The sequence below is a fragment of the Schistocerca serialis genome, chromosome 9 (genome assembly GCF_023864345.2).
Source record: "Schistocerca serialis cubense isolate TAMUIC-IGC-003099 chromosome 9, iqSchSeri2.2, whole genome shotgun sequence".
NCBI lineage: Eukaryota > Metazoa > Arthropoda > Insecta > Orthoptera > Acrididae > Schistocerca > Schistocerca serialis.
This window is the reverse complement of record NC_064646.1, coordinates 343,266,935-344,239,481: the sequence shown is the minus strand read 5'-3', so window position 1 is coordinate 344,239,481 and position 972,547 is coordinate 343,266,935. Positions and strand designations below refer to the sequence as shown.

Here is a 972,547-nt window from a genome sequence, read left to right as displayed (position 1 = left end):
ACTACTGTCACTCGCTACTGTATCGGCCGACTACTACTGTCCACTCGCTACTGTATCCGGCCGACTACTACTGTCCACTCGCTACTGTATCCGGCCGACTACTACTGTCCACTCGCTACTGTATCCGGCCGACTACTACTGTCCACTCGCTACTGTATCCGGCCGACTACTACTGTCCACTCGCTACTGTATCCGGCCGACTACTACTGTCCACTCGCTACTGTATCCGGCCGACTACTACTGTCCACTCGCTACTGTATCCGACTACTACTGTCCACTCGCTACTGTATCCGGCCGACTACTACTGTCCACTCGCTACTGTATCCGGCCGACTACTACTGTCCACTCGCTACTGTATCCGGCCGACTACTACTGTCCACTCGCTACTGTATCCGGCCGACTACTACTGTCCACTCGCTACTGTATCCGGCCGACTACTACTGTCCACTCGCTACTGTATCCGGCCGACTACTACTGTCCACTCGCTACTGTATCCGGCCGACTACTACTGTCCACTCGCTACTGTATCCGGCCGACTACTACTGTCCACTCGCTACTGTATCCGGCCGACTACTACTGTCCACTCGCTACTGTATCCGGCCGACTACTACTGTCCACTCGCTACTGTATCCGGCCGACTACTACTGTCCACTCGCTACTGTATCCGGCCGACTACTACTGTCCACTCGCTACTGTATCCGGCCGACTACTACTGTCCACTCGCTACTGTATCCGGCCGACTACTACTGTCCACTCGCTACTGTATCCGGCCGACTACTACTGTCCACTCGCTACTGTATCCGGCCGACTACTACTGTCCACTCGCTACTGTATCCGGCCGACTACTACTGTCCACTCGCTACTGTATCCGGCCGACTACTACTGTCCACTCGCTACTGTATCCGGCCGACTACTACTGTCCACTCGCTACTGTATCCGGCCGACTACTACTGTCCACTCGCTACTGTATCCGGCCGACTACTACTGTCCACTCGCTACTGTATCCGGCCGACTACTACTGTCCACTCGCTACTGTATCCGGCCGACTACTACTGTCCACTCGCTACTGTATCCGGCCGACTACTACTGTCCACTCGCTACTGTATCCGGCCGACTACTACTGTCCACTCGCTACTGTATCCGGCCGACTACTACTGTCCACTCGCTACTGTATCCGGCCGACTACTACTGTCCACTCGCTACTGTATCCGGCCGACTACTACTGTCCACTCGCTACTGTATCCGGCCGACTACTACTGTCCACTCGCTACTGTATCCGGCCGACTACTACTGTCCACTCGCTACTGTATCCGGCCGACTACTACTGTCCACTCGCTACTGTATCCGGCCGACTACTACTGTCCACTCGCTACTGTATCCGGCCGACTACTACTGTCCACTCGCTACTGTATCCGGCCGACTACTACTGTCCACTCGCTACTGTATCCGGCCGACTACTACTGTCCACTCGCTACTGTATCCGGCCGACTACTACTGTCCACTCGCTACTGTATCCGGCCGACTACTACTGTCCACTCGCTACTGTATCCGGCCGACTACTACTGTCCACTCGCTACTGTATCCGGCCGACTACTACTGTCCACTCGCTACTGTATCCGGCCGACTACTACTGTCCACTCGCTACTGTATCCGGCCGACTACTACTGTCCACTCGCTACTGTATCCGGCCGACTACTACTGTCCACTCGCTACTGTATCCGGCCGACTACTACTGTCCACTCGCTACTGTATCCGGCCGACTACTACTGTCCACTCGCTACTGTATCCGGCCGACTACTACTGTCCACTCGCTACTGTATCCGGCCGACTACTACTGTCCACTCGCTACTGTATCCGGCCGACTACTACTGTCCACTCGCTACTGTATCCGGCCGACTACTACTGTCCACTCGCTACTGTATCCGGCCGACTACTACTGTCCACTCGCTACTGTATCCGGCCGACTACTACTGTCCACTCGCTACTGTATCCGGCCGACTACTACTGTCCACTCGCTACTGTATCCGGCCGACTACTACTGTCCACTCGCTACTGTATCCGGCCGACTACTACTGTCCACTCGCTACTGTATCCGGCCGACTACTACTGTCCACTCGCTACTGTATCCGGCCGACTACTACTGTCCACTCGCTACTGTATCCGGCCGACTACTACTGTCCACTCGCTACTGTATCCGGCCGACTACTACTGTCCACTCGCTACTGTATCCGGCCGACTACTACTGTCCACTCGCTACTGTATCCGGCCGACTACTACTGTCCACTCGCTACTGTATCCGGCCGACTACTACTGTCCACTCGCTACTGTATCCGGCCGACTACTACTGTCCACTCGCTACTGTATCCGGCCGACTACTACTGTCCACTCGCTACTGTATCCGGCCGACTACTACTGTCCACTCGCTACTGTATCCGGCCGACTACTACTGTCCACTCGCTACTGTATCCGGCCGACTACTACTGTCCACTCGCTACTGTATCCGGCCGACTACTACTGTCCACTCGCTACTGTATCCGGCCGACTACTACTGTCCACTCGCTACTGTATCCGGCCGACTACTACTGTCCACTCGCTACTGTATCCGGCCGACTACTACTGTCCACTCGCTACTGTATCCGGCCGACTACTACTGTCCACTCGCTACTGTATCCGGCCGACTACTACTGTCCACTCGCTACTGTATCCGGCCGACTACTACTGTCCACTCGCTACTGTATCCGGCCGACTACTACTGTCCACTCGCTACTGTATCCGGCCGACTACTACTGTCCACTCGCTACTGTATCCGGCCGACTACTACTGTCCACTCGCTACTGTATCCGGCCGACTACTACTGTCCACTCGCTACTGTATCCGGCCGACTACTACTGTCCACTCGCTACTGTATCCGGCCGACTACTACTGTCCACTCGCTACTGTATCCGGCCGACTACTACTGTCCACTCGCTACTGTATCCGGCCGACTACTACTGTCCACTCGCTACTGTATCCGGCCGACTACTACTGTCCACTCGCTACTGTATCCGGCCGACTACTACTGTCCACTCGCTACTGTATCCGGCCGACTACTACTGTCCACTCGCTACTGTATCCGGCCGACTACTACTGTCCACTCGCTACTGTATCCGGCCGACTACTACTGTCCACTCGCTACTGTATCCGGCCGACTACTACTGTCCACTCGCTACTGTATCCGGCCGACTACTACTGTCCACTCGCTACTGTATCCGGCCGACTACTACTGTCCACTCGCTACTGTATCCGGCCGACTACTACTGTCCACTCGCTACTGTATCCGGCCGACTACTACTGTCCACTCGCTACTGTATCCGGCCGACTACTACTGTCCACTCGCTACTGTATCCGGCCGACTACTACTGTCCACTCGCTACTGTATCCGGCCGACTACTACTGTCCACTCGCTACTGTATCCGGCCGACTACTACTGTCCACTCGCTACTGTATCCGGCCGACTACTACTGTCCACTCGCTACTGTATCCGGCCGACTACTACTGTCCACTCGCTACTGTATCCGGCCGACTACTACTGTCCACTCGCTACTGTATCCGGCCGACTACTACTGTCCACTCGCTACTGTATCCGGCCGACTACTACTGTCCACTCGCTACTGTATCCGGCCGACTACTACTGTCCACTCGCTACTGTATCCGGCCGACTACTACTGTCCACTCGCTACTGTATCCGGCCGACTACTACTGTCCACTCGCTACTGTATCCGGCCGACTACTACTGTCCACTCGCTACTGTATCCGGCCGACTACTACTGTCCACTCGCTACTGTATCCGGCCGACTACTACTGTCCACTCGCTACTGTATCCGGCCGACTACTACTGTCCACTCGCTACTGTATCCGGCCGACTACTACTGTCCACTCGCTACTGTATCCGGCCGACTACTACTGTCCACTCGCTACTGTATCCGGCCGACTACTACTGTCCACTCGCTACTGTATCCGGCCGACTACTACTGTCCACTCGCTACTGTATCCGGCCGACTACTACTGTCCACTCGCTACTGTATCCGGCCGACTACTACTGTCCACTCGCTACTGTATCCGGCCGACTACTACTGTCCACTCGCTACTGTATCCGGCCGACTACTACTGTCCACTCGCTACTGTATCCGGCCGACTACTACTGTCCACTCGCTACTGTATCCGGCCGACTACTACTGTCCACTCGCTACTGTATCCGGCCGACTACTACTGTCCACTCGCTACTGTATCCGGCCGACTACTACTGTCCACTCGCTACTGTATCCGGCCGACTACTACTGTCCACTCGCTACTGTATCCGGCCGACTACTACTGTCCACTCGCTACTGTATCCGGCCGACTACTACTGTCCACTCGCTACTGTATCCGGCCGACTACTACTGTCCACTCGCTACTGTATCCGGGCCGACTACTACTGTCCACTCGCTACTGTATCCGGCCGACTACTACTGTCCACTCGCTACTGTATCCGGCCGACTACTACTGTCCACTCGCTACTGTATCCGGCCGACTACTACTGTCCACTCGCTACTGTATCCGGCCGACTACTACTGTCCACTCGCTACTGTATCCGGCCGACTACTACTGTCCACTCGCTACTGTATCCGGCCGACTACTACTGTCCACTCGCTACTGTATCCGGCCGACTACTACTGTCCACTCGCTACTGTATCCGGCCGACTACTACTGTCCACTCGCTACTGTATCCGGCCGACTACTACTGTCCACTCGCTACTGTATCCGGCCGACTACTACTGTCCACTCGCTACTGTATCCGGCCGACTACTACTGTCCACTCGCTACTGTATCCGGCCGACTACTACTGTCCACTCGCTACTGTATCCGGCCGACTACTACTGTCGACTCGCGCAGACTGGCGCAGACTAGCGACAAGCAACGACTAACAATAAACTACTCTCTGGTCAGAGATTCTGTCATGCTTCGCCCATCGCCGGCGAAGCATACTCCTTACACCATATCTAACTTTAATCTATCCATTTCCCTTTTTAAATCTTCTAACGTTCCTGCCCGATTAAGAGATCTGGCATTCCACGATCGGATCCATAGAATGCCAGTTTGGTTTCCCCTGATAATGACATCCTCTTGAGTAGTCCCCGCTCGGTGATCTGAATTTACCCAAGATGATGTCATCATCATTTAACCATGCAATAGAGCTGCATGTCCTCGGTAAAATTAAGGCTGTAGCTTCCTCTTACTTTCAGCCATTCGCCGTACCAGTACAGCAAGGCTGCTTCTGTTAATCTTACAAGGCCAGATCAGACGGTCGTCCGGACTGTTGCCACTGCAACTACTGAAAAGGCTGCTGCTCCTCCTCAGGAATCACAAGTTTGTCTGGCCTTTCGAGAGATACCCATCTGTTGTAGATGGACCTACTTCTCGGCTATCTGTACTACTGAGGCATACAAGCCTCCCCACCAATGGCAAGGTCCATGGTTCATGGAAGCGAGGGGGAGGGGGGGGGGACGGGGCGGAGGCAATATAAAACAAAACTCAGCAGTGTTTCAAAATGTCGTTGGTGATCCTCTACATATCCAGATTTGTGTTACATGTATCTCAGCACATTGGTGAATCTTGACGAAGAGAATCGGTTATGTTCTAATGACTGCAGCTTGGTTGTATTGTTTTTCAAGTGGAGACTGAGATCATAATCATTCAACATAACTAGGTCTAAAAATCTTCTCACAAAGTCCTTCCAACATTGAAAGCCGTATACTTTCCTTCGCTGCTCCTGTGGCATCGAGCGCTTTGGGCTCTAAGCCTAAAATGCTAAATTATCTTTCGGATAACCACGAAGAAATTATCCGAATGGAACGGAAATCCGTAGATATGACATACATGTAAGACAAATAAATGATTACTGTTTCAGGACAATTTGATGATTTATTCAAGAATTTATTCAAGAGGGATCAGGTCAGTAAAGCGTTGGTCCACCTCTCGCCCTTATGCAAGCAGTTTTTCGGCTTAACATTGACTGACAGAATTCTAGGATGTCCTCCTGAAGGGTGCCGTCCCAAATTCTGTGCAACTGGCGACTTAGATCATCAAAATCCGGAGATTGTTGGGGGTTCCTGCCCTAAATATTCCAAAGGTTCTCATTTAGGGAGATATCTGTTTGGCAAGCACATAGGAACTCGCGCGGTGTGCAGGCTGACGTTGTCTTACAGAAATGTAAGCCCATGAAGGGCAACAAAAGCGGGATGTAGAATATCGTCGATGTACCACAGCACTGTAGAGTGCCGCGGCAGGCAACTAAAGGCATCCCACTATGAAAAGAAGTGACACACCAGATCATCACTTCTGGTTGTAGGGCTGTAGGGCGGGCGACAGTTAGGTACGTATCCCACCGCTGCCTGGGGGGCGTCTCCAGACACGTCTTCGGCCAGAAATCTCATTGACTGGAGTAGGATTGTCTTCACTGATGTGATGAGTCCCGTTTCGAATTGAGCTCCGATGGGCAGTTGTAGGACACTAACGTGTCTGTTGCCCGCCATACGCCCCGACAACCCGGAGTAATGGTCTGGAGTGCGGTTTATTTTTATAGCAGAACCCCTTTGGCTGTCAGATGAGGCACCTTTGTAGCACAGCTGCGCGTCAACAATATTCTAAGCCCCGTTTTGTTGCCCTTCATTGTAAGTTAATGTGGGCTTCTATTTCAGCAAAATAATTCCCTCCCGCACACGAGGAGAGTTTCTACTCTTTGTTTTCGCGCTTGCTGCACCCTACCTAGGCCAGCTCTCCCCAATTGAGAACGTTTGGAGCGTTATGGACATGACCCTCCAACAAAATCGAAATTCTGACGATCTGACGCGCAAATTGGACAAAATTTAGCATCTCTTAATAGGACAGTCAACAACTCACATGTCAGTGCCAAGGTTAATAACCGCTTGAATGAGTGCCAGTGGTGGACAAACGCGTTATTGACTTGCTCGGTTTGTGAAGCACTTTCTTTTGAATAAATCATCCGGATGTTCCGAAATTGTAATCATTTGTTTGTCTGTGCACGTACATTACTTCCACCGATTTCCGCCCCATTGGGATAGTGTCGTGAGGTTAACATTCATACAATCGTTGCACAATCTGTAACACCCACCACCAAGAGTGACGTGTTAATATTACGAAATTGTTTTGCGCTTTGCGAATCTGGATTAACGTCAGCTGGTATTTGGAAAAAATGTAATTATTGACAAGTTATGTGATCAGTTTTGCAGTGGTTCGAAATAGTGATAATAGTAATGATCTTCTCAAAATGATTAGTTTCGTGACCGAAACACATAATTGAAGACGGCCGCTGTGACCGAGCGGTTGTAAGCGCTTCAGTCCGCAACCACGCTGCTGCTACGGTTGCAGGTTCGAATCCTGCCTCAGGCATGGATGTGTGTGATGTCCTTAGGTTAGTTAGGTTTAAGTAGTTCTAATTCTAGCGGACTGATGACCACAGATGTTAAGTCCCATAGTGCTTAGAGCCATTTTGAACACAATTGAACCCTTTCGTTTTTTCCTTTTAGAAAATTTCATTTTACCGCTCGGGCGGGGGCGGAGGGGGGGGGGGGGGCGTAATTACCCCTAGGTTGAGAACCACTGCCGCAGCAGATGTGTAATCTTTAATACTGTACTCCTTTCTCTATAATATTTCAGTGTGCTTCTCTATATCGCGAGCCAGTAGTCCTATACCTGTGCTATTTTGAAACCTTTAAACATGAAATGATGCTGGAACTGCCAAAGGAGTGCCACTCAAAGATTTAATCTGACGATTGTGAAGAGAAATTTAATAAGTGTGAACAGTTACCGTGAAAACTCATTAACGATCATTATTGCCTTTCTGTAGTACTTGAAATTTGGACACTGCAAATAGTGCTACGCAGCGTACATCTGTTCGTCTAATATGTGAGATTTAATTGCGTCGAACTGAGTTTAGTGATCTGTAATGATTAATAGCTGAACACAAAATGTAACTATCTATGATACATTGAAAGCAGGGGCGGTGACAGAATTTTTTTCCGGAGGGGTGGTGGTGGAATGGGGGGGGGGGGGGGGAGAGGGGTAGGAACGTTAATATGTCCTTATTACAGGCTTTGCGAATCTAATGCTAAAGTAAAGACACACACACACATATAAAATTTTGAGTCTACTGTTACAATAAAGACACACACACAAACTCTCTCTCTCTCTCTCTCTCTCTCTCTCACACACACACACACACACACACACACACACACACACACACACACACACAGACACCTAAAACTAGCATCTCAGATATTGTGGTATTGGGAAGTGCTATTGATGTGCAGTTTTCACAGAATGGCTTGGTATTCAGGGACTCGTATTGTTAGCCAATCAACAGATTCAAAAATACTTATAAAGTGTATTTTTTGAGCAAACATACACTTTTTAAATGGAACATTGCCTACAGACATTAACAAACTAAAAGTAGGGTAAATTAGAATATCAGTGGTGTTTATTGCAGGATTCTAGAGCGAGTCGTTTACGAGATATTGTATTTTGAAAAATTCCCACACCGACACTTGTACAATACCTGTGATAGCGCACACTAAAGGACAAAACAAACATACACTGGCAATGTGAATTATCACCAATGTCGAGACAACTGACCATCACAAGTTGTGTTCAAAAAGATCACCGAAAGCGGCGATACATGCTTCCAGTGTGGTATGGAACGACTGCTGCACGTGTCTTACGATTTCAGCAGAGGTGCCCGAGCAGGCTGCAGTAATACATCTTCGCATATAGTCAAGTGTCGTTGGTATGTCCTTGTAGACAGCGTCTTTCAGCATTACCCACAGAAGAAAATCTACAGGCGTCAAATCTGGGGAATGGAGCGGACAAGGTAGAATTCCTCTGCATCCAATCTAATGATCTGGGAACAATTCGTGGTGAAGACATGCTATAGTACTTCATGCACTATGGGCTGGACAGCTGTCATGTTGGTACCACATGTTCCTCCTAGTCTGCGGAGGAACATCTTCTAGCATGTGTGGGAGATGGTCTGTAAGGTGGCTACAATACTTGCGCATGTTCAGTGTTCCAACTATGAGGAACGGTCCTATGAGCCAATGGTATACTATCTCACACCCCGTGTTTACACTTCATGGATGTTGACGATCCACCTGACGAAACCAACAGGGATTGCGAACAGACCAATAGTGCATGTTTCGGCGGTTCACCTAACCATGATTGGTAAATGTGATTTCATTACTAAACATGATACATGATACTTCTGGTGTATACTGTCTTAATGCCCATGAACAGAAGTTAACACAATTTTCATAATTGTTTCCATCCAGTTCTTGAGGGAGAGAGAAATAGCTATGGAACCCATGTCGATGGAGAACGTGTAGATCATTTATCTGACTCCTTCCTAGCGTTATTGCGCGGGCGCCAACGTGCGGATCAACTGCAACAGCAGCAAAACATTGATTTCCCCCTGTTCTGTCGTTACTTGTTTCCTTCTGTTACGTAGTCTAGGTATTACATTATCACTTCCACGTAACTGGTTGAAGAGGTTGATATATAACTGCCGGGATGGGTGACGTCTGTTGCGATATCGAGCCGCATACGCCAGAAAAGAATGGACTGCACTCTTCCTACACTCTCCATACACAATGAGCATATCGCCTTTTTCTGCATCGGTAGATCCTATCGTCCACTTACGATCCATTGCTTGGATTGTTACACACTTACTGACTGGCAAGTCGCTGTGGAATCAAGGAACACATACGCACACTGTAAGCAAACATAACAACAATGTACCCAGCAACTAGGCAGGTTGAATGGGACAACCAAGTGTCGGTGTGGGAACTTTTCAAAATACTGTACCTCGTAAACGACTCGCACTAGAATCCTGCAACAAACACCACTGATATTTTAATTAATCCAACATTTAGTCCGTTAATATCAATAGCCGTTGTTCCATTTAAAAAGTGTATAATTGCACAAAAAATTTACTAAGTATTATTACAATCTGTTGATTGCCTAAAATTATGAGCCCCTGACCACCAATCCATTCTGTGAAAAGCGCACAACAGAAGCACTTCACGTGTCTGTGTACGTGCGGATGGATATGTGTGTGTGCGAGTGAATACCTGTCCTTTTTTCCCCCTAAGGTAAGTCTTTCCGCTCCCGGGATTGGAATGACTTCTTACCCTCTCCCTTAAAACCTACATCCTTTCGTCTTTCCCTCTCCTTCCCTCTTCCCTGATGAAGCAACCTTTGGTTGCGAAAGCTTGAATTTTGTGTGTATGTATGTGTTTGTTTGTTTGTCTATCAACATGCTAGCGCTTTCGTTTGGTAAATTACATCATCTTTGTTTTTAGATATATTTTTCCCACGTGGAATATATATATATATATATATATATATGGTGGCATGTCCGAAAGAACAGACACGATGCAGAATCCGCAGCTGTGAAACATTATGTATGTAACTCTTCAGGCTTTCCCAGCGATCTAATGACATCTTGGGTTGTCGGGTGTTCTGCCGGATATCAGCGTCGTACTTGCACGATATTTCGGTCAAGTAGCTCGTAAGTATTTATGCCTATGGCCTTCCCCCTCCACCAACGGCTGCAGGCGCTTCCTCTGTGGTCCGCGCCCATTCCCTGCGACCTGCTGGAGCGTTGCTGCTCCGTTTTCCGTCCGCTGCGGTTCTAGGTGTTCCCTCTGCGGTCCGCGCCCGAAGATGGAACACCCAGAAGTGGGATCGGTCACGCGCGCCACAGATCGCGCTGAGCCGCCGTAGCGAGAGGACGCTCTGGCTCACCGCTCCGCTTTGTCTCGCTGGCGCCTTTGTTCCCGCGCGTCTTTGTTCGCGCGCCTTTCTCAAGGCACCTGGTCACTGGCGAGTGTGTAACGGAGGCTTCAGCGATTCTTCACTGCTGACTACTCGCTTGCGGGTGCGTCAGCGGCGAAATTGTCGTGTACTCCACGCTATCGGCTGCGAATCAAATCGATTCAGGAATCGAGTTGTGCCGCGCCTAGGGACCGTTAGGGCACGCCGTGAGTCAGGACCCCCTTCGCGTGGGACCAGTCCGCGCTGTCTAGTTTAGTACCTACCCATAAGAGTTCCTGTCTTCCTCATGGAAGCCAATAACATCGCTGCGAACGCCGCGGCGGTGGTCGCTGCGTCAGAGCACGCTCTGGCGGCGGCCTCCAATGCCCCGACCCCCGCGGCCGCTCCTCCAGGGTATCGCCCACTCACAGCAGTCGACCTTTTCGTGGTAATGAACCGCCTGGCCAAAGCCGCCACCGCCTCAGTACGCGAGGCCGCGGAAAAGGCTTACATAAGGTTCATGCAGTACGATCTCGCCGCCGCACTGCCAGGCGCAGCCAATGAAGAGGCCAAGGTACCGCCGGGAGCCCTGCCAGGCGTGTCCACGCAAGAGGACACTGCACTGCCGGAGGCGGCCCCGAAGGGAGCAGCACCACCATGCTTGGCTTCTCAAACAGCTAATGTCCTGCTGGCCCCCCCAACGGTACAGGCCAATCAAGAGGCTGCTGTTCTGCCAGCTACGCCTCAACCGAGTGAGGTCATTCCAGAGGCCAACCTAGAACAATTGATCCGGGAGGGAGAGACCATGGAACACTCGCTACCGTCTCGAAAGAGACCTGCAGATGCGATTGACGACGATGAGTCGTCCGCTTGCGCATCTTCTGTTAACAGGCTACAACAGAAGAAGAAGTCGCACACGCCAGAGGGCGCCACTGACGACAACGAGGCCGCCCACGAAGACGCAGAGGGATTTGTCCTCCCAAAACGGCGGCACACGGCGCGGGCAAAAAAGCTCTAACTGGTGCAGCCAATAGGGACGCACAACTCTTTTTCAGAGCCACCTGAAGAAGATACCATGGAAGCGGAGCAGCAGGCACCACAAGCCAAAAAGTTACCTGACCCCCCGCCAATCGTCCTACTCTGGAAGGACACCTTCAGGTCCTTGCCAGAGAAGTTCAAAGAGGTGACATCCTCTTCAAAAATAAGATGGCAAGGGAACGATCTATACAGGATCTCGCTCTCAAACATGGTCGAATACAGGAAGGCCATGCTTATACTCCAGAAAGACGGGTTATGCTGTTACAAGCATAATGCAGAACCCATTAAACTCCTAAAGGTGGTTTTCCGGCGCCTTCCTATTAGGATGGAGCCAGACCATCTCAAAGAGGAGCTGCACACGCTGGGTTACAGTGCCCAGTCAGTCACCCTCATGAAATCACCCAGGACCAGGAGAGACATGCCCCTGTTCCTGGTTGTATTGCCAGACAACATAGAAGCAAGAAAAATCTTCGAACTTAAGGAGGTTGCTCGAGTGGGGGTAGAGGTGGAACCACTCAGAGCAAAAGGCAGAAGAGCGCAATGCTTTTCATGCCAGGGCATGGACCATGTGTCCTGTTACTGCTCCATGCCGCCCCGCTGCGTAAAATGCGCGTGAGCACATCAGAGCAGAGAATGCAAAAAACCACTGGAGGAGAAACCGCAGTGCTGTAACCGCAGCGAGCCCCACGTGGCTAGCTACAGGGGCTGTCCTGCTTTCAGACGGAACACAGGAAAAGGAGGGAAAGCGGTGACATCGCGTAAGGTACAGCAAGGTATCAGCTTCGCCTCGGCCACCAGGGGAACCAAGGCAAACCAACAAATCCGTCAGGTAGCAAACGCGACCACAACACCTGAAGCAGCCGAGGCCACCCCCCCCCAGCCCAGCGAGCCGCCACTCAGGCGGAGACAGGAAGGCGTGAACAGCGCACAGAGCGCCCAACCCGCGCCAACCCACCACCAGAAACGCCTGCAGAGCCAAACTCTGCCACACAGGCACCCCCGACCACAACTGCGGCCACCCATACTATCCCAGCAGAGCCGAACGGCAAAGTGGCGGCTCAAGTACAATGCAGCAAAGAGCCAGGCAGTGATCTTCACGAGAAGAGCACTGCCACCCGATCTCCAACTGGTCAGCATTATGGGAGGCCCCATCCCATGGAGCAAGACCGGAAAATACCTCGGGGTCACCCTCGATCAAAGGCTCACTTGGCGACCACATGTCCAGGAATTCCGGGACAGAGCTATAGGACGACTAAGAGTCCTGTACCTTCTGTTAAACCCCACATCGACCCTTCCCCCACACCATGGCATTACACTCTACCTGGTACTTATAAGACCAGTGCTGGAGTACGCGGCAGTGGTGTGGGGAAATGCAGCTGATGTACACATTGGTGCACTACAGAGGGTGCAGAATCGAGCGCTGAAGCTTGCTCTGCGCCTACCAAGGCGGTACTCCACGGCTCAACTACACGAGCAAACAGGCATTCCGCTCCTTAAAAATAGATTCCAACAGTCAGCCAGGCTGTTCTATGCGAAGGCCGAAACCTCGCAAAACCGGCTCATAAAGGACCTGGGCCAACAAATACACCACAGGCCAACAACACGTTGGCCTGACCTGTTACGTGAGTAACTCACAGGAACACACTCAGGACGCCAAGAGCGTCCAGCATGGACAGACCATGAAGACAGGCATAAAAATCCCTAACCCAAAGTACTAGCAGGAGTAGCACCAAGTGCTTAGCCTGCATCCACAACGAACCAGGGCAGGTTCGTTAGGTACAGAGCGAGAGCGAGAGCTGGTGGGCGCAGACCGCAGAGGGAACATCCAGAGCCGCAGCGGACGAAAAACAGAGCGGCAACGCTCCAACAGGTCGTGGTGAGCGGGCGCGGACTGCAGGGGGAACGCTTGGTACCCCAGACCGTAGATGAAACCCCCAAGAGCGGGTTTGGTGGGCGCGGACCGAGATGTGTACCAGTTCGGAATTCGAATCTGGGATCTCCTGCTTATTAGGTAAGTGTGTTAACCACTGCAGCATACAGGACACAGCGTTATCGCAACTGAACATATACTGGCACGAATCCTGTAGATAGGCGGCGTTCGGTGGGAATTTGGATTGGCCATGAGGCATGCCGAGATAGTCCATGCAGTTGCGATAATGCTGTGTGCCGTATGATCAGTGATTAACGTACCAGCCTAGTAAGCAGGAAGTACTGGGCTCGAGTCCTGGTCCAGTTCGTATTTTCACTTCCACATAATGTCCCACTGCAGCTGACAGCAGTGATGCTCTTCAATTTATATATATATATGTACTTTTTATAATTTACTAAAATCACTTGATGAAAATCTAAGCATCAACACTTTATCTGACTGTAAGGAAACCGAAAGTTTCACAGACTGTATTCCATCTTATGGGGGACAAAGATCTGCTCAGACGAACACCCACCAGAATAGTTAACACACACAACAATTTAATACATAATATCATAACGAATTATAATCATATAATCTCAGCAGACACTATAAATGGAAACCTCTCAGATCATTTGGTCAGACATTATTGCTAAAATGTAACAGCAAGTTGAAATCAAGAAAATATATGAGCACAACATAATACTTCCTGAAAACACTGGTGTGCTAAGACATAATTTAAGGCATAAATCTTGGGAGTCCGTAATTGCTACAACTGAGATCAACCATAAATGGAACATGTTCTTAGAAGTTCTAGCCAGGCGCATAAACAGTACCGTGAATAAATAACTATAAAAATCCACCTTTAAAGTCTAAACCTATGTCACTGGATGTTAGGAAAAAAAGAGCTGATAAAAAAAAATAGAAAACAAGTATTGCACGCACAGACTAACTCCAAGTTACACAAAAAACTGTACAAACCGAGCAAATAGGAGTTCTACAAAGGAAATTAAAAGTATAAAGTATTAAGGCCAGTCCACATTAGATGTCAATGTAGTTCTAGCAGATGATCTCGCTATAAAATTATTTTTCGTTGATGATCAAAGCAAACTTCATAATGAATGTTCTTAATCAAGTTTGTATGGAAATCTAGTATCGTCGAAATATTTCAAATGCTAAAATTTATTTCTTCGCTATATATGTTGACACATCAGACAATGTTTATAAGGCAGTACATATAGCACTTTTGCTGTATCTGGTCTATTTTTTTCGTTCTAATTACCGAATAACATAAAAAACTAAGATTTTCTCCCTCAATTGAGTTCACTTCATCATTTCATATTAAAAAATGGTTTCGTGATGAGAACTGTTCAGGTAGTAAATGTTATTGTTTATGCAAGATGTATACTTTTCTTGGACCATTTTAAAAGCTAAATAATTTTTCACTTTTAGATTCCTGGCCCTCTTGTGGCAAAAAACTCAGGGAAAAACAGCTGTGTCATCATGAATTGCATTACAAAAACAGAACAAAATAATAACTATGAAGATGCAAAAACATGAAATCAGGTACTGAAAAATGAGTGTGCGACGAAAATACGTTAACTTTCGATGATAGCAAACGACGACACCATTCCAAACCCAGCACCGTCAATGTTAAAACTTTCTTATTGATAAACTCTGACGTTTACGTACCTTTCTGACCCGTCCAGTTCCGTTTCGTTGACAGCCTGTGTGTATGCCTCAATTTGAAACACATTGTGGAATGCTTTCACGTGAGCTTCTGTCAAGTTTGAATCGACACCGGCCAAGAAATATGGATTCCAATATAACCAGGCTCACAGACGCAACTAATGTGATACCACTGCTCGTGACATTGCAGCGGCACGCTTTTTACTTTCATACTGGACGCCACAAGTTCTACATAGTTGCACAGCCCCTCAGTATGTCGTCAGCCTCAGCGCCAATTGTTGATTCGGGACAAATGTGCGGTTGCACAGACTGTGCCAATAGAACTGAGCCAAGAGTTGAATACAGGGAAAACAAAACGCAAATGTCGGATACGAAAATGGATTTTGCGCAGGAGTAGAATGAGGGCTACAAATGCGTTTATATAAAGAATTAACAACTGAAGACCGTACCTCGTTCGTAAACCATTTCCGAATGACAAAAACAAATTTCCAATACTTGAGTTGCTTATTTAACTCTGTTGAAACACTCGATACATCAAAGATGCAGTATTGGTGAAGTGACACTTTGATATTGGATAATTATTATGTGTCTATTTATTCATTCATTGTTAGACCATCAGCGGAACAGTATCAGACATGTTAGACACCATTACAGAAAAGATGTACACATACATAAAAGATACACAAAGTAGGACAGCATTAGGTGAGGAGAGGCCATGGCATCAATGGAACCATTGGAGCCTTCGCCATGGCAACTTGGGAAAACCATGGAAAATCCAAGTCAGGTTTTCTAAATGGGGGTACGAATCTCACTCCTCTGAACAAGTACACTGCATTATTATTACTTAGACACCTCGCTCACTACAAGATTTGGGAAGAAACCCGAATATCCTTAGTCTACAAAGAGATTACAATGTGCATGAGAAGTATAATCAATGATACAATTAGAACATGAAAGTTTGTTATCTCACATTTCTGAAAAGATGTAAACACATGACCACATTGTATATCACTGCTGAAAAGTATAAACACACAAGCATGTGTCAACACTATATCCTTCGCAACTATTCTTGAAGGAAGTTTATTTCACTTGATCTGAAACAGAGAGAACAGCCAACAGCGGAAACATTCCCGTGCAAAGATACATGGCAATGAGAGCACGTCTGTTAACATATTAAAAAGTATTCAACAATTAATGGAGGCCTATAAAACGATCTATTTTTATTTACTAAGTACAATAACAACACAATTTTTCTCCATCTTCTACAAACTACCTCACTCATAATGTAAAGAAAATACAGTTTTATTTCTAAACATATATAAAAGAAAATGACAGCTTTTTAAATTATAATTCGTTTGATATAGAGCCATTCTTTTTGAGAAAACAATCTTCTGAGGTGCCAGATGGACTGGCAGATTCGTCTTGTAAGATTTTAACACTTTGTTGTGTTTGTTGATGTAGGCATTGCAAATGATTGTTGTTGAAGTTTTTGCGACATAAAAATCACAATTGGAGACGTTCTCCTGCATCCACAATTTCAAGCAATCCTTGATCTAACACGGGTTAGGGAGGTATGTTTTGATCACATCTTTGTGCTATAGGATTGATCCAGCATTGTTCAACAGTCATGTTAGAATATTGTTCCAAAAGCAAAAATTACCACATATTGAAGGGTACCCAAATCGTTGTTGACAAAAAAATTGGACAAAGCCAAAATGAATACAGAGATATCACATGTGAAGCATTCAACGAATTCGAAAGTAAAGTCAGTAATTAGATTCATTCAATCATTCGCTACGCTGGTGCCAAAACAAAGAATGTCAATTTTCGCAGGAACACCAAAATGATGGATAATGAGGCAAGAGATCATGGATACTAACAATTAAAATCGTATAACTGAGGAAGTGTAAATTGATCTGGTGAAATACCTATAAGTTTCAAAAATATTGCGCACAAAAGACGTTACTGCCCTTATGAGAACAGTCATATCATAGATCGCTGGCGGAATGAGACATTCTAAGTGACACAAAACTGAACAGGAGATTCCTATTTTGAAGATCGTCAAACATATACAGCACAGAAATACTGTATTAAAGCTGGATAAACATATTTCTCTCATGCCACAACATTTTTTTCTCCACAATATCTTCAGATAACGATATCACAGAACTACGGCTATAACCCACAAAAAATGTTGTTCCACAAGTCCTAAGAAAAATAATAAATATATTGCACAGACTTAAGCCATTCACTATTAAAGAAATTATGCCTTTAAATGCAGTCAATTTGTTGTGTGTAAGTAAAAAATACTGAAAATGGAAGAGATCAAAATCAGAAAAGAAAACTGGAGTATATGGCGAAGACAACTGCCACAAAGGACGAATATAAACTGCAGTTTGAAAACGAAGAAGCTATTGGAGATGTGCAAGCAAGGTTTACATTGGGGGTTAAACACAGTGTATGGCGAAATATGATATGACTGGGGAATATAAAACACCTTCATTTGCAGTTAACAGCTATGGAAATGGTCACATATCGGAGTCTAGTCGAAATCAGTGGAATTGAGAATTTTCTACGTTAAAGGATTAACATTTTTTTGTTAACTTTCATTCTCATTTGGCTCTGCTTAAAAGGAATTGTTATATTCTACATCTACATCTACATCTACATCTACATCTATACTCCGCGAGCCACCTTACGGTGTGTGGCGGAGGGTACTTATTGTACCACTATCTGATCCCCCCTTCCCTGTTCCATTCACGAATTGTGCGTGGGAAGAACGACTGCTTGTAAGTCTCCGTATTTGCTCTAATTTCTCGGATCTTTTCGTTGTGATCATTACGCGAGATATATGTGGGCGGTAGTAATATGTTGCCCATCTCTTCCCGGAATGTGCTCTCTCGTAATTTCGATAATAAACCTCTCCGTATTGCGTAACGCCTTTCTTGAAGTGTCCGCCACTGGAGCTTGTTCAGCATCTCCGTAACGCTCTCGCGCTGACTAAATGTCCCCATGACGAATCGCGCTGCTTTTCGCTGGATCTTCTATTAATCCAACCTGGTAAGCGTCCCATACTGATGAGCAATACTCAAGAATCGGACGAACAAGCGTTTTGTAAGCTACTTCTTTCGTCGATGAGTCACATTTTCTTAGAATTCTTCCTATGAATCTCAACCTGGCGCCTGCTTTTCCCACTATTTGTTTTATGTGATCATTCCACTTCAGATCGCTCCGGATAGTAACTCCTAAGTATTTTACGGTCGTTACCGCTTTCAATGATTTACCACCTATGGCATAATCGTACTGGAATGGATTTCTGCCCCTATGTATGCGCATTATATTACATTTATCTACGTTTAGGGAAAGCTGCCAGCTGTCGCACCATGCATTAATCCTCTGCAGGTCCTCCTGGAGTACGTACGAGTCTTCTGATGTTGCTACTTTCTTGTAGCAAATAGCCTCACGGAGCTACCGATGTTGTCAACTAAGTCATTTATGTATATTGTAAACAATAAAGGTCCTATCACGCTTCCCTGCGGTACTCCCGAAATTACCTCTACATCTGCAGATTTTGAACCGTTAAGAATGACATGTTGTGTTCTTTCTTCTAGGAAATCCTGAATCCAATCACAAACCTGGTCCGATATTCCGTAAGCTCGTATTTTTTTCACTAAACGTAAGTGCGGAACCGTATCAAATGCCTTCCTGAAGTCCAGGAATACGGCATCAATCTGCTCGCCAGTGTCTACGGCACTGTGAATTTCTTGGGCAAATAGGGCGAGCTGAGTTTCACATGATCTCTGTTTGCGGAATCCATGTTGGTTATGATGAAGGAGATTTGTATTATCTAAGAACGTCATAATACGAGAACACAAAACATGTTCCATTATTCTACAACAGATTGACGTAAGCGAAATAGGCCTATAATTATTCGCATCTGATTTATGACCCTTCTTGAAAATGGGAACGACCTGCGCTTTCTTCCAGTCGCTAGGTACTTTACGTTCTTCCAGCGATCTACGATAAATTGCTGATAGAAAGGGGGCAAGTTCTTTAGCATAATCACTGTAGAATCTTAAGGGTATCTCGTCTGGTCCGGATGCTTTTCCGCTACTAAGTGATAGCAGTTGTTTTTCAATTCCGATATCGTTTATTTCAATATTTTCCATTTTGGCGTCCGTGCGACGGCTGAAGTCAGGGACCGTGTTACGATTTTCCGCAGTGAAACAGTTTCGGAACACTGAATTCAGTATTTCTGCCTTTCTTCGGTCGTCCTCTGTTTCGGTGCCATCGTGGTCAACGAGTGACTGAATAGGAGATTTAGATCCGCTTACCGATTTTACATATGACCAAAACTTTTTAGGGTTCTTGTTTAGATTGTTTGCCAATGTTTTATGTTCGAATTCGTTGAATGCTTCTCTCATTGCTCTCTTTACGCTCTTTTTCGCTTCGTTCAGCTTTTCCTTATCAGCTATGATTCGACTACTCTTAAACCTATGATGAAGCTTTCTTTGTTTCCGTAGTACCTTTCGTACATGATTGTTATACCACGGTGGATCTTTCCCCTCGCTTTGGACCTTAGTCGGTACGAACTTATCTAAGGCGTACTGGACGATGTTTCTGAATTTTTTCCATTTTTGTTCCACATCCTCTTCCTCAGAAATGAACGTTTGATGGTGGTCACTCAGATATTCTGCGATTTGTGCCCTATCACTCTTGTTAAGCAAATATATTTTCCTTCCTTTCTTGGCATTTCTTATTACACTTGTAGTCATTGATGCAACCACTGACTTATGATCACTGATACCCTCTTCTACATTCACGGAGTCGAAAAGTTCCGGTCTATTTGTTGCTATGAGGTCTAAAACGTTAGCTTCACGAGTTGGTTCTCTAACTATCTGCTCGAAGTAATTCTCGGACAAGGCAGTCAGGATAATGTCACAAGAGTCTCTGTCCCTGGCTCCAGTTCTGATTGTGTGACTATCCCATTCTATACCTGGTAGATTGAAGTCTCCCCCTATTACAATAGTATGATCACGAAACTTCTTCACGACGTTCTGCAGGTTCTCTCTGAGGCGCTCAACTACTACGGTTGCTGATGCAGGTGGTCTATAGAAGCATCCGACTATCATATCTGACCCACCTTTGATACTTAACTTAACCCAGATTATTTCACATTCGCATTCGCTAATAACTTCACTGGATATTATTGAATTCTTTACTGCTATAAATACTCCTCCACCATTGGCGTTTATCCTATCCTTGCGGTATATATTCCATTCTGTGTCTAGGATTTCGTTACTGTTCACTTCCGGTTTTAACCAACTTTCCGTTCCTAATACTATATGCGCACTATTTCCTTCAATAAGAGATACTAATTCAGGAACCTTGCCCTGGACACTCCTGCAGTTTACCAATATTACGTTGACTTTTCCTGTTTTTGGTCTCTGAGGACGGACGTTCTTTATCAACGATGATAATGTCCTCTCTGGTAAGCCGTCAGGTATTTTATCGTTTCGCCCAAGGGGGGGTCCCTCTAACCTAAAAAACCCCCGTGTGCACGCCACACGTACTCTGCTACCCTAGTAGCTGCTTCCGGCGTGTAGTGCACGCCTGACCTGTCTAGGGGGGCCCTACAGTTCTCCACCCAATAACGGAGGTCGATGAATTTGCAACCATTATAGTCGCAGAGTCGTCTGAGCCTCTGGTTTAGACCCTCCACACGGCTCCAAACCAGAGGACCGCGATCGACTCTGGGCACTATGCTGCAGATATTAAGCTCAGCTTGCACTCCGCGTGCGATGCTGGTTGTCTTCACCAAATCAGCCAGCCGCCGGAAGGAACCAAGGATGGCCTCAGAACCCAAGCGGCAGGCGTCATTCGTTCCGACATGTGCTACTATCTGCAGCCGGTCACACCCAGTGCGTTCAATAGCTGCCGGAAGGGCCTCCTCCACATTACGGACGAGACCCCCTGGCAAGCACACCGAGTGCACACTGGCATTCTTCCCCGACCTACCCGCTATTTTCCTAAGGGGCTCCATAACCCGCCTAACGTTGGAGCTCCCTATAACTAATAGGCCCGCCCTCTGTGACTGTCGGGACCTTGCCGGAGAATCGGCCACTGGCCCAACAGGCGAGGCATCCTGTGGTGGCTCGGAAACGATGTCATCACCACTAGGAAGCACCCCGTACCTGTTGGAAAGGGGTAAGGCAGCTGCCACGCGGCCAGATCCCACCTTCGCCTTTCGGCCAGGCACGCGCGAGCCCACCACTGTCCGCCATTCACCCTGGAGTGATGGCTGACCGGTAAGATGCTCACTGCCGGAAGACGCAGCGACATCAGGGGTTCCATGCGATTCCAAGGCCACCGAAGTAGGCATAGGTCTCACCACAGTTGCCCCAACGCCACTACGAGCCGACGCCTGCGCCTCGAGCTCGATGAGCCTAACAGACAAAGCCTCCACCTGCCCCCGAAGAGTGGCCAATTCTCCTTGCGTCCGCTCACAACAACCACAGTCCCTACACATGACTATGTTTACCCTACAAGCGAACGGTGTACTCGCCTTATTAGCAGCAGGAAATCGAAGTGCTCTCTCACTGACGGTCTAACCGACACTGAGCTGTTCTAACCAAACAAACAAAAGCCTGTACGATACGAGGGTCGATAGCAACGGCGATACTGTACACTACACTGTTATTAAAATAAACGGTTGTGTCTAGTAGGCACTCAAACACGCAAGAAATTACAAAAATAAAATAGTAACAACCCAGATAACTGAAAATAAGTTGTACCTGTTTGAAGCTCGCAAAAATGTGTAACAAGCGAACGGTGTACTCGCCTTCGATCTAACTATGGTGGATTGGGTGTTATTCACCTAGCAACAGAAGAGAAATTTGTGGAATTTAAAACAAGTGGAATAATAACATTTAACGCACACTCTTTTACAAAAATTGTAAACTTGAATTTCTAAGAAATTCCGCATGAATGTGAAGTAGAGGAATTGCCAGAGTGCACCCAGGAAGAAATGAAGGCAGAAAGACGATAGTGTTTTGCAGGAGATAAAACGTAAAATTAAAATGCCTGAATGCTCTCACCTAAAACATATGCAGGAAAGAATGGAGCTAATTCTTAAAACCATAAAACAAATATTGTAGAGGAAGAATATTACGTATATACTAGAATTCGAGAATATTCCTTGTTTTTGTTTGTCAAATTACTGGCTTGAGAAAGAAATAGCTGACTCAGATGTGTATTTAAATTATGAGTTAAAATTAAGCATATGTTATTGAAAGTAGATCAAATAAAAATAGAATTATTTTCTGTGTGTAAACATATAGGAAAGGTTTGATAAATTTTTTGTACGAAAATATCTTTTGCTTTCTTATTCACTGCCCTACCAAAATCCTAAAAGTCTGTTCACCATTATCTACACGTATGGAATGTATAGAGTTGTATGACCTTGAAAAGTAGTTGAAACTAGGTAGTTGAAAGCGTAGTGACTTATTTTCACGCATATACGAAACCTGAATCTTATATCAGCCCATTTGTGACTGATCTCCAACGACGCTGCTGTGCACGAGACATAGTCGGAGTTCTAACGTTGTTTGGGAAGCAGGAAAGGAGAATTCACGATAAATGTTAGCGTTCAACTCTTTCAATCTAACGATTTTATTATAATGAGTACTTGTAGAAACATATTTGTTATTACATAATGCATTTTTTAACACAAAAGATCTGCGTATGTTTGTTAATAAGATCGTATGGGCAACACCAGCAGCTCACAACCGCGGCCAGCAACATACTTGAGCTGTGTAATAAAAATAATTTTAGAAATTTTAAGGTCGCTTTCATACTGCGTTCAGTGACTGCTTCGTAGTGTATGCAAGCAAGTATCTCTGTCACCACACATGGATGAGGAGACTGGGCGATGGTCTTCTAAGAGTTATCTGCATGGGGCAGGTTCACACTTCATGTCAGCAACATGAATTATGGACCGTTACAACGAGCAGGGAATCTCTTATTTTATTATAATGAGTACTTGTAGAAACATATTTGTTATTACATAATGCATTTTTTAACACAAAAGATCTGCGTATGTTTGTTAATAAGATCGTATGGGCAACTCCAGCAGCTCACAACCGCGGCCAGCAACATACTTGAGCTGTGTAATAAAAATAATTTTAGAAATTTTAAGGTCGCTTTCATACTGCGTTCAGTGACTGCTTCGTAGTGTATGCAAGCAAGTATCTCTGTCACCACACATGGATGAGGAGACTGGGCGATGGTCTTCTAAGAGTTATCTGCATGGGGCAGGTTCACACTTCATGTCAGCAACATGAATTATGGACCGTTACAACGAGCAGGGAATCTCTTATTTTATTATAATGAGTACTTGTAGAAACATATTTGTTATTACATAATGCATTTTTTAACACAAAAGATCTGCGTATGTTTGTTAATAAGATCGTATGGGCAACTCCAGCAGCTCACAACCGCGGCCAGCAACATACTTGAGCTGTGTAATAAAAATAATTTTAGAAATTTTAAGGTCGCTTTCATACTGCGTTCAGTGACTGCTTCGTAGTGTATGCAAGCAAGTATCTCTGTCACCACACATGGGTGAGGAGACTGGGCGATGGTCTTCTAAGAGTTATCTGCATGGGGCAGGTTCACACTTCATGTCAGCAACATGAATTATGGACCGTTACAACGAGCAGGGAATCTCTTATGAGAAGGAAGATTTCACGCAGTTACTTGGAGCCGATGAATATGTATGCTGAGGCCTTTATGTTTCTTCGCCTTCCCTCCCCCCTCCCCCTTCCCCACCCCCCCATCCAATTAGACAGTTGACATACACACACCACACAGAGACACTTGACTTCTCAGACAGTAGTCACTGTCGCTCAGAGAGCATGATTGCAGGACGTCAGAGGAGGCATACATTAGTCCATAACTGCTGAGGTACTATCTTAGTTACGTAACTGGTGACATGGGTACTGCACACGCACCAACACAGAAAACAGTGTAAATGTACTGGAATAAAATAAATTTGTGTTTTAGTGGTACATAACAGTAGTTTTATTCATTTTACTTTAGATTAATACAAAAACATCTAACAGGAAGCACTCTTACTTATGAAAACGGGAAGTAAGTTGAAATAAAAATTAATCTAAGAAAACCATTCTTCCAACAATAATCGTTTGATAAAGACTAATTGTAATAATGTGCTATGACTGAGCATCAGTATCTGACTAACGAAGTGTTAATCTCATTTTAAGAAGTGTTAATCTGTTACATACATGTCTATGGTTATATAGCTATAATGTCAACTCAGTTTCCACACTACCTCATTCACAGCAGTTTTCACAAGTATGAACTGTAAACTGAGCGGAGATGGACACACAGTAAGTATTAAGGACTTATGTTTTACGATCACTTCGCCTTGGACATATTCCACATCTCATTAACTTGCCTCAATCACATGTAAAGGTTCTTTCAAGGTACAGCTTATTGTCAGCCACACCTCACGTGATATGTGGGTACTCTGAAGTCTCATTCAAAAGGCTATCTCCACCAGTTCCATGGCAAGGGACTTCACATACATAATTCTGCTTTGCATCGGTTTGGCTGGGAAAGCTGAGAACCTCTTGACCATGCTGATCCCGACCACGATAAAGAAGATAGCAATTAGTCACCAGTTGGTCCAGTGGCACGTAAGTACACGGCACACTTTTAGCCAAGGGCATCAACGTCTCCCTTAGTGTTATGCAATCTCTGGCTTGTTGGCAAATGCATCTGTATTCTCGCTAGGGTGCAGCGATGATACTAGCAGGACTGCTTTATTTCTCTTTGGTACAAATGATACCAGAGCGACACCTTCAGCAAAACTGTAAAAGATGTACATTTCTTTTCTGCCTCATGCTAGGAGGAAAGCTGTTGATACCTCCCTTTTATTTTTGCGTAGAGTTTCCATGAAGGTGAGGCCATTCTTCATTAACTCGTTCATCACGTCGATCGTAGAAAACCAATTATCAGTTGTCACATTCCGGTTTGTAGCAAAAATGGTTTTTGAACGTCGTACGTAGAACAGCCTGAATTGACTTTGTAAGTTTTTTCTCATCTGTCGAGAGAGTCCATGGCTATCTTTCCCCGGGTAAATATACCTATTGAGGAAATAAAGCATCTTAGTGTCATTTCGGACCATAATATTCAACCCACACTTACGAGCTTTGTTGGGTGTATACGTTTTAAACCAACACTTGTCTCTGACTCTCACCAGCGTGTCTTCAATGCAAGCATACTCTACGAGTGAATAACAGTTCTGGCAGTTTTTCTTATGAAACTCTCGAATAACCAGGCAACTGGAGGTGATGGGTCAGTCTTTTTCCTTTCCTCTTTATCACCTGCGTTTTCAAACTGAAGGACAGATTCAGTGTCAAACTGAAGGACAGACTCAGTGACGCTAGACTCTGAAAGATGTCAATTTTTGTCCCATCCGTGGAGAATAGAACATCTACGTCTTCATTATTAGATTAAACGTAGCGGAAAACATCAAAAAGCCATAAAAAGTCTTCAGTTCTTCAATGGTCACATCTCTTTAGTCAGCTCTGTTTTCTTCAGGAAGCTTCTCTCTGATAGATGAACGCTTTTCATTTGTTCTAAGTTGGACATCTTCCACCATTTTTTTCAGTTCCCACGCTGATTTAGGTGTACTATGCTGCCAAAGCTTCCTTGCAGGCCCCATGGTCACTGGAAGATGCATTATTATGTTATGAACTCTGGTGCGAATATTCGTAGGTGGGACCATTTGAATCTATCATTATTATGTTATGAACTCTGGTGCGAATATTCGTAGGTGGGACCATTTGAATCTATTCTTCCCAAAGTAGCTCTTGGACGACCTTTTGCTTTTTATGGCTCTGAGCACTATGGGACTTAACATCAATGGTCATCAGTCCCCTAGAACTTAGAACTACTTAAACCTAACTAACCTAAGGACATCACACAACACCCAGCCATCACGAGGCAGAGAAAATCCCTGACCCCGCCGGGAATCGAACCCGGGAACCCGGGCGTGGGAAGCGAGAACGCTACCGCATGACCACGAGATGCGGGCTTTTGCTTTTTAAAGCGTAGGTTATTCACGATCTTCACTTGGAAGGGACATGATGACTGGAGGGCTGAGAATAGCCCTGGTTGAAGGCAATATACCAGTGTCAGGTATCAGTTGAGAAGTACCCTCTTCATGGTCAGATAAACTTTGTTTGGATTTGGGGTTGTGGTCGTTTTCAAAGTCAGGCGCCGCAGTTCTCCCCCCTTCACTCCTGAAATTACTTTAATCACTCTCTTCACCCTGAAGTTGGACATTGACCCATTCCTCCAACACTAGGTCCTTTAATAACACCCCTCAAAGCATCCATCAGTTGCTGAAACATTAAAAGCAATGTCCCAGATAAATATTTATGTAATCGGTGAAGTGTGGATAGACAATACCCCATCTGGCAGATAAATGATTATAATATACAATTACTCACCTTCCCCAATGTAAACACTGCAGCTTTCTAGGAGTAACTGACCTACTGAGAGCTACCAAGATGAACTGGTCCCTGTGAGATCTGCTTTGTACAGGTTTGCCTTTTTTCAAAGGCTGGGATACTGGCAGCCTCCACATCACCAGCTACAGACTAGAGACAATTGCGGAAATCAAGAGGATATGGTGTTGAAACTCCATGTACTAAGCCATGATAGCATATCAATTTAACGACCTCACTGTGTTGTAGAACTTACATGTTGTGAGCTGAGGCAGGTAGGACACCATGCACAGCTTCACAGGGCATCATTCCATCGTCAGGCAGATAGCTATGAATACAGGAAGCGCATGTGCGGTTCCATACAATTCCTGGATTTGTTATATCCTATGGCTGGGATTCTACATTTATCACATATGTGAATTTTGTTTTCCAGCAGACAACCTATGTGTTGTCCACAGTTATAGGTGTGATAGAGCACACATGTGAGATACAGAGGCGAATATAGATAGAAGGATGCTCAGTGGGAAAGAGTTTCAGACATCATGGCCACATGACATTGGAGGAGGTATACACTAGCCATGGTTGCAGGAATCGAGAAGAGATGGAAGGGATTTTACATTTATTAGGTACGCAAGTATTACAGCAAAGCCAATATGGAGTCACGTTTAATTTATTCAAGATGGCAAACGCTTCCCTCACCCTTGCCACCACCCTTTGGTGCATATATGACAATGTCACAACTTTGATTCAAATTAATTAATTAAATTAATCAATTAAGTACGCCCTACCCCTCTGGGAAATCCTTAGACCTCCCCAGCCTTTCCCTCATCACCCCCCTTGCCCACTATCCCATCCCCCTCGCCGATTCTGCAACACTCTGATATCAGATTAATTGACAATTTAATTCATTGATTAATTAACTACTCCCTTCTCCTCTGGATAATCCCCAATCCATACCCTGTCCCCTTGCCACCTCTTATTGGTGGGGAATTGAAAAACGGTGGGAAATTCAAAAACAGTGGGAAATTTAAATTTTCGTGGTAAATTCAAATTTTTGTGTTAAATTCGAAAACTAATTACATTGCTTTCTATAAAACATAATAATAATAATAATAATAATGTATTCATTATTTATAAAAGTTCAACTTGCAAATTGCTGGTGTGGAAGGATGTAGGGTACACTCTTTATCTCATCATTTCTGGATTACGGACACAGTGTGTGACGTCACAATGCAAGACAACCGACCCAGAATTTTGGTGCAGTCTAACTCTTCCCTCCTCCTATTGGCAGGAACTTCAAAAATTGATAGGATATTTAAAAAATCAGTGGGAAAATTAAATTTTTTTCCTCTGGCTGTGAAACACGGGAGCTGAGGAGGGGTAGTTGCTATTGATCAAGCGCTAGAGGGTAGCTGTATCCAATCTCGTAAATAGCTGCTGCATGTAGAGACACTATTTTCGCCATTAGTCTAGCACTAGAAAATTGCTCCTGTCAGTAGGGCCAATAGTCCTAGTGCGAAAGACGAATAGCAATAATAGGACAGCAAACAATCACAGAAATGCAGGGGAAAACCTCCTGTCTATCTACAAATACAGGTGAAAAGCTATTTTTTGGAGGCACATAAGGCCCACTGTCGTAGGTGCTGCTATAAATCATTTGGTCCCTATACACAGGAGCAGCATAGCAACAGCATTGGTGAATTGAAAGCAAATTCACATGTAGCGTCCTAGCTTACAAAGGTCGGAAATACATCATACCACAGTGTAGTGCTCATTACCTTACTTGAACATGGCATCACAATACTACCCAGTCACCGCAAGGCTAGTCCAGCGCCACCTACTGAGTGTATTGTGTACTTGAAGAGCCGACCAGCGAGAGCCTTTCTTTGTACTCGCAGGTCGCGACAGATAAGTCCTGGCTTCCGGTCGGCCGAGTCCTCGTTAGGAAGCCTGCTGGTGTCCGCAGCCTGGCGTCGCTAATTCCTAGCGCACTGCAACAAGCAGGCACAGCTTGGAGGTAGATTTCTAACTGCATTACCACCTGCGACATATACACCCCAGTTTAAAAAATCCACTTCACCGAGCACGAGACGGCGATATTGTTGTCCATACTCCTCGAATATCTTATGCAAAATGTAGATTCCTCCCTTCTATGAGTGTTATTTGCGAAAACAGAAGTAATCGGAGCGTACATGCGTTTTCACGTCGCAATAGTGGCGTTACTTATTGATTCTAAGTGTAAAAATCTGTGAAACAAGGGAGTGGCAGAGGCTATATTTCCTCTAACTATTCTCTCATTTGGTAAAAAAATATGTTCATATCAGCTTAATATCTGTTGCATCTTAGATCACAGGATTAGAACACTAAATTCTTTTTGACTCGTGATGAAGTGCTAAGATCATGTTCTACCTCTGTCACTGGATGCCTCCTCACTTTCGAGCTCTCGCCACCTACAAAGTATCTTAAGGTAAAGAAACACAACCACAGAGGAGTTGTAAACATCAGGATAATACTATGTATTAGTTTATAAATTTGGTAAAAAAGCCGATTTTATTACGATGGTCGTTTCTCCCTGATAAAATTTCGTTAAAGATCTCGTCGCAACGAAAAACGCCTGGTTATGGTACTAGCTCGTGAATCATGTCTGTGGCAATCTCGCCTCCACCCAACTGGCGGCACGTAATTGATATAAAATTGATTGAATAAGTTAGTAAATTGATCAGGAGAGTTCCTTTGCATCACGGTTAATGTTTTTCCTGCACTCAGGTAACACTTGCCAGGTACAAGGTGACAATTATTGAACTATATAAAAAACCGTAAATTCGTTACAAATTACGGCATGCGCACACATTATTTAACATGTAAACGTCACTACAGATATTCAAAATTAGGTTAGGACATGCTCGATATGCCTGCCGTCATTGTCGATGATGTGGCGCAGACGAATAGCGAAATTCTGCATGACCCGCTAAAGTGTCGAAACATCGATGCTCCCGATGACCTCCTGAATGGCTGTTTCCAGCTCGGCAATGGTTTTGGGGTTATCGCTGTAGACCTTGTCTTCAATACAGCCCCACAAAAAAGAGTCACATGTGTTCAGATCCGGAAAATATGGCGGCTAACTGAGGCCCATGCCAGTGGTCTCTCGGTACCCCAGAGCCAGAATGCGGTCCCCAAACTGCTCCTCCAGGACATCAAATGTTCAAATGTGTGTGAAATCCTAAGGGACCAAACTACTGAGGTCATCGGTCCCTAGACTCACACACTACTTAAACTAAATCTAAATTATGCTAAGAATAACACACACCCATGCTCGACGGAGGACTCGAACCTCCCGTGTTAGGGGCCGCGCGATCCGTGACATGGCGCCTCAACCCCCGCGGTCACACCGCGCGGCTCCAGGACATCAAACACTCTCCTGTTTCAATGGGGTTGAGCTCCGTTATGTCGCGATGAATTAGCGTTCATATGGAGGCATATACAAAGTTTTTCTTTCCCTCGCTCTGTTTGCGAGTGGAATAGGAAAGGAAATGACTAGTAATGGTACATGTCACTCTTCACCATGAACCATACAATGGTTTGTGAAGCGTGCCTATAGATGTAGATGTAAATTTAATCCACCTATTAAGAAATCAGTTCCTCCATTTATGGGGTCCGCCTGCTTAGCTGGGTGGTAACATGATTGCCTCCTTTTGCAAGTATACCCGGGTTCGATTCCCGACTAGGTTGGAGACTTTCTCCGCTCGTGGACTGGGTGTTGTGTTGTCCTCATCATCCTTTCATCCTCATCACCGACACGCAAGTCGCCCTATGTGGCGTCAAATGAAGTAAGACTTGCATTTGGCGGCCGAACTTCCCCGGATGGGGTCTCCCGGCCAACAACGCCATACGCTCGTTTCATTTCATTTCATCCATTTATGGCCACGCGCCACTCACGGAGGAATGTTATCGAAAAAACAAAAGACGTATCTTGTGCTACTGATTGTCTCTCAACAATCTATGTATTAGCCTGTAATTTTCATGTTGCAGTCATTTCGCGCGACATATGCGAGAGACTATAATATGTTTGTGCATAACACTTAAGGCCCGTCCACACGCAACGATCTATCTGCGCAAATGTCTGCGCACATCACATCTGCGCAGACAGATCGTTGCGTGTGAACAGAAGATTTGCACCAACCTGAGGTGTGTGCAAACCTGGAAGTTGGAGTTGGAGGTTTGAGCGAAACCTCTCAAATCTGTCGGTTCAAACCACATCTGCGCAGACAAGTTGGAGCGTGTGGACAGGAGATCGTCGCAAATCTGGCTCGAAACAGCTGTTTGCTCAGTCTAGTGTTTGTATTTGTGTGCACAGGGCATTAAAATGGCTGATACTCGTCAGTGTTCTCGAGAGTTTGTAAGTGAATTCATTGAAATATACAGAAACCACCCATGTTTGTGGAAGATTAAAAGTAAAGAATATAGTGACCGAGACAAAAAGACAGCAGCATACAATGCTCTAATTGAAAAATTGCGGGCAGTTGGCGCCTCGGCAAACAGAGAAACGGTAATAAAAAAATAATTTCGTTGCGAACTGGCGAAATTATTTGCGGATGGATGTCGAAACTTATAATTATCTCTTAAAGCATGTAACCCCTCATATTATGAGAAAAATACTTGTGTGAGAAGGGAAATTTCTCCTCGTGAACGCCTGGCAGTAACATTAAGATTCCTAGCAACAGGAAGGAGCTACAATGATTTGGAATTTTCATCTTCAATATCGAAACAAGCATTGAGTGAAATAATACCCAACACATGTGAAGCTATTTACGCTTTCCTGAAGGATGAGTTCATGAAGGCAAGTCAAGTAAATTAGTCTGCCAGCGAACTGTTTACCGAAAAGAGTTATCCAAAGTTCAGAAATCTAGAAGATCTGGTGTAGGAGTAGATCAAGTATACCAGCCAACGTTATGGTATTTTGATCTACTTGGCTTTCTTAGTGATCAAGAAACGCCAAAACCAAGCAGGAGTACAATTGAAGATGAAATTGGAGTGCCAATGTGCGAGGAAATGGAACACGAGGTTATGTAAAACAAAACAGGTTCGCCCTGCAACTCTCGCAGTAAATTTACGTGACAAAACTGCTTTCGCTTTAGCAGCCACTGTCTGCACCATTTTGACCGCTTTCTCTGTTTCCTGCGGTTGGTCTGAATGTTTTTTGCAACACAAGTTGCGAACACAGACCACAACAGAACTTCCTCCATTTCTATTTTTCAAAATAACTGAATTAAATTTTGACGTTTTCGGGGAGCGTAGTCGCTTGCCACTGATATTTCTTTTCTACACCGACAGATGGCGGGCGAGTAGTAGATTGGGATTTGTGTCGTGTGAACACACCACATTTGCAGCGATCTTTTGCATGTGCAGACATCTGCGCCGATGTCTGCGCAGACAGATCGTTGCGTGTGGACCGGGCTTTAGAAGAAGCGGTATAGAGCTCACCTCTGAACTCCCCTTTGAAAGAGTACCGCCTACGCGTCATATTCTCGTGAACCTTCCGGTCTTTGATATACAGCATTTAAATCCACATGATTCTGACGAGCAAGTCACAGATCCCTGCTAATTCCATCGAAATCCCATCACGTCCTGACAACACTCTTCCATTAGTTTGAAGGGTGCCCTGCACTTCTTATCTCGTACCTATGGCATTTACGTAGGAGTATTACCGTCTTTCCGTGAACATTTTTGTACTTCCTCGGTCAGTTGAGGCATAACCACTAACTTTCTCATTGCAATCACTTCACGAGACATATGTGGGAGGAAGTAATTTTGTCACGTAGAAGAAGGTATAATTAGATGAATGACGAACACTAACTTCACTTAACGAAGGTTTATTCAGCACTTGCACATACAAAGCGCGGAGCGAACTGCCTCCTGCCAGAACACATACAGTATATACAGGGTGTTTCAAAAATGAGCGGTATATTTGAAACGGCAATACAAACTAAACGAGCAGCGATAGAAATACACCGTTTGTTGCAATATGCTTGGGACAACAGTACATTTTCAGGCAGACAAACTTTCGAAATTACAGTAGTTACAATTGTCAACAACAGATGGCGCTGCGGTCTGGGAAACTCTATAGTACGATATTTTCCACATATCCACCATGCGTAGCAATAATATGGCGTAGTCTCTGAATGAAATTACCCGAAACCTTTGACAACGTGTCTGGCGGAATGGCTTCACATGCAGATGAGATGTACTGCTTCAGCTGTTCAATTGTTTCTGGATTCTGGCGGTACACCTGGTCTTTCACGTGTCCCCACAGAAAGAAGTCACAGGGGTTCATGTCTGGCGAATAGGGAGGCCAATCCACGCCGCCTCCTGTATGTTTCGGATAGGCCAAAGCAATCACACGATCATCGAAATATTCATTCAGGAAATTAAAGACGTCGGCCTTGCGATGTGGCCGGGCACCATCTTGCATAAACCACGAGGTGTTCGCAGTGTCGTCTAAGGCAGTTTGTACCGCCACAAATCCACGAAGAATGTCTAGATAGCGAGATGCAGTAATCGTTTCGGATCTGAAAAATGGGCCAATGATTCCTTTGGAAGAAATGGCGGCCCAGACCAGTACTTTTTGAGGATGCAGGGACGATGGGACTGCAACATGGGGCTTTTCGGTTCCCCATATGCGCCAGTTCTGTTTATTGACGAAGCCGTCCAGGTAAAAATAAGCTTCGTCAGTAAACCAAATGCTGCCCACATGCATATCGCCGTCATCAATCCTGTGCACTATATCGTTAGCGAATGTCTCTCGTGCAGCAATGGTAGCGGCGCTGAGGGGTTGCCACGTTTGAATTTTGTATGGGTAGAGGTGTAAACTCTGGCGCATGAGACGATACGTGGATGTTGGCGTCATTTGGACCGCAGCTGCAACACGGCGAGCGGAAACCCGAGGCCGCTGTTGGATCACCTGCTGCACTAGCTGCACGTTGCCCTCTGTGGTTGCCGTATGCGGTCGCCCTACCTTTCCAGCACGTTCATCCGTCACGTTCCCAGTCCGTTGAAATTTTTCAAACAGATCCTTTATTGTATCGCTGTTCGGTCCTTTGGTTACATTAAACCTCCGTTGAAAACTTCGTCTTGTTGCAACAACACTGTGTTCTAGGCGGTGGAATTCCAACACCAGAAAAATCCTCTGTTCTAAGGAATAAACCATGTTGTCCACAGCACACTTGTACGTTGTGAACAGCACACGCTTACAGCAGAAAGACGACGTACAGAATGGCGCACCCACAGACTGCGTTGTCTTCTATATCTTTCACATCACTTGCAGCGCCATCTGTTGTTGAAAATTGTAACTACTGTAATTTCGAAAGTTTGTCCACCTGAAAATGTACTGTTGTCCCAAGCATATTGCAACAAACGGTGTATTTCTATCGCTGCTCGTTTAGTTTTTATTGCTGTTTCAAATATACCGGTCATTTTTGAAACACCCTGTATACAGCTACAGAACATTCCAGTACAATGATTTACATTTGTGGATACTTCTAGAATGTACTGGAACCGAATACAGAAATTAAAATTGTACAATCCAGGTGAGTTTGGAACTGACAATCCTCCCCGCAACAGTTTAGTATCATAACCTCCACACCACGGTGCTACTCAACTTCTTCTGCGACATTGATCCCTCCTTAAGTGAACAGCGTCTCGGTGTTACGTCGTCCTAGTCAGAGAACGAATCATCGGTCCTGCATACTCCGACTCCCGATGATTGATTCTCGCCCAGGCGGTGATCTTCTTAGAACTTCTTTTGCCGCTACACTCTTCGTCACCTTTCCGCTTGTTGCTTGTCGCTGGAGCTTCGAATTTACCCTGGGTTGCAGGATCCTTAAAGGGCTTCATTCGAAGGACGTGGACCGTATCTCTGATCTTTCGTCGTCTTGTCTCTGGGTCGAAATCTTTAACTTGATAAGTAACATCAGACAACCGTATAAGATCCAGGACACGTCTGCTGGAGGCCAGACGGTATCGTTTAGCTGGCATGGTTGCGGTTGTTTGTCTTTTCTCATGTTGACTGGCGCCACTCGCTTTCGCAAGCGGTGCCTGTCGGCTAGTGGCAGCAGCGGTGGTTATCGATATGTAGTAACTGTTGCCCTATCTTTGGCGCGACGTCGTTGTTTGTCCGAGTCATGTGAGTGTGCCAGTTCGGTTGGGGACTCAGGAGGAGCCAGGTCTGCGCAGTGCCAGAACACGCCGGGACTGCTGGCGACACGCGTGGACTGCCAGATGGACGGGCTGTGGTCACGAGGGTGCACGACCTCATCGTAACCGGGTCGAGCAAGCTTTAGGATGAGTGCATTTCGATCCAAGTAGACCGGAGTCAGTCACCCGTGTGGGCCCCGTAGTACGTATGTAATGTTGTGACAGATTATCATTGCACTGTCATGTGCAATTTGGTGGATCTGCATACCGCTTAGTACTTGAAGACCTTACTGTGTTAAAAGCACTTGGCATGTGCGTACCCAGCGAGGGGCGGGGGGGGGGGGGGCAGCTCCCCCCCCCCAGAAGTTATTCGCATTTTTCAGTAGTTTACTATTTTATTTAATAAGAAATGTTGCATGTTTTCTCGGATTGTACAAGTGCATTCTTGTATTTAAAATGTTTATTAAAAGCAGTTTTTCACTGGTTTACTGTTTTATTTAATAAGAAGTGCTGTATGTTGTCTCGAGTCCATGTTTCCTGAGACTAGTACGACCGCCCCCCCCCCCCCCCCCCCCACCCGGTTCAGATCCTGGGTACGCCCTTGGCACTAGGCTCAGTGATCAGACGGTGTGGTTACTCAACTGTGAATTAATAAAATAGTGAAGTGATTGGTTTCATTGTGCCAACCGTTGTCAGAGTTGTCACAGTGAGTTCAGTGTGCGTTTGTGTGCCTAATGAATTTGATGTCACTCATTTGGTACATGGTTTTGGCTCGCTTTGCGATTGTTTCCGCAATGACGTGTGGTTGCTGATTCTGGTTGATTATATTTCGGTTTTGCCTCGCACGCAAATCAAGTGGGGTTTTAGTTACTTAGTTGTCTGGTGTTCTGTACTATGACTTGTTTGTTCAGATTTTCGGGATCGTGGAATCGGACGGAAATCTGATAGTGGTTCCTTTCTCGTTCCGGACGCTCTAAACACAGTATTCTTGGGACGTAGTGCAGGCGGTTCCGGCTTTGGCGTATTGTTCCATCGTTGCATTTAGTTTATCGGACGTCAGGTAGCTTCAGCACGATTATCATTAGTCATTCATTACACTGCCTCTACTCTGAGTTACCATCTTGTGAAGTGAATGCAACTCTTGGCTGCCTATCTCATCGCTCGCGAAAGTGTTTGTTGCCGGACCTTCTCAGAGGTCGATTCCTGGAGCACCGTCTGGGTAAGTTATTTGTTTCTTTAATTAACTTTTGCTATTGTATTTGTTGTTTTACAGCAGGTTTCAAATTTTTTTATATTATTGCTGTTCCTGGCGTGTAAGGCCCTCAGCTTCGATTGTGGTCATTTGCTTTAAAATCCTATTTGGTATTTGTATTTTAGTAGTAAGCCTTAAAACCTTATTTATTGCAATTCCTGGCGTCTGATACCTTTGCAACAAGTTCTTAAACATTCTTAATTTATTGCCATTGTTGGCGTGTAAGGCCTTCAGCCGTGATCACAGTGGCTTGTTTTTTTTTTTTTTTAACATTATCTGTATCTGTATTTTATGGTGATTTGTTAAATTGTAATGCACTGAAAACACTTTTACTTACACATTTGTTTATTCCTTCATTAATAACGTGTGGTATTTTCTTTTATTATAGTTCAGTCAGGAATTACTGTTTTAAAAATAAAAGTGTGTAACTATAAAAGGCAACCAATAGCAACTGATTACGACCCCGTCCACAATCGTAACCGAATCCTGCCTTCCCTTGATCACCTGGTCTCACCTTCAGCCACTTGTTTGGATCTTGGCCATCGTCACCAGAGACCCCGGAAGGATGTCTCATGTGGTGGCACACAGCTGCTGTCATCGTAACTTCCTCTACATCTTCTGTCTCCGATAGATTGCCATCTGTTGAAAATGGCTCGAACTCGGGTTTCTCGCCACGAAAACGGCGGCTCTATCGTGGCCTGATGGGAGCCACTGTGTCGTCGATAATGTGCACTATCGCAAGTTCCAATACCCAGCGTCTCCACCAGAATAATGTCACGTAGAAGAAGGTGTAATTAGATGAATGACGAACACTAACTTCACTTAACAAAGGTTTATTCAGCACTTGCACATACAAGAGCGCGGAGCGAACTGCCTCTAGCCAGAACACATACAGTATATATACAGCTACAGAACATTCCAGTACAATGATTCTTTACATTTGGGGACACTTCTGGAATGTACCCGACCCAAATATAGAAATTAAAATCGTACAGTCCAGGTGAGTTTTGAACTCACAACCCTCCATGCAACTCTGTAATATCATAACCACTACACCACGATGCTACGCAACTTCTTCTGCAACAATATGTTTGTTTGTTTTCAGTGACTAGAAGAAGTGGTAAAGAGATCACCTCAGCCTCCCTTTCGCCCGAATATCGCTTACCCCCCAAATTCGTACGAATCTTCCAATCTTCGATATATAGTGATATTTACCGCAGCGAAGTCACAGATCCGTGCTAATTCTCTCGAAATCCCTTCGCGTTGTAACAGCACTGTTTCATTAGGTAGAAGGCTGTCAAGTCCTCCATCCGTCACTGGCTGTAACAATGAGAAAAAGTAGCACACTAATGTTCTGGGAGAAATTCACCACCACGCGAATGCTCGCATACAGATATTTTTCACCATTTGTACTGCTGTTAGTTTGTAATAATGACGTAATAGAACAATAGCAGGTTTCTTCGGCTACTTTAGATTCAGTAGCTACATTTACCCACATTCAACTCCAATACCCATCAATCCTCAGTCCGCCGCAAATCGTTATAGCTTACCGTGTCGCAAGCCTGCGATAGACAGGACCCTAATTCTAAATACACATTCCAGAAACCAATACACGGTGTGGAATATGTCATAGCAGTATTATCGATTTCTTCGTTCCTTTTCCAATCACATGCGTAATGATCGATTAAAAAAATGAATGTCTGCATGCCTTTGTATGTACATAAATCTCAGCAATGATCGCTATGCAGAGATAGGTTTTGTAAGGGCCAAGGAAGCCTCATTGCTGCACATTTACTATTAGAGCATAGCCTACTTGATAGTGGACCAGCCATGATACTGTATTCCTTCTACAGCAGAGTATATCGACATGGGTAGTGCTTATTAGCTTATCCAATTATCTTGCATCGAGGGCCAACTAACCAACAGGTGCAAGCCAGACCAAATCGTTGCCAATGTTTCCTCTGGCAACAGCAGTCATCTTAGTTCCTCTTACACCTCGAGTCGAATTGTAACGCCACAGTGTCTAAGTGACATACCGATAGAATTTGCGGTCACTCCCGTCGCTTCTCAGTGGGCATATAGTTGTTGTTGTGGTCTTCAGTCCTGAGACTGGTTTGATGCAGCTCTCCATGCTACTCTATCCTGTGCAAGCTTCTTCATCTCCCAGTACCTACTGCAGCCTACATCCTTCTGAATCTGCTTAGTGTATTCATCTCTTGGTCTCCCTCTACGATTTTTACCCTCCACACTGCCCTCCAGTACTAAATTGGTGATCCCTTGATGCCTCAGGACATGTCCTACCAACCGATCCTTTCTTCTAGTCAAGTTGTGCCACAAACTCAATTACACGACCATTAAAAATCCTAGCAAATGAATTTGAGCCCGACATATTCTTTCTTCTTCAGCTCACTGCAGATGCTTACTGCTGGGTATTTTGCTGCATTTAATACTTCCGACGACATTGTATTGGATTTCTAATCGTATTAATGTGCAACAAATTGAGTTACACGCATGTCAACTGAGCCGTGCTCACTCCGAACTGTGCGTTTCCTTGAACTTGGCTGTCTATCTGTGTTTGGTTTCCCGCCATTGTTGTGGGTATGCCGTGGTTCTCCCTCCTTCTACGTGTGGCAGCAGCGACGTGTATCGATATTTGCACCGTCCACCATCTTTGGTCTTGTGCATAGTTTCCGGCTAGGGGGTCTGTGGGCAGTCGGTCAGTTGGGGTGGACCAGGGAGAATATCTCCGTGCGGCGCAGTCGGCGGGGTCCGCCGGCGGTCCCTGCGCAGTGTCGGTGTGTATGTGGAGCTGTCCGATCGCTACGAGCTTGAGTGGTGTCTTAAGTACCCAAGTCAGGGCCGTTTATGTTCTGTCATTTGTTTCGGTGGTTTGCTGTTGGGGAGCTTTTCCTGTGAGCAACACCGAGTGTTTGTAGTAGTGAAATCGAGCCACCATGCAGTGGAATTAACTATATTGGTTCACTACAATTCAAGTGCACCAGCGGAATTTTCTGCCTTGTGGCCGTTAGTGTTCTGGTTACCTGCCCTGGCCACTGACGTAAATTCCGGCAGTGTTCTTTTTTTGTGGACTTAACTATAATACCTTATTTCAAATTCAAATGTACCAACGGAACTTTCTTCCTTGTGGCCGTTAGTGTCCCTGGCCACTCACATAATTTCAGGCAGTGTCCATTCCTCACCTGTTGTCGCTATCCAACATGGTGTGTAGTTTTGACAGATTAATACATATTTCATTGTGAATAATCACATCTCTAACAGTTTGGTCATTGAGTTTTCATGTACCGATTGGTGGCTAGCAAGTCGTTTGGTTGGTTGGTCCGTGACTGTCTCTTGGTTGGGTTACCGACAGATCAAGTGTAGTTGGGCCCACCACCTGTCTCACCTATGTTTCGATGGCAGCCCCCCCTCCCCCCCCCCCACCCCCTCGAGGCGTGTGAGTGCTGTTCTTTGCACTGTTCTTTTCATGTGTGTTTAATGGTGTGTTGATAATCTATTATAGCCAATGCTTTAAAGGAAAATTTTTTTATTGTGTTTTATGTAAATCAAGGGCGTGCAGCCCGTATAAGTAAGTTTTAATTCTGGCAAGTGGATATTTTGCTGAAAGTTACTGTTGTTGTGCTATCTTCTCATTTAGTGCGCTGTCAGCCACTTCAAACTTAGAGGTTTAAGGTATTTTGAATTTTTGGAAAATCGATTGTGGGCCTTCAGCTGCTTAAAACCTTATTCCTAAATTTAATTATTGTCGTTGCATTGCCTTTTCATTTAGTGTACTTTTGGCCACTTAAAACGTAAAGGTTTTAAGTTATTTTTTGAATTTTTGGAAAATCAACTGTGGGCCTTCAGTCGCTTAAAGCCTTATTCTTAAAATTTCCACTTAAGCGAAAACATTGTGGCCTTCTGCCTTAAAAGATTATGGTAATATATTGTAAAATTTTGAAATTTAATTGTGGCTTTCAGCCATTGGTATTGCACCTTGTTTATGTTTGTTCTATCCACCTTTGCCCTGAGGCTTTCAGCCTAGCTGTGACATATACATATATATTTTAATTATTTTATTTTCAATTTTAACTGTGTGTCTTCAGTCACTTGAAATTTATCTTGTTGATTTTTAAGATTTCTTGTTCATAGGCCTTCAGCCATGAAAGAATTGGATTTTGAAACTCGTACTTGTAAAGGTTCGGCTATTTGCCATTTGGTTTAAATGTGTTATTAAATTACAATAAATTACAATTTTGAAGTGAAACTGACCGCCACCTTATTTGGCCTTTTCCACAATCCTAATCACATGTTCTGCCCTGCGGGTTTAGCAGGCGTATCAACTACTAACACCCCCATAGATCTCTGTGCCCACTCGAAAACAACCCTATCACCTGCGAAGATTTTACATACGTAACAAATATGTTTCAAGCTGCTATACAAAGCTTGATGTAGGCCACATCACACCAGTATTATCGATTACCCTCGCTTCCAAATCACACACTCTGATTGAGTGTAAAAACGGTTGTCTATATACTTCCATAAATACCTTGATCCAGCTTTATGTTTCCAGAAGAAGCAAGTCGTATTTCCCAGTGATTTTTTTACTGTTACATGTTCGAATGGAGTGTGCCAACCTATACAATCCTAGCAGCACCCACATGCTTCTGCTTCGCATATCAATCATATAATGCGAGCAAATGTTGGCTCACAGGATTGGTAGACAGCAACTAAATAGCGTTGACATGTCGAATCGATGTTACTGTTCACTACTATGTGTCATTTAACCACAAACGGGTCTATGCGTGTTAATATCAGTATTGTAGCTGACAATGACCTCAAAGTTATAATGGAAATTGAGAATATATAGTAAGGTACAATAGTGGGACTCGTTCATATAGAGTGGGGGAAGGTGTGTGGCAAAGTGACACATATCTCGAGAGGCACTTAGCGCCTAAGTACGACACATTCTGAATCGGCATTCCCGTCTGCGACAGAGGAAGTGTCAGTGCTTCTATATTCATTGTGCTTGGTGTTGCTACATTAAAATTAAGAGCTCGAAAGTGGGGGCACTAAGATGGAGATGTGCTGTTCATGATTTCAGTCATTCAGTCATTCTAAGATCAGTTCATTGCAGTATGGTATACCTATTCCAGCAGGTTTTGCATACAAAAAAAGTCGCTTGTTTGCAAAGGGCTCCCAGTGCGACTTAAGTACAATGTACTCCTTCCCACCATAAATAAATGTTCCATTAAAACTAGAGGTTCCCATACCATATGCATGCATATAGACCCCATTCTGGTTTGGAGATGTAATCTGCTTACGACGAAAATACAGTCTATCCAGTGAAGCAATGGGATCAGATGTCGATGACATAGTTGTCTATTATCTATGACATAGTTACCAAACATCTGTGAGGGCATTTTAAGTAAAGCTAAGCTGTGTGTGGTGCTCACTCCTACCAACAGTATGTGTGCCATTAAAACTATAATTTCCCATGCCATATACCTGCATGTACCTACTAAACATCTGTCAGTGCTATTTAAATGACATGAAGCAGTGGGTGTTGCTCCTGTCCACCATTAACAAATGTGCCATTAAAACTATAGTTTCTCATGCCATGTACCTGCGTGTGGACTAGCTGCTGATTTCGAAATGTAATTTGCTTAGGAAGAAAGTAAAATACCCAGCAATACAGCGGTGCATTGGTGTGAGAAGCATGGAACTTAATTTCCAAACGTCTGTCAAGGCTATTTTTAATACAGTGAGGCTATGTGTGGTACTCCCATCCATCATTAACAAATGTTCCATTAAAACTAGTGTTCCACTTCATATACATCCCATACTGATTTTTGAAATACTCTTCCGCATCATCAGCACTTACACAGAACAAACTCTAACAGTCCGTTTCCATTGTTATAGGTCAGTGCTTAAAAGCCAGGCGAGGATTACACTTACATTGTTATAAATCAAAGCTTAAGAACCAGATACTTTTTAGTGGAGGAAGATGTAAACGTTTCTCCCTATCATTATGTAGTCGCACATATCCATTCTGATCCGGTCAATTTCAGTGTCAACCAGTTCTGCTGCAGATGGATTTTTTTATGTTCTCGCTGCATCCGTACCAATTTCTTCTAAAATACCTCATGCTTGTCTTGGAAATCAGTATACCTCAGAATTTTGTTATGATATAAATTTACCATGACATCATTATTTCTAACAATGTGCTAGTTTTAGGAGATAAACTACGATGGCATCACACACATGCCATGTAGGTGTCATTTAGCAAAAGTTCATCAGATGCAGTGTGATATTCCTCATCAACACAGGTGACACTATGATTGGCTGAGAGCATCATGATGTTGACATGATAAAACATGATGCAATGTCATATGATGTGACATGACAGTAATGTAATATCGACAGGAGTGGAATGAAACTCATATAGTTGGAAAACTACAGAAGATATGAAAAACATGTGTAACTGAAAAAAGTGGACACATGTGTAAAACCGTGGGAAATATAGAAAATATTACGAAATTGATTCCTTTTTGTGAATATGTATTGACGTCAGCTGTTTGTGACAGATGTGGATTTGTACTGGGCCAGGACTTGAAACCAGATTTCCCACTTATCGTGACTCATCGTCCAAGCATGACTGCACAGCCATTCTAAAATTTCATATGTCACAGAGTCCACAACCCTTATACTCATATATTTCACATGATATGAAGACACAAACACTGTATAAACACAGACTTCTTAACTGTTATGTTGCGAGTCAGTAACCATTATGTTCCAAGGAACCAAATGTTACGTCCTCACTGTTAATGTGGAAGATGACAAAAGGATCTGTCGCTGTAGGAATCTAGATAGACAAGTGAAAGATTAGTTGACACAAGTGCACCTTAAATAAATGTATTGTACTGAATTTGTAGGTAAAAAATGTTACACTGTTGCCAAATTGTGTCATTCGTGGCTGGATATAACCAAAGGCCCGACTCAGGCGTACTTCCATCGACACTGAATGTTTTCCGGTACAACTAGCTGTCGACAACTTAATGTAACTTTCAGCACCAACTACGACACAGAAGTAATATCGACTAGAAGACTGATGCCTAGGTGCCTGCCACTTGGAACGCCACCTAGGACTCTTCATTGGTTGGCTGACTGCAAGTTCTTCATTGGTGGTGATGTTCAAAGCACTTCGTAGCACCACACAGCGCCCACAGGAACACTCATCCTGACTCTAGCAGTGTCAATAAGCTACAATGCTACAGGAAACATGAATTATGTATCCATGCCTCGATGGGCTAAAATGTTGGTAAAATATTTCTGTCCCTGTGTGGGAATCCCAAACTGTGCCAGTGTGAAGGTTGTGGACTCTGTTGTATACGGTGGGAGGTTTGTGTCGGTCCTGGAGCAACGCTTGGATAGCCGAAGTAATTAAGACGACCCCTCACGATAAGTGGGAAATCCAGGCTCAAGTCCTGGTCCAGCCCTAATTTTCATCTGTCAGGAACAGCTGATGTCAACTCAGATTCACACAAACACTCTATAAACGTAGTGTAACAATCAAATATGAAATAATGTGAGTACTTACGTACCTGCCTGGGTGTGGTTCCTGATGGTGTTTCAAGTAACAAAGATCGCAAAACATTAACTTTAATTTCTTATTAATAAATATCCCCACGCTAGATATCGAGTGACATGACTCAGTGTAGTGACAATAACATTAATGTGTTGTTAACAAATAGCTACACCTTGATCAACTCTCTACGGTGCACAGTTTCAGAATGGTCACCTACCTTGGTGCCCCAGTTGTAAAAGCAGGAGGAAGGATGCAGTGCTGAATCTTATTGGTCTAGAGGAGGCGCGGATAAGGGAGGGATGGGAGGAGGTGGGGTGACCTTGAATATGACTAGTCCAGTTGTCTAGGGCCTGTGAGTGGTATGGTGATTCCTATCAACTGCAGGTGATTCCCAGCATTATAAATCTTGCCCTTTTAAATCACATCTCTTAATCTATAGCTGGTACTGCTGTCACATTAAGTCACATTTCTTGATTTCCAGTAGGTTCTTTGCTGTTGCCTAATAAACAAAATACTAGCATACAGAATACAATACGAGTATTATGGCTCTATTAAAGCACTTGTAAATAATAGAACCCATGTCATAATAAATGCAAAGAAATCTTCAGACATAAAGTTAGCTTTAGGCATACCGTAATAGAGTGTAATGGGAACATTACTGCACCAAATACCTATAAACATCTTAGTCTATAACTTCATAATCTCCTTAAGGCTATTAACAGATGCTACTGCTCATATGTAGCTGTGATGTGATGTGACACCATGAAAATTGTAGCGAAATGCATACAGACTTGCAGACAGCTGAAGCCAGGTACAAGAAATTGCAGCTGACACTCACCATAAGGCAATGTAATGTACTGTGAATAAATCACTGGAAAGACCCGTTATTGTTTTATTAAATTGTTGCTGAAGAATCAGTGAAGCGCAAATATATTAACGATCTGGGACTATGCATATGGAGCAATTAATAGTGGAGGATCCAAATAAAACTAATCACATGCAAGGGAGATGGTGAAACGAGATTCTGTGGAAGAATTTTCAGGCAACATAGTACCCTCATGAATGAAATAGCTTACTAAACCCTTGTTGGTTCGATACTTGATTATTACTTCTCAGGCTTGGACCCTAAGCATGTAGTACTGACAGAGGAAACAGAAAATTCAAGAAAATAGCAGTTTGCTTCTTCATTTGTTAGTTTAGTTGGTGCAAAATCATAACTTATTACAACCTCGGGTCACACAAATGCTATCATTACAGTTTTCACATTATTAACAAGTCGTCAAAGATTATCTGTTTCGAAAAAGAAGGAAACTGGAGGATGGTAAAATACTATAAAAATAAATTAAATACCAAATTACCCTTATAGATAATCATACATACTTGGTTACTTTACATAGTAACTCTTCAACTGAATGAGAGGGACCCACACAAAGTAAACATATCTTAGTTCTGATTGTTGTAACTGAAGGAGTACAGTAAACTCATCCTGATGCTCTTCAGACCACACACATACACCACAAGCTGTATGACACGTTGCATTGTCCTGCCGGTAGATGCCATTGTACCAAGGAGAAACAAGCTGTGTATGTGGGTGAATATGGCCCCCAAGGAAAGATGCATATTTGTGTTGCTCCATTGTACCTTCCAGAATGACTAGATCACCCAGAAATGCCAAGAAAAGATTCCCCAGGCCATAATGCTGCTCCTTCGGCTTACATCCTTTTGTCCATTGTTGCAGGGTGTTTGTTTTCAGGCGTTTCATACCTTCCACGCCAATGGCCATCTGCCTGATGGAGAATAAAACGTCACTCATCTGAAAAGGCCACCTCTCGCCACTCAGTGGCTGTCCAATTGTGCTACTGACACACAAATTCCAACCTTTGTCACTGATGAAGAGCAGTCACCATTTGTGCATGAACCAGTACCTGCCATGGAGGTCCAGCAACATTTGCTGAATGGTCATTGAGGAGACACTGTTAATAGCCCCTAGGATGATTTCGGCGGTCAGTTGCTCAACAGTTGCATAACTATTTGCCTATACACAACTCCCCAGCCATCGTTCACCCCTGTTACCTATGGATTGTGGTGCACCACAGTTTCCTCAGCACTACTTTTGGATAGCGCCATCTTGCCAAGCACAGTAAACTTTAATCCTGGTGCCATGTAAATAGTTTGTACAGTTTGCTGTTTCGGAAATGCTTCCACCCAAGGCCTGAAAGTCAATGATCATGCCCTTTTGGACGTCAGATAAATAGTTCCATTTCTGCATTATGACAATGACTGCACTGTTTTCTGCCTCCCACAGCTTGCTTTTCATACACCCACTGCAATGGCTGTCTGTGGATGGTTACTGCACATTGATGTCAGACATAGACGGTGGTCACATTAATGCAACTGGACCATGTAAATTATAAACTAATGTAAAAGCCAGTTAGGTCCCAGAAATTTAGATGTACAGCAGATGCAAACATGGATCACATTTAGAACATCGTTAACAAATTAATGATAGGAATGAATGAGTGGAAATATCTACAAAGCTTACAAAAGCCTCTGACTGTGTCGATCATAAAACACTATAACAGTCATCATTAAACCAGACAGCTCAAACTCACATGAATTGCCTGTAGTTTCCAGGTGCGAAGTACTACTTCATACCCTTGTTGTCACATATACATTGTAACAGTGAAGTAGCTCAGTGGCAGCTGAATTTTCTATGTTCCCATGCGATGTCAAGTGTTCACATTGCAAGGGTTCATCTACATTTCAATTTGTCTCATTGTGACCTTCAGCCTGAAGTGGCCTGTGAACCTCTGACTTATTAAATACTCTTCTTATCTGTAGAATAACGTCATTGGTAATAAAAACCATGAATTGGCAACTATGATTTTCTAAGGCTTTTATTACGTCTTTAAACATAACATGTATTAGATGATAAGTATCTTGGGACATGATACCTTTTGTACAACGAATAAGAAAGTTTTTTTCGATATGTACAGGGTTATTACAAATGATTGAAGCGATTTCACAGCTCTACAATAACTTTATTATTTGAGATATTTTCACAATGCTTTGCACACACATACAAAAACTCAAAAAGTTTTTTTAGGCATTCACAAATGTTCGATATGTGTCCCTTTAGTGATTCGGCAGACATCAAGCGGATAATCAAGTTCCTCCCACACTCGGTGCAGCATGTCCCCATCAATGAGTTCGAAAGCATCGTTGATGCGAGCTCACAGTTCTGGCACGTTTCTTGGTAGAGGAGGTTTAAACACTGAATCTTTCACATAACCCCACAGAAAGAAATCGCATGGGGTTGATCATGATCTCCACCACGACCGATCCATCGGTTTTCCAATCTCCTGTTTAAGAAATGCTTCTGCTTTAGCCTTTTCCGTAAGATTTTCCAAACCGTCGGCTGTGGTACATTTAGCTCCCTGCTTGCTTTATTCGTCGACTTCCGCAGCTACGCGTGAAACTTGCCCGCACGCGTTCAACCGTTTCTTCGCTCACTGCAGGCCGACCCGTTGATTTCCCCTTACAGAGGCATCCAGAAGCTTTAAATTGCGCATACCATCGCCGAATGGAGTTAGCAGTTGGTGGATCTTTGTTGAACTTCGTCCTGAAGTGTCGTTGCACTGTTATGACTGACTGATGTGAGTGCATTTCAAGCACGACATACGCTTTCTCGGCTCCTGTCGCCATTTTGTCTCACTGCGCTCTCGAGCGCTCTGGCGGCAGAAACCTGAAGTGCGGCTTCAGCCGAACAAAACTTTATGAGTTTTTCTACGTATCTGTAGTGTGTCGTGACCATATGTCAATGAATGGAGCTACAGTGAATTTATGAAATCGCTTCAATCATTTGTAATAGCCCTGTACATATATACATTATTTATAGAACCTTCTGGTCAGTGAGGCAGGTGCAGAAGACCCTTTGCCACTTTTGACTACTTTTCCTGTCAAGGCTCCAACTACCTCTTCAACTCTCTTCGATCAGCATGGAGTCCAGGCAGAATATCTCAGGCAAATAATAAAATACACAAAACAGGACTTCATATTCTGAACAATCATTCTGGATAATAAAAAATGCATGTAATTCTACTAATAAAGCTTGTTCATTTATATCCAAAATTAGTAGAGATTTCGCTCTGACTCAACATATTTGTTTTATTTCCAAACTTTGACTGCAAAAATCTGGAAAATCTCATAACCTCACAACTTGCTGCACCTTATAAATGAACAAGCACTTGACTAGTAAGTAGTTTCTTCCAATAATAAACCAATGTGAAAATAGCTTTAACTATATTTCTTACATAAAAACAGTCTTCATAATTTTTGAATTCAAGAAATTAACAAGTTCATATGTTTGCAGTACCACCACCACATACATGGAGTTGGAAGAATTTTACCATTTTAATTATTCACACTACAACTGTTGGACTATAGTCTGCATCTTTCTGACTATTTATTACATCTGTTTATAACCATTTTTAGTATGTATCTTCCACATACAACTATATGTATATCAGTCTTTAAGTCCACCTACTGTCACATATTACAGTTAAATAGCAGGTATGTAATGGATAGAACAGAACAGATTGCTTGTTTATCCTATGAAACATGTCAAACCCATATACTGTGATGTTTGGTAGTATATTGTTCAAATTCATCATTGCACATAACTGATGAAAAAATTTCCTTCAAATCTTATTACAGCGTTGACTAATACCCAGTAGTTACCAACTAACATTTCCACTGCTGGGGATGCACTACCTTGGGCTAATCTTGTTAAACACATTTTATAGACCAGATATAAAGAAGGGTTCATGTGATGGAATTATTACATGTGAATAGAGGAAAGAAAGAAAAAGGAAAAACTAGGAGAGTAAGGATCAAATAAGGATAGAATACAGACCACAAAGATTGCTACCCTTCTATGGAATGCTGATGGAAAGTATGACACAATTACCTAGTTGGATTATTGGAGAGAAATGAGAGAATAATGAAACTTGAGACTATTATACCACATCATACACCAGCGTATTCAAAGGTTTCAGAGACAATTGCTTATTTCTGTAGAATAGGAGTGGATTCGACTTAATAACTCAGTACAGCTACCCTCACCAAACAAAAACTCGTACAGCCCATACTATTTCATTAAAATATTCAAGGTGTAATCCCTGTCCCCACGATAATTATTCAAGCTACATCTACATTTCCATAAAATAGACAGAAATACTCCCTCAACATCGAGAACGAGTCTCTTCTAAATCACAAAATTTTGCAAACTTCAAAATTACGCAAAATTTTATATTTTCCAGTGAGCCAATCATTGGTCCAGTTTAATATTCCATATTTTGTGGCCATTTAGGTAAAGATTTATATAGATCAGAGACTATAGATAAGTTAAAGTTTTATTCACTCACAATTCTTACTATCTATTTCGCATTCCATGTAACCAGGACCTATAATACAGACATCTTTAGTACTATTCAGTCAAGGATGACCGATTCAAACATTTTCCACACCATGAACAGCCTCTTTGCCAAATTTTGCACTCTCCATGTATACTTCAACCTATACCCAATCAATATCTTTTGGATTCATTTACCCTTTTAAACCAGACTTTAAAGTCAATTCGATTTCTTCATTCCCCAACACAATACAACAAAACATTTGAAAGTTGCTACCAAACATCCACATTAACACCTTTAATATTGTAACCACACACCTTGTGCTGCCTATTTTTCAGAGCCTCCTTTCAAAACCTACAACTACTTCATCGCCCTACACTCATACTGACATCACAGACTCTCTCTTCCTGATGGCCCTTACATAATGGGCGAAATTAGCATGTATTTTTTTTCACATTTTCACTCTTTTTGTGATTCCCAACTAAAACCATCTGTCCACCTTGTACTGTTGGGTCTACCTTTCTCCCATCTCTTTTACCTTTTCTCAGCCTCTCTCATCAGTAAATCATTCATATTATTGCTCAGTGACTCCTGTGTACCAACATCCTCCTGTGGCCATTTGAGTCACTTAACAAGGGATTCTCCTTCTATTTGTTCTTCTACTATTTCCATTGAGGAAACATTGGTGACTGAGTGTGGAAACTAATTTAGTACTTTTTCAAATTCTCTTACCATATCTGTTCATTCTGAATGTCTACAAACACAATACATCTGACAAAGCCGACCCAACTTGCATATGGCCCTTGCTGTTGAGTTACTTTGCTGTGGATGTTTAGAAATTAGTATTGGTTCACGCCTTATCACGCCAAAAATTCTTTAATCTGCCTGTCTAAAAACTGTGTTTCATTATCCAATTGTAAGTTTTTTGTTTACCAACATCTTTGAAATGATCTCTTAGTTTCATTACAACATTGTGAGATGTTGGCTTTCTTTACGGGTATAACTTTATTAGTTCAGCCCAGTATTCCAATACCACAAATATGAACATCATTCTTTCTCAGCCTCTAGGCAGAGGACTGACAAAGTCCACAGACGTTAAGCCCTATAAATTACATGGAGTGATGGGATACATTGCCTTGTGGACCTCAACAGATTGTACCTTAACTTTCTGACAAATGTCGTAGGATCTCAGAATTTTTCTAATTAGGCGATTCATATTCTTAAAGTAGTAAAACTTGTTCATATACATTATACATTTTGGGTCGAAATGGGGGTATCATATGTGTACATGCCAAGTAATTAATTAATATTATTATGTGGGATGCATAGTAACCATCTATGTGAGATGTGTATCCTATGAAACAATATTTTTTGTACAATTTCCAGTTACCCTTTATATCAGTATGATTTTGCTGTAATGCATCAGTATATAACCATAAGTGACTGTCCTTACATTGTTCACATCCTAATTTTTTTTACATTAACTTTTTTATGTCTTTCTCATCTATATTACCTTTTAGAAAATAAACAGCAACTTTGTCCATTTCCTATAGGTAGTCGAGAGAGTGCATTGGGTATTAAATTATTTTTCTCCTTTATGTATTTAGTAGTAAAACGAAATTCCCATAGAAAGAGAATTCATCATGTTAGCCTACTGTGTTGAAGTTTTCTCTTTAACAGAAATGTTAATGCACTGTGGTCTGTATGTATTATGTCTCATATCCACTAGTAGGTATTTAAATTTCTTGAATGTCCACATTATTTATAATGTATCCTATTCCATAATGCTATAATTTCGTTCATGTTGTGTGGGGATCCCACTGCAAAAGCTATTGGTTTTTGGTCTAATGTGTGATCAATCACATACTCTTGGAATATGTGACACCCCAAGCCATTATCTGCTGCATCCACCACCATTAGAATAGGAATAGCAAAATTTGGGTGAACCAATAGATGACATATTGCCAATGCTTGGTTTTATTTTTGAAAATTCTTCATGACAATATATATCCCATCTCCACATTGTGTTCTGTTTTAATAACCTCATCAAACCTGATACATTAAGCACTGAATTGGCAATGAATTTTCTTTATAATCCTTGTTGTTGTTGTGGTCTTCAGTCCTGAGACTGGTTTGATGCAGCTCTCTATGCTACTCTATCCTGTGCAAGCTTCTTCATCTCCCAGTACCTACCGCAACCTACATCCTTCTGAATCTGCTTAGTGTATTGATCTCTTGGTCTCCCTCTTATAATCCTACCACACCTAAAAATGGTTTTAGTTATTCTTTGTTAGTAGATTTTGTTCACTTCATGATCGCATCTAATCTTTGTGGTTCTGGCTGAATACCCATAGTATTTAGAATGGGTCCGAAAAAATTCACCTTGTTCTACCAAATTGCGATTTTGACAATGTAATGGTGTCACCTTAGGAACATAATTCATAAGTTCTTCCCATGCTGTGGCTGTTACAACTATATCATCAACATGTATGTCTTAACTCATTTTTCAATGCTTTGTCCAAAGCTCTTATAAAAACTGAGACTGATACGTTTAGACCAAATGGCAGCATGTGGAATTTGTATGACCTTCCTTCAGATAGGAATGTCATATACGTCTACATATCTTGGTACAGGGCAATATCCCAATAACCTCTATCAGATGCATTGTGCTGATGCATTTTACTCCTTTAAACTTTGCAAACAGTTCCTCTATTATAGGGGGTCTGTCTCTCTTTGGCTCTGCTATTCTATTAATAGTTTGTGCATCCAACACTATGTGTGCATCATCTTGTTTTTTAACAACAACTAATGGATTGTTATAACAGCTACCAGACATATCTGTAAGATTCCATTGCAACATTCTTTCAATTTCTTTTTGTATTAATAGCTTCATCAATACTGGTATGGAATAGTGTCCGACATAAAATGGATTGTGTGGTTTAATCTTCAGCCTATAAACAAAGTCTTTAATAGCATCTGGGCATGTTGAAAATACTTTAACAGGTCTACATAATAAAGCATAATAAAGAAATCATTTCTTCTTTTTTCTTAAGGCTTAGATTCTGTGGTTTGTTAATGTTATCAGCTATGTCTGCCTCATTCACTTGTAGTACGTCTGTCCCTAACTGGTGCCTGTTATTCTGTTCTAACGTAGCTCCTGCCAATAAAGCGAATCCTGATATGCCTTTGTTGCTTTGCTCAAAATGAATGACTGCCATGTCATCGTGTTGCCCACATGGTAACGCCTAAAATCGTGGGTATATTTAAACCTTGAACTACAAACATTGCTTGGTGAAATTTGTATTCATTTAATGTAAATTCGATAAACAATCCTGCATCTACAGGTTTTCTTGTCATACCTGCTGCCCCAGTTATCTTTATTCCTGCGACTAGTAGCTGAAGTAATGCATTTAACAAATTGAAATGAAATGAAGTCCCATGCTTCTTTACAGAGTGTAGGGGGACGATGCGGGAGACCCGCACCGCCTTACTAGGCAAGGTCCTAATGGAGGTGGTTTGCCGTTGCCTTCCTCCGACCGTAATGGGGATGAATGATGATGATGAAGACGACACAACAACACCCAGTCATCTCGAGGCAGAAAAATTCCCTGACCTCGCCGGGAATCGAACCTGGGACCCTGTGCTCGGGAAGCGAGAACGCTACCGCGAGACCACGAGGGGCGGACATTTAACAAATTATTTTGCTGTAATAAAATAGTGATCTACTACTGATTGTCAGCACCAGAGTCTAAAATAATTTCCACAGTCATGTTATTTACAACGCATGTCAATTTTGGTTTCAGATATTCTTTTATTTGTGTATTTCCTCCATGTAATAGAGTATCTGTTAAACTATGTCCATAATCATACTTAATTCAGCTAGAACAGATTTGTGGTCGCTCATTTTCTACCACTTCAGAGGACTGAGTCTCTCCCCGGGAGCATATTAGTTTTTGCTCTTTGTCATACTTGTATTGTCAAATGTGTTATTGCGATTATTTCTGTTATTGTTCCCATTTCGGTATCTGTTCCCTGAATGGTTATAATCATGCACATTGTGTACCCTGTTGCTTTCATTCATAGCACTCTCTCTAGTGGGATGAGGTCCTACGTTAAATTTACTCTTTTGATTATTATTATTGGTATTGCTGTCTGTGTGCCATCTTTCTGATTGCCTTTCCATGTGTCATCTTGTTCTAGATATTCCAATAAGTTGTTCACTTTTCCTTAGTCTTTCCCTGACAGTTTGTCCCTTACAGAGCCCAGGTAATCGGCTAATGACAACTTCTAATAAATGTTCCTCTGTTATGAGATCTTGCTTTGTTAAGATACTGTTCCACAAAATCTCTATACCTGTTCTATGAACTACTGGCTTCGATCATAAAAGCTCTAATTTTAATTTATTTCCAGCTCCCTCACTCCAAAACCTTGACTTAAACACTGTTTCGAAATCATTGTTGTGAATTCTTCTAGCTTTAACACACTCACTGTGCAGCATCACCAATAAAATGAGTTATCAAAAATCACGTCTTATTAAATCTGATCAGGAAGTGGGTAACATGCCCTTAAATGACTTTAAAAATAAAATGGGATAAATATTGCATGAAGGTGAAAACTTGGGAATTTTTATTTAATCCTTTGCTTAGCATTGTGGAGAAGTCATCGCAATTATTAGCTACTGTCCTGTACTTTACTAACAAGTCTTCTGCTGGCCGCAGAGGCCGTGCGGTTCTGACGCTGCAGTCCGGAACCGTGGGACTGCCACGGTCGCAGGTTCGAATCCTGCCTCGGGCATGGCTGTGTGTGATGTCCTTAGGTTAGTTAGGTTTAAGTAGTTCTAAGTTTTAGGGGACTTACGACCTAAGATGTTGAGTCCCATAGTGCTCAGAGCCATTTGAACCATTTTTGAACAAGTCTTCTACCTCCTCTAAGCCCATTATTAGCTCAGAGTTATTATGTATCACTGCATTTGTGTTTGAACTTAAAATATGACTATTGTGAACTGTTGGTATTTCTGACACTGCAGATATAGTCTTTGTAGAGGTAGATTTATTGTCTACCAACTCCATGCTACATGTATCCTTACTAAATTCATGTTTCTGTATCCTTGGTTCCAAATCGTTCATTATTATCTACAAAACATAAATATTTTTGTTAGTGTAAATATGTAACATTATTTTAGTATTCAACAGGTTTTTTTATCTAATATCTCAATTCTCCTTTCTAATTTGTCATTTTCTGCTTTGATAGTATGTACATGCTATAAGGTACCATCTTATCTAGCTCCATCTCTTTCTAAGTGCCTATCTATTTCGAAAAAATTATCGAACCCACGTTCAATCTCATTTCCAGCGTACCTCTCCTACTGTTATGTTGGGTAGAAAATGCATCAAACTGTGTTTCTAAATTCGTGAGTCTGTTGTCAATTTGTGTCAATATGTTTTCTACTTGTGTGAACTTGTCAACTATATACATAACTGTAGTATTGAAGTGAGCCAACTGTTGTAAAACAGACTGGATTAATTCTACCGTGGTCACGCTGTTTTCTACGCGTGTCATCGTATTATTTCCAGACTAGAACAAATTTATAACTATCTCACATATTAATGTACTATACACAACATGAGAAGTCTTAATTGTGGAGTGGGTGTAGGTATATACTCCAGAATGGTCTGTTTTTCTGTTTACTATTCGTATTAGTACGGTACTCATAACAATAGAACATTTGAATGTCACAGTTATCTGACTGTAAGCAACTGTATCCACACATTCGTGCCATTGCAAATGCACGTAGTGCCGTTCGTCATGGGCGCTCCGATTATTCGTATATTGGTAGATATAGTCGTAATTCCATGGTTGTTTAGTTGCTTAGTACCTGACTCCAATCGTGATGTTATAAACATGTTCATACATGAACAGAAATTACAATATATGATAAAATCGTTTATGTTGTTCAAATTTGTTGAATTCAACTTTTTGTGCTTTTGGTTTTGCTGATTGTTGATGTTTCAGCGTCGTATAGTTGTTTGTATTGGCTCTTGAATAGTAGCTTGGTTAGTAAAGCGTTTTACCAACTCCTATTACTTCGTTAAAGTCGTTACTTAGAAAGAAGAACACACATTTCGATATTATCTGTATTGCCTGGTTAATAGTTGCTTACTCATTAGCACTTTACCTTTCGTACCCAGCTCTTCCTTATTGACTTTATAAGTCTTCCTTCCCAGTTTTTGGTTTGATATACCAACCGATGTTACTTAATCATCTTCCAGCCAGTCTCACACCAGGATCACCATGTGTGACGGTTCGTTTATATTTTAAGTTATCTCATTGTGATGTTCAGCTCAGAGTAATCTGTGGACCCCGACTTGTTAATATTCTTCTTGTCCGTAGAATAACTTAATTTTTACCAAAAACCCGGATTTGGTAATTCCAATCTTTTCAGGCTTTAATTGCGCCTTTAAATATAACTCATATTAGATTATAAGTATCTTGCTATGGGAGACCTTCCAGGCAATGAATAACAAATATTTTATATATATATATATATATATATATATATATATATATATATATATATATGTGTGTGTGTGTGTGTGTGTGTGTGTGTGTGTATACATTATTGGTGCAAACTTCTGGTCTATGGCATTCCTTGAGAGCATGGCTGGTGCACAAGACACTTTGCCATGTTTGACTACCTCTTCAACTCTCTTGAAATGGAACGGAGACCTGGCGGAATAGCTCATGCAAATAATAAAATACATGAAGCAGGAATTATCCATAGTAAATCTTCTTACATAATAAATAAGACTTCATATTCTGAACGATTGTTCTGTATGACATAAAATGCATATATTTCTACTAATAAAGCTTGCTCATTTACATTAAAAATTAGTATGAAATTTTACTTCCCTTAACGCAGTTGTTTATTTCCAAACTTTGGCTACAACATGTCTGGAAAGTCTTGTACCCTCACAATACGTGGTTTCAATCTTTCGTTGAAAGATGCGGCGACTTATTTTTTATAGTGAGCGAAATACAGGAACACGGGACTGTGGGTAGTGCTGCACACGCCAGTGTGAATAAAGGACAAGAAGACATTCGAAAAGAAACTGAAGTTGTTGTATCGACCATATTCATAAACCGGAAGAAAAAGTTTGTGGTGTTTTCAGGTCGACTGCAAGCCATATTAATAGAGCAATAACATCAGCAGGATCGACAGGTTGAATACATGTTTTGATTCTCCAAGATATGGATAAAAACGAAAATCTGCAGAATTTGATGATTTTAACAAAGAACTCGTGCATAGAACTGTCGTTGGTTTCTACGACAAAGGAGAGTATCTTACACCTAGAAAAATACACGGTGATCTCTGCGAAAAACTTAATTATTCTGGCTCAGAGACCTCTGTTCTTCATCTTCTCCACTCACTTGGATCTTGATTCAGAAAGTGTAATGACGGACGACAGTTTTTAATGGAATGCAGAAACATTGCAGCAGCAAGACTAAATTTTTTGCATAAAATGTACTTATTGCATACTGAGGACCTAGATGTGTAGTGTTCTTGGATGAAACTTAGTATTTACAAATTCATAGCAATAAATACATGTGACATGACCCCAAAGAAAACGATGGTTTGAAAGTTCCTACTGCTAGAGGTGGCTGCCTAAAGGTAGCCCATGCTGGTTAATTAGAGGCAAGTTTCATAACAGAGGCCAAATTTCTTTTTCTTGGTGGCAGAACGTTTTACCAATCCGATTATCATTCAGAAATGAATGGATAAGTGTTTAAGAATTGGTTTATTCGATTGTTGTCTGCGCTGAAAAAACACTCATTTATCATAATGGATAATGCCAGCTGTTATTCCATTCAAATCGAACATCTGCTTCTTGCAAACTGGCGCAAGACAGACACAATGGAGTGGCTGAACAGAAAGTCTCATTTTCACTCAATGAAAGGAAAGCTGAAGTTCAACCTGAAGGAGAAATTCTATGTGCGAAAAAGACTGATGAATTAGAACAATTGACAAACGAAATGGAACACTAAGTGGTACCCCTGACACCATATCATTGCCAGTATAACCTACCAAACTGAGCTGGGCCCAGTTTAAACAAGAAGTGGGAAGTGCATGCATGTCTGAAGAAACAATGCATCGTTCCTCTTAACATCATACACACTATATTATCGAATTTACATGCCGATTCCAGCCAGCGATTTTTAATTAAAATATCCTCCCCCTTATGAGAATAACATAATGTGTGTATGATTACCTCTCTACTAACTGGATGTAGAACTACAGCTGTCTGATTATGCCAGCCATACATACTCATACTTCGTTTCTTGCCAAACTACAACATGGCTGCTAGGAAATATCACTAGAACACGAAAAGAAAATACTTTTCGATTCCGTTCCCACATCAGCCTATTACATCAGATGCTGACATAAAGTTCAAAACAAGAAATCAGTCTGCAATTATTTGTCACATACAGACTGATGAAAATTTGTTTGCTAAACTACTTCATGGCAGACGACGCAAGTGAATCTGCAGACACACTGCAGAAAGACCAGACTTCAACATCCAGGTTGTATAGAAATCACTGATGATTACAGATTGTGACGGATTATCAACGACATGGGGGTCTGGCCATGAGTTGTGCATGGATAGCCAGAGTGATCAAGGGACTGTTCACGTAAAGTGGGAAATACGGATTTCTGTACTCATCCAGTACAAATTTTTATTGTTGTCATTCCCTTATGATGGTTGTTCGTATTCGCATTTGCGAAAACACTTCATGTATTTCACAATGGTTGTAGTTGCCACAGTACCTGTTCATTCAGACATGCATGTGTAGGTAGTGTGGAACGGGCGTGGTAATTACGACGATAAATAATCACTCGCACTCCTGTCACTATGGATACTTTTACTCTTGCAAGAAATGCAAAATGTGTGTAGCATAGAGCGCGTACTGTAGAGATCTGGCAAAGACGGAGTGCTCCAGTAGGGCAGCAATATTATTGGGAGGGGGAGGGGGGGGATGTAGAGCCAGTGGTTCTACGTCCCTACACATGCATATCTGAAGGAACGCTGCATCATTCTTTTTAACACCAAAGGCACTGCAATATCGTCTCTGTAATTTTATTCTTGACTTGCCAATGGTTCATTGTGGCATTCCACATTGAAATACTGTGTTTGATTAAAATGTGCGATGTAAGATAGTATTAATGAATGGATAAATTGTTTAAAGACATCATATTCGCCATTGACAGTAGAAATTATTTACTTCACTATTGCAATTTCGGCCTTTGTTCATTTTCAAGTGGTACAGCCAAATATTTTGCTCCAGCACCATGGAGTTAGCCTTCTGGCGCCGAGCAGTGTGTCAGCAGTGCGCAAGTAGCAGCAAGCACCTTGTTTAGCTGTCATATAAGTGTAGTAGTCAAGTTCAAAATTTGTTTGAGTGTTCTTAGCGCACTTGTTCAGTTAAATCCGTCAAATCATTGTGTAGTTTAGTAATTAGCAGGGAGAGATTTGCATTTTAATATATGTGACGTATAAAGTCACATAGTCGTCTGTCATTTGTTTATTTCTTTCAAATAGTCTTTGTACGATACTGTCAGTCCAGTTAGCCTTCTGCCGCCGAGCAGTGTGTCAGCAGTGTGCACGTAGTAGCATTACTGCGTTTACTAGGCAGTCTTGTATTTTTAATAACCGTTTAAATTTTGTGTCGAATTGTTGTGCTCTCTGTAGATTAGTTCTGACGTTCTTATCACAACAGTATTTAGCATGGATAGGGACTGTGACTGCTGTGTTCAGATGCGGGCTGAGTTGGCATCCCTTCGCTCCCAGCTTCAGGCAGTGTTGGCTTCGGTCACACAGCTTGAGGCTGTTGCCAATGGGCATCACTGTGGGGGTCGGGACGGGAATTTTTTGGGGACGGCCAGCTCGTCCCACGCATGCCCCGATCGGACATCGGCTGTGGCTGCCTGGGATGCTACCCACATTGAGGTTGACCCCTCACCTGTGGTAGAGTGGGAGGTCGTCTCGAGGTGTGGCAGGGGGCGAAAGACATTCTGGAGGGCTGAATGGAAGGCCTCTCATGTTTGTCTGACGAACCGGTTTCAGGCTCTGTCTCTGGCTGATACTGATCTTCAGCCGGACATGGCTGCTTGTCCTGTTCCAGAGGTTGCCCCTCAGTCCGCAAGATCCGGGCGGTTGCAGAGGGTGGGCTTACTGGTAGTTGGGAGCTCCAATGTCAGGTGCGTAATGGGGCCCCTCACGGATATGGCTGCAAGGGAGGGGAAGAAAACCAATGTGCACTCCGTGTGCATACCAGGGGTAGTCATTCCAGATGTGGAAAGGGTCCTTCAGATGCCATGAAGGGTACAGGGTGCACCCATCTGCAGGTGGTCGCTCATGTCGGCGCCAATAATGTGTGTCGCTATGGATCGGAGGAAATCCTCTCTGGCTTTCAGCGGCTATCTGATTTGGTGAAGACTGTCAGTCTCAGTAGTGGGATGAAAGCAGAGCTCACCACCTGCAGCATCGTTGACAGGACTGACTGTGGACCTTTGGTACAGAGCCGAGTGGAGGGTTTGAATCAGAGGCTGAGACGGTTCTGCGACCATGTGGGCTGCAGATTCCACGACTTGCGCCATAGGGTGATGGGGTTTCAGGTTCCGCTGGATAGGTCAGGAGTCCACTACACACAGCAGGTGGCTACACAGGTAGCAGGGGTTGTGTGGCGTGGACTGGGCGGTTTTTAGGTTAGATGGCCCCGGGCAAGTACAGAAAGGGCAACAGCCTCAAAGGGTGCAGGGCAAAGTCAGGACATGCGGGGACCAAGCAGCAATCGGTATTGTAATTGTAAACTGTCGAAGCTGCGTTGGTAAAGTACCGTAACTTCAAGCACTGATAGAAAGCACCAAAGCTGAAATCGTTATAGGTACAGAAAGCTGGCTGGAGCCAGACATAAATTCTGCCGAAATTTTTACAAAGGCACAGATGGTGTTTAGAAAGGATAGATTGCATGCAACCGGTGGTGGCGTGTTTGTCACTGTTAGTAGTAGTTTATCCTGTAGTGAAATAGAAGTGGATAGTTCTTGTGAATTATTATGGGTAGAGATTACACTCAACAACCAACCTAGGTTAATAATCGGCTCCTTTTACCGACCTCCCGACTCAGCAGCATTAGTGGCAGAACAACTGAGAGAAAACCTGGAATACATCTCGCATAGATTTCTTCAGCATGTTATAGTCGTAGGTGGAGATTTCAAATTACCAGATACAGACTGGGACACTCAGATGTTTAGGATGGGTGATAGGGACAGAGCATCGAGTGACATTATACTGAGTGCACTATCCGAAAATTACCTCGAGAAATTAAACTGAGAACCGACTTGTGGAGACAACATCTTGGACCTACTGATAACAAACAGACCCGTACTTTTCGACTCTGTAAGAGCAGAACAGGGAATCAGTGATCATAAGGCCATTGCAGCATCCCTGAATATGGAAGTAAATCGGAATATAAAAAAGGGAGGAAGGTTTATCTGTTTAGCTAGACTGGGAGGCAGATTTCAGACTACCTAACACATCAATGCAAAAATTTCTGTTCCGGAACTGACAACGTTAAGTGTTTATGGAAAAAGTTCAAGGCAATCGTAAAATGCGTTTTAGACAAGTACGTGCCGAGAAATACTGCGAGCAGCGGGAAAAACCCACCGTGGTTCAACAACAAAATTAGGAAACTATTGCGAAAGCAAGGAGAGCTTCACTGCAAACTTGAACGCAGCCAAAGCCTCTCAGACAAACAGAAGCTAAACGATGTCAAAGTTAGCGTAAGGAGGGCTATGCGTGAAGCGTTCAGCGAATTCGAAAGTAAAATTCTACTTACCGACTTAACAGAAAATCCTAGGAAGTTTTGGTCTTACGTTAAATCGGTAAGTGGATCGAAACAGAATATCTAGACACTGTGGTATGATAATGGCACTGAAACAGAGGATGACACAGGTAAAGCTGAAATACTAAACACCATTTCCAAAGCTGTTTCACAGGGGAAGATGGCACCGCAGTTCCTTCTGTAAATCCTCCCACGAACGAAAAAATGGCTGACATCGAAATAAGTGTCCAAGGAATAGAAAAACAACTGAAATCATTCAACAGAGGAAAGTCCACTGGATCTGGCGGGAAACCAGTCCGATTCAACACAGAGTACGTGAAAGAACTTGCCCCCCCCCCCCCTTCTAACAGCCGTGTACCGCAAGTCTCTAGAGGAACGGAAGGTTCCAAATGATTAGAAAAGAGCACAGGTAGTTCCAGTTTTCAAGAAGGACCGTCGAGCAGATGCGCAAAACTATAGACCTATATCTCTGGCATCGATCTGTTGTAGAATTTTAGAACATGTTTTTTGCTCGCATATCATGTCATTTCTCGAAACCCAGCATCTACTCTGTAGGAATCAACATGGATTCCGGAAATAGCGATCGTGTGAGACCCAACTCGCTTTATTTTTTCATGACACCCAGAAAATATTAGATACAGGCTCCCAGGTAGATGCCATTTTCCTTGACTTCCGGAAGGCTTTCGATACAGTTCCGCACTGTCGCCTGATAAACAAAGTAAGAGCCTACCGAATATCAGACCAGCTGTGTATCTGGATTGAAGAGTTTTTAGCAAACAGAACACAGCATGTTGTTCTCAATGGAGAGACATCTATAGACATTAAAGTAACCTCTGGCGTGCCACAGCGGAGTGTTATGGGACCATAGCTTTTTACGCTATATATGAATGACCAAGTAGATAGTGTCAGAAGTTCCATGCGGCTTTTCACGGATGATGTTGTAGCATACAGAGAAGTTGCAGCATTAGAAAATTGCAGCGAAATGCAGGAAGATCTGCAGCGGGTAGGCACTTGGTGCAGGGAGTGGCAACTGACCCTTAACATAGACAAATGTAATGTATTGCGAATACATAGAAAGAAGGATCCTTTATTGTATGATTATATGATAGCGGAACAAACACTGGTAGCAGTTACTTCTGTAAAATATCTGGGAGTATGCATACGGAACGATTTGAAGTGGAATGATCATATAAAATTAATTATTGGTAATGTGGGTGCCAGATTGAGATTCATTGGGAGAGTCCTTACAAAATGTAGTCCATCAACAAAGGACTACATCAACAAAGGAGGTGGTTTATAAAACACTCGTTCGACCTATACTTAAGTATTGCTCATCAGTGTGGGATCCGTACCAGGTCGGGTTGACAGAGGAGATAGAGAAGATCCAAGCAAGAGCGGCGCGTTTCGTCACAGGGTTATTTGGTAAGCGTGATAGCGTTATGGAGATGTTTAGCAAACTCAATTGGCAGACTCTGCAAGAGAGGCGCTCTGCATCGCCGTGTTGCTTGCTGTCCAGGTTTCGAGATGGTGCGTTTCTGGATGAGGTATCGAATATATTACTTCTCCTAACTTATACCTCCCGAGGAGATCATGAATGTAAAATTAGATAGATTCGAGTGCGCACGGAGGCTTTCCGGCAGTCGTTCTTCCCGCGAACCGTACGCGACTGGAACAGGAAAGGGATGTAATGACAGTGGCACGTAAAGTGCCCTCCGCCACACACCGTTGGGTAGCTTGCGGAGTATAAATGTAGATCTAGGTGTAGATGTCACACTTTAAAAACCACTTGAAAATGTCCCAAAGGCCGGAACTGCTGTAGTGAAATAAATAATTTCTACAGTCAACAGTGAATATGGTGTCATTTAGAAATTCTACATGACAGTGAACCCTGATGTCTTTAATTAAGTTTGGCAGAAAATCACAGAGCGAAATACAGTAAATTGGAGTAAAAGTAACTTATTGCTCCTTTATTTATTGCTACCAAAAGTTACACCATAACCGTAACAACAAAACAAAAAAACAAAGATCTAATTTTATAATATCATGGAACACAACCACACACAGAATGAACGTAAATATCTGGCGCATTCACACAGCGAAAACTGAAAATGAAGCCACTAAAAAAACTCAATACAACAAGCTCATTGCTGTCAGCACTCCCACTCTTGTTTTATTGAGTTTGTTTTAAGATCATCGACAGAGATTTTCTGTTTGATATGAATTTGTCTCTAGTTAAAGGTTTTGTGAATAAGTCAGCTAACTGTTTATCAGAATAAACATAATGAACTTCAGGCTCATTATTTTCAACATGTTCACGTATATAATGGTATTTAATGTCAATGTGATTGGTATGTTCGTGATGTTCTGTGTTTTTAACCAGGCAAATAGCACATTAATTGTCAATATGGAGCGTTGTTGGTTTGTCTAACTGAAAACCAAGTTAACTAAGAATAGCACACAACCAAGCAACATGGTTCCAACATCAAAGGAAGTGGAGTTAGGTTTTGAATCATCAATGTTGAACTTCTGAAGTAAACAAATGATGTATCTTTGCTGGCCTATATAGATTTCTTTTGTCGAAGGGCTTTGTTCAATTTTCAATCCACATAAGTATTTTCCATTGCCCACAGAAATTTCAAACATTGATCCTGGTGCTGCCAAAACATTTTCCAGTATTTTTGGAGACTTACAAATAAGCAAGCCATCATCCACACGAAGTGCCAGGTAAACATCAGTGTCATCTGTTAAAGCATGGAAAACACATTTGCCTGCATTCAGTTGTGTAAAGCCAAACATTGTCAGAAACTGTACAAATTTTTGATTCCAATAACATGGTGATTGTTTGAGTCCATATAGACTCTTCTTCAGTTTGCAAACATCATTTGAACCTTCTACAACAAAACCTTTTGGTTGCTCCATGGAAGCTACTGCTTTCAAATTCCCATTCAGGACTGCAATCTTAACATCAAACTACCTAATTCCCATATCTTGTGAAGCTGCTATAGCTAATCAAACTCTGATTGAATCATTCAGACCACAGGAGAGAATGTCTCCTCATAATCAATGCCTTCTCATTGTGAATAATCTTTTGCACATAATCTAGCTCTAAAGTTGTCAGTTTTCCCCTCAGATTTCTGCTTCACACTTACATCTAACTGCCTTGCGGTTGTGTGGTAATCGTACTAGATCCCAAGTTTTGTTCTTCTTCAAGGATATCATTGCCTCTTACATTGCTTGTTTCCACTTCTTTCCATGCCACTGTTTCCTCAAAAGTTTGAGGTTCAAAGATAATGGCATAACAAGCTATAGCTTGCTCCCAAAATCGAACATGTGTTCGCAGATTAGACTGATCTCTCAGATTCATCTTTTGATTTTCTTTCATTTCACCCTCTTCAGGTTCCTCTTGAAAATCTTCTGCAGCATGGTCTCCCAGGTGAAATTCACTACATCTTTGTACTATGTTTATGCTGTGGGTTTGTTCTTCATTGGAAGATACATTGCAGGAGATTGTAATTATCTTTGACTCAGGATCATAGAGGCGATAATTGGTACTTTACCCATCATAGCCAATCATGATCATTTTGTTTTTATTTACTATCCCATTTTGATCGAAATTTATCAGTAATGTGTATGTATGCTGCTGATCTAAACTTCCTTAAGTGTCCTAAAGAAGGAGATTTTCCAAACCATTTTTCATATAGTGTAATATTGTTGTTTACTTTACATGATCGACGATTTAAGATATATGCAGCACAATTTACTGCCTCTGCCCACAATTTGTGAGGCAAGTCAGTACTTAATAGCGTAGTGCCTGCACACTGAGCAATGGACCTGTTTTCTAGTTCAATTCGGTCCATTGTCCTGTGGTATATAGGGACATGTTTTTTCATGTATTATACCATTTTGCTTGAAATAATCTTCAAATTGCTTATTTATGAATTCAGTCTTATTCTCACTTCTCAGGTTTTTGATTCTGCTTCCAGTTTGTCTTTCAATCAGTCTCTGACATTCCAAAATGACAGGGAAAGTATCATGCTTACTTTTAAGAAAATACACGAACATGTATGAAGTGCAATCATCCTTGAAAACTATGTACAAATCTGCACCTCTAAGAGACGGTTTGGTCATCCATCCACTCAAATCTACACTCATGCTCATAAACTAAGGATAACTGCATAATGTGGTGCCATAAAATGTGGTACTACACAAAACTAGCGCTAATAGCATAGGCACATAGGGAACACACATGACACAGATCTGAAAGTCCACGGTATTGGTGATAAGTTGAGAAAACCGTCCCAAAACACATGTGCTACAAAACGCCACTGTTTCCTGAGCATGTACCCCAACATCAGTATGGGATATGATCAGTTGATCACCATGCACACGTACACAGGCTGCACAATGGGTTGGCATACTCTGGATCAGGTGGTCGACCAGCTGCTGGGGTATAGCCTCTCATTCTTGCACCAGTACCTGTCGGAGCTCCTGAAGTGTCCTAGGAGTTTGAAGATGTGCAGCAATACGTCGACTGAGAGCATCCCAGACATGCTCGATGGGGTTTAAGTCTGGAGAACAGGCAGGCCACTCCATTCACCTGATATCTTCTGTTTCAAGGTACTCTTCCACGATGGCAGCTCGGTGGGGCCATGTGTTATCATCCATCAGGAGGAAGGTGGCCGGCTGAAGTGGCCATGCGGTTAAAGGCGCTGCAGTCTGGAACCGCAAGACCGCTACGGTCGCAGGTTCGAATCCTGTCTCGGGCATGGATGTTTGTGATGTCCTTAGGTTAGTTAGGTTTAACTAGTTTTAAATTCTAGGGAACTAATGACCTCAGCAGTTGAGTCCCATAGTGCTCAGAGCCATTTGAGGAAGGTGGGACCCACTGCACCCCTGAAAAGACAGACATACTGGTACAAAATGATGTCCCGGTACACCTTACCTATTACAGTTCCTCTGTCAAAGACATGCAGGGGTGTACGTGCACCAATCATAATCTCACCCCCACATCTGGTTCCGGGTCATGCCAGACGAAAATCCGGCGAGATCACACTTTGTGGCACACGGAGGGCCCGTGCTGAGACCTGATGTGTTTGACTAGCCTCCAGTCGCCTTAGTATTCTACCCCTCATAACGTCATCAATATATGTTCTTTGTGCCATTTTCAACACACAGTTACCATTAGCACATCTGAAACCATCTGCACACTTAATCGCCGCACCATACTCTTGACATGCACCAACACACCTCTGTGTTTGTGAACTGTTGCCAACGCCACCATGCATGACTGCAGGTCGAATGCACCGCGTGGTCACACCCCGAGGTGATTTAAACCCGCAAACCGCCCACCAGAGCGTTGTTTCATCATGTATCAGCATTATCCTTAATTTATGAGCATTACATGAATAAATTCGCCAGTAACTTCTGATCTTGATTCCAAATTTGTATGAAAAGATTTTCTTTTCATCTTGCCATACTGACATGGTTCACAATGACAATATTCAAGTTTATTCATATTGAAACCAGGTATTAAGTTCAGATCAGCCTTATTCTTGAGGCCACTGAAATGAATGTGCCCAAGTCTCTCATTCCAGTTCATGGTGGAATTCAGGGAAGCAGGATTTGCCTGTAGTACATCTGGACATTTAAACAACATTTGATAACACAGATTGTCCATCTTAATTTCTGCTGCAATTAGGCCTGAACTGTGAACTTCCATTCTCTTGTCGTAAAAAATAACTTTCATTCCCCTTTTTGCGACTGCTCCCACTGAAAATAAATTTTTCTGTCGCTTAGGAATCTATAATGAGTTTTCCAATGTGCGAGGTTGCTATTTACCCTCAACATACCTTCTGCTTTGACGATCGAGTTGTCTCAAATTTGAACAAATCAGTCATCTGACTGAATTAGCATAAATGTGTTGAACGACACTTTGCGTGACATCGTTTGTTTTGACACAGCACTGTCAGCTAACCAAATGCTTTCGCAACCTGGAGCGAAACCATACGCATGTTCTGCACTCAAAGTTTGGTGCTCAGACGAATTAGTTTTCTTATTAAGTTTTTCTAAAAGTTTTCTGCACTCGGGTTTAAAATGTCCTTTTTTGTGACAGTGATAACATTCAACGTCTTCTCTACTGACCATGTTAGACGCACTGTTGTTAGTGGTATTTGAACTGAATTAGCGTGTTTTGTTCACATTAACTGCTGCAAAGACTATTGGGTTTTCATCACATTGTAAAAGATTTGTTCTTCTTTCAATAACCTTAAAGTCAAATTGTCAAACGTTTGTTGACCTTCAGCACACAAGTCCCAGGCAGTTGAAATCATTGCAAACTTTGCTGGTAGACTTACCAAAATTTTAGCGATTTTGTCAACTTCTGTAACAGATTCCCCAATATCAGCTAATGCTTGTACCGAGGACTCGACTGATGTGTTGTGCGACTGTGTCTGTTGGTGACATTATGCGGGTCATTGTTCGTGAATAGTCTTTAGTCTAGCCCACATTTCCGCTGCATTTGTGCGCGTCGTAGAAGATTGCAATTGGTCAAATTCCATAGCAGTAGATAGAATGAGCATCGCCTTCGCATTTAAGTCGTCCCAAGCGGTTTGAATCTCACCAGCTTCATCTGGCCTCGATTTCCCCTCGATGATATCGTGCACTTTTTCAGCAGTTCAACAGTTGGAAATTTTCTGGATACTGTACGTTTTCAATTTATCCATCTTCGTGTAGGCTGAATGTAAGTCAAACTTCTAATAGTTCCAAACAAAAACGGATATTTTCCACAATAGACGAGCGAAATACGACGGTCCCAGAACTTGAGCGTCACGGTTCACGCTAATAAAACTCCGATCAAAAGCAACGAATTCACAGAACAAAACAAATACCGTAAGTATGCATTTGCCTGGGCTCGTAACCTGATGTCTTTAATTATGTTTGGCAGAAAATCACAGAGCGAAGTACGGTAAATTGGAGTGAAAGTAACCTATTGCTCCTTTCTTTATTGCAACCATAAGTTACACCGTAACCGTAACAACAAAACAAAAATAAAAACAAAGATATAATTTTATAATGTCACGGAACACGGCCGTACACACAATGAACATAAATATCTGGCGCACTCACACCACGAAAACTGAAAATGAAGCCACTAAAAAAGAAAGTCAATACAACAAGCTCACTACTGTCAATAAACCACGACCATGAAAACATAATCGGACGGGTAAATCTTAGTAATATTTTGTTGGCGATGGTGAGGAACCTGATGGATCAGTAGGCCTACCAGTCGTATCCATACATTCTTTCTCTCTCTCTATAGAAGAATTAAAGCATAATTCCTATTTTGAGCAATCGTCAGAAATAATTTGCAAGAGAACAAACTTGAAACCCTGTAACTTACATCGAGAAGCCTGTGTTTTCCCGCACACGAACCAATCACTCCTTCGGAAAGTGGCGGGACGGACATCCTTGTTAAAAGTTGTTTACATTTTGCTTGCCGAGTGTTTCGTAGTGTTGCTACCGATGTCAGCTGGAATTTGCCATGAGATTTTCTCAGACGTTTAGGACAAGTGGGTGGCATTGTCAATTGTCAACTAATGGAGGATTCATTGCTAGCGCACACCAACATCAGCTCGTAGTTAGAAGATCAGAAACCGGCGAAATTGTTCAGTCCTTTACGTGTGATGACGCTATTGAGGTTAGTGTGTTAGATGTTTAGTGCGATTTGCGCATTATTGTTAACTGTGACGAATAAAGTAGTAGAAATTTTCATCTTTTGTAGTCCTGTCTTCTTCAGTTGCGTGTATTATTACGGTATATTGATAATTTTTACTTTATGGACCGTTTGACAGCAACTGAATGAAACACAATTTTAGTTTCGCTTTTATTTTCTGCAAGGCATCTTCAGTGGCAGGTTGCATGGACGATTTCCTACATATTACGCTCCTGTTGCATTTTCGGTGTTGTTGTTTTTCTTCTAAATGCCAATTTGCGGGTTTTCCCCACATTTCACAGCACTATGTACTTGACACTTGTTTCGATGCAAGTGTCAAGTCTATTGATGAGTCTATATTAAAAACAAGTTACAGTACAGGTGAGCTCTAGGATGAGAAAACTACCAAAGAGAAGCAATGGGTTTTTTATGGTTGGCTCCAGGGAATCTCCTTCGCCATCAGTGGCTGGTCCCAAAACCATCAAGCAGTTAGCATCTTGTGTTAGTAAGCCAACTCCAAGTAAAAGAGTAAGTCACACTTGAGGAGTCTGCAAACAGATGTACAATTGCAGAACAATTTAGTCGCACCATCATGTAACAGTGAATCAGTTGTAATAAATACTATGCTTTTTAAGAAATGATATTGACAATTTGAATATTCTGTTAGGAAAGAACAAAAACATCACATTATATGTTAAAGAATTTTGGTTAAGTGAAGGTCAGTTCGATTTGTATATACCACCTGGCTAACTTTGGTACTGCTAACAGCCTTTACATATGACCAGAATTTCTTTGGGTTCTGTGAAAGCTCACTTGACAGTATTTTGCTACAGTAGTCACTGAAGGCATCACACATTGCTGCCTTAACAGCCAAATTCATTTCATTCAGGATTTCTCTATCTATAGTCTATGCTTTTTTTTTACACCTGTTATGCAGTAATCTCTGTTTCTTTAGAAGTTTCTTTACAGTGACTGTATACCATGGAGGTTCCCTCCCATTATGAACTGTTCTACTGGATACATATCTGTCTAGTCCCAGATAGCACAGTAAGCTGGTTTCAAACTTGTTTCCAGATGTAAAGTTCAAGTATGTAAGCTTGATCAAAGCTGGAATATTCAGGCCTGTTAGTTGGATTCAAGCTTGAAACAAACATCAAAGTTGACAGAGTTCAAGCTATATTTCAAGCCTGACTTATCAAGTTTGGCTCCAGCTGTATCTACACACGTGTAATACAGCCTGGTATTTACAGCTTGTTTTAAGCTATATAATTATTAATCTGAATTTATTGAACCTAATTAATTAAATAAATATCAGAATGGAAATGGTGTTAAACAAATTATTAAGACATGTATGTTTAAAAATTTTTATTTTCAAAGTGTTTAAAATTGTTTTATTTTCAAATTTAATTATTCTGAAGCCCCTCCGGCCCCAGCACACAGACCAGAGCAGGATCAAATATCGCTGACTTCTGCCCGTAAAAGAAAATGTTAGCCATACCTAAACATAAAAAATGTAAAAAGTTGAAACTGATCAACCTAAATATAATTTATGCCCCAGATTACCAAAATAACTTCAAACTCAGTGATGAAGTAAGAATCATTAACTAGTATAAATGTCACTGAGTAAGCAGCTGCTTCTGGTGACTGCATTCCAAAGAGTTTTTAAAGTAATTTGAAATAACTTTTTGTTTGAAATTTTTAAAGTAAAGATTACATTTCGGTAATTTTGCGATGACTTCATGAAGAAGCCACACATCACTATTTCTAACAGTTTCAGGGCCATTCAATCTGAATTATAAAGAAACAATTACTTGAAATCATATACACCTCATACTATAAGCTTATAAGGAAACTACTGTTTAGAAAAATGTAGACGTTTTATTCTATCCCCAATTATGTTAATGCAACTAAACACACACTATTTAATACAACATTAAAAAGGTACAAACATTCACAATAAACTCAGATTTTTTTTAAAGTTCTAGTCAAATGAGAAGTGTCCCCTGTTGTTTATAAATGTTGGAATATGGTAAGCTTTCTCAACAGTACTACAATCATTCTCGATAGACTCATCCTTCACAGTACAGCCCAGATCCAAAATTTGCCACTACTTTCCATGAAAAGTAATGTTACACTTATTATGAATATGCTTAACTTTTGCCAAGCATGAGTCACAAGAAATTTTGTGTCCATCATCACAGAAAGAATTAACAGCTTCAACAAAATCTCTCAAGACTGATGGAGTAATAACAGACTGCAGCTCTGATTTTACTGTTGCCCCAACTTTAAGACTTCTTAGACTTGAATTTCTTGAGTATGTTTACTTTGTGCAAGAGTGTCATACTAACGGGAAGAAATTTCATATTACCACAATTAAAGAGCAGTCAAAGCTACGTAAATAAAAAAGACTGACACCTATGTAGTGACTGGTTCTTGATGTACTTTTTCCCGTTCACCATGTCATTACTATTTGTATTCGCAAAGAAACTTTTCGCACTTCACGATTATTCATTCATGGTGTGACACACGCGAGTACTTACAAGTAAACAAATGTAATAGGGCGATATATATAAAAAGGCGAGATTTTAAAAAGGTAAAATAACATTAAGTTTTAATTTATTGGTGCCACATACTAGAGAGCTAGTTTGAAATGACCTCTTTTTGCTGAACAACTTGTAATATGTATTCTTAGCTGGTAATCCATTTCACTTTCACCCAAGCTCAATTTTTCTACATAAAAGAATATGATATTTCTTTACGTTACATAATAATATTTATCATTTGTAATATTAACGTACCACTAGAGAAAAATGCACCAACGTACCTGTAATACACTATATATCCTCTTCAGACACGGTGTAGCTGTAAGGCAGGAGACGCCACACACTTACCGAACTATTTTCCAGTATAAAACAAACTTCACAACAGTCAACGATCATTAACGCGCATCACAAAGGTAAAATGGCCGTCAGTGCATCGCTTATAAACGCTTGTGGTGCTTCCCGTGGACGTCTATGGAAGCTATGCTGCGCGCGCATCTGCTGTACAGCCTTCCAGGGAAATTACAGTTTATTTCAAGCTTGGGAAAATTATTTTAATTCAAGCTAAATTTTTACAGCTTGATGTAAACTGTGTAACAGCTTGATTTTTCAATCTTGAATTTTCAACTGAACCTAAACTTAATATCCACCTTGAAATAAGCTGTGTAACAGGTTGATTTTTCAATCTTGAATTTTCAACTGAACCTAAACTCAATATCCACCTTGAAATAAGCTTGAGTGCTAGCTGGGGTGCATGGTAAACTGTTCTTCTAAACTTGAACCAGAGTTCCCGTACATGCTCCTGACCTGCGCTGAAAGTTTCAAGTTTCTCATTTAGGTTCCTCTATTGCTACTGAGCCATAAGGATGCTATCTCTTTCCTATAACATTCTGAACACATTTTGTCTGCATGTGAATGGAAAGTGGTTCATTTAAGTAATATCATAAAATCAATTATAAAATTAAGCAGCTCAAAAGCAGATGACATTTATGGTATATCTTATTTTGTATTTAAAGAAAAGTAAGAGTCATAATAGCATACTGTCTTTGTTTACTTATAAATTGGATATTTACTAGTAGTTGTTTTCCAGCATGTTTAAAAATGACAGTGGGCACACTTTTACACACAATCTTCTCCAGGATACAGTTAAATAGTATTGGTGATAATCCATCACTCTCTTGCCCACCTGTCTTGGAAGTTATGCCTGTTAAGGTTTCTCTGATAATGTTTGCCAGCTTGTTTTTGACTCCAAATTCTCTGATGATCCTATCTAGGGTCTGTCTATCCACTGAGTCAAAGCCTTTTTGAAGTCAATGAAGGCTACCACTATATTTTAGCCATTCAGCAGTTGTGTTGGATTATTCATTTCAAATTTAAAAGCTGTTCAGCACGGGAGCGGCCTGTTCGGAACCTACCCTGTTATTCTCCAAGTTGTTTATCTAGGATTCCTTCAGTTCCATTCAGCAGTACCTTTGAGAAGATTTTGTAGGTGGGTGGGAATAGTGTCATGCATCTGCAGGTTTGTCACCTTTTTGATGGAGTGGGTGGATCAGTGCCATTTTTCATTCATCTTGCAGTTTTTCTGTCTCCCATTGCTGGAAGATTCGGTGTAAATTGTCAAGGATTCCCAGTTCTGCCCTTTTCAGAATTTCTACTGATACTGAGTCTTTTCTGCTGGCCTTGTTGTGTTTGAGATATTTTAGGGTTTCCTTTATTTCTTCTTTTGTTGGTCACGTATCATCTTCTAGGTTCTCGGGAGGAGCCAGAAGTTCCAGTTTGGTGGCTGGAGATGGGCAGATGAGCAGCTCCTCGAAGTATCTGGCTTGTGTATTGCAATATTCTTTATTGTTCAATCCAGTTTTGCCCTGTTCATTTTTGAAGCTTACACTTGGGAGCTGGTATCCTTTGAGCTTGTTGTTGAAAGTTTGAGAGAAATCTCTTTTATTAATTTTTCTGAAGCTATTCTGGAGGTTTTGTAATTTTGCATTCTCAAGTGATCATTTTACTCTGCGGAATATCCTTGATGTTTCTTTCCTCTGTTTTCTGAATTGTCCCCAGTGTTCCGTATTTCCTGAACTTTTCCATCTTCATGATGTGTTGACTCTCTCTTCAAGTGCTTTCTCACATTCATCATTCCACCAGATTGTCCGTTTTGTCTTTTTTGGACAGAGTGTTTTCTTTGTGGCTTTGCCAGGTCTCTGTTCTAGAGGAGTGGTTTTCTTCTATGATTTATAATGTCTTGATTGATGTTTGTTGTATGTGGTCACTTTGGGGGGGAGGGGGGGTCTCTCTTTCGTTTTGGTGGGAGAAAACGCATTTTAACTTTGGAGAGGTAGTGATCAGAATCGAATTTACCATTTATGATTACTTTAACATTCATCACTTCTCTGTTGTTTGTCCTGATTATTGCTACACAGTCTAATTGGAATTCTCGTAGGTTGGAATTTGGAGATAACCATGTCTTTGATTTTCTTGGGAGTTTGCAAAAATGAGTTGACATTAACTTCAACTGAAAAGTTTTTCAGAGTCCAGTGAGCCTTTCTCTGTTCTGATTTGTTCTCCTGTGTGCTGGATAGTCTCTCACTATGTCTCTATACTTTCTTTCTCTCCCAATTTGTGTGTTGAAGTTCCCAGTAGGATTTTTGTATAATTCACAGTTATCTGGAAAATTTCTCTTCCCAGCAGATCCCAGAAGTCATGTACAGGGTGATAATAATTAAAGTTACACTTTCAAAACAATGTACAAATAACACCACTAATCAGAATGGTGCCAAATTACAACGGAATATTATTGGAGAAGGAGAAAAACGTATGACTGAAGGAAAAAAATAGTGTGAAAATTGATCAGTAGTTTGCACTGTATGCATCAGAGTATGTAAACGAAAACACCTCATGTGCATGACCTATTGAAGTTGGTATAAACACACTGGGTACACATCTTTTCCTCCTTTTGCATCTGCAAAGTTCACCAGGACTTTCTCAATGCAGGATCACACTCTGTTTGTAAAGCTGCATTACAAAAATGATGAGTGTGCACACATCACTCTGCAGACGTTCTGGACACTGAAGGGTTTGAAAAAAGTCGTTGGTCCGATGACTGCCGTAGGTCTAAAAAAAATGATTTGGAAATTCGAAAAGACGGGTTCTTTTGGTCTGCAACACATGGGGGAAATCAATGATTTGACGTCAGTGGAAGCAGTGGCCACAGCAATGAGTGGTGGTGTGCAAACACGTAGTTCATGGAGAATTGCCCGAACATTGGACATACCTGTGAGCACCGTGCGTAAAATCCTACGAAACATCCTCCTTTGCTTTCCATTCAAAATAACCTATGTGCATGAGTTGCTTCCTGATGACCTGCCAGCAAGAGAGACTTTTGCTTCAAAATTTCATGCTCACATTGAAGTGGACAATGATTGGTTGTGGTAGATTTTGTGGACACGTGAAGCCTACTTCTATGTGACAGGATATGTCAGTGCACAGAACTGTCGAATATGGGCAATGGAAAATCCACATGCAAATCAACCAGTACCACTTTATCCTGAAAAGGCATCATTTATCATAGGGCCGTATTTTTTTTTAAGAGACTGGTGCTTGTGGTCCTGTTACCTGTACTGTCACTGGTAAGCACTGTGTGTGTCTTTTACACAACCATGTCATTCCAGCTCTCCAACAGGGTAGATGTGTGGATGGGATCATTTTTATGCAAGATGGCGCACCGCCGCACATTGCAAATCCAGTTAAGCAGCTGCTGAAGCGCCATTTCGGAAGTGCTAGAATTATCAGCTGGCATTTCCGTACAGCCTGGCTGTCCCAATCACCTGATCATAATCCGTGTGACTTCTGGCTGTGGGGCTATCTGAAAGATGTTGTGTTCTATGTTCTGACTTAGCTGCACTGAAGGCACGCCTTGCGCAGCACATTCTGAACGTGACCCCGGAAACACTTCAACTTGTTGCAGAAAACATTGGATGGCATACTGAACACGTTTTGCACCAGCCACACGGAAATTAATAATCCGAATTGAATTTGATTGATACTTTTTATGTAGTTTTTGACTTCAGGACAATTAAAAACCAAAGTGATTGATGCTTTTTATGCAGTTTTTGGCCTCAGGACAATTAAAAACTGATTTTTCCCATCCGATGTGATATGACCTTGCGTGATGGATGGGCTTACATAACTAACAGTATCACACTTGTACACCCTTACACACAGAGTAGTAAAGTTTGTTTAACATCAAACATACACCTTAGGCGTTGTCATATGATTCATTTGTCATTTGTAGTCTACCACTATTAAATGATGATGATTATAGTGCCATCTATTGCTACATTTTTTAACTTTTTAGTTTTCTTCTGCCATATATTTCCCCCTTCTCCAATAATATTCTGTTGCAATTTGACATCGTTCTAACCAGTGGTGTTATTTCTACAGCAGTTTGAAAGTTTGACTTTAATTATAATCACCGTGTACTTTCTGTGGGTTCTTCTTGTTTTTGTGCTTGATTATCAGTATGAATAATCTTTCAGATTTTGATGAAAAGTCTATGATGCTGTTCACTGTTGCTTTGCTTATGTAAAAGGCAGTCCCCAGGAGAGGGGTATTAATCATTATCTTTATTGCTGGCTTTCCTTTGAATACTCTGTAGTGTTATGTGTCCATGATGTGCTTGTCCAGGAATCTGGTCTCTTGTACAGCAAGATGTGAATTTCTTGCAGGAGGTTTTCCAATTTTTTTCTGGTTCCTGACTCAGAGGAGTGAATTTATGTTTATGGTCCCAATGAAGTATTTCTTCCTAAATTTCAGTTTGGAAAGTGTTTCGAGACACTCTGACTCATGTCATATGCAGGTGGTGGGACTCCCCAGGATCCCAGGTCCCGATTCCTTTTTCAAGTTACCACCTGGGGTAGTCCTCTCATTTAGCAACTTTTCCATTCTGCATATGAAATTGTTTTGTGTAGGTGGAGGAAATACATTCCAAAGAAAGATCGGATTGTTACTCCAAAATGATTGTTTTTCATAGTTTACTCCACTTGGTACTTTAACTCTCTCACCTGTTAGGAACTGAGATTCTTCTTCCACCTTTGAGACTGTTGACTGGGTTTCATCTAGTATCCGTAGGCAGGGGGCTCTTACTGGGTGCTATCATCCGAAGCCAGATGGACCCAGGTTTTCAGGGTTTTTTTTATGAGGTTGTTACTCCTTCCCCTCCTCCTTCCTCATCTCATGTAAATGAGGCTCCAGGCTTGGGACCGGCATAGCGGAGTTAAAAAGTCTGTTATATTTTTTTATCTTTTTTGTTGGAACTAGTTTTGCTTAATTTTATGTCAGAAATTCTAGTACAGTGGATGTATCGTATCATTGAAATCTTTGTCTTCTTAGGTATAAGTAAAGTTCAAATTTTCACCTCTCTTCTATTTTTTGGGTACTATCATGGACAAGTGATAATTTGGTTTTTGTATTCATGTATTTATTTATTGTAATTTCATGGTAATATTTAGCATAACGCTGCTTCTTGTGCGTATTACTCATCCTTCCAGAGTGAAACACAACCCTCCCTTAATTCAGTATACGTTCTGTAATTTTTTTTCATTATATCATTATTGTCATGTAAGTTCCATTGGAACTCTGTATAATTTGACACATTCCATATCCTTAAGATTCATGATTCACTCGCTCCCTTGATCTATGGAACACTAAATAAATAAATAAAAGTGAGAAATAAATATTATTTATATTTCCAAATGGTTAACATAACACAACATGTCTGTTGTGTTCATGCCGTTCCCAACTTGAAACTGTTACTTTTACTTTAATGGCGTGCTTGATCCACAAGGTATTTTCTTTTGTTTTGCCTGTCCATATCTGCAACAATTTTTGCTGTTCACATAAGGGCTTCATTCATCTTTGTTTAATCTTCGCGAGTAAAGGAGACCACTCACCGAAAAGCAGAAGCATGCAAGAAGAGCATGCAAAAAAGAAAGAAAACTTGCTAGCTTTCGGAGTAGTCATTTTTTGAGCTAGATTACACACACACACACACACACACACACACACACACCTGTGCCCCCACATTGCGCCAACTGGACATAAAGTGCCAGTACTGCATTTGAGCGTGTCGACTATGATGGGGTGGGGGATTGAGTCGGGTGGGTTGGGGGAGAGACGGGCAGAGGGGCTGGGAGTGTGTGGCTAGTAGCTTGGAGGAAGGAAGCCAGTTTGCCAGCTAGGAATGCAGGAGCGATGATAGGCAAGTGCATGGTCTAGACATAGGATGCACAGTTGTCAGAGCCAATGGGGAGTGATGTAAGCTGAAGGTGACATGGGGACGTGTACTGGTGGTGGGAGTGACAGGATGGAGGATGAGAGTACTTGTGGGGTGAAAAGTGTGGAGACAGTGAGACATCTGAGGACCCTAGTCCACCTGCCGAAATAGAGCACCGTAATTATACATCCAGCTGGGACCATGTAGGGAGGGAGAGAGAGAGAGAGAGAGAGAGAGAGAGAGTGTGGGTGTGGGGGAGGGGGCTGTTGACAATTCCATGCTTCTGCTTTTCGGTGCTTTCCTTTATTCCTAAAGTATTTATATTCTACCAGACCTTTCCTTCAGTGTTGAATTTGTTGTTTAATTTAATTTCATATATTGTTTTCTTAATTGAGTTGTCTTAATCTATATTTCTCACTTTCTTCCTAATCAGTTGTTTTAGTTTGCAGATTTGTATCTTTTTGTACCCTGTACCTTACTGGTAATAGATCACACAAAACAGTGAAGCAGTTTAGAAATAGCTCAGTCTGTATCATTTGTTTTTTACATTATAGAATATAGTTATTTCATTTTTAGTTCTCTTTGGGTTATTTCCAAGGCCATTTTCCACAGTTTTTCCTTACTTTTGTATTTATCATTACTGTTTATCAAGGTATTTGTATAACATTACAGTTATCATAGATCATGTAGTTACAAAAATTGTTGTGCAATATGTAAACAGAATACATACATAAAGAAATTAAACTATTATTGCTGCCAAACAAAGTACTGTCTATTTCTTAAGTCCTTATCTATACATATATTAAATCTAATACTACGACATAGTGGAAATAAGAACTAGCTTTAAAATCATTAATTTTAAATACATTATAGATAATGAAAGTGATGTTTAAGACAATTGTAATTTATTTTTTAGTAACTATTATTAGTTAGTGCAGCATCTTCAAGGAGATAGATGCAAGGAAAACAAGATGATGAAACCTTGAAGTACCTTGAGCAATGTTTGATGAGTACCGTATTTGAAGAATGATAATTGAACTATGAGACAGGCGAAATACTCTCAGACATCAAGAAGAATATAATAATTCCAATCCCAAAGAAAGCAGGTGTTGACAGATGTGAAAATTACCGAACTATCAGTTTAATAAGTCACGGCTGCAAAATACTAACATGAATTCTTTACAGACGAATGGAAAAACTGGTAGAAGCCGACCTCGGGGAAGATCAGTTTGGATTCCGTAGAAATACTGGAACATGTGAGGCAATACTGACCCTACGACTTACTTTAGAAAATAGATTAAGGAAAGGCAAACCTACATTTCTAGCATTTGTAGACTTAGGCAAAGCTCTTGACAATGTTGACTAGAATACACTCTTTCAAATTCTGAAGGTGGTAGGGGTAAAACACAGGGAGCGAAAGGCTATTTACAATTTGTACAGAAACCAGATGGCAGTTATAAGAGTCGAGGGACATGAAAGGGAAGCAGTTGTTGGGAACAGAGTGAGACAGGGCTGTAGCCTCTCCCTGATGTTATTCAATCTGTATATTGAACAAGCAGTAAAGGAAACAAAAGAAAAATTCGTATTAGGTATTAAAATCCATGGAGGAGAAATAAAAACTTTGAGATTCGCTGATGACATTGTAATTCTGTCAGGAACCGCAAAGGTCTTGGAAGAGCAGTTGAACGGAATGGACAGTGTCTTGAAAGGAGGATATAAGATGAACATTAGTAAAGGAGTTTTGCTATTTGGGGAGCAAAATAACTGATGACGGTCGAAGTAGAGAGGATATAAAATGTAGACTGGCAATGGCAAGGAAACCGTATCTGAAGAAGAAAAATTTGTTAACATCGAGTATAGATTTAAATGTCAGGAAGGAGTTTCTGAAAGTATTTGTATGGAGTGTAGCCATGTATGGAAGTGAAACATGGATGATGAATAGTTTGGACAAGAAGAGAATAGAAGCTTTCGAAATGTGGTGCTACAGAAGAATGCTGAAGATTAGATGGGTAGATCACATAACTAATGAGGAGGTATTGAATAGAATTGGAGAGAAAAATTTGTAGCACAACTTGACTAGAAGGAGGGATCGGTTGGTAGGACATGTTTGGAGGCATCAAGGGATCACCAATTTAGTATTGGAGGGCAACGTGGAGAGTAAAAATCATAGAGGCAGACCAAGAGATGAATACACTAAGCGGATTCAGAAGGATGTAGATTGCAGTAAGTACTGGGAGATAAAGAAGCTTGCACAGGATAGAGTAGCAGTCTCAGGACTGAAGACCACAACAACAACAATTGAACTATACAGTGCCAATTTGAGGCATTAGTGGAAGTGATAGTTACACCTCTGAACGCGAGTACTATGAGTGAGCTTCAGAGGAAGGTATGTCCAGAAACTAAGTACTGTTTTGGGAAAAAGCTGCTTAAAGAAATTTTTTCAAACCAAAATTTATTTTTACAGGAAGGGGCATTTCTTAAACTATTTTTCAGTGTTGTTGCCACTATTGTTCAGAAGTTTGTTGTAGCAGGAAATTAACTTTTCTATATCCTCTTCATAAAAGATGCCACCATTGAAGACTGCTACTGCCGAACACTGGTTTTTGCGTTGTCATTGCTGGCAAAGTGCCTTCCTCCAAAAGTGTGCTTGTAGTTAAAGAACAGGTGGTGGTCAGAAGATGCGAGGTTGGACTTCGATGGGTGATCAAAATGCTCCTGACCAAATTGTTGAATAAGGTTTTGAGCAGCCACGGCAGAATGGGGACATGCATTGTCATGAAGCAACACAGTGCCTTGACTAAGCTTCCAGTGCCTTTTGTTTTGAATGGCAAACCAAAGTGTTCTGTGTTTTACAGTATCTCACCACCCTGACAGGACACGACCCCAATTATTTTTTGTGGTGATAACATTGTTCTGAATTTTAATTTTTTGCAAGACCATGAGTGCCTTGTTTTTGATTCTGAAGTAACAAGACAAATTCAAGTTTTATTACTGGTCACAATTCTGTTTAAAAATTCATCTACCTCACCACTGTACTGGGTAAGAAATCTGAAAGCACTCCCAAGCCAGTTCATTTTGTGGACATCAGTAAGCATTTTCAGAACCCAACGGGGACAAAATTTGTGACAATTTAAGTGATTTGTGTCAATCTCATGCAAAATAGTTCTCTCTCTCTCTCTCTCTCTCTCTCTCTCTGTGTGTGTGTGTGTGTGTGTGTGTGTGTGTGTGTGTGTGTGTGTGTGTGTGTGTGTGTGTGTGTGTGAACTCATCACAAAGCATTGTTGTTGTGAACCATCTGTTCGCATGAATTTTCTCATTTGTTTTTTCTCAACCAAACCATCATGGACAAAAGGAGGCCACCCACACAATGCTTTGTCATGAACATTGGGTTGCCCACCATTGAATTGTCTCACCCACTTTTTCACCAATCCATCATACATTTTCACCACGAATCTTTACAAGTTAATGACGGATATCAGTTTGCTTAACATTCTTTAAGCTAAAAACCCATATTATAGAACACACTTTTCAATCGGCAGGCTCAGAGATTGTCTTAAACATTTTGAGTGATCACTAACAAATACACTCCTGGAAATGGAAGAAAGAACACATTGACACCGGTGTGTCAGACCCACCATACTTGCTCCGGACACTGCGAGAGGGCTGTACAAGCAATGATCACACGCACGGCACAGCGGAGACACCAGGAACCGCAGTGTTGGCCGTCGAATGGCGCTAGCTGCGCAGCATGTGTGCACCGCCGCCGTCAGTGTCAGCCAGTTTGCCGCGGCATACGGAGCTCCATCGCAGTCTTTAACACTGGTAGCATGCCGCGACAGTGTGGACGTGAACCGTATGTGCAGTTGACGGACTTTGAGCGAGGGCGTATAGTGGGCATGCGGGAGGCCGGGTGGACGTACCGCCGAATTGCTCAACACGTGGGGCGTGAGGTCTCCACAGTACATCGATGTTGTCGCCAGTGGTCGGCGGAAGGTGCACGTGCCCGTCAACCTGGGACCGGACCGCAGCGACGCATGGATGCACGCCAAGACCGTAGGATCCTACGCAGTGCCGTAGGGGACCGCACCGCCACTTCCCAGCAAATTAGGGACACTGTTGCTCCTGGGGTATCGGCGAGGACCATTCGCAACCGTCTCCATGAAGCTGGGCTACGGTCCCGCACACCGTTAGGCCGTCTTCCGCTCACGCCATGGTCGTATGCATGTTTGGCGCCGTGCAGGTGAGCGCCACAATCAGGACTGCATACGACCGAGGCACACAGGGCCGGCACCCGGCATCATGATGTGGGGAGCGATCTCCTACACTGGCCGTACACCACTGGTGATCGTCGAGGGGACACTGAATAGTGCACGGTACATCCAAACCGTCATCGAACCCATCGTTCTACCATTCCTAGACCGGCAAGGGAAATTGCTGTTCCAACAGGACAATGCACGTCCGCATGTATCCCGTGCCACCCAACGTGCTCTAGAAGGTGTAAGTCAACTACCCTGGCCAGCAAGATCTCCGGATCTGTCCCCCATTGAGCATGTTTGGGACTGGATGAAGCGTCGTCTCACGCGGTCTGCACGTCCAGCACGAACGCTGGTCCAACTGAGGCGCCAGGTGGAAATGGCATGGCAAGCCGTTCCACAGGACTACATCCAGCATCTCTACGATCGTCTCCATGGGAGAATAGCAGCCTGCATTGCTGCGAAAGGTGGATATACACTGTACTAGTGCCGACATTGTGCATGCTCTGTTGCCTGTGTCTATGTACCTGTGGTTCTGTGAGTGTGATCATGTGATGTATCTGACCCCAGGAATGTGTCAATAAAGTTTCCCCTTCCTGGGACAATGAATTCACGGTGTTCTTATTTCAATTTCCAGGAGTGTATAAACACAACATTATCCAGCTTTAGTAGCATCAGTGGAAAGACAATGAGTGTGAATGTGCGGAACTATAACACTAGTGCCGCAGTGGCGGTAGAACAAAACAGTACCTACGTTGCAGACACATGTTGGACTTTCTGCTGCAAGAGACATGGAATTAATAGCTGATTGATATGTTGGAGTAAGCCTTGCAAAACTTTGAGAAAATCCAGTAAAATAGTGGAGACGACCTGTAAGATATCTTGTCCCACTGAGGTAGACACATTTACTCCAAAAGTGGAAAGGGAGAAGGGTTTCTGGGGGAGTCCCAAACCCAGACTTTATACTATATTTTAAAATGTGTGTCTGATCCTATATGCTGTTCTTGAGCATGGGATGAGTCAACTCTGTGTAAGCAGCTGGAAATTGACCTGACTACTGCAAGTGAATTTAAGCTGCTATGAATGGCTGAATTGAGAGGGCTGCTGAACATTATGAACCAGGAATACCAAACATACCTACATTGCTGTCCTCTCCTGTCGATCATTTCTCCTCTACAGAAAGTATGTGATGTATCACTGTTCATCAACTCAGCTGTAATTGGCATGTTAGTTGTAGGGTTAGGGATCAGGGAGAAAGCATTCACAATCACCAGCAGGGAAACTGCAGCAAAGGATGGGAAGGAATGTCAAATGTACTCAGTGAGTATGGCTGGGGGCTTCAGTCATTGAAGAGGCTGTTCCATCAGTCATTGAGGTAACAGAGTGCACTCGACTGCTGATTGCAATGCATGTTGGAACAAATGATACCTGTTGTATAGGCTGTGGCATAATTCTTTGGCCATTCCTGTGACTGCAGAGATGATGAAGACAAGCTTTGCTCATAGAGTTTCAATGAAGCTCACAGTTTGCAGCTTTGTCCCCAGAACTAATAGTGACCCTCTAGTCCTAAGTTGAGCAGAGGGCAGGAAATAGGGACTCCAACGGCTCTATGACAAGACAGGCTGTGACTTCCTAAACTTGCATTAGTGCGCTTTAAGGTTGAGAAGTATAGGGTCCCCCTAAATGGGTCAGGCATGCACTGATCAGAGGCTGCTATCCAGGTAAGGTGACTGTGTGTGAGATGTGCAGAAGTTTTTTTAGATTAGGATACTCTCCATCAAGTCCAGATAATGATAGTTTTAAGAGACTCAGAAGTGTTGGTGTAAAATAAAAAAATTAAAAAAAAATCCTTTGCTGGATTGAATACTAAAACACTAGTGATTAGCTGCCAAAGAATTCACAACAAGTGCCACTGTTTGAAGCACTCCTCAAAAGCAGTGGACCTAATATAATACTAGGTGCAGAAAGCTGGTGACAACTAGAAATTTAAAGCACTGAGATTTTTGGAGAAAATGTAAGTACATGTGAAAAGAATAGGCTAATGGGAACTGGAGGTGGTGCATTTGTCACAAAAGAAAAGAAACTCAGATCCATCAAAATACAAACAGATACTGCATGTGAGATTGTTTGGATAAAACTTAGTATCAAAAATGGGCATAAACTTACTACCATTGTCTGCCAGACTCACATGTATAAGTATTCGAAAACTTTAGAGAAATTCTCAGTTTGCTAGTACGTAAGTGTCCCGATGATACTAAGTATATCGGAGTCATTATGGTAAATTACGGTTTTGTAAATGGGGGCATGGCAAAATGTATTGTAAAACATTACTAAATGCCTTCTCTGGAAACTATCTAGAACAGATAGTTTGGAAGCCCACTCATGCTGAAAATATATTGAATCTAATGGCAAGGGATAGATCTGACCTCTTTGAGGATATCCACGTTGAAACCATTATCTGTGACCGTGAGACAGTTCCCACAACAGAGATTACTTAGGTACAAAGGGCAACTAAACAAGTAGGCGGATCTGTACGTTCAGCAGACCTGAACAGGAGCATGTAGAAGAACTGTGGGTCAGGTTTAAAAGAATATTGACTATGCGCTTAATAAGTATGTGCTTATTAGAATAGTTCATTATGGGGGGGACCCCCATGGTATACAGTCACTGTAAAAAAAAAAAAAAAAAGAAAAAAAAAGCTGCTGCATAGTAGGTGTGAAACAAAGCATAGGGCTACAGATAGTGATGATGAATGAAGCACACTTTGCTTTTCGGAAGGGAAATGCACGAAGCATTCAGTGATGTCCATAGCAACATCTTATTGAAATATCTCTCTCAAAGCTCAAAGAAATACTAGTCAAATGTAAAGCCTGTTAGTTGTGCCAAATTGAGTGTCCAGATACTAAGGGGCAAGACAGGAACTGCTGTTGAGGATAGCAAAGCAAAAGCAGAAATGCTGAACTCAATTTTCAAATAATATCCACATCTATTGCCCAAATTAAATTCTTGCACCACTGCAAAGATGAGTGCTAAAACTTAATATGTAGCACTGACAGCTAAAATCACTCAAATAGAAGAAAGCTCCAGGGCCCTGTGGAATCTGTCAGATTCTATACCATATTTGCAGCTGAGTTATCCCCTCTTATTACCATAATATAACATCCATCCCTCAAACAAAATACTGTGCCCAGTAATTGGAAGGTAACACAGATCGCACCCGTCTACAAAAAGGACAGTAGAAATGATCCACAAAACTTACTGTTCAGTATCCTTGCCTTCTGTTTGTTGTGGAATCTTAGAACATATTCAGAGCTCAAATGTAGTGAGAACAGAATGACCTCCTCCACACCAACATGGGTTACAAAAGTGTCGGTCACGTGAAACCCAACTTGCACTTTCATTGCTCGACATTCTGAAAACCATAGATGTGAAGGCATTTGGATCGTTGCAATATTTCTTGACTTCTGAAAACCATTTAATTCAGTACCACACCTATGATCATTATCAGAAGTATGATCATATTAAGAGAAATTTGTGACTGAATTGATGATTTCTTGGTTGGGAGGATGCAGCTTGTTCTCTTGGATAGAGTGTCATAGACAGATGTAGAAGTAACTTTGTGTTTTGAGAATGAAAACATGGTCCAAGAAGGCTGTATTCTTTTTATTATTTGTGCAACTGCCCAATTTCACCTTGGGTCATTTTCAAGTACATGTCGTAAGCTTCCAGGTTCATTTCTTAAGCTTAAGATATGTGCTTGAAGATTACCCAAGGTTAAAATTGGCTGATTGCACAGATAATAAAAAGAATGCAGCCTAATTGGACCATATTCTCGTTCTCAAAACACATTGATGCTGTGGCCCCCACAAAAATAAAATCTTAAAAAAACCATATCTGCTCCTGAGAGTGAGTTGAGAACATTGGTGTTAATGTTGTACTTTAATGACATTGCAGACAATATTAACAGTAACCTCAAATTTACTGCAGATGACACCATTACCTATAACAAAGTACTGTCTGAAAGAAGCTGAACAAATATTCAGTCAGATATTGAGAAGATTTCTAAGTGATGCAAAGACTTGCATCATATTTTAAATGTTCAGAAATGTAAAATTATGCACTTCACAAAATGTAGTATCCTATGATGACAATCAGCAATTCACAATTGGAATTCGTCTACTCATAAAATAAATAAATAAATAAATAAATAAATAAATAAAAACTGGATGTAACAGTTTGTAAGGAAGTGGAACAGAACAATCGAAAAGATCAGTTGTAGGTAAAGCGGGTGGCAGATTTTGATTCATTGATAGAATACTAGGGAAGTGCAATTACTTTACAAAGGAGACTGCTTGTGAAATACTCATATGACCTGTCCAGTGTTTGAGATCCATTGCTAACAGGACTAAAAGAAGATATTGAATGTATATAAAGAAAGACAACAGGAGTGGTCACAGGTTTGTTTGAACCACACGAGAAGCTTATGGAGATTCTGAAGAAAATTAACTGGTAGTCACTTGGAGGTAGATGCAAACTACATAATAAAAGCCTATTTACAAAGTTTCATGAGACAACTTAAAGTAATGAGTCCAGAAGTATTCTACAACCCTTCAACATGATGCTACTGTAGGTATTGCAAGGATAAGATTAAACTAATTGCAGTTTGCACAGACACATTTAAGAAATCCATCTTCTCTCACTCCATGTTTGAATGAAATTGAAAGAAACACTGATTATTGGTAAATGAGAAGTACTCTCTGCCATGCACTTCATAATGATTTGCAGAGTATAATTGTGGGTGTGAATGATTACCTTCTCATTGCAAAAGTGAAGAAAATTGCATGTGGAAGGAAATTATGAAGTCTTTCTAAAGTCATTTGAGAGAATGCACCAGTGCATAAACCTACATCACTGTACTCCAGAAGCCACTGTACCGTGAGTGTGAGATAGTATGTACTTCGGCAGTCGATCATCTCCACCCCCCCCCCCCCCCCCCATCCCCACCACCACCACCACCTCTTTCCCCTTCTCCTGCTCTGTTTTTGAATGATGTTCAGGAAAAATGAATGATGGTAAGACTCCATATCAGCTCAAATTTCTGTGATGATCCGCATGATAATTTTGCAATATATATATTTAAATATGTCTGCTTGTGTCTGTATATGTGTGGATGGACATGTGTGTGTGTGCGAGTGTATACCCGTCCTTTTTTCCCCCTAAGGTAAGTCTTCCCGCTCCCGGGATTGGAATGACTCCTTACCCTCTCCCTTAAAACCCACATCCTTTCAGCTTTCCCTCTCCTTCTCTCTTTCCTGATGAGGCAACAGTTTGTTGCGAAAGCTTGAATTTTGTGTGTATGTTTGTGTTTGTTTGTGTGTCTATCGACCTGCCAGCGCTTTCGTTTGGTAAGTCACATCATCTTTGTTTTTAGATGTATTTTTCCCACGTGGAATGTTTCCCTCTATTATATATATATATATATAATTTGATCCCTCTTGTACCATCTGTCTCTGAAATTTGGTGCATGTTTAGGTGACATATAACAGCTCTATAACTCTCACTTGGGATACATTTATGTATGATTGTTTCACCATGTTAGAACTTGGCAAGTCATTTGGAACTTCTAGAATGTGCTTAATATAGTCACAAAGCTGGTCTGATACTTCCCAGGCTCATGATTTGTTCATTAGGTTACAGTGCAAGACCAACCTAGGGGTTATAATCTAGTGTCTTCTTGACTTCGTGGACAAACTTGGGAAACTGTTTTCCACAAGGTTGCTGTTTGTAGAATCTGTATTGATTCCTAAAGAGGAAATTTTTGTTCTTCAAAAAGGACATGAGCATAAAATGTCCCTTAACTCTGAAAGAGTTTGACGGCAAACCTTTAGTTTGTGCATTTGTTAGATGACTTGTGTCTTTACCAGTCATTGAAATGCTTTGTTGCTCCATCTCTTTTGCATTAGCTATATTGAATTATTCTGGTGTTTCACTACCTTCAATTATCTTACCTTCAAGCCATTTTAGTTGACTTTCTATTCTGCTATCACTTCAAACATCTTCTTTTCAGTGTGTATGCAATGTTTGAAAGGGGACTGTTTTAAACCCTTTTGCAGTGTCCCTTTTCTGGAAGACCAGAATAAGTGAGTGACTGTATGGATCACATTGATTCGTTTATCGACATTCCTTAACATCAGAAGTAATAATTTTTTTTCATTAAAACAGCCACAAAATTGACACTTTTGACTTACCTGAGCATTTCCATCCTTCACACCATTACATGATGTGTAGATGTTTACAGCATATTGTACTATATTTTTCACCTGTATCCACAATACCCCACATCCTCATCATCAGATGTTTGATGTTGGTTGCGCAGATAATTTGCAACTGTTTTCTATTGCACTGGTTAAGAAAGAATATTTTGCTACCTATCTTAACATCCCTTTTGCCATTTGGTGTCATTGATGCTATAACATCCTTAGTGCCACATGTCATGCTTATGGAATATTCCCCCCACCCCCCAACAAAAAAAAAGAAAAAATCCTGTATACATACGACAGGTACTATCTAAGTAGATGCTTTCTGTGTGGAGAGCCCACCTGAATAGGACTCTACAATAATCTTGTCAACAGCAGAATCACGAAATCTGCAGATGAGATCATTGCATAATTGTCAGAGTTTCTCGTTCAAGCCCTCTACTTGATTCTGAACAGGAGAACAGATATTGTTCGTGGATAAGGTTCTGCAAATTAAGTCAAGAAGGAGACTATGATGATTTTTGGAGGTAAGTGTTATGCCGGAGCCATGGTAGGCCCCTGAGGGCTAGCAACCCATATTACACCACAGAGGACAGGGTTGTCTATGTCCAAGACGTACCAAAAGCACCATGGTAAACATCGGCTATTTACATACAAGATAATGGAAACAGACATTCCGAGCACTACTTCCTGCAGGGGGAGCTCAAGACACGGCCTGCAGGAAGTATCAGTACGCCGAAACCTGATTGGCTGGATACAGATATTTAGAGGCTAGAACCAGCCCTGAAGTTCATTTCACTCCGGATGCTGACCTCGTGGATTTTGACTGCTGAAGATTAGGTCTCCGTCTCTGAATTGGGCTTTTACTAGTTACTAGTGTGTGTGTGTGTGTGTGTGTTACCATGAACCTTTGTGGAAAATTAGAAGTGAACTTCTGTTTGCCTCAATTCTCAATAAGGAGACTTTTACTGGCATTGTTATTGTTACATTTATTTTGTTCTTTAGTCATCAACCTTGTAAACTTACATAAATAAAAGTTGTGTTTGTGAAATATTGCAAATTGTCAGTCACAACAGTAAGTACTTAGAATTTCAGTGATTTATGCAAACACTGAGCTATTGTGTACAAACATTCCTCCATTAGGCTGAGATCTGCAATGCAAAAATTTTTGGAGAGTTACAATTTGTAGTGATAGTTTTATGTTCAGAACTGATAACAAGAAACAAAAAGAAGTTAAACAAGGCAGCATTTATCAAATTAGGAAGTTAGCAGTAGTATTTCTTCAAAGGACTGCTACAGTGAAATGCAGTAATTCAGGATGTCATCTGGTTAATTTGGTTATTTTACTTCATTGCTGATGGATTGAAGTCACTGACTTATAACTGTATAGAACACACTATACCAAAATGCATCCCTTTATGGCAACTTGATCAAATTCATTAACTAATTTACATAATGTCATACATGAGAAAAATATGGACAACATGAAATAGGATAGATTGCTACTAACCACAAAGAAGATGTGTTGAGTGGTAGACAAGCACATTAGAACTGCTTCAGATTGCTTTATGGTGCCCTGATAGCGCACGCACACACACACACACACACACACACACACACTCTTTCTCTCTCTCTCTCTCTCTCTCTCTCTCTCTCTCTCTGCCTCTCTCTCTCTGACTATAGACAAGTTTTCTGTAAGTTATTGTTACCAACTACTTTTACAAAGAATTACATCAAGCAGTCTTCTATCAATGAACCTATCTTCCACTCAATGCCTGCTTCATATGGTTAGCTGCAAGCTATCTCATTTCATATTGTAAGAAAAACTGTGGTGGATTGTATGTTTTTTCACTGGCAAATGTTTTACTTTTCAGTCCCATTGTTGATCAATCTTTTTTTTTTTTTCTTCCTTCTTCTGCAGAAAATTGCATGGTCTCCGGATTCTGAATACTTGCTGTGTGCACTCTACAAAAGATGCAGAGTGCAGATATTTTCCCTTACCGATTGTGACTGGAGGTGCAGAGTAACAGAAGGCACAAGTGGTCTCATAGATGCTTTATGGTGTCCTGATAGCAGACACATTCTGACCATAGGTGAATTCTATGTAAGTTTTTCTATCCATCTAGCTTCATAAAAAATTTTAATATTGTAATGTCCTGAATGAAGTGTGAATAATGACCAGGAGAGCTTATTTAGCTGTTAGCCGAAATATTAAATGTAAGAAGTATTCGTGACTCCTAGGCTTTGTACATTAGAGTGTACACATAGGTGCGGTAGTGCTTCATCCAACAGACCTGATAAATAGATTATTTTTATCTTACCTGTCATGTAATGTATCATTTATTGTCAGTTTACGACATTATTGTGACTGAAGGAAATTAAGTATGTTGTGTCTGAGAAATGAATGAGCATTTGAGCAGGTACTACAGCTGTATTCAGTACTTTAGAGTATAAATTTTTGCTAGGAACTTATGGTAGTAAAGACCTATTGGCCTTTTCATGCATAATTTACAATAGGATTAACATTCCATTCCAGTATATTTATACTTTTAGTAAAGGTAATGGCAAATAACAACTCTGTTTTGAATGGATTGTGATGTGTGTCACCACAATACAAAATATGAGAAGTATTTCTGTCATCATCTTATGTACAGAGATCAGGCATATGCCTATTCAGTTTTCACAGAATTTATGTCCACCATTTCCTTGGTCAATGAATGTTGTTCCCCTTCCTTTTGAGTAATTGTTCAGGATTTTTTTTTGAAAGTCTTTAATCTTCTATTCTATTCACATGTTTACATCTCTCTCTGTATTAAGATGTTTCCTCATTAACAGCATGTACATTTAACTCATTTCAAAATCAAACATAAACCAGGTGATATGATTGAAGTATAAAGCTAGATTATGTGCAAAGGGATGTTCCCAGAAACTGGCACATGATTGTGAAGAAACTTCTTCACCTGTTGATATGTATGAACCAACTTGTAGTCATTTAGCTTTGAATAGTGTGTGATATCAAAATGAAGCAATGTCATATGGAGACTGCCTTCCTTGATAGTGATTTGCAAGCCTGCCTGATGGAACAGCCTGAAAGTTTCATCTATGATTATGCAACTTTAGTCTGCAAATTAAAGAAAGTCCTTTATGGACTGAAGTGATCTCCTCAGTGTTGGAATCAAAATATTGCTGTCCAGTTATTTGTCTTTTCAAACAGCTTTATTCAAATAATTGTGTGTTTCATGTCCAGGTTGATGCCCAATAGGTGTTTTTAGCTATTTTTGTTGATGACTGACTAGTTCTGAGTAAATCAACAGCAGCTGTAAATAAAATACTTGAAGAATTCAGGATTCATTTTGAAATTGTGGTTGATGATCCAAAGCTTTGTAGGACTGGAAATCGGGCAAGAATTTGAAAGTTAAAAATTGCCCATGTGTCAAGAGGATTATATCAATTGCATCTTAGAATAATTCAACGTGAACAGCATGCAACGCCTACTTATTACACTTTATAGTTGAACTTATGACAGTGCTCATTTGTTGCCACTGTAACAAGACCAGACATAATATCTCTTGTTAGTCATGTATGTCAGTTTCTCAACAATGCTGGACCTGAGCATTGGACTGCAATTAAATGCATCCTAAAATATCTACAAGTTTCAAAAAACAAAGGTATTGAATGCAGTGGTAGCAGTCTTGAACGTCTTGTGTACATGGATTCTGATTTTCCTACACCTGCATCCACATGATTACTCTGCAATTCACAATTAAGTGCCTGTCAGAGGGGTCCTTCAACCACCTTCAAACTATATCATTACTGTTCCACTCTTGAGCAGCATTCTGGGAAAACACACTTAAATCTTTCCATGTGAGCTCTGATTTCTCTTATTTTATTATGATGATTATTTCTCCCTGTGTAGGTGGGTGCCAACAAAATATATTCACACTCTTGAGGAGCAGATCCTGCTGCAACCTAGAATGCCTTTGTTTTAATGACTGCCACCCCAATTAACATGTCATATCTGCGGCACTCTCTCCACTATTTTACGATAATGCAAGATGAGCTGCCCTGTTTTGAACTTTGTCAGTGGTCTTTCTCGGTCCTACCTCATGCGGATCCTGCACCACACAACAGTACAGCAGAAGAAAGTGGACAAGCATCGTGTAAATAGTCTCTTTAGTAGCCCTGGAAACATTGATGTTCATCGTTTAACGTTGGGCTATGTCAGTGTACTAACAAGTGGACTTGTTACCTGGCCATCTTGCTGGCAAAAATCTGTTGCCAGATCTACAACAGAAGTAGCATATGCAGCAGCATCCGAATGAGCTGCTGAAATAATGTGGCCTTGCTCATCCTTACAGGAGCTCAGTGTCAACATGGAGCAACCAGCTCAGCTCTTTAAGGACAGTCAGAGTACACTGCAGTTGTGGAAATAATAATGAACGTCACAAAAGGACTAAATATATGGACATAAAGTTTCATTGCATTCAGTAGAAGGCAAACGATGGTTCTATTCTTTTGTCCTATGTCGAGTCATATTAGTTGGCGAACATGGTTGCACAAGTAGTTACCAATGAAAAGTACAAAATTAATTGTAGGTCATTATCAATTGTGTTTTGGTCTAATGATGTCACAAATCTATATAATAATCATCTTTGAGCTGTGAAGACAAGTGCTGGCACGTTTCATTTCTTCATTGTATCGGAAGGTGTCAGACAGGGTTGTATTCTGTCTCCCCTCCTCCCCCTGCCTCTGCCCATCAACTGTTCAAAATCTATGCAGAACGTGTCATTAGGAATGCTCTTGATGGTTAGACCCTCGAAGGCACCTCAATCACCTCTATTGGTTGTAGAACTATTAACAACCTGTGATTTGCTGATGGCACTGTGCTTTTAGCTAGCAGCTAAGATGGACTTGCCAAACCACTAACAAAAGTAAAGGATGTTAGTCTATCATGGATTAGACATCAATCTCAACAAGTCCAAACTCATGAAAGTTGACCAAGGAGCAAAGCTTCAACTTAAAGGGGGATTAAAGGAAATGGAAACCATGCATTCTTTCATCTATCTTGGATCAAGCATCTGCAACACAAGAATCGGTGAAGATAAGATGGCAGATTACGCTAGTGTGGGTGGGTATGAAGAAGCTGCCCAAGATCTGTCAAAAAAGAGCAATGACAAACACCAAAAATGTTAAGCATGTTGAAACCTACATATTTTTCCATCTCTTTGATGGTTGCAAAATGTAGACACTTAAGGCCAGAGGTAAGCAGCATATTGATGCATTTGAGCTTTGGTATATGCACAGGATGGTGTGCATAAAATGGACTGAAAGAAGAACAAATGTGTCTGTTATTGAGCTCTTAGTATTTTCAGATGCCTTTCTTCTCATGTCAACCTTAGAGTTTTCCAGCTTTTTATCAATTATTGTGATAAGAGATGGAGAAAATCTAGAGAATATAATTGTGGAAGGGAATATCTAGTGCAAGAGAGTAAGAGGAAGAGCAGCAAGTGGGGGATGTATCAAACTAAAATTATCTGTGGTATACCCTGTCAGCAGGCTGTAAGAAAAGCTGGTAACCATCTGGGATGGAGATGCTTGGTTCGTGTGGTCACTAATTTCGGCAATTAGTATGACGAGTTGTGATATTGATGATCAACTGTATGTTTAAAACAGCAAAAATGAGTTGGAGTGTTATGTATTATGGCATGTTCTGCTGATTATCTTGTGATATCTATGTGCAGGTGGACAATATCCTTGTTAGTGCATCTGATATTTTTGTATGTTTCCTACTTCTGAATGACATATAATCTTTCATTCCTTGGAATACTTTTTTGTTGTATTACCATTATTAATTGAGTCTGTTCTGCATCTTACTTTTGAAGTGTATTTTTTTCTTCTATTCAAGTAATAAAATTTATTCACTGTTCTATATACTGAAAAACCCTACTTGATGGGCATTTGAAGATAGAAGCCAATTGGCCCATGAAAGTTTACTTTCAAAGTTTTGAAATCAGTATTAAGTGAAGAATCAATAGAGATATTCTTCAGTCCCGTACTTATCATTCTTGTAGGGATCATAATTGTAAGATTAGGCTAATTTCAGCTTGCTCAGAGCCATTTAAGCAGTCATTCTTCCTGTGCTTCATACACTATTGAAACTGGAAGAAACTTAACACGTAATACCGTGTATGTTTGTTCTGCCATGTACTTAATTGGTTTGCAGTGTGTGTGTGTGTGTGTGTGTGTGTGTGTGTGTGTAAAATGTAATGAAACATCCTGTGAGAGGGGAAAATGTAGAAATAGACTTGTTTGTTGGACCAGTTTACATACTTGCAAGAGTTGGTAGTCTTATCTTTATGCTCCATAAGCCACAGAATGCTCTTCTTTGTACTTACCTTGCTTACAAGAAATTTTCCAATAGTAGCTTTACCGTAAATGTTTCTCTGCCTGCGTTTTATACTCGGCAGAGAGTTATGTGACTGTGGTGTTATCAAAGGCTACAGTCCTCTTTATTGTCCTCATGTCTCTACTAGGACATTGCATTTATGTTTCACTATTGCATTTAGCAGACAAAGATATCCCTTGAACCCTGCAGATCTAGACAACCCAGGTGGGTTGGGATTGCAATCATAAACACAATAATTAAGCAGGCATTTGAAATATACCCTGGCACTGAAATCTGCAACATCTGACATGACAGTAAATAAACACACCACATTTACGGATGTATTTGGGGTGCGGAAAAGTTCTGTGCCTATTCTAATACAAGTGGAAACTAAGGCTATGTATGTGGGTTGCAAATAAGTTGTAAAAGGAGTTCCTGAAGAGAGGTATTTGTACCAGGGTGTTCATGTTATTTTATCCTTCCCGTGTAATTTAGACAACAACAATTGTTTTTGACAAATATCTAAGCCACCCATCATTAACTAACTTAATTCATTCATTCATTATGTTCTGTAGGTCCCATTATATAGGAGAATTTTCAAGGATTTGTAATGAGTTAAGGTACATGTAACAAAGTGGATCGGCTGTTGCAAACAAGATTAAAAGTTAATCATCATTAAACTACTACAAATTATTTTAATTACTTGAGCCAAGTTTATCATAAAAAATTCATATGGAAAATATTACCTGACAATTGCTCTAAAGAAGCAGTTTATCTCATCTACATCTCATAGTAGCACATGTTTTGACCCATTTCATATTTATATGGGCTGTTCTTTGTAAAGTGGTCTACAGGTCACAATATGTGAATGAACGCATTAGTATTGTTTGCAGTCTTTGCTAACTGTGTTTTAAAGTACGGTACAGTGATTAGGTTGGAGACTTCTGTTGCAATAAAGTTCGTCAACTGAAAAATGTCAACTAGTAAACAGAACAGTGGGATCACACAAAAAACACACAAAGTGGAGGCTGACAAATTAAATGTAGCTTTACAAATAGTGTATCTTCAAAACACAAAAATAATTGACTAATACTTGAATTTACTTTGAAATAATATGTACTGAAATTTTTACTCTAAAAATGGGTGTCTAGAATCATTGTGCACATAACACTGCAGGAGACTTTAAGTGAGAAAATACTGTCATTGAAGGTATTTCTTGTTAATTAATTGTTAATTTAATGTTTCCATTTTCAGGCATGTGTTAGCATCTGGTCACTTGTAAACTGTTCTGTCTTATATATACACAATCTAAAGTCGACAGCCTCTCCTGCTTTGTCGTTTAGTCCTGATGGCAGTTACCTAGCAGTGATAGAAGACCATGGGTCCACAAGCAAGATTTCATTCTTTGACCCGACAGCCTGGAAACTGATTAAGGTATGCATTTATTTATTTATGGGTGTTTGGTGTGCATGCCCTGCAGACACCATGATATTACTTAAGTGATACATCTAATTACTAAAAGAAATTTTTAGAAGTATGTATAGAACACACAGTAGACAATAACTGATGATACCAACACATTCTGGTAAATGACACCAAATAAAATTCTGCTTATGGTGAGGGGAAAGGGGGGTGAGAGAGAGAGAGAGAGAGAGAGAGAGAGAGAGAGAGAGAGAGTACGTAGTAGAACAAGTACATGGAATTGTTCTGAAGCGATATTATGAAATTATCTTCTGACTTCTGATTACACAATAGCTTCTTTAAGATAAAGGTTAAAAATATGACCTACAATCCATCATATGGCACATAAACTCTCCGTAGTATTAGACTCTCAGTAAAGTCTGCGAATTGCAATTTCATAAAGTCCATGATAATTCAATAAGTTACTATATTTTCTGACACAAAAGTAGGTGTGGTGGAATTGGGAAACATGTTTTGATTTACGTTATGAAGTTTCTACAATGGAAGCCATCCTTATGGTGGATGTTAGGTATTAGGCCACATGTCTGATCTGCAAACCACAATCTATTGAGTTAAGCAGGTTACAGATTATGGCACTGGGAATGTCTCTTTGCTGTCACATATCTTGCTACTCTTTTTCTTTCTGTGCATTACAGTTCCCATTTTAATTTTGGAGATGTAGTCAAATGCATTGATATCAGGGACAAGTAATGCTCCCTGTCCTCATTCTATTGGAGACCTTGATACTATGATATCCAGAGAAAGTTCACCGAACTTCCATACCTCAGCAGCTCAGTTATCTTCTTCATTATGTTCATAACACAAAATTTTTTCCTTTATTTCTGGGGCATTAAATGCTAGTAGTACATTTAGGGCCAATTGTATAAACGTCGCAGAATAGAGGTAAATTTTGATCTTAGTTCAGATAGTGTACCCAGTCACATATTTGCTATGTTGTATGACTCTAAATTCGAATCAACTGAATCGACTAAAGTATTCATATGAATTACCAAGAAAAATGCTCGTGATAATAAAACAAATTTACAACTGAAGCGGTATTTTCAACCTCTAGTATAATGCTCAGTTGTGGATGTTCGTCCAACAGGATTGTTTGTACTAAATTGGTTATCAACATGAATATCACACTTTGACTGCTGAAATTAACCATGTGTCATAGAGGCACATTATTTATCATTGCAAAAATGGACAAAAATAAGTGGAGAAAGGTGCATTCTTCAAACTTCCCCATAACAGAAAGAGATCATAATAGTCTGATATCCATAAAGTAAATGGAAAGAAAGACTATAATGCTCAGCATCAGGCCTATTCATGCAGTGTGTTTTCACATCAGTGTTGTCAGAATTATCTTTATAAATAATTTGTGGAGAATACATCATTTTGCAGCTGATAATTCGTGGTCACATGGGATTGGCCATTAGGTAGCGTGGCTGATTTTACTGTAAACACAAGCTGTTGATGATAGTGGCATTTCATCAGCATTAAATATCATTTGTCAAGGTGTTAAATGGCTTTTTTTTATGTTGGTTTGACCACCACAGTGATTACTGGACATGATCGTTTTTTAGATGATCAGGGTGTATACACCCTGGGACAATTGAGAGATCCAGGAAAAACCCGGGAACTTTTTCATCCAGTTGAAAACTGGGAAAAACCCGGGAATTTTTAAGAACTCCGGGAATTTTTCGTTGTCTTACTTTTGAGTTAAATTTTTGTAATTTTGACTGGTAAGAACTGATACTCTAACAAATAATTTTACTTCAGCTTTCTACTTTAGAATGATACTGCAGCAATAAAACATAAACAAGAGAGAAACGCCACTACAGCAAAACGCATTGCGCACATGATTGATTGTCGACAGCAAAATGTCAAAGGCTTCAGGACGAATACTATGCAATACTTCACAATAACTGCTTTTGATGAGTGTGACATCATAAAAGTTTACATTTCAAACACATTGCGGGAAAATATTGAAAATGGTAGTTTGAGAAGCGGTACTTTCAAAGTAAATTTCCTTTTACGCAAGATGAATTATGTTATGTGTGAAAATGTGAAATGAATTTCTTAAATCACAGAACGATTGACTCTCATTCAAAACTTAACACTTTCAGGACCAGCCACTTACAAGAATTTCAGGCCAAGTAGACAAGAAATTTATGTCGTCATTTAAAATTTTACTGGCACGTTTGTGTTTGATATATCTTAAAGCGTAACACTTGCAAAAAAAAAAAAAAAAAAAAGAGAGAGAGAGAGAAGAAGAAGAAGCAAACAGTATTATATGTGAAAGCTTAACTTTTCTTGTAGCTATACTACAAGTATATTAATTTAAACCATAAACTTTTCCTATTTGTGTAACCGTTCAACTTGACAGTGATGTAGCTATTGGCTGACTGCATCAGGTATCCTGTCTTCTGAATATTGGCTTTCATTTGCTGGCAAGATAATGTGATGTGAGCTGTGATTGGCTGACAAAAGCAAATCACAATCTGGATTTCAATGCTTCGGATACTAACATGCTGTGTTTGGTGGAATTCGTATTTATACTTCTGTAATACGAAAATATTATGCAGCGTACACGTTGCTGCACATCAAAGATCTTTCCAAACTGCTTGCCCCCCCCCCCCGCAAAGTGCTGGAAAGTGGTGTATATAACCTTTACCACTCAAGGAATTGATAAGTTTTACAGTTCTGAGGGATATTTTCACCCAGGAAAATGTGTATTTTCTCCCGGGAAAAAGTGTATTTTTATCCGGGAACTTTTTCCTTTTCTGCGTATACACCCTGGATGACGTACTCGTGCCTCTGTTAGAACTCTGAACAGAGAGACTCATCTGTGAATCAACTCCAGATTTTTCTAATTAATAAACACTGCCAGAGGTAAAAGAAGTAATAAGTGGCAGAGGTGGCAGGAATGAGACCAACCAGGGATCGAAATCCAGACATTCAGAACTCTAGATCCAGTCTGTAACCATTGAGCCACAGAGGACCAACACATTGGCCAATGAAGATAACTTGTCATAAATGTACAAACTATTTCTATTGATGCACAAACTATTTCTATTTATGCAAATGCAGCTATAGCAATTTAAGCACATGTTTGGTATTGATAGTAAAAATATGTAATTACTGCTTTTCAAACATAGGGAGCATATTTGTAAGAGGTGTTCAGTCATTATTGGCTACTGTCAAACTCTGTGTACTTAACTGTTAACTGCAAATAGTTCAGATTATTATTTCTTACACTGTTGCTAAGTTTCTACCAGAGTTTGGAAACTTACATTTCAAAAGCTACTAAGTTGCAATTAAAGTTACTTCAGAGGAATATATTAAGCATCATCACAGTTACTGTCAAAAATAATGACTGTTACTCAATTGTAAATAAATTATGAACCCCATACATTTGGAAAGGAAACAACCATTAATATCAATAAATAATTAAATCCATTGTCTACGGCCTCTTCTACGTCAGTGCACCTCAGATTAACTGCTTCTTCATTTGCAATGAAAGTTGTTTTTCAAATTTTTTCTCCCCTAATCTGACCCTCATTGCCCTCAACATAATATCAGTGATACTGAAAATTCTATGAATGCAATGATAGGTATGCCTGTATTATATTTAATAATGTAACCTCCCCACAAAAATTTTAAAAAGTCAATAATATTGAATTCGTAACCTCGCAGCAAAATCATGAAAGTCAATGTTAAGAAAAATGTAAATGACCCAAATGTTGTCTTCCCACAAAATTACGGAATAAAGATTGCTCATTAAACTCACAATAATGTTAATTAAATAATGAAGCATGAACTGAATGTAACATCTGAACAGCAATAATAAAACCTGATAAATTTTATAGGCACAGCAGCGCTGACCTACGGCCCTGTGAAATAATCAGACCTGATAAATCTGCTCTTATTTTTGGCACAGCTTTGTGCAATGCTGGCGTATATTTAATTCTGATTCTTGGAGGAAATCCATAGGAAATATTCTTTGAATTGAAATGAATGCTTTTTCTTCAAAAGGGTGGAAAAATTCTTTAAATTGAAATGAATGCTTTTTCTTCAAAAGGGTGGGAAAATTCTTTAAATTTAAATGATTACTTTTCTTTAAAAGATTTACTTTATAAAAAATTATTATTGGGGCATTTCTTGAACAAATTAATTACAATTACCATACATTATTAGCTGAGCGCAATGCTGCTTCATTACCTTCTAAAACAATATACCTCGTCCTGAATCGTGACCAGAGATGGGGGGAGAGCACGCCGCCAACACATGGCGACGCCCGCTCAGTACAACCGTCCACTCGCAACTGTTCCTGCCGACTCGCTACGTGCTACTAGCACTGACTGAGTGCAACTAGCAACAGAACTCTCGCACGGTCAAGCGCAGACTAGCAACGATAAATAACTCTCTGGTCAGAGATTCTGTCATGCCTCGCCATCGCTGGTAATGAATACATATGAAACGTACGCGTTTCAATAAAGAGGGTCTTGACCATGGAAAGCACATTGAGCATCTGTATATCTGATGAAGAATTTAGGAAAAATTATTCAGGATCCTGTTGAGCACACGAGATAAGTATATTTTGTCTCTCAAAGCTAAAAAACCTCCTTCCACATTCTCAAGTACTTTTGCTTTGCCCTTGGCCGACACCCCTCCCCCTCCCTCCTAACCCCCCTACCCACCCCCACCCTCATCTCCCCCCCCCCCCCCCCCCCCCCCAGTAGGGTCACAGTTCATGCGTGACACCCATGATGCCCCGACCTAATGCAGCCCATCTTTCCTTCCCAGGCTGCATTTCTGTTCCCATGCCTCTCCCGCCACTCCCTTGCTCCTTCCCCACTGCCTCCCACTTTCCCCCACCTCGGTGTTCTTATGTTGACCTTGCTATCCACCTGGTTTCCTGTGTTTCTTGCACTTTTGTTCCCTTTGCCGTTTCTCTGTCATACTTCCTTTTTGACGTTTTTGGTCCCTCTTTGGGTTTTGACCTCCATTTCTAAATTTTTTGTCTGTAGTGTGAGTCATTTGGGGAAGAACTCCTTCCCTAGCGTCTGCAGTGTGGATTCCTCTCCCCTCTTCCTTCCGTGTTGTAGGTCCCCTCTGCTCCCCTAGGTCACCAGCATGTGTAGCCAGTCTGTGGTGTGGGGCTGTTATTTACCCTTCTGATACCTAAGGTGTTGCCTTACCATGTATGCCTTAGGAATCATTGCTTGTCATTCCAGAACATCAGAACTCCTGGCAATGGCCGCCGTTCCAGATGACCCTTGCTGTAACTGGGTGGCACCCATAGGGAGAGCACCTGATTGGAATGGATGGTATCAGGTCGAATGCTTTGTGCATGAAGTGTATCAAGCTCCAAAAATCTGGCCATTTTCCTACGGCTGTCCCCTTGAGGGTAGTGGATCATTGAATACTGCTTTATATGACCCTGTGGCCTTCCCTTCCCTGGCTACACACTGGTAGGAGGGCCAGGCTTGTCTGCTTGGGGTGAAAGATTTTCTCTACAACCTGGTCTGTACTAGGGCTATTGATAAAATATCAGTATTTACCCTAGAAAATATTGATGTATATTGGCAATAATTTCTTCCCTGCTATATTGATATCAAAATGGCAATACGGAGTTCTGATATTTTTATTTTATATTTATTTTTTTCGCAATTTGCAGTAAATATTCGAAATAGTTCTTTTGAAATTGTAGTAGAATATGTTTTTACTTTCACTGTGTGAAGGAGTTGTACCACTTTCTGAGTAGTCTGATTGCACTTGGGGGGGGGGGGGGGGGGGCTGTGAATGGAATAACTAGATTTCTGATCTGAAGAAATAGCACAGCAGTTGCATTAAAAAACAACTTGTAATGCAACTAGTGAGCTATTTTTTCACATCAGCATTGCTCAGTAACACTTGCTGAAAATGATAAACAAAAATATAAATGACAAGACTGCTCTTTGTGGCGGATGGAGGCATGTGAGGTCAAAAGCTGACATAATCGGAAGTCATTGCTAACAGCAGAAACTCCAAAATTTAGCTTCACCACGCAATTATCCTACACCACCCACTCCATGAGGGTGGCCCTGTGTTCTGCCACATGTGTGTAAATTGCCACGACCGTCACTTTCCACGCTCAACATATTGCCCAACTTATAAGAAATAAAAGAAGATGTAAGAGTATAAGTCTCTGGATTGTTTCTTACACTGAGGCTCATCAGAAATTTGACGAACTTCATCCTGTGTTTATGAGTTTTACTTTTGCCTCTGTTACATCCTTTCCCCCTTCTCCCTCTTCCTTATCCCAGTCCCATCCTCCTCTCTTCTCCCTTGCCCCTTGCAGTTCCCACACCATTCCCTCTGGATGCCGCTACCCCTCCCCTGCCGAGAAAGTGGCCCCCTTCTTCAGCACCTGCAGAAAGTGCCCCCCTTCTTTGGCACGTATTGGTGATGGAGCTCTCTCCCAGGACCCCAGTCATGGCGTGTCTCAGGCCAGAGCTCTGCTACCACAACTCAACCAAGGGGCACACAGTGTCTGTGCCCCAAGCTCACCCACTCTCTTTTGGTTCCAGATCTTGCAAAAGCCTGCTCTTCCTCTGTGCCCTGCTCTCCTCAATCTGTCAAAGAGAAGAAGAAGAAAAAGTGCCACGAACCAGGTCTCCGCAGTGCCCCCGGAGATGCCATCTTCCCCCTCACAACCTGAGTCTGACATCTTTTTTCTGGCTGTCACCCCATTGTCATTGGTGGTGATGGTGACCCAGCAACATGATTGGCTCCAGCCCATTTGCCTCCCATTTGGGTACACACTCCATGATTATTCAATAGAACTGTAATGGATACTTCAGTCACCTACCAGAGTGGCAATCCCTTATCGTCTTTTACTCGGCAGCTTTTGTCATTCTCCAGGGATCTCATTTTACTGATCCTCACTCACTGACCCTTTGTGGGTTCCGTGCTTTTTTCAGAATGAGGTCGGCCCTTTGAGGGCTTCCGGTGGCATCTGCACATTGGTCGGTACAGATATTGTTAGTACATGGATCCCAGTTCATACAACATTGGAAGCAGGGTCCACTTGGACTCTGCCTTCATGGTTTGAGGTCTCTACATCTGCCACCCTAACTGCCCTCCTTCAGCAACTCCCCCTTGCTTTCCTCCTCCTTGGAAATTTTAATGCCCGTCACTCATTGTGGTGCAGTGCTTCTACATCTCATTGGCAGCTCCTCATTGACCAGTTTCTTATGGACCATGACCTGTGCCTTATTAATGGTGGTTCCCCTACTCGTTTTAGTGTGGCACATAACACATTTTCTGCCATTTGATCTTTCACTCTTTTCCTCTCCCCTTCTTCCTTCCTTACACTGGTTGCCACATATTGATCTCTGTAATGGGAACCACTTACCTTGATTCTCTCATTCCCTCCTGACCTCCCATTGATCCAGTTACCCCACTGGGCTTTTCATCATGCTGATTGGCCTCTATATACCTCCCAAATCATGTTTCCACCTTATTTGTCAGGTTGTATTGATGAAGTCATCTGTGATCTGTCCAGTAAGATAATCTATGGTGCTGGAGGCACCCGTCCACCTCCAGTATTATTATCTTTAAACATCTTCGGACCAGAACCTGTTGCTTAAGCAAACAGAACAAATGGGTGTGTTGGGAATGCTTTGTATCCTCTGTAGGTTTTTCTGTTCTTCATCATGCACCCTCTGAGGTTGTCAGTGGCAGTCTGCCATTTTGGGTCTTAGCCTTCCAGGTGGCCTCTGTACAAATCCTTCAGTTCTCATGGAATACCTCACTACCTGTTTCGCAACGGCGTTGGCGTCAGCCTCCAGTCCAACTGCCTTCCTCCTACTGAATTTGTTTTAGGGAATATGGATGTTTGCTCTAAATGAAAGTGAGAATTGAATATGTCAACTTTTTCAGGTGTATTGTTATAGATGTTTAGGATATTTCCTATTTAAATGAAACAAAATACTTAAAACTGACTTCAAGGAAAAGTCTTATCTGTACATGTTTTTTATGTTCACTGTGGAGCTCCGACTTCTTTGTACTCTTTTCCCACCAGCACACAGTTTGTGATGAAAGGAATAATTTTTTCCAGCCATTTTGGTGTAAGCTGCCCAAGGTATGCATGTCTCTGCTTCCTTCTCCATGTCTGAAAGATGTGGAAATGAATGTAAATCAGAGACTGCATGTTATTCATGTGAGATTAGTTGCATGACTGCGGTATACTCATTGTTGCATATATAACCTTCAAATAAAAATGTTATGAAAAAATGAACATGAATTAAATGCAATGATGGCACTAAAATTTATAATCGGACATCAGACACTTCCTGTATGTGTTTTAGAATATGATGCACAAGTGACAATAATTAATAAGTAGCAGACACATTGTTGACTTAGTGACATCAGGAAGAAACAGATAGAAAAATATGTGGAAGAACAAAATGCTAATGAGGCGCGGTGTGCAGCTTAGTTGTGAGAAGGAAATGTCACCGGAGGCAACATTGAATTCAAAGGTTTTCAGCAAGCATAACACACTTATTGTTGAAAAGATTTAATTTTGAAGCAAATATTGCTTTGTTTCCCAAAATAAAGACCCAATTTTACTGTCTTGAGATTTTCACTACATGCCATAAAAAAAATAATGACACTTTCATTACATTATTACTTATAAAAGTAACTTAGTTCCAACTAAAGTTACTGTATGGAAATAACACTGCCATTACCCTTGAAATATAACTGTTACTAGTAACGTCATTACAGGTAATGGTTTCTATGAAAGGTCATTAAACTTTTCACATTTTAATTAAAAGTAGTCTCCAAGAATTCTTATGGGAGCAATCATTAACTGCACTCTTTGACTCGGTGACATGTGCACCATTGACATTCTCCTCAGTCTAACTTTCTATATCAAAAAAATTATATTGAACTTATTTTCTTTTCCTGAACTTATATTTGTGCAACAGGAAAGCTGTTCTTTTTTAGTGTCACTAGGCTGTGAATTAATGATTGCATCTGCGACTTTCTGATTGGAAAGTTGATCCCAGTTCATAGTGAAATAATCTGAAATTAACATGTACACCATGCAGATTTCTGAATTCAGCTTGATCAAAGTTCATTTTTTTCTGATCCATGATCAACAGCTTTATACAATTCGCCTTTAATGGATTAGATATGATAGAGATTGTTCAGTCCCAGTGGCCTGATTAACTGGAAAGCTTGCATGAAGCCTGCTGGCATATTCTGAGGCAATAAGGACAAGATGTAGCATTGTCCACAAATTATTGATCAGTTATTTTTTACCTGTCAGTGAATATTTAAATGACGTTTTGCCATGGCATATGCATGGTTGTCATGAATATGGTGTTAATGTTGAGCATTTCATATTTGAGGATCAGATGAATATTGTACAAAAAGAGTAGCCCAGGAAAATGACATTCGAAAGTGTTGATGATGTTTCTGATTAGCAGCATAGGAGGGAAACATTTACTTTACAGCAGTACACTTTTGTTTCAGTGGATAAATGATAATTGCTCTGGAGGTACTCCTGGGACTCTAGAGTATGGCTTCTCCACAACGTGAATTGACCTGCCAGAAACTTGCAATGAATGTGAGGTAGCATTCCTGCTGCAGAGCATTGTTTGAGGCAGGCTGTGTGTTAAAACAGGTATGGGCTGCCATACAGAGAATGTTTCTCATTTGTTCTGGCCCTGACAGATGACAATATGATGTGGGTATACCGTTTCAGCCATAAGCTGTATCTTAATTTCAGGAACTGCACAGTTTAAATTACTGACACTGTATGGTCACCTAACGTCATCCTTAGAACAAGGTACTTTACACATTTCTTAGTAAATGCCAGTACTCTGAATTTGAAGGGCAATACTGTTAGCCTGTTTTTTAAGCCAGCTATCAGTGTGAATGGAGATATACACCATCTGCATATTGTGGTACAAGGGCTATTCATAAAGTAAACTCAGGTTAGCTATAAAAAATAAAGAAATGCTTGTAGATTCATGCTGCTCTTGTGGTTGAAAAAGGAAACATCGGAGATCATGTTGTTTCATTCAGCTGACTCTGTTACAACAAAGATAAAAAGTCAGTTGTCAACTGCACAAGAAAAACCTTATTTGGTTCACTTTATCAGTTTCAACAGTTTAAACGCTCATCATCATAAATTAAATGGGGCTAAAATCTTTCGTAAGCCTGTGTCAAAATGATAATCAGACTGTAGTGACCTACAAAGGATTGGCGTGCACTCACACCCTCGTTAAAAATCTCAGGCCCCTCACAAGGACTAACACCTCAATCCATTGAATTCTTACCCCACCCAAACCACGGACCCCCACCTTTTATCTTCTTCATAAGATCCTGAAACCCAATCACCCTGGTCGTCCCATAACTGCTGGCTTCAAAGCACCCACTGAATGTATATCTGCCATAGTTGATCAACACCTGCAACTTGTGCACAAGTATTTTCCTCCTGTATTAAAGATACCAATCATTTTCTAGATCATCTGGAATGTTTTCCAATCCACTACCACCACACATGTTTGTCATCACTGATGCCTCCTCCCACTACACTAACATCCCCCATGTATATGGTCTGTCTGCTGTTCCTCAGTCAGTGCCTCTTACAACATCCTTCCTGCTTACCTTGATCAACTTTATACTTATGAACTACTACTTTACCTTTGAGGGGCAAACATACAAACAGATTAGGGACACAGCCATGGGAACCAGGATGACTCCTTCCTATGCCAGCCTTTCCATGGGTCGCTTAGAGGGGGCTTTCTTGGGTCCATAACCTTCCAGTCCCTGCTTTGGTTTAGATACATTGATGATGTCTTTGACAGGTGGACTCATGGTGAGGCTGACCTGTTAAATTCTTGGAATTTCTAAATACATTCTCCCAGTTAAATTTCACATAGTCATATTCTGAGTCCCATGCCATTTTTCTTAACGTTGATCTCATCCCTGCCAATGGTCAGCTACACACTTCTGTTCGCATTAAACCTACTAACAAACAGCAGTACTTACATTTTGACAGGTGTCATCTTTTCCATGTCAGATGTTCTCATCCATACAGCCTCGGTATTCAAGGCAAACATATTTGTTCAGATTCACACTCTTTACAGCAATACACCACCGTTGTCGCCCAGCCTTCAACGGAAGTAACTACCCCACCAGCCTAGCTCAAAAGCAGATTTCCCAGGTCATCACAGCCAATCCTGATACTGCTGATCCTTCCAAAAAACGACCTAGGAGTACACCACATGCCACCCAGTATCATCCTAGTCTTCAATGTATTAATCAGCTACTTCAACCAGATTATGACTTTCTAAAGTCACTGCCTGAATTGAGTTCCATTCTGTCTGACATTTTGCCCACCACGCTTAGAATAGCTTTTCATCACCCTCCCGATCTCTGCAATATCCTTGTACCCTGTGCTCCTTCTTCACCCATTTCCTGACCCTATGGCTCCTACCATTGTGAGTGCCCCGCTGTAAGACTTGCTCTATGGACCCTCGTACTACCACCTATACCAGTTGTCTAACTAGTGAAACACATACTATCAAAGGGAGAGCCACATGTGAAACAACACACGTTCTATACCAACTGTTATGTAAACATTGTTCGACCTTTTTCATTGGCATGACTACTGTGAGGTTATCAGGATGAAAGGGCATAGGCAGAAGATGTGTATCAGCAACACACAATATCCTGTTGCAGAGCATGCTCTGCAACTTGACAATCATGACCTCGGTGCCTCTTTCACCATACGTGCCACCTGGATTCTTTCCCCAGACACCAGTTCCTCAGAACTCAGCAGGTAGTAACAGATGCTGTAACATGGTCTTGGTTCTTGCCACCCACCTGGCCTTCATTTACATTAATTTGTTTGGTCTCAGCATTTCTTTACAGTAACTGTTCCTTTCTTCAGTCCCTTTCAGTTTTCTACATCTTTCATTTTCTGACCTATCTTCTTTTTTGCTGTCCTCCTCCCTCCTCTTATCACGTACTATGCACTTAGCTTTACACTTGTATTAATTCATGCACAATATTTTAGCAGTGATCTTTGTCTTGCACATTACCCTATCTTCCACCTTTAAGCTCTCAGGTTTTTCAGATGTTGTCTGGTGCAGTCTCCAACAGTCAGTCATTCCTTCTCATTCTGCCTGGTAAGCATCTCCTGACCCTTGGTTTTGGGTGACTTATCGGAACTCTGCCCCTTTCCCTTAATCTCACCAGTCCTTTTCCTCCATCTCTCTTCCTCCCCCTTCAAGCCTTCTGCCAGAAAAAGGAGCTGCTGGTTCCAAAAGTTGGCAACCTTAATAGCACTACTTGGTGAGTAGATTTTCTATGTATCCAATTACATTGTACATAAAGCAACTATGTTAAAAACAAATGAACTAAGATTGAACAGCAGAAATAAAACAAGTTTGTTAAAACAAATGTAAAGTAGTTAAGCTTGAAAGACACACCATACCTTTTTCTACGTAATCAACTATATAGAGGGACATCGCTAAAAATATATATGATGAGTAGCAAACAATGAACTGTCAAATCGCAAGTTGTACATTGTATGTGCGACAAAAGTCAGTCAACATGCTGGTAACATAACGGGCATTGAACACACCTAACTACAAAGTGGGAATGCTAGTGTACATATAAACTGTAATAGCAATGGCGGTGCATAGAATGTAATTCTCCGTGATGCAGTCAAATTAAATTGTTTGAGAATTGACAGAGGATTGGGCAATTGTGCCCTCAGAATTTTCCATCTGGTGTGTGACAGTATTCTGACATGGCCATATTTTCTGTTTTTAACCAGTTTTATTTCTGCCATATGACTTACGTAAGTGCTACTACTGAACAAGGCACAGAGTGACCCTGAAGCATTTCCTTTGTATTATTTCAAGAATCGCTTGATGCTCACATTCATGTGTTTCTATCTGAGATAATTTTTCTCTGTGGGCTGCTGTTTAAAAATCTTGAAATGCTGATCTTGGAGCAACAGCCCAAGAATGTCATATATTAGGCTATGTATTGTAGAGATAGTGAACAGTTTTCCTTGAAATGCTTGTAGAAGCTGCCCTCCCCAATGCATCTATGAGCCAGTCATATGTCATATGGCTAATTAATTTGTGAGGGAAAGTGTTATTTACCTCTCTTACTGGTGTCAAATTGTAGTCCCAGTCAGGTCTATAAATCTTTTATTTGCAGGCTCCCAACTGTCTAGAGCAGAGAAGGTGTGTCACAGTGATCAGGATGGGATAGTAATTGGGCCCTGTTGTGTTTTTCAGGACACACCAGATGCACATGAGAGCAAATGGAAATAGGAACAGCTGAGTTTATTTGATAATGCGAAGAACCATCGTGGTTGAAGAAATTCAAGCTTTAGGTCTTCCATTAATGAAAGACTACACCATTTTGATCTGTTGCCTAACATCCCCATACTGTTGGAGGAGCATTATGATTAAATTACGCAAGATTGCTGGATCCATGACAATGTTTCTTCCTGTGCATAATTCTTTATACAAAAATGATATTTATGCATGAAAAGTTTATGTGCTGCACACTGTTAAAATTCTGTAGGTCGTAATTTCAGTAAGCTATGAGCAATTTCTGTTTATTGTATTACTAAAGACATATAAGTTATAGAATTTGCTTCACCAAAGAAAAAGTTTTGTATTTACTGTACCACTGTTTCATAGTAAATACATTTTCTTATATTTGCAGAATAAGTCTTTATCAAAACACAGCCATAATCCAGCACTGTTATACATGGCTAGTCACAAATAACTCACACTAATTTCTGGTTATTTGCTAACAAAGTTCTTTTATATAAACTGGAAACACATGATTCAATTTTTCATCTGACTACATGCTTTCTACTCTTTTTCTTAATCTAAGTTAAATTTTAGTTTGTAATTACTCAGATATCTAAATGTAAATCCTGTTTTTCTCACTCCAACTTTTGTAATTATTATAGCTTTCTTATAGCCTTTCTTTTCATGGGAAGAGAAAGAAATTATTTTTGTTATTTGTATTCTTTCTGGATAATAGTAGGTCAAACTGAAAAACAGAAGTTAATTATATTTTAGTGCTGTTAATGCACATATAAATTTGGCTTTCCAGGCACACACTCATTGGTTCCAAGCTCCACTATGTTCCCCAGTGGTAGTAACTTGACATTTTCTAAACACAGTCTTTTATTGCCATCACTACTGTAGCCCAATCACTTACAGATGTCAGAAACAAATCTTGTGCATTTCAAGTGTTGGCATCTATCTAACAATAATGGTTTGTGGATATTTGAAGCAGCATTTACGTTAAGTTGAAATTAGTGCTTTTCCTAGTTATTCTATAGTTCCGCAGTACCACTGGTGAAAGAGGTAATTTGATGATTTCTAGGTTGTGTTTAGTATTAATGGTATCATGTAATGGTTCAAATGGTCCGGTAAACAACAATAGTGACCTCTGTTACACCATCAAACTCTGAAGTTTATACCACATGCTTATAGTTAAACTTTCCCTATTTAACACATTACAACATGGAAACTAATTACCATACAGGTACCAAACTTGGTAGCATTAATGTCCAGAGTATGGGGTGCATGATTTCCATGTGTCACAGTGCCACCATCTAGTTCTAACAATGGCCACCACATGCCATGATCAGTCACTGTGATTCGTAGTCACAAAACACACCCTGACCAGTTGCAGTTCAGTTGTTGGAGTGTCAACATGAGCTTGGACGAAAGGAGCAGGGCATTATTGGTGAAGCTCTATTATCAAAACAACAGCAATGCTGAGGCTGCACTTCAAGAATATCGTTGGCTGAAATGATTATGGAAGGGACCTCTTTCTCCACCTGCTGTGCAGAGTATGAAGGAGAAGTTCAAATCAACTGGAGAACTGGGTGTCACTCCAGGGAGAGGCCAGTAACCGGTTGCACCATAGGTGGTTGATGAAATCTCTCTTGCTATGGCAGACTATGCTGCATGCAATTACTGATCGTTAGGCAGTGCACATGGTATGTTCATGACAGTTGAACATCCCATGGTCCAGTGTATGGAAGGTGCTTTGAACTATTGTCAAAGAGTACCTGTACAAGATCCATATCATACAGCAGCTTGCACAATGACTTGTTAACTTCGCTCTCCACTTTCTCACAAGGATTGAAGTTGACGAGTGCTGGTCATGTACCATCCTATGGACAGCCAAAGCTCATTTTTTCTCTGACGGGTGAGGTGAACATACAGAATTGCCGTGTGTGGGGATCTTCACCTCCAGTCACTGTGCATGAAGTTCCTCTATGGCGAACCTGTCACAGTGTGGTGAGGCTTGTGTCACAGTATGGTGTGGCTTGACAGCTACATTCATCATTGGTCCATTCTTCTTTGAACAAGTTGGTGCCCAAGGACCAAAAATGTGTAGTGTAACTGGCCAGTGTTACTGCAATATACTTCGCCAGCATGTCGTACCCGCCCTACAGGAGAGAGAGACACATTGAACTCAATGTTTTTCATGCAAGATGGGGCCCCATAACACATTGCTCACGAAGTTCACCTGCTTCTCTGAAACACATTTGGAAATGATTGAATTATCAGCCAATCATTTCCAAATGCTTGGCCGGCATGATCACCTGATCTCACTCCCTATGATTTCTGATTGTGGAGCTACCTGAAGGACAGGGTTTACCAGGAGAATGTTTACATATACACTAATCTGAATTGCAGCATAACAAGAGAGGCAGCCAGCATACCTATGGACATGCTTCGTTCTGCTGTACAGAATGGAGGCCTGCGCTTGCATACTCTCTTGGACACTGATGGACGCTATACCGTTTGTAGCAGTAATGGTACCAGTATGTAATGGTATGATGTACTGTAGCAGCCCATTAAAAGTGTTGAAATTTAATTGGTTCTGCATTATTTCTCTTCCCCATGTCCTTGACATTAATGCTTCCAAGTTTAGTTGTCATACGGTAATTAGTTTCCATGTTATAGTGTGTTAAGTAGGGAAAGTTTACTTGTAACTACTCGGTGCTTTCTCAGCACTCAATTCAACCACACTGCTGTTCTTTCCACACATAAAAGAAACAGTAACTTCTCTCATTGTATAAGGATCTGCCAATGCATAGCTGCCTTAAACTGGATAACGATTAAAAATACTACCCACCAAAAACTATTCCCTTTCAAAAAGCTGTATCAGTGGTTCGAGACATTATTGATTCAATGATCACTCTAGTTTTACTCAACTGATAATTTCTTTATCTGTTTGTCCTATACTATGATAGTGAAAGTCAGATCACTGTGTTCCGAAAAATGTGGACATTTCATCAAAAAACCCTTATAGTTGAAACTGATCTATAGACACAGAAGATAATACTTGAATGTTCTTCACAGAATCAGTGAGGAAAGGAATATATGGAAAACACAGACAAGAAGAAGGGAAAGGATGATGGGACATCTGTTAAGGCATCATGGAATAACTTCCATGGTACTAAAGGGAGTTGAAAAGGGTAAAAACTGTAGAGGATGACAGAGATTGGAATACATCCAGCAAACAATTGAGGATGTAGGTTGCAAGTGCTACTTTGAGGTGAGAGGTCGACACATGAGAGGAATTTATGATGGGCTGCACCAAACAAGTCAGAAAACTGATGACTCAAAAAATAAATAAAATAAAATAAAGTAGTAGTGGTGGTGGTGGTGGTGGTGGTGGTGGTGGTGGTGGTGGTAGTAGTAGTAGTAATAGTAGTAGTAGTAATACAACTGTACTAGTTTTTCCAATTGTGAACAATTTACAGAACAGTTGTGGATGGCCCTCTAGCAAGACTTTACATATCTGACTCATCTATTCTAGTGGAATCCCAGTCCAAACATCAGCTGCCAAAAACAAAAGTTCTCTGTAACACCTAAACAACAAAGGGACAATGCTATTAACATTTTTAATAATAATCATATTGTATGTAGTTGCTGTTTGTGCTTCAAAGGTTATTAGTATTTGAAGTGGTGTGACTATTACACTTGTGACAGTAAGTACTCAATTTTGGCCTGGCATGCACTTTGTAGTTGACAGTGTTCATTCCCTTCTTGTCAGAGTGTTTACTCATCTGTGTTAATTTGTGGCAATCTGTCTAATGGCACCCACTCAACTTATATCCAATCTACAAATTTAGTGTGAAGTTGGTCTCTTGAGACCAAAAAAACACTTAAGAAATCAGGCAGAAATAAAGTTTTGCATATTTTGCTGAAGCAAAAATTATTTTTTTTACTAATTTTTAAACATTGATTTTCAGCATGTTTCGTGCGATGACTTTCTGGGTGTTGGCGGAATGTCTTGGTCCCCTAATGGCTCAACATTATGTTTATGGGACAACAAGCTCCACCAGTGTTCTGTGAAACTGTTTTGCATGGAAACTGGGTCATGGATAGGCCAATATAAGCACAATTGTCTTGGTGCCAAAGTAGTTGCATGGTCACCATCAGGACAGCTTCTTGCCATTGGCTGCTGGGATGGCACTGTAAGTATTATATAATAGCTGTTCCAAAAATTAATGTGTGGTTACTTCTAAGATAGCTACCCCTGATGTCTATTGATTAAGGCTGTTTATGAAAAGGAAAGTTGCTGCTCACCATATACAAGGGTAATTTGAAAAGTTCTTGGAATCACCTCAAGAGGTCAGCACTATCGCAACGAATTGTTCATGTAATATTCATTGGACTGTTGCCTGTAAACAAGTGCCACATCACTGCTCTTGGAAGAGAGCTGTGGCGGTGACATGGCTCTGTTGTTGTTCCCACTTAGTGAATTGCGAAGATGGGAAAAATCGAGATTTGAGCAGTTATTAGATACTTTGTAAAGAAAGGTATGAAAGCAAAGTACATTCATGCCGATTTCCAGAATACATGGGAGACTTTGCTCCTTCTTATTCAACTGTTGAGTGGACAAACAAATTTAAATTTGGTCAAGAGAGCTTAGATGATGATCCACTCAGTGGTCGGCCAAGATGTGTCACTACTCCAGAAATCATTGCAAAGGTGCACGAAATGGTCATGGAGGATCGCCAATGGAAAGTGCATAAATTGCCCATGCTTGCTAGATGTAATCTGAAAGGGTATATCACATTTTAACTGAAGAATTAGAAATGAAGACATTATGTGCAAGATGGGTGACACGGCTCTTGATGCTGGATCAAAAACGCATGCGAATGGACATAGCAGAACAATGTTTGGCCCATTTTAGGAGAAACAAACAAGATTTTTTGTGCTGGTTTGGACCACAGATGAAACTTGGGTGCACCACTATACCCCAGAGACAAAACAACAGTCAAAGCAGTAGAAACATGCAGATTCTCTGCCACCAAAGAAAGCAAAGACAATTCCTTTAGTGGGAAAGGCCATGACATCCTGGACAAATTGCAACAAAAGATATATGAAAGAAGGCCAGGTTTATCAAGGGAGAAATTCATCTTTCCTCAAGACTGTGCGTGCCCGCACACGTGCCGTCACCCTGGCAAAATTACATGAACTAAGGTATGAATTGTTGCCACACCTGCCTTATCCACCTGATATGGCTCTGTCAGACTTCCATCTCTTCCCAGAACTGAAAATTTTTTTTGGTGGGTGAAGATTCACTTCAAATGAAGAATTGATAGCCAAAGTTGACAACTATTTTGCAGGCCTGGAGGAAACTCATTTTCAAGATGAGATCAAGGCACTGGAACATCATTGGACCAAATGCATTAATTGACATGGAGACCACATTGAAAAATAAAAAAGTTTCAGTGATGTAAGTACTTTTTTTGTATTCCATTCTCAGAACTTTTCAAACCACCCTCGTAGCAGAGATGCTAAGTTGCAGATAGGCGCAACAAATAGACTGTCACAATATAAGCTTACACACACACACACACACACACACACACACACAAGCGCGAGACTGCAGCCTCTGGCAGCTGAAGCCGCACAGTGGATATGGATATGGGGCTTACAGGGGCTGAGCTTAACAGGTAATAGCGTTGTGAAGATGAGAGACAGCCACAGGCCTTTCACATGTAAGTCTAGCACTCTACTTGTAGTCTTTCTTAGTTGCTCTAGATCACTTGGCAACATAGCGCTTCAGCAAAGTAGTGAATTCCTTCCCATTTCATTTTCAAAACTAAATTCTTAATCTCTCCAATAAACTTATTGTCAAGACAATAGCAGTTTATAGCAAGAATGGAGGACAATGTGGTCTTTGGAAATACAATTAATCTTACAGATCATAATGTACATAAAAAGGCAGAATAAAAGGAAATTTGTTCAGAATTTAAACTATAATACAAAAAATAATGGAGTAGTAAATGGGTATAGGAAAGGGATGAAGGAGTAATACGATTATATTAAAAATATTAGGGAGGGGAAGGAGAGTTTTGGAAGTGGCGAATGATCAATATTTTATAATTTTCGTTTTGCACTCAAAAGAGGAACATTATTCTACAACTCAAGTGTTTTTCAATAAGTGTTATACATTACCAAAATACATTAGTTAGATTTGATTGTTATTAAATGTGTCCAAAGGAAAATGAGCTCAAGAAAACTACAAAATTGACACACATTTTCTGGCCAATACTTATCTTCAAGAGAAAAACTAGAATGAGATTTTCACTCTGCAGTGAAGTGTGCGCTAATATGAAACTTCCTGGCAGATTAAAACTATGATGGTGGAGCACTGGCCCGCGAAAGGCAAAGGTCCCGAGTTCGAGTCACGGTCCGGCACACAGTTTTAATCTGCCAGGAAGTTTCAGGAGCAAAACTATTTCATTTTGCTGTTACACATAGAAAAGTATGTATATTATTACTAACAGACTAACCCAACTTATGGTTCATGCAGCCAGTTGCAGGTTGCCTGTCTAATGGCTGCCAGGAGCAACAGAAATTTGATTTTCAGTATTTCATATACTTATTGACTGAATTTAAATATTTAAAATGCTGTCATGATCTACCAAATGCAGGTGTAATCTTACATTAAAGGTTTAACAAAATAAAAGTATTACAGTTGGAAGTTGCGTATATGTCTTGAAGCAATGTAACTGACAGCATGTAAATTACACTGACCATATTCATCCAATATTTGAGAATGACACCACTTAAAGACTTCCAACCAACTTTAAACATCTTCCAGTAATTTTTGGGTTTGTAGCTGGATCCCAACAACATTCTGCCATGATACTCTGGCCCAGAGACATCCGGCCATCCTCAGGTGAGTAGACAAATTACTGAAGAGACCTGATGCAGTCATGGTAATTATAGCAAATTCTCCGCATGCGAATCATACTGGCACTTTACAGTGCATGCGTTAGGAAGTGACATGCGTGAGGCAGCCAAGTTGTGTGTGCTTCCCTCAGTGGTGAAGTAAGTATACTGAGCATGTCAATTCCATTGTGACCGCATAATGTTAATAATAGGATTCCAGTTTTTATCCAGCATAACTAATGAGGAAGTATTGAATAGGATTGGGGAGAAGAGAAGTTTGTGGCACAACTTGACCAGAAGAAGGGATCGGTTGGTAGGACATGTTCTGAGGCATCAAGGGATCACCAATTTAGTATTGGAGGGCAGCGTGGAGGGTACAAATCGTAGAGGGAGACCAAGAGATGAATACACAAAGCAGATTCAGAAGGATGTAGGTTGCAGTAGGTACTGGGAGATGAAAAAGCTTGCACAGGATAGAGTAGCATGGAGAGCTGCATCAAACCAGTCTCAGGACTGAAGACCACAACAACAACAACATCCAGCTGACAGCCGTTATCACGATTCATTAAATTATCAGCAAGACATATTTCCACGTATTCTTTAATTACAGAGTCCCAGAAGCTGGAAACCTGTGCTAAAGCTTTGGTATTATTGTGTTCCATTCAATGTCCCATGGAAATGCAGTGTTCTGCCACTGCTGATTTCAAAGGTTGCTGCAGATGGGTGTGTCTTTCATGTTCTACACAGCATTCCTGGACCATTTACGCCATCTGACCTACATATGCAGAGCCACACTCACACGGAATATTATAAACTTCTGCCTTCCTCAATTGTAAATCTTCTTTAACGGATCTGACTAAAGTCCTGCCTAAAGTCCTGCTCTTTGCTGGTGGATGGAAGATGACATTAATGTTATTCTTTAAGCAATCTGCCTATGTTAGAAGAAACGTTCCTGGCTATGGAAGGAACGCAGTAGATTTTATAGTCGTCATCAAGTCTCCTCTCTTCTTGTAATTGTTATTGTACATAACCTTCCATATTTGATGTGAAGTATAGCCATTCTCTTTAGAAACGTTCTCCAGATACACTAATTCTTTGTGAAGGCTATCAGCATCCGATATTACATGCATCCAATGAATTAAAGTACTGAGACGCAGGCTGATGGCAGCTGGTGTACACCAAATGTCCCAAAGACCCATCATTCTTCGGGTGTACTAACACGTCTAGAAAGGGTAAAGTCCCATCTTTCTCAGTCTCCATTGTAAACTTGATGTTCTCATATAAAGAGTTTAAATGGCAAAGGAATTTTTCCAGTTCTTGTCTGCCATGTGGCCATACAACCAAAGTATCATCTATGTAACCCCAGAAAACTGTAGGCTTTAAGACAGCAGACTCAAGAGCATTCTCCTTAAAGTCTTCCATTAAAAGATACCACATGGGACAAGGGACTCCCCATGGCAATTGTCATGTTCAAAAAAAGCCATAAAATCATCACTGACCAAGTTACCAATAAGATGTAAAGAGTCAAATAAAGGCACTTTGGTAAAAAGTGGGACCACTTCAAAGCTAACTAGTAAATCCGAGCTGCTCAGCTTAACAGTCTTCAAAGGATTGATAAAATCCTTGGAATTACGTATATGGTGGCAGCACTTACCCACATATGGTTTGAGTAAGAAAGTCAGATGTTTTGCGGTCGAATAAGTAGAGGCACCAATATTATTCAGTATCAATCGTTGTGAACCCCATCCTTGTGGATCTTGGGCAGCCCATACAGTCTTGGTAGAACAGTATTGTGTGGCCTCAGCCCCTTTATAGCTTGTTCAGAAAAAGAACTATCATTGAAAAGAGTAACAGTTTTTCTGGAAATACAGCTTGTTGGGTCCTTATCAATTTTGCGGTACATAGAATCACTTATTTGACTATATATCTTCTTGTTGTTGTCTTCCCTTGTCAAAAGGACCATGCACAATTATAATAGCAAGAAGCAATGCTCTGAGAAGACTGATGATGACTATAAATCTTCTACATTCCTCCCACATGCTGGGATTGCATCTTCTAGAATAGGCAGATTGCTTAGGAAGAATAATATTAATGTCATTTTCCATCCACCAACAGAGAGCAGGGCCTTAGTCGGATCCGTTAAAGACGATTGACAATTGAGGAAGGCGGGTGTTTATAAAATTCCCTGTGAGAGTGGCTCTGCATATGTATGAATGACATGCATATGTATGCATGACACGAACAGTCTAGAAACGCTGTTTAAAACATGAAAGACACACCCATCTGCAGCAACCCTTAAAATCAGCAGTGGCATAACATTGCATTTCCATGGGACATTCAATGGAATACATTAGTACCAAAGTTTTAGCACTGGTTTCCAGCTTCTGGGACTCTGTAATTAAAGAATCCATGGAAATATGTCTTGCTGATAATTTAATGAATCATGACAACAGCTTTCAGCTGGATAAAAATTGGAATCCTATTTTAAAATTATGTGGTGACAATGGAATCGACACGCTCAGTCAATACTCGGCAATTAGCTTGTTCTTACTTAACCACTTTGGGCAGCACACATCTTGGCTGCCTAGCACATGTCACATCCTAACGCATGCACCATAAACCGTCAGTACGATTCACATGTGCAGAATTCGCTATGAATACCATGACTGTATCAGGTCTCTTCAGTAATTCGTGTACTCACCTGAGGATGGCTGGACGTTTCTGGGCCAAAATATCGTGGCAGAATGTTGATGGGATCCGGCTGAAAACCTGAAAATTACTGGAAGGAGAAATATGCCAGGAAATTTTCAGAAGTCACAACTTTAAACATAATTCAAATCATTACAAAACTTTTTATTGCTGACACTCCCCACAAAATGATGTAGGAAAAATGTTTCTCCTTAAATTTTTGCTGTTCTTGCAGTAAAACTTCAGTGTCAAGCATGATGTTTTAATTTATTACTTTTTTGCTAGATAACTCTATTCACAAGACTTTAGCAGTCAGTATCTATATGTAACACTGAATATATCTGCAAAATTATACCACTGTACAAGATATAGTTCAGGAGATATGATGTCATAAACACTGAGATTTGTGAAAAACTAGCTTTTGCTTAAAATGGGACATAAATTGCCCAGACTACATTTATACATTGTTTCATAATGAAGGCACTTAGTGACTTCTGACAAACTTAAAACATAATTTCAAATCTTTTCTAAACTTTTTCTCTCTTATATGCTAAATGTCAAATACCTAACACATTAACTTATTAGTAATGTAATAGTATATTTCAAGGTCTTTCATAAATGGGAGTTAGATTCTTTAAAGAATCAGGGGGTTACTGATACTACACTATATCAGAGAATGAGATAGTTCAGGAAGGAATAATAAAGGGAGGGCTGACCATTAAGATCTTAGGATGAGAGGGACTGTATCATGAAGAGAAGTGGAGAGAAGAATGAAGTGGAAGGCTTCAGAGAGCATAGGAAGTCAAAGGTAGTACATTGGTAAGGACTGTACCAGCTTCAGTCCAAATGATTCCAGACAGTTTTTCAGTGTTTTTGGAAATTTGACCTCAAGGAGGTGAAATGGGAGATGAAAGTTTTTATGAAAACATTTTATTATGAAAGCCTTACTGAAAATTTGTATTTGGCTTTTCAGCTAGAAATAAAAAATGTGTTTTTTATTTGGAAAATTCAACCTTTAAGGGGGTGAAATAAGGGATCAAATTTTTTATGAAACTATTTCATTATATTAAAACATTTTTAAAGCTAAATCTATGAAAATTTGTATTTGACGTATAAAGAAATATGTGTTAGGGGATGAAAGTTTCCATGGAAATATCACCACAAGAACTCAAAAGGCAAGATTAACACAGACCTCAGACTTCAGCTACCAGAATCGGATTTGATTGGAAGTACCTTTGGAAAAAACCATGGTTCTATGGCCTTAATCAAATCGAAAAGTATAGATGATGTTGTCGTTTGTGAACAACATAAAAATTCAATTTAAAAAAAATTGTGCTGATCATATAGTCTGCTTGAGGAAAGCAGCGGTGCTAAGTTACATAACCATAGTCCTTTACTAATACCATTGTTTATATTTAACCCCAATTTTCCACTAAAACAACAAAAATATCATCATCAATGTATTGATAAAATTAAAACAACAAATTTCTGGCTTCTACTAATCTTCAGGAGGCAGAACATTTAGCGTTGTCAACTGACATATCTTAAAGTATATGACACTGTCCTACCTTTTGGCAATATTTTAGGGATGAGAAAGGGATAGGATGAGAGAGACCCACATGCTTTGAGCAAGAAGAGGAAAGCATCAGAGTGAAAGTAGGCACTGAAGCTAGTACATGGTACCAATTGTGCCAGCTACAACACAGTAAAAGGTAGAAAACTAGAGACTGTGGAATTAGAGAAGGGGGATGGGGGTGGGAAGGGAGGGGATGAAGAATAAAAGCAATAGAGAAAATAACTGATTAAAAAAGACTTGAGAAGCCAAATATAAATTTTCTTCCATTTAGCTTTAAAAACATTCATAATGAAATATTTTCATAAAAATGTCCATTCCCTATTTCTCTTCCTTGGGGGTTTTATTTCTGAAAACAGTGAAAAACTTATTTTTTTTAATTCCTTACCAAAAAGTCAAATACCAATTTTCACCAGTTTTCATAGATGTAGCTTTAAAAATGCTTTAGTAGTTCTTTAACTTGGATTTATTTTCAAAGAAAATTTTCACCCTCTAAGGGGTTAAATTTTAAAAATTGCTGAAACATGTATTTATTTATTTCTGGCAGAGAAACCAAAAACACAATTTTCAAACAATGGAAGATCCAGTACGGAATGTAACAATATTATGAAAAGGAAAGTTAGCCCTCAGCATCTCCGTTATATGATAAGTGGCAACTTTACTTTTCATAAACGCAAAATTTTCATAGTTCTCACTTCATAATTGCATTAATAGCAACATTTTTCAGCCCATTAGAGGTGAGATTTTGAGAAGTCCCTTCTTAAATGATGCCTGCAACACCCCTTCTCAGAATTCAAGTTTATATCCTTAGTGTTTAGGCTAGGTGGTGATAACTCTGTCAGTCAAGTCATAGTATTCCAATTTGTATGTATAGAGATGAAATGTAGTTGAACCACCTTTGTTTTCCTCATTGTGTTGTCAGATAAATTTTAACAAAAAAAATGAACATGTTTAAAAATAGACCTGTATATCAGTACTAAGATTTAAATAATACACAACAAATGTTTAAAAGAAAATAGTACTATTAACAATGCTCATAGATCACATTTGTGTGTGTTTTTTTATTTAGGGGAGTTGAAGGTGACAGGCTGGATATGAATAAAAGTAAACTGAAGAGTAACAGTGCTTTTGGAGAAAGTAAACTGGTTTCCCAAAATTAAGCTACACATGTCTAAAAAGGAAAGTGTATGAAGAGGTTTGCTTACAACAGTGAAATATGGACTTTCAGTGTGAAAACATTTAAGAGCTTGAGGATTGATAACCGAACAATGGAGAGATATTTGTGGCAAATTACTTTGAGATACATGATAACAAAGAAATGTATCAGGGAACAGACTTGAGTGGAAGACATAATTTGTCATTTTAATGAGTATGTCAGGCATGTAGCCAACTAAAAAGATAGTGTATTGACCAAGAAAGTTTTTGCTGGATTTCAAGAGATAAGAAAAGGCAGAGATGATAATCTGGTAGAAGTGGGAATACAGGCCATTAGACTATGTGGAGAAGGCTGATGGATGGGAAAAGCTACAGGAGTCCTTCATACAGCTGCGGTTGCTGGCGGCAGTGACAGCTGCTGGGTAAAGACAACCACTCACTGCACAGGGGAAGTACTGAGCAGTGGATAGGTATAAACAAAAAGTTAAGCCTGTTCATGTACAGAGGGGGAAAAGCTAAAAGTTTTCATCTCAATAGTTCAGAGACTCATTACACAGAAGACACAGCAATGAATATGTGGCAGTTACTGAGAGTTGTATTTGTTGATAGGGAATGTGTACTTTGTCATGTGTGATTCAACCTGTGATATTGTAGGTTTTGTCAGTGAAAAATCTGGTCAAAGGACATGCTTGGGACAGGTTTTGCTGAAGTAGGAATTCTGGCGTAAATATGGTAGGAGATACCAAAGGTTTCAACTTAGTAGTAAATATTTGCAGTGTAATAAGAGATAACTGGCTTTTGCATTAGGACTAATCATATAATAGGTATGTTCTCAATTTTAAGTCTGACTTTAGGAACTCTCCCATCTATTTAATGTTTTTCTTAGGTCTGTAACTTTGCTTCTGCCATTTGGTGGCAATAGATGGCAGTAGTGATGAATTGTGGTCCAGGTGACACCAGTGGTTGTAAGTGTCATACAGTAAGCTTAGGCATTTGTAAACATAACACCATTTTTAAAAAAATAGTTTAGTTGTGATTGCACCATAAAGTTATTCTCGATTGAATATGTTACTTTAAGAACCCAATTCTCATCATTTGTGAGAAGTTTTAATTTTCTGCTTTAACTTGAAGAAATCTACAGCTGAGGCTCCTAAAATGCAGAACAACATGCAGAGAATGGTTTCAACACTTCATGAATGCTCATTTTGACATCAAAGACTGGCATGGTGGTAGAAGAGAGAAGGTTTTTGAAGCTACTGTAACCAATAGAAACAATCACAGGAAATTGTTATTGAAAGCAGTTGATGCATTTGGGACGAACATTGAAAGTGATAGACATGAAAAGATGATTTTTCAGCATGACAATTCTTAATCCTGTGTTGTAAATCCTGTCGAAACAGGCTTGGAAAATTTGGAATGGGAAGTCCTGCCCCACCTGCCATATTTTACAGACATGGCTCCCTCTGACTGTCACTTTTTTCTATCAGTGGCACACAGACCAGCTGACCAGCACTTCTGGTCGTATTAAAAAATGCAAAATCGGATTGATTCATGGATCTCCTCAAAAGACACACAGTTCTTCTGCCACAGGGTTCACACGTTACACAAAATATAGGAGAAAGTAATTGCCAACGACGGCTAGTAATTTGAATCATAATTTTTTGTAAGTTTTCACAATAAAGCCTTGAACTTTGAGAAAAAATAGCAGAAGCAAAGCTATAGACCTAATAGTTCACCACGCTTTACATTTTTATTCTAAAAAGAAATTTTTGTGATGAGTTTGTATCTGACAGGTGCTGCTATTGAATTATATAACATGGGAACCTCTTGTGGTGATCAAACATAGCAACGAGCTGAGTGACTCAGACTGCACCATTTACAGACAACCAGTAGATAAGGAGAAAACTGACATCAGCTATAGCAGTAAGTACGTAGGAAATTTTTAAATCTTTCACTATTAAGTCACACTGGAACTGAAATATTTAGCATTAATTTCAAAATCAAGGTAATATTGTGGCAAATTTAGATAGTGCTCTGGAAAACCCTAGGTCTTGACTTGAGCCCAGTTCTGCTCATATATTTAATATCTCGTGAAGATTTCTTGGTTCACACACTGCACTGCAGAGTCTAAAATTTCATTCATGGATTGGCCTTAAGATGTGGCTAGAGCATTTTTTATCATGATTTTGGTCAATATATGCTCTTTGTGCTTTGTGACCTGAATAGTCTATACCTTTGTGTAGTGTAGGAAAAGATGTCAGAAAATGTTTCATTGTTTTGCGACCAGAGTTTTGTTTGATCAGGAACAGAGAACTGACTGCAAAAGTCACTCATTCAGGTTCGAGACAACCAGGGAAATCCATTTACTTGCACACATCTAACTCATCAGCCTGTAGTCATTTCACTAAAAACTGACACTAACTCTCTACCCCCTCTCCCCCTTCTCCCCCTCTCCCCCTCCTCCCCCTCTGTGTCCGGCCATCCTGATTTAGGTTTTCCGTGATTTCCCTAAATCGCTCCAGGCGAATTCCGGGATGGTTCCTTTCAAAGGGCATGGCCGACTTCCTTCCCCTTCCTTTCCTAATCCGATGAGACCAATGCCCTCGCTGTCTGGTCTCCTTCCCCAAAACAACCAACCAACCAACCTCCCCCTCTCCCCCTCCTCCCCCTCTCCCCCTGCCCCCCTCTTCCCGCTCTCTGACTCTTCCCCCCTCTCCCCCCCCCCCCCCTGCAGGTCCGGGGGTTAGAAAAGGCCCGAGGTATTCCTGTCTGTCGTAAGAGGCGACTAAAAGGAGTCCCTCTCCCTCAAGGGGGGTAGTTTGTGCCTGCGTCCGGAGACGGACGGTTCCACGACTTACATTTGTGGTAATTTTGGTTTTTCACTTATTCTGGTTTCTTCCTTCCTTTGTTTGGTTGCTTTCTCTGTGCTTCTCCCTCTCACTGTCCTCCTTACTTTTTCCCTTGCCTTCCTCTCCTTGTCTTCTTCTCCTTGCCTTCTTCTCCTTGCCTTCTTCTCCTTGCCTTCTTCTCCTTGCCTTCTTCTCCTTGCCTTCTTCTCCTTGCCTTCTTCTCCTTGCCTTCTTCTCCTTGCCTTCTTGTCCACCCTCTGGTCTCCGCCTCGGCGTTTGAGACAGTCTGTCCTTTCTCTCCCTCTCTCCCTTCGTTTTTCCTCTTCTTCTTTCCTCCCTGTGCGTGCCTGAAGGCTGACCCACGCGTTCGCATGCATAGCCGGTGACGGGGTAACGCGTAATTTCCTGCCCTGGGTAGACAAGTAAGGCACGCACATACCCCCTGTTAAAGGCCAGGCCCAGGGAGGGGTGATTGCCTGAGCTGACACCTTCCAACCATGCCGATTGGTCCCTCCGTCCGTTTCTTGGGAGGTGTGACCTGAGGTGTAAACATTCACCTAAGGCGGGAGTGCCCTCTGAGAGGGTCCCCACGAGGAAGGAGCGCGCCATCGGAGACGCTGGCAATCATGGGGGATTCCTCCACAATGGATTTCTCTTCTTCTCTCTCGACTTCTGCCCAAAAACGGAAACTTGACCAGCCACCAGTGACAAAAGTACTACCGCCTGCCCCAAAGTTCCTCGTAGTTTCTCGATCTGAGGATGGAAAGGATTTTTCATCTGTCAACCCTTTCGTTATCCAGAAGGGTGTAGATGCCATAGCCAGATCTGTCAATTCTTGTACCTGGATGCGGAACGGTACCTTGTTATTAGAAACCGGGAGTGCATTTCAGGCACAAAAACTGCTTCGGGCCACACTCCTGTACACGTTCCCTGTCCGGGTGGAGGCTCACCACACTTTGAATTCGTCGCGTGGTGTGGTATATACTAAATCACTCGACGGATTGACTGACGAGGAGATTCAGTCTTTCCTTGCTGAGCAGGGCGTGACGGCCGTCCATAGGGTCATGAAAAAGGTCAACAATGACCTTGTACCAACCCGGACACTTTTCTTGACCTTTGATAGTGCTCAGCTGCCGTCTCGCATCAAAGCGCGCTACAAGGTTATTTCTGTTCGCCCCTATGTCCCGACACCTACACGCTGCTACCAGTGTCAGTGTTTTAATCACACTCTCCAGTCTTGTTCTAATGCGGCTAAATGTGTCACTTGTGGCAGGGACGCCCATGAGGGTGACTGTCCACCTCCGTCGTCAGGGTGACCATGCAGCTTCCTCCCGCAACTGTCCCATCTACAAGGATGAATGCTGTATACAGGAAATTTGGGTCAAAGAGAAAGTATCCACCTCGGCTGCTCGCAAGCTATTTGCTAGTAGGAAGCCCACGCTGCTCCCAGTGGGGAAATAAAGTACTGTCCTCACCTCTCCTCGGACTACCAGGGAGGTGGCGACGCAGACATGCGATCTGACCTTCAGCACTACGATCGTCCGCTCGGCCAGTGCTAAGATCGCCCGGTCAGCGACTCCTCTTCTTCCCGTCACCCCTAAGACACAAGCACCTTCATCAGCTTCTGCCAAGACGAAGACCCAGAAGTCAGATGCACGAGCCTTCAAGAAGGAACCGTCCCGTGCAGACTTCCTACGTACCTCGAACTCCCAGCCATCGACCAGTACTTCCACTAAACGACCTTCCAAGAAGGCTCATAGGATGCAAAGTTCTCCTCCTCCGCCACGGCGCGTTTCTTCTCCTGCGCCACCCAGCGGTTGCCGCCCCAGGCCGTCATCCATTTCACCTGGCCGCACCGCTTGTAGCCGAACATCTGGTCGTTCACCAGCGGAGGAAGCTCCCCCTCTCGGCCATCTTAACAAGATGGCCAACGAACTTATTGAGCCAATGGAGGATGACTCTCCGCCTATTGATAGCGGCGGCAGTGCTCGCTCAAAGCCAGGCCCTCAGCGGCCTTCGAGGTGACCCCTTCTTGCTTCTCCGTTTTCTTTTTCTTCTCACGATGGCACTTCTTCATTGGAATATTCGCGGCATTCGCTCCAACCGAGAGGACTTAAAGTTGCTGCTCGGCTTGCACTGTCCGCTCGTCGTAGCTCTCCAGGAAACAAAGCTACACCCACACGATCAAATTGACTTGGCACACTATGCCTCTGTGCGTTTTGACCTACCCCCTGTGGCAGGTATTCCAGCTCATGGTGGGGTTATGTTGCTGGTCCGGGATGATATTTACTATGATCCCATCACATTGCACACCGGCCTGCAGGCAGTTGCCGTCCGAATTACTCTCCCCACCTTTACATTTTTCATTTGTACCGTTTACACACCATCGTCGCCTGCCGTTACCAGGGCAGACATGATGCAAATTATTGCTCAGCTACCTGCACCATTTTTGTTAACTGGAGACTTCAATGCCCACCATCCCCTTTGGGGCTCTCCAGCATCCTGCCCGAGGGGCTTCCTGTTGGCAGACCTTTTCAACCACATCAATCTTGTCTGCCTCAATACAGGCGCCCCTACTTTTCTTTCGGACATATCTCACACCTATTCCCATTTAGACCTCTCTATATGTACTACCCAACTTGCACGCCGGTTTGAGTGGTACGCACTTTCTGATACGTATTCGAGCAATCACTTCCCGTGTGTTATCCATCTCCTGCATCATACCCCCTCTCCGTGCTCAACTAGTTGGAACATCTCCAAAGCAGACTGGGGCCTCTTCTCTTCCAGGGCAACCTTTCAGGATCAAACCTTCGCAAGCTGCGATAGTCAGGTCACACACCTCATGGAAGTCATTCTCACTGCTGCTGAATATTCCATCCCTCACACTACTTCTTTTCCATGTCGCGTACCGGTCCCCTGGTGGACTGCAGCATGTAGAGACGCTTTACGTGCTCGTCGACATGCTTTACGCACCTTTAAACACCACCCTACGGTGGCGAATTGTATCAATTATAAACGATTACGTGCGCAGTGTCGTCGTGTTATTAAAGAAAGCAAGAAAGCCAGCTGGGCTGCTTTCACTAGCACCTTCAACAGTTTTGCTCCTTCTTCTGTTGTCTGGGGTAGCCTGTGCCGGCTATCTGGCACTAAGGTCCACTCACCAGTTTCTGGCTTGACGGTTGCGAATGACGTCCTTGTGGCCCCTGAGGATGTCTCCAATGCCTTCGGCCGCTTTTTCGCAGAGGTTTCGAGCTCCGCTCATTACCACCCTGCCTTCCTTCCCCGAAAACAGGCAGAGGAGGCAAGGCCACCTAACTTTCGCTCCTTGAATCGTGAAAGTTACAATGCCCCATTCACCATGCGGGAATTTGAAAATGCACTTGCCCGGTCACGGTCCTCCGTTCCAGGGCCTGATTCTATTCATATTCAGATGCTGAAGAACCTTTCTCCTGCGGGTAAAGGTTTTCTTCTTCGTACCTATAATCGCATCTGGATTGAGGGTCATGTTCCCACATGCTGGCGCGAGTCTATTGTTGTCCCGGTTCCTAAGCCGGGGAGGGACAAGCACTTGCCTTCCAGTTATCGACCCATCTCGCTTACCAGCTGTGTCTGTAAGGTGATGGAGTAAATGGTTAACTCTCATCTGGTTTGGCTGCTCGAATCTCGACGCCTACTTACCAATGTACAATGTGGATTTCGTAGGTGCCGCTCTGCTGTTGACCATCTGGTTACCTTGTCGACCTTCATTATGAATAACTTCTTGCGGAAGTGCCCGACAGCGGCTGTGTTCTTTGATTTGGAGAAGGCTTACGACACCTGTTGGAGGGCAGGCATTCTCCACACCATGCATACATGAGGCCTTCGCGGTCGCCTCCCTCTTTTTATTCGTGCCTTTTTAATCGACCGACTGTTCAGGGTACGTGTGGGTTCTGTCCTGTCTGACGCCTTTCGCCAGGAGAATGGGGTGCCACAGGGCTCAGTTTTGAGCGTCGCTCTCTTCGCCATAGTGATCAATCCAATAATGGATTGCCTCCCAGCTGATGTATCAGGCTCCCTTTTCGTGGAAAATTTTACCATCTATTGCAGCGCGCAGCATACGTGTTTCCTGGAGCACTGTCTTCAGTGTTGTCTTGACCGTCTTTACTCCTGGAGTGTCGCCAATAGCTTCCGTTTTTCTGCCGAGAAGACGGTCTGAATTAACTTCTGGCGCTACAAAGAGTTTCTCCCACCATCCTTACAACTCGGTCCTGTTGCTCTCCCATTCGTGGAGACAACAAAATTTTTAGGTCTTACATTTGACAGGAAACTTAGCTGGTCTCCACATGTGTCATATTTGGCTGCCCGTTGTACCCATTCTCTAAATGTCCTCCGTGTTCTCAGTAGTATGTCGTGGGGAGCGGATCGAACAGTCCTACTTCGCCTATATCGGTCGATCGTCCGCTCAAAGCTGGATTATGGGAGCTTCATATACTCCTCTGCACGGCTGTCCATCTTAACGCCGCCTCAACTCTATACAACATCGGGGTTTACGTCTTGCAATCGGAGCGTTCTATACTAGTCCCGTCGAGAGTCTTCATGCTGAAGCCAGTGAATTGCCACTAACCTACCGGCGCGATATACTGCTTTGTCGGTATGCCTGTTGGCTATTGTCAATGCCCGACCACCTGTCTTATTGTTCCTTTTTTGATGACTCACTCGACCGTCAATACGGGTTGTATGCCTCTGCCCTGCTACCCCCTGGAGTTTGCTTTTGTCGCCTCCTTCAGCACCTTGATTTTTCACTCAATCTTTCGAGTGGGCGAGAGCCAAACGCCACCTAGGCTCAGGTTCGCGTTCACCTTGACCTCAGCTCACTCCCGAAGGAGGTTACCCCCGCTTTGGTATACCGCTCCCGTTTTGTCGAACTTCGTTCAAAGTTCATTAATATGATCTTCATTTATACAGATGGCTCTAATACCGATGACGGTGTCGGGTGTTCTTTTATTGTCGAGGCACACAGTTTCAAATACCGGCTCCATGGCTAGTGTTCGGTCTTTACAGCTGAGCTATTCTTTACATCTGCCGCCACCGACATTCTACTTATGTCATCTGCTTCGATTCCCTGAGCGCCATCCAGAGTCTCAGTAATCCATATCCGGTTCATCCTTTCGTGCACCGGATCCAACGCTCTCTTCAGCAGCTGGCAGACGACGGTTCTCCGGTTACCTTTATGTGGGTTCCTGGCCATGTCGGTATCCCTGGGAATGAAGCTGTAGATGCCGCAGCCAAGGCTGCAGTCTTCCAGCCTCAGACAGCTTCTTGTTGTGTCCCTTCATCAGATTGTAGCAGGGTCATTTGTCAGCGCATTTTATCACTGTGGCATACCGATTGGGTTGCACTTACGAACAACAAGCTTCGGGCCTTGAAACCTCTTCCCATGGCTTGGACGATCTCTTCTCGCACTTCTCGGTGGGAGGAGGTTGTTTTGGCCCAGTTACGAATTGGACACTGCCGGTTCAGCCATCGCCATCTGCTGACGTCTGCGCCGGCGCCATTCTGCCCATGTGGGCAATTGCTGACAGTACGCCACATTTTAATGTCCTGTCCGAATTTTAATACACTGCACTTTGATCTTGGCCCACTATGTACTCTGAATGCAATTTTAGCAGATGACCCAGTAGCAGCTGCTCGCGTTCTTCGTTATATCCGCTTGACAAACATGTCTAAAGACATTTGATTATGCTCTTTTTTTTAATCCTATGCCTGTCGATATGTCTTTTATAGTGTTGTCCCTTTTAGTTGCTGTTTGAACCTTGTGCCTCGCAGTGCATTCCAAACTTAGTCTGGGTGCTAATGACCATTGTAGTTGTGCGCCCTAAAACCACAAAAAAAAAAGAATCCCCCCTCTCTCTTCCCCCCTCCCTCTCTCTCTCTTCCCCCCTCCCCCTCTCTCTCTTCCCCACTCCCCCTCTCTCTCTTCCCCACTCCCCCTCTCTCTCTTCCCCACTCCCCCTCTCTCTCTTCCCCCCTCTCTCTCTTCCCCCCTCTCTCTCTTCCCCCCCTCTCTCTTCCCCCCTCTCTCCCCCCTCTCTCCGCCCTCTCCCCCCTCTGTCTCTCTCCACCACTCTTTCTCTCTTCCCCCCTCTCTCTTCTCCCCTCCCCCTCTCTCTCTTCCCCCCTCTCTCTCTTCCCCCCTCCCCCTCTCTCTCTTCCCCCCTCTCTCTCTCTCCCCCCTGTCTCTCTTCCCCCCTGTCTCTCTTCCCCCCTGTCTCTCTTCCCCCCTCTCTCTCTTTCCCCCCTCTCTCTCTTCCCCCCCTCTCTCTCTTCCCCCCTCTCTCTCTTCCCCCCTCTCTCTCTTCCCCCCTCTCTCTCTTCCCCCCTCTCTCTCTTCCCCCCTCTCTCTCTTCCCCCCTCTCTCTCTTCCCCCCTCTCTCTCTTCCCCCCTCTCTCTCTTCCCCCCCTCTCTCTTCCCCCTCTCTCTTCCCCCCCCTCTCTCTTCCCCCCCCCTCTCTCGTCCCCCCCCCTCGCTCTTCCCCCCCCCTCGCTCTTCCCCCCCCTCGCTCTTCCCCCCCCCTCGCTCTTCCCCCCCCCTCGCTCTTCCCCCCCTCTCGCTCTTCCCCCCTCTCGCTCTTCCCCCCTCTCGCTCTTCCCCCCTCTCGCTCTTCCCCCCCTCTCGCTCTTCCCCCCTCTCGCTCTTCCCCCCTCTCGCTCTTCCCCCCTCTCGCTCTTCCCCCCTCTCGCTCTTCCCCCCTCTCGCTCTTCCCCCCTCTCGCTCTTCCCCCCTCTCGCTCTTCCCCCCTCTCGCTCTTCCCCCCTCTCGCTCTTCCCCCCTCTCGCTCTTCCCCCCTCTCGCTCTTCCCCCCTCTCGCTCTTCCCCCCTCTCGCTCTTCCCCCCTCTCGCTCTTCCCCCCTCTCGCTCTTCCCCCCTCTCGCTCTTCCCCCCTCTCGCTCTTCCCCCCTCTCTCTCTTCCCCCCTCTCTCTCACCCCCCTCCCCCCCCTCTCTTCCGCCCTCTCTCTCTCCACCACTCTTTCTCTCTTCCCCCCTCTCTCTTCTCCCCTCCCTCTCTATCTCTTCTCCCCTCCCTCTCTATCTCTTCTCCCCTCCCTCTCTATCTCTTCTCCCCTCCCTCTCTATCTCTCCTCCCCCCCTCTCTATCTCTTCTCGCCCCCCTCGCTCTTCTCCCCTCCCTCGCTCTTCTCCCCTCCCTCGCTCTTCTCCCCTCCCTCGCTCTTCTCCCCTCCCTCGCTCTTCTCCCCTCCCTCACCCTTCTCCCCTCCCTCACCCTTCTCCCCTCCCTCGCCCTTCTCCCCTCCCTCGCCCTTCTCCCCTCCCTCGCCCTTCTCCCCCTCCCTCGCCCTTCTCCCCTCCCTCGCTCTTCGCCCCTCCCTCTCTCTTCGCCCCTCCCTCTCTCTCTCTTCGCCCCTCCCTCTCTCCCTCTCTCTTCGCCCCTCCCTCTCTCTTTGCCCCTCCCTCTCTCTCTCTTCGCCCCTCCCTCTCTCCCTCTCTCTTCGCCCCTCCCTCTCTCTCTCTCTCTTCGCCCCTCCCTCTCTCTTCGCCCCTCCCTCTCTCTTCGCCCCTCCCTCTCTCTTCGCCCCTCCCTCTCTCTTCGCCCCCTCTCTCTCTTCGCCCCCTCTCTCTCTTCGCCCCCTCTCTCTCTTCGCCCCCTCTCTCTCTTCGCCCCCTCTCTCTCTCTCTCTTCGCCCCCTCTCTCTCTCTCTCTTCGCCCCCTCTCTCTCTCTCTCTTCGCCCCCTCTCTCTCTCTTCGCCCCCTCTCTCTCTCTCTTCGCCCCCTCTCTCTCTCTCTTCGCCCCCTCTCTCTCTCTCTCTTCGCCCCCTCTCTCTCTCTCTCTCTTCGCCCCCTCTCTCTCTCTCTCTCTTCGCCCCCACTTTCTCTCTTTGCCCCCTCACTCTCTCTTTGCCCCCTCACTCTCTCTTTGCCCCCTCACTCTCTCTTTGCCCCCTCACTCTCTTCGCTCCCTCTCTCTCTCTTCCCCCTTCTCTCTCTCTCTCTCTTACCACCTCTCTCTCTTCCCCCTTCTCCCCCTACCCCTTCCCCTTCTCTCCCTCTCCCCTACCTCCTGTTAGAGTGTGTGTGTGTGTGTGTGTGTGTGTGTCTGTTTTTTTTAATTGTGTTTTTTTTAATTCAGTTGTGACAGTCTCTTTGTTGTGCTTACCTGCAATTCAAAATCTCCACTATATGGTATCACTCTATTCTTTCCAAAATATTGTCAGATCTAAGCTACACATATGCTAAGGATTGACTCTTCTTTTTCTTATGGCTTCATAACCCTGAGTGGGTCTTTGCCTTCTTAACAATTTCCTTCCATACTGCCCTCTTTTTACATTCCTTCTCCAGCCTCTGATTCCTAGGGCTCTGATGTTTTCTTTCATGTTGTCCAGCCATCGTTTGCGTAGCCTTTCTTTTAATCTTTTCCCTGTCAGTTTCCACTGGAAGACCTACTTTGTGTCCTCCTCCCTTTGGCTCCCCCTGCGGGTTCGGGGGTTAGAATAGGCCCGCGGTATTCCTGCCTGTTGTAAGAGGCGACTAAAAGGAGTCTCACGTGTTTCGGCCTTATGTGATGGTCCCCTCTCGGGTTTGACCTCCATCTTTCTAAATTTATCCGAAGAGCGAGCCAATTGGGGAAGGGCGCCTTACATGGTGCACTGTATCCGTCGTGCAATTAGACCTTTAGCCGGATTTCTCGTCGTTGCAATGGTGTCCCGCTCGTTTTCGATCTCTTGGGCGAGGATACATCCCTGGGTGCGATTACCACGCTGCACTCTGCAGTGTTTCTTTTAACTGCAGCGACGACCTTGGACATTTTTGCACCTAAGATCCAGCACGGTAGCCAGTCCATTGTGGTGGGGCCGCCATGTACCCTCTTGGTTGTAGCCCCCTGACAACACAGGGATCGCTCTACTGATGCCTGCGCCGTTAACTCCCCACGTATGCCAAGGAGTAGATGCCTATCCTCCTGGGGTATCGGGACTCCCGGCAACGGCCGTCCTGCCAGGTGGCCTTTGCTGTGGCCGGGTGGCGCCCGTGGGGAGGGCCCTTGGTCGGAGTAGGTGGCATCAGGGCGGATGACCTGCAATGAAGCGTGGTACATCATCTCTCGCTGGCGGCCAGCCGTCAGCAGTCTCTAAGCGTTCTCGGGCTCAATTTAATGCTGAGAAGTACGATCCAAAAACGTTCCCCTCCCTGGCCACGCCGTGGGAAGAGCGTAAGTCTCAGGATGGAGGTAACAGTTATTCGCCCCGTTTCTTAGTTTGCACGAGAGCTGATGGGGAGTCTTTTCTCTCCACAAAGCCTCAGTTCTTCATCGAGCATTTAGAGGACAAGTTTGGGGACGTGGAGGGCTTGTCTAAAATGCGCTCTGGGTCAGTACTGATACAAACGGCATCCTCCGCCCAGTCACGCAGGTTACTTGCTTGTGACAAGTTGGGGGATGTTAATGTTACTATTACACCACATAAGAGTTTAAATATGGTCCAGGGTGTTATTTTCCATAGGGACCTCCTTTTGCAGTCTGATGACGAGCTGCGCACCAACTTAGAACGTAGAGGTGTTCATTTCGTCCGGCGCGTTCATCGGGGTCCGAGGGACAGTCAGGTTGCTACCGGTGCCTTCATCTTGGCCTTCGAGGGTGATACGTTACCGGAAAAGGTCAAGGTGATGGTCTACCGATGTGACGTCAAGCCCTATATCCCTCCCCCGATGCGGTGCTTCAAGTGCTGGAAGTTCGGCCATATGTCTTCCCGCTGCACTTCCAGCCTCACATGTCGAGATTGCGGACGCCCATCTCATCCCGTTACTCCATGTGCCCCGCCTCCCATCTGCGTCAACTGCGGGGAGCACCATTCACCTTGCTCGCCTGACTGCAAAGTCTTTCAGAAAGAGCGCAAAATCATGGAATATAAGACCCTGGACCAGCTGACCTATACTGAGGCCAAAAGGAAATATGACAGACTCCATCCTGTCAGAATGACATCTTCTTATGCAGCTGCTACAACAACTGTGCTAGCCCCATCAGTTTCGAGACTTACAGCCAGCTCAATAAGCAGTAAGACTCCTCCTGCCCCCTTGCCCGTGGGGGGCTCTACCCAACCGGTTGCTCCTGCACCACCTACCTCAGGAGCGACCTCCTCCCACCCGTCGGGGACGTCCGTCCCCGCTTCTCAGCCGGAGAAGCGTCTAACTTCCTCGGCTGCTCTCGCCCGTAAGAGTTCCCTTGGGACCCTCCCTTCCCAGGGTTCCACCAGCGGGAAGGATGACGGCCGCCAGTGGCATAAGTCCTCACCAGCGGCCGGGTGTAGGGCTTCACAATCCTCCTCTGTCCTGGAGACTGAATCGGTGAAGCCTTCCCAGCCGGTGAAACCCAAGGTTCAGCGAGAGAAGTCCAAGAGAAAGACCTCTAAGGCCAAAGAACTTGCGGTGGCACCAACCCCACCGCACCTTTCGCGCTCTGCCTCTGAGGATGAAGTCGAGATTCTAGCGTCCACTGAGGACCTTGATCTCGCTGGCCCCTCAGACGCCATGGATGCCTCTCGTACGGGTACTGAATCGGTGGCAGTGCGTGAACAAGCGGCGTAAATTGCCTTCCCAGTCCTTTCACGCCTTTCTCAGCCATGGACAATATCATCCTCCAGTGGAACTGCGGCGGTTTTTTCCACCATCTAGCTGAGCTCCAACAACTTATCAGCCTTCATCCTTTCTTCTGCATTGCTCTGCAGGAAACTTGGTTTCCAGCAATGCGAACCCCCGCCCTCTGTGGCTATCGGGGTTATTATAAGAACCGAGCAGCTTATGAAAGGGTGTCTGGTGGCGTCTGCATATACGTCCTTCACACTCTGCACAGCGAGTCTGTCCCTCTCCAGACACCTTTAGAGGCTGTCGCTGTATGGGTGTGGACGCCACAGGCTGTCACCGTCTGCAGTCTTTACCTTCCACCGGATGGTGATGTCTCGCAGCCTGTCCTGGCTGCACTGGTAGCCCAATTGCCGCCACCTTTCTTGCTATTGGGCGACTTCAACACCCATAACCCTCTGTGGGGTGGGTCAGTGGCAACAGGTCGAGGCGGCATCGTTGAACATTTATTGTCGCAGCTCGATCTCTCACTGTTAAATTATGGTGCCTTCACTCACTTCAGTGTGGCGCATGGCACATACTCCACCATTGACCTTTCCATCTGTAGCCCTAGCCTCTTACCGTCTGTCCAATGGAGTGTGCATGACGACCTGTGTGGTAGTGACCACTTCCCGATCTTTCTGTCACTACCACTGCGTCACTCTTCTGGGCGCCCTAGCAGATGGGCTATGAATAAGGCTGACTGGGACTTGTTCTCCTCCACTGCCGCTCTTGAGCCTCTCTCTAATGACGCCATTGATGCGGTGGTTCACTCGGTCACCACCGGCATCGTTACTGCTGCAGTATCTGCCATTCCCCGTTCTTCTGGGTCCCCTCGGCGGAGGACTGTGCCTTCGTGGTCGCCTGAGATCACTGAAGCGATTAAAGATCGCCAGAGGGCGCTACAGCGTCACAAGCGACATCCCTGCATTGAGCACCTGATCACCTTCAAACGGCTGCGTGCGCGGGCCCGCCGCCTTAGCCACCAAAGCAAGCAGGAGTGCTGGGAGCGGTATGTGTCCACCATTGGCCTCCATGTCACTCCATCGCAGGTCTGGGCCAAGATTCGACGCGTCTACGGCTATCGGCCACCTGTCAGCGTCCCTGCACTCTCATTCAATATGGAGCAGTTTGTACTGACTCCGACGTCATTGCAAACCACTTAGCAGAGCATTTTGCTATGACTTCCGCTTCTGCGAATTACCCTACGGCCTTCCGCTCCATTAAAGAGCGGATGGAACGTCGGAGCCTTTCGTTTCGCACCCACCATCCAGAATCGTACAATGTTCCATTCAGTGAGTGGGAATTCCGTAGTGCCCTTGCCGCTTGTCCTGATACCGCTCCTGGACCAGATAGCATCCACTGCCAGATGCTGAAACACCTCTCAGTGGACTGCCAGCGACGGCTCCTCGACCTTTACAACCGTATTTGGGTCGAGGGTGAGTTTCTGTCGCAGTGGCGGGCAAGTATCGTTATCCCCATTCTGAAACCAGGCAAGAACCCTTTGGAGGTGGACAGCTACCGCCCCATTAGCCTCACCAACGTTCTTTGCAAGCTTCTCGAACGGATGGTGAGCCGGCGCTTGACTTGGGTACTGGAGTCTCGGGGCCTTCTGGCTCCATCTCAGGGTGGGTTCCGTAAAGGCCACTCCGCCGCCGACAATCTGGTGAGCCTGGAGTCGGCCATTCGTACTGCCTTTGTCCGCCGTCAGCACCTGGTCGCTGTCTTTTTCGACATGCGGAAGGTGTACGATACGACATGGCGTGATCACATCCTTTCTACGCTTCATGGATGGGGTCTTCGGGGCCCTCTGCCGATCTTTATCAGAAATTTTCTGTCGTATCGTACCTTCCGCGTGCAAGTCGCAGCCTCATATAGTTCCACCCACGTCCAGGAGAACGGTGTGCCACAGGGTTCTGTTTTAAGTGTCTGCCTGTTTTTAATAGCCATTAACGGGCTCGCTGCGGCCGTGGGAAATTCTGTCTCTGCTTACCTGTATCCTGACGACTTCTGCCTTTATTACAGCTCTACTGGCATTGCAACTGTTGAACGTCAGCTACAGGGTGCTATCCGCAAGGCGCAGTCTTGGGCTGTAGCTCATGGGTTCCAGTTTTCGGCAGCCAAGACCTGCGTAATGCATTTCTGCCGGCGACGCACTGTCCACCCGGAGCCGCGGCTTTATCTTGCCGGCGAACTTCTTTCAGTGGTGGACTCACACGGGTTTTTGGGGGTGGTTTTCGGTGCCCAGTTGACTTGGCTGCCTCATATCCGGCAGCTTAAACAGGCGTGTTGGCGGCATCTAAACTCTCTGAGATGCTTGAGCCACACCCGCTGGGGCGCCAACCGATTTACCCTGTTACGGCTCTACCAGGCGTTAATCCAATCCCGTCTGGATTATGGGAGCCTGGCTTATGGCTCAGCATCCCCCTCTGCGTTGCGGGTGCTGGACCCAATACTACACAGCGGGATCCAACTTGCCACTGGTGCCTTCCGCACCAGCCCTGTGGACAGCATCCTTGTTGAGGCAGCTGTCCCTCCACTGCGGTTACGATGCCAACAATTACTGGCTGCTTATGCTGCCCATGTTTTTAGCTTGCCCGGGCATCCAAATTACCGTGTCCTGTTCCTGCAGTCGGTCGTCCATCTGCCGGACCGTCGGCCCCGGTCGGGTTGTCCGATCGCCGTACGCGTCAAGGAGGTTCTCTGCAGGCTTGGGTTTTTCCCTGTTCCACCTCCTTTCCAGGCGCCTCTGCGTACACCCCCGTGGTGTGTTCCTCGCCCTTGCCTTCGGCTCGACTTGGCACAGGGCTCGAAGGACTCGATCCCTCCAGAGGCCTTCCGCTGCCGCTTTTCTTCCATCCTGGCCACGTATCAGGGCTCTGGAATTGTTTACACCGATGGTTCGATGGTTGCTGGTCGTGTCGGGTATGCGCTAACTCTAGGGGACCATTCCGAACAATGGTCCTTGGCGGCTGGCTGCAGCATTTACACTGCTGAGTTAGTCGCCATCTTTCGAGCCCTAGAGTATATCCGCTCCTGCTGAGGTGAGTCCTTCGTTATCTGTAGCGATTCCCTGAGCGGTTTACGAGCTCTCGACCAGTGTTTTCCTCGTTCTCGTCTGGTGATGGCTATCCATGAGTCCCTGCATACTCTTGCGCGTTGCGGCCGCTCTGTGGTCTTTGTGTGGACCCCCGGTCATGTCGGTATCCCGGGCAATGAACATGTTGACCGTCTGGCGAAAGAGGCCACGAGAGAACCGTCTCTGCATGTTGGCCTCCCAGAGGCTGATTTGCGGGCAGTCCTCCGCCGAAATGTTTTGGCGCTTTGGGACGCTGAATGGCGCGATCTGATCACGCCCAATAAACTCCGTGCCATTAAGGAGACGACGACTGTGTGGCGGTCATCCATGCGAGCCAACCGCAGGGACTCAGGCGTCCTTTGTTGGCTCCGCATTGGCCACTCCCGGCTGACACACAGTTACTTACTGCGCCAGGAGGACCCTCCTGTATGTCGCTGCGGGGCGGCTTTGACAGTGGCCCACATTTTGTTGGCCTGCCCCCTTTTAGCTGTGGTCAGGCAGACATTTGTGCTGCCTGATACGCTCCCTGCCATTTTATCTGATGACGCTGTTATGGCTGCCTTAGTTTTACGTTTTCTTAGGGCAGGGGGTTTTTATTCTTTAATCTGAGTGTTTCTGTTTTATTTTCTTGTTTTGTGTTGATTCTGGCCTCTGGCCTCCGGTTTTAAACTGATTTTTTAATGTGTTTTAAGTGGTTGGCTTTTCCTTTTTTATTTCTATGGTCGGCCAACCACCGTCACACTCTGTGTGATTTTAGTTCGTTTTGTCTGGTCTTTGTCTCAGTTTCTCTTGTTCTGTGTCGTCTGTGCTCTATTCTGTTAATCGTTTTTATTCTCTGTGGGTTTTTTTAGTACTTGGAAAAAGAGACCGATGACCGTAGCAGTCTGGTCCCTTTAATCCCACAAACCAACCAACCTCCCTTTGGATACGACCCAGGCATGCTTTTACTTTTACTTAGCCTTATAGTATCAGTTCCTTGTATGAGCCAATTCAACTTGTAATTGGTTCTTGCTGTCCAGGTACCATCATTATTTACTTTATTAATATTAGCCCCTGTTGTTGTTGTTGTTGTTGTGGTCTTCAGTCCTGAGACTGGTTTGATGCAGCTCTCCATGCTACTCTGTCCTGTGCAAGCTTCTTCATCTCCCAGCACCTACTGTAGCCTACATCCTTCTGAATGTGCTTAGTGTATTCATCTCTTGATCTCCCTCTACGATTTTTACCCTCCACGCTGCCTTCCAATACTAAATTGGTGATCCCTCGATGTCTCAGAACATGTCCTACCAACCGATCCCTTCTTCTAGTCAAGTTGTGCCACAAGCTCCTCTTCTCCCCAATTCTATTCAATACCTCCTCATTAGTTACGTGATCTACCCATCTAATCTTCAGCATTCTTCTGTAGCACCACATTTCAAAAGCTACTATTCTCTTCTTGTCTAAACTATTTATCGTCCATGTTTCACTTCCATACAAATACTTTCAGAAGCGACTTCCTGACATTTAAATCTATACTCGATGTTAACAAATTTTTCTTCTTCAGAAACGATTTCCTTGCCATTGCCAGTCTACATTTTATATCTTCTCTACTTCGGCCATCATCAGTTATTTTGCTCCCCAAATAGCAAAACTACTTTAAGTGTCTCATTTCCTAATCTAATTCCCTCAGCATCACCCGACTTAATTCGACTACATTCCATTATCCTCGTTTTGCTTTTGTTGATGTTCATCTTACACCCTCCTTTCAAGACACTGTCCATTCCATTCAGTTGCTCTTCCAAGTCCTTTGCTGTCTCTGAGAGAATTACAATGTCATCGGCGAACCTCAAAGTTTTTATTTCTTCTCCATGGATTTTAATACCTACTCCAAACTTTTCTTTTGTTTCCTTTATTGCTTGCTCAATATACAGATTGAATAACATCTGGGAGAGGCTACACCGTCTCACTCCCTTCCCAACCACTGCTTCCCTTTCATGTCCCTCAACTATTATAACTGCCATCTAGTTTCTGTACAAATTGTAAATAGCCTTTCGCTCCCTGTGTTTTACCCCTGCCACCTTCAGAATTTGAAAGAGAGTATTCCAGTTAACGTTGTCAAAAGCTTTCTCTAAGTCTACAAATGCTAGAAACGTAGGTTTTCCTTTCCTCAATCTTTCTTCTAAGATAAGTCTTAGGGTCAGTATTGCCTCACGTGTTCCAACATTTCTACGGAATCCAAACTGATCTTCCCCGAGGTCGGCTTCTATCAGTTTTTCCATTTGTCTGTAAAGAATTCGCGTTAGTATTTTGCAGCTGTGACTTATTAAACTGATAGTTCGGTAATTTTCACATCTGTCAGCACCTGCTTTCTTTGGGATTGGAATTATTATATTCTTCTTGAAGTCTGAGGGTATTTCGCCTGTCTCAAACATCTTGCTCACCAGATGGTGGAGTTTTGTCAGGACTGGCTCTCCCAAGGCCGTCAGTAGTTCCAATGGAATGTTGTCTACTCCCGGGGCCTTGTTTCGACTCAGGTCTTCCAGTGCTCTGTCAAACTCTTCACGCAGTATCGTATCTCCCATTTCATCTTCATCCACATCCTCCTCCATTTCCATAATACTGTCTTTAAGTACATCATCCTTGTATAGACCCTCTATATACTCCTTCCACCTTTCTGCCTTCCCTTCTTTGCTTAGAACTGGGTTTCCATCAAAACTCTTGATATTCATGCAAGTGGTTCTCCTTTCTCCAAAGGTCTCTTTACTTTTCCTGTAGGCAGTATCTATCTTACCCCTAGTGAGATAAGCCTCTACATCCTTACATTTGTCCTCTAGCCATCCCTGCTTAGTCATTTTGCACTTTCTGTCAATATCATTTTTGAGATGTCTGTATTCCTTTTTGCTGCTTCATTTACTGCATTTTTATATTTTCTCCTTTCATCAGTTAAATTCAATATTTCTTCTGTTACCCATGAGTTTCTACTAGCCCTCGTCTTTTTACCTATTTGATCCTCTGCAGCCTTCACTATTTCATCCCTCAAAGCTATCCATTCTTCTTCTACTGTACTTCTTTTCCCCATTCCTGTCAATTGTTCCCTTATGCTCTCCCTGAAACTCTGTACAACCTCTGGTTCTTTCAGTTTATCCAGGTCCCATCTCCTTAAATTCCCACCTTTTTGCAATTCAAAATCCTCCGCATGCCAAAAATTTAAACCTGCTGCCAACCAGCTATCCTGGTTATTGTCTCCTGTTCTATGAAATTTCATATATTTAGTTTTCAATTCGTTAACTTCCTATGGCCTAGGCTGTGTGGCTTCTTTCATTTCTACCACTTGACATCTTCCATCTGCCAAAAACTGCAACATCATCAGCATATGCAGCCAACTGTGTGGTCCTTATACCTATGCATTCAGATATCTGGAGTTTTTGGATCATTGCTTCTGAGATCAAATTGAAAAGCATTGTGGAAAGAGCATCATCTTGCCTAAATCTTCATTGACACTAATATTGACATTGTAACAGTCAGTTAACTCCCCATTCATTCCTACCATTTCTTTGGAACCTGCAAAGATTGCCTTAAAAACTGAAATATATTTGGATGGTATGCCAAGAAGTTTGATGTCTTCTGTCATACCTTTCCTATTTAGACTATGAAATGCCTGCTTTAAAGTCCTTGTAGGTATTGTTGAGTTGTATACTATATTAAGAAATGACTGTGCTGTGGCTTGCTTACATAGCTCAGATTTCTGATCATTAAGTGAAATTGCCTTTCTTTACAATAAAGCGTAACAGATTTAATTCAATTCAATTCAATTTTTATTATCACATAACATGCCTTATACAATCAAAGATTGTGACATAGGTGACTTGTCAGTTCTACACTATATATAACAATACTAAAAATAGACAATAAACTAATAATATATATGGTGTAACATCTTCAAAGAGGTATTTTAATTACAATTATAATGCATTGTTGCCATTCATGAAATCTTGTACACTATAGTAACATTTATCTTTCAGATATTTTTCCAGGTCTCTTTTGGTACCTTTTACATTTTGGTCATCCATATCTTTACATATTTTATTTACAAATTTCATGCCCATATAGTATGGGGTTTTTTCATATGATTTTAAACGGTGGGTAGGTAACATGTAGCTCGTTCTATGTGTAGTGTCATATTGATGCAAGAAGAAGTTGCCAATACTGGACAAGAGTTCTGGTCCGTAACTACAATGAATCTTTGTCATTGTGAAGGTAGTCATCCTTCAAATAGCAATTAATTTCTATAATGGGAGTAGATGTGTGTCACTCAAAAGTAATAACAAAAGTGGGATAATAAAAGTTTTTTTAGCAGGTATATGAAAGAATTCTTAAAGATTTGTAGCCATTGCTCTAAGAACACAATTATATTATCCTAGAGCTACTATATGTACTTGTAGGTTTTTGGCGCTAATCTTCTGTGGAAACCTTTCCAAAAGCGAGAAATTTCCAATATTTTCTGAAATCTTTGCTTGTTTATTCTTTATGGCTTGTTCTGTGTTTGCTGTGTTATTTTGGCTCTGTACAGTTGACTTTAATTGGTGCAATGAGTTTTCGTTGAATGGGCAGCAACAAGTCAACAACATAAATCTGGGGGCCAAGGAAGTTGGCACTGCAGTTGTTTTGTTACACTCATTGTCAGTATCTCTTGTTCATGTAGTCAGTTCTTTATGTAGTAGACTGACCACATTAACACCACCACAAAGAATTTTCATTTATTTATATTCTTGCAAACATCTATGAGGGCATCTGTGGGAAGCAGAACATAATAATGTGTCACATTCTGTTTGTTACTTACCTGAAGTCACTTAAAATTATTTCCATCCTTCACTCAGTTCTTTGCATTTTGCCCACTTCTCTTCTGTTAAAACTGGAATGTCTTTATTAGTGTTACAGTTGTTTTTATAGCATCCATTAGTAAGTTTCACTTCCCCTTTCAACACTTTAATTTATTTGACAGCATCTAGCAGAATTAGGTTCAGCATGTGAGCAAAGCATCCAAAACTAAAGTTAATTTGTTATCTGTCATATTTTTCATGTTTGCCATATATTACTGATTATGGCTAGAACCTTATCTGAAAGGTTAAACTGCATCTTCTTGATTTTTCTGCCAAGTGAACACCACTATGAGAACCTGCTGTCAACATTCTTGGGACCCATGAACATGGGACCTTGTGGATGTCAAGTACAACTCTTATGATGTGTCCAGCTTGTTCCAGAGAGATGCCCACTTTCTCTGCAATGTAGTGTACTGTCATACGCTGGTCTGCCATGATGATGTCCTGGACTGCAATGACTTTTTCATTTGTACTGACCATTGCCGGTCTTCTCTGTGTGATGCATCTTGGACGCAGGTAGTACCCCTCTTGAATTCTGCCACCCAGTTTTTGACCATGGAATAGAAAGGGGAATCCTTCCCTAATATTCCATCATGACATTATAGATCTCCATTGCACTCGTGTCCTTTTTCAGCAGGTTTTGGATGACCACAAACTTGCTCTCCTTATTCATTTTGCAAAATGTGTACACTTTGGACCCTTCAAACTCCAATATCTGGAGAAAAATGTGGTATGTAACCTAGTAAAGGTAATGTACCACTTGTTGCTCAACTGAAATTTGGCTGGAACAAGTATTTCATGGGTGAGCCAAGAACTTTTCAGTCACCCCTTGTATAATCCGTTCTCATACAGCATTCATAAATATATTGTGTTTTTATGGAACCATAGTTCCAGTAATTACTTTTCTGCTCAGAGAACAATGTTCTTGATTCAAATACTTGTAACTACAACTGGCTTGACATTGTTATGAATAAATTTAAAATAATAATAATCCATCCAGAAGTTTCCATTGTTTTTATAAATTTAAAGTAAGTCCTTCTAGTTTCTTTCTCAGTGTTTCGGTTACCAGCTTGAATTGTTGAGGAATATGCCAGAGATTCATGTGAATAATAATCAACAATATATTTTGAAGAGTTTTGAAGCTGCTGAATATTCTTTTGTATATTGACATCATCAATATTATCACAAACAGCACTTGGTCTGATTTATATGCAGTTACCGTACTTCATCTGTGAATGAAACATACTATTCAGTACCTTCACTCCACATGTTTTGCTAGGTTACTTGCAGCAGTTTTGAAAAATCATGTTTGACCACAAATATCACATTGCGTAATTTGGTTATTTTCATCACACATGGAAAAATATCTCCACAAATAATTAGATTTTGATCTTTTATTCATGGTTGACAAGCACATACAAACTACACTCAAAATTGAATGTAAAATTTATATACTTCTCTTTCCTATATAACGTTTCTATAATGCATGAATCCTGGCTTGTAGCCAAGAATGCACAACACACTTGGAGCTGTAAATGTGTGACAGCTACCATATTGAAACGGTGACACTACTTCTGCAGCGAATCAATTGTAAATTTGGCAATCCTCCACTATCAGCTGTTACAGAAGGAAGAAAGATGTTGCAAGCATGCAAGTAACACCCAGCACAGGAGGATTCCGAAGGAGTGAACACATTGAAGCATACAAATAACTCCCTGGTAGCACAGACCTATCTGTACATGACACAGGACTCTGAGACTGCCTATTTCAGTAAGAAGGCATGAATGATATTCATTCATTTAAATTTAACAAAAACTGATGGGAGTAACAAAGACTTGCTTTTCTGTTGGTGAATCCTACCCCATTCAAAAATTAACAGGCTCTATTATGGAATGTAGTATATGCTTAATAGATATGACTCAGTAGCAAATATATTTCAGTAGCTGTGTGGAATATCGCCCATCTGGAATATTTACCTTAATGACTCAAAAGCTATTCTCAGTAAATTTGATCTTATAATTTCACTGTAGGTACTGATGCATTAAAATATTTCACATCTAACAAGACCTTTCTGATAGGCAACAGTAGTATATTAACCATCTAAATCAAAGAATAAATTAATGTTTCATTTTTGTAGTGTTGATGTTTATTTTACAATTAAAATTTATGTGCTTTGTATGCTTATCATTTTTCATGTCTGTAATTGTCATTATTGGCTATTTTTGATCAAATTTCATCATTTAATCATTCCCTCATTTTAATATGTGATGAAATTTTATGAATTCTGCTGGTGAACTGCCTGTCACTACTACACTGTAATTGACTTGTTGCAGCTGAAGTAGTAAAATATCGCCCAGTGACAGTGATACCATTGGCCTGGGACAAGGGAGGTGACAGCTGGAAAAACCGGGGTGTCGGTGTGTTGAACTTCAGTAGCTGTGGCTCGTGGCTGGTGACACGCGATGACAGCATGCCTGCTCTTGCATGGGTCTGGGATTTGAATGGCTGTCTTGTCAGTGCTGTCATCCACAATGAGCCCATTACAGGTCAGTGAGATGTAACTCCTTCTGACACATTTATAAAAGTAGCAGGGGAAGAAGAAGACCAAGTCAGAATGAGTCAGTTTTAATCTGCCAGGAAGTTTCATATCAGCGCACACCCCGCTGCAGAGTGAAATTCTCATTCTGGAAACATCCCCCAGGCTGTGGCTAAGGCATGTCTCCGCAATATCCTTTCTTTCAGGAGTGCTAGTTCTGCATGGTTCGCAGGAGAGCTTCTGTTAAGTTTGGAAGGTAGGAGACGAGGTACTGGCAGAAGTAAAGCTGTGAGGATGGGGCGTGAGTTGTGCTTGGGTAGCTCAGTCGGTAGAGCACTTGCCCGTGAAAGGCAAAGGTCCCGAGTTCGAGTCTCGGTCCGGCACACAGTTTTAATCTGCCAGGAAGTTTCAAGACCATGTCAGGTTATGAACAGTCAGTCTTGGAGTTCCATCTCCACCACGTATCCCTCTAACTCCTGATTTATATCTATTGCTCCCTGCCCCATTACAAGTACACATGGGGAGCTATAATGGCATTTGCAGATCACTCAACAATTTGTGTGCCGGACATGTCATTGTGGAGCATGCATACCTATTTGGATTGGAGAGCATAACAGAGTTGTGCTGTTAGATCAAAGTTTTATTGCAAAATCCTGGAATTGTCATAGCAAATGCCTGTTGTACACTTCAAAGAATAAGAGTATGTATAATCTGTCATTAATTCTCGAAAGATCTTCAGGTGCAGGAAGTCTGGATTACAGTTGGCACATAAAAAGTGGCTTTAGTGTTTCCACATCCACTATGTGACTTTATATTTAACACACACAAGAAAAAAAAAAAAGATTGTATGGCATGAGTGGCAGGGACACCCAGAAGGGCAGGTTCAGCCACCTAATTGTGAAGGTTTTCCTTATACTTAATGCCATCAGGCACCTTTCTGTTGTAAAATGTGAGATGTGTATGTAAGTGTAAGTGTGTGTGTGTGTGTGTGTGTGTGTGTGTGTGTGTGAGAGAGAGAGAGAGAGAGAGAGAGAGAGAGAGATATGTAGTGTTTTTTATTATGTTAAAGATGATAAGAGAAGGGAGAGGGTGAAAGCCTGTGCCGACCTGTAGCCTACTCCTTGCAGATAGCGCCAAGGGGGCCCATGAACTTAACGTCCCTATCCGACAGCAGGAACAAGCAAAGTCTAATTGGAGTACCTTGAGAATAGTACGTAGGAAGAAGTTAAAGTTGTAGCGCTGGACGCCAGGCATGGCCGAAGGGTCAGCTGAGGCGGCAGTCAAACTGCTGGGCAGCGGCGCTTGATAAGAAAGCAAACAGCCAGCAGATACAAACGAAGGTCTGTGTAGGGACTCATGATAAGCAGTCAATTAAGAAGTATCAGCAGTAAGCATTCCTGGCTAGAGAGAGAGGTCTGTGAGTGGAGAGAGAAAGAAAGAGGGCCCTTGGTGGGGACAGTGCTACGTCATGAGGAGCCAATGAAGGGCTCAGGACGCAGTGCGTGACCATATAGGGAGAGGCGTCTCCATCCCTCCACTCAGCCTCTGAAGAACAATAGCAACAACAATGTTTTAACGATACCAAATAAGGACAAGTTGCCTTCGATGCTACGTCATGCCAAGCGCTGGCGGGGTCGAAGGGGAAACGCTAACAAAACCCAAGAGCACGCGGCTCTGAGGGTCTTGTCTTGTGGTTCTTCTTGTCGAGGAGTTAGAGAGTGATAGCAGCAGCCGACTTGGGCTGAGGGACGGGCTGTAGGCAGATGGTCGCTGGAGAGCATTAGGGCGTAGCCGCAGGACTCTAACGTATTGTGCTAGGAAATATTGCAGAGCTTCTAGTAGGCAGTCGGAACGGTGGAGTCAGTCACCGTCTCTGTATTAGACTTGGCCTTCCTGTGAGTGCAATCACCGCGCAGTTAGGGTGAGCTGTATTCATTCAGAATAAACTGCAATTTGTTAAAGTTATCAAGACTTTAATTCTACCTGCTTCCTAGCCTTGTACCTTCACACCAGGGAATTCTACATCTTAGCCAGTCTCCCTCTTACTAAGGTCAACCGGCTAGATCCCTTTTACGAACCGTGTCGCTCAATCCCTCGCAATACCCATGCTTGGGACGCAACATAAATAAAACTTTTGGTGCCAGGTGTGGGGTTATCACAAAGGCGCATAGGCAAATAGGAGGTGGGAGCCATTAGATTTTGCTACAGCGACTGTGGCAATTGGCAGGAAGTTGTGGCGACTCGCAACTTTCAGCATTAGTAGCACCAGTACGTCAGAGTCCAGAAAGGTAGTCGTCGCGGGTGCAGGGCAACGCAGGACAGCGGCAGCGCGATGTGGAGCGACGAGGCGCAGAGGTGCCTAAGCAGCCAGCGTTCGAGTCCGAGGGTCCGGGCCGAGCAGCAGCAGAAGCGGCAGCAGCCATAGCAGCGGCAGCCGAGGAGAGCGACGGGGTTGGCACAGCCCAGCAGAGCGGCGGCCGGCGCATCGCAGCAGTGCGGGACAGCGCGGGCGCAGAGACAGAGAGGAGCAGCGCGGGCACAAAGAGAGCGCGGAGCAGTGCGGGACGACGTGGATCAACAGAGCAGACGACGCACCACAAGAGAAGCGGTACTTGTAAAATTGTCTTAAGAATATTGTATCTTTGTTGTGTAAAGTATTAACTTAGTTAAGATGCCCCAAACTAATGAAGTTGCGTCATCCTCCACTAATGGTGAGATGTCAGTGAAGGAGGCCCTATGTATTGTGTCGAAAGTGTTCGAAGGGAACAAGAAGGATTTAAGGGAATTTATCGAAAATGTAGATGTGGCTTTTGAATTAGTAAAGCCAGAGGAACACGAAATGTTATTGAAGTTCGTTAAAGCAAAGATAACCGGTGAGGTCAGGTCGAGATTGCAGGTGCGGGAACGCACAGGTATGTGGCAAGAGGTGTAACGCGTTTTAGAAGAAAACTATGTGAGTAAGCGTACCATAGACTACTATGCATGTAAGATTTTCCAAGCAAGACAGGGACAAGGGGAACCAATAGCAATGTGGGCAAGCCGAATTGATGAAATGCAGAGAGATTTTCGAGAAGCAGTAAACAGAGTTACGGCCAGAGAAAACTTGAAGGGCGCGATAGAACTAGTTGATTCCTTAGGAAGAGCGTGCTTTATACAGGGCTTAAGTAGTGATAGAATACAAACAATAGTGAGAAGCAGAGGCGATGAAATTACGTTGGCAGCAGCAGTGGAGTTGGCACTGCAGGAATAGAGTGCGATATTATCCATGAAAGAGCGGGGACTAGCCCCGAGGGTAACGTACACTCGAAATAAGGAAGCGGGAAAAAAAGGCGAGAGAAGTTAAAGAGTTGAAATGTTTCAATTGTGGGCTGAGAGGCCACATAGCCAGCAAGTGTAGGAAAAGCAGGCCAGAGCATAGAGTACGGGCCATGACGGGCAGAAAGTTTACAAACTTTTGCTATGGGTGTGACAAGCCAGGACACGCAGACATGGAATGCCGGGTGCGGTTAAGAAAAGTTCACCCGATAGATGTAAGGGAATTCAGAGGAAATCACAGAGAAACCGATGGAGGGTTACGAGAGTGGAGATGTCCACAGTGTAATTTACCAGCGAACTGCAGAGTTCCGTGCACGAGAGTAAAAGAGGTTGTGTGTTTTAAGTGTAAGCGGCAGGGCCACTACGCGAAAGATTGCCACGAAGGGCCCTGGCACGCCTGGAGAAAAGGCAGGGTGCCAGTATCGAGTAAAACAGGAAAGGTGGTACAGGGAAACTAAGAGGCGGCAAGGCCACGCAGTCGGGCCTTGTTGCGATAGGTAAACCCACAGTAAGGGTAATAGACTGTGCAACAGAAAACGACGTGGTAGTGTTGTACTGCGTAGAGTTAAAGAAGTATTTAAAGTTACTAATAGACACAGGAGCACAATTGTGTTTGCTAAAGAGGACAAGTATTCCGGTAAAGAGTATGCTTAGAATCAATGAAGCAGAAAGGCTTCGGTTAAAAGGTGTAACGAGTGAAGCCGTTAGCACAATAGGCACGGTACAAATACACTTAAGTATAGACGGATCTGAAAAGGTGAGACAGAAATTTCACGTGTACGGTAGAGGTCTAGACATTCCATACGACGGACTGATAGGAAGAAATTTCTTAACAGAGCATAGAGTCAAGTTGGACTATGCGGGTAAAGTAATACGGCTAAAAGGGCGAGATATACCCTTAGTAGTAGAGGAAGAACCAAAGGGACAAGAGATAGAAGCAGATTCAGAAATAGGCGGGGAGATAGGGCCCCGGGAAGAAAGAATAATGTTGTTGAAAGTGGACGGAAAGGTACCACGGTGAATCGAAAGAGAAATGGTCATACCGAGGCAGGAGATTGCACAAGGGGTGCATGTACCTGAGTCCTTAGTAAAAGTGCAAAATGGGAAATGCATAGTAAGTGCATTGAACGTGTCAGAGGACAGAGTTCGACTAGGAAACGTCAGATTAATAACGGAAGAATTAGAAAGAATAGTGAAAGTACGCGAAGTAAAATGTAGCACTGATGCAGTAGGTAAGATGGAAAGTCATGCTAGTGTGTTGCGAAGGCAACTCAGAATGGATCATTTGAACGTCGAAGAAAAGAGCGCTCTAGCAGAGGTCTGCACAGAGTACAGAGATGTATTTCATCTACCAGGGGACAAACTGTCCTATACTTCTGCAGTGAAACATAGAATACTGATTGCGCCGGAACACGCGGGGAAGGTAGTGAACGCTAGACCATACAGGATCCCTGAAGCGCAAAAGGAAGTGCTAAAAGAGCAAATAGAACAGATGCTCAAGGATGACATAATTGTCGAAAGCAAGAGTGCATGGAACGCACCGTTACTGTTAGTTCCAAAGAAGTTATATGCCAGTGGCAAGCAGAAATGGAGAATAGTAGTGGACTACTGACAATTAAATGACATCACGGTAGGCGACGCATTTCCACTGCCGAATATCTCCGATATCCTGGATCAATTAGGGCAAGCCAAGTACTTCTCGACGCTTGCCCTCGCAAGCGGGTACCATCAAATATTGACGGACGAGAAGGACAGAGAGAAAACGGCATTCAGCTCAAACTATCAACATTACGAATACAAAAGAATGCCGATGGGACTGAAGGGAGCCCCAGGATGTTTCCAGAGACTGACGAACACAGTATTGGCAGGTTTACAAGGTGTTAAATGTTTTGTCTATTTGGGCGACATAGTATGTTATGGAAAAACCTGCAGGAGCATAACGAAAAACTCCGGGAAATATTTGACAGGTTGCGAGAGCACAATTTAAAGCTGCAACCAGACAAGTGTGAATTTCTGAGGAAGGAGGTAATCTTCCTAGGTCATTGTATCATGGACAAGGGAATATCACCGGATATGGCGAAGGTGGAGAAGGTGAAGTTCTTCCCACAGCCGAGAACAACAAAAGAACTAAAAGGGTTTCTAGGATTGATAGGGTACTATCGACGTTTCATTGCAAATTTCAGCAAAATTGCGAAATCTCTCCATGAGCTCTTAAAGAAAGGAGTAGAGTACCAATGGGGAGAACGACAGAAGAATGCGTTCGAGGAACTGAAAGAGAAATTAGTGAATCCTCCGCTACTTCAGTATCCTGACTGTACGAAACTGTTTATAATCACAACGGATACGAGTAACGCAGCGTTGGGCGCCGTGTTATCGCAAGGGAAAAAGATTGGCGAAGACTTGCCGATTGCATATGCATCCAGAGCGCTGAACAAAGCAGAACTGAACTATAGTACAACGGAAAAGGAGTTGTTGGCTATAGTGTATGCGGTAAAGCAGTTTAGACCATACGTGTATGGGCGAAAATTCACAGTGGTGACAGACCATAAGCCACTAACATGGATATTTAATGTGAAGGATCCGAGTTCGAGGCTCCTAAAGTGGAGAATGAAGCTCGAAGAGTACGACTACGAGGTAGTATATAAGCCAGGAAGGCTAAACAGTAATGCGGACGCGTTAAGCCGGATAAGGCATGAAGGAAAGGAAGAGATAAGTTCAAAGCGAAATGCGGAGGCAGAAAGAACCTCCGTAGCACAAGCAAAGGCGGAACAGAGTTCTGTAAACGTGCGGCAAGCGCAAGTGTCAGGTGAGATAGACCAGGAAACAAATAGTAGTGAGGAAATTAGCCCCGAAGAAAAGGAGAGTATATTAAAAGAGATGCACGATAAACCCTTGGGAGGGCACCAAGGAATGCATAGGACATTCGAAAGGATAAAAGCGTACAAGCAGTGGCGCGGAATGAAGCGGGACATTGAAAATTATATTAGGAAGTGTCCATCATGTCAAAAGAACAAAAACACACAAATGAAAACAAGGATGCCCTTAGAAATTACAGACGTAGCTGAAACAGTAATTGAAAAATGTGCAATGGATATAGTGGGTCCACTAGATGTATCTAGTACAGGGAAAAGATACATGTTGACATTCCAAGACGATCTGAGCAAATTCACCGTAGCAGTCCCGATTGACAAGCAAGACGCTGAAACTGTAGCGGAAGCATTTGTAGAAAATATAGTACTAAGATATGGGATTCCATCAGTTTTGTTAACAGACCAAGGATCGAATTTTCTGAGTGACGTTTTTAAAAGTGTATGTAAATTGTTGAAGGTAAAACATATAAATACCACAGTGTACCACCCTGAGTCAAATGGTGCTCTAGAAAGGAGTCATAGGACAATTGTAGAATATCTCAGACACTTTGTAACAGGAGATCAAAGTTCATGGGACAAATGGATGCCGTATGCAATTTTTGTGTTCAACACTACACCACACAGCAGCACAGGTTATACAACATTCGAGTTAATTTACGGAAGAAAGGTTAACATACCAGGAGTACTGCAGCAAGAAACACCGCGGGTAAGTTAAGATTATGATTCATATGTCAACAAGCTAAGAGCAAGAATGCAGGAAGCCCACAGAGTGGCTAGGGATTCTATTATAAGGAGTAAGGTAATCAGTAAAGGACAGTATGATCTGAAGGAGAACCTGAAAGAATTCAGTGTAGGGGACAAGGTGTTATTAAACGACAAATCAGTGAGACGTGGTAGATCTCAGAAACTAGAGACGCTATGGAGAGGAGCTCTGAAGGGTTGCTGAGGTTAACTAAGGAACAGGTGGCAGTGGTAAGGGCCACATTAGCGGGAGTAAACAGAACAGTATATACACTAGAATCAAATGAACACATTCTAAGGACAGGCATGCAGAGACTAGAAAGGTTCATGAAAGAATACGTGAAGGAAGCAGATATGGGTTTCAAACGAGTAGCATCTTTTGCCACTGTAACGGAACAAGTATTACAATTAGCGGCAGTGTTTGGCCAAATTGAAGAGGAATACGAGCAGATGATAAATGCCATTGTAAATGCTCAAAAGGGAATACTGCAGCCTCACATCATTAATCCAGTGCAAATTGTGAAGTATCTAAGTTTAATACGAGACGAATTAAAGGACGTGAAGTTTCCTGTTCCTCCCGCGGAGTCGTCAGGCTACCTCTTGTTAAGAATAATTGATTTAGATGTTTTCATTTCCGGTAGCATACTAGGGTATGTAATTAATATTCCTTTAATAGATAATAATAATTATAATCTGTACAGAGTTCTCCCATTACCAAAGGAGATCCCAGATATGAAAGGAAGGTACGTATACATAGAGCCAGAGAAAGAATTTCTACTGATAGATGAATCCAAAAGGCAGTACGCGAAACTTTCTGCGGATGATCTAAAATGTAAAGAACTGAGTAAGAACAGAAGACTATGCAGACAGTCATTCGCATTGCTATCGACATTCGACCATGAGGAATGCGAAGCCAAATTATTACAACCGGTAAGAGAAATTCCGGAAGATTGTGTGCGAAAAATAGTCGCACTGAATCAGAGCCTTAGGACCCATCTAAACAGTAACGAATGGCTATATGTAGCTCCTAAGGAAGGACTGACAGTATTATGTGGAAAGGAACCCCCGAAGGACTTATTAATGAAAGGAGTAGGAAAGATAAGTTTTTATAGTAAATGTAAAGGGTATGGAATGAGAGTGTTCATACAAACAGATAGAGTAATTCATAGTAACATAACAAAGAAAGATATAATATCTCAAATTAATTTAGAATTTGACTGTTGTGTTGTAAACGAAGAAAAGAAAAATGTCTCAATGCTAACGTTAGATTTACCCTTGGAGCACCTAGTAACACAATTAGACGACTTGAAAGTCGCTGGGAAAAGACTGGATGATGTCCAGCGAATGGCAGAAAGGCAGGAGGAAGAACTAAAATATTCCAGATATTTTACACATTACACAGTAACTACATACGTAGCTATAGCAATAGTCATTTTTATTGTAATTACATGTTGTTGTAAAAATTGTAGATGCTGTAAAGAATGCTTCAAAAGTTTATGGAAGTACTTTGACGATAATAACTGTTGTGGTAAAGTATGTATAAGAAACACTATAGTAAATCAATACCCAGACACTAGCTTAAGTAGAAGACAAGCTAATAAAGAAACTGAAGATGTAGTAATATACGAAAGATGTGGGAATAACCAAGAAGAGTCAGTTCTGTTCAGAAACAGGCGTTAAGTAAAATCAAAAGATAAAAATATATTAAAAGTGTCTTATAAAAAGGTGTAATCAATTTTAGTGTTTTGTCCATGTTTTATGAAACTGTACGTACTTGTAATTACCAATGTTGAATGAAAATGGTAATTTGTATCAATGCTTTTAAAAATGTACCTTGATAAACGTATGTTTGTTGATTGTAATTATATCAATGATTTGAAAAAAAATAAAATGAGAGAATCACAATTGACGCTACTCTGAGGAGTAACGCCAATTTCCCTGGCGGGGGAGGTGTTGTAACCGCAGGAAAAAGCCAAGTCTAATTGCAGTACCTTGAGAATAGTACGTAGGAAGAAGTTATAGTTGTAGCGCTGGACGCCAGGCGTGGCCGAAGGGTCAGCCGAGGCGGCAGTCAAACTGCTGGGCAGCGGCACTTGATAAGAAAGCAAACAGCCAGCAGATACAAACGAAGGTCTGTGTAGGGACTCATGATAAGCAGTCAATTAAGAAGTATCAACAGTAAGCATTCCTGGCTCGAGAGAGAGAGGTCTGGGAGTGGAGAGAGAAAGAAAGAGGGCCCTTGGTGGGGACAGCACTACGTCATGAGGAGCCAATGAAGGGCTCAGGACGCAGTGCATGACCATATAGGGAGAGGCGTCTCTATCCCTCCACTCAGCCTCTGAAGAACAATAGCAACATTAATGTTTTAACGATACCAAATAAGGACAAGTTGCCTTCGACGCTACGTCATGCCAAGCGCTGGCGGGGTCGAAGGGGAAACGCTAACAAAACCCAAGAGCACGCGGCTCTGAGGGTCTTGTCGGGTCTTGTCTTGCGGTTCTTCTTGTCGAGTAGTTAGAGAGTGATAGCAGCAGCCGACTTGGGCTGAGGGACGGGCTGTAGGCAGGCAGCCAGAGATGGTCGCTGGAGAGCGTTAGGGCGTAGCCGCGGGACTCTAACGTATGGTGCTAGGAAATATTGCAGAGCTTCTAGTAGGCAGTCGGAACGGTGGAGTCAGTCACTGTCTCTGTATTAGACTTGGCCTTCCTGTGAATGCAATCACCGCGCAGTTAGGGTGAGCTGTATTCATTCAGAATAAACTGCAATTTGTTAAAGTTATCAAGACTTTAATTCTACCCGCTTCCTAGCCTTGTACCTTCACACCAGGGAATTCTACATCTTAGCCAGATCAAAAAGTCTCCCTCTTACTAAGGTCAACCGGCTAGATCCCTTTTACGAACCGTGTCGCTCAATCCCTCGCAATACCCACGCTTGGGACGCGACAACCTGCTCTCACTTCGTGAGACACTGTGGAGTTGTTCAGAATTTTATCCAGGACATTGGTGCAAAGACCGATGATAAAGAACTTTACGTTACCACCTCTCTTCCCTTTGCTGGCCAAATACTGGCAGTTAAAATTTCATCCACCGAGGATTCGAACTGGTTCACACCCATGTTGACTGTCACTGCACAAACGAGTGTTAGCGAAATTGGCCACTGAGGCGGATTTAACACACGATGACTACATTTGTGATCTGCGAGCAGAACTGCTTACTCTACAAAGGAGAAATATCTTTAAGCAAGATCTAGTACCATACATAAACATACCAGGACATGTTCCCAGCACGAAAATATGAAAAGCAGTACATTTTTTTAAAATAGCACCTTAATTGTCTTTTATTTTTCTCGCATTCCATTTTCTCTCCCCAAGACCTGTTCAGAATCATATCACAATGTACCACTCATGCAAGCATAATGTTAAATATGTAACACAAAAGTTGATTTTGACTTTCCTGTGCTAGCACACGTTGCAAGTATCCAGAGTAATGTAACACATTCACTGAAAGCACAAGGAAAATGCAAGAAAACACTGGTCATTCAGTCAATCATCTTCAATTTAAGATTTGTATATGTACAATATACACCAATGAAGAGAAGGTAGTAATGTAAATGTCATATAGCATTATTGGCTGGGATATCTCACAGAACTGTCTTTCTGAAAGTGTTTTCTTCCTCTGTGCACATTGGCTCCTTCCAGTGCGGATATGTGAGAGCTGTGTCACACATGTATTTGTAGGGTGTAGGCAAGTGTAATGGGTGCATGTGTAGTGTCGTGTTATGTTTATTGTTTGGCCATAAGATAGAAGGAAATGGAACAGTGCCTCATGCCCTCACTTCATGAGACACTGCAGAGAGTTGTGATATTTAATCCGCAACACTAGTGCAAAGACTGGTGGTCAGGAACTTCACACCATGACCTCTGCACTCCTTGCTGGCCAAATACTGGCAGTGAAAATTTCCTTCACCTCAAGGATTCAAATCACCTTACCTCAGCATTGAGTGCCCATTACAGGTGTGCATTAGGAACTTCTGTTGGGGATGCATGTAAGGTGAAAATTCTGCTCATCTATGGAGAATTAAGTTAGTTAAACAATAATTGCACTGCTGTTTCCTTATTTACAATGTGGATTCATGTATTACAGTACTGTGAACCATATGTTATTGACAGAAAGACAGTCATTGATTAAAAACTGCTTCATCATTAAGGGTTTTTTTTTCCCTCCTGTATTGGGTTGAAGGTAGGTTGGCAGTTGACTGAATGACCAGTTTACATCTTCCTAGTGTTTTTTGCATTTGTTTGGCGTCTACTTCATCAAGTGGACAACTTACATTGCAGATAAACTTTATGTTGCCTGGAAACAAATGAGCAAAGTGGCAAAGAGAATGCATCTGCTACAGTGCCCTGGAAGTGCTATATAGTTTTAAGGATTGAGGTTGGTTTCACATTTCCAGGAATATGTACATTGAAAAGAAATAAAACTAGTTGCTTGAAGTATCTCTGCTCAAACCTTTTTCATAAATTTCAGAGTTCAGAGAATGTTTCAAAGGAAATAAATGTCATGGAGGAAAAATTTTGTGTAGTTATTCAAAGGATATATAGTAATTTCTCAGCAGAAGGTATAAAACTGTTCAAAAGAAAATGAATTTTAAATCACATGTGGTTTTGGAAAGTAAGGTTATAAATGCAAAATGTGATAGCAGCACAGAATTGGAAATCTGTTAGTAATACCTTTCATGTGCAAATAAGATCTAAATAGGTGAATTATTTGCTTTAAGTAGTTTTTATGGAAAGATATTGCAATATAATAATTTATTTGTCGTATGGCAATCTGAGCTGTAACAGTCTTAGATTTACGTACATGCAGAAACTATGAATAGCAAAAAAAGAAAATTTTAGAAAGAAAAATTACAAACATCTAATAATAATAATAATAATAATAATAATAATGGTGATGGTGGTGATAGTAGTAGTAGTAGTCATACAATGAAGGCTTTCATGACCAGATGTTTGAGCTGCCGAGAATTCTTCCAGGTCGTATGGCCAAGGTGCATGGAACTCTTCTATCCCTGACATTTTGTCCAAAGCTATGTTGGACATCTTTGGAGGTGCTCTTGGTTGTGCTGAGTCTTGCCATCTGATGAGTTGGACGTCGAAGAACGGCCTAAATACTGTGGAAAGAGGGTGCAATCTGGATTTCACGTGATAGAAGAGATAAACCTTGTCAAGGATAAAATATAACTATTGATCATAGTATGCCAAAGACAAAAACTTCTCTTTGATTCTGCAGCACCACTGTCCAAATATCGCTGAGTTTCATAGCTTCTTCTTTTCTGTTAAAATTGTCCTCATGTTTATATATTTCGATAGGACACAGCGATGGAAGAACACGGTTTCTCTACCCTTCATCAAAAAAAAGTAATGGGTCAAATCAGCAAGATTTTAAGGAAACATAACATTCAACCAATTTTCAGACCAACTAATAAAATAGGCTAAGCACTTCGTTCCGTTAAGGATAAACGCCCCCATCTCTCTGCAAGTGGTGTATACAAGATACCATGTACATGTGGTAGGGTCTACATTGGAACTACAAAGAGAAGTGTGAATACACGGTTGAAGGAACATAAAAGTCTTTGCCGACTAGGGAAAACAGACAAGTCAGCTGTGGCGGAACATGCTCTTCAGTCGGGTGATCACATAGTGAAATTTTCAGAAACTGAAGTTTTATTTACTATGACGAACTATTATCCATGGCTACATAGAGAAGCCATCAAAATATATAAACACGAGGATAATTTTAACAGAAAAGAAGAAGCTATGAAACTCAGCAATATATGGACAGTGGCACTACAGAATCAATGAGAAGTTTTTTTCTTTGACAAGGTTTAGCTCCGCTATCACATGAAATCCAGACCACGCCCACTTTCCACAGTATTTAGACCCTTCTTCAATGTCTGACTCGTCAGTCGGCAAGACTCAGCACAACCAGGAGCACCTCCAAAGAAAGAACACCTCCGAAGATGTCCAATGTAGCTTTGGACAAAACACCAGGGATAGAAGAGTTCCATGGACCCGGAAGAATTCTCAGCAACTGAGTAATAGTAGTAGTAGTAGTTATAATAATAATTATTATTTATTATTATTGTTATTATTAACAACTCAAATCACAAATTCTATGAAAAAAATAGCTTTAACACAGCATTCACCATTTACAGATCTTTATTTATATTCAGTATCATCCATTTCTCAGAATATCTTCTCATGGAGTACTGTTGGACAGTGTGTTACACAGTACGCTCTGCTGCTCATCAGTCGCATTCAATGCTATCAGCAATGTCGCATCTGTCTGGGGTAGATGGAGTTCTGGGTTGGTCTGTTTGGATTCTATGTAGGTGACCCCACATCTTCCTGGATAATTCAGACCCTGGTGCTGGTATATGGTGATAATGGTAGCCATTACGATAGAAGCCTTTGTAAGTTCAGTCTCTTACCATTCTTACATCAGAAAAAAAAGTATGACACTGCAACTGACTATGATTTCCTACACAGGTCAGCAAGACTTCAATGGGAGTTTGGAGCATTATTCAGTAAGGTGTGGACTGTAAATACTCTTGGGTGGATGGCTCGAAGATTCTTATGTTCTTTAATTCTCAAAGATTCTTCTATTCTTTAATTATAGCATGGTCTCATTTCAGGCCAAGGCATGCACTTGAAATGTTGGATGCTACTTCAGCATTCAAGTAATAATGCAAAATGACTTATTTATGTGTACATCCTCTATTTGCCCAATGCTTTGAGACACTACACTGTGTTTGGTGTGGACTAACTGATCAGGTCAGCCTGTCAGCTTTACCGTGTCTGCTGACATAGCCTGACTGCTTTAGCAGACAGCATTGAGTTTGGCAAGTTGTCTGGTTTTGTATGTGAAAGAAGACAGGACTCACAATGTTAATGGCACTTGAAACAAAACTCAGTACAGTAAAGACAACACAGAAAGATGTTGACGGTGCCAGCACACGCTATACTGTATACTGGGCTAAGGTTGGTAGCAATGTAAAACACCTTGCAATTTGATGCCTCATAAATCAGAGACCAGCTCGTTTTGGCACAGTACAGTGATGTTTGTCATTTTTTTCTGCCTTACTCAGTTGATTAGTGTTCACTCCCTCCACAACCCCACTACTCCCTCTACTTGATTTGCTTTGTGTGTGGGAAAGATGGAATTAATGACCAAAGGCTAATTGCTGACCCCAGGTGGCATAATGCCAAATTCAGCAGGCAGTTCAAATCCCTTAACTGGATCTTGGACTCAACTTGTGCCATCTCGGTTATTCCTCCAGTTGCCCTTGTGTGTGACAGTGAGTACTCAGAAGAGGAGGTCTAATCCATTAACAAGCAGCTATGCTGTCACATTGTGCTATATTCCCGTCTTTGTAATTAAGTGTTCACACCATAGTGTGTGAGTAAGTATAATGTTGGCAAGGTATGGTGTCACATTTGTACTGTGTGCAGTGTGTGGGAACTAGTATAGGATATAATGATGCTGCAGAAAATGAAAGTGTCTGTTTCAGGTGCTACTGGTGCTAGATGTGGACTACTTTATAGATCCTAATGTGTTGAGTGGAAACAATATACAAAATTTTTAGAGACTGTAATAACCATTCCCACCTAATTTGGAAAAAGTTAACAACCTACTTTTTTAGTACCGTCCAATGACTTCTTAGGCACTACCACTATGTTGGCAGACCACGGGCTTTCACTGTTCTCTATAATACTGTCCCTTAGCTGTTGATTTATAAATTCTTCCACTAGTGGTTGTAGGTGTTTTGCTATCCTGTATGGTTTTCTATAGAGCGGCGGACTATCGCCAGTCGGTATACGGTGCTGTGTAATAGGAGTTGCTGGTAATGGACCTTCTGAATTAAATAAATCTGATATTTTCCACATTCTGAAAATTGTTTGAGAACAAGCAGTAAAACTACATTTTGTACCCCATTCTCAAACTGCGGGATGTCAAGTTCTGTATTAATTCATATTCTTTTAGTTGGTTCAGTATTTTCATAACTAGATGAAGAATTTCATCATTTTGGTTTCTTATTAAATACATATATATATCTTGACTGATATGATACAGTTCTTCTATCCACAACACGTATCACAACTCCCTCTTACAACTAACTTGTTACATACTGTATCTAGTCCCAGTTTGTACTGAACAAAAACAGTGTGACCACCAAAGAGGGTATGAAAACCTTATATATTACACAAATATATAAATATTTCTTTAATATAACTTATTTGTCAAAACAGTTTTAATTTTAATATATTATTTAAAATGTTTTGCTACAAAACAAATTATCATAAATCTTGTTTTGACTGATTGAACTGAGTTGTAAAATAGAAAACTGATTTGGTTGTGGCAGAAGCACACAAATTTATAAGAAATAACAAAAATGTGCCCTTATGAAAATTTAAATGAACAAACTGAAAGCGTAAGATTAAAAATATCACAAAATGAACAGACTGAACAAAAAGTTGTTTCTGAAGATACCAGAGAATGTGATACTAACATGTGTTGTTAATGCGAAACTATGTAGATGCAAGAGCTCCAGTTGTAACATTGTTGGATTACTGAGATCAGAATAAGTCCACTTATAATGAACTGTCAGATAGGATGAATTCTAATTAATTTATGGATATATTGAACTACAAATTAAAAATGTCAAAAATAATGTAAACAAAAGCCCAATTTATAAATCGTGAAATTTGTACGTAGAAAAGTAATAAAAATTACAACACAGGCAACTATAAAGACACAGGATTTACATTAGGAACAAAAGTCACATTGTATTTCTAAAGTAATAAACAGAAATAATTAATACATTGTTATTGATGTACATTTCATGTAACTGTAATGTAAGAACAGAAATATTTCGACATGCAGATGCTTTCAGGAGCATTGTAATGAATTACAAAGCTAAGTTTCATATCCAGGTTTCTAAAAGCATTGAAATCTTAATCATAAATGCAGATTTGTTTAATTGAAACAATGCATAATGTAACTTCATAATAGTTGGAATCTATATACATTAAGTTAGTAGTGTTTCTGCTTTGGAGGTCAGTCTTATGGTAGATTTTGTACACTAAACCAATGTCAGCTTTTTCTGTGTTGTGAGGCAGTAAACATATTTCAAAACTCCTATGTGTGACATAGATGATGTTTTACATGGAGAACTTGCAAGAAACCTGAGGTATACACAGTAATCAAATCGTCAATTATCAGCAAGTTTTCACTGGATCTGTCTCTTGCCTTCTGTTATTCTGGGTGGATGTGTTGCATGTGTGGTAGGCAGGTGGATTTCATTCAGGAGGATGGCGCTTCAAACTCACATCCAGCCATGCTGAGTTAGGTTTTCTGTGATTTCCCTAAATTGCTTCAGGCAGATGCCGGGATGGTGAAAGGGCATGGCCGATTTCCTTCCCCATCCTTCCCTAACCTGATGGGACTGATGACCTAGGTGTTTGGTCCCCTAAGCAACTGACCAACCAAATGAGTTAATTTTCTGTTATGTGCAAAACTTTTGAAACTGATATATTACCTGTACTGTATGAAGAATAGAGTAAAAGGTATCATACTGTTTCTTGAGGAAATTTTTTGTATGGGTGTGCTGTATTAGTAAAATGTCTCCAACTCCAGTCATGTGTATTGTGCTGTCAGTTTTCCATTACAAATGAGGTGAGTTAATGACAATTAACTTTCATTTTCTTAAAACATTGGGATGTGACTCCATGCAGTATAAATTTGACAAAGTGGACGGTAACAAATATGACATATGTAATCCAGCCCTTACTTCTAAAAATGAGTAAGTTGGGGTGGAGCGAGGAAAAGATCTTCTCAGTGTCAGAGGGAGGAAAATGTCCTCTTCGTGTCAGTGGATGGGTGGTAAAAAAGAAGATAAACAAATACAACACTCATACATCATACCTGCCAAACACTGGATACCAATACCTTGCTAAAATAGGGTGAGAGAGTGAATGTAGTTCTTGGTGAAAAAGAGAGCTGCAATATTTTTAAATGTAAAAAAAAGTAGTTTTGACACTGAAATGTTCAATCTACTTGTGTTTCTTTAAATTTGTAAATAAAAAAATAAGTTAAAATATTTTTTATTAAAATTGTTGTGGTATCAGCTTCTATTCTGTTACCCCCTCTTCAGTCCTCTTCTCCCAAATTTCCTTACTACAACTAGGTAAAAAAAGAAAAGAAGGATTATGAAGATTATTTTATGTTGCTGGAGTATTTACAGACTACAGGTCTACAGCCTGAACTCAGTCAACATTCTGTGAATAACTCTGCAGTCTTTTGAAGCAAGAGAATATTAGAATGGGAAGACAGTTACCTAGTTATTATTAGAAGCTACTGGAATGTTATTTACTTCTTGCTCTTCATGTAACGATGCCCTAGGATGCACATGAAAAACCTCTTCTGCTGAAGACACTCTTATCATCCAGTTTGACAGGTTCATTGTCTTAAAGCAGTTTTTCTAACTGTAATCAGTCATGCTCAAATTTAACATATGTTATTTTAATTTGGCTATAATTGTAGAATTGTCTATATATTATAAGGGCTAGATACTGTACTGCGGAAGTAAACTTATGAACAACTGAATTAAAAACACCGACTACTATCTCTTAGTGTGAACCATAGCATAGCAAATTCTGCCATTACAGTGAAGGCACTCTTACATCATGGAAGTAGTCATAGCATGTAATTCTCTACCATCAACTATATTTTGACAGTGTACAAAAACAATTATGAGATTAACGTTATTACACTGTCAGTTCTGTTGAACTGCGAAGAACAGTAAACCCAATCATGGGTCTTAGAATCGTTGTGATATTTGCAATGCTGTGGTTCACTGTGTTACAAAATATTGACACCTATGGCATTAGAGAGGAGACATTAAAGATCAAGCAATAAGGGCAGTGTACATAAAAGTAAAAATTATGCCATCCATTGTGGCAGGGCACTACAGAAACCAGTATCGAAACAGCCTCAGTTGCAGAATTATTTAATGTCAGTGTTGATATTTAATGTTGAAATTGACATTAAATAATTCCACAAACAAGACTTTTTTTATTCTGAAATAAGTACATAAAAGTAATGAGAAGGCAGTAGATGTACTGAATATGTTGACAATATATCTAACTATTTGGTTACCTGTAAGTGTTTTGGGACTGTTCTTGACTTATACAGTAAGTTAGTAACTTGTTTCTGCTTATGTTAACCTCATATGGTATTAACTTTGTAGGACATTAATGCAGAGCAGAAGTTACTGATATTATTTGCTTAAGAATATCATGTTATAAGAAATTAAAGTTCTAACTAGTGTGTGTAGCAAAGGATTTTGCAAATTATCATACAATGTAAGCAAATTATGTTTGATTTACTAATTCTTACTAGCTCTTTGGTTATTGATAAGTGGTCTTGGATACAGAAATTTATGCTCTTTATTTTACCCAAATGATGGGAAACGAACTTACAGTTTAACGTACAATTGACTGTGAGGTGAAGTTGCAGCACTACCTCAGGTTGGATGAGGCCGGCTTCTTGCTGAAGGAACCAATCTGGCATTAAATTTTATCATAGTTAAGTGGCTCCATTTAGGTAAATTGCAGGGAAATTTTCCCGGGGCCAAATGAAAATGTAAAGCACTGTTTACAGGGTAAGATTCCTTGTCTGAACTGTGGTATTACTTGGCTTGACCATGTTTTATCAAAGTTAAGTGACAATCCATTTGGAAACAGGAAATCTATAATTGTTGTAAAAAAATTTACTTAGTTTGCATTCTGATGATACAACATAAAAGTTTACAAAAGAAATTCGACCAGGTATGGTGTTCAACAATATACTGAGTGGCACTTTACAAATGGAGCCACTTAACTAAGATAAAATCAATATCTTAATTTCTGGAGAAAAATAACCACAGTGCAGGAGAGAGTTCATAAACAAAACAGGATCTGAAAAATGTTTAACATTAAGGAAGCAAGAATAGGATTTGGAAATCACATTGTGGAACTCAATAACTGTTGCTCAGTGTTTCAGTGTTGATTTTATGATTACAATGTGAGGAAATGAACCTTTAATATGAGGTTTCATTGAGTATTAAGTAGTAGTTACAAGGAAGGATGTAATAAGAACAAAATGTGATAGTCTTTGATAAAACTCTGAAAACATTTCAGTAAGCTACTAAGGATACTAACAACAACACAGTTACAACAGATATACTTCCATGTCTCATTGAGTCTATTGCTGATTTCAGTTAGTGTTCTATCCTACCCGCTTTCTGCATTAATCAAAGACAGGGTGACCTTTTTTAATCTAAACTGGAGATATTTATTTTTCTCTATCTAAAAAGTATTGCTTTGTATCAAAAGTGAAAATTTTCTTCAGAATTCGCTTGCAGTGACATGGGATTGGTTGGTCAGTCCTGCATCTACACCTTAAAAGTATGGAAAAAAAATGTCCCTAGCTTTCATAACTATTTGTTTTGTAAGGAGGGAGAGGTTTTGGAAAGGAGGGACGAGTCCTTTAGAAATGAGTTTCAGAGGGACATATTCTACTGAGTGTTCAACAAATGTCCAGTAACTTGTCTCTCATATCCAGCATCAGATGTGCACTTTATATATAATTCTGAAGTTTGTGACAGCTTTTCTTATGTACTGGCTTGCACTATATTGAAATTTTAAATTAATCAAATTATTTTTTTGAACATTGACATTTTGGCAACTAGAAGTAGATATTTGTGAATGCAAGATGAACATAATTTATGTATGTTTAAATGATAATTGACTTAATAAATTGTTATATCAGCAAATTGAAGTACTGGTTAAAGTACTGGAAATTATTTTTTTTTCCCCGGGATGGGTGAAGTTCAAATTGTGGTCCAACCATCCTTATTTAATTTTTTCTAGTTTCTATGAATTGCTTTTATGGTTCACTATTCACAATTTATTTGGTATTTGAGTGTTCTGCTGGCCCGTAAGAAATGTGTTTCTTTTGTTTCCTATGTCATTTATTTGTTGGTGAATGGTACTCAGATCGAGGTATAAAAGAAAGTATATTGAGGCTTTGTTACTTGAAAGTTGTTTGTTGCTTACTAGTCCCAATCAAAATACTTTGGGGACCCTCCTCTTATAACTTTTATTGTTGTGGAGAAAACTTCAGAAGCTCATTGTGTGCTTGTTTAGTTGTAGTGTGTTGTGTCATAGTAACAGGAATATCATTTGTACTGCCCTCTCAGGCGATAGTCAATTTGACTGCTTATTCAACTTTTATTGTTTCTGATGTACCAGCTAATGTTTGCTAAGAATTAATTTTACAGGTGTTTGCTTCATTGCATTTTAGGTATGATATGGGATCCACAGAAAGCATGTTTGCTATCAACTACTAACACTTCTACCATCACCATTCTAAATGTCACTAAAGGAGCAAAATGCATGACAGTACCCAATGGATCAGCTCTTGGTGAAGTTTTAGTGAAGAGGATATTGTGTGACCCATTTGGGCGGTATGCTGTCCTTGTAGGTAGAACTCGATTTGTCATTCTCTATTCAAAGTAAATCTTCAAGACACTTGGAGATGCCTTTGTACTGAGGAATGTTTTGATTGAAGTGTTAAAGTTCTATTGATTATCTGCATCATTTGGACAATAGATGGCTTTTGATAATCGTGTTGTCAGGGATTTTATTTTACTGAAACATTGTTTGTTCAGTTTCAGTTGTTTAGTAAGGTGATACTGTTATTGATTAATCTACTTAGTTTTATGTACCGGTATATCTAGCTTGCATATTTTGGCTTGTTCATGCCTGTTTAAAAGATACTGCATTATATTTGTAAAGCAGAATAGGAATGTATGAATCACTTCAACACATATAAGTTGTTTATGTTGAGTCATTGTTGTACGTATTTTTTCTCCATGAATCATGAAACAGATGGTATTTATAAAGTTCTGTACATGTAACAGCAGTATTGCAATAACTGTACTCTTTTTTTTAAATAAATATTTAATAAGGAAATTGATACATCCTGTATTTAATGTTAGATTACAGTACATATGTTACCCCGTTTGTACATAATCTCTGATTCATAACATAAACAGTATTGTGCTACTAAAGTTGCCACTAAAAATTATTTGAAAGAATACAAATATTTTTCAGTTTTCAGTTTTATTCTCTCTAAAAAGTTGGTAGGACTATATTTCATTTTTGTTTGTAATCAAGTCCTTCATCTTACCCATCCTTTTTATGTGCCATTCGTCGCTAATCTTAGTTATATTTTTTAGTTATATCTAACAAATGTACACAATTAAATTTTTTCAGAGTATTTTTAACATCAAATTTTAGTGTTCTATATTTTTGTTTACGTGTAGTCATTGTGGTAAGTGGTGGTACATTGGTGCATTTGAAATGATGATGTTTTTATGATGCATTTTTGGTAATAAGTTCCTATAACTTTAAATTACCTCACTGATTTCATGTTAATAAATATAATTTTCTACACTAAATTAACATGTAACAATCATTTTTCATTTAATACATTTACACTCATGTTTGTTGATAGTTTCAGTTGTCTGAGACTGCAGTCTTTTGTGTGTGTGTGTGTGTGTGTGTGTGTGTGTGTGTGTGTGTGTGTGTGTGTGTGTGTGTGTAATCTATTATTGACAAAGGCCTTAATGGCTGAAAGATTTAATTGTGAGAGTCTTTTTGTTGTGCCTGTCTGTGGTTCAGCATCTCCGCTATATGGGGAGTAGCAACTTTCCTTTTCATAATATTGTTACTTCCATCCTGGATTTTCCATTGTTTGATTCCTGGTATCTTCATTGAGATGTCTAGAAACCCTTCTGTTTTGGAGAACAATAGGGGAGCAAGTAATATTTGGATAGCTTTTATCACTATATTCACTGAATACACCATGTCTGTTTGTTAACTAATATTTATATTTTGTATGTTTCTAAATCTTACATTCCCACACCTTACTAAATTTCTCAATTCCTTTCTTTGAGTGGATCCATGTTTCCATATCAAAAGCAAAATTTTGTTTTGCACTCAACTCGAGATTACCTCATTTGTGATTTTTCCCAGATTTTTCACAAAGACTTATGCTTAGAATATTCTCATATCCAGTGACATCACTCTGCTTATTGGTTTGCTCTAATTACTTAATATTTTGAAGAATCTCTTCTGATAATACTTCAGTAATATTAGTGTTATAGTCCTTATTTTTTACTTTTACTCTTAATAATCTTCATTAAATCTTGTGGAAAACCATATCTTTTGCACTGGATTTCCACTTAAATGCTTAACATTAAACATAATTATGAAAAGTTCTAAATGATTAATGGAAAATCTCATATAAGATGTGAAACAAATACTAACAAAGAGATAGAGGGGCTGGCCAGTACTTACCTCAGCTCAGTACTGCCGATAGATACACATAAAACAGAAACAAAATTCTCCCCACACCACCCAGAGTTGCCTTTCGTCGCCCCCCTAACCTCCGTAACATCCTTGTTAAACCCTACAATATTCCCAGACTACCTTCTCTACCCAGCGGTTCCTACCCCTGTAACCGACCCCGCTGCAAAACCTGCCCCATGCATCCCCCCACAACCACCTACTCCAGCCCCGCTACTGGTAAAACATACACAATTCAAGGCAGGGCTACGTGTGAAACCACACATGTCATTTATCAACTGACATGCCTGCACTGCACAGCCTTTTACATCGGCATGACAACAACCAAACTGGCTGAGCGCATGAACGGACACAGACGAACTGTCCGCCTAGGAGATGCCCAATACCCAGTAGCGGAGCATGCCCTCCAGCATAATTCTAGGGACCTAGGAACCTACTACACCGTATGTGCCATTTGGCTTCTCCCACCCAACACCAGTCCCTCTGAACTGCGGAGATGGGAACTTGCACTCCAACACATCCTTTCATCCCGCCATCCCCCTGGACTGAACCTACGTTAAACCACCTCACTCCCATTCACTCTTCAGTCTTCTCCTCTTTCCCTTTCCTCTTTAGCCATTCACACATCTTTTCATCCTACATAGTTGTGTTTATCTTTATACTATATACCTCTTTACTTCTGTATGCATCCTCTTTGGTTTGAAGCTGGCACAGTACTTACAGTAGAATATCTTTGGCTTCCCTCTGACAACCATGCCTCCATCCTTGCTACCCTCCCTGTTTACCTTTCCCTGTTGCTTCATAACCTTGGTTGTGAGTAACTGAATCCACTTTCCCTTCTTCCCTTTTTTCCCCTCTCTCCTCCCTGATGAAGGAACAAAGTTCCGAAAGCTAGGAATGTAAATTTTCAGTTCTGTTTTATGTGTATCTATCGGCTGTACTGAGCTGAGGTAAGTACTGGCCAGCCCCTCTATCTCTTTGTTAATAATTATGAAAAGGATAGATTGCTACTCAATGTAAAAATGAAATGACATGTTGAGTTGCGGACAGACACCATGAAAAGATTATTACACACTGAGCTTTCAGCTGAAGCCTCCTGTAGAAAAGAATGGAAAGGAAACACACACACACACACACACACACACACACACACACACACACACTGATCAGGCACACCCCAAGCACACCTGATTGCAATCTCTGACCTTTCAGGCCAAATTGCAACAGTTGCATTGAACAAAAGCTGCTATCCAGAATGGGGCAGAGAAGGGGGAGGAATAGCACGGTAGGAATGTGAGGAGAGAAGAGTGCTGTTTGCTGACCATGCAGGGACTAGAAGATGGCTGGATAGGGACACCAGGCACAGTGTCAGGAGGCTGGGATGGAGTGGGGGTGGGGGTAGGGGAGGGGCGGCTGGAGCAGAGGGGGGAAGAGACTTTCTGATGAAGCAAGTTGGGATGTTTGTACTTCCCCTCTTGTTTTGCCAACTGCCTCTTTAATTTTTTTTTTTTCAGTTTTACCATTAACATACAATCAAACAATGGAAATTCCAGGATGGAATGTAACAAAGGAAAGTTGCTACTAACCATATAACGGTGATGCTGAGTCGCGATAGGCACAACAAAAAGATTCACACAGTTATAGCTTTTGGCCATTAAGGCCTTTGTCAGCAACAGACACACACACACACACACACACACACACACACACACACACACACTCATGCAAATGCAACTTGCACATATGTCTGCTGTCTCAGACAACTGAAACCATCAACATACGTGAGTGTAATCTGTATTTTCATAAATGAGAAAGGTTGGCCCTTAGTTTTAAAGAATATAACACCAGATCTAATTTTGTGCATAGTTTTATGTATGAAATTGGTTTTCTAATTTATTTCAGCTATGCCTAGTTAGTAACTTTTGTTATAGGGTGAAATCAGTAATTGTTTCATAACTTAAATTTTATTGTTGACTTATAAACAAATATAAATTCTGTACTAATTATAAACATTTGGAAGACAAAATACTAGTAATCTTAAAGTATCTATTTGGCTCTCTTCAAAAACATGTTAGCAAAACCAGCCCTTTATTAATTCTAAAGTAATTATCAATTTTCTCAAAGTATTGTTTACATAACTATTTATGTTAATTTAATCATTAAAAAAAATAATTTGGCCTAAACCTTGTGGTAGAAGAAACTGTTAAAAGGAACGAATTTTTTGGTGTATGCAGTTAATTTAATGAGTTAAGTTTTGATTGTAATTTCTGTAAATTGAATTTCGAACGATGTGTAGTTTCAGTACCTATTATTGTGATGATATAGAAGAGCCCGATTTTTGGTCATGAGACAGTCAGCCCACGGCCGAGTTTCAGACCAGGAACCTGTGTTTGTTAGAACGACAACAATGCATCAACTTAAGAGTGTAATAAGGTTTACACAGTTAGGCCGTATTTTAAAACAGTAACAGTGTCTGCTCCATACATAACTTTATATTCTTCAAGAACTGTGAACTTTGTGGTTAGGCTTTTACTGCTTGTATATGTTCAATAGTAAACTATTGTAACAGTATGTTCAGGTTTGCCTGCACGCTATTAATGAGGCTTACCGAAAGTTACAATAGTGCGCTGGCCATATAACTGTGTATTATTAGGGGGTTGTGAACAGTGAAATTAAAGTACTGTGAAACGCAACTGTGCACCTGTCGGCTACATTATTTACAGTAGTCAGTGTCAGAATCAACAACCCATTTTTCATCCAGTGTAGCAGTGCAGTACATTGACACTGAGGACCACAAATGAAGAGATAAATAAATCAGGCAGAACCGCTACAACTGGTGGGTGCATTGGCAGGAATTGGCCCACAATGAGGATGAGGGGACGTGAATCGGGAGGAGATGATAGGATAGAAACTATTGGGTGAAGTGTATGGGAACAGTAGGTTATCATCAGTTGAGGCCTAGATAGTTTTAGGTGCAGAGAATGTGTTGTAAGAATAACTTCCACCTGTGCATTTCAGAAAAGCTGGTGTTAGAGGATAGGATCCAAATGGCCTGGGTTGTGAAGCCGCCATTGAAATCAAAGGTGTTATGTTCAGCTGCATGTTGTGCCACAGGGTAGGCCACCTGTGAAAGCAAACATGTCCTATGTCAGGTCTGCTACAATCATTCACCATGTGGTTGAATGTAATATCTGTAAAATAATTAACAGAAGTGATTACAACATTGTATTGATGTATGTTTCACTTAACTTTAGTTCAAGAAGTGAAGTATTTTGACATGCTAACTATTTCAGAAAAATTACAATGAATTATAAGGCCACATTCTGTAACCAATTTTGTGAAGTCATTGAAATTATAATTGTAAATCCAATTAACTTCTGTTTAAACAATTCCTAATGTAACTTTGTAGTTGTTGGAACCTACATAAACACCCATGGCGGTAGTTGTATTACATCAGTCTGTGTTATTTGTACACTAAACCAATGTCAGTTTTATCTGTATTGTGAAGCAATAAACTCACTTAAAAAGTATAATGTCCATTTTTGCCTATGTTATTTCTTCGTTAACATGACATAAATTGCCTCATGTGTGTAAAACTTGATCCAGATATCATTTTGGGTGGAGGAACTGCAACAGACCTGAACTACATACCTCATTCAAATCATTGATGATCAGCAAGTTAAGTAACTAAAATGTAGCCATGAAAACTGGTTGTGTTTTGCAGTGATTATGCTAATGACTGTGTACTGCGTTACAAACAAGAAGGGAGAAAAAGACTGATGGGCTATGCATCTTGAGAACTTAACAAAGCATTAGTTAACTAGAGTGCTACTCAGTAGGAGCTATTAGCTCTGGTATTTGGTGTAAGTTGTTTCATAAGCTGTCTTAGTGGCAGCCATTTCATGACCATGCGACAGTCCTAAGGCTTTCACACAGAAAAGACCCAAGTAGCCAATTGATAGAATGGGCACAGAAACTCAGTGAGGCAGTGATGAAATCCAGCAAACTACACCAGAATGCTGATGTATTTAGTGGGAAGGCTTGCGTGCTGCAGATAGGTGCAGTGCTTGTAGCCAAGTTGGGCTGACAATTTGCCACCTTGCCAGAATTTGTTTATACCACAAGGATAAGGAAGGGAACTTTATTTAATTTCTGTAATAGTGAGTTAGATCACTAACAATATTAATCTTGTAACAGTCGAGTGCTCCTTTCACCCATACACAGACAGACTCAGACTCGTTTATTTTGCGACGATTCCTCGTCCTTATTTACAGAGATGCCGCATTACTACAGGAGGAGAAGACTTCGTGCCTTACAAGGAAACCAAATTGTTATGATGAAAATACCCCAGCAAAGGGCAGTGTCATGACATTATTCAAGCTTATCATAGTGGGAACCTGGCTAGAATGCATGTGTGACCACTGTGTCTTGGTGGAAAAACCAATGGCGAGATATAAAGGAACGTATTTGCAGTAGAATTCACTGCACAACAGACTAAGCATAGGATTCCATCACAGCTGCTACTTGAAGTTGCCAGGTCATTTGAAATTGTTACTCTAGAATACTTGGGACCATTCCAAAGCCCCAACTAAACAACAACAACAACAAAAAATCATTGATTGACCATTCTTCACAGTATCTGAGTAGGTATACTGCTGACATTACAACAAAACCTGGGGTGAAGGTGTTCATTATAAACTTGGTTCTGTGTTTTGCAAGTCCCAACAAAGTTCTTACAGACCAAGGGGCAAATTTTGTGCCTTTGTTACTGTCCAAATTTCAAAACTATTGATAGTGAAAATGAGGTGGAGAACATCTTTTCATCCTAAAACATAAGGAATAGTGGAATGAGTATCTAGAACTGTAACAAAGATGCTTTTCTTTATTGTTAATAAATCCCTACTGATTGGGGTAGGCTTCCTATGCAGCTTGAATATTAATAAAACCAACAGATTGCAGGGATGAATTCCTGACGCGAGATAGAGAAAACAAGGTCCTGTGAACATGGGCATGGAAATGCATCGTTGTCATGGTAGATGGCACTGATGAGTGAAAGTTCCTCTGACTGTGTGCCATGTTTTCAAATAATGCAAAAGCAATTGCCAGATGAATAGAAAGAAGTAATAAACACTCAAAATTACCACCTCACAAACCAGATTACTGAGTCTTATAAGGGTTAGTCAAATGAAAACGAGACTAATGGAAAAAAGTAAGTAAACTGTTTATTTATTAAACTTAGTATTATGACCTTGCCATGTATATACATACTTCAATGTCTCTTGTACATTAGAAAGAACTTGTCTAGTTTTGATATGAATTCTGGTGTACATAGTTATAACACACGACACTGTAATGATGTAAGAAAAGACTACTGCTCATATACCAAAACTCTAAACAGCTTCAAACACACATTTGTAAAGCTATTTAATAAACTACCAGAGTCAGTTAAGAGTCTGGAGCTGAAAAAATTTGTAGGAACTTTATTAATTCAAAATTGTTTTTATACAATGGAAGATTTCTGTGAGCATAATTTCTAACATAGATTAATTATTTGTGTATTTATTGTCATTGTTGTTTGTACAGTTATTGGTGTTGCTTATACAAGCTTACATCCCTGTAAATGTTTTGTTTTGGGCAATAAAAATCAATCAGTCAATTATTTCAAGTGTAATTGCCATAACTGTAAATATACATATTCTACTTTGAGAATGGAAAGTTGTCTGCCATGTTTGTAGACAGGCATGCCTCTCTTTGTCTGAAGTAAATAGACAGACATGACTCCCATCCTTTGAGGTTTCAACAATGTCGAAAACACTTGGGGAGAGATTGGGACTGTGTCAAATATGTGTAAGGGCTTCCCTGCAAAATTTCTGCAACATAGTCAAAACAATCTTGGCAACATGTAGACGGGAATTTTGTTGGCAAGTTGTTTCTGCTGTGCTACAGAAGTTTCACTAGAAAGCACTTATCCATCTTCTATACAGTTCAAATCTCTCGACATGTGATTTCCATATTTTTGGAACCCTGGAGAAAGATCTATTCACTTTGCACGAAAAGGTATGTGCCTAGATGCAATCATGGTTCCATCCCCAAACATTTTTCCATGAAGACATTGACCAGGTTGTCTCAAAGTCGGATAAATGTATTAACAGTTGTGACAACTACTTTTAAAATAATAAACACCTCACTTTCTTTTCTCCATGTTGCTCATTTTCAGCTAACTGCCCCTTATATTAAGAAATCGTGCAGTTAGAAATGGGAAAACTAACAAATCCTCTGCAACTTATGGATGATAATGTATTTTGCAGTTAAGGTTTCCTGTCAATACTGAATTACAGCATCCCAATTGTAGCTTGATAGCTCATTGCCACTGTTAGATCCTTCAGACAAGTGGTAGCTTTTGTCACTGCAGAAGTGCATTGAAGTACACAGTTTTGTTTGTGAACTGACACAGCTTCTCATAAGAAAAGACTTATTGTGAAATTCCTCTGTGTTCTTTAGTTTAAACTCCAAAATTTTGTGCATGTTTGTGTATTTGTTAGGCACAGTTCTGCATTTTAATAACCACCTAGGGTGTATTTTTGTTGCCTTTAGTATGAATAGAAACTGTGATTGCTCTGTTGTGATGCGAGCTGACTTGGTGACCCTCTGCTCACATCTCCAGGTGGTGCTGGCTTTGGTCATACAGGTTAAGGCTGTTGCCAATGGGCATCACTGTAAAGGCCCAGATGTGGGGATCCTATGGATGTCGAGCACATTTTGATTGGTCCACTGCTGTGACTGCCCCAGGTACTGCCAGCACTGAGTTGACCCCTCACCCTCGTCAAGTGGGACTGATTCCGAGCTGTGGCAGGTAGTGGACATCCCAGGGGGCCAATTGGAGGACGTCCCCAGTTTATCTGATGGACAGGTTTTAGGCACTGACTGTGTCTGATAAACATCCTGATCGGGATGCAGTCACTTACCCTTTTTCAGGGGCTGCCTCTTGGCTTGGAAGATCTGGGCAGTCATAAAGATGAAACTACTTGTTGCTGGGAGCTCCATTGTTAAGCATGTAATGGGGTCCCTTAGGGATACTGCTGCCAAGGAGGGTAAGGAAACCAGTGTGCACTCTATATGTGTACCAGGAGGAGTCATTCCAGATGTGGAACAGGTGCTTCTAGATACCATGAAGATAATGAGTGCAGCAAACGGTAGCGACTCTTGTCGATACTAACAGTGTGTATAGCTTTGGATTGAAAGAGATTCTGTATGGTTTCAGGTGCTAGCTGAATTGGTAAAGACTGTCATCTCAGTTGCAAAATGAAAGCAAAGCTCAGCCTCTGAAGGGTTGTCGACAGGATTGAGTGGAGGGACTGAATATGAGGCTCATACGGTTCTGCGACCATGTAGGCTAAAGTTTCCTCTACTTGTACCATAGGGTGGTTGGTTCTGGGGTTCCACTTAATAGGTGAAGGGTCCATTACACACAGGTAGCAGCTACACAGATAACAGGGGCTGTGTGGAGGGGACTAGGCATTTCTTTTAAGTTAGAGGGTCATGGGGAGAATACAGATAGAGGTTGTCAGTCTAGAAGGGTGCAGGTGAAACACAGGATGAGGGTAGACGTAACAACAATCAGTGCGGTAGTTGTAAACTGTTGTAGCTGTGTTGGGAAAGAACCACATTTCCAAGTGTTAATGGAAAGCACTGAAGCTCAAATCACTGTAGGTATGGAAAGCTAGCTAAAGCTGAATATAAGTTCGGCCATAATTTTTGCAAATGACCTTACTGTGTTTGGAAAAGATAGATGATTAAATGCAGTTAGTAGTAGAGTGCTAATTACTGCCAGAAGTAGTTTACCTTGCAGTGAAACTGAAGTAGATAGTTCATGTAAGTTAGTGTGGGTAGAGATTGTGTTTGACAACTGTAATAAATTAATAATTGGTTCCTTTTAATGACCCCATCCACACATAGATTTGGATGATACATTAGATTAGATTAGATTTACTTTCATTCCAATTGATCCATAGTGAGGAGGTCCTCCAGGATGTGGAACATGTCAGAAAAACAACAATACATGACAAATATTTGCAACTAAAACAAATAAGCTAATGTACCATTCCACAGGTCCCAAGTGTAATGATCGTCATTTTTTAATGAACACTATATGAAAGTCATTTTACAAATACTAATGCACTGAATTTAATATAAAAAAGTTTTCTATGTATTTATAAGGTAATAAACATGTAATACAACTACTATAATACTTATTTACAATGAACACATTACTGCACTGAAATGGTGCAGAAGTTAGATTGTACTTACACACACACACACACACACACACACACACACACACACACACACACATATTTACAATGAACACATTACTGCACTGAAATGGCGCAGAAGTTATAATGTACTTATATATATGGTTATAATAGAGGGAAACATTCCATGTAGGAAATATATATCTAAAAACAAAGATGATGTGACTTACCAAATGAAAGTGCTGGCAGGTCGACAGACACACAAACAAACACAAACATACACACAAAATTCAAGCTTTCGCAACAAACTGTTGCCTCATCAGGTAAGAGGGAAGGAGAGGGAAAGACGAAAGGATGTGGGTTTTAAGGGAGAGGGTAAGGAGTCATTCCATCCCAGGAGCGGAAAGACTTACCTTAGGGGGAAAAAAGGATGGGTATACACTCGCACACACACACATATCCATCCACACATATACAGACACAAGCAGACATATTTAAAGACCAAATATGTCTGCTTGTGTTTGTATATGTGTGGATGGATATGTGTGTGTGTGCGAGTGTATACCCATCCTTTTTTCCCCCCTAAGGTAAGTCTTTCCGCTCCCGGGATTGGAATGACTCCTTACCCTCTCCCTTAAAACCCACTTCCTTTCGTCTTTCCCTCTCCTTCCCTCTTTCCTGATGAGGCAACAGTTTGTTGCGAAAGCTTGAATTTTGTGTGTATGTTTGTGTTTGTTTGTGTGTCTGTCGACCTGCCAGCACTTTCATTTGGTAAGTCACATCATCTTAGTTTTTATATATATTTTTTCTACGTGGAATGTTTCCCTCTATTATATATATATATATATATATATATATATATATATATATATATATGTCTAAAAAGAAAGATGATGAAACTTACCAAACAAAAGCGCTGGCAGGTCGATAGACACACAAACATACACACAAAATTCTAGCTTTCGCAACCAATGGTTGCCTCGTCAGGAAAGAGGGAAGGAGAAGGAAAGACAAAAGGATATGGGTTTTAAGGGAGAGGGTAAGGAGTCATTCCAATCCCGGGAGCGGAAAGACTTACCTTAGGGGGAAAAAAGGACAGGTATACACTCGCACACACACACATATCCATCCACACATACACAGACACAAGCAGACATTTGTAAAGGCAAAGAGTTTGGGCAGAGATGTCAGTCGGGGCAGATGTACAGAGGCAAAGATGAAGTTGAAAGACAGGTGAGGTATGAGCGGCGGCAAATTGAAATTAGAAATTAGCGGAGATTGAGGCCTGGTGGATAGCGAGAAGAAAGGATATGCTGAAGGGCAAGTTCCCATCTCCGGAGTTCTGACAGGTTGGTGTTAGTGGGAAGTATCCAGATAACCCGGACGGTGTAACACTGTGCCAAGATGTGCTGGCCGTGCACCAAGGCATGTTTAGCCACAGGGTGATCCTCATTACCAACAAACACTGTCTGCCTGTGTCCATTCATGCGAATGGACAGTTTGTTGCTGGTCATTCCCACATAGAACGCTTCACAGTGTAGGCAGGTCAGTTGGTAAATCACGTGGGTGCTTTCACACGTGGCTCTGCCTTTGATCGTGTACACCTTCCGGGTTACAGGACTGGAATAGGTGGTGGTGGGAGGGTGCATGGGACAGGTTTTACACCGGGGGGCGGTTACAGGGGTAGGAGCCAGAGGGTAGGGAAGGTGGTTTGGGGATTTCATAGGGATGAACTAAGAGGTTGCGAAGGTTAGGTGGACGGCGGAAAGACACTCTTGGTGGAGTGGGGAGGATTTCATGAAGGATGGATCTCATTTCAGGGCAGGATTTGAGGAAGTCGTATCCCTGCTGGAGAGCCACATTCAGAATCTGATCCAGTCCCGGAAAGTATCCCGTCACAAGTGGGGCACTTTTGGGGTTCTTCTGTGGAAGGTTCCGGGTTTGAGGAGATGAGGATGTGGCTCTGGTTATTTGCTTCTGTACCAGGTCGGGAGGGTAGTTACGGGATGCAAAAGCTGTTTTCAGGTTGTTGGTGTAATGGTTCAAGGATTCCGGACTGGAGCAGATTCGTTTGCCACGAAGACCAAGGCTGTAGGGAAGGGACCGTTTGATGTGGAATGGGTGGCAGCTGTCATAATGGAGGTACTGTTGCTTGTTGGTGGGTTTAATGTGGACGGACGTGTGAAGCTGGCCATTGGACAGGTGGAGGTCAACGTCAAGGAAAGTGGCATGGGATTTGGAGTAGGACCAGGTGAATCTGATGGAACCAAAGGAGTTAAGGTTGGAGAGGAAATTCTGGAGTTCTTCTTCACTGTGAGTCCAGATCACGAAAATGTCATCAATAAATCTGTACCAAACTTCGGGTTGGCAGGCCTGGGTAACCAGGAAGGCTTCCTCTAAGCGACCCATGAATATATATATATATATATATATATATATATATATATATATATATATTGGCCACCAATAAATCCTTTAGGCTTCTCTTAAACTGAATTTCATTGGTTGTTAAGCTTTTTATGGCTGCTGGCAAGTTATTCAAAATGTGTGTTCCTGAATAATGCACACCTTTTTGTACAAGACTAAGTGACTTTAAATCCTTGTGAAGATTTTTCTTATTTCTAGTATTGATTCCATGAATTGAGCTGTTGGTTTGAAAAAGTGATATATTTTAATGACAAATTTCGTTAAGGAATAAATATATTGGGAAGCAGTAGTTAGTATCCCTAGTTCCCTAAACAGGCTTCTGCAGGATGTTCTTGAGTTCACACCACATATAACTCTTACTGCACATTTTTGTGCCCGGAAAACTTTAGCTTGGCTTGATGAATTACCCCAAAAAATAATCCCATATGACATTATGGAATGAAAGTAAGCATAGTGTGCCAGCTTTTTCATTTTTATATCCCCTATGTCTGACAAAATTCGCATTGCAAACAGAGATTTGTTAAGATGCCTCAGCAGTTCTGTGGTGTGCTCCTCCCAGTTGAATTTATTATCAAGCTATAATCCCAAGAATTTAACACTGTCCACTTCTTCTATCTTCTTGTCATCGTATGTTAGACATATACTCATGGGACACCCCTTACAAATTGTGAACTGCATGTAGTGTGTTTTTTCAAAGTTTAGTGACAAAGAATTGGCTAGGAACCAGTGATTAATGTCCACAAATATTTTATTAGCTGATCTTTCTAAGACTACGCTTGATTTGCTATTTATTGCAACCTTTGTATTATCAGCAAACAAAACGAACTTGGCATCTGGTAATGTTACTGATGAAAGGTCATTGATATACACAAGAAAAGGTAAGGGCCCCAAAATGGAACCTTTTGGGACCCCACATGTAATTAGTTCCCAGTTGTATGACGCCTGATAGCTTGAAACATGTCTCTTTCCTAATAACACCCTTTGTTTCCTGCCAGAGATATAAGATTTGAACCATTTTGCAGCATTTCCTGTTACACTATAATACTCTAATTTACTTAAAAGGATATTGTGATTTACACAGGCAAATGCCTTTGACAGATCACAAAATATACCAGTTGCCTGCAATTTTTTGTCTAATGAATTAAGCACATTTTCACTGTAAGTGTAGATAGCGTTCTCAATATCAGAACCTTTTAGAAATCCAAACTGTGACTTTGACAGTATGTTATTTGAGATAAGATGGTTATAAAGCTGACTGTACATTACTTTTTTGAAATTTTTTGAGAATGCTGGCAACAGTGAAATTGGATGGAAATTTGATGCTATTTCTTTATCTCCCTTCTTAAACCATGGCTTAACTTCAGCATATTTCAGCCATTCAGGAAATATTCCACTGATAAATGACTGGTTACACAAATAGCTTAATATGTTACTTAGCTCAGAATCACATTCTTTAATTAACTTTGTTGATATTTCATCATACCCACTAGATGTTTTGGATTTTAAAGATTTTATGATGGACATTATTTCTGTTGGGGTAGTGAGAGTCAAATTCATATTATGGAAGTTGCTTGAAATTTCTGGTCTGAGGTATTCCATAGCAGCATCTACCAAACCTGACAACCCCATCTTTTCAGTAACAGTTATAAAATGTTTATTAAAAAGTTCTGCAACACTATACACACCTGTCACCAATGTATCATTTACTCTTAATGCTATTTGTTCCTCTTCATGTCTGGTTCTACCGGTCTCATCCTTCACTATATCCCATATTGTCTTTATTTTGTTATCTGATATGACTATCTTTTCCTTGTAATATATTTGCTTTGACATCTGTATTACAGTCTTTAATATTTTGCAGTATTTCTTGTAGTGTGCTATAGCATCAACATCGGAACTGTTTCGGATTGACAGATACAGTTTTCTTTTTGTTTTACAAGATACCCATATTCCTCGAGTAATCCATGGCTTTTTTGTAGACTTTGCTCCAACTTTGGTAAGTTTTGGGGGAAAACAGTGTTCGAATAAGGTAAGCACTTTATTAGCAAAAGTGTTTTATTTTTCATTCATGCCATGAGCACTGTAAACATCAGTCCAGTGAATGTCTCTGAGGAGTGTCCTAAAATAATCAATTTTTGGCTTATTGATTACCCTCTTGAGCTCAGATTTAACAGATTTTATATCCTGTTCAGTATTAACATTTAACAGAAGGAACTGCATGTCATGGTCTGAGAGGCCATTGACTATTGGTTTTGTAATATAATTTTGTTGATTGGACTTTTCTATAAAGATATTATCAATGGCTGTTTGTGAGCAAGTGGCTACCCTAGTGGGGAACTTTACAGTGGGAATTAAGTTGAATGATAGTGTTACTAACTCAAATAAGTTCTTATTGGGAGAGTCTTTGAGGAAATCTACATTGAAATCACCAGCAAACACTATTTCTTTGTTTTTGGTTGTTAAATGGGCCAGTACAGCTTCAAGGTGGTTTACAAACAGATTAAAGTTACCTGCAGGTGCTCGATATACACTTAATATTATGAAGGATTTTTTGTGAAATTCTAATTCTGTTACACATGCTTCCATATGCTGTTCTAGGCAAAATTTATGAATGTCTATGTTATTAAATTTATGACAGTTCCTAATGAATGTGGCAACTCCTCCTTTCTCCATTTCTGATCTACAAAAGTGAGATGCTAACCTAAACCCTGTAACACTTAAAAGTTCTATACCAGTCGTCACATGATGTTCAGAGAGGCAGATTATGTCAGCTGGGTTTGAAGACTCTAATTCATCTATGCAGATAGTTAATTCATTAATTTTATTTCTCAGTCCTCGAATATTTTGATGTAATAAAGGTAGCTGACATTTCACATTGACTGAGTTAAAATTTGGTAGAGTTATAATATCTGCTGACTGTTGAAAATTCTTAACCAATAGCTGTTTATGCTGATGTAATAAGCTGGTATTATGTATTTCGATTTCTTTCTCAAACTTAAGGTTTGTCTCAGTTCTAACCTCTCTTAAAATTTGCTTTCTTTCTGTCCTCCCTACCGTAAAAAGGGTCTTTTCTGAACCCCATAACCACTGGTATTTTACCACTCATGACAGTGCCTCCCCCCTTTAACTTTCCTGCTACTTCCCCAGCCAATTTACCCTCCCCCTCCTGTTGAGGTGAAGGCCATGCCTAGTATAATCCCACCTACTGATAGAATCAACAGGAACCACACCAGTGTGTTTTCTGCATCCGACATAAGCAGCCGTTCCAGCTCCAAATTAACTCTCTTGACAGAAGAGTTCAAATGAGGTCGGTCATGGCGCCCAAGAACAGATACAAACTCAACACTAGTATTCTTCGATGATGATACAATCTTCGCCAGGTCACACTCTATACTGTACCCAGGATCTCTGTCAATACTGTTACCTGCCCCACCCACTATAACCATGGTGTCTTCCTTAGTGAAATCTTTGCAAAGTGATCCTAAATCCTCTGTCACCTGCTCCAGACCAGCACTAGGTTTAAAAAAATTGGTGACCTGGTATTCTGATCCTAGTCCATCCTGCAAAAGTTGGCCAACACCTCTTCCATGGGAACTACCTAACAACAACACTTTCTTTCTCTTTGCTGATTTCCTTACATTCTTACTTTTCAATTTGCTGCTGAAAGTTTGTTGTGCTCTGTCTACACTTACAACTGCTTGAAGCTCACCAGCTTCTAACTGAAGCAACATGTCAAATCTATTTTCCACATTCACCATGAAGCTGTCAGACAAAGTTCTAGGCCTGTTCCTCCTGTTGCCTGTTGCCACTTCCCACCTCTCTTTACCCTTCTCCCTCCTTAACCCGTCAAGATCTCCCCTGGCCTTGTCTAACTCAGCCTGTATCTATTATAAATAGATACACCAGTCATACAATTATAGTTGGTGGTAACTTTAATCTACCCTCAGTATGTTGGCAAAAATACATGTTTGAAGTCAGTGGTTGACATATAGTGTCACTCGAAATCGTACTGAACACTTTTCCAAAAAATTATTTTGAAAACTTAGTTCAGGAGCTCACTCAAAGAAGGAACTGTTGCAAAAACATATTTGACCTCTTAGTAACAAATAATGCAGAGCAAATAGAGGGAGCATTATGACGGATACAGGGATCATCTATCTACATCTACATCTACATCCATACTCCGCTAGCAACCTGACGGTGTGTGGATTTCGTGATTACTAAATGATCCTGTAACGAAGCGCACTGCTCTCTGTTGGATCTTTACCTTTAATCCAAATAAATACAGTTTCGTTTACAGATATCTTACGTCTATTACGTGTATACAAGGAAAAGGGCGAGGGTGAGATATATGATGATTTGCCAAAGTCTTTATTTGCATTTTCACAAACGTGGAATGTACGGTAGGCTATAACGTCACGGTCGACGAAGCTTTCGAGTCCTGATACATTAGGAACTCCAATACCACCTCGTACAATAACGACTGTCAACCAGCCGTTGCCATGGGAAAATGTATCATTCAGATCAATACTGAAGTTCAGTCTACATCCACAGAACACGGCAGGTCCATCAAGTAGTGAATGTGCGGCGACAGATTTGATTGTATTCTTCTTCTTGTCAGCAGCAGATGTTGTCATTTCAATGTCTTCAATTGTTTTATATATTGTCTGTCTTCATCGAAGACGTTGAAATGACAACATCTGCTGCTGACAAGAAGAAGAATACAATCAAATCTGTCGCCGCACATTCACTACTTGATGGACCTGCCGTGTTCTGTGGATGTAGACTGAACTTCAGTATTGATCTGAATGACACATTTTCCCATGGCAACGGCTGGTTGACAGTCGCTATTGTACGAGGTGGTACTGGAGTTCCTAATGTATCAGGACTCGAAAGCTTCGTCGACCGTGACGTTATAGCCGACCGTACATTCCACGTTTGTGGCCTTGAGTGTGCGAGAGAGAGCAACACGCTCTCTAGTTTTACTAAGAGCGTGTTGCTGGAAAATCAAGTTTATCAGCGGAAGTGACGTCACGATAAGCGCCGCGCCGTCTTATCAGCGCTGTAGCTGCGCCGCAGCACGGAGCGTCATTCGCTCTGCGAACGTCGAGGAGTGCGGAAGCATAGCTCTGGGTGTCTCGCTGGGCGTTGGCTTGCTATGTTCATTTGTTAACGTGCCTCAGCAATGCCTTTGCGACGCGCATGGCGTCGTCGCTGGCGGGCGCACCTAGAGCTACTTGTGCGCCCGTACGGGATAACACGCGGCTGGCACTGTGAAATATTCTAAGTCCCTTATCTCGCGCCGCGCCAGTCCGCGGCTATAAAAGCGAGCGCTGCCCGCGGAGCGGATCATTCGCGCTGCTGCTGCTGCTGCACAGGCAACTGCATTGACCGCTGCCGAGATGCCCTACAGAAGATATCGTCGTCGTGCAAGACAGACAATATATAAAACAATTGAAGACGTTGAAATGACAACATCTGCTGCTGACAAGAAGAAGAATACAATCAAATCTGTCGCCACACATTCACTACTTGATGGACCTGCCGTGTTCTGTGGATGTAGACTGAACTTCAGTATTGATCTGAATGATATATTTTCCCATGGCAATGGCTGGTTGACAGTCGCTATTGTACGAGGTGGTACTGCAGTTCCTAATGTATCAGGACTCGAAAGCTTCGTCGACCGTGACGTTATAGCCTACCGTACATTCCACGTTTGTGAAAATGCAAATAAAGACTTTGGCAAATCATCATATATCTCACCCTCGCCCTTTTCCTTGTATACACGTAACAGACGTAAGATATCTGTAAATGAAACTGTATTTATTTGGATTAAAGGTAAAGGTACTTGTGAATATGTAAAATTTGTTGGAGACTGTACTTTGTATTTTCATAAATAAATTGATCTGTAGCGTAGCTGAGAACCGGACAAGGGTACATCTAGAATCTTTCGACATAGAGTATGCAACAGCATGTTACGTCAGCTCTCTGAGCGCGTGACCTTTGACCCCACCGATAAGGCGGCTCAAGCCCATCTTGGCAGCGCGCCAGCCACTGAAGACTGACAAACATCGTACCTAGAGCTACTTGTGCGCCCGTACGGGATAACACGCGGCTGGCACTGTGAAATATTCTAAGTCTCTTATCTCGCGCCGCGCCAGTCTGCAGCTATAAAAGCGAGCGCTGCCCGCAGAGCGGATCATTCGCGCTGCTGCTGCTGCACAGGCAACTGCATTGACTGCTGCCGAGATGCCCTACAGAAGATATCGTCGTCGTGCAAGACAGACAATATATAAAACAATTGAAGACGTTGAAATGACAACATCTGCTGCTGACAAGAAGAAGAATACAATCAAATCTGTCGCCGCACATTCACTACTTGATGGACCTGCCGTGTTCTGTGGATGTAGACTGAACTTCAGTATTGATCTGAATCATACATTTTCCCATGGCAACGGCTGGTTGACAGTCGCTATTGTACGAGGTGGTAATGGACTGTATTCTTCTTCTTGTCAGCAGCAGATGTTGTCATTTCAACGTCTTCAATTGTTTTATATATTGTCTGTCTTTGTCTCCAACAAATTTTACATATTCACAAGTACCTTTACCTTTAATCCAAATAAATACAGTTTCATTTACAGATATCATACGTCTATTACGTCTATACAAGGAAAAAGGCGAGGGTGAGATATATGATGGTTTGCCAAAGTCTTTATTTGCATTTTCACAAACGTGGAATGTACGGTAGGCTATAACGTCACGGTCGACGAAGCTTTCGAGTCCTGATACATTAGGAACTCCAGTACCACCTCATACAATAGCGACTGTCAACCAGCCGTTGCCATGGGAAAATGTATCATTCAGATCAATACTGGAGTTCAGTCTACATCCACAGAACACGGCAGGTCTATCAAGTAGTGAATGTGCGGCGACAGATTTGATTGTATTCTTCTTCTTGTCAGCAGCAGATGTTGTCATTTCAACGTCTTCAATTGTTTTATATATTGTCTGTCCTGATACATTAGCATTGAACGCTGCCAAGATGCCCTACAGAAGATATCGTCGTTGTGCAAGACAGACAATATATAAAACAATTGAAGACGTTGAAATGACAACATCTGCTGCTGACAAGAAGAAGAATACAATCAAATCTGTCGCCGCACATTCACTACTTGATGGACCTGCCGTGTTCTGTGGATGTAGACTGAACTTCAGTATTGATCTGAATGATACATTTTCCCATGGCAATGGCTGGTTGACAGTCGCTATTGTACGAGGTGGTACTGCAGTTCCTAATGTATCAGGACTCGAAAGCTTCGTCGACCGTGCAAGACAGACAATATATAAAACAATTGAAGACGTCGAAATGACAACATCTGCTGCTGACAAGAAGAAGAATACAATCAAATCTGTCGTGCAAGACAGACAATATATAAAACAATTGAAGACGTCGAAATGACAACATCTGCTGCTGACAAGAAGAAGAATAAAATCAAATCTGTCACCGCACATTCACTACTTGATGGACCTGCCGTGTTCTGTGGATGTACCTCTATCAGTTCTCCCTTCTATTCCAGTCTCGTATTGTTCGTGGAAAGAATGATTGTCGGTATGCCTCTGCGTGGGCTCTAATCTCTCTGATTTTATTCTCATGGCCTCTTTGTGAGATATACGTAGTAGGGAGCAATATACTGCTTGACTCCTCGGTGAAGGTATGTTTTCGAAACTTCAACAAAAGCCCGTACCGAGCTACTGAACGTCTCTCCTGCAGAGTCTTCCACTGGAGTTTATCTATCATCTCCGTAATGCTTTCGTGATTACTAAATGATCCTGTAACGAAGCGCACTGCTCTCTGTTGGATCTTCTCTATCTCTTCTATCAACCCTATCTGGTACGGATCCCACACTGCTGAGCAGTATTCAAGCAGTGGGCAAACAAGTGTACTGTAACCTACTTCCTTTGTTTTTGGATTGCATTTCCTTAGGATTCTTCCAATGAATCTCAGTCTGGCATCTGCTTTACCGACGATCAACTTTATATGTCATTTCATTTTAAATCACTCCTAATGCGTACTCCCAGATAATTTATGGAATTAACTGCTTCCAGTTGTTGACCTGCTATTTTGTAGCTAAATGATAAGGGATCTATCTTTCTATGTATTCGCAGCACATTACACTTGTCTACATTGAGATTCAATTGCCATTCCCTGCACCATGTGTCAATTCGCTGCAGATCCTCCTGCATTTCAGTACAATTTTCCATTGTTACAACCTCTCGATATACCACAGCATCATCCGAAAAAAGCCTCAGTGAACTTCCAATGTCATCCAAAAGGCCATTTATGTATATTATGAATAGCAACGGTTCTGGCGCTGCAGTCCGGAACCGCGGGACTGCTACGGTCGCAGGTTCGAATCCTGCCTCGGGCATGGGTGTGTGTGATGTCCTTGGGTTAGTTAGGTTTAAGTAGTTCTAAGTTCTAGGGGACTTATGACCTAAGATGTTGAGTCCCATAGTGCTCAGAGCCATTTTTGAATAGCAACGGTCCTACGACACTAGTGACCACTAAGTTGTTCTAGCAAGACTAAATTCCATGACATGCAAATCCACCAAAAATAAATGCAGAAGATATCTGCTTAAAAAAGGAGCTGAATGTCGGTTGACACCTAACTAAGAGAGAGTCTTCACTCCTTCCAGTCTGGTTTAAATGTGTAGTAACAGTATTGACAGTGACTATACCAAATAATTTAATAAGAGGTGGTACTGATTCCACATTTTACACATAACAGCTCAGAATATCGTTTCAGAAGCAGCAGAAAAACATGCTAAATTTAAAAGAATGCAAAGTCCCCAAGATTGGCAAAGTTTTACAGAAGCTCAAAATTTAACATGATCTTCAATGTGAGCTGCTTTTAATAGTTTCCACAACGAGACACTATCTGAAAATCTGGCAGCAACACCCAAATACCTCCTGGTCGTATGTAAAGTACACCAGTGGCAAGATTCAATCGATACCTTTACTGCGTAATAGTAATGCTAATGTTATTGACGGCAGTGCCACAAAAGCAGAGTTATTAAACACAGTTTTCTGAAACTCCTTCACCAAAGAAGATAAAGAAAATATCCCAGAATTTAAATCCAGAACAACTGCTAACATGATTAACTTAGAAGTAGATATCCTCAGTGTAGCAAAGCAGCATAATCACTCAATATACACAAGACCTCTGGTCCAGATTTATACCAGTTATGTTCCTTTCAGAGTATGCCGACACAATTGCTCCATACCTAGCAAACATATCCAACCACTTGCTCGTCAAAAGATCTGTACCTGAAAACTGGAAAGGCACCTGTACCCAGGAAAGGAAATAGGATTAGAAGGATTAGGCTACTGCTTTTTGAGTCATCAGTCTTCTGACAGTTTGATTTGGCCTGCCACAAATTCCTCTTCATTTCAGAGCAGCAGTTGCAGCCTATGTCCTCAATTACGTGCCGGATTTATTCCAATCTCTGTCTTCCTCCACAGTTTATACTCTCTACAGCTCCCTCTAGTACCATGGAAATTATTCCATGATGTCTGAACAGATGTCCTATTATCCTGTCCCTTCTTCTTGTCTGTGTTTTCCAAATATTCCTTTCATCTCTGATTCTGCGCAGAACCTCCTCATTTCTTACCTTATCAGTCCACCTGATTTTGACATTTGTCTGTAGCACCATATCTCAAATGCTTCGAATCTCTTCTGTTCTGGTTATTCCCCAGTCCATGTTTTACTGCCATACAATGCTGTGCTCCAAACCTACATTCCCAGGAATTTCTTCCTCAAATTGAGGTCTATGTTTGATACTAGTAGACTTCTCTTGGCCAGGAATTTCTTTTTGCCAGCACTAGTCTGCTTTTGATGTCCTCCTTGCCCTATCCATCATTGGTTATTTTGCTGCTTAGGTAGTAGAATTCCTTATCCTCACCTACTTCATGACTATCAATCCTGATGTTAACAATACTATGAAAAGAAAAGTTGCTACCCATCATATAGTGGAGATGCTTAGTTCCATGTAGGCTCAACAAAAAGACTGTTACAATATAAGCTTTCAGCCAACAAAGCCTTTGTTGTAAATAGACACCAACCGCACGTGCGCGCGTGCCCACCCACACACACACACACACACACACACACAACTGCAGCCTCTGGCAAGTGAAGTCACACTTCAACTGCCAGAGGCTGCAGTCGTGTGTGTGTGTGTGTGTGTGTGTGTGTGTGTGTGTGTGTGTGTGTGTTGTCTATTTTTTACAAAGACCTTATTGGACGAAAGCTTGTATTGCGACAGTCTTTTTTTTGTTGTGCCTATCTGTGACTCAGGATCTCTGCTGTATGGTGAGCAGCAACTTTCCTTTTCATATTATTTTTACATATATATTGCATTTTGCATTGTTTGATTAATCCTGATGTTAAGTTTCTCACTGTCCTCATTTCTGCTGCTTCTCATTACTTTTTTATTTCTTTCATTTACTCTCAATCCATATTTTGTACTCATTAGACCAGTAGTTCCCAGCTTGGGGGTAATTACCCCGTGCGCAATAAAATGAAATTTTCGTAGGGCTAAAAACTAAACAGCTCAATTCTATTTCAGCCATGAAACTAAATTATTTTCAAAATATCATCACAATTTTGTATAACTCTAATATTGTTTATATAAGTTATCAATAATCACTTTTTCTCAATTAGTAGCATTAATCTGGAGTAGTTACAGGTTCCTCACATAGTCCACCCAATACACACATATCTTGTGTTTTATTCCATACATTGTTGATTATAAAGTGAGACATATACATAATAGATGCTAAATATCTCCAGAAAATGTCCTCTCCAAGTTGTAGATGGTACCTGCAATTGTCCAGAAATTGTTTCATTACTTTCTTCGAAACAGCTAAATGAATTAATTGACAGCACAACGCAGTGGTGACTACATAAGGTTGTGCACAGTATTATCATTAGATGGGTTAGGCACAAAGCATGAACAGGCTGAATTCAACCCACTCATGCCAACTCAGAAGTAAGAGGTTCAGCAATCAAGTGATTCCTAAACAGTAAGCATAGTGCACACACCTGAACTTATTTGATTTTAAATGGGGTTGCAGTGTGCAGGCCAACCAAGTCCCACAGAGGAGAGGAGTAATGCAGGGGAAGTGTGTTTTGTAGCAATTGTCTGCTCTCACTGTGGCACTTGTGATGCACCACAAATTGCTTCAACATTCATTCATTCATTCACACACACACACACACACACACACACACACACACACACACATACACACACACACAAAAGCAACCCACACACATGACTTTAGTCTCAGGGAACTGAAACCACACCGCGAGCAGCAGTAACAGTGTATGATGGGAGTGGTGACTGCGTGGGGGAAAGGAGGAGGCTGGGGCGGGGAGGCGGACGGATAGTATGGTGGGGATGGTGGACAGTGAAATGCTGCAGGTTGGGCAGTGGGCAGGGTATAGGTGGGGAGGGGGGGGGGGAAGAAAAAAATAAAAATCCTCATGGCTCATACCCTTGTAATAGACCTAGGTGCAAGACCTGTCCCATAATCCTCCCACCACCACCTACTCCAGTACGGCCACTAACATCACCTATCCCATCCTCCCACTCCCCGCCCCAACCTCCTCCTTTCCCCAACTCAGTTGCCACTCCCATAATGCACTGGTGCTGTTGCTCACAGTGTGGTTTCAGTTGCCTGTGACTGCAGTTGCATGTGTGAGTTGTTGTGTTTGCGTGAGTGTGTGTGTGCATATGTGTGTGTACTGTTGACAAAGACCATTGGCTGAAAGCTTTAAGTATGAAAATCTCTTTGTTGTGCCTATTTGTGACTCAGCATCTCCACTATATGGTGAGTGGCAACTTTCCTTCTCATAATATTGTTACATTCCATCCTGGATTTTTCATCTCTCTGTATAATTTACCCCTAATTTCCTGAGAATTACAAACACCTTGCACCATTTAACATAGTTGTATGCCTTTTGCAGGCTGACATATCCTAAATGTACATCTTGATTTTTCTTAGTCTTATTTCCATTATACAACAACATCAGAATTGCCCGTCTGGTGCCTTTACCTTAACTAAAGCCAAACTGATCATCAACCAATACATTCTCAATTTTTTTTGTTCTTTTGTAAATTTTTCTTGTCAGCAATTTGGATGCATGAGCTGTTAAGCTGATTGTGTAATAATTCTCACACTTGTCAATCTTGGAGTCTTCAAAATTGTGTAGATGATATTATTCCAAAAGTCAGATGGTATATCCCCAGACTCATACATTCTATGCACCAACTTGAATAGTCATGTTGTTGTCACTTCCCCCAATGATTTTAGAAATTCTGGTGGAATGTTATCTATCCCTTCTGCCTTATTTGATCTTAAGTCTTCCGAAGATCTTTTAAATTCTGATTCTAATACTGGATCCCCAATCTCTTCTAAATCAACTCCTGTTTCTTCTTCTACCACACCAGATGAATCTTCCCCCTCATAGAGGACTTCAATATACTATTTCCACCTCTCTGCTGCATTTAACAGTGGAAATCCTGTTGCACCCTTAATGTTATCACCCTTGCTTTTTTGTTGTTTTGAATTTCCTACATGCTAAGTCAGTCCTTCCAACCATCATTTCTGTTTCAACTTCTTCACATTTTTCATGCAACCATTTCACCTTAGCTTCCCTACACTTCCTATTTATTTCATCCCTCAGCAACTTCAATACCTGTATTCCTGAATTTCCCTAAACATTTTTGTACTTCCTTCTTTCATTGATCAACTGAAGTATTTCTTCTGTTACCCATGCTTTCTTCTCAGTTACCTTATTTTTACCCATGTTTTTCTTTCCAACTTCTGTGATTGCCCTTTTTGGAGTTATCCATTCCTCTTCAACTATGCTGCCTACTGATTTATTCCTTGTTGCAGTATCTCTAGCCTTAGAATACTTCAAACATATCTCCTCATTCCTTGTAACTTCTGTATCCCACTTCTCTGTGTATTGACGCATCCTGACTAATCCCTTAAACTTCAGCCTGCTCTTCACCACTACTAAATGGTGATTTGAATCTACATCTGCTCCTGGGTATGGCTTACAATCCAGTATTTGGTTTTGGAGTCTCTGTCTGACCACAATGTAATGTAACTGAGTTCTCCCATATCTCCTGGCCTTTTCTAAGTATACCTTCTCTTCCTGTGATTCTTGAACAGAGTATTCACTATTACTAGCTGAAATTTATTGCAGATCTCAATTAATTGTTCTCCTCTCTCATTCCTAGAACCAAGCCCATATTCTCCTGTAACCATTCCTTCTAGTCCCTATAGCCACATTCCTGTCCCCCATGGCTATCAGATTTTCACCTCCCTTTATATACCGCATTACTCAATCAATATCCTCACATACTTTTCTCTATCTCTTCAGCTTGTGACATCAGTATGTATGCCTGAACTGTTGTTGGTGTTGACTTGCTGATGATTCTGATGAGAATAAACCAATCCATGAACTGTTCACAGTAACACTCTCTGCCCTACCTCCCTATTCTTAATGAATCCTACTCCTGTTTTACTGTTTTCTGCTGCTGTTACTATTACCTTATACTCATCTGAACAGAAATCCTTGTCTTCTTTCCATTTCATTTCACTGACCCTCACTATATGAAGATTGAGCCTCTGCTTTTCCCTTTTAAGATTTTCTAGCTTCTCTACCATGTTCAAGCTTCAGACATTCCACAGTCTAACTCATAGAACATTATCCTTTTGTTGCTTATTCAATCTTTTTCTTAAGGTCACCTCCCCCTTGGCAGTGCCCTCTCACAGGTCTGATTGGGGAACTGTTCTGGAATCTTTTACCAATGGAGAGATCATTGTGACACTTTATCAATTACAGGCCACATGTCTTGTGGATACACAATATGTGGCTTGAAGCAGTGGATTTCATTGCCTTGCTGATTCTTCTGCCTTTAGCAGCAGTTTCGCACCACATGGGCAAGCGAGGACCCTGAACCTCTGCTTCTCCACCCTCTTAGACAAGGCCATTGGCAGAACGAGGGTGACTTCTTATGCCAGATGTATTCAGCCACCAACGCTAATTATTGTTAAAAATTTAAGTGGGGATGGAGTTTGAAACCAGAACTGAGGACCTTTTGATTACTAATCAAAGACACCCTCTAGACCACTGAATTACAGACCCATGTCACTAACATCGATTTGCTGTAGGATTTTGAAACATAAATTTTGTTTCGACATTACAAATTGCATCGAACAAAACAATTTATTGACAAATAGCCAACATGGACTCAGAAAATATAATTCTTGATAAACAACACTAGCTCTTTATTCTCTGAAAGCAATGAGTGCTATTGACAGGGGATGTCAAACTGATTCCATATTTACAGATTCCCAGAAAACTTTTGACACTGTTCCTCACAATCGACTTCTGATCAAATTGTGTGTCTACGGAGTATTGTTTCAATAGTGCAACTGGATTCATTATTCCCTGTCAGAAAGACTAAAGTTCATAGTAACTGATGGAAAGTCATCGAGGAAAAGGGAAGTAATATCTGTCATTCCCCAAGAAAGTGTTAATAGGCCCTCTACTGTTCCTAATCTACACAAAAAATTTAGGAGACAATCTGAGCAGCCCTCTTAGGTTGTCTGCAGATGTTGCTTCACTTACCATATAGTAAACTCATTAGATGATCAAAACTGATTGCAAAATTATTTAGAAAAGATATCTGTATGGCGCAAAAAGGTGCAGTTGACTCTAAAGAATGGAAAGTGTGAAATCTCAACATGAGTACTAAAAGAAATCCGCTACATTTCTGTTACATGATAAATCACACTAAACTAAAGGCTGTGAATTCAAGTAAATACTGAGGGATTACAATTGTGAATAACATCAATTGGAGTGATCACGTAGATAATGTTGCGAGGAAAGTGAACCACAGACTTACACAGCACTTAGAACATGCAACAGGTGTACTAAGGAGACTGCCTACATTACACTTCTCCATCCTCTGCTGGAGTGTTGCTGTGTAGTATGGAATCCACATCAGATAGTATTGACAGACAATACTGTAAATGTTCAAAGAAGGGCAGCTCGTTTTGTATTACCACAGAATATGTGACAGAGTGCCATGGATATAATATGCAAATTGGAGTGGCTGTCATTTTAATGAAAATGTTTTTCATTGCAGCAGATCTTCTCATGAAATTTCAATCACCAATTTTCTCCTCTAGATGCAAAAATCATAAGAAAATAAAAGAAAGCACAGCTTGCACAGAAAGATTTAAGTTTTTGTTTTTCTCGCACGCTATTGGCGAATGCAATGATAGAGAAATAGATGGAAGGTGATTTGATGAACTGTCTGCTAGGCACTTGACTATGAACTGCAGAGTAATCATGCAAATGCAGATGTAGATGTAAATAAAGCTGTAATGGTTCCTGTCAGCCCACTGTGTGTTAGTCCTGGCACTTCACAAAAGGCTAAACAGCATAAAAGTTTCCATCTTCCACACTCTGTTGATACACTTTGCCCTCTAAACAAACATTCATATGAATTAAAATCAGAATATTGTAAACTGGTGTTTGTTACTTCTTGCTGTTTTCATGTTCATACCATCCCTGACTTCTGCATTCTGTATCTTTCCCTTTCCTTCTTATTGACACCTTTAGAACTCATTGACTTTGTATGCTCATATCTTTACTGTCTGCTTTGCTATAAGTATTTGGCTGTCCTCTGCTATGGTTACATCTATCAGATGTAACAGTAAGGCCGTGAGTCTGTGCAGTACCGTATTGGAATGCTGTAATGATAAGATGCATTGACATCCTGAGATAAGGTGAGCATGTTGCATCTCGCTACTCTAATAGCCTTGCAAATGCACCAGGGAACTGAAGACTCCCTTTTCATTGCTTATATTTGCTCAGAATTTCACACATTATTGAATGTTTTCTTTGTCAATCAATTTTCAGCCCATCTGCTTGTTCAGACATTACATGCATTTAAGACTTCACTTTATGTTCTGTAAACAAGTGGAGAGATTAATTTACCCATTTTACTGGGTGTTGAGCTCCACGGCTGTGGATTATATTACTTTAAGAAATACAGTAACTAGTTACCTTTTTATATAATTTTATTTATATAAATACATGTTTCAGACTTTTGCATACCTTTGATTGGTGTAATACATCTTTAAATCATAGCACATCATCAAGGACACTGACTGCACTTTTGATGCTGCTGCTCTCATATGCAAAGTAACAATTATTTTGTGAGTTGTAAATATACAATGTATTACATGTTAGATGCACTACTTTCTATTCTGATTTTACTGTTCCTGTTTTCCACATTTACACAAACATTTTTTCTTTGTGTGATACACAAAAACAGCTGTCAGCAACGTGGTAAAGACTGCACTGTTTCTCTGCATCATACAAAGGAAAAGCATTTGTGCCCCATTTATAATACAGAAAATAGGAACAATTACAACTATAAAAGAAAGTAAATGTATTGTAAATATACAGTGTATGAAGTGTAGGAGATAAACATACTTGTTACTTTGTGTGGGTCAGTTACAGCAGCCAACTAGCATTTGATAGTTTTAATAACTACCCCCATGAACCATGGACCTTGCTGTTGGTGGGGAAGCTAGCGTGCCTCAGCGATACAGATGGCCGTACCGTAGGTGCAACCACAATGGAGGGGTATCTGTTGAGAGGCCTGACAAACGTGTGGTTCCTGAAGAGGGGCAGCAGCCTTTTCAGTAGTTGCAGGGGCAACAGTTTGGATGATTGACTGATCTGGCCTTGCAACATTAACCAAAACAGCCTTCCTGTGCTGGTACTGCGAACGGCTGAAAGCAAGGGGAAACTGCAGTCGTCATTTTTCCTGAGGGCATGCAGCTTTACTGTATGGTTAAATGATGATGGAGTCCTCTTGGGTAAAATAGTCCGGAGGTAAAATAGTCCCCCATTCGGATCTCTGGGTGGGAACTACTCAAGAAGACGTCGTTATCAGGAGAAAGAAAACTGGCGTTCTACGGATCGGAGCGTGGAATGTCAGATCCCTTAATCGGGCAGGAAGGTTAGAAAATTTAAAAAGGGAAATGGATAGGTTGAAGTTAGATATAGTGGGAATTAGTGAAGTTCGGTGGCAGGAGGAACAAGACTTTTGGTCAGGTGAATACAGGGTTATAAATACAAAATCAAATAGGGGTAATGCAGGAGTAGGTTTAATAATGAATAAAAAAAATAGGAGTGTGGGTAAGCTACTACCAACAGCATAGTGAACACATTATTGTGGCCAAGATAGACATGAAGCCCATGCCTACTACTAGTACAAGTTTATATGCCAACTAGCTCTGCAGATGATGAAGAAATTGATGAAATGTATGATGAGATAAAAGAAATTATTCAGGTAGTGAAGGGAGACAAAAATTTAATAGTCACAGGTGACTGGAATTTGAGAATAGGAAAAGGGAGAGAAGGAAACATAGTGGGTGAATATGGATTGGGGGAGAGAAATGAAAGAGGAAGCCGTCTGGTAGAATTTTGCACAGAGCACAACTTAATCATAACTTGGTTCAAGAATCATAAAAGAAGGTTGTATACATGGAAGAATCCTGGAGATACTAGAAGGTATCAGATAGATTATATAATAGTAAGACAGAGATTTAGGAACCAGGTTTTAAATTGTAAGACATTTCCGGGGGCAGATGTGGACTCTGACCACAATCTATTGGCGATGAACTGTAGATTAAAACTGAAGAAACTGCAAAAAGGTGGGAATTTAAGGAGATAGGACCTGGATAAAATGAAAGAACCAGAGGTTGTACAGAGTTTCAGGGAGAGCATAAGGGAACAATTGACAGGAATGGGGGAAAGAAATACAGTAGAAGAAGAATGGGTAGCTCTGAGTGATGAAGTAGTGAAGGCAGCACAGGACCAAGTAGGTAAAAGGACGAGGGCTAGTATAAATCCTTGGGTAACAGAAGAACTATTGAATTTAATTGATGAAAGGAGAAAATATAAAAACGCAGTAAATGAAGCAGGCAAAAGGGAATACAAACGTCTCAAAAATTATATCGACAGGAAGTGAAAAATGGCTAAGCAGGGATGGCTAGAGGACAAATGCAAGGATGTAGAGGCTTAGCTCATGAGGGGTAAGATAGATAGATACTGCCTACAGGAAAATTAAAGAGACCTTTGGAGAAAGGAGAACCACTTGCATGAATATCAAGAGCTTTGATGGAAACCCAGTTCTAAGCAAAGAAGGGAAAGCAGAAAGGTGGAAGAGTATATAGAGGGTCTATACAAGGACAATGTTCTTAAAGACAGTATTATGGAAATGGAAGAGGATGTAGATGAAGATGAAATGGGAGATACGATACTGTGTAAAGAGTTTGACAGAGCACTGAAAGACCTGAGTCGAAACAAGGCCCCGGGAGTAGACAACATTCCATTGGAACTACTGACGGCCTTGGGAGAGCCAGTCCTGACAAAACTCTACCATCTGGCGAGCAAGATGTATGAGACAAGCGAAATACCCTCAGACTTCAAGAAGAATATAATAATTCCAATCCCAAAGAAAGCAGGTGTCGACAGGTATGAAAATTACTGAGCTATCAGTTTAATAAGTCACAGCTGCAAAATACTAACGCGAATTCTTTACAGACAAATGGAAAAACTGGTAGAATCCGACCTCGGTGAAGATCAGTTTGGAAGCAGCAGAAATGTTGGAACACGTGATGCAATACTGACCCTACGACTTATCGTACAAAATAGATTGAGGAAAGGCAAACCTACATTTCTAGCATTTGTAGACTTAGAGAAAGCTTTTGACAATGTTGACTGGAATACTCTCTTTCAAATTCTGAAGGTGGCAGGGGTAAAATACAGGGAGCGAAAGGCTATTTACAATTTGTACAGAAAGCAGATGGCAGTTATAAGAGTCAAGGGGCATGAAAGGGAAGCAGCGGTTGGGAAGGGAGTGAGACAGGGTTGTAGCCTGTCCCCGATGTTATTCAATCTGTATATTGAGCAAGCAGTAAAGGAAACAAAAGAAAAATTCAGAGTACGTATTAAAGTCCATGGAGAAGAAATAAAAACTTTGAGGTTCGCCGACAGCATTGTAATTCTGTCAAAGACAGCAAAGTACTTGGAAGAGCAGTTGAACGGAATGGACAGTGTCTTGAACGGAGGATCTAAGATGAACATCAACAAAAGCAAAACGAGGATAATGGAATGTAGTCAAATCAGGTGATGCTGAGGAAATTAGATTTGGAAATGAGGCACTTAAAGTAGTAGATGAATTTTGCTATTTGGGGAGCAAAATAACTAATGATGGACAAAGTAAAGAGGATACAAAATGAGGACTGGCAATGGCAAGGAAAGCGTTTCTGGAGAAGAGAAATTTGTTAACATTGAATATAGAATTAAGTGTCAGCAAGCCTTTCCTCAAAGTATTTGTATGGAGTGTAGCCATGTATGGAAGTGAAACATGGACGATAAATAGTTTAGACAAGAAGAGAATAGAAGCTTTTGAAATGTAGTGCTACAGAAGAATGCTGAAGATTTAATGGATAGATCACATAACTAATGAGGAGGTACTGAATAGAATTTGGGAGAAGAGGAGTTTGTGGCACAACTTGACAAGAAGAAGGGACCAGTTGGCAGGACATGTTCTGAGGCATCAAGGGGTCACAAATTTAGTATTGGAGGGCAGCGTGGAGGGTAAAAATCGTAGAGGGAGACCAAGAGATGAATACACTAAGCAGATTCAAAAGGATGTAAGTTGCAGTAAGTACTGGGAGATGAAGAAGCATGCACAGGATAGAGTAGCATGAAGAGCTGCAGCAAACCAGTCTCAGGACTGAAGACAACAACAACAACAACAACAACAACAACATATTAACCGAAGATAAGCAAAAGCTGAAAACATGTACTGGCATAAATGAAAATACATAAAGAGGCTGATTGCTGTATTTTATAAAGTAAAACAAGTGGATTTTGGGAGTGTTTCAAATGATAAAATGGTGAAGCCTTAAGTCATTGTATGCACTGATGTTAAGATTGCTTAACATGCGACATATTCCTGCTACCAGTTATTCATTTACTCAGTTTAAATAAAAAGTCTGTGGAGGGATTTTGTTTAGGTTTTTACAATAGTTAGGGATTTTGGATTTCCACTACTGTTGGTGTGAGGAGCTGCAATTCAGCCTTATGGTGCTGTAGTCACCAGACTATGAACTCTAACGTCAGTTTGTTTTTTATGGGTGGGCTTCCATTTCCTACAATTAACCAGTTCTCATTTCTGCCAAACATTTCTCTCTTGAGCCTTGTGCTGTACGAAACCTATTTTTTTCTGTATTTTCGTACAAAGTATTGCACTTACCTTCCATGATACATGTTGGTATTTGAATGCACTCTCACTTAAAAAAAATACCCTACTTTTTTCCTCAGTCAGTACCAATGTTGCAAATTTGAAACATTAGGTATAAATTTTTTGAAGTTTCCCAAAAGCTTTTGCAAAATTCCTATTTGCTCTGATAGAAGGCATATCTGCAGCAACACTTCAAAATAACATCTGTAAATGATATGTGTTGCAGTCAGTGTGTCATTGAATTTCTCACTGCAGAAAAAGAAAGTGTGAGGAATATTCACAAATGTGTGAACTCTGTGGAGCATTTGCAGTCAACAGGAATAAGTACCATTAGTTGGTGGACACAGGGGGTGGCATCATCAGAAATCATTTTTATAGAGCTTCATGACTTGTGGCAAGTGAGAAGACTATCCACATTTGTCACTCGACATGTTACAGTCCGCTGATGCTCTCATTCACAAAAACTAATGCATTATGACTTGTCGGTTGGCACTGCTGCTGTCAATCAGCAATTATGTGTGTCCTTGGATACTGAAAGGTGTGCAAGATGTGTTCCGTCACAACACAGCCCAGAACCCTTCATGTAACAGTGTTGGACAGTGTTATCCCATCTACCCTACAGCCTTGACCTAGCTCTCTCAGATTTCCATTTGTTTGGGCCATTAAAGGATAGCATTCATGGAAGGCAATTTGGGGACAATGAGGAGGTGGTTTGTGTAGTGAAGAAATGGCTCCCTAACCAGATCAAGCACTAGTACTCACAGGGTATACATACTCTTGTGCTCTGTGGAGGAAGGCCATAGAAATGGAAGGAGATTACATGGAAAAATAGGCTGTGTAGATTGCTGAAGGAAAAAAAATGTGAGGCATTACTTTCTTGGCAACCCTCATATAACAGGATGGTTTGCAAGGTGGTGGTGTTTCCTAACTTAGTCTCACTGAGCCTACAAGGCTTTGATGAACTCCTCAGAGTATCCACTCCATGGAAACCAGCAATTCCCTTGCAAACATGTCATTCAGCTTTTTTCAGTGCATGGTATCACTGTCCCTGTCCATATTTGGCTATGTTCATTATTTAGATCACCTTTTTCTCTCACTTTTAATGCTAATAAATATCTCTTTAGAGAGATGGTTGTCCCTCAATATGTCATTTTTTTATACATACCCTAATATTTAGCCAGTGTATTTGGACCATTCTCCATTGTCATTTGCTTTCTTAATTTCACATAACTTGCTCTTGCTGTTATGCATCGTTGTGTTTTGGTTAAACTGTGAACGCCAGTCCCACATAATTTCCAATTTGCTACGAAGCACATGGTGTAGTAGTTCATGTACAAAGGAGAAATTCTTCATCACACATCTCAATCTTTGACCTCTGAGCTCCATCCTGTGTTGACTTCAATGGTTTCCTATGAAGTCCCGACTTAGACCTAAGTGGAAGATAAAAGCCAAAAATATTACACAATGTTTTTTGCCTTCCAGAATGTGCCACAAATTGAAGATGTCTTACCTTTGAAAACCCTTCCTAGAAAGTAGCCTAATATTTCTCTCTCTTCTGTGACATACTAATAAACAAATAAACATAAATAAATAAATAAATAAATAAGCCTAGTTTACCCCTTGTTACTACTCTGCGATTGCCCTCCACAAATCAAGTTTTACCTTACTTTTCTATCTGTAATGCACTGATTACATGTACAATTACTGGCAATTTTGAAATGTTCTATGTATCAATAAGCAACAAAGCTTTTTTCATAGCCAAGGGTGTGATGGCGATGAGCTGATATTTATTGTTATACGGGGTGAGACACTAACATTATCACTAAAAACACCTCCCAAGCCACAAAAAAACACTGAATAACCAATTCCACAGACCAAAAGTGAGGAGAGGGGCTCGTGGAATTGGTTAATATAAACCACTGAAGAATGCACGGAAGTATGATTTTCAACACATACTTACCGTATGTTTTTTTGAATGGAAACCTGTTATTATTTTTAGCACTACTGAAAATAGAAACAAATGCTTGATCAATGCTGTTTATTACACTGTAAAATGTTAAGTACATCCAGAGTACTTTGTAACATAAAGCTGATGCCTGAAACATCAGACGTTCAGTTGCGTGTTGTAAAAGACAAGATCTGTAGGTTTATGTTTACGAAGACTTCAATGTTTACTAGTTTGGCTGTCTCAGTGTCTGCATGTAGCACTTGCTGAATTAGTCCTTGTACTCAGAATAACTGTAGTACACTGTGTTTCCCGATGTCTGTAATAGTGTACTGTACACAAGTAAGAACAGAAGTATGCACAATAGGAACATGAGAAGGTCGCAAGTACAACAGTGTGTACAATGTTGTAAGAACTGTGAAATGGTTTATTCTAACTCTGAAAAGGTAGAGATTATACTGGTGTATGGTGAGTGTAGACAAAATGCAGCTGCAGTCTACAAACTGTATGCAGAAAGGCACCCGGACAGAGATCATGCAACCCGCTGCACATCTGAAAACATCTACAAACAATTTCCTCCCCATGAACCATGGACCTTGCCGTTGGAGGGGAGGCTTGCGTGCCTCAGCGATACAGATAGTGGTACCGTAGGTGCAACCACAATGGAGGGGTATCTGTTGAGAGGCCAGACAAACGTGTGGTTCCTGAAGAGGAGCAGCAGCCTTTTCAGTAGTTGCAGGGGCAACAGTCTGGATGATTGACTGATATGGCCTTGTAACACTAACCAAAACGGCCTTGCTGTGCGGGTACTGCCAATGGCTGATAGCAAGGGGAAACTACAGTGGTAACTTTTCCCGAGGGCATGCAGCTTTAATGTATGGTTAAATGATGATGGCGTCCTCATGGGTAAAACATTCCGGAGGTAAAATAGTCCCCCATTCGGATCTCTGGGCGTGGACTACTCAAGAGGACGTTGTTATCAGGAGAAAGAAAACTGGCGTTCTACAGGTCGGAGTGTGCAATGTCAGATCCCTTAATTGGCAGGTAGTTTAGAAAATTTAAAAAGGGAAATGGATAGATTAAAGTTAGATATAGTGGGTATTAGTGAAGTTCGGTGGGAGGAGGAACAAGACTTTTGGTCAGGTGAATACAGGGTTATAAATACAAAATCAAATAGGGGTAATGCAGGAGTAGGTTTAATAATGAATAAAAAAAATAGGAATGTGGGAAAGCTACTACATACAGCATAGTGAATGCATTATTGTGGCTAAGATAGATACGAAGCCCACGCCTACTACAGTAGTACAAGTTTATATGCCAACTAGCTCCGCAGATGTAGACAAGATTGATGAAATGTATGGTGAGATAAAAGAAATTATTCAGATAGTGAAGGGAGATGAAAATTTAATAGTCACTGGTGACTGGAATTCAATAGTAGGAAAAGAAAGAGAAGGAAATGTAGTAGGTGAATATGGAGTGGGGATAAGGAAAGAAAGAGGAAGCCGCCTGGTAGAATTTTGCAGAGAGCATAACTTAATCATAGCTAACACTTGGTTCAAGAATCATGGAAGAAGCCTGGAGATACTGGAAGGTTTCAGATAGATTATATAATGGTAAGACAGAGATTTAGAAACCAGATTTTAAATTGTATGACATTTCCAGGGGCAGATGTGGAACCTGACCACAATCTATTGGTTATGAACTGTAGATTAAAACAGAAGAAACTACAAAAAGGTGGGAATTTAAGGAGATGGAACCCAAATAAACTGACAGAACCAGAGGTTGTAGAGAGTTTCAGGGAGAGCATTAGGGGACAATTGACAAGAATGGGAGAAAGAAATACAGTAGAAGAAGAATGGGTAGCTTTGAGAGATGAAATACTGAAGGCAGCAGAGGATCAAGCAGGTAAAAAGATGAGGGCTAATAGAAATCCTTGGGTAACAGAAGAGATATTGAATTCAACTGATGAAAGGAGAAAATATAAAAATGCAGTAAATGAAGCAGGCAAAAAGGAATACAAATGTCTCAAAAATGAGATCGACAGGAAGTGCAAAATGGCTACACAGGGATGGCTAGAGGACAAATATAAGGATGTAGAGGCGTGTATCACTAGGGGTAAGATAGATACTGCCTACAGGAGAATTAAAGTGACCTTTGGAGAAAAGAGAACCACTTGTATGAATATTAAGAGTTCAGATGGAAACCCAGTTCTAAGCAAAGAAGAGAAAGCAGAAAGGTGGAAGGAATATATAGAGGGCCTATACAAGGTTGATGTTCTTGAGGAGAATACTATGGAAATGGAAGAGGATGTAGATGAAGATGAAATGGGAGATATGATACTGCATGAAGAGTTTGACACAGTACTGAAAGACCTAAGTTGAAACATTGCCCCGAGAGCAGACAACATTCCCTTAGACTACTGATAGCCTTGGTAGAGCAAGCCCTGACAAAACTCTACCATCTGTTGATCAAGCTGTACAAGACAGGTGAAATACACTCACACTTCAAGATGATTATAATAATTCCAATCCCAAAGAAATCAGGTGCTGACAGATGTGACAATTACCAAACTATCAGTTTAATAAGTTACTGTTGCAAAACACTAATATAAATCCTTTGTATAAGAATGGGACACCTGGTAGAAGCTGTCCTCAGGGAAGATCAATTTGGATTCCGGAGAAATGTAGCAACATGTGAGGCAGTACTGACACTACACCTTCTCATAGAAGATAGGTTAAGGAAAGGCAAACCTACATTTTTAGAATTTTAGACTTAGAGAAAGCTTTTGACAATATGGACTGGAATGCTGTCTTTCAAATTCTAAATGTGGCAGGGGTAAAATACAGGAAGCAAAAGCCTATTTACAATTTGTACAGAAACCAGATGGCAGTTATAAGAGTTGAGGGGCATGAAAGTGAAGCAGTGGTTGGTAAGGGAGTGAGACAGGGTTGTAGCCTATCCCCAATGTTATTTCATCTATATATTGAGCAAGCAATAACAGAAACAAAAGAGAAATTCGGAGTAGGAATTAAAATCCATGGAGAAGAAATAAAAACTTTGAGCTTTGCCGATGACATTGTAATTCTGTCAGAGACAGCAAAGGACCTGGAAGAGCAGCTGAAAGGAATAGACAGTGTCTTGAAAGGAGGATATAAGATGAACGTCAACAAAAGCAAAACGAGGATAACGGAATGTAGTCAAATTAAATCGGATGATGCTGAGGGAATTAGATTAAGAAATGAGACACTTAAAGTAGTAAATGAGTTTTGCTATTTGGGGAGAAAACTAACTGATGATGGTCGGAGTAGAGAGGATATAAAATGTAGACTGGTATTGCCAAGGAAAGCGTTTCTGAAGAAGAGAAATTTGTTAACATCGAATATAGATTTAAGTGTCAGGAAGTTGTTTCTGAAAGTACTTTTATGGAGTGTAGCCACATATGGAAGTGAAACATGGACGATAAATAGTTTAGACAAGAAGAGAATAGAAGCTTTCAAAATGTGGTGCTACAGAAGAATGCTGAAGATTAGATGGGTAGATCACATAACGAATGAGCAGGTATTGAATAGAATTGGGGAGAAGAGGAGCTTCCGGCACAACTTGACTAGAAGAAGGGATCGGTTGGTTGGACATGTTCTGAGACATCGAGGTATCACCAATTTAGTACTGGAGGGCAGTGTGGAGGGTAAAAATCATAGAGGGAGACCAAGAGATGAATATACTAAACAGATTCAGAAGGATGTAGGTTGCAGTAGGTATTGGGAGATGAAGAAGCTTGCACAGGATAGAGTAGCATGGAGAGCTGCATCAAACCAGTCTCTGGACTGAAGATCACAACAACAACATACAAACAATTGTATGCAGCAGGTATGGTCATAATAACACACAAATATGTCCGTAAGAGACCCATCACAGGAGAAGCAGGTGCAGTTGCTGTGAGCCCTGCTGTTGCTGTGAACCCACACGAGTTCACTTGACATCATTAGAGGGACTGCAATGAGTTAAAATAGTGTAATGCACATACTTCATTGTTGCAGATTTCACCCATATCGTGTGTCACTGCATCAGAAATTACATGGAGATGATTTTAATAATCTAGTGAATTTCTGTTGATGAGCGTTAACGGAGAATCCGTTGCAGTTCTGCCTGTTTATCGATGAAGCAGGTTTCACAAACCATGGTGCATTGAATTTACAAAACATGCATTACTGGTCCGTGGACAATCCTTGCTGGCTTTGACAGGTAGAGCAACAGTGACTGTGGGATGTAAATGTATGGTGCAGAGTAATTGGTGACCATCTCACTGGTCCTCGCTTCATTGAAGGCACCCAAACAGCTGCAGAATATATCAAGTTTGTACAAAATAATCTGCTAACATTGCTAGAGTATGTCCCACTGGAAACGCTTAGACATATGTGGTATCAACATGATGGTACTCCTGCATATTCTGCAATGAACACTGGCCTGATCCTTGACAGAATGTTCGACAGGCATTTCATAGGATGTGGTGGACACATTAATTGGCGAGCCCATTCTCCTGACCTTACACATTTAGACTTCTTTCTGTGGGGTATGTTAAAGAGAACATGTACTGTGATGTGCTTACAGCCCCAGAGGATATGAAACATTGTATTGAGGCAACCTGTGGCAACATTACACCAGATGTACTGCATTGTGTAAGACATTCATTATGCGGTAGATTGCAAATGTGTGCAGCAAATGGTGGGCACCACTTTCAACAGTTTTTGGCCTGAAATGTCAGGACACAGTCTTTTACATTCTGTCATTGAAAACAAAAAGTAAATTCGTAAGTTTAACTACATTCTCACATTAATGTACATCTTCTTCTAACAAATCAAGTGCTGTAAAATATTCTTTAGAGAAAAAAAAAAAACTAATAAAAATATTAGTATGTGTATGTAACATGCTCTTCATGTCTCTTCTTTACCTACATTACATCACTGTTCTCTTTGTCTCCCTAATTAATTCGGTTCTCTCCTATACACACGATTAAACTGCTGAGGAGTTGCTCAAGTGTCAACTTTACATTACAAATTACAAATGTAATTAACATTTTACAATGTAAAAAATGGCATTGATTAAGTATTTGTTTCTATTTTCAGTTTTGTAAAAATAATAAGTTTCCATTTTAAAAAACGTAACTATGTGTTAAAAATCATACTTCCATGCATTTCTCAGTGGTTTGTATTAACAAATTACACCAGCCCCTCTCCTCACTTCGGTCTTTGGAATTGTTTATTCAGTGTTTGTTGTGGTTTGGGTGTGTTTCCAGTGGTAATGTTAGGTGATTCACCCTGTATATGGATACACTGCACAAGGTTGAATGTTTTGTAATTGTGCTTGTAATTTTATATTGTAAAAGCTCACTGGTACAGCTGCACCAATGGCAAATGCACTCAGCTTGGCTGATACTCGTGCGAGGACAGAACGTTGTTTGTTAGTTCATGCTGACAGCATGTGCATAGTGTTGTACTGTCCAATTCATGGAATGTGGAATAAAAGAAAAATTGAGCCACACTTCAGAAGCCAACTTACTGTGAACACTTCTTTGTTGCATCACAGAGAATACTTGGTGCTTTTTGTTAACAAATTGGCTCGTATTGTGCTAATCAAGCCAAGAATTGCATTTTACATGACATGATTTTCAATTACTACTCCATGGTGCTAAATCTGTATTGCCAAAATTTTTGGTAGTATTCCCTCTTTGCCCACCCAGGCCTCTTCCTTATGTATTTAAGACAATTTAATGTGACTGACAATGACATCTGTTTCTTTTATTACTTCTCAGAGTTCACAGTGCCTGGCAAAACCATGAATGTCATGAGTGGTTTTGCTACGTGCAATTTTCATTGTAAAACTTGGTGATCAAGTTATATGTTATGTACATTTTGTCCCCAATTTGACTTTCATTAATATGGCTTGGCTTAGCTTTGCTTATCTACATGGGAAGATGTTTAGTTGGTAACTTCAAGTAATTGCCTTTCTCAGGGCATGTCACAGTACTTATGTTTGTATGTATTCAAAATAGTAGTGTCATTGTGATGTTAGCAAACTGTTTTCCATACCATTTTAAAAAATATTTTTGTCAATTTACACTTGGTATGTGTGCTTGCTAGGGAATTAACATTTTTCTTTTAATCACATTGTGTTTCAGCTCTTAGCCTTTGATGGATTCAGTTACCTGTATTTTGTAATTTAATGAAGACTATCAAAAAATGCTGTTAGATTTTGTCACAAGTTAGGTTTTTCGATGTGGGGAAACTCATTGGCTTAACTGATATTTCATGTTCTAACTGAAGTATTGTATAACACAAAATGTTTCCATAATAAGTATATTCTTGCTTTCGTGACATCAAGTTCACACATTCTGTAAGTGTGTTGCAGGCAATCAACTATTCCTGTTGCTGATATCACTCAACTGCTGTGAATGATAAAAAATGGCTCTAAGCACTATGGGACTTAACATCTGAGGTCATCAGTCCCCTAGACTTAGAACTACTTAAACCTAACCAACCTAAGGACATCTCACACATCCATGCCCAGGGCAGGATTCAAACCTGTGACAGCAGCATCAGCAGTGTGGTTCTGGACTGAAGCACCTAGAACCACTCGTCCACAGCGGCCGGGCACATTCACTGTACATCAACGATTTATCAAATACGGTCAACAGCACCATCAGTTTATTCACTGACGATGTTACTGATTACACAGATGTATCATCATGGGACAACCATAAGGAAACCTAGGCAGACATGTACAAAATTTTCACTTGTCTTTAAATGGGGATGGGGATAAATGCAAAGAGAATGAACCAGATTACAAGATTAGTCGTGAACATCTGGAGCATATCATGTCGTATGTATTTACGCATAATACGAAAAAGGAAGCTCATATGGGACGAACATATAATGTAAGCAGCAGGGAAGTTGAATGGAAAAGTTGGATGTTCGAAGGGTGCTTCCAGACTGAAGTGCCTAGAACTGCTTGATCACAGTGCCGGTGGGGGGAGGGGGAGGGGGGGGGGGGGAAGAGAGAGAGAGAGAGAGAGAGAGAGAGAGAGAGAGAGAGAGAGAGAGAGAGAGAGAGAGAGAGAGACTATAAAAACCTTTCATAAGCCAATCTGGCAAATTTTACATCAAATTACTTCTTCTGGCTACTAGTCCCCTTGTCCCCTTATTCGGAACACCCCGCCCCCGGCTCTTCCACAATACATGGGCGCAATGTGGAAGGAGGAGGGATGTATAGGTCACCCAGAAAGTCTAATTACTTCCATGAAGTTTTCCTTAAGTATTTTCCTATATTCAACAAAGAAAAATACAAACTGCATTGTAACAATATTATGAAAAGGATAGTTGCTACTCACCATATAGCAGAAATGCTGAGTCATAGATAAGCACAACAAAAAAGACTGTCAGAAAATGAGCTATTGGCCAACAAGCCCTTCATCAGAGAAAGAACGTACGTAGGAGTTTGGAACATATACAGACACACACTCACACAAGCATAACACACACACGTGACTGCAGTTTCTAGCTGCTGTTTTCTATATTCAATTATAATTCAGTGTGCTCTACATGCCAAGTGAGAAAATTGCCTCAGCAGAGGTTTTGTTCTTATGAAACTTGGGCATCTGACAGTCTACCATCTATGCCCTTGCTGTGTATAGCCAATAGGGATTTTGGAAGAGAAGTCACACGTTGACTGCTGCCAAAATCAACCCCATCTATATTTTGTATATAAGACTAGGTTATACAGCAGGTTTTTGTTCAAAACTCACATTTCAATGACATTTGTGAGAAGATCATATTACGTCTTATCTAAGGAGGTGAAATGCCTATCATCAAGCATAGAATTCAACAGCCACAGGATCATGGCCTACTGACTGCAGTTTATTGTTCTATGATACAGTTGCTCATGTTAGTTTGGAATGGAATTACTGTAAAAGTTTATTGTTAGGAGTTAATTGCATTCTGTTCTTGTCTGTGTAGGTTTGTAATTGGTTCCTGACATGACACCCAGTTTAAAAGATTTTACTTGAAAGACATTTGAGGGTGTTGCAACAGATTAAATTTGCATGATGTCCATGTATAGTTGTTAAGTCCCTCTGACAGTTTAAAATTAATATTTTTCATTTGGTTAATGTTAAAAAGATTAGTAGAAATTATATGACGGGATGTTAAAATTTTTGAAAAGTCGTCCTTACATAATATTGGTTCTGAGTTGAGTAGAAGGATTGAACCAGAGACTTCGAAGGCTCTCTGGCAAGTTAGGCTGTGACTTCCTGGGCTTTCGCCATAGGGTTGAGAGCTGCAGGGTTCCCCTAAGTGGATCATGCGTGCACTACACAACAAAGGCTGCTACTCAGGTAGCTGACTGTTTGTGGGGTGCCCACAAGAGTGCAGTGAAGTTCATATAACATTAGGAACATAAAGCTAGTTGAAACCTGAAATTGATAGCAGTGAGATTTTTGGGAAAAATTTAAATGTTTATTGAAAGGATAGGCAACTGGGAAATGGAGGTGGTGTATTTGTTGCAGTAGACAAGAAACTCAAATCCACCTAGATAGAAAGGAAAACTGCATGTGAGATTGTGCAGGCAAGACTCAGTATCAGGGCTAGGCATAAAATAATAATTGAGCCTTCTGTCACCCACCAGACTCATCTCCTGATGTAACCAAAAACTTTAAGAGAAAACCTTGGTTCACTTGTACATAAGTTCCCCAAACATTCTGCAATCTTCAGTGGAGACTGTAATCATCCAACAGTTAGTTGGGAAAATTAAAGTCTTGTTAGTGGTGGGCATGATAAAACATCCTGTGAAACTTTACTAAATGCCTTCTCTGAAAACTAACTAGAACAGATAGATGGGAACCCCACTCATGATGGACACTTACTGGATCTAATAGCAACAAACAGACCTGATGTGTTTGAGGATGTCCACACGAAACTGGTATCTGTGACCGTGACATGAACATGGTAACAATGATTACCAAAGTACAACTAAATATGTTCAGCAAAGTAGATAAAAAATTGAAAGTGTCATATTTCAATGAGGAACTTGAAACATAGGTGCAAAACAAATTTTACGGCTATAGATAGAGACATGCTGAATGGAATGCATTTGGCTGTCAAGAGAGCAATGTGTGATGCTTTCAGTGACTACTATAGCAGAATATTGTCAAATTATCTTCCACAGAACCCAAAGAAATTCTGGCCATATGTAAAGGCTGTTAGTGGCACCAAAGTTAGTCTTCAGTCCCTAGCAAATGAGACAAACTGAAAATGAGGGTAAAAAACCAAAATTTGAAATGCTTAACTCCATTTTCAGATGTTCCTTTACAAAGAAAAACCCAGGAAAATTTGCCTAATTCAATCCTTGTACCACTGAAAAGAGGAATGAAACAAGTATCAACATCAGTGGCACTGAGAAACAAATGAAATTGTTGAAGTTGAACAAAGCTCCAGGGCCTGATGGAATCCCAAAAAACTTCCCAGTTCTTGGAAAAAGGCACGGATCACACCCACCTACAAGAAAGGTCATAGAAGTGATCCACAAAACTACTGTCCAATACCCTTGACATTAATTTGTTGTAGAATCTTAGAACTTATTCTGAACTCAAACATAATCAGATATGTTGCACAGAATGACCCCTCAGGGCCAACCAGCTTGGATTTAGGAAACAATGATCATGTGAAACCTAGCTCGCACTTTTCTCTCATGACATACTGAAAACTTCAGATCAAGGCAATCAGCCAGATTCTGTATTTCTTGATTTCCAAAAAGTATCAAATACCAAACATATGCTTATTGTCAAAAGTATGATCATATGGGGTATCAAGTGAAATTTGTGATTGAATTGAAGACGTTTTGGTAGGGAGGATGCAGCATATTATCTTGGACGGAGAGTCATCGTCAGATGTAGAAGTAACTTCGGGCATGCCCCAGAAAAGTGTGTTGGGACCCTTGCTGTACATGTTGTACATTAATGATCTTGTGGACAATATTAATAGTAAAAGCACATTTTTTGCAGATGACACAGTTATCTTTAATGAAGTACTATATGAAAGAAGCTTGATAATCTTTCAGATCTTGATAATCTTTCAGAGTGGTGCAGAGATTGGCAACTGTTTAGAAATATAAAATTTTGCACTTCACGAAACAAAAAAAGTAGTTGCGTATGACTGTAATATCAATGTGTAACTGTTGGAATCGGCCAATTCATACAAATACCTGGGTGTAACACTTTGCAGGGATATGAAATGGAATGATTACAAAGGTTCAGTCATCATTGGGGGAAGTGGCAACAAAACGACTATTCACGTTGGTGTGTAGAATATATGAGTCTGGCGATATACCATATGACTTTCGGAAAGCATCATCCACACAATTCCGAAGACGGCAAGAGCTGACAAGTGCGAGAATTATCGCACAATCAGCTTAACAGCTCATGCATCGAAGCTGCTTACAAGAATAATATACAGAAGAATGGAAAAGAAAATTGAGAATGCGCTAGGTGACGATCAGTTTGGCTTTAGGAAAAGAAAGGGACGAGAGAGGCAATTCTGACGTTACAGCTAATAATGGAAGCAAGGCTAAAGAAAAATCAAGACACTTTCATTGGATTTGTCGACCTGGAAAAAGCGTTCGACAATATAAAATGGTGCAAGCTGTTCGATATTCTGAAAAAAGTAGGGGTAAGCTACAGGGAGAGATGGGTCATATACAATATGTACAATAACCAAGAGGGAATAATAAGAGTGGGCGATCAAGAACGAAGTGCTCATATTAAGAAGGGCGTAAGACAAGGCTGTAGCCTTTCATCCCTACTCTTCAATCTGTACATCAGGGAAGCAATGATGGAAATAAAAGCAAGGTTCAAGAGTGGAATTAAAATACAAGGTGAAAGGATATCAATGATACGATTCACTGATGACATTGCTATCCTGAGTGAAAGTGAAGAAGAATTAAATGATCTGCTGAACGGAATGAACAGTCTAATGAGTACGCAGTATGGTTTGAGAGTAAATCGGAGAAAGACGAAGGTAATGAGAAGTAGTAGAAATGAGAACAGTGAGAAACTTAACATCAGGATTGATGGTCATGAAGTCAATGAAGTTAAGGAATTCTGCTACCTAGGCAGTAAAATAACCAATGACGGACGGAGCAAAGAGGACATCAAAAGCAGACTTGCTGTGGCAAAAAAGGCATTTCTGGCCAAGAGAAGTCTACTAATATCAAATACCGGCCTTAATTTGAGGAAGAAATTTCTGAGGATGTACGTCTGGAGTACAGCATTGTATGGTTGTGAAACATGGACTGTGGGAAAACCGGAACAGAAGAGAATCGAAGCATTTGAGATGTGGTGCTATAGACGAATGTTGAAAATGAGGTGGACTGATAAGGTAAGGAATGAGGAGCTTCTACGCAGAATCGGAGAGGAAAGGAATATGTGGAAAACACTGATAAGCAGAAGGGACAGGGTGATAGGACATCTGCTAAGACATGAGGGAATGACTTCCATGGTACTAGAGGGAGCTGTAGAGGGCAAAAACTGTAGAGGAATACGTCAAGCAAATAATTGAGGACATAGGTTGCAAGTGCTACTCTGAGATGAAGAGGTTAGCACAGGAAAGGAATTCGTGGTGGGCTGCATCAAACCTGTACTAGACAGGACTGACAGAATGTATCACAGGTTTGTTTAACCTATGGGAGAGTGCCACAAAGATATTGAAGGAACTGAACCAGAAGACTCTTGAAGATATATGTAAGCTATCCCACAGATGTCTGCTAACAAAATTCCAAGAACCAGCTTTAAATGGTGGCTTTAGAAATATACTACAAACCCCTACATACCACGCATATAGGGACTGTGGGAATAAGTTTAGAATAATTATTATATGCACAGAGGCATTCATACAATCATTCTTCCTTCTCTCCATACATGACTGGAGCAGGAAGGAACAATAATGACTGGTACAATGGGATGTACTCTCTGCCATGTACTTCATAGTGGTTTTATAGGGTGGTGGTAAGTTCCTATGGGACCAAACTAACTTACACTAAGGACAACACACACACCCGTGCCCGAGGGAGGACTCGAATCTCCGACGGGGGAAACTGCGTGAACCGTGGCAAGGCCCCTCAGACCGGGCGGCTACCCTTGGCGGCATGGTGATTTTCAGAATATAGATTTAGATGTAATACTGCACATCACTCATGGATGCCAAGATAGGATTGGGAGAGGTTGCAGACAACAGCTGCTGGGAACACTTACAGATGTTGACTTGGTGGTCTGTTTTCTTCGAGATTCCCAAAAAAAAAAATCACCTATGATTTATTCCAGCTCTAACACCTGGACTTACAATAATTAGACAGGTGTTAATATTGGAGGTAAAATCTGGCTGTTGTTTCCAACTCTTTGTAGAGAAAGTGATCCACCATCTTGAAACACTGTCCAAGTACAATCAAAGACAGTCAAGGACAATTTTTTTTTTTTTTTTTTTTTTTTTACTGCTCACAGATTTGTAGTGATGGTTCACCTTTACACTTTAGTACCTTATCATGAGTACCCTTTATAAATAACTTTACACAGAGAACATGGAACCCCACTTTAGTGAAATATTCCCCAGTGCTATTGCTAACATCTCAGATACCAAATCCTTATGAACTTTCTTTCCAGAAGCTCAACTGGTGACATTTAAAGAGCAAATAGTGAGTTGTAGGTGTTGACTCATAAGAAAACACAAAAACTTCTATATGTAACTAAGACCAGCTAGAAAGCAAAAGACTGCATTTTTACTCCCTTTATTGATTGCTGTAACATGGCATATGGGGTTAACACTTACTGTATTGATCAGTACCAAGTCAACTTGTACATTGGATATCACAATTGTGTGTTGTACTTGTATGTTGTGCACATTGACTGATTTCTATATGCGTGTTGTTACTTCTGCATAAATTTTAATTTGGGTTCTATTCAGTTTTTTATGCAAATTAAAGAAAATTCTTGTAATTGTCAACATATCAATAATTCTGGAATCAAATCTTAACTTTTTTCACACCAGAAGTTGTACATGCAATAGAATGTACTTCATACACAAAAACTGAAATTATGATACTAATTAAATAAAATGTTCAAAGTAATTAAACTGTAATCAAAATCATGAGTTGAAAGTATCATTAATGGAATTCTCATGAAATTGAAACATATTCTTGATTGAGATTATAACAACAAATTTCCTACAGGGTACGGTAATTCATATTGTTTGTAAGTTTTTGCAAAACTATAATACTTCTTTGGTGATTAGTCTGTATAATCTTTTCAGTACTGGAAGAAGAACCCATTGAATAGAATATTTGCAATAAAATGTTCTGTAATTTAGGTACATAGATTATGTACACCTCACAAAATCTGTTCAGTTTACAGTATCTAAAATTTTGTAACTATGATGTTAATTTCCAGAAATGTTGTGGCTAAAATTTATTAGTTGTCTTAGCAAAACTATAGTTAGAATCAGTAAAAGTAATGTATTTTATTGGAAAACTGACAATGCAAATATATACTTGGACTTACTCCATAGATGTACATCATAAGATGCTAAATAAATAAATAAGTACATGTGATGACAGAGGGTATTTGAGATGACTTGGTAGAGACCACATGCACAGTCTTTGTGAAGCTCAATTGATTTGTCTGTCCCAGTGAGTGTAATTGTTGTGAAGATCAATGTAATTTTTTTCAATATATTGAAAATTAAGAATAAATATCTGGAGTATGTCATTTGGCAGTTAGAATGCTACATGCATATTCTAACATATGGAAATGAGCTCGTGTACAAAAATTTCAACTGCAGTGGTGATACAGATGAGTTATTGCCTACTGGCAACTGTTTGAAATTCAAGTCAAGTCAAGTCAAGTCAAGTCAAATTCTAGTAATTTCAAACTTGGTGTATCTTGGTGGATCCTAAAATACGACTCGGGGCACTTAAACTGCCTTGTGTTCCTTTTGATTAACTAATGCTGTCACTTTAACTGTAAAACATACTGCTCAAATGCAGGTGACCATTTGAAGCTCTTTCTTTAGGTTAAATACTAGTTACTACTTTAATTAAGTAATAATTTCTGTATCCTCTCAATTAGGCTCAACTTCTATCACAAACCTGAGTTGTCTTTCAGAGCATTGTTGAACGTGTTGCACTTGGTGCAAAAGCTAACTTGCATGTAATACTAATAGGAATATAGTAAATTTTACTTTATGATGAGCTTGTTGAGGGGCTGCAGTGGTTGTGAGTCATGCAGACAGCAAAAGTATTTGAGGTTATAGTCTGCTTTTGAATGAAACTTTCTGACCTCAGGAATCAGCAATAACTCTGACAGGCCAAAAGATGATTACAGAGGATGTGCATTCCTCTCATCAATAATTTGTTAATACCAATATGTTGTTTACCCTGGTACAAAAGTAACCAAAACAAAGCCCAGTTGTTGAACTATTATCTTATGGTCATAGTAAGATGACAATTTTTGTTATTGCTTCTTAAATCCATAAAAATCAAAGTAGTAGCAGCTGGCTTGTATCCCCTCTGCACAATAGAATTGTGAAATTAGTTAAAAACCAAGTAGAAGTGTTAATAGTTATAGGTATTTTTCATTTGCAACATAATTCAATGAGGTATCAGTTTTTCCAGGTTGTAAATGGGACTCTTTAGCCAAGTTTAACTTGTAGATGTATTAACTCTTTTCCATGTTAAATATTTAAGGTAATTATTTGGGATAAATGCTCCAATTGTGCACATACAGCTCATGTAATAGTCATAAACATGTACAAATGAGAAATTTAATAAAACAGTTCAATCATATTTTTGCATACTTAACAAAGTTATAGTAATCGCACTTGTGGTACTTTAATAATCTAGGATTTTAAGAATCCAGATTATCTTAAATTGTTCACATTTTTTTGTACTCAATGCATTTTAGTTAGAATCTAATGGCTGTAAGCCACATTCAAACTGCATTTCTTTGATTGCATACCTTCAAATCTAAAATGTGATTTAAAACAATTTCATGAAAAAGTGAATTAAAATTAATTTATTTACATAAACTAGCATAATTCTATGCTAGATAATTTGATATACACACTAATTCTGCCTATTGCACACAGATAACATTATTAAATACATATTATTACATCATGTACAAAAATAATTTATATGGTACAGTAGTGTTCGTAAAATGTTTTAGCTTAAAAGTAAAAGTGGAACCTTTTGATACATGGTAAACTTTTTGTTATCAACGACATCTATACAATCTAAATCCAATCAACAACAAGTAAGTAACATTTTGTTTTATTTACAATGAAGAGATTTTGACTTTCCATGTCAAATAGAAACAGTTTTATTTTCTGATGCTGTGGTTTTTGAGATCATTTCTGTATTTTTATTCACTTGCCAATAAACTATATAAATACGTACAACAGTTAATTATACCACGGTTGGTGCTCAAATTTCATGCTTGCTGCATTGGACATATTCAGTAGGATAATCTTTAATCTTTCTCTCATCGCTGGAACAGACCAAAGAGACGACGAGAGGGTGCTCGCTTCTTGCTAGATGAACTGGCACTACTAGAACTGCTACTTTCATAATCACTAGTGTTAGCTTGGTTTGTTAACTTATGTTTCATTTGTTCATCAAGTAATGCTTGCATATCCATCTGTAAACAGAAAAACGTGAGAATTACAATTTTCGGTAATTGGTTGTCCAAATGTAGTTTATTTGCTTTTTTTTATTTTTTTTACAGAAGTCACAGTAACCAGTTCCCATAAATTTTTTGTAGTCAATGTATTTATTGTAAGTGGAAAGATGATCATGCCAATGTCAAGTTTTTTTTGTGCTAACCTTGCACCTAAAATTGCTTTAAGGAAAGTGTAATAATCTATTATTTTCACATGGAAAAGTGTAAGAAACCAGAATTGTTTCTATTTTTTTACTGTTGTGATACCCCCTCTTCCTTAACACAGCAACTCAGTGCATCATTATTCATTAATGTTTGTATAATAGGTGACTTTTTTTATAAGCTGTCTGCATTAGATAACCTGAATTTAAAATTAACAACATAAAAATAGTCCAATGTTCATGGCATAAGTCCCTCATTAAAGTCAAAGTCATCATATATGTCACTGAAAATATGAATCCAACAACAGTATGTCCCATAAAAATCAAAATCATGCTAGTCCTACAGTGGGAAGAGATTTCTAGCTGGAATACCACATCACATGCAGTTGCAGCTGCTGCATGTCATGAAACAGTAAAATTTTTTGCCTTCTTGGGCTCTGTACTCACAGAAGTACTTAGTACAGTGTAACACTAGTTTCTCATCTGCAATGTGCATGCATAGTTATAAAAAGTTTGCAAATACATTTTTGTTGTTATTGTTGTCACAGTCTTCAGACCAGAAACTGGCTTGATGCAGTGCTCCATGCTACTCTATCCTGCGCAAGCTTCTTAATCTCCAAGTAACTACTGCAACCTACATCCTTTTGAATCTGTTTAGTGTATTCAGCTCTTGGTCTCCCACTATGATTTTTACCCTCTATGCTGCCCTCCAATACTAAATTGGTGATCCCTTTATGCCTCAGCACATGTCCTACGAGCCAATCCCTTCTTCTTGTCAAGTTGTGCCACAAACTCCTCTTCTCCCAAATTCTATTCAGTACCTCCTCATTAGTCACATGATCTACCCATTTAATCTTCAGCATTCTTCTGTAGCACCACATTTCAAAAGCTTCTATTCTCTTCTTGTCGAAACTACTTATTGTCCATATTTCACTTCCATACATGGCTACACTCCACACAAATACTTTGAGGAAAGGCTTGCTGACACTTAATTCTATATTCAATTTTAACAAATTTCTCTTCTCCAGAAATGCTTTCCTTGCCATTGCCAATCTACATTTTATATCCTCTTTACTTGGACCATCATTAGTTATTTTGCTCCCCAAATAGCAAAATTCATCTACTAATTTAAGTGCCTCATTTCCGAATCTAATTTCCTCAGCAACACCTGATTTAACTACATTCCATTATCCTTGTTTTGCTTTTGTTGATGTTCATCTTAGATCCTCCTTTCAAGACACTTTCTGTTCCATTCAATTGCTCTTCCGGGCCCTTTGCTGTCTCTGACAGAATTACAGTGTCATCAGCAAACCTTAAATTTTTACAATTAATAAAACATTCTGGGCTATTGTGCCGTGGTGAAACTGTTTAAATATTGCCTCACAACCATGTATTTCAAATGGAACAAAGAGCTCTATGAACAGATGGATGGTGTCACTATGGGGAGCTCCTTAAGCCCAGTTATAGTGAACTACTTAATGGAAAAATTCAAGGAGCAGGCATTGGAAAGTACGAACAAGAAACTGAATATTTGGTTCCATTATGTGGGTGATATGTTTGTTTTGTGGCAGCATGGCAGGGAAGAACTGGATTGTTTTCACAAAAACGTGAACTGGATCATTTTGAAGATTCAGTTTAGCAAGGGGGATGAAGCAGGTGAAAGAGGTGAAAGATTAAATTTTCTTGATGTGCTAGTTTTCAAGAAAGAAGATGGTAGCTTGGGCCACATGTTTACCAAAAACCCACACACACATAACATTACTTACACTGGGATTCAAACCACCACCCACAACAAAAGTGAGGCATAATAAAAATGCTGGAAGATAGAGCAAGGACAATGCGTGAACCAGAGCTGCTTGACGCAGAATTAAAACATCTCAACAATGTCTTGCTCAAGAATGATTATTCGTTTGCTCATGTGGAAAGAGTATTAAGACCACCGCATGGAAACCATAGTGATGCTCAAAGTGCTGGTGAAATCAAATGTTTTCCTGCCATTCATTAAAGACATGAGTGACTGCATTGGAAAAATCTTGAAAAAGTGGGAGATCACAATAATTTACACACCCACACGGAAGATACAAGATCACCTAAAATCTGCCAAGGATGCTCATCAACTGCTGGAAAAAGCTGGAATTTATAGGATTCCATGTAGTTGTGGGGAGGTGTATGTGGCTACTACAAAAATAACTGTCAAAAAATTACTCGAAGAGCACAAGGGCAATTGCTGCATACCATCAAAGGCTATAGAGAGACGCCATAGAGATTGTGAAACACCCAGGAATTTCAATTGGAAGGAGGAGGGCATGAAATTGAATGAAATTTGGATTCTGGTGCTGAAAAAAATGTGTACCAGTCTTCCACCATGGGATGATGATAATAGTGGACAACCGCAGTCGGCAGCAGCCAATTGCACTCATGCTTTCAAAACATGTGACATCATACCATTGCACGGGAGCTGACGGAAACGGAATTTTGCTGCAGACAGTAGCAACCCAGAGTGTGAATCGGACATTCAACAAACCTAAGATCCTCCCTGAAAATCGAGTTTTAAAGTGAAATCTCTTCAACCATGGCATAATAACCTGGAATATTTTATAAACTGTGACAATTCCAGCCATGAAAGTTTACATTTTACAATTAAATTTTTACATCACTCATAAAACGCACTACCAAACTTTAGGAAAAAAGCTATGTTTCTTCCCAGCAGAACTTTGGCAGTACCACACAAATGCACTCCCAGCTTAGTTTGCAGATGCTGGCTCTAACTCTAGTTATGTGCTGGGACATATCAAACTTAAGGAAAGACATTATAGTCTGAGGAAGTTGCAAAAGCAAGGATGATACATATGACTGAAATTAACTTAATACGACAAATGAAAGCATGAAATTCATAGGATAATGGAAATGCGTATGATCTTCAACGTTGAGAATTATTATCTTGTTGGGCTCCTGAATACCATGGCATGAAATCAAAGAAGGTATGAATATGTTCCTGCATAATTCCCTTCTACATGGAAAATCCAGGATGGAATGTAACAGTATTATGAAAGGGATAGTTGCTACTCACCATATAGTGTGAGTGCTGAGTCGCAGACAGCCACAACAAAAAGACTGATACAAAATAAGCTTTCAGCCAACAAGACCTTTGTCAAAAATAGACATCCCCCCCCCCCCCCACACACACACACACAAATGCAACTCACACATACATGATCACAGTCTCTGGCAGCTGAAGCCAGACTATGAGCAGCAGCAGCAGTGCATGGTGGGAGACGCAACTGGGTGGGGGTAATGAGGCTGCAGTGGGGAGGGGAAGAGAAAGCAGGGTAGCAGTGAGAGATGGTGAAGTGCTGCTGGGGGTGTGCAGGGGCGAGGTGGAGAGAGAGTAAGGCAGCTAGGTGCAGTTGGGAGGTTAGACGGAGGGCAGGTGAGAGGGGTGGGTGAGAGAGCCGGGGTGGGGGGTTAACAGGAAAGGAGAGAAGTAAAAAGAGTGGGTGCATTGGTAGCATAGATGGGTGTGTAGTACTGGAATGGGGACAAGGAAGGGGCTGGATGGGTGAGTAAAATGACTAACAAAATCAGGAGGGTTACAGGAACATAGGATATATTGCAGGGAGAGTTCCCACCTGTGCAGTTCAGAAAAGTTGGTGTTGATGGGAAGGATCTGTATGGCACATGCTGTGAAGCAGTCATTGAAATGAAAAATGTCATGTTGAGCAGCATGCTTAGCAACAGGGTGGTCCAGTTGTGTCTTGGCCACAGTTTTTCGGTGGCCGTTCATGAGGACAGACAGCTCGTTAGTTGTCACACCCACATAGAATGCAGCATTGTGTGTGTGTGTGTGTGTGTGTGTGTGTGTGTGTGTGTGTGTGTGTGTGTTTTTTACAAAAGGCCTTCTTGTTTTATTTTGTGTCAGTCTTTTTGTTGTGGCTATCTGCGACTCAGCATCTCTGCTATGTGGTGAGTAGCAACTATCCTTTCCAAAATATTGTTACATCCCCTTCTCAATGGCTTGTATAAGAGAACATGAAGCACTGACAGTGACTATTGGAACACCATGCCAATGAACTATGCCAAATATATTTCTTGAAGAAAGGTGTGGGCATGCTAATTAGCACTGCGGATTGTCAGAATGGTAGAATATAACATCCATGCACCCCATCACTGAAGGAAAAATATGAAGATAAACCAAATATATATATAGGATTTTATTTAAACAAACAAAGTTATTTATTGAAAAATAAAAGGCAAAAATAATTTTTCTGTAGTTATCTCCTTTAGAAATACATTTTTCTCAGTAAGAAGGAAGGTGTCTTTTTTTTTGTTAAAATCCCACACTTGTAGACTGAAGCTGGTTGCATCAGGAGCCAATTTCACACAAATCCCCCAACACCTTCACCACCTCCAAATCATTGTCCTCCTCGTACTTCTTTAAGCAGCCCAATCGTATGAAAATCACAGGGTGATAGGTCCAGACATTAGGGAGGGTGATGAAGCTGAGTCCACTACATTTCTTCAAGTTTTGAGACCTTCAGAGTTGCAGTAAAGAGCCTGGAATTTGTAAGAGAGTGGCCTCTCACATCAGCTGGTCTTGTCTTTGTGGCAATATGCAGCCCTCGTCTGGCTCAACAGCTCACAGTAATAAGAAGCACTTGTTCTGCCTCGCTGGTGCAAAAACTCAAAACCTTGCCAGTTGAAGGAAACAGTTAAGACAGCCTTGTCAGCTGACAGTTGAGCCTTGGTTTTCATTGGGGCTGACTCCCCTTTACTAGTGGTGTACCCATGTTTTGCCTCAGGTGATGATCTCAAATCAAAAATATGTCACACTATTTCACAAACCTTGCTGTGAGCCGCTGATAGACCTGCAAACTTCTCAACTTCTGATCTGCACTCAAAAGGTGACAGGCCCATCTTATGTGAACATTACAAACTTTAGAACATTTGTGATCATTGCTGCCCGCATCTCGTGGTCGTGCGGTAGCGTTCTCGCTTCCCACACCCGGGTTCCCGGGTTCGATTCCCGGCGGGGTCAGGGATTTTCTCTGCCTCGTGATGGCTGGGTGTTGTGTGATGTCCTTAGGTTAGTTCGGTTTAAGTAGTTCTAAGTTCTAGGGGACTGATGACCATAGATGTTAAGTCCCATAGTGCTCAGAGCCATTTGAACCATTTGATCATTGCTTGATAGCTCCCCCAACTTATTCCAACCTATTCCTCAATTTCAGATACACTCATCCATCAATCTTCTTCAAGAACATCTTGGACTGTGGGAATGTTTTTGTCTGTTATGCTGGGCTGAGAGCAACAATTGTGCTCCTGATTTTCTACTCATTTTCACCCTTCCTTGAGCTCTTTATGTCAATACACAGATACTTGACAGTGCCCAGACTGTGTAATAAGTCTCTGAAAAATGTCCGTTGCTTGCTTGAGCTCATTTACCAGCAAGAAATTTTGTAATTACTCATTCTGCAATGCAGGGAATGTTGAAGGGTCAGCTCTATCCCCCCCCCCCCACCCTCCCCCCCCACCCTCTCATCACCCTGTCTTCAAAGCTTTCTAGAAGTGTCGACCCAGTTCTGCCAAACATAGACACTCATAAACAAGATTTTTGTTCCTATTTGACTTACCTTTGTAGAAGCAGGTGGTCATAAGCACTCAATCCAGCTTGCCAATCATTATGTCTGCCATGGGATTTGTGTGTCCACTGCAATCTTACGTGTTTATAGTGTCTGGGCTGACCCTATAGCAAACATGTCACCAATGCCAGCTGCAGAAGACTGTGTCAAACTGTAAGCCCCTACAGGTCCACACCTATTGCAAGGTGTCAATGTAGTAGCAACACTTTCTATGAAAGGATGCAATATTGGATGATTCAGTATCCCCTCATTGTTTTATATTGCTCTCCATCCACTGGTTCACATGTGTCACTGTTATACCAAAATGCATAGTATGTGCTGGGGTTTCATGGGGTGCAAACATATTTCCTGGGGGCCAGTTATTTTCCCCCATATGAACTCAGTAACATCATGATATCGTCCCAATCGATGTTGTGTGGTTGATAGGTTCTCCCTGTTGTATTTCCACTTCATCTGATCAGTGTTCACCTTTTCGGTCTCACAAAACTGGATGCTGCAAATGCCTTCACATAAATCATCCTTCTGCAGTGACTGGTACACTGTTCCACACAATGTCCAAGTTAGGATTCATTTTCGAATTTGCAGTTTTTCCAAATATTGATATAGAATCTCTCATTTCGACCTCCATTGTCTATGAGATTGAGTACCTGAATATGTTAAATGCACTGTCTAGGAGAATATTAAAATTTTATTTCTAATTTATTGTTCATTCACTTTCGTCTCATAATACTTCACTCATGTTGAAAATAGTGGATTGTATACTAACAGTGGTGTGACACTGACATGAAGGTTTCAGTGTAATGTGATCTTCACCGTTACCTACATCATCATGTTAACTCAAATTTCCAAGGCCTCAGAGAACCATCTGACACAGACAAGTTAGAAGTTAGCTTGATATTGGTGCTGAATAGATTAATTAACATCTTTGAACCAAAAGAGAATTGGAAGCTGATAGGGAAAGATATTATGTGTGACACACACGATATATAATACTTACCTGCCACTGCTCAAGTTGTTGGCTGAGTTCTACTTTCTGCTGAATGGCTTCCAAGAGTTGACTGTTAACCTGCATCACATCGATGCGAGTGCGGGCCAGTTCCACCTCAGTGGCATTCTTACGTGCAACTGCACCATCACGTACTTGCCATGCCTTATTTATAATTTCATCACGTGCCAGGTGTGTATTTTGCAGATCAAGTCTGGCCTGATCACGTTCCTCTTTTGCTGCTAGCAGTTCTGCTTCACGGACACTAAGCTGTAACAGAGTTTAATTTATTTCCTCAATACATTTTCTTATGAAAATGCATCCAGTATGCTAGTGTCAAAATTAAGGTTTCAGATACAGCATGTTGGTAAACTGAAGAGCGAGCCACACTTATGATGAGAGAAAGTGGCCTTTCACAGAAGAGCACCCCACCTGCCTGCCATACAGGACAACTAAGAATCACTTTGCTGTCTAGCATAGCAGCGCATTGTATGGTAATTTATGTAGATTTTGTTAACATGTGTTTCTTGCATTAGTTATATTAGTTTCTAATTTCTGTATTCTGTTTATTGTTAACACATTTAAGGCCAGTATAAGATAGTGAAGCAACCTGTAGTTGCTCCTTGTGATGTAGCTGGGTAGAGAGAGTGGAGACTTGCCTGCTTGCACTTCAGTTTACTCACAGACTAAACTTATTTGATAATGCTGAAAAATATGAAAATTAACAGATGTGAAATATTAACATGATTCAGTCAAATTGTCAATAAATCTGTATTTTTAGTAAACTGTTCAAGGATACACAAACACTGGATGGTGTTATATGGCAGTGGGTATTATATTAAATTGCACAAAAAAGCAATGTTTGTGTCTATGAAATAGATGTTACATTAAGAAAAAAATGTTGATCACTCTGTTTTGAAACAAATTCTGATTCAGTCACTGCACCCCAACTTTCATCAAACATACTCATTCTCTCTCTCTCTCTCTCTCTCTCTCTCTCTCTCTCTCTCTCTATCTCTCTCACCCCCCCTTCCCCTCGCCATAAGCGCAACTATCCTGCAGACCTTGTCCACAAACAGATTTCCCGAGCAATACATTCCTCCCCGTCCAACAACAATGTTCCTACCCCCAGACCACACAGAAGCATCCCCCTTGTCACCCAATATTATCCTGGCCTCGAAAACATCAACACATTACTCCGCCAGGGATATGACTTTCTCAAGTCAACCCCTGAAATGAGATCATCCCTTGACAAAATTCTCCCCACACCACCCAGAGTTGCCTTTCGTCGCCCCCCTAACCTCCGTAACATCCTTGTTAAACCCTACAATATTCCCAGACTACCTTCTCTACCCAGCGGTTCCTACCCCTGTAACCGACCCCGCTGCAAAACCTGCCCCATGCATCCCCCCACAACCACCTACTCCAGCCCCGCTACTGGTAAAACATACACAATTCAAGGCAGGGCTACGTGTGAAACTACACATGTCATTTATCAACTGACATGCCTGCACTGCACAGCCTTTTACATCGGCATGACAACAACCAAACTGGCTGAGCGCATGAACGGACACAGACGAACTGTCCGCCTAGGAGATGCCCAATACCCAGTAGCGGAGCATGCCCTCCAGCATAATTCTAGGGACCTAGGAGCCTGCTACACCGTATGTGCCATTTGACTTCTCCCACCAAACACCAGTCCCTCTGAACTGCGGAGATGGGAACTTGCACTCCAACACATCCTTTCATCCCGCCATCCCCCTGGACTGAACCTACGTTAAACAACCTCACTCCCATTCACTCTTCAGTCTTCTCCTCTTTCCCTTTCCTCTTTAGCCATTCACGCATCTTTTCATCCCACATAGTTGTGTTTATCTTTATACTATATACCTAAACTCCTGGAAATTGAAATAAGAACACCGTGAATTCATTGTCCCAGGAAGGGGAAACTTTATTGACACATTCCTGGGGTCAGATACATCACATGATCACACTGACAGAACCACAGGCACATAGACACAGGCAACAGAGCATGCACAATGTCGGCACTAGTACAGTGTATATCCACCTTTCGCAGCAATGCAGGCTGCTATTCTCCCATGGAGACGATCGTAGAGATGCTGGATGTAGTCCTGTGGAACGGCTTGCCATGCCATTTCCACCTGGCGCCTCAGTTGGACCAGCGTTCGTGCTGGACGTGCAGACCGCGTGAGACGACGCTTCATCCAGTCCCAAACATGCTCAATGGGCGACAGATCCGGAGATCTTGCTGGCCAGGGTAGTTGACTTACACCTTCTAGAGCATGTTGGGTGGCACGGGATACATGCGGACGTGCATTGTCCTGTTGGAACAGCAAGTTCCCTTGCCGGTCTAGGAATGGTAGAACGATGGGTTCGATGCCGGTTTGGATGTACCGTGCACTATTCAGTGTCCCCTCGACGATCACCAGTGGTGTACGGCCAGTGTAGGAGATCGTTCCCCACACCATAATGCCGGGTGTTGGTCCTGTGTGCCTCGGTCGTATGCAGTCCTGATTGTGGCGCTCACCTGCACGGCGCCAAACACGCATACGACCATCATTGGCACCAAGGCAGAAGCGACTCTCATCGCTGAAGATGACACGTCTCCATTCGTCCCTCCATTCACGCCTGTTGCGACACCACTGGAGGCGGGCTGCACGATGTTGGGGCGTGAGCGGAAGATGGCCTAACGGTGTGCGGGACCGTAGCCCAGCTTCATGGAGACGGTTGCGAATGGTCCTCGCCGATACCCCAGGAGCAACAGTGTCCCTAATTTGCTGGGAAGTGGCGGTGCGGTCCCCTACGGCACTGCGTAGGATCCTACGGTCTTGGCGTGCATCCGTGCGTCGCTGCGGTCCGGTCCCAGGTCGACGGGCACGTGCACCTTCCGCCGACCACTGGCGACAACATCGATGTACTGTGGAGACCTCACGCCCCACATGTTGAGCAATTCGGCGGTACGTCCACCCGGCCTCCCGCATGCCCACTATACGCCCGCACTCAAAGTCCGTCAACTGCACATACAGTTCACGTCCACGCTGCCGCGGCATGCTACCAGTGTTAAAGACTGCGATGGAGCTCCGTATGCCACGGCAAACTGGCTGACACTGACGGCGGCGGTGCACAAATGCTGCGCAGCTAGCGCCATTCGACGGCCAACACCGCGGTTCCTGGTGTGTCCGCTGTGCCGTGCGTGTGATCATTGCTTGTACAGCCCTCTCGCAGTGTCCGGAGCAAGTATGGTGGGTCTGACACACCGGTGTCAATGTGTTCTTTTTTCCATTTCCAGGAGTGTATTTACTTCTGTATGCATCCTCTTTGGTTTGAAGCTGGCACAGTACTTACAGTAGAATATCTTTGGCTTCCCTCTGACAACCATGCCTCCATCCTTGCTACCCTCCCTGTTTACCTTTCCCCGTTGCTTCATAACCTGGGTTGTGAGTAACTGAATCCACTTTCCCTTCTTCCCTTTTTTCCCCTCTCTCCTCCCTGATGAAGGAACAAAGTTCCGAAAGCTAGGAATGTAAATTTTCAGTTCTGTTTTATGTGTATCTATCGGCTGTACTGAGCTGAGGTAAGTACTGGCCAGCCCCTCTATCTCTTTGTTAGAAATGAAATACCCTCAGGCTTCAAAAAGAATGAAATAGTATTAATGCCAAAGCACAAAGATATATTGCTGAACTATCATTTTAATAAGCAATGGTTCCAGAAGGCTAGACTGAACAGGTAGAAGCTGAGTTTAAAGAGAATCAGTTTTAGTTTTGTTGAAATGTAGTAATATATGAGGGAACAGTTATCTCAGAAGATAGTTTTAAGAAAGACAAATATAGATTTATAGCTTCTGTACATTTAGAGAAAGCTTCTAACAACCATTTACCATTGAACATCAATGCTAAGTCAGTTCTATTTGCAGATGACACTTCAGTGCGGACTAAAGAAAATAGCTCTACAGAAATCACTGACTGCGTTGTAAACACTATGGATTCTCTGGAAGCCTGGTTTCAATTAAATGGTCTGAAACTAAACATTACAAAAACACAACTCACACAGTTCAAAACAAAACGATATAAACCAAATGAGATCTATGTCCTACATAAAAATGAGAAGATAGAACCAGCAAGCACAGTGAAATTCTTAGGACTAAACTTGGACAAAAACTTAAGCTGGCAGGCACACTTAGAATATTTAGTTAACAAACTAAATAGCCTTTCTTTTGCAATGGGAATATTACATGACGTAATAGACATGGACAGCCAAAAAATTGTGTACCATAGTTACTCTGTATCTGTCATTTTTGGGGGTAATTCAAGTTATATGGTAAGGATATTAAATCTTCAAAAAAGAATCATTAGGAAGATGTGTGCCAAATATCCAAGAATCTTATGTCTCCCATTGTTTAAAAAACTAAATATATTATCTGTCCTGTCACTATACATTTTTGAAATTCTAATTTTTCTGTACAGTAAACCTGAACTTTTCAAAGAATTTCACTTCAAGCACACTTACACAACTAGGCAAAAACAAAATTTTATGCTCCCTCCAGACTGCTTAAAGCTATATTCTATGACTCCTCAATACATTAGCATGAAAATATACAATAAGTTAAAGAGCTGTGATATTCTGAGCATGAAAATTTATCTAAAGAAAAAATTACATGAACTCTTGGTGGAAAAATATTGTTATTCAGTGGAGGAGTTTATGAATGATGAGGTGATAATTTAAACAGAGCAACTAACATCTCTGTAAAAAAAAGTAAAAGTATTGTACTGCTAGAATTTTTTTTTTATAATTATATTTGTTGTTATTTTTAAGTCTGTAAACTAAATACCTAAAATTATACACTGACATGTCTCCAGTACAACAGATCATATGATCTGAATATAGTATGTTATGAGATGAAATAAATCAAATCAAATTAAACAATGCTGGCTGGAGTACAACACACCCTTTAGAATTGTGAGTTTCTGAGGGACCAAACCTTGTACAGAAGCCAGATGGTAGTTCCATTTGTACAGAAAACTGAGATGAATTTGTAAAATGAACTTTGGTTCAGAGAGAAGAAAGGAAAACAAATATTACAATTTACTGTAGATATGTCAGAGATAGAAGTTTAATAGAACTGCTAGTGTCTTGAAAAAATTAACAACAGTACAAGAGAAACAAGGATAGTGGAGTGAACCTGAATTCAATCAGGCAATGCTGAGGGAACAGAGTTAGGAAATGAAACACTAAAAGTAGTAATGAGCTTTTCTGTTTGGGCAGAGAAATAAAAAATGGCAGCAGAAGTAGAGAAGATATAAAATGCAGTTTGGTCACAGCAAGAAAAGATGAAGTGCAGCCATGTACGGAAAGTAAATGTGGGACATAATACTACAAATAAGAAGAGAATAGCTTTTGAAATGCAGTACTACAGGAAATGCTGAAGATTAAATTGGTAAGCGGGTAGCTAATGAAGAGGTACTGGAACAAAGTGGGGAGGGGAAATAACAATGTGAAAAGTATAGATTGCTACTCATCACATATAGAAGTCATTGAATGCAGACAGGGGCAATGAAAAAGACTGGTAAACATTTGAGCTTTTGAATGAAAAAGTCCTTTGAAATAGAGAAACCACACACATTCACACAAGCAAAACTCTCTCTCTCACACACATGCAGTCACTGTCTCCAGGCCCTGGCGTCTGACTGCAACTGTGTCTGACGTGAGCAGCAATCTGTTGGAGTGAATGTGGGGGTGAGGTGGAGGCTTGGTTATAGACAGAGTTTCCACTTACACAGCTCAAAAAAGCTAATGTTGGTAGGTATAATACAGATGGGAACTGTCTCTACAACACATTCTTTGTTCCAGTAACCACTGTGGCATCAACCTTTCTTACTCCCTGTCCTCCACCAACCTTCCCCCACACCAAAACTACACCTGCCTTCCATCTCACTAATGCACCTACATACTAGTCTTTCCCCCTTCTCTATTCCTCTCCCCTCCACTCTCCCTTCTTCCTCCAACTACTGCTCCCCCTCCCTACCTCTCTCCTACACAACTTCCTGACACATTATCTAGTGGCCCATCCTGTCCCCACCATGTCCCTGCACAGCTCCATAAGCAGTGCAGCATCTTCCCTCACCCCCACCTCGCTGCTACGCCAACCCATCCCCACCTGATGCCTTCTCCTTACTCCCATCACTCTCTCTAGCAGACTTCTGCTCACATCAGGTGTAGTCAGTCACAGTCTTGAAAAATAAAGATATTTAATTAGTGTGCAGTGGATTCATTATAGAACATTTTGGATGTCAAGTTGGTTATCATTGTCTTAGAATGATCTGAATTATTTTAGTACCAGTAACTGAAAATCATTTTTGACAACATACACATACTTTAATTTTTAACCAGTGTAACTGCAATACATACTTTACTCTTGAGTTGCAGCACCTCATCGGTTCGTTTTCGCAGCTCTTCGGTACGCTCCTGCAGCTGGCGCTCTGTCTTTTCGAGTGATTCACGGGTTCGGTGAAGCTCGACTTCCATCTCCAGTACACTGCCAGTACCACTACTGCAGCTGGACTCTCGTCGTCCCCCTGGCTCGCAAAGTAATGTCATCAGCTCTGACATCGCACCAGATAACATTCCGGGCTGAAATATGACAATTTTTAGTTCACCAAAAGTAGTAGTGGAAACGAAACTATGTCACAAAAATGAAACTTCTGAATTAGTTCTTTAGTATTAGCAGTAGGATCATTTGAAAGTTAAATACACGCATAAAAAATAAGAATTGCAAACCATGTGCAAATTTGAAGATTGGAGATTACTTCTTGGAAGCTGCAGGCATGATAGCCTGCAAGCTAAACTGGAAATGATGATGGTATTTCAATTGAAATTATTAGAGCTAGAAGAGGCACAAAAAATAAAATAAAATAAAATAAATCACTCACAAAATTGAAATTTTCTGGCAAATTAAAACTTTGGATTGGGACGTGAACGTACAATCTCGCCTATCACAGACAGTTCTCTTAGTGACAGCTATCCAGGCAGCCTCAAAGCTTCACTTTCATCAATACTTCTCTCCTACCTTCCATCTTCACAGATGCTGGTAAGGGTAACGTTCACAAAAGACAAGGTTCTAAGTTCCAGTACCAGTCCAGTGCACAGTTTTATTCTACTTAAGTTTCAACACTGTGCGCAGTACATTGCAAAGTGAAAAATTTATGCTATTTACAGAATGTTTGTTGAGGAGCACAATTCTTCAAAATTATTTCTGCACAGTTTAAATTGTTACTATATAGGATAGACAGTGGACATCAAAGAGGTTTAAAGGAGGAAAGCTCACTTTGTATTATTGTGAAATAGGAGAGAGAGCATCACAGGTAAGATATGAGAGTCGGGATGGCAGTCATCAAAACAAAACATTTTTCAGGTGCCAAGGCCTTTTCACAAAATTTCAATCTTTGACTTTGTCCTCTGAATGCAAGAATATTGTGTTGACTCCCACCTACATAAGGAGAAATGACCATTGCAATAACATAAGGTAAATCAAATTTTACACTGAAAGATTCAGATGTTTGTTTTTCCCACGTACTATTCAAGATTGAAATGGTTGAGAAATAGTCTGAAAGTGGTTCTGTGAACCCTCTGCAAAGCACTGAAATGTGAATTGCATCATCGCTATGTATATGTAGATGAGAACATTGCTGTAATTGTTATGCTTCCCAAGAAAGGAGACTAACAAGTAAAAAAGAACTATAGACTTACTACCTTCTTTTCTGTGATGTACATCAATAATATCTTTACCAACTGAGCAGAAAAACTATCAATTTTCAACCAATCAAAGAAACAAGTTGGCTTTACAATTAGCCACTGCCCAGTGGATCAAGTTATGAAGAAATTACAGAACAACATAATGAGCATGCATTTCCCCTCAGTGTATGAACTAAAAAAATCTAAGAAAGCTTTAAAGTCAGTTTCAGCAAAAACTGTAATAACAGCCCTGGACACAACATATTGCTTCAGGCTGGTTTACTCGATGGTATACAAGGATCATTCAAAAGGTGAAGACCATTTTGAGCTTATGAGCCATGCAATTCCACTTCCATCCTGACCACCAAGTCATAGACCTTCCTAATCATTAGTGCCAATATGATGTTAACAAGCAGGAATGGTCATTGACTGTTTATTTGTTTGATTTTGGAATGTGTGACAAAATTAATGATATTCCAATATGGTTTCTGAATGAAAAAGTCCACCCTATCAAAATTTACAGACAAATAATTGAATTTAATGGAAATATGATGAGTGAAGCCTCAGTTCTAAAATGGTGCATCACATTTAACAGCAGATGAATGAATATTCATGTTTATGAGTGACAGGCTGACTTTCAGCTGTGCCTGACAAGACTTGTGTTTTCATGAAATCTCATGATCAATTGTTTATCAAATTGTTAGTGGTGATTTGAGCTATAGAGAAGTGTATGCAAGGTAGGCTTCTCAATTTCTGACAGATGAACACAAAAAACAACAAGTATGAGCTGCGTCGACTTTTCTGACTTGGTACGAAGATGATGGCAAAGAGTTTTTGAACCACTGAGATTGATGAGACCTGGCTTTCACACAAAATCTAGAAACAAAGTTCCAGTCAATGGAATGGCATAATTCATGATTCCAAAAACCAAGAAAAGTCAAACAGTATCAAATGGGTGTCCTGATTGACTTTAGCCCAGAGCAGAGACCATAAATGCTGCTCCATTCAAAACAAACTGCATGGATTGTTGTCCAGAGGTATTGTACTTCTTGATAACAACATTTGCCTGTATTCTGCTGCATTGGTGAAGGATTTGCTTTGGCAGTTTAAATAAGAAATTTTTCAACACCTTTCTTATATCCCCAATTTGGTCCCCTGTGATAAGCATCTTTTCCCTAAAACAAAATATTTTTTGGATGGAAAGTATTACAGATATGACAATGAACTGAAGAGGACATTAGTGATCAATTCAAAAACTTGGTGGTAATTGAGTATGCAGAAAGTATTGGAAAATGTTTAAATTTTTGAAGCATCTATGTAGAAAAATAGCTAAGATACCAAAATATGTTTTCTTTCATTATCTTGAATAAAAATATCTGGACAAAACAAACATTCTTTACTTTTAGGGTGACCTTTAACTCATTAATGCTAAAAGTGTCCATTAGGCTTCGTGCAGATAGCAGGAAATTCAGAATTTAAAAAGGAGTCAGGCATGATGATTCTATAGCAGCTAACTGATTCTCAGCAGAGCTAGAGGAAGTTTTGAAATTGTTAAATTGGGAAAATGAAGGAAGAATAAAAAGTTAATGGAAGATATGTGAAGTAACTTCATTTTTCTCTTTATATTCTACTTCCACATTCAAACTTCACAATTAATGGAAGGATTTAATGGGGAAATTGTGAATGTATGCCTGGAAATGAAGTATAATCAGGATGGTTACTGGGTTAGTATAGCAAAGGACAATGGTGGGAAGTTAATACGTGCATATAAAGTCTTTATGGTAGCATATGAATAAAATACTGTAACAAGCTTTTCAAATACTGTTCAGAGAACTGTTCCACATTTCCAGAATGGATTGGATCTTACATTTTTCACCAATATAGAAGTAAAAATAAATGTATTGTTCCTGAGTGTACATTCTTTTTTTATTGGTTTATGTATCTACTTATTCTGAAGCTTGGATGTCAACCATTTGTATGAGGTACATTCAAAAAGATATGAGCCAGAGGCCATAAAATGAAAACCACTAAAAGGATTGTAATGATATTGTCTGCAAAGAAAGGTATGGTTCCTGTAAGAGTGCAGTCTCTTGTGGGACATGGGTGCACAGCCACAAGATGACTGAGCAACTATGCACAAGTGTTTACTGTCCACTGCACTCAGTCATGCTAGAAACAGTGAAATGAAGGTTTCAAAAGAAGAGCTGGGGTTGTATCACATTTTGTGTGGTGGGGATCCTACATCTTCCACTGGAGACTTGATCATTTGGGCTCTAGTTCGAAATGATGAAACCAGGTCTTGTCTCCATGTATGCCTCATGACAGGAACTCGTTCCCTTCCTTGGCATATTGCTGCAGCTGTTGAAGAGAGAGTTTCATTCAATATGCTTACTGTGCTGGTTGAAGACTCAAAGACAGCCATTGAGTGCAAACTTTCGAAATTTCAATCTGTCATTAATGATGGCTTGAATATTTCTGATGCTCAATCTTCACTCTGTGGCAATGGCTACAACTTGCTGGTATTGAATAATGACGGCCTCCGGTTTCTGGGCAATGGCATTTGTATTGCAGTGTGGCATTCCAGACTGCACAACATCAGCCAAAGAAATCCAGCCTTCACAGATTCATTTGTGCCATGCCTTGACCCTTGCAACATACGTGAAACAATTTCCATACATTTATGAAATTCTTCAATGAATGTCATTCCCTGCACTACTTTTTCAGGGAATGCACTGCACCCCTTTGCTCTTCTTCTGAAGCTTCCATTTCATTGTTTTCAGCATGAATGAGTGCAGTGGATGCAGACACATGCATACGGTCACTCTGTCATCACATGGGTACACACCTAAGTCCCTCTAATGGAGAGTGCTCTTATAGAGACCATGCTTTTTTCCACTGCCAGTGGCATTACAATCTTTTCAGTGATTTTCATTTTACAGCTTCCGGCTTATTTGTTTTTGACTGCATCTTGTTGTTGTTGTTGTTGTTGTTGTCGTCATCGTCATCTTCAATCCAAAGACTGGTTTGCTTCAACTCGCCACACTTCTCTATCCTGTGCAAGCCTCTTCATCTCCAAGTATTCTGTTTTGTCTACTTCATTTATTGAATTTTTATATTTTCTCCTTTCATCGATTAAATTCAATATTTTTGCATTACCCAAGGATTTTACTAGCCCTTGTCTTTTCACCTACTTATCCTCTGCTGCCTTCACTATTTCATCTCTCAAAGCTACCCATTCTTCTTGTACCATATTCCTTTCCCCTGTTCTTGTCAATCATTCCCTAATGTTCCCTCTGAAACACTCTATGACCTCTGGTTCTTTCAGTTTATCGAGCTCATATCTCCATAAAATCCTGCCTTTTTGCAGTTTCTTCAGTTTTAATCTGCAGGTCATGAGCAGTAAATTGTGGTCAGAGTCCATATCTGCCCCCTGAAAATGTCTTAAATTTAAAACTTGGTTCTGAAATCTCTGTCTTACCACCACATAATCAATCTAAAACCTTGCAGTGTCTCCAGGTGTCTTCCATGTATACAACTTCCTTTCATGATTCTTAAACCATGTGTTAGATGTGATTAAATTATGCTCTGTGCAAAATTCTACCAGTTGGCTTCCTCTTTCATTCCTTTCCTCCAGTCTATACTCACCTACTACTTTTTCTTCTCTTCCTTTTCCTACTTTCGAATTCCAGTCCCCTGTGACTATTAAATTTTTACTTCCTTAACTATCTGAATAATTCTTTTATCTCATCATAAATTTCCTCAATCTCCTCCTCATCTGTAGAGTTAGTTGACATATAAACACGTACTACTGTGGCAGATGTGGGCTGCATTAATGCGTTCACTATGCTGTTCATAGTTGCTTATTCACGTTTCTATATTTTTTTGTTCATTATTAAACCTACTCCTGCATTACCCTCTTTGATTCTGTATTTATAATGCTATATTCACCAGATTAGAAGTCCTGTTCCTCCTGCCACTGGACTTCATTAATTTCCACTATATACAACTTTCACCTATCCATTTCCCTTTTTAAATTTTCTAACCTACCTGCCCAATTAAGGGATCTGACATTCCACGTCACGATCCGTAGGATGCCAGTTTTGTTTCTCCTGATAACAATGCCCGCCTGGGTAGTCACCACCTGGAGATCCGAATGGGGGACTATTTTACCTCTGGAATATTTTACGCATGAGGACATCACCCTAATTTAACCATATAGTAGATCTGCATGTGCTTGGGAAAAATTATGGCTGTAGTTTCCCCTTGCTTTCAACCATTCACAGCACCAGCTCAACAAGGACATTTTGGCTGATGTTACAAGGCCAGATCAGTCAATCATGTGGACTGTTGTCCCTGCAACTACTAAAAAGGCTGCTGCCCCTCTTGAGAAACCATATATCTGTCTCGCCTCTCAACAGATACGCCTCTGTTGTGGTTGCACCTCTGGTATGGCAATCTGTATTGCTGAGGCACACGAGCCTCCACACCAATGGCAAGGTCCATGGTTCATGGGGGAGGGACTGCACCTAATAATATTCTTTTCATACAGTAGTTTTCCTTTAGCTGGATAACTAAATATTAACAGTAGGAACATTGTGTTCCATTGTGTTTCCATTAATTAAACAGAAGAGAAATGTAAAGGTTTTGCTGAGTCAAATATAAACGAGTGAGTAAACAATCAAGAAAAATCAATAGCTATGAACAGGTGACCATTGTTTAACATCTTAGCAACTGTTGTTAAGTTTGAAGTACATATGTGCTCTGCACACTTGTGGAGTGAATCAATATACTTAGAGCATTCGTAGAGCTTATGCTGAGTTTCATCTGCTGGGTGCATTGTAATAAGAGCCTAAGTATTTGTCACATGTTACAGGGAGGGGTGGGACAGCTGTCTTATGCTGTTATGGCTACAACATAATTTATTGTATGTTTACCACAATGTAAAAGGTGTTTTCCTCATACAAAAGAGCTCTGTTATGCATGCTCAAAATTCATCAAGCAGCTTTTGCACCAAGATTTCGATCAGAAGTAAAATTTGGAAATGAGATGTATCGCTTGTAATATTCTGTCTGAACAGTTCTTTGTTGCCAACTACAATGTGAAGTTGCATGCCATTTCTCGCACTTCCAATGCACTTTCATTACAGATTCACTCTTATTGTTCTAAATTCCTGAACTGCAAGATATGCTCCATCCATCCTCGTGACACCACATTTTCCAACATTATCATGGCAAAGATAACCCTTTCAAGAGCTGGGTACCTTTGAAACTGCTCAACTGTTGTAACACCTCATTTTCTCATTATATTTAGCAAACTTGGGTGACACTACTTACAAAACATATAATTTATATTTGCTTAAAGATGAGATACCATCAGTTCCTAGGCATCATTAAACAATGAAGATAAGGAGAACAAAAGCATGCATTTGCTTGGTGAGTTTACATATAATTTGTCTTGCAATGATAGTGAAAATCTTGAGACAGAATTGCTGGACAGTGATTAAGTTCACGAGGAATATCAGTACTACTGACATATACATATAAATGAGTATTCCCAATCCTAGCTTTCTGAACAATAGTTCCTTTCTTGGGGAAGAGAGAGGGATAGACTGAGGAAGGAAGGAAGATTAGGGTTTAATGTCTTGTTGACATTGAGGCCAGTAGATATTGACATAAGCTCAGAATGTTTCAAGACTGAAAAGGAAATCAGTCATTCCCTTTCAAAGGAACCATCCTGGCATTTGCCAAGAATGATTTAGGAAAATCAAAGGAAACAAATTTGGATGGCCAGACTCTGATTTGAACCACTGTACTTCTGAACACACATCCACTGAGCTAATCACTGCACCACCTTGCTTGGTAGGAATACACTGGGGAAGGAAGGGCAGGATGGCAGGGACCTACCCTGTAATTAGAACAAGGGAAGCAAAAGTTTGATTCCTCTCACCTTGAGGTCTTAGTGATGAGACCTTCCTTTTAAAACTTCGTAATGCTATCCTTCTCTCCTCCCTGAGAAAGAAACTACTAGTTTAGAAAACATGGATTGTGTATGTACTTTTATTTGTGATTATTGATATTATTGGCATTTGTCCTGAAGGTTTATATTGTCCAACAAAAAAATGGTTCAAATGGTTCCGAGCACTATGGGACTTAACATCTGAGGTCATCAGTCCCCTAAAATCTTAGAACTACTTAAACCTAACTAACCTAAGGACATCACACACATCCATGCCCAAGGCAGGATTCGAACCTGCAACCGTAGCGGTTGCGCTGTTCCGGACTGAAGCGCCTAGAACCGCTCGGTCACACTGGCCGGCATTGTCCAACAGACCTGTATTGTAACTTTATAGCTTTCTTAAGAGAATTCTCCTTTTGATATGATAAATGTTTCATGTGTCAAACAGGGTCATAAAAACTAGGTTTACAAACTTTAGCTTATGAAACACACTGGAACGACACTTCAAAAGCCTAGCCATTGTTATTAATTTTGTATATGCCTGTGTGATACTTGGCATTTTGTCATGAGCACAAGTAGTATCCTGTCTGCTGTGTAGTTGTGTGTTTCAATACATTGGCTAAGTCTCACTTTATAGAAAAAAAGAATGCTTAGGACAGAAAACAGAGTTACAAATAGACCTGTGCTATGAGTAAAATTGTTCTCACCTTTAAGATGTCAACTGGTATACTGTCCATGGGCAATGATTCAGGATCTGAAGTTATTGAGTCATTTCTTTTCCTGTCCCATTCTGCACATAGTCTCCTCAGTTGCAAATAAACTGAGAAAGCTTCTTCTTTAATTTTCACCTGAAACATAAAATTCATACCATTAAGAACCCTGCTATTGCTAATATATCATACAACAATGTACACTGACCAGCACACTCACATTAGCAAGAGTTTGAATACATTTGTTTTACTTACTATCTGCTTATAATTTTTCACAATGCTGTTAAGTTCCCTGAACTGTATCAACTATACCACATATGTTTTGATCATTTTTATTGCTTTTGCCTCCCCAAATCCTCAATCCACATTCATATTTTTGCAATTCTGTGTACTTTATTCTGATGACTCATTAAAACTTAACATAATTTCTTAATGGCCTTCTACAGATGAACAAAACTTAAATTGTAACATAGCACCTGAAGACATACATACTTTCCTGATAGCACAAAATTTTGTACAGTGCACCTTACAGAGTTTGTGTACTGATTTTGACTACCAGAAGTTCAAATATGTCATAAGGAACTGTGGTTCAGCCTGGAGCAAACATTTTTGTATTGTTTTACTCCCTCTTCAGTGAATTTTATTTACTATCTGTTGAACAATATACAAAGCATTTATGCATTGTGATTTAGCAGTTCTTGAGAGCACAGTATTTACATTACTGTGAAGTATTGACAGAAATATTAACATGAAGAATGAATGTATACCTTATTACTGTATCACAAGTTTGTTTGGTATTTGCAGCACAGCTGTAATTACTGCTTTGCAATAAGTCATCTGCAGTTAGTAAGTGTTTATCATTTTTTAATGTAATTTTGCAAAAAATGTTTTAGTCCTAGTATGATATTATCCATTTTTCAGATTTGTTTTTTCCCCTTTTTCTATTGCACTATTGTCACTTACTATTTTTGACTAGAAGTTTATAGGTTAAAGTAGTGTTTTTTAAAAAAAAGGGTTGACATGATTATGATTAGGCTTCATGAAATGTTGATTGGAGTGGGGGAGCAGACTATGATTTCACAAAACCTAATCAATATCAGCATACATCACAACACATTTTTTCAAATGGTACCGCAACCTCAAAAACACTAGTTCAAGAGTAAAACAACGAATCTTTGTTAACGACGTAACATAATAGTAGTGCAATATAAAAAGGGGGAGAAAATAAAACTGAAAAATCGATAATATCATAGTATGCATAAAACAACTGAGAAACTATGTTTAAAAAGTTGATAAATGCTTATTAATTAGAGATGAAATTCTGAAAGCAATAATTATAGCAGTGCTGCAAATACCAAGTAGACTTACAAACACCAATAGGTAATAATAAAGTATACATTTATTCTTCATGTTAATATTTCTGTCAATGGTTATAGTAATGTAAATAATATAATCTCACAAACTGCTAAATATCGCAATGTATAAATTCTTTGTATGGTGTTCAACAGATGCTAAATGAAACCCACTGAAGATGGAGAAACTTCTCCAAAGCATGTATGGATAGTAAAACAAGAAGGAATTGTGTTTGCTCAAGGCATAACCATGTTTCCCAATAACATATTAGACAGCAAACATAGATAAGGAAACAGCTTTGAGCACAAAACAGAAGTTCAAAATTCACATGCAATTTGTCACTTCTGTATCTAAGAAAAAGGGTATTTTAACTCCAAGAAAATTTTCTCTATTGTGTCAGATGTTTGCAATATGAATACATTGTACCTAGATGATATGCTGTGATGATGAATATACAGATAATTGAAATCACCACTGAACTACATCAATAAATGCTCTGTTTTGAAATGTACCTACCGCATCTGGTGTAAGTGTTCCAAGGAGTGGTGATGCTTCTCCATTGGCTTCATTTTCACACTCCATTTCGGCAAGTAAGGAGCGATGGCCGGCAACTCCAGAGCTGTTATTTGAGGACGCTGCTGCTGTGGATGCGAGTGCTTCCAGTCTCTCACCAAGGGAGCCATTTGCTGTTCTGAGGTGATCAAGTTCCCGTTGTGCATTCCTTAGCTGTAACACAAATAAGGTTTGTTCATATCTTTCGTATCACTGTGCAACTTATGACGAAGCAAGCTGGGATACATTTACTTCCCCTCTTGTTTTGACATCTGCCTCCTTAAATTAGTTTTTTCACTTTTAACTAATTACCATTAACATACATAAATATAATCTGCTTTTCATAAAAGAGAAAGGTTGGCCCTCAGTTTTAAAGTTTTGTGCTTAGTTTTGTCTATGTAATTGATTATCTAATTTATTCTGATTATTTCTAGTTAATAGCTTTCATTATAGGGTGAAATCAATAATTCTTTCATAACTTAATTTCTATTGTTGACTTATAAACAAATATAAATTCTATACTAATTGTAAACATTTGCAAAGTGAAACACTGGCATTCTTTAAGTATTTATTTGGCTCTATGAGAAAACATGTTAGCATAGCCAGCTCTTAATTAATTCCAAAGTAATTACCAGTTTTGTCCAAAGTATTGTTTGCATAACTACACTCCTGGAAATTGAAATAAGAACACCGTGAATTCATTGTCCCAGGAAGGGGAAACTTTATTGACACATTCCTGGGGTCAGATACATCACATGATCACACTGACACAACCACAGGCACATAGACACAGGCAACAGAGCATGCACAATGTCGGCACTAGTACAGTGTATATCCACCTTTTGCAGCAATGCAGGCTGCTATTCTCCCATGGAGACGATCGTAGAGATGCTGGATGTAGTCCTGTGGAACGGCTTGCCATGCCATTTCCACCTGGCGCCTCAGTTGGACCAGCGTTCGTGCTGGACGTGCAGACCGCGTGAGACGACGCTTCATCCAGTCCCAAACATGCTCAGTGGGGGACAGATCCGGAGATCTTGCTGGCCAGGGTAGTTGACTTACACCTTCTAGAGCACGTTGGGTGGCACAGGATACATGCGGACGTGCATTGTCCTGTTGGAACAGCAAGTTCCCTTGCCGGTCTAGGAATGGTAGAACGATGGGTTCGATGACGGTTTGGATGTACCGTGCACTATTCAGTGTCCCCTCGACGATCACCAGTGGTGTACGGCCAATGTAGGAGATCGCTCCCCACACCATGATGCCGGGTGTTGGCCCTGTGTGCCTTGGTCGTATGCAGTCCTGATTGTGGCGCTCACCTGCACGGCGCCAAACACGCATACGACCATCATTGGCACCAAGGCAGAAGCGACTCTCATCGCTGAAGACGACACGTCTCCATTCGTCCCTCCATTCACGCCTGTCGCGACACCACTGGAGGCGGGCTGCACGAAGTTGGGGCGTGAGCGGAAGACGGCCTAACGGTGTGCGGGACCGTAGCCCAGCTTCATGGAGACGGTTGCGAATGGTCCTCGCCGATACCCCAGGAGCAACAGTGTCCCTAATTTGCTGGGAAGTGGCGGTGTGGTCCCCTACGGCACTGCGTAGGATCCTACGGTCTTGGCGTGCATCCGTGCGTCGCTGCGGTCCGGTCCCAGGCCGACGGGCACGTGCACCTTCCGCCGACCACTGGCGACAACATCGATGTACTGTGGAGACCTCACGCCCCACGTGTTGAGCAATTCGGCGGTACGTCCACCCGGCCTCCCGCATGCCCACTATACGCCCTCGCTCAAAGTCCGTCAACTGCACATACGGTTCACGTCTACGCTGTCGCGGCATGCTACCAGTGTTAAAGACTGCGATGGAGCTCCGTATGCCACGGCAAACTGGCTGACACTGATGGCGGCGGTGCACAAATGCTGCGCAGCTAGCGCCATTCGACGGCCAACACCGCGGTTCCTGGTGTGTCCGCTGTGCCGTGCGTGTGATCATTGCTTGTACAGCCCTCTCGCAGTGTCCGGAGCAAGTATGGTGGGTCTGACAATGTGTTCTTTTTTCCATTTCCAGGAGTGTATATCTGTGAATTTCATCATTTAAACAAATAATTCAGGCTAACTCTTGTAGTAGAAGGAGCTGCTAAAAAGACAGAATTTTTCAATTTATTCAGTTAATTGAATGAGTTAAGTTTTAATTGTAATTACTGTAAATTAAACATCAAAAAATGTATAGTTTCAGTGCCTATTATTGTGAGGGCATATAAGGGCCCAATTTTTTGTCCCGAGACAGTCCCCAGTAGAGTTTCAGACGATGAACCTGTGTTGGTTGGAACAACAACAATACATCAACTTAACTGTGAACTAAGTGTAATAGGCTGTGTGTTAAAACAATGACAGTGTCTATTCAATACATACTGTAATATTCTGCAAGACTTGTGAACTATGTGGTTAGCTTTTTACTGCACATAGATATTCAACAGTAATCTATGGTAGCGGTATGTTGATGTTTGTCTGAAAACTATTAATGAGGTTTATCGAAAGTTAAACAATAGTGCACTGTCCATATTAACTGTGTACACTGGGGGGTTGTGAACAGTGGAAGTATAGAACTGTGAAATGCAACTGTGCACCTGTTGGCTACACTTTTTACAGTAGTCAGTATTGAACTTCCACACCCCATTTTTCAGCCAGTATCACAACTCAGTACGTTGACACCAAGAACTATCAATAAAGAAATAAAGCATGCGAACGTCACAGACTGTTGCATAGATGATGAATAAATTATACAGTGAATAACTGAGCTAGATCAGAAATGTAAGGGCTATGGTATGAAGATAAGCATCTCCAAAAAAGTAATGTCAGTGGGAAAGAAATATAAACGGATTGAGTGCCAAATAGGAGGAACAAAGTTAGAACAGGTGGACGGTTTCAAGTACTTAGGATGCATATTCTCACAGGATGGCAACATAGTGAAAGAACTGGAAGCGAGGTGTAGCAAAGCTAATGCAGTGAGCGCTCAGCTACGATCTACTCTCTTCTGCAGGAAGGAAGTCAGTACCAAGACTAAGTTATCTGTGCACCGTTCAATCTTTCGACCAACTTTGTTGTATGGGAGCGAAAGCTGGGTGGATTCAGGTTACCTTATCAACAAGGTTGAGGTTACGGATATGAAAGTAGCTAGGATGATTGCAGGTACTAGTAGATGGGAACAATGGCAGGAGGGTGTCCACAATGAGGAATTCAAAGAAAAACTGGGAATGAACTCTATAGATGTAGCAGTCAGGGCGAACAGGCTTAGATGGTGGGGTCATGTTACATGCATGGGAGAAGCAAGGTTACCCAAGAGACTCATGGATTCAGCAGTAGAGGGTAGGAGGAGTCGGGGCAGACCGAGGAGAAGGTACCTGGATTCGGTTAAGAATGATTTTGAAGTAATAGGTTTAACATCAGAAGAGGCACCAATGTTAGCACTGAATAGGGGATCATGGAGGAACTGTATAATGGGGGCTATGCTCCAGACTGAATGCTGAAAGGCATAATCAGTCTTAAATGATGATGGTGATGATGATGGTGATGATGATGAGTGAATAACTGAAAGTAAAGTAATTGTTCAGGAATAACCTTCACGTGATTATATTTCAAAAATAGTTGATTGCAAATATTCAAACTAATTATTTCTCTGTGTTTTACAATCAATGCTTGAAAGGACAAGAACAACCTAAAAAGAAAATTTTAAACATCAGTACTTACTATCAGAAGAAACGCCAGTATTGCCTATAGACACACATAGAAGTACACAGCCTATCCTACATTTTGGAACTAATAGTTCCTTCCTGGGAGAGGAGTGGATCATGAAACATTAAAAATAAATGACAGGTCACTCAGACTTGAGGGGATGTTTTGGCAGATTTATTGTGCAGTCCACATATCATGCCAAGTAACTCACATTTTCAAAATTGAGAATTTCCTTTTTTTGTAAGACTTATGCAGATGAAGACACAATTCAAGAGGCTTTGATAAATTAGTTGTGAGAGGAGGCAGAAAACTTCAGAGTGGTTTGCAGGTGTAAAGTAAATAAATGTGGATGCAGTTAATATGAAAAGATGATGTTTCAGGTAAATTTATGCACTGTTTTAGTTCTTTGTTTCATTATGATTAGTAGCAAGAAATATCAATTGCTTTATGCAAGCTATATTATGTGAGGTCACATTACAAGGTGTTGAAGAATGTATTACCTTATGGAAGAATGTTTCTTTCTGCTAAAGATATGGTCTCATTTAATTTTTGATGAAATAAGTTACACATTACAGCAGAGAGAATTCATTTTAACTAAGCACATTAAACATGCAAGTTATGCCAAGAGTGCCTTCACTGAAAAGTATGGCAAGGATGCATCAAAATAGTTCAGCACCAAATGGCTGTCTAAACCTCAGAAAGTAAGAAATACATTGGAAATCTGAGGTAGGAAGATTTTAGATAAAATGTGCATATGGGTGTATTTCCAATTTTGCTAGACACGAAGGTTGGAAAAGTATGTTTACTGTTGTGGCGATGCCAGAGTGGCCTACTGGCAAGGGGTTGGCAAGTTTGGGAACAAAAGAGTTTCAAAACAAGAGCACTGCTACTCGACACAGCAAACGACAGGCCTGGCTGTAGTGCATTCTTGCTTGATCACATGACTCGGTACAACCACATTCCAGTTCAAAGGAGTGTGCAAGGTTACCTCATAGTGCAAGTACAAAAAGTGATTACAGAAACTGTCATCATGAGCAGTTTTGGCAGGCTGTTATTAATATCATTAAATTAATTGATGCTGAAAAGGAAAAAAAAGAGCTTCTGTGCAGGCCAGAATATACATGGAAAAATTAGCACTATGATCTAAAAATTATGGCAGTAAGGAATTGATGCTTAGAGTGGTATTCAAATATTAACCTCAAAGAAGACTAAGTAATGTGCACAACACAACAGATACCTCATTGACAACATGAATGAATTTGTGATATTATGAACCATACAAAGAAATACAAAATCTGTGATGATTTCACACCTTTTGTTGCAAAGAACTGAACTTTAATTGTAGTAATAATGTGCAAATCATACGGTATAGCTCAAAATGTGAAATAATACACATTACACTGTTAATACATTGATGAGCCAAAGCATTATGACAGCTGCTGTTCATGAAACTGAATGCCATCTGGCAGCATTGCAGGTATGTTGGCATGGATTGAATATAAGAGTAGAAGAAATGAATAGAGAATCATTAAAAAGGGAAATCTACTGACATAAGCAACTTTGACAAAGAGAAGACTGTTACGGTCCAGCAGCTGGGAACGACCATCTCAGAAACAACATTTTGGGTTGCCTCCTCACGTGCTACTGTTGTTAGCACTATGGAAAGTGGATGAAGGGTGGCGAAACTGCAGGTAGGTGATAAAGTGTTTGGATCCACATCTCACCACATACTACAGAGGCTGGGGGCTTACCCAGTCTGTAAAGCTGGATAGGCAGCAATCTTTGGCTCATCTGATGACAGTGCAGGTACATTACACTGTTTGGCACACACTGCTGAACATGGATCTCCACAGAGGATGTATCCTGTGTGTTTAGCTTTGATAATGACATCATTAATTACAACAGTTGGCATAGGATCATCAATATTAGACCATAAATCAATGGAAATGTGTGTCTGGTTGGACGAATCACATTTTTTGTTACACCATGTTGAGGGTTGTGCCAGGATATGCCATTAACAGGGCAAATCACTGTTCAGAAGATGTGCTCCACCACAAAGGCTGATGGGGGCAGCATAATGCTATGGGGGACATTTACCTGGGCTGTTACAGGACCTACAGTAGTAATCAAAGGCTATGTGAACATCATTGCAGCCACCTGCATCCATTTCCTGCTTAGTGTCTTCTCTGATGGCAATGGAATTTCCAGTGGGATAACTGTCTATATCACAGAGCTATAATCATGCTACAGTGGTTTGAGGAGTATAATAGTAAACTCACACTTATTTTTTGCCCTCCAAATCTGATTTGTGCTCGATGGGACTCTACTGAGAGCCAACTCTGTGCTTACAAACCAGCAGCCTGTAATTTATGAGAATTGGGTGGCCTTTGCATAAACATTTGATGCCACATAACTCCACAAATCTAGTAAGGACTTGTCGAATCCAGGCCACACAGAATCATTGCTTTAATGTGGTTTTCAAGGAAGACCAAAAAACTGTTAGGCAGATGGTGATAATGTTTTGCCTCATCAGTGTAAATTATGTCAAACTACAAGGGGCATTCAATAAGTGATACAACACATTAATTTTCTGAAAGCAGGAGGCTTTTATTCACGATTCCAATACCCCATATTATTCCCCACTCTTTTCGTTACAAAACCCTATTTTTCAGCATAATCTTCATTCAGTGTGATGGCCTCCTGCTGCCTTACTGAGGGGGCCTGTGTGCCCGCATGTTACCAGTCTTCTGCTCAATGTCAGAGCCACGGTCTTTCTGCACCAATAATCTCCCCTATCATCCATGTACTGCTTCCGGCCTTCATTGGGCCAAACAGATGAAGTCAGAGGTGCAAGATCTGAGATGTAGAATGAATGAGGAAGAACAGCCCAATGAAGTTTTGTGAGGTCCTCTCGGGTGTGCAGACTTGTGTGAGATCTTGCATTATTTGTGTTGCCACGAACAAGGAGAAGTTCATTTGCATTTTTGTGGTAGTGAACATGCTGAAGTAATTTCTTCAATTTCCTCAGGGCAGCCCAGTAAACTTTAGAGTTTATCATTGCACTATTAGTGAAGATATGAAACAGAATATTGTCTTCAGTATACCAGAAGACTGTCACCATGACTTTACTGACTAAGGGTGCAGCTTTGAACTTTTTATTTGGAGGAGAGGTGATGTGGTGCCACTCCACAGATTGTTTCGAGTTTGAAGTGATGAACCCACATTTCAACACCTGTGAAGATGTTCGACAAGATATTGTCACAATCACTCTCTTAACACACAATCAACTTCACACAGATGGTCCTTCGTTGCTCTTTACGGTCTTCCACAAGGCTACGAGGAACCCAGCGGGTACACATCATTGAGTATCCCAGCTGTTGGACGAGTGTGTCACACTACCAACAGAGATGTCCAATTGAGCAGCAAGATGTCTGATTGTGATCTGTTGATCATCTCAAATGAGATTGTCCACATGTTCCAACATTGCAGGAGTCATAGCTGTGGGTGGCCAGCCAGCATGCAGGAGATGGGAGAGTTTTGTGTGACCTTGTTGTGATGATGACAGGGGCCTCACCCAATGAGTCACTGTGCTTTTGTTCACTGCCAGGTCTCAGTAAACAATCTGCAAGTGCCTATTAATATCTGTGATGCTCTGGTTTTCTGACAAAAGTAACTCAATGGCATCTCTCTGCTTTGAACGCAGCTCCATTACAGACGCCATTTTGAAGGCTACATATAGCACTGTCACCTAACATAACTTCATGAACCTATAGGGATTGAAGCAGATATATTCCATGATGTCCCATAACAAATTCCTCGTTCTGTCAACTGGCCTAGCAAAAAATTGTGTTGCATTACTTATTGAATGCCCATCATATTAGTGTGTGACGAGTATTGTGAAACAAAAGTATTGGCCTGTGTTTGATTCATATTATGCTGTGCATTGGCATACAGACGTGTACCGTGTGGCAGCACTCCACTTGTAAGAAGACTGTAGTGTATGCTGTTACTGTCTCCCCTTCCTATTTTTGTGTGTATAAACGACGGTGCTGCCATCGTCTCAGGCCACCAGTTCACTTTGTCAGGTGATATGAAATAAGAGAGTGGTGTATAGATTTGCAACTCACCTGCATCTCCTGGTCGCGCACCTGGTGCTCGAGCAGCACGACACGGTCTGTGGCATCCTCCAGGGCTGCCCTGATGGCATCCCGCTCCTCCAGCAGTGTGCGAATGCGCCGCTCCAGGTCACTCTTCTTCTCTGATAGCAGCTGCACCTGTGTCCATGCTTCATTATGAGTATATTACGAGGGCAGCCAAATCAGTTTTTACAGAAACAATGAAAAAACTTGTTTTCTGCACTGTCAGCTGGGACAACTTTGCCATGTGTCTCAACTTTGCCAGTTTTTGAAAATGATTGCACACTGCTCTGCAAAACTGAAGGACGAGCTAGATAAAATAATATATTAACTACTGGGTGCAAATTAATGAAAGAGTGGGAGCATGTTGCCATAGGTCTTCCAGTCATGAACAGAAAATTGAACACCACATGGTGTGACGTAAGAGTAACTGTAGTGCCAAATGGGCCCGGCCCCACAACATGGAGGCAGCTGAAGGAAAGGAAAAAGACAATTTGTATCACTCAGAGAGCCATTATGATGCACTGTGGCAGTTTTCTTCATTTCAATACGGCATGGAGACAACATATGGATGACTTCACTTGGGGAAGAATGATTGGAAAACTGGAAGAAGGATGAAGTGTGACGAGTGTAACCCTGTAATTGTTCATAGCATTGTTTCACGTGCATGGGAAGCATTCCAGACCACATATACTGCCGCACGAAGGAGAGTAAGTTGTCGACCTTGGTCAGCTACAGCAGCAGATGACTGCAACATTGTGCAATACGCAAGAAGTGACCCACGTTCAACAGCAGGTGTAATTGCAGTCACATTTTACTGAACTGCGTTGGATGCTATTTCACACTCTACAGTTGCACGGCAACTGAATGGAGGTGGTCACTTTGCCTGACGACCAGTATATCATGTTTCGTTGACACTCGCGTATCAGTGACACCGTTTGCGCGAGTGCCAAGAGCACAGAGACTGGACCAGCGAGTAGTGGGGTTGCAGGCCCTTCTCAGATGAGAGCAGATTCAGTCTGGTTAGTGATTTTGGACTCACTCTCACATGGTGGGAGGTGGGAACAAGTAGTGCACCCAATAACACTGTCAAACATTATTGTTATGGTCGTACAGGTGTTATCGTGTGGGGAAGTATAATTTTGCATGAGTATACTGACCTCCAATTCTTTGAACACTGTACATTCACTGGTCAATGTTATTGTGACAGTGTACTCCTTCCCCAGGTGTGTCTTTTCTGGGATGCATTCAGCCCTGATTTTGTTTTCATGGATGACAATGCATGGCTGCATTGAACAGTGGAGGAGGAGTAGCTCTTGGAACGAGAGGATATTTGGTGTATTTACTGGTCTGCCCGTTCCTCCAATTTAAATCCCACGGAGCATGTGAGAGATACATTGGGGGTGACGTATTGCAGAACCTCTACATGCATAAACGAACGTCCAGCAGTTGTCAACTGCGGCACTGGAGCAATGGAAGGCCCTTCCGTAAGAACTCCGTAACAACCTTGTGACCAACATGGGAGCATGTTGCAAAACATGCATTTTTGTCTATGGTGATCACACACTCCGTTAAGAACCATGTCCTGGACTTTATAAAGTCCATGGAGCCATCATGGATCTCAGTGACTTCATTATAATTATTGTCTTTGGACAAAAGTGTCAGTATTTCCGTCTCATTGCATGTATCTTTCAATTATCCTCTGACTACAAGTTGCTAATATGTAAGGTCCAAGTTCCATTGAGCTATGTTACTCCACAGTGTCACATCATGCAAAAGTCAATTTCTTCCTTCAGTTTTACACACCAGTGTATTTAGCGCTCTGTGAAGTTCCTGACCTAACCAATAGAGGCACCACTGTTCGCATCGCACGTAAAATACATTAACGAGGCAATTAAAATTAACGTTTACGAGGGTAATCCCAAAAGTAAGGTGTCCTATTCTTTTATGAGTACAGAACTCCGTTTGTGTGGCAGTTGGTCACACTGTTATGAAGAGTGCTTCACGAGCTGTGCGTAAACATGCGCACGCCGCGCTGAGCTGTCTTGGCTTGGCAGCCGTTGAGAATGGAGTCCCCGTTGTATGTTACCGCCATGTGCGAATTGCGCGTAGTTACTCGGTTTTTGAACGGAAAGGGCACTGCGCCGATTGAAATCCATCGCCAATTGACGGAAGTGTATGGTGAGTCGTGCATGGATATCAAAAATGTTCGTAAGCACCTCTCACAGAATTTTAACGGAAACGTTGAACTTCCAGAAGGTGTGCGCAAGATGGGTGCCGCGTATGCTGACTGAGGACCACATGGCAACTAGTTGATGCTCCCTGCGCATTTCTCCACCGCCTTGTAGCCGAACAGGACAACTTTCTGGCCTTAATTGTCACGGGTGACGAAACCTGGCCATACCACTTTACGCCTGAGACCAAGCAACAATAACGGCAGTGGCGGCATCCTTCTTCGCCAAAGCCGCGGAAATTCGAACAAACACCGTCTGCTGGTAAAGTCATGACAACCGTTTTTTGGGATCGGAAAGGAGTATTGTTGGTCGACTTTGTGCCCACTAGGACGACAATTAACGCTGACAGGTACTGTGATACTCTGCAAAACTCAAACGGGCAATTCAGAACCGGAGAAGAGGAATGTTGAGCAAGGGTGTACACATTCTCCATGACAACGCTCGCCCACACATCGCTCGGCAAACCGTTGTTCTCCCTCAACGGTTTCAGTGGAACAATCACCCACCCACCCTATAGTCCTGACATGGCGCCCAGTGACTATCACTGAACATTTGGCAGGAAAGCGATTCAGTTCCGACGACGAGGTGAAAGAAGATGTTCATAACTTTCTGAACAGCATGGCGGCGAGCTAGTATGACATGGGCATACAAAAACCGCAACAGCGTCTACAAAAATGCATCGACAGGATTGGTGATTATGTCGAAAAATAGCTAAATGTTCAAGCTGTAAACTGATGTAAACCACTGTAGAAATAAACAGGTCTATGTACTTATAAAAAAATAGGAGACCTTACTTTTGGGATTACCCTCGTTATAACGGCGATTTTGCGTGATTTCGGCGTTATCACCTGTTTACAGTATTTTTTTTTCTTTTTATCTTCGAGGCTTTTTTGTCTACGTAAGTTCCTTGCCTATTAATTCATATTTGAGTAAAAAAATACTTGTTTTGCTTAGTAGAGGATACAACTGCCTTTCAGAATTGCGTTTTAGATACTTGTATCCATATTATGTTTCACATTATTCGGCAGCGTTGCACCATGATATTCAATAGAAACAAGACAATATTGCCAACTACGAATATTATAATTTTTTCCAGTACTTCCGTAATTCAACTCAGGTAGCTCGTTTCTCTTCCTATTTGACATGTTAAAATTTCAAGATGGATCAGGACCAAGCTGAGAGTTCTCGGGTACCATTGTAACGATATATTGCTCTGCACTTATGTCTGTGCAATGTTTAGTAAGAAAATGAGCAGTGGAAAAGCAGTTGAAAGGTATACTATTATGCTTGGAACCATTAAGAGACAACAGGGCGCCAAACTGCATTGAATAATGATGAGGAAGAAGAGACCCTCAAACCGGCCCTTGTCAGTTCTGTGTAGAAGGTGAGTTCTAGGTCTCATCTCTTCGAACAGCTGATGGAGGGTTCTAATGGCTCTGAGCACTATGGGACTTAGCAGCTGAGGTCATCAGTCCCCTAGAACTTAGAACTACTTAAACCTAACTAACCTAAGGACATTACGCACATCCATGCCCGAGGCTGGATTCGAACCTGCGACCGTAGCGGTCGCACGGTTCCAGACTGTAGCACCTAGAACTGCCACTCCAGCCGGCTGATGGAGGGAAACAGTTTTATTTCCCTAACACTCTTTATGAAGATTTACTCAATGTGCAAGAAATTATGTATATACTTCACACGTACAATAAAATATGGGGAAGATCTGTCTTTTCTGACGAACATTCCAGAATTTTCTCTGAATTCTAAAGGACCGGTACTTATTTCCCAATAAAGAGTATTCAAAATATAAATAATCTCTTCTCTGGCGTTGGTTGTTTTAACACAGTTTGCAAAGTTGACCTGTTTTGAGGTAACTTAGCCATCGCTGTTTGCAAATTTTTAATGTAAAAATAGTTCATTTATTTCTCTAGTTTCCAGAGACTGAAACTAGAGGTCAAGCCTAATGATTTATAACCATCTTAGATATTTTTTATGTATCAGTTTGTACATCATCTGTAAGAAAGAGAAAAAAAGTGGCAAAGCTGTTCTTGTTGGCGGTGCAAACCGTTTTATTGTCTCTAAAAATATTTGTCTTTACAATTTAGATGCTTCCGCATGCATTCGGCTAATTCTGGAAACATTAATTTCCACTCATATTGATATGTCGAAGACATGGTTTTAGAAGGCTTTAACAGGCTCTTGGGACGGATGAAAATCTTTGCTCACTTATTATTTGCGTGACATAAGAGGAAAAAATCAAAGTCATTAGTCGATACATTATGTTAATATGGGTGATTAAGCATCAATTCGAAGTTTTTCTCCGTCAAATAACCGACTGTTTGACAGAGCCTCTGACAGCTTGGACTGCCGTGATGATGAATGATATGACGTTTTCAACTTTTCCCCTGATTTCACCAATGACTTGTAGCAAACATTAGCATTCAGACCTAACTGTACTTCGATCCTTTTAAGCAATGAAGGCCAAGACTTCTACGTTGCTCTCGCTTGTGAGCGGAGTTCTGTCGCTGGCTGCCCACTGCTAAAGGAACGGCACAATGTACTGAGTGGTCCCAAGAAGGACCGAGCAAAGCCTAACATCGTACGCATGCAACACATCATGCACACGTCTAGTTTTGCATGACGTGACTGAATCTACTTTAAAGGAATGGTCACCACGTGTCCAATGTAATAAAATGAAGAAGCAATCACTTTCCTTGAGAATGTTTCGTGGGCGAACCAGTTTCATTGGTTTCGGTTCACCTCCAAATACCGAAAAAGCTGGCTGTTAGCTTACTTTTTGGCTGGTGTGAATATGTACATGTTTCGTCTTCTGTTACGATGTTGCACTTCGACGGTCGAATTTTTTGAGCATTTTCTTACATCAGCTTCTTACGAGCCTGAGCTTCATTCATATTGTACATACGTCACAGTAAATCTCATGTTGACCTTGTGACACATAGTATCGTAGTTCTTCGGAAGAAAAGCTGATTTTGGTACAACTTCACGAAATTCGTCACAGCTGAAAGAACGAACATGACGAAATTCAGCATGCCAATTTTGAATAGCCTTCTCTGAAAGCGACAGAACCCAGAAGTTGAATGAAGCGATTCTAGGGATTGTTGCCCACGGGAACAGTAATAACAACTTATCCAACAGAAACCTTCTCGTGAAGGTGCCAGAACCACCGATATCATGTGTTTGATCGTTCTCCCCTTTTTCTGCACACACACACACACACACACACACACACACACACACACACACACATCACACATTCTAACTACTAACAGCGCCATATTTTCACCTGGTGGCAAATAGTGGAACTATTATTTTTCATCATACTTTGCGAGCGCACCGATTAATGAACAATTAATGATGTTTCAGTGTTCTGCGACGTATACAGCCCGCACCGCAGCACTCGAAACTCCATCAGTTTAATTATAACCACGCATAGTACAACGAAAAGGACTACGTGTGTCCACATTGCCTTTATCGAGTGTGTCTACACTCCCACTCTTCCGTGTTTCAGTCACCTCATTGAAACTACATATGTACACTTTAATGCTGAATAAGAGAAGAATGTATGAAAATACAGCAACTTCTATTTTGGGAAAGTCACTCTGTAAGTATTATGTGTGTTAAAATACATTGTTTCGAGCGATGTTTAGCGTTTCGCCAAATAATACGTAATTTATGATTGTTGTGAATGTGATGGTAATAATCATCTGATAGAAGCTATTATTCCTTCTGTGACTTCTGATTCTGCGCTCTACTACATAGAAAGGCGCCTGTTAAGCCTGTTGTTAGTTTTGAGATGCCACGAGAGTGGCGTTCTGTCCAGTGAACTTTAGCGAATGTTTTTCATCTATGATGGAGTAAGTAGTCTCTGAGGAAGGCTTACCTCATCCCTGAGGACCTCCAGGCTGCTGACGTGGTCCTGGAGGCTGGACTTCTTCAGGTTGCACTGGTCTCGCAGGCCCTGTAGCTGTGACGTCAGCTGCTCCTCCGTCCTCGCAGACTGCACCAACACAGTTACACAACTCAGTTAACAGAAAGACTCATACGGAAATAGACAGACAAGGAATTTGGAGTTTATAATAATTTTGGAAGCACGTTATTGCGGATTTTATGAAGGTGACATTAACTGCTTATTGCAATTACGTTTCTAACTGAATATTCACTGTGTCTGTGCGATTTATTTGTCTGCCTTCGGGGTGTAAACAATAACTGTTTACGACGTACCACAGTACTACAGGGAACATCCAGACGAAAAATTTGATAAAAGACACTTGTGGTCCATCCAGCCAGGGTAAACCTCAAACTGTCCTACAAAAGGTCACCTTAGTTACAGCACATGCGCGCCTCCCGCCCTTTTACGCCACCGGATTCGTCGTGCACTTACAAATTGTAAAACTGACGTTTGTGTAAATTTTAACTCGCAATTTTGTGAATTCTAAAAACGTGAAACTAAATTTTTTTTTTCGCGGCCAGGTTAGACAACTGTTCTTTTAAGTATTAATTTTTGATCGAAATGGAAACGTAATTACTTTTTGCATAACTTGTTCGAGAAGTCTTTTCCGTTTATTACCCACACAGGTAAGGTTAACATACTAACGTTAACGAAGGCCGGTGTCATAAGAGAGCGAAAGGATATTCAAACCTCGCGTGGCGCGCATGCGCTGTAGCTTAGATGATTTTTGTAGTCCAATTTGAGATGTCCCTTCCCCCCACCCCTTTCATGGAAAGGTAGGTTGTGTGAAAGAGTCATAAACAAATAAAACCTAGAAGGTACGCAAAGGATGTGTATATCTTGGAAGAAGGATATAGAGAGTTGAAACAAAAGCTTGCAGAAAGGTGACAGTGACGAAATACGAACTCCAGTAGAAAGAAGTGGCCATCGAGAAGTGTGCAGCAGATAGTTCTGCGAGAGGACAGGGAAGGTGTTTGTAGTAAGAAATGTTGATATTGCAAAAAACGAAAAAGATGGAAGAAAGCAACGAGATAGTGAGTAAAGTGGATTTATGGAAGAATGAGAAAGATAAGATGAGAAATAAGAGGATTGATGATAGACAAGGCAAAATACTGAGAGAAGAATGCCTCAAGATGAGAGAAAATAAATTCGATGAATGACGGGGGACAGGACATGTAGAAATAGTAATTATGATGAATAAGAGGAATGTTTTGTTTTCCATCATCATCCTGGATTAATTTATCAAACCGCAGCGTGAGATATATGATCAAAGGGTCAAGGTGATCACTCTACTGAACCGCTGGCCAGTAACAATCAACTTCAACTTCTGTCTTTTTCATTCATTCACCTACGACAAGGCCATAACATTATTTCTTATTTAAGTGTCTTGGTCACAGAGTTTTACTAGAACAGAATTGCCGATTTTGGCTATACAATAGCGATCTTCAGAATCTCTCATTCTGCTGTACTGCAACAAGTCATAAGTATGTAACAATGATCTGAATTCGAGGTGTGACACAGTTACATAAGAGACATGCGACCATTTTATACGCATAAACTTAATTTATTCACCTCCACGCCTCCTTTTTTTCCCTTTAATCGATATTGATATACCTAGCATTCACAGATTATATATACAGCCTGTGTAAATCAAGTGTGTACTACACTTAATTATCATTTTTTTAAAATGCAAATTCATTTTGCAATGGTATATTTCAACTAGCAATTTGGCAATAATTTGTCTTCATTCAGATTTTGGCACTATGTAATTGCTTATAAAAACAGATTTTTTTCTTCAAATTTCGCAATGTAGTTGCACACGCATTTCCTTGTGCTTTTTTTCATTGTTATCTATTATTAAAATTGTATTTTTTTAATTATATACTATATTATGTTATTCACTGTTTGTGAGTGTATATAATAAACAAAGGTTGCCAGTGGGCACCTCCTTTCCCTTCCTCTTCCCATTCTTAATTTTAGCCGTACGAACTTTAATCTAGCAGTGCAGCTTAATAAGATTCAGTTTTTTGTAAAATGTAATGTTATGTATTTCCTTTTTTTTTAAGTAATACAACACATTTTCCTGTGGCACGTAACTTTCATCTATTTTCTCCCCCGCCGTCATTCTTCATATTAGATTTCGTATTTATTTTTGTTGTCTTGTTTTTGCTCTATTGTTACAATTTATTACATATTCTTTGCTGTATAACGTCGCCGGCCGCGGCGGCTTAGCGTTTCTAGGCGCTTCAGTCCGGAACCGCGCAACTGCTACGGTCACAGATTCGAATCCTGCCTCGGGCATGGATGTGTGTAATATGCTTAGGTTATATGTGACTGTAAGCTTTCCCGGCGTAAACGGTTGATGAAGGTTTCTTTGGTCTCCAGCTGGGTGGTAGCGTTGATATCTCGCGACGTTTCATACTACCCATCTTCGCCAGAAGATGGGTAGTATGACACTTCCCGAAACGTCGCGAGATATCAACGCTACCACCGGGCTGGAGATCCGAGAAACCTTCATAAACAGGTCTTAGATTAGTTAGGTTTAAGTAGTTCTAAGTTCTAGGGGACTAATGACCTCAGATGTTAAGTCCCATAGTGCTCAGAGCCATTTGAAGCCATTTGTATAACGGCCTATTTGATATGCTTTGTTTTTGAATAATTTTACATCTGTATTTGGCTTGTCGAAAGCGTTTTGCACTACCTTGCGCCACTATTCACTCCACCTGGTGGTCATGTTTGTTACATTGTATCATCATAGTTTCTCAGTTGTACTCGGATGGTTCCTGTACATGACACTATTACATGTGTATAAAGCTCCCTACTCCCTTTGGCATGATAATTTATGCTTTTCTTAGCTATTGTCGGTTTTATTATTTGGTAATTACTAAAAATAAAAAGTTGTGTTCCTCATGACTTTTGTAACCTTCGTGCAGATATTCTGAAGACGAGTTTTGATTAGTATTATTGTTACATACTAACGATTTATTGCAGTGCAACAGGAGAGATACTGATGATAGTTATTCTGTTCAAAAATCGCTTTTCTCTAATTTTATGTCAAATTCTGTTCTTCTATGACGAAGGGGCACAAGCTGGGATGGAAAAGAACCAATCGGCATTTACCGTAATCGATTTGGGGAAACCGCAGAAAACAGATCTGGATGCCTGGTCGGGGATGTGAAACACCGTTAGATGATTGGAGATCTGTTTCGTTAACCAGTGTATCATCCCAGACGATGGAACTTGATCGCTAAAGTAAATTACGGATTTTTTTACCTAGCGTTTATCTTGCTGTAGAGGTTCAGCTGTTTTCATGCTCTGATAAATTTATTTTTATTTTAATTTAATGATCGGGATCTCTTTCCGTCGCCACAGCAATTGTTAACCGAAGGACGCCGTCTGTCTCTAATTCTTGTAAGCTTTGCTCTGGATGTAGCACATTTTCTGAGGCTGGGTCTGGTTGGTTTGAGGAGCTGGGGGCGCAAGCGTGGGAGGGAAGGGTGTTAGGGGATTATACAGCGATGTCATCATTTCTCCTGCGTGGGATAGTTCACTTGGAATAAATGGCATCAGCTCTAGAAACTGACTGGCTACCGTGCTGGGCATTGGGTGATCTTCCTCACATCACCTGTAGTTCTGCGAAAATTTTTGAGAAATTGGAGATTAAACTCAGATCTGGGAAGCAAAAGTAACTTAACCGAAAGATTTTAAGATTGCAGCAGAGGAGAGGAAGAAGTACTGCAATGGCTTGGGGCCAATGCTCGCCACCTACAAATTCGTAGAAGGGTTGTGAGCTACCTAGAGAGAGGGGTGGGAGGGGGGGGGGGGGTACCGGGAGAGGGCTAGCGCACCATTTACCTACAAGAGAGTGCAAAACCACTGAAAACTATATTCAGGCAAGAGGCAAGCGAGTGTACCAAACTGATGGTCGCTTAACTGCTGGGCAGATTCGATACGGCACTCGTTTACAGCCTTATCCTGCAAGTCTGTGTGCCTTGTGTTAAGCTACAGGATAAGGTCGCTGGGAAATAAAGTACTTCAACAATAATAATGAAGAAGATATACATGTAATATCATAGTACACTACTGGCCATTAAAATTGCTACACAAGAAGAAATGCAGATGGTAAACGGGTATTCATTGGACAAATATATTATACTAGAACTGACATGTAACTACGTTTTCACGCAATTTGGGTGCAGAGATCCTGAGAAATCAGTACCCAGAACAACCACCTCTGGCCGTAATAACGGCCTTGATACGCCTGGGCATTAACAGAGCTTGGATGGCGTGTACAGGTACGGCTGCCTATGCAGCTTCAACACGATACCACAGTTCATCAAGAGTATTGACTGGCGTATTGTGACGAGCCAGTTGCTCGGCCACCATTGGCCAGACATTTTCAATTAGTGAGAGATCTGGAGAATGTGCTGGCCAGGGCAGCAGTCGAACATTTTCTGTATCCAGAAAGGCGCGTACTGGACCTGCAACAAGCGGTCGTGCATTATCCTGCTGAAATGTAGGGTTTCGCAGGGATCGAATGGAGGGTAGAGCCACGGGTCGTACCACATCTGAAATGTAACGTCCACTGTTCAAAGTGCCGTCAATGCGAACAAGAGATGACCGAGACGTGTAACCAATGGCACCCCATACCATCACACCGGGAGATACGCCAGTATGGCGATGACGAATACACGCTTCCAATGTGCGTTCACCGCGATGTCGCCAAACACGGATATGACCATCATGATGCTGTTCACAGAGCCTGGATTCATCCGAAAAAATGACGTTTGCCATTCGTGCACCCAGGTTCGTCGTTGAGTACACCATCGCCGGCGCTCCTGTCTGTGATGCAGCGTCAAGGGTAACCGCAGCCACGGTCTCCGAGCTGATAGTCCACGCTGCTGGAAACGTCGTCGAACTATTCGTGCAGATGGTTGTCGTCTTGCAAACGTCCCCATCTGTTGACTCAGGGATCGAAACGTGGCTGCACGATCCGTTACAGCCATGCGGATAAGATGCCTGTCATCTCGACTGCTAGTGATACAAGGCCGTTGGGATGGAGCACGGTGTTGCTTATTACCCTCCTGAACCCACCGATTCCATATTCTGCTAACAATCATTGGATCTCGACCAACGCGAACTGCAATGTCGCGATACGATAAACCGCAATCGCGATAGGCTACAATCCGATCTTTATCAAAGTCGGAAACGTGATGGTACGCATTTCTCCTCCTTAGACGAGACAACAACGTTTCACCAGGCAACGCCGGTCAACTGCTGTTTGTGTAGGAGAAATCGGTTGGAAACTTTCCTCATGTCAGCACGTTGTAGGTGTGACCACCGGCGCCAACCTTGTGTGAATGCTCTGAAAAGCTAATCATTTGCATATCACAGCATCTTCTTCCTGTCGGTTAAATTTCGCGTCTGTAGCACGTCATCTTCGTGGTGTAGCAATTTTAATGACCAGTAGTGTATCATAGTATATTTGCTGTAGAAAGAAAAGATAAAAAACGTAAAAGTAATGCGTTACAATACGGTAGTGAACCCAGAGTGCCTCTATGCTTTCCACTGGATTACAGACTTGAATGTTGAAGGATTCCGAGACAGAAACAATGACAGAACTGGTGGGAGATGGTCTGACGGAAGAAAAAAAAAAAAGAGACATGGTAAAAAGACGAAATAACTTGGAGGAACAGAGGGAACTGAATTTGTCACTTTGTCCCTAGGAGGTGGAAATGGTAGGGGAAAAAGAAAAAAAGAGAAGGAAGCTAAGTAGGCATACAATAATGCCTTAAGGCTCAAGGGCGTGGTGCATGTGTTTGGGCCGCAGACGGGGGGGAGACAGGAGCGAGGGTGGTGGGTGCGCACGCTACCTCCTTGAGCCTGGCGGCGAGGCGCAGGTTCTGCTCGGTGAGCTCGGCGACGAGCGCCGCCTTCTCGCGGTCGGTGCGCCGCAGCTCGGCCTCGCGCTCCGCCAGCTGGCGGGTGGCCGCCTGCAGGTCGGCCTGCAGCTCCAGCAGCCGGGACTCCGCCTCCGACCGCGCCGCCGCCAGCTGGCGCCGCAGCTCGTGCCGGTCCTGCTCCAGCCGCTGCAACGACACACAGACACGTCACCGTCAGCCGCAGCGCTGCGCAGAAAGCTACTACACAAAATGGGAATATCTCAGCTGCAAAGCGGGGAGGGAGGTTGCGAAGGGGGTGGGGCACTTCCCCCTTATAATTATCCAAGGCTATCTCATTCTTATAAACTAGAGAAGGTTCGGTAGTTTTGTAATAGTATATATTACCGGTAGTATTCATTTTGCTGGTAGGGTAACATAAATGAATGTGGGAAAGAGAACCAGGGAGCCAATGACTTCTCTCTGTTCGCTAATGACCTTGCTTTTTAGCGTTGTCCACCATATATCATCCATCATTCTCTCGTTTTTTGTTTGTTTGTGTAGCACTTAATTAGAACTGCGCATCATTCTGAGGTAGTTCATTGTGTATCTATATCCTCAATATACCGTGTGTTCAAAAAGTCAGTATAAATTGGAAAACTGAATGAATCACGGAATAATGTACATACAGAGGTACAACTTGACACACATGCTTGGAATGACATGGGGTTCTATTAGAACAAAAAAAATTCAAACGTTCAAAAAATGTCCGACAGATGGCGCTTCATCTGATCAGAATAGCAATAATTAGCATAACAAAGTAAGACAAAACAAAGATGATGTTCTTTACAGGAAATGCTCAGTATGTCCACCATCATTCCTCAACAATAGCTGTAGTCGAGAAATAATGTTGTGAACAGCACTGTAAAGCATGTCCAGAGCTATGGTGAGGCATTGGCGTCGGATGTTGTCTTTCAGCACCCCTAGAGATGTCGGTCGATCACGGTACACTTGCGACTTCAGGTAACCCCAAAGCCAATAATCGCACGGACTGAGGTCTGGGGACCTGGGAGGCCAAGCATCACGAAAGTGGCTGCTGAGCACCCGATCATCACCAAACGACGCGCGCAACAGATCTTTCACGCGTCTAGCAATATGGGGTGTTTTTTGGTTCTAGTAAAACCCCATGTCATTCCAAGAATGTGTGTAAATTTTTACCTCTCTATCTACATTATTCCGTGGATTATTAAGTTTTCAAATTTATACTGACTTTTTGATCACCCGGTACATATACTATGTGATCAAAAGTGTCCGGACACCCCCAAAAACATACGTTTCTCATATTAGGTGCATTGTGTAACCACCTACTGCCAGGTACTCCATATCAGCGACCTCAGTAGTCATTAGACATCATGAGAGAGCAGAATGGTGCGCTCCGCGAAACTGACGGACTTCGAACATGGTCAGGTGATTGGGTGTCACTTGTGTCATACGTCTGCAAGCGACATTTCCACACTCCCAAACGTCCCTAGGCCCAATGTTTCCGATGTAATAGTGAGGCGGAAACGTGAAGGAGCACGTACAGCACAACAGCGTACAGGCTGACCTCGTCTGTTGACTGACAAACACCACCAACAGTTGAAGAGGGTCGTAATGTGTAATAGGCAGACATCTATCCAGACCATAAAACAGGAATTCCAAACTGCATGAGGATCCACTGCAAGTACTATGACAGGCAGGAGATGAGAAAACTTGGATTTCGTGGTCGAGTGGCTGCTCATAAGCCACACATCACTCCGGTAAATGCCAAACGAAGCCTTGCTTGGTATAAGGAGCGTAAACATTGGACGATTGAACAGTGGAAAATCGTTCTGTGGAATGACGAATCACGGTAGACAGTGCGGCGATCCGATGACGGGGTGTGGGTATGGCGAATACCCAGTGAACGTCATCTGCCAGCGTGTGTAGTACCAACAGTAAAATTCGGAGGCGGTGGTGCTATGGTGTGGCCGTCTTTTTCATGAAGGGGGCTTTCACGCCCTGTTGTTTTGCGTGGCACTGTCACAGCACAGGCCTACACTGATGTTCTACGCACCTTCTTGCTACCCACTGTTGAAGAGCAATTCGGGGATGGTGACAACATCTTTCAACACAATCGAGCACCTGTTCATAGCCGCGCGGAGGGGCCGTGCGGTTAGAGGCGTCATGTCACGGATTGCGCGGCCGCTCCCGCCGGAGGTTAGAGTCCTCCCTCGGGCATGGGTGTGTGTGCTGTTCATAGCATAACTTAGTTTAAGTAGTGTGCAAGGTGGTGGGGCACTTCCTACTCATAACAATCCAATGCTATATCATTCTTATAAACTAGAGATGGTTCGGTAGTTTTGGAACAGTACATAAATGACGTAGTAAATCGTATGATTACCGGTATTATTCATTGTGCTGGTAAGGTAACAAACATAAATGAACGTGCGAAAGACAACCGAGGAGCCAATGACTTCTCTCTGTTCGCTAATGACCTTGCTGTTTAGCGCTCTCCACCATAAATCATCCATCATTCTCTCTGTTTTTTGATTGTTTGTGTCGCACTTAATTAGAACTGCGCATCGTTCTGAGGTAGTTCATTGTGTATTTATATCCTTAATATATATACATATACTATGTGATCAAAAGTGTCCGGACCCCCTGTAACACCTCGGTTCAGTTTACAGTGATAAAAGCTATAGAAAGAATAATTTAAAATTAAGAATAGAATTTTTAGAGGGGAAAATAGTGTAGAATCAGAGTTCGGCAATTGCAGATCAAAATTATAGTATATCAGCAAGTAGTTTAACGTATAAGTACAGCAAAGCCACGGAAGCTCCGTCATGGAGAACGCAGTGACGTTAAACTCTTGTGATGAAAAACCAATATAAAGGCCTGATCGTCATTATTGCCGCCTTTTTCCTTGATTGTTTCGTTAAACGGTGGGGAACCCGTGTCAGTCAGCGAGACAATAATTAGATTGGACTTTATCGTGTTAAGATTCACGATAAACTGTTAGAATATTACGGAGATTAAAAGTGATGTAGTGTACCATCTCTGACTGTTGGTAGCAACGGAGTATTAAGGGGATTTCAGGACTTTAGTGCTAGATTGGAACTTTACCGACATACAGACGACAGAAACTCAAATTATCTGCTGATACGAGTGAATTCAGAGGTACCAGTATTCAGATATTTACGTGTGGACTTTTGAGTGTCGTGTGCCGTTAGTTGCGAATCTGGACGTAGAGCGCGTGCATATCGGCATTTGCGCACTATTTAGATTCCTCCAGGCTAGGAACCTTATAAATAGACCATCACCTATCACCATCTTAATCCTTGAAAACAGAGTGAAAGTGAAATACAAGAGTGTTGTAATTATTTCATTTACTAGTACTAATCAGTGAAGGTTTTACGGAACTAAAGCTATTCAGCAGTAAGTCAGCACCATCTAGCGGAAAGCGTAGGCATTAACTAACACGCTAACTGAAGTGAACGTTTACGTGTTTTACGGACTGCTTAATATGAACTTTTGTGTCTCTTTGACGTCCCCACTCCCTCCGAAAGGTGGCGCAGGCTGTCTTAATCATTAAAGGGGAGAGTTTTAGCCGGGAAAATTACTAAATAAAAGCGATATTTACAAGACTCGCAGTAATAGCAAAACACAAGGCCCGCACCTCATCGGAGAGTCGTCGCTGTCACGTCGGGAAGTAAAGCCGGAAAACCTACCGACGATACGTATCTACGAGCAGACGTCGACGTGGAGTACCTAAAAAGGGAACCACAAAAGAGTTGGGGATGCTTCAACCCCCATAAACATACTTTTTTCATATTAGGTGCATTGTGCTGCCAACTACTGCCAGGTACTCCATATCAGCGACCTCAGTAGTCATTAGACATCGTGAGAGAGCAGAATGGGGCGCTCTGCAGACTCACGGGCTTCGAACGTGGTCAGGTGATTGGGTGCCACTTGTGTCATACGCCTGCACGCGAGATTTCCACACTCATAAACATCCCTAGGTCCACTGTTTCCGATGTGATAGTGAAGTGGAAACGTGAACAGACACGTACAGCACAAAAGCGTACAGGCCGACCTCTGACTGTCGGCTGTCAGAGACCGCCGACAGTTGAAGAGGCTCGTAATGGGTAATAGGCAGAAATCTATCCAGGCTATTACACAGGAATTCCAAACTGCATCAGGATCCACTGCAAGTATTATGACAGAAGAGAGGTGAGTAAATTTGGATTTCATGGTCGAGCGGCTGCTCATAAGCCACATATCAAGCCCGTAAATGTCAAACGGCGCCTCGCTTGGTGTAAGGAGCTTAAACATTGTATGAGTGTCCAGTGCGAAAACGTTGTGTGGAGTGACGAATCACAGTAGACAATGTGGCGATCCGATGGCACGGTGTGGGTATGGCCAATGCCCAGTGAACGTCATCTGCCAGCGTGTGTAGAGCTAACAGTAAAATTCGGAGGCGGTAGTGTTATGGTGTGGCCGTGTTTTTCATGGAGGGGCCTTGCACCCCTTGTTGTTTAGCGCGGCACTATCAAAGCATATGCCTACACTGATCTTTTAAGCATCTTCTTGCTTCCCACTGTTGAAGAACAATTCGGGGATGGTGATTACATATTTCAACACGATCGAGCACCTGTTCATAGCCTCGCGGAGTGGCCGCGCGGTAAGAGGCGTCATGTCACTGACTGCGCGTACCCTGCCGCCGGAGGTTCGAGTCCTCCCTCGGGCATGAGTGTGTGTGCTGTTCTTAGTATAACTTGGTTTAAGTAGTGTGCAAGTCTAGGGACAACCTGGCGATTGCATCTTTCAACACGATCAAGCACATGTTCATAATGCATGGCCTGTGGCGGAGTGGTTACACGAAAATAACATCCCCGTAATGGACTGACCTGCAGAGTCCTCACCTGAATCCTATAGAACACCTTTGGGATGTTTTGGAACGCCGACTTCGTGCGAGGCCTCACTGATCGATGTCGATACCTCTCCTCAGTGCAGTACTCCGTGAAGAAAGGGCTGCCATTCCCGAAGAAACCTGATTGAACGTGTGCCTGCGGGTGTGGAAGCTGTCATCAAGGCTAAGAGGGTGGGCCGACATCAAACTGAATACCAGCATTATAGCCACGAACTTTTAAGTCATTTTCAGTCAGGTGTCCGGATACTTTTGATATCTTCAAGACAAGAGGAAGATCGCCGAAGTAAATGGCGGCCCATAATCTGTCGGTCCCAGTGCTTCCACACATTCTTTATAATAGGGGTATAACACCATTTCGACCAGTACTCTGCCGGCTGGAGTGGCCGAGCGGTTCTAGGCGCTTCCGTCCGGAACCGCGCGACCGCTACGGTCGCAGGTTCGAATCCTGCCTCGGGTATGGATGTGTGTGATGTCCTTAGGTTAGTTAGGTTTAAGTAGTTCTAAGTTCTAGGGGACTGATGACCTCAGACATTAAGTCCCATAGTGCTCAGAACCATTTGAACCAGTACTCTCCACATTGTGTGCGTTGAAGTGTGCGTTTCACGGGCTAGCTGACAGGTGATTATTACTGGGTGGTCGGGCACACAATCCAACACCATCTTCTCAATGTCCTGCGTTCGGACATATCTTTGGTCGGGGCCTTTGCCAGCTCTCCGTGGCGTGGACGATCCCGTCTCTCGAGAGTTGGTATTTGCAGAGATGAACTTCTTTCAGTTAGGATGACGTATAGAACGAAATTTTCACTCTGCTGCCGAGTGTGCGCTGATATGAAACTTCCTGGCAGATTTCGACTGTGTACCAGACCGAGACTCGAACTCGGGACCTTTACATTTCGCGGCCAAGTGCTCTACCGACTGACCTACCAGAGCACGACTCACGACCAGACCTCACAGCGTTACTTCCGCCAGTATCTCGTCTCCTACCTTCCAAAGTTCACAGACGCTTTCCTCCTAAACTTGTAGAACTAGCACTCCTGGAAGGAAGGATATTGGAGGGACATGGAAAAAGTCCCTATTCCCACACTAGCACAACTGGGCTACTTTTTGAATTTCCCAACAAAATTTTCAATTTACCACAAAACTTGAAATCCCTCTGGGGTGTGTGAGGTTCAGCAGTGGGGTGGGGGGGGGGGGGGTCGATGACGTTATCAGTGATACACACTGCACCAGAACTGGCTGTTCTTACATTGCCCAGTGATAATGTCACCAACTGTCAAAATAACGACTAACCATCAACTGCAGCCCGCACCACTGCGAAACACGCAGGAAGAATATCTATGAAATTCTAGAAGGTATCGAAGGAATGTGGAGCCATGTCGACTCCAGCGCCAAGGTCAGCTGCACTAGGTTTCTCAGCTGAGGGTCCATGGCGTGAAGGCACCTGATCTGGGTGGTCTCACAGATACACGATTCGGTTTAAATCCAGGGAGGCTGGTGGCCAGGGGAGTATGATAAAATCATCCTTGTGCTCTTCGAACCCCACACGTAGACTTTAAGCTGTGCATTGTGTTGGTGACATATACAATTGTGCCGAGGAAAAAGACATAGGAATTCCCTCCAGCCTGGACCCTTCTGAAGATTGTTGCAGAGTGTTTGCTTTCAGATGTTTCCTGCTGTAAGTTCCAGCGGCCATCTGCCCAATGAAGCTTAAAACGTGATTCATCTTTAAAGGCCACTTGTCACCATTCAGTGGAAGTCCAGTTGCGGTATTGGCACGCAAATGCCAGCCTTCGTCACTGATGAAGAGCAGTCAGCTCGGGTATATGAAGCAAGCATCTGCTGCGGAAGTCTGTACACAGCAACAGTCACTGATCAGTTGTTGAGGAGACACTTTTGGTAGTCCCTTGCTTTATCTGGGTGGTCAGTTGCTCACTTCATCCAGAAGTGTCTCCACAGCTGTTGTTCATCAACATCATCTACAACCTGTGCTGCAGCACAGTTGCCTCGGAGCCGGTTTTGGATAACACTATTTTACCATGCACAGTATAAGTTAACCATGGAGGCACACGAACAATTTACAAACTTAGCCATTTCTGAAATGCTTCCATTTTTGGTCCGAAAGCCATTGATCATCCCCTTTTGCACATCGGATAAATCGCTCCGTTTCCGCATTTCGACAACGACTGCACTATTTTCTGCGCCCCCCCCCCCCCCCCCAACACTCTTTCTGTATCCTCCACTGCTAGTGCTGCCACCTGCTATCTTCGAGTGGTTATCACACATTTCTGTCGAACACAGGCAATGGTCACATTAATGTGACTGGACCATGTAAATGTGATGAGAAGGATGAATTCGTTTTTCTTGCATTGTTTTAAGGAAATGAAAGATCTTTTCCGTGCTTACCTTGTTAAAAGCTCCTCTCTAGCCATCGAGATAGGTTTCCTAAGACTGATAGGTGTATTAGGATACTGTCTTTCCCTGCCATCTCCGACTCTTTGCTAAGAAGATGAGGTGTTTTGTTCCACTCTGCCAACTGGAATGCTAATCTCCATGGGTCGTCTATTTTAAGACCACAAGATCGCTTTCCCATTTTAAAAAGATAATCATGGATTTCTCTTTCTTGTTGAACACATAGCAGCTACTGCATCTGTCATTTCCTAGAACTCTTTTTTCTTTAGTTAGTTAAATCAAAATCGTCACAGCGGGCTATAACGAGGGATGACAGCTTTTTATGTAAAATAATTTAGAAGTAAATCAATAGTACTATATATGATATACAGGGTGGTCGGAAATTCCCGTTACACACTTCTAGGACTTGTAGAGGGGAGTGAGTACATCGTATGTTGAATAGGAACCCATGTCCGGAAACGTCATCCAACGAGACTACAGAGAGTCAAAGTTAGAGGCGCGGGTGTCTGTAAAAGTGAAAGTTACCAACCCTACACTCTTCGCAACACAAGAACCGGTACACGTATTCAACTGTCAGAGGTATCAGGACGGTTTTCGTTTATAACTTTCGACTCGTTCGTTTCCGGTACAGGTATCCTTACTTCAAACTAATACATTTATCGTTCTCCATTATCCTAAAAAGTCTGTAACATCATCACGGAATTACCCCGTGTATACGTATATTTACGGACGCCCGCGCCTATAACTTTGACGCTCTGTAGTCTTGTAGGATGACGTTTCCGGACATGCGTTCCTATTCAAAATACGATGTACTCACTCCCCTCTATAAGTCCTAGAAGTCTGTAATAGGAATCTCCGACAACCCTGTATAGAAGTAAATAACATGGGAGTGAGTACCGTGGCCACTTTTCCCAGTCGGACGCTACGTCGGTATTAGAGGTTCACTGGTGAAACTATCAAACTGAAAGAAACAACAAGGAGCTACATTTGTAAGGCAAAAGAGGTTGTTTAAACACTGCTGTTGTAAAACAGCATTTCTGTGTGTTTAAGCACAGTAAGGAGAATAATATAAATTACTTACATCATATCACACAGCTGAAAAACAGAAAAGTTTTTACTAAAAAATAACAGACAAGCGTCCTCTGTCAGACTTAGCGACAGCTATGGTAGTGTACAGCGTCTCCCAGAAATGTGACAGGCTTCGAGGGTGTTTTCGGAAGAAATGGAGGTCTGAAACTCGTGTCCAGAAATGTCACTCAGCGACGCTACACAGGTCTAAGTTATAGGCACCAGCGCCCGCACCTAGGCCGTCCCTTTAGCATGACGTTGCAGGGTGATGGACTGTAGGCGGAATGTTTGGCAATGTGGAGCAAATAGAGCTAGCTGCTGCGTAGACAGGCCTTGTCTCTTATAAATGCGATGCGTTGTTGCCTTCGCGGATGACGGCTGCGGATGCAGTTTGTTTGTATTCAGTATACAGAAAAATATTGCAGACGGAAATCGGTGTCCGCAACCGATCATCCATCGAGGCAACAGAGCATCGCATCCATAAGAGAAAAGGAGTTTCTACACGGCAGCTGGCTCCACCTTCTCCACTGGCAGTCGTGGCCATCAGTAGCGATCACTGATAAACAAACAATACTGCGAGACGTTCCGCCTATGGTCTGCCAGCAAACAAAGCCGAAACCACTGGTTTGCAGACATTGTCTTGTACTCGCCTCTTTCGTTTCTACATATAAGAGTCAAACAGCTTGTAAATGTAGTAACTGTTTCGAGCATTTCTGGAACCACCGAACCCGAGTGGAAAAAAATTTCTAGATGCGAGTAGGGCTCCCACTCCGAGGGTTCCGTCCAGACTTAATTATGATTATACACAGTTCATCCATCCTGGGAGTCGAGACCCTCTACGATTTTTACATTTTATCGACAATACTACTGGCAAGCTATCGGTCCAGGGAATATCAAGCTTTTTGAGAATTTAACAAATGACGAAAATAGTTTTTTGTGATATACGAGGGGTGTTGGAAAAGTCCGTGGAAAAATAAAAACTACTTACGTGTTTGGGGCAAACGTTTTTTATTTTTCGACATAGTCTCCTTTTAGACTTATACACTTCGCCCAATGCTGTTCTAATTTGTTGATCTCTTCCGAATAATAGGAATTGTCCAAGTCTGCAAAATAGCTATTAGTTGCTGCATTTGAATAAAATCTTTGTCCCGCCAGCCATTTCTTCAAATTGGAGAACATAGTCCGAGGGAGCCCAGTCTGGAGAACAGGGGGGATGTGAAACGAGTTGCAATCCTATTTCCATTAATTTTGCGACCGCAACTGCTGAGGTGTGTGCTGGTGCATTGTCGTGATGGAACAGGACATTTTTGCGGTCCAATCGCCGGCGTTCCTCTTGCAGCTCGGTTTTCAAACGGTCCAATAACGACGAATGACGTTCATCTGTAATAGTTTTACCCTTTTCTAGATAGTCGATGAGGGTTATCCCTTGCGAATCCCATAACCTTTCTGGCCGAAGGAATGGTCTTCGCCTTTTTTGATGCAGATTCTCCCTTGGTAACCCATTGTTTAGATTGTTGTTTGGTCTCATAGTAATATATCCATGTTTCATCCACAGTGACGAAACAACGCTTAAAGTCCTGCGGACTCTTCCTGAACAGCTGCAAATCATCCTTGCAACACTTCACACGATTCCGTTTTTGGTCAAGCGTGAGCAATCGCGGAACCCATCTTGCGGATGGCTTTCTCATGTCCAAATGTTTATGCTAAATATTATGTACCCGTTCATTCGAGATGCCCACAGCACTAGCAATCTCACGCATCTTAACTCTTCTGTCATCAATCACCGTATCACGTATTTTATAAATGATTTCTGGAGTCGTAACCTCCACAGGGCGTCCAGAACGTTCAGCATCACTTGTGCCCATATCGCCACTCCGAAAATTTTGAAACCAGTTATAAACTGTTCTTATCGAAGGCGCAGAGTCACCGTAGTGTTTATCAAGCTTCAAGCGTTTTGCCTTTCATGAAGTAATGTTTATCACCACACGAAATTCTTTTTCGTCAATTTTTTGACAATCACTAGACTTCCTTGATTCACATGAATGCCGAACAGAAACAGACCAATATGACTGAAAATTGGTGTACGTTCTTTCCAAATATGCTACTAACTAAACATGACTTCTATACGCGCTGGTGGTGCCATCTCTCGGACTTTGCACGGACTTTTCAAACGCCCCTCGTAATTACAGATTAACAGTTTTCCAATTTTATTTCCTTTACTTGTACTGTGAAACATTGCCTCTTGCCAAATTTCAGAATTCTAGGTCAATGGGAAGCACCCTACAAGTTTTGATGCGCGAGTTTGCGCGTGTCACAATGTGTGGCATAAATAGCCATATCTTTTGATTGCATTGACTTAGAAGCTTAACTTTCCTAGACAGCCAAGGGACCATGGACCTTAATATGCGACATAAATTTCAATGTGATACGTCTACCTGTTCCTGAGAAAAAGGGGTTTTTAACAGTCGGACAGATAGAGATAGAGATAGATAGATAGATAGATAGATAGAGAGAGAGAGAGAGAGAGAGAGAGAGAGAGAGAGAGAGAGAGAGAGAGAGAGAGAGATATGGACAACTAAGTAATCCTATATTTACCGCCGGCCGGTGTGGCCGTGCGGTTCTAGGCGCTTCAGTCGGGAACCGCGTGACCGCCACGGTCGCAGGTTCAAATCCTGCCTCAGGCATGAATGTGTGTGATAGGTTAGTTAGGTTTAAATACACTCCTGGAAATTGAAATAAGAACACCGTGAATTCATTGTCCCAGGAAGGGGAAACTTTATTGACACATCACATGATCACACTGACAGAACCACAGGCACATAGACACAGGCAACAGAGCATGCACAATGTCGGCACTAGTACAGTGTATATCCACCGTTCGCAGCAATGCAGGCTGCTATTCTCCCATGGAGACGATCGTAGAGATGCTGGATGTAGTCCTGTGGAACGGCTTGCCATGCCATTTCCACCTGGCGCCTCAGTTGGATCAGCGTTCGTGCTGGACGTGCAGACCGCGTGAGACGACGCTTCATCCAGTCCCAAACATGCTCAATGGGGGACAGATCCGGAGATCTTGCTGGCCAGGGTAGTTGACTTACACCTTCTAGAGCACGTTGGGTGGCACGGGATACATGCGGACGTGCATTGTCCTGTTGGAACAGCAAGTTCCCTTGCCGGTCTAGGAATGATAGAACGATGGGTTCGATGACGGTTTGGATGTACCGTGCACTATTCAGTGTCCCCTCGACGATCACCAGTGGTGTACGGCCAGTGTAGGAGATCGCTCCCCACACCATGATGCCGGGTGTTGGCCCTGTGTGCCTCGGTCGTATGTAGTCCTGATTGTGGCGCTCACCTGCACGGCGCCAAACACGCATACGACCATCATTGGCACCAAGGCAGAAGCGACTCTCATCGCTGAAGACGACACGTCTCCATTCGTCCCTCCATTCACGCCTGTCGCGACACCACTGGAGGCCGGCTGCACGATGTTGGGGCGTGAGCGGAAGACGGCCTAACGGTGTGCGGGACCGTAGCCCAGCTTCATGGAGACGGTCGCCGATACCCCAGGAGCAACAGTGTCCCTAATTTGCTGGGAAGTGGCGGTGCGGTTCCCTACGGCACTGCGTAGGATCCTACGGTCTTGGCGTGCATCCGTGCCTCGCTGCGGTCCGGTCCCAGGTCGACGGGCACGTGCACCTTCTGCCGACCACTGGCGACAACATCGATGTACTGTGGAGACCTCACCCCCCACGTGTTGAGCAATTCGGCGGTACGTCCACCCGGCCTCCCGCATGCCCACTATACGCCCTCGCTCAAAGTCCGTCAACTGCACATACGGTTCACGTCCACGCTGTCGCGGCATGCTACCAGTGTTAAAGACTGCGATGGAGCTCCGTATGCCACGGCAAACTGGCTGACACTGACGGCGGCGGTGCACAAATGCTGCGCAGCTAGCGCCATTCGACGGCCAACACCGCGGTTCCTGGTGTGTCTGCTGTGCCGTGCGTGTGATCATTGCTTGTACAGCCCTCTCGCAGTGTCCGGAGCAAGTATGGTTGGTCTGACACACCGGTGTCAATGTGTTCTTTTTTCCATTTCCAGGAGTGTAGTTCTAACTGCTAGGGGACTGATGACCAGAGCGGTCCCATAGTGCTCAGAGCCATTTTTTGTAGAGATCTACCAGGAATGAAAGTGGCCCCGTTTATTCCCGGGAAGTCGCACGGCAGTGCTAACGAAACCCGACCTGCCAGTCGGCAGGGGACTGGGCGTGGTCGCCGGTCGCATCGCATGGCAGTCAACACGCGCCTTCAGGGGGTGCCGGCTGCGCAATTACTCAGGGCGCGACGCGGGTGAGCCGAGGTGTGCTAGGTCTCCCGCCCCCACGCTACTGACCCCGCCCGCACACAGCCAGCAAGGGCGGGTCACGTCCTCCCTGTCTCGCCAGAGCCCTTGGGGCACGTCAACAGCGAGCCCTTTTCGATTGACCCGCCCTTGAATGGCGTTGCATTAAAAATGGGTATCCCATGAGTCCGGTGCAGTTAGTCCACGAAGCTGCCACGGGAAGCGCTCTTGCGGCGAATGACACAAGACGATCGCTTTAACTCGCGACGCCTCCGCTTGGCGGCGCGAGAGGGTTCGTAGGTGAAGAACCTGTAGAGAGAGTAGCCAATTCTCAGGCGGCCGCCTTGTTTCTTTCCACACTGTAGGCGGGAAGTGCAATTCTGCAAACCATCGCGAAGTGCTTGAAAGAGAGAATGTTCCATTGTAAGAATTATTAGGGCTTTTTCCCGTGCCATACACTGCGGGAGCTTGGGAAGCATGACTTAAAAAGATTCTGGCCATCTGTAATCAATCTGATCTTGTCCTTACGATCCATACATTCCCAGATTAATAATTTATAGCCGGTTCTTTAAACTTTGTAAGTATGGAAGTTCAGTACATTCAGCATCTCCGTAACACTCTCACAGGTCAAACAAAACTGCGACCTTAGCCCTATTTGGTGCAGGTCCCACACACTTGAACAATTTTGTAGTCTGGGTGGCATTAGTATTTGTAAGCAATCTCCGTTGTATTCTACCAATAAACCAAAGTCTGATATCTGCATTACTTACGACTGAACCTCTGTGACGATTCCATTACATATTCCTACAAAGTGTTCCACCCTAACCATTTATTATAGTTTTCTTGACATTCCGAAAATAATGTGAATCGTGCAGATAAAGTTTCTCTTGTTTTAATTCGTATGTTCTGATGTCATTTCAGTTTTTGCTATTGGGAGATATTCATCGCTGAAGTTGGTAGACGCTAAGCTTTGAATATATACATATTCTTCGTGCGCCATTGTGGACCAAATAACTTTTTCTTATACTGGGAGAATCTAGTAAACTTATTTCTGCACAATATGAAACACCAAAAATCGGAAATACAATTTCACAACAGCTGATTTTCGAAAATGAAACACACACTTTCTACCCTGATACAGCAAATCATTATCCCATTTAGAAACGCTACAAGCTACCCATTATCAGATTTATATTCCTTCACCTTCATTTTCCATAATCAATCATTTGCACTGAGGATGTCAATAAACAATAACTAAAATCAGTCTGTAAATAACAAACTGCGTGGACTGTATTACTACAGACACATCTCACAAGACGAAAATCATTGATTCACATTAACAAATAACTATCAGGGATGAAGATATTTCTCTTGCACTTTGTCAGCAACAGAGACTATCTAACGTCACTGAATTTCCGCGCTCTGCTGAATGTCGCCCCCACGAAACCCGGAAAAACGTGTACCGAGAAATACACGGAGGTTATGAAAGTCGTGGCATGCCTCCTTTTGCCCGGCATAGCGCTGTAACTCGACGTGTCATAGACTCAACAAGTCGTTGGAAGTCCTATGCAAAAGCTGCCTCTACAGCCGTCCACAATTGCGAAATTGTTGCTAATGGATGATTTGTGCACGAACTGACCTCTCGATTATATCCCATAAATCCTCGACGAGATTCATGTCGGACTATCCGGGTGGCCAAATCATTAGCTCGAATTGTTCAGAATGTTCTTCAAAACAATCGCTAACAATTGTAGCCCGATGACATGGCGCACTGTCATCCATAAAAATTCAATCGTTGTTTGGGAACATTAAATCGATGAATGGCTAGAAACTATTCAAAGCAGCCAGACGTAACCACAGCCAGTCAGTTACCCAATCCATTCCATTTAAAACACAGCCCACATCATTATGGAGCTACCACCAGCTTGCACAGAACCTTGTTGGCAACTTGGGTCCATGACTTCGTGGGGTCAGCGCCACACTCGAACCTTACCATCAGCTCTACCAATTGAAATCGGGACCGATGACTGAAATCGGTACTCATCTGAAAAGGTCACTGTTTTCCAGGCGTCTAGGGTACAACCGAAATGGTCACGAACCAGGAGAGGCTCTACAGGCGAAGTCGTGCTGTTAGCAAAGGGTCGTCTGCTGCCGTAGCACATTAACGCCAAATTTCGCCGAACTGTCGTAACGGATACGTTCGGCGTACATCCCACTTGATTTCTGCGGTTATTTCGCGAGGTCTTGCTTGTATGTTAGCACTGACGACTCAACGCCAACGCTGCTGCTTTTGGTCGTAAAGTGAAGGCCGTCGACCACTGCGTTGTCCGTGGTGAGAGGTAATGCCTGAAATTTGGTATTACCGGTACACTCTTGACACTGCGGATCTCGGAATATCAAATTACCTAAAAACTTCCGAAATGGAATGTGCCATGTCTCTAGATCAATCTACCATTCCGCATTCAATATCTGTTAATTTCTGTCATGCAACTATAATCACGTCGGAAATCTTTTCACATTAACCACCCGAGTACAAATGATAGCTTCGCCAATGCACTGCCATTTTATACCTTGTGTAAGCAGTACTACCACCACACATCCTGTCCCATGACTTTTGTCATCTCACTGTAGCTACGTGTGTTCATTAATGATGGACGCGAGTTAGATTTTCCATCCTTTGTTTCATTCTGGCTGTCGGTATTCCACTGTGAACAGCATTTGATGCGAAAAGGTCTCACTACACTACAATAGCAGTCAACGATGATTAAATTTTGGACCGTGCCGTTCAACGGAAAGGAAGACGGAAGTTTTACGTTTAACATCTGGTCGTCGACGAGGTCATTAGAGATAGAGCACGAGCTCAGATTGGGAAGAAAATTGTCCATGTCATTTCAAAGAAACCAGCCCGGCATTCACCTCAAGCTATTTATGGAGGTGTTCGTACAACGATTAAGTTCCGGAAAACCAGCACTGCATAAGTTATTTTTCCGAATGTGTCCCAAGAAGTGCAAAAAATGGTTCAAATGGCTCTGAGCATTATGGGACTTAACTTCTGTGGTTATCAGTCCCCTAGAACTTAGAAATACTTAAACCTAACTAACCTAAGGACATCACATACATCCATGCCCGAGGCAGGATTCGAACCTGCGACCGTAGCCGTCGCGCGCTTCCAGGCTGTAGCGCCTAGAACCGCTCGGCCACTCTGGCCGGCCAAGAAGTGCATATCTTGCCTTAAGTCGATATAGCTGGCTGGCGGTCGCGTGCTTGTCGGCTATAGTCGCGGCCGCTGGTAAGTCGATATTTGAGTATCGATTGCAGGCCAGCGACCTCGGCGTGCATTTGCATGAAACTCGTTCGGTCACCCTCCGAGATGGCCAGTATTTACAGTATGTTGAAACTACAGGCAACTGCAGAGGAGGAAGTGGCTTACGTCCTCACAATACCCACGCAGTTACGTAATTCGATTGCTTGAACACAGTCACAGTAACAGTAACATTCATTAACTTCGCACATTCTTTATTTAAAAATTAACCGCCATATGAAAAAAAGTGTAATACCCGTACATACTGCAAGAAGGCTGAATATGAGGCGTCGCATCGCATCCGTACCCAGAATTTGGCTCGCTCTGTATACCTTCTAAAACCGGCCCCGTATAGTTGAAATATGTTTATGGCCTCTTGACCAAGCTCCTACAACGTACATCGCATTATACAATTGTCTTGATTGTCAGAAGCTAGCATTCAGAACGAAGTAAAAGAAACGCATTTGTGAAGTAGTTAATGTTTGCAGTAATTAGATGTCACTTGGTAAGGAAAAATAAATAGATTTTGTGAGCAGTTCCGGGGAGCGAAGACGTGCAGTAACTATAGCAAAAATTGTTTTCAGCGAGTAAAATACGAAAACATGTCGGTGAATTGTAAAAATTTTCTATTTTCTCACTACTTTCAAGACGGGTAAGGAAACGCAAATTTTTCTAAACAGCGTTACATAGCACAAGATCGGTGCTAAATGTGTCAGTTGACATATCAGAGCCGGCCGTTATGGCGGAGCGTTTCTAGCCGCTTGAGTCCGGAACGGCGCTACTGCTACGGTCGCAGGTTCGAATCATGCCTCGGGCATTGATGTGTGTGATGTCCTTAGGTTAGTTAGGTTTAAGTAGATCTAAGTCTAGGGGACTGATGACCTACGATATTAACTCCCATAGCCCTCAGAGCCATTTGAACCATTTGACATATCAGATGTTCATTGTCGCATTAAATGTGCAGCTGTGTATCTTTAGCAGACAGAAAATATTTTCAACTTCTGTGTAAATGTAGGGAAACTACCACATCCAAAGAGCCATAGCTAAGAACAAACATGTCATAAACGAGCAGATATATTTCAATACAGACTCTCTACTAAACTTAATACATGCCAGAAAAACACCTCCAGAAAATATTTCCTAATGGGTGTTAACAAAATTCTCATTTACAGAAACATTTTCCTTGCTACTGACAGACTACGTTTTCTGACCGATTTCAAACAAGTGCCGCTCAAGCGTCAGATCTCATTCGGAGACTTCTCTGCCGCGCTGGTCGAAGTCACTGCCTGTGAGTCAGTAGTGGTATTCTGCTGCACATAAAAAGACGATGTTATTTTGTTCAACATGAATTTGTATCAGAACTTTTACAATGCGTGTCTCTAGCCGCGTGCCGACAAATCGAAACAGTTGAGAGCAAGTAGTTAATCGTCTGTTGAAGGAAGCTTACGCTTAAGTTCACCGACGAGAATTCTATGAGTGATCCTATAAATCAAGAGAGTGAAAAGTTTCATAGTTATGTGTTACAAAGGAAGGTACAACTAATGTTGTCTTTCATCTGCAACGAAGACAGTTAATGACATTAAATGTGCATAATACACAAAAAGGTCAGTTTTTAGGAATCCACCAAAACGGTTAATACTATTTTCGTGTAGATTTGTTATCCATCTGTCTGTCCGTTCGAATACTACTCAGGCTTGGCATGATTAAATTAGTGTTTTTAATCACGTGTTAAAAGCACTGCTTAATAGACTTTCTAAATAGAACATGACTTTACTAAAAGGTTTAAATCAATGTAATTTTTCCAAATAAAGACATGGTTGGAGACTGTAACTGTTACAAGAAATAAATTGTTGATGGTGTACGGCAGCCAGCCACAAACTGGTTCTACATTACTTTATTCAAAAAGTACCGTTACCGGTTTCGAATTTTTCACATTTCATCAATGGTTTTTTACGCATACATCGAAAAAATTATACATTTGTTTCCTATGAGTTGCCTTAGAATAAACAATAATTCATAGTTACAAGCTTATAACCGAAATGACTTCGCTGCATATTTGCGTTGGAATGCAACTTACGTGAAGTGTCCATTTGGCGCATTTGCAGTATTCTTGCAACGAAATGCATTCTCAAGGATGTTAGTATTTTCAGTCACAGACGTTGCACTGTATTGTAAACTACTTTCGTTCAGCGAGAAAACGAATTCTGAATGTGCACCACATGTTTTGATTTACAATATACGAAAACGAATACACAGTTTACAAAGTACAAGAGTGGCAAAGATACTGCAGTGCAGTGATACAAAGATATGGCATATTTGGGAAAGGAAACGTAAATGACTGATTCGTTGGATTGAAAAAGTGTTTTACATTAAATCTAGGGCATTAAATGCGACCAGAAACGACAAATACATGCTATTTTGTGAAATATGGCTCTGCGAACTTATTTTACATAACGACAGAGATACAAATGTGGACAAGAAGTGTGTGAAATCATTATGCGCTATTTGAACATCGATTACGATAATACATTAAATTTTTTTTCAGTATTTAGTGCCATAAATAATACTGCCTTTTGCAGGTACCTGTAATATTATAAGATTAGTTACTTGACCTGCAGACAAGTATGCAAATATAATTTATATTGGAGCATACAAAGTACTTTCACGAAGTTTTCAGGAAAGGAGTGTTATCCAGTTCAGTCTGATAATTAAGGATATTATGAGAGGAAGTGTTTTTGTGTGTTTATTTCCTCTAACATATTCATAGTGGCTCCATTTTCTACTAAATGTAATATTTTGATGCTGCTTTCAATGTCTGTCAGTGAATGGTTTTCTTCTGCAATGTGGGCTAAAGATGTATATTTATTAAAGTTTCCAAGCCTTAAGGCATCGATATAAAGTACAATGATCATCTCGATGATTATCCTAGGGCAAAACATAGAAAACCAAAGTATAATTTGTTTTGATGAAAGCACGAAAAAGCCATTTGACGATAAATTGTGAAAAATTCGAGACGGATAACGATCCTTTTTTCAATTAAGTAACCTAAAATCAATTTGTGGATTGTTGCTGTACACAATCAACATTTATGTTTTAATCAATGTTTAAAACAAAAAAAAATTCACAAAAACTTTGAACATAGCTGCTAAAGTTCAGTGACCGTGTCAGAAATATATTGGAACAAATAAGCCCTCGGTCACAAATATTAAGTCAAAATTGACCTGGTTTCGACGCTACTATGAGCGTCGTCTTCAGAATTAGACTAACTGTTCAAAAACATATTAGGTATATAGTTATAGTAGTAGTAGTAGTAGTAGTAGTAGTAGTAGTAGTAGTAGTTGTAGTTGTTGTTGTTGTTGTTGTGGTCTTCAGTCCTGAGACTGGTTTGATGCAGCTCTCCATGCTACTCTATCCTGTGCATGCTCCTTCATCTCCCAGTACCTACTGCAACCTACATGCTTCTGAATCTGCTTAGTGTATCCATCTCTTGGTCTCCCTCTACGATTTTTACTCTCCACGCAGCCCTCCAATGCCAAATTTGTGATCCCTTGATGCCTCAGAACATGTCCTACCAACCGATCCCTTCTTCTATGCAAGTTGTGCCACAAACTTCTCTCCTCCCAAATTCTATTCAATACCTCCTCATTAGTTATGTGATCTACCCAACTAATCTTCAGCATTCTTCTGTAGCACCACATTTCGAAAGCTTCTATTCTCTTTATTGCCTAAACTATTTATCGTCCATGTTTCACTTCCATACATGGCTACACTCCATACAAATACCTTCAGAAACGACTTCCTGACACTTAAATCTATACTAGATGTTAACAAATTTCTCTTCTTCAGAAACGCTTTCCTTGCCATTGCCAGTCTGCATTTTATATCCTCTCTACTTCGACCATCATCAGTAATTTTGCTCCCCAAATAGCAAAACTCCTTTATTACTTTAAGTGTTTCATTTCCTAATCTAATTCCCTCAGCATCACCCGACTTACTTCGACTACATTCCATTATCCTCGTTTTGCTTTTGTTGATGTTCATCTTATATCTTCATTTCAAGACACTGCCCATTCCGTTCAACTGCTCTTCCAAGTCCTTTGCTGTCTCTGACAGAATAACAATGTCATCGGCGAACCTCAGAGTTTTTATTTCTTCTCCCTGGATTTTAATACCCACTCCAAATATTTCTTTTGTTTCCTTTACTGCTTGCTCAATATACAGATTGAACAACATCGGGGAGAGGCTGCAACCCTGTCTCACTCCCTTCACAACCACTGCTTCCCTTACATGCCCCTCGACTCTTATAACTGCCATCTCGTTTCTGTACAAATTGTAAATAGCCTTTCGCTCCCTGTATTTTACCCCTGCCACATTTAGAATTTGAAAGAGAGTATTCCACTGTCAAAAGCTTTCTCTAAGTCTACAAATGCTAGAAACCTAGGTTTGCCTTTCCTTAATCTTTCTTCTAAGATAAGTCGTAAGGTCAGTATTGCCTCACGTGTTCCAACATTTCTACGGAATCCAAACTGATCTTCCCCGAGGTCGGATTCTACCCATTTTTCCATTCGTCTGTAAAGAATTCGCGTTAGTATTTTGCAGCTGTGACTTATTAAACTGATAGTTCGGTAATTTTCACATCTGTCAACACCTGCTTTCTTTGGGATTGGAATTATTATATTCTTCTTGAAGTATGAGGGTATTTCGCCTGTCTCGTACATCTTGCTCACCAGATGGTAGAGTTTTGTCAGGACTGGCTCTCCCAAGGCCGTCAGTAGTTCTAATGGAATGTTGTCAACTTCTGGGGCCTTGTTTCGACTCAGGTCTTGCAGTGCTCTGTCAAACTCTTCATGCAGTATCATATCTCCCACTTCATCTTCATCTATATCCTCTTCCATTTCCGTAATATTGTCCTCAAGTACATCGCCCTTGTATAAACCCTATATATACTCCTTCCACCTTTCTGCTTTCCATTCTTTGCTTAAAGCTGGGTTTCCATCTGAGCTCTTCATATTCATACAAGTGGCTCTCTTTTCTCCAAAGGTCGCTTTAATTTTCCTGTAGGCAGTATCTATCTTACCCCCTATCTTACATCCTTACATTTGTCCTCTAGCCATCCCTGCTTAGCCATTTTGCAATTCCTGTCGATCTCATTTTTGAGACGTTTGTATTCCTTTTTGCCTGCTTCATTTACTGCATTTTTATATTTTCTCCTTTCATCAATTAAATTCAATATGTCTTCTGTTACCCAAGGATTTCTACTAGCCCTCGTCTTTTTACCTACTTGATCCTCTGCTGCCTTCACTACTTCCTTCCTCAGATCTACCCATTCTTCTTCTACTGTGTTTCTTTCCCCCATTCCTGTCAATTGTTCCCTTATGCTCTCCCTGAAACTCTGTACAACCTCTGGTTCCTTCAGTTTATCCAGGTCCCATCTCCTTAAAATTCCCACCTTTTTGCAATTTCTTCAGTTTTATTCTACAGTTCATAACCAATAGATTGTGGTCAGAGTCCACATCTGCCCCTGGAAATGTCTTACAATTTAAAACCTGGTTCCTAAATCTCTGTCTTACCATTATATAATCTGTCTGATACCTTTTAGTATCTCCAGGATTCTTCCATGTATACAACCTTCTTTTATGATTCTTGAACCAAGTGTTAGCTATGATTAAGTTACGCTCTGGGCAAAACTCTACCAGACGGCTTCCTCTTTCATTTCTTACCCCGAATCCATATTCACTTACTGTTTCCTTCTCTCCCTTTTCCTACTCCCGAATTCCAATCACCCATGACTATTAAAATTTCGTCTCCCTTCACTACCTGAATAATTTCTTTTATCTCATCATACATTTCTTCATTTTCTTCGTCATCTGCAGAGCTAGTTAGCATATAAACTTGTACTACTGTAGTAGGCGTTGGCTTCGTGTCTATCTTGGCCTCAATAATACGTTCACTATGCTGTTCGTAGTAGCTCCCCCGCACTCCTATTTTTTTTATTCATTATTAAAGCTACTCCTGCATTACCCCTATTTGATTTTGTATTTATAACCCTGTATTCACCTGACCGAAAGTCTTGTTCCTCCTGCCACCGAACTTCACTAATTCTCACTATATCTGACTTTAACCTATCCATTTCCCTTTTTAAATCTTCTAACCTACCTGCCCGATTAAGGGATCTGACATTCCATGCTCCGATCCGTAGAACGCCAGTTTTCTTTCTCCTGATAACGACGTCCTCTTGAGTAGTCCCCGCCCGGAGACCCGAATGGGAGACTATTTTACCTCCGAAATATTTTACCCAAGAGGACGCCATCATCATTTAACCATACAGTAAAGCTGCATCCCCTCGGGAAAAATTACGGCTGTAGTTTCCCCTTGCTTTCAGCCGTTCGCAGTACCAGCACAGCAAGGCCGTTCTGGTTAGTGTTATAAGGCCAGATCAGTCAATCATCCAGATTGTTGCCCCTGCAACTACTGAAAAGGCTGCTGCCCCTCTTCAGGAACCATATGTTTGTCTGGCCTCTCAACAGATACCCCTCCGCTGTGGTTGCACCTACGGTACGGCTATCTGTATCGTTGAGGCACGCAAGCATCCCCACCAACGGCAAGGTCCATGGTTCATGGGGGGGAGGTATATAGTACATTCATAAAATTAAAGTTTGTACTGACTGTAAAAGATGCAGTACTTACAAGTCACATATTAAAAAAGATCTAAGCCGGAAAGGCGACGTCATGAACAGTTGTGAGATGACGAGCCGCTAAGGGCTGCTCGCACTGTGAACAAGGGTAGCAGCAAGACTGAGGTGCCCACTTTAGAAAGTGTGGGCAAGTAAACATGGTGTTACTACGAGCGCCATCTAGTAGCCGCAGAAACAACTAGGCTACTGTACATTCAAAATTAGAGACATGAAATGGTGATGCAGCTGATTCAGGCGTAACGTAAGCATTAATAATAACTTTTTTCCTTAGATATTAAAAATCTTTATACCAATGTCCCGGTACATGAGACGCTCATCATTGTGGAAGAAAACTTACGTCAATTTAAAAAAGATCTATCAGATGAACAGATTACCGACTGTATGAATCTCATTAATGTCGTTGTCAAATACAATTGCTTTGAATTCAACGGACAACTGTACCAGCAGTCTGATGAGCTCGCTATGGGCAACCCTTTAGCCGGCATCCTTGCCGACATCTTTCTCAATTCCTTGGAAAAAAAGCTGTTTATCCGTGTCTCAGCCGCTTCACTAGGTATCCTTTCTTACACAAGATACGTTGATGATATTCTAGTCATCTATAACGCACCCGCCGATAGAATTGATCATACATTTAAACTTTTTAAGGACCTCCATGAAAAATTTTCTTTCACTATTGAACTCGAAAACGAAAACCGCCAATTACATTATTTAGACTTGACGCTTACAATAGAAGACAATAACATCACTTTCAATATTTTTCGACTGACCAAATCGTGCCTGCTTCCTCTTTTCATCCACAGTCTCAATAAAATGGTCTTTTTTCACTCTTCCGTCCACCAAGCTACCTCCATACCACTTTCAACAGAAAAATTTAATGAGGAGATTAATTAAAACCATAGCAGTCAATAATGAATATACGCCTAACCTAGTGGACGATATCCTAAAAAAGAAAACTGCAAGAACTACCACGCTCAACACCTCATGCACTAAAATTAACCCAAAAAAACTTTTTTCTATTCCTTTCGTACGACCCATTTCCTATCAGCGCATGCTTCGCAACAAATACAACTGCAATGTTGCCTTCTCTACTAATAATAATCTAAAAAGAAACTTCATTCATAACTTGAAATCCATTCGCTCCCCTACAGAAAGTTCTGGCGTTTATAAGATCATTTGCGATACCTGCTCCTCCTATTATATTGGGCAAACTGGACGTGCTTTCACCATCAGATATAAAGAGCATCTTTTGAGAAAGAACAGCACCAGTCCCCTAAATTCATCCTTTGCCGATCATCTCTTAATTACTGGACACATGCCTAAAGCCATAGGCGATAACAACATTCTGCATACCGAAATGAAGGGGCGTAGGTTAGATGTCTTAGAGGAATTGGAGATTTTTCAAACATCTCACTCGTCATGATGGCCTCATTCTCAACGAACAGCTGCAGCTGCGAAATAAAAACTTTTTGACGGCATAAAGCCATTGCTTGATCTTTGATTCAGATTTCCTCATGCAGTTTACCGAAGTGTTGTTTTCCTGTCACATCTTTGCTGATTTCTTGTATGTCATAACTAATGTTTTTTTACGTTACAAAATGTATCTCTATTTAAAGCAGATGAATATGTAACTTCATCCTGTTGTTATTATTAATGCTTACGTTATGCCCGAATCAGCTACATCACAATTTCATGTGTCTAATTTTGAATGTACAGTAGCCTAGTTGTTTCTGCGGCTACTAGATGGCGCTCGTAGCAACACCATGTTTACTTGCCCACACTTTCTAAAGTGGGCACCTCAGTCTTGTTGCAACCCTTGTTCACAGTACGAGCAGCCCTTAGCGGCTCGCCATCTCACAACTGTTCATGACGTCGCCTTTCCGGCTTAGATCTTTTTTAATATGTGACTTGTAAGTACTGCATCTTTTCCAGTCAGTACAAACTTTAATTTTATTAATGTACCACATACCTAATATGTTTTAGAACAGTTAGTCTGATTCTGAAGACGGCGCTCATAGTAGCGTCGAAACCAGGTCAATTTTGACTTAATATTTGTGACCTATGGCTTATTCGTTCGAATACAAAAAAATTCATTTTTACATATGTTTGCCCGACTAAGGGATAAACCTCACGTGACGGAGATATGGAGGCGGGGTGGGGAGGCTGAGTACCATCAGAGCTCACCAAACAGGAAGTGAGGAAGTACAGGTTTTAAAGAAACTGTAGTTACTGGTCGTCCCCTTTGAAGTCCCGAGATTGCATCTACATGTAGCGTGGTGTTGCATACGTAACAGGCGTCCGTCCAGCAGCGAACTGCATAGGAAAATGAGCATTAATATATACAGCTCATAGCAGTTTAGATTTTAAAACCAATGCACATAGATTCATATCAGTCTGCGCAAAGATAAGTCTACTACGATCCACATTGATAGATTAGCAGAATGGAAACAAAAGCTGTATTAGACTTAGACTTTGGCTGTGGATGAGCAAATGATTTTGTTTTGAATAAGGTTTTTTACAGCCATAGAAACTCGAGGCCCATCTACACATCTACACCATCGAGGAATTAAGATGATGCATATACACTCATGGAAATGGAAAAAAGAACACATTGAAACCGGTGTGTCAGACCCACCATACTTGCTCCGGACACTGCGAGAGGGCTGTACAAGCAATGAGCACACGCACGGCACAGCGGACACACCAGGAACCGCGGTGTTGGCCGTCGAATGGCGCCAGCTGCGCAGCATTTGTGCACCGCCGCCGTCAGTGTCAGCCAGTTTGCCGTGGCATTCGGAGCTCCATCGCAGTCTTTAACACTAGTAGCATGCCGCGACAGCGTGGATGTGAACCGTATGTGCAGTTGACGGACTTTGAGCGAGGGCGTATAGTGGGCATGCGGGAGGCCTGGTGGACGTACCGCCGAATTGCTCAACACGTGGGGCGTGAGGTCTCCACAGTACATCGATGTTGTCGCCAGTGGTCGGCGGAAGGTGCACGTGCCCGTCGACCTGGGACCGGGCCGCAGCGACGCACGGATGCACGCCAAGACCGTAGGATCCTACGCAGTGCCGTAGGGGACCGCACCGCCACTTCCCAGCAAATTAGGGACACTGTTGCTCCTGGGGTATCGGCGAGGACCATTCGCAACCCTCTCCATGAAGCTGGGCTACGGTCCCGCACACCGTTAGGCCGTCTTCCGCTCACGCCCCAACATCGTGCAGCCCGCCTCCAGTGGTGTCGTGACAGGCATGAATGGAGGGACGAATGGAGACGTGTCGTCTTCAGCGATGAGAGTCGCTTCTGCCTTGGTGCCAATGATGGTCGTATGCGTGTTTGGTGCCGTGCAGGTGAGCGCCACAATCAGGACTGCATACGACCGAGGCACACAGGGCCAACACCCGGCATCATGGTGTGGGGAGCGATCTCCTACACTGGCCGTACACCACTGGTAATCGTCGAGGGGACACTGAATAGTGCACGGTACATCCAAACCGTCATCGAACCCATTGTTCTACCATTCCTAGACCGGCAAGGGAACTTGCTGTTCCAACAGGACAATGCACGTCCGCATGTATCCCGTGCCACCCAACGTGCTCTAGAAGGTGTAAGTCAACTACCCTGGCCAGCAAGATCTCCGGATCTGTCCCCCATTGAGCATGTTTGGGACTGGATGAAGCGTCGTCTCACGCGGTCTGCACGTCCAGCACGAACGCTGGTCCAACTGAGGCGCCAGGTGGAAATGGCATGGCAAGCCGTTCCACAGGACTACATCCAGCATCTCTACGATCGTCTCCATGGGAGAATAGCAGCCTGCATTGCTGCGAAAGGTGGATATACACTGTACTAGTGCCGACATTGTACATGCTCTGTTGCCTATGTCTATGTGCCTGTGGTTCTGTCAGTGTGATCATGTGATGTATCTGACCCCAGCAATGTGTCAATAAAGTTTCCCCTTCCTGGGACAATGAATTCACGGTGTTCTTATTTCAATTTCCAGGAGTGTAGTTGTTCTTACTGGTATATCAGCTATCTCGGGGGTAAGATATTCATTCTACCTAAGAAAACAATCATTACGACACCTGAGCTGCACAACAGAGCTTCTATAGGCCAAGGAGCTTCTGTATGACTAGATAGTATTCCAAATCAGAGTTCGAATTAGTGAAATAGTCTACAAGGGACGAAACAATCATCCAGTGGCATATGATATCACGAATCTGATCGAGCACGCTACTAGAAATCAAGGAGTTACCGCGTCACGGGTACAAGCTTTCTGCAGCCTTCCTAGAAATGAAATAGTAGACTATCTGGACAAAGGAAGCACTTCTGACAGGGAGGGGATATACGGGAATCCCAGCTGCGGATCTCTGAAGCATTCTAAAACTAGTAACCAGAGAGAAATGGCAAGTCTCACCCAAATACACTCCTGGAAATGGAAAAAAGAACACATTGACACCGGTGTGTCAGACCAACCATACTTGCTCCGGACACTGCGAGAGGGCTGTACAAGCAATGATCACACGCACGGCACAGCGGACACACCAGGAACCGCGGTGTTGGCCGTCGAATGGCGCTAGCTGCGCAGCATTTGTGCACCGCCGCCGTCAGTGTCAGCCAGTTTGCCGTGGCATACGGAGCTCCATCACAGTCTTTAACACTGGTAGCATGCCGCGACAGCGTGGACGTGAACCGTATGTGCAGTTGACGGACTTTGAGCGAGGGCGTATAGTGGGCATGCGGGAGGCCGGGTGGACGTACCGCCGAATTGCTCAACACGTGGGGCGTGAGGTCTCCACAGTACATCGATGTTGTCGCCAGTGGTTGGCGGAAGGTGCACGTGCCCGTCGACCTGGGACCGGACCGCAGCGACGCACGGATGCACGCCAAGACCGTAGGATCCTACGCAGTGCCGTAGGGGACCGCACCGCCACTTCCCAGCAAATTAGGGACACTGTTGCTCCTGGGGTATCGGGGAGGACCATTCGCAACCGTCTCCATGAAGCTGGGCTACGGTCCCGCACACCGTTAGGCCGTCTTCCGCTCACGCCCCAACATCGTGCAGCCCGCCTCCAGTGGTGTCGCGACAGGTGTGAATGGAGGGACGAATGGAGACGTGTCGTCTTCAGCGATGAGAGTCGCTTCTGCCTTGGTGCCAATGATGGTCGTATGCGTGTTTGGCGCCGTGCAGGTGAGCGCCACAATCAGGACTGCATACGACCGAGGCACACAGGGCCAACACCCGGCATCATGGTGTGGGGAGCGATCTCTTACACTGGCCGTACACCACTGGTGATCGTCGAGGGGACACTGAATAGTGCACGGTACATCCAAACCGTCATCGAACCCATCGTTCTACCATTCCTAGACCGGCAAGGGAACTTGCTGTTCCAACAGGACAATGCACGTCCGCATGTATCCCGTGCCACCCAACGTGCTCTAGAAGGTGTAAGTCAACTACCCTGGCCAGCAAGATCTCCGGATCTGTCCCCCATTGAGCATGTTTGGGACTGGATGAAGCGTCGTCTCACGCGGTCTGCACGTCCAGCACGAACGCTGGTCCAACTGAGGCGCCAGGTGGAAATGGCATGGCAAGCCGTTCCACAGGACTACATCCAGCATCTCTACGATCGTCTCCATGGGAGAATAGCAGCCTGCATTGCTGCGAAAGGTGGATATACACTGTACTAGTGCCGACATTGTGCATGCTCTGTTGCCTGTGTCTATGTGCCTGTGGTTCTGTCAGTGTGATCATGTGATGTATCTGACCCCAGGAATGTGTCAATAAAGTTTCCCCTTCCTGGGACAATGAATTCACGGTGTTCTTATTTCAATTTCCAGGAGTGTATAAAGGTAGATGTTACGCCAAAATTAACAGAGCCTGATGAATAAGTTCTGACACAAGAACCATCAGTACTCCAGAAAATTGAAGCAAGCTGTAATACAGTTTACTTTCACATATGGTTGCTACTGGGAACAACTGCACCGCATAGGCTTAGTGGCATTCCCAATATGCGAATGTGGCAAAGAAGAGTACAACAATCGCTTCTTCTTTGACTGTCCGAAAAGATACGGGACCACATGTAAACTACTACAGCATCCGATCAACGTCTCCTGCCTTCTGGCAGCTTCGATAATCGCGCTACGCGCAAAAGGCTTTTTATATTTGTTTTTAATTGAACTGCAACTTGAGGATACAGAATGCAATGGAAACCATTGCGTTACTGACACGTAACGTGTAGCTACAGTACACGTGGTGACTGAAAAACAGTGTCATGACTATCTCCCCATTAGCAGAAGATTTCGCATTAGTCTTTATTCGACATCTGGGAGGGGCCTGTCAAGGGACAGTTAATCATAAGAATGAATAACAAACAAAAACGTAAATGTCAGAAGGTGAAACGTGGCAGGGAAGCCAGAAAACCTGAGAAGGGAAACGCAAACGCTCGGTGTAGATTGTGGAGTCAGTGAAATGAAACGCAAAGAAGTATTTCTGGGTGGACGAAGATAGGATAATATCAGCAGCTGCAAAAAATTGTATAGCAGTAGTAGGACTCATTTTTAACCGCAAGTTAAGACACGCAGTGAATTACTGCGAATAATTCAGTGATATTGTTGTTCTCATCGGGATAGACAGCAAACTAACGCCAGCAACAATAGGTCAGGTATGCATATGGACATCGCAAGTAGACTATGGAGAGATATGTAAAGTATACGAGAATATTGAATGGGTGATCAGTCTGTAAAGGGAGATGAAAACCTAATAATCATGGAGGATTGGAACGCGGTAGAAGGGGAAGGAATATAAGAAAGAATTACGGCAGAATCCGGGCTTGATAGTAGAAACGAGAGAGAAGTTAAGCTATTTGAGTTACTGCAATACACTTCGGCTAGTAACAGCGAATAAATTGTTCAAAAATCACAAAAGGAAAAGGAATACAAGGAAAAGGCCGGGAGATTAGGGAAGATTCAAGCTGGACTACATTATAGCCGCACAAATTCCGAAATAAAATGTTGGACTACGAGGAGTACCCAGGAGTAGCTATAGAGTCGGGTCACAATTTAATAATGGGTTGAAGTTTAAGAGATTAGTCAGGAAGAATCAATACGAAAAGATGATGATGTCTGGTTTTTGGAGCGCTCAACTGCGCGGTCATCAGCGCCCATACAAAGTCCCAATTTTTACAGTGTCCAATTTTTGTACTCACTCCAACCTAGCCACTATCATGAATGATGATGATGATGATGATGATGATGATGATGATGACACACAAACACCCAGTCCCCGGGCAGAAAAAATCCCGAACCCGGCCGGGGATCGAACACGGGACCCCGTGACCCAGAGGCAGCAACGCTAGCCACTTTTTTTTCATTTTGTTCGTTATGGTTTGTTGTATTTCATTGTAGCGAACGTCACATGACATCCGTCGAAACTCGTTGTTGATCTTTTCACTCAGTTTTTTTTATTGCAGAGGGCAGCCAGCTCTCTGACCAAGCACGCTGAGCTACTGTGCCGGCTCCACTAAACTACTAGCAAAACGGAAAGATGTGGGACAAAGAGGTAAGTACTGCTGAATGATGCGATGTGTTTGCTTCTAAGGCAGTACACATTGCGGTAATGAATACCACAGCAGGCAGTTCATTTGAGAGGCACGGACATCTCTAAAAAAGGGAAAGTACAGAAGTAACGGAAAGAATATTTCAGTTGTTCGACGAGAAAAGAAAGTACAAAAATGTTTATTGAGGGAAAGACTGGAATTCAGGAAAACTAGTCTCTTAAGTGCACGGAAGTCAACGGGAAAAGGTTGGAGGAAAATGGAAGAAATTAAAAAAGAAATTATTCTTGGAAGGAGTGACTCAGAAAAGTTGAAACAATCTTAGGTGAAATCAGAAAGGAGGTTGGTATTCTGTATCATTAAGAATGTAATAGCAGTTCCACTGTTAAGCGCAGAGGAGAGAAAGGACACGTGGAAAAGTCCACTGCATTCCTCTGCGAGCCTGAGAACTTCTTAGTTGATGTCGTAGAAGAAGAAATGAGGGTCGATAGAGGGGATCTAGTATTAGATTCAAATGGTTCAGATGGCTCTAAGCACTATGGGACTTAACATCTGTCATCAGTTCCCTAGACTTAGAACTACTTAAACCTAACTAACCCAAGGACATCACACACAGCCATGCCCGAGGCAGGATTCGAATCTGTGACCGTAGCAGCAGCGCGGTTCCGGACCGAAGCGCCTAGAACCGATCGGCCACAGCGGCCGGCGATTAGAGTCGAACAGTGCTTTGGAAAGCTTAAGATCAAATGGGACAGAAGAGATAGATAACATTCCTTCGGAGTTTCTAAGATCATCGAGAAAATGGTAACAATACGACTAGTCAAGCCAGTGTGTAGAACCTACAAGAATGACAACATACGATCAGACTTACGGGAGAATATCATTCACACAATCCCGAGGAATACAAGAGCAGGCAAGTGCGAGAACTATGGTACTATCATTGTAACGTCTCATGCATTCAAGTCGCTGATCGGAATACGAAGAATGGAAAAGAAAATCGAGGATCTGTTAGATGACGACCAGTACGGCTTTAGGAAAGGTAAAGGCACCATACAGACATTTCTGACGAATTTGATAATGGGAGGAAGACTTAATAAAATTCAAGATACCTTCACAGAATTTGTCGCCCAAGAAAAGAAGTGGACAATGTAAAATGGTGTAAGATATTCGCAGTTTTCGGAAAAATAGGTATAAGTCATATGAAGAGGCGGGTAATATACAGTATGTACAAGGACCATGAGCGAATAATAAGAACGGAAGATCAACAATGAGTTGCTCTGATTAAATACAGCGTACGACAGGGGCGTAGTCTTTCGCCTCTACTGTTCAATCTAGACACCGAAGTAGCAATGTCGGAAATAACAGAAAGGTTCTACAGTGGGATTAAAATTCAGAACGAAAGAATTAAAAGGTGGTAACATTAAGGGTGCGACCGGAATTCAGAGGAGAGAGCGAATAGGTGGAAAGAGTAAACTGAAGGCCTCTATGATAGGTATGATTCGTTTGATGTGATAGAAGAGGAAACAGGAGTGTATTTAGATTAAGGATCCAGTATTAGAATCAGAATTTAAGAGAGCTTTGCAGGACTTAAGACCAAATAAGGCAGAAGGGGTCGATAACATCCCATCAGAATTTCTAAAACCATTAGGGAAGTTGCAAAAAAAAAAAAAAACACACTATTCACGTTAGTGTGTAGAATGTATGAATCCGACAATATACCGTCTAACTTTCGGAAAAATGTCATTCACACAATCCCGAAGACGGCAATAGCTAACAAGCATGAAATTATCCCTCAATCATCTTAAAAGCTCATGCATCCAAGATACTGTCAAGAATAATATACAGAAGAATGGAAAAGAAAATTGAGGATGTGTTAGACGAAGATCAGTTTGGCTTTAGGAAAGGTAAAGGCACCAGAGAGGCAATTGTGACGTTGCGGTTGATAATGGAACCAAGGCTAAAGAAAGATCAAGACACGTTCATAGGATTTGCCGAGCTAGAAAAAGCGTTCTACAATGTAAAATGTAGCAAGAAGTTCGAAATTCTGAGAAAAATAGGGGCAAGCTATAGGGAGAGATGGGTAATATACAATATGTACAGGAAGCAAAAGGGAATAATTAGAGTGGACGACCAAGAGCGAAATACTCGGATTAAAAAGGGTGTAAGGCAGGATTGTAGTCTTTCGCCCCTAGTGTTCAATCTGTACATCGAAGGAGCAATGATGGAAATAAAGAAAGGTTCAGGAGTGGAATTAAAATTCAAGATGAAAGAGTGTCAGTGATAAGATTCGCTGACGACATTGCTATCCTGAGTGAAAGTGAAGAAGAAGCACATGATCTGCTGAATGGAATGGACAGTCTAGCGCGTTCAGAATATGGATTGAGACTAAATCGAGGAAAGACGAAAGAATGAGAAGGAACAGCGTCATCTAATGCATAAAACGCTCTCGGTTTACTTGCCGCGTCAAATTTGGATAAAATCCCAAGCTTTCGATGACTACCTCCGTCATCTTCGTCAGGGGTAAAACTGACTGTCGTGGACCGGTGAGGCTTCCGCTTTTATAAGCAGTGGACGGCTTCTCATTGGCTGGATGACGTCACGGTGAAACCGATGCGTACTGAGGTGGCGGCCTCTATATCCATAGATTTTGTTTGCGCGCTTTATCCACCGTTGCTTGCAGCGCCATCCATCGCAACAGGCGGAGAACTGCGAGGAATGTAAGAAGTCTCCCTCTGTGCTCTTTCTATATCAATTGCGCACTTCCATGCATTGCTGAGTGCATAACCGGAATCTCTGTTGAAATTATTTTCACAGAGTCTAATTTCAACTGCTTCCCTGATGACAGAGTCCCAATAGTTTGAAGCGTGAGCTAGTCGTCTTGTTTCATCGAATAAAATCTTATGTTTATTTAACAAACTGTGCTCAGCCACCGCTGATTTTTCTAGATACCTGTATTTCAGGTGCCGGCCGCGGTGGTCTCGCGGTTCTAGGCGCGCAGTCCGGAACCGTGCGACTGCTACGGTCGCAGGTTCGAATCCTGCCTCGGGCATGGATGTGTGTGATGTCCTTAGGTTAGTTAGGTTTAAGTAGTTCTAAGTTCTAGGGGACTGATGACCACAGCAGTTGAGTCCCATAGTGCTCAGAGCCATTTGAACCATTTTGTATTTCAGGTGACGCTGATGTTCCACACTGCGATCGGCGACAGTTCTTATAGACTGGCCCACATAAATTTTGCCACACTCGGAAGGAATGCTGTAAATTCCCGGTACTCTCAGGCCAAGATTATCTTTCACGGGTCGCAGCATTTCCTTAGTTACCAAAATTCGTCTAGCTGTTTGGAAGATTAGCGTGTACAAACAAAAAGAAAGAGAGGCAGGCAGGGCGGTCTTACAGTTTTATTGTTAGTATACGTTATCCACGGGAAGCCTTGCAATTTCTGCCGATTGGTGACTGAAAAGCCGAAGAACGAACAAGCAGAGTGCAGACAGTAGGTTGCATGGTGGTGGTTGGCCTGAGGCGGGATGAGTCACAGGTTTGGCCCACGGCAGGAAGGGACGGTGCACCTAGCGACACGGCCCGCTAGATCTCTCCGTCTAAGCGGCCCCCGCAGCGTGACGCAAGCAGCGGGGCTGTTGGCCGGCTACTGGTCCGCCGCTCTGCCCGTTCGCCTTGATCCCGCCCACGCACCTCACCTCACCTCACGAGTGTGGCCATATGGCCAGCCCCGACACACACTCAACTCTGCCACGTCCTCAGAGCACTGTATCAAGCTGCGGATCCAGTGTAAACAGAAACGAGACCCATTACTGTGCGATTACGCTACTGGCGATAAACTAATGAAAACAGTAAATGCAGTGCAAAAGTTTGAAAATCTTTCAAATGTTTTGCGAAATTAGTTGTTTAAAAGTAAAAAATAAAATGTATTAAAGAAACATTTGACATGCCCTTCAATCATGATCGAAATCATATATAGCAGATGATCAGAATGAATGTTTCTCTAATCTATTTCTTACTTTGAGACAATTTGACCTTTTTTCCAAATGTTTTCTTTATTTTTATGTTTCGTTCAGAAAGCGTGAAATATAATAGGCTGTATTTAAATGTAGACTGGTATTCTGTTATTATTAAGAGTAGTTAGATCAACAAGAAGCAAACAGAATTCAATTGATATCTTACTATGATTTACTATTAAAAACAGTCTTGATCACGATTTATTTATTAAGGTGACAGGTTTCGACCACTGAGTAGGAACCTCTTACTGCTGGAGAATCACTACAGTAGTTCTCCAGCAGAAAGAGGTTCCTACTCAATGGTAATTCATCGTTTTATAGCTTTATAACTTTAAGTATTTTCTTTAATGTATGAAGCACTCTAATTAAAGCTTTGTATACGACTTTTAGGTCTGAAGACGACCACAGTAGTGGTCGAAATCGGTCCCCTTAATAAATAAATCGTGATCAAGACTCTTTTTAATAGTAAATATTTGTAATACATCGACCACTGTCACTTCCATAATGTATTCTTACTCCGTTGTTTACATTATTTCCTCAACGAAAAAGGAAAAACTCCTCAATATCTACACCAATGAACTTTGCATGCGCAAAATATTTGGACCATGAAAAGATGAACTTCTTGCGCTTCTTTTATACAACTAGCAGCAGCTGTTCGTGAACTATTTCAATTTCCGTTCAGAATTACTGATTAATGTTTTCTTTATTACCACCATTATTTTCAATCAATTAAATATTTCTTTGCGAACCAACATAACACTGGTCAATTTGAGATCCCGTCTGTCCAGTTCCCGCTCTTCGTTTGGCTATGGTAGTTCGGACAAAAATCCACTGTGCGATTTCTAGTAAGTCTTGTTTGCGCTCTGTTCAAATATTTGAGCAAAAGAATGTCCACGAGTAACAGCCCGTCAGCAGCGACCTGAAGTGGACAGTTTACATAAAACTACTTGTAGCAAAAGCTCCACTGGAACAACCTTAAGGAAATGGAGCTCATCAAAAGTAGCTCAGATGCCGCTTGTAAGACTATCTTTACAAAGAGGCTGGAGGGGAGAAGAAAGGTTCAACGCACCCTCTTGCCCTACAGGTGTAAAACTATCCTTAAAAGGCTGAAGGCATCAGGATGCAGAAGGTAAAGCAGACCACTGCATTAAAGACAATGTATATCCACGGGACATATGACCTGCAATTGATGATATCTCCATCCGTAAAAGATTCCATTTGGATCTGCAGGAGGGGACTGCAAAGTAGCAATTGACCATGAGAAAAAAAAACTCAACAACCAACAAAATGGGAACATTCAACGAGTCACAGGGTGGAAAACCAGATATCGGAATGTGATAGAGAAGCTTGAAAATCTGAAAAGGAAACTGCAAAGGGTCAATCTAGATATAGTGGGGGTCATTGAAATGAAATGGACAGAAGATGAATGTTTCTGAGCGTACGAATACAGAGTAATATGGACAGTGAAAGGAAACGGTGTAACGGGCGAAGGACTTCTTATGAATACGGGGATAGAGTGAGTTCCTGTGAACAGTTCAGTGATAGGATTGTTCTCACCACAAGTATAAGAGTAAGATAGATGGGAGTAATCCACTATGTGAAGGGAGATTAAAGCTTAATAATCGTTGACGATTGGAATGAAGTAATGGGGAGGAGGCAGAAGACAGATCTACAGTGTAATACGTGCTCGATGGTAAAAATGAGAAGAGAAACACTGAGTTCTGCAATAACTGTTCTGTAAAAACAGTTCAAAAACCGTAAGAGGCGGTGGCACACTTGTAAAAACGACACGGGACGATTTCATCTCGACTGTAACAGAGTAAGACAGAAGTTCCAAAGGCGTACCCAAGAGCAGATACAGATTCAGATCACAATTTAGTAACTTAGAAATATGTAGAATACTGAAGTACTGAGGAATATTGAGATGTGTTTGTAGTTCTGTAATGTAGGTAGTGTGACAATGAATGCCACAGTAGGCAGCTTCATTGAACAGGGATGGATGGATATCTCTGAAATGTGGTACAGACAGTTCTAAACATAAGGAATGTAATAGCGGAGAAACCTTGAGTAACAGAAGAAACACTCGACTCATCGACGAAAAAAAGAAGCACAAAAATGTTCAGAAAATGACAGGAATACATAAATATAAGTCAATTACGAATAAAGTACAAAAGAAATGGAGGAAAGCCAAAGCAAATGGTTGCAGGAATAAGATGAAGAAATGGAAAGCTCATCGGAGTGACAGATTCAAATTACAGAAAGAGACAAAAGACCCTTCAGTAAATTAAAAGCAGAGGTGTCAGTACTAAGAGCGGAAAGGGAATTCCACTGTCAAGCGCAGAGGAAAGACCATATACGTGGAATGACTACGTTGAAGACCTGGGTGAGTATCGACTGCGCTCGAAAAGATTTACTGTTTGCCCCACTGCGTAAGAGCAGGTTCAGTATTACCTCAACAAACACGTCGACCGCTCGCGCTAGCGTTTTATTTACTACTTGCTAATGTTTGCACTGAACTGTTGGTACCACTGTTAACACTAGTCACTTTCTCCTACACTAAAATGAATGACACAGATAGGCGCCACCGATCTAATGGTTAAAAAAAAAAAAAAAAAAACCACGTGCAGCATATGTAGCAATTGATTTTAAAGAACCGAAATGAAAATATGACACGTTTCAGTTTTTATTATTATTTCTTTACTTTCTCAGACGTTAAGTCTGGTTAAAAATGGAAAGTGACGCGGACCTTGATCAAGCATCACTTCCTTTTAACTGTACGGTATATGTTACATTGCATTTAGGAATTTTCGGGTAATTGAACATATATCAATAATTACAGATTTCTGTAGTTGTATATATACGTTTGGATGTAGCTGTACTGCATTTATGTACTGGTGGATATTGTGTGGTATGACTCCTGTAGTTGATAGTATAATTGGTATAATGTCAGCTTTATCCTGATGCCACATGTCCTTGACTTCCTCAGCCAGTTGGATGTATTTTTCAATTTTTTCTCCTGTTTTCTTCTGTATATTTGTTGTATTGGGTATGGATATTTTGATTAGTTGTGTTAATTTCTTCTTTTTCTTGGTGAGTATTATTATTATTTCCTTCACTTTCTCAGACGTTAAGTCCGGTTAAAAATGGAGTGACGCGGACCTTGATCAAGCGTCACTTCCTTTTAACTGTACGGTATGTGTTACATTGCATTTAGGAACTTTCGGGTAATTGAACATGTATCAATAATTACGGATTTCTGTAGTTGTATATATATGTTTGGATGTAGCTGTATTGCATTGATGTACTGGTGGATATTGTGTGGTATGACTCCTGTAGTTGATAGTATAATTGGTATGATGTCAACTTTATCCTGATGCCACATGTCTTTGACTTCCTCAGCCAGTTGGATGTATTTTTCAATTTTTTCTCCTGTTTTCTTTTGTATATTTGTTGTATTGGGTATGGATATTTCGATTAGTTGTGTTAATTTCTTCTTTTTAATGGTGAGTATGATGTCAGGTTTGTTATGTGGCGTTGTTTTATCTGTTGTAATGGTTCTGTTCCAGTATAATTTGTATTCATCATTCTCCAGTACATTTTGTGGTGTATACTTGTATGTAGGAACGTGTTGTTTTAAAAGTTTATGTTGTAAGGCAAGCTGTTATTATTATTATTATTATTTTCCTTTCTCAGACGTTATTATTACTATTATTATTTTATTAGCATAAGAAATCATTATCAAAAGAATTATGAGCATGATTATTTTACCAAGCATTTTAATCATGGTCTAGCTTTGCAGTCAGAGAAAAACCTACCTATACGAAAATCGGAAGGAAAATTCTGCAGTGCCAACTTAGCTTGTATTTCCCTCCGCGCGCACGTGACTCAAAAAATGACCAGCACGTGCAGTTGATCGTTTCAAGAAGGGTAAAATTTTAGGTCTGTGCGCAGTCAGGATCACCCGGAACACCTCTACAAGGGGGAAGAACAGTCTGATGAAGTGATGGAACAGGAACTGGATGTCGAAGTGCAGGTTGTAGGGGATCCGGTATTAGTGTCCGAGTTTAACAGAGCTTTTGTTCTGTTATGTTTGTGCAACCAGCCATGCACAAATATGATAAAACAAAAGCACTTCATAACTGAAAAAAAAGACAACATTTAAGGTCTTAAACCCTACCGGTTAAGAATGAGCCATCGCTCGAAACCGCTAGCAATAAAGGGAACATAAAAAAAAAAAACAGTTTTGGTGGATTATTGTTACAATAATATGTACTTCATACTCAGGACTAGTTTAAGACAGAAGCAGCCACTTCGGGCGCCAAGATGAGAGAGGCGCAAAATTGCAAGATTTGTGTACATTGTGTTTTATAATTAGTAGCGATAACTGACACGGAACGAAGTGTACGAGGAAAAGGAAGGAGGGGGGGGAGGACGCCAAATGATAAATCGCTTGCGTGGAGAAACTTTCTCGAACCGGCACCTGCTCACACTATCTACATCGTCCAACTGCTCTTCCAAGTCCTTTGTAGCCTCTGACATAACTGCAATATCATCAGTAAAAAGTCAAAGTTTTTATTTCTTCTGCTTGAGCCTTAATTTCCCCTTTCCAAATTTCTTCTTTGTTTCGTTTAGTGCTTGCCCATTGTACAGACTGAGTAACATGAGGGTAGCTTACAAACCTGTCTCATTCCCTTCTCAGCTACTGCCATCCTTCCATACTCTTCTACACTTTAACTGCAGTTTGGTTTCTGTACATATTTTATCATTGCTATCATCAAAATTTCATAGAGCGTGCCGGCCGGAGTGGTCGATTGGTTCTAGGCGCTACAGTCTGGAACCACGCGGCTGCTACGGTCGCAGGTTCGAATCCTGCCTCGGGCATGGATGTGTGTGATGTCCTTAGGTTAGTTAGGTTTAAGTAGTTCTAAGTCTAGGGGACTGATGACCTCAGATGTTAAGTCCCATAGTGCTCAGAGCCATTTGAACCATTTTTTCAAAGAGCGGAGTCCGGTCAACATTGTCATAAGCTTTCTCTAAATCTTCAAATGCTAGTAACGTAGTTATGTCTTTCTTCAGCTTATCTTTTAACGTATGACGTAGTGTCAGTATTGACTCATGTGTTCGAACAATTCTCCGGTTTCCAAACTGATCTTCCCCAAAGACATCTGCTACTATTTTTCCATTCTTTTGTAAACAATTCTTGAGAGTATTTTGTAACAATGAGTTATTATGGTGCTTCGATAATATTCGCACCTGCCAGTACCCGCCTTCTTTGAAACTGGAATTATTGTATACTTCATGAAGTGTGCAGGTATTTCACGTGTTTTATATATCTTGCATAACAGGTAGAATAGCTTTGTCAAGGCTGGCCCACTCAAGGATCTGAATAATTCTGAGGGAATGTCGTCTACTCCAATAGCCTTGTTTCCATTTAGCTCTTTTAGTGTTCTGTCAAATTCTTCTCACAGCATCGAATCTACTATCTCACCTTCATCTAAATCTTCTTCTAATAATACAATCCCAACAGCCATTATTTAGGTCTTATTATTAGGCTACCAGTTTCGGCTTTACATTACTTCATCTTCAGGCTTGCTTAAATCTAGTAACCTTCGTTATACAAAACCCAGCAGCACTGTAACTGGTCTCGAGAAGATTATTTCACACGGGCATGCGTGCTCCTTGGACCGCTGTCAGCAACCGACAGGAACAGGAACTCATTCCCCTCTCGCATTTATTGCATCAAGTGATCGAGGCTCATTCCTATTCTTCCTTTTCTGAACATACAGCCATTTGACGAGACATGACCTCTTCACGACGCACTGTCTATAGGGGTTCAAGGATGACGGACACACCAGCCCTAGTGCCCATTCATACCGGATAACAGCACGCATATCCATTGGCAACCACGCTACCACGTTGTCAATACACATCCGTCCGTCATCGTGATGTGTACTCGAGAAATCTCGGGCATGTAGATCTGCTACTACTATCTCTTCTTCGAAGCTATGTGCATGCGACATTCCTCCTCTACTGACACCGCTTCCGTCGTTAAACCAGCGACGGGTGTGGATTCGTATACCGTTTGTTTGTCTCACCTATTGTACTATCTTCTCTTTCAAAAACAATGACGAAACTTACTTTCAGAATGTCCCTTGTACACGGGGTGAGTTCTACATCTACGTGATTACTCTGCTATTCACAGTAAAGTGTCTTTCAGAGGGTTCAATGAACCACCTTCAATCTGTCTCCCTACCGTTCCACTCTTGAACGGAGCGCGGGAGAAACGAGCCCTTAAATTTTTCTGTGCAAGCCCAGATTTCTATTATGTTACCGCCATGATCATTTCTCCCTATGTGGGTGGCTGCCAAAAGAATGTTTTCGTACTCGGAGGAGAAAACTGTTGATTAAAATTTCATGAGAAGACACCGTCGCAACGAAAAACGCCTTTGTTTTAATTATTGCCACTCCAATTCACATATCATGTCTGTGGCATTATCTCCCCTATTTCGCAATAGTACAAAACGAACCGCTCTTCTTTAGACTTTTTCGATGTCATCCGTCAATCCCACCTGATGTGGATACCGCACTGCACAACAATACTCCAGAATAGGGCGGGCGGTGTGGTGTAAGCAGTCTCTTTAGTAGATCTGTTGCACCTTCAAAGGGTTCTGCCAATGAATCGCAGTCTTTCATTTGCTCTACCCACACTATGCGATCGTTCCAATTTAAGTTACTTGCAATTGTAATCCCTAAATATTTAGTTGACTTTACAGCCTTCAGATTTGTGTGACTTATCGCGTAGTCGAAATTTAGCGGATTTCTTTTAGTACTCATGTGAATAACTTCGCACTTTTCATTATTCAGGGTCAATTGCCACTTTTCGCACCACACAGACATCTTATCTAAATCATTCTGCAATTCGTTTTGGTCATCTGATGAGTTTACAAGACGGTAAAAGTATCATCCGCAAATAATCTAAAAGGGCTACTCAGATTGTCTCCTATGTCGTTAATATAGATCAGGAACAATAGAGGGCCTATAACACTTCCTTGTGAAACGCCGGATTTTACCTCTGTTTTACTCGATGACTTTCCGTCTATTGCTACGAATTGTGACCTTTCTGACAGTAAATCACGAATCCAGTCGCACAACTGAGGCATATTCCATACGCACGCAGTTTGGTTAGAAGACGCTTGTGAGAAACGGTGTCGAAAGCCTTCTGGAAATCTAAAAACATGGAATCAATTTGACATCCCCTGATCCCCTGTCGATAGCACTCATTACTTCATGAGTATAAAGAGCTTGTTGTATTTCACAAGATTGATGTTTTCTGAATCCGTGTTATGTGTCAATAAATCGTTTTCTTCGAGGTAATTCATAATGTTCGAACACAGTATATGTTCCAAAATCCTACTGCAAATCGACTTTAGTCATATGGGCCTGTAATTCAGCGGATTACTTCTATTTCCCTTTTTGGGTGTTGGTGCGACTGGGGCAATTTTCCAGTCTTTAGGTACGGATCTTTCTGTGAGTGAGCGGTTGTATATAATTACTAAATATGGGGCTATCGCATTAGCATACTCTGAAAGGAAGCTGACTGGACCGGCGGCCTTGCCTTTATTAAGTGATTTAAGGTGATTTGCTACACCGAGGATATTTACTTCTATGTTTCTCATCTTCGCAGATGTATACGTAACAGTAGTGTGACATAGCGGAGAACTGAGGTGTATGTTGCGGTGGTTCGTGTTGTGAGCAGGGCAGAGCAACAGAGGGCAATGGCACCTCGGGACTTGGCAGGGCGTGCAGGCCTCCAGAAGGGAACTCACCGTTGCGCTGCCATGGCGCCAGGCCACAGAGCTAGCTCTTCATCTACCTGCTCTCGCGGCTGCAGCGCCACCCACCTGCAACAAACAAACATAGCCTCATCACTTCCACCCTGCACTGCGCCCTCACATGTAAGCAGCAATGCACCAACTCAGCAGCAGGAACCATACCCTAGGAAAAACTGTAGGCTTAGATTGGTACGTCAAACTGCAAATAGTAAAAACAACAGCAGTTACAAATTACTGAAACAATTTCAAAATGAACTAAAAAGCAGACCACTACCTGTTGCAAACGAAAATACAGATGTGAATCACTGCACCATCTGTGGATGAGCCTACAAATCTTCTAAACAAGTTGTGAATATTGACGAAAAAGTGTTCATTTTATATTTATACACTGAGGCGCCAAAGAAACTGGTATAGGCATGCATACTCAAATACAGATATATGTAGGCCTAAACAGGCAGAGTACGGCGCTGCGGTCGGCAACGCCTATATAAGACAAGTGTCTGGCGCAGTTGTTAGATCGGTTACTACTGCTACAATGGTAGAGTATCAAAATTTAAGTGAGTTTGAACGTGGTGTTATAGTCGGCGCACAAGCGATAGGGCACAGCATCTCCGAGGCAGCGATGAAGTGGGGATTTTCCCGTACGACCATTTCACGAGTGTACCATGAACGTCAGGAAAACAGTAAAACAACAAATCTCCAATATCGCTGCGGCCAGAAAAAGATCCTGCAAGAACGGAACCAACGTCGACTGAAGGTAATGGTTCAACGCGACAGAAGTGCAACCCTTCCGCAAATTGCTGCACATTTCAATGCTGGACCATCAAGTATCAGCGTGCGAACCACTCAACGAAATATCATCCATAGGGGCTTTCAGAGCCGAAGGCCCACTCGTGTACCCTTGATGAATGCACGGCACAAAGCTTTACGCCTCGCCTGGGTCAGTCAACACTGACAATGGACTGTTGATGATTGGAAACATGTTGCTTGGTCGGAAGAGTCTCAGCGCAAATTGTATCGAGCGTATGGACGTGTACGGGTGTGGAGACACCCTCATGAATCCATGGACTCTGCATGTCAGCAGGGGACTGTTCAACCTGGTGGAGGCTCTGTAATGGTGTGGGGCGTGTGCAGCTGGAGTGATATGGGACCCTGATATGTCTAGATATGATTCTGGCAGGCGGCATGTACGTGAGCATCCTGTCTGAACAGTTGCATCCATTCTTGTCCATTGTGCATTCCGACGGACTTGGGCAATTCCAGCAGGACACGCGACACCCCCAAACGTCCACAATCACTACAGAGCAGCTCCAGCGATGTTCTTCTGAGTTTAAACAGCTCCGCTGGGCACCAAACCCCCGTCACATGAACGTTATGGAGCGTATGTGGGATGCCTTGCAAAGTGTTGTTCAGTAGAGATCTTCACCCCCTCGTACTTTCACGAGATTTATGGACAGCCCTGCGGGATTCATGGTGACAGTTCCCTCCAGCATTACTTCAGACATTAGTCGAGTCCGTGGCGCGACGTGTTGCGGCACTTCTTCGTGCCCGCGGGGGCGCTACACGATATTAGGCTGGTGTACCAGTTTCTTGGCTCTTTACTGTATTTGAAGAACAGAAATCCTGCTATTTATGCTATGCAAAGAAAAGACATGAGGGCATATGATATACGTTTGATAAATTTAAGTTTCATGTCGTGTTAAATTGTTCAAGGCAGTAAGATTCATTAGATGAAGTGTATAAGAAAGGATATTATCCCCTTTTTCGCCGAAATCAAGCTTTACTATCGTTTTTATTCACATAAAACGAGCATTCATAGTAAATAGTAGCGTAAAGCAACTAGCTGAGCAGAGATATAACAAACATTGGAACTGTTCAGTTATAGACGCTCCATACGATATTTATTCTTTGCCTTTAGTTCATGGTTAATTCTCTGTGTATGGGTACCAGATCTTGTTTTGAAAGGAGACTGTTTGAGCTGAGAACTGTCTAGAGACGTACTGATTTCTGTACTAACAATTAAGTTGTACGTTAAAAGTGTGGAAAGAAGTTGTAAGGAGGCAATCAAGAATTACGATAGTGTTATCTATCGAAGTATTTGGATGCAAGAATTGAAAGACCAATAAATGTCTTCATCAGTCCATTGCTAGGGAAATCAAATTTCAGTTCCACGCCTGCTCATTACACTAATTAGTCACAAATATGCACGATCGATAGCATGGGCACTATAAGGGGACACCAGTTCGGCAGATGAGCCTGCAGTAAATGGTAAATTGTATTTATCTGCACCACAACGAGAACACGACTGCCATGTTGGCACACTTTGCATCGAGTGTAATCTACTGGACATTTTTTCTCTCTTTTTTTCCAGGAACATCAACGAAAGGAACATTCATTTATTTAGAGATTTGAAATTGGTTTAATTTCTATGACAGCAGTATAAGTAGGACATTTAAAAAGTAGTGATGAAATACAACAGGCATAATAGTACTGGGACAAAGTGTGTTCTGGTGCATACATCCAAGGGCAAGCACATATTCAGGAGCAAATGATACCCCTCTCCTTAACCTGTTGTTTTGTTAACTGACTTCTGACCCCTTGGGTGTTGATTTATGACACACTGGGGATAATCCATCCTTCTGAGAAACTCCCACCCCTCCCCCTCCCCTATCTCTCTGGGAAATCCCCAACTGCCTTCCCATTCACTGATCCTGGTGCATATTTGATATCAAATTAATTGGCTAATTAATGAACTTGATTAATTAATTAATTAATTAATTAATTAATTATCCCTCCTCTCCTCTCTCCTACTTCCCTCATCCCCTCCCCATCTGGAAACTGGGTGTGTGGGGGGGGGGGGCCTCTCAGTCAGTGGGAGCTGCTGGAGAGGAAGGATGTAATTTACTGTCTTTTATTTAATCACTTCATTTATTTTGACTGAGAAACAGAACTGACAATTACCGCACAGTCTTGCTGCTTGAAATTCAAATACACACAACTGCCTAAAATTGTTGGGACTACAGAAAAACGCTCTCACGAAAAAACAGATCTCAAGACATGAAGTGGATGGTAAATTCCAGCAGAGGTCATGTTTGTTTATTTAAACATTAATTACATGAATTAATTAAATTGTTGCAAAATGTGTTCAATTAATGCGATGTTGGTGTTGGGCAGAGAGGAATTTAATTAAGTGTATTGCATGTAACCACACAGCTGAGGATTGCATCCATAGCCTTCTACACAAGGAATGGAAAAAGGTGATAATGGAAGAATGTAAGGGGAATACTTTCCAGCAAATAATGACGACGCAGCAGGATGAACTTCACAACTCATAGAGACTACTGCCTGTGCTGGAACTGTTCGTGTTTTCTGATATGGCTGATCAATCCACAGTGCAGGAGAGAACTTTGTCCTATTTCACTACCCCTGATTAAATAAACCAGAGATGCTCATTTTGATGTATGGGTCTCAACTGAGGACACTTGAAACTAGTTTTGAATCCCATTCTGATTGCATATGTGTATATGTTCATCTTACTGAGTGCTGTAGTCCACAATACCACTTCAAATTCGTGAAGAACTGTCCTACAGTTGCTGCCAGAAGAGTTACCTCCTACTGATGTACAAGTGTTTAGCTAATGAGGAACTTGTAAGCAGATACATAGTAAGAAGTGGTAGGGCATCAAACTATCACTGTAGTGTAGGAAGCCAATATATGCTATCAAAACCATGGAAAATGCTTCAGTGCCCTAATTACACATATTGTTGAGGAAAAAAAACATCATTCATAAACAATGGGTCACAATGCAACACACACTAAGAGTTGAGAAAAATCGTTGTAATAACACAACTACAACAAAAATTGACCCTAAAAGATTTCACCAGGACAGTGTGATGGCAGCTTCCCATGCGTTGTCTCAATGATGCGGATACAAACTAACCAGCTTAGAAACAGACTTACCTCCCCTTCTACCTCATCTCCTCCCATAGGTAGGGATTACGGTAATAATTGGCAACCAATGCTGTACAATCGAAATAAAGTCATGAGATGTTCAATTGACTCTTTTATTTGTCCATGTTACGAGTTTCGGGATTACACTTATCTTCAGATATCACAAACTTCAACTCCTTCCTAACAAACCAGGCGTGCAGCCTTGACAACTCACAGAAAGTGTCCAATAACATGACTATAACTGTGACGCAAGCAGTCTTGAAGCGCACCTAGTTGATTAGGAAGGAGTTGAAGTTTGTGATGTCTGAAGATGGGTGTAATCCCAAAATGCGTAACATGCTCTAATAAAAGAGTCAATTGAACATCTCATGACTTTATTGCGATTGTACAGAATTGGTTGCCAATTATTAACATAAAAATGATCGCAGGCCTCAGACGGGATTTTAGGTCCTGTATATCAGGGATTATGATTTTCCAGGCCTGTTCTAGCCTCTCTCTCTCTCTCTCTCTCTCTCTCTCTCTCTCTCTCTCTCTCCCTCCCCATCTCTCTCCCTCCATCTTCTCCCCCCCCCCCCCTCTCTCTCTCTCTCTCTCTCTCTCTCTCTCTCTCTCTCTCTCTCTCTCTCTCTCTCCCTCCCCTCTCTCTCTCTCTCTCTCTCTCTCTCTCTCTCTCTCTCTCAAGTGGTTGCTTCCTGTTTGTTGCCTCCTGTCTCCCACATTTGAAATGGTGGGGAAAAAACTCAGTCTGCATTGAGCTGCGGGACTAGGAGGATCTCACGACGTGAAATGGCTGTTAAATTGGAGCAATAAATTATTTATTTTTTACTTATTTAAGTATGAACTAAATTGGTGGGAAGCGCTGGACTGTGGTTATCTTTATTTAGGCAGGAGAAATGTCCACTCTTATGACTCCACAGGACAAAGGGGAGCTGCCACAGTTGCGGTGGCTGGAAGTAGTCCATTTGCACTACCCTACCAAAGTAACTGTTAACAATTTACAGGAGTCAAACAGATCGCTTAAAATACTGACCGGCCGGCCGGAGCGGCCGAGCGGTTGTAGGCGCTACAGTCTGGAACCGCGCGACCGCTACGGTCGCAGGTTCGAATCCTGCCTCGGGCATGGATGTGTGAGATGTCCTTAGGTTAGTTAGGTTTAAGTAGTTCTAAGTTGTAGGGGACTGATGACCTCAGATGTTAAGTCCCATAGTGCTCAGAGCCAAAATACTGACCATCACCTTATGATGAAATTCCCATGTAAAAATTGGAGAATATAGACGTCTGCTTCTGTTGTTACCCAACCAGCATGCTGACTTGTTTACTATCAGCCATCCAGGGGGTGCCAGAGGATTTCCCAGAGGGATGGGGGAAGGGGAGGTATGGGAACTACTTCAAAGGATGTATTATCGCCAAGGGGTCACAAATCAACCACAGAGGATCATAAATCGATAAGCATAACAATGGGTTAAGGGAAAGTTTATAATTTGCCCTTAATGTTTAGTTGGCCTTGACTGTATGTAACCTGCACAAACGAAATGCACTGGAATCCGCTTTGTCCCAGTACTCATATCTTAAATGATATGTTACTTTAAACACTTTTACTAAAAGATTTTTCTACAGGCATCTTGAGAAAATATATGATTATCTAACTTCCTTTGCTACCGATACTGTGTGATGGACTCAAGATGTTGTCTGTGGCATGTTATGCGATCCATGCTGTTGCGACCCTGTTTGTCGCAAAAAAAAGTGATTGTAAGCCACAGTGCTGTGCTTTAAAGTCTACTTATTGGACTGAGAACGCCCTTCCCATTGGTCAGCAACTTTAAGAAATTTCCAAACGGGAAATAACATTAGGAACTGGCTCATTGGATTGCCGAGTCACACACCATGTTATATGACGGGCATTCAAAAAGTAATGCGACGTTGTTTCTCTCGCCCAGTTTCGGTTGAAAAAAAGTGGAATTGGTTGTAGGGCTTCGTACAATATTTCCGCTTCAGCCCCTATAGCCCTGAGATAGGTGGTGACACTATTGTTGCCTTCAAAATGGCGTCTGTAACAGAGGTGCGTTCCAGGCAGAGAGCTGTCATTGACTTTCTTCAGGCGGAAAACCAAAGCATCGCAGATATTCACAGGCGATTGTAGAAAGTCCTCGGAGAATTGGCAGTGAACAGAAGTACGCTGAGTCTTTGGGCGGGGCGTCTGCCACTATCGCAACAAGGTGGCGCGAACCTGTCAGATCTCCCGCGTGCCGGGTGACCGCACGCAGCTGTGACTTCTGCGGTCTTGGAAAGTGCGGATGCTCTCATTCAAGGTGATCGAAGAATGAAAGACATCTCGCTGCTCAACTGTACGCCTCTGTTGGTAGTTCTGACACACTCATCTACGAGCTGGGAAACTCTGTTGTGTGTACCCGCTGGGTTCCCTTCCACCTAACATAAGACCTTAAAGAGTAACTAAAGGCTACCTGTGCGCAATTGCTTGCGCGTTACGAGGCTAATAGTCACAATGTATTGTTGAACATCGTCACAGGCGATGAAACATGGGTTCCGCACTTCGAACTGGAAACAAAAAGGTAATCCATGCAAAAAAAAATGGCTCTGAGCACTATGGGACTCAACTGCTGTGGTCATAAGTCCCCTAGAACTTAGAACTACTTAAACCTAACTAACCTAAGGACAGCACACAACACCCAGCCATCACGAGGCAGAGAAAATCCCTGACCCCGCCGGGAATCGAACCCGGGAACCCGGGCGTGGGAAGCGAGAACGCTACCGCACGACCACGAGATGCGGGCGTAATCCATGCAGTGGCCCACATCACCTCTCTTCCGAAGAAAAAGTTCCAAATTTCATCGTCATCCAGTAAAGTCTAGGTCTTCTGGTACTCTGAAGGTGTTATTCTGTTTGATGTCCTTCCTCATGGTGCAACTATCAACTCGGGAGGATATTGTGCTACCTTCAGCAAATTGAAGAAACGAATGCAATGTGCTTGTCGCCAGAAAAATGCAAGCCAACGTCTTCTTCATGGCCACGCAAGGCAACACAAGTCTGTGCTCCTGAGAGGCGCTCACGAAGCTTCACTGGACTGGTCCTCCTCATTCACCCTACAGCCTGGATGCACCCTGCGGAAAGCAGTACGAGTGTGATGGTGAGGATATTGGTGCAGCAAGATGTTGGCTCTGACGTCGACTAGTAGACTGGTACCATTCAAGTATACAAGCCCTCCCAATAAGGCGGCGTAAGGCTATCGCAATCAACGGAGATTAGATTGAAAAACAGTGTTGGCAACCAAAAAAAGGGGGAATAATATGATGTAAATTAGAATTCTGAATAAAACTATCCTTCTTTCAGATAAAAAAATGTGTTGCGTTACTGACAAGGGAACCTCCCCATCGCACCCCCCTCAGATTTAGTTATAAGTTGGCACAGTGGATAGGCCTTGATAAACTGAACACAGATCAATTGAGAAAACAGGAAGAAGTTGTGTGGAACTGTGAAAAAATAAGCAAAATATACAAACTGAGTAGTCCATGGGTGACATAAGCAACATCATTGACACAGTGTGCTTAGAAGCGCCGTGGTCCCGTGGTAGCGTGAGCAGCTGCTGAACAAGAGATCCTTGGTTCAAGTCTTCCCTCGACTGAAAATTTTACTTTCTTTATTTTTGCATAGTTATTATCTGTCCGTTCGTTCATTGACATCTCTGTTCACTGTATTCAGTTTAGTGTCTGTGTTTTGCGACCGCACTGCAAAACCGTGCGATTAGTAGACGAAAGGACGTGCCTCTCCAATGGGAACAGAAAACATTTGATCGTAAGGTCATAGGTCAACCGATTCCTCCACAGGAAAACACATCTGATATATTCTATACGACACTGGTGACGGCATGTGCGTCACATGACAGGAATATGTTGTCGACCCACCTAACTTGTACACTTGGCGAATGGGTAAAAAGATTCTTCTACCTTGCCCGATTTAGGTTTTCTTGTGGATGTGATAATCACCCCCCAAAAATTGATGAAAACATAAGAGTTTGTCACATAAACTGAAAATAAAAAATTAAAATTTACACTTCATGGAAGATTTGAACCTAGGACCTTTCGTTCCGCAGCTGCTCACGTTACCACGAGACCACGGCGCTCCTACGTTACTATTGTCCTTATTGTTGCTTATCTTCCCCTTGAACTACTCAGTTTGTATATTTCGCTTATTTTTTCACAGTTCTACACAACTTCTTCCTGTTTTCTCAATTGATCTGTATTCAGTTTTTCAAGGCCTATCCACTGTGTCAACTTGTAACTAAATCTGAGGGTGGTGCGATGGGGAGGTTCCCTTGTAAGTGAACGCCCCTCGTAATTCGATATCCTGAAACGTCGTGTCGAATTGTACCAGGGACAAATTCACTTGGCAGAAAGAGCCGTAAAATTCCATTTAGTGATGGTAAAACTCACTCACTCACTCACTCCCACCCTCCCGACTTCGGCTTTAAATTTCCGTGAGGATAGAAAAATTGCCTGTAACAGTGAATCCAAACACCTACAGTAAACCATCGATCGCTTTCCTGGTTGAAGGCAGCGGCCTCTAAAGACTGTTTCACGCCGTTCTGGACATACACTTTGTTGACACGGAAGCAGCTCCTTTGGGATGTGTCAGCGCGAGCTTTGTGCCTGGCGGCAGCTTTTTGTAATAAAATACGAATCTAAATAAAAGACGCACGTTAACACTTCGTCAGTAGTTGTTGCGATCTCGTGCGGAGCTGTTCTTCATTTGTTTTATTGTTGTCGAGGCTTATAACACATTTTTGCATCGATAAAGATAGTAAAAAGCGCTAAGTTGATAGTGAAGACAGGAAGTTTTTGCTTTGGTGTACTGTAATCGTTTTAAGCTGCCTGATAGGCCTGGAGTTGTCCCAGTTTGCCACACATGCAACAAAACTGTCTTCTTGTTGAAAGTGCCTATTTAAAGAGACATTACGAAACACCTGATCAGCAGTTGCATGCAGATTTTCCTCTGAGTAGTGAATCTTGTCGAGAAAAACTTCCGAAAAAAAAGCACGGCCTTACTAAATCGCTCTATGAGCTGGCATTAAAAATCTGCCAAGGCAGCATTGCATGTGTGTTGGACGCTTAATAAACACCAAAAGCCGTTTTTAGACTCTGAGATAGTAAAAAACTTGGGTTTTGGAAGTGGCCGCGGCATTCTTTGAAGAGAAAAAGGATGTTGTTATTGCAATTCAAGGTATTCCATTGTCGGAAGGATGCAATACAAGGAGAACCGAAATTCTGGCTGCTTACAATAAAAGTATTTTGCTCGATCTTCTGCAGAAGGCGCCTTGTTACGCCATAACACTTAACGAATCATGTGGCTCTGTGACTGAAAAACAAATTTCTGCTTTCGTACCTTTTTCAAAAGTGAAAGTAACACATTTAGTAAAGAACTGCTAGATGCATTGCCGTTTAAAAGATAGATGGAGAAGATTTATTCAAGGCTTTCGACGACTTCATGGCAAATCAAAGATTAATTATGACAAAATGTAGTCTTTGAACTGACGAGGCCCTAGCAGTGATCGGCAAAGAAAGGGGACTGGCAAAGAAAATCGATTGTAATCTGGGCTACTGTTTTGTCAGTGCATAATTCAGCAGACAGCCCTTTATGGAAAATCTGGTGCCACTCTGAAAGAAGTAAAGGATAGCTGATCAAGTTGTTTAGTGTTACGAGATCTTGCCCTGTTCTTCAGCACAGACCCTTCAAAGAGTATCCATGTGAGTGTGATTCGGAGCATTCTGACTTACTGCAGCACAACGATGTTCACTGGCTACGAAAAGGCGAATAAAAGATGTAGTAACCTAATTCTCAGACAACTTGGGTACACAAGAAGAATGGAAGCATCTGGAGTTCCTAGCAAACGAATGCAATACGGTAGCTGTAGCTTTCAAAATGGTTCAAATGGCTCTGAGCACTATGGGATTTAACATCTGAGGTCATCAGTCCCCTAGACTTAGAACTACTTAAACCTAACTAACCTAAGGACATCACACACATCCATGCCCCAGGTAGGATTCGAACCTGCGACCGTGGCGGTCGCGCGGTTCCAGACTGGAGCGCCTAGAACCGCACGGCCAGCTGTAGCTTTCTGAATTATTTAAATTCGCTCAATACCGAGCGACAAGGGAATAGGAAATTAATGTGTGCTCTGGTACAGAACGTGTCTTCTTTCCGTCGCATGCCTGATATCTTTGAAAAATACATTGCAAGTAGAGAATTTATTCATTTTCCAACAATTCTTGAGTATAAAAATAATTCTGAAATAGACATTGCAGTATTTTCAAATTTTATGTCAGATCTTAGGACGGAATTTGCAGCAGGATTCCAAGACTTCGCAGAGAGAGAGAGAGAGAGAGAGAGAGAGAGAGAGAGAGAGAGAGAGAGTGTGTGTTGTCACGATTCTTAAAATCGCCTTTTGAAATTTCTCCAGCGGCAGAATCGACTGATAAGGCTGCGAAGTTGTCCGCCTTTCAGATCCTTTACCCCAAATGAAGGTAACAGGCTTGCAGGAAGACATTTACATGCAGACGTATAAAACTGCATCTGACAAAGAATTTTGGAGGAAACATGTTCCAGAAAAACATGGAAATTGCAAAAAATTAGCATGAAGTTTGAGTGCTTTTGACAAGGGATTTCAGATCGATTCCGTATTTCTGGATTTCTGGAAGGCTTTTGACACTATACCCCACAAGCGGCCTGTAGTGAAATTGCGTGCTTATGGAATATCGTCTCAGTTATGTGACTGGATTTGTGATTTCCTATCAGAGAGGTCACAGCTCGTAGTAATTGACGGAAAGTCATCGAGTAAAACAGAAGTGATTTCTGACGTTATAGGCCCTTTGCTGTTCCGTGTCTACATAAACGATTTGGGAGACAATCTGAGCAGTCGTCTTCGGTTGTTTGCAGATGAAGCTGTCGTTTATCGACTAATAAAGTCATCAGAAGATCGAAACAAACTGCAAAACGATTTAGAAGAAATATTGGAATTGTGCGAAAAGTGGCAGTTGACCCTAAATAACGAAAAGTGTGAGGTTATCCACATGAGTGCTAAAAGGAACTCGTTAAACTTCGGTTACACGATACATCAGTCTAATCTAAAAGCCGTAAACTCAGCTAAATACCTAGGTATTACAATTACGAACAACTTAAATTGGAAGGAATACGTAGAAAATGTTGTGGGGAAGGCTAACCAAAGACTGCGTTTTATTGGCAGGACACTTAGAAAATGTAACAGACCTACTAAGGAGACTGCCTACACTACGCTTGTCCGTCCTTTTTTAGAATACTGTTGCGCGGCGTGGGATCCTTACCAGATAGGACTGACGGAGTAGATCGAAAAAGCTCAAAGAAACGCAGCACGTTCTGTATTATCGCGAAATATGGGAGAGAGTGCCACAGAAATGATACAGGATTTGGACTGGAAATCATTAAAAGAAAGGCGTTTTTCGTTGCGACGGAATCCTCTCACGAAATTCCAGTCACCAACTTTCTCCTCCGAATGCGAAAATATTTTTTTGACACCGATCTACACAGGGAGGAACGATCACCACGATAAAATGAGGGAAATCAAAGCTCGTACAGAAAGATATAGGTGTTCATTCTTTCCGCGCTCTATACCAGATTGGAATAATAAAGAATTGTGAAGGTGGTTTGATGAACCCTCTGCCAGGCACTTACATGTGATTTGCAGACTACCGATGTAGATGTACCTGGCCACAATGTTTGACTCCACGTATATTTGCGAAACTTCACATCCAAAAATGAATTTTTGAAGCACCCACCTCGAAGCACACTACACATAAGCTGCTCCCCGTGTGAACTTAAATTTAAAAAACTAGCTGAAGACCGCAAATTCAATATCTACCACAGAAGTTTTATACCACTGCGGCTATCTATTGTATTTCATATTAGTTTGTGTATGAAAATGAAAATTAGTAAGGAATATGAGTCGTTTTGGACCTCAATAAAAATATCCAAAAATATCCGGACTCCACCTAAATTTACTTGCCGATCCTGCTCTACAATATAACGCGAAATTAACGATATTTTTAATCGTCGATTGCTCCCACACAGCCCACCAGGGTGAATTTCTGTATCATCGTATATATGGTTTCAGAACACTGGTCCCGCACCTGCGGACCTCTCCTTGTGAGTCACCGAGCCACATGAAACCAGCTGTAGTGGCTGACAAGTCAGCAACAGAAAAATGAAGTCACTTGGTGTGATAACAATTTCATATGGCTCAACAACATAGTGCAGGTCTTCCAACTGTACGGTGCTTTGGCAACTTACGTATCCGTGAACCATCGGCATTCGATGTGCCCCGGATCTCAACCATCCAAGTACACACCTGGGTGCGACGTAGCTTAACTTCAGCGATCCAGCGAGAGCCGGTGTATCCGGCAGTGGAAGATCGTTGGCATCAATTGATGAAAACGTGTTTAAGAACTACTTTGACTTGCTGTAGTTTCCTAAACAATTTTCACTCTATTTTCATTTTAATTTTAAAATTCAAATTTATTTCATTCTTTCATGTTTGACCGGCTGTGTAGTCTGGAACAGCCTCACGGTGAAGTGTGGGTGGGCCTAGATGCGGCACACTTGCTTGCACGCTTATTCGAGAGAGAATTTTCAGTAACTAGATGTCGCCTATGTAAGCCCTTTCATGCGCTTTAAACTCTCAGTGGCGACCACTTGTTGGACAACGACAGCAGAGAGTATTAGCTCGTTTTCAAGGCTTTTGAATGTCTAAATTTATCCTTCCGCTAAAGCGACCTCGACAAACTAGCGCAGGGCTTAGAAACCCTACGAGCAGCGAATGCAGCCACCTGTAGCCGCCGCTGCGACGGGATTTGACGGTCACGTCTGTACGACGCAGCCGCAACAAAATTCACGTGTCGCAGTACTCGCTGAAACCGTGCTTGTGTCTTATTTTAGCTGTAATTAATTTTTTGTTTTCTAGAAAGCGTTAATTACATAAGCATTGAACTGCCAAATTTAAGTGTGACAAATCAAAGACTATTATAATACAAGAACCCGTACTACTTTATTCTTACCACAAAACAGACTAGCAAAAACAAGCAGCAATCATACCTACATGGCAATCAAAATGTAGAACAACCTGCGTAAACGTGTCACAGGCATGTCAGTCAGATCATTTAAGGAAACGATGCACAGCTTCTTGTTAGCTAACATATTTTATTCTTTAGAATAATTTTAATGTAAATATGTATTTGTAATATTAATAAACATGGTAATTGGATGTTTCTATAGGCCCCCGGGCTCAGCAGCTGTTGTGGCAGAGCACCTGAAGTAAAATTTGGAAAATATTTCGAGTAGATTTCCCGAACATGTTATAGTTCTGCCTGGAGATTTTAATTAACCAGATGTAGACTGGGAGACTCAAAAGTTTATAACGGGTGGCAGGGACAAAGAATCCAGTGAAATTTTTTAAAGTGCATTATCTGAAAACTACCATGAGCAGTTAAACAGAGAACCGACTCGTGGCGATAACATATTAGACCTTCTGGTGACAAACAGACTCGAACTGTTTGAAACAGTTAACGCAGAACAGGGAATCAGCGATCATAAAGCTGTTACTGCATCGATGATTTCAGCAGTAAATAGAAATATTAAAAAAGGCAGGAAGATTTTTCTGTTTAGCAAAAGCGACAAAAAGCAGATTTCAGAGTACCTGACGGCTAAACACAAAAGTTTTGTCTGAAGTACAGATAGTGTTGAGGATCGGTGGACAAAGTTCAAAACCATTGTACAACATGCATTAGATGAGTATGTGCCAAGGAAGATCGTAAGAGATGGAAAAGAGCCATCGTGGTACAACAACCGAGCCAGAAAACTGCTACGGAAGCAAAGGAAACTTCACAGCAAACATAAACATAGCCAAAGCCTTGCAGACAAACAAAAATTACACAAAGCGAAATGTAGTGTGAGGAGGGCTATGCGAGAGGCCTTCAATGAATTCGAAAGTAATGTTCTATGTACTGACTTGGGAGAAAGTCCTAAGAAATTTTGGTCTTATGTCAAAGCGGTAGGTAGATCGAAACAAAAACAGAGGATGACAGACTAAAGGCAGAAATACTAAATGTCTTTTTCCAAAGCTGATCCACAGGGGAAAACTGCACTGTAGTTCCTTCTCTAGATTGTCGCACAGATGACAAAATGGAAGATAACGAAATGGATGACAGAGGGATAGAAAAACAATTAAAATCGTTCAAAAGAGGGAAGGCCGCTGGACATTATGGATACCAGTTCGATTTTACACAGAGTACGCGAAGGAACTTGCGCCCCCTCTTGAAAGCGGTGTACCGTAGGTCCCTAGAAGAGCGTAGCGTTCCAAAACATTGGAAAAGGGCACAGGTCATCCCCGTTTTCAAGAAAGGACGTCGAACAGATGTGTGCCGCAGGGAAGTGTCGTAGGACGGTTGCTATTGACAATATATATAAATGACCTTGTGGATAACATCGGAAGTTCACTGAGGCTTTTTGCGGATGATGCTGTACTATATCGAGAGGTTGTAACAATGGAAAATTATACTGAAATGCAGGAGGATCTGCAACGAATTGACGCATGGTGCAGGGAATGGCAATTGAATCTCAAGTGTAATGTGCTGCGAATACATAGAAAGAAAGATCCTTTATCATTTAGCAACAATATAGCAGGTCAGCAACCGGAAGCAGTTAATTCCATAAATTATGTGGAGTGGGCATTAGGAGTGATCTAAAATCGAGTGACAATATAAAATTAACCGTCGGTAAAGCAGATGCCAGACTGAGATTCATTGGAAGAATCCTAAGGAAATGCAATCCGGAAACAAAGGAAGTAGGTTACAGTACACTTGTTCGCTCACTGCTTAAATACTGCTCAGCGGTGTGGGATCCGTACCAGATAGGGTTGATAGAAGAGATAGAGAAGATCCAACGGAAAGCAGCGCGCTTCGTCACAGGATCATTTAGTAATCGCGAAAGCGTTACGGAGACGACAGATAAACTCAAGTGGCAGACTCTGCAAGTGAGACGCTCAGTAGCTCGGTACGGGCTTTGTTGCAGTTTCGAGAACATACCTTCACCGAGGAGTCAAGCAGTATATTGCTCCCTCCTATGTATATCTCGCGCAGAGACCATGAGGATAAAATCAGAGAGATTAGAGCCCACACAGAGGCATACCGACAATCTTTCTCTCCACGAACAATACGAGACTGGAATAGAAGGGAGAACCGATTGAGGTACTCAAAGTACCCTCCGCCACACACCGACAGGTGGCTTGCGGAGTATGGATGTGGATGTAGATGTAGATGTACTGACGAAGTCCATTGCATATACAAATGCTGAACGACTAATAAGGAATATGAATCTGAAAAACATGTATACACGCATAAGGTTTATTTTGAAAGCTTACGAATGGTTACCTGACTGGTAGCTGGAGGAGGCAATAATAATACCGATACACAGAAAATAAAATCAGATAAAGACCTCTATTAGTGAGAAGATCCCGCTGCAACGAGTGACGCCTTTGTTTCAATGATGTCCATCCCAAATCCTGTATCATGTCTGTGACGCCCTCTCCGCTACTTCTCGATAATATAAAACATGATGCCCTTCTTTCACCTTTATCAATGTACTCCGTTAACCCTATCTGGTAAGGAATCCACACCGCGCAGCAGTACCCCAAAAGAAGACGGAGAAGCGTAGTGTAGGCAGTCTCTTTAGTAGATCTTTTCCATCCTCTAAGTGTACTGCCAATCAAACGCCGTTTTTCGTTCGCATTTCTCACAACATTGTTTGTGTGTTCTTTCCAATTTGAGTAGTTCGTAATTATAATAGCTAGGCATTTAGTTGAATTTACGGACTTTGGATTTGATTGATTTCTCGGGTAACCGAAGTTTAATTGATTCCTTTTAGCACTTATGTGAATGCTCTCACACTTTTAGTTATTTAGGGACGATTACCAATTGTCGCCGCGCGGTATTAGCCGAGCGGTCTCAGGCGCTGCAGTCGTGGACTCTTCGGCTGGTCCCGGCGGAGGTTCGAGTCCTCCCTCGGGCATGGGTGTGTTTGTTTGGCCTTAGGATAATTTAGGTTAAGTAGTGTGTAAGCTTAGGGACTGATGACGTTAGCAGTTAAGTACCATAAGATTTCACACACATTTGAACATTTTAAACCAATTGTTACACGTTACAGACATTTTTTTCAAATGGTTCAAATGGCTTTAAAAACTATGCGACAATATCGGAGGTCATCAGTACCCTAGACTTAGAACTACTTAAACCTAACTAACCTAACGACATCACACACATCCATGCCCGAGGCAGGATTCGAACCTGCGACCGTAGCAGCAGCGCGGCTCCGAACTGAAGCGCCTAGAACCGCTCGGCCACAGCGGCTGGCCATTTTTTCAATTTGTTACGATCTTCTGATGAACGACAGCATCATATGCAAACAATCTACGAGGGCTGCTCACTGTCTCCTAAATTGTTTATACATATAAGGATCAGCAGAGGGCCTGTAACATTTCCCTGGGAACGCCAGTAATCGCTTCAGTTTTACTCAATGACTTTCCGTCTATTAGTGACCTCTCTGGCAGTAAGTCACGAAACTAATCGCGAAACTGACACGGTATTCCATAAGCACACAATTTAATTACAAGCCACTTGTGAGATACAGTGTCAAGAGCTTTTTGGAAATCTAGCAATACGGAATCAATTTGAAATTCCTTGTCGACAGCACTCAGCACTTCGCATGAGTAAAGATCTAGTTGTATTTCACAGAAACGATGTTTTCTAAATGCCTGTTGATGGTTCAAATGGCTCTGAGCACTATGGGACTTAACAGCTGTGGTCATCAGTCCCCTAGAACTTAGAACTACTTAAACCTAACTAACCTAAGGACATCACACACATCCATGCCCGAGGCAGGATTCAAACCTGCGACCGTAGCAGTCGCGCGGTTCCGGATTGCGCGCCTAGAACCGCGAGACCACCGCAGCCGTAAATGCCTGTTGACTGTGTGTCAATGGAGGTAACTGATAATGTTCGAACACAATACGTGTTCTAAAATCTTGTTGCGTATCGACGTTAATAATACGGGCCAGTAATTTAATGGATTACTCCTATTGAATATCGGTGTGACCTGCGCAACTTTACAGTCTTTTGGTACGGATCTTTCGTCGAGCCATCTGTTGTATATGATTGTTAAGCGTGGAGCTATTGCATCAGCATACTCTGAAAGAAACCTAATGGATATACAGAATGGACCAGAAGACATGCTTTTATTAAGTGATTTAAGTTGCAACGTTACTTCGGGGATATCTAATTCTAACTTACTCGTGTTGGCAGTTGTCCTTGATTCGAATTCTGGAATATTTACTTCGTCTTCTTTGGTGAAGGAATATCCGAAGGCTGTGTTTAGTAACTCTGCTTTGGCAGCACTGTCGTCGAGAGTGTTTCAATTGCTATGGCACAGAGAAGGCATTGAGTGTGTATTGTCGCTAGCGTATTTTACATACGACCAGAAACTCTTTGGATTTTCTGCCAGGCTTCGAGACAAAGTTCCGTTGTGGAAACTACTACAAGGATCTCTCATTGTAGCCCGCGCTAAATTTCGAGTTTCTGTAAAAGACCACCAATATTTGGAGTTTTGCGTTCTTTTAAATTTGGAATGCTTTTTTCGTTCTTTCTGCAACAATGTTCAGATCTCTCAACTGCTCATGATACTATTTCTTTGAATTCAAGCCATATCTGGTATACACATACATTATTAATTTGGAAGGAGCGGAGACTGTCTGTCAAGAAGACGTCAACCGAATTTTTATTTTCTTTTTTGAATACGTATATTTTGTTTTATTTCTAGAGTATTTGGAAGTTATTGTACTCAGTCTGGCTACGACAGTCCTGTGTTCACGAATTCCTGTATCCGTTCTGATGCTCGTTTTTACCTCAGGATTATTTGTTGCTAAGAGATCAAGAGTTTTTGCACAACCGTTTACTACTGGAGTGGGTGACCCGTTCCACATCTGGAATGACTCCACCCGGTATACACACGCAGTGGACATTGCCTTTCTTTCCTTCCTTGGAAACTATCTGCGTAAGGCGTCCCATAACGTGCCTAACATTGTAATTGCCAACTACCAGTTATCCCATACTCTGTGTTCGCGCGGGTGGTTGCAGGCTGAGAGATTTCCTCTGAAAGAGGACAAGCGACTGCATCTGGCTGAGGGACACTGTCAGCCAAAGATAGCAGCTGGAACCTGTTTGTCAGAGTAACCAGGAGGCCTCACGTTCGGCCCACCGGGAAGTCCTTTGTAGCCTGCCACGTCCCGAAGCAACCTCAATGAGAGCAGTATCTGGGCTGCCATCAGCGCGGAGCGATCTGCGCACTACTGGATCGTGCTCGATGTCCATTGGATCCCTACGGCCGGCTCACAGCAGTGCTGCCCCTCCACTGCAGTCTGAAGCTGTGTAACCGTAGCCAACACAGCCACAGCTTGGAGCTAACAACTCGGCTCGTATTCGCGCACAGCCGTCACAGGCCCTATCGACACTGGACCGTACAAAACAATCGACTATCGACACGCGCTACGAAACTCTGCTGTAGACAGTGACGAAAACGCAAGAAGTGCCTGTAATAAATTAGATTAATATGCAGAGATCCAAAAACTAAACTACCAAGCACGCAGGTGGAATTACGTAATTTGCTCCTGGTTAGGAACTCGTAAAATTTCGCAAAATCTGTTACTTCCTTACTACTGTTGCTGCTGCTGCTGTTTACCAGCGGATAGCTGCTGCCTGACTCCCGTGGCAGATCGTCTTCATTCCGATCTAATGCATTTTTTGCACAGCCCTTCTTAAAGCCGTTCACAATTGAAGCATTGTACGAGGCGTCTTTTTTAAGTAAGTATCGTTTTGAAATTATAAAAGACGTGCTAAGATATCTCAATAATTTTATTTTTACAGGAAAGCCTGTACCTTAATCTACTTTTCTACATAATTTCCGTCAATATTGAGGCACTTGTCATAACGTTGTACCAATTTTTGAATACCCTCCTCATAGAAGTCTGCCGCCTGACTTTTTAACCATTGCATCATCACTGTTTTGACTTCGTCATTGTCTTGAAGACGCTGACCGCCCAAGTGTATCTTCAAGTGCAGGAGCAGATGGTAGCCACTGGGCGCAAGATCGGGGCTGTACAGAGGATGATCTAGAGTTTCCCATCGAAAAGATCTGATGAGATCTTTGGTCTGATTCGCCACATGCGGACGGGCATTATCTTGCAGCAAAACGATGCCCTTGTTCAACTTCCACGTACTGTTGCTTTGATTCTGGTGTGACGTACGCCACCCATGTTTCATCGCCCGTAACAATTAGGCTTAAGAAATCATCACCGTCATTATGGTACCGCTCAAGGAAAGTCAATGCACTGTCTAAACGTTTGGTTTAGTGCACATCCGTCAACATTTTCGGTACCGAACGTGCGCACAATTTTCGGTAGTTCAAGTGCTCGGTCACAATGGCACACAAAACACTGCGATAAACATTAGGAAAGTCATCCCGCAAGGAGGAAATCGTAAAGCGACTGTTTTCTCTGAACTTATTGTCCACTTCCTGCACCAAACTTTCATTGACGACCGAAGGACGCCCACTCCGTTGTTCATCATGCACATTTGTACTGCCCTCTTTAAATGCTCTCACTCACTTTCTTACCATTCTATCACTGATAATTTTTTCTCTGTAAACTGCACAGATCTCACGATGAATATTGATCGCTTTTAGGCCTTTAGCACTAAGAAATCTTATAACAGCCCGTACAGTCGGCGGGACTCAAGATTATCGGAGGCATCTTAAACACTCAGTACACAACGTAAACAAGGAAGAATCAGACTGTAATGGCGCCAGTGCGTAGATTAAGGTACAGACTTTCATGTGAAAATAAAATTATTGAGATAGCACGTCTTTTTTTAATTTCAAAACGGTACTTACTTAAAAAACACGCCTCGTATTTGCGTGTCCAAGCAGTCTCTATCCATTCCGCAATTAGTGATAATTCGTCAGCTTCCTGGTAGGGGTCAGAGCTTGCCCATCTTGAAGTAACCAGTTGCTGTACAGTTGCTTCTAATGGCCTTTAAATGGCTTACTCACCACCACATCTAACACCTGTGGTTGCAAAGTTATGCCTCCTGGTATGACGATAAGATTTGTGTTTAATTTCAGGATTTCTGCCTTCCTTGCTGGTGTCAGAGGCCTCTTGAAAATATCAAGGATCAACGACCCTCTCTAGTCCATAGAACAAAACACGTCCTTCTGTTCCAGGCTGTACTGACATGACTTATAATGAACTCGTTGGCCGTCCATCTTTTTCGTTGCAATGAAATATGACACAAGGCGAAGCTTTTCCTTTGGCACAGTTTTACGACCGAGGAAGACATAGGGTCGCATCTTTGTTCCTCCGGCAAGCACACACAACATCACGATGAATCGCTATTTCTCAGTGCCCGTAGAGTGAACCACTGCACTTTTGGTGCCTTTTTCTTCAGCAGTTGTACTGGATGGTATCTCGAAGTAAACCGTCTCGTCTGCGTTTCCGATTTCCCTTAAGAGGTAAGCATTTTCCTTTCTGTCTTACAACGTGTCGTTGATACCAGACGAACTTCTCATACAGACGATGCTAGAAGCCGCTGAGCAAGACACAGTGTTCCTGTGCCAATTCGCGTGCTTTATTTCGTATGACATCGCGGGAAACTGCCATTACTCCTGTACGTCCCTCGCGCGCAAATGCCTCTACTTCCATTTCAGTATTTTCGAAGCGTCCACTCTGTGAGCTAATGAAAGCATTTCTAGTAGGTGAGCCGTGCTGCGGCTCGCGTTGGTGCTGTTGCAGGCCAGACGGTATCGTTGGCATGGTTGCGGTTGTTTGTCTTGTTCTTGTGTTGACTGGCGCCACGCGGTTTAGCAAGCGTTGCCTGTCCGCTAGTGGCAGCAGCGGCGCTTATCGATATGTAGTAACTTGCCCTATCTTTGGGGCGACGTCGTGGTTTTTCCGGGTCGTGTGAGTGGGCAGTTCGGTTGGGGACTCAGGAGGAGCCAGGTCCGCGCAGTGCCAGAACACGCCGGGACCGCTGGCTGCACGCATGGACTGCCGGATGGAAGGGCTGTGGTCACGAGGGTGCACGACCTCGTCGTAAACCGGATCCAGCAAGTTTTAAGATGAGTGCATTTCAATCGTAGAGAAACCTCCACCATTGTTATATCTCGCAATTCTCCAGTACCTTGGGCTCGTGTTGTTGCTCGTAGTGTCGCCGAGGCGAAGAGCAGCGAGTGGAGTGCTTGGGGAAGGCGGATCTGATTAGCTTTCCTCGACTTCTTATTACTGTTGCGTTCAACTTGTTACAACTTGTTAAGTTCAACCAGCGGTAATTTTTCTTGCATGGTGGCCGCTAAAGCCCCAGTTACCTGCCGTAGGGATTAGTGTATGTAACGGCAGTGTACATTTCCTCGCCTTGCCGCTGCTGTCCGGTAAGGCGTGTAGTTTGACAGATTTCTTGATTGTAGGCCGGTTGGTGATTCTTCTATTCGGGTGATAACGATTCCTTTCTCGTTCCGGGCGCTCTAAACACAGTATTTTGGACGTAGTGCAGACCGCCGGTTCCGGCTTTGGCGTATTGTTCCATCGTTGCATTTGGTTTATCGGACGTCAGGTAGCTTCAGCAAGATTATCATTAGTCATTTGTTAGACTGCCACTAGTCTGAGTTACCATCTTGTGAAGCGAATGCAACTCTTGGCTGCCTATCTCATCGCTCGCGAAAGTCTTTGTTGCCGGACCTTCTCAGAGGTCGATTTCTGGAGCACCATCAGGATTAGTTTTTTGATTTTTTAATTAACTTTTGCTATTGTATTTGCTGTTTTACAGCAGGTTTCAAATTTTTTTTTATATTATTGCCGTGGAAGGCCTTCAGCCGTGTTTGTGGTCATTTATCTTAAAATTCTAATTTGGAATTTGTATTTTAGCAGTAAGCCTTTAAAACCTTATTTACTGCCATTCCTGGCGTCTTATGCCGTATGCTGTGTTTGTGGCGACTTGCCTTTAATATTTCAATACTTGTAATCCGTAAGTTGCAGCTAGTTTTAAGCATTTCTTAATTTGTTGCCATTCCTGGAGTGTAAGGCCTTCTGCCCAGATTACAGTGGCTTGCCTTTAAAACATTATCTGTTGTATCTGTATTTAATGGTATTTGGCTAAACTGTAACTCACTGAAAGCACTATAATTTACACAGTTGTTATTCCTTCATTGCCCCCATCTCGTGGTCGTGCGGTAGCGTTCTCGCTTCCCACCCCCGGGTTCCCGGGTTCGATTCCCGGCGGGGTCAGGGATTTTCTCTGCCTCGTGATGGCTGGGTGTTGTGTGCTGTCCTTAGGTTAGTTCGGTTTAAGTAGTTCTAAGTTCTAGGGGACTTCTGACCACAGCAGTTGAGTCCCATAGTGCTCAGAGCCATTCCTTCATTAATAAAGTGTGGTATTTTTTATTTATTGTTGAGTGTGGAATTACTGGTTTAAAATAAATTGTGTGTAACTGTAAAAGGCAACCAATAGTAACTGATTACGGCCCCGTCCACAATCGTAACCGAATCCTGCCTTACCTTGACTACCAGGTTTCAGTAGACTTCGCATTTTTGCAGTCGTAGATGGAAGTGTGCACGTTCATTTGTAGCAATTACGAGTTGTCAGACTGTGACACGGACGCTGTTTTATTTGTGAGACGGACGTGTTATCCGCTCTGCGGAGGAGGCGGCCTGTGACTCATACACGGCAGGCCCTGTGGGGAAACCGGCTTCTCTTCTACACGCCGGCGGACGCCGCTTCTTCGTTTGTGGCGATCGCTGCTGAGTCAGACGCTGCTCCGTCGCGAAAGCAGAGAAACTTGTCGTCGGAGGAACTGTTAGCGTCGATGACATGCAACGCTATGGACAGACGGGTCGCGCCACAGGTTGTACGTAGCGACTTCAGGCAGTGCTTGAATTCCGCCTTAAGCAAGACATCTTTGCAGTACTGGTTTCACCCAGACATAAATCAGCACTTTATGGGCTATCTTCGGTGGGTTTGTTTATTTTCCTCCTGCAAAATAGTTGTATGTTAACTTTTAAAGAAACTTTTGGTAGAACATATTTACAGTTGTAAACTGAGCGATTATTGTGAAATCCTGAGTTGAGCCATTCTATCTTTTTTATTTACGATATGTCTAAAGTTTCCAGTCTTTTTGTACATATAGAAATGAATTTGTTTACGTATCTCACATGGAGCTATTGGATCTGTATGCTAGTAGCTTTAGGTATACTACGCAGTCTGAAAAACAACAGTAAGCTATTTTATTTTTTTGATTAGTATGTATTTCCGAGAGATAATCACCATGTGCCGTGTTGTTTGACGCGATTCTTACTTTTTTATTCTGTGGTGTTTTTACATTCTTGTGTCGAGGTAACAAGCTTATTTATTTTATTTTTCTCGTTACACATCCACTTTATACAATTTCTTTCCAAGTTCACAGTTTTCGCCGCCGATACTTGTCGTCGTGACTGTGTACTGTTTATTTGTTTCGTGGAATGTATGTTTCGGATATGGAGCGCGGATTTCAAGTGTTGTTGGCGTGTGTGTGTGTGTGTGTGTGTGTGTGTGTGTGTGTGTGTGTGTGTGTGTGTGTGTGAGAGAGAGAGAGAGAGAGAGAGAGAGAGAGAGAGAGAGAGAGAGAAAGAGAGAGAGAGAGAGATTGTGGATAGGCATGTAGAGTAAATGGTGTGCATTATGGAGACAGGAATTTAAATTTAGCGTCTGATCGTGGACAAAGAGAGTTTTATTACACATTGATGTGTATTCTTTTATTACTTTCTTTCTCTAGGCTATTGGTAGTTCTCTTCTCTTTTTGGTATAGGCTGTTAATAATGTCTCGGTGAAAACAGTACTACAATGGTCTCTTACACAAGGTGGAATTCCCCTCCTGTTTTCTTAGCAAGCACGGAAATGAGAAGTACTGGAACATTCACAAGACGATTATTCAGACAGTAAGTTACACTTTCCGTCTCGCGATACGACCATAGCGCAATACTAGTGGCGCCGTGTCAGAAGAGAGTACATGTTCCGGGTTTCCCGTACACACAGTTCCTCTTAGTTACGGATAACAGATCCGTCACAGTGTGTGAGTGAGATGGAGCGGCAACTGAAGAAATATCCGAAAGTTGATGTAACTGGCATAATACGACTCCCGTGGGCAGGACGTCTACATTGTACACTAATTTACCGTGAAATTCTAGCTGTATATGGATCAAAAGCAATGCCGTGTCCAGCCGTAGTAAAACGGTGTCAACAATTCGACCAACGCTGCACAGATGTGTGAGATGATGATTACGAAGAAAGGCCATCGACCTCGCCCACTGACAACAATCTCCAGGCATTCGAGAAACGGGTTCGCAGCAATCTCAGACTTTCCAACGGTGAAGATGGTGTCACAGCAGCTCTCGAATGGCTCCGTCAATGAGCAGCGTTTGATATAGTCGAGGAATTAAACGGTTAGGTATAACATGCCGAGCATTATTTATCAGATACTTAGTGTTTAAAAATATAAGGCGGTCAAAAAGTTTACGTTTGATGGCGCTACTTCGATGCAGGTATATAAGCATAGACATGTATCCAAGGGATTAGTGTGGCATTCATCACTCTCCGATGTGGGTGTCGTAAATGGGGAAAAATTAACTATGGCGACGTTATTACCGAATGCGTCCAAACAAGACCAACATGTTAATATTTATCTCGGGTGTGCAGCCGGATCATAACGTCATCTTGACACAATATTTCAGCTGTCCAACTGGCAGCCATCTTCAGATGAGAGTGCTGGTACACGATCTCGCCGGGACTAACTTCTCAGCGCAAGCGGCTGCCCCTATATAGGCCGCCGAAGGCCCACAACGCGTGCGCGAGAAGGTGCCGAAACTGCCCTCTAGCGCAAGTAAACATACAGCGCCCCAGTGGTGGAAACAGGCGAAATCGAGATATCGCTATCAAAAACTAAAAATTATTCCGACGATCGAAACATAGACCGTTGTTTTTTAATGTCTGATAACACTGGGTTCCGAGTCTTTCTTAAAAGGTAACCCTTGTCTCTACTAATAAGATTATCAGATAACCGAATCTCTATGGATTCTTTTAAAACACAGTCCCAATAGTGAGATGCTGGGGCACCCATTTGTGTCTCGTCATACAGCATTCTATGTCCCTCGGTGAGACAGTGCTCCGCCACTGCAGATTTCTCAGGCTGAAGCAACCGTGTGTGCCGCTGGTGCTCAACACATCGGTCCTGAATGGTGCGGATTGTCTGACCAGTACAAGCCTTCCCACAGTGGCAACGGATCTTGTACACACCGGGCTTCCTCAAACCCGTCATCCTTCACTGAGCCAAGAAGCGCTCTAATCTTGGCAGGTGGACGAAAAATACTTTTGAAGTTAGTTCCGGCGAGATCGTGTACCAGCAATCTCACCTGAAGATGGCGGTAAGTTGGACCGCTGCAATATTGTGTCAAGATGACGTTATAATCCGGCTGCACACCCGAGAAGAATGCTATCAATTATTACGCCGGGAAAGCCTTAGTAGTCACAAGACCAACGTGTTGTTATTGTATTCTTTATTGTTGAAGTGCAACCACCGGTAGACATATGGGGCAGCATATCTGTCGAATTGCGGGATGGCGCGCCGGCGATCTGGGAGGCCAGCCTCATCCATTGAGAACAAATGGGAGACACTCGAGCACCCGTCCTGTAGTCCTAATGATCTCCCACCATGCGATTATTACGCTTCCTGACCCTTAAAAAACAGACCTTGAAGGCGTTAACGATTCCTACCGGACGAAGATGTTCTGGAGGCCTTCGAATGGAAACTGTTTGATCGTCACTTACAGCCTCATGTGCCTGTGTAATTTTGAAGTTTAGTCCAGCGTTCAATAAAAGCAACATGGCCTGCCATAATAACGTGTAACTTAGTAGTAGTAGTAGTAGTAGTAGTAGTAGTAGCATAATTCATTCGTAGATCTCTTTTTACAAGGATATAGGATATTTAAAAGTTTAGATCAATTTAAAATAAGCTATTTCGTACACACATATATTTACGGACTTCTAGTTAGAGACAATCATTAGATTTATACATTACTTTTTTTTTTACAAATAACTTATTAAATAATGTAATGCCACACAGTTCACTCTTATCTCACTATCAGTCACTGCACACACTATACACACATTGCTTCATAACACTTCACACACACACACACACACACACACACACACACACACACACACACACACATTATTTATCCTGAAAAACTGACTCAGCATCCCTCCATAATGATGTTGAGCTCAGAAAGAGAAAGAGGTGTTAGTATTGTGCTATGCATAGCTTGGAGGTAAGTATTTCTAGAAAGGAGAAAAGAAGGGAAAAATATAAAGTGAAGGTGTTATGAAGAATGTTGGATGTTTTATAATCATTATTATTATTATTATTATTTATTTGTATAACATTTTTTTATCAAACCCCTACTCTATTTTATCTAAGTAATCCTTCAATGTATAAAATGTATTGCATAACAGGTATTTTTTAGCTCCCTTTTTAAGTAAGTGTATTTTTGCAATGTCTTATCTGTTTTGGTAATTTATTGTACAGTTTTATTCCTTGGTAGAAAATGCTGTTTTGTGTTTTATGTTTATTTTTTCTTGGTAAATGTAAGTTGAGTCTATCTCTTGCTGCATGGTCATGGACAGAGCTGTTTTTGCAATAATTACCAATGTTATTTTTGATGTCTTCTCGCAATTTTTATTGGCTAAATAGTATACCCACGTTGAAGGCCAAATTTTTTTCGTCAAGTTTGAGTTCGGAATCACCATCACAATTTACGTTTTGCTAGTACCTCTCCCCTACTTTTCACACTTCACAGAATCTTCCCCGCATACCTCTATGGACTGACATTACTGAGGATAGCTCAGTATGTAACAGCATCATCAATGAACCGTTCTGGATTTTCCCCCCTTTAGTGCTGCAGGGTTGACCAAAGCTAGTTTTTCACAAATCTCAGTGTTTATGATGTCATATCTCCTGAAAAATGTGTCGTACGATGACGTAATTTTTTCAGGTGCATTCTGTGACATGTGTGGACACTGTCTACAAAACGAGCTGTGAATGGAGTTAGTAGTAAGGAAATAAAATTAAAACGTCAGCCCTGATGCTGAATCTTTATTCCAAGAACAGAGAAAATGTAGCAAGCGATAAACTTTTCTGCCTTTCTTCATCTGTGGCGGGTGTCAGTGAGAATATGCAAAAGTTTGCAGGAAGTGTCTAAGTGCTGCCATTTGCACATACTGGATTAAAAATGTCTGGGTATTTTGCGCGTCGTGAGTTACGATGCCTCAAGATATACACAGTTTCTAATATCAGACTTATTGCATTAAACCTTCAAGGTAAGGTTATACCTTTTAATGAGTAAATGGTGACAGCATCGTACGTTTTTAAATTCTGTCAATAATTGTAACAAACATTGAAAACTAAATTCGTTTTGCCCATGGAAGCAGTTAGATAACATTTCACTATATTACTACACTCTTAAATGCCGGAGAGCGGAGAGACTTTAAATTCACTGGGGTCAGTGAAACCACCCGTTGAGACAGCTAGCAATGATAAACTGAGAGACGACTACCGAAATAATTCTGCCGCACGCGATCCTGCAATGCAGGGAAATAATTGAGAAATTATCAGATGGCACTACTCCAAAATAGGGTTGTGATGGGCATAGCAAGTAAATTTGGAAGCACTCTGCGTAGTTTGTTGCGTTTATCATCAGTGTGAATATCCTGATTCAATTTAATGTCAAGGTACAAAACCAGAAGTTAAGATAATCGTCGCCATGACAGTTGTTACTCGTAAACCTTAAGGACAATATCGTATTCCACGTTTTGGTGATGTGTAACTCAGTTAGTTGAACCTGGAAGACGCCTTCTTCAACATAAATTCATTGGTTTGCTCTATAACATGTGGTATCCTGACCATATTTTCATTTCTTGATGCGAGCACCACCCTCATTACCCCCCCCCCCCCTTCCAGAACTTTCTCTCTTGCGCAATGTGCTCTATCCCCACAGTTTTTGTCCGGTACAGCTCCCTATAGTACCATGGGAATTATTCGCTAAGGTCTTAACACATGTTCTGCCATCCAGTTCCTTCCTCTTATTAATGGCTATCGCAAAATCCTCTCCTTAACGATTCTACGGAGAACCTCTTCATCCATCCTAATCCATCTCCGTATTGTACTATGTTTCAAATGCTTCGATTCCCTTCTTTTCCAGTGTGCAGTCCATGATACTCTTACTTACAACACCGTACCTCGAACGTACAGTCTCAGATATTTCTTCCTCAAATTAAGATCGATTTTCGATAGAGGTAGACTTCTTTCTGGCCAGGAATGTCCTCCTTCGATGTCATAGTTTGCTCTTCATTTTCTCCTTGCTCCGTCGGTCACACATGATTTTGTTCCCACAGGGGAAGAATCCCTTAACGTCGTGTACTTCTTGATCACCAACTGTGCTGGCAAACTCATTTCTGCTACTGCTCATTACTTCTTCGCTTCACATTTCTTATATTGCTCATTACACTCAACAACTCGTAACTTTTCTTAATTTTCATAGACGACAGCCATATCGTCAGTGAGTCTTGTCATCATCTTGAATTTTAATCCTATTCCTGATCCTTTTTTACATTTCCCTCATTGCTTCTTCTATGTATACACTGAGAAGTATCCTTACATCCTTTTTAATCAGAGCATTCCTCTCTTTGATGTTCCACTCTTGTTCCACCTTCGATCTTATGCACGCTCTATATTGGCCTGTGCATCCGTATATCTAATACCCACTTTTTTAAGAGCTTCAAGTTTTTTGAATCATTTTGCACTACTTAACTGTCTTTGTCTAAGAGAAAGTCTTGTGAAGGCATCATGATTTTTTGTAATACTGGTCCCCCTGATCAAGTGAGACGTTAGAATTATCTCAATTCCTATTCCTATTCTTCTTCTCTCCTTGTTCACTACGAAGATCGGTGTGATGGAGCTGTTCACACTAGTCTATCCTGTACAGGCTTCTTCAACTCTACCTGACTATTGCAGCCTCCATCCATTTGGACCTATTTACTGCACGCAAGCCTCTCATTAGCATGTGACTTACCTAAAGATGACTTCTTTCAGACAAGGTGTGTGATAAATTACTTTTCTTCCCAATGAAATTCAGCACATCGTCATTAGTAATCGAATCTACCTATTTAGTATTCAGTATTCCTCATTTCATGCCGGCCGCTGTGGCCGAGCGGTTCTAGGCGCTTCAGTCCGAAACCGCGCTGCTGTTACGGTCGTAGGTCCGAAACCTGCCTCGGGCATGGATGTGTGTGATGTCCTTGGGTTGGTTAGGTTTTAAGTAGTTCTAAGTCTAGGGGACTGATGATTTCAAATGTTAAGTCGCATAGTGCTTAGAGCCATATGAACCATTTGTACCTCATTTCATTGGGTGTACTCAGCCCTTGTAAGGCAAACTGAGGAGCTACTTGATCGCGAAGTAGCGGCTCCGGTCTTGTAAACTGACATATGGCCGGGAGAGCGGTATGCTGGCCACATGCTCCTCCATATCCAATGACGCCTGTGGGCTGAGGATGACACGGCGGCCGGTCGGTACCGTTGCGCCTTTCACGGCCAGTTCGGACGAAGTTTAGTTTTTATTCCTCATTTCAAATACTTCTTTTCTGACTGAATTGTTTATCAGCTATGTTTAACTTTCATACAAGGCTGCGCTCCAAATAAATACCTCCAGGAAAAAGACTTCATAAAGCTTCAGTGTAATTTCTGTGTTAACAAATTTCTCTTTTTCACAAAACCTTTTCTAGCTGTTGCCAGTCAGCATTCCATGTCCCCTCTGCTTCCGTCATCGTCACTTACTTTTCTGCCGGAATAACGTTCCTGCTTTGAAAGGTGAGACCCCTAATCCCGAAACGCCTAGTTTCACCTTGATGGCTGGAGTACGAGTGTTTCGGCGCTGTCCCCCTGCTTCGACAAACGAGACGCGTGCCTGCTCTCACAGCTTGCCGCCGCTGACAATAAATTCTGCGCGGTTTTCAGGAACTGTGAAAGAGAAAGCGAACCTCCAGCACGTCCAGGCGTTGTGTGCACGCGAGGCTGCTTCCTGAACTTAATTGGACACGGTAGGGGAGGGGGAGGGTGTGCAGGTGGGGAGGGAGGGGGATGATTGACAGCGGCGGTGCCGCGTCCGGCCATTGTGGGCCACCGAGTCGAGACACGCGCTGCACTAATTGCGCCAGGTCTCAGCAGCAGCGGGGTAACCAGGCTGTGCCACAACGGGACACGGGCTTTTCTGCTGCTCCTCGCTTCGTGAAGTTCGCACAGGAACTGCCTGCCCTGCGAGCACTTAACTGTGCGCACTTCCTGCCCTCCGGCTCGAGAAGCGAGACCCGTTACCACCGGCAAGGGACACCCGCAATAACGCATTTGCCTTCAGGGAGGATGCGCGTTTACGTTCGGCCTCCAGTGGGAATCCATTAACTAGCGAGCATGGAAGACATCGACGGGGACTGTGGGCAGTTAGCGCTAGGTGGGAGTGAGTCGGCCGGGCAGCGTGCCGAGATAGGCCGGGCATCTGCTATCAACACTGTGTCCGGGTGCCGCAGTTGTTAACAGAAGAGCCTACAAAGCAGGAGATACCGGATTCCAGTCCGGCACACACTCTCACTCGTCACCGCTGATTTCACACAAAGTACCCCACGCCCCCTCCCCTTTGAATTTACACAATATGTGCCATAAGGGATCGGCTCAGCGATGACAGTCCGGTAACTGGTATTTCTAGTTGTAATTTTTTACAGTATCAAATCACATTTTACGTATTTACAACCTGTGAATCCTCCGCTGTCTACCAACATTAGAACATTCACGCTGTTATTTATCATTGTAAATATTACACTGTGATTAGTCACAAGTAACAACTAAGAGGCAGTGACTAATGGTATATCTGGACAGGTGAACTGTGTGAACACGACTGAAGTGATATGTTCTCGCCTCTAAAGGCGAATACCTGTCAGGAGCTAATGTTTTAGTTTTCAGTAACTCAATGACCAAAATATTTGCAAATCCTGTTCCTCTGTTGTTACACGATAAACAAAGCTTATGTAAGGAATGGACACTTGCGCACACAGAAAAGTGAAAATATTAGTATCATGATGCTGAGAATCATAGCATAAATTGCGACACAGTACAGTAAGACTTTTGTGAACGATACGGATTCTACTTTGTGTGTCTGAACTACACTCATGCTCATAAATTAAGGATAATGCTGTTACATGGTGAAACAACGCTCTGGTGGGCGATTTGCAGGTTTAAGTCATTTAGGCGTAAGACCATGCGGTGCATTTAACCTGTGCTCGTCGCACGGTGGCGCTGACAGCAGACCACATACGCAGAGGTGTGTTGGTGCATGTCAGAGTACGGTGCAGCGAGTAAGTGTGCAGACGTTTTCAGACGTGCTAATGGTGACTGCGTGTTGAAAATGGCTCAAAGAACACATATTGATGGCGTTAAGAGGGGTAGAATACTAGGGCGACTGGAGGCTGGTCAAACACAGCAGGTCGTAGCACGGGCCCTCCGTGTGCCACAAAGGGCGATCTCAAGATTATGGCAACGATTCCAGCAGACAGGAAACGAGTCCAGGCGGTACAGTACGTGACGTCAACAGTGTACACCACCACAAGAATCTCACCATCAGTGCACGCAGACGGCCAGAGTACTACAAATAGACTTGCTCGGGACCTTACTGCAGCCACTGGAACGGTTGTCTCCAGACACACAGCTTACAGACGACTGAACAGACATGGTTTATTCGCCCAGAGACCTGAAAGGTGCATTCCACTGGTACCTGGTCACAGGAGAGCCCGTAAAGCCTGGTACAAGTACATAGTACATGGTCATTGGAACAGTGGTCCCAGGTTATGTTCACGGACGAGTCCAGGTATAGTCTGAACAGTGATTCTCGCCCGGTTTTCATCTGACGTGAACCAGGAACCAGATACAAACCCCTTAATGTCCTTCAAAGGGACCTGTATGGAGGTCGTGGTTTGATGATGTGGGGTGGGATCATGCATGATTGGTGCACGTATACCCCTGAATGTCTTTGACAGAGGAACTGTAACAGGTCAGGTGTATCGGGACGTCATTTTGCACCAGTATGTCCACCTTTTCAGGGGTGCAGTGTGCCCCACCTTCCTCCTGATGGATGATAACGCACGGACCCACCGAGCTGCCATCGTGAAGGAGTACCTTGAAACAGAAGACATCAGGCGTATGGAGTGGCCTGTCTGTTCTCCAGACCTAAACCCCATCGAGCGTCTGGGATGCTCTCGGTGGACGTATCGCTGCACTTCTTCAAACCCCTAGTGCCCTAGGGGCACTTCAGGAGCTCCGACAGGCACTGCTGCAAGAATGGGAGGCTATACCCCAGCAGCTGCTCGACCACCTGATCCAGAATTTGCCAACCCGTTGTGCGGTCTGTGTACGTGTCCATGGTGATCATATCCCATACTGATGTCAGGGTACATGTTCAGGAAACAGTGGCGTTTTGTGCCACATGTGTTTCGGGACGGTTTTCTCAACTTATCACCAATACCGTGGACTTACAGATCTGTGTCGTGTGTGTTCCCTATGTGCCTATGCTATTGGCGCCAGTTTTGTGTAGCGCCACGTTGTGTGGCACCACATTCTGCAATTATCTTTAATTTATGGGTATTAGTGTACATTTTCAGTCAATTGATACAGAGACAATTCAAAACCGTCACCACTCACTGGACGTCCAGTTGCGGTGCTGGCGTGCAAATTCTATCTTTGGTCGTCTATGAACATCAGTCAGCATGGGTCAAGAAGCAGGCGCCTACTGCAGAGGTCCGTACATAGCACGTTGGTTGTCCGCTCGTTGAAAAGATACTGTTAGTAGCCCCTTAGTTCATCCGGGAGGTCAGCTGCTCGACACTTTCTTGTCTTTTCATCCGTACAAATCTACGCAGCCATCGTTCATCCCTCTCATCTATGATCCATGGTGCACCACAGTTTCCTTGGCTAAAGTTTTGGATAGCGTCATTTTTCCATGCACGGTAAACTTTAAACTCCCCGGCACTGAACAGTTTATAAACTTAGCGTTTTCGGAAATGCTTTCACCCATATGCAGAAAGCCAATGATCGTGCCCTTTTGGACGTCAGATAAATCGCTCCGTTTCGCGCTCTGTTCTGTCTTCCGCTTCCCTCGCCCCCAGACACGTTTTATATACTCTCCACTGCTAGAACTGCCATCTGACGTCGGTGAATGGTTATTGCACATTGACGTCGAACACGTGCTTTTCTCACATTAATGTGATCGGACTGTGTATAAGGATTTTGCTGAAGGCTTACTTCGTGGCCATTTTCGACTACAATGGAGGGTAATTTGACAAGTACCACCGCAACAGCTTCATATGTGCGTTGTTCTAATTTCTGATTACATTTTACATGATATTTTACAGGATATTTTAAACAGTATCGGGCGGATGGAAGCGGCATTTTGAATTTTTGTTTTAATTGGGCCAAATGTAACCAAACAAAGTATTAACGTAAATTACTTGTTTCAGAATCGCCACAACCGCTGAAAATAATGGATGATATCTTTGTATATAAAAGGGTTTAGAAGTCACTCTGATCATTAGTATTATACAGTGAGATATGCGGCCCCGGTAGCTGCGTGGTCAGCGCGACAGAATGTCAATCCTAAGGGTCCGATTCCCAGCTGGGTCGGAAATTTTCTCCGCTCAGAGACTGGGTGCTGTGTTGTCCTAATCATCATCATTTCATCCCTATCGAAGCGCAAGTCACCTAAGTGGCGTCAAATCGAAAGACTCGCACCAGGCGAATGGTTTACCCGACAGGAGGCACCGGTCACACGACATTTACAGTGAGATTCTGTGATAATGTCGCAAATTTTCAGGGATGATGGAGGAGGGCAAATGTATCAATTTGAGATAAGAGATCGTGATCCGGAAACGACATAGTGGAAAGTTGTAAGCGAAAATCACTCTGACAACTTTGACAGTCGATCTCTTCTACTGCAGGATCTTTGTTTTCCGAATTTTGTGCACTTGTTCAGTAGAGGGGATGTATTTCACACTGACAAACGTAAACTAATGGTCATAGCTCTTAAAGTATGCGCTTCAGAGCTTATGCTTATTTGACATTTTTTTCTTGTTTTGGTCCATGCTGCCCCCTTCCAAAATATAGAAAGCGAAGTGCTGACAGTAGAAGAGGTACACTGTCGGAGATATCAGAACTACTTTCGCTAAGAGTTCTCGACTCTATCATTTCCGGAGCAGGATCCGTTATCTCAAACTGATACATTTGCGCTTCTCTATCATCCCTGAAAGTATGTAACGTCACGGAATCACCCTGAACGTGATACTTCCAGCTGACAATCTGTTATTGTGGTAAACATTTTGGCCACTTTTCCCCACGATTGGTGTGGCTACTTTTCTCGATTGGACACACTGTCGGCATTGGTGAGTCACAGACCACACTATCAAACCGAAAGAATCAAGGAGGAACTCATTTTGTAGACAAAAAGACGTTGTTTAAACATTAATATTGTAAAAAAGTATTATTCTACGTATATATGAGGTAACAAGAATGGTGTACATGGCTTACATCAAACCACTGCAAATCAAACCGAACAAGGTACTTCTGTAAAACACAATAACGACGATGTCTATTAGAACTAGTTTGATCAATTCCCGGCAGGCAGCAGCATTGTTCGGGGCAAAAGGTATGCATAAGCTACTTTTTCCACCCTGGCCACTTTGTCCCATCTTCCCCTTCCTCATCCGATGACACCATGGCAGAGGTCCTGATTGGCCCATCACGGTCGGAATACTGAGCTGTGCTTTGCATTACTTTCTTTAAATACACGTCACGTATCTCATAACAACAAAAAAATGTTCCACTAAAAATAAATAAATACTACTACTACTACTACTACTACTACTACTACGTGATCAGGCCCAGTGGACCGCACGCATCTACAAGTTTCCTCCTCCACTGTATTCTGTCCATTGCTGCTATCCACCATCCGTTCACATCTATTGACACTTGGATTAAATCTTCATGGACTCCATCCCTCCAACGCTTCTTGGGTCTCCCTGGCGGTCTCTTTCCTGTAGGTGTGAATCCAGGAGCTTCCGAGGCCATCTGTGATCCTCCATCCGGGCCACATGGCCGGCCCACTGCATTCGTTTGTCTTTGACAGTTCCTGCTATGTTGGGCTGCTGGTATAGTTCCTCAAGCTCTTGGTTGTATCTGATCCTCCATTCCCCTGTATCTGCATCCAGAACCGGACCGAAAATCTTCCGAAGCACTTTTCTCTCAAAAACAAGGAGCTTATGGAAGTCCTGTTTCCGGATACTCCATGTCTCACAGCCATATAGAACAACAGGCTGGATCAGGGTTTTGTACAGTCGAATCTTGAACTGGCTAGAGAGAGATTTGGACCGAAGCAGTTGTGCTAGGCTGTGGTAAGATCGGTTTCCTGCTTGCATTCTGGCATTGATTTCTGCTTCACATGACGAGTTCTCAGTGAAAAGTGCCCCTAGGTATTTGAATTCTTACACTCTCTTGTAGGAATGGTCCCCAACCTGCAGTGATTGTAGCTGATCAGCAGTCTGACAATGACCACGCGTCATAACGAGGTACTCTGTCTTAGCTTTGTTTATGTTTAGCCCAAATTTGCTGGCAGCCTCCTTTTAGTGCTTTGGTCATTTGCTCCAACTCCTCTTCCGACCTAGAGAGTAAACAGATGTCGTCTGCATAGGTTAAGTATGCCAGTCTCTTTCCTTCGATTTCAATCCCTTCGTTCTCTTGGAAGGTCTCGCGTACGATCTTCTCGAGGGCAAGTTGCCTGAGTCCTGTCACAATTTCAAATTCCTCAGTTACGCGATTACCCATCTTCACCTTTGCATATGTTTAGTTCAGACAGATCTCTATCAGATTGATGAGTTTCTCTGCTATGCCAAACTCCCTTAAACAGTTGAGCAGGCTCTTGCGATGTATGCAATCATAGGCCTTCTTAAAATCAACGAATAAAATATGCAAATCTTTACCATATTCACCCAGTTTCTCAGTGAGCTGCCGGAGACTGAAGATGTGATCTACTGTTGACCGTCCTGGCCGGAAACCTCCCTGGTACTCCCCAATCACCGATTCTGCCACTGGCTGAATTCTATGTGTGAGGCAAATGGACAGGATCTTATAGCAGATGTTAAGCAGGGAGATTCCTCGATAGTTGTCACATTTCAGTTTGTCGCCCTTCTTATGTATTGGACAAATCAGAGCTGTTTTCCATTCTCCTGGTAGTTCTTCTTTGGTCCATATTGCCTGTATCAGTCGGCGCATTTTTTCTGCAAGTTTCTCTTCTCCTGCCAGGATCATTTCAGCCTGTATTCCATCTTCACCTGGACTCTTATTCTGTTTAAGGCGTCTGATTCTGGTTTTTATCTCATCCAGGGTAGGTGGGGGATAGTCTGCATCGGCTGTAATTGGGTACTGGAAATCAAACTGCAGTTCGGGTTCATCACAATTTAGCAGCTGTCGAAAGTACTCTTTCCATCTCTCAGCTATGTCCCTATCGTTCGTCAGGATCTTATCGAGGGAATCTTTGACAAATTTCTGCTTGTCCTGGTGACCTTTGCAGAGGTACTTCACCCTCAGAAACATTTCCCTCGTCTTTTGTCCTCTGAAGTCTGTTTCTGCTTCAGTGATGGTATTCCTTATGTATTTCCTCTTTGCTCTTCTCAGAATTGCTTGTGTAGTCTTTCGGACCTCCTCAAATTGTGCTTTGGCCTGTGCCAGATTTGTCCCCTTCAGCCATTTGTTCCTGGCTTCCTTTCTCCTTTCCAGGGCATCTGCACATTCCTTTCCAAACCCGATCTTCTTGCCCACTGGGTTTCCCATGAGTGTTTCCTTTGCTGTATCCCTAACTGAGCTCTGGATGTTTCCCCACATTAGTTCGAGGTCCTGATTCGCGTCCACTTCACTAAGTGCTTCAAAGCAGTTACTAAGTTGCAACTGGTATCTGGTCTTCGTTGCCTCATCTTTCAGTTTCTCCACATGGTACCTTTCCACTCTTTTTAACTTAGGCCCCGTTCTTCCTTTACACTGTATGTTTAAACGGCCTCTGACCAGAAAATGATCACTCCCACCTTCGGCACCCCGCGCTGTCTTAACGACTAACACCCATCTCTTGGCTCTGAGATCAACGGCAACATGATCTATTTGATTTTCGCCCCAGGGACTTCAGCTAGAAGTACGCGGGTGGCGAACGCGGGGACCCGACCTGAGTCTGACATTGCTTCCACTTACTTGTGTGCTTGATATAATCATGGACCCTTGCTGTTGGTGGGGAGGCATGCGTGCCTCGGCGATACAATAGCCGTACCGTAAGTGCAATTACAACGGAGGGGTATCTGTTGAGAGGCCAGACAAACGTGTAGTTCCTGAAGAGGGTCAGCAGCCCTTTCAGTAGTTGCAGGGCAACAGTCTGGATGATTGACTGATCTGGCCTTGTAACACTAACCAAAACGGCCTTGTTGAGCTGGTACTACGAACGACTTGAGGAAAGGGGGAAACTACAGCCGTAATTTTTCGCGAGCGCATGCAGTTCTACTTTATGGTTAAACGGTGATGACATCCGCTTGGTTAAAATATTCCAGAGGTAAAATAGTCCCCCATTCGGATCTCCGGGCAGGGACTACTCAGGAGGACGTCGTGATCAGGAAAACAAAAATGGGGTTCTTCGGATCGGAGCGTGGAATGTCAGATCCCTTAATCGGGTAGGTAGGCTAGAAAATTTAAAAGGGAGATGGATAGGTTAAAGTTAGACACAGTGGGAATAAGTGAAGTTCGGTGGTAGGAGGAACAAGACTTCTGGTCAGGTGAATGCAGGGATATAAATACAATATCAAATAGGGGTAATGCAGGAGTATATTTAATAATGAATAACAAAATAGGAGCGCGGGTAAGCTACCATGAACAGCATAGTCAACGCATTATTTTAGCCAAGACAGACGCTAAGCTCACACCTATCACAGTGATACAAGTATATATGACAACTAGCTCCGCAGATGATGGAGAGATTGAAGAAATGTATGATGAGATTATCAGATAGTGAAGGGAGACGAAAATTTAATAGTTATGGGGTACTTGAATACGTTGGTTGGAAAAGTAAGAAAAGTAGTAGGTGAATATGGAATGGGAGTAAGGGATGAAAGAGGAAGACGCCTGGTAGAATTTTGTACAGAGAATAACTTAATCATAGCTAACACTTGGTTTAAAGGTGTCAGGAAAGAAGGTTGCATATGTGGAAGAGGCCTCGAGACTCTGGATGGTTTCAGATTGATTATGTAATGGTAAGACAGATTTCAGAACAAAGTTTTAAATAGCAAGACATTTCCAGAAGCATATGTGGACTCTGACCACAATTTACTAGTCATGACCCGCAGATTAAAACCGAAGAAACTGCAAAAAGAGTGAAAATCTCATTCTGGAAACATCCCCCAAGCTGTGGCTAAGCCGTGTCTCCGCAATATCCTTTCTTCCAGGATTGCTAGTTCTGCAAGGTTTGCAGAAGAGCTTCTGTGAAGTTTGGAAGGTAGGAGACGGGATACTGGCAGAATTGAAGCTGTGAGGACAGGTCGTGGGCTGTACTTGGGTAGCACTTGCCCACGAAAAGCAATATTACTTTCACTTATTATTTTGTAAGTTTGTGAGGAAAGTATCTTATCTGAGACATGCTACTGAGTGTAAATGGATCGCCTCTACGTGCCAAGGGTAGTCGATTGAGGCACGAATGTAGCTCCTGTAAAAGAGGCTTAACGCACCGCCCGTGGAGGCGGAAATCGCAAAGAGCCGGAGGTGGGGGTGGGTAGGGGAGTAATGGAGCGGGGGCGATAGATGTGGGATAGGTGGGGTCGAGTTCTCAGAAAGCGACACTCCATTAGTTGCGGCCGGCGCCGGAGAAGCGCGCCATTACGCGATTCAATTAAGAGCGGACCGCTTCTCGGAAGTTGTAGCAGATAGCCCGCGGGTCGATCACAGCAGCGTGGGCCGAACTGCGGACACCGCGCGACGGCAGTACTGCGAAAGCCATCTGTGCGCTTCACACCTCTATGTCTGTTGACTCGTTCGATACCTTAACCCTGTGGTGCATGAATTTCACTGCAGTGGACAACTTTTAATGATCAATTCTCTGGCGTTTTCAATCGGTCACGAGGCTGAAAATGCATGCAGGTCACAACACCAGTAGGGAGTGCCCACTGCAGTGAACTGTGTGCATTTCCAGCCTCAGGACTGACTGAAAATTCCAAAGAAGCGACCATTAACAGCTGTCCACTGTAGTGGACGCTTTGCGCCACAGGGTTAAGAAGGAAACCATTTAGACGAATATTTCAGAACTGCTAAAGCACACCTGACAAGAAATAGTTACCCCACACTCCCAAGAGACGTCATATTAACACCGTGAAACTTAGTATAAAGCCTCGATAGTGGCCTTCATTTGGCGAGGAGCAGTTTCCACAAGTTTCTTCCAGGTGTGCTTTATCGAGATGGGGCACTCACTTTCTGTCAGATCTCATAACGCTACCAAACTGAGGGGTGTTGGCTGCTACTATTTGCCCACTGTTTCAAATAAACTGTTGCCCAAAATTAAAGCAACACGCAGCCATTTCGCCGTCCTGTGTCTAATTCACGATACAGTCATACAAAATGTAAACAGATGTCCGTACGATCGTGTTCTGCATTGAAAATGGCATTCCGGTCAACGGACAACCACGCTAACGATGACGTCAGGCCACCTATAAAACGGGGTAATGTTTGCCGGATAGTCTCACGTCCAAAATCGCTGTGTACAGTCACAGACAGTGCAGAATGGCACAGAGGAGACACCTTAAAGACTCTCTGCGGTGGAATATCATAGGAAGAATGGAAGTAGGTCAGTCGCGAAAACTGATGTAGCCCGATGGCTTAATGTGAAATTTTTCGTTGTTTCTCGGATGTGAAGACAGTTTACGCAGACCTAAACTTAATCCCGAAGACCAGGGCAGGCCTGACCACGCGTGAAGGAGAGGACCGTTATTTGGCTGCAAGATTACGACGGTACCGCCTTAGTACTGCACGGCGACCAGCATCCGACCTCGCAGCATCCACTGGACGTGTTGTATCGAGGCAAACGGTGTAAAGAAGGCTTCGGCAGAGTGGCCTTTATTGTCGGAGACTTGCTCTATGTGTAACTCTGACGCTTCTTCACAGAAGGGAACGTCTAGAGTGGAGTCGTTTACATGCCACTGGGCGGTCTAACATTGGACAGATGAGTCCTGATTTGGTCAGAAAGTCGATTCTCGACGGATTCGCATCTGGAGAGAACGTGGAACACATTTCGAGACCCAAGCATTGTGGAAGGAGACCCGTCTCGAGGATCCCTGATGGTGTGGACAGGGACGATGTTCAAATAACTTCCTGGAATTCAGCCAGGTAACACTTTCAGCGACCGCCGATATTTCGGCGGGAGAACACCCCGCCATTTTCAAGGCAAATTGCAACACACACACACACTGAACACTAGTGCCACCAAAGATGAGCAGAGTCAGAGATATCGATAGTGAGACTACGAACTCGCAGGTGAGGTAGCATTGACTCAGGCCCTCTGTTTTTTGACAAGGGAGAGAGCCTGAATCCAAACAGAGTTTAAACAAAAACCTCCATCCCTGTTAACAAGGTTGTTCGCTAATTTAATCTCAACTGCCTCCTTAATAACACTGTCCCAGGACGGAGGGACAGAGTCAATGCTATCTCACCTGCGAGTTCGTAGTCTCACTATCGATATCTCTGACTCTGCTCATCTTTGGTGGCACTAGTGTTCAGTGTGTGTGTGTGTTATCTTTCCTGCATCAGTCCGAGAACCGAGGTTTTAAATTTGCATGTAAGTCGCCTGTCCGTTGCAGTTTGCCTTGAAAATGGCGGGGTGTTCTCCCGCCGAAATACCGGCGGTCGCTGAAAGTGTTACCTGGCTGAATTCCAAGAAGTTATTTGAAAGTTGTATACGCCAGGAGAATCTGAGTTCTCACAGGGATTATGTTGACCAGCGTCACACCTCTTCATGAAATTGTACGCGTGAATCGGCAAGGTTTAACTGCTGCCAGATCTTGGGACCTCACGTGCGATTGCTGCGAGGTGCTGTGAGCCCAGACTTCGTACTTAAGAACGATAATGTTCGAACTCCTAGAGCAGGGTCCCTGACGTTTTCTTGGAAACGGAAGATATTGCGCGTATGGCGCGGCCTGTTCGCTCTCCCGATTTGAATCCCATAGAGCGTGTCCGAGATGCACTAGGGAGACGGACTGAATCAAGTTGGCATTCACCATCCACTCTCCGAGACTTGCGGGCAACTCTGCAGGAAGAATGGGCATTATTGCATCAACATGAGATTGGTGACATCATTCACAGCATGTCCTGTCGTTGTCAGGTCCGTATTGCTGCCAGAGGTAGGAAATTAAGCCATTGTCGGAATGTATGTGCTAATCCGTGAAGTTGGAAAAAACTGCATGATGCCGTTGTTTACGTTACATATTCTTTAATTTGTTTCTGCTTTACTGTCACCTGTTCATACTACACTCATGCTCATAAATTAAAGATAATCGCAGAATGTGGTGCCACACAACGTGGCATTACACAAAACTGGCGCGAATAGCATAGGCACATAGGGAGCACACACGACACAGATCTGTAATTCCGCGGTATTGGTGATAACTTGAGAAAACCGTCCCGAAGCACATGTTCTACATACAGAGGCCGCACAACGGGTTGGCATACTCTGGATAAGGTGGTCGAGCAGCTGCTGGTGTAGAGCCTCCCATTATCGCACCAGTGCCTGTCGGAACTCCTGAAGTGCCCTAGGGGTTCGAAGACGTGCAGCGATACTTTGACAGAGAGCATCCCAGACGTGCTCGATGGGGCTTAGGTCTGGAGAACAGGCAGGCCACTCCATTCGCATGATATCTTCTGTTTCAAGGTACTCCTTCACGATGGCAGCTCGGTGGGGCCGTGCGTTATCATCCATCAGGAGGAAGGTGGGACCCACTGGACCCCTGAAAATGTGGACATACTGGTGCAAAATGACGTCCCGATACACCTGACCTGTTACAATTCGACAAAGACATGCAGGGGTATACGTGCACCAATCATAATCCCACCCCACACCATCAAACCACGACCTCCATACAGGTCCCTTTCAAGGGCATTAAGGGGTTGGTATATGGTTCCTGGCTCACGCCAGATGAAAACCCGGCGAGAATCCGTGTGCAGACTATACCTGGACTCGTCCGTGAACATAACCTGAGACCACTATTCCAATGAAGATGTACTGTGTTCTTGACACCAGGTTTTACAGACTCTCCTGTGACCAGGGGTTAGTGGAATGCACCTTGCAGGTCTCCGGGCGAATAAACCAGGTCTGTTCAGTCGTCTGTAGGCATTGTGTCTGGAGACAACTGTTCCAGTGGCTGCAGTAAGGTCCCGAGCAAGGCTACCTGCAGTATTCCGTGGTCGCCTGCGGGCGCTGATGGTGAGATATCGGTCTTCTTGTGGTGTTGTACACTGTTGACGTGACGTACTGTAGCGCCTGGACACGTTTCCTGTCTGCTGGAATCGTTGCCATAATCTTGAGATCGCCCTTTGTGGCACACGGAGGGCCCGTGCTACGACCTACTGTGTTTGACCAGCCTCCCGTCGCCCTAGTATTCTACCCTTCATAACGTCATCAATATGTGTTCTTTGAGCCATTTTCAACACACAGTCACCATTATCATGTCTGAAAACGTCTGCACACTTACTCACTGCACCATACTCTGACATGCACCAACACACCTCTGCGTGTGTGGACTGCTGCCAGCGCCACCTACCAACGACCGCAGGTCAAATGCACCGCATGGTCGTACTTCGAGGTGATTTAAACCCGCAAATCGCCCACCAGAGCGTTGTTTCAACATGTGTCAACATTATCCATAATTTACGCGCATCAGTGTATTTTGTGGCAAAATAAACGCAAATTTGTAAAATTTCCGTTTGTTGCTTTAATTTTGGACACTGTCTATGCGGGTGTCTTAGCGGGCCAGCTGGTCGAATAGTGCAATATACAGATCTGTGGGAGTTTTGGACGTGACAGTGGGAGTTTTGGACGTGACAGTGGCGAGATGTTGGAATGCATGGGAACGTGAGGACAATGCCTTGTCGTCAAGGTTCAAGTCGACCACGTCTGGCCACCAATGGCGAGATTGGTGTATGTTCATGAAGCACATCGTAACCCCTTCACATCTGAGGCTGTCCTCAGAGAACAGGTAATGGAGTCCCTACAACATTCTTCGTCGTCTCGCACCGCTGGTCGATGGTTAGCAGCAGCCAAGGCTAGGGGATTACCGTTGTTTCGTGGTCAGCAATGAATCGCGGTTCTGCATTATACCAGATGACTATTGTCGTCGAGTATGGCGGCGACCTACTGAGGGATCCCATATTCTTTTAATGCAGTGGTTCTCCACCTGAGGTTGATTACCCCCTGAGGGATAAAATTAAATTTTCTGAGGGGTAAAAACTAAACGATACGATGTTGTTTCCGTCACGGAACTAAATTATTTTCAAAATATCACTACCATTATCACAATTTTGTAAGACACTAATACTGATTATATGGTTAGGAATAATAACCTTTTGTCAGTTTGTAGCATTATTACGACGGAGGTTACAGGTTCCCCACACAGTCCACCCACTACACACACACATATGTTGTGCTTTGTCCCGTACATCACTGATAAAAAATGTGAGACATATGCGTAACAAATGCTAAATATCTCAAGAAAATGTTGCCTCCGTATTGTATATAGCGCCTGCAATAGTCCAGCAACTGCTTCATTACTTGCTTCGAAAAAGGTAAATGAATTATTTGACAGCACTACACAGCAGTAACTACATAAGTGCTACTATAGTGCTATCAACATCATCATCGTCATCATCATTATCATTATCATTAGTATTCGTTTCTGTGGTCACACACAAAGCACAAAGCATTAACAGCCTGAAATCTTCCAATTTGTGCCAATGCAGAAGTAAGGAGTGCACCAGTCACGTGATTTACGAACAGCAAGTATAGTGAACACATTTTAACTTGGTCAATTGTAAATGAGGTTGCAGTATGGAGGTCAAGTAAGTCCCCCATTGGGGAGGAATAATGCAGTAAGTACGTTTTGTAACAACCGTCTTCCCTCACATTGGATAGTTTACCTTTCTTTTCATACACACACACGAACTAAACATCATTCGTCTTTCATCATTTTAATAATAAAAGTGTTCCGAGAAAAATCTTTCATTCTGAAACTCAGTTAGGTGCTAAAGTTGGCGACAATGTGAGGAAGGAAAGGGGACAACAGATGGCGGCGGGGGGGGGGGGGGGGGGGGAGAGGGAGGCGGAGACTTCAGATCAAGGCTGGTAATAAATTGAGGAATATCTCATGTCACAGGCATTCTGCATTCTCGTCCATTACCTCTCATGCGAAAGTATCGCGGTGCTGTTTTTTAACAGGACAATGCTCGCCCGCACATGGCATGTATCCCTATGAACTGTCAGTGTGATGTTGAGGTGTTCCCACGGCCATCTAGATGACCAGATCTGTTCCCTATAGAATGTGTGTGGGACCTGCTATGACATCAACTCCACCCCAGAGTCAGTATTCAGGACATCAAGGACCAGCTACAACACTTGTGGGTCAGCTCGGCTACGGAGAGGATGTAAATCAGCGCTTGTATCCAGGATAGAGAGGGTGTAACGCCATACTAATACCTGGGTTCGTACTGCCAAATTCTTTGTAAATTTGACTCGATTTTGCTATCACTGAAATAACATCATACAAATTCTCAATCCGTGAAGTTTCATTGTGTTTCCTCCTCTCGTTCTGGGTACTTCACTTTTTGTCAAGCAGTCTATTTCCTTATGTTTGATTTTGGTATTATATTAGTGCTTTATGCTTCTCACATTTATTTTGCTTTTCCACCCAATAAATAAATAAACTTTGTCCAACCGCACATGCAGGTTAATAATTATCTTCTCAAAATTAAAGGTACCCATTGACAATTTTCGTCGTAGATGGGATTCAACGTAGGACATTGCCCAGAGTCCGGGAAGTAGGAACTGTACGCCATTTCACAAATCACTTCATACTAATTTTCATTAACACGTTTGACAACTTAGTCACAAAATCTGTGTACTGTATTTGCAATAGCGTTTCTGCTTTGGCAATGTGCATTTCGAAGTCACAGTGTCACCATCAGCGCTTCTGCTCTTATTAAGGACGTTCATTGTGATGTCAACATACTAGAAACGCGTTGACTTCTCATGGACGCTATAGTGGTTGTCAGAAGTCTAAGTTTCATTGTTTTCACATAACCCTCGTCTGGCAGCGTTAGTTCGCTGTTTGTGATGGATTCTATGTTGCCGCAACACTGAAATAAAAAATAAAGCTTTAACCTTGCTTTAGCTCAGAAAACTTTGGAGGTTTCTCGCCCTCTCCCCCTGCCCCCCCCCCCTCTCTCTCTCTTAACTTTACTCTGTGTGTTATCATACTTTACCTGTTTGTTTGCCTTATTTTGTAGCGAAAAGATTGAGGACGGGCCTAGCATCTACCTAACCGAGCGTGGAAAACCATATCATACTGGCCTGTGTAACAGTAGTTAATCCGTCGTTTGGATTCGATCCCCCAACTCGCAAACTAGGTCGTTGTACAATAACCCATACGAGCAGATCATTCTTATCTTCCAATTGAAGAATTACACCGTACGGATACTAGATAGTAGAGAAGCTGCTAATGAAGGAGAAAAAGTTAGAATACACATTACAACAGTAATTAGTGAAACATGAGCATGTTGTGGTAAATTTAACAATATTCCCTTCGAAGCGGTTTATTTTTCCTCAACAATTCAAACTGTATAGGTATTTCAGGAGATAATATTCCTATTGGCGGTAACGTTTCAGACAGCTGTGATGAGAATTGGAATTAAGATGCGTGTAACGTGAACATGGAATACTAGAGAGCAGGGACATCTGCAATGTATGCTCTGCGGGTAGCCTACAGAGTAGGCGAGTCAAGCTGCGGGATGGTTAAGCAGCGTTCAGTCAAAACTGTTCTTAAGCTTCAGCAGAGCTCCACTCTATGTTGATCCGCAGTGTTTGCATACGCAGGTCAATACCTACTGTCTCTTAGTAAATTCCAATGCATACTCCTCTTAACGCGTATGTGAGTACAGCGTCACGTGTTTTTGATATTAGTTAGCCTGCTGCACAATGCAAGCTCGTCTTCCCACACTTTACTGAGTTAACAGTTTGCTTTCTAGCAAGCTATCGATCTTTCGTTGTGTACAGTGTTAAACGTTTGAGCAAGCTCCTATCAACGACCGTACTTACAGTATCTTTTATAAGTACAGGGCGCGTTATCGTAGAATCAAACAACTTTTCGCATACTGCACATCGTATGCTTATCAGCTACGTGACATTTGGCGTTCCATATCCTATGCATAGACAGTAAACGTCCACGTTATCAGATGTATTCCTATACGTACTCTGCGATCGCCTCTTATTTTGGCGAACAGTTGCCTATACTTTGTTCAAGGAAATTTCAGAATTTCCAAGAATAGTCTGCAGTCACCGTTGTGACGTAATCCTATAAAACTCATAAATTTCGGTTTGTGTTTCTTGAATGTATCATGTAAGAGGGCGTGATGAGAAGTAACGTCTCCAAAAATTTTAGTCTGTTCTCAATATCGGTTGAGCTATTACATATCATGCATATTACTCGGTAGACTTGCTCCCTTCGTTGACGCAAGCAACAGGTTTCTGCTCCAAGAGAGCTCCAAATTGTAGCGATTAACATGGCGGTGTGTAACGCCTACGCCGAGGGCAACAAATCGCGACACCAAGGAGGAGTTGCGAGGCATAAACGAAAGTTGGTAGGCGTGTTTCTAGATCTGAAACATGATGTCAGATTTCACGCCAGTCGCCTAAGAGTGCTATGAGAATGGAAATCAGGTTTGCTTTAAATACATGCTTTAACGGTTGTCAGCGTTAGTTACCTTCAGGATTGGACGTGGTGGGGTAATCTTAGTCAAGAATGCCTTTAAGGCGACAAAGACGCCATTATTAGAACTTCACTGAGTTTGAACGAGGTCGTGGGTTACGAGAAGTCAGTTGGTTCTTCTGCAATATTGTAGAGAAACTTGGTGGGAATGTAGCCACTGTACATGATTGCTGGCAGTGGTGGTCACGAGGACGTACGGTCGCAAGAAGACCGGGCTCCGAACGGACACGTGACGCTACCGAGAGGAAAGACCATCGTGTTCGGCGTATGACTCTGACGCATCGTACTGCATCTGCAGCAGCAATTTGTGCAGCAGTTGGCACCACAACGACGCATCGAACTGTTATAAATCGACTACACCAAGAACAGCTCCGTGGCAAATGCCCTATAGCGTGCACTCCCCTGACCCCAAACCACCGCCATTTGAGACTTCAGTGCTGTCTAGTGAAAGCTGGCTGGAGGGCACGATGGAGGTCCGTTGTGTTTTCTGATGAGAGAGGTTCTGCCTCGGTACCAGTTATCGTCGTATGTTGGTTAGAAATTTGCCGGTTGAGGGCCTGAAACCAACCTGTCTGCATGCTAGAGTCACCGGACCTACACTCGGAGTTATGGTCTGGGGTGAGATTTTCTATGAGAGCAAGACTACTTTCGTGGTTATTCCACTCACTCAGACTGCGAAATTGTACGTGAAACTGGTGAGACGACCTGCTGTGCTGCTATTCATGAACACCACTCCAGGGCGTGTTTCCCAACAGGATAACGTTCTTCCACATACCGCTGTTGTAACACAACATGCTCTAAGGATTGTTGCCTTGGTCTACTCGATTATCAGATCTGTCTCCAATCGTACACATATGGGACATCATCAAACAACAACTCCAGGCCGGCCGGGTTGGCCGTGCGATTCTAGGCGCTACAGTCCGAAACCGCGCTGCTGCTACGGTCGAAGGTTCGAATCCTGCCTCGGGCATGGATGTGTGTGATGTCCTTAGCTTAGTTAGGTTTAAGTAGTTCTAAATCTAGGGGACTGATGACCCCAGATGTTAAGTCCGATAGTGCTCAGAGCCATTGAAACCATTTGAACAACTCCAGCATACTCACAACCATCATTATCCGTCCCTGTATTGACCGACCAAGTGCAGTAGGCATTGAACTTTATCCCACAAACCGATACCTGTACAACACAATGCATGTATGTTCGTATGCTTGCATTCCACATTCTGGCGGTTACACCGGTTATTAATGTACCAGCATTTCACATTTGCAATGGCTTTAGTGCTTACATGAACCTGTGATCTTACAATGTAATCACTTAAATAGGAGTTACCTGGGCAAATGTATTCCCGAAATCTCATTAATTTATTTTTATTTTATTTTATTTTATTTATTTATTTATTTATTTTTTTACGCATGGGAAACTGTGCTGTAATCGAGTTTCTAAAAGAAAGAGTTCGTACCCACATGGAACAACTTCTCCTAAAACAGAACACTGCGACATCTGCAGCAATCTGTCACCCTGGGTTCACTCATCAATCATCCTCCACACAGTCCCGACCTGGTCCCATCTGATCTTCATCTGTTTCCGCAACTAAAAGAAAAACTTCACTTTGATAGCGATGATGCGGTGCAAGCAGAGGTGAGGTTGGGTCTGTCAGTAAAGTCAAACAGTTTACTGTGACGGTATCAACAAACTGGTCTCTTGTTGGGAGAAACGTGTTAGCCGCCTGGGTGACCACACTGAGGTAACAAAAGTCATGGGATACGTCGCAATATCCTGTCGGACCTCCTTTTGCCCAGTGTAGTGCAGCAACTTCACGTGGCATGGACTCATTAAGTCGATGGAAGTCCCCTGCATAAATATTGAGCTATGCTACCTCTACGGGCGTCCATAATTGTGAAAGTGTTTTCCCTGCAAGATGTTGTGCACGAATTGTCCTCTCGGTTATGTACCATTAATTGTCGGGGCGATATGGGTTGCGAAAATATTCGCTCGAATTGTCCAGAATGTGCTTCAAACCAATCGCGAACAATTGTGACCCAGCGACATGGCGCATTGTAATCCATAAAAATTCCATTGTTGTTTGGGAATAATAAGTTCATGAATGGCTGAAAATCGTCTCCAAGTAGCCAAACATAACAACTCCCTATCAATGATCGGTTTGGTTGGACCAGAGGACCCAGTCCATTCCATGTAAACACAGCTCACACCATTACGAAGCCACCCCATGTAGAGTGCATTACTGAGAACTGGGGCCCATTGCTTCGTGGAGTCATCAGATCATACAAATTGAAATCGGGACTCATCTGCCCACCCCATGGTTTTCCAGACGTATGGGGTCCAAACAATTGGGTCACGAACGCAGGAGAGGCGCTGCAAAGTAATGTCGTGCTGTTAGCGGAGAGGCACTCGCGTCGGTCGTCTGCTGCCATAGCCTAGTAACGCCAAATTTCGCCCCACTGTCGTAACGGATACGTTCGTGTCACGTCCCACACTGATTTCTGGGGTTATTTCGCGCATATTGCTTGTCTTGTCAACCCTACGTAAACGCCGCTGCTCTCTCTAGTTCAGTAAAGGTCGCCGGCCACTGCGCAGGCCGTGGTGGGAGGTAATGACTGAGATCTGGTATTCTAGGCTGTCAATTCCCACGTACGTCGGAATCCTTTTCACATGATGACATGAATCACCTGTGTACAAAAGAAGCTCCACGAATGCACTGCTCATTTATACGTTATGTATGAGATGTTACCACTATCTGTATATTTGCATGTCGCTGTCCCATTACTTTTGTCATCTGAGAGCATTTTAAGAAATAAATATATTGACACAAATAAATGAAGTTGTAGAGTGTTAATAACGTTCGTTTTGATTAAAAAGCTTTAAGGGTATTCACATAAAGAGTCTTCGTAAAAATTTCGTTATTTGCTGCAGTGTCTGATGTTGCAGTGTTAATGGCCGCTGTGTAGCTGGCACAGGTGGTCGATTAGAGGTGGAGGGACATGGTGGCCACGCCAGCATCCCGTGGCCAGCGGACCACAGAGAGCTGCCGGTTGGGCGACAGGCTGAGCCACAAGGCCGCAGCGCGAGGTCGCGGCAGCGGTGAGCGGTAGGTAGGCAGTCCCCCGGGACAGTACGGGCCACGCCCCGCTACCGCCAATCGATGTTTCGACCGTCGACCTCAAGGTCACGCCAGGTGACACTGCTCTGGAGTACACGCCTTGTCTGGCGGCTAGCTGGCCTGCGTTCGAGCGAGAAGTCCAGCACTTTTTCTTTAAATAAGTTCCGGTTTTTTCAGCCACAAGAGTCTGTGGCAAGTCACTGTGCCCAGACGCCATCTGCCGTTTCTGAATACAGCTCAAAATTGGGAGCGCAGATGGCGACTGCAATGTAATGGAGCTGGTCTTAGCAAAGCCAAGGCTCACGAGCATGGGCAGACAGAACACTCGACACGCTCTTCACCATGCCTGAAGCGTATAACTCCATTTCCAATTATGGAATATACATTCAAGTGTGGGTCCAACGGGCGTCAGAGCACTGCGCTGTCGGGCTTTGCGAGCGCTTGGACGAGTGACCGTCTGGGTCTGCGCTGTTGGCAAGCGGGGTGCACTCAACCCTCGTGAGGGCAAAAATTGAGGAGCTACTCAAATGAGAAGTTGCGGCTCCTGTCACTGAAACTGACAATGATGGGAACAGCGGTGTGTTGACCCCAAGGTGTACCCCTCCCCCTTCCCCCAAAAAAATCCGCATCCACTGACGCTTATCGGCCGAGGATGACACGGCGGTCAGTCGGTACCGTTGGGCTTTCAGAGGACTGTTTGGACGGAGAGAATTATGTACATGTGATATTTTTTTATTGTGACGTAAGTTCCTTCGGGAGGTGGTGCCCTCAAAAATTCTGCTGCCCAAAGGAATTTCCGTCATTATCGGCAAACCTCACATCCACATCACAGTGCTATTTTAAAGGAGTACAGCCGTCTGATAAAGAAGCTGTCGGTCATGAACCGTTAATGTGGCTACTTTTTGCTAATAAATAGCCTTATTAAGATGGCTGGTTGGTGTTATATACTGCCGGCCGGTGTGGCCGTGCGGTTCTAGGCGCTTCAGTCTGGAACCGCGTGACCGCTACGGTCGCAGGTTCGCCTCGGGCATGGATGTGTGTGATGTCCATAGGTTAGTTAGGTTTAAGTAGTTCTAAGTTCTAGGGGACTGATGACCACAGACGTTAAGTCCCATAGTGCTCAGAGCTATTTCAACCATTTGTTATATACTTTTACATATATTTGCCACCATGGCTTTCAATTCTGACTAATGCAGTCTCCTCTGCCTCTTTAATGCATACCTGCATTCTTGCACAATTAGCTTATTCTACCGCTAAATGGTTTAGATAGATTCATGAATCAAAACTTATACGTGCTAATTACTTTGTAACGGCCGCGCGGAGTGGCCGCGCGGTTTGAGGCGTCCTGTCACGGTTTGCGCGGCCCCTCTCGCCGGAGGTTCGAGTCCTCCCTCGAGCATGGATGGGTGTTTTGTTCTTAGCATACGTCAGTTTAAGTGGTGTGTAAGTCTAGAGACCGATGGCCTCATCAGGTGACTCACAAGGAATGACTGGCATTTTTTTAGCATATTGCAGCCTTGTCAGCAGCTGTGATAGACTAAGATATTCGAAGATCCGCCTCAGTTGCGCAAATTTTCTGGTCCTTAGGCAGGTTTCGTCTAGAATAATCTAGCCTTCTCCAGAAGCTTCTGAAGAAGGCTAGATTATTCTAGCCGAAACCTGGGTAAAGACCAGAAAATTTGCGCAACTGAGGCGGATCTTGCAATATCTTAATGACTCTGGCATCTTTCAAAATTTCATAAGGTTAATTGTCAAATGTGGGAGTAAGTCTGACAACAACATCAGTTGCTTTTGTTTTGTGTTATTCCTCGGCAAACTTCAAGTTTTATTAGGGACGATAACTGCTTTACTATGAATGTTGTTTATTACGTAGCTCATATAGAGGGCGCCATATAGCCAACCGATATGTTCTCCACTAAGCCTACCTTCATTATACAGTAGTCTTGAATGAACTTTGACATGACCCCGTACTATGGCATGTATTAAAACTCTGAAATACTGGTATGTTATCTAATGAACAAGCGATATAGGTTATACCACAAGCTGTAACTTTTTATACTGCCGCCTATGTTGTTCTTGCATTTTTTACCATTGATAATGGCTAGTTGCTTGCCAAAATGTAGATTTGCTTCTTGATTGCTGTTCTCGATTATTTTGAAAGCCATATCACAGTCATTGAGTGCATTCCACGTTCCTAATGAAAGGTACTTTAATGAGGTCTTTTAATTCTTCTTCACCTTCAGTGAGGATAGCAGAGTCATCAGCGAATCTTATCGTTGATATCCTTTCATCCCACTCTTGAACCGACTGCTACGGTCGCAGGTTCGAATCCTGCCTCGGGCATGGATATGTGTGATATCCTTAGGTTAGTTAGGTTTAAGTAGTTCTAAGTTCTAGGGGAGTGATGACCACAGCTGTTAAGTCCCATAGTGCGCAGAGCCATTGAACCACTCTTGAACTTTTATTTCTATCATTGCTTTTTATGTGTATATACTGAATAACAAGGCGACTGACTGCGTCACTGTCTTACCCCCTTTTTAACATAACCTGACACAACAGTCAAGAGAGGTTATGTCTGATGAAAGTGGTGACTATTGTGTTGGACCGTCTCAACCGACCCATGTGCTGGGAAAGGTTTCGTCCAAGAATTGTTGAACTAGTCTTTGTCTGCATCCATCGATTCGTTCCAGCATGTTCAGCATACTCAGCACGCGTGGGACAACCATTTGGCGGTGCAAAGCTTGCAGTGGTGTGCATGCGAGGAAATACAGCCGTTCGTGTAAAATATTCAGCACGGTGCTCTGACAGATACATATTTATTTGCAAGCACGACCCTTCGATTTCCGCGGACGGGGCTGAAGTGCTATATGCGCGGCATCAGTTGTGTCGCCGCGCGGGTTAGCCGAGCGGTCTCAGGCGCTGCAGTCATGGACTGTGCGGCTGATCCCGACGGAGGTTCGAGTCCTCCCTCGGGCATGGGTGTGTGTGTTTGTGCTTAGGATAGAGTAGGTTGTGTGTAAGCTTAGGGACTGATGACCTCAGCAGTTAGATCCCATAAGATTTCACACACATTTGTACATTTTTTCAGTTGTGTCGTCGCCCGCTCCAGGTCTGCCCCGTATTGCCGTCTCATCAACCCTGTCATTCTCTTTAAACTTTTTCGTACCATTCTTCGATGCACTTCCACATCCGGCAGATCTCAGCCGTAGGCACTTCGGAAATGACACTGAACTGCAATAGACTGTGTTTCTTCCACATTAATGTTATAAATACGAAAGTAACGCTGTCTTTTACGTTTTCACGACTGAACCGCTTAATCGATTTCGATGAAATTTGTTGTGGATGTAGCTTGAACGCTGAGGAATAACATAAGCTACTTTAGAATTTTTTTTAAAATAGGAAAAAGGATCGATCCCTAAGAGGGTGAAGTAGAGAATGGAACACCTTTTTTATATTAGTGAACATAACCAACGTTAAAAAATTATTAAATTTGTTGCATGACGAATATGTTATACAGCTACTTCAGTAGTATGATACATATGCGCACACTCCTGCCACGCCCCTCTGCACGCACCGTTTGGCCGTCCCACGACGCGTGTCGCACGACGTGCGTTGGATGAGACACTTGAGTGCAACTGACATAACTGCACGTGCAACAGTTTACCTGCTCGCGGCTAATCATCATAACAAACCTATTGGTATGCGAGCGGATCTATGGGTAACAGCTATTGAAACCTCAAAACACGATGCACTTTCTTCTTCATATACGCCACTATGACTGCATCATACCTAAATTACGCTGTCTTTAACAAAAGAGAGAAAGAGAGAGAGAGAGAGAGAGAGAGAGAGAAGGGATCACTTGCCTTCAGACCACATGTAGGAGTGTATCCATAAATACTTCATGAATTAAGCTACCATTTGCCACAAAAGTGAAAATTTGTACATAGTGCAAATTGCTCCATTCTGCTCCGGCCTGATGCAGTAACAGTGGTTCCATGTTCCAAATAAAAGACAGCCTCTGTGGCAATGTTTGTTGATTAACAACGCGATTCGCGCTCTTACCCCATCATTAGATTTTCAAGAAATGACAAAGTGTGTGTGTGAGTGTGAGTGTGTGTGTGTGTGTGTGTGTGTGTGTGTGTGTGTGTGTGTGTGTGTGTGAGCGAGTGAGAGAGAGAGAGAAGCACACGGGTATCGTCAGATCCATATTTTTTTAGAAATATTTATAAAATTCTAGAAGGCACATGATGTATGCTGCGACTATTAGAACTTATTTAAATATTTTTTCCCTTTGTACTATTTTTCTAGTCATTTAATCGTCGCGACGAGGTATGTGGTTCCTCTTGCTTACTGAATAGCCGGCCGCTGTGGACGAGCGGTTCTAGGCGCTTCAGTCCGGAGCCACGCGGCTGCTACGGTCGCAGGTTCGAATCCTGCCTCGGGAATGAATGTGTGTGATGTCCTTAGGCTAGTTAGGTTTAAGTAGTTCTAAGTCTAGGGGGCTGATGACCTCAGATGTTAAGTCCCATAGTGCTTAGAGCCATTTAAACCATTTTCCATTTTTGCTGAATAGTTCATACATGGCGCCAAATATTAGCAAGGTAAATAGTTGGTGTGATTTGCCGCTCCGTAAAGGATAGTACTGATCTCTGTGCCACTTCAAACATTTTTAATTATAATTACAATACAAACAATATACTGAATTGCTATTATTAACAATGTACATGCATCTAAACCAATGAAATAGGGGAAAAGTTATGTAGGTTCAAAATTATAGCCATCGTACTCATACAGTATTAGGTTAATGGTTGCTTCATATTGACTAGAAGGCAGGACCTATTTCGTACCCTCTGCGTCGTATCCTTCACTGCTTCCTAGCAATCAGTTTTCAAATAATTCCCAAAATTGAGCAGTTTTCATAACGACTTGTTCCTTAATCAGTTTGAAGCCATCAAAAATGTTTTATACAATCGCCATTCTATGTACTTGAATTTTTTAAGACTGACAGTGGCTAAGCTGATAGCCGAAATCTAGATTTGCTGCTTTAATAAAGCTTGAAAGGAACTTACGACTGATTACTGTTCTCCATCATTTTGATTGGAAGACCTGTTGAATGGAATGAACAGAATAATTCATACAGAATATGGATTGAGAGTAAACCAAAGAAAGACGAGAGTAATGAGAACTAGCAGAAATGAGAATACCGAGAATCATAACATCAAAACTGGTGATCACGAAGTTATGGAATTCTGATATCTTGGAAGCAAAATAGCTTATGATGGATGACGCAAGAATGATATGAGAAGTAGACAAAGAGGGCATTCTTAATAATGGTTCAAATGGCTCTGAGCACTATGGGACTTAACATCTGAGGTCATCAGTCCCCTAGAACTTAGAACTACTTAAACCTAACTAACCTAAGGACATCATACACATCCATGCCCGAGACAGGATTCCAACCTGCGTCCGTAGCGGTCGCTCGGTTCTAGACTGAAGCGCCTAGAACCGCTCGGCCACTACGGCCGGCGGGCATTCTTAGCCATGACAAGTCTACTGATGCCAAACGTAGGAAGAACTTTCTGGAAATGTACGTTTGATGTACATCGTTGTATGGTAGTGAATCTTGAACTGTAAGCAAACCGGAACAGAAGGGAATTGAGGCGTTTGAGAGGTGGTGCTACAGAAGAATGCTGAAAATTATGTAGATTGATAATGTAAGGAATGAGATGGTTTTCCGCAGAATGGGAGAAGAAAGGAACGTCTGGAAAACACTGACAAGAAGAAGATCTGACGTCGATCTCTTGTAGAATTTTAGAACATGTATTTTGCTCGCGTATCATGTCATTTCTGGAAACCCAGAATCTACTATGTAAGAATCAACATGGATTCCGGAAACAGCGATCGTGAGAGACCCAACTCGCCTTATTTGTTCATGAGACCCAGAAAATATTAGATACAGGCTCCCAGGTAGATGCTATTTTTCTTGACTTCCGGAAGGCGTTCGATACAGTTCCGCACTGTCGCCTGATAAACAAAGTAAGAGCCTACGGAATATCAGACCAGCTGTGTGGCTGGATTGAAGAGTTTTTAGCAAACAGAACACAGCATGTTGTTATCAATGGAGAGACGTCTACAGACAAAGTAACCTCTGGCGTGCCACAGGGGAGTGTTATGGGACCATTGCTTTTCACAATATATATAAATGACTTAGTAGATAGTGTCGGAAGTTCCATGCGGCTTTTCGCGGATGATGCTGTAGTATACAGAGAAGTTGCAGCATTAGAAAATTGTAGCGAAATGCAGGAAGATCTGCAGCGGATAGGCACTTGGTGCAGGGAGTGGCAACTGACCCTTAACATAGACAAATGTAATGTATTGCGAATACATAGAAAGAAGGATCCTTTATTGTATGATTATATGATAGCGGAACAAACACTGGTAGCAGTTACTTCTGTAAAATATCTGGGAGTATGCGTGCGGAACGATTTGAAGTGGAATGATCATATAAAATTAATTGTTGGTAAGGCGGGTACCAGGTTGAGATTCATTGGGAGAGTGCTTAGAAAATGTAGTCCATCAACAAAGGAGGTGGCTTACAAAACACTCGTTCGACCTATACTTGAGTATTGCTCATCAGTGTGGGATCCGTACCAGGTCGGGTTGACGGAAGAGATTGAGAAGATCCAAAGAAGAGCGGCGCGTTTCGTTACCGGGTTATTTGGTAACCGTGATAGCGTTACGGAGATGTTTAATAAACTCAGGTGGCAGACTCTGCAAGAGAGGCGCTCTGCATCGCGGTGTAACTTGCTCGCCAGGTTTCGAGAGGGTGCGTTTCTGGATGAGGTATCGAATATATTGCTTCCCCCTAGTTATACCTCCCGAGGAGATCACGAATGTAAAATTAGAGAGATTAGAGCGCGCACGGAGGCTTTCAGACAGTCGTTCTTCCCGCGAACCATACGCGACTGGAACAGGAAAGGGAGGTAATGACAGTGGCACGTAAAGTGCCCTCCGCCACACACCGTTGGGTGGCTTGCGGAGTATCAATGTAGATGTAGATGTAGATGAAAGGAAATGTTTTAAGACACCAGGGAATGACCTCCATGGTTCTAGAGGTAGCTCTAGATAGTAAAAACTGTAGAGGAAAACAGAGATTTGAATACATCCAATAAATACTTGAGGACGTTGGTTGAAAGGGCTACTCTGAGATTGAAACATCTGTATTTAAATGAGTGTAGCTGTACTTAAATTGCTGAATGACTGAGATCCACAATATCCTAGCGCAACGCAATCTGACTTCAAATAATAAATTCAAAAGAATGGATCTGACTAAAAAGAAATCCTAATAATAACCTACACATTTCATTTCATTAAGCACCCACCTCACAAAAATCTTCATTACGCGAACTACTGCAATAGAGCGAGCGTCGAAACTGCCAACTAAATAAAAGATTCTAACTACTAAAGTCACTAACTACTAATAGGTATGTGGTTAGGAAAGGAAAGATTTTGTTGCAAACCAAATAACGTATTTTTTTACCTCAATAATGTGACATCCAGTTCAGACACGAATATAAATCGTCATTGACATCTAGTACAAAGGTATATAATCATGAATAATATTGAATCTCTAAGTCGAACATGTACAGATCGATAGCCTACGCTAACACTTCAGGCCTCTACCCTCCATCAACATTAACTTCTCACATATAACATCCGTCACTGCTGGCTGTTCACCTCCATCTGCCCAACAGTACTTCCATCACTGCTGGCGACTAACTTCCAACTGCCCAACACTACTGGCTATTAACTTCCAACAACGAGTCCAACCAGCCACAGAGTCTCTTACAAAGAAAGTGCAGCCAGAGATCCAATGCAAAGCGCTACACAGCGCTGCCAACACACATGCAGCCCACTTACAAAATGAACTGAGGAGAGGAACTCGTGGTGGGCCGCATCAAACTACGCAGGAGACTGGTTACTCAAAAGAAAAGAAATAAGTTAGGACAAAATGTTCATTTCACCGGTTCCCGATGTGCAGGCTCTTATGTTACGAATACAAGATACTGCAGGGGTGATGACGGAAGAAGTGTTGCCAACGACATGGAGACTAACTGAATGTCACCTAGGCGTCCTACCGGCAACAAACGGAGCAAATGTGGAAGTGTATCTATAAAAAATTTACTATTTAACCTACCATATGTAACAAACTGCGTAGCTGTTTCTAGCACAGTTCCTTAAAAATAAATTTCTGTAGCCAGGGAAAGACTTTACCCTCACCCTGTACTTTTTTATACCGCAAGAAGGCCGCCGAGGAGACACTGGCTCAGTGCCTGGTTAGCAAACACAGTGCGTCCGGCTTATCTGCAGCGCCGCTACGCTCCTGCAACCACCGGCGGCTTACGAGTCGGAAGGAAAGCGGCCTCAGCGATTACGTCACTGGTGCTCCACGCGGCGCGGATGCGGGCGTATCAAGATGGGCGGGGCGTGCCCCGTGACGTACGTGTCCAACATCACGCCATTGTCTGCACACGCGCCTCTGTTTCGCGAAACTACCCCTTTTAAAAGGGCCAGGCCTTTGTTACTCTGCCGGTACTCCACATATCAAGTTATCTGACACAGGATTTACGGTAGGTCGCGCTCGTTCTTTCTTGCCTCTCTCGCTTTACCTACTTCACTCCTCTCCTCCGTACATCATACTCACAAATATTTACTGTCCTACTCCTCGTCCTCCTCACCCTTGTCTCTTTTCCCATGAAACTCCAGATCAATGCGCCAATCACCACCAAATAAACGATAGTGATTCTCTGAATAGTTACATGGCAGTGGTGTTGTTTTTGTCATTATTCGCGTTATATTTAGTCCGAAGACTGGACTCAACGAGCTCACAGTAACAGTAAATTCTCTTCGTCTCTACATCCTGCATACTACTAAACCTGCCTACTGTAGTTAATCAAGCCTTAGTCCGCCTACACAATTTTTACCCCTCATCTTTCACAAACGTTCCTCCATTCACAAAAACTTATAAAAGCCGACCTAGGAGAAGATCAGTTCCGAGAAATCTAGAATCACATGACGCAGCTCTGTCTATATTGGCACATCGTACAAGACAGATTGAAGGAATGCAAACCCATGTTTATAGCATTTCTAGATTTAGAGTAGGCTTTTGAAAACGTTGACTGGACTATATTCTTCGAAATTCTGAAGGTAAAAATGAGTAAAACAGAAGGTACGAAAGGTTGTTTAAAACTTGTATGGAAACCAGACAGTAACTATAAAAGTAGGTGCAAACCCCATGATCATATTGTGTGTGTATGTGTGGTTACCTAATGATGTCTTTGCAATGGAATTTTCACGCGTAGAATTGATTAATCGACCCCTGCCATTGACAACCTGTCCGCCCCCGGTAGCTGAATGGTCAGCGTGACAGACTGTCAATCCTCTGGGCCCGGGTTCGATTCTCGGCTGTGTCGGGGAATTTTCTCCGCCCAGGGACTGCGTGTTGTCATCATCATCATCATCATCATCATCATCAGTGGCGTCAAATTGAAAGACCGGCACCCGACGAACGGTCTGCCCGACGGGGGGCCCTAGCCATACGATTAAATAAATAAATAGACAACCTATACCTAGGGATTTCCATAGAACGAATTATCGTGTTATGGTTTTAGTTTAGCAAATCAAATCAATAATTCATATTGGGATGTTACTAGGATGAATCGCAACTTGAATACTGTAAATGATTTATTCTCAAAGAATACAGAGAGTGCAAACCGCTGTGTAAGTATTCAAGTCAGATTCTATCCCAAATGCAATTTCGAGACTCTCTTTAGACCGCGTCTCCCTTTATTAGACGGACACAAACTTGACTGATACAGATTATCAGTGAGAAACAGATGACCTGCACCCTGCCTGGCACTTTCAGGAAAAGCCTAGTGGTCAAGCAAATGGAACTCACACATTACCCGTGAGCTTTTTCTGTCCGCCGAACAGAAGTGTACATATCACCTACTGACGTATAGACACCAGTTTCACTGCAATTATTATCTGTTCGTTGGGAGTTGGGCGCTATCAGATGATGTACCGTACGTGGCATATATGTAGTTCTCTGCCTGCACAGTGGACGCAATATGTCGTCTGCAAATTCCCAAAGCTGAAATTACCTGAGTACAGAACAGATTACGAGTCATGATTTATGTTTGTTAACCAGCCAGGTTCAGAAACTTTACTCAAGTATTCTGAACTCTATTCACAGAGAAACGATTTCACGCACTCCCAGTGGCGACATCAACACTTCTCAAAATCTAATCGTCACATTCTCTGCTGTGGATGTCGCAAACGAAGTCTCTAGGTCGATGCCCAGATGGAAGAGTCTTCGACTGATCCCCACGGGGAAGAATGTGGCCATGTTATACGCCCACTCCCTCCTCGACACATGGTGGCTATGAAACCCTGCGGCTGTCACAAAAACATTACCACCCATTACGTGGGTCATGAATCTGCCAGTCAGCCACCTGAAGCTGCTACTCCTTTCAGAAGATTTTCTAGATGTTTCCATTTCCCCTTCTACACCCTTAGCACTCTGTCTACTAAATACGAGTCTCTGTTTTTTGGTGGGAATAGTGCTCGGCACTTCCTGTAAGTAGATTCCTTAGAGGTCAGCTCGTGACCACTGTTTGTGACCCCGCGCATTCCTTTGCCATAAAAAAGGATGTATTTTCGCATTGTTCCGCCCCAGGTGCTCTCCACCTGGTACGCTATACTGAAATCATTTTTCGGCCAACCAGAGAGCAACCTCCCTCTATCCGCGCTGTCCACACAATGGGATTTCTGCGGGGTACAGCTTTGTAGACGGTTGCGTCCTAACGCTGTTCGCTCTCAGAGCAGTAAATGTCCACCCCAGCACATCACACGACAACTCTCTTCCCAGCCCTTCTTTAGCCAACAGCTACTTCAGAGGAACGTGTGGCTCACGTCGCCCTTTCTGTCAACAATACTCAGCACTAATTAAGATTCATGCTTTAGAAGTGTAGTGTTATAGAAGAACGCAAAAGAGTATATGGATAGATCGAAAAATGAGAACGCACTGAACCTAACCAGTGAAAGGGAAATTTATGGCACAACATGGCTAAAAGATGGGTCAGCTGATAGGACACATCCTGAGACATCAAGGATCCGTCAGTTCGGAAATGGAAGGAAGTGTGTGGTCGTAAAAACTGTATATAGAAGCGATGGCTTGAATTCAGTAAGCAGGTTGCAGTATTTATGCAAAGATGAATAGAGTTGTACAGGGTAGACTAGCATGGAGAGCTGCATCAAACCAGTCTCTGGACTGAAGACAACACCATCACCACCACCACCACCACCACCAACAGTTCATTTGTCTCTTTCTTTAAAATCAGTACCTCCATTAGACTTTTTTATTTACAGTGTTACATTTACAAGATCATGATTTCGGCCTAAAATGTCATTATCAAATGTTTTCTGAAAGCATGTTAGACAATAACAGTGAAATACATAACAAGTGATATAACCATATGAATCCATATTTATAATGCTTACTTATAAGATAGGCAAGGGTCTTGTGTGGCATTCGTGTCTTTCTGGCATGCATGCGATGAACGCGGAAACGTGAACTATGCCGATGTTGTTACCGAGTGCGACCAAACAGGACCAACGTGCTGTTATTCTTTTCTTGGCTGCCGAAGGATAAACATCGGTAGGCATCCATCGGAGAAGGGGGCAGCATATCTACTGGAAACGATCGTTGCGGAATGGTACGCGATAGGGGGTGCTGGTGTATCATGATAACGCAGGTCCCCATATAGCAAATGTCATAACGCAGAAGATACACCCACTCAAGTGGGAGACACTCGAGCCGTCTAGTGTTCTCTCTCGATGATGACTTATGGCAGAGGGCGAGTCTGATCTCTCCCCATGCAATTATCACATCTTCGGTCCCATAAATAACTCCCTGAAAGGTATTCCTGTCGGGCGAGCATGTGCAGCAGGCAGTTGAGAACTTCTTCACGCAGCAGGACACGGTGTTTTACCAAACAGTTATATTCAACATGGTGCGTCGGTGGGATGATTGCCTCAACGCTCACAGGGATTTTACCTCATTGGCCTAACGATTCTTGACTGATACTTTTTGATTGTCTCTCATAATTCGTTCTGAAACGGCAAAGGACTTGGAAGAGCAAGTTGAACGGAATAGTTACATGTTTTAAAAAAAAGGTGTAATAAGTTCACTACCAATAAAAGTAAAACAAGGGTAGTGGAATATAGTCATATTAAATCAGATGATGCTGGGGGAATTAGATTAGGACATATCGTACTAAAAACAGATGAGTTTTGCTATTTAGGCATCAGAATAACTGATACTGCAGTGTGGTGTCTGAGGCCCCGTGTTTATAATCCACAACTGCATTAAGAATGAAATCGCAAATCGCGGTTATGGTTCCGCATCAGCTGTAGAATATTTCATAACGAAATGAAAATTTGTGCCAAACCACGAATCGAACCCAAATTTCCCGCCTGCCGCAAGTGTTCGCCTTAACAACTTCGGCTATCCGAGCACGCTTCTAGGAGCGACCCAAATCTCCATTTGGCCTGGTGTCTACCCTCCCTTGTGCTCCCACCGTATTACCGTGATTCTCGCATAGGATGTATGGTGTTTCCTCTCGCCTTGCTATGGCAAGAAATGCTACAGTGAAGTGTCTGAGGCACTGCATTGATTATCAACAGCTGCATTCAGTTAAGAATGAAATCGCAAACTGCGGTTATAGTTGCACATGGACTCCTAATCTGGCACAAATTTTAATTTCTTCTGAAACATTCTACAGCTGATGCGGAACCATAACCACGATTTGCGAGTTTCTTTACATAATAGCTGAGAATGGCCAAAGTAGAGAGGATATAAAATGTAGAGTGGCAAAGGTAAATAAACCATTTCCGAAAATGAGAAATTACTAGGCATTGAATATAAATGTAAATGTTAAGAAGTATTTTGTTTGGGGTGTAATCTTTTTCAGAAGTGGAACACGGACGATCAGTAGCTCAGACAAAGAAGAGAACAGAAAGTTTTGAAATTTAATGCTATAGAAGTATGCTAAAGATTAGATGGGAAGATCGAATAAATAACGAAGCAGTAGTGAGTCACACTGGGGAGAAGTTTATGTCACAATTTGACTAAGAGAAGGCATCAGTTGATAGTAGACATCCTGAGGCATAATAATCATCAGTTTGGTAAAGTAGGGAAGTGTCGGGCGTAAAATATAAAGTGGCAGACGAAGGCTGCGCCGCAACAAGAAATGGTTCAAATGGCTCTGAGCACTATGGGACTTAACATCTGTGGTCATCAGTCCCCTAGAACTTAGAACTACTTAAACCTAACTAACCTAAGGACATCACACACATCCATGCCCGAGGCAGGATTCGAACCTGCGACCGTAGCGGTCACGCGGTTCCGGACTGAGCGCCTAGAACCGCTAGACCACCGCGGCCGGCGGCGCCGCAACAGGCAGAGTCAAGTTGATGTAGGTTACAGTAGCTACACAAAGATAAAGATGCATGCACCGAATAGACTAGAGTGGAGGTACATAAAATTAGTCTTTGCTGAAGACCACAAAAGCAACTCCAGCCGGAGCTGGTCGTGGGAGTGTGTGTGACGTGACCTGCCAGCAGGGAGTGCCAGTGTTTGCTACCTGGTTCGCCCACTAGTTCTTCCATAAGCACTCGGCTGTCTCACCTCTCTGTGACTCTGCTGCCGGAGACGACATGAGAGCTTCGTGGTCTGCAACCTACGCCGCCGACACCAGGGGTACAAACAGGTGAAATCCTCTGGCGCTTAGTAACACTCACGATATTTACTAAAAATGTATAACAAATAACGTGAACTGCAGTGTTCTCTGTAGGGTGACTGATGTGACTAGTATCATCTATACATCCACCCATTAAAGGTCCGCGTGGTTACAAATAAAGTGCAGCAACTCACTGAGGTGCAGTGTGGGCTGTAATTACTGCATGGCCGCGAAACCTGGTAGATATGGTAATGCGTTAATGTGGAACCAAAATGGTTCATATGGCTCTGAGCTCTATGGGACTTGACATCTGAGGTCATCAGTCCCCTAGAACTTAGAACTACTTAAACCGAACTAACCTAAGGACAGCACACACATCCATGCCCGAGGCAGGATTCGAACCTGCGACCGTAGCGGTCTCACGGTTCCAGACTGAGGCGCCTAGAACCGCTCGGCCACAGCGGCCGGCAATGTGGAAGCGATTTACGCTCGAAAACAATTAATTCCAATTTTAACCACAAGGCGCGAATCTGGCACTGTACAGCAACTCGTCGACGTTTCCGGAACCGATATTGGAGAAACAGTGCAAGCGGTAGTTAATAGTAAAATCAACATTTTGCCATTCTCACTTGTTTGACCTTTTCTGCCAACGTCCCGTTCCTAATCCATTACGTATCTAAACCTTTCTATACGTCTTACACGCATTCACAGCGCCAGATGTGTACATGGTCGCCAAAATTTGAACTAATTTTTTCCAGAGTAAATCGATTCCGCAATAACGCATTAATATTTCTACCACGTTTCGCTGCTCATAGTGAACGGCTATGAGTAGCTGCACTGTAATTATAACCACTCGTTACCTAACATGATACGATACGCTATAGGGGTTCGCTATATATATATATATATATATATATATATATATACACACACACACACACACACACACACACACACACACAGTGCGAAACTGCTAAAATAGAATAAGGCTAGCTGTAACGATTTATTTATCCCCGCTTTCCCTCCTGATTTCAAGTGCTCCTGCAATGTACCAGAACACCTCTCACGCCAGAGAAAATGGTCACTGTGTAACCCAAGCTACCGATTGCCTAGGATAACTTAAGACGTTCAATAAGGGGCATGTGTGACCAAAAAAAGTGACGGAACCCTCCAGAATTTCGGGAAGAAATTACGCAGAAATACATCCTTCGCTGCTGGATGGCGTGACGACCGCTGCTACAAGAAATATGTGCAACGCATTAGTGTTACAGCTGTGACTTGTGGGGAAGAGGTGTACGTATTCATTTCTTATGGCAGAGAACTTTGGTTCGTCAAGGTTTGCACCAAGAGAACAAACAGCCAGTAATCATAGGGAGTCTGTCTGCCGGCAGGTAATCCGTCTTTCGATATTTTGTGATGTTTACAAATGAAACATCCCTGAAACATTAAGCATAAAATTTCCGCTGAGCGATGCGAACTAAGTACTGACTTATGTTTGCGTAACTGTACTCTTAATGTTACTGCAGGTACGGTTTTGAATTTCTGAATGCGCTTTGTTTCATATCCGTCATGAGAGCCGGCTACAGCAGTGCAGCGTCAGAGGTGGGAGGTGGGCGTAACTGCAACCCGACCGGCGGTCAGCGAGCGCCTACGAAGCTGGGAGACATCGTGCTATTCCTTTGATTGAAACTGAAATTAAATGACATATAAAACTGTTGCTAATACTGTTGCATCTGAGCTAGTGAGCAGATAATTAAAATGTTGTTCTACCTATAAAATCTTCGTCTTATGACTATTAGCGATTGGAGATGATTATGAAGGAATGTAATGCGGAGATTCGAACCACTGAGCAGATACAATGAAAAAATTATTGTTCAGTTTCATAAGGCTTCTAGACTTAATTTTCACAAGGCCGGCAGACAGTTTGAGATTTTAAGCGAAGATTCTCATACTGACATCTAACAGGAAAAAAAATGTGTGTGAAATCCTGTGGGACTTAACTGCTAAGGTCATCAGTCCCCAAGCTTACACACTACTTAACCTAAATTATCCTAAGGACAAACACACACACACACACCCATGCCCGAGGGAGGAGTCGAACCTCCGCCGGGATCAGCTGCACAGTCCATGACTGCAGCGCCTTTAGACCGCTCGGCTAATTCCGCGCGGCTCATCTTACAGGAAATAGGATCATTCTTAGGTGCGAACTGCTATGAGCGTGAAGTGTAAAGCAGTATCTCTGACTTAATCGAATTTTACTGTGGCGAAACCTATGTTACATGGTTTTGCATATTTTTGTCTGGTCATGAAAGGTTTCGGTGATGTATTGTATGTTAACCAGGGGCCTAGAAATGGCGGTGAGGCTCCGTCTCTGCCGCAACCGCAGTGGTCCACAACCCCACGACGACTACCGCAGTCCACTTCACCACTCTGCCGCCCCACACCCAACCACTCTTTATTATGCGGTTCAGCCACTTGTGGACACCACCCCCCCCTCCTCCCCACAGGGAACGTCTCATACCAGACGAGTGTAACCCTTATGTTTGCGTGGTAGAGTAATGGTGGTATACGCGTACGTGGGGAACTTGTTTGCGCCACAATCGCCGACGTAGTGTAGCTGAGGCGGAATGAGGGGAACCAGCCCGCATTCGCCGAGGCAGATGGAAAACCGCCTAAAAACCATCCACAGACTGGCCGGCTCACCGGACCTCGGCACAAATCTGCCGGGAGGATCTGTGCCGGCGACCAGGCGCTCCTTCCTAATCCGGAAAGCCGTGCGTGAGACCGCACGGCTAACCGGACGGGCTGGTGATGTGTTAGAAGAATAATGATTCAACACCATTCATATATGAGATCTCATATGGGTTGTCAAGTAGTAACGTAAATAGATACGATATCGATGATCGGAGTTTTAGTGTTACTACTTTGATGAGACTTCAGTAAAAGATACTGACAATAGATTTCCGAATTCATAAAGGCTAGTAAATATGGTTCAAATGGCTCTGAGCACTATGGGACTTAACTTCTTGTGTCATCAGTCCCGTAGAACTTCTTAAACCTAACTAACCTAAGGATATCACACATATCCATGCCCAAGGCAGGATTCGAACCTGCGACCGTAGTGGTCACGTGGTTCCAGACTGTAGCGCCTAGAATCGCTCAGCCACCCCGGCCGGCGCTAGTAAATACTCATACCTAAAAAACTCAGAGGAACTTTTAAGAGTATTAATGACTGTTTAGGTAGGTACACAATGTGGTGTTTGTGACTCACAAAATAATCGCTGGCTGACTGTACTATACAAACACACTTACACATTTTTAAGTAACTTTGAGGAATGTTAAGCCAGGCGTGTGATTCACTTTAAAAGGCGGTGTTAGTGTGTGATTATTAGATTGGACGGGGACAATGCTCGGAAATGAAAGATAACAAGTTGCGTGTTGACAGAGCCAGAGATATTAACAGAGAGACTATAATCGATAACAACTGATATTGTTTTACAAAAAACGCAATTACAATCGACGAGTTTTAATAAGAATTTTATATCAAGGACTTTTTCTTATTGATTTATTCGTGAAAGGAATTGCATCCCTTTGATATGAGGAAGATATGATTACGAAGTGGTGGAAGATTGCTTGTTTGTATCGAAAGCACGGATTCCCGTGTTATACGACCACTCATGGCTGGTGACAACAAGTTCTCAACATTATCTAATTAATGTAGCACTATAAGTCCTTATCCATTAGACAAATATGTCGCAAGTACGAACGAAACGGAGACTACGTCTGGGAGGGTGAATAAAGTAAATTCTTTGAGTGCCTACCAGCAGCTCCACACACCACATTGGAAACCTGCCCAGAACAGACACTGAAAGGATCGGTCGTTCGTTTGTAAGATACCTCCTCACGTACATGGTGCCTCTAAAAAAAAGTAGTAGTACTATACATCAAAGGCGACATCCAGGCCAAAATGAGCCGATGGTTGCAATGGTTGGGCTGTAGTGTTTCCTCTACACTTTGGAATAAAGTCAGTAATTAAATGAGTACATAATCTTTTGAATAGGAACCAATGTCCGGAAATCTAAACGAACCGTTTCAGTGTAACAGCCGTTTGCTAGGTAGGTATGCAACAGGGTAGTCATGAGGGGGAGGTGGGGGAGGAGGTTAAGTCGGATCAGCTGACGACATTTGACGTCTGTTCTTTCTGTCTGACCTGGTTCGAGCGTCATTCACTTGTCTGTGTTTGTGTGTGTTAGAGCAAAATGGCTGACTACACTTTTGCAGAATACACCGACTTCATCCTTCTGAATAGCGGAAGTAATGATAGTGGAAGAGTTGCTCGTCGCCTTCATCATGGTCGTTATCCAGAACGTCCAACTACATCGCTTACCCTGTTCACCACAACTACGCAACGGCTTCGAGAAAGGGCACCTTCATCGTCAGCTGGCGCGACTGTGGTGCTCCAAGTTAACCAAATTTGCACACCGCAAGGGACGATTACCGTATTCTGCAGCAAGCACACCACAACCTCTTCACATCTGCGGCTGCCATTCGATTAAAGGGAGCAACCTTCTAGGTCATCAGTCTCTTTTTTTCTCGGACAGACAGGAGTACACGACTGCAGATCAGAGAGAGCCTACCGCGAAAAGCCCAGAGGAAAACAACACCAATGTCTACGAAACGTCAACGAAGGCGAGATAAGGAACAAAAAGAAGAAAAGGAGACAGAAGAAAAATTGGCAGACAAGGTGCCCCATCTAGAAAGCAACCGGAAGCCCTCGAGAGCAGAGTGCAATGAGGGGACATACATCCTCATCCCCCGCCACTCCACTCAGAAACTGCCTAGGAAAGATTAGCAACACGAACAGGGAAAGAGAAGCACAGAGAGGCGAAAGGTAAGTCTGACCACGCGAGAGGGGGGAAGAAGAGTAAAACAGCAGGTAGGGTGAGGACTGGGGTGGGCCAGCACGCACACACAGCTGCAGCCCGGTCTGTGGAGGGGAGGCAACAGAGTCATAACAAGCAACAAACCACTGCAACATTCTGTCGTCCCGGGCCATTGGTCAGAGACTAATAGTTGGTTGGGGTTGTTTGGGGGAGGAGACCAGACAGCGAGGTCATCGGTCTTATCGGATTAGGGAAGGTGCCCTTTCAAAGGAACCATCTCGGCATTTGCCTAGAGCGATTTAGGGAAATCACGGAAAACGTAAATCAGAATGGCCGGACGCGGGACTAAACCGTCGTCCTCCCGAATGCGAGTCCAGTTTGCTAACCACTGCGCCACCTCGCTCGGCCGGAGACTAGTAGCAGCCGGACTAGGGAACTGCTGTAGAACACTGCTGTTAGCACCACAACACAAACTGCTGCTTTTGCTGTGCTGCCATGGCCAGGGGGCATGGACTGCTGATGAAGAACGTTGACGTTGACTGTTCTCGCCGAGTATCACAGTGGCCTGATGAGAGATTCTGGTCTTCCAATGTTTTGGAGAGACAAGGCGGTGCTACTTCCGGTCTCACTGGGTGGGCACCCGTAGGGTATGACTTCAGGTCACGGCTGGTAGGGATTGAGGAAACTCTGACTGCAAAACTGTACATCATGGACATTCTGCGTCCTCATGTGTTGCCTCTCATGGGACAGTATTGTGGTGCCTGCCATTTTTCAACACGGCAATGCTCGTCCACACATGACACGTGTCCTGAGAGCTGTCTGCGTGATGATGTGGCACTCCAGTGGCCGGCAAGGTCCCTAGATCTGTGTCTGGTAGACGCTAGACGTTAGACGTATAGAACGAGATCGAACGTCAGCCCAGTCGCACTGCCCTTGTCCAGGATATGAAGGACCCGTTGCAACAGTTGTGGGCAAGCTTGCTTCGCGAAAGGTACAACGCCTTTGTGACACAATTCTTAACTGAAACAAGCGCATGCATCCATGCCAAATGGGGGTGCAACAACTTGCTTATAAGTGGGCTCATACTGTCAAATTGTTTGTATATATGACTTGATATTGTAATCACTGAAATAACGTCACATACTCTCTAAACCAGGGAAGATTCTTTTCGTTTTCTCCTATCCTTCTGCGTGCTTTACTTTTCTTGTCAAGCAGAGTATGTAACACGACACCTCTGCTCAATTAACAATCAGTAAGTAGTCAAACCAGAAAGCCCAAGTTTTTCTTTACTATGTTCTGCAACGCCAAAATGTAAAATCCTTAAAAACACCAAAATGCACTGCCGGATAGAAATTAGTACACGTGGAAAGACCACGACGATTTTGATCCGATGACAGCAAATGCCATCTGGGGGATAATATACTTACTGATAATGGTCTCTACATCGTCTAGTGGCTTAGCCACGGGAGAGACATCTGCCGGCCGGTGTGGCCGTGCGGTTAAAGGCGCTTCAGTCTGGAACCGCGTGACCGCTACGGTCGCAGGTTCGAATCCTGCCTCGGGTATGGATGTGTGTGGTGTCCTTAGGTTAGTTAGGTTTAATTAGTTCTAAGTTCTAGGCGACTGATAACCTCAGCAGTTGAGTCGCATAGTGCTCAGAGCCATTTGAACCATTTTGAGAGACATCTGTGCCTCTCCTCCAATAGGAATGCTCTCAGTCATTAGGCTCATCAGTATGGTACAAACGTGTGAAGTCAACCATGCCACTGAGACACACTCGTGCTTCCTACAGCCAACTGAGCGAGTTTAAAAGGGATCCGAGTGGTGGGATGGTCCTTTCGGAGGACTACCACACAAGTTGGACGTGCTGCGTCACTTGTGCAACGATGCTGACGTCAGTGGTCACGTGAACGTTCTCACACCTGTAGTCGAGGATCGCGACTTGCACGTAGTACAGACACCCGACAGGATCGTCCTATTGTAAGCGCAGCAGTGACAGGACGTGCGGCTGCCAGAGCACATATAAAAGGGCTTGTGAGTCCAGACTGTGATCACGAACTGTTCCGAACTAGTTACGAGTAGTGGGACTATGGGCATGCACATCTCTAGTCCGTCTTCCACTCACACCACAGCATCGACGTGTATGGCTCGACTGGAGCCACGGGATCTCTTGGAATGGCGCGCCGTCGTCTTCAGCGATGAAAGCAGATTCTGCCTGCATGCAAGTGATGGTCGTACGGCATAGAAGTGCTGAGTTCTGTCTCATAGTATGCATTCATCCAAGACACAATGGCCTCAACCCAGGCCTTATGGTTTGGGGTGATATAAGCTACAATTCTCTTCCATGTTCGGCGTTTCAGGACGGCATCCGTTCTTTTGCCGTTCATGCAACAGGAATGTGATGTGCTGTTACAACAGGATAATGCTCGCCCACACTCCACCATGAAACTCAACGTGCTCTGCAAGACGTGCAGCTGTTTTCCTGGCCAGCACGATCTACGGACTGGTCTCCAGTCGAGCAAGTTTGGGCTATGATGGGACGAGAAGCGACTTGTGCGTCTCGTCAGCCAACAGCTCTTACAGAACTACGTGAAAGGGCTAGCAGAAGTTGCATAACGATTCCGGGACGGTTTTCGACTCTGTATGATCGACTGGATGCCAGAATCAGCGCCTGCATTGCCGCCTGTGGAGGTTACATCACGTACTAATATGGGCGTTTCAGCATGAGTCGATACCTCGTACCTCAAGACCGCTTGTGCTATTGTTCTGCAAATGTAATCATTTCATGTATTCCATATGTACTGTTGCAACAATAAATCTTGAGTGAATTGGAGCGTATACTATTGTGACGTGTCGGCCGTGCTTTCCTCAAGGGCCTGAAGAGGGTTCCTGCAATACGGTCGAAACGCTGGTCACTGTGTTATATTATGATGCAGCGGTGCACCAATTGGGATATTAACGAAATCGTCTCGAACCTTTCTACTTAGCCAGTTTGTCGGCAGATTAAACACGGTCAGAATTTGTGAGACATAGGATGCCATCCCGTTTGACTGATATGCGCTAGCGGCAGTTGGGGTGGCCGTGACGGAGCGCTCCCGGGGCCTTGGACGGGCATCGACCAGCGGTCTCCTGGAAACGCGCCCAAACATGGCCCCTGACGTCAGTCGCTGTACGAACCAGCACTTGCGTCGTAGTGTGCGCGACTTCCGCCAGTCACAGATGTCACGTACACCGCCTCTTAATCACAAGCTACTGTTGACCCACGGCCCTTTATCCTACCGCAGAGCACACTGCCTCGGCTGCAACACTTCTCTCGTGAAGGACAGAAGGACGGTTGGCTAAAATTCCTTTCAACGCAAAGGTCGTCAGACACTGACCATTCCCCTACCTTCACATAAATATAACAAATTGACCATCATGTTGTATTGGGATCAGAGAGACTGGACGGTGGATAATTGGAAACATGTCACCTGGTCGGACGGATCACGTTTCGTATTACAGCACGTCAATGGCCGTGTCCGCACACGCCATCACCCATGCGAACCGACTGCTATAGACATGCTCTGCTGCACCCATGCAGGTCGGTGGCGGCACTGTAACGCTATCGGGGACATTGACTAGGACTTCCAGGGGACCTGTGGTGGTACTCGAAGGCACCGTGAAAGCTGTGGGCTGCGTCAAAATTATTGTGGGCCACATACGCTTGGACTTGTGCTCCACCAAAACTTCAGTTTGGTAGTTTTGGTACGGTGCATAAATGCCGTAGTGTATGGCAGGATTACCGATGGCGTTGGTATAGAAAGTAATATAAATGGATGCTTGAGTAGAAACTGGAAGCTAGTGACTTCTCTTTGTTTTCTGTTAGTTCGTTTGTTTTGCACATAATCAGAACTGCACATTGTTACAATATTGTGTGTTGTATATATTGCATTTTATAAGTAATAAAAATTAGTTGATCGTACAATTTCTGCTCTTTTATGCAACCAAAGCAATTAGTTTCGATGCAAGTTCAGTTTACATGCAGAAAGATAATAAATCTATATAATTATTGTTGTTATTTAGTACTCAATGACAAGTTCTTCATTATGATCGAAGGCAAGAGTTTCCTGTTATTATCGATAAGTACGAAAGTTCCAAGAACATAATTTATATAAGAGCGACGAAATACTGAAACGATGTTTGATATGTTTTTATTTGCGTTTTCTGAAACAAAATTACCCCTTTTGAGGAAACTGCGTTTTTTACTTTATATGATAAGTCTGTATTGCTATTTTATTTTATTTCTGCTACTACTGTAAGTAGGCTGTTCAGGTTTTTATGTTGGTAACGCCACGTAGCGCTCTGTCTCAAAATCACTGACTGTGCTGTGTGCAGTCTGTTGCTGATTTGCATTGTTGGATTATTTGCTATTGTAGTGTTGGGGCAGTTGGATGTGAACAGCGCGTAGCGTTACGCAGTTGGAGGTGAGCCGCCAGCAGTGGTGGATGTGGGAAGAGAGATGGCAGAGTTTTGACAGCGGACGATCTGAACGTGTGTCCGTCAGAAAAACGAAATTTGTAAGACTGGATGTCATGAACTGATATATATATTATGACTTTTGAACACTATTAAGGTAAATACAGTGTTTGTACTCTGTCAAAATCTTTCATTTGCTAAGTATGCCTATCAGTAGTTCGTGTCTTCAGTAGTTAGAATCTTTTATTTAGCTGGCAGTATTGGCGCTCGCTGTAATGTTGTAGTTCGAGTAACGAAGATTTTTGTGAGGTAAATGATTCATGAAAGGTATAGGTTATTGTTAGTCAGGGCCATTCTTTTGTTGGGATTATTGAAAGTCAGACTGCGTTGCGCTAAAAAATATTGTGTGTCAGTTTAGTGTTGATCAGAATAAGTAAAGAGAAACTGTTTGAGTACGTTGAGTTTTGCTCAGCTGTTTGAAAATCAAATAACGTAAGAAGTTTCCAGCACAGTAATTCATAAATGTTTCTAAGTGGATGTTTCATACTACATCCCTCGGTTTCACGTTAAGATAATTAATTCTCGAATAGAACCTGAGTTAAACAATGACATTTTCAATTTTTCTACAAATACTGTTTACTTTTTGGTGACACGCAGGAGGATAAATACGTAGCACAAAAATGTTCTATAGGTTACACAGCCCTTTATGTATCCTCAGTTTCTAGACGGTTCACCGCTTCCGGTTTCTAATGGAATCTAATGAGACCGATGGCATACTCAAACAAAGCGATTAAAATGAGTTAGAGCCCCTAATGTACAGGTGACGCGGATACAATATTAACCGACCGAGGCTACTAGGATAACTATCGCAGTCTACGCGTTCTTATGATAGCCTAAGCTAGTTTTACAACTCTATGTCTTCCCTGGCTGTGATGACTTTTTCCAGAAGAATAAATGTCCGTCTTACAATGCCAGAACGATTCTACAGCGGTTTCAGGTACATGATAGTGAACTCAAGTTGATGTCTTGGCCACAAAATTCGTCAAACCTGAACCCGATGGTGCACAACTGGGACGCTGTCGGGTGTCAGCTATGCGTCCGCATAGCACCAGTCCGTAATTTATAGGAATCGCGTGACTTATGCGTAGACATCTATGCCAAATATCTGCAGAAACTTATGAAGGACATGTCGCATCCATGTTACGCAGAATAGTAACTATACTGCGTTCCAAAAGCGGACCACCATGTTATTAAGCAGGTGACGCTAATGTCTGGAATCATCATTGTATTTATAGATGATCTAATGCATAATATCTAAAGTTCTCTGAGGCTGTTTCCAGGTGATGTTTTTGTCTGTAGGAAGGTAGTAACGCCAAAAGATTGGATTCGTACAGTGACTGGCAGCTGCCCCTGAACGTAAATAACTGAAAGGCATCGTGCATAAATAGGCAAAAAAATCCACTTCAGTTACACTATTGGCAACAAATCACAATTGTTACATACCCAGGAATAAAAGTTGCAAACGACCTGGAATGTAACGACTACATAAAATTAGATGTATGAGAAGCAAGATTCCACGACAATACTTACTGGAAGATTCTTGAGGAAATGCAATTGATTCACGAAAAAATGGTGTCGTAAAAATCAGCAGATGCTACAAGATAGGCTTTGCGTACCATGGCGATGTTTGCTGTTGAAATTCCGAGAACGTACTTTCAGGGAAAAGTGCGGCAACTTCATAATTTCCCCCGACATACGTCTCACGAAATGAACGCAACGAGAAAAATCAGGAGCTAAGTTTCATACGGAGATTTACAGACAATGATTCTTCTCATATGTTAGTGAATGGAACAAGGCAAAGGGAGCGGGGAGATATACTATCATAAATACCTCAGTGACTCACGATGAGGCAGCTTGTGGAGTGTAGATGTAGACACACAATTTCGTGGCGGATTCCACGGCAAAGACAAGCGGCCATAGTTTTGAATGGACTGATAAGACAAACAATGAGGAGGTTCTGCACAGAATTGGCGAGGAGAGGAATATCTGGAAAATATAGGAAGGAAAAGAATGATAGAACATGTGTTAAGACGTCAAGGAATAACTTCCACGGTAGTTAAGGGAAGTGTAGAGGACAAACATTGTAAGGGAAAAGAGAAACTGGAATATATCAAAGAACGTGTGTGTGTGTGTGTGTGTGTGTGTGTGTGTGTGTGTGTGTGTGTGTGTGTGTGTATTATTTTAGAGTTGAAGGACGCTCAACGGTGAGGTTATCACCGCTCTTACGAATATCAAAAGAAACAAATATGGTTAAAATGGTTTGAAATGCTGTGACATGGGGAGGAGTAAACTTAAAAAATGACACTCACTCAATCACTCCCACCTCACTCGCGATGTCCCACACAATACTCCATCTCACACGCCGCAAAACAAAGGAAGAAATAGTGAAAGATGCTATACCTCGGCTTAAACCATAAATAAAACGCAGAGGAGCTGAATTAGCACGACGGGGAAATGTGACTGGCTGACCATTTAAAAAGAAAAAAAAATATTGGTAAGCCAGTCATCTGGCTAATACATAGAGAACCCGAGTTCGAGTCTCGGTCCGGCACACAGTTTTAATCTGCCAGGAAGTTTGTAACCATATTCGTTTTAGAGCAGATGTGCTGGAAAATCTGCCTGTCATCTGGTCTCGAAATAAAACAAAATCTAGTAAAACGTGGCTCACAGTAGTGTCTAAGCCCAAGCATCACATACTGGAGGGTTCCGTCGCCAGAGAAAGAAGCCTCCTCGCGTTAGAGAGCAGTGGCCTACGCGAAGATGAGTAAGGAGGAGGACCCCGGTCCTGTCTTCGTGACTGGAAGGAGGTACATTACTTCAATACCGAGGCGATAGGATGCACTGGGATGGCACACTGAACTAACTGAAGATGGTAATACGCCTTCTTGTCTGCTACACCCGCCCTTTCGTTCCCGCAGTACCCATGTGTCCTGGTACCCAGCGGACATACACCTCCTTCCCCAGCCTTTGTAGTTGGAGGAGGGCGTTCTGGATATTCTGGACTACCTCTATCGGACGACGTTGGGTGCAAGTGTTACCCTGAGATGAACAGGTTGACACAGGGCAGGCACGCTTGGTGGCATTGTCAAAACTGCCAAAATACTGACAACGCCCACTCCCTAAAAAAACTGGCATGTACGATCGTAGCATTGCAACTCTAAATTAATATGACACTCCCTATCACGTTAATTTGATAGGCTCAAAGCAGTTCGAACAATAAGATATTGGATTGTTGCATGAGTTCGTGGCATCTTTCCATAATAAACGCAAGAGACACATGAAACAGACTTTAGCCACCATCATTATTCTCTTTCACTATTTACAAATCTACCAGCGCTGGGGGTAGGTTTTCCATTCTGCGACTGTAGAAATCACGTACGGAGCGCATTTTCATTCGGAAAGTTCTGTGAAGATTGATAGAGAGCGCAAAAGGTTAAAATCTGAGGGCGCAAGATCAGGCGAATAAAGTGGGTGCGGAATGACTTATCAACATAGCTCCTATGCTGATGCCGTATATATGCTGTAGTATACAGAGAAGTTACAGCATTAGAAAATTGCAGCGAAATGCAGGAAGATCTGCAGCGGATAGGCACTTGGTGCAGGGAGTAGCAACTGACCCTTAACATAGGCAAATGTATTGCGAATACATAGAAAGAAGGATCTTTTATTGTACGATTATATGATAGTGGAACAAACACTGGTAGCAGTTACTTCTGTAAAATATCTGGGAGTATGCGTACGGAACGATTTGAAGTGGAATGATCATATAAAATTAATTGTTGGTAAGGCGGGTGCGAGGTTGAGATTCATTGGCAGAGTCCTTAGAAAATGTAGTCCATCAACAAAGGAGGTGGCTCACAAAACACTCGTTCGGCCTATACTTCAGTATTGCCTATCAGGGCGGATCCGTACCAGGACGGGTTGACAGAGGAGATCCAAAGAAGAGCGGCGCCTTTCGTCACAGGGTTATTTGGTAAGCGTGATAGCGTTACGGAGATGTATAGCAAACTCGAGTGGCAGACTCCTCAAGAGAGGAGCTCTGCATCGCGGTGTAGCCTGCTGTCCAGGTTTCGAGAGGGTGCATTTCTGGATGAGGTATCGAATATATTGCTTCTCCCTACTTATACCTCCCGAGGAGATCACGAATGTAAAATTAGAAAGATTCGTGCGCGCACGGAGGTTTTCCGGCAGTCGTTCTTCCCGCGAACCATACGCGAGTGGAACAGGAAAGGGAGGTAATTACAGTGGCACGTAAAGTGCCCTCCGCCACACACCGTTGGGTGGCTTGCGGAGTATAAATGTAGATGTAGATGAAATGTTTTTTGTCACTCCAGCAGACTGCAGGTGGGCGTTATCGTGGAGTAGCGTCACTTCACACTGGCCTCTTGTTCGTAGTTTTCGGACTGCGTCTGAAGGACGTCTCAGTTGCTGGCAATAAATGTCAGCTGCAATGGTTACAACCACAGGGAAGCAATTCGTAGTACAGCACACCGTCTCTGTTCCGTCAGATGCGTAACATTATCTTTTGTCGATGAGCGCAGGGTTTTGTACGGGAAGTTGCTACTTTGTTTGCGCTCAACCATTCCTTTCTTTTGCTTATGTTGGCATAAAGACACCATTTCTCCTTACCAGAAACGATCTGAGTCTGAGTTGTTCACGAGCCAAACGACGACGAGCAGAGGTGCACGTATGGCCACCCGCTGATTTTTCGTGATTTTGGCTTAGAGCATCCGGTACCCGTACATCCGATTTTTGAACCTTCCTCACTGCGTGCAAATGTCGCACGATGGTGTAACGATCACGGTTCATCACATTTGCTAGTTCTCGAGTACAGTGACATGGATTATTGTGGATTAATCCATTTAAATGATCTTCATCAAATCCTGAACATCTTCCTGAATGCGGAGAGCCACTAATCACAAAACGATCCTCCTCAAAATGAGGAAACCATTTTCGTGCCGTGATTATTAACCCATACACGGCACAAATGTTTCTGGCTGTCTCCGCTGCTGTCGCCCGTCTACCAAATTCAGAACAACAAGTCGGCAATGATTAGATTTCTCCACTTCGCACTCCATTTCCTAGCGTCCTAGTGAACTACAAATAAAAGCGACACTCGATAAATAAGGCCATATCAACCGGAACAACAATACGCAAAACAAAAACGCTACGAACTTATGCACCAACCTACACTACTGGCCATTAAAATTGATAGTCCAAGAAGAAATGCAGATGATAAACGGGTATTCATTGGACAAATATATTATACTAGAACTGACATGTGATTACATTTTCACGCAATTTGGGTGCCTAGATCCTGAGAAATCAGTACCCAGAACAACCACCTCTGGCCGTAATAACGGCCTTGGTACGCCTGGGCATTGAGTCAAACAGAGCTTGGATGGTGTGTACAGGTACAGCTGCCCATGCAGCTTCAACGCGATACCACAGTTCATCAAGAATAGTGACTGGCGTATTGTGACGAGCCAGTTGCTCGGCCACCATTGACCAGACGTTTTCAATTGGTGGGATATGTGGAGAATGTGCTGGCCAGGGCAGCAGTCGAACATTTTCTGCATGCAGAAAGGCCCGTACAGGACCTGCAACATGCGGTCGTACATTATCCTGCTGAAATGTAGGGTTTCGCAGGGATCGAATTAAGGGTAGAGCCACGGGTCGTAACACATCTGAAATGTAACGTCCACTGTTCAAAGTGCCATCAATGCGAACAAGAGGTGACCGAGACGTGTAACCAATGGCACCACATACCATCACGCTGGGTGATACGCCAGTATGGCGATGACGAATACACGCTTCCAATGTGCGTTCACCGCGATGTCGCCAAACACGGATGCGACCATCATGATGCTGTAAACAGAGCCTGGATTCATCCGAAAAAATGACGTTTTGCCATTCGTGCACCCAGGTTCGTCGTTGAGTACACCATCGCAGGCGCTCCTGTCTGTGATGCACCGTCAAGGGTAACCGCAGCCATGGTCTCCGTGCTGATAGTCCATGCTGCTGCAAACGTCGTCGAACTGTTCGAGCAGATGTTGGTTTTCTTGCAAACGTCCCCATGTGTTTACTGAGTGATCGAGACGTGGCTGTACGATCCGTTACAGCCATGCGGATAAGATGCCTGTCATCTCGACTGCTACTGATACGAGGCCGTTGGGATCCAGCACGGCGTTCCGTTTTACCCTCCTGAACCCACCGATTCCATTCTGCTAACAGTCATTGGATCTCGACCAACGCGAGCAGCAATGTCCGGATACGATATACCGCAATCGCGATAGGCTAGTCGAAGTCGGAAACGCGATGGTACGCATTTCCCCTCCTTACATGAGGCATCACAACAACGTTTCACCAGGCAACGCCGGTCAACTGCTGTTTGTGTAAAATCGGTTGGAAATTTTCCTCATGTGAGCACGTTGTAGGTGCCACCACCGGTGCCAACCTTGTGTGAATGCTCTGAAAAGTTAATCATTTGCATATCTTCTTCCTGTCGGTTAAATTTCGCGTCTGTAGCAAGTCATATTCGTGGTGTAGCAATTTTAATGGCCAGTAGTGTAATAGAATTTAACGCCTTGTTTGTGACACCTTCCGGTATCTTGTGCGGTGTAGACGCGGGTGAAGAATTTTGTGATGCATTCCGCGACGGAGGCAAGCGGTCAGGAGCGGCGGCCGTGCCTCAGGCATCCCTGTTGAGGCACGCGCGACAGTCCTGCCAGAGATTAAGGGACCGGGAGACGGGCACGTACACGGGTATTGCCCGCAGGCCACAGCCCGTGTCTGCACGGCAGGTCGCCCAACACGATGTCGCCTTTTGAGCGCCGTGTTTGTGGCTCATCTGTTCGGCTCTGAGCTCGGCTTTCTCCTGGTTTAAAGGAAAAATAGAAGCTATGACGAAGTCATTAGAGATGGTGTCTGAAAGCCGTCTGCGGGATAAACTAGCTGACAACCGCGTGAAACAGTTTAAGCGTCTCGCCGCAATCTGTATCTTGCAACGGCTAGGCAGTTACGAACAGCCTTCACCTACATCTTCATCCACTAGGGTTGCACAGAAATATGGAAACACTGAGAGAAAAGGAAGCTTGAATATAAATGCAGATGTTTCCCTAACCTGCAGGTTTCGCAGTTGTGTGTGACCACCAATGATACCTTTGCAATATCCCCAACATGTGGTCAGTACCGTGTTTTATGTAATTGTGAGTGAATTATGTCGGAGCTAAGTGAATTCGAACATGGGCGCATTGTTCGTAGGCGAAGTGTTTGATGTTTCAGGAGGCACCGTATCGAAGATTTGTAGCCCGCACAGGGAAAGCGGAGGAACATCAACTGATAAGTCACAATGCGGGAGAATGAGTGTGTTGAATGATTGTGAGACAGTCATAGAAGAAAATTGTGACGAAAAATGAGAGAACGAAGTCACTGCAGAGCTGAATGTCGCACTCGCGAACCGTGTAAAAAAACACGAAGAGGGCTCCATAAGCTCATAAGCTGAGAATTTCAGGGCGAGTTGGAATTCGTAAACCAAACATCAGTGGTGCAAATGACCATAACAAAAAAACATGGTGCCGAAGTCATAAAACCTAGCCTATCCAGGAATCCAAGGAAGTCGGATGAGTCTTGTTTCGCTCTGTTTCCAACTTCTGGCCGAGATTACATCCGAAGAGTGAACATTGTGGCTCCGCCGCATTATTGCCAAGGATTAAGTGTTTATTTTGGTTCATCACGTCCATCCCACGGTACGACGTTTGTGATCCATTAGTGGTGCTGCATTCCTAGAAGACCGGGTTGCTGTTCAAATAGTTCGCGTTGTAGAACTGATTTAGTGAGCACGAGGATGGGAAATGAAGAGGTGAGAAACATAAGAAGAATCAACATGATGATAGGAGATGTGTTAAAGACAGTACTTGAGGGGGCTGTAGGAGGTAAAAACTTTAAGGGAAAACAGGGATTGGAATGTATCCAAGAATTAACGGAGATCGTTGGTCGCAAATGCTACTCTGACAAGGGAACTGTGCAGTCCGACTTGTCGAGACCTGTGCTTAAATCTTTTATACGGGAAGGGTACAGGGATGAAACACAATATCAAAATTTAGTAACTAACAAGGGGAAATCCCCATCACACCCCTCTCAGATTTAGTGGTAAAATGGTCCAGTGGATAGCCCGTCACATACTGAACACAGATCAGTCATGAAAACGGGAAGAAGGTGTACTGAACTGTGAAAAAAAAAAGCAAAATAGAAACAGTGAACGGTCCAAGCTCAAGATGTGCAACATGAAGCGAACTGCAGGAGCCACGGCATCGTGGTAGTGTGGTCACCGTGTTTGACTGCAAAGCGGCAGATCCGTGTTCAAATCTCTCTCGTGCCGCCCGCCCCCCTCCTCCCTTTTTTTTAACAAAACTATGAAATTTTCGACCGGTTCCATTACCGTTGCAAAAAATACGATGAACAGTGAAAGAAATCGTAATGCAGCATAGACCTCTCACCGAAGGAAAAACAACAAATAAATGGGTGTGAACTATCTTACAACAAAGGAATTCGAGAGTCATCGTCCAAAATGGAACACCACGTAACATGTGGTACTTGCTTGTATTGTATTGTATGTTAACCGGGGGCCTAGAAACGACGGAGAGGCTCCGTCCCCGCTGCAGCCGCAGTAGTCCACAACCCCACGACGACAACCGCAGTCCACTTCACTCCTCCGTCACCCCACACCGAACCCAGGGTAATTGTGCGGTTCGGCCCCCAGTTGACTCACTCCCCCCCCCAGGGAACATCTCACACCAGACGAGTGTAACCCCTATGTTTGCGTAGTAGAGTAATGGTAGTGTACGCGTACGTAGAGAACTTATTTGTGCAGCAATCGCCGACATAGCGTAGCTGAGGCGGAATACGGGGAACCAGCCAGCATTCGCCGTGGCAGAGGGAAAACCGCCTAAAAACCATCCAAAGACTGGCCGGCTCACCGGACCTCGACACAAGTCTGCCGGGCGGATTCGTGCCGGGGACCAGACGCTCCTTCCCGCCCGGAAATTTATGCGTTAGACCGCACGGCCAACCGGGCGGGCAAGGTACTTGCTTTGAACAAACAGGAGATATGAACGTCTGGTGGTCCCTTCCTTACACCTCGCTAGTGCAAACGGACACAAATTTGAGTACAGCGAACAGACACGTCAATGACCGGACGAAAATTTCATAATTTTGTAGAAATAAAAAGATCCGAGGGAGATTCGAACATGGATCTCCCCCTTTGCTCTGCAACACCGTGACCACAGGGCCACGACGTAGTGACAGTTTATATTAGCTGTATGATGCACATTTTCAGCTTGGGCCGTTCACAGTTCAGTAAATCATCTTACTGTTTTCATGCATGATATGCGTTCAGTTTTTGAGTGGCTTTCTACTGGGGCATCGTACCACTAAATCCAAGGGGGATGCGATGGGGAGTTTCCTTCGTAAGACACACTGAAAGTGTGTTTTTAATATTGAATTTCGCCAGGTAGCTGGAGAAATGCAAACCCGTGCCACATCTGTAACAGACAGTGCATGTGGAACACGGCGTGCACGCATCCTTCACTGACGGCACATCGGTAAACAGATAACATGGCACTAAGCGATTCTAATATATAAAGTGAATTTCAGTTTCCGTTGATCTACATCTACACAAATGCCCCGCAAGCTACCGTATGGTGCGTGGCGCAGGGTACCCTGTACCATTACTAGTCATTTCCTTTCCTGTTCCATTCGCAAACAGAGCGAGGGAAAAACTACTGTCTATAAGCCTCCGTATGAGCCCTAATTTCTCGTATCTTACCTTCATGGTCCATTCGCGCAGTGTACGTTGGCAGCAGTAAAGTCAATCGGCAATCAGCTTCAAATACCGGTTCTCTAAATTTTCTGAATAGTGTTTCTCGCCTTCCCTCCAGGGATTCCCATTTGAGTTCCCGAAGCACCTCCGCAACATTTAAGTGTTGTTCGAATCTACCGGTAACAAATCTAACAGAGCCCCTCTGAATTACTTCGATGTCTTCCTTCAGTCCGACCGGTTCTGGATCCCAAAAATTCAAACAGTACTCAAGATTAGGTCGCCCCGATGTCCTGTATGCAGTCTCCTTTACAGGTGAACCACTCTTTCCTAAAATTCTCCCAAGAGACCAAAGTCGACCATTCGCCTCAGTTCTCCCATGCTCGTTTCATCTCATATCGCTCTGCAACGTTACGCCAAGATGTTTAAACGATCTCACTGTGCCAAGCGTGATACTAGTAATGCTGTATCCGAACATTACAGGTTTGATCTTCCTACTCATCCGCATCAGCTTACATTTTTCCACTTGTAGGGCTAACTGGCATTCATCACACCAACTGGAAACTTTGTCTGAGCCTTCTCGCATCTTCCTACAGCCATACCTTACCGTACACCACGGCACGATCAGCAAACAACCGCAGATTGCTTCCCACCCTGTCCGCTAAATTGTTTATGTATATGGAGAACAACACCGGACCTATCACACTTTCCTGATAGTTTCTCTGGTAATTGATCACAGTTACTGTTCGCTCGAGTTTGCAACTCAATATCCAAAATAATTAGCGCCTGATTTTGCAGTATCGCAAGTTGCTAACAATAGTGATAAAACTGAATTAATTCCTTTGTGTTTTCTTCGTATATGCATGCTAATAGCAATTGCCTCTCTGCCGGTTCCAGAGTATCACAGTAATGTAGAATCCAGTTAATGTTTTCAATCTTGTAAAGGTAAAATATAAAGGACGTCGTAAGCAATCGAAATCACCTATTTCTCCTAAAGATCTGCTTATGTTTTATTTATAATTAATTTCTTGGACATTCATTCGAATGACGCTGACATTTCGTTACAAATGGTGGAAACAGGAAATAATTTTATCGATTCTGTGAATTGTTGTTCGTACGATGATTTTTGTACAAGTTAAGTCCAGAACAAAAACAGAGTAACTTCGAAGCCCACAGGAAACATGTACAGTAACAGCTTTCAGTGAGGAAGGAAACGTTACAAATTTTTTAGTTAAACGAAGGAGATTGAAAACGCTTATATGTAAGTAGTGTGCAAAGCCGGTTTCGTTTCGTGAATTCTGAACATGAATTGTATGAATGGAATAACGATTTTCACGAAGTACGAAATATGCCACAAAGTGAAACTCGCAAAAGTACGAAAAAATCGAAGGATTTAGATGTGCTCGATAGAGTCAATGCACCATCACCGAGGAGATCTATGAAACTGCGAGCTCTGCATTGCAAGTGAGATTAACATTACTGGTTACTTCATTCATTTTGGGTTGAGTATTTCCTGCAGTGTAACATTACTGATTTCTAGACTTTTTCGACCCAGTTAAATACACTCAGGAAATTATACGGAAAAGGAAGTCGTAAAATTACAAAGTTTACCTCAAGAAAACGTGGAGAGGAAGCTTCATTAATAGGCAAGTACTACAGAGAAATTCTTGATGATGTGAAGACAAAATTTCTTGTTGTCCGTAAAGTCAATCAGCCAAGCTTCCTGCAAACCACAATTTATCACTTAGAGAGAGAGAGAGAGAGAGAGAGAGAGAGAGAGAGAGAGAGAGAGAGAGAGAGAAAAAAAGAGTATGCCAGTCGATATTTGTTTTCACAGCTTTATATCTGTCTTCAGGGACATCACGGCAAATTAAGACAAAAAAAAATCGTGTTTATTTGGAAGAATCTTGTAATCGACGTTGCAAAATCCGGGAATACTGAGAATGATTTTCAGTGTTACATCTGAAACGTCTTTTTACCATTTCCAGAAAATAATCCGGTGCTTCTGATTCGATTCTTGGTCTGGACATAGCGACACTTCTGTCTTTAAGACGACGGCAAAAAGACTTACTATAATTCGGATCCCACGCAGGACTAATAGCGTAATTCAGCCTCTCCATAAAAAAATTCAAAAGTCTGTAGCATTTTTCAGAAAATTGTCAGGCAATATAATTTCCGTTACTTCATTGACATTTCAGGATTATCAGCAGAATAGTATAGTTAAAAACTGAGTCAATTTTGCGTTATCAGTTTGCATCACCACATTTTTCGAATTTGATGAAATATGTCTGGTAATCTGCACAGTATGCAGAACAACGGCGGTAACCATGTCTCACTCCATTCCAGTTCTATGTAAATAAAGTTAAAATTTAGTGTGAAGTGCCTGAGTGCATTAGTTTTTCTTTTATCAGGTGTGTCTGATTGTTTGCTTCATCCAACAGACACTTCGCATTTTTGACAACTACAGGGAATATACAAGGAACTGTTTCATTGTTAACAAAATATATATTATTCAAAAATTATCATAAGACCTGTCCTACAGGAGCTGTTATAAAATATTTAATTCCAACTGCTTGAACTCTTGGTCGATGGAAGTCGTATGTAATGTAACCTCATGCACCGCCTTGATTTTATTTCCTCTGTTAGTCACTTGTGTTAAAGAATTACAGCAGTTTAGCTGTCGATAAGAACTGCAAGTTGTTCAAAAAATTGATGATTTGAAACATTTTTGATACAGTTTTAACCGCTTAAAATTCAAGTATGTGCACTTAGCGTTATGTTACAGTCGTGTCTGCTTATTTGCCTACTCACGCACTAGGCAGGCAGGGCTGTACACAAAACGCTGATATAAGCGGTTTTCCGCGCGGCAAAAATGAGTAACTTTAATATTTTTTTAAAAAATATAGGTACTGGCAATGGCCTTGGCAGTCAAAATTTTGACAGTGTATTGCTTTCGCTGTATTCTTCCTGTGCGAAAAATTTCAGGGTATGTTTCGACATGTCGGATTGGACCATACCCTTGGGAGATGTCGAAGTTGGTACTAGAGAAGGCCGCATGCAATCAGTCCGAAGGATGATAAAACAAACAGTGACTGACACGACTGTAGCAGTCCTGATCACGTCATACTCTTACGAGATATGGGGCGGCAATGTGTGTCTGAATTAGTTCGATATCGGGTGTGATGTCTGCTTGACAAGGACTTAAAACAACCCTGAACTTCTTTGTTTTTTCACATCGCTTCTCAGTATCCGCTTTAAAATTTCAACGTTGGGATGTACTTGGGATTAGTTCGGCAGTAATCTTATAATCGGATTTTGTCAGGTTCTCTCTGTTTCTTATAGGCGTTATCTTCAAAATATCGGCAGCTGTCAGTCATTGCACCAAGGTAAATTTCCTTACGATCGTCCAAAGACTATACTGCCTTAAAAGACAGCAACTGAGACTGATGTCAAGGTAGTCGAGTGCTGTAGTCGCCAACCGACTCGAAGAATGTGATCTGATTTTGTCCACTATACATGGATTTTTGAAAGCCTGCAACTTTGAAAACAATGGGTTTGTTTATATATAACTGTCTGCTACCAGTCTTGATTTTCTTTTATTTATGTTTTACACGACCCGATCCAGGATATGATTCCCATTTTCAAGTGTGTATTTCTTTGTATTATGCCATTTTTTCGTAATGTTTTCGAAGTGTAAGGTTCTGCTATGATTTGTTGACTTTACTGCATTATATAAAAACGCGCAATTTTTTGTTAGTTATCGATTTGTGTGTGTAGCTAGTGGCGAAATTTCTAAGAACTTACACTTAGAGTTTTCTTATGCTCCACTTGTGCAGAGTCTCACCCGTGTTAAACATCAAGTTATTTTGTATCTTCCTTGGTGATACAAAATGTTAACTATATTTCTAAATGATATCACCATTGCACAGAAGGCATCGTGAGATGATTCAGTACTAATGTGTTGTCTCGGTAGGGAAACGAAGTAGTAGTCAGAAGAAGCTCAAGGTTGTCTGTATGTCAACAGCTCATGACTCACAGGTTGCGCCCGTCTTGGCTGCTTACTTAGTGATTCGCACAACTGACGAAGGGAACACTTTGGAAGACCTTAAGTTCTTGCAGGTAGTATATGTCGAGTTTTGAAAATAACCACTGGACATAACTTTAATCCTATACACACCACACAGTAAAATTACGTTTTAAGGAGGTCTTAATGTAACGGAAATGTAACAGCTCAATCACTTGTTAGTTTCCCGTTATTTTTAGTCGCTTGTAGTACTAACACAGCAAGACCAAGTGCGTTAATGTTACAGGAGCAGAGCAGTCAATCATCCAGAGGACTGTTCCCCCACAACTGAAAAGGATGCTGCCTCTCTTCAGGAGCCACGGGTTGGTCTGGCGTCCTTACAAATACGCCCCCCCCCCCCCCCCCCCCCGCGCTGCGGTTGCATCTACGGCACGCCTGTCTGTACCGTTGATGCAATGCAAGCAAGGCACCAGACGTTGGCAACGTCTGTGGATAGTGGGAGGGGAGATGTGGGAGAATTAGAAGATTACAAACGTATTTTGCATTGCACTTAAAATATCCTACCTATATTACTAAACGACTACCACAGAACCCAATACCTGTTATACGTTGTGTATCTAACGTCTTCCAGGGGAACAAAATAATTGATTTTCAATATTTATCATAATTATTGATGTTAAAAATGTAAAATGCTGTCATCATATACTCATTAAGAAGTACGCTCTCATGTTAAAAATTCAGTATTTGAGAATGAGAGCACTAAATGACTTCCAACAAATTTTGTACATAATTCCAAACATTTATGGAACACTTTCTCGCTGATACCCCACACAAAACGATGAGAGGAATAATAGTTTATCGATTATTAAATTTTCGCTGTTCATGCAGTAAAAATTCTGCATCAGGCAGGAGGTTTTCATTCATTACTTTTTACTACTAACTACAATATTTTTGTAACTAAACCTACGACCAGCTTAGAGACACGAGTGATGACACTTTCTGCAGGACCTGACCATCATTTTGTAGGACAATGCCCAAGCACGTATAGTGCAAGTTGTTACTGATTTGTTTGACTGATGGGTCTGCTAAGTGATATACCACCTACTGCATTCCCCTGACTTGAGCCCTCGTGACCGGGCCAAATATCTCACAAAATAAGCGTCAAACGAAGAAACTAAAAAGAACGAAACTTGTCTAGCTTGAAGGGGGAAACCAGATGGCGCTGCCATAGGACAAACGGATATCAACCGCGTTTTTAAAAATAGGAACCCCCATTTTTTATTACATATTCGTGTAGTACCTAAAGAAATATGAATCTTTTAGTTGGACTACTTTTTTCAGTTTGTGAAGGAAACACTTTACGGGATTCGCTTCAGAACTGCTAAAAATTCGTCGGGCAATAGACCGTGCCGCTCGAACTTTCAACACAACTGGCACTGCTAAGAGTATCCTACTATTTCGACATCGCTGGCAACGGGTTATACACAATGCTGGTGGTCAGTAAAACTTTGAAACACGTATCTATTTTGTACGAGCTGTAAATAAATAGTTGTCACTATTAAAATTCCAACCCTCGTTGGGCATTCGGTTCTTTAAAGACTCGAGGGTTTGCTGTTACACAATGTGGGAGAAGTGAGGATGATTCCGTCAGTTGTAAACAGGACACAGAGGAGCAGCCGGCCGGAGTGGCCGAGCGGTTCTAGGCGCTACAGTCTGTAACCGCGCGACTGCTACGGTCGCAGGTTCGAATTCTGCCTCGGGCATAGATGTGTGTGATGTCAGGTTAGTTAGGTGTAAATAGTTCTATGGGACCTCAGAAGTTAAGTCCCATAGTGCTCAGAGCCATTTGAACAGAGGAGCAAGACAGTTGAGGTACTGCCGGTCTAAACACAGGCGCAGCGTTATTGCCAGAGCAGCTGACTCGGCCGCGGCGTGTTCGGCTCTTGACACGTACCAGGCGAGCACCCAGGCGGGGGCTGCTCAGCACTTCCGCAAATACAGGTGGCGGGGACTCAGTGAGTGATTCACCTTAAGGGCACTCACGTCACACCTGCGTCTCGGCGCAGTTCTGACGGCTAACTCAACATAAGAGGGTTGCGACCTAGGCACTTTACATGGTATGTCTGCAATTGCGTGTTGCTTGTGGGCAAGATAATCAGAACTGGGAGAGAAACCTATTCGGAAAGTAAGATCGCGAGACGTGATAGAAGACCGCAAAGATATTGTGAGCAGAACACAACGCGGAACTAAATATTGTACAATAATGTATTTAATTCAAAAAAGAACTTACAAGCAAAAATGCAGTGCGGAAAGAAACCAAGGAGACATTAAACTGTTTAGGAAACGTTGATATTAATTTGATTATAATTTGACGTCCAACAGATTATTACAAATGTTAAGACAGTCGATATACACTCCTGGAAATGGAAAAAAGAACACATTGACACCGGTGTGTCAGACCCACCATACTTGCTCCGGACACTGCGAGAGGGCTGTACAAACAATGATCACACGCACGGCACAGCGGACACACCAGGAACCGCGGTGTTGGCCGTCGAATGGCGCTAGCTGCGCAGCATTTGTGCACCGCCGCCGTCAGTGTCAGCCAGTTTGCCGTGGCATACGGAGCTCCATCGCAGTCTTTAATACTGGTAGCATGCCGCGACAGCGTGGACGTGAACCGTATGTGCAGTTGACGGACTTTGAGCGAGGGCGTATAGTGGGCATGCGGGAGGCCGGGTGGACGTACCGCCGAATTGCTCAACACGTGGGGCGTGAGGTCTCCACAGTACATCGATGTTGTCGCCAGTGGTCGGCGGAAGGTGCACGTGTCCGTCGACCTGGGACCGGACCGCAGCGACGCACGGATGCACGCCAAGACCGTAGGATCCTACGCAGTGCCGTAGGGGACCGCACCGCCACTTCCCAGCAAATTAGGGACACTGTTGCTCCTGGGGTATCGGCGAGGGCCATTCGCAACCGTCTCCATGAAGCTGGGCTACGGTCCCGCACACCGTTAGGCCGTCTTCCGCTCACGCCCCAACATCGTGCAGCCCGCCTCCAGTGGTGTCGCGACAGGCGTGAATGGAGGGACGAATGGAGACGTGTCGTCTTCAGCGATGAGAGTCGCTTCTGCCTTGGTGCCAATGATGGTCGTATGCGTGTTTGGCGCCGTGCAGGTGAGCGCCACAATCAGGACTGCATACGACCGAGGCACACAGGGCCAACACCCGGCATCATGGTGTGGGGAGCGATCTCCTACACTGGCCGTACACCACAGGTGATCGTCGAGGGGACACTGAATAGTGCACGGTACATCCAAACCGTCATCGAACCCATCGTTCTACCATTCCTAGACCGGCAAGGGAACTTGCTGTTCCAACAGGACAATGCACGTCAGCATGTATCCCGTGCCACCCAACGTGCTCTAGAAGGTGTAAGTCAACTACCCTGGCCAGCAAGATCTCCGGATCTGTCCCCCATTGAGCATGTTTGGGACTGGATGAAGCGTCGTCTCACGCGGTCTGCACGTCTAGCACGAACGCTGGTCCAACTGAGGCGCCAGGTGGAAATGGCATGGCAAGCCGTTCCACAGGACTACATCCAGCGTCTCTACGATCGTCTCCATGGGAGAATAGCAGCCTGCATTGCTGCGAAAGGTGGATATACACTGTACTAGTGCCGACATTGTGCATGCTCTGTTGGCTGTGTCTATGTGCCTGTGGTTCTGTCAGTGTGATCATGTGATGTATCTGACCCCAGGAATGTGTCAATAAAGTTTCCCCTTCCTGGGACAATGAATTCACGGTGTTCTTATTTCAATTTCCAGGAGTGTATCTTTGTTCCTTACAGGATAACGTATACGCCAATTTCGTTAGCCGCATCTGATTATTCAAAAAAATTTAAGTTTAGGAGTACATGTTAGCACCAGTGTCAACAAGTACGCGTGACACACTATCGCCCTTGCGCTCTCGAGGCTCTAGCGAGTTCCAGTACACCATCCGTTGCTGCCTTACTGCGGTCGCGAAGTGGGGCCGAGCTGTTTCCCAGATAGGTTATTGCATTATGACGATGTACGAGGTGCATTCAAGTTCTAAGGCCTCCGATTTTTTTTCTCCGGACTGGAAAGAGATAGAAACATGCGCATTGTTTTAAAATGAGGCCGCGTTCATTGTCAATACGTCCCAGAGATGGCAACACCGTACATCAGATGGAATTTTACCGCCAGCGGCGAGAATGAGAACTGTTTTAAATAGTTGAAATGGCGACGTTTTCCTTACTTGAACAGCGTGCAATCATTCGTTTTCTGAATTTGTGTGGTGTGAAACCAATTGAAATTCATCGACAGTTGAAGGAGACATGTGGTGATGGAGTTATGGATGTGTCGAAACTGCGTTCGTGGGTGCGACAGTTTAATGAAGGCAGAACATCGTGTGACAACAAACCGAAACAACCTTGGGCTCGCACAAGCCGGTCTGACGACATGATCGAGAAAGTGGAGAGAATTGTTTTGGGGGATCGCCGAATGACTGTTGAACAGACCGCCTCCAGAGTTGGCATTTCTGTGGGTTCTGTGCACACAATCCTGCATGACGACCTGAAAATGCGAAAAGTGTCATCCAGGTGGGTGCCACGAATGCTGACGGACGACCACACAGCTGCCCGTGTGGCATGTTGCCAAGCAATGTTGACGCGCAACGACAGCATGAATGGGACTTTCTTTTCGTCGGTTGTGACAATGGATGAGACGTGGATGTCATTTTTCAATCCAGAAACAAAGCGCCAGTCAGCTCAATGGAAGCACACAGATTCACCGCCACCAAAAAAATTTCGGGTAACCGCCAGTGCTGAAAAAATGATGGTGTCCATGTTCTGGGACAGCGAGGGCGTAATGCTTACCCATTGCGTTCCAAAGGGCACTACGGTAACAGGTGCATCCTACGAAAATGTTTTGAAGAACAAATTCCTTCCTGCACTGCAACAGAAACGTCCGGGAAGGGCTGCGCGTGTGCTGTTTCACCAAGACAACGCACCCGCACATCGAGCTAACGTTACGCAACAGTTTCTTCGTGATAACAACTTTGAAGTGATTCCTCATGCTCCCTACTCACCTGACCTGGCTCCTAGCGACTTTTGGCTTTTTCCAACAATGAAAGACACTCTCCGTGGCCGCACATTCACCAGCCGTGCTGCTATTGCCTCAGCGATTTTCCAGTGGTCAAAACAGACTCCTAAAGAAGCCTTCGCCGCTGCCATGGAATCATGGCGTCAGCGTTGTGAAAAATGTGTACGTCTGCAGGGCGATTATGTCGAGAAGTAACGCCAGTTTCATCGATTTCGGGTGAGTAGTTAATTAGAAAATAAATAGGAGGCCTTAGAACTTGAATGCACCTCGTATTACTATATTATAGTTTTTAGTTTTTGACGTTGTCCATTATGGACAAATCATAGTTCATTTTATTCTGAAGAAGGTTGGGTTATCCCAACTGAAACCTAGCTAAATCTAGGTAAACATTGCAACTGAGGCTGTTGTTAATTTAAAATTAATATTTATACAGTTGCTGACAGGGCCGCGAAATGTTGAAAATATTTAAAAAACGCTGATATTTTGTCGTCGACATAGTGACTGTCTTTTAAATTGCAGCCTTAATTTTTTTGTGGCGCAATCGAAAAAATCTTTTATATCGTCAATCTATATCGATATCAGTTTGCATCCTCAGAACGATAGCTTTTAATCGTCGGATTGTGAATAATCAATGGTTTATTAGATTGTCAGGCTGAGAAAGCGTTACTCCGTGACCATCCGGCGTGGCTTTTAATCGTTCTGATGATGGCTAATGGTGGCCGATACCAAGCAACTACAGAAAATATTTTCTTTGGTTCAAATGGCTCTGAGCACTATGGGACTTAACATCTGAGGTCATCAGTCTCCTAGACTTAGAACTACGTAAACCTAACTAACCTAAGGACATCAGACACATCCATGCCCGAGGCAGGATTCGAACATGTGACCGTAGCAGCCGCGTGGTTCCAGACTGAGCGCCTAGAACCGCTCGGCCACCACGGCCGGGTGTTCTGAAGTACTATGCAGGTATGTACTTCAGAACTACACAGGCATTGAAATGTCGTATTTAAATATGTCTGCCGACACCAGGTAAGCACTTTCAATTAAAATGTCTACTCTGTATGGGAATATATACAATCTAGGCTGCAAATTATAGCCACATGGTTGATGACATATGGTAGTTAGTGTCTGGCCGTAAGTCGTGTTCAGGTACCCTAATAGTAAGCGGGAAGAGGGAAATCCACGTTCGAGTCCTGGTCCGACACAAATTTTCATTTTCGTCATTCCATTACGATGTTTGTCCCTATTCGCAAATGCGAATATGCGTCATGCTTATTTAAATGTGTGTATCCGCACTCACTCGATAATGTTTTCAGAATCTTTGTAAACAGCATTTCGGGAATACTTGACGTCCGAGCGTCTGCCAGTTACGGTTTTTATTTTTATTTTGGTGTTTTCGTGACGCTCTCCCATGAGTCAAAAAATGTTTCAAATGGCTCTGAGCACTATGGGACTTAACAACTGTGGTCATCAATCCCCTAGAGCTTAGAACTATTTAAACCTAACTAACCTAAGGACATCACACACATCCATGCCCAAGGCAGGATTCGAACCTGCGACCGTAGCAGTCACGCGGTTCCAGACTGAGCGCCTAGAACCGCACGGCCACCTCGACCGGCCTCCCATGAGTCAAACAGGCCTGTGAACACTTATGCTGTACTCGTTTGTACACATTCATTAGATCCTGTTAGTCCTGTTTGGTATGGGTTCACAGATTTGAGTAGTATTCTAGGATGGATGGCACCAGTGTTTTATACAGTGTCTCCTTTCTAGACTGGCTGAATTTTCCCAGTATCCTGAGAATGAACGAAGTACAGTATCGAAATAAACTGTCGCGATTTTCCCTTGCGGCATTACAGCTCAGTTAAGCCACATGCACACGACACCTAAACGGAGGACCATATTGTCTGGAGACCGACTGTACCAGTCACGGAAACATATCGTGACTACAGAAAAGATCGGACTTTGGAAAAAACGTCCAACTGCGGCGAGGACTCTACTTTTCATAGCCAACCTAACAGTACTCATTTTGACAGTTTCGTGAAGGTTACAAAGTTAAGTAAGTTTGACAAACACTGCCTTCCGCTAACGTTCAGGCACACTCCTCGTGGACTACGCTGGTGTATCCATACACAAAGGGACCGTTCAAACTTAAAGACAAAGAGCTTCCTACAACGGAAACCGCTACCTTGTCGAAAATTAACAACTTCTAAATTAATAGCAATCACAAACGGCAAAGTTTACCGACAACACTTCTATACTGTAGCATCTTAAATTTATTTGACATCTCTCGTTTGCCCTCACAATACACATAAAACCACATCTTCCAAAAAGCCGATCGCGAAAACACCATTTTTTTTTTCAGAGTGTCATCTCTCGGGTTCTGTTGATCACATGGATAAGCGGTCGACTGTTTTGGATAGCCCATGGCCTAGCGACCATTCGTACACCTATCAGTAGAATGGGCGTTCTTTGGCTATCCTACACTACAGGGTCAAAATTTAAACATTACACACTTCCTCCAGTCCTCGCAAACTGAGCAAATCGGTTGGATCTTTTGCATTAGGTGGGGCCTAGGGCCGGCCTTAGACGGCAAATAAAAGCACTCTAGAAAACCCAGAAAAACCATGATTTTTAGGTACCAAAAGTACCTTTTGCGGAAATAACGACTTCTATAATTTCTATTCGTAGCAAATCATTGAAATTTTAACCCTCTGTTCTTAATATAGTGTTCTCGAGGAACCCTGAAACTTTTATCCATACTAATATACGTTGCCGAGATCCATACGTTCAAAATGCTAGTAATGTCCGGTCTGTGGTGTAAACGTAGTTAATTTTACACATATAATGGGTTCTGGGGCCATCGAAAGGGTTATGAGGCCACCAAACTAATTTTAATTGCTTTTTTTCATCAATAAAACTTTATAACGCGCTGTCTGTGTATAATTAGCTCTTCACGCACATACAGGTTGTCTTGACCTGGAAATTATTCGATAATGTCTCCTGCCGGTGCAGGTCCGCTACAAAAAATAATTTTGTCCTATGAAATTCTTTATACTTGCAAATCAAATACCGCACTTTTTGATATACTGTAGTTGTAACCTAAAAATGTTCATTTTTATTTTAAGTAGTGTAAAACGAATTTTCGCAAGATGACTCACATTTTGTGTTATTTTTGCTTATTTGAATGTCTGAAAGTATGTAAATATGCAGAAACATGTAAAAAATGTCAAAAATTTACTGGCCTACAGAATTCTTTCTACGTTAGTAGCACACCCTGCTGTACTGGAGGGAAAAATGTAACCAACTGAAAATTCTCCTGTCAGAGCACAAAAAAGGTGAATATGCTCCTGCTTAAAAGACTCAAAAAAATGGGAAACCCTATCCCCTATACCCACGACTTACTGTTTTCAATTCTGGGCTTCACAAACCTAAGCGAACCGTCCCCAAGGACATGTGTGGACAGTAGTCAATGATTGACGAAAAGAAATACAGCAGACTGTAAGTGAGAAAGACAGAGATAACGGAAATTGAAAAGAAAAAGAATGGGGCAAAGAAAATGGCAGTGGGATACAGAAACGGTGAAAGTGGCAAATAAGGGAGACAGCGGTAAGGAAGAGCGAGAGAAAGGGATGAAGACAGTGACGGTGGAAGAGACAGACAGAAGAAATTCCAATTCGAGAAAAAGAGGACCGGAATAGTGACATATAGACAGTGCTAGTGAGAGAGAGAGATGCTATCAAGGCTTCAGTATAAAGAGAGACTTTGCAAAAGGATTAAGAATTTTCTGTGTTAGAAGAACGCAAATATGTTCGCATGCCACAATTTTTGTTGAGAAAGGTGGAATGAGAGTTGAGGCAGCTGATCCCACTTTTCTGTCAGAGTCTTTTAAAGAGGAGCATTTTCACCTTTTTCTCAACTTGTATTAATTACTATATAGAGCAGTATACATATTTGATAGGGTCTTCTTAAGCTGTAATCATGCTAATCCAGATGTGGCGATAACAGTAGGTGGTCTAAGGCGCTGCAGCCATGGACTGTGTGGCTGGTCCCGGCGGAGGTTCGAGTTCTCCCTCGGGCGTATGTGTGTGTGTGTTTTTGTCGTTAGGATAATTTAGGTTAAGTAGTGTGTAAGCTTAGGGAATGATGACCTTAGCAGTTAAGTCCCATACGACTTCACACACATTTTTTTTCACATAGTAGGTGACTGCCGAAAAGTGTGGCCAAAACACTCGTTCGACCGATACTTTAATACTGCTCGTCAGCATGGGACCCAAATCAAAAAGGATTGACGGAGGAAACAGATACGTTCGACAGAAGAGCAGCACGTTTCGTCACGGTTTCGTTCAGTTAGCGCGAAATGGTCACGGAGACGGTCATCCAACTCTAGTGGCAGGCACTACAAGAGAAGATTTCTGCACCACGGTGTGGTTTACTGTTAAAATCCCGAGAGCGTACAGTTCTAGAAGTGTCAACCAACATAATGATGCTGCCTGTGTGAGTGCGTCAAGAACAGACTATGAAGGTAAAATTAGATCCCCACGCATCATTCGCGAATGTAACACTAAGTGCAAACGGAGGTGAGACGGGGATGTGCGGAGGTGGTATACAAAGTACTCTCCATCACATACCCTAAGGTGTCTTGCGCAATATGTAAATGTAATTTCAACACTATTTAGCATCAACATCAACTTGGCTGCGTGCACCGTTATGTGTTACGCTTCTATCCTTCCGTTTTAAGCTTCTAATGTGGCTTATCTCTTCCTATTCCATAATCACAGCAGAGTCACATGCTTGCACCAGAAGAGTCCAGTGACGAGTCAGGGACAGTACTACCAACAGTCATAGCGTCTAAGCAACACCATATTTAAAATGTGTAATAATTACGTAGTTGGGAGTACATATACGTCACACTCCCTTACATATAAGCAAGTAAGTGCGCTTGGTAAACTAAATCATCTACACAGATGAGATATAATTCCACATTTGTATAGTGGAGGCATCTCAGGTGCTTGGCTCAAAACACGTCCTGGAGCACCTTACGTAAGCGCAACACGCTACAGATGCTCCATGTGGCTCCAAGGTTGCAAGTTCACGCTTAGCAACACGCTAAATCGCCAACTGAACGCTCCTACTTCGACGTGCACGATCTGGAAAATTTCGTCTAACTAAATCGACTGTCCGCCCTTGAAATGAAACACTGGATGTTACTTACTTCCAAGTTTACGTTGTCTGCAGTGTAAACGCGAAATGCAGCTCACCTGTGAACAAAAGAAAGAGGAGTCAATTTCATACAGTGGCAACATACAGACACGAGAGTTCTACGCTAAAATTTCAATTTCAAAGGACGATTACATATACAATAGTTGAATCTCTACAGACGTAATACTTCTGCTATTTCTCTATCAGAACTGCGACGAAGTTAGAATATTTCTCTTCTTTTTTTGTGATATCAAATCCATAGTTCGCGAAGTTTTTGTGTATCGGGGGACCACACCAGTTTCTACCAAGTCATGTGGGAGTGGGAACGTTTTTAATTGAACTATACCCAACCATACACTAATGCAAATTTGTGATAGCTGGACTAAGGGATCTGCAATTGATTTGTCTGCTTCCAACCACTAGATCAGCACTTCAGTTTGCAGAATTATATAATATGGCTGACACCCCACCCGTCAACCCAGTTAAACCAATTTGTTATATTGTCCGATCATTAACGACAGCATTCTGTGTTCCAACAGGTGATGTGCCAATTCTCTGATACTGCGAAACAATATCGAGACTTGTGGTCTTCACATCCGGCCTCCTGGTTCGTATTTGTGAAGTTCCAGTGTTAATCGATGCTGGCTCAGATTTTCTTAGTGCGAAGTGATAAATAAAGTTTTAAAATTTTGAAAGTCGAGACTACTCCCTTGACAATTTATGAGAAGGATCTAGCTACTGGATGTACAACATTTAGCATTTTACAGCTTGAATAATAGCTCATTATTACGAGGATAAGTAAAAAGTCCCCTCCCCCCACACACACATCATTAATTTATCACAAAAATACAAAATTCACCACATCATCATCTTCCCACGTAGCCAGCATGCTTTCCAGTGCACTTGGTCCATTGCTGCACGAGGTTTCCAGTGCCTGTTTTTAAGTTTGTTTATGCGTTTCGGGCGAAGCCCATCACTAGAAATTCATACAAAAGGATGTGATTCACAATATTGTGCGTTATATGAATCAACGTTAACATTATCAGTTATTTAGAGAGCGCAAGTGAGAAGGGTGTGTGTGTGTGTGTGTGTGTGTGTGTGTGTGTGTGTGTGTGTGTGTTTTACTCGATTTGTTGGTGAATCAATGTGAACTGTTCAATGTGTCTACAGGGAATGATGTACTACTTACAGCAGTGTAACACAACTGTCTACTAAATCATTTATATAGGCTGCCGGTCGGTGTGGCCGAGCGGTTCGAGGCGCTTTAGTCCGGAACCGTGCGACTACTACGGTCGCAGACGCGAATTCTGCCTCGGGGATGGATGTGTGTGATGTCCTTAGGTTAGTTAGGTTTAAGTAGTTGTAAGTTCTAGGGGACTTATGACCTCAGATGTTAAGTCCCATAGTGCTCAGAGCCATTTATATAGGCTAGGAACAGTCAGAGTCAACAACACTTCCCTGCGGAACGGCAGATATCATTTTACTCGATGACTTTCCGCCAGTCACTATGAGCTGTGGACGTCTACATAAATTTCTATGGTTCTTGCAGGACATGTAATTTTCTTTTTATCAAGAGCTGTCTAGAGATCGACCTTTCCAGCAGTGTTTTTCTAGAGCAAATTCAGAATTGGGCTGGTGATATGTCATGTTAAGCTGATGGATAACTTGGCCACAACCGTCTTTTTCTTCTGAAGCACTTGGATTATGATAAGTAAGTAAAGTGGCGTACGCTGTCAGTGTCGGCGCCGTGTGCACAGAGCGCCGCGGCTGGCCGCTGGCCGCTACGTGACCGCCGCTGCGTCGGCGGCTGCGCCAGCACGCCCCCGCGAGGGCCTTGTAAGGGCCACGGGACAGGCGGGCGGGCCTGGTAGCCAGCCGGCTAGCCTGAACACAGCGAGGTCGACACCGCCGCACCGCGGTCGTGCCTTGACGTAACCCACAGCTGCACTCTTTCGCCTTTCCAAGCGTACACCGGGCAGTGCAGCCGAAGTTTCTCACGCCTGAGTTTGTGACGATACTGTACTCGTGCCTAACTCGGTAAAAACTGAACCTTTATAGAACCGCTTTCTCCGTCTTTCTGTCTGTCTCTCTCTCTCTCTCTCTCTCTCTCTCTCTCTCTCTCTCTCTCTGACAGACTGTTAAAAACCCTTTTTCTCAATAACGGGTAGACGTAGCAAGTTGAAATTTATGTCACATACTAGGATCTACAGTCCCTTAGTGGTCTAAAAAATACAAGCTTCTGTGTCAATGAAAAGATACGGTCAGTTAGGTCACATATTTTAATACTCGCGACCTCACTCAACAGAAGCTATAGGGTACTTTTCTTTGGGCTAGAATAATGAAATTTGGCAATAAGGAAGATTTCACAGAACAATCAAAGGAGAAAATCTGAAAAATGTAAATTTGTAATTACATGAAAAAGTTTTTGTTATTTATTATCTGACACTCTGTCTGTTCGTCCATCTGTTGAGATCTGTTTTTCTTAGGTACGGGTACATTTCCAGTTGAAATGTGTCACATCCTAAGGCCTACGGTCCCTCGGAGATCTAAAAAGGGAAGTCAAAAGATATGGCCATTTATGTCACATATTTTTGATACTCGAAAACTCATTCTTCAAAACCTATAAGGGAATTCCCGTTGGCCTAGAATCTTGAAATTTGCCAAGAAACAAGACTAGTCTGAGAATATTTGTTTTACATACAAACTGAAACGCCATATCTTCTTGCAGTGACCTCTCCCAGAAGACTCATGGTGGATAAATTCCGTAACTTGTCGTATAAGCAATAAAGTCTTCCATGCCCGTTGACTGTTGCTACTGCAACCCAGTCAGCATGAATGGAGAACTACTGATTATTATAATAATAGTCTCTTGCCTCCTGCCGACTTTACGTCACATTTATATTATTGAAATTAAAACATTCTCGAAAATCTTGGAATCCCTGGGACCGATATCTTGGCAGTATGAATGTAGATATCGAGCAAAAATGGTGGAGATTCTCGATTCCCGGAATGGATGAACTGTCTGTATGCGTAATCAAGTTTGCACGGAACCCTGAGTAAAAAATGAAATGACCGTGTGGCATTGATGGCCGGGAGGCCCCATCTGCGGAAGTTCGGCTGCCGGGCAACAAGTCTTTTTTCAGGTGACTCACACTGGGCCACTTGCACGTCGGTGGTGGTGAAATGATGGTGAGGACAACACGACACCCGGTCCACGAGCGGAGAAAATCTCCAACGCGGTCGGAAATCGAATCTGGGCCAGCTGCATGGTAGACAGACACGTCACCACTCAGCTAAGTAGGCGGACGGAATTCTCAGTGCGCGACTCCTACTCGCACCTGGACATTTTTTAAGGCAAAAATGAAATGATATCCGAAAAATTACCTTCAGGAACGAGTTCACGAGGCGGTTATAATTAAAGTGCAGCCACTCACGGAGTTTTAGTGTGGGCTGCAATCATCGTATGGCAGCAAAACTTGGTAGACGTGTTAATGCCTTAATGCGGAACTGTACAGCATCTCGTCGACGTCTCCGTTTCTCACATTGAACAAACTGTGTAAGCGACGATTAATAATAAATTAAACACAGTGCCTTTGTCACTAATCTTTTCTGCCCACGTCACATTCCTGATCCATTACATATGGAAACATTTCTATGCGTCTTTCTTCCACTCAAAGTGCCAGATCTGCCCCCGGTGGCCAAAATTTGAACTTTTTTTTCCAGAGTAAATCGGTTCCACATTAACGCATAAGAATATCTACCAAGTTTCGTTGTCATATGACGACACACACTGAACCTCTATGAGTAGCTGCACGTAGATTTGCTTCATCGCAATTAAACTATTTTCTTTCGAGGAGCAGTAGACAACTCGTTTTTTAAATATAATTCCACCCCCTACGCAGAGCAAGCTGCTCGAGTAACAATCTATGCGGAGTCCGGTTAAATGGGAAGTAAGCTGGTATGCGGGCAGAGGAAGTATTGCTTTACAACGAATGGAAAGCTCCCGAAAACATTGGCCAGAACAGGCGGAAGGGAACTAAATGTGATTTAATTTTATTCTGCGACAATACAGGGTCAACACATGAATTATGCCAGGTTTCCCATTGCAATTGAAAAAGCTGTGAGACATGGAGACCTGCAGTTTTCGGCATCGTATAAAGCAACTCAAAAAGTTTGATATAGATTTTTTTCTGAACGATTCCTTTCGCTAGGTTTCAGGAGCTAAATAATTACCAGAAATGACTACAATTCAAGAGGGAGCCCAATGTGAGTTGCTGTAAGCGGACACGAAACCATGCATTACTGTCCAAAGAAATTTTGGATGTTAAGTTCAAAGGAAGCCAACAGATGTTCAGAACATTACGGCTTAGTAAGACGAGACTCTAGCCGTTGCCAATGTAATCAGACAGACAGATTCTAGCAGCAAATGTACATCTGATGAAGCGGTAGAGAAGACCAGAGAGACTTTTCTAGGAGCTCATGAAAGGCAGTTCGCCGAGCATGACGAGAGCTAGACATCCATCGCTCAACAGCTCACAAGGTGCTGCATGAACGACTTGGCTTACACGCTTACGAAGTTCAAACTGCGAAAGCACCGAAGGGCAGTGACTTGCAGGCTTGCCACTGATTTGCTGTTGAGATGTCGGATAGGATCGGGCAAAACCACAACTATCTAGGAAATGCAGTTTTCTCTCACAAAGCAACCTTCCGCACCTGTGAGAAGGTTCCTCTGGACATTTGCGTCTACCGTTCGGAGTACCCTCCCGTTTTTGGTGACATGTCAGAGATAGCGAAAAACTGAATGCGTGTTGTGCAGTGAAGAAAGACAGCATAGATGGACGATTTTTTTTTTCATCGAGAAAATAGTAACAGAAACCGTTTATCTTGGCACACTTGTGCGATTTGCTGCCCTTCAGCCTCTTACCCTTCAGCCAAATTTGACCTTCGGGCAGAATGAACTATCACTGCAGTGGAATTTAAATGACCGAGACTCCTTGGACCGAACACTACCTCAGCGATGGATAAGATATGATAGACCAACCAAGTGGTTACCGCGACCGCGATCTCCAGACATATGCCTCTGAATTTCTTCCCTGCGGTTATTTGAAAGATATTGTGTATGCCTCGCCTTGGCAATCTCCAAATAAGAATAGTGGATGCAATAGCCTCCACCACCCCAGACATACTTTTGCGCACATTGGCTGAGATAGTTTCGTCTAGACATTTTACAGGTTTCGAAGGGAACACACATAGAAGTTTGTCCCGGCGGAGTCCTCCCTCGGGCATGAGTGTGTGTGTTTGTCCTTAGGATAATTTAGGTTAAGTAGTGTGTAAGCTTAGGGACTGATGACCTTAGCAGTTATGTCACACACACACACACACACACACACACACACACACACACAGAAGTTTATCAATTTCTCGTACAAAATGTTTTGAGTTACTCCACATAACGCCACAAACAACAAGTATCTATGTCTCAGTTTTATTATTTTTTTAAAAAATTGTATTTTGAAATCAGGGGGTGTTCATGTCGACGTTCTGTTTGTCCAAGAAAAGAAATGAAAGTTTTGGGTATGTGACATTCTATTTGTTGATAAGTGTACAATATACCAAGTCTATGAGTTTCCCCACATGTGCTGTGTACTTTTGTTGCTATTTATCACAGCGGATGCTAACAATGACGAACCTTCCTCTGTAAATGGGATGGGATTAAAATATTGCATTATCGCGGCAGCCACGCTACACACAGATCCGAGAATGAAGAAGTTTACGAGTACAGTCGGGTGCTTGGAGCGTGCTGTGCAGCCGCCAGCCGACTGCGACCGTAACATTTCTCTGTTCTCAGCTGTGTAAACGATTTCTGTTGCTGTTTCCATCCATATAAGGTTTGAGTCTCTTTCCATCCATCCTCCCCCCTCCCCCCCCTTTTCCGCTGTTCCACCCGATGCAGTACGTAATGCAGTCTTTCATTTGTACAAGAAATAATCTGTGTCGAATCCTTGTAGAACCGATGTTCCTAGCGCCTAGTCTCGTAGAGTGCATTCATCCAAGACACGCAGGCCCCACGTCAGCTCCTGCGATCTGGGGTGCGATAAGGTACAGCTCTCTCTCACCTTTGATGTTTCTGGAAGGGACGCTAACCAGCGCTCGGTACGTGCAGGATGTTGTTAGACCCGTTCTTTTGCCGTTCATGCAACACCAAGGTTACATGTTTTTCCAACAGGATAATTCTTGCCCACACACTGCCCGTGAAACTAAAAGCGCACTGCAAGACGTGCAGCAACTTCCCTGGCGAACATTTGTGGGGCATGATGGGACGAGAAGTGGCTCCTGCGACTCGTCAATCAATAATTCTTATAGAACTACTTGAAAAGGTGGAACACGCGCGGAATAATGTACCCCAGGACAGCATTCGCCATCTTTACGATCGATTGGCCGCCAGAATCATTACATGCATTGTCGCCCCTGGAGGCTACACCACGTACTAACATGGGTGTATCAGCATGGGTCGATACCTGGTACCTCAGAACGTCTTGTACTATTGATGTGTAACTGTAATCATTTCAGGTAATCCATATGCATGGTTGCAACAATTAGTCTTGAGTGAACTGGAAACCTTTAAAAGGATGTGCTAATTTTTTTCCGGCTATGTAGTTTTTGGTTTGTGTTACAGCAGCAATAACACATCTATACATGCGACAATACTGAATCATACCGAGCGAGGTGGCGCAGTGGTTAGCACACTGGACTCGCATTCGGGAGGACGACGGTTCAATCCCGCGTCCGGCCATCCTGATTTAGGTTTTCCGTGATTTCCCTAAATCGCTCCAGGCAAATGCCGGGATGGTTCCTTTCAAAGGGCACGGCCGACTTCCTTCCCCATCCGCCCCTAATCCGATGAGACCGATGACCTCGCTGTCTGGTCTCCTCCCCCAAAAACCAACCAACCAACCAACTGAATCCACTGCAGCGTTTCTCTTTCTGTATGTATGTAATCTAAGGACCTACTGCAGGGAATTTGATACGGTTTTCATTACTAGATAAACTAATTCATGGGGAATGTTTTTGCATACACTTTATTATTGCTACGCCATACAAGTCCTTGCTTGTAGATACTTAGTGCAGTCCATGCGAAGTCAGGGCATCTCCGTAATCTTAACTGTAATTAGCAAAGCAGTGCGGCACTGTTACACATAGTAAGGCTTTACATTTTCATGGCAACTCAGAAGGGTATAGTCAGTTTGAAATGTGGCCACTGTTTGGAAGAAGAAAACCTTCAGTCTGCTCTTAGTACTTTGCCAATCAGTTCACGACTTTAGGAGCCAATGCACGTGTACCATTAACCGGGAGAGACACTAATGATCAAGTGTATGGTCAGTCTGCAGCCCCTGCTGCCTGGAAGGCCAATGAACAGCGCCAACACCAACATTATCGCCGCAACGTTGCTATCGCTAATCGAATGATCGATTAGCGTGGTATCTCTGGTCACCTCACTTAGTCTCACTTTGTCCTTCTTTTGTTACAATACATGCATCAAATATTCAAGCAAGGATGTTTAGGACAACATTTTCCGGATTTTTCAAAAGTTCAAATGGCTCTGAGCACTATGGGACTTAACATCTGAGGTCATCAGTCCCCTAGAACTACTTAAACCTAACCTAAGGACATCACACACATCCATGCCCGAGGCAGATTCGAACTTGCGACCGTAGTGGTCGCGCGATTCCAAACTGAAGCGCCTAGAACCGCTCGGCCACGGAATTGTTTATCCGGGTCTTATTTGGTGCAGGGTTTCAAAACCTACGACAGTAATAACTGCAGTAGTAATATTTAATAATTCAAGCTTTTCCCTGATGCTATGTAAACATAAGGTGAGGAGTTGGAAAAGGAAAGGAAGGGAAGTACTGATGTCAGCTACATCGGGGCGCTATGAGAAAACAGCGGCGTTCGAATGAAAATGGCAGCCGGACCGAGAATCGAACCCGGGATCTCCTGCTTACTAGACAGTTCTGTTAACACCTGCGCCACACTGACACAGTGTTGATCGGAACTGCGCAAACTATCTCGTCACGCCTCCCAGCCGACCCACACTCCCATCTAGCGCCAGCTGTCCGCAGTCCCATTCCATGTCCTCTACGCTCGCTACTTTGAAGATTCCTGCAGGAGGTCCAACGTATATGTGGATCCGCACTGAAGGTGGTGGATTCATCATACAGTTTCCCAAATGAACAATAAGCAGCAACTGTGTATTAAATCATAGACAACCACAATCTACTACAACGGTATGGTAATATATATGCATGGGGAATTCGAGCAACGATATTCAGGGTAACATTTCCCGAACTCTTTATCCAAGTCTTATTTGATGCAGGGTTTCAAAATCTAAAATAGTAACAACTGCAGTACTAAAATTTAATTATTCAGGCTTTTCCATGATGTTATGTAAACTGAATATGTGTGTGTGTGTGTGTGTGTGTGTGTGTGTGTGTGTGTGTGTGTGTGTGCCCGCATCTCGTGGTCGTGCGGTAGCGTTCTCGCTTCCCACGCCCGGGTTCCCGGGTTCGATTCCCGGCGGGGTCAGGGATTTTCTCTACCTCGTGATGGCTGGGTGTTGTGTGCTGTCCTTAGGTTAGTTAGGTTTAAGTAGTTCTAAGTTCTAGGGGACTTATGACCACAGCAGTTGAGTCCCATAGTGCTCAGAGCCATTTGAACCATTTTGTGTGTGTGTGTGTGTGTGTGTGTGTGTGTGTGTGTGTGTGTGTGTGTGTGTCGAAAAACTACAAAGAACGAAACACGTCTAGCTTGAAGGGGGAAACCACATGGCGCCCAGTCACGATCAATGGAAAGTTTGTGTGGGAGTCGTGCTGGCGAATATTATGTCTGTATCTATTCATCACTTTGCTTTGTATGAGTGACTTCTTAGACGAACTAAATTCTACTCGTTTTGATTGTCCCTGTATGATACTTTAACAAATGTCACTGTACTAAAATTAATTTGCAACTAATGCGATATTCCTGGCTGCTTGAAAACTGAACACTGGCTCCAAGAAATTTTACGTACGTCTTAAAAAAATGGTTCAAATGGTTCTGAGCACTTTGGGACTTAACATCTGAGGTCATCAGTCCCCTAGAACTTAGAACTACTTAAACCTAACTAACCTAAGGAAAACACACATATCCATGTCCGAGTCAGGATTCGAACCTGCGACCATAGCGGTCGCGCGTTTCCAGACTGAAGCGCCTAGAACAGCTCAGCCACTAGGGCCAACCACGTACGTCTTAAGAAAAGTTGGATAAGAGACTGGCCAGGGAGAAAGGTTTACGGATCCGTACAACAAACAGACAAAGACAGAACGTGTCACTTTCTGCAAGTTCCAGATGCTGTGTGCCCGCGGATCTCGACTTATTACATCAGAATGATCTGTCAATGTGTGAGGTTACATTTAATTTACCGAGCATTATTTATCCATTGGTACACGATGGTGGAACTTTCCATGCAGGCTACGTGTTAAAAAACTAATCGACAAACATCAAACCGAGACAACTATTGTATCATACGTATCACTTAAGTGATTTCCAACCACGAGATATCAGCATTATTTTTTTCCCCTCCCTAATTTCTGAGAAAAGTATTACTACGTTTCTTCGATGAAATGAAAGCTGAAATCATACTCTTGGACGTCATGGTAGTGGTGATTTAGTCTCTAGGGACATCTTAAGTAAAAGTATGCTACACAGTCACGTTACCTAGATTGACGGTGGCTTTCTTTCCGTATTTGTTGGCGTGGCAGCATTTAACACACAAACGCAGCCTTCCCTTCCGGAAGCGCGGCTCGGACGCCTACAAAGGATTCCGTGGAAACAGTGTAGGCCCACACACGTGAGGAGCTCCGTCGTCACGCCTCGTTTGTGAGACAGGACGGCCGTTTACTCTGCCGAGGCGCGCTGCCACTGTTTAGCTAACCCGGGAGAAAAACTGGGCCAACTCGCACCGACAGCCCGGCAGACCATTATAAACTGGCCTCTTTGACAGTCTATAAATGCCTTCACACTTTTCTGCTACCACAGTTTCATTCAGAGTGTAGAGAAGAAAGCCCTCACGACTCGAAGCTGTAATTAATTACTGAAAAGAAATTCTGCCTTTAGAAAAACACAAACTGCACTATATATTCAGATTTGTTCAACTAATAGTGTAAAACCAGTCACTTTAATAACGGTTGTCAGCAGGATTTTTTGAGTCCTTAGCCTTCTGACTGGTTTGATGCGGGCCTCCACGAATTCCTCTTCATCTGAAAGTAGTACTATCAAACTACGTTCTCAATTACTTGTTGAATGAATTCCAATATCTGTCTTCCTCTGCAGCTTTTGCCCTGTATAGCTCCCTCTAGTTCCATGGGGGTTGTTCATTTACGTCTTAACACATGCCCCATCAGCGTAAACCTCCTTCTTCAGTGCCTTCCATACCCTCCTTTCTTCGCCATTCTGCAGAGAACCACCTTGTTCCTTATCAGTATTCTGTACCGCCACAACTCAAACGCTTCGATTCTCTTTTGTTCCGGTTTTCTCACTGTCCAATATTCACTACCATACAATGATGTGCCCAAATGGGCATTCTCAGAAATTCCTTTTTCAAATTAAGGTTTGATACTAGCAGATATCTCTTGTCCAGGAATGTCCTCTTTGCCTGTACTTGCTTGCTTTTTATGCTCCGTCTGCTTTGTCTGCCCTGTTTTGTTTTTGTTTCCAAGGTAGCAAAATTCCTTCGTTTGATTCGTGGTTCCTAATTTTGATATTAAGTTTATCGCTAATCTCAATTCCGCTACTCGTTATTACTTTCGTCTAGCTGATCCCAAAATGAGTGTTCATTGGACTTTTCATTCCATTCAACGGGTCATGTAGTTCTTCTTCACTTTTACCGAGGGTAGTGAATAGGATTGGAGAGAAGAGAAGTTTGTGGCACAACTTGACCAGAAGAAGGGATCGGTTGGTAGGACATGTTCTGAGGCATCAAGGGATCACCAATTTAGTATTGGAGGGGAGCGTGGAGGGTAAAAATCGTAGAGGGAGACCAAGAGATGAATACACTAAGCAGATTCAGAAGGATGTAGGTTGCAGTAGGTACTGGGAGATGAAAAAGCTTGCACAGGATAGAGTAGCATGGAGAGCTGCATCAAACCAGTCTCAGGACTGAAGACCACAACAACAACAGTGAAAATGTTATCAGCGAATCTTCTCATTAACATTTTTTCACCCTGAATTTTATTCCCTCTCTACGAACTTCGTTTGATTTTTGTCATTGCTTTCTCCACTGAACGGTAGCTATCTGACGCCATTCTTAATCCGAGCAATTCGTTCTTGGTCTCCCATTCTTATTGTTTATTCTTGTACGTGTTGTATATTACCGCGTCATTCCCTGTAGCTTACACCAGTTTTTCTGAAAATTTCAAACAGCTGTCACAATTTCACACTGTGGAAACCTTTTTTTAAGTCGACAGATCCCATGAATGTATCTTGATTTTTCTTAACTCTTTCTTCCCATATCAGTCAGAACGTCAGAATTGCGTTCTGGTGCCTTTATCTTTCCTAAAGCCAAACTCATCGTCATCTAACAGTTCCTTGATTTTCTTTTCCGGTCAACTATATACAATTTTAGTCAGCAACGTGGATGCGAGAGACGTTAAACAGATTTTACGACAGCTCTCGCACCTACCTGCCCTTGCTATTTTTGAAATCGTATGGATGATACTTTTCCGAAAGTCTGATGGTACGTCGGCAGTCTCTTACGTTCTACACACCAACGTCAATAATCTACATCTACATCTACATTTATACTCCGCAAGCCACGCAACGGCGTGTGGCGGAGGGCACTTTACGTGCCACTGTAATTACCTCCCTTTCCTGTTCCAGTCGCGTATGGTTCGCGGGAAGAACGACTGTCTGAAGGCCTCCGTGCGCGCTCTAATCTCTCTAATTTTACATTCGTGATCTCCTCGGGAGGTATAAGTAGGGGGAAGCAATATATTCGATACCTCATCCAGAAACGCACCCTCTCGAAACCAGGCGAGCAAGCTACACCGCGATGCAGAGCGCCTCTCTTGCAGAGTCTGCCACTTGAGCTTTTTAAACATCTCCGTAACGCTATCACGGTTACCAAATAACCCTGTGACGAAACGCGCCGCTCTTCTTTGGATCTTCTCTATCTCCTCCGTCAACCCGATCTGGTACGGATCCCACACTGATGAGCAATACTCAAGTATAGGTCGAACGAGTGTTTTGTAAGCCACCTCCTTTGTTGATGGACTAAATTTTCTAAGGACTCTCCCAATGAATCTCAACCTGGTACCCGCCTTACCAACAATTAATTTTATATGATCATTCCACTTCAAATCGTTCCGCAGGCATACTTCCAGATATTTTACAGAAGTAACTGCTACCAGTGTTTGTTCCGCTATCATATAATCATACAATAAAGGATCCTTCTTTCTATGTATTTGCAATACATTACATTTGTCTATGTTAAAGGTCAGTTGCCACTCCCTGCACCAAGTGCCTATCACGTTGCCACTTTCCCCAATGATTTTAGAAATTCCGATAGAATGTTACCTGTCCTTTCTGCCTTATTTGATGGCAAGTTTTCAGTATGTCTTTCAATTCTGACTCCAATACCGGACCTGCTCTATGACTTCCACATCGACTCGATATTCTTATATCACGCCACTGGACAAGTCCTCTCCGTCATAGAAGACTTCGAAGTACTCTTTCCACTTTCTGCAATCTTCTCTGCGTTTAACAGTGGGATTCCAATTGCACTCTTGAGATTAGGAGGACGGGATGTGCCTAATTACAGATTGTGCATACAAGAGCCAGTCATAATTTTTCAATTATCACCTCTAAAATATCAGACTGCGGCCATGACATGTGGTGATGGTGTTAGTACTCCTCGGCATGTTCACTCTTCGATGCGAGACATTTTTCCCAGCAGTGGATGTCTTGGTAGAAACCTTGGTTCTACAAGACTGAATTTTGGCTAACCGGAAAATGTTCTAAAACAAAAATAACCCCGTCGTCGTTATGGAAAGGCGTGCCAAGCAATGTTTTCTCCCTCCGATGAAAGAGGAAGAAGTCACTGGGGGCCATTTCAGTAGAAAAATGCGAGTAAAACAAAATTCGATAGTCCAAAATGGCAGCATGTGAGAATGTAACATGTTTAGAAGGAGCTGAGGCGTTTCGTGAAGCAAAAACAACCCTCGGGCACCTCCCGCCGACGCTTTGTGATCACAGCCTTCGGTAATCTCATCAGGAGATTCTGGCAGGGTGCTCATGTGACTGTTTGCTCCCATAGGAGCACAGTCTGTTTCAGCACCACGTCATGGGCAGGCCCAATAAGCACTCAGCATCAGAATGTCTGATGTTGCTTGAGTCTTCGTCTCTTTCGGTGGTGGTGAATCCACTTGTTTCTAGTGGTTGGCACCTTTACCTCAGGGTCATAACGACACAGCCAGCTCTCGTCCATGGTGATTAAGTGCCCGAAGAAATGACGTTGATTGGGTTAGCACATCTGCAACAATTCTGGTGCTGCCTAGGTTCGGCGGTTTTTTTAATGGCTGTGATCTGTGGCGGGTCCCAGCGACCTTTGTCAAAAGGTCTCTATCTGCATGATTACACTCTGCAATTCACAATTAAGTGCCTGACAGAAGGTTCACTGAGCCGTCTTCAAGCTATATCTCTACCGTCCAGCTCTCTAACAGTACCCGGGAAAAACGATCAATTAAATCTTTTTGAGAGTTCTCTGAACTCTCTTATTTTATTACGATGATCATTTCGCACTATGTAGGTGCCCACCAACAAAACATTTTCACATTCAGAGGACAAAGATGGTCACTGACATTCCGTGAAAGGATCTCGCCAATCCGAAAAGAGCCTTAGATTTAACGATAGCTAACCCTATTCGCGTATCGTATCCGTGATACAACCTCATCTATTTCGTGATAATACAAAACTAGCTGCCCTTCTTTGAACTTTTCCGACGTCCTCTGTCACTCCCATCTGATGGAGATCCCACTCCGTGCACCATTACTCCAGAAGAGTGTACGCTGTCTATTTAGTAGTCCTTTTTGAATTTTCTATGTATTCTGCCAATAAATTGCAGTATTTCGTTCGTTTTTCTCATAATATTGTGAATGTGATCTTCCCAAATTAATCCCTAAGTATTTAGTTGAATTCATAGCCTTTAGATGCGACTGGTGTATCGAGTAACTGAAATTTATCGCATTCCTTTAAGCACTCAAGTGGATGACTTCATACTTTCTGTTGTTTAGAATCAATTGGCACTTTTCGTAGCACAGAGGTATCTTGCCTAAACCATTTTCCAATTGGTCTTGATCATGTGATGACTTTACAAGACTGTAAATTACAGTATCACCTGCGAAAAGTCTATCAATGGGAGAGTCGTGCAACATACTGAAACTGATCAGTGATTAATTTTCACTTCTTCCACTATCACTTCGATTGTAGTATGCTGGCCTATGCACGCTAACAACCTCTATTGAGAATTCCGGTCCTCCGCCGACCTAAGGTCTGCTGCGTTGTTCTTCGTGATTCAGGATCCTTTAACCACATTTAAAGCGTCTGCACCACCTAAGCAGTGAGTCATATAATGGCGCGTTGTTACCGTACACATTCACGAACTCAGTATGGTTTGCCTCTTCGTACGTAGAAAACGAATTACCGCACGACAGTAGACATAGGATCCAACACTTTGTTTGGTCTCCTGTAGCAGTGTATTGTGGCGATGTGGGGCGGGAGTTTCAGTGTGTACCAAGACAGCATATGTACACCTGCAAACGAGAAAAAAGTTTCATTACATAACTTTATTTTTCCGAGGTGATAACTACAAACGTATGCGTAGCTGGGAGCGTAATTAATAAATCTTTTATCGACTATGAATTGCCGGCCGCTGGTGGCCGAGCGGTTCTGGCGCATCAGTCTGGAACCGCGCGACCGCTACGGTCGCAGGTTCGAATCCTGCCTCGGGCATGGATGTGTGTGTTGTCCTTAGGTTAGTTAGGTTTAAGTAGTTCTAAGTTCTAGGAGACTTATGACCTCAGCAGTTGAGTCCCATAGTGCTCAGAGCCATTTGAACCATTTGACTATGAATTAGAGGGATAACACAACAATAACGCTGATTACAGCGTCAAGAGATATCTGGCGGTGCACAGATCTTGTCGTATTAGGGTGGGGAGGAATATTCTTCGTTATTGCTTGTAGTTCTGAGGATGTTACAATATGTTGGAATCATCGGGACAAAACGAAACCTGGTGAATGGGTGTCTGATTATTCTCCGGCTGGTCCCGGCGGAGGTTCGAGTCCTCCCTCGGGCATGGGTGTGTGTGTTTGTCCTTAGGATAATTTAGGTTAAGTAGTGTGTAAGCTTAGGGACTGATGACCGTAGCAGTTAAGTCCCATAAGATTTCACACACATTTGAACATTTGATTATTCTCCAAGACTGGAGAAGGTGTGACGCGCGAGCTGAGCAACAAGAGGTATTTCCACGTATTGAGATAAGAAGCAAAGGTTAGTCTGGTTACAAGCTCTACAATGGTATGCAAGCGGCGCCACGCAACGGAAGACTGTGTGCCCAACGAGTGAGCGTTCCGGATGTATGCCATATGGCGAAGTCATGTGCAGGCAGCGTGGCAGTCCTATCGCCAAGCTGCTATCAGACAGAGGCGCGGCTCCCCTATGTGCGTCTGTGGCACTATCAGCGGCGTTGATTATGTTATCGCGAGAGTTATCTTGCAGTGGGTAGATCTTATCATATCAGGGTGGGGCAGAACATACTGCTTCATTGCATGTACACCTCAGGGCGTTACAAAGCTTTTCCGACAAAATCTCTGCTTAAATCTCAATGTTTATCCTTGGAGGAGATGTCTTTAAGTATTTTAATGTTCTAATATAGTTATTTTTAAGTTAAAAAATAGTTTGATTTCATCAGGTAGACGATCGGGCTCTTGGTTGAGATTATAGTGTTAAGATACGCTGACCGAAAAAAATATTATTAGCTCATTGAAATAGCACACTAGTCGCCTTAGAACAATTAAGATGGTGTATAAATACTACCAGGTTGATAGGTGGCCCACTGTCGCTGGCTGCACGTCATGGCTGCGAAATGGTATTTATTTGCCAGTTGGTGGTATCGGATACGTTTCCTGATTGGACGTGCTCACGACTTCACCGTAATGGTGCTCGATTTATTTGTGTACGAACTCGCACTGACAAGCATACTTACAATATACCATTCTCAGCCATTTATTGGGTTGGTGCATAAGTTCGTAGCGTTTTCCCGTAAGTAATAATGACAACAGATACACATAACAGAGACTTTAGTCATCAACAATACATTCTCCTTCACTATATTTAACAGTCCGCCAATGCTGGGGTAACATTCCGATTCCGCGACTGTAGAAATCGGACTCGGTGCCCCACTGCAGACTCCTAACTAAGGTACGAGCATATGGGATTGGTTCCCAAGTATGTGAGTGGCTCGAAGACTTCTCAAGTAATAGAACCCAGTACGCTGTCCTCGATGGTGAGTGTTCATCAGAGGTGAGGGTATCATCTGGAGTGCCCCAGGAAGTGTGGTAGGTCCGCTGTTGTTTTCTATCTACATAAATGATCTTTTGTATAGGGTGGATAGCAATTTGCGGCTGTTTGCTGATGATGCTGTGGTGTACGGGAAGGTGTCGTCATTGAGTGACTGTAGGAGGATACAAGATGACTTGGACAGGATTTGTGATTGGTGTAAAGAATTGCAGCTAACTCTAAATATAGATAAATGTAAATTAATGCAGATGAAAAGGAAAAAGAATCCCGTAATGTTTGAATACTCCATTAGTAGTGTAGCGCTTGACACAGTCACGTCGATTAAATATTTGGGCGTAACATTGCAGAGCGATATGAAGTGGGACAAGCATGTAATGGCAGTTGTGGGGAAGGCGGATAGTCGTCTTCGGTTCATTGGTAGAATTTTGGGAAAATGTGGTCCATCTGTAAAGGAGACCGCTTATAAAAACACTAATACGACTTATTCTTGAGTACTGCTCGAGCGTTTGGGATCCCTATCAGGTCGGATTGAGGGAGAACATAGAAGCAACTCAGAGGCGGGCTGCTAGATTTGTTACTGGTAGGTTTGATCATCACGCGAGTGTTACGGAAATGCTTCAGGAACTCGGGTGGGAGTCTCTAGAGGAAAAGAGGCGTTCTTTTCGTGAATCGCTTCTGAGGAAATTTAGAGAACCAGCATTTGAGACTGACTGCAGTACAATTTTACTGCCGCCAACTTACATTTCGCGGAAAGACCACAAAGATAAGAGAGATTAGGGCTCGTACAGAAGCATATAGGCAGTCATTTTTCCCTCGTTCTGTTTGGGAGTGGAACAGGGAGAGAAGATGCTAGTTGTGATACGAGGTACCCTCCGCCACGCACCGTATGGTGGATTGCGGAGTATGTATGTAGATATAGATGTAGAAATCACATGGTTCTGAAGTGAAGAACCCTTCGAGCGTCGGAGCGCATTTTCACCCGGAAAGAAAGTTTCTTGACGATTAAAACCTAAGGGTGCAACATCAGGTGAATAAGGTGGGTGCGGAATGACTTCCCAACCCAACTTCTGTATAGCGTTTTTGGTCGGAATGCAGGCGGGCGTCACTTCACGCAGTCCTCCTGGTCGTTATTATTGGCCTGCGTCTGCAAGACGTTTCAATTGTTGCCGATAAAGGTCAGCAGCGGTGGTTACACCTCAGGCAAGCAACTCGTAATACATCACACCATCACTGTTCCACCAGATGCATTACTTTCTTTTGTGGATGCGCGCAGCTCTTTTACGTGAAATTGTTGCATTGCTTGGGCTCAACCTGTCCTTTCTTTTCCTCTTCACCAGTAACGATGCAATGTGGGAATGGTCGGTGTTGTTCACGAGCCAATTCATAACGAGCAAACAGTTGCACATATGACCACCCGCTGGTTTTTGTGACTTTGGGTTAGAGGATGCAGTACCCACACATCCGATTTCTGAACCTTCCCCACTGCATGCAAAAGTTGCAGGATGTTGGAATGATCACAGTTCATCACACCATTTCTCAAGTACATTGTGGATAAAAGGTCGTTCTGAACGTGGAGAGTCACTAATGTCAAAACGATCCCCCTTCAAACGATAAAACTGTTTTCTTGCTGTGCTCTATCCCCATAAAAGGCGCATATCTTTCTAGCTTCCTGCGCTGCTGCAACCCCTCTATTGAAAGCAACAGAAAAATACTTCGGTTAAGCTTCACTCGGCACTCCATCTTCTAGCGCCCTCACTTCAACTGACTATCTTCAAATGACAAAATGACAACATGACAGCTCAAATATCAACACTGAACTACAAATAAGAAGCAACAGTCGATAAATAAACCCATAGCAAACGGAATATCTAATAATCATAACCGATAGGGGCCCGCAAAGGAGCGTCAAGATTTGACAAAGGCAGTTTCAAACGCTACAGGAATTGCTGCTGCCAGTGAATGCTGGTCTATCGTAATCGCCTTCCGAGCTTACTTCGCAAAAGCATTGCATGCAGCGGATATTTGGAAACAGGTAACTCGCAAAACGCCACGGCTGACAGCGGCACGTACAGCTACACGTGTTCAGTGGACCAAACTACACTAAGTAGCTGGCTAGCGGCCTGTAGTAAAGTCCGACGAATCGTGGGCTTGCCTTTTTCATATACAATGCTTCTAGTGTTCGGTGTTCCGAGAAGGTGGTACGCACACCACTGTTGGTACACAACGACATTTCAGTTGGTACTGATACAAGTAAACAAAATAAGTATTAGTAAAGTAAAATAATAGTGAGAAAACTGACTGTTAAAATTAGCCCTGTGACAGACTTAGTGTTGAAGAAAGGTTATGAGGAGTACAACCGAGTGCGACTTTGAACCTTTGACTAAAGATAAGTACCACCATGCTTCCAGATGGAACAAGGAGATGGCATTTCATCATAATCTAAATTTGAAAACTCACTGATTACTGAATTTGAACTCTGTTGCACTGTGAAAGTTCCATTTGTTCCTGAAGTATTTTATTTTTTTGATTGTAGTTTACATTAATCAGTTTATTACTCTCTTGCACAACTGGTTTATATTATTTGTGACGTCAAAGTTTAACAAATATTTGAATATCACTCCTCTCTCACTCATTGAATATTTGTAACAGAATAGCTTAACTGAACTTCGTACTGTTTGCTGTAAGTAAATAAAACATGTGAACATGAACGACTCTGTGAAGAAAGTACTTCCACGAAACATTATTACCTGTGTGTTTTACATTTCCGCCATACATAGTAGTTGATCGGCACTACGCACAAACTGTATATGCAGTGTCAGCACTGAACAAGATGGCGAAAATTATACCCTCGTACCGCTGCTCATCCCTGCGACAGTCGCCGCTCAACCTACTGCATCGCCCCTCCCCCCCCCCCCTCCCCCCTCCTACCTCAGGATTCGTTAAACAAGTGAACAACCTGTATTAGTACGACCAAATTTCTAAAAGTGTAAAATGGTACGCAGTAAGAAAAATTCTTGGAACCCCTGGTCTACTGTATCGAGAGCCCTGTTTGAGTCACCAGTCCTATGGTTTGATGCGGCCCGCCACGAATTCCTCTCCTGTGCCAACCTCTTCATTTCAGAGTAGCACTTGCAACCCACGTCCTCTATTTGTTGGTTGTATTCCAATCTCTGTCTTCCTCTACAGTTTTTACCCTCTACAGCTCCCTTTTAATACCATGGAAGTTATTCCCTGGCGTCTTAACAGATGCCCTATCATCCTGTCCCTTCTTCTTCTTCTTCTTCTTCTTCTTCTTCTTCTTCTTCTTCTTCTTCTTCCGAGTTTTTTTTCCATATTTCCCTTTCCTCGTCAATTCTGCGGAGAGACTCCTCATTCCTTAAGTTATTAGTCCACCTAATTTTCAACATTCGTCTGTAGCACCGATTTTCAAATTATTCAATTCTTTTCTGTTGCGGTTTCCTCGCAGTCCATATTTCATTACCCCACAATGCTGTGCTCCAAAGTACATTCTCAGAAATTTCCACTTCAAATTAATGCCTATGTTTGATACGAGTAGATTTCTCTTGGTCAGGAATGCCCTTTCTCATCTACTTCGTAATCGTCGGTTTTGATGTTAAACCCTTTAGGCGTTTAAGTCCTTGTGCGTGGAGAGTGCAGGAAATTCTGTGATGTTACGTGGGTGTTTTTCGTACCATGAACTGCACTCACTGAATCACGTTATCATGAATATGTGGCATCATATTCACTCCAACTTCGTCGCGGACCAAGTGTCGCTCTTTCCTCTACATCTTCATTAGGAGTCTGCCGTGGATAATTATCCAATATGGCAACAGCTGTGTTCTCAAGGCCCACCCCCACGCCTGTGGTTTCACGAACACTTGCTCGCTATATCACGCGATCTTAATCCCGTACGGGATGCCAGGGACTATTTGAAGCAATGGGTGAATCGTAGTCATCAATATTCCATTAGTATGGTAGTTCCACGGTATCTGATCGTCGACGAGTAGCTTCCTCTGGATATGGCATACCTGAAGAAACTCGTGCTCTCTTACCCTCGCCGACTGAGACCCTTCTCTAGGCTAAAGGACGTGTTACTCGGTACTAGTGTGATATTTCTTGAGGTGACTAATTTTTTTGTTCCATGTGCTTATATACAGGAGGCAGACAAAAATATACAAACACCAAGAACACAACACATTACCAAGCCTAATACGTTGTAGGAAAACAGTTGGAATTCTAAACAGTTTACAGTTCTTGTACGATTTTCAAGGGAATGTCGGAATACTCTTCCTGCGAAATAGTGACAAGTTCAGGTAACGGTTGTGGAGGTGGATAACGATCACTCACCCTTCCCTCCAAAATAAACCACAGCGGCTGAATAATATTGATAACTGGTGACTGTGGTAGCCAGGGGAAATGCGAGAATACATTCTCGTGCTCACAAAACCAGTCCTGGACGATGCGAGCTGTGTGAACGGGGGCCTTGTCGTCATGGAACGCAGCATCACCATTAGGGGACAGGCATTTTACCATGGGATGGACCTAATCAGTCGAAATGGACGCACAATCATTAGCAGTAATGCGAACTTGCAAAGTAACAAGGCGGGACAAGTAATACCATCCTACGACTGCCCAGACTTTGGAAACAGTGTGAAACAAGACTCATCTGACCAAATTACTTTCTCCACTGCTCCGTAATCCAATTTCTGTGGCTTCGGCACCATGTTTTCCTGTTTCTGGCATTTGCATCACTAGTGAGTGCTTTTGGAATTCCACCTCTCCTTGCAATTTCCATCTTATGGGACGCCCTTCACGTTGTTTTGCTGCTAAGCTTCGCGAGAACGACAGTCAGTACAGCAGTGACTTTTGCAGCTGTCGTGCTCTTATTTGCCGTCACAATCCTTTTCATTGACCGTCCGCCACGACCACTCAACGTACACTTTCGTCTGCGTCGTGACTTAGCGGATGTTTTTCCACTTTCCCTTTCGGCACTATGACTCTTCGATTCGGTGTCTCTTGAAACAGCAAACACTTTCTATGTTGGTTACAGAAGCATCCATCACACGAGCATCAACAATTTGCCCACGTTAAAATTCACAGCGCACCCACAAGTACACAGAACACTGTCCTGACACGACTGGCATTTGGAACGTATCGACGGCGTTGTACACTTACCGTTCGTGTTGAAATACAACAGCGCAACCTGAAGGCTTGGCTAGCATCTGCATTATGCTCAAGCATATATTTCTCACAGTGTTTTCATATTTTAGTCCAACCTCTGTAGGTTAGCATGTTAAGCGTAATGCAATCACAAAAATGGTTCAAATGGCTCTGAGCACTATGGGACTTAATATCTATGGTCATCAGTCGCCTAGAACTTAGAACTACTTAAACCTAACTAACTTAAGGACATCACACAACACCCAGTCATCATGAGGCAGAGAAAATCCCTGACCCCGCCGGGAATCGAACCCGGGAAACCGGGCGCGGGAAGCGAGAACGCTACCGCACGACCACGAGCTGCGGACTATTGCAATCACAACATGATGTTTTTACGAAGCTTGTAGCCCAAACCCTTTGTCTTAAATATTTGGAACCATGGAACGGAGCACCTGATGCTCAAGGCAATTTAATGATTTCGGATCTTTTCGAAATGTTGTTATGCTCGAGATCGCTTCCCTTGAAACGCTGGCAACCGTCCGGATTTCGCTCACAAGGGGAGGCCGCCAATTGTGAAATTCAGATTCAATTCATACCGCGCATAATAAAAGCTCATGGCCAGAGGTGTAATGTGGCAAAGCACCAAGATGCACTTCTCAGCCGTTGACAAGAAAATCGACAGTTACAAGAAACCGTTGCGGTGAAATACTCTCAACGATTAATAATTATCGACAGCGTCGTGGCGCAGCGGTAAGCGCTCGGGTTCGTAATCCGAAGGTCGCCGGATCGAATCTCGCGCCATGCATTTTTTTTTTTTAGTATTTGTTTTTTGTTATTCAAATGTGTCTACACACACACACACACACACATATATATATATATATATATATATATATATATATATATATAATTCCCGGCAATCAGTTGCAACAATTATGCATATAATAAGTTGTTGAAAGTCGTTTGTCGTGGAAAAACTGGCGACTTCGAACATCATTATGTTTTCCGCAAACAAAGTTGTATTTCACAAATGTTATTAATTGTCTTCATAATGTTAACCACGTATAGTTAACGGAAGACGTAGAAACGATATTCCGAAACGAATATGTATAGCGTAAGTCAAACGTTCGAATTAGAATAGAGACCCCACGAACACAAATTTGCTGTGGCAGGTATGAAATATAAGCTCCGTTACTCGCTCGTTACACTTGAAGGACAGATGTTGAATGGGCCGAAACGAGCCGCCGCATAAAAGCGTAGTTGCCTGCTAACTTCGAAAGAAGGTAGATGCGGTCCCTAGCGCAACTTATAACATCGTCGAAAATCAGTGTGGACGTGAGAGCTTTGGTACACCCTGTTAAACAAACGGAAAAATGGAGGCGGTACAATTGGAGAGCGATCCGTCTTCACCAAAATGCATAAGCAATTCATTAATATATATATATATATATTTGAATTACAAAAACTAATAATAAAAAAATGTTGCATGGCGCGAGATTCGATCCGGCGACCTTCCGATTACAAACCCGAGCGCTTACCGCTGCGCCACGACGCTGTATAAAATTATTAACCGTAGAGGGCATTTCACCGCAACGGTTTATTTTAACTGTCGATTTTCTCGACAACGGCTGAGAAGTGCATCTTGGTGCTTTGCCACATTACACCTCTGGCCATGAGCTTTTATTATGCGCAGTATGAATCGAATCTGAATTTCACAATTGGCGGCCTCCCCTTGTCAGACTCTAAAAGTCTCCTCACAGGCACGAAAACAGCAGAGCTCCGCAGTACAGCGGGTAGTCTGCCTTGCAGGCGGCGGAGTAGTAATGGATGCCACCGCCTTCACATATGAGTGTAGATCTTTAGTTCCGCACGCATCAAAAATACAACGCTGCACTTTCATCGTAAAGAAAAATGTTAATGAGAAAGGTGTTTTGAAACAGTCGTTGTAAAAGGTTGTCAACTATCGCTTTTGTAGGAGTGATTTGTCTCTACCCGTTCCATTGCATTTGGAGTCTACAAGTGAACTTCTGTCTTAATCATAATATTTACAGTCTCGTATTTCACAGCGAAGTTTCGACTAGTGGTCGGTGTCTAGATCTATAATCGCAAAGGAAATCTAGTCAGAAAGTTAACGCCATTATTATGATAGGTAATAGTTAAACAACATAATTGGTATTGTCGTAGAAAGACAAAAATAAAAACCCATGACACTGCGTATTACTAAACTTGTGAGGTAGTCATTTTTATGCTGTTGAAACAAAGGTCATGGGTTAAGCGGCAACTGACTTAGTTTCTATTTCACGCGCAAAATAACAGAGCCTGTAGCAGCAGCAGCAGCAGCAGCAGCAGCTTTACTATAACGAAAACCAGGAAAGACTATTCAGTCCGTCTTTTTGCAAGCCCTTATTTTCTGTGCTTCACTTATGACGCTTTCCCTCGTGGGAAACAGTATATGGCGTGACCGTAAATTTCTCGACAACTGTCTCCGCCACGGAGCTTTGAGAAATCAATAACGACTGCAGTCACCTCCTACAAATTTCATTACAATTACTTTCTGAAAAGTGGCAGTCAATACACGCCATTTAGCGAAGGAAGCGGCTACATCAGGAAATATAAGGTCCAACAGGGTGTGTGTGTGTGTGTGTGTGTGTGTGTGTGTGTGTGTGTGTGTGTCGGCTCGTGCGCACGCTTTTGACGTGAAGGTCGGCCATTATCAGTTATATCAAGTGCTGTCTTGCTCGCTGCTGTTACTACCGTGTTTATCTGTTTTCATCAGCTGCAAAACAATCGATCCATACTTGTGGGAGGGCGCCGAGTCAGTTTTGTTTTTCGTGTAAGTTGTGTGCTTAAGACGTTACGTAACAAGGCAGAATAATACAACAACCTTGCTACGAGCCAACGCCAGCAGAACTAATAAAAATACAAACGAACGAGAAAATACTACTACTACTGTACAATGACACTTCTGTCTGATGTGTATGGAAGGGTTCCCACACGAAATAATTCATTACATGAAAGAAAACGTAATGGTGACTTTTGCTTACAATGAAAGTTGTAATAACAGAAGTATCAGCAACAACCTGCTCAGTAAGGATAAGATACAGTATACAACAGTGCAGCTTTTTACAGCCTTTATCCACTTCTGGCGAAACAGTGAAGAGCAGCATATATTGAAAGATATCTTCGTTGCGAATCCAGTCTTCATCCAAAACCAAATAGAGGTATAATTAAAAACTTCACGGACGGGGCAAATAAAATCTGAGGACCACGTTACGTATAATAAGAGCTCAGTTACTTGGTGAATATGAAGGTAGAACGAGCATTACGGAAAAGAAGGACGATATCTATAACTAATGAGAAACAACTGCCACCAACAGGGAAAGTTTCTTCCTCTTTACAGACAAGACTAATGATAACACTACAAAAGTTATGCCAAAGCATGCCGCTAAAACTATTTTTAAGCCCACTAATATGATAAGTGAACTTCTTGCCTCTAGAAATTCACTATGTGTATCAGAACTTCTGCAGCTGTGACAAACTATATATTGGAGCCACGATAAAATCATTAACAGTCGTTTAGCCACAAACAAGAGCAATTGTTCTTTCGACAAACCACACTGACTGCCAAAGGAAGTGAAGTACCTACTATTGGGGAAAGGGGGTGTTTGATTAAAGTTGCAATACTCTCTGATGTGTAGAACATACACCAGTAAGTATTAGCGTCATTCGGGTTTAGTGTTGTTACCAGTCCTGTTACGGTATATACACTAAAGTGTCAAAGAAACTGGTATAGGAATGCCTATTCAAATACAGATATATGTAAACAGGCAGAATACGGCGCTGCGATTGCCATCGCGTATATAAGACAACTGTTAGATCGCTTACTGTTGCTACAATGGCAGGTTCTCAAGAGTTAAGTGACAGTTGGTGCACCAGTGATGGGACACACCGTCTCCGAGGTACAGATGAAGTGGGGATTTTCAGGTACGACCACTTCATGAGTGTACCATGAATATCAGGAACCAGATAAAACATCAGATCATCGACATCGCTGCGGTCGGAAAAAGATCCTGCAAGAACAAGACCAACGACGACTGAAGAGAATCGTTCAACGTGACAGAAGTGCAACCCTTCCGAAAATTTCTGGGCCATCAATAAGTGTCAGCATGCGAACTATTCGACGAAACATCATCGATATGGGCTTTCGGAGTCGAAGGCCCACTCTATACCCTTTTTGGCTGCACGAGACAAAGCTTTATGCCTCGCCTGGGCCTGTCAACACCGAAATTGGACTGATGATGACTGGAAACATGTTGTCTGGCCGGACGAGTCTCGTTTCAAATTGTATCGAGCGGATGGACGTGTACGGGTATGGAGAAAACCTCATGAATCCATGGACCCTGCACGTCAGTAGGGGACTGTTAAAGCTCGTGCAGGCTCTGTAATGGTGCGGGGCGTGTGCAGTTGGAGTGATATGAGACCCCTGCTGCGTCTAGATACAACTCTGACAGGTGACACGTATGTAAGAATCCTGTCAGATCACCTGCATTCATTCATGTCCATTGTGTATTCCGATGGACTTGGGCAATTTCAGAAGGACAAAGTGACACCCCACGCGCCCAGCATTGCTAAAGAGTGGCTCTAGGAACACTCTGCTGACTTTAAGTACTTCCACTGGCCACCAAACTCCCCAGAATGAACATCATTGAGCACATCTGGGATGCCTTGCAACGTATTGCTTCACATGTTACTCCATGTCACGTCGTGTTGTGGCACTTCTGCGTGCTCGCGGGGGCCCTACACGATATTAGACAGGTGTACCAGGTTCTTTGGCTCTTCAGTGTAACAGGCACGAACAGTGTCGATGTTGAGTGTTCACTGTATAGGATACGGACGCTGTGCACTACTATGAGAAAGCATTATGAGCACCTAACAGAACTTAAAAGAGGGCTTACTGCAGGTCTCCACTTGGCCGTCTGGATGTCAGTGGCCCGATGTTTGTCTGCATGGGAATACGAGTGCAAGCATGCTCATCTTCAAGATTCCGGTCGGCCACGTCGGACCAGCATAAGACAGGATCGGCGTATTTTCCACCAATCATATCACATCTGTGCCTACCTTTCGACAGTAAATAACAGTTCCCTTCAACGTTCTGTGTTATCCCGAGCCATTGGTCGGAGACTAAAAGCAGTCGGACTGGAGAATTAACGTCCGATGCATAGACTGCCGTTAACGCCACAACAGAATCGGCTGCATCTGAATGGGAAGAATGGCCTGACAATGAATGGAGTTGCATTGTTTAGCAATGGATCGGTGTTCTTCACTATTCTGCATGACCGTCGTCGGCAAGTATGGCGGCGACATGGGGGAGAGGTTGCGTTCTTCCAGTGTTCTGGAGAGCAGAGAACACAGCGTTGTTACTCGCGGTGTCATGGTGTGGGGAGCCACAGGGTACGACTTCAGGCCACGAACGGTTGTGATTGAGGGAGCTCTGACGGCACAACTGTACGTTACGTCTGAAGCGACAGTATCGTGGTGACATTTTCAACAGGACAATGCTCGTCCACACACGGCACACGTATCTAAGAACCGTCCACGTAATGGTGAGGTACTCACATAATCAATAAGATCCCTAAATTTGTCCCTGATAGAACATGTGCGGGAGCTGCTCCGATGCCAACTTGGTCCAGTGGCAGGGTACAGGATATTAAAGACCACCTGTGGGCCAGCCTGGCTCAGGAGAGGATACATTGCCTTACGACATCTCTCACAATCGAACCAGCGGGGAATATCGAGCCCAGAACGACTGCAACGTCATACTGATAAGTGGACTCAATACTGTTAAGTTCATTGCAAATTTGACTCGATTTTGTAATCACCGGAATAACATCACATACCCTCTTAACCCGTGACTTTTCTTTCCGTTTCCTCTCCTCCTCTTCGATGCTGCAATTTTTTGACAGGCAGTGTAGTAAGTCAGACATAGCAAGACATGCGTTGCAGTGTGGAGACCCCGAAGTAAAAATTCACATGACAAGCGTTTAAGACAACCAAGACAACGCTCTTGTATAAAGATGCAATAGAAATTTATTAACACTGTAATAATTTCACGACAAAAGGGACATGGAGTTACATAAAATATCGTTGCCGAATTGTAAGCGACTGTATATAATTGGGTTCGTGCTGGCTTTGTGTGTGTAACCACTTTTCTAAAACAAAAAGAAGAGAAAAAGAAAAAACAGGTGGCTGAACAGGAATTGGAAGTCAAGTAGCATGCGTTGAGAGAGCTTCGAGAAAAAGGGGAGTGGGGGGGGGGGGGGGGGGGTAACCTGGGAGAATATGTTACATTACCAAACATAGCGGTCATTTTGAAGGCGCCATCTTGGACGCAAGTCGTAATTTTCCAATGGAAACAAGGTCTTTTGATATATCAATGGCGTCTTTTGTCTGACCATAGCTTTATTCGTTCTCGACATATGCCTCATTTTGTGCAGAAAACGATAAATGGTAGCGTTAATACAGGGGCAATGCGCAAACTGTGCTGTCGAGCATATTGTAGTGTAGTTGTTATCCCCTACGCTCATTTCTCTCACGGACTTTAGGCAACACATGTTCCGGAATGCAAGCACAACCCGCTCCCTTAGGCGTGTAAGGTTGCTGCTGATCTTATCGCACTCACAATTGATTTCGTATGTCACCACAGACAGAAATGTAATGGGCTTCAATCCCAAGAACTTGGCGGCCACACCGACGGACCTCTACAACATATTTACTAGTATCTCCGTGGAAACTGGATATTCCGGTATGGTCCGGGCAGCTTGCCTGTAATGAGACAGGGCACCATCCTGCTAATCGATTAAAGTTCGTTTCCCACTGGTCCGCTCCCTTCCCCCCCCCCCCCACTCTCTCTCTCTCTGTCTCTGTCCCCCCCCCCCCTCCCCCCCTCTCTCTCTCTCTCACTCTCTCTCACGGCGCCACAGATTTGTTCAGTCAGTTTGGGTATCGGTTACCGCTACGCAGCAGCTCGGGTTGCGTGCGGACCAGTCTGGCTAGCGTGCTGAGTGGTCGGTGCTGCAGCCCCTGGACCAGTTTTCACTGCGACATGGTGGCCCACTGCCGGCGGGGGCCACGACTAATAAGTTGTACCTGCTGGTCCGACACGCCCCTCAAGAGCTGTTTAGGAGTCTCCGGTTTCACAGTCCCCCTTCGCCAGAGGATTAACGCCCTCGCAACATTCTTCCCTGCCTTACATTCGTGCACGCGTTTGCTCCTGTGTAATTGTCAACGAAACCTGCCAAACGCGAGTTGAAAAGCTGGGCAGGGACCACATATACAAACATTCAGGAATTTGATGTGACTGCGTGGCAGCAAGGCGCTGTAGCAGTTCATCGACAGTATATACACCACATGTAAGTCTAGCAGGGCAGATTGAGAAGGATGGCAGTTGTCTTTCTTAGATGTGTTGGTCGGATGGAAATGGTATGGACAACTTGGGCATTCTGTGTACAGAAAAACGCGCCCCCTCAAGGTGTGCCATCCCCGTGTTATACGGCAACCAACCAGATGCCGCCCTCTAGACATGAAAACGAGAGGGTTGCGACCTTCACGACAGTCAAACTTAGTTTCTTGCGACGATGATGGAGCCAGTCATAGAACCGGATTTTATCCGAATATGACGCGGCAAGCTAACCAACTTTTTATCCAAGGGCACCGTCGCGAAAGACCTCGTGGCTATTCAGGATTTTTTCCCAGTAGATGCAGTCATTTTCACTCACCTGGAGACTTGTTCGTACAACTTACTGCGCAGTGTACTAACTTGGAACAGGAAGGTGAGCTGACTAGTGTGGAATCCGCGCGATTAACGATCATGAGTCTGCTGACTCGGCACCCTGAGTGCGGTGTTTGGGCCGTTTTCCACACTCGCTTATGCAAAAGCTGCGCTGGTCTCCGACTCATAAGCAAACAGCTAAAAGTACGAGAAAACACAGAACTAATTTTACACGATTCACATAGAGCGGCCGGAACTACTTCGTACAAGAACCACACTGGCACCGAAATTAATCATGTGACGACGGAGTTCAGAAGGAACACTTATTCAGTCCTTGATGTTATGCCAACGTTGTCGAGGAAACCAAGACGCAATGCTGCTCAACAAAACCAGGAGCAAAGCCTGGCTTGCAATCTGCGATGTAACAACTAGTAATATATGTGGAGCCCTAAACAAGTAAGGAATCAGGCCTGTCTTCCGGCCAGCCAGGAAAATTAAAGAAATGTTGCGAACTTTTAAAATAATCACGATCTGAGAGTATCAGGAAGTTTTAACGTTTCTCGTGAGTGTACCAGGAGTGTACCGACTACTGTCTATCTATGAATGGAACATCAACGCTACCTTAAATACAGTAATTCTGAAAAATGAGTGGTGGCAAGCATAGTCTGAAAATAAACACGAGATTATGTTAACGCCTCGCCTGTTATGAGTGGTGGCACTAATCCCTGAAAGCAGAGTGCAACGAGGGGACATACATCTGCCTGCCCCTGCCACTTACCAGAGGTACAGATTGCCTTGGAAAGACTAGCAACACGGACAGTACAAGAGGAGCACAGGGAGGCAAAAGATGAAAAACACTATGAGACCATACGAAAGGGGGGAAGAAGAGTAAAAAGGTGGGTAGGGCAAGGATCGGAGTGGACCACCAACCTCAGACAGCCGCAGCCCAGTTTGGGCAGAGGAGGCAACAGAGTGTTCTGTCAAACCCTCAATGGGCCGATAAGGTTAAGTGGTCCTCCGTTAAAGAGAGTGGTAAAAGTCCACATGACGAATGACACTAAGCCGCTGAGGCATTGTCTCCTAACACCAGGGGTAGCCAGTCAGGGCGACTATGTTGGGGCAGCCCAGCAAAATGTGGAACACAGTCAAACGGGAGCCACAGCGACGGTGGCGTGCGTCCTCGTGACTGAGGAGATGACAATGAGTCAGCAAAGAATGGCTGATGCAGAGCCGGTAAAGGATGGTAGAGTTCTTGCAAGAGGCCTGCAAGAAGGACCTCCACGGATTCGTAGGCTCCTTTAATACCTGTACTTAGTTTGATGACGTCAGATTGAGTCAGTCCGTATTCCAGGCATCTAAAACCTATCGGAGGTTTGTTTCCAGAATACTGATCTCAAGAGTCAGTTTACTGGTAGCCAGGCTATCTGCGAGTTCATTCCCTGGGATCCTGACGTGGCCCAGAGTCCGGACAAACGTCGCTGAGCACAGACTCTGTTCAAGGGTATACAGGGAATCTTGCATAGCCATGACCAAGGGATGGCGGCGAGGATAGCACTGGTCCAGAGCTTGAAAACTGCTAAAGGAGTCGCCACAGATGAGAGAGAACAGGAAAGCTCAAGAACACGAGAGATGGGGACCAACTATGTAGTGAAAACGCAATACCCACCGAGCATGGAGCGTAGTTCAGTATGTCTCATATGAGTATAAGCAAAGCCCACATGACGAGCGACCATTGAGCCATCAGTGCAACCTATACCTCAGATGCGACAAGGATGGAGAAAAATTGGCGGTAATGGTCGAGTCTTTTGAATGTTGTGATAGGTCAAGATGAAGCTGTGTCTGAGGGATGCACCATAGAGGTGTACATAAGTGGATCCAGAGGATAAGTGGAAGAGGAAACACTGAACTTCAGAGAGGAGAGATCGGATGTTGATTGTAATTGTGAGCCCTGATCTAGGTAGGCATTGTGGGAGATGGACTGTCTGGAAGGAGGAGATGGCAGTTTGGGTGCTTAGGGGGACTGTGAACAAAGGTAGTATAATTGACAAGTTGTCGTAGGAGGGACTCCAAACTCCACGAGTAAGCTGTTCACAGGACTAGTTCGAAAGGCTCCTGTCGCAAGTTGTACCCCACAATGACAGCTGTTCGTTGAGGTAAAGTTCTGGTGGTAGGTAAATGATATGAAATCGAGAGAAGTGCATGGCGTGAGACTTGGCGGCTAAAAATCGAAAGCCGTGGGTGAGGGCCCCTGCCTGTGTCTATTCTATGACGCCTTGCAGTCTATGTTCGATGACCCCCACACTAGTGGAGCAATAGTAGAGACGAAAGGCGTCAGCATACAGTGACCATTGAAGGCTACTATAAAGAGAGGGACACAGCACAGAGCCCTATGGGACCCCTTCTCTGCCAAGCGAGGCGGCACAGTGGTTAGCACACTGGACTCGCATTTCGGAGGGCGACGGATCAAACCAGCGTCCATCCATCCTGATTTAGGTTTTCTGTGGTTTCCCTAAATCACTTCAGGCGAATGCTGAGATGGTTACTTTGACAGGGCATGGGCAACTTCCTTTCCCATCCTTCCCTAATTCGATGGGACCAATGACCTCGCTGTTTGGTCCCTTCCCCCAAATAAACACGCCAACCCCTTCTCTTGGATATGGAGGGAACTATGGGAACATCGACTTGAACCAGGAAGTTCTAGATGAAAAATGGGAGCAGATCCTGGAGACCCCACTCGTGTACAGTAGCAAGGATGTGGTGTCGCTTTGTGGTGTCATAAGCCTTTTGTAGATCGAAGAAGATGACTATAAGGTGTTGACGTTGGGTAAAAGCTGTTTCGTTGGTAGACTCTGGGTAAACCAGATTATCAGTAGTGGAAGAGCCTTTATGAAAATACCATAGGACGGAACCGGAAGACACTGAGACAAATGGAGCCAATGCAGCCTCTGGCTCACCATGTGTTCAAGCAACTTACAGATAACACCAGAGAAACTTATTGGCCAATAACTGTACACCTCTAGAGGATGCTTACCTGGTTTCAGTACTGGGACAATGCTGCTTTCTTGACATTGTGATGGGAACTCGCCCTCGCTCGAGATGTGATTAAAGATGGCAAAGATATGACGCTACAATCCGCCAGTAGGTGCTTCATCATTTGGTTGTGGATGTGGTCCCGCCCTGGGATTGCATCAGGGGCTAGAACACTGACGAACTTCTATTCACTGGAGGAGCATTACATGGCTGCAGGTGGCACATAGTAAAAGATAATTGCTTTTGCACCAACCACTGTTTTAAAAGGTGGGCTGACAAGTCTCAGATGCTGAGCATAGTGCAGATCAAAATGTTCAGCGATGGTGTCTGGGTCAGTGTAGACAATCCCATTCAAGGTAAGGAGAGGTACGTGGTCCGATGAGTGAAGCACAATATTCCCAGCGTTCTTACTTCTGTCTTTTTATTAGGTGGCAGACCTGAGCGTGGAGCCACTTCAAGGCAAACAGATGTTCCATCAATGGGGGCCGCTTATGGCGTTGCAGAGCCTGCCTATGATCTCTAAGGGCCTATGCGATTTCTGATTACCGCCAAGGTACGGCCTCCCCTTGAGGGATCACTAAATCAGCTGCTGAAAGAATGGCTGTAGTTGTATTCTGGACTGCCTCATCGATATCGCCATGTAGCAGGGATCCAAGGTCAACAACAGAGGTGGAAGCACCCCAGTCAGCATCGTTGAGAGCCCATCTGGGCAGGCATCCAGGAGAGTGATGGTTATTGATAGACAGGAAGTGATCACTACCACACAGGTCATCGTGAACCCTCCAGTGGATGGTCGGGAGAAGACATGGGCTGCAAATGGAAAGGTCAATGGCCGGGAAAGTTCTTTGCGCCACACTGGAGTGTGTATAGGTACCAGTAATCAAGACGCAGTAAATTTTCGAGGTCTTTTCAGCGGCCAGTGATCATGGGTCCACCTCGTAAAAGGTTATGGTCGTTGAAATCACCGAAAATTATGAAAGATGGGGACAGCTGACAAATCAATGCAAACAGTGTGTTCTGAGACACTTCGCTCTCAGAAGGGAGCTAAACATTGCAGATGGTAATGTTCTGAAATGCCACAGTCTCCAATGGTGTATTGAGAGGAATGAGTTCCCGATATACAGTGTGTAGAACATATGTGCAAACTCCACTTGACACCCTGTCGTAGGTAACACGATTCTTGTAATATCCCTCGTATCCATCAAGGGCAAGATTTGTGTCGCTGCAAATCAATTCTCATGAAGGGCAATGCAGAAGGCAGGGGAAGTGCTTAAAAGATGCCATAACTCGGCCAGGTGGCGGAAGAAACCGCTGAGATTCCACTGGAGAACAATGTTGCCGATGTACAGTAAGGCTATGAAGGGATCAAGGGAGCAGATTATGCCTCAGAGTCACCTGATGCCTTTGGTTGAAGGGTTATGGCAATAATCTACACAAGTTTCAGGTTGTTGTCTTTCCTCTTCTTAGAGGATTTTGACGATTGCAGCAGCTTCTCTGAATCAGTTTCGGGGAAAGATGATGACTGGAGAGCCCTGTAACCAGTAGCGTGTGGCTCCTTCAGCCCATGGCTGGTGTCCGATCACAGACAGGTGGAAGTGGAAACCTTGGAAGAAAGTTTCCTGCAGGACCCCTTCCTGGTGAGGGAAGCTGGAGGTAGGTGATTTGTCCATGGCTGGGGTGTAGGGACCAATGTCCCTGGTCGATGGGAAGCCATCGAACCGAAGGAGTAAGAGAAGCAGCAAGAGGGGAGCCCCAACATTCATGGTGAAGGGCATGGTTGAGTGGCCTTGAGGACCCACTGTAGGAAGTGTAACAGGCGGGAGTGTTGTCCCAGCAGGGGCCGACGTCCTTGTAGCTGTAGCATATGGCATTGTCTGCTCGTTCTTCTTCTTGGCCTCTTGGTGAGTGAGTTCTGCCAGAGTCTTGTATTCTCTTCTCTCTCTGGAAAACAGCTCTGGTGAGCACAGAGAAGGGTGCTTTCCACAGTTGAAGCAGATGGGGGAATACAAAGAGGGTTTGGATGTAGTGCTCGTCCACAGTCTCGACACGTGGGGACACCTGAAGCATTGCTTTGGGAGGGGAGGGGGGGACACAGAGTTACTTATTGTATCAGTATACCATCACTTTACCTTTTCAGGCAATGCATACTCCTTAAAGACCAAGATGAAGGCACCCATAGCAATCCTACTGTCCTTTGGCCCCCTTGTATACAATGTACAAAGTGTACACCACATTGCTCCATTTGGTGCATAGCTCATCATCAGATTGTAAGAGCAGGTCTCTGTGGAAAATGATGCTCTGAACCAAATTTAAATTGTGAGTCAGCCAGCTTGTTACAAGTGAGCGGAGCCTGTGACTGGGCAGAGGATGTTGTTTTGATCAATATTGACCCACTTTTCATTTAAGAGATGTCTTGCAAGTTTTCCACAAAGAATAAGAGCTTTGTGGCCAAGAAGAAATCACCTTCAGTCCTTGGACAAACTATTGCAGGGAGTATAGCTCTGCTTGTCACTTAGTCCTACATTCCTCCCACAGCACAGCCAGGGAAAGGAATATTTTAGCATTGTATCTCCCTGCACAGGAAGAGGACTGTCCTTACATAGCGACTGTTGGAGACATATGGTCACCAGTGGGAGATAACTTCATCCACTCCATTTGAGCCTCAACCACCATGGTACCACCCACTCTGAATGGGGGCTCTCCCCATGGCCACCACCGAGCCTCAGCAATGGCTACCTGGTCAGTAATCCATTGCTCAGCATCCCCATGTCATAATCAAGATGAGCACTTACTCCATGGCAGGCACCAACAATGCGATCCCTGCATGGTCAGGGGGTACCACTATGCAGGTACTTGACAACCCCTCTTTTCCAAAACAGAATGGCTACTATGCTGGATTTTGGATGTGTTACCTTATTAAAGGGATGGGTGCACAGATGGGAAGGCACAAAGAAGCATACACCGGATTGAGCGACCTTCCCTGCAAGATCTGCACCTCTGAAGAATTTTGAAAACTGGTGGCAGGTCAAATGCAACAATGGGGACCATATGTTTGTTTAATGGAAAGTTGTGGAATACGATGGAAGTGTACACTCAAGCTCCAATCATAAACCAAGTCCAACAAGGGTCAGCTCAAAGACAACCATCCGATGGAGAGGAGGGATAGTGGAAGTATAAGCTTGCAACATAGAGAGGAAATAATACTGCAAATGCTGGGGCCCTGTGCTAGCCAAGCCTGTACTCGCAAAAGAATTGTGAGCCCCTTAGGGGTTCTAACCTACTTACTTTCATTTCCACCTAGTAGTTCATATGTTATGTTTCTTTATCAATCTCGTCCATAAGTTTTGCGTAACAGTGTATTACTCCCTCTCGCGTTCAGTCTCGCGGAAAGAAATAATGGGAAAGTCAGAGAAATTAGATGTCACTCTGAATTTTCTATCACTTATTTCTCCAACACACCATTCATCAGTGGCACAGGAAAGAGAGGGGTATTATAATGGTACCAGAAGTACTCTCCACCACACTCTGTAAGGTAGTGTGCACAATGTGAATGACGATGTAGGTCAAATGAGAGAGAGTTCTTTGTCTACGGTCCTCTCTATCCACGTCTCTGGAGAAAGCAAGTGCAGTAATTCGCTTCGGAGTGAGCGAGAGGTCACCTCACGTACACCTGCCCTGTGACTCACAGTAGCGTCACCAACCGGATACTGCAGCCAGCCCAGCCAACTCGCGGACGCGGACCCACGGATCGACATCACTGTGCGCCGAATTAAAGACCATCGTAAATTTCACCTCGACATTCATCGTAGAAAATGGTACAAATATCGACTGAATCTGAAGGCGTTGCTTAGTGTCCACAATCTGTGAAATAACTGTGGGAAAATTGTGAGAAAAATAAGTGAAAGTTTCGAGAACGAAAAAGGAACAAAAATAGGTAGATACCATTCCGTATAATCGGGCGATGGAACGTTACTTGGGCACCCATCTGACGTTTTTGTATCTTGTACACTACGTCGATTACCTTCTCTATCACTGGTTCAAATGGCTCTGAGCACTATGCGACTTAACTTCTAAGGTCATCAGTCGCCTAGAACTTAGAACTAATTAAACCTAACTAACCTAAGGACATCACACACATCCATGCCCGAGGCAGGATTCGAACCTGCGACCGTTGCGGTCGCTCGGCTCCCGACTGTAGCGCCCAGAACCGCACGGCCACTCCGGCCGGCTCTATCACTGGTCATGTTGCGAAACACAGCCTCCGAAATGGCGATCGCCGGACGGATTTTTTTTTTTTTTTTTTTTTTTTTGGCCATTCTGAAAATATACCAAAGACGAAATATAGTTTGCGCTCTCAAACGCTCACATATTGCTGTATCACATTTGAATGTCCAATTATTTTCTTCCAATTTGTTTTTTTTTATTAATCTGCCGATTTCGTTCTTCGTAATATAGAACAATGCATTTCTATTCTATTTGCACGGTTGTAAATCAAACATTCTTGTTATACTACCAACAATCCATATCGTTTTCTGTCCAAGTTCATCTAGACTGGTGCTGTTACTCACTTTAATATAGCCGTGTAGATGTGTACGATTACCTACTGAAAAGCGTGCCTTATCAAAACAATATATGTAAACGATGTATAATGCAGACTGAAGCGACAAATGACAATGTGTACCAAGAGCGGGATTCGAACCTAGCCTCCTTCTCACTAAACAGATGCGTCTAACTACAACGCCAACCTGGCACAGTGGCTTTGTACAACTGCACGGACTGCCCTCGCAGTTCTCCCTCCCCAAACCGAATTCTCATTCACGCCTCAGTCCACTTAGTATTTCCCCTAAACTCTAAAACCATTGAACAGGCTCTCGAACTGTATTGGAAAAGCACCTAAGCATCAAATGGAATGGTGTATCCTGTCTGAGACATACATAGATGTTTGAGAGTTGAAAAGGACTATGAACCACACAGTTTCATTTGAATATTCACGAACATCACACTCCTCCTTCGACAGACTGTACTAATTGTCTTTACTGCCGAAACTAGAACAATTGGATATCCAAAGGTAATACAGCAATTTGCAATTATTTAAATGCGCAAATAATACTTCGCTTATGGTAGATTTTGGAATTTTAAGAATGGCGAATAACGTTCTTCCTGCGAGTGGCAATTCGAAGGCTACATTTTTGGACATGGCCATTGGTAGAGGTGGTGGTTAATGGAGTGTACAAGGCACAGATCGTCAGATAGATGGTCGAAAAACGTTCTATTGTCCGGAGATGTGAAATAGATATCCCCATTTTTATTTTCTTACTAACCGACTTCTTGGACGATCATGTGACAAATGAAAGTTGCAACTGCAGATGTAATAACTTCATTTTCAGATGATACGGAATTTAGGATATTTAAAATTATGAAATTTATACTAAATTCAGATTTCATATCAAAAGCATGCTTGATCTTCAGTTGATGTATACCTAATTACATGAACAGTTTTAAAATGTAGTTATTGTACATTTTAATACTGTTTATGTAATTAGGTATACTCGTACAGTATCAACTGTAGCTATTACTACGTTTTAAAACTGATCATATAATTATAGTGTCAGCTGAGTATACAGCATGTTGTTGTTGCGGTCTTCAGTCCAGAGACTGGTTTGATGCAGCTCTCCATACTACTCTATCCTGTGCAAGCTTCTTCATCTCCCAGTACCTACATCCTTCTGAATCTGCTTAGTGTATTCATCTCTTGGTCTCCCTCTACGATTTTTACCCTCCACACTGCCCTCCAGTACTAAATTGGTGATCCCTTGATGCCTCAGAACATGTCCTACCAACCGGTCCCTTCTTCTCGTCAAGTTGTGCCACAAACTCCTCCCCAATTCTATTCAGTACCTCCTCATTAGTTACGTGATCTATCCATTTAATCTTCATCATTCTTCTGTAGCACCACATTTCGAAAGCTTCTATTCTCTTCTTGTCCAAACTATTCATCGTCCACGTTTCACTTCCATACATGGCTACACTCCATACAAGTACTTTTAGAAACGACTTCCTGACACTTAAATCTATACTCGATGTTAACAAATTTCTCTTCTTCAGAAACGCTTTCCTTGCCATTGCCAGTCTATATTTTATATCCTCTCTACTTCGACCATCATCAGTTATTTTGATCCATAGCAAAACTCCGTTACTACTTTAAGTGTCTCATTTCCTAATCTAATTCCCTCAGCATCACCCGAGTTAACTCGACTACATTCCATTATCCTCATTTTACTTTTGTTGATGTTCATATTATATCCTCCCTTTAAGACACTGTCCATTCCGTTCAAGTGCTCTTCCAGGTCCGTTACTGTCTCTGACAGCATTACAATGTCATCGGCGAACCTCAAAGTTTTTATTTCTTCTCCATGGATTTTAATGCTTACCCCGAATTTTTCTTTTGTTTCCTTTACTGATTGCTCAATACACAAATTGAATGACATCCACTGCTTCCCTATTCATACCCTTCGACTTTTGTAACTGCCATCTGGTTTCTGTACAAATTGTAAATAGCCTTTCGCTCCATGTATTTTACCCCTGCCACCTTTAGAATTTGAAAGAGAGTATTCCAGTTAACATTGTCAAAAGCTTTCTCCAAGTCTATAAATGCTAGAAAAATAGGTTTGCCTATCCTTAATCTATTTTCTAAGTTAAGTCGTAAGGTCAGTATTGCCTCTCGTTTTCCAACATTTCTACGGAATCCAAACGGTTCTTCCCCGAGGTCAGCTTCTAGCAGTTTTATCATTCATCTGTAAAGAATTCGTTTTAGTATTTTGCAACCGTGGCTTATTAAACTGATAGTTCGGTAATTTTCACATCTGTCAACACCTGCTTTCTTTGGGATTGGAATTAGTATACAGCATATGAGTCGAAATTTGCCTGAAGCACAAAAAGCGAATACAAGTAACTGTGTTTGCAAATGCACACCTTTAAGAACATACTGACGTTATTGAAGCACAAGAGAAATCTGGACGTAAGTAAGGAACACCATAATGCTTGTAACTGACACGTCAGCTACTTGAGGAAATGACCGTGTGGCATTGTTGGCCAGGAGGCTCTATCCGGGGAAGTTCGGCCGCCGGGTTGCAAGCATTATTTCAGGTGACGCCACACTGGGCGACTTGCACGTTGGCGATAATGAGTGATGATGATGATGATGATGATGATGATAACGTGACGACACAACACCCAGTCCACGAGCGGAGAAAATTTCCAGATCAGCCGGGAGTCTCACCCGGGCCCGCTGCTTGGTAGACACACACGCTACCGCCTAGCTAAGCAGGCGGCAACCATTTAAAGAACACATAACTGAGAAGTACGACCTCGAACAGGACTGGAGATGTAGTCGGGGGAGAGCAACGAAGGCTGGAGGATGTAGGAAACTGTGGCACATGCCCGGGAGGCCGTGCTCGCAGGACACAGTCGGCAAATGAACTCGACCGGAGCTGTGATTGGCCCGGAGCTGCTAATTGCCGGAGCCCTCTTACTGGGTGCGACCCGTGGAGACCGGACTCACGCTTTCTACTCCGCCAAGGACGCCACTTCCTCCGGGAGCAGATCTCACGCAGCACAATGCCGCGGGCAGCTTCCCGAATTAAGAGCCACAACACCGCATTCATTCTTTGGTGAGACTCCTAAAGCACTGACCGCACCCAAATAGGAGGAAATGAGGGGGGGGGGGGGGGAGACGATTAAAACAGAAAATTGAGGAATGTAGTACAGTATCCCGGCACCCATAGGGGTTGGGTTGGGTAGTTTGGGGAAAGAGACCAAACAGCGAGGTCATCGGTCTCATCGGATTAGGGAAATCACGGAAAACCTAAATCGGGATGGCCGGACGCGGGATTGAACCGTCGTCCTCCCGAATGCTAGTCCAGTGTGCTAGTCACTACGCCACCTCGCTAGGTGGTAATTATTTGAAAGCTCAAATTAGCTGGTTATTTGAGAATTGCTCCGGGAAAAGGGCGAAAGCCAGAGAATGGCGCACTCAATGCGCGATCTTCAAGCAGTGCACGAGTTGTCACAACAGCTGGGCATTCAGTAGTTCAGGATGCAGTAGAACAATCTACAGCGCGGTTCCAGGTTGTTGTGGATGGAGACGATCGTCACATTGCGCAACGTTTGTAACCTGGAACGTAAACATGGTACGCAGTTAACAAATCCCTCTTATACGGAAATTTTTGGAAATTTGTGGTAAGGTCTTACGGGACCACACTGCTAAGGCCCTCGGTCCCTAAGCCAACACACTACTTAATCTTTAACTAACGCTATGGACAATATACACACCCAGGCCCAAGGGTGGACTCGAACCTCCGACGGCGGGAGCTGCACGGACCGTGAAAGGCGCCTTGGACCGCACGGCTATCCCGCGCGGCTATACGGAAGTTAAAATGTGTTTCAAAAATGGTTCAAATGGCTCTAAGCATCTGAGGTCATCAGTCCGCTAGACTAATTAAACCTAACTAACCTAAGGATATCACACACATCCATACCCGAGGCAGGATTCGAACCTGCGACCGTAGCAGCAGCGCGGTTCCGGACTGAAGCGCCTAGAACCGCTCGGCCACAACGGCCGTCAAAACGTGTTTCTTTCAATGGTTGATTCGTAACTTCTCTTCCGCTTGTCCTTACAAAGGTTTCCACAATGCTTCATTGTCCTAGGATCAATCATTTGTCATGGTGGCCCTCCAAAAACATGGAACTTTAATTACAACCATCCTGTATATTGTGAATGTAATCCCGCCGTTTCGGCTTGCTTTGATGTTTTCTCATAAGTGACTCACTAGAGTACGCCCACTCCACACGTGAGCAATTATTGTTTTAAAATCACTACTGCCGATACTGAGCACAAATGAGGAATAAACTGACTAGGCAACCAACTGTGTTCTACTACGTCAATAGCTGATTTTTTCGTCTTTTTTTGTTTCACTCAGATAAGAGCGGCATGGTTTACGATTTCAGTGTAGCTATTTTTATGTAATCTGGATGATTATCGTTTTGTTTGTTCTCGGTGAGAATGTCTTGAAAGGACGAAAAGTATATTCGTTCAAAAAATAAGGAATCCGAGAATATGTCTTCTGTCATTTCCTATAGTACATTAGCAAGTATCAAGAAATCGTCAAGCAGGTCCTGCCATGAAGGATGGAAAAACGCATTCATTACTTTGTTCAATTCTTCGTCGTAATAGATCCAAAGTGTTGTGTAGTGTGCGTAAAACGCTTTTGATGCCAGTTAGGGCTTCCGTTGGCAAACGCTACTTCTTCACGCAGGGATTCGTGTAATGCATTTGTTCTGAATAAATTTTCCCATTGACAATTGAACGTTTCAGGGTTAACGAAAAAATGTTTTCTAAAGATAACGTCTCTCCATTTTTAAGTCAACAGGAAATACCAATTCGGGCTAGGCCGATGAAGTATCAAACATTCATCTGTTGCTGCTTCTTAGAGCTGAATATGCTCCAGATTTGAAATCTTGGCCGCAACAAACTACATATGAGTTGGTTTTTTACGGTATATTGAACGAAACGGCATCTTTATTAACAAAGATATACAGCAAAATACCTCGAAATCTATTATGCCTGCACAATATATTTCTCTCATTGTAGATGATAATTACAGTATATCAATGAATATCCATAAGCTTGAGACTTGTTGATAAGTATCTGCAAACTGAAGAACTGTTTATAAGCTTCTATCAAGTACCTTCAACAAGTGCTAGAACATTGAAGTCGTACGAGATTTCATAGGACGTTTATCTCTTGACATAAAATCCTGGTATGGTCATTATAATCATGACTCGAGCTGATAACCTTTGCTATTTACGTCCGTAACGAGCCATTAATAGCCTCCTTACTCTCAAAGAACACTCTTGGAAATAACAAACTTGTTCCTCCATAAATCTAGAGAAGGAACTGGTCAGTAATAACAATAAGGAATATCCAGAGCAAGTAAAGGCGTATGAAAAATAGCAAGTAACCTCCTCAAGTAACTTCTGCAAGCACTTGCTGAACTGCTTTCATTGGAACAACAGCTTGTGAAAGATCAATTCTGCAAACCACTTGAGCGAGTTAATTTGAGAAACTTGTTTCAAGTACTTGCGGAAGTTTACGGCGTCGTCCTTAATAACCAGAGCAGCCGCCACCTTTGTTGCGTTATGATTATTCCTGAAGAAAAATCCTGGCGAAAAACAAAACGTTACAAGAAAGAAATGTTTTGGAGGACAATGGACGCAGAAGGGTACATATTAAAGTTATCAAGAAATACTATTGAATATAGTAACATCAGAGAGTTCACCCAGATTTTCTGAGAATGCGTACGATAGTTTCGAACAACTCTTGTATATTACACAAGTAAATATTCGGAAACAGGATGCAAAAATGCGGCAAGCTTTATCACCAAGAGGTGGTCTTTTAATTACTCTGTGATTTTTGCAAACACTATTGCATCTACGTTTAGCTAACATTTCAGATATAAGTTAAAATTTAAAGACGGCTGCGCTTCGCCTTCTGGTGAAACAGAGTAATTGGTAAATTCATTCCGCAATTCCTTGGTTGCGGTGGCCAATCATACAGGGTGACAATCATTGAACTATATGAAATGGAATCGTCATAACTTCTGAACGGTTTACGTTAGGACGTTCAAACTGCACGGATGGCCCGGGGGCAGGATAGAAATTAGCATGTATATGCACGTCTGGTTTAGCGACGAAGCCCACTTTCATTTGGATGATTCGTCAATAAGCAAAACTGGCTATTCGGGAGACTGATAATCCGCATTTCCCCCTCAACGGGTGTGGTTTGCAACGTCCAGTCACGGAATAATCGGTGCAATATTCCTTGATGGCGCGGTGACTACCGAACGGTACGTGAAGGTTTTGGAAGATGATTTCATCCCCGTTATCCAAAGTGACCCTGATTTCGACAAGATGGGGTTCATGCAAGTCGGAGAGCGACCCCATAGAAGCAGGAGAGTGTTTCATGTCCTGGAGGAGCAATTTGGGGACCGCATTCTGGCGCTGGGGTACCCAGATGCCACTGGCATGGACCTCGATTGGCCGCCATATTCTTCGGATCTGAAAACATGCGACTCCTTTTTATGGGGCTGTATTAAAAACAGGGTGTACAGCAATAACCCCAATACGACTGATGAGCTGGAAACAGCCATTCAAGAGGTCATCGACAGCATCGATGTTCAGACACTTCAGTGGGTCATGCAGAATTTCGCATTTTCCTCTGCGCCACATCATCGCCAATAATTGCAGGAATATTGAACATGTCATATCCTAATTCCGAATATCCGTAGTGCCGTTTACATGTTGAATAATGGGTGTGCACGCCGTAGTTTGTAACTAATTTACGTTTTTTTCATATAGTTCAGTAATTGTCACTCTGCACATGTTCTGTACATTGTTTCGGCTCATCTCTCTTCGCGCTATTCTCTTTTTCGATATTGAAATTTTCGCACTGTTATTGAACGCACAAAACTTCTGCAAATTTGAGAAAACTTGCAACAACTGGCGAGTTCGGCAAGTACTTGCAGCAGAATACAAGAAACTGTAGTAACTACACTACTAGCCATTAAAAATGCTACACCACGCAGATGACGCGATACAGACGCGAAATTTAACCGACAGGAAGAAGATGCTGTGATATACAAATGATTAGCTTTTCAGAGCATTCACACAAGGTTGGCGCCGGTGGCGACACCTACAACGTGCTGACATGAGGAAAGTTTCCAACCGTTTTCTCATACACAAAGAGCAGTTGACCGGCATTGCCTGGTGAAACGTTGCTGTGATGCCTCGTGTAAGCAGGAGAAATGCGTACCGACACGTTTCCGACTTTGATAAAGGTCGGATTGTAGCCTATCGCGATTGCGCTTTATCGTATCGCGACATTGCTGCTCGCGTTTGGTCGAGATCCAATGACTGTTAGCAGAACATGGAATCGGTGGGTTCAGGAGGGTAATACGGAACGCTGTGCTGGATCCCACCGGCCTCGTATCACTAGCAGTCGAGATGACAGGCATCTTATCCGCATGGCTGTAACGGATGGTGCAGCCACGTCTCGATCCCTGAGTCAACGGATGGGGACGTTTGAAAGACAACAACCATCAGCACGAATAGTTCGACGACGTTTGCAGCAGCATGGACTATCAGCTCGGAGAGGATGGCTGCGGTTACCCTTGACGCTGCATCCCAGACAGGAGCGCCTGCGACGAACCTGGGTGCACGAATGGTAAAACGTCATTTTTTAGGATGAATCCAGGTTCTGTTTGCAGCATCAAGATGGTCGCATCCGTGTTTGGCGACATCGCCGTGAACGCACATTGGAAGCGTGTATTCGTCATCGCCATACTGGTGTATCACCCGGCGTGATGGTACGGGGTGCCATTTGTTACATGTCTCGGTCACCTCTTGTTCGCATTGACGGCATTTTGAACATCGGACGTTACATTTCAGATGTGTTACGACCCGTGGCTCTACCCTTCATTCGATCCCTGCGAAACCCTACATTTCAGCAGGATAATGCACGACCGCATGTTGCAGGTCCTGTTCGGGCCTTTCTGGAAACAGAAAATGTTCGACTCCTGCCCTGGCCAGCACATTCTCCTCTCACCAATTGAAAATGTCTGGCCAATGGTGGCCGAGCAACTGGCTCGTCACAATACGCCAGTCACTATTCTTGATGAACTGTGGCATCGTGTTGAAGCTACATGGGCAGCTGTAGCTGTACACGGCATCCAAGCTCTGTTTGACTCAATGCCCGGGTGTATCAAGGACATTATTACGGCCAGAGGTGGTTGTTCTGGGTTCTGATTTCTCAGGATCTATGCACCCGAATTGCGTGAAAATGTAATCATATGTCAGTTCTAGTATAATATATTTGTCCAATGAATACCTGTTTATCATCTGCATTTCTTCTTTGTGTAGCAATTTTAATGGCCAGTAGTGTAACTTGTGGGAGTTACTTCTGCAGGTTGACGAAACTTGCGGAAGTCGACTTACTGGGGGTGCTTCGACGTGAAATTGCAGAAGTCGCTGCAGCAAGCAGCTTGCGGAAGTTTACTTTCTAGTCGGCACGCGCCTCAGCGTTGAGCTGCATGTCTCTTCCATTTTGTATTCTAGTACCCTTTTTATTTCTCCTTTTCCTGTACTGCACCCTTACACTGGAGTGCAGCAGAACAATAAGAAAGAAATCAGTTGTCCACGTGTAGGGCACTTTAGTGAAGCAATTTGCCGCTGCATCAGAAACACGGTCGGACTGCATAACGGGTGGCGAAAGTGGCCAAGAGGTAAGTCGGCTACGTTACGAACCTCTCCAAGGTAGACAAAGGAAACTGCGCAATCTTTTAGAATCGCTTTACCGTTGTAAACTAGCGTGGAAAATCACATCCAAAGGACAAAGAAAATTGCAAATTAACTGTCCTTGCAATTATAAAAGGCGTTTGTTTCCACAGTCTCGCAAAGTTTATCGCCTCCATGGAACTTGAAATTTCCTTTAAACGCAAAGCAGTTATTACGTTGTAACGACTTTTAGTTTCGTATCGTGGTTCTCAAACTATTTTATTACGAAAATTAAAGAAATACTGCCCGATTATTGTAGTCATGGTGGCTATCCGAGGCAAAACCGAAACATTGCAATTAGTGGAAAACGTTGTAATAAAAACTATGTACTATCCTTCGAATAGCGGTTCTATTTTGCCGATGTACATTTTAAAGTCACATCATCATCTGGACTTCACTTCTTATGTCAGATCATTCAGTGTTATGTTAAAACTCCAGAAAAGCGAATCTGTGGATGTTATAGAGCGTCGTAATTGCTATTTGCGAAATTATGGAGGAAGATATACAAAATTACAGACGAATATGTATACAATGTTTGTTAAGACTTTTGACATATTATTCCTGTGTGAAAGTCACGCGATAGTTAAGGAACTCACTTATGTTTATATCCCGTAATACTAAAAAATGGTTCAAATGGCTCTGAGCACTATGGGACTCAACATCTGTGGTCATAAGTCCCCTAGAACTTAGAACTACTTAAACCTAACTAACCTAAGGACATCACACACATCCATGCCCGAGGCGGGATTCGAACCTGCGACCGTAGCAGTGGCGCGGTTCCTGACTGAGCGCCTAGAACCGCTAGACCACCGCGGCCGGCCCCGTAATACTAATTCTCATGTTTAATTTCAACTATTGGCAACAATAAATAATATTCTCTGCTGTCACAGGCGCTCCAAAAAACGTTTCGTCATGTAGTGCAGACTGTGACATTCACATAGTGAAAGTAGTCTGCCCTGTATATTCGTAATACTTGTGAAAGTGATCGTTCCATTTTCGCACGGTTTTTGTTCGTATGAAGGTGGCAGACAGAAGTAAGTGGCGATGATGTTGCTAAGTGGATTTTAGAGAATACTCAGGATGATGTAGAAATTACTGCTCAGACAGAGAAACTAGAATCAACATATTATCTACGCAGTGATACTCGTATTAGTCACAGTCAGTGTGAATTTGCCGATGAAGAAGCAAGAAACAGTTTCCAGTCTGTCACATGGAAATGACATGTTTATCATGATGACAGCCTTATCGTTCCTGCATTCATTCCAACGACAGGTATAAGCACTTGTTCAAAGTGCTCGCCCATACAGGGCCAGTTTACTGACCAAGCAACGCACGAGTGAACACTTGGAACTTCAAACTGAAAAGCTGCGCCAGAGGTGTCCTGGTGCACCATTTGTACACAAGGAGGTGAAGGAGGCGTTCCAACTGTTGGCGTCACATAACAATCCATTACTGCACTTATCTCTACAATGACTAACGATTTCTGTCAAACACCAGTGGACCACCTCGTGAATTCTGACAAGACTGTACCACCAGCTGCTCCAGTTCTACTGTACCTACGAGATTGTTAAGGGTTGACGTCGGGTGATCTTGGATGCTTAGGCACAGGCTGTGCTCCAGCTATGCATCTTGCAACACCCTCGAATGTAAGAGGTCGTTTTTTATCAGCAGCAAAATCTGCCAATGCCTAATCATACTTGTATCACAGTCAGTATTGTGCGAGCTAGGTAGACTGTGGATAAAATTTGAGCTCAGTTAGATGTACTTCATGGAAACTTTGACGTTTTATGTACAAGACACTACTTGATACTAGGGTCAATAGTAGTTTGTAATCAAACACCTGCAGTTATCTCGCAAACAGGTCTTTTGGAACAATGTTTGCTGGTTCATTATTGCTTCTATTATTGCATGTTCAGTTTTTCCTATTAACTGAAATCCATCTTGTATATATAAGTACAAAAAATTTATTGTAATGTTTATAGTCACATCCGCTATATATGTGAAACAGAGTGTATGTGTGTATATCAAGGATTTCCTTCCAATCCCCTTCATCGGTTTCAGCCAAATCCGGTACAAAAAAAGCAAGTCTCGCAGGTATCTGCACAGTGGGGTTTCTAAATTGCTAGCCCCAATAGGAGTAGATAAATGAGCAAAAAGTGTTTTTCTCAGCTAATGGAATATAGGCTGACCTGCATAACAGGCAGAATGGTATCAGCCTGACCAGTCAACCTGTTTATCAGGGCAGCCCACATGTTAGGGGCAAAAATACAGTTTCCATGTCCTGACATGCAGACTGCCCTGTATGATATGCATGTTGTAGTAGTAGTAGTAGTAGTAGTAGTAGTAGTGGTGGTGGTGGTGGTGGTGATGGTGGTAGTGGTAGTATTGTCCTGCTTTGTTGAACTACTAATGAACATGGCTGGGGCAGACTGACATGGATAGAGGGAATGGGCAGAGTGAAAGGGAGGAGGGTGAGAGCAGGGGTAGAGGCATGAGGCAGATGGAAGGTGTAGAGGGGTAGATGACAAGTGGAAAAGGAAGAGGGGGAGAGGCCAGTGGAGACAGAAAGAGAAAGAGGGAGGAGGATACGGTGAGAGAGAGGGGTGAAGGAAATGGACTATCATAAGAGGGGGAGAGGAGAAGATAGATGTGGGAGTATAACAGAGAGAAGAAGAGGTGGATGGAAAGAGGGGGAGGGAGGGGGGTGTACAGTGTGTATGTTGAACACACATGCGAGCAAAGTCATGGGGCAAAGGCTAGTAAGTGATAAACGTTGTGTGGCTTGCAGTTTAGTGCAAACATTTTCATTTGATGCCATTTCACTGATGGGCATGTCGGGTTAAACTAGTGCTGTCGTCAGTAATTGAACTCAGTTCCACTGTGTTAAAATGCTTGAACGCTACCTCTGAGCTACAGATGGGGATAATTCAGTGTGTGTACCAGGGGCAATGTTCAATATTCAGGGTTATGATAGGAACAATCATTCAAAGCAGAAAAATTCTAGTAAACATGGGCTCTAAAATACCTATCTTAAAAGCTATGAACACTTGTTCGGTAGAAGAGACCCCCTCCAAAGTAGCGAAAATGAGCAAGTGCTCACAGCTCGTAAGCTATGCATTTCAGAGCCCATGTTTACTAGATTTTTTCGCATTCAGTGACCATTCCTCCTGGGACACCCTGTATTTATGAGTAAAAGACCAAGCAAGGCAAGTAATTTGTAATGAAGAGAGGAGGAAGGGGCGTCAAATGATACATCGTGTGAAAAAAATGTTCTCGAACCAGCTTCTTGCCCGACGATGGAAGTCAAATATTTCGAGCTCCTGTTACGTAAGACCTTATCCGTGTTCGCTGCAAAGAAAATATAGGTGACTCCACTAACAAAACATGCATTGGAACAACGACGGAAAGGTGTCCCGTATGCAGAAAGTCTATATTAAAGCGTAACATCGTAACTGTAAACTGAAAGGTGTAAATAGGTTAGTTGACGGGCTACATCGAACCCCATCCTCAAAGGCTCTTTTCCGTCCATTCAGATTTTTGCAGACGCATCTGCCGAAAAGGAACGGTGACTGAGGGAGAGGGCGGTTTGGGGAAAAAAAAAAAAACCCAGAGGGCTAGAGGGGAGCGTTTCCGGGTGGCAGGATAGGGCAGCTTCCGGCACGGGCACGTCACGCCCACCCAGGCAGAGAGCGAGGTAACCGAATACACGCAGCCGGCGTCGCGCGTGCGGGGGTGGAGAGGGTGGGGGGGGGGGGGTTCCCGGCAGTCAGCACCTGCCCGCAGCCAGCCGGCTGGTTGCTCGCGGGACCACCGTGACGGTACAGGGGAGGGCGCGCGCCACGGAAGTGCTCCGCCGTCAAAGCGGGGGGACGTGCTGCGTAAAGCTCCTCAAAGTTCCGGTTAAATCGCTTTCCGGTATTCCACAGAAAGAGTTTCTGGAACAAGCCGCCACCACCATAGTCTAACAAATACAGTCGTGTCACTTCTGTTCACGGTTGTTACACACTGCGACAACAGCACTCCAAGCGGATAGAAAGCAACACTTATGAAACGATATCGTAGAAATGCGAATAGTATTGCTTATATAGATTAGTAACATAGTTTTTGCAATAGGGAACGTATGCAGTGCCATAAAAATGGGCAATAACTAAAAAAAATTACAGCACCTTTGTCTTAGTTTTTTGAGGGCCCTGGGAGCTATGAAAAGCTACATCCCAAGACAATTTATTTAAGATTCTCTTGTGACCTACAGACATTTATTGAAGAATGTCGTTTCCTTTTAAGTATCAAAAAAATGGTCAGTAAACAGCAGAGGGCCAGACATTTTGCAGAAAGTCATCGCATATTAACTCAACAACGCGAAGTTTTCTTCACTACACTTCCAGTCATGTCAGTGAATGTGGACCGTAAGGAACTTTTATGTAATACCTACATTATCTAAAGTACTCGATATGCCACCGTAACTGTAGCTGAAAGAAAAACTAAACAGTCGTGATAATAAAACGTCAAAAGCAATAAAACTGTTTCCCACCACCGATTCCAAAATTGTTGCCACATCTGAGACTAACATGCTAAGAATCTTCTACACATTCGCTTCTGAAATAAAAGCAATTACATGTACAAAAACATTCGTGCATTAGATAGTCGAGTAAGGAATAAGAACAAGCGAATCGTTAAATTACATATAAAATCGTTACGTGTCAAGGAAAGTGCCTATTATTATAAGAACAGACAACAACAGAAATATATGCTTTTCATGCATGAAATGTGTGTTTAGATTCTCTTACTTTCAGCGGAGTAACATGCAGTTATACACATATCTGAAAGTATTTCTTCATCATTAAGTTGTAGCTTACCTCGCTAAATCAGGGAGATTCGCCTATTTTCACATCTGTATCACGATCATTCGCGTCTCTTGACAATTTATTAATGCTTGGAGCGCAAAAGTACAACAACTATTTCGTAAATTATGTAGGAAAGTAATTAAAACAAACACTTATATTACAATTGCCTTTCTCGCCGCAAGGGGCGTTCCATCTGTCAGAGGGTAACTATTTTCACAGCAGTGAGTGTCGCGGCTGTATGTATTAGAGTGTGACACCACACTCACTGGTCTTATATTCTGTTTATATCTATACAAAAAATCATTGTGTGTGTGCGTGTGTGCGTGTGTGTGTGTGTGTGTGTGTGTGTGTGTGTGTGTGTGTGTGTACATATGTAGGTAGGTAGATATGTTGGTAATAATTAAAGTGCAGCTACTCACAGAGGTCCAGAGTGGGCTGTAACTATCGTATGGGACCGAAATCTCTTAGATATTCTAATGTGTTAATGTGGAACGGATTTACACTGGGAATGATTAGTTCCAATTTTGGCCACTAGGTGGAAATCTGGCGCTGTAAATGCAAGAATGACGTGCTAAATGGAGGATTATGTGAACACGTTTTGCATCATTGTTTACTGTGTACGCTAGAGGAGCAGTTCAGAGACTATGATTGTATCAGCATGACAATCTGAATCCAATGGAACACCTTTGGGATGAGTTAGAACGTCTAATTTGCTTCAGACTTTACCGTCCAACATCATTACCGTATCTGGTTTCGTGACAAGAAGCCAATGAGCTGCCATTCCTCCACAGACATTAAGACACCTCATCGAAAGTTCCCCAGTACATTTCAAGCCGCCGTAATGACGAAGGTGGACATAAATCATGTTAAAGTCCACTAATAGGTGTCCAAATACTTCAGATCAGACAGTGTATGTACGTATGTAGCATCCGTGTAATATGTATGTATGTATATATATCTATGTATGTTCCACATCTCCCCCTAAACCACTGAATCTAATTCAGCGTAATTTCGTACACATCACTTACTGAAACTTCCTCGCAGATTAAAACTGTGTGCCGGACCGGGAACGGAAAACTACTGCCTACTCAGCTATTCATGCCCTAATATTTAACAAGTTTGATTTTTTATTGGATTTAATTTGATTCCTCTTACGAACATACGCTTCTGAATATTTTAAAAATAATGAACATCAGTTTCAAACGGACATGGTATTATAAACTGGACTTTTTGAAGAGTGAAAGAAACTTTACCAGGCGATTCATTATTACAGTCAAAGAACCGTTTTGTATCTAAAAAACCGGCGACATGCACGCTTGGACGCTCTTCTAAACACATATTGTCGATATTTCTTTGCTGGAAACATTGAAAAGTCGCCGACAATCGAAGATCGTAAGCACCGCGCAGCCGTACCACTCGCCAGACAGTTGTGCCCAAGCGAACCAGTTGTTCAAGGGTACCTTTCACTCCTCACGCACTTAACGCAAACGTAAAATGTCTTCAGTCTGGAACCGCACGACCGCTACGGTCGCAAGTTCGAGTCCTGCCTCGAGCATGGATGTGTGTGATGTCCTTAGGTTAGTTAGGTTTAAATAGTTCTAAGTCCTAGTGGACTGATGACCTCAGATGTTAAGTCCCATAGTGCTCAGAGCCATTTTTTGTATAATGTCGATACTGTAGTACACCGACTTACGTAAGTTTGTATCAGTTATGTTCGTTCAGATTTTTTTAGGTGCTCACTATTTTATTTGAATCTGCCGATGTTTCATCGACAGAATGTACATGGGGACATAACTCGATTTCAGCCATATGTTCGGGGTTTCGAGATCTCTGCCCGGTGTCGGCAGTATTAGTGATGACAAAGTTGATGTCAATCAAGTATTAATCTAACACCCTCCGTTTGTTTTTGAAGCTCACGATTAGAGCAGGGAATGCATTTTAACAAGTTTTTACTGGGCCGCTTCATTGTCTGTTCGGTACAAATTTTGTAATTGACTTTAAACTAAGTTCCCGATGAGCTAGTGTCTTGAAACTTTCGGCATAGCTCAGAACTGGATGACAATGCAATATTAACTCGCTTTCTTGTCTGTTTAGTGACGGAGAGTGCTTTCTGTACCGGTGCTATTTCCCCCTTTTCCTGTTCTAGTTCCGAATATTTCGTGGTAAAAACGGTTACTGGTAAGTCATCGTGTGAACTCGACTCTATGTAATTTTCGCCTTCGAGGTCTTTTCGTGAGATAATCGTAGGAATGTATTAGTTGATTGAGGTGAACAGAAACTGAAATAATTCTGAAATTTGTCACACATCTCTGTTGGAATCTCGTCAAACGTTTGAAATCGATTGATACAAGATTAAAAAGCGGAAAATAACTACTTAAATAAAAAACTTTCTAATGTTTCTAAAACGTACAAAATTATTTCTTCTAGCCCCACACAGACAGTACTGAAAAAGTATGTTTGTGAATTGTTAATAGCTATGAAAATACTTGTAGAATTTAAAACTAAAAACGTGGGGTATACGCAAAACCTAACTGACGAATGAATACTTCACCTCCTTACTATTACCTATTGTAGGACTATCTTTATGGGGTTAGGAATCTGTATGGAGCTAACAGAAATTATTTTATAGCTTTTAATCCGTTTTAAAAGGAAACTGCTATGTTAAAAAAAATTTTATTTGAATAATTAATAAGGTTGGCTTGTAAAGTTCTTTTGAGAAAACGGAATTTATATGTACACTCTTAAACATACAGAATCTCACCACAAAATATGGACGTATAAACAGAGTTCCACATTTTAAACACCTGGGAGAAATTTTGGAACCCACTGGACTAGAAAAAAAAAATCTCAAGGAACTCGAGAACAGAAACTAAAGAGAGCCTATGGTCGAACTCACCAACTTTATAACAAAAAGTGCATGTCCATGCATGCAAAAAATCAGGCACTACAGTACTGTCATTACACCCAAGGTGCCGGCCGTTGTGGCCGAGCGGTTCTAGGCGCTTCAGTCCGGAACCGCGCTGCTGCTACGGTCGCAGGTTCGAATCCTGCCTCGGCCATGGATGTGTGTGATGTCCTTAGGTTAGTTAGGTTTAAGTAGTTTCTAAGTCTAGGGGACTGATGACCTCAGATGTTATGTCCCATAGTGCTTAGTGCCATTTGAACCATTTTTTAACCAAACCCAAGGTGCTATACGCAACAGAAACCTTGTCACTCCATAACAAGATGCTACTACAAAATCTACAAAAAGAAGATCATTAGGAAAATCCTTGGACCACGAAAAACTGAAGCTGGATATAGACTGCAGACCAACAAAACTACAGAGAAAATTTCAAGTATTGCTGCTGACATTTGAAAAAGACGCCTAAAACTCTATGGACACATACACAGACTCCCTGGGTAATGACACTCACTCCAGATACAGCCACTGAAAATCTTAAAGGTATGACATGGGCCGAACAAGTACGAAGAGAACGTAACATCTACGGAAGCGAAAGAGACGAGTGGGAAGATCAGCCAGAGACAAGAGCCAAAAAGACCGGTACAAAGTGGACGGATGACAGAAAGAAAGCCATGAGCGAGAAAATGAAGGTCTCATGGAAAAACCAAAGGAGGAACTGTAGAAGCTTCACGTGATCCACAAAGGGACTACTACGTGTATAATAATTATTTTCTTTTAGGATGATATGCTAATAATTATTTCAATATTCGCATCCGTTTCTGAAAGATCGTACCTTTTTAACAACTGACCTTTTCATTAAAAAATACCCCACTTCAAAAATTTACCATCTGGTAACACTACTTATCGGCACTATTCCAACTGATAAAAGATGTTTTCTATTGAAAATTTGAGCACTAGGGATGAGCGGCCTTTGTATGTGCTACACGGTTAAACCACTTCTGCACTCGGCATGATATCTTTCGATCTCTGTTCTGCCGTGCCACATCCATTAGGGCAAACGTCAAATTATTCTCCATTAGATGGACGGGGCGCCCTCAGCTGATAGTGTCGCGGGCGCTCGTGTCCGCGGGAGGCGTCGCAGTTGGACACGGCAGGCGGCATAACGCGCGCACATCCGCGAATCGAAACCGCTGTTTACGTCAGAGTCGGCCACGTCTCGCCTGTCCTTCACCAGCCGCTCCAAGGAGAACGGCGCCCCGCGCCAAATCCGGAAAGCACGCCCGGCAACTCCCTGGCAGCCAATAGCCGCTGTCAGCGAGATCACCAGACTCACGCATCTACAGAGGACGCAGCGCAGATACTGGCTACGATAAGGCGTGCTAGTTATCCCATCTTGCTGCGATAAAGAGCGCAAAGCTGCGTGTGTATCGTATCGGTCTGTCTAGATACGTTTTCGTCGATGTGTGACTAACGATAGCCTACTGAGATAATATTCACTTCGTGCACTCGCTGCAGCCGTAACAGAGACTGTCACCAACAGCTAGCATCAATATTACGAAATGGATTCACATTCTGCGAATACATATAGATGCCAGCTGTTTGTGACACACGAAAATTTTGTACCAGACCGGGACCAAAACCCCGTTTAACGCGTGCTGTAGCAATGAGCCCTTGGGTTATCCGTGCACGCCTCCAGTAGCAACCCAAATCTCCGTATGTCACATTGTCAACAACCCCTACGCTCACACATTTCGTGATTCCCACATAGACAGGGACAAATACTTTACTGTCATTTCAGCCCGTCGAGGCGTGTGTACAGGGTGGTCAGGTGCCCCTACGTGTGGATTGTATGCAATCAGCAACATCTTCAAAAACCGTGGACATGATTTTCATATTCTCTCGCTCGTTACGTGCAAACTATTCGTTCTACAGAAAAAATAAACAGGACCTTTTTGTAGGAAATTTAAAGCAGTTAAACTTCGTGCTGGGACATGTTTTCGCTGGAGGCCATGATCTTCGAGTTATTTAAGAACAACGCGTTTGCAGGTCACTTTTGTATGTTTTTCTTGAATAATTCGAAGCCTACTGGCTCTAGTAAAAACGTATACCGGTACAAAATTTAATGACATTAAATTTGCTACAAAAAGGTCTTGTTCATTTTTTCTGCAGAGCTAATACGTTGTGCATAGCGATGGAGAGCATATGGAAATATCGCTTGTGGTTTTTAAGGTGTGCGGGCTGCATAAAACCCATACGTAGGGGCAGCTGAATCACCCTTTACGTTAATTGCGATTACAATGTCTGTGTCTGTACAGCGTGTGTATTTTTACATTACAATCACCTTCAGACATGCATGGCGATTGCAGTTGTTGTAAATAGGTATTAACAAATGGATTCGCATCTTATTAATAGGTATACGCGTCTACTTGTGTCACGTGAAAATGCGTGTATGTTTGAAGTATACTGTGATCATTGATATAGACTAACCATAAATTGCAGAAAATCCCTAATAATATTCTCGCCGGCCGCGGTGGTCTCGCGAATCTAGGCGCTCAGTCCGGAATCGCGCGACTGCTACGGTCGCAGGTTCGAATCCTGCCTCGGGCATGGATGTGTGTGATGTCCTTAGGTTGGTTAGGTTTAATTAGTTCTAGGGGACTGATGACCTTAGATGTTAAGTCCCATAGTGCTCAGAGCCAATAATATTCTTCCCCTCCCCCCCCCCTCTCTCTCTCTCTCTCTCTCTCTCTCTCTCTCTCTCTCTCTCTCTCTGATAGCTTTGCTCCTTTTTAAAGACCACAGGGATAAGTCTACGTGAACAGATTTTACAGAAAAGCCATTTCAAAACTGAAAATAATACATTCAGCAATATTCTGTTCCCAAAGTCTTATTTTATTTTCAGTAGGGCATACTCACGGGAGTTATTGTACTGGGCACCTTTTGTTTGTTATAAAAATGCTTGTATAGCACAAATAAATGCAAACGATATATGACGTGACTTACTGAGGGGCAAATGATAATCTGTGTGTACAAGAACGGCTACTTTACTTCAAATCACTTACTTTCAAAAAATAAAATAAACATTTTTTCGAAAATTCTACTCTTCGTCATATTTCTTCGCCTCTTCTGTCAACTTCAGAAACTGAAACTAAACCATATCGAATACTGCTTACGCAACACTCGTTCGATTCGTCCTGGAATTCTGCTTAAATGTGTAGGAACCTATACCACATAAGACTAACTGGGAATATTCAACGTATTCAAGGTAGGGCGACACGACTGGTAGCAAGTTTATTTGACCCATGGGGCGGCGTCATGGCAACACTGAAAGAACTGAACTGACAGACGTGTGAAGATACGCCTAAAATATCCCGTGAAGGCCTACTTGGTAAGTTTCAAGAATCATCTTTAAAAAATGAACCTAGAAATTCCGTTAAACCGCCGGGCGGATTCGATCCGGGGCCGGCGTGCCTACCCGAGTCCAGGAAACAGCGCATTAACTTACCTATCACGTACGACAGCAAGATAATTTCAAGGGTTCGGAAATCAGATAAACAACACCATTCTCATTGTTAAGGTGCCTCAAGCGGATAAATTATGCTTTGGTGGAAGAACAACTGTATGACAGACAAAATAGTCTTACAATACTTATTTACTACATGACAATAGGCGATACAAAATTATTCTTACAGTGTATACATGGAAAACACCGTACCAAGTATCACAATAAACAATGGTCTTTTACATTTGGTTTGTACCGAGAATTGTTCTAGTTTTTCACACACAGAACAATCTGTACTACGGGCTATTCTACACGTGTCAGCGTGAAATGATTAACACAAGTCGCGATGTCTTATTAGAAGTACGTTTATTTTTGCCATACATTGCTTAACGGTGGGTGTGACTCTATAGGTCACGTGTTTTAGGTTAGGTTGTATGTGAGACTACGGATGATTACTCGCATCGTCTCCCTTTAAATCCCGACTCATACGTAATCTACTTGTACTTCGCACCGTGATTGCTTACGTATACAAAGCTTTAGAATATCTCCATTTGGAAACGATAATAACCGTGTATTTATTGAGATTATTAGCTAGTCCTTAAACACCTGGCTGAATCGAAAGGCTTTACTTACAGATACGGAATGCTGTTGAGTTTCACCGTTGCAATTAAGATAGCGATCTGCTCCCAGTCTGGTGTGCTTTCACCCGTTTCAAGTATCAAGCGTGTATTTGCCACTGTTATCGATAAGACAGTTTAGAAAAAAAACTCAGTAAGATACGCATACGAGGAGCGATTAGCAATGAACCCCGCCGTTTGTCTAACAATGTTCTGTATTTTTAGCTTGTTTTCATTTTTGTTTCAGACATTTTCGGAATTATTATTTAGAACGAGATACGGTGTTAGTTGCCTGGGTTCGGAAGGAACACACGGTGACCGCCCAGAAGGAACTGCTCAGAAGTTCACCTGAGTGATTTTGGAAGGAATCCCGAATGGGAATGCTAGGACCGGATATTGAAAGCAGTAACTTTACAAGAAAAAACTCTTAACTACTCTGCACTTTTCTTAATCTACTAATTTCATGCAACTCTAGCCTGCAACTGTATGTTACTACTTATTGGGAAACGAAATCGTCAAGCAAATACGAACAACAGATTGTTAGTGTTCAATGGAGTTTTTGTTAAACTCGTAAAGCAACAACGTAGTGTTTTTTACGGGAAAGGAACACACAGTCTGTTCAGGGCACAAAAACTGTGGCCAGAACAGCATCGATTTACAATGGCAGCCATTAAAACTGCAACATCTACATCTAAATCTACATTATTACTCTGCAATTCACAGTTAAGTGCATGGCAGAGGGTTCATCGAACAACTTTCAGGATGCCTCCCTACCGTTCCACTATGGAACAGCGGACGGGAAAAACGAACACTTAAATCTTTCTGTGTGAGTTCAGATTTCTCTTATTTATTATGATAATGTAGATGGGCACCCTATGCAGATGGGCACCAAAAAATATTTTCACTCTCCGAGTAGAAAACTGGTGATTGAAATTTCATGGTAAGCTCTCGCCTCAACGACAAAGCCTTTGTTTTAGTGATTGCCACCTCAACTTACGTAACATATCTGTGGCGCTCCCTCCCTGTTTCGCTATAATAAAAAACGAAATGCCCTTTTTTAAATTTTTTCGATGTCCTGTGTCAATTCTATTTGATGCGTATCCCACACCAGAGAGCAATAGGTTACCCCAGAAAGGAACGCACAAGTGTAGTGTAGCCGGTCTCTTTAGCAGATCTGTTGCATTTTCTCAGTGTTCTACCGATGAATCATAGTCTTTGGTTTGTTTTACCTGTAACGTTATCGTTCCAACTTCAGTTATCCGTAATTGCAGTCCCTAAGTATTTATTTGAATTTACAGCTTTTAGATTTCTGTGATTTATCGTGTAACCGAAATTTAGCGGCTTCCTTAGATATAACAGAAACTAAACGTGGTTCGAATGCCAAGATAAACTGTAAGTTGTACGGTGTCTAGTTTATTTTTGATACTCAGGGAAGGTGGAGTGAGCTTTATATTTTCATTGGATGTGTCATATTTCATACTTGCACGCTAAACATTTTTCAAACAGAAGTTTACGATAGTCGCAATGTTACGCCACTGAAGTTCTGAGGTCAAGCTCCGTGATCTTTGATTGTCAGTAGCATTGTTCTTGCAGCAGCCTCTCCAAGAGGTAGTGAAGGAATCGTGTGTTGGCTATGGCCCTAAACTGTCTGAAATAGCTTTCAGAGAACATAGAAAAGGGTAAAGAGAATGATAAACTTTGGAATAAGATTGGTAAAGTTTAATTTGACAAGGGAAGCTATAAGGTAATGTTGTTGCTGCACTGCTTGTTTGCACGTGGTTATGATGTGTGAATAACGGAAGGTTTTTATGTAAATTTTCTTTATTGGTTTGAGTTGGTTAGTTCATTGTTCAGGCAAGAATAAGTAAAATTACCAGTTGACTTTGCCTGCACTCAGAAGTTATAGTTTTAACACCTCTTTACCATTTTCAGTAATTGATTTCATGACAGTGAAATTTTCGTTAAAGGATATTTCTTTTGTAAAATCATTGCAATTGTTGAGGAATGGCTATCAGTTTTTGCAATGCAGTTTTTCAAAGTTCAGATTACTCTGAATCATGTAGTATGTTTAAATTGCATCGTCGTTTCCTCACGAAAGTATTTTGTGTTTTCTGATTATGCATGTCGCCACATTTCTCTTTGCGGAGAACAGTAATACTGAAGCACGAGCTGCTCAGAATAGTTGCGCGTCCTTGCATTGCACTGCAAAAGGGCGCCTTCTCTTTCCTTTTAGCTTGGTTGCTACTGTTGCGAAGCATATTTTATGTTCATCACTTCCGGCAGTACCGAGGTTCCGTTGTCACAGGCAAGCCACAAAAATTTGTTAGTTCCAGTCAGGATACAGTGAGATCATTCAGTTAATCATTGATTTTCGAAATTATTATCGGGTACAGTTTAGGTAAGGATCAGTTCAGATTTCATTTCATATACAGGCAGTTCGATTCCTCAGTGTAGCGTCAGATTAGCGTAAGCTTTATTCTGTGTTTGGAATTTTGTGCAATCGGACTGGGTGCGTAAATTCATAGAACGTTTTTATAGAAACATTTTGGTGATTTATTCTGCTCGCCCATATTTTATGTAAGTGGCCAGCCAATAACAATTTCCTGTGACATTCTTGTTGCTATGTTTCCCCTTTCCTTAGGTTTTACTTTCTTATGTAGCATTTTCCTTCTTTTCCTGCTTTCTTTGAGTGTGTGCTTTAGTTTTCTTAGGTCTGTCCCCATTCGTTCCTTTTAATGTGTGTCAGGGCGCTGATGACCTCGATGTTGAGCGCCCATAGGCCCCAACACACCACCACCACCACCACCATATTCTGTCAATATTTGATTAGCAATTTTATAGAGCATTTTTATTTGTTAGCTTTGTGTATCTTAATTGCAAGTGACGCATTATGACGTCAGGCATTGTAGGAGTGCTCACTCCTGCGGAACATGTAGTTTCACAGGATAGCTTATTTAGTTTAAAAGTTTCGCTTTCCAATTAATTTCGTTGTACAATTTCAATTTTGGCGACTCATTTATCAGATAGCGTCTCCGTAACCACACCACTTGCATTGTTCAGGATTATAACACAGATACACGCGTTATAAAGAACAGCAGTTCAGCTTACTCCAGTTTCAGTTCATACGATGGAACACGGAAATGTTACAACGTTCCTGGCACACAAGTCATCGAAATAGCGTCCATTTAAAAGAACTCGCAAACATACCTCTTGGGGGACTCCCAGTCATTCATACCATACACATTAACCTTTTAATTTGCGAGAAGATCGTGCCAGTCCTCGCGTGAGCCTGTGAAAGCACCACGTGTCGGAACCAGACATCACGAGCATTGTGGCCTATCGAGTCGGCAGTTTATCGTTCCGCGATATTCTGTCCCCGTTGCTTGGAATATCATACGGAATTGGAATCGTCGGACTCAAATGTGCCATTCTCAACACTGTGCAGGAATCCAATGGCTGCGACGACTAGCGCCCGAGAGGGCAGTCATATCGACCTATGTAAAAGTAATATCCGGAGTACCATAGATAACTGTGATAAGACAATTGCTGTTTACAATATATTTAAATGATCTAGTAGAAAGCGTCGGACGCTCTTTAAGGCTATTCGCAGATGATGCAGTTGTCTATACCAAAGTACAAAAGTCAGAAGATAGCAAGAATTTGGAGAACGAACTGCGGAGAACTGTTGATTGGTGCAGGCTATTGCAGTTGACACTGAACGTAAATAAATGTAATATATTGCACATACATAGGAAAAGAAATCCACTATTTTACAGCTACACTATTGATGACAAACAGCTGGAGACAGCGTCTGCCGTAAAATATCTAGGCGTAACTATCCGCAGCGACCTTAAGTGGAATGTCCACCTAAAACAGTGGGAAAAGCAGACAGCAGACTCAGATTCATCGGTAGAATCGTAAGGAAATGTAACTCGTCCAAGAAAGAAGTGACTTATAAGGTGCTTGTTAGCCCGATTCTTGAGTATTCTTCAAATATCTGGGATCCCTATCAGGTAGGACTGATAGGAAAAGATCCAATGAAGCGCGGCACGTTTCGTCATGGAACGTTTAGCTCGCGAGAGAGCGTTACTGAGATGCTGAAGAAACTCCACTGGCAGACGTTACAAGAGAGGCGTTGAGCATCACGGAGAGTTTTACTATTGAAATTTCGGGACAGCACTTTTCAAGAGGAGTCGGACAACTATTACTTTCCCCCTCATACATCTCGCGTGCTGACCACGAGCAAAAAAATTCGAGAAATTAGAGCCAATACAGAGACTTACCGACAATCATTCCTCCCACGCACTATTCGCGAGTGGAACAGGGTTGGAGTGATCAGATATTGGTACCGAAAATACTCTCCGCCATCCACCGTTAGGTGGCTTGCGGAGTATGATGTAGATCGATCGCTCGACCATTCAGCTGCGTCACATACCAGGAAACGGGATCGTCTGCAGCAAGACGCCTGTAGCACCTCGGACTGCCTGCATTGGTGCCATTGTCCCTGCTTCCCTTGACATCGCAGCAGAGGGAGACCGCGACGTTAGCGATACGCCCTACAACATTGTCCAGTCACATTAAAGACATTGTGCAGTCACATTAAAGCGACCACCTGTCAGAAGCCTGAATGACCATCTATTTCAGCGCGGACCATTGCGAGACGTGCCGACAGAGTGTCAATGAGGTTTTTGAAAGGTACTGACAGGGATGTGGAGATATGGGAGATATGTCAACTCCACTGCCCTGGCCATCTGCGCTGGATCTCTCGGACGAGGATGCAAGGCGCCAACAAATGGTTCAAATGGCTCTGAGCACTATGCGACTCAACGTCTGAGGTCATCAGTCGCCTAGAACTTAGAACTAATTAAACCTAACTAACCTAAGGACATCACACACATCCATGCCCGAGGCAGGATTCGAACCTGCGACCGTAGCGGTCACGCGGTTCCAGACTGAAGCGCCTTTAACCGCACGGCCACACCGGCCGGCCAAGGCGCCAACAGCTCGATCGAAGTGGTCCAGTTGAGTTTAAATCAGGGGAGCTTCATCGCCAGGCGAGTATGGTAAACTAACCCTGGTGCTCTTCGAACCACTCAGGTACACCGCAAGCTGTGCGAGACATTGTATGGACCTACTGGTAGATGCCATCATGCCGAAGGGAAAACAGACTGCATGTAGGGGTAGACGCGTCCCCAAGGATAGATGCATACTGATGTGGATCCACTATGCCTACCAGAATGACGAGTTCAACCAGCGAATGCCACGAAAACTTTCCCCTGACCGTAAAGTTCCCTCTTCTGCCCTGTTACCCTTTGGTTTCAGACATTTCACGCCGTAGACGAGAACTGTCATCTACCCGATGGGTCAAAAAACTTGATTATCTAAAGACGCCACCTGTCGCCACAGTGGAAATCCAGCTGCGGTACTGGCGTGCAAATTCCTGGTATGTGACGCAGCTGCACGGTCGAGCCATCGATATGCCTGCCGTATCGGGCGCTAGCCGTCGAAGCCTCTGAGATCTTACATTGTGTTGAGTATGGCACACTTGAGCCCGACGATTCCAAGCCCGCATGACATCCAGAACAACGGCGACACGAAAACGATAAACTGCCGGCTCGATATATCACGATCCTCGCGATGTTTGATTGTGACACGTGCTGCTTTCACAGTCTCATACGAGGACTAACACGATCTTCTCGCAAAATTTAAAGGTAAATTCGTATGGTACGGCTGACTTGGAGCCTCCGAGAGGTACGTGGGTCATTCCAAAAGAAACGCAAGCTATTTTTGTAGAAATACAGTTTCCATTCTGCATGTGTGAATGTTTTACAGTGTGTAGATACATCCTTCCCTCGTGTTTTCAAACTTAGTTCAACCTGTTCCCGTGAGTGGCACGTCACAGCATGTCTTCAAGATGGCTGCTACACTTGACGCTTGTCAGAAGCAACTTGCTGTCATAGAGTTCCTATGCTGTGAAAACGAGACAGTGGGAAACATACACAAGAGGTTGAAAACGGTGTATGGAGATGCTGCTGTCGATCGGTGGGCAAGCAGGTTACGTGATGAAAGCGGGCACGGCAATATTGTGGATTGTCCTCGCAGCGGCAGGCCTCGTACTGCACACACTCCAGAGAGTTAACGAATTGGTGACTGCTGACAGGCGCATCACAGTGAACGAATTGTCACGCTACGTTGGGGTAGGGGAAGGAAGTATCTGCAGAATACTGAAAGTGTTGGCGTTAAAAAGGGTTTGTGCCAGGAGGGTTCCCAGGATATTGACAGTGGCTCATAAAGAAACAAGAAAAACGGTATCCAGCGAACTTTTGGTACAATACGAGAATGTTGGCGATGAATTTCTTGCAAGAACTGTGAGAGGTGATGAAACATTGCTCCATCATTTTTCACCAGAGACGAAGAGGCAATCAATGGAGTGGCATCATGCAAATTCACCCAAGAAAAAAAAAATCAAAACCACACCTTCTGCTGGAAAAGTTATGGCTACGGTGTTCCTCGATTCCGAAGGACTCTTGCTTGTGGACATCATGCCAACTGGAACTACCATAAATTCTTATGCATATGCGACGACACTGAAGAAACTTCAATCACGACTGAGTCGTGTTCGACCACATCGGCAAAAGCAGAATGTTTTGCTGTTGCACGACAATGCACGGCCACATGTCAGTCAAAAAACCATGGAAGCGATCACAAAACTCGGATGGACAACACTGAAGCTCCCGCCTTACAGTTCTGACCTGGCTCCATGTGACTATCATTTCTTTGGAAAACTGAAAGACCCTCCTCGTGGAACAAGGTTTGAAGGTGAAGACTCCCTTGTGGCCGCTGCCAAACAGTGGCTCCAACAGTTTGGTCCAGAATTTTGCTGTGCGGGTATACAGGCGCTGGTTCCAAGATGGCGTAAGGCAGTTGAGAGGGATGGAAATTATGTGGAGAAATGAAAATATTGTTCCTAAGGGATGTATCTACACACTGTAAAACTTTCAGACATGTAGAATAAAAGATGGATTTAAAAAAAATAGTGTGCATTTTTTTTTAGTGACCCTTGTATGTTTGCAAGTTCTATGAACTGGACTCTATTTCTATGAACAGCAGTCAGTCAGGGTGCATGAACCAGGCCCCCTGCTGCGGAGGATCATACGCAAGAACTTTCGCTGAACGGTCGTTTAGGAGACACAACTGGTAGCCCGTTGGTTCATTTGGGTAGTTAGTTGCTCAACATGTCTGTTCGCCTGTACACATCTCTGCAGCGCTCGTTCATTCCTGTTACCTATGGGCCATGGTGCGTCGCAGTTGCCTCGGCTCCGGTTTTGGATAGCGCTACTTTGCCATTCACAGCAGTACACCAGCAGTTTACAGACCTAGCCATTTCAGAAACGCTTCCAGCATTGGCCCTAAAGCCAATGATGATGCCCTTCTGGACGTCGGATAAGTCACTCTGTTTCCACGTTACGACTTCCAATGCATTGCTTTCCCGGTCCTCCCGACACGCTTCATGTACCCTCCACTACTAAAGCTGCCAGCTACTGTTTGTGAGTGGTTATTGCATGTTAATGTGACTGGACCGTGTCTACAGATAGAGTATAGATTAACAGAAGTCAGAAGTTAGAGGAATGTATAGAACATAGGGGAATAGGTTGTAAGGTGGCGTAGTCTCCTGACATTCATTTCTTACATATTCCGTCCTCACAATCCTATTCTGCACATCAAGACGCTTCATTCGAACCCAGACTCGATAAGGTAGGGTCAATTTTGTATGAATTCATGTAAGCGATATGCAAATCTAATAATTAAATCGCAAGTGTGCACCGAGGTTGAAAAAGTCGAGGCTGGTGTACACAACATGACGGCCACAGGAATTTTTGTTCTAGGGAGGCAGCTGGCCCACTGGGAGGCCTGTCCCTTCAGAGGGGTGGGTCAGCACACACCTACTTCAACTGGAACGACTGCCCAGAGAGAGGACAGCTTTTGCCAGAGCGAAAGGATAACAACCCCCGTGTTCGACTTAAAAGCAAATTCCTCTACATTGTATGGGAGCGCCCAGAAGATGCATTTTTTGATGGACCGACTGCATAGTTTTGGATTTCTCACAGGAGCACAGTATACACCTAACAAAGATGCTACATCTTTCCGCATTGGTCAACTTAACGAAAAGCCATTCTCCCATTTAGAGTGAAACGCTGATTGGCGGAATATTTCTGACACAAAGAGCCAGAGGAGTGAGGCAAGACAGCGAATGATATACCCACGCAACTTTTACAGAAAAAGGGGATGTACCATTGTCACTCTTGGAGCGGGAACACGTAACGAGAGGAGTGCGCTCGTACATGTACGCAAAGAGCGAGGAACAAACTCTGTCCCAAGTACTTCACTGGGAGAGCACCGCTGCCGTTAGCGATTCGGAGTGATACTCTATATTGAGTCGCTCGCGATTAAGTGTTGTTCACTGTGTTGGCCACCACACTTTTTGTGCGGTGTGAACATGGACAGAGTACTAGTTAAACACCTGCGAGCAAATACTGAGTGGGATCGCAGTGGCCTGGTTACCTGACCGGTGTACCACGCCAATAGTTAGCCTAGGGGCGGATAGGAGTCCTCGACTTCGTCAAGGCGTAGGGAGAGTTTGATTGGCGAAGGTCAATCCAGATAGAAAGAGATAGTTGTGTTATTTATCTGCAGCGAGCGACACAGCCAGCAGTGGTCACAGATCACGGTATTGTCCGCTACAGCAAATGCGAGCCCCATCTGTCCTCCATAAAGTACACTCCATTACATTTCTCACACGACAGCCTTGACCAAACCTAGAAAAGTTATTCAAGTCGTGTAGACGCGGCTCTCAGCCATTCTGCCGAGTAAATAACATTCTTAATGAAAAGGGAGAAAAGGACCTTTCCATACCTTGTAAATTAATAGGATTCCTACCCATAAGAGGCAATCTGCTGTTCCGTAAACAACCCGTAAATTCATTAATTTATAAGAAAAAGTTTCACTTCATTTCTCAGAATTTTTTTTCGTTCGTTTAATGTTTTTCTTACACTAACTAGCAATACTCCTGTACCCAAGTAATCTACTAGTTACGTAAGAATATAGAATATTTTTGTGTCTTTTCCTTGCAGCGGACAACTCCAGAAGATATTTGTTGCTGAATGTTTTTCAAGCAGTTCTTGTTGGTACATTAGGAGCGTGTGTCTGACTTCTGTAGTAGTGTGAGGTGGAAATTATTTCTTGCAGGAGCCAAAGGGTACTTGTTGGATCAATCCATAGCGCAACTTGACAAAATAAAACCCACACACTCACAAGGCACAGTATTTTCTTTCTACGTAAGGTCATAAAACACGGCTGTCTTAATAGCGGAACTAGCTGCTGTGCTCAGATTGCAGAACTCGGGATCGCCGTGTCGGTGAGGGCGCGCACCTGGAGGCGCAGACGGCAGCTGCGGTGAAAGACGGCTGAGTCAGCGCGGCTGTTGCCTCAGAGGTTGCGGAGCTCCGGCGCTGGACGTGGACGCCGGGCACCGGCCGCTGACTCAGGCCGCCTTGCGGAGGCGTCCGCCGGCCGTGGCAAGGCCGCGCCCGTACCAGCCATCACCGTCCACGCAGCCGACACCCTGCCTCGCCAGCAGCAGCACAAGGCCGCTCAACTGCCGTGGCAAAACTTGGAAGGACATTTACCGGTGGAGAAGGGCCGTCGGACAGCTACACTACTGATCATTAAAATTGCTACACCACGAAGATGACGTGCTACAGACGCGAAATTTAACCGACAGGAAGAAGATGCTGTGATATGCAAATGATTAGCTTTTCAGAGCATTCACACAAGGTTGGCGCCGGTGGCGATACCTACAACGTGGCTAACATGGGGAAAGTTTCCAACCGATTTCTCATACACAAACAGCAGCTGACCAGCGTTGCCTGGTGAAACGTCGTTGTGATGCCTCGCCTAACGAGGAGAAATGCGTACCATCACGTTTCCGACTTTGATAAAGGTCAGATTGTAGCCTATCGCAATTGCGATTTATCGTATCGCGACACTGCTGCTCGCGTTGGTCGAGAACCAGTTACTGTTGGCAGAATATGGAATCGGAGGGTTCAGGAGGGTAATACGGCACGCCGTGCTGGATCCCAACGGCCACGTATCACTAGCAGTCGAGATGACAGGCATCTTACCCGCATGGCTGTAGCGGATCGTGCAGCCACGTCTCGAGCCCTGAGTCAACAGATGGGGACGTTTGCAAAAAATAACCATCTGCACGAACAGTTCGACGACGTTTGCAGCAGCATGGACTATCAGCTCGGGGATCATGACTGCGGTTACCCTTGACGCTGCATCACAAACACGAGCGCCTGCGATGGTGTACTCAACGATGAACCTGGGTGCACGAATGGCAGAATGTCATTTTTTCGGGTGAATCCAGGTTCTGTTTACAGCATCATGATGGTCGCATCCGTGTGTGGCGACATCGCGGTAACGTACATTGGAAGCGTGTATTCGTCATCGCCAAACTTGCGGATCACCCGGCGTGATGGTATGGAGTGCCATTGGTTAAAAGTCTCGGTCACCTCTTGTTCGCATTGACGGCACTTTGAACAGTGGACGTTACATTTCAGATGTGTTACGACCCGTGGCTCTACCCTACATTCGATCCCTGCGAAACCCTACATTTCAGCAGGATAATGCACGACCGCATGTTGCAGGTCCTGTACGGACCTTTCTGGATACAGAAAATGTTCGACTGCTGCCCTGGCCAGCACATTCTCCAGATCTCTCACCAATTGAAAACGTCTGGTAAATGGTGGCCGAAACTGGCTCGTCACAATACGGCAGTCACTACTCTTGATGAACTGTGGTATCGTGTTGAAGCTGCATGGGCAGCTGTACCTGTACATGCCATCCGAGCTCTGTTGACTGTTGACTCTGTTGACTCAATGTTCAGGCGTATCAAGGCCGTTATTACGGCCAAAGGTGGTTGTTCGGATCTATGCACCCACATTGCGTGAAAACGTAATCACATGTCAATTCTAGTAAAATATATTTGTCCAATGAATACCCGTTTATCATCTGCATTTCTCCTTGGTGTAACAACTTTAATGTCCAGCAGTGTAAATGCTGATAACGCTGTGGTTCGGTGGCCCTGAGTTTATGAGCCGGACTACATAGCCAGAGACCTGGGGTTCGATTCCACGGTGGTCATAGGATTTTGTCTTATTTCTTCTTTCACCTACACGTTTTATGGTTGCTGGGTTCTTAAAAGTGCCATTGGAAAGTTGCTGCAGGTGGTAGCCAGGAAAGATACGAGATCTGGTTCGGCTTCCGTCTACGTAAATTTGTGGCCGTCCTGGTTTCCAGAAAGGACTAAAAAGTCAGTAGCGTTTGAGATCTAATTGCTGCTTATGATACGGTGCGGCTGGATGGACTAAAGCTAAACTGTCCCTTGCTCAATGCTAGCAACACTGTTGTCCAACACGTTGAAAAACCAGTATTTCCGAGTCTACCCTCAACACTAAACGAACTAGCCATATAAAAATCAAGAATGGTATATCTCAAGGATCTGCTCTGGTCCCACTGTTGTTCAACCTGCATGTAAGAGACATGCAAGGAACTGAAATAGATACTGCTATTGCATGCAAAGCAATCACATAGAGGATGGAGAGAATGTGCTCACATAAGACTTGAGACTATTTGGTGATTGTTACAGAAGTAGGTGACTGTTCCCTAACCCTACAAAAACTGAACAGCTTTCCACCTCAACAACCGCTTTGCAAACCATCCGCCGAAAGTCATCTTTTGTAATAGAACGGTCACGAACTACTCTCGCCCTAAGTATATCCGAATCACAGTGGACCGTCCACAATGTTTCGGGACTCACCTCACGTCACATGAAGAAAACTTATAGACGAGTGACAATATTATCCGAAAGCTAGCTGGAACTTTATGGGCCGGGGGGACTTAACCTGACGTTCTCCGTACAGTTGCCTTCTCTCTGGTATAATCTGTAACTGAATACTGTACACGAGTAAGCTACAAGAGTGTGCATGTCAGTAAGGTGGATCTCCATTTGAACGACACCATGACAACCACAACGGGCAGGTTGAGATCAGCTTCTCTACCTTGGCTGTCAATAACGTTGCTCCACCATATTTGAGAGAACAAGAAGCAATGACGCGTGAACGGGAAGAATAATTTTCCCAAGGGCTACCTGTCGAAGAAATTGTACTCAGTCCCCCCAGCGTGCGTCTTAGGTCAATTCGAAATATAAATGCGTATTCACTTCAAAAACAGTACATTAAAGTTTCAGAACGAGTTTCTGAACCCGTCGGTGGCGGTAAGCATGAAAACCAGAATACGGTGCACCAGGAAGTCGCTATCAGCAGACGAACTATAGAGGCGCCTCAGCACATGCCGGAATTGTACATTTCGGAGAAACTCAGCCACGTGACTTCCATTGTTGCATTATTATCGCCATGACGCTGTTTTCCGAACAATGTTAAACCGTTCCCCGCTCCCCCCCCCCCCCTTCCTCCCTCTCGCACATTCAATGGCTGCCACTTCTGTTGGTCATATCACTTCAGAGGTCGGGCAACCGCAGCCAAAGTTGCACATAGTGAATAAAATCTTTTGCACTGCCTGTTTAAATACTTGCTGTCACGACCGGTTTCGCATCAGTGGAGCTGCATCTTCAGGCGATAAGTTAAAAAAATAAAGAAACAGTCATGGCGCGGCAAAATAAATGCTACGAGCCGTGTTCCATCGTTCATAATCAAGAGGGGTGGCAGTCAATACATCTATAACACCTATGTTCGATATCGATAGTATTTGCTTCATGTAACATCTGTGTTACTATGTTCTTTGGTTCGTCGCATACGTAAATAATTGTTCTTATTTACTGCAAAATTATTTAACAAGAATTAATTTGTGTCTGTAATTTTGGAAACTGTGTCCTTTTGTATAGTAAATGTGCTAAAATGTTGTTTATATACAAAACCGGTTCATGCATAGGGTTCGTAGGTTACACAGATCTAAAACCTAGAGGGATATCCATCGCAACGAAACTATGAAGGCGGGAAGGTAAACCTGGTTTGGGTCTAAGTACTGTAAGAAGTCTTTGGGAGAAAGAGAGAGTCGGTGGCTAGTTTGAAAACAGCAAAAACATTGAGTCCTAAAAGAGGAAAGGATAACAGCAAGATTAAAGACTTAAGCTTCGGATGTAGAAGTACACTAATCGGTCATAGCATAATGACCGCCTACCTAATAGCTGGTATGTCCACCTTTGGCACGGATAATAACGGCAACGAGTTTGGGGAGGGGAGTGATGAGCTTCGACTCCACGTTCAATCACACTCCCAGATGTGTTTGATTGGGTTCAGAGCTGGCGAGACGGGGGGGGGGGGGGGGGGGGGGGGAGGGCAACGCATCAATTGAAACTCCCCGCTGTGTTCCTCGAACCATTCCATCAAGCTCCTAACCTTGTGACATGGCGCACTATCTTGAAGAAAAATGACACAGCCATCGGGAAATATGATCGTCATGAAGGGGCGTATGTGGTCTGTAACCAGCGTACGATCCTCCTTGGCCGTCATGGTGCCTTGTACGAGCTCCACTGGACCCATGGACCCTAACGTGAATGTTCCCCAGAGTATAATGGAGCCGCCGCCACCTTGTCTCCGTCTCGCGGAACAAATGTCAAGGAGCTGTTCCCATGGAAGATGACGGATTAGCGCCCTCCCATCGACGTGACGAAGAAGGCATCGAGATTCATCAGACCATGGAACGACCTGCCACTGCGCCAACGTCCAGTGCTGATGGTCAGGTACCCATTTCAGTCGTAGTTGCCGATGTCGTTGTGTTAACAGTGGCACACGCATGGGTCGTCGGCCCCGGAGGCCCATTGTTAGGAGTGTTGGGTGCGCTGTGTGTTCAGACATACTTGTATTCTGGCCAGCATTAAAATCTGATGTTTGTTCCGCCACAGTTCGCCGCCTGCCCTGTTGTACCAATCTGTCCAGCCTACAATGTCCAACATCTCTCATGAGGGGTGGCAGCCCAACCCCACGACGTCTGGACGTGGTTTCACCACCTGTTGAAGACACTACTCCAGGACTCCTCGAACACCCAACATGTCGTGCAGTTTCCGAAATGCTCGTTTCGAGCCTCCAGGCCATCACACTTTGCCCTTGGTCAAATTCAGATGGATCGCACGGCCTCCCCATTCTACACACGGACAGCAAGCTCACTGACACTACACGCACGTTGCGTGAGCCTGACTAGCAGTCATTCCTCGCCAGGTGACGCTGCGATCGCCTGGGCAGGTTTATATCGATAGCAGGTCGGTGGTCATAATGTCTGGCTGATCAGTACATGTGCGCTATTAGAGCATAGCATTAATTAGTTTGCTCCGAGTCATAAAATTCTGGCCCCAGGAAGATAATTTACAGAGCTGTTTTACATCAAGAGCTATGATCATATGTGACTTCATATTAACCCCACAGAAGATTTACCCACAGCCACCACCGTTACTACAAGTAAAGTTTAGTACTGTTCATGGAAGCATGTTCCATCTTTGTAGCTTCGTACTGTATTATGTGCACGGGCATTAAGTTGCTTAACCCTAGATTACTAAACCCTCGTATAATTTACGATTGCAGTTGGTATGAGTTCGCCGTTCCAGCCATTCTGGTATTGTCAGTACACGGTGTAAAGCACGACATTTTGTACTTATCTGTATGTGACATACCAATGGAGATCTTATAATTGTAACTAACTAGTGCGTAAACTATAAACTACGATTCCTTTTGAGTAAAATATGGTCTAGTAAAACTGTAACTTCTAACCCCTTTAGTGCTCTAGGGTTAAAGTGCAAATAATAATTAGCTCAATTTTAGCTTTATGTTAAGAACATTGATTTATTCCCAAGTCACTTACCTGGACAGCTTGCGATTCCTAGCACTAAACTAATTCCGAGTGTCCAATTCTTAATGAACTACAGAATCATTATTATCGCAAAAGTGTTATCTACTTTCGTGGAGCTATAATTTTCTCAACTGTTTAATTCATTTTTGTATGAAGTGCTGTACATGTTCAGTAAAAGCGCTGGAAAAAAATAGCTACTAACAAAAAAGCCTAATCACATTATTCAAATTTCATTATAATCAAAAGTTTTGCTCAGTACTGAATAATGCAATAGAGATGCGATAAGACATTTGTGTCGGTCACTATGTTCTTAAATCAGACATGAAGTCGTTGTAGAGGCACGCAACAATTATGAATATAATTATTTGAAGGAAAATTTCTCGTGGAGAACAGCAGTTTTTCTTAGTACTTTAAAATGAACATAAACAGTCTCGACTGCAAGAAAGCTTTATCTGAGTCTGAAGATGGTCAGTAATTGACCGAAACCGGTAACCACAAAAGTAAGGGTTTCTTGCGGTCGAGACTATTTATGTTCATTTTAAAACACACGGTTACGGTGGTTATTGCTTCTATGGAACTTCAACAGTTAAGATCAAACTTTACAATTAATGGTGCTATCTGTTTTTCTGCATTTTGGTAATGAGAATCTCTGATGTCTAAATCAGAGTCTCCTGTATTTGCATCAAAAATTATATCTATTCCTTTACATAGAAGTGTTTTGTTCTTGAATATTTTTCGTTTGGGACAGACTTTTATAAGACTTTTGGTTTCTGTAAAAATTTATAATGTATTACCTTTTGCTTTGTCTGTATGTCATAGCCCGTCATATGATGGGTTAAACCTGAAAAGCATGATGGCAGTTGTAAAACAAATTTAGAGAAAACAACAACTGTTTTTCAGCAACTGCAGCTTTTTTAAATTCCTTCCAGTAATTATAGGTAGTTATATTTAACAGACTTGTAATAGTGAATTTATTCTAATATTTCCATTTATGTATATATCTTCAAAATGCCTGGTCAGAAGTATATGTACTAAACTCATTTAACAGATAGTACAGTTTCTGGGATCCCACTCAATGTTGAGCTAATAGTTCAATGTTTCTTACGGTGAACGGGTTTATTAAATGTAGTGGTCATTCTAAAGACATTTGTGTTCTTATAAACATAACTGTCTACAACCTAACAATAGCTTAACAGATTTAGAGCACCTCATGTTTCACTTGGGTTCTGCATAATGCAAATACTTCTGTGTTCCCCTTGAAAGCCTTTAGCAATCATACTGGTTAGCACAGTAGTTTGATGGTCATTTCTCTATTAATGTCTTCCAATTGTATCATGTCAGAACCACCTCATCTCCAATTTAGATGTCCTCCTCCCACATTATGTGGTACTGTGCAATAAACGTTATTTTTCTTGCTTTTAAACAGACAGTGTACGTTAGTGAGAGTTTGTGCCACGGAATTTTAAGCTGTCTTCTATGTTGCTCGTGAATAACTTCTTTACAAATGCGTGCTAGAGTGTTCTATTGTTCCGTATCCGATATACAAAACAGATTCTAGTTTAAAGTAAAGCCATACAGAGCAGTTCATTTTCCAGATTAACAGTATATTTACCTGGAGTCATTTTATCTAATGAGGCTGGCGACAGTTTGAGTTACGTAACTACAGTTTCACTTTACAACCTCAATAACGTTGGTTCGACCTCCGTAAAATTAACTGCTGCTCCTTGTCAAGACATGATCTTTCTGGTGATGGAACATTATCTGACACGTGCTACGTAGCTAGTTGTATGAAACTTCCTGGTAGATTAAAACTGTGTGCCCGACCGAGACTCGAACTCGGGAGAGCACTTGCCCGCGAAAGGCAAAGGTCCCGAGTTCGAGTCTCGGTCGGGCACACAGTTTTAATCTGCCAGGAAGTTTCATATCAGCGCACACTCCGCTGCAGAGTGAAAATCTCATTCTAGTTGTATGAAGTTAACTACACTAACAAGCGTAAACCTCGACCTGTTTTATGTTAATTAGTTATTTTAACAAACTCAAAGCACGCAACTATATGTTATCGATATGTTTTCTTCATGTTTAACCTACAAAAGTGAAGCACCCGGCAGACATGGTGCCCATATTGTACTTACTTACTTACGTTCAGGGTCAGCTGCCAGAGACTGCACCATCCTCTGTAGGTCATTCTGGGAAACAAGCTGTATTCTAGCGTTGCTTCTTTCTTATAGAAACCACATCTTCTGCGAGTAGTCTTCAAGAGCTTCCGATGTTTTCTCGTAGATCATCTATATACATTGTAAATAGTAACGATCCTGTACAGTTCCTCGAGGTACTCTGGAAATTTGTTTTACTTCTGTCGATTTTATTCCGTTAAGAGCGACGTGTTGAGTTCTATCTCCAAGGAAACATCCAATCCACTCGCAAATCCAGTCCGATACCCGGCAAGCTCGTGTTTTTTTTTTTCTTCACTAAATGTCAGTAAGGGACGTCCTCAAAAGTTTTCCTCAAGCAAGGAACACGGCATCAACCTGAGGCCGTTGTCTACAGCGCTATGGATCTCATGGAGGAACAGAGAGAGTTGAATTTCGGAAGATCTCTGTTTGCTGAATCTATGGTGATTTCTATAGAGGAGATTTTTATTCTCCAGAAACGTCGTAACCAGAAGTAGTAGTCGTGAGATAACTACCAGTATCAGGAAATATATCACTAAGCATTTCACTAATAATTATATACATAACAGTGGAACGAGAGCCAGTTAGGACTGAAAATTACCAATAAAAACCAAATAAAAATGTCAAACAGCACAAGGAGATGAAAATGATATTAAAATATAGCTGCTTTAAAGGCAGATAAGACATTCTTCATAAATAATCCATACCAAATAATCAAAGATTTCTTCTAAGACGCATAGTACTAGTTAATAATGAAAGGGGATAAGTACACCACATTTTCAGATATCAGTGCTCTTTCGAGAAAGTATGGTGCGCGATAATTATGTCTCGTCAACATCTCACCACTCATGGAGGGGGGGGGGGGGCGACTCTGTTTTCAAGTGAACAAAGGGGAAGACATGAAAACTTCACTGGGGCTTAGTTGAATGTGTATAGGCCTAGAATCAGCTTTCCGAGCAAACGAGTTAATGCATGGTCCATGAGTCTCCAGTGTGTACCCTTTATGAGTGCAACGATGAAGAGCAAAACTGGGTTTTAAATTGTAAGTTATCTGACGAAAATTGTGTGTATATGTCAGAGAACATTGGCAATATGCCGCGAGTGAGGCAGTGCAGCTATTAAGACACTGACTTCATGTTAGGAAGGATGAAGTTTGCTCTGTTGTCATCCTGATTTAGGTTTTCCCCAGTTTTCCTAAATAATTGCAGGCAATGATTCCTTCTAACAAGGCTACGGCGGACCAATCGTCATATCCCCATAAAACATACAGGGCTGTTACAAATGATTGAAGCGATTTCATAAATTCACTGTAGCTCCATTCATTGACATATGGTCACGACACACTACAGATACGTAGAAAAGCTCATAAAGTTTTGTTCGGCTGAAACCGCACTTCAGGTTTCTGCCGCCAGAGCGCTCGAGAGCGCAGTGAGACAAAATGGCGAAAGGAGCCGAGAATGCGTATGTCGTGCTTGAAATGCACTCACATCAGTCAGTCATAACAGTGCAACGACACTTCAGGACGAAGTTCAACAAAGATCCACCAACTGCTAACTCCATTGGGCGATGGTATGCGCAGTTTAAAGCTTCTGGATGCCTCTGTAAGGGGAAATCAACGGGTCGGCCTGCAGTGAGCGAAGAAACGGTTGAACGCGTGCGGGCAAGTTTCACGCATAGCCCGCGGAAATCGACGAATAAAGCAACCAGGGAGCTAAACGTACCACAGGATGGTGCTCCACCGCACTTCCATCATGATGTTCGGCATTTCTTAAACAGGAGACTGGAAAACCGATGGATCGGTCGTGGTGGAGATCATGATCAGCAATTCATGTCATGGTCTCCACGCTCTCCCGACTTAACCCCATCCGATTTCTTTCTGTGGGGTTATGTGAAAGATTCAGTGTTTAAACCTCCTCTACCAAGAAACGTGCCAGAACTGCGAGCTCACATCAACGATGCTTTCGAACTCATTGATGAGGACACACTGCGCCGAGTGTCGGAGGAACTTGATTATCGGCTTGATGTCTGCCGAATCACTAAAGGGGCACATATCGAACATTTGTGAATGGCTAAAAAGACTTTTTGAGTTTTTGTATATGTGTGCAAAGCATTGTGAAAATATCTCAAATAATCAAGTTATTGTAGAGCTGTGAAATCGCTTCAATCATTTGTAATTTTACGAAGGGCGTTCAATAAACAATGCAACACTTTATTTTCTCGGCCAATTTCGATTCAGAAAATTAGGAATTTGTTGCGGGACATCGTGGAATATTCCCGCTTCAGCCCCTATAGTTTGATGAAGTTTCGATAGACGGCGGCACTATACGTAGCCTTCAAAATGGCGTCTCTAATGACGATGCATTCCAAGCAGATAGGAGTCACTGAGTTTCTTTGGCGGAAAACCAGAGTATCACAGAGACAAATAGGCGCACGCAGAATGTCAGCGGAGACGGAGACGTGGTAATGAACAAAAGTACGGTGAGTCGTTGGGCGAGGCGTCTGTCATCATCGCAACAAGATCGCGCAAACCTGTCCGTGCTCCCTCGTACCGGCCGGTCGCTCACAGCTGTGGCTCCTGCACTGTTGGAACGTGCAGACACTCTCATTCTAGGTGAGCGGAGTATCACAATCAGTCATTACACTGATCAACTGGACGTCTTGTTGGTAGTGCTGACACACTTGTCCACCAATTGGGGTACTCAAAGGTGTGTACCTTCCGAGTTCCTCTCCGCCTAACAGAAGGCTATAAACAGTGATTAAGTACCATCTGTACGAAATTGCTTCCGCGTTATGAGGCATTACAAAGTATACAGACCCCCCCCCCCCCCAGTAAGGTGGTGTAAGGCCTAGCGTTGAACGGCGATTATGTTGAAAAATAGGATTTTATAGTAAAAGCGCGGGGAATAATAAGGTGCACTGGAATCCTGAATAAACCCAACCTGCTTCGAAAAAAGTACTGCATAACACCGTCGTATACAGGCTGTAAATTTTAAGCTGACAAACCAGAATAACTCGAAAAATAAGCTTTTTTCCTCTTTGTTTGAACACCACGAGCTATCTGCCACTTACGACTTCATCATTGTCAAAACGTAAGAAACCCTAACCATGAAAACTTAAATCCAGTTGTCCGAACGAGTATTTGAGTCCTACTGCTCTGTAACAGTAGCAGCACACTCCTACAGCGTCAGCTCTCTCGTGTGGCTACCCTCTGGTGCTCCTGCTGCTGACGATGTCTTCAGGCTGGACCAGCGTGTGTTAGCCTGTGACATACTGCACAGATCTTAGCAGGAACTCCGGGAGAGCCTTTTGCAAAAGGCGACAGATGCGGTTCCATATGGCGCACTTATCAGGACCACGTAACACGCCGAAGCGACAGCTGGCACTTTGAAGAAAGCCGAGGAAACGGTCCGTAAAGCTGCAGACTCATTGCTAAGTAACGACAACACCGTGCTCACACACCTGCTATTGGTACCTCGTTCTGCCTCTGCCTGAGTTCTCCTGCTGTGGTTGCAGCATCTGAGAGTTTCTCTTGCTGTAATACTGCTCCACTGCCATGGATACGGCTCAAGAAAACACTGTCTCACTATTGACTGATAACCAAGATACTCTGTACAGCCGCGTCACCGAGAAACTGAACGGTGTATATTCAACAGAAACGCAAGTAACATTGTTGTGCTCCTAGGAAGCGCAAGAGGACCACTGATCAAGAGGACCACTGATGGTCTCACTAGACAAACGATTTATGAAATACGATCAAGCAGCACTGAAAACTTGCGCTATAGAGGCGCCGTGCCTGGGCAATTGTAACGAAATGCGTTTGAACAAAATTTCCATTAATGTAATAAACGACAGCTCCCTTAAACGGCTCCTCTATTCAAGTTAGCGTCCATTCCATAGTGAAAGAAATCCTAGCGCCCGAGTTAGAGGTAAGTGGTGAACTCTGACGCATGTCACACTGTTCACGTGTTTAGAGGTAATACACTGAAGCACCAAAGAAACTTATATAGGCAAGCGTATTCAAACATAGAGTATGTAAACAGGCAGAATACGGTGGTGCGGTCGGCGAAGCCTATATAACACAAGTGTCTGCCGCAGTTCTTAGTTCGTTTACTGCTGCTGCAATGGCAGATTATCAATATAAGTGACTTTGAACGTGGTGTTATAGTCGGCGCACCAGCGATGGGACACAGCATCTCCGAGATAGCGATGGAGTTGGGATTTTGTTGTACGACTGTTTCACGAGTGTACAGTGAATATCAGGAATCCGGTAAAACATCAAATCTGCAACATCGCTGCGGCTGGAAAAAGATCCTGTAAGAACGGGACTAATGACGACTGAAGATAATCGTTCAACATCACAGAAGTGCAACCCTTCAACAGATTGCTGCAGACTTCAATGCTGGGCCATCAACAAGTGTTAGCGTGCGAGCCGTTCAACGAAACATCATCGATATGGGCTTTCGGAGCCGACAGCTGCACGACACAAAGCCTTACGCCTCGCTTGGACCCATCAATACCGACATTGGACTGTTGATGACTGGAAACATGTTGCCTGGTCGGGCGAGTCTCGTTTCAAATTGTATCGAATGGATGGACGTGTATGGATATCAAAACAAACTCATTAATCCATGGACCCTGCATGTCAGCAGGGGAATATTCAACCTGGTGTGGGGCGTGTGCAGTTGGAGTAATATGTGACTTCTGATTCGTCTAGATACGACTCTGACAGGAGACACGTTCGTAAGCATCCTGTCTGATCACCTGCATCTATTCATTTCAATAGTGCTTTCCGACGGAGTTGGGAGAATGCGACGCCCCACACGTCCACAATTGCTGCAGACTGGCCCCAGGAACTATCTTCTAAGTTTAAACACGTCCGCTGGCCACCAAATTCCCCCAGCGTGAACATTATTGAGTGTACCTGGGATGTCTTGCAACGTGCTCGTACTCTTACGGGTTTATGGACAGCCCTGCAGGATTCATGGTTTCAGTTCCCTCCAGCATGACTTCAGACATTAATAGAGTCCATGCCACGTCATGCTGCAGCATTTCTGCATGCTGGCGGGGGCCCTGCACAATGTTAGGCAGGGGTACCAGTTTCTTTGGCTCTTCAGTGTACGACGAGGCGATATCATTGGAACATCACAAAGCCATTATTAGGGACTGGAAGACTTCGATTTGTTCTGCGGCATCAAGGAAAGTGAGATGAATCTGTAAACGAAAGCTCATACAGGATGTTATTACCAATAATTGTAGAGAGCAAGTCTAGCACTATCAGTTTTTATGAAGTAGAGTTACAACAAATTCAAAGGTGATTCAATAACTGTAATGCACTGTACAATGGGGTGACACGAGTATTTGAGAAACAAATGTTTTGCACCGAATGAGGGAGTGTGTGCAGAAACACAAGTTACCAAGATTTACTGATTGGCGAAAACTTGGATTAAAAAATTACAAAGTGAATATCTTCTGATATTTGGAGGGCACTGTTGTTTTAAGACCAAAGTGTGCTGTGCGGCTGGTCCCGGAGGAGGTTCGAGTTCTCCCTCGGGTATGGGGGTGTGTGTTTGTCATTAGGACAATTTAGGTTACGTAGTATGTAAGCTTAGGGACTGATGACCTTAGCAGTTCCATGAGATTTCACACACATTTGAACATTTTTGAACCTGTGTGTGTGCGTGTGTGTGTGTGTGTGTGTGTGTGTGAGAGAGAGAGAGAGAGAGAGAGAGAGAGAGAGAGGGAGGGAGGGGGGGAGAGCGACTGTGCGAATCCTACCTCCCTCCCCCATTTTTAACGAACCACAAATGCCCATACTCATTTGAACCTGCTTAGTATACTGAAGGCTTAATCCGTATGTACAATGTTTGTCCCCTCACCTCTTTCCATTATCAAATTGACGATCGCTTGATGCCTCAGTATTTGTCCCATTAACTGATTCATTGTTTTAGTCAAATTGTACGGGAGAGTTATTTTTTCTCCGATTAGATTCAGTGAAATGCGCGAACAATGAGAAGAAACCACCACTGACTGAAAATATTTGATGATTATTCAAACTTGCAGCGTTAGTGTTCCGTCTTTCGCGTCTGTCCTGACAGCGCAAGAATACGTATGTAAGAAAAACTGCTCGCTACTGCCCGCGTACAGTGGAGTTTCATGAAACGTCACATCGGGTGGTCGTAGTTTAATGATGAAAAACAGTCCACCACACCACGACAAATTGTTCCTTAGTAATGAGGGAAGTTAACTTTATGTGGTCTCGAACTAGTACAATCTTCTATTGAAACGCTCTGAACTTCAATGGAAGAAGAAAGCCAACGGTTGTTTCTCATACGGATAGCCCGAGATCAGCGTAAGCAAAGATTGTTTTGTCGAAGGTTTCGTTCAACGGCCACTTTCAATGGGAAACTGTCGTTGTTATCACAAAGTGCAGTTTCAGGTGTAATTTAATGTTTCAGATCTATAAAAAGGCCTGTGTTAAGCGCGCTGTGATGCTTATTGTTGCTGATAACAAAGCAGGAAAGAATACCAGTCTGGTTTCTAGCCAAATCGCAGCACGACGACCGCTCTTATAAAAGTGACTGACGAACTTAAACAAGATATGGACAAACAACAGGCGACTATTATGATTTTTTCGACACTGTTGACTTTGACCTTCTACTTGTTACACTCACAAGTCAAAAGCTTTCTTCCAGTGCTTTACATCCCGTAAACAGCGTGAAATGACCGTAACTAGAAGGTTTGTAGCATCAGGGGTTCCACAAGGATCAGTATTGGGCTCATTACTTTTCTCACTGAATGTTAATGATGTGTCAACTATTCTCTACCACTGCAGATATCTCCTACATGCTGACTACCTTCCGTTACATCTAAGTGCAAGTTCAACACTTATGCATAGCCATACAGCTTGTAAATACTGATTTGACTTATCTGAGTGGGTGCAGACGATAGATTTGAAACTTAAATCAACTAAAACGTAAGCAGTCTTAGTCGCTCACAAAAGACTTACTACCAAACATTCAGAGAATTTCTTCCATCCTTAATATTAAAAGGCACATAAATAACCTTTTTCTCTTCTGCAAGGAACTTGGGGTTGATTCGGGACCATGGAGAAAAACACAATTCCAGTCTATAAGGTGTCAGCGTCACTTCATTCTCTACGGAAATATAAGAAGAGCATTCCTTTAGAGCTTAAAAAGAAGCTCGTGGAGTCACTGACACTCCCCATATTGATGCTATTCTCCAACGACTTTCGTGCGAAAGCTCACACATGCTAGAACTGGCGCTGAATGCTTTTGTGCGTTACATCTGCGACGCACGCTAATTCGAGCATATCACTCCTGCCTACGAACAGTTATCATGGTTGCGTGTCGATAGGCGTGGATACTATCATACTCAGTGTACCTATCGTCTTCCCAATCATTGCACTGCCCCTTATTTAACTTCAACTTTTACACTACTAACACAGGAGCATAGCAGAAATATTCGTCCTCTCTGTACTATCAAGTAACACTGCCATGTTGTCTAAATCATTTTCTGAACCGGTAACGCGACTTTGGAACAATGTTCTTCAAAAAATCAGAGAAATTAAATTCCTTCCAAACTTTAAAAGATAGCTAATGGTCTACCATGTATCACAGTATCCATCTCTCCCATATACTAGTCTTTCAGTTCACTTTCGCCAATACCCGCTTCCCCATAACTTTTCCCTCCTCCTTCTTAACAGAGTTCTTTATTTAAATTCTGTTCTTTCCTAACAGCCACTGTCACTATCATTTCAATCTTATCACCTTTCCTTACCCCCGCAAAGTCTATAATATTAGTCATGTACTCAACTGTGCTAAACTAATCTTTAGTCATGAACTCAAACTGTACTAAACAAATCTTTATCATTCTTAATGCCCTTTACTATTATTAACAATATTATCATTGTCAATTACTATTATTATTAATATTAATATTATTATTATTATTATTATTGCCAATTATTACATTCATTATTAGTGTCGCTTACTTTTTTCCTGTGAATTTCTTAATATCTTTAGTATGTGTTGTTCTTGGTTCAATGTAAGAGAAGCCCTTAAGGATACAATCAGGTTAGGCTAAATAAGCAATAAACAAATAAATATAAGGTGTTTCCAAAAGTAAACGGTTATCTGTGGCGACTTTACACCCTTAACAAAGAAAAACCTCGGTCGTTCGCGGCTGGTATGAGGGATAAGAGTTTTTTTTATTTGAATGACATTTCCTCCACTTGACTATAGAAACTTCTTTACTTTATATTGCCATTATGATTCAGGCCTTACCAATACTTACTAATATTCTATCGAAGTTACCCATGTTCACTGCACATGCAGCTGCTATGTTGATGTTCATTCTGTGGCCCAATAGTTCTATGGCTGGAAAACATGCTTGCTACCTGCTGCTATGTATTTCGGTGATTTTGTGTTTATGTACAAGCTGGAATACCCAGTTCAATGGATCTTGACGATGACTTCACTCAATAAAGTCTACTTATACCCGACATTGTTGTATTTGATAATGGCCAAAGGCCGAAATCATGATAGTAATACAAAATACACACGTTTGTGCGGTTAAATGGCGGAAATACCATTCAAACATTAACACATAATTGTGGTCGAAAAATATGAAAAGATTACGGAATCATACCGGCTTTCAAATAAAGCATTCTAAGGAAATCACGGCCTGAACTGGACTATGGTGAGGATTTGAAAAGTCTCCTTCCGAATAGTCGGTCGTAGCTGTAAACCAATGAGCCAATTCGCTCGCAGAGAAACCCGTTTGGAGCTTGCGCAGCGCCGATTTGGCCGCTGGTACAAACTGGACCCAGTAATTAGGTTCGGCACATAGGAATGAGAGAAAGAGAGACCAGTTTGTCCCCGCAGGTCGTGATTTGGGGCACTTCCGCGGCGTAGGGACGAAGCGAGAGGGCGGAGAGGCGAGACTTCCGCAACGGCCGCTGCCCGCCGCCAGTTGGGATTTCTCTTGACGCAACGGTGATCACTCGGCGGCTGCGGCAGCGGCCGTTGCAGAAGCTGGCCGAACCAGCTGGCAGGCCGCACTGACGCAATGCCAGGCGAAACAGTCGTGGCGGGCAGCCTCGGCTGCAACCTCACTGGTGCTCCTGTACGCCGCACGTCACCTTACGGTCGCGGAAGGTACTACAAGTAACACTTAGAGCTGTTGATAAAAATATCGATATTTCCTTCGGAAATTATCAATATACCGGGTGATCAAAAAGTCAGTATAAATTTGAAAACTGAATAAATCACGGAATAATGTAGATAGAGAGGTACAAATTGGCACACATGCTTGGAATGACATGCGGTTTTATTAGAACCAAAAAAAAGTTTAAAAATGTCCGGCAGACGGCGCTTCATCTGATCAGAATAGCAATAATTAGCATAACAAAGTAAGACAAAGCAAAGATGATGTTCTTTACTGGAAATGCTCAATATGTCCACCATCATTCCTCAACAATAGCTGTAGGCGAGGAATAATGTTGTGAACAGCACTGTAAAGCATGTCCGGAGTTATGGTGAGGCATTGGCGTCAGATGTTGTCTTTCAGCATCGCTAGAGATGTCGGTCGATCACGATACACTTGCGACTTCAGGTAACCCCAAAGACAATAATCGCGCGGACTGAGGTCTGGAGACCTGGGAGGCCAAGCACGACGAAAGTGGCTCCTGAGCACACGACCATCACCAAACGACGCGCGCAAGAGATCTTTCACGCGTCTAGCAATATGGGGCGTTTTTTTTTTTTTTTGTTCTAATAAAACTCCATGTTATTCCAAGCATTTGTGTGAATTTTTACCCCTCTATCTACATTATTACGTGGTTTATTAAGTTTTCAAAGTTATACTGACTTTTTGATCAACCCGGTATATCGGCGATATTTCCTTCCGATATATTGATATGTCGATATAAAAACGGCAATATCGATTGCTGAGACTCTTATTTATTTTTCACAATTTTTGATAAATATTTGAAATTGTTGTGTTGAAATTGTAGTAGAACATAATTTCACTTTCACTGAGTGAAGGAGACTCATTACTTTTTGAGCTTTCATCACGTCCTGTCTATTTTTTGACTGTGAAGCGAGTATGGGTGGCACAAAAGAAGTAGTCCGATTGCACTGGGGGACGCGGGAGGCAGTGTAAAGGGAATAACTATATTTCCGATGTAAGGAAATAACTTTTATTGCAACTAGCGTGTTATTTTTTCACATGGGCATCCTTCAAAAACAGCTGCTGAAAACGATGAACAAAAATCTAAACGACAAGATTGGTCTTTAGGACGTGTTAGGGGAAATGTTGACGTAATCGGCGCCCGGAGCTCCCAACAGAAACTGCAACATTTAGCGTTTCCGCATCCTACATCGGCGTAAAAAGGATTTACTTCGACATGTACCCAAAAACAAATTAAGAAAACAAGGTGTGAGCGGTTAACTGGAATGAAATATTACATGACAGTGCACCGTGTACACAGTTATTAATTAACAAACACAAGAATCGACCAAAAACGTATTCTAATACAAGATTTTCATCTGCACGAAGTCCCGTTATTAACTTACAGATTTTCAAATTAGTTGTTTTCCTTTCAATTCTTGCTCTAAGGGCAGTAATCAGGCTGCTAACTTGTTCTTGTACAGAATATCTAATAATAAATTAGTACTTAGATACACAACTCTAAAACTGATAGTACTTTTACAATGCGCAGCTGATATTATAGGTAGGTATGTCGATACTTTTCCCCTGGATATATTAATACTCTATGTCGATATATCGATGGGGACTGTCACATTTTAATATCGATATCTCGGATACACGATATTTATAAAAATGTCTACAGTTCGAGTCCATGTTGTCCCCCCCCCCCCTCCCTTTCCTTGGTCAGCTCAACGAAGGTACGAGGGAAGACTGATTATATATGAGCAGTATGGGCTCCGATTTTCTCGTCGTGACCACTTCAGGAGGCGAATTTTGGAGGATGATGTTGACCGACTCTTTCAGCGACGTATTCTCTCGGAAACAATGCTAAACTTCTCTGTGATGCAGAACGTCTCTCTTGTAGCGTGTGCCGCTGGACTGCGTTGAGCATCTCCCTAATGCTCTCACGCCATATAAACTATTCCGTTTCCAAATGCGCCGAGATTCGTTGGATTTTGGCAAGGGTCCCAGACCGACGAGCAACACATCCGGACCAATCGGACTAGTCGTTTGTAAGCAACTTCTTTCGTAAAACAATTATTCTTCTTTAAGATTCTTCGAGAATCTCAGCGAGGTATCTACATTTCCTACAGTTTATTTTAGGTGGTGTTTTCACCTTCGATCGCTCCTGATGGTTACTCTTAGCTATTCTACAGTTACTACTGTTTCCACTAATCTGTCACCAATAACTTTAATCGATTTATATGCAATACGTTACATTTATTAGGTTCACGGTCAACTGCCACTGACTGCACCAATCATCGATCCTCTGCACGTCTTTCTACAGATTTACGGCTTCGCAGTCTCCCTACAGACAGCAGCATCCTCTGCGAACAGTATCGCAGAGGTTCCGACGTTACATACTGTAAACAGTGACGTTTCTATAATCTCCCCCTCCCCACTGCTATTCCTGAAATTACATCTTTCGATGTTGTTCTGACTTAGAACGTCCCGTTAAACGCGCAACCACAGTCCTTGTGCCACAAGGGGCACTTGTACCAACTTTCTGGGCAGGTGGTTTTGCACCGCACGTATGACCCTGAAATCAAATTTTTAGGTTTTTAGTACGTTCTGTTCTTTCCAGAATCTTGGGATCTGACGTTTCGCTCTTTTCACTGACGAGTCTTTTGGTAGCTGGGAACCAACGAGCACTGGCAAATTTTTGCAAATTTAAGGGGCATATTTCGGTCGCTTATCGGCGTAAACGTTTATGATTTGGTCTTGATGATGTTCCCTTCATTGGTGGAAGCATTCACATGTGACGTGGCCGAGGGGGGGGGGGGGGTTCCAGGCGGGGGCCGTGAGTGGTTCCATCTTTACGTTTATGCTTGCAGCCTGAAGCCATCACCACACAGAGTGACATTCTTTGGTGATGATGAGTATCGCTTCTGTTTCTGGCCGCCAGGTCGGCGGGTGGCGATCAAAAAGTTTCTGTTTCATGGCGTTGCTGCAGCGTATACACAAGGTAGCGCGACTCCGGTATTAAAGAACCGACATGTAGCCAAGGGATTCGTGTGACATTCGACCAAACGGGAATAACGTGCCGCTGTTCTTTTCATAGCTGCCGAAGGACAATGGTACACATCCATCGGAGAATGAATTATGTTTAGGGGTTAGCAAATCTATCGAAAACCATCGATTTGGCATGCTTCGCCAAGAAAACCTGCGATAAAGAGTGCCGCTGCTTTACGATAACGCAGAAGTTACGTCACCTCAAGAGGGACACACACTAGCACCCGCCCTATAGTGTTGATCCCTCCCCATGCGATGGTCACGGTTTCGTTCCTTTACAAAAAGCCTTGAAGAGTCGCCGATTTCTGTGGGACGAGAATGTGCAGCAGGCGGTTAAGGACTTCTTCACGCATTAGAACACGGTGTTTTATGAAACGGGTATCTTCATCCAGGTTCATGGGGGGGGGGGGCACGATTTCTTAAGTGCTCTCGGCCATTTTGTCTTATTGCCATTCTAATCCTGGAGTGTATGACCTTCGACCGCAAACTTTTTAATCGCCCATTATAATTGTTGAAGGGATGATAGAATGTTTGATACTATTTGACAGAAAAAGGCAAACCCTGTTGTTCTACTCTTCGTTACCACGGAATCAGAAGAGTTATTACAGTTGGATAATACAACACCCTCGCACTGCTGCTCACACCACATTGAAAGAGTCCCTGATCGGACTTTCCGATAGCTGATTTGTCATCCTTAGAGCAACTCTGGGATGCGATGGAAAGATGAATAGTTTCATAGCAAACTTCAGCCAACAATCTTTCTGAAGTGACAGAGTATGTGTTCCAGGTATGCGAAACAGACATTCGGAGACCGTTTGGTTCCGTGCAACTAAGAATATAATAGCGTAATCGTGACCGTGGGAGTCACACCTGATCAAATGGTTCAAATGGCTCTCAGCACTATGGGACTTAATATATGAGGTCATCAGTCCTCCAGAACTTAGAACTACTTAATCCTAACCAACCTCATACACATCCATGCCCGAGGCAGGATTCGAACCTGCGACCGTAGCTGTCGCGCGGTTCCAGACTGAAGCGCCTAGAACCGCTCGGCCACAACGGCCGGCCAGTCACCTCTGATACTTGCACTGACGAGATATAGCAATTCCAAATGACATGAAAATTTGATCACGTAGCACTAGTTTGATAAATATCGAAATCGTACTTCGTGTCGCAACACTTTCCGTTCTATTCAGCCTCTTTAGGAAGTCTAAAACGATTCTGATTCGCGACGAATTTTATTTCAGCAGCGCAGGCAGAAGGGAGTTTATCGTTATAGTAAGTGATTTATTTTCGTCCCGGCGTCGACGGGACATTTTAATCGTAATAACAGACGGCGCGAAGACGTTTACACGTGTTCGCGTGTGGCGCGTGCTGGTGGTATTTTCCACTGCGGAGACAGGGGCGCCGGCCTCCGCTCGCAGCCTGCGGCGAGCCGCGACTCCTGCAATGCGGCAGGAGGCGGCACGCGGCCCACCACGCAGCCTCCTCGACGTCGGCCTTGCGTGTCCGCCGCCAGCCACGTCCCGCCACACAGCCAAAGCCTCCATCAAAAGCTGCCGCCTCCCACAAACCGAGACTACACGCAGCAACCTCTCCCGGATCCCTGCTGTCACCTATCGATGTCCACTGTCGGCACAAAGCAGTAAATACACTACTGGCCATTAAAATTGCTACACCACGAACATGACGTGCTACAGACGCGAAATTTAACCGACAGGAAGAAGATGCTGTCATATGCAAATTAGCTTTTCAGAGCATTCACACAATGTTGGCGCCGGTGGCGACACCTACAACGTGCTGACATGAGGGGAGTTTCCAACCGATTTCTCATGCACAAACAGCAGTTGACCGGCGTCGCCTGGTGAAACGTTGTTGTGATGCCTCGTCTAAAGAGGAGAAATGCGTACTATCACGTTTCCGACTTTGATAAAGGTCGGATTGTAGCCTATCGCAATTGCGGTTTATCGTATCGCGACACTGCTGCTCGCGTTGGTCGAGATACAATGACTGTTACCAGAATATGGAATCGGTGGGTTCAGGAGGGTAATACGGAACGCCGTGCTGGATCCCAACGGCCCCGTATCACTAGCAGTCGAGAAGACAGGCATCTTATCCGCATGGCTGTAACGGATCGTGCAGCCAACAACCATCCGCACGAACAGTTCGACGACGTTTGCAGCAGCATGGACTATCAGCTCGGAGACCATGGCTCCGGTTACCCTTGACGCTGCATCACAGACAGGAGCGCCTGCGATGGTGTGCTCAACGACGAACCTGGGTGCACGAATGGTAAAACGTCATTTTTCGGATGAATTCAGGTTCTGTTTACAGCGTCATGATGGTCGCATCAGTGTTTGGCGACATCGCGGTGAACGCACATTGGAAGCGTGTATTCGTCATCGCCATACTGGCGTATCACCTGGCGTAATGGTATGGGGTGCCATTTGTTACACGTCTCGGTCACCTCTTATTCGCATTGACGGCACGTTGAACAGTGGACGATACATTTCAGATGTGTTACGACCCGTGGCTCTATTCTTCATTCGATCCTTGCGAAACCCTACATTTCAGCAGGATAGTGCACGATCGCATGTTGCAGGTCCTGTACGGGCCTTTCTGGATACAGAAAATGTTCGACTGCTGCCCTGGCCAGCACATTCTCCAGATCTCTCACCAACTGTAAACGTCTGGTCAATGGTGGCCGAGCAAGTGGCTCGTCGCAATACGCCAGTCACTACTCTGGATGAACTGTGGTATCGTGTTGAAGCTGCATGGGCAGCTGTACCCGTACACGCCATCCAAGCTCTGTTTGACTCAATGCCCAGGCGTATGAAGGCCGTTATTACGGCCAGAGGTGGTTGTTCTGGGTACTGATTTCTCAGGATCTATGCACCCAAATTGCGTGAAAATGTAATCACATGACAGTTCTAGTATAATATATTTGTCCAATGAATACCCGTTTATCATCTGCATTTCTCCTTGGTGTAGCAATTTTAATGGCCAGTAGTGTACAATCATAGTTCCATGCCCTCACAGCCCATGTTTACAGCAATGTGACCGTAAATGGTAACTCAACTCGGAAAACTAAATATACTCTGAGTACTTACACCTATCAGAAATTGGTGCTACATTTGAAATAATAATTATTTCGATATTACAGCACAACTAAGTCTGTAAAATTAATGTTTCGAAAGTGATATAATGTTGATTTTGTCTTATAATATACTTCATAATGTAATAACAAACTAATGAAACTTAACAACTTAAAGGCTACTGAAGATACTGTGAACATGTAAGCAGTTGAAATAATAAATGAAAAGCACCAGTTTGCTTTTGTTCTACAATATTACTTTTATTGCTAACCGGTTTTCGGCTTACAAGGCCATCTTCAGACATTTACTGAGTTTTATCACCAAAGAAGTTAAATGTTAGCAGACAACATTGGAAGAGAAGTAACACATCTAGATTGAAGTAGAAACATACAGTAAGTAACATCTTTGCAGTGAAGTAGTAAAAACTGAACAGAACATAAATAACAATGGAGTTGACAGGAAAACCTTTAGCACAAAATAGGAATAGCATGCCTACATAACAGTTTCTATTATTAAACAAAACTAATAAAATAAGATAAAATTAGTACTCGACAAGGCTGCATCAAGAGGTATGAAACATGGAGAGTGATACACAACCAATTAAAAAAGAAGAGACAGTTGTCAGTGTAAATACAGAATACACAAGGAACTAAAGCAATATCCATAAGATAAACAGAAATTAATAAATGCAGGAAAATGGAGGTGTCTGAGGGAGCATACAGTTTGAGAGTGTGGTGGTACTGCATTTTAACATTAACATTATAATCAAAGCAGTGGCTGTGTACCAGTTTTCATTAAATAAATGAGCAAAGTAAAATATGAACAGTATTTGATGAGACAACTACAAGGGGAGTTAAACATGGACAGTAATACAAGTGCAAGTTAAAAGGAAACCCTTAACTATTGAAACTACAGCCTATGTGGAATACAAAGACAACTGCAACAAATAAAACAACTTAATGAATACAGGAAAATGGGAATATGTAGGAAGAGAGAGTGTGGGAAGTAATGAACAACAAAGATGACTATATGAAGTTTAGGAGAGGGGAAGTGTTGAGTTGTGTCTGGTCATTTAGGATGAGATGTGGACTGTGAGTAAGATGTTTGTTAATTTCCAGAGCTTCCAGTAGGTTGAGTTTATGGCCTTTGTTTGCTAAGTGAAGTACATGGGGCACTGGCTGGTAGTTGTGACCCTCACTCAGTGTATGCTCAGCAAATGCAGAGTCTGAATTCTGCAACCTCCAGCTACGTTCATGTTCAGCCAGCCTAGTTGATATGTCTCTGCCTGACTGCCCAATGTAAAATTTGTCACAATCAGAACAGGTGATTTTTTATACCCCACTGTTGGCTAATAACTGGATCTTGTCTTTGCTATTAAAAACACACTGGGCTGTCGTGTTCCTGACATAGTAGGAAACCCTATACTTGCAGGATTTCAGCGCTTTGGCTACAATCTTTGATACTTGACCTAGAAATGGTAGTGTACACCATTTCTTGCAGACAGTGGATGGGGAAGCAGGTGGGGATAGAGGAGGGGTATAATTTTCCGTTTTTGTTTCCTGTGCAAGATGTGGTCAATAAGAACTGAATTGTAGCCATTGGCTGTGGCAATAAATTTTCTTGTATCTAACTCTGTTTTAAAATCATCTCTGGACATAGGGATAGATATGAGACGGTGTACCATTGAGTGGAGAGCTGCATGTTTGTGAGCTATGGGGTGTTGTGAGCAAGAAGGTATTACTGTGTCTGTAGTAGTTGTTTTTCTGTAAATTTTGAAACAATGTGTGTGTGAACTCTTGTCAATGGTGAGATCTAAGAAGTTTATGGATTTGTTGCCAATTTCCATAGCGAACTGGATATTTTTATGTTGATTGTTTAGGATTTTCAAGAATGTGTTGAGTTGTCTTGTAGTACCAGTCCAGATACACAGGACATCATCTACATATCTAAACCAGTATTTGAAATAATTTGGTAATTACTACGAAATTTAGTACTGTTTGGAGTTAATTGTTTACAAACCATATTTACTAAAATTTGTATAAAAATAACTTTTGCCAAAATTTTGGTAATGTCAAAATTGTAAAACGGGATATATTACTCAAATTTTATGAATTCGTAATTTTTGCTGTAAATTTATTTTGGCTAACATTTCAATAATAGGTTGGAATATGGCAACTGTTGTGTATTCGTACAGGGTCTAAGCGGTCTAACGCACGGCTTCCCGGAGCGGGAAGGAGCGCCTGGTCCCCGGCACGAATCCGCCCGGCGGACTTGGAGGTCCGGTGAGCCGACCAGTCTGTGGATGGTTTTTAGGCGGTTTTCCATCTACCTCGGCGAATGCGGGCTGGTTCCCCTTATTCCGCCTCAGCTACACTGTATCGGCGATTGCTGCGCAACAAGTTCTCCACGTACGCGTACACCACCATTACTCTACCACGCAAACGTAGGGGTTACACTCGTCTGGTGTGAGACGTTCCTTGGGGGGTCCACCGGGGGCCGAACCGCACAATAAACCTGGGTTCGGTGTGGGGCGGCGGAGGGGCGAAGTGGACTGCGAATGTCGTCGTGGGGTTGTGGACCACTGCGGCTGCAGCTGGGACGGAGCCTCTCCGTCGTTTCTAGGTCCCCGGTTAACATACAACATACATACAACAACAAGGTCTTTCAAAGTCTTTGTATCACACGTCTAGGGGTGACAGATCACGTCATAGGGAACAACTTTTGTTAGAGACAGAAACTTTAGGCGACTTTTTATTGCATTTGCCACCCCCTGTCACGACGAGATTTCACGGAACCAGCATCGTCTATAACAATGTCCCCCGCATCTGCTTACTACGTATACAAATAAATTGACAGTGTGATTTTGAACAAGAAAATCTCAAGAATTAGTGTCTCTAAGTGGAGAAAAATATTTTAGAAGCGAGCTAGGAACTTCAATTATACTCTTCCACACGCATACACACATCGCAGATTGCTTACGCCCTAGCGCCTCTCAGGGGCATAACCAAGGCGCCTAGCGTCGCCCGGAAGCGACAACGTGTATTTTCTCTCAAACAAAGGCGTTCCCCATGATGTGATCTATCATCCTTAGACATCTGATGCAAAGACTTTGAAACGCACTGTATTGAGAATGGCGGCGACGCCCGTCGGGGGACAGTTGAGTTAGGCGATTTTTGTCTGCACTGAGTCCATGTCAGTCATCGAAAAGGTTTGGATCATGCACATATATTGTGAAAAGTTGGTTTGAAAAGAGGAAAAACAGAACAAAAATGCACATAAAACATCCCATTGTTGTTCCCCTTTTTAACTTTCTTGGTGGAGAGCATGAACGAGATCTCACACGCATGAATTCCCAGGCTAACTTTCTGCAGAGAGCACTTATTTTCAGCAATTATTCTATGGACGTATCCGAAAGAATGAACACCATACATTTATCAATAAGGTGCGACGACTAAAGATAAATTCTTTCAGTGCAAACGTGCGCCGTGCTCCATCTCTTGCGGGAATCCTAAATGGGTGGATGAACCTACAGGCTGGGAATTTGGGTCGGATGGGAAGCGTGCAAGGATGGCCGAGGCGGTGAAGCCGAATGGTCACGTTAAAGATCTGGATTCGAGTCCCGGTCAGGCTCAAACTTTCACCTGTTACAACTGATTCATTTCAATACCCAAATGCGGCTAACTTCATTGAAACCCTTTAAACAGTATTTCTATTGCCGCTAGATCACATAAGGTGCGCTCTCTCTCTCTCTCTCTCTCTCTCTCTCCCCCTCTCTCTCTCTCTCTCTCTCTCTCTCTCTCTCCCCCTCTCCCAACACACACATGTAAATTTGCAGCTCGTTATCAAGATGCGATTCAGGAGATAAGTATCTCTAGTGTAAATATGTGTTACAATTTGTAATACGTTTCAAAAGTAGCAGGAGCAAAATGTAAATTTATTGGACGTTACTTTCTAACGCATTTTAGTTTGTAGAGAATTGTTACAGTGTAGGCAATGAAACTTATTCTGGATGAAAAGAAAGGTGAGCATTATTTCTGAGTTAACATTTGGCATCCAAATTTCGTAGACGAGTTTTTACCCACTTTTACATAATATCCGTTGAACCTGGGAATAATGCACTATTTTTAGTTACGGAGCCGTTTGATGGAAATTTAGAAAGTTAGATGAGGCACGCGACACTTTACGACACCCAGTGTGACGCAGTTATTTGAGATGAAAAAGTTAGATACCTCACCCTGTACCCTGTCGACTGAATTCCGTACAGCAAGAAGTCTACAACAAGGGCGCAGCCGCTCGGTGATTAGGAGGAGTTGAACAGGCACGCACTGTTACAGCGAGATTAGGCGCGTCCCGTGCTCACATTTTGCTGCCCGCAGCGACCGTTCGTATTACGCTCGTGTGGCTGCAACACGAAGCCGGGAGGCTCCTTCCGACGCGCCTTCTCGTGCCTAGAAGGACTTCCTGCAGGTCGCCTCTTCCGAATACACGAACGCAAATACAGACTGTCACAAAATGCAGCATCAGTCTGACATTTACCAAATTTTATGGACATATTCATCATATAACCAATATTAAGTGGTTAAGATTTCATTACATTCCGAACTGATAGCCATTGTGAATATCAGTATCCGGTGTCATTCCCACACAGGCACGAATGTATCTTGTACATCTTGTGGCATGGAAGCGGTTGGGTTGGGTTGTTTGGGGGAAGAGACCAGACAGCGAGTGCATCGGTCTCATCGGATTAGGGAAGGACGGGGAAGGAAGTCGGCCGTGCCCTTTCAAAGGAACCATCCCGGCATTTCCCTGGGGCGATTTAGGGAAATCACGGAAAACCTAAATCAGGATGGCCGGACGCGGGATTGAACCGCCGTGGAAGCAGTCTCTGAACATCAAGTTGAGGAATTTCTCGATACGCCCGAAACACTTGATGCGTCACAGGAATGTTCTATGGGAGTACCATGAGGCTTTTCACAAACGATGCTGTTCCAGATAAAGAAGTCGCAACATTAGAAAATTGTATAGAAATGCGGTAACACCTGCAGAGAATCGACGCTTGGTGCAGAGGCTGTTAGTTGAAACTAAACGTAAACAAATGGAACGTATTGCGTAAGACACAATTATACGATAGCAGAACAATACTGGAACGTCCATAATACCGGGTGATCAAAAAGTCAGCATAAATTTGAAAACTGAATAAATCACGGAATAATGTAGATAGAGATGTACAAATTGACACACATACTTGGAAAGACATTGGGTTTTATTAGAACAAAAAAAAAAAAAAAAAAAAAAAAAAAAACGTTCAAAAAATGTCCGACAGATGGCCCTTCATCTGATCAGAATAGGAATAATTAGCATAACAAAGTAAACACAAAGCAAAGATGATGTTCTTTACAGTAATGTTCAATATTTCCACCATCATTCCTCAACAACAGCTGTAGGCGAGGAATAATGTTGTGAACAGCACTGTAAAGCATGTCCGGAGTTATGGTGAGGCATTGGCGTCGGATGTTGTCTTTCAGCATCCCTAGAGATGCTGGTCGATCACGATACACTTGCGACTTCAGGTAACCCCAAAGCCAACAATCGCACGGACTGAGGTCTGGGGACCTGGGAGGCCAAGCATGACGAAAGTGGCGGCTGAGCACACTATCACCACCAAACGACGCGCGCAAGAGATCTTTCACGCGTCTAGCAATATGGGGTGGAGCGCCATCCTGCATTTTGGTTCTAATAAAACCCCTTGTCATTCCAAGCATGTGTGTCAATTTTTACCTCTCTATCTACATTATTCCGTGGTTTATTAAGTTTTCGAATTTACACTGACTTCTTGATCACCCGGTATATCTAGACGTATGCGTACTGAGCGATGTGAAGTGAAAGGATCACATGAAACTAACGCGGCTGCTACAGTCGCAGGTTCGAATCCTGCCTCGAGCATGGATGTGTGTGATGTCCTTAGGTTAGTCAAGTTTAAGAAGTTCTAAGTTCTAGGGGACTGATGAACTCTCATAGTGCTCAGAGCCATTTGAACCATTTGTTAAGTCCCATAGCGCTTAGAGCCATTTCAACATAAAATTATGCGCGGGAAAGAAATATTCCGGAAGGAGTTTCTTTGAAAGAATCATCAGGAAATGTAATTCGCCCACAAGAGAGAGAAATTACGAAACCCGTGTTCGTCTAATGCTTTAATGCTAGCTGCCAGTCTGGGATCCATACCGGAAAGGACTGAGAGGGAAAGTAGAGAAGATCCGAAGAAGGGCAGCGCGTTTCGTCACAGTTTCCTTTAGTAAGCACGAAAGCGTCACAGAGATGCTCAGTCAACTCGAGAGGCAGACGCTGCCAGAGAGGCGCTCTGCTTCACGGTGAGAGAACGTGTGTTCCTAGGAGAATCAAGTAATATATTGCTTCCTCCTACACATATCTCGCGGAAAGACCTAGAACGTAAGATTTAAAGAGATTTGAGCTCACACGGAGAATTACCAGCAATCATTCTTTTCGCTAACCATTCCGAACTGGAGGAGCAGTAGGGGGAAGCGACAGTACTCCACAAAATACCCTCCGCCACTCACCGTAAGCTGGCTTGCAGCTTATAGACGTACATGGGTGAGGAATGATGGGTCTGAGCAGACCAGTAATAGATCCGTACATTACTCAGCAAGCTTGTGATGTGAGCCACAGCATAGGGTCTCGCAATACCGTGCTTGATACTTGCATATGTTCTTTCTGTCACACATCATACGTTAAACACACTTGTCGCGCTCCTCTACACGGTGTTGTAGAAGGAATATCAATAATCAGGGGTATGATAGAAACGATTATTCTAAGCACAAAGTGTCTAGTAAACACGGGTTCTAAAATGCATACCGCCGACCGGGGTGGCCGGGCGGTTCTAGGCGCTTCAGTCTGGAACCGCGTGACCGCTACGTCGCAGGTTCGAATCCTGCCTCGGCCATGGATGTGTGTGATGTCCTTAGGTTAGTTAGGTTTAAGTAGTTCTAAGTTCTAGGAGACTGATGACCTCAGATGTTAAGTCCCATAGTGCTCAGAGCCATTTTTTTTAAAATGCATACCTTAAAGCCTATGAGTACTTCGTCGTCGATACTGTGAAACAAATCTGTTCTACTGCAAGCCTTTGCTTTCCATATTTTGAGAGGGAGTAGTATGGACCAAAACAAGAAAAAATGTCCAGTATACATGGGGTGTTAAGGGCGCACATTAAGAGCTGTAAACACTTGTTCACCTTCCCTACTACGAAACACATCTCTTCTGCTGAAGGAGAGCTCAAAGCTCGTAAGGTACGCATTTTAGAGCCCATGTTTACGCAAGTATTTTTGCATGTTATGAGCGTTCCTGTCATATCCCTAAATACTCACCATTCCACTTGGGACACTCACATAATTCACCTGCTTATTAGAGCATTCAGTGTAGCAATCGTCAAATAACGTTGTGATATAATTCTATTGAACTCGACGCCGTTTTGATAAATCCGAGGTCCACTGCTTCAAACGGAAACTCTTTTGTAAAACTATACACTAAAATTGTGCGTAATATATTTTGTTCCAATATAACGTAACACGCACTTTCAGGGACTACATAAAACTGCTAGTTTTCTGGGCATCCGGAGACTTCCTGGGGGGGGGGGGGGGGGGGTGGTTATCTAATTCTCCGGAATAGAGCTGGGACTTTTCTGTGTCTGGGGAAATTCGACTGATTAGAAATAAATAGATTTCTATAAATTTTAATTTGAAGTCACTTAATGAGGACTGGCCCGTAGGTAGTTTCGTTCCATATATAAATATATATACCAGAGCAAACACAGTTGTACACAGGTCCCAGCTGCTCGAGTCTACGTTTCACTCCACACATCCTGGCTGGAAACATAGTGTCTCGCTACTGCGGTACACCGATTTACGTAGGTTTGTTTCAGGTACATTGGTTAAGATTTTTTATCTCGTCATGGTTTTATTTATAACTCTTACCCATTTCTTGCCACTGAATGGCTCTGAGCATTTTGGGATCAACATCCTAGGTCATCAGTCCCCTAGAACTTAGAACTACTTAAACCTAACTAACCTAAGGACATCACACACATCCATGCCCGAGGCAGGATTCGAATCTGCGACCGTAGCGGTCAGGCGGTTCCAGACTGAAACGCCTAGAACCGCTCGGCCACACTGGCCTCCTTTGTCACTGAAGGCGTGCTATACTCACGCTGTTAAGAGCCCTAAAATCACCGATAGCAACAGCCCAATCGTTTCTCCAGATGCGAAAAGCCAAAATACAAATACATATTTAATAGCAATTTGGAAAACAAATATTCTGTGATAAAAAGAGGAAATCATGACTGAAAAGTAATCTGCACAATTTGAACCACTTCAATTAAAAAAAGGTACCCACGGGACACAGTGGCAAACTGGAGAGTTACCATCGGCAGACTAGATGTGTCCACGAAAATATTCCGATTTGGCCCAAATGTCTAGGGTTTTTGAAGTCTTTGTTGGCAATTTAAGTGATGGCAAGCCTAGGCAATTACAGCGCCACAATTTTTAGGTCACAGAGGGTGGCACAAATGTGATTCTGAACGGTGCCGATTTTTAACGATCAGTACTTTGGGGCGGGAAGCCGACTTACAGCGTCCCTACTATGTCTAGTTTATTGGGGACTCAAAACATACTAATATGTGTAGATTATCAAATAATTATAAGATCCCACATCTGGGGCTCCAGGTGTCGCTCCACATTGTCAGTGCAGGCTCTAGCTAAAATGTTGGCGACCACTGGTTCACAACATTTGAACATACGTGAATCCGAGTGAGACACCGAGTCAGCAAGCAAGCTCGAGTCTTCGGCGTTATTTGAGAGCCTGGTGCGGTGTTGAGCGCTGAGCGACCGGACGGGGGTGGCTACAGGTAAAGACCGGAGCTGACTTCCGGCCGCCGCCACTGCAGCCGGCTGGGTAGAACGCTTCACTGGACGCCCTTTGTTTTAATTTCTTTCCCGGCTTTTATCCCCACCACAAAGCCAGCGGCAGCTAACCGAGTACGGTGCATTGCCCTCTGTACTCTGGGAACGCAACCGCTCTAAAGCGATTTCATGAGTAACTGTGCTGATTTCGCTCACAGTGTTTTACACTGAAGCATCAAAGAAACTATTATAGGCATACATACTCAAATACAGAAACACGTAAAAAAGGCAGAATACGGCGCTGCGGTCGGCAACGCCTATATAAGACAAGTTTCTGGCGTAGTTGTTAGATCGGTTACTGCTGCTACAGTGGCAAGTTATCAAGATTTAAGCGAGTTTGAACGTGGTGTTATAGTTGGCGCACGAGCGATGCGATACAGCCTCTCCGAGGTGGCGATGAAGTGGAGATTTTCCCGTGCGACCATTGCACGAGTGTAACGTGAATATCAGGAATCCAGTAAAACATCAAATCTCCGACATTGCTGCGGCGGGTAAAACATCCTGCAAGAACGGGACCAACACGACTGAAGAATCTTTCAACGTGACAGAAGTGCAACACTTCCGCAAATTGCTGCAGCTTTCAATGCTGTTCCATCAGCAACTGTCAGCGTGCGAACCATTCAACGAAACACCATCGATATGGTCTTTCGGAGCCAACGGCCCACTCGCGTATCCTTGATGACTGCATGAGACAAAGCTTTATGTCTCACCTGTGCCGGTCAACACCGACATTGGACTGTAGATGACTGTTAACATGTTGCCTGGTCGGACGAGTCTCGTTTCAAATTTTATCGAGCCGATGGACGTGTAGTGCACCTTATTAGTCCATGGACCCTGCATGTCAGCAGTGAACTGTTCAGGCTGGTGAAGGCTCTGTAATGGTGTGCACCCTGACAGGTGATAAGTATGTAAGCAACCTGTCTGATCACCTACATTCTTTCGTATCCGTTGTGCATTCCGACGGACTTGAGCAATTCCAGCAGAACAATACGACACCCCACGCTTCCGGAATTGCTATAAAATGGTTCCAGGAACACCCTTCTGAGATTAAACAATTCTGCTGGCCACCAAACTCCCAAGAAATGAATATTATTGAGAATATCTGGGATGCGTTGCAGGGTGCTGTTCAGAAGAGATCTCCACTCCCTCGTACTCTTTCGGGTTTATGGACAGCCCTGCAGGATTCATGGTGTCAGTTCCCTCCAGCTCTACCTGAGTCATTAATCGAGTCCATGCCATGTCGTGTTATCGCACTTCTGCGTGCTCGCGTGGACCCTACACGATATTAGGCAGGTATCCCAGTTTCTTTGGCTCTACCAGTGTATTTTTTCGTAAGTTCCTAAATTCGATATCACATTAGAGAGAGAGAGAGAGAGAGAGAGAGAGAGAGAGAGAACTATCGGAGATAAAGGAAACGATAACGGAAAAAAACTAGTACTACTGTTGACTGTATACTTACATAGAGAAAAGAGTTACAATTGCCATAACAGTGAATAAGTCTAGTACAAATTCGTTTAGAGGACATTATTGCAGAGTAAAGATCAATAAAGAAATATCATAGCATTTTGAAGCCAGAACTGAACTTAGTCAAGGAGATGCATTATCTTCGATACTTCTTAATTTGATATAAGTAAAGATACACAGAGAACACCAAAAATTAAAACCAAGCAGGTATAAAACTGGGTAAAAGAAAACAAATCGAGTTGCATATGCAGACAATGTTGTTCTAATAAGTGTTAGTACAGTGGTAGTACATGACTTGCATTTCATGAGAAGTCCGACAGAAATATTGCAAGGAAAACAGGTTTACACATTAATGAAGAGAAAACTGACTACATGGTCGTGAGAAAGGCACTTAATAATGGTATCCCATTGATAGTTAATAAAGTAACTATGAAAAAAATATACGCGTGTAAACATTTGGGATACATTTTTTGCGAGCAGTAAAGAATAGAAATAAAGGCTAGGACCGCAGCGGCAGATACAACGTATTTTGGATTACGAAACATGCTGTGCGGTAGAACAGTTTCGAGAAGTTTTAAAATCTGTTTCTACCAGAGTGTAATTCTCCTTAGTACTATATGGGTCTGAAACATTTACATTAATCAAAACAGACGAACAAAAACTGATAGTCGTCGGGAGAAAGATATTAAAGGAAAATATTCGGTCCCAAAAGGGACCCCAATCACAGGAATGGTGGATATTGAAAGACCAGTACAGGTAGACCTATACTCGCAACCTGATTTTGTCCGAAGCATGGAAGAAAGGAGACTGGTGTGGGCATGACACGTAATTAGAATAGAAGAAAGACTGACGCAAGAAGCATTATCAGGAACCGAGGAGGGCAGAAGAGGCAAAGGAAGGCCACGAAAAAGATGGAAGTATGATATGAATAGGGATACAGAGGCAATGGACCTGAAAAGGAGAATAGACTACAAAAGCCAGAAATAGAAATGAGTGGAGGAGGAATGAGGAGAACGCATATGGTATCACAAACCACAGGGACAATTAGGAAGAAAGACAGACGAGAATTTACTTACGTGAATAGAATAGGTGTAAAGTTTCAAATGAACGGTTTGAAAATAAGGGGAAATTAGTGTTCAGTGAAAGTAATTTTCGGAACTGATATTAAGCATGCTTTTTCACTTCTCTCTAAAAGATCACTGGAGATCCGCCCTCGTCGGGAGTACTGCTGTGCGGTGTGGGATCCGCAGCAGATAGCACTGACAGAGGACATCGAACAAATTCACAGAAGGGAGGCTAGTTTCATATTACCGCGGATTAGGGGAGAGAGTGACAGAGACGTGATATGATGAATTAGGGTGGCAAGCATTGAAACAAAGACGATTTTCGTTGCAGCAGGATATTCTCTTGAAATTTCAGTCACCAACTGTCTCCCCCGATTGCGAAAATATTCTGTTGGCACCCACCTACATAAGGAGACATGATTATCATGATAACCTAATAGAAATTAGAGGTTGCACAGAAAGATTTAAGTGACCGTTTTTCCCGCGTGCTGTTCGAGAGTGAAATGGTAGAGCAATAGCTTGGAGGTGGTTCGATGAGGCCTCTGTCAGGCACGTAATTGTGAATTGCATCTCCATCTACATCTACATCTACATCCATACTCCGCAAGCCACCTGACGGTGTGTGGCGGAGGGTACCTTGAGTACCTCTATCGGCTCTCCCTTCTATTCCAGTCTCGTATTGATTGTGGAAAGAAGGATTGTCGGTATGCCTCTGTGTGGGCTCTAATCTCTCTGATTTTATCCTCATGGTCTCTTCACGAGATATACGTAGGGGGGAGCAATATACTGACCGTACCGAGCTACTGAGCGTCTCTCCTGCAGAGTTTTCCACTGGAGTTTATCTATCATCTCCGAAACGCTTTCGCGATTACCAAATGATCCTGTAACGAAGCGCGCTGATCTCCGTTGGATCTTCTCTATCTCTTCTATCAACCCTATCTGGTGCCGATCCCATACTGCTGAGCAGTATTCAAGCAGTGGGCGAACAAGCGTACTGTAACCTACTTCCTTTGTTTTCGGATTGCATTTCCTTAGGATTCTTCCAATGAATCTCAGTCTGGCATCTGCTTTACCGACGATCAACTTTATATGATCATTACATTATAAATCACTCCTAATGCCTACTCCCAGATAATTTATGGAATTAACTGATTTCAGTTGACCTGCTATATTGTAGCTAAATGATAAGGGATCTTTCTTTCTATGTATTCGCAGCACATTACACTTGTCTACATTGAAATTGCCATACCCTGCACCATGCAATTCGCTGCAGATCCTCCGGCATTTCAGTACAATTTTCCATTTTTACAACCTCTCGATATACCACAGCATCATCCGCAAAAAGCCTCAGTGAACTTCCATGTCATCCACAAGGTCATTTATGTATATTGTGAATAGCGACGGTCCTACGACACTCCCCTGCGGCACACCTGAAATCACTTTTACTTCGGCTCTCCATTGAGAGTAATTATGTAGATGTACTCCAGTGATTTTATCCGATACTTCTGGCGGAAAGATCCTGCAGGCGCCTTGGCCAACATAATTCTACGTTCAGCAAGAAACATCGAGCTTCCGCTTTGGCTTAGAAGAGAGCGCACGAAAGGGGAACGTCGCAAGAAAGTGTATTCCAAGGCTGCCTTAGTTAAGAAATACGAGGAATATAACGACCGAGCGTTCTTGTTCAAAAAATTTCAGCTACGTCGTACAAAACGGTGCCTCTTATAAGCTCGATTTTGTGGCGATGCAATAATTTATGGCTTTGTTCTAGATGTAACTTTGTGGGTTAAAGAATGGCAAGCGGAGTTTTAGTACAACGTTGCCGTCCAGTCGATTTCTCCGACTTCGCAAACTGAAGGAATATGCAAATTTACTCTCGCAGGAAAATACCTCGGGATACTGACCCCGTCCGATGTAGTCTTCAAGCGACAACGAGAATCGATTTTGAGTCCAACCGACAACGTTGGCGCAAAGCTATAATTAAGAGTTTCGCGCGAGCCCCTTCTGTAACACGGAGCGCAATCTTCCGACCTACAACTTGGCAAGCAAACTGTGCTCTGAATCGGATATTTGCCGAAGTCTGCCATGGAGGCAGCACGCTACCATAGAAGCCAGGCGACCCTTAGACTAACAAAGAGTGCAACACAGCGGAAGGAGCAACTGTAATACCACGGCTGTTAAGTGCCAGTGACACGCTCACCCGTTATATCTGGGAAGAAAGCTCTTATCCAAGTAGTAGTAAAGGACTCAATGGCAGGGAATGTAGTAGAAACATTTCAATATTAAAACCTACGGCTACAAATAGCACTCATTTCTATCATTCGCACTCGAAATCATTCAGCCAGACATTCTCAGCCATCCGTGCTCTAAAACTGTACCTGCCCTATAGTAACGGGTAAGTTAACAAGGACAAGGCTAAAGCACTAAGTAACGATAGTGTTGTCGGCTGATTGCTTACAAAATAACTGGGCGAGTCATGACCCTAGGAAGATATTAAACTCTCGCTCAGTATCATTTAAAAAATAGATCAAGCATTTCAAAAAATGTTAAGATAACTATCACACAAAATCGTCTCTTCGTTAGCTAAAGTCAAGGACAGTCCGTTAGTAACCTCGTTGACGCACCTCGACATGATATAAAACACATTGTGGACACAAAAATTTGTAGGCCACAAGCACCGCACATAGTCATAGGACAGAGACTACGAATTCACATCGCGCCTGTCGCTTGACAGCAACGGTACAGCCAGATGGTTGGTAGAGCTATCCAATGACACACGCTAAGTAGGTCCTAAACCTAGGTTTCTTATCTCAAATTGATGCCTTTGTCGTCGTTCATCAGCACAGATAATTCGCACAATTCCAAAAAAATTTTATTATCATCATTATCATCGTCATCATCATCCTCCTCATCCTCATCATCATCATCTTCCTGCTCCTTCTCCTCAACAACAACGACGTCATAGTCAACATCGAAAATTTGTATTGTCAGTATGACAATTCACCATCACCATGGTAAACTCCTCTATCACTATTACAAAAATATTCTGTACTCGGATAGTCTGTTGTTACTATTCACTAGCATCTGTTACAGAAAGTATATAGCAAAGAAAGCGATTTAACCTGTGCTTCAGGGATGTTCTGAGATGATATTTTTCTACTTCTTTAGCGAAAAGTAGGTAGCACTGTATATTTATGACAGCAAAAGTTGTGCGGCCGACTGGGGGACTATAAAAAGATGTGAAAGCTGTTATCCAAAATGATGAAGCATAATGAATAATATGCATTTATTTTCAGGAAATGCAGGCTGTAATAAACATAGTTTAGAGGAGATAAAGAGAGATTTTTTTATGTGGCAAAAATGTCGGAGGTGCTCCGTTTCCCTGCTAGGGGTCCATGGAGGTTTTAACACTAGTGATGTTCAGGGATGGTGTTGAGACTGCCGTATAATGAATATTGTCTTATATTGCTGACCTTTGGATTTCCTTTTGTGAGTGTGGACGAAGCGTTTCGTGTGCAAGACATCAAACAACACTGCAGTACAGCTGGTTGCCCACATCGCTGAAACTGCAGCAGTTATTCGTGAAAATTTTTTTTTTTTTTTTTTTTTTTTTTTTTTTTTTTCCGAGCGTGTTTGTCTATGCCCCACTCTGATTCTCTCAAGTATTCGAATTGTCATGTATAAAGTAATTTTTCACGCATATCAATGTTTATGAGCTGAACTATGTGTCACCCGATGATTTAATTTCTCCGGTACATTTAATGGCAAATGCTGATACTGTCTGCAAATTTGTGAATAGAGTTAGTAGTACAGGAGTAATAAATTTTAATACAAGGCACGATGCTTAAGTTTCACTGCATGGTGAACTGTAGTAAACGCTACACTTCATTCCTTTCTGCTTTTGTAGAGCTTGTCAGTGAGGAAAAGGTTGGAACTTATGTTTGTTGGAAATCGCTAAGTGCTCTCATTCTGAAGTACTGGATGAATATAGACAGGGTAATTTGCACGCCAGGGGGTACGCAGCGTCAATACATACACACTGTTTCTAACTGTAATACTTGTCTTCTTATACTTTTAATGGAAGGTTTCATCTCTTTAAGAGTAGATTACGACTGCATTTAAAATTTTTGAATTCCGTTAATAATTTTATGAAAGACTGAAAATCAAACGTTTGTTGCCCCTGCAAGCCGTTGGTTAGGCAACCAGCGACTGTGACGTAGCTCTTAAGCAATATTCGTAGATTAGCACTCAGATGTCTTCTGCATTAATGTAAACGGATAAAATTTTCAGCGCCCCCTCTAAAACAATATCCATCACATAGTGTTTTGAACACCGTCTCTGGACATAACTAGCATCAAAACTTCATGGACGCCTAGCGGAGAAACAATGCAACTATAGAATTTTTATCAGATAAAAAAAATGTTCATTTTTTTTCTTCTGTAAACACTGGAAAATTTTGTAGTTTATTTTCATTTTTTTCCCACACCATGAACACTGGCCACCTACCAAATCTATTAGCACTGTTTTAAAGCTGTTAAAATTTCTGTTTAGCGCAACGAGTGATCTATATCAATATTCGTCGAATCGACCAATAGTTGACCAAGCGCTTTTGGATTTGCTGTCATACCTAGCACTCACTACACGCGCGACTGCTCCAAATCAGCCACTAGTAGTGTCTTCACAAAGTTCCGATCGTGGGAATGAATTACTTAAGTGGTAGCCTGAGAAGGTGTAACGATCTGTATACGGGACTGGAACAATCATTGTCATTTCGGAGAAGAAAGAACGAGCGCGCACGCGATCATCAGAGCAGCTTCACAGTAGGAGCTGAACTATTCGTGGTCACCTCCAGAGCCGCCTCAGAGCCTGCCTGTGGAGCTGTACGTGAGCTCGTCTCTCGGAACAGTTCCAGTTCTTCGGGAAAGTCGTGTGACTGCCCAGAACGCGTTCCACCACGGCGGCAGTGTCGGGATGTGGAAAGCCGGCCGAAGAAAATAAAACACCGCGGGTACACAGGGGTCATTCGGGTCGGACGGGACGTGGAACACGCCCCAGGGACGACTTGGCGTGCGCCACACTGCAATCCAGGTTAACTACCTACCACTTCTAGACCCCACTTTCAATTGGGAGCTACTAGTTTTTCTTCTGGATACTGTCTAAAAACCTGGCAGGGACGTCTGCCAGCGTGGGGAGTATGCGGCTATTATATTACTTTCTTGGAAAATTCTAGGCCGTGGGTCAAGGCCAGGCTTAATGGAAGAGTGATTCTGCACAACAGAAGGAATATTCGTGTTGCTAGCAAATGTTTCTAATACTGTGCTCGTTAGCTGGAAAAGCTGAAATAATGCGTTCCTATTTTTTGTTATTCATTGTCCTCAACTGAGAAGAGCGTCTGAATTTATATAGAACTTGTTTTTTTCTTTACCTCCCTCTGTGTTTCGGATTCTTTGATTTCTGTTCCTCGACCCATCCCGAAATTTTTCAGGTAACATATCTGAGGGTTTAGAGCAATACATAGTGTCCCAGGGAGGAAAGGTCAGTACTCAAGGATAAGCCAGGAAAGCTTATTAGGAACAAAACAGTCTAGTAAACATAGGTTCTAAAATGCATACGATAAGAGATCATTTCTTCATCTTCATTACTGTAAAACAAATCTCTTCTACTTCAAGCTCTGTGCTTGCTTTCCATATTTTAAAATTTGGTAGTACGGACCACAAGAAGGTAAAACTGTCCTGTAAATATGGACTCTGAAGTGTATGCCTTAAGAACTATGAGCAGTTGTTGATCTTCAATACCGTGAACACCTCTCTCCTCCTCATAGGTATTGAGGTATGTGCTTTAGAGTCCGTGTTTACGAGACAATTTTTTGTTGTTTTGACCCATATTACGTCCTTCCAGAATATGAAAAGCAAAGAGCTTAAAGTGGAAGAGATTTGTTTCACAGTATGGAGAATAAAGAAGTTCTCATAGCTCCTAAGCTAAGCATTTTAGACGCCATGTTTACTTTACTTTTTTGCCTCAAATGACCGTTCCTGTCATATCCCTGAGCACTGATCATTCCTCCCGGTGTACGCTGTATATCTGATTTTTTGAGACCGTCTACGACTCTTATTTATGCAGCTATGCAATGTTACCACTTGCCTCTAATAGCTTGACCGTAATCTCAATGATTGAGCAATAGACGCCAACAGGTACGGGAGAAAAGTCAAGCCTGTGTCACTTTCAGAACAGGAAGCAGTAGGGCACGTATTTTAGTAAGGCCACACGTCACCAGGCGAAGATTTGGCAGACAGGTGACATGGCTCAAGTGCATGTTGTCGTCAGCGCGGCAATTAACCCTCGAGGAGTTTGGGGTTTAGCTACGACTGTGTTAATACATCTTCCCCAAATATGTCGACATAGACAAACTGACAAGGATATATAGAAATGGACACTGCTCAATGTTTCATTGACGAATCTGACCCACTGTCAACCTCCTCAACTACCATCATCAGACAAAACGAGACACGCTACTGTAAAGAGCAGGGTGGGAAACTCATGCGACTATAGTGTACAACTTCCAATGATGTGTGATGGCACTGCTTCGATCAACCCGGAGGAAGAAAGAATATAAAAACACTAGCTGGCTATTTCTAGAAAATTCGTAAAGGCACCCGATAGGGTACTATCGCCAGTGTACTTTACTCTAAAGGCCAGCCAGGATATATTGATTCGACCACGTGTTTTGTTTTGTAATGCAGTTCAGCAAATTCTTTGGATGCTATAAAGGCTGTCACATAATTACTATCACAGGCTTCTAGGAGGTGAGGCGGGGCCTCGTAGATAAAGTTTCGATGCGGAACCATGTCCAGAAGTGTACCATTCAAATACAAGTTTGAAGATCGGGTATCCAACTTCACTGTGCGGTGTGTAATGGTAGAAGTATACAACGTATGTATCGAGAACGTTTTCCGTATCGCCTCTGTCCGCCACACAGCATTTTCGTCCGACTACACCATGGGCTGAGAAGCTACGATGTTCGCAACTAATATGGTTGACTGGTGCTCCACGGACGCGCACCAGGGTTGTGGACCACGTGTATGAAAGCGTGCGTCGCAAATACATGTTGTGCATCCAACGGCAGTGTCGCTACATGTAGCATCACTGGCCAGAGATCGTTGTTCCCGCTGTGTGCGTACGGTGATTCGAGAGGTTTGAAACTGATCAGATCTTCAAGAGTATTTTACATCCAAACGATACATTTCCAAATGTGGGTTCCTCATCGAAACATTACCTACCGCGTTCCCTCTACAACCTCTAGCAGCCTGCTATAGGACTTTTGAAACACCCCGTACATGGACGTTATATCCCGAACTACTTAACGCAGATTTAATAGACGATGCATCATTTCATTACCGGTACTGCGATTGTGCGTGCAAATTCCGCTCTCTCCACTGAGACATGATGAAGTCATCAGCCAATGGTAACTCGGCTACTGGATAATGCGGCCGCATCAGAACAGCATCACTTAGCTACAGGATTACTGGTCCCTCATTTACAGTTGAGTTCTTTTGATTCTGTCAACTGCTGTGCCATGAATGTTGTTTTTGTCTGTACAACAGAATGTTTCTTTTGCTGGTTTTCTGTTTCCTCGGTTCCAGATGCAGTGCAATATACCACCTCTCAGAGGGGATCTGGTGTTAGCCTAGTTGTGATGGATATAGTGTCGGCAGGTTTTTACGTTTTCATACATTATACGAGGGCCGTTCAGAAAGTAACCTCCGGTTGATTTAAAAAAATACACCAAGTTAAATAAAAATATTTTAATATATACATCTTACAACTACATCTTTGCACTATTTTTCTACATAGTCTCCACAGCGATTGAGGCACTTATCGTATCTCTTCACAAGCTTTGAAATTCCTTCTGCATAAAAATCACCCGCTTGTGCCTGGAGCCAGCCTGTGACCGCATCTTTGAGCTCTTCGTCGTCATCAAACCGCTGTGACCCGAGCCATTTCTTCAAATGCATGAAGAGGTGATAATCACTTGGCGCCAGGTCTGGGCTGTAAGGTGGATGGTTGATAACGTCCCACGTGAAGGACTCAAGAAGGGCCGTTGTTCTGCGAGCAGAGTGAGGACGGGCGTTATCGTGCAAAAAACGATACCGGTAGTCAGCATACCACGGCGTTTGTTCTGTATAGCCCGTCGTAACTTTTTTATTGTTTCACAGTACACGTCTTGATTAATGGTCGTACCACGTTCCATGAATTCAACCAACAACACCCCTTTGTCATCCCAAAACACCGTTGCCATCAGTTTTCTGGCAGAAAAATCTTGCGAGGCTTTTCTTGGTTTGGTAGGCGAATTTGAATGTGCCCACATCTTTGATTGTTCTTTTGTCTCAGGGTTCACGTACTTAATCCAGGTTTCGTCACCGTTCACGATTCTGTTTAACAATGGTTCTCCTTCGTCCTCATAACGTGACAGAAAGTCTAATGCAGAGGCCATTCTTTGAGTTTTGTGGTGGTCGGTAAGAATTTTGGGCACCCATCGTGCACAGAACTTACGGTAACCCAATCTTGCTGTCACTATCTCGTACAAGAGAGTCTTAGAAATCTGTGGAAAACCAGTAGACAACTCCGACATTGAGAAACGTCGATTTTCACGAACTTTTGCATCAACTGTCTGAACGAGTTCGTCAGTCACCAATGATGGTCTACCACTCTTCTCTTCATCATGAACGTTTTCTTGTCCACTTTTAAATAAACGTACCCATTCACGGACAACTCCTTCACTCATAACTCTTGGTCTGTACACGGCACAAAGCTCATGATGAATAGCTGCTGCAGAATATCCTTTGGCTGTAAAAAACCTTATGACAGCACGCACTTCACATTTGGCGGGGTTTTCTATTGCAGCACACATTTCAAACTGCCACAAAAACTAAACTAGCGCAGGTACGACGTTCACTCGACCACGGCTTGATGCCGACTGACCTGTTGAGTGCGTGAACGCACAGATGGCGTCGCTACTCACCCCACAACCCGCACTGTGACCAATCGGAGGTTACTTTCTGAACCGCCCTCGTACTTTCCAGCAGCATTATGTAACGTGTCCGAGTGTTTTTATTTTTTCAGATGTGTTTCATATCATACTTTCATGATTTAGCTGCATCACTGATTTGCTCATTGTGCATGTTGTACTTTTCAGCAGTGTTATGTAAAGTGTTCGCGTGCTTTCACTTTTTCAGTAGCGATTTTATTTTGAGAATTTCATGTTGTTGCTAAATCATTGATTTACTTCTTATGATTGTTGCAGTCGCAATGTAGACAGTGTGTTTGTGATTCCCCTTCGAATCACGTACCGAGCGAGATCGCTACGCCAGACTTAGGAACGGGGTTCATTCCGTGTTCGGCTGTCCTGATTTCGATTTTCCATGGTTTTCCCAATCTGCTAATGTGAATGCTGGATGGTTCCTTCGATTAGGCCACGGGTGACTTCGTGCCCTATCCTCAACTAATCCTAATCTACTTTGTTTTATATATGTCTATATTATTTCTGTACTGTATCTGACATGTCCGATATTGTTGTTCTAAATGACCTAAGGACGAATAAATAAATAAAATAAAAATAAAAATAGCCAGCTTTTCTTCTAACAGACGACAGAGTTTGTGATCGAAACCTTGTATTCAGAATGGTAACGAGGGAACTAGGACACTTTCATCCATGGTGGACGTCACTAAAAATTTCATTCGCCACGAAATGAAATTAATCGCCGAGTGTCGAATCATGAATCAAGTCTCTTTTACGATTTGGTATACACAGTAACACCCTGCTGCAGCGTTTAGGTTGCCGGCACCAATCAACGTTTAGGATATTAAAATCAAACTGAATACCAGATTAAAGGATACAACGGTCAGCCGAGACTTGAAACGCGGTCGCGGTGGCGTGTAAGTGAAGGGCATCACGGGCAGAGAAAGGAGCGTCACGAATCGATTATTGCGACTCGATTAGATAGTAGCGTAGAAAGGGCTCTGAACAGCCTTTCATCACGCGACGAATTCCATCTTGTCTGGTAAGATTCTCTGTGAAACGTAAATTTCTGTACGTCTGTTTTGGACCACCGCCATGTTTCTCTTCTACAGTTGTCATCTAACCAGTGTTATAGTCACCCGTTTCGGCTTACGAGTAAAATGAGTCACACCTCACTATCCGCTACGAAAAGCAGAACAACATACAGCAGAAAAGCAAACAGACGTCAGTCTTTGGTCTCCAGTGAAAAATTGGCGTAGAGGTAGAGAGGGGCTAATAGATTCACACGAGTCGTGCCGCGGTAGCTAACAAACCTGCAGTAGAAGGCCTTTTAATTGATATATTTCTCCCGTATGATGCAGACGAACGATAACACACTTCAAGAGACTTTAGTATATTCTGCATCCATGGACTTTTCACAGTTACAGAGTACGACAACAGAAACTCAACTACAATTCATAATATATGTATATAAGGAGAAATTAGGTCAAGTACAGTCTAGCCGGAATATACTTCAACAAATGAAAATTTGTTCAATTTTGTAGGTAGAATTGTCCTGGCCCTTGAAGGCGAGCTGCTGACAAAACGTTACAAATATGGTCAGAAATAACTCTACAAAACTACAACCTTATTCAAGTTTGCACAAGAAGATTCAACTGAAACATGACTGCAACAGACAAATAAACGCTCTTACAAAGTTTAAAAAAAGAAAAAAAATTGGACGGTAGTGAAGTGTTGGTAGACAAAGGAGCGGAGGGGGAGGGGGTGGGGTTGGAATTCGAGCATCCCTGTGCTTGAAGATAATACAGATTATATGAACACTTCTTTAAAGTAGTGAAACTTCAGAAGCTGAGTAAGTACATCACGAAGGCATTCAGTGAACAAGTACGACGCCTTGTTAATAAAGGCACCTGCATTTTCTGAGTCTGAAATAAGAGCTACAAATCCTTTTGCGTTATTTCTTTTTGATTTGTATAAATACGCACAACAACAACGACGACAACAACAACGACGACATTGCCAGTTATGCTAGCCAATTTGAATAATAACGTCAAACTTAGGTCGCAAAAATAAATAATTATTGAAACAGCAACAACTTTTTTCTCAAATTATGTTTCACGAATACCCACAGTCAAGCCAATAAAAAAATATTCGGAATTCATCATATAAAACAATCATACGTGATGCGTTAATGCCGAGCTCACGCCAACCGTGATGTCCTAGAAATAGATGCAGCACAAATTCAAGACTGCCTTGTCTCGAATTCCAAGATGCTGGAAAAACAGTGATTTACAGAAAATTTAACTGCGTCAAACGTCCATTTTTTTTTTTTATGGAGTCAAGGTGTACGGGACAAACGTTTTTCTTTTACACATTTTTCTCATTCTAGAGAATACCTTGAACACTTTATTTAGTGATGTTGCTTCATTGTGATTCGTGACGACTACGTTGACGCATTATAGCACTTCTTAACACATCCTTTGTTTACAGTCGTTAGTTCAAGTTGTCATCATACAGTGTGAGCCCAGTGGCTTGACAACTGCACTTCTTGGTCCGTGGAAACTGCTTGGCTTGGCAATGAAACAATAATAATAATTGTATACCATGACTACAAGCTACAAAGGACCTCTGGACAACCCAGACAGGAAACAAACTCTTACTTAGCGTAGGCGGAGAATGAGGTTCCAGAAAGAATCATGAACGAGGTGGACTGAAGAAAGACAATAGCCCACGGAGAAGGAATGACAGACATACGAAATTTCAGAAAAGCTAATCGAAAAGCACCTCGTTATACAATAAGGTCCATGTGCAATTATTATTATTATTATTATTATTATTACTATTAACAATACATCTTTTTTACGAAAACTGAGAGTTATATATCTGTTGGGGGTCTCCACCGTGGTGCACTGTTAAAGTTTCTTATAGTAAAATAAGTAATATGTAATTTTCGACTTGGAAACGTTGAAGAATACGTTGAGCGACGTGACTGAATGTCTTTCATAGAAGACTTCGTTTCCATTCCTTCGAGTAAAGTGTTTTCTGTGAACGTATTCGATTGAGAAGTGTACCTGCAGAGTGCTGTGTTACGGTAGTGTAGTTGATGAGAGAAATTAAGAACGTTGAACGTGCTACCTTCCGTATGGAAATAGTGGGTACCCTGGGTAACAGCATGTAGAACAGATGAATTTAGGAAACTCTTTCACAGAACAGCCGACCGAAACAATAAAAATCTAGAAATCAGGAACCTTTGCTCATGGGTGTTTAATCTGTTGGTGCAGATGGTGTGGAATGAATTACCGAAGGAACGATGGCAGTAAAGATGGGCTCGGGACGTAAGACACCTTTACGCAAGCGATGGCTGATTTCATCCGCCGGCGGTCGATGACATCATCGTATGTATCTCTGACTACGTCTTGAGGGCACGTCAGATAGGATGAGAACATTTTCAACCTTCAGGGGTGTAATTTCGGTCAGTTATTGTTTGATGTCGGGCGAGAGCACTTCGTTCTGATCGATTTGTAACACAGGGCGCAGAAAAGTTCAGTAATAAATTGCTGAGAAAGATGTTTTATGAATATTTGGAGCTCCAAGAGCCAATACAGAGTTCAGAAAGTGCTGATGTTATAGACTATATAGCAAAAAAATAAATATTAAAGTCTGATGCCCGGCGAGAACTAGGGAATCAGTGACTGAGCACAAGCTCGCATTACGAAAGATTGGGGAGGGAAACTGGCCGTGCTCTTGCGAGAGTAACCAAGAAAACTTTAATCTGGTTGGTCGGACGAGAATATGAATCGTCGTCCTCCGGAATGTGAGACACCCGTGCGCTAAATCACTACGACATTTCGCTCATTGACTGCGTCGCAATAAGAAGACTGCAGTTACTGTAAAAATAAAATACCGTAATTTGAAAGGCGGATTAACGCATATCCAGAGTTACTTGTGCTGAATAGCTAAATCAAGAAGATTTACTCAATGACGATCAGACATCTGAAAAAGTCACTTGAGGCGTGGGAGAGCACTAAACTGCGAACCTCCAAGAGACACTGATGGTCCTTAGTCATATGATTTATCCTCACACGGCACATGATCATCTATTCCTGAACGTTTATAAGTCACCATCATCTCTCCTTAACCCGAGATTATCTTAATTTTTACTTCAAAGTGTAACGCGTGTGTCACGCGCTAGGTCTATTTTCAACCATCTCGACTGCAAAAGTAAGAAATTTCAATAACATTGCTTCAATTACATCGCTGTGCCGATATGTGCTCCACTATAGATAGTGTCTATCTGCATATGTTGGCACAATTATATAACTGAAAAAATATAATCAACATTTTTACATCTGCAATCGAGATAATTGAAAATAGACTCAAAGCGTAATACGTATTGTAGCTTGAAGTAAAAATGAAGCTAAATAATTTGTCGCGGAGGTGAAACTATGCAGTAAATATTTGGCATAGAACATCAAAGATATTTCTGCAAATGAGCAAGAAGATAATCAGTATTAACGTTCCCATCCGGCGGACGCGCAGCAAAATCCCATGCCCTCACTCTCGAAGACACTGTGCACTCGAGAGAGTAATAGAATACAGTATGACGATTAGAAATGGTGTGTCAAGAGCGGTCCTCTACTTTCCCGTTGAGGAAATTTTCTTCCACCACGATTCTAACCGGTTAGCAGCCGGTCGGGCGGTACCAGTTTTCGTGTGACTTCGACTAAGGATACTGGTACTGCGTGTAGAAACATAGATTATTGTAGCACGTGGAAGAACCTTTCAAATTTCACATCGCGTATGTGCCTAGCTGATCAGGAGTGCAAATCAAGCTCAAGAATCTTAGTGTTTACAAGAACGGAGCCGAAATCAAACCAAAGTGTATAGGTTTCAGATTTAGAGCGCGATACTAGCGCACAGCCTAATGCGTCACCAGCTGCACACCTTCCGGTGGAAAAACGCTGACGTTAGTTTCTTCCATCACAAAGATTCGCACAAGTTACCATCAGGTAGGGCGATTCACAATTTCATATGTCAACGCTCTCGGTAACCGAGACGGAGGTTTCTATACGTAGAAAAACTGACTGTTGGAACACGCGAGTAAACGTCTCAGATTTCGCATCGGATATGTGCATAACTACAAAGGTTTGTAGGGCAAGCTCAGGAATCGTAAAGATTTCAGGCGCGGACCGGAAAGCAAACAATCCGTAATGGTGTGAAAAGTGTTCTGCAGCCCAGTGTCGGTTCTAAGAGGAGGGGGCGGAGGAACCGTAGATCGTTACTTTATCCTGCCACAACCCTAAAAAACTTCGTCACTCACACTTTTAGCGTGCCATAAATACCTATGATTTTAATAATAAAATTTTAATAATAAAATGTTAATAAGATATTTAATATGATAATAGCGCTTTAAAGTGAATACCAAGTGCACTGTTTTTCTTCTAGCTTTCTGCTTGTGGGCCATCTTCAGGATACAATATAGCCTACAATTAGTTTGAAATAAACAAAAAATTAGTAGAACAGCATGCTTATTACTCAACTTAAATATGGAACTGTTCTACCATAAAGTAACAGAAGAATCCATAGATAATAGCAATCCTCAGTGCATCGCTTTACCCTAACGTCCGCTTACATGGGCGATGCAGATAATTTCTCCTCCTCCTCATCCTCCTCCTCCTCCTCCAGCCTCCCCCCCCCCTTTCCATGGATTAAGTGGTTCCACCTGTTCCGGTCAACAAAACCCAGCCACCCCTTCCGTTGTCTTCCCCCTCTGTCTTGTCACTGTAGGTCTGTAGTCGAAAATTTGTTTTGAAAATCTATTTTATACATTCTCTCTACATGCCCCCTCCATCTGTTTTTGTTTGAATCTATTTTCTTGTGCACTGTAACAACTTTTAATTCATTTCTGATGTCTTCGTTTCTGAAGTGCTCCTCTGTTGGACACTTTAACACCACGCAGAAATCTCATTTCCATAGAGTAGATCGTGCATGGGAAACCTAGTTTCAGATCCATATTGTTCCGGCGTAAAGTCAAGCCCCGGCACACCGGACAAGAACGTTAGAGCAGAGGTGGTTGTGAAGAAGATGTCAGCCAATAGTACGCTGACCGAACTCTCTCTAGGACAACACCGAGACAGCAGCGGGCTCTAGGCGAAGCGAACATATGCGCCGCGCAGCGCCGGCTGCTACAGCCCTGTTGAAGAGTAGCCGTTTTACGAGCCCTACAGCAGCGGCTTAGAAACTGTGTAATTTCACTTGTATTATGAATTGTATATACTGAAGAGACTTCTTATTTGTCTGTCGCCTTTTGTTTGCGACACTCTATTGTAAATTCTCAAAGTTAAGTATTGTCATTTATCTTACTGTAATAAAATTCATTTATACGATTTGCTTGAATTGTTGTCTAGCGATCCGAGAAAGCAGGTTTCCTAAGCACCCCATATTCGACGAATAGGCAGGACACAACACATATCGCATTTGTAATTGTTCCACAGACTGTGTAAAACATTAGGATATCGTTTGCAATTTTTCTGTGTCACACCAGGGAGACTAAAAGTGGGTCACCTGTTCCAGTATTACATTCTTTACTACAATTTTGAACTTATAGGCGACTTCCCCTTCAATGACACAACCCTTGTTTTGGTAGTGGAGATGCTCATTATATTTAGAAACCAACAAATTAAGGTGACAACCCGCAATTTGAAAATTATCTTGATTTTATTGAGTTGTTATTTGATCGTCTGGCTCTAATAAAATATTAAAATGTTTCCCCCTGTTGATCTTTATTCCCAGGGTGATATTTTCAATCCCTAACTAGCTTATTTATGCAGATGTTTAATAGATTTGGAGACAGATCACGTCCTTGTCCAACTCCCTGTGCTATTATGATTAACTGCTTAGAAAAGTTATCTGCATCACCGATTATAATTTTTGATTCTTTGCAAACAGCTTTTACAGCCTAATTAGATGCGCTGGGAAGCCTCTTTCTCTGTAATAAGTATCCATGGACTTTGTCGAAACCTTTCTCGTAATCTACAAACCCCATGTGCGTCTGTAAGTTAAATTCTTTTCTCTAACAGTTATTTCAGACAAAGTACCATCAATGCAGGATCATTCTATGCCAAACCTGACTTGTTGTTATAATAAAATTTAAGAACTATAATAGTAAAACTTGTCACAACTTTACAAAGTCATAATTGAAACAAATACAAAACATAGGTGTGCGCTCACCATTGAAAGTACTTCACTTAGCACTACGATTGTGAACACAAATACCGAGACGATGGCTTTGCCAGCGGGTATGGTGTTTGTTTTCAGGAAAGTCTCGCTGTTATTTATCCTTTTTAGCGGAGGATCTCACCCTTTCCGTCTTCTTCCTTGACGAAGTTTTGTGTAGTTGCTGGTTGGGGTCACGAATCGTGTCGCATTTCTCGTTGATAGCGGGCACAGTCAGCTAATGAATGTGAGACTATCTGGTTTGAATGTTTCTGGTCAGGCTGCAAGCACATCCAAATGGGTAAACCCTCAGGCAAGCAAAAGTATCGTCCGTTAAGCCATCGGCACACGGACCGTGCTATCGAATGCTGAGCGTGCCGAGTTTCTGACGTCATAGCGTGGAATAGCACCCTGGAAAGTCTCTCAGAACCTGCTGAGGAATATCTTGCATGCCAGGTATTCTGAACGTGCGGTTGAACGTTGATTAATGAGATGGCAGAACGTCACATGCACGCCATCTCCCTTCGGTGAAGAGTTGTGAGGCCGTTTGTATATATGCCGTTTCCGAGCACTAGAACACTGGGGAGGTCTCCAAAACCCTCCGTTAATTGTGCGATTCGTTGTAATAAAATGACAAGACACGTCATATTCGTGGTAAGAGAATTATTATAACTTGCGTTTTATGAAGTCGGCCATTTGAAGTCAACAGCATACTGAGGATCCATTAAAAACGCATTATTCTTGGTACAGTTTGTTATAGTTTTCAATTAGTAACAGAGCAACAATTAAATCTTGCAGGACAACGCAACATATTAGATATGGTCTCGAAATTCTCGTTGTCGCGGTAGCGCAGTGAGTAGCATATTTTGTAGAAAATTGGAGGAATGTTAGTGGGTCAAATCCCACTATACACAATTTTTTTTTTTTTTCAAAGCATCACTTTTGTATAGGTTCTGATACTTTCTTCTTAGTTTAATATAAGTATATGCTATAGTATTCGATGTAAGCATAAACAGAAGGGCACTATATTTGAGGGGTGAGTTTGTTCGATTGGCTTAATCGAGAGGACATCTTGCACTAATTGCAGAAGATAGTTTGCCCTTTTTTTTTAAGTTTTGTATTCACGTGTAGAGATTCTGCTACTGAGTAGGAACAGTGGTCAAGTAACAGTGACCTTAGGGTTTTATTGAAAAGTTAGAATGATGAAATAATGTTTATCCTACATGGAGAATTATTGCAAACTTGTATCACGCTAATTCTAATGGAATTAACATAAGCTAATGTCCTCAGTGAGCGGACGTGGTACTTTCCTTTTTGAATTATAACACTTTCACGGACATAGAAGTTTTATTTGTATGTCGTACAGACAGAGCAAGATAACTAGCATATGGACAAGGCACGGAAGTACGTTTTAATAGAACTCCTATAGCAACCTTACGCGCGCTCCATTCCTAAATAGCGTGATTTGCGAGCCAGGTACAGTCGACAGCTGCCGCTGGAACACTTTGCGATCGCGTATACCACGTTGGGGCCCACGTACCGTGTGCACGAATCGCATCGTTTCTGAGCATTCAGTAGCACGTTGAACTCAGCACGCTCAACGTTCTCGTTCGACAGCACGGTCCGTGTGCCGACGGCTTTAAACGTAGCTTCTAACTTGTAGAATTCCTTCCCATTTTCGAGACGTTTAATTTTCATGCCACACAATTCTCTGAAAGTTCGCTACGAACTTTGGAACTTGATATACGAAAAAATATAAACACATCTACTTTATTTTTAGGAGCAGGATGTTATGATGCACACGTTGCCTGACTCCCTTGGATACCAGCTCGGCCGCACCCATGGCAAAACCTAAAGTGTCAGAACTGGGCCACTCGATCTTCAGATAAGGTAACACAGCAGTGATGCTCCATTAAATCACAAGGATGTCGATTATTGTTCGGAGAACAAAGGATACTGGTGAATGTTATCGCGAATGGAAGCTGCCCCAGAGTAGCAGATAGGCGGCAGTAAAGCCGTCGGCACACGGACCGTGGATCCGAACGTTGAGCGTGCCGAGTTTCTGACGTCATAGCGTGGAATAGCACATTCGGGAGTTTTTCCGAACGTGCAGAGCAATATCTGGCATGTCAGATATTCTGAGCGTGTGTCTGAGCGTTGACCAATGAGATGGGACAACGCCACATACGTCACACGCACGCGTCTCCTTTTAGTACAGAGTTGTGGGGCGCCATATTGGCATTCATCTCAAGCCTATATGTATATATGCTGTTTCTGAGCACCAGCAAATTGAGAATCACTGGGAAACCCGTAGTTAATTGTGTGATTCGTTCTAATAAAATAATGAGAAACATGACATTCGTGGCAAAAGAATTATTGTAACTTGCGTATTATGAGAGTATGGTATTTGAAGGCAGCGACACACTGAAGATCCACGCAAAACGCATTGTTCTTGGTACAATTTGTTATAATTAAATTTCAATTAGTAACATAATTATCTACGATTAACGTTTTTAGCAAGGGTAATACAATATGGGTAAGTGCAGTAAACGAGTTGTTGGTTCAGCGTAATGAGTAGCGTCTCTTTCCACTATTCAGTATAGGTTTGGTCGGTGGTTCGCGTCGTAGAACTTCCAAATTTTTTTTCCTAACATTCGCGTTTTTATTAGGTTCTCATACTTTATTATTAGTTTAATATAAGTATATGTTATAATATTTGATGTTATGTAAATATACGCTCACCTTTCTTTGAGAGGTGACTTTGTTCGATTGGCTTAATCTACAGGACAGCTTGCGCTACTTGTATAAAGATAATTTGCTCCTTTTTCTTTTACGCTTCGTAATTCACATGTTGCAAAGATTCTGCTACTGGGTAGGAATAGTGATCAAGTAAGACTGACCTTGGGGTTTTACTAAAATGTGGGAATGATGAAATAACGTTTATCTTATGCGGAGAAGTATTCCAAATTTGTACCGCATTGTTTGTAACGGAACGTTTATAAGCCTGTGTCCTTATTGATTGGACATGGTACTTTCCTTTTCGCGGACGATGAAGGAAATGTGCATTTTAATAGAGCTAACGTGGAAATTTTGCGTTCGCCCGTTGAGTAAACAGTGTGATTTGCTAACTAGAAACATCCCTCAACTTCCGCTGGAGTGCGTTGCGATCGCATATAGCACGTAGGGGCCCACGTACCGTATGCACAAGTCTCATCGTCCCTCAGCGTTCAGCAGTACGTTCAGCTTGGCACGCTCAACGTTGACGTTCAACAGCACGGTCCGTGTGCCGACGGCTTAAGGTAGCACCCGTAGCAGCTCTTGCGATGTGCGATGGTGGTCTGGAAGCGTGGGGTAGCAGCGCTTGTTGACTGCTTCCCCGAGAACCGGTCTTCCCACAGACGCCCCCGTGGCTCCCGGGGGATACAGGGTCACAACCCGGGGTCACTGACCGCGGGGGGACAGCAGAGCGGATCTGTCCAAAAAGCCACTGCCGCCTCTGCACCGTGGGCGAGTGCGACCTAATAGCCGATGTGGGCAGCCATCTACATGTTATTTGTAAGGCCATCACTCGAGGAAGCAGATACCTCTGCAGGCTGAAGGAACGAGCTAGAGAACTTCCATTAGCCTAAAGCCTCTTTTTAGAGTGAATGTCATGTAGGAATCGATCTTTCGTGGCAAATAAGTCTACTAAATCGTCCCTGGTGTATTATTCCTGTAATGAGATTCGCTTGCCACGAGTGGCCGCTTTTTGTTTATGAAGAAAGATTAGGCTTTAATGTCCCGTCGACAACGCGGTCATCTACATCTACAGCTACATCTACATCTACAGCTACATCTACATCTACACGTCGCAAGCTACCATGCGGTGTCTGACGTAGGTGTGGGGCTGTTGATAAAATGGACGAGCGGTTCTAGGCGCTTCAGTCTGGTTCCGCGCGACCGCTACGGTCGCAGGTTCGAATCCAGCCTCGGGCATGGATGTGTATGATGTCCTTAGGTTAGATAGGTTTAAGTAGTTCTAAGTTCTAGGGGACTGATGACCTCAGAAGTTAAGTCCCATCGTGCTCAGAGCCATTTGAACCATTTTATTTTATTTTTTTATTTTAAGGCTGGGGAAGGAAATCTGCTGTGCCTTTTCCAAGGCATCATCCAGTAATTTGGGTGGAGTGGTCTAGGGAAATCACGGACAATCTAAATACGGCCGGTATGAACCGTCGTCCTCCCGAATGTGAGTCCAGTGTGCTAGCCACCGCGCCACCTCGCCCGGTGTTTTTTGTTTACTCGTCGGCGCAAAAGCTGTGTGGGCTGTGAGAGCTGCCTGCTGTGAAAGTGAGGTTATGTGGGGCCCTCTTCCTTACAGAATGTTGAAACTGGTAAGAGTTTATTTATAATCAAAGCCTGCATAGTGCACGTTCTTGACAAATATGAATAAGTCCCGCACACTATTGCAAAAGTGTTGTGCAAACGCTACAAAACATTTATTTGTCCGTGAAAATAAATCCACATACACGGTAAGCAATGTTCATAAGGCGCTACATCACGTCTTTTCAAATTATCATTTGTGTCTAGTTTCCTTTGTAAGTGGTAAATAATGATCAAAACTATTTTTCTCCTTCAGTATATCCGACTGTTTCAATGTTGAAATAATTTTTGTTGAAAACTATCCTCTGTTTACGTTCTTATTTACGTGCAGTATAGGCATTTTCTTTGTCCAGGTACCACGAAACATAAATAATTTTTCGCTTTAATATATTTGGTCTCTCTAGTGGGAGTGGCTACATGGCTTGTTAAATAACAGAACCCAGTATGTTGTCATCGACGGCGAAAGTTAACAAGAGACAAAGGTATCGCCAGGAGTGCCCCAGGGAAGTGTAATAGGACCGCTGTTGTTCTCCATGTACATAAATGATTTGGCGGACAGGGTGGGCAACAATCTGCAGTTGTTTGCTAATGATACCGTGGTGTGCGGTAATGTGTCGAAGTTGAGTGACTGCAGGAAGATATGACACTACTTAGACAAAGTTTCCATTTGGTGTGAGTAATGGTAGCTATCCCTAAATGTAGCCCACGCGGATAGCCGCGCGGTCTAACGCGCTGCTTCCCGAGCGGGAAGACGTGCCGGTGCCCGGCACGAATCCGCCCGGCGGATTAGGGTCGGAGACTGGTGTGCTGGCCAGCCTGTGGATGATTTGTAAGGCGGTTTTCCATCTGCCTCGGCGAATGCGGGATCGTTCCCCTTGTTCTGCCTCAGTTACACTATGTCGGCAATTGATGCGCAAGCACTGTCTCCGTACGCGTATACCATAATTACACTACCACGCAAACATCTGGAATGAGACGTTCCCGGGGGTAGGAGGGGGGGGGGGGGTCTGAACCGCAAAATAACCCTGGGTTCTGTGTGGGGCGGCGGTGGGGTGAGTGGACTGCTGTGGCCTGTTGTGGGGTTGTGAACCACTGAGGGCTACGGCGGGACGAAGCCTCTCTGTCGTTTCTAGGTCCCCGGTTTAAATACACAATACAGAATTCCTAAACGTGGAAAAATGTAAGTTAATTCCGACGAGTAGGAACATCAAACCTGTCATACTAGTATACTGGTGTCGTGCTTGACACAGTCAAGTCGTTAAATATCTGGGCGTAAAGTTGCAAAGCGATATGAGGCGGAACGAGCATGTGAGAACCGTGGTAGGGGAGGCGAATGGTCGAATTCGGTTTACTGGGAGAATTTTAAGTAGTGGTTCACCTGTAAAGGAGACCGCAGTACAGGATGCTGGTGTGATCTAGTCTTGAGTACTGCTCGAGTGAAACTTCCTGGCAGATTAAAACTGTGTGCCGGACCGAGACTCGAACTCGGGACCTTTCCCTCTCGCGGGCAAGTGCTCTACCAACGCTTGGTGGAGCACTTGCCCGCGAAAGGCAAAGGTCCCGAGTTCGAGTCTCGGTCCGGCACACAGTTTTAATTTGCCAGGAAGTTTCATATCAGCGCCCACTGCGCTGCAGAGTGAAAAACTCATTCTGGATACTGCTCGAGTGTTTGGGATCCGTACTAGGTCGGATTAAAGGAAGGCATCGAAGCAGTGGCCGGCCGCGGTGGCTGTGCGGTTCTAGGTGCTGCAGTCCGGAACCGCGGGACTGCTACGGTCGCAGGTTCGAATCCTGTCTCGGGCATGGATGTGTTTGCTGTCCTTAGGTTAGTTAGGTTTAAGTAGTTCTAAGTTCTAGGGGACTGATGACCTAAGACGTTAAGTCCCATAGTGCTCAGAGCCATTTTTGAACCATCGAAGCAGTTCAAAGGCGCTCTGCTAGATTTGTTACCGGTAGGTTCGAACAACACGTGAGTGTTACGCAGATGCTTCGGGAACTCAAAAATGCGAGTCAGTGGAGAAAAGTCAACGTTCGTTTCGAGAAACGCTATTGAGAAAATTAAGACAACCGACATCTGAAGCAGACTGCTGAATGATTCTACTGCCGCTAACGTTATCGCACGTAAGGACCACGGAGATAAAATACGAGAAATTAGGGGTCATGGGAGGCTCTATTTGCAAGTGGAACAGGAAACGAATCGACAGGTGGTGGTACAAGGTACCCTCCGTCATGCACCGTACGATGGATTGCGCAGTGTCGATGCCGATGTAGACTTGTCTGATGACGTGATAAAAGACAAAAACAGGAGCCGACAGGGAAGACATAGAGATCCAGTATTAGAATCAGAATTTAAAACAGCTTTGAACGACTTAAGATCAAGTAAAACGGAAGGGATAGATAACATTCCACCGGAATTTCTGCAGTAACTGGGGCAGAGGCAACAAAACCATTATTCAAGAGAGTGTTTATAATCTGTGAGGCAGGTGGCATACCATCAGACATTCGCAAAGATATCATCCACACTATTTTGGAGATAGCAAGAGCCGACTAATGCGTAAATTACCACACAATCAGCTTAACAGTCCATGCATTCAAGTTACTGACAAGAATAATATACAGAAGAATGGAAAAGAAAATTAGGGATGTGTTAGATGACGATCAGTTTGACCTTAGACAAGGTAAAAGCACAAGAGAGGCAGCCCAGACGTTGCGGTTGACAATGGAGGAAAGACTCAAGAAAAATTAAAACACGTTCTGAGGATTTTTCGATCTGGAAAAAAGTTTTCGACAATGTCAAATGGTGCAAGATGTTCGAAATTCTGAGGAAAAATAGGGATAAGCTACAGGGAGAGATGGTAATATACAATATGTGCATGAACTAAAAGGCAACAATAAGAATGCTAAGATTAAAAAGGATGTAACGCAGGGATGCAGTCTTTCGCCCGTACTATTCCGTTTATACATTGAAGAAGCAATGACGGAAATAAAAAAAAGGTTCAGGAGTGCAATTAAGAGTCAAAGTGAAAGGATATCAATGATACCATTCACTGATGACATTGCTAACCTCAGTGTAAGTGAATAAGAATTACAGTATCTGTTGAATGGAATGAACAGTCTAATGAGTACAGAATACGGATTGAGAACAAATGGAAGAAAGCTGAAAGTAATGAGAAGTAGCAGAAATAGGAAGAGCGAAAAACTTTAACATCGTAGTTGGGGATCACGAAGTAGACGAAGTTAAGGAATCCTGCTACATAGGCAGCAAACTAACCCATGATAGACGGAGCAAGAAGAAGAAAAAAGGAGACTAGCACTGGCAGAAAGGGCATTTCTGACTAAGAGAAGTATGCTAGACCTTAATATGAGGTAGAAATTTCCGGGAATGCACTTTGGATCACAGTGTTGTCTGTTAGTGAAACACGGACTGAGGGAAAACCGGAATAGAGGTGGATCGAACCATTTGAGAGGAGAATTGAACCATTTGAGATATGTCGCTACAGACGAATGTTTAAAATTAAGTTGACTGTTCAGGTAAGGAACGAGGAGGCCCTCTGCACAATTGGCGAGGAAATGACAGGATAATAGGACATCTGTTAAGATAATAGGGAACAACTTCCGTGGTACTAGAGGGAGCGGTGGAGTAAAAACTGTACAGGAAGACACGCTGGGACACAGCCAGCAAATAACTGAAGACTTAGGTTTAACTGGAAAAGACAGTCGAAGACTTTAATTCCACCCACATCTGCGGTTATACATGCAACTACTTTACTTTTCTTGTCCGATGAAATGAATGTAACCTTGACAGCGTAATTGGCATTAAGTCTCTCTACCGTTTTGTGAACTGTACAAATTGCCTTAAAGTGACAAACCGCATGTTGGCTTTCGTCTCGGGATCTTGGGCCGACGTGTGTTTAATGGCTAAATGTTTTTTGAAGGTGACACTGGATGAATCGTTGACAAAGCCAGACACTTAAGCTAGCTAAACGTCGGAAAAAATCACTGAACAAATGTCGACTGAAGATCCCTACATGAAAGCCACGAGATAATACCTCAACAAGGGGCTACCAAAGCTTAAGTAGTTTTGTCTTAATATGTTCGAGGAAATGGAACTTCTGATAAGCCCGGTGAAAACGACCCACCATTGCTTTCAGTCCGCACATAAAGCAGTATGACTGTAGATTACGACAACTCTACTGCACCAACGGCTTTTGTAATGTTTCAGCATTCATCACTCATGCGTGAACACGTCAGTCTCTTGCACAGTACAATTGCCTATAATCTCTCTCTCGTATATGAATGTATACTGTTTTATTACGCAGCGAAATTGCATTGGCAAAGCAACGAGTTGCGACTTTTATTGTTTACAGCCTTCCGCTGCCCTCTTACATCACTTAACGCGACTGCCTGTGCACGACCCGCAGCGAAAGCATTGCTTAGTACTCCAACGCTTGTCTCGCAACTTCCTGGACTTCCGGTTCCTTTTTTTTGTTTTAAATTTATTTGCTTTTGGCTTTAACCATATAAGCAGAGAAGTGAGTGAGTACAGATCTGGCGTGCAATACCATATATACAACATAGACATTAGAAATTACGTTAATTCCAGGTAAGCTTCGTATATTCCTTTCTCGGTTTGTGCCTCCTGCTTGCGGGACGTTACTCCTCAAAATATCGAACACACTATATCACTTTGTACACTTCAAGATTTTACTTTTAACTGAGTCCATGGCCATGAAATTATTTTTTCTGGTTTGGTTTTTCTCTTATCCATTTTATTTTCATGTTGTATACTAAGATGTTTCTTTCAAGAATTACATGCTGTGATTAATTTTATTACTGTAATAACCTATAACATCTCTTCATTCCGGAATAGTTTTTTAACCTAATTATATTGTTTTCACTTAATTCTGTGGCTTAATGCAAGCACCAAAGTCAATTTTTCATGAATTTGAGATTCGTTAAGTAATCATCTAAGAAAGTTACCATGTTTTATATGTAGGAATAACCGAAGTCTAACAGTGACGATAACGATAAGACATGGCTTGTGGAAAACCCGTGTCATATCATAAACACGGAAGCACTTTATGCAACAGACGTATACATTGGTGAAGGATTTTCCGCGTCTTCACTGCTAGAGCATCTATTGCCAAATTTGGTTAATGTTATGCTATAATGCGCTTAGTTATTCCGTGGCTTCGTCTCTGACTGACATAAATCTGTGAATATTGACAGGAGGAGGTATTTCAAAAATTCTTTAAGCGAACATTGTCATAAGTCAAAAATTTTAAGTTTTTGTTGCGTGTGTTATGCATTATATTAATATAATCTCAAAAGCTGTGAATAAGTTCAATTTAGTTTTATTAGATTGGGGACATCTGGTCTAAAATGATTTGTTATTTCAGAGAGAGCTGTTAATTTCTCTGGTGACAGTTCCTATAAGAACTCATCCCTTAAGCTACTACTGCTGAGACGTCTATATCTTGTACGTCTGAAAGTGATGTAACTAAGGAATTAAACGTTGAGTCGAACGCAAAACATCTGCGCGACATACATGCATCAGAAACTTATTTCTGCTGATTCATTGCTTTCAGAAATGTATCCCGACTTCAAGTTCCGATTCTTCTGATTTTGCAATTTTAGCTTCCGACAGCAGGCAAGGTAAGAGAAAACGTGTTATTGAAAGTAATGGCAATGCTGACAATAGGTTAACAGCTCGTGAAACAGCACCAAGCAATTTTCAAGGAAAGAAGTCCACAAGAAAGCGAACATCTGACATAGCAAAACTGACTCATGACGTTCAAAAAAAACACAACAGGATAAACAAGTGGACTAAATTTTGCCAACTTTCAATTGAAATCTACCGCTCCCTGCGTCAGAATGCACGAGTATGTGTTACCGGACCGAGCGATATTGTTCAGTGGTTAGCATACCAGACTCACATTCGAGAGGATAGCAGTTCAGATCCCCGTCTGGTCGTCTAAGCTTTCCCTGATTTCCCTAAACCGGTTTAAGCAAATACCAGAAAGGTTTGCATGAAACGGACACGATAGATTTCTTTAGCCATTTCCTAGTACCAAGGTATGTATATTGCTAAATAGCATAAACGAAGTTGTGTTAACAAAGTCTCCTATCGGTAAATACTCAACTAGTAGATTAAAACTGAAGAAACTGCAAAAAGGTGGGAATTTAAGAAGATGGGACCTGGATAAACTGACTAAACCAGAGGTTGTACAGAGTTTCAGGGAGAGCATAAGGGAACAATTGACAGGAATGGGGGAAAGAAATACAGTAGAAGAAGAATGGGTAGCTCTAAGGGATGAAATAGTGAAGGCAGCAGACGATCAAGTAGGTAAAAAGACGAGGGCTAATAGAAATCCTTGGGTAACAGAAGAAATATTGAATTTAATTGATGAAAGGAGAAAATATAAAAATGCAGTAAATGAAGCAGGCAAAAAGGAATACAAATGTCTCAAAAATGAGATCGACAGGAAGTGCAAAATTGCTAAGCAGGGACGGCTAGAGGACAAATGTAAGGATGTAGAAGCGAGTATCACTAGGGGTAAGATAGATACTGCCTACAGGAAAATTAAAGAGACCTTTGGAGACAAGAGAACCACTTTGCATGAATATCAAGAGCTCAGATGGAAACCCAGTTCTAAGCAAAGAAGGGAAAGCAGAAAGGTGGAAGGAGTATATAGAGGGTCTATAAAAGGGCGATGTACTTGAGGACAATATTATGGAAATGGAAGAGGATGTCGATGAAGATGAAATGGGAGATACGATACTGCGTGAAGAGTTTGACAGAGCACTGAAAGACCTGAGTCGAAACAAGGCCCCCGCAGTAGACAACATTCCATTAGAACTACTGACGGCCTTGGGAGAGCCAGTCCTGACAAAACTCTACCATCTGGTGAGCAAGATGTATGAGACAGGCGAAATACCCTCAGACTTCAAAAAGAATATAATAATTCCAATCCCAAAGAAAACAGGTGTTGATAGATGTGAAAATTACCGAACTATCAGTTTAATAAATTACAGCTGCAAAATACTAACGCGAATTCTTTACAGACGAATGGAGAAATTAGTAGAAGCCGACCTCGGGAAAGATCAGTTTGGATTCCGTAGAAATGTTGGGAACACGTGAGGCAATACTGACCCTACGACTTATCTTAGAAGCTAGATTAAGGAAGGGCATACCTACATTTCTAGCATTTGTAGACTTAGAGAAAGCTTTTGACAATGTTGACTGGAATACTCTGTCAAATTCTGAAGGTGGCAGGAGTAAAATACAGAGAGCGAAAGGATATTTACAATTTGTACAGAAACCAGATGGCAGTCATAAGAGTCGACGGACATGAAAGGGAGGCAGCGGTTGAGAAGGGAGTGAGACAGGGTTGTAGTCTCTCCCCGATGTTATTCAATCTGTATATTGAGCAAGCAGTGAAGGAAACAAAAGAAAAATTCGGAGTAGGTATTAAAATCCATGGAGAAGAAATAAAAACTTTGAGGTTCGCCGATGACATTGTAATTCTGTCAGAGACAGCAAAGTACCAGGAAGAGCAGTTGAACGGAATGGATAGTGTCTTGAAAGGAGGATATAAGATGAACATCAACAAAAGCAAAACGAGGATAATGGAATGTAGTCGAATTAAGTCGGGTGATGCTGACGGAATTAGATTAGGAAATGAGACACTTAAAGTAGTAAATGAGTTTTGCTATTTGGGGAGCAAAATAACTGATGATGGTCGAGGTAGAGAGGATATAAAATGTAGACTGGCAATGGGAAGGAAAGCGTTTCTGAAGAAGAGAAATTTGTTAACATCGAGTATAGATTAAGTGTCAGGAAGTCATTTTTGAAAGTATGTGTATGGAGTGTAGCCATGTATGGAAGTGAAACATGGACGATAAATAGTTTGGACAAGAAGAGAAGCTTTTGAAATGTGGTGCTACAGAATAATGCTGAAGATTAGATAGGTAAATCACTTAACTAATGAGGAAATATTGAATAGGATTGGGAAGAAGAGGAGTTTGTGGCACAACTTGACTAGAAGAAGGGATCGGTTGGTAGGACGTGTTCTGAGGCATCAAGGGATCACAAATTTAGTATTGGTGGGCGCTGTGGAGGGTAAAAATCGTAGAGGGAGACCAAGAGATGAATACACTAAGCAGATTCAGAAGGATGTAGGTTGCAGTAGGTACTGGGAGATGAAGAAGCTTGCACGGGATAGAGTGGCATGGAGGGCTGCATCAAACCAGTCTCAGGACTGAAGACAACAACAACAACAACAACAACAACAACAACTAGACCCATCGTCCAACAGCACAGACAATTTTCTACCGCCTTCCCAACAGAGAATACCTAGTAGAAGCTTATCACGAAAGCTGGTTAGTTCCATTACATAGCCTACCGGTTTGTTTTGGGCAGGAAATTTAAGCGAAGGGCAGCTCTAAAACTAAATGACATTATGCGAGTCCGACGGACCGTATCTGGGACCTCCGGGGCCAGCAAGGATTATTACGCCTTAGAGGCCAGCGGAAAGGAAGTCCTGGCACGCCTCAACGCGCAGTCGTCCCGCCAGAGGCTGCAGCCGAAATAGCGAGCGGATACTTGGTGCTGAGAAATTATGGGAGTTGGCATTAAGTGCTGACATGATTGGTGGCCTCCGTAAGGAGTTTTTATCACACATTATGACGATTCTTGTTATATGTCAGTCTGTTCAGTAGGCCGAATCTCGTACGAATGAATTTTCTGTCAGTTGTAAGAGCGGTACTGACCCAAAAACGAGTTGAAACTAAAGAAACATGGAATAGACTTGGATGCACATACGCATGCAGGTAGGAATAAAGGCAAAAGTCATAAGTAGGGTCGTGCGTTGTATTTTGGAACACTTTTCAGACAGCACAGTACCAGAATTTTAATATATTTTTCACGCGATTCCTAATTGATAGCATTCGGTTTTTGTGTACTGTAGTCTTTTTATGAAATTAAAAAAATTTCTCGGTTTTTCCAGATATGAAAAATGTTGCACGGAGGAATATCGGTTTGTAATTCCGAACAAATTTCCTACTGATACGTAAAAGTGTAGCAATCGAAAAAACCTCGTCAATACTGTATTAAATAGCCTATCCGTAACATTGGTACTCTACTATACACCAATGATCAGTAAGTGATATCAAATTGTTATCAAAAACCAGTTACAAGTCAAACACATTCTGAAACAGAAGCTATTGGAAATAACATACACCTCCATTTTCAAAGCAAGTAAAATTATTAAGACTTTAAAAAAAGTCAGTTTAAATGACAATTAACTGAAACCCTCAGCTGCCGACAGGTGTTGATATACCTCGACGGGGACAGCTGAAAGTGTGTGCCCCGACCGGGACCCGAACGCAGGATCTCCTGCTTACAAGGCAGACGCTCTATCCATCTGAGCCACCGGGAACACAGATAAATAGCGCGACTGCAGGGACTTACCCCTTGCACGCTTCCCGTGAGATCCCCATTCCCAACTGTCCACAATCTACATACGTAATATATCTAATAGATATAGATACCTAATAGATATAGGTATATCAACAACACCTGTCGGTAGCTGAAGGTTATTTTTAGAGAAGCTGCACGGTCATCAATGGTATCTGTTCTTTTAGAGCAGTTACTATCTTCATATAAAGTCAGTTTATTTGAAAATCTCACACATTACATGGTAGAAGACCTCCTTCCGTTTCAATCAGAAGATCAGACACAACCGAAGAAGTATGGCTTAACCATCCACCATCCACACGTTACGTAACCGTTTTAAAAAATATGCAAGATTTTACCTACCATAATATTCTGTAACCGAAGCATTAAAAATACCTTCAAATAATTTAAATATATTACAAGCAGTTGAACACGCAGAACTGGAAATATTTACAAATTCTGTACGAGAGACAACCTGTGCCCCTCGAAATACAACCTCGTGTGTCACGACAGCAATAACAGCAGAAAATGCCGGAAACTGTTTATGGCGGTCTCGTTATTGAAAAATCTGCCACTGGATTGAAATACCGACCAGAAAACATCTATTTCTAGGTACACTATCCTCAAGGTACGACACACTCCCTTACTTCCGAAATTTCCGGACTAAACGTATAGCACAAACCGAAGTTTAGTAGCTCTGCACAGGATACGCACTAATCATGTACTTGCACATAAGATGGTTGCCAGCTGCAGTTAATCAACGTTGTAAAATTGAAAAGAAATTGTCATTAAGAAGCAAAGAAAGTAACAATTGTTCACGTTTTCAGACATGATGTGAATTCAGTACCTACTTTGACGGTGCAGTAGTGACGAAACGTAAGGATTCATGGAAAAAGTTCTTGAGTAATTAGAACTGTGTGTCCAACAGTGATTCTAGTCTCCACAATTGCCTTTCCTGAACAGTACTAAGTTATCATGTGCAACAACGTTCCTGGGTCATTACGTGTTCCCAGAGCTCGCCATATGAGAATATGTCCAGCATTGTCGAATATGGACGTTTTGGAGGTCCGGATGTTGTGGTGCGGGGAGTCATAACGTTGCAGGGGCGTTTTGACCCGAAAATATCTGAACACGGTACAGTCACCGTTCAGCGGTATTGTCACACTACTCTTGCCCCACATACGTATTTTCAGGGTGCATTCAGTCCTGACTTATTTTTATGGACGACAAAAGGCGACAGCATAAAACAGCACAGGTGGAGTAGCTGTTGGAATCAGAGGATATTCTGGAAATGGGTTGGCCAGCCTCCGACGAAAATCCCATTGAACACATGTGGGTTGTGCTGGAGAGACGTATCACATCACGTCCACATGCACGAACGACCACCCTGCTGTTCTCAACCGCACCAGAGGAGGGATGGCGCGCACCCACTGAGAGTGCTTGTCAACCACGTGAGAGCACGTAGCAGAATATGCATTGCCATCCGTGGTGATCACACATCATATTAACAACCATGTTCCCCCTTTTACAAAGTCTGGGGGACCATCATAAATCGCTGTGGCCTTACTGTATAAATAATTATTACAATGTATAACATTTTTGTTCGTCTCCTTAGTATTTCAGTTACCTTCTGTGCAATACTGTAGCAGTTATTTTTATATACGGTTCAGCATCGATTGAACTACGTTATGTTATGTTATGTAAACCGGGGACCTAGAAACGACGGAGAGGCTCCGTTCCCGCCGCAGCCGCAGTGGTCCGCAACCCCACGACGACTACCGCAGTCCACCTCACCCCTCCGCCACCCCACACCGAACCCAGGGTTATTGTGCGGTTCGGCCCACGGTGGACCCACCAGGGAACGTCTCACACCACACGAGTGTAACCCCTATGTTTGCGTGGAAGAGTAATTATGGTGTACGCGTACGTGGAGAACTTGTTTGCGCAGCAATCGCCGACATAGTGTAACTGAGGCGGAATAATGGGAACCAGCCCGCATTCGCCGAGGCGGATGGAAAACCGCCTAAAAACCATCCACAGACTGGCCGGCTCACCGGACCTCGACACTAATCCGCCGGGGACCGGCGCACCTTCCCGCCCGGAAAGCTGTGCGTTAGACTGCACGTCCAACCGGGCAACTCGAACTATGTTACTTGGCAGTGAAAGATCATGTGAAAGGTACTTTTGTCTTTCACTTCTGTACACCAGGGAATATGCCCATACATCAATAAACACAGCCAAAACCTAGAAATGAAAAAGTACTTTATTTTAAATTCGATGTTACATGCTTTGTAACAAATTAAATTCATTACTGAATACTCGCATTTTGATGCGGTGAGTAACTGACGATAAAAACATTTTGTTTATTATCAAAAATTATGATTGAATACCTGTTACACTGAAGTGGCAAAGAAACTGGTATAGTTTCCGGAATGACATTTTCACTCTGCAGCGGAGTGTGAGCTGATATGAAACTTCCTGGCGGATTAAAACTGAGTACCGGACCGAGACTCTAACTCTGAGTGAAAATGTCATACTGGAAACATTCCCCAGGCTGTGGCTAAGCCATGTCTCCGCAATATCCTTTCTTTCAGGAGTGCGACTTCTGCAAGGTTCGCAGGAGAGCTTCTGCGAAGTTTGGAAGGTAAAGCTGTGAGGACGGGGAGTGAGTCGTGCCTGGATGGCTCAGATGGTAGAGCACTTGCTCGCGAAAGGCAAAGGTCCCGATTTCGAGTCTCGGTCCGACACACAGTTTTAATCTGCCAGGAAGTTTCGAACTGGTATAGGCAGGCGTATTCAGATATGTAAACAGGCAGAATACGGTGCTGCAGTCGGCAACGCCTATGTAAGACAACAAGTGTCTGGCGCAGTTCTTATATCGGTTACTGCTGCTACAATGGCAGGTTATCAAGATTTAAGTGAATCTGAACGTGGTGTTATATTCGGAGCACGAGCGATGGGACACAGCATCTCAGAGGTAGCGATGAAGTGAGGATTTTCCCGTACGACCATTTCACGAGTGTACCGCGAATATCAGGTATCCGGTAAAACATCAAATCTCCAACATCGCTGCGGTCGCATAAATATCATGCAAGAACAGCATTAACGACCACTGAATAGAATCGTTCAACGTGACAGAAGTGCAACCCTTCTGCAAATTGCTGCAGATTTCAGTGCTGTAATATCAACAAGCTTGCTTTCGGTGCAGAAGTCCCACTCGTGTACCCTTGATGACCGCACGACACAAAGCTTTACGCCCCGTCTTTAGGCTGTTCATGACTTGAAACACGTTGAGTGGTCGGACAAGTGTGCGGTTATGGAGACAACCTCATGAATTCATGGGCCCTGCATGTCAGCAGGGGACTGTTAAAGCTAGTGGGGGCTTTGTAATGCGTATCCAGTTGGAGTGTTATGGGATCCCCGATACATGTAGATAGACCTCTGACCGGTGACACGTACGTAAGTATCCTGTCTGATCACCTGCATCCATTCATATCTACTGTGCATTCCGACGGACTTAGGCAATTCCAGCAGGACAATGCGACAACCCGCACGTCCAGAATTATTGCTACAGAGTGGCTCCAGGGACACTCTTCTGAGCTGAAACACTTCGCTGGCAACCGATCTCCGCAGACAGAACATTACTGAGCATATCTGGGACGCCTTGTAAGTGCTGTTCAAAAGTGATCTCCAGCCCTTCGTACTCATACGGATTTATGGACATCCCTGCAAGATTCATGGTCTCAGTTCGCTCCAGGACTACTTCAGACATCAGTCGAATCCATGGCACGTCATGTTGCTGCACTGGTCGGTGCTCGCGGGGGCCGTACACGATATTAGGCAGGTGTACCAGTTTCTTCGGTTCTTCTTCTTTCCATTTCATGATATAGATTTGGAAAATTTGTTGGAAATCTTTTGTATGTCCGGGCATCAACTAAGCTTCGTTGGTGACTTTTTCGACCTTTTCCTTTTGACAATTGCGTTATAGTGGTTCAGGAAATTACTGTGCAGACACTGACCTTCAATATCTGTAAGTATCAAAAATGTGGAGACACTTATCTTCAGTCGCTGTAAGACTGAGAAAATGTAAGAAAGCCAGTTGATGAGGTCTCCTTTTAACCTTGGACTGACCCACCGAGACATATTGTGGGGCTGAACAGCCCGCAGAAGCCACTATGTCCCGCTGACGATCGGGGACACAGTGCCCTCTACGCAACTTCACTTTTACTCCAAGTACACAGGGGGTTGGTTGTACGTAGCAATTTCCTGTATCCAAACGAAATTAAGAAGGATCTTGAGAAACTGGTTTACGATTTCTAAGTAAAAAAAATATCAAACTATGCTAGTCCTAAGGATGGTACAAACATTTTTTGAGCAGTTTATATCACTTCTGATACTTTGACTGAAAAGAACTACAAAATCACAAGATGATCATCACTGGCCAACAGCTTTCAGCGTCTCATGTGTGGCCAGCCAAGTTCATTCTCGTCACCCTGAGGAACACTAACTAGTACAAGATAGACCACGGTTTGTAAACTTCGATATTGGCACACTTCAGGAAGTCTAGATCGCACGAATGAGAAAATATGAAGTAGTGTGTGTGTACCTGGTGGAGTGAAGGGAGAGTAGCAATTTTTGACTGCCGGCGCCGCAGCTGGCCAACAAAAGCGTCAGAGCGAGACCACGTATTGCTTCCATAACCGGTCCGCCCCGCCTCGACTTACGCAACCCAAATCGTAACACAACCCTGCGACTGGAGGCCGCTTTGGCGCTGCTGAAGCAGGTCTTCGCTGGAGACTTTTCAAAATAAGAACTTTCTAACCAGTTCTCGTATCTTTCTCTTATTGTGATTCTACAGAGTAAAACGACGACGTCGTAACGTTGCAGAGGTGTGCGGGTACTTCAAAGTAATGCTCTACTTTGAAGAAGAAACTATTGATTGGTATCCCAGAAAGAAAGGTACCGAGAAATAAGTCCTGCTATTTAATTTACATCTCGGAAAATAATTTCTGTGGTAAATAATGTTTTGGGATGTAGGATTCCATTGTGACCAGAAAGAGCGTAATTCCCTGAATAACCGATATCTCCGAAAACATCTACATCTGCATCTACATTTATGCTCCGCAAGCCACCCAATGGTGTGTGGCGGATGGCACTTTACGTGCCACTGTCATTACCTCCCTTTCCTACTCCAGTCGCGTATGGTTCGCGGGAAGAACGACTGCCGGAAAGCCTCCGTGCGCGCTCGAATCTCTCTAATTTTACATTCGTGATCTCCTCTGGAGGTATAAGTAGGGGGAAGCAATATATTCGATACCTCATCCAGAAACGCACCCTCTCGAAACCTGGACAGCAAGCTACACTGCGATGCAGAGCGCCTCTCTTGCAGAGTGTCACTTGCGTTTGCTGAACATCTCCGTAACGCTATCACGCTTACCAAATACCCCTGTGACGAAACGCGCCGCTCTTCTTTGGATCTTCTCCATCTCCTCCATCAACCCGACCTGGAGGGGATCCCACACTGATGAGCAATACACAAGCATACATCGAACGAGTGTTTTGTAAGCCACCTCCTTTGTTGATGGACTACATTTTCTGAGGACTCTCCCAATGAATCTCAACCTGGTACCCGCCTAACCAACAATCAATTTTATATGATCATTCCATTTCAAATCGTTCCGTACGCATACTCCCAGATATTTTACAGAAGTAACTGCCACCAGTGTTTGTTCCGTTATCATATAATCATACAATAAAGTATCTTCTTTCTATGTATTCGCAATACATTACATTTGTCTATGTTAAGGGTCAGTTGCCACTCCCTGCACCAAGTGCCTATCCGCTGCAGATCTTCCTGCATTTCGCTGCAATTTTCTAATGCTGCAACTTCTCTGTATACTACAGCATCATCCGCGAAAAGCCGCATGGAACTTACGACACTATCTACTAAGTCATTTATATATATTGTGAAAAGGCAAGGAAATATCAGTCACGAGGACACATTTCTCTCTCTCTCTCTCTCTCTCTCTCTCTCTCTCTCTCTCTCTCTCTCTCTCTCTCTCTCTGTGTGTGTATGTGTGTGTGTGTGTGTGTGTGTGTGTTTTCTCCCCCTTTTCTTTCTTCCATTCGAGATTTTGGTAGTGTAGCCAGTATGATGTAGCCGATCCTGCCTTTTTCTACCTTTAATGACCTAGTTATAAACAATATAAGGTCTTCACACTAACAACGCAGTTAGTCGAACCATTTCTTGAAATAAGAATGTTGCTGTTATAAAGAATGTAGCGCCGGCCGCAGTGGCCGTGCGGTTATAGGCGCTGCAGTCTGGAACCGCGAGACCGCTACGGTCGCAGCTTCGAATCCTGCCTCGGGCATGGATGTGTGTGATGTCCTTAGGTTAGTTAGGTTTAACTAGTTCTAAGTTCTAGGGGACTAATGACCTCAGCAGTTGAGTCCCATAGTGCTCAGAGCCATTTAAAGAATGTAGCAACCAGTCGCGGAAAGATTATTTATCTTGTTTCAAATCATGACTTCATGATAGAAATCTGCCAAGGACAGTACTTCTACTTATGTCATGTATCGGTTAGAAAAATGCACCGATGATGACTAATATCAGTCGGAATCGATCTGCAACAAGATAAATTATGTTTCCGCGACTGGTTGCTACAGTCTTTATAATTTTATATTCCACGGTCGCTGCACAGAAAGGGAACCTTATGGAGCCCAACATTCAAAACTTGCTGTTGTTGTCTTCAGTCCGAAGACTGTTTTGATGCAGCTCTCCATGTTACTTTATTACGTGCGAGCTGCTTTATCTCCAGTAATTGCCGCAACGTACATCGTTCCGAAACTGCTTACTGCATGCATTACATCATCTCTCTCTACGATTTTTACCTCCTACACTTTTCTCCAATAATAAGTTGGTGATCTCTTGATGTCTCATAATTCATCCTATCAACTGATCCCTTCTTTTAGTCAAGCTGTGCCACAAATTTGTCTCCCATATTCTGTTCAGTACCATCTCATTAGTTATGTGATCTACCCATCTAATATACAGCATTCTTCTGTAGCACCACGTTTCGATAGCTTCTATTCTCTTTTTATCCAAACTGTTTATCGTTCACATTTCACTACCATACATGGCTACACTCCAGACAAATACTTTCAGAAAAGACTTCCTCACAAATGTATACTCGACGTTAACAAATTTCTTCTCTTCAGAAACGCTTTCCTTGCCATAGCCAGTCTAGTTCGGCAACCATCAGTTATTTTGCTGACCAAATAGCAAAACTCATCTACTACTTTGTGTGTCTCGTTTCCTAATCCGATTCCGATAGCATTGCCTGATGTAATTCGACTACTTTCCAATACCCTAGTTTTGCTTTTGTTGATGTTCATCTTCTACCCACCATTTAAGGCACTGTCCATTACGTTCAGCTGATCCTTGAAGTCCTTTGCTGTCTCTGACAGATATACAATTTCACTGGAAAACTTCAAAGTTTTTATTTGAACTTTAATCTATAATCCAAATTTTTCTTTGGTTTCCTTTACTGTTTATTCGATGTACAGATTGAATAATATCAGGATACGCTACAACCCTGTCTCACTTCCTTCTCAACCACTGCTTCCCTTTCATACCACTCGGCCCTTAACTACTGTCTGGTGTCTGTGTAAGTTTTAAAATGCCTTTCGTTCTCTGTATTTTAACCCTGCTATCCTCAGAATTTCAAAGAGAGGGTTCCACTAAACACTGTCAAAAGTTTTCTCTAAGTCTACAAATGCTATAAAAGGTTTGCCTTTCCTTAACCTATCTTCTAAGAGAAGTCGTAGGATCAGTATTGCCTCGCGTGTTGCAATATTTCTCCGGAATCTTCCCTGAGATCGGTTTCTACCTGTTTTTCCATACTTTTTCATTTTGATATTCATACAGCATACAAGAATAATCGTCATAAAGATTGAAAGTTACTTACCTTGGTCCAGAAACGTTTTCAGTATGCGGAAAGATAGAGTTTCAATAACTTTCCGGCAGTTACGCAAAGTTTAACTGCTAATGAAGTTCAGTTTAAGAAGAGCCTAAAGCGCTTAACAGTATGCAACGAGTTCTGCCGCACTGACAAATTTCTTACTACATTCGATGTATGATTAATAATATTCAGTAGGGAGTCGTTTACGTAAAATCTGACTTCTTCGCTTCTTTAGTGCAATAATGTGATAAATGTAGATACGAATTGTGCACTTATGTTCTCTTTGATGGCGGGTAGCTACAGCAGCCTAATATTTACCACATTTACACCAGTGCATTATACGTATGTTTTTTTGCGTCAAACTTCTTATTACCTCTGAAATAAAATGTTTAATTTATTTTTTTTACTGTCATAAGGACTATTTCACTTAGATATTTGTGGGAGACGTATTAACATATTTTTTTTTTTTTGTAAATATGCATTCTTATTTTATGATCTGTTTTTGGCCAGAGTGGCGATTCTGGCCCGCCAGACCGGTTAGCCTTTCTTTCCAAGGTAGCGTTTGGCTAGCACGAACATAAGCAGTAAAAACTCACTCTGTGTGTGGGCAGGCATCATCACCTTGTTGAAATCTGAGCCCAGGATGGCTTCCATGATGAGCAACAGAGCAGTGCATAGAATATCGTCGCACGAAGGATCTATTCGTTCGTAGGTCAAATAATACAGTACGTCCTTTAGCCATAGTGTACACAAAGACAGACTGGAGAGAGAACGAAAGATCCGTACCTAAAGACTGGAAAATTGCTCATGTCACACCAATACTCAAAAAGGGAAGTAAGAGCAATCCGCTGAATTACAGGCCTATATCACTAATGTCGATTTGCAGTAGGGTTTTAGAACACCTACTGTATTCGAACATTATGAAGTACCTCGAAGAAAACGATTTATTGACATATAGTCAGCACGGATTCAGAAAATATCGTTCTTGTGAAACACAACTGGCTCTTTATACTCATGAAGTAGTAAGTGCTGTCGACAGATTTCCAGAAGGCTTTTGGCACCGTTTCTCACAAGCGTCTTCTAACCGAACTGCGTGCCTAAGGAGTATCACCTCAGTTGTGCGACTGGATTCGTGATTTCCTGTCAGGAAGATGACAGTTCGTAGCAATAGACGGAAAGTAATCGAGTACAGCAGAAGTAATATCCGGCGTTCCCCAAGGAAGAGTTATAGGCCCTCTGTTGTTCCTGATCTATATTAACGACTTAGGAGACGATGTGAGTAGCAGTCTTAGATTGTTTGAAGATGATGCTATCATTTACCGTCTTGCAAAGCCATCAGATGATCAAAACGACTTGCAAAATGATTTACATAAGATATCTGTATGGTGCGAAAAATGGCAATTGACCCTGAATAAAGAAAAGTATGAAGTTATACACATGAGTAATAAAAGAAATCAGATAAATTTCGATTACGCGATAAGTCACACGAATCTGAGGGCTGTAAAGTCAACTAAATACTTAGGGATTACAATTACAAATAACCTAAACTGGAACGATCACATACATAATATTGTGAATAGAGCAAACCAAAGACTGCAATTCATTGGCAGAACACTTAAAGGCGCAACAGGTCTACCAAAGAGACTGCTTACACTACGCTTGTCCGCCCTATTCTAGAGTACTGCTGTGCGGTGTGGGACCCATATGAGGTTGGACTGACGGATGACATCGAAAAACTACAAAGAAGCGCAGCTCGTTTTATGTTATCGCGAAATAGGGGAGATAGTGTCACAGACATCATACGTGAATTGGAGTGGCAATCATTAAAACAAAGGAATTTTTCGTTGCGTCGGGATCTTCTCATGAAATTTCAATCACCAGTATTCTCTTCCGATTGCGAAAAAATTCTGTTGGCACCCACCTACATAGGGAGAAATGATCATCACGATAAAATAAGAGAAATCACGGCTCGCACGGAAAAATTTAAGTGCTCGTTTTTCTCGCGTGCCGTTCGAGAGTGGAACGGTAGAGAGACAGCATGAAGGTGGTTCATTGAATCGTCTGCCAGGCACTTTATTGTGAGTAGCAGAGTAATCACGTAGATGTAGATGATTAAATCTCTACTTGACTCGTTACTAAGATCTGCTCACAATCTCATAACTAAACATAAAGTAAACGTGGATATATATAAACTGTTGTAAACTAAAAGTAAACGGCACAGAGTTTACTGAGAAAAACAGCGCTCCTGGTGGCCGGTGGGGAACTAATTTGACAGCGCGGGATCGAACACTCGCGCACTTCACTGAAGCAGAGCTGCTGGCGGCGATCGCTATATGTTCTACATCCTTCAGGATCCCCTCACTGTGCCTAATCTAATGTAATTGATTTTTCTTACGTCAAAAGAGGTGCGTTGACTCAGGTGTGTAAAACAAGTGAACGAGCAAGCATTTAGCAGTTTGAATCCGCTCACCGTTAAGCTGCCATTTACCGGGCGAGCTGACGCATTCGCAAAGACCTTGACTCTCGTTCAGGACGAGGTGAGCGTGTGCGACAAACAATTCTTCCTTCTTCGATGAATTGTAGGAAACACAGAACTGTCACAATAAATATAGCAAATATAGCCTTCGAATCTAGGCAGTACTGAAGTTTACAACAGAATTAAGTGCCAAAAGAATACCTACCTACAATAGCGACAGCAACCAAAAAAAAAAAAAAATGGTTGATTTCTTGTCTGACAAGCAACTAATTGTGCCGAAAAGTTACACAGTACAAATACATTAAAATTCTTCTGAGCCAGCAGCGTTATAGATATCTTGTAAGAATATTTTATATACAGTAAGCCAAGACGCTGCTATTTTCAAAGATTTTTTTACTAAGGTGTTATTTTCCGGTTCTATAATCATCTTTGGGCTCAGTGGCCATTAACAAGCCATCTGTTAGCATCTGTGGTTGTTTATATATATATATATATATATATATATATAATGTCTACTTGTAACTAATACTCTTGTACGTGTCATAGCACTTATTTCCACAACGCATCGTTAAATACATAATACATAATATTGCTACATATTATCTATATATGTAATGTCTTAGCAGCGAAATTTGTTGCTGAGAAATATTCGCTAAGACCTATTTAATATTTTCCTTAAGTCTGACAGCTAAGTCAGCGATGTTATATGGTTACGTACATGGCTTATTCATCTATGGAGTTGTGCGTGATAGTAGTAAATTCTTTGCTAATGTTCGCTGGTGTTGTCTTTGCCTATAAATTAGTTTTATCTGTTATTGTGTTCTATAATTTCTATAAAATTGTCAATGTAATTTTTCTGTGTTATGTCGGTTTGTTCGTTAAGAGTTATGTGCACTAACAACTCCATATGGTTTCAGATAACTTGATAATGTGGCCATTATCAAGAGACGAAATAAGCTTATAGCGCCAGAAACTAGTATCTTAACAAAAATTCTTTGCGTATAACAGCGTTTGGCTTACTATACATATAACTACAAATGTATTAACTCTTACCGTTACTCGAAGTACAGTACTCTGTTGTAAGTGCACTTTAAGAGGGCTCGGCTAGATGGCTGATGGAAGTAGTCGAATCGATTGAAACAGAATGCCATTATCTGGCACGGCAGCTATCAGCTTTAGGTAACAAGATGACACTGCGAACGATGACTCTAACATGTCAGTAAGTAAGTTGTCAAACACAGTTTTGCACATTTGCGCAATCATTAACTCAACGTGTCACTACTGCTTTAGTAGAGTGGCAGATGTTTAAATCAGCGAGTACCTGTCGGTGTCATTCGACTTCTATCGATTCAAGTTCCCCCATCATCTACCTTACCGATGCTATCCTTTGAGTCGTGACGGTATGAATACAAGTCGTGACTCACATAGGTGATCACACGCAAACCCACATGTCTTAGTGCAGACACACTTCAAAAACGCATCTCTGTAAAAGTGTGGGGTGATACGACAGATAAAGAGTTGAATGGGTCTGATGTGCCGAAAAGGAGCTGGCAACATTATTGGAATAGGTTCCTTAGGTTACAAGGATTGGTAAGTTCTTCCAACTTCACAACGATCCTTCACGTGTCAGGTGACACATACTACGTGATCAAAAGTATCCGGACACCCCCAAAACTTACGTTTTTCATATTAGGTGCATTGTGCTGCCACCCACTCCTTGGTCTCCACATCGGCGACCTCAGTAATCATTAGACATCGTGAGAGAGCAGAATGGGGCGCTCCGCGGAACTCACGGACTTTGAATGTGGTCAGATGACTGGGTGTCACTTGTGTCATACGTCTGTACGCGAGATTTCCACACTCCTAAACATCCCTAGGTCCACTGTTTCCGATGTGATAGTGAAGTGGAAACCTGAAGGGACACGTACAGCACAAAAGCATACAGGCCGACCTCTGGCTGCCGGCTGTCAGAGACCGCCGACATTTGAAGAGGGTCGTAATGTGTAATAGGCAGACATCTATCCAGACCATCACACAGGAATTCCAAATTGCATCAGGATCCACTGCAAGTACTATGAGAGTTAGGCGGGAGGTGAGAAAACTAGGATTTCATGGTCGAGCGGCTGCACATAAGCCACACATCACGCCGGAAAATGCCAAACGACTCCTCGCTTGGGGTAAAGAGCGAAAGCATTGAACGATTGAAGAGTGGAAAAACGTTGAGTGGAGTGGCGAATCACGGTACATAATGCGGCGATCCGATGGCAGGGTGTGGTGGGTATGGCGAACGCCCGCTGAACATCATCTGCAAGCGTGTGAAGTGCCAACAGTAAAATTCGGAGGAGGTGGTGTTATGGTGTGGTCGTGTTTTTCGTGGAAGGGGCTGGCACCCCTTGTTGTTTTGCTTGGCACTATCACAGCACAGGCCTACATTGATGTTTGAAGCACGTTCTTGCTTCCCACTGTTGAAGAGCAATTCGGGGATGGCGGTTGCATCTTTCAACACGATCAAGCACCTGTTCATGATGCACGGCTTGTGACGGAGTGGTTACACGACAATAACATCCCTTTTGCCTATTTTTCGACCGTGACTGTCACAAGAAATATGAAAAGGTTTTTTTTATTTAAATTACCGCTACCAGTCACAAACTTTGTCAACTATTGTATTACTTATTTATTTAGCGACATGTTTCGAGGGAATACGTCATCTTCAGGCGAAATGGCATTACAAAAACAACTTTACAATAAGGTCATACTGATGTTACATAGTCTTTTCGTAAAAGCTGTGGTCATCCCGTGGAAGAAGAGAAAACTTAGTAAGAGGCGATGTCACTTTGGAAGCCGGACTGTTGTTTGTACGAAAGTGTTTTGTAATGGTCACTCACTTTGTTCTTCTGGCGTGGCAGTCTCGTTGTGATGCGCTGAGGTGTTTCCATTTCCACAGCTCTTTTGGTCACTGTTCACAAATTGTCACTAACATAGCAGTAACTTGGAACCACGATCAAAAACAGTTCTGTAGTGCAGTGGATAAGATGGCGGTCGAAATACAGCTGGTTTCGATTTGACTATCAATTTGTCGATCTATGTGGTGTCAGATTTTTACATGTCCTCTGCAAGTCTTGTTATCGTATTACAGACGTAGATTGACGAAATACATTACAAATTGAGCACCTGTTGCAGCATAAACTATTTTACATATTTCTAAGCTATTGCGGGGGCCAGACTCAAACGACTGTCATGTTATGAATCTCTTATTCTAAGAGTACTGTAGTGAAATTGGAAAAGAAATAAGAATTTTTGAAGTCTGTCATTTCATTCAGGATCTCGTTATTCCCCAACAAACGAAGACTAGCTGACGGTTTACTTGACGTGCTTTCCCGTCATTCATTCCCTGTTTCGGGACTGTTCCTCTCCTCCACAACACGTTACATCCTTCTGCCGTGTACAGGCATTAATCGACATGCCTACCTCTTTTGGCTGCTTGTGAGAGGAATAACTAGGTACAGCTTGCCCCCACGGTGCTCTCTGCAAACTCTCGCCGCAATCACAGCAGCGGGCCGACGAACGCCTCGGCCCGTATCCCGCTGCCTAGACCTACATGCAAGGCCTCCGCGCCGGCCTTGGGCACCCAGCAGCCAGCAACCAGCAGCAGGAACCACAGATTCGTCCTTTCGCTGCCGCAGCTCTGGCGCTCTTGCTAACCAGCGCCCAAAGCAACTGCCTCGCCCACGCTTCTGTATTTACACACTCGAGCAATCAAGCGGACTATGACAGAGCTACAAGATACTGACATTGTTCGCTGCTGAATTCCATAAATCTACATCCACTCTCTGTGGTATGCGCACTGTAAGACCTTCAGTACACACACCATCAGATTATTTGACTTGTCGCTCTAACGAAGTGGGCGAGTGTCAGCAATATGTCCCGTGGTCTTATCGTGGCATGTTTATCTTCTGCCGTTAGGTCAGACGATAGAAATGTCACTTGCACGCTTAGAGTAGCAGACTGACGGTGACCAACTTTAAACAGAACTTGATTAATTTTCACACACATTTATTAAAATAATAACAAGCATAAAAATTACTTAACTTGGTTCTGGATGCTATTTATAATTGACAGTATGAAGTTCCTTTGGTATTGGTACGTTAATCTTATTCTCACATATAGATCTGACACTTGACAAAAGTGTCTATACATTTATCTTCATGGCTATGTACAGAAATATGGTAATCTTATTAGGCTCAGACTGAAACTTGACTATAGACGGGTACAGACAAAGGTAGAACTCGTACAGACTAACGCAGACTGGTACAGACCGGTGCAGACAAATGCAGACTGACTAATCGGAGGTCTGTACACTCGTTATAATACCTCGCGCGTTCATGTATCACTGCGCGAGTGTGATCCGCCAGGAGAAAAGGTTCTACGTTAGCAGCAATCACATTGGCTGCGTTACATATTAATACGCGGATCGGCGGAAGCAGAATTTGGTCCGTTTCTAAGACAGCGCCATCTCGTAGTGCGGAGGCGGACGAGCGCTGCGCCTGCGCTGTTGTGCTTAGCGGGGCGCGCTCTAGTGGGAAAGTTGTGTACGCGCTGACTACGCGGAACTACACTCCTTGAAATTGAAATAAGAACACCGTGAATTCATTGTCCCAGGAAGGGGAAACTTTATTGACACATTCCTGGGGTCAGATACATCACATGATCACACTGACAGAACCACAGGCACATAGACACAGGCAACAGAGCATGCACAATGTCGGCACTAGTACAGTGTATATCCACCTTTCGCAGCAATGCAGGCTGCTATTCTCCCATGGAGACGATCGTAGAGATGCTGGATGTAGTCCTGTGGAACGGCTTGCCATGCCATTTCCACCTGGCGCCTCAGTTGGACCAGCGTTCGTGCTGGACGTGCAGACCACGTGAGACGACGCTTCATCCAGTCCCAAACATGCTCAATGGAGGACAGATCCGGAGATTTTGCTGGCCAGGGTAGTTGACTTACACCTTCTAGAGCACGTTGGGTGGCACGGGATACATGCAGACGTGCATTGTCCTGTTGGAACAGCAAGTTCCCTTGCCGGTCTAGGAATGGTAGAACGATGGGTTCGATGACGGTTTGGATGTACTGTGCACTATTCAGTGTCCCCTCGACGATCACCAGTGGTGTACGGCCAGTGTAGGAGATCGCTCCCCACACCATGATGCCGGGTGTTGGCCTGTGTGCCTCGGTCGTATGTAGTCCTGATTGTGGCGCTCACCTGCACGGCGCCAAACACGCATACGACAATCATTGGCACCAAGGCAGAAGCGACTCTCATCGCTGAAGACGACACGTCTCCATTCGTCCCTCCATTCACGCCTGTCGCGACACCACTGGAGGCGGGCTGCACGATGTTGGGGCGTGAGCGGAAGACGGCCTAACGGTGTGCGGGACCGTAGCCCAGCTTCATGGAGACGGTTGCGAATGGTCCTCGCCGATACCCCAGGAGCAACAGTGTCCCTAATTTGCTGGGAAGTGGCGGTGCGGTCCCCTACGGCACTGCGTAGGATGCTACGGTCTTGGCGTGCATCCGTGCGTCGCTGCGGTCCGGTCCCAGGTCGACGGGCACGTGCACCTTCCGCCGACCACTGGCGACAACATCGATGTACTGTGGAGACCTCACGCCCCACGTGTTGAGCAATTTGGCGGTACGTCCACCCGGCCTCCCGCATGCCCACTATACGCCCTCGCTCAAAGTCCGTCAACTGCACATACGGTTCACGTCCACGCTGTCGCGGCATGCTACCAGTGTTAAAGACTGCGATGGAGCTCCGTATGCCACGGCAAACTGGCTGACACTAACGGCGGCGGTGCACAAATGCTGCGCAGCTAGCGCCATTCGACGGCCAACACCGCGGTTCCTGGTGTGTCCGCTGTGCCGTGCCTGTGATCATTGCTTGTACAGCCCTCTCGCAGTGTCCGGAGCAAGTATGGTGGGTCTGACACACCGGTGTCAATGTGTTCTTATTTCCATTTCCAGGAGTGTATGTACACAACACTCTCAGTCGTCCTCACACGAGACGTGTATCTCGTCTTGAAGCACGCCAGACGTGGTTGCTCTCGTCGTTGCTGCACGCTCAGTTTGGAAGCGAGCTGCTACATTAAATGCTACGTGCCCCTTATCGAGGTTTGAGACGTGCACTTCAAATGGTTCAAATTGAGCACTATGGGACTTAACATCTGAGGTCATCAGTCCCCTAGAACTTAGAACTACTTAAACCTAACCAACCTAAGGACATCACACACATCCATGCCCGAGGCAGGATTCGAACCTGCGACCGTAGCGGTCGCGCGGTTCCAGACTGTAGCGGTCGCGCGGTTCCAGACTGTAGCGCCTAGAATCGCTCGGCCACTCGGCCGGCTACATGGTGCACTTCCCTCGCAGTTAACTGTGTAAGTAACCTGATTTTGCGTGTCTGTATGTTGACAGTGCTATAGACTGCATTAATATCGCTGACAGCGCTCTGCGCCCTTGGCAAGAGACTCTGTGGTTGGACGGACTAGCATCTAGCGAGCGGATAGAGAAGTACTTGGACATGATTTCTTAGTGGAGACTCAGTGTTTGTAGGACGTGCATTGTAAAATGAGAATGGATGTTGTTGGTAATGTTTGGGTAGTGGAATTATTGACAACTATATAATTTTTGGAACTGGATGTCACACAAATAAGGTAAAATCTTCTAAATATATTGTTTGCTCTTCAACAAAATCTTTCTTTTGGTAACCAGATGCCTCCTATTAATTAGAATCTTTTTATTTAGCTGGCTGCAGTTGCTGCTTGCTCTAATTGCTGCAGTTCGTGTTATGAAGATTTTCTGTGAGGTAAGTCACTTACGAAAAAGTATGGGTTATTGTTAGGATTTCTTGCAATTCAGGGCCATTCTTTTGTGTTAGTTATTTGAAGCCATGTTGATTGCGTTGGGCTTGTATATTGTGGGTAATAAATGAATAGCTTAAGTCTGAGTTGTCTTTGTCAGGGAAAATTCCGTAGATCAGTGTTCAAATGATAAAAATTAGTAAAGAGACAGTAGTTTCACCAGTAGTTTCCACTGAATCTCGCGAGAAATTGTTGATTGTTTGCTGCCTGTCACGTGTAGTGGTTCGCCGCGCGGGATTAGCCGAGCGGTCAAGGGCGCTGCAGTCATGGGCTGTGCGGCTGGTCCCGGCGGAGGTTCGAGTCCTCCCTCGGGCATGGGTGTGTGTGTGTGTTTGTCCTTAGGATAATTTATGTTAAGTAGTGTGTAAGCTTAGGGACTGATGACCTTAGCAGTTAAGTCCCATAAGATTTCACACACATTTTAACATTTTTGAACGTGTAGTGGTTCAACCTGGCAATTGTTTTGTTATTTTATGTTTGTGTGCATTCAAAAAGCTAGTCAGGAGCGCAATAGCTAGGGAAAATTAAGAACTTAAAAAACAACGAAGTGCTCTGATTAGAAAGTGTATAAGACAGAGGCAGAGCCTTTCGCGAAACTGTTCAATCTGTATATTGAAGAAGCAATGAAGGCAATAAAAGAATTAAGATTCAGAGTGAAAGGATATCGATGAGAAGATTTACTGATGACGTTGGTATCCTGACAGAGTGAGGAAGAACTGCAGCAGCTGTTGAAACCGAAGAAAAGACGAAAGTAACGTGGAGTAGAAGAAATGCAATTAAGAATAAAATTACTATCAAAATTTGGAACTACGAAGAAGACGAAGTGAAGCAATTCTGCTACCTTGAAAGCAAAAACAACACATGACAGAGGAAGCAAGGACATAAAAAAGCACGGTGGCACAGGTCAAGAAGGCATTCCTGACCAAAAAAAGTATGTCTGTTCTGTCGGACATATACAACAGAATTGTTACCACTCAAATATATTTTTTTTCTGTTACAGCGTCACGGCTTCTTGACGCTTGTTTCAGTGCGGGTATACTAATATCGTCTTAACTCCTTCGGGGATCAATAATTTGCGAGTAGGGAGTTAATGGACGAGAAACGTTGCACTGCAGCGTGCGATAAGTTGGAATTTTGGATCGGCCAGGGACCGTGTCCGGTTGCCCCAAACGGTTAAGGCAACTGCTCATAAGAAGTGGTAAATTCTAGTTCGAGACCCGGCTCGGCACAGATTTTCAACTTTCGGTGTTGCATTTCCATGATACCCTGTGCGACTGGAAATCACTGGTTTCCCACCCACCCGTTCCCTTTCCTTCCCATTCCTCTATTTCAAATACAAAAGAAATCTATTGATATCAGACATTTCTGAGGATGCACATTTGCAGCACAGCGTTTTATCGAAGGTAACCATCGACTGCGGGAAAACCAGAGAAGAACAGAGTAGAAGCGTTTGGGGTGCGGTGCTATAGGAGGATGTTGAAAATTGGGTGGACTGGCAAGATAGGAAATGAGGTGTTTCTTTGTAGATTGGGTGAGAAGAGGAATATGCGGGGATCGTTGACAAGAAGAAGGGACAGAACGATAGGACATCGGTTAAGACATTACGGAATAACTTCCATGATAGTGTTATAGGCCCTTTGCTGTATTTGCGATTTTGGAGACAATCTGAGCAACCGTCTTCGGTTGTTTGCAGATGACGCTGTCGTTTATCGACTAATAAAGTCATCAGAAGACCAAAACAATCTGCAAAACGATTTAGAAAAGATATCTGAATGGTGCGAAAAGTGGCAGTTGACCCTAAATAACGAAAAGTGTGAGGTCATCCACATGAATGCTAAAAGGAACACGTTAAACTTCGGTTACACGATAAACCAGTCTAATCTAAAAGCCGTAAATTCAACTAAATACCTAGGTATTACAATGACGAACAACTTAAATTGGAAGGAACACATCGAAAATGTTGTGGGGAAGGCTAACCAAAGACTGTGTTTTATTGGCAGGACACTTAGAAAATGTAACAGACCTACTAAGGAGACTGCCTACACTACGCTTGTCCGTCCCCTTTTAGAATACTGCTGCGCGGTGTGGGATCCTTACCAGAGAGGACTGACGGAGTACATCGAAAAAGTTCAGAGAAAGGCAGCACGTTTTGTATTATCGCGAAATATGGGGGAGAGTGTCACAGATATGACACAGGATTTGGGCCGGACATCATTAAACAAAGGCGTTTTTCTTTGCGACCGAATCTTCCCACTAAATTCCAATCATCAACTTCTAAATGCGAAAATATTTTTTTGACACCGACCTACATAGGGGAGAACGATCGCCAGGATAAAATAAGGGAAATCAGAGCTTGTACGGAAAGATATAGGTGTTCATTCTATCCGCGCGCTATACTTGATTGGAATAATAGATAATTGTGAAGATGGTTCGATGAACCCTCTGCCAGGCACTTAAATGTGATTTTTGTAGAGTATCCATGTAGACGTAAAGGTACTAGAGGGAACTGTAGAGGGTAAAAGCTGTAGCGAAGACAGCGATTGGAGCATTTCGGAGACATAATTGAAGACGCTGGATGGAAGGGGTACTCTGATATGATGAAGTTGGTACAGAACAGGAATTCGTAGCGGACGGCGTTAAACCAGTCAGGAGGCTGACGTAGTTATAAACGCCTTACCGCGGCTTGCAGTCTGTAGAAGCACGACTAGGTGTCAAGCAGCCACTAGCTCCCAGTGACCATGGGACATGAACGTAGCAGAACTCTAGCCATAGCGTGCATAAAGCAAGCATGAGCATACAAGGCCCTCGCATTGTCAGGGCATCCGCAAAACTCGCTACAAAATGGCGCAGCATCCGGCACCAGAGGCCGCTGGCCTCCGATGCGATCCGCTTCGGAAGCTATGACAGGGACATCGCTCTGCACTGCGAGTCACGTGACCACCGTGCTGGTGACCGCTCGCCTGTCTTACCGCTTCCTAACACTCCCCATTACAACAATATACGTGCAAAATGTTAAAAAGCTCTGTTCGTGATATGTGTGTCAGAGGCAACCAATATGTGGTTCACATTCCCAGCTACAATAAAACACCATGTATTCAGTTTTCCACACTATTTCCACGACGAGTACCTTAAAGATTGGCACTGATAGTTTGGTAGATGACATTAAATTTTCGGGACACTCAACGAAGACATGTATTCATTAACCCTGTTCGATCGCTGACTCTCTCGAGCAACGTTTTCAAAGACATTTCCATTATCAACTGCAAAAGTTGAACACATCTATCTTTACGATCACAATGTCATCCAGTGCCGAAAACGGACATACTTAGCATACTATAATTGCTTGATGATGTATGGGACAATAATTTTCAACAACTTAGTTCAAGCATAAAGGATTCTCTATCTTTATGCATATGACGCTGGAGTTCCGACATGTCTTTTGTTTTTCTACAGTTTATGACAATGTTGCAGATTTACTCAGATGAGTAGGAGCTACAAAATACTGATCTTATATTGAGGGCTTTAGTTTGTTATCTTGTCCATTTTCATATTTTTCCGAAGTCACTCTTGACGAACTGCGGATAAAGCAGCTTACGTCGCGTCGCGCTGCTATGTTCCACATGAATCCGGATTGTCCTTCCCACATATCTAATGCAATTGGTCGTGAGAGTTTGTGGAGAAATGCGCAGCTTTCTCAGTTTTACGATGACGGTTAGAAATTTTTCGGCGACTATTAAATTTTACTCCGCAGAATACTCAGTACTGTAGTACTGCGTTAGAGAGATTTTCGTTTTCATTTCTGGTCCAGCATCTTGCCTATGCCTCTGCATGTCTCTCCACTTTTTCCTCCAATTCAGAAAAAAACAAAAGCTTATGAATGGCTTAGCCGTTCTGTCCGCATATTCCAGCTATCTTCTTCTTCTTCTTCTTCTTCTTCTTCTCCGTTAGCGAACCAACATCGCCACATTATTTTCATCCTCCCTGTCTCTCGAGTTCACTCCCACCTACCTGTTCTACCTTTTTCCTTGTCTCTATTGCTTTCCCTTTAACTCTTCTGCTGATTTTTACTATTCCTTCGTTCTCTTTCTCTGATTAACCTAATTCTGGTGTTTCTTTTATTCTTTCCAAACCGTTGTAATGCTTTTCTAATAGTGTATTACTGCTACTTCTTGACAGATATTACAAACGCGGATCTGATAATGTCCAGAGGACTGACATAATCATAAATATTTTCTTCGTCATTGTTACCAGCATCATGATTTTTATTATTAATTCAATTATTTATATGTCTAATGTAAGAAACAGCATTCACAGAGCACACGGGTATTTTATACGCAAAGAAAATCTCGAAAAAGATTCCGGGCTAAATTTTGAAGATGGCTTAGAAGTGGTAATTACGATGTACAACTTACTTAAGGATAACAATAAATAAATCTAGGACCAGAGTATTGAAGAGGAACATAAATGTGAACAACAAACGGCGAAACGTTGAAATTAGGGAAGACACAATGAAACAAGTGAAGAATTCTGGTGTGTAGGAAGCAAAATGGTATGATCGAGATACGCAAAGCACATCATCATAGGTGAACAAACCATTCTTCATTCTTCAGGAAAAGAAATCTTCTGGTGTCAAGCACTCGCATATCTTTTTCGGAAGAACTTTCTGAAATTATGTACTTGAAGTGAAACAGTAAATAGGAATCTACTTTGGACCATGGCAAACCTGAAAAAAGAAAATCTGCTGCATCAAGAACTTGGTTTTTAAACGGACGGCCAAAGAAAACATGAGTTATTCAAGTAGGAAACAAAAGAGAGGTAGAAAACGTTTAGTAGGAGGCACATGTAAAACGTCGTCCAGAAACTGCAAAAACGTCAACAAAGCTAGCAATGCTTGGCATTGCTATTAGAGTAGTAACTGATAACAGTATCGATATTTCAAGTAGCAGATGCCCAAAAATGAAGGCATTAGTTCGAGACAGAAATAACTGCACCATAGCAAACAAATTAATAATGACAAAAAATTATAAATTGTTTCTTCAGTTGTGTGGCCATATTGTCGGTAGTTGCTTTACAATTCTTGAGGGTATTTTTATTCTGTCGTTGTAACTACTCAAATGCGTAATTTATTTCGCCAGGCGCGTTTTTCTTTATTGAAGTAAAGCATCATCAGTGGTCTGTAATTAATTTATTTACATTTTGATTTCCTTTAAGATCTAAAAACAGTTCGTTAAGAATATATTGATTTGTACTTACGGTGGTATTTGCTTGATTTCTCGCTTACATCGCGAAATGCCGTCTGCTAGCACATCGTTGTTTTTCTGCATTAGACACTCATAATTTTGGTCTAATTTTTAGTTGTTCTGCAGCACTATGCATTTCTTATTGTTGTCTACGCTACATATGATTTGCGGAAAGGCAACAGCAACACACATTTCACCAAGCATGCAGTTCTCAATACGCTTTTGCTGATATCCTGTATACTTTTTACACTTTATGTGTATTCCCCTTGGGCATATACCGTCAATGTTAGTAGAACTACCACAAGACACTAAAATACGTCCCGAGATCGAGGGCGACAAATTTAGCTTCCGTCGGGATGCACAGTTAATGTTTGATTTCTATTATTTGCTGTTCTTAGTGGAACATGTGACCAGTACTGGGTCTGCTTTGTCTTCCTGCAGATCGACTATTGAAATTTTAAAACTCACCGTCATCACGACCATCAGCATTATGCTGCGCCCTTACCTGAAACAAAATTATCTCAAATTACAATCACATTGAAATAGATCATCATATAACACTAGTAATGAAAACACTAAATGTTAAGTTTACTTTTTAATTCATCGCTACTGTCTACAGCTTGGCCAGCAACCACCCTTGACATCGATTTTATTCGGTTGTACGGTTTGCTTCAACTTCTTTGTCGTGCGGTGAACTACTTGTTTATGGTAGCCTGGTATTTATACCTGCAACTCACTATCTGCTGAAAACCTTTGTAACTGACGCCCATCCTGCGTCATAAGCACATAGTTTCTTAGAAATACTAGTATAACGCATTATCTGATAAGTGCATGTGCATTGTGATGACGTGTTTGTGTTATTTACTGCTACAAAAAAATGGAAAAAAGCAAATCCAGCGCCGGCATCTAACCTAGGGCTCTCTAAGAGTACTTGGAACCGACTTCCCTGTCCAACGCGCGATCACCAACAGCGTCACATACGTTCACCCCATGAGTTACTGTGACTCCCGTTCACAGGTCCTGCAAGCCCACAGGTACAAACCGACCGCCTCTCCAAATGGCGTCACTGGAAGCGGCATGGAGGGATGTGAGGCCCGCACAGCGCTCTCCAGGCCGTTGTCAGTTTTCGCGACCTGAAGTCGCTACCACTCGGATGTTTGGATTTAACAGCAGAGCAGTAGTTCGAAGTCAGGCGGTCAAGAAGCTTATGCCATTTCATCTACTCCCAAAATCACAAAAAGGGTCTAGGGCCCTAGTACTGGTGATTGTCCAAAAGTTATGAACATCCTGTCGTTGCCTCGCCGAGTATTCATGACGGACTGTTTGACATATCAGTCCGCTGTACAGTTCGAACCTTTTCAGCTAAACACCAGCGGGCAAGACTGGAGCAGACGGGTTTGGCAATTGGGAAAATATAGGACTTTTTTTTTTTCACTGCCTCAACATTGTTCCAGTCAAACACTTGTTAAGATAGCAAGTCTGATGACGTATATAATGAAAAGGATAGATCCACTCACTATACACAGGAGACGTTGAGTTGCAGACAGACTCAACGAAAAGAATGCTATACATTTTAGCTTTCGGCCAGTTTTGTGCTTTAGAAGTAGGACTTTTGGCCAAAAGCTAAAATTTATAGCATTCTTTTCGTTGAGCCTGTCTGTGACTCACCGTCGTCTCCATACGGCGAGTACCAATGTATCCTTTTTCATAATACTGTTGTTATTCCGTACTTGACTTAGATATGTACTTGTGCTTGATTTATAAAAGACGTTGTTCAAGGACTGTCACCTTCTTCAGGGTGTTTTTGAAATTTAAATTTCTTAATATGTTATTTTAACGCTTTTCTGAGCGTTTTAAATGCACAAATACACTGTTTGTTTTACATCGCTTCAACAGCAGCAAAAGTTCTTTCGTACCACACCTCAAAATCTGCGGTTCTGATTTTTTCTTTTATCAAAGGTACCGGTTTAATGTACCGGTGCGTACCGTCACAAGTCTCCCATTACCTGTAAGTAAGTGTACTGAACAACATTACATCAGCATTTATAAAAAAAAATACGTCAGGAAACCAATTGTCTTCCCTATTCAACATATGAAAACGTGCAGTCATACCATTTTTATGGCTAAGGCTACGTTCATATCGAAAAACTGCAAGTAAGACGTAAATTAAACAGTGATAGAATCCTCTCGTTCGTTCGATTTTATCATCATTCTGGATGCTTAAGTACCGGTAAATAATATTTTGACAACAAATGCGTAGATCGCAGCCGCCATTATCATGGCCGCCCAGGTCACCCGAATGGAACCCGTTGACTTTTTTGTGTTGTATATTTAAAAAGTTTAATGTGTTCCATCCCTATTGATAGTGTCGATGATCTCCGAACGGCGTTGTGGATGGCTGCCAACGCATCTGGAACACACACTGGATTTTTGTACGTGTCCGGGCATCGATGAGACGTTCTGAGCCCTACTTTCACATGAACGGTAACCGAATGGAACCCTTGCAATGTTTTTGTCCTCATATGCATATGTGAAGTTTGGATCCTTGGCGACCTTGTTAGAAGGTCTTCATGTACTCAGCCGTAATGCGTCGCATCGGGTAATTTTTCTGGGCAATAGAGATTCCTGATATAAAGGAAGTATTGATAGGAACTGGAAGATGGGGGATCAGAGCTTTGAGCTATCTGTAACTTGTTTCTGATGAGTGGTTTGTCACGGAGACACTGTGTGGTTTTAGTTTTCACAAGGTGTTCAGCAGCGCTACAGCCATATTTGATACACAAGCGAGGCGGAAAGTAACTCTTCGTTGATAATTTATTGCAATTTTTTTAGTTATAGAATTATTTTGACGACGTATAGGTCTAATACAGGCAGTGCAAGCCATATTACCTCACACAACAAACATAGGAAAATTATTCTGGTCTTAAAGACAGAAAGGCAGATGTTTGAATCCATGGAAGAATTCTGTCTTTCACAAACATATCTAAATGACTTCTGCCGGAACTGACTGGAATCGATGTATTGCCTCCACACTGTTCCATAGAAAAACATTTCAGGACAAACAGTTTAATTTGTAACGTACAAGACCAAATTTCCATAATTATAAAACTAAATTAAAACAAAAATTCAACTTCACTGCAATAAAATTCAGTTATCTTTCACAGATATAATTTCCTGGAATATAATAATTAACCTGTTCTACACTTGTTTCTTATCTGTGGGTCATTAAGATATTTTCCTCTGCGTTCATGTTCAGTCGTTATCGAAGTGCAATATCACCACACCACACGAAATATAAATTACAGCAATTAATATTATTGATACTGAAGCATTAACGCGTGTTTCGGCAACTTGACTTCCGCGTTTTAAAAATTCTCGTGTGTTTAATTAGAAAAAAGGTGGGTTCAATGCTTACATAATATGCTACATTGACCCTTGGGAACAATCGTTGGGACAATTGTTACCTTTTACACCTGGAATAGCCTAAGCTGTTATCTGCTTATGTACAAAGAGCCTGGTATTTTTAGATTTGCAGGAAGAATGCCAAGCCCCGTTGTTACGTTATCGGCTCATTTTCTAGAACAAAGGAAACTTACCGGAGCCGTAGTACCTACCCGCTGCAGGCAGCTTGGAAGAAGACAATGAAAATCCATACAACAATCCCTCCAAGGATCCGTTGACACGGCTATAATCCGATACTATTTTTGTTATATGGATTACTTACCACTAATTCTAAAACATTCCGGATGCTGCAATCGTTCTTTCTACACAGGTTTCATTTTTTGTAAAGACCATAAGATGTTGCAGCTATAACTTCACTGTCATTCAGCAGGGGGATTAGACACCAAAAGTATTAGGAATGAGGAAGCCCAAGTTTCCTGTTAACGTGCTATGAAAATGTCAACATTCAGTTTTCCGTGCAATATTTTAACCACCTATCTGGGAGCCTTGATTGTCGAATATCTTAACGCTTTAAATGGGCATGACGGATGTATCCCATTCATGGATTCCCCGTTCTCAGTGGGTTCGACTGATATATACATCCGCAGCAATTAGTGGCTTGCAGCTAATGGGAATGACGAGTTGCAAGCCGGCTGCTGTTATAATGGTGTTACTTGTGGTTAATATTTCCTCCACTAGATGGTACCTAGTCAGCCATGACAGGATATTATCGATCAGTAATAATGTATTTCATTTTTTATACTGGTAGAGACACAATTTACCTTTAAAAGAATATAACTTCTCGAATTGCTTTGCAGTTTGCTCACGATTTGCCTCTGAATGGTAATTGTATTTACCTCGACAATGAATACACTAGTCCCCATTTTGTTGACAGATTAACAAGCAAGAACATATACGTTTTCGGCACTATGCGAAAAAACAAAAAGTAGTTCCCTGACTTAATGTCAAATTACAAACTGAAGAAGCGCAAATACTAAAGGCGCACAGAAATAATCAGATACTGCCGAAATGGAAGGACACGAGAGGCTACGTGACGCTCAGCACATTCCACAACCATACATTTCAAGGCGTAAATTCAAAGTCTGGCATTCTATTTTCTTGTTAAAATACCAAGATTATCGGTTACCCTTGAGCTAATAAGAGGCAAGCAGTTCTCTGGTGAATATTGGTATGTGCCCATAACAGCGCTCGAGCAGCAAGCGTTGCAGCAGAGCAGGGGACCGTACGTAGCTGGTCTACGAGGTGTAGTGCTTATGTCACGCCAAAGTGCTCTTCAGGTTCTGTTACGGCGCAGATGCAGGTCGCTGATAAGGCCAGCTCACACACTGTTACAGCATGTGCACATACAGCGCGCTGCGACGTCGTGTTAGCCTTAAGCTTCACTATCAAAATACTGAGTTATGGTTCATCTGTCACAAACTCAGCACCCCCACCTTCCCGTATAACATTTACGCAGCCTTGTTCCTCTCTGACATCATACGGCATTTCAGCATTTTGGGGCAAGTCGGCACTACCAGCAAGCTTTTTTACGGAATACTACAGTAGTCAGTAATGGAAATATAGAAATGGACACGGATATAAAGAAATTATGGTTCAACATATGTATTTTATTGCGAGTGAGTGCTAGAGCAAAAACACTAACCACTATTTCTTACAACAGACTGAGTCGCGACTGAAGTTTAATTCTTCCCTTGCGTTTAAGACAGAAACTAAACTAAAAGAGAAAGAGAATAATCTTGCTCGCGTTGGAAGTTACTGTTGACAATTTTTTCCGTGTTTGCAATTTAAAATTTGGGATTTTTTAAAGCTCTGCCTTAGGCAAAAAACAATTTGGTTCATTTTATCTACCCAGACATGTTTCGACTCATGTATGTTATTTGTTTTGCATCAACACTATTTTAATTACATTGCTAGTGAAAACGCATTTTTTTCAGATCAGCTATTCTGTGTCCTTTTTAGTATTTTTGACAGCATGTCATTTTTTCGTTCTGTTGTGTGTATCTGGTGTATCACCCTTCCTACTGCTATTCTGTACGCTGTTTTCACACCGTTTTTTGTATAATTTTACTCTCACCTTTTCTCTACACTTGTATTTTTGACGAAAAACGATTTGAGGCAACATTTACATCTCCATACGCACTTTTGTGGAAAATACGTGTGTAGAAAGAAGGTGACAGTGAAATTACATAAGAAATTGTGTGAAAACAATGCAGACAATAACACTAGAAATACATATCAACCAGAGATACACAACACGACGAAAAATATGATGTGCTGTCAAATGAAAAAAAAGAAGGTACAGAAAAACTGGTCTGTAAAACTGCACCTTCATTTATAGCAATGTATCTTTCAGAAATAAATTTGACCCAAAAAGACGCACAGGTGTCGAAACATTTCTTGGGACATAAAAGTGACTAAATTGTGTTTTGCATAAAGTGGAGCTTAAAAAACCAAGTTTCAAGAGAGAAAGAGGAGATTCTATATAATATGGTTCATCTTGTTGCCTTAAACCGTTGTTCCTAGTTCAGAAGAATAATGTCTTGGCTTGGTCCGGTTTTTATATCAGATACAATCATCATCATAACGAAAATAGTGCTCATCTGCATGCTAATATGTAATTAAGGAAGCTTATCAAATTTTTCTGAGAGTCGTTACTTCATCAGACGTAGAAGAGCTGCAATATATCAGTCCCACGCTTCCTCTGTGTGCCATTCCTCTGGCTATTGTCTAAGACAGGATCGGTTTTCTTGGAGAAAGGTTTTCTTCAGACCAGAGCTGATGAGTCGGACATTCTCCTAAGTAGATAGTGGTCTGGGAATAAGAGTCTGGCTCAAGTCGAGTGATTTCCCCAGGACGCCCGGTGTTTCAAACAACCGCTGCAGTGAAACTTGTAGATGTCTTCTCAGGAGGCTACACCTTACAGAAGCTGTACAAGTGGGACCAGGAAATGGGCAATGAAAATCTCTACACCCTGCTCCGGAGTCTGGCTGAAAGGCCTAATACTAAGTAATTTCGCACAGCGTTTGCGAGCTGGAGAAATCGTTGAATGGGACGTCAGCCCTCTTGGGATGTAGAGATGCGTACCCTCTGGGGAGGAAGTGGAGTTTTCGTAGTGTACTCCGGAAGTCGGAAGCAGGTGATTCGTTGTGATCAGACGAAATGCGTTTCCGTGTGTCGGTGTCGATTTTGTTTTTTTTTTTTGTTTTTTTTTTTGGGAGCGTTGCCGTTTAGTGACTGCAGACGCTTAATAGCTACAGACCTCAGATTAGGTTGTCAAGGCAGTAGCTAGCTGGACGTTGGTGTCTAGTGAACGAAAAGAACTTGACAAGCTTGCCACTGAAATAAATACTTTATATTCGTTTCCTTGGAAACCTGATACAGTGCTGGTGAATCACTTTTCACCTATTGAGTGTTAATTGTTGTTATTATTTTAGATTATCGGTGAGACTGTATAGGAAACAGTTCAAGACAGAGTAAGAACTGTTGGCGGTAGACATACACTATGTGATCAAAGGTATCCGGACACCTGGCTGAAAATGACTAACAAGTTCGTGGCGCCCTCCATCGGTAATGCTGGAATTCAATATGGTGTTGGCCCACCCTTAGCCTTGATGACAGCTTCCACTCCCGCGGGCATACGTTCAATTATGTACTGGGAAATGGTAGCCCATTCTTCACGGAGTGCTGCACTGAGGAGAGGTATCGATGTCGGTCGGTAAGGCCTGCCACGAAGTCGGGGTTTCAAAACATCGAAAAGGTTTTCTGTAGGATTCAGGTCAGGACTCTGCGAAGGTCACTCCATTACAGGGATGTTATTATCGTGTAACCACTCCGCCACAGGCCGTGCATTATGAACAGGTGCTCGATCGTGTTGAAAGATGCAATTGAATTCCCCTAATTGTTCTTCAACGGCAGGAGGCAAGAATGTGGTTAGAACATCATTGTAGGCCTGTGGTATAATAGTGCCACGCAAACAACAAGCGTGCAAGCCCCACCCATGAAAAACACGACCACACCATAACACCACCGCCTCCGAATTTTACTGTTGGCGCTACACAAACTGACAGATGACGTTCACCGGGCATTCGCCATACCCACACCCTGCCATCGGATTGCCAAATTGTGTACCGTGATTCGTCACTCCAAACAACGTTTTTCCACTGTTCAATCGTACCATGTTTACGTGCGTTACACCAAGCGAGGCGTCGTTTGGCATTTACCGGCGTGATGTGTGGCTTATGAGCTACCGCTCGACCATGAAATTCATGTTTTCTCACCTCCCACCTAACTGTCATAGTACTTGAAGTGGATCCTCACGTAGTTTGGAATTTCTGTGTGATGATAGATGTCTGCCTACTATACATTACGACTCTTTTCAACTGTCGACGGTCTCAGTCAGTCAACAGATGAGGTCGGCCTGCACGCTTTTCTGCTGTACGTGCCCCTTCACGTTTACACTTCACTATCACTTCGGTAACAGTGGACCTAGGGATGTTTAGGAGTGTGTAAATCTGGCGTACAGACGTATGCCACAAGTGACACCCACTCACCTGACCACATTCGAAGTCCGTGAGTTCCGCGGAGCGCCCCATTCTGCTGTCTCACAATATCTAACGACTGCTGAGGTCGCCGATATGGAGTACCTGGCAGTAGGTGGCAGCACAAAACACCTAATATTAAAAGCGTATGTTTTTGGGGGTGTCCGGATCTTTTGATCACATAGTGTATTCCAGTTCAGAGTTAGGTTCTCCAAAACTATCTAGAAGTGTTTGGATTGCTCCAGTGCTTTTAATTATTGATTTCGGAGTAGTGACAGGTTTAAAACTTGTCTGGCGGATGAAAGTTATTTATGTCAGTTTCCTAACGTAACCGATAAACGTTTCCAATTAAATCGACGAAACAGTATGCGGCGTAATTTGTCTGGCGCGCCTTAGCAGGGCGCGGAATCTGGCCGCGGCTAGAGGGAGCGGACGAAAGCTACGTTTGAGAACGGCCCGTTGTGAGAGTTTTATGCGACTGTTGTGACAGGGAGGATTCACCCCAATACGTGGAATAGGCTAATTCCAACAGTAAGTGAAATTCTTGTCGAAATTAGTTCGGAGGCGTGCTTTAAATACGCGAGAACTGGACTGATAGCAGTACACGATATCACAATTTCGTAATGTAAACTGGAGCCTCTTAAGTAGAAATTATAAAAAAATAACGGTTACCAATAATCAGCTTTATTCAGATGCGTCGCGAACTGCTAAATACGTCAAGACCAAACCCTAATAACACAGTTTCTCCATCCGGTAAAGAGTTCATTCAAAGATGTACCTGTACTGATGTAAGCATTGGGATTGGTAGGAAGTCTTCCCCTCCCCATTAAGGATGAGCCGATTGACCATTAGCGATACTCCGTCATTTTCCGTCACTCGTCCTTCGGATGGCTGGCAGGACGGAAGGAGTCTGTGCAAGTCTCCGTCTAGCAGTCTGATAAATTTCAAAGAGAGTACTAATCCGCTCTTTTTCAGTGCTGTCGTATTCAGGATTACGTTGCGGACACGATTTTTCATCATTTTACAATAAAATCATGGGTTCCGTCTTAGATTTGTAAGTGACATAACGATGGTCATCTCAGTCCAGTCATTCGAACTTAATCCTGTGGTGCCTTCAACGCGTTTGATGTTCACTGAGTTCTTTTTTCAGTTCTTTTGCATTTATTTATTTTAGTTAACTTGTTTTCTGAGTATTTGATGATTTTTCATTTGTAAAATGGGCATCACCCTTTTCCTTTCGTCAACAATGTGGTTGCAACAGTCGTAACAAAGAATGGGGAATACAATGTTTTCAATTTAGACTTTCTTGAGTGAAGTGTGAAATATTCAAGTAATCTTGCATGTGAAATTATATGTTTTCTATTTCTGTTTGGTCCAATGATCATCGTGTCCTTACTGCTCCATGTGTTGCACCGCATGGAGAAGGAACCATCTGCATTTCAAGTTAGTTGAGAATAGGACTTGCGTGTGTAGCGTATGAAATTTTGCTGTTAATCCAGGAACGATCCACTTAGTGAGTACACATTTGAGCCATTGATTTCCAGTTTCCTACATGGAGTTGGCTGCGCAATCATTGGGCTGCTGACGTTCCGGTGGAAATTCAATATACGTCATGCGTGTGAAACTTTGTGAGCAATCGAAGAACAATCGAATATGAGGAGTAAATATTTATAGCACTGAGCTCCAACAGCCTGAATGGTGTTGGCTGTACGGCCTTTGCAAGATGATCTTTCTTGTGAAATTTCATGATCGGAAAAACGTGCGATGAATTTGTTAGGATGTATTAATGATTTGTATACATGTTGTCACGTGTACTTTTGTCTGCTTGACTCCTTCTTTCCCTAGTTTGTGTTATCTTTATGTACAAGACTTTCCCGGCAAATCCATGCATACCCATGTAGGCATTTTGTATAGCTGGTCATTAGAATTTGTAGCCATTACCCCTCTGTATAATTTACGAGTCCGACTAGGTTATATCGAGCGCTATCAGTGCATGTAATATATTTATTGTGGTTATTCCCCACTGAGATGCGGGAGAAAAGTCGGAATAAATTGTGTATGTAAATGAGAACCCACAAATATTTTGGCTAATGATCTGAACCACCTGTCCCACTTGTTAATAGAATACTGGATTGAATTACCACAGATTAAGATTCTAATACAGTCAGTAGTTAAAAGTTCGACCCTTGTAGCAATGGATCGTGTCTAACTTTGGTGCTAATTGTTACGGCGTAAAGTCAAGTGCCTGCACGCCAGTCGGGAACGACAGGGAAGATACGGCTGTGAGAGCCTATCGGACGCTGACCGACCGCCCTTCCAGGACGACAATGCGACAGCAGCGGCCCCTAGGTGAAGGGGCATAAACGCCGCGCCTGACTGGTAGCGGGACACCTCTATAGCAGCGTCAACGATAACGACTTCGATAGCAGTCCACGACAGACTTTTTGTCAGTTGGATTATCAGCAGTCACTGCAAAAACTGATTATTTCATATGTCGCCCTTTGCTTGCGGCAAATCTGTGTAATTGCCAAAGTTAAATATCTGAAAAGGTCTTTTTTGTAATAATACTCATTAATACGAGTTGGTTGTTTCATTGTCTAGCGAACCGAGTAGGCAGGATTCCTAGACACAACACCAATACACTACTGGCCATTAAAATTGCTACACCACGAAGATGACGTGCTACAGACCTCAAACGTAACTGACAGGAAGAAGATGCTGTGACACGCAAATTATTAGCTTTTCAGAGCGTTCACACGGTGGTGACACCTACAACGTGCTGACATGAGGAAAGTTTCCCACCGATTTCTCATACACAAACAGCAGTTGACCGACGTTGCCTGGTGAAACGTTGTTGTGATGCCTCGTGTAAGGAGGAGAAATGTGTACCATCACGTTTCCGACTTTGATAAAGGTCGGACTGTAGCCTATCGCGATTGCGGTTTATCGTATCGCGACATTGCTGCTCGCGTTGGTCGATATCAATGACTGTTAGCAGAATATGGAATCGGTGGGTTCAGGAGGGTAATACGGAACGCCGTGCAGGATCCCAACGGCCTCGTATCACTAGCAGTCAAGATGACAAGCATCTTATCCGCATGGCTGTAACGGATCGTGCAGCCACGTCTCGATCCCTGAGTCGACAGATGGGGACATTGGCAAGACAACAACCATCTGCACGAACAGTTTGACGACGTTTGCAGCAGCATGGACTATCAGCTCGGAGACCATGGCTGCGGTTACCCTTGACGCTGCATCACAGACAGGTGTACTCAACGATAAACCTGGGTGCACGAATGGCAAAACGACATTTTTTCGGATGAATCCAGGTTCTGTTTACAGCATCATGATGGTCGCATCCCTGTTAGGCGACATCGCGGTGAACGCACATTGGAAGTGTGTATTCGTCATCGCCATACTGGCATATCACCCGGCGTGATGGTACGGGGTGCCATTGGTTACACGACTCTGTCACCTCTTGTTCGCATTGACGGCACTTTGAACAGTGGACGTTACATTTCAGATATGTAACGACCCGTGGCTCTACCCTTCATTCGATCCCTAGGAAACCCTACATTTCAGCAGGATAATGAACGACCGCATGTTGCAGGTCCTGTACGTGCGTTTCTGGAAACAGAAAAAGTTCGACTGCTGCCCTGGCCAGCACATTCTCCATATATCTCACCAACTGAAAACGTTTGGTCAATGGTGGCCGAGCAATTGGCTCGTCACAATATTCCAATCACTAGTCTTGATGAACTGTGGTATCGAATTGAAGCTGCATGGGCAGCTGTACCTCTACACGCCATCCAAGCTCTGTTTGGCTCAATGTCCAAGTGTATCAAGACCGTTATTACGGCCAGAGGTGGTTGTTCTGGGTACTGATTTCTCTGGATCTATGCACCCAAATTGAGTGAACATGTAATCACATATCAGTTCTAGTATAATATATTTGTCCAATGAATCATCTGCATTTCTTCTTGGTGTAGCAATTTTAATGGCCAGTAGTGTATTTTCATTGAGTTACCTTCTTTGGTTGCTTTTGTTCTACCCTTGCCTTATCCGTTGCGGAAAATTGTTCCATTTAATATTTGAATCACTACCTGATCAAGTAGATGTGCTGAGCCGACCCTCTTTCATGAATGATCAACAAGCGTTGAACCGGAGAAGGTAGAAGTGTTTGTTTATCCGGCACATTAACACACACCATCAGGTAACGGTCTCCAGACAGATTCGATGTGCTTTAAAAATGAGAGGTCAGTTGAAAAACAAATATAACAACAAAAAAGTAAGGCAAACTTTCAACTTCTATTGATCAATGCCGCATCAAATTGCAGTGTGTGCATACTTTTTATCAGAAAATGTATCATATGAATAATTTTATTCGACACTCAGGCGTAATGTATATACTAAGTAACTAATTTTTTTCTGTTTAGCTCAAGAGCTTTAGGCGTCTATTTGAATTGAAAACTCGACAACGATCCGAAATTGTTCTCTACTATGACTCGCTAATAACATTACGATGAATGCAGCTCACGGTTCGACGCGAGCTTCCGCCTAACTCAGCTCCGCTTTCCAATGCCTGCGTCGCCTGACAGCATGCAAGTCTAGCGCTTCTAGCCGCTATCTAGCAGGACAAATTATGGATTAGACGCGGATCAATGTAAGCCACCCTGTGGTTAGCAACGCAATTTCTCTATGGCCTCTAACTACAGGAACGAGCGAGGAGACCGGAGATTTGCACCAAGCTGTATCTCTGCTGTAGCTATGCGGCTGGCGAAAGTAGATTTCGAGACAGAGAGAAAGGGTTAGAGATCCGACGACGTATCAAGTGATAGTTTTGTACTGAGCATATAACTCCGAAGGAACGGCGGAGAAATCATGATACCTTACTGGTAGACGAGAGGAGCCATTCGCATATACAGTTTTACGTATTTCGCGGGCTTTCCTAAACGAACGAAGTTGATTATCAGGATATTATCTCCAAGTACACCACAACCAACTCCTCCGTTTCACTCTTCGTCAGCTGAGCTCTTTATTGACGATTTATCTCTGATCCGCAGATGGTGAAGCTTACAGATTTACACATCCACCACAGTCTCTCAGCTAGCTTTTAAATGGAGTGTAACCACTACTTTCGTGCGTGCGTGGAAGCTTTCATTTATTCCGCTTAATTTTATTTTCCTCCGACTAGGTATTACGGTAGCTGAAATGATCGTGAAAGTTATGAAATCCAGAAATACGCGGCGCGCACTAACTTCATCGACAAAATTCCGTACGTTTTCCAAGGATATTTTCTGAATATTTTCGGATAAGTGTCCTGTCGTCTCCAATGGCTCGTTTCAGAGTAGTAATAATAATAATAATAATAATAATAATAATAATAATAATAATTCGTTCGGTTTTTCAAATGGTTCAAATGGCTCTGAGCACTATGGAACTTAACTTCTGAGGTTATCAGTCCCCTTGAACTTAGAACTACTTAAACCTAACTAACCTAAGGACATCACACACATCCATGCCCGAGGCAGGATTCGAACCTGCGATCGTAGCAGGTGCGCGGTTTCAGACTGTAGCGCCTAGAACCGCTCGGCCACTCCGGCCGGCTCGTTCGGTTTTTATCCAACTTGTTTCTGAGAAAATAAATTCACAGCAGTGAAACCTTCTGTAACGTACAGCTACCAAAACGAACCACACGAAACAAGGATGGCACAGCAACTCCCATGCGCCGAAGTACACTATCTGACCAAAAGTAACCGGTACCTATTAGTCGACTTTAATGTGGGGTGTGTCACCCTTCACCTTTATTACGGCTTGACCCCTGCTGGGCACACTTTCACTTTCAATGAGGTGTCTGAATGTTTGTGGAGGAACCTCTGCCCATTCTTCCACAAGAGCAGAAACCAGAGATGGCAGACGTGTTGGACACTCATCCCAAACGTGTTCCATTGGGTTCAGGTCAGAATTCGAGGGAGGCCAATCCACTTCAAGAATGTTGTCCACAAATAATTGCTTCACAGATACTGCTTTATCTTTACATGGTGGTACCTACAATCATCATCTCCAGATAGTTCCTTTACTGTGCACAGTACACAATTCCATGAATAGTCCACATATTCTTCCACATTTAATGTGTTCATGAGAATTGTCATAGGGTGGTTGATCACTCCAAATCGTTGGCTCCCAGTCACCTACTTTCCAATGGCGTCGCCCTTCACAGCACCTCAAGCGTCAGTTAGCATTGACTACAGAAATGTGTAGATTATGAGCATCTGTTCGACCACTGCACTCCATTCTTTTTATCTCCCTACGCACAGCCACTGTGCTAGCTGGACTGCTGGCAGCACGTTGGAACTCACCGGTCACCGGTCATTAATTCGGCTGATTTCATGCGACTGTTTACTACCACACTCCGCAACGTTCGACGGTCCGTATGCATTGATACATGCGGACTATCTGGTATTGTCTTAGCTGTAGTTATTCCTTCGCGTTTCCAGTTCATAATCGCGTCATCGACAGTCGACATGGGCAGCTCTGGAAGAGTTGTAATGTCTCTGGCGGATTTGTTACTCCGGTGACATGCAGTGACTGGACCACGTTCCATTTCCTTGAGCTCTCCTGACTGCCCCATTCTGCTGTTATTGCTTTCGTACTGACAACGCGATACTTCCCGCCTACTTTTATACTGACAGTCCGCTTCTTGTGACCTCTGGTGGTGAATCCCGCATTACACACTGGTGTCCCGATACTTCTGATCAGACCGCCTACTCTGATGTGGATACCGTCGCTCACATAGCGTCTTTGTTGCGCTCTTCCACTGAATTCAAATGGTTCAAATGGCTCTGAGCACTATGGGACAACAACTGAAGTCGTCAGTCCCCTACAACTTAGAACTACTTAAACCTAACTAACCTAAGGACATCACACACATCCATGTCCGAGGCAGGATTCGAACCTGCGATCGCAGCGGTCACGCGGTTCCAGACTGAAGCGCCTAGAACCGCTCGGCCACTACGGCCGGCCCACTGCATTCAGTGAGCCCATAGACAAGATGTTTGTCGGCCAGTTCTTCGTCAGTAAAACTGTCCATAGCGCTGCGTATTACTACTGTCGTGCGAGTAATAACGGTGGAAAAAATCTGACACGGCACCTAGCAGTACTGAACGCAAGTTTGAGGGCGGACAGTATAGAGCGCATTAGTGTTGTCAGCAGCAAGTACAATGAGTGACTAGAACGAGCTTGTTTCCGAAAAAGACTACATAGCCGATACGCCGACATTGCACATTTTTTTTGTCATCAGTCTTCTGACTGGTTTGATGCGGCCCGCCACGAATTCCTTTCCTGTGCTAACCTCTTCATCTCAGAGTAGCACTTGCAGCCTACTTCCTCAATTATTTGCTGGATGTATTCCAACTTCTGTCTTCCTCTGCAGTTTTTGCTCTCCCTCTAGTACCATGGAAGTCATTTCCTCATGTCTAAACAGATCTCCTATCATGCTGTTCCTTCTCTTTATCAGTGTTTTCCACATGTTCCTTGCCTCTCAGAATCTGCACAGAACCTCCTCATTCCTTACCTTATCAATCAACCTAATTTTCAGATCTGTAGCACCACATCTCAAATGTTTCGATTCTCTTCTTTTCCGGTTTTCCCACAGTCCATGTTTCACTACCATACAATTCTGTACTTCAGACGTACATTCTCAGAAATTTCTTCCTCAAATTAAGGCCGATATTTGATATTAGTAGACTATTATTGGTCAGGAATGGCCTTTTTGCCATTGCTAATCTGCTGTTGATGTCCTCCTTGCTCCGTCCGTCATTGGTTATTTTACTGCCTAGCTAGCAGAATTCCTTAACTTCATCTACTTCGTGACCATCAATCATGATGTTAAGTTTTTCGCCGTTCGGATTTCAGCTACTTCTCATTACCTGTCTCTTTCTTCGATTTACTCTCAACCCATACTAATTAGGTTGTTCATTCCGTTCAGCAGATCATGTAGTTCTCCTTCATGTTCATTCAAGATAGCAATGTCATCAGCGAATCGTATCATTGATATCCTTTCCCCTTGAATTTTAATTCCACTCTTGAACCTTTCTTTTATTTCCACCATTGCTTCCTCGATGTACAGATTGAACAGTAGGGGAGAAAGGCTACATACTTGTCTTACACCCTTTTTAATACGAGCACTTCGTTCTTAGTCGTCCACTCTGATTATTCCCTCTTGGCTGTTGCACATATTGTATATGACCCGTCTCTCGCTATAGCTCACCCCTACTTTTTTTCAGAATTTCGAACATTTTGCACATTTTACACTGTCGAACGCTTTTTCCAGGTCGACAAATCCTATAAACTTGTCTTGATTTTTCTTAGTCTTGCGTCCATTATTAACCGCATTGTCATCACTGCCTCTCGTGCCTTTACCTATCCTAAATCCAAACTGATCGTCATCTAGCGCATCCTCAATTTTCTTTTCCATTCTTCTGTATATTATTCTTGTAAGCAACTTGGATGCATCAGTTATTAAGCTGATTGTAAGATAATTCTCGCACTTGTCAGCTCTCGCCGTCTTCGAAATTATGTGGATGATGTTTTTCCGAAAGTCAGATGGTATGTCGCCAGACTCATACATTCTACACACCAACGTGAATAGTCGTTTTGTTGCCACTATCGCGCAGATATTTTGAATTTAATGCAGATACGAATATAAACGGCGATGAGAAATCAAACGAAATGTAATTGCTCTGTAACGAGCCACCGGTGACCACCGGTTCCTTATACCAAAATACTCAGAAAATATCCCTGAACGACTTCCGAGATTTTGTCGGTGAAGTTGAGATTCACCCTGTACACAAGATGTATTTGGAGGAGTTAACAAGATGGTCATTTCATTGACATTTCATATGATAACACAGAAGAAAATCTGCTTACTTATGAAGCCTTCTAGTTTTGCACCAAAATGTGCTCCTGCTAATAAGAAGAATTGTGTGGCCCATGCATAATGGGCCTCCAACACATTTTAGTCATATTGTTCGAGATACACTGCCCAGTATCTAGTAACACATGTAACGGGAAAACTAATTCCCTGTCCAGCATGCTGCACATTCTTATATCGCTGGATTTTTATGACGGGACATCTGAAAGAATTAGATTTATGCAACAACCATTCCCACAGTATATATGTTTCATCAGTGTCTCTCGGTAACCTTCAAAATCTTTCGATACGATATGAAGTTCTTTATAGTTCCACATTTCATACTGAGGTAAGAATTGCAAACAAATGATATCACCTAAGTAACGCCTTTTGAATGGCAATTAATTTGCTGACATGGCGTTTTTTCTTGTATTATTGACAGAAACCAGACTTAACGTTTGGCAAAGCATTTTCAAACTCATTGTAAAATGTAGCACATGTAACGAGTGTCATAGGATGGTCCTGCTGGCAATGAATGATGATGATGATGATGATTATGGTGATGATGATGATGAAGATTGGTTTGCGGGGCACTCAACTGCACGGTCATCAGCGCCCGTACAAAGTCCCAATTCCAGTACAGTCCAATTCTGACACAATTCAATCTAGCCAGTGTCACGAATGATGATGATTAAATGATGAGGACAACACAAACATCCTGGCAATGGAAACAAGTAGGTAGTATACCCAATTTCTATTGACTTCAAGGTATGATTGCTGAGTAGCGGTGTTAGATGCTAAACCACAAGTTAAAGGGAAGTAATGAAGTTGTTCCTTGGCTTAAAGCTATTTTGCCAAATAACGACATTATCGGAGAGACGTGTCTGCTATGTGGCATACAAGATTAGTAAGGGACGCCAGCAAATAACAAGAAAATATGCATTTCATTATGTTGAACACAAAGTGTGTGCCGCAGTGTGATGCGGTTGTGTTGTGTTCACACACAATGCGGCTGACGGGGGACCTGGGAGGGGGGGGGGGACAGTAGGGGGTTCAGGTGGGGGGCCGCGCCACCTGTCCTGCTCCCGCAGGCCCCCCTGGTGATCACTCAGGCGGAAAATACGGAGCGGCCACTTTGGTGTAGGGGGCATCTCGTCTGCGCCTCGGTGAGAGCGTGTAACGAAGTATACTAGCTCTCTGCTAGTGTGTGTGGCCTCCCTCGCGGATAATTAACTCTCCCACAAAATCATTCCAACCCGAAGATTTCTTTCCGCTGGACACTTACGCGATGGTCATTTCGCTTGTCGTTGCTGCCGTCAGAGAACACCGTCTGGACTACTTTCTCACTTACAATTCTAGTATATATAAAACTTCCAACTACAATTTTTTTCCTGTGATTCCATTTTGATTAAATAAAACCTGTACGGTGCCCCAAGCTATGCTCAAGTTACCTGCGAAAAGCCCATGACATTTCGTGTTTAAACAGACAGGACAGTTTTAAAGATTTATTAGTGTACATTAAATATTTTTTCACACTTTATTCACAAATCTGGCAGCCGCTTTTCGTAAAATATTTCAGTTTTCTTTCAGATCAGTAATTTTGTCTCAGTTACCCTGATTACTTTGGAGTAATTAAACCTAACATTTTTTGTTGCAAAACTAGACCTCATGGTGTTCAATTTGATACCCCATTTGCACATTTTCTGCTCTTCGTTTAGCTACGAAAATCTGGTTAAAATCCATTACGTAATATCTAGGGAGTCGTCTTCTCGCTCCCCTCAAACATTTGAACAAAAGCACTACTCTCAAACAGGCAGGGAAACAAATGAAATTTATTGGTATGAATTAACTTCAGCCAAGTGCCTAACCTTCATCCAACACAGCCTCCAGTTAGCCACAGGTCCCACGCCCTGCTCTGAGACCTCCCTTTACCGAACAAGGCTACGCTCACTAATTCGCGGCACTCGTCGACATAAAAACAGGAAAATTACCTAGGCAGAATTGCACGCCCGCGCCCGGGAATGCACTTCGGTTTCTCTCAGTTTTCAGTAATGGACTAAGTACGTTTAGAAATTCACAATGAAAGCACAGCTCTGCCCCAGAGAACACACGACTCCATTTCGTGAGCTCCAGACCGGGCCACTAAATTATTTCATATTTAGTTCTTTCGGTCGTTCCGAATCAGGAGCAGAATGTAAGCATATTCATTGGTCGTTTTCTGTTCGCGCTTATAGTACTTATGTCAGGACTGCTTCCGATTGTACTTTCAGAAATATCTCTCCACAGATGCTGCAAAACACGGGCAGTAACGCGAAAAATACTCGCACTTAAAATCAGTGTAGTCGGCTCCGACCATCACTCACAAGGGAGGATTAGTGAAAGACCGGTGTATCATCTCCAGGTCAAACAAAAAGCGCCTTCCCCCTGAAAGTGGACATTGGCCGTGCGGCCACAATACTGCACAGGACTAGCACACACGGAGCGGCTCGGAAATTACTACGGTGAAGATTCTGTAATGATTGTTTTTGTTAATTCTGCATGTGCTGAGTCTGAGCATCCGAATAGAGAAATTTAAATGCCAGATTCTGTAAATAATAACTGTCGATACGAATATCTGAAATTGCGTCACTACCTCGATAATATTGGAACGTACCGACATTTTTTCTCGAACGCCAAAGAACTTATTTGACGAAAAATGGAAAAATGAAAGTAATGCTATGCCTTCATGCATCATCTTGAATATGAAAACAAATAGAAGTGTGAAGAGTAGAGGACAAATACTCCAAAAAGGAACAAAATGTAAACCACGACATAAATTTTATGCTACACGTACGTGGTATTATTACTGTCATCACTAAAAGAATTCCATTGAGACAAAAAAAAATACTCATTGACAATGAGTTCTACTTTAAAGGTTAAAGCACTGGTTTCGACTGCATCGAGAAATATTAGGAACCAATTCGAGTTTAAAACCAATACTTCAACCACTTAATATTACTGGTATATATTGCGGAAATGTAATGTATGTATTATAGTCTGGGAATGGTATATAATTTTACTAGTCTTCATATGTGCCTGTGTTCTTCGTAGATAGTGCTTTCACTTTACATCTCTCTAAACAGATAGCGAAAGTTATTACTTTTTCCGGGCCATTCCGTTATCGATGCTATGATATTGTCAATTACTTCATCTATACCGGTAGCATATTTATCGAAACGAAGTATCGATACTATCTCATTGTCTTTATAGGTCATATGTAGCAATATGGCAATGCAATGAAACATCAAGCTTAGTAACATTACGAAAGTTTTACACGTCCGCAAATAATAAAGCTTTGAGGAAGGAGGGTGGGAGGGAGAAGGAGAGGGAGAGGGAGAGGGAGAGAGAGAGAGAGAGAGAGAGAGAGATAGTGTGTGTGTGTGTGTGTGTGTGTGTGTGTGTGTGTGTGTGTGTGTGTGTGTGTGTGTATTTTTCGAGAACTATGAAACCTTCCCGTCTCCTCTATATCTCTTTTTTTCATTGATAGCCTTCCCTTGTACAATAAATTATGAAACCTTTCCTTTGGATTTCTATCTCTTGCTTAGTAATAACAAATGAAATCTTCCCTTTGAAATTTATTCTCTTTTTCTATCTTCGCATACAAATTTAATTGCTGCTTATTAAAAGTGATTTTCTGATTATTTCGACGAAACATAGAATGTGTCATCGTCGTGGCCCTCAGTCGTTATCTGCAATAACCCAAAACTGTTCCTTACTTTTTTTACTGTTGCTGGAACGCCATCTGACTGCTACATCGAACTGCGACATGAATATACTTACTTTGTTTTACTATACTCTGTAGCTGCTGGTGGGCTTTCATAATAAGTGGCTGTATTTATTACCAAAGCTGACATTCTTTAATAGCAAAGCTGACATTATTCTTTAATTAATTTGACTGAAGTTACTTAATTCATAGTTAAACTTTTTCTTGACAACAATAAAATTTTGCAAAGTTTTACGTTGATGGTTTTTGGGATGGATTATAATTAGAAATGCAATATTGCTGGCAAAAGTTAATTATATTCTGAATGAAATGATTTTACAAATGTTCAAATGGGACTTACTTTTTACAATAATCTTACAACTAGCAATACGCAAACATACCTTCAGTAGTCTTGAGTTTCTCAAAAAATTAATTCAATAATATCAGTTCCTCTTATTATAATAGTTAGCTGATGTCTCTGTACACCCGTTTACAATCTCTTGTAAGTCATAGCTAGTGGCTGGCAGGCAAACCGCTCGCTCCAGACCTGCTACCGACTCGCGTCACTTCTCGCTTACTACTGACTTCCTATGAACGCTGAAGTGCGGTCTCTCCTGCCAACAATGCTTTCTGGTGCAGACAATCCCTGCTACCATTACAAAATGTATCAGTGCGCGGTCTTTCCCGCTCTTTTCTTAAAATGTATCCATACGCGGTCTCTCCCGCCCTTTTTAAAACTATATCAATGAGCGGCCTCTCCTGCCAACAATACTTTGGTGCAGACATTCCCTGCTACCACAATTATTTCCAACATGACAAATATTAATTATTCCTACTTAATCCTATTAATAAAATGTAAACATCTTTCATAAATTGTGATTTCACAATAAACAATAGAAATATACACGTCTTACAACTAAACAAAAAGTTGAGTTTCATATCCACAGAAAAATCAGTATTTCAATTTTAAAAATAATACACTGTGACTAAAGGCAAACAGGTTTGTTAAGCAAATGAAAGATAAGAAAACGGGGGTATCAATCATGCATATTTGATCTATATTTCATTCAAACACAATACTTTCCCAAATAATCAACCTTAAAATAGAAGTTTTACATAATATCATCGAATAATTGCTTTGCACCTGCACTTCATATTAATGTAGCATCTGCATCTACTTTTACATTATTGTTCAAATGTGTGTGAAATCTTATGGGACTCAGCTGCTAAGGTCATCAGTCCCTAAGCTTACACACTACTTAACCTAAATTATCCTAAGGACAAACACACATACCCATACCCGAAAGAGGACTCGAACCAGCCGCACAGTCCATGACTGCAGCGCCCTAGATCGCTCGGCATTTACATTATTACTCTGGAATTCACACTTTAAGTGCCTGGCAGAAGGTTCATCCCACCACCTTCAAACCATTTCTCTACCGTTCCATTCTCGAACAGCGAGAGGGAAAAACGAACACTTAAATCTCTCTGTGCGAATTCTGATTGCCGTTATTTTACGATGATAATTTCCCCCTTATAGACGGGTGTCAACGAAATATTTTCGCATTCCCAGGAGAAAGTGGAATATTGAAATTTCATGCAAAGGTCTTGATGCGTCGAACAACGCCTATGTTGTAATGATTGCCACGCAACTCGTGTATAATAAACGTGACACTCATCTATTTCAGGATAGTACAAAACTAGTTACCTTCTTGAAACTTACAACATCTTCTTAACTTAGTTGTCTGAAAATATCGCCTTCAGCACTGAGTGTACCTAAAATGTTGAGCATATCTTCTAAAATAAAGGTTCGAAACCTGTTTGATCAATTTCTTTTGATAATGACCTTTATCGAACGCTATTTGTGGTCGTATGTAGCAGGCACTTTCTTACAGGAACACCTTTGACGTTTCTCGCATCGCGCCAGCTGCCCAGCACAGTCACAGGCAACAGAAACAGTGACTGGCCTCGATGGTGACGTCATTCTTGCCGCTCCCTTATAACCTTCTGACACGGCGAATCCGGTAACTGCAAAGAAATCCTGGAATCTGTCCTGCCCGTGGCAGACTCTGTGGCGGACAAACCTGTCTGAACTACGAAGAGGACGATGATAAATGAGGTTTCCTAGCGACGCAACAGAGTGTTGTTAGTCTCGTATTCCCATAATCAATGGGTTTTTGCGAGTAATATGCGAGAGCCATTTAATAAATAACGTACATGTTATTAAATAAGAGAACACCTCCTAATTTTCAGAACATTCAGTTAACTGACATTTTTTGTTTATTTCAATCCTTATTTTTTTTATAGTATTGGCGATAATGCATTCCTCTGACACTTTATCCCAAGGGAATCATAATCAATTATCATTTTATGTGAATCTTTAGGTTTTGGCGGCTCAAAGATTGTTCCATTAAGTCTCGGGTGTGCAGCCGCAAGAATTCTCCTTCTTCTAATATTTCGGCTGAACGTTATACAGCCGAAATATTAAAGAAGAAGGAGAATTCTTGCGGCTGCACACCCGAAACTTACGGGGAACAGTCAACGTAGAGAATCGGGAGAAGATGATGTAGGAAGAACAGCGGGTGGATGTGCGCAAATAGGGATTCCCCCAGAACCAGACCAGGGGTGGTAGATGTAGCACGCAACGTCTCCTCCCCCCCCCCCCCAAACACACACACATACACACACACACACACACACACACACACACACACACACACACTACGTCTGCAGTGCCCCGTGTTGGCATTGACACTAGGAGACGATACATAAAAAGAGAAAAAGGCATTAATTGTATTACGGTTGAGAAATAACGCACAGAAAGATTTCTTGCTTAGGGGGGTAAGATTTGGTGGAGTTGGGTGAGGATACCCCTTGGTGAAAACAACCACCAGGAGGTGTTCCCTCCACATCTTCAGCCCGTAAGTCGAGGGTTCAGCTCTGTGCTTTAAATAAAGTAATAATTTTCACTTTCCCGTAGGAAGGAGAACTGTAGACTACTTTCGTTGTATCATAAACTAGAGGTCGAGATGTAATCTGTGCCGTACGTCAAATCAGTGTGAACATGCCTTAAGGACGTGGCATGTGGAGGACCGTTTGGATGGGACTGCAGGTATACTGAAGAGAGTTCTTTTGCCTTAGAAGAGAGGAGGACGAAGTGACGGACTTCTTAGGGGAAGCTTTTTTTTCTGAAAGCAGGTCGGTTTATTCAGGATCCCAATACGGCATATCATTCCTCTTTCGGTACAAAATCCTATTTTCAACATAATCTCCACTCAATGCAATGGTCTTACGCGACATTTCTGGGAGAGCCTCACGGTACCAATATATTGGTCGTCGTCGGAGCGAATGTCTTGCTGCGTCATCCACTTATTTCTTCCTCGGAGTGCGTCTCCATTGGGCCAAACATGGAAGTCGGAGGGTGTGAGACCCAAGCTGTAGGGTGGATGAGGAAGAGCAGTCCAATGAAGTTTTGTGAGCGCCACTAGAGTGGGTAGACTTGCCTGAGCCTTTGCGATGTCATGGAAAAGTTCGTTTGCCTTCTTGTCGCGACGAACACGTTGAAGTCTTCTCTTCAGTTTCCTGAGGGTAGCACAATACACTTTAAAGTTGATTGTTGGATCATGACGGAGGACACATCAAAAAGAATAACGCTTTCAGATTCCCAGGAGACCGTCCCCATGACTTTACCGGTTAAACATACGACTTCGAACTCTCTCTTCGGAAGAGGATTAGTGTGGCGCCATTCCATAGGTTGCCATTTTGTTTCCATTTCGAAGTGATAAATCCGTGTTTTGTCGCCCGTGAGGATGTTCCACAAAAAATTGTCAAGGTCTGCCTATAACGCGCAGGCCGTTTCGCACAGATGATACTTTGTAGCTCTTTACAGTCTTCTGTTAGGCAGCGAGCAACTGAGGGAGTGTTCAGCGTTACCAACAGAAACGCCCCTTTCAGCAGCGAGGTGTTTGTTTTTGATCCGTCGATGGCCACCAATGAGAGTGTCCGCACGTTCCAACACCGCAGGAGTCACATCTGTCTGCGGCCGGGCGGCACGAGGGAGATCGGGCAGGTTTGCATGACCTCGCTACGATGATGACAGACGCCTTGGTCAACAACTCAACATACTTTCGTTAACTGCCAGTCTCTGTAAAGATTCTGCAAGCACGTATGAATATCTGCGATGCTCAGTTTTTCCGAGATAAAAAAATAAAAAAAAAAACTCTCAATGGCAGCGCTCTGCTTGGATCGGACCTCCGTTACAGACGCCGTTCTGAAGGCTACGTACACAGCGCCGCCAACTACCGGAACTTCATCAAACTATAAGGGCTGAAGCGAGGAAACGCCACGGTGTTACGTAACAAATTCTGCAATTTTTTTTTTTTTGCCGAAAGTGACCGAGGAAAACGTCACATTATTTATTGAACGCCCCTCGATCTTTATCCTCTCCTGCGGCTTAATATACGAGTGTAAGTCAATTATTATCCGCAATTTAATTATATGTTTGTTTATTTTGGTAGTACTGTCATTTTACGTTGATGACGCAAGCTTTGTTTATTTGTTGTTATATCTTTGCAATTTTCAAGCTGCTAGGTTAGTTTTGTTATCGCTGCCGTGCTGTTAATCATGGCTGCTCCACTGTCTATTTGCACCAAAGAAGAGCAACGTTCAGTGATACGTTTTTTGTGGTCGGAAGGAGTATCAGGGCCCGAAATTCATCGAAGACTTTCGTTGCAACACGGGACAGTGTTTTGCCACAACGGAGTGTCTACGAATGCATTGAAAAATTCCGAAATGGCCGCACAAGTGTTACGCACGATGGAGCCGGACGACCGTTTACCTCCACAAATGAGGAAACCATTGAGCGTTCACGTGAATGATTCTCTTAGACAGACTATTAACTATTAACGAAGTGGCACATCGTCTGCAAATAAGTCACGGTTCTGCCTACGAAGTCATCCACAACAGACTTGGGTTTCATAAAGTTTGTGCAAGATGGGTCCCAAAACAACTGACTCAATTGCATAAACAAACGCGCTTTGACATCTGAAAAAAGAAAGAAAAGTACCGCTTTGGTAACGAAGGTGACAACTTCTTAGACAGGATCATTACTGGTGACGAAACATGGGTCCATCATTACGAGCCACAGAGTAAAAGGCAGAGTATGGAATGGAAACATCCAAATTCACCGTACAAGAAAAAGTTTAAGACCCAACCGTCCGCAGGAAAACTTATACTTAACGGTTTTTTGGGACGCACAAGGTCCAGTACTGGAATATTATGGGGAAAGGGGGCGCAACAATAAACAGTGTACGTTACATTGAGATGCTTACTGCCAGGCTAAAGCCTGCAATTCGAAGCAAACGCCGAGGATTGCTGTCAAAAGGTGTTGTGTTGTTGCACGACAATGCCCGTCCGCATACTGCTGCCCACACTGCTGAAATGCTCCAGAAACTCAAATTTGAAGCACTGGATCATCCTCCGTATAGTCCCAATCTTGCCCCCTTCTGACTATCACTTATTTGGTCCACGCAAACAGGCATTAAGGGGCCGTCGATTTGCCTCGGACGAAGCAGTGAAAGAAGCGGTGCATTCCTGGCTCGCAGCTCAACCGGGAACCTTCTTTTATAAGGGCATCAGGAAGCTTGCACAAAGATGGACCACGTGCGTTGAAAAATGATGTTCTTTTGAGTTTCCTATTTGATTACAATAAAATTTTGTAACTACTTTGCGGATAATAATCGTATACTAATGCATCAACAGTCGTGGGTAAGCTGCGTCTATTGATAAGAAAACATAATCTTTACCTGTCGGCAATGCTTCGTGGTTTATCGGTGTAGTTCGCGCTGTGTGCGGTGGGCGCGGCAGGTTAGTAACATTTATGAGAGATAAGTGCGTCATTGTGTGTGTCATGGCACATAGGATGTTCAGTATGAGATTAATTAGTCGTGTCAGAATTGTGAAGCCTCAATGTCAAAGAACTTCTCGAACTTCGTGGAATGCAGGCATTTTTCATACGTTGTATATTTTCGATTTCTGTTCGTGTAACAAGGGAAATATTAAATAGTAATCTTGTACCCCATAATTGACTATTCTGACTTACTGTCTCCATTGCCCGCGTCACTTTCTGTTCCCATAACCAATACCACTGAAAGCAGTGCAACAACACCCAGAAAAATATAATATTGATAACCAATACCATCAAAAGGAGTACAACTACATCCAGAAAACATAGATTTACGATCCACAGTCTGGGAAAGGATAAAACAGGGTTCGAATAGGAGAAAAGGGGATGATTGATGAGACATTAGCAGTTTGATGCGACTGTCCCAAACAGATAAGTAGGATGGTAATTGTGAATTGTCTCTCAGCCACTGAACTATCCTCAAACAATTTTCTGGTAATCTACAGTTCACGCTCTTCTTTACTTGAGAACTTCCGTCAGTGGCAAGTATATGCAGACTGAAGTGACTAAGGAAAATTTGTACTAAGGCCAGAATTCGAACCCACGTCCTGCTCACTAGGCAGATCCGCTAACCACGACGCCACCCTGGCACGGAGCTGTCCGGACGTTTGCCACGGCGGACATTTGCCCCGATTTTACCTGCTCCGAAGGGTCGGGTCCCTTGCCACCCCCTCCTCCTCCTCCTCACCCTCCCGCGCAGTTTGCTTTCGAAGTTCCTAATGTGACCATCAGTATGGAAGTTATTACAACGAACAAGGGCAGGCCTCCTGCTCATTACAAAGGTTACGCGTATCTTAAACAGAGGGAATCTAAAGAAGGTGTTGTTACGTGGATGTGCTTACGCCGAAAAGCGAATCATTGCAAGGGAAAGCTGCTTTCGAGAAAAGGAGAAGTGTTGAACGTATTAGAACATCTCTGTGGACCACCTGACGATGCGGCTCTGAAAGTGGGAAAGCAAGTGGAAAGGGCGAAGAGAAGGTCTCGAGAAGAAACTACACAGTTATCGGAGATCCACGCGGATGAAATGGGAAATTACATAATAAAGTTCATGACTTTGTTACAGTGATGCCTAATTCAGAATCTATGAAGAGAACCATTCGTCGTCGATGCAGTCAAGAGCGGGGGAACCAACAAAAGCCTAATAACTCTTATGAAACTGATCTTCATGAAGATCTATTAAAAATGGGAGATGGCAGTAGTTTTCTTCTGGAAGACCATAGATTAGAGGTGAAAATAATGATTTTTAGTGGAAGCAAAGGAAAAGAAAATTTAAAAACATGTTCCCATTTTTTTTATGGATGGAACATTTAAGAGATGCAGCAAGCAGTTTGCACAGATCAACACCATACACGTAGACTTAGGAAGCCCGATTAAATAAACATTCTTCCTACTGTATTTGCACTGCTCCCTAATAAGAAGAAAGACACATATGTTCGTCTGTTTCGTCTGATAAAACAGGCAGTCTCTGAGTGGTGTCCTAAACAAGTAAAGGTGGACTTTGAGGCAGCTGCGATATTGGCCATTCGTCAAGTTTTTCCCACAACTGAAATAAATGGATTCCATTTCCATATGAAGAAGACTTTATGCAGAAGAATTCGAGTTCTCGGTCTAACTGAGGAGTACCGCTAGAACGAGGATTTAAGACTTCACGTCAGCGTGTGTGCAGAGCTGGCAGTTGTGAAACCGGAGGACGTAAGCAATGGATGGATTGAGATTCATGCAGGAGCTCCTGATAACGGAAGATTCTCTCAATTTTTGACTACTTTGTGGATAACTGGCTAGAGAATGAGGATATCGCAATAGAAATGTCGGACTGTTACGGAAAAAGGCCCGAACGACGAATGCTGTTGAAGGATGGCACAACAAAATAAATAGTATTATTGGAAACCATCACCCTAGAATCAACTATTTGGTGGAGTGCTTGAAAAAGGAAGCAGAGTTTACAAACTGCATGTACATGAAATTGTAAATGAATCTTGAAGGTAAGAAGAGGAAGAAGAAGTACTTGAAGCTGGACGACAGGATAGAGAGAATCGTAAAGAATTATGAAGAGGCTGGCAACATTAGGCCTTGGCTTGAAAGCCATTGCTCATATTCAGAAACTGGACTAAAATACGTTAAAAATAGTGTATTAAAAAACTATGAGGACCACTGAGTCCTCGCAGATTACTAAGATAAAATTATTAAAACAATGAAGCAGCATTATAGGAGCTAATATTAAGTTGTAATTGTAAATAGAGTGTAGATTAGTTCAGCCTGTTTAGACTGATTTTACACACGCCAGAATGGTAGATGGTCATTTATCATTTTCACGGTCCAAAGCCTGTGCAAAGTGTGATGTGACCAGTCCTTAATGTAAAAATTAAAAAGTGTTTCAAGCCTCACAAAAGTATTCCTATTGTTGTCACGTTAAGATAACTTTTTTCTACCTTCCAATATTATGTCCATGCTATTAAATAATTGTGATTTCTAAAATAATTTTCTGAAGGTTCAGAATCGCAACTATCACCTAAAATATCATTGTTTATTAAACTGATAGTATACGGTTTTGTAAAAGAAAATGGGAACTGAACATTTGAATTCACCTTAAATTATCCCAAAACTCATCTGATCCTAAGGTTGACAATTTTGGCACCTCAAATATTTTTTTTATTTCAGTTTAGCTGCAAACATTTATAGTAGATGTAAATCTACTTAAGTACATTTAGATATAGTCCTTTAAAAATTAAAATTTCTTACTAAATTGTTGATTATCTTTAAACAAGTCAGTAAAAGCAAGGAGCTTACTACTGAAAATTAATTGTTACTAAAGAACATCAGAAAGAAATGTATTAGACCTACTTTTCTTATACATTAGAGACTTTTTGAAAAGATATTTGATCATTTCCTCTGTCACTGACAGTGTAATTTCAGTAGCTTTGCAACACCAGGGATATCTACTTCTAAATTATGTTTGCAGCTGTTCTCATTTCGAATTCTGGAATATTTACTTCGTCTTCTTTGGTGGAGGAATTTCGGAAAATGCATTTACTAACTCCACTTTAGTGGCACTGTCATCAGTAACATTACCGTCGCTGTCGCGCAGTAAAGGTACTTACTGAGCCTTTCCGCTGGTTTACTTAACATGGGACAAGTATCTCTTTGGATTTCCCGCCACATTTCTAGAGCGAGTTTCGTTGTGGAAACTATTAAATGCATCTCGCATTGAAATCCGCACCAAATTTCGAGCCTCAGTAAAACTTCACCAATCTTGGAGGTTTTGCGTTCGTCTGAACTATACGTGCCTTTTGCGGTGCTCCTGCAACAGCTTTCTGTCGTGTTTTGTGTACCATGAGGGGTCAGTTCCGTCTCTTATTAATTTATTTGGTATGAATATCTCGAGTGCTGTTGATACTATATCTTTGAACTTAAGCCACATATGGTCTTCATTTACATCATTTGGAAGGATTGGAGACTATCTCTTAGAAAGACGACACCCGAGCTGCTTTTATAAGTAGATATATTTCGCGTTTAGTTTTGGTGAATTTCTTTGTTACGGAAGTGAGCCCCGCTACGAATGCGTGTTTACTAATCCCTGTATCCGTTGTGATGCTCAGGATTATTTATGGCTAAGAGGTCAAGTGTGTTTTCGTAACCATTTATAATTTGAATGGCCTCGTCAACTAATCGTTAAAAATAATTTTTAAAAAAGCATTTAGAACAATTATGGAAGTTGTTTTCTATTTACAGTAGGATATGAAAATGTATTTTTGTCAACATGCAGAAGGTAGATTGAAGTAACTGCCAAATATAATTGTATGAGTATGGTGATGAGACTCAAGTTCAGCAACTGTTTCATCTGAGACAGGGGGTCGGTAAAAGGAGCCAGTTATTAATTTATTCCGGTTGTCGAATATAACCTCTGCCCTTACTAAGTCACAGGAACTATATGCTTCAAAGTCGATTGTGAGCTTACATTATTTTTCCTTAAGTTGTCCTTCTTGTTTCTGTTGTAGTGCAGATAATTACAATTACGGCTTTTTCCTCCAAAACCTAAGATGCTTTCTCTGTGACCCTGTAAATACCAGAGCTAAACAATGCAGAACAACAACGTACGTTACAAGCATAGCATTCTGTATTACTTCATTTCCTTATCTGTAACATTTTAAAATTGTAAGTCGACTTTAGATGCCGTAGATGTTCTTATCTCTATTTAGTGAACGTGCTTTCAGTTATGTTTTGAACATTGTCCCGCTACACTTTATTAACTACTGTTTTTAGAGAGTAAATTAATATGGAGTATGTCGTTCTTCTTTTCAAACATTCACGTACCCATTTATTCTTTCCCTATTGTCTTTTGGGTATGCAGTTGTAGTAATTAAAGTAGGCACAAATGCAGTGATCAAAAAGAAATGATAAGCGTACATTCGCGTTCTCGTTACATCGTTCCTTTCTTGTTGCTCCCATGCCGATGGACTTTTTCTATCGCAATCAGTAAGCGTGAAAGGAAGCTACCGTACAGACAGAGGAATCTATATTTATACTTGGCAGACCTAATTACATACTGACATAATCGTCGGTATTGCTTTCGTTTCCCAAAAGTTATAAGTATTACGATTTCGGAAAAGAAGCTCTGTATTTGGCCAAGATGTCGAAGAAGAAGGTCCCTTACGTACTGGTTGTATCGAGTGAGATGTGGAGACGGCGGTTTGAAAGCGGACAGAGGTAGTACGCGGAAGGGCGTCCCTTACCTGAGGGATCGCTACTCAAGCTACCTGGCGAAGGGGCAAATGTCCGGCGTGGCAAATGTCCGGCGTGGCAAATGTCCGGCATTCGGCACGGAGGCTTTGCACCACTACACGGACTACTCTATGCCTCCCCCCCCCCCCCCCCTCTCTCTCTCCTCCTTCAATCAAATTCTCATTCACGCCTTAGACCACTTGGTATTCCATTTAAACTCGAACAGCTTTGCAGTGGCTCTCCAATGTTTTCGAATAGCACCTCAGTATCGAAAGAAATGGGGAATCCTGCCTGAAACCCAGGCACAGGGTCTTTAGTCAAATGAAACCATATGCTTCCAGAGACCTTTCCCCGGTCTCAGACCTCTTTGATGTACACTGGTCAGCCAGAGTATTATGACCACCTACCTCAACTTGGAGGGTCGCACATCTGCACCACAAGTCACCTAATATCCGTAAATTCCGGGAGGGGACGTTGAGCTCTGACGCCACATTCAGTCACATCCCAGATTTGTTCGATCGGATTCAGACCTGCGAGTTGGTAAGTCAGCACATGAGTTGGAAGTAGCCACTGTCTTCCTCGAACCACTCGATGACGCTTCTGACCTTGGCGCATTATCTTGTTGAAAAGTGCCACTGCTGTTGGGAAACATGGTTGTGCTGAACGGGTGTGCGTGGTCTGCAACCAGCGTACGATACTCCTTGGCCGTCGTGGTGCTTGCACAAGCTGCACTGAATACACAGATGCCTATGTGAAGGTCCCCAGAGCATAACAAAGCCGCCACCAGTTTGTCTCTATCCCGCAGCACAGGTGTCAAGGAACTGTTTCCCTGGAAGACTACGGATTCGCGCCCTCCCATCACCATGATGGAAGAAGGTATGGGGATTCATCAGACCATGCAACGCTGTTCCATTTCGCCAACGTACAGTACCGATTGTTGCGAGCCCGTTTCAGTCGTAGTTGCTGATGTCGTGGTGTTAACGATGGCACATGCATGGGTCGTCGGCTGCGGAGGCCCATCGCTGGAACTGTTCGGTGCACTGTATGTTCAGACACACAGGTACTCTAACCAGCATTAACGTCTGACGTCTGATATTAGTCCAGCCGCGCGGGGTAGCCGCGCGGTCCGAGGTGTTCTGTCACGGTCCGCGCGGCTCTCCTCGTTGGAGGTTCGAGCCTCCCTCGGGTATGGGTGTGTATGTGCTGTCCTTAGCGTAGGATAGTTTAAGTGATATTAAGTAGTGTGTAAGCTTAGGGACCTATGACCTTAGCAGTTCCGCCAAAATTCGCCGCCTGTCCTGTTTTACCAGTCTATCCAGCCTACGACATCGGACATCTGTAATGAGGAGTGACCGCCCACTCCTGCGACGTCTAAACGTGGGTTCACCTTGGTTTCGTCGCGTGTTGGAGACACCCACCACAGTACTGTTCGAACACCCGACAAGTAGCGCAGTTTCCGAAATGCTCTTGAAGCCTCCAGGCCATCACAATCTGCCTCGGTCAAACTGAGGCAGATCGTGCACCTCCCCCATTCTTCATACGGACAGCACTCTCACTGTATTAAAAGCACGGCGCCTGTGTCTGACTAGCAGTTATTCCTCGCCAGGTGACGCTGCTATCGCGTAGACGGGTTTACATCGATAGCACGTCGAAGGGTCGTAGTGTTTGGCCGATCAGTGTATATATGCAGACTGAAACGACGAATCAGAATTTTTATTGGTTGCGTATATACATCATAGAGGCTGAAGACTTAAATAGGCCTCTGGAAGCATATAGTTGCATTTAACTTCTACCAGCATTGAGGACAGCGGCGGGGAAGGGACAAGTGGTATAGGAAGGGTAACTTTGTGCTGACAGTTCGCGAAAGGGAAAGATTTAGAACTGCATTATCTACCTCAGCTCTCGCCTTTGCGGCCACTTTCACTGTCTCTGGCAGCGCACATGGCCACATACACGGGACAAAGAAACCACCCGGCGCTCTGTCACTCTCTGCAGCGAGCAGCGAAAGTCCCGCTCCCCGGCGGAAACCACTCAAGCCCACACTTAAACCTGGTTACGGCCTCAGCATATCGCTACAGACACCCTCGTATGACTGTTCCGGCGGCTGTTTTCTCTCAGAGCTGCTGTTTTGTTAACGCGTCAACTACCGGTAAGCCTGAAGAATTTACGGCGAGAGATTGCGACTGTTTTTGCTTGTGTGCTGTAATGTTACAAGGGCTCTATCTATACGACACTCTTGCGTAATGATACAACAGTTCCAGGTCGGGATTAGAAGACCAACCCAGCGAAAGTCGGAAAAGAGCGTAGAAAACTGTCCAAAAACAATACTCAGTCTGGCCGGTGTACCAGTCCGCAGTCTTTAATCCGCCGGGCGGATTCTACCCGTGCGTTGCGCTATACCATCAAGCATATCGTGAAAATTAACAACCAGCTAAAAAGTCTGTAGATATCTCATGCAGTACAATGGAAGGAGACACAATAGCAATGCGTCTATGAAAGTATTACGGGGTTTCTTCAGTGACAAGATAGTTTATCTCAGTTCCGTGAGTGGATGTCATTGACACACGCCAGGTTGAACAGGTACCTACACGACTAATTCTTAGAACTTTCCAAGCCTGTTCGTACCTCGTCTAATTCGGAGTAAACCGATACGCCACCTGCCACAGTCCTGGGAACGCAGTAGCGCACACAATCTGATCAAAAGTATAGGGACACCTTGTAGTGGACATTAATATGACGTGTGCCCACACTTCGCCTTACCGACGGCTTGATCTCTACTGTCTGGATGACTGGGGGGGGGGGGGGGGGGGGGGGGCCGCAGTCTTCCTCGAGAGCCGAAACCAGAGAAGATAGCTATGTCACACGCTGGCGGCTGGAGTGAACTGTACGTTCTAACCTATACAAGGGGTACATGGAATGTATATGCAGTTGCGTATATGGACTACCATCAGCTATATAAGGGAATGACAATGAAAATTTGTGCCGGACCAAGACACAAACCCAGATTCCTCAGTTATGACGACATGTCGCCTTAGTTTTGGCTATCCGAGCACGTTTCATGGAGAGACACACACACACACACACACACACACACACACACACACACACACACACACACACACACACACACACACACACACACACACACACACACACACGGCCGAAGTGGCCGTGCGGTTAAAGGCGCTGCAGTCTGGAACCGCAAGACCGCTACGGTCGCAGGTTCGAATCCTGCCTCGCGCATGGATGTTTGTGATGTCCTTAGGTTAGTTAGGTTTAACTAGTTCTAAGTTCTAGGGGACTAATGACCTCAGCAGTTGAGTCCCATAGTGCTCAGAGCCATTTTGAACCACACACACACACACACACACACACACACACACACACACACACACACACACACACACACAAACCTTCAAATGTCGCCAATTTGCACTCGTACATCCCCTACATGGGAATATATATAGATGGTATCTGTTCTTTCGGACATGTCCGAAAGAACAGGTACCGGCTCACCGGCCATTTGACCATCGTCTTCTGTGCGGATGCACAAACAATGCCCGAACTCTTACGGGAATCGGCAAAAAGCTCGGTGTCCTCGGAGGCTCAGATGGATAGAGCGTCTGCTATGTAAGCAGGAGATCCCGAGTTCGAGTCCCGGTCGAGGCACACATTTTCAACTGTGCCCGTTGACTTATATCAAAGCCTGTGTGCAGCTAGGGGGTATTCATTTCATTGTAATATACATAACGGATGTAGGAATTCTGGTTGTCGACACATAGGTGACAACGTATGGATTTTTGGGTTTGGTGGTGAAGCATGCTCGAATAGCCTAATGGTAAGGCTACCACTACCACTAGCGATAAGAGGGAAATTTGGATTCGAGTCCCGGTCCGACAACAATTTTCACTGTCGTCATTCCATTATACAACTTTCATCCATATTCGTAACTGCGAATACATTTCACGTATTTCATTATGGCTGTAGCCGTTGCAGCATCTGTTCCTTCGGATGTGCGCACAACATCATATGTAACAAAGGTTTTCCATTGGGTCGGGGCGGGACAGTCCATTTTGGGAACATTATTGTCCACAAAGCATTGCCTCACAGGTGCTGATTTACAACAGGGTATAACGTCATGCTGATACAACAAACCATCGTCTCCAAACTGTTCTTCTGGTGTACGCAATACATAGTGATGTAAAATGTGTTCATATCCTTCCGCATTTAGCGTTTTCTTAAGCGCAATAAGGGGACCACACCCTACAGTAACACCACTTCCTCCATACTTCATTGATGGCAGTACGCCAACGACACAAAATTCTCGTGGCATTTGCCAAACCCAAACCCTTTCATCGGATTGCCACAGTGTATAGCGTGATTCATCAAATCACTCCTTTCCAGTCATGCACTGACCAGTGTCATCTCTGTTTACACCATCTCAAGCATCTCTTAGCATTAACTACAAAACCTATGGCTTACGCGGAGCTGCTGGAACTTTCTATTCCATTAATTTTTAACTCTCTAGTAAGCACAGTCATTGTGTTAGCTGGAGTGTTGATAGTACTTTGAAACTCAGGAGTGACTCCTTCCACTCCTTTCGTGCGATCTTTTGCAGCAACCCTGCGTAACGCTCGTCGGTGTCAGTACATTAGGTGTATTTGGTCTTTGTTCAGCTGTGGCTGCTCCTTCCCGTATCCACTTCACAATCACATCGCGAACAGTCGCCCTGCGTAGTTTTACGAGGGTTGACATGTCCCTAGTGGACCTGGTACTCACATGACATCCAACGTATAGTCTACGTTCGATGTTATTGAGCTCTCATGACCGACCAGTTTTGCTGCTACTGGTTCTCTACTGAGAACACGATATTCCCCGCCTCCTTTTACATTGTTGGATCGGCCTCTCGTGACGTCTAATGCTCAGTGCTGTATGTCATGTGGACATAGAGGTGAATGGATACTTCTGAACTGTCACTGAACTACGAGGTGTTTTCATTTACAGAGTAGTTTTGCCCAGCTCTGTTAGCAGATACTACTGACTTGATCAGCCTGAAGTGCTTAACAACACGACTGTTTTATTGGACTTCTTTCAAAAACCGCTCCTACCTCGTCCAGTTCGACTAGAACCGATACGCCACCTACCACAGTCCGAGAAACTGTGTGCAGCGCTCGGAACCTTCCTCCCGGGCACTGGTTCCCCCGCAACACCAGAACCGTCGTTCGTGAGACACCGTGCAGCATCGCGAGATGTGAATGTCCAGCTACATTGAAACTTCCTGGCAGATTAAAACTGTGTGCCGGACCGAGACTCGAAATCGGGACCTTTGCCTATCGCGGGCAAGTGCTCTACCAAGGTAGAAGACGAGGTACTGGCAGAAGTAAAGCTGTGAGGACGGGGCGTGAGTCGTGCTTGGGTAGCTCAGTTGGTAGAGCACCTGCCCGCGAAAGGCAAAGGTCCCGAGTTCGAGTCTCGGTCCGGCACACAGTTTTAATCTGCCAGGAAGTTTCATATCAGCGCACACTCCGCTGCAGAGTGAAAATCTCATTCCAGCTATATTGTTTTCGCCGTGTTTACTGTGGAACCCTCGGCCTGCGGGCTGGTCGCTGAGATGCCGATGTTGGGGGAAGCGGCGGTTCCACACGGCTGCGCCAGCAGGGCCTCTCCGGAAGGAGAAAGTCTCTGACCGGGCAGCTACAGTTACGCAGCGCTGCATTCCGCGGGCTGAGGTAACGTCCGGATTAACGCGAACACCAACAGCGGCAGCAGCAGCAAAGCAGGACTGCCCCAACCCTGTCCGCCTTTCCCGTTCTGTAGCCGTATCTCTACTTGACGGCCCGTTGAGCGTTACGTGCCTTATTTGCCTCAACTCGTCTTACATGTCCGGAGAAACGCGTCCGATAACTTTCTTCGCTCGCGGAAACGAGTGCTGTTTCGAGACCGGAGAATGTTTTCGCCTTCTCATATTTCGTGTCAGCCCTACGTGAGATACCTCTTTAAAACAATCCGGTTGTACGTGCCCGTGTACGGTATCACCTGCTTTATCCTCATTTCACTTTCTATTTGCAACTAAAATCTGCTCTGCAAGATTGTTTATCGCTATGTATAGTATGATGTATTTCCGCCAAAATGCCTACTTTCATATGACTCAGACGAACTGTTTGCTTATGAAGATAATCGCCTGTTCAGTGTCTCTTAAGAAGTGATATGTATGAAATTGGACAAAAAATGCTGAAATTTTTTTCCCACCAGATAGTTCCACAGCGTGTTAAAAATATTTTCTTCCGTTTTTAGAGTTAAAACGTGCTACAAATGATGTAAAACCCACATTGTTTCAACCCATTCACAGTGCCACGCTCCCTTTTCTACGCGACTCTGTCCTTGTTTAAGATATTTTATTGTTTTCTGTCTTTAGAGAAAACATGTGTAAAGTATGAGATTATGAGGTCATTTACGATGCGATTAATTACGACTTATTAAAGAAATACAGACATGGTAGAACACAAAATCCGAATGAAATCTTTAGTAACCGCATTTAGAAGAAATTCACGAAGACAACATTTTGCACATGCACCACCCTCAAAATTGCCTCATATGGTGCTTGTCTGGTGTTCATTGATGGTAACACTGGAAGAACCACGAACCATATGAGACCAGAGTCTGATGCAGGTTGCTCCACTGAAAACCAGTTGAAGAAGACTGTGATGGACGTATGGCTAGTTCTGAAATGTAAGTAAACGATATTGCCAAATGCCATGCCAGAAGGATCAGATTACAAGAAAATATCAGAAAGACCAAATGTATGGCTACGGCCTACATTAAAGTACTTGTTTCTGACATAAATGCTAGTAAAATCTTTTTTCTGCATTTCTCTTAACAACCATTTTTATGTATATAAGAAATACTTTTTGCTGAACCACTGCAGATAAGAAGGTGAAATTTGTTACAGACTTTTTACATTGTGTGTATTGTGTATTGAACCAGGGACCTAGATACGACGGAGAGGCTTCATAGCCGTCGTAGCCCTCAGTGGTTCACAGCCCCACAACAGGCTACAGCAGTCCACCAACCCCACCGCCGCCCCACACCGAACCCAGGGTTATTGTGCGGTTCGGCCCCCAGTGGGACTGTCTTGGAAGCAACATACAGCTTCTAAAAAATCCGTTTGTTGTAAGAAGTCAAGCTGCTGGAGGGCGGCAACTGCAAAGAAAGACATGGCGTCACTTTTTCTTGCGGAATACGAAATTTTTCGTGAATTGAAGCAAGATTTAGTTGACAATGAAAGTGAGGATGACGTTGTCGACGACTCAGGTGACAATCCTGACTTTTTCACTAGAAGAATTGCATCATAGTTCAAATGAATATTTCTCGTTTTGATGTCGTAAAACGGTCGTTGATACGTGCGTTCCTTTGTGATCTTTTTTCGTTTTCTGAAGTATGAAACACACTTTTTTATTTGTTTCAGGTAAACGGGAGAGGCTGCAAAAAAAGATACCACATACCACTGTAGTGAGGGCAGACAACCTTGTTTCAAAGTGTATCAAACACACAATATTATACTACGTGAAAAAATGTGCAACAATTTATAATTATGGTTTCAGGTTGTAAGTTTTTAAGTATTTAAAGTATAACAGTGGACTAGGATGGTAAATAGAAATTGTTCTGGCGTTGGTAAAGTTTTATATTGTTTGCAAAACCTAACATTCATTAACAATACAAGGAAAGAACAGTCAAAGAATCTGTAAATATGTATCCATAAGAACAACTTTCATGCTTTCGTAAAAGGTTAACACTGAAAAACCAAATGAATGACTGGCTTTCTAAGAAAACGCAAAGCTTATGTGGCCGGAAGGGAAAACGTTAGAAAAGGTTCAGGTTCTGTGCAAAATAAAACCCGCATTTGAAGCACCACTTACACTAGTACAGTGACAAAGTAAAGGTATATTGCGGACTTTTTACGACCCCCATTTGTTTGGAGACGACAGTGAATATCTTCTCTGAGATCTGTGCATACGTCACAAAGGTGTTTAAGTAGCATGGTTTTAAGAATATGGTCCCACGTCTCATACGACACGTAAACCAATATAAACAGTAGGAGATGTATTCACATGCCGGCCGCATCATGTCGTGGGAGGTGACATCGCCCATCTCGTCAGATTTATATTCTACCGACCACATATTGCCAGAATATTTAAAGCACATGTACACTAAAAAAATATCCCACACAATTTAAGAGCTAAACGAATTGGGCAGGACAAACTGTTTGCAAATTTCAGGAGAAATTCTAAGGAACGCAACCGACATTCCTAAGAGATGTGCGAAGGAGTATTCGGAGAAGACTGGTCCTACCCTCTCTGTACTGTCTTGAACACATTTCACAGATCTGTAACTTTTTTCTTATTTTAATTTAAAATAAATTTCCATTATTTCAAATTTGACTTTATTGTACCAGCGAACAGTGCAAGTATCCGGGATAATGGTTATCGTGCTCGATGACAGGCGTGGGACCATTGCCTACTTCCCACTTGTGTGTGTAGGCTGTATGACACATTTCAGGAACTACTTATCAAGCCCATTCAGCATGAATAAAAATCTCTAATGGACGTTATCCGCAAGTGACCTATCGTAAGTACAGAACACCGGTAAGTCGATCCTCAGATCCCTATACAACAGCAGCAACAACAACAAAGATTTCTCGTCGTTCCTTGAGCCCGCAGAAATCCTTCGCTCCCTTCTGTTTCCCACATAATGTAAAGAAAACGACCGAGCTTGTAATCGTGCGAGAACCTTGACACTCAACTTGTAGCGTCACGAGTGGAATATGCCTTCAACACAGCTGCATACTAATCATGAAATTTCCATTCTTTAAAACTTTTAGCTGTAAGGAACAGTGCTCACAACACGTGTCTGAGCAGTTCGTGGTATACGGGTCGAAGACAGATGTCAGGGACTCCCCAACTTGCTGGTGCTATTCAAGACGACTAGATGATGCAAAGCAAGCAGTATTTTCCGATTAGGAGTTTTGCAGTCAGTGTGTCACCCAACCATCAGTTTCACACTAATATCGCCACAGTCCTCGCATCAGAAGACAACTTACAGAATAATCCCTGACTTTTTAAGAGATTGCAACTTGCACATACAGCTGTCAGTCCTCAAGGAGAATTACTGCACCATACCACCGATTGTCTGTCAGGTGAAAGTGCCCATATTTACGCACAGTTTAACCGTTCTCTGATGAAACCCATTGTACAACCCAAGAATTTGGCAGAAATTTCATTTCAGAGCTAGCACGTTTAGCTTTACTATGTTTTTTCTTTTGTTTCCGGAGAACATCCTGCTCATCACGCCTTCCATGCGACGACCAGTGTCAACGAAATGCCTCTGTTTACTGCTCGTTACAAACAAAATTATTTGTAAGTGAAATTTTGCGTGTCCGTTCGATAGATCGGTCCCATAATAGTCTAGTGCGATATCCGTTTTATCGATTTACATTAAAAGAGATAGTATAACATGAGGAATAGCCGGTACTCCAACAGCGACTGAGTAGTGCTGCTGCACGGCGGTCACAGACATTGCGAGGCAGGGAGGAACGCGAGTCGTTGCTGGAGTATTGCTATACTTCGTGTTGTACTGTCCGTGTTAATACTCCTATCGATAAAACGGATATCGCACTGGGGGGGAGGGGGAGGGGGAGAGAGAGGGAGAGAGATAGAGGGAGAGAGAGAGAGGGAGAGAGATAGAGAGAGAGAGATAGATAGATAGATAGATAGATAGATAGAGAGAGAGAGAGAGAGAGATATATATTGATTTTATATGGGTGCTTACAAAATGTTATTGACCTATTTCTGAACAGAAATTGCAGCAGGCAGCGCAAAAGTGGTGAAAATAAACTGCACAAAACTGACTGGAGTTCACAAAGATCGCATGCAAAGATTACATATTTACTTACAGTTCCCGTATAAATATTTGAGAAATATATTTCCAAGAGAAACATACGCTACTATTCTAATTTTGTATACTTTATTTCTGTTATTACTAACACTTTAATTAATATTTTGATGAAAAGAAACTGCAGTTCCTTCTGAAATTCTGTTTCCTTTTCATCTAGACAGTGTTTGTTCTTTGTTCTTTGTTTCTTGTTCTTTGGCTGCTATTTTCAAGAGGTTGGAATAGCTTAACATCTTTATTAGACTACTGGAAGCATGATCTGCTTAAACACACTAACGACGCACCAAGCCAAACGCGGGCACGTTATTGGCACAGAAAATCTCCAGTTAGTATCCATAGTCTTTACCTAAACTAAAAGACTACAGTAATGTTACACTAAGGTGTGTCATCAGGCGGTTGACGACTGGGATTTCAGGAAACAGATGATACGGCGATAAAGTCTTTGTTACAATTCTATGATCATGAAGTTAGGCTATGGAACAAAAATTCCTGCTGAAGTGCGGTATGAGAGATTGCGTAGACCATCAATATCCGTATTCAATTAATAATTAACTCGCAATTTGCGTTTATGGTACCTCACCAGCTGTAGAACATAACAGAACAAATGAAAATTGTAGTATTTCATGTCATATCAAGGCAATGACGAGCGTCACGGCAATACAGTGCGAGCACAAGGGACTGAAGACGGCCGAAAAAATGTGGATTTCGGCCACACCTGGAGCAGTACTCGGACAGCCAAAGTAGTTACGGTGACCCTCACGACAAGCAGGAAATCCAGGTTCGTGACTCAGTCCGGCATAAATTTTAATTTGTACTGAAATACTCTAAGCGGAACCATAATTGCAATTAGCGAGTTCATTATTTAAAATTCCTGCACAGATATCTCTTGATTCGTAATAAAGTGATCGTAAAGAACGTTCTCAGAATTATTGCTCCCTGAGGCCAGTGTCACGCGTGGAACCATGGCCTTTTACGTTTCGTCGTTTAGCGTTCTGTTAGCACTTCCCCAGCTCACGACACTGCCGTGGCTATCTACGAGCGGTTAGAAATGAGTCAGACTCGTTTAAGTGGTTACATATCTCGAGCAATATGTAGATATCAAGTGGTTATTACGTAACAAAATATGTAACACCTGTGGAGGGCCAAGCGAGGTGGCGCAGTGGTTAGCATACTGGACGACGGTTCAATCCTGATTTAGGTTTTTCGGGAGTTCCCTAAATCGCTCCAGGCAAATGCTGGGATGGTTCCTTTGAAAGGGCACGGCCGACTTCCTTTCCTGTCCTTCCCTAATCTGATGAGACCAATGACCTCCCAGTTTGGTCTCTTCCTCCCACAAACAATCCAATCCACCCTGTGTAGGAGATATTCAGAAAATACACGTATAATGTTTTCAATGAAAACATTGTGACCTGTTCCAAAGGATAGAACAGAGTATTTCGGCGTTAATTGGTTCATATATGGTTATTTATAAATCACAATAAATTCTGCAACTATTTGGTCAGGGCTTGATGACTAAGCAGGTTACCAACAGCTTTTTTTTTTTTAACGGACGTAGATAATGAAACAGAATCAGACTAGCAAGAGTAATGTCCGATGACGTTCGTGTCGCAAAAAGTACTTAAACTATCGAATGTTAGAGCACTATATGATTTTAGCTTTTTTGAATGATAAAAAGTGATGTTTCTAATAGCACCACACAGTTCGTGTTACAAGTAAATACAAAAACGGGGCATATTGATAAACAGCCACGAAAATAATTTATGTACGGTGCACTGAATAGTCTTCTGATTTAAAATATAGGAAATTACGGTATACGACGATAACTGCGTATGATATTTGATTTGGCTATCACAGTATCCTGAAAGTTATTTCATACCACTGTCAATCGACATTCCTCCTCCGAGTAATGAGGATGAAGGGAAACGATTAAAATTTTGCAACAAAATAGTAAAGTAAACTAGACTAACGAAAGTTCGTGGCGAATATATCTAAAGAAGCTGGTTCCTAACAACAGCTTTGAGATACCAAAGTGAATAAAGAAAACTGAAAATTGACAGTGGGTGAGACAGACCGAGAGGAGAGAGAGGAGAGGAGAGTGGGGGGAGAGGGAGAGGGGGAGAGAGAGAGAGAGAGAGAGAGAGAGAGAGAGAGAGAGAGAGAGAGAGAGAGAGAGAGCTGATCTAGTTGAAATAGACATGTTATTTTTAGTATTCGAGTGAAAATATTGATAACGGTGGTCTGATGGTGGTAATATCCTGATGGACAATTATTTGGTAAAGAACAAGTCGCCAATTTGTACATATGCTGTCGGTTGTACTGAATTTAACATGCCGTTCTTGAATCTTATTAGCTGGCCGCATCTCGAGATTACCGAACACGCCACAACAAGTCCCTCACTTCACATCGTCATGTTCAACAGGTACAGTATGAAGATTCGTGATTAACTACGGTCGAACAAGTAGTTATGAGGGGACTTCAACGAGTATTATTATGGCACACCAAGTAGCTTTTATTGAATGCTGCAGTACACCGTTTTTCCACATAGTTATCTTGTCTCTGTAAGCATCGAATGGTACAAATGGCTCTGAGCACTATGGGACTTAACTTCTGAGGTCATCAGTCCCCTAGAACTTAGAACTACTTAAACCTAACTAACCTAAGGACATCACACACATCCATGCCGAGGCAAGATTCGAACCTACTACCATAGAGGTCGTGCGGTTCCAGACTGTGGCGCCTAGAACCGCTAGGCCACTCCGGTCGGCTCTGTAAGCATCGGTCGGAACATTCTGTCAATCGTTCAACTCCCGGGCGATAGAAATCCGCTCTCGGTCATGGAGCCAACAGATAACCGCTGTGTGAACGACCTCATTATAGGCTTTGTTTTAATTTTTCATGCCTCTGTTCTTCACGATGTTGTACCTTTTGCCATAAACTCGATGTACACAACTCCACGGTCAAGGAATATGGTGACCATAACCTTCCCTGGTGACGGCGCCACTTTGCATTTCTTCCGCGGAGACGAGGGGTGTCGCCATTCAATAGACGCTCCTTTGTTGCAGGTGTGTAATGATGCCTCATCGCCTGTAATGATGCTACTTATGAAATCAGTGCCTTTCACGGAGTAACGCTCAAGTCCAGAGGCACCATAAACCTTGCGCATTTGTGTACAGATGACAGTGAGTGCGGAAGTCTGCGTGAGTACAGTTTCCTACAGTGCAGACGACAGAATGGGCACTGCCAATTGAGATTCACATCTGCTGACACATGAACAACACCCGCGATAATGACTTTGCGATTGCTGTGCATAAGTTTCTGATTTGCCTGGACATTATCGACTGCTATCGATGACGAAGGTCTTCCTTCCCGCTCAGCTTTATCCACTTCTGTGCGGATTTGATGATCAAATTGTTGGCACCAATTCATCAGGCTGCACATCACATTGTATTTGGTTCATATGCCATTAGAATTTCAGAGTGAATCTGCGTGAAAGTTACACGATTTGTCCACACTATTGTGTGTACTTCAACTTCGGAGTGTGTTTTCATTTGCGGCGCCATTTCACTCGCCCCTGTGATGCACCTGTTATCGTACTGTATCTACAGGAAACCTTGAATAGCCGGCCGCGGTGGTCTAGCGGTTCTAGGCGCTCAGTCCGGAACCGCGCGACTGCTACGGTCGTAGGTTCGAATCCTGCCTCGGGCATGGATGTGTGTGATGTCGTTAGGTTAGTTAGGTTTAAGTAGTTCTAAGTTCTAGGGGACTGATGACCACAGATGTTAAGTCCCATAGTGCTCAGACCCACTTGAACCATTTTTGAAACCTGGAATACTTTCTCCCTCCTCACACTGCATCAGTCTTCTTGCGCAATGGTCTTAGTTTGGGACCACACGTGTAACTGACTTCCTGAAGCCCCGGCGTATATGATTCTAGCCTACACCTACGTGAATTTTACAGGTATGAGTCATTTGACAGAGTCTGACACAGAACGGTAATTATCAGTAAAGCTAGTCGCCCGTCCCTCACCTTGCTGATTCCGCCGTTTGTCACCCACAGAGCAACGTGCATTAAGTCGGCTAATGTTGTCAGCGTCAGCTTATCGTATCGCAGGTGACGCAGCGGGTGGACAGGTAAACGACTGAAAGCATCGTCGCCGATAGCGAGCTACAGTGCAAAGTCAAGGACCTTTCAAGGGCACGGTCTATGTGTTTCCATGTTGCGTATTTTGAGCCACGTCAGCCAAGTCTGTTCCCAGGATCGAAAGAATTTTAGTGCGACACACTCTTATCTACGGAGCTGTGTGTTTCTACGTCAACATCAATACATCTGCAAATGAATGAGGCAATGTTCCTTTAGTCACTGTGTAGTGCACGTCACCAATTACTTCGTACCGTTGCCAGAATGAATCACTCACTCTGCAGTGGACCACTAGTACCGTAAGGTATGCAGGAGTGCTCCTGAGAAATTGTAATGTGAGGCTGTGACGGAGGATACTGAGTCGCACCTGAAAATTTGTGTCACCAGTGCGTGACAATACTCCCTAAACAAACTAGCAAAATACTGAGGGAAGGAGCCAAAAGACTCTCAGCAATGATCTTCCGAATGTGTCGACCGCTAGACATAACACCTCCAATTTATATCTGTCCAGAAGCCAAAATTTACAGACATGTGTCCATTTACAACACAGAAAAAAGCTACATAGGAGAGGAAACGTTATGGCAGTTCTTAGAAAGCGGCTGTCAACATTTAATCCAACTCGCTCCTAAAAATACTATGACAATCAAATACGCTCACTCAAATTGCTCGGAACTTTGGAGAAACGCCCAGGCAAAGAGTTTATCCACAGATATTATAGCTACTGGCACCTGCTCAATTCTAGTTAAGAAATATAAAATTCTTGATTGGCGACTCCATAGTGTGCTGTATGCACAACGACCATATGACAAATAAAATTAGAAGGAAGGTCAGCGTTGGTCGTGATTTAGATGATTTATTAACAGCAAAGTCGATTCTCGATCACATACTGATTATCTTCAGTGCTTTAGTGTACACATTAAAGCTCGTAGCCACTGGTGTCTAGTTATTAGCAATAACAGAAGCTATGAAACTATCACAATAAAATTAAACTGACGTCCTGCACTTTATGTGACACATGCAATGTGGAAGCGCATACCCCACTCATACATCTATGCAAGACAACTATTACCATTTGAAATTTAGTCAGAAAAATTCTCTGTATCATCACGAACACCTTCATAAATAACGGTGCCGGACGCAAAACACCATGCTTTTGCCTGGCTGCTCGGTCGTATGACATTTTTAGTCGCTCAACTCCAGAGCTCTGACATACAGGGATTCATTGACTCACTTGTTTTTGCAACACTGGAGTCCCAAATTTCATCTAGTATCTATATACGGACAGTCAGCACACAAATATCTGTGTGTCAACTTAGAGACGGGTTAAGATATGAAAAATAATGACGAAGACATCGCGTTCAAAACTACAGTACAGTCATCTGATGGAAGACGATTGTTGGGAAAAGCTTGAAGAAATTATAAAGAAAACAATCCTGAAATAATTTTATTTGAACAAAAACAGCTACCATCACATTTTGCGTATTTTATTTATGCCAATACGCCTTTCGGGCTTATTCCCAACTGCAGTTGGATAATACACATTTGAATCTTCAGTTAGTACAGATAGCACTTTGGATGATGCAGCTGGCCTGTGCAAAATTAACAATTTTGTACAGCTATTATACTTCAGGAGTTACATATTTACGATTCATTACTGGTTAAGTGTACTTTAAAATTTCCTGTCAGGGAGGTCACAGTTCGTAGTAATTGACGGAAAGTCATCGAGTATAACAGAATTGATTTCAGGCGTTCCCCAAGGTAGTGTTATAGGCCCTTTGCTATTCCTTATCTATATTATTTGGGAGACAATCTGAGCAGCCGTCTTCAGTTGTTTGCAGATGACGCTGTCATTTATCGACTAATAAAGTCATCAGAAGATCAAAACAAACTGCAAAACGATTTAGAAAAAATATCAGAATGGCCAGAAAAGCGGCAGTTGGCCGTAAGTAACGAAAAGTGTGAGGTAAACCCCATGAGCACTAAAAGGAATTCGTTAAACTTCGGCTACACGATAAATCAGTCTAATCTAAAAGCCGTAAATTCAACTAAATACCTAGGTATTACAATTACGAACTACTTCAATTGGAAGGAACACACAGAAAATGTTGTGGGGAAGGCTGATCAAAGACTGCGTTTTATTGGAAGGACACTTAGAAAATGTAACAGACCTACTAAGGAGACTGCCTACACTACGCTTGTCTGTCCTGTTTTATAATACTGCTGCGGGGTGTGGGACCCTTACCATATAGGACTGACGGAGTACATCGAAAAAGTTCAAAGAAAGGCAGCAAGTTTTGTATGATCGTGAAATGTGGGAGAGTGTGTCAGAAATGATACAGGATTTGGGCTGGAAATCATTAAAACAAAGGCGTTTTTCGTTGCGACAGAATCTTCTCACGAAATTCCGATCACAAACTTTCTCCTCCGAATGCGAAAATATTTTGTTGACACCTACCTACATAGGGAGGAACGATCATCACTATAAAATAAGGGAAATCAAAGCTCGTACAGAAAGATATAGATGTTCATTCTTTCCGCGCGCTATACGAAATTGGAATAATAGAGAATTTGTGAAGGTGGTTCGATGAAGCCTCTGCCAGTCTCTTAAATGTGATTTGCAGAGTATCCATGTAGATGTAGAAAATTTAAACTATTTTGAGACTACTTATGAGAATGCAATAGAAACAAGAATATTATTTGGTGTAATGTTGGAGACTTTTTTAATGAATGCAAATTTGTGACGTATTTTTTACGCCTTACTTTTATTATGTAACAAAACCTGGGATTTATCACTTTCATCTACAACAAATTAGATAACACAATTCTTATCGTTAACGTCAGTATCACACGTGCAGCTTTTCTGTAATTCAGGTGAAATTATTATTTACGGTAATGTAGATTCTGTAGCAATTGCCATTCTAGTGTTTAGTTTCTCTTATTCACATCTAAAACCAGTTGAAGCAATATATCACTGTTGAATTTCTGCGTATTTCGGTCCAAAAAGACTTTTAGTTTAAGAAAAAAAAGAGAGAGCTCAGTTGCTGGAGCACTTGAAAGCGAAAGGTAAAGGAGCCAGAGCAGAGTCCCGGTCCTGCACACGTTTTTAATCTTGTCAGGAAGCTTCAAATAACGGTAGTTTCATCGGATCTAGACTAAATTTCTTTTTGGTCTGGCTACCTCTTCTATAAGGGCAGTCAAATGAAAACTAGACAGATGGAAAAAGTAAGTAAACTGTTTATTACTTCAAAAGTAGCGTCGTAACTGTTAATGGATCTATCCCACTGTGAGACAAGACGGTCAATATTGTGATGTTTGCAGATTCTTGGGGAAGCAGACGAAGAGGTGCTCACCTGAGCACAATCATGGACCCGTAAGCAACTGCAAACCTTTTTCCATGGAGGCATTGACCGTCTTGTCTCAGAGTGGGGTAAATGTGTTAAGGTTACGCCGATTACTTCTGAAATAATGAACAGTTTCCTTCCTTTTTTCCATCAGTCCCGTTTTCATTTGAATACCCTTTGTATGTATAGAGGACTCCTATAAGAGAAGTACGTTGTACATGACATCTGAAAATGACATGCACGTAGTCATATAAAAATACATTTTAAAAATATCCACGTTCTTATCGTTCGCACGTTTCATACAACAATGTTCATAGTAGTGTGGTCTACAGAATAAAAAAAAAAGGTTTAAATGGCTCTGAGTACTATGGGCCTAAACATCTGAGGTCATCAATCCCCTAGAACTTCGAACTACTGAAACATAACCTAAGGACACCACAGATATCCATGCCCGAGGCAGGATTCGAACCTGCGACCGTAGCGGTCACGCGGTTCCGGACTGAAGCGCCTAGAGCCGCTCGGCCACACCGGCGGGCGTCTATAGAATTCGTAAAAAACTAAAATCAGTTAAGTAGTGTGGAAGGAGATACGTACCAGAGGAGAAACACTGAATGCATGTGTCCTCTGGTACCCCTACCTAAGCTGGCTGGCTGGCTGGGTGTTCCTAGTGCCTCGTACCGGACAACGCGGCAACACCCGGGGTTAGTCGTTCTCGGCTAGCTGGCCACGTTGCGAAATTCCGAGAAAGTGTCGCGTCGCGCTGGACCACCAGTTTGGGTGCTATGCATCACCGAACGGTGTTGTCAACCGCAGTCTTGCTGAATTGACGGCTGCTCTACTTCATAACTACTACGCAATTGTATTAACTAAGTAGTCACACCGAGAATATATCAACGAAATCGTTTCATGTTTCAAGCAAGCAGTAGTGCGACATTCGGGGCAAACATTACAGCGGTATACTCAAGAACACATTGCGCTAGAGTCCTATACGCCTTCTCCTTTACAGATGAACTATACGTCTCCAAAATTCTCCCTTCTCTAGCACAATACTCGTATGTTCGCTCCATTTCATAACGCTTGGCAACATTACGCCCAGATAGTCAAATGACGTGACAGGCCACGCAGGACACTATTAATGTCGTATCCGAACATTGCGGTTTTGAAACTTCCTGGCAGATTAAAACTGTGTGTCGGACCGAGACTCGAACTCTGGACCTTTGCCTTTCGCAGGAGAGCTTCTGTAAAGTTTGGAAGGTAGAAGACGAGATACTGGCGGAAGTAAAGCTGTGAGGACGGGGCGTGAGTTGTGCTTGTGTAGCTCAGTTGGTAGAGCACTTGCCCGCGAAAGGCAAAGGTCCCGAGTTCGAGTCTCGGTCCGGTTCAAATGGTTCTGAGCACTTGGTACTTAACTGCTGAGGTCATCAGTCCCATAGAACTTAGAACTCCTTAAACCGAACTAATCTAAGGACATCACACACATCCATGTCCCCTTGGCAGGATTCGAGCCTGCGACCGTAGCGGTCGCGCGGTTCCAGACTGAAGTACCTAGAACCGCTCGGCCACATCGGCCGGCTATGATAACGTTTCATCATCCATCCCTCTTCCCGATTCCACCTCTTCTGAATTCACGACCCGATAACACTGCCATAGTGATGATTATATGCAGAAGGCTCCATTTGTACAGCTTGGTAAGCTGAGAAGTTTACAAGAAAGGAGAAGTTTTGGTCATGGCGATCCTGTCCTGGATGAACTACTGAAATCATTTTAGGATATATTTTTTTCTTCAACATTACAGTCATTTGTTGCACTGAATCACATATTAAATTTTAAACATCTTCCACACTAATCATTTGCATCCAAATACTTCAGCGATTAACACATCTCTGAAATGCGTGTTCGAACTAGGCCCTTCGTACTCCCCGTCTTACCGCTACTTCACTGTACACGCTTTCAACTTTCGTTCAGAAGAATACGTGTTTCACGCGTCGATGTCATTTCGTTTGATGTCGATATTGCTTCATTTGTAGTTTACATCACTGCCGCAAGCTAGTTGATATTGTTCATTGTTTTACAATAAACTATGTATCACGACATTTTTATCCTTTTTGATGTAATAAGTCTTGCGTAATTGGTAACGTTATGACTGTATTTGTTTGGTACGGTTTATTTTTTTAGTTATCTCGTTAGGCAACACCTAAGAGCGACGCAAGCTTACAACCATTGCCGCAGTTGCGCCCATTATTTTTCGTTAAGCCATTTCATATGATTATTTGGAACCACTTGCTGGTTCCCACACACTAAAATTCGCAAACATCACTACAGCTGTTCTGGAGATGTCTGGTTTAGCACGCCTTCCAGTTCTGTACTCATTTCCTGTAGACCCTTTATTACACCCGTGTGCAGTGGTGTTCTTGTTTTCGATTTCGAGTAAAAGATGTTGCGCCTCGTCCATTCGGGAATCAATAGTTACGGGCATAAAATCAAACTCCGCGTTTGCGCATTGTGTTCGCGTTTCTTTCGTATATTAAAACGTATTTTTTTATTTTGCCGCGTAGATCTCGTAGATTTCGGTCCAATATATGGTGTATATCTCTGTCTCTAACTCGGAACATCTGTCAGAGAGAGATCTGCCACTTCCGCTTTCGTGCTATCGGTGAAACGAGGAACGATGTTCCCATCTTCCGCGGTGAAACGCTTTCGGAAGACTGATTTCCGTATTCTGGCTTCGCTCTGTCGTCTTCTGTCTCGATGCCAGAATGGTCACTGAACGACTGAATAGATGATTTCAATGTGCTTACTGGCTTTGAATAAGACTTAGACTTCTTAGGATTTCTAATCGTACTATTTAGCAAAATTGTACTTTCAAAATCTTAGAATACTTCTCGCATTGCTTTTTTTACGCTCTTTTTGGCTTCGTTCAGCTCTTCATTGTCATATAGGCTTGTAGGTCGCTTAAACTGTAAGATGAGGCTCTTTTTCCTCTCGTACCAACTTTCTGCGCTGGCTATTGAACAGCGGTGCGTCTTTTACGTCCCTCACATCTGTTGAGGGGGAAAAAGGACAAACTACTCAGAAGAATCTGCCAGGAAACAACCACAGTGGGCAAGTAAAGCTCTCGTTAACAAGACAGTAATTCTCCATGCATTAAACACACGTAACGTGTATGCACAGGACATGTGACCTGTAATCGAAGACGTGTCATGATCATCTCCTCATTGGCAATATATTCCGGAATAGTCCCCCATTTGGATCTCCGAGATACTGCCAAGGGGGAGGTTACCATCAGAAAAAGATTGAATAATCAACGAAAGGATAACGTTCTACAAGTCGGGGCGTGGAATGTCAGAAGCTTGAACGTGGTAGGGAAACTAGAACATTTGAAGAACATCTGAAAAGAGAAATGCAAAGGCTCCATCTAGACATAGCAGGAGTCAGTGAAGTGAAGTGGAAAGGAGACAAGTATTTCTGGTCAGATGAGTATAGGGTAATATCAACAGCAGCAGAAAATGGTATAACGGGAGTAGGATTCGTTGTGAATAGGAAGGTAGGGCAGAGAGTGTGTTACTGTGAACAGTTCAGTGGCAGGTTTGTTGTTATCAGAATCGACAGCAAACCAACACAGACAACGATAGTTCAGGTACACGAGGGGGCGACAATAAAGTAATGAGACTGATTTTCTTTCCAAGATGTGGCAACCCTGCAGGCTTGCATATGCACAATATCTTTGACCTTGGTCTATAAGCTGCTTCTAGTCCAAGCGGCACATCGATGCAACTGCTCAGCCCTGCATTGTGCTGTAATAAGTTAACACGTGTTTGTGTCTCTCGTCACAGAAATGGAACTGCATAATATTGCGCAATGGTATGCCACTTCTTTTTGGGTTAAATTGGGTGAAAACTCGACGACAACTTACAGTAAGCTTCAGAAGGTTTTTCGGGAGGAGGTTATGTCAAGAGCTCAATTTTTTCGTTGGCATAAAATGTTTGCCGGCCTATGTGGCCGTGCGGTTCTAGGCGCTTCAGTCTGGAACCGCGTGACCGCTACGGTCGCAGGTTCGAATCCTGGCTCGGGCATGGATGTGTGTGATATCCTTAGGTTAGTTAGGTTTATGTAGTTCTAAGTTCTAGGGGACTGATGACCTCAGATGTTAAGTCCCATAGTGCTCAGAGCCATTTGAACCATTTGTTCCCCTACTTTCATGAAATTTCGAAGATATACAAACGTAAATAAATTCAAAATTTGTTTGTTTCATATATTTGTTTATTGCATTGTCTTTGGTACTTAATATTTCTCTTTCATATGATATGCAGCAAAACAGTCTCCAAGATGTAACAGAACTCCACAAGACTTGCTCATTAAGTTTATTGTTTTTTTAACATACATGGCAGTTTCTTCGTTTTCGTTTATTGGTTTCGGAAATACGTAGGCCTATTAGTTGACGTTGCTTTATGTGACCGGAAAGTCTGTCGTATCGGATCATGATGAGACATACGCGATGTTGTGGCAGCCTCCAAGTTTTGCTCTGCGCGTTCATCGTAAATAATCGTATCGTCTCTTTCGTCTGCCATGATGAAAGGGCACAAGTACGTATAAAAACAAAAAACATCTTGATGTGTGTAACTTATTGTTACCTCAACAAAACACCAACTGAAAGCAAAAGGTACTAAAGTGCTGTCACCGGCCACTGCGCGCTACTATGCTCACGACACCACTGTGGTGTAGCCGGCCGTTGATCGCTATTTCGCGCGCGACACAAATATGGTGTCGCCGGGCGGCCAGCGTGTTAATATACTGTAACATAGTTACAGTAAGACAGCTGTTCGAGTGGCTATACAAATGGATACTGCTCCAGTCTAAACCAAAAACCTTTTACTCCATGTTCCTAGCTCAATTCAAATAGGAACGGAACACCAATATCACTCACAAACCGCAATTCTGCGCGCGCCATTTTCAGACATAATTGTCACAGCGTTTCCGCGCTGTAAGGATTATTCACGTTAAACGACTATCTCTTCCCGAAATTCCAAACCTAGCTTTCAAAAACTCGCTTACGGTAGAGGACTGTAGCACCATTCCCCCTTTCAATTATCGAACAAACGCAAGGATGGCTGACATAGTGTATAGATCCTTAGACTCCAGGAAGGCTTCTGGACCAGACGGTATCCCCGTAAGATTATATGTTGACTATGCTGCAAATATAGCACCATCATCTATCAGAGATCGTTGGAACAGCGGAAAGTTCCACGGGACTGGAAGAAGGCCCAGGTCATAGCAAGCTATAAAAAGGGTAGAAAATCGGATGCAGATAATTACGGGCCAATTTCACTGAAATCGATTTATTGTAGAATCATAGAACATATTTCGTGTTCAGACATAATGAACTTTCTAGACTCTGAGAAGCTCATCTGCAGAAACCAGAACGGTTTTAGGAAACAGCGTTCATGCGAGACACAGCTGACCCTCTTTGTGCATGATTTACAATATGCTCTTGATACCGGCTCCCAGGCTGATGCCATGTTTCTCGACTTTAGAAAGGCGTTCGACTCAGTTTCGCACTGTCGCTTGCTCCAGAAAGTGCGCGCTTACGGTCTATCCAATAGTATATGCGGTTGGGTAGAAAGTTTTCTAACAGACGGGGAGCAGTACGTCGTTCTGAACGGGGTGACTTCAACAGAAACAAGCGTAACTTCAGGTGTGCCCCAGGACAGCGTAATACGATCGCTGCTTTTTACGATTTACAATAACGGTCTGGTTGATGGTACTGACAGCGGCATTAGACTGTTCGCCGATGACGTTGTAGTCTACAGGAAAGTAGTATCACACGAAAGTTATGAACAAATCAATGAGGATTTGCAGAAAATAAATGCGTGGTGTAATGACTGGTAGTTATCTCTCAATATCAGTAAGTGTAACCTACTGCGTATAACAATATTTGTACGAGTACAAAATAAATGCCCAGTCTTTGGAAGCGATAACAAAAAAATGGTTCAAATGGCTCTGAGCACTATGGGACTCAACTGCTGAGGTCATTAGTCCCCTAGAACTTAGAACTAGTTAAACCTAACTAACCTAAGGACATCACAAACATCCATGCCCGAGGCAGGATTCGAACCTGCGACCGTAGCGGTCTTGCGGTTCCAGACTGAAGCGCCTAGAACCGCACGGCCACTTCGGCCGGCGAAACGATAACATCCGTAAAGTATCTGGGTGTGACTATTCGAAATGATCTCAAATGGAATGTTCAGATTACACAAGTAACGGGTAAGGCGAACTCTAGATTGCGGTTTATTGGTAGAATCCTGAAGCGATGCAGTCCTTGAGCAAAGGAAATAGCTTACAATACGTTAGGTCGTCCAGTATTATTGTTCGTCTGTATGGGACCCTTACCAGTAGGGTCTGGTTCAAGAGATTGAGAAGGTCCAAAGAAGAGCGGCAGGATTCGTGGCTGGTACATTTAGCCATCTCGAGAGCGTTAAAAATCTCATAGAAAGTTTGAAGTGGGACACACTTGCAGATACACGGCGCGCTAAACAGAAGGGTTGCTCACTAAATTCCGAAATCCGATCTTCACCGAGGATGTAGAGCTTATATAATTACCACCAACTTTGAAATCGCGCAGTGATCACCACTCAAAGATAAGGGAAATTAGAGCTCGTCCTGAGGCGTTCAGACAGTCGTTTTTCCCTCGCGCGATCTGCGAGTGGAACAGAGGGGAGGGGATATGACTGTGGCGCGAATTGTGCACTCCGCCACATACCGCTTGGTGGCTAGCGGATGTAGATTTATTCTTCTGTGGCCGCACTCAACGCTTTCGTCAACGCCTGTGTTGAAAGATAAGTTCGGTTGTTGCCACAGGCGGCCTGGACTGATTTGAGAAAAGCCCCGGAAGTGAGAGAATAAAAATTGGAGGAAAAAACTGTGACTGCTTCGTTATACGTGTGAGCCAGCTGCGGTTTGGCTCGCAGAAGCGGGCACATCTGTTTCGCTACGGAGTGCGGGAGGCAGAGAGTGGACTGGCGCCTCGTGTCACGTGACAGGGGCAGGGAATGTGTGTGTGGCGGTGACACGTGTGGGGTGGACGCAGCTGGCGGGCTGCCGGAAGCAAACACCGCTCTGTGCACGTGGGATGTGCGCACTGGTGTTAGTAGTGCAGCAGCCCTGCCCCTGTCTCTCAAACGCCCCCGCTTCAGGTCCTCGCAAACGCCATAGCGTGGCGGCAAGCCTCACTGGTGACCGCGGTCGAGACCTACGCGCTCTCAACCACAGTTTACTTCAATGTCCACACAAATTGTTTAATTGCTGTACTACTGATAAACTACCGCCCAATAAGTCTTCATAATAACCGTTACAAACTGTAAGCACGAATAATCAGCCGTCTTAAGGGGGGTAGGACGTCAAACGGGCCGACTTGGAGCAGGAGAGGCATCACAGGACATTTTAATTTCCACTGTCTATACATTTACAAATAAATTCATAAAACTTTGTCAGCATGACCAGGAAGGATTCAGAATTCACACTCAATAGGAGTGGAAGCTCGGAAACATAACGAAATGACTTCTTTCACATGTGAAATTTCATCATTTTTTTCACTTACTAATGGAAGTATTTGTTGCTATAGTTTCACTTTTCTTCATAAGCAAGAGAGATTCTTCGATGAATTTTGCACAGCATACAAAATATACTTAAAGGTGTATGAAACTCTAGAATTTTCCAAACCTATTAAAAACTGTGGTAAAAATTGAGGTAATTAACTATAAAATTTGTGTTTTTTCTAAACATGAATTTTAAAATATAACAGTTCATTCGTTTTTGCATAAATTAAATAAATTCTAGAGTTTCATACACCTGTGAGTATGGTATGTTTGCTGTGCAAAATTCATCGAAGAATCTCTCTAACTTATAAAGAAAAGTGTACTTATAGCAATAAATGCAGCCATTAGTAAGTGAAAAAATGATAAAATTTCGCACGTAAAAAAATTATTTTGTTATGTTTTCGAACTTCCACTGCAATGAGTGTGAATCCTGAATCCTTCCTGGTGTTGCTGACAAAGTTTTATGAATTTATTTGTAAAATTATAGACACTGGAAATTAAAATGTCCTGTGATGCCTCTCCTGCTCCAAGTCGGCCCGTTTGACGTCCTACCCCCCTTAAAATCACAGGCCACTCACTACTATTGAACGAGAACGAGTTTACGACGAGTTCTTGTAGTAACAATATTACTGTTATAAGACAAAGAACACAAAGAGGAGGGAGTGATATGAAAACACACATAGATTTTATAGACTACGAAAATCCTTTCGACTGGATCAGCTGACATATTTTATGGATTATTTTAGAAAAACGAGGGTGTAGGTCCCCCCACCCCCCTCAAGCACTCAATACAAATTATTAAAGTACTTTATCAAGGTGTGAGACAACAGTGTAGCTTATCCCCACTTGTTTAGTATCTGTATTGGCAAGACTGTTAGTCAATATAAAACCTAGGTCAATACATGACCTAGACCATATATGCTACGATTTCATATTTTTATTAGCAATACTTAGATTACGACTTTTAAACGAAAAGACTCTGTACGTTCCAAAATAGTGTTAAGTAGTCATGTTTTAGAATGAGTTTCCAGTGTTAACTTCCTAGGTTGTGACGCAAGCTACGAGCTTGAAAATGACATACACAACAAATTAAATAAATGTCAAGTAATGAAGAACACTAGACAACAAAGTTGCGGAAAGAAACAAAAGTAAAATTTGATACATTAATAGCTACACCTGTTTCGACATACGGCTCAGTAATGGACAATAAGGAAACAGACGAAATGTTTTTTACAGGCCACTGAAATAAAATTTGTAAGACACACGAAAGGTTACAGTCTGAGTGTTCGGATGGGAAATGAAAACGTCAGAGTTGAGTTGGGCTTTTACTCTGTTACGGTTTTAATCAAACAAAATAGTGTAAAATGGTATTAATTTTAATAATCAACAGCCTCAGTAGCACCGTATACCTAGAATTTACCTAGGTTTCAGTCGGGATAACCCAACCTTCTTCAGAATAACAGTTCCAGTACAGCACTCGTGGCTGCCGCATCGCGGTCGCGAAGTGGGGCCGAGGCAGTTCCAGATAAGTTTTTACAGTCTGACGATAATTTATGGATTTGTAGTTTTAGCTTGACGATGTCCACTATGGACAAACGGTAGTTACTGTTATTCTGAAGAAGGTTGGGTTATCCCGGCTGAAACCTAGGTAAATTCTAGGTAAACGGTGCAACTGAGGCTGTCGATTATTAAAATTACAACTAATATTTATACAGTTGCTGACAGGGCTTCGAAATGTTGAAGATATTTAAGTGTAAAATGGCTTTAACATATCGATAGGATGCCAGAAGGAAGAACAAGGAAACTAAGACTGAACTATAAAACAGAAGCAAAAGGAGATATTGGAAATCCACGGAAGAGATGGCTCGACTGAGATCGAAACAGGCGAGGGGCCACATCCGTGAACTGAAGAAGAATAAGAAAAAGAAAATGTCCCGCCCCATTCAGTCGTCTAGGAGACTCAAGCAAAGGTTGACGGCTACCCTGTTTTGATGCAGCCATCACCTCTCTGTTCATGACAGACTTTGTTCGATTTTGTAAGTGTGGCAGGCAACATGGACCATCGCTTTGAAAGCTTCCTTTCTATATGATTGGCTGCTTCCCTCGCATTTTAGCACACACAGAACTACTTGGCTAGCATATGGACAAATGAACAAATGTATCTACATCTACATCCATACTCCGCAAGCCACCTGACGGTATGTGGCGAAGGGTACCTTGCGTACCTCTATCGGTTCTCCCTTCTATTCCAGTCTCGTATTGTTCGTGGAAACAAAGATTGTCGGTATGCCTCTGTGTGAGCTATGATCTCTCTCATTTTATCCTCATGGTGTCTTCGCAAGATATACGTAGGACGGAGCAATATACTGCTTGACTCCTCGGTGAAGGTATGTTCTTGAAACTTCCACAAAAGCCCGTACTGAGCGTCTCTCTTGCAGAGTCTTCCACTGGAGTTTATCTATCATCTCCGTAACGCTTTCGCGATTACTAAATGATCCTGTAACGAAGCGAGCTGCTCTCCGTTGGATCTTCTCTATCTCTTTTATCAACCCTATCTGGTACGGATCCCACACCGGTGAGCAATATTCACGCAGTGGGCGAACAAGTGTACTGTAACGTACTTCCTTTTGTTTTCGGACTGCATTTCCTTCAAGCGAGAAGTGCAACGTTGTCATTAGAATGTACTCCTTAACAGACACAGTGAAAGAGGATAAAAGCAACAATTACCAGTATAAACATGCCAACCCGAGGCGCTTGCCCGACTATTTAAAAAAGTAATATGCCTTAGGTCGGAGTTAAGAATTCCAAGGGAATGCCAACACATTGTTAAATACGTATAAAGAGTTTACCGCTGACAGAGACAACCGACAGCTGCCGCTGCGGAGAGCTGCGGTGGAAAATCACGTTGGAGAGCACGTTCCAGGTGATGTGCCGGCTCTTTTCTGAGCGTGCACCAACCACACGGAAAAACCACCTTTGTCGTGCTTCATATTGAGAATCCAGTCAGCAATTTTTCAAGCCGTTTCCTTCAAGCGAGAAGTGCAACGTTGTCATTAGAATCAAGTTATGACTTGATATACACTACTGGCCATTAAAATTGCTACACCACGAAGATGACGTGCTACAGAAGTGAAAGGAAGAAGATGTTGTCATATGTAAATGATTAGCTTTTCAGAGCGTTCACACAAGGTTGCGCCGGTGGCGACACCTACAACGTGCTGACAGGAGGAAAGTTTCCCAGCGATTTCTCACACACAAACAACAGTTGACCGGCGTTGGCTGGTGAAATGTTGTTGTGATGCCTCGTGTAGGGAGGAGAAATGCGTACCATCACGTTTCCAACTCTGATAAAGGTCGGATTGTAGCCTATCGCGATTACGGTTTATCGTATCGCGACATTGCTGCTCGGTTGGTCGATCTCCAATGACTGTTAGCAGAATATGGAATCGGTGGGTTCAGGAGGGTAATACGGAACGCCGTGCTGGATCCCAAAGGCCTCGAATCACTAGCAATCGAGATGACAGGCATCTTATCCGCATGGCTGTAACGGATCGTGCAGCCACGTCTCGATCCCTGAGTCAACAGATGGGGACGTATCCAAGACAACAACCATCTGCACGAACAGTTCGACGACGTTTGCAACAGCACGGACTATCAGCTCGGAGACCACAGCTGCGGTTACCCTTGATGCTGCATCACAGACAGGAGCGCCTGCGATGGTGTACTCAGCGACGAACCTGGGTGCACGATTGGCAAAACGTCATATTTTCGGATGGATCCAGGTTCTGTTTACCGCATCATGATGGTCGCATCCGTGTTTGGGGACATCGCGGTGAACGCACTTTGGAAGCGTGTATTCGTCATCGCCACACTGGCGTATCCCTCGGCGTGATGGTATGGGGTGCCACTAGTTACACGTCTCGGTCTCCTCTTGTTCGCACTGACGGTACTTTGAACAGTGGACGTTACATTTCAGATGCGTCACGACCCGTGGATCTACCCTTCATTCGATCCCTGCGAAACCCTACATTTCAGCAGGATAATGCACGACCGCATGTTGCAGGTCCTTTACGGGCCTTTCTGGATACAGAAAATGTTCGACTGCTGCCCTGGTCAGCACATTCTCAAGATCTCTCACCAATTGAAAACGTCTGGTCAATGGTGGCTGAGCAACTGGCTCGTCACAATACGCCAGTCACTACTCTTGATGAACTGTGGTATCGTGTTGAAGCTGCGTGGGCAGCTGTACCTGTACAAGCCATCCTAGCTCTGTTTGACTCAATGCCCAGGCGTATCGAGGCCGTTATTACGGCCAGAGGTGATTGTTCTGGGTATTGATTTCTCAGGATCTAAGCACCCAAATTGTGTGAAAATGTAATCACATGTCAGTTCTAGTATAATATATATTTGTCCAATGAATACCCGTTTATCATCTGCATTTCTTCTTGGTGTAGCAATTTTAATGGCCAGTAGTGTATGAGCAGGCTCAGTAATAGGGCTTTGAATGTATTATCTCAACAGCATCAGTCAGAGGTATTAGTACGTTTACAAAGTGAGCATGTTTCCATGCGACATGAGACAGGCAGCAGAGAGACCTGGGCGCGCACATGGTGCTCTTCGGTTAGCGCTGGGCTCTCCCCGGACCGTGCATTGCACCTGCTGTGACGTCACGCGCCACGGACCACAGCGCGGTCCCGCCCACGCACGGCGCGGGAGAGGCGCCAACGGCAGTGCCGTCACAATGACTTTCCCCACACTGGCAGGCGCACAGCCTGCTGCGGTAGCAGGATACGCAAGCGTACACAGGTAGTGAAGCAAGACCGTCGCGATAAATAGACGCCGATCAGAAACCCATGACCATGAACGCCAAACAGATGATCTAATATATGCTTTGCAGATTATTGACCTTTATCCTCATACAGCTTACTCTCGTCAATGGGATTTTATTTCTGAGAACTTAAAAGAAAAATGAAGTCAATAACGTCTTGGTCCACCTCTGGCCATTATGCAAGCAATTATTTATTTATTATTATTTTTTAGCCTATGGCTAATACAGACGTATCATGAAATTAAATTGCATACACATATGTACATATTAACACACAACTTTACAACTGAATATCCACTCCTTCAATCCAGCGCACTGCATCTGGAGTTGCTAGCAGGCAAGTCCTCTTCGGCGCCGTGATAGGCTCGAATCCTGCATTCACTCACAATGTGGTGAACAGTCTGGTACGGAGCCCCGCAGTCACAGGCTGGATTAGGCAGCTTCTTCCACTTAAAGAAACATCCCTGGATCGGCCATGGCCGGTACGGATTCTGTTGAGAGTAGTCCAGGTCTTGCGTGGTAGGTCGAATCCACTTGGAAGTTTAGCACCTGAGAAGATGTTATGAAGGCGCACATCTGTCACTGCTTCCCACCAACCTTTCCATTCTTCGAGAGGTTTGAAATCCTTAGCAACCATGTCAGCAGCATCGCACAGAGTTGGATGGCGAGATTTCAGTCTCTTACGATTTAAAAGTGGCTGGTCGCTATGCACGGGTAGGTCAGAATTCCTGGAGATCTTGTGGAATTCTCTCATAAGGGCAGTACATCTGTGTAGATCAGGAGCAATTATTGTGCTTATAATTGATTAATAGAGTTGTTGGATACCCTCATGAGGGGTATCGTGTCGAAGTCTGTCCAATTGGCGCGTTAGATTGTCAACATGCCGAGATGCTTAGAGAACCTTCCCTATAATGCACCACGGCCACCACGGTAGAGCTAGGCAAGCAGGATGACAAGTAATGGAAATTCTCGCTGTGTGCGGGTGGGAGTTATCTTGTTAAATGTACGCCCAGTACTGCTTGCCATGAAGACCAACATAATAAGAAATAGAATATCGTCGATGTACCGCTGTGTTGGTAGGGTACCGCCGATGACAACCAAAGGGCTCTAGCTATGAAATTAGATGGTACTATCATTCCTGGCTGTCGTGCCGTATCGCTGGTAACAGTCTGGTAAGTACTTCACTGCAATCCGGGGAGTCTCTAGATACATCTTCGGCCTGCAGTCTTATTTACTGAATTATAATTGCCTTCAGTGATGAATCTCACTTCTAACTGAGCCCCAATGACCAGCGTAGACACCCTTACAGCACGGCGGTACGTCTACGATATTGTTACTCTTCATGGCAAGCCATCCTCGGCTTGCATTCAACAAGATAATGATCGCCCACACACAGTTAGAGTTTCTATTTCATGTCTTCGTCTTGCCAAACCTTACCTTGCCCAGCAAGGTCTTCAGATTCCTCCCCAGTTGAGGAAGTTTGGAGTATTATGGACAGAACCCTCCAACCGGCTCGGGGTCTTGGCGATTTAACGCGCCAGTTGGGCAGAATCTGACACAGTATCCCTCATGAGGACATCCAACAGTTCTCTGAATCAATGCCAAGCCGAATAATTGCTTGCAGAGGTCTACCAACGCGTTATTGATGTTCTCAATTTGTGAGGCTCCTTCTCATGAATATATCATCCAATTTTTTTGAAACTGTAACAGTTTGTTTGTCTCGCGTGTCCATCACAGCTACCGATTTCCGCCCCATTCGGATAATTACTTAGTCTTAGAGTGTATAATCTTCGTTACTGCTACTTATTGTAGGTTTCTGTTTCCATCGCGTACTGTGCACCGTAAATTCTCAGAGTGATGTTTAATATGTGGAAGTTTCTGCATAAGAGAGCTACAAGAAAACCGTAAGTCAAAAAGCTTTTTCTAAATTGGCCTTCAACTTATATACAGGGTGATAAACGAAGATATGCAAATATATACGTTATTCTACAAGTAAAACTAAAGCAAAAAGTTAATTTAAATATAGGTCCGCAAATGTTTAGTTACAGAGTTACGGCTAATGAAAGATTTTGCCTGAAAATTTAGCAACTTCGCTAATATGAAGCCATCGAAAAACTGTACGAGGTTAAAGTAAAGCACGATTTCCATTTAGTTTGTTATTGATCTGGTGAATCTAATTTGCATCCATAATATCCCAATTATCGTCTTCACGTACCGAGTGCTTGTGCTGATTAGGAACGCTGGGTAGAGAACCTGTCGCCCGTAACATTCGAAATACTCCACTAATGGTTCATGCATCCGCAATTCTCCGAGTTGGCTGACGTACGCTATAATCGTTAACTGCAGCCGTAGCATTACCATCACATTCGTCATAAATAAACGCCATATCGGCGTATTCCTCTGACGTAAATTTGAAAGGCATCCCTATTTCATAAATAATCTACATACTACAACAGTTACTATGTGGTAAATGCACTGCTGTTATGTTCTTTCACTGAACAATACAGAAAACTAACTCGTTTCAAGGTTAGGAAACGACTGAAACAACTCACTAACGGTTGCCGCCAATGACAAATGTTTCTAAATTCTTAATGGAAAATAAACAAATTTAATTGTATAATAATCTTTGCTTCTCTGAATGTTCTAGAAAACTACTGCATATACACTCTAGGACATGTTTTATTAGATACACTAGACAACAAAATAGATGGAAATCTTGCTTTACTTTAACCTCGTACAGTTCTGCAATGGCTTCGTATTAGTGAAGTTGCTAAATTTCAAGCAAAATCTTTTACGAACCATAACTCCGTAACTAAGCATTTGCGGGCTTTCGTTAGCTTTACTTGTAAAGCAACATATTAAAATATTTGCGTATCTTCGTGAATTACTCCGAATAAATTATTGGTGTTTGTATTTTACAGTAGAGGCAACAGTATAATGCAGCAGCTAACGTAATGCAAAACATCGCGCGTAAACGCCATAATATTCGGAAAAAAAGCTCACTAGAAAATCAGAATCACTTCCCAAAAGTCATCGAGCGAGAAATAAATGAAACGAAATTGTGACTATCAGCCGGAAAAGTTACTTTATAGCAAATTAACACATTGACAAATATAAGCTTATCAAATGCTTCAATAACAACTGTATTCTATAAACAGTGATCCAAGCATTGTCGCTCCAACGGTCCCTGAGAAGAACGGTTACGTGACCTTAGTGACAGTCCGTCTGTAAGACGAGTGCCAGGCAGTTTCCGGCGCACTTTCGCGCTGCTTTAGGTAGAGTCCCGGCAGCGACCACAAAGGAACAATGGAGGGCGCCGGGGCGCGCGACAGCGGCGCTGCACGGAGAGGGTGGCACCGGTTACGCAAGCAACGGAAGGAACTGGCGCTGTCGGGAGAAACCAGCGGACACAGTTTACACGCACTGGGCTGCCGAATTCCCACGTCAGCCAGCCTTTCTCATCCCCCACACGGCTGCAGGCTGCCTCTGTTCTCCCACAACGGCCCCTTAACACCGTCTGTGGCGGGAATCTGCCACAGGATACATCTTTATGGGTCGGCAATTCCAATGTGCCGTGCTAGCTCGACAGCCTGTAATATTGTTCCATTGAGGAAAATGTGAACCCCAACCCCGGCTAAGAGATCTGTCTCTCGGCCACTGCACTATCTCCATGCGTAGAATGGACACAAAATACCGTCCCGGGTTCCCGGGTTCGATTCCCGGCGGGGTCAGGGATTTTCTCTGCCTCGTGATGGCTGGGCGTTGTGTGCTGTCCTTAGATTAGTTAGGTTTAAGTAGTTCTAAGTTCTAGGGAACTGATGACCATAGATGTTAAGTCCCATAGTGCTCAGAGCCTCCACAAAATACCGTTTTGAAAAATTTCATGTTGCGGTCTTGATCCGCTGGTAAAATTGTTCATTTACAAAGCAGTATCTGACGTATGCCCATCATCAGGTTCCTATATACCAATAAAATGATACATAAATAGTATTACAGGCATGAACTGTCTCGAATCTCTTAACTCACGTACATGTTAACGACAATACATACGCAATAAAAGTCACGTACTCTCATCAAAGTATTCACAGTATCATGTTAGGCGAAATATAAAATGAGTATCGTCAGGTGAACGAACCATGAATCATAATCTTTCCTTCGTGTGGCAACACAGTCTTATAGAATTTCTTGAAAGTGTTTCCACCATTTGACTGTTAACTGTTCATTTATTTTACAGACTCACGATTTCGGCTTTGCAGACATTCTGAAGCACATGTTAAAATGTTAGGGCAGACATACATCAACATTTTAACATTTACTTGAGAATGGCTATAGAGCCGAAATCATGATTGTGTAAAATAAATGAATAGACAAATGTTGGAAATTTCTTTTAAAGAACATGCATTATACATTGAAAAAAAAAAAAAAAACGTAGTGATGTGACTCATTATGACAGCCACATACCATAAAAACGTAAATGGTTCACCTTTATGCAGAGTTACCTGTTACCATATCGTAACATAAGGTACGTCGTCGGTCTATAAAAACTGTGCTAGATAGTGTACTGATCCATGTGATCGGCGTTGAGCTGTAAAGAGATTAATGCCACGCACAGTTCATCGCTGTTTACTGATAGAAACAGAGACAGTCACTGAGGTCTACATATATCGATAATGACTAGTATTTTACTATTAATAAGCTATGTGTCGCCTACTACGATAAGTACATGTGACGTCATAAAAAATGTTACTACATGTTGCATCTAATAGCAACCTACTTGAGTTAAATCACAGCCCCGGTGACAGAAAACAAAATGCATAGAAGCTATGGCTTAGATGTACTCATAGGCACTAGTGTGAAGCGAGTTAGAGTCAAATTTATACAGAGGGGTCCAAAAAAATGTATCCACTGTTTAAAAGTCCATAACTGGCAAACTAATTGACGGAGTTGTCTCATCTTTGCTAGTGTAATAGTTTGTAGTTCCGGCAATCGCCACACAAGCGTTGTATTACGTTGTTTTGTTCTGTCAGATGACAGTCGTCAGATAGTGTTTTGTTCTTAGTTGCACCTAGTTACTCGAGTAAACATGGTTGGCGCAAGGCTTACATTCGATGAAAGGAAGTCAGTTTTGAAGCGGTATTTTAAGTACGAAAACGTTAATGAGGTTCAACGGCAATGACGAAATGAGTATCAAACAGAGCCACCGACACGTTTAACGATTCGTCACATTCGAGACAAATTTGAAGCCGAAGGCTGTGTTAAAGATGTACACAAACAACGATCTGGACGACCTGTAACAGTAACAAGTCCAGCTAACTCCCGTCGTGTGTTACAATAATTCATTTGCTCACCACAGAAGTCTGTGAGACAGTGTGCCCCTGAAACTGGAGTGATTCGCTCAAGTGTTCGGCGAATTTTGAAGACAACAAAGTGGAAGTGCTACATCCCACGATTGCTACACGCAATGAACGAGGACGACCCAGATCGTAGAATGGAGTACTGCGAGTGGTTTACTAACATGGTGCGCAACGATGAAGAGTTTGCAGAGATGATTGTGTGGTCTGATGAGGCACAGTTCAAACTCAATGGTACAGTAAATCGCCACAATTGCATCTACTGGGCAGCCGAAAATCCGAACGTCCATGTAGACAAAGCCGTGAATTTGCCAGGAGTAAATGTGTGGTGTGGATTGTCTTACCGGGGCTTGATTGGCCCAATCTTCTTTGACGGCACAGTTACCGATGAGGTGTACCTTCAGAAGCTTCAGACATCCATTTTACCTGCCATCCGAGACTTGTATGGAGACGGAAGAGTTTACTTTCAACAAGAGGTGCCCCAGCCCACTACCAAAATCGTGTTATGGCGTATCTCGACGAAAATCTACCAGGAAGATGGATAGACCGTAGAGGTGCTGTGGAGTATCCACCACGTTCCCCAGACCTAACTCCTCTGGACTTTTCCCTGTAGGGAACACTAAAAGACGTCGTTTATCGACAAAAGCCACGCACATTGGCTGAAGTTCGAGAATCCATCGTACATTCATGTGCAAATATCCAACTGAACACGTTGCAGTCAGTAGTTCGTGCTGCAGTTCGGCGGCATCGTTTGTGTGTAGATGTTAATGGTGACCATTTAGAACACCTACAGTGACATCTTTAAGTTGGACGTTAAGCTACACTTTCACCAAAAATAAGACAACTCAGTCAATTAAATTGCAAGTTATGGACTTTTAAACAGTGGATACATTTTTTTGGACCCCTCCGTATTTACAGTGGTCCATCGTGCTGCAACTTTTATGATACGGGTGGTACAGATACCTAAAATATACGCCAAGCCGAATTGTCTAAGTATATTACAGTATAACAAACGTACTTATCGCAGCAGATGACACAAGCAAAGAAAGCAACCAGTGGAACCTTGTGGATTCACAAATGCTGAGAAAAAGGCGAATATACAACTGCGGAAGGTGATTGCGTTTTGGGAGTACCATGGTGAGGTGACAACGCATTATGCTTCGCAAGCGGCAAATCCTCGCAGGATGATATTACTGAAAACTCCACGCGAAGTTACGAGAGGCTTCTCCGTCGTTTCTAGGTCCCCAGTTTAAAGCCTAGTTTACACAACGACACTAGGTTGCAGGCAATTGCGCTACGGGCCACTGCGCATGCGCGCCGCGCGTTTGCGCAACTCGTTGGTGAAACTACACACTTTCGGAGTGTTCCAACTTTGGTGACACTAGTTGCAGGAGTTTTGAGGTTATATGTGTTCGTAGAGTGTAGACAAACTGAAATATGAAGAGGGGAACGGAAAATAATGTTCGATTTTTAGATATCTATCCTTTGCATAGGTGTTTGTGGAATTTCAGTGATGCTGTTTACAAAAATAAGCAACATATTGCTGCCGCTGAGACCATCATGTGCGATCATAACAGAGATGGTTTGACATTATCTGAGGAGCAGGGCAAAATTTATTGAGTGAGGACACATATACGACTGAATTAAGAAAAATACAAGCAAGTGTAATTCTAGCTGTGGCAATGCTCTCGTCTACTAGACTAAAATCCCGTCGTTTGAGTTGGCCAACACTTTGTGACGGAATACTGTTGACAGGAGGGAAGGCTATAGAAATTCAAGAAGCTGCATTCTTTGTTCAATATCCATCTATTTAAAACGTCTCTGCAGTGCTCCCCACTCACATACGTTAGAATTTTGAAATATTGTTGCTGTACAGATCTATCTTCAAGAGAGTAAGTTGCACACCATTCTCTTCTTAATGGGGACGGCTTCTAATAATTATTGTTGCTAATGTTAATAATTATTACTGTTAATAATAATAATTATTGGTTTTAATGAAAAACCGTCATTACCAACTAAAACCGTATTATATAACATCCCGAATGTTCCCGATTGTAATGCAAGCAATAAGATATGTAATTTCAGTTCTGGCGACAGTGTTTCATGTATAACAGTACCTTTATTCCTCATGGCATAATTAGCTCTAGTTAGAAGAAACGAGAACAGTTCTGGTGACATTCTAAGATAATTAAAAGAACTTCTTGGATCATCTGTTATAAATTACACTACTGGCCATTAAAATTGCTACACCAAGAAAAAATGCAAATGATAAACGGGTAATCATTGGACAAATATATTATACTAGACCTGAAATGTGATTCCATTTTAACGCAATTTGGGTGCATAGAGCCTGAGAAATCAGTACCAAGAACAACCACCTCTGACCGCAATAACAGCCTTGATAAGCCTGGGCATTCAGTCAAACCGAGCTAGGATGGCGTGTACAGGTACAGCTGCCCACGCAGCTTCAACACGATAGCACAGTACATCAAGAGTAATGACTGGCGTATTGTGAAGAGCCAGTTGCTCGGCCACCATTGACCAGACGTTTTCAATTGGTGATAGATGTGGAGAATGTGCTGGCCAGGGCAGCAGTCGAACACTTTCTGTATCCAGAAAGGCCCGTAGAGGACGTGCAACATGCGGTCGTGCATTATCCTGCCGAAATGTAGGGTTCCGCAGGGATCGAATGAAGGGTAGAGCCACAGGTCGTAACACATCTGAAATGTAACGCCCACTGTTCAAAGTGCCGTCAATGCGAACAAGAGGTGACCGAGACGTGTAACCAATGGCACCCCATACCATCACCCCGGGGTATACACCAGTATGGCGATGACGAATACACGCTTCCAATGTGCGTTCACCACGATGTCGCCAAACACGGATTGCGACCATCATGATGGTGTAAACAGAACCTGGATTCATCCGAAAAAATGACGTTTTGCCATTCGTGCACCCAGGTTCGTCGCAGGCGCTCCTGTCTGTGATGCAGCGTCAATGGTAACCGGAGCCATGATCTCCGAGTTGATAGTCCATGCTGCTGCAAACGTCGTCGAACTGTTCGTGCAGATGGTTGTTGTCTTGCAAACGTCCCCATCTGTCGACTCAGGGATCGAGACGTGGCTGCACGATCCGTTACAGCCATGCGGATAAGATGCCTGTCATCCCGGCTGTTAGTGATACGAGGCCGTTGGGATCCTGCACGGCGTTCCGTATTACCCTCCTGAACCCACCGATTCCATAGTTTGCTAACAGTCATTGGATCTCGACCAACGCGAGCAGCAATTTCGCGATACGATAAACTGCATTCGCGTCGGCTACAATCCGACCTTTATCAAAGTCGGAAACGTGATGGTACGCATTTCTCCTCCTTACACGAGGCATCACAACAACGTTTCAGCAGGCAACGCTGGTCAACTGCTGTTTGTGTATGAGAAATCGGTTGGAAACTTTCCTCATGTCAGCACGTTGTAGGTGTCTCCACCGGCCCCAACCTTATGTGAATGCTCTGAAAAGCTAATCATTTGCATATCACAGCACCTTCTTCCTGTCGGTTAAATTGCGCGTCTGTAACAAGTCATCTTCGTGGTGTAGCAATTTTAATGGCCAGTAGTGTATGAAACCACTTGCGTGCAACTCATTCCACGCAACGAGTGGCACAACCCAATGTCGTCGTGGAAACTAGGCTTAATACACAAACCAATAACCATGGTTCATGATCGCATTTTGATTCCTGTGAGGTGATAGTAAAAACTCTATAATTACCCCTCATACTTGCTTCCGAGGACCACGTTTGGCATCACGAACTGAGCACGGGATTAGAGCCTCAGTGCTCCGCAGTCCGCACGCGCCCGCATTCCCACAGTCTGTTGTCGGTTCGCGACGCGCCGTGCAGTGCCTTCCGGCAGCGCAGCCCGCTCGAGACGGCGCACTTCTCCCCGTCAGCAGCGCGGACGGACAATGCCACGCGGGGCTGACGCTGTAAACAAGAGCAGCCCAGCCAAGGACACTTCCCGCGAAGGTCCGGCCAGCACCCCAAACACGACCGCACCACCCAGCAGGTCTGAGTGCAGTGGCTAAAAATACACTGACCGGCGCCACGACTACGGGGAGGTAGTGTCGCTGGTCACTTGAACCATGCATCGTGATGTGTCAGTTTACGGATTTTTTAAAATAATTCTTGTTGTTGTTCTGCGTGCGTTACAGACCAGCTAAGGACTGCTTTTAATCCACTAAGTTCTGCCATGAGCAAGCACAAATTATTCTTGTTTCACAGGCAAACATGTTTCGGTGAAGTTTCACCATCGTCAGTGTTTTCATTTATTTTCCCTCAGGCAGTATGTACTGAAATCTTGCATAGTAACGCGTAATAGATTTGAGCTTATAGCATTTCCGTTTATGAAATTATTAACGGGAAAAATATAAATCTCTGTATCACATACTGTTTTTGCGGCTGTCTGACATTTATCTTACAGGTGATAGTTTGCTCCGGTTTGTCACCTGCAGTTAAAAAGGATTTTTCGGTATTATGTTACGTTCATTTAGCAAAAATGTGAACCCTAAAATGTAATTATTGATCTTTCTCAGTTTGCCAATGCAAAAAAAATGGCTCTGAGCACTATGGGACTTAACAGCTATGGTCATCAGTCCCCTAGAACTTAGAACTACTTAAACCTAACTAACCTAAGGACATCACACAACACCCAGCCATCACGAGGCAGAGAAAATCCCTGACCCGCCGGGAATCGAACCCCGGAAACCGGGTGTGGGAAGCGACAACGCTACCGCACGACCACGAGATGCGGGCTTGCCAATGCAAGATTATAGTACTACTGTCATTGCATTGCAGTCTACTGTCAACACTGATTGGTTGTTTCATTTTATAACTATCGTTTGTTACAATAAAGAAACAGTTTTCGAAAATGTTTTGGGCATATTATTGACTTTTGTAAACTGGCAAGTGTGGGGATGAGGACTACCTATGTAAAGTGAGTGTACTCACTTTTTGCTGATTCTGCTTTAATGCTTTTACAGGGTGTGGAAACTATGGTTTGTAACATGTACTGTCACTGTTTATCAGATATTCATTTGTTCTGCACCTTGCATTCGGTATTCTGGACGGCAAATACGATTCTGGACAGCGATTCCGAACTTTGTAATGACTGTGTGTGTGTGTGTGTGTGTGTGTGTGTGTGTGTGTCCTGATCTGACAATCATTATTTTATTATTTCTTTCCTGTTTACTGTGGCTTTTTGTATACGGTAATTTACTTCCGTCAGAAGTTCCCGTGAAGGGTTCTGTCTGCATTTGAGGATTTTTAGATCCGTGTTCCTGCATCACCGTTCTAGGCAAGATCCTAGTGAACATACCCGAATGAATTTTCAGTCTGCAAAGGAGCGTGCACCTATATGAAACTTCCTGGAAGATTAAATCTGTGCCGGGCGGGATTAGCCGAGCGGTCTTAGGCGTTGCAGTCATGGACTGTGCGGCTGGTCCCGGTGGAGGTTCGAGTCCTCCGCGTGTGTGTGTGTGTGTGTGTGTGTGTGTGTGTGTGTGTGTGTGTGTGTCCTTAGGATAATTTAGGTTGTGTGTAAGCTTAGGGACTAATGACCTTAGTAGTTAAGTCCAGTAAGATTTCACACACATTTGAACATTAAATCTGTGTGCCGGACCGAGACTCGAACTCTACCGACCGAGCTACACAAGCACGACTCACGATCTGTCCTCACAGTTTTACTTCCTCCGGAACCTCGTATTAGAAAGGTAGGAGGTACTGGCGGAAGTTTCTGTTAGTCTGTGACATACTTGGATGTTAAATAAGAATAGCTTGTGTCTGCTCAGGAGAGAACAGCGATCCAAATAGTTATAATTACGAAGTAATCACAGACAAAAAGAGTGTTTAAACCGCAAGATGAATACCTCTAAGTTAACTTTATGGTTTCTTCAGTATTCCTCCAGCTGTCCAGCGTTCTTTGTTTCCTCTTCTGCTGACTATATATTGAGAACTGTTTTATCTTAGAAACGTCTCCCCCTCTTATTTTTTTTCTATGTTTCGTTCTGCATTCAGTTTCTTGCTTATTTATGCCAATTTCTCATAGGTCTCCGAGCACTTTCCTAAGCTAGTTGGGCTTGCCTTTTTATTTTTAAAAAGGCTGTACGCTTTTTCTGTTAGCCTGTTAGGGTTCATTCTGTGGATATACCCATACAACACTCATCTTCATTTTCCTACATTATTGTGTAACTTCGGCTTTACATCTGCAGTCTGGCCGAATTACTATCTTACAACAAAGTTTTTACATTTCTAGACCGATTTCTACTATAAATATCTTATGTAAAGTCTAATTCAAAGTTGATCTTGCTTAATCTTGCTCTCAAAGTTTCTTTTCCCTCTCCATTAGGCAAAGTTCTTATTTACAGGTAAGTTTATAATACAGAAAAAATATCCAATTCACAAGCAGAAGTAACACAGGGATCTCTTTACAAAGGGTAAACTTTAAATTTCCAATAGAAAACCTTGGACGAAATTATAACAGTAGACCAGATGAGTTTTTTTAACTTGCTTTTAAATTTAGTTTTGCAATACGTCGGAAATTTTATATCGTTAGGACAGAGATCATAGTTTTTGGTTTCAGTAATACACTCCTGGAAATGGAAAAAAGAACACATTGACACCGGTGTGTCAGACCCACCATACTTGCTCCGGACACTGCGAGAGGGCTGTACAAGCAATGATCACACGCACGGCACAGCGGACACACCAGGAACCGCGGTGTTGGCCGTCGAATGGCGCTAGCTGCGCAGCATTTGTGCACCGCCGCCGTCAGTGTCAGCCAGTTTGCCGTGGCATACGGAGCTCCATCGCAGTCTTTAACACTGGTAGCATGCCGCGACAGCATGGACGTGAACCGTATGTGCAGTTGACGGGCTTTGAGCGAGGGCGTATAGTGGGCATGTGGGAGGCCGGGTGGATGTACCGCCGAATTGCTCAACACGTGGGGCGTGAGGTCTCCACAGTACATCGATGTTGTCGCCAGTGGTCGGCGGAAGGTGCACGTGCCCGTCGACCTGGGACCGGACAGCAGCGACGCACGGGTGCACGCCAAGACCGTAGGATCCTACGCAGTGCCGTAGGGGACCGCACCGCCACTTCCCAGCAAATTAGGGACACTGTTGCTCCTGGGGTATCGGCGAGGACCATTCGCAACCGTCTCCATGAAGCTGGGCTACGGTCCCGCACACCGTTAGGCCGTCTTCCGCTCACGCCCCAACATCGTGCAGCCCGCCTCCAGTGGTGTCGCGACAGGCGTGAATGGAGGGACGAATGGAGACGTGTCGTCTTCAGCGATGAGAGTCGCTTCTGCCTTGGTGCCAATGATGGTCGTATGCGTGTTTGGCGCCGTGCAGGTGAGCGCCACAATCAGGACTGCATACGACCGAGGCACACAGGGCCAACACCCGGCATCATGGTGTGGGGAGCGGTCTCCTACACTGGCCGTACACCACTGGTGATCGTCGAGGGGACACTGAATAGTGCACGGTACATCCAAACCGTCATCGAACCCATCGTTCTACCATTCCTAGACCGGCAAGGGAACTTGCTGTTCCAACAGGACAATGCACGTCCGCATGTATCCCGTGCCACCCAACGTGCTCTAGAAGGTGTAAGTCAACTACCCTGGCCAGCAAGATCTCCGGATCTGTCCCCCATTGAGCATGTTTGGGACTGGATGAAGCGTCGTCTCACGCGGTCTGCACGTCCAGCACGAACGCTGGTCCAACTGAGGCGCCAGGTGGAAATGGCATGGCAAGCCGTTCCACAGGACTACATCCAGCATCTCTACGATCGTCTCCATGGGAGAATAGCAGCCTGCATTGCTGCGAAAGGTGGATATACACTGTACTAGTGCCGACATTGTGCATGCTCTGTTGCCTGTGTCTATGTGCCTGTGGTTCTGTCAGTGTGATCATGTGATGTATCTGACCCCAGGAATGTGTCAATAAAGTTTCCCCTTCCTGGGACAATGAATTCACGGTGTTCTTATTTCAATTTCCAGGAGTGTATTTAACGACGCTTCGAAAGGAAGTTAGTTTTACTCAAGAGTAATGGAAGTCATTTCTTAAGCTGAGCATTTTTCTCTTGGTCTTCGCTTCTTATTGTTCCCTCCGGTTCTTGTACCTACTATATATTACCCATTTAACTTGTACTTTATATCTAAGCTGCTGCTATTCTCTAATATATTGCACTATTTTGCGCTGTCGTGGCCTTTTTCTAAGTCCACAAAGCCTATGAAAGTGTCTTGATTGTTCTAAAGTATTCGCTGTATTTGCAAGCACAACATTACAACTGGCTCACTGGAGCCTTTCCTTATCGTAAAGACAAACTGATTGTCATCTGAAACATCCCCCATTTTCTTTTACATTCTTCTGCAGATAATTCTGATCAGCAACTTGGAAGTACGAGCAGCCAAAAAGATCGTGCCATAGTTCTCGCAATTTTCTGCCCTTGCTATCTTCTGGGTTATGCGGGTAAATTCCTTCTGGAAGTTCCATGGTACGTCTTTAGTCTCACAGATTCCACAACTTGAAGAATCGATGATTGTTTGCCATCCTCCACCCCACCCCGCCCCCATCGCCCAATAAATTAGAAGTTTCGAAAGAATTATGTCTGTTCGTTCGCCCTTGTTTGATCGCAAGTGTCCAGAAGCTTTTCATAGGACTGCAACGGCAGAAAGAGAACCCAAGTGGAAGAGAAGTTGTGAGATGAGTGAACACACGGAAACTAAGCCATTCCGCAGAAGGACGCCCGAAAACTATGCACTACAGTAATATCACTAAGCCATCAGATGCGATTTTTAACAACAGATTTGTCATAGGGATAAGATTATTTTTGATGTATATTTTTGTTTGTAATATATATATGGTATTTTACGAAAGAATAAGAAATGTACTTGCTGTTAGGATTTGTAACACCATAACCGTTCATACATAGTTCCATTGTTTATGAGTCGTTTTTCACTTTTCATAAATATTCATACACAGTTTAGTCCCGTACGGTATATTGTGGAGCAATTGTGCCCATCAACAGCAGCTACACATAATGTTACATTCAAAACAGGTTTCACCACAACACCCTGGATTATAATAAACTTTACACCATATAGGGGCATACACTTTATAGGGGGCAGTTTTCTTCGGAGTCTGCGTTATTTTCGCTGGAAAATGTCCCAAGCCTCTGGACTGCCTTGTTTTGACATCCCTTACCACTGTACATGTGGAAAACTGCTCAGCCACATTGAGCCTGAATATTGTTGATATCACCATCTTGGGTGCTGAATTCAGTATGTGGAAAATTACGCTTGCATTTAGCGTTTACTTAATTTATAATTTTGTTATTTCCCTTGAAATATATTCTGATACGTAGGCAGCGCTTCGTTGCGTTGGCGCACGTTTCTTGCGTCAACAAACTTTGTTACACGATGCCAGATTCATCTGTCGTCCAAAACTCTACCGTTTTCAATACTTGATAATGTGTCGCTTGAAATGTCATAAGCTGCACCATTACTCAAATTACTACCATCACTTTCCTCCAAAAAGCGCCGATTTCTCGCTGCCTCTGCTTCCTAGGGGTGGTAAGCTCGTATTAATGCCTAAATTTCTGGAACGGACAACTAACGGTATGCATAATTATAACAGAAAACAGCGAGCTACAGAAAAGTGGCGTGTTGCGTCTAAAGAACTGTGACGGGTGTAACCATCATTGTACGCGAATGGGTATGTGGTGAGTCAGTCCGTCCCACGGCACAGCGAAGGGCCCGCCGGCCACTGGGTCGGGAGCTTCGCCGACCCACGGTCCCGAAAGATGGTTCCCACAAAGCAGAGCAAGCCAGCAGAGCCGGAAAAGCTCTAACACGCCACAGCACAGTTCTCACCGCTGCGTGATTATTATGTCTTCGGAACGTGACGAGACACAGACAAGTAAAATCCAGGCACAGCGCAAAAATTACTCATGCATAGTCCAAAACGCAGGGATTCAGCACGGGGGAGCAGATGCAGAATTCCTGCATCACGTTTCTAGGCAAGGTCCTGGTGAAAATATACTAAACTACGTCCGACCAGGCCTTGGAAGGCTCAACGGCACCGACCGGCCGCCGTGTCATCTTCAGCCGAGAGGCGTCACTGGATTGGGATGTGGAGGGGCATGTGGTCAGCACACCGCTCTCCCGGCCGTATGCCCGTTTCCGAGACCGGAGCCGCTACTTCTGAATCAAGTAGCTCCTCAGTTTGCCTCACAAGGGCTGAGTGCACCCCGCTGGCCACCAGCGCTCGGCAGACCGAATGGTCACCCATCCAAGTGCTAGCCCAGCCCGACAACGCTTAACTTCGGTGATCTGACGGGAACCGGTGTTACCACTGGGGCAAGGCCGAGGGCGCCTGATGAAAATACCCGAATGAATTTTCAGTATGCAGAGGAGTGTGCACTGATATTAAACTTCCTGGAAGATTAAAACTGTGTGCCAGACAGAGACGCGAACTCGCGGCCTTTGCGTTTTGCAGGCAAGTGCCCTGTCGGCCGAGCTACCCAAGCACGATTCACTACCTGTCCTCACTGCTTTGCTTCTGCCAGTTCCTCGTCTTAGGGTGGTAGGAGGTACTGGCGGAAGTAAAGCTGTGAGGACAGGTCGTGAGTCGTGCTTGGGTGGCAAAGGTCCGGTCCCGAGTCTCGGCCGGCACACAGTTTTAATTTGCCAGGAAGGCCTTCTTCCATCATGTTATCGTTACGTGTATATTTGTGGATGACTCTAATGAGTCAGTGCATAGTGTAGCCTTGAGTTATAGATAAAGGGGAGGGACAGCTTGAACCCTGGCATCCACACCTCATCAACGGCAAACATCTCCATATCGTAACACCACCTCCTCCGTACTTGACTGTATGCGCTACACATCATGACAAGTGACGTTCTCTTGGCATTTGAGAAAGTCAAACCCTTTCATCAGACTGATAAAGATAACATGATTCATCACTCCAATTCACTGTACAGCGGTGTCACTTTTCATACCATCTCATCAAGCGTCTTTTAACATTGACTACAGGAATGCGTGTCTTTGTACCCTACTGTTTTTAACTCTCTGCGCGCAGTAAGGGTGCTAGCAGGGCTGCACATAGAACTTTGGAACTCGCGACTGATTCCTTCAGCTGATTTCATGCAATTTTATACACCGTCCCTCCGCAATGCACGAGGGTCCCTCCCTGTCCATGAGTTCTATCTGGTCTTGGTTTAGTTGTGGTTCTTCCTTCGCGTTTCTTCTTTACACTCACATCGTCAACAATCAAAATGGACAGTTTTATAAGTACTGAAATGTTCCTCTTAGATTCGTTACTCATGTAACATGCAATAACTACTCCACGTTCGAAGCCACTGAGTTTTCCTGATCGACTCACTCTGCTCTTTCTGCTTCTCAACTGACAACACAATACTTCCCGCCTCCTTTTATACTGGCAGGCCCGCCTCGCGCAAGATCTGGTGGAAAATTGCGCTATACTTGGGAGAGAGTGTTCGGATAGTACATATTGTATAAATGAAAAAATAGCGAGGACGATTGGAACGGAAACAACATATCGACAGAATGAACGAAGCTAAGCAAGCAATCAGATACGTAGGAGGGCGAGAAAGACATGGCTTCAGTGAAGATGGAATAAGCTATAAAACCCACTCTGTGAAGTGGAAAGAATGAGAAGAAGAAGAAGAAGTAATTCATGAAATTTTACAGTTATTTTCATCAGAATAATGTGACATGATTTTTTTTTGCAGTCCGCCTATGAAACCACGACCTTCATCTAGTGTTGTCTTTCATTAGGGTGACAACAAAGTCGAAACACTACATCACTACTATCAGCATATGGCTTTAGGTACAATTCATTTCTTTTTTACCATTACGTAGATAGTTACATCGTAGATTTTATAGATTCTACGAGGACGCACTATAATGGCTCGCCCCCGAATTTTTTGTTTAAAAACTCGTAGAAGTTTTTAAATAAAACGTTATTCCAATTTTACATCGTAATTCTTCATTTTCACATATTAACGAGGATAACTCCAAAAGAAATTCACACTATTTTTGTAAAAATACAGTTTTCATTCTGCATGTGTGAAAGTTTTACAGTGTTTAGATACATCCTTCCCGCTTGTTTTCAAATTTAGTTCAACCTGTTACTGTGAGTGGCGCCGTCACAGCATGTCTTCAAGATGGCTGCTACATTTGACGTTCGTCAGAAGCAACGTGCTGTCATAGAATTCCTGTGCTGTGAAAACGAGACAGTGGGAGACATCCACAAGAGGTTGAAAAAGGTGTATGGAGATGCTGCTGTCGATCGCAGTACAGTTAGTGGGTGGGCAAGCATGTTACGTGATGAAAGCGGTCACGGCAGTATTGAGGATTGTCCTCGCATCGGCAGGCCTCGTACTGCACACATTCCATACAATGTGCAGAGAGTTAACTAATTGGTGACTGCTGACACATGCATCACAGTGAACGAATTGTCACGCTACGTTGGGGTAGGGGAAGGAAGTGTTTGCAGAATACTGTTGGTGTTAAAAAAAGTTTGTGCCAGGTGAGTTCTCAGGACGTTGACAGTGGCTCACAAAGAAACAAGAAAAGCGGTGTGCAGCGAACTTTTGGAACAGTACGAGAATGGTGGAGATGAATTTCTTGGAAGGATTGTGACAGGTGATGAAACATGGCTCCATCATTTTTCACCAGAGACGAAGAGGCAATCAATGGAGTGGCATCATGCAAATTCACCCAAGAAAAAAAAATTCAAAACCACACCTTCTGCTGGAAAAGTTATGGCTACGGTGTTTTTCGTTTCCGAAGGACTCTTGCTTGTGAACATCATGCCAAGTGGAACCACCATAAATTCTGATGCATATGTGACGTCACTGAAGAAACTTCAAGCTCGACTGAGTCGTGTTCGACCACATCGGCAAAAGCAGGATGTTTTGTTGTTGCACGACAATGCACGGCCACATGTCAGTCAAATAACCATGGAAGCGATCACAAAACTCGAATGGACAAGACTGAAGCACCCACCTTACAGTCCTGACCTGACTCCATATGACTATCATCTCTTTGGGAAACTGAAAAACTCTCTTCGTGGAACAAGGTTTGTAGGAGATGACTCTCTTGCGCACGCTGCCAAACAGTGGCTCCAACAGGTTGGTCCACAATTTTACCGTGCGGATATGCTGGTTCCAAGATGGCGTAAGGCAGTTGAGAGGGATGGAAATTATGTGGAGAAATGAAAATACTGTTCCTAAAGGATGTATCAACACACTGTAAAACTTTCAAACATGTAGAATAAATGATGGATTTTTTTTAAAAAAAATAGTGTGCATTTCTTTTGGAGTGACCCTCGTACTTCTCAAGATAGTTCCCCAGCTACGAACTCATTTCTACCAACGAGAGACCAATTTGTTTACACCGCCACTGTAGAATGTTTGATTTCGTTGACGGAGCCACAGTCTCGCCCCTGCTTGCACCGCTTCATCACTACCACCGTGAAGCCCTCAAAGGTGTTCTGTAAGTTTTGAAAACAGATGAAAATGTATGGAGCCAAGTCAGGATTGTATGGAGCATGATCGATTACAGTGAACCGAAGGCGTCGGATTACTGCAGACGCCGCAGCGCTATTGTGTGGTCTGGCTTTGTAATGCTGAAGGAGAGGGGGCTCCGTGTGTGGACGACCTCTTCGAATTCTAAACTCGATTACAGCACGCTGTTTCCCACGCACCGACATAGTTATGTTAGACACCGCCATGTTAGGAGCCCTCTAGAGGCATAGGGTTGCAGCTTCTGCTCAGCGAAGCAAGCAAGTCGACCGAGTAATATGCACGACATATATCATCTCATCCGACATTGACAACAGAGCAAGAAATTCGGAGGCATTACTTTTCAAGCGCGTCCTCGTGTAACAATTCCTTGTCTTCTTATTTACTGACGCTCTGAAGGTGATAACTGACAGGTCGTACCCGAGTAAGGCATTGTGAAATGCTCATTATGACGCAAAACTATAAAAATAAAAGAACATTATCCGTAAATTATTTAACCTCACGCTTAAAAATTAGTCTGGATGACAGTCCCTTAGAATGAAATGTAATCTTTACTACTGCTTACAGTGAATGAAGCGCCATTGCGAGCCCTCAGGCAGCAGCGCAGATTCTTATATTTCGCCCTAAGGACTGTTACGCATTAGAAAAAGCAACCCGACGTTCATGAAAAATTCGGCAGTTTGTGCCTTGTCGCAGTCTCCAGATGATTACGTCTAATGATGCAAAAGTGTTTAATCAGAGGACAGAGAGGAAAAACAGCGAGTTTCGGTGGCTTAGAAAGCGGCGCTGATGTCTTCGGCGTCGCTTCGGCTGGTCGCCGGTCGCTTTCGGTTTCTGCGCCCGCGCTGCGTGAATTAGCCGGCTGTGTGGGAGCAGGTGGGCAGACGGCGCCGGCCTGCGAGGTTAGCCCGCGGCTGGCCGACGAAATGTTCGAGGGAGGAACGGTGGAAGATTAGAGCGCAACATAGCGTCGGCAACGAAGTCATTAGAGACGGAGCACAAGCTCGGATTGTTTCGAGGGTGGGGAAGGAAATTGGCCGTGTCCTCTCAGAGGAACCATCTCGGAAATTGCCTGGAACGATTTAGGAAAATCAGGGTGTAAGACGTGTATATTTCTATTGTCAAACGACAATTTATGAAAGATGTTTATATTTTATTAATAGGATTAAGTAGGAATAATTAATATTTGTCATGTTGGAAATAATTGTGGTAGCAGGGAATGTCTGCACCAAAGTATTGTTGGCAGGAGAGACCACACATTGATATAGTTTTAAAAAGGACGGGAGAGACCGTGTGTGGATACATTTTAAGAAAAGAGCGGGAAAGACCGCTCATTGATACACTTTTTAATGGTAGCAGGGATTGTCTGCACCAGAAAGCATAGTTGACGGGAGAGACCGCACTTTAGCGTTCGTAGGAAGTCAGTAGGAAGCGAGATCTGAAGCGAGTCGGTAGCAGGTCTGAAGCGAGAGGTTGAGAGGAGCGGTGTGCCTGCCAGCCACCAGCTAACTATTATCATAAGAGGAACTAATGTTATTTAATCTTTTTTTTTTTTTTTTTGAGAGAAACTGAAGACTACTGAAGGTACGTTTGCGCAATGCTACTTGTAAGATTATTGTAAAAAGTAAGTCCCATTTGAACGTTTGTAAAATGATTTCATTCAGAATAAAATTAATTTTTGCTAGCATTATTCCATTACCGATTATAATCCATCCGAAAAACCATCAACGTAAAACTTTGCAAAATTTTATTGTTGTCAAGAAAAAGTTTAACTATGAATTACGTAGCTTCAGTCAAATTAATTAAAGAATGTCAGCTTTGCTATTAAAGAATAACGTTAGCTTTGGTAATAAATACAGCCACTTATTATGACAGCCCACCAGCAGATAATACAGTATTGTAAAACAGAGTAAGTATATTCATATCGCAGTTCGATGTAGCAGTCAGATGGCGATCCAGTAACAGCAAAAAAAAAACGTACGGAACAATTTTGGGTTATTGCAGGTAACGACTGAGGGCCACGATGACGACACGTTCTATGTTTCGTCGAAATAATCAGAAAATCACTTTTAATAAGCAGCATTTAAATTTGTATGCGAAGATTGAGAAAGAGAATTTCAAAGGAAAGATTTCATTTGTTATTATTAAGGAAGATATAGAAATCCTAAGGGAAGGTTCTATAGGTTATTGTAGAAGGGAAGGTTGCGTAACAAAAGAGATATAGAGGAGACGGAAAGGTTTCAAATCAAGACCTAAATCTGGATGGTAGAATGCAGATTTGAACCGTCGTCCTCCCGAATGCGAGTCCAGTGTATGAACTTATTGTAGCAACTCGCTTGGTGGGGAGTTCAAGGCGGCGTGGTGGCCGCTGCCTGCCATGTTGTGCGGTCGTGGAGCCTTCCTCACACGGGACGAGAAGCGTTCGTGGACGAAGAGATGGTCGAGTTTTGTGTCGTCACAGCGTGGAATTTCATGTTCTTCGGCGTTCCATGGAGTTAAAGACTGAATAAACCAAGTCAGATATTTGCTTCATGGAGGGGAGTGCGACTGCTTCGAGGCTGAGGTGCAACATCGCATTCTACGTCTCGAGCAGAACTTGGGAAACACAAGACTGCCTAACGTCGTTTCTGAATTGAAGCCCATATTTAGTAAGTTTTATAATAATAGCCTGTGGCTATATGCTGTGTCAAAGAACCAGCAAATTGAGTATCTCTCGAAAACTTGTCGTTCTGATACTATCAGCTGTAAAAAAAGATATGAAACACCATATTGGAGATTGAAGAGTGTTCGTATTTGGTTATTTTCGTAATATAACTTGCTTGTTATGAAAATATGCTGTTTGAAGGCAGTGCCACATTGAAGATTTATCGAGAACAGTTTGTTCTTGGCACGATTTGCTATAATTAAACTTCAGTTAATGACTAATCGGCGATTAATGCCTACAGGAGATCGCAATAGAAAAAGCATGGTCGCAGCTTATGCAAGTTCAGTATAGTGTAGAGCTTAGAGCACAGATTTGGTCCTGCTACATCTAAATATTTTTTATACACCTTCACATTTTTAAAAGGTTGTTGGACTTTCTTATTAATGTAACAGAAGCATATTCTGTGAAACATGGGATTTGAGACAAAAAATTCAAATTTAGAATAAAGTTTACAATAACGCCTCAGGAAAGTATGGTTGCAGGATGAAATTAATTGACTCAGCTAGAAGTTACTGTAGAATGCGATACATCGGACTATTGCCGTATTGGGTACTTTCCTAATGCTTTATCTAAAGCCTGTCTCTTCTGAATTTCGATACCTTTGAAGATATACTTGTTTTAGTTTGAAATTTGTTTTCCTAAACGTAAACACTGTGGTGTCACCGCCAGACACCACACTTGCTAGGTGGTAGCCTTTAAATCGGCTGCGGTCCGTTAGTATACGTCGGACCCGCGTGTCGCCACTATCAGTGATTGCAGACCGAGCGCCGCCACACGGCAGGTCTAGAGAGACTTCCTAGCACTCGCCCCAGTTGTACAGCCGACTTTGCTAGCGATGGTTCACTGACAAATTACGCTCTCATTTGCCGAGACGATAGTTAGCATAGCCTTCAGCTACGTCATTTGCTACGACCTAGCAAGGCGCCATTATCATGTGCTATTTATCTCGTGATGCATGTACCGTCAGACCGATGTTCACCAATTATGGATTAAAGTTAAGTATTCCAGAAGCTACGTACCTTTTTTGCTAGTCTCATTTCCTTGTCCTGTTCCAGACCTCACGCCAGTCTGCGTGAGCTTAAACGCGTACCTTTCGGCTTCCTGTCATAGTGGATTGGCTGTCTTGCCAGTCCACAACAAACACCACAGGGATTAGGCCTTAAGCACGTTCCGACCGTCCGACTGCTGCCTTACAAGGCAGTACTAGGTGCGATCTGCACCCAGGTGACAAAAGCCATGGGACAGCCACATGTCCGTATACAGATGGCAGCAGTATCGCAGACACAAGGTGTATCCGATGTGACAACGACCGCACGATGGACATTAACAGGCTTTGAAAGCGGATTGGCAGTTCAAACTAGATGAATGGGACAGTCTGTGTAGGAAAGCACTAAGGAATTCAATATTCCGAGATCCACGGTGTCCAGAATGTGTCGAGAATACCAGAGTTCAGGCATTACCTCTCACTACGGACAACGCAGTAGCCAACAGCCTTCATTTAACGACCGAGAGCAGCGACTTCTGCATAGAGTTGTCAGTGCTAACAGACAAGCAACACTGCGTGAAATGACCGCAGAAGTCAATGTGGAACGTTAAGACGAACGTACCCGTTAGGACAGTGCGGCGAAATTTCGCGTTCAGCGGACGACCGACGCGAGTGCCTTTGCTAACGGCACGACATCACTTGCAGCGCCTCTCCTGGGCTCGTACTCATATCGGTTGGACGCTAGACGACTGGAAAACCGTGGCCTGGTCAGATGAGTACCGATTTCAGCTGGTATGACCTGACGGTAGTGTTCGTGTGTGACGCAGACCCCATGAAGCCGTGGACCCAACTGTCAACGAGGCTCTGAGAAACGTCCCCTTAGAAAAATTAATGAATTACTGTGCTGATAAACCTCTTACGTTATTTGATTTTCAAACAGCTGAACAGAACTGAACGTACTCAGACATTTCTCTGTTATTCTGATCATCAATAAATTAACACACATTATTTTTAGCACAACGCAATCTGTCTCTTAATAATCCCTACAATAGAATGGCCCTGACTAACAATAATCTATACCTTTCATGAATCACTTACCTCACAAAAATCTTCATTACTCGAACTACTGCAATACAGCGAGCGCCAACACTGCCAGCTAAATGAAAGATTCTAACTACTGAAGGCACTAACTACTGATAGGTATAGTTAGCAAATGAAAGATTTTGATAGAGAACAAACAATGTATTTACCTTAAGCGTTCAAAAGTCATAATATATATAGCAGTTCATGACATCCAGTCTTACAAATTTCCTTTTTCTGACAGACACACGTCCAGATCGTTCGCTCTCAAAACTCTGCCATCTCTCTTCCCACATCTAGCACTGCTGGCGGCTCACCAACTGCGCAACGCTACGCGCTGTTCACATCCAACTGCCCAACATTACAATAGCGAGTATTCCAACAATGCCAACCAGCCACAGACTTCACACAGCACAGCCAGTGATTTTCATATAGAGCGCTACGTGGCGTTACGAACATAAAAACCTAAACAGCCTACTTACATCTGTGCAAACTGGCTGTGGATTCATAATGGTGTGGACTGTGTTTATATGGAATAGACTGGTGGGTCCTCTGGTTCAACTGAATCTATCATTGCCGGCCGAAGTGGCCGTGCGGTTAAAGGCGCTGCAGTCTGGAACCGCAAGACCGCTACGGCGCAAGTTCGAATCCTGCCTCGGGCATGGATGTTTGTGATGTCCTTAGGTTAGTTAGGTTTAACTAGTTCTAAGTTCTAGGGGACTAATGACCTCAGCAGTTGAGTCCCATAGTGCTCAGAGCCATTTGAACCTTTTTTGAATCTATCATTGACTGTAAACGTTATGTTCGGTTACTGGGAGACCATTTGCATTCATTCATGGACGTCATGTTTTCAAACGTGTCATTGGGCCACAACTGGACAATTCCAGAGAGTGATTTGGCCACTCAGGTCGCCCGACATGTATCCTATAGAACATGTATCGGACATAAACGAGAGGTGAATCTGTTGTTAATGTGAAAGATCCCACTTCTTGTTACCACTGTTAGTGTATACAGGCAGGGAAGGGGGGTGAAGGATGTTATATAGGCCTCGTGACGACAGTGTGCGGGAGGTCGAGCGGTCAGGATTTATTTGAGACTGGGCATCCAGGGGTGCCGTTAAATGACAAAACAGGAAATTAATAACTATAAAGAGGATATATTTCAATGTACGATGTACAAGGGGCCTGGCTAGGGTCGGAAGTTACCAGGTTTAGGCCAGTCTAGGAGGTCGAACAAATAATTGAAATGGGCAACGGAAGGGGAAGCGGTTCATGTTAACTTACGTTGGTGGCCTGTCTGAATTACAAGAGAGAGAGAGGCAACTGTGTTCCACATTGCGGGACACTCAGGCGTCCACACACGTGACCTTTACCCCACGCACACTATTGGCTAAAACTAATGGCGTTAATTCGCTAGCAGTTTCAGCAGAGGTCTCAGGTCGTCTCTTGTCAGCAGCTTTAACTGGACAGAACTGCCTCGGTATTGAGAGACAGGCAACTTGTGTCACGTACGCACAGCGTAAGTTGCTCTAGGAGTAAACTTGGAAAGATTTGACTGGGCCTTTGAAATAATTTTTTTAAAACCAATTCCCTAAAATATTCCTTGACTGGCTGCCAGCTTGTACACTATGTACAACATCCTGCACCGGCGACACTTCCGCGAATATGGATGGCTACAGAGAAAGGATGACTCAATGTTTCTGCGGGTGCCAACGATTGTTGAGTCCATGTCACGTCGAGTTGCTGGACTACGCCGGACAAATGGAGGTCCAACACGATATTAGGAGATATCCCGTGACGAATTTCACCTCAGCATAGTGTGTTTTGCTCTGCTAACGTGTTGTGGAGTCTATATTCCGTTTTACGACTGCCAGCTAGCGCGCGGTAATGGGCTCTCGTTTCGCATTGTTTTTTCAGCGTGGTGCCGTTACTGCGAGTCGGATCTGCGCTGCGGCAGCCTGCGTAGCAGGGCCGCGGAGGCGCAGGCGCGTCTGCGAAACAAAGGCGCTCTGCCGGCTGCTGGCTGCATTGCCCGAGGGCATAACGGGGGGCGGCACGTCTCAGCGAAGCGGACCGCCGCTTCTCCGTATCCCAGCGCGGCGTGCAATCGCGAGTAGAGCGCGCTAGCGGGATGCAGGCAACGCATCCCAGTCGTGGCTGTGCTAAAGGCCCGTCGAAGACACGAAATCCTTGTAAGTATACGGGGCCGGACATAAATAAGCTCACGTAGAGAGAGCTGGGTTAGAGGGCATCCGATCGAGAACAATTTTCCTCCAAACCATACGTCAGAAATGCTCCGTTGTAGGACTGCAGATACAAAACGACAGCCAGTCAGCAACCAGCACGCAGAAGTATGGGCATTTGCCCTCTTCGCTTCCCCCATATCGTATGCGACACGCGGAACTGACCGGTAATTATTGTCCGCGCGCGCGCCCTCCCTCTGGCGGGAGGGGCAACTTTTGTCTGCGTACAAAACTTGTGCAGTACTTAAGACGCACATGCTAGTAGTTTGCTCATCTTCCACGAGCTATCACTGCCCATCACATCAAGTTTCAGCGCTATGAGCGGTCAGTTATTCAAGTCAGCTATTATTTACGCAACGTCCGCAGTGGAACAATACCAAAACAATGTCGAGATTCTGTTAAATGTGAGTGAGAGAGAGAGAGAGAGAGAGAGAGAGAGAGAGAGAGAGAGAGAGAGAGAGAGAGAGAGAGAAAATATCTAAGGGACCAAACTACTGAGGTCATCGGTCCCTAGACTTACACACTACTTAAACAAACTTACGCTAAAAACAACACACACACCCATGCCCGAGGCAGAACTCGAACCTCTGGCGGGAGGGGCAACTTTTGTCTGCGTACAAAACTTGTGCAGTACTTAAGACGCACATGCTAGTAGTTTGCTCATCTTCCACGAGCTATCACTGCCCATCACATCAAGTTTCAGCGCTATGAGCGGTCAGTTATTCAAGTCAGCTATTATTTACGCAACGTCCGCAGTGGAACAATACCAAAACAATGTCGAGATTCTGTTAAATGTGAGTTTTTAGTCATTTATTCGCACCCTGACTGCCTTGAATCAATGCTATTTTACTGTCAACAGACTGTTAATGGTACATTAGCTTCTTGTAACACTAAGATAGCACTTTCCAACATTTTGTCGCATGAGTTTCACGTGTGTCCTGTATCTGACACAGTGGATTTGTATTTTGTAAAAACGTTTGCTCATTTGCAAATATTAGGCAGTAATTTGTTATCAGTTTGGCACGTTTCGCTATTTTTGAGTGCTAATATGTGAAGTAACTTTAACAATAAATAATAATAACAAAAATAACAATAGAACAATAACGTCGTTGAAGGGAAAATAAGTAAAATTTTTCCTTAATTTCAGAAGATGAGAAAAGTCATGAGCTGCAGAAGCCATTCGACTTTGATAGAAATCTGTCAGAACCTGATGAAATGTCAAGCAATGATGACTGTGATGTCCCACGCGACACAGAATCTGTAGATTTGTCGTCCGATGACGACTCCCCAATTACTTCTGCCAAGACGACGAAGTAAAACTTCTGGGGGTCGCACAGACGGGTTTGACCCCTGCCACCTCCTCCAGCTTTTGAACATATAGTTTGGGAAGAAATGGACGATCAGCCAGACAAATACAGCAGAGATTTCTGTTCTCCACATGTACAAGCCAGATGTCATTAACACGTACTGGCTAATCACTGAACACAACAGTTGAAGAAACAAAGGTTTTTTTAAAAATATCTATTAAGACGTCATATATTTGCTATCCTAGAGTGTACACAACATCCTTTTTATCAAAGCGTAACTATTTTTCTATGCACAGTGACGTAATTAAATAATTTCTATGCACTAGTTTCGTTTTCATTATAAGTTTACAAAATATAAAACCAGTGTATTATCCAAGTCCATTGTTATAATTTCCTGACCTAGAACATCAGTGTGTCGTATACCTTTTCTTTTTAATCTAGTCAATAACTTTTGAAAACAATTAATTTTCTTAATTTTCTCATTGGTCAAATGACTAAAGGTAATATAAATATTAGATGGATGAACATATTTTTCTCAAAGAGTATCTGGAGCGGTTAAACTAAACCCACGCCAAAAACATAATTAGCTGAAGGTAATGTTTTCTGAAAGAGTATGTGGAGTGGTTAAACTAAACCCACGCAAAGAACATAATTAGCTGAAGGTAACATTTTCAGCTGAACACAAATGTAATTCATCTAACTGCATCGTTTTCGGAAGCCTCCAACTACGTCGTTGACGATTTAAATAATAGAACACTGCACCAGCTAGATTTCTCACACATAGCACGACGCCCTTCAGGAATGTATTCCCATTTTCAGCTGTTACAATTTATATTGGTATTGTACAGTATCTGATCAAAAGTATATGGACACCTATTAGTGTGCTAGCCTTATGAAGGCTTGAACTCTACCGGGAACACATTCAATGAGGTGTCCGAATGTCTGTGGAGGAATGAAAGTCCTTTGCTCCTCCAGAGTCGGAACCAGAGAACTTAGTGATGTTACATGCTGGGGTCTGGAGTGAAGTCGACTTTCTTACTCATACCAAAAGTATACCATTGAGTTCAAGGCTAGCACCCTTCAGGACTGTTGTTGTCAACAAACAACTGCTCCACGGATGCTGCTTTGTGACAGGATGCACTGGCATGCCGATGTAAACAATCGTCGTCTCCGAACGGTTCCTCCACGGTACGCAATACACAATGGTCTAAAATGCAGCCATATCTTTCCACGTTCAGCGTTTTCTCAAGTACAGTAAACGGACTCATGCCAACCACGAAAAAAATCCCCATAACGCACCATCATGTCTTCTGTACTTCACTGTGCGCACTACATATGACGGCAGGTAACGTTCTCCTAGTACTTGCCAAGGCTAACCCACGTGGGCACTGCGCGCCATCAAGTCCAAAAGCCCAGGAATTTGGCGGACAGCATCATTTTGTTGCAGAATAATGCTCGGCCACACATTGCCAAGCTTATTTCGACTACGCTTCAGTAGCTTCGGTGAGAAGCCATCATACATCCTCCACACAGTCACCATCTCTAGATTTCTATATTTTTTGGAGCCCAGATGTGAGACATACGTGGCCGTCGAGTTGCTTCGAACAAAGGCGTGCACGCCTGGTTATAACCACCGTTCCATAAGCAACCGCAAACATTTCTCCTTAAACACACTGACCGTCGTCTATCACAGTAGGACTAAATGAATTAACAGTTATGGTGATTACTTTTGAAATAATAAACAATTTATTAATTTTTCCATCTCTCTCGTTTTCATTTGACTGTCCCTTATAGCAAAAATTTTTGCAAGTGAATGTTCAAAATGTCGCTAACACTCTTCGATAAAGGAAACTCTGAACGGAAGTATAAAATCCCTACTTTGGACGAAGTAAGTTGCTATATACTACGAACTGTCTGCACATAAAGAACAGAGAGTACTCTTCGAATTTGGTGAGATAAATGACATTCCTCACAGGTTTCCCAAAGAACAAGTGGCACGAAAAGACTCGATGCATTTCTGAAACGAAACGCAACGTCTGACAATAAGGGAAATGCAGTAATAAGCACCAATAGGATTAACAGGTTCAATCGAGAATATGTTCAGAAATATCTTCATAACATAGAAGGTTTTTCCACCAAATCGTAAGTAAGACAAAAATGCAAATGGAGGTTTACGATAACCAGAGACGTAACTACAGTTTGGTTCTTGAGCGGAGGATCACGGATTTGTGACGTCTTCTTTGTACATCGCTACAGTACAGCACTGAGAAGCAGAATTACAGAAAAAAAACATCATTTAAAAAGTGCACGTTTAAGAATTACAGAAGTTCACATGTCATGCAATCAATTAAAGAATTATAATAGGATCAAACACTACTCAGACATCAATATATTTTATGCATGGTAGAATCGGTTAAGTGAAATTTGACACTACTTACGTTCCAGTTGCGTTCTTCGCCTCATAAATACGAAATGTTACTCACCTGGAATGAAAGAAACAACTATTGTCAATATGTAATTCGTGTCTAAGAAGAAAAGTCAAGAATTTAAAATAGTCAACACTAAATTTAAGGTAAAGAAAGTAACTATTGTACATCATATCACCTTTAAAACAGAACATTACTTAGTTATTTATTTATTGAGTGTCTGAAAGGCCTCACAGATTTTCGTCTAACATATGAGAATTTTGCAGGGAATCAACTGCACTACATGGAAAATGCTATAACAGTCAGCTAATTTTCATAATCACGCAGAACCTGTCTCAAGTATTTTGCAGCCGCGTGGGATTAGCCGAGCGGTCTAAGGCGCTGCAGTCATGAACTGTGCGGCTGGTCCCGGCGGAGGTTCGAGTCCTCCCTCGGGCATGGGTGTGTGTGTTTGTCCTTAGGATAATTTAGGTTAATTAGTGTGTAAGCTTAGGGACTGATGACCTTAGCAGTTAAGTCCCGTAAGATTTCACACACATTTGAACATTTTTGAAGTATTTTGCAGTATCACAAACAAACACAAAAATGTTTTGATTTGAAAGACGGAAGTATAGCTCAAACTTGAGTGGGTGTTTAAACTTGGCTGCTAGCCTTAACCTGATCAGAAACTATATTACGACAAATTGTAGAAATTACATCATGTAAAATTTTAAGATGCTGTTCAGTTTATACTTTACTAGCAGCGCTTCACTTGAGTAGCGCTAAATATCTACGTTAGGACGATTTGTCTGACGTAGCGTTAATTTTGTTTGCGGATCACTGAATAGAGTTATGATTAAAATTCAGAGAACGACGTTTGGTAACTTTAATATCGTCACATTCATATAACCAACGATTTAAGCAGAGCACGCCAGGTAAATTCTCACGATACTCCTTAAACATTAGCTCCATAACAGAAAATCTGTTCTTATCAGCTTAATATCTGATACTTCTCGCATCACAGGTCGTTTAGGAAGTTGAGATATAATTTATGTAATCGATTATCAATTATGGGGCAAAGTTGATCCTAACACATTGCAAGAGGCTATTCGACTCTAACCTAATTTTATACTACGTAATTTCTTTTTGTTACATACACGACGTGTTTCTAACATTAACACAACATTGGTGACTGTTCGCCGAAACATCCTGAAACTGTACTTTCATGCCTGTCTAAGAAACAACAATTCGTATGTTGTAACCAGATGAATTCACAACCAAATATTTTGCTACCAGAAATTGAGGATCTATATCAACAAAAGATCGCGATAGGATAATAGTTTTCATGGGGGAACAACTCTTTTTGGCGAATTGCAAAATTGTATCACACACGGACAGAGGTATTTACTGTGCAATATCGAATTTCAACTAAACGTCGTTTTCAAATAACAGGGCCTTCAACTAATCTTTGGGAACAACACACAACGTTTTACATCTATAACTGGTTCGCAAACATATCAGGTGAATTAATGTTAACGAAATATTTATACATATTATCCTCAATGTTTCGTTATAAATAAGTTTGGAGAAATGGTGGTTACTCGAAAGCTAAGACCAGTTTTGGAATCAGCACAACAAATGTCTTAAGGTGACACATTTTACACAACATTTTAAATTTCGTGAAAGTTAGTTATTTTATTTTGCTGATTTGGCAGAACAATTTGTGGATAAAATAGGTTACTCAAATAGTATAACTATCACACTTGTATATTTTCCAATTGATTTAATTCGCAAATGACAATCCGAAAGACGAGACACCATATCCATGTAAGTATATAGTTCTGGCAATACCGGCCATGACCCCCTTCTTCTGTGCGGATGCACACATATTACCCGAACTCTTACGGGACTTGGAAAGAATGTCTTCCACGAGTAATGAGTGTGTTGGGGTGGGACACTACGAATGTAGTGTGTAGACATACAAGGGGAGAATGTGGGTCTCGCGGGAGGCGTGCGCGAGATAGTCGCTGTAGTCGCGCTATCCTTGGTGGCTCGGATGGATAGAGCGTCTGCGATGTAAGTAGGAGATCCCGGGTTCGAGTCCCGGTCGGGGCACACATTTTCACCTGTCCCCGTTGATATATATCAACGCCCGTTAGCAGCTGAAGGTATTAATATCATTCTAATTACGTTCTAAACCGCTGCAGGTAATCAATGGTGTCTGTCCGAAAAAACAGACACCATATCCATATCAGTACATGCTGCTCTGGTCGTCAATGGTTACTGCTGCAGCTCACTGAAATACTCTCCATAACTGCCCACTGCCGGGTGAAGCAGTTTCTTTTATTACGACGTGCGGTGACACACTGAGAGGAGTGATACGTATCTCTAATGTATTCTTACTGGTGAACGCAACTAGCTCTCGAAAGTTATATTATAAATAACAAAATTACAAAAAGGAACACTAGGCTCTGTGTTATAACACATGCACTTCCCAACAACATTAATTCACAATACATGTGCATAGAACTTTAAATTTTGTGTAGGTCACCATGCTCAAAGTAGAATGGTGGCCTAGAAAGAAAGTAATATGGGTTCAATGCCCCAGGTCCCGACCATGGTTAATGTGAGATTTCCGTTGTGGCCTAGAAATAAATTAATATGCGTTCAATGCACCAATTTCCGACCGTGGTTGTTGGGAGATTTCCGTTGTTTGTAAGGTGTATGCTGGAACTGACAAGCCCCTCCCATTTACCTCCATCGGGATCCCCAGCCCCCCACCCCATCAGTTTGCCTAACTGGCTGAACAGAACTGCGACACTTAAAATAAAAGATATGTACAGATATAGTGCGCTGTTTTCATTTCTATTTAGCACGTGGTGACCTACGTAGAGAGACCACAAACTCTTTCAGCACGAGACAGTGGAAATAAGCATTCCATGTATCATCATTCTATCCTGGAGATGCGAAGACATCCCAAGAACTGAGATATTAACAGTCCAAGCATGTTGTAAGAGACGGTGTAACGCGAACTTTTTTTCCAATCTGTCCCGTAACTTACGTAAAATATTTAAGGGAGAGTCAAAACTAACCAAAACTAATTAACACCTCCGTATAATGAAATGTGAATCTATACCAGTGATTGCCAGTACTTAGATTACAATTTCCTGTATTTAATCGCATGCGCAGCCAAATGAGAAGTCAGTATGGCAGCAAGCTCGACTCCATGGAGAATGAGGGAAGCGCGGTAGGGCCATAAACCGCAGGGAGTCGGTCCCCCAGCCCCTTTCGCAGAATAGCCTCTCGCCTACGTCCGAAGCAACCCGCCAGGTAGGTATAGAGTCGGGCCAGGTTGTGTTCGGAAAACAAGCTGCCTCGGCGCTTTTTACTGGTCGAAAATCACAGGAATTGTTATTCAAGCAATCGCAAATTACGCGACACCGAAAAAGGCAGAGCACGGATTTTTCCTTACCGGAAGCGCTCTGCAGACAGTCAGTTGCCAGGCTGGCGTTCTGATGGGAGGCTTCTCCATGGGCAGACTTAACTCATGGACGAGAACCTTTCATCCGGCTGAGTGGAATTTAGACGCAGACATAAGAGGTGTTGGGCGGGCACTGCAGATAATGAGTGTGGTGAGACCTAGCCGCAACAGCGAAGCTAACAGCAGAGAAAGACGAATCGTTTATAATGGCGTTGAGTATGATCACGCTACATTATGAAACTTCTTTGTAGTTAAGATTCAACGCGCTTTCAACTCTGGAAATAGATGCACACCGATAAAGCAAATACACTCAAGAGCCAAATAAATTGGTATAGCTGCCTAATATCGTGAAGAGTCCCCGCTAGCACGCAGAAGTGCCGCATCACGACGTGGCATGGACTCGAGTTATGTCTGAAGTAGTGCTGGAGGCAATTGACGCATTGAATACTGCAGGGCTGTCCCTAAATCCTTTATGAAGGGGTGAAGATCTCTTCTGAACAGCACGTTGCAAGGCATCCCAGATATGCTTAATGATGTTAATCTCTGGGGAGTCTGGTGTTTAAACTCAGAAGAGTGTTCCTGGAGCGACTCGGGCGCAACCTCGAATCCTCCCGAAACCAGGTAGGTAAGCAGGTAACAGGACCGAATCCTCCCAAACTGACAAAATGCGACAGAGCATTGTGTGCGCTAATGACCACAGCTGCCTGCGGCCACTTCGCAGTTCGCGGCAGATCGTTGTAGAGTGAACATGTCCTCAGACGAGCTTACAGTTTCAGTAAGTAGGAAGGGGAGGAAAATGTTGGTTTTGAAAGGTAACACCTTCGGTTTTCAAAAACTGTTGAAAGGTGGTCTAGAGCGATGGACGTGCAACATTAATGGCTGCAGAAGTTTTGTTAAAACTATTTCTAGTGAGGAGCTGGATGTCGTGAAGTGTCAAGAAGAGCACAATTATGAAGAAATGCCTCATAACAAAATTAAGAGGCAAGAAATCATGTCTGACCTAAAGAGAAATGCTATAGAAGATATTTGTGAGAGACCGTCAAAAATAATGGCGCACACTTGAATTGAATGGAACATCAAGGTGCAAATTTCGAAGCTGGTAAAATTTCCAGATTTCAGTGCCGACCCTCTGGCCAACCCGACACTGGCATCCACGCACTGTGTTCTGGTAAAACTGTTATAACTCTGCTTCTAGGCTGCTTATAAAGAAGAAATATGTACCAGATTTTACACTAGACCCACAACAATATAAATGTCAAAACAGCATCCAACTTCGTGCATTACTTTTTACGTAATGCGAGTACTAACAGGCAAACAGAAGAAATTATAAAAATATTTTTTGCCGTCTATTGCGCTTCTATATACCATTCAAATTAAGTTTTCTTAATCAGCTCCTATATTCAGACATCGGACACTTATCAATTTGTTGTATGTATAGATTTGCTGGAAATGTAACCATAATTCATAAAATGAACACCGAGATAGAATATGTGCTGCGAAATCATGATTTGCTATTTTAATAAATTAATTATGAAGATATCAAGGCTATAAATGATTCCAGTTTCTAAAAATAAATATCTAAATAAGATAAAACTTTTAAACATGCAATACACGCGAAAAATTTTTGCATCTTCTACTGTAACTTCATATGATTTCCTTTGCCTGCTTGGAGTATTCATAACGTTTAGAACTGCTACCTGCTTCGAACGGGAGGATTTGGTCCCATCGTTTTTCAGAGCCTTGCGGTCTTGGGAGGGTTAGGTACCATTTTTCTGACCGCTGGAGGATTCGGTGATAGCGTTCTCGCTTCTCGCGCCCGGGTTCGATTCCCGGCGGGGTCAGGGATTTTCTCTGCCTCGTGATGACTGGGTGTTGTGTGATGTCCTTAGGTTAGTTAGGTTTAAGTAGTTCTAAGTTCTGGAGGACTCATGACCTCAGATGTTAAGTCCCATAGTGCTCAGAGCCATTTGAACCATGTTTTGGAGGATTCGGGGCTGCGCTCAGCCACTCTGTAGTAATTCTGGACGCTTGAGATGTCGCATTGTCCTTCTGGAATTGCCCAAGTCCTTCGGAATGCGCAGTGCACATGAATGAAGGCAGGTGATCAGATAGGATGCTTGCGTATGTGTCCGTTTCAGAGTTGTATCTAGACGTATCCGGGTCCCATATCTGTCCAACTGCACACGCCCCATATCATTGCAGAGCCTCCACCAGCTTGAACAGTCCCCTGCTGACATGCTGAGGCTGTTTCCATACCTGTGCACGTCCATGCGCTCGCTACAATTTGAATCGAGTCTCGTTCGACCAGGCCCATGTTTCCGATCATCAACAGTAGAGTGTCGGTGTTGACGTGCCCAGGCGAGGCTTTGTCTCGTGCAGTCATCAAGCGTACACGAGGGAGCCTTCGGCTCCGAAAGCCCATATCGATGATGTTTCGTTGAATGGTTCGCACGCTGACACTTTTTAACGGCCCAGCAATGAAATATGCAGCAATGGCACTGAGCACTATGGGACTTAACTGCTGAGGTCATCAGTCCCCTTGAACTTAGAACTATTTAAACCTACCTAACCTAAGGACATCACACACATCCATGCCCGAGGCACGATTCGAACCTGCGACCGTAGCGGTCGCGCTGTTCCAGACTGTAGCGCCTAGAGCCGCTCGGCCACTCCTGCCGGCTATGCAGCAATCTGAGGAAGTGTTGCACTTCCGTCACGTCGTTGGTCCTGTTCTCGCAGGGTTTTTTTCCAGCCCCAGCGATGTCGGAAATTTGATGTTTTATCGGATTCCTGATATTCACGGTACACCCGTGAAATGGTCGTACGGCAAAATGTCCACTTCATCGCTACCTCGGAGAGGCTGTGTCGCATCGCTCGTGCGCCGACTACAACAACACGTTCAAACTCATTTAAATCTTAACAACAAGAAATTGTAGCAGCAGTAATCTACAGAACAACTGCGACAGACACTTTTCTTATACAGACGTTGCCGATCGCAGCGCCGTATTCTACCTTTTTACACATTTCTGTATTTGAATACGCATGCCTATACCATTTTCTTTGGCGCTCAAGTGTGTGATTAATAATACTGATCTGAAAAGAAACGAATAATTCGAGCAATTTTACGTTGTAGCCGAAACTGTCTTATACACTGGTGTGCAAAACTTAGGAACGAAAGTAAATTTCGCAAGATGTGTCACCGCTGAGTTGACACAGCTCGATGAAACTTGGACCATACATTGGAAGACGTGTTACAGTAGGGCAGACCACCATAAAACGCGACTACTTCAGTGTAATTATTGTCTCTGAACAAAAGTGTCATTTCTGATCGTGTCATTGCGCATTTCTTTTAGTTACCTTCTCTACTGCAATGCTACGGACCAATTTTCATTGAGATAGTGAAACATCAAGCGAAAGTTATTTTAATGAAATGAAACTATACGGTTAGACATCTTTTCAAGATATATACATCATTAGAAAGTTACTTTTGTGTTAACCTTTTAGTCTTCGGTGTGTTACGTAAGAGCCAATTTTTATTACGCAGCTATTTAGGTCATGATACACGTAAACGTTTACCGTCTGAAACAAAACCATTTGATATAGATGTAGTGTACGTAAATAGGCTGTAAACCGATCTTCGAATCGCAAAAAGCGCGGAGAATTCAACAAATTACGTCATGGCACGCGAGTCAGGAGGATGGTACAAACTTTTTTTAAGCATTTCCCGAGTACTGCGGTACGTCGACCGTTGCGACAACTCCTGGATAAATGTTGACGCTAGAAGTCTTTGCTACTGGCCTGACACCCTCCTGCTGGTGGCCTCGCAGACAGGGATTCATAGCGGGTGGCAACCATGTTGTAAGGCGGCGAGCGCTTTGTGTCCGAATGCTTTCAAAGGACCGCGGCGAGCGGCTATGCCAGTCCGGACTTGCCTCACGCCGTGGTTCGCCGGCCACCGGAGAAACACACTCGCAATTATTTTGCAATTTCGCGGCTGTAACGGCGGCAGCAGGCAGTATCCGCTGCAAGCTTGCCACAGCCGCACCACGTCAGCTGTCGCAACGCCAGGAGATGCGCTGCCCGCTGAGAACTTAACACTGACGAGGAAAAGAGGACAACCGCTGCACTCTCCCACTGTCATCACATTACATTCTGTTCCACCAGCTGCACTGCCGCACCTGATTCTAACAGAAACTTCCTCTCAGGCTTCGCAGCCTCTCAGGGCAGCACTGCAGTTCCGCACAGGGAAACTTGCACCAATCTTGAACGTAGGTACAAGCATGGATCTAGCATTCGGTTCTGGAGACAGTCATAGTTTGTTAATTCCTCACCCTCCCTTTTCCAAGCCTTCTTACCCCACTTTATAAGTATAGCAGATCGACATAATTTTAATAGTAACTGTAAAGTATGAAAAATATTTTAATAGTAGTAATAAAAGCTATAATATTTAAATGCCAAAATTAGACATTACAAATCAGTAATTAAACCATCAATGTTATATGCCAGCGAAACCTTGGCACTAAACAGGAAAACTGATAAAGACAATCTAAAGAAAGAAGATTAATTATGAAAATTTTGGGACCAAGATGGACCGAGAATGGATATAGACTACAGAAAACGTCCAAAATTGAATATTTTAACGTAGAGACGGACATGAGGAAAAGACGCCTCAAATTCTATGGCCACATAATGAGGCTACCCGAACACAGACTGCCAAAAAGAATAGTAAAATACGTGGATGCCCTTGCTAATGGAGGAGAATGGATCCAAAAAAAAAAAAGACTTGGAATTAGCCAAAATAATCAAAGAAGAAATAGATGCAAGGTTCAAATGGCTCTGAGCACTATGGGACTTAACTTTTGAGGTCATCAGTCACCTAGAACTTAGAACTACTTAAACCTAACTAACCTAAGGACATCACACACATCTATGCCCGAGGCAGGATTCGAACCTGCGACCGTTGCGGTCGCGCGGTTCCAGACTGTAGCGCCTACATGCTGTGAACAGTTTTAGAATAAAAGTAGAAAAATGGGAGGTTAAACAAGAGACAAAAGCCCGAAGAACCAGAACAAAATGGAGAGAAGAAAGAAGAGCTAAATTCTCGCAAAGAATGAAAAACTGGTGGGCAAATAAAAAAAACCAGAAGAACAAGAAGAACGGAAAATGAACCATCTTTACTTAGCGTCTTCCACTCTGAGAGCTTCGCGAATAATAATAATAATAATAATAATAATAATAATAATAAAAGCAATGAGACACTAAAAGTAGTAGAGTTTTTCCATTGAGGAGAATTAAATAGAATATAAAATGTTGACTGGAATAGCATGAAAAGCATTTTTAAATGTTTGTTAACACAGACCATAAATTTAAATGTCAGGAAGTCTTTTCTAAAGGCGTTTGTCATGAGTGCGTCCTTGCTTGGAAATGAATCGTGGACACATTCCGTGCAAGACGACAAGAAGGGATCAGAATCTTTTAAAAACTTGCGTTACAAAAGACTACTGGAGCTTAGATGGAAAGATCGGGTAACTACTGAAGACGTACTGAAGCGAACTGGAGAGAAAAAATATTACGGCACAGCTTGACTAAAGAAGGGCCGGTTAATAGGACACGTTCTGAAGAATCAACGAATCGTTAATTTTGTATTGGAAGGAAATAGACAGGATAAAAACTAGTGTGAGACCAATGCTTTCTAAGGCAAGCAGACTGAAATGGATGTAGGTTACAATAGTTACGCAGACAAATAAAGACTTGCACAGCATACACTAAGGTGACAATGGTCATGGGACAGTGATATTCACATATACAGATGATGGTGCTATCGCTTGCAAACATTACTGTGGAGATCTTCATCAAAGCAGTCTTCATACTAAAGATAACAACAATAACAACAATGTGTTAGTACTGAACTACAAATTTCACAAACTTGAAGTCCTAGAAAGAAAAATCACTCGAAAAATACTTGGACCACCAAAAAATACAGAGGTATGGAAATTAAGAAGCAATGAAGAAGTTTATCGCAACATAGGAAACATAAATGAAACACTACGACAGAGGCGACTTTTATTTTTTGGACACTTATGCAGAATGAATGGCAACAGGTTAACCAAACACATTTTTAAATATCTTTGGGACAAGAAGTCAACAATAGCCTGGATTTAAGAAGTTAGGAACGATTTGGAAAGAAACAAAATAGTGAAAAAGATGCAACAGAAAGAGAGTTTCAAGAGGAAAGTGTTAAAAATGGAAGGATTCCAAGGCAAGAGGGAAAAGAAGACAGGGTCAAAATGGTCCGAGGAGAGGAAAAGAATACATAGTGAAAAAAGATGAAAGAATACTGGAGGAAAAAGAAATAACAACAAAGAAGGAAGCATTGAAATTGATGCGTGGTCCTTAGATGACCCAAACGAAGAAAGAAAAGAATAACGACGATACGTAAAAAATAAAATGAGTGGTACTAGTAAACAACGTAAAGGAATAAGCATCGTGAGCGGTGAGAGTTTGGCAGGAGTGAGTGAGTGGCTAGCGACCTCCGGTGACCCCTGGCCTGACAGCGTGGCCGCCATGCTTGTTGGGACCTGCGCGCTGCATCTAGTACCGCCGGCTGCAGGTTAGAGCGGAGGGGGACCGAATGGCGACTCCCCTAACCTTGGGCCGCTTGCCTCCCTTGTCCTCGCCCGAGGATAAAAGCTTGGCTTGTACTTTCACTTCCACACCGCCTCCGCCACCAAAGCGCCCCTACAACTGCCTCCAACGAACGCGAGGGAAGCTTTTAACACCCTTTTGATTTTTCTGCGATACGCCATATATGATATACTCCATAATGATCTTCGAAAAGAGTACAACAAATACAGCACTTCTTCCATAAAAGATAACAGCTTTCACGAATGGTGAGGCATGCGCCGACAACGTGTTTATCACATAACAATCGAGAGAGGACAGAAAAGAATATAACAAGAAACATACATGGCATTTATAGACTATATGAAGACGTCTGTCCCAACAGAGACAACTTACCTACAACGTTAGAGAAGAAAGCGGAATCACCCCGCTGTTATATAATACTCGTATTAAAGTACACAGAGTATTTCACAATTTCTGTTACAGGATTCTTGGGGGACAGAGAGGAGTTAGCTGATAATGTTTTGAAAGGGAACTCGTATCTGGAAATGTTCCATTTGGATACAGAGTAAGCCTGAAGATCACATCACTTTCAAATCTCTCATTTCAGGGTACTCACAGAGGCTGAGAAGAGATCACGTCGTCAGTCCCCGTTGTAATTATTTATTTACTATTTATTTACTGTTTATTTATTTATTTTGTAATTCCTTATGTAGCCTCATGATATAAGGGCCTTAAGATCGTCCCTCACATCTGACCAGGAGCAGCACATGCCAAAGATATTACAATACCTTCGTAATAATAATAATAATAATAATAATAGTAATAATAATAATGTGACTAATCACGATAACTACAATATGATAATAATAGCAAATGACCTTTAGAATATTATAAATTACCTTAGCACATTTGAAGCTGTGCTTAGCATTATCAGAAGCGGAGTGAATAAAGGACGAGGAGAAGTTTGAGATGACAGTGACAATCACTCTTAGGAATGAACAGGATATAAATAGAGAACTCTGTCCAAAAGGGTCACAGAAAAGTTCAGGGGGAGGGAAGACGAGAATGAGCTGCCTGGAATGAAGGAGAGGTGGCTATTAGGATAGGTTTTGGACCATTAGTTGTCTGTTGAAGCTCGGAAGGAATTTAATTTCTCTGAGATCTTGAAGAAGATTGTTCCAAATCGGGTTTCTTGATGCAGCAAATGATTTAGAAAACATGGGAGTGGTATGTGATGGTATAGAGGGAATTTTAATTTATTGAAAACGAGCATTTCTGCTGTGCTGCTGAGATAGTAGAGCAAGAGTTCAAGCCAATATGAGGAAGCGCAATGACTGAGAAGACGATAGAGCAAATATAGAGTATTTGCAGTTCAAATGGCTCTGAGAACTATGGGACTTAACATCTAAGGTCATCAGTCCCCTTGAACTTAGAACTACTTAAACCTAACTAACATAAGGACATCACAGACATCCATGCCCGAGGCAGGACCGTAGCAACCGCGCGGTTCCGGACTGAAGCGCCTAGAACAGCTCGTTCACCGCGGCCGGCGTATTTGCAGTCTCTACGTGTATCGGCACAGTCATGACAACTGTTCGTAGGCTATTGTGAAGCGGTCGAAAAAGTGTACGTTACAAATTATCGTACATAAACATTCGTCCCCAGTTCCAACATGTGTGACCTTTGACATCACATGCCATCTTCGTAAGTCAAGAACAAAGTCTGCGAGCAACCGGTGCGTTCGCAACTACTAGAGTTTACTGCGGTGCTGGAAGGACGCGTCACACTCTCGACTTTGAAGAGGACGTAGAAAACCCGACGACGATGGAAACAATGCCCATGCCACGGGCTTCTGTATGGCACACAGTTCAGATCTTATTGTGTCCGCTGGACATACCGTGAAGCGGGAGATTTCAAAGCTATTCGAACCTCAAACTTTTTTTTTTTAACATCCGAACGCTACGTTTCCAGAGCTGGGTTCTTCATCAAAACACCTTCTACTAAAAATGTTCAAATGTGTGTGAAATCTTATGGGACTTAACTGCTAAGGTCATCAGTCCCTAAGAACAAACACACACACCAATGCCCGAGGGAGGACTCGAACCTCCGCCGGGACGAGCCGCACAGTCCGTGACTGCAGCGCTTGAGACCGCTCGGGTAATCCCGCGCGGCACCCTCTGCTACTTGGGCTTGATATATTTACAAACGCGGTAATCCCGTAAAACCTGTATGTATTGATAATGCATTTTAGTGCACAACCTACAGTAATAAAAGCGCCCACCAATTCGATTATCGTGGCAGAAGACAATCGCGCCAGAGTCTTGCTACGCACTAATGGATTACCTGCATACTGCAACGTGGTTTGCTGCGGCGACAGTGACATCAATGGCGCTCGGATCTATCGTTGTAAACAGAGGCGCATTCTTCAACGATACGGCTGCACGTCACGCCTCTTCCTTCCATCCCGAAACTGTTGGGCCTGTTTTCCGCTGTTGGCTTCAGAGGATCTGGCACGGGCCCCTGCCAGGTTGCCAACACAACTGGTTTCGAAGGCTCGCTTACCCCCACAGGACCGACAAAAGTATTTGTCGAGTTTCCTGGTAAGGTCGGCTTTACACGAGGCCCGAGACTGACGTCATCGTTGTCTTCACCGCGTTTTTATTTATTCAGTTATTTATTTACCTTTGGCGTTAAACATTTGGTAAGTAATTATAGATTTGGCATACAATATTCAGCATAGGCATTAGAAATTACATTAATACCACTTAACCTTCATAGTACACTTTGTATATTCACACATCCGACACTCCGTACATGACAGCTTTTCACGCTGGATCCTTGAGTCAGACTTATAACTTGGTATCCGCTTCTTGTAGAAATCGGCCAATACCGACATAGGCTATTGTGGGCAGATGCTGAAAGAGGTCTATCACAGTTGTAGATTGGGGAATTCCTGCTCTGATTAAGACCCCGAGGAACTAGTGGCATTGCCCGTCATAGCCTGAACACCCTGGTATCACATGGTTGAGGCTTGCAGTCTCAGCTGGGTGGACTTCGCAGTGTGCGAAGATCCTATGAAGATGTGAAGGACAAAGCCGTCACTCAGCCTGATGCGCCTTATAATAGTGGCTTGATGTCTAGATAGCTTTATTTGGGAGAACCAGGTTTTTCGCAGAATGCTCGGTTGTATTGCGCCAAATGTTTTCCTTTGGACTGTCGTGATTTCTCTACGTCTATGGGCACTTGTAATGGACTTTTTGTTGTAGGCTAGCAACAAAATCTGTATGTGGAAGGCAATTATTACTGTATGTTTCGTCACCGCTCACACGGCGGTTAGTGCTGGAGCCCCACTCCTACTCCTCCAGGTTTTCCAGTGCGCTCCTCGAATATGAGGATGTTGTCTAACATATTTGCCGCATATCGAGGGCCTCCTTAATTGCAAGAATTTTGGCAATGAAGATGCTGTTTGCCGTCGAAAGCTTAAACATAGCCCAATATAGCGGACCCCTGCAGAAGTAAGCAAAACCGGTGCCCTCTATAGTTTTGGAGCCGTCAGTGAATATTTTGACCGATGACGGCCACGTTGATGCAATCAGATGACTTCGCCGAGTTTGAATGTTCTCTCTCTCACTTCCTGCCCCAAGAAGCGGTCGTTGTACAGCAGTCCCCCATCATGCGGCCATGAGCGACGATGTGTCGCCAAATATACGTCATGCTGCTGTTCTGCTCCCTCGTTCACTTTACTGACATTTTAAAAGTGTGTCTATAGATGCTTAACATTGCTCCAGTATCCCACGTCCAGCACTGTGGTGACAGATCAAAATATTCTTGTCACTAAAATGACGCGCTAAGGGCAACTATTGATCTTATTCACACACGCCTGACCAAAATTTTTAATGATTTTTCGCTGCATGTTATTCAGATGGTGAAGTGAGATAATCGATTAGGAGCTTCACGAAAGAAACCTACCATTCAATGGTTTGTAACTGCTTTAGAAAGCATGCTAGGAAGTTAATCAGCGCAGCCTGTCTACAAACTGCAACTCCGTGTTTCAGAGTTTGTACGATTATCGTATTTCGATGTCCTGTTCATAACTAGATCACACGTGTTTCTCAGCTTAAACTAATGAGTCATGCTGATGAATTGCGCGCGACTCAGTAAGCCACGCACTCGAGACGTTAGACGTAACGCTACTGAACACGTTAGACACAAGTGGGTCGTGTGTTACGGCTGAAGAGGCTGCCGCGAAGGGCAGGGCAATAACGGACGCTTGTTGTGTAAAGCTGTAGACAGGTGAGCCCCATATATTACAGCTTTTCCCTGGTAGCTACTGTGACCTGGAGACGACAGTGTAGTAACATAGGTTTCAGTATGGGGAAATAAACCAGCTTAGAGAAAATGTGTAAAGAGAAGTACGCCTAAACAATGAACTGTACTAAGTTTCGCAGTTCCACGGTCTGTCGCATAAATTCTAAGCTGAAATCTAGAAAAAGTTTATTTCTAGTGAGAAAATGAGTAGCCCATTAATAGACGTTTGTACATTTCTAGCTGGCAGGTGTGGCCGAGCTTCTCTAGGAGCTTTAGTCTGGAACCGCGCGACCGTTACGGTCGCAGGTTCGAATCCTGCCTCGGGCTTAGATGTGTGTGATGTCCTTAGGTCAGTTAGGTTTAAGTAGTTCTAGAGGACAGATGACCTCAGATGTTAAGTCCCATAGTGCTCAGAGCCATTTGAACCATTACATTTCTAAATCCACTAATTTTGTGTACATTATTTTCTTTTTGATATCGTTGTATTCTCCAGAGATACTGGTATATGGCGTCTTTGGATATAGGAGGTTATTTTACTTTTGTGTGATCACTGGGTAACAGAAGAAACTTACGTAATTTTATTTTTCAGTTACAGTTCAGGTTTAAAATATATGAATAAATATAAAAATCTGCAGCCAAGATCAATACGTATTTTTATTTTTGAATTTTTATTTTTTGCTTCACAATGGTCGGTTTCGATAGGTTGTTGCTGTCATCATCGGATGCATGCATGTAACCAACATACTGAGAACACTTTCCATTCATACGAAACAATTCCACGTTGGCGAGCATATAAAATATCTACTGCACCAACTGTGCCCCCGGGACTGGAGCTGAACACACAGAAAGTGAATTCTTGGCACAAGCACATCACAGAACAGTTTGGCACCATATATTTACGGTAATAAGAATTTTCCGACGGTCCGATGATAACAGCAAGGTTCTGTCAAAACTGGTCATTGTAAAATATAAAAAAAAAACCCAAGCTGTCTTGGTTGCAGAAGATTTTCCTATTCAAAAATGACAGATGTCGCTCCCTGCGAACATGTGCAACCTATATACACTGCCAGAACATTATCACCACCGATTTGCTACGATATAAACCCGTCCTGGCGATAGGAGCGTCACCTGGTGAGGAATGAGAGCTCGTCAGACACGCGTACGGTGCATGCAGTATCAGCGAGCGTACTGTCCATGTGTAGAAGGGCGAAGGAGCGCGACCTTTGATCGAGGGAAGATTGTCATGGCCCGAAGGCTCGGCGCGATGATTTCGGAAACTGCACGACTTACTGAGTATTCGAGGAATGCTGTGGTGTCTTCAACAGGTGGCGAATTCAAGGTGAAACCATGTCCAAACGTCATGGGGTTGGGTGACCAGCCCTCATTACAGGTTTCGGACGTCATAGGCTGGGGAGACTGGCAACACAGGACAGGCAGTGAACTGCGGTGAAACTGACATCAGACTTTAACGCTGGGGAGTGTACTAGTGCGTTTGAACACTACTAGCGAATCATGCATGTGCCAATGTTAACACCATGACGTCGGCTTCTATGACTGAAACGAGCACTTGATCATCGCCACTGGACGTTAGCGCGGTGGCAGAGCGTTGCATGGTCTGATGAAACCAGATACCTTCTCCATCATGTCGATGGCAGGGCGAGGATTCGTCGTCTTTAAGGGAAACAGCTCCTTGACACCTATAGTGTGGGACTGACACAAGCTGACGGCAGCTTCATAATGCTCTGCGGAACATTCAGGTGAGCATCCATGCGTCCAGGAGAGCTCGTGCAAGGCGTCATGACGGCTAAGGAGTATCATACACTGGTTGCAGACCACGTTCAGCCCTTCATGTTTCCCGATGTCAGCGGCATTTTTCAAGAAGATAATGCGCCATGTCAGTCGGCCAGGAGTGCGATGGAGTGGTTCGAGGAACACAGAGGCAGATTCCAATTGATGTGCTGCCTCCCCCCCCCCCCCCCCCCCCCACTCTCGCCAGATCTGAACGCGATCGAACGCATCTGCAATGTGATTGAAAGAGGCGTCAGAGCACATCCTCCCCCTCCCTGGAATTTATGGGAATTAGGTGACTTGTGTATGGAGATGTGGTGCAGACTCGCTCCAACGACCTACCAAGGCCTCATCGTTTGCATGTCACAGCGCGTGGCCGCTGTTATCCGTGCCAGAGGTGGACATACCGGCTTTGGTCATAATGTTCAAACTGAACGGTGTAAAAATATATGGCAAGGAAAGCGTTTCTGAAAAAGAGAAATTTGCTAACATCGAATATAGATTTAAGTGTCAGGAAGTCATTTCTGAAAGTATTTATATGAAGTGTGGCCATGTATGGAAGTGAAACATGGACGATAAATAGTTTGGACAAGAAGAGAATAGAAGCTTTCGAAATTTGGTGCTACAGAAGAATGCTGAAGATAAGGTGGGTAGATCACGTAACTAATGAGGAGGTATTGAATAGGATTGGGGAGAAGAGAAGTTTGTGGCACAACTTGACTAGAAGAAGGGATCGGTTGGTAGGACATGTTTTGAGGCATCGAGGGATCACAAATTTAGCATTGGAGGGCACCGTGGAGGGTAAAAATCGTAGAGGGAGACCAAGAGATGAATACACTAAGCAAATTCAGAAGGATGTAGGTTGCAATAGGTACTAGGAGATGAAGAAGCTTGCGCAGGATAGAGTAGCATGGAGAGCTGCATCAAACCAGTCTCACGACTGAAGACCACAACAACAACTCTCTCTCTCTCTCTCTCTCTCTCTCTCTCTCTCTCTCTCTCTCTCACACACACACACACACACACACACACACACACTTCATCTTTTAGTCCAGTTTATACCTCACATAAAATTACATAATAGTAAGGCCAACTCTTCATCAGCGCATCAGTATAAAACCAGGAGTCCCTTGCTGACTGTCGGCTCGGTATATATGCAAAGCGTTTACAGTATGTCGTTTGTACCGGATTGGCATAAAGACACAAGGGATAGAAACATAAAAAACAGATTTTCTTTATAAAACCAACAAAGCAACAGGTGAATAGAACGGCATTACGTTTATTCAACCATACCATTTGATTTGCAGAGTATGAATATGCAATCAAAGATTTTGAAGACAATGCATCTGCAGTGTTATCGATGTATTCTTATTGACGTTTTAGTTAATTAATTAAAACGTATTGCAGGTGAATATAGTTGTGTGGCTTGGGATACTTTAACCTCCTTCTTCGATAGCTCAAATGTTTAAAAAGACTGTTTTAAAAAGTGGCAAATCATCAGATGAACAGTACTCTTATATAAGGCTTCGTGGGATTGAACTTCTGGACTCTATCCAGCAAAAATATCACTGCGATCACGTCTTTGACTGTCAAATTCTGGGAAAGTTGGGTGTCTTACAAGCTCCGCGTTCTGGCTTTGAGGACACAAGATGTCTACCGGGGACGCGGTGTGTGGGGTACTACGTCAGCACTCCGCCCATCACTTCCCATTGAAGTCGCTCCTCAATTGGCATCACGAGTCAGTATGCACATAGTTCCAGGCCTCTCACAAGGGAAAGTCGCTGGCAGTTGTGAAGATTAAAATTGTATCCTTTTTTTATTTTTAGAAGTCATAAATGGAATTGACATATTTGTTTATGTGTGTTTTCCTGTTATAAAACGCTTCTTCCAGTATCGAGCTAATCGCCAAAAAGGTTTATTTAACTTTAAGTATTCTTGCACATCTACGACAACATTTCCTTTATTTGAATTGTGTTAAACATCTACAGGGTGATTTATAACTCCACCGACAAACTTTCCCAGGTGGTTCAAATGTTCAAATGGCTCTGAGCACTATGGGACTCAACTGCTGAGGTCATTAGTCCCCTAGAACTTAGAACTAGTTAAACCTAACTAACCTAAGGACATCACAAACATCCATGCCCGAGGCAGGATTCGAACCTGCGACCGCAGCGGTCTTGCGGTTCCAGACTGCAGCGCCTTTAACCGCACGGCCACTTCGGCCGGCTTCCCAGGTGGTAGTACGGACCAAAACAAGAAAAATGTCTAGTACACATGGCCTGTAACATGCATACTTCAGAGCTGTGAGCACTTGTCAGCAGAAAAAATTTGCTTCACAGTATCGAAGATGAACAAGAGCTCATAACTCTTAAGATATGCACTTTACAACGCATGTTTAGTGGAACATTATATGAATACCTGTGTCTTCTCCACCATATCTGATCTTAACGCTTTTGTCTGGACAACATGGCAGAAACAACAGTTCACATTAGAGAAAAGTTCATTCTGTCCCACTCCATCGTTCAGCCACTTTCTCGAAGTCCTCAGTAGCAGCAACCCGACTCTGGAATAACCTCCTCCAGTATGTCAGAGAAGTGACTGACATCCCCAGCTTCAGAAGGCATTTAGTGACATATCTACTAAAGGAACAGTAACGATTGCCATTATCCCTGTATGCAGTCGTTACCCTTACACATCCTTCTTTCCAACCAGATCTTAATTTCCCAATATTCGTAACTGGTGAAGTCTCCTTAGACTTCCTTTCCTCATAATTGGCTGTATCAGAAAACATCTATTTTCTACATCCGTAAATTCTTTTTATATCTGCCACTGTCATTACCGTTATTATTATTACCACCAACACCACCATTATTATTATTATTATTATTATTATTATTATTATTATTATTATTTCTTTCTTTCTTTACTTTCTCAGACGTTAAGTCTGGTTAAAAATGGGAAGTGACGCGGACCTTGATCAAGCGTCACTTCCTTTTAACTGTATGGTATGTGTTATATTGCATTTAGGAACTTTCGGGTAATTGAACAAGTTTCAATAATTACAGATTTCTGTAGTTGTATATATAAGTTTGGATGTAGCTGTATTGCATTGATGTACTGGTGGATATTGTGTGGTATGACTCCTGTAGTTGATAGTATAATTGGTATAATGTCAACTTTATCCTGATGCCACATGTCCTTGACTTCCTCAGCCAGTTGGATGTATTTTTCAATTTTTTCTCCTGTTTTCTTCTGTATATTTGTTGTATTGGGTATGGATATTTCGATTAGTTGTGTTAATTTCTTATTTTTATTGGTGAGTATGATGTCAGGTTTGTTATGTGGTGTTGTTTTATTTGTTATAATGGTTCTGTTGCAGTATAATTTGAATTCATCATTCTCCAGTACATTTTGTGGTGCATACTTGTATGTGGGAACGTGTTGTTTTATAAGTTTATGATGTAAGGCAAGCTGTTGATGTATTATTTTTGCTACATTGTCATGTCTTCTGGGGTATTCTGTATTTGCTGGTATTGTACATCCGCTTGTGATGTGATCTACTGTTTCTATTTGTTGTTTGCAAAGTCTGCATTTATCTGTTGTGGTATTGGGATCTTTAATAATATGCTTGCTGTAATATCTGGTGTTTATTGTTTGTGTGTATTGCAATCATGAATCCTTCCGTCTCACTGTATATATTGCCTTTTGTTAGCCATGTGTTGGATGCGTCTTGATCGATGTGTGGCTGTGTTAGATGATACGGGTGCTTGCCATTTAGTGTTTTCTTTTTCCAATTTATTTTCTTCGTGTCTGTTGATGTTATGTGATCTAAAGGGTTGTAGAAGTGGTTATGAAGTTGCAGTGGTGTAGCTGAAGTATTTATATGAGTGATTGCTTTGTGTATTTTGCTAGTTTCTGTTCGTTCTATAAAGAATTTTCTTAAATTGTCTACCTGTCCATAATGTAGGTTTTTTATGTCGATAAATCCCCTTCCTCCTTCCTTTCTGCTTAATGTGAATCTTTCTGTTGCTGAATGTATGTGATGTATTCTATATTTGTGGCATTGTGATCGTGTAAGTGTATTGAGCGCTTCTAGGTCTGTGTTACTCCATTTCACTACTCCAAATGAGTAGGTCAATATTGGTATAACATAAGTATTTATAGCTTTTGTCTTGTTTCTTGCTGTCAATTCTGTTTTCAGTATTTTTGTTAGTCTTTGTCTATATTTTTCTTTTAGTTCTTCTTTAATATTTGTATTATCTATTCCTATTTTTTGTCTGTATCCTAGATATTTGTAGGCATCTGGTTTTTCCATCGCTTCTATGCAGTCGCTGTGGTTATCCAGTATGTAATCTTCTTGTCTAGTGTGTTTTCCCTTGACTATGCTATTTTTCTTACATTTGCTGTTCCAAAAGCCATATTTATATCATTGCTGAATACTTCTGTTATCTTTAGTAATTGGTTGAGTTGTTGATTTGTTGCTGCCAGTAGTTTTAGATCATCCATGTATAGCAAATGTGTGATTTTGTGTGGGTATGTTCCAGTAATATTGTATCCATAATTTGTATTATATAGCATGTTGGATAGTGGGTTCAGGGCAAGGCAGAACCATAAAGGACTTAATGAGTCTCCTTGGTATATTCCACGCTTAATCTGTATTGGCTGTGATGTGATATTATTTGAATTTGTTTGGATATTAAGTGTGGTTTTCCAGTTTTTCATTACTATGTTTAGGAACTGTATCAATTTAGGATCCACTTTGTATATTTCCAATATTTGTAGTAACCATGAGTGGGGTACACTATCAAAAGCTTTTTGGTCTTCAATGTATGCGTAGTGTAGCGACCTTTGTTTGGTTTTAGCTTGATATGTCACCTCTGCATCTATTATCAGTTGCTCTTTACATCCTCGTGCTCCTTTGCAACAGACTTTTTGTTCTTCATTTATAAATTTGTTCTGTGTTGTATGTGTCATTAATTTCTGTGTAATGACTGAAGTTAATATTTTGTATATTGTTGGTAGGCATGTTATGGGGCGATATTTTGCTGGGTTTGCTGTGTCTGCTTGATCTTTAGGTTTCAGATAAGTTATTCCATGTGTAAGTGTATCAGGGAATGTGTATGGGTCTGCAATGTAACTGTTAAATAATTTAGTTAGATGTGAATGTGTTGAGGTGAACTTCTTTAGCCAGAAATTTGCTATTTTATCTTTTCCAGGGGCTTTCCAATTGTGAGTAGAATTAATTGCTTGGGTGACTTCATGTTGCAAAATTATCACTTCAGGTATTTGTGGTATCATCTTGTATGTGTCTGTTTCTGCTTGTATCCACCGTGCATGCCTGTTATGTTGTACCAGGTTTGACCATATGTTGCTCCAGAAGTGTTCCATGTCTGTTATGTTTGGTGGATTGTCTGTTTTAATGTGTGTGTTATCTATTGTCTGGTAAAATTTCTTTTGGTTTGTGTTGAACGTTTGGTTTTGTTTCCTTCTATTTTCACTTTTTTTGTATCTTCTAAGTCGTTTGGCCAATGCTTGTAATTTCTGTTTCTTTTCATCTAATTGCTCTATCGCTTCTTGTTGTGAGATTTTACCTAACGTTTTTCGTTTTTTTTCTGACATTTCATTTCTTATAAATTGTGTTAGCTGTCCAATGTCCTTTCTCAGTTTTTCTATTCTGATCTGTAGCCTGTGTTGCCATGCTGGTTTTGTGGGTTTCTTCTGTGTGTTGGTTGGTTCTGATCTCTGCCTAGTGTGTATATTTAGTGTAGTGAGTGCTCCTATATAAACCAGTAGTTGTAACTCTTCCATAGTTGTGTTTTCATTTATTTTGTTGTGTATGATTGTGTTGATAGTTTTTATTGTTGTTTCGACTTGTGGGTTATTTGGCGGTCTTTGCAAGAATGGTCTAATGTCTGTATTTGTGTCTTTGTATTCTATATATGTCAGCTGAAATTTTTCTTCTATACCTAACATGTGTGTCACTTCGTGTTCTATTTGTGCTTGTTCTGGTGGATGTGTTAAGATTTCGTTTTCCTCTGATTGTTTAATTGATGCGTGTTGTTCTTTGTTTGTTTGCTCTGGGATGTTTGAGTCCATTACTGTATTTTCTTCTTCTTCTGATTGCACATTATTTTGTTCCAGTATTTGTTGTACTTGTTGTTTGATGTTTTCTAATTCTGACTGGGGTATCCTGTTATTTTTGATTATTACACGGATCTGATCAGCTAGTCGTTGTTCTGTTAAAAATTTTAATTCTGGGTATCTGGTAATAAATGTTGTGTATACTTGTGATCTGTATCCCGTTGTGTTGGTTCCTACTTTTGTTGCTTGGTAATAACAGAACATGAGGTGTCGACTAACTTCATCTGACCATCTCATCCTCTGTCTTTGTTTTCCTTCTAGGGTGGTTGCAGGAAGCATATCCTGCAAAACACCTCTATTTGGTTTTAAATCATTTTCCAGTTGGCTAGCAGTGTCGTTACTATTGTGGGAGGGCATAGGGTTCAAGCGTCGTCCCCGACCATGACGGCGCTTGTCCGAGGCTTCTTTAGTTCTGTCCTGAACCAAGTAATCACACTAAAAGGGGGTTTAGCCCTATTAATGGTTTGTTCTTTTCGTCGCCTTTTACGACTGGCAGAACATACCGGAGGCCTACTCTTTTCCCGGGCCTCCACGGGGTTTATTATTATTATTATTATTATTATTATTATTATTATTATTATTATTATTATACGTGGTAGCAGCAGTAGTTGTGTAACTACTGCCACTATTAACTTTATTAGTTCATAATCATTATTATTTACCCACATTGTCACTATAAACACTCAAAGTATTTTACTACTATTTGTCATAGTAACCTAATCAGATCCAGTTAAATACCTACATTAAATTTACATACAGTCCGCCTGCTTAGCTGGGTGGTAACGTGCTTGCCTTCCATGCACTGGGCCCGGATTCGATTCCCGACCCGGTTGGAGATTTTCTCCGCTCGGAGACTGGGTGTTGTGTTATCATTGTTTCATCCTCATCATCGGCCGCATGTCGCCCAATGTGGCGCAGAATGAAATAAGACCTGCACTTGGTGGCCGAACCCGACTGGGACATCCCCGCCAACGATGCCTCATGATCATTTCATTTCATTTATTTTCATCTACTTACATACATCGACAGTACGACGCGTGGCGGAGGTTATCTCACGACCACTAGTCATTTCCTTTCCTGTGTAACTCGCAAGTAGAGCGAGGGAAAATCGATTATCTATATGCCCCCGTATGAGCCCTGATTTCTCATACCTGATCTTTGTGATCTTTATCCGGAATGTACGTCTGATGAGTAGAATCATCATGCAGTCAGCTTCAATTCCGGTTCTCGAAATCTTCCCAGTAGTGTTCCTCGAAAAGAATGTCACCTTCCATCCTAAGATTCCCATTTGAGTTCCCGACGCACCCCTATAATACTAGCGTATTCATCGAACCTGCCGACAACAAATCTAGCAGGCCGCCTCTGAATTGCTTCGATGTCTTCCTTTAATCCGTCCTGGTACGGATCTCAAGCACTCGAGCAATAGTCAAGGACGGGTCGCACTAGCGTCCTACATGAGAGGTCTCCCTTGCAGATGAACCACACTTTCCCAAAATTCCCGCAGTAAACCGAAATCCACCATTCGCTTTCCCTGCCGCAATGCTCGTTCCATTTCATACCACTTTTAAACGTTCCAACCAGATATTTAAATGACGTGATTGCGTCAAACAGGACGCTAATGCTGTATCAGAACATTATGGGTTTATTTTTCGCACTCATACGCATTAATGTAACAGACCAACTAAGGACACTCCCTGCACTACGCTTGTCTTTCCTCTTTTAGAATACTGCTGCGCGGTGTGGGATCCTTACCAGATGGGACTGCCGGAATAGATCGAAAAAGGCAGCACGTTTTGTATTGTCGCGAAATATGGGAGAGAGTGTTACAGAAATGATACGTGATTTGGGCTGGACATCATTAAAAGAAAGGAGTTTTTCGTTGCGACGGAATCTTCTCACGGAGTTCCAATCACCAACTTTCTCCTCCGAATGCGAAAATATTTTGTTGTCACCGACCTACATAGGGAGGAACGATCACCACGATAAAATAAGGGAAATCAGAGCTCGTACGGAAAGATATAGGTGTTCATTCTATCGCGCGCTATACGACATTGGAATAATAGAGAATTGTAAAGGTGGTTCGATGAACCATCTGCCAGGCACTTAAATGTGATTTGCACAGTATCCATGTAGATGTAGATGTAAAACTTATATTTTTCTACATTTAGAACTAGCTGCCACTCATCACACTAACAAGAGATTTGGTCTAAGTCATCTTGTATCGTTCTACAGTGACTCATCTTTGGTACCTTACCGAACATCAAGCATCATCAGGAAACAACGGGAGGTTGCTGACAATGTTCGCCAAATAATAAATAAATAATTAAACAAATAATTTTTTCTTGTTTTGGTCCACAACTACCACTTATGAAAGTTGATCGGTGGAGTTCTGGACCCAAATTTCTAGTTCACAATGTATAATGCCGAATTTACCTCACGAGAGCCACTGGAAGCAGTGCAGCTATCGATTTATATACGTGTCCAAACGACGTGTTTTCTTTGCTCCTCCAATGAACATTAGAAATATTATTTGGCCGCTGTTGGCGAGAGCGTTTGTTTCCGCCGCTCACGCTCGTGTGACAGTGGAGTCTAGCAGGAGAGAAAGGCGTAGGGGAACTTGAGAGCTGCGTGTTGCAGAGGAGAAAGGCGCGCTCTGCGTCCGACTGTCGTCAGGGCGGCGACGTGACCGCCGCTCGAAACAGCCGGCCCTCCATCAGTTCCACCAGCGCCACGGCCGGACAAGATGGCGGCCACGACGCATCCCGCGCGGCCGCCGGCGCCGTGTCTCGCTCCAGTTACCTCGGCGAACGCATGCTCCCCGGTGAACGACAAATAAGAGCTCGAGGACTTTGGGAAGGAAACGAATCGTCTGGATACCTACATTGCTAGCTATTCAAATTGCAACGACAGCTAGGACAACGATTGACGAAAGTTAACTGATAATGGGTATACTGTAGAAGAGGCCCGTTCAGCTATCTGCTCGTGAGAGCTGGCGCACGCTCACCGTATAAGTACATAGGGATAAGCCCCGACACGATGCGATAAAAGTTATTAACGATGACAAACACTAGCGCGGCCACTGAAGCGTCGGCAAAGATGTATTACGCTACGCCGGAAGGCGAGTGACAAATGATGGAAACACCATTCAATTTTTTTGTCAATTTATTAGATAGACTGTCTTTAGTTCTCTTGGGGAGAAGACGTATTCTTATGAGAAATGTGTTATGTACAATGTGTTGCCTGAATAATAATCTTTACGGAAGTATGAAGTGTGAGAGTTTCTTTTTAGTGCAAAACTAAAAAAGTTCTCTCTTCTTCCGTGCATTATGCTAATGTCATGCCACTGCAACTTCCTGCATCTGAAGCGGAAGTCCGATTAAAATCAATACTGTACTCATGGTCAACTAATTATGGTGGAAGAAGAAGCATATAACCAAACTGCGTAAATCTAAACAGCATAGAGAATACAGGAATCGATGTAAGTTAAAAGTCAAAGATAATTCATTCGCTGCAAAATTCATAAAAATCAAATACGTCAATAGTATAATTCGTTTAATTATATATATATATATATATATATATATATATATATATATATATATATATATATCACGCCGCAGCTTTGAGCGGACGGCCAGTTGGTTGGTTGGTATGGGGGAGGGGACCAGTCAGCGAGGTCATCGATCCCATTGTATTAGGGAAGGATGGCGAAGGAAGTTCAAAATGGTTCAAATGGCTCTGAGCACTATGGGACTTAACTTCTGTGGTCATCAGTCCCCTAGAACTTAGAACTACTTAAACCTAACTAACCTAAGGACATCACACACATCCATGCCCGAGGCAGGATTCGAACCTGCGACCGTAGCAGTCGCGCGGTTCCGGACTGAGCGCCTTAACCGCGAGACCACCGCGGCCGGCCCGAAGGAAGTCACCCGTGCTCTTTCAAAGGAACCATCCCGGCATTTGCCTGAAACGATTTACGAAAATCATGAAAACCTAAATCAGGATAGCCGGCCGCGAATTTGAATCGTCGTCCTCCCGAATCAGTGTCCAGTGTGCCAACCACTGCGTCACCTCGCTCGGTCGAACTGTCACCACTCGACGAGTAATGGAAGGGGAAGCGGGACAAGGTAGCCCGGCACAAGATGTGCGCCTCTTCTGCTCGCCGCTAATACCCTGAAGCTCCAAAGAAACTGGTACAGGCAGGCGTATTCAAATGGAGAGATATGTAAACAGCTAGAATACGGCGCTGCGGTCGGCAACGCCTATATAAGACAAATGTCTGGGGCAGTTGTTAGATCGGTTACTGCTGCTACAGTGGCAGGTTATCGAGATTTAAGTGAGTTTGGACGTGGTGTTATAGTCGGCGCACGAGCTATGAGAGACAGCATCTCCGAGGTCGCGACGAAGTGGGGATTTTCCCATACGACCATTTCATTTCACGACTGTACTGTGAATATCAGGAATCCGGTAAAACATCAAATCTCCGACATCGCTGCGGCCGAAAAAGATCCCTCAAGAACGGGACAAGCGACAACTGCAAAGAATCGTTCAACGTGACAGAAGTGCACCCTTCCGCAAATTGCTGTAGATTTCAAAACTCGGCCATCAACAAGTATCAGCGTGCGAACCACTCAGCGAAACGTCATCGATAAGGGCTATCGGGGCCGAAGGCCCACTCGTGTTCCCTTGATGACTGCACGACACAAAGCTTTACGCTTGGCATGGGCCCTTCAACACCGACATTGGACTGCTGATGACTAATGTTGCCTTGTCGGACGAGTCTTCTTTCAAATTGTATCGAGCGGATCACATCACATCACAGCACTCATACATTAAGCCACGCCTCACGGTAAAAGAGACATTATTGTCTCAGCAATGCCATACAATTCTTACGTCATGTGTTTGTTGCTCGTTTCTGTCGGTATTGCCATTAATAGCAGCGCTGATCACCCTTTCCATTTTCATATTCTAAACCAATGCAAATTTTATGGATAAAAATCACTCTTTTTTAAAAAAAATTCAGCACTACTGCTATGGCTAACTGATATTTCAGTTTTTTTATTGGGTTATTAGTAAAAAATTAAACAAAAATAAAACAGCACCCCTTATCAGAAGTTTCTTTGCATGGCCATCCTGTTATAACAGAGACCAAAGAAAAACCGAAAATATCGGTTTTCCAGAACTGAAATACCGGTATTGGTTTTAACCGATCGGTTTTTCCCGTCCCTGTCTTGCACTGGCTTGATATAAATTGACAGTGATGTGTTTAACCATCGTTTTGAGCTTCTTAACCCCCAACATAATGCTACTTTTCATCGATTTTAAAAGAGCTGCTCTCCACTTTAAGCATTGCGCTATTAAGTATATACTCTTGCGTGTAAAACTGTGGCTAATTTAATACATGGTCATTCCTCTGAAGACATAGTACCACTGTGTCACGTAATGACGTCTGACAGCCACATTCTACCGCGAGCGCTCACTACCCAGGCGGCGAGCATGAGCGCTCCTGCTTGCCTAGTCCCAGCCTGAATACGCCTGCTGTAGAGCATAGAACGAAGAATACATGGTTAAATCTGTAGGTGATTTTTGAGTATACAGGGAAGAAAAGTTAGCAGATTCGAAGAACGTGGCGGCCAGAGTGTGAAACTGAAGCACTCAGCCTATATCGTTGACATCAATCTATTGCAGAATTATGGAAAATGTTTTACACTCAAGAATTATGAAGTTTTTAGAAGAACGAAAATCTCCTCTGTAAGAATCAACATGGATTCCGCAACAGAGATGCATAGCGCTGTAGGCAACGGCACTCAGGCTGATGCCGTGCTCCTTGACTTCAGGAAGGCATTTGACTCCTCTCGCACTGCAGTTCAGTGAAAAAAAAGCTTATAGAGTAGCGGTCCAGATATGCGACTGAACAGTGGTAGGACACCAACCTGACTATCGCCCTCCATACTGCCTGACAATCATGATGGTCCAGATACCATTTCAAAAAAAAAAAAAAAGGTTCAAATGGCTCTGAGCACTACGGGACTTAACATTTGAGGTCATCAGTCCCCTAGAACTAAGAACTACTTAAACCTAACTAACCTAAGGACATCACACACATCCATGCCCGAGGCAGGATTCGAACTTGCTACCATAGTTGTCATGCGGTTCCAAACAGAAGCGCCTAGAACCGCTCGGCCACAGTGGCCGGCTGATACCATTTCATTTCATAGCAATATCCCTTTGGTTATCATCTGCCGCGCCTTAATAGCGCAGCGGTACGTCGATGATATTCTACGCCATGTTCTGTTGCTCTGCATGGCAAGAGTTGCTACTACTTGTCGTTATGCTTGCCAAACCTACCTTGGTTAGCAAGGTCGCCGGATTTCTGCCTAACTCAGAACGTTTGGAGAATTATGGGCGGGGCCCTCGAACCAGCTCGGGATTTTGGCGACCTAACGCGTCAATTGGTCAGAACTTGACACGATATTTCCCAGGAGGACGTCAAACAATTCTGCCAATCAGTGCCAAGCTGAATAACTGCTCGGACAAGAGCCAGAGCTGCACCAATGCGCTATTGACTTGCGGAATTTGTGAAGCTCTTTTGTTTGTAAATATGCATGAAATCATTCTGATATTTCTTCGTGGTGCTTTTTTTTCTTAGCGTGTTTTATGGCGAAATAGGGGAGAGAGAGTCGTCGATATAATGAGCAACTTGGGCGGTAATAATTGAAACAAAGGCGTCTTTCGTTGCTTCGTGATCTTTTCACGAAATTTCAATCACCAACTTTGTCCTCTACAGCCTATTGTGAAACGATAATTAAATCAAGACCCTAAGCTGTCGACAGGCGTTGATATACATCAACTACGAATGTAGTGTGTGGACATTAAGTTTGGAATCTGGGTCTCACGGGGAGCGTACAAGGAATAAATCCCTGCAGTCGCACTTTCCTCTGTGCTCTCGGTGGCTCAGATGGATAGAGCGTTTGCCATGTAAGCAGGAGATCCCTAGTTTGAGTCCCGGTCGGGGCACATATTTTCAACTGTCAACAGCTTATGGTCTTGATATAATTATCATTTCATTCTAAGAGACCTGCATGGCCACCGATGGTATCTGTTCTTTCGGACATGTCCGAAAGAACAGATAACATGGATATGTCCGAAAGAACAGATAGCATCCTCATATACAGTCTATTGTCGCTGATGTATATAGGCATCATAATGAAGTACGAGAAATCAGAGCTCGTACAGAAAGATTTGAGTGTTCATTTCTCAGACGCGCTGTCGAGTTAGTGGAAGGCTAGAGAAATCGTCTGAAGGTCGTTGGACGAAGGTACTGTCAGGCAAGTGAGTGTGAACTGCAGATCAGTCATGTATATGCACGTGCAGCAATACGGTGGGCGCGGCTTTGTTGTGGTCGCCTCTCGCACAAGTACTGGTCTGCCCCGCTCTGTTTGGGAAGGGACACGGCTGGGGAGGCGCAGGACAATGCTGCGTCAGCACGCCGTGACGGCGCCCGCTCAATGTGGCAGCAGTGGCCAGACCCGGGCGCCAGTAGCCCTGGCCACGGGCCATTCGCAGGTCACCGTTCGCGGCATGAGAACATCTCCCGTACAAGTCCGTCCAGGATCAAACACCGTCACAGCACGTCCGTGGACATCGTACTTCCTTTTTAATAATCTACATATATTTAAAGCTGTTATCAGCCCCTAGGATTATTTGAGTGCCAGAGTACTTGACTAGGCACAGTCCTATTCGTATGGACACGAAATACATTTTATATTAGTCAAATTCGGTGTTATTTTTTGCCAATGTAGGTATTATTTTTTGGCAGTTTCGGAGAGATTTGTTTGAAAATGTGTAACATTTGTCGCTAAATTCGATGCTACTATTTTGCCTGCCAGAGCGAGGCATTTCTTGCCATATCTAGTGTTTCTTTGCCCAGAATAATTGCCCCAATGTAAACCCCGCATCACTGAAAAGATGAGGGAAATAAGTATTAGTGTCAGTGGAGTTGAGAAACAGTTGAAATTGTTAAAATTGAACAAAGCTCCAGTGCTCAATGGAATCCCTATCAGACTGTATACTGAACTTGCGGCTGAGTTAGCCCCTCTTCTAATTTATCATAGATCTCTCGAACAAAAAACCGTTCCTAGTTCTTATAAAAAGACACAGATCACACCCGTCTACAAGAAGGGTACCGTCCAATACCCATGACATCGATTTGTTGTAAAATCTAATAACATATTCCAGCATAGATTCCGAAAAGATCGATCATGTGAAACCCAACTCACACTTTGTCACATGACATACTGAAAGATTTGGATCAAGGCAATCAGGCAGATGCAGTACTTCTTGATTTCCAAAAAGCATTTTACTCAGTACCACATCTACGGTTGTTGTCAAAAGTACAATCATATGAGTTATCAAGTGTTTTTGGTGGGGAGGACACAGCATGTTATCGTGGACGGAGAGTCAATGTCAGATTTAAGTAATTACGGGGTGTGCCCTAGGGAAGAATGTTGGAACCCTTGCTGTTCAGGTCGTATATTAATGACCTTGCAGACAATATTAAGAGTAAAATCAGGCTTTTTGCAGATGATACAGTTATATATAATGAAGTACAATCTGAAAGGAGCTGCATAAATATTCAGCCAGGTCTTGATACCCGCGCGGAAAGGCCGCGCGGTTTGAGGCGCCGTGTCATGATTGCGCGGCCCCTCCCGCCGGAGGTTCGAGTTCTCCCTCGGGGGTGTATGCGTGTGCTGTTCTTAGCATAAGTTAGTTTAAGTAGTGTGTAGGTCTAGGGACCGATGATCTCAGCAGTTTGGTCCCTCAGGAACTCACACACATTTGAACATTTTCTTGATAAGATTGCAAAGTGGCAAAAAGGTTGGCAACGTGCTTTAAATGTTCAGAAATGTAAAATTGTGCACTTCACAAAGCTATAAACCATAGTAGTCTATGACTATAATACGAATGACTCACAGATGGAATCGGCCAACTCGTACAGGTACCTGGGTGTAACACTTTGTAGGGATATGAAATAGGCTCAGTTATGAGTAAAGCAAGTGGTAGATTTCAGTTTAATGGTAGAATACTGGGAAAGTGCAGTCAGCCTACAAAGGAGATTGCTTACAGAAGGACAGCAGAAACGGTCACAGGTTTGTAAGACCCGCAGGAGAGTGTCAGATGCTGAAGAAACTCAACTGGAGACGAAGATAGACGCAAAAAATTCCAAGAAAGCACATTTATGAATTTTCAAAAACGATGTTAAAATGATGATTCTGGGAATAGACTGCCGGCCAGTGTGGCCGAGCGGTTCTAGGCGCTACAGTCTGAAACCGCGCGACCGCTACGTTTGCAGGTTCGAATCCTGCCTCGGGCATGGTTGATTGTGATGTCCTTAGGTTAGTTAGGTTTAAGTAGTCCTAAGTTCTAGGGAACTGATGACCTCCCATTGTGCTCAGAGCCATTTGAACCATTTGGGAATAGACTACAACCTATTTATCGCTCACAGAATGATCGTGAGGTTAATATTAGACCAACTGGAGTATACACACATTCTTCCAAAGCTCAATAAGTGAATGGTAGAAGCCCTAATAACTGGTACAATGGGACGAACCTCTGCTGTGCGTTTCACAGTGGTTTGCGGAGTATAGATACAGGCTGAGTCACCTAACATTAACGCTGGATATATTTCGTAAACCACATCAAATACTGAAAAATCGATTTCACAGACCGAACGTGAGCAGAGGAGCTAGTGTAATTGGTTAATACAAACCATAAAAAAATGCACGGAAGTATGTTTTTTAACACAAACCTACGTTTTTTTAAATGGAACCCCGTTAGTTTTGTTAGCACATCTGAACATATGAACAAATACGTAATCAGTGCCGTTTGTTGCATTGTAAAATGTTAATTACATCCGGAGATATTGTAACCTAAAGTTGACGCTTGAGTACCACTCCTCCGCTGTTCGATCGTGTGTATCGGAGAGCACCGAATTACGTAGAGATCCAAAGGGAACGGTGATGGACCTTAGGTACAGAAGAGACTGGAACAGCACATTACGTCCACATGCTAGCACCTTTTTATTGGTCTTTTTCACTGACGCACATGTACATTACCATGAGGGGTGAGGTACACGTACACACGTGGTTTCCGTTTTCAATTACGGAGTGGAATACAGGGCTATTACAAATGATTGAAGCGATTTCATAAATTCACTGTAGCTCCATTCATTGACATATGGTCACGACACACTACAGATACGTAGAAAAACTCATAAAGTTTTGTTCGGCTGAAGCCGCACTTCAGGTTTCTGCCGCCAGAGCGCTCGAGAGCGTAGTGAGACAAAATGGCGACAGGAGCCGAGAAAGTGTATGTCGTGCCTGAAATGCACTCACACTCACATCAGTCAGTCATAACAGTGCAACGACACTTCAGGACAAAGTTCAACAAAGATCCACCAACTGCTAACTCCATTCGGCGATGATATGCGCAGTTTAAAGCAACAACAATGCTTTCGAACTCATTGATGGGGACATGCTGCGCCGAGTGTGGGAGGAACTTGATTATTGGCTTGATGTCTGCCGAATCACTAAAGGGGCACATATAGAACATTTGTGAATGCCTAAAAAAACTTTTTGAGTTTTTGTATGTGTGTGCAAAGCATTGTGAAAATATCTCAAATAATAAAGTTATTGTAGAGCTGTGAAATCGCTTCAATCATTTGTAATAACCCTGTAGAGTGTGTCCCGACACACAATTGCAATCTCTGGCGTAATGAATGCCGTACACGCCGCAGTACATCTGGTGTAATGTCGCCGCAGGCTGCCACAATACGTTGTTTCATATCCTCTGGGGTTGTAGGCACATCACGGTACACATTCTCCTTTAACGTACCCCACAGAAAGAAGTCCAGAGGTGTAAGATCAGGAGAACGGGCTGGCCAATTTATGCGTCCTCCACGTCCTATGAAACGCCCGTCGAACATCCTGTCAAGGGTCAGTCTAGTGTTAATTGCGGAATGTGCAGGTGCACCATCATGCTGATACCACATACGTCGACGCGTTTCCAGTGGGACATTTTCGAGCAACATTGGCAGATCATTCTGTAGAAACGCGATGTATGTTGCAGCTGTTTGGGCCCCTGCAATGAAATGAGGGCCAATGAGGTGGTCGCCAATGATTCCGCACCATACATTTACAGTCAACGGTCGCTGTCGCTCTACCTGTCTGAGCCAGCGAGGATTGTCCACGGACAAGTAATGCATGTTCCGTCGATTCACTGCCCCGTGGTTTGTGAAACCCGCTTCATCGGTAAACAGGTAGAACTGCAACGCATTCTCTGTTAATGCCCATTGACAGAATTGCACTCGATGATTAAAGTCATCACCATGTAATTGCTGATGTAGCGACACATGAAACAGGTGAAAGCGGTGACGATGCAGTATGCGCATGACACTACTATGACTCAGTCCACCGGCTCTCGCAGTGTCCCGTATACTTATGTGTGGGTTCATGGCAACAGCAGCTAACACACCAACTGCATCCGCTTCTCCTGTGACGGGCCGTTACGAACCCGTTTGCGTGCTACGACCATACCTGTTGCATACAGTTGGCGGTAGATGTTCTGCAATGTGCGGCACGTTGGATGCTCTCTGTCCGGGTACCGTTCTGCATACACCCTGCAGGCTTCAGCTGCATTTCGTCCACACTCGCCATAGATGAGTATCATCTCCGCCTTTTCAGAGTTAGAGTACACCATGGTCACAGTTCCTACAACACTACACTATCACAGACGTCTGGTAACACGATGTACTACAGTTGGTCTGCGTGCGGAGACGAATGCAGAATAACAATAGCAGCAAGCGCTACATGCGGACACTGCGACAGCTAGACCAAACCTCAACAGTGCACTACAGCCACACTCGTAAAACACGGTCGTCATTGTAAACATATCCCTGCAGATGCTGCTCGCCGACCGTGGCCCGTGTTTGTCACAACACGCAACTGAACGTCGGAGGTTTCAAGCGTCAACTTTAGGTTACAATATCTCCGGATGTAATTAACATTTTACAATGCAACAAACGGCACTGATTACGTATTTGTTTATATGTTCAGATGTGCTAACGAAACTAACGTGGTTCCATTTAAAAAAAAGTAGTTTTGTGTTAAAAAACATACTTCCGTGCGTTTTTGTATGGTTTGTATTAAACAATTACACTAGCCCCTCTCCTCACGTTCGGTCTGTGGAATCGGTTCGTCAGTATTTGATGTGGTTTACGAAATATATCCAGCGGTAGCGTTAGGTGACTCACCCTTATATGTACATGTAGACTGCAGTGGGCACGAGCAGGGGAAGTTATATGCGCTACACGGATGCAATTTCCTGTTCTCCCTTCAGAGCACAGCATTGAATCACGTCCCGTAATTTCGCTCCTACACAGCGCTGCCCCTCTTACGCATGCAGCGGGCGACACGTTCTGAAAAACTCGCCGGCGCACTTGCGAGACCAGTGAGGAATACCGCCGCGTCACGCGCTATTCAGACTGAAGTGTGTTAGTGCGAGCTACCGAACGCAGAACGATTGCGGGCACACTACATCCGGAGTCTTTTATAGACTCAACCGATCTGTGTGGGTCATGACGAGTCGTGCTAACCCATTTTTGAAAAAAACTTTTATTGTTACCTTATGAACTGTACATAGCGAGTTCAACATTTTAAATTTTTGTGCAATGACAATATTTTGAAGGAAGAAATATTAGAGTTTAACTTCGCGTCGACAGCACATTAGAGATAGCATAATGATTTGATACAGTAATGACATGAAAGAATAAAGAGATAACAAAAAACTAAACGAGCAAAATAGTATTTCACAAAAAAGTAGTAGTCCATTTTTACTCATAAGAAGTCTTTTACGTTCCTTGTTCATGATCCTTGCCCAGAGACGATATTTGCATCTGGATGTTAGATGTGACTGCCTGTGGAGCTGACTCCCAGCAGAAGGAAGGATGCGTCGTTCATCGGATGCTTCAGGTTTCTGTCCAGGTCTTGTCACGACGTGTTACTGTGTTTTGATGCTGACTGGACTCCGCCGGTTCAGTGTTCTTACACAGTTTGCTGCAGGCGTGGTTGCTACTATCTGTCATCATTTCATAAGGGCTGTGTCTAACGTATTGAAAAGGGTGTTTTTGAAGATTTCTTTGTACACTTTAAAAAAAACAAAAAGCGAGGCACTGCGAAGTAATTGTACAAACTAGTTTCAGATTGATATTGATACAGGTATTGACTGAAAATGCAAAATAGTAACCTTTGGCGGCTGATGGTTGAATGTGTTGCCTTGGAGCACAATTTCGCCGCAGAGGATAGTAAACAGGAGACATGTCCATACGAGGCCAAAAAGTCTTTGCGAATTTCATTCCGTGTACTCAGCTGGACATTAACTATGCCTCGTAGAAAGGCGCATGAACAACAAACGCAGATGTGCAATGAAATCCGACACTAGTGGATTACATGGGTGCGCAAGTCTTGGAAAGATTTATTTGTATTATAGTGCCTCATCAAATTTTGTCCGCAGCTCGTGGTCTAGTGGCTAGCGTTGCTACCTCAGGATCATGGGGTCCCGGCTTCGATTCCCGGCTGGTTGGAGATTTTCTCTGCCCGGGGACTGTGTGTTTGTGTTGTCCTCATCGTTTCACCCCCATCAGCATCATTCGTGACAGTGGCTAGAGTGGACTGTGTAAAACTTTGTAGGGTGCTGATGACCGCGCAGTGGAGCGCCTCACAAAGCAAACATCGTCATCAAACTGATTTTCATTTTTCAGTTAACACTCCAAGTAACACGGTGTTGTTAACTTTTCCTTCTGAATCTGGAGCGAGCCCTGAGCTTCGTGGGCGCTGAGGACGGGTTAACGGTAGGGCTCAGGGCGGCTTGCTGGAAGCGACCCCCTGGTGTCAGTCTGGGAATTGCGGCACTGGGAGCAGGTCAGTGACTGCAGGTGGGCCAGACGGCGTGTATTGTGAATCGGCGCCACGAAACAGCCTTCGCTTCGGCGAACGATGCGGCGGTTTGTCTGAAGTTAGGAGTCCACTGTGTGCCGAATTCGCTCGGGCTAAGATCTGCCGACTATGGGTATTCTTCCAAAAAAGGCCAACACAGAGTAGGTGTGTGGGAGGTGCTGCGAGTGTGAGGAACTCGCCTCTCGCCCAGCCTTTGTGCTTTCTCGCCGGCTCTGTGATGTCAAATGAATGTCGGTGATCTGTTTAACAGTCTTTCGGAGGAAAAATTACGGCAAGACAGCTTTGAACAAAAATTGCAGACCAATATTAACATCTGTTTATCGTCCATGTTTCACTTCCACACATGGCTACGCTCCATACAAATACTTTCAGAAAAGACTTCCTGACAAATCTAAACTCGATGTTAAATTTCTCTTCTTCAGAAACGCATTCATTGCTGTTGCCAGACTACATTTTATATCATCTCTTCTTCGATCATCATCAGTAATTTTGCTCCCCAAATAGCAAAATTCCTTTACTACTTTAAATTTCTCATCTCCTAATCTAATTCTCTCAACATCACCCGACTTAATTCGACTACATTCCATTATCCTTGTTTTGTTTTTGTTGATGTTCATCTTATATCCTCCTTTCAAGACACTGTCCATTCCGTTCAATTGCTAAAAAATGGTTCAAATGGCTCAGAGCACTATGGGACTTAACTACTGAGTTCATCAGTCCCCTAGAACTTAGAACTACTTAAACCTAACTATCCTAAGGACATCACACACATCCATGCCCGAGGCAGGATTCGAACCTGCGACCGTAGCGGTAGCGCGGTTCCAGACGGTAGCGCCTAGAACCGCTCGGCCACTTCGGCCGGCTGTTCAATTGCTCTTCCAAGTCCTGTGCTGTCCTTTCGAAATGTGCTCCTACAGAAGAATGCTGAAGATTAGATGGGTAGATAACATAACTAATGAGGAGGTATTGGTTCAAATGGCTCTGAGCAAAAATGGCTCTGAGCACTATGCGACTTAACTTCTGAGGTCATCAGTCGCCTAGAACTTAGAACTACTTAAACCTAACTAACCTAAGGACATCACACACATCCATGCCCGACGAAGGATTCGAACCTGCGACCGTAGCGGTCGCGCGGCTCCAGACTGTAGCGCCTAGAACCGCTCGGTCACTCCGGCCGGCTGAGGAGGTATTGAACAGAATGGGGGAGAAGAGGAGTTTGTGGCACAATCTGACTAGAAGAAGGGATCGGTTGGTAGGACATGTTCTGAGGCATCAAGGGATTATCAATTTAGTATTCAAGGACAGCGTGGAGGGTAAAAATCGTAGAGGGAGACCAAGAGATGAATACACTAAGCAAATTCAGAAGAATGTAGGCGCGGTAGGTACTGGGAGATGATGAAATTTGCACAGGGTAGAGTAGCATGGAGAGCTGCATCAAACCAGTCTTAGGACTGAAGACGACGACAACAACAACAACAACAACAACATCTATTTGCTGCAGAATCCTTGAAGACATTATGAGTTGGAATATAATAAATTTTCTTGAGACGAATAATCTTAGTCCACGAACCAGCATGGTTTTGGGAAGAATCGCTCACTGCGAAACTCATCTTGCCCTCCTTTTCTCACATCACTGCGAACTATGGATGAAGGGCAACAAGAAGATTCTGTATTTCCGGAAAGTGTTCGAGACAGTACCCCACAGCATGCTGAAACACGGTACGAGCATATGGAGTAGCTTCACAGATATAATGGCTTGAAGACTTCTTTAGTAACACGACCCAAAATGTTGTCCTCGACGGCGAGTGTTAATCAGAGGCAAGGGCATCGTCGGAATTGCCCCAGCGAAGTGTGTTAGAACCGCTATTATTCTCTGATTACATAAATGATGTGGCGGAGAGGTTGGGCAGCAATCTGCTGCTGTTTGCTGCTGATTCTGTGCTGTACGGTAAGATGTCCAAGTTGAATAACTGTCAGAGGATACAAGATGACTTAGGCGAAATTTCTAATTGGTGTGATGAATGGCAGCCTGCTCTAAATGTAAAAACTGTATTATAATGTTTTCAACTTTTTGACGTCTTGTCAGCAACTGTAAAAATATTAATTTTAAATTAACAACAGCCTCAGTTGCAATGTTTACCTAGATTTACCTTGGTTTCAGTTGGGAGACCCAACCTTCTTCAGAATAAAAGGAACTACGATTTGTCCATTTTTGACGTTGTCCATTATGGACAAATAGTAGTTCCTTTTATTCTGAAGAAGGTTGGGTTATCCCAATTGAAACCTAGGTAAACATTGCAACTGAAGCTGTTGTTAATTTAAAATTAAAAACTGTTTGTTAATATGAATGAATAGGAAAAACAAACCCATAATGTTCGGATACAGCATTAGTAGTGTCCTACTTGACACAGTCACACCTTTTTAAATATTTGGGCATAACTTTAACCCACCTATAGTTTCAATGCTAGGGCTGCGATCTTTTTTGCGTTATTACATCCGTTTTCAACACCTCACCAGCATTGGATCTTAAGGTTGTATCTGGATTAGGAGTAGGTCCGATTCAGTAACCTTACCAACCCACACAACATTATCAGCTATATCTATACAGCGTAACTCATTTTAAGGTGTGTGACAGAGGGTACCTCTAGAACCATTATCATTTCCCACTTTCTCTCTTCCATTTGCAAATGGTGAGTTGGAAGAACGTCTGTCGATGAACTCTAATTTCTCTGATTTTCTCGCCGTGTTCATTTCGGGAGAGCCGGCCGATGTGGCCGAGCGGTTCTAGGCGCTTCAGACTGGAATCGCGCGACCGCTTCGGTCGCAGGTTCGAATCCTGCCTCGGGCATGGATGTGTGTGATGTCCTAGGTTTGGTTAGGTTTAAGTAGTTCTAAGTTCTACGGGACTGATGACCTCAGATGTTAAGTCCCATAGTGCTCAGAGCCATTTCGCGAGACGTATGTTGCAGGAAGTAATATGCTGTTCAACTATTCTTCGAATATATTGTCTAGGAATTTCAGCATTAACCTTCTCCCTGCTGCATAACGCCTCCCTTGTTGTGACTGCCAGTGACTGTCAGCCTGGCATCTGCTTTTCATAAAATTTCTTTTCTGTGATCTTTCTGTGAGTATTTTATGTCGTTGCTGATGGTTACTCCCAGGTATTTTATCGTTGTTCCTGTTTACAGTGATATTTCATCAGTGGGTCAATGTTATAGCAATCGATTTCTTCACCTAGTTACGGGTAATGTGCTTCATTTATTTTCGTCCACAGGACGGTCCTCTGCAGTTAATTCTGCATTTCGCCACTTATGATACTGCAACCTTTCTGCAGACAATAGCATCACTTCTGCTTTTATATGTACTAAACAGTAACAAGCCTAGAACACTTCCTTGGGGTACTCCAGAAATTACCATTACATTTGTCAGCTTGTTCCCTTTAAGAATAACGTGTTGAGTTCTCGCTCTTACACCTAAATCCAATCATAAATCTGGTCGAATACTCGATAAGGCCGTACTGGGTGGTTGTAATTAAAGTGCAGCTACTTATAGAGGTCCACTGTGGGCTGTAATTATGGTATGGCAGCGAAACTATGTAGATTTTCTGTTGCGGTAATACGGCCACCAGATACAAATCTGGCGCTGTGAATGCAAAAAGACAGAAATGTTTCTACATGTAATGAATTAGCAACGGCACGTAGGCAGAAAAGACCAAACAAGTGACAAAGTCATAATGTTAATTTTATTATTAAGCGCCGCTTACACAATTTGTTCGATATGAGCACCGGAGACGTCGACGAGATGCTGTACAGGGCCAGATTTGCATCTGGCAGCCCAAATTGGTATCAATTTTTTCCCCAGCGTAAATCGGTTCCGCATTAACGCATTGGCGTATCTACCAAGTTTCGCTGCCAAGTACGTCAATGAGGAACTGTATAGAATGCCTTAGGGAACTCAAGGAACAACGTGGGCGGCTTTGTCTCAAGATCTCTGTTTCCGGAATCCTTGTTGGTTTTTATAGAGGAGATTTTCGTTTTCCAGAAACTTCATAATGCGTGAGCACACAACATGTTCCGTTTTTCCACAACAGTTCGTAGATGTTGCGTCTCCGAGACAAATCAGTGTGCCCTGGTCTCGCTTGCAGATCCGCGAGCCACAGTCCGCCGTCCGGTGTCGGACCTTCCGGTGTGGTTGTTTGGCAGGCAGACTCTCCCAGGTCCGCTGCTGGTAGTACTCGTATACCGTGGCGGGTGGCGCTGCGCTGCTATTCTGGGAACTCTTATTACCTCGCGATTCCCTACAGGCTGTCTCCCCTCCCTTACCCGCAGCTGACGGCTTTACGGGCTCCGCTTATCGCCTCACCAGTTCCCCGCGCCGACTGGCGCGCTTTCCGTTCCTACACGACGTGTGTTGCTGTCTCTCGCTGCACCAGGCTACCTTCTACACAACACTTCTACATCCGCAGCTACCAGGGCCCAACCGTACGCCGTGCTTGCAATGTACCTCCCCCCCCCCCTCCCTCCAACTTCTCTCTCTCTCTCTCTCTCTCTCTCTCTCTCTCTCTCTCTCTCTCTCTCTCTCCCTCCCTCCCAGGTTTGGTGCGGTCCCACGTGACTTCCTTTTCACCTCAGCGTAGCACTTGTACCGAACATAATAAAATATTCGTTGACTATATTCCAATCTTGCTATCTGGGCAGCAAAATAACTGATGATGGCCGAAGTACAAACGTTATAAAATACACTGCTCAAAAGACGTAACTCTCGGCGTCTGCCATACTCCATTGAGCAATAATCGAGGACTGGATATGTCAAATTATACCCCTCTCTTTCACAGGTTAAAAACACCTCAAAACATCATCAAATAGTTCAAATGGCTCTAAGCACTATGGGACTTAACATCTAAGGTCATCACTCCCCTAGAACTACTTAAACCTAACTACCCTAAAGCCACCACACACATCCATGCCCGAGGCAGGATTCGAAACTGCGACTGTAGTAGCCGCGTTGTTCCGGAATGGAGTGCCTAGAACCGTAACATCATCGACCGATTACATATAAAGAGCTGAAATGTCTGACAGGTATCGAAAACAACCATTCATTCCGTCACCCTGGATGCTTTTCGTATGATTTTGAGAGCGTCAGCAACGTGTCTGCCCTCCGTGAGCGTCTATCACTGCACGACACCTACATGGCGTGCTCCGTGTAAGTCTACAGAGGTCAGTCACCTTGTGCTATCCGTTCCCATTCTACAGTGAGAGCCTGTGAGCGGTCATGGAGAGTCTGTGGTGGAATAGGACGACCACAAACACACTGCCAAGCGTGGTGATGTTTGGTTCGTGAGGTGCTCAACTGCGCGGTCATCAGTGACCGTACAAAGTCCCAAATTTTACATAGTCCAATTTTTATGCGATCCAATATTGCTACTCTCACGAATGATGATGATGAAGTGAAGAGGACAACACAAATACCCAATCCCCGGGCAGAGAATATCCCCAAACCCGGCCGGGAATCGAACCCGGGACCCCGTGATCCATCTGTCAAGCGTACCCCACATATCCACGATGCGGTTTGAGACTCACCATCGGCCATTCCATCACTTCAATGTCCAGATTTCGCAAGACATCCCTGCTTACATCGCCACAGAGGCTCTGGAATCAGTGAATCATGGCCATCACCGTATTCAGCAGCCACCTCTTGGTCCAACAGGATCTGTTCGACGTAAGTCTGGCGGTAAAGCGACCGTTAACGACAAAAACTGTCAACACTGAAGCCTTTCCACATCACCACGAAGCCTTGCAAATCTATCATTTTCCTACGCTACACTTGGCAAGTATCAGTCACCACGTGTCTCCGCACACGAACACGGCCATCGCCTTGCGTCAGAGTGTATCTGGACTCGTCTGTGAATAACACGTTTCGCCAAAGACGAAGTTGCCAGTTGGCTCGTGAACGGCAGTACTGAAGGCGAGCTGCAAGATGTTGAAGGAGATCTCGCATTTCTAATCCGAGCACCAAATTATGGACATTGTCTTATTAGCATTTCTCCAATATCAACAATCAACGGTAGGGTAAGGTTGGTTCAATTTCTCTTCGGATATTGGCAAAAGGCTCATCCTAGCAATCATTCAGCGTACCCCGCGTTGCCAAAAAATTTGCCATCTTTGTAGTGAGTTGTTCCACGAAGACCAAAAGCAACATGAAAGAAGGTAAAGTTTTCATTATGTCATTATAAGACTAGTATTAATCACTGAAACGTCGCAGTGAGATGATAGTATTGATTAAATTTCTGCAGCCAGCATTGGGAAGTACGAGCAATCCACACAATTTTGTCGTGTTCACAGTATAAAATTACGTGCTGTGCACGAAGACTAGGTGGTGTTAAGCGATGCCATGCGACTTGCCTTATATGAGTTTTCTCTAATCATGGACAAAATTTAAATAACTCTTTTCGTTATACTTTACCTAATAATTTGTGTTTTGAAACTCATTCAAATGTGTTTTCTTTCACTTCGAAGGAGAGATTGCTACTTTTAGATTTCTTGGTTTTCTAATACGTGTTATTCTGTTTCAGATACCTAATAATATGAAAGTATTGACACTTACTTAGACGTGTCAGTATTTAACAGCCATTACACTACAGGCCATACACGGCAACTGCCTGGCCCAATGAGGGAACCAGCCGCCTTGATTTTTATTTTCCAAATATTTTATCAACAATGAATATTTGTGACTTCTGTGTTTGTGTCTACTATAGTGAAATTCAAAAGATAATGTTCAAGTTACGCTGAAAATATTCATAACAATATCCAAGGATTTTATTACACATTTTCTTTACGTGGCAACCTTCCCCTATCTTACGGATTTCTGTCGGATGGTTACCAACTATTCTTCAGTCCTCCCCGAGGCAGAAGAAAACAGCAGAATGAAGTTGCTAGGACTATAAGACGTGTACTCATATCAGCGAGGTGATCAATAACGGTTTCTTACTGGAACACACACTGCGTTGTCAGAAATATGGCCCTAGCTGCCGGCCATGCCGAGGGGCCATACCTCGGGGTGTAGGAGGAAGTCGTCAGAGCAAGATTAATTTTTAAAAATGTGTGACATTACTCGCTGCCGAGAGCCAGCACGGAATGCAGAGCCTTTCCCCGCAGCGAAATAATTTCCGCCAGGAGATGAACGCGCAGCCGCGAAATGATTTAAACCCAAATTCTTCACAGAAATAATATAATTTGATGGCTAATGGTTGAATAATCTTCTTAATACGGAAGTCCCAATAGAATCTAAGTTGCTGTTGCGGATTGTAGTCGAGCTGGATGTCGATCGAATACAACTACAGAAGCAAGTATGAATGCTATAACTTTCACAATTCTGATACTAATCTTATTGCCCTTTTAATGACTGGTGATGGACCAAAACGGTAATGATGACAGTAACTGTGGCAGTTGTAGCCGTGGTCACAATCTTTGGCAGTTTCCTGTAATAATGACTGCTGCAAGCATTTGTAGTGGCCACGAACAGTGTCGATGTTAACTTTTAAACTGCGTTTCACGACAGTAGGACTTAATAAGAGCAGTAATAATCTCAATCTCGAAACCGAAAGCGCCGGAGCATATCTCACACTACTAATGTACGCAGTTTGTGGGAACGTGGGAGTAAGAAAACCAGCCATGCACCAACTACAGCGGTCGATGGAAATGATGTGCACTTGTGTAACAATAGTATTCGAAGAAAACCTGACGTTTACTTCTGCGCTTTGTTTTTGTATTGTTAAAGCGTATTGCTAGAGGCCGAGGATGTACATACGTCAATCTCTTGGCAACAGTGATAACTGTTGTATGCGAAACATATTATACGAGTAAATATGTTATGATCGTTATCTCAAAGTCTAGAAAAGACATTATTCGGGAGGGGGGCCACGAAAGTATTTGGTTTACTGGTGTCCGGAATATCTGTGTGTCGGCTGTAATGACAAGCTACAAGGGTTGGACATAAATACGAAAATACCGTGACAAATGCATGTTTGAACACATACTGAAGAGCTAAAGAAACTGGTACACCTGCCTAATATCGTGTAGGGCCGCCGCGGTCACGCAGAAATGCTCGACACGACATCGCATGGAGTCGACTTATGTCTGAAGTAGTGTTGGAAGGAAATTACACCATGAATCCAGCACAGCTGTCCATAAAAAGGAGTACGAGGGGGTGGATATCTCTTCAGAACAGCAAGTTGCAAGACATCCCAGATATCCTCAATAACGTTCGTGTCTGGGGAGTCTGGTGGCCAGCGGAAGTCTTTAAACTCAGAAGTGTGTTCCTGGAGCCACTCTGTAGCATTCTGGACGTGTGGGGTGTCGCATTGTCCTGCTGGAATTACCCAGTACCGTCGGAATGCACAATGGACATGAATGGATGAAAGTGATCAGACAGGATGCTTACGGCCGTGTCACCTGTCAGAGTCGTATCTAGACGAATCATGGGTCCCAAATCACTCCAATTGCACACGCCCCGCACCATTACAAAGCCTCTGTCCGGCTGAACAGTCCGTTGCTGACACGCAGGGTCCATGGATTCATGAGGTTGTCTCCGTACCCGTACACATCCATCCGCTCAATACAATTTGAAACGAGACTCGTCCGACCAGGCAAATGGTGCTTTTGTACGAGGGTTATTCCAAAAGTAAGGTCCGATTCGCCGTAACTATTGAAATTTGGCGCCAATGACAAAACACGCATGCGCGCCGACTCCCGGCAAGCCTTGCGCGTCAAACGCCGCCATTCGCTTTGTTACTGTTGCTGAGTGTAGTTCACAGTGTCACTTTACAATGTTTAAGACAATTGATCAGCCCACCGATTGTGAAGTAAGGGCAGTGATACGGTTTTTGTCTGCAAGAAACAATTCAGCGGCGGAAATCCATCGGCAGATTACTGAAGTGTACGGTCCTAACATAATGAGCGACAGTAAAGTGCGCAAGTGGGTGCGAGCTTTTAATGAAGGACGGGATAATGTGCACGATGAACCACGGTGTGGCCGACCATCAGTGATTTCAGACGATTTGGTCAATGCGGTTGACAAAAAAATTCGTGAAGATCGCCGATTCACTATTACAGACGTAGACATGCATTTTCCGAATGTGAGTAGAACAACTTTGTACAGAATTGTGTCTGAACATTTGAAGTTTCACAAATTGTGTGCCCGTTGGGTTCCCAGGCTGCTTACTGAGCCCCAACGAATGAAAAGAATGGCTTTTGCTCTTGATTTTTTGGAGCGATATCATAAGGAAGGTGACAGTCTTTTAGACAATGTTGTCACAGGGGATAAGACTTGGGTTTCTCACATCACTCCAGAGTCTAAACGTCAGTCAATGCAATGGCGTCACACGTCATCGCCAGTCAAGGTCAAGGCAAAGCAGACAATCTCAACACGTAAGGTTATGGCGACTGTGTTCTGGGATAGACGTGGAGTGTTGTTAGTCGACTTTATGGAGAGAGGAACAACGATTAATAAAGCCGCCTACTGCGCTACCCTGACTAAACTTCGACGTGCAATCCAGAATAAGCGACGTGGTCTTTTGTCGTCTGGAATCTTGTTGTTGCATGACAATGCCAGACCCCACACTGCAAATGAAACGCAAGCTCTGATCAAGAAATTTGGATGGGAACAGATGGACCATCCTCCTTACAGTCCGGACCTGGCGCCAAGTGATTTCCACCTGTTCCGTTACTTAAAGGAGTTTCTCGGCGGCAAGCGCTTCGACACAGATGATGAAGTGAAAGAAGCAGTTAAGGACTGGTTATCGTCACAGGCGGCCGATTTCTATAACATGGGCATTCAAAAGCTTGTTGAACGATGTGACAAATGTTTAAATAAGTATGGAAGTTATGTAGAAAAATAGATAAAGATGTAAGGAATGTAAATAAAACAATTGTTTTGAAAAAACATTTTAGTTTTGATTTTTTTTTTATAACCGGACCTTACTTTTGGAATAACCCTCGTATTTGACCAGGAACGGCGCCTGTGCCATGTACCCAATACGTCGCAAGTTTCAGAACGGTGTTCTGTGTAGTCGTGAGTGCATTGTGTAGGAGCTAAGCGAATTAAACGTGGAGAAACTGTTGTGGCTCGTATCACGAATGCTTCAAAACCGAGGTAGCGGAAGTGCTTGGTGTTTCAAGAGGCATTATGTATCGAAAATTTAAACGGCAGGCAGGGAAAGCGGAAATACGTCATCATCTAAGTCGAACCGGTGAAAGCGTGTGTTGAATGATCGTGATGGATGGTCATTCCAAGAGGACTGTGACATAACATAAGAGGACGACAGCCAGAAAACTCACTGCAGAACTGCGTCCATTTCAGCATCAAAACAACACGAAGAGAATTCCATAAGCAAGGAATTGCTGGGCGAGCTGCACTAAGTCACGTGACTTTGGGGAAACTGTATGTAACTGAAGGCTGAAAAGACTATCTGAGTGAAGGTAACTGGACGGTCCTATGGAAAGCCGAATTGAGCACTACATGTGGCGGGAGGCGCACACGTCAGTATAAAACGATGCGGGGAGTACTGCGCTGTCAGTAGGGAAGTGGTGATAGCAGACTGGATCAGACAGGATCTGAATGACTTCGAACGTACACTACATACTGGACGTCACCTGAGTAACAAATCCATCTGGGACACTTCAACCCTTCTAATGCTGCACAAGTTGTTGGTGATGTGATTGTGAAGCGGAAGAGCGAAGGAAGAACTGCAGTTATACCGAGACCAGGCAAACTTCGTGTACTGACGTAAGGGGTAGTCAAGCACTGTGGAGGGTAGTTGTAAAAAAAACATGAAAGCGTAAGGAATCACTCATGAATTCCAAAGTGCTACGAGCAGTGCGACCAGTACAGTGACTGTGCGTAGGGAGTTAAAGAGGATAGGATACAATGATCGAGCAACTCCTCGTAAGTCACACATTTCTGTAGTCAGCAGTAAGCGACGCTTGACATGGTGTAAAGAGCGAAAACACTGCACAGTAGATAGCTGGAAACCAGTGACTGGAGTGGTGAATCACGGTTCACCCCGTGGCAATCCGATGGGTTTGACGAATGCATGGAGAACATTACCTGCCATTTGTAGTACCAACAGTGAACTAGATAGAAGGTAGTGTTATGGTATCGAGGTGTTTTTCGTGGTTAGGGTGTGGGCCCCTTACTCGCGTAAGAAAGTGGTATATTGGGAAGTGTATGACCAGATTTTACAGCACACGCAGTAGAGGAACAGTTCGGAGACGATACTCATCGTATCAGCATGACAGTACATAAAGCAACATTCCTGTAACGGTTGGCGTGGCTAGAATCCTGGCCCCCAACCTAATGGAACACCTTTCGGTCGTTGATTTTGCTTCAGACCCCAGCGTCCAACACCACTACTTTCTCTTGAAACATCCCCTTCGAAAAATTAAGAATGAATGTGCAGGTAAACTTCTACGTTATTTGATTTTCAAACAGCTGAGCAAAACTGAACGTACTCAAGACATTTCTCTCTTTACTTATTCTGATCAACACTAAACTGCCACACAATATTTTTAGAGCAACGCAATCTGACTTTCAATAATCCCTACAAAAGAATGGCCCTGACTAACAATAACCTATACCTTTCATGAATCACTTACCTCACAAAAATCTTCGTTACTCGAACTACTGCAATACAGCGAGCGCCAATACTGCCAGCTAAATAAAAGATTCTATCTACCGAAGGCACTAACTACTGATAGGCATAGTCAGCAAATGAAAGATTTTGATGGAGAACAAGCAATGTATTTACCTTAGCAGTGGTTCAAATGGCTCTGAGCATTATGGGTCTTAACATCTGTGGTCATCAGTCCACTAGAACTTAGAACTACTTAAACCTAACTAACCTAATGACATCACACACATCCATGCCCGAGGCAGGATTCGAACCTGCGACCGTAGCGGTTACGCGGTTCCAAACTGAAGCGCCTAGAAGCGCACGGCCACACCGACTGGCCCGTAATAGTGTTCAAAAGTCATTATATATACAGAGTGGTCAGAAAATGTGTGAAATGCTTGTAGGGATGTTACAGGGCAGGTTGTACTGAGACATAAATGTTAAGAAAGAAATTCGATACGTTGCTCCGTTTCCGAGTTATTTAGCATAGAATTTAGCCAATCGGGGCGTCGCGCGCTCACATTCAAGCGGCCTGCCAGGGGCGGTGTTGCCCAACGAGTGCTTTGTCTCGTTAGCTGAAACTTGAATTTAAGCGCGCGACGATCTGATTGGCTAACTTCAATGCTAAATAACTCGGAAACGGCGAAACGTATCGAATTTCTTTCTTAACATTTATGTCTCAGTACGACCTGCCCTGTATCATCCCTACAAGCATTTCACACATTATACTTCATGACATCCATTTCCTTTTTCTGACGGACACACGTCCAGATCGTCCGCTCTCAAAACTCTGCCATCTCTCGCCCCACATCCACCACTGCTGGCGGCTCACCTCCAACTGCGCAACGCTACGCGCTGTTCAAATCCAACTGCCCAACACTACAATAGCAAAAATTCGAACGATGCAAACCAGCCACAGACTGCACACAGCACAGTCAGTGATTTTCATACAGAGCGCTATGTGGCGTTACCAACATGAAAACCTAAATAGCCTACTTACACTTTTCTTTCGGATCTTGAGCAATAACAGGCTGCTATTCCTCCACAGACATTCAGGCACGTTACTGAATACGTCACCAGCAGAGTCCGAGCCGTCATAAATCTACATCTACATCCATACTCCGCAAGCCACCTGACGGTTTGTGGCGGAGGATACCTTGAGTACCTCTATCGGTTCTCCTTTCTATTCCAGTCTCGTATTGTTCGTGGAAAGGAGGATTGTCGGTATGCCTCTGTGTGGGCTCTAACCTCTCTGATTTTATCCTCATGGTCTCTTCGCGAGATATACGTAGGAGGGAGCAATATACTGCTTGACTCCTCGGTGAAGGTATGTTCTCGAAACTTCAACCGAGCCCGTACCGAGCTACTGAGCGTCTCTCCTGCAGAGTCTTCCACTGGAGTTTATCTATCATCTCCGTAACGCTTTCGCGATTACTAAATGATCCTGTAACGAAGCGCCTGCTCTCCGTTGCATCTTCTCTATCTCTTCTATCAACCCTATCTGGTACGGATCCCACACTGCTGAACAGTATTCAAGCAGTGGGCGAACAAGCGTACTGTAACCTACTTCCTTTGTTTTCGGATTGCATTTCCTTAGGACTCTTCCAATGAATCTCAGTCTGGCATCTGCTTTACCGACGATCAACTTTATATGATCATTCCATTTTAAATCACTCCTAATGCGTACTCCCAGGTAATTTATTGAATTAACTGCTTCCATTTGCTGACCTGCTATATTGTAGCAAAATGATAAGGGTGGGCACATCCACTGTTAATGTCAGGTACTAATGTCCAGATATTTTGGATCATCTAGTGTATGCAGGTAAGATCCACCACCATCATTAACTTTCAAGGTTGCAAATTGTGTCATTTAGAGTTTCTAAAAGCTTTATGAGTTTTTTTCTTTTGGTCATCACTCTACGGACTTGTTTGATGCGGCCCGCCACGAATTCCTTTCCTGTGCTAACCTCTTCATCTCAGAGTAGCACTTGCAACCTACGTCCTCAATTATGAGTACTCCTCTTAATACCAGCAGTGTTGCAGCCGTCATTCAGGCTCGTAACTGATACGCACTGGAAGGATCATCTGATTCCCTTCGAGAACGACACAGGCGCGAGGGCTGGTGGATTTTGCACGTGTGTCGCAGGCCGTGTGGGTGACGTCTGGGCATTGGGACGCAGGCGGGCCGGGTACGGTGCCAGGAGCGGAGGCTGTCGTGACCGCCGCTGCGCCGTGCCTCTCCGTTCCTGGCGGCCATCGATCGCCCCACACCACACCACAGCCCGGCACGGCACACCACTCCGTCACCACCCACCGTGCTGCCTCGGCCTGCTACATAAAACACACGCAGCCCGCGAGTCCCCAGCCGGGCCGGACCGCCACGCACCCTCTCCGCTTCCCAAGGAACTGCGCCACGTGCCCAAGGCGGTGCTACATAGCCCTCCCAACGAAGACCAAGAAATCTTTATGTTCCACCCTTGTAATAGATGGTTAGAAGGACTTCAGCTGTTCAATATGACATACCTGCAGCTGCCTCTTTTGCATTTGATTCATTTACTCATCCAATTTTACTGTTCCTTTACACCACATTTTGGCCACTGACCAACGTAAACTGGGAGGAATCCAGTTTCGTGTGCAGGAGCAACAGGAGCCAATATTACACTACTGGCCATTAAAACTGCTACACCACGAAGATGACGTGCTACAGACGCGAAATTTAACCGACAGGAAGAAGATGCTGTGATATGCAAATGATTAGCTTCTCAGAGCATTCACACAAGGTTGGCGCGGTGGCGACACCTACAACGAGCTGACATGAGGAAAGTTTCCAACCGATTTCTCATACACAAACAGCAGTTGACCTGTGTTGCCTGGTGAAACGTTGTTGTGATGCCTCGTGTAAGGAGGAGAAATGCGTACCATCAAGTATCCGACTTTGATAAAGGTCGGATTGTAACTTATAGCGATTGCGGTTTATCGTATTGCGACACTGCTGTTCGCGTTCGTCGAGATCCAATGACTGTTAGCAGAATATGGAATCGGTGGGTTCAGGTGGGTAATACGGAACGCCGTGCTGGGTCCCAACGACCTCATATCACTAGCAGTCGAGATGACAGGCATCTTATCCGCATGGGTGTAACGGATCGTGCAGCCACGTCTCGATCCCTGAATCAACATATGGTGACGTTTGCAAGACAACAACCATCTGCACGAACAGTTCGACGATGTTTGCAGCAGCATGGGCTATCAGCTCGGCGACCGTAGCTGCGGTTACCCTTGACGCTGCGTCCCAGACAGGAGCGCCTGCGATGGTGTACCCAACGATGAACCTGGCTGCACGATTGGTAAGACGTCATTTTTTCGGATGAATCCAGGTTCTGTTTACAGCATCATGATGGTCGCATCCGTGTTTGGTTACATCGCGAGAACGCACATTGGAAGCGTGTATTCGTCATCGCCATACTGGCGTATCACCCGGCGAGATGTTATGGGGTGCCATTGGTTACACGTCTCGGTTACCTCTTGTTCGCATTGACGGCACTTTGAACAGTAGACGTTACATGTCAGATGTGTTACGTCCCGTGGCTCTACCCTTCATTTAGTCCCTGCAAAACCCTACATTTCAGCAGGATAATGCACGAGCGCATGTTGCACGTCCTGTACGGGCCTTTCTGGATACAGAAAATGTCCGACTGCTGCCCTGGCCAGCACATTCTCCAGATCTCTGACCAACTGAAAACCTCTGGTCAATGGTGGCCGAGCGACTGGCTCTATGCACCCAAATTGCGTGAAAATGCAATCGCATGTCAGTTCTAGTATAATATATTTGTCCAATGAATACCCGTTCATCATCTGCATTTCTTCTTGGTGTAGCAATTTTAATGGCCAGTAGTGTAAATAACAGGTGCCCATAGATTTGCTGTTTACATGACAATATCGTTTCGTTCATCAACCGGTAACTATCAAGACAACTGTCATCAGTTGATGAAGGGATAGCGTCGCGTTAATAACAAATGTATGGACACCGAGATTGGATTCCTGCCAATTTACGTTCGTCAAGGGTCCTGTAGGTGGGTAATGTTGCACTGAAACTGGTTGGGTAAACAAATTAAATGAAAAAGAGATGAGTGCCGGCGCTTTGATTTCCATTTCAAGGCGGAATGGGAGAAATTTTGTGTAGTCGCGTATTTTTGTACAGTAGTAGCAGGGAGTGCCATAAATGGCATGCTAAAAATTCTGACTGCTGGAATATGAGGGTGGGATATTGCGGAGACATTGGTTAGCCACAGCCTGTGAGGGGAGCGGGGGGAGGGGGGGGGGAGAGGTGTCTTTGCAATATGAAATCTGGAAGGTACGAGATGAAGTACTGGCGAAAATAAAGCTCTGAGGAAGGGTCGTGTGTCGCACTTGGGTAGCTCATTCGGTAAAGCACCTGTCCTCAAAAAGCAAAGGTCTAGAGTTCGAGTCTCGATCCAGCACACAGTTTTAATATGTCAGGAAATTTCACATCAGCGCACACTTCGCTGCACAGTCAATGTTACATGCTGAAGCTTTGTGTGTTTCTTGAGTAATTCGAAAACCGTAGCTTGTAAAGAAAATGTTTTCCAATAAAAACTGAAGTTACATTATATTCCCTACAAAATGTCCAAATTCGTTTTTTTCTGTAGGACTAGTGGTTTCTGCATTGCGGAGGGTGGAAAATTAGCAGATTATTAAAAATATTGTATTAATGTTTACTGTTGAATGAAGTGCCTTTATAAGTATTAAAAGCGTGTACCACGCATAATCGCTGCAGGTCCATATTAAGCAATAAATTGTGTTCAGTGTGCGTAACAGGATGAAGGGGGCGGGGGTGGATTGTGGAAGTGCGAGGGAAGTTAGGTCACAGGACTGTGGTCATGCACTTTCCACTTTCATTGGTCCTCAAAGTGAAAAGCACGTGGATTGTTCTCCGCCTTGTCCACTGCGCCACGTCACAAGAAGCAACAGCAGTTGCAGAGCAGTCACGGAGTTATGCCGGTGCTCCGCAGCGCGCCTAATCAATCACTGGCGACGCAGGGCGCGGACATGCCCGCCTTGTATTTGCTGTCCACGAAGTGCACTGGCACTGCATGGAATGCGGATATAAATTATTAATAATCCTAACGCAAGAAACGCATGTGAACAGATTCTATCTAAATCTCTGTACACTGTTCTACACTCCTACAAGGGAAACTGATTCTTAGTCACTCTGTACGGCAGCCGTAGCGTTCTTCCGGGAAATGGAACTTCCCCTACAAGAGCGCTTCCCCTACAAGAGCGCTCATTTTGCAATCCGTCTATACCTTCCCAACATTTCCTGTCCACTTCTCTTATGTGAGTAGACAAAATAACTTCACTGAGGCGAACTCATTATCTGTCTGAAGTAGGATGGAACACGTAATGGGTACTCACTAGTAGTAAGTTTTTCCGGAACCACTTGGGGTGAAATCTCAAAAATGTTTCGCCGTTCATCAAGGAACTGAGTTACACAGAAGAAAGTGCCTTAAACTGGACTCACACTCAAAGATAAACCCCGTTGTCTCTTGGCTCTGTGTTCGCCTGAACTCTAGTGGAACCAACTGTAAACCGCTGTTTAGACTTCTACCATTTCGTGACGGAGCATAGAAATCGCTCGCTTCACTCGTTACATATCATATACTTATATGGATATGGTGTCTGTTCATTAGGACATGACCGAATGAATAGACACCATTGATGACCTGCAGCCGTCTAGAACGAAATAAGTCTGCCATGTAAGCAGGATATCCCGGGTTCGAGACCCGGTCGGGGCACACATTTTCACCTGCCCCGTTGATATACATCAACGCCCGTCAGCAGCTGAAGGTATTAATATAGTTCTAATTTCGTTACATATCATTTCGCCATTACGTGTTTTGACAATGGAAGAAATTTTTACATTGCGCTACATTTTACGTTACTTCCCTTACATAGTGGGAGATATGACAGTCAACCTACGTATGTCCTTGAATAGTAAGATTTAAGGTTAATGTTTATAATCAAACTATTTCATTTATATTTTTGGTTAAACATTTATTTGGTTAGCAAAATGCAGGTTGTAGTTGCGTAACATATACCCCCTAGAGCAGCTGAAACCAGGCCCCTAACTTTTACATGCTTAAAGTCTGCCTGTGTAACTACACACACACACACACACACACACACACACACACACACACACACAAACAAACACAAACACAAACACAAACACAAACACACTCTCGAAATTTTATCGCAGGTTCGAAAAGGAAGAGACTAGATTTCCCCATTACGTACAAAGCTGGGGTGCTACTCCATTATAAGAGAGCCCCGGCAACACTGACGATTGAAGGAGGAGAAAATCAAGACGGACTGAAGTGTGAATTGGAATTTGTGTTAGGGAAGGCACTGGACCAGGGTAATTTGCGTTAGCCACAATGCCAGGGTGGTGCAGTGGATAACGTATCTGCTTAGTATGCGGGGCACCCGACTTTAAGTCGCGGCTTTGGCACAAATTTTAATTCATTACATCAGCTTCTATCCTTCTCAGAGCTGCTTTGCAGTTCAGAAGAAGATCATGGGTTGGAAGAAGGCCAGTAAACATTTTAATGTTCCAAAAACAACACTTTTGAAGTAGTCCAATGTGAAGCACAGTACACCTGTTGAAGCAGCAAAAACAAAAACAGGAGCGTATTGTCGAACATCGTCACATCCCATGAAAAATGGGTTCGTTACCCAACCGGAAACAAACGGCAATCCATTGAGTGTCACCATACATCGTCTCCTCCAAAGAAAGAGTTGAAAGCCGCACCCTCAGCCGCTTGTCATAGATGGCGACGGTCTCCTGTGGCTTTGAAAGAGGTATCCTATTTGATATCCTCCCTCATGATGCAACGATCAGCTCTGAAGTTTATTGTGCTACCCTCAGGAAACTGGAGAGACGAATTCAGTGAGCCCGTCGTATAAAAATTTTTTTTTAATTGCAAACGAAGTTCTCCTTCTCCATGCCAACGCAAGGCTTCACACAAGCCTGTGTACACGAGAGGAGTCCACAAAATTCATTGGGCTGTTCTGCCTCATCTACTCCACAGCACGGATTTCGCACCATGTGACTTCCGTCTGTTTGGCCCAATGAACGATGAACTCCTCGGGAAGCAGTAGATGGATGATGGGGAGGTTACTGATACAGCTAGACGTTGGCTCCGACGTCTACCAGTAGAGTGGTACCATTCGGACATACAGGTCCTCCCAACAAGGTGGCTTAAGGCCGTCACATTGAACTGAGATTAAGTTGAAAAATAGAGTTTTGTAGCCAAAAGAGTGGGGATTAATGTGGTGCATTGGAATCCTCAATACACCTCAATGCTTTCAGAAAAAAATGCATTACTTACTGAACGCTCCTCGTAGCATCAGAATTAAAGAAATACCATCGGTAAACCTCGTTAATATGCTCAAAGTAAAATACTTAACGATGTCATAACAAAGCTTGCGTGATTAATTTTCAACGCTGATAAGAAGTGAACGAATAGAAGAAGATCCGTTCAACATTTCAAAACATCGACTGTTATTTGCTCGCGAAAATACGCAAAAACAAGTCAAAAAAATAAGTAGAAATCAGTACATTGAGCTCTTTACGCCGGTGCCTGTGGCCGAGCGGTTCCAGGCGCTTCAGTCTGGAACCGTGCGACCACTACGGTCGCATGTTCGAATGCTGCCTCGGGCATGGATGTGTGTGATGTCCTTAGGTTTGTTAGGTTTATGTAGGTCTAAGTTCTAGGGGACTGATGACCTCAGACGTTAAGTCCATAGTGCTCAGAGTCATTTGAACCATTTGAGTTCTTTACGTTATACATTACATTTGTTTCCTTTCTAAGAACTAAATAACACCGACGCCTACTAATTTTTTCTGCTACAAAAGAGCTTGATTATCGGGTTGAGAAAAGGTTTTTCTGAAGGATATTGACTTATCCGCTTATGCTCTTCTTACGTACAGTGTACAAGTTTACTTTGTCAATGTATTGTAAAACAATCTTTTTTCTACTTTAAGATTTCTGACCTCTTTAGCGAAAGAATACACTGGAAAAATATCCAAGCATTAAAAGAATTGTCTACAAGTGGTATGCGGGATTTCGCCAGCAATAACAGCAAAGGAAGTGTTTAACATCCCGTCGACAACGGGGTTGTTAGAGACGGAGGACAAGCTCAGATTGTGGGTGGATGAGGAGGGAAATCGACCGCGCCATTTTTTGTATGAAACATCCTAGCATTTGTGTAGAGCTATTAGGGGAAGCGACGGAAAACCTAAATCTAAATGACTGGACGCTGCTTTGGACCACCGTCCTCGGAATGCGAGTCCATCTCTCTCTCTCTCTCTCTCTCTCTCTCTCTCTCTCTCTCTCTCTCTGCATGCGCGTGTGTATTTGCAATAAGCTCCGTTATAATATTTGTAACACTACACACTACGAGGGTGAGTCAAATGAAAACCTTAAATTTTTTTTAAAAATATTATTTATTGTGCAGAAGTGGTACAAAGCTGTATCAGTTTTCAACATAATCTCCCCCACGCTCACTGCAAGTCCTCCAGCGCTTACAAACTGCATTAATTCCTTTAGAAAAAAAAATTCTTTTGGTAGCCCGCGCAACCACTCGTGCACCGCATGGCGTACCTCTTCATCAGAACGGAACTTCTTTCCTCCCACTGCGTCTTTGAGTGGTCGAAAACTGTGCAACGTCTGGTGAGTATGGTGGACGAGAAAGACACTCAAAATGCAGGTCTGTGATTGTTGCAACACTTTGTGAAACTGGAGCACATCATGCACAATGTGGTAAGCTGACCCATGACTAATCTTTAAACATGCTGCAATGTCATTCAGTGTCACTCGGCGGTTTTCCTTCACTATGGCTTCAACTGCTGCAATGTTCTGTGGAGTCACAAGCCGTTGTGCCTGACCTGGACGAGGACAATCTTCAATCTTCCACTTAAGTCACGCCATTTGCGAACTTCCTACTCCATTCGTACACTTGCTGCTGTGACAAACGTGCATCACCATACTGAACTTTGATTCGTCGATGGATTTCAATCGGTTTCACACCTTCATTACGCAAAAGCCGAATAACAGAACGCTGTTCTTCCCTGGTGCAAGTCGCAAGTGGGGCGGCCATCTTTATACTGATACTGCGACGGTATGTGTGCATCTGCGCAATGCTGCCACCGACAGGCCATTCAGGACGCAGTTTGTAGCACGCTTACCAACTTACAACGGCGCGAAATTTCGATTTGTTATTACAAATTTAAGGTTTTCATTTGACTCACCCTCGTATATTTTGTGTGTGTGTGTGTGTGTGTGTGTGTGCGTGTGTGTGTGTGTGTGTGTGTGTGTGTGTGTGTATGTATGTATGTATGTATGTATGTGTGTGTGTGTGTGTGTGTGTGTGTGTGTGTAGTGGTGAAACTCTGTGCCGGCAAACAGCGTGCTCCTCGCCAATAGCACCAAGGGGGCCGCCAAGCTTAACGTCCCTATCCGACAGAGGGATCACCATCAACAGTGCCACACACCCGCTCTCCATGGTAGGATGCGTAGGGGTTTGGTGTTTATACCAAAACATTGATGCCAAGTCTGATGATGAGAAATTTCACGCAACCACCCCTACTCTAGTTGCCGGTCGAATGCTGGCAGAGAAAACTTTTTTTCCACTACCAGTATTCGAACCGGTTTACCCCGGGTCGAGTGCCACCGCACAAGCCGGCGTTAGCGACCTCCTTTGTCACCTTCATTGTTCGCGGCATATCATCCCTTCAAGCTTAGTGGCTGAATCCTTCACTCAGGGTGTTTTTAACAGAATGCAGGCAGCCCTCCCTCTGACCAAACACGCTGCCTACTACGACCTCACCCACGGAGGCGTGTGTGTGTGTGTGTGTGTGTGTGTGTGTGTGTGTGTGTCTGGAACAATGTTGGACTTGGGGAAACTGTAGGCTTCACCCGTCTTAATTTGTTATTTCGTGACTCCAGCCACACATTCTCCCAGTGACATAACTTCTTCGTCTTCAACAGCGATGTAATAGGACACAAGGGGACAGCACGGGGCAATAATTACGTTCCTTGCGAGCGTTCCCTGCTGCCGTGACAGCTCGCTCATTTCCCAGTATTGCCACATAGCCCGGTACCCAGCAGAATGATACTGCGTTCCCTTGACATTGCAGTATGCTGTTTCAGATTGACAAAGTGTGAAACATCCCCTTACAGGGGAACCTCCCCATCGCACCCCACTCATATTTAGTTATAAATTGACACAGTGGATAGGCCTTGAAAAACTGAACACAGGTCAATCGAGAAAACAGGAAGAAGTTGTGTGGAACCATGAAAAAATAAGCAAAATATACAAACTGAGTAGTCCATGTGTAAGATAAGCAACATCAAGGACAATGTTAGATGATGACCGCCGTGGTCTCGTGGTTAGAGTGTGCAACTGCGCAACAAGAGGTCCTTGGTTCGAGTCCTCCCTCGAGTGAAGATTTTACTTTCTTTATTTTCGCAAAGTTACGATCTGTTCATTGACGTTCCTGTTCACTGTAATAAGTTTAGTGTCTGTGTTTTGCGACCGCGCTGCAAAACCGTGCGATTAGTAGACGACAGGACGTGCCTCTCCAATAGGAACCGAAAACATTTGATCGCAAGGTCATAGGTCAACCGATTCCTCCACAGGAAAACACGTCTGATATATTCTTTACGACACTGGTGACGGCATGTGCGTCACATGACAGGAATATGTTGTCGACCCACCTAACTTGTACACTTGGCGAATGGGTAAAAAGATTCTTCTACCTTGCCCGATTTAGGTTTTCTTGTGGATGTGATAACCACTCCCAAAAAGTGATGAAAACATAAGAATTTGTCACATAAACTGCAACAAATGAATGCAACAGTTTCACAGTCGCACAGTTTTCCCTGTGCTCTGTCAAAACATATGTTTTTTACGTTTTCAAATGTCTCCGTGCGTAGACCGTCAAATTCTGTATATGTCCAAGCAAATCTGGAAGTTTGGAGAGCGAAGTTGATTATGTGTGAGTGACTGAACTTTGATAATTATCTGAAAATAAAAAATTAAACTTTTCACTCGAAAGAAGATTTGAACCAAGAACCTCTCGTTCCACAGCTGCTCACGCTAACCACGGGACCACGGCGGTCGTAAGCTGACACTCTCCTTGATGTTGCCTACCTTGCACATGGACTACTCAGTTTGTATATTTTGCTTATTTTTTCATAGTTCCACACAACTTCTTCCTGTTTTCTCGATTGATCTGTGTTCAGTTTTTCAAGGCCTATCCCTGTGCCAGCTTATAACTAAATCTGAGGGGGGAGCGATGGGGAGGTTCCCTTGTTAGAAAAATTTATGAATGATTGTGCTGATAAACCCATTACGTTATTTGCTTTTCAAACAGCTGAGCAAAACTGAACGTACTCAGACATTTCTCTCTCTACTTATTCTGATCATCACTAAACTCACACACAATATTTTTAGCGCAACGCAATCTGCCTTTCAATAATCCCTACAAAAGAATGGCCCTGACTAACAATAACCTATACCTTTCATGAATCACTTACCTCGCAAAAATCTTCGTTACTCGAACTGCTGCAATACAGCGAGCGCCAATACTGCCAGCTAAATAATAGATTCTAACTACTGAAGGCACTAACTACTGATAGGCATAGTTAGCAAATGAAAGATTTTGATAGAGAACAAACAATGTATTTACCTTAATAGTGTTCAAAAGTCATAATATATATATATATATATATATATATATATATATATATATATATATATATATATATATATATATATATATATATATATATATATATATATATATATATGTTCATGACATCCAGTCTTACAAATTTACTCTTTCTTATGGACACACGTCCAGATCATCCGCTCTCAATACTCCGCCATCTCTCCCCCCCACATCCACCACTGCTGGCGGTTCACCTCCAACTGCGCAACGCTACCCGTTGTTCACATCCAACTGCCCAACACTACAATAGCGAATTTTTCAACAATGCCAACCAGCCACAGACTGCAGACAGCACAGTCAGTGATTTTCATACAGAGCGCTACGTGGCGTTAGCAACATAAAAATCTAAACAGCCTACTTACAAGCGTTCCGACAGACGTGAGAGACGCAACGCTAATTCTGTATGCCGCCGCGTGGCGAAACAAGCAATTAATTTATGGTGGTGAGGCCTATCGGTGCCAGCCTGCGATACAGGAACCACGGATATCCTCATGGAGACGTAGGAGTGCTAAACGGCTTGGAGGGGAAAAGGAGTCGCGGACCGAAACTTGGCGTCTTTAGCGCCGCCACAATGCTCGACGCAGACGTGTTTACAAACACAACGCCGGGCATTAAACCCAACAGTTCTGCTCTTCCGTCTCAGCCACCCGCGCTGCTCTGCTGTCTGTATACAGCGGGCGCCCTTTCGTCCGGATCTCAGTAGGTCTACTTTAAGGCGGTCGTCTGTTCGTCTTCGTCTCCTCTGAGAAACAGCCTGTCTCGTCCTGTTGCCGAATTACGAGGAAAATCGGAGAGGACGCGACAGCCTTTTGTTTAGATCGTAGCGGCAGTGTGTGGATGAAATCACAGACATTACGGTCACTAAACACTGCTTTGTTGGAGGCCATGTTGTTCCCTAAGGAGAAAATCTGTTTTATTTTCGACGCTCCTCTATAATAGAATTTAGTGGTAACTGCTGCTTAACAGAATGCCACACATTGAGGAGATAAAAGTCACTGAGTAGCGAAATGCACATACACAGAGCGCGGTAGTAACGCGTACACATGGTGTAAAATGACACTGCATTGGCGGAGCTGTCATTTATACTAAGGTTATTCAAGTAAAAAGGTTTCCGATGTGACTATGGTCGCATGACGGGAATTAATGGAGGAAACAATATTAGGAGGTTCAAAAGAATGGTTCAAATGGCTCACAGCACTATGGGACTTAACATCTGAACTACACTACTGGCGATTAAAATTGCTACACCACGAAGATGACGTGCTACAGACGCGAAATTTAACCGACAGGAAGAAGATGATGTGATATGCAAATGATTAGCTTTTCAGAGCATTCACACAACGTTAGCGCCGGTGGCGACACCTACAACGAGCTGACATGAGGAAAGTTTCCAACCGATTTCTCATATACAAACAGCAGTTGACCTGCGTTGCCTGGTGAAACGTTGTTGTGATGCGTCGTGTGTGGCAGTGCGTACCATCACGATTCCGACTTTGATAAAGGTCGGATTGTAGCCTATCGCGATTGCGGTTTACCGTACCGCGACATTGCTGCTCGCGTTGGGCGAGATCCAATGACTGTTAGCAGAATATGGAATCGGTGGATTCAGGAGGGTAATACGGAACGCCGTGCTGTGTCTCAACAGCCTCGTATCACTAGCAGTCGAGATCACAGACATCTTATCCGCACGGTTGTAACGGATCGTGCAGACACGTCTCAATCCCTGAGTCAACAGATGGGGACGTTTGCAAGCCAAGAACCATCTGCACGAACAGTTCGACGACGTTTGCAGCAGCATGGACTATCAGCTCGGAGACCATGGCTGCGGTTACCCTTGACGCTGCATCACAGACAGGAGCGCCTGCGATGGTTGTGTACTCAACGACGAACCTGGTTGCACGAATGGCAAACGTCATTTTTTTCGGATGAATCATGATTCTGTTTACATCATCATTATGGTCGCATCCGTGTTTGGCGACATCGCGGTGAACGCACATTGGAAGCGTGTATTCGTCATCGCCATACTGGCGTATCACCCGGCGTGATGGTATGGGGTGCCGTTGGTTAGACGTCTCGGTCACCTCTTGTTCGCATTGACGTCACTTTGAACAGTGGACGTTACATTTCAGATGTGTTACGACCCGTGGCTCTACCCTTCATTCGATCCCTGCGAAACCCTACATTTCAGCAGGATATTGCACCACCGCATGTTGCAGGTCCTGTACGGGCCTTTCTGGATACAGAAAATGTTCGACTGCCGCCCTGGCCAGCACATTCTCCAGATCTCTCACCAAATGAAAACGTCTGGTCAATGGTGGCCGAGCAACTCGCTCGTCACAGTGCACCAGTCACTAGTCTTGATGAACTGTGGTATCGTGTTGAAGCTGCATGGGCAGCTGTACCTGTAAACGTCACCCAAGCTCTGTTTGACTCAATGCCCAGGCGTATCAGATGGTTCAAATGGCTCTGAGCACTATGGGACTTAACAGCTGAGGTCATCAGTCCTCTAGAACTTAGAACTACTTAAACGTAACTAACCTAAGGACATCACACACATCCATGCCCGAGGCAAGATTCGAACCTGCGACCGTAGCACTCGCGCGGTTCCGACTGAAGCGCCTAGAACTGCTCGGCCACCACGGCCGGCGGAGATTCAAAAAATCCGATTTTTTTTAATTGCATAAATCGTAGGTTAACTATCCAACATTACGCTGTCAGAATTTCAAAGCGAAATTCCCATTCGTTTAGATTTTATGAGCATAGGACCGAGTGCACAGAAGGAATTTCTTCCAACATATGAGCATTTATCAGGGGATGAACTACTGGAGAGGTGTTTAGGTGGCCAGACACAAAATGGGTATGAAAGTTTTAATTCCCCTATTTGGCGATTATCTCCTAAACACTTGCACTCCGGACTAATGGTCGTTGAACTGGCATCGTATTTAGCAGTGGGCTTATTCAATGAAGGAAATTCATCCCTTCTGATGATCGTGAACGGTGCAGAATTGTAGCAAGCACGCAAAGCTTCAATTATGCCGAACAAATGGATAACCAGCGCGTGAGCCGGCAGAATCTACGTAGTTCATCGGAATCGAAGGAAGGTCGGAATGATCGGAAAGCACTGCTGCAAGCACAAAACGAAGCTTATGAGGAAGACGAAGGATTTCTATATGGTGCTGGAATCGCAGATTAATCGGTAAGCATTTTACATTGTTGTTAGCTTCCTTGAATTTCTTGTTTCCGATAATTTATTTTTCCAAACGCATTTATCTCGAAATTTCACATTTTCGTGCAGTCTAACTCAAAAAGTATAAAACCGATCATTATGAAAATCGATAGTATGATTCTCTGTAAAATTATGAATTATATGAACCGATTTGTGAGACGATATCATGATTTTAACGGTATTTTTCTTTGCTTAATTAGAGAAAAATTGTGAAAATAGAAGTAAATTGTTCCAACGCCTGCAAAATTTTTAATTTTCATTATTTTCACCTATACTGAGATCCATATTATAAGAAAATAAGTTATTAATGTAAAACCAAAACCTTTTTGATTTCAGGTGAAACTCGGAATGGCTATACAGCATGCAATTGGAGAACTATACTCACAACCTTCAGCTGACATCACAACGTAACTTCGATATTTTTGGCTGAAATTATTCAAAAAAAATTCACAAAAACTATTCGAAATATGAATGAATGATCTCAAAACTTGATTTAATTCTAATTATTTCTTCCCACCCAAAAAACTCCCAGTGTCAACAGCCTCCTAATGCGGTTTCCCCCTGTAACAAACTATGAACGCCGAATGGTAGTTGGAGCTAGACGCATGGTACACTCCGTTTCGGAAATCGTTTGGGAATTCAGTATTCCGAGATGCACGGTGTCAAGAGTGAGCCGAGAATACGAAATTTCAGGCATTACCTCTCCACTCGCATAACGCAATGGCCGACGGCCTCCACGTAACGACCGAGAACAGCAGCATTTGTGTAGGGTTTTTAGTGCCAACAGAAAAGCAACACTGCGTGAGATAACACCAGATATCAATTTGCGACGTACGAGGAACGTACCCTTTAGGACTGTGCGGAGAAATCTGGCGTTAATAGAGTATGGCAGCAGCCGACCGAGCGAGTGCATTTGCTAACAACACGATATCGACAGCAGCGGCTCTCCTGGGCTCGTGACCATGTCGGTTGGACCCTAGACGACTGGAAACCCGTGAAACCGTGCCGATCACATCAGTCGCAATTTCAGTTGGTGAGAGCTGATGGTAGGTTTAGAATGAGCCGCAGACCCCACGAAACTACGGACCCAAGTTGTCAACAAGGCACTATGCAAGCTGATGGTGGCTCCATTATGGCGTGCGCTGGGCTCTGGTCCAACTGAACCGCCTACTGACTGGAAATGGTTATGTTCGGCTACGTGGAGACCATTTGCAGACAGTCATGGACTTCACGTTCCCAAACGACGATGGAATTTTTATGGATAACAGTGCTTCATGTCACCGGGCCACAACTGTTCGTGATTGGTTTGAAGAACGTTCTGGACAATTCGAGGGAATGATTTGGCCACCCAGATCGACCAACATGAATCTAACCGAACATGTATGGGAAATAATCGAGAGGACAGTTCATACACAATTTACTGCATCGGCAACACTTTCGTAACAATGGACGACTACAGAGGCGGCACGGCTCAATATTTCTGATGGGGACTTCCAATGGCTTGTTGAGTCCATGCCGCGTCGAGTTCCTGCACTGCGCCGGGCATAAGTAAGTCCGATATGATATTAGGAGATATCCCATGACATTTTTCAACCTCAGTGTACTTACTTCATACTCATTCTACAGGTCCGACTGTATATATTTTCGACTCATCGTGCATAGATTGGAGCAATATAACTGGTTACCACCAAAACGATCTAGCTAAGCCGACAATTCTAGGTTTCCAATCGCCATTGCTCACAGCATCGTTGGGAAGAAATTATGAAATATCAAGAGTCTGATATATGTTCTCCACTAGCTCTGCATCTTCACAACCTTTCATCATCTTTGAACGAAATTTCAGTGTTTTCCCATTGCTCGACGACATAATTCGTCTTCGTATGTTTGGACTTCAAAGTCCAAATCACCGAATACCAGCATCACCAGCCTTTGACGTCACGAAACATTACAATCCAACCACGAGGTAACACGCAGTCAACACAAAGACCTTCTCTGACTGACTTAATAAAGTAGGCCCTCATAAGCGCTATTTGTGTATAAACTGCTATCTAAATATGGTATTCCTTTTGTAACACTTCCTGGCAGATTAAAACTGTGTGCCGGACCGAGACCCGAACTCGGGACTTTGCATTTCGCGGGCAAGTGCTCTAAGTAAAGTTGTGAGGAAGGGGGCGTGAGTCGTGCTTGGGTAGCTCAGTTGGTAGAGCACTTGCCCGCGAAAGGCAAAGGTCCCGAGTTCGAGTCTCTGTCCGGCACACAGTTTTAATCTGCCAGGAAGTTTCATATCAGCGCACACTCCGTTGCAGAGTGAAACATCCCCCAGACTGTGGCTAAGCCATGTCTCCGCAAAAGCCTTTCTTTCAGGAGTGCTAGTTCTGCAAGGTTCGCAGGAGAGCTTCCGTAAAGTTTGGAAGGTAGGAGACGAGATACTGGCAGAAGTTGTGAGGACGGAGCGCGAGTCGTGCCTGGGTAGAGCACTTGCCCACGAAAGGCAAAGGTCTCGAGTTCGAGTCTCGGTACGGCACGCAGTTTTAAGCTGTCAGGAAGTTTCATTACCAGTTTTGCTTACCAAATTATTTTGTTTCGTAATTTAAAACTGACAGGCAGAGGCTGCTTGTGTGTAGCAGCGCAAATCATTAAATACTTTTATTTTAAGTCACATTCCATCCCAACAGTATTAAAAAATGATTTACTGTTCCGATGAAGTGGAAAACTGCTACTGAAAAGCTAGAGGAACTGCCGTTAATCGTCATAATTACATAGTGCACAGTACTCTGGTCAAGTCAAGGGACATGCCTGGAACGATTTATCGATTTAAAACTTGCTATTGTTGAATTTACGAAGGAGAAAGGAGTGCAGGAACGAAAATTAGAACATACAGAATGGATTACAGACTTGGTGTTTTAGGCAGACTTGACTGCTCACTGCCCACAGTAAGGCATCACAAAGTATCTTTTCTGTTTTATGGGAATGCATTTAAAAATAAAATCGAATTGTAGAAGGGACACGTTCATGGGCGTCCATAGCTATGGCAAAGGGAGAGGGGTGGAGGGGGGGTGGGGGGGGTGGTGGTGTACCCTCCTAGCTCTCACAGAAAGCAAAAAGTATAAGAATTACAAGGATAATTTTATAAACGTTTTGAGGACACTGTCAATCTTACATCTGTTTTCGAGACCGTATGCTCTTTCAGTTGAAAGCGTCCCTGTCCACGAGCAGATGTAAATGACTGACGTTCAAGGCAATTCCAGTTTTAATGACACTCTTTTTACGTTAAAACGGTCCAGCACACCTACATTGCTTTTCTCAGAGTATCCAAGTCTCCATAATGAGGTTACAAAAGCGCCACAACATTTCGATCAACATATTTGTGTAAAAGACCTTTTTTCTATTGTGAAACTAAATAAGTTACGATTACGTGGCAACCTGAGTGCAAAAAACTGTGAAATCGTCTGTGTCTGTCCGTATGCCCTCAATTTGTACCAGATAAAAATTATGTCTTCAGCGCGCCACAAATAATTAAAGAATACTGAAAATTTGCTTTGTTTGTGATCTATGTTGCTGAGACGTGGGAAATATAAAATCAAATCATATGCAGTGCGACTACACTGCCACTGAAATGCAGTTTACCCCTCCTTGCACTCAGACAGTATGGTGTGGTGGTGGTGGGGTAAGTGTGAAGTGAATGAGTGCTTTGGCACTCGTGCCAGGGCACAGTCCTAGACATGAAATCTTGCCCCCCCCCCCCCCCCCCCCCCCGATTTACAGGATCACTTCATCGTCTGTCTGCCTGTCGATCCGTCCATCAGTTACGACCCCTTTTCCTCTGAAATGGGTAAATGTGTCAAGTTGAAATTTATGTCACATACTAGGGCCTAGGCTCTTTTGGTAATGTAAGTCAATCAAAAATATGACAATTTATGTCATATATTTTGATACTCGAAAACTCACTCGCCAAAACCTATAGAGTATTTCCAGTTCACCTAGAATCGTGAAATTTGGCAACAAGCAGGGTTTCACAATAGAAATAAATCGAAAAATCAACAAAAAAATGTAAATTTGCATTTATATCACACAAAGTATTTATTTTGCTATTTATTATGCGGAATTCAAATTTAAAACACTCTCCAGTGTCTTGGAATTCCCGGAACCGATAACAGGCAAAAAATTCCGAGATTCCCGATTCTCGGGATGGATGAACTGTGTGTACATAATTAAGGTTTTAAGTTTGTATGGAATCCTCAGAGCGGAAGCCCTACTCACCCTCTGGACCTTTTTTTTTAGTGGTATTACATACTAACAAATTCTAATAAAACATTTTCAACAATACGAACTTAGCTCATCTCTTGCATATACGGTCAAATATACTTTTAAAGTTAGATTGACCGCCTTCATTTTGTTACAACGTTAAGGTAAGGTTGGAATATTTACAGCAGTCTCCTTCCCATATTCCATCTGTTTAATGAAACAGGGAAAAGTACTCTGTGCTACACTCTTTTTAATATTTTTAGAGCAGAAATACAGCATTCTAAGTAAAGGACATATACTGAATTTCTTTCGGCGGAAAATAAGATCATTACAGACATTCAAAGCCGGTTACAAAATGTCTACAGACACCGGGCAGATGACAAAAGTACGGTAGGTCACTGCCAGAAGTGGAAGTCGTCAACAAAACATCTGTCTCCCACACGCATGTGGACCGCATACAACTGTGATGTGCACAATTTTGCAATGTGCGGACACTTTTTCCAGGTGATCGACGAATTACAGTCAGGAAACTCAGTGGACAACTTGACATCTTTGTCGGTAGCACTCACACAGTTGTCCACCAGTACTCAAAGGTTTGTGCCCTTTGAGTTCCTCGATGCGTAATTGAACAGCGCAGCAAAGAAGGACCTTGCTTGATCATTATGAGGCTGAAGGTCATTTCCTATAAAATAGTATTACAGGCGGTGACAGATGATTTCACCACTCTGACCCTGAAACAAAAAGGCTACCATGGACTCTTGCCCCAGAACGTCTCCTTCAGAACACTACCCTCAGCCTGTCCAGCCATGCCTACAGACTTCTGAGACTCTGAATTGGTTTTCTATTCGATGTCCTTCCTCATGATCAAACGACCAATTCCGATCTCTATCGTGAGAAGTTGAAGAAACGATTACAGCGTGTTCGTGGCCACAAAAATGCAGACTCACTTCTCCATGATAACGCAATGTCACACAAGTCTAAACATCCCAGAGGAGATCGCAAAAATTCGGTGTATTGTTCTTCTCTATTCGCCGTACAATCCTGACCTCGCAACTTCTAACTCCCATCTCTTCGGATCACTAAAGGTTGGACTGTTAGGGAAGCACTACAGCAATGATGGAGACGTTATTGTTGCAGCAAGAACTTGGTTCAGATGCAGAACAATAGGGCTGTACCGTGGCGGCATGCAGGCTGTCACATTGGAATTAACTAAGGCCATAAAATCGGAGATTACATTGAAAAATAGGGTTTCATAGCCAAAGAATTTGTAAACAATATGGTATATATAAATAATGAATAAAACCACCCTCCTCTGAGAAAAAATGGAGTTTTATTAGCTATTGAATGCCCGTCATATAAATCTCACCAACAGCGAAGTATGCTACTGTGTATCGGAGAAGATACCGTTAATGTTTTTGAACGCAATGACCTCCATAATATGGGTTTGCTCCTTGTCTCGTATCTGATCATTTCTGCATCCTTCTACTGCCACAGACAAGTGAAACCGCCCGTAGACTCGTGCGAAGCGCAGCACTTTACGAGGAAACCGGATAGAGAGACGCTCGCTTTCGATACGCCACTAATTGCTTTCAACTAGCGCAGGAAAGCGTGGAACATACCCACACATTTTTGAGGAATAACGAGCCCTGATCTCACTGTCTCAGTGCCCTCGGAAGAGAATAAACGCATCGTGTCTTGTGTGAAGTGGCTTTGTTCTAAAGACCAGTACTGCGGGATCTCGCAAAGGAAAACCGTCCCTCAGGCTGATGTAGCAGAGTCGTAGTTAGGCTCCGGTATTCTTAGTGAAAGTAGCTGACTCGGTTCCCGGAAGATAAATTGGTCATTGTATCGACTGGGAAGGAGAGGCGGTGGTCTACAGTTCCCGATACATCAGTTAGTGATGTCTTCCCTGGCATCTGGCATGTTTCACAAAAGGAAGGAAACTTAGAGCTCAATTTTATAATCGACGACAAGGTCATTGGATGTGGATATCATTATTATGATATTTATGATTAGCGTACATTAAAAATAACGCAACTACTTAGTTATTAGTCCCTTCCTTCTCACATATTGTTTGAAGATAAATGTGCAAGACTGATTTTTATCATCGATAAATGAGGAATAACGAGCCCTGATCATGTGTGTTACACTCGGTCGAGAATCGTGAATGACGTGATGCAAAATAGTTGCCATAAGGGAAAAATTTATATCATTGTGTAAAAACGACGAAAATCTGCTCTGTAGGTTATACCTGCATCGTTCAACGATGGAAATGAAATACAGTATTATACTCTGACGGAAAAAAAGTCAAACTGCCAGAAGGAGAAAAGGAAATGGAATGGAAGATATATGACGTTATTTCAATGATTGCAAAATCGTGTCAAATTTGTGAAGAACTTGGCAAATTGAGCCCAATGTTGTTACACCCCCACTGGCGCTGATGCGAGCTCTGCTTCGGGTGGGAAGATGTCAAAGCAGTTGTATCTACGGAGGCCAGCTGACCCGCAACTGTTGACTGGTCCTTCATATCCTGGACGCTGGTACTGGGATGGAGTTGACTTTCGAGCTTCTCCCACACATTTTCCGTCCAGAATAGGCATGGGGATCTTGCTGGTCACGGGAATACCTCAGCGTCAAACAGATAGTTCATAGAGATACGTATTTTGTGTAGACGAGCATTGTCCGGTTGAAAATTGACACTAGTATACTGTCGTGTGATAGCGAACACTGAGTACACAGTAAGTCCGTTACGTACTGTTGTGCTACCAGATTTCCATCAATAACTACCAGTCCTGACCAGGAGTCACGCTGGATGGCTTCCCACACCATGAAACGAGGATTAACACCGCTGTGGCTTTCCAAAAACACTGGAAGACAGAGACTCAGGTCGCCACCATACTCACCGACAATGGCCATCCGAAGTAGGAGAAGATCGATTCACCAATAAACACAACAGGACGAAGTCATCAGCACTCCATGCTTTCCAGTCACAACAGTACTCCACATACAGCCGTTTGTGTTGTGGGATGGTAATTCTCTAGGTTGGCTATTGCTGGTCTCCGACCATCGATACGCAATGAAAAAATGTTGAAATGAATCCATTACTTGATCTCAGATGGCAGCGCAGATGTGAAGGAGTTACAATGTGGCTGGTGCACAATACGGCGGTCCTCACTTGTGGTGGACAGACGTAGTTCACCGGAACGTTGGCGATGAGTACGTCTTCCTTCACGTTACCATGGAGTCCAACAATGGATTATTATCACATCTGAATACCCAAAAAATCTGCGTACTGCAGGATTTGATCAGCCAGACAAATGGAGACCCACTGTGGGGCTCATTCCAAACACTGTCAGGTGCTGATTGCGTTATTTGATACGAGTATGTGTCATCTTCATGTCATCAACAGCAATCATTCAGAACGTGACGCTGTTCACGCTCCTTACATAACCTTCCAGGTCTGGTAGCACTAATGCCCTCTGGTGGCCGCTCTACCTCTTACAGACAATTCGAATCACCATCATTTACATACCTGCCGAGGGTTTATATGTGTGCGAATACACGTTGGCTTCCAACCATGTATTCTGGGTGCTTGACTTCTATTTTTATTACGTCTATTGCGACCTGCCAGGTCAGTCGAGAGCGCTAAGGCGCTACTTTCTGGACTCGGGTAGGCGCGCCAGCCCCAGATCGAATCCGCTCGGCGGATTACGGACAAAGATTAGTGTGCCGGCCAGCTTGGTTTTTAGGCGGTTTTACGCATCGCTCTAGGTGAAAACCGGGCTGGTCCCCACGTCCCACCTCAGTTACACAAGCCGCCAACATCTGAACACGGTCCCACTATTCCATGGATTACACGCAGACGGGTACTGTTCCAGGGGGGGGGGGGGGGAGGGGGTTAACGGAATGGCGACAGGAAGGGCATCCGGTTGCCTCTTCCCGACCCTAATCATACCGACCCTGCGAAACCGCAGGACAAAGGCACAAGCAAAAGAAGAAGACATCTATTTCAGATGTGGAGAGCTGATTGGAGGCACCTTGTTTTGTAAAAATCTGAGTGTGGTCCTAGCTTTATCAGACGTTTGTCAAAGAACTTTGACAGCGTAATATGAGGCTAAGCCGGTGCTGGTAATGGGGGAGGGAAGGACGCTGCTGTGAAGGAGGAGGGAGGGGGACGGGAGGAAGGGGACTAAGTAGCGGCCGTAGGGAAATGATGGCGAGAGACCACGTAAACCTTTGAACACCGCTCTACTCCCGCATGCTAGCCTATTGTTTTAACTAGCGTGCCACTTCACTCGGCCGTACACTCACGAAACCAGGCGCTGTCGAGGCCGCAACAACGTGTGTGTGTGTGTGTGTGTGTGTGTGTGTGTGTGTGTGCGTGTGTGTGTGTGTTGTCCGTGGCCCAGTCTCACCGTCTGGGAGCCGTGAGGCAACGGCCCAGCTACCGCAGGATCTGTTGCTGTGTGGAACTTCGCTGGCCCTGTAGCGGAGAGAAGACGTTTGTTTAGTGATCTTTCTGAAGTTTCGCCAACGCGAGTGACTGGTATTGTCGAAGATTCACCCTCCATTGCTGTGGCAGACTGGAGTCAAGGCCGCGGTCGAAGATTATAGGCAGTTATCGTGCCAATGGCTGAGGGTCTTCCCTGGCCGTTACCGTTGTGGTTCTCCCCTCGTTACCTACAACGGTAGAACGGGAATCAAGGGTCCGTTTAGCTTCAGGCTTTCTTCTTTCTTGTTACAATTGCTGTCCTGTTGGTGAACTTCTACGGCTTCACCGATCAAATGGACATGGTAGCTCTTTTCCACAGCGAAAAGCTGCGTGTCAGCGAACACAAACTGTATTGGATGTTGGGACAGGAGGAGAAATATATATTCCGCAAGCCTCCGTGCGGTGTGTGGCGGAGGATATATTGTACCATTGCTCATTTCCGTTCCTGTTCCAGGCGCAAATAGAGCGAGGGAGCCGGCCGAAGTGGCCGAGCGGTTCTAGGCGCTACACTCTGGAACCGCGCGACCGCTACGGTCGCAGGTTCGAATCCTGCCTCGGGCATGGATGTGTGTGATGTCCTTAAGTTAGTTAGGTTTAAGTAGTTCTAAGTTCTAGGGGACTCATAGTGCTCAGAGCCATTTGAACCATTTGAAGAGGAGGGAAGATTCCTCCGTACAAGCCCTAGTCTCTAATCTTGGTGGTCGCCGCGCGGGATTAGCCGAGCGGTATCGGGCGCTGCAGGCGAGGACTGTGCGGCTGGTCCCGGCGGAGGTTCGAGTCCTCCCTCGGGCATGGGTGTGTGTGTTTGTCCTCAGGATAATTTAGGTTAAGTAGTGTGTAAGCTGCGGGACTGATGACCTTAGCAGTTAAGTCCCATAAGATTTCACACACATCTGAACAATTTTCTTGGTGGTCCTTAAACGAAATATATGTTCAGCTTCAAATTGCGATTCTCTAAATTTTCTAAATAGCTTTCCTGGAAAAATAAGGTCGTCTTCTCTCCAGGGATTCTCATTTGAGTTCCCGAAGCATGTCCGTAATACTTGTGTGTTGATCGAATCTATCGGAAACAAATTCACGAGCCCGCCTTTGAATTCAGTCCGACCTGGTGTGGATCGTAAGCACTCTAACAGTACTTGAGAATGGGTCACACTAATGATCTCCTTTACAGAGGAACTACACATCCCTAAAACTCTCTCAATAAACCGAAGTTGACCATTCGCTTCCTCCACTACAAACCTTAATACTCTAATACTACGGGATTGTTTTCCGTAATCATCTGCATTAACTTACATTATTCTACATTTAGAGCTACTTTTCAGTCATCACACCAACTAGAAATTTTGTCTGACTCCTCTTGTATCCTCATACAGTACCGAGCGACTATACCGTCCCAGAAATCACGGCATCATCAGCAAAGAGCCGAGCATTGCTGCTCACTTCAACCATCAGATGATTTATGTACGTAGAGAATAACGGCGGTCCTATCACACTTTCCTAGGGTACCCCCGGCGATACCGTTGTCTGTGATGAACATTCGCCGTCTAGGACAACATGCCAGGTCCTGTTACTTACTTCACATATCTGTGAACCTACTCCGTATGCTCGTACCTTCGTTAACATTCTTCAGTGCAGCACCGTGTCAAACGCTTTACGGAAATCTGCTTGTTGCCGCCCTTCACCCATAGTTCGCAGGATCACACGCTCTGCGAGATCGACCGCATCATAAATTCTCGCTGTGGAGAAGAGGTACCACTTCCTTTAGTCCGTGGAGGCCACAGAAATTCACAGTCATGACAGCAGTTTTAACAAGAAAGAAGAAAGCCTTAAGGTAAACAGATTCTAGATTCCCGTGTTGCAGCATATGACCGTTACAGGTAACTAGGGGAGAACCGCAGCAATAATTACCAAGGAAAGGCCTTCAGACACTGGCACAACAGGAATACTAGGTGTTCAAAAAAATCGGCGGCAAAACTTCAGGAATGAATTCTTCACTTTATAAAAAGAAAAATTTTCTAGTAAACATGGGTTGTAAAATGCATACCTTAAAGAGCTATGATCTCATCGTCTTCGATACTGCGAAACAAATCTCTCTTACCGAAAACTCTTTGTGGTACTACGGACCAAAATAAGAAAAAAATGACGCTGAGCCCTACAGGACTTAACATCTGAGGTCATCAGTCCCCTAGAACTTAGAAATACTTAAACCAAACTAACCAAAGGACATCACACACATCCATGCCCGAGGCAGGATTCGAACCTGCGACCGTAGCAGTCGCGTGGTTGCGGACTGAAGCGCCTAGAACCGCTCGGCCACCGCGGCCGGCAAAATAAGAAAAAAGTGTCCAGTAAACATTGAATCTAAAATGAATTCCTTACGAACCATGAGCGATGTATTTCAAAGTAGAACAAGTGCTCATGCCTCCTCAGGTATGCATTTCAGAGTCCATATTTGCTAGAATATTTTTCTTCTTGTTAGATGAAAAAAACCGTTCCTGAAATTTAGCCGTCGATTTTTGGAACACCCTGTACCTGATCTTCGGTCAGGAACTCCAGTCCACCACCATCCATGAAGGGGGAAAATCTACAATGCCGGCCCTCTGTGCTTACAAAGCGTCAGAACAACCAACGTCAGCCGAAGACGGTGAGACGAAAGCCAACAGGTAATATTGTAAGTAGGCTGTTTAGGTTTTTACGTTGGTAACGCCACGTAGCACTCTGTATGAAAATCACCGACTGCGCTGTGTGCAGTGTGTGGCTGGTTGGCATTGTTGGAATATTCGCTATTGTAGTGTTGGGCAGTTGGATGTGAACAGCGCGTAGCGTTGCGCAGTTGGAGGTGAGCCGCCAGCAGTGGTGGATGTGGGGAGAGAGATGGCAGAATTTTGAGAGCGGACGATCCATCAGAAAGAGTAAATTTGTAATATTGGATATCATGAACTGATTATATATATGACGACTTTTGAACACTATTAAGGTAAATACATTGTTTGTTCTCTATCAAAATCTTTCATTTGCTAACTACGCCTATCAGTAGTTAGTGCCTCCAGTAGTTAGAATCTTTTATTTAGCTGGCAGTATTGGCGCTCGCTGTATTGCAGTAGTTGGAGTAACGAAGATTTTTGTGATGTATTGGTTATTGTTAATCAGGGCCATTCTTTTGTAGGGATTATTGAAAGTCAGACTGCGTTGCGCTAAAAAACATATTGTGTGTCAGTTTAGTGTTGATCAGAATAAGTAAAGAGAGAAATGTCTGAGTACGTTCAGTTTTGCTCAGCTGTTTGAAAATCAAATAACGTAGAGGACTGTCATTTACAAAATTTTTTAAGCGGACGTTTCAATATTCATTGTTGTTGATGTTCATGGTGAAGAGCCATTAAAAACGAGATCTTGTGATGATAGCATGGAATTTCCAATGTTTGGAAACGAGAAAATATAGGAGAACGGAGTCAGTGACAAGATAATTGCTACGAGTGTGTGAAAGAAAAAAATGGAATGATTGATTCAAATGGCTCTGAGCACTGTGGGACTTAGCATCTGAGGTCATTGGTCCCCTAGAACTTAGAACTACTTAAACCTAACTAACCTAAGGACATCACACACATCCATGCCCGAGGCAGGATTCGAACCTGTGACCGAAGGGGTTCCGGACTAAAGCGCCTAGAACCGCTGGGCCACAACGGCCGGCCGGAATGATTGAAATGTACATACTGTGATAGGGCTGCGTTTTAAAGTTGCGAACATTGAAAACGCAACGTTCAGTGAGCCGCAAATTGGGTTATTAATCAGCTCTTCAGTTGTTAACTAAAGTCTTGTACGAGCCTTGTTACGCCGAGCTGAATGACGTTCCTGCCAAGAAATCTAACCATACGGTCTCGCAGTGATACTTAGGAGCAAAACAGACGAGGAGTGGGAAAGAGGAGGGTTGGGTGGCAAAAATCTCTGATCTGCGGCTGCGTAAGTCATGAGACGACGCTTTCATCTTCGTGTTATTTTCCGTACAGTCATTGCGGGACTGTATTCTTCCGCGTGTAGCTGCAATGACATCGGCCTTTCCTGTGGTGTAGTTGGCCCATCACTGTCACACCGGTGTGTTCGTTCCGTGGTGTTCGTAGCAAGCAATAAGACGGCCCTACCAAGGTGCCCTGCCAGGAATAGGCGCAGATAGGCGGCTGCTACGAGCACACCAAGAGCAGCAGCCTGCGAGCAAGGCGTCCTCAGTGTTCACGGAAGCACGCGGTGGAAGGCGGAATCTACACTGGTATGGAAAACTTAAGGAAGAAAGTAATTTTGTTGTGTCACTGCCAATCAACATAGCTCGGTGAATTTGCTCCATACATAGAACTATTCAGTATAATACAGAAAGTAACTGAAAGAAACGCGGAATGACACTTTTATTCTATAATTATACTAACTTCATCGTGATTTATGATGGTCCCCTGGGCATTACAAGCGGCGGAACATCGTTTTTAATAGAGTCTGTGATCACCACGTCAACCATATCATCCTACAAAACGGGCTCCCACTTTGGCCACGAGGTTGGTAAGGAGTTCTTGTGGTAAGGAGTTGCATTCATCACGTTTACGATTGACAACTGCTGGATGGTAACGTCTCCCCTACGCATCCCACACGCGCTCGAAGAGATTTAGACTACTGACCATTAAAATTGCTACACCAAGAAGAAATGCAGATGATAAACGGTTATTCATTGGACAAATATATTATACTGGAACTGACATATCATTACATTTTCACGCAATTTGGGTCCATAGATCCTGAGAAATCAGTAACCAGAACAACCACCTCTGGCCGTAATAGCGGCCTTGATGCGCCTGGGCATTGAGTCAAACAGAGCTTGGATGGCGTGTACAGGTACAGCTGCGCATGCAGCTTCAACACGATACCACGGTTCATCAAGACTAGTGATGGCGTATTGTGACGAGCGAGTTGCTCGGCCACCATTGACCAGACGTTTTCATTTGGTGAGAGATCTGGAGAATGTGACGGCCACGGCAGCAGCCGAACATTTTCTGTATCCAGAAAGGCCCGTACAGGACCTGCAACATGCGGTCGTGCAATATCCTGCTGAAATGTAGGGTTTCGCAGGGATCGAATGAAGGGTAGAGCCACGGGTCGTAACACATCTGAAATGTAACGTCCACTGTTCAAAGTGACGTCAATGCGAACAAGAGGTGACCGAGACGTCTAACCAACGGCACCCCATACCATCACGCCGGGTGATACGCCAGTATGGCGATGACGAATACACGCTTCCAATGTGCGTTCACTGCGATGTCGCCAAACACGGATGCGACCATAATGATGATGTAAACAGAATCTGGATTCATCCGAAAAAAATGACGTTTGCCATTCGTGCACCCAGGTTCGTCGTTGAGTACACCGTCGCAGGCGCTCCTGTCTGTGATGCACCGTCAAGCGTAACCGCAGCCATGGTCTCCGAGCTGATAGTCCATGCTGCTGCAAACGTCGTCGAACTGTTCGTGCAGGTGGTTGTCTTCTTGGAAACGTCCCCATCTGTTGACTCAGGGATCGAGACGTGGCTGCACGATCCGTTACAACCGTGCGGATAAGATGTCTGTGATCTCGACTGCTAGTGATACGAGGCCGTTGGGATCCAGCACGGCGTTCCGTTTTACCCTCCTGAACCCACCGATTCCATATTCTGCTGACAGTCGTTGGATCTCGACCAACGCGAGCAGCAATGTCGCGATACGATAAACCGCAATCGCGATAGGATACAACCCGACCTTTATCAAAGTTGGAAACTTGATGGTACGCACTTCTCCTCCTTACGCGAGGCATCACAACAACGTTTCCCAGGTAACGGCGGTCAACTGCTGTTTGTGTATGAGAAAAAGAATGGTTCAAATGGCTCTGAGCACTATGGGACTCAACATCTTAGGTCATAAGTCCCCTAGAACTTAGAACTACTCAAACCCAACTAACCTAAGGACATCACACACACCCATGCCCGAGGCAGGATTCGAACCTGCGACCGTAGCAGTCCCGCGGTTCCGGACTGCAGCGCCAGAACCTCTAGACCACCGCGGCCGGCTGTGTATGAGAAATAGGTTGTAAACTTTCCTCCTGTCAGAACGTTGTAGGTGTCGCCCCCAGCACCAACCTTGTGTGAATGCTCTGAGAAGCTAATCATTTGCATATCACAGCATCTTCTTCCTGTCGGTTAAATTTCGCGTCTGTAGCACATCATCTTCGTGGTGTAGCAATTTTAATGTCCAGTAGTGTAAATCGGGGTACAGGCAGGTAGCCCATCCACCGATATCCTCTCGTTCCTAGATCACCGGCGCAGTCCCGAGTTCGAGTCTCGGTCGGGCACACAGTTTTAATCTGCCAGGAAGTTTCCTATTATGCTTGATTATTGGATCGTTTGAAACTTTTATTGGCTAATAAAAAAGGCGAAGGGTGGCATGCAAAAACGTGCTCTTTCACCAGGATAATGCACCATCCCATACATCATCGATAGCAATGATGAAAGAGCACGAACTGGGCTTTGAATTGGTTCTTTGTCCACCTTATTCAGCAGACTTAGCCCCTAGTGAGTTCCCTAACTTGAATCTTTGGCTTCCTGGGAAAAAAATTCTCACGAAATGAGAAAGTGACACTTGCGGTCGACGAGTATTTCGTAGAGTTTGACAAACCCTATTTTCAATGGAATGAAAAATCTGGAGGATCTCTAGACAGAGTGTATAAATATCAAACGAGACTATGTCGAGGAGTAAGCTGAATTGTTTACGAAACGAACATTTTTAATCGCTTTTTTTTACCAGATTTATCAAACCACCGTAGTATATAACTATGCTTTATATACCCCACGTGTACCAGAGCGTTCTTTGTTTCCGCGGGTGCAAAGAACGGGAAGGAAAGAAAGAGGTTAGCACTGGCAACAAAGCATGAAACAGGAGAAGCGCGTAGGATAGGACAGGACAACGACCCTCTCGGCGAGACGGCGCGGTCGTGGGTCGTGATGCGGCGGTCGTGTTCTGCCGGCGGGACGCCTCTGCTGTTGTCGCCGCTGCAAGGATTATTCTGCTCGCAACACCATACCGTTCCAGTTGTGCGGTGACCTCATCCTCGGAGCGCTCAATTGTCACCTAACATTTTTATTATTGCACTGACGATTAAAATTCCTTGAATGTAAACCAGCTGCAGTGCCTGGCGTTGCCTGGGGTGTTTAATATCTGCCGCACAAAGTGATTGGCCCCGAGCCTTGTTGCTATTCATTGCGAATGCAATCCTCATGGAAAACAGCAGTCGCTTTCGAAGGGCAAATGTAAATCACTGGGTCTCAAGAAAATGCGACGAATGAATACGTCTTCACCTGCGGTATTCATAAAAAATCAGGTTCTAGGCTCCTGAATTTTGCAAATGTACACCAGTTTCAAACCAAAAGTTTAGTAGTAATAATTACATCATAGATTACAGTTTGATTTCTTTTTAAATTACAAATTAAAGTAATGTATCTGTAATGCACAACCTACGCAAAATATAACTGTAAAATACATACTTCTATCATTTCAATGCACTTAATTTTCTGTAAGAAATATTTTGAGTCTAAAAATACGTGCGTATGTGTAATGAATTAATATTTTAGGTATTTATTAATATTTTGTACAATTTAAATCTATATTTACAAGCAGCAGAGGTAAAAAAGCCCTTAATTACTTAAAAAGACATACCGCTTTAGCTGTTTCTACATTGCAACCTGCGAAACTTTTGTTTCACGAAAACATAATGAAAGTTTATTTACAGTCACCAAACGTATTATCTCCAAGAAGGATTGTATTGAACTGTGGTCCTAGAAACGACGCAGAGGCTTCGTCCCCCCGCCCTCGTATATATCCGCCAAAATGTTCACTAGGGGATCGTGTAAAAAGTTCTTGGCCAATTTATTTCAAAAATTATGAGTCGGATGATAGTAGCTCAGGGAGCGTGCGTGAAACTTACTGAGAAAACTAACATCTGGAACAGAATGTCGATGCTACAAGAAAGACGCGAGTATTTAACGAAACAAGAACAGAAGTGATAATGTTCGACGTAGGATCTAACATCAGTAATCTAGATTGTGCGATCGGTGCTAGTTCTGAATATTAACAGACTAATCACCTTCCCATATATCGTTATCTGGAAGAAGTAAGGCACTCAGGCAGGGCCCACCGGTATGTGACAGGTAAAACAGAGCACGTTATCGGCATGTTCCGCAAATCATCTCTTCCAAGCGTAACAGGCAGATGACATTTTTTGCCACAAAGACTATGGGAGTCAGTGCTCAAAAATAAATATTGCGTGGTGCAGTTTCTCTCGTATACGCTCTGCTTCAAGACTGCTTGTGTCGCAGTTATAGTCATATGCTATTGGACACTTGTCAAGGCTGTACGCGTGGTTGGTTAGGAAGGAGTAGAAGTTTGTGATGTCTGAAGATGGGTGTAATCCAGAAACATGTTCTAATAAGAGAGTCAACTGAACATCTCATGACTTTATTGTGATTGTACAGCATTGGTTGCCAATTATTAACATAAAAATGATCGCAGGCCTCAGACGGGATTTTATATCATCATACATATTGCACATGAAACACAAATTGTACCACTCGTCCTGGAAGTAAGGATTTCAAATCACGTTCGGGAAGCGCCTCAACAGCGTACCAGCGTTGGGTGTACCCTCAGACAGTATTCAACACTTATAGGTTGGAGGTTGGAGAACTGGGAACTCTATATTCACAGTCACGCAAGGGTGGCTGGCTCCCACTTCAAAATCTACTTCTATACGAGAGCGAAATATCCCAGAACTGAATCCCAGACCTTCCGGTGATATCTCGCAAGTTTGAACCCTACCATCGTCTGTTAGGGAGGTGGCCAGCACAACGTCTGACTACATCGCAACCACCCGGCATCCGCTTTAAAAGCAAGATTGCTGGTTCTGCAACAAATTAGCAACAGCTTGATTCAACTTGGACTGAAGGCACCCTATCAAGTTTCAAGAGGACCTCGTGTTGGGCCGATAGCTCTGGATCCAGTAACGGAAAACAAGACATGTCAAAATCATAAAGCAGTCCGACACGAAGCGGGAAGCGGTTCAAATTCCAGCCGGAAGAGAATATCGTAAACCGGAAATAGAATGTCCTTCATAAAAAAGAAAAAAATTACTGACATTTTTATCTGAATCTAATATGGGAATATCGTGTGCGTCAGAGTAACAAGGCCACGTGTGTTTTCGGCTTCCTCACAAATCAGGGCTAGCATTCCGATCGTAAATTGCAGACCAGCGACAAAAATACCTCAGCACGCTCCTCTGTGGCGAACACAAAACTCCCCAGTCTTCGCGTGACTTTTTTTTATTTATTTTAAAAAAAGACGAGGCACAGAAAAATTATGGCCACATTAGACGACGGAGAATCACGAAAGTTCTAACTGCCATAAATTCAGTGCAGACGTATGTAGAGACGTAATGGCCCGGACGGCCGAGCGGGTCGAGATTTCAAAATACGATAAAAGTAACATTTAAAGTCTTGCTAGTTCCGGCGATACCACCCTGCCACAAGGAATAGGGTCTCTCACGTTTTCAGTGTATACAAGAGCTTCATCAGATAGGGTCAAGCATCACTCTAAGATTGTTCACTGAAAGGCGAAATTTTGTATTCTGCACTAAAAAATGTGTTCAAGCAGGAGGATACTGCCATACCAGTGCTTCATCACAGTAAGAACTCACAAATGACATCGATTTAGCGCCCCTGGTATTTAAACACAATTAAACGTTGACTTCTTAAAGTGCACAAGGCCCCGGACTCTGATGGGATTGCAATAACATTTTATCTTAAATATGCCGCGGAATTAGCTTCCTCCCCAGTCCATATTTAGCAAGAATCTCATCCAGAGTGAATAGCTCCGTGCGACTGCAAAACAACATAGCTTATTCGTGTTTTCAAAAAGGATAAACGAACGAATGTACGGAACTGCGGACCAGTATCGCTTGCAAGTTTCCAGAGCTTAAAGGTAAAATACAGGGTGATTCAAAAAGAATACCACAACTTTAAAAATGTGTATTTAATGAAAGAAACATAATATAACCTTCTGTTATACATCATTACTAAGAGTATTTAAAAAGGTTTTTTTTCACTCAAAAACAAGTTCAGAGATGTTCAATATGGCCCCCTCCAGACACACGAGCAATATCAACCCGATACTCCAACTCGTTCCACACTCTCTGTAGCATATCAGGCGTAACAGTTTAGATAGCTGCTGTTATTTCTCGTTTCAAATCATCAATGGTGGCTGGGAGAGGTGGCCGAAACACCATATCCTTAACATACCCCCATAAGAAAAAATCGCAGGGGGTAAGATCAGGGCTTCTTGGAGGCCAGTGATGACGTGCTCTGTCACGGGCTGCCTGGCGGCCGATCCATCGCCTCGGGTAGTTGACGTTCAGGTAGTTACGGACAGATAGGTGCCCATGTGGTGGCACTCCATCCTGCTGAAATATGAATTGTTGTGCTTCTTGTTCGAGCTGAGGGAACAGCTAATTCTCTAACATCTCCAGATACTGTAGTCCAGTTACAGTAGCACCTTCGAAGAAAAAGGGACCAAAAACTTTATTGGCTGAAATGGCGAACAAATGTACAACTAAATGAAACTTTATAGCTCCCTTAATTCGCCGACAGATAGTGCTTAGCTCTGCCTTTTGTCGATGCAGAGTTTTAAATTCCTAAACTTATGGTATTCTTTTTGAATCACCGTGTATTATGATATTTTCTCGAGGAAAGGACAACTCACACCAAAGAACCAGCGCGGATTAAGGAAAAATCTCTCGTGTGACACACAGTTTGCTTTAGTCATACACGACGACTAGCAAACAACAGGCGCAGGCAGTCAGGTAGATTCCGCCTTCTTAGATTTCCGAGAAGCGTTCGACATTACACCACGCTTCGCCAGTAAGAACAAACAGAACATTTTCGCAAATGTGTGATTGGCTCGAAGAATATTTGACTAACACGACCCATTTCTTTGTACTGGATGGCGAATTTTCCATAGAACCGCGAGTACGGTCGGGTATGCCACAAAGGAGCCTAACAGAATCCAAAATATTTCGGAAATATAGGATGTCCCAAAAGCCCGTTGTTGTTGTTGTTGTTGTTGTGGTCTTCAGTCCTGAGACTGGTTTGATGCAGCTCTCCATGCTACTCTATCCTGTGCAAGCTTTTTCATCTCCCAGTACCTACTGCAACCTACATCCTTCTGAATCTGCTTAGTGTATTCATCTCTTGGTCTCCCTCTACGATTTTTACCCTCCACCCTGCCCTCCAATACTAAATTGGTGATCCCTTGATGCCTCAGAACATGTCCTACCAACCGATCCCTTCTTCTGGTCAAGTTGTGCCACAAACTTCTCTTCTCCCCAATCCTATTCAATACTTCCTCATTAGTTATGTGATCTACCCATCTAATCTTCAGCATTCTTCTGTAGCACCACATTTCAAAAGCTTCTATTCTCTTCTTGTCTAAACTGTTTATCGTCCACCTTTCACTTCCATACATGGCTACACTCCATACGAATACTTTCAGAAATGACTTCCTGACACTTAAATCCATACTGGATGTTAACAAATTTCTCTTCTTCAGAAACGCTTTCCTTGCCATTGCCAGCCTACATTTTATATCCTCTCTACTTCGACCATCATCAGTTATTTTGCTCCCCAAATAGCAAAACTCCTTTACTACTTTAAGTGTCTCATTTCCTAATCTAATTTCCTCAGCATCACCTGACTTAATTAGACTACATTCCATTATCCTTGTTTTGCTTTTGTTGATGTTCATCTTATATCCTCCTTTGAAGACACTGTCCATTCCATTCAACTGCTCTTCCAAGTCCTTTGCTGTCTCTGACAGAATTACAATGTCATCGGCGAACCTCAAAGTTCTTATTTCTTCTCCATGAATTTTAATACCTACTCCGAATTTTTCTTTTGTTTCCATTACTGCTTGCTCAATATACAGATTGAACAACATCGGGGAGAGGCTACAACCCTGTCTTACTCCCTTCCCAACCACTGCTTCCCTTTCATGTCCCTCGACTCTTATAACTGCCATCTGGTTTCTGTACAAATTGTAAATAGCCTTTCGCTCCCTGTATTTTACCCCTGCCACCTTTAGAATTTGAAAGAGAGTATTCCAGTGAACATTGTCAAAAGCTTTCTCTAAGTCTACAAATGCTAGAAACGTAGGTTTGCCTTTCCTTAATCTTTCTTCTAAGATAAGTCGTAAGGTCAGTATTGCCTCACGTGTTCCAGTGTTTCTACGGAATCCAAACTGATCTTCCCCGAGGTTGGCTTCTATTAGTTAACCGTTAACATTAGAAAATTCAATACTTTACGGAATAATGTAAGTAACAGGTTAAAAATGACACTCATGCTTGAAATCACTTGGGTTTCTTTTTAAACCAAAAACACGTGCACAAAATGATTAACAGACGATACAAACGCAATAATCAGCATAACAATTGATTTTTAGAAGAGACGACGTTCTTTCTAACACATGCTTAACATGTTAGCCATCATTGATCGACAATACCTGTAGTCGAGGGACATTGTTGTGGACAGTATATCAGTAGCTACGGTGAGAACCTACCGTCAGATGTCTATCTTAGCTCTTAATGAGGTCAGACGATCGCGGCAGACTTGTGACTTCAGGTAACCCCACAACCAATAATCACATCGACTGAGGCCTGGGGAGCTGGGAGGCCAAGCGTGAAGGAAATGGCGGCTCAGCACGCGATCGTCACCAAGCGATGTGCGCAAGAGATCTTTCACACGTGAAGCAGTGTGGGGCGCAGAACCACCCTGCATTAAAGACGTACCTTCCAGCAGGTGTTTGTCAGCCAAACTAGGGATGTTGCGATTCTGTAACACATCGGCTTATCTCGCACCGATCACGCTCATGCTGAACAGTGTGGGGCGGCGCAGTGGTTAGCAAACTGGACTCGCATTCGGGAGGACGATGGCACAACCTCACGTCCGGCTATCCTGATTTAGGTTTTCCGTGATTTCCCTAAATCGCTTCACATACCGGGACGGTACCTTCAACAGGGCACGGTCGCTTTCCTTCTCCATTCTTCCTTAATCCGAGCTTGTGCCCCGCCCCTAATGACCTCGTTATCTACGGGACGTTAACACTAAATCTGCTCCTCGTTTTACATCTACATCTACATCTACATCTATACTCCGCGAGCCACCTTACGGTGTGTGGCGGAGGGTACTTATTGTACCACTATCTGATCCCCCCTTCCCTGTTCCATTCACGAATTGTGCGTGGGAAGAACGACTGCTTGTAAGTCTCCGTATTTGCTCTAATTTCTCGGATCTTTTCGTTGTGATCATTACGCGAGATATATGTGGGCGGTAGTAATATGTTGCCCATCTCTTCCCGGAATGTGCTCTCTCGTAATTTCGATAATAAACCTCTCCGTATTGCGTAACGCCTTTCTTGAAGTGTCCGCCACTGGAGCTTGTTCAGCATCTCCGTAACGCTCTCGCGCTGACTAAATGTCCCCAAACCCCATGTCATATCAGGAACGTGTATCAAGTTTTACCTCTCTACCTGTGTTATTCCGTGTATTAGCGCATATACAAATGTTAACGGATTTTTGGGTCACCCTCTACAGAAACGACTTATCGGTCAGGAGCACCTGCGCTGTAAGACTGTTCGCTGATGATGCTACCTGTACAGGAAAGTGTCGTCGCTGTAGGATCGTAAGGAATTGCAGAAAATTTGCACAGAATTTTCGCTTAGTGTAGCCTCTCTCTAAATCTGAAAAAAAAGAAATAGAATAATGGCTATAACAAAGACAAAGAACCCGATAGTATCTGTTTACAGGATTAGGGGTGGACATCTTGATAATTTCACATCATATTAATACTGAAGGGAAGGATAATAATAATAAAAAAGGACCTGGCCGGGGTGGCCGAGCGGTTCTAGGCGCTACAGTCTGAAACCGGGCGACCGCTACGGTCGCAGGTTCGAATCCTGCCTCGGGCATGGATGTGTGTGACGTCCTTAGGTTAGTTAGGTTTAAGTAGTTCTAAGTTCTAGGGGACTGATGACCTCAGCAGTTAAGTCCCATAGTGCTCAGAGCCATTGGAACCATTTTTGAATAAAAAGGAAAAACACTTCCTAATATTCTGTAATATTATATTTATTTGGTAACGAGCCGGCTTCGGCTTCTCAGGCCATCTTCAGGTGACAACTGAATGTCGCAAACACAGATAAACAAGATGTGCGACTTACACAGGTACTGTATGTACAGTTGTTGTTGTTGTTGTGGTCTTCAGTCCTGAGACTGGTTTGATGCAGCTCTCCATGCTACTCTATCCTGTGCAAGCTTCTTCATCTCCCAGTACCTACTGCAATCTACATCCTTCTGAATCTGCTTAGTGTATTCATCTCTTGGTCTCCCTCTACGATTTTTACCCTCCACGCTGCCCTCCAATGCTAAATTTGTGATCCCTTGATGCCTCAGAACATGTCCTACCAACCGACACCTTTTTCTAGTCAAGTTGTGCCACAAACTTCTTTTCTCCCCAATCCTATTCAATACTTCCTCATTAGTTATGTGATCTACCCATCTAATCTTCAGCATTTTTCTGTAGCACCACATTTCGAAAGCTTCTATTCTCTTCTTGTCCAAACTGGTTATCGTCCATGTTTCACTTCCATACATGGCTACACTCGATACAAATACTTTCAGAAACGACTTCCTGACAAATCTATACTCGATGTTAACAAATTTCTCTTCTTCAGAAACGATTTCCTTGCCATTGCCAGTCTACATTTTATATCCTCTCTACTTCGACCATCATCAGTTATTTTACTCCCTAAATAGCAAAACTCCTTTACTACTTTAAGTGTCTCATTTCCTAATCTAATCCCCTCAGCATCACCCGATTTAATTTGACTACATTCCATTATCCTCGTTTTGCTTTTGTTGATGTTCATCTTATATCCTCCTTTCAAGACACTGTCCATTCCATTCAACTGCTCTTCCAAGTCCTTTGCTGTCTCTGACAGAATTACAATGTCATCGGCGAACCTTAAAGTTTTTATTTATTCTCCATGGATTTTAATACCTACTCCGAATTTTTCTTGTGTTTCCTTTTCTGCTTGCTCAATATACAGATTGAATAACATCGGGGAGAGGCTACAGCCCTGTCTCACCCCTTTCCCAAACACTGCTTCCCTTTCATGTCCCTCGACACTTATAACTGCCATCTGGTTTCTGTACAAATTGTAAATAGCCTTTCGCTCCGAGTATTTTACCCCTGCCACCTTCAGAATTTGAAAGAGAGTATTCCAGTTAACGTTGTCAAAAGCTTTCTCTAAGTCTACAAATGCTAGAAACGTAGGTTTGCCTTTTCTTAATCTTTCTTCTAAGATAAGTCGTAAGGTTAGTATTGCCTCACGTGTTCCAACATTTCTGTATGTACAGAAGATACAAAAATAACATAGTTTATATAGGAAACATTACACTTTTGTCACATAGAAATACTTACATCAGTTAAAGATGGGGGTAAACAAAGTTGTTGTTGTTTGAAGATATACGAGGGTAATCCATGAAGTAAGGTCTTTTATTTCTACAATGGCTTACATCAGTTTACAGCTCGAACATGTAGCTATTTTTCGACATAATCACCATTTCTGTCGATGCATTTTTGTAGATGCTGTGGCAGTTTTTGTATGCCCTGTTCAGAAAGTTATGAACCTCTTCGTTCACCTGGCATGATTGTTGCTTGGTCTCAGGTGTGAAGTGGTATGCCCAGGTTTCGTCGCCCGTGACAACTGAGTCCAGAAAATTGTCCTGTTCGGCTGCAAGAAGCTGAAGAAATGCGCCGGAAGCATCAACTCGTTGCCGCATGTGGCCGTCAGTCGGCATTCATGGCACCCATCTTGCGCACACCTTCCGGCAGTTTAATGTTTCCGTTAAAATTCTGTGACCGGAGCTTAGGGAAACCTCAGGAACGAACGTGCAGAGATCATCCAGGGTGAGCCGCCGATCTTCACGCATAGTTTGCTCAACCTTCAACACTGTCTCCTCAGAAATTGACGGTCTCCCGCTCCTTTGTTCGTCGTGAATTTCGGTCCGACCAGCTGCAAACTCTCTACACCACTTACGAACATTTTTGACATCCATGCACGATTCACCATACACTTCCGTCAATTGGCGATGGATTTCAATCGGTGCAGTGCCCTTTGCCTTCAAAACCCGAATAACAGCGCGCAATTCGCACTTGGCGGTAACATCCAACGAAAGCTCCATTCTCAACGGCTGCCAAGCCAAGACTGAGCGCCTCAGCGCGGCGTGCGCATGTTTACACACAGCGCGTGAAGCACTCTTCATAACTGTGTGACCAGCTGCCACACAAACAGAGTTCTGTACTTGTAAAAAAAAAAGGAGACCTTACTTTTGGGATTACCCTCGTATTTAACAACTGGCGAGAAACAAGATGAATTTACAGTCTGAATCTAGTATTTGTAACGAAAACTTAATTTAACAAAGGGGAAAATGAAACCCGAACGTGATCATTTAATACTAAGCTGGCATTCTGTGTTGTGAGGTTGTTGATTTCCAATAGGGTAATCTTTCTGCTTTCCTTGACAGAATGTAAAACTTCACATTCTAAATCGTATTAATCGTTTGAAGATACAAGATTATCAGCAAAGGTTGGTCTTTCTTCCTTAATCTCCAACATCCCTAATGTTCACCTAGTCTGACACAACTCTGCCTGACTAGCCAATATACATTTTTCCACACTGCGACTGATTTTATATACATCACTCCGTGCCAAGGGTTCCAGTTTGTCTTTACTGTTGAATAAAAACTTCGATATGCTTATTGGTATTATAAAATGCAGGCCTGTAATTGCGAGACTAACTTTTATACACGGTTGTCCGAAACGTTGCCAATAAAACGGAATTTTGCACCAGGTTTTGTAACTAATGGGTGATTGCTGTTGACCAGCATACAGAAGTAGTGTACTTATATGCAATCGCTTTTTCGTAGTATATTGTCAATCAGGACACGGCTAGAAGCGATATGTTTGATGATCTATAGTTCTGTTTAACAGGTTCATACAGATAATGGAACAGATATATAGATCGACTGAAAAGTCGCATGTTTATGGCTCTATGGATGCTGGGAGCATGCACGGATTACCGCACCAGTACCCGAGTTTTTTCTATAAATGCTATGTAAGTGTCTTTGAGCATTAATATCTATATTAAAACCCACGAAATTTATAGAAGAGCCTCCCATATCTAGTGTAAACTAAATCTTCTTATGTCGTGAGTTTAAATGTACTAATCTATCTAATTTCCTTGAGGCCTGAGAAGCCGAATGCCGATCCGTGAGCAAGTAAGTATAATTTTGCAGAACGTTGGGAAGTGTTTTTCCTTTAATATTATCATATCATGCCACGTACTGAAGAAACCAGTTCAAGGGAAGTCTGATGAAAGAGTTAATTTTTGTTAGAAGGGTAAGTATAGCGCATCTTTTAAGGAAACAGCACTCACGAGACTACAGAAACTAATTCTTGAGTGTTGCGTGTGGAGTCCTTATCAGTTTGGTATCACAACATTACGACGGGTAAATAGCGAATTCAGAGACGCTCTGCTGGAAGTGGCTGTTATAATCCATAAGAAAGTGTAACAAAAATTATTGGGGAACTGAAATGGGAATCACTGGAACAATGGAGATGATGTTTTCGCGGAACTCTATTAGGAGTCAGGCGAGGAAATTTCAAGCTACTGGGACTGTTCTTAGCAGTCTTTGAAAGAGAACGAATGGAACACACCAGATCCACCTTCGTTCTGCTGCTGACACTGTTCTGTTTACCTCTAGCGCACGGGATGCCTTATTAAACTAAGCTTTAAATAAAAGAAAGGACGGTATATTCAGAGTTTAACGTTTCATCGACGACAGGGTCATCGGAGAACAACCTTGGGTTACGAAAGGACTGGGAAACAAATCGGCGGCACACTTTCAAAGGAATCGCCTCAAGTGATTCAGGAAAATCACGGAAATGTGAACGGCCGAGCGGGATTTCGAACTGCCATGCTCCAGAATACAACTCAGTGTCAAACTGCGCCAGCTCGATCGGTAAACTGCGGCTTCGTGAAAGCATCTGTGCTAGAGGCAGGGTGGGGGGTTCGTCGCGAGCTTCAATGAAGTCGAGAACCATTGGACAAATATATTATACTAGAAGTGACGTGTGCTTACATTTTTACTCAATTTGGGTGCATAGTTCCTGAGGAATCAGTACCCAGAACAACCACCTATGGCCATAATAACGGCCTTGATACGCCTGGGCATTGAGTTAAACAGAACTTGGATGGCGTGTACAGGTACAGCTGCCCATGCAGCTTCAACACGATACCACAGTTCATCAAGAGTAGTGACTAGCGTATTGCCACGAGCCAATTGCTCGGCCACCATTGACCAGACGTTTTCAATTGGTGAGAGATCTGGAGAATGTGCTGACCAGGGCAGCAGTCGAACATTTCCTTTATCCAGAAAGGCCCGTACAGGACCTGCAACATGCGGTCCTGCATTATCCTGCCGAAGTGTAGGGTTTCGCGAGGATCGAATGAAGGGTAGAGCCACGGGTCGTAACACATCTGAAATGTAACGTCCAAAGTGCCGTCAAGGCGAACAAGAGGCGACCGAGACATGTTACCAATGGCACCCCACACCATCACGCCGTGTGATACGCCAGTATGGCGATGACGAGTACACGCTTCCAATCTGCGTTCACCGTGATGTCGCCAAACACGGATGCGACCATCTTGATGCTGTAAACAGAATCTGGATTCATCCGAAAAAATGACGTTTTGCCATTCGTGCACTCAGGTTCGTCGTTGAGTACACCATCGCAGGCGCTCCTGTCTGTGATGCAGCGTCAAGGGTAACCGCAGCCACGGTCTCCGAGCTGATAGTCCATGCTGCTGCAAACATCGTCGAACTGCTCGTGCAGATGGTTGTTGTCTTGCAAACGTCCCCACCTGTTGACTCAGGGATTGAGCCGTGGCTGCACGATCCGTTACAGCCGTGCAGATAAGATGCCTGTCATCTCGACTGCTAATGATACGAGGCCGTTGGTATCCAGCACGGCATTCCGTATTACCCTCTTGAACCCACCAATTCCATATTCTGCTAACAGTCATTGGATCTCGACCAACGCGAGCAGCAATGTCGGGATACAATAAACCGCAATCGCGATAGCCTACAATCCTACGTTTGTCGAAGTTGGAAACGTGATGGTACGCATTTCTCCTCCTTACACGAGGCATCACAACAACGTTTCACCTGCTGTTTGTGTATGAGAACTCGTTTGGAAACTTTCCGCATGTCAGCACGTTGTAGGTGTCGCCCCCGGCGCCAACCTTGTGTGAATGCTCTGAGAAGCTGATCATTTGCATATCACAGCATCTTCTTCCTGTCGGTTAAATTTCGCGTCTGTAGCACGTCATCTTCGTGGTGTAGCAATTTTAATGGCCAGCAGTGTACAAGCAGTCCAGGACCGCCACCCAAGAAGGGTACGTCTTGGCGGGGGAGTCGAACGAAGTGTGTCTCACAACTAAGGGGATGAGGCGGGGGAAAGGGAGGGGGGAAGGAGGGGCAAGGGGGAGGGCGGCCCTACAGATGTAGTGATGCCGACTTCCCTTGGGGAGTAAACCCCTACAAGAAAATCAGGCAGGTTGGAAAGCCGTAATGTGGCAGCCCCGCTATCCAACTACACCTGTGCAGCCAGGAAAAATCGGAAATTGCTCGCAAGCTACGTAACAACAGATGGCGGACGGAGTCCAGTTTGACGAACCGGAAAAAGGACAAGGACTTTGGTATAGCAGAATTTGTAAAGACCGCCATGCAAAAAAATTCTAAACGTCTTTATCCAATAGTGGGCGTGAAATGGTGGTGATGGTGGTTGGTAATTATGATGACGACAGTGGTGGCGATGGTGATGGTGACCACTTGTGGTGGAAAATCACAGGCGATTCGCATTTATTGTGTAAGACACAGCGATGCGTAACTATTGTGTAAAATAAGTAGAATGCAATGTTTGACCATCATGATGGATCTTCATTATAGATTGACTCGTACCTAATGCGTTGGTGGAAGCGTTCATTTACACAGGATAATGATGCAGAATGACTATTCTGCTCATCGATTTCCTATCTTGGGGTGAAATGGCGATTGTTGCGAAACTGCGAGAGATGAGAACAAGATGCACCGGATACTTAGTGTTATTTTCGTTGATCAACGATAATTCTCCATTAGAACCGGTCTAGCGTTACCCAGTAACTTATACGTAAATAATGTCCATTTCTTGCTACTGCAGGAATTCCTATCTGGTAAACGTTTGTACAACGAACGAGAGGAAGTCCAATAGTAGATCTCTGTGACACAGCAATCAACAGCATGAGAACTAATTTCCAGTAGTTTATATGTTAGTTCCAGCAATTGCTTGTGTTTATACCCTGAGAGAAATTTGTTTTCTGGATAATTATTACCGCATTTATGTCTGGAAACATTGACGCATCGGCTAGGGCACTACACCACGTTTTTTCCCGCACACTGTATAATGAGGTGGGTACGTCAGACGTAAATTCTTTCCCAGAGCGACTCTTCTGCCGCCAAGTCGACAGAAAAGACGTCCAATTAGCCGTCTAATGTTACGTTCTGATCAGCCGTAAGGCAGCAGGAATTTCCTGTTTATGCTTGGATGAGAATTCGTCCAGAATGGTGTTCGGGCAGGCCAACCTCAAACTGCCACAGTAGTTTGTAGCTTCAATATTTCGTATAGATGGCAACCACTTCTAACGTTAAACAGCTGCATGTAGCTTGGGGCCCCACAGGTCGGCACGTAGTTCTGAAGCGGACGACCCGACATTAGCGAATGCAGAACTCTGCTTACCTCAGGGAAGTATTACATGACGGTAATGACCGAGCAGACGATGTTCGCAGCTTCTCAGGATGCTCGCTGACAACTGAATAGTGAAAATTTAGTAATAATAGAGATTCATTTCTAAACGTGACAAGAAACGTGATACGACGCTGTCTCTTGATCACACTGGAGCCCGTAACAGACGTTATATCACTGATATCTTTCCAAAAGGTATCAAATATCGTCAAAGAAGTACGTCATTCTACTTTAAACAGACATATATTTCCGTTAACATTTGCTGCTATGTTTCTCAGATGCTACTTCTATTGTGCTCTATCATACAGATACGAAAAATTTCCTTCTGCAACCGAATCTTTTATTTGTGCCTAGCAAACACGTTTCGTCTATTTATACGGGGAATTATAGTTGACCTATAATTATTTAATTATAGATACTTTGTTAGAAGATATGTAGTGATTTTTGGCAGCTTAATTATCTAACTGTTTACAAATATATAGTTGTAATTCTTTTTACACTTAGATTCATTTTATATCCTTATTTCTATGTATCTGTGTTTCCCTGCGTGTAGCAAATGCACGTAGTACATATTTCCAAATTATATGTTACATTTAAAGATTTCTCTGCAAATAACTTATTTTGGTGCATTCTGCCTGTAATCAGGACCATGCTGTGTGCAGCAGGACAAGTTATGTGCGGTTAAATGTTTCAACGTGACCGATTAATTAGAAAACTTTACTACGTGCCTCTGCCAAATATAGAAAAACACATATAAATGAGACCGACATAAAAATTATTGCAAATGCAAAAATAAAAAACGCAACCATGTATTTGTAAATAGTTAGATATATGCACTCCGTCTTCAGGCCACAAGTGGCCCATCGGGACCATCCGATCACCGTGACATACTCAGATGAGGATGCGCATAGGAGCGGCGTGTGGTCAGCACACCACTCTCCCGGTCGTTATGATGGTTTTCTTTGACCGGAGCCGCTACTATTCGGTCGAGTAGCTCCTCAATTGGTATCACGAGGCTGAGTGCACCCCGAAAAATGGCAACAGCTCATGGCGGCCCATCCAAGTGCCGGCCACGCCCGACAGCGATTAACTTCGGTGATCTGACGGGAACCGGTGTATCGACTGCGGCAAGGCCGTTGCCAGTTAGATATATGAGCTGTCAATCACAACATTTCTCCTACCAAAATATGTGTATGAACAGTTTTCTTTACATCATACTCAACTGAAGATGCGTAATACGGATAGCCAAAATAGGTTTGGTACACACAAATAAAAAGTACAGTTGCAACAGATGGATTTTTTCCTTATCTATGTGATGAAGCATGAAACATAATTCTTCAGCGTCTCGGTTCATAGAGATACAAGTGTAAACGTAGGCTTCATCGACCATTGTCGCAGTCAATAAAATTCTTCTGGGTTTGAGGCCGCACTGTCATCTGTAAAATTCCGACTTCTCGGCGACTGTTGCAAGGCGCCTTCATCAGGATGTGTTGCTAACTGCTCTGACAATGCGGCCTCAAACCCAGAAGAATTTTATTGACAAAGATACAAGTGTCTTCATGTGCTCCTCTGCACGTTACCATTTCCTAGAAAGTTCGTTTCGATACTTGCAAACGTTTATGAAATATCTGGAATGTCCAAATCACACGTTTCATCTAGTACAGTAACGACTGTGCCGAGGTCGATACACCGGTTCCAATGAGATCACCGATGTAAGCAACCGGGGGGCAGGCGGGGGCGTGGCCAGTACTTGGATGGGTGGCCGTTCGTGTAGCCGCGCGCTGTTGACAATCTTCTCTCTTCCTTTACGGCAGAGGGGACAGAAGTCGTGGTGGCGTGAAGTCTCTGTTTCCCCGTCCTTGCACCAATGTCCCGGAATCAGTTCTAAATCTCTCCAGAGTGTGTCGTGCAATGAAGGCATGCGACACGTTGATGGTGGCCCGTCCGTCGGATTGGTACGTTAAGCTCGGCGCCCCCTTGGTGCTTTGGCTGTGTGATGGCATCGGGTTTCATCATTTCCATCACGAACACGATACTACAGTACACACACACACACACACACACACACACACACACACACACACACACACACATATTGCAGTACAGTTGGCTACACTTAGGAGGTAAAAACGCCAACACAGCTACCCTAAGAGGTTTCCCAGCCATTCGCATATCACTTTACTTTTTTACCTAGTACAATGAGTTTCCCACCTAAGCCGACCACGGTGGCCACGCGGTTTAGGCGCTGCAGTCCGGAACCGCGCGACTGCTACGGTCGCAGGTTCGAATCCTGCCTCGGGCATGGATGTGTGTGATGTCCTTAGGTTAGTTACGTTTAAGTAGTTCTAAGTTCTAGCGGACTGATGACCTCAGATGTTAAGTCCCATAGTGCTCAGAGCCATTTTTTCCCACCTAAAAGAGTTTAGGCGACTTTTCACTCGTCGTTTTTAAGATATTTTGAATTTCGTCCTCGTAATACATAACAGCCAACGAACATAGCGTATCACTTATTGCTCATGACGTCTAGTGTCAACGGAAAACATTGTTCCCACTCAATAATTCAAATATTGTAGAAAATGATCTCTCTCTAACCATTTGAGGAGAAGACGATGGTTGGTTGATCTGGGGGAAGGGGACCAAACAGCCAGCTCATCGGTCCCATCGGATTAGGGAAGGGTGGGAAAGGAAGTCGGCCGTGCCCTTTGAAAGGAACCATCCCGGCATTTGCCTGAAGCGATGGAGGGAAATCCGGAAAACCTAAATCAGGATCACCGGACGCGCGTTTAAACCCTCTCGAATGCGAGTGCTAACCACTGCGCCAATTAGCTCAGTTGGAGATGACGACGATGATGATGATGATGATGATGATGATGATGACGATCAAATGGTTCAAATGGCTCTGAGCACTATGGGACTTAACATCTGAGGTCACCAGTGCCCCAGAACGTAGAACTACTTAAACCTAACTAACCTAAGGACATCACACACATCCATACCCGAAGCAGGATACGAACCTGCGACCGTAGCGGTTGCGCGGTTCCAGACTGTAGCGCCTAGAACAAATCGGCCACCTCGGCCGGCTCTAATTACATCGGATATGCTGCAAGCAGCTGTCGACTATGCCGTGTTACGAATGCAACATGTTGCTGAGTTGGGGGAACGTAGTGAAAACATGTTGTAACTTGTGACCATATCCCAATAGAGGAACCAGAACCACCGTTATCTTGTGTTTGATCCTTCCTCCCCTTTCCTGCACCCATATCATATTCTAACTGCTTACAGCGCCACTGGTGGCAGACACTGGAACTATAACTTTTTCAGCATATTCTGCGAGCGCACCGATTAATAAATGTACCTACGATGCTTCAGCGCCCTGCGATGTATGCAGTTCGCACTGCAGCACAGGAGACACTGCATAATTATATTCACCCGGTACTAACCCGCATTGGGTTCAAAAATGGCTCTAAGTACTATGGGACAACATCTGAGGTCATCAGTACCATAGAACTTAGAACTACTTACACCTAACTAACCCAAGGACATCACACACATCCATGCCTGAGGCAGGATTCGAACCTGCGACCGTAGCAGCAGCGCGGTTGCGGACTGAAGCGCTCGCACTGATACAGATTTATTCATACGATGTTTGATCAACGTTATCAGGATACCCCTATGTAATTCGCGGTTGTCCACTTGATGTCAAGAGAGACGGAGTCGCCAGTATGAAAGGAGGCAGGGAGTATTTTGTTGTCAGTAGAGACGCAGTAGCTGCAGAATGGCTTTGGTTAAAAGAGCGAAGCGACTTCCAGCGCGGACTTGTCACTGGATGTCACTTGAGTAACATATTCATTAAGGACATTTCAACCCTTATAAAGCAGCGCAGGACGACTATTTGTTACGCGAGTGTGAAGTACATATGCAAGCAATAACCACAGCAGAATCACGACGAAGCAGACCTCGTGTACTTACGGACAGGGACCATTGAGAATTTCTGAGGATGGCTGGAAAAAAAAAAAATCATGAACTGAGTGGATCACCCGTGAGGTCCACAGGGCTAAGAGTAGTCCAGCTAGTACAATGACTATGTGTAGGTATTTACTATTAAAAACAGTCTTGATCACGATATATTTATCAAGGTGACCGGTTTCGACCACTACTGTGGTCATCTTCAGACCATTGAGTAGGAACCTCTTTCTGTTGAGTAGTGATTCCCCAACAGAAAGAGGTTCCTACTCAATGGTCTGAGGATGACCACAGTAGTGGTCGAAACCGGTCACCTTGATAAATAAATCGTGATCCAGACTGTTTTTAATAGTAAATATTTGTAAGACATTGATCACTGCCACTCCCATAATGTATTCAAAAGTAATTATGTGTAGGTAGTTGAAATGAATGACGTACAATGGTAGAGCGTAAGTCACATTTCAGTAGGGAATAACCGACGTTTGGGGTGGCCTAAAGAGCCACGCCACTGGACTGAAAATGAGTGATTTCGAGTAATTAATAACGCTGTACCCCGTGATAATACGTAGAAGGATTTGGGCTTGGCATTGCCTGGAGTACTTCAACTGACACCGTGCTTAGTGCCAAAAGCGAAGTAAGGAGGAAACGGTTTTACAGTGTGGGGTTGTTTTTCGATGTTAGGGTATGGTCTCCTTATTGCGCTTAAGGAGAATATGCTGCAGAAGTATATGACAAAATTTTGCAGCGTACCACGTACGTTAGAGGAAAGATGATTGCATCAGGATGACAGTGCACCTTGTCATAAACAAGCATCCGTAAGATAATGGATTGTGGACGACAACATTCCTTAAATGGACTGGCCTGCCCGAAGTCCCGACTCGAATACCTCTGGGATGAGCTTGAAAGTCGACTTGACTCCAAACCACAGCGATCATCATTACTGCTTTCTCCGGTTTCGTTTCTTCAGCAAGATCAGGTTGCCATAGCTCCAAAGACAGAATCTCACTGAAAGTGTCCCCAGCAGCGTTTAAGCCCCCATGAAGACGAAGGATGCACACATCCCATATTAAGGGAAGGTTTACTATCCTTGGCCCGAAAAATGCATGTTCTTTGAGAATTTTTTTCTCGGGATGTGTTATAGATATCAATGTCAAATTTGGTCAAAATTTTCATTGTTATTTCCTCTACAAACTGGAATTTTTTCGACCGGAAACGTCGAAGAACAAAGGCGGGAGTGCCGTCGGAACGAATCAAAATTTCCATGTAGACCTCCACGCGCGGTATGTCGCAGGTCAGCCGGCTCTTCTGAAATCAAAATTGAGTTGACGTTAGTGAAGTATATAAGATTCTTTAGGAGTTGTAACTCGCTTAAGGGGGGGTAGGACGTCAAACGGGCCGACTTCGAGAAGGAGAGGCACCGCAGGACATTTTAATTTGCGCTGCCTATACTTTTACAAATAAATTCATAAAACTTTGTCAGCATGACCAGGAAGGATTCAGGATTCACACTCATAGCAGTGGAAGTTCAACAACACGAAAAAATAATATTTTTTAAATGTGAAATTTCATGAGTTTTTTTTCAATTGCTGTTGGCTGAATTTGTTGCTATAGGTACACTTCTCTTCATAAGTAAGAGAGATTCTTCGATGAGTTTTGCACAGCTTACAAACCATACTTACAGGTGTATGAAATTCTAGAATTTATTTAATCTATGAAAAAATGAATGGACTGTTACGTTTTAAACTTCCTGTTTAGAGAAAACTCTAATTGTTTAGTTAATTATCTCAATTTTTACCACAGTTTATAACAGATTTGGGAAATTCTAGAGTTTCATACACCTGTAAGTATGGTTTGTATGCTGTGCAAAATTCATCGAAGAATCTCTCTTACTTATGAAGAAAACTGTACCTACAGCAACAAATGCAGCCAAGTGAAAAAACGATGAAATTTCACATGTAAAAAAAAATTGTTTTGCTATGTTTCTGAACTTCCTCTGCTATGAGTGTGAATCCTGAATCCTTCCTGGTCATGCTGACAAAGTTTTATGAATTTATTTGTAAAAGTATACACAGTGTAAATTAAAATGTCCTATGGTGCCTCTCCTGCTCCAAGTCAGCCCGTTTCACGTCCTACCCCCCTTAAGTTATTTGGACCATAGGAAACAAAATGGCGGCCATTTGAAAAAATAGGGGCTTTTTTTCATCGATTTTTCGACTTCGTCGGCCAAGTAAAAATATTTATTTTTGATGGATCGGGATAAAAGTGGTACACCTCCTAGCCAATTTAGTTACTTCGTCGGAAACAAAGAATCATGTCAATCGGATCAGTAGATTTGAAGTGACCATACCGCGCGATAAAAAAAAAAGTCATTTCGAGAAAAACGCGTTTGATGTTTTGACTGCATATAAATGCAATATTATGCAACTTACGTTCAATCTGCTATTCCGGGTCCTAAACTAGTCCTTCCTCTTCCTCATAGAGGGCGTTCTGCTGAATCTGGGCCATCCTGCGCTGCTCCAGAGCCGCTCGTACGGCCGGTGACAAGCGATTTTCGGCCCCTTGAATCCTATGGTAGTGTGAATGCTTGGCGAACTGTGTCGAATAGAGTCCCAGGGTGACGTCCGTCTTTGTCATGGTCTTCAGAATTGCTGAATACCCTTCGTTGAAGCTGTTCACTGCCAAAAAAGTCGTAATCTCCACAGTCTTCGCACCAGAATGCAAATGCTTGGGGGCTAACTTCCAGACACACGCTTTCAAACTTTCATTTGAAATTTGCGTGTTTCCTCCCAAGCACCGGTACAATAACTCGTCCTCCGGAAGAAAAAAAACTGGTGCGTGAAAATGGCATATTTCAGGCAGGTTCATTTTTTTTTGTTCAATCGCAAATAACAAACATTTCCGTTCCGTATTCCGAAAAATCGTTTCTGGGGTGGATTCTAAACACTTTTATGGGTCCAAAAATGCAATTTAAAAAAAATCGATTTTTTTAAGCAAAAGATAGGAATCCTCCCCTTCAAGCCCACTAATAGTTGTCTGGACACTTTTGATGAGATAGTTTACCTCCATGACACGACTGTACGTAGTGATTTTATGCAGTCAAACTGGTGTTCGGAAAGATAATTCCGACTAAAAATTGATAAAAATCAAAGCTAAAGATGATGCAAAACTTTTTTTAGCAGTTTGCATGAATGCGTGCATTACATCACTCCTTAAAGGATCCGCCTGGAAATGAAACAGCGAGGGGGACCAACATTATTCTTATTCATTGCTCCACATTGCGTGGCAACTTGCACAGTTCAGATACGGCAAGTAAACTTTTCCCTACTCAAGGGCGACAGAGCCAAAAAGTTCCCACCACGCGAACCAGCAATTATTCGCCGCACTTACTGCTTTTGGGCCATTCTGGCACCTCGTCTCGCGAAGTTGTCAAGGTAATGCACGCGAACCGAAGCAGCTTCGATTTTCGGGATTATTACGCGACAAAAAAGCAGTGCCATCTGCCACTTCTGCCTGCACATCGATAACAAAGATAAGCTGTATTCCGGTGCCCATATCTGTCCGGTGCTTAGCGGAGATACGATAACAAAAGGTGACGCATATGGAAAATTATAATTTAGGGTTTTTAACTGTTCAGTTACCTGACTGAAATGTGGTTACCTATTGGTCTCATGCGAGTTGTGCACTACTTGTGCGGTTGTAATGCTCGACTGTACTTTCATGATGTTGGAGCAATTCTTTGAAGGCGATGATACTTTGAGCCATGTACATCGCTATCTCTAATCACCTGTCATCTCTTGAGAAATTTTGACTCGATATGCGAAGTCTCATAATGAATTGGTTATATCGATGTCGACTTTACAGTCATCGCCATAATAGATTCACCACATCTCTCTTTTGGCAACGGCCTCGCCGCAGTGGATACACCGGTTCCCGTGAAATCACCGAAGTTAAGCGCTGTCGGGTGTGGCCGGCACTTGGATGGGTGACCATCCAGGCCGCCATGCGCTATTGCCATTTTGCGGGGTGCACTCAGCCTCGTGACGCCAATTGAGGAGTTCCTCGACCGAATAGTAGCGGCTTCGGTCAAGAATACCATTATAACGACCGGGAGAGCGGTGTGCTGACCCCACGCCCCTCCTATCCGCATCCTCCACTGAGGATGACACGGCGGTCGGATGGTCCCGGTAGGCCACTCGTGGCCTGAAGAAGGAGTACATCTCTCTTTTATGTATTTTTTCGGGTTCTTTATCTGTTGAACATCCGGTCATATTATTTCTGAAAAGCAGCAAAGGGAAACCACGTTTTTTGTAGCCATATATACCTTTTCACGTGTTAAACGAGGAAACTTCAAAACGTAAGTTACATGTTATTGTAGCAGCCCAAGTAACTTTTACTGAATGCTGCACTGTATTACAACATGACTCAGGTACAGTATTTTTCAAATAGTCCCCAACACATTGTAACCAAAGGTCGACACGTTCTATCAATTGTCCAATCCCTTGGTGATAGAACTCCGCTCCATGGTCACGATGCCATTCGTTAACCGCTGCGCGAACATCCGTATCGTCGGAAAATCTGCGGTTACTGCGACTCAGTTCCTCGATTGCCTAGACATTTGTCGTCTGTTCTCGATGTCAATTGACCTCCTTCCCGATTAGTATCAGCCATGTCTGGGTGGCCGTTGTCAAATTACTGGCGCCGTATCACTGTGGCTGTTCTCGACGTTGCATTTGGTGGCATATACGGCCAGAACTTCACGGTGAATTTCTGTTCAATTTAGATGTTTTGACCAGGAGAATCGTACCATAGAAGTTTGTCCTAGGTTCCAAGGCGAAAAAGAAATGAGTGACCTAACTGAAGCAGGTCTGATGATCTTAGAAAACACGCGGAAGCAAGATCCTTATAACCAAACGACTAACACAGTGCACGGTTCCAGTCGCAATTTGCCTCTATAGCATCCTAGCCATTTCCAATGATCGTTTCAGTTGGACCAGAGGACCTGGCCCATTTTATGTAAACACACAACACATTATTGCGGAACCACCACCAGCTCGCACAATGCCTTGTTGACAACACGGATCCATGGCTTTGTGGGGTCTGCACCAAACTCGAACCCTACCATCAGCTCTTACCATCTTCCAATCGTCTTGGGTGTAACCGATAGGGTCACGAGCCCTGAGGCGCAGCAGGCGATGTTGTGATGTTAGCAAAAGCACTTGCGTCGAGCGCCTGCTGCCATAGCCCATTAACGCCAAATTTCTCACATCGTCCTAACGGATACGTTTGCCGTACTTCCTACATTGATGTGTGCGATTATTTCACGCCGTGTAGCCTGTCTTTTAGCGCTGACAACTCTACGCAAATGACGCTGCTCTCTGTCGGTAAGTGACGGCAATCGGCCACTGCGTTGTCTGTGGCGAGAGATAATGTATGAAATCTGGTATTTTCAGCACATTCTTGACACTGCGGATCTCGGAATGTTCTAACAATTTCCGAAACGGAATGTCCTACGCGTTTACCTCCAACTACTATTTCGCTTTCAAAGTCTGTCAGTTCTCGTCCTGCGGTCGTAATCACGTCGGAAATCTTTTCACATGCATCACCTGAGTACAAATGAGAGCTCCGCCACTGCTCTGCCCTTTTGCAGCTTGTGTACGCGATACTACCGCTATCTGTATAGGCGCATATCACTATCCCATGATTTTTGTCACCTCAGTGTGTACTATGATAGCAGCAGAATTGTGACACAGCCGCTTCAACTGCTGCTTCTCCAAATTTACCCAACAGGCTTTCTCGACATAAAGATTACCCAAGCATCGCTGTCACCCTTCAATAGTGCTATAGCGGTCTGTTCCGATTCTAGCAAAGCGCCTCTGGATTTTTTTAACGTCTACTGTCATGTGCACTCGATAAGGACTCCACACGCCGGAGGGCCAGTACAAAATTGGACGGACTACCTACTCGTATGTAATCAGGTCCTCTGCAACTTTGCAGAACAATTTTATACTTGACTAACAAGGAGATTGCCGGCCGCTGTGAACGAGCGGTTCTAGATGCTTCAGTCCGGAACTGCACTGCTGCTACGGTCGCAGGTTCGAATCCTGCCTCGGGCATTGATGTGTGTGGTGTCCTTATGTTAGTTACGTTTACTTAGTTCTAAGGTCTAGGGGACTGATGACCTCATAAGTTAAGTCCCACAGTGCTCAGAGCCATTTTGAACCAGAGTGGGAACTCCAGACAGGCAAGCGTTTAGAAGAAATAGCATTTGTGGGGCGGGCAGAGAAAGGAATGAGCCATTTATGTTAGTTTCCAGGTAGCAGTTGGCGCAGTGGAAGGCTTACAGAACGGTAATCCCAGGGTCGTGGTGTCGAGTACGTACGTGGAAATCATTTTTATTTTCAATTCTTAGTTTACTTACACTGCAGATAAATGCAATTATGCTCAATACACTATGTGATCAAAAGTATCCGGACACCCCGAAGAACATACGTATTTCGTATTAGGTGCATTGTGCTGCCACCTACTGCCAGGTACTCCATATCTGCGACTTCAGTAGTCATTAGACGTCGTGAGAGAGCAGAATGGGGCCCTCCGCGGAACTTACGTACTTCGAACGTGGTCAAGTGATTGTGTGTCACTTGTGTCATATGCCTGTACGAAAGATTCCCACGCTCCTAAACATCCCTAGGTCCATTGTTTCCGATGTCATAGTGAAGTGGAAACGTGAAGGGACACGTACAACACCAAAGCATACAGGCCGACCTCGTCTTTTGACTGACAGAGATCACCGACAGTTGACGAGGGTCGTAATAGGCAGACATCTATCCAGACCATCACACAGGAATTCCAAGCTGCATCAGGATCCACTGCAAATACTATGACAGTTTGGTGGGACGTGAGAAAACCTGGCTTTCATTGTCAAGCGTCTACTTGTAAGCCACACATCACGCCGGTAAATGCTAAACGACGCATGGCTTGGTGTAAGGAGCGTAAACATTGGACGATTGAACGGTGGAAAAACGTTCTGTGGAGTGACTGATCACGGTACACAATGTGGCGATCCGATGGCAGGATGTGGATATGGCGGATGCCAGGTGAACGTCATCTGCCAGCGTGTGTAGTATCAGTAAAATTCGGAGGCGGTGGTGTTACTTGTGGTCGTGTTTTTCATGGAGGTGGGCTCAAATGGCTCTGAACACTATGGGACTTAACTACAGAGGTCATCAGTCCCCTAGAACTTAGAACTACTTAAACCTAACTAACCTAAGGACATCACACACATCCATGCCCGAGGGAGGATTCGAACCTGCGACCGTTGCAGTCGCTCGGTTCCAGACTGTAGCGCTTAGAACCGCTCGGCCACTCATGTAGGTGGCTTGCACCCCTTGTTTTGCGTGGCACTATCACAGCAGAGGCCTACATTGATGTTTGAAGCACCTTCTTGCTTCCCACTGTTGAAGAGCAATTCGGGGATGGCGATTGCATCTTTCAAAACGATCGAGCACCTGTCCGTAATGCACGGCCTGTGGCGGAGTGGCTACACGACAATAACATCCCTGTAATGGACTGGCCTGCACAGAGTCCTGACCTGAATCCTATAGAACACCTTTGGGATGCCTTGGAACGCCAACTTCGTCCACGCCTCTCTGAGCGACTTCCCTCCGTGAAGAATGGATTGCCATTCCCCAAGAAACCTTCCAGCACCTGGAAGCCTGCGAGAGTAGCAGGGCTAAGTGTGGGCCAACACCATATTGAATCCCAGCATTACCGATGGAGGACGCCACGAACTTGTCATTTTCAGCCGAAGTTCTCGGATACTTTTGATCACATATTGCAATTATTAACATAATATATAAGAAACTATCAGCCTCGATTGCGGTAATGAAACCAACCTTTACCTAGGTTTCAGCCCAAATAATTGAGAAAACTTTCTAGACAATGCCCTCTTAGACAAATTATAGATTCAGGTATATCTTCTGAAGAAGGCTCAATTATTTGGGCTGAAACCTAGGTAAAGGTTGGTTTAATTACCGCAATCGAGGCTGATAGTTTCTTATATATTAGATTATCACGATGGCTGACTGTGCCGCGGTGTTGAAAGTACAATTATTAACATATTCAGAAGAGGCTTGAAAACGAAAGGCAAAAAATCGCGGTTACATACAAATTTGCGAGGAAGTATTGTACTTAACAGCGTTCACGAGGACTCTGCAAATAAAATTTCAAGAAGGGTTTGCAATTAAAGCGCGCAGAACTTCGTATTCAGTTAATTTCGTTTTAACTTTAGAAAAGACTACATAAGAATACATTCCATGGCATATCACCAGCTATCTTCGCCAATATTTGGCGAAATTTTTCGTTGAGCGTGGTTTGTAACCAAACTGTGCGATGTGGGAGACCCTTCTATAAATGTAAACAAGCTGTGTTTTTCTGTATCAAATTTAAAGAACCATGTGACTGTAAAAATGCTGCCTTTATAACGTGTGCAAGATGCCGAGAACATTACCGCTTACACTGATTTTACGATGAATATTACCGCAGCCCGTGTAAATCATCCATCGAAAAATTAGAAGAGAGTGGAATTTTACGTACGAATTTCTCGTGTATGCGTTACAATCCCGTCATGGAAATTCATTTACAATTCCAAATTTACCTTTGCATATCTTTTTCATGCCTTTTACGAAAAATGTTAATAAACATAATATATTGAATATTATGTCTATTTACGTGCAGTGTAACGTAAAAATTGCAATTAGAAAAAGTTTCCACGAAGGAGTAGACCCCGTGACCCTAGGATTACCGTTTCGCAATCCTTCCGCTGCGCCAACCGCTTCCTGGCTACGACGCTAACAAAATGGCCAATGCGTCGCCCAACCCGCCCCAAAAATGCTATTTTCTTTTCTTAAAGCTTGGCTTTCTGAAGCTCCCTCTCTTGACACCATGCGTATAATACCATAAGTTTGGACGAAACAGACGATGAAAAGTAGGCGTCGTCGCTTTGTAAGTCATACGCATGCGAAAGTTAAGGCGCAGTGACCAGCTGGCGGTGAAATATGCAATCTTGTCAAGATAAGCAGCTCATAATGTGGTCAAATAATTAATGACTTGGAATCAACGCCATACAGATCCTTGACGACTGGAGTCAACTTTCAAGCCTTTCGATAAGTACTAAATAAGCTGTGAAAATGTGTTATCCAGTAAAAAAAAGAGCAAGACGAAACTACTAGTTAGACATTGTCAAGATACGCGCAAGTTTCAATGTTATCACCTGTCTGGGGTTACGCAAGCGTATTTCTTATAACGGAATAATGTGGTTGCTACTGACTATAGGGTGTTTACGAGACCAAATGTGTCATCATATCAAATAAAATCTCTCTCTGTCACTGAAATCTGTCGTCGTCGTCACCGCTTTGTGAACGTCCACATCGTTGCCACCTGCCACCTCCTCCTCCCCCCCCCCCCCCCCCCCGGTCATCCCCTTGCCTGCCGACTGCATTAACATTGACGTCAGTGGTTGATGACAATGGCCTCATTGCTGGCTGCTTTTTTTTTTCTTTCCCCTACAACAAGTACTCTATACATATATAAAAGGTCATGTCCTTGACTGAAAGACTCATCATTGCCCACCCCAAATCGTTAAGGATAGAAACCCGAAATTTGAAGAGGCTGTTGATCTTGTACTGTAGGTGTCGTTTAAAAAGGGATTTTTTTCAAATTCTTCCCCTAAGGGGATGAAAAACTTTTTAAAACTATGCCACTAATAATTCTGCCTTAAAAGTCAAAAATTGGTGTTTAGTTTCTCGCTCAGAGATAAAAAAGGTATTTTAGCAATTTTGGAAATGTAGCTCCTATGGAGCTGAAATAAGGGGTGAAACTATTTTTTAAATTAATCATTATTAAAGTACAAATGAAGTACTTTTAAAGCTATATCTATGAAAAATGGTATTTGACTTCTCTGTTACAAATAAAATACGTTTCAGTGTTTTTGCAAATTCATCCCATAAGAGTGTAAAATTGGGGATGAAAATTTTTATAGAATATTTCGTTATCAAAGCAATTTCGAACCTAAATCCATGCAAATCTGTATTTGCTTCTCTATTAGAAATAAACAATACGTCCTCCTTTGTTTCTGGAAATTCATCCCCTAAGAGGGCGAAACAGGGCATGAAAATTCTTAAGAAAATATTTCGTTATGTTAAAAAAAAAGCTAAATCTATTAAAATTGAGGCTTCACTTCTCGGTTAGATGTAAATAAATACGTGTTACGGGATGAAAGTTTCCATGGCAATATCGCCACAGAAACGCAACAAGCATCTTAAACAAAAACGTTGGACTCATCTACCAGAATCGCTTCATGGCTGGGAAAGAAAGTTTGGATGAGGTTGCAATTTGTGAACATAAAAATTCAATTAAAGAAAAGCAAAAAAATTCTTTGCAGATCATACAGTCTACGCGATCGAAGCAGTGGACACTAAGCGAGTGTAAAATTAACGTGAACAGCTGCCTGCAGATGAAGCCGTCGGATCGAAACAAGTAACGGCGCTAGTTGTAACAGCACCATTAATAGTCACTGGTTGCTGTTTTTTTCTTTGCACGAATCAACTTTTCTTTTATATACAGCCACAGTCTTAAAGTTTTCGACAAAACTGCAGGGAGAATGTTTCTGTTCCAAGTGCCGAGAATACTGTGTACCACATTTTGTGATAATACAAGCACAGAAACACTGCCTTCGGTTTTGAACTACTATAACTCTTTTTCAACAAAAACCACAACCAATATCGTTTAATTTTGGAACTCCTGAGGAAAGCACAGCTTGGCCATCTACTAACGCTTGTTTAGAGGACTTTCTCCGTGACTTGGTATCCATACCAAGTCCAGGGGCGCGCATCAGAGTACCACAACACAATAGCATTGAAAAAGCATTTTACGAAAAGAAAAACGGCACTGAGAACGGTTTTCGTTATCATTGTCCATTTGGTTTTAATACGGCAGTATGATTGACCTGCTGACACCGTCAACTGCTTAACTTCGAAAGACAGAAGTTCGTCCATTAATGGATGAAAATGGTACTGTAGCCATTGTATGCTTGGCCGGGTGGTCACTGGCCTGGTGTACCCAGATAAAAAACGTTATTAAAACACAGAAGGTTCGAGTGTGGTACTGCTTCTCTGGCCTGTGTAGAGCGACCTCTATCTTCGCTTCATATTCAACATTTTTTTCGTTATACATAATATATTGCACGATAAATTCAGAAAAGTTCTGTTACACAATATACAAATTTCGGACGAGTGCTTTTATGCATATGGGTGTATACAAGGCACAATTTACGAAAAATGCAAGGGGGACTCCTACGTAACTACTATCATATAGTTATTGTCATTTACACACACACACACACACACACACACACACAGAGAGAGAGAGAGAGAGAGAGAGAGAGAGAGAGAGGGGGGGGGGGGGGTTAACAACACTCTGGGGTATACCCATTACTTAATAAACAAACCCACTGAAATAGAGAGATCCAAATCAGCAAATAATAACAGGCAAGGTAATTCCTTAAGGTACGGATTAATTAGCGTTAAAGGCTTTCTACGCTGCTCCAACAGAAAATACTGGAAGTATTACTTTACAACGGAGTTTCGTGTTTTGAGGATTAATCGATAAACATCTAGATCCCATTTGTAATATTTCTGAATTTTCTGTAATTTCTTTTTCGTTATTGATCTGTTGATACAAGAACTGCAGCGTGTGCTGAGAATACGTCAGATGTATGCGACAGAAAAACACACAGTTCAGCTGGCGATCGACGATGTCTTTCTCATATCCCGGCAGAATGAACATTTCGACACCAAGCTCACTCAAAGGCTCCAGCCCACGATTTGAGAGCACGTTTACAAACTATCGATGCAGCAAAGTGCAGCGTTGTCAAAATCTCTTGCGGCAGCAGTGCTTCAGGGACCAATTGAAGCACGTCTGCAGTTCTTAATGGCTAGCCAACGCACCGCACGAATACATTAAGCCATTAATGTTCCCGCCATAGCAACGCAGCGGGAGAGAGAAACGAGAAAATTCCGCTTCCGTTCCATAATCACTGCCTCGTATTTTATTCATGTCCGCTTCATTAGAACGAGAGGATTTGCTAAATGGTACTTCATAAATACGTCGCAGTTCATTTAAAATACCAACCGTAATTCCAAGCAATCATTCTATAAATGACAACATGGTTCCATAACTGGCTTAATCTTTAACTATTATTTTCGTGTTACTGGTGTTTCAGTCGTCGGGCCATATTCAAACACTTAAACTGAAGCCAGTTCCGTCCGTACATATGTTCGTACAAATTGCAAAGCGCTGTACTGTAGCTTGTACTTTACTGACGTTGCGGGTATCTCTACAACCCCGTCTGGACGTATTTCAGCTGACTAAACGAACTGGCAAACTAGTCTGTGAGACTTAGTCAACTTATATTTTGTTAAAGTCAGAGGTTAGTCGCTGGATATTATCCAATACAACGTCGTGTCAGACATGAGACATAACAAAGATCATCATATGGTTCCCATACGAAAGGCGATTTCCGATGTATTCATCGGACAGTATAGACGCTTCACGTACGAACTATAATTAAATTCTGAAGGATAGCTGTTGATAATATGCAACAACTGTTGTAAGAATAAATCACATATGACGACTCCGTTCTTTTAATAAGCATACATAAGGCGCGCATGTGAAGTACGGTGAATGATCTCAGAAAATGAAGGAAACAAGAGATACAAACAAAGCAGCCAATCACTATTAGTCACAACCATTTCCGACATCGATTGTAAAACTGTTGGAAATTGTCAGCAGACGCTTCTTTTGTAGTCACCCGAAGCACAGTGGTCATGCATTATTGGATATCCGCATCATTACAGGAGATGAGACAAGATGCTGCCGATAAAATCCGGAGACCAATAGGCAGTAATTTCCATGGTGTTCATCGTCTTCCCTGCCTCCCAAAAAATGTCGGCTGAAGTTAATGGACTTTTTTCGACAGCAAGAGCTTCTTGATCCATCATGAATTCCTGTCTATCCGAGAGAGGTGGAGAGACGAACACCATATCATTGTTTGTCACTCGTTCCCCGTATCGTATTGGAAGCACGAGGCCTCACCTCCCTGTAATGATGCGTATAATCAACAACGCGTCACCAACGGGTTTGGAGCGATTCCACAAGCAGCACTTGTTTACAGTTTCCAATAGCTTTGCAACCTATATCACAAGTGTGATGTACCTAACATTGATTATTATTGTTTTTTTTTAACTCTTGTTTCCTCTTTTTCTGAGATCATTCACGGAACTTTTCAGATGCACTTTGTATATACAGTACGAGCCAGAGCTCCACCGACAAACATTCAGATGTGGTAGTCTGGACCAAAACAATAAAATAATGTCCAGTAAACATGGGCTCTAAAATGCATGCGTTAAGAGGTATGAGCACTTATTCAGTGGAATATACGTGTTTCACAGTAGCGAATGTGAACAAGTGCTGACAACTTGTTAAGTATGCATTTTATGGTCCATATTTATTCGGCATTTTTTCTTTTTTTGATCCACACTAGCACTTCCTAAAATACGGAAAGCAGAGAGCTTTCAGTAGATGAGATGTGCGTCAGGTAGCGAAGATGAGTAAGTGCTCATCGCCTTCTACATATCCGTGAAAACGTTGTAAGGAATGCAGTTACGCCAACGTCCCCTTCACCACAGAAACACTATCTAAGAACAGCTGGCAATTGTTCTAGAGGCCTTATGGCCTGATTCAAAGTAGTGTGCTAAAGATACAAATCTAGGTGTATTGGTAGCAATTCGACAAACAGTACACCTCCATTTCATGTCTGCTGTTGGCCCATAGTGGTAGAACAGCGATACAACTCGGTCGTCGAGTTGTTTACGACGTCGGAAATGGTTCCCTTTTCCGAAGCAACTTCCAAAACATACACGACACTGCACACAGCGGCAGGCATGCACTCACCTCTAGATTCTGCGAGTACTCCTCTGCGATCCGCTCGTTCTGCTTGCTGAGCTCTTCGTTCTTTTCCAGCAGCGCCTTGCCCAGTTCGGCGGCTAGGATGAGGTCCTTTTCCTTTTGCTGTAGTTGCGTGTAGACGTCCTGTTCTTCGTCGTCGGCCGCCGACGCGGCCTCCAGGCTACGAGCCTCCATCTCGTAAATGTAGTCCTCGAGCGCGTACTTGGGTTTCATCTTATCCTGCAGCATCACTAGCACGCGCCCTTCGTTCCTTAAATCTCACCGCAGCGCGAAGCAGTAGTGCCCGTGGCGGCGCGCTGATACGGTACGCGTGTTCACGGAGGCAGACATCGGGGCTGTCTGCCAGCAGCGACACTACACGACTCGACAGCTGAGAGCACTTCACGCGCGCGAAAGAGACCGCGTTCGCTAGACGTACGCGACGCGCGCTCACCGATGACAGCCAGTGCACTACTGAGCTCTGTTGTTTGGCCGCACTCCGAGTGCGCTGCCACCTGCCGGGCAGTTCGTGAAGCTTTAGCGACGCGGCGTACCTAATGCCACCTGCCGACACCGTGCGAAAGCCGATTACAGGTGAGCGTTGCCCCACAATATCTCTAGTTAGCGCGGTATGTCATTAGGACCAAGTTTTCGGAAAAAAACGGCTCTGAGCACTATGGGACTTAACTGCTGTGGTCTTCAGTCCCCTAGAACTTAGAACTACTTAAACCTAACTAACCTAAGGACATCACACACATCCATGCCCTAGGCAGGATTCGAACCTGCGACCGTAGCGCCTAGAACTGCTCGGCCACCTCGGCCGGCCGAAGTTTTCGGAAAACACAAGGCAGTTGGCGATATTGGTTATATTTTAAGGCTCCTGTACCCGATCAAAAAATTTGTCAAACTTTACTGTATTTGCCTAACACTGGACCGTGTACTGTCCTGTTTGGTGTGTTTGTCAAGAATAGGTAGTGTTGGCGAAAATTTTTGAAAGTCCGTTGCGTCGATGTTCCACTGCATATGTTTAGTGAAAAATAGTTTTATTACAATTTATTTATTATTGAAACTACGGTCAAAAAAACAAAAAACAAAACAGCACTGATAATTGCCAAAATGGTAGTGGTGTCGCATCTTTCCCAGACGCAGGAAGAGATAAGAAGAAAATCAATATCCTACGCTTAACTCGTAAGAAGAAAATCAATATCCTACGCCCAACTCATAAGCAGGAGTGCAACGAAATAAAAATACGAAGTTCCTTGTTTCCCCCACGGATGATGTGGGCTACATGTTTCCACGTTGTGGCATTTCAGTGAACTGTCATTAGAGGACCAGGTAAAAGCGAATAAATTTTCACATTCTTGTGTCTGCTCTTTGTGTAATGGCGACTAACTCGGAGCAAGTTATTGAAAGTTTCACTGCTCATCCACAGAAATGTTCTGAGTGTAACATTTCTCTCCCTTTTTAAACAATTACCTGGACCCAGTATCTTTTTTATTACTTCTTTATTAAACATAGTGCCATAGTCAACGTTAGAAATGCTTCATCTGCGTTTTTAACCATTCCTACTAATGTCAAAATACAGGATACTCGAAAAACGTCTGCTTCAAAAGTAAGATTAAATTGACAAATTGGCTCTGTACTATTTCTTCACGGAGGGAATTGACACACTTTGTTGGTACGTGTACAGGTTTATTTGACACATCCGTGGCCAGATATCAGCGAATATGTTTGCTCTTTTATGAGAGCCTTACGTAGCGTTTTCTTCTTCTTTAAAAACAGTCCTGTCAACGTAGACTCCAAGTGGTAGTGACATTATCACGTTTGGTCCGTTGATTTGCGAGTTGCCGTCATTGTATTCTTTGTTTTTGTTTGTGCGACCGTTTTCGAAGTGTGAAATGTTTTATTCTCTGTAGCGTGTCATATTGTTCACAATGCCTTACAAATGATTATTGCCTAGCTGTAGAGGGAACTACACAAATGGCCCAAAGGACAGTCTCTTTTCCTTTCAAGAAGCCGAAGTAGAAAAGCAGCTGTGGATTCGAGCTATCTGTAGAGATGATTTTAAGCCAACGAGTAATTCCAGGACAAGTAATATGATTATCCTTAAATATGTTATAACATCCGCTAAACTGATTTTAATAATCTCTAACTGTGAAACAGACTGCCAAATAATGTTATGCCATTTTTATCATCTAGATATGTGAACTGCATTTTCAGTAGCAGAATGTGGAAAGACAAACCAGTTTGTATGACAGTAAAACTGGAAGGCTGTTAAGGGCACCCTTATTGAAGCCTAGGTTGGTTAAAGGTAAGTCATTTTGATATTTAACAAGCATTCCAATAGGAAATAATTGAATAATCTATAGAATTTAGATAGGTTATTAAGTTAGATCTGAGCACATTGTTCATAACTGTTCCTACGGAAATTGTTATGAACTTCTTTTGTTACAGTAACTGTACCATCAGTGTTTCCAAAATGTCCGTCGTATATGTAAAAAAAAAATACAGCAAGGAAGGAGGATCCAGAAATTAGGAGAACGGGAAAAGAAAATGAACAGCTAGCTTTTGCACTTGCAGAAAACGAGGAAACACTGTCTGAAACTCGTAGGCAAGATACCGTTCAAGACATTAATGAACTAAAAATGAAACTAAATTCCAAAACATTGCAGCCTGATTGGTTTATTGTGCAGAAAGAAAAGTGCTATTGTTTATAACTATAATTGAGGAACCTCAGCCAAGAATGATGTGCTGCGTCAGGATTAATGAAGATTTAACTTTATCACTGTGTGGAACTTTAACACGTGATACAGTAGACTAATAAAACTAAACCAAGTTATTTCACTGAATTGCTGATGTGACAAGTGTATATACAATTTTTGTGGATTCGCTGAGTTTTACTCTTACGTCAGCATCTGGCTCAGGAGTCAACTGAAGAATGGGATACATCTCGCCGACTTTGACGAATGACGACATACGAGGGCAGTTCAATAAGTAATGCAACACATTTTTTTTCTGAAACAGGGGTTGTTTTATTCAGCATTGAAATACACCAGGTTATTCCCCAATATTTTAGCTATACAACACTATTTTTCAACGTAATCTCCATTCAATGCTACAGCCTCACGCCACCTTGAAATGAGGGCCTGTATGCCTGCACGGTACCATTCCGCTGGTCGATGTCGGAGCCAACGTCGTACTGCATCAATAACTTCTTCATCATCCGCGTAGTGCCTCCCACGGATTGCGTCCTTCATTGGGCCAAACATATGGAAATCCGACGGTACGAGATCGGGGCTGTAGGGTGCATGAGGAAGAACAGTCCACTGAAGTTTTGTGAGCTCCTCTCGGGTGCGAAGACTTGTGTGAGGTCTTGCGTTGTCATGAAGAAGGAGAAGTTCGTTCAGATTTTTGTGCCTACGAACACGCTGAAGTCGTTTCTTCAATTTCTGAAGAGTAGCACAATACACTTCAGAGTTGATCGTTTGACCATGGGGAAGGACATCGAACAGAATAACCCCTTCAGCGTCCCAGAAGACTGTAACCATGACTTTACCGGCTGAGGGTATGGCTTTAAACTTTTTCTTGGTAGGGGAGTGGGTGTGGCGCCACTCCATTGATTGCCGTTTTGTTTCAGGTTCGAAGTGATGAACCCATGTTTCATCGCCTGTAACAATCTTTGACATGAAATTGTCACCCTCAGCCACATGACGAGCAAGCAATTCCGCACAGATGGTTCTCCTTTGCTCTTTATGGTGTTCGGTTAGACAACGAGGGACCCAGCGGGAACAAACCTTTGAATATCCCAACTGGTGAACAATTGTGACAGCACTACCAACAGAGATGTCAAGTTGAGCACTGAGTTGTTTGATGGTGATCCGTCGATCATCTCGAACGAGTGTGTTCGCACGCTCCACCATTGCAGGAGTCACAGCTGTGCACGGCCGGCCCGCACGCGGGAGATCAGACAGTCTTGCTTGACCTTGCAGCGATGATGACACACGCTTTGCCCAACGACTCACCGTGCTTTTGTCCACTGCCAGATCACCGTAGACATTCTCCAAGCGCCTATGAATATCTGAGATGCCCTGGTTTTCCGCCAAAAGAAACTCGATCACTGCCTGTTGTTTGCAACGCACATCCGTTACAGACGCCATTTTAACAGCTCCGTACAGCGCTGCCACCTGTCGGAAGTCAATGAAACTATACGAGACGAAGCGGGAATGTTTGAAAATATTCCACAAGAAATTTCCGGTTTTTTCAACCAAAATTGGCTGAAAAAAAAAATGTGTTGCATTACTTATTGAACTGCCCTCGTATTTTAGTCATAGACATTAATTTGTCACTTTTCGAGCTATAAATAACCGAATTATTATTATCTTCTGTGGCGAAGCGTCATAATCGTAAATAGAAATAAATGAGGTCAGCTGAAGAATAGGTTACTAGTACCAGCAAAAGAAAGAGAGCGACGTACGTAACACTGGCATCCTGTGCATCGGCCGAGCTACGAAGGATGTATCTCATTCTACAACTGACCTGTATAGGTCAACTTAAGTAAAGAATCCAAATTTTTCGTTTGTCGCTTTTTTCGCCTTCGCCAGTGCTAGTACCAGATGACCTGTTTAAGTCAACTGAAGCACATTATCGAAATTTTAAGTTTGTCGCTTTTTTCGCCTTCGCTAGTACTAGTATCCTACTCTTCAGTTGATCTGAGCACTTCAACTGAAGTCCAGGATACAAATTTTACGTTTGTCGATTTTTCCGTCTTCACTAGCAATAGTATCGTATTCTTCAATCCATACTAGTACTAGCGAAGGCGAAAAAACCGACATACGTAAAATGCCAATGCTACGTACATTGCTTTTTTTGCTTGCGCTACCACTAGTATCCTATCCTCCAGTTGTTCTATATTGATCAACTCAAGAATAGTATACTAACTTTTCTACAGTGAAAAAAATGATATACGTAACATTACTTTCGAAATATGGATGTACATGGTATATGTCCACGATCTGTTTTCTCTGCACTACAATCGTTCGTTTCTCAACATTGATCCATGCTTTTAAATCTTTGCAATGCATGATCTGTGGTATCATGCGACGTCGTTGGTCAAAGCCGACATTCTTCAGTATTTTCCATCCCTCTACAAGCATGTACTTGGTCGGCGCTCACGCTTCCAAAGGCACTTACGTTCCGGGCTCAGATAGTCAGCCTCTCGAAGTCTCCACCAGCAGTTCCGCAACGACCCCGCCGCTCCTACTGCCACCAAGGGCTCGGGCCGTCCTCTCTGTGAGCCATGTCTACCGCTGAACCTCCCCCACAGCGACTTCCGAGGGCACCGCATCGCAGTATTCGCATGTGACTGTCAACAGATTCATCACCTCATGGGGCCATGTCATTACGGCGCCTTGCTGCGCAACTGTGGGCTGCCTTTGAACTCCCAGTCTCACAGGACTGTATGAAGATGGTATCTGTTCTTTCGGACATGTCACATACCACAGACATGTCCGAAAGAACAGATACCATCGGCGACCATGCAGCTCGCTTCGAATGAAATGATAATTAAATCAAGATCCTAAGCTGTCGACAGGCGTTGATATACATTACTGGCCATTAAAATTGCTACACCAAGAAGAAATGCAGATGATAAACGGGTATTCATTGGACAAATATATTATACTAGAATTGACATGTGATTACATTTTCACGCAATTTGGGTGCATAGATCCTGAGAAATCAGTAATAATTGCCTTGATACGCCTGGGCATTGAGTCAAACAGAGCTTGGATGGCGTGTACAGGTACAGCTACCCATGCAGCTTCAACACGATACCACAGTTCATCAAGAGTAGTGACTGGCGTATTGTGACGAGCCAGTTGCTTGGCCACCGTTGACTAGACGGTTTCAATTGGTGAGAGATCTGGAGAATGTGCTGGCCAGGGCAGCAGTTGAACATTTTCTGTTTCCAGAAAGGCCCGTACAGGACCTGCAACATGTTGTAACCTCCCGACACGTAATTTTAATTAAATGAAAATTTGAAATGGAAATGGAGCCAAGCTTAAACTCCCCACACAAAAATTGATAAATGAAAATTGACCAAAAACCCACACAATAACTTTAATTGAATAATGAACCATGAAAAAAATGCAACCTCTCAGCAGAAATAACAATATGTGGTAAATTTTATAAGGACAGCAGCGCTGAACTTCGGCCCTGTATTCTGAATAACAAAAGCAAAATTCTTACCTCAATAAACTGCAACTATATCTGCTCTTATTTATAGACACAGCTTCGTGCAATGCTGGCGTATATATATATATATATATATATATATATATATATATATATATTTGATTCTTGGAAGGAATACTAAGGAAATATTCTTTAAATTGAAATTCTTCAAAAGAGTGGAAAAATTCTTTAAATTGAAATGAATACTTTTCTTTAAAAGAGTTACTTTATAAAAAATTTATTATTGGGGCATTTTTTCTGAACAAATTAAATTACAATTAACATACATTATTAAATATGCGCAAGGCTGCTTCTTTACCTTCTACAACAATACTCATCCTCCAGAGTCCTGACCAGAGTCGCGACCAGAGCACACAGCCGACGCATGCCGACTCCCTACTATCGTATCCGACTGACTGCTGCAGACTGACTACTACTATCGACTCGCGCAGACTCGCGACAAGCAACAACTAACGATAAACTACTCTCTGGTCAGAGATTCTGTCATGCCTCGCCCATCGCCGGCGAAGCATACACCTTATAATGCGGTCGTGCATTATCCTGCTGAAATATAGGGTTTCGCAGGGATCGAATGAAGGGTAGAGCCACGGGTCGTAACACATCTGAAATGTAACGTCCACTGTTCAACGTGCCGTCAATGCGAACAAGGGGTGACCGAGACGTGTAACCAATGGCACCCCATACCATCACACCGGATGATACGCCAGTATGGCGATGACGAATACACGCTTCCAATGTGCGTTCACCGCGATGTCGCCAAACATGGATGCGACCATCATGATGCTGTAAACAGAACCTGGATTCTACCGTACAGAACACTCGGTTCACTGTCATGACAGCTGTCATGACAGTGACCCGAGTGTTCTGTACGGACAAGTTACTCTGTAACTACAATATATGATCTGAAGGTGGGCAGCTAGCCCGAAACCGGTAATTGAAAATAAAGAATAGCGCTCGAAGACTGAAACGCCATATTTTATTTAATGAACGATCGCGGAATTCCCATTGAGACAAACATGTCCAATTTTGATAATCCCAGTGACACATCGTTTACTTCAAGGGCACCTCCGTGCCAGACACCCTGTAAACTGCATTCCACTTATCTCAAACCACCGTCATTTGCGACGTCTGTGGGGTCAAGCGAGAGTCAAATGGGGGGGGGGGGGGGAGGGGGGGCACGTGAAGGTCTGTTGTGTTTTCTGATGAAAGCTGATCCTGTCTCGATGCCAGTGATGGTCATGTATTGGTTAGGAGGTCAGCTGAAGGCCTGCAACGAACCTGTCAGCATGCTTGACACACTGGACCTACACCGGGAGTTATGATCTGGGGTGCGACTTGGTATGACAGCAGGAGCACTTTCGTGGTTATCCCACACACGCTGACTGCAAATGTGTACGTCAATGTGGTGATTCGACCTGTTGTGCTGCTATTCACGAAGAGCATCCTAGGGGGCGTTTTCCAACAGGATAACGCTCGCCCACATACCGCTGTTGTGACCCAACATGCTCTACCGAGTGTCTACTTGTTGCCTTGACCTGCTCAATCACCATATCTGTCTCCAGTCGAGCACATATGAGACATGATTGGACGACAACTCCAACGTCATCGAAAATGGTAGGCCTATCCCTGCATTGACCATTCAAGTGCAACAAGCACGAAACTACAGCCCACAAATTGACATCCAGCATCTGCACAACAGGATACATGCACGCCTGCCTTTAACATTCTAGTATTTACACCGGTTATTAATGTACCAGCGCCGGCCAGGGTGGCCGAGCGGCTCTAGGCGCTACAGTCTGGAACCGCGCGACAACTACGGTCGCAGGTTCGAATCCTGCCTCGGGCATGGATGTGTGTGCTGTCCTTAGGTAAGTTAGGTTTAAGTAGTTCTAAGTTCTAGGGGACTGATGACCTCAGAAATTAAGTCCCATAGTGCTCAGAGCCATTTGAACCATTTTTTGAATGTACCAGCATTTCATATTTGCAATAGCTTATGGCTCAAATGGCTCTAAGCACTATGGGACAACATCTGAGGTCATCAGTCCCCTAGACTTAGAACTACTTAAACGTAACTAACCTAAGGGCATCACACACATCCATGCCGGAGGCAGGATGCGACCGTAGCAGCAACGCGGTTCCGGACTGAAGCGCCTAGAACCGCTCGGCCACAGCGGCCGGCGCAATAGCTTATCTCGCACCTTAATTAATCTGTGAGCTTGCAATGTCAATCTCTTAAATATGTAACGTAGACAAATGTATTCCCAAAATTTCATTACCCGGTGTTGATATTTTTTGACGTTGCGATTTTTTGTCACCTGTATATATTGGTGACGAGGCAGAAAGTTTTTAGTATTCTGCAAGTGTTTTCTTGTTTCTTGTGTATTAGTCGGATTTGCTGGAGCAGGCATTTCTTTTTTCAAGTTCGCTGGCGTGTTTTTCAACTAAGTGGATTTTTGCTTCTATACTAGTTCATTCTTTGGGGTAGAGTCTTCTGCCTTCTCGCGTTGTTATTGTCTGCATGCAGTGGTGTTCATCACATCTGCGATTCCTATAACAGGGAAAGTTTCTTAGTCTATGCACGTTCGTGAAGCAAGCTTCTTAGTAGTTATTGTCTACTCTGTATAGTTCAGGGGGTCCATTCATGTGTTGCAAAAGTGTGAATTCTCTTCATTGATGCTGTTGGTTGGCGTTGTTTTCGGTCGTTATTTGTTGTAGTTTCGTGCTTTAGTGCAATTCAGTAATTAAAGATAGAGGTTTCAGTTTGCTAGCAGCGTATTTTCGCGTAAGCTTTGAACGTCCTTCTGATTTATCATGTTTGTCCGATCGTCGAAACTACGTTTGATTCAAGTTCTTGCGTTATAGGGCCAGCACACTGAGACACTGCTGCAGACCGTAACTAGGCTCACTCAGGTTTTGACTGCGGAGGCCACAGCTTGGCAACCCGCTCACCCATTGGTATTTGACGGCCAGAAAGTCATAGCGTAGCGAGATGCACATGCACAGGCGGCGGTAGCATCGCGTACAGAAGGTATAAAAGGACATAGCATTGCCGGCGCTGTCATTTGTACTCAGGTTTCCGACGTAATTATGGCCGCACGACGGGAACTGGCCAACTTTGAACGTGGAATGGCAGTGGGGCTAGACACATGGAACATTTCATTTCGGGAATCGTTAATAATACTGAATTTCGAGATGGATTGTGTCAAGAGTGTGGCGTGAATACGAGAATACCAGATTTCAGGCGTTACTTCCCAGTATGGACAACATAGAGGCCGACGGCCTTCACTTACCGACCGAGAGCAGCGGCGTTTGCTAAGGTTTTTCAGTGACAGAAATACTGCGTGAAACAACCGCAGAAATCCATGTGGGACGTGTGACGAACGTATCGGTAGGACAGTGCGGCGTAATTTGGCGTTAATGGGCTATGGCAGCAAACGGACGACGTGAGTGGAAATGGTAATGCCGTGTGGCTAGGGCCTCCCGTCGGGTAGACCGTTCGCCTGGTGCAAGTCTTTCGAGTTGACGCCACTTCGGCGACTTGCGTGTCGATGGGGATAAAATGACGATGATAAGGACAACACAACACCCAGTCCCTGAGCGGAGAAAATCTCCGACCCAGTCGGGAATCGAACCCGGGCCGTCAGGTATGGCATTCGTTCGCGCTGACCACTCGGCTACCAGGGGCGGACACCGACGTGAGTGCCTTTGCTAATGGGATGACAAAACCTGCAGCGACTCTCCTTGGCTCGAGACCATCCCAATTTCTGTTGGTAGGAGCTAATGGTAGAGTGTGACGCAGGCCCCAAGAAGCCATGGATTCAAGAGCTAATAATGCACTGTGCAAGCTGTTGGTGGCTCCATAGTGGTGTGGGATGTGGTTATATGGAACTGATCCAACTGAATCGATTATTTACTGAAAATGGTTATAGTTGGCTGTTTGGGGACCATTTGGAAGTTTTATCGTTGACAGTGCGCGATGTTACTGGGTCACAATTGTTGACGATTGATTTGAAAAACATTCTGAACAATTCGAGTGAATGATTTGGCCACACAGGTCGCACGACATGAAACCCATCAAACATTTATAAGGTTTAATCGAGATGTCAGTTCGTGCACAAAGTCCTGCACCGTCAACGTTTTCGCAATTATGAACTGCTTTAGAGGCAGCGTGGCTCAGCATTTCTGAAAGGGACTTCCAATGGCTAGCTGAGTAAATACCACGTGAGTTCCTGCACTATGCCAGGCAAACGGAGGTTCAACACGGTATCAAGATATATCCCATGACTTTTGTCACCTCAGTGTATGGTTTATACAGAACGAGATGAAGCTTTGACATTAATAAAGGTGTGAAGCAAGGTGATAGTCTCTCTCTCCTTTCCTATTCAATATAGCCCTGCACAGTGCAGCAAATAAAATCAACAAAAGAGGCACCATATTTATGAAAACTAGCCAGATACGTGCATAGGCTGATGACATTGCTATAGTAGGAAGAAATATCAATACACTCCTAGAAAATAGCGGGCAACGGAAACAGAAGCCTTAAAAATTGGCCTCATAACAAATGAAAACAAAACAAAATCAATGGTAATGTCACAATCTGAGGGCAGAAGAACCCCTAAAAACCTAAACATCAATGGGAAATGCTTCAAAGGAGTGTAACAAATGATAACAGTATGGGAAAGGCTATAAGGCAAAGAATACAAGCAGGAAACAGAACTTACTTTGTAAATATGCAACTTTTCAAAAATAGCCTTGTTACAAGGAAAACAAAACTGCTAAAACATAATTCCTTAGTCCGCACAGTTATCACATACGGGTCAGAGGTATGGACGTTGACAGAACACGATAAAAATGCACTAAGAACCATTGAGCGGAAAATACTACGCAAAATCTATGGGCCAATAAGGGAGGAAGAAGGCTGGAGAATACGCTACAATGCCGAATTACACGAGTTAATACAAGGCAGGGACACAGTAACATTTGTGAAATCACAGCGAATACGATGGCTATGTCACTTGGAGAGAATGGCAGAGGATAGAATTCCAAAGAAAATGATGAAAGGTATGATCCATTCAGCTAGGCGAAAAGGGAGACCTAGAAGAAGATGGATCGACGAGGTAATAATGGATATTACCAGTATGGGACTCTGGAGGTGTAAAATAGCAGCAAATAACCGAGAAGATTGGAGGAAGATTGTTGAAGAAATCAAGGCTCAGCAAGAGCTGTAGCGCTACTGAAGAAGAAGAAGAAGAAGAAGTGTATCATTTATTGGTGGAACAGGTAGGTATGCACTTTGAGAGATAGTTGTTTCCATTCGCGCCGAGTGTGTACTGAATTTTTGATTACTGGCGGTCTCTGCCATAGTGTTCGAGTGAGATTGTTCCCTACAGTGTTAGAGTGGGTGTGTTTCTGAACAGTGTCTAGACTGTCCCTCAATGAATTTTGTCTGTGAAAGACTGGGCTACTTTGAGTCGGGTTCTGATGTATCACGCGGCACTAAGTTTCTATTTCACAGAGTTCTACTGCGACAGTCCCACTGCTCTCAGCGCAGCCCTTGTGTGTGACGACGTCAGCCGCCGGCCCTGTCCTGTAGCCCTATTCTGTATCGTCCACACCACTCGGTTCCCAGCCTTAGCCTCGGTAACGACGACACTTTCGGTCCGATAATCGAAGTTGCTATTCTGTGCGCTACTGAGGCCTATTAACGACAGGTCTGCCTGCCGATTTTTCGTACTGAGAGGTGGAGATGTGTCAGTAAGGCCATTCATTCGGTTCGATGTGTTTTGTTGCAGAGATAATGTTATTTTAGAAATACACTACTGGCCATTAAAATTGCTACACCAAGAAGAAATGCAGATAATAAACGGGTAGTCATTGGACAAATATAGTATACTAGAGCTGACGATTACATTTTCACACAATTTGGGTGATCCTGAGAAATCAGTACCCAGAACAACCACCTCTGGCCGAAATAACGGCCTTATACGCCTGGGCATTGAGTCAGACAGAGGTTGGATGGCGTGTACAGGTACAGCTGTCCATGCAGCTTCAACACGATACCACAGTTCATCAAGAGTAGTGGCTGGCGTATTGTGACGAGCCAGTTGCTAGGCCACCATTGACCAGACGTTTTCAGTTGGTGAGAGACCTGGAGAATGTGCTGGCCAGGGCTGCAGTCGAACATTTTCTGTATCCAGAAAGGCCCGTACAGGACCTGCAACATGCGGTCGTGCATTACCCTGCTGAAATGTAGGGTTTCGCAAGGATCGAATGAAGGGTAGAGCCACGAGTCGCAACACATCTGAAATGTAACGCCCACTGTTCAAAGTGCCGTCAATGCGAACAAGAGGTGACCGAGACGTGTAACCAATGGCACCCCGAACTGTCACGCCGGGTGATACGCCAGTATGGCAATGACGAATTCACGCTTCCAATGTACGTTCACCGCGATGTCGCCAAACACGGATGCGACCATCATGATGCTGTAAACAGAACCTGTATTCATAAGAAAAAATGGCGTTTTGCCATTCGTGCACCCAGGTTCGTCGTTGAGTACACCATCGCAGGCGCTCCTGTCTGTGATGCAGCGTCAAGGGTAACCACAGCCATGGTCTCCGAGCTGACAGTCCATGCTGCTGCAAACGTCGTCGAACTGTTCGTGCATATGGTTGTTGTCTTGCAAACATCCCATCTGTTGACTCATGGATCGAGACGTGGTTGCACGATCCGTTCAGCCATGCGGATAAGATGCCTGTCATCTCGACTGCTAGTGATACGAGGCCGTTGGGATCCAGCACGGTGTTCCGTATTACCCTCCTGAACCCACCGATTCCATATTCTGCTAACAGTCATTGGATCTCGACCAACGCGAGCAGCAATGTCGCCATACGATAAAGCACAATCGCGATAGGCTACAATCCGACCTTTATCAAAGTCGGAAACGTGATGGTACGCATTTCTCCTCCTTACACGAGGCATCAACGTTTCACCAGCCAACGCCGGTCAACTGCTGTTTGTGTATGAGAAATCGGTTGGAAACTTTCCTCATGTCAGCACGTCGTAGGTGTCGCCACTGACGTCAACCTTCTTCTTCCTGGCGGTTAAATTTCACGTCTGTAGCAAGTCATCTTCGTGGTGTAGCAATTTTAATAGCCACTAGTGAATTAAGTGAGTTTAGCTCTGGGTTTAGTGATTAGGTTTTATTGAAGAATCACCAGGACACATCCGAGTGGAAAATGAATTCATGAATGTTGTTGCACATGCATTTCAGCCAAGAATCATGGAAGTGGACGTGATATGCACAGTACCAAGAAGGAACCAAGAATGACGAAGGTGGACAAGGCGGCTCGAGGAAATGTGGCGCCATTTGGTATCATAACTGCGGTACGAGACAAACCCGTTTGAAATGCATGAGATCAACTTTGTGGCACGGTACGGACTGACCACAGAGGCAGACCATTGTTTGGTTGGGGAAATTCGGCTGAACACTAGAGCCCGTCAAAGAGCTACAGCCATCCCTTTGCACCTGAGTACATTTGTTTACAAAGCCCTGAAATGACTAGATCTATTGAATAGTTCTTAGCAGTCATCAAATTCAACGGTTATTTTTTTCTTAACTTCTTAGGACAATGGTTTGATCAAAAGTGAGTAGTGTCTGATAATTCATCTGCCATAAGTCAGGCAAGTGTCTCAAAAGTGCAATGACAAAGTTGTGAGAGCCATCAAAGAACTTGCATTTTTGAGGGCTCGTGTCCCCTTTCCTGAGGCACAAGAACATAATTTTCTTATTACGTGAAGATATTTTAAGGGTTGACCTCCGTCATGCTGAATAGTGCTTCCTTAGATTAAAAGTTATTGCATTCATGCAGCCTAATTGCTGGTTTTGTTTTGAGTGTAGCACACATACATATGTAGAGGCAACTCCTGCCACTGAATGTAACAGCAACACCAAATGTAGTGGGAAGAGGTAGAAGGCACTGTATTAAGACTCATCCGAGCTTTCCAAATGATTTATTGTTTCCAACTACAGTGCCTCCGTTGCTCTCAATCTGTGTCACTGGGTCCTGCAATGCTGAGGACACCACTTTGCTGTCTGCAAAACAGCTTGGCGCGGAATGGCTGCCTCGGTGACCCGTGCACGCGCTGCTGTGTGTCGGCCTTGTACGGCAGCGGAGCTGCGGTGTCGTCAGGATGCCAGCAGTTGACTCAGTGGTCTGCGTCCCCGCTGACTCAGCGCTGTTCAGTGTGAGCCACAGGTGGCAGGCTGCATGCTTTTCGCTAGTGTGGCTAAGACCACAGTGACAACAAGCACCCACAATCCAGTCTGAATCTGTGGCCCTCACCTCGGGATGCGTCTGGCATGTGTTGGAAGCCAGGACGACTGCCCACGGCAGCGAACTGTGGAGTGGCCCGCCGCCGGCTGGTTATGGAACCCGCATCGGCCTCAGAGGGTCGAACCAGCGACCCGCCGTGGACTGGAACGCTGGCGCCCATCTGCTGCTGGTGATGTGACATGTCCAGGAGAGCTGCCACACTTGAATGCATCTCGTTAGAAACCCGCACCTATTTATACGCGGCTGTGCGCCTCTGTTTTGCCATATGCACCGCATCACGCTAGGTTGGTCAGTGGGCCCCTTCTGCCTGTGATATGCGACATGCAAAACTGCCACGTATACTTTTTCAGCAATTTGACCGCCCTGTGGCCTCTATTCTACTTCGCAGTTGGTGGTATGTGTAACTCACTGCAATCTGGCCCACACCTGGCTGTAACTTGTGCTCAGAATATTGCAAAAAACTAACTTTCCCTATCCTAATTGGTGGTGCCGCGACACATAACAAAACATACAATGGCAATATGCAAAACCATTTCGGCGTAATTGGGATGTGGATGTACTAATCTCCTCATTTTCTTCTATCATTTCCACTTATATGACCAACAGTATTCACTAAAAACTCACTTTTCGAAAACAATAAAGGAAATAGCGCATCTGGTAGTTGTTTCAGCTTGCGGCTGTGGGTGTTGGGTGCTATGCGCACTGTGGCGGACCGTGCTGGGTGCGCAGTCATCGAGTGTGCGCTCCTGCAGCTGTGGTCATACGTCTTTGATCGGCTGGCGCAAGGACAGACGGCAACACGGCATGGACCCATCTCGTTTCCTCGGGAGGTGAACCGACTCACTACTGCACAGCTTACAGAATTGCGCGGTAACCGTATGGCTCGGTGTGCTTACATAACGAACTGGTTGGCAGAACAACCGAACAGTAGAGAACATGGCTACTGTTGGCGCCAATTGTTAGCGTCGATGTCGGTGCATTCTTCAGTCTTCTCGCTGGTGCCGACAGGGCTGGCTATCGCAGGAGGGCCGGCCGAAACAGAGCTGGTGGCGAGAAGACAGCCCTCTCAGTCTGTTCATCGTCCGTCCTGCAGTCATCAAATGCAACGGTTATTAATACTTGTGAAAAATGGAATGATAGCACGCTACTGAGAGATACTTTAGGTATGACATGCATGTAAATACGCTGTGTAGTTTGTCTAATATTAATAATAGAAGATTACCATTTTGGCGCGCAACTTCCGAAAGCAGCAGCCAATTGCAGGGAAGGACTAAAATTTGGGCAGTCTTTCCCATTATAACTAACAAACCATCTGTCATTGGTACCTCACACCACATTACATCATCTTACCACAGCTGCCTTCTCAACTGCTCCAAAAAGAGCTTCTTGTAGCCTAATATGATGGCTGCAAAGCCAGAAATATTGCACAGACCAAACTGTACAGGCAGATGAATTATCAGACACCATTCACTTTTGATCAAACCAATGTCCCAAGAAGCCAAGAAAATTGTACAGTTTCTAGTGTTCTGCTAACAAAAAGCGAGTGGCTTCCCGTATATGGCGGAAAGTTTCTAAAATAACAGTTCCTTGCCAAGAGTTTCTTACACCCTCAAGATTACGGATTCACGACATACGTGCTGTTTTCTGCGCAGGGGACAACAACTATAGAAGACTACAGGTTGAACCGTGAACGGCTCGCCTTTATCCTATTTACTGTTTGTCATCTTCTATAATGTTACTGCTGCTTGGTTTTCTTGATCCATCTGCTGGCGCCACTAACTTCCTGCCTTACTTGCCTGTAAGCGGCATCAGCAGCGCGTATCGATAAGTGCGCTGCCGTATCATCTCTGGAGCGACCGGTAGTATTTCCGGGTCGTCGTGTGTCTGGCAGTCAGTTGGACCAGCAGTGCAGTCGGGACGCAGCAGCAGTGAGGTCGGGGGACGGAGCGCCGCTGAGGCTCCAACAGCCAGTGCTCGCTGACCGATGGCGACACACATGAACTCTCCGACAGAGGGAGATTGGAGCGGGACAGCCATTGGTTGGTCGTTCGGTTGGTCGTCTCATCGGCCGACGTATATTTGATCCTACCACCGTTTCCGGGCCTGGGCAGATGGTCGGTTGGCGTGGAGCAGTGAGGAAATCTTCGCAGCGCATAGTTTGGCCGGGCCCGCTGGCGGCCTCTATGCGGTGTCGGAGTGTGTGGTGCTGTTCCCATTGCTACGAGGTTTGTGGCCCACCGATCCTGGACATGAAAGTTGGGTTTTGACTTAATCTACCAGCAAGTCAAGACTGTTCACATTGCGTCATTTAGAGTTCATTATCGGCTGTTGGGATATTCCCATGAGCAATAACGTGTGTTTTCAAGTTGACAAATTTTAGCCACCCTCCGGTGGAGTTTAACTGTACTTGATTATTTGAATTGAAGTGCACCAGCAGAATTTTCTGCCTTGTGGCCGTTAACGTTCCAGTTACCTGTCCTGGCCATTGATGTAAATTCAGGCAGCGTATTTTCCTTATCGTGTTGTCGCTGTCCAGCATGGTGTGTAGTTTGACAGCTCAATACATAATTGCTGTTGTGTGCTGGTAGGGTGAAGCGGAGGTTATCTTGTTGGTGGGTCCATTCACTGTCTGTCGGATGGGTTGTCGTCGGATCGAGAATGGTTGGGCCGACTTCCTGTCTCACCTAAGCAAGCGTTAGTGTTTGAATTGCAGGCCAGCCCTAGGAACTTCTGAGCGCCCTTGGGTGTACTGCCTTTTCTTGTTTGTTCTTGTTGTTGTATGGCTTCTAGCCGATTTTTAGATAAGGTTGTTTTGCCCTTAAGGCGTCAGATGGTTTGGGCCTTCAGCCTAATATAAGAACTGTTTTACGTAAAGCCTTGGCAGTTTTAAAATTAATTTTACTGAGTCTTAAGTGTTGGGCCTTCAGCCGATTTTGAATTTAAGTTGTTTTGCTCTTAAAGTGTCAGATTCTTTGGGCCTTCAGCCGATTTTGAATTAAAGTTGTTCTGCTCTTAAGCTGTCGGATGGTTTGGGCCTTCAGCCTAATTTCAGAACTGTTTTACGTAAAGCCTTTGGCATTTTTAAAGCTAATGTTATTGAGTCTTAAGTGTTGGGCCCTCAGTCGATTTTGAATTTGAGTTGTTTGCTCTTAAAGTGTCAGATTCTTTGGGCCTTCAGCCAAATTAAGGAACTGTTTTAAGATAAAGCTTTGCCTTTTAAATTTCTGATTTTGGTTGAGCTTTAAGTTATTGGCTTTCAGCCGTTTTTAAATTAAAGTGGTCTTGCCCTTAAGGCATGAGATTGTACGGCGCTTTCAGCCGCTAATTAAGTTCCAAAACTAAAACTGTGTTTTTTTTTATTTTCTTGGCTCTTGTAATGTCAAGAGGTTGTATGTTCGAGTGTAACTGACAGCCGCTTATTTTGGCCCCTTTCCACAACTTCAACAACCTCTTCTGTCCTGGCGGGTTTAGTAGGGAGTCTCACAGGTTGCTGAACATTTGTTAGAACTTATGGATTCCACTCAGGGCGGTGGAAGCAAATAGGTACCTCGTGTGTACTGCAATCTTAGTACAAATGAGATCAGTGACACGTCGTCTGGTAACACAGAGGAGGTATGAAGAAAAGAAATGTTTTTGAGGGACGAGGTTTGTAATACATACACGTACATCCTTCTCTCCCTCACACTCTCTTCTGTAACTTGCCGTATCTGTCTGCAGATCAGTTCGTTAGGCGAGCGCACCGAGCGGAAGGGTTACTGCAACTGAGCCTCCGTGCAATTCCGTAAGCCGTTCAACAGCGAGTCGGTGCGGCTCCTGAGGAATCGAGATGGCCTCGTGCCACGCTGCCGACTTTCCTCGCGTCATCCGATCAAAGACAAGTAAGCACAGCTACCGACGTGCTCACCCGGCGGCTGCGCGCCTGGCACAGCGCACCACAGAAGCAGCCAGCCGACGCAGACACCAGACACTCTATTCCCATTATCGTTTACGACTGCAGGTGCATTGAGAGTCCTCACAATTTCGTTAGTGCACCGTGAGACGCTTGGCTCACTCATGACAGCTGAACTGTCAGCCCCTTCCCCCTTTTGACTGTATGCTTGTCCCAACAAGTTAAGAGATGTCAAAGCCTTGACGAAAAAAAAATAACTATTGCATATGATGACTGATAAGAATTGTTCAACTGATTTAGTCATTTTAGGACTTGCTAAGCAAATGATGGCTGTAGTTCTTTCACGGGCTCTCATGTGTGGACACAGTTCCTCAACCAAATTACGGGCCACTTCCCGCCTCAGTCTGTACCTCACCACAAAGCTGCTCTCAGGCATTTCAAAGGGGTTCGTCTCATGCCGCCGGTTAAGGGGAGGTTTACTATTTTTTAGTGCAAAAAATCAATTTTTTAAAAATTGCATTTTTGGATCCGTAAAAGTTCAAAAATGGTTAAAATGGCTCTGAGCACTGTGGGACTTAACTTCTGAGGTCATCAGTCCCCTAGAACTTAGAACTACTTAAACCTAACTAACCTAAGGACATCACACACATCCGTGCCCGAGGCAGGATTCGAACCTGCGACCGTAGCGATCGCGCGGTTCCAGACTGCAGCGCCTAGAGCCGCTCGGCCACCCCGGCCGGCGATCCGTAAAAGTGTTTAGAATCCACCCCTGAAAGGTTTTTCCGAATACAGAACGTAAATATTTGTTATTCGCGGTTGAACAAAAAAATGCACCTGCCTGAAATCGGCGTGTTTCACGCACCAGATTTTTCTGGAATTTCGACTTGTGGTTGCGAAAAATTATTCTATGTGCTTGCCCAGGACTGAAACTGATAAAGTGATCAAGGAGCTTACGACGTACTACGGCTTGGCAATCCGACGGCATCCCAATTCGGTGTAACAGATGAATAAGGCAATTTAGGCAACGTATTTCCACACGTGGTCGACGGATGACCACCCACAACACCAAAACTGCCCAGCTGGGGAAACTAGCTGATGCAAGTGGCGCATTGCAGAGTCTACCGGACATCTGGACGAATATCAATACGACCAGCCGCTCTCCAAAGAAGTTCAAAAAGTGATTCATCCGATCTACGAGGCCCTTTCGGAGGACGAGTTATATTGTACCGGTGCTTGGGAGGAAACACACAAAATTCGAATGAAATTTTGAACGCGTGTGTTTGGAAGTTAGCCCCCAAGCATTTGCATTCTGGTGCGAAGACTGTGGAAATTTCGACTTTCCTGGCAGTGACCAGCTTCAACGAAGGGTATTCAGCAATTATGAAGACCCATCACAACGATGGACGTCACCCTGGGACTCTATTCGACGCAGTTCGCCAAGCATTCGGACGACCACCGGATTCAAGCGGCCGAAAACCGCTTGTCACCGGCCGTACGAGCGGCTCTGGAGCAGCACAGGATGGCCCAGATCGAGCAGAACGCCCTCTGTGAGGAAGAGAAAGGTCTAGTTTATGGACCCGGAATAGCAGATTGAACGTAAGTTGCATAATATTGCATTTATATGCAGTCAAAACTTTAAACGCGTTTTTCTGGAAATGACTTTTTTTTATCGCGCGGTATGGTAACTTCAAACCTACTGAACCGATTGCCATGATTCTTTGTTTCCGACGAAGCTAACTAAATTGTCTAGGAGTTGTACCACTTTTATTCCGATCCATCAACTATAAACATTTTTACTTGGCCGACGAAGTCGAAAAATCGATGACAAAAACCCTATTTTTTTCGAATGGCAGCCATTTTGTTTCCTATGGTCCAAACAACTTAAGCGAGGTACAACTCCTAAAGAATCTTATATACTTCGCTAACGTCAATTTTGATTTCAGACGAGCCGGCTGATCTGTGACATACCGCCCGTGGAGGTCTACATCGTTCCGACGGTACTTCCGCCTTTGCTCTTCGACATTTTCGGTCGAAAAAATTCCAGTTTGTAGAGGAAATATCAATAAACATTTTGACCAAATTTGACATTGATATCTATAACACATCCCGGGAAAAAAATTCTCAAAGAACATGCTTTTTTCGGGCCAAAGATAGGAAACCTTCCCTTAAGTTGCGAAATGGCGCCGCATTTCCTCCATCTGCCTTGCCCAGCTTCATCGCTCTTGCTTTCTTCCTGATGGTGGTAAGTTCCTAAGGGACCCGCCTGCTAAGATCATCGGGCCCTGGACTTACACACTACTTAATCTAAATTAAACTAACTTACGCCAAGGATAACACACACACCCATGCCCAAGGAGGACTCGAACCCCAGATAGGGCGAGCCGCGCGAACCGTGGCAAGGCGCCCTTGACCACGCGGCTACCCCGCGCGGCCCTTCTTCCTAACAGCACTGTGAGTACTGTCTACTTTGACGATTCCCGGCTGAAATGCTCGTATAATAACATTCATGAACTCACTTTCCACTTGGATGTGTCCCAGTGATTCTTCAACAAAACCTAATCACTAAATCCAAAACTAAAAATCACTCAATATTTCTAAAATAACGTATTATCTCCGTAAACAAAGCACACTGAACTAAACTGGAGGCCAGTCGCCAGTCCCCACACAGTCACGGCATGCTTGTTCTGTTAGGATTAATTTTTGTGCTGTTCACAGTGTTGCTAACTGTCCCATATATCCCGCGAAATCCCGTATTTTCACCTAATTTAGACGAAAACCCGGTGTCTCGCATTTTTGAGATATGTCCCGTATTTTCAGAATTCCCGCCATGTATTCTTTTAAATTAACTGATGACTGCTTTGATGCTCTTTCTCACTTCCTTTCCTCTGGTTTCCTCCTCCTCCCATTGATGAATTTTGGCTCGCCAATATGACTTCCGTTCGGTGTTGCGCTGGAGCGATACAAAAAATGGTTCAAATGGCTCTGAGCACTATGGGACTCAACTGATGAGGTCATTAGTCCCCTAGAACTTAGAACTAGTTAAACCCAACTAACCTAAGGACATCACAAACATCCATGCCCGAGACAGGATTCGAACCTGCGACCGTAGCGGTCTTGCGGTTCCAGACTGCAGCGCCTTTAACCGCACGGCCACTTCGGCCGGCCGGACCGATACATCTGGATACGTGACGAAGGTATTCCTGTTTGTTTCACTGGCGCTCAGTGGTTGTAGTTGTATTCTGATAGGACAGTGTGTATTCGTGAGGCATTGAATTATTTTGTAAAAAGTTAAATATGAGTGATGCCGGTGTGAAGCACACCCGGTTAGCCGTGCTGTCTAACGCACGGCTTTCTGGATTGGGAAGGAGCCCCTGGTCCCCGGCACGAATCCGCCCGGTGGACTTGTGTCGAGGTCCGGTGAGCCGGCCACTCTGTGGATGGTTTTCAGGAGGTTTCCATCTGCCTCGGCAAATGCGGGCTGGTTCCCCTTACTCCGCCTCAGCTACACTATGTCGGCGACGGCTGCTCAAACAAGTTTTCCACGTACGCGTACACCACCATTACTCAGCCATGCAAACGTAGGGGTTATACTTATCTGGTGTGAGACGTTCACTGCAGGGGGTGGGAGGGGGGGGGCCTCCACCGCACAATAACAATAACCCTAAAAAAGTGGTTCGATGTGGGGTGACGGAGGGTTGAACTGGACTGCGGTAGTCGTCGTGGGGTTGTGGACCACTGCGGCTGCGGTGAGGACGGAGCCTCTCCGTCGTTTCCAGGCCCCCGGTTAACATACAATACAATACGATGCTGGTGTGTATGGTGGAGAAGAAAATTCGCTAAGGAAGAAAGTAAAGGAATTACACTGTTGAGGCAAAACATTATGACCGGTGCCCGCTGCTATGTTGTATGCTGGCTGGTTTCACTGAGTGCACGTGACGCGGTAAGAGAAGTATATGACCGGAGCTGGGTCGAATGCGGTACTTTTCTAGCGACGATAAGTGGCGCAAATGCGGACATCTGCCGACTTAAGCGCCTTTGACAAGAACCAGATTGCTGCGGCCCATGCCTGGACGCGAGCATCTCGGAAACGGCGAAGCTAGTCGTCTGCTCGCATGATGCTATCCTGAGCGTCTATGGAAAGTGGCTGAAGAACGCTGAAGTAACGACTAGAAGTTGGACGCCCATATCTCATCACAGAACGTAGGTAATGGAGGCTTGCCCGCTCTCTAAAGCAGGATAGGCGGCGATACGTGGCCGATCTTAACGACGGAGTACTGTGCCGTCGCAAGCACAAACGTTTTGGAACACACCGTTCAGTGCACTGTTTTTGAACGTGGTGTTTCCATGTTGACATAAGAACGACGTTAGTTGACATTCCAACGGGCACGGAAACATCGAGATTGGACCACGGATCAATAAAATCGTGTCGCCTGGCCGAATGAATCCCGTTTATAGTGTCCAGATACGCTGTCATCCAGTCGAATGGTTGCTCGAAACATGCAGCGCGCTACGGGGCTCAGGCCGGTAGGAGCAACATCATACACTACTGGCCATTAAAATTGCTACTCCAGGGAGATGACGTGCTACAGACGCGAACTTTAACAGACATGAAGAAGATGCTCTGATATGCAAATGATTAGCTTTTCAGAGCATTCACACAAGGTTGGCGCCGGTGGAGACACCTACAACGTGCTGACATGAGGAAAGTGTCCAACCGATTTCTCATACACAAACAGCAGTTGACCGGCGTTGCCTGGTGAAAAGTTGTTGTGATGCCTCGTGTAAGGAGGAGAAATGCGTACCATCACGTTTCCGACTTTGATAAAGGTCGGATTGTAGCCTATCGCGATTGTGGTTTATCGTATCGCGACATTGCTGCTCGCGTTGGTCGAGATCCAATGACCGTTAGCAGAATATGGAATCGGTGGGTTCAGGAGGGTAATACGGAACGCCGTGCTGGATTCCAACGGCCTCGTATCACTAGCAGCCGAGATGACAGGCATCTTATCCGCACGGCTGTAACGGATCGTGCAGCCATGTCTCGATCCCTGACTCAACAGATGGGGTCATTTGCAAGACAACAACCATCTGCACGAACAGTTCGACGACGTTTGCAGCAGCATGGACTATCAGCTCGGAGACCGTGGCTGCGGTTACCCTTGACGCTGCATCACAGACAGGAACGCCTGCGATGGTGTACTCAACGACGAACCTGGGTGCACGAATGGCATTACGTCATTTTTTCGGATGAATACAGGTTCTGTTTACAGCATCATTATGGTCGCATCCGTGTTTGGCGACATCGCGGTGAACGCACATTGGAAGCGTGTATTCGTCATCGCCATACTGGCGTATCACCCGGCGTGGTGGTATAGGGTGCCATTGGTTACACGTCTCTGTCACCTCTTGTTCGCATTGACGGCACTTTGAACAGTGGACGTTACATTTCAGATGTGTTACAACCCGTGGCTCTACCCTTCATTCGATCCCTGCGAAACCCTACATTTCAGCAGGATAATGCACGACCGTATGTTGCAGGTCCTGTACGGGCCTTTCTGGATATAGAAAATGTTCGACTGCTGCCCTGGCCAGCACATTCCCCAGATCTCTCACCAATTGTAAACGTCTGGTCAATGGTGGCCGAACAACTGGCTCGTCGCAATACGTCAGCCACTACTCTTGATGAACTGTGGTATCGTGTTGAAGCTGCATGGGCAGCTGTACCTGTACACACCATCCAAGCTCTGTTTGACTCAGTGCCCAGGCATATCAAGGCCGTTATTACGGCCAGAGGTGGTTGTTCTGGATACTGATTTCTCAGGATCTATGCACTCAAATTGCGTGAAAATGTAATCACATGTCAGTTCTAGTATAATACATTTGTCCAATGAATACCAGTTTATCATCTGCGTTTCTTCTTGGTGTAGCATTTTTAATGGACAGTGGTGTACGAGGTGCATTCAAGTTCTAAGGTCTCCGATTTTTTTTCTAATTAACTACTCACCCGAAATCGATGAAACTGGCCTTACTTCTCGACGTAATCGCCCTGCAGACGTACACATTTTTCACAACGATGACGCCATGATTCCATGGCAGCGGCGAAGGTTTCTTCAGGAGTCTGTTTTGACCACTGGAAAATCGCTGAGGCAATAGCAGCACGGCTGGTGAATGTGCGGCCACGGAGAGTGTCTTTCATTGTTGGAAAATGCCAAAAGCCACTAGGAGCCAGGTCAGGTGAGTAGGGAGCATGAGGAATCACTTCAAAGTTGTTATCACGAAGAAACTGTTGCGTAACGTTAGCTCGATGTGCGGGTGCGTTGTCTTGGTGAAACAGCACACGCGCAGCCCTTCCCGGACGTTTTTGTTGCAGTGCAGGAAGGAATTTGTTCTTCAAAACATTTTCGTAGGATGCATCTGTTACCGTAGTGCCCTTTGGAACGCAATGGGTAAGGATTACGCCCTCGCTGTCCCAGAACATGGACACCATCATTTTTTCAGCACTGGCGGTTACCCGAAATTTTTTTGGTGGCGGTGAATCTGTGTGCTTCCATTGAGCTGACTGGCGCTTTGTTTCTGGATTGAAAAATGGCATCCACGTCCCATCCATTGTCACAACCGACGAAAAGAAAGTCCCATTCATGCTGTCGTTGCACGTCAACATTGCTTGGCAACATGCCACACGGGCTGCCATGTGGTCGTCCGTCAGCATTCGTGGCACCCACCTGGACGACACTTTTCGCATTTTCAGGTCGTCATGCAGGATTGTGTGCACAGAACCCACAGAAATGCCAACTCTGGAGGCGGTCTGTTCAACAGTCATTCGGCGATCCCCCAAAACAATTCTCTCCACTTTCTCGATCATGTCATCAGACCGGCTTGTGCAAGCCCGAGGTTGTTTCGGTTTGTTGTCACAAGATGTTCTGCCTTCATTAAACTGTCGCACCCACGAACGCACTTTCGACACACCCATAACTCCAGCACCACATGTCTCCTTCAACTGTCGATGAATTTCGATTGGTTTCACACCACGCAAATTCAGAAAACGAATGATTGCACGCTGTTCAAGTAAGGAAAACGTCGCCGTTTTAAGTATTTAAAACTTCTCATTCTCGCCGCTGGCAGTAAAATTCCATCTGCCATACGGTGCTGCCATCGCTGGGACGTATTGACAATGAACGCGGCCTCATTTTAAAACAATGTGCAAGTTTCTATCTCTTTCCAGTCCGGAGAAAAAAAATTGGAGGCCTTAGAACTTGAATGCACCTCGTATTACAGGAGAAATTCACTTGGTCTTCCATGGGACCTGTGGTAGTAATCGAAGGCAGCCAGACAGCTGTGAACTACATGAACATTATTAGGAACCACCTGCGTCCTCTTTTGCTTTATGTCTTCCTCAACAGAGATGGCATCTTCCAGCAGGATAACTGCCCATGTCACAAGACCAGAATCGTGCTGCAATGGTCTGAGATGCATAATACTGAACTCACGCTGATATCTTGGCCATCAGATTCGGCTTATCTCTATCCGATGAAACCCAACTCGGACGCTATCGGACGCCAGTACCAAGTCCACAAAAAAAAAAAAAAAAGGTTCGAAAGGCTCTAAGCACTATGGGACTTAACATCTGAGGTCATCAGTCCCCTAGACTTAGAACTACTTATACCTAACTAAGCTAAGGACGTCACACACATCCATGCCCGAGGCATGCGGTTCCGAACTGAAGCACCTAGAACCGCTCGGGCACATCGACTGGCAGTACACAAACCAGCTGCCCGTAAATTACGGGAAGTGTGTGAGTAGGCACCTGGTGCCACAAACACTTGGAAACCTATCAAGTCTAGAATGAAATTTTCACTCTACAGCGGAGTGTGTGCTGATATCCAACTTCCTGGAAGATTAAAACTGTGTGCCGGACCGAGACTCGAACTCGGGACCTTTGCCTTTCGCAGGCAAGTGCTCTACCAACTAGTTCTGCAAGGTCCGCAGGAGAGCTTCTGTAAAGTTTGGAAGGTAGGAGACGAGGTACTGGCAGGAGTAAAGCTGCGAGGACGGGGCGTGACTCGTGCTTGGGTAGCTCAGTTGGTAGAGCACTTGCCCGCGAAAGGCAAAGGTCCCGAGTTCGAGTCTCGGTTCGGCACACAGTTTTAATCTGCCAGGAAGTTTCAACCTATCAAGTACTTGACGAATCCATGGCACTCTAGATCACTGCTGAACTGCCTTCCAGAACTGGACCAACAAACTTTTACATAGACGGTCATAATGTTTCGCCTCATCAGTGTACGCGTGTATCTCACTAATTGGGCGGAAACGTATTCGTGGATTGCACATGTAACGAATCAACGTCTAAAAGCACATTGTTCTTTCTACAAGAAGGATTTTACTATTGCACATGGTGACAATACAGACAGTCTTCAGCATTTTAAAACGTTGGGTAAGTAGCATGAGTTATAGCCTTATAGGCACTATTTATTTTACGTTATTCAATTCGTAATTTAGGAATTGCAGCAGCGACTGATTAGTTATTCTTAGGTCATGGTAGGTCACAGAGAGAGGGAAAGGGAAGCCAAGCAGGCAAATAAAACATCTAACTTCCTCATCGGCGCATCACAAAAAGAATTATGCAGCGCAACTGCAGAAGAACTGGCATTTGTGTATCACAATGTAAAATATAACCTCAGTTATACTAGTGCTATTCAGAAAGTAGGGAACGTTTCCGTCTGACGCCGCTAGGCGCGCGCCGATTGCGTATATTTTAGCATGTGCGTGCTCGGCAGCTCAGTCAGCATCCACCTGCGACAGAGACAACGTCTCTGCGCGTCTGGTTTTTTCGATATTCGAATTTGACATGTGCGCTACAATCGAAAATCCCGCCATTTGTGAGGTGCGGTCTGTAATACGGGCCGACCGGAGTGGCCGAGCGGGCCTAGGCGCTTCAGTCTGGAACCGCGCGACCGCTACGGTCCTGCCTCGGGCATGGATGTGTGTGATGTCCTTAGGTAAGTTAGGTTTAAGTAGTTCTAAGTTCTAGGGGGCTGATAACCACAGCCGTTAAGTCCCATAGTGCTCAGAGCCATTTGAACCATTTTGTGATACAGTTTTTGTTGGCAAAAAACCTAAAACCTATAGAAATTTATCGTGAACTGTGCGAAGTGTACGGAAACAACGTAATGAGTGAATGTTCCGTCCGGAAATGTCGCATTCGGCTAAAAATGGTCGAACCAACATTCATGATGAAGAGAAGAGCGGACGCCCGAGCATTGTGACTGACGATCTTGTCGCTAAAGTTGATGAAACGATTCGTGAAAACCATCGCTTCACAATAACGGAGTTTTTGCTTTCTTTTTCACTAGTTTCACGGACTTTGTTGTTTGAAATTGTCACTCAAAAGCTAGGCTACCACAAATTTTGTGCATGATTGGTGCCCAAAATGCTTACAGAGCACAAGAACAGCGAATAGGGCAATGTTGACATTTCTGGAGGCCACAAACATGGTGATTCATTACTGGATCGAATCGTAACCGGTGACGAGACTCGGGTGAAACACGTCAATTGCGAGACAAAATTACAGGTCATAGCGTGGGGGCACACAAGGCCCCCCAAAAAACCAAGAAAATGTTTGCAAACCTTGTCAGCAGGGAAGCTGATGGCGACAGTGTTTTGTGATAGGCAAGGTGTCCTTCTTATTGATTTTCTCGAACATGGAGCAACCATAAATTCTGGCCGGTAATGTCAAACTTTGCAGAGCCTTAGAAGAGCAGTTCAAAACAAACGCCGAGGAAATTTTGTTTTTGCGCGACAGTGCCCGACTTCACATGGCAAACTGCGCTGAAGAACTTCTTAATTCATTCAAATGGGAAATTTTCTCTCATCCGCCCTACAGCCCGATCTTGCACCAAGCGACTTCCACTTGTTTCCCAAGATGACTGGCTTGCAACGCAGTTCTTTGATGACGACGCAGAAATCCAGGCGGGCGTGACTTACTGGCTGAAGTCTCAGGCAGCAGAGTTTTACGACGAAGGTCTTTCAAAGCTTATCCACCGCTATGATAAGTGCCTCAATGTGTTTGGTGACTATGTGGAAAAGTAGTATGTCAGTCGCTCTTTTAGATGTATATAATAAAATGTATTTCTTGTACTTAGTTTTTTTTTAATGCCAAAAGATTCGCCTACTTTCTGAATAGCCCTCGTAATAGCATGGATTGTAATATGAAACTAGCTAAGGAAGTGTTCAGTGATTCATGTATTTCAAAAACAAGCAGTGTAGTCGCACATAAAGCTGAAAGTCTCGTGAAAAACATTTTGGCCTCCAAAAATGTGTCCGATTTTACTGAAATTTTGGAATACCCATCTAAATCCAGCTTATTGTTCTCTCTTTGTACCATAACAACAGGAAAGTTTTCCCAGTATTGGAAAAATGACTGTGATGGAAAGCGCTGACATCACTATAATTGAGTATTTTGAAACAGTGAAAACTGTAAGCAGTAAAATCAATCAAAGAATACCCTATAAAATCTTTGGTAGTGCTACAAATTAAGTTTTAAGCGAATTGACTTGTTCCAGGGCAGTTATTGAGATACCGTTTTCAAATTTCTATTCCGCTTTGCTTGAATATCTAAACCAGTACTTCAAATTTGATAAAACTTTTCCAGTAGAAGCTTGGGTGCCATTTACTTTAGTATCTGTACATAAATTTAAGCACGTTCAGAAACTTCTGAAATTTCTTTGGCTAGGAAATGCTAAAGTTGCTTTGTATGAGGAATTTACCAATTCGTGCGCTGTTTTAAAAAATTTCATCTCTCAGGAAAGAAGTGCCTGCTTATGTTTTCGCTTCTCCAAAACAATAGAAATGTCAATTTGCCTAATCTTTTAAGGGTAGTTGGATTTGTTTTCAGCGTGCCCAGATAAAATGCAGGTACAGAAACAATGGGACTTAACATCTGAGGTCATCAGTCCGCTAGACTTAGAACTACTTAAACCTGACTAACCTAAGGACATCACACACATCCATGCCCGAGGCAGGATTCGAACCTGCGACCGTAGCAGCAGCGTGGTTCCGGACTGAAGCGCCTAGAACCGCTCGGTCACAGCGGCCGGTTAATTTTTTAGTTAATGAATAATAAATGAAGTGACAAACGAAATAAGAGTAACGTAAATCTAATAAAATTAGAACTTCAGGTTAGTGTAAATTTTGAATAATCTGTTGCCAAATACCAGATCGCCATCAATAATTAAAAGATGAGGCTTCAAATCACTGTAAGCGTAATCTGTCAAGTGTTGAACCTCTGTTCTGGTGTGTTTTTTTATTTATTTTCTGTATTTGCTGGAAAGTATGTAATTTTTATTGTAGTAATATAATTTTTAGAGAATAATAATGCAATGTGGTTATTTGCCTTTTGTTACTCTGTACGAGTAGTCAACTTTAGGTCCTTTAATTTTTGCATTTATCCCATTTTTCACTTCTGTTATACACTATTATGTCTTACCTCCACTTTAAATAGTTGGCAACCCTAGCTGTTTGGCAGTTTGGTTTAGTACATACATATACCGAGTGTCGGATGTCAGTAGCCAAGCACCACATGTCCAGCAGTCTTGTTAGTTGTTTCTTGCATTCTTGTTCAAATGTTTATGCCGTGTCTGGGGTTCTTTCTATGCAGAGTGTTTTGATTCTGTTCCATGCCTGTAGAATGCAAAATAGTTATACAGTATTCTGTAACTTGGTCAGTTCTCAGGCACATGGTTACCTAGTGACTCTATGCGTCGTTCCATTCCGGTTGTTTAGACAGTCTACAGTTGCAGCTGTTTAAGAAATCAGGTAAAAATTCGCTAGATACCTTCCTGAGAGACTCCGACCTGGCTACGTAAGCGTAGGCCAGATATGGTTTAAAATTCAACGAAATAGTATCGACGGCAGTTGAGAAATGTATAACAAATAAATTAATAAGAGGTGTACTGATCCACCATGATACACAAAACAGGTCAGAATATTGTAGAAGCAACGAAAAAAGCATACCAAATTTAAAAGATTGGCAAAGTTTTACAGATGCTCGAAATTCAGCGCGAACGTCAATGCGAGATGCTTTTAATAGTTTCCACAACGAAACTCCGTCTCGAAATCTGGCAGAAAACCCAAAGAGATTTTGGTCGTATGTAAAGTACAAAAGTACGTCTGTGACTAGACGCGATAACTATGGTGATGTCACTGATGACTGCCACAACAGCAGAGTTACTAAACACGATTTTCCGCGTTTCCTTTACAAAAGAAGACGAAGTAAATATTCCAGAATTCGAATCAAGAACAACTGCCAATTTGAATAACTTAGAAGTAGATATCCTCGTCGTAGTGAAGCTTAAAACACTTAAGAAAGGCCAGGCTTCCGTTCCAGATTCCATGGCAATCAGGTTCCTTTCAGAGTATGCGGATGCAATAGCTCCATATTTAGAAAGCATATACAACCGCTCGCTTGTAGAAAGAGCCGTACCCAAAGACTGGGAAGTTGCACAAGTCACGCCATACCGAAGAAAGGAAAGGGAGTAATCCGTTGGATTACAGATCATATCACTAACGTAGATTCGCAGTCGGTTTTGGAACATATACTGTGCTCGAACATTATGAATCACCTCGAAGAAGACGATTTATTGACAAATAGTCAACTCAGATTCAGAAAATACCGTTCTTGTGAAACACTACCAGCTCTTTATTCTCGCAAAGTGATGAATGCTATCGCAGGGGACATCAGATTGATTCCATATTTTTAGATTTCCAGAAGGCTTTTTCTGACACCGTTCCTCATAAGCGACTTCTAACTGAACTGCGTGCCTATGGAGTGTCGTCTCAGTTGTGTGACTGGATTCGTGATTTCCCGTCAGAAAGGTCACAGTTCGTAATAATTGACAGAAAGTTATCAAGTAATACTGAAGTACTATTTGGAGTTCCCCAGGGAAGTGTTGTAGGCCCTCTGCTGTTCTTGATCAACATAAACGATTTAGGAGACAAGCTAAGTAATACTCTTAGATTGTTTGCAGATGATGCTGTCATTTACAGACATGTTAAATCATCAGAGGATCAAAATGAATTGCAAAATGATCTAGACAAGACATCTGTATGGTGCAAAAAGCTGCAATTGACTGTAAATCATCTGAAGTGTGAAGTCATCCACGCGAGCACTAAAAATAATCTGCTGTATTTCAATTGCACTATAAATCACACAAATGTAAAGGCTGGTTCAAAAATGGTTCAAATGGCTCTGAGCACTGTGGGACTTAACATCGATGGTCATCAGTCCCTTAGAACTTAGAACTACTTAAACCTAACTAACCTAAGGACAGCACACAACACCCAGCCATCACGAGGCAGAGAAAATCTCTGACCCCGCCGGGAATCGAACCCGGGAACCCGGGCGTAGGAAGCGAGAACGCTACCGCACGACCACGAGAAATGTAAAGTCTGTAAACTCAAGTAAATACTTAGGATTGCGATTACGAATAACTTAAATTGGAACGATCACATAGATAATGTTCTGGGGAAAGCAAACCTAAGAATGAGATTTTTGGCAGAACACTTAGAAAACATAAGTGGTCTACTAAAGAGACTGCTTATGCTACGCTTGTCCAACTCTTCTGGAGTATTACCGTGCATTGTGGGATCCACATCAAATAGTAGTGACGGAGGACATCGAAAAAGTGCAAAGAAGGGCAGCTCGTATCGTCTTATCGCAAAATAACGGGGAGAGTGCCACGGATATGATACTCGGATTGTGGTTACAGCCGTTAAAACAAAGACTTTTTCGCTGCGGCAGGATCTTCTCATGAAATTTCAATTACCAACTTTAGAATGTGAAAATATTTTGTTGGCACTCACCTACATAGGGAGAAATGAGCCCTATAATAGCCGGGCGGAGTGGCCGAGCGGTTCTAGGCACTTCAGTCTGGAACTGCGCGACAGCTACGGTCACAGGTTCGAATCCTGCCTCGGGCATGGATGTGTGTGATCTCCTTAGGTTAGTTAGGTTTAAGTAGTTCTAAGTTCTAGGGGACTGAAGACCACAGCAGTTAAGTCCCATAGTGCTCAGAGCCGTTTGAACCATTTGATCCCTATAATAAAATAAGTCAGAGTTCACACGGAAAGATTTAAGTGGTCGTTCTTCCCGTACTCTGTTGTAGAGTGGAACGGTAGAGGAGTAGTTTAAAGGTGGTTTGATGAACCTCTACCAGGTACTTAATTGTGAATTTCAGTGTAATCATGCAAGCCTCCTCCGTTGGGTAATGCACTCCTCGGAGATGGTTGAGCCATCTCTTAGAGGAACATGCGATATACAGGATGAGCCTGGCCGGTGTGAGTGTGTGAGACAGAACATACTACGGCGCATGCGGTGAGACACAAGGAAACCATTTTCAACACATACTGTAACTGTGGCTGCGCAGTCTCTGTAACAATGTATGAGTGAATAAATGATCTCTCGCATGGAAACCGTGCATTTCCGGACATAAGTTCATTAGATTCTTTTGGTCCGTATCCTAGCATCGATTAGTCCCTAGAGTTTGCGGGAAAAAAATCATCCTATATAGAGCCTTGGGGCGTCCTGATCTCCTCAGAAAATGTCTTCGTAGGTGTATCCACAATCAAAATGAGCCGTTCAACAACCTCATAAGGACTTGTGTACTTCAGAACATATTTGTCGGCATAAAAACTTTGAAATGGGGAGTTGGTGATTCGTTATTTTATTCAATGAAGGTCATGTGGGTAGGTTAAAGGTCATGAAAAGGTGTGGCATTGTTCCTGGTGTTAACACCATCACAGGTCTTCAGCTTCTGGGCAAATTGAGAGGAAGCAAAGCGAAATATTCAGCTGGATATAATACAAAGAAAGCAAGGGTAGCAAGAAGAAGAAAGCTTCTAGATGAAGAAGAAGAAGAACCAGATGATGACCCTGATTACTCTGCTTGTAATTTTTGATAACAGATTAAGAGATATTTGTGAATTTCATAATACATTATTTTAATTGCATTTTCTGGCATTTCACATTTTTAGTGTTACAAACCACTACACCAATAACATTCAGATTTTGAGAAATACTATAAAGCAGTTAAAGGAGGCCACCGAACTGGAATTGTACCGAGAACTGGCTTATTCTCTGAATCAGGGAACTTTGAGTTAAGTTTTTCCAAATAAAAATGGTTTAACGGTATGAATTTCTTGAATAATATGCCAACAAAAACAAAACAAAAATAAAATCATTGGTTCTAGTTCAGTGAGTTTGTTTTTGGGGAAGAGACCAAACAGGGAGGTCATCGGTCTCATCGGATTAGGGAAGGACGGGGAAGGAAGTCGACTGCGCCCTTTCAAAGGAACCATCCCGGCCTTTGCCTGGAGCGATTTAGGGAAATCACGGAAAACCTAAATGAGGATGGCCGGACGCGGGATTGAACCGTCGTCCTCCCGAAATGTGAGTCCAGTGTGATAACCACTGCGCTCCATCGCTCGGTCTTGTTCAGTGAGCTAACAATATATGCTGAAAACAGCTGCCAATTTATAAATATAATAGATCCAGAGAAAAAGGTATATAAAGTTAGCAAATTTAACACTGGTTGCCTTTGTATACAGCCAGATCAACAAACCTCATTGAATCGAAACTGTAAACATGACAGCACTGAAGACCGAGTTTGAAAACCGATTATCAGATTTCAAGGCAATGAAAAAAAAAAAACTGGACGTGGAAGATATTTCAAGTACAATGAGTGCCCGTGGTCTAGGGGTAGCGTCTTTGATTCATAATCAAAAACGTCTTCGGTCCCGGGTTCGATCCCCGCCACTGCCTAAATTTTGATAAATAATCAGCATTGGCGGCCGAAGACTTCCGGCATAAGAAGTCAGCCTCATTCTGCCAACGGCCTTGTCAAGGAGGGCGGAGGAGCGGATAGAGGTTCAGGGCACTCTCTTGTCCTAGGGGTGGGAAATTGCCCCTAAAGGAACATCTTCGACGCCGTTTGCACATACAGGGACATCATAGCACACGTAGCAACAACGAGGAGTCCCGCAGCCGTAATCTCTGTCGATTTCCACAAGGCTTTCGACAGGATCAGTCACCGGTACCTGCTGAAAACTATCGCACGCTATCGCACGCCTCGGATTCGGACCAAAATTCGGAAGAACAATCAAGAACGTTATTACAAATGCCACCTCAAAAATAACAGTAAACGGATGGACTTCCAAGTCAATAAGACTGGGAAGATCCGTCAGGCAAGTATGTCCATTATCGATGGAACTTTTCACAATAGCCCTCGACCCACTACTACGAAAACTAACAGCCGAAATATGCACGGCCTATGCTGACGACATGGGCATATTCATCCGAAACGAAGAAGAACTAGAAATAATCCACCCTATCATGGAATCCTTCGAAAAGGCCTCAGGTGCCAAAACGAATCCGAGGAAGACAGTGCTACTACCAATAGGCAACGGCAAACTGCGACCAGCGAGACACTGGTACCGAGTGACAAACAACCATAGGGCACTCGGAGTGGAACTACAGCAGTGCCCTTTGAAAATGGCAGCACAAAACTGGCGCAGCGTCTTGAACACAACGAGAGGGCTCGTGAGGATACACGCGAACCGGAACCTGACGCTGAGCCAAAGAGTGCAGTTAGTAAACGAAACAATCCTGTCGAAAGCGTGGTACATGGCCCAAATACTATGTGCTCCGACGGAAATTGCGCGAGCGATAGGAGGCGCGGCGTACTACTTGCTGTGGAGGCGGGAAATCTTCAAGGTCTCCCAGGCGACGTGTTTCCTGTCAAGGGACGAAGGCGGACTCGGTCTGACTGACGTTAAGACGAAATGCGCGGCACTGCTTCTACACCGTGCGATGAAAATGGCGAACCAGAACAACAACAGTATAACGTCCAACCTGATCAACGAATATAAACCTGAATCTGAAGAGGCTCCTGTAGACACTACCCACATACCATTCAAGTTGCGGCACATAAAACAGATGGCAATCGACAAGAGTTACATCACCGCGGCCGTTGCCAACCCACAACTAAGAACTGCGAGAAAGATCTACAGAGCTCTGAGGGGGAAGGCAAGAAAATCCAAAATAGAGACGAGACTTCCAGATCACGACTGGCCGCAGGTCTGGAAGAACGTCTCGGAACGGACACTTCCTGAGCACGCCAGGGACACGTGGTATAAAATCATCCAACAAACAGTGCCGACAAATGAAAAACTGGCACGCATAAAAATGCGGGAATCCCCAAACTGCGAACTCTGCAACCAGACCGACACCATCGAGCATCGATTTGGCTGCAGAGAGAGCGGGGAAATATGGGCGACAGCGAGAAGAATGATCGCCCACATCAACAGAACCGACGAGAGGGCGATACATGTCTCAGCTGTCACTGTTCCGGACGCGAAGCCTTTCCCCAACGCGAAACGCCTGGCCACAATGTGGATCATCGCAATGACGGCGCACGCCATCGTCACCAAACGGCAGACCGACAAGGCGCAGTTCCTCACGGACCTGTGGGAGGAACACAGGAGGGCCAAACAACGCTCCAAGTACCGAGAGACCTTCCAGAACTTTCTGCAGGTCCCGCTGGACGCCGCCTTCCGAGACGCCTTCAACACGACGTGACCGACGCCATCCCACAACACCCACATCCCAGTCGCTGAGGACGTCGCCCACCGATCCCTCCAAAGCCCCGACGGCAAGAGTGGTGCAGCGCGGAAAGCGTTTTTACGAAATGTGCACATAGTGAAAGTTTATATGTGAAGCAGTGCAAAAGTGAGAGTGACGTGTGCCAATTGTAGCGATACAGTGTCCAATTGCCAAATAAAAGCAGGCAAGGAAATGGTCAGAGATAAATTTAGTGAAAAGGTTACAAAGTGCTCCAAGAAAACAACAAAATGTCATACAGTGTATTGCATGTAATTAATGTGTTCTCTCACTCACTCTCTCTCTCTCTCTCTCTCTCTCTCGCTCTCTCGCTCCACTCAAGGTACGTTCTTCCTTTCTCTTATGTTTTTAGTTCTTTTGCTTATTGACTTGTTTTTTTTTGTTTTTTGTTTGTTTGTTGTTTTTTTGCTTTTTTGTTGTGTTGTAAATCTCGGCCCATCATGTGCCAAACGTAGCATGCCTCTCTGCGACTAATAATCCCCGGCATTCACAAATTTAATCACATAGATGTTTCTGGTTTATACTCCCCTTTTTCGCCTCTGGGAAACATATAGCAAACATGCCAAAATAGGTGCATTTCAAATAGCATAGAGGCAAATTTGTATCTTCCCTTTTTTTCATGTAAATTCAAAAAAAAAAAAGTAACGCAAGCTTTGTAATTAAAAGACATAAAAAAAAATCAGACAGGAAAATCTATCTGAAGGACACTCAGTGAATAAACGTGTTGTAACTCGACCAAGAACTATCAAAAGAACAATCAGAACAGAAACCTAGACAGTGAATATCACCGTTCAATAATCAAGTACACCATATAATGTAAAGACTTGTAATTGTTACAAATTGTAAATAAAAGTTTATATACGTTAAAAAAAAAAAGGCGGAAGAATCAGCAATGATCAACAACATGAGGATGCAGAAGGCAATGGAAACCACTGCATTAAAGACACGTAACGTGTATCCACAGGACATGTGGCCTGTAATTGAAGAAGTGTCATGATGATCTCTCCATTGGCAAAAGATTCCGAAATAGTCCCCCAATTCGGATCTCCGGGAGGGGACTGCCAAGGGGGAGGTTACCGTGAGAAAAAGATTGAATAATCAACGAAAGGATAACGTTCTACGAGTCGGGGCGTGGAATGTCAGAAGCTTGAACGTGGTAGGGAAACTAGAAAATCTGAAAAGGGAAATCCAAAGGCTCAATCTAGATATAGTAGGGGTCAGTGAAGTGAAGTGGAAGGAAGACAAGGATTTCTGGTCAGATGAGTATCGGGTAATATCAACAGCAGCAGAAAATGGTATAACAGGTGTAGGATTCGTTATGAATAGGAAGGTAGGGCAGAGGGTGTGTTACTGTGAACAGTTCAGTGACCGGGTTGTTCTAATCAGAATCGACAGCAGACCAACACCGACAACGATAGTTCAGGTATACATGCCTACGTCGCAAGCTGAACAGATAGAGAAAGTGTATGAGGATATTGAAAGGGTAATGCAGTATGTAAAGGGGGACGAAAATCTAATAGTCATGGGCGACTGGAATGCAGTTGTAGGGGAAGGAGTAGAAGAAAAGGTTACAGGAGAATATGGGCTTGGGACAAGGAATGAAAGAGGAGAAAGACTGAGTTCTGTAACAAGTTTCAGCTAGTAATAGCGAATACCCTGTTCAAGAACCACAAGAGGAGGAGGTATACTTGGAAAAGGCCGGGAGCTACGGGAAGATTTCAATTAGATTACATCATGGTCAGACAGAGATTCCGAAATCAGATACTGGATTGCAAGGCGTACCCAGGAGCAGATATAGACTCAGATCACAATATAGTAGTGATGAAGAGTAGGCTGAAGTTCCTGACATTTGTCAGGAAGAATCAATACGCAAAGAAGTGGGATACGGAAGTACTAAGGAATGACGAGATACGTTTGAAGTTCTCTAACGCTATAGATACAGCAATAAGGAATAGCGCAGTAGGCAATACAGTTGAAGAGGAATGGACATCCCTAAAAAGGGCCATCACAGAAGTTGGGAAGGAAAACATAGGTACAAAGAAGGTAGCTGTGAAGAAACCATGGGTAACAGAAGAAATACTTCAGTTGATTGATGAAAGGAGGAAGTACAAACATGTTCCGGGAAAATCAGGAATACAGAAATACAAGTCGCTGAGGAATGAAATAAATAGGAAGTGCAGGGAAGCTAAGACGAAATGGCTGCAGGAAAAATGTGAAGACATCGAAAAAGATATGATTGTCGGAAGGACAGACCCAGCATACAGGAAAGTCAAAACAACCTTTGGTGACATTAAAAGCAACGGTGGTAACATTAAGAGTGCAACGGGAATTCCACTGTTAAATGCAGAGGAGAGAGCAGATAGGTGGAAAGAATACATTGAAAGCCTCTATGAGGGTGAAGATTTGTCTGATGTGATAGAAGAAGAAACAGGAGTCGATTTAGAAGAGATAGGGGATCCAGTATTAGAATCGGAATTTAAAAGAGCTTTGGAGGACTTACGGTCAAATACGGCAGAAGGAATAGATAACATTCCATCAGAATTTCTAAAATCATTGGGGGAAGTGGCAACAAAACGACTATTCACGTTGGTGTGTAGAATATATGAGTCTGGCGACATACCATCTGACTTTCGGTAAAGCATCATCCACACAATTCCGAAGACGGCAAGAGCTGACAAGTGCGAGAATTATCGCACAATCAGCTTAACAGCTCATGCATCGAAGCTGCTTATAAGAATAATATACAGAAGAATGGAAAAGAAAATTGAGAATGCGCTAGGTGACGATCAGTTTGGCTTTGGAAAAAGTAAAGGGACGAGAGAGGCAATTCTGACGTTACGGCTAATAATGGAAGCAAGGCTAAAGAAAAATCAAGACACTTTCATAGGATTTGTCGACCTGGAAAAAGCGTTCGACAATATAAAATGGTGCAAGCTGTTTGAGATTCTGAAAAAAGTAGGGGTAAGCTATAGGGAGAGACGGATCATATACAATATGTACAACAACCAAGACGGAATAATAAGAGTGGACGATCAAGAACGGAGTGCTCGTATTAAGAAGGGTGTAAGACAAGGCTGTAGCCTTTCGCCCTACTCTTCAATCTGTACATCGAGGAAGCAATGATGGAAATAAAAGAAAGGTTCAGGAGTGGAATTAAAATACAAGGTGAAAGGATATCAATGGTACGATTCGCTGATGACATTGCTATCCTGAGTGAAAGTGAAGAAGAATTAAATGATCTGCTGAACGGAATGAACAGTCTAATGAGTATACAGTATGGTTTGAGAGTAAATCGGAGAAAGACGAAGGTAATGAGAAGTAGTAGAAATGAGAACAGCGAGAAACTTAACATCAGGATTGATGGTCACGAAGTCAATGAAGTTAAGGAATTCTGCTACCTAGGCAGTAAAATAACCAATGACGGACAGAGCAAGGAGGACATCAAAAGCAGACTCGCTATGGCAAAAAAGGCATTTCTGGTCAAGAGAAGTCTACTAATATCAAATACCGGCCTTAATTTGAAGAAGAAATTTCTGAGGATGTACGTCTGGAGTACAGCATTGTATGGTAGTGAAACATGGACTGTGGGAAAACCGGAACAGAAGAGAATCGAAGCATTTGAGATGTGGTGCTATAGACGAATGTTGAAAGTTAGGTGGACTGATAGGGTAAGGAATGAGGAGGTTCTACGCAGAATCGGAGAGGAAAGGAATATGTGGAAAACACTGATAAGGAGAAGGGACAGGATGATAGGACATCTGCTAAGACATGAGGGAATGACTTCCATGGTACTAGAGGGAGCTGTAGAGGGCAAAAACTGTAGAGGAAGACAGAGATTGGAATACGTGAAGCAAATAATTGAGGACGTAGGTAGCAAGTGCTACTCCCGCATCAAACCAGTCAGTAGATTGATGACCAAAAAAAAAGAGTGCTCTTATCTCTTATAGTGAGACAGCTTGAAAAGGCTCTCAAAATGACATTTCCTGGCAGTTAGAAAAGATTGAAGAAACTTTTAGAAATTTGTGAGTGTAAAAACCTACCCTAAAATTGTAAAAGTGGTATCGTAATATTTTTAATCAGCTCATATACATGCCGGCCGAAGTGGCCGTGCGGTTAAAGGCGCTGCAGTCTGGAACCGCAAGACCGCTACGGTCGCAGGTTCGAATCCTACCTCGGGCATGGATGTTTGTGATGTCCTTAGGTTAGTTAGGTTTAACTAGTTCTAAGTTCTAGGGGACTAATGACCTCAGCAGTTGAGTCCCATAGTGCTCAGAGCCATTTGAACCATTTGAAGCTCATATACATGAGACACCTTCCACCGACGTAGAAATAAACGGAATGACCCTCATCTTTCATACTATGTAAGGTTGGCTCTGACAAATTGTTCAGCAGATTATAATAAACTTAGCAATGACATGCAAAGCCAAGAATCTCAGTGAGCTTTTTTCAACATTTATGATGTTGCATATTTTTATTTTTTCACACGTGTGACATCTTGAAAATTGAATAGTAGGCTTACAACTTTTGATGGAGACAAAATTACTTTTTATGTTTCTTGAGTAATTAAAATGATTAATTTAGGCCATGGTGTTGTTTTGTTCGTAAATATTTACGCTTTCTTAAGTCAGTAGATCTCCAAATGGACTTAAGTGAATATAATAGATCTCAAGCCTAAAAAGATTGAGCGCCCCTGCCCCTGCGCTAGAAGTTGATCGATTTGACGAAATTTATAAATAGATGCTGATTTCAATACGGATTCAACATCTGTAACTCGTATTTCGATTTAAATTTCTTCCAGCGATATTAGAATAACGAATATTACTACCCATTTTTCACTTCCTCTGTAATTCAGCGTTTGTCAAAATGAAATACAAGATGTACAACTTTGCTTCCCCCGTTTCCCGATAGGTGGCGACAAACGGTAAGTAGCGCACAGAACAACAAGAAAAGTAACGGTCGAAAGATACAGATCGCAGACGTCAGGAAGTTAGCTTGGACCTCGGTCAACAAAACCTCATTCAAACATTGGTCGATTTGTGTCTGCGTCATAAAGTTGTTCTTCATTGAAAACGTCATCGTACGAGCCTAATTATTGTGATTTGCGGGAGGTGTTTCTGTGTCTCATCGAATGCACTCAAGTACGTATGGTAAGGACGCTATTAGTGAAAGAACATGTCGTGAGTGGTTTCAACGTTTCAAGAACGGTGATTTTAACGTCGTAGACGGGCTTGTTGGTGGAAGAGAGAATGTTTTCGAAGATGCAGAATTGGAGACATTGCTGAGTGAAGACTCGCCTCAAACTCAAGAAGAATTGGCACGATTAGTGGGAGTGACACAGCAAGCCATTTCAAAACGTCTCAAGGCTATGGGCATTATTCAGAAAGAAGGAACTTGGGTCCAGTGTGAGTTGAAACCAAGAGACGTTGAACGGCGTTTGTGTGTTTGTGAACAGTAGCTTCAGAGGCAAAAACGGAAGGGATTTCTGCATCGCATTGTGACCAGGGACAAAAAATGGATTCATTGCGATAACCTTAAACGCGAAAAAACATGGGGCTATCCCGGCCATGATTCCAAGTCGACGGCCAAACCGAATATTCACGGCTTCAGGATCATGCTCTGCATTTGGTGGGACCAGCTCGGCGTCGTGTACTATGAGGTGTTAAAACCAAGTGAAACAATCACAGGTGTTCGTTATCGGATGCAGTTAATGCGTTTGAATAGAGCATTAAAAGACAAACGGCCGCAATACAGCGAAAGTCACGATAAAGTGATTTTGCAGCACGAGAACACTCGACCCCACGTTGCAAAAGAGGTCAAAACATACTTGAAAACATTAAAATGGGAAGTCGTACCCCACCCGCCGTATTCTCCAGACATTGCTCCCTCTGACTATCACCTGTTTAGATCAATGCCGCGTTGCCTGGCTGACCAACACTTCCGATCTCATGAAGAAGTCACTAATTATATCGATTCGTCGATCGCTTCAAAAGAGGAACAATTTTTTCGACGCAGAATCCGTACACTGCCCGAAAGAAGGGAGAAAGTAGTGTCCAGCGATGAAAAATACTTTGAATGATACATGTGTAACCAATTTGTTTCATTAAAACCTCAAATGTTGGGAAAAAAAGTTGTACACCTTGTATGTTTATAACACATCTTTTTTTACGTCATTTCACAATAAACACAGGCATTTAATGTCAAAGTGAAACGATACGTGCTACCCTAACAGAATCAAACCTATTCTACTTTGTGTCAAAAAATGGTACTGAGCTGGCTATAAAACGATACACTATCTCTTACTTCGTTACCCTGCCATCTACGTTACACGATAGATATGCTTACAGCCTCACAATACTAATTTGGTTTCTTGACCCTATAATCTGCTCCAGTTTTCTGTGTCTTACCTCAGAAAGTCCCAAACTTCTGGATAGCTCTCCTCACCATGTGTAGCACACGTGTGTGTTTTCTGGTTATATATATATATATATTTATTTCCTTTACCTCTTCTTTATTTTATTATCTGGCTTGGATTTATTGAACAACTTGGTGTAAATATAAAATCATATGTACAAAGGAATCACAATAATATAAGTAGTGCGAACAGTGATTGTAAATTATTTTGTAAGTTTAACATAGGTTCAAAGCATATAGCTAATGAATCGTGACTGTCACCTATAGACAAAATAGAACATAAACAAGGAAACTCAACAGAAGGAGATTAGAATGATTACGCAACCACGGACAAAACACCTAATTTCATAAACACACATTACCATCTCGTATAAAGCGACAAAGGACTTTGCGTCTTTGAGGATTTTCTTGACAAATTAAAATAGGACCACTTGTTGGAAGAGACCCCCTTAAGTATCATAAGAGCTGGCAGTAAGTGGTGTTGCTGTGCTACGCAGAAACTGCAGAAAAGCAACAAGTGGCTTATATCTTCTTCTTCTTATTATTATTATTTATTCTGACAGTCGCAGGAAGGGTATCTTTGACGTCTATCTGATGTAAATGGTACGGAATCGAACTGTGGTTGGTAAGAATTCGTATCAAGGTAAATGTCAGTTTAATGCCCGCCAGAAATTTTCGAAACTAGGGGAAGCTTTTACAGTGAAGAGCCAAAGAAACTGGTACACCTGCCTAATATCGTGTAGGGCCCCCGCGAGCACGCAGAAGTGCCGTAATATGACGTGGCATGGACTCGGCTAACGTCTAAAGTAGTGCTGGAGTGAAGTTGCACCATGAATCCTGCGGGGCTATCCGTAAAAGTACGAGGAGGTGGAGATCTCTTCTGAACAGCACGTTGCAAAGTATCCCAGATATATTCAATAACGTTCATGTCTGGGGAGTTTGGTGGCTAGCGGAAGTGTTTAAATTCAGAAGAACGTTCCTGGAGCCAATCTGTAGCAATTAAGGACGTGTGGGATATCGCATTGTCCTGTTGGAATTGCCCGAGTCCGCCAATATGCACAATGGACATGAATGAAGGCAGGTGATCAGACAGGATGCTTACGTACGAGTCACCTGTCGTATCTAGACGGGCGCTCCAACTGCTCACGCCCCACACCATTATAGAGCCTCCACTAGCTTGAACAGTCCCCTGCTGACATGCAGGATGCATAGATTCATGAGGTTGTCTCCGAACCCGTACACGTCCATCCTCTCGATGCAATTTGAAACGAGACTCGACCGACCAGGCAACACGTCATAAAGGGTTCATGAGTGGGCGTGGGCATTCGGCTCTGAAAGCCCATATAGATGATGTTTCGTTGAATGGTTCGCACGCTGACACTTGTTGATGGCCCAGCACTGAAATCTGCAGCAATTTGCGGAAGGCTTGCACTTCTATCACGTTGAACGATTTTCTTCAGCCGTCGCTGGTCCCGTTCTTACAGGATCTTTCCCTGGCCGCAGCAATGTCGGATATTTAATGTTTTACCGAATTCCTGTATTCACCGTACACTCATGAAATGATCATATCACCACTTCATTGCTACCTCGGAGATGCTGTATCCCACCGCTCGTGAGCCGACTATAACACCGCGTTCAAACTCATTTAAATCATGGTAACCTGACATTGTAGCAGCGGTAACCGATCCAACAAATGCGCCAGACACTTGTTGTATTATATAGGCGTTGCTGACCACAGCGCTGCTGCGCTTCTTTTGTGACTTCCTCACTGTGAGGATGTTCGATTGGAAGTTTGTGGCCTGTTGGCCTTTACTCCCCTGGGAATCTTGTCGAATCTTCTTTCTGTATTGGTAGCTATTTCTGGACTGGCAAGGAGTGCCGATGACCTATTTCCTGTACTTGTCGATATGACGATTTTTCTTCTTCTTCTTGCTTGTTACTGAGGGCTCTTCCTCGGTTTGGGATACCGTGCATAAGGATTCCTGCTTTATCATATTCTCCATTGACCAGAGAGATGATGATACAGCGCATTTGCAACTGTGTGAAGATAGGGTAGGAATCAATCAGATTGAATTCCTCCCTAGAAAGACCAATAAGGCCTTCTGGATACCCATGTGGGTGATGAGGGAGGTGGGGTTTAGGATGGTTAGGTGGAACGAAGGGATAAGGGTTGTCGTGGTGGGGGTAGGTACCATCGCGAAGCGAGCCAGCGATCTTCTTCGTTACAGCGCTTGCGCTGTACATGTCTGGAAGCGGGAGGAATGGGACTTCTTCCCACTCTCCTTCTTGCGCTGCTGCTTCGGTGTCTTGTGCTGTGTTGCCTCCCCTTCGGCAGGCACGTCGGTCTGCGTGGCCACCGTCGCGAACTCCTTCTCACATGGAGGAGTCGTCTGGGTGGCGGTGTCTGTTGTGGCGGAAGCTTCCTTGACTGATCGAAGCTCCTGCGTCAGCACAGCAATCTGACGCCGAGCCTCGCCCAGTTCCGCCAGCATGGCCGCCCTCTCTTCCGCCATGGAGGATTTGAAGGCGGACATGGCCTCTTGTACGGCGTCGTTAAGGCGCCTGGTGACGACGTCTTCTGTACAAGTGACCACCTCTTCGTGTGTGGTGGTCACTTGCTTCTGCGTCTTCTTCTCCGGTCCGCGCCAGTTTCTTCTGTAGGCGCAGGAACGGGCGTTGGCCGCGTGTGCGCCGCCGCAGTTGGCGCAGGTACAGGGGGCGTCCTTCTGCTTCTTGCAGCCACGTGTGTCGTGTGCTTGCGCACACTTCAAGCACGCAGCTGCTCCGCTGCAGTGCTTGGCGACGCGGCCAAGCTTTTGGCAGCGACAGCACTGCGCTGCAGTGTTCCTCTTCTTCTTCCCGGACGTTCCTGCTAGCGTGAGCAGCAACTCCGCCAAGGCAGCAGCTTTGCGTCCCCTTCCGCGTCCCGACATCTCGAGTAGCAACAGCGACAATCAGCTATGCGTAACTCACCGCGGCGTGAGCGGGAATCGACCGCAGCGCAGTATTCTGTCTGTTTACAGACTGTATTTGAATACGCACGGCTATACCAGTTTCTTTGGCGCTTCAGTATAATGGTTAAATCGCACTATAGTATTGATCTTTATGGCCCAATCTTACTCGCCCAGCTGCAGCATCCATAACTTGGAGGATAATAGACCAAGGTTCATTACATGGCCATGAAACACTGGCCTCTTTCGCCAACTGAACAATTTTCTACATGAGCTGCGGCCCTTAGGAAGGAGATTCTCACATCTCTTCGTTTATTTATCATTCTCGTACAATTTGCAGTATTTGAATAGTCAGCCGGCCGGGGTGGCCGAGCGGTTCTACGCGCTACACTCTGGACCCACACAAGCGCTACGGTCGCAGGTTCGAATCCTGCCTCGGGCATGGATGTTTGTGATGTCCTTAGGTTAGTCAGGTTTAACTAGTTCTAAGTTCTAGGGGACTAATGACCTCAGCAGTTGAGTACCATAGTGCTCAGAGCCATTTGAACCATTTTTTCTGGACCCACACAAGCGCTACGGTCGCAGGTTCGAATCCTGCCTTGGGCATGGATGTTTGTGATGTCCTTAGGTTAGTTAGGTTTAAGTAGTTCTAAGTTCTAGGGGACTGATGACCTTAAAAGTTAAGTCCCATAGTGCTCAGAGCCATTTGAACCATTTTTTTAATAGTCAGTTTATTGTTTGATTTTCGGTTTTCAGTAGTTTGCAATAGGTTTTTTGAGTGTGACACTATCAGCTTCTGGAGCCCTGCATGACCAAATTTGAGAGCCTCTCGAATCGCTAACGCATATGGGGACAGACGAAACTGTTTGGAATATTTCAGTTCAGAGATAAGAAATGCGCATCCTACTACTGGAGTCTCTTAATATCAAGAGCAGTAAGTATACACATGAACAAAGTGTGATTGATCATGATAATGTAAGCACTGGAACTTGAACTGATTATGGTGAAGCAATTTTTCATAAAACTGTAGTATCGAAGTATTCCAAATGACGTCTGAATGGAATAGCAAATGGGACTATGTAGCTACATGTCTAAACCCAGAGGTCGATAGTACGCACAGAGTCTAATACTGCACTAGTACAGGGCCACGTTCTGCATTTCCGATGTAGACCATATAAGCGGAAGAGATTCTCTAAGGTAGTCCTCGTGATGATGATGATGATGATGATGATGGTTTGTGGGGTGCTCAAAATCGTGGCCATCAGCGTTCATACAAGTTCCAAATCTGTCCCTTTCCATTCTCGGCACTTCCCTAATTATCAGATAATGAGGACAACACAGAAACCCAGACCGCGGGTGGAGAAAATCCCCGACCCGGCCGGGAATCGAAACCATGACCACTAGACCACGAGCTGTGGACACAGTCCCGACATTGTATGGGGTCGAACGATTTTTTCTCGAATCTTACATATGCAAGGTGAACATTAGTGGAACCGACGAACTGAAAGGATGGATTTCTCACTGGAAATGAAGGAAAAAAGGTCCTATGAACATGGGTCCGGAAATGCATCATTGCCATGGTAGATGGAGCTAACGGATGACATTTCCTCTGATCACCTGCCATGTGTTTGTTGTGTGTTGTAGGCTGTGTGATTGACGCAGTGTGATGTAAGCAGCAGAATAGTCCGTTATTCACGTCAGGAACAAGCCAAGATGTGTTTGTGTAAGGCCAAGCCAAGACCACCTACATCAGACCACAACACAGAAACCAAGACGGCGGCCGTCTTAGGCCAAGTATTTCAGCGCTACCCTAATACGAATAATTTACAGACTTCATAAATGGAAAGTAGATTCTAAATTGCGTAAGAAATGTATTGTTATGTATTTTTCTATCTTCAAACTTAAATAAAAAGTTGTCACTAAAGCCACAAATTACGTAATAAGAACTATGACGAAGTAAAATTATGAGATGCAACTCAAAATCAAATCCAAAAAACTACTACAAAACACATGTAAATGGCATATTTGGACACTAATAATAATTTGCACAATAGAAGCTACATAGCAATAATAAATGAAGCGTGTAACTAAAGCACAAAATTGTATTAAACAATATGCAGTTATTTCTAGTCACTGTCATTACGTAATGTGTTAGAAGTGTTTTATTTTGAGTACCTGTTGGATTTATTTGCTGCTCAGCTTGGCCACTTGGCGTTTTGTTATTTTTGCTGCAATGTCTTCATGAGTTCCTCTTTTTTGTTTGACTAGTGTTCGAACAATTTCCTTTGAAACACACTTTTCATTCAACAGTTTTGTGTAATTATTAATAAAAATATTTGAAAGCACTTTAATACTTTTCTTGATTATTGTCTTTAAAGGAATGCCACACTTGCACACATCACTGAGGTTACTAACGGCATTTTCACACAATTCAGTTCCTAAGGCAAGTACTGCATCTCTCTGATTTTCAAGTTTTAGGAATTCTGGTTCATATGTGCTGCTAATCAGAACTTGAAAAAGTTTATATATATTACAACACAAGGAAATCGTTATAGAAGAAGGACACTTCAATCCCCCACGATTCAGTTGGTTGAAATAGGAAAGGAGTTCTTTGGTTTCACACTGCAACAAAATTTCATCCTGTGTCTGCAACATTTCTTCACAGCCTGAACATTTTCCACCTTTTTGCAGCTTCTCAAGCACTGTTTTGCTGGTGTAGCTAGCAATACAGACCAAGACTTTTAAGTCTTCATCCATCATAGGAATGTTTGCTAGTTCCTCTAGAGCAGGTTCTAATTTATCCAAATTTTCATACTTTTGGTTTTTTATGCTGTAACTTACTTTTGCTGCAAAATCATTTAATGTAAATTCACCATGTTTAGTAGATCTGAGCTTTAGTAGACTTATTACTTTCAGTTTCCTCTCAGATTCCAAGATTTGCTCAACTGAAACATTATATGTGCAGCCACTTAGCCTTCTATAAGCTCCAAATCTTGCTTCCAAAGCATCAGTTTGTAATTTTGCTGTAAGAATATAGGACCAGTTGTAAGTGTTAAAAATGTATCTGCATAACTGAACTGTTGCTGCAAGTGTGTGAGAGAAAGCAGTATATGTTTCATTGGTTAATTTTCCATGAGTAGGCAAAGCATGCCAGATATCAAGAAATGTTTTCAAATTTTCAACAAACACAAGTTTGGAGTCAGTAGGTCCAGTGATTGGGCTAGAATTATCATCTGATGTGTATTTGCCTTTCATGGGATGCTGTACATTAGAAACTGTCCACCATTTAATGATTAATTTCAAAAACTGAATAGTGCCATCAGAAATCTCAATCCCCTGACTTTTCAAAATTTCTAGTGCTGCCACATTTTTAGAATCAAAAACACCGAGAGTAAGGGTAACATTCTGTCTCTCAATAGAAGTTGGATACACTGCCTTTCTCACTAGCTTTGGGGCAAGTTTCAACAGTTTATTTTTCTCAGAATGAAACAGGTTCCTCAAATCTGAAAACTTTGCTTCACTGACAGTATATTCACATGCAGCATTCCCTTCATCACTGTGTAGAAAGGTATTGATGAAAGCAAATGTATCCTCAATATTTGGCATTATGAAGGATTCATTTTTTGCATTCAACCAGTTATTTCTGATACACTTAAGCAAGTGCACATTGTCAAACAGAAGAAAGAGAAATCTGGATGGAGCGACTGGATTTGTAATACACGGCTGTAAAGTGCCACCACACATAAGCTGATACATTTTTCTATTAGTGCTATGGTTATCTGTTACCAGGCATATAACATCATACTGCAGCTCATGCATTAACTTTAATACATCAATTGTCATTTTCAGTAGAGTATCAGAATTAATATTTTTTACAGGAAAGAGAGCTATCACTTCTTTATAATCAGAATGTAAAGATGATGCCATGAAAACCTGCATTGTACCTGCTGTTGTAGTATCTGAAGTATTCTCAGCAACACCAAGTATCTTTCCTGCCTTATAAGAGAATTTTGAATTAACATAAACTTCATCTAGCATCACTGAAATTACCTTGTCACTTCCCTGAAGAAATTTATTTTTTTCCCTCAAAAAAGCAACCTGTGATGGACCAATACAAGGTTTATTTGGACCCATTTTGCATAGAAACTGCCTTAAATAGACAGGATGAGGTAATGTTAATACATTTGTTTTTCTCAAGTGACGGTAGGCACCAGGAAATGAAAAGCAAATGGTTGCTGCCCATATCGAAAGCTCAGGAGAATAACTGCTTTGCTTTGTTATTGCGAGTTGTAATTGCTCCAAAACAAATTCTATTTTAGGTGCTATTTCAGCATCAAAATCACTACCAGCTTTTAGTGCTTGTTTGAGAACATTGACTAAAATTATAATCTTGTCAATGGTGCCAGTAGAGTTATCTGTGAAACCATTTAGGTGACTCACCAGATTATCAAATTTCGTCCACTTGTCACATTTCAAGTTCTCTTCCTCCCCAGACTTAGTATGCATTTCAAGGTTTCCGTAGGCAAACACACATTTTTGTGAAACACTTTTACTTCCAAGGAAGTTGATATCTTTTAGCACACTGAAACTAATGGCACATCACTGACTGAATCATCCTTTAATTTAATGAAAGATATGTAGTCATCCTTTACTAAAATTGTAAATGGACAAACATTCCTTTTCTGCACTTCGCTTTTAAAATGCTGAAAGTCAGGTATATTGTCATTTTCGCACCACTTACTAAAACTACATTCATCACGTTCCAGTAGCTGTTGAACACGATATTCAGGATTCTTCCTTTGCTTAGGAACTGGTACTGTGTGATAAGAAGGTTGATTAGGAAAGATGGTTGGAATTGCATCATTTGTTACTTTTGGTATTTTTCGTGGCACATGTATTGGTTCACTATTTTCCACAGGAAAAATGTCTTCCCTAACCACAAACTTAGGTTCAAAATGCTTAATGCACACCACAGCTTTATCGTACACTTCAAAATTATCTCTATGAATTAGTTTAATCCATTTGTTTCTCAATGCTGTTTCCTTGGGAAACTTAAATGTTGAGGTATCGTATGTTTTGCCGTAATTGGATTTACATCCTGGTACACAACAACTACGACCCATCGCAAGAACAGTTTACACTTTAAATTATGCAGAACTTACTACAGAATATAGAAAATAAATACTAGCGTAGCACTTGTGACGACATTCACAGCATATAGCATAAATAACAGCTAGTAATAAATGCTTTCACTTCTCTTGAACGTCACGTATACATTGTTACACACATGCGTTATGGAAACACAAGCACGCTGGTTTGTTTCCCCCACGATTGCCGCCATATTGTCAACTATCGATATCTGCCTTAAGGTCTGATTTATTGTAGGTGGTCTTGGCCAAACCGATGGGAACGGTCGAGAGGCAGCACTGCTATACCAAAAGAAATACCCTCACAGAACAACCACACCACACATTTCAAGCCCATTTTGGGCGTTTTTGAGATCATGGGTCCTTTCAGACAAACGAACGTGCAGGGAGGCGGCGGACTGTGTGTACACCAGATTTGGAAGACCGTGTTCTACAAGACATTGAGACGAGCCTTAGTACTTACCAGCTCCACTATGTTTACATGCGACACAGCTTCCGAAAGACGAAAACCAAATTCCGGAAACTGTTTTTCGCTGTCGTGTTTACACGTTAAGTCTGAAGCGGATTTGCTAGCCCAGTTCAATATGGCGACTGGAAAGCAGCTGATGTAGTTTATGATTTAGTCAGCGCAATCGCTATTTCTCTTCAATAAGACGATCTGTAAATATCTTCAGTCTAATATTCCTACTTATCCTTCACTGCACAAAGAGTCATTCCGACCACATTCACCGAAAATTTTTAAAAACCAATGAAACCTGAGAGCCCATGAAGGTTTCAATACCGGTTGTGTTTACATGAGAGCGAAAATCGATTGCGGAATTGGAAAACCGGCAACCAGAAGCGCATTCCCAGAATCGATTTTGAAGTATTTACATGACCATCCAGAAGCGGTACTGGAAATCCGGTATACGAAATTCGGTTTTGGGAAACCCATGTAAACGGGGTGACAATGTGCTTTCTTTCAACCATTCTTTCCGTTTCTGCAAGCTCCCGGCAGGTGTCAGAATCTGTTTGAAGAACGCTGTTTATCACAATATTAAAATGACTGGAAAATAAAAGTAATTTCGGCTTGCTTTCAGTAATTTCAACTATAATGTGTGTACAATATGCTGTGATATGGTAATATATCCTATGCTATCAAATAAGTGGTTGTTTATCTCTTCACAACAATACTGCAAAACTTTTTTTCGGTTTACATTCAGCAACGACTTATATTTCCACGATCACAAGATAAATACAAGAGGAAGAAGAGGGTGAAGAAATTGATGTTGTTGTTGTGGTCTTCAGTCCAGAGACTGGTTTGATGCAGCTCTCAATGCTACTCTATCCTGTCAAGCTTCTTCATCTCCCAGTACCTACTACAACCTACATCCTTCTGAATTTATTTAGTGTATTCATCTCTTGGTCTCCCTCTACGATTTTTAACCTCCACGTTGCCCTCCAATACTCAATTGGTGATCCCTTGATGCCTCAGAATATGTTCTACCAACCAATCCCTTCTTCTAGTCAAGTTGTGCCACAAATTTCTCTTTTCTCCGATTCTATTCAATACCTCCTCATTAGTTATGTGATCTATCCATCTAATCTTCAGCATTCTTCTGTAGCCCCACATTTCGAAAGCTTCTATTCTCTTCTTGTCTAAACTATTTATCATCCACGTTTCAATTCCATATAAATACTTTCAAAAACGACTTCCTGATACTTAAATCTATACTCGATGTTAACAAATTTCTCTTCTTCAGAAACGCTTTCCTTCCCATTGCCAGTCTACATTTTATATCCTCTCTACTTCGACCATCATCAGTTATTTTGCTCCCCAAATAGCAAAACTCATTTACTACTTTAAGCATCTCATTTCCTAATCTAATTCCTGCAGCATCACCTGGTTTAATTCGACTACATTCCATTATCCTCGTTTTGCTTTTGTTGATGTTCATATTATATCCTTCTTTCAAGACATTGTCCATTCCGTTCAGCTGCTCTTCCAGGTCCTTTGCTTTCTCTGACTGAATTACAATGTCGTCGGCAAACCTCAAAGTTTTTATTTCTTCTCCATGGGTTTTAATTCCTACTCCGAATTTTTCTTTTGTTTCCTTTACTGCTTGCTCAATATACAGATTGAATAACATAGGGGATAGGCCACAACCCTGTCTCACTCCCTTCGCAATCACTGCTTCCCTTTCATGCCCCTCGACCCTTGTAACTGCCTTCTGGTTTCTGTACAAATTGTAAATAGCCTTTCGCTCCCTGTATTTTACCCCTGCCACCTTCGGAATCTGATGTATAAGAGGAATTTTATGACAAAGATGGTTGACTTCCAGTGTGAAAACGCCCCAGAACACCAAAGCCTGTGCCAATACCAACAGCACAACTTTTCCATACTATGCATCTAGCTGATATCGTGAATAAAATCGAGAACATTCGTTTCAATTATAAGTTCCCTCATTTGTGCAATGCATATTTAGCCAACAACAGCTTATCTCCGTCTGCTAAAGAGAGACAACAAGGTAATGAGGCAATAACTTTTTATTTCCTTAACCTCGAACACCAATCCACAGAAAAATCTCAATCAATACAAAGAATGCTAATAAAACTCAAAGAGTAAAGCAGATTGTCCGCGCGTTCGTCGCCACAGAATAATGCTGCGTCTCACTCTGCATTCACAAATGATGTCCTGGCGACTACCACTCAGCCGCCGCCACCGCCAAGCGTGACAGAAATGGCGACTTGCAGGAATTCAATATGGTGTTGGCCCACCCTTAGCCTTGATGACAGCTTCCACTCTCGCAGGCATACGTTCAATCAGGTGCTGGAAGGTTTCTTGCGGAATGGCAATCCATTCTCCACGGAGTGCTGCACTAAGGAGAGGTATCGATGTCGGTCGGTGTGGCCTGGTACGGCGTTCCAAAACATCCAAAGGTGTTCTATAGGACTCAAGTCAGGACTATGTGCAGGGGGGTCCATTACAGGGATGTTATTGTCGAGAAACCACCCCGCCACAAGCAGCGCATTGTGAACAGGTGGTCGATCGTCTTGAAAGATGCAGTCGCCATCCCCGAATTGCTCTTCAACAGTGAGAAGCAAGAAGGTACTTAATACAGCAATGTAGGCCTGTGCTGTGATGGTGCCACGCAAAACAAGGGGTGCAAGCGCCCTCCAGGAAAAACACGACCACACCATAACACCAGCGTCCTCGAATTTTACTGTTGGCACTACACACGCCTGGCAGATGAGGTTCACCGGGAATTCGCCGTACCCACACCCTGCCATCGGATCCACTGTTCAGTCGTCCAATGTTTAGGCTCCTTACACCAAGCGAGGCGTCGTTGACATTTACCAGCGTGATGTGTGGTTTATGAGTAGCCGCTTGACCATGAAATCCATGTTTTCTCACCTCCCGCCTAACTTTCAAAGTACTTGCAATGAATCCTGACGCAGTTTGGAATTCCTGTGTGATGGTCTGGATAGATGTCTGCCTATTACACATTACGACCCTCTTCAACTGTCGGCGGTCTCTGTCAGTCAACGGACAAGGTTGGCCTGTATGATTTTGTGCTGTACATGTTTTTTCACGTTTCCACTTCACTATCACATCGGAAACAGTGGACCTAGGGATGTTTAGGAGTGTGGAAATCTGGCGTACAGACGTATGACATAAGTGACATCCAATCACCTGACCACGTTTAAGTCCATGAGTTCCGTGGAGCGCCCCATTCTGCTCTCACACAATGTATAATGACTACTGAGGTCGCTGATATGGAGTACCTGGCAGTAGATGGCAACACAATGCACCTATTATGAAAAACTTACGTTTTTCGGGGTGTCCGGATGCTTTTGATCACATAGTGTAATGGTGACAGTCTGAAAACAGCACGACAGATTTCCTCGAAGAATAAGGGTGACACGATTGATGTGCTAAATCCACACCACACCGTGTCTTCCTCGTAATATGACTGGGTTTCCATGACAGTTCTAGGATTTTCGGTACCCCAAAATTCTGCAGCTGCAGGCGCAAGTGTGAAATGGGTTTCATCAGTCCGCAACATGTTACACAACCAATTATCGTCTTCCCCCATTTTTCAAATGCCCACACTGGAAGTGCTCTCTGTCTCACAAAATCTGTGGCTAACAGTTCATTATGATGCTGGATTTTGTATGGATAGCACTGGAGGGTATGCCTTAGTGCTCTACAAACAGTAGCGCATGGAACGCCAGTGCATCTTCAGGAGTGCTGACTTCACGCTGCAGAGCTGAAGCTGCTAAAGGCTCAATGTCTTCCGGAACTGTTCGAGCAGCGGCAACACATGCATCTTGTCGCCCACTATGCAGCCAGTCGTCTGAACAACCTGTCACTTCAAACTTGGTGACCATTTTCTTCACAGTAACACTTGTCACAGGACCTTTTCCCATTTAAATACTATTCTTACGGCGATAAGTTCACAAAGCTGCAGTAGCAAATTCTTCTTTCTGGTATTAAAGCATCTTGACTTTAGAAGAAAAGGCACTGTTAGCGAAGCTTCACGAACAATATCTTTTCTGGTAAAATCAACATGTCAGAACTGCTGGCACTTCTAACTTCCTCTCTAACTACAGCTCATTTTATATACGATTTTCATTTGGCATCACTGGCATGTTGCTGTCTGGTGCCATGTGTTCTCCAGTTTTTGTCACTCTTACTGCTCTACCTACATTATTCCAGGAATTAGTACATTTACAAATGTTAATGAGCGTTTGGGTCGCCCTGCATATCTTCATACCACAGGAAAAAATTAACTGTTTTTTTCAATTCCATAAAAAATAACAGAAGGGACCATATATGTGTGGACTCCAAAAAATATGTTACAAGTGTCGCCCCACACTAAGATCATTATTCAAGAGTGGCATATTGTCAGAAGGGACTATATGGTCAAGGTGTCCTACAGACAATTTATACTGTGGAACAGATAACTGGTGCATCACAGCATGTGTGAAAGTCTGACGGTATATGAAACAATTGCAATGCTACATCCAGCCATAGTGAAACGGTGCCCACAGTTTGACCAAGGCCACACAATGTGAGTGGTTTGTTTGTTTTGTTTTACAGTGCAAAAACGACTAAAGTCATACGCACTCCTGTCAAAATGGTGAAACATGAAAAGAAGAGTTACAAACGACTATACGTCAATCCCAATCGAAGGAAGATAAGACAGCTAAAAACAGGGAAGTGAAGAAAGGTTCACAAAATACGCCACAGAGGCAACAGAGGTTCAGAAGCAAAAATTAAATGGCCTCCGCCATATTGCTACGACAGATAAAAAGTAAAACGTTGTTGACATCCCGCACGTCGGTCGTTAAAATGCCCGATAGCTCAGACTCCAAACAGGAAAGTAAACGGTTGAAAAAGAGCATTCAGCCAGGAAATGGCGGACAGTTAAAAGTAGGGCACAATGTGCACAAAGTGGTGGGGGAACAGCAATTAACAAATGGCGATGGCTAAAAATGCAGTGCCCAATGTGCAACCTAGTTAAAATGAGCTCCTCGCGGCAGGAGGGCCCAGAGGAGTCGTCCAAGCCACTGGGAGAGGCTTAATAACACCGAGCTTATTCCCGTGAAGGGAGGTCCAGTGGGGATGCTAAAATGACACCACCACCTGACAGACGGCAACAGAGAGATCATCAGAGGGAATGTAAGAAATAGTGGGCTGAGGTACAAGGACCTGAGCCTTTACAACAGCGTCAGCAGCCTTGTTTCCTGTCAGACCGACTTGACCAGGAATCCACATAAAAATCACAGTGGCTCCATCAAAAGTGAGCAAGTGACAGCTTTCCTGGACCCGCTGCAATATGGGATGGATGGTGTACAGCACATAGAAGCTTTGAAGGGCACCGAGGTGACATTGAAAAGCCAGATGTACTGCGTGGCCTGACACAGAGCAAAGAGCTCTGCTGTAAATACTGAGCAGTCTGCCGATAGCCGATAACGAAAAACGTCGGCGCCAATGACGAAGACACATCCGACACCACAGTAAGTAAGAGCCATCAGTGCACACTAAGGTACTATCATGAAGTTCCATGCAAAGACTATCAAACTGGAGACGTTAGAGTAAGGCTGGAGTAGTGTCCTTCGGAAGCGAATGAAGGCCAAGCTGAACATGGGCTGCCACACGAAGCCAAGGGGTGAAGGGTTCACACCCGCTGGAAAAGTTGGAGGGAGCATGAAGTTAATCTGCTGGAGTAAGAGCCAAAAGCTAACTCCAGGCGGTAACAGAGAAGAGGGACGCACCTCATACTGGTGATCAAAGAAGTCAATGAAGAAGGAGCCATAGGATGGGTGGCCACGCATGGAAGACAAACGGCATAGCGGTAGGACAGCAGTTGTTCAGTAGCTTCTGATACAGACCCTCAACTGGGCTAGGTGACAGTGGAAAACAGATGCCATGATCGTGAATAGTATTGAGATGGCGTAAGACGGACAGACATGCAGATGCATAAACAATGCACCCATAGTCTAGTATCGAGCAATAAAGGGACCGGTACAAACGGACGAGGGTGCAGCGATCTGCTCCCCAGGAAGTACCAATGAGGACACACAGGACATCGGAAACCGCATACAGCAGGCTGCCAGGTAAGACATGTGGGAGGGCCAACAAAGTTTCCTATCGATCAGGAGCCCCAGGAATTTCATAGTTTCAATGAACAGAAGAGCGACAGGCCCAAAATGTAAAGATGGTGGCAGAAACCAATTGCGCCGCCAGAAATTCATATACAAAGGTTTTGTCAGAGGAAAAACGAAAGTCATTTTCGATGCTCCATTAGTAAAAACGATCGAGACATCGCTGAAGACGCCGCTCAATGAGACAGGAGCATGGAGAACTTCAATAGATGGCGAAATCGTCAACGAAAAGGGAGCCGAAAATGTCCGGCAGGAGACAGCCCATTATAGGGTTAATGGCGATAGCAAAGAGGATGTTATTCAGGACGGAACCCCGAGGCACACCGTTTTCTTGGATAAAAGTGTCTGCAAGGCAGAACCCACATGTACCTTAAAAACTCGGTGTTTTAAAAATTCCTCAGGGGGCATGTGGCCACAGAAGTCCCACATGTACAGAGCGTAGACACCAGTCCTCTAGCAGGTGTAATATGCATTCTCCAAATCGAAAAACACAGCTACAGTCTGGAATTCCCACAGAAAACCATTCATGACTTCGGTGGATCAAGTAATGAGATGGTCAATTGCAGAAAGGCACTCTCGAAATGCACACTGTGCAGTTGTTAGTGAACTGCAAGACTCGAGCCACCATACCAGCCACACATTAATCATACATTCCATCAACTTTCAAACACAACGGGTGAGAGAAATGGGGGCGGTAGCTGGAAGGAAGGTATTTGCCCTTACTGAACTTAGGTATGAGTATGGCTTCACGCCAGCATGTGGGAAACGTGCCCTTTGCTTAGATGTGGTTGTACATATGAAGCAGAAAGTGTTCGCCCTCAAGACAAAGGTGCTGCAACATCTGAATGTGAACATAGTCTGGCCCTGGGGTGGAGGATTGGGATATAGTGAGAGCATGCTCTAGCTCCCTCATAGTAAAAGCGGCATTGTAGCACTCACAATTCTGAGAAGAAAAGGGTATCGCCTGAGCCTCCTCCACTTGTTTCCAACGGAGAAAGGCAGGGTGACACTGGGAGGAGCTCAAAATCTCTGCAAAATGGAGACCCAAGGTGATGGAGACACTATGACATCGTCTGCTCCTGTCAGGTCGGAAATTGGGGATGGATCTTGGTCCTAGAGAGCCGTCAGAGGTTGGACCACGTGATAGAAGAGGGAGTGGAACTCTTAAAAGAACAAGTGAATGAAATCCAGCTAATTTTTTTGCTATCCCAAAGAAAACGACGACACTATGCAGGCAACTGTTTATAAAGAATGCAGTTTGCCATCGTAGGACGATGTTTAAGAACGCGGGGGTTGAAGGTCATGACCATTCCATTGGAGAAGAGTCATGATGAGGAAAAAATGAAGGGGTGTCACCTAGGCGGCTGCCAAGTGCCAGCCTGTGAAGACTTGCTGCTACAGGGCACAGAGGCAGAAGGATCCTGCTCCACGAGGTCCACAGAAGCGTCGGCTTTGTTCTGCTGTTGACCTTCGGAGTCCAGCACAGAAGAACAGTTGGTGGCGTGCACCAGCAACATGGAGGCCAGCCAGGCATGCATATCACATGGTTACACTGTTGAAGAGGATCTTCGAGTCTGTGAAGAAGAATACCATTTGCCTTTGCTGGACTACATCGAGCCGTTCCGGTTAGCAGAGGAAGACTCAGTTGTTGGTTGGCTGGAGGGAGTATTCCTTCTGTCCTTTCTGGCCGCCTGGTAGTGTAGCTGGTTATTTCGCCCCATGAGGCGAGAGTTTAATGGCTTGTTGCACTACTGGGCGAGGCGATGGCGATGCTATCATGACACTGAGCAATTTCACAACCCCAGAGCTAAATTTGAGGTTGCATGTCTGAGTGGCCATATCCTTCACGCAGCAAGATGTAGCAAGAACAGCACTGCGAGTGCCAGGTGGTAGAACACAGAGTTTGTGACTAGCCAATAACTTATGAGCAACCGGGTAAGGTACTTTTTCCTTTACCTAGATCTCCTGGATGGCCCACTCTTCGAAATACATGGGACAATCTAGAGGGGCAGCAGCATGGCCACCACTGCAGTTGATACAGTGGGGAGGAGGCGGACAATCGCCCTCAGGCACATCCTTACACATTTGGCCGGGTCTCAACAAGACATTACAGATGACACTGGTAGCAGCACATCACGTTCGGAATTTATGGTCGGACGGTGGTAACTTCATAGCCTGCTTTCATATTGGACGGAAGCACCACTCTATCAAAGGTGAGAAAATGAGTGTGAGTGGGCACTAAGAAGGCATTTACCTTTTTCATCGCCCGATGGACGGCAATGACACCTTGACCAGAGAGATGTGTTTGAATTTCTGTGTCAGTGACACCATCGAGATGCCTAATGAAAATAACACCACGGGAAGAATTCATAGTTCTATGGGCCTCGACACAAACAGGATAGCCATGGAGAAGCAAAGCGGCAAGCAGTTATTGTGCTTGAGAATCGGAAGTAGTCTCCAAAAGCAAAGTGCCATTCTGTAAATGAGAGCAGGACTTCACAGGGCCGGCAATTGCTGCAACACATTTATGATTAATAAACGGATTTACCGTTGTGAAGGGCTGACTGTCTTCAGTATGTAAACCATTAGGAACTGTGGTGCAGCTGGGAGGGTCTTTGAATCAAGAGCTTCATTCTGTTTACGTTTGGTACACGTGGTCTGCAAAGATGATGATTGGCTCATTGTGAGGAAATTCCCCACGACTGCCAGCATCTCTGATAGCGTGCTTCTTCTAACTGGGGGCCCCATCACAAGGGGGCACACACGCCTTAGGTGATTGTTCACGCCTCAGGTCACAGCTCCCGAACACCTGACATAGGGACCAATTGGCAATTTAAGAAGGTAGCCCGAGCTGCTATCATCCCTCCCTGGGCCTGGCCTGTACCAGGAGGTACGTGAGAGCCCTAACTGTTGGCTGGGACTGGGAATTAGGTGTTAACTAGTCACCTGTTAAATATCAGACGTGTGGCCCAGCCTTCAGGACTGCACAAGGAGGAGCCTCAAACGCCAAAGTGGAGGAAGGATAGGTGCAGGTGAATGAAGAAAGGAATATGGAACGAAAAACATCGTGGAAGATTCCCAAAAACATCCCAACCACGCTCCACAAGCGAGAGGAAAAAGAATAGCAAGAGGATAGACATGCAGCACAGAAAGGAGAAGTTGCAGCAAAGGCTGGGGCTCTTTGGTAGCAAAGCACGAACCCGCCAAAGAGTTGCGAGTCCCCTGGGGGGACAAAGGGAGTGTTGATGGTCGCCAAGAAGGCTGTCGTCAACAACCACAGGCCACAATGTACAGACAAATGAGGAACATATTTGCACCAATCACAGTTTCCAGTGATGAAGAGATTCACACAGATATTCTTGACTACAAGACTGAGGAGCAGATTTCTATCGTCGAGGATTGAACAATTGGTAGAATGTTATGATGATTGTTTACTAGGATTTGGTTACTATGTTGAAAAATAGTTGCAACTATCTCCATCACTTTGAGGTGTACTGCAGTATTCAGTAAATGTTACTGCTATAATAATATGCGACTTAAGTTTAAGAAGTCCCCTGGTGTGACAAAGTTTCAAATTGTATTTTCAGATGTAATAATAAAATGTTTTGTGGTACCTCTGTATTTAAGTAGTCAGTTTATAAATAAAATCCATGAAATGAATCCCTGAAAACATATTACAAGAACAAAAAACTTCAGAGTCCTGATGTGAAATATATAAGCCCAAATAATATGGTGAATCACAACTATTTTTTTTTAAATTTAGTATTTTACGCTTATTTTGAGCAGATGTAAACTTTTAATTCGCAAAATATAGGCTCAAGACTGAGGACACTCATCCAGGCAGTTTCCCCTGCAATGACTCAAAAAATTGTGCCCCTCCTCACAAACTGTATCAGCCATGCCTTACCACAGGTACCCATCAAGTGGGGTTGCACCTACAGTACCACACATCAGCCAACCTGTCACAGTAGGGACCAGAGGGATTTGGTGCCTGTGGCCAAGGAGTGTGAAAGGTGCCAGCTGAAATGCACAGGTAGCAGCTGTTTGTTTATTAACTGAGAAAAAGAACTCAATACACGGTTTCTGGCTCTGAGCACTATGGGACTTAACATCTGAGGTCATCAGTCCCCTAGAACTTAGAACTACTTAAACCTAACTAACCTAAGGACATCACACACATTCATTCATGCCCGAGGCAGGATTCGAACCTGCGACCGGAGCAGTCGCGCGGTTCTGGACTGAAGCGACTAGAACCGCTCGGCCACCAAGTGTTGACACTACTTGATTATAAACTGAAAGGTCAATTCCTGATGTTGCCTGGAATGGCTCACAATGACAAGAGCCATAGTTGGTGAAGAGCAGATTGATTGCAGAATGAGATTTTCACTCTGCAGCGGAGTGTGCGCTGATATGAAACTTCCTGGCAGATTAAAACTGTGTGCCCGACTGAGACTCGAACTCAGGACCTTTGCCTTTTGCGGGCAAGTGCTCTACCAACTGAGCTACCGAAGCACGACTCACGCCCGGTACTCACAGCTTTACTTCTGCCAGTTTGGAAGGTAGGAGACGAGGTACTGGCAGAAGTAAAGCTGTGAGTACCGAGCGTGAGTTGTGCTTCAGTAGCTCAGTTGGTAGAGCACTTGCCCGCGAAAGGCAAAGGTCCCGAGTTCGAGTCTCGGTCGGGCGCACAGTTTTAACCTGCCAGGAAGTTTCAGATTGATTGCATTTTTATGATTAATGATAGCTTCCAAGCAGGCGTTGGGTTTGGGGACAGTTGAGACAAAGTCCTCAACAATGAGCTTGGCAGTGGCCAAGGCAGATCCAACGGAGCATGGTACTCGAGGCCAGCTGTGCAGAGAGCTTTCAATGGCAGGTGACTATGGCGATGGCAATGACTTCGTTTGATGGGCCTGTGTCGAGCCTGAAGAGTGCACTGACTACAGAATGGCAAGGCAGTGGTCTAATTCCAACCAACGGATGGATACTGATATGGCGTTTAGTGGACATGTGATTTTGTGTAGGAAAGCAGTGCCTGCGACTGCAGTGTTGTTTACTCTGATCTGCAAGCTGTGTATCGGCAATGCTGGTGTACCCTGATACTGTGAAGACTGTGAGGCTTCATTGTAAACAGCCTGGTGAGTTGAGTTGATGTCTGATACTTACATTTGATGTCCCAGTATAGTGTTAATATTGGGCCAGGGCTGTGGCTACCCACAATACACATCTGTAAGAGTCGTGTCCACATAAAAGATTGCAGCCAAACATATACAATAGGGGAGTTGATCACATCTTTAGCATTTCCTTCTTGCACAGAGTGCAGAGTAATGGACATAAACAATAAGTGGCAACTGAAACCACCCCTCCCCAAAACTCCATCAGCCCAACAGACATTTCAGTTCAGTATCAAAGCTGGGACACTTCCTGGATACTGACTAGCAGCAAGTGTACTAATAATATAAAAAAAATCCCTTAATGCTATTTTTTCTCTGTTCAATAATGGTTTGTTTAACATAAAATATTTACCTGCACTTAAATCCATACAACAATGATGAGCAAAATGGAAAGTTACTTTCACATTGTGCATAACTGCCAAATAACAGCTCAGTACAACTTGGCACCATATATATGAAGGTCTGATACGGTATAATACAGAAAATAACAGGAAGCACACACTGAGATGAACAGAAACTACGCTTTTATTCAAAAACAGTAATTACACTGAAGTCAGTGCCATTTATGATAGTCTCCTGGACATTACGTAAGATGGACATAGTTCTTAATCAGTTTTGTGATCACCACAAATGGTAGTGCATGCTACACAGTGTGCTCCCATGCTGACCATAAAGTTGGTAAGCAGTTCTTACGGTAGAGCATTCCATTTCTCCATAAACTTGGTCAACAACTGTTGGATGGTTGTTGGTGCTGCAATATATCTCCCCAATGCATGTTACATGTGCTTGATTCAATTCGGGGGATCGAGCATACCAGTCCATCCGCTGACTATTCTCTCGTTCCAAGAGCTGCTCGACCTGTGCAGTTCGATGTGGTCGCACACTGTTATCAATACAAATAAAGTCAGTGTCTGAAAAGACTCACAGGGGAAGGAGTACACTGTCATTAACAAGGATGACCAGTGATATTGTTGTTGTGGTGGTCTTCAGTCCTGAGACTGGTTTGATGCAGCTCTCCATGCTACTCTATCCTGTGTAAGCTTCTTCATCTCCCAGTACCTACTGCAGCCTACATCCTTCTGAATCTGCTTACTGTATTCATCTCTTGGTCTCCCTCTACGATTTTTACCCTCCACCCTGCCCTCCAGTACTAAATTGGTGATCCCTTGATGCCTCAGAACATGTCCTACCAACCAATTCCTTCTTCTAGTCAAGTTGTGCCACAAACTGCTCTTCTCCCCAATTCTATTCAATACCTCCTCATTAGTTATGTGATCTACCCATCTAATCTTGGCTACACTCCATACAAATACTTTCAGAAACGACTTCCTGACACTTAAATCTATACTCGATGTTAACAAATTTCTCATCTTCAGAAACGCTTTCCTTGCCATTGCCAGTCTACATTTTATATCCTCTCTACTTCGACCATCATCAGTTATGTTGCTCCCCAAATAGCAAAACTCCTTTACTACTTTAAGTGTCTCATTTCCTAATCTAATTCCCGCAGCAGCATCACCCGACTTAATTCGACTACATTCCATTATCCTCGTTTTGCTTTTGTTGATGTTCATCTTATACCCTCCTTTCAAGACACTGTCCATTCCGTTCAACTGCTCTTCCAGGTCCTTTGCTGTCTCTGATAGAATTACAATGTCATTGGCAAGCCTCAAAGTTTTTATTTCTTCTCCATGGATTTTAATACCTACTCCGAACTTTTCTTGAATTTGAAACGGGTATTCCAGTAAACATTGTCAAAAGCTTTCTCTAAGTCTACAAATGCTAGAAATGTAGGTTTGCCTATCCTTAATCTTTCTACTAAGATAAGTCGTAGGGTCAGTATTGCCTCACGTGTTCCCAACATTTCTACGGAATCCAAACTGATCTTCCCCGAGGTCGGCTTCTACCAGTTTTTCCATTTGGCTGTAAAGAATTCGCGTTAGTATTTTGCAGCTGTGATTTATTAAACTGATAGTTCGGTAATTTTCACATCTGTCAACACCTGCTTTCTTTGGGATTGGAATTATTTTATTCTTCTTGAAGTATGAGGGTATTTCGCCTGTTTCGTACATCTTGCTCACCAGATGGTAGAGTTTTGTCAGGACTGGCTCTCCCAAGGCTATCAGTAGTTCTAATGGTATGTTGTCAACTCCCAGGGCCTTGTTTCGACTTAGGTCTCTCAGTGCTCTGTCAAACTCTACACGCAGTATTGTATCTCCCATTTTGTCTTCATCTACATCCTCTTCCATTTCCATAATATTGTCCTCAAGAACATCGCCCCTGTATAGACCCTCTATATACTCCTTCCGCCTTTCTGCTTTCCCTTCTTTGCTTAGAACTGGGATTCCATCTGAGCTCTTGACATTCATGCAAAGTGGTTCTCTTTTCTCCAAAGGTCTCTTTAATTTTCCTGTAGGCAGTATCTATCTTACCCCTAGTGAGATAAGCCTCTACATCCTTACATTTGTCCTCTAGCCATCCCTGCATAGCCATTTTGCATTTCCTGTCGATCTCATTTTTGAGATGTTTGTATTCCTTTTTGCCTGCTTCATTTACTGCATTTTTGTATTTTCTCCTTTCATCAATTAAATTCAGTATCTCTTCTGTTACCCATGGATTTCTACTAGCCCTTGTCTTTTTACCTACTTGATCCTCTGCTGCCTTCACTATTTCATCCCTCAAAGCTACCCATTCTTCTTCTACTGTATTTCTTTCTCCCATTCCTGTCAATTGTTCCCAGTGATATTACCATGTTGAAAGACTTTGAGGTCAGTACATCCATGCAACATTGTTTCCCCACACCATAACGCACATCTGGACGATCTAAATGATCAGGTTCGACAATGTTCCTGGGTGCATTGTATCTCCCCACCTCTTGCCAAATGAGGGTAGGTTCAGAATCAGTACTCACAAGGGAATGGTCCAATCAGACATGTAAAAACATGGCCTGAGATTCTTTATACAAGAAGAATACACCAAAAGAAAGACACTGTCAAAATTTCAGCTGCTATGACACATTACTAGACTTGAAATGTCGAAAAGTACCAAATTTGCAAAAATGTATATCCCTACCTGAACTGTGGCATATTGTGCACACACAATATTGTGAGCACATATCCCTAGCTGACAGTGCATCGGTAAACAGATAACATGATTTGATGTGATGCGATTATACATTCAACGAAAAAAATATCATGTGCCGAGTAACTTTAAATCCCTCCAGAAGGTAGAAAATCTGACCAACATAATGTTCACGCCCACAAAAATGAACATACTAAACAGAGGCCTCAAATTTAACAAACAACCACATATTGGGAACAGTATGATTAAAAACAATATTGCAAACACTAACTGTAGTGCTGGATCCCAGTTGCCATATAATGAAAAAACAACATTCCTTGCAAAATTAGTACAAACACAAGTAAAACGAGACAGTAGGATCAATTTACAAATGAAGGACAGTAATAAAATTGTCAAATTAATAACAAGCTTTAAAAACATTGTGCAATCACAGTGTAAAACCATATAAAGCCAATACATTGTCAATTATGCTAGAAGAATATTACAATAGAAACTGTCGAATAAAATAATATTAAAGCTATCTATGGGACCCAACTAACAAATTTAATGCTCAGTCAAAGAAAACACTAGAAAGATGTTACTTCATATTCACAGAAAATGGCTTAAGATATTCCATAATAATGAAATCAACACCACCATCGCTGCATGCCTAGCCCAAGATACATAAACAACAAGTCCCGATTCATACAGTTGTTAACATGGTTAATAGCACACCACATGCACTTAGTAAGAAAATAAAACTGAATGCACTCCTCAAGGAACATTACACATCTGACAAAGAACACACTAAAAAAAGTTGTTACGATATTATCAACAAAATTAAAAATACATAAACAGCAGAAAACAGAAGACTATCACGTGATACACCTAACATGAATACAAACATTCCAGTAAGATACTATAGAAATCACTGAAAACAACCTTCTCCAACATAACAAAATCACTGAAGCAGAGGTTTATGAAATAACAGAACTCCTACAATTAATCACTGCCTACAATTACTTCTCATTCTGGAACAAAATATATCACCCAGAAGATGTGGTAGCGATGGGTTTGTGCCTAGCAGGTACATGAGCTGATTTTTTTGTTAACACTTCAGAAGCAAATTTTATTTAAGAAGTTCAGTCAAATAGCCAAAAAAAATCCTTTATTACTACAGACATGTAGATGATATATTAATCCTGTTTGACAGCATAATAGAAGAGAGTAACATCATGCATTCACAATTCAACAGTTTACATCAAGAAATTAATATCATTATAGAAAGTGAAAAAATTAAGAGTATCACATATTGGATTTAAAAATATCAAACAAGAAATCTGAACACACACACACACACACACAGATATATGTATATATGCTTCGTCAGGAAAGAGGGAAAGACGAAAGGATGTGGGTTTTAAGGGAGAGGGTAAGGAGTCATTCCAATCCCGGGAGTGGAAAGACTTACATTAGGGGGAAAAAAGGACGGGTATACACTCGCACACACGCATATCCATCCACACATATACAGACACAAGCAGACATATTCAAAGGCAAAGAGTTTGGGCAAAGATGTCAGCCGAGGCGGAAGTGCAGAGGCAAAGATGTTGTTGAATGACAGATGAGGTATGAGTGGCGGCAACTTGAAATTAGTGGAGATTGAGGCCTGGTGGATAACGGGAAGAGAGGATATATTGAGGAGCAAGTTCCCATCTCCGGAGTTCGGATAGGTTGGTGTTAGTGGGAAGTATCCAGATAACCTGGACGGTGTAACACTGTGCCAAGATGTGCTGGCCGTGCACCAAGGCATGTTTAGCCACAGGGTGATCCTCATTACCAACAAACACTGTCTGCCTGTGTCCATTCATGCGAATGGACAGTTTGTTGCTGGTCATTCCCACATAGAATGCGTCACAGTGTAGGCAGGTCAGTTGGTAAATCATGTGGGTGCTTTCACACGTGGCTCTGCCTTTGATCGTGTACACTTTCCGGGTTACAGGACTGGAGTAGGTGGTGGTGGGAGGGTGCATGGGACAGGTTTTACACCGGGGGCAGTTACAAGGGTAGGAGCCAGAGGGTAGGGAAGGTGGTTTGGGGATTTCATAGGGATGAACTAAGAGGTTACGAAGGTTAGGTGGACAGCGGAAAGACACTCTTGGTGGAGTGGGGAGGATTTCACGAAGGATGGATCGCATTTCAGGGCAGGATTTGAAGAAGTCGTATCCCTGCTGGAGAGCCACATTCAGAGTCTGATCCAGTCCCGGAAAGTATCCTGTCACAAGTGGGGCACTTTTGTGGTTCTTCTGTGGGAGGTTCTGGGTTTGAGAGGATGACGAAGTGGCTCTGGTTATTTGCTTCTTTACCAGGTCGGGAGGGTAGTTGCGGGATGTGAAAGCTGTTGTCAGGTTGTTGGTGTAATGGTTCAGGGATTCCGGACTGGAGCAGATTCGTTTGCCACGAAGACCTAGGCTGTAGGGAAGGGACCGTTTGATGTGGAATGGGTGGCAGCTGTCATAATAGAGGTACTGTTGCTTGTTGGTGGATTTGATGTGGACGGACGTGTGAAGCTGGCCACTGGACAGGTGGAGGTCAACGTCAAGGAAAGTGGCATGGGATTTGGAGTAGGACCAGGTGAATCTGATGGAACCAAAGGAGCTGAGGTTGGAGAGGAAAATCTGGAGTTCTTCTTCACTGTGAGTCCAGATCTTGAAGATGTCATCAATAAATCTGTGCCAAACTTTGGGTTGGCAGGCCTGGGTAACCAAGAAGGCTTCCTCTAAACGACCCATGAATAGGTTGGCGTACGAGGGGTCATCCTGGTACCCATGGCTGTTCCCTTTAATTGTTGGTATGTCTGACCTTCAAAAGTGAAGAAGTTGTGGGTCAGGATGAAGCTGGCTAGGTAGTGAGGAAAGAGGTTTTAGGTAGGGTGGCAGGTGATCGGCGTGAAAGGAAGTGCTCCATCGCAGCGAGGCCCTGGACGTGCGGGATATTTGTGTATAAGGAAGTGGCGTCAATGGTTACAAGGATGGTTTCCGGGGGTAACAGATCGGGTAAGGATTCCAGGTGTTCGAGAAAGTGGTTGGTGTCTTTGATGAAGGATGGGAGACTGCATGTAATGGGTTGAAGGTGTTGATCTATGTAGGCAGAGATACGTTCTGTGGGGGCTTGGTAACCAGCTACAATGGGGCGGCCGGGATGATTGGGTTTGTGAATTTTAGGCAGAAGGTAATAGGTAGGGGTGCGGGGTGTCGGTGGGGTCAGGAGGTTTTGTAGGGGGCCTAAGGTTCTGAAGATTCCTTGAAGCTCCACCTGGACATCAGGAATGGGATTACCTTGGCAAACTTTGTATGTGGTGTTGTCTGAAAGCTGACGTAGTCCCTCAGCCACATACTCCTGACGATCAAGTACCACAGTCGTGGAACCCTTGTCCGCCGGAAGAATGACGATGGATTGGTCAGCCTTCAGATCACGGATAGCCTGGGCTTCAGCAGTGGTGATGTTGGGAGTAGGATTAAGGTTTTTTAAGAAGGACTGAGAGGCAAGGCTGGAAGTCAGAAATTCCTGGAAGGTTTGGAGAGGGTGATTTTGAGGAAGAGGAGGTGGGTCCCGCTGTGACGGAGGACGGAACTGTTCCAGGCAGGGTTCAATTTGGATAGTGTCTTGGGGAGTTGGACCATTAGGAGTAGGATTAGGATCATTTTTCTTCGTGCCAAAGTGATATTTCCAGCAGAGAGTACGAGTGTAGGACAGTAAATCTTTGATGAGGGCTGTTTGGTTGAATCTGGGAGTGGGGCTGAAGGTGAGGCCTTTGGATAGGACAGAGGTTTCGGATTGGGAGAGAGGTTTGGAGGAAAGGTTAACTACTGAATTAGGGTTTTGTGGTTCCAGTTTGTGTTGATTAGAATTTTGAGGTTTTGGGGGGAGTGGAGCTGGAAGTGGGAGATGGAGTAGATGGGAGAGACTGGTTTTTTTTTTTTGCAATGAGAGAAGGTTTGCTGGAAAGGTTGTGAAAGGTGAGTGAGTTGCCTTTCCAGAGGTGGGAAACCAGGAGATTGGATAGTTTTTTGAGGTGAAGGGTGGCATGCTGTTCAAATTTGCGGCTGGCCTGTAGGAGGATGCTCTGAACAGCCGGTGTGGATGTGGGAGAGGAAAGATTGAGGACTTTTATTAAGGATAGGAGTTGACGGGTGTGTTCATTGGCTGACTTGATGTGTAGGTGAAGGATTATGTGGGTGAGGGCAATGGATTGTTCAGTTTGGAACTGGTATAGGGACTGATGGAAAGAAGGGTTGCAGCCAGAGATGGGAACTTTAAGTGTGAGGCCTTTGGGGGTAATGCCAAACGTCAGACAAGCCTGAGAAAATAAAATATGCGAGCGTAATCTGGCTAGGGTGAAGGCATGTTTGCGGAGGGAATGTAAATAAAACTTAGTGGGGTCGTTGTGGGGGTGTTGTGAGGGTGACATGGTATTAGGAGGTGCAAAGTGTAACACGAGGCTGAAATGAAAATGAAAATAAAAATATATGGGGAGAGATAAAGGTGAACTAGAAAGTAACTGGAGATCTGTTGTGAAAAAAGGCGAAAAAGTGTTGGTTAAAGCTGGGCTATGTTGATCCTGTGGTGAACTTGGGTTGGTAGACAACGATGTGCACAAAGGTTAGGTGGTTGTGTTGCCGCCAAAACATGTTAAAGGATGGAGAAATTCGGGAAAATTTCTAAAAAACTGCGTGTAAATGTATTAAAAAGAATGGTTTTGTGGTGGCAGATTATGAAAATGAGGCTAACAATTGTCTGGCGAAGAAATAATGACGTTAAAACCGGTGGGAAGCGGCTAAAAATTATCAGTGATGTGAGAAAAATGGAAATAAATCAAAAGTTATCAGAACTAGCCGAAATGGTTGTTTATTAGGTGAAAGGAACTGTTTGTGAACTAGAAAAGGTGGATTTTATAGCAGCGGTAGTGTTGAAAGCGGAAAAAAATTTTTTTGGTTATGGTTTGGAAGTGGGTGACGTATTATTGAGTATATATAGGCGGGATAAAATTGTAAAGTAGATTACGGTAAAGAGGAGAAGGTGAATACAAAGTGATACTACTGGCAAAACAGAAAGAGAAAATAAGATGACAGAAAAGATTTCGAAATGCAACAGTGACAATAACAAACATAATTGTTGGGTTCAAATTAATGATATGAATATAATAGAGGGAAACATTCCACGTGGGAAAAATATATCTAAAAACAATGATGGTGTGACTTACCAAACGAAAGCGCTGTCACATCGATAGACACACAAACAAACACACACATAAAAAATTCAAGCTTTCGCAACCAACGGTTGCTTCGTCAGGAAAGAGGGAAGGATAGGGAAAGACGAAAGGATGTGTGTTTTAAGAGAGAGGGTAAGGAGTCATTCCAATCCCGGGAGCGGAAAGACCTTAGAGGGAAAAAAGGACAGGTATATATATATATATAGACACACACACACACACACACACACACACACACACACACACACATATATATTCAAAGGCAAAGAGTTTGGGCAGAGATGTCAGTCGAGGCTGAAGTGCAGAGGCAAGGATGTTGTTGAATGACAGGTGAGGTATGAGTGGCGGCAACTCCGGAGATGGGAACTTGCTCTTCAGTATATCCTCTCTTCCCGTTATCCACCAGGCCTCAATCTCCACTAATTTCAAGTTGCCGCCACTCATACCTCACCTGTCATTCAACAACATCTTTGCCTATGCACTTCCGCCTCGACTGACATCTCCGCCCAAACTCTTTGCCTTTGAATGTGTTTGTATATGTGTGGATGGATATGTGTGTGTGTGTGTGTGTGTGTGTGTGTGTGTGTGTGTGTGTGTGTGTGTGTGTGTGCGCGAGTGTATATCTGTCCTTTTTTAAGTCTTTCCGCTCCCGGGATTGGAATGACTCCTTACCCTCTCCCTTAAAACCCGCATCCTTTCGTCTTTCCCTCTTTCCTGATGAAGCAACCATTGGTTGCGAAAGCTAGAATTTTGTGTGTATGTATGTGTCTGTTTGTGTTTCTATCGACCTGCCAGCGGTTTCGTATGGTAAGTCACATCATCTTTGTTTTTAAATATATTTTTCCCGCGTGGAATGTTTCCCTGTTTTATATATATATATGTATATATAATTTTTTTGCCGGCCACGGTGGTCTCGCGGTTCTAGGCGCGCAGTCCGGAACCGCGCGACTGCTACGGTCGCAGGTTCGAATCCTGCCTCGGGCATGGATGTGTGTGATGTCTTTAGGTTAGTTAGGTTTAAGTAGTTCTAAGTTCTAGGGGACTGATGACCACAGCTGTTAAGTCCCATAGTGCTCAGAGCCATTTGAACCATTTTGATATAATTTTTTTTTGTAAACTATCGACAACAGATGTATTACCCACAACCAGTTACACCAGTAGATAGCACAGAAGCTCTCATATTTTCATTCTACGATACACAGACTGATCAACTTACTACTGGAAAAAAGAGCTAAATTTCTCCAAAATGTTGCTATAAGTAAAGGGTATCTAGAAACTTAGGACCCAATATTCAGAAAGAAAACCCACGAAACACGCCAATTCCATAGATAAAATAACTTTAATCAGAGACACAAACGAATAGGGAATCAAAGTTTTTGTATGGTCATATCTAGATATTGCTTCTGACAAAATTATTCAAAGTTTCAAGAATACAGAATCATACACTAGGTACAGGAGCACTAACAATCTACAATGATTGAGACATATACCACAGAATTCAGAGCCTTTTTCGCAATCAGGAATTATCAAAATTAATTATGAAGATGTTCAAACTTTTATATTTGACAAACATGAAGGAAAGCAAGCCCACATTTTAAAGAGCACATGACACAAAGTGACAACAGCCAATCCACTCTTGCTGCACACACAAAAGACACTAACCACAAATCACTGCCTACAGTTACTTGTCATTCCAATACAAAATATGTCTCCAAGAAGATGGGGTAGCAATGGGTTAATGCTTGGCACGTACATTAGCTGGTATTTCTGTTAACATGTAAGGTGGCTACAATTTCACACCTTACAAGCACTCATTTACATACTTTGCCGTGATTTACAACCACAATTATATATAATTTGATAGGTGGTGTATATGTGAATATTTAAACACATCTTGTCACATACATCTTGTAAATAGTTGTTAACGCTTATTGCACGAAAGGTGACGGAGTGTCTTTACTATCAAAATGGCGTAATGAATGATTGCCTATACTAGTAGAGCTTGGAATGCCAGTGGAAATGAAACGGCAGGTGTAACTCAAGCCCTGGGTAGAAAAGCCCGCACAGGTGTGTTGGTCCTGCTTCACATAGGAAGTGCCAAGACGGAAGGTCTGGGCACCTGAGCACAGAAGCACAATACAGCAGTGGCCGGCCGGTTTTGTAGTGGGGTTGGAAGGATAACCGGATAATGCTTTGGAAACTCTGAAAATCTTAGACACAGCAGAAAGGAATGAGGAAGCGTTACCTCGGAAATTGCAGGCTGGGTTATTTCCAAGGATTTTTTACTCTGAGAAGTGTATCTCCTCGCAAACTTTCCGCACTAAATGACAAAAGACTAAAATATGGTTGGCTGGCAATCGGAAGAATCTGTAGAGAGGAAGAATATCCTGTGGTTTCGAGAATATGATTCGCCTTCTGCGAAGGAGGGGAGCCGAGGTTTGCTGGGAAGCCAGCGGTGGAGAGAAGCGGTCTTCCATTTTCAGCACCCAAGTTTGAAAGTCACTCAGTATCAGCTTTTGTTGGTATAGATGGACTTGCTGTCTTTGCTCCCAAGAGATTTTATAGTTAGGACGATTAGGCACTGTACTGTTGCAAACTTGTACGATTCTGGATTTTGCCTCTGAGTAGGTTGTCGTCGTCGAGTATGCAGCGTTCAGTGATTATGAGACATTATCTGAATTCCATCCTTGTGGCCGGAAATTTGTGTTTCTTGTCTGTAGGACACAGAGAGGAGAAGACAGTATTAGATTATAATGGTCACAGGACCAACTTCTGCCATCCTAGTGTTTGAAAGAGTTTTATTTTGTGGCTGGGATCCTTCCATAGCCGCAGACAAGTAGAAGAACCATCACCCCGACACACCGGATTCAGTACACACATATTGCTAATTCCTTCGGCTTATTAAACAGCTGTGATTACGTAAATTTTATTTCCACTGAGGTTGCACACCACTGTAGATGATCTTTGAAATTAGTGCCTTCTAGTGCTTGATACGTAGATGATATCGGTCGTCTTGTGTTATTTATATTAGATCGTGTAGCCCTAAGAGCGGCAGATTTGGGCAATTGATCAACTGTATTAGTTAAGAAATTCATTTGTATCTCTTTATGTCCATTGGACATTTATATATAAACATTTGTAATATAAAGGGGTTTTAATCTATAATAAGTGTTTAAGTGGAAACAGCATTTATCATTTGGTAGTTACTAGTTCCCTTAATCATTCATTTATGTTTATGCTGTAATTTGTATGTTAAAGAGCAAGGAGGAGATAATCACCATTAACAGATACTAAGATCTGCTTCAGGGGGTAGTCAAACAGGGCCAAATCTTCATTTTCACGTTCAGTATTTCTATTGCGCACATTCATTTCACACCCGCCTGGAGTAGCATCTTCGAAACACTTCAGAAGAAAAAGTACATTACATAAGTTACAGAAAGGTAAAATCGTGGATGTGGTGGAAGAAATTTAAATTTACACCCACCTTAAAGACCAATCCCAGTTTTAAGTCACTAAAAATACCTGCAAAATGGGAAATTCCTAGACAACTTTACAATAGGTATATGGCGAAGCATTACTGAAACACAGAATGTATAGATACTGCTACACTCATTAACAAATGAGCAAAGGATCACACAACCATGAAAGATGTCATGAAAGGTTCTCCTCATTTTTCAATGGTTTTCAGTACTGTCTGATTAGAGTACTATGATCAACTTTACATGTAAGAGCTTAGTAACAACTATTAAAAAATATGCTCCCACAATAACAGAACAAATATTTACAAGTTTTTTCAAAAAAATTGCATACATTCACATTTACGCCAACCATGAATGATAAATATAATTGAGAATGAAGACATATATAGCTCAATGAACAAATTTCTGTAAAATAATTATGAACCATATATATGAGCTTTGCAACAGCTACTCAAAAGTAACATGCGCCTAAAATAGCGAAAAACTATTTCTAATTTATTTTCTGACAATTCATAGGACCGAGGACGTACAAGACATAATATACAAGTAGAGAAACATCCATAAAGTTATACTTTTCCTAGTATATCTTGAGATATAATCTGTACCTATGTTAAATTCCTAAGTGTTACTAATCCATTCAATGTATAATGGTTCTATTTTAGATACCTGAAAATGTCCTAGTCTCGGGCAAGGATGTGTGTGATGTCCTTAGGTTAGTTAGGTTTAAGTAGTTCTAGGTTCTAGGGGACTGATGACCACAGATGTTAAGTCCCATAGTGCTCAGAGCCATTTGAAAATGCCCTAAGGCCGAAATTGTACATCAAATGGCAGCTGAAGGCATCACAAAATCTTTCAAAAAATTCATCACAGCTGCGGACTGTATCACAACAAAGATAATAAATTATTATTAACCTACCAAATTATGGAAAAACAAGAAAGAATAATTTTTTTAAATTTCACTCAAAATAGTTTCTAAACAGTTGCAGAAATTAATTCATTGCTTCTGTTGGACTCTATCTAGACATAACAATACCTTTGGCTTTCAGAACGACAACGTAAAGAATTAATACAACACAGAGTCCACCTTTAACAACCAGTGAGTTCCAGTAAAGAATTTTTCCAACAACAGAAAGTATTTTTAACAAATATGTCAGACAATATAATTTCTGATAGCTCTGTGTCATGTTTATTAGGAGAATAGTATTCTCCCATTTCAGTCATTTGTGCATTAGCAGTTTACATCAGCACACTTTATGTACTGCTTCAAATATGATCGGTTTACACCACAATAAGCAGGGCAATGACCAGGACCATTTCCTACTCTACTGCAGTTCTGTCTCTATAAAGCTAGTAATTACAATGACATGCCCAAAAGCATTAATTTTTCTTTCATAATGCATGCCTGGTGTAAGGAAAATGTCTGTTTTCATTATTCAAATGACACTTCACTTAGTTGTGACAACTGTGGGGAATAAACAAGGAACCGTTTCATTGTTTTAAAATACACATTCCTCAAAAATCATCATAACAACAATGCTGAAGTAATTTAATAAAATGATGTGTGTGTATGAAACATTTCATTCAAATTAATTAAAGTCATAACTGATGGAAGTCACTTGTAATGTACCATAAAATACTGCCTTGACCTATTTTCCTCTGCTACGCAACTTTCTAAAAATTACGTACACAACAATTTAGCTGTTGATATAAACTGCCTCTTATTTACAAAAAAGGTGACAGACACTTCAAACTCACTTGTCACCCCATATATTAGCACTTTATGTGGGTGCCTTGTTGCTCAATGTAGTGGTCATCTGCTACTAGAGTTGACCATGGTCAGTCATCTACTTTCCTTTGGAAAGCAGTGCTTGTGGTTAGGAATGCTTCCCATACATGTGAAACAATGCTGTAGTAGTTGTGACAAAGATGACAACCACCATAACCTACAGAATTAGTTTTATATATGCGGGATGCCCTGTTGTTAAAGGAAGAACAATCAGATGAATAATGCTCCCATTGGAGCACAAAAAAGACAAATATCCTCCTCTCTCAAAGAGTGGCAAAACTGGGTACCAACTGCATCACACTCCCCAAGAATTTTGGCATGCACACTTACTTCTGCTTTTTTGTGCTGAGCACTAGCACCACTGGGAGACAAAGATGTGTGTGTGATATATATACAGGGTGTTACAAAAAGGTACGGCCAAACTTTCAGGAAACATTCCTCACACACAAATAAAGAAAATATGTTATGTGGACATGTGTCCGGAAATGCTTAATTTCCATGTTCGAGCTCATTTTAGTTTCGTCAGTATGTACTGTACTGCCTCGATTCACTGCCAGTTGGCCCAATTGAAGGAAGGTAATGTTGACTTCGGTGCTTGTGTTGACATGCAACTCATTGCTCTACAGTACTAGCATCTAGCTCCTGCACATTTCAGTCGAAGTGTTCGTACGCTTCTCAACAACAGATTCGGTGACCGATGGATTGGTAGAGGCGGACCAATTCCATGGCCTCCACGCTCTCCTGACCTCAACCTTCTTGACTTTCATTTATGGGAGCATTTGAAAGCTCTTGTCTACACAACCCCGGTACCAAATGTAGAGACTCTTCGTGCTCGTATTGTTGTCGGCTCCAGGGCTGCATCAGGGATTCCATACGACGGAGGGTGGATGCATGTATCCTCGCTAACAGAGGACATTTTGAACATTTCCTGTAACAAAGAGTTTGAAGTCACACTGGTACGTTCTGCTGCTGTTTTTCCAATCCATGATTAATGTGATTTGAAGACAAGTAATAAAATGAGCTCTAACATAGAAAGTAAGCATTTCGGACATATGTCCACACAACAGTTTTTCTTTCTCTGTGTGTGAGGAATGTTTCCTGAAAGTTTGGCCGTACCTTTTTGTAACACCCTGCATATTAGAGAGAGAGAGAGAGAGAGAGAGAGAGAGAGAGAGAGAGAGAGAGAGAGAGAGAGAGAGAGATGTTGAATATGGAGATTTCATTTACAAAGAGACTGGTGAATGCGGAATGAGGCGGCTGGTGCTCTTTTTTGTTAGCCTTTTAACCCCGTAATTCCAATGGCATGGTTGGGAGGAGGGGTAGGTGGCTTTATGCCCACCCTTCACAAACACTGTAATCTAGTCAATTACTTTAAAATTTTGAAAGACTGCTTAGTGTTTGTAATGAATTTTTCTATCAGACTCCATAAATGTTTTAAATTTTTCAGTTAAAATTAACCCAGAAATAAGTCGCAGTAGTAAGGGCCACTTCTCTAATGAATGTCACTTTCGATATTTTCATATAGAGGACCTTAAGCTAGTTTAAAAAGACTGTTAGGAAAAATATAATGAATATTGCATTTTTTAAGGGTGGCCTTAAAGAACCCCTCCCTTAATAGTACTGTTATTGCAAGTGTGTTGATATTGCTAGGTGTGTGCTGAAAGATTTTCATTTTCCAGACCCTATTAACATCACAACCTCTTTGAAAAGTATATTGCTAATCTAAGTCAACAACAATTAATACATTTTGTTTACCTTTTTTTTATCAGTATGAAGTAACCTCCTTGGTAAACCACATTACAGAAAATTCACTGGTATTGCTAGGGTTAATGATGAACATATTCACATTTTTTGTGCTCTGCCAGGAGCATTTTTCAGCTGGTTTTGTCAAATAACTGGTTAGCTACAGGCCAAATAATAAAATTAAAACACATTTTGGAGTTTATTGTGGCACTAAATTGCAGAGTCAATCAGAAATATAACATCGAAATGTCTTTCTTTCCAAAGATAACAGAAGTCCAGTCACTCAGTGTCTTCAAATTTGAATGTGCTGCTTCACTCCATATCATTCCTCGGAGATTATACAGGCTAGCTGCTTGGCAGCACTGCAATAGCAAAGTTGTAGAAAAACTGAAGTTACACAAGTCTGATAACATGAAGCTACTGGCTGGTACACTGCAACTAGTTGCTGCAAACCCACCCACCACCTACTTGCCTTTTTTGCAGATTACTGTTAAGACCATCAATGAAACTATCATGTTGGACTTTGCTTGATGGCAGCTCTTATAATTGCAATGTTGCTTTGAACTACCTTTTCATCCTACCAAACAAAAGTCACATTCTCTTAACATTACAAACATATTTGAATAAGATTTCAACTAGAAAAGTAACATCCATTTGAGCAGCACAGACTTAGAAGATGCGACAAACCCACTGAAGAGAAAGCCTACATTACACTTGTCCATCCTCTGCTGGAATATTGCTGCATGGTGTTGGATCCTTACCAGGCAGGATTGACGGAGGACATCAAAAAAGTGCAAAGAAGAGCAGCTTGTTTCGTGTTATCGCACAATAGGGGGGAGAGAGTCACTGATATGACATGAGAGTTGGGGTGGCAGTCACTGAAACAAAGGCTTTTTTTGCGGCGAGATCTATTTACGAAACTTTAATCACCAACTATCTCTTCTGAATGCGTAAATATTTTGTTGACACCCACCTACGCAGGGAGAAATGATAGTCATAATAAAATAAGGGAAATCAGAGCTCGAATGGAAAGATTTAGGTGTTCCTCTTTCCTATGCTCCATTTGAGTGGAATGGTGTAGTAGTAGTATGAAAATGGTTCGATGAACCCTCTGCCAGGCACTTAACTGTGAATTGCAGAGTAGCCATGTAGATTTAGATGTACTGCAGAGTGAATAAACGAGAACTGCAAAGGCAGGTAGACTGCTTCAACTGCACTAGACACCAGGTCTCTACAGAGTTATTACCAGAAATGGCAGTGTACTTTCAAATGATGAATCAATTAACTATTCAGGTTGAAAATGGGTCTCTCAATCTATATCCCCTGTGCAAACTATCTTAAAATTCTTTTCTTGATAAAAATGTCATCAACATGACAAAAAACTGTTTTGATGCCAGTTCACAAAGATTTTATACACCCTCATGATAGCCACGTCAGGTCTGTACATTTCCACATGCACTGCCAATTGTGAGAGGAATATGTATCCATATACACATACTGCACACCACCTTATGGTGCATGGCCAAGTATTTATGTACTACGATAACACATTTCCTTTACCGTTCCCCTTGCAAACAGGGAGGGAAAAGCGGCTGTCTAGATGTCTCCGTGCCCAGATTTACCTTTGTGGCCCTTATGTGAATCATACGTTGGCAGCTGAAAAATCATTCTGCAGACAGCTTCAAATGCTCGTTATAAATTTTCTCAGCAGTGTTCCATAAAAAGAACGTCTTTCCTCCAGTGATTTCTGTTTGAGTTCGTGAAGCGTCTGCAATGCTCACATGATGAACAAATCTACCGCACACAAATCTAGTAGCATGTTTCGACGTCTTCCTATAATCCAACCTGGTGGAGATCTCTGGCACTCTAGCAGTATAAAAAAAAAATAATACATTAGTTTCAAACTTCTGAAGTATTAAGAAAGACTAGGGTTTAAAACCCAGTCAATGACTAGGGTGTGGCACAAGCTTAAATATGTAAGTATTGGGAATGAATTAGCCATTTTATTTTCAAGGAAAACTCTGGCATTTGCCTTCTTTGATATAGGGAAACCAATGACACCCTAAAGAATGACAGTCATATGCAAGGTATGTTCAAAAAATTCCAGTACTTTGCCCACAAAATTTTCCTACACTTACCTTTTATTGTGCTTGGTGTCCTTCAAAATATTCTCATGCACAACCAATATATCACTCCCAATGCCGTTACCACTTCTGGAAGCAGTCTTTGTACACCTCTTGCTGGATTGTATAAAGCACTGTCTGAATTTTCTTTTATATCGTCTATCATCGCAAATATTCATCCTTTCAATGGAGTTTTCTACATTGGAAATGAAAAAGTCCACAGGGGCCAAAATGGAGAGTACGGAGAATGAGGCAGCACGGTGATTTCATTTTTTGGCACAAATTCATGATGAACTAATCCTTCACAGCCAAAGAAAAGTATCAGCATGGCTTTGACCTGACAAGGTATTTTTTTGTCTTTGAGAACTTTTCCTGACCCATTGTGAAGATTGAACATCAGTCTCAACATTATAACACAGACCCACATCTCCTCTCTTAAGGAGGGTCTCTAGCTCATTTGTGCGATCCATAAACTCGTCACAGATTGCAAGGCTAAGGTCATTCTCGCCTTGATTCATGAGCTGTGGTACAAACTTGGCACCAACATGATGCATTCCATAAGATTTCATGACATGATCCAACTGAAATGTTACATTCTTCTGCAATCTCTGGCAGTCAGTGTTCAATTTGCACGCACAATGTCATTGATGTTCCTGACATCAGTGTAGTTGGTGGACATTGAAGGGTGTCCTGAACAAGGGTCATCTTTAACTTCTGTCAGGCCATTTTTAAATCATGTGAATCATTTGTAACACCAAGTACAGCTTGCACTAATCGTAGGTTTCCTGCATCAGTTGATGTGTGTCTAAAGTTTTTCTTCAGTTTCGCATAAAATTTAATATAGATGCGTTGCTCCTCTAACTCTGCTATCTCGACACTCGTAAACTGTTTAACATAGTCTACTCAATACAGCACTGCACAATAACAGATATACAACAATAAAATTTCCGGCAGTTACACATTAAAGAATATGCATAGATGCCAACTGCATTTTTCTCCAATGCACCACTGATACGGAAATATGAATGTTCTGGAATTTTTTGAACTGACCTCATAGGGATTCGAACTGTGTTCAAAACAACTGTGCCCAAAGCCTTACTACTGCACCATTTCACCCTGCTGTTTGGTTGGTTTGGGGTGGGGACCAAACAGCAAGATCATCAATCCCATAGGATTAGGGAAGGATGGGCAAGGAAGTTGGCTGTGCCCTTTTGAAGGAACTAGCCCGGCATTTGCCTCAAGAGATTTAGGGAAATCAAAGAAAACTTAAATCAGAGTGGCCAGACACAGGTTTGAACAGTCCTGAATACAACTACAGTGTACTAAACAATGTGCCACCTCAGTTTTCACTCTGCAACACTGGAAGAATACAATCAATCAGTGTAATTCTACATAATACAAACTGGCAGAATTTTTATGGCTAGCCTTTATAAATCTTTCCCATCTAACAAGCAAGGTGGCATAGTGGTTAAGAGAAGCATCATTCGGGAGGATGGCAGCTCAAATCTCTGTCTGGTCATTCAGATTTATAATTTCCACAATTTCACAGATTTGCAAAAGGCAATTGCTGTGTAGTTCCTTTCAAATGCCATAGCCAATTTTCGTCCCCATTTCAAGCTTATGCTCGGCCTCTAATGACCTTGCAACTGCTGGAATGTTTAACCCTAGCCTTCCTTCAACCACAGACTGGAGGCAACTCTTAAATGAATTATGAGACTGAATATAAACATCATCTGCCCATAAGATTATCTAGTGTTTATCGCAAAAACAATTTTTGTTACAGTCTTTTCATTACTTATAAGGTAAGGTAAGATTATTGTTACTGTAGTTAGTCAGCTCGAATTTTGCATACAGGTTAAGTATGTACATCAAATGGTGTGGAGGTCGCCATAACAGCAATTCACATTCCAGGAGACCTTTGTACAGTGCAACACTATACACAAGTAACAGCACTTTGCAAATACCAATTCACCATGTGCTGAAGACCTGACGACATTGGGCAGCAGATAATGGTAGATACTGGTCACTGATTGATGCAGAGATAAGGACTTGACAATTCCCAAGTTAACACTATAGGATTCATTAATCTGGTGTTAAACACCTTTGTCATTGTGAGGAGAGTGAAAATCGATGTGAAACATTCCCTAAAGATTCTTTTGAGTGCATTCTGAGATGAATGAAAATTTCTCTTACTACGTCATACCCAACCCATACTCCCATTTTACAATCCTGAAACTGCATTGTCAATTCCACCTATATGGCGTACTGTACAACTCGATGTCACGTGAGGTATGCAGTTGAGTATATGCTCAACTAAATGAGTTGGTGATAAAGGCATTTTGAAACTGTGGTAACACAGAGAATGTGGTTAAAGACTTGGCAAATGTGCTAAGAAATAAGGAAGATGATGCATCAATATCACCTTAGCCCCAACACAGAAATGCCTGATAATTTCTATAATTTTTCCATTTATCCTTATAAGTAATAGCAATTTGAAATAAATACTCTTAATATCCTCAAAAAGCCAAGGATACACGTACACTTGTGCTTTAGTTTGTATTTATTTAACTGCAATCGCAAGCACATGGTCTCAACTTTTAGTAAATCCTTATTCAACTTTCAAGTAAAGTCCAACTTTAGGATTAACTTTCCTTCATGAAATTCAAGCTATTTTCCTGCATATTGTGCTGTCTTAAGTTTTGCTTCCATCATGGTTTAAAATGAACTTCTTGCAATTACTGAATTTTAACATGAGTGAAGTTTCTACACTGCTGTGAGCTTTAACCAGATTCTCGTTCAATGCAGCTGCCCACATTATTATATCTCGTGCAAGTCTCTTTGCACAGCTACTACAACTTACACTTACTGATCTCCATATTATGTTATGAAAAAACAAAATGCAAACTAACTTAGTTCTGTTAATTACAGATCCGAATTGTTTGCTCCCTCCCTCATTTTTTAAAAGTAAGCTGTTAACAGTGCACACTGAACATTTTCTCACACACACACACACACACACACACACACACACACACACACACACACACACACACACAATTTCCACACAGCTGTAGAAACCACGAACCTTTGATACAAGTGTTTTTGCTTAGAAATAATTTGGGGCTGTCAACCAATTGGACTTATATTCATCCCAAATGAAGACTTCCACTTTAAAAAAGCTGGGATGGTGTAACATGTAAATCCATGGACACAAAATGCCACAAGCAAATAATGGGATTAATTTAAAGGCGTCTATAGAACATATCAACAAAGATAACTTTTGAAAATAAAATGTAAATGGACAGATACAAAATCTATCCACCAACCGGAGGCAGGAGAGAAAGGATATGAAAATGTCTAGAGCCAATTACTACTACTACTACTACTACTACTACTACTACTACTACTACACCACCTCCTGGCTGAAGGGTTGGGGGGGAAAGAAGAGAGGAGAAGGAAAAGGACTGGCTAGGTTTGGAAAATGCAGAGAGACGGAAGTCACCTAAAAGTCACCTAGATCCTCAGGTCTCCAGAGATCTAAAAGGCGAGATGTGAAAACCTGAGAGTTTAAAGGCAGAAAAAGTAATAAGCACAAAAGATGATTAACAAAACATTACTTTCTTCATTCAGTTTTGTCCCATCTTTCCCTCCAGCACTCTTCACTTAGCTTTCCACTCTTGCACGATCTCTGGTCAGTAATCTTCAACTTCCTTATTATCCTATATTCCTCAAGTTCTCAGGTATTCAAATCTCATTCATTACAGTCCTCAACTATCAGTCTTTCCTTCTCATCCCACACAGTACGTTTCCCTAGACCTGAGGTTCTGAGCAACTTTCCTGTAACTGTAACCACTTCTCAAATCTAGCCAGTCTCCCATTCAATCCTCCTGACAGGAGTAGTCACTTGCTCTGAAAGCTTCCAAATTTACTGAATATTTGTACATGTTTTCTCCTGCTGCTTTTTGGTGAGGAGACACTTTATCTATACAATTACACTAAGTCAACAGAATGAAAAATTCAAGGCATGCCCAAGGAAAAATTGTAACCTTATCACCAGCTCAACAAAATGCAGATCATGAAGCTCCAGATTTCACTCATTTGTTTCACAGGTATCTTGTAATGACCCACAACAGGTTACTAATCACTGTCACAATAATCAATGCTTCAACTGTTTGCCTTAGTAACTGTTGCGTTTTATAAACTTAAGTAATTAAGCTGTGTGACATAAATTAAACAACAAACACAGTACTTTAAAAAACGTGCATCTAATCTCTCAACTAAGTTGGTTTAGTATTCAATGTCTTCAGTGTTTTCACTAAATAGTCTATTGTTTAAAAGTCAAGAGAATCAACAAATACGAGGTATATTTCCACAAGTTTTACAGGCTGTAATGGAAATGAGAATTACACTGCCCAGATAGCACGACATGAAACAAAGAAATGGTTAATATTTAGTGGTGTCAAAACTAATTTGTACTCTATGGAATAATGATAATTTAAAAACTTTTCACTGCTCTCATTTACAAAACTGGAGACTATTATTTAAATAGTCTTTCATTTTTATAAAAAAACCCAATGAAAAAAAATCAGCACCATCACACTTTATGAAGGTTATTTGTAATTACAAAACAGCAAATATTCTGTACCATTTAAGAGTAAGGATACTCTCTGGTTCATTTACAATGAATTAACATGCTAAACCTGTTTACAGTAGCAATATAGTTCTAAAATAATGTATGAATGCACCAGTCTTCTCTCCATTTACGATTTATGTACAAAAGAACCACCACAAGCAGTACAAACTTCACAGCACACACACTCGCTCTTGTTTCACTCATAATAAAATAATTTTTAAAGAACAGTAACACAGTGAAGTTTCAATAAATTCATTCCTGAAATCAGGAACATAATCACTTTGCATTCCACACAATGCACTATCAGTCCTCAAACTTTATAGAGTTAACAGCAACCGAGATCTGTCCTCCACGGTATGAACCACGTTTTTTCTTAGTTTTCTCGTGTCTAAATGATTTTCCTCTCGTGAACTTCAGATCTTGGTATGCACGTTCACCCCATGAACCTCTTGCTCCTCTCTGAAATTATAAAAACAAATTTTAGTTTTGCTGCACACAAATTAAATTTGCACTAAATTTGCTAACCAATGATTCTGATTCTGAACTGTAAAGAATGTTAAGTTTATTCAAATCTATACATTTACTTACACTCCTTCACTAATCACTGACAAGCTCTGACCATATTATCTACGAATCATGTAATTTGGAAACATTCTATGATTACTAAGAATGTTATCTTACAGCATCTCTTCTTCACTAAAAGGTTTGCCAGTCCAGAAAATTAAGCAACTATTAACTGGAGGGACTAGAAAAGCGAGTGAGGATAAAAAAATAATCAGGACAATATTCTGAGTGATGTTTTAGAGAGGAGGATGAAGTCAAATTTTCCAGCAACAAGATCTGGAGGATCACTGGATCTAGATTAACCAGTAATAAGAGAGCAATCTTAAGGCTTTGCAAACCCATTCAAGTAAGTCCCTAAAACTAACCTCTTATCAGAACAGTTAAGTGCTACCAACTGCCTCTGAACAGCATTAATGGTCACATCATGCAGTAAATAGGTAAAATTTATCTGGTCAAATTGGTTTATACACTTACGTAACAATTTTCAACATATATACAGGGCGTATGTAAAGTCTGGGAACACTCATTTATTGCACAAGAACCAAACATTGTACAGATATCATACATATGTAGTCATTTTGATGAGAAACCCTGAAATTTTTTATCTTCACGTATACCGCCACAGTGTGGTTTGGTAATTTGCCGATAGTCAGCACTAGCTGCAGACATGGCGAGATCAGGCGCGGAGCGAGCTTTCTGTGTGCTTGAGTTTGACAAAAACAAGTGTGCTACAGCTGTTCACTGGATGTTTAGAACTAAGTATGGTAAGAAGCCACCAACAAGGACACACATTCATGTACCACCTCTACCACATGATGTAGCAGAGCTCCAGGAGACACTACAGGAAGCGACTGCCACAGTCGACAATGCCATGCTGGGACAGGTATGCCAAGAATTTGATTACCGTATTGACGTCTGCCGGGTCACTCATGGTTAACACATCGAATGTTTTTACTAACTTTCAGAGTTACTCTTCAAAATGAAATATGTATGACATCTGTACAATGTTTAGTTGTTGTGCAATAAATAATTGAAAGTGTTCCCAGACTTTATTTATACCCTGTATTAACTTTTTTTGAAAGAAGCAGTACGAACTCGCGAAACAGACATTTGGATAGCCACTTTGTGGTCTATATTCCACTGCCAGTTAAGCATGGACATTCATGTACCCTTCACAGCTTGCCTGACTATTTTATATTTCTCCTTTACTAAGAAGATATGAAATTATTCCAAGTTAAATGCAATCACTGAAAGGTTATAGGCAACAGCAAGTTGCAACAACCTGGGGAACACAATTAGGATACATTGGCTAATAAAGCACATTAACATAGCTAACAACAAATTTAAACAAAGTAGTTCAAAATTGATTAATTTACTGTGAAAAGAAAATTCAACAATGGTCTACAAGGAGATAAAGATTTTAACTATCACCTTTAAAAAAACAACAGTTTTGTTTGGATATAAGTGTATGCAGTTTTAGACAATACAATTTCCTTGCCACAGTACCATAATTTTATACTATAAGAGGCAAAACAATTGGACAGCACAATGATGAAAAGGGTATGCATTAAACACACAGGAAATTTTAAATCTGTAAAATCAGCTTGAAGACTTTGGCTTCAACATCTCTGCCACCACTGCTGATTTTGTTATTCCAATTTCACCAATTCATTTATTACATTGATGTAAAAATTTGAAATGTCTAAAAAATACCACCACCACAGTAAATACTAGGAATTCAACTCAGTTGCCCCAGAACTCCAAACAGACCGTATGTTTAGCACAACCATGCTGAAAGAAGGCAATGAATTCTGCTGAAACCACAGCCTACAGGGTTAGTCAGAAGAAAAGACACACGCTTTCAGTGATGATTCTGAACAAAAGGACTTCAAATTAACATATGCCCTTTTCTTAACTGTATCAGACATATAGCCGTTTGAAAACAAACCACAGGCATCAGTCGCATGTGATTTTTCACTAGCATTCACACGTGAATACGACCAAAGTGACAAACAACAATGTTATCTTTACTGACTATTTCCATGTGTGCATCACTTGCACACATTGAGAGTCCTGCAAGTGAACAAGTTGCTTACCTCATGTGTCTGTACTACAGTGGTTGCACCACTATACTACAGTGTTACATCCAGTCAAAGCAGTATAGGTCAATGTAGTGAAAATGCAACAGGTCTTCACATATGAGGACTGTGGTGACATGATCTTCATCCACAGGTTTTGCAAAGGGAATTCCAGAGCCACAGTTCAAAAATCATGTTTTCCTAATCACAGAGTTCTGGATAGCAAGGTGTCTGGCAGATTACACGAGTGTAGTATGCTTCCCAGCGTACATGTATCTGAATGTCTGATCCAACAGGATTTTAGTGAATTTGAGAACATTCTTGAACTAGTAGAACACAGTCCAACTATCAGTCCTAGAACAACTCCTGTGCAGCTACAAGAGCTGCGGGGTGCACTGAAATTGACATTTTTCTCAGAAAGTTAAGAGGAAATACTTTCATATTACTTTTTTTTATTCACAATCAAATATCATTGTCCCTCAGAGCATGTACATTGCCTCCTGACTCTCCGTTTATAATTTTTCACAAACTGGCAAAAAAATTCAGAATCCATAAATACTGACTGGACTGGGAAAGCAACACCTGAAATGTGGTGTGCAGCCTGCATATGTAAAACTTGTTCTTGAAATAAATGTCTCAAGACAGTCAAACATTTCATTTATAACAGATACTCTACTTTTCTCAATACATTAAAACGTATTCATTGCCTAATAAAGCAAATAGTAAATGTGACAATTTGTATCTCATACTGAAGCCACAGACCATCTGTAGTAGCCCACTCCTCTCACATGTCACACAATTTTATACAATCACAGCATAACAAAAAATCTGAAAGTCACTGTACTTGTCATTCCCATAGGGAATATGACAAAGTTGATGCAATGAATACAATTAAAGTCATGTTTATGGAAGCAATTCACATGTGCTGTATCACATCCAACAGAAAACAGATACTTTAGCAGCAAGTACGTTCCACTAGTTTATTGTAAACTGTTGAATACTGTCAAAGACAAAACCAGTGTGGAACAAAAGTATTAAATTAGAATCATGATTAAAATTCTGTTTTACTGGAGTATCAACAAGATGTGACATCCATTCATTTCAATCCATATGCATCCCCCAATGAGAGAGTGTACAAATTAATGTTGTTCACTGAAAGTTACATTGAATACACTTTATTTACCCAATTAGGCGAGGTTTTTTCCCCAACTTCATCATTCAAAAAATACGCGGCAGTCATTCATTCACATATCAAACCATTGCTGCTGACACCAACATTTACACTGTTTAATAGATGATTATAGGGGTCATCTTACATTTACAGGTGAAGCTTTGGCCATTGAGGTTTTGTACAAATTTATTTTGAACAATTTTAAAGTGTAGCAGGGTTTGGCAAATAATACTTTCATTCGAATAGGTCCAAGATTTCCTGATATGCATAAGCATTCAATACAGTATCGATTTTGCTCGATCATGTGACATTCGACTCGCAGTGCTAGTGCAATGCATAGTTGAGAAACTATGAACTAACCACTAAATTCCTTGATTCTGAATCCCAGTCAACATTTTATTTGCTTCTGAGAAACTGAAACAATTTATCAACTGGATTGCAAATGAGAAATTTGGTCACTGATCATGTAAGAATACTGGGGAAATCATTACAAGATGGTGACATTCAAATTAAATGAGAAAGAAAATTAATAAAGAATTAAATGCCTAACAACTAAAAATCAATCAGCAATCATCATCGTGAGAATAGATAATGGTGAAAGGACCCGTTGGGGAGATAATACAGACAGACAGACAGCACTAGATTGCAGAACAAGTGAAATCTGGAGAACTGTACTGAATCACAGTTGGGATGATCTATTTACATACTAGTTGCTGTTATATACAACCACTCTAGAAGATATTGCCATCCACATTTCACTGTTGCTCAAGTACAGCACTACAGATCAGCTGGAAGGGGTACTGTGACACCATCTTGGCTGAGAAGTTCAACTACAATCAGTGTGGGGAGGGAGGGTGTTGCACAAGCACCAAATTTCACTGTGCTGCCAACCATGGGAATCTACACTGTGTATTTTGGCTTTTAACAAATGCCTACATCATTTAAACTGCAGTTTGCCCGAATCCATTTATAATCTGAATTGAAGTGACTGTAAAATAGGGCAAACACTCAACAATAGCACACATTTTTGCAGGAAATGTTAAAAGTCTACATGGGAACTAGTGGCATACTTAAGGGTTTCGTGCACCAATGTTGTTGATGCTCATTGTGAGGTATGATGGGAACGAAGAGAGGCTGTGTGAGTTGCTGGTTCTACACAGCCAGTGAGAGAGTTGTGGGCAGAGAATATATATTTGGAGACAAGAGACATTGTAACAGTCTCGTATCAGTTGATAAACGAAATCGACAATGAAGACATACATTTTACAGTTATCTTATTAGGGTGATACCACAGGTGACAGCATAACTGAACAAAAAGGTAGTGAAGATAAAAATTGAGTTAAAGAATTTATTTTTGTTTATTCCTCCTTGTATTGTTAAAATATGGATGATCAGCAAATGGCAAAGTTTAGAATATGTGTAACGTAAATTTTTTAGGCAGAGACCTTAGGTCAATGAAAGTTTGCAATACTGAGTAGTCAGAATATGTTGAACTTATTTCTCCCAAACAGCCTCTTAAAAAAAGGTGACTCATCTTATATTCGGGGTCGTCAGACTATTAAATATGATAATTTACAACCAAAATTAAGGTGAAATTTAGTTACTCACCAGTCATCAGCATTGTCAAATTTAATTTTCTTATTCTCCTGCTGACCTCCAAAGGAGTCTCTCTTCTGGAAATTTCCTTGTCCTCCCCTACCACCACCAAATCCTCCCCTACCTCTCCCTCCTCTATCACCACCACGACCACCTCTAAATCCACCTCTCCTGTCACCATCACCCCAACTCTTGCGGAAACCACCTTTCTCGCCGTCACCGTCACCATCCCCATCTCCCCAGCTTTTACGGAAGCCACCACCTCCACCAAACGAATTCCTATTTCCTCCACCTCTGCCACCCCAACCACCTCTTCCACCCCTGTCACCACCAAAACCACCTCTACCACCTCTTCCTCCTCTGTCACCTCCACGACCTCCTCTGAAACCGAAACCACCTCTGTTCCCTCTAAAGTTCCCACCACCACCGCGTCCACCAAACGAACCACGACGATCTTCCCAGAATTTTTTCTGCCCGCCCTCATCTTCTTCTTCATCCTGGACAAAAGAGAACAAAAAGTTAGACTTGCCACAAGACAATGTGCACAATGGGAGACGATCTGCAGCATGCATAGGTACCTGTAAACAAGGAGGCGAAAATTACAACTACAATGCCATGTTCATGAAACTTGTGTAACAAAATTAAAGATCTACAGAGAAACAGGCCTGACCCATGGCTGGCTTTCACTGCAACGAACTGTTGCTGGCTCTGACACTTTGAAACAATCTGAAAGAAACTAATAAATACTAAGGCAACAAATATATGAACTGCCATTTTTAACTAATCATCTCCCTTGTGACACTTGTCTTGCTTCAGTCTGTCAGACAGCCAGTATTTCCATTCTTTACCTTTGCGTCAAATGAATTGTTTCTCAGCCGTGGGTCAATTTCAACCTCGTCTGAACGAATTCTCCGAAAAGGTGATGACCTGCGTCCCTGCAATGGCACCAACCCAAAATACTGACTAATTAATACATGGACATGGCTTTGGATTTAATATAAACACATCACGACACTACAGATCAACTGTTCCAGGGCTACCATGAAGCAAAACTGAAGTAAATGTGTACAAAGGTGGTGATGAACAATCTCCATCCAATAGTAATGAGAAAACTGCACATTAACTACACACCAACATTTACTGCTAATTAACTTTTTTGCAGTATGCAAATATTTTTACACATTTATATTTCTACATTTTACTCTCCTTAGAGAGTAGCGTATTTCTCATCTACAACTTAAAAATCCAACAATGGAAAAGCCAGGATAGAATTTAACAATATTACAAAAAGGAAAGTTGCTACTCACTATATAGTGGAGATGCTCAAATGCAGATAGGCCCAACAAAAAGACTGTCACAAATTAGCTTTTGGTCAGTATAGTCTTCATCAAAAATACGCCGCGCGTATGAGCTGTGTTTGCACGTGTATCTATTTTTGACAAAGGCCATACTGGCCAAAAAGCTAATTTGTGACAGCCTTTTTGTTGCTCCTATCTGCAACTCAGCCTGCTCTGCTATATGGTGAGTTTTCATAACATTAGTAAAAAATCTGATAACAACCATTAAAATTCTAACAGTCTTTACAGAATTACTTCCTCATACTGAGAACAGAATTTAAATGTGAAAGTGGATTCTGTATATTGTATAAAAATCTATATGGCTTACCTTTTCACCATTCATGGTTTCACCTTTGACAAAATTGTTGTAGTTGTTTGCAGGCTTCTTCTGAGGAAAAAAAGAAAAAAAAAAAATACTTTAATGGTGCACAGAGAGAGAGAGAGCGAGAGCTCACACAGTTCACTGGAAGCAATGTCTCTATGATTCCCTGGTGTTAACACTGCTCAGTCCAAGTGGAACTGAGAATTGATGTGCGAAAACCACATACACAACAAATCTATACACTGACAGCTCTGCCATCCCGATATTTCCATAAGTGTCACTGGCAGACGAAAGTTCAGCCCAAGTTCACTGACAAAATTCAGCCCAAGCTCATTAACAGACATTTGGTCAATGACAGCTTTAGACCCAAATGAATAAGATAAGACTAAACAACAGAACATCCTTGTCTCAATGTGAAATGAGGGATAACTGAATCCTATTTTTTTAGCAGGCAATTTCACGAGAACCCAGAAATGGAATGTCAGTTCCATGATCGACTAACATGTGCACATTGTCTTTCTTTATGTAGGGTTGTCAAATTTACAGGCCTCTCTTCAAACCCAACTGCAAGGGACTATCACTGTTACAATTTCCAACAAGCAGCTACAACAATTATTTTCAACAGAATGCCAAATGACTTCCAATATTTACAGGGAATGGCAACAACAGCAAGAAAACTCAGAACACAGATTGCTATTAAACAAATTTGAACCTGATCCTAGATTTTCACTATTTATCTAGAATTCAATTATTTTACAGCCTTTTATACCTCCAGATACCTTTCTTCCTCACAGGTCCAATTCAAATCCCTTACATTTCCGATCTCAACTTTTCTGGGCTTTCTACTATTAATTTACATATATTTACATATATTTAACACATGTAACGAACAACCTTACAATTAATGACCAAAAAACCTGACTTTTTGCAAGAGAGAGTACTGCCCTTCCTTCTTTTGTCTACCGTTTAAAGTTTTGTATGAGTATAGCCTGTCAATAGCGAAGTATCCAACATGACATTTTCAAAAAATTTCTACAATTTTCCTACATCATCAAATATTTGGCTACCGTGAAGGAAATTGTGTTGCAACAAGTATACTTCATGAAAATGTATTAGGGAGCATTACACATTTAACAATTACAGAACAAATTTTAGTAGTGTACAAAAACACTACAAAAAATGTCCGACAGGTGCTCATTACTATGTTAAACAAAACTAACCACAGTACCTAGCTTGGGCTTTAATTGCCATGAAAGAAGCAGTCGTGGTTAAATGAATGATTCAATCTTTTGGTTGTAAATGGAATGGAAATCTTATGAGTCACAAGAGCAATACACAAAACAAATGTTGTTCACACGTGAGATAAGGGACTCAAGAATCCTTCACATTTATAAAGCCATATGTTAAGCAATCAACATTTTGAAAATTCCATTCAATGCAACCAATAAATTTTATCAATCCATTTGCTTCTAGTCTATGCATCAGTTATCACCAGGAAAAATTTTGCTCTTTTAATTTTGGGTCTCTGGGTCAAACAAATCATTGCTGACTTTCATCTATCAAAGCGGAGATCTAGGGACTCCTCCCTTTGTGCCAACTGGGAAGAGATTTTGAAATATAGTTCCAATGCTGACTAGGATATACCTTTCGGCAATTTGCTCAAACATGGTTATCAATAACTCAGGAAATATCTTTGCTTAACAGTTACAAGACAAATTTTTTACAATTTCCATTAATACCCATATTTGATGGTGCAGCAGAGAACCTAACTTGAAATATACTCAGAACAGACAAGAATGGCACAGAGTTTACAGAAGACCTTGGGGACATCAGTGACATAGTGGAATACTGCAGAACAGGTGACACACAAAGAGCACTGACGGAAAACAGATGAGTGTATGAAGATGGTATCTGTTCTTTCGGACATGCCCAATTACCATTGGTAATCTTGCAGCTCTTGAAGAATTAAATTACAATGAAATCCAGACCATTAGCTGCCTACAGGCATTGATAAATATCAATGGGTACAGTTGAAAATGTGTGCCACGAGCGGGACTCAAAGTCGAGATCCCCTCTTACATGGCAGATGCTCTATCCAACTGAGCCATCGAGGACACAGTGGATAGTGTGACTGCAGGAACTTATCTCTGGCACACTCCCCGTGAGACCCACACTTCCAACTTACTGTCCACAGACTAAATTTGTAGAGCCTCTGCCAACTATACTCTTTACTCGTGGTAGTCAATCTACCGATTCCCGTAAGAGTTCGAGCATTGTGAGTGCTTCTGCATTGCTTAAACTCTTACAGGAATTTGTAGATTAACTGCCGTGAGTGAAGAGTATAGTTGGCAGAGGCACTACAAATTTATTGTGTGGACAGTAAGTTGGAAGTGTGGGTCTCACGGGGAGCGTGCCAGTGGTAAGTCCCTGCAGTCGCACTATCCACTGTGTCCTTGATGGCTCAGTCAGATAGAATGTCTACCATGTAAGCAGGAGAACCTGGGTTCGAGTCTGTCGGTGCACATATTTTCAACTGTCCCCTTTGACATTTATCAACACCTGTAAGCAGCTTATGGTCTGGATTTCATTGTAGCTTCAATAGATGAGTGAGGCGGAAGGAAATAGAAGAGGCCTTCAGTCATCAGTATAAGGATAATACATTAACTGATTGTTTCACTTACAACATGTTACTTGCAATCACCGCCTCACTGAATTTCTTCTTTTGGTCTCCTGGACATCATTTTAACAAACTACTCAGGGTAACTGAAAATGTTACATTCTTATAACCAAAGCATTAGCTTCGCCAAGCAATGCATATGGATTTGCATTTGTTTTCTGCATATTACATTGACAAACTCACCTTGGGTTGTTCATTATCTTCGTCATCATCGTCGTCATCGTCATCATCATCGTCCTCCTCCTCTTCCTCAGGATGAGGTCGCTTGACACCCCCTTGTGCTTGTTTCACTGCAGGTGACTGTTTCGCTACAATTAAGAGAAATGTCAGTAAGTGTCTCCTATAAATAACATGACTAAAGTACACAAATACATCCGTACCACAAATATTTTGAAACCCTACTGAAAAACAAAGCTAACAGTATTTTAATAGCTGCAGTATCCAAGACAATGAAGTTAATTCCTCTATAAAATTGTAGTGCAGAAAAAGTTGAAATTAATTATTACAAGTACAACGCATGAACAGTAGTATAAAAAGGATCCACACTACTATATTTCAAATGCCATGTGAATAGATTTTTACGAGACGCACAGGTGGCAAAGTGTTAATACATTATATGAGCAATTAAAAAATTGGATCATATAGTGACAACATAATGCACTTCAGAAAGAAAGCCTATAACAGACAATTATTAAACTGATGAGTCACATCTTTTTGACCAAGTAGTATTCAGCCTACTCAACATTTTGCCTGTGCTACAGACATTTGAGTTCACTATAGATTTAGCTCATCTAATGAATACAATTTAAACTAGTAGATCGAAGCTCACAGTGATGCCTTATATGTTTAGATGAAAGAAAAGACTGCGAAAACATTATGTAGTAAACAAAGTATGAAGGAAATTTATATTTGTGATGGAAAGTAATGATACACACTAAACAATTATCACCAGCTTTCTGTAACAGACATTTTATGGGCTTAATAATCTGACCAATTTCCAAACAGGGAAATAATATGGAAACATATCTATAGATAACATAAAATAATCTTTGTTAAACACATGCGTACAGAGTTCATATAACTAATATCATCTGCATTTGCATGCACTATGCCAATAATGAGATTAAAGCACCTGGTGCATCCTCTGAACTGTCAGAGTCATCGTCAGAAGACTCTTCTGCAGCAGCAGCAGCCTTCTTTGGTGGTGGTTTGGTAACATTTTTCTGCATTGTTGGTCTGGCTGGCACCTTTGCTGGTTCATCTTCATCTGAACTGTCATCCGAGTCATCTGAGCTCTCCTCTGCCTTGGCTTGCTTGGGTGTTTGTGAGGCCTTGCCAGGTGGTATTTTTGCTATTTGAAGTGGCTGAGGGGTTTTCTTAGCTGGAGGCTCATCGTCAGAACTGTCATCAGAGTCGTCAGAACTTTCATCATCATCAGCAGCAGCAGCAGCAGGTTTCACTGTTGCCTGTTGCGATTTCTTGACTACTGGTGTACTCTTCTGTGCTACAAGCTTAGTTTTCATCGTCTGTGGGGCTGCTTCGTCTGAACTATCATCTGAATCTTCTGAGGAACTCTCCTGAGCTGGAGTGACAGGTTTCTTTGCAGATACTGCCTTCTGAGGAGTTTTGGCACCCGCCTGTACAGGTGTCTTCATCCCCTTTTTCTGAGCTGCCAATTGGGGTTTCGGTTTTACCGTAACATCGTCTTCAGAACCTAATGCAGATAATTTTTCAGGAATATTAGCATTCAAAGACATCAAACAACAATAATAAAACATAGCAAAAACATTACTCACTATCATCAGAATCAGAACTAGATTCTTCTTTTGGCTGCGGCTTTGCAGCTACTTTCTGAGGAACATTTGCTTTTGGCTTCACTACAGCAGTCTTTGACTGCTCTTCCTCCGATGACTCTTCTTCACTGCTATCTTCCTCAGGTTGAGCTGGTTTCTTCTGCACAATTGCCTTTGCAACAGCAGGCTGCTTCTGTTGATTTTTCTGTTGCTTTTGATTCTGCACTGGCATTTTAGCTGCAGGTTTGGTCTTTGGCTGTTCATCTTCAGACGACGAATCGTCACTGCTGCTTTCTTCAGCTACAGCTTGCTTTTTCTGGTTTGCCTTCGTGACAGGAGTTTTCAACTGTGGAGACTTTGCAGGAACTAGAACAATATTAACAATTTACAGGTAAGGCTAATATGAAATAGAAAAACCAACAAGAAAGCAGAAGTTCCCTTACATTTCAAAGTAGCATTGCTGGTGACTGACTGCGTTATAAATAAGTTCAATTCATTAGTTGAGACACAGAACGAACTCCAGGGTTTGATTCCAGAGGCAATAATTCCAATCTTAACACATTACAACTATCTTAAATCGCAATGAGGTCTGCATTTAAGTGCAGGACCCCAACAGTTCGGATTTTTTCACAGTTGCATCTCATCACAACCACCCCAATAACACCTCCAGTAAGACCATACTCTGTAAAGCTGCACTCTGAAAAACTTACTATCTACTCTTAACCCCAGAAACCTTAAATTCTTTACAGCTGGAACTACTGGAGCAATTTAACCTAAATGTTTTACACGTGACTTAATGGAAAAATTTCTAAGACACTCTTTGCGCTACAGAACTGATGGTGGTGCGTGCGACTTAAAAATAAATGAAAATGACCAATATTGCTAACAGGTCATGCTAAATCAAACATTCACTAGAACTCTCTACAGTACAGCCATTTGATACAAACCACGAAAAGCTTCCTCACTTTTGAACAACAGATGTTTAGCTGCTATTAATATCATAGGTGAATAATTGCTGAAGTAGATATCCCGTTTGCCCAGAAGCCTCAAGCCACAGCAAATTCAAGAACATTAAATAAGACAAAACTTGTAGAAACAAAAAAGTGCAAGCTCTCCTAACATACTGACAAGGACTGATCCTTACCATCTTTCATGATGAAGGGAAAAACCCAATCCACACCATCTAGTGTTGCAGAGTGGGCAACACACTGGCAGCCAACATGGGAGGGATCGAGTGACTTCCAGAGTAAGAAGTCTTCCTCTACCAAGTGACAATGGCCTTCCACAGTAGATAAGAATGTAGAAGTGCGAAGCACTCTTGCCCTTTGGATGAAAAACTGTCTCTCAAGGCAGAAGTGCCAATGAAAACAGGCACAGACATACAGGATTAATAATCTTTTAAGTATTTTGTATTAGCTGAAAAACTGCTAACGCTACTAACAAGGAAACCCTTTCCAACTGGGGAGTAAGATGGGAAGTCGAATATGGAAAACTACATGTGGTATCCAATCCACAGTTGCCATGGGGAGCATGAGCAAATCATCAGATTCTGAAGAACTTGCACAAACAGGATGGAGAGAGCCGGAGATTTTTGAAAACAGGCAGAACAAAAATAAAGCAGGGCCAGAAAAATTCACTTCTGAAAACTGGAATGCTTCTACAGAGGATATTCTTACTAAACACAACATACTCATTACAGCAATACAAGAAATAAAATTTACAGATGAGTATGCCTCTAAAGGAGGAAGCTACAGAATTTTCAACGGAAAAGTAAGGGAAAGGTTTTATGAAAAATGACCCGCATTTTGAAACTGCTTTCACTGTCAACTGCAAAATTTTAGATTCCATAAGAGATTCCCAGTCACTTAATGGAAGACTATCCATGCTATCCTTCACACGCACCAATCAACCACACCAATAAAACAATCAGAAGACAGAAATTTTGGGAAGAACTAAGAAATTACTGCCAAAATTCCAAATAAACACACTAATACAGCCACAGGATTTAGTGCACAATTGGGCAGACAGAAATATTCACATGCACTGTTGGGAACTACCCACCTTACAAAAGGACAAAAACACCGAAACACTAATAGGACTCTGCAGAGAACCAATCCTGTAATGAAATTCACTGCTTTTAGGCATCTCCCCAGAAAACAGCAAGCTCTCCAAAACTAAATTTAGATGAATTTCAAATATATCCAAATAATCCTCCCAAGAAATCTAGACTGTTAAGATAATAAGGAATTTAAGTTTCATCCTGGATAAATAGTTGTCAGAATTTAAGTTAAATTCCAACAAAGGAATACGAAGTGATAAGCCAAACCCAGGACTCAAATATAACATTGAAAAACTCAAACAATGAAGTAACTTTTGCAATAAACTGGAAACAAAAGCCTGAAAATTGCAAACTGAAAATTTTGTTTGAAGAGCAAAAGAAAAGTCTTCTTGAAAACCAAAAGCCATGTGTAATGGAATTTCTGATGTGATTAAACAGCCACAACACAAAATGCATGGCTAAAATGGAATAAAGCCAAGACTGTGAAGAACTGGATAAGATTCCTTGAAACAAGGGAGGAAACAGAAACAAGGAATACCAAGACTAATTATGATAAAATCAATTAGAATGCAAAATGAATACAAGAAATTTTTACAACACTTTAAAAGGAAGTTAAATATCAACACGGTTACTGAAGAAATACATATTTAGAACAGATTCTCCAATAGAAGTCAATAATAATGTATCGGAATAAAGGATCTAAAAACTGCATTATCAGTTCTGTCAAATTCAGGAGAACCTTTGACTAAGCTGATAGGAAGTCCTGCGTGAAAAATTCAATGAACACAGCTTATATAGTAAAACCACGCCTCTAATTATGTAAACACTAGCAAGTGTCATGTCTCTTCCCACTCTTCTTTAATTGTGTTCTTCAGGGGGGGGGGGCCTTATTATGACCAACATAAAAATTTAAGAAACAAATTTTTTTAACTGCTTGCTTTTCCTGGTATTTTTTTTTTTTTTTTTTTTAATAGATAATGATGCATATGAAAGGTCTAGAACCTGAAAATACCTTGTAGCACAATACCAGAAGAACGAACATTTTCCATAATGTGTACACCTAAAAATACAGGTTTCTTTCAATTATTATAGTTAAGTTTTATTCACAACCTACTTTTTGAAAATACATAGGTGTATAAGATGGAGCCTAACTTGAAAATATGAATATGATATTTGTTGTGAAAATTCACATTTACAACTAATACGAAATTTGTTACATTTGACTGAAAAAATTAAAAAAAAAATTGAATTTGATGTAAGAAATCATTAAAAACAATATTTTCAATAGGGGAAAAAACAACAAGTTGCAAATATTTCATCCTTCATTCGATAACTAGTTTCAGGCCAAGATCCATTTTCAAGTCAACACAAAAAGTCTAAAATGGTAATTCTGAAGCTGTCAAAAATATGTAATGTACATTTATAGTGTGTACAAATAACTGTATGCACCCGTGTGGAGTTGTTAGTCTCCCACAGGGCACCTCCTCAGGTGGTGGATAGGGGGAATGTTCACTAGATATGGTGGACACCGAGGAAATAAAATACCAGGACAGACCAAAACTAGTGAACTGCTGCCTTGTCGCAGGAAGTAGGGCCTCCAAGGCTAAGGGAAGAAAACTCTTAGGGGGGGGGGGGGGGGGGGGGGGGAAGTACCCATCCTCCAGTAGAGCTTGAACATAGAGTTGACAGCCTACTCTGTAAAAACACCTATTGCGAAACTTCAACAAAAAGCCAGATGGATAAAGAATGCCTGACACGACACAGACTAGGCTGTGGAGGACAGGCAATTATGGAAAGAAAGAAAAACAATATAAAGTGTAAATCGGATTTATTCATCAGTACTGGCATGTGGGATCACTATACCACCCAGGAGCTCTGAAAGTGATGCTAGACCAAATAACGAACCTGAAGCTGAGCATCATAGCGTTACAAGTAGTAAGATGGACCATGAGTGGAGTCCTAGAAAAGAAAGGAGCAAACACATTACATAGCTCTAGTGAAAGTAAACACGAGTTTGGGACAGGATTTGTGGTGCATTATCAACTAAAGTGCTTAGTACTGGATTTAACCCCATAAACCCAAGACTATCAACACTCAGGATAACAGGGAAATTCTCTAATTACTCCATAATTAGCCCCCACATACCAACTGCAGAATCTGAGAATGAGGAGAAAGAAGCTTTCTACGAATCTCTGGAAAGAGCACATGATGAATGCCCAGGGCACGATACAAAAATACTCACCAAAGTCCTAAATTCCCAGGTGGGTAGGAAAAGATCTATAGATCAATAATCGACATCTATAGTAAACATGTCTTAGCAATGACAACGGGGCAAAGTTGATACTATCTGCTACATCTAGAAACATGGTGGTAGGCTCAACATTGTTCCCACACATGGACAGCACAAGATGGAAATACAATAGATAGACCATGTACTAATTGATGCATGGCACAAGTCAGACTTACTGGGTGAAAGGAGTTGAAGTCCAAATATAGACACAGATCACTTCCTAGCTTAGGGACAGGTGAGGGCAAGAATATCGAATGCAGTGAAATGAACCTGGCCAAGGACACAGAAATATAACTAACAGCTTTAGAATCCGAAGAAGCAAAAAAACAGTATCAGGAGAGTAATTCAGACCCTAGAAAACACTAGAGAATGTAACACTAATGATCAATAGGAAAGATAAAAAAGACAGTGCAGACGGCAACAAGCGAGATACTTGGGAACAGCATAAAGCAAACAAGAACCTTGTGGTTCCATACCGAATGTGAGACAATAACAAATGAAAAAAATGAAGCATACAGAAGGACTTTACAACCATGTTGTACCAGGAGGATAATGAAAGAATATAAAGAAAAACAGAATTGAAAAAAGGATCCATCACAGGAAAAAGAGGGAGTGAAAGAAGGCAAATATTGAAGAACTGGAGCTTCTGAAGTGCAAACAAGGCAAAGAAATTTTATAGGTACGTGAATAAGGCACAAATCTTTCAAGAGCAGAGCACATATAATAAAAGAGGAAAATGGCGAAATTATAAGTGAAGAGAAGAAGGCAAGAGATGGCCTGGTCACTTTGATAAACCTCTTAATACAAGGCCACCTGTATCAAGTAACCTGACAAAGGAAGAAGACAACTCAGATAATAGTGTGGACCCACCTAACTTAGACAAGGTGAGAACTGCAATGAGGAAATTAAAGAACAAGAAGACAGGAACAGATGGCATTCCAGCAGAACTTTCCGAACAAGGAGGTTCCAAATTGGAAATGTACATCCTGAAACTGGTTAAACTAATATGGGAGGAAAAGGAAATGCCTCAAACAAGGAAAGTGGGAATTATATACCCTATATATAAGGAGACCAGATGTAATGTGGTAACTATAGAGAGATAACACTGCTTAATATGTGATATGAAATCCCCTAATACACTGTACAACTGACTCCTTTCGATAATAGTGTGGGAGACGGGGCTGTAGCAATGTGGATTTATCCCTGGAATGTCAACTATAGACCGATATTTACCCCAAGACAAATTCTGGAAAAATTCTGGGGCCGGAACATGTGTTTTTATGGATTTTAAAGTAGCGTATAATAGTACAGACAGAACAAATGTATCTAGCTCTGGTGGCTTGGGTATTCTGGGGGCGGGAGCCTGATGAGGTTAGTAAGAACGACAATGAAAGAAACACAAGACTGCATAAAAATTAGAGGAATGTTGTCCAATAATGTGGAAATTAAATATGGAGTACGACGAGGTGATGCGCTGGCATGCCGCCTATTCAACGCCACCTTGGAGAAGGTGAGGAGAGAAGCAAATATCTTCAATAGGATAATGATTTTTCATAAATCTGTGCACGTACTGGCCTAAGCGAATGACATTGGCATCGTAGGGGAAAAAAAAAGGCCAGTAGGAACATTGCACTAAATATTAATGAGCAGAAAACTAAATAGCTAGCAGCTGGGAAAGTGCACAGGGAGAACATGCCAGCCAAAATAACGATTGATAGTTATACCTTTGAAAAAGTCTATCGTTTCAAGTACCTCGATTCTATTCCAACCAGCTAATGATACGTCTTGGTGATGAGTATGAAGATGGTTTCAGTGTTGATTCCCGCAACAGTGACGATGGGAGCTCAATGAAACTGCACCATTGTCGCCGTAAACTGGTGAGTGAAAAGCTATGAATATCTGTTACTTATTGCATTACTATCATAAAATCTAGAGCGAGACATTAATACCTTGGTTATTATTTATTTTGCAAACTATAAATCATACTGTTTTCTAGAGCAAGAAATTAATACCTCGGTTATTATTTATTTTATAAACTATAAATCATACTGTTTCGAGGTATCTGCCATAATCAAATGCTTATTTCCAGTATTTCTTTGCTCAGTTACCAAAAGTGTGTGCTTTGTTATACTGATGTCTACAGTATTATGCAGTTGTTTATTTGCTGTCATTGTGGTAGTAACTAAAAAATGATTTGTAGTTGCTCAGCAAGTTACATTTACGAGGTGGAGCAGAAATCCATATGGCCTGCAGTGTGTATAGAGGTTGTTGTTACATCATTCCCATTAACATGTGATTAAGCTCACTTTGGCAGGATAATTGTACTTTTATTACATTTCTGCATGCTTTCAATGCTAACTTAGTGTCACACAAAAACATGTAGCACAGAAAACTGCAATAAAAACAAATCAACAATTACATTATTGGTCACATGCACTATTAGCAACTAACAAGTTATAACTTAAGGTAGCAGAGCAATAAGACTACAATGAACATTAAAGACTGTAAGCTAATTTTCTAGTTGTTGCCCTGTTAACTGCCCTGTACAGAACTAACTATAATTAACTGACTATAGTCAACGTAAAGTAGAAATATTAAAAACTAATCAACGCTATTTATCATCAGAATTCTCACATCTAAATTTTTTTAGAATGTTGAGATTAACATACCATTGTACTTTATATAATAAATTACATTTATTTATACATACAAGCATCTGGGATATAAGAAGCTGCTAGTGTACCTAACATTGGCAAGATAGTGAATTTTCAAGCAGGGAGAAGATATATCAAAATTTGATTATCTTCTAACAGATACCTTTGGGCGGAGGTGCTTCATCACTGTCATCGCTGTCTTCACTGCTGCTGCTCTCTTTTTTTGCTTGCACTGAGGCCTTTGGTGTTACTGGAGCAGCAGTCTTTGCCTTCTGATTTACATTAGTTTTGACAGTTGCAACTTTGGCCGCAGGAGTGTCATCACTATCTTCTATAAATGAGAGTTTTAACGTTAACTCAACTTGAGCAACGTTCTTGGGGTACATACTACTAATATTTAGCAAAATTTTGAAGCACATGTCATAGTCGGATAAAAGGTACAAATGATAATACAAAGACAAATTAATGCCTTCACATTTAAAACATAGTCAGTGCCATTTGGCCCTATTTATGTTACTCTTTCAAGATCAATCATATTAACATATAGATTCGTTGTATACTGGGACGATACGGTGTGACCAAGATAAGAGGCCTCATGTTATACTGAATTTGATATTTGAAGCTGAGTGGTGTTATTTCTTAACACTAGGGCAGCACTCAAAGAGGTCACATAATGTCACGTTGCATTGTCAATAGTTCTGCAAAACACTTTTCCAGTGAAACAAAGAGATTATTGTTGCAACTCTTTGGATGTGAATTTTTTAAAATGCTACACAAAAGGTTCATGATAGAATACCCAGAGAGAGCGGCTCCTACAAAAAGTGTTGTGCCGAAATTGATCACAGATTTTAGAGCAATAGGTTCAGTCACTAATGCCAAATGTAAAACGTCGCTGACAGCCCATGCGTCATTCGCTAAAACGGCCGGTAACTAGACGGCAAACACAAATGAGAACGTAAGGGGTTAAAGAAAGGGCATTCCATGAGGAAATGGAAATGGCGGACTGTCAAAGGTTGAGTGCAGAGAGTACAAATTGGTGGGGCAGCACCACTTAAATGGCAATAGCTAAAAAAACAGCGCCCATTGTGCAACCTAGCTAAAATGATCTCGTGGTGAGGAGGATGACAGGAAGTCGTCCAAGCTGTTAGGAGAGGCTTAATAACCTGGAACTTGTTCCTTTGTGAAGGGAGGACCAGTGGTGATGCTGAAGGGACACCACCTCCTGACAGATGGCAATACAGAAATCATTTGGGGGGAACATAAGAATTAGTGGTCTGGAGCCTTGGCAACATCAGCCGCCTTGTTTCCTGTCAGACCAATGTGAGCAGGAACCAACATAAACATCACACTGGCTCCATCAAGAGTGAGCAAGTGTCAGCTTTCTTGGACCCACTGCACTACGGGATGGACAATGTACACCACACATAGGTTTTGAAGGGCACAGAGTCTAAGCAGATAACACAACTGAAAAGTCTGTGTCTCTATGTACTGCGTGGCCTGATACAGGGCTAAAAGCTCTGTTGTAAATACTGGGCAGTGTGACAGAAGCCAATACTTCAAAACGTCTGTGCCAATGCACACCTGAAACCTCCTTCAGTGTAAACCATGGTACTATCGCAAAGTTCCATTCAAACGTCTTGAAACTGAAGGCAATAGAGTGAGGCTGGAATGAAAGCGAATGAAAGCAAAGATGAACACAGGTCATCTCACAAAGCCAAGGTAGTGCAGGGATCACACCCTTAGTGAAAGTTGCATGTAGCGTTAAGTTGCCTCAGCAAGAGCTGAAAGCGAACTCCAGGAGATAAGAGAAGAGGGACACGCCCCATACTAGCGATCAACAGTCATCAAAAAAGGAGCCATAGGATGTGAGGCCACGCATGACACACAAATGGCATGCATATATGTGCTGAGGAGAGAGTCACGGCGGTAGGACAGCCATGGCTCGACAGCTTCTGAATACAGACTCTCAACATGACCAGTGTAAAAGGTCCCAGTGGTCAAATGGATGCCACAAAGGTGGATAGTATTGAAATGGCATAAGAGGGACAGATATGCAGATGCATAAACAAAATACACAGTCTAGTTTCAAACAGACAAGGGACTGGTACAAACAGAGGAGGTTGCAGTGATCTGCTCCCCAGGAAGTACCACTGAAGTCACACAGGACATCAAGAAACTGCATACAGCAGGCTGCCAGATAAGACATGTGGGAGGACCAACAAAGTTTCCCCGTAGATTCAACAGACGGAAGAACAGCAGGCCCAAGAGGTAAATACAGTGGAAAAAAACCAATTGTGCTGCCAGAAATTCATAGAAACTGTTATGTCAGTGTAAAAACAAAAGCCACTGTTGATGCTCCATGAGTGAAGGCAATCAAGACATCACTGAAGATGACGCACTATGAGAAAAGTCCATGAAGAACTGCAATAAACGGCAAAATCGTCAATGAAAAGGGAGCCAGAGATGTCGGCAGGAGACAGGCCATTATAGAAAACCATGAGGCACACTGTTTTCCTGCACTTTTCAAAATTCCTGAAGGAAACTGGGCAGGATGCCATGAGACCCCCACATGTAGAGAGTACAGAGGACTCCAGTTCTCCAGGTGTTACAGGCTTTTCAAAAAAACACCACAGTCTGGGATTTCCACAGAACATCAATCATGACAAGGGTGGTCAAAGTGACGAGATCGTCAACTGCAGAACGGCACATTCGAAATCCTCACTGTGCAGTGGTTAGTATATTGCAAGACTCAAGCCACCCTAACAGCCGGGTATGAATCATACATTCCATCACCTTGCAAACACAACTAGTGAGAGAAATGGAGCAGTAGCTAGAAGGAAGGTGTTTTGTACTTACTGGGCTTAGGTATGGGTACGACAGTGGCTTCACGCCAGCATCTGGGAAACATGCCCTCTTCCCAGATGCAGATGTACATATTAAGCAGAAAGTGCTTACCTGCAGGAGAAAGATGCTGCGACATATGATTGTTAACAGTGTCAGGTGCTGGGATGAAGTGACAGCATGAACTAACACCCTCATAGTAAAGGCGGCATTGTAGCACTCATCAGTCTGAGATGATCAGGGCATCGCCTATGTCTCGTTTCCGATACAGGAGGGCTGAGTGATAGTGGGAGAAGCTTGAAATCTCTGCAAAATGCTGGCCCAAGATATTGGGATGGCAATAAGGTCCACTATGACATCATCTGCTACTGCCAGGCTGTGGATCTTTGTCCCAGCAAGCCTTAGGAGATTGGCCCACATGACAGGTAGGGAGTGGAACTTTTTAAAGTGCTAGTGAATGAAATACAGCTAGCTTTCTTGTTACCCCCTAAGTATGTGATGACACTGTGCATGCAACAGTTCATAATGAATGCAATCTGTCATCATAAGACGACTCTTAAAAACATGGAGAGCACACCTGCCCTGGTGACATCGATTGACAGAGTAGTCCACTCACAGATTCATGGGACAATCTCAACAGTAAGTGGCATTGTCACCAATGCAGTTGATACAGTGGGTAAGACATTTGAGTGTAGTTGAAATGATGACACTGGTATCAGGGCATCGAGTCTGGAATGTATGGCTAGACTGTGATTACTTCTTAAGGCCCGTCCACACGCAACGATCTGTCTGCGCACATCACATCTGCGCAGACAGATCGTTGCGTGTGAACAGAAGATTTGCACCAACCTGAGGTGTGTGCAAACCTGGAAGTTGGAGTTGGAGGTTTGAGCGAAACCTCTCAAATCTGTCGGTTCAAACCACATCTGCGCAGACAAGTTGGAGCGTGTGGACAGGAGATCGTCGCAAATCTGGCGCGAAACAGCTGTTTGCTCAGTGTAGTGTTTGTATTTGTGTGCACAGGGCATTGAAATGGCTGATACTCGTCAGTGTTCTCGAGAGTTTGTAAGTGAATTCATTGAAATATACAGAAACCACCCATGTTTGTGGATGATTAAAAGTAAAGAATATAGTGACCGAGACAAAAAGACAGCAGCATACAATGCTCTAATTGAAAAATTGCGGGCAGTTGGCGCCTCGGCAAACAGAGAAACGGTAATAAAAAAATAATTTCGTTGCGAACTGGCGAAATTATTTGCGGATGGATGTCGAAACTTATAATTATCTCCTAAAGCATTTAACCCCTCATATTATGAGAAAAATACTTGTATGAGAAGGGAAATTTCTCCTCATGAACGCCTGGCAGTAACATTAAGATTCCTAGCAACAGGAAGGAGCTACAATGATTTGGAATTTTCATCTGCAATATCGAAACAAGCATTGAGTGAAATAATACCCAACACATGTGAAGCTATTTACGCTTTCCTGAAAGATGAGTTCATGAAGGCAAGTCAAGTAAATTAGTCTGTCAGCGAACTGTTTACCGAAAAGAGTTATCCACAGTTCAGAAATCTAGAAGATCTGGTGTAGGAGTAGATCAAGTATACCAGCCAACGTTATGGTATTTTGATCTACTTGGCTTTCTTAGTGATCAAGAAACGCCAAGACCAAGCAGGAGTACAATTGAAGATGAAATTGGAGTACCAATGTGCGAGGAAACGGAACACGAGGTTATGTAAAACAAAACAGGTTTGCCCTGCAACCCTCGCAGTAAATTTACGTGACAAAACTGCTTTCGCTTTAGCAGCCACTGTCTGCATCATTTTGACCGCTTTCTCTGTTTCCTGCGGTTGGTCTGAATGTTTTTTGCAACACAAGTTGCGAACACAGACCACAACAGAACTTCCTCCATTTCTATTTTTCAAAATAACTGAATTAAATTTTGACGTTTTCGGGGAGCGTAGTCGCTTGCCACTGATATTTCTTTTCTACACCGACAGATGGCGGGCGAGTAGTAGATTGGGGTTTGTGTCGTGTGAACACACCACATTTGCAGCGATCTTTTGCATGTACAGACATCTGCGCCGATGTCTGCGCAGACAGATCGTTGCGTGTGGACCGGGCTTTAGTCTGCCTGATCTTTGACAGAAGCACCATACGTAAGAAAAGGAGGGCGTGGGGACACTAAGGATGTATCTACCTTTTTTCATCACCCGATGGATGGCAATGACACCCTGACCAGAGAGATATGTTTGGATTTCTGTCTCACTTGGACCATCAAGCAGCCTAGTGTAAAATAGCACCATGGGAAGCATTCTGAGTTCTATGGGCCTCGACACAAAAAGGATAGTTGTGGAGAAGCAAAGAGGCAAGCAGTTTTTGTGCTTGAGAATCGGCAGTAGTCTCCAAAACCATATCGCCATTCCATGAACGAGAGCAGGAATTCATAGCGCCAGCGATTGAATGAACAACTTTCTGAGTATAAACAGATTTACCATTGCAAAGGACTTACTGTCTTCAGTATGTAAAACCACAAGGAAATGCAATGCAGCTGGGAGGGTCTTTGAATTGAGAGCTTCATTCCATTTGGTAAATGTGGACTGTGAAGGTTGTGATTGGCTCACTACGAGAAAATCCCCCATGGGTGCCAGTGCCTCTCATGGTGCACTCGTCCAACTGGACCTTAGGTGATGGCTCACACCTCAGGTCACTCCACCTGAACACCTGACAGAGGTACTAATCAGCAAATTAGCAGCTCAGGAAATTGCCTCTCCCTGGGCCTGGCCTGTACCGGGGGTACATGCAAACCCCAACCACCCGTGGCTGGGAATTATGTGTGAACCAGTCATCTGTCATGCGTCAGATGCAGGGCCAGCTGTCAGGAGCACGCAGGCAGGAAGAATAGAAAGAACCTCAAACACTGAGGCAGAGGAAGGAAAGGAGAAGACAAAAGAAGAAAGGAAAATTGAACAAAAAGCAGTAGCGAGACTGTTCTTAAGTCAGCTACTGAAAATGTGGAACACATTCCCCAGACTTGTTCCCAAGGAGGGAAAAAGGAATAGCAAGAGAATAGACATGCAGCACGGAAAGGGAAAGATACCACACAGGCTGGTGCTCCATGGTAGCCAAGCACGAACCTGCCAAAAAGTTGCAGGCCCCCTGGGGGGCCTGAATCAGTAGGAGCCACAGCCATTCCAGGGTAATTAAACCAGTAGTGTATAGTCACATACATAAAAGCAATTGAAGTGGATAAAGCTATAGTTTTCTTCATGTAGTTTCTCTGGGAAAACACTAATACTGTACTGACTGTTTGCCTTTACATTACTCTTAATTGACAAGCAGTCACATTTTCAAAATTTGGAATGTGAGCCATGTTATTAAATTCCGCAACTTTTTGAAGACGTTGTCACAACTCAAATTTAATGACACGAAAAAAGACAAAGCTACAGCAACTGCGCACACTACTCCACCCAATTTAATCACCCACTAACCTTATCCATTCTGAACAAACATGCCACCAAAAAATGATGTAAGTGTACTTAAGTCTTATGTGCACTTAACACAAATCCTACCACAGCAGAACCACCATCACTTGGACATGATATACATATTGTAATTTTCACAAACACAAAGTCAGTCCCACCACATTACTTCTGATTAAATGAATCAATCATAGCAACTTTCAACAAGTGATTGGCTACATGTGCAGGGTATCCTGATTGCATCACTGGTCACAGTTAAGTACAATTACATCAGGCAACATCCTGCAACTCGCTTATCTCAATCTGACACTTTGTGGTTTAAATTGCTGTGCACACCTACACAACTGCAATGTCACCTACACTGGTTGGTAATACAATCACAAACATCATTTTGAGAAATATTTACTTGGCACATTTACAGACAGTCTCGCTATTTTTACAGTGCACACTGGTAATGTGGAAGCTCTAATGCGGGTGGGCAACCATACTGTTGAAAATATCTATCTGCAAGCATCACAACTACCTTTGTGAACAGAAAAGGTTAATCCACTGAGGCAAACTGCAGACAAACTACTGAATTGTCTAAAATTGCAGCTTAGGAAAACTTCCAAATTGGTGGCACCTGACAAGCAGAATTGACAATCCCAATGTCGAAACATACTACAATCATTCACAAAGATCTTCATTTTTGACAAATATGTGACAATAGTTAATAATTACAGCGAATTACAACTGAACTAACAACTAGAAAAAACAAATGTGCATTTGACCAGTCAGTTGTGAGTAAAAGGGCTTAGTAATGGATGTGCAGCCATAGTGTAGATTTGTCACAAATCACAATGCAGTAACCTCCCTGTATCAGGTGTTCAAAACATTCTCCAGAATGTTTTGAAAAAGAGAAATGTGTGCAAAGTTTGTACTGCACACCTGAACTCCCAAACAAAAATGATGCGAAATCGGAAAAATCTTCAGCCAAAAATCATGATTAATAAGACTTATCGACAGAAACCTACCACAAAATGACAAAGTGCAGAAATTAACATGAAGAATCAATAGTTTGCCAACAACCTGCATCCAAGCCAATGCGACACACAAGCTGAACAGCACTACGAAAGATGTTCCTGACAGTTTTACATGGTTGTACAAATGTTCTGTGCTTTGTACTCATGCACAACATCCGAGGTATGAAAAAACCATCTTAACTTTTTTCTACTTTATATCAATGCAGTCTCAGAGCTTTTTTGATTGACAAACTATGCTAGCATCACAAAGATGCTTCACAGATGTTCCAGCAAATCACATGCAGTATGAAGTCAGTCAGCCTTCATTTTTATCTATTTATGCAGCCTTCATTTTTATCTATTTATGAAGTGTTTGTCATCTATAATGGTCTAGCAGCCAGTTCAGTCACTACAGATGTAGAACATTCTTAAAGAGCAGAGGTTAGCGATCAAAACTTGAAAGTGCTCATGCAGAACAACAGAATGCAATTTGTGACAAAATGAAGAAGGGATACGACAAACAATATATTTCTTGTGTTGATTTTTAGCATTACTAAACTTAGCAGATCGGTTCAGAACCACACTGAAGGCTACATTAACCTATGACTAGTAGCACATCCCCGTCCTAATGGTGGACATTTCCGTTAGAGAGCTGCATTATGAAAATGGCAAACTCTGGCATTGTAGCAAAAAGCTAGTGCCTTCTCAGCGAATTAGGCCTACTCCACACCTACACACAAGCCGTACGTCATGATCATAAAAAAATTACAGCAGGAGCTCAATGCCCCAGAAGATGCAGTCTCGCAGCAATACAATTATGACCAACTACAATGACGAAGTCCTCTCCCTACTACAGTAACAAAATTAAGTTAAAGACTTCATTATCTTTCAGTTATTGTTCTTATAACAAAATGTAAAATGGTACTGACAACACATTATGTTAAGATTCATTTATTACCACAATCTTCGATCCACGTTACGAGATGTGGAACTGTCAAATACAGGTACTGAAGGCTGGACTTGAGAACTAAGGAGAGGTGTGACAAACACATCAAGGATAACTCCCTAAAACTAGGAAATTAAGTCCGACATGACAAAACCTTAAAAGTTTTACTACATTCATTTGATTAATAGAGGGAAAAATCTGTCATTAAACAAGCTGCTACCCTCACGTATGAAAATAAGATACTAAAATGAGGCACACTGTGACCTATACACCACAGGTACCACACACTGGGGAGACTACTCACTAAAGACACATGCCAAACTGTAACATTGTTGCTATATTTCTTCTCTTTTCCTCCGTGCATCTCTGTACTTTTTGGTTTGCCCTACAGTGTAGTACAAGCTTTGCACATAATGTAATATATTGGGAACATAAAAAATTAAATCTAATGATTGCACAAGCCTCCCTATTCTTGTTACGCACACCTGAATACTTGCATGAGCATACATAACCAAAATTCGATCAAATGTCAAGCTTGCTTGTACCATCCTGTTGCTTGCACACATTGATACTACACACACTCTAGCATGCTTGGGCAAGCACACTTGTCAAGCATGCAGCTACATGTGTAGCAGCCTTAAGAAGAGCCTCATCCCATCTGCATGGCTGCCGCAAGTATGGTGACAGCTTACTGATTACTGGGTCACCACAACATGCTCCATCGGCGTTTACATCCATTACTTTGTTTCCCTTGATACCCATGTGCCTTACACTCAGCAAAAAGGTACTTCCTTCTGCAGCTTTTGTGAGTGGAGACAATCATCTTTGATAGTTATCTTCACTGCACTGATAATATTTCTAGTGTATCAGGATCAATAAGCACTGTGTGTTACACACTGGGAAGCAATACAATAGCCATGTTATCCAACATTACACGGATTTTTCAGTAGTCTTATTCCAAGCACACTTAAATAAAAAAATCCTAAACTTTTCATAGCAGATGTACACTATGCGTTAAAAAAAATATTTGCCACAAAGACTATTACATAAGACAGCTTTTCTGATCGTACCACCAGATTTAGTGCATTAAATCTGGCACAAACATCAGATCACTCTTATCCACAAACAATTGTGTCCCTTAACATTGTATAAAGTAACATCACCACTTATGAACTGCAGTTTGCAATATACGTCCTATTTGTTCACAATGCGCAGTGAAAGTCTAGAATGGGGCCAGTGGCGGCATACTTACGTGTTTCGCGCAGGAATGCTGTCAAATTTTTCCGTGAGGTATGACTGAAGAAAGGAAGGTGTCAGCTATTTGCATTACACAGCCAATGAGAGAGCAGCAGGCTGCCAAATGGTTTTCATGTAGAACATTTAGGAAAAAGATTGCTGTAAACAAGGCTTAAAATTTGAGTCACAGCTATCTGTATTGTGCTAGTGTCTGCAAACTAAGGACAGCGGCACAACTTTTATATTTTCAAAAATAACAATGGTTAATTGATTTGGGGAAGGGGACCAAACAGTGATGTCAATGTTCCCATCAGATTAGGGAAGAATGTGAAAGGAAGTCAGCTGTGCCCTTTCAAAGGAACCATCCTGGCTTTTGCCTGAACTGGTAAGAAACACCACTTCTCTAGTCTGTGTTGATACACAATTTATCTGCATGAGCACAGCAAGTTGCTCAGTTATGATATGTGGATCAATTTTTATTAGTAAAGTCAATTATTAGCTGCAATTTAGTTGTATTTTTGTTTATTTTGGTAGTACTGTTGTTTTACGTTGATGACGCATGCTTTGTTTACTTGTTGTTATATCTTTTAATTTTCAAGCTGCTAGGTTATTTTGTTATCACTGCCGTGCTGTTAATGATGGCTGCTCTGCTGTCTATTTGCACCAACGAAGAGCAATATTCAGTGATCCATTTTTTGTGGTTGGAACGCACATCAGGCCGAAATTCATCTAAGACTTTTAGTACAGTACAGGAACAGTGTTTTGCCACAACTGAGTGTCTACGAATGGTTTGAAAAATTCTGAAATGGTCACACAAGTGTTACGCACGATGAAGGAGCCGGACGACCGTTTACCGCCACAAGTGAAGAAACCATCGAGCATTCACATGAAACAATTCTCTTAGACAGATGATTAACTATTGACGAAGAGGCACATCGTCTGCAAATTATTCACGGTTCTGCCTACGAAATTATTCACAACAGTCTTGGTTTTAATAAACTATGTGCAAGATGGGTCACAAAACAACTCACACAACTGCTTAAAAAACACATTTGGACATCAGCAAAAAACATTTTGACCACTATGGTAACAAAGGGGACAAGTTCTCAGCCAGGATCTTTACTGGTGACAAAAGATGAATCCATCATTATGAGCCAGAGAGTAAACAGCAGAGTATGGAATGGAAACATCCAAATTTGCCGTGCAACAAAAATTTCAGGACCCAACCATCCGCAGGAAAACTGATGCTTACAACTTTTTGGAATGCACTAGGGCCAGTACTGGAAAATTATGGGGAAAGGGACACAGCAAAAAAACAGTGTACATTACAGAGATGCTTACTGCTAGGCTGAAGCCTGCAATTCGAAGCAAAAGCCGAGGATTGCTGTCAAATGGTGTTGTGTTGTTGTACGACAATGTCCTGTCTGCATACTGCTGCCCACATTGCTGAAACACTCCAGAAACTCAAATTTGAAGATTTGATCATCCTCCATACAGTCCCGATCTTGCCCCTGTTTGGTCCACTCAAACAGGCATTAAAGGGCTGTCGATTTTGCCTTGGATGAAGCAGTGAAAGATGCGGTGCATTCCTGGCTTGCAGCTCAACCGAGAACCCTCTTATGAGGGCATCACATGGCTGCACTACAATGATGGACCAAGTGCATTGAAACGCAATGGACTATGTCGAAAAATGATGTTCTCGTGTGTTTCCTATTTGATCACAATAAAATTTTCTAACTACTTAGCAGATGATAATTGACTGACCCTCATATATTGAACATGGACTATTACTAAAACTGAACACTTTTCTCCTACAACTGAATTAAAAATCCCTGATCCACTGAAGTGGCAGCAGTTGTTGCATATCCAGAAGATTCCATCCACACAAACCTTTGACTCTTAAAAGAGTTATTTCACCACCCAATCTGTTACACCTTGAGTCTCTGCAATCCACCAATGAGACATGTACTAATGACAACATAGCCATGCAGAACTAAATCACTTAAATCAGTCCACATTATAGCACCTGGTGTCAATCAAAATATTTCTCCAAAAACCCACTAAAACAGCAAATAAGAAATAAGTTTCAATTTCGGCATTACAAATACAATGCATCTGTTCTTGCCTCTCACTAGTTATGTGAAACAACAATCCCAAACACCACACAAAACTGATGCGTTGCCAACTTATGAGCAACAGATATGCACCAGAGTGACTTCTGCTGTTCCTGATCTAGACTTAAGCCCAATCATGACGTGCAGAAAAACCTGTGTCCACCTACCTCAAGAGTCAGGACAATTTAAATCAGACCTTCTCATTATCAAAGACAGCCGTGGCAAGAAATTTTAAACTATATTGTGCGGTTTGATCTGGAAATAAACATGGTGCATGGGTGGGAAAATTAGCACGGAAGTACTAACATTTCACCACAACTGCCAATCCAAAATGACGCAGATATATAAAATATTTAAGATTAGTGGGCATTAACTTCAAAAAAGCAACAATCTAAATGACTTGCATGGCTCAGTAACAGATTCATATTAACTATCATGACTAGAAGCTGAATAAATTCACAAACACACTAAAAATTTATTCAAGTATTATAAAATACATCTCAACATCAACCTTTTCGACAAACATTCGTGACTCACCTGAGCTCGAGTCTGATGATTCTTCTACGTCACCATTCTTCAAAACAATCTTTTTCGAGGACTTTGTGTTATAAAATTTCACAATCTCTTTCAATGATGGCCAACCTGGAGAAACAGGGCTCTGAAAGGGCAATTAGAAACCATAATAAAATAAAAAAAATGAAAAAGTCATATATATACAACTGAACCAGCTGCATCATAGTGTTTATCTCTCACGTAACTACACGTGTGCAACATGCTGCAATGTTTGTAATTAAATGATGTGTAAAATCTAACACTGAGCACTGTACGCACTGATATTTTCTTTGTGATATTTATTTGGCACAGGAATACCAAAATCTGCAAATGACGCTATGTTTACACGTAAAATTAAACTGAACAGCCGGCTTCACAACTTGTGCGGCTACACACATATTAAAAAAAAAAATATACATACACTTCGCTCATGCATTAATCATAATGTTGTTGATAATAAACAGAAGCCATAGTCAATTACACCGTAATTGGCAGGTGCCGTACCACGTGCTTCTCAACAAGCCAATAACACGATCGATAATTAACGCAAAGTTTCAAAAGTCTGATTATTAATAACCATAGTAGCATACAAGAACAATACTTACAGGCTTTGCTTTCTTTTGATACACCGCGGCTAGAGATGGGCAAGTTGATAATAAATGCTGATGCACAAGAGAATTTACAACACTCTCCTCCACTGCCGCCATTTTGAACCGAAAGAGCGAGCAACGCGTTACCTCCACTACGAACACTGTGCAAGCAATGATTTTCGGTAGCGGAGAATGCCGTGCACAGCGATAACATATATCACGTGTATATGCAATACGCAAAGATAATAAAACCAGTATGGGGAAATCACGTGTACACCGATTGTTGATTTTTACTTATCAATCCTAAAAGTAATTCACGATGATTTAAATTACCTTGCTTTGAATAACAATTTTTAATTAGGATGCATGTGTAAAAACATACAAACGCAAAGCAACCCACAGGAGAGCAAATATATTAAGGAAACAGGGAATGCACTTTGCTTACAGAGCGAGAAACTCAGTCCAGTCACATTTACAAATACCATAAAAGCAAGATAAATACCACGGATCAGGAACATACCAATCAGAATGTCGAGAATGTGAATCAGTACATCTGGAGATGACAGGTAGGAATTTCAAAACAAAGTATAAAGAACGTAAAAGAAGCTGCAAATATGAAAATAGCCATTCTATCTCCGCCGAAAACATGGTAAAACATAAAATATAGACACAAATCATCAAGCATGGAAAAAGACACGAAAGTTATTGGAAAGAATAATCACAACAAAAAACTGCTGACATCACAAAAGAACTTCCACATACAAAGAGCAATGGAAAATAAAGTACAGTCTTAATGACAAAATCCATCTAAGGAATAACTCTCTGATTATGTTAGCCATTTACTTGTTTATTAATTTATTTACATTTTTTGCTTGTTCGCCATCAAGCTGAAGACTTTTGCAAATGTCATACATAGGTTTAGCAGGTAACATAGATAAAACTTACATACAGTAGTGGTACACACATTCATCTTAATGTTACAATTATACTACATGTTAATACATTGGGTAAGTAGAATATAATTAGCTGAGTGAATATAAACATTTATTTACTAAGAAGGCTTTTAACTCCCTGTGGACCAGTTTTGATTCACAGGTTTTTAAAGCATGTGGCAGCTTGTTGAACCATATCTGCCCATTAATATAAGGACTATTCTCAGTTATTTTTAATTTTGTCATCTGCCTGAAGTAGTTACCCTTACTTCTAGTATCACTATTATGTGTATCACTGCACTTATATACTTTGTTTTTACTATTCAGAAAAAATAAGAAGTTTTTACAAATACAATGAATGTTTATGTTGGACAAGGTTTTCATGGCAGGACTCGCTGGACTTTAGTCCATGCATCAATCTAATGACTCTTTTGCTTAATATTAATATTCTGTTCTGGTGCAGGTCTGCCACACAACCACACATTTCGGTACCATAATTAAGAAATGGATAAACTGTTCCATAGAAAACAATTTTTAGTATTTGACTTGGGACTATTTTTGCTCTCCGACTTATCAGATACTAGCTACTGCTTATTTTCTTACATACAGAAGTAATGTGGTTTACCAAACAGAGATTTTTCACCAGCTGGACACCAACAAATTCAGTGTTATCCTGCTGATGTAATACCACAAATATTTTTCATTTCAGCCTCATGAGAATCAGTTGCTTGAAATGTTAGTAGCTGAGATTACTGATGCTGTTGTTTAGATCCTGGTGTAGAAAATATGTGGTACTTCCGTCACATATTTACCATCAGCTGAGTACAATGTCTCAAAAGTCTTTTCATAAAGCGAGAGGCAGGTGTCATCAGCATAGGTTACTAGATGTGAGTTGAAGGGTTGCATCATGTCACTGACATAAACCAGAAGAGAAAGAGACCAAGGATCAATTCCTGCGATACCCCCTGGATTACTGAATCTCTATAAGATTGGAAATCTATTACCTTATTGTCTATTTTACAAGAAAGTTTAGTACACTGTTTGCGATTTGTTGAGTATATGGTCAATAATTGCATTTTTAATCAGCATGTGTGTTCTGACATCCTCTTATAGGAGAATGAAAGATTTTTTTACTTGCTAAGTTACGCCCAGTCATAAGAATGCGAGAGATAATTATCCTTACAGAGCCACAGTCATCAGGAGGAGGTTTTCCCGATACTTCGCTCACTATCGAATGTCGCAGATTGACACTGCAAACGTATCACTTAACTGTAACTACAGTGATAAAATACATGTGGCTGGTTTCCAAGACGATTCTGTCTGGAGTTCAAGGAGCGTGTATCGGTGATGGCCAGTGTATCTGAAAAATTGATATTTCCGCCTTATGGTGGAAACCATCCTGCACGGAGAAGCCAACTGGGGAACAGGAATGTAGCTGACGTAACACTGCCGCCCTCTAGGCAGGTGAATATGTATTGGGCAGTCCTTGTGATCGCATGTGTTCTCCTTGGAAATTTGAGAAGATTCAGTATGGGTGTGTGTTTGCGCTGGACAGTTATTCCCTCGCATTTAAATTGCCCAGATGACTGCTGCTACGCATTTCCTGTCATTATGTGATTGAGAGAACATCGATTGTGGTGTATGTTGTGTGCATCTAGATGGTGAAAGACAGCTGGAAGAGACGTTTGCTGGTCCTCTCTTGACATGAGAAACATCTTAGTTGACTTTGTAAGGTGGAAGGATGATTTGAAATCTGTTATATCACTGACATCGGTATTCACTAGTAGAGCTACCAGTTTCCTCTATTTCTTTCGGGTTGTCACGTAAAAATCTTCGCTGATGCGATAAGTTTCTAGTTACTCAGTGGTTTGCAGCAAGCTCCACCTCGGAGCACCTCGCTAAAGTATCAGGTTTCTAGAGAAAAATTTCCACTCTTAATCTTTAGAATTATACTGTGAAAGTGATACTGCTACGCAAGCGATATTGCAATGTGCTCGAAATCGAGAATTTTGTGGTAAATGGTATATGCATGAGAGTCTGGTGGTCGATAGCTGTATGCATGTATGCAGGTTGCAGAAGTGATGATTTTGTATGGTGCAGGACACGAATTATGTGTTTACTACATTGATATGGTAGGTGGTATTATAGCCCGGTTGGAGATCGGTAACATGCTGAAATATTCAAGCTTTCCTCGACAGTAGCAGAGCAATGTAATTGAGGAAGTGCCTTCGGTGGTAGTCTCCTTATTTCATGATCTGTAGATCACTTTTGCAGGGTTTAACTATCAGTGCTATGTCACTGCTGCATCTTTTTTTCGATCTGTAGAAAATAAAAAAATGTTCAAGTGTGTGTGAAATCTTATGGGACTTAACTGCTAAGGTCATCAGTCCATAAGCTTACACACTACTAAACCTAAATTATCCTAAGGACAAACACACACACCAATGCCCGAGGTGTAGAAAATAGTTTTGCTGATGAAAGTCTCGTAATTGCTCTGTCTGCAGGAAAATACAGTGCTCCCACACTGGCAGCAGCAGCAGTTTGGTGTGTAAATTCAGTAAGAGCCAATCAGAATGTTCCATGCACAAGACATTCTTTGTGTGGAGCATAGAAGCCTCTACTGACTGGTTCAAACAAAATGGGGTCAAGGTATATACAGAAAATTCTGTGACGTCTGAGAGTAATGTGATGTCTTCATTGTTCGAGTGTTCAGAGACAAGTTGAAGCAGTCCGTCCACCTCTGGCGGGGTGCTGTCCCTCAACCGCCATTGTGGCCTTAGAGCATCTCCAGGCCAGCAGCTGTAGGAAATCGAAAATTCCAGCCGTTTTTCTCGTCCTTAGGACAGCACTGCGAATTCTGATTGTGTAATTGTTCTGGTTTTCCCGTCTGTGCTTAGACACTAGTTTGTGCTTCGAGAGGGAAGGAAAATAAGTCCCTGACCCCAGCAACAGCAAATATTAAACTAAACCCACTCACCGTTTCAGAAAAGATATGAACATCACAGCAGCTGTAGGACTCAAAAGTTTCTCTCTCTCTCTCTCTCTCTCTCTCTCTTTCTCTCTGGCAGAGCCTTTAGACAAATAGCTAAAACTCGAAAAATGGTCTATGTTCGAGTATGGCGGTACACATCGCAAAATTGATGCAAACTACTGTGCAGCGATCTTTCTTGAAAGTGTATGTACAGACATATTCAGTTCGATTTAGTAGTTCCTGAAGCAGTCTGTGCTCAAAGACAAATGTATTTCCCACAAAAGCGCACGAAGTGTCTCATGGACGGTTTCACAAATGTGATGCGATCTTTTTAAATTCCGTTTTCAAGTGTGGCGGTGATGGTATTCCTCGGAATGAAACGTGTAATTGTTAAGTATTGTTGTGTCTTCTGAATAGCTGTCTCTCTCTCTCTCTCATTTAGTTCTTGTGACATCTTTAAGTTATATATACGTGACAATATTCTGCAACACCAGACATAATAACTCCTGAAGCAGTTCGTGTTCAATGACAAAGTGTATCCGTGCGCTGGGGATGGGAAGGAGGAAGGCCGGGTATTCCAAAAGCGACAGGAAGTGTTTAGCGTGTGGCCCTGTGGCTACTGCGTGGCCGTGCCGTAAGCCAGCGCCGACATTTTTGGGGAAGGCAGACCAGTACTTTACCTCTCTTCCAGTGAAGTGCGGATATACTGGTGTGAACATTTGCTCTTGCGCTTTGCAGGACTGGCTGATTCGACTTTTATCGAATGATCTGTAGCACACGCATTTATAAGTATGAGTTGCAAAGCGTAACTTAGCCTCATCCTGCTGCATCTTCATTATTTCATGGAACGTATTCGTCTTCACCAAATATCATTACTATCGACACAGTCCTTTACATGCATGGTCACAACTAATACACTCTTCCTTTTCCAGGACAGACATCTCATCCATTGAACATAGTGAACAAACGTCTGTTCTCCTAGTCTTACTTCCAATAGCTCAGATATACTCTTTTCCCGCCAATTTCCAAATCGGTGAAGGTAGGGGAGGGCCTGGGGGGAGGGGGGACAGGCGTGGGAAGGAGAAAGGTGAGGATGTTAGGTTCCATCCAAAATTCTAACCTCCCACCATGACGTCACAGCGACATTGCCGTATCTATAGCCATTGTGAATGCGTCATCTTGAATAAATCTGTCAAAAATGCAGAGTAGGGCTATACATACTTTGCCCTAGTACTTCAGTCCACAGAACAAATTTCAGTGGCAAGCGAATAGCCTGTCACAACCCCAAAGTTTATTTTATTCATTCAAAAATTCGTAATGGAACAAATTATGTTATGATATGTTGCAACCTGTGTTCCCAAAATAAGAGACTGATCAAAATGGTCTAGACAGAGGCAGCTTAAAAGAAAGTAGCTTTTGCACATAAATTTACTTTGCGAGTTGCTGGGCAAACCCAACGGCTGGTGTAATTATTTGCAGGTGGTTTTGGAAACATGTATTTTTCTTATAACACTAATAACCCCTTGTAGATGATTGTCATTTATAGTGCCTGTTTGAGGTACTTACGGATTGGTGTCCTCTGAAATCGGTCGTGTGTAAAGTATCAGATCATTGATGATGCTGTGTACATATCTTCCGCAATTTTTTTTGTTGGGAGATTCCTGTTGGCAGATCTGGGGCGAGATGAAATTTGGAGAGGAAATCTGTGCCTAAGACTGATTCACAAATATTTGTGACCAAAAACTGCCACAAAAATTTATGACAATGACCAAGGTTTATACTATGTGTGATAATTCCATAAAGTTTGATTGGAGAGCATACACAGCTCATACTTCGATGGCCAGCGTAGGCAGCTCCATTGGTAGATTCTACTAAGAATGGTGTTTGCTTCTGAGGCAATGTCAATGAGAAAGTATTGTTTGTTACGGTATCCAGCACAAAGAGTCACTCAGGATCTGGGCAAAACTGGTCTGGCCTAAATAGCTGTGGGTGGCGTCATTCTGTGCTGTGATCTGGATCGTATCTTGCGTTTTGGGAGGTTGCACAGTCCAGAGCAGTTATGCGGATTGTTGTCAAAGCAAGTGTGGAACCAACACACCTGGGATCACTTCGGTGCACCTGTCAGTGGAATGTTGTCACTAGGCAGAGGCATGTTTCTTGTGCCTGGACGAAGTTAGAGCAATTTACATGAAAGCAGATTTCATTGATTTTTTCGTATGAATTAAGCCAAAAGTGCAGAAGACAGGGAAGTTCGTGAATTTTGCTACATTCTGTAAACACAATGATGAACTCAAGCACTCTAGTTTGGTTCACGGAATGTTGGCATAATTCAATATACTTTGTGCCAATAAAATTAAGTAAAAATTATCCTATTGTTGTTAAGCGATACTTCCCCATATATCATGAAGGCCAGCAAAGTAGTTGAAATATTTTAGCATAGACTAACATGTTTAGCCCACGCACTATACTGTATAGCTGAAACAGTACGTCTAAAATACGATAACGTGAATATGCTTATATCCTCCACAATCAAGGTAAAGAGATGCATAAAATAGAAGGGTTTGATAGTTTTGACATTGTTAATGAAGTCATATGCTGACTTTTTTCCGCATTGAAGATATTCTTGATAGAACTTGTCCATGTCATCGCATTTAGAAATATACTGCGATATATAGCTTTGAGACTAAAACCTGTTATAACCAGATGGGGTATCTGAATAAATGTTTTCGTGTTTCACTGTGATAATTTTGATGACGTTAAGTCGGTAACAGACTGTAAATTCCCACAGATTTATTGGAGTTAACATGTGTTTGCTTTATTCTACTGTAAAACTATTAAGAGACCTGCCACCTAATTGTTTTGTTTTTCAGTTTTCGCTCATAGATACTTTCTAAGGCACTAGTGTAGCTTGCATTGAAGACACTGTAGTGGCGTTCAAGAAAGCAGATCTGGAGCAAGATCTGATTTATATTAAATCACATTTTGCGCATTTGCCTGGATCTCAGTTCTCCAGATGTTTGAGGAAAATCATCAGGATAACTGGCTGGATATGAGTTGGCATGCCAAGCAACCATTTCCACTCCATCAGATCACAGTTCCTCTTTGTTCCCTTCATTAACTGAAATTCTCAGTCCAAGTTATCTATCGCTTTCAGTGATGCTGAAACTTCCCCCTGTTTAGTAGCAATGTCATTTAATGAAGTGATAACTGGGATTTCATTCGAACTGCTGTGTTCCTCTAAAGGTTTCTATGAAAGGCAGTCAGCATCCTCACATTTTTGTGTACCACTGTGATGTCATGCTCCTGAAGCCTCAGTGCCTGTCTTGCTAGTTGTTCCGATGAGTCCTTCAGGCAAGTTAACCAGCATAGAGAATGATGCTCCATCGTAGTAGTGAATGGATTGACAAATAAATACGGCCAGAATTTGATGAGGGCCCAAAGAACTACAAGGAATTCTTTCTTGATTGTAGATTAGAGTTTCTCGGATCTTGAGAGTACCTTGGAAGCATAAGCTATCACGTTATTACCACCTTCCTGAATTTAAACCAGAACTGCACTTATCCCATAGCTGCTGGCATCAGTGTGAAGTTGTCTCGACATACTCGGCTGGAGTGTTAATGCCCCAAAATTGAAAAGTAGTGTGAGTGGTATACGTATGTGGCATTACGTACGTAAGTCACCTCAACCTATTATTAAAGTGTCAGTTTCGATATAGAAAAAAGGGGTTGTTAATTTTATTTGTATTTCCTTCTGAAAATGTTGTCAAAATTATGTTGTAGAAATAGCATATACAGCGGAGCCTGTCACGGCCAGAGATGTCACACAACCGCGACGATAGCAGCAGCATGGTGCACGGCAAAGACAATGACTGATGCGCAGCTGGCCGCTATTTGAAGAGGAACGAAAGCATCTAATTATGAAAGTTGTGAAAAAGAGACGATTAACGTGACATGTTTGTTTGTTCAAAAATTCTGTTTCTTGGTTTTGTCCCTTGTTTCAAGAGGAGTTACCATTGAGATCTCGTGTAGAGAGTTACATTTGAGACATCAGGGAGTTAGTCAGCATTGAGGCCACGGGGTAACGTCAGTCAGTTCGTGACACTCGTAAAGTGTAAGCCCAGTTGGAGTAGGCGCTCGAGTGATTTAATATCGGATTTGGGCTTCTGCAGTTATTAGTTGAACCCGTGATGGGGTTATAGCCTATATGGGAAGTTATATGTAATTATTGCGCGAGGTGTATTGTTCGCAATCGGTAGTGGTATGTGCGATGATATTTGGTGTTTGCTTTAAAAGAGTAACTCGTTGTGAGACACGCTAAGTGACTGGTTTTTCTCGCGTTTTCATGTGATTGGTGATAGTGTAAAGTTTGGTCGAGCTTACCTTGGAGTTACTCGCAATCAGGCGTTCCGTATCTCGTGCTAAGGGGAGGTTATTTTCAGTCTTGATTCTGTGTATTTGGTATCCCCTTCACTCAAAGACTTTGTGAGTGGTTTAATAAGGGCAAGCACAAAGGTGCATGTGCCGTTGCCGCTTCTGTTATAAGCATTTGCTAAAGCTTTGGCGTGAGTGTATTGGTTGTAATTGTGGGGAAGTCCTAAAGGTAATAGAATCCCCAGCTGAAAGAACTCTCAAGTTGAAGTGCGGCCTGTGATTGTCATGTAATTATTGTGAGAACGGACGTCCTAGTTTGATTAATGTAAACGAGAGAGCCAATCTGTGTCAGATACTTTGTGACACGCGCGAATTGGTGTAATAGTAATTTTCCATCCGACGAAACTGACAGAACCAAGACCTATTAATTGAGTCGGGCACGATAATCGTCTCTTTGAAATTGTGATTGCTAAATGTTTTAAATTTGGTATAGAGGGGCCGCGTATGTCAGCGCCTGAAGAGGGAGAGATTTGCTTTGATTTGAGTGAATAATAATGATACTTTAAAGTGGCTGAGACGCTTAGGTTTTTTGTTTCTTTTTTTTTACTAGCTTCCGCTTAGTGGGGAAGTAGTTTACCACCAGCACTCACGGCCTGACGAAACTTTGTGGAGACATTGAAAATTAAGAAAATGGCTAAATAAAATGATGCTCAGGCCCTGTGCGTGATAAAGGAGAAATTGGTGTCTCGTATTATCATTTCTCCCCATATAACATAACTTGAAAATACGATAACATAATCTTTGAATCTCAAAAAATAAAAAGGTTAAAGATTACGCCGCGAATCAAACGGTAAAGTACAAACAGGCCAAAGAGTATTAAAGTGAAAGATAAGTCACACTGAGAGTATGTTACGGCAATTACGTGATGTTCGGCGTAAAGTATATGAAGGAGGTTTTTGTCTGACTCTGGAAAGTAAAGTTATGGGGAATTAATAAACTATGAAGGTTGTAGCGTAAATCATTATCATTGATAGAGTGCAGATAGCATTATCCATTGCGTGTGTTCGTAAAAAGAAATAAGCAAGGATAGAGCTGTAGTGCAGTGACTGTATAGGATTAATAATCTCTGACTAGCAACGCTCATTCAACACGTAAAATTATATCACTGGCGTGCTCTTACGAAAATTAAACTAACTGAAACTGGTAGCTAAGAAAGTTCAGTCTAATTGATTGCTTCAGTGGGGTTCTATTAAAAGGAACGCTTAAACTCCACGTTGGATAGTTTCAAGCTGGGATAAAGGTAAGATCAATCCAAAGTATCAGCGTTGGAATGTTGGGTTACGTAAGCAAGGTTGCTGTGAAGTGTGGCAAATCGCAATGAGTTGGGTTTAATTTACTTAAGTAGCGCATCCTAATCAGACTTGTAGTTTCTGCTTGATTCCATCGACTAGTAGATTACTTTTGGTGATAGCTTGCTGGTCGAACGTGTAAAATCTTGTGACAGTCAGATGCGTTAACTAAAACTTTCAATCGGGAGCTAACACTAGCCGATAAAACCAGAACCCGTTTGTACTAGTGGTGGTCGAGTTGCATCTTTGGCGGTAGCTATTGTGTGGGTAGTAAGCATTTGATTAATCTTTCCATCCTCAACTACTTGCAGATAGCTGACATAGTACACGGCGTTGCGGAACTCTATGGTGTCGCTACGCGTTTTAATACGCTTGTCATCTCTGTGTATCAGTGCCATCCCACCCAGGTTTGACGCACTGATAAATAGTAGTCGCTTTAGCAGGTGCTGTTGGCTAGCGCAGTAAATATAATTTAGCAGACACACCACCGCCGAGGTTCAATACAAGAGGATGTCAGCACGTCCTTAAGAACAAGGAAATATCTTTCTTGTGCTTCGTTTTAGGAAAAAAACTGGAGTCCCCTCGCAGTAGTTCTTGTAAGAGATCTGCCTTGGACCTTTATGAACTGCTATTAGTGCGAACACATCCAGAAAGACTTCTTATCTCATGAATGCGCCAAGGGGTCGGAAAATTTTTTTCTGCTCTTGTTTCCTCTGGATTGGGACGGATTACATCACCATTAACTAGGTGCCACAAGATCTTTATGTCTTGGGCGACAAAGAGACACTTTTTTGGATTAAGTCAGAGGCCTGAATCAGAACCTGCTTCAACAAGGTTGACAGACAGTTGTTCTTCAAATGTCTCCAAAAAATGACAGTGTCATCCAGATAACAAAGACACAAGTCGTTTGTTTAAGATGTCAAAGGACGGGTTCTCCATCACACTCTCGACGATGACTGGGTAGTTAAATAGTTCAAATGGTATAAATCTAGGAGGCCATTAGGAGTTACGGAGCCATTCTTTCCCTGGTTAGTGTCGTCAGCCTCAATTTGCCAGTAGCTGTCTGATTGATTATAACTGGGAAATACCTTGCACTTTTCAAGCAGTTTAAGATAGTGTCAAAGTCAGCAATGGGTAGACATCTGTTTTGGTGATTTTGTTCAGTGATTGGTAGTCGATGGAGGAATGCCACGTTCCATCCTTCTTTAGAAGGACCACAAGAGAATTTTCAATGATGTCGCTTTTGCAGCATCTTTTTCATTTCCTTCCAGATTATCTGCATTTCAGCTGGCGACTCCCTATATTAGCGCTGCTAATTTGTGATTAATCTCCAGTGTTGATAACGTTGGGTCTGTCTCTAATCCACTGCAGATTTAGAAGCATCCGAAAATTGGCTCAGAATGGCTAATACTCGCTGATATTGTTCCCGAATTAGGCCTGATCCTATTGGGATTTCGAAGGCGGCTTCCTCCCCTGCATTTTCTATCTTTTTAGAGAATCACGGTTCTTCATCGATGGCACTAAACTGCTCTTCCTGGACTGGTTTGGCTGTTTATTCACACACACCTTTAGGGGTTTATTTTGGCTGCTTGTGATAATTAGTGATCCAAAGTTGTCCTTGACCAATAGCAATACTTATGACCATCACTGGCTTGTAGATTTCTTTTGTGAGCTTGAGTTGCTTTTCTACAGTTGTACTAAGCATCCAAATTGACGAATTGAACTCATCTCATTGATAGTAGGATGACGTCTTCAATGGCAAACAAGCCCCTCCCTCCCCAGCAATCTTTGTTGAGCATGCTTGTTGGAATAGCTTCATCAATGTACTCTGATCTTCCACAGTCTATGACTGCTTGTGATGTCAGCAAGAAGTTCCACCCAAGAACAAGATTATGACTAAATCCTGTTAAAATCACAAATTCGAAAGGCTGTGTTCTGTCATTGATATTTATTGTTGTAGTACATGTTCCTGCTGGCAGGACATATTTCTCACTTATGACTTTCAGTTCTATCACTTTCGTGTAACACAGCATAGTCTTCTTTAGCTGGCAACAATAATCATTCGATATTACAGAAAAGGAAGTTCCTGAGTCGATTAGCACCCAGACAAGTTGGCCCTCTATGATAATGTTAGTTAGATTACATAACATTTTGGTGACCGTCCTGCATAGAGGATTTTTATCTGTGGCAGCCTCATCCCTGTAAGTGGTCTCCTTTGTTTTCCTGAATTTGTTGGTTAGGCTAGCAGGAATTATCTCTGTACAGTGACAGGGAATGGCTACGACATGTTCGGGTGTGACTTCCTCCTGCATATGGCAACGGGCTTCCTGCCAAAGGTCGACAATAATCTTCGGCAGTTGACTGCTGTGAGGAGAACTTTTGTGATGTTTGATGTCTGACAGCAGAGTAGTCATTAAACACTTGTTCCTCTTTCTGCAGTCGCATAAGATGTTTCCAGGTCGTCCACAGTAAAAAAATAACACTGCGTTGTCCTCTGTCTTCGGAATATCTATCCATCTGTTGGGTGTTGATCTTAGCATAGCAGTTGATTGTACCTGTATTGACCAGAGTATTGGTGCAAGGACAGTATGAGCGCACTCTGCATTGTTACCAGATGTACCCAAGATGGCGGCAATGACATTATCCAAGATGGGGACCTGTAGACTTATCAACAGTGCATGATGTAATCCAAGATGGCGGAGATGACGTCATCCAAGGTGGTGGATTTTGGCGGGACGATAGCTCGATTGGGCTACATCCAATAACCTAACCCCCTCCCCCAGAAAAATGGCGGGAAGTTCAAATTCCAACAGGATATTGTATCAACAAACAGTTATCCCTACTAACCTAAGAAAATCGTGGGAAGATAGGTCACTTGGGCTACCTCCAAGAACCTAAATCACTTGACTGTCACCTCATCCTAGGAAGTGGCGTGAAGTTTGAATTTTGGTTTGATGATAGGTCAGTTGGGCTAACCTAAAAAAATGATGGGAAAGAAAGGGCAATTGGGCCACTTCCACTAACCTAAGTCACCTGACCGCCACCTCTTCCTAGGGATTCACAGGAAAAAGGCTCGACCTGTTCTGGACATAAGTAGTTATTATTTTGCAGGAACCAGTCTTTATTTAAACAATTAGATGCACTACCACCATGCACTGTGATCGCCAACTGACCTAGTACACGTAACTACAGCCAGAGGGTGCACTCATCCGTGGCGTGATCCAAGATGGCCGCCATGTCGTCAGCTGATGACGCAAGTACCATTATCCAAGCTGGCGGGAAACAGTCTGGACCTAGTACACAGTACCACCACCAGAGGGCACTGACGTCCATACTGTGCTGTAATACTAGCTGGTGGAGAAAATGGTGGCAGACAGTGTCTCTACAAAGGGATCTAGAGTCCAACTGACCTAGTACACAGTACTGCCACCAGAAGGTACTGTCATTCCTCCTGTGACACAATCCAGAATGGTGGTCTGGAGGAGGAAACCGGCTCCAAAATGACTCAGCCTGCACTGGGCTGCTAGAGAGACTAAGGAAGGAGTGTACTTTATTTATTTTGGAACAGTCGCCATGAGGTCTGGAGTCCGAATGGCATAGTACACACTACTGCCACCAGAGGACACTGTCATCCATCACGTGACGTAACCAAAGATCGCGGTCTGGGGTTGGGGGAAATTTTAGGAAAAGGACTCTGCCTGTGCTGGACATAAGTGTTTATTTGCAACCAGTGTCTCCACCATGAGATCTTGAGTCCAACTGACCTAATACACACTACTGCCACCAGACAGTGCTCTCATCCATAACATAACCCAAGATGACTGTCTGGAGGGGAAAACGACTCGGCCTGCGATGGGCTGCTGGAGAGAGTAAGGAGGGAGTGTACTCTATTTATTTTGGAACATTTTATTTAGGGACAGATTTTGAGAGATAGTATATTTATCACACTGACACAAAACACTCGCCCTGATGTGCTTGGGGTCACAATACAAAATAATGCTACAGACACGCTTGCTAATTGAAACTGTCAAAATAATGCATTCCACAACCTACACACATGCAAACTACTACAATGAAATAATCTCAGTACACAGCACACATGCCTGCAAATTTCTCCTAAATAATGCAGCACACTGATATCTAGACATGCTCAGTACTTGTAAACTGTCCAAATAATGCCTAGCACAGCCTACAGACCTGTAAACTACTCCCAAATAACACTCTGCAGACACGCAAACAACTCCTAATATACCGAAATAATTTCAGTACAGACATGCAAACTGTTCCTAAATAATGCAGTACACTGATTTGCAGATGTGAAATCAACTCGTAGACTGTTAAACTGTCCGAACAACACATAGCACAGCCTACAGACCTGCTAGCAAAATATTACAACAGTCACGCAATCAACATACGTAGACACCGCCCGCTGCCACGTGTCCATTGGACAGCACAGGAGGCTACCAGCAGCCCCACGAAGTGACACAGCCATCAGCTGTCAAACTACGCACAGGGCCCACAAGTATGAGGCTGCGACATCCCTTTCATACTTGACACCTGAGAAGTTCCTCTCGAAATACGTGTCCACCTAGGCACCATTGCTAACGCGACAGGATGGGAGCGAAGACCTATTTGTAGAGCACGCCGACGCCGTGAGCCACCACCGAATGCAAACCAGTCCAAGCCACCACTCTCACGCTGCTGCTACCCGCAGCGCACAGGTGAAAGTAGCTTCTATTTTCGGGTATATGGTTAGAGTTCTCCGAGTGATATACTGATGTCACAAAAGTACAACATGCGCTCAGGCCAGTCCTATATGTGAGACACCTCTGGCAGCACATGTGTTTTACAATTGCTGATGCAATACATGTGGATACTGATGTCACCAAATGGCACGGGGTACATTGTTTCTAGAACGACATGCAAGACATGTCTAACCATGCTTGACTGGCCCATGTGACTGATTTAACACTGCACAGTGCACCCACGTAGCTACAAACCATCGCAAGTGCATCTAACAAGGTTCTTAATGTTACACTCATACCACATCGATATCTAAAATAAGAACTTAGTCGACCTCTCGGAAACTGTACAGTGTCCCAGAAATAGCTAATGCTAACTTTCTTGATGTCTCAGCTTGTATGCATGGAAATTCTTGTCCTAAAAGAACCTGTTTACGAAAATAGCAGATAATAACATTGAATGCAGTTTCCCTCACGGTCCTAATGCGGTACCCCGTCCATCATGTGTTACCCTTCCTGCTCTCTACATAAGCAAACGTTCTCACCACTATGTAGAGACTCCTGTATCACAGCAAAAAAGAATATCTTGTGAAGGAATAGAGCATTATGATTGGCTCTTATCGAACTTATCCTCTGATTTACTCATGCTGCTGGTGTGGAAGCACCATCCACCTTTTCTTTCTTTCTGCAAATGGGACTTTCAGAGGCAAAAAACTATTTTACACAGATCGATGTACTGCATCGCCAATTGAACCCTGCAATGTGCTACTACACATCGTCAAATACGGAAAGACTCTTACTCAATTACACTGCTCTTCCCCAGAAAACAGGAGCTTGAATATTAGAGCATGAAACCGGTCTCCAACCCAGCAATATATCACCACCTAACATCTCGATATATTAAACATACAATTCATATCCTGTGCCATACAAAGTCATCCCTTTTACATCACTTGTAGATATACCGCAAAGACCGACAGCGCCATATATACCCCTGGCAGCACTACAGATTTCCCTTCGAGGTCGGCAGTCATCCACCCCCGTCAGGTGACCAGAACGCCCTCAGCAGACCGAAGTCACTCTCTGAACAGTCAGAACAGTTCCACAAATTCGGGCGCACTTCCTCTCAGCGCAAATGCGTTACTCTTTCTGGTCCGGACCTAATCGCTTGCTTGCTTTTCTACACCCTTCTCTGTAGTCGGGGATACCATGAACAGATGTATTTTCTCATGGTTTGCGATAATATTATAGCATTTTCACAGTACTTCTCGATATCAACCACACGGCAGCATCCTACCGATCGCTCGTGCAACATAATTCCCAAGAAACTTCCTGGCAGATTAAAACTGTGTGCCAGACTGAGGCTCTAACTCGGGACCTTTGCCTTTCGTGGGCAAGTGCGCTACCATCTGAGCTACGCAAGCACGACTCACGCCCATCCTCACAGCTTTTACTTCTGCCAGTACCTCGTCTCCTACCTTCCAAACTTTACAGAAGCTCTCCTGTGAACCATTTCCATTCAAGTACATACCTGTGTTGATTCCTATTGAGAAGTCGTTTAATGATTACAACCACTACTCAGTCACATATCTGGCACTCACATACCTCGAAACGAGTCACCTTTCTTGAATCTGTCTGCTATAGTAAAATTTCAACATGGTTTTAGTCAGCCCCTACACATGTTGCAACTGATCCCATTTCTATAGCTTAGTGCATGTAATCGTTCCAATTTAAGTCAGAACTGAGCAGAAGTCGGAGAAAGCCATATCCACCACCTTCTGCAACCCCTGTAGTAACAGAACGACCTGAGTTAGTACAACAGAACCGTCTTTTGACCATGCGGTGGAAATACATGCATTGTACTGAGTCTCCAAACCTGATACAGACACTACAGTCCAAAGCGGATCTGAGTCCAATCACATCTATCAGTCCAACATGCTATCATCATTATTCTGTTCCATCCAAAAGAGAAAAATTACGAAATGTAAAAGCTCCACTAACTTCTTCTGATACATAACTCACATACACACAGATGTTGGTGCGCTGACGCGTAGCTGCAGAGGAGGGGAAGGGGTGTTCCATTGCAGATAGAGAGGTGTCGCAATGCTTCTCAGAATAGCATTCCTCCTAGCATTCCTAACGGAACGGCCTTCTATCATTAAATTTCCCTGTCAGACTGCTGCTGCTGTCAGTGTGGGATGATATCATTAAATATACAGCTCTCGATCCACTACAGAGGCCAGTTTAAGGTTTCATCACCTGTACTGTAGGAGGATGATCTTATCACATGAACTATACAGCAAATCGCAAGAGACGCTCCCTGGGGCGGTGTCTCGTTGTTTGAAGCATTATTTTTTTCTGCTGTAGCACGCTTTGTACATCGCCATACATTTTGTTTTTCTGCCACGACTTCGAGGTCTGTGTCTGCTTCTAAACTGACAACAAGGCGTTTTGATCCACGGCCTTTCGCAGAAAACTAGATGTCGCACCATACAAATCATGTTAGTACTGAGGCTGCCATAACACGCCATACACACAGAATCACTGGATGATTTTAAACAAAAGAGAGTTACAAAATAAGAAATTGGGGGAGTTTTTGCAGCATTGTGGATGGTTTCCAAACTACAGCCTGAAAGTGAATCATGAGCTCTACATTTAAACTAACCTGTCATAGTTACGGTATAGCTAAGGACTCTACGTTACATTTCGACTGATTCATCATATTGCAGTCATGTAGAAGATCACTGTTTCGGTTCTCTCCACCCCAGAAAGTGCTATGCATTCACGAAAACATTTTCTAAAACTGAAACAAGCGATATCAGTCAATCATTAGGGGTAACCAACAGCGTGATAGTGCATGAATGGGATGGTAAAGGCACCTTTGATGTGCTCTAATAATGAGTATCACAGTTGATAATGCGAACAATTTTACAGTAATTTTAATACCGACCAATGATGTGGCAGCATGTTTCTCAACTTCAGTATCATAGCTAAAGCATCCCTTCTCCACTTTGCGAGTATTATTGCGAACATGGATACATGACTGTACAGTATGTCCATTCATTGTTAATTTTCGAGCACATACGCCTCCAAAGTGTATGAGACATATTCCTAACATCTCGAGCATAGTGCATGATTTGCGATGTACTTCTCTGCGTATGGGAGTCACAGAGCATTCTCGCTGTCTTAGGGTAAAAGTAGAGAGTGAAAGACCCTTCTCACAGTGTCACTGACCACCCCCCCCCCCTCCCCGCAGCACCTTTATCGATTTAATCTGCAACCGACCAGAAGAAGACCGCTACATTCCACGTCTCGCAAATGAATGCAGCTTGCCGAGTCCACACCCATCCAAGTGCACAAGATTTGTCGAGATGCGCCCATGTCGAGGAGGTTAGCACTCCTTATTGATGTATAGTAACAAATTTGAAAGTATCATGTTGTAATAGCAGAGAATTAAGAAGAACAAGAATCGGATGACTTCTATGCATGATAGAGCACCAGACAGACAGAGTTGGAAGCATTTTTACGTTAATCAACCAAGCTATCAATTTTACAGCGTAATTCCAGAGTCTAGGATCAGGACATGGAAGGTATTAGTAAGAGAAAACATAAACACACGCACTCCTAAGGCTACAATGTTCTGCTCTTGAAACGGGCTATATGTTATAGATCGCTTGCGCTTTCGATCTGTCAGTCGTCTGGAATGTAGCGCTGTTAATATTCCAATGTAATAAATGTATTTCAAGTACATGACATACATCCTTCTTCCCGGTTTCTCTACGATAAACTATGTTATCGAACAGTAAGACGCAAAAACTACTTCCGTAAAACGTTTGAGATCAGTGCCCAACAGAAAAGAATATAATTCTCTGGAATATCGTCGTGCCTGAGTTAGCAATCGCACCCAGTAACCTTCAGTGTTGTTGAGATACGAAACGCGAGACAGCGGCGTGGTGCAGCGGTTAGTTGGCGCCTGTGCAACAAGGCCGCGGGCCACTGATCTAGGAGAAGTCGCAGCCGATTGCGCGAGGAGACGAGAGGCCAGCCAGACGGGCTTGCTGCGTGATACGAGTACAATATAGCTTTCCGGAGACATATAGCGTCCACTGTTCACATCTGATCACAGTTCAGAATTTATACGATACCTACATCAGCCCTAATATAATGATCGTTAGTATTGAGGGATGCCTCTAGCAAGGAAACAGATAAATGCGTAGCAGCAGCGTCCGACATGTGAAAATTACAAGCAACTAACGTATGTCTACATTTACATGATAACTCTGCAATTCACATTTAAGTGCTTGGCTGAGGGTTCATCGAACCACAATCATACTATCTCTCTACCATTCCACTCCCGAACAGCGCGCGGGAAAAACGAACACTTAAACCTTTCTGTTCAAGCTCTGATTTCTCTTATTTTATTTTGATGATCATTCCTACCTATGTAGGTTGGGCTCAACAAAATATTTTCGCATTTGGAAGAGAAAGTTGGTGACTGAAATCTCGTAAATAGATCTCGCCGCGAGGAAAAACGTCTTTGCTTTAATGACTTCCATCCCAACTCGCGTATCATATCTGCCACACTCTCTCCCCTATTACGTGATAATACAAAACAAGCTGCCCTTTTCTGCACCCTTTCGATGTCCTCCGTCAATCCCACCTGGTGGGGATCCCACACCGCGCAGCAATATTCAACAGAGGACGAACGAGTGTAGTGCAAGCTGTCTCTTTAGTGGACTTGTTGCATCTTCTAAGTCTCCTGCCAATGAAACACAACTTTTGGCTCGCCTTCCCCACAATATTATCTATGTGGTCTTTCCAGCTGAAGTTGTTCGTAATTTTTACACCCAGGTACTTAGTTGAATTGACAGCCTTGAGAATTGTACTATTTATCGAGCAATCGAATTCCAACGGATTTCTTTTGGAACTCATGTGGATCACCTCACACTTTTGTTATTTAGCGTCAACTGCCACCTACCACACCATACAGCAATCTTTTCTAAATCGCTTTGCAACTGATACTGGTCTTAGGACGGCCTTACTAGACGGTAAATTACAGCATCATCTGCGAATAACCTAAGAGAACTGCTCAGATTGTCACCCAGGTCATTTATATAGATCAGGAACAGCAGAGGTCCCAGGACGCTTCCCTGGGGAACACCTGATATCAATTCAGTTTTACTCGATGATTTGCCGTCTATTATTACGAACTGCGAACTTCCTGACAGGAAATCACGAATCCAGTCGCACAACTGAGACGATACTCCACAGGCCCGCAGCTTGATTAGAAGTCACTTGTTAGGAATGGTGTCAAAAGCTTTCCGGAAATCCAGAAATACGGAATCAACTTGAGATCCCCTGTCGATAGCGGCCATTGCTTCATGCGAATAAAGAGCTAGCTGCGTTGCACAAGAACTATGTTTTCTGATATCATGCTGATTACGTATCAATAGATCGTTCGCTTCGAGGTGATTCATAATGTTTGAGTACAGTTTATGCTCCAAAACCCTACTGCAAACCAACGTCAATGATATAGGTCTGTAGTTCGATGGAATTCTCCTACTACCCTTCTTAAATACTGGTGTGACCTGCGCAATTTTCCAATCTGCAGGTACAGATCTGTCGGTGAGCGAGCGGTTGTATATGATTGCTAAGTAGGGAGCTATTGTATCAGCCTAATCTGAAAGGAACCTAATCGGTATACAATCTGGACCTGAAGACTTGCCCGTATCAAGCAATTTGAGTTGCTTCGCAAGCCCTAAGGTATCTACTTCTAAGAAACTCATGCTAGCAGCTGTTTGTGTTTCAAATTCTGGAATATTCCATTCGTCTTCCCTGGTGAAGGAATTTCGGAAAACTGCGTTCAATAACTCCGCTTTAGCGGCACAGTCTTCGGTAACAGTACCATCGGCACTGCGCAGCGAAGGTATTGACTGCATCTTGCCACTTGTGTACTTTACATATGACCAGAATTTCTTCGGATTTTCTACCAAATTTCGAGACAATGTTTCGTTGTGGAACCTATTAAAGGCATCTCGCATTAAAGTCCATGCCAAATTTCGCGCGTCTGTAAATTTTAGCCAATCTTCGGGATTTCACGTTCTTCTGAACTTCGCATGCTTTTTCCGTTGCCTCTGCAACAGCGTTCGGACCTGTTTTGTGTACCATGGGGGATCAGTTCCATCACTTACCAATTTTTGAGGTATGAATCTCTCAATTGCTGTTGCTACTATATCTTTGAATTTGAGCCACATCTTGTCTACATTTGCATAGTCAGTTCGGAAGGAATGGAGATTGTCTCTTAGGAAGGCTTCCAGTGATACTTCATGGGCTTTTTTAAATATAATTATTTTGCGTTTGTTTCTGGTGAATTTGGAAGAAACGGCATTGAGCCTAGCTACAACGCCCTTGTGATCACTAATCCCTGCATCAGTCATGATGCTCTCTATTAGCTCTGGATTGTTTGTGGCTAAGAGGTCAAGTGTGTTATCGCAACCATTTACAATTCGCGTGGGTTCGTGGACTAACTGCTCGAAATAATTTTCGGAGAAAGCATTTAGGACAATCTCGGAAGATGTTTTCTGCCTACCACCGGTTTTGAACAAGTATTTTTGCCAACATATCGAGGGAAGGTTGAAGTCCCCGCCAACTATAACTGTATGAGTGGGGTATTTATTTGTTACGAGACTCAAATTTTATCTGAACTGTTCAGCAACTATATCATCGGAGTCTGGGGGTCGGTAGAAGGAGCCAATTATTAACTTCGTTCGGCTGTTAAATATAACCTCCACCCATACCAATTCACACGGAGTATCTACTTCGACTTCACTACAAGATAAACCACTACTGACAGACACAAACACTCCACCACCAATTCTGCCTAATCTATCTTTCCTGAACACCGTCTGAGACTTCGTAAAAATTTCTGCAGGACTTATTTCAGGCTTTAGCCAGCTTTCTGTACCTAAAACGATTTCAGCTTCTGTGCTTTCTATTAGCGCTTGAAGCTCAGGGACTTTTCCAGCAAAACTACAACAATTTACAACTACAATTCCGACTGTCCTTGATCCAAGCACGTCCTGTATTTGCCATTCACCCTTTGAGATTGCAGCCCACCCCATACTTTCCCGAGGCCTTCTAACCTGTCAGGCAAATGTATACACGGGGATGGCAGTAACTCACAAGCATCTATCGCTAACTTAGTTATGAAGCTGAAGGCTCGATTTTACACCCAAGATGCGACAGGGGGATGGAGTACATAGCATAAATCAAAGTACGTTCAGAAGAAAGTGTCACGTTTCATCACACATGAGATGGAAGTCCTCTAATGACCGACAGGTTTACCATTAACGATCACAAGTAGACAGTGCTTAAAATCACATACAGAAGACGTGGCTGTATACGAGTCGAACGCAAGTTATGTCACGTGGCTGATGCATCCTGACAAAATAGTGGAAAAATTGACCTATAGCAACCTCTCCCTCTCTAGAATGCATCATCAGTCTACCATTAAATCATACCTCGTTACGGCTTCATCTCAATCGATCACCCAGTTCACTCTCTGTTAACACAGATTCAAGTAAGTTTAGAGGTGGATGGTTCTCTGTCTCAAGAAAAATGTCAAATACAGTAGACAATACGCATGCATAACTGTCACCTCAGTAGACGTACAGTATAATGCTACCTCAATAGAGAAAAAATTGAGTGCTTCCCTGATTCCCTTCACTTCCTCAATTTCCCCGCATTTCGGTGTGTATTGGGGCAATTGATACTTATTCCCCCTCATTTTTCACAAATCTATCGATTTTTTATGTGAGTTCTACCAATGCGATATTGACATAACCTCACGTTCTGTGTTTTATAACGGCATGTAAATGTAGCACAGCTGACAACACCAACCAAAATGCGTAGTATAGCACTGTACTCGATTGTATCGATTCACCTCCACATTTGGAGAGCGTTTGCTCTGTTTTCTGTAAGTCTGTCTATATGCATGTGTTGCAGAAGGCTCCCAAGATGTGTAGTAGACCTGAGTTAGCGTTCGAGTGTGGCTCCGCCGCGCATTATATCTGGAGCAATGTTGGGATGTGGATCCACAATATGCCGTGCACGGATTAGAGTTTGAAGATGGATCCACCATGCACAATGTGATGCAGTTCCACAATATACCAGATCCGAGTTAGTGTTTGGGTATGGATCTGCCTCAGACTATATAACTGGACCGATGTTCGGAGGTGGACCCACCACAAGTTACATCTACAACAGAGTTCACAAGTGAACCAACCACGCGTTACGACTGAACGCGTATTCTGTGTTCGAAAATTGGTCCACCAGTGAACGGGACTGAGTCCCCAACACATGCATGTACATAGACATACTGAAAACAGAGCAAACGCTGTCCAAACGTGGAGGTGACTGGATACAATCGAGTACAGTGCTATACTACGTATTTGGGGTAGGTGTTGGTAGCTGTGCTACATTCACATGCAATTTGAGAACACAGAACGAGAGGTTATGTCATAATCGCATGTATAGAACTGACAAAAAAAATTGATAGAATTGCGGATAATGACAGGGAATAGGTATAAATTGACCGAATATACACCGAAATGCAGGGAAATTGAGCAAGTACTTGCGTATCTTCTGGTTTGCGCTGAACAATTTGTACATGGGGACAAGTATGCAGCAGCAATGGGAATCCGAGAAAGCGTCGACTTGGAAGCAAAGGGAATCAGGGAAACAGTTAATATTTTCTCCATCGAGGTAGCATTATACTGTATGTCTATTGAGGTGACAGTTATACATGTGGATTGTCTACTGTATTTGACGTTTTTCTTGAAGACAGAGAACCATCCACCTCTAAACTTACTTGCATCTGTGTTAAAGGATAACAGAGAGTGGACTGGGTGATCGATTGAGATGTAGCTGTAATGAGATTCGATTTAATGGTAGACTGACAATGCATTCAAGAGAGGGAGAAGTTGCTATAGGTCAATTTTTCCACTGTTTTGTCAGGATGCATCAACCACGTGGCATAACCTGCATTCGACTCGTATATAGCGACATCTTCTGTATGCAATTTAAAGCACTGTGTACTTGCGATCTTTAATGGTAAACCTGTCGGTCATCAGAGGACTTCCATCTCATGTGTGATGAAACGTGACACTTCTTTCTAAATGAACTTTGATTTATGCTATGTACTCCATCCCCCTGTCGCATCTTTGGTGTAAAATCGAGCCTTCAGCTTCATAACTAAGTTAGCGATAGATGCTTGTGAGTTACTGCCATCCCCGTGTATACATTTGCGTGACACATGTGGTGTTTACAGAGTTAGTGGCTGAATGACTTGTAATTTTCACATGTTGGACGCTGCTGTTATGCGTTTATCTGTTTCCTTGCTAAAGGTATCCTCCATTACTAACGATTATTTTATATAGGGCTGATGCAGGCATCGTATAATTTCTGAACTGTGATTGGATGTGAACAGTGGACACGATACATCTCTGGAAAGCTATATTGTGCTCGTACCACGCAGAGCAAATGCTTTACAGAAGTTGTTTTTTCGTTTTACTGTTCGATAATACAGTTTGTCGTAGGGAAACCAGTAAGAAGGATGTATGTCATGTGCTTGAAATATATCTCGTACAATGGAATATTAACTGTGCTGCATTCCATACGACTGATAAGTTGGAAACGCAAGCGATCTAACATTATAGCCCGTTTTAAGTGCAGAACGTTGTAGCCTTAGGAGTGCGTGTGTTTATATTCTCTCTTACTAATACCTTCCAGGTCCTGATCCTAGACCGTGGAATAACACGTTAAAATTGATAGTTTGATGCGTAAAAATGCTTCGAACTCTGTCCATCTTGAGCTCCATCATGAATAAAAATCATCCGTTTCTTGTTCTTCTTAATTGTCTGCTATTACAACATGACACTTTCAAATCTGTTACCGAATCAATAAGGAGTGCTAACCTCCTCGACGTGGGCGCATCTCGAAAAATCTTGTGCACTTGGATGGGTGAGGACTCGGCAAGCTGCATTCATTCGCGAGATGTGAAAGGTAGCAGTCTTCTAGTTGTTAGTTGCAGATGAAATCGATAACGGCACTGCAGGGCAGGTTGATCAATAACAGTGTGACGAGGTTCTTACACTCTCCAATTTTACACTAAGGCAGCGAGAATGCTCTGTGACTACTACCATACGCAGTGAAACAGATCGCAAATTAAATACTTTGCTCGAGATGTTAGAAATTTGTAGAGGACTGTCTCATACACTTTGATGGCGTATGTGTTCGAGAATTAACAATGAATGGACATACTGCACAATCATCTATCCATGTTCGCAATGATACTCGCAAAGTGGAGGAGGGATCCTTTAGCTATGATACTGAAATTGAGAAACATGCTGTCACACTAGTGGTCGGTGATGAAATTAGTCTACAATTGTTCACACTATCAACTGTGATGGTTATTATAGGAATACATCATAGGTGTCTTTTCCATCCCATCCATGCACTATCACACTGTTGATTACCACATAATGATTGACTGATATCGCTTGTTTCAGTTGAAGAAAAAGTATTGGCGGATGGATAGCACCTTCTGGGGTGGATAGCACCAAAATAGTGATCGCGTACATGACTGCAATATGATGTCGAAATGGAATGTAGAGTCCTTAGCTATTCCGTGACTATGACAGATGGGTTTAGATGTAGAGCTCATGAATCACTTTCGAATTGTAGTTTGGAAACCATCCACAATGCTGCAAAAACTACCCCTATTTGCTTATGTTGTAACTCTCTTTTGTTTAAAATCATCCAGTGATTCTGTGTGTGTGGCGTGTTATGGCAGCCTCAGTACTAACATGATTTGTATGGTGCGACGTCTAGTTTTCTGCGAAAGGCCGTGGATCAGAACGTCTTGTTGTCAGTTTAGAAGCTGATACAGACCTCAAAGTCATGGCAGAAAAACAAAATGTATGGTGATGTACAAAGCGTGCTACAGCAGAAACAAATAATGCTTCAAACAACGAGACAGGGCCACAGGAAGCGTCTCTTGCGATTGACAGTTTCGTCTGTCATATACAATCATCCTCCTACAATACAGGTGATGAAACCTTAAACTGGCCTCTGCAGTGCATCGAGAGCTTTATATTTCATGGGATAGTCGCACACCGACAGCAGCAGCAGTTTGACAGGGAAATTTAGTAACGGACGGACTGTTCCATTAGGAATGCTAGGAGGAATGCTATTCTGGGAAGGATTGCGATATCTCTCTATCTGCGCTGGACTCCCGCAACAGCTATCCTCATCGCTCCAGCATCTGTGTCTGGGTGAGTTCTATATCGGAAGTTAGTGGAGTTTTTATAATTTATAATTTTTCTCTCTTGGATTGTACAGAATAATGATGATAGCATGTTGGGCTGATAGATTTGATTAGACACGGATCTGCTTTGGACTGTAGTATCTGTATCAGGTTTGAAGACGCACCACAATGCGTGAATTTCCACCGAATGGTCAAAACACGGTCTTGTTGTACTAACTCAGTTCGTTCTGTTTCTACAAGGGTTGCAGAAGGTGGTGCATATGGCTTTCTCCGTCTTCTGCTCAGTTCTGACTTAAATTGGAACGATTACATGCGCTAAGCTGTAGAAATGGTATCAGTTGCAAGATGCACAGGGGCTGACTAAAACCATGTTGGAATTTTACTGTAGCACACAGATTCGAGAAAGGTGACTCGTTTCGAGATATGAGAGTGCCAGAAATATGATTGAGTAGTGGCTGTAATCATTAAACGTCTTGTCAATAGGATCTCAGGCAGGTATGTGCTTGAACGAGAAGATCTGATTCCAAATCATACACATCATTTCTAGCGGATAGCGTAACACTAGAGATCTGAAAGCTAGTGTACATTTCTTATGACCTCATTCCAAACACTTTCTACTACTGTTTGTGACCCTTCTCAATCAGTCATCAATCGACTCAGTGGATATATCGCAGAACCTCTGACAAGTATTGAGACAGAATACGTTACAAATACTAGAAAAATATCTAGCAGTGTGAGAGAGTTGCAGATAGCGGTTTCATACCATGTTCCTTAGCCGAAACACTTTAAAAATTCATCGATTTTATCATGAGGTTGCATCATGGGCTACATGTAAGCAGGCAGCTGGTAAGATAATATACACTCCAGCGATCACCGTCTCGGTATTTGTCTGGACAATAAACCACCTCATTCAGAGGTAATGTCGTACCTCGATGTATAAAGCAAGCATAGCTTTTAACATGGATACTTGTGTGAACCTGTAGAACCAAGGTCACTTGTGACAGCGATATACAGTAACTGTTGCGATCGGGTTTTTAACATATGAGAAGGTTACGGCTCTCTTTCTAAGACACAGTGGTATCACTCACAAGAAAAACTTATGAGACATGTCCATCCATTGATGATTTTCTCTCAGTATTATTTTGTATCATAGGCAATCAGTTATTGACAAAGTATTATACTTAGTAGTAGTAGGGGATGTGTGATAGGTTCACCTTGAGCATCAGGCTTATAAAGTATGTGTTTGTGTTCCGACATGTGCAAAGGTGATGAGTGTGGAATACTGTGTAAGCAGAGGGAAGAGTATGTCAAGTCATAAGAATGGTAGAGATATTTCTATTACCAGAGCCATGGCTGTCAGCAGGATGTATTTCTGATACCTCGCTCACTGTCAAATGTCATTCAACTGAAACAGCAATCGTAACATTTAATTGTAAGTACAATGATAAAACATATATGTGACCAGTTTTCTAGGATGATTCTGTCTATGTGTGGCCTGTGGTGGGAGTGATTCACGTTTCCAGCTAACGACAGGAGCCGTCCAAATGCAAAGGTCTGTTGGAATGCAGGAATGGAGCTTAGTTAACTGCGTCATCCTTTAGATGGCAGAATAGCGAACTAATACATAGTATGTGTTAGATAGCTTTCGTGGTCACGCGTAAATTAGAGAAGATTCAATATGGACTTGTATTTGCGCTGATACATTGTTCCCATGTTAATTGTTTGGGTCATTGCTACTGCATATTTCTCGCCTTTATTTAGTTGAGGGAACATGGATTGTGGTGTGTGCATCTAGCAGGTGAAAGAGACATTTGCTTGTTCTCTAGACGTGAGAAACACGTTATTTCACTTATCAAATTATAGGGATGATTTGGAATCTGTTACATCACTGATATCGGTATTAGCGACTGGAAATATCAGTTTGCTCTCTTTTCCTTTTGTTGAGTTTTTTTCACGTAAATGTCCTAGCACATGGGGTAAGTTTCTGGTTACTCAGTGGTCTAGAGCACACTCCATCTCGATAAAATTTGGGGTTTGTAGAGAAATAATTTCCAGTCTATATCTTGGGAATTATGTTGCATGAGCGATCGGTAGGATGCTACCGTGTGGTTGATATCGAGAAGTACTGCGAAAATGATATAATATTATCGCAAACCATGCGAAAATACACCTGTTCTTGGTATCCCCGAGTTCGGAGATGGGTGTAGAAAAGCAAGCAACCAATCAGGTCCGGACTAGAAACAGTAACGCGTTTGTGCTGAGGGAAAGCAAGCCCGAAATCGTGGAACTGTTCTGAGAGTGACTTCAGTCCACTGAGGGCATTCTGATCACCCATCAGGCGTGGATGAACACCACCCTCGAAGGGAAATATCTAGTGGTGCGAGAGGCATATACAGCGCTGTCTGTCTTTGCAGTAAATGTACGAGTGATGTAAAAGGGATGCTTTTGCATGGCACAGGATACGAATTGTATGTTCACTACGTCGACATGGTAGGTGGTGATATATTGCTGGCTTGGAGATCGGTTTCATGCTCTAATATTCAAGCTCCTGTTTTCTGGAGAAAAGCAGTGTAATTGAGTAAGAGTCTTTCCATATTTGACGATACGTAATGGCACATTGCAGGGTTTAATTGTCGATGCAATATGTCGACCTGTGTAAAATAGTTTTTTGCCTCTGAAAGTCCTATCTGCAGAAAGAAAGAAAAGCAGCATGAGTAAATCAGAGGGTAAGTTCGATTAGAGCCAATCATAATGCTCTATTCCTTCACAAGATATTCTTTTTTGCTTTGATACAGGATTCTCTACATAGTAGTGGGATCGTTTGCGCGTGTTGAGAGCAGGAAGGGTAACACGTGATGGACAGGGTACCATGTTAGGACCGCGAGGAAGACTGCATTCAATGTTACTATCTCCTATTTTCGTAAACAGGTTATGTTAGGGCAAGAATTTCCATGCATACAAGCTGAGACATCAAGAAAGCGAGCATTAGCTATTTCTGGGAGACTATACAATTTCAGAGAGGTCGACTCAGTTCTCATTTTAGATAGTGATGTGGTTTGAGTATAACATTAAGAACCTTGTTAGATGCACTTGCGATGGTTTGTAGCTACGTGGGTGCACTGTGCAGTGTTGCATCAGTCACGCTGGCCAGTCAAGCATGGTTAGACACGTCTTGCATGTCGCTCTAGAAACAATGTACCCTGTGCTATTTGATGACATCAGTATCCCCAGGTATTGCATCAGCAATAGTAAAACACATGGGCTGCCAGAGGTGTCTCGCATATAGGACTGGCGAAGCGCATGTTGTGCTTTTGTGACATCAGTATGTCACTCGGAGAACTCTAACTATATACCCGAAAATAGAAGCTACTTTCACCTGCGCACTGCGGGTAGCAGCAGCTTGAGAGTGGTGGCTCACGCTGGCTTCCATTCGGTGGTGGCTCGCGGCGTCGGCGCGCTCTGCAAATAGGTCTTCGCTCCCATCCTGTCGCGTCAGCAATGGTGCTTAGGTGGACACGTATTTCGAGAGGAATTTCTCAAGTGTCGAGTATGAAAGGGATTTTGCCGCCTCATGCTTGTGGGCCCTGTGCGTCGTTTGACAGCTGACGGCTGTGTCACTTCGTGGGGGCTGCTGGTAGCCTCCTGTGCTGTCCAATGGACAGGTGGTGGCAGGCGGTGTCTGTGTAGGTTGTATTATTTTGCTAGCAGGTCTGTAGGCTGTGCTATGTGTTATTTGGAAAGTTTAACAGTTTACGAGTTGATTTTGTGTCTGCACATCAGTGTACTGCATTATTTAGGAGCAGTTTGCAGGTCTGTACTGAAATTATTTCGGTATTTTAGGAGTTGTTTGCGCGTCTGCAGAGTGTTATTTGGGAGTGGTTTACAGGTCTATAGGCTGTGCTCTGCATTATTTGGACACTTTATGAGTACTGATTGTGTCTACACATCAGTGTGCTGCATTATTTAGGAGCAATTTGCAGGTCTGTGTGCTGTGTACAGAAAGTATTTCATTGTAGTAGTTTGCATGTGTGTAGGCTGTGGAATGCATTATTTTGACAGTTTACAATTAGCAAGCGTGTCTGTAGCATTATGTACAAGTTATTTGCAGGTCTGCAGACTTCGTATTGTGACCCCAAGCACATCAGGGCGAGTGTTTTGTGTCAGTGTGATAAATATACTATCTCTCAAAATCTGTCCCTAAATAAAATGTTCCACAATAAATAAAGTACACGCCTTCCTTACTCTCTCCAGCACCCCAGCCCAGGCTGAGTCATTTTTCCCCCCAGACAGTCATCTTGGGTTATGTCATGGATGAGAGCACTGTCTGGTGGCAGTAGTGTGTACTAGGTCAGTTGGACTCAAGATCTCGTGGTGGGGACATAAAATAAACAATTATGTCCAGCACAGGCAGAGTCCTTTTCCCAAAATTTTCCCCCACCCCAGACAGCAATCTTGGGTTATGTCCCGTAATAGAATACAGGGCACTTTGGTGGTAGCACTGTGTACTAGGTCACACAATATCATTCTTGAAGTGGACTGACTTGCCACCTAGGTGCTGTTAAGGTCCCTCCAATGCTCAGTGATCTGTCCGTGCAAATGTCTGTGCGCATCACATCTGCATAGATGTGTAGTTGTGTGTGAAAATGAGACATTAAATATGCCCAAATCTGGAAGTCGAAGTTGGGGGTTTGAGTGAAATTACTCAAATTTATGGGTACCAACCACATTTGCACAGACAAAGCATAGCAGAAGATCGCTGCAAATCTTCTGACACATGACGCGTGTTTGCATCAGCCGTTTTATCAGTTTAGTGTTTCTTGTCTTTGTGTGCACACTGAACTTTAAAATGGCAGATTCACGCGAGTGCCCCGTAGAGATCCTTGCTGAACTTACTTAAATATAGGAGTCACACACGTTTGTGGACAATTACGAGTAAGGAATACAGTGGTGGAGGTTAGAAGGCAGCTACTTATAATTCTTTAACAGAGAAATTACGAGAGTTTGATCCTGTGGCAAACAAGAAAACATTAATAACGAAAAACAAATTCGTTGCGGACTGTTTACCGCAAAGTTCTAAACAAAATCGACGACGGAATATATAAGCCATATCTGTAGTATTTTGACATCATTTGCTTTCTGAGCGATTCTCTGGAGGATGGATCAGAAGAAACACAGTTTAAGGTTTATCTCGTAGACAAAAGCAACTGTTACATGTCTTTTGCAATTGTATTCACTTATCTGTAAGACGAAAAGCATACCTACAAGTAATAACTGAGGGAAATGACTGCACATGGTAAAATAGAGCTTAACGTAATTTCTCTTTCAGATGCTACTGATAGAAATAATTTCATCAAACTGAGACAGCACTTGCATGTGGATAACTTAATCAGATTCTCAGTTCTGCTTGCTTTACACTTAGAATCCTCTCTCATTATGTAGTCCTGCAAAAGGGATTGCTAACATATTTTCACTCAGTACTGTCCTACACAATAATCATACATGACAGTGTAGCAAAAAAGAGTAGACCCTACTTTTTGTAAAGACAAGTGCTGTCAGAATATTCTATTCAGCTGATAAAAGAAATCTTGCAGTAGCACCTTGTGGGATGTAGGAATCCTTACACTTGTTTTATTTCCTAAAATAATATGTGGTTTATAAAAGTAGTGAATTAGAGGTGAATTGTATAATTCGCTACTACAATACTAGAAATAAAACTTTTAAGACCGTCTATGAATCCCTGTCCTGATTTCGGAAATGAGTCTTGTAATCTGGTGGAAAAGTTGTTGTTAGACTTCAGGCACCGAATTGAAAATCCCAACAGAAAAACAAACTATCTATAGCTCAGTGGCCAAACCTATAATGTCTAAGAGTATATTTAGTTTCAAGCAAATTTCAAAATTAAAAAATATTTGTTACCTGTCTGAGCAGATATATTACAGAATTGAGGTACTTTATTTGCCTTCATGAAATCCTTCGTCCCATATGCAATAGGTATGTAAAAGTGACTCTCATAGTGTGTTGTATAATGTTTTTCACTACTTGGACCAACCTATGGCCTATGTGAAAAGTGAAAGTAATATTTTTTGAACATACTATAATATTAACTCTGACAATGACCCATGTGTACATGAGCAAAGTGCAAGGACCTTTGATTTTCTTGGCTATTTTGGTGATGAGTTTACTCAACCTTCCCAACAACAAGGCAATGTTCCACAGACTATTTCCATCCTATGCAACATGCGTCATCAGATTTTACCAATTCACCTGCACAGGCACTTCTCAGTGACATCCGCTTGCAATCCCATGTGGGGACCAGCAGGTTGGGCTATACGAGAAGGTTGTAGATTTAACACCTGCACTACACGTGGTCAAAGGATTTTGTTCACCACCTCACTGAGATCACACAAGCCAGCACTTCAACCATAAAATTTTGGTGGAATGGGTCTAGAAAATTTTTCACCCCAAGCTACCACCATACCAAACAGAATACCCAGGATCATAGTTCATAGCCATTAACTTCACACCAGAGGGCGACAGCATATCTGACAACACTTCTAAGTTTGCTGTTCTACTGGGCAACACAGGAGAGCATGCCCGCACTATCAATGACATCATAATAGTACCCCTGGCAATCGATAGGTGTGATGCAGCCAAAAAGGTGTAGCTCCCCTCACTGACAAAAATAGTGGAGCATCCGTTGCGACAGGTGATTTACAAAGATGCACAGGACAACAGAACGCCTTCTCAGCTTTGGAGACATCCCCATATGTCTATTAACTCATCGTTCATGTCAGACCTTGCATTTTAGATGCTATGGCTCATTAAACTACCGCCACAATTCCAAATAGCAATAATCTCACATGAAAATGAAACAATAAAATGCAGATTATTTCTGGCTGACAGACATTTTGCGGTTCTGCTACAACTACAGTATGCAAATATCGGTATGCCGGATAACAGTGGTAGCCATCAGAGCATTCCTGAAGCATGATGCCAGTAGCAGCTGTGGGGAGCTGCCACGACCCAAGTGGTTAAGAATTTGTAGATCAGTGATGCTACTAGCATGAAATGTTGCCCACAGCTGGTCGTGGGCGATGAGATTCGAGTGATTCCACATACACACGAAAGTGAGACTGCTTGCCTCTACCATGAGGATACTGAACTTCGTCCACCCACAAGAAACATGCCTTTGCCTAGTGACAACATTCCACTGACAGGTGTACCGAATGGATCCCTGCTGTGTTGGTTCCACACTTGCTTTGCCAACACTCCGCGTAACTGTTCTGCACTATGCAACCTCCCAAAACGAAAGATACGATCCAGATCGCAGCACACAGTAACGCCACCCATAGCTATTTGGGCCAGACCAGTTTTGCCCAGATCCTGAGTGACAGCAGTAGACTGTTTGTGCTGGGTACCATAACAAATAACACTTTCTCATTGACATAGCCTCAGAAGCAAACAGCACTCTCAGGAAGAATCTGCCAATGGAGCTGCCTACACTGGCCATCCATCTATGAGCTGTGTATGCTCTCCAATCGAACTTTATGGAATTATCATACATAGCGTAAACCTTGGCCATAATGATGGATTTTTGTGGCAGTTTTTGGTCACAAATATTTGTGAATCAATCTTAGGCACAGAGTTCCTCTGCAACTTTCATCTCGCCCCAGATCTGCCAACAGGAATCTCCCAACAAAAAAATAGCGGATGATATGTGCACAGCATCATCAGTGATCTGATACTTTACACACGACCGATTTCAGAGGACACCAATCCGTAAGTACCTCCAACAGGCACTACAGATGACAATCATCTATAAGGGGTTATTAGCGTTATAAGATAATTACATGTTTCCAAAACCACCTGCAAATATTTACACCAACCGTTGGGTTTGCCCAGCAACTTGCGAAGTAAATTTATGTGCAAAAGCTACTTTCTTTTAAGCTGTATTTGTCTAGACCATTTTGATCAGTCTTTTATTTTGGGAACACAGGTTGCAAACATATCATAACATAATTTTTTCCATTACGAATTTTTGAATGAATAAAATAAACATTGAGGTTGTGACAGGCTATTCGCTTCCTGCTAAAATTTGTTCTGTGGACTGAAGTACTAGGGCAAAGTATGTATAGCCATACCCTGCATTTTTACAGATTTGTTCATGACGGATTCACGATGGCTATAGATATGGCAACGTTGCTGTGACGTCATGCTGGGAGGTTAGAGTTTTGGAGAGGGAACCTAACATCCTCCCCTTCCCCATTCCCACGCCCCATCCCCTCCCCAACCCCTCCCCTCCCTTCCCCGATCTGGAAATTGGCGGGAAAAGGACTCAGTATGTCTGAGCTATTGAATAGGATAGTTGTAAATCTTTATACTGTATGTATTGCTCCCCTCCACGTCTCTCCCCCATCTGAAAATTGTCAGGAAAAGCACTCAATCTATGCTGGGCTGCCTTATGGAATGGAAATAACTATGAGTTGTTTACTTAAGCAATTTGTGTTGTCATAGGCAGTAGTTCCATCCAGTATCCAGAGTCCGACTGGCACACCACACCTACCGAAGGGGGCTATCATCACTTCCCCTTCCAAGGTGACAGTCTGGGGAAAAAAATGGCTGGAAAGGACTCAGTCTGCGTCTAGCTGCTGGACTGGGAGAACAGACGTTTGTGTACTGTGTTCAATGAATGAGATGTCTGTGCTGGAGAAGGAGTATGTTCGTTGTAACCATGCATGTGTGGACTGTGTCGGTAGTAATGATATTTGGTGAAGAATACGTTTCACGAAATAATGAAGATGCAGCAGGATGGGACTAAGTTACACTTTGCAACCCATACTCATAAATGCGTGTGCTATAGATCATTCGATAAAAGTCCAATCAGCCAGTCTTCCAAAGCACAAGAGCAAATGTTCACCCAAAATATCCGCACTTCACTCGCAGAGGGCAACGCACTCGTCTGCCTGCTCCAATAGTCTGCGCGCCGGCTTACGGCACAGCCACGCATTAGCCACATGGCCGCACACTAAACACTTTTTTGTCGCATTGGGAATACCCGGCCTTCCTCCTTCCATCCCAAGCGCACGGATACACTTTGTCATTGAACACGAACTGCTTCAGGAGCTATTACATATAGTGTTGCAGAATACTGTCACATATATATAACTTAAAGATGTCATAGGAACTAAATGCAACACTTCACAACGAGAGAGACAGAGACAGCTTTGCAGAACACGCGAGAATATTCAACAATCACACGTTTTATTCCAAGGAATGCCTCACCGCCACACTTGAAAACGGACTTTAAAAGGATTGCATCGCATTTGTGAAACCGTCCATGAGACACTTCGTGCGTTTTTGTGGGAAATACATTTGTCTTTGAGAACAGACTGCTTCAGGAATTACTAAATCGAACTGAATATGTCTGTACATACACTTTCAAGAAAGATCGCTGCACAGTAGTTTGCATCAATTTTGCGATGTGTACCGCCATACTCGAACATATACCATTTTTCGAGTTTTAGCTGTTTGTCTGAAGGCACTGCCTGAGAGAGAGAGAGAGAGAGCAACTTTTGAGTCCTACAGCTGCTGTGATGTTCATTACTTTTCTGAAACGGTGAGTGGGTTTAGTTTAATATTTGCTGCTGCTGGGGTCAGGGACGTTATTTTCCTTCCCTCTCGAAGCACAAACTAGTGTCTAAGCACAGACGGGAAAATCAGAACAATTACACAATCAGAACTCGCAGTGCTGTCCTAAGGACGAGAAAAATGGCTGGAATTTTCGATTTCCTACAGCTGCTGGCCTGGAGATGCTCTAAGGCCACAATGGCGGATGAGGGACAGCATCCCGCCAGAGGTGGATGGTCTGCCTGGACCTGTCCCTGAACACTCGAACAAAGAAGATATCACATTCCTCTCAGACGTCACTGAATTTTCTGTATATACCTTGCTCCCATTTTGTTTGAACCAGTCTGTAGAGGCTCCTATGCTCGGCTCTTACTGAATTTACCCACCAAACTGCTGCTGCTGCCAGTGTAAGAGCACTGTATTTTTCTGCAGACAGAGCAATTACGAGACTTTCAGCAGCATAACTATTTTCTACAGAACGAAAAAAAAAGATGCAGCAGTCACATAGCACTGATAGCAAAACCCTGCAAAAGTGATCTACAGATCATGAAATAAGGAGACTACCACCAAAGACACTTCCTCAATTACATTGTTCTGCTACTGTCGAGGAAAGCTTGAACATTTTAGCATGTTACCGATCTCCAACCGGGCTATAATACCACCTACCATATCAATGTAGTAAACACATAATTCGTATCCTGCACCATACAAAATCATCACTTCTGCGTCTTGCATATATGCATACAGCTATCGACCACCAGACTCTCATGGATATACCATTTACTACGAACACAGATCGATCTAAAAAAAAAAAAAAAGAAACGAAAAGACTTGCAGTAGTTCTCGATATCAAGCACATTGCAATATCGCTTGCATAGCAGTAAAGCTTTCACAGTATAACAGATTGAGAGTGGAAATTTCTCTAGAAACCTGAAACTTTAGCGAGGTGCTCCGAGGTAGAACATGCTGCAAACCACTGAGTAACTAGAAACTTATCTCATCTGCGAAGATTTTTACGTGACAACTCGAAAGAAATAGAGGATACTGGTAGCTCCACTAGTGAATACCGATGTCAGTGATATAACAGATTTCAAATCATCCTTCCACCTTACAAAGTCAACTAAGATGTTTCTCATGTCTAGAGAACCAGCAAACGTCTCTTCCAGCTGTCTTTCACCATCTACGAGGGCCGTTCAGAAAGTAACCTCCGGTTGATTTAAAAAAATACACCAAGTTAAATAAAAATATTTTAATATATACATCTTACAACTACATCTTTGCACTATTTTTCTACATAGTCTCCATAGCGATTGAGGCACTTATCGTATCTCTTCACAAGCTTTGAAATTCCTTCTGCATAAAAACCACCCGCTTGTGCCTGGAGCCAGCCTGTGACCGCATCTTTGAGCTCTTCGTCGTCATCAAACCGCTGTGACCCGAGCCATTTCTTCAAATGCATGAAGAGGTGATAATCACTTGGCGCCAGGTCTGGGCTGTAAGGTGGATGGTTGATAACGTCCCACTTGAAGGACTCAAGAAGGGCCGTTGTTCTGCGAGCAGAGTGAGGACGGGCGTTATCGCGCAAAAAAACGATACCGGAAGTCAGCATACCACGGCGTTTGTTCTGTATAGCCCGTCGTAACTTTTTTATTGTTTCACAGTACACGTCTCGATTAATGGTCGTACCACGTTCCATGAATTCAACCAACAACACCCCTTTGGCATCCCAAAACACCGTTGCCATCAGTTTTCTGGCAGAAAAATCTTGCGAGGCTTTTCTTGGTTTGGTAGGCGAATTTGAATGTGCCCACATCTTTGATTGTTCTTTTGTCTCAGGGTTCACGTACTTGTTCCAGGTTTCGTCACCGGTCACGATTCTGTTTAACAATGGTTCTCCTTCGTCCTCATAACGTGACAGAAAGTCTAATGCAGAGGCCATTCTTTGAGTTTTGTGGTGGTCGGTAAGAATTTTGGGCACCCATCGTGCACAGAACTTACGGTAACCCAATCTTGCTGTCACTATCTCGTACAAGAGAGTCTTAGAAATCTGTGGAAAACCAGTAGACAACTCCGACATTGAGAAGCGTCGATTTTCACGAACTTTTGCATCAACTGTCTGAACGAGTTCGTCAGTCACCAATGATGGTCTACCACTCCTCTCTTCATCATGAACGTTTTCTCGTCCACTTTTAAATAAACGTACCCATTCACGGACAACTCCTTCACTCATAACTCTTGGTCCGTACACGGCACAAAGCTCACGATGAATAGCTGCTGCAGAATATCCTTTGGCTGTAAAAAACCTTATGACAGCACGCACTTCACATTTTGCGGGGTTTTCTATTGCAGCACACATTTCAAACTGCCACAAAAACTAAACTAGCGCAGGTACGGCGTTCACTCGACCACGGCTTGATGCCGACTGACCTGTTGAGTGCGTGAACGCACAGATGGCGTCGCTACTCCCCCCACAACCCGCACTGTGACCAATCGGAGGTTACTTTCTGAACCGCCCTCGTAGATGCACACAACATACACCACAATCGATGTTCTCTCAATCACATAATGACGGGAAATGTGTAGCAGCAGCCATCCGGACAATTTAAATGGGAGGGAATAACTGTCCAGCGCAAACACACACCCATACTGAATCTTCTCAAATTTCCAAGGAGAACACATGCGATCACGAGGACTGCCCAAAACATACTGAGTATTAGATCGCTATTCACCCGCCTAGAGGGCGACAGTGTTAGGTCAGCTACATTTCTGTTCCCCAGCTGGCTTCTCCATGCAGGATGGTTTCCACCATAAGTCAGAAATGTCAATTTTTCAGACACACAGGCCATCACCGATAGCGCTCCTCAAACGGCAGACAGAATCGTTTTAGAAACCAGCCACATGTATTTTATCACTGTACTTACAGTTATAATAGACCCGTGGTCTAGGGGCGCCGGCACGGTAGCTCAGCGTGTTCGGTCAGAGGGTTAGCAGCCCTCTCTAATAAAAAACCTGAGTTAATCGATCAACAACGAGCTCAAACGGATGTCTTACGACGTCCGCCCCGAGCAGATTAAACGAACAAAAGCGAACAAAACGAGATTAAAAAAAAAAAAGGGTAGCGTCTTTGATTCATAATCAAAACGTCTTCGATCCCGGGTTCGATCCCCGCCGCTGTCTAAATTTTGATAAATAATCAGCATTGGCGGCCGAAGACTTCCGGCATAAGAAGTCACCCTCATTCTGCCAACGGCCTTGTCAAAGAGGGCGTAGGAGCGGATAGAGGTTCAGGGCACTCTCTTGTCCTAGGGGTGGGAAATTGCCCCTAAAGGCGGAAGAATCAGCAATGATCAACGACATAAGGATGCAGAAGGCAATGGAAACCACTGCATTAAAGACACGTTACGTGTACCCACAGGACATGTGGCCTGTAATTGAAGAAGTGTCATGATGATCTCTCCATTGGCAAGAGATTCCGGAATAGTTCCCCATTCGGATCTCCGGGAGGGGACTGCCAAGGGGGAGGTTACCATGAGAAAAAGATTGAATAATCAACGAAAGGATAACGTTTTACGAGTCGGGGCGTGGAATGTCAAAAGCTTGAACGTGGTAGGGAAACTAGAAAATCTGAAAAGGGAAATGCAAAGGCTCAATCTAGATATAGTAGGGGTCAGTGAAGTGAAGTGGAAAGAAGACAAGGATTTCTGGTCAGATGAGTATCGGGTAATATCAACAGCAGCAGAAAATGGTATAACAGGTGTAGGATTCGTTATGAATAGGAAGGCAGGGCAGAGGGTGTGTTACTGTGAACAGTTCAGTGACCGGGTTGTTCTAATCAGAATCGACAGCAGACCAACACCGACAACGATAGTTCAGGTATACCTGCCGATGTCGCAAGCTGAAGATGAACAGATAGAGAAAGTGTATGAGGATATTGAAAGGGTAATGCAGTATGTAAAGGGGGACGAAAATCTAATAGTCATGGGCGACTGGAATGCAGTTGTAGGGGAAGGAGTAGAAGAAAAGGTTACAGGAGAATATGGGTTTGGGACGAGGAATGAAATAGGAGAAAGACTAACTCAGCTCTGTAACAAGTTTCAGCTAGTAATAGCGAATACCCTGTTCAAGAATCACAAGAGGAGGAGGTATACTTGGAAAAGGCCGGGAGCTACGGGAAGATTTCAATTAGATTACATCATGGTCAGACAGAGATTCCGAAATCAGATACTGGATTGTAAGGCGTACCCAGGAGCAGATATAGACTCAGATCACAATATAGTAGTGATGAAGAGTAGGCTGAAGTTCAAGACATTAGTCAGGAAGAATCAATACGCAAAGAAGTGGGATACGGAAGTACTAAGGAATGACGAAATACGTTTGAAGTTCTCTAACGCTATAGATACAGCAATAAGGAATAGCGCAGTAGGCAGTACAGTTGAAGAGGAATGGACATCTCTAAAAAGGGCCATCACAGAAGTTGGGAAGGAAAACATAGGTACAAAGAAGGTAGCTGCGAAGAAAAGAAGGAAGTACAAACATGTTCCGGGAAAATCAGGAATACAGAAAAACAAGTCGCTGAGGAATGAAATAAATAGGAAGTGCAGGGAAGTTAAGACGAAATGGCAGCAGGAAAAATGTGAAGACATCGAAAAAGATATGATTGTCGGAAGGACAGACTCAGCATACAGGAAAGTCAAAACAACCTTTGGTGACATTAACAGCTTAACAGCTCATGCATCGAAAGTGCTTACAAGAATAATATACAGAAGAATGGAAAAGAAAATGGAGAATGCCCTAGGTGACGATCAGTTTGTCTTTAGGAAAAGAAAGGGACGAGAGAGGCAATTCTGACGTTACGGCTAATAATGGAAGCAAGGCTAAAGAAAAATCAAGACACTTTCATAGGATTTGTCGACCTGGAAAAAGCGTTCGACAATATAAAATGGTGCAAGCTGTTCGAGATTCTGAAAAAAGTAGGGGTAAACTATAGGGAGAGACGGGTCATATACAATATGTACAACAACCAAGAGGGATAATAAGAGTGGACGATCAAGAACGAAGTGCTCGTATTAAGAAGGGTGTAAGACAAGGCTGTAGCCTTTCGCCCCTACTATTCAATCTGTACATCGAGGAAGCAATGATGGAAATAAAAGAAAGGTTCAGGAGTGGAATTAAAATACAAGGTGAAAGGATATCAATGATACAATTCGCTGATGACGTTGCTATCCTGAGTGAAAGTGAAGAAGAATTAAATGATCTGCTGAACGGAATGAACAGTCTAATGAGTACACAGTATGGTTTTCCGAGTAAATCGGAGAAAGACGAAGGTAATGAGAAGGAGTAGAAATGAGAACAGCGAGAAACTTAACATCAGGATTGATGGTCACGAAGTCAATGAAGTTAGGGAATTCTGCTACCTAGGCAGTAAAATAACCAATGACGGACGGAGCAAGGAGGACATCAAAAGCAGACTCGCTATGGCAAAAAAGGCATTTCTGGCCAAGAGAAGTCTACTAATATCAAATACCGGCCTTAATTTGAAGAAGAAATTTCTGAGGATGTACGTCTGGAGTACAGCATTGTATGGTAGTGAAACATGGACTGTGGGAAAACCGGAAGAGAAGAGAATCGAAGCATTTGAGATGTGGTGCTATAGACGAATGTTGAAAATTAGGTGGACTGATAAGGTAAGGAATGAGGAGGTTCTACGCAGAATCGGAGAGGAAAGGAATATGTGGAAAACACTGATAAGGAGAAGGGACAGGGTGATAGGACATCTGCTAAGACATGAGGGAATGACTTCCATGGTACTAGAGGGAGCTGTAGAGGGCAAAAACTGTAGAGGAAGACAGAGATTGGAATACGTCAAGCAAATAATTGAGGACGTAGGTTGCAAGTGCTACTCTGAGATGAAGAGGTTAACACAGGAAAGGAATTCGTGGCGGGCCGCATCAAACCAGTCAGTAGACTGATGACCAAAAAAAAAAAAAAACTTACAGTTAAGCAGTGTCAATCTGCGATATTCGATAGTGAGCCAAGTATCGGAAATACCCCCTCCTGATGACTGCGGCTCTGTAAAGATAATTATCTTCAGCATTCTAATGACTGGACATAACTTACCACGTAAAAAAGTCTCTATTCCCTTATGACAGGACTTAGTCATTTTCTTTGCACATGTCAGAACATACATACTTTATTAGCTCGCTGATCGCAGCAAATCTATCACATATCCCCTACTAAGAACAATACTTCGCCAGTAACTGAATGCTGGTGATGCCAAACCACACTGAGTGAAAATCTGTGATGGATGGATATGTCTCATTTGTTTTTCTTGTGAGTCGCATCAGTGTGTCTTACAAAGAGAGAGCTATTAAGAAAACACAATTGCAACGGTTATGTTACTGTCACAAGCAGTGTTGGTTCTACCAGCCCAGACAAGTATCACTAACAATATCCATGTTAAAAACAATACAGGCTTTATAAATAGAGGTATGGTATTGCTTCTGAATGAAGTGCGTATTGCCATACATAAAATAAATAAATAAGTCATCTTCCACACAAAAACCGCGAATATATTCGGTGATCGGCGCGGTGTGTATTAACAGGCCGAAGGCGCGGGGTGCACGTCGGCGGTGGTGTAAGCTCGCAATAAAATCACTGAATTTAGAAAATGATTCGGTTAAGGAACGTGGTATGAAGCAATTGTTTGCAACTCCCTCATGCCGCCCCTAGATGTTCCTCCAGTACTTGTAACTCATTCTATCTCTATGCCATGTCAGAGATTCTGCAATATATCCACTGGGTGGATGGTTGATGGTTGATTGAGAATGATTACATGCAGTAGATGTTGTACTATGTGATGAGTCACTTTAAAAAAAAAAAAGCAATGCTACTTTGACGTCGTAAGAAATGTATACTGGCTTTTCAGATCTATAGCCCTACGCTTTCTGGTAGGAATGCTGACTGCAATTTGAATCAAGTCTTTCTATTCAACCACATGCCTGCGATGGATCCTATGGAAATGGCTTTTAGTGATTATAGCCACTAGTGAATCATATTCGTGGGACTTTCATACCTCGAAACTAGTCACTTTTTTCGAAACTATCTGCTACAGTAAAACTCCAAAGTTGCTTTTTAACAGTCCCCGTGCATCTTGTAACTGTTCCTCGGACTCTGGCCCGCCATCCCTGCAGCTTTATGCATGTGATCGTTCCAATTTAAAATAGAACTAAGCAGATTTCGGAGAGGGCTATGCCTACCACCTTCTGCAATCCACGTAGAAACTGGGTAAGCTGAGTTAATGAGACAGGACTGTCTCTTGACCAGCCAGTGGAAATGGGAACATGTTGTCATAACTCCACAATGCATTCACAGCTGTTTTGTCGCCACAACATTCTCTCTAACATCGTTATTTTGTACCATCCAACAAAGAATAAAATACTACAAACTATATATAGATAAGATAAGACAAGATAAGTTTAACCAGATAAATGCTCAGCCTGTTGAGAATGGTCTTTCCGATCATGGTGCACAGCTAGTTACAATATATGACATAGCTCCATTCAGCAATACTAAACAGTCCTCCAAAGTAGTACGTTCAGTCAACAATTTAACAATTGCAGATTTCAGGGAAAGCCTACAGCAGTTAGACTGGGATGAGGTGTACCGTGAACCTGATGCCAATTTAAAATATAATTTATTTCATGACATTTTTGTAAATGCATTTGAAAACTGCTTCCCCAAGAAAATAGTTAAATATACTCGTAAGAAACCTTGTAACAAACCATGGCTTACTAAGGGTATAAAAATATCTTGTAACCGGAAAAGGGAAATGTATCTGACAGCAAGAAAGAGTAGTGACCCTGAAACTATCAAAAATTATAAAAACTACTGTGTTATGTTAAGAAAAGTTATTAAAAAATCCAGGAATATGTGTATCATGTCTGAAATCAGCAACTCTGATAATAAAATTAAAACAATTTGGAATATTATTAAAAGAGAAACAGGTCAACCAAGAGCAGAGGAAGACAGTATTACCATCAAATTGAATGAAAACTTTACGAACAAAAAGTCAGAAGTTGAAAATATTTTTAATAATCATTTTCTAAATGTTGTGGATATAGTAGGATCCAGGCGTTCATTAGAAGATGCTAGGCTGTTAATGGAAGAGGCCATACCTATGCAATTTGATACAATTGAAATCTCACCCACTTCTCCCTCTGAAATTAGGAAAATAATAAACTTGCTTAAAAGCAAAAACTCACATGGAATTGATGGCATTTCCAGCAAAATACTAAAAGCTTGTTCTCAACAGATAAGTAAGATTCTCAGCCACCTGTGTAATAGCTCTCTGGAACAGGGCATTTTCCCTGATAGACTGAAATATGCTATTGTTATACCTTTGCATAAAAAGGGGGATAGATCTGATGTCAACAATTACCGTCCAATCTCCCTTCTAACAGCTTTATCCAAAATTTTTGAGAAAGTAATGTAGTCAAGAGTAGCTTCACATATCTGTAAAAATGAAGTACTAACAAAATGTCAGTTTGGTTTCCAGAAAGGTTTTTCAACAGAAAATGCCATATATGCTTTCACCAGTCAAATTTTGAATGATCTGAATAACCGAACACCTCCCATTGGGATTTTTTGTGATCTCTCAAAGGCTTTTGATTGTGTAAATCATGAAATTCTGCTAGAGAAGCTCAAGTATTGTGGCATGAGTGGGACAGTGCACAAATGGTTTAATTCGTACCTAACTGGAAGAGTGCAGAAAGTTGAAATAAGTAGTTCTCGTAAAATGCAAAGTACAGCACATTCCTCAAACTGGGGGACTATCAAGAATGGGGTTCCACAAGGGTCAGTCTTGGGTCCTTTGTTGTTCTTATTATATATTAATGACTTGCCATTCTATATTCATGAAGAGGCAAAGTTAGTTCTCTTCGCTGATGATACAAGTATAGTAATCACACCTGAGAAACAAGAATTAACTGATGAAATTGCCAATACTGTCTTTCAGAAAATTACTAAGTGGTTCCTTGTAAACGGACTCTGTCTGAATTTTGATAAGACACAGTACATACAGTTCCGTACAGTGAATGGTATGACGCCATTAATAAATATAGACCTTAATCAGAAGCATATAGCTAAGGTAGAATATTCCAAATTTTTAGGTATGTCCATTGATGAGAGATTAAATTGGAAGAAACACATTGATGATCTGCTGAAACGTTTGAGTTCAGCTACTTATGCAATAAGGGTCATTGCAAATTTTGGTGATAAACATCTTAGTAAATTAGCTTACTACGCCTATTTTCACTCATTGCTTTCATATGGCATAATATTTTGGGGTAATTCATCACTGAGGAATAAAGTATTTATTGCACAAAAGCGTGTAATCCGAATAATAGCTGGAGTCCACCCAAGATCTTCCTGCAGACATTTATTTAAGGATCTAGGGATATTCACAGTAGCTTCTCAGTATATATACTCTCTTATGAAATTTGTTATTAACAACCAAACCCAATTCAAAAGTAATAGCAGTGTGCATAACTACAATACTAGGAGAAAGGACGATCTTCACTATTCAAGATTAAATCTAACTTTGGCACAGAAAGGGGTGAATTATACTGGCACTAAAGTCTTTGGTCACTTACCAAATAGTATCAAAAGTCTGACAGATAACCAACAAGTATTTAAGAAGAAATTAAAAGAATTTCTGAATGACAACTCCTTCTACTCCATAGAGGAATTTTTAGATATAAATTAATAAAAAAAAACAAAAATATTAAAAAAATAAAAAAATAAAATAAAAAAATAAAAATAAAAAATAAAGAAAAACACAAAAAAATAAAGTTGTTATATTAACTTAAGTATGTTGTTAAATTAACCTAATTATGTCATGCATTGGAAAATTCGACTCGTTCCACATCATTACGAAATATCGTATTCATGATCCATGGAACTAGTATTAATCTAATCTAATCTAATCTATAAAAAAACCGCTAACATAATCTAACGGAGAAGTCAATAAGATTATACCACATCCCTGTCTACTGATATATACATCAAAAATAAATACCATCTGCTTGCTGGCACTGAGCATATGTGCTGACGACCTTTAAATATTACAAGTATTAATCCACTCAGTCACCTGCACAGACCAGTGCAAAATGTCATTGCCTGTACTTTAGGAGCAGGACCATATCCCAGACTATACCACCAGTCGCAAGAGAGGGTCCCTGTGGTGCTGCTTGACAATTTGTTCTTTTTTTTCTGCTGTAACACATCCAAGCAATGTATGACACACCTTTGTACAGCACCATACGTTTTGTTTTCTCCGCGACTTCGAGGTCTGTGTCAGGTTCTAAACTGGCATTAGCATATTTCGATTCAGTGGCTCTCACAGAAAGGTAAACACTGCATGGTATAAATGATGTTGCTGCTGCTCCCACACCACACACACTAGATGATTTTAAATAAAAGCAAGTCACAATATGGGGAAAATGAAAGAGATTTGTGGCGTTGTGGAGCGTTTACAAACAGGTGTCCGAAGGTGACTGACGGCCTCTACATTTAAACTCATCTTTCACAGTGACGGTATAGCTGATGGCTCAGTGCTCCATTTCGATTGATTCCTCATATTGCAGTCATGTATGCGATCACTATTTCGGTACTAGCCAACCCCAGAAGATGTTGTCCCCCCACCAAGACTCTTTCTCCACCTCAAACAAGTGATGTCAGTCAATCATTATGTGGTAATCAACAGTGTACCAGTGGACGAATGGGTTCGAAAAGACTCCGTCTATGTACTGTAATAATAAGCATGACAGTTGATAGTGCAATCAACTTTAGCAATTTTACCATGTTTTCAACACTGACCAATAACACAACAGCATGCTTTCCAATTTCCATATCATCACTCAAGCGCCACTCCACCACTTTGCGAGACCATATACTAGATAGCAAATGTTCTGATGTAGATAGTTCACTGTGCAGTACGTCCATTCATTGGTAATCCTCGAACATATACACCAAAGTATACGAACCTGCGATCCACATACGTAATTTACGATCTTTTCCTATGTTAATGGTGGTTACAGAGCAGTCTCGATTTTTAGGATCAAGTTAAAGGTTGAAAGATCTCCTCAAATTGTCTTTCACCAACTTTCCACTCAACACTGTCACTGGTTTAATTTGCAGCTGTCCAGAAGTAGACGACTACATTCCACGTCTTGTCAAGAAACAGAGCGAGCCAGGTCTGTAACTGTTGTTCCGCATCAATCTTACTAACGGTACCTGTCCAAGTGCACAAGATTTCTCCAGATGCATCCATATTGAGTAGGTTAACACCCATTAACTGTGTATAGTAGATATGAAAATGTTCTGATGTAATAGCAAGCATGTAAGAAGAACAAACTGGTGGTTTTATGCATGATGGAGCTACAGAGAGACAGTGTTTCTCTATGATAAACTATGGTGACAAACATGAAAAAACTACTTCCTTAAAACCTCGATACTTTGTGATAGACGCACAATATAGCATTGCAGAGGTGTATAGCACCCACAGTTCACATCTGATCAGGGTTCAGAGATTACACCAAGCTCGCATCAATCCTATAAAACGCTCGTTAGTAACAGAGAATGCCTCTCACCAGGAAACAGCCAAACGCATACTAGCGGAGTTTGACATGTGAAATTACATGTCATGTCACCACTAACTCCATAAACAGAACATCTGTCAAGCAGATGTATACATGGGGATTGCAGTACCTCACAAACAAATGTCGCTAACTTGGAATCACGATAGTTATGAAACTGAAGACTCGATTTTATGCCCAAGATGCGGCAAGGGAATTGAGTACGTCGCATAATTGTCGTTTGTCTAGAGGAATATGCCAAAATAGGATGGACATGTTTCATCATCATCATCACACATGAGATGGAAGACCTCTGATGACTGAGAGGTTTTCTGTTAACGATCGCAAGTAAATGCTGCTCTAAGTCACACACAGAACATGCAGTTGTATGCGAGTCAAACACTGGCTATGCCACACAACTGATGCAACCCGACAGAACAATGGAAAAAAATGGTTAAATGACCTGCAGCAAAATCTCCCTCTCTCTCCAGAATGCATCATCAGTCTACCATTAAATCATATCTCATTACAACTCTGTCTCAACCGATCACTCCATCCACTTTCCGTCATCCTTCAATGCAGCTGCAAATAAGTTTAGAGGCAGATGGTTTTCTTTTTTCTTGGAAAGCATGAAAGACAAGAGTCAAATTGGGTGTGTCACTATTACCTCGATAGTTATAAAGTAGAATGTTGCCATACAGCAACTATTTGTTAGCTTACACCGTAAGGTTGTGATATGTGAAGAGTGCAGAGAAGCACATTGTAGATACTGTTTGTTAGGGTTTAAAACATCTAATCAGTCCTGCATAGGATCAAACATGCAATCCGTTCTATAATAGTATATTGCAGTGAGTCCAGCTTGTAATACAATGCTCTTTAGTTATGAACACATAGCGTCCCACTGTCCGCCGGCCGGCAACACCTGTCTTTAACCGGGCTGCGAGACACTGGTAAGAGGGGGAGGGGGGGTGGGTTAGGGAGTTGTTTGATGGAAGACACCAAACAGCGAGGACATCAGTTTCATCGGATTGGGGAAGGACGTGGAAGGAAGTCGGCTGTGCCCTTGCAAAGGAACCATCCTGGCATTTGTCCGGAGCGATTTAGGGAAATCACGGAAAATCTAAATCAAAATAGCCTAGGGAAATCACAGAAAATCTAAATCAAGATGGCCAGACACTAGATTGAACCGCCGTACTACCGAATGCGAGTCCAGTGTGCTAACCACTGCGCCACCTAGCTCGGTCACTGGTAAGGGCGCGCGCTCGCGCCGGCGTTAATCCTAGGCACACTTCCTGTCTCTGTGGAAATACCTCAGCCTTCCTTCTTTGTGACCACGCGAAGTTGGTAGCAGACCTGAAGCGACTCTGCCTTCCTCTCTGAACCATACGTGATACACAGACATACAGAAAACAAAGCAAACGCACTGAAACTGCGTTCGAGAACAGAGTGCTATCCTATACTGTCCAACCAGAAAAATTGTGCATCCGTGCAAGGTGTTGACTACTACGACATTTAAAAGCAATTTTAGAATACATGAAACGTAGTGATGTCATAATGGCATCGGCGTAAGTGATATACAATTATGAAAAAAATTGACGGAAAATACGCCGAAATGCGGGAGTAAATGCATGTCTGCTACTTGGTGCAGGACAATTCTCGTATGTGGCTGCAAGATGAAGACATGCATGAGATGGAATGCGCTACAGTATTGGAGAAATATCTAGTGGCGGCATGAGGGAGTTGCAAATACCGGCTTCATACCATGTTCCTTAACCGAATCACTTTCTAATTTCGGTGATTTAATTACTAGCTTATGCCACCGGAGGAGTGCACCCTGTGCTTTCAGCCTGTTAATACGCACCCCAGTGATCACCATCTATATTCAATGTCACAATATTTGTGTGGAAGATCACTTCATTTGGAAGCAATATAGTATCTCGATTTATAATGCATGTGCAGTTTTTACATGGATATTACTAGTGATACTTGTCCGTACTGGTAGAACCAAGACCGCTTGTGACAGTAGCATGGTCATTGCAATCGTGTTTTCTTAGTAGCTCTTCGCTTATAAAACCATTACGTCTGTGTTCCTAAGACACAACTGGTACCACTAGCAAAAAAAAAAGAAAAAAAAGGGGAAGAGACATATGTGGGGTCCTGCGCACTCATCGCTCATAGGGTGCCTAAGGGATGCTGCGTTCTCGAAATATTATACAACAGTTTCAGCAAATAACATTAGTAGTTGGTAGTTTTATTTCAATAAAGCAGATTGACAACACTTAACTTTCAATTTACAGTGGTGTCATCAGCAATGGGTGACATGCAAACAATCAGAGTCCTCTGCTGTATACAAAGTCCATGTAAGCGATTGATATGGCTCACACATCACTGCTATCGTAGCACTCTCCTGCCGAAGCTGGCAGGAATGGCACTTATATTCATTCTGGCCAGAGGGCGCTTCTGTCGTGGTGCGGTCCTAATCACCATATCATTGGCCGAATTTGTATCACCGCCTTCGCTTCTCCTGCGTTCTTCTTCTTCTTCATGCCAGCACTTGTCGATACGCTGGAACAATCAATATGCGGTAATCAACAGTGTACCAGTAGACGAATGGGTTCGAAAAGACTCCGTCTATGTACTGTAACAATAAGCATGACAGTTGATAGTGCAAACAACTTTAGCAATTTTACCATATTTTCAACACTGACCAATGACACGACAGCAGGCTTTCCAATTTCTGTATCATTACTCAAGCGCCACTCCGCCACTTTGCGAGACCATATACTAGATTGCAAATGTTCTGATGTACATAGATCACTGTGCAGTACGTCCATTCATTGGTAATCCTCGAACATATACACCAAAGTATACGAAACTGCGATCTACATACGTAATTTACGATCTTTCCCTATGTTAATGGTGGTTACAGAGCAGTCTCGCATTTTTAGGATCAAGTTAGAGGTTGAAAGATCTCCTCAAATTGTCTTTCACCAACTCTCCACACAACACTGTCACTGGTTTAATTTGCAATTGTCCAGAAGTAGATGACTACATTCCACGTCCTGTAAAGAAACAGAGCGAGCCAGGTCTGTAACTGCTGTTCCGCTCCAATCTTACTCACGGTACCTGTCCAAGTGCACAAGATTTCTCCAGATGCACACACATCGAGGAGGTTATCACCCACTAACTGTGTATAGTAGATATGAAAGTGTTCTTATGTAATAGCAACCATTTAAGAAGAAGAAACTGGTGGTTTTATCTGTCGCGGATTTTCACTCAATATTGTTTAGTATCAACGGCATTCAGTTATTGGCGAAGTATTATACTTAGTAGGGGACATGTGATAGAGTCACAGTGATCAGCAGGATTATAAAGTATGTGTGTGTTCCTACATATGCGAAGAAAATGACTATGTCCTGTCGTAGGGAAAGTATGGATTTTACTTGGAAAACTGCAATAGCCATAAAGATAATGAAAGATTTCTTTACGTGGTACATTATGTACAGCATAAGGATGGTATAGATATTTATGTTTCCAGAACCACAGCCATTAGCAGGAGTTATTTCCGATACTTCGCTCATTGTTGAATGTCGTCAGATTGAGACCACAAACATATTATTTAACTATAAGTACAGTGATAAAATATATGTGGCTGGTTTCCTAGGACAATTCTGCCTGGCGTGCGACGAGCGCGTATTGGCGGTGGCCTGAACGATTGACATTACTGGCTTGTGGTGGGAACCACCCCACCTGGACAAGCCAGCTGGGCTACAGGAATGTAGCTGACGTAACCCTGTCGCCCTCTAGGCGGTTGAGTAGCGAACTCAATATGTTTTGGGCAGCCTTCGTGATCACGTGTGTTGTCCATGGAAATTTTTGAAGATTCACTACAGGCATGCGTTTGTGCTGGACAGTAATTTCCTCACATGTAAACTGTCCGATTGGCTGCTTCTACACATTTCCCCTCATTATTTGATTGAGAGAATAACGGTTGTGGTGTGTGTTGTGTGCATCTAGGTGGCAAAAGACTGCTGGAATAGGTGTTTCCTGGTTCTCAAGACGTGAGAAACACCTTAGTTGACTTTGTAAGGTGGAAGGATGATTTGGAATCTGTTATATCACTGAGATCGGTATTCACGAGTGAAACTACCAGTTTCCTCTATTTCTTTCGAGTTTTCACATAGAGATCTTCGCAGACGAGAAAAGTTTCTAGTTACTCAATGGTTTGCAGCATGTTCCACCTTGCTGCACCTCGCTAAAGTTTCGTGTTTCTATAGAAATAATTTCCATTCTTTATCTTCAGAATTATACTGTGGAAGCGATACTGCTATGAAATCGATATCGCCATGTGCTTGGCATCGAGAACTATCGCGTAAATGGTATGATATTCTGGCAAACCATGTGAAAATATATATGTTCTTGTAATCCCAGAGTATGGAGATAAGCGTGGAAAGCATGCCGGTAAGCAAGCAAGCAAGCAGGTCGTAGCCAGAAACAGTAACGTCTTTCTGCCGACGAGAACCAGCCAAGCCTTTAGAACAGTTCGGAAAGTGACAGCTGTCCTGGTGGGCGCTCTGATCGCGTGTCAGACCAGCGTTTGTTCAGGGGCAGTTGACTCTTGACGGTTGGCCATGGTGGATGACCGACCGACCTCACGGGAAATATCTATTGCTTGAGGACTATATACAGCGCTTGTGCCATTTTTTTTCTTTTAAATCTGTCTGTCTTCGTGGTAAATGTACGGGAGTCTGATGGTTGACTGCTATATACAGGATGCAAAAGTGATGTTTTTGTATGGTACAGGATACGAATTGTGTGTTTACTACATCGATATGCTATGTGGTGATATAGCCCAGTTGGAGATTGGTTTCACGCTGAAATATTCAATCTTTCCTCGGCTGTAGCAGAGCAGTGTCACTGAGGTAGTGACTTTGGCGGTTGTCTCCGTATTTCGTGATCCGTAGATCGCTTTTGCAGGGTTTAACTGATGACGTACGCAGCCCCTGTCTGGGGATACGCTGCGCGCACTCGCCTGCGCGGTCTGCAGCTCATACTGAACAAAGCACTCAAAATCATAAGCAACGCTCCGCGCTACACACGCATCGCGGACCTTCACCGGGAATACCGGCTAGATACCATCTTGCAGGTATTCCAAAAACTCTCCAAACGACTGTACAATAACACGAGACACTCGCGCAACCCGTTTATCCTTTAACTGGGTAACTACGACCACAACCATAGATGGAAGCATAACAGACCAAAGACACAATTGGCTAGGAACTAAACATTTATGGTCCATAGCACGCTAACACGGCAGTACTGGCGAGCCCCTGCAACACAGCTACTACTGGTAACCCCAGATGTTCGACCAGCCGAAAAACAGGCAACCGCAGGGAAACCGTACTGTACACAGCACGCAAACCAACCACACACACCCCCTACACTGTCTGTGAGCTGATTTAGACCGATCGCTCACTAATGAACAACAACCTTGAAGTGTTGCAGGGACGCAGCAACTGCAGCAAGCCTCGCAACGAGCTCCAGCAACGATGCACGATACCTCGAACTAACATAATCACACCTTGCGTGCACTGTCGCAGATAGCAAGCCGCTACCGCCCTTTCTACCCGTCCTACTGTCGCAGAGGTTGTTTTCCCTTGGCGCTTGCCTTGGCACTTTTTTTCCTCTGCCCTTACAACCGCTACCCTTCGATCGCTTTCGTCCACTTTCTATCTCCTGATGGACCATGTTAATGAGTAATCTTACCCAGACGCATGGATAACATCACAGCCCGCATCCTGTGACTCCTGATTCAAAAACTAACATGTTATATGGAGGTGACAGTAGAACTTTTGGTTCGGTCACCACGTTGGTGTGGGCGTGGAGGGGCGCCATCCTTTTTGTCAGTGCTATATTAGTGCTGTACCTTGTTTTCGATCTGAAGAAAAATTTGGCAGACAGTGCTGCCACATCGGCAGCAGCAGCGGTTTCGTGGGTAAATTCAATAAGAGCCAATCAGAATGCTCCATTCACAAAGCGGAGCATAAAAGCCTCTACATACTAGTTCGAACACGGCAGGAGAAAGGTATCTACGAAAAGTTCTGTGACAACTGAGAGTAATGTGATATCTTCTTTGTTCGAGTGTTCAGACACGTCCAAATAGGCCATCCACCTCTGGCAGGATGCTGTCCCTCATCTGCCATTGTGGCCTTAGAGCATCTCCAGGCCAGCAGCTGTAGGAAATCGAAAATTCCAGGCATTTTTCTTCTCTGTAGGGCAGTGCTTCGAATTCTGTTTGAGTAATTGTTCTGATTTTCCTATCTGTGCTTCGACACTGGTGTGTGCTTCGAGAAGTGAGGAAAATAACGTCTCAGACTCCAGCAGCAGCAAATATTGAACTAAGTCCACTCACCATTTCAAAAAAGTGATGAACATCACGGCAGCTGTAGAACTCAGAAGTTTTTCCTCTCTCTCTGGCAGTAGCTTCAAACAAGCAGCTGAAACCCCAAAATGTGGTAAGCATCCTATTTTTAGAGCTACAGAGATATTTATTTCGGCTTCCAAATATCATGATTTTGGCTTGCAAAATCAGATATTGCAGCTGTGTCCCACAAAAGTGCACAAAGTGTCTCAGGGACAGTTTCACAAGTGTGCTCAACTGTGGGGGTGGTGGTATAATATTGTGCAACACCAGATGTAATAACACCTGAAACAGATCTTGTTCAATGACAAAGGGTATCTGTGCCCAGGGAATGGGAAGGAGGAAGGCCACTGGGAGTCCTTTTCCCACCAATTTCCAGATGGGTGAGGGGCGGGGAGGGGAGGGGATGAGGAGGGGAATGGACTGGGAAGAGTGAGAGGGGAGAGGGATCGGTGTTAGGTTAGTGGAGATAGCCCACTTGACCTATTTTCCCACTGAAATTTGATCTTCATGACATGACATCACTGCAATGTTCCTACATCTGTGGCTGCTATCTTGCATCCGTCGTCTTGAATAAATTTGGCAACAATGCAGAGTGGAGCCATTCATAGTTTGCTGTACTACTGACTGGAAGATGGCAGGCAAGCAGTAGACTGCTAATTGTGTTAGCACACCACTTTTACAGCGATTTATTGCATGCACAGACATCAACATCTGTATCTGTATCTCTACTCTGGGAACCACTGTGAAGTACATGGCAGAGGGTATGTCCCAACTGTACCAGTATTTTTTCACATCATTCAGGTATGGAAAGCCTCAAAAACGGTCGCTTAAATACCTCTGTGTGTGCTTTAATTAATCTAATCTTGTCCTCAGAATCCCTAGGGGAGCGATAAATAATGTTTGTAGTACATTCCTAGAGACATCATTTAAAGCCAGCCAGTTCTTGAATGTTTGTCAGCAGGCTTTTTTTGGGATAGTTTCTGTCTATTTTCAAGACTATGCCAGTTCAGTTTTTTCAACATTTCAGTGACACTCTCCCATGTGTCAAAAAAAAAAAAAATCCGTGACTATTCATGTTGCCCTCCTCTGTATACAGGTACGTTCAATATTCCCTGCTAGTCCTATCTCATATGGGTCCCATACTTTTGAGCAATATTCTAGGGTGGATCATATGAGTGATTTGTAAGCAATCGCCTTTCTAGAGTGACTGCATTTCCCTAGAATTCTACTGAAGTCTGGTACCTGCTTTCTTCACGAGTGAGCCCATGTGACCATTACACTTCATATTCATACAAGTGTTTCACCAAAGTACTTGTATAAGTTTACATATCCAGCTACGACTCATTAATATTACATTCATAGGGTACTACGATTTTTCGTTTTGTGAAATTCACAGTTTTGCATTTCTGAATCTCTAAGGGAATTTGCCAATCATTTTACCACTTTGTTCAGCTTCGTCCGGACTGTACTTCGCTTTAGATAACTGCCTCATCTGTGAAATGGCTGAGGTTACTATCAACATTGTCTGCAAGGCCATTAACAAACATCACGAACATCAAAGGACACAGCACACTTCCCTGTGGTACATCTAAAGTTACTTCTACATTTGTCGAAGGCTTTTCATCCAAGATAAAATGTTGCATCCTCCCTACCAAGAAATCCTCAATCCACTCACATATTTCATCTGATATCGCATGTGATTGCACTTTTAGTAATAAGCGCTGGCATGGTACTGAGTCAAATGCTTTTCGGAAATCGAGAAATATTGTATCTTTCTGATTGCCTTGATCCATGGCTTTCAGGATGTCATTTGAGAAAATGTAAGATGGGTTTCACATCACCTATGTTACGGAATCCATGCTGGTGGCAAGGAAGAGGCCATTCTGTTTGAGACACCTCATTATGTTTGAGCTCAGAATATGTTCTGTGATGTGACGAAAAAAATGTTAGATATATTGAAAGTAGTTTTGTGAATCACTTTTGCTACCCTTCTTGCAGACAGATGTGGCCTGTGCTTTCTTCCAGCTACTGGGTACAGTTTTCTTGTTCGAGAGGTTTACAACAAATGACTTTTATCAGAGTAGCAATCTCAGCCACGAATTGGTTTTCCATTGGGCCCTACAGTTTTGTTCAGTTTTCATGGTTACATCAGTTTCTCAACATCATTGACACTAAAATCTGTTGCGTTTATATTTTCAGTGGAATGAGAACTAAATTGGGGCCCTACTCCTTGTTTTCCTTTGAAAACGAACATTTTAAAACAGAGTTAAGCATTTCCTCTTTTAGCTTTCCTATTCTCAATTTCGGTTTCTGTTTCGTCCATGAATGACTGAACACTAACTTTGGTGCCATTAACATCCTTTGCACATGTCGAGAATTTCTTTGGGCTTTGTGAAACATCAATTGATAAAATTTGACTACAGCGATCATTGAAGGCTTCACACAGTGCTTTCAAACATCTTTCTTTCCGTCTCTCCCTATTTATAGCCCCACACTTCGTTTTACACCAGTTATGCACTAATCTTTGTTTCTTTACAGTGACTGTATGCGATGGAGGATCTCTCCCATTATGAACTGTTCTGTTGGGTGTATATCTGTCCACTGCATCGTCAATTATTCTTTTAAACTTGAGCCATAGTTCCTCTACATGCTTCTGTCCAGAGCTAAAAGTTTCAAGATACTCATTGAGGTATGACACTATTTTTCTCTGTAAGGTTTGCTGAATATATAAACCTTTCTACTGGCTTTAGTTTCCCATTGTGTTGTTGTATTACTTGTAGCTATAACTGTCTCATGGTCGCTGATACCAGTTTCGATGTGGCTATCCTTAAAGACGTTAGAGCTGTTTGTTGCCATTACATGTAATATATTTCCATCGTGAGTGGAGTTTTGAACTATCTGTTCTTCAGAGAAAGCATTTAGTAGCATTTCACAAGAGCCTTTTCACGTCCACTATTAACAAACCTATAATTATCCCAGTTGATTGCTGGATGCATGAAGTCTCCTCGAATGATTACAGAATTGTTAGGGAACTTCCTCTAATGTTTTTGGTTGCATCAGAAGGAGAATCTGGAAGGACCCTATTATAATTTGAGGCCCACCTTTGATTCTGAGTCATGCCCAAAAACTCTCACACGCAGCTTCAAGTTCTGTCTCAGTGAATTTGAGTTTCTTGTCTACTGCAACAAATACACCATCTCTGTTTCCTGTTTTCATATCGGTTTTGGGATATGCTTAAATGTTCCCCAAAGATTTCACTGTCGTCTTCAGGTTTTAGCCAGCTTTCTCTGCCTAATTTTAAGTGAGCATCAGTGCCTACTAGGAGAACTTGAAACATTGGCACTTCGTTGTGAATGCTTCATCAATTAGGATCCTACACGGATACATCTAGGTTTCCCACAGCTATTATTATCAGGATTGGACAGAGAATCACCTAACCTGAAAAACCCTTGTGTGCACCCCACACACAGATACTTGGCTAACTGCCTCTGATGTGTAGTACACACCTTACCTATTTTGGCGGACCCTACAACTCTCAACTCTATGGTGCAAGTATGGGAAGTCACAGCCTATCTTATCACAGAATCATCAGAGTTTCTGTTTCAAGCATTCCACTTGACTGAAAACCAGGGGGCCACTATATGTTCGTGAAATAATGCTGCAGAGTATGAGCTTCGTTAAAGCTCTGCGAGTAAGACTGGTAATGTAACCCTCTCTGCTAGTTGCTGCAATGATCCAAGTATGGGCTTGGAACCCAGACATTCCAACATGTGCCACAATCTTTAGTTGGCTGTACCCTGTTCCCTCAATGGCTGCCTGAATAGCCTCTTCAACATGCTGAATGAGGACTCCAGGCACACACACTGACTGCAATTGGTGTTTTGTCCCATCCCTTGCCTCTTTTCTCCTAAGGAGCACCATTATTCGCCATACATGGAACTACCGATGGTTAATAAAGGACTACCCTTTTGTGTTTGCCCTCTCTTGACACACGACAAAGCAGGTTTTCTCAAAACAGGTGAAGAGAGTCCCACTGGCTCAGTTGCAGTTTCAGTGAAAGACAGCACCACGAACTTGTATGTTAGGGGGATCAGTATAACACTCTGAGTCCTCCCTGGTAGCTGTCTACCCTGTAGAGGACGCCTAGATCCACCAGTTACACGTCACTTACAGTGAGATGGATGGGTAATGATTGGGCCATTATTTCCTGCACAAGAGACGGTGTCCTTACAAAAGGACAATACTTAACGGATCTTTGGTACATCTGCTGAACGACTCTTGGTAGCCATCCCAACATACCTTTCACAGTAGTTGCCAACCGATTGACAGTAGTCAGGGCGATTTACTGCTACTTACGAATTGTAACCAACTCATCCGCTGCCTGAGAACAGCAAACACAGTGAGGCTGCATTACTCGTGGTACAGTATTTTACAGAACAGTAAACACGTTATGCCTAGTGCAATGTTTCACAGAATGTTAATCAAGTAACTTTATACTAAGCTTTCTGATTCTCTTTTAATTCATGAGTTTGATATGTTACAAATATTGTCAGTGTTCTGTTGGAATTTAAGTAATTTATAGTCAAAATAGAGGTATCTACTACGACAACTAAAAATTTGGTGCAAGTTTTACTACTTCTCTGAAGCGTTTTTCAAGTTATGGTTGCTAAGAAAATTCGACAGTAGTGTTAATTTACGATAAATATAGACAACATACACTCCTATTAAAAGAGAGAACTAGCGTCACACGATGTGCTGCTTGTTCATATTTGCACAGAGATCTGCGCAAACAGATCGTTGCGTGTGGACGGGCCTTTACAGTGATTTATTGCATTCACAGACATATGTACAAATATCTGCCCTGACAGATCGTTGCGGGTGTATGGGAATCACTCGTGCATGTCGGGGTCGAAGCAAACGATCGACTGCAGGTGATATCGCTTGCGATCAGCCACTCTTGTGAATGTTCTATCGATTAGTCGACTGTGTAATTATTTCGAGAGTTGCTGTTTCCGACTTTCCGTGCTTTCGGCAAGTGGTGGCGGGTTGTGTGTGTTGAAGTGGAAGTAGCTGTATAGCAAAAGAGGGGACACCAAGTAAAGGCAATGTTATTTAGATAATGATTCTGACGAGAAATTTTGTGTTTAAATTGATATGTTTTCGTTCGTACACTGTCACAGTTGACAAGGGGCAGTTTTACTTTACGCAGTGCAGGTTGTTTGCTTCCAAAAAGGCGCGTATGGGTATTTATTACAGTATTATTTTTTTGTGGCATGCTATAGTATATAATGTATTGTTTCAGCAATACGTTGTACATAGCGCAAGAATTTCCATTTGTGGTGACGTGTAAACACAAACACATGTGCAGGATTAATACGTGCTGTGAAAAATTAACCGGTTTGTGACACATCGTTTTGATATTTAGAAAAAGATGTTACAGATAAGAAGACAACGATAAAACAGTGGAAATAGAAGAATTTGATAACGGTAACATATGGAGCAGCATTTTCTCTCCAACAGTTGAGATGGACAAGAGATTTTAAATGACCAGTATTATGTTTGAGAATTGTATGAGACACTGGGCCACTAGTGCTTGAACTGTTGTGCTGATCTGTCATTCCCAGCTATCCATTAAGATTCCTGTGACGTTTGTTTTAGGAGCCAGAATGCCCAGAACAGCGAGTATTTTCTGGAATACAACCAACAGGTGCAATCCACTTAGGGAATTATTTTGGTGCTATTCAGAAATGGGTTGAACTTCAAGATGGAGGCTGGAAAACTATATTTAGCATTGTGGATCACCACGCGATGACTATCCCACAAGTAAGTACTGAAGCTGTTTTTTTTTTTCTGTCCATACTTGCCATGTAGTGTGGCATGTTGGATGGGTGACTGAATGTCAGTCATCATACAGCTCCTACAGACTGAGGGTGTTATATGTGATCATAACGTAGATGGTTTGACAATATCTGAGCTTCAGGGCAAAATTTATTGAGTTAGAGCACATATACAACTGAATTAAGAAAAATACAAGCAAGTGTAATTCTAGCTGTGGCAATGCTCTCGCCTACAAGACTTAAATCCCATCGTTCAATTTGGCCAACTCTTTGTTAAGCAATATTGTTGACAGGAGAGAAGGCTATACAAATTCAAGAAGCTGCCTTCTGTATTCAATATTCATCTATTTAAAATGTCGCTGGAGTGCTCTTTATTCACATATGTCAGAATTTTGAAATATTGCCCATGTTCAGATCTATCTTCAAGAGAGTAGTTTGCAAACCATTCTCTTCTTAATGCTGCCAGATTCGAATAATTATTGCTGTTAATGTCAATAATTATTACTGTTAATGTTAATAACTGCTGGTGTTAATGAAAAGGCGTCATCACCAACTACAACTGCATCTTATAGCATGACGAGTGTTCTCGATTGTAATGCACACAATGTGATATGTAATATCAGCTCTGGTGAAAGTGCTTCATGCACGATTTCAGCAAGGGTGCTGAACAACAGAGCTGAAGTCTTTCCTTCATCCAGTTACGAATCATAACACGTTTCTTATTTTTTTTCTTGTGCAGCGATTCCACGCAAAAAGCTTTAACTCCATCACAACTCGTGCAACGTGTTGCTGCCAAAACTTTCATTTCAGACACGACTCAGGGACCCACAAAACGACGAAACTGGAGTGTATACTGGTGTTGCAGTGTCTACAGTCACATATGAAACCATTTGCTTGTAACTCATTCCACGGAACGAGTAGCGCAACCCAATGTCGTCGTGTAAACTAGGCTTTACTTTCAAAGGAAATTTCCTTTTATACAAAATAATGTACGATGAATTTCTTAAATCACGGAGTGTTTGACTCTTATTTAAAAATCAACTCTTTGAGGACAAGCCATTTAGAAGAATTTCAAGCCCAGATCAGACATTTGTCGTTATTAAACATTTTACTGGCACATTTGTATGATGTATCTTAAAGTGTAACATGCACATAAAGAACAACATTATATGTGCAAGCTTAACTTCTCTTGCAGCATATTAATCTATAGGTAGTGGTGAGTGAGCGAGTTAATTACGACGATAATCACTCGCACTCCCATCACTTACTATGAATACTTTTACTCTTGCAGTGTATACACAATGCGTGTAGCATGAGCGCATACTACAGAGAACTGATCTGGCTTAGATATGTTGTTCTCGCTGTGGTAGGATATCGATACTTTTAAGGGGTGAGCTGGTGGTTGTAGATCCCCACAAATCTTCGAGACCAATATTATATGTGAAAACTTTGCTTTTCTTGTAGCAACAATATGTATATTAATGTAATCCATTAACTTTTACTATTTGTGTGTTCACACAACTTAACAGTGATGCTATTCGCTGAGTAAATCACGTGTTGTGTACTCCGAATATCTGCTGTCATCGTCTGGCGAGATCACATGACATGAGCTATGACTGGCTTACAAAAGAGCATTGCAGTCTCGATTTTAATACTTCAGAAAGTAACATGCGGTGTTTGGTGGAATTCGGATTTATACTTTTGTAATACGAAAATATTCAGCGTACATGTTGTTGTACATCAAAGATCTTTCCAAAATGTGATTATTATTTTTTCCTTGAGTTTCATTTTCTAAAGTGCCGAGAAATTCTGCGCTGGTGTATAAAACCATAGCCATTCAAAGGATTGATAACTTGTACACTTCCGAGAGAAAGTATGCTGTCACTTGGCACGGAAATGTGTATTTTCACCCAGGAGAAAATATATTTTGTAACAAGTAAATCAGGGAATTTTTTTCCTTTCCCATTTACACACCCTGGACCATATCTGGCAATAATACAGGCCTGACAAACGATGGGGCATGTTGTGAATGATGTCCTCAATCTCATGTTGAGGCAGTAACACCCAGTCTTTCTGCAGCACCGCTTGCAAGTCTTGGAGAGTGGTTGGTGGATGCTGATGTGATGCAGCCTTTGTCCCTAGTGTATCCAACATGCTCTGTGGGATTCAGATCGGCAGAGCGAGCAGGCTGTACCATTCATGCAGTATATTCTGTTTCCAAGAAAACATCAGCCAGACTTGAGCATTATCATCCAGAAATACAAAATCTGGGCCCACAGCACCTCGCAACAACTGCACAAGGTCCCAAGACCTCGTCGCGATACCTAACAGAAGTTAAACCTTGCCGATTTAACTGTACAATTTCATGAAGATGTGTTTGAGTGGTTAATCTCTGCCCACACCATTTGGAATCATCCTCGATATCGGTGTCTTTCCATGATGGTTGGGTCCTGGACTCATGGTCTACAATGCCTTCAGATGCAATTCCATTGAGAGTCATTGTCCTGACCAAATCAGGACTCATATTGACCCACTGTTTGAGGTACACAAGCAATAGGTCTCCAACAATAAAGAACCTTCTGCACACCGTTTGTCTCACCACAACACATCCAATGGGTGCTTTGAGGTCAGATGCCATTTGCCATGCAGTACTAAAGCGGTATTGTCATACACTTACATCCAAATAATGGTTTTCTCTTTCTGTTGTTACAAATGGTCAGCCCTGCCCTCGTCTTCATGATACAATTTCGATCTCTCTAAACTGTTGCCACATCCGGTAAACAACAGAACGATTCACATTAAGCCATTGGGCGACATCAGTTTGTGACTGTCCTGCTTCCATTCCTCCCATGGACTTCCACCGCAAAGAGCCTGATCAGTGCCTTCTCTGTGCCATACTGCACCATCTGTGACTGTGTGCACAGTGATAGTGAATGTGGGACTATCCAGCAAACACTATTCCTCATTGTTGGTATGGTCGTCCATTGGCGAGAATGCCATGTACCATGCAGAACACGATTGTATGGACATCTGTTGACAGTTTGTATGATTATCTCGTGAATTAGACACAGGAGTGGGAAACAGAGGCTTGTTGCTTTAATTTTGGACATCAGTGTAGTATGATTTATCACATGTGGACTCTAGTGCTTGGGTATCTAACCCTTGAGAGGATTGTGTGTTTTGCAAAAAACAAACATAATGTCTGATGGGATAGCAGCAATCAGTGATTGTATAATGTTACTTATAATCCGTCTTGATTGCAAATTTTTTTTATTTATATGACCTGTTTCGGTTCATCAGTTACAGGAGTAACTGAAATATCAGATCTGAAGATGGTTCTGGATGAACTGAAACCGGTCATATGAATAAAAAAATAAGGTTGTGTGTTTCTTGTGACTGGGGTTCAATACAAAGTAATGAAAGTGTGAGACATGTACACAGTACTTTTGAGAAGTTATATCTTGGGCAGTCTTGTGTGTTACGTTTTATTATGTTCTGCTGGTGATGGCTGTGTGTGTGTGTGTGTGTGTGTGTGTGTGTGTGTGTGTGTGTGTGTGTACACATTTTTTCTTTGATGTGGGTGGGTGGGGGAGTTGTATTTGTGTTTATGGGATTCAGAATGAAGGCAAGGTCCGAGTATAAATTTGCTGTGTTTTGTGCTGTTGTGTAGAAATATGTTGTGTATTTGTACTTGGATGTCCTGTTTACTCTGTGGTTTTTTGTCAGTAGATCCTCCATGTTAGATATTTTGTGGAGGATGTAATTGCCATATCTTGCTCTTAGTTTGGCCATACACATATGTAGGAGTTCAATTCCAATAATTTGGTAGACTTTGTGTAATGGTTGGTAGCTTTGTTATTGTGCATTGCACTCTTCTCTTGGTTTTGTACTGTTTTTCTGCAATGTTTTCTTGTATTCACCCAAAGGGACTGCATACTCTAGTACAAATCTCATGTATATTTTCTCCCCATTCGGTGGCTACCCAGTCAAGGCTGAGTTGCATACTATCCTTAATTTTAGTAGGTACGTGGGTACCTGCTCCAATATAATGGAAGTGGACCCTGTGGAGTTTCATGAAGAATGGAAAAATAAGGGCATCACAGAAGTGCTGAGCTATATGAAAAGAGTCAATGGTAAATTGGACAAATCTGCAACATTTATTGTAACATTTAGTACTCAAGAATTACCTGAACATATTCTTTCAGGGTACATCTGTCTTAAGGTTCGCCTGTGAGTTCCTAACCCAATGCGATGCTTCCAATGACAAAGATTTGGTCACACTATTAGGGATGTAATGGAAGGGCTATGTGTGGCAATTGCGGAGGCTCAGCTCATGAATCAGGAAATTCTTGTACACTTCCTCTGAAATGTGTAAACAGCTACAGGGATCACCCAGTGTCGAGCAGAATGTGTGATGTTTCAATGAAGAAAGGAAAATTCAAGAGTTGAAAGTCAAGAGACACACACCCTATGGTGCAGCTAAAAAAAGCTCTCAAAGCTATGCAACCTCCAGTTTTTGCTCCTTCTTTTGCATCAGCCCTTAAGATGCCAGTCACTAATTGTGATGCCTCCACACAAACTCAGACCACAAATTTAGGTACAAGCACATGCACGTGTTGGTGTATGTGGGGGAAACGCTAAACTTCAAACAAAAATCATTTGGAAGCCATCAGTGATGGGCTTACCGCCTAAGCCACATACCACTGCCCACCATCAGAAGCCTACAAAGCCACCTGCTCAAACCAAGCAAGCAACTCGTCTCATAAACAAGGAAAACTGTCCTTCAGAAAGGAATTCCAAGTTGAAGAAAGTGGTAGTTAACCTTTGAATCAGTGAGCTCTCTCCCTCTCAGATGGGGACCGTGCTCTTGAGGATATGGACTTCCAGTCAGAAGAAATGGGGAGTCGGGAACTGGATAACATTCTCCTTGACCTCCCCGGTTTATCACCACCTCCAAGGGAGAAAGAAAAGGCCAACCAATGTGAACCAATGCCCTCCCCCCCCCAGGGATTTCTGTGTTGCAGTGGAATTTAAATGGATACCACTCACATTTGGAAGAATTACAGCTCCTGGTCCAGGAGGAACCATTCTGCATCTGCTTACAAGATGCTTATTTTAAAGTCACTGACACACCTTCATTACATGGCTTACCACCTCTACAGGAAGGACAATATTACTAGAGACAGGGCTGAAGGTGAAGTGGCTGTTTCAATTGATGACAGATGCCATTCCTCTCCCATCCCTCTTACCATGACCTTAACAAGCAATTGCCATGAAAGTTCTAGCACTTTTAACGTCACAGTGTGTTCTTTGCGTCTTCCAACTAATGATTCTTTGGATGTAGATGCACTGACAGAGCTCTTCTGGGCACTCCCACACCCACTTCTCCTTGTGAGAGACTTCAGTGCACTCAGTGTGCTATGAGGCTCGGCTACCAGTTGCTCCAGGTGTCGGATGATTGAGCGACTTGTCCATTCTGAGGATATCTGCCTTCTGTTCTCGGGTTGGATGACACACTTTTCCACAGCCATAGGGTCTTTTTCGGCTATTGACCTTTGTTTTTGTTCCCCAACTATTGCAGACTCAGTCCAGTGGGAAGTGGCTACAAATTTACATTCTAGTGACCACTTCCCGGCATGGATCAGTCTGCTGACTTGGACAGTGACTGACAAGAGATTGCAAAGATGGATGATACAAAGGGCAAATTGGTTGCAGTACTGCCGACAGGCTATTTTATTTGTGCACCGGAGACGTTGGCCCATATCATTTCTGAGATCCAACAGGCTGCCGCGGAGTCCATTCCTTGGTTTAGTAACCACCTCAGACGAGGGCCTGTACCTTGGTGGAATGACAACTGTCGATTGGCAATCAGGGCCAGATGAAGAGCTCTGCGGAACTTCAAACACCGTCCAACTACAGAAAACCTGCAAGCCTTCAGATCTGCAAGAGCATATGCGAGGCACGTGATAAAAGAATGGAAGAGGGCTTCCATTAATCAATCCACTTCCATTGTGCAAGTTTGGGACTCAGTATGGCAGATTTCAGGCAAGGGCAGCCCATGTAAATGGGGTCTTGGTGGACATACCAGAGGACATGGCTCAGATTTTAACTGACCATTATTTTACTGTCACTACGTCATCCAGACAAGCTCTTGCTTTTCAAGTGTTCCATAGGACTGTGAAGATGAAGAGCCCCATTTCTTCTCGCATAATGTGAAAGTCTACAACCTTCCTTTCTCCACGTGGGAACTGTATTCAACTTCGTCTGCAACCAGACACACTGCTCCAGAACCTGATGAGATCCATTATCCCATGCTTCATCATCTGTGCCCTGAAGTTCACAGCTCCTCTCTTGTTTCAATCAGATCTGGCTTGATGGACAGTACCCCATGACTTGGAAGGAGACAATATTAATTCCCTGGTGGAAACTGGGCAAGGACCGTAACGCCTCTAATAGTTACGAGTATAGCCCTTACCAGTTTTATGGGTAAGACTCGTGAACACATGGTCAACTGCTGCTGCTTCTTGCTGCTCGAACCCCGACGTCACCTGAGCTGCTCCCAGTGCATTTTCAGGCGCTACCATTCCACCCTTGACAACTTAATGCTACTGGAGATTGCGATTCAGGAGTCCTTCTTACACCGAAACCATTTGGTTTGTTTATTTTTTGATCTCGAAAAAGCATAAGACACTACTGGGAGGTACATCATCCTTCTCCAACTCCATGAATGGGGACTACGTGGATGCCTGCCACTTCTTATCCAACCTTTTCCTGAGGACCGGCGAATTCGATGCCACATTGTTGATGCCTTGTCTGACTGCTATGTTCAAGAGAATGGAGTTCCCCAAGGCAGTGTACTCTGTGTCACATTGTTTGCCATCACTGCCACTGGCATTCCCTCCGCAGTCAGGATCCCTGTCAAACACTCTTTGTTTGTGGATGACTTTGCAATCTTCTACTCTTCCTCTGATGTTATGACGACGACGCGGCAGCTACAGCTGACCATTAGGAGGCTAGAAAACTGGGCCAGGACAACTGGTTTTCAGTTGTCACCAGAAAAGACTACATGTGTCAATTTTAACTGTGTTCATTGAAGTTTCAACCAACCAGTGCTCACAATGGGAAACACTATTTTACACTTTCAAGTAACTGGTGCACTTTTTGGGTTTATTGTTTTACTTGAAATTAACATCTATCAAACCTCCAAATACACAGCCAGGGATGGAACACATTTCCGCCTTGGTGCATTCAGAGGCCCAAAGTGATTTTGCGCTTGACACGGTACAAGAAAACTTGAACTCCAGATTATATTTTTACAACTTTGTTTTCATCCATTTCAAGTACATACCACAATTTTATTGTTGTTTTTACAGATGGATCCCAGCAAGGGAATGTTGTCAGTTGTTCTGCTGTTTTCTCTGATAGTGTTTTCAAAGTGCATCTTCTGGAACAATTTATGAGTTATGATGTAGAGTTATATGGCATTCTGATGGCACTGGAGAGGATTCACAGGCATCACCGTACAAGGCTTCTTGTCTATTCCACTTTGCTTAGTGCACTACAAGCACTCACTTTGCCAAATGTATCCAGTAGAACAGCTGATTCAGCTCATCCATGACTCCTTACAGCGGCTCTAACACCATGGCAAGGAGGTGATCTTTTGTTGGGTACCTGGCCACATTGGGATACAGAAAACGACATAGCCAACAAAGCCGCTGAGCAAGCATGTTAGAGTGGTGCTGTGCATCAGTGCCCCATCCCGTTGCATGCCATCATCTCATTTTCTGACAGACACATCATGCGTCAGTGGGAGACTGAATGGTTGTAGGTGACAGAAAACAAACTGTGGATGCTCAAATAGACCACACAGTGTGGCAGACTTCATGTCAGCCTCACTGCTGGAAGGAGGCTCTGTTTACCAAACTGTGCATCGGGCATAACCCTTTAACTCATGGCTTACTCCTCCAATGGGAGAATCCACCACTCTGTAAGGTTTGTGGTGTGTCACTTTCAGTTCAGCATATGTTGGCAACATGTGTCCTATATACTGATATTAAACAGCCCTCAGTCTCTATGGAGATCTGCATACCATCTTTGTCAATGCTGACTTCAGTGTTAGAAGAGTGCTGGAATTTTGTGAACTGTCAGGCTTCATCCCTAAATTTGTGGGGAGGTAGACTTTAATACATTATAAACTGCTCCGCATGTGGGCATGTGGGGACAGCCTTTGTCCCCACCCCTGATACTGGCATGCTGACTTTTCTTCAGTGCGCTGATAGCCATTATGTTGAGCGGCCCTCACCTCAAATCATCATCATATATATTTTATATGTGTGTATTGCAGTTTGATCATTACATTCATGAAGATGGCTTTGGATCTGTCTTGTCAGGTTTCGTCTCAATCTGCTTTTGTTGGTTCCCCCAGTTGAGATGCTTATCTAGAAACACCCCTAAGTATCTAGTGTATTGTTTACTCTAAGTTGGATATTCCACAGTGTAAGGTGTATGTCATTGTCTTTTTGATGTCATTTCTTGGTAAGGTGTCTGCGTCTGAACAGGACTGTGTTTTGTTGAACTGGTCAGTTGTGCCACTTTGTCATCCAGTTTTTGAGATGTGTGAGGTATATTCTCATCTTTCTTTTTATAGTTGTTGTCCTTGTTTGAGCTGCTATTTATAGGTACTATGTATTGTTTACAGTGCCCTCTGTTAGCAGCTTTATGAATTATTTTGAAACTTCAGTATAACTTCTTACAGCTTTCACAACAACTATACCATTTGTTGTACTCTGTTGATCTGTTTTTGAGGTATTTAATTTTGAAATTGGGGTCTTTCACTGGACACCCTACAGATGGAATAATGTCACTGGAGCACTGCTTAATGAAGAGTTACCTATTAATGTTTGAGGAGGTAATATTTAAAAACTAAAATATTATGGAAAACAAATTGCACTGGGTTCCTAGGAGGAAGTTATTGTCTGTTATACGAGATTATGGAATAGGAGGCAAACTTTTGCAAGCAATTAAAGGTCTTTACATGGATAGTCAGGCAGCAGTTAGAGTTGACGGTAATTTGAGTTCAAGGTTCAGAGTAGTTTCAGGGGTAAGACAAGGCTGCAACCTGTCTCCACTGTTGTTCATATTATTTATGGATCATATGTTGAAAACAATAGACTGGCTGGGTGAGATTAAGATATGTGAACACAAAATAAGCAGTCTTGCATATGCGGATGACTTAGTTGTGATGGCAGATTCGATTGAAAGTTTGCAAAGTAATATTTCAGAGCTAGATCAGAAATGTAAGGATTATGGTATGAAGAGTAGCATCTCCAAAACGAAAGTAATGTCAGTGGGAAAGAAATATAAACGGATTGAGTGCCAAATAGGAGGAACAAAGTTAGAACAGATGGATGGTTTCAAGTACTTAGGATGCATATTCTCACAGGATGGCAACATAGTGAAAGAACTGGAAGCGAGGTGTAGCAAAGCTAGTGCAGTGAGCGCTCAGCTACGATCTACTCTCTCCTGCAAGAAGGAAGTCAGTACCAAGACTCGACAAGGTCGAGAGCCTTTCAGACCACCTTTGTAAACATAACCAATCTGGTTCCTTACTGAAAAAATGTAGCTACCTCTCCACATTTATTTAGTGAACAGTTCCATTACTGTAAGGTTTTAATATTCTAACTCTTGTTCTGTACACCGTTCAATCTTTCGACCAACTTTGTTGTATGGGAGCGAAAGCTGGGTGGATTCAGTTTACCTTATCAATAAGGTTGAGGTTATGGATATGAAAGTAGCTGGGATGATTTCAGCTACTAGTAGATGAGAACAATGGCAGGAGGGTGTGCACAATGAGGAAATCAAAGAAATACTGGGAATGAACTCTATAGATGTAGCAGTCAGGGCGAACAGGCTTAGATGGTTGGGTTATGTTACACGCATGGGAGAAGCAAGGTTACCCAAGAGAGTCATGGGTTCAGCAGTAGAGGGTAGGAGGAGTCGGGGAAGACCAAGGAGAAGGTACCTGGATTCGGTTAAGAATGATTTTGAAGTAATAGGTTTAACATCAGAAGAGGCACCAATGTTATCACTGAATAGGGGATCATGGAGGAATTTTGTAAGGGGGGCTATGCTCCAGACTGAACGCTGAAAGGCATAATCAGTCTTAAATGATGATGATGATGATGAAACAAATTGTAATTTTCACTGTCAGGTCGAGAGCCTTTCAGACCACCTTTGTAAACATAACCAATCTGGTTCCTTACTGAAAAAATGTAGCTACCTCTCCACATTTATTTAGTGAACAGTTCCATTACTGTAAGGTTTTAATATTCTAACTCTTGTTCTCCAATTATTGAGTGTCCATTCACTAGGTGCTGTTATCGTGGCAATAATTTTCGAGAGATCTCCAAGTAGTATACATAAAGTAAGGGAAGGGCAACCACTCACCTGCAACGGACCAATGCGTAGTGCACAGAAACATGTAACAGAAGACAGTATTCACATTAGCTTACAAACTCTTGCCCTGTCTCCAATAAAAGTGCACATATTCATACACACAAACACCCTCATACGTATACACTGGCTGCTGCTGTGGGATGTGTGTTGGTGTCATGTGGTTGTGCATGTGAATGTGTGTACTCACTCAGTAGAATTCTGTTTTCTGTTATGTGTTTGTGTGCCAAGCATCGGAGTGCTGTAGGTGAATATTTGCCTGTCTCTAATTTCACATATTTTTCCATCCCAGAATTTCCATTAGTTTTGTACATTTTCAACTGGTTTCATATTTTCACTAATATTTATTATTTGAGATTTCATGCTTTGATGTTACTGGCTGTAAAACTACGAATTTTTGCGTTACACCAAACCTGTAACTTTAGTGGAGGTACTTAAATCACATACCAGTACTTGTTTAATACAATTATCTTTATTTGCCAAATTAAGGTGACAGTTTTTTTTTAAAATTAAATTTAATTTTTTTAACAGGACCCCAAGAAACTGCATAGTAATATACTGGAGTTAACAGCCACCCTACTGGCTTGTGGAATAGACCCAAAAAGGAGTATTCTTTTCCAGCAATCCATGGTAAGGTATAGACTTTTTTGTTCTTTGCATGTACCAAAGAAGTTTCTGCTTATAGTTTTGTTTGATGTGCTTACTGCAGTTTTGAAAGACTTGTTTACAAAGTTGATGAATTATAGCCCACTGTAGTTTCAAGGAAAATTATAATTAAATCTTAGCACACTGATGTTTTTAAAAAATGTTTGATTTTTAATATACCATGCCATTTCCATCAAGAATTATGCTTTTGTGATGTAACACAGTCACGTGATGCCACATATAGGTCTTTTACAACTACTGGTTGGATTAATAAAAGAGATAAAATCCAAGTCCGTTATGAGATTGTGTAGGGAACATGAGAGGCAGATGCTATGAAAGAGGTGTACATCACAGAGAGGTTTAGTGTTGGAATTATGAGAGTGTAGGTTCCAAGAAGAGTTGGGAAACATATTATTTCCTCCCTCATATATCTCACAAAATGAATGCAACAAGTAAATCAGAGAAATTTGAATTCATTGAAGGTTCATTGACCGTTGTTCTTCCCTCACTCTGTTTGGGAATGGAACAGAGAAGGTGGAAACGATAGCGGTACCAGAAGTATCCTCTGCTACACTGTAAGGTATCTTGCAGAGTGTATGTTGTTGTAGAATTTTCTATGATGTGAAGCATTTCATAATTTCTGAATGTATGTTTATGTGACTTTTTCCTACAGGTAAGCTGAAAACCATGAATATCTATATCAATTATTTATAGTTCTGTAATGCTGGTATGTGATTATTGTGGTTTATATAATCAAAACCCATGGCCAGATCAGAAAATATTCAAACTTATGGTGATTTTTCATCACTGGTGTATATATCTTGTCTGATAAGAGTTAGTCTGATTGACACTCCTTTTGGAAATTGAAACTGTTTCTCACTGAGTCTTTATAAATTGTATTTTACATTACCTTAGAGTCTGGTTTTTGTAAATTCTAGTAGTAATGATTTGGATTGAGAGCTTTTTGCTACTTTTATATATGTTTTTATGAAGAGACTTGATAACAGAATATTTAAGTATATCTGTGATGCTACCATTGTGAAACTACAGTATTGATTTGCTAATTAGTGATACAGGAAGATTTTATATAGCCACATAATTAAATGATGATGCTTTCGTTTTTGTTCTTAAGACTGGTTTGATGCAGCTCTCTGTGCTACTCTATCCTGTGCAAGCCTCTTCATTTCTGCATAACAGTTGCAATCTACATTAATTTGAACTTGCTTACTGTAGTCAAACCTTGGTCTCCTATACAATTTTAAACCTTCACAACCACCCCTCCCCCCCCCCCCCCTCCACTACCACACTGCCTAATCCTTGATACCTTAATATGCTTCCTAAGAGTTGATCCTTCATTCAGTCAAACTCTGTCATAAAGCTTTTTCTCCCCAATTTAATTCTGTACCTCTTCGTTAGCTTCCAGTCTATCACACTCCCAAATATTTAATGGATGTGACTACTACTGATGATTATTAAGCATTTATTTAATTGTAAATTAATGGATCTTTCTGCCTATTTATACATTAGATTTGTTTATATTGGAGGCAACTAACAATCCTACACCAAGAATTGATACTCTGTAGTTCTTCTTCCCTTTTGCTACAATTTTCTAACATTACAACTTCTCTGTATATGATGGTATAATCCACGAAAAGTCTCATGGGACCTCTGACGTTATCCACTATGCTGTTTATAAATGTTGTGAAAAGTAATGGCGCTATGACACTTGACTGGTGTACATCTGAAAGAAATTATTTTTACATCTGAAGATTCCTCTCCATTGACTACAACATGCTGTGTTCTGTTTGCTGGAATATTTCCAGTCCAGTCATACAGTTGTTCTGACATTTCATAATTCTTATTTTGCTCATTAGGAAGTGTGGAACTGTATCAAACACCTCATGGAACTTAAACGCAGATTCAACATGGACACCAGCATCTATTGCCTTGTGGGTCTCATGAATGAACAAAGCGAGATGGGTTTTACGTGATTGTTGTTTGCAGAATCTGTGTTGAATTCTTACAGGCAAAATTTTTGTTTCCAGAAATATCATAGTACACTAGCTTAAAATGTGTTCTGAAACTCTACAACTAACTGACATCAGCAATATAGGGCTCTAGTTATGCGCATTTGTTTAACAAACCTTCTTGAAAATGGAAATGACCTGCACATTTTTCCCAGTCACTAGGAATGCTTTCCTCCTCTAGGGACCCAAGTAGACTGCTGTTAGAAGGAGAGCAAGTACTTTTGTATACTCTTATGTAGAATCATATAAGCATCCCATCAGATCCAGCCGGCTTCCCTCAGTTGATGGATTTTAGTTGATTTCACATCCCACAGTCACTTATTTCAATATGTGATTTTGACATTTGTGAGGCTATTGAAAGGAGGAACTACAGTACAATATTTCTCAGAGAAATGATTTTGGAAGATTGAGCTAATATTTTGACCTTATCTCTTTCATCCTCTATTTCATGTGATTATGGTCACTTGGCATCGAGAGAGATGCCCTTCACTGACTTAAGGTAAGGCAGAAATGTTTTCTATCAGATCTTTGGATAATTCACTTTTGAACTCATTGAATGCTTCATGCATTGCTCTCCTTAATCTAATTTTGGTTCAGTCAGTTTTTGTGCTCTTAGAGGACAAATGTTTTGAAACAAGGTACTCTGTCACAGTTTGTAATTCAGTTTATAACCCTTTCTCGTAAAAATAACGCTTTATAGTCTATATAAACATAAAAGTAAGCAACTAAATGTGTGACACTGAAACTTCAGACCATACTATCAAAAGTGCTGTAAGTTTGAATGAGTATTTATGTAAACCACCTATGCGCTGGCTCAAGAACCTTTATAATGCCTATTGTACATTAATTGTTACATACTAAGCACTAGTGATGTTATGACTGGTAATACAGCTGTGAGAGGAAAATATCGCAAATTTCAATTAGCTGGAAGTACCTGTCTTGGTTATGGAATTTGTTCTAATGAAACAATTGGAAGCTCAATGAAATTACATTAAATTGTGTCGCCCAGGTAACATGCATTGATAAGAGTGATGTGTATGAGGTCTGTTCAAAAAATTCCGGAACTTTGTCCACAAAATTTTTTTACACTTACCTTTTATTTACTGCTCGTGGTCTCCTTCGAAATACTGTCCTCACCCCCTGCGGGTTCGGGGGTTAGAATAGGCCCGCGGTATTCCTGCCTGTCGTAAGAGGCGACTAAAAGGAGTCTCACATGTTTCGGCCTTATGTGATGGTCCCCTCTCGGGTTTGACCTCCATCTTTCTAAATTATTCCGAAGAGCGAGCCACTTTGGGAAGGGCGCCTTACATGGTGCATTGTATCCGTCGTGCAATTAGACCTTTAGCCGTCTTTCTCGTCGTTGCAATGGTGTCCCGCTCGTTTTCGATCTCTTGGGCGATTACCACGCTGCACTCTGCAGTGTTTCTTTTAACTGCGACGAAGACCTTAGCCATTTTTGCACCTAAGATCCAGCACGGTAGCCAGTCCGTTGTGGTGGGGCCGCCATGTACCCTGTTGGTTGTAGCCCCCTGACAACACAGGGATCGCTCTACTGATGCCTGCGCCGTTAACTCCCCACGTATGCCAAGGAGTAGATGCCCATCGCCCTGGGGCATCGGGACTCCCGGCAATGGCCATCCTGCCAGGTGGCCTTTGCTGTGGCTGGGTGGCACCCGTGGGGAGGGCCCTTGGTCGGAGTAGGTGGCATCAGGGCGGATGACCCGCAATGAAGCGTGGTACATCATCTCTCGCTGGCGGCCAGCCGTCAGCAGTCTCTAAGCGTTCCAAAGCTCACTTTAAGGCTAATGTGTATGACCCCAAATCGTTCCCCTCCCTGGCCACACCATGGGAGGAACGAAAGGCTGTGAATGAGAGCGAAAGATACTCGCCCCGGTATCTAGTCTGTACCAGAGCTGACGGGGACTCGTTTGTGTCTGTGAAGCCTCAGTTCTTTGTCGAACATTTAGAGGACAAGTTCGGGGAGGTGGAGGGCTTGTCCAAGATGCGGTCTGGATCGGTGTTGATAAAAACGGCATCCTCTGCCCAGTCACGAGCCTTGCTGGCTTGTACGAAGTTGGGGGATGTGTCTGTTACTATCACCCCACATAACAGCTTAAATATGGTCCAGGGAATTATTTTTCACCGCGATCTCCTTTTACAGTCCGATGACGAGCTGCGCGCCAACTTGGAGCGCCGAGGTGTCCATTTCGTCCGGCGCGTCCACCGGGGTCCGAGGGATCGTCAAGTTGCCACCGGTGCCTTCATCTTGGCCTTCGAGGGTGACACGTTACCTGAGAAGGTCAAGGTGATGGTGTACTGTTGTGATGTCAAGCCGTATATCCCTCCCCCGATGCGGTGCTTCAAGTGTTGGAAGTTCGGCCACATGTCTTCACGCTGTGCTTCCGACCTCGTCTGTCGCAATTGCGGTCGACCTTCCCATCCTGATCATCCCTGTGCGCCGCCTCCAATCTGTGTGAACTGTGGTGCGCACCATCCGCCTTGCTCGCCAGACTGTCCGATTCTGCAGAAGGAGCGGAAGATCATGGAAATCGACTCTCGACCGCCTGACGTACACTGAGGCGAAGCGGAAATATGATCGGCTTCATCCAGTGCGCATGACAGCTTCTTATGCCGCAACTGTCACTCCTTCTACAATTCCATCCACTCCAGTCAGCTCTCAGAGTCGAAGTCCCACACCTGCCCCCTTGATGGTGGGGGGCACTAAACCTCCTGTTGCTCCTGCTCCATCTACTTCAGGAGCAACCCCCCCCCCCCCCCCCCCAACCATCGGGGACATCAGTCCCCCCTTCCCAACCGGAGAAGCGTAAGACTTCTTCGGCTACTCTCGTAAGGAAGGGGTCCCTTGGGGACCTCCCTTCGCACGTTCCGACCGGTTCCAAAGCCGACAGCCACAAGTGGCTCAAACAACCACCAGTCCCTGGTCGTCGGGACACACGGTCATCGTCTGTCCCCGAGACTGACCCAGTGACGCCCTCCCAGCCTGAACCACCCAAGGCGCAGTGCGAGAAGCAGAAGAAGAAGAAACTCCCCAAGGCTACCGACATTGCGGTGGCACCCATTCCACCACTTCCTACAAGCTCTGCGTCTGAAGATGAGGTGGAGATTCTGGCGTCCACTGATGACATGGATCTCGCCAGTCCCTCGGATGCACTAGATAGCTGTTGTCCAGGTGGTGACTCAGTAGCAGCAGGGGCCCCGGAGGCGTAATCTGCCTCCCCAATCCCTTCACGCCTTTCCCATCCATGGCTAATACCATCCTCCAGTGGAACTGCAGCGGTTTCTTCCACCATCTAGCTGTGCTCCGCCAACTTATCAGCCGTCATCCTTTCCTTTGCATTGCTCTGCAGGAAACTTGGTTTCCAGCAATGCGAACCCCCGCCCTCCGTGGCTATCGGGGTTATTTTAAGAACCGGGCAGCTTATGAAAGGGTGTCTGGTGGCGTCTGCATATATGTCCTTAACTCTCTTCACAGCGAGTTTGTACCTCTACAAACAGCTTTAGAGGCTGTCGCTGTTCGGGTGTGGACGCCACAGGCTATTACCGTCTGCAGTATTTACCTTCCACCTGATGGTGCTGTCGCGCAGCATGTCCTGGCTGCTCTGATAGCCCAACTGCCGCCACCTTTTTTGCTGCTGGGCGATTTCAATGCCCACAACCCTCTATGGGGTGGGACTGTCTCCGATGACCGCGGTCGGGCCGTGGAGCATGTGTTGGCTCAGCTCGACCTTAGCCTCTTGAACACCGGTGCTCCCACGCATTTCAGTGTGGCCCATGGCTCGTTCTCGGCCATCGATCTCTCTATTTGCAGCCCTGGACTTGTCCCATCCCTCCACTGGAGAGTGCATCCTGACCTGTGTGGTAGTGACCATTTTCCCATCTATTTGTCACTGCCCCAGTGTCATTCTTCTGGGCGCTTGCCCCGCTGGGCTCTCCACAGGGCTGACTGGCCAGCTTTTACTTCCGCTGCAACCATTGAGTCTCCCCCACAGGGTGACATTGACGAGGTGGTCCATGTCTTAACCACGTCTATCATTTCGGCAGCGGTGGCTGCCATCCCCCGCTCTTCTGGACTCCCTCGGAGGAAGGCTGTACCCTGGTGGTCGCCGGAGATTGCTGAGGCTATTCGCGACCGTAGGCGGGCCCTCCAGCGTCATAGGCGGCACCCGTCTCTAGAGACCCTCATCGCCTTTAAGAGGCTCCGTGCCTTGGCCCGTCGTCTTATTACACGGCGTAAGCAGGAGTGCTGGGAGCGGTATGTCTCATCCTTGGGCTCCCATGTCTCCCCCTCGCTCGTGTGGTCCCGGATCCGGCGGATTTATGGACACCAGACCCCTATGGGTGTCCCTGGGATCTCCTGGGACGGCGCTGTCTGCACGGACGCTGCTGCCATTGCTGAACACCTTGCTGCGCACTTTGCTAAGAGCTCTGCGACTGCAACTTATCCCCCCGCCTTTCGCTCTCTGAAGGAGCGAGCCGAGCGGACGCCGTTATCATTCCACACGCGTTGTTCTGAAACATACAATGCTCCTTTCAGCGAGAGGGAATTCCTCGCTGCCCTCGCCGATTGCCCTGGTACAGCACCAGGCCCAGACTGCATCCACGCGCAGATGCTGAAGCATCTCTCCAGGGACTGCCAGAGACACATTCTCGCGATATTTAATCGCATTTGGAGCGAAGGCGTGTTCCCGTCGCAATGGCGAGAGGGTGTTATTGTCCCCATCTTGAAGCCCGGTGTGGACCCACTGGCGGTGGACAGCTATCGTCCCATTACCCTCACCAACGTTTTGTGCAAATTGCTCGAACGTATGGTGGGGCGGCGTTTGTGTTGGGTCCTTGAGTCGCACGGTCTCCTCGCTCCATCCCAGGGTGGCTTCCGTCGGGGCCGGTCTGCCATGGACAATTTGGTGCGGCTGGAATCTGCAGTCCGTACGGCCTTTGCCCGACGTCAGCATCTCGTTGCTGTATTTTTCGATCTGCGGAAGGCGTATGACACCACATGGCAGCATCACATCCTCGCCACGTTGCATGAGTGGGGTCTTCGTGGTCGGCTCCCGGCTTTTCTTCAAACCTTTTTATTGCGCCGCTCTTTCCGGGTGCAAGTCGGTGCCACCTCTAGTTCATCTTATATACAGGAAAATGGGGTCCCGCAGGGCTCAGTGTTGAGCGTCTCCTTATTTCTAGTGGCCATTAATGGTCTGGCTGCAGCAGTGGGGTCGTCGGTATCTCCTTCTTTGTATGCCGACGACTTCTGCATCTCATTTAGCTCCACGACTACGGGAGTCGCCGACCGCAGGCTGCAAGTCGCCGTTCGCAAGGCAGCATCATGGGCTCTGACTCATGGTTTTCAGTTCTCTGCAGCCAAGACTCGAGTTATGCACTTCTGCAGGCGTCGGACGGTCCACCCTCATCCTGAACTTTACCTCGACGGCCACCTGCTTGAAGTGGTGGACACTTGCCGCTTCTTGGGACTCATGTTTGATGCCCGGCTCACATGGGTTCCTCATGTTACTCAGCTGAAGCAAAAATGCTGGCGGCACCTCAACGCCCTCCGCTGCCTTAGCCACACGTCTTGGGGTGCAGATCGCTGCACGCTGCTGCGATTGTACAGAGCCCTTGTGCAGTCCCGGCTTGATTATGGTTGCCTGGCCTATGGGTCTGCATCACCCTCAGTGTTGAAGTTGTTAGACCCCATACACCACTGTGGGGTTCGGCTTGCAACTGGCGCTTTTCGTACCAGCCCCATAGATAGTCTACTGGTGGAGGCCGGGGTGTCCCCGCTGCGGATTCGCCGCCATCGACTGCTCGCCGACTATGCTGTCCACGTGCATTGCTCGCCAGACCATCCCAATCGTCGCCTGCTTTTCCCTGCCATGGTCCTCCATCTGCCCGAACGGCGACCTAGGTCTGGGCTTTCCGTAGCTGTCCGCGTCCAGTCCCTGCTGTCAGAACTGGGGTCATTCCCTCTTCTGCCTCCCTTCCGGGTCCGTACACCTACGCCTCCCAGGTGTTTGTCCCGGCCATCCGTCCGTCTGGATTTGGCACAGGGACCTAAGGACTCGGTTCCGCCTGTGGCCCTCCGTCGCCGTTTTCTTGCGCTCCTCGAATCATTTCCGGGCTGTGAGCCTGTCTACACTGATGGTTCCCTGGTTGATGGTCGCACTGCCTACGCTTTTGCTCACACTGCCCATGTTGAGCAACACTCCTTGCCGGCTGGCTGCAGTATTTTTACTGCAGAGCTGGTGGCCATCTTGCGCGCTCTTGAGCATATGCGTTTCTGCTCAGGTAGGTCCATCGTCATCTGCAGTGACTCCCTGAGCAGCCTTCAGGCCATCGACCGCTGCTATCCCTCTTCTCCTCTGGTGTCCTCTATTCAGGAGTCTGTTTCCGCCATTGCCCGTTCTGGACGTTCGGTGGTCTTGGTTTGGACGCCAGGTCATGTTGGCATCCTGGGGAACGAACATGTTGACAGGCTGGCCAAAGGGGCGCTCGACGCCCCAGCTTTGGAGATCGGCCTCACGGCTCCCGATCAGCAGCTGGTGTTGCGCCGTAAGGTGCTTGGGATGTGGTCTGCTGAGTGGCGAGGCTTGACAATGCCTAATAAACTGCGGGCAGTCAAGGAGACGACCGATGTGTGGCGCTCCTCCCTGCGGTCTTCTCGCAGGGACTGTTATCCTGTGTCGGCTCCGCATTGGCCATACATACCTGACGCACGGCCATCTTTTGCGTCAGGAGGATCCCCCCCTGTGTCGGTGTGGGTCCCGGCTGACGGTCGCCCACATTTTATTGGAGTGTCCCTGACTGCACACCCTTCGGCAGTCTTTTAATTTCCCGGGCACCTTGCCTTTGATTTTATGCGACGATGCCTCCATGGCTGACTATGTTTTACATTTTATCCATGCTAGTCCTTTTTATGGATCCATTTAGGGGGGTCCTGCACTTTTCCGTTTCTGTGTCTTTTGTCCTCGCGTCTCTCCATATTTGTTGCTGTTGTGGTGTCTCATCGGATGGTTGACTCTTTCCCTTTTTTGTTGTCGTAGTCAGTCAACCAGTCTCCGGCCATCTTCTTTTCTTCTATTTCTTTCTGTCTGGTGTTCGTCTGTACTCTTCTTTTCTGTAGTGTTCGTTGCCTAATTTGTGTTCTTTAGCACTTGGGGGGGGGGGGGGGGGGGGGGGACAGTCTCCTTCCCCTTGGGGTTTTATCTGCTCTGCGACTTTGTCTCGCTTGTTTTTGGAATGGGGGACTGATGACCTTAGCTGTTTAGTCCCCCTTAAACATCCCAACAACCACCACCACCACCATACTGTCCTCCACAATTGATACACTGCTCTCAATGCCATTTCCACCTCCAGAAACAGTCTTTGTATACCTCTTGCTGGATCGTATGAAGTGCTGTCTGTGAATTTCCTTTTAGCTCATCTATTGTTGCAAATCTTCATTGATAGAACAAGTTTTCAATTTAAAAAAAAAAAAAAGTTCACGGGGGCCAGTTCTGGAGAGTATGGAGGGCAATGCAGCACAGTGATTTTGTTTTTTGTGCAATACTAACGCACCAACAGAGATGAATGTGCGGGTGCATTATTGTGATGCAAGAGCCATGAATCGTCTCACCACATTTCAGGATATTTCCATCTCACATTTCCTCTTAGGCATCTTGACAATACTATCAATTAACAGTTTCTTCCTGTGGCATGAATTTGTGATGAACTATCCTTCAAAGTCAAGGAAAACTATGGCTTTGACATTTCACCTGACTTGACAAGCTTTTTTTGGTCTTGGAGAACCATTCCCAGCCATTGTGAAGAGTGAACCTTGGCCTCAGCATCACAACCATAGACCCATGTCTTATCACCAGTTATGATTCTCTTAAGGAACATCTCATTCTCATTTGCACAATCCAAAAGCTTGACACAGATTGTGAGGCAAAGGTCTTTTTGGTCTTGACTCATGAGTTGTGGGACGAACTTGGCAGCAACACGATGCATTCCAAAATGCGGTGTCAGAATTTCATGACATGATCCAAATGTTACATTCTTCTGCAATCTCTTGGACAGTCAGTCTTTGATTGGCATGCACAATTTTGTTGACATTCCTGACATGAGCATTGTTGGTAGATATAAAATTGTGTCCTAAATGAGGGTCATCTTTAACTTCTGTCTGGCTATTTTTAAACCACCTGAATCGTTATTAACACCTAGTATGGCTCTAGGCTTACTACATCATTTGATGTGTGTCTTTAAAGTTTTTTTTGTGTTTTATGCAAAATTTAATGCAGACACATTGCTCCTCTAAGTCTGCCATCTTGAAATTCACAAACTGCGTGACAAAGCGCTCTACTCAGTACAGCTCTTGAACAATAACTAACAGGCTTAAAACACTGAAACTTCTGGCAGTTACGCATTCAACACAGACATGAGCATGGATTTCAACTACATTTCGCTCCATCACACCATTGGCACGAAATTATAAGTGTTCTGGAATTTTTTGAACACACCTCATACGTGCTGTTCAGAAATAGTGTGCTTGCAGATTACAGATGTCCCAGACTCTCTGAACATTATGAACATTTCAGTCATTGGCAGTCATTGGTTATCACAGCAACACATGAATAATTCTCCTATGTATACTGTAGTCTATGAGAAAGCCACTCCAGTACTTGTTCAGTAGAGCCAGCTGGCTATATACATATCATTGGCAGGTTCTAGATGTATAAACATGTTGCCAGTCCAGTGTAGCAGATGGCTGATAATTATATTTTTTAGTCTGACAGTGAGTGGAGAAAACGGCATTCCCCCATACTGAAAGAGATATATTGTGTGCTTTGAACAGGTACATTCTACTGACTGCAGGTTGTCTCTAGAGTGCTTGTAATGCTACAGAATTATATTATGTGTTAGTAGAGGGAGCAAGGTGACAATTTGAGAAAAGTCTGTAATGTACTCCTTTGCTCAGCTTCCTTTTTAGGTGGAGATAATTTGATGGATCACACAAGAGCTATGAAATGAAATGTAAAAAAGCTATGAAATGTAAAAAAGCTATGCTGTGACAGTGCAGTTGCAAAAGAAGCAGCCAGACGTGATTGAAAAAAATGGATGAAAATCTTTGTCATTACTGCAACTGGTACTCAGACAAATATTGCTTAAGCTAAAATACAAAATTTGTGTGAGTGCTGTTGAGATTTCTGCAACAATACAGTAACATTTTAGTAGCTTTCTTCATATATTATCTCTGTTTTACATTTAGTGATATGGCGTTTGATAACAGCTTCATCCAGTACAATACATGTAATGTCCTACAAGGAATTTCAACTCAAATCTGTGCAGACATTTTAACAGAATACTTGAAGTGAAGCTACACTATGTACCAAATATCTTCACTGAACATATTCTCTGTAGGTTGCATATCTGAGCGTATTTTGTGGTCCTAGAAGATATGTCAAAAATGTAAAGCGATGTGGATGGGACCTAAATAAGCAGATTTCGTACAGGAATGCATGTATGGTAGTGACACATTACAGTGCTAACTTGTAAAGCAATATGACTCACAAGGCATGTGAAAACAAATGGCATCAGAAAGTTATTAATAATTTACAAGAGGTGCTCAAAGGAGCTGCCACCAACAGTGATACACAATCCACAGTGACAGCGCGTGGATTGGCCTACATTAAGAAAGATGTCCAGCAGCAACAAACACATGCGCAACTAGATCTGCTCCAGATGTGATGGGATTCTTGTACATCAGGCTTCTTATATGATCCCACAAGAAAAAAATCCATACAGGTTAAATTGGGAGAACATGGTGACCAGGGAACTGGACTGCCCTGTCCCGTCCACTGCTGACTGTAGACTCTGTCAGGTAATTCCTGACATTTTGACTAAGTACCTCCTGTAGGAAGATGATGTATATGTGGCCAGTTAAACAACTCAATAGAATGTATGGTCTACTAAGTTATTCTGTACAATGCCTGCCCAAACATTAATGGAAAATCTCTCTTGCTAGGCACATGTTATTGTGCCATGTGGGTTACCATGAGCCCACAGGTAAGGATGTTCAACATACCTGACTGCATAAAGGTATCCTCATCAGTAAATAAAATAACTGCAGGGAAGGTATCACCGGCTGCAATCTGCTGTAGGTACCAAGGAGCAAAGTTGAAACGTGGAAGTTAATCATCAGGGGTCATTGCTTGCACTCTCTGTAAATGATATGAATGCATCCAGAATGAATTTGAAAGGTAGGAGACGAGTTACTGGCAGAATTGAAGCTTTCAGGAAGGGTCTTGAGTCGTGCTTGGGTAGCTCAGATGGTAGAGCACTTGCCCGTGAAAGGCAAAGGTCCTGAGTTAGAGTCTCGGTCCGGCACACAGTTTTAATCTGCCAGGAAGTTTGATATGGATGCATTCAGTCTTCATGTAAAGTCCTCAAACACTTTGATGGCTGACACCCAATGCTGTCCTACAGCTCTTGAGCTTGTCGAAGGATTATTCTTTACTGTGTTTAGTAGTATTCTTCCTTCCACTGCAGGAGTTCTGCAATATCTTCCAATGCCAGTTCCACACCTGGAAGCATAAAATTATCCACTTGTGCATAACTCCCAATGAAGATGATCAAATGTTCAGTATTCCGGCTGATTCCTATCTGAGTGCACTCTTTGAGCAGCTAGTTCATTTCCTCGTGTAGTTCCTTACATGAAATACATGTTGGCCAGCTCCGCATTGGTGAAACAATGCATGCTGCTAGAGATCTGTGTGGTAAATGATGAGTCCAGCTAGCAAAGTGCTTTTATGTGCTGCAGTCATCAGCACACTACCGATTCAAGACAGCATTATCTCACACACACACACACACACACACACACACACACACACACACACACACACATTCCTGTACAATGTGAATGTAGAAGAGGGTATCAGTGATCATAAGTCAGTGGTTGCATCAATGACGACAAGTGTAATAAGAAATGCCAAGAAAGGAAGGAAAATATATTTGCTTAACAAGAGTGATAGGGCACAAATCGCAGAATATCTGAGTGACCACCATCAAACGTTCATTTCTGAGGAAGAGGATGTGGAACAAAAATGGAAAAAATTCAGAAACATCGTCCAGTACGCCTTAGATAAGTTCGTACCGACTAAGGTCCAAAGCGAGGGGAAAGATCCACCGTGGTATAACAATCATGTACGAAAGGTACTACGGAAACAAAGAAAGCTTCATCATAGGTTTAAGAGTAGTCGAATCATAGCTGATAAGGAAAAGCTGAACGAAGCGAAAAAGAGCGTAAAGAGAGCAATGAGAGAAGCATTCAACGAATTCGAACATAAAACATTGGCAAACAATCTAAACAAGAACCCTAAAAAGTTTTGGTCATATGTAAAATCGGTAAGCGGATCTAAATCCCCTATTCAGTCACTCGTTGACCACGATGGCACCGAAACAGAGGACGACCGAAGAAAGGCAGAAATACTGAATTCAGTGTTCCGAAACTGTTTCACTGCGGAAAATCGTAACACGGTCCCTGACTTCAGCCGTCGCACGGACGCCAAAATGGAAAATATTGAAATAAACGATATCGGAATTGAAAAACAACTGCTATCACTTAGTAGCGGAAAAGCATCCGGACCAGACGAGATACCCTTAAGATTCTACAGTGATTATGCTAAAGAACTTGCCCCCTTTCTATCAGCAATTTATCGTAGATCGCTGGAAGAACGTAAAGTACCTAGCGACTGGAAGAAAGCGCAGGTCGTTCCCATTTTCAAGAAGGGTCATAAATCAGATGCGAATAATTATAGGCCTATTTCGCTTACGTCAATCTGTTGTAGAATAATGGAACATGTTTTGTGTTCTCGTATTATGACGTTCTTAGATAATACAAATCTCCTTCATCATAACCAACATGGATTCCGCAAACAGAGATCATGTGAAACTCAGCTCGCCCTATTTGCCCAAGAAATTCACAGTGCCGTAGACACTGGCGAACAGATTGATGCCGTATTCCTGGACTTCAGGAAGGCATTTGATACGGTTCCACACTTTCGTTTAGTGAAAAAAATACGAGCTTACGGAATATCGGACCAGGTTTGTGATTGGATTCAGGATTTCCTAGAAGAAAGAACACAACATGTCATTCTTAACGGTTCAAAATCTGCAGATGTAGAGGTAATTTCGGGAGTACCGCAGGGAAGCGTGATAGGACCTTTATTGTTTACAATATACATAAATGACTTAGTTGACAACATTGGTAGCTCCGTGAGGTTATTTGCAGATGACACGGTTGTCTACAAGAAAGTAGCAACATCAGAAGACTCGTACGTACTCCAGGAGGACCTGCAGAGGATTAATGCATGGTGCGACAGCTGGCAGCTTTCCCTAAACGTAGATAAATGTAATATAATGCGCATACGTAGGGGCAGAAATCCATTCCAGTACGATTATGCCATAGGTGGTAAATCATTGGAAGCGGTAACGACCGTAAAATACTTAGGAGTTACTATCCGGAGCGATCTGAAGTGGAATGATCACATAAAACAAATAGTGGGAAAAGCAGGCGCCAGGTTGAGATTCATAGGAAGAATTCTAAGAAAATGTGACTCATCGACGAAAGAAGTAGCTTACAAAACGCTTGTTCGTCCGATTCTTGAGTATTGCTCATCAGTATGGGACCCTTACCAGGTTGGATTAATAGAAGAGATAGACATGATCCAACGAAAAGCAGCGCGATTCGTCATGGGGACATTTAGTCAGCGCGAGAGCGTTACGGAGATGCTGAACAAGCTCCAGTGGCGGACACTTCAAGAAAGGCGTTACGCAATACGGAGAGGTTTATTATTGAAATTACGAGAGAGCACATTCCGGGAAGAGATGGGCAACATATTACTACCGCCCACATATATCTCGCGTAATGATCACAACGAAAAGATCCGAGAAATTAGAGCAAATACGGAGACTTACAAGCAGTCGTTCTTCCCACGCACAATTCGTGAATGGAACAGGGAAGGGGGGATCAGATAGTGGTACAATAAGTACCCTCCGCCACACACCGTAAGGTGGCTCGCGGAGTATAGATGTAGATGTAGAAATATCTGCTTATTTTGATCCCCTCTACCTGCCGTTAAATTTTTGACACACAGCCTACGACCACCCTGTATATAACAACAGGCACAGTATGTCAACATGATTCGTGTCTTTAGTCAAAAAGAGTCAACAGAGAAAATTTAATGTTTGAAGGAGGCATGGATATATTGGCCTATACCAGAGACTGAGTGTTTTATGTGGTAATTTCCACTTAAACAGTGAACTTAATCCAAAGTGAAACCTTCGAGAAAGAACTAAAGCTAACTGACACTCTGATAATCACAAAAATTCAAATTTTAAAGTGTTTTCATCTTTCATGATCTGGATTATTATCACTATCATACCATGTTTTGAACTACAGTAGCGATTGTTATTTACAGTCAAGAAGAATGAGATATTTCTGATTTGTCAGGTTCCAAGGCACTGTGAGCTTTTGTGGGTTATCAGCTGCAATGCAACTGTTGCACGGTTGGCACATTTTCCTCAGTATAAGGAAAAGTCAGCTTCACTTCAAGAAGTTCCTGTGGGGCTGTACACTTATCCCTTGCTTCAGACTGCTGACATCCTCCTTTATAAGTAAGTGTGTTACCAATTTTTTTTTTAAGAAATGCATGAATGAATTAAATAGTAAAATTTTATTTCTGAAACCTAGAACGTCATTATTTTCCCTTTTTAAGGGCAACTCATGTACCAGTGGGAGAAGATCAGGTGCAACATTTACAGCTGACCCAACATCTAGCACAACGGTTTAACAAACGCTATGGCTCCACATTTCCTACACCACAAGTTATCCTTACAGGCAAGTAAATACTTATGTATGAGAGCTTCACCAATATTTCAGGTTTGAATCTTGATGTGTTGGCAAATGTGCCAACACCTTGTAGATAGAGGAGGCCGAAATGCACACTATCTAACGCAGACGGGCGTGAATTCTGGAACAGGATAAGTAGTGAAAGCTAATAAGAAAAGTATGCAGCTCCTCGAATACTTAACTTTTATCTATCCTTGTTGTATACATCGTTCTTCTTGTTGAGACATTTCATATGATAACTATCAAACTATGTAAGGCTAATGGCGCCTCGCTAGGTCGTAGCCATGGACTTAGCTGAAGGCTATTCTAACTGTCTCTCGGCAAATGAGAGAAAGGCTTCGTCAGTGTAGTCGCTAGCAAAGTCGTCGTACAACTGGGGCGAGTGCTAGTCCGTATCTCGAGACCTGCCTTGTGGTGGTGCTCGGTCTGCGATCACACAGTGGCGACACGTGGGTCCGACATGTACTAAATGGAGCGCGGCCGATTTAAGCTACCACCTAGCAAGTGTGGTGTCTGGCGGTGACACCACAAATCTTCTTTGTGTATTGTTGCAACTCTCCAGGTGTAGCAAGTTCTGCGAACAAAAGTTGCTGAATAGTTCACATTCTTCCAGTTAAAAACTAATTCAGCAGCATGCTGATTATTGATGTAAATAATGTTTTATTTGGAAATCAGTGTCTCAGATTGTCTTCAAGCCAACAGTTTAAAATCATCAAAAAGTTCCAGGAGAAAAGTGGGAGAGGGATTAGTTCATATGAGATGCTGCTCAAAGTATCTGAGAATTTCATTTTAAAAATCAGAAAACTATTCTTAGGTCCTAATGACCTCGGTCACATCGGGCATGTATGCAACAATCCCAGCGTTGTTTCCATTTTTGGAGGCTCTTCTGGAAGTCCACAGAGTTAAAGGTGTTCAGGACCTGTTGGGATTCCTCTTGGATATCAACAAAGTCAAAACATTGCCCTTTCAATGTGAATTTCATCTTTGGGAACAGGTAGAAGTCACACAGGGCTAGCTGTGGCTAGCAGGGAGGGTGGGGGACCATTGCTGTGTTGTCTTTGGTGTGGAATTGCTTCACAACAAGCAAGGTGTGTGCAGATGCGTTGTCATGGTGCACCAACCAGTCTTTCTTTTTCCACAACTCTGGCCATTTGTGAAGAATATTTTCAATCAGTTGCCTCAAAACTTCACAGTAAAACTGCCTGTTGACAGTCTGACCAGGCGGGACAAACTCCTTAAGCACTATTGCTGAATGTTGAAAAAAATGATCAGCATTGACTTCACATTGCTGCAAACTTGTCAAGCTTTGAAACTTCCTGGCAGATTAAAACTGTGTATTGGACCGAGACTCAAACTCGGGACCTTTTCCTTTCGCAGGCAAGTGCTCTACCATCTGAGCTACCCAAACACGACTCACGCCCCACCCTCACAGCCTTACTTCTGCCAGTATCTCGTCTCCTACCTTCCAAACAAGCTTTTTTCGGCCTTGAAGTGTGATGATTCCTGCTTTGTTTCAGGGTCATAACTGTAGACCCAAGATTCAGCATGTGTCATGAGTTTAGATAAAAATTTTGGACACTCTCGAACACTTTATTGCACCTCATGTATGGTTGAATCCGAAAGTTTCTTGGTCAATGCTGAGAAGCTGAGGGGCGAACTTCACTGCAATTTCTCTCATGTTCATTTCATTGACTAGAATTTGTTGACACGTACCTTAAGCCTTTTGTGAATTGTACTTCTTCAGTCTTCTTGCATCACGCCATGCACTTTCATGATTTTTCGTGTTGTGCATGTTGATGGTCGACCTGAATGTTTCTAATATTCCATTGATTCTTGGCCACCCTTGAAGTGCATAAACTGTTCAGATGTTCTTGCTTGGCTCAGTGCACCCTCACCAAATGCCTCTGTCAGCATGCAGTGCGTTTCAGATGCAGTTTTCTTCAACTTCAAACAGAATTTGATGCAAATCCATCAGTTCTTCATGTTATCCATTTAACAATTTGCGGAAGCACTGAAACACATGCTGACGAAGTCCACTACATCTCACAACTACATACACCAAAGATGATGCAACATTGTGCCACAGTAGCTAAGATGTGTACTTAGACACATCTAGCAGCAGAACGTCATACTACTACTGGTCTTACCGGGTACAGTGGAATTCTGTATAAAATCTACATCTACATATATACTCCGCAATACACCATATGGTGCGTGGTGGAGGGTACCTCGTACCACAACTAGCATCTTCTCTCCCTGTTCCACTCCTAAACAGAACGAGGGAAAAATGACTGCTTATATGCCTCTGTACGAGCCCCAATCTCTCTTATCTTTGTGGTCTTTCCGCAAAATGTAAGTTGGCAAAATGTAAGTAAAATTGTACTGCAGCCAGCCTCAAATGCTGGTTCTCTAAATTTCCTCAGTAATGATTCGCAAAAAGAGTGCCTCCTTTCCTCTAGAGACTCCCACCCGAGTTCCTGAAGCATTTCCTTAACACTCGCGTGATGATCAAACCTACCAGTAACATATCTAGCAGCCCGCCTCTGAATTGCTTATATGTCCTCCCTCAATCCGACCTGATAGGGATCCCAAACGCTCGAGCAGTACTCAAGAATAGGTCGTATTAGTGTTTTATAAGCGGTCTCCTTTACAGATGAACCACATCTTCCCAGAATTCTACCAATGAACCGAAGACGACTATCCGCCTTCCCCACAACTGCCATTACATGCTTGTCCCACTTCGTATCGCTCTGCAATGTTACACCCAAATATTTGACGTGACTGTGTCAAGCACTACACTACTAGTGGAGTATTCAAACATTACGGGATTCTTTTTCCTATTCATCTGCATTAATTTACATTTATCTATATTTAGAGGTAGCTGCCATTCTTTACACCAATCACAAATCCTGTCCAAGTCATCTTGTATCCTCCTACAGTCACTCAACGACGACACCTTCCCGTACACCACAACATCATCAGCAAACAGCCGCATATTGCTATCCACCCTATCTATAAGATCATTTATGTAGATAGAAAACAACAGCGGACCTACCACACTTTCCTGGGGCACTCCAGATGATACCCTCACCTCCGATAAACATTCACCATAGAGGACAATGTGCTGGGTTCTATTACTTAAGAAGTCTTTGAGCCACTCACATACTTGGGAACCAATCCCATATGCTTGTACCTTAGTTAGGGGTCTACAGTGGGGCACCGAGTCAAACGCTAACCGGAAGTCAAGGAATATGGCATCCGTCTGATACCCTTCATCCATGGTTCACAAGATATCATGTGAAAAAAGGGCGAGTTGCGTTTCTCAGGATTGATGCTTTCTAAAGCCATGCTGATGCATGGACAGCAACTTCTCTGTCTCAAAGAAATTCATTATATTCGAACTGAGAATATGTTCGAGAATCCTGCAACAAACCGATGTTAAGGATATTGGTCTGTTATTTTGAGCATCCGTCCTTCTACCCTTCTTATATACAGGCGTCACCTGCGCTTTTTTCCAGTCACTCGGGACTTTACGTTGGGCAAGAGATTCGCAATAAATGCAAGCTAAGTAAGGAGTCAATGCAGTAGAGTACTCTCTGTATAACCAAATTGGAATCCCATCAGGACCTGGCGATTTATTTGTTTTCAACACATTCAGCTGCTTCACAACCCCAGGGATGTCAATCACTATGTCCTCCATACGGGAATCTGTACGAGACTCAAACGGCGGTATGTTTGTACGATCCTCCTGCGTGAAAGATTTCTCAAATGCTAAATTTAAAATTTTAGCTTTCGTTTTGCTGTCTTCCATTGCCAGACCAGACTGATCAGTGAGTGACTGGATGGAAACCTCCCACCCGCTTACCGATTTTATGTAAGACCAGAATTTCCTTCGGTTTTCAGCAAGATCTTTTGCTAAGGTATGACGGTTGTAGTGGTTGAATGCTTTGCGCATCGCTCTTTTCACAGCAGCACGAATCTCTACTAACTTTTGCCTGTCCTCATTCTCCCGATCTTTCTTGCGAGTGCAACTGCCTTTGCTTCCTGAGCATTCTCCGAATTGCACTGTTAAACCACGGTTGGTATTTTCTGTCCGTAACCCACTTTTTCGGCACATACTTCTCAGATACTTTGGGTAGCACCTTGTAAGTTATGATTAAAAAGTCGTGCGCACGACAGGAAACAAATAAAAACTTATGTGTAAACTACATACATATACCATTATTTATAATGTACAGAAAAAGCATTATGCAACCACAACATAGGTTAGAAATAACAAGTCTGTTCACAACACATATGAAAACTCAATTTTTTTAAATTACGTTTCAAACTCTTTGTATAGCGTGTTAAGCGATGCTGTATTTTCCTATTTGAATCTTTCATCACATATGTACTGTATTTAGGTACACCAAAGCAAACAAATCTGTATGCAATATATGTATTGGGATCTTACCAGTCATGGGAGTACCTCGTCGTCACACAGACAGTTCATAAACACTTTCCATGTGTGGATGAACGTTGTTCTATTGAAAAATGGCACCAAAATACTATCGCATAAGAGGTAACACATGAGGATGCAGGATGTCCAGGACATGTTGTTGTGCTGTTAGTTCCATCAATCACTACCAACAGTGACCTGGAGTCATAACAAGTGGTTCCAATATCATGATTCCAGGAGTAAGACTGCTGCATCTCTCCAAAACTTCGGAAGAATGGGACTTCTCCCCTGGTCATCGCCAGAGTCACCGATGATGGTTATCCAGGGTAGTGCGAAGCCGTGATTTATTACATGCAATTGATGTCATTCATGAGCAGTCTGTGCTTCCTGGTCAGAGTACCACTCCAAACTCAGCCGTTTGTGTTGTGATGTTAATTGCCGCCTATTCATGGGAAAGCAATTCCGTAGTCCAGCTGTGGCTGACCAATGATGTTGGGTAACACAGCATTCCAGAGAGTGCATAACTTGTTCTTGAATGATAGGCACAGATGTGAAGGGGTTACGATGTTACAATGTCCTTGGTGCACAATACAGCAATCCTCTATTTTTGAGGTCAGAGTAGGTCGAATGAAACCTTGAGGAAGAATTTACCTGCCCTCCTATTATCATGTTGCCCAACATTGGGCCACAATTCAACCAGCCAGTGAAATGAACACTTACAAATACTGGCAGGTGCTGATAATGCTGTCTCGCACTAGTATGCAGCATCTCTGTGTCCACAGCGATCAATTGTGGTGGGGCGGGTCTTTGTTACTCGCCTTTCATCATACTGTTCAATGCAAAAGTTCCACCTGCCTCAGTACGGCGGCAGATCACCAGCCTGTGTCTCTGCATACATATGTACTGTGTTGATGACGTAAAAGCAGTGTTGAAGAAAACACCATAAATACTTATGTTGCAAAGTCCGCCTAAACTCTGGTAGCAAGCTATCCTGTAAATTCTTATAATACTTTTCAGTTGGAAAGTGGTTGCTTCGTTCTCTCAGTAAAATGTCAAAATTCTGAAACGAGTCTTTTATTCCATTTCAGTAAAAAAAATAAAAAAATAAAATAAAAATACCTGCCATCAGCCCACATGTAATTAGCGAACAACATCACTGTCCTCAGTTCACAGTTCATGCTACCCAGTACATACGCAAGACAGCCAGAAATGTACTTAAGTCCAACCCGAAGAATTACACAATTTCACAGTCAATACTCTACTACTATATCCGAGTTTCACAATCAGTCCTTTTCAGAGGATTTCTATTAAAGAAATTGTTAGCCAAATATTCTATATAAGGACACGAAACATGCCACGCGGAATGTTACAAAGGCTGAAAGTTCACACGCGTTTATCTTTCCAACAAAACAATCCTAGAACTTACATAGATACTGCTTCCCACGGCAAGCATAGCGACAGGTGCGAATGAGTCATTGCTAAGAAACAACTGGCTGTCTCCTTCACAGCCAAAGGCTCCAATGCTATGGGCTGTTCTGCAAAGTAGCTTACTGCAATAAAGTTATCGCGTATTGACTCACATTGTTACACACTCAATATCTGACACTGTCCACACCTCTCATATATGTATCTTACTAGGTCCATGCATTTTGATGGTTGGTGTGTCTCACTGATGAGATTTGCAACTCTTAATCATTTACATACTACCAATGGTGTGTACATGTATGAATTTACATTAACACCTGATCATTTCTTCTTGCTGCTTCACTTTTTTTTTCAGCCTGTATATACTTATACCAGCTGGCTTGTTAAGGAAATTTTTGTGTTTATACTAATTCCTGGATTCCAGTGGCTATCTGATTTGATAAAGGCTGCCGGTCTTGCTTACGAGATGAAGGCAGAGCTCACTATCTGCAGCATCGTTGATAGAACCGACTGCGGACCTTTAGTGCAGAGCTGGGTGGAGGGTCTGAATCAGAGGCTCAGACGGTTTTGCGACCTTGTTGGCTGCAGATTCCTAGACTTGCACCATAGGGTGGTGGGGTTTCGGGTTCTGCTGAATAGGTCAGGAGTTCACTACACTCAGCTGGCAGCTACACGGGTAGCGGGAGCTGTGTGGCGTGGACTGGGCGGTTTTTTTAGGTTAGAAGGCCTCAGGAAAGTACGGAGTGGGCTGCAATCTCAAAGGGTGCATGGCAAATACAGGACGTGCTTGGATCAAGGAACAGTCGGAATTGTAGTTGTAAATTGCTGTAGTTGTGCTGGGAAAGTTCCTTAGCTTCTAGCGCTAATAGAAAGCACAAAAGCTGAAATCATTATAGGTACAGAAAGCTGGCTAAAGCCTGAAATAAGTTCTGCAGAAATTTTTACGAAGTCTAAGACGGTGTTCAGGAAAGATAGATTAGGCAGAATTGGTGGTGGAGTGTTTGTGTATGTCAGTAGTGGTTTATCTTGTAGTGAAGTCGAAGTAGATACTCCGTGCAAATTGGTATGGGTGGAGGTTGTACTTAACAACCGAACTAAGTTAATAATTGGCTCCTTCTACAGACCCCCAGACCCCGATGATATAGTTGCTGAACAGTTCAGAGAAAATTTGAGTCTCGTAACAAATAAATACCCCACTCATACAGTTATAGTTGGTGGGGACTTCAACCTTCCCTCGATATATTGGCAAAAATACTTGTTCAAAACTGGTGGTAGGCAGAAAACATCTTCCGAGAGTGTCCTAAACGCTTTCTCCGGAAATTATTTCGAGCAGTTAGTCTACGAATCCACGCGAATTGTAAATGATTGCGAAAACACACTTGACCTCTTAGCCACAAACAATCCAGAGCTAATAGAGAGCATCATGACTGATACAGGGATTAGTGATCACAAGGTCGTTGTAGCTAGGCTCAATATCGTTTCTTCCAAATCCACCAGAAACAAACGCAAAATAATTTTATTTAAAAAAGCGGATAAAGTGTCACTAGAAGCCTTCCTGAGAGACAATCTCCATTTTTTCCGAACTGACTATGCAAATGTAGACGAGATGTGGCTCAAATCCAAAGATATAGTAGCAACAGCAATTGAGAGATTCATACCTAATAAATTGGTAAGAGATGGAACTGATCCCCCATGGTACACAAAACAGGCCAATACCTTCACTGCGCGGTGACCATGGTACTGTTACCGATGACTGTGCAGCTAAAGCGGAGTTATTGAACGCAGTTTTCCGAAATTCCTTCACCAGGGAAGACGAATGGAATATTCCAGAATTTGAAACACGAACAGCTGCTATAGTTCAATTCTTTTATCTTGGCGGTTCACGCATGCCCGCCCAGACGCAGGAGATTGCTGCGTTGCCAGTTGCACACGACGCACGCGCCAAGAGAAGCAGCGCCATAGTGTATCATAGTTCGCAAGCTTACGTTTAGGGGGGAGCGTGCAGTTCATGAAGTAAAACCACCATGGCCGCATTAACCCTTTCGCTGCTACAGAGACGTGCTCCCCGCATTCTGTGCTGTGCGCGATTTTGTCACTGCACTGCTCGCCTGTGCTGACACTTGGTGTTCCGACTGCTTTGACACACTTATCATTTGATTCCACAAAAACTATTTGGCCCAAAAATTAGATTTTTACACATCTTCTTGACTGATACCTTGCCCCCATAAATGACTTAATTTTGTTTCGATGTTCAATGCAGTTATTATGTAGCATTAAATATAGTAAACCATTGCACGAAATTTTGAAGAGTTTGCAGAGGTAAAAGTTCGCGACTGTAAGGAAAGACGGAATATTTCTCAATATTACATACGACACCTATGTGGTACTTAAATTAAATGAGATATTGTTATACAGTAAATTTTATATGAAATTTAGGTATCTTATCCACATTTCATTCTCAACATTGTGGCAACTAAAATCGACCATATGGAAAGTATACTCTATGGACTTTTACCTCTGCAAACTCCTCACAGTTTCGTGCAATGGTTTACTATATTTAATGCTGCATAATAACTGCGTTGAACATCGAAACAAAATTAAGTCATTTATGGGGGGGAAGGTATCAGTCAAGAAGATGTGTAAAAATCTAATTTTTGGGCCAAATAGTTGTTGTGAAATCGAATGATAAGTGTGTCAAAGCAATGGGAACACCATGTGTCTGCACAGGCGAGCAGTGCAGTGATGACAAAATCACGCACAGCGCGGAATGCAGGGAGCACGTGTCTGCAGCAGCGAAAGGGTTAATGAAGAGACAAAGCACTAGAAATTTCAAAAAATTGCATTCAAACGAATAAAATTCGTGAAGTAGGACACTTCGATGTTGTTTTTAAATAAAGAATATATTAAGCATCGCACAAGGTTTGAACCCTTCACCTTTCGCTTACAAACCCAACGCCTTAACCGTTACTCTAACACAGCTCGTCCTACTAGGTAATTTCATGAGGATTCTAACAGGTCACACAAAATACCGACAAACACTGTTGGTATGACTATGAATTACTCACACTTCGTCGAAGTACAATAGGAAATAAACAATTACCGCTGTTCTTTATTGCGAAAAAGCAGTTCATGAGATTGATACAAACACCTTTCCTTGCTGTCACCTGAATTAGGAGTCTTATTGCTTATTTGGTTTAATTAATTAATAGAATATGAAGCAATTGGTATAAAGAATGCTCTTTCCAAACTTTCTATAAAAGAAAGTCTGCTATCAAGACATTGCTTTTGTTCTATTACTATATTTATGACTGAACGTTTCTAAAACTGAAGACACTTGTCGGTGCTCTGCTCTGCAGTCGAGATCTGGCAACGTCGTTCTCTGTTCATTGGCTGACTGTGTTTTGTGATGTCAGATGCGCAGAATGAACCTAAACTCGGCCGCCAACATAAATGATGTGCGCTTTAGCATGAGTTTCTTAGAAGTAGATACCTTAGGGGTTGCGAAGCAACTCAAATCGCTGGATACGGGGAAGTCTTCAGGTCCAGATTGTATGCCGATTAGGTTCCTTTCAGATTACGCTGATACAATAGCGCCCTACTTAGCAAGCATATACAACCGCTCGCTCACTGATAGATCTGTACCTACAGATTGGAAAATTGCGCAGGTTGCACCAGTGTTTAAGAAGGGTAGTAGGAGTAATCCATCGAACTACAGACCTATATCATTGACGTTGGTTTGCAGTAGGGTTTTGGAGCATATACTGTATTCAAACATTATGAATCACCTCGAAGGGAACGATCTATTGATACGTAATCAGCATGGTTTCAGAAAACATCGTTCTTGTGCAATGCAGCTAGCTCTTTATTCGCATGAAGTAATGGCCGCTATCGACAGGGGATCTCAAGTTGATTCCGTATTTCTAGATTTCCGGAAAGCTTTTGACACCGTTCCTCACAAGCAACTTCTAATCAAGCTGCAGACCAATGGGGTATCGTCTCAGTTGTGTGACTGGATTCGTGATTTTCTGTCAGGAAGGTCGCAGTTCGTAGTAATAGGTGGCAAATCATCGAGTAAAACTGAAGTGATATCAGGTGTTCCCCAGGGAAGCGTCCTGGGACCTCTGCTGTTCCTGATCTATATAAATGACCTGGGTGACAATCTGAGCAATTCTCTTAGGTTGTTCGCAGATGATGCTGTAATTTACCGTCTAGTAAGGTCACCCGAAGACCAGTATCAGTTGCAAAGTGATTTAGAAAAGATTGCTGTATGGTGTGGCAGGTGGCAGTTCACGCTAAATAACAAAAAGTGTGAGGTGATCCACATGAGTTCCAAAAGAAATCCGTTGGAATTCAATTACTCGATAAATAATGCAATTCTCAAGGCTGTCAATTCAACGAAGTACCTGGGTGTTAAAATTACGAACAACTTCAGTTGGAAAGACCACATAGATAATATTGTGGGGGAGGCGAGCCAAAGGTTGCGTTTCATTGGCAGGACACTTAGAAGATGCAACAAGTCCACTAAAGAGACAGCTGACACTACACTCGTTCGTCCTCTGTTGGAATATTGCTGCGCAGTGTGGGATCCTTACCAGGTGGGATTGACGGAGGACATCGAAGGGGTGCAAAGAAGGGCAGCTCGTTTTGTATTATCACGTAATAGGGGAGAGAGTGTGACAGATATGATACGCGAGTTGGGATGGAAGTCATTAAAGCAAAGACTTTTTTCGTCGCGGCAAGATCTATTTACAAAATTTCAGTCACCAACTTTCTCTTCCAAATGCGAAAATATTTTGTTGACCCAACCTACATAGGTAGGAATGATCATCAAAATAAAATAGGAGAAATCAGAGCTCGAACAGGAAGGTTTAGGTGTTCGTTTTTCCCGCGCGCTGTTCGGGAGTGGAATGGTAGAGAGATAGTATGATTGTGGTTCGATGAACCCTCTGCCAAGCACTTAAATGTGAATTGCAGAGTAATCATGTAGATGTAGGCTTATTACAAGATGCAAATCAGCTCAGGAGGAGCAGATACAGACACAAACAATGATATTACTAGAACACCATAGGCTAAAGTAAAATCTGATGTACAAACATTCCAGCCAAAACCTGTTCATATCACAGGAGTTGCAAGTAAGTAGCCAAAGAGAACCCTGGAAAAACACAACATCCGTGGGGACCTGATAACTGGTGCAGCAGTCATAGTAAACACAGCTTTGGCTGCATGCTGCTCAAATGACAGGCAGAGGTGTCGCGCAGGACATGTGAAGAGCGACACTTGTGTAACATCCTGTCACCAGCTATATGGATACACACTCAGAGAGTAGCAGCAATGTTGTTTTTTCAGTATGTACTTGCGCTGTTGGCAGCTGTGAGCCCAGAAAGCGTGCCTGGTGGGTATGGCAATTAGTCTTCCATAGGTAATAAACGCTCAGCCTGACAGGCGGTTTGGCAGTTTGTATCATCATTGAATTCCTCGTTACACCAATTCTTGAATACAACTGTTACTTTCCTTTCTGGACTAGGAGTTCGAAACTAATGTCATGTTGTTGTGTTAGATATTTTGAGCTTTGCTGATTGGAACTGATTGGGGCTTATGGTGCTTGCAGTTGTACCATTAGCTCCCTACAGCATTTTTGGCCATTGACTTAGTGTCGATTTGGCATTCCACAAGCTGCATTGTTTACAGCAGTGACACGCCTAGTTAGTGTCAGACTATGACAAAAAATTTTGGCAGCTGTCTTGGTGGTGTGTAAATAGTTGTCAGTAGAGTTGTAAAACTACAGTAGGCTTCCATGAACTACTATAAGTAAGCATAGATTATGATGATTTTCCTGTGCTCATTAAGGCCATACATGGGTGTGTTGCATACCTCATAATGAAGGATTTATTTATGTACGTGATCACTGTCTTACTAGACTCTAGTTTCAAAGAAAGTAGTCTCCACTGATGAGTTATTGCACCTTAAAAAATGTATAAATTATTCTATTTATTTCAGTAGTCGCCCATCCAAGAACTGTGGTAAGCAAGCGTTTGTTCTCTCTTTTTTTTTTTCTTTTGATTTTTGTTTGAATCATTTTTGGATGAATGAAGTACCACCCAGATGCCAACACAGCAGTTCTGAAAGTATTTCATTTTTGCATGTCTTCCAATTATATTCCCACTTCTTCTAGGTCCACATTTGGTTTCATGTACAAAAGTATTCTTGTTTTCAGTTTTGAGTCAAAGGAATTGAAGATGCGTTTCATCCATTTTGAATCATGTGACCATAAAACTGAACTTTGCATTTGTGCATTGTGTCTGTAATTTCTTCTATCTTAGAATTTATTTTATGTTATAATTTCTTAATGTAGATCTTGTCCTTGTAACTTTGACCAAGTATATTGTGTAAAATCATTCTCTCCTTTTCTTTCTAACACCAATAGCAAGGATGCCCATGCAACAGTTTGTAAGGCGAGGAGGGTTGGCCTAGGCCTGAAGGTATGGAATATTTCCAATGTTCTGGAAGTAGCTGTAAAAAAGATAGTTATGAACCAGTTAAAAACATACATAATACCGACTTTTAAATAATTTTCTTGAAAGAAAGACACTTGACTACATTAATTTTTTTCTTTGCCTGAGAGCTGCATCCACCCTGGCCCCCAGCCATGGGGCCCTTGACCATTAGTAAACACATCTTGGAGAAAATAAGACAGAGATGTAATGATGAATCTTAGTGTTTATGGAGAAGCAGTTTTTGTTGTAAATGTTTTGTGTCGTTTGGAAAACTACTCCCATTTTTCTGCTCTTACTTCCAAGACTTATTTATGTAGCACATTGGGTACATCCATGCGTCCAGGTATTTAAAGCTGTTCCCATATTTTATTGCACTGAATCTTGTGTTTAACTAGCTTGTATTTTCCTTGACATCTGATATTACTAATGTGTTTTTTTTCCCCCTCTCCAGAAGTTTGCTAGACAGCTTGCTCTAGTGCTTCTTTCAGTACTTTAATTTGTCTTGTTTCTTTTTCAAAATCTTTTCTTATGACTATATCATCTGCAAAAGCTAAATGGTCTGTTTTCTCACCATTCCTTTTAGTCCCAGTCCTTAAATATTTAAACATGTGAATTTTTAATTACTTGCACCATTATTGTATTATTTTTCAGATACAGAGTTGAACAAGAGTGGTGAGAGTCTCTCTCCATGTCAGATTGCTGTTGTTATTTCAAATGCTTTAGAGAAACACCCAAGGTATTTTGTTTTGGACTTTGTTAGTCTGGGCTGCTCTTTATAATCCTTAGTAGTTTTTCAACAACCACTATTTCTGTCAGTATGTCAAGTAGTGCATCAGTCGATGGTGTTGTATTCCTTTTTAAAATCTAGGAAGGGAAATAATTTTTGACTTTTTTTAATAGTTGTTTTGAAATGGATAGTGACAAGATCTTGTACATTATTTGGAGTATTAAGATGCCATGATAATTATTCATTTCTGTGCTATTTCCTGACTTACAAAGAAGGATAAATGAAGACTTAACTTCCAGACAACTTGTAGTTCTCTTTTCTCCCATAGGTTTTCTATTGTTTTATGTTTCTGTTGGTTCTTCAGATGTAGACTTCCATTATTCTGCTAATATGGAGTCTTCTCCAGCAGTCTTGTCTCTTTCCAATCTGTGGATAGTGCGTTTCAAATCACTGCAATCTGAGGGACGAAACAGCGCATTTTGATCTCGTGTAGCTATTGTGTAGGAAGAAAAGATCAAAACCAGATCAAACTTTGCAGCTACAGGGTTGTCAGCAAATGACTGGGGCTATTAACTAGATACTAAATGTTTTTCTTTATTTTTTTCTTTCACATTGTGACTGTCAGGTGTATGCCTTCCTCTTTATTTGACTGCTTCTTATGAAATTTGTTATTGGAGTACTTGTTATGGCATCATTGTCTAAACTTCCATAAGTTTATCTTCCATTAAAAGCTTTTCTCATCTAAGAATTAAGAGCATTTTAAAAAAATAAACAGAAAATATTGTTATTGTCAAGTTTTTAAGCTAGGAGTAATAGCTGATCACTTAATATCACAACATGACCATCCAACAACACAGAAGCAGATTTAAAAATTCTTTAAACTAGTGATAGCTTGTACCAGAAATTAACACTAGAACAGAATAATTTTATACAAATATCAATAGCCTGTGGGGGGAAAAAAATACCAAACAGATACACTTTGCAATAAAAAACTTTTTGCTGCCCCCTACTCCCAAATACTACCATTGTCTCTCTCAAGTATCATATCTTCTACATCATTGTAACCCCTCCCTCCCCATTCTCTCTCTCTCTCTCTCTCCCTCTCTCTCTCTCTCTCTCTCTCTCCCTCTCTCTCTCTCTCTTCCTCCCCCCTCCCCCTCCCACACTCCCCCCTCTCCCCCCCTCCTCTCTCTCTCTCTCTCTCTCTCTCTCTCTCTCTCTCTCTCTCTCTCTCTCTCTTATGTAGTTGGTATCACACACACACACACACACACACACACACACACACACACACAGACA

At 42.9% G+C, this 972,547-nt stretch overlaps 4 protein-coding genes, 1 long non-coding RNA gene, 1 other non-coding gene and 1 pseudogene across 10 annotated transcripts in view; 3 read left to right on the top strand and 4 right to left on the bottom strand.

Annotated features, from left to right (window-relative positions):
* The first annotated feature begins 68,621 nt into the window (after window positions 1-68,621).
* On the top strand, window positions 68,622-168,142 carry LOC126419250 (WD repeat-containing protein WRAP73-like). Of its 2 annotated transcripts, XM_050086406.1 has the most exons (7): window positions 68,622-69,056; window positions 90,311-90,493; window positions 96,029-96,208; window positions 113,559-113,783; window positions 123,706-123,835; window positions 145,638-145,850; window positions 166,170-168,142. In XM_050086406.1, the coding sequence occupies exons 1-7, from the start codon at window positions 68,901-68,903 to the stop codon at window positions 166,382-166,384; spliced, it is 1,302 nt and encodes a 433-aa protein (XP_049942363.1). In that variant the 5' UTR covers window positions 68,622-68,900; the 3' UTR covers window positions 166,385-168,142. The 2 variants fall into 2 exon arrangements, with proteins under 2 accessions (XP_049942363.1, XP_049942365.1); XM_050086408.1 differs by lacking the exon at window positions 90,311-90,493.
* On the top strand, window positions 147,145-155,544 carry LOC126419251 (uncharacterized). Its single transcript, XR_007575946.1, has 2 exons — window positions 147,145-147,253; window positions 154,973-155,544. It is a non-coding gene; the product is annotated as an uncharacterized LOC126419251 (long non-coding RNA).
* Window positions 168,143-216,173: 48,031 nt separating the features above from the next.
* On the bottom strand, window positions 216,174-756,510 carry LOC126418966 (bicaudal D-related protein homolog). The gene is made up of 9 exons (XM_050086013.1): window positions 756,056-756,510; window positions 260,074-260,289; window positions 254,132-254,248; window positions 247,991-248,137; window positions 240,094-240,303; window positions 238,222-238,362; window positions 230,237-230,458; window positions 223,823-224,080; window positions 216,174-217,007 (listed from the first exon to the last, which is right to left on the bottom strand). The coding sequence occupies exons 1-9, from the start codon at window positions 756,296-756,298 to the stop codon at window positions 216,852-216,854; spliced, it is 1,710 nt and encodes a 569-aa protein (XP_049941970.1). The 5' UTR covers window positions 756,299-756,510; the 3' UTR covers window positions 216,174-216,851.
* On the bottom strand, window positions 631,263-631,380 carry LOC126420068 (5S ribosomal RNA; annotated as a pseudogene).
* A 61,281-nt stretch (window positions 756,511-817,791) lies between the features above and the next one.
* On the bottom strand, window positions 817,792-817,866 carry Trnal-caa (transfer RNA leucine (anticodon CAA)). Its single transcript has one exon. It is a non-coding gene; the product is annotated as a tRNA-Leu (tRNA).
* Window positions 817,867-840,233: 22,367 nt separating this feature from the next.
* Window positions 840,234-872,098, bottom strand: LOC126419923 (nucleolar and coiled-body phosphoprotein 1-like). Of its 4 annotated transcripts, none has more exons than XM_050087213.1 (9): window positions 871,939-872,098; window positions 871,319-871,439; window positions 859,325-859,492; window positions 852,162-852,524; window positions 851,498-852,079; window positions 850,549-850,673; window positions 847,695-847,754; window positions 846,878-846,964; window positions 840,234-841,079 (listed from the first exon to the last, which is right to left on the bottom strand). In XM_050087213.1, the coding sequence occupies exons 1-9, from the start codon at window positions 872,038-872,040 to the stop codon at window positions 840,924-840,926; spliced, it is 1,764 nt and encodes a 587-aa protein (XP_049943170.1). In that variant the 5' UTR covers window positions 872,041-872,098; the 3' UTR covers window positions 840,234-840,923. The 4 variants fall into 4 exon arrangements, with proteins under 4 accessions (XP_049943170.1, XP_049943167.1, XP_049943168.1 ...); XM_050087210.1 differs by lacking the exon at window positions 846,878-846,964 and adding an exon at window positions 846,042-846,526 and having other exon boundaries at window positions 840,941-841,079; XM_050087211.1 differs by lacking the exons at window positions 846,878-846,964; window positions 847,695-847,754 and adding an exon at window positions 846,042-846,526 and having other exon boundaries at window positions 840,941-841,079.
* A 58,218-nt stretch (window positions 872,099-930,316) lies between these two features.
* LOC126419925 (tryptophan--tRNA ligase, mitochondrial) overlaps window positions 930,317-972,547 on the top strand; it is a 61,090-nt gene continuing 18,859 nt past the window's right edge. Inside the window, exons 1-5 of the mRNA XM_050087214.1 lie at window positions 930,317-930,530; window positions 930,956-931,120; window positions 942,118-942,216; window positions 957,766-957,929; window positions 958,031-958,152. Coding sequence (XP_049943171.1) covers window positions 930,417-930,530; window positions 930,956-931,120; window positions 942,118-942,216; window positions 957,766-957,929; window positions 958,031-958,152 — 664 coding nt within the window. The 5' untranslated portion in view covers window positions 930,317-930,416. The remainder of the gene's footprint in view (window positions 930,531-930,955; window positions 931,121-942,117; window positions 942,217-957,765; window positions 957,930-958,030; window positions 958,153-972,547) is intronic.

Bases quoted from the DNA above. Each gene is read 5' to 3' on its own strand.
- LOC126418966 (XM_050086013.1), bottom strand. From the start codon at position 756,298: ATGCTGCAGGATAAGATGAAACCCAAGTACGCGCTCGAGGACTACATT. The intron at 254,249-260,073 runs GTAGCGTGCGCA...GTGTTGGTGCAG, and splicing joins TCGCCGCCAGGCTCAAGGAG to TCTGCGAGGACGGAGGAGCA. The intron at 224,081-230,236 runs GTATGTATTGCA...ACTCTGTTACAG, and splicing joins TGCTGCAACTCAAGAGTAAA to CTTAGTGTCCGTGAAGCAGA.
- LOC126419250 (XM_050086406.1), top strand. From the start codon at position 68,901: ATGAGATTTTCTCAGACGTTTAGGACAAGTGGGTGGCATTGTCAATTG. The intron at 113,784-123,705 runs GTAAGTATTATA...TGTATCTGACAG, and splicing joins TTGGCTGCTGGGATGGCACT to GTGCTGCTATTGAATTATAT. The intron at 123,836-145,637 runs GTAAGTACGTAG...GACTTGTTGCAG, and splicing joins AACTGACATCAGCTATAGCA to CTGAAGTAGTAAAATATCGC.
- LOC126419923 (XM_050087210.1), bottom strand. From the start codon at position 872,040: ATGGCGGCAGTGGAGGAGAGTGTTGTAAATTCTCTTGTGCATCAGCAT. The intron at 850,674-851,497 runs GTGCTTTAATCT...TCTTAATTGTAG, and splicing joins CAGTTCAGAGGATGCACCAG to CGAAACAGTCACCTGCAGTG. The intron at 847,755-850,548 runs GTGAGTTTGTCA...TTTTTTCCTCAG, and splicing joins AAGATAATGAACAACCCAAG to AAGAAGCCTGCAAACAACTA.